At 51.3% G+C, this 1,003,323-nt stretch overlaps 4 protein-coding genes, 2 long non-coding RNA genes and 2 pseudogenes across 15 annotated transcripts in view; 3 read left to right on the forward strand and 5 right to left on the reverse strand.

The window, feature by feature from the left end:
- Positions 1–89,301: 89,301 nt before the first annotated feature.
- On the reverse strand, positions 89,302–132,614 carry NADSYN1 (NAD synthetase 1). 2 transcript variants are annotated; one of them, XM_037839215.1, is made up of 21 exons: positions 132,448–132,614; positions 131,076–131,136; positions 125,910–126,026; positions 120,240–120,293; positions 119,620–119,709; positions 114,020–114,071; positions 111,052–111,140; positions 110,820–110,937; positions 109,533–109,664; positions 106,325–106,399; positions 104,753–104,877; positions 104,192–104,240; positions 103,615–103,717; positions 103,320–103,488; positions 102,723–102,858; positions 101,507–101,613; positions 95,740–95,871; positions 95,003–95,072; positions 92,627–92,755; positions 91,879–92,055; positions 89,302–89,533 (listed from the first exon to the last, which is right to left on the reverse strand). In XM_037839215.1, the coding sequence occupies exons 1-21, from the start codon at positions 132,530–132,532 to the stop codon at positions 89,483–89,485; spliced, it is 2,121 nt and encodes a 706-aa protein (XP_037695143.1). In that variant the 5' UTR covers positions 132,533–132,614; the 3' UTR covers positions 89,302–89,482. The 2 variants fall into 2 exon arrangements, with proteins under 2 accessions (XP_037695143.1, XP_037695144.1); XM_037839216.1 differs by lacking the exons at positions 89,302–89,533; positions 101,507–101,613 and having other exon boundaries at positions 91,919–92,055.
- Positions 132,615–137,335: 4,721 nt separating this feature from the next.
- Positions 137,336–153,720, forward strand: DHCR7 (7-dehydrocholesterol reductase). The gene is made up of 9 exons (XM_037838895.1): positions 137,336–137,409; positions 139,720–139,848; positions 143,557–143,660; positions 144,252–144,474; positions 146,312–146,402; positions 147,311–147,524; positions 149,187–149,391; positions 150,417–150,548; positions 152,329–153,720. Exons 3-9 carry the CDS (start codon positions 143,563–143,565, stop codon positions 152,791–152,793), a joined length of 1,428 nt encoding a protein of 475 aa, XP_037694823.1. The 5' UTR covers positions 137,336–137,409; positions 139,720–139,848; positions 143,557–143,562; the 3' UTR covers positions 152,794–153,720.
- Positions 153,721–205,961: 52,241 nt separating this feature from the next.
- LOC119536392 lies at positions 205,962–238,911 on the forward strand (annotated as a pseudogene).
- A 12,184-nt stretch (positions 238,912–251,095) lies between these two features.
- On the reverse strand, positions 251,096–289,214 carry LOC119538193. Its single transcript, XR_005217524.1, has 4 exons — positions 287,636–289,214; positions 256,269–256,454; positions 255,185–255,375; positions 251,096–253,411 (listed from the first exon to the last, which is right to left on the reverse strand). It is a non-coding gene; the product is annotated as an uncharacterized LOC119538193 (long non-coding RNA).
- A 368-nt stretch (positions 289,215–289,582) lies between these two features.
- Positions 289,583–297,268, reverse strand: LOC119538668. Of its 7 annotated transcripts, none has more exons than XR_005217616.1 (7): positions 296,851–297,268; positions 295,195–295,251; positions 294,891–295,041; positions 294,226–294,367; positions 293,425–293,663; positions 292,336–293,292; positions 289,583–290,918 (listed from the first exon to the last, which is right to left on the reverse strand). It is a non-coding gene; the product is annotated as an uncharacterized LOC119538668 (long non-coding RNA). The 7 variants fall into 7 exon arrangements; XR_005217612.1 differs by adding an exon at positions 291,432–291,609 and having other exon boundaries at positions 294,226–295,041; XR_005217613.1 differs by adding an exon at positions 295,355–295,474 and having other exon boundaries at positions 294,226–295,041.
- A 53,081-nt stretch (positions 297,269–350,349) lies between these two features.
- On the forward strand, positions 350,350–974,761 carry SHANK2 (SH3 and multiple ankyrin repeat domains 2). The gene is made up of 26 exons (XM_037841736.1): positions 350,350–350,738; positions 386,381–386,480; positions 453,138–453,358; positions 470,131–470,334; positions 476,493–476,564; positions 478,763–478,871; positions 500,012–500,163; positions 501,191–501,358; positions 513,413–513,529; positions 528,337–528,414; positions 596,195–596,261; positions 676,368–676,686; positions 688,780–688,949; positions 702,435–702,548; positions 787,995–788,070; positions 818,887–818,969; positions 820,519–820,643; positions 941,837–941,972; positions 943,577–943,657; positions 943,952–943,960; positions 946,156–946,176; positions 953,231–953,361; positions 955,169–955,280; positions 956,202–956,222; positions 957,879–960,312; positions 970,832–974,761. The coding sequence occupies exons 3-26, from the start codon at positions 453,152–453,154 to the stop codon at positions 971,400–971,402; spliced, it is 5,577 nt and encodes a 1,858-aa protein (XP_037697664.1). The 5' UTR covers positions 350,350–350,738; positions 386,381–386,480; positions 453,138–453,151; the 3' UTR covers positions 971,403–974,761.
- LOC119536557 lies at positions 396,632–399,147 on the reverse strand (annotated as a pseudogene).
- A 16,750-nt stretch (positions 974,762–991,511) lies between the features above and the next one.
- CTTN (cortactin) overlaps positions 991,512–1,003,323 on the reverse strand; it is a 52,200-nt gene continuing 40,388 nt past the window's right edge. For all 3 annotated transcript variants that reach the window (XM_037839245.1, XM_037839244.1, XM_037839243.1), the window contains 5 exons: positions 999,793–999,941; positions 997,833–997,922; positions 995,350–995,527; positions 994,325–994,396; positions 991,512–993,010 (listed from right to left, as the gene is read on the reverse strand). In XM_037839245.1, coding sequence (XP_037695173.1) covers positions 992,874–993,010; positions 994,325–994,396; positions 995,350–995,527; positions 997,833–997,922; positions 999,793–999,941 — 626 coding nt within the window. In that variant the 3' untranslated portion in view covers positions 991,512–992,873. The remainder of the gene's footprint in view (positions 993,011–994,324; positions 994,397–995,349; positions 995,528–997,832; positions 997,923–999,792; positions 999,942–1,003,323) is intronic.

The raw sequence follows: 1,003,323 nt of genomic DNA on the forward strand, positions 1-1,003,323 counted from the left end.
AGTCATTCAAGGAAACCTCTGTCATATCACTAGTTGGATATAAACTTTAGGAACAGGCAGCTCAGGGAGTAACTCCAAAATATTTAAATGTGCAGTCTGCAACAAAACATTACAAGACAAATAAATATGAAATGAGTTTCCATCCAAAAGAATAAGATAAAAAACCAGAAACCATCAATGAAGAGGAACAGATATTGGATTTGTCAGACCCAGAATTTTTTTTAGTTTTATTGAGATACATTTACATATGATACAATCATCCATGTTGTACAATCAACTGTTCACAGTACCATCATATAGTTGTGCATTCATCACCCCATTTTTTTGAACATTTTCCTTATACCAGAAAAAGTATAAATAAGAATAAAAAATAAAAGTAGAAAAGAACATCCAAATCATACCCATGCTAGATTTCATTTAATTTTTGTCCCCATTTTTCTTCTCATCCATCCATACACTGGATAAAAGGAGTGTGATCCACAAGGGTTTCACAATCACACTGTCATCACTTGTAAGCTACATTGCTATACACTCATCTTCAAGAGTCTAAGCAACTGGGTTGCATTTTGATAGTATCAGGCATTTACTTCTAGCTATTCCAGTACATTAAAACCTAAAAGGATCATCCAAATACTGTGTAAGAGTGCCCACTAGAGTGACCTCTTGACTCCATTTGAAATCTCTCAGCCACTGAAACTTTATTTTGTTTCATTTCACATCCCCCTTCTGGTTAAGAAGATGTTCTCAATCTCAAGATGTTGGGTCCCCAGATTCATCCTCAGGAGTCATATCCTGCATTGCCAGGGAGATTTACACCCCTGGGAGTCAGGTCCCACATAGAGGGGAGGGCAGTGAGTTCACCTGCTGAGTTGGGTTAGCTGGAGAGAGAGAGGGTCACATCTGAGCAACAAAGAGGTACTCAGGGGGAGTGTCTTAGGCACAATTATAAGGAGGTTTGGCCTCCTTAAGGGCAAGCCCTTAGATAGAGGGCTCAGTATGCCAAACTGCCTGTCCTACATGTTTGTGAGAACTTCAGCAACAATCTAGGTGAGGACGTCCAATACTTCCACATTTTTCCCTGGCTCCTCAGGGGGGCCCTGCATATATATTTTTTTATTCTCTGTCCAAATTACTTTGGGATGTGTTGCTATTTCACACTAACATTTACAAACCTACCATGTCTCACTTCCTGTTCAAAGTTCCTTGTAATTGTGGTATTTGGCAAACTGTGGGTTAAATTGTTTAGGAAATATAGACCCTGCACCAAATAAATATCCTTTCCCTTTGTATCACATGGAAGTTGAAGTTTTAAAATGCAGTCAGTATCTTCTTTTACCCTTTGGCCCAGTTTGCCCTAGGCCTACCTAGATCTGCTTCATTCATCTCTCTAATTGAAGGCTGGACACTTTCTCAGCTTTTTTAAACAGATCTTTAATATGCTCATGAAGATAAAAAGAAAACACATACAACTGAATGATGTGAGAAAAACAATGAATGAACAATATGGGAATCTATTTTAGATTCTCAGTAGGAACCAATCAGAAATCCTGGAGTTGAAGAACAAAACTGAAATGAAAAATTTCCCAGAGGGTTTCAACAGCTGATTGGAACTGACAGAAGGAAGAATCAGTGATTTAAAAGACAAATGTTCTGTCCCTGAGGGGCTGGTCTAGCAGTGGGACCAAGGAAAACACCAAGGTCAGAGTGAGGCATGAATTTTATTATAGGAACTTACTTACAGGAGTCAAGTCAAGCTGTTCTGATGGGAGCCAGTTCAGAGATCAATGTGAAAGCACTTTCCACAATTAGGCAGAAATATGCAAGGCCAGTTATAGGGGCCTGAAGCAAAGACATTCCAGTGGGCATGAGAGAAAGAGGTCTTGTGACATTTAGATTAGCTATATGTCATGAAGGGAGTAACAGTCTCAGTTCTGGGAATCAGTGGACTGTGGAAAGATTTAGTTAATACAGGAGGGAGAAGTGACCATCTGTGAGTCTCTCCATTTGACGGAGAGGGTACAGTTACATTTTTATTAACTGCTCTGGGTCATGCAGGCTTCTGTGTGTTTTACAGAATTCTAGGGAAAGGCCCAAAACCTGGGCTTCCACAACAAGGCAATTGAAATGATTCAGGCTGAGGAGCAGAGAGAAAAAATTTTAAAAAAACCCTTCACTTTTTCCTCTGATATGCAGAACTGAGGCTGTTTATGACCCTGAAATAAGTTTTATGTTCAGAAGAACACTGGAGTCTTTCAGATTTGAAAGACTTACTTTACTTTCTAGGTCATAAGAATTTGTTCTTTTGTCTTCTGCAGAAATTTTAGACCATGTCCAATTGTTTTCATTTGTCATAAGACCCCTCCCTTCAAGTAGCACAATGCAGTCTCCAGTGCAGGATGTCTGTTATGTTGAACCAAATTCCACAGCTTCTTATAGTCAGGTTGTCAAGTCAAAACAAGAAAAGTAAGAAATGATGGGATCTGATCTTCCTTAAAGTCATTCATATCAGCATTGGGAGGACAGAGACTCATGCAGAGAGCTCTTGGCTATGGAGTCTGCCTTTTCTCTAGGATGGGCAAGGTTGGTTCATCTTTATCATATGAAACAAAGACTTTGCTAGAAATTTCCCTGATCAAGGACAAATATCTGTGAGTAATGACACAGCATGGGGGATTCTGAAAATTTCATTTCTTAACTTCTATGTTTCCAAAACTATGAGTCCTGACTTACCTGTGAATGAGTCAGTGATTCTGCTAGACAGGTGCATGGATTGCCACTTCAGAGCCAAGGGTGATTTATTATCTTGAGACTGAGTGCTTGGTTGGACCTACCAGGATCTTCTTCTCCTCTGCCTCCTTACTCATATACTTATTCAATTATACAAAGCCTTTACATGTTAAAGCAAGAGTTCCTCCTTTGTAAAAGTTTGCATCCTCTTCTTGTTGCTCTTCCTTACAACATAATTCTTATAAGTTTTACAATTGAAAACTTTTAGTTTGAAATAATAGAGATTCATGTGGACCAGTAAGAAATAATGCAGGGAAATCACAATCATGCTTTACCCAGTTTCTCCCAATGATAACATCATGAAAAATTATAGTACAAAATCACAACCAGAATATTGACATTGATCCAATCAAGATATAGAACATTCCCTTCACCAAAAGAATACCTCATGCTACTTTTATATACTCATACCCACTTCATTCCTTCCTGCCAACCCCTGGCAAGCAACAATCCATTTTCTCTTTCTTTAATTTTGTTGTTTCAAGGATGGATACATATTTAATTATATAGTATGTAATATTTGGGGAATGACTTCTTTCCAATTAACATAATTTTTGTAGATTTATCCAGATTGTTGAATGTATGTATCAATAGTTCTTTATTTTATATTTTAAAGTGGAATTCCATGTTATTGATGTTTTTTAATCATTGAAAGACCTCTTGTTTCTAGTTTGGGGCTATAATGAAGGAAGCCAATATAAATGGATAGGTTTTGTATGAACTTATTTCTTCATTTCTCTGGGATGAGTGGCTTGGAGTGTAATAACTGTGGAAAATGCATCTTAGGTTTGTTTTTTAAACTTTTTATTGCAGTAACATATAAATAACATTACTTCCCATTTTAATCAGTTTAGAATGTACAGTTCAGAGGTATCAATTACATTATACAAGATCATCTTACCATCACCAGCATTCATTACTCCAACTTTTTCATCATCTAAATAGAAATTATGCATCCACTAAATGACAAACTCATCTACCCCTCTACTTCCTCCAGCCCCTGATAACCTATCATCTCCTGTCTTTATGTAATGTACACATTCTAGGCCTTCACACTACCCATCAGTAAAAACTGCAACTATAACAATTATCAAAATATTTAAAACTAAAACCATTTAAAACAACTAAAGGAAACATGGGTTCATTTCTCTAGTACCTTAAAAGTATAAATTTTTAATTCAGTTTTATTGAGATATGTTTACATACCATACAACCATACATAGTGTACAATCAACTGTTCACAGTACCATCATATAGTTGTGCATTCATCACCCCAATCTATTTTTGAACATTTTCCTGAAACCAGAAAGAATAAAAGTAAGAATAAAAAAATGTTAAAAAGAACACCCAAATCATCCCCCTCATCCCACCCAATTTTTCATTTAGTTTTTGTTCCTATTTTTCTACTCATCCATCCATACACTGGATAAAGGCAGTGTGATCCACAATGTTTTCACAATGACTTTGTCACCTCTTGTAAGCTACATTGTTATACAATCATCTTCAAGAGTCAAGGCTACTGGGTTGGAGTTTGATAGTATTTACATCTAGCTATTCCAATACATTAAAACCTAAAAATGATTATCTATATAGTGCATAAGAGTGCCCACCAGAGTGATCTCTCAACGCCATTTGAAATCTTTCAGCCACTGAAACTTTATTTTGTTTCTTTTGACATCCCTCTGTTAGTCAAGAAGATGTCCTCAGTCCCATGATGCTGGGTCCAGTTTCCTCCTTGGGTGTCATATCTTGTGTTGTCAGGGAGATTTAAACCCCTGGGAGTCAGGTCCCATGTAGGGGGGAGGGCAGTGAGTTCACTTTCCAAGTTGGCTTAGCTAGAGAGAGAGGACCACATCTGAGTGACAAAGAGTTACTCAGGGGGACACACTTAGGCACAATTATAAGCAAGTTTAGCCTCTCCTTTGCAGTTACTCATTACTGCAAATGTATAAATTTTATAACTATAATTCAAAATACAGAAAATATGTGATTGATAAATTCATCTATACAAAAATGCCTGCATGGCAATAATAAAATAAAACATGAGCAAAGTCCAATGACAAATGAAAATCTTAGGAACAGCATTTGCAAATCAAACAAGAAAAGACCTTATATTCTTATATATAAAGATCTAAGAGAATTGCAGAAATGAGAGAAAAAACTCAGTAGATAAATGGGCAAAATATATGAGCAGGAGATTGTTGAACAATGGTGGCTCACCTCATGGTTTTTATGTTTGTGTCTAATGCACGTTTTAACATTTAAGATGCAATGTATTGGAGAGAAGCTAAGATGGTGGTTAGGTGAGACAGGGCAAAAAAACACCTCCATAAAAAATACTAGATAAAAACCAGAAGGTGACCCAGAATAGAGGTTTCAGTGATGCACCGGCTGGACAAGGTCTGCCAGAACCACAGGGGCCATACACTTGGTGAAACTGGGAGTCTGCATTCTGAAACGAGTGAGTAAGCCGGCTGAAAGACCCAAGACCCACAGCCATGCTGTGGTGTGGGGAAGCTTGGGGTTGGTGTTTGGAGATGGACTGGTTCTTTAAAAAAAAAAAAAAAGGGAAAACCCAGGAGCGGCTGCAGTTGCAATGGTGCGAACATGGCAGGAGCAGGCTGAGCCAGCCTCTCAGTGTCTGGCATGGAGGATAGCCCGCAGCAGATTCCCTCAGGGCCAGGGGAGTGGAGGGGAGAGCCAGATGGAGAAAGAAACCCCATTGCTTGCAGCTGGCCCCCCAGAGGGCTGGAGACACTCCTGCATGGGGCCGTGCCCACAACCCTGGGCCATGCCAGTTGTCCTGGAGCTTGGAAGGAGGAACTGGGTGAGGAGGGGGAGGGGTTGAGATGCCCCATTCAGCCATCTTTGCATCAGGCTGGGAGCGCCCCTGCATGGCCCAGCGGCTCGGGGCTTCCCTTGAGGGATGACAGGCACTAGGGATGTAGCATAGCCTTCCCTCAGCAGAGGTCCTGGAAGATCACAGCTGAGAAGGGGGGCCCACTCAGAAGACCCAGGGACACCACATCAATGCTGGTGGTTTGTGGGTCAGCAACAGAGAGTCTGGGGCAGAACCGAAATGAAGGCTTAGACCCTTGCAGTGGCCTTGAATCTCTGGGAACACCTGGGGGGTTTGAATACTAAAGCTGCCCTGCCACCCTAGCCACCCGGACACACACCCCACATTCAGGGCAGACAGTTCCAGCAACACACCCAAACTTAGTTCACCAACTGAACCCCACAAGAATCATTTCCACACACACCACAAAGATGAAGTTGAGGAGAACTGACTTGAGGGGTATAGGTGACTTGCAGATGCCTTCTGCTGGTTAGTTAGAGAAAGTGTACACCACCAACTTGTATTTCTGAAAAATTAGATTGGTATTTTTTTTTTTTTTTACAACTTGAAAGAACCCTATCAAACATGCAAATGCCAAGAGGCCAAAAACAACAGAAAATCTTAATGCATATGATAAAACAAGATGATATGGAGAACCCAATTCCAAACACCCAAATGAAAATATCAGAAGAGACACAGCACTTGGCACAATTAATCAAAGAACTACAATTGAGGAACAAAAACATGGCAAAGGATATAAAGGACATGAAGAAGACCATGGCATAGGATATAAGGGACATAAAGAAGACCCTAGAAGAGCATAAAGAAGACATTGTAAGAGTAAATAAAAAAATAGAAGATCTTATGGGAATAAAAGAAACTGTTGGCCAAATTAAAAAGACTCTGGATACTCATAATACAAGATTAGAGGAAGTTGAACAATGACTCAGTGTCCTAGAAGCCCACAGAACAGAAAATGAAAGAACAAAGGAAAGAATGGAGAAAAAAATTGAAAAAATTGAAATGGATCTCGGGGAAATGATTGATAAAATAAAATGTCCAAACTTAAGACTCATTGGTGTCCCAGAAGGGGAAGAGAAGGGTAAAGGTCTAGAAAGAGTATTCAAAGAAATTGTTGGGGAAAACTTCCCCAACCTTCTACACAATATAAATACACAAAGCATAAATGCCCAGCAAACTCCAAATAGAATAAATCCAAATAAACCCACTCCGAGACATATTCTGATTAGACTCTCAAACACAAAAGAGAAGGAGCAAGTTCTGAAAGTAGCAAGAGAAAAGCAATTCACCACATACAAAGGAAACAACATAAACTAAGTTGTGACTACTCAGTGGCCACCATGGAGGCGAGAAGGCAGTGGCATGACATATTTAAAATTCTGAGAGAGAAATTTTTCCAACCAAGAATACTTTATCCAGCAAAATTCTCCTTCAGATTTGAGGGAGAACTTAAATTTTTCATAGACAAACAAATGCTGAGAGAGTTTGCCAATAAAAAACCTGCCCTACTTCAGGAACTAAAGGGAGTCCTACCAACAGAGAAACAAAGAAAGGAGAAAAAGATATAGAGAATTTTAGCAGACATATATAGAACATTACATCCCAAATCACCAGGACACTCATCTTTCTCTAGTGATCATGGATCTTTCCCCAGAATCGACCATATGCTGGGACATAAAAAAAGCCTCAATAAATTAAAAAAAAAAAAACAATTGAATATATTCAAAGCATATTCTCTGACCACAACGGATTACAAATAGAAGTCAATAATTTTTGATTTGTAACTCCACTATTTACTTCCTACATGATATAAAATACACAAACTCTAATGACAAATCAGTGGTTTTGGACTCCATGTAAAATATGTAATTTTTGACAAGAACTATATAAAGGTGGGGGAATGGAGGAGTATAGGAGTGTAGTTTATGTGTCCTATTGAAGTTAAGTTGGTATCAAAGAAAACCAAGATTGTTATGGATTTAAGAGGTTAATTTTAAGCCCCACAGTAAACACAAAGAAATTATCAGAGAATATGAACATAGAGATGAAAAGTAGAGTTTGGGTTAAGAGAAATGGGGGAAGGGGCAATGAGGAGTTAAGAAATGAGTGTAGAGTTGCTGTTTGAGGTGAAGGGAAATTTCTAGTAATGGAGGGTGGGAAGGTCATCAGATTACAACTTTCTAAATGTGATTAATCTCACTAATGGAATGTTAGGGAGGGGGTGGAATGGGAAGATTTAGACTGTATATATGTTTCCACAATTGAAAAAAAAAGACTAAATAGATGACAATTGAATGCCAAGAATGATCCTAGATGGGATCTGAGGATGGAGGACAGGAGGCTCAAAGGGACACAGTTGAGACATAAGAAAAAAAAAAGGAAATATAGAATGCAAGCTTTGTATCAATGTTGAATCTCTTGTACTTCTTAGCTGCATTTAATGGGATTGCATAAAAGAATGTTCTTGTTCATGGGAAGTGTATATGTGAATTATAGTGTTTGTTCAAGGATGTGTGCAGCTTGCTCTCATATGTTCAGAAGACAAAGCAATAGATGATGGATGATAGGCAGAGAGGGAGGGAGGGAGGGAAGGAGGGAAAGAAATAGCGGTGTGACAGCATGTTAAAGTTGGTGGAGTGGGGTATCAGGGGAGAGGGGTCAGGGTATGCTGGAGTTCTGTGTATGGGGTTTGTATTGTTTTTGCAACTGTTCCTATAACTTTGAATTTATTTCAAAATAAAATTTTAAAAAAGATGCAATGTATTGTATAGCTACAGTTTTCTGGAAAAGTCAATCTTTTAGGAATTGTTTTCAGATCTTCAATAAACTTTCTCTATAAATTTATACACACACACACACACACACACACACACACACACATATATGTGATATAGAAAAAGAGAAAGACAAATGTACATGTCATAGGTGTCCAAGAAAGGGAAGAGAAGAGAAAAGAGCAGAAACAATAGTAGGGGAGATAATTACAGAAAATTTCCCATCTCTTATGAAAGACATAGAATTATGGATCAAAGAAGCACAGCATACCCCAAACTGAATAGATCTGAATAGTCATCCTCCAGGACACTTAATCAAATTATAAAGGTCAAAGACAAAGTGAGAATTCTGAAAGAAACAAGAGAAAAGTAATCCATCACATACAAAGGAAGCTCAATAAGACTATGTGTGGATTTCCCAGTAGAAACCCTGGAGGCAAGAAGACAGTGGTGTGATATATTTAAGATACTGAAAGAGAAAAACCACCAACTAAGAATTTTATATCTGGCAAAGTTGCCCTTCAAATATGAGGGAGAGTTTAAAATTTTCTGAGACAAACAGACAATGAGAGAGTTTGTGAACAAAATACCTGTTCTACAGGAAATACTAAAGGGAGCACTACAGACAGATAAGAAAAGACAAGAGTGAGAGGTTTGGAGCACAATTTTGGGTGATGATAGTTCAACCTAGAGTGCTCAACAATTGTGATAAAATGTACAAATATGTTTTTACATGAGGGAGGACATATGAATGTCAATCTTGCAAGGTGTTAAAAATGGGGTGATATTGGAGAAAGATACAATTAATGTAAACTAGAGTTTATAGTTAACAGTAACATTGTAGTATGCTTCCATTTATTGTAACAGACACTATACCAAAGCTAAATGTCTATAAGAGGGATATAAGGAAGGGGTATAGGCTTTTGGTGTCAGTGGTGTTTCTGACTTTTTAATTTTATTTTATTTTAATTTTATTTTTTTCTTTTGTTGCTTTTTATTTGTCATTTTTTCTCCTTTTTCTTTTCTTCTTTTTTTTTTGGCTTTTCCTCCATCTTTGTAGAAGAAATGGAAGTATCCATATATAGATAGGGAGGGTGAATTCATAGCTATGTGATTATACAGGAAACCAATGATTGTTCACTTAAGATGGAATGTATGGTGTGTGACTAAAACAGTTAAAAAAAAACAAAGAGATACAAGTGCTGGAGGAAATGTGGAGAAAGGGATGTACCTAATTGCTATTGGTGAGGAATTAGACTGGTACAGCCCTTCTTGAGGGCAGTGTAGTGGTTCCACAGGAAGCTAAGCATGGAGTTGCCATATGGCCCTGAAACTTGGTTATTGGGTATATACTTGGAAGAACTGAAAAGAGGGACACAGATGGACATTTGCACAGTGGTGTTTATGGTGTCAGTATTCATGATTAGCAGTAGATGGAGGTGGTCTAAGGGAACATCAATTGATGAATGGAATGGTAAACTGTGGTGTATACACACAATGGAATATTGAGCTGCTACAAGAAGGAGTGAACTTGTGAGATGCATGGACATTGAGGACAGTATGTTGAGTAAAATAAACCAGAAATGAAAATGAAAACACTATAATGCCTCACTAATTTGGACTAACTATAATGTGCAAGCTCTTGTGCATTATGTAGATATCCCTTTTTAGTTTTTAGTGTATTGGAACAGCTAGAAGAAAATGCCTGAAACTGTTGAACTGTAACCCAGTAGCCATTATGCTTGAAGATGATTGTATAACTATATAGCTTACACTGTGTGACCATGTGATTGTGAAAACCTTGTGGCTTCCACTTCCTTTATTTAGTGTACGGACAGATGAGTAGAAAAATTAGGACAAAAAGTCAATGAATAATAGGGAGAGTTTTGGGATAGGGGATGCTTTGGGTGTTCCTTTTTACTTTACCTTTTTTCTTTTCCTTTTTTGTGTGTGGTAATGAAAATGTTCAAACATTGATTGTGGTGATGAATGCACAACTATATAATAGTACTGTGAACAATTGTACACCATGGATGATTGTATGGTACATGAATATATCTCAATAAAACTGAATTTTTAAAAATGAGAAAGCTCCTTTACTTTCTATGTTTAATTAGGGGTGATCATAATTAAAGAATTTGAAGAGATTTATAGAGACTTTATAGTAGGAGTGAGGGAGTGACCCTTAAAGAAGATGCCCAGTGTGAGTCATAGAAAGAAAACAAAGGGAAAAAAACTGAAGCAACTGACAAAATTCTTGAAGGAATAATATTTCTTCTCATAATAGCTAATGGTAAAGTTGAGGTAAATTGCTATAATCCAGTGCTACTTAAGTCAAATCTGTTCAGAAAACTTGGAGTACTAAAGAAAAACTTTACCCATCTTTGGGATACCCTGGCCACCTCTTTGATCCTGTTAAAGGATCAGGTGGAATAATTGTGGTCAAGGCAGTGGTGATGGCACCAAACAAAACTAGCAAAAATTCTAAAAGGGAAAAAATATTGTCCTTCCAAGGTGGCATATAAACCCCCTCAGGTTATCTACTAGTATTTTTTATTTCTAGTAACAGGGAAAACTTGAAAAGGATAAAGAGGAGATCAGCTCTGTTTTTGATTCAATTAAGATAACAGGGCCTGGATTCCTAGATATTTTTGGAAAGATTTTAAATGTCACTTATGGCTTTTAATTAATAAACAGTTTTGCAGGGAAGATGGAAAAATAATTTTGTTTTAAGGGATAGAGGAGTTTTGTGGGTGTTTCATATGGAAGGCATGGGAGAAGGAGGATATGGTAGAAGGATCCTAGGGATTAGGGAATACTAGGGATATTCATGAGGAAGGAACCATCCTATTCATGTTGTATATTCTCCAAATATACTGGTCTGACTGTGGGCCTTATGGAATCTTGACAGGAAGATCATGAGGACTTTACCTCAGGCAGTCAATTGTATCCAGTTTTTAACATGAAGGATCTAGTAATTATTTTACAAAGGTTTCTTAGACACCTGTTTTGTCAAGGCACTTTACAAAGAAGTAAAATACATGGCCTCCATCTTAAAGGGCCTTATAAGTAGTGCAGTGTTGAATTTATATTGCAGGCAGTCAAAGAGAAAAGTTACTTAGAATTGGGGCAATAGAGAAAAATCCATGGAGGAAGGGAAGAAGTTAAAGTCCCTTGAGGAGATTATACTCTAGTTAATAGAACTCACGAAAATAAGTGAAAAGTTAAAAGTATATCAATGAAGCTCTAAGATGGCATGATAGAGATGAGTGGAAGCTAGTTATTCCCCCTGGAACAACTAATAAACAACCAGGAACAACTAGTAAATAATCCAGAATAACCATGGGTGGACAAACGTGATCATCCACTCATCATACAGTAACCTGAATTTGGAGGAATGACCAAGATTACAGCATAAAATCTGCAAGTAAAAACTGCAGATCCAAGCCAGGAGCCCCCCTGCCCATGGTCTGAGCTGCAAAACAGCTCTCTTGGAGCAAGTTAATACCACTCAGCTGAGATCCAGCTGGGCTTTTTTATTAACAAATGTAAACTGCTCAATATAAGCTATGAATCCCCAACAAGCAGAGACTTTGGGTGAAGATTGATATTGGGGAGCTGGAGGGTGGCCATGGATGGCCCTGAAGGGGGATCTCTGTCCATTTTGGCCCAGTGGAGAAAGCCTCAGCCATTTTCAGTTCCCAGTGCTCTGACCCAGCAAGGGAGGAGCTATCACAGGCAGAGAAAGAGAGTATTCAGTTGCTAATGACCTCTCCCTAGGGGATCTATCTTCCTTAATGAGGCCCAGCTCTACTACCTGCCTTCCATTCAGAACCAGACCCCAGAGCCTGGGGGAAAACAGCCACAGGCCACACCTCCTTACACCAGTCTGGAGTGACAGGCTGACAGGTGCCACCTGCTGGGCAGAAAAGCACAGTGATGCAAGGCCTCACAGAGTGTGCCAATTTTCTAAGACACACCATCAGGGAAACCAGATACTGAATAGTTCTTCCTTCTGGGGCTAGAGCCCATTTTGGTCTGGGAAAACCTCATTGGTGTAACCAAGGAAACCATGCCTAGACAACAGAAAACTACAACCTACACAAAGAAAAATGAAGTTATGGCCCAGTCAAAGGAACAAACTTACACTTTAACTGAGATACAGGAATTTAAAAAACTAATACTAAGTCAATTCAAAAAGTTTAGAGAAGATATGGCAAAAGAGATGAACCATATAATGAAAACACTGGATGTCTGTAAGACAGAAATTGAAAGTTTGAAAAACCAACTGTCAGAATCTACGGAAATGAAAGGCACAACACAAGAGATGAAAGACACAATGGAAATGTACAACAGCAGATCCCAAAAGGCAGAAGAAACATTCAGGAACTGGAGAACAAGGCACCTGAAAGCCTACACATAAAAGAAAAGATAGAGAAAAGAATGGAAGAATCTGAGTAACATCTCAGGGAACTTAAGGACAAAATGAAAAGCAGGAATGTCTATTTCATTGGTGTCCCAGAAGGAGAAGAGAAGGGTAAAGGGGCAGAAGCAATAAGAGAGGAAATAATCAATGAAAATTTCCCATCTCTTATGAAAGACATAAAATTATGGATCCAAGAAGTGCAGTGTACTCCAAACAGAATAGATCTGAATAGGCCTACGCCAAGACACATAACAATCAGATTATCAAGTGTCAAAGATATAGAGAATCCTGAAAGCAGCAAGAGAAAAGTGATCCATCACATATAAAGGAAGCTTGATAAGACTATGTGTGGATTTCTCAATAGAAACCATACAGGCAAGAAGGAAGTGGGGTGATATATTTAAGATACTGGAAGAGAAAAACCACCAGCCAAGAATCCTGTATCCAGCAAAACTGTCCTTCAAATATGAGGGAGAGCTTAAAGTATTCTCTGACAAACAGACAATGAGAGACTTTGTGAACAAGATACCTGCTCTACAGGAAACACTAAAGGGAGCACTGCAGATAGAAAGGAAAAGACAGGAGTGAGAGGTTTGGAACACAGTTTTGGGAGATGGTAGCACAGCAATGTAAGTACACTGAACAAAGATGACTGTGAGTATGGATGAAAGGGGAAGGTTGGGACACCAGAACAAAAGACAAAGGATAAAGACTGGGACTGTGTAACTCAGGGAAACCTAGGGTGCTCAACGTTTGTAACAAAAGGTACAAATATGCTTTTACATGAGGCAGAACAAATGAATGTCAACATTGCAAGGTGTTAAAAATAGGGTGGGATTGGGGGAAAATACAATCAATGCAAACTAGAGACAATAATTAATGGAAATATTGTATTATGCTTCCTTTAATATAACAAAGGCAATATATCAAAGATAAATGCATATGGGGGGGTGGATAGGGGAAGGATATGGGACTCTTGGCATTGGTGATGTTGTGAATCTTCATTCTACTTAGGTTGATGCTATCTTTCCTTTTGTTGCTTTCTAGCTGTCATTTTTCTCTCTCTCTCTTTCTCTTTTATTTTTCTTTTGTCTCTCTGCCTTCTTTGACTCTTCCGTCTTCTTCATGGAAGAAATGCATATGCCCTTATATAGATAGTGGTAAAGTTGCTGAATACATGATTATACGGGGAACCAATGATTGTTTACTTAGGACAGAATGTACGGTGTGTGAGCAAAACCATCTTAAAAGAAAGAGGTTGATGAAGAAATCTTGAGGGCACTAAATTGAGTGAAATAAGACAGACACATAAAGGCAAATATTGCAGGGTCTCACTGATATGAAGTAATTATAGTATGGAAACTCATAGAGATGAAATATAAGTTACCAGGATATAGAATGAAGCTAAAGAATGGGGAGCAGTTGTTTATTATGAGCAGAATGTTCAACTAGGGTGAACTTAAATGTTTGGAAATGGACATAGGTGATGGTAGCATTTTGTGAGACTAACCAACAGTGCTGGAAGTTGTGTGAATGTGGTGGAAAGGGTAAGGCCAGAGTCATGTATGTCACCAGAAGGAAAGTTGGAGATTAAAAGATGGGAATGTATAAAACAGTGAATGTTGTGGTGGGCAATGTCTATGATTAACTGTACAAACATTAGAAATCTCTCTCATGAACTAGAACAAATGTATGACACTATAACTAGAAGTTAATAATAGAGAGGCATAGAGGAAAAAATATATACCTATTGCAAACTATGTACTACAGTTAGTAGTATTTTAACATTCTTTCATCAACAGGAACAAATGTACTATACCAAAACCATGAATCAATAATGGAGGGGGGTTGTTAGGGGTAGGGGAGGATCTGGTTTTCCTTTTTTTTTTTTTTTTTTTCTTTGTCTATTTCCTTTCTGGAGTAATGAAAATGTTCTAAAAATTGAAAAAAAAATAATTGTGGTGATAAATGCACAGCTGTATGATGGTACCAGGGACAATTGATTGTACACTTTGGATCTTTGGATAGATGTATGGTATGTGAACAATCACGATAATATATATATATGCAGAAAGATATACACATTGGAGAGAATGTGGAGAATGAGATGTACCTACTCACTGTTGGAAGGGAAGTAGAATGGTGCAGCCCATCTGGAGGGCAATCAGGTGATTCCACAGGAGGACAACTATACAGTTGCCATATGACCTTGAAACCCCGTAATTGTGCATATACTTGGCAGAACATAAGGCAGGGATATGAATGGATATTTGTACACTGCTATTTTTGTGGCAGTATTCATGATTTGGAATGGATGGAGGTTCCTAAGAGAACATTGACAGAAGCACAAACTGTGCTGTATGCAGCAAGAAGGTATGAAGTTGTGAGGCACGCAACTAGGTGAATGAAACTTGATGACAGTATGTTGAGTGAAATAAGCCAGAAATGGAAAGATTAATGTTATAACACCTGACTAATATGGACTAAATATAATGTGCAAACTCTGGGAATTGAATCTGAGAGCATAGGTTATCATGGGAAGTCTTATTGTAAAGACTCCTAGATTGTAAGCTCTTACAGCACATCTATTCACATCTATTCTTGAATAGTTATGGTTATTTCTAAATTCTGAGATGCTAGTCTCTTTGTGTATAACCTGGTGATTCCCTGGAACTTCAGGTATCTGTGTGACACCTGCAACTTGGAGATTGAATTCCACAACTATGAAAGTCAGTATTACCCCATACAGCAACTGTTAAAAATGCTGAAAAGGAAATCAGACTTCAATTAGAGATATAAATGATGTTGACAGCTGGTTAGTACTAAGGCAAATCAAACTAAAGCGTAAAGGACACTACTGACTGTGTTTTAAAACTTCAACTTCTGTGTGAGTCCCAAGGGAAAAGATATTTATTTTGTGCAAAATTTATATTTTCTGTTGCACTGTGTTGGTTTGTATATGTTATGTCTCCCAGAAAAAGCCATATTCTTTAATGCAGTCTTGTAGGGGCAGATGTATTAGTGTTGATTAGGTTGGAAACTTCTGATTGAGTGTTTCCATGGAGATGTGACCCACCCAAATGTGAGTGACACCATTGATTAGGGTATGACCTCTTGATTGGATGCTTCCATAGAAATGGGGTTCTGCCCATTTAGGGTGGGTCTTGATTAGTTCACTGGAGTCCTTTATAAAGAGCTCACAGAGGGACCTCAGAGCAACTGAGAGTGACATTTTGAAGAGGAGCTCTAGCTAAGAGAGGACAAAGTGCCTTAAGAGCAGCATTTTGGAGAATGCCATTTTGAAATGCAACCTGGGAGCAAGCAGATGCCAGCCACATGACTTCCAAGATAACAGAGGTTTTCCAGATGCCAATGGCCATCCTCCAGTGAAGGTACCCTACTGTTGATGCTTTACCTTGGACACTGTATGGCCTTAAGACTGTAATTTTGTAACCAAATAAGCTCCCTTTATAAAAGCCAATCCATTTCTGTTATTTTTCATTCTGGCATCATTAGCAAACCAGAGCACACACTATCTAATTTAAGATTTATGGTCAATTTATTCAAACACCATAATTACAGGGAACCTGAAATAGGGAGTGAGATCTTATTGGTTTGTACAGGTTAGTGTAATGCCCCAATACATTCCACAATAATTTTGGCAGAGAATAGAAAAGTATTTCCAAAGCCCCCTTGAGGGACTGGGGAAAAATGTGTAAACACTAAACTTCCCCACCTGAGGAATTCCTGATATTCTTGCAGACATTTGGGCTAGAAATTAAATAGGCCAAGCCTTTGATCTTGGGGCTTGCTTTATGAAATTTATTTCTCAAAGAAGAAGCTAAGCCTACTTATAATTATGCCTAAGAGTCACCCCCAGAGAAATTTTTGTTGCTCAGATGTGACCTCACTCTCTAGCTAACTCTGCAGGTAAACACACAGCCTTCTCCCTGTGTGGGACAGGACTCCTTGAGATGAACATGGCCCTAACATTATGCATTTGAGAAAACTTTCATGTACTAAAAGGGCAAAGAGAAATGAAACAAAATAGATTTTCAGTGGCTGAGACATTTCAAATGGAATCGAGAGGTCATTCTGGAGGTTATTCTTATGAATTATATAGATATCCCTTTGTAGTTTGTAGTGTATTGGAATAGCTAGAAGGAAATACCTGAAACTGTTGAACTGTAATGCAGTAGCCTTGATTCTTGAAGACAATTGTATAAGTATATAGCTTTTAAGGTGTGACTGTGTAATTGTGAAAACCTTGCAACTGACACTCCTTTTATCCGGTGTATGGAGAAATGAGTAAGAAAACAAAGACAAAAATTAAATAAAAAATAGGGGGGATAAGAGGTATGGGATATTTTGGGTGTTCTTTTTTATATTTATATTTATTTTTTATTTTTTGTTTTTGGAGTAATGAAAATGTTCAATTAATTGATTGTGGTGATGAATGCACAATATGTGATGGTATTGTGAGGCATTGATTGTACACTTTGTATGATTATCTGGTACATGAATATATCTCAATAAAATTGCATTAAAAACCTCTTGGCTAAAATATATAAAATATAATAAGATGTTTTAAAAATGAATCTAGCTATGTGTATCAGTCTTATTGAAAGCCAGAGGAAAGAGGCATTCCAGACAGAGGGAACAGTATATGGAAGTCTTCTGGGCTGTGACAGAATTCTGCCAACCAGTTCTCAAATCATAGTAAGTTACAGGTTGAAATATAAGGAACTCCTGATATCCAACCCCATTTGTCCTACAAAAATGACAATTTCAGGTGGTTCAATCTGTTGCCAATAGAGTGCCAGGCACATGGGTTCCTCAGCTGTGATCAAGATGATGCACACATAATGTCAGATTTAACAAGAAGCAAATTCACAATCACCCTACACTACTGTCCAGGACACGAACACATGCAAAATTTTCAACACAGGGTTCAGAAACCAGGTTTCCTTCTCAACATGTTTGGCACCTCCTTTGAGGTCAGAGTAAAACCACAGGGGCAGAGAAGCAGAATTAATCAGGTGGGGAGCACAGAGGGGAGGGTGGAAAGTGAGGGCAGATACTGGGAGGCAGTGTGGGAAAGCCATCACCCTAGAGGATGGACAGATTGGAGCTACCTAGAGGATAGCCAGACAAGGAAGAAAGTTGGGTGCCCATGATTTGCCCTCCAGATCTGGGATGAATGCTGATTCCTCCGTTGAGCTCCAAGTCTGGGGGTGGGGGGTGGGAGTGGGTAGGATAAGAGGTCAGGAGGCATCAGGAATTTGGGTCTATGTTAGTCCAGAGCTGTATGGAGGGGGAGCTGCTGGGGGATCATAGGGGCTGGGAGAAAGAGGATGCTCTGAACACCTGGAACCTTGTGTGGAGTTTACTTGTGGCTACTGTTGTAGTTGGTGGGTGTCTCAGTAGTAGATTCTCTTGTGTGCTCTGGGATGTCTCCTTCCATCAGCTGCTCTTCTGTCTCTGGGATCTTATCTTCATATTTTCATATTAGAAAATGGTCAAGCACATGCAGGCAACTGGGAGAGGTAGAACAAGACACAGGATCAAGCAAACATGTATGGGATGGGGTGTGCTGTGCAGGTTTCAAATCTCATTTGGGGATGGCTCTTTGGCAAAAGGTGGTGGTTAGTAGGAAACTCTGGATATTCTCAACTCAAGAACAGCAGACAGCAAGCAGTTCCTTATAAAGCCCATAGGTGGCAGGAGTCTGATTTATGAAATAGGAACAAAGACAAACCCAGATTCTGTAGGTGTCCCCCATGACATGCTCGCATCCTCCGACTGATGCTTCCAGTAAGGAATAGTTAGTGAAAGAGAGTTTGTGGGCATGGGCCTAAAAGGAAGACCCCAGCTCCAGTTCCTCCCCTCATCTTCCTCATGTCACAACATCTGAACAGATAGGCACTCCTGCCATCTTGAGCCTTGCCCCTTTGTGGCTTCCATGATATCATTGTCTGGATTTCCTGATGAATAAGAGGATGCTCTTGTCACTATTTTCCTTTAAAACACCTAATGCATTGTCTTGAAGTTATCAGTCTTGGAGATTGATGTGATCTGTTGTCATCCAAGTGAGTGAGTATGAGAGGATACTAGTGGAGAGCACATAACCTATTGACTCAGAATAACTCCCCCCACAAAGCCCCACTCCTAGACCACAGGTTGTATTACTGAACTCAGTCCCCACCACCAACAATTCTGGTCCTCACCAATGGAGGAAATGGCTCCTCCAAATATTCCATTCTAGGAGAATAATTCTTAGCTCTAGCCTAATATAGAAGGATCTTTTAAAGCCAAAGTCATCTATCTTGGGTCTGGATTCATAGGCTGGAGAGAAACCTGAGCATGAACATTAAGCAATGGTGATGATGGTTTCTTTGGTTTCATAGGCTATTTTCATCATGCCAATGAATCTCCACAGGCAAGAATCAGCTCCTTGTGAAGTCCATAAAGGAGACTTGATAATCTGATCCCAAATACTGACACCTTGTAGAACTGAATATCCATGATAATCACATGAGCCCACTCCTCTGCATGAGTGTGATTTGTAATGCACACAATTGGTCCAATGGAAAATAGATGAACCCAAGCAAGATGTTTCTATCCCAAAATTTCCATCAAATGGTATCTGCCCTTCCAGCCACAGGTCTCATGTACCCATATCCCTCAAATACTGGAGTTGTCTTTTTTATGATCTGATTCTTTGTCAGGATAGCAGTTGTTGCATCAATAAATTATACATTTACTAAGCCACCAATGATTGAAATATTTCTACAAGGTCTGAGATCTCTATGCTGGGTTTGGTGTTTAAGGAGGCTTCAGAAAGGGACAAAGATACCAGTGAAATGGGTGTCCAGTGAGAATTCATATTTAAGACCCATTGGCTAATTTCATTTCAGTTTTATTAAATTGATCTCACTTCTAGTGGGCCAAATATGCACTTAGACTCAGGCCCAAAGCTCCCTTTTACCCCTCCCCCAGGAAAGTCTACATTCCATATTGAATCTGTCTGCTTCTTTTCCATATCCAGGACCTTCAGCTAGTTGATATTCGTATTATGTCTGGGTTTTCTATTGTTTTCTGAATGGGAGGGCATCATTCAGTAGGATTTTTGTCCATCATACATGGAAATGGAGGAAGATTTTTAATCTCCCATGATAGAACAAGTAGACAGAAAAATTAGTCAATATATAATCTGAACAACAATATCAGCCAACTTTACCTAATTGATATTTATAGAACACTACACCCAACAACTACAAAATACACACTGTTTTCAAGAGCCCTAGGAATGTTTATGAAAATAGACCAGATGCTATTCCATTAAACAAACAAAAACTAAAAAACAGGTCATTTCTGAGATCATGGGAAAATATCAGTAAGATATTCCAGGGATCATTCCTTCCACCCAAAGTGGCAGGAACTGTCGGAATCAACTAATGTGAAACTCTGGAGTCTAGTGGAACACTGTGCAGATCCAAGCAAGGGTGTGAGAAAGTGGTTGGTTAATTTCAGTAAATACCAGTGAATTAATTTCACCCCATCCCATAGTGGCTATCATGCCTCATCCCCCAGGCTCTTTCTCAACAGGCAGCAGTGGGGACCACATTTTGGGCTTCTGGACATAAAGAACAAGTCCTCCAAACTCTTGGGATGGAAGGGGGTCTGACCACTGGTCACTACTTTTGACCAACTACTTCAGATTGCTGGGGGCTAGCTTTGAGGGCAGCCATTCATCCAAGCCCCATTGGCAAAAGAGGCAGAGGAATCTTAAAGATAGTAATCTTCCTCAAAACTATGGAAAACAGTTAAAACTGCATTAAGTGGTGTACCAGTTTGTATATATTATGTCCCCCAGAAAAAGCCATATTCTTTAATGCAATCTTGTGTGGGCAGACATATTGGTGTTGATTAGATTGTAATTCTTTGATTGTTTCCATGGAGATGTGACTGACCCAACTGTGGGTGATAACTTTGGATAATTTCCATGGAGGTGTGGCCATGCCCATTCAGCATGGGCCCTGATTAGTTTATTAGAGCCTTATATAAGCTCATATATAAGGAGCTCACTGCTGGAGCTGAGACAGACAGTTTGAAGACAGCCATCGGAAGCTGATGCAGACATTTTGGAGAACACCATTCTGAAACACAATGTGGGAGCAAGCAGATGCCAGCCATGTGCCTTCCCAGCTAACAGAGGTTTTCTGGATGCCACTGGCCATCCTCCAGTGAAGGTACTGTCAGACCCCAGAAAAAAGAGTCTAACAAATAGAAGGAATGTCTGATCCAAGGGCTCTGCTGCTTATCTCATAGATACCAGGTGCCCCATAAACTAAAGAATGAAGGCTGTTCAAGGCTGTTTCAGACACAGTGGTGCCCCAACCCCAAAAGGCGGGTAAAAGCAAGATCAGATATTTCTGTCGGACAAACAACTGAAAAGGCCTGCTCTCCCTAGATAGATAACATAGCTGCTTTTCTAAGAAGAATCATGGGCTAGAATCCTAACAACCTACCAGCTTAAAAATTGACAGACACCCACCCAGTTGAGGCACAGGACGCACTCAGCAGGCACCCTTCTCCCCCAACACCCTTCCCTCCCCACGTGGGTTTTTCCTTTAAAAAATGCTGCTCTCAGATAGAGGGCCAGAGCCATCTTTCCTTTCTTTCTTTTCCGATGGCTCCCACCTGCTTTCTTCTGCTTTCTTCCTCAAATAAACCTTAAATTCTCTACTTAAACCATGACTCGCTGCATTTGTGTGGATTCTTGAATGGCTCTGAACCTAACAGGTACCCAACTGCCAATGCATTATCTTGGACATTTTATGGCCTTAAGACTGTAACTGTGTAACCAAATAAATCCCCTTTTATAAAAGCCAATCCATTTCTGGTGTTTTGCATTCCAGCAGCATTAGCAAACTGGAACAGATTTTGGTATCAGAGAAGTGGGGTGCTGCTGAGATTGCAAACACCAAACATGTTGGAGTGGGTTTTTAATTGGATAAGGGGAAGATTCTGGAAGAATTGTAAGTGGCTTGATAGAAAAGCCCTAAACTGCTTTGAAGGGTCTGTTTGAGGAAATATGGACTCTAAAGAAACTTTTGATGAGGTCTTGAACAGAAATGATGAATGTATTGTTGCAAACTGGAAGAAAGGTGAGGCCTGTTTTAAAGTGGCAGAGAATTTGGCAAAATTGAGTCCTCATGTTGGATGGAAGAAAGAAATTTGAGAGCAATGAGCAGGGATACTTGGCTGATGAGATTTCAAAACTAAAAGTTGTGGATATAGCATGGCTTCTCCTTGCAGCTTATAGTAAAATGCGAGCAGAGAGAGATGAACTTAGATCTGAAAACGCTTGGGTTCAAAGAAACCAGCAACTGATTGTTTGGAAAATTCCAGGCTTCCAGGGGGTGGAACCCCAGAAGTTAAAGCCCCACATGAGGATTTAACCAAACATGGAACCCAACAGCCATTTCAGTTCAAGCCAAGGTTGGAGATGGAGTTATCCAGAAAGAATCTGTGGGAAGTCCTATTGACTGATGGCTTTGACCTCTGTGTGCTTCATGTGAAGCCAACAGAATTTTTGTGAGATCTTTATAGATGGAGCCACTGCCACTCTGGACTGGAGGAGACAGATAAGGAACTAATTGAAGGAAAAATTTCTTCAAAAACAGAGCCATGGAGGTTGAGGTCTGGATTCAAGAGGTCTCGGGCTGAGAGAGCAGAGTGGCCCACATGCATGGAAAGGGTGAGTTTGCCCCAGAGGTTGAGGATGGGCCTTCTTCTTTGATGCTCAGGAAGAGTTCTGCCACCCCAGGCCCCAAAGAGGGTGGAGCACATTCCCAGGGGATTGGGGAGAGCCTGGTTGCCACCCCACTATTCTGAAGGGGATGAGTATGTGCCCCAGAGATGGAAGAGAATCTGGGTGCTGCCCTGATATTTGAGGAGGGTGGGGCTGAGAAGGTGGTCTCCCGAGTGTGTGGATATGTTTAAGCACTCACCACAGTGTTTGGAGAGAAAACAGCTGCCATGAAAGCCTTTGGAAAGGGTTAGACTCCTTCTGTCTCAAGCCCCAAGGATACAACATCATTCTGTTAATGACTCTCAGACTTTGAAACCTAATGGAGTTTGCCCTGCAGGTTTTAGGAACTATTTTGGTCCCTTAAACCCTGTTTTCCTTACAGTTTCTCCTTATGGCAATGGGAATGTTTATCCTACAAATGTCCCTCCTTCGTATATTGGAAGCAGATAACTTGTTCTAAGTTTTCACATGTCCAGAGACAGAGGGGAATTTTGCTTTTGGACAGACAATGCCTGTAACTGATTTTGATAGGATCTTGTAGTTACCTATTGTTACAAAAATGATTTAAGTTTTTGGGATACTGTAAGGGGATGAATCTATTTTGTATTTGGAAAGAATATGTTTTTTTCTGGAGTCCAGGGAGTGGAATGTACCAGTTTATATATATTATGTCCCCCAGAAAAAGCCATATTCTTTAATGCAATCTTGTGTGGGCAGATGCATTGGTGTTGATTAGATTGTAATTCTTTGAGTGTTCCCATGGAGATGTGACCTACCCAACTGTGGATGATAACTCTGATTAGATAATTTCCATGGAGGTATGGCCACACCCATTCAGCATGGGCCCTGATTAGTTTACTAGAGCCTTACATAAGCTCAGACATAAGGAGCTCACTGCTGGAGCTGAGACAGACAGTTTGAAGACGGCCATCGGAAGCTGATTCAGACACTTTGGAGAATGCCATTCTGAAATGCAACCTGGGAGCAAGTAGATGCCAGTCATGTGCCTTCCCAGCTAACAGAGGTTTTCTGGGTGCCACTGGCTGTCCTCCAGTGAAGGTACCCAATTGTCGATGTGTTACCTTGGATATTTTATGGCCTTAAGATGGTAACTTTGTAACCAAATAAACCCCCTTTTATAAAAGCCAATCCATTTTTGGTGTTTTGCATTCCAGCAGCATTAGCAAACTGGAAGAAGTGGGAAAGAACCAAATCAAAACACACCTTCAAAAGCCATAGAAGATCCTGGTGCCTTTGCTGTCCATACCCCCACCCCTTCCCCAACACAAGGGAGAGCACTGCACTCTCATTTTGGGTCCCTGGCCCTGTTTCAGAAAGAGCAGAATAACCCCTATGTGCATAGGGCAGTGCTTATATGTCACTGCCAGTTCCTCAGTAGGAAGTATGAAAAATTGAAGTAGGAATCTTCTCTTTGGCTCACCCTCCCTGAATTTGTCCTAAAGGCAGACAGCAACCTTGCAGACATTAAAACAGTCTCTAAAATAGTTAGGTGAAAGTGACTGGGGGCAAAGGACAACATGCATTAAACCACCCAGTGAGGACCCAGCAGGGGGTTAAAATCTATTTTAAAGAGAGAATTCATTCAAACTCTTATAATTTGTAAATAGAGAAATTCCTAAGACTACTACCAAACACAAACCCAAGAAAAGAACAGGTTCCAGGATTCCAAGCAGGTTCAGATAAGACAGAGAAGACCCTGCAGTTTGCACTTGACTTGGACTGATCTCAATAGGAGGGCTAAGCTCTGAAGGAGACTCCAGCCAAAGCAGAGCCAATTTGGATATTCAGTGAGAGACAATTTTAGCTTTGTTTTGCTTTGTTTCATTTTTTGATTAGCCCCTGGCATTCAAGGAAACCTCCGTCATATAACTAGCTGGATACAAACTTAAGGTACAGACAGCTCAGGGACTAAATCCCAGAGTAAACACTTTAAAATATTTAATTGTACAGTGAGCAACAAATGATTACAAGACAAACAAGTGAATAAGAAATGAGTTCCCACCCAAAGGAATAAGATAAAAATCCAGAACTATCAATGGAGAGGAACAGTCTTTGGATTTATCAGACACAGACTTTTTTAAAAAATGATCTTTAATATGCCCAAGAAGATAAAAGAAAAACATTCAAAGCACTGAAGGCTATGAGGAATACAATGAACAAACAACATGGGAATCTATTTTTGATCCTCAGAGGAACAAAACAGAAATCTTGGCATCGAGAATACAATAACTGAAATGAAGAATTCTCCAGAGGGTCTCCACAGCCGACTGGAGCTGACAGACAAAAGAATCAGTGATCTAAAAGACAAGTTTTCTTGCCCACAGGGGCTGGTCTGGCATAGAGACCAAAGGAAACACCAGGGATACAGTGTGGCATGAACTTTATTATAGAAACTTACAGGAGTCAAGTCAAGCTGCTCTGACATTAGCCAGTTCAGAGCTCAATGTGATAGCACTCTCTGCAATTAGGCTTGAGGCAGAAAGGCCAGTTATAGAGGCCTGAAACAAAGACATTTCATGGGTGTGAGATAAAAGGGCCTTGTAGCATTTAGATTAGCTACTTGCTAGGAATGGAGTAACAATCTTGTTTGTGGGAATCAGTGGAACTTGGAAAGATTTAGATAATACAAGAGGGAGAAGTGACCATCTGTACACTCCTTCCTTTTGAGGGGGGGGGCTTGCATTTTGATTAACAGCTCTGGGTCATGCAGGCTGCTGTGTGCTTAAGAGTCACAGAATACTAGGGAAAGTTCCAGGCTCTGGGCTCCCATAAGACAATTGAAATTATTCAGTTTGTGGGAGAGAGAAAAAAATAAAAACAAAAATAACCTTCACCTTGTTTTCTGATATGCAGAAATGAGGCCCTTTAGGACCCCTGAAATTGATTTGCATGTTCAGAACAACTCTGGAATCTTTCAAAGTTGAAAGACTTAGTTTACATTCTGCATCACAAGACTTTGTTCTTTTGTCTCCTGCAGAAATTTTAGATCAGGTCCAGTTGTATTCATTGGTCAAAAGACCCCTCCCATCAAGGAGCACAACACACTCTTCAGTGCAGGATGTGTGTTATATGGAACTAAATTCCACAGCTTCTTACAATCAACTTGTCAAGAAAAAAGGAGAAAAGAAAGAAATGATCTGATCTCCCTTAAAGTCATTCAAATCAGTTTTGATACGACAGAGCCTCATGTAGAGGGCTCTTAACTGTGGAGTCTGCCTTTTCCCTAGTATGGGCAAGGTTGATCCATCTTTATCATATGGGAAAAAATGACTTTGCTAGAAATTTCCCTGATCTAGGACAAATATCTGTGAATGAAGACACAGGTCGGGGAATTCTGAAAAGTTCATTTCTTAATTTCTGTGGCTCCTAAACTCTAGGAATGAGGTCTGACTTACCTGTGAATGAGTCAGTGATTTTCCTAGACAGGTGCATGGATTGCCACCTCAGAGCCAAGAGTGATTATCTTCTCATGAGACTGAGTACTTGGTTAGACCTACCAGGTCCTTCTCGTTCTTCTCCTCCATCTCTTTATTCTTATAGTTATTCAAATATACAAAGCCTTTTACAGGTTAAAGCACAGAGCCCCTCCTTTGAAAATATCTGCACACTCTTCTTGTTGCTCTTCTTTACAGCATAATCATTACTATAATTTTTGTAATTACATTTTTTACATTGAAAAATTGTAGATTCACATGTACCTGTAAGAAATAATGCAGGAAGGTCACAATCATGATTTACCCAGTTTCCCCGTGTGATAACATCAGGAAAAATTATAGTACAAAATCACAAGCAGAATATTGACATTGATCCAATATAGATATTCAACATTCCCATCAACACAAGAAAACCTCGTGCTACTTTTTTATACTTGTACCCATTTTCTTCCTTTCCCCCAACTCCTGTAAGCATTTTTCCATTTTCTCTTTCTATAATTTTGTCAATTCAAGAATAGCATACAAAGTTAATTATAAAGTATGTAAGATTTTGGGAATGGCTTCTTTCCACCTAACATAATTCTCTGTGGATTTATTCAGCATATTGAATGTATCAGTAGTTCTTTATTTTATATTTTAAAGTGGCATTGCATATTATCAATGTTTGTTTAACCATCAACCTATTAGAGGACCTCTTGTTTCTAGTTTGGGTCTAATAAAAAGGAAGCTAATATAAATATGCATGGATAGGTTTTGTATCAACTTAATTATTCATTTCTCTGGGATGAGTACCCTGGAATGTGATAATTGTTTGTGGAAAATGCATGTTTAGGTTTATTTATTTACCCTTTACTGTGGTAACATACAAACAACTCAAATTTCCCATTTTAACCAGTTTAGAATGTACAATTCAGTAGTATCAATTACATTCACAACATTATATAACAATCACCAACATCCATTACTCCAAATGACAGCTAGGTAGCAGCAAAAGGAAAGATAACCTTAAGTCAAAGTAGAATAAAGAGTCAGACAACACCACTAATGTCAAGTGTCTCACACACCTCCCCTATCCCCACCTCTTCTCTGCCTTTACCTAGGTATATCACCTTTGTTACACTAAAGGAAGCATAATACAATGATTTTGTTAGTTACAGTCTCTAGTTTATGTTGGTTGCATCCCTCCCCCAATGCCTCCCCATTTTTAACACCTTGCAATATTGACATTCACTTGTTCTCCCTCATGAAAGAATGTATTTGTACATTTTATCACAATTGTTGAATACTCTAGATTTCACCAAGTTACACAGTCCCAGTCTTTATCTTTCCTCCTTTCTTCTGATGTCTCACATGCTCCCAACCTTCCTCTCTCAACCATATTCATAGTTATCTGTGTTCAGTGTACTTACATTGTTGTGCTACCATCTCCCAAAATTGTGTTCCAAACCTCTCACTCCTGTCTTCTCCTATCACTCTGTAGTGTTCCCTTTAGTATTTCCTGTAGGGCGGGTGTCTTCACAAGTCTCTCATTGTCTGTTTGTTGGGAAATATTTTGCGCTCTCCCTCATATTTGAAGGATATTTTTGCTGGATGTAGGATTCTTGGTTGGCAGTTTTTCTCTTTCAGTATCTTAAATATATCACACCATTTCCTTCTTGCCTCCATGGTTTCTGCTGAGAGATCTGCACATAGTCTTATTAAGCTTCCTTTGTATGTGATGGATTGCTTTTCTCTTGCTGTTTTCAGGATTCTCTCTTTGTCTTTGATGTTTTATAATCTGATTATTAAGTGTCTCGGTGTAAGCCTACTCAGCTCTATTCTGTTTGGAGTATGCTGTGCTTCTTGGATCTGTAATTTTATGTTTTTCATAAGAGATGGGAAATTCTCATTGATTATTTCCTCTATTATTGCTTCTTCCCCTTTTCCCTTCTCTTCTTCTTCTGGGACACCAATGATACATATATTCTCGTATTTTGTTTTGTCCTTAAGTTCTCAGAGACATTGCTCATAATTTTTCATTCTTTTCTACATCTGTTCCTTTGCATGTAGGCTTTCAGGTGTTTTGTTCTCCAGTTCCTGAGTGTTTTCTTCTGCCTCTTTAGATCTGCTGTTGTATGTTTCCACTGTGTCTTTTATCTCTTGTGTTGTGCCTTTCATTTCCATAGATTCTGCTAGTTATATTTTTGAACTTTTGATTTCTGCCTTATGTATGCTCAGTGTTTTCTTTATAGCCTGTGTCTCTTTTGCCATATCTTCTCCAAACTTTTTGAATTGATTTAGCATTAGTTGTTTAAATACCTGTATCTCAGTTGAAGTATAAGTTTGTTCCTTTGGGCCATAACTTCATTTTACTTAGTGTAGGTTGTAGTTTTCTGTTGCCTACGCATCTGACCTCCCAGGCCACCCCAATCAGGTTTTCTCAGAGGAGAACAGGCTCAGGTCACAGAAGGAGGAAATATTCAGTATCTGGTTTCCCTGATGGTTTTTTATAGAGGATTGATACCCCTGTGCTTTTCTGCCTGGCAGGTGTACCTCTCAGCCTGTCATGGGCTGGTGTAAGGGGCTGTGGCCCACAGCTCTTGTCCCCCAGGCTCTGGGGTCTGGTTCCCTGGTTCTGAATGTAAGATGTAAGGCAGGTAGTAGAAGAGCTGGGCCCCTCCCTTTGCTCTTGGGAAGCTATGCCCCCTCCAGAGAGGTCATTTGCATATAAATAGATTCTTTGTTTCTCTGAGCCTGCTGGTCAGAGTGCTGTCATTTTAAAATGGCTGAGGCTTTCTTTACTGCAAAGTGCTGCAGGCTGAAAATGGCTGAGGTTTCTCCACTGAGTCGCCCAGGTAGACAGAGAGAAAGGGACAGAAAGCTCCCAGTTTCACCCATTGGCCAGAGATAGCACCCGATCCTCTGGGCTCCCCGTCCTGAGACAGGTATGTTCCCTGACTCTCCTAAGGTCAGTCATCACTAAAAGCCTCTGTCTCCTTGTTGGGGATTTGCTGTCTGTATTGAGCAGTTAACATTAAAACCCAAGTTGGAGCTGGGCTGAGGTGCACTCACTTGTTCAGAGAGTGCTGCTCTCTAGCACCGCGAGGCTTCTGTGAGGGAGGGGCTCTTGGCTCTTGGCTCTCAGTGCAGGTCCACAGTTTTTACTTGCAGATTTTATGCTGTGATCTCAGGCATTCCTCCCTATTCAGGTTGGTGTGTGATGAGTGGACTGTCATGTTTGTCTCCCTACAGTTGTTCCAGGTTATTTACTAGTTTTTTGGTCATTTATGAATTGTTCCAGGGGTACTAACAGTCTTCCACTCCTCTCTATGCTGCCATCTTAGCTCCTCCCCCAGTTGTATACTTTTAAGGGAGAAGAGAGATCTTTCATTTCTTCTTCAGCCAGCCAGCCTCTCCTGGAGAGTTCATCAAGTATCTTCATTGCAGTTGCCAGCTTGTGGCCTTCTCTACAGAATTTGGGCTCCTGCATCTTGCCCTACAGAATTTGGACTCATGCATCTCCACAATTCTGTGAGACGCTTTTATAAATCTTATATTTACAGATATATCCTGTTGGTTCTCTTTCCATAGAGAAGCCTGACAAATACAGTTTGATACCAAGAGTCATTCTTTAGAAATAGAATCTTAAAATGGGCTTTACAATTGGTTTTCTACTCTGATTAGATTCAAAGGCACTCCATTTCCAATAATCATGATGACACTGACAGTCCGTGGCAAGTGTTGGCAATGCAGATATGCAAAATAACACAATTTGATTCTCTCACTCATACCCTTGTATGAAGCAAGGCTTTAGGTGACACCATTTTTGACAACTTAACAGTTTTGTGGAGTTAAGAGTTATATTGTTGGCTGGTTGTTCTTAGATATGGTGGATATAGTTATAAGAGAAAGGGATGAGCTGAAGGCTTCAAATTTGAAACTTATACACTGTATGAAAAATATAAAGGTTTCTATGTGTATCCTGAAAGAAAATCTTATTTCCTGTGGCCACAGAATTCAGATCTCTGAAAACCAGACACAGAGTCTCAGTGTTTGAGTAGCATATTTACAATGTAAGCAAAAATATCAACCTCACAGGGTGTGTGCTCTTAAAATAAAGGCATTGGTTAGAAAAGAATGGGATCTTGAAAATTGGGATGGGGACATATGAGTTGATAATGATGGCAGTGGGGACATTGTAACCCTGGATTCTGCTGAGTCTTTGCTAGATATAACTGAAATGGTCTGCCCTGAGGAAACAGCTCCCACCTCCAGCCTACCCCAAGGAAAAGCCACCCAATCTCCAGCCTGCTGGGAGAGACAGCTACCTGACCTCCAGCCTGCCTTCAAGAAATAGTTCTCTGACCTCCAGTCTGCCCTGAGGAGCCTGCTATCCAAACTCCACCTAAAGAGAGTAACCCTTCAGTTCCTGGTAAACCTGTAATCACCTCCCCTTGTGAAACATCCCTCACTCCTCTGGAGAGATTAATCCTGTTTCACCAGATGAAACTGCATTGGAATGTCTGGAGATAATTGGCTTGAAGGATACATCTGATTTTTTTAATGTCCCACCACCTGACTGCTCTTTTCTTCGAGACCTATAAATAGACTAAAGTCCAAACAGGCCCTGAAACATGCAGTACAAAGTGTGACCCATGAAGAGCTGTGCTATACTTCAAATGAACTGCATTATTTTTCTAATTTTTTAGACAAAAATCAGGAGAATATGTCTGGGAATGTATATTAAGGGTGTGAGATAATGCTGGAAGGAATATAAAGTTGTATCAGGCTGAATTTACTGATATGGGCCCCCTAAGCAAAGATTCTGCATTTAACATTGTGTTTAAAGGGGTTAGAAAGGGAGTTAGTTCCTTTGGGTGGTTGGCTGAAACATGGATCAGAAGGTGGCCAACATTACCTGAGGTCAACATGCCAGAACTGCTCTGGTATAATATAGGGGGTGGGATCCAATGGCTTAGAGAGATTGGAATGTTACAGTGGTTTTACCATGTGGGATCTGGTCACACACCCCTGGAATGTCCAGAGGACACACCTTTTACCAGGACTGTGAGGAATAAATTTGCAAAACTAGCTCTGTCATCTCTGAAGTGATCTTTAGTCACCCTTCTCTGTAGGTCAGATATTACTGTGGGAAATGCTGTCACTGAGCTGGAATCCTTAAACACAATGAGTATAATCAGATCCCAAGTTGGCAAAAGCCACATCACAGCACTTAATTCTCCAATGATAGTGGGTGTGGCTACCATAATGGACAGCAGACTCAAAGTTGCAATCAAAATAATCTGACTTGCAGAGACTTATCCATTGACTAGTAGATCATGGGGTACCTAGTAATAAAATAGATGAGCAGTCTACTGAATTCTTGTTTGATCTGTACAAGCAGAAGAATTCTAGGTCAAGAGAGCAAAAGTTTAACTTGAATTACAAAAAGAGAGAGTCATGGCACCTTAATCATTTTCCAGGCTTCAGATAGTCTACAGATTCAGAGCCCTTTGAATGAATGGAAGGCCGGTACTCTTGGGGAAGGACCCTGTTACACTGCCCACAATTTGTATTGCTAGTCTTCCTTCCAACCTTCCCCAGGGAGACCTATGGCCTTTCAGCAGGGTAAATGTGCACTGGGAAAAAGGAAATGACCTGATATTTTGGGGATTATTAGACACTTGTTCAGAAGGGACATTAATTTCAGGAGACCCAAAACATCACTGTGGTCCAGCAGAACAAGGGCTTATGGAGGTTAAGTGATCAATGGAGTTTTAGCTCAGGTCCATCTTACGGTGGGTTCATTGGGTCCTTGGACCCATTCTATGGTTATTTCCCCAGTTACAGAATATGTAATTGCAATAGACATACTCAGCAACTGGCAGAATCCTTACACTGGTGCCGACTCACAGAGTGAGGGTTATTATGGTAGGAAAGTCCAAGTGGAAGTCACTAGAACTGCTTCTGCCTAGCAAAATAGTAAATCAGAAGAAATACTGGATCCTTGAGGGATTGCAGAGATTAATATCACTCTTAAGGACTTGAAGCATGAAGGGGTGGTGATTCCCACCACATTCCCATTCAACTCAACTATCTGGCCTGTGCAGAAAAGAGATGGGTCTTGGAGGATGAGAGTGGAATAACATAAACTTGACCATGTGTTGACTCAAGCTGCAGCTACTGTTCCAATGGGTTATCATTGCTTGAGCAAATCAACACATCCCCTGGTACCAAGTTTGAAGCTATTGATCTGGCAAATGCTTTTTTCTCAATACTGTTACTAAAGACCAACAGAAAGAGTTTGCTTTCAGCTGACAAGGCCAGCAGTATACCTTCACTGACCTACCTCAGTGGTATATAAACTCTCCAGCCTTAGTCATAATATTGTCTGCAGGGATCTTGATCATTTCTCCCTCCCAAAAGAAATCACACTGGTCCACTATATTGATGATACCATGTTGATTGGATGTGTTAAGGAAGAAGTAGCAACTAATTGAGACTTACTGGCGAGGCATTTGTGTGTCAGAGGATGGGAGATAAATCCAACAAAAATACAGGGAACTTCCACCTCAGTGAAATATCTAGGTGTCTGGAGGTGTGGGTCATGTTCAGATATCCCTTCTAAGGGGAAGGATAAACTATTGCATTTGGCCCCTCCTATGACCAAAAAGGAGGTACAATGCCTAGGTGGCCTCTTTGGATTTTGACACAACATATTCCTCATTTGGGTGGGCTACTCCATCCTATTTACTGAGTGACCAGAAAAGCTTCTAGCTTTGAGTGGAGGCCAGAACAAGATGAGGCTCTGTGACAGGTCCAGGCTTCTGTGCAAGCTGCTTTGCTGCTTGGACCAAATGATCCAGCTGATCCAATGGTACTGGAAGTGTCAGTGGCAAATAGAGATGCTGTTTGGAAACTTTAGCAGGCTCCTATGGGAGAATCACAATGCAGGCCCTTAGGATTTTGGAGTAAAGCCTTACCATCCTCTGCAGATAACTACTCTCCTTTTGAGAAACAGCTTTTGGCCTGCTACTGGGCCTTAGTAGAGACAGAACGCTTAACAGAGGGTCACCAAGTTACCATGAGACCTCAGGTGCCTATCATGATCTGGGTGTTGTCTGACCCACCAATCCCTAAAGTTGGGTGGGCACAGCAGCACTCCATCAAAAAATGGAAATGATATATATGAGACAGGGCTTGCAATGTTTAGGTTCATGTGTCAACTTGGCCAGATGATGGTGTCCAGTTGTCTGGTCAAGCAAGCATTGGCCTAACCATTACTGCAAGGACATTTCTGACTGGTTAATAAACCAGAATGCTAGTTTATTAAATATTCAGTCAATTGGCTGCAGCTGTGACTGATTACATCAACAAAGGGAGTTTCTTCCACAATGAGAGAATTCAATCAGCTGGGTTTAATCCAATCAGTTGAAGACTTTTAAGGGAGAAAGAGAGAGAACCTTCACTTCTTTTTCAGCTAGCCAGCAAAGCATTTCCTGAGGAGCTCATCAAACACCTTCATCAGAGTTGCCAGTTCACTGCCTTCCTTATGTCGTGTGGACTTGTGCATCCTGCACCACAGAATTTGGATTCTTGCATCCCCATAGCTGCATGAGACACTATTATAAAATCTTATATTTACAGATGTCTCTTGTTGGTTCTGCTTCCCTAGAGAACCTTAACTAATATAGGGCTAGAGTGGGTCCTGAAGGTGCAAGTAAGTTACATGAGGAATGGCCCAAATGCCCATGGCCCCCACTCCTACCACCTTACCCTCTCTTTCCCAGCCCAGAGCTATGGCCTCTTGGGGAGTTCCTTACAATCAGTTGACTGAGGAACAGAAAACTAGGGCCTCATTTACAAATGGTTCTGCCCAATATGCAGGTACTACCTGAAAGTTAACAGCTGCAGCACTGCAGCCCTGTTCTAGTTTGCTAATGCTGCCAGAATGCAAAACACCAGAGATGGACTGGCTTTTATAAAGGGGGTTTATTTGGTTACAAAGTTACAGTCTTAAGGCCATAAAGTGTCCAAGGTAACACATCAGCAATCGGGTACCTTCACTGGAGGATGGCCAATGGTGTCCGGAAAACCTCTGTTAGCTGGGAAGGCACTTGGCTGGCATCTGTTCCAAAGTTCTGGTTTCGAAATGGTTTTCTCCCAGAATGTTCCTCTCTAGGCTGCAGCTCCTCTTATTTTCACTTGGGATATTTGTCCTCTCTCAGCTTCTCTGGAGCAAGAGTCTGCTTTCAACGGCTGTCTTCAAACTGTCTTTAATCTGCAGCTCCTGTGCTTTCTTCAGTGTCCCTCTTGGCTGTAGCTCCTCTTCAAAATGTTACTCTCAGCTGCATTGAGTTCCTTCATTTGTCAGCTCATTTATATGGCTCCAGGGATTTAATTTAGACCCACTCTGAATGGGTGGGGTAACACCTCCATAGAAATTATCCAATCAGAGTCATCACCCACATTTGGGTGGGGTGCATCACCATGGAAAAACTCAAAGAATTACAATCTAATCAACACTGATACATCTGCCCACACAAGATTACATCAAAGATAATGGCATTTTGGGGGACATAGTACATTTAACCTGGCACAAGCCCCTTTCTGGGAGGTCCCTGAAGGACAGTGGTGAGGGGAAAACCTCCCAGTAGGCTGAACTTCAAGCAGTGCACCTGGTTGTTCATTTTGCTTGGAAGAAGAACTGGCCATAGATGCATTTGTATACTGACGCATGGGCTGTTGCTAGTGGTTTGGCTGGGTGGTCAGGGACTTGAAAGGAACATGACTGGAAAATTGGTGACAAAGAAAACTTTGTTTAGTGTGGTGGAATGGCTAGAGGGAAATACCTGAAACTGTTGAACTGCAACCCAGTGGCCATGTAACTTACATGGTGTGACTGTGTGATAGTGAAAACCTTGTCACTCCCACTCCCTTTATCCAGTGTTTGGACAGATGAATAGAAAAATGGGGACAAAAATTAAATGAAAAATAGGGTGGGTTGGGATGGAAAATTTTAAGTGTTCTTTTTTATTTTTATTTTTATTTTTTCAGAGTAAGGAAAATATTCAAAACTTGATTCCGGTATGAATGCACAACTATATTATAGTACTGTGAATAATTGTACACTCTGGATGATTGGTGGGTATGTGAATATATCTTAATAAAACCATAGTAAAATATTAAAAAAACAATTAAAAACAAGAAAACTGGGGAAGAGGTATGTGGGTAGACCTTTCCAAGTGGGCAAAAGCAGGAAGATATATGTGTCCCATCTGAATGCTCACTAGAGGATGAGTTCATCAGAGGAAGATTTTAATAATCAAGTGGATAAGATGACCGTTTTGATGGAAAGCAATCACCCTCTTTCCCCAGCCACTCCTGTGATTGCCCAATGGGCTCATGAACAAAATGGCCATGGTGGTAGGGATGGAGGTTATGCATGGGCTCAGCAACATGGACTTCCACTCTCCAAGGCTGACCTGGCCACAGCCACTGCTGAGTGCCCAATCTGCCAGCAGCAGAGACCCACACTCAGTCCCCTATTTGGCACCACTACCCAAGGTGATCGGCCTGCCACCTGGTGGCAGGTTGATTATATTGGACCATTTCCATCATGGAAGGAGTAATATGTTTTCTAACCGGAATGTACACATACTCTGGATATGGGTTTGCTTTCCCTGCATGCAATGCTTCCACAAAAACTATCATCCATGAACTTATGGAATGCCTTATCCACTGTCATGGTTTTCCATACAGCATTGCTTCTGACCCCAGAACTCACTTCATATCAAATGAAGTATGGTAATGGGCACATGCTCATGGAACTCTCTGGTCTTGCTATGTTCCCCATCATCCAGAGGCAGCTGGGTTGATAGAACAGTGGAATGTCCTGTTGAAGACTCAATTACGGCACCAACTAGGTGGCAGTACCTTGCAAGGCTGGAGCAGTGTTCACCACGGGGCTGTGTGTGCTCTGAATCAGCGTCCACTCTATGGTGCTGTTTCTCCCATAGCCAGGATTCACGGGTCTGGGTATCAAGAGGTGGAAATGGGCTTGGCACTCACTGTCACCCCCAAGTGATCCACTAGAAAAACTTTTGCTTCCTGTCCCTGCAAACTTAAGCTCTGCTGGTCTATGGTCTTGGTTCCAAAAGGAGGAGTGCTTCCACCAGGAAACACAACAATGATTCCATTAAACTGGAAGTTAAGACTGCCACCTGGCCACTTTGGGCTTCTTATGCCTCTGAATTAACAGGCAAGGAAGGGGATTACTGTACTGGCTGGGGTGATTGATCCTGACTATCAAGGGGAAATAGCACTGCAACTACACAATGGAGGTAAAGAAGAGTTTTCCTGGAATACAGGAGATTCCCTGGGGCGTCTCTTAGTATTACCATGCCCCGTGATTCAAGTCAATGGAAAACTGCAACAACCCAATCCAGGCAGGACTACCAATGGCCAAGAAACTTCAGGAATGAAGGTTTGGGTCACCCCACCAGGCAAAGAACCACGGCCAGCTGAAGTGCTTGCTGAGGGTAAAGGGAATATGGAATGGGTAGTGGAAGAAGGTAGTGATAAGTATGTACTATGACCACATGACCAGTACAGAAATGAGGACTGTATTGGTATGAATATCTCTTCCTTGTTTTGAGTGTTTGTTTTTTGTTCATAAAGCAAATATCTTTGTTTTCTTCTCTATCTTTACCCCCTTATCATTTGACATAAGTTGCATTGTTCATTTCATAGTATTTAAGTTATAGGATATCAAGTTTAAGAGTGAGTGTTACCCAAGGACTTGCACACTATTCTAGAGAGGTATAATGCATTTCTGCTTGCATGCAGGACAGCTGAGTATTGTTAGGTGAAACATATGTCTGTTATTGTGTTCTATTTAGAGATGAAGTATGGTTTAAGGTGGTGTATATAGCTGCCAAGTTGACAAGGAGTGGACTGAAATGGTTAGGTTCATGTATCAACTGGGCCAGTAGATGGTGCCCATTTCTCTGGTCAAGCAAACACTGGCCTAACAGTCACTGGAACAACACTCCATGGCTGGTTATTATTAAACCAGAAAGCTGATTTGTTAAATCTTCAGTCAATTGATTGCATCTGTGGCTAATTACATCTAGGATCAACTGAGGGAGACCCTTCTGCAATAAAAGAACCCAATTAGTGGGTTAATAAATTGGTTGTAGACTTTTAAGGGAGAAGAGAGAACTTTCATTTCTTCTTTGGTCAACCAGCCTCTCCTGGGGAGTTCATCGAGGACCTCCATCAGAGTTGCCAGCTCATGACCTGCCGTACAGAATTTGGACTCATTTATCTCCACAGTTGCATTAGGTACTTTTATGAATCTCATATTTACAGATATCTCCAATTGGTTCTATCTCCCTAGAGAACCCTGACTAATACAGCTCCCCCTGATCATTCCCTGCCATAGTAGACCCTTTCTGCAAATATTTTAATTGGCCTACTTGATGTTACCCTGTTTATTTCTAATGGACACATGAAGCCTATTCCTTTCTGAAGGAGATGAAAGCCTAGATACCTACATTCATTTTTTAATGATGTGCCTCCATTCTGATACTTTTCAAACTCTTCTGAAATAGTTTCTTTTTATATATCATTGTTCCTTCTTTTTTTCTTTATTAGAGATATTTGTGGTTTACAGAACAATCAAGTATAAAATACAGGATTCTCAAATACCACCCCCTCACCAACACCTTGCATTATTGAGAAACATTTGTTTCAATTGATGACAGCAAATTTTTATAATTTTACGATTAACAAAAGACCATGGTGTAGCTCCATGAATTTTTTAAATTTCATTGTTACCATATATGCAATCTAACAATTTCCCTTTTAATCACATTCAGATATATATTTCAATGATGTTATGTTCCCTATGTTGTGCTACTGTCACAACCCATCCATTAACGAAATGTTTCCATCATTCCAAACAGGAACCCTGTACATTTTACGCCTTCAAATCTGATTCCTACCCCCACCCTGTCTCCTGGTAATGTATATTCTAGATTCTTACTCTATAGGTTTGCTTCTTCTAATTGTCCTTTTGTGTCTCGCTGATATCACTCAACATGATGTCTTCAACATTCATCAATGTTGTCACATGTATCCAGACTTCATTCTTTTCTATGGATGAATAAAACTTCCCTTGTAATAAAAAATGTCACCTTTTATTTATTCATTCATGGGTTGATGGACAGTTGGGTTCCTTCCATCTTTTGGCAAGTGTGAACAGTGCTTCTATGTGTTGCTTCTTAAAATATATGTTTTCTAATCTTGGTAGTAATAAATGTCATTCAATCTTATACTCCTTCACATAATTATTTTATTCAGTCTGATTTAAGAGACCCATATATGCTAACAAAGAAACCAGACAGCCCCCTGTTCTAGTTTGCTAATGCTGCCAGAATGAAAAACACCAGAGATGGATTGGCTTTTATAAAGGGTGTTTATTTGATTACACAGTTACAGTCTTAAGGCCATAAAGTGTCCAAGGTAACACATCAGCAATCGGGTACCTTCACTGGAGGATGGCCAATGGTGTCGGGAAAACCTCTGTTAGCTGGGAAGGCACGTGGCTGGTGTCTGCTCCAGAGTTCTGGTTTCAAAATGGCTTTCTCCCAGGATGTTCCTCTCTAGGCTGCAGCGCTCAAAAATGTCACTGTTAGTTGCTCTTGGGGTATTTGTTTTCTCTTAGCTTCTCCAGAGCAAGAGTCTGCTTTCAGCGGCCATCTTCAAACTGTCTGTCATCTGCAGCTCCTCTCTCAGCTTCTGTGCCTTCTTCAAAGTGCAACTCTTGGCTGTAGCAAGCTCACTCCTTCTGTCTGAGCTTATATACTGCTCCAGTAAACTAATCAAGGCCCATGCTGAAGGGCGGGGCCACACTTCCATGGAAATTATCCAATGAAAGATCTTACTCACAGTTGAGTGATCATATCTCCAGGGAAGCATCCAATCAAAAGTCTGCAACGCAATCAACACCAATACATTTCCTGCCCACACAAGACTGCATCAAAAATTAATGGGTTTTGGGGGGACATAATGCATCCAAACCAGCACACCCCCTCACCATACTGACAGCTTTTTTGTGTGTTGGATTTGCTTCGGAAATCCTATAATCACTTCAAAGTCACTTACTGCATAAAGAAGGGTCCAGTCTGTGAGTTTTTTGTTACAAAGAAAGTGTGGGCTTAGTGGAGTGGGTAACTGGGAAGACTCTGTCACAACTCCCTTCTCCTGCTATGATAGAGCCAAGCTCACTTAACAACTCTGGGTCTGCTTGTCTAGGCATTGAGGATATACACAGATGAATTAATCAGTCCAGGGATTTAAATTGATCCAGCATGAATGAATGAGTTCAAATTCAGGCTTTTATTCATTGTGTGTTTAAAGAAATTCTTCTGTGTGAATATGTTAAACCCAGTTAGAGACCCAATGAATCAGTGTGACTGGCATGCACAGACTTACTTGTTATCAATTGTTATGAAAGATGACAGAATTATAATCACCAAATTATAAACACCAACATTAACTGACACCATTTAATATGTTCTCCCTGCTTTAAATATATTGGTGTTTTAATATGTGGAGCACCTCTACTAGGTCATTGCTGTTTTTAAAGACCATTTCATTAATGTGAAATTTAAAGATTAGAGCATTTATAGGATTTGCTCAGGGTCAGTCACCTAATAAGGGGTACTTCTGGAATTTGAACTGAATATAGGCAGCCTGGCTGCAATCCATGCTCAATAGCCAGGGCTAGAAGGTAAGTTCTCTATATTACATATGTATTCACACACACACATCACACACACACTCACACACAATCTGTCTCTTCCACAGACATAAAAATTACTTTCTTCCTCAAGTAGGTGAATTAAGACGTAGGTTATTCCTATGATGAAATGAAAGTGGTTGCTAAAGAATAAGTGGGATTTTACCTTAAAAAAAACAAAGCAAGAATATTGTCACATCTGCCTCTAATGAGCCTTTCTTTCATTCATGGGGCTATCCAAATGCACAAGGGGACAGAGCACAGGATCTTCCAGAGCAGCGCTGTCCAAAAGGCATTTCTTTCATGATGGAAATGTTGTATGTCTGCCCTGCCCTATCTGGGACCACTAGTTGCAGGTGACATGTGGCTAATGTGACTCAGAAGCTGAAATTTTTATTTTATTTTATTTTATTTAAATGTAAAATTAAATAGCCACATGTGGCTAGTAGCAACCCTATTGGACAACACATTCTGGAGCTTACAGAAGAAACTTGTACGAAGTATTTGCACCTGCTCACCATTTGATGCTTGTATAGGTGGTGGATTTTCGTTGCTTTCACGGCAAAACCAGATGGTGAAGTCGTAGGGGAGGAGACCTGTAACTCTCACCTGCCATCCCTGTAGACTGACCATATCAACCCGTGATGCATAAACAAATCAGCTGATGTCAGCTCTCAACAGCAGCAGCACGGCTGTGGAGGGCCTCTGGATCTGGGAGGCAGATCTGGGTTCTCTGAACTGCACAAGTTAAGGTCAGGATAAAATAGACAACTCAGAGAATTGTGAAAATTAAATGACAAACAAAATAAAAAACAAAACCACAAAGTAAATAAAAAAATTTAAATTAAATGGCCAAGTATGTGAAAGAGCACCTGGCGTCTGTCTGGTACAAGCTGAATACGCTTAACTTTGCTTCTACCCAAGTATTGTTTTCACCTCCTTTTAAGTGTAAGAACTTAGATAAGGTTTAGTCTGTTTGGGAATGTAATGATAGAGCATATAAATAGAGTATAGGAAATTGTACTCACCTTCTCCCCACCCTCCCACTCCCAAAGTAAACACTAAAAAGGTCAGCTGAGATTGGTAAAAACTAAAAATAAAAATAAAAAAAACAAAGCAGTGTGTAAGGAGAACAATGAAATTAGGAGTAAAACTATCAATAAGAGCACAGAGTTCAGCATTATGTTCTCTGTAAAGAAAGCAACCACCAGTGACATATTTTGGTGTTTGGGCACATGGAACAAATGTGGGAAATCCGATCAAAAAGTTCAATGGGTCAGATGTAGGTCCCAGGGCCTTGCATGCCAGGCAATTTTGGAGAGATGTCAATTACGGCAAAAGACATCTGACTGTGACACTCTCCAGGTGGACACTGGAAAAGGGATTTTGCAGCACATTCTCCTGCAGCTGGTTCCAGGGCACCGCGGAAGAGGAGAGCGAAGATGTGCAAAGATGGGTCAGGACCAGCCCACGGGGACTGGGCTGAGGATATCCCTCAGATATACAGAACCTGTGCTCAACCCCTTCACTAGGAGTAGAGGGTCTGGAAACATTAGAAAGCCTGGGATAAAAATCGATAGAAGAGGACGTTTTCTAATAGGAAAACACAAGGAGGTAAACATGGACATGGTAGCAATAACCTATTTGTAAATACCAATCGATAGTTGTGAGATCTGTTTTCTCCTAATGAATTCATGCTATTATATGCACATGCACATAATAAATGATAGTAGAGTTATGATATCTTTTTTTAAGCTATAGGCCCCAGAGGGGTGGTCCTTGGTGTAGGGTCATTTTTAGGGTAATAGCTGAGCGTCCCACTCCCCCGGGCTCTGACGGACCTCACGTTGTGCTTGAGGATTGCGTTTCGACCCCTGAGGTCGGCTCGCTGTCATCCGCCAGCGCACTCTGGAGAACTTCTCTGAGTGATTTCCGCTCCCGCTCTTGCCTGTGCCTTCCAACGAAGAAGTGTATGAAGGGGTTCACGCTGCTGTTCACAACAGACAGGAGACGGCAGATGGGCATAAGAATCTGGCACTCAGGGTCAAAGTATGCAATCGTACATGTCAGTAACACTACACCCAGAGGGAGGCCAAAAATCAGGAACGTCAGGACTGTGAGAAAGACAATCCTGTAGAGCTTGTTGGACTGTCTGCGCCAGGAGCAGCACTGGACTCGGATAAGGAGAATCAGGCTGGACACACAAAGCACCAGAAATGCAGAGGGAAATAACACATAACAGACAAAATATATCACAGCACATGGTGACTCCTCAAAGTATTCACACGAAAGTGCCAACATCCCTAAGGAAAACGACAGTCCCCAAATCAGGGAACAGACGATGGTGGAGAGGCGTGCGGGGCGGCGACACCTGTACCAGATCGGGAAGAGCACGGAGAGGCAGCACTGGGAGCTGATAGCTGTCACGAGACTCAGATCCACCAGCCAGGAGGTGATGGTGAGTCCTTCCATGAGTGACTCAAAAATAGACATTTGCTGCTTTAAAAGATACACCGTGAACCACACACTTATGGATAACAGGAACATAAAGTCAGCTTTTGCTAAGTTGAGGATGTAGACAGAGAAGGGGTTCCTCTTGATGATGAAACCAAGCAACCAGATGACAATTCCATTCGCCGGTAACCCACACAGGCTAATTAACACAGTGACCAATAACATGATGTTTCCAAAATTGAGAAAGGAGTGGTGAATGTCTTCATTCCATGCAATGCCAAACGTTATGTTCATTGTTGGTAACTCAGATCCATTACTTGGATCTGATTGCCAGGGTGTCATTTCTGGGCTCTGGAAACACCTGCTGGGCTCTGCTGCGGAGGTCACCCCTGGGAAGGCAGGGAGATGGGGATGAGCAGGGACCTGTGAGGTCAGGGATAATCCTGTTCACCCAGCAGACTCGTGCTTCAGACCCTCCCACAGAGACTAACGCCAAGGGCAAACGTGTGTGATCCTAAAGAGAGACACACCTGCCTCCCTCTTTCAGCCTAAGGACTCTTCTCACCACACCAGGATGCTAGTGCGTGTGAACTGAACGAGTGTTGTTCTTGATCCTAAGGGCCAGTCTCTCCCCTGAAAACACCTGGAGAAACTCTAGATTCCAGAACCAGCCAATAGGGTGTGCATAAGATGCAAGTTTCTCTAACAAGCCTAAAGGACCACAGCCGGATAACTAATAAGCTTTGCATTTAAAATTTTCTTCAACCCTTCTCTCCTTTCACCCTTGACTTCTTTTCCTTGAATATATTTTATAAATTTACAATTAAGTGGAAAAATCATAAAAAAGAATATTTAAATAAAAATGAATAATAAAATCACATAAACCTAACACATCAGAAGTTAATATATAAAAATGCATTTGCCTGTTTGCTTTTGGTTATCACATACAAAATTCTCAAGGGGTGTGCTGGCTTATATTCTGTGGTATTTTCCAGCACATATTTCACTTACATACACACACATACACACCTACACATCTTTTGAAGGAGTAGAAAAAATACTATATGCATGGCATAGAAAAGATTGTGAAATGTTATTGCATTACTCAATAACTTAGATCAGTGCAAAGGCATAAAGCAGTTCTTTATTTTTCCCTTTTTATTACCAGTCGTTTGCTGCATCCTCTTTATTCCATTGAACTGATACACTTTTATTTAAGTATTCTATTTAATTGACATTCTATTCATAGACATTTAATTTGATTTTGTTTTATTAATTAAAAACCTCTTGCATGTTTAGAGACTATTTTGTATTCAATATTTTTCTTATAGGACAGGTATGGGTGAGCATTTAAACTTTCTGTTATTTTTGTTACCGACAAATTGCATTTCCAGATTCCAGGCCCATATTTTAAGCATTCAGCTTGTGATTGTACTTGTTTCACTGAAGCATTTGTTGTGTTGTTGTTTGCATGGGGATACATTTACGTGATGCTGAGAAAGTGCCAAGCTGTCCCCCAAACTCCTATTTGTGCTTGAATCATCACCTGAGCTATCACCTCCCTTAGATAAATTTCCTTGACTCAATGCTTTCCATAACACACAGTGCATTTCTCTTGAAAATTGTATTTCATGTGACTTTCTCTCTGCTCCATTCTAAACCCTTTAATGGCAGCACAGACCAGAACAAAGGAGATATTTATTAACAAATATTTACCAAACAAATACATCCTTAAGTATGTTCTCTTGATTTTAATTGTAATTATAACTTTATTTTGGAATGTTTATAATTCTTAGTAAATTTTAAATTGTACACTTCAGATATTGTACTATTATTCTATATTATATGAAATAAGTAATCTGTTTAATCTATTTGATATATTTCAGTCATTAATTAAAATTGAGAAATTAATATCAAAAATTACCTCAAAGAATGCCTAAGTATTGAAATTTACACTCACCTCTGTCTCTCTTATGATTTATTAATATCCAGAAGTAGAAAAATATGAAAATATCATTTACTACTGACATAAAAAGAATAATGGTAGAAACTAGAGGAAATCGAAATTTAGAGTTATTATGAAGCAGTGCCATCAAAATAAAACAAAACAAAGCAACTTACCCAGGTATGTGGAGTATTCCAAAGACACTTCCTGGGGTAAACTATCTTGTCAAGCATAGAGGGATATTTTTTTTTTTTTTTTTTTTTTGTCTTCCTGAGGATCTTTCAACTGAAACTCATGGTAAAACTTTGAGCTCAAACTATTTGTCCTGTTCAAGAGACAGTGATTGGCATATCGATGATTCATGAATATTTGTTAAATGGAAGGTAAACAACATCACCGATTAGATTATATAAGAGACAACTTTTTTTTTCATGCCTGGAGCACTGGCTAGAAGTACACTAATTCCCCCACTTCTACCCTCTCCTTGCCCCGGCTCCACCTGAACTGAAAGCTATTTTCTTATAACTGCACAGACGATATACAGTCAAGAAAACAGTTAGACAACAGCATTCTACAAATGATCTATCGTCAAATCAGTCTCATTAGAACTAGAGATCTTACCCTGTATCAGATTTTGCTATAATTCATAAGTACAGGAAACCACAAAACACAGGCATGGCCTGGAGAAGTGCAGCTCCCCGGAGCCTCCTCGCAGTGCTCGGATGCATGCTGGCCCAGATTTAACATGGAAGGGCTCTGACTGATAGATGACGAATGTGGTGCATCAGCTACTCGACTAGAGCATCTCCATTTTATACTTCAACAGCTACATTTTCTACACCCTCAAATCCATCAACTCCAGGTTTGCTTACCATAACCATCTAGGTAGACCAGGTGTATCCTGCTGAAAGCATCCCAAATACATGAGCACCTCTGTATATTTGCTCCTGTAAATTCCATTAAGGGGTCTGGTGAGCATGGTAACTTGCCTGGGTTCCCCTCTCTCCTTTCACTCCACCCTCCTTCCCGCCCTCTCTTTCTCCCATTGTGTTATCTCACTGTTTATTATAAGATACATGGAGTTCAGTACCTTTGACATAACTAGACAGATCAACACACTTTCACAAAAATGTACACACCCGTAGAAACATACCCAGATCAAGAAACATACCAGTACCAATGTCACCGAAGACCCCTTTGCACTGCATTTCAGAAATTACTCCACCAAAAGTAGCCAGTTTCCTGTTTTTTAATAAAATACATTGTTGTTGCTAGTTTTTGAAGTAGATAAAATCAGAATCGTACATGACAAACTCTTTCATGTCTGGCTTCTTTCACTTGGTAATATATTCTAGTTTGTATCATTGATTTATTCTCATAGCTTTATAGTTCTCCATGGAATGAATACACCAATATTTGTCTGTCTTACTGTTGAAGGACATTTTCAACTTTGTCTATTAAAAGTAGTAAAGCTATGAATATTGAAAGACCTGGCCTTAGGGACATATTACAGGTCTCTGTTGGGTGTAAATGCTGTTTTATAGTCTTTATAAATATCAGAATTAGTAGTGGATACCAGCAAATAATATTACCAAATATTTGGACCAATTTATATTCCCTCCAGCAGCATACAAAAGTTTCAGAAAAAATTCAGAAAAGATTTTCTTTCAGTCAATATTACATGTATATTTGCCCTTTCCAGTGCTCTTTATTCTTTCCTGCTATTCTAATTTTCCAGACACCTGAACTGTCTTTAATATTTGGCCTAAAGCATAACTACTACCAATAAATTATACCAGTATTTGTTTTTATGAAAGTCCTTTTATTTTACCTCTATTTTGAAGGTACTGCATAGAATTTTAACTAGGCAGTTATTTTCTTTCAGCTTCTTACCCATGTTGTTTCTTTGTCTTCTGGCTTCCACTGTTTCCCTTCAGCAGCCTAGTCTTAGCTTTATGTTGCTCCTTGGATGGGGTACGCTATGTACTTTTTAATCCAACTGCTTTTATGATTTTCTGTTTGTCTTTCTCTTTCAGAAGTTTGACAATAATATGGCTAAGTGTCATCTCTTTGTATTTATCCTGCTCGGGATTCACTGAGATTCTTGAATCTTTTTGTTGAGGACTTGTATCACTTTTGGAAAATTCTCAATCATTTTCTCTTCAAATAGGTTTTTCCTCCAATTATACGGTTTTTGGAACAAAAGTATTCTGTGATGCTCTTAAACTCCTTTCCAACTTTAATAGCCTATTTTTCTCTGAGTTTTATATTTTCTATATATACATTATTTTATAGGACATCAATACTGTCTTCTTTTGGTTCCAATCTCTTATTAATCCCATCTATTAAATTCTTAATTTATAGATGTTGAATTTTTTAGTTATAGAATGTCTATTTGGTAGTTTTCATTTTTAAATCTATTTTATCCATCTTTTGCTCTATTTTCATAGAGGTGTGAAATATAAAATGAAATGCACAAAGTGTACAACCTTTAAGGGTATATATCAGTACCTTCATTACATATAATATATGTGTTTACAGTGCACATTACAGAAGTAATTTGATGCAATGTGTACATAAAGATAATGAGCTCTCTCTATATAATAACCATACATACATATATATACATAAATATAAATACATACCCACCCACACAGATATATATGGTTAATCTCTGTAACCACTACACACTTGAATATAGAAATAATTCCTTCATCACGATGTTTCTATTGCTCCCTGCATTAGTTAGGGTTCTCTAGGGAAACAGAATCAATGAGAGGTGTTTATGACTACAAAATTTATAAAAGTGACTCACGCAACTGTGGGTATGCATGAGTCCAAATTCTGTAGAGCAGTGAGCAAACTGTCAACTCCAAGGAAGATGTCTGATGAACTCCTCAGGAAACAAACCAGCAACTTCGATGAACTCCTCAGGAAATGCTTCACTGGGCAGCCAAAGAAGAAGTGAAGGTCCTCTGTCTGTCTTGCTTATAAGTCTTCAACTGATTAATTGGATCAAATCCAGCCAATTGCATTCTCTCATTGTGGAAGGCATGCCCTTTGGTGAGTCATCAGTCACAGCTGCAGTCAATTGACTGATGATTTAATAAACAGGCCTGTTGGTTTATTAACCAGCCTCAAACGTCCTCACAGCAATTGTTAGGCCAGTGTTTGCTTGACCAGACAGGTGGGTACTATCACCTGGCCAAGTTGACACATGAACCTAACCATCACAGTCCACCCCTTGTCAACTTGACAGTTATACACATCACCTTAAACCATGCTTTATCTCTAAGTAGAGGACAGTAACAGACTTATATTTTGCCTAACAATACTCTGCTTGCAGTGTACAACTGGAAATGCACTAAATCTCCCCAGAATAGGGTGCAAGTCCTTGGGTGACATTACCTCTTAAAATTGATTTCCTTGAGGAGGAGCTAAGATGGTGGCATAGAGAGGAGTGGAAGACTGTTAATCTCTCCCTGGAACAATTCATAAATGACCAAAATCTAGTAAATAACCTGGAATAAATGCAGGGAGACAAACGTGACTGTCCACTCAACAGCCACGAACCCGAATTGGGAGGAATGCCTGAGATTCAGCATAAAATCTGTAAGTAAAACTGCAGACCTGTCCTGAGAGCCAAGAGCCAAGAGCCCATCCCTCATGGAAGCCTCACGGTGCTAGAGAGCAGCACTCTCTCAGCCCAGCTCCAAATGGGGTTTTAATGATAGCTCTCAATACAGACAGCAAATCCTCAACAAGCAGACAGAGGCTTTTGGTGACAGCTGACCGTGGGAGAGTCGGGGGACATATCTGTCTCAGGACGGGGAGCCCAGAGGATCGGGTGCTATCTTTGGCTGACTGGTGAACCTGGGAGCTTTTCTGTCCCTTTCTCTCTCTGTGGAGAAAAACCTCAGCCATTTTCAGCCCCCAGCACTTTGCAGTAAAGACAGCCTCAGCCATTTTAAAATCAAAAGACTTTGATCAGCAGAGTCAGAGAAACAAAGAACTTATTGACATGAAGATGACCCCTCTGGAGGGGGCATAGCTTCCCAAGAGGAAAGCGAGGGGCTCAGCTCTACTGCCCACCTTTCTGGAACCAGACCCCAAAGCCTGGGGGAGGAGAGACACAGGCCACACCCTCTTACACAGGTGGTGACAGGTTGACAGGTGCACCTTCCAGGCAGAAAAGTACAGGTGTATCAATACTCTAAGAAAAACCATCAGGGAACTGGATACTGAATATTTCCTCCTTCTGTGACCTGAGCCTGTTCTTGTCTGGGAAAACCTGATTGGGGTGGCCTGGGAGGTCAGATGCCTAGACAACAGAAAACTACAACCTACACTAAGAAAAACAAGCTATGGCCCAGTCAAAGGAACAAATGTACGCTTCAACTGAGTTACCAGAATTTAAACAACTAATGCTAAATCAATTCAAAAAGTTTAGAGAATATTTCACAAAAGAGATAGAGGCTGTAAAGAAAACACTGGCCATACATAAGGCAGAAATCAAAAGTTCAAAAAAACAACTAGTAGAATCTATGGAAATGAAAGGCACAACACAAGAGATGACAGACACAATGGAAACACACAACAGCAGATCTCAAGAGGCAGAGGAAAACACTCAAGAACTGGAGAACAAAACACCTGAAAGCCTACACACAAAGGAACAGATGGAGAAAAGAATGAAAAAATATGAGCAACGTCTCCAGGAACTTAAAGATGAAACAAAGTACAAGAATGTACATGTCATTGGTGTCCCAGAAGGAGAAGAGAAGGGATAAGGGGCAGAGGCAATAATAGAGGAAATAATCAATGAAAATTTCCCATCTCTTATGAAAGACATAAAATTACAGATCCAAGAAGTGCAGCGTACTCCTAACAGAATAGATCTGAATAGGCCTACGCCAAGACACTTAATAATCAGATTATCAAATGTCAAAGACAAAGAGAGAATTCTGAAAGCAGCAAGAGAAAAGCAATCCATCACATACAAAGGAAACTTAATAAGACTATGTGCAGATCTCTCAGCAGAAACCATGGAGGCAAGAAGGAAGTGGTGTGATATACTTAAGATACTGAAAGAGAAAAACTGCCAACTAAGAATCCTTTATCCAGCAAAGCTGTCCTTCAAATATGAGGGAGAGCTCAAAATATTTTCCAACAAACAGACAATGAAAGACTTTGTGAACAAGACACCCGCCCGACAAGAAATACTAAAGGGAGCACTACAGAGTGATAGGAGAAGACAGGAGTGTGTGGTTTGGAACACAATTTTGGGAGATAGTAGCACAGCAATGTAAGTACACTGAACAAAGATAACTATGAATATGGTTGAGAGAGGAAGGTTGGGAGCATGTGAGACACCAGAAGAAAGGAAAGATAAAGAATGGGACTGTGTAACTTGGTGAAATCTAGAGTGTTCGACAATTGTGATGAAATGTACAAATATGTTCTTTTATGAGGGAGAACAAGCAAATGTCAACCTTGCAAGGTGTTAAATATGGGGAGGCATTAGGGGAGGGATGCAATCAACATAAATTAGAGACCGTAACTAACAGAATCATTGTATTATGCTTCCTTTCGTGTAACAAAGGTGGTATACCAAGGTAAATGCAGATAAGGGGGGGGGATAGGGGAGGCATGTTAGACACTTGACATTGGTGGTATTGTCTGACTCTTTAGCCTACTTTGATTTAAGATTAATTTTCCTTTTGCTACTTCCTAGCTGTCATTTTTTTCCTCTTTCTTTTGCCTCTCTACCTTCTTTGACTCTCCCTCCTTCCTCATGGAAGAAATGTAGATGCCCTCATATAGATAGTGGTGAAGGTGGTGAACACATAAATATGTGACCATACAGAGAACCATTGATTGTTTACTTAGGATGAAATGTATGGTGTGTGAACAAAACCATCTTAAAAAAAAAAATGTGTTGATGACAAAACCTCAAGGGCAATATACTGAGTGAAATAAGCCAGACACATAAGGACAAATATTGCAGGGTCTCACTGATAGGAACTAATTATAATATGTAAACTCATAGACATGAAATATAAGGTACCAAGATATAGGATGAGGCTTAAGAATGGGGAGTGGTTGCTTACTATGAGCAGAATGTTCAACTAGGATGAGCTTAAATGTTTGGAAATGAACAGAGGTGTCAGCAGGAAGATATGAGAATAACCAACAGTGCTGAATGGCGCATGAATGAGGTGGAAAGGGGAAGCTCAGAGTCATATATGTCACCAGAAGGAAAGTTGGAGGACAAAAGATGGGAATGTATAAAACTGAATCCTGTGGTGGGCAATGTCCATGATCAACTGTACAAATACTAGAAATTGCTTCCATGAACAAGAACAAATGTATGACAATACAACTAGAAGTTCATAATAGAGAGGCATATAGGGAAGAAATATATATCTATTGCAAACTATATACTACAGTTAGTAGTATTTCAACATTCTTTCATAAACAGTAACAAACATACTATACCAACACTACGAGTCAACAATTGAGGGGGTTAGTTAGGGATATGGGAGGATTTGAGTTTCCTTCTCTTTTTTTCTTTCTTTTTACATCTTTCACTTTATTTCTAATCTGGAGTAATGAAAAGGTTCTAAAAATTGAACAAAAATTAAGTGCGGTGATGGATGCACAGCTGTATCAGGGTACCAGGGGCAACTGATTGTACACTTTGGATCTCTGGATAATTGTATGGTATCTGAACAATCCCAATAAAAATTAAAAAAAAAAATTGATTTCCTTTAGCTTAAATACAGCAAAATGAACAGTACGGGGTTATGCCATATGATAAGGGGATACGACAAAGAAGAAAGCAAAGATATTTGCTTTACAGACAAATACAAACATACTCATAACAAAACAAGGATGAAATATTCATGTCATCATAGTCCTCGTTTCTGTAACTGGTCACATGGCCATAGTTCATATTTATCACGACCTTCTTCCGCTACCCATTCCACGTTTCCTTTACCCTCAGCGAGCACTTCAGCTGGCCGTGGTTCTTTGCCTGGTGGGGTGACCCAGACCTTCATTCCTGAAGTTTCTTGGCCATTGGTAGTCCTGCCTGGATTGGGTTGTTGCAGTTTTCCATTGACTTTAATCACAGGGGATGGTGGTACTAAGAGACGCCCTAGAGGATCTCCTGTATTCCAGGAAAACTCTTCTTTACCTCCATTGTGTAGTTGCAGTGCTAGTTCCCCTTGATAGTCAGGATCAATCACCCCAGCCAGTACAGTAATCCCCTTCCTTGCCTGTTGATTCAGAGGCATGAGAAGACCAAAGTGGCCAGGTGGCAGTCTTAACTTCCAGTTCAGTGGGATTATTGTTGTGTTTCCTGGTGGAAGCACTCCTCCTTTTGGAACAAAGACTTGTAGACAAGCAGAGCTTAAGCTTGCAGGGACAGGAAGCAAAAATTTACCTAGTGGATCACTAGGAGTGATAGTGAGTGGTGCTACTCCTGTTTCCACCCCTTGATTCCTGGACCCATGAATCCTGGCTATGGGAGAAACAGCACCATAGAGTGGACGCTGATTCAAAGCATACACAGCCTCCTGGAGAACACTGCCCCAACCCTGCAAGGCATTGCCACCTAGTTGGTGCTGTAATTGAGTCTTCAACAGGCCATTCCACCACTCTATCAACCCAGCTGACTCTGGATGATGGGGAACATGGTAAGACCATAGAATTCCATGAGCATGTGCCCATTCCCTCACTTCCTTTGCTGTGAAGTGGGTTCCCTGTTCTGAAGCAATGCTGTATGGAATACCATGACGGTGGATGAGGCATTCTGTAAGTCCACAGATGGTAGTTTTGGCAGAAGCATGTCGTGCAGGGAAGGCAAACCCATATCCAGAGTATGTGTCTATTCCAGTAAGAACAAATCACTGCCCCTTCCATGATGGAAGTGGTCCAATGTAATCAAACTGCCACCAGGTAGCAGGCTGATCACCCTGAGGAATGGTGCCATATCGGGGACTGAATGTGGGTCTCTGCTGTTGGCAGATTGGACGCTCAGCAGTGGCTGTGGCCAGGTCAGCCTTGGTGAGTGGAAGTCCATGTTGCTGAGCCCATGCATAGCCTCCATCCCTACCACCATGACCACTTTGTTCATGAGCCCATTGGGCAATGACAGGAGTTGCTGGGGAAAGAGGCTGATTGGTATCCGCCAAATGGGTCATTTTATCCACTTGGTTATTAAAATCTTCTTCTGCTGAAGTCACCCTCTGGTGAGCATTCACATGGACACAAATATCTTCATGTTGTTTGCCCACTCAGAAAGGTCTATTCACATACCCCTTCCCCAGACTTCTTTGTCACCAATCTTCCAATCATGTTCCTTCCAAGCCCCTGACCATCCAGCCAAACCATTAGCAACAGCCCAGGAATCAGTATACAGACGCACCTCTGGCCATTTCTCCTTCCAAGCAAAGTGAACAACCAGGTGCACTGCTCAAAGTTCTGCCCCCTGGGAGGATTTCCCCTCACCACTGTTCTTCAGGGACATCCCAGAAAGGGGCTGCAGTGCTGCAGCTGTCCACTTTCGGGTGGTGCCTGCATATCGTGCTGAACCGTCTGTAAAACAGGCCTGAGTTTTCGCTTCTTCAGTCAACTGATTGTAAGGAACTCCCCAAGATGCCATAGTTGTGGGCTGGGAAAGAGAAGGTAAGGTGGAAGGAGTGGGGGCCATGGGCATTTGGGCCACTTCCTCATGTAACTTGTACTTTCAAGACCTGCTTAAGCTCTATCTCGTATATACCATTTGCATTTTATGATGGAGTGCTGCTGTGCATGCCCAACTTTATGCCTTGGTGGGTCAGACAATACCCAGCTCATGATAGGTAACTCAGGTCTCATGGTAAGTTGGTGGCCCATGGTTAAGCGTTCTGTCTCTACTAAGGCCCAGTAGCAGGCCAACAGCTGTTTCTCAAATGGAGAGTAGTTATCTGCAGAGCATGGCAAAGCTTTACTCCAAAATCCTAAGGGCTTGTGTTGTGATTCTCCTATAGGAGCTTGCCAAAGGCTCCAAACAGCATCTCTATTTGCCACTGACATTTCCAGCACCATTGGGTCAGCTGGATCATATGGTCCAAGTGGCAGAGCAGCTTGCACAGCAGCCTGGACCTGTCGCAGAGCCTCATCTTGTTCTGGTCCCCACTCAAAACTAGAAGCTTTTCTGGTCACTCAGTAAATGGGCCGGAGTAGCCCACCTAAATGAGGAATATGTTGTCTCCAAAATCCAAAGAGGCCAACTAAGCATTGTGCCTCTTTTCATCATAGGAGAGGCCAGGTGCAACAGCTTATCCTTCACCTTAGAAGGAATATCTCAACAGGCCCCACACCACTGGCCACCTAGAAATTTTACTGAGGTGTAAGGCCCCCTATTTTTGTTGGATTTATCTCCCATCCTCTGCCATGCAAATACCTTACCAACAAATCTAGAGTAGTTGCTGAATCTTGCTCACTAGGTCCAATCAACATGATATCATCAATATAATGGACCAGTGTGATGTCTTGTAGGAGGGAGAAACAATCAAGATCCCTGTGGACAATATTATGACATTGGGCTGGAGAGGTGATATTACCCTGAGCTAGCACAGTGAATGTAAACTGCTGACCTTGACAGCTGAATGCAAACTGTTTCTGGTGGTCCTTACTGACAGCAGTTGAGAAAAAAGCATTTGCCAGATCAGTAGCTGCATACCAGGTACCAGGGGATGGGTTGATTTGCTTAAGCAATGATACCACATCTGGAACAGCAGCTGCAATTGGAGTCACCACCTGATTAAGCTTATGATAATCCATTGTCAACCTCCAAGACCCATCTGTTTTCTGCACAGACCAAACAGGAGACTTGAATGGGGATGTTGTGGGAATCACCACCTCTGCATCCTTCAAGTCCTTAAGAGTGGCATAAATCTCTGCAATCCCTCCAGGAATCCGGTATTGCTTCTGGTTCACTATTTTGCTAGGCAGGGGAAGTTTTAGTGGCTTCCACTTGGCCTTTCCCACCATAATAGCCCTCACTCCAGGAGTCAGGGAACCAATGTGAGGATTCTGCCAGTTGCTGAGTATGTCTATTCCAGTTATGCATTCCGGCACTGGGGAAATAACCACAGAATGGGTCCGGGGACCCACTGGACCCACTGTGAGACGGACCTAAGCTAAAACTCCATCAATCACCTGACCTCCATAAGCCCCAACTCTGACTGGTGGACCAGAGTGATGTTTTGGGTCTCCAGGAATTAATGTCACTTCTGAACCAGTGTCTAATAATCCATGAAATATCTGATCATTTCCTTTTCCTCAATACACAGTTACCCTGGTAAAAGGCTGTAGGTCCCCCTGGGGAAGGCTGGGAGGAAGATTAACAGTATACATTTTTGGCAGTGTAACAGGGTCCTTCCCCAAGGGTACTCGGCCTTCCCTTCACCCAAGGGGCTCTGGGTCTGTAAACTGTCTCAAGTCTGGGAATTAAGGGGTCATGACTCTCTGTTTTTGTAATTCAAGGGAAACTTTTGTTCACGTGACCTAGAATTCTTCTGCCTATATAGTTCAAATGAGAATTTAGTCGATTGCCCATCTATTTTACTAGTTGGTACTCCATGATCCACTAGCCAACACCATAAGTCTCTGCAAGTCAGATTATTTTGATTGCTGCTTGGAGCCTGTTTTCCATTATGGTAGCCACACCCATCTTGTCTGTGGTGATTAACTGCAGCCACTTGGCTTCTGCTGACTTGGGACCCAATTATCCCCATTGTGTTTAAGGATTCCAGCTCAGTGACAGCAGTTCCTACAGTAATATCTGACCTACAGAGAAGGGCAACTACAGAGCTCTTCAGGGATGATGGAGCTAGTCTCACAAATTTATTCCTCACAGTACTGGTAAAAGGTGTGTCCTCTGGACATTCCAGGGCTGTGTGAGCAGGTCTTCCATGATAAATCCACTCTAACATTCCAATCTCTCTAAGCCTTTAAATTCACTCCTCCACATTGTACCAGGGCAGTTCTGGCATTTCAACCTCCAGTAATGCCGGCCACCTTTTGATCCATGTTTCAGCCAACCACTCAAACTGTTAACACCCTTTCTAACCCCTCAAGCTACTACATTGAATGCAGAATCTCTGCTTAGTTGGCCCATATCAGTAAATTCAGCCTGGTTTAACCTTATATGCCTTTCACCATTATCCCACAGCCTTACTATCCATTCCCACACATATTCCCCTGGTTTCTGTCTGTATAAGTTGGAAAACTCATACAGTTCCTTTGGAGTATAGTGTACTTCCTCATGGGTCACACTCTGTACCTCACCCTTTGGGGCTTGTTGGGACTTGAGCCTAGTTATAGGTCTTGAAGCAAAGACTGGTGGTGGGGGTGGGTCATTAAAAAAGTTAGAATTACCCTCAAGCCATTTACCTCGGGACATTCTGTTGCATTTTCATCTCTTAAAACAGGATTAATCTCTCCAAACAGAGGAGTGAAGGCTGCTTCCTCAGGGGAGGTGATTACAGGATTAGCAGGCACTGAAGGGTTAATCTCCTTAGGTGGGGGTTGGATGGCAGGCTCCTTAGGCCAGACTGGAGGTGGGGAAGCTCTTTCCTCAAGACAGCGCTCCACAGGTAAATCTAATAATGACTCAGCAGAATCCAGTGTTCCAATGTCCTCACTGCCATTAGTATCAATCCATATGTCCCCATCCCAAGTTTCAGGATCCCATTCTTTTCCAATCAATGCCTTTACTTTAATAGCAGACACCCTGAGAGGTTGAGATTTTAATTTGCATTGTAAATCTGCTACTCACACAATGAGAGTCTGTGTCTGGTTTTCAGAAACCTCAAGTCTGCAGGCACAGGAAATAAGATTTTCTTTCAGGGCGTACGTGGAAAACTTTACATCTGTCATACGGCATTTAAGTTTTGAATTTGAAGCATTTAGCTTGTCCCGTTCTCTTACAACTTTATCCAAGGTATCTAAGAGCAGCAAGCCAACATCATTATACCTCTTAATTCTGAAAAACTCTGTGAAGGTGTCGAAAATGCTGTCACCCAGAGCCTTGCTTCGTACTAGAGTATGATTAGGAGAATCAAATGGTGCTATTTTGCATATCTCCTTTGCCAACTCATGCCATGGACTGTCAGTGCCCTCTTGGTTTTTGGAAATAGAGTCATTAGTGCCTTTGAATCTAATCAGAGTAGAAAACAAATTGTAAAAGCCCATTTTAAGATTTTGTTTCTCAAGAACCACTCCCGGTACCAAGTTGTATTAGTTAGGGTTCTCTAGGGAAACAGAATCAATGAGAGGTGTCTATGACTATAAAATTTATAAAAGTGACTCACACAACTGTGGGTATGCACGAGTCCAAATTCTGTGGAGCAGTCAGCAAACTATCAACTCCAAGGAAGATGTCCGATGAACTCCTCAGGAAACGAACCGGCAACTTCGACGAACTCCTTAGGAAATGAACTGGATCTTCGACGAACATGTTCGATGAACTGCTCAGGACACAAGCCGGCAACTTCAACAAACTCCTCAGGAAATGCTTCACTGGTCAGCTGAAAAGAAGTGAAGCTCCTCTATCTGTCTCACTCGTAAGTCTTCAACTGATTAATTGGATTAAATCCAGCCAATTGCATTCTCTCATTGTGGAAGGCATGCCCTTTGGTGAGTCATCAGTCACAGCTGCAGTCAATTGACTGATGATTTAATAAACCAGCCTGTTGGTTTATTAACCAGCCACACACATCCTCACAGCAATTGTTAGGCTAGTGCTTGCTTGACCAGACAGCTGGGTACTATCACCAGGCCAAGTTGACACATGAACCTAACCATCACACTCCCCTTTCCAGGTGTTACCTTATAATGACAACTATTTTTATGATTTCTATCACAATTGATTAAAATTGCTTTGCTTGAAAGTCATATAAATTATATAATAGAGTGTGTAACTTTAGCATCTTTTGCTTAAAATAATCTTTGTGGATTTCTCTCTTTTATCATATATTCATAATTATTTCTTAATTAGTGATCTGCAATATTCTGTGGTATAAGGATAATACAATCTGTTTATCCATTTCTCTGTTGCTCTCAGCTTATGCCATGATAAATAAAGCTGCTATGAGTGTATTGTATGTGCCTTTTGTTGGACTTGTATACTCGTTTCTGGTTACTCTTGATGTTCTCTTGTCCCCACTTGCACCTGAATAGCTGTGATACCATGTGTCAAGTATTGTATCCCAGATGTGGTAAAGCAATAGCTTATGTCCTACAGTGATGCTACCTGCACCAGTGAGGAATGTTGCTTTCTCAGCCAGGCACCTTAGGCACCAGCAAGCCCTAATACTATTGCTCAATTTCAGAGATTGACATTTCCAGAAAATCCTAATGACTTCAGCCTGGCCTGCCATCTAAGGGGGAGCTGGTTTACCTTTTTCACTTTTGCTCTTGGGTGTCAACCCTTCAACATCACAGCACAGTGTTCTTGGGATTTTCCAGGGCCTCTACTCTTGCTAGGACTTAGATTCCAACTCATGTCCCAGTAAGTCATTTATTGGATTGTAAAACCGCCCAGTGGAAATGTAGCTCCATGTGCCAAGCTCCTTTCTCTGTGTTCAGTCTTCTATTGGAACTTGGCCTGGCAATACTTCAACATTTTTTTCAGCTATTTAATCACAGATAAAAACCTATTTTCAATCATTTGTTTAGTTCTTCTAACTGTCCTCAGAAGGATGGCTGTACTCAACTAATCACTTTGCCATTATTGAAAGCAAGTATCTTAACTTTTCCAATTATAGTAATTGCTCTCCTACATAGCAGTCTCTTTTAGTTCTAAACATTTTATAGATTTTTGGAATGCAATTGAAAATTCAATTTTCTAAGGTTAGGTTTAAATGAGGATAAAAAATTGGCCTACTCTATTTCACCCAGAAATATCCACTACAAACAATGCATTTCCCTGCTCTTTCTGATATGTGCACAGAAATGCTTCTATAATCATTTTACTCATAAAGTCACAATGATTTATGTAGAGACTGAAATATTCTCATTCAAGAAGCAAAAGCAAGGTGCTTCATTGTTTTACTGATTGTCTATCTGTGCAGACTTGTGACATTATAAAATCAGTGAATACATTAGGGAAAAGTAAGTGGCGTCACCTTATTTTATTTTCTACATATTTCCGGTTTTGAAATCAAAGCTATCCAAGAAGTGACAGAGAGAAGATGCAGCCATGGGGAAGCCTTGGGGCCTTGCTGAGTTCTGAAAACCGAGTATATATAGCACAAAAACTCACAGGCTCATAATTATTAGTCCAGATACCAATGGACCGACTCTAAAGGCATGAGTCATATTCATGTATAAAAACACAACACAAAGGAGTCTGTAATGGGCATGCAGGCATAAGCATTGCACAGTATGAAATAGAGAGTGGGATGCAACCTCACTGCTTAATTCTGAATTATCTGAAGTGCAGCTGTTATCCATCCTGTCATCACTTGGGATTTCTTAGTATCCTTCAATATTTACCCTGCTTCTGTTGTCTTCCGCAGGTTGGTAATGCAATCAGTGGATTCAATTATGTGGCAAAGATTTATGCTCTTGAGGTATACATCCCTGCAGTAAGTTGAGCTCTGCCCCTGGAGCAGACAATAATCACCTTGAGACAAGGGATCATCTTATCGGAAACTAAAACATGTCAGACGTGATTCTCTTGGTGTCATTTTCGCGGTGTGACTTCCCCTTCTAAATAACACCTTTTAATCAGGTGCAGTAATACACTGAGCCTGGTTACCATCCATCCCAGCAGATATGGAATCTATCCCATTTTTCTAGTTTACTGTTTTCTCCTCATCTGAACTAATATATGCTGGTTTAAAGATGTGACTTTCAGAGATTAATACCATTTTCTTTATTTTCAAGAATTGTGTTTTTATTTTCCTTTCGGGGAAGTTGCCCCCTCAAAGCTGAAACATTAAAACAGCCTTTCCTTCCTTACTTGAGAGTTCAGCATCGTTTACTCTCAGGAGGTTTGAGAAACAAAAGAAGGAAGAAAGGCATAGAGCAGCGTGTCTAAGAGAGTGTGGGCATGTGGAGTCCCCCATTGTCCCCTCAGGGGTTCTCGGTGCCCCTGCCTTGTCTCCTGAGTGTCCCTATCCCATTCTCCAGGGGGACAAGCAAAGCCAGCTCAGCCTGCTCCCCTTGGCACTGGAGGCAGTGACAATGGGGAAGCAGATAGAAAAGACATCACTTCTCCCAGGCAAAGGCTGGCAATAAGGAAAAGAGATGCTTAAGAGTATTAAAGAAGGATGAAATGGGTAAAGGTCAAAGAATAGAAAATATACAGATTTCTTCTCACCTGCCTCTTCTCCCCAATGCCGGGGCTTTCCAAAGCTTTCTGGAGGAGCTGGAGAACCTCAGTGGCTACCGCAGTCCACAGGTCTTCTCCTCATGTGCCTCCTCGGTGTGGTTTCCTAAAGTTCCTCTGCAGTTTGAGGCTAACAGCAGGCTCCCAGATCAGGATGTGTGGCTTGGTCTAGGGGCTCCTTAATGGACTTTATATCCTCCCATCACTTCAGTGTTACTCAAAGGAGACCTACTGAGCCCATAAGTGCTGCAGCTGGTGTTGTTTTCCTAGAGTCAATCTCAGCAGAATGTGTTTATCCCTGTACACACTAATTACAGATACCACACAAGTTATGTAATGCACTCAGAGAGAAAAGTCTTCATTTGTATCTAAACTATCATTTGAATATATTATTTACAAACACATTTGAATTCATTAGCAATGTATTCAAACATTTCAATATATTAAAATAATTTAAAATTATTTGAACATTGTATTAATAAAAATGCAAAAGCAGTCACCCAACAATCTCCATTATTTTATCAATGGTATTTATCAGTTCGTCAGGATTACCAAAAAAAGTGGAAGCCAGTGTCCTTACAGCTGCTCCTGACCCTCACCACTCAGATATTCCTGGACTGCTCTCCTGGTTTGCTGTTTCAGCCTCATTGTCCTCTGGCCGTCCACAACAGCTCCAGGGTCTGCCTGCTACAGGCCTTTGCTTTTGCTCTTCTTTCCGACTGGAAAAGTTTTCCAAGGACGTTTCACATCGTGAAATTTCTCACCTCCTTCTAGTCTTACTCATAAGCCAATCTTTCAGAGAGATTTATGTTCCCCCAAACACTTTCTTTCTGCTTCCACTGCTTCATTTCTCCACCAGTTTTCACCATCCGTTATAACACATTTCACCTGTGTGATTTCATCTGACTCTCACCACTAGGATGCTCGCTCCAGGAGGGAAAAATTTCAATCTGATTTCTTAACTGACCTACTACGCTAGTACCTGGGGGGGCCCAGATCAGCATCTAAGTGAAGTAATAAGCACATTCCTTTTGGAATCATTGATTACCCTGCAGTTCTAATTTTGCATATGATATGTTTTTCAGAAAACATCTTCCTCCATTCTATTTGTAGTAATTTGGTGGTTGGGGAAAATGGATTAATATAGAAGTAGTCTTCACAGAAGCACACATTCTAACAAGTACAGAAGAGAATAATTCAAATTCTCCAGTTGTAACCATTCTGGCTGCCATGGAAGGATGTGCAGGTGTGACAAAATATTTTAAGCCCTATCTGGCTTTGTCAGTAAATTTATTCTCCTTAAACACAGATCAGAGTGTGCCAGAGAGAAATCCATGTTCCTCGTCTTCCTTCCCCTGGACACATTCGTGCATCACCTTTGACAAAAAAACCAGCAAGACCAGCTCTGCAGCTCTCTTATCGCTGGTCCCCCCATTAGGGAAATAGAGCATCAGGACTGATTTCCACTGGCAAAGGGGATGCAGGATTTAGAGTTACTGGAGCCCCCAAGATGAGAATGGTGAACATGGGGAACACATTGCCTGTCACCATCGATAATTTTAGATCCAGGTTTCACAGAGTCTGGTCAGTGAAAGGAAAACGTGTGGATAAACCCCTGAAGGGCTCTCCAATCTCAGACCTTGCAGGAACAAATCCTGGTCCTGGGTGCCAAGGCAAGAGAGCTGACATCATCCCTTTTGAGCTCCTGGTTCATCTGAGGCCCTCATTACTGTACGTGGTGATGCAGGAGTTCCAACAGGAAAAACAAAATGCTCATTCTCTTGGGCCATTAAAATACTACAGAAGCACTCTGATGGGGTGTTTAGGATGGAGGAAGTTCATATGCTCATCACAACCATATCTAGGTGCTTAGTGCCATTAGGAAGGCCCATCAGCTCCCAGCGCACAGTTCTCTGCATTTTGCATGCCATCTCCCAGGGCCTCTCCCATTACTTCAGTCATTCTCCTTAAGGAAAATTCTCTAACACTGATTTTACTGCATGCTCCCCCTGACCTGCTCTGACTTGGAATGAGTCTGGAAAAATAAAAAGGGAAAAAGAAAACCCAAAGCAGGAGCTGATACCTTTTCACTCTCAGATTAAGGTGTGTGTATTTATTTGGAAAAATTATTCAGAAATTGGCTCACTGAACTCAATTGTTTCACTGAAAAGTACATCATAAATGTGATTCCATATCCCTGCAGTTGCAGTTTCACATCATTCTTAAATGCCAGAAATGTGCTTCAGTAAAAATGATATGTACTATAAGACATTTAAGACTATTGCAGCACTTCTGAGCTGCAGACTTTATGAAGAATCTTGTGTTGAAAATATGTTTATGGTTGCTAACATGACCACAGACATAGGGGACTGGTGGTTTGATGGGTTGAGCCCTCTACCATAGGTTTTACCCTTGGGAAGACGGTTGCTGCAAAGGAGAGGCTAGGCCTCCCTATGGTTGTGCCTAAGAGCCTCCTCCCGAATGCCTTTGTTGCTGAGATGTGGCCCTGTCTCTCTCTGGCTAAGCCAACTTGAAAGGTGAAATCCACTGCCCTCCCCGCTACGTGGGATCAGACACCCAGGGGAGTGAATCTCCCTGGCAACGTGGAATATGACTCCCGGGGAGGAATGTAGACCTGGCATCGTGGGACGGAGAACATCTTCTTGACCAAAAGGGGGATGTGAAAGGAAATGAAATAATCTTCGGTGGCAGAGAGATTCCAAAAGGAGCCGAGAGGTCACTCTGGTGGGCACTCTTATGCACACTTTAGACAACCCTTTTTAGGTTCTAAAGAATTGGGGTAGCTGGTGGTGGATACCTGAAACTATCAAACTACAACCCAGAACCCATGAATCTTGAAGACAGTTGTATAAAAATGTAGCTTATGAGGGGTGACAAGGGGATTGGGAAAGCCATAAGGACCACACTCCACTTTGTCTAGTTTATGGATAGATGAGTAGAAAAATAGGGGAAGGAAACAAACAGAAAAAGGTACCCAGTGTTCTTTTTTACTTCAATTGCTCTTTTTCACTCTAATTATTATTCTTGTTATTTTTGTGTGTGTGCTAATGAAGGTGTCAGGGATTGATTTGGGTGATGAATGTACCACTATGTAATGGTACTGTAAACAATCGAAAGTACGATTTGTTTTGTATGACTGCGTGGTATGTGAATATATCTCAATAAAATGAAGATTAAAAAAAAAGAATATTGAGATCATAAAAAAATAATAATAATAATAGATGTCAATGCACTTTGAAAAGTGTTCTAGGCATTATCCAAATGTCTGGATTATTATTATAATCATTATTTTGAGCCTGGCATGAAAATTACCTATAAAATTTCTTGTGGTGGTGTGCCAGTTTGGATATACTATACCCCCGCCCCAAAGCCATATTCTTTAATGCAATCTTGTGGGGGCAGACTTACTAATCCTTTTGATTAGGGTGTAACCTCTTGATTGAATGTTTCCATGGAGATTTGACCCTGCCCATTAAGGGTTGGTCTTGTTTAGCTTACTGGAGTCCTTTAAAGGGAGCTCTCACAAAGAGCAGAGGGAGGAAAATGCCCTGGGATATGCTATGCCAGGACACACAGACGTTAGATGCTTGCTGACACTTTGAGATGCTAGCCCAGAGTTTGCTCACAGGAAGCTAAGAGAGGACAAAATGCCCCGAGAGCAGCTGAGAGAGACTTTTGGAGAGACGCTTGGGAGGTGACGCTTAGAGATGCTTGGAGACGTTTGGAGATGCTAGCCTAGAGTTTGTTCCGGAGAAGCTAAGAGAGACAAGCCCAGAGACATTTTGAAGAATGCCATTTTTGAAATGCAACCCGGGAGCAAAGGAATAGCAGACACCAGCCACATGCCTTCCCAAATGACAGAGGTGTTCCAGATGCCATTGACCATTCTCCAGTAAAGGTATCCTCTTGTTGATGCCTTAGTTTGGACATTTTATGACCTTATGACTGTAAATTTGTAACCAAATAAACCCCCTTTATAAAAGCCAAAAAAAAAAAAAAAAAGAAAATATGTTTACACATTTTGTTAGATGGTATTCATAGAGCGTATTTGTAGAAGTTTTCTAAAGGATATGAATATTTCTAAAGGTTTTGATGTGTATTTGTGAATGTCCTTCAGAAAGGTTGAACCAGTTAGTGATATCCCCAATGCTGTGTGAGACTATATGAGAGCATCTACGAGCTGATGCCATGTTGCAAATTGGTAGTGCTCTTTCTAAAATTTCTTATTTTAATAAATAGTCTATTAAGATATAATCATATTTTTTCATTTTTTTCAATTAAAACTATTATTTTGAGATGATGTAGAATCACATGCAATTATAAGAATCCACAAAGATTCCAGGTTCCCTTTTCTCAGTTTCCCCCCAAGTGGAACATCTTGAAACATGTTAGCAACCTACCACAACCAGGATGTGGATGTTGATGCAAAGTGCCTACAGGACATTGCAACACCACAGGATCTTCCACAGTGACTGCACCGTTTTAGATTGCCACCAGCAACGAATGACTGCTCCTATTTCTCCACATCCTCTCCAACACTTGTAATATTCTATTTTTTAAGAGCAACCATTCTAGTGGGTATGAAAGGGTATCTCATTGTGGTTTTATTTGCATTTCCCTAATGGCTAATGATACTGTGCATCTTTTCATGTACTTTTTGGCCATCAATATATCTTCTTTGGAAAAATGTCTGTTCAAATCTTTTGTACAATTTTATGTTGGGTTGCTTGTCTTTTGTTGCTGAGTTGTAGGATTTCTTTATATATTCTGGATATTAAACCTTTATTGGACATGTGGTTTCCAAGTATTTTATCCCATTGTGTAGGTTGTCATTTTACTTTACAAAAATTTTTAATTTTGGTGAGACCCCATTTGCGTATTTTTTTCTTTTGTTGCTTGTGCTTTGGGTGTAAAGTCTAAGAAACCATTGCCTAATACATGATCCTGCCAATGCGTCCCTATATTATCTGCCATGAGTTTTATAGCCTTAGTTCTCATTTTTAGGTCTTTGATCCATTTTGAGTTGTCTTTTATACATGGTGTGGTATAGGAATCCACCTTCATTATTTTGAATGTGAAGATCCAGTTTTCCCAGCTCCATTTGTTGCAGACACTATTCTTTCCCAGCAGAATGGTCCTCATCCCCTTGTCAAAAATGAGTTGGCTATAAATGTGAGGGTTGATTTCTGAACTCTTTATTCAATTCCATTGGTCTATATGTTTGTCCTTATTCCACTACTATGTTGTTTTAATTACTGTGGCTTTGTAATAGGTTTTAAGATAAGGAAGTGTGAGTTCTTCAACTTCGTTCTTCTTTTTCAAGATGGCGCTTGCTATTTGGGGCCCCTTAGCCTTTCATATAAATTTGATGATTGGCTTTTCCATCTTTGCTTAAAAAGCAGTTGGAATTTTAATTGGGATTACACTGAATCTATATATTGCTTTAGGTAGAATTGACATCCTAGCAATATTTAGTTTTCCAATCCAGGAACATGGAATGTCACTCCATTTATTTGTCTTACTTGATTTCTTTTAGCAATGTTTTGTTGTTTTCTGTTTACAAGTCCTTTACATTCTTGATAAGCTTTAATCTTAGATATTTGGATCTTTCAGTTGTTATTTTAAATGGAAATTTTAATTTATTTCTTCTTCTGACTGTTCTTTACTAGTGTATAGAAACACTACTGATTTTTCTGCGTTGAGCATGTACTCTGCAACTTTGCTGAATTCGTTTATTAGATCTCGTAGCTTCGTTGTGGATTTTTCAGGATTTTCTGCACATAGAATCATGTCATCTATAAACAGAGAAAGTTTCACTTCTTCCTTTCCAATTTGCACTACTTTTATTTCTTTCTCTTACCTAATTGCTGTAGCTAGAACTTGTGGTGCAATGTTGAGGAACAGTGGTGACAGGTGAGAGTGAGCATCCTTGTCCTGTTCCTGATCTTAAAGGGAAAGTTTGCAGGCTCTCACCATTGAATGTGATGTTAGCTGTGTTTTTCATAAATGCCCTTTAGCATGTTGAGGAAGTTTCCTTTTATTCCTAGCTTTAAAAATGTTTTTTAAGAAGAGTTGCTGGATTTCGTCAAATGCCTTTTCTGCATGAATTGAGGTTATCATTTGGTTTTTTTTCTCTTTGTTCTAACTGAATGCAACATTAACAATGTGGTATAATACATTAATTGATTTTCTTATGTTGAACCACCCTTGCATGCATATCTGGGATAAATCCTATTTGGTCATTGCATATAATTCTTTGTTGTGAGATTTTTGATTATTAATTTAATCCCTATAGGCATTGTTGGTTTATGGAGATCTTCTATTTCCTCTTAGGTCAGTGTAGGTATTTTTGTGTTTCTAGGAATTAATCTAAGTTATCTAATTTGTAGGTGTACAGTTGTCCATAGTATCCTGTAATAGTCCTCTTTATTTCTGTGCAGTCAGTAATAATGTTCCCCTTTGCATTATTCATTTTAGTTAATTGTGTCCTCGCTCTTTTTTGATTCATCGCTCTATCTAAAAGTTTGTCAATTGTATTGAACTTTTGAAGGAAACCACTTTTGCTTTTGTTGATTCAACTGTTTTTTTTTTCATCTATTTCCTTTGTTTCTGCCCTATTCTTTATTTCCCACCTTCTGCTCACTTTTTGTTTCACTGCTTTTCTTTTACTAGTTCCTTCAGTTTTGTGGTTAGGTCTTTGAAGCAGAGGTGAGCACGTCTGAATGTCTCTCCTTGGGGATACACCAATCCTTGGTAATGATCCCATAGGACCATGGCCCCACATTCCACAGAGTATGGAAAGAATAGACACGTGATGGCAAGGTTACAAATGCCCAGAGAGGTACCAGCTCTCAGAACCCAGAGACCAGATCCTCCCTTCTCAGAAGAGACTCTGGGAGTTCCTGAGATCTACCTGGAAACCCTCTGGAGAAGAAACATTGCCTGAAGGGAGCTAACAGTCTAAGAAAGGAGACCCCAGACAAAGACAGGAGCCCTGCTCAGTAGCAGGAGGCCAAGTGCCCCAAACCTGGGATATGAGGTGTGCATGTGTTCTGTTTGCTAAAGCTGCTATTATGCAAAAATACCAGAAATGGATTCACTTTTATAGAGGGGATTTATTAGGTTACAACTTTATAGTTCTAAGGTCATAAAAGTGTCCAAACTAAGGCATCAACAAGAGGACTTCATCACTAAAGAAAGGCTGATAATGTCTGAAACACCTCTGTCAGCTGGGAAGGCAAGTGGCTGACATCTGCTGGTCCTTTGCTCCCAGATTGCATTTCAAAATGGCTTTCTCCAAAAGGTCTCTGGGCTTCTGACTTCCTTAGTTTCTCCCAGCTTTCTGCTTGGTTCTCCTTGGGCGTTTCTCTCCAAGTGTCTGGGAGATCCTGTCTCAGCTTCTCTAGAACAAACTCTCGGCTTCATCTCTTAGCTTAGCATCTCCAAATGTCTTTCCGTCTGTATCTCCAAGCATCTCCAAGTGCCTGGGTATATGTGGGCTTCTGTTGTCTTAAGGACTCCAGTGATCTAATTAAGACCCACCCTGAATGGACAGGTCAAAACTACATGTAAATAATCTAATCAAAATGTTTCATCCACAGTTGGGTATGTCACATCTCCATGGAAACAACCTAATCAAAAGCTCCCACCCACAATAAGTCTGCATCCACAAGACTGGATTAAAAGAACATGGCCTTTCATGGGGCATATAACAGTTTCAAACCAGCACATTCCAAACTCTGGACCCCAGAAAGACAAGTTCTTTCCAGATGCAAAATACACTTATTCCATCACAATATCACAAAGGCCTTAAATCATTTCAGTAACAACAGATAAGAAGAAAGTCTTTATCAAAAAGACTTATCTTATCAAACAGGCATGGTTTGTAGTAAAGCAAAATTCTCCTCTTGCTGTGAAACTTAGAACAACTATCTGCTTCCAATATAAGAAGGAAGAACTGTCATAGGATAGACACTCCCATTTTCAGAGGGAGAAACTGAAAGGAAACTGGGGGTCATGGGACCCAAACAGTTCTTAAAACCCACAGGGAAACTCCATTAGATTTCAAAGTCTGAGAATCATGGATAGACTGATGCTTTATAGTTGCAGCTTGAGAGAGCAGCAGTCCCACCCTTTCCAAGGGCTTTTGCAGTGGCCCTGTTCTCTCCAATGCTTGGGTGATTACTCCAAAATATCCACACATTGGGGTGACCACCTTGTCCTCAGCCCACCCTCCTCCAGCACTGGAGCACCACCTGGACTCTGCCTTTTCTGGGACACATGCTCAACCCCTGAAGAACATTGGGGTGGTGACCAGGCTCTCCCCAATCCCCAGGGAATGTGCTCTACCCTCTCTGAAGCCTGGGGCAGCAGCACTCTTCCTGAACAACACTGTGGCCAAGCTCCCCTCAAATCCACAAGCATCTGAGAACCTGTAGGTGGCAGTACTCTTAAACTCCGAGACACTCTTAAACTCAACCTATGCAGATGCTTCGGTGGGTCCACTCTACCGACCCAAGGTTTCTGGACTATAGACCTTAGCTTCCATAGTTCTGCTCTTGAAGTCATCCTTCCTCAATTTGTCCCTTCTCCAACCCCTCCAGTCCAGACTGGCAGTAGTTCCGTTTATACAGATCTCACAAAAAAAAGTTTTTGGCTTGACATGCAGCATACAGGGGTCAAAACCATCAGACAATAGGACTTTCCACAAATCCTTTCTGGATAACCCCATCTCCAATCCTGATTTGTGTTGAAATGGCTGGCTTGTTCCAGGTTTCATTTGTCACGTGCGGCACTCTTCTCTGGGGGCTCATTTTCCAAAGGTTCATAATTTTCCAAATTATCATTTTCTTTGTACCCAAGCCTTCAGTTCTCAGCTGATCTCTTTCTTCTTGCATTTTACTATAAGCTGCAAGGAGAAGCCAGACTGAATTTTCCACATTTAGTTTGGAGATCTCTTCAGCTAAGTATTCCAGCTCATCGCTTTCAAATTCTGCCTTCCATCTGACACCAGGACTCAATTTTGCCAAATTCTCTGCCACTTTAAAACAAGGATCAGCTTTATTCCAGTTGACAATGACACATTCATCATTCCTGTCTAAGCCTTCATTGGAAGTATCTTTGGAGACCATATTTCCACTAACAGTCTCTTCAAAGCTATCTAGGCCTTTTCTATCAAGCTCCTCATAATTCTTCCAGAATCTTCCCCTTAACCATTTAAAAATCTGTTCCAAAATTTTTGTATTTGCAAACTCAGCAGCACCCACTTCTCTTGTACCAAAATCTGTTCCAATTTGCTAAAGCTGCCTTGATGCAAAATGTCAGACATGGATTGGATTTTATAAAGAGGATTTATTAAGTTACAAATTTACAGTTTTAAGGCCATAAAAATGTGTCCACACTAAGGCATCAACAAGAGGATACCTTCACTAAAGAAATGCCAATGGCATCTGAACCATCTCTGTGAGCTGGAAAGCCATGTGGCTGGCATCTGCAGGCCCTTTGCTCCTGGGTTCTGGTTTCAAAATGGCTTTCTCCAAAATGTCTCTGGGCTTGTCTCTCTTAGCTTCTCTCAGCTCTCTGGTTGGTTCTCCTTGGGTATTTCACAAATGCCCCCCTCTAAGAATCAGAGGCATCATTTCCTGCGTAACTATAAGTGCCAGTTGTGAAAGAGATGAAGAGTCTTCAGATTTGAAAAGCAGAATGGAGAGGCTCTGGGTGAGGGCCCTGAGCTCCCCAGGAGAGACATCTCCAATAAGCCATTGGTTTACAGCTCAGCAGAAGCCCAAGGGGCAGGCAGGTATCAGAGGGTTTTCCCTGGGCTGCAGACCTCTGGCATTGTGGAAAAAAGCAAGCACAGGTAAGGGGATGGAGAAATCTGGGATCTAATCTCATTTCTAAATCTAAAGAACTTCAGGGACTTCATTAGACTATTTGCTAGGGGACCCGTCTCCTCGTCTGCTGCACTGAGGCCACTTGAAGCTCAGAGGCACTAAGATTTTAACTCAAGCTCCAGCCACATCCTCATCACATCACCACTGTGGCTTTCTCAGAGCAGGTGTTCCACACATATTCAATTTCATTGATTTCCAGTAATGCAACTCCATCACAACACCTCTAGCCTTTAGTCCTGTTCCAGAAACAGACAGAATGGCTGATTGGAGAGCATTGCGAATTCTTGGTCATTGTGTGTGCCCAAGGTGGAGATGCTGGATGCTTCCTGCAGAGTCAGGGAAGAACTGGGTTGATGTGAGCAGACAAAACCCAGATGTGGCCATGCTGAAAGCCATGTGACCCAAAACAGAGATCTCACTTACCAGGAGGGAAATCTCAGCACCTGTGGCATGCACCCCCTCCTGCCATCTGGAGCCAACTTAGGGATTATAAAATGCACCTGCAGCCCTGCCCCTCGGCAGGCTCAGTCTGAAATCTCTGCCTCTGACCCTGGGTCTCCTTGGGGTCTGCTCCCATGGGATGCTTGGATTGCCAACAGAGGATGGAGGTGCCTGGAATGCTCCCTTACAGGGATTTGCACACACACACATATATACACACACTCACACACATACCTGCTTCTAGGTTTCTTCTGAGATCCAGGCCACCATGAGAACAGCGGGGGATGCTGGTTCACTACCCAGGGACATCTGAAACATGGAAATTTGCAATTTTACCTACAAGTCCATAGTCTACCCCAGTCCCTTGTCTCTCCAAGCAATGACACAGTATCCCAGGCCATGCTCAGTGGGAACTTCATGGACATGATATCAAGTGTCAGCATTCACTGTACTGAGAAGCTGGATCCTCCCAACCAGGACCACAGGAAGAAAGGTCTCAAGGATGAGGTCAAAGTTCTTGGGGTAAGTACAGCCAAGTAGAAGAGCAAGCTGAGGGTCCTTAAGGAGGACTCAGTTGCTGGGTGGTGGGGGGGAAGTGGAGACTTCGGGTTTCTTGAGGATCTCCAGGCTGACCCAGAGCTTCTGTGACTTTGGTGGGAGGGAGAGACCCCTGATACTGCCCAGGCCTTTCTCTAGAAAACTGAGTGATTTCTCATCATTTTGGGCTCATGGGAGAATATTCACTTAAGATCCTATGGGTTCCTGTTGGTCACCTCAGAAAAAAAATCCAGGAAGCATTTGGTGAGTATGAGAACAAAGGTGCTTCAGTTACTTAAAAGGGACTTCGGTGGGGATTTCACCTGGTTCAGTGTCCCCCACCTTTTAAAAGAAGGACCTGGGACCCAGGTTGGACCACAATGCCCCCTGGTCTATGGTCTAACCAGAAGACCTGCTGGTTTCTGCATCTTTTTCATGGATTCGGGTTTGTACAGAGCACTAACCCCTCATCAGGTACTAGGTGACCTCAGGGAGAAATTCTACCTCCTCGTGACACCCGTTGGTGCTAACTGGCTGTCTGAACCCAGGACCTCAGTGACCACAAGGGAAAAGGGTATGAAGAGATCAGGGATATTGGCTATGCAACACCGGTTGGGGCAAGGAAAAGCAGAGATCACAAGAGCTATCCATCCCTCTGGTCTAGGAACCAAAAGCAGACACTGCCTTTGGGCTGAAGAAGACGACATCAAATCCAAGGCCCACCCTTCATCATTGGCAGTGGCCAAGACAACGGCCACCTGCATTTTTGTTTTCCAGAAAAGAATGGGGTTGAGGGTGGGAAGGGGGTATTGATGTCAGGGTGATTTGTAAAGTTCATTGACTCTTCTCCAATCTTTACCTCAAGAGGTGTGGGTGGGGGCTGGAGGTGGGCGTGCTTGAGGCCCCAGGAGCCTGGAGATGGCAAGGCAGCTGCCAGAAGACTCTCCCCTGGAGGTCTGGGTCAGCTCACAGGGGTCTGGCTGCAGAATCTTGCGGCAGCAGTCCTAGAGGCACAGCCAGCTCTTCTACTGTCTCCAAAGGATCTGACTCCCTTCCTCACCCCCAACCTCAGCCTCTCAGGGATACGAAACAAAGAACTGTGGGTCCTCCTGGGAAGCTTTCCTGTGGCTGCTCCCCTAATAGAACCCCCACCTACGGAGCAGACCACAGCCCCAGCAGAGGGCAGGGGTGGGGGTCAGAGGGGGGACATGGTGTTCTCAGAGCCACCCAGAACATTGCAAAATCCGTGTCCATAGCCTGCTCGGAGTCCTAGTCTCTAAATGAAAGAAACGGGCTTCCTCTAAATACTGAGTCTGTACCAACTGCTGATCCCATAGCTTCCCAACCCCAACAGCAGAGGGACCAGTGTCCAGGAAGGGCCCACCTGGACCACATGGAGCACACCTGCCCGAATTGGTGGGAGGCCTGAGTGCAGGTGTCCCAGAAGCTGCCTCCAAGATCACTCTTTCCTCCCCGTCTTATGCAGGGAAACTGAGGCTGGATGCCCCGAGGTGAGTTCGCAGGTTTCCTGCCTGCATAAAGGTTGTGGGTCTGAGCCCTGCCCGGGACCCACACCCCCCTGGCACAAACGCGCCCACAAGCAGCCCCGGAGCCTGCCGCACTGCGTGCTCACGCAGGGGGCTCCCACGCCCCGTGTCCTCCTACCGCCGGCAGCCGCCTCTGTCACACACCTTTTGGTTTCTCGAATGGAGGGGGCTGCTAGGAAAGAGCAGAGAACAGCCCCAATTCCGTGGCTGCCTCCATGGGCCCAATGCTGCTTTGGGGCCTTCTGTGGGGGGTGGGCAAGAGGACAGCGGGGAAAACCCTCTGGCTCCTGCTCTGCCTCCCAATCTGTGGGATCCTCACCAAAGAGCAGGGGTGAAATAAGGGAGTGGGGCCTGGCGCCTGCCGACACCAGCCATAGCCGCGGGGTGGGGCCCCGGAGACCTCCTGCTTGCCCAGACACGGGTGCTCTGTTAGCTGGTTTGCCAGAGACGGGTGGACAAGAAAGGAAGAAAGTGGAGATGAAACTCCTTTAGGGGTGCTGCCATGGGGACGGGGTGAGGACAGAGGGAGTGGGGGGTGGGGCCAGGGCAGCATCCTCCAAGGGCCCCACCTAGAAGTTTACCCTTCATTCATTCACAAATTCATTCATTCTGCAAGCATTTCCCAGCCTGCGCAGCAGCTTGGCTAGACGGTGAGAGGGGCACAGAAAAGAACTTCCCCTCCTGGAAACACACAGGCCTGCGGTCCAGGGAGACGGGGGCTGCTCTGGCGTGTGCTGCTCACCGGGAGAGACTCTGACCCCAAGCTCCTTCTCCAGGCCCATAGCGGCTGCGAGTGCTGCCCCCTCCTCCTCGGCCCGGCCACGATGCCCCCGCCTGGGAACAGGGCGAGCTGGACGTAGCGCCCACACAGGTGTCGCAGAAAGGCTGTTACTACTCCCCGAGGGACGAGAGCAGGAGCTGCTTCTGGGTCAGCTCCGGTGTGCTGGGGAGTGTTTCCAGGTAGAATGTTCCAGGCTGGTGAAGTCTCTGAGATTCCCAGCTTCCTGGCAGCTCTGCTTTCTGCCCATGGGGATCTTGGGGAAGGGTCTGAAAACGGCAGAGGGAGGGGCCCGTGCCCTGAGAAACTGCTGAGACTCAGTGGGACCGTGTGTCGGGGGAGCTGCTGTGAGTAGAAGAGTGTCAGATGAGACTGGAGTAGAGAAAAGCAGAAAGAAAATTAAAAAAAAGAAAGAAACTGTCAAAATGGTTTGGGATTGAGCTTCCTGAGACCGTCAGAATCTTGAGGGGTGGGTTTGTTAAGACAGAAACCCCCCGGACTGGAGCAGCAGTGCTCGAGAAAGGCCAAGAGCTCCGGGAGAGGCCAGTTCTCGGGAGTCCCCGGGGGAGGGCGGCCCGGGTCAGCCTCAGCGGTGCCGTCCGTGGGGCAGAGGACGAGCCCAGGGGGTGCAGAGGGGACCTGTCCTCACTCCTCCACGTGTACAAGGAACCGTAGTGGGGGCCACCAAGAAAGACAAAAAAAAAATGGAGATGGGTTTTTTAAAAACTTTTTTTTGCAAAAATGACAGCACATGGTGTTGAATTACCTGTTGTGTCAGGGCGGGGTGGGTACCAGTACTGGCTCTAGGAGGTTGTTACTCTGTAACCTCAGGAGGCCTCGTCCCAGGCCACGGAACACTGAGAAAAGCAGACAAGGAGGGAGAGGAGGGTTGACATTCCTGCAACCGTAAGAAGAAGAGGCCGAGGTCAGACAGGAAACGAGCGAGCGGGCCAAAGGGGCGCAGGGACACCGGCTGCCTCACCCCCTCCTCGCCCCGGCTCAGGCCATCCCCCAACGCACGACATTATGGGGCAAAGGATGAGCTCGCTTGCCGAGGATTTTCTCAGGGAGAGCAGACCGGGTGTCCCCTGGTCATGATCAGTGTAAATAAAGTGGGTGTTCTGCACACCTGTGGCCTCATCTGTTGTACCTGGTAGCCACAGCTCCATGGAAGGAGGCCCGTTTATTTCACCCAGTTGGGTGCCGTGTCCCGAGAATCAGCGTGGGTGCCAGCTGGTTGCTTTAATCACTCTTTTGCCCCTCACTTGCTCCCAGAGAATTTAGGCAGGCCCACCCTGAGGAGCAAGGGCAGTCAAGGGGTGCTGGGACAAAATTGGGACAGAATTTACAAAGTGCCTTGTTCTCAGCACCTCTGTGGACCTCAAACAATCCTGCGAGGTGAGCATCGATGGCCCCATCTTAAAGAAGGGGAAATCAAGGCCCAGAGAAGCAAAGAGACTCATCCAGCATAGAAAGGAATGCAAGGGGGTGAGCAAGCTCCCTGACTCCAGGTCTACCTCTCCCCACCTCCTGCTGCCCCTGAGAAAGGTGGGAAACTAGGGCTCAACCCTGGCTCTGAGGGATGCTGTGCAGGGGTGTCAGGAGCACAGAGGAGAAGGGAGCAAGCAGTTGTGTTTGGTGGCAGTGCTGCTGTGGGAGCTGCCCCCTCGGACCCATCCCAGGATGACAGGGGACAGCTTGGTGCCAGCACCCACACTGTGTGTCCTGCATTTCAGGGGGTGCTGTCTGTGGTGTTTATACTTACTGCACTGGAGCTCAGTGTGGTGATTCCTTCCTCCGACCCCGGGTGGAGCCAGGCCCATCTGGGCATCCCTGGGGTGAGTGTGCTGGGGGACCAGGGTCTGGTGTAGCTCAGAGCCAGGGCTCCAGGTTCAGGGCACTCAGGTGGAGGCACATGTAGTACCTGGGCAGGTGGGGCTAGGGTGGGCTGATGGCTGAGAGGGAAGCAGCCCAGAGCTGAAGGGACCACCCACTCACTTTACAGATGAGGAGCTGAGGCTCCCAGGGGTCTGGTGAGCCATCCAATGCACCTAGGGCCCAGATGAGGAGCAGTCTCCATCACAGCCCCCCACCCCCCAGTCAGGACGCCCAGGCCAAGGGTATCGTGGGCCCCCTCCATGCAGGTTTCCTCCTCCAGGGAACTGTCCCTGCTCCCACTTCACATCTCTATTAAGACTTTAAAATGCCTGTGTTCCTCTTATACCTTATAGCAAAATACACTCAAACCAAAACCCACAACTCTCGAGAGTGCACTGTACAGTCTGGTTTGATTTACCCGTGACCTGGTTGAGGAGCAGGTTTGGAACGGCGGGTGGGGAAGTGTCGAGTGGACTGACTGTGGCTTCTGCGGGCTGTGGTGCAGGTGTCCTGGCCAAGGGGTCTCTGTGTAACGTTAGGAGGGAGCAGCCTTGAGAAAAGCATGTCAATGCGACTCAGAAATCAGTGTTAAAGACTGCTCACATGCTTTGTCTCCCCAGAGCGTGGGTTCCCTGCCTCTGAGTCATGAAATCATTTCCAACCTGACCTCAGAAGTTTTTTGACCTGACCCTGGGGTGAGAGAGAATGAGAGAGTAAGAGAGAAAATGAGAACGAAAGAATGAGAGAGAGAATTAGAGAGAGAGAATGAGTATGAGGGAATGAGAGAATCAGAGAGAGGGAATGTGAGAGTGAGAGAGAATGAGAGCTAAGATGTAACAGAGAATTAGAGAATGGGAATAAGACAGTGAGAGAGAGAGAGAGAGGGAGATGGAGGGAATGAAAAGGCGAAGAAATAAGAAGTGAACTGAATTAAAAGAAAATAAGGGCTTTGCACTGTCATGAGGCCTCAGCATCTTGAACCCTGTCGTTGGGTCCCCTGACATCTGCCTTCTCTCCCTCCTCCCCAAGTCCTCCCTTGGACCCACCCATATGAGGGTCAAATGCAAACAACCCAGTCTCCACTCTTATTTGACCAGCGGCTACAGCTCCCCCCATCTACCACGCTGAAGATGCAGCCCCCAGGTCCACAGTGACCTTCACACCTCCCTGCTTGGTTGAGCTGACGCTCCAGACACATTTCCCCACGTGGCCCGGTGAGGTGTGCACCTCCAGTCTGTTCCAGGACCTGTGACAAGGAGTAAATTTTTCTCTCCAACATCTCTGATTCACTAGTGCTTGCCAAGCATGACTATATATATAAGAATACTTGAACTCAATGGGAGAGACACAGAGAAAACCAGAGAGACAGAGAAGGAGTGAGGGAGGGAGGGAGGGGAGAGAAGTCCTTAAGAGAGGGGAGGGAGAAGAGAATGAGAGAACATTTCACCCAACAACAATAGAATACATATTCTCCTCTAGTGCACATGGATCATTCTCCAGGATAGACCATACGTTGGGTCACAAAACAGCCTCAATAAATTAAAAAATATTGAAATCATACAATGCCCTCTCTCTGACCACAGTGGAGTGGGCTAGAAATCAGTAACAGAGGGGAAAATGGAAAATTCTCTAATAGGTAGAAATCAAGCAATGTATTCTTAAGCAATGAATTGGTCAAAGAAGAAATCAAAAGGGAAATTAGGAAATATCTTGACCAAATGAAAATGAAAACACAACCTACCAAAATTATGGGATGCAGCAAAGGCAATGTTGAAAGGGAAATTTATAGCTCCAAATGCCTACATTTAAAAATGAAGATCTCAAATCAGAGATCTAACCTCAAAACTGGAGGGTCTATAATAAAGGAGAGCAAATTAAACCCAAAGTGAGTAGAAGAAAGGAAATAAGGATTAGAGTGGAGATAAATGAAATAGTGAATAAAAAAACAATAGAGAGAATCAACAAAACCAAAGATTGGTTCTTTGATAAGATCAATAAAAAGGACAAATTTTTTAGCTAGACAGCAAAGAAAAAGAGAGAGAGAGCACACAAATAATGAAAATCAGAAATAAGAAGGGGGACATTACTAAGGTCCCAAAAGATATAAAGAGAACTATAAGAGGATATTATGAGCAACTGTACGCCAATAAATTAAACGAGATGATATGTAAAAATTCCTAGAACCACACAAACTACCTACACTGACTCAAGAAGAAATAAAAACTCTCAACAAATCAACAACAAGTAAAGAAATTAAATCAGTAATCGAAAATCTTCCAGCAAAGAAATGCCCAAGACCAGGTGGCTTCAGAATGAAATTTTATAAACATTCCAGAAGAATTAACACCAATCCTGTTCTAATGCTTCCAAAATATTGAAGAGGAGGGAGCATTCCTTAACTCTTTCTATGAGAACAAAATAGCCCTCAAAAACAGAAGAAAATGCCACGAGAAAACAAAATTACAGACCAATATTCCTAATTCATATAGATGCCAAAATTCTCAACAAAATACTAGCAAACTGAATCCAACAGCACATTAAAAGAATTTTTCACCATGATCAAGTGGGATTTATCCCAGGTATGCAAGGGTAGTTCAACATAAGAAAATCAACTGATAAAATAAACCACATTAACAGAATGAATGACAAAAAATCATATGATAATTTCAGTTGATGCAGAAAGGACATTTCACAAAATGCAACACTGTTCCTTCATAAAAGCACTTATAAAACTAGGAATAGAAGAAAATTTCCTCAACATGATAAAGGCCATCAAGAAGAAAACACAATTAGCATCATACTCAATTGGGAAAGATTGAAAGCTTTCCCTCTAAGATCAGGAACAAGACAAGGATGCCCACTGTCACCACTGTTAGTCAACATTGTACTGGAAGTCCTAGCCAGAGCAATTAGGCAAGAGAAAGAAGTAAAAAACATCCAAATTGGAAATGAAGAAGTGAAATCTTCCCTACTTGCAGATGACATGATCTTATATACAGAAAATCCTGAAATATCCACAACAAAGTTACTAGAGCTAATAAACAAACTCAGCAAAGTGGCAGGAACCAACATCAACCAAAAATCAGTAGCATGTCTATATACCAGTAGTGAACAATCTGAAGAAGGTATCCAGAAAAAAAATCCATTTATAATAGCAACTGAAATAATAAAATGTTAGGAATAATTCTAGCCAAGGATGTAAAGACTGTACACAGAAAACTACAATATATTGCTAAAAGAAATCATAGAAGACCTAAATAAATGGAAGGACATTCCATGTTCATGGATTGGAAGACTAAATATCATTAAGAAATATACAACAAAAAGACAACCCAATTTTAAACTGGGCAAAAGACTTGAATAGACATTTTTCCAAAGAGGAAATACAAATGTCCAAAAAGTGCATGAAAAGATACTCAACATCACTAGCTGTTAGGGAAATGCTAATCAAAACCACAATGAGATATCATTTCACACTTACTAGAATGGCCACTATTCTAAAAAAACAGTAAACTAGAAGTGTTGGAGAGGATGTAGAGAAATAGGAACACTCATTCACTACTGTGGGCAGAAGAAATATTTAATAGTTAATGGCCAAAAATTTTCCAAAACTTATGGAGAGTATAAACGCCCAGATACAGGATGTTTGCTAAACTTCAAGACAGGTCATATAAGGAAAATATACCCAGGCAAATTATAATAAAACTAATGAAAAACAAAGACAAAGAGGAATCTTAATGGAAACCAGAGACACACATCATCCTCAAAGGGGCAATAGAATTATGGCTGACTTCTCAATAGAAAAGTGGAATCCAGATGACAGTGGAATGTCATCTTTAAAATGCAGAAAGGAAGTATCGTTATTATAGAATTTTATGGACAGCAGAAATAGCTTTCAAAAATGGACATGAAATAAAAATGTTTTCAGGCAACAAAAGCTGAGAGAATTTATTTCCAGCAGATATTCACTAAATGGAAGCATAAGAAAAAAAATCTCTTACTGTGGTATTTTGTATTTCTCTCTTTAGTTCTTTCAGATTTTGCTTCATTTATTTTGAAGCTATGTTTTAGGTGCACATGTATTAATGTCTTCCTAATTAATTATTTTATTATAAAATGTCCTTCTTTATCTCTGACAACGTTATTTGTCTTGACATCTATTTTGATATTACCAGTCTCACTAGTTTTCTTATGCTTACTATTTACACAGTATATCTTTTGCCTTTCCATTATTTTTCTTTCAAATTGCTTGTGTCTTATTCTTAAAGCAAAATTTTTGGAGGCAGCATGTATTTGTGATTTGCTTTTATTTATTTTTATTCAGGCTGATGATCTCTGTTATTTAATTGAACTTTTTGGAACAATTACATGTAATGTAATTATTGATACTGTTGGGTCTGAATCTCCATCTTGATACTCATTTTCTATTTATCTGTATTTTTTTCAATCTTCTGTGCCTTCTTTCTTGCCTTCTTTTGGGTTGATTGAATATTTTTAATATTCCATTTTATTTCCTCTATTTGCTTTTTCGCTACACTTTTAACATTTTTTTTTTTTTTTGCTGGGACTCTAAAAATGTATCACCTTCTTCTTCACAGATTCTCTAATCTGCTTCCCAAATGTGGATTTGATAGCTGGAGATCTAACCACAATCTTGTATATGCATATTGGGGGATCAGGATTCTGATTGGCCAGTGACCCCAACATAGGAAAACACAAGGGCCCTTGAACATCTTGATTACACTTGGACCTCTGCTCCCTCAAAGACTCCTGAGAGAGACAGCTGACAGAGAAGATCCTTCTGACCTTCAGGGTCAGGTCCCTGCACTTGCCCCAAAGGTAAGAATTCTTTGTCCACCTCTTCCTCCTTTCCCCCCAATTTTCCAGGGGATTTTAATCCTGTGTCTATTATAGATCCTTTGAGCTTCCTTGTTTTTCTGAGTTTCTCTGGACTGCTATTTCCATCATTTCTTCCTTACACTACCATTGCTCGGTCATTGAACCAACCATTGTCTCCTTGCATGGTGGGCTTTGGTCTGACAGCTCAATGGGGAATATGATGCCAAAGTCACATGCCTTTTGTGCATAGGATTCTCCAGTGGGGTTTGGCCCAGTTTCAGCCAACACATGTTACCTCTCTACTTTGTCCACCATATTCTTCCCCCATATCCTCATCCAATTAGGTTCTAGAGTGACTTGTGCCATTTTTGCATTACTACTACATGGCACTGATTTTCTTTTTTAAAAAAAGCATTTTACCTTAAATCACAAAAGTCTGAAATGGAACAGCTAGTGACAACTGCAGTCACATGGCTCCTTAAAGAAGTGGCCAAGGGTGAGCCTACCACTAACAATGATGGCCTTGGTATCTTGAGCATCCTCCAACCATGGAACCATTTTCAGGAGCAGGTTCTATCTTAAGAGTGTGCCCCAGGATATTTTGGTGATAGAAGTAATGCTATCATTGATTATATCAATCTCTTAGTGATCTGTCCTCCATTTCATTAGAATATTACTAACATATCATGGGTCTAAAATCTAAACATCTAAAATATGCCAAATCCTTCATGCTCTTAATATTTTTCACTAGTTCAAACTTCCAAGGAATTACTGTGATTCTGCTGATCAACCTCGGCTTCTTGGACTCAGCTGTGCTCTTGGGAAGTCCCTCACTGGTGTTTTCTTCTTCTCTATCCACTCATTTTCTGTCTCCTTCAACTGGTCCTCTTCTGCTTACCCATTTGTTTTAGTCTGCCAGGGCTGCTATGATGAATTTTATATAAAGTGTTGGCTTCAACAACAAGAATGCATTGTCTCACAGCTTTGGAGGCTAGAAGTTCAAAGTCAAGGCCATGCTTTCTCTGTAGTATTCTGGTGCTGCATTGCTGCAATCCTTGGGGACCCTGGGATTGCATCTCCACCTCCTCACATGGTGATGTGCCTCATTCTCCAACTTTCATGGTATCTGACTTCTCCTTCTTAGACATCTGTATCTCTACCTAGATTTCTTCTCCATGTAAGGACTCTCGTACAAAGCCTTGGAGGCAAGAAAGGGTAGGGTACAAACATACACTGCAAGCAATTTTGGATTTATGGAGAGCAGAGAGTGTGATGGTGAGGGCAAGAAAAGAGCTATCAGCAAGACATGGGGGACTTGAACTAAGGAGCACAGATTTTACCCTGAGACTCCTCTAATTGGGTCTGAACAGGGACAAGCCTGACTAGATATGCTAATGGAGGGAAAGGACCAATTGGAGCAGAATGATATTGGAACCAGGGAAACAAATCAGGAGATAGCTCATGGTGTAAATCTAGGAGAAGAGGGAATGGAAAGAAGGAGAGTGTATTAATCAATGTACACCAGGTTATGCTGTGGTAACACACAGTCTCAAAAATCTCAACATCTTAAAACATCAAACATGGGTTTTTGGTTGTTGTTTCTTTGTTAGTGAGTTTTGCTTACTCTCCATGCCTCTTGCAAGACACCATAGTTACTCAGTTACTCAGACTGATGGAGCAGCCACCATCCTGAATGTTGCTGGTTGCCACGCCAGAAAGACGGGAGAGCTTTGGAAGGTTTTAACCACTAAATAAGTCTTTCTCCTAGAAATGACATTCCACTCAGAGCTCACTGCTTGGAACACACAACAACACAGGAAGTGCCATCTTACAGCTGCCATATTGCCAAGCTGCATGAATAGCCACAAAGAAGTAGATTTGAGATGCTTTGGAGATAGAATTGGGAATAATTTGTGATGCATTGGATATAGGAAATAAAGGGAGAGGGAGGAGCCCAAAATATAATATTAATAATGATAATCATTTGCACTCATTGAGTACCTACCATGTTGCAAACACTGCTCTAAGTGTTTTACAAGGACTGGCTGCTTTAAACCTCACAAAAACCCTGTGTGGAGATAATATTATTATCCTCAATTATTGTAGATCAGGTTTGGGCAAACTATGGCCTGTAGGCCAAATCCAGCCTGCCATCTGTTTTCATATGGTCTGTGAGATAAGAATGTTTTTATATTTTGAAAGGTTAAAAAAATAAAACTAAGAATAGTATTTTGTAATGTGAAAAAAATTACGTGAAATTCAAACTTCAGTGTCCATAAATCAGTTTTGGTTGGTACACAGCCACTCTCATTGTATTGTCTATGCTATTTTCTTGTTACAACTGCAGAGCTGAGTCATTGTGACACAGACTTGTGGCTTGCAATATTGAAAATATTTATCATCTAGCCCTTTACAGAAAAAGTTTGCCAATCCATGCTGTAGACAAAGAAACTGAGGCACCGAAAGATGAAGTAAATTGTTCAAAGATACACATTAGTGAGTGAGAGAGGCAGGAATCCAGCTCAAAGAGGCTGCAGAGTTCACGTCACACATGCCACTCTTGTGGCTTCAAATGACTCCCACATTTCAGATTTGAGGGAAGGGATGTGTGACGATGCAATCTGTAAAAATAAGAAGGATGTAATGGAGACCACGATTTTGGGGAATGATGATGTGTTTGGGTCATCAGTAGCAGTTTGCTAAGAAAATCTGGGACTAAAGAGAGATTGAGGCTGGGAATTCATTCAGGAATTGAGTGCTGATTTAGTTTCCTGGCTGCTAAAACAAATACCATGCAGTGTTGATAACGGGAATTTATTGGCTCGCAGTGTCAGAGGCTAGAAGGCTTCCTCCCAGGGTGGGTGTTTTCTGGCTGGCCAGCAATCTCCAGGGTTCCTTGGCCATGCACATGGCGGCGTCTTCTCCTTTCTCTTCCGGGTTCTGTTGACTCCCAGCTTCTGGCTGCTCCAGTGGCTTTTCCTTCTGTGTCCAATTTCCTTTGCTTATATGGACTTCAACCACACTGGATGAAGACCTCCCTCATTTGGTCTGGGCACCTTAACTAATAGCATCTTCCAAGGTCCTATTTGGGGACGGAAAGGGGAGAAGAGCAAAGAAGTCAAAGTGAAAACTAACGAAAGTCTGGAAATAAAGGAAGGAGAACGTTCAGAAGCATGAAGCCCAAGAGCAGACTGGGATCAGGGTATGAGAACAACAGGGAAGGAGATTTGTGACACAGCTCGGAAACAATCCCTCTAATAATGCAACGAGAGACAGTATTAGAGTCCTAGTGCCGCTGTAACAAAGTACCACAAACTCGATGGTTTAAAACAACACACACATTTATTACCCAACAGTTCTGGACATCAGAAGTCTGGTCCAGCTCTCGCTGGGCTGAAAGCAGTGTTGGCAGGGCCACATTCCTTTGGAAGGCTTTAGAGAGAGGAGCCATTCCTGGCCTCTTCCTACTTCTACAGGCTGCCCACATTCCTCGGCTCACGGCCGCTTCCTCCATCTCCAAAGACAGCAATGCTGGTCAAGTCCTTCTTGCATCAGATCACCCCAACCCTGCTTCCATCCGCACATGTCCTTCTCTGACTCTGACTCTCCTTCTGCCCTGCCCCCTCCCATTCCACTTTGAAGGACCCTCGTGATTCCATGGGACCCACCCCAATAATCAAGGAGGATCTCCCTCATCTCAGGGTCGGCTGACTAGCAACCTTAACCCATCTGCAACCTTAACTCCCCCTTACCATGTAACCTTCAGAGTTACAGGTTCTGGGATTAGGACATGGACATCTTTGGATGGTGGGTGGGGGCAGAGCACTCTTCTGCCTTCCACAGCTGCTGAGCTATGAGAACTCCCAGTCCCTGGAGCCCATGGAGCAGCTTGAGTGGCTGGCTTTCTCTTCTGAGTCATTAGCACATGGATGGTATTGAAGCAACTGGAGTGGACAGGACCCCTCCCCCCCAGGGACACGGGACAGCACTCCCTGAGGACATCAGTGTGGCCAGGCTGTGTGGAGCTCACCGAGCATGCTGCCCAGCCCTGAGTGAGGAGCTGGGACAGGTGTCTCTATCTAGCTCCGTGCCTTTCTCTTCCCCGTACCCCAGACTGCACTTCTGTTCTAGCCACACTCAGAGGTCCACCCTGGAGTGCCCACTCACAGCATGCCCCCCCCCACACTTCTGACCCTTCCTCAGGTGGTTTCTCTGCATTGCACACCATCCCCCTTGAGAATGCCTTTGCCATCTTCAAGGGGCAGTTCGAGCAGTGGCCCCTCCTTACATCCTGGTGGACCTGGGTGCTGGGGCTCCCACCACACTGTCCGTAGGCAGCTGCTGCCTTAAGCTCCTGGAGGGCAGAGCCTGTGTCTCTCCCAGCCCCCCTCTGCATTCCGCTCCTTGCCCAACCTGGAGTGCACACCCAGAAACTCATTTGTTGAATGCACAAATGGATGAGTGAGACACACTGAGGCTCAAGGGGCCCAGGCAGGCAATGAGGGTGAAGCTGAGAGCCCATCTCATCCTCTCAGGGAAGCCAAGCTCGCCAGGCGGGCATCATCTACAGAGGACTCCCATATCCAGGCCGGGGGCGGGGGGGAAGGGATGGAGGGAGGGAGATGATAGCCAGATAGATAGATAGATAGATAGATAGATAGATAGATAGAATAGATAGAAGAGGGAAGACAGGTAGAGGGGAGATGGAGGAGGAGAGAGGGGAAGAAAAGGAGAGAGAGGGAAGAAAAAGGAAGAAATGAAGAGAGAAAGGGAGAAAAGGGGAGTAGGGAGAGAGAGAGGGAGGGAGGAAAGAAGAGAGCCTTACTTGCCTGCAGTTCTGCATGTCCAAGGCTCTGTCTTCGCAGGAGTGCCCAGAACCTGCTGATCAGAGGAGCCCAGTGGTGTCCTCTAAGTTCAGAGCTCCCTTCCAGGGACCAGTACGGCCAGACGGACAATGATTCCATTCCCAGCACTGACCCAGGGGGTCTCTAAGGCAGCCTCTACTGGCCAAGTGCCTTTCCGGTCCATCACGGTGGCTGTGGCCCTTTGCAGGTTGGTGGGAATTGGGATCGTCATCTGGCTTGTCCATTTGTCCATCGAGAGAAACTCTCTATCTACAGCCTCCTTGTGGCCATTGCAGATTTCACCCACTTTCCTTCCAGATGGTGCTCTCTGTGCACCAGACCCTCAAGTCTTTCCTGACCTATTGCTCCCTCTTCTTGGCATCTTTATGGTCCTGGGGTTTTTCACCTATTTTACTGGCCTGGGTATCAAGAACACCATTGGTTTTCAGCACTGTCCATCTGTCCTTTGCCCCATGCTATTGCCCCTAGCACATGCCAGGCTCGTGCCTTCCTCTGGGCTCTGGCCCTCCTGCTCCACCTGCTGAGAGGCCACGTCTGTGGGCAGCTGTGCGGTGACACCACGTCCTCCCACCCTCTGTGCTCACCCCGGCAGTGTGTACGTCCCTCCCGTTCTCCACCAAGGGGACGTCCAGCCTGCTGTTCTCTTCTGAGTCTGGACGGGCTCCCAGGGTCGCCGGCCCCAGAAGCTCTGCCTGGTGGTCTGCTCCAGCCCTGGGGTCCTCCCTCCGCGGGGTGCCCCTGACCCACACCAGGATCCTGCCGTTCGAGATGAAAAACGAGTCTCTCAACGACGTCAGCGTCCTCTGTCCTGCGTGAACGGCGCCGCCGACCCTGCCAGTTACTTTGGCCTTGAGAGCTGAGGAGGCAGTGGCCGCGGGTGCCCCCAGTGCTTCCTCCAAGCACGTGGGGCACGGGGCGAGGATGGGAGACCGAGGGAGCGCCCCGAGCGGGGGGACGGGGCAGGGGGGCCCTGAGCTCGGCGAGCCCCGGTGCACCTGCGTCTCCTGGCGGTAACCCCCTCCCCAAATCAAGCGTCCCCAAGCATGGTTCCTTCACAGCCTCTTCTTCGTATAAAAATCAAGGATAAATTGCTAGTAGATTTTTTGTGTGTTACACAAAATGCACGTTTTTAAGCCTTTTGAAACATGTAAATTTGTCTGCAGGAAGATTGTAAAGTAGCATGTAAAGCCACGTTTACCAACTATGGGGAGTCTGTTGTTTCAATCTTTGCCTCCTTGTTGGAGCTAGCACTGGTTTTTATTTTTGACATTGAGGGATGCTGAGCTCCTTTCATGTGTGTATTCCTTGCAGAATTATCTGTCCCTGCTCTTTGCCCCTTTTTCTAGACACTCTCTGGAATCCACCACAGATTTCCTTCTTCTAATACATTGACCTCGAAAACCGCTACCTCCTCCTCAAAACCTCTTCTCCTCTGTCTTTAGAATTTCAGTGAAATAAATCTTTGTTGGCCTAGCTAATGTCTGAATGGACAGCATAAGGCTGTTCGCGGCTTTGCTGGTTCCACTTACCCTTTGTATAATGAGGCTTTGGAATCTTGCTGTGGTTTCCTTGGGTTGGTTTTGCTTTTGAGTGAAACGTTGGGGCAAAAAGCTTGCAGGCTCTGCGGCACTGAAGACAAAGGCTCTCGTGCACCCTACTTCTCCGTACCATCCCCAAGGTGGTACCGAGAAGTTTCCTGGGACTCCGAGCTAGCTCTGGGGTGGACAGGAGTCATCATCCCCTCTCCAGGAAGAGGCTGGGTCTGGTCTGTGATTGGGCCTTAGAAGAGAGCCCTTGATGCCTCAGCAACCTGCTCTGGCTACAGAGAACCCCAGCTTCTCCCTTAGCCGAGCTCTGGTCACGACCCAGCCAGAGGGACAATGGCCAGCATCTCTGGGACCCCTGAGCTCCAAGACCTCCCATGAGTAGGGTGTTTGGAAGCCCCTGACCCTGACTCCATCAGATAAGGCCTCCTGTTTGTCCCAACCTCACTCAATTATGCTTCCCCGAGACAGAGGACAAACACTTCAAAGGGCTTTTGCTGGATAAATGGAAAGAGATAGGCCCTGATTTCCTGCTGGATTTGGATCTGGTTGTGCTTGGAACTGGAGATGCAGTGCACCAAGGCAGAGCCAGAGGAAGTCGGGATGAGAGAGACCAAGTCCTAGCTATACTGCTTAAACCCTGGATCCAGCCAGGCCTGAAGCTGTCTCTGTCCCCAGTGGGCTCAACTATGTCAACCAATCAACGCTTCTCCTTGCTTACAAGTTTCTTTCCTCAGGTATCTTGCATGGAGAAAGCCCAGGCCGATGCACTTTGTAAACGTCCCCTGGAGAGTCCCAGAAATGTGTCCAGAGACCAGACTAGACAGGCTCAGTGGACCAGGGATGAGGCTGCTGTGGCCTGGACCTAAGGCTTGGTCTTCAGCGAGAGCCCCGGCTCCATCCTCCTGCCCCCTACAGGACTGCAGATAACCACCACCCCATCCTCGAGCTGAGCTGGTCCTAGTGAACCAGCCACTTTCAGACTATTTATCCTGATGCCACCTGGACTCCCAGTCCTGCCAAGACCCAGGCCGGGCCATACCCCGGCTAACCCCGTACCATCCTCAGGATGTAACGTGGACAGCAGGCTCCTTCAGGGCATGACTTAGATGATGATGATGATGGCGAGACAGTGCCTGCACAGCATCAAGCCTCAGCCAAGGGGACACCCCCTACACCACGTTCTGCGTGGGGCACTTTCAGCCTCACCCACTGAACACTGGCCCCGACCCATAGATGGTGAGGCCAATAGACCCAGGAGGCTGTGAAGGACGTCAGCAGCGACCCCTCAGTGGCCTTTCCCAGGGGCCGCTGCAGGGGCTGTTTGAAATCTCCTCTGGCTGCATGGGATGGAGGCAGCTCCGAGCCCCAGGAGCTGTGGCCCTGGATGTGTTCACATGGATGACAGCAGTGGGAAGCTGGAGCGGTTCCTCCAGCTCACACAGGCCAACCGTGCCATGACACCAATGTGGAACAGGACACAGGGAGGGGGTGGGTGGGGAGACAGAGGGGCAGTGAGAGCTGCCAACAAGGACAGGAAGAAAGGGCCAAGGGGAGGTGTGATGGTTGGGTTCATGTGTCAACTTGGCTAGGTGGCCTAGCTGTCTGGTCAAGCGGGCACTGGCCTGACGATTCCTGTGAGGCTATTTGAGGCTGGTTGGTTTGTCGGATCATCAGTCAATTGACTGCAGCTGACTGATGACTCATCAAGGGGCGTGCTTCCACAGTGAGAGAGTGCAATTGGCTGGATTTGGTCCGGGTGATCAGTTGGAGGCTTATAAGCCGGACGGTTAGAGAACCTTCACTTCTTCTTCAGCTGCTCAGTGAAGCTTTTCCTGGGGAGCTTGTCGAAGTTGCCAGTTCGTTTCCTGAGGAGTTCGTCAAAGTTGCCAGTTCGTTTCCTGAGGAGTTCGTCAAAGTTGTCGGTTCGTTTCCCGAGGAGTTCGTCGGACGTCTTCCTTGGAGTTGACAGCTTGTTGACGGCTCTGCAGAATTTGGACTCGTGCGTGCTCGCAGTTGCGTGAGTCACTTTTACAATTTGATAATCAGCGACATCTCTCATTGATTCTGTTTCCAAGGAGAACCCTAATACAGGAGGGATGACGAAGACCACCACGGTGGGCACTGGGTGGGTGCCTCTCACTCAGGAATCCTCCATCCCGGGCCTCGTCCAGCCCCTTCCCGGAGGACGGCTCTCCCATGGCTTTGACCCATGCTGAGCCCAGGCCTGGACTTCCGTCAGGGGCTCTGGGTAAGGCCTAACAGTGACTGCACAATGGCGGAGGGGCCGGGCATAGGACGGTGGGCAGGGGGCAGAGGGAGAGCAGACCCCAAGCCACCTCCAGGACGTTCCAGCCTCAGCCCGCAGGCCTGGGAGGCCAAGGCTCCCTGGTGTTAGCCCTGGAGGGAGGGGCCGGGGAAGCTGGGGCAGCTGTGGGGAGGATGCAAGGGGCTGCTCCTCTCCCCCGTTACATCAACGGACTCAGGTACCAGGAAACTAGAGCGAAATCCCAGCAGGGAAGGGCAAAGCTCGGCGTGGCCTGAGGTCAGGTTCTGGAATGCGGGTGAGGACCCACCCCTGGGATCCCCCTCCTCGGTAGAGGCCCCTCCTGCAGAGAGAGGGGAAGAGGAGGCCATGGGACCGCCTCATGCCTGCCCCCACTCGGACAAGGTGGTTTTCCCACCGGACAGGAACAAGGATGGTGGCTCCGGCTCCCAGCTGGGGACTGGCTCACGTCCCCTGCAGAGGCAGGTGCAGGCCCGAGCCCAGTTCTGTGAGCGTGCACTCTTCTCTAATGAGGACCTCTGAAGATGCGACTTCCGGTTACGGTGGGGTCTCATTTGCGAATAGGATCTTCGAAGGTCCTATTTGGATGAGGCCAAATTGCACTGGGGTGGGGCCTCCATCCATGTGACCCGATGCCTGATAAACAAAGACCAGAAGTTGGCGGAAGCCAGAGGGGCGGACAGGAGGAAGGAGGCTGCAGAGGGTTCCGGAACACTACAGAGGATTCCCAGTCTCTGAACCGGGACACAGTAAAGCCCTGCTGTCACCCTGGGTGCCATCTGTCACAGCGGCCCCGGCAGAGCGAGACACTTCTGGACCTAGGGCAGGAAGGGGAGGTGGGGGACAGGGGCCCTCCCGTGGCTTCCTGCTCGGGCACCTCCTGTCTGGTCAACCCGCCAAGACCCAACCGGCTCCTGCCGCGCCTGCTGACCCCGGGGCTTCCCGCCAAAGCCCTGCCCGGGGAAGGGGCCTGGGGTGGGGTACACGCTTGAAGAGAAGAGGAGAAAAGCACATTGTCTTTTATTTTAGCCTCGATCAGGAACTGGAATGCAGAGCTTCCACTTGCTTGAAATGTTACACCTAACTTGCTTCTCGGGCCATCGGCGGCAGGGGTGACATCCAGGGTCCGTGTGGGACAGGAGCCCTCCACGCGGAACGTGCCTTCAGTCCACGCCGTCCAGCTCCTGCTGCTCTGTCCTCTCCAGCCGCAGAACCTGGAAAGAGGAGGGACGGGGAGAGCAGTCACGTGGAAACTTGGAGCCCCCGTGCTGCCGAAATGAACTGCTACACGCCCAAAGGTGCTCAGAGGCCCGGAATAAACAAGGCAGGCTGTCAGAGGGCAGCGACAGGTGCTGGTTTCTGCAAGAACAGACCGGAACATTCTGGGAGGGTGTGCCTCAGTGGTGGCTGCTAGAAGATAAGATCACGAGCGGTTTTTATCTCTACGCACAGGCGTTTTCAGATATTTCTACATTTGTTTTCTTTTGGCTGCACAGCAGCTGAACCCCCTCCCTGATTTGGGGGAATCCATTGCTGAGTGTGATGCCAAGTGTGAGCCAAGCCCTCGCCCACCCTGATAAAGTAGCCAATGCTGGGAGCAGCCCCTGATGCTGCCCTGGGCAGCCCGGACGGCGTGACTTGGGGCCGAGCCCCATGAGCTGGGGACACCGGACGAAGAGAGCAGGTCCGTGGTGGGGTGGCGTGTCCACGCGTCCAACAGGGGCTCTGTCCAGTGACGGCAGAGGACACGGTGGGGTGCAGGGTGCACAGCCCTGCCCTTTGCTTCCCTCTACCCTCCCTCCCATCCACAAAGCTGCCCTCCCAGCAAAACTAGCCCGACTCAGTATCCCCTCCTCGCAACCAAAAAGGCCCGGCTCAGGGTCTCGACCTTGGCTCTGCTGACGCTTGGAGCCGGAGGACTCTTTAGGGTTGGGGGACAGCCCTGCATGTGCCTGGATGGTCAACAGCGCCCCAGCCTCTGCCCACTGGATGCCAGCAGCACCCCCAGCCCTGCAACTGCCCAGTCACAACAATGAAAACTGTGTCCGGACATTGCCAAGGGTTCCCAGGGGGACCTCCAGTGGAGAACTGCTACAACTGATATGCGGTGTGACTTCCATTAAAATAAGTTCAGGGGCGTGGGGGTGTGTATGTGTGTGTGCACGTGGACGGGTACACAGAACGCAGTGTCTCCCATTCACACCCCAGCCCCCAAGTGCGCGGACCCAGCAGCGTTCCACACTCTGTCGGCTGAGGTGGGGAGGGCAGCGGCTGTCCCAGGGCAGCAAGAAGGGGCCCCAGCACCAGGAGGGAGCCAGCTGGAGCCCACGGGACCCCGGGAGGGCTGCAGGGCAGGAGGGGCTGGTGCCACAGCGGCCGATCCCTGCCTCGGCTCCTACTCACACCCCTCCCGTCATCTCTTCGGGTAAATAAACATGATAAATCCAAGGATGGCAGCTCCATCGGGGCCACCTCTGTGGTTTGAGAAAACCCAGCATGTCCCTTCTTCAGCTCCACAGCGCTGACGCAGGGCAGGCAGTGTCCCGTGACGGCGCCAAGCCGAGTGGCCTTGGCGGGACACACACGTGTTTCCCTGCTGGTTGTGTGATGTCACACATGGCCAGAGCTTTAAAACCCAAAACAGCCACAAGGCTTTCCCGTGCCACCAGCTCAGCCAGCCCGAACGCACCGGGCTCCCTCCGGAACGAATCCTGGGGCTGGCTCTGGACTGTGTCGGCCACTCACAGCAGGTCCCCCAGGCCACCTCGAGCCCGGCCTGATAACTACAACGACCAGTCTCATGGGACCGTAAAACCTGGTACAGTGAAAGCGCCGATTCTCACTGAAAGGCCACTCAAAGGCCCAGCTCCCTCTCCCCTGTGCTGGGGCTACCCCAGAGAAGAGGCCGGCAGGAGACGGGTGTAGCGCCTCGTCCCCGCAGGGTGGGCGAGGGCCCAGGGGGTCCAGTTTGAGAAGACTGACTCCAATTTTGAAGGAAGTTCTACTGTGGGTAAAATGTTACCCAACAGCATCACGTCCTACAGAGAAATCTTTCATTGAACGAAGAGTCAATCGATGTGGCAAACTTCACTGTTGTCTTATTGTATGAAACTGCCACGGCCACCCCGACCCTCAGCAGCCACCACCCCGATGGGTCAGCAGCTGTCAACCCCGAGGGAGACCCTCCACCAGCAGAAAGACGACGACTCGACTGCTGAAGGCTCAGGAGATGGTCAGCATTTTTTAGCAATAAAGTACTTGTTAATTAAAGTATGTACATTGTTCTTTTAGACATAATGCTATTGCACGCATAATAGACTAAAGTCTAGTGTAAACATAAATTCTATATGCATTGGGAAATTTTTGCTAAATGTGTGCTTCGCATTATTGAGATATTTGCAATAGCCCGAGGCATGCCTGTACTTGGCCCTGTACAGAAATAACAGCAGTTAAAAATGCCACTGCATATACACAAAAGCTTTCCCAATCCTCAGATGAAATGAGTTGTGTTTCTTCCACAGATATATAAGAACAGAGAAAATCACTTTGCTCAGTTTACCTGGTTTTCGATGCACCGAAACTGCCAAGGCCAGCTTGTGTTGTACAAAAACGGTCGCAGATCGAATCTGTTGTCATCGGGACTGTAATTTTCAGCGTGATACGCAGGCGTGAGCGTTGTCATTTTGTGTCTGTTCATTGAATACTTGCAGAAAAATTGCTTCACTTTTTCAGCCACCTGGTTTGCAGGCAAAGCGCAGGGCCTCAAGTTAGCAGCGTGCAAAAGATCCGAGTCTGGAATGTTTACAGGGTCACACTGGACTACGCGAGAAAGCGGTTATTGGGTTAAATCTCTGCATGTGGACCTCCTTGAGGACAGGGTGGGCAGATATCAGGGCTCGGGCCAGGTCAGCTGGCTGAGCTATAAACCTGTGCACTCCCCAGATTCTGCTTCTGGAAGCTCCCAGGAGTTTCTGTGGGATCATCATGCCTGTGGACTGCAGCCCTTACAAAACGACAGCAGGAAAGCAGTGATACACTGAGCCCAAATTTACACTCTGCCCTCAACAAAAGGGTGGGGAGCCTTCCTGTCAGGTGTTCCTGTGTGTGGTCAAACCTCACTCAGGTTAACTTAATCGGAGCAGATGGAAGCCCTGAGATGGTGAAAAGTTAGAACTCGGAGGCATCGTTCTGTGAGGTACGTTTATTATTTTCAGGGTACGCTGGATTTACTTGGCCTGTGGGCCCAATCGACCACCTCGAGGTGACTGCCTGGCCTGGTTCGCCCCGTGAGACATCCCCGGTTTTACCTGTCTTGGGGTGCAGGTGTCTTTCCACATGTTGAGGAGTTTGCAGAACATGCTGTAGGGTCCAGTCTTGGCTAACTTCCTGAGCCTCCCATAGATGGAGAGTTCTGCATATGTCATTCCCATGTCTTCCTGCTCAGGAAAAATGCACATTTTACAGTGGCAGCAAGTCAGAGCTGGAAGAGGGCTTACAACTGCCTCGGGATGGAACCAGAGACCCAGGGGAAGGGAGACTTTCCCAAAGGCCAGGAGTGGACGCCGAGTGTTAAGAGTGAATGCTGGGGTAGGAGTGAACCCAGGGGTTAGGAGTGGACATGGAGGGGTAGGAGTGGATACCAAGAGTAAGGGAATGGACGCCAGGGGTAGGAGTGGACGTTGGAGGTAGGAGTGGATGCCAGGGGTTAGGGGTGACACCAGGGGTAGGAGTGGACATTGGGGGATAGGAGTGGACGCTGATTAGGAGTGAACGCCAGGGGTTACTGCCCCACAACTGACTGGCCAAGGAGGCCAACCTCTCCCGTCTGTGCCCCCCGCCCCCAGCGGACGCTGAGAGCCGTGTCCATGCGTGTCTTGTTAAACGGGGCCCCCAGCACTGAGCACGCTCTGGTTCAGAACTCTCACGGCATCCATTTACATGAAGCAAATGTTCCCTAGCAAAGCGCTTTAATTCCTTTAATTGAAGATCATCGTTGGAGACATCAAGGCCCCACGTTCAATAATGGAGAGAACAGCTGAGCAGACCATTACGGAAAGGGGGCCCTGGCAGAGCTCTCCACCTGGCAAAGTGGGGGTCACAGGCCAGGCCGCAGAACTAACCTTGATGATTTATAGTACTGCAACCACGCCACGTGTGCTCCAACCACACGGGAATAAAATAGAAATCTAATAGCGGAGGGAAAGCTGAGAATGCTGAGTGGCCGCTCATGGGCACGGGGTTTCCTTCTGAGGTGATGAAAAGGATCCAAAATTGATTGCAGAGCTGGGGGCACAGCTCTGCGAACCACAAAAGCCACCGGCCGTGCACTCTTCGTGGGTGCTGTGTGGGCCTGCCTCTAGAAGTGCCTGCCTTTGCAATTGCTAAAGACTGCCACCCACCAAGAGGAAACTTCTAGAAAGCTTAGGAGAGGCTATCAGAGAAGGCTTCCAAGCAAAGACAACAAAGATGGAGAGGAACGCCCGGCCAGGCGGCTCTAACTCTGGGAATGATCGTAAGTAGCAGCAGATCCTTCAGCTAAGCTGGTTCCACCTGCACAGCCCGTGGGAAGATATCTGTCTTAACAACCAGGTCTGTGTGATGGAAAAACAACTTCTGAGTTTGCTTTTGCTGTTAAAATCCCCCTAAATGGGAAGGTGTGTTTAGGCTCATTTGGGAAGGCAGGAGCCTTTATGCTTTTAGGAAATGGGTTCACATACGATAATCCTATATCAGTAAACCATCGCCCCTGTGCCACCGTGACCTGCAGGTGAGGTGGTTTCCTCCTCTGGCAGCTTCCCGAGGCGGGAAGGCCACGGACAAGCAGGTGGCGGGGAATGATGGGGCGGCACCACCAGGGGGGAGGTTTCTTGGAGCCTGCGGGAGGGCAGGGGTGGGGGGCCAGGTGCAGCCCCTCCTTGGCTGAGAGAACTGTGGAAGGCGAGGCTGAGACACGGGTCCTGGAGCCACACTGCCCGCTTGGACTCCCGCACCCCACGTGCCATGTGTGTGACCCCCTGCCTCAGTTTCCCCTACTGACAAAGCACATGCAATGGTCCCTCCTCCCAGTGTTGGGCGAGGAGCAAATGTGCCCACTGATGGTGTCTGCTGTGGAGGGGGCTGCGTCGGTGTCGGACGCTGTCACAGGGTGCTGGGGAGCAGTGGCTGGCCACGAAGGATGGAGGAAAGGCTGGGGAGGGGGAGCACAGGGGCAGGGGCTGAAGTGCACCACACGGACCCCCCAGGCCGTCGCAAGAGATGGGGCCAAGGCTGCAGGAACAAGGTCTTCAGTAGATGGGAGACTAGCTGGGTCGGGCTGGAGGGAAGGCGGCTGGAGGCAGAAGCGCGAGTCATCACGGGCTCCAGGGGAGTCCACGGCTGCCCTCGCAAACCACACCTTGTATTCTGACCAATAGGGTGGATGAGTGCAGAGGGATTCTTCTCCAGGTCACCCCAAAGCTCGTGGAAAGTCCACATCCCTTCTACAAGGGGCTAGCCCCCTCAGCGTGTCTTCATGCCTCACCACCCACCCCTGAGGCCCCAACAGCAGGAGGCTAAAGGGACAGCCTGGGCTCGTGCATGGACCCGGGTCCCAGGCCAGGACCCCGCATGGTGAAGGGGCATGCTCCCCGGGGCAAAAAGGAGGCCGAGAAGGGATCCGACCATGACAAAGGCTCCCCCATTACCTCGTCGGTCTGGGACACCCATCCGCTGGCCAAGGGCTCCAACTCGGCAGTGGCCGGGGCCGACAGGATGCTGTGGCGGAGACACAAGGGTCAGTCGTCACAGCGTTGGGAGAAAGCCCCCCAGCCCACCGGCCCTCCCGACACCTGGGGCAGGGTGCTGTCTGCGGTGGGGCCACCTGTGCACTGCAGGACGGTGAGCAGCTCCCCCAGCCTCCACCCACTGGACGCTGGTGGCTCATCTCCCATAATGACGACCCAAAATGTCAGGGACATGGACACTGTCCCCGGGGGTGGGGGTGGGGCAGCTCAGTCGCCCGGTGGGGGCCCTGGGCTTGGACAAGCAGAGCGAGGGAAGGACACTTCAGGTGGAGAGAAGGGTGCCAGCAGAGGCTTGGAAAAGCCCAGGGTGCTTATTTATCCACAAACACCCCAGGAGCCCCAGGAACCCTGTGAAACACAGGTGGGGAGCCGCGTCGGACCTCCCAGCCCAGGGATGGTGGGAGAAGGAGAGCACAAGGAAGACGGGCCAGTGCAGTGTGACGGAGCCACCACCCCAGGGGCTGGGGAAGCACCAGGACAGCACGGAGGTGGCCTAATCACCGGACTTCAAATGCCAGGCTGAAGAGCAGGACTGTTTTTACCAGGTAATAGGGAGCTACAGAAGGTGGCGGAGTGGGGGTGAGGGTGTGCCGGAGCAGTGCTGGGAGAGCTAACTGGTGGCTCAGGTGCCCACTCACCTCCGCAGGGCAGGGAGCTGGCAGTGCTCGGTGCAGTGCTGGACGAAGGCCCGCAGGTCCGTCTTGCTGATGCTGCCTATGGGATTGACGTCCGCGCTGGAGCAGTCGTACTTGGTCAGGTAGCCGAGGAGGCTGCGGCAAGAGAGAGAGCACAGGATGCCCGTAAGACAGACCCTGAGGGCTGCAGCCTTAGGCCTTGCTGGTCCGACCACTAGCTCTTCCAGGAGCCTGGAGACCAGACACTAGCAAATCCAAGGGTCTGAGAGAAGTCTGGAGCAGCTGAGCAGATGGAGAAAGGAGCAGAGGAGGCAGGTGACCACGGCGAGGTCCCTGGCACGTGGGAGAGGCTATCTGGGCAGGGGAGCCCAGATCTGGCCATCATCAGCACCAGGGAGGAGCAGCCCATCTGAGGACGAGGGCCCAGGTCAGCCGAGCTGGGCACTGAGGGACGGAGGACGAAGGGAGGGCCAGCTCTCCAAGGCCTGCCGACTCCAACTGCCCCGAGACACCCACATCCTCACCTCAGGGGCTCTGCAGATGGGATGGGGTGAAGGGCCTGAAGATGGGGGCTGAGCCCATCACTAGGCTCCTTAGACGTGGGTGCGGGAGGCGGAAAGAAGAGGAAGGCACGGAGAGGCACAGGGCTGCCGGCCTCGAGCAGCTGGACAGGGCAAGGAAGCAGATTCTCCCCGGCAGTTCCAGGAGCACGGCCCTGCTGACCCCTGGATTTTAGCTCCCTAAGACCCACTTTGGAGTTCTGATCTCTGGACTGTAAAATAATCCAGTGGTGTTGTTTAAGCCGCTGCGTTTGCAGTAACCAGGTGCAGGGGCCATAGGAGACCAACGCGCCTTCCCCGGGGAGCCAGCTCTCTCCGCCCCACCCACCAACACCCTGGCCCAGGGCACCACGCTCTCCGGCTGGACCATGGATTACTGTGATCCCCTCCTCCCCCACCTCCTCCAAATTGATTCTTGAGCAGCCCCTTCCCTGCCTCAGTGGAACCCCAAGGGCACCTTCCCAGGCCTGACTCCACCCATCTCCAGCCCCCTCTCAACACCTACCACGCTCAGCCTTACTGAGCTCCGTGCCCTTCATCAGGGACTGCATGCTCCCTCCCCTAGACCTGAGACGCTTCCCTACCCCTCAAATGCCCGAAAACGCACCCGCACCAGATGCAGCAGGTGGGTCTGGTTCCACCTCCCCTTACAACAGACCTGTTCCCACGACTCATGAGAAAGACCAACCTCTCGGTCATCTCAACTCATGACAAGGCTACACAGAAGGAGGATTCAGAGTACTGGGGCTGGGATTCAGGGAACAAAGGTGGGACTCCTGGAATATAACCCGGGGAAGGGGGGGGGGGCGCCTCCAACCTCACCCACGTGGGGATCATAAAACCTAATGCAGGTTGGGGGCCGGGCTCGAACCTAACCCAGGTGGGGTTCCCCAACTCACCCAGTTGGGGCACCTTGAACCTAACCCAGGTGGGAGCGCCACCAACCTAATCCAGGTGGAGTTACTCCAACCTAGCCCAGGTGGGGCTCCTTGAACCTAACCTGGGTTGGGGGGGTGGGGGGTGGGCTTTGAACCTAACCCAGGTGGGGCTTCTCCCAACCTGACGCAGGTGGACCAGGTGGGGCGCCTTGAACCTGACCCAGGTGGGGTGCTCCATCACACCCTGGCCTGTTAAAGGAGCAGTGGACAGGAGAGTGTGTTCCTTGCGTGCCTGCTGGGATTTACAGGTGGTCTTCATTCTACCTCCTCACCTCTCCCACCCCCCGACTCCCGCCAATGAACGTATCACCCCAATGGGAAGGTCACAGGAACTAACACCAAGTGTGTCTGGAGACAAATACGGAAAGTGTGGTGTCTCAGGCCAAGCAGGAGACACGTTCAGAGAAGGTTCTGGGCCTGGGCTCTTTCTCAGAATGAAAACCCAGAGGGGTGATGGTCAGTGGAAATCAAGACAGAATTTTTCTGACCAAAATTAAAACTGATTTGGTGGATTGGTCTGCCTCTAAGGCCAACTTTGCTGAAAAAGTAGTATGTCATGCACTTTCATAAATTTCCATAAATGGACACAGCTCCAGGAATTTTTCCATTTCCCATCTACATCATCTTTTATCCCTTCTATCCAAGGCCACTTCCATTAGTTTGAAAAATGATCTCGCACCTTAAAACAAATCCTCTCTGTCCTAGTTTTCCGGCTGCTAAAGCAAATGACCACACAATGGACCGGCTCAAACAAGGTCCACAAACTGGGGGCTCAAGACGACGGGAACCCGGGTGCGGGCAGGGCAGCTCCCTCTGACTCTTGGGGGGAGCCGCCTCTGCCCCCAGCTTCTGGTGCTCGCAGCCGTCCTTGGGGTCCCTCGGCGTGTAGGTGCAGCTCTCCAGCCTCTGCCTCCATCGTCACATGGCTTCTCCCCTGTGCGTCTCTGCACCCACATTTCCCTCTTCTTATGAGGATGCCCGTCACTGGATGAGGGCCTGCCCTAATTAGGTTTGGTCTCATCTTAATTACTCACATTTCCAAAGACTCTGTCTCCAAATAAGTTCACAAAGGTAGCTTCAACATATCTTTTTGGGGTCACAACCCAACTCTTACCACTTGTCAAAACCACAACCCCAGCTTGAATCCGGCTGTCCCCCTACTCTGCACGTGTACCCCTGCAATGGAGCGTGGCTGGAGAGAACCACGCAATATCACCTACAGGGGGTCCTTAGGGCTGCCAGCCACACTGTGTGTGTCCCTAATCCAGCACCCTCCTACGACCATCTCATCCGCTCTCCCCGAAACACCTGGCACTTGCTCTCCAACTCACTTCCTACTTCGCTGAGAAGCAACCATTCAGAAAAGAGCAGTCAGGAGCCCAGCCAGTGCCCCCACCCACCTCCTGCATCTGCGTCCACACCCGCTGCCACCCTGCCGCTCTGTGGGCACAAGCCCTGGCTTGCTCACCAGCTCTCATCCCCTCTGGCCTACGCAAGGACCTCGCAAGCTTGTCCCCCTCTCCTGTATCAGCAAATGTCTCCCCTCTCCCGTGGAACTTTCTCATCAACATATAAACATGTTTTTATTTCTACCACCTTAAAATAAGAAAACACCTTCTCCTGTCCCCACTGCTTCCTCCAGCTACTATTCTCTGCGTCTATTTCCTTTTCAAGCAAAACTTGGAGAGAGTTGTCTCCTTGCCTCTTACCCCCCTCTCCCACTCCGGCTTTCTTTTTCAGCGAGGCAAAGGTTGGTTCTTAGTCCCGGTGTGCTCCAGCCTCAGGGCCTTTGCACGGGCTGTTCTGGAACTGTGTTCCCCTCCCTCGCCCCCTGCACGTCCCTTCTCAGTGAGGACTTTCCTGGCTCCCCATTTACAAATGCAAGCCTGAACTCTCCCTTTTCCCAGCTCATTTTCTCAGTAGAGCTTATCATAGAATATATATTTCATTCATTTATTATTGTCTCCTTCCACTATGAGTAAAATGGGAATTATTTTTCTGTTTTATTCACAACACCTAGAAAACCTGATACATGGTAGGGGTTCAACACACATTTTTTGAAGGAACAAGCAAATCAGAATGCAACAAAATTAAAACCTGCATTAGAAGCAATTATAAAAAAGAATCAATACTCTCGAAAATTATAAACCTGAGATTCTACACCAGATTAGCAATGAAAACAGTTAAAACCAATGAGAAAAGAATAGTAGACAGGGAAGGTAGTAAATAAAAATTGAGCCAGCATAGATATGAAACAAACAGGATAGAGAAAACATAATTAAACAATAATAGAAGAAAGTTTTCCTCAACCGTAAGAACACTTCCACCTTCCAAAGAGAAAGATTTACCAGCTAAAAGTGATGAAAGGATATGAATATCTAGATAGATGTGCATAAAAAGATGTGTACTTTCTAAACAGCCATCTAGAATCTTTGAGCACCCACAATCCTCTCCCAGAAAAAAAAATTTGTTATTTTTTTGTTAAAACATTACACTAGCAGAAAATAATGGGCAAGGGTTGTGAGGGGAGAAAGTTACAATAAAAGAACTCTATCACCAACCACATTCTTGTTCATCCATGAAAGGAAAAAATAAAATACAAGGATATTCTCAACCACATTAGGGCTCGGAATATACACCAGCCGTATTGCCCCGGTACATAAGTGGGCCAGAGATGGCCCCTGTTTCCCATGTTTTTAATTCTTCCTGGCAGGCTAGGACCATTAGCCCCAGGCCCACCAGCATCAAACGCAAATGCTTACACATCCAACTGCTCTATGGCCCGAATGAGCCTCGTTCAGCCCCTGGAGCCTCCCTACTTTGCACAGCCCACAAAGCTGCACCGACACCTGCTCACCTCAGGCAAGGCAGAGCCCTCAGCTGTAAAGACCCTTAACCACTGGTGCCCTCTGGGGCTCCCTGGCCCGGGGGCTCCCCACCTCGCTGCTGAGCAGCGTCACCTGGACACGGACGCCCTCCGTCCTCCCTCTTTCTCCCCGGGAGGCCCTGCTCCCCCTCTAGACAGTGGCCTTGCTCGCCATCCATGGAAGTTCTGCTGGGAGGGGCGTCTCTTCCCGTGCAACCGTGTCCATGCACCACCCAGTAAAGCTCGTGTGCCGCTGCCATTTGTGGGTCTGTCGTTTCCTGGTCAATACCAACATCTCTGAACTCCCCGCACTCTCCTGGAAAATGACTCCCTCACAAGAACACTCAAGTCAACAGAAAAGCCATGGAAATGAATAAACTAGGCTTGAAGAAAGGGAGAATTTTCATTAGCTACAGTGTGTGAATTCAAAATTAATGTAAGTATGGCAATAAAAATAAGATTCAAAAGTCGAAAATACTATTTGAAAGAGAGGATATTTGCAGACATGCAAGGATGTAGGATTAAGTCACACACCCCATAATTGAAAGAAAGATGGATGAATGGATGGAGAGAGAGAGACATGGATGGATGGATAAATGGACAGATAGATGGATGGAGAGATGGACAGACAGACACACAGCCGGACTGATGGAAAGACTCTGGATGGATGGGGAGACAGATTGATGGATGGATGGACGGATGGAGATTTGGGTGGGTGGATCAATGCATAGGTGGACGGATAGATGAATGAAAGACAAACATTCTGAAACTCTTCAGCTAATAAAGAAAAGCTAAGAACTGCAAAGAGAATGGCTGAGAGGAGAGGGGGTGACCTAAGGGAAAAGACATTCTACCAGCCTCTACTGCCAGACTCGAATGCCAGCTTGAATTTTATCAAAAAAGAAAGAAAGAAAGAAAGAAACCACAAAACAAAAACAAAACAAAACAAAACAAAAAAACCAACAGGGAGTCTCTACAATTTTTTTTTTTTTTTTTTTTAAGATGGGAGCAGTACAAGAAAGGGGTATTTAAGTCCTTTTAAGTCCATTTTTAAGTCTGGTTTGGAGAGACGAGCTAAGAGGCCGTGGAAGGGCCCAGGAGAGAGGACGAGGGTGGGGGTGGGGAGCTGGACTGGAGACCCCACAGGGATGAAGAGCCACAGGCTGGAAGACACTGGTTGGAGCTGGGGCAGAGCAAAGGGAGGGGGGCCCCGGGGAAAGTAGCTTTGGGTCGTGGTGAAATTTTGGATAAATGGTGTTGCCTCTGGGTTCCACACTTCCAACAAGAGAAATGGGGGCCACATGACCATCCCCCCACGTGTCTATCAGATATTGCAGACCTGGCACGTCACCCTCGGCGATTTGGGTGCTGGGAACCCGTCAGCGCACGCGCTGGGTCACACGCACCTTTCATCCACGTTGGCGGATCCGAGCACGAGAAGCCCCCCAGGGACACCCCGAGACCAGAGGCTCAGCTGAGCGAAAAGATAGGCGAGGACCATCCTTATCCGAGCCTGGCCAGGGGAGGGGCGGAGAGAGGAGTTAGTCTGTAAAGGGAACACGGAGAGGGCACGCCAATGCCGTATGTGCCCCCCAGCTCAAGAGAAAAGGGCTTTCTGCAAGCAACCTCTCAGGGGAAGAAAAGAAAACTATAATAATTTTAGGAGTCTGAAAGCCTCGAGGCATCCCCGTGGGGTTAGCCCCTCTCCTGGGGCCCTGGCAAGCTCAGCAGGGTCCTGGTTTTCAAAGACAAATGGACCCAGAGCTCTGGAGGACACAGCCAGAGTGGGCCCCAGCAGAAGGGTCTCCACCGCCCAGTCCACGCCTTGCATGACGGGCATTTCCAGAGGCAGGAGGGGCTCTCCAGGCACCTCAGAAAGAGACAGAGGCCGGGCACCGACCCCAGCCATGGGGTCCTCGGGCTTTCTCCCCACCCCCAAATGGTGTCCAGCTCACCCTCAGCCGCCAGGATGCAGAGTGCTCTTTCAGCCACTCCCTGAAGATTAGGAAAACACACACACACATTCACACCCCACAGACACACACGCACACGCTCACAAACCCTCTTCCACACTCATATCACACTTTTATTCTCTCTCACACACATTCTTTTATACTCACATCTCACACACTCTTGCTCTCACCCACACTCACACACACACCCTCCAGTACAGACACAGATGCACACTCACAAACTCTCATTCACCTTATCACATTCTTACTCACACTCACACCCATTTACACTCATCTCACACGCACACTCATTCACAACAGTCTACACTCTCCTGTACACATCTCACACACACAATCTCACACTTGCTCATTCACACACACTGACATGCCACACGCATTCATACTCATGCACACACAATTTCACACACTCAGACTCACCTACACTCACATACTTCACACACTCTCACAGCCATTCTCATTCACACACGGTCACACAGACACTCACCCACCCACACCTTCATGCACACTCACACTCACACACGCACATGTAGACCCCTAGGCTTGCCCACGAGGCTGCACGATCGGCGTCTCTAATGAGGCACACGCTGCTGACCCCAACGCTGGCCGTCCCAGGGCTCCCCGCGTGGGGACGACTGTCCGGGACACACACCTGCACGTTCTGCAAGGCCAGGTTCTCCCTGCTGCTCCCTCCGTGCACAGCAAACAGAGGGCGCTTGCCCATCACCAGGCTGAAGATGCCCACGACGGCCTTCACGGCTGGGTCTATGTTGATTCCGATGTGGTGGCTGGAAGGACAAGTGGTCAGCGAGGAGGGTCAGCTTTACCGGGCTTGGCAGAATAAACAGAACATTCCCGGTGGGACCCCGTGGCTCCTCTCAGGAAGGAGACCCTCTCCCCTCCATGCCCCAAGTACAGAGCACCCAGCAGGTGGACAAACCCGTCTGCTGCAAGACCTGCCACGCTGGCTCCAGGTGGACCCTGTCCCCACCCAGGGAGCAGCCGGCACCCAGGCTGGGAAGGAGGGAAGGGAGTGTGGAAATCTCAGACAAGGTCTAGGACCCGGGGGTGGAAGTTACATGTGGTTTCCCTGAAACCTGGCTCAGACCAAGAGGAAGCGGAAACCTGCTCATCTCCTAATGAACTCTCAAACACAAACGCGGCCCAGGGGGAGCTTCCGGCGGCTCTGATCTTTGGGGCACGGCCATCTCCCCCCACCCAGCGCAAGTGGCCACCCCACCTCCCCTACCTCCCAATCTGCTGGGCCAGCTCTCTGGCCCTCTGGCACGTCTCCTGGGAGGAGTTCTCGCTGGCCATGTAGCAGGTGGTCAGTAGCCGCCCACAGAGGTCTCGGGGGTCCTGGGGGGTGTAGCTCATCTGGTTCACGATGGCCCGGACATCCGCCAGCACTTCCTGATCTGCAAGCCGCCAGGACAGCAAGGGTAGAAGAACCTGCTCCCCTCCAGGTAGAAGCACCTGCTCCCCGCCAGGCAGAAGAAGCACCTGACCTCTGCCCCCTCTGACCAACGTAGTACGTCACCTACTTCCGTTCTTCACCGCCTCACAGACCTGGCGGCACATGGAGAACACGAGGCAGGCCGTGGCCGCGCTGTCCACCCCGCCACTCAGAGGCAGGAAATACCCCGCCTGCAACGGGCCGAGCGAAAGGCAGCGTGAGCAAAGCCTCGGGGCAGCCGCACACCAGACGGTAGCCCACGTCCACCCACAAGCACACACGTGGGTGGGAAAATGCACCTCATGTTCCAAAATGGGCTTTCTGGAGGGAAAAGAGAACCAACACTGGACAGTGTCAAGGTGGGCTCCGGGCACACGGATTACAGATACGCATAATCCCAAAAAGAGAGAGACACCCAGTCTCATAAAGGAAGGTCAGCAGACAGAAGCTCCACCAAGAGTAGGCGAGCCTCGAGCCAAATCTAGGAGCACCCCAACAGCCTCTGGCTAGTGTGGATTAACCTCCCAACTAAGGCAATGTGGGGAAAAAAAAAATGCTTTTGTTGCTTGCCTTAAAGAAAAAAGTATCACTAGCCTGCACAAAGCTTAAACACAAACCAACCCGTGGAAGAAACCAAGTGACCAGGAATCAACTAGGAATCTTACCTGCCGACTGCGTCTTAAGAAGTCCCAGAGCCAGCAAGCCGGTCCCAGGCTGGAGAGCAATCAGAAGCAGCAGTTTGCAAACTGCACATTCTAAATCCATAGGGCACCGGGCCAGCTTCCCTGGGGGCCCGTCCCCAAGGAGGGTGCAGGGCACGCGATGAAGCCAGCATTGACCAAGCTCTCGGGGGCACTTCACTGAATTCACTCATGCAATTCTCACAACAGCCCTGTGACCCAGGTACTATCGTTTCTCCCACTTTAAAATGGAAAGTCTGAGACGCAGAAAGGACAGGTGACTTGCCCAGAGCCACAGGGCAAGTGAGGAGGAGAGCTGGGGTCGAGCTCAGGTGTGCTGGCCCCAGCATCCACACCCCCAGCCCCAATGCAGTGGTCCCCAGCCCCAGCCACAGGTCTCCCCGGGGCGGGTTCTGAGCAGGACCATTTAGCTCTGAGCCACCACCCTCCGTGCTGCCAACTCCCCTGCAGCAGACCCAAGCCAGGCCCAGGGGCAGTGCCCTGACAGCCAACAGGATGCCCTCCCTTCAACAAAGAGCCCCCCACCTTATCTCCTCGCTGGGACTGTGGTATCTCCACTCGAGGGGCTCGGAGAGCGGCAGCAGCAGGTCGTCCCGGCACGAGAGGGCAAAGTCCACCTTCACGCGGGGATAAGGGCTCACCCTGCTGGCCTGGTGGCGGAGAGTGGACACACAGTGACAGGCTCGCGTGACCCTGAGATCTCCTAAAGAGCGGGACTCTCTTACCGCCAGAGAAAGCAAATCGAAACCACAATGAGATGCCACTTTCCACCCACCAGGTTGGCTATGAGAGAAAAGATGGACCACAACAAGTGTAGGGAAGGACGTGGAGAAATTGAGCGCTCGTGCACTGCTGGTGGGCATGTAAAATGGGGCAGCCTCTTTGGAGAACAGTCCAATGGTTCCTCAAATGATTCAACATAGAATTATCATTTGACCCAGCAACTCCACTCCTAGGTATTTGCCCAAGAGAAACAAAAACATCCATCCACGCAGGAACCTGTTCATGAAGTTCACCGCGGCCTTATTCACAAAACCCAAAGGTGGAGGCAACCCAAGAGCCCATCAAAGACAAATGGGCAGACGGGATATGGCGAATCCACTCAACTGAATAGTATTCAGCCATAAAAAGGAGTGAACTCTCATCCATGCTACAACACAGGTGAATCTCGAAAACATTACTTCCAGTGGTAGAAGCCAGACACAAAAGGCCACGTGTTATATGGTTCCATTTGTATGAAATGTCCACAATAAGCAAATCAGAGACAGAAAGTAGGTTAATGTATGCGTGGGCTGGGAGGGAAGAGGGGGCAGGAGTGGCTGCTTAATGGGTAGGGGGTTTCCTTTCAGAGTGATGGAAATGTTCCAGAATTAGGTAGTGGTGACGGTTGCCCACCTCTGGGGATATACCAAACACCACTGAGTTGTTCACTTTAAATGGGTGAACTATACGGTCTGTGAATTATATCTCAATAAAGCTGCTTAAAAAAAAGAGCAGGACTGTGTTCCATTTTGAGCATTGTTTGCAAAATCACCTCCTGAAGAACCCCCAGGTGAATATTCCATTTTTAATGAAGTTTTATAAAAATAAGAGTTCTAGGTTGTTCTAGGGTGACGGAATTCGGCTGCGCTCAGACGCACGCTCCTCATGCCCCCAGACCTTGCCCCCCACTTCCCGGTGACCGCACCCCTCGGGCCACACCACTGCCCACCCCCGCCTCTGGGGAGCCCTCCCTGCCCCAGCCTGGGTGAGGCCCCTCTCCTGTCGCAGCGGTTACTGCACTGCCTGTGACGGCCTCAGCGCCGGCCTGTGTCCCCCCACGCTCTGCTGCCCGAGGCAGAACGAGCCTAACTCATCCCGAATCCTCAGGCTCAGGTTCCCAGAGGTGGCTCCACCCCACAGGTGGTGTTAGCCTGCGACCGTGCTTTCTGCACCGCCGCGCCCTCTCCCCGTTCCTAACGCCTCCCTTCCCGTCCAACACTATCCCGCGATCTCCACACCCACTCCGTGTTCCTGCAGGGCCTTGGCAGAGCTGCGGCAAACAGCTGAGTTCCTGACCCTCACGAGTGACCAGGCAGCGGCCACTGAAGAACTCACCGCCACGTTCCGGGAAGAAATCTCCGCCCTGTAGCTCCTGATGTCCTCCAAGTCCAACGTGGCAGTGAGGACCTCCTGGAGAAGCAGATTTCAAGGAAAAAACATGACTTTGTATTCTCCCCAATGGGTGAAACCCAACTGCTTTAATAAGTGTGCCAAGTTGCCTAAAAATAAGCCACACCTTTGAAAGCAGGGCTGTGCACCCGGGGACCCTAGCATTGTTGCCACCCCAAAGCCCTTCCCCCTTGTTCTTGCCACCACAACCTCCCTCACATTCAGACACTCGCCAGTGATCATCAGTCACCTACAGTACAAGGCACAAATCTGCCAGTTGCAGTCTGCCAGGGGTTTCTGGGGGAGTCTCTCGCCTCTTAAAACAGACACAGGAAGCAGGGAGCAAAGCCCCTCTTCTGCCTCTGAACAAGGCTGTGTGAAGATGGCTGGAGCTGTTGCAGCCATTCTGTGTCCTCGAGGAGAGGCAACTCAAGAATGAAGCCAAGAGAGAAGAAGACTGAGCTGGGAGAAAGAGGTGGGGTGAGGGGCCTGGGGTCCTGTTATAGGAAGCACTACTTCCCTCCATTGACCACAGCTGAGGCGAAGGTTTCTGGCACTTGCATCATGCAACCAAAAAGAGAAAGGTTTTAACCTTTGAATGTTATTCCTTTCTCTATGAAAAAAAAATCTAATCAAGTTTTGCTACTAGAATTTTGCTTCAATAAAACAAGTATGGATAAGGACCAAAATTGTATATCATTTATAAGAGAAAAATAGAAATAGAAAATTTGCAGACATAGAAAGCAGATTCGAGGTTACCAGGAAGGGAGGTTGGAGGGGAGGGGGAAAGAAGAGAGTTTGTTGGTAAAAATAAAATTAAAAATAAAACTGAGGCACAGGGACATTATGATATCAAAAAAAAAAAAGAAAAAGAACTGGCACACGCAATAACCTGTATGAATCTCATGCTAAGTGCCCAGAAAGATGCCAGACGTGAAAGAGTTCATACTGTACTAGATGAAGAGTAAGAAAAGATAAAACCAATCTATTGGGATCTAGGGCCAAAAAAAGCAAGAACAGAAGCCAAGTAAGGAGCAGTGCAAACTGCTTCTGGACACCAGCAGGTGACACAAGGCTGCACGTCCCCTCCGGGGAGCTCCCGCTGTCACAACAGCAAACAGCTGCCTTTGTGACGCTGGCCTGACTCGAGCTGGAAAACGTCCACGAAGACAAAGAGAACAAGTTCATTTTCCTTTGTTTGGCCTGTCCCCTCCGGCCACCGAAGCTGCTGTGCTCCTCGTGTGGCAAAGCCAGGGGGAGTGTGAAACCACAGACAAGGAAGAGAGCTGGCGGTGTGACTCCTCCCATGAGAGGCTCCTGTCGGCTGTGCCCCAAAGTGGGTTAGTGTCAACCCAAGTCCTGGTTTGAGGCATCCGGCAAGCCAGAAAAGCCACGCAAGATTAAGAGATTGCAAAAGGGCACAGTAGATCTGCCACTTGGAGCAGAAGAAAGAAACAGAGGGGCGACTCGGTAAAACGACTCCACGCTCCACAGAATTCCTTCTAATCCTCTCATGTAGATCACGTAGATCACGGCGGGCCTGGTCGGCCTGCCACTGCGTGGCAGGAAAGCCACCTCTCCGTGCAGCGAGCCCCAACTTTGCCAGTTACCGAACACTCGAAATCAAAGAATTCTCATTTTGAAAGCCCCCTTTGGGAAACGAGAGGCAATGGTTCTCACGTGACAGGGAGCTTGCTAAGGCTGCGGACCCTGGGGGGTCTGATTTAGCAGCCTGGTGGGGCCCGGGGTCTGCAGGCACCTGCCCCCCTGCTGGGCTGAGGCAGGTGTCCCCGGCCCACCTGCATTCGGGGTAGCTGCCAAGGCTGCCTGTGGCTTTGCAGCACAGTCGAGGGTCTTGGCCAAGCAAACGTGGGCGGAAAGGAAACCCTCCCTGCACAGTTGCAATGCGGGAAGACCTCACTTAGCTTCTGGGGTCGTGTGCATGAACCTCATCCTTCCCTTCAAGGCCCTTCCATCTTTATTATGGTTAATACTGAAAAGCAAGGCCTTCACGGAAGTTGTCCCTCAGAAAGCGGAGCCTGGAGGAGGACAACTAGGAGAACTTCCAAAGGGGGGAGAAGTGTTCCAGGTGGTTGGTGCCCAGACTGAAAATCCTGGACCAGTTCCCTCTGGACAGACACTGCAAGTCCCCTGGAAATGCTGGAAACCTTCAAGGTGACCTTCACCTGTTCACTTTGCAACAGAAGCCTGGTTTCACGACCCTCCCGGTGGACGGCTTCACCACTGCTGTCAGACGCACCCATCAAGGTCAGCATAAGGGAAGCAGAGAACACAAACCTGCTGCCAGGGTCCTGGGGACGTACTACCCCATGGCATGAGCTTGGCCGGCTCCAGCAAAGCCATCCGTGGAAGCTCGTTTCTTTGTCTACCAAATGCCTCTGTGAATTTGCGTTTTCAATACCCCATTCCCGACAAAACCAAAGCTAACGTTTATTGGCTCCAGAGACAAAACAGGTGAGCCCTGGCTCCTCAACTGCTTATCAGAGCCAAACATGGCAGCACCTCCCTCACCCCAAATTCCAGGCAGAACTGAAGTCGCTTTTATTGCACTGGCACCGTGGGAACTGATTTCCATTTTTGGAAATAGTCCCTTTCATCCATTGTCTACTCTCTAGGAAAGAAATTGACGTCCAATGTGATTAAATAAATTACACGAAAAAATCTGCACCTATGTTAAAAGGTATTTTTAGAGGCAGACAGTGGTGGCTTCCATCAGCACCTCAAAGGAAGCTGTGGCCCCAATAACGTGCACCCCATTCCAGAGGACGGTGTTCTGTTTGCCAGCAAGGACTGCAGAGGGAGAATCTGAGCTTTAGTTTCTACCAGATTCCTCTGTCTGTCCGTCACATCCCCGTGTATCCCCCGGGTGAGGACACTTCCAAAACGGGCGGATGTGGGTCCATCATCCCCCAGGTGATCATCAAGTGGTCAGTGACACCCCGAGACCCCCCAGAACTGGGCCTGCCCCACAGAAGGAGCATCGGGGTTTCCACTTCTGCTCCCCAGGACTCCTGGGGCAGGGCAGCCTGTGGGGAGCCCCTGCTTGCGCTCCCGCCTACCGGGGAGAATGTGAGCACTGACTTGGGGGGGAGACGCTGCCCCCCGCCCCCCGCCCCCCTGCGCTGCTCCGTACCACGTCATCCAGGGAAAACTGGGCTCCCTGCGCGAAGACGAGCCCGTTCATGGCGATCAGGGCGCAGCCGTCGTAGTAGAGGCGGCCGCCGTCGCAGCCCTTCTGGTTGGCCAGCAGGTAGACCCCGCCGTTCTGAAAGGGGCAGACCCGACAGGCACTCAGCCGCGGCCCCCAGACGCTGACCCTCCCGCCCCCCCAGGTCATGATCTGTCCTCCCGCCCCCAACAAATGAGACCGAAAACCGTGCACACAGGGAAGTGCATGGCCATGAAACTCTACTCGGCCTTCCCAGGAGGCAGGTGTTATGTAAAATGTCTCTTTCCACGTGGGAGGCAGGTGCTCTCACCTCCGCTGGACATGACGAGGAAAGGGAGGCTCAGAGGAGCTGCACTTCCAAGTGGCCACGCTGAGATTCCAACCCAGCGTGGCTGATCCAAACCCATCCCGTGAGTAGCCACCATCACCAGCTCCCGCCCACCGCCCAAGAGCCGGGCAGCAACCCCGGGGCGTGCCCTGTGCTCCGCCAAGACAGCGATGGACAAGCAGCGCTTTCCGGCTCCCAGTCAGTGTTGCTCGCCCCACAACACGGCGTGGTGCTCGAGGGGCCGGACAGCCCGAGACACCTCTGCTATGGGGTGAGCTGTGTCCCCCAAAAAGACAAGCTCTGGTCCCAAGCCCTGGCCTGTCAGCGGGACCTCATCTGGAAGCAGGGTCTCTGAAGTCTTGGAAGATGTGATTAGTTAAGAAGAAGCCAGACTGGACGAGGGGGTCCCCAGCCCCAGATGACTGGTGACCTCAGAAGAGAAGGGGCTCAGAGACACACACGGGGAGACAGGGGCAGAGGCTGGAGCCAAGCACCCACAGGCCAAGGGACACCCAGGACAGCCGGCAGCCACCAGAAGCTGTGGGCCTCCCCTACAAGGCACCGTGATTTCAGACTTCTGGCCTCCAGAACTAGAAGAGAATCAGTTTCTGAACCACCCACTTCGTGGTGCTTTGCTACAGTGGCCCCGGGAGCCCATGACACCACACATGCCTGACTTCCTTCTCATGAGAGCAGGGATGCCAAAGGATCTGCTTTGTGGGGAGGTTGGAGGGCTGCGGGGGTCAGATCAGGGAAGCCCTTGTGGGCCGCTAGCCTGGCTTGTTGCTTGCTGGCTGTGGCCACCAGGACAGCCACCCATCCTGGGCCACGTCCCACTCCCGGCTCCAGGGCCTCGGGGATCCCGGGGCAGACCCAGCGCCCGCCCTTCCGTGCGCACCCCAGCGGGCCTGCCTGCCACCTACCTTGGTGGTCGCCGAGGTCACCAGCTCCACCCTGGCGTGGGCTTTGCGCAGCACGTGGTGGCTGCCCGAGGCATTGGTGAAGATCTCCACGCCATCCAGGCCCATGTCGACGTGTGGGCTGCAGGCAGAGCCAGGCCCTGGGGCTCACCAGCATCTCCACGGCCCGAGCCCACAAACCAGGCGCTTCCAAACCCCAAGTGCCCACCGCTGGCCCATGTGAGGACGGGCTCACCTGTGGGGCGTCCAGAGCTCCTCACAGATCTCACTGCCCAGGCAGGTGTCCTGGGTGGACAGCACCGCGTCTCCAAAGGGGACGGTCTCCTGTAGGCAGAGGGACGGTGCACTGAGACGAGAGAGATCGAGGGTCCTTGCTGCCCGTGTCTGGCTCAGGTACCAACCCAGGACCTAGCGCCACCTGGAAACCTTTGTTCCAAGCCCCAGCTTACATCCCTCCTCGGCTCAGAGCATTCCCAGTGGCCCTGGACCACTGACATCACCCCAGTCACCCCATTCGCTGGCCCCAAGCTGCACTCTGAGCCACCACAGAGCTCATTAGAGCTGCAATAAGCCACGGCCGAGCCCTGTGAGTGGACACGGGCCCAGAGTATCACAAAACCTATCGCTCATCCAGTGTCTTCTATACACCCTTTTGTACGTTATTTATGATGCCAATGGCATCACTAGATTGGAATTCTCCTGCCCATTGCAGAGATGACTGAACGGAGGCTGCAAAGCTCAAGGAACCTCACAAAAGTCGCCCAGCTACTGACTGGCAGGAAGTGGAATGTGGGCACATCTCTCTCCAAAAGGCGTTTCAAAAACCAAGCAGCGACTAGAAGCTTCCCGGGCAGCGACAACGCCTCCTCTCTGGATGTGATACAGGATAAGAAAACACCGAAATCCCTGAGCAGGGACCAGGAGATGCCAGGCAGGCTGTTCTGGTTAAAATGCAAATGGGACATGGAGGATGTGCCAGGCTGAACCCAACTTGGCCACCTCTTGATGCCAAAGCATCAAGTTACGCAGCACGGTTACTTTGCTTGAGCACTAAGTCATCCTGGGAGATCTGAAGGCTCCGTGAGGGTCTGGGTTGGAGTTCCCTGGCACGTGTGTGAGTCCGGCTCCCTTCATCGCCAAGGGCAGGAACCCAAAGCCAGGGCTTCTGCCTCGTCTGCCTTCTGCCTCCAACAGTCTCTGTCAGCACCTCAAGGAAAGCCCTCACCCCAAGACCAGCACTGGATGGTGGCAGAACCACTTGCAGCCCCGATCCTGGTGCCCCTCCAAAACTGACCGCCTCGGCAGGGCCAGAATCAGGCAGTGAGGGGCTCAGTGCAACAGGGGTGATTAAACAGAGCATCTAAACGGAGCCTGGCCATCCATCCTCGGACTCTCACTGTCCACGGAGTAGCAGGCCTTGCGTACCCCCGAGCCTTAGCCCACACTTGCCTGGGACCCTTTTGCACATCCCAATCCCACTGAGCAGGGATCGACCTGCAGACGGCATCCCCGCGGCGGGTGCTGCAGAGATGGACAGAGAGGGAGAGCAATGCAGAGCAGCTCGCCCGCCTGAGGGCACGGCCGCAGAAGAGTCCATCTCACGTCTACACAAATATGAATTGCGCACTGCGTCGAGACGAGTTTCAAATGTGCCCATTCTGTGATTCACGGTCAGAAAAGTTTCTGAGTCCCCTGGGAGGTGACCAGACCTGGCAAGTGTCCCTTCACCAAATCTCACCCCTGGCCATCCCTGATGGGCAGTGCGGAAGGCACCAGACAGTTGGCCTTTGCAAGTATGTCTCTCAGGAATTAAGAACTGGTACCAGGGATTTAATCTGGCTCCCAAGCAGAGCCTGCTGCAGTCACTCTCCTCCAGGTAAGAGATAAGCAGAGAAAGACAAGTACAGAAAAGAAAACATCGATCCTGAGGTCTAGGTGTATTGGTGTATTCCTGCCCCACACTCTTTGAGAGAACCCTGTATAAGAAAGCCCCTCCCTACCCCAGATTTTCCCTGCCCTGGAAAACAGTGAGAACGGGGTCCCTGCCGGCGAGAAGAGGGGTGGATAAGGCCCCCAGATAATCCTGGCTGTTCCAAAGTCACGACAAGACAGATTTCTGATTGGGGCTTTCACAGCAAGAATGAGCAGCTGAGTAAAGCTTTCCCTGAGTTACCCCCCAAGAAAAACCTCAAGCTTGCTTCTGGGCAACTCTAGGCTCCAACAGGAAATGGCCTGCTGAGTGGGGGTCAGGAGATCCCCCGTGCCCCTGACCCAACCATGGCAATTATCAACCCTGTCTCTCCAGGGAGTGGCTCCGAGGAGCCAGAAAATGCATCAGCCAGATGGCCAGCCCAGGCTCATTCATTCAGTCACTCACTCATTTATTCACTCCCCAATGTTCTCTGCACACTGTGGGGGTCACTGGAGATCCAGGGGAAAATAACAAAACTAAACTGCTGAGCCAGGGGTTCTCATCCTAGTGACATAAGTAAATGTACGGTGTCACACGACGCAATGCTGAGGCAGGTATGTGTCCTGAAGGAAAATGAGGTACGGGGGTGCAGGGAAGGGGGTGGTGATTTGCATGAGTGGTCAGGAAGAGAGGCCCAGATGAAACGGGAGGCGGTGACAGGGGAGCTTTATGGCGACCGCCCTCGTTTTCTCCATCCTAGAACCGTGGATGCACAGGCTCTGACAGCTGGGTCTCACTTGGGGCTCTCCCATCACGAGGAGGCAGGTCCTTTGGGGCTGTGCGTGGGGGAGCTGGACCTCAGTTAGGCAGAGGCTCTTTAGTGGGGAGAGGGGGCCACAGCCGGAGCAGCCGGGGGGCTCGGAAGCTAAGTCTCCTGTGGGCGATGGTAACAGCCGCTGGCCTGCAGCGGGCAGATCCACCACGGGGTTCACCCACACCCACACCCTACTGCACCCGCCCATCCCTGCCCCACTCACAGCCACCTGCCAGCCACAGGTGATGACAGCAAAGATGGGCTCACCAGAGCCCCTTCCCCAAGAATTTAAAATTGATGACATTTCGCTCTCAGTGCAGAAAATCCTTCCACCCGGGAGATGGACGCCTTGGAGGGGGAGATGCCCACTGGAGGGGCTTCTGCTGCTGGGAGCCGAGGGTCCCGGTCCCCCTGGGCCAGCCTGAGCAGAGCAGAGTGACACTGGGCTGTCAAAGGACTAAACATCCAGGGACCCACCTGCTGTGTCAGCTCCTGAATCATCCGTGGGAGAAAATATTCCTCTGTTTGCCTGGAACGGAAAACACCATAGAGCTCTAAATGTAAACAAGTTAACGAATCAGTAAAGGCAGTAAAGTCACCGCCCCGTGATCCCACAATGCTGTCACTATCGTTTTTAGATTAAAAGGAAAGAAAGTACAAAGGTAAACTGCCGTGACTCCTGTGTGATTTGTGTGACGTCCCAGTGTGTGGTGTGGTGGGTCAGCTGGATGGGAGGTGACCTTGGGGTGACCCTGGGAGGGGTGACTGGGGTGGGGGTATCTAAAAACAGGTCACATGGCCCCCTCTGGGTTCAGGTGGGATTCCTGACCAGTTATTGAATCAGAAAAATCATATAATCATATAATCCACCTACAACCACTAACCCATATCATCCTTAAAATTATAAAATAATGTTCTCAATTCATAAAACGGCAAAAGAGCTCAACACTCGACGTTAAGACAAGGTGTCCAAGGTGCTACGCCAAAAGGTCACAGTAGAGAACAGATGGTTCCTCAGAGTGGACCTCCATAGGCTGTCTCAGGGGGCATTAATTAGACAGTAATTAACTCTATTTCCCTTCTGCTTTCTTAGAATTGGCGAGGGCCTTCTGGGTGTGCTGCTAGCCGCCCTATTTTATTTCAGTAAGATTTAAAAAGCTGAGACACTGAGCAGATGGTGCCTTCCGTCCCCCTCGCTAATGGGAAGACGCCCCGTTGACCGTCGGGCCCCTCGCTGTCCCGGAGCTGGGGCTCAGCTCACTGGCTGAAGGGTTTCTGTTTGTTTCTGTTTGATTTTTTTTTAATTTAGAAACCATTCATTGGGATGCACCTTTATAATTTTTTAAATTAAGAAAGAAATACGTGCCCTGAAGAAAACATGTTTAAAATATAGCTTGAGTAAAATGGATGAAATGAAAAGATCCCTATAGCTCTACCACCTCCATATGTATACATACAGTCATATTACTGGGAACACACAAATTAGGAATTATCACATCTTCCTGGTGAACTAAAACTTCCACAGTCATTAATAAACCTCTTTATTTTTAGCAAGGCCTTTTGCTGGCTATTTCATCTAAGAGTATAACAACTTCTTTCTCCCTGGTACCTTTTGACACTCTTTGATTTCCAGTCTTTCCATGGTTTATGCTCTGACTTTCAAGTAGGAAGCATGTGGCTGGAATTTCATTTAGTCCAGCCTGATTATCTCAGCCTTTTAATTGAAAATGCAAGTTAATTTTTATTTATAGTGATTAGTGGTATACTTGGATTTATTTCTACCAACTGATTACATACTTTCTCTGAGTCCCATTTTTTCTGTTGGATTTTTTTTTATTTGCCTCCCTTGGTTCCCAGGGGCTCTTTCTCCTACACCACCAAGCACTGGGGTTGGCTGCGGCAGTTTCCCAGCCATCCCTCCTGATACAGAGGACTTGCTTCTCAGTCACCCAGGGTGTGGGTGCTGCCTTTGAGCACCCAGTTTTTTGGAGGGGTCTCCTATTGAACTCCCCACCTTGGACCAACTCTGGACCTGGTCTCAGGTACCACGTGCTCCACACGTCCATGAATTTCTCAACTCTGAAGCTCAAGGTCTCCCAGGTTAGGAAAACCCTTGGAGCAAAAGCCAGCCTTGCACTGGCTCATTTCTCAGGGCAGGTTTCACTTTGGTTTTAGGCTCCAGGTATTTTCTTACTTTCATGCCAGCTCAGTGGTGCATATTTTTAAAAAATAAGCTATAAATGCACAGATATTTTACCCAGCACCTTAATGGTTTTCAGCTGTGAGGGTCATCTGGTATCTAAACTGCCATATTGCCAGAATCAGAAGAAAAGCAGAAAAGGAGCACATTGGATGGCAGACAAGAACGGTCAGTGGTTTCATTGGAAAGATGGAAAGTTAAGTTTTAACGGTGGCAACAGCCACCATCACCACCTCTGAGGGCAAAGCAGAGAAATTCTAGGCTTTGTGCCCAGTGGGAGAAGGGCAGGAATGGTGAGCTGACCGACCCCACAGAGGCTCTGAACAGCCGACACCTGGCACTGCGGGGACCAGCTGGCAGAGGGGAGCCAGGGCCGGGGGCACGTTACACCTGGATCATCTCCCTGGCCCCGCATCATCGCACTGGAGACCAGGTTCACCATCAGAAGAAACTGACCAGAGGGCACTGGGCGCAGAGCACAGGCACAGAGAGGGAGGGGAGGGGGCGGGAGGGAGGGGGCTGCGCCCATGGCCAGACTGAAGACGAGGCTGAGAGTCCACAAATGCCAGTGTGGGGTTCAGCCCAGGAGGCGGAAAGGTTTTTTGGTTTTATTCGTTGCTTTTTGTTTGTTTGTTTTTTGGAGACTATAAAAGGCCCTGTAGGAATGACAACCAAATAGAAACCTCCGAAGTTCCCTGCAGCGAGAAGCTCAGCTCAGCAGCTCAGCAGCAGAGAGGAAGCAGTGGCCAAGCTCTCCCTGGGCTCACAGCTGTCCAGTCAGGTTTTGGGGGCTTTCTTCCTAAATATGTATTAAGAGCCAGGGGTCCCCCAAAGGGCTTACGAGAGTCCCAGCTTTGAAGACAGAGACCCAAGTGAACAGAGAGAAAAGTAAAAGAAATCGGAAAAAGATGTAGACAACATAGAAGGAAAAAAAAACAACTTGTTAATAGCTCCAAGAAATAAGAGGGTATACTAAAAAATAAACTTTAAAAAAAGAGAAATTTAAAAATGAAAAAGAGCGCTTAGAAATTAAAAATAAGATAACTATATTAAAATTGCAATAGAGAGAATAAGACGAAAGATATCTTCCAGAAAATGGAGGAAAAAAAAGATAAGAAAATTAGATCAATTCAGAAAGTCCAATCTCTAATCAAGAGATGTTCCAGAAGTAGAAAACAGAAAAAGAAAAAAAAAAAAAAAAAGAGGAGAAAATACCCAAAAAATAATGCAAAAACATTTCCCAAACTAAAGGATATGAGTCTTCAGCATACAGGGGTTTAGAGATGTCAGAAAGACCCAGATAAGGCCCAGCGTCATTAAAATTTACAACATCAAAGATAAAGAGCAGCTTCTCCAAATATCCACAGAGAAAAGAAAAAAAAATCAGATATGAAAGATGAAAAATGCAAACAGCATCTGGCTTCTCACCAACAGCAGTCCTCATCCAAAATTACGAGGGAAGAGTATCTCTAACCTAGAACTTTCCTACGCCCAAAAACTATTCATTAAAAATGGAAAAAAAGACATCTGTAGATGGGTAAGGTCTCAAACCATTTACCTTCCAGGAGGTGTGTTTAGGAAGCTCCTGGAAGACGTGCTCCAGAGAATGAGCGAACAACCAGAGACGGACCTGGGTCCGGGAAGCAGATGGAGCACAGAGGAAGAGTGAAGGGGGTCGGAGTTGAGGGCTGGGGTGCAGGGCTGGGGGACACCGGGCCTGCCGGAGACGGGGAGAGTCAGGGTGAATCTGCAGCAGACAACAGGAAGCCACGGCAACAAAAACGTGGCAGCATGCTGACTCCAGGAGCGAGGAAAGGGTGAACAAAACTATAGTCCTAAGATATGACTTGGCTCAGCTGTGGACTTTTATTTGTTCAAATCATGTAAACACTGATTGTTAACTTAACAAAAAACTGTGAAATATCTGTATGAGGAAGACGAGGTGGAAGGACGTGCAGGTGGGCTCGAGTGTGTGCTGAACCCCCTCCTGCCACAGCAGGGAGGCTCAGGGCAGTGACAGAACCAGGGTTTTTAGAAGACGACAAAAAGGCACGATATAAATTCAAACATCCTTCTTTAACGATGTTCTAGAGATTATGAAGGTAAGCCACGGGGGTTACAGGAGAAAGGAGAGAACCAGGCTGCTCCAGGAGTGGGCTCAGACTCCCAAGGGCAGAGCACGGCTCGGTGTTTGTTGATTTCCTTTTTGTTTTGTCATCAAACTTAGAGTATTACTTATGACTTTTAAAACCATATTATTACATAAAAGAGCAAACCATTTGTGTAATAAACTTAAAGCATTATGTTAAGCAAGGGAGGCCAGTCACAAAAAAATACATACAAATGATCCCATTTGTATGACATCTAAGAACAGAGAAAACCAACCTTAGAGCCCCCGGGGAACTGACTGAACACAAGGGAACTTTCTGGCAAGATGGAAAGGCCTATATTTGCTTTGGAGCGGTGAGTGCACAGCTGTTTACAACTGTCAAAAATGAAGCACCTAAAATCTGTGCATTTTATTTTATTCTTACACCTCAGTAAAATATTTGTAGCTCCGTAAAATAATTTTAAAATAAACATTATCTGATAACATCATTCCTAGCTTTTAAAGAGAATTTAAAAATAATCATAAAATTATTTCATAATACATCATTTCTATCATATTTAAAGGGTTCCACAGCACAGAAAAAAAGAAGAAAAAGTCCCCCAATATATTTTAACAATTAGCATAATACTGATATATAAATCTGGAAAAGCTAGCAAAAATCCTGTATAAATATGGACATGTTAAAACAAAGTTTAATATACTATTTCTATTTGGAGTTTATTCTGGGCATGCAAAGATTTTTCATATATTGTCAGAAAGAAAAACTGTTTATCTCAATATATGCTAAAAAGATATTTGATAAATTAAACATCCACTCTCAGTTAAGTTTTTTTAAAAGTAAAAATAACTAAAGATGGACGTAAATCTGAAACCAAATGCAGAAATGCGAAGAAACTTCCCAGTAGAGCCAGAACAAGACAAACATGCCCATTATCAAAGAGTCTTGTTTATCATTATTCTAGAAATGCTGGCCAATTGAAGTCATTAAGAAAACGAAATGAAAGGTGTAAATATCAGGAGGAGAAAAGTAAAATTAGTTGCATGTGATAGAATTTTGACTTGAAAAAAACAGTAAGAAAATCAGCAGGAAAAATGACTAGACAGAGCAAAGGCTTAGGAAGGTAGCCAATTACAACGCAACACACAAAAATAAAAACTTTACCTGTATAAAAATACTAACCATCTAAGAATATGATGTTGAAGATTCCATTCACAATAGTACAAGGATAAATAAATAAATGGGGTAATAAAAGTAACAAGAATATAGAGGAATTCTCAACCAGGATGACTGGGTCCCCCAAGGGACATTTGGCAACGTCTGGAGGGGACGTTTTCTTTTGTCGCAATTGGGCTGGGGGGTTGCTACTGGCATTTAGTACGTAGGGGCCAGGGTTGCTGCTAAACACCCTACAATGCAAGGACAACCCCACAATAAAGAATTATCTGTCCCCAAACGTCACTGGAGCCAAGGCTGAGAATCACTGATACATGAACCACTCAAGATGCAAGTAGCACTTCTCTTTAAGTGACTGGTGGTCATTGATGAGGACCGAGAGCCATAAGTGGTTTCTGATCAACTTGGCCATCATCTGATCCCAGCATCCACCAGCCACCTCTAAATGGCAGGTACTCAGGGGGCAGGGGCTCACCTCGGGTTCTTGTGCACCCCCCGTCCCCCAGGAACAAGGCTAAACACAGAGAAGATGCCCCATGTATCCAAGGGATGGTCACGAACCGCACCCGGTGTGCCAAATGCTCTTCACTCACCGGACCTTCAACCACGGGGTAAACCAGCGCAGCTCGTGGTAGTTGCCTTCGTTGGCCAAGGCCATCTTGGGTCTGATGAGCAGAATCTTCCTACAGGCAGGGAACAGGCTGCTGGGACGGCCACACCCCCAAAAAGGAGCCACCACCGTGGGTCACAGCCTCTGAAGGGCCGGACCATGCAACGCAGAGCCAGCTTGAACAACTGGCTCCAGGAAACTGCTTTCCCGCTCTAGGCTCCAGCTTCCGGTCTACGAAGCAGGTCCCCAGGGCTCCATTCACCTCCTGTTTGCTGGCAGCTGACACCCAGGGTCTCCAAGGAGAAGGTTACAAGCCTTCCCACACCTAGACTGAGTTCCAGGCATTGAGGATGTGCCCTTGGGCCTCCCTCTTTCTAATGTCTGAGGTGCCCACGGAGTGGGATCAGAGGCCAAGGGAAGTGATGGTGCCTGAATCACCTGCCGCCGCACCTGTCCTCACTGAAGCCCGGTGTTTCCAGGAGAAGCCACCTGGCGCTCGGTCCCCAGGGACCAAAGTTAATAGGACCCCGGCTCAAGGCCCCCCAGCCCCAGCCAGAGCTCAGGAGAGACCCCCGGCCGCACGCCTCCCGGGGACCGACCTACCTGTTGAGAAAGATCACCCTGCAGTTGTAGCGGACATTTCTGTGCATCACGGGCCTGCAGAAGGGAGGAAATCCACGGTTGTCTTCCCTAGACGTGAAAACGCAGGCCAACAGGGAAAAACCCTGCAGCTCCGGAAATTGCAGGTTCTGCTTGCAATATGAAGCTTCCTCAACCCCTTAAGAGAAGCCACAAGGCTCTTCCATAGCTTTCTAAAATCAAAATGCGCAAAGGGCCCAAAAGCTCCTGCCAGGGCTTGCACCCTAACCTGAAGGGGTTCTTCTAAGGTAGGCCCAGGGCCATTCCCAGCTCGGCGTCCCCCGTCTCCTCGTGGAATGTTCTGCTCCCAGGCCTTCCAGGGGCTCGCTCTCTGGCTCACGTCCCTGCTGCCCCGTCCCCTCCCCATCCTCCCCCAAGCCTTGGACCAGCCCCTGAATCTACTGAATTCTGTGCATTCGCTCGCCGTCAGCTCCCCCTGGAACCCCGAGTCCCAGCCACACGCCCTCCGGCCCACGGACGGCTGCATCCCCTGGGCCCGGTGGCAGGAAGATCTGATGGAACCGATTTGTAGCTCAATATGGACCACTTCTCAGGACCTGACCTGGAGCCTGGTGCTCCCTTCCCTCCCTGACGGCCAGCTCTCTCCCCCTTTGCAGGTGAGTTGGCTAAAGCTGGAGAGGTAGCACTCAGCCAGGGGCACCCCATGAGCACAGGGCAGAGCTGGGCTGAGCTCAGGCCACTGAGCCCCGTTCCTGGAGAAACCACGGCAGGCTGCGGACAGGGCGCAGCTGCACTGGAGAAGGATGGCCCTTCAAAGCAGGACTCGGAGGACGGGGCAGTAAATGAAACTGAGTGAAACCAGTAAATAAATGCCAAAGAGGTGGATAACTATGAATAAGGCAACCAGCTTTTGAGGAAATAAAAACAAGTTGTTAGTAGCATGGGCCTTCCAGCGTTCATGTACCAGCTCAGCCTTTAACACCCTAGCCCTTTCACCCTAAAATGAGGAATTAAAGCACAGAGGAGTGCGAGGAGCCAGCTGGAAGGCAACTGCTTGCACAGTTACTCTGATTCTTGTTTCTATTCCATCCTCAAACCAATCCAAAACACATTTCAGGTGGCTTCAATCACTATGTATTTTTAAATAAAACAAAGACCCCTAAGAGAATATCTGAACTCTAACCAGAGTAAGCCTTTTGGACAAAAACAGAAACAAGCAAATATACAAAAGCAAAAGATTGGACACTTTGATCACATGGAAAAATGCAATGCTTAAAAACATAAACAACTGAAAAAGCTACAGATTGCATGGTTCCAATGATATAGCATTCCGGAAAAGACACAACTATATAGACAGTAAGGAGATGAGGGGTGCCTGGGGGTGGGAGCGGGGAGGGGTGAATGGGTGGGGCCCAGGGCATCTTTAGGTGGTGAAACTGTCCCGTAGGACACTGTAACAGTGGGAGCACAACATTAAGCATTTGTCATAAACCCACAGAACCCTACAACACAAAGAAGGAACCACATGTAAACCGTGAATTATTAACCTTAATAATCATTAAACTTAGTCAATACTCGTGTGTTGGTATTGGTTCATCCATCGTAATAAATGTACCACACTCATGCCAGGTGTTCGTAACAGGGGAAACTGAGCTGGGGAGAGATGGGTTATCTGGGACCTCTGCACTTTTGGCATGATTTCTCTGTCAACCCAAAACTGCTCTAAAAAATAAAATGTAAGTGAGTAAGTAAATAAATACATAATTACACCCCTCAAAAGTTAAATAGCATCAACATACAAGAAAACAGTTTTCTCGTGCATGGAAACAGGTTGGTATATTTCCTATATGAATAAATCTTAAAATAAATTAGGCACCATGCTGGTTTGAAGCTGTTATGTACTCCAGAAAAGCCATGTTCTTTTAATCCATCCCTGTGGGTACAGACCTGCTGTGAGTGGGACATTTTTCTTAGGTTATTTCCATTGGGATGTGATCCAGACCATTCAAGGTGGGTCTTAATCATTTATTGGAGTCCTTTATGAGAGATAAAAAGTAGAGAAGCTATAAAGAGAAGCCCCAGAGAAACTGAGAGACAGGGACACACTCACAGAAGCAGAGAGAGGAAGTCACAGAAGCCAGAAGCTGAAAGCAATGAAACCTGGGAGCAAAGGACCAGCAGACGCTGTCATGAGCCTTCCCATGTGACAGAGGAGCCCCGGATGCCAGCAGCCGTTCTTCAGAGAAGGTATCTGTTCCAGTTTGCTGAAGCTGCCAGAAAGCAAAATACCAGAAATGGATTGACTTTTACAATGGGGGTTTATTAGTTCACAAATTTATAGTTCTAAAGTGGTGAAAATGTCCCAATTAAGGCCTCAGTAGGATAATACCTTCTCTGAAGAAAGGCGGACAGAATCTGGGGCTCCTCTGTCACATGGGAAGGCACATGGCTGGGGTCTGCTGTGCCTCTCCAGGGTTAGCTTCTGGTTTCTGTTGCTTTCTCCAAAATGTCTCTGGGCTTCTGTCTTGGCTACTCTCTCTCAGCTCCTCTGCTTCCTTGCTTGTTTCTCCCTGAGTGTTTCTCTCTAAGCATCTGGGGGTCCTCTCTTACCTTCTCCAGGGCAAACTCTGGGCTTCATCTCTTAGCTTCTCTCCTGGTTCTGGTTTCAATGGCTGTCTCCAAAACGTCTCTGGGCATTTTCTTTCTAAGCACCTCTGTGTCGGCTCTGAGCACTCTTTCTCTGTGAGCTCTCTTAAGGACTCCAGTAAACTAATTAAGACCCACCTTGAATGGGTGGGGTCACATCTCCATGGAAACAGCCTAATCAAAAGATCCAACCCACAACAGGTCTGCCCACACAAGATTAGAATAAAAGAACAAGGCTTTTGTGGGGTACATAATAGATATAAAACAGCACAGTGCCTTTCTCTTTATGCCTTAATTTGGACATTTCACAGTCTCAGAACTGTAACTTTGTAAACTAATAAATCCCCATCGTAACGGCCAGCCCATTTCTGGTAGCGTGCATACTGGCAGCTTTAGCAAACCGAAACAGGCACCACTTCAAGAATAGGCAAAAGAATACGTGACTCAAACACAGAACCACAAATAACCAATACACAGAAAAATGTTCAACTCCATAATAGTGAAAGCAAATTAAAATAAGATACTTTGGGGCTTTTCAGTTATCCACCATTCAGAGATTTTCCTTTAGCTTTCTTTGGGACAGCCAGTCCTCAGTGTTATTAAGGACAGCACAATTTCAACCACAGATGGCTGGAGGGTGCCTCAGCACATTCTTTCTGGAGGACAATTTGGAAGACAAGTAAAGATGGGAGACAGTAATGGCATTATGATCAAATTCTTGTTTTCTTCAGTGGAGCTTACAAATCCATAAAAATACTCAACTTTATTTTAAAAACATATCTTCAAATATGATTAACACTCTAAGGGTAAAATCAAGAAAACATAAAAATAGGATTATAAATTCCAAGCCAGCATAGGTAAGAAAGTGGAATGAAGAAAGCAAACAAAATCCAAAAACTGAAAGGAAAAAAAAGTGAGAAAATACATGACTAGGAAACTCAATAAAGTGTCAGGAAGAAGTCCACATATCAATAATCATAGTAAATGTGAACGGGTTGGATTAAAAATCACATTGATAGACTGCTGAAGAGACCCCACCACACCAAAGTTCCCCTCACAATTGAAAATAAAGTGGTAGAAATATGTATGCAAGGCAAATACTAAGAAAAAAGACAGCAAAAAGGACCATACATGTATCCAATAACGCAAAATTCAAGGCAATATAAATAGAAACAACATAAAAGTGTCACCAGGATGACACAGACATACACTGTGGTGGTTGGGTTCATGTGTCAACTTGGCCAGGTGATGGTGCCCAGTTGTCTGGTCAAGCAAGCACTGGCCTAACTGCTACTGCAAGGACATTTCATGGACTTAAATCATCAGTAAGTTGCCTGTATCCAAGGCTGATTACAATCAACTAAGAGGAGTGTCTTCAGCAACGAGAGATGTTTAATCCAAACACTTGGAGGCTTTAAAAAGAGAAGTGATGACTTCAGCAGTCAGAAGAGAGAATTTCCATAGCTACTTCAGTCAGCCAGCTTCTCCTGGGGAATTTATCAAACCTTCATCAGAGTTGCCAGCTTGCAGCCTGCCCTACAGAATTTGGACTTGTGCATCCCCCCCAGTGGCATGAGACATTTTATACAATCTCATATTTACAGACATCTCCTAATACATGCACTCAATAGCACCGCAGCAGAGTCCTACCCTCCATGCGGTGAGGCAGGCACGGAGCCAAGACTTCTAACGGAGTGAAGAAAACCACTAAGCTGGTTTGAATCTGTTATGTACCCCAGAAAAACCACGTTCTTTTAATCCAATCTTGTGGGGGCAGACCTGTTGTGGATGGGATCTTTTCATTACCCCACCCATTCAAGATGGGCCTTAATTAGTTTACTGGTGTCCTCTATAAGAGGATAAAAGGCAGAGACAATTTGGAGTCAGCTACTGAAACCAGGTGCTTGGAGATGCTAAGCTAAGAGATGAAGCCCAGAGTTTGCCCTGGAGAAGCTAAGAGAGAACCCACAGACACTTCAGGAGAAAGCCACTGGAATCAAAAGCTGAAAGCCATGCAACCTGGGAGCAAAGGACCAGCAGACACCAGCCCCGTGCCTTCCCAGCTGACAGAGGTGTTCCGGATGCCATCGGCCTTTCTTCGGTGAAGGTGTCCTCTTGTTGATGCCTTAATTTGTACATTTTCATGGCCTTGGAACTGTAAATTTGTGAACTAATAAACCCCCATTGTAAAAGCCAATCCATTTCTGGTATTTTGTATTTCAGCAGCTTTAGCAAACCAGAACAATCACTATATGCAACAGGGCAACACCATCTCCCATTTGGGCAAAGGATGTTTGTAGGCGCATAGGAGCTCCCTGGAAGAACGTGCAAACGCTGTTTCCAGGAGCTGCCTTTGTTGGGGGGGATTGGGGGGCTGAAGGGCTGGGTCGGGGACAAACCTACTTTTCAACATAGGCCTTCGGTATCTTTTAAAATTTGCAAATTACCCATCACTGAATTTAGGATGGAGTTACGGTGTCCCTGGACACGTGGATATGTGACGAGCTTGGACACATAGATAAGTGAGGTCCTTGGGCACAAGGATATGTGACGTCCTTAGACATGAGGCTATGTGAGGTCCTTGGACACATGGATAAGTGAGGTCCTTGGACATGTGGATATGTGACAACCTCGGACAAGTGGATGTCCTTGGACACAAGGATAAGTGAGGTCCATGGACACATGGATATGTGACATCCTTGGACACGTGGATATGTGAAGTCCCTGACACATGGATAAGTGAGGTCCTTGGACCTGTGGATATATGAGGTCCCTGGATGCCTACACATGTGCAGTCCTTGGACACATGGATACTGACGTCCCTGGACATTTAGATATGTGCCGCCCTGGAAATGTGGATAATGAGGTCCTTGGACACGTGGATACAGGAGGTCCTTACACATGTGGCTATGTGACATCCTTGGATACGTGCATAAGTGAGGACCTTGGACATGTGGATATACCATGTCTGTGGACACGAGTCCCAGACTGCCCCTTCTTTCTGAGTTTTCCCACCTTGGCACTTACATTCCCACATCACAGATGATGTCCTGAGTGACTGGAGATTCCAAAAGTGCAGCCAGGACTTGCAGGGAATGCAGGAGGGTATCTGACTCGTGATAATGATCCCAGCATCCATAGCCACTGTGGAGAGAGGAGTGGGCAGGTGAGGCCTTTTGACCCAGAGCAGGGGAGGGGATGGGGCCTGTGAATCTACAGAATCAGGATTTCTCGGGGTGGGGCCAGTCACCAGCAATTTATAGTACCCCAGCTTGTCTGTTGTGCAGCCAGAGTTAGAACCACCACTACAGAAGATGATACACTTACAGGAAATTTAAAAACCTGGGCCCCTGTCCTTTCCTCTCATTTTTTGCTGTTATGAGAAATTCTGTCTCATGTAAACTAGTGACTACCCTAGGATTTTTTTTTTTTAACCTTTAATGTGTCCAAAATGCCACCGATCTATACAAGTAACCAAAAGAAACAAAGCTGGACTCACAGCAAATCATTCTTCAGACAAGGCAGCTCATCAGCATCCATTCAAAATAGAACCCACCCAGCCACTCCCGAGTGTCTTCTCTAAGTGCTTGGAGTGGGTTGCATGATCCCCCCAACCCCCAAAATGCCCACATCGTCACCCTCAGAACCTATGAATGTGCCCTTATTTGGAAAAGGGGTCTTTGCAGATACAATTAAGGATGGAGATTATCCTGGATTTTCCAGGTGGCTCCTAAATCCAATGAGCGGCGCCCTCATAAGAGAGACGACAAGATCATGGGGAGACGGAGGCAGAGGTGGGGGTGATGCGGCCACGAGTCAAGGAGTACCTGGAAGAGGTGAGGAAGGGTCTCCCTGAAGCCCCCGGAGGGAGCACAGCCCTGCCGACACCTGCACTTCAGACCTCTGGCCTCCAGAAGTGGGAGAAAATAAGCTTCTGTTGTCTTAAGCCCCCAGTTTGCAGCAATTTGTTCAGCAGCCCCAGGGGACTCAGACACTGTTCAATGACATCATCGAGTGTGAAAACTGGGCTGAAAGCAATGTCTTAGTAAGGAGTTCTGTGATAAATGGATAGTATCTGTAACACTTTTAAACCTTCAAAAAGTTTTCCTTTCCACTCTGCAGCAGCCTGGAAGCATGTTTTGAACACTGAGCAAATCTGGCACGCACAAGCCTAAACTCAAAAGCTGGCATTTGCCACTTACAATGCCTGGAAAAGCATCTCTCTCTGCGTTTTTCTCTGGTAAGAGAAACCCCTGGTTCTCAGATGAAATAGGGATCAAGGAGATGCCTCGGGGAGCGATCAAGACCGGGGAAGCCCTTTCCTCTCGGACTCCTGATTCGTGAGTTTTTGCTTCCTGGTAACCCAGGCCCACGTGTAATTCCAGGCATCCTGCTGTCCAGCGTTCAGCTACAGCTGAGTTCCTACCCCTTCTGCTGGCCCCAGAAAACCATGTTATAAAAGCTAATCCATTCCTGCGGGTGTGGACCCACTGTAGGTAGGACGTTTTGATGAGGCTAAGTTAAGGTGTGACCCACCTCATTCAGGATGGGGCTTAATCCTCCAAGCAGAACGAATACAGAGAGAGAGAGGAAAAAAAAAAAGCCATGGAAGCAAGAAGCTGAAAGCAACAAAACCCAGAAGGGAAGGGAGACCAGTAGATGTCACCATGTGCCTTGCCATGTGGCAGAGGAGCCAAGGATCGCCAGCAATCAGTCTTCAGGAAGAAAGCATCACCTTGATGATGCCTTGATTTGGACATTTTCCTGGACTCCAAAAGAAAGCAAATAAATTCCTTTTTTTTTTTAACTCAACCCATTTCATGGTATTTGCTTTGAGTGGCTTAAGAAACTAAAACAGATTTTGGTACCAGGAGAGTAGGGCGCTGCTATTGTAAATACCAAAAAGGTGGAAACAGCATTGGAATTGGGTAATGGGCAGAGGCTAGAAGAACTGTGAGGTGCTTGGTAGAAAAGACTCAGATTGCTTTGAAGAGATTGTTGGTGGAAATAAAGACACTAAAGGAACTTCTGAGGAGGCCTCAGAAATGATGAATGTGTCACTGAAAACTGGAAGAAAGGCGACCCTTGTTTTAAAATGGCAGAGAATTTGGAGAAATTGCATAATGGTGCCAGATGGAAAGCAGAATTTGAAAGCGATGAGCTTGGATATCTAGCTGAGGAGATTTCCAAACTAAATGTGGAAAGTGCAGCCTGGCTTCTCCTTACAGCTTATAATAAAATGCGAGAGGAAAGGGATAAGCTGAGAACTGAACTCCTGGGAATAAAGAAACCAGAAACTGATGATTTGGAAAATTCTGAGCTTCCAGAAAGCGAGTCCCCAGAGAACAGTGCTACTACATATGAGGGTTTAACTGAGCATGGAACCCATTAGCCATTTCAATGCAAGTCAGGATTAGAAACGTAGTTATCTAGGAAGGATTTGCGGAAAATCCTATAGTTGGGACCCATGAGTGCTGCATACAAATCAAGTTTTTAGCGAGATCTGTATGAACAGAAAGCAACAAAACCAGCCTGGACTAAAAAGGACAGAAAAGGGACAGATTGAAGGAAAAATCACTTTGAGGGCAGGACCTTGAAAGCTGAGGTCTGCACCGAAGACATCTTCTCAGACCAAGGGGCAGGGCTACCCATGTGGGTGGAAATAGGGAGTCTGCCCTTGGAGAAGGAAGACCTTCCACCACCTTATTCAGGAAGAGTGCTACCACCCCAGTGTTCTCAGAGGGTGGAGCATATGCCCTGGAGGGTACAGAGAGTCTGGCTGCCACCCCACTGTTCTGAGAGGCATGTGCCTGTGCCCCAGAGATTACAGAGTCTGGCCACCACCCGATACTTGAAGAAGAGGGGAGAAACTTCACCTCAGCATTTGGGGAGACCAAGGCCACTGTGCAAGCACAGGGGAAAAGATGGGGCTGGTGCCCCATCAAGGACAAAACATTGTTCTATCGATGACTCTCAGACCTTGAAATCTATTTGGAGCATGCCCTGCAGGGTTTCTCAATTGTCTGTGACCTGTGATCCCTCATTTCCTTCTCATTTCTATCATGGGAATGGGAGTGTTTATCCCATCCTGTCCCTCCTTTGTGTTTTAGAAGCAGGTAACTTGTTCTCTAGGTTTCATAGATCCACAGATGGAGGGGAACCGTGCCCAAGGACAACACACCCATAAAATATGCTGATGACACTTTGTACTTAGTATTGTTACTGAAATGAGTTAAGGTTTTTGGGATACTGTGATGGAATGAATGTATTTTGCATATGGGAAGAGCATGTCTTTTGGGGGTCCAGAGGATGAAATGTGGCGGTTTGAAACTGCATGAACTCCAGAAAACCATGTTCTTAAATCTAATCCATTCCTGTGGATGTGAGCCCATTGTAAGTAGGACCTTTTGATGAGTCTAAGTTAAGGTGTGACCCACCTCATTCAGGAAGCGTCTTAATCCTCTAACTGGAGTCCTTTATAAACAGAATGAATACAGAGAAAGAGAGAGAGAGAAAGTCATAGATGTAAGAAGAAAGCAATGAAACCTGAAAGAGAAGGGAGAGGCCAGCAGACACCACCATGTGCCTTGCACGTGGCAGAGGAGCCAGGGATCACTCGTAGCTGGTCTCTGGGAAGAAAGCATTACCCTGATGATGCCTTCATTTGGACATTTTCCCAGACTCTAAGAGAAAGCAAATAAAATTCCCATTATTTAAACCTGACCCATTTCATGGTATTTGTTTTGAGCACACTCAAAAACCAAAATACATGGGCTGATCAGTAAGTGCCCAGAAGCCAATTTGAGTAGCAGCCTTCAATACACAAAGCCTACAAAACTGGCCCAAAGTAAACAGTCAGCATATCCAGTAGGTCCTGAGTCAGCCCACCCTAGGAGCACCAGCCCCTCGGGTCTATTTCCAGGTGCTCCTTCTGGAATGATCCTGGGAACCCTGATCATCAGGGAACAGCAGGTGCATCCAGTGAAGTGATTTAGCACCACCCTATGCCTCAGTCTCCTCTTTGTAAATTATTGCAAATATTAAATGAGATTCTTCTCAGCATGCTATACGTGGGATGGCACCAAACTCAGCTGGGACCTTATCCCTGCTTGATACAAACATATCATCCCGGGATCCTTTAGTTAAAAATCTCCCCCTTTTTAAAATGACAGGTCCAAACTGGGGATTGTAGATGCAACTGTTATGGAAGGGAGAGAACAGGACAAAGAAGGAGATCAAATCTAATCTCAAGTGTCTGGGCATCAATTGAGTCACAAGGTCCAGACTGTCAACTGCAACCTCTCCAGGGACAAGGGACAGACAAACAGGGACCAAGCCAGGAGCTCAGAAGGAGATGCCACCTAGAAGCGGAAGCTACGCGACCCTGGCCGACCCAGGATCCCAAAAGGACAAACTAAACGTTCCCGGATATGGTGAGCGAAACTTAGAAGTCGGCATTCTACAGAGACGATTAACCTAACGAAGAAAATGAACTTGGAAGGTCAGAGGGTAAGATGCTCAAGGACAAATACAAAAAACCTGAGAGAAGAAAATTTCTGCTTAAACTAAGTCCAGAAACAAGAACAAGCTAAAGACAGCAGACAAGGATGGAGGGCAGACTTCCCAGTCCCGTGACTGATTAGGAACCTCAAAGACAACAGGAAACTCACAAAGCACGGAGGGCAGCTGGCATCCAAAGTAGGAAAAGAACAGTAGCTTAGAAGAAACTTACAATGGGGCAGCTAACTGATGTTTCTTTACCATAAGGGACAAGAAAAGAATTCCCCAATTATCGCAAAAAGGCAGATGGGAAGTGATGATTTATGCTTGTTTGTGGAAAGATTCTGAGACCACTGGATAAACCCTTTTTAAGGCCAAATATGAAAATAATAACCAGGGAAGGGTTGGGGTCCAATGGAAGCAGCCCAGCTCTGAAGTCAGTCCAGACCTGGTAAAACTTGGCTCCTCCAATCACTCCATGTAGGAATCTGGGATTGCCCACCCCTGGGCCTCGTCTTCCTCAGGGGCCAGTGCAGCTACCTGGGCCTGTGCACAGGTTGCCAATCGCCTCCTAAATAGGCCTGGCACATCCCTGTCCTTTCAGCTGGGGACTGCTGGTGCAGACACTCCCACCTGCCCACCCCTGTGCTATGAGCTTCCACAACCCCAGGTTATGTGTGGGTCGCTTCTCACCATATTTCCAGTTCTGGTCCGAGCCTGTACTTGGCTCCTTTGTTTTTGGCAATTTCAATACCTATGTGCACAGAGAGAAAAAGAAAGAGGCACAGTTTCAGCACATAAACTATGTTCAAAGACAGATAAAACACCCTGCAGGTGCAATAAAAAATTAACAACAAATAAGAACTCTCTGCCATCCCTTGGCCCCCTGACAGCCCGCCCTTGACAGCCTGGCAGCGAAGGACAGAATATCCCAAACTGCTTATTCCTGCAGGAAATGAGAAACAGGGACTGGACCCTGGACCCTGTAGGGTTGACCTTTAGTACTGTGGAGGAGGAGGAGGATGAGAAGGAGGAGGAGGAGAGGCCAGGGGGAGGGAGAGGGGGCCTGGGAGGAGGGGGAGGGGAGGCACCATGGTAGTTTATTAACAAGCAAGTGCCAGGACCTTCTGCTACGAGAAGGGAGAGCTTGAGGAGTCGCCAGGGTCTTCAAGGGTCCAGCCCATGGGCGGCCCCTGCAGCAGGTGCCGCAGCTAAGGGGCTTTGGGCCGCAGCGTCCCACATGCAGACCAGGGAAGAGGCTGGCTAAGTGGAAGCTCAGCTGTGGCCCATATGAGACCGCCTCTCTTCCCTCAAACTAGATTTGCTCTGCACTCAGATGAGATGAAAACAGGCTGATTTTAAAAAAAATAATAAAAATTAAAAATAAAGGAGGTCCAAAGTCCATGACAGATAAGATGCCGCCACTCCCGGCACTGTTTTTACTGTTCCTGATAAATGCAGTTGGCAGAAGGGCTCGGTATAAGGCCGCCGAGGTGGCCCAACCCCAACTGGCAGGTTTGTGAGTGGAGGGAGGTATGAGTATGAAGAAGGTGACCTCCCCTCTCAAAGGTGAGTGGGTTTGAAGGATACAGTATATGGCCACTCCGAATGGACTATTCTTTAAGCCCTGGGGTCACCCCTTATTCTACTTCCCCTCTTTGGGCCCTTTGCTCCCGGTGTCGCCCCCTCCTCCCACCCCCAACCCCATCATAAAGGGTTTAAACACCCCAGGATGGAAAGCTCAGCCCTGGCCATGCCACGTGGGACCCCAGAGGTATGTGAGGACAGGTACATCCCCTGCCCCGCACACCTCCACCTCCACTCCCAGGATTTTCTTACTCAAACTCCACGCACACACGTGTCCCCAGCCACTGGGCACTGCCCTACCCCTTTCCCGAGGAGGACAGTGTCCCTTCCCACGGGCGTGGTCATGACCCCTTATCTTAGTCCCCACGCCCGCGGCTGTGACTTCCCCCGGGGCAACGCTGCGGGGGAGTCACCCGCAATCCGGGGCTGGGCCAGACTGGATGTGCCGTCCTCACCCCACCGCCGCCCCCAGACTCACTCTTTAAAATCCTTTGCAAATTGCCTTCGAAATCCAGGGCCCACTGGTTTAGCGCGCAAGTGGCCACGGTCACCTTCCGGCCCATCCTGGCCGCAGTCGCACGGTCGGCGGGTCAGACCCTGGATCCTTCTGTCTGTCCGACAAGCGAGGGGAACAGCCCCGGCACTTCCGGGTCTCCCGCCCCGCCCATCGCCCCGCCCAGGGATGGCCCCGCCCCCGGCGAGGCCCGACCTGAGATTAGCACAAAGCCGCGGCGTCAGGCCCCGCCCACCAGGGCAGCGTTCCCCGCCCACCGCCCCGCCCCGCCCCGCGAGGCCTGGGCGCGCCTGCGCAATGAGGGAGGCCCGCGCTCTGCCGGGCATTGCCAGGTGTTGATCGCCCAAGCGGCTGCTTCCTACGCGGGCGCCTCCCAGACCCCTGACCCAGGCAGGTGGGACGGACACCCGTCCAGGCGCGCAGGTGGAGCGGCGCGGGTTTCTGCTCAGGGTGCGGCCCGCCCGGCTGCACCTCCCCCTTATTTTATTGCCCAGCCCCCCCACACCCCAAATATACCAGAAGGTGTAAGATATACCTGCCGCCAGTTTAAGAAAACGATAAATTATCGATGCGGTTGAAGGACCAGTGAATCCCCAGCGAGAATCTGCCTTCCCCCTTCATCCCCATTACCTCGAATTCGGGGTGTCTCACTCCCGCGCCCTCCTTTATTTCCTTACTAACTTGAAGCAATGTCTGATGCTGTTTAGCTTTGCTTAAACTGTACACAAAGTGCATCTAAATGTTCTTCTGCAACGACTTTTCCCCTGCCATATTATAGTTTAAATAATTTTCTGCGGTTTGGTATTCAGTTTATCGATTCAGTAACGGAGGGGGACGTTGACGCTGTTAGCAGTGTTCTAGCAGCTCAGGCGCTGCTGCAGTTTTCATTCCCTATGGTGTGTTCTGCATTTCTCCAAGGTCGACACCTCTCCACAGGTGTGCCTGATCGGTAGGCTATGCACACCTTCGGCCTTACTAGGTATTGCCAAATTTCTTCTCCAAAGCAATGAACCAATTCACTATCCGCACTTTTTCTGATTTCCTTTTCACATTCAGATATTTAGTCCACATACATATGGTTATTTTTTGCAAGTGGGAGGATCGGTTGTAGGAATCAAATTTTTTTTCAAGTGAATAAGCAACTGTCTCACTGTAATTTATTGGACAGTCCAACTTTTCCTCTTCATTTGCAATGCCTTTGTCATTTATATATACGTTTTCACTTTTTAAATACTTTTTTTTTCTGTTGATAAAGTAATGTTTCTCCATAATAGACAATTTGGAAACTCCAGAAAGCCTCAAGAAAGGTATATGGGTTCATTTATTTACTCCTCACACCTACCCTTTGGGGGTCATTTTCATTTCCCAGAAATATCTACATGATTTGATCCCTCAGTTCCTTCAGTTCTCTGCTCAAATATCTCCTGCCAACAATGGCAAACCCCAGGCCTGGAGCAGGAAAAGATTCTCGAACATCTGATTGTACTAGAAAATAAGGAGGGGAGCAAAGAATGCCAGGGCCAGTTTGTCATTTGAAAAGTGGAGCCAGTTTGAAGGGGTGCCACTGACCCAATGTGGGGTCATAACTCAGTGAGTTTTTTTAAAAATCCATTAGTCCGCACTGATACTAAAAAATTAAATTAAATTAAAGGAGAGGAGTTCTTTACAGAATGCCAAGTGATGAATGTTGAAAGAATGATAAAAGAAGACAATCGCCTTTGTGTCCCAAGCAGCGATTGCTTCAGGCAGGGGTCAACATTCAAGGGCAGACCACTGGGTCAAAGGGTGTTCAGCATCAGCAGTTTTTTACATCCTCAAAGTCTCACTCCATAGATTACCTATTAATCACAAAAAGAAAAATGGAGAATTCTGGCAGAAACCACCTACCAAGGAGAAAAAGTATAATCTAAATTAGGATATAGTCAAATCCTAATTGAGAGACATTCTGCAAAGACCTGTGCTCTTAACTTCCAAACTGTCATGTCATGAAGGCCATCACCACCACCAATAACATTAATAACAAAAGCAAAAGCTGGGGAAGTGTTCTAGATTAAAGAAGATCTAAGAGTAGGAATAAGCTAAATGCACTGTGTTGATTCCCCGATTGGATTCAGAAATTTTAAAAATGACAGAGAGAGCTGTAAAGGACATTACTGGGAAAATTGGGGAAAATTGAATTTGGACAAAATAATAGATAAAAGCATTGAAGCAATGTTAAATTTCCAGAGTGTGATCACTTTATTTGGGTCATGTGAGGATGTCCATGCTCTTAAGAGGCACACACTGAAGTATTTAGGAGTGAGATGTCCCAGTGTCTGAAGTTAACTAATGGTTCAGGTGGGGGGGGGGGATAAAATGCACATACCCAGAGATACAAAGACAGAGAGAAATATTAAAATCAAATGTCGTGAACTGCTCACAACTGCTGAATCTCAGTATAAAGGTGTTCACATTACGTTTGGTTAGCTAATGCTGCTGTTTTGCAAAACACCAGAAATGGATCGGCTTTTATAAAGGGGGTTTATTTGGTTACAAAGTTACAGTCTTAAGGCCGTAAAGTGTCCAAAGTGAGCCACCAACAATAGGGTACCTTTGCTTAAGGGTGGCCATTGGCATCCTGAAAACCTCTGTTAGGTTGGAAGGCACATGGCTGGGATCTGCTTGCTCCCAGTTTGCATTTCAAAATGGCATTCTCCAAAATGTTGCTCTTGGGGTGTTTTGTCCTCTCTTAGCTGCAGCTCCTCTTCAAAACGTCACTCTCTGTTGCTCTCCAAAAATGTCACTCACAGCTGCTCTCAACTCCTTCTGATTGTCAGCTTGTTTATTTGGCTCCAGTGATTTAATTCAGACCTACCCTGAATGGGTAGGGTAACGCCTCCATGGAAATTATCCAATCAAAGTGTTGCCCACAGTTGATTGAGTCACATCTCCATGGAAACAATCAGTAGGTTCCAACCTAATCAACACTAATCAGTCTGCCTCCACAAGACTGCATCAAAGATAATGTCGGTTTGTGGGGGACATAATACATCTAAACCGGCACACATTACTGTATGTTCAACTTCTTTTGTACTTTGGACAATTTCCAGGGATGAGCTCTGGGGGAGTCCTGTCACCCCAGCCCTTGGGAGGGCTTCGGGGTACACCTTCAGCAGCCAACCCTTCAGGGCTGCCTCGCCGAGGACTGTGCCCTTGCATGATGGCTCATGATCTGGGACAGATGGATTCAGGAGTATATGGCCTGGCCATTTCAGCCCAAAGGGAGGACAGCAGAGGGCTGGTGTATCACCTCTTCTTCCCGTGTGGGGTTGGCTGATGCCTCTGGCTCGCATGGCAGCCCAGTGCCCCCTCCACCCTCCCACAAGCATTGATTCAGGGTCTGCTCCCTGGGGCCCCTCACCTTTGAATTTCCTAGCAGCAAACCTCCCCGGACACCCTGAAATAAAACTACTGTAACCGAGGAATTAGGATTTAACAAATGATTATGACTACTGGATCATTATATACACATTCTTTTTTTCTTTCTGGTATATTAGAGTAGACAGAGAGGGCACTTTTTGTGATCCAGCAGCTGTGATCCTTGATAATGGTTGTAAAAGCCCTTATCTTGTGCCTGTCTGATTGAGAAAGCTGGGACTTCCTTGATCCGTTTTTTTCGTTTGTTTGTATGTTTGTTTTGTTTTGTTTTGTTTTTCACTTTAGAAACTAGTAAGGGAAATGCCCTAATGCTAAGGTAGGAACCTGAGTCAGCCTCACCCCTTTACTCTGGTAAACTGTTTCCACCTAATCTGCTATTGAAATGGTGAACTCTGCCTCTCTTCCTTTCTGATTGCACTTGCTATTGAAACGATAACTGCCTCTCTTCACCTCCGCTCACCTTTGAAATTTAATGGCTTCACCTCCCCTTGTTAGAATCCCTAAAAACCGTGAACTCCCTAGACTTGGGGAGACACATTTTTGGGCTGGTAGGCCACCTGCTCTCCTGCTTGGCGCCCAGCAATAAACTCTCTCTCTGAAACCCCAGTGTCTCGGGAAGTGGTCATTTGAGAGCATCGGGCAGAGAATCCACCGCCTTGGTCCTGTATCACCACCATCCCTCCACAAGTCGCCCTCGCCCTGCCTTGCGAAGGCTTTCCGCCACGGACACCCTTACATGCTCACTTGTGCTTGCTCACTGAGTGCTCCGCCTCTGCCTCCCAAGAAGGTAAACCCCAGGGCTGGGATTTCCTTTATTTTGTTCATTGCTATGAACACAGCGCCAGATGCTCGGTAAATGTGTGTCGCCTGCTGCGGGATCCCCACTGGCAGAGGAGGAAACCGAGGCACTGGGGGGCTCGTGAGGTCACAGTGGGGTTCGCACGGCCGTTCTCCCGCGTTCCCCCAGCTCGGGGCGACTAGGGGGACGCAGGGCCAGGCTGCCTCCCCACCCGGCGGGACCCCGCGCGGACCCGGGAAAGCGCCCCCGGAAGGGGTACTGCCCCCGGAGGCCAGGCCCGCCACCCTGCAGGCTCAGTCCTCTTCTGACGACAAAGGAAACCGCTGACGGCCAGAAATGCGGAGAACCAGAGGCCTGATGCCCCGCCGCCCGCCCAGTGCCGCCCGGGACCCGCCGTCGCCCCCCACCGGGTGCCGGCCCCGCAGTGGTAGGAGCCGGGGGGCGTGCCCGCCCCGCCGTCAATCTCGCGCCCCGCCGCCGCCGAGTGGTGCGCGCGGTGGCCCCTCAGTCAGCTCAGGGGCGGGGCGCGGCGCCTCCGCCAATCCGGGGCGCAGGGACGCCGGCCCGCGGCAGGGCCCCGCCTCCCATTGGCTGGCCCCCGCAGCACGTCAGGCGGGGGTGTGGCGGCCGCGCGACCATCCTGACCCCGCGGCCGGGTGCCGACGTCCTGGACCGCGCGGGCGCTGAGGGATGCGGAGCGGTGCGCGCAGGTGAGGAGGCGGCCGGCGCTCGCGGGTGAGGAGGGGGCCGGTTCATCGATTTATCGGGTTTGCTTATTGACAGCCGTTCAGCAGTTTTTGGTATTTTGCAAGTTTGTCCAGCAAAGCACAATGAAGGTTCTGGCACGGGCAGGCTTCCCCGGCAGTGCAGATTTCCCAGGGTGAATTCCTACCTGCCGATGTTGGACCAAAGTGCAGGTCTGGCCTCTAGAGCCCCACCCCGGAGTGCAGCTCCCCACGCTTACTGATGCTGAGTTTTATCACTTTCTCACCTTCAAGGCCAATGTGGAGCATGTCTGTGTTTTTCCAGTCTTTGCTACTCTCCAATTCCCCTCAAATTCCCTGCTGTTCCAATAATGTTCCTGCTAAACATATTCATATATGTCAAGTCCTGTGCTAGCACTGCGATCAAAAAAGTCAGCTGTGATCATCAGCGTGGTCATTTCCAGATTTATCCTCCAGTCTCCCAAGGGTGGCATGCAGGTGGTGTTCCCACGGACCCGTCCCTGCCCCTGTCCATCTGTGCTTGCTGAGCTCCACCTTCCTCATCCCAGCCTCCTCTCTGTGAAATGGGTGCAATAATGCTAGCCCTTCAGGGTCCACGAGGTCATGGGTGCACTCGGTGGAGGTTAAATAAATAGTGGACACCTGTGACGGACTTGTAATTTCCAAAGATGGGCTGCAACAAGCTCTGTCATCTCCAGGTTCCAATGCCTGACACTGCCCCAGCGGTGGGTGGGGGCATTCCCCTTCGCTTGAAGGTGGGCGGGCTTGTGACTTGCTTTAGACCAACAATGTGAGGGATGTGCTGCCACATGCCTGCCCAGGCCTGCTTGGGCCTTCTTTCCTGGACCCCTCGCTGGTGCCCTGAGGCTGCCACACTGGAAGGAGGCCCCAGCTGGCTCCCCTGGAGAGAAAGCCAGGCCTGGCCAGCCCCCAGCTGCTCCAGCGCACCCCCTCCCCGCTGTTCCCACGTTCAGCCGAGTGCAACCGCATGAGACTTCTCAGGCCATAGCTACCTAGCCAATCCCTTCCTAAATTCCTGACCCACAGAAGCCAGGAGGGGTGATACAAAGTGAGGGGCAATTGCTATGTGCTAGACAACCACTGCAGGCAGCACCCCACTGAGACCTCGGAGGCCCCCTCCTCACCTGCGTGCACCGCTCACCCAGTCTTCTCTGCCAATCGGATTCTGCCCTGCTGCCCTGATTAGCTGAGTGACCTGGCTGAACCCTGAGCCCTGGCTGCTGCTGGTGGTGATATGGGGAGGTAGCTGCCTTTCTTATAGGGGAGCCTCCTGGGTGCTGGCACACAGTATCTTATCTAACCCTCCCTCAACAAAGTGAGTGACACAGTTACTTTGCAGAGGAGGAAACTGAGGCTTAGCAAGTACAAGTAATGGCCCAAGCTGATGTAGCTTGAATTCCGAGTGGGGACAAATTGGCAGTGGGAACAGGTCATGCTTAGGATCTGCACCCCGGATGGTGACTCATTGGGCCTCCTGGGCATCCACCCTGCTGGCCACTGCCCCTCCCTGCCCTGGTCCTGGGTCTCAAATACATCTCTCAAAATACGAAACTCACAAGATGCTGAAATGCCACCATGAGCTTTGAGTTATCACAAAACCCTCGGGAGCATGGTCCCTTTAGCTTCGGCCCAGGGGACCGGAAAGTCAGTCCAGGGAACCGAGCAGGGTTCCATATGATCTCCGTCCACTTCCCTAGTTCCTCTTTCTCTCCTGTCTTTATCCGTCTTTCATAGCCACCGCCATAAGTCCTCATGTGCATGGACTCTTGCAACCAGACACTCGGGAATGTTCCCTGACTCCACCAGGAGCCAGGCTCGGGGCCCAGGTCACCCAGTGCTGCTCAGTGTTCTTAGGATCCAGGTGGCTCCTGGAGCATGCTGCTGGGAATGTGCAAGCTCCAGGATGCAAGCAAGCTTTTAAGAGGTGCCTCAGATGCATCTGTGGCTGCTTGGTGTGAATCTCTAGAAAGAAAATTCTTTTAGTTCATCGCTACTCGTTGGGTTCGAATCTGCGCACATTGTTAAGGCTCCTCTCCAGAGAAGCCCCTCCGTGAGGGCTTCCCTTCCATTCCGCCCTTTGGATCTGTGAGGTGCACCATGAGAAGACCTCCTCTTCCGAGATGCGGCGTCTCTGACCTGAAGCCCCGAGCACCGAGCTTCAGCTCCTTCCCCCTGGTTCCAGCAGGAACCGCGAGGAAAGACCACTCGGGTCCTTGTCTGCTTCAGGCCTGACATGTAAGCTCCTCGAGTGTCTTCATCTTTATGTCTTCACAGTTCCTTATCCAGCAGGCTGAGGAGGATCAAGCAGGCCCTTTGGAACATAAGAGTCTAGAAATTTCCAGGATCCCATTGAAAAGGGGAAGCTCTCGTTCTGCTGAGAAAGCACTTAACAAGAGACCAGGGGTAAGTGTCTCAGCTCTGTTGACTTTGGGTGTAGGTAGTGACTTTTTAGCCTTGAAAACGTAGAAAGGACAGCTGGTACATCGGTGGCCAGTGCTGGCTACTGTCCGGGAGTCTTAGGAGACAAAGTATGCTCAGGGCATCCCCGTCCCCTACTCGCAGCTGTCTCCTGCCAAAGATGTTCCTTGAAAGTTTCTTTCAAACTTGGAACAGAACAGGCGGTTCCTGGGTGAGGGAGCTCTATAATGAGCTCAAAATGTTTATTTGCTTTTGTTATACCTAGAAAATGCACTTTCTCCTATTGGCATGCTCCATTTGGCATATCTACACTTAGTTCTGAGGTTATGCATTTTCTGGCTCTTTTGCGATTTTCCAACATGGTAGGTCACTGAGGGTGATGCCAGTGATCACAGGCTTCTCTGTGACCCAGGGCTGGGAAGACTGCCAGTTCCTGCCCCTTAACCTGCCCGTACAGCAGATGTGAAAATGGGTACCTGAGATGAGAACAGGTTAGCTTGAAAACCCGGGAGCAGAGGGGGTGGGACGCTGACTTTGGATGTGGGCTGGGGGAGCTGTCAGAAGCAAGCAGGCTTGTGACCAGATAGCGGTGGTCCCGAAAGTGAAGATTGTAGACATGTGTCTGAAGCAGTTTTCTTTTGTTCACTTCAGTCCTACACGTAAGTCAAGTAAGACACTCCGTAAACTAACTTGTGTCAGTTAAATTCAGTGATACAACTGTCCTGCTCACTTCTTCATAATGAAAATGTCTTTCATCATTTAAGTTTTTTGAGAGAAATGTCAATTTTTCTTAAAGTAATTCATGCTTACATTGGAAAACTCAACATTCAAAGGCTTATTTAAAAATGGCACCCAAACCCATCGTATAGGCCAGCTCCCCAGGAGCAAACACTTTTCAGTCTTTGAGCTACTCTTTGGTTCTTTTACCCACTTATTTCTAAATAATTTGCCCCCTTTTCCATCTAATAGTCAATCATAGGCAGCATGTTTACATTTTTTACATTTATTACAGCGAAGTTATTTATTGTTGAGCCAAGTAATGTGCTATAATTACATTTTCTTCCCCTTGTATAACTTTTCCCCTGGATTTCACAGTTGTTTCTCTTTTTCCATTTGCTGAGGTTTCTGTGCATCTGTGCATTCTATCGCTAACTTCTTTCTGAATACCCAGCAGAATTCTCAAATACGTATCAGTAATTCCATACTTTCTCTAAACACTCAAACAATAAAATTTGCCATTTCCAGTCACCCCTCTCCCCAGCAAAACCACTCCTCTTGTCCTTGGGGGCTGGTCCCTCTCGGGTCTGCTGCATGGCTGTCACCCGCACACGTGCCCTCACCCAGCACCTCTCTCAGATCCTCAGTCCCAGGTCCCATGTCTTTCTTTCTGAATAACAATTGACTTGAAAATGGAATTCTAGGTTGAAAAAGATTACCCTCAGACATTCTTAAAGTTTTTCATCATTGTCTTCTAGAACCCAGCCCACTGTGGAGAACTCCAAGGCTGGCATGATTTTTTTTAAGCAGTTTTATTCCCATACAATACAGTCCATCCAAAGCACACAATGAATGGCTCTCGGTATAATCAGAGTTGTGCATTCATCATCATAATCAATTTTAGAACATTCTCAGTGCTCCAGAAAGAAAAACCCCCATACCTCTAAAATCTCCCTATTACTGACACATAGCATTGGTGTGGTACCTTCACTACAGTTGATGAAAGAATATTAAAACATGACTGTTAACTATAGTCCACAGTTTGCATTAGGTGTATTCTTCCTCATATACCACCTATTATTAACACTTTGTAATGGTGACGTACATTTGTTCTCATTCACGGAAAGAACTGTTTTATATTTGTACTATTAACCACCTTCGTCGTCCACAGCAGGGTTCACTGTGTCACACAGCCCTGTGCTTCATCCTCTGGCTTTCCTTCTAGTGACACACATGACCCTAAACTTCCCCTTTCATCCGCAGTCACATGCCTAATTCAGCTGCTGTTAATTACACTCACAATAATGTGCTACCATCACCTCTATCCATTCCCAAACATTTACAGTCAACCTTACTAAAAATTCTGCCCAAATTAGGCACCAGCTCTCCATTCTCTAGCCTTGTTCTATCTCCTGGTAACCTATACTCGAGAGTTTAACTCCAAGTATTTGCTCATTGTAATTAGTTCATTTTAGTGAGATCATATAATATTTTTCCTTTTGTGTCTGGCTTATTTCACTCAACATAATGTCCTCAAGGTTATCCATGTTGTTGCATGCCTCAGGACTTCAGTGCTTCTTATAGCTGAGTAATATTCTATTGTATGGCTAGTCCACATTTTGTTTACCCATACTTCAGTTGAGACACCTGGGTTGTTTCCATCTCTTGGCAATTGGGAATAATGCTGCTATGAACATCGGTGTGAAAATGTCTGCTTACTTCCCTGCTCTCACATCTTCTGGGTGTGTACCAAGTAGCAGGCATGATTCATAATCCTGGTTTTTCTGACTGAAAGCTTTCAAGATCATCCATTTAATCTGATGTTTATGACCTTAGCATTGTGAAGTTGTTCTGGAAATGGGAATGCACTGCTTCCTCCCAGTTACAGCCCAGTGGAACAGGTTTAGGTGCTCTGAGAAACTCAGCGTCCTCTTTTGTAGGGCGATTGTGTGTTGAACATCTCGTGGGCGAGGCACTGTTGGCAGCAGTGGTGGTAGAGAGGTGAGTAGGATGCGACTCCCACCCTCAGGAAGCTTACCTTCCAGTGGGGGCAGACACAGACCTGTACACAAGTAAACAAAGCAGTTCCTGATGGCAGCAAGAATTATCAAGAACTTAAAGTGGAAGGTCGAGTTCCCTGGGGGAGGTTGGGGGGCACCCACTTGCAGCCCCTTCAGATTGGCTGGGCACGGAGGTCTCTCCAGGGAGGGGACATTTGCCCTGAGACCTGCAGGCGTGTCCTAAGCGTGGATCCACCCATACAGCGGAATATTACTGAGCTGTAGAAGGGAATGGCGCTCTGCTGCTGCAGCATGGCCGAACCTTGAACACATCACACTCAGTAGAAGAAGCCAGACACAAGACAGCAAATATTGTGTGATTTTGCTCACATGAAATACCTAGAGTAAGCAAATCCATGGAGATGGAAAGTAGATCACAGGTCACTGGGGGGTGGGGGAGGCTGGGAGGGGAGCTGCTGCTTGTGGGGTGCAGAGTTGCTGTTTGGGTGCTGGATGGTGGTGATGAAAGCACAGACATTGTGAATGTGATTAGTAGAGCAAAGAGAATTTGAAGCAGAGGAGTAGTGGTTGCCAGTGGTCAGATGAACAAGATCAGCCTGATTTAAAGCTCATTTAAATCCCCCATGTGCCTGGGGCAGAGGGTCCAGGGGGCGGGGTGGGGCTCCTAGTGTGTGAGGTTCAGAGCATCCGTAGTCCCGATTTTGCAATAAGACCTTCTGCCACCGTTTGGAGGTTGCATCAAGACAAGCAAGAGCAGAAGTTGGGCGGCCGGGTGGATGGTTTTGCAAGTTCTTGTAAGGAGACTCTGAGCTCTCTTACATGTCTGGGCTCAGCTTAGCAGGCTCAAGGCCCAGAGAAGGCCTGAAAGGCCAGCACCAGGCCCCCAGGGGCCATGCTGGACATGCCTGGGGCTCCTGCTCTCCCTTACTACCTGACCCTGTCTCTCCTCCCTCAGGGCACCATGGCCGTGAGACCCCAGCCCAGCGCTCCCAAAGCCAAGAGTCCGGGCAGTGTCACCAACGGTGGGGCCACGCCCCAAGGCCAGTGGGGCCGTGCTTGGTAAGGGCCTTTGCCAGGCTCCCCGGCTGTAAATAAAGCAGGTGGTCTAAGTAAGAGGTTCCCAGCCTTGGTGATTTTATGGACCAGTTAAAAATTTATTTTATTGTTAAGACTAGCAAAATATTACCATTTTCCCATTTTACAAAGCAAAGAATTTTTTACGAAGAGGACGAAGTAACTCAAAGCTACTATTACCAAATAATATAGAAAGGAAGTGGACTTATAATAAAGGGCAACTGACGCCCTTCTGCTGCCCCTAGGTTGGAATGTTCTGGTGCTTGTGCCACCTTAGAGAAGTGGGGACTTGGGTGTGGATGGGGGTTCTCCAGCACCGGAACCGGGAAAGCCCTCGGCCCTGGTGTCTTTCTGTGGGTGCCCCAGCACGTCCTGATTGATCCCGCGAGAGTGTGTGCCTGGGTGGCTTCTCCTGGCGGCAGGGAAGGCTTTGCACCAAGTGCTAGAGCCTTGGCTCGTGAGCTGCTGGCTGGTGTGCATGATGGGCTCTGTGTGTGTGAGCTACACCTTCTGTTTGCGGGGACCCCGTGGAGGCCTGCAAGCGCCAGTGTGACTGTCTGCTGTCTCCCGTTACAGGGAGGTGGACTGGTTCTCCTTGGCGAGTGTCATCTCGCTGCTGCTCTTCGCGCCCTTCATCGTGTACTACTTCATCATGGCGTGTGACCAGTACAGCTGCTCTCTGACCGCCCCCGTGGTGGATGTCATCACTGGGCGCACCCGCCTCTCGGACATCTGGGCCAAGACCCCCTCGGTGACAGCGCAGGCGGCCCAGATCTATGCCATGTGGGTCACGTTCCAGGTGAGGGCCCCCCGCCATCATGGCAGGGACATTGGTACGGAGCAGCCCCTCCTGCTGGGACAGTCCTGGCCGTTTGTCCAGGAAATGGGACATTCACACCCCTGAGACCTGACAGGGCATTACCTGGAACCAGGTGCACTTGGTTTGGCCAGCAGATTCAGGGCAGGTGAGACCACCCATCAGCGCAGCCAAGTCAGGGCAGGTGAGACCACCTGTCAGCAGATGAGACCACCAGTCAGCATGACAGCAGCAGAGCTTATCTCTGCTGGGCACTAATGGGCAAGACCCCATGGTGGGCACAGGCGCAAGGATGCCCCAGGCCCCACAGGAACCATAAGACAGCAGCCCATGGGAGGGGCATCACAACCCCCCAGGGATCCTCAGCTGCAAGTGGCAGCAAGTCATCCTGCAGTTGTGGCCCAGTGACCTCCACGGCCTCCCCGCCCAGAAGCCATTCACCGAGGAGGGTGTTCCCCAGCAACCCTGGGTGTCTGCGGGGAACCCACGCTGGGTGAAGGCAGAGCTGGGCCTCCAAATCCCCCTCTTCAGGCCTCGCAGTCCCTTTGGGTAAAAAGTGACCAGGGCAGCATTATTCACAAAAGGCAGAAAGTGGAAAACAACCCAAACATCCATTAACTGAGGAATGCATAAATTTTAAAACCTGTAGCCACACAACAGAATATCATTGGGCATAAAAAGCAATGAAGCTCAGATATTGCTGCAGCCTGGATGAAACTTGAAAACATTATGCACCAAGAAGGAAGGCAGAAGCAGGAGGACACTTATTGTATGATTCCATTTATATGAAATGTCTGGAACAGGCAAATCCTTAGAGATGGAAAATAGATTAGTGGTTGCTGTGGGCTGGGGAGCGACTGTTAACGGGTAGGGAGCTTCTTCTAAGGGGGATGAAAAAGTTCTGGAATTAGACAGTGGGTGATGGTTGTTCAACCTTGTGACTATACTAAAAACCACTGAATAATATACTTTAAAGGGTAGAATCTTGTGGTAAGTGAATTATATCTCTTTTTTTTTTTAATGGCAAGGAAGTGGCTGGGAATGACAGGTGGGTTCCCCGAGGAGGCCACAGTGGGGAGAATCCTTCGATGCTTTAAGTATCGAGTGAATTCCTTGTTCAGACGCCCCTTCCGTGAGGGGTAAAGAGACCCTGCAGTCAAAACTCCCTGTTTCAGATTCCTAGCTGCCAAAACAAATGTCATGCAGCGGGTTGGCGGAAACCACAGGGATTTATTGGTGCACGGTTTTGAGGTTAGGAGAAGTGCAAAGTCAAGGCATCGTCAAGGCGATGCTTTCTCTCGGAAGACTGTGGCATTCTGGACTGGCTGCCAGCGATCCTTGGTCCTGGGCGGCCGGCGATCCTTGGTCCTGGGCTTTCCTGTCCCGTGGCGACGTACGTGGTGGCCTCTCCTGGCTTCTCCCTTCCCTTCCGGGTTCCAGCTTCTGCCTGTCCCCGTGGCTTCTCTCTCTGTGGCCTTCCCTGTGAGGCCCCCGGTAAAAAGATCCAACCTGATTCAGATGGGCCACACCTTGACTGAAGTAGCCTTATGAAAATGTCCTATTTATAAGGGTTCACACCCACAGGAAGGGATTAAGGTGAAGAACATGTGTTTTGGGGTGCATAGCTCCAAATCATCACACTCCCAGAAGCAGGGAACTCTTCTGGAGTAAAAAACCAGCTCATAATGTCATAATCACGATTTCTTGCACAGTGTTGTCACATTTGTCATCATAGGCAATGGAAATGAGCCTGTCTTCAAACATATACAATTATCCCTTCACGTCATCTGTCTTTGAGCTTAGAATGTTTCTCTTTCAGGTGGCTTTGTACGTGTTGCTTCCCGATGTCTGCCACAAGTTTCTGCCAGGCTACGTGGGAGGAGTTCAAGAGGGAGCCGTGACTCCGGCAGGTAACGTCTCTCCTGGCGCTGGTGCGAGTCTCATCCTGTTGCCTGCCCAGGGCTCCCCTTCCCCAGTGCTCTCAGCGTCCTGTGCCGATGCCAGGCAGCCAGGACACCAGCTGTGCTGTGGCCACACCATTTCTCGGTGCTTGGCCCTCCCCATGCTCGTTGAATCAAAACCAAGATTCATTTTGCTTGGAAATGTTCATGGTCCGAACCTTGAGCTAATTGAGGGCAACCAGGGACTGACCCAGATGCAAGGTTGAAAATCACTTTCTTCAAGAAAGAGGGACTGGAATGTCACCGTGTCCCTTCTCCAGCCCCAAAGCGGGCTGATGCAGCCAGGCAAATGGAGCCCCCTCCCCCAGAGAACCTGCCCGTTCCCACCAGTGGTTTCCATGGCGAAGGCCTTGGTTTAGGAGGCCATGGAGCCGCCTTGTCCAGTCTGTCATTACAATTGCTGGGAGCCTGCAAGGAGCCCAGCTGCATGCAGAGCAGAGGGGAGGGGGCAGGTGTGACTCCCCCCAGGCCCAGTCCAGAGGGGAGCCCCAACAATTACAAGGAGAGCGTGGGGCACCAGAGGGGCCTCCTCATTCCGTGCCTGCTGGCCAGTCACCCAGCCTGTGGTCGGTGAGAGAGGAGCAGCACCCACGAGCCTCTCCTTCCCCTATTACACGGACTTACAAGAGCAGCAGTGAGTTTCTCAGCTAACGGGGTGAGGCACCCTCCCTAGCATTTTGACCTGGAACCTAGAATTCCAGCAGAAGCTGACCTCGTGTGTTTCAGGGACGGTTCCCAGGCACCCTGGACAAGGAGAGGCCCAGCAAGCAAGTAGGGCCTGGGCCAGGTGTGTAGACAGTGAAGCCAATTCACCGAGGTGGGGAATTCACTTTGATATTTAAATCTTCCCTCTGCAGGGGTCGTAAATAAGTACGAAATCAATGGCCTGCAGGCCTGGCTCATTACACACCTGATCTGGTTTGCAAACTCTCATCTGCTCTCCTGGTTCTCACCCACCATCATCTTCGACAACTGGATCCCTCTGCTGTGGTGTGCCAACATCCTGGGCTATGCAGTTGCCACTTTTGCCATGATCAAGAGCTACTTTTTCCCCACCAATGCCAAAGACTGGTACGTTCTTTAGGACTCAGTCAAGCTTAAAATGAAAGGCCAGCACATCTGCTCGTTGCTGTTCCTGTTACTTTGTGGGGGGAGATTGATGGATCATGTGTAACCTTGGAGAACACCCTTGCTGAACGGCTGGGTGGCTTCTCCTGTCTAGAAAGAATCTGGCCGAAGGTGGCTGTCTATCTTTTGTGGCTGAGTCCTTTCCTGTAGGCCTGTTGTGGGAACCAGGAAGCAGGAAAGACAAATTCTGGCCAGGGGTAAGGTGGCCCATTGCTTCTTTCCCTTGAATATCTACTGTTGCTCGGATCAGTCATAATGAAGAGTTGTCATCTCAGTGGTTTTAATGTGCCAGCCTCCCAGGGAGCTGCTTGGCTGAAATGAAAAGCCAGTGGTCAACCACCTGTTCATCCAAACATCCATCCAAATGACCATCTGTCCATCCGCCCATCCATCCATCCATCCAAATGCCCAAATGTCCATCTGCCCATCCATCCATCCATCCAACCATCCAACCATCCAAACATCCATCCATTCAAATATCCATCCATCTATCCAGATGTCCATCTGTCCATCCCAACATCCATCTATCCCTCCAAACTTCCATCCATCTATCCATACAAACATCCACCCCTCCATCCATTCATCCAAATGTGCATCCCTCTATCCAGCCATCCGTTCCTCACCAATGGGCTCCTCCTGTAGACTGTTCTAAGCAGTGGGTCTTTAGCTGTGAACAAGATGCTTGTTCTTGGGGTGCTTGATTTTAGTCTGGAGGACCCAAAATGACCCAGAGTTTGTTTCTTTTAACTTATACAGCTAGGCTCTTAGGAAATGCCTTTGGATGATGGGACTTCGTAGCTTGTGTGATTATGGATTAATGAGACTGACCGCCTTCTGAGCTCATGGAAATCATTTCTCGGCTTTATAATCACACCAGCTATTGTAGACTTTGCCCGTTTTGTTTCTGTCTCCATATCCTGACTGAGCAAAGTGCACCCAAAAATATGTTTTACTAACACAGGAATTTCCCATGAGTTGACCTGCACGTTACACCTGACGAGGGCCTCCTCATGGAGCCCCCTGGGGACTATGGGGTCAGGTAACAGGGTCTACAAATGATTAAGAAATTTGCCCAGCAAGACCCAAGCACCTGGCTCTGAGCAAGGAACTTTCTGCCACTCTCCGCTTTGGTGTAATTTATCATTTCATTGGCCCTGGAAACTTGAAGGCCTGTGACTCCACTTCAGACCACGTCCTTGGGCTGTAGGAGGATGTACTGGTCTGTCCAGTCGGTTTTGCATCTCACCTGTGCCATGCCCCTGGGGAAGCTGTGAGGAGGAGGGAGAGGATGGGGGGCTTTTAAACAAAGTGGCCATCCCTGGGACACAGCAAGCATCCTGAGTGCCTCTTTCTGAGGATGTCTCTGCTGAGCCCGAGCCAGCGGTGAAGTGAGAGCAGACAAAGGCATGGGGGGGACAAGGCTGAGCTAAAGCATCCTCGGGAGGCCTGGATCTTTGCAGCTGCCAGTGCGCCGTCACTCACCTCATTTCACTCTCGGCCCCCCAGGCCTGGGCACAGCACCGGAGCTGTGAAAGCAGCACTGGCTACACATTGTGAGATGTGTGTGTTGACTTGATGTATCTTTGCTTAAATTATATTTTTCAGCAAATTCACAGGCAATTTCTTTTACAACTACATGATGGGCATCGAGTTCAATCCACGAATCGGGAAGTGGTTTGACTTCAAGATGTTCTTCAACGGGCGCCCCGGGATTGTGGCCTGGACGCTCATCAACCTGTCCTTTGCGGCCAAGCAGCAGGAGCTGCACGGCCGGGTCACCAACTCCATGATGCTGGTCAACGTCCTGCAGGTGACCGGCCGTGCCCAGCGGGGGTGGACGGCTCACGTGTGCAGGGCCCCGGGGAGACGGTGCCCACTGCCCCAACAGTCTGCCCCCTCCCCGCGTGCCATCGGGAAGTGGGCTGGCAGGCATGCGGTGAGAGAACCCCGCCGCTGAGTGCCCTGGGGAGGGTGTGAAGCGGACGTGGCTCAGCCAGGCACAGGGAGGGCCCCCTGGGGCTGAGGCTCGGGTGGAATCGGGGCAGAGGAAGGAGCTGAGCCAGATAAAGAGGACCTGGGAAGGTCCTTTGTGCCAAGTGGAGAGACTTGGGGGCCCAGAGCCAGGTGAGGCTGGAGGTGGACACGGCCTCATCGGCAGGGGCTGTGGAGGCCACAGTTGTGTTTTTGTCTTTGTCTTAAAAGCCTTGAGACCCTCCCTGGAAGGATGTGCTCAGCAGCAGCTAGGGGCAGGCAACATGAACTAGTTTGGGTTCAGAAGCCTGTGTCGGACCACCGAGGGGCAAGCAGGCTGGAGGGGGGCTGTGGGGGGCGAGCAGGTTCTGCAGGTGGACATGGATGGGGAAGAGTCCACCAATGAACAGGTACAGGGGAGGCCCCTGGTCTGCATCAAGCACCTCACAGGCCCTGGGGTCCCAGGAGAGGTGGGACACAGGCCTTGCTCCGGGGAGCTTCTTGGGCCATAAGGAAGGGCTTTTTCTCCTTGGAGTGACCTCCACATGGCCTTCGGGAGGTATCGTCCACTGTGAGGCCCCCTGAGTCTGCTCAGGGCTCCTCGCCTAGGAGTCTCCTCTCCAGAGATGCAACACTGGGTGTAACCATTGTGGACCCCCTTTTCCTCCAAGTCTGCAAGCTCCCTGAGGGCCCAGCCTTCCTCACCTGTCTCCCATGTCCCAGGGACAGGACTGTGTGGCCACAGGGGAGGGGCGCACTGTGAAACAGTGTAACAGTCCAGGTGCCTCGCGGGATGGGGTCTCCAGGGCCCCCTGCCCAGGCTCTGGGAGGACAGCGACCAGTAAAGCCGCCTCTGTTCTGCAGGCCATCTACGTGGTCGACTTTTTCTGGAACGAAACCTGGTACCTGAAAACCATGGACATCTGCCATGACCACTTCGGGTGGTACTTGGGCTGGGGGGACTGCGTCTGGCTGCCGTACCTCTACACACTGCAGGTGAGCAGGGGACAGAGCATGGGCCAGGAGCTTGTCGTCTAGTGTCTTCACTTTCACTTCTTCCTTAACAGACATCAGGAGGCCTTCCAGGGACCCGGCACCAAGCTGGGGAGGCCGTGGTGAAAATGTCCTGGAGCTCAGGCCTAGAGGGAGAGGCTGAGACACAGGCCCCAGCAGGGGTGCTGACCACCGAGGGGGGCCCCTCACCCACGGTTAGGCAAAGAGCAGAGTGATGAGAACGTTCTGGGAAAGTGGAACAGCATGTGCTAAATATTAGCAGCAAAAGAACATGCTGGTGGGAGGGGCCTAGGGGGCATTTAAGCCCCTCCCCCCAAAAACGTTCCATTTGGCTGCAGCATCTAATGGGAGGGGTGGTGGGAAAAGTGGCCAGACTGGGGACTGGAGAATTCAGCAGAGCAGAGCCCGAGCAGGCAGGGCTCGGGGCACCCTCTGCCCGCCTGTGCTGGATGAAGCAGGAGCAGCTGTTGTTATCCCTCTGCTAGCTGCACCCAGACCGGGGCCACTGGCCAGAGGCCATCAGGTGGGGACAGGACGGGGGCCTGTGTGACTGGGAAACTGTGGGATTGGACATAGCAGCTGCCAGGCAGTGGTCAGACGTGGGCACCACTGGGGAGTGGTGCGGGGGGTGCTTGGGAAGGCTGCGAGACGTGGAAGGGGGAAGAGGGTGTCCAGATGAGAGGGAGACAGAGGCTCCGATGGAAGTCCCCAGGGAGACGGGGCAACGAAACAGGACAAGCAGGCCGGAGTTGCCACGACAGCCCCAGCACGCCTCCCGGACCTGGCCATGCACCTCGGTGCACGTCCCAGAACATCTCTGAAAAATCAGAGCAGGTGCTGACTCGGTTAGGGCTGAGCAAAACCATGGAATCCCTCCAGCGCGAGACACACAATGGCACGTCTTTGTTCACGCGTCCTGGCGTGATGTGCTGGGCTCCCAGGGGCAGCCGCCCATGGGGATGCTCAGACAGTCGGGGGATGCCCCGAGCCTCTCCTGCTCCCATGGGGCAGCCCTCCTTGTCTCTGTTTGGCGTTCTGGGCTCCCGTGTAAGACAGCGGCCTGGAGACCCTGATGGAATCCCCCCTGCTGGCTTCCAGGTGAGCAAGGAGCCAGGGGTCTTAGGAACTTGCTCTAGGGCACCGGTGTGGTGGCAGCAGGGCTGGACTGCCTGCCCCAAAGGTTGTGCAAGGAGGGAGAGAATGAGCAAGGTGAGGGGGACTTTGTAAACTGTGTAGAGGTTGTGGCATGAACCGATGCAAGCTCTTGGACCTGCTGTGCGGCATCCGGGGACAGGGGACACCGGGGAAGCCTGACGCTCACTCGCAGCAGAGTGGGGGAGGCCTGGGTGCAGCGAGCCCGGGGCTGCCAGCAACTGCGTGTCCTTGGCCCACTGTGGGATCCACCTGGGCCCGGGCCCCCACGTGGCTGAGATCTGAGAATTGCGTTTTCCAGGCATGTGAGGCCTCGCATAGCTCCTACTGTGTGCCAGGCATTGTTTTAGACTCTGTAGGTTAAGTATACATATGTATTTTTATATTCCACAGTTTCACATGTATAACATTATTTTATGTTACACATGCTGTGTATTTCATATACGGTATCTACACGCAATTGCACGTTTCCTCCTTTGCTCCACAACCACCCTCCAAGGCAGGTGGTTTTAGTTACAGCTGTGGAAACCGAGTCGCGGCCCGGATGCATATAGCTCCTGCCGCTCCCCCTGAGGGGCCACGCTTGACCTGTCCCTTCTCGCCCTGCCAGGGTCTGTACCTGGTCTACCACCCCGTGCAGCTGTCGACCCCCCACGCCGTGGGCGTCCTGCTGCTGGGCCTGCTGGGCTACTACGTCTTCCGGATGGCCAACCACCAGAAGGACCTGTTCCGCCGGACGGACGGGCGCTGCCTGATCTGGGGCAGGAAGCCCAAGGTCATCGAGTGCACGTACCTGTCGGCCGACGGGCAGCAGCACCGCAGCAAGCTGCTGGTGTCGGGCTTCTGGGGCGTGGCCCGTCACTTCAACTACACGGGCGACCTCATGGGCAGCCTCGCCTACTGCCTGGCCTGCGGCGGCGGCCACCTGCTGCCCTACTTCTACATCGTGTACATGACCATCCTGCTCACCCACCGCTGCCTGCGCGACGAGCACCGCTGCGCCCACAAGTACGGCCGAGACTGGGGGCGCTACACGGCCGCGGTGCCTTACCGCCTGCTGCCTGGGATCTTCTAGAGAGAGGACCGTCCCGGGGGCAGCTCCCCGGGGAGCTGCGAAGAGCATTCGGGGCCAACTTGATCAGGGCTGGCCTCGGTTTCCTCATCTGTTGAGTGGGAAGAATCTGGACCACGGCTAATAAATTTTAGCTCCTTGCCTTTCTCCCGGTCTGTGGGGACTTCTGAGTGTTACACCGACTGACCGCTCACCAGGGGAAATGATCCGTTATCGCTGTTCCGTGTCCCGAGGGCAGGAGCTCTTGGGGACACCTGGTCACCTCTGGTAGCCATCTGGTGACAGCACTGCCGCGTCGTGTTGGACTGCAGCTGCCACACTGCCCAAACTCGTGCCTGACACTAACAGGGCGTCCTCCAGCGCCCCATACTAGGACTACAATAAAGTCCAAGTGGATACCCGGGGCCTGCCAGTGGTCAGTGCGTTGCCTGTCAGCTCCCTGGCTCCAAGCCCACCCCGCCTTCCCTGCTCAGCCCTCGCCAGTGGGACCCTGTGAACATGCCCCTTGGCATGTGCACTGTGTTCACTTCCCAGCAGAGGTGCTGGACGCCACGTGAGGAAGGGCTCCCGGATCCAGGGCTGCCATTTTGTCTCCTTCCAGCTCCCGCTGCCCACCAGCCAGAGGCAAGGTGGGGGTCCCCCAGGGCCCTCTGCCGGGAGTGTGCTGACCCAGCGAGCTCACAGTCCTGGCCGTGGCCTCCCTGTGCAGACACTGCCCGCACACACCCCAGGCCTCCCTGCCCTGCTTTCCTGCCGCCCGTCCAACCTAGACGAGGGGCTCCCAGGACCCCAGGGCCCTCCCAGCACCTGCCCGTCAGCCTCGGTCCACTGCCCACCCAGCAGGACTGTGGACAAGCTCTGGCTCTGCAACCCAGAAAACTGCGCTGTCCAGGGCCTTGGGGAAGGGTGTTCCTTGCTGGCATCTTTCTCCCTCAGCCCCAGGGAATTCTTTCAAGTTCTGTGTGATGCTCCCCTCCTGCTGTCATTACAGTTCCTTTGTCAAACTGTCCCCGTCCTGACAACGGTGTGGTGTCCCTCCGCTGTGAGGACTGATCAATACATAAAGGCTCTGACTGGCCTGCAGAGGGGATGTCTGGGAAGTCGGCCAGGTGCTCAGGAGCCACGTCAGAGCGTTGGGTGCCCCGGAGGGTTCCGACCAGGGTTCTACCTTCCCCGAGTGTCAGCCCTTCCTTGGGTTGGGGCCACGCTGGTGTTGGAGGTAGGGAATCCATGGCAGTTATCAACCAGAGAGAAAGCAAGCTGGACACCCCCCCACACACACCCAGGGAAGAAGCCAGAAAGATGGTGCTGGGCTCATCTGACACAGGAAAAACCAGAGTAGAGCAAGCCATGAGGCAGGGAGGGACAGCGTGGGGCAGGGGCTCCCCTGCTGCAAGTTAGAACTGGTTGAACAGAGGGGCTTCTCCTGAAGAGCCTGGGGGATGGGGGTGGGATGTCAGAGCTGTGGGTTCCCACCCAGACTGACCCTCTATTCCATTGATTTTCAAACGCCCATGCCCCAGCCCTGCAGCTGGCAGCTCCCCAGGCCGAGAGGCCCCAAGCACCTGTATTTGTCACATGCCACACATGTCAGCCAGCCTGGGTAGCCACTGTCCTCAACAGCACTGAGTAAATATGATCCCTGCTCCTCCCAGACCTTGAGCAAGTTCATTTCAGGGAGGCTAGCAGGGCGGCAGATGTCATCTCAGGCCCTGGAGCCACCCTGCCCACATTTACCTTCTGGCTCCAGTGTTTAACAGCTGAGTGACCTTGAACAGGTAACTACCCTGTCTGTGCCCCAGCTTCCTTGTTTGAAAACAGAGTAATCTTTATTTTCCTGCTTTGATGTGAGAAGAGCTTCCCAGATTGATCTCTAGGTTCAAATCTTGGATCTGCCACTCTTGATTAGCTAAGGCTCTTTTTTTCCTTTTGCATCTCTGCACTGGGCTGCAGTTTCATCTTTTATTCTGTGTGCATACAACCCCTGTCTGGCTCAAAACTCACTGTGGCTGTGCCCCCACTCACTGTCCTCGTTAGCCTTTGACGTGCAGGTGGAGCCTGGCTCCTCCCTGTCCAGGCAGGCACCCCGTGAGCCGGGGACCCCAGCCAACTGGAATGCACCAGCCACTGCAAATCGCTGGACTCTCGGGGTCGAGGGCTGGGGGACACTGGCTGTGGTCCACAGAGGCAGGGAGAGAAGGCGATGGCCGAGGCTGCATGGTGGGGGCCGCTCTGGAGAAAGGGCTCGGTCCCTCTGGCCTCACCGGGCCTTGGTCCCATTTCAAACGGCCCAGGACAGGGCCAGTGCAGGAACCCAGCGGGGACCTCCAAGGGGCCATGGCCCTGTGGAGAGGTTAGGACACGGCACATCAGCCCCAACCTTGGTCTTGCAAATCGGTGGCCTCTTTCCCAAGGCTTCCAGTGAAGGGCGATGAATGTGACCTTGAAACCTCCTTTCCGAGCCGCAATAATAACAACTCCCTCTGCGTCCGTTGCTGGGCCAGCGGATTGCGCACTTCATCCGTGGGATAGAAACAGAGACTCCAGGATTGAAGCACACGCCCCAAATCTGCTACAAGCAGGTGGTACAGGCCAGGCTTGAACCCAGATGAATTGGTTTCCAAATGATCACAAAGCCAGTGGTTAAAAACAGCAGAAATTCATTCTATCATAGTCTGGGGGCCGGAAGTCAGGAGTAGGTCCCACTGGGTAGAGCCAAGGTGTCGGCAGGGCCGGTTCCTTCTGGGGGCTCCAGGGGCCCTTCCAGCCTTTTCCAGCCTCCGTGGCTGCCGGTGTCTGTCGTCAAATCTCCCCAGCCCCCCACTTCTAAGGACCCTTGTGATGGTACTCAGGACCCATCAGATAATCCGGGAAAACCCCTTCCTGGGTCCTTCACTGCATCACATCTGCAAGGTCCCTTTGCAGAGAAGGCTACAGTCACAGACCCTGGGGAGGAGGATGTGGAGTTGGGATTGGGTTTGGGATTGGGATTGGGTTTGGGTTTGGGATTTGGATTGGGTTTGGATTGGGATTGGGTTTAGACTGAGATTGGGATAAGGATTGGGATGGGGTTTGGGACTGGGATTGGGGCCCTTACTTAGCCGCCCTCACCTGGGCCATTCACCCATGACATGTCTCGCTCGTGCTTTTTCTCCTTAATAATCTTTCTCCTTGTTAAGTAAACACCATAAAATTAAAACGCAGATTTCAAAGGAAGAAAAATATTTATAATGGACTTGTCAGATATGTGTTGCTGTCTCTACCACAGAAAATCAATAACATATACCACTAGAGAAAAATGAGCAAGTGCCCGTCAAAACAAGCAATTAATTTTTTAAAAATGCAAATGGCCAATGAAGATCTGAAAATGCATTCACTCTCTAGTAACTGAAACCACAGGATACTTTGTCTTGCGAGTGATGATGATAACACCCAAGGCTGCCAGGTTGGGGAGGAAGCCGGCATTTCTCAATGGGGTCTTTCTGGAGGCAATTTCAACATGCGTCTACAGAAGCTTTAAGAGATTAATGATCCATAATTCATCTTAAGAAATTGCGTAAGGAATTTGAAGAAGGAGAAATATATCAATAAGGAAGTTAACGCAAGTATGGTTAATAACATTTTCAGAGGAAAGAAAGGAACACACTAAAATTTTAACACTGCTCACTGCTGTGTGATGGGGTAATGGGAGATTTGCTTTTTTGCATTTTCAATAAAAGGCGTTTTTTAGTAACTCCTCTTTGGGGTTGTGCTCTAGATTAGGAACAATACGTGTGCCTGGGACAGACGAGAGTCATTGTTTTAGTACCGTGGACCCTCTGTCCTAAGCAAACCAAAGAGAAAGGGGGATTGGGCCAGTAGGGATGGTTTTTGCACCATGAGGGCCGACAGCACTCAGCCTGTCTGCTGTCCCCCAGAAAGCTGATTCAGAAGCAGGGGGCGGGTTCATCTGACTCTGCACAGAGACCCCCTTCCTGCCCGCAGGAGGGGCTGGGGTGGGGGCTGGGTGTTGTCTGCCAGTCTGGGCAGCGGAGAGGAGGCCAGCCATACCCCATCCAGCTTTTCTGGATTACAAGAAGGTGGAGTTGAGTAGAACACTGCATGTAAACTGAGAGCGTAGGTCCGCTCTGCAGCCTGAGTTTTATTGGGAAGGCCAGATTCTCCCGAGTGCCTCTTACCCCACAGAACCACCCTCCTCCCCTTACTGAACTCGGACCTCCAAATCTGTTAGGAGCCGCGTGAAAGCTCACCCGAGAAGATACAATGGCCAGCACCGGGCGTGGGATGTGTTTGCTTCCACGGACTTGCGGTCCGCGTCTAGCTGGTCCCCAGTGACTCACAGACACTGCAGACACTGGCCAGCTCCTTGTCCAGAATGTAGGGGGCAGGGGCTGGAGGTCCCCACAGTGTCAGCGAGATCACCTGGACAAACGGGGAGGCTGCTGGAGGGCGCTCGGCACGGACAGGTGTTTTAGTTTGCTAATGCTGCAGAATGCAAAACACCAGAGATGGATTGGCTTTTATAAAAAGAGGCTTATTTGGCTATACTGTTACAGTCTTAAGGCCATAAAGTGTGCAAGGTAACACATCAGTAATCAGGTACCTTCACTGGAGGATGGCAAATGGCATCCGGAAAACCTCTGTTAGCTGGGAAGGCACGTGGCTGGCGTCTGCTCCAAAGTTCTGGTTTCAAAATGGCTTTCTCCCAGGATGTTCCTCTCTAGCAAGCTTGCACCTCTTCAAACCGTCACTCACAGCTGCACTCCATCCAGTCTCTTTGAGTCAGCTCATTTATATGGCTCCCCTGATCAAGGCCCGCCCTGAATGGGCAGGGCCATGCCTCCATGGGAGTATCCAACCAGAGTCACCACCCACAGCTGGGTGGGGTATATCTCCATGCAAACAACCTAATCCAAACGGTCCAGCTTAATCCCCACTATTATGCTTGCCCTACAAGATTGCATCAAAGAATATGGCTTTTTCTGGGGGACATAATACATTCAAACTGGCACATTCCACCCCCTGGACCCCAGAAAAACATATTCCTTCCAAATACAAAATACATTCATCCCACAATACCACAGAAACTTAAATCATTTCAGTAACAATAGTTAAGTACAAGATCCCATCAAAATCAAATATAGGCATGGTCAGTCCTAAGGCATACTTTTCCTTTAGCTTGGATCTGTGGACTTAGAACAAGTTATATGCTTCCAATATACAAAGGAGGGACATTCACAGGATAAACATTTCCATTGCCATAAGGCGAAACAGTAAGGAAAACAGGGTTAACAGGACCAAAACTGTTCTTAAAACCTGCAGGACAAACTCCATTAGATTTCAAAGTCTGAGAGTCATTTACAGAACAACATTGCGTCCTTGGGGCTTGAGAGAGTGGGAGCCTAACCCTTCCTAAGGGCCTTTTCGGCAGCCCTTTCCTCTCCAAACGCTTAGGTGAGTGCTCCAACATACCCACACATTGGGGAGACCACCTTCTCGGCCCCACCCTCCTCAAACATCGGGGCAGCTCCCGGATTCCCTTCCATCTCCGGGGCACACGCTCAACCCCTTCAGAACAGTGTGGTGGCAGCCAGGCTCTCCCCAATTCCCTGGAAATGTGCTCCACCCTCTTTGGGGCTTGGGGTGGCAAGACATTTCCTGAGCATCGAGGCGGAAGGCCCGCCCTCGACCTCCAGGGCAAACTCACCCTCTTCATGTGTGTGGGCTGCTCCGCTCTCTCAGCCTGAGACCTCTTGACTCCAGACCTCAACCTCCATGGCTCTGTCTTTGAAGAAATTTTTCCTTCAGTTTGTTCCTTGTCTGTCTCCTCCAGTCCAGACTGGCAGTGGCTCTGTCTATAAAGTTCTTGCAAAAATTCTGTTGGCTTTGCATGAAGCACAGAGGGGTCAAAGCCATCAGACAATAGGAGTTTCCACAAATCCTTTCTGGATAACTCCATCTCCAGTCTTGGCTTGTACTGAAATGGCGGCTGGGTTCCATGTTTGGTTCCATCCTCACGTTGGGCTGTAGCTTCTGGGATTCCACCCCCTGGAAGCTTGTAACTTTCCAAGCCATCAGCTTCTGGTTTCTTTGAACCCAAGAGTTCAGTTCTAAGTTTATCTCTCTCTGCTCGCATTTTACTATAAGCTGCAAGGAGAAGCCAGGATACATCCTCCACATGTAGTCTGGAGATCTCCTCAGCTAAGTATTCCAGGTTGTTGCTTCCAGATTCTTCCTTCCATCTGACACCAGGACTCAATTTTGCCAAATTCTCTGCCACTTTAAAACAAGGATCACCTTTCTTCCAGTTTACAACAGCACATTCATCATTTCTGTTCAAGTCCTCATCAGAAGTATCTTTAGAGTTCATATTTCCATAAACAGTCTCTTTAAAGCAGTTTTGGCCTTTTCTGTCAAGCTTCTCACAACTCTTCCCGAAACTCCCCATTATCCATTTAAAAAGCTGTTCCAACATGTTTGGTATTTGCAGACTCAGCAGCAAAAGCACCCCACTTCTCTGGTACCAAAATCTGTCCTAGTTTGCTAATGCTGCAGAATGCAAAACACCAGAGATGGATAGGCTTTTATAAAACGGGGGTTTATTTCACTACACAGTTACAGTCTTAAGGCCACAAAGCATCCAAGGCAACACATCAGCAATCGGGTACCTTCACCGGAGGATGGCCAATGACGTCCAGAAAACCTCTGCTAGCTAGGAAGGCAGCCGGCGTCTGCTCCAAAGCTCCGGCCTCAAAACAGCTTTCTCCCAGGACATTCCTCTCTAGCAAGCTTGCTCCTCTTCAAAACATCACTCCCAGCTGCACTCTCTTAGTTTCCCCCAAGTCAGCTCATTTATATGGCTCCACCGATCAAGGCCCACCCCGAATGGGTGGGGCCACGCCTCCATGGGAACATCTCATCAAAATTATCTCCCACAGCTGGGTGGGGCACACTCCAAGCAAATCTAACCAACACCAAAACTTCTGCCCCACACAAGACTACAAAGATAATGGCATTTGGGGGACACAATACATTCAAACTGGCACAACAGGTTAGCAGATGGTCACCTCTGTCTCGATAAATGCTGACGACCCCACAGCTCCCTCTCTGGCCGCATCCTTCTCCTTCCGAAACCAGTAAGGGGGTCCTTCGCCCTTTTTGCTCTCTGCCTCCACCTTCCCATGGCCATCTCCCTCTTGTCCGTCTGCCTGGGTCCAATTCTCCCCTTCTGATGAGGACACTAGTCCTGTTGGATTCGAGCCCACCCTAATACGGTTTGGCCTCATTTTAAATAATCCATCTTCAAAGACCCTGTTTCCAAGTAATATCAAATTCACAGGCACACAGGGGTTGGGGTGTGAGCACTTTTTTTTTTTTTTGAGGACATAATTCAACATATAACACTCTTCATATGCCCAAGTGCCTACTCTCAATTCACCCAGATGCCCAGAAAGTCTCAGTTCAACACATCAACAACTCCTGATCTCCCCTGAATTCGCTCTCAGTGGATGGCAAATCCGTACTTGGTCAGATCAGAACCATGGAATCATCTCGTTTCCCTCCCTTGTCACCCCGCACCAGTGGGAGGGCCATCCCGTTGGCTCACCCCTCAATATGCACCCAGAATCTGATCCCTCCTCGCCGCCTCCACTGCCACAACCCTGGTCCCCAGCTCCCAGCCCCTCTCAACTGGGTTATTGCAATGGTAGCCCCACTCTCTGTGCTGTGTCTAACAGAAGCTCAGGAAACACTGTTAAATGGCTAGGAAACAGCCAAGTCATGAAGCAGGGGTGGGGCCACATGAAAAACTTCACAATGGTGTTGTCAAGGTACAGATTGCAACCCATTCATGGGTCATAAAACCAGCCCTGGAAGGATAGGATTGTGTGCTCTCTACTGCTTGGAATAAGTTCTCCTACCCCCAAATGTAATGGCTGACACCAACAATAGACATTTATCCTCTCTCACACTCACTAAGGGTTGGGAGTCCAAGAGCAGCTTGGCTGGGTGGTCTGGCCTGGGGTCTGTCAGGAGGATGCAGCCAAGACGTTGGCAGGGGCTGTCAGGGGCTGGAGGACTCACTGAGGCAGGGGCCTGGCTTCTCACCACGTGAACCCTCCATAGTGCTGCTTGAGTGTCCTCCCAGCATGGCGGCCAGCTTCCCCCAGAGGGAGCGACTGGGAGAGAACAAGGCAGAGGCACCAGGTCGTTTATGAGATCCAGGCTTGGAGCCATGCGCCGCCATTTCTGCGGTATCCTGTTTGTTTCACAGGCAATGCTAGTTCCCTGAGGGAGGACACTACCTGACGGCAGGACTCCTGGGGGGGGACACACTGAGAGCCTCTTGGAGGACGGCCGTCAGAGGACACTTGCAAAGGTCCATGGAGAGGAGACACTTGCCAGGGGCAGTGGAGCTGGTTGGCAGCTTTGTTCCACTCAGAGGCAAGAGCTAGGCCTTCGTGCCCTCCACTGATGGGAGGGCCTTGGTATTGGGGTTCAGCTGTCGCCCGTTTCTTGTGGCCCAGCACAGCCCCTACCCTTGCCCCTGACACTGGGGTGGTTCTTAGTGAGTGCTCCTTGACGAACCAGAGATGAAGGACTCACAGGCAAACGGGAAGGTGACAAGAGCAGCCAAGAGCGTGGGAGGCCGGGCTGAGATGCAACAGCGCCCAGGTCCCAGGGCCTTTGGTTTCCTCCCCTGCCCTCCTCCCAAGTACGATTACAAAGATACAATGAGCCGATCCACATGAGAAGGAGCATTGCAAAGTGCAAAACACAAATCCAGGGTAAGAGATCTTGGCTACGTTTGCAGAAAAGGCTGTGCAAGAGGCGGCCAGGCCAGGAGGGAGGGGCACTGGGGCCGCAGCCTCCTCCTAAGGGCAGTGGGAGTGGGGGCGCCTTGGGTTTTCCACACAGCACTTCCTTTCATGATTAATTTTTACAAACAGGTGATAAGACAGCAATTGCAAGCTTGGGCATTTGTCCCAGAGAAATGGAAACACATGTTCACACAAAAACCTGCACTTGAATGTTTGTAGCAGCCAAAAATTGGGATCGACTCATGTCCCCTTTGATGGTGAATGATTAAACAAACTCGGGTGCATCCGCCCCGTGGAATGTTACTCCGCAATAAGAAGGAATGAATTCTTGATAATGCAACAACTTGGATGAATCTTTAGGGAATTATGTCAAGTTGGGGAAAAACTGCAATCCCTAAAGGTTGCATATTGTATGAGTCCATTCATAGAATATTCTTGAAATGACACAATTATCGAAACACAACCGATTAGCGGTTTCCAGGAATCAGGAACCAGGAAGAGGGGGCAGAGAGAGAAGGTAGGTGGGTACAGTTCTAAGTGGGCAGCCCCCAGGGTCCTCGTGCAGAATGTTCGGTGACCTGGCTGTGCGGTGGGTGTGTGAACCTACCCAGGTGATAAAATTGCATAGAATTAACACACACACACAGATGATACAAGTAAAACTGGGACATCAGAAGAAGTCTGATGCATTGGCCAATGTCAACGTTCCAGCAGTGACGTTGCACTCTAATTTTTCAAGACAATACCATGAGGGCCATTGAGTAAAAGGCACCCAGGACATCTTTCTCTTATTTCTTTTTTTTTTAAATATTCATTTTATTGAGATATATTCACATACCATGCAGTCAAACAAAACAAATCGTACATTTGATTGTTCTCAGTACCATTATATAGTTGTACGTTCATCACCAAAATCAATCCCTGTCACCTTCATTACCACACACACAAAAATAACAACAATAATAATTAAAATAAAAAAGAGCAATTAAAGTAAAAAAGAACACTGGGTGCCTTTGTTTGTTTGTTTGTTTTTTTTCCTTCCCCCATTTTTCTACTCATCCATCCATAAACTAGACAAAGGGGAGTGTGGTCCTTATGGCTTTCCCAATCCCACTGTCACCCCCATAAGCTACATTTTTATACAATCGTCTTCAAGATTCTTGGGTTCTGGGTTGTAGTTTGGTAGTTTCAGGTATCCACCACCAGCTACCCCAATTCATTAGAACCTAAAAAGGGTTGTCTATATTGTGCATAAGAGTGCCCACCAGAGTGATCTCTCGGTTCCTTCTGGAATCTCTCTGCCACTGAAGTTTATTTCATTTCCATTCACATCCCCCTTTTGGTCAAGTAGATGTTCTCCGTCCCACGGTGCCAGGTCTACATTCCTCCCCGGGAGTCATATTCCACGTTGCCAGGGAGATTCACTCCCCTGGGTGACTGATCCCACGTAGGGGGGAGGGCAGTGATTTCACCTTTCAAGTTGGCTTAGCTAGAGAGAGAGGGCCACATCTGAGCAACAAAGAGGCATTCGGGAGGAGGCTCTTAGGCACAATTATAGGGAGGCCTAGCCTCTCCTTTGCAGCAACAGTCTTCCCAAGGGCAAGTCCTGTGGTAGAGGGCTCAGCCCATCAAACCACCAGTCCCCAATGTCTGTGAGCACATCAGCAACCATCGAGGTGGGGGAGCCCAACACCCCTGCATTCTCCCCAGCTCCTCAAGGGGGATCTGCATATTTTTTTCCTTGTTTTTTTTTTTTTAACTTTTTTTTAAATCAACTGTATAAAAAATAAAAAAAATTTTAAAAGACATACAATAAAAGAACATTTCAAACAGACCATAACAAGAGAGTAAGAAAAAGACAACTAACCTAAGATAACTACTTTACTTCCAACATGTTCCTACTCTACCCCAAGAAAATAACCTAATATAGCAACATTTCTGTGAACTTGTTCCTACTATACCCATCAGAAATTAACAGACCATAGTCATTCCTGGGCATTCCCAGAACGTTAAATTAACCCATGATAGCTTATCTGTTCTTATTGGATTATCATTCCCCCTTCCTTAATTGCTCTGTGTTGGAGTTCCCCTACATTCTACATTATAAACTATTTATTTTACATTTTTCAAAGTTCACATTAGTGGTAGCATATAATATTTCTCTTTTTGTGCCTGGCTTATTTCTCTCAGCATTATGTCTTCAAGGTTCATCCATGTTGCCATATGTTTCACGACATCGTTCCTTCTTACAGCCACATAGTATTCCATCATGTGTATATACCACATTTTATTTATCCACTCATCTGTTGAAGGACATTTGGGTTGTTTCCATCTCTTGGCAATTGTGAATAATGCTGCTATGAACATTGGCGTGCAGATATCTGTTCGTGTCACTGCTTTCCGATCTTCCGGGTATATACCGAGAAGTGCAATCGCTGGATCGAAGGGTAACCCTATATCTAGTTTTCTAAGGAACTGCCAGACTGACTTCCAGAGTGGCTGAACCATTATACAGTCCCACCAACAATGAATAAGAGTTCCAATTTCTCCACATCCCCTCCAGCATTTGTAGTTTCCTGTTTGTTTAATGGCAGCCATTCTAATCGATGTGAAATGGTATCTCATTGTGGTCTTAATTTGCATCTCTCTAATAGCTAGTGAAGCTGAACATTTTTTCCTGTGTTTCTTGGCCATTTGTATTTCCTCTTCAGAGAACTGTCTTTTCATATCTTTTGCCCATTTTATAATTGGGCTGTCTGTACTATTGTCATTGAGTTGTAGGATTTCTTTATATATGCAAGATATCAGTCTTTTGTCAGATACATGGTTTCCAAAAATTTTTTCCCATTGAGTTGGCTGCCTCTTTACCTTTTTGACAAATTCCTTTGAGGTACAGAAACTTCTAAGCTTGAGGAGTTCCCACTTATCTATTTTTTCTTTTGTTGCTTGTGCTTTGGGTGTAAAGCCTAGGAAGTGGCCACCTAATACAAGGTCTTGAAGATGTTCCCTATATTATCTTCTAGGAGTTTTATGGTACTTTCTTTTATATTGAGATCTTTGATCCATTTTGAGTTAATTTTTGTGTAGGGTGTGTGGTAGGGGTCCTCATTTATTCTTTTGGATATGGATATCCAACTGTCCCATCCCCGTATGTTGAAAAGACCATTATGACCCGGTTCAGTGACTTTGGGGGCCTTATCAAAGATCAGTCAGCCATAGATCTGAGGGTCTATCTCCAAATTCTCAATTCAATTCCATTGATCAATATATCTATCTTTGTGCCAGTACCATGCTGTTTGACCACTGTGGCTTTATAATAAGCTTCAAAGTCAGGGAGTGTAAGTCCTTCCACTTCATTTTTCTTTTTTAGAGTGTCTGTAGCAATTTGAGGCATCTTCCCTTTCCAAATAAATTTGATTACTAGGTTTTCCAAGTCTGCAAAGTAGGTTGTTGGAATTTTGATTGGGATTGCATTGAATCTGTAGATGAGTTTGGGTAGAATTAACATCTTAATGACATTTAGCCTTCCTACCCATGAACATGGAATATTTTTCCATCTTTTAAGGTCCCCTTCTATTTCTTTTAGTAGAGTTATGTAGTTTTCTTTGTATAGGTCTTTTACATCTTTGGTTAAGTTTATTCCTAGCTACTTGATTTTTTTAGTTGCTATTGAAAATGGTATCTTTTTCTTGAGTGTCTCTTCAGTTTGTTCATTTCTAGCATATAGAAACATTACTGACTTACGTGCATTAATCTTGTATCCCTCTACTTTGCTAAATTTGTTTATTAGCTCCAGTAGTTGTATCATTGATTTCTCAGGGTTTTCCAGATAAAAGATCATATCATCTGCAAATAATGACAGTTTTACTTCTTCCTTTCCAGTTTGGATGCCTTTTATTTCTTTGTCTTGCCGGATTGCCCTGGCTAGCACTTCCAGCACAGTGTTGAATAACGGTGGTGACAGCGGGCATCCTTGTCTTGTTCCTGATCTTAGAGGGAAGGCTTTCAGTCCTCACCATTGAGTACTATGCTGGCTGTGGGTTTTTCATATATGCTCTTTATCATATTGAGGAAGTTTCCCTCAATTTTTACCTTTTGAAGTGTTTTTATCAAAAAGGGATTTTGGATTTTGTTGAATGCTTTTTCAGCATCTATTGGGATGATCATTTGATTTTTCCCTTTTGATTTGTTAATGTGTTGTAATACATTGATTGATTTTCTTATGTTGAACCATCCTTGCATGCCTGGAATGAACCCCACTTGGTCATGGTGTATGAATGTTTTAATGTGTCTTTGGATTCAATTTGCAAGTATTTTGTTGAGGATTTTTGCATCTATATTCATTAGGGAGATTGGCGGGTAGTTTTCCTTTTTTGTGGCATCTTTGCCTGGTTTTGGTATCAGATTGATGTTAGCTTCATAAAATGAGTTAGGTAGTGTTCCATTTTCTTCGATGTTTTGAAAGAGTTTAAGTAAGATTGGTGTCAGTTCTTTTTGGAAAGTTTGGTAGAATTCCCCTGTGAAGCCATCTGGCCCTGGGCATTTATTTGTGGGAAGATTTTTGATGACTGATTGGATCTCTTTGCTTGTGATGGGTTGGTTGAGGTCTTCTGTTTCTTCTCTGGTCAGTCTAGGTTGTTCATATGTTTCCAGGGAATTGTCCATTTCCTCTACATTATCCAGTTTGTTGCCATACAGTTGTTCATAGTACCCTCTTATAATTTTTTAAATTTCTTTGGGATCTGCAGTAATGTCACCTTTCTCATTCATTACTTTATTTATTTGGGTCTTCTCTCTTTTTGATTTTGTCAGTCTAGCTAGGGGCTTGTCAGTCTTGATCTTCTCAAAGAACCAACTTTTGGTGTTATTTATTCTCTCTATTGTTTTTTTGTTCTCTATGTCATTTATTTCTGCTTTAAACCTTGTTATTTCTTTTCTTCTACTTGGTTTAGGATTGGTTTGATGTTCATTTTCTAGCTTCTACAGTTGATCGATTAGTTCTTTGATTTTGGCTCTTTCTTCCTTTTTAATATATGTGTTTACTGCTATAAATTTCCCCCTCAGTACTGCTTTTGCTGCATCCCATGGTTTTTAGTATGCTGTGTTCTCATTTTCATTTGTCTCTATATAGTTAGCAATTTCTCTTGCTATTTCTTCTTTAACCCACTGGTTGTTTAGAAGCATGTTGTTTAACCTCCAGGTATTTGTGAATTTTCTAAGTCTCTGATGGTTATTGACTTCTAATTGTATTCCATTGTGGTCAGAGAATGTTCTTTCAATAATTTCAATGTTTTTAAATTTATTGAGGCTTGTTTTATGTCCCAGCATATGATCTATTCTGGAGAAAGTTCCGTGAGCAGTAGAAAAGTATGTGTATCCTAGTGATTTGGGATGTAATGTTCTGTATATGTCTGTTAAATCTAATTCATTTATCAGATTGTTTAGGTTTTCAGTTTCCTTATTGGTCTTCTGTCTGGTTGATCTATCTATAGGAGAGAGTGATGTGTTGAAGTCTCCTACAATTATTGCGGAAACATCAATTGCTTCCTTTAGTTTTGCCAGTGTTTCTCTCATGTATTTTGTGGCACCTTGATTGGGTGCATAAACATTTATGATTGTTATTTCTTCTTGTTGAATTGCCCCTTTTATTAGTATGTAGAGGTCTTCTTTGTCTCTCATAACATCCTTGCATTTAATGTCTATTTTATCTGATATTAATATTGCCACACCTACTTTCTTTTGTCTGTAGCTTGCATGAAATATTTTTTTTCTGTCATTTCACTTTCAATTTCTTTGTGTCCTTGTATCTAAGATGCGTCTCTTGTATGCAACATATTGATGGTTCATTTTTTTTAATCCATTCTGTGAATCTATATCTTTTAATTGGGGAGTTTAATCCATTTACATTCAATGTTAAAACTGTGAAGACATTTCTTGAATCGTATCCTTTGGTTTATGTTTGTCATATATATTTTTTCCCTCTCTATTAATATCCTCTAATGTACCCATACTGAATCTCTTTAGTACTGAATCTTTCTCCGTGTCTCTCTCTCCTTTCTTTGTTTCTCTGTCTGTAGGGCTCCCTTTAGTATCTCCATTAGGGCAGGTATCTTGTTAGCAAATTCTCTCAGCATTTGTTTGTCTGTGAAAAATTTAAGCTCTCCCTCAAATTTGAAGGAGAGCTTTGCTGGATAAAGTATTTTTGGTTGGAAATTTTTCTCTCTCAGAATTTTAAATATGTCATGCTACTGCCTTCTCACCTCCATGGTGGCTGCTGAGTAGTCGCTACTTAGTCTTATGTTGTTCCCTTTGTATGTGGTGAATTGCTTTTCTCTTGCTGCTTTCAGAACTTGCTCCTTCTCTTCCGTATTTGACAGTGTGATCAGAATATGTCTTGGAGTGGGTTTATTTAGATTTATTCTATTTGGAGTTCACTGGGCATTTATGATTTGTGTATTTATGGTATTTAGAAGATTTGGGAAGTTTTCCCCAACAATTTCTTTGAATACTCTTCCTAGACCTTTACCCTTCTCTTCCCCTTCTGGAACACCAATGAGTCTTGTATTTGGACGTTGTATATTATCTATCATATCCCTGAGGTCCATTTCGATTTTTTTTTATTTTTTCCCCATTCTTTCTTTTGTTCTTTCATTTTCCATTCCATTTTCACAGTTTGTATTCCAGGTCACTTATTCGTTGTTCACCTTCCTCTAGTCTTGTACTATGAGTATCCAGAATCTTTTTAATTTGGTCAACAGTTTCTTTTATTTCCATAAGATCTTCTATTTTTTTATTTACTCTTGCAATGTCTTCTTTATGCTCTTCTAGGGTCTTCTTGATGTCCTTTACATCCTGGGCCATGCTCTTCTTCATGTCCTTTATATCCCGTGCCATGGTCTCATCGTTCATTTTTAGTTCTTTGATTAATTGCTCCAGGTACTGTGTCTCCTCTGATCTTTTGATTTGGGTGCTTGGGCTTGGGTTATCTGTATCGTCTGTTTTTTTCATATGCTTTAAAATTTTCTGTTGTTTTTGGCCTCTTGGCATTTGCTTAACTTGATAGGGTTCTTTTAGGCTTTGTAGACCAACTGAAATCCTTATCTCTAGTTTGTCAGATCTGCCGCTTCGTGGAGTACACTTTCTCTAACTAACCAGCAGGTGGCATCCATGAGCCACCTGTGCCCCTCAAGCCAGTTCTCCCCTGCTTTGCCTTTGCGGTAAGTGGGGGAGTGAGTCTTGTGGGGTCCAATTGGTGTACCAAGCTTGCATGTGTAGTTGGTGTTGCCTGCCCTGTATATGGGGCGTGTGTCTGGGCGGTCAGGGAGGGGGGTGGCTCTAACAATCAAATTTCCCTGGTGATCCTAGAGTTTTAAAGCTGCTGCAATAGTCTAATCCTTCAGTTCAGTCCTGCCACAGTTTGTCTCTGCAGCTGACCCACAAGTCCTTGGTATTGGCGTATGGCTCCTGAGACTTGCAAGTGGGTCCGTCTTCCAGGCCGTGCACCCCGGGTCCTCTGTTGAGGGATGACTGTGCTATGTCACAGGTGAGTGACGTCCCCCCAGGGCAGTTCTGGGCTGCCGGGCTGTGTAGGGAGGCTCCCAGTCTGCTGAAATGATGTCTGAATGGGGCTTGTTAATTCTCACTGCTCCGTCTTCCCAACTCTGGACAACCAACTGAGGGTGCAGGGAAGGCTAATATCCATGCCCAATTTTGTGGTGTGTGCGTGTTATTTGAAGCACTTCCATCACAATCGGTTGTCTGGGGCAGCTCTGGGCTATGGGGCTGGTGACGGCAGGAGTGTTCCCTGTCCACCAGGATGACGGCTGTGAGAGGATGCCCCCCTTTTCTTGGGAAGTTGTGGTGTTTAGTGAATTTTCTCAGCCACTGGATTATTGCCTTTTGTCTCAGAGCTCTCTTAGTTCTGCTCTTGTCTTGACCTGCCCAAATTGTAAGTCTTTGAGGCTTTCTGTATTGGGCTTCTTAGAGTAATTGTTTTAGAAAAAGAAAAAAAAGTTAAAAAAATAAAAAGGGCCCTCCTTGCAGATCTAATGTGTTATTGAAATGCTAAGAGACAAAGCAATTAGGGCCAGTAAGGAAAGGTCCAGGGGGCATAGAGACAGTTTTTCTTCGGGATTTGCATATGAGCCTCAGGGTCTGAGCTCTGCCCTTCCCCTTTCTATGTTCACCAGAACTCCAAAAATCCTCCGCTTTTATTTTGGAGTTTTTCGTGCTGTTTTTTTCTATGCCTATCTCCTCTCTGCTGGGCTGGCTGCTCTCAGATTCTCTGGTTTCTGGTCTCAGTCTGTCTGTGGTTGGTGTTTGGATCAGTAGAATGAGTTTCCGATAAGAGCTGCCACTGCAGTTCTCCCTTCTCCTTCCCGGAGCTGACGGCCCCTCCTCCCACGGGACTGAGCCTGGCAGGGAGGGGCGCAGGTCCCCTGGCCACAAAAACTTACAGATTTCGCTGATCTCAGCAGTTCCACGCTTTCATGAGTGTTGTGTGAAGTATGCCCAAAGTCAAATTGCTCTGCAGTGTCCAGTCCATGCAGTTCCTGGCTTTCTACCTACTTCCCTGGAGGAGTAACTAAAACATACACCTCACCACTCGCTATATTGCCCCAACTTTTCTCTTATTTCTTACAGTTGCATGTGCATCTATAATTATCTCAACGTGAGACATTAATTTAAAAACATAGGTAACGTGAAACTTGAAGATATCAAATTGAGTGAGATAAGCCAAACATGAAATGACAGTTGCTGTGTGACTTCACGATGTGAAATAACCAGAATCAGTAACTCCATAGAGACAGAGAGTGGAGCTCAGTTTACCAGGGCAATGAGAGGAGAAAAGGGGGGTCCTTTTCTCCCCAGGTCTTGGGGCAATGGAAGAGTTTTGGTGGTGGAGCGTGGCGATAGCAACACAACATTATGAATGTGATTAATTCCACTGAGTTATATACTCAAAAGTGGTAGAAATAGAAAATTTTATGTTGTGTGTATGTAGCCACAATAATAAAATTTTTTAGGAAAGGGGATGTGTCCCATGATCTCCCCTAGCCCCAGCCAACTGGTCCCCTCCCCGGTGGCAATCGCCTCTACCAGTTTCTCCCGCGCCCCTTCTCAGATTTTCTCAGTAAATTCAAGCAAACAGGCGAATCTAATTTTGGAGACACAAGCAGTAGCTTAACAGAAACACAGTTCTGTGCCTTCCTTTCCTCTCTGAAAAATGTCTTTAAATCATCCCATGTCAGTTCGATTGCCTCACTACTTTCCAGGGCTTCCCTGTGCTCCATGCATGGCTGCCTGTCTCTTACGCAGCCAGCCCCCTCTGAGGGCATCCAGCTCCCAATCTCATGTACGGTCCTCCACACCCAGTGCTGCAACTAGCAGCCTGAACTTGCAACCATTTTGCACACATGAGGGCACAATTGTGAGATTCAACCCTAACTGTTGGTGCTCGGTTGTGGAACCCGTGCACACTTGCAATCTTAGTGTGATCTGAGTTGTGGAGGCCGTGACGGCCACCAGCTCACTGTCCTCCTGTGCAGGCAGGAAACAGCCCAGGTGGGCTGGCAAACACCTTTGCTGCCCTCGGAGGGCCACCTCCCCTGGTGCGAATGGGAAAGCAACTGCCCCCCTCGACTCACAACCCATGGCAGCACTGCCCAATCCTGAGCTCAGGTTTGTGGCTTTCGGGGCAGAGTGGGGGCGTTTACAGCAGGTGAAAGAAAAGAGAACAAGCAGACAACTCAAATACCTCCCTGTCTTCCTCCTCACGTATTTAAACCTAAAAGCATCGCAAGCGTGCTCGCAGGCGAGAATAAAAGACATCCAACCCAAAATATGCAAATCCCATCCAGAATTAGAACTACTACTGGGGCTCATATTATAATTGATTCTATACTTGAAACCTCTTGCCAGCAAAGCTCAGCTGCCAATGCCCTGACGATCCTGGAAAAGAGTCGCTGGCATCGGAAACACCTTATGTCAAGAATCCTGAGCGGGTTTAAACTGCAACGGAGCCACAGCTGGGTTTGAGATGTCAGTGGCATCCCTGTCCATTTGCAGCAGTTGGAGGGCGCCTTAGAGGGGGCGTCCAGGCAAAGACCCCGAGGAGAGCTGTGGCTGGCCCCAAGCCGGCCACAGGGCTGAGATTTCGGACCACCTGGCCCCTGAAGAAGCTGTTCTCACCAGGACTTTGGGAGCTGTGAGGGCAAGCAGAGCTGCTTCCAGCCCAGAGCCAGGTGGGGCCCAGAGCGTTTGTTCACGGCACGGTTTTGAGGGTGTGGGATGTTGCAGGTCTGCAGGAGTAAACAGCTGCATCCTGGGTGGGAACCGGTGTTCTCCGGTGGTCATGCTGCAGAATCCTCCACAGGTGGCTGCGCAGGTGCCTGGAGAGGGAGAGGAACTGGTGAGAGTTCATAGGAAAAGACCCACCCACACGCAGACATAATCGAGGGTGCTGGGTGGTGGGAGTCAGGCTGAGCTCCTGAGGTTTGTGGGAAAGATTCAGGCTCATCCCGATGCAGCCACCCACAGGTGTGCTCATCCACCACCGCAAAGGCCAGCGGGCCCAAGGAGAGACACCTGGTCATCCTCGCCCCACCTTGGGAAGCAGCGTCCGACTGTGGCGCTTTCGGCCCTCCTGAGATAGACACGCTGCCCTCTTCCAGGAAGCGGTTTGTCTTTGGGCATCCATGACTTTCCCCAGAGGAAGGACACAGGCTCAGACTGATTTTAGTTCTGGCCTCCCAAAGACTTGTGCTTCCAGGTAAGGAATGACTCAGGTGTGCTTTCTCAAGAGGCTCTTCTACCCCCGGGCAGAACGGCTTTGGGCAGGCCACTGGCATCTCTAAGTGTCCGTGCCCTCACCTGTGCCAAGGGCATAGTCACTGCCTTGGTGAGAGGCAGCCTGCGCTCAGTGAGTAGGAGCTACTGTCCTGGTAGCTGCCAGAATTCACCACAAGGAATCAGAACGGGGAGCAAGGGAGACCCTGCCCTGCTCTGTCCACCAGAGGAAGACCTGGCAGCCAGTGGCAGAACACAGGAACATCATTTCTGTTTTCCATGAGCTGTAAAATGTTGCACCAAGTATAACACGGTGTTGCCGACAGCCTCGCTACTGTTACTCGCGGGCAATGCAGGTGCACACAGGTGCATTGAGTACACCTGTGTCCCAGGCACTTGGCTCCATGCTCCGGATGCCTAATCACCTCAAATCCTCACACTGCCTCTGAGGGTGGGGTTGGGCAGGTTAGAAGATCATCAGAGGGTTCAAAGGGCACAATGAGATGCAGCCGTGGTCCTCTCCCTCCGGAGAGCAGGCTTCCAGCATCACCCTGCTCTGCCCTTCACATCGTTCCCACAGATGAGGACAAGGAAAGGAAAAATAAATTCCGACTGAGCTGAAACAACTAAAAACCTGGGCAATATAAATGAGATATGGGTTTTCAGACACTGGACCAAAGGCAGTGCAGAATGCCAACCCAAGGGATGGGAGATAATGTGGTGAGGCCCTCCGTGTCCAGTGCTTACCACCCAGAGGGGTTTTCAGGTCTCGGAGCGGAGAGGGGACCCTCACAGAGCCCGAGAGAGGAGGGAGCTAAGCAGAGAGCAAACGTGGAGATCTGCGTGAGTCCCTGGAGCCTTCAGCCGAGTATCAGCGTCTGAACGTGAGCGAGCTCCCTGGGTCCTGGAGGAACCTCCTGAGAAGATCAGAGCTGACGCAGAGCAGGGGTGCTCATGTCCTGCAGCCAGAGTGGGAACCTTGTAAGATACGGGGCAGCCATCGAGTCCTCCAAGGATGCGGCCTCGCGGGTGGAAGAGATCAGCCAAGACTAAAGGTTCCCCTGGGCCTGCCCATCAGGGCTAAAGCAAGCGGGTAAAGGATGAAACCATCTAAAGCAACTGTGTCCCAGAACAGAGTGACTGAGTATTTCTAGGAACACACATGCACCATTTTGCCCAGTAAAATTCACAGTGTCTGGCCCACAATTGAAAATTGGCAAAGATGCAGAGGCAGGAAAACACGTGAGAAAATCAATCAATAGAAGCAGACCCAGGAATGTCATGAATGATAGAAATAGGCATCAAGGGCATTGGGACAGTTATTATAATTATAGTCCGTAACTTCAAGAAGATAGAAGACATAGCTTTTAACTATAAGCAGGTTAGATATAAAAAAGACCCAATTGCACTTCTAGAAATGAAAATTATGTATTCTGAGATGAAAAATGCACAATTTGTGTGTGATTAATAGCAGATTGTACAATGTAGAAAAAAATAGTAAACTTGAAGACTATTGAAACTATCAAAACACAGGGAAAAAAGGCTTTAAAAATGAACAGGGCATCAGTGAGCTCTGGCAGAATTTCAAGTGGCCTAATTGGAGTAACTAAAGGAAGAGAATACTGAAAAAGTGATTTAAGAAAGACTGGACTAAAGTCTTACAAATTTGGAAACTCTGGATTATAAACCTACAGACTGACAAAGGTTAACAAACACAAGCCCAAGAAATAGAATGAATAGGTGCATCATAATCAGATTGCTTAAAAGAGATAGAGAGAACATCATAAAAGCAGCTAGAGGAAAAGGACACATCTTAGAGCAGGAACAAAGATGAAAATAACGGCACCTTTTAAAACACAAGTCTTGCCACAGAAGGTTTGGGAAGGGTGACTGGGTTACCGGGGGTCATTTTCCAGCCAGGCAGGGTTGCCTGAGGAAAGAGAGTGACCTGAGCTCTGCGACTCACAGCCGTGTCCTCTGGACAGGTAACGTCACCTCTCGGGGCGCAAGTGGGGGTGAGAGTGCTGACTGCGGGTGGGTGTGGTGAGAGCTAGGGAGAGGATGACGATGCTGGGCGCTCTGCCAAGTGTTCTTGGGCATTTTAATGACTGCGGTTAGTCCTGTCCACGTGGCCATGTGATGTGGAAGCCGAGGCGAAGCAGGGGAACGAGTGCAGGTGGCCGGCCGGTGCGGGACCCTCTCTCTGCCCTGGGCCAGGGGCGAGGCAGGGTACGCGCAGTTCCGTCCACCCTCACCAAGTCAGTGCACGCACTAGGATGGTCGTCTTCAGCTTACATGCGGAGGAATTGGGTACCGAGAGGTTAGGAAATGCTCACGTTTGCACCTTTAATGAGATCTGACTCAGGTTACGTCACTCAGGGCCCGCACTCCCAGCAAGGTGTGTCCAGTCTGTCTGTCCAGGGCTCAGCTCGTTTCATTCCGTCTGCAGCAGCTGCACCGGGTGCAGAGTGGGTCCCAAAAATCCCCTTCTCTTTCCTTCTCTATGCCCAGGAAGGAAACGCAAATGGTAAGTCAGAGGCATCAACATCTGCTCAAGAGTTCCTGACGAGTTATCCAAAGACAGCCGCCCGTTCAGTGATCGCGAAGGCAGCAGTGAAATTCAGGCACCGAGGCTACGGGAGGGGGGCAGAGAACTCCCAGGGTGACTGTCCTCTGAGCTGAGCCACCGCGAAATAATGCAGAAGCCGCCCTCGATGCTCTGGCATCCGCCGTCCGCCAAGGGTCAGGTACCTTTTTCATTCATTCAGCAAAGATTTCCTGAGTCCCTGCAAGTGCCAGGGTGCTACTCCAGGCGTGGGAGCAATGGGAGTGAGTAAAACGAACTCCCTCTTCCATCCCAGGGGGTGGAGATGGGAAGAACCCAACAAGCAAATTACATGGTATGTTATTTGGATGTAGGTGCTGCAGAGAAAAAGAAAGCAGAGTAAGAGGGGCAGGGAGTCCTGGGAGTGGGAAGGGGGTCTTGGGCAGGTGGGCAGCGTCAGCCACACAGAAAATACGTCATTTGGAGCAAAAACCCAAGGAGGCAGAAGGGAGTCACAGGGATTTCCAATAAAAAATTTGATTGTCAAAGTACGAGAAGCTGTTAGGCTCATCCACAAAAACCAACCAGCCAATGTGGGTTGAAACTGGAAGAGAAAAATTCAACTCAGGAAAGCAATTGCAATGGGTAGCATAATGCATTCCAGAAAAAGAATTTCAGAAAATGGGGTGAAGTGAGTAGTGGTGGCAGCAGGTCGGTGTAGAAAATGGGGGTGTTGCAGCGGCTCGGGCCTCTCCTGCAGCGCTGTGGACGGGCCTCGTGCATTTTACACACATGAGAGAATTGGGAGCTAAAGCTGCCAAAGACACAGACAGAAATCTAAGCAGGGATTTAGTGCAAGAAGTACAATTGATGCGAGAAAAGAAAAAGAAAAAAGATGACAAGAAAAAGAAGAAAGCTGCTCAGAAAAGGCCACGGAACAAAAAATCAAAGATGAGGAAGCAGAGGCAAATGGGGTAAGTCCCTTGTCCAGGTCATGTGGGTAATGTGTCACCGAGTCCATGTTGAATCCAGCCTGTCTTTTGCATCTGCACTTCTTTGTTCTGGAGCAGTTTATGAAAGATTTGTAGTATATGTTTCTTGAGGGCCAGAACTTATAAAGCCCAGTGTAAGCCAGCCCCAGCAGCCAACTCTAATAACCACACATCCACAGCAACCAGCTCTAATAGCAAAGCCAGGCGAGCCGCAGCCAGCAATCAGCAACCGCAGCAGGCCTGGCCTCAGTACCCTGGTGAAGTACCGCCACAATTTCACCACCAGGAACATAAACGGCTTCTAAAGAAGAGTCAGCATTTTCCTGTGATAGCAGCAAACCTGGGATCTGCTATGAAAGTGTTAAACAGCCAGTTAGAAAGCAGTGCTTTAGACTGCCAGTTTAGTGGGCCTTCGCCTGTGAGGCTTGTTCTGCAAAGGAGAGGCTAAGCCCACTTATAATTGTGCCTAGGAGTCCTCCCCGGAGAGCTTCTTTGTTGCTCAGGTGTGGCCCTCTCTCTCTCTAGCTAAGCCAACTCGGCAGGTGAACTCACTGCCCTCCCCTCTACGTGGGACGGGATTCCCAGGGGTGTGAATCCCTCTGGCAATGCGGGAAATGACTGACTCCTAGAGATGAGCCTGGACCCAGCACTGTGGGATTGAAAGGATCTTCTTGACCAAAACGGGGAAGAGAGATGAAACAAAATAAGGTTCCAGTGGCTGAGAGATTTCAAATGGAGTCGAGAGGTCCCTCTGGAGGGCACTCTTATGCACTATATAGACATCACCTTTTAGTCTTTAGTGTGTTGGAATGGCTAGAGGGAGATACCTGAAGCTGTCAAACTGCAACCCAGTGACCTTGAGTCTTGAAGACGATTATGTAACTTCATAGCTTGTACAGTGTGACTGTGTGATTGTGAAAACCTTGTGGCTCTCACTCCCTTTATTCAGTGTATGGACAGATGAGTGGAAAAATGGGGCCAAAAATTTGATGAAGAATGGGATGGGATGGAGGGGATGGAAAGTTTTGGGTGTTCTTTTTCACTTTTATTTTTATTTTGGAGTAAGGAGAAGGTTCAAAAATTGATTCTGGGGATGAATGCGCAATTGTATGATGGTGCTGTGAATAACTGACTGTACACCGTGAATGTAGGGTTTGTGACTATATCTCAATTAAACTGTATTTTAAAAAGTAAATGCAATGGAGGGAGGAGGGGAATGGGATGTTTTGGATATTCTTTTTTATTTTGATTTCCATTTTATTTTTTGGAGTTATGAAAATGTTCAAAGTTTGATTGTGGTGATGAAAGCACAGCTGTATGACGATACTATGGATAGCTGATTGTACACTTTGGATGATTGCATGTTACATGATTATATCTCAATAAAACTGCAATTTAAAAAAAAAAGAAAGCAGTGCTTTAACAAATCAACAGCCACAAACGGAGAGGTGCTGAACAGCAACAACCAGTCAGATATAAGCCAAAATACTTCAGGATTCCATTATGAAAATCCCCAGCGGGGACCTGTGTCTTCTACAAGTGACTCCAGCACAAACTGCAAGAAAGCTGTTGTACACGACGCTGAAAAAAGCACGGCCCTCGGTGGCTGGCAGTGATCCAGAGTTGGCTCCAGAATGTACAGATGCTGATGCTGCCCCCAGTTTTGAAACAGCAGGAAACATCACCATTGTGGCTTCAGGGAGCAGAGATGGTGTAAAAGAATAGCACTGGACTTGGATCCCAAAACAAGTTTGTGGTTGGTAGCACCAGCGTAGTGTGGGCCACGGACGTGGTGGTTTCCCCTGGAGCCATAATAAGCACATTTAGATCTCTGTGGATGCTCCCGAGAGCAAATCAGAAAATAGGAGCCATAGAATGAGTGCTTGGGGCACTGTAAGTTCTTCGTCAAATGGAGGGTTAAATCCAAGCACTTTGGTTTTATTATTCAACTAAAATATACTCAGAAATAAAACAAATTTCTAAGTATATACTCTAAAAAAGAAAAATTTGGTAAAGTTCCAGAGCAGCTTTGAAAGAGTTGCTAATATACGTGTTTGCATATTATCTTACGAATGCAATAAAGTTGTAAAAGGAAGTAGTACAAAGAAGAGAGAGAGAGAGAGAGAGAGAAAGGTATAAAGAAAGCAAATTTAAAAGGTCCCTGTTTGTGTGGAGAACAAAGACAACTATTTTTTGCAGCTGGAACACTTTCTCCTTTTAGAAAAGGAAGAATGGAAATGTCACTGCTGGGTGTGAAAGTCGTTGATCTACATCCATTACGGCAGTTCTGGGAGAAAGAGGCTGTTCATCCAGCTGTGGTTCTGAAAGATCATCTGATGGATATCAGCAAAATGTGGCAAGCCTCCATGCCATCTGCAAACCTGAAAAGCTCTTAAAAGCCACGTAGAGGAAAGGACACCAATCATGACTCACAAGAAAGAAGTGCTTCAGATTTTTAAAAGGAAATCTGAAGAACCGGAAATTCCAGAAACAGCTAATAAGTTCAAGGTCAAAAAGTAAAATTTAAAGTCCCCGGCGCAGCAATTTGTAGTGTGAAAACGCAGAGTGCCCCAGTGCAGGACTGAGACCAAACACCAGGCCTGGAACTCCTTGTAAACTTGAGGGAAGGCACATGTCAAGTGATGTGCAGAGAAAAGGGAATTTTTAATAATGACTCCAAGAGACTTAAATGATCTACATACTAGGAATACCTCCACCCTCCTCAGTTCCCCTCCCCTCTTTTAATCCTTAAACCCAGCTCTGATCCAGCTCAATCTTTGAATGGATTGACTTGATCAGTCATTCACCCTATTTGCCAAACAGAGGAAATATTCCTCATGTGGCGCATCTAGGGCTCTTTTTTACTCAATAACTATTTTACAATATAAAATCACTAAAGAGGAAGGAAAATGTGCCACTAACGGAGAAAAAGGAGACACAGAAGCAGATCCACAAATTATCCCAATACTGGAATTAGTAGACAAAAATTTTAAGCTATGGTTAATCATACTATACAAACACAGAGGAAAAGACAGACGAAATGGATGAAAAGATGGAGAATTTAAACAGAGAATTAGAATCTATATGAAAGAATCAAACTGGCAGCTTAGAAGTGAAAAGTACCGTATCTGAAATTAAATAGTTGCAATTAGATGCAAATGGACTAAACAATCCTAGAAAAAGGCAGAAATTTCAGACTAGTTAGAAAAAAGCCAAGACACAACCATATGCTGTCTGTAACAGATGCACTTAAAAAAAACACAGATAGAAAAAAGAGTAAGAGATATGCCATGCAAACACTACTGGTAAGAAAGCCAATGTGAATATATTAGTATCACACAGAGTACACTCCAAGACATGGAGTATTTTCAGAGATAGAGAGGAACACTTCTTAATGATTAAAAAAAAAAAAGGACAAGTTGCTAAGATGATATAACACTACTAAATGTCTATGTACCTCATATCAGAGACTGAAAATATATGAAGCAAAAGTGGGTGGATGAAAAGGGGAAATGGCGAATTCCATAATCTTAGCTGGAGATCTAATATCCCTGTCAGCAACTGCTAGAACAAGTAGACAAAAGTCAGTAAGATTATGGAAGACTTATGCAACATTATGAACAAACTCTACATAATTGACATTTGTAGAACAGTATACCCAAAAAGAACAGAATATGTATTGTTTTCAAATGCATATAGAACATTCAACATGCAGACAATGAGCCATAAAACAAGTTACAATAAATTTCAAAAGATTAAATTGTACAGATGAATTGGCAATTTAGTTAGAATTAAATTGGAATTAAGTTAGAAATCAACCACAAAAGCTATCCAGAAGATTTCCCAGATATTTGAAATTAAGCAACATGCTTTTAAACAACCCATGCAAGGAGAAATCCCAAAGGAAGTTAGACAGCATTTTGAACAGAATGATAATGAATATACAAAATTTCAATAATTTTGGAAGAAGCTAAAGCAATGCCTAAATCTTTGTAGCTTTAATGTATTTATCAGAAGAATGAGAATTTAAAAGCAATGATATAAACTTCCAGCTTAAGAAGCTAAAAAGAGCAGAACAAATTAAACCTAAATAACATAGAAGAAAGCAAATAGTAAAGATAAGAATGGAATTCAATGAAATAGAAAACACTTAAAAGGGAAAATTAACAAATTTAAAAATTGTTCCTTGCAAAATATTAAGAAAATAGATAAACTTCTAGCAATATTATTGAGGAAAAGAGAAAGAAAATAGATTAGCAATAATATGAATGAAATCGAGGGTATCATTTTACAGATCCTAAATACAATAAAAAGATAATCAGAATATTATGAGTAACTTTATACCTATAATTTTTATAATTTAAATGAAATGTACATATTCCTTGAGAAACACAATTTATTAAAATGGACACAAGAAGATATTGTAAATCTGAACAGCCCTATATCTATTAGAGAAATTGAATTCTTTTTTAAAATATTTCCACAAGAAAACATCAGATCCAAGTAGACTGACTAGTGAATTCTATCAAATTTCTTAATGAAATAACACCATTATTACATCCATCTTTTTCATAGCATAGAGAATGAGAGAACACTTCCCAACTCATTTTTAGAGGTCTGTATATCTCGCATAACAAAACTGAACAAGGACATTACAAAAAAAAAAAAGAAAAAAAAAATTATAGTCTAACGTCAGATGCCAAATATCCTCAATATAATATTAGTAAATTGAATCCAGTATTACATCAAAAGGCGAACGTATCATGACAAGGTGGATTTTATCCCAGGATTACAAAGTTGTTTCAATATTCAAAAACCAAGCAATGTTGGGCTGAGCCCTCTACCACAGGACTTGCCCTTGGGAAGACTGTTGCTGCAAAGGAGAGGCTAGCCCTGCCTATAATTGTGCCTAAGAGCCTCCTCCCGAATGCCTCTTTGTTGCTCAGATGTGGCCCTCTCTCTCTAGCTAAGCCAACTTGAAAGGTGAAATCACTGCCCTCCCCGCTACGTGGGATCAGACACCCAGGGAAGTGAATCTCCCTGGCAACGTGGAATATGACTCCCGGGGAGGAATGTAGACCCGGCATCGTGGGACGGAGAACATCTTCTTGACCAAAAGGGGGATGTGAAGGATATGAAATAAGCTTCAGTGACAGAGAGATTCTGAAACGAGCCAAGAGGTCACTCTGGTCGGCACTCTTACACACAATATAGACAACCCTTTTTAGGTTCTAGTGAATTGGAGTAGCTAGCAGTAAATACGTGAAACTATCAAACTGCAATCCAGGACCCATAAATCTTTAAAACGATTGTATAAAAATGTAGCTTATGAGGGGTGACAATGTGATTGGGAAAGCCATATGGACACACTCCCCTTTGTCTAGTTTATGGATGGATGAGTAGAAAAATGGGGGAAGGAAAACAAACAAAGGCACCAAGTGTTTTTTTTTTTACTTTAATTGCTCTTTTTCACTTTAATTTTTATTCTTGTTATTTTTGTGTGTGTGGTAATGAAGGTGTCAGGGATTGATTTTGGTGATGAATGCACAACTATGTACTGTGAACAACTGAATGTATGCTTTGTTTTGTATGACTGCATGGTATGTGAATGTATTTCAATAAAATGAATTAAAAAAAAAACCACCAATGTAATTCATCAATTAATAGAATAAAAAAGAAAGGTCACATAATCATCTCAATATATGGAGAAAAAAAGAATTTGACAAAATGAGACACCAGATCACAATAAAAACTCTCAGTCAACTAGGAATAGAAAGAAACTTTCTCAGCCTGATAAAGGACATTCAGGAAAATCCTAAAGCGAGTGTCACATTTAATGTTGAGATATAGACCCTCTCACTCTGTAACATCAGGAACAAGGCAAAAGCATCCTCTGTCACCCCTTCTATTCATCATTAGCTTAGAGATCCTACATATTGCAATAAGGCAAGAAAAAGACATAACAGACATATAGATTGGGAAGAAGTGAGTACATTAACACATTTCACAAGGTTGTCGTGCACAGAAGAGTTAACACAGCAGGCCCGAGCTGCTATCTTTGGAAGGGCCTCCCTGCAAGGTGAGCTCAGGGCTGTTACGGGGAACTTAGATTTTGGTAGGGTCCCTTCCATTAAAGGTAAGAGAGGCTCACTGTGCCTAAGTGTACAGGGGATATGGCTTTCACTAAACACCTGCTTTCCTGCTGGGGGACTGGGATTTGGGTTAATTCTAGGCAGAGGCTATGTACATAACCAGCACCCAATAAAAACCTTGAGCGTGGAATCTCTAATGAGCTTCGGTAGCAGATGACACTTCACACGTGTTGTTACAACTCATTGCTGGGAGTTAAGCACACTTGTGTGCCTCTGTGGGGGCGGAACCTTGGACTCTTGGGCCTAGTCTCCCCTGAGGGCACCCCATGCACCTGTCCCCTTTACTGATCTAGCTCTGTATCCTCTCTTGCTGTAATAAACCACAGCTGTGAGTACGACTATACGCCGAGTCCTTTGAGTCCCAGCAAATCATCGAACCTGAGACTCCCTGGCAGAATTGCGTATGTAGAAAACCCAAAGGAGTTTATAAAAAGCTACTACAACTATTCAGTGAACTTAGCAAGGATGCAGAGTGTCAGGTCAATATGCAAAAGTCTTATTTGTTCTTATCCTACCAAAAATAAATCATTGGAAAATGGATATTTTAAATACCATTTACAAAAGCAGCAAAAAACCAAAATACATAGAATTAAATTATTGAAAAAAATGTGCAAGAATTGTTGTGCACTGAAAACTACAAAATATTTCTGAGAGAAATTAGCAATGACCTAAATAAAAGAGATATACCATGTTTACGTATCTGAAGACTCCATTAGATGATTAAAACACTGTTGCAATCAAGTGGGGAAAGTAGAGTCCTTTCAATAAAAAGAGTTGAAAATAAACAAAAATTTTAAAATAATAAATACCTGGGGGTCATATGGATACCTAAATGGAGAAAACTGAATCTTGGCTGTTATCATACATCATTTACAAAATTGAGATAGAGTGTGAACCTAAATGCAGAAGATAAACCAATAAAAGCTTCTTTTAAAAAAGCAGAAAAGAATGATTCGGAGTAGACAAAGTTTTCTTAAAAAGGACAATAAAAGCACTAACCACAAAGGAAAAGAAAAGAAAGTGGACTTTATTGAAATGAACATCTTTTCACAAAAAGAAAATTCTAAGAGAATGAAAAGGCGGGATAAAAACATTTGCAATGATGCTTAAGGCCACCAGAAGACTCATATCCATAAAAATCATTAAGAAAAACAACTGGCAAGCTAATATTTTTTTAAAAAATGAGAAAGAGACTTGAACAGACATATGACCAATAAACATGAAAATGTGCTCAACCTCCTTAGTCATCAGGACACTGCAGAGTGAAACCTCCATGAGCTGCTTCACCTCCACAGAATAGCAAAAATAAAGGGTCTGAGAAGGCTGCTCGTGGATGAGGATGTGGAGCAAAAGGAAAGCTCTCACGTTGCTGGTGGGGCTGGAAATCAGTACCACCCCTCGGGGAACTCTTAAAGCTAAGCTCTCCCTCCCCCTGTGAGCCGACAGTCTCACTTCTGGATGTGCTCCCAGGGGTGCAATGCTTATGCCCACCAGAGGACGTGGCAAGGACGCTCGTGGCAGCAGCTTCATAAAAAGCTTGGGAACAACTCAAATGCCCATGGCCAGTGAACAGATGCATCAAGGTGTATCCACACAATGGGAGACTACACAGCAAGGAAAAGTGCAAATAAACTACAGCTACACACAGCACATGGGTGGGTCTGCTGGGTGTAACATTGAGTGAAGGAACCAGACCCGAGAGGCTATGTGCTGTATGATCCCATGCGTATGAATTCCAAGGGATGGCAAACTTACTACTGCAACAGAGAAGATGTGTTATTACCTGGGGGGAGAGGGAGGGGATGAATACAGGAGGGAACAAGGGAGTCAACTTTGGGGGCTAGAAATGTTCCTTATCTTGATGTGCTTGCTCAGGGGTGGTAGGCAAGTGTAAAAAGTCGTCCAGCCCAAAAGGGGGATGCAAAATGAGACGAAACAGTTTCAGTGGCTGAGAGATTCCAAATGGAGTCGAGAGGTCACTCTGGTGGACATTCTTACACACTATACAGACAACACCTCTTAGGCTTTAATGTATTGGAGTAGCTAGAAGTAAATACCTGAAACTACCAAACTCCAACCCAGCAGTCTGGACTCCTGAAGACAATTATATAATAATGTGGATTACAAGGGGTGACAGTGTGATTGTGAAGACCTTGTGGATCACACCCCCTTTATCTAGTGTATGGATGAGTGGAGGAATGGGGATAAAAACTAAAGGACAAATGGGGTGGGATGGGGGGATGATTTGGGTGTTCTTTTTTCACTTTTATTTTTTATTCTTGTTCTGGTTCTTTCTGATGTAAGGAAAATGTTCAGAGATAGATTGTGGTGATGAATGCATAACTATGTTATCATACTGTGGACAGTGGATTGTATATCAAGGATGATTGTATGGTGTGTGAATGTATTTCAATAAAACTGAATTTAATAAAAAAAAAAAAGAGGGAAAAAAAAAAAAGTCGTCCAGCTGTATGTTTACACTTTATAGGCCAAGCAGACCATCCAAATGAACCATCAGTGGCAGAGGCTGGCTAGACCTTTTTGCTGTAATAACCAACATTCCTTGCATGCTCGCCGTGGGCCAAACCCTCTTCTGTGTCCTTTCCTTGCGACTTGTTTATCCCTCACACCAACCACATGAGGTAGGTCCTATGCTAATTGTCATTCTCACTTTATACAGGAAGTGCCAAGTTCAAGTAATTTTCTCAAAGTCACAGAATCTACCCTACCTGCTCCAGAGCCCTCATGCTAAACCTGAAGCTGCAAGTTCTATCTCCTCCAAGGCTCCCATTTATAGCCTTCTATCTCTTTTTCTACATATAATGGTAACAATCTCAGTTCTCTGCTTTCCAGATGCTCAGCACTTAGAGGAGCAAATTTGGAGGAAAGAGGATTTCGCTACCTGAGTCTCCAGGGATGGGAACCGGTGGCCTGCTGGTTATTACGAGATGTTCCCAGAGATCAGCCTAGGAACTTGGTCTCTCACCTATGGGAGGAGACTAACATATGAGAACGAAGGCTGATAAATTAGCTACTCCATTGTGGCCCCATTTCAATATCCCAGATGGCAGCAGCAGTGCCAAAGTGCATCTACGTAAGAACAGGTTCCAGAGGTCCCCATCACCTTCTATTTGTGTAACGCCACCTGCCCAATATGCCCGGCGTCTCCCCATCCACCAGCTCCCTGCTCCTTTCCACACCTGCCCACCACCATGGCTTCAACCAAGATGCTGGGAAGTCTCTGCCCACCTAGGTGAGCCCCTGGGTGTTCCTTCTTCACCCCCTGCATGAGCCTCACGTTGACCCCCATGTACCTTGTGTCATGTCCTCCTGCTTGGGAGCAGCTTTGCCCAGTGGTTCAAGCTCTCTCCTCACCTCCCAGGCTTCCTCATCCCAGGCAGAGTTCTCAGGGTGGTTAGGCTGGGGACCTGAGTCCCTGTTGTCCTACAGTAGGACACAACCCTGGAGCGTCAGACACCTCAGAACAGCTGTAAGGGTGGAAATAGAAAAAGTAGGAACGCAAAGATGAAGACTAGAAGGTATTGGGCTGGGGCCATTTCCCGCAGGGACTGGTGTCCTGCCCAGCTGGGGGCCCCTGAGGTCACAGCTGTATTACAGCACAGAGCAATTGTTGTTCAGGGCAATGATCCAGCCACCAAGGAGAGGCCACACTGCACTCAGCAACCTGGGTTGGGAAGGCGGGAAGGTTTGTGATTTGCTTTGAACACGCTTGTGTTTTTCAAAATGCTGTGTTCTGGGAGCTCTCAGTGAACTGGGTGGTCCAGTTATGTGGGATGATCCATTCCCTAAAGGAAAGAGGTAAAAGGGTTGCCAGTGGGTGGCATTTTCAGGCAGTTTTTTTAGTTTTTTGTTTCCATAGCTCTGGTTTGCTGTAGATGTTTTCACTGTTTAAAGTTTTTTTGGTATTCTGCTTTTTAAAAATAGGAAGTTAAAATGTCACTGAGCAAGACCAACAATTGCTAAAGACTACAAACCCCCTGGAGAATCAGACCCACAGATGCGACATCCCTGAGCTGGACAACTCAAAGGTAAGGGTGAAGAAGATGCTGCCAGGTGTTTGGAGACCCATAACTGAGCTTTCCTCCAGGAGTTCTCAGTTTCTCGTGTGTGCAAGTTGATGGTTTTATTGTTTTTCTCTTGAGCCTTCTTTTTACCTTCTTTCTCCAGCTATTACAAAGATTTCTTACTAGATGGAGATTGAACAAAAGTATTTCTGTGACCCCGTTCAATTCTAAAAGCATCTCAGATGCGATAATATCCGTAGGTACATGCTCACGTGCAGGTTGCAGAGCCCCAGGGCCGGGTTCTGTCGGGCAGAACACATAGGAAAGTGGTCTGTTTCCGTTGACACGTCTCCTTGTACAGCTGATAGGTCTGTGGTCAAATGAAGGCTCTATTTAGGAAGGTGTACGGTCTGCCCTGGCTCCTTACATCCACGGGCAAATGAAAACATGTTGGAATTTTCTTCGCTACATACTTGCGATTCTAACCAGTGATGCAAGTCAGGAAAAGTAAGGAACCCCCTCATCAAGGCCTAAGGCCTGATGGAGCAGACACTTGATGTGACAATCCCATAACAGGGCCCAGATTTCACCGCTCTCTCATTCCTTGGGGCACTGACCATCCCAGACACCAGGGAGATACTTCCTTCTTGGTCCACCCTATGGAAGGCAAACGTGGCCTCTGGAACCATCAGGAGACACAAGTGAAGACGGAGGCTTGTCTGTGATGAAGTTCAGTCTGTTGGCGAGGGGGCACCCGTGGTGAGACGAGCAGCCTTTGATCTGACATGGCACTCAGTGGTAGAAGCCAAAATTAGTCAGGAGCTTTCTGGGGGTGGAGAATGCTGTCACCTGTTGTGCGTTATTGTCCAAGCTCAAAACACTCAGGCTTCCCGAGTTTGAAAATGTCAGGAATCTTTTCTGGCCAGAAATAATGTCTGGCACATAAAAGGAATGCAACGCCTTGTCGAATGGATGCATGAGTGAAGACAAAATCGAACCCAAATAGGAGGCTGCTTTCCAGGCTGATAATAAATAGCTCAACCAGCGTGGACAAACTTTTTCTGTCAAGGGGCAGAGAAAATATTTTAGGCTTTGTGTCCCGTAAAGTGTTGGTGATGACTATTCAATTCTGTCGTGGTAGCTCAAAGGCAGCCAAAAATGTTATGTAAATGAGAGAATGTGTCTGTGTTTCAATAAAAGTTGATTTATAAAAAGAGGAGGTGGGCCAGATGCGGCCCAGGGGCTATTGTCCGCTGACCCCTCCTTTAGACGGATGCAGTCGCAATTGATTCGTCTGGGGCGGGGGGTGGCGGCCGGTCGCTAAATCCTAGGCTCTCAGGATTGCTCGGAGGGTACCGGCGGCGGGGGCTCTTTCCCGGAGGCGAGGGCGAGGCGGGGGACTTGGCCAGGTCCCCGGCAGAGGCGTGCAAAGTATGGAGGGCGGCGAGAAAGGAACAGGCGGGACACGTTTCTTTTTAGGGTGAAGAAACCAAGAGAGTTTATTAGGGGAGAGTACAAGCTTATAACGGGCGGTCTAGAGGGCGGGGTAGCTGTAGAGGTTAAAGGCTTGGATTGGTTCTGAGAGGGCACGGAGGTTGGTTGTTGGGTGTTGCACAATGATTGGTGCATGCGCACTGGCAGTAGGGGACGTTGCATTGTAACGGAGGGGTTGAGTGGTTAGACGAGGGAGGCGGTCTTACCCGGCAAGCTTCCTCCAACGGTTGGTTTTGGGTGAGGAATTGGGGCCTGCCTCCGGCCTCACCTTCTCAGGCCCGGGGGGCTGTGGAGGGCGCTGTCACCCCTACCCACTACCCTCCCCAGGGGTGGATCCGGTCCCCCGGCCCAGGCCCGCCAGGTTGAAGCACGTAATCAGTATCCCGCAGACGGACTCGCGTCTCTAACAGGTATCGACCATGTCTCTGTCCCTTTGGGCCCTTGCAGGACCCAGAACTGGATGTTTTAGTTAAGTGCACATGTATTAAAACGGCCTGTCCTTTTACTATTGTGCTTTAAAAACATTTGTTTAAACAAAGTAAAATGATTGTGTGTTGTACGAGGGGTAGACTTAAAGCCCAAAGAGACGAACTTTGCCTCGGAAGGAACATTACACGATTCAGCAGTGAGAGGATTTCCTCCCTGTAACTTGGATTTGAGAGCAACATTCGTGGAAATTGTGGTCCAGCCACCAGCCACCAGGGGACACTCAGTGCACACAGAAATGAAACTGCTTTGTGCAAAGAAACTGTAAAGCATAGAGTTTCGAGGGTGTGCCCCGTCCCGGCTGGGTCGCGTCCACCTTTGGGATGCGAGGCAGGAAAGGCCAAGCAGAGAGCTTTCTTCCCACACGCGGCCCTTTGGGAGTTTTTGCATTTTTACTGTGTGCATGTATTACACATGCAAATAAATATACTTCATTTTTAAATACTTATGTGTGATGTGTTCAGGACTGACCTGGATGTGTGGACCTCTGAGGGGACAAGCTGATGTCCCTTCAGATCAAGTTACTTAAATTACTGGCCAAGGTTTGCTTAGGGGAGAGACGGGGTGCTTGGGGGAGAGGAGGGGAGATGGCCGGCACCGAGATCTCAGACTTCGGCCTCCAGGCCTGGGAGACATTTCTTTTACTTTAAGCCCCCAGTTGGCAGGACCTCGTTGTGGCAGGCCCGGGAAACTGAGGGAGGCCCCCACACTGACCAGCGTCTTCCAGATCAAGGGTGGCATCTCCCTACACGACAGTTTGTCAGCCGTTTATGATCAAATATGACCCTCGGCACAAACGAGCATATGAGCACACAGCGGACTCCGGAACACCATAAAGCAGTGAAAAAGGAACCACAGCCACACGCATGAGCCGAACGAATCTCCAGAGGTTGGATGAAGTAAGCCAGCCACAGAAGAAACATGCCGGGCGGTTATCCCCTTTACATGAAGCTCAAAACTGGGCAAAACCTACCAATGCCTTATTTAGGGATCTATCCAGATTTGGTACAAGTGTAACAGAAAACGAGAGAATTAGCCACACAAAATGTGGGGCCCAGGGCAGGCAAGACAGATGACGGTGCTCAGGCCTGAAGCCGGATAGCGAGCTGTGTACTCAGTTATCAAAACGAGTAGGCATCCCTGACACGTACATGGACATCACGGACACCGCGTCGTACGATACAACGTAATAAAATAGGATGAAGTTAAAGGTGGCAATCCTTGCCTTCCTCTTTGTAGCTCGGGGTCAGCACTCTGGGGGAAGGAAAAGAATTTTGATCTGGGATCTTAGTTCTGACCACCAGGCCCTCAAGTGTGATTCGAGACGCTGTAAGGGGGAATGAACTGCAGATGCTCTTCCCAGCCAAGGAAGGCCACGTGCTGCGGGAGTCGGGTGTCACGGTGCCACCTGAGGCAGCACAGCCAACAGCAGCAGCTCCTGGCGCCATGTCCAGGAGCGAGACCTGGGCCCCCCGAGGGTACTGGATCCACAGTGAAGCCCCCCCAGATGGTAGTCTCAGATGCCCCCCACCACGGCCCCCACAGACCCAGGACTCCCCGTCCTACACCATTTGTCACCCTGGGTGATTAGCTCTGCCTCTTCGAATTTTATATAACTGCAGTGACCGCCCGGCATGCTTCTTCCGTGGCTTGCTTGTTTCCTTCAGCCTTGGGAGAGTCATCTGTGTTCATGCACGTGGCTGTGGGGCTCCCCCAACCCGCACCCCAGCACCTGCACTTGCTGTCAGCAGATGCCACAGATGTCACTGGGTCTATGACCTGCCCATAGATTTGGATTGGAAGCCTGGCCCTTCGAATCCCAGACTTAGAGTGCCACTATCCCAGTTTGCCTGGCCTGAGGATTTCCAGGATGTGGAACTTCCAATGCTAAAGCTAGGAAAGCCCAGGCAAACTGGGATGCCTTGGTTATTTTATCTAGACTTTGGTGCACAAGTATAAAGGCTGAGTTTTGTTATAACTGACGTCATATCATAGGAACACTCCAAGCATTACTTCGTATGCTTTTCCTAAATGCTGAATTTATTTTGGGGGATCCAGGGAAGAAGGTCTGATTTCTTTCTTTGCAGCTGCGAGCAGCCCCTCCTGGGCTTTCCACACCACTGAGGCTCCTTGTCGGGTCTGCAGTCGTCTTATAGAGTGACTCGTAGCCATCTCCAATCTTGCAAGGGCAGATTTAATTAGTGAAGTAAGACTTCGGGCAATTATTACTCCCCAAAAGGCTGACAGAATACAACAAAATGCTTTTTTAACTGAGGCTTGACAGTCACAGCAGGTTTCTGTAACCAATCACGGTTGCTCTCTGTTTCTCATCGTAAAGCCGCAGACATGAGTCATTCTGGGGGCTTCTTGTAGTCGGACTGAGGATCTACCCCAGCATTTCCGATTGAGTAGACGTGGGGAGAGGACCCGGCGCTGCATCTCTAACCAGGGGAGGCTGATTCTGCCGGCCTGGGGGCCCAGCGCGAGAACGGCTGTCCTAGTGGAGAGGGTGCTGAGTCTTGGCTGGGAGTGGGCAAACGTTTTCTGTAAAGGGTCAGATAGTAAATACTTCAGGTTCTGTGGGCCTCACAGTCTCAACCACTCAACTCGGCCACTGTAGTTCAAAAGCAGCCATAAACAATATCAAACGAACGTTCATAGCTCTGTGCCAAGAAACTTTACTTACAAAAACAGGTGGAGGGCCAGATTTGGTCCGTGAGCTACAGATTGCCAACCCCTGGTCTATACCATTACTGCGTGACTTCCAGTAATACTCTTAGCCTCTCTGTGATTTCCATCACCTATGTATTGGTAAGCGGATGATTTTGAGCCTGTTGACAGCAGATCATTTATTTAGAATATAGAGGCAGTATTGCCAAGTGTACCCATCAGCTTTTGCTACAAAACAAACCATCCCAGGAGTTAAGATTTAAAACAACAGCTGTCTTATTATTTCCCACCAATCCACTGGTTTGACTCTCTCAGTCATGTGGTGTCACCTGGCAGGTCATCTGGTGATGGGTGATGGAAGATGGCCTCACCCACGTGTCTAGCAGGTGACTGGCTACTGGCTGGGCCACCTCATTTCTCTTCCCTGCAGGCTCTCATGCTTGCAGACACTTGCACGTGCTTGCACATGGCAAGAGCAGAAGCTGCCGTCCCTCTTGACGACCCCATCAGAGCTTCAACGGTGTCATCACGCTGTATTGGTCAGAGGAAGTCATGAGGCCAGCCCAGATTTAAGAGTGGGTCCATAGACTGCATCTTGTTGATGGGAGAAGTTGCAACGAATGTATGGCTGTTTGCAGTTTACCACCCAGAGTGAGAAGTAGCATGGAGAATCAGCTGCTTGGGATCGAATCTTAGCTCCAGCTCTCACCAGCCCATGACTCCATCTCCTGATGCCTGTTTCCTCTTCAGGAATGTGAGAATGATGACACCAATCTCACAGGGTTGCCGTGAGGCTTAAATGAGTTCAGCTAGAACAGTGTTTGGCATGAGAAAGTCCTCTCCACATTCATGTCTCTATGACCCCCCACAGATGGAACAGCACCGCGGATGCAGAGCATTGAAGATACCCAGGGCCTCTAGAGCTGCCCCACCCACCAGGGACCCTGGGCTTTTGCTAATCTGACCCCTGCCTGGAATCTGTCCACATGTGCTCAAGACCGGCTGAAAATGTTTCCCCCTTTCCCACTGAATTAAAGCAATTATCCTTTTACAAATGTCTTTCTCATAGGAGCCTGGGAACTCCTTGGAGCAGAAACAGTGTTTTGTTTAGAGTCTGCAGTAATGTCTTTAAGGACAGTCAATCACAATTCTTTTAAATCATTCAGGGCAGGTTCCTCCCTATTCTTTGTTAAAAACATTGAAAGCAAGCCAGCATAATTACTCAGTAATGAAAGGACTTCTAGCAGTCAGCATGTGACCATTACATGTTCTTTTCCCTTGCATCTATAAGTGGTCTCTCTTCTGGGAAATTGCCACATGGATCTGGATAAAATTTGCTTAAGAAAAACAAACAGTAGCTACATTCTGTGAACCCTATCTCTGTCCTTTAAGGAAAACAAATCTCATCATGATGGCATCAGAATGATCAAGCTCTGATGTTGGGGGAATGTGGCGGAGGTGGGGAGTGCTCTGCCTGTATTTGGAGAGGTCCAAGAATTTTCCAGAGTAATATAATGAGTTAATATTCAATATAGGTTTGTGGGATTGAATCCTGCTTTATTATAAAAGGGTGCCAAGATTGTGGAAACTTTGCAAAGGCAGCAGACAGATACATCATTTCTATTCCAGTAAGGAAAATTTTTGAAGTGGATTCCTGTCTAACAAATGGGCTAGGCAAAGATATTGGTCTGAATTTAGAGAGGAGAAATAGATTCAAGGATAGAAGTGATTATATACATCCTATCTATATCCATCCATCCATCTATCCATCTTTCCACCCACCTACCCATCCATCCATCCATCCATCCATCCATCCATCTATCCATCCAACCATCCACCCATGCATCCATCCACCCACCCATCCATCCATCCATCCTTCCTTCCATCCAGCCATCTGTCCTTCCTTCCATCCAGCCATCTGTCCTTCCTTCCATCCATCCATCCACCCACCCACCCATTCATCCATCCATCCACCCATCCACCCATCTACCCACCCATCCATCTACCACCCAACCATCCATCCTTCCATCTTTCCATGTTGAGCTCCCACAATTCTTTGCAAATGCTTCTTCCAATTCTAAGCCCCTCCAACACCCCTCCCCCACACACACACATACAACCTCATCATGATGCATATATTCACCCATCCCAACCTCACCCATTTGGGAAATTCAAGCCACCCAAAATTTCAGAGGGATAAATCCTTGATATCATAATGATCACCCCTTAAGTATGCATGTCACTTTACAGTTTACAGAACATGAACCCTTCCCTCTGATGCTCATATCTGCAACCACACAACTCAAGCAGACATGTAGCCACCAGGTACACCAGGGTCACGGGTGGGAAGAACCTCTCCTCTTGCAACTATGGAGGACAGGAGGCAGGTGCAATGTGCCTGACGGAGAAATAGAACAAGATGATGTCCAGGGAGGACCGGATACATTGGCCATTCTGAATTTTGCCCTCTCCCTTGTGAAGCAAAACAAGAATAATATCAGATACCTGTCATGATGGCCTCTTTGGTGAGGAAAGTATTTCAGGGACCTGTGAAATCTGCTGCTAACTGTTGCAATCCTTGGACTTTGATAAACCAGGATTATGAAGGCCAGTGGCTCTCAATGGGTGTAATTTGGCTCCCCACCCCCACGCCAGGGAGAGGCAGCAATGTCTGGAGGTAATTTCAGCTGCCGCAAGTAGGGGAGGAGGGCTGCTACATACATCTAGCGGGTGGAGGCTGGGGATGCGGTCAAACACCCTGCAGTGCACAGGACAGCCACCCAAGCAAGGGATGGTCATCCCAAATGCCAACAGTGCCAAGGCTGAGAAGCCCTGGTCTACACACTCACCAAAACAGAGGTGAAGGGCCACCTGACCCCAGCCAGCAGTAAAGATTCACAGCACGCTCCCTCTGTTTGTGTGACCACGTTATTCTACGTCATTTCCACATGCTACAGTCAGTGCTCAATGCCACAGGCGAGGCGAATGATTGTCACCAGGTGGCCCCAGGCAGCCCAGTTCCGTCCTACTCAGCCACCCATGGGGGGTGCAGAGGGAAATGCCCTAGTGGTTCCAGCGAGAACCCTGCCTTCAAAGAACTCCTGCTGGGAAGGGGCACAGGTACAGAAATCCACACACACCTTGATTTCAAGGCAGAGTGTCAAGGACAGCAGGGGGAGAGGCACAGATGGCACCAAGGAGTTGGGGACGAGGCCGACGGAGCTATATCATGCTTGATCCGGGCAGACCCCACCACAAACCCACAGCCTGGGTTTGCACGGCCTTAGCTTGGACCCACGACACACAAGTCACTCCACTTTCCTTTTCGCATCCGGCTCTGGCTAGGAAGCTCCCAGCATCCATTCCTGAGGCAGTGCTATTATTCGCCCTGCCAGTGGGTGCCGGTGCCAGGGGTGTTCGCGGCTGTGTCTTGTACTTGGGAACGCAGGCTACTGAAGCCACTCTCTTCCTGCAAGAGAATATGCCACCTAAAATAAACGATCTGGAGCCGCCCTGCCAATCAGACTTGCATGTCAAAGAAATGGCGTTCTGTCAGGTGGGGGCAGGGGGTGTGTGACAGCACAGTGTACCCAGTGGCAACGACAATCCACTCTTGACTCGGACATCAGGTGGGATCCGCCAGCAGAGACCTCTCTATGTCAATACCTTGTGGAGAGGACTGTCAACTCAGAACGTCAAAAAGACGGAAGGATGAGAAAGAGTGAGGAGGTGCGCCATGTCCCATTTACTCTCCAGTCCTCTCCTCAACCAACAACGGAACTAGCCGTCTGCCAAGTGGCCAACTTCAGTGACTTCTGACAAAAACTACAACACAATTCTGATTCTTTTAGTTTGTTTGTTTTACCTGTAATGAACTCGGCAAGTTAAGGCAACCACTACGACATTGCCCTGTAGACACCAGCTGCGAGTTGCAGGGTTCCCAGGGCCACCCTCACTTCTGAACAAAGGCTGAGGATTGGAGGTCCCACTACCTCCTCAGGTTTAATAATTTGCTAGAAAGAATCACAGAACTCTGGAAAGCACTACACCTAGAATTTGATTATTATTGTGAAAAGGATACAAAGAAGAAAAGATCCATAGGATGAGGTCTGGGAGGGTATCGAATGCAAACTTCCATGTCCTCCAGACACGTCATCCTGTTTTAGTTTCCTAGCTCCTAAAACCAATACTACGCAATGGATTGGCTCAAATAATAGGAATTTACTGGCTCATGGTTTTGAGGCGAGGAGAAGTCCCATATCAAGGTGTCATCAAGGTGATGCTTTCTCTGCAGACTGTGGTATGGGCTGGCTGCTGGCGACCCTTGGTCCTTGGCTTTTCTGTCACACGACAATGCATATGGTGGCCTCTCTGGCTTCTCTGGGTTATGTTGACTTCCAGCTTCTTTTGGTGGCTTTCTCTCTGTGTCTCAATTTCATTTGGCTTATAAAGGACTCTAGCAATAGGATTAAGACCCATCCTGATTGAGGTGGGCCACCCCTTAACTGGAGTAGCCTCATCAAAAGGTCCTACTTACAATGGGTCCACACCTACAGGAATGGATTAAGTTTAAGGACATGTTTCTCTGGGTACATAGCTCCCAGCCACCACGCCTTCCCAGCACATGATGTGTTTTATCAATCAGAGACACCCTCCAACTCTTCAGTGCCTAAGAGTTTTTATCGAGGTCTCATTACTTGGACACAGTTGGTGGAATCAGTGCCCGCGAGGTTGAACTCAATCTCCAGTCCCTCTCCCCTCTCCGGAGGTCTGGGAGTTTGGGCTGATATAACCTGGTTCAGAGCCCCAATTAAATCATCTCATTAGCACACACTATTCAAGCGTGGTCTGGAACCCTCCACGAATAACAAAAGACCCTCCTAGCACTAGAAATTCCAAGTTAAAATGAACTGATGCCTCACAGTTCTGGAGGTGAGATCAAGGTGCAAGACTCCACTCCCTCCAGAGGCTGTAGGAGAGAATCCACTTCCTGACCTTTACCAGCCTCCAGGGACCGCCTGCCCTCCGTCTGTCTTCAGAGCCAGCAGTGCGGCATCTGCACATCTCTATTCTGACTGTGACCCCCTGCGTCCATCCCACATCTCATCCCCCAACCCCGACCCTTTGGCTTCTTCTTCCAAGGATGCCTGTGATTACATTTAGGTTAATCTCCCATCTCGAGGTTCTTCACTTCATCACATCTTCAGAGCCCAATGGCCAGGTAAGGAAATGTATTCACTTGTTCTGGATATGTAGAGATTACCTCCCAGGAACCAGGAACAAAGACCCGCCATATTCTTTATTATACTACACTGTCCCTTTCCTTTTTCTCATTATCAAATCACTGGTGATGGTTTTGAACCAGCGTGCCCAGAATAAAAGTTCTCAAACTCAAATGCTTATAGGGGCCACACAGGTAGCCCCAGCCAATGGTCGCCATGAGGGGAGGGGGCAGTGAAGTCCCTTGTCACTCCTAAGTTAAGCTGGACATCTATTTCCTTTTTCCTTTTGAATGAGAAATCTTCTGATTTTTTTTATGATAAGCAACCAAATCAAATTTGTTCAAGTGAAACAAAATGAGTCCGTGGGCCGAATTCTACCCGAAGGCCATCCGTGCTTCATCTCTGGTGTTGAGGACTAGTTCTGCTCCAGTGGCGTTCTCTTCTCCAGGTCCCAGGGACTTGCGGTCTCACATCGCCTTACTCCACGGTGATGGGGCCTGAGCCAGGGCATTCATTTCTTGACTCAGAACTCTGATGATGGACCCAGCCTTGGACGTCCACAGCAGTGTGGAAGGATCCACTCTGTTTTGACAGCTCTGCTCCGCCCGCTTTACCAAAGGTCAACACCTCGTCTGCTGGACTCGGACTCCGGCTCTCACACATCAGTGCTTATTTACTCCAGCAGTCCAGCTCCCTTCTAGGCTCCAGAACCTCCCAACAGGGCACGGGAAACCTCCCTTGGCAGTAGGAGTCACCTCCTGCCTGTAGCCCCAGCTGAAAGTGGGTCCCCCTTGAACATCCCAGCATTTCCAGGAAGCGAGCTGGTGGGGGTTACCATTTAGAACCTTCAGTTGGCAGCATTGGAAGGTACCACTTGATTTCCAAAAAATAATTCATTCATCATAATAATTCTATAACTCATAATAATAATCATACTTACTTTTGCCTATTGAACACCTGCTCTGTCCCAGGCATGGGGTTTACATAATCCAGCACCCTGTGCGGGTTATAGTCTTGTTCATGTTTTATAGGTGAGAAAACTGAGGTTTCCTGTGGTTGAATAACATGCCTGACTGAAGACCTGGGTCCTTTATCATTCCCCTGTGCTATCTCAGTTGAAAATAAGTTTTCTAATTTAAAAATTTTGAATTTATATACAATCAACTCCATAACTAGTTTGAATATCATTAATTGCCTATTGTGCTGGCTTGAATGTATTATGTCCCCCAGAAAAAGCCACATTCTTTGATGCAGTCTTGTGGGGCAGATGTTTTGGTGCTGATTTGATTTGCATGGAAATGCACCCCACCCAACTGTAGGTGATAACTCTGATGAGATATTTCCATGGAGGCGTGGCCCCACCCATTCAGGGTGGGCCTTGATCAGTGGAGCTATATAAATGAGCTGACGGGCAGAGGGAACTCAGTGCAGCTGTGAGTGACATTTTGAAGAGGAGCTACAGCCAAGAGGGACACTTTGAAGAAACCACAGGAGCTGCAGATGAGAGACATTTTGAAGACAGCCATTGGAGCAGACTCTTGCTCTGGAGAAGCTAATAGAGGACAAATATCCCAAGTGCAACTGAGAGTGACATTTTTGAGGAACTGCAGCCTAGAGAGGAACGTCCTGGGAGAAAGCCATTTTGAAACCAGAACTTTGGAGCAGATGCCAGCCACATGCCTTCCCAGCTAACAGAGGTTTTCTGGACACCATTGGCCATCCTCTAGTGAAGTTACCAGATTGCTGATGTATTTACCTTGGACACATTATGGCCTTAAGACTGTAACTGTGTAACCAAATAACCCCCCTTTTATAAAAGCCAATCCATCTCTGGTGTTTTGCATTCCAGTAGCATTAGCAAACTAGAACAGATTTTGGTACCAGAGAAGTGGGGTGCTTTTGCTGCTGTTTGCAAATACCAAACACGTTGGGATGGCTTTTTAAATGGATAATGGGGAATTTCTGGAAGAATTGTGAGAAGCTTGATAGAAAAGGCCTAAACTGCTTTGAAGAGACTGTTTATGGAAATATGGACTCTAAAGATACTTCTGATGAGGCCTTGAGCAGAAATGATGAATGTGTTGTTGTAAACTGGAAGAAAGGTGATCCTTGTTTTAAAGTTGCAGAGAATTTGGCAAAATTGAGTCCTGGTGTCAGATGGAAGGAAGAATTTGGAAGTGACAACCTGGAATACTTAGCTGAGGAGATCTCCAGACTCCATGTGGAGGATATACCCTGACTTCTCCTTGCAGCTTACAATAAAATGCAAGAGGACAGAGATAAGCTGAGAAATGAACTCTTGGTTTCAAAGAAACCAGAAACTGATGGCCCGAAAAACTCTGGGCTTCCAGGGGGTGGAACCCCAGAAACTACAGCCCAACATGAGGATGTAGCCAAACATGGAACCCAGCCACCGTTTCAGTACAAGCCAAGAATGGAGAAAGAGTTAAGCAGAAAGGATTTGTGGAAAGTCCTATTGTCTGATGGCTTTGACCCCTGTGTGCTTCATGCAAAGCCAACAGAATTTTTGCGAGATCTTTATAGACAGAGCCATTACCAGTCTGGACTGGAGGAGACAGACAAGGAAAAAATTGAAGGAAAATTTTCTTCAAAGATGGAGCCATGGAGGTTGAGGTCTGGAGTCAAGAGGTCTTGGGCTGGGAGAGCGGAGCAGCCCATATGCGTGGAAAGGGTGAGTTTGCCCTGGAGGTTGAGGATGAGCCTTCCACCTCGATGCTCAGGAAATGTTCTGCCACCCCAAGCCCCAAAGAGGGCGGAGCACATTCCCAGGGAATTGGGGAGAGCCTGGCTGCCACCACACTGTTCTGAAGGGGTTGAGCGTGTGCCCCGGAGATGGAAGGGAATCCAGGTGCTGCCCCGATGTTTGAGGAGGGTGGGGCCGAGAAGGTGGTCTCCCCAATGTGTGGATATGTTGGAGCACTCACTGCGGGACACTGATTACGCGCCTTAACTTGGCGGGCCTGGGCTGGGGGACCGGATCCACCCCTGGGGAGGGTAGTGGGTACGGGTGAGTGCGCCCTCTACAGCCCCCCGGGCCTGGGAAAGTGAGGCCGGAGGCAGGCCCCATTTCCTCACCCAAAATATACCAAATGTTAGGAGAGGCTTGCCGGAGGGATCCGCCTTTTCCCCACCCCCTTATCTTGCCCGGACACTCCCCGTTGCCAGCGCAACTCCCATCACCACCGGTGCGCATACATTGTTGCCGGACACCGTTACGGGAGCAACTCTCGCCCCTTTTCAATCAACCTCCGCGCCCTCTCAGAACCAATCCAAGCCTTTAACCCTTACAGCTACCCCGCCCTCTAAACCGCCCGATATAAACTTGTACTCTCCCCTAATAAAGGCTCTCTCTTGGTTTCTTCACCCAAAAAGAACCGTGTCCCGCCTGTTCCTTTCTCGCCGCCCTCCATACTTGCACGCCTCCCGCCGGGGACCTGGCCAAGTCCCCCGCCTCGCCCTCGCCTCCGGGAAAGAGCCCCCGCCGCCGGTACCCTCGGAGCAATCCTGAGAGCCTAGGATTTAGCAACCGGCCGCCACCCTCCCCCAGACGAGTCAACTGCGACCGCAACTCACCTAAGCATTTGGAGAGGAAAGGGCTGCCAAAAAGGCCCTTAGGAAGGGTTAGGCTCCCACTCTCTCAAGCCCCAAGGATGCAACATCATTCTGTTAATGACTCTCAGACTTTGAAATCTAATGGAGTTTGTCCTGCAGGTTATATGAACTGTTTTGGTCCTGTTAACCCTGTTTACCTTACTCTTTCTCCTTATGGCAATGGGAATGTTTATCCTATGAATGTCCCTCCTTTGTATATTGGAAACACATAACTTGTTCTAAGTTCACAGATCCACAGCTAGAGGGGAATTATGCCTTAGGACCCACCATGCCTAAATTGATTTTGATGGGATTTTGTACTTAACTATTGTTACTGAAATGATATAAGTTTCTGTGATATTGTGATGAGATGAATGTATTTTGTATTTGGAAAGAAAATGTTTATCTGGTGTCTGGGGGTGGAATGTGCCGGTTTGAATCTATTATGTCCCCCAGGGAAAGCATATTCTTTGATGCAGTCTTGTGGGTCAGATGTTTTGGTGCTGATTAGATTTGCATGGAAATGCACCCCACCCAACTGTAGGTGATAACTCTGATGAGATATTTCCATGGAGGCGTGGCCCTGCCCATGCAAGGTGGGCCTTGATCAGTGGAGCCATATAAATGAGCTGACAGGCAGAGGGAACTCAGTGCAGCTGTGAGTGACATTTTGAAGAGGAGCTACAGCCAAGAGGGACACTTGGAAGAAAGCACAGGAGCTGCAGATGAGAGACAGTTTGGAGACGGCTGTTGAAAGCAGACTCTTGCTCCGGAGAAGCTGAGAGAGGACGATTATCCCAAGTGCAACTGAGAGTGACTTTTTTGAGGAACTGCAGTCTAGAGAGGAACGTCCTGGGAGAAAGCCATTTTGAAACCAGAACTCCGGAGCAGACGCCAGCCATGTGCCTTCCCAGCTAACAGAGGTTTTCCGGATGCCATTGACCATCCTCCAGTGAAGGTACCCAATTGCTGATGTGTTACCTTGGACACTTTATGGCCTTAAGACTGTAACTGTGTAACCAAATAAACCCCCTTTATAAAAGCCAGTCCATCTCTGGTGTTTTGCATTCCGGCAGCATTAGCAAACTAGAACACCTAGTTACTTGTATTCTCAGCAATAATTATGGCTTCTGCTTACTTAACCCTGTGCCAGGTGATGCTAAGTATAAATGAGCGTGTGTGTGCTTGTGTATACACATGGATATATATATACATACAGTGGATTAATTTTGAATCATCTCAACAATTTCACTTTTCACATGCAACTGTTGAGACTCCAGAAGAGAGCTAACTTGTCCATGGTGGCAGCTTCCAATCAGGCCTCCTGGGTCCACACTCCCCCTCCACCAGGCCACCTAAATCTGGGGAACGTCTCTGTTTTCACTTGACCTCAAAGCCATTGAAACCCACCCACTGTTTAATTGAGGAGCATTTGGATTTTGGCTAGAGCTGTTTATCCACCAGTCATTGAGGAAAAGTCCATCACGATAGGTAAAGTAATGTCATTTAAAAATAAAAAGAGGAAGCCACCTCCCAAATGTGTGTGATTGTGCATCTCTGCCGAGGCCTGTGTGGGCTGAGCAAACACCCTCAGGCGAAGTAAAAAGGAGAGTGTTCACCTTATGACAATGGACCATCCATTATCTTTTGTTCCCCTTCAGTAAGTGTTAGGAAGGGAGATGGAATGGGGGGTGGGGGGTTAACAGTGGCAGAGATGGGGAGGGGACTTCCGGAACACCCCTTCTGGCGGGTGAGGAAGGCTCCGTCAAGCAGTGATGGTGGCATCTTTTTGTCTTGTAGTAATTGGGCCCAATGGCCTTTGCCCCTCACCCATCCCTTTTCCTCTGTGGCCACCGTACACTTGGGCACAGCGGCCACCGTGGATTTTGGTGATGGTCAGCGTCCGCCTCCCACACCCTGCTCTTTGTTGTCTGATGGAGCTTTGAGTGACTATGTGACATTGCTCCGACTTGTACCGAGCTCGGAAAGGAAAAAGCCACCCTGCAGGTGGGATGGAGGCTGTGGGCACCTGCTGCTGATGGGGTAGACACTGCCTGAGGTGGAGCAATAGATAGGAAAGATGAAAGTGATGTTGATCTCTTCAAACCCCACGATGAGAAGGGCGGGAAGACACCAGAGGCTCCAGGGGACGCCATACCCAATGTTAAGTCCAATAAGGCCAAAAACCCACTCCTGTTGCTAAGTCCCCCTTCTTGCTGACTCTACAGGAGCATTTTCAGAGGATAATCACATTTCTTTAACTTCCAGTGGTTTTCTGGACACTAGAGTCACAAGATTCTAGCAGCCAGAACCAAGGGGGCCGATTGCTGGTTATCGACCAGGACTCTCTTAGCTGCAAGCAACAGAAACCCGAACCAAACCCATTCGGGCAGGAAGGATTTTGTTGGTTTGCTTGAGCGAGAACTGCAGGTTGGGTTGATGTAGATGCTCAAATGATGGCGTAAAGATTCCTCATCGCTGCCTCTGTGTCTTTCCTCTGCTGTCCTCTGAGCTGGCTCCATCCTCAGAAAGGCAGCTCCAGGAAACCCCAGGCTCACTAAGTCCTCCTGGCTCATTAACACAGTGGAGAAGGCTGCCGTTCCCGACAGCCATGCCCAAGGCTCCAGGAAGGAGACCTCACTAGGGTCCCATGCCCACTTCTTGAACAAAGCTCAAGAGCAGCTGCAAAAATTTAAAACGAACTGATGCCTCACAGTTCTGGAGGTGAGATCAAGGTGCAAGATTCTACTCCCTCCGGAGGCTGTAGGAGAGAATCCACTTCTTGACCTTTACCAGCCTCCAGGGACCGCCTGCCCTCCGTCTGTCTTCAGAGCCAGCAGTGCGGCATCTGCACATCTCTCTTCTGACTGTGACCCCCTGCGTCCATCCCACATCTCATCCCTCAACCCCGACCCTTTGGCTTCCTCTTCCAAGGATGCCTGTGATTACATTTAGGTTAATCTCCCATCTCGAGGTTCTTCACTTCATCACATCTTCAGAGCCCAATGGCCAGGTAAGGAAATGTATTCACTTGTTCTGGAGATTAGAGTGTGGACATCTTTTGTCGGCATTGGGGGCTTATTCTTCAACCCACAGTAGCCAAGTGTGTGGGATAATCTCATTGGCCGCCATGGATCATGCAGTCATCCCTGGGGCTAGAGGCTTTGGGGACGACCTCCTCCAAGTCACAAAGAACAAAGCAGATTTATGAAGAAAAGACTCTAAGAGGCCAATGGACAAATTTGGAGAAGCTCTAACAAGGTCAAGAAGCCATGGATAGCCTCTGCTGGCCACATCGCTAGGGCTTTGTGCAGAAGCAGTGACACTGGAGGGACAATGGCCAGGCTAGAGAGTAGCCTTTTACCTCTCTGGTGTTAGCTACTCATCCAGATGCTACTAGAAATCAGGGGTCATTCCATCACTCCCTTCCTTTTGCGTATCAGTGATGTAGCAAAATGCTTTCCTCTCCCAAGTGGCTGTCTCTCTCCCTTCCAAACTCCTTTATGCATCCTTAGATTCTTATTTCTGTGCATTAATCCTGAATATTTCCCAAGTAAGTCCTGGCTCAGTGAGAATTTGGATTGAAGTAGAAAAGCTCCCCTTCCTTCAATGCAGCTGTCTTCAACCGGCAACTCTGCTCTGTTTTGCAGCAGCCAAGCAAGGTCAGGAATTCAGCCTGGCAGACAGAAATGCCCTCACCACGCTGAACTGGTTTTTATTTCACTCAAGACACCCCAGATGAAAATGTTCTGGCTCAGGGACCATGCTTACAATTACTCATGGCCTAATTTTCCTCCTTTTGCTAAAGAAGTGGAAATGGTAGTCAACATTAGAGGATCTAAAACAGAACAAAAGAAAAACCGCATTTTTGTCACTGGAGCTAATGTCCCTTAACTCAAAAGCTATTGTACCAAAGGAAGGATGAAAACAGCTTGACCAGCCCCAGCATTAATTCATTTCTGGGCCCCAAATGCACTGAGCTGGGGCAGAAAAAAACGGCATTGGAACTCCCATGTCCAAGTGAGCCATTTGCTGGAGAGGAGGCTTGGGGCAAATCCTTGCCCAGCAAGAGACTGCCTCGTCTGCCAAATAGGGCTGATAACAACAATGACAACAGTAATGATAACACCTGCCCCACTGGTGAGAGACACTTGAGCAAATCTGTGCAAGTGCCTCCTGCAGGCTGAAGTGCCCCATCAATATCAGCCTTCACCGTGGCATGCCGGGTCCTGCCCTGTACCACGAGGTAGAAAAGGGAAGGGGCTGCCAACATCCTGCTGTTGAGTCGCTACAGCACATGTGGGCTTACACCAAACGCAGACAGACAGACATCTGCAAAAATGCCAAAGTGGGGGAGATTGCAAAGTCTCCTCCACTATTGCAGGCCATCATTCAAAAGCCATCAACAAAGGTTAGTCAAGCATCAGCGAGGGCGGCGGGTGCGTAGTGGGAGAAGAGAACACGTGGAGATTATGGCAGCACTGGGTGAAAATCACCTTAGCAGGGCCACGGTAAATTCACCGGCGTTTCTGGACAGCAATTTGGCAAAGTGTTTAAAGAACCTTTAAAACTTGTAACTCCTCTAAGCAGTAATTCAAATGCAGGAAAAAGAATGAGCATTCAAGTTGTTTGGCCCAAGATAATTCACAATAACAAAAAAGATTGGACCTGGTACAGCCAGGAAAAGAGTTTGATGGTTCCTCAGAAAGGTAAACATAGAATTGCCATATAACCCAGCAATTACGCTCCTACTTATGGAAAAGATTCAAACAAAAAGTTGTTTGTCAGTGTTGATAGCAGCACAATAGTCAGATGGAGAAAACTACCCAAATATCCATCAATGGATGAATGGATAAATAAAATGTAGTATATATGCCCAATGGAGTGTTAATCAGCCATGGAAAGGGATGTGGTACATTGTGATACATTAATGCATTCTTGTGGGGGCAGACGTATTAGTGTGGATTGGGTTGGAACCTATTGGTTCAGTGTCCATGGAGATGTGACCCACCCAACTGTAGGTGGTAACTCTGATTGGATAATTTCCATGGAGATGTGGCCCCGCCTATTCAACGTGGGCCTTGTTTAGTTTACTGGAGCACTATATAAGCTCAGACAGAAGGAGCGCATAGGGAGCTGGAGCTGAGAGACATTTTGAAGACGGCCGTTGGAAGCTGACGCAGACATTTTGGAGAACACAGTTTTGAAACACAACCTGGATCAAGCAGACACCAGCCACGTGCCTTCCCAGCTAACAGAGGTTTTCCGGATGCCAATGGCCTTTCTCCAGTGAACGTACCCTTTGTTGATGGGCACTTTGTGACCTTAAGACTGTAACTTTGTAACCAAATAAACCCCCTTTTATAAAAGCCAGTCCATTTCTGGTGTTTTGCATTCCAGCAGCATTAGCAAACTGGAACATACATATGCACGCTGCATGTTGGTGACCCTTGAAGACCTTATGTTAAGTGAAAGAAGCCAGTCACAAAAGACCACATATGGTATGATGCTCTTTGTACGAAGTGCCCAGAAGAGGCACATCTATGGACAGGAAGTGGATTACAGTTGCCAGGGAAGGAGGAGAGTGGGAAGTGCCTTCCAGTGGAGGAAGGGTTCCCTTTTAGGGTGATGAAAATGTTCCAGAACTAAATACAGGTGATAATTGCACAACACTGTGGATGTACTAAATGCCACTGAATTGTTCACTTTTAAGTGGTTATAATAGTAGATTTTATTTTGCATGTATTTTACCACAATAAGAAAACTGCAATATCCAAAAGAGAAAATGTATTCATTCATTTTGAGGGCAATCAATTTTTAAAAAAATCTATACATAGAAATAGGTTGGAAACTGAATGGCTAAAATATAAGGACAGCCAAGGGTGGTGGGACTTTGGGTGATTATTATTTTCTTCTTTATTTTTTTCCTTGATTTTTAGACTTGCAAAACATGGGGGAGGGGTGGGGAGAAGCTCTAGAAGTAAAGCAGAGGGAGGGATTCGTTTTGACTACAGAGATGCAGCATTTGAACTGGGAGTGAATGGGGAGATCTCCTGCTGGGGGGTCCTCCCAGTCCCTGCCTGGAGCCCCTCTCTCCGTGACTAGACCACATAAGTATCAGCCCAGGACCCCAAAACACGGACCTCCTTCTCCAGGAGGTAGCCCCGTGTAAGTCTCCTCATCCAGGAGACTGCCCACGGCACCCAGAAAGTGGCTTGCACCCCAGGAGGGCCTGGGCAAGCCCACAGCACACTTGGTACCATAAGTTCTGTGGTAGAGGAGCCCCGAGTGCAACACCTAGCCCAGCTCCTGGATGAGGGCATTGTCGTCTCTCCCTGCAGCCCCGTCCCGGCCACACCCTGCGCGATGGACAGCACACTGCTCGTCTGCGACTACGGCTCGGCCTTCAGCAAGGTGGGATATGCCGGAATGGAAACCCCCCAGGCCATGTTCTCAACCATCCTTGGGAATCTCCGGCACGATGTAAGTGATGGAGCATCCTGCTGTGGGTGCGCCCTGCCCCCTCTCCAGCAGGGCCCACAGAGTGCGTCCTTAGAGCAGGGGTTCCCCAACTTTAGTGCACGTCAGGATCATGGGATACTTGGCAAAGTGCAGATGGTCATGCTGTACCCAGAGTTCCTGCTTCGCTACCTCTGGGGTGGGGCCCCAGGACCTGCAGCCGAAACTGCTGGGCTGGGTGGAGCAGACCAACTGCGTCACCAGGAAGGAGGGCAGGCGTGAAAAAGCAACTGGTTCCATTGTCGCCAGAGCACAATTACCGTCAGCCAAGTCACAAACCAGACCTGGGTGGGTGCAGCCGGTGACCTGCCTTAGCCCATCCTAGCGCTGTCAGGAGTTAGAAAGGTTTCGCACACCTAGAGCATGTTAAAAAAACAAAGCCACCATGTACTTGAAATGACAAAAAATAAAACGATTTCAGCTTTTCTCAAAAATCAGACACGAAATCAGATCATGTCCCTGCATCTACTAAACACTTGCATGTCTTGTTTGGAGATGGGTGGGACTGAAACCCTGGGAAGGTGGAGACCCTGCTTGGTGGGTGGGTGGGCTCACCAATCAAACCCACCGCTTCTGTGTCCACGAGATGTCAGCTGCTTTGAAGCCTTAACATAATGGACTCATCTGAACCCAAAGGAGAGAGAAACCACTGGAGAAAGAAAACAGAAATGGATGCATTGACAGTAATTCCTCTTTGAAGTTGAGAAGAGAAGTAAATAAATGGTGAGGCCCGGCTTTTTTGCACTTTTAAGAGGGGCTTGGAGGATGACAAGTCGTTCTCTAGCCTGAGTGGTGCAAGGGCAAGTAAGCCATAAATGGCAACTGCCACTCGGCCTCCGAAACAGAACTCAGCAGGGCGGGGTGGGCACAGGGTACACAGGCTGCCCGGGTGGGCTTTCTCTGCTCCCTGCAGCTGCCCGTGGACATGCAAGAGAGTGGACTCAACACCTCCAGAGTTCCCTGCTTCTCAAGAGAACTTAGAAACTCAGATTATTGTGTCAAGTTTTTAATTAACTCTCCTTTTTTACAAACCCCATGCAGTCTAAACAAAACACGTCTGCCGGCTGGGTGCCGCGGGTCCGCCGTGTGTCCTCTCGGGGAGGGCTGGGTTGGGGGGCCCCTCCGGCTGTACCAGCAAGTCCGCATGTCCTCTGCAAGCTGCTGTCTCCTCCTTGAGGGTCCGGTGCCTCCTCTGGGCTCTTGCGATGGCAGCAGCGGGAGGCCCTTAGCTCCAGGCTCACACAAGCGCCCTAACTTGGGAGAACGTGAAGCCTGGCACCCTTTTGGCAGGTGCTTTGGTTACACCTTCCTCCGGGAGAGGAACAGGCCACTCTGGAGGTAACTTCTGGCACCTGCATGGTGGGTACATGGTGGAGGCAAGACCCCACTGAGGTCAGCCTGAGTGCAGAGTCCAAACTCTGAATTACGGTGCTGCTCCTAGGAAAGTCTCCTTTTTCCACAATAAGGAGAAGCGTGGTGACACGGAGAATCCAACATGCCACAGGAGCCCATGGTGGTCACTCCTGTGCTTGCAGCTCATGAAGCAATTATGGGCAATGTTTCTAATTATTGCAATTAATCTAATTGCCATGGAGCCAATTACCAGCAACACTTGCAATGATTTAGCTCTGGTGTACGGTGCATCCATGACTGTGGCTCACCGGGTAATACAAAGCAAGCCTTCCTGCCTCCCCACTGGAAGTGGGTGAATTGCTCATGGATCTCGGGGAGCCAGTAGATCTGTCCCTCACTGTCCAGGTGGCGGGGATCATAGCCTCGGCGGCCCTGTACCCTAGCCAGCTGAGCAGCCTGTTCCTCCAGAGAAGACAGCTTGGTGGTTAGGAATGCAGGCTACAGGGTCAGAGAGAGCCGAGTTCAAATATCAAATATCACTGGAGTGTGGGCAAGCATGCCTGCTTAGCTTCCTGTAGCTGCCATAACAATGACTTAGAACAGAGCATGGTCATTCTCTCCCAGAACCATTGTGTCAGAAGTCCAAAATCATTTTCACTGGGGTAAAGTGAAGGTCTTAGCCAGACCACGCTCCTTCTGGGGGCTCAAGGGGAGAATCCACTTCTGGGTCTTTTCCAGCACCTAGAGCTGTGGTCCTTGCATTCCTGGGTGTGTGGCTCCACCTCCAAAGCCGCAGCTTGCCTCTGGCTGCAGGTGTTGCATCGCCTACTTCCCTCCTTCCAGGACCATGGGTGGCATTGGGCCAATGCATCATCCAGGATCATCTCCCAAGTCAAGGTCCTTGATTTAGCCACATCTGCGAAGCCCCCTTTGCCACGTGTACTATCATGTTCACATGTTCTGAGAATTAGGAAGTGGACCTCTTGAGGACCCCTTCATCAGCTACCACAGTGCCTTTGTAGCTCCGTCCCTCCTTTCCCTAATAGGTTCACCAAAGCACGTATCTCACAGATTTGGCCAGAAAGTTAAAGGAGATGGGGAATGTGTGCTTCACACATTCCAGCCCACAGAGCTGCTTGACGACCACAATGACAAGGAGAAGTCTCAGCTGCCTTCCCCTCCACCAGGGCTCATCTTTCCCCCAGAGAATGAAGCGACTTGGGGAGCACTTGGTCTAGGGCAAGGCTCTCCCCTCCCCTGGAGCCCCCACCCCACCCCAGCAGGCTTGAAGCAGCCCAGCACAGAGCTCAGCTTCCATAGGGGTTTGGGGAGTGATTCCAGACAGAGACACAGGGCTTCCAGACAGCGAGGGCATCAGGGTCACCTGTGGAGTTGAACACATTGAGGTCTCCTGGCCCCACCCTGGATCTGCTAAGTCAGAACCTCAGGAGGCAGGGGCAGTGGGCCCAAGTTCCATTATAACAAGCTTTCCAGGTAGTTCTGATATATCTGGTCCATACCATTTGTGGATCTGCCCTCAGGACCCACTGCTCTCAGGTCCATATCCTCCATTCTACAGGTGAGAAGACAGGTGTTTACAGAAGAGGCACCTGGCTGGTGATGCTGCCACTCAGACCCGACGTGGTGGATTGAATCATGTGCCCCAACAGAAGGCGTGTTCTTAAACTCCATCCTTATTCTTGTCGGTGTGAACCCTGTGCTGGTTTGGATGCATTACATCCCCCAAAATGGGATTATCTTTGATGCAGTCTTGTGTGAGCAGGAAACGTATTGGTGTTGATTGGGTTGCAGACTTTTGAGTGGCTGTTTCTGTGGAGATGTGATCACTCAACTGTGGGTGATTTCTTTCATTGAATAATTTCCATGGAAGTGTGGCCCTGCCCATTCAACGTGGGCCTTGATTAGTTCACTTGAGCGCTATATAAGCTCAGACAGAAGGAGTGAGCTTGCTACAGCCAAGAGGGACACTTTGAAGAATGCACAGGAGCTGAGAGAGGAGCTGCAGCTTACAGAGACATTTTGGAGATGGCCTTTGAAAGCAGACTTTTGCTCCAGAGAAGCTAAAAGAGGACAAACGCCCCAAGAGCAACTGAGAGTGACATTTTGGAGAGAAGCTGAAGCCTAGAGAGGAACGTTCTGGGAGAAAGCCATTTTGAAACCAGAACTCTGGAGCAAACACCAGCCATGTGCCTTCCCAGCTGACAGAGGTTTTCCGGACGCCATTGGCCATCCTCCAGTGAAGGTGCCCGATTGCTGATGCCTTACCTTGGACACTTTATGGCCTTAACACTGTAACTGTGTAACCAAATAAACCCTGTTTTATAAAAGCCAATCCATTTCTGGTGTTTTGCATTCTGGCAGCATTAGCAAGCTAGAACAAACCCACTGTAAATAGTACCTTTTGAAGATGCTATATTAGTTGAGGAATGGCCAAACCGAATCAGAGTGTGTCTTAATCTGTATTACTGCAGGCCGTCTAAGAGAGGAAATGCAGACACTGTCAGGCAAAGAAAGCCACTGGAAACCAAGGACATCTCCGTGTGACGGAGGCCGTGATGTCGGCCAGGGAACCCCCAGGACTGCGGTGAACCAGCACCAGAACACTACAAGCTTTGGGGAGAAAGCATGGTCTTGTGGACGCCTTGACTTGGGTCTCCCAAATGCTAAAACCACAAGCCCGTAAATTCTTGTTGTTTAAGCCAACCATTGTGTGCTGTTTCCATAGCCTCTTGGCAAATCCAGGATCCTGATTCCACCCTCAGGCAACTGTTCTCTACATCAGGGGGTGGCAAACTCTTTCTGTAAAGGATCAGAGAATAAACGTGTTTTGGCTTTTTTGATGCTACTCAATGGTGCCATTGTATCATGAAAGGAACCACAGACAATATGGAAATGAATCAGCATGGCTGTGTTCCAATAAAACTTTATTTATGGGTCATCAAAATTTGAATTCATGTAACTTTTTTTGTGTCATGAAATGTTATTCTTCTTTTGATTGTTTTTCAACCCTTTAAAAATTTAGAAACCATTCTTAGCTTGCGGGCTGTTCAGGCTGGATTTGGCCCATGGGCCCCAGTTTGCCAGCCCCTGTTCTCTGCGACTGGGTTCAAGAGAGCCTGGAACTGTCTCATTGTCTCTGAAAGTCCCATTGAAATGGAGCTGGTCCATGAATCTCACACGTCTCTTAGCCCCCTGCTTTAAGCACTAACAAAAGGCAGGCTCTCTTTAGGAAGAAAACTAGTATCAGTTTTTGTGCAGCACAAGAAGTTGGGGCTCTTTCCCCTGGAAACCAGCCACACCCTCCTCCTGTGGCGTCACCCTGAGCGGTTGACTCGGGCGTCTCGACTGCCTCCTCCAGCAGGTCAGGGAGAGCCAGGTGGGCGAGCCCTGTGACGAACCTCGGGGATCTTCCAGGCAGAAGCAGCAGGGCCTGAGGGCTGGGAGGAGGTGGGCACTGGGGATGAATCCAAACCACACCCGGGAGAACCAGTTTGGTTTGTTACCAGTTTCAGTTGAAACTGAGCCATGGGGTGTTCCAGAAGAGCCACCCAAACTCCCAACATAAAGCTTTGATGCTGGCGATGGTGGCTGGCTTCTAGCCCCTTGAAGGTTCCTGAGTCAAGGAGCTACATGAATTCTAGAGATAAGACACCAAGTGCAATCCAATCTCCATTCTTCTATTTACAGTGTCTGAGCTGAGTGAGACAGGAGAGGCTTGCCCAGGAGCATTGTGATAACTCTCCAAGGCCCTCCCAATCCACAGAGGAGACTTAGCTTCATCCAGGACAACTTCCAGCCATAATCCTCAGAAGAGAACAAAATGTTCTCTCTATCAGCCTTTGTTCCCCAGGAGCTGGAGCTCACCCTGAGGCTGGCAGGTGCTCCCCCTCGGCCGGCTCTCACTCCCAAAGTTGCAAAGTGAACACGTTGGCTCCTTCACTGTTACCAACTTTCTCTTTGTGGAACCTAATGTTCTCCTTTAATCGTTCCCTATCAACCTAGGGAAGACAGACATGCATTCAGTCCACACTGCCCCACCCCACTTTGGGGGGCTTTATCCCATAGCATGGAGAGGAGGAGCAGGAGTAAGTTCTGGGGAAGCAGCAGGGGTCCATGCATCCCGTGTTATAACCGCGCTGTTATATTCGCTTGCTGGGGCTGTAGTAACAAAGGAGCACAGAGCAGGTGGCTTAAAACCGTGTATGCGCTCACAGTTCTGGAGGGGACAGAGGGTCGTTCTCCCTCCTTCTGGAAAGCCCCCAGAGGTCCGTGGCTTGCAGCTGCCTCGTCCAGTCCCTGCCTCTGTCTTCTTCTGGCCGTATCCTGAGTGTGTGTCTCCTCTTCTGTCTTATCTCAAATCTCCCTCTGCTTTTCTCCTGTAGAGAAACTTGTCATTGGAATTAAGGCCCACCCCGAGACTCTAGAATGATCTCCCAGTGTTGAGATCCTTCATTTAATTACATCTACAGGGTCCTCTTTCCAAATAAGATCCCATCCATAGGTTCCAGGGATCAGGATGGGGACATATATTTGGGGACCACCATCCAGCCCCCAATAGCTGGTTTCTATTTACTGCCGCTCAGCTCTGTGCCGAGGGGCTGGGAATTTGCAAATGACATTTCCCTGACTCCCTTATCCGCTGCTCTGCAGTTAGGCCAAGCAGGAGACCCTGCAGGCAGACAGGGGGTGGAAGGAGGGGAGGGGGCTTCTTTTCTGTTTTCCTGCTCCTTTCCACTAGGCTGCAGTCACGCCCAGCCCCCAGCTTCTCTGCACCCTCCAGCACCTCCACTCAGTGCCCTACGGAGGTGCCCTCAGTGGCCAGGCAGAGCCCCCGGGTCTGAGCTCCTTGTGCTGTAGCCTCCCGTTCTGTCCATGGCCCCCAGCCTCAGCCTTAGCAGGAGGGTGCTTTCTCCTGCTTAACCCTCTGAAGACTCCTGTAACCAACTCCTGGATTCAGTCTTTCTGTTTGAAATACTTGAGGGGTGTGCCAGTTTGGATATATTATGTCCCCCCAAAAAGCCATGTTCTTTAATGCAATCTTGTGGGGGCACACTGATTAGTCTGTTGATTTGGGTGGAACCTCTGATTGAATTATTTCCATGGAGATGTGGCCCTGCCCATTCAGGGTGGGTCTGAATTAGATCACTGGAGTCCTTTAAGAGATGCTTAGGGGCCAACAGAGCTGCTTAGAGATGCTTGGAGATGCTTGGAGATGTGAACAGAAGGATATTTGGAGATGCTAAGCTAAGAGATGAAGCCCAGAGTTTTCCTTGGAGAAGCTAAGAGAGGACCCCCAGATGTTTAGAGAGAAATGATCTAGGAGAAAAAAACAAGGATACATAGGAGCTGAGAGATAGGAACTAAGAGAGAAGCCCAGAGACATTTCAGAGAAAGCCATTTTGAAATGCACCCCCGGAGCAAAGGACCAGCAGACGCCAGCCACGTGCCTTCCCAGCTGACAGAGGTGTTCCAGATGCCATCAGCCTTTCTTCAGAGAAGGTATCCTCTTGTTGATGCCTTAGTTTGGACACTTTTATGGCCTAGGACTGTAACTTTGTAACCAAATAAATCCCCTTTATAAAAGCCAATCCTTTTCTGGCATTTTGCATAATGGCAGCTCTAGCAAACGGGAACAGTGGGCATCTCTTTTCCTGGCTGCTACAATAATTGGTCCTGTAACATCATGTTGTACCATGACAGCCCCCAGCCCACTGGGGGAAAAGCACATGTTAACTATACAAAGAGTGGCTCAAGAGGAGACAGAAGCATACATAAAATCAGTTACACAAATATAAGGTCATAGTGAGAAAAACCAAATTCTTCATCAAAATAAAAATGAGTGACTAAAATGAATTATGAAAGCAGCAAACTATCTACCAGAGCCACCATGGACCAGGGAACTGTGCTGTGTTTTTTCCTCTAGGAGACAGCTCTGTCTCGAGGTTTGGGCTTTAGGGCCAGTGTCCGGGCAGCTGGGTCAGTGGGTTTCTGTCTCTAAGATGGGTCAGAACACTGAGAGAATGTTCTGAATGAACTCACACTTCATTCCAGCTATAAACTCTCTGATTCCTGTTCTGGTTTGCTAAAGCTGCTGGAATGCAATATACCAGAAACAGATTGGCTCTTACAGTGAGGATTTATTAATTCACAAATGTACAGTTCCAAAGCCATGAAAATGTCCCAATTAAGGTAATGAGAGGTAGATACCTTCTCCGAGGAAAGGCCAATGGCATCCGGGGCTCCTCTGTCACATGGGAAGATACACGGCTGGCCCTGCTGAGCCTTCTCTCCCGGATTTAGCTTCTGGTTTCAGTGGCTTTCTCCAAAATGTCTCTGGGCTTCTAGAAGTGTTAGCTTCTCTCTTAGCTTCTTTGAGCTCTCTCCAAAATGTCTCTGCCTTTTATCCTCTCACAGAGGACTCCAGCAAGGGGATTAAGACCCACCTTGAATGGGCAGGGTCACATCTCCATGGAAACAATTTAATCAAAAGGACCCATCCACAGTGGGTCTGTCCCCACAAGATTGGATTCAGGGTGCATAACAGATTCAAACCAGCACCGTTCCCAACCACATTGTCGACACAGTGGTCTTCCACAGCTTCCCAAATCAAGAATTCACAGCCTCGATGGAAACTCAGAGTGTCCCTCGGGGCGCCCTTCACCCCCACACTCTGTCCAGGGTCTCAGTCCAGGAACCATGATGGCAGTGAGCCCATCCTTGGGAGCCTTATGAGAACATAGAGGCAGGAGAAAGGCTTTCCCCAAAGCCAGTCCGTCCATCCCAACTAGCACAGATGCTCCAGCCTGCAGCATCCAGCAACCGGAGCCCAAGCCGAGCATCGTCCATCCTGTTACGTCAAATAGGAACATCAAACCACGGTGGTGTCGTTCCTTCCTCACTCCCCACAACCATCCTGTTGCCTCCCCTACCTGCACTCACTTAGATTTGGGTAAACCGAAAAATGTCAGAGGCGGTGGAGGCACTGCAGATAATGTGCATCAATTTGTCTGTGGAAGTTGGGGTTCTCCAGAGAAACAGAACCACAAGACATGTATGTATATAGAGAGGGGAGGTATATTTTAAAGAATGGGCCCATGGGACTGTGGGGGCTGGCAAGTCTGAAATCCATAGACGGGCAAGTGAACTGGACATTTGGGCAAGAGTAGGTGCTTCCGTTGTGGGTCCGAAATCCACAGGGGAGGCGGGCGGCTGAGAGCCCAGGCAGGATATTTATGTTGCAGTCTGAAGGCACAATTTCTTCTTCTCTGGGAAACCACAGTTTTGCTCCTAAGGCCTTCAGCTGATTGGATGAAGCACACCCACATCAACTGACAGTAGATGCTAATCACATCTGCCAACTACCTCCCAGCAATGTCTAGACTAGAGTTTGGCCAAACAGCTGGACACCATAATCTAGCCAAGTTGGCACACAAAGTCCTTTTCCTTTATAAAATGCATTCCCGTTGATGATCCCACTTTCTTGATCCCCAACAATGCAGCAGCATGGTGTGGGAAACCGTTGTCCTTGTTTTATAGACAAGGAGGTGGGGACTCAGAGAAGACAAGCAACTTACTCAGGGTCTCACAGCATGTGGTTCTCTCACCAACTGCAGGCCTCTTCTGCTAAGAGACAGACTCCTTAGCTCTGAAAGCTCTGCACAGATGGGCTGTGGTGGCCATGCGGGTGGATCTCACACACCTGCTTCTCCAGGGTCCCCACTGCTGCACTCTGAAATTCATTGCATCAGGGCCACGCTTTCCAGGGGCCGTCCCCAGCCAACGACTGAGTGTGGCAGGGATACTAAAACAGGCTGATTCCTGGGAGACCTGGCACTTCACTGATGGACTTTAGCTTGAAAACTCTTCCACAGCCTTGCCGAACTTTTCTTAGACTGCACAGTGGTCTAAGACGCCCACCCAGCCTTCCTTCCCACTCTCCTGCAGCCAGGCTCGGGCTTGGACGATAGCCTGAAGCATCTCCCAGCCTCACCTGGCTCCCTGCCTGTTTTCTCTGACAGTCGTATTCCGCAGCACAATTCTTGTAACTTGAATCCTGTTTGGTGTCTGCTTCTTGGCAGACCTGGGCTGTACACATGGGCCAACTGGTCAACCCCTCCAAATGACAGAATGACTGTATTAATCTGCCATGAAAGTAGCTAGGTTCCTCTTCATAAAAGACAACTGAAGTTACACTGCTGACCCTTCCCCACCAACCATCCAAAGCAATTGTAGAAAATAATTCCTCCTCTGCATACCATTCTTTCCTCAGTCAGTCTCTCCTTTGTTGGCCTCAGTTTCCTCATCTATGAAATGGGCATGATGAGTGTCAGGGGGCAGCTCCTCAGAACACTTTTCCCCTTGAGGAAATGCTGAACCTATTAGCAGCCTTTTTTGAAATCATGTAAAGGGTCAAAAATGCCAACTTGGAACCATCCCCACGACCATGGCTGGCTCCCATCACCCCTCATTGTTCTCGGGCAAATGAAAGCTGAGGCGAGTCCAGCCCCTTGGCCACTTTTCAGAGCTGATCTCTCCTGACCTGTATTTTTCAGAAAGTGTTGGTAGGAATGGAAGAGAAAGACTGGTTCATCGGAACTGAAGTTCAGAAAAACCGAGAGAAACTCAACTTGCAATATCCGATTTCTCGGGCGAATGTTACCAACTGGGACCACATGGAGAAGGTAGGCAACAGCTTCGGTGGGAGGGGACGTGGTCGGAGGGTCCCCCACGACGCCAGCTGGCCCACCCGCTACCTCGGTCCCCGGGACAGGGGAGCTGCTGGGCGTCGACACTTCTTAGCTCCCGGCCCCCATATGCATTAAATCATGCCACTAGCCACGTGGGTTCCAGAGTCAGGATACCCAGATGTGGGTTTGGATTCTGCCTCCACAGCTTATTAGTTATGTCATTTGGGCCCAATAATTTGGTCTCTCCGGCCCTCAGTTTCTGTATCTGTAAAATGGGGGTATAATTTTTCCTGCCGCATAGAACCATTCTGAGGATCAAAGGGGACAATGGGTGAAAAGTCCTGAGTTCAACATAATAAGATGTAATAAATACAGCTAGTTTGAACCATTCTCTCTTAGTAACTGAGGCTGCTTCTGACCAGGGCATCCATTTATAGTTGTACCCATTGCATGCTGCCTTAGGGGATGTATTCGTTATCTAATGCTGTGTGACAAATCTCCCTGAAACTTACAGCCTTAACCAACGAGGGTCGTGTATTACCTTTCACAGTTTTTGTGGGTCAAGGATTATGGCGGCTGAGCTGGGTGGCTCTGGCTCAGAGCCCCACGTGAGGCCGCAGGCAAACGTCAGCTGGGGCTGCCACGTCCGACGGCTTCACTGGGGCTGGAGGGGCCATTTCCAAGATGCTTGATGAGATGCTTCTTCTTCCTGTGGACCTCTCTACAGGGCTGCCCGGACACCCTCCCAGCAAGGGGCAGGCGTCCCTCGGAGCAAACAACCGAAGAGGCCAAGGGATATGTTGCAGTGCCTTTAGGAGCTAGCCCTGGAAGTCACACACTGTCACCTTTGCCGTATTCTGTTGGTCCCCCAAGCCAGCCCTGATGTGGTGTGGGGAGGTACCCTGCAGGAGAAGAATACGTGAAGACGTGAGGGGCCCTGGGGCCATCTTGGAGGTTGGCTTCCGGGAGCAGCATTTTTCATACTCTCTGCTGCTGAGTAGGTGGCCCTGGTTCTGGCTGTAGCTCTCAGTGTGTCAGGGAACACAGAGACACAGGCCTCACACACGGGTCTCTGGGGTCGCTGCCCACCGGCTCGCAGGACCACGTCATCTCCTCCATTGCCACCCCCTCCCCTCCCCACCATGCTGGGCCTGGCGCCTCTGCAGCGGGTTTCAGCTCTGGGTTCCGAGACCTTCCCTAAAACCAGAATCATTGCACACCCTTCTCTGTGGCCGTACCACCTCCCATCTGCTCCCTTGAAGTCACCCTGCACGCTCCCTCCCGAGTGGTGCTTCCAATGCCCACACTTGATTGGAACGCTTCTCTGTTCCAATGCGCTGGTGACAGGGCATCCGAGGCACACACACCCACCGGTCTGGCATCGCTGTGTCCAGGGCCGCGTTGTTTCATGCCTCCAATCTCTTCCACGTGCTAACCCCTTTCCCTGACAGTCTCTCTCCAGAGACCTCCCCCTTCTCCTCCCTCTCCAATTCCCAGGAGCACACAGGGACTTTGTGCATAACAACTGCTGTGGTTTATTGGGCCCCTACTGTGTACCAAGCATGATACTGGGCTTTTTATGCCTGTCGTACTTTTTAATCCTTAAAATCCTCCATTTTAAAGGTGAGGAAAAAGGCTCGTCAAGGTAAAGCCCCTTGCCCAGCATTGGGCCTCTGGTGAGTAGCAGACACAGGGTTAAAGCCATCTCGACAGACCCGTGCTCTTTCTGCTGTGGACACTGCCCGCCGTGCCACACTGGAAACTTGTCTCCCTGTGCGTTTCGGTTCGTGTCTTTGAGGCCCGTGACCCCAGGGCCATGCCTTACAAGACTTTATTCAGCCCCCTTGCTAACTCAAGGCTTGGTGTATAAATGGAGGTTATTTATCTTCTCCAGCGTCACCCTCTATCTTTCCTGCTGGTTCAAAAGCCCAGAATGCCTGAAGTGTGATTCAACAACCACCTGTTATCTCCAATATCACTTCCTTGTGGACACAGTTGCTGTCCCATCTAGAAGCTTTGCTGCTGCTGAAGAAGGCATTGAATTGTTTCAAATCCTCTTTCCTCCTCAGATTTGGCATCACTCCTTCTACCAGGCGTGTAGCCCCAGAACAGCATCCTCTGATGGTGACAGAACCACCGTTAAACGCAACGTCCAACAAAGAGAGAGTGATACAGGTAATGGGGCCAGGCTGGGGGTGATGGGGAGAAGGGGCTCCTTGGGGGTCAAGGACAAGGATGATAGCTGCCCTTTGAGAGCCGGCCAAGTGGTCAGGCACCTGGCCAAGCGTTAAATATGTGTGGTTTCATTTAGAACTCACATACACACCCCCAGGGGGCAGGATAAGTCTTTTTCCCTTTTGAGCTTCAGGGATCTCAGGTAACTGGGCCAAGTTCACACAGCAATCAGTCAGCCTAGCCCCAGACTGTGCTCCCACAGCTCCAGTCTAGCACAAGTGTGGGTCTTACTTGCAGATCTAATTCTGCATTAGAAGCTCCAGGGTCTTATTCTCTTCTGCCCACCCCCTGCACCCCAGGAGGGAGGCAATGGTATGTGCTGACTGAATCACAGTGGATCACAGTGGATCACACTGGATCACATTGGATCACATTGGATCACACTGGATCACACTGGATCACACTGGAATGTGGGTCCTGCAAAGGCTCAGTCTGATGAGGAAAGGAAGATGTCCCCACTGCAGCTCACAGGGTCCTCCTTGGGGTGGGTGTGGCTGTAGGGTTCCAGCCACAGCTCTAGGCTTCTAACGAGGACAGAGATGAGCTAATTAAGCAAGCAGCGAGGACCAGCCACCCGGCCTAGCGGTGTCTCCAGCGGGAAGTGGTGACCTAAAGGGCAGGCCCAGGGGCCTCTCCCCACCTGCCCTGGTGCAGTTATGCACCACGGCCCAGAAAAGCCAGCACCGCCAGACACAGAGCAGGTGCGCTTTTCTGCCCCATTTAAAACAAAGCTGTAACTGGGCCAGTGAGTCCTTCTGCCAGTTCCCACGGTCAGGGCTGTGGAAGTGGGCCACAGCTGGGCTCCGGTGGACTGGAACACAGAGCCTGGAAACCCTGGCCCATGGGGGCCTCTGCAAGGTGGAGAGAGGAAGGCAGGACATCCCCTCACCCCGGGGGGGAGCAGGCCACCCCAACCCCGAGCCAGCACCCAGCCTGCGTCAGCACGTCCCCGCCTCTCCTGGGCCCACTGTCTGCCTTTCTGCCTGTGCCCCCAAAGTCACCCCCTAATTGGATCAGGCAGCATCCCAGCAGGAAGCCAAAGCTGCATCCAGATAGACTAATTGTGAACAGAGTTTAATATAGAGAAGATACTCAAAGATGAGCTGCAAGTTGTAGAAGAAGCAACAAGGGTGGGCGGTCTGCCCGAGCTAGCAGCAGGACATTTTAGTTCCCTGGGCCACCGAAGCAAATACCATGCGATGGGCTGGCTTAAACAATGATAATTTATTAGCTCATAGTTTTGAGGCTAGGAGAAGTACAAACTCAAAGTGTCATCAATGCAACGCTTTCTCCCAGAAGGTTATGGCGTTCCGGGCTGGCTGCCAGTGATCCTTGGTCCTGGGCTCCTCTGTCACACCGCTAGGCACATGGTGGCCTCTCCCAGCCCCCCCTTCTCTCCTGGGTTCCACTGACTTTCCACTTCTGGCTGTTCCCTCTGTCTGTCTCTGCCACATTCCCTGTAAGACTTGCAGTAATCGGATCAAGACCTGACCCGACTCAACCAGGCCACACCTTAACCAACGTAACCTCAGCATGAGGTCCCATTTACAAAAGTTCATACCCACAGGAATGGATCAAGTCTAGAACATGTTTTCCTGGGGTACGTAGCTCCAAACCACCATACCAGGAGCCGTGAACACCCCTGAGCCTGAAAGAGCGGTGGGTGGCTGCCAGAACCCAGGAGAGCTCCTGCCAGGGGCTGTGGTTCAGGGCTGGGACACAGCCCTCTCGAGGTGACCAAGCAGGTGGAGCTGGGGCTTCTAAACCCCCCTCCCTCCCCTGCCTCCCTCGGGTCTCCCTCTGGTGCCCATTAGCAGAACCAACAGGCCGCCAAGGACGGGAGGCTGCGGATACAGTCCAGGCAGAGAATGGGGGAGAAAAGTGGGCACCTCTGCAGGGGCAAACAGCAAACAGCCAGCACCACCCATCCACGAAGGCACTTTTCTTCACCTGTGAGCTCCACCTGGAGCTCTCCATCAGGTCAGGCACTCACTTCCCTGCCAAAGTCTTCCGTCTGGGGACTGAGAAGCGAAGGGCTTACTTTCTTCCTTGAGAAAATCTGCACTTAATAAGATTTGGGGATGTGATGCCCAGAAGAGAAGCCCATGCTGGGAGCAGCTCGGTGTGTGGGGAAGGGCCTGGCCTGGTAGTTCAGCCCCTGGCCCCAGCTCTGCCAGCATGGGTAAGCTTGCGGTACCTTAGTTTCCTCATCATAAGGATAACAGCCACACCTCCTGGGGGATGCTGTGAGGACGAAACGAGTCAGCACCCATAAAGGCTGGAAGCAGGGTTTAGCACAGGGTTTTAGACTCACAGTGCTCCTGGGACTTTGACCACAGAAACGTGGAGACCCTTCCAAGCCTGTCACCTTGTGGTCCCATAGTTGGCCAGTGGGAGCTGAGGTTGGTCCTTGTCTTTGTGCTTTATTATGGGGTGGGGTCTTGGGTACATTGTGGATCAAGAAAAATCTACCCCCCTACCTATGGTTCCAGGATCCCCTCTGCCAGGATCCAAATGTTGCAGCTACAAGCAGCCCCCACCTCCCAAACTGCCCTCTGCAGGGGCTCCTGCCCCCAGTACCCCGGCATCCCACACCTTACACCTGCGGCAGCGGCCAAGTCCCCACGCAATGCTGCCCCCTATTAGCGCACGCTCAGCAAGGACCGTGCGGGAGCCAGAGCTCCGCCATCTCAGTGAGAATTCAGAGTCCAGAGGCCTGAGGGCACGTCTCACCCTTCAGCCTGCCAGCAAAGGGGATGAAATGTCACATTCCTCCGAGGGTTCACCGTGGGCAGTAAAGGCCGATAAAGGGGTCTCTCGCTTGTTCACTCCTGCCCCTGGCGTGTAGTTGACACCCAGTGAATATTTCTTGCCCAAGCAATGTCTTCCAAGTGTCTCCATGTGGGAAACACACAATAAATGGTAGCTTGACTTGTTCCCATTATTATAAACGAAGCAAATTATACTAAGTGAAAATGTGAAGATGTCTGTAAAATCTTCCTACCCAACTCCTCTCCAACTATAGGAAAGCAGAAGGAAGGTGTGTTCAGTGACGGGAACAGTGATGGGTTCCCAGCAGGCATCAGGGACTGAAGCATCGTCACCATCATGATAAAAATATGGATCACGAGACAGTACAAGACGATGCCATGCTCTCTAGTCAGCCTCGCCATAGTCCTGCATGGAAGGAAGGGAGGGTGTGAGCGTATCTCACAGACTGGGAAACTGAGTCACAGAGCCCATTAGGGGCAGAGCTGGGACGAGGAGTAGTGTGCTTTCTGAGCCCTGAGCATCGAGGTGCCCCCTGCAAGCACCTGGGTACTTAAGGCAAAGCCTGCCTTCTCCCCTGCCTGCCGGCCCGGCTGCCAGTGATTGCTGACTTTCCTCTGCAGATCATGTTTGAGACCTTCAACGTACCTGCCCTGTATGTAGCCAACCAAGGAGTCCTTTCCTTATACTCCTCCGGTCGAACCTCTGGTGAGTGGCCCTGGGGAAGCCCTGTCCTCGTGAGCGCACACTCTCGCCGTCCCTCTGGCTAGCGACATACAGCGCAATAAAAGAAAAACCCACCACACCCACAGTCTCCAGCCCTCTCTCTAACTCTTTCCCTTGTCATCCCTCCTCGTTAAACAATTTAAAACCAGAAGCTAACTCGCTTCTCCTTTTGTTTAAACAGCTTTATTGAGGTATAATTAACATGCAATAAACCACACATAACCACATGCCCAACTTGATAAGTTTTGACATATTTACACACCCATGAAAACATCCCCACAATCAAAGTAATGAACATATCCATCACCCCTAAAAGTCTCCCTGCCACCCACCATACTCTGCCATCTCCACTCTATCCTGGACAGCCAACAGTCTGCTTTCTGTCTCTATAGATCAGTTTGCATTTTCTAGAATTTTATTTAAATGGGATCATGCAGTCTGTACTCTTTTTGTATGTCTTCTTTTCACTTGGCTTATTTAATTGGAGATTTATCCATGCTGTTGTGCATATCAATTGTTCATTCCTTTTTATTGTTGAGTAGAATTCCATTGTGTGAATGTACCACACTTTGCTTATCTATTCACCTATGAATGGACATTTAGGTTATTACCAGCTTTGGATTATTATGAATAAAGTGCCTATGAACATTCATGTACAAGTCTTGGCACAGACGTATGTTGTCACTTTTTTAGGTAGATACCTACAAGTGAAATGGCTGGGTCATATGGTAGTATGTGGTTGACTCTCTGAAGATGTGCCAAACTAGTTTCCAAAGTGGTTGCAACAGTTCACATTCCCACCAGCCATGAATGAGAGTTCCGGTTTCTCCACATCTTCACCAACACTTGACATGATTGGTCTTTTTAATTTTAGCCACTCGAATAGATGTACAGTGGCATCCCATTGTGGTTTTGATTTGCATTTCCCTAGTGACCCATGATGCTGAGCATTTTCTCTTGTGCTTATTTGCCACCCCTGTATCTACTGTGGTTGAGTGTCTATTCAAAGGTTTTGCCCATTTTTTCACTGGGTTGTTTGTCTTTCGAGAATTTGCTTGAGAATTTTTTTTAGATTCGGAACTTTTATCAGATACATGTTTTGCAAATATTTTTTCCCAATCTATGGCTTGACCTTTCATTCTCTTAACAGTGTATTTTGAAGAACAGAAGTTTTTTTAATTTTACTGAAGTCCAATTTATCAGTTTGTTCTTTTTGGTACTGTGCTTTTGATGTCATATATAAGAAATATATGCCTAAGTGAAGGTCACAAAGGTTTTCTCCTATGTTTTCTTCTAGAAGTTTTATAGTTTTTGTATTTACATTTAGTTCCATGACCCATTTCGAAAAAATTTTTGCATATGTAGTGAAGCACGGCTTAAAGTTCTCTTTTTTTGCATATGGATATCCAATATTTCTACACATTTGTTGAATAGACTATCCTTCTATCCTTTCTTCATTGAATTGCTTTTGCACACATTTTGAAAATCAGTTGTCCGTATACGTGTGTGGGCATATTTCTAAGATGCTCTATTCTGTTTCAGCAATCTACTTGTCAAACTTTAGGTCAATACCACATTGCCTTAATTCCTATAGATTCATATTAAATCTTGAAATAAGGTAATGTTAATGTAACAATTTTGTTCTCCTATTTTTAAAAATGTTTTGGCCATTTTAGGTTCTTTGCATTTCCTATATGAATTTTAGAATCAGCTTGTCAATTTCTACAAAACAGCCTTCTTGGGTTTTGATTGGAATTGCATTGACTCTATAGATAAATTTAGGGAGAACTGCCATTTTATTATTGAATCTTCCAACCTATGAATAAGTTATTTCTCTTAGGTCTTCTTTAATTTCTCTTAGCAATGTTTTGTAATTTAAACTATACAGCTCTTGAATGTATTTTATTTGATTTATCTCTAAGTATTTCGTGTATTTTGACATTGTTGTAAATGCTATTTTTCTGATTGTTCGTTGTTTGTATATAAAAACACAATTGATTTTTGTATATTGGTATGGTATCCTGAAGCCTTAATAAACTCACTAATTAGTGCTAGTTAGTTGAGTTTTTGTTGTTGTTGTTTTAGGTAGATTCTACTAGATTTTCTACTTATTCATGTTGTCTGTTCAAAAAAAAAAAAAAAAGACAGATTTACTTCTTTCTTTCCAAAGTGGATGGGTTTAATTAATGTTGTTTTTTTTACCTTGCCTGATTGCACAGTATTACAGTATTGAATAGAAGTGGAGAGAGCAGACATCTGTGTTTCATTCTTTATCCTGGAGGGAAAGCTTTCAGTCTTTCATCTTCAAGTATGATATTAGCAGTAGGCTTTTCATAGTTGTTCTTGATCAATTTGAGGAAGTGCTCTTACATTCTTAGTTTGCTGAGAGTTTTTTTAAAATTCAGGAATGGGTATTGGATATTATTGTTAAGAATATTTTTGTTAAATACATATCTATTGATATGATAATATGGATTTTCCCTTTTATTTCATTAATATGTTAAATTACATTGATTAATTTTTAAATATTAAACCAACCTTGCTTCCTGAGATAAAACCCATTTGGTCATGATGTAGTATCCTTTTTTTTTTTTTTACTTTTATTTTGAAATAAATTCAAACTTACAGGAACAGTTGCAAAAACAATACAAAACCCATGCACAGAACTCCAGCATACCCTGACCCGCCTCCCCTGATACCCCGATCCACCAACTTTAACATCCTGTCACACCACCATTTCTTTCTTTCCCTCCCTCCTTCCCTATCTATCATCCATCATCTATTGCTCTGTCTTCTGAACTTATGAGAGCTAGCTGCACACATCCTTGAACAAACAATATAATTCACATATACATTTCCCATGAACAAGAACATTCTTTTACGCAATCCCATTAAGCACAGCTAAGAAATTCAAGAAATTCAACATTGATACAAAGCTTACCTTCTATGTTTCCTTTTTTTTTTTTTTTTCTTATGTCCCAACTGTGTCCCTTTGAGCCTCCTCTCCTCCATCCTCAGAGCTCATCCAGGATCACCCTTGGCATTTAATTGTCGTTTCCTATTTAGACTGCCTTTTTCTTTTTTTCTTTTTTCCAATTGTGGAAACATATATACAGCCTAAATCTTCCCATTCCAAACCCTCCCTAGCATTCCATTAGTGGGATTAATCACATTTAGAATGCTGTAATGCTATCACCTTCCCACCATCCATTACTAGAAATTTCTCTTCACTCCAAACAGCAACCCTACACTCCTTTCTTAACTCCCCATTGCCCCTTCCCCCACTTCTCATAACCCATACTCTACTTTTCATCTCTATGGTCATATTCTTTGATAATTTCTTTGTGTTTACTGTGGGGCTTAAATTCAACCTCTTAAATCCATAACAACCTTGGTTTTCTTTGATACCGACTTAACTTCAAAAGGACACGTAAACTATGTTCCTATACTCCTCCATTCCCCCAGCTTTATATAGTTCTTGTCTAAAATTACATATTTTACATTGAGTCCAAAACCACTGATTTGTCATTAGAGTTTATGTATTTTATATCTTGTAGGAAGTAAATAGTGGAGTTACAAATCAAAAATTATTGACATCTATTTGTATTCCATTGTGGTCAGAGTGCTTTGAATATATTTAATTGTTTTTTTTTTTAATTTATTGAGGCTTGTTTTATGTCCCAGCATATGGTCTATTCTGAAGAAAGATCCGTGATCACTAGAGAAGAATGTGTGTCTATTTGGGATGTAATGTTCTATATATGTCTGTTAAATTTTTCTCTATCTCTCTCTCCTTTCTTTGTTTCTCTGTCGGTAGGGCTCCCTTTAGTATCTGAAGTAGGGCAGGTCTTTTATTAGCAAAATCTCTCAGCATTTGTTTGTCTGTGAAAAATGTGAGTTCTCCCTCAAATTTGAAGGAGAGTTTTGCTGGATAAAGTATTCTTGGTTGGAAATTTTTCTTTCTCAGGATTTTCAATATGTCATGCCACTGCCTTCTCGCCTCCATGGTGGCCGCTGAGTAGTCACTACTTAGTCTTATGTTGTTTCCTTTGTGTGTGGTGAATTCCTTTTCTCTTGCTGCTTTCAGAACTTGCTTTTTCTCTTCAGTATTTGACAGTCTGATCAGAATATGTCTTGGAGTGGGTTTATTTGGATTTATTCTATTTGGAGTTTGCTGGGCATTTATGCTTTGTGTATTTATATTGTGTAGAAGGTTGGGGAAGTTTTCCCCAACAATTTCTTTGAATACTCTTTCTAGACCTTTACCCTTCTCTTCCCCTTCTGGGACACCAATGAGTCTTAAATTTGGACATTTTATTTTATCTATCATATCCCTGAGATCCATTCTGATTTTTTCAATTTTTTTCCTCATTCTTTCTTTTGTTCTTTCATTTTCCATTCTGTGGTCTTCAAGGACGTTGAGTTGTTGTTCAACTTCCTCTAATCTTGTATTATGAGTATCCAGAATCTTTTTTATTTGGTCAACAGTTTCTTTTATTTCCATAAGATCTTCTATTTTTTTACTTACTCTTGCAATTTCTTCTTTATGCTATTCTAGGGTCTTCTTTATGTCCTTTATATCCTGTGCCATGCTCTCGTTGTTTGATTTTAGGTCTTCGGTTAATCGTGCCAAGTACTGTGTCTCTTCTGATCTTTTGATTTGGGTGTTTGGGTTTGGGTTCTCCATATCGTCTGGTTTTATCACATGCTTTAAGATTTTCTGTTGTTTTTGGCCTCTTGGCATTTGCTTTACTTGATAGGGTTCTTTTAGGATATGTAGGATTATTCAAAGACTACTCTCTGATTTGTCAGATCTACAGCTTGGTGACATACACTTTCTCTAACCAACCAGTGGATGGCGTACACGAGTCACCTATTCCCCTCAAGTCAGTTCTCCCTGACTTTGTCTTTGTCGTGTGTGGGGATCTGGTTCTTGTGGGGTCCAATTGGTGAGCCAAGTTTGGGTGTGTTGTTGGTGCTGTCTGCCCTGAATGTGGGGCATGTGTCTGGGCAGTTAGGGAGGCAGGGCAGCTTTAATAATCAAACCTCCCAGGTGTTCCTGGACATTTAAGGCTGTTGCAAGAGTCTAAGCTTTCATTTCAGTCTCGCCACGGATTGTCTCTGCCGCTGACCCACAAGTCCTTGGTATTGGTGTAGGGTCCCTGGGATTTCCGAGCGGGTCCCCCTTCCCAGCTGTGCTCTTCCAGAAACACTGCTGAGGGAAGGCTGTGCCATGTCAAAAGTGAACACCAGCCTCCAGGGAAGCCCTGGGCCTCTGGGCCATGCAGGGGCATTCCCAGCCTGCTGTAAAGATGGCTGAACGGGGCATGTTAATTTCTTCCTTTTCGCACAGCTCCACCTTCCGAGCTCCAGGACAGTTAGCTGTGTGTGCACTAAAGGCCACTGTCCACGGCCAATACTGTGGTGTGTGCATGATGCTGTGGGAAACACTCTTGGCACCGTTCTGGGCTATGGCTCCATCCCCGGGCAGGAGTGTCTCCAGCCCGCTGGGGAGATGGCTGCAAGGGGTGCAGTTTCTTTCTCCTTTTGGCTCTCCCCTCTGCCCCCCTGGCCCTGAGGGAATTAGCAGTGGTCTATCCTCCACTCCAGACACCGAGGCGTTGGCTACAGCCCGCTCCTGCCATGCTTCTCTGAGCAGTTCTCACTGCCATATCTGCAGCCACTCCCAGGTTTTTCTCGTTTTGTTTTGTTTTTAAAAGAACTAGTCCATCTCCAAATGCCAACCCATGGTTTCCACTCACCGCAGCATGGCCGCAGGAGTTTCAGCCAGCTTACTCACTTGTTTCAGAATGCAGACTCCCGGTTTCACCAAATGCATGGTCCCTGTGGATTTAGCAGACCTTGTCCAGCTGGTGCATCACTGGAACTGGTGTTCTGGGTCACTTTCTGGCTTTTATCTAGTATTTTTCATGGAGGTGTTTTTTTGCCATGTCTCACCTGGCTGCCATCTTAGGTTCCCCACCCCGTATCCTTTTTATATATTGTTGGATTCAATGTGCAAAAATTTTGTTTCGAATTATGTCTATGTTCATGAGGGATGATGGCCTGCAGTTTATTGTCCTGTGATGTCTTTGTCTTTATCGGATTTGGCATTCTGTCTTTCAGGGATCACTGTCCTTTGTGCCTCATGTTTAATAACTTAAAAAATGCTGTTTCACATACTTTGTCTGCTTTTTCAGTTGTTTTTTATTTTCAGTTTGGAGGGAAAATCCAGTCCCTGTCCTCCATCTTAGTTAGAACTGGAGGTCCTCTTGACTCACTTTTGCTGCATTTAATACTTGAAGTTCCTGGTTGCTGGCCCAGGCTCAACAGTTGAAAGGAGCCAACTACCCAGACTCCTGCTGAGCTCTGGACAGCTCCATGAGCTGCTATTTCACCCAAAAATGAGGCCATGTGCTCCCATGACCACTCCACGTCCTTTTGGACTAGCAGAGACCACCTGGTCACCTTACTAACTAACATGTGAGCCTCTTTAGCAGTACCCAGTTTCTCCTGACATTCAGGTGCCCCTCAGAGGCTCACAGTGTTCTCATCAGTGCACAGACAGTTCCTTAGAGATCCACAGGACCCTTCTTCCTTCTTTGCTTCTGTTCGGGAATTACTGCCAACACCTGCATGTATGGTTTAGTAAGAAAGCCTCCAGGCTTCCTGTCCAGAGCAGTCCACCCTTTCGGTCTCACCCAAGGCCCCATCCTAGGCACCCCTCTATGGGGGAGGAAAGCTTGCCCCTCAGACCCTTTGACTGCCCCCCCGGTCATTTCCCCCTCTGCTTCTCTCCCTGCAGACTTAGCAATCGGTCAGGGATGCCCTGCACCCTCCTTACGAGGCCAGTGTGCTCTCTTGTCTAGGAACAACCATCGAATCCGGAGACGGAGTGACATCCTTCGTGCCCATCATTGAAGGCTGTCCTTTGCATCAGTCCATCGTCCAGCTGGACATGGCCGGCCAAGACCTAACCTTGTACCTCCTGCAACTGTTGACAGAGAGTGGGCACGATTTCACGAGCACAGGTAGGAAATGGTTCTTCCCCCTCAGGTCACCCAGGCCCTGGACCGTCACATCCTTCTTGGTTTGCTGCAACCCACAGCCTTCCGTTTCATAAACCTAAAGCCACCTAACCAGCATCTGAGTCCTACATGTAATCCTCTTTATGTAGAGAGACGTTTAGCCTAGCAAGGCACTGGGCTAAGCAAGCACTTCACAATCACCCTCTCGTCACTCCTTACTATAATCCTAAGAAAGGGAGCGATTATTTCCATTGTACAGGGAAAGAGGCTTAGAAGGTTGGGTGATTTGACCAATATTCCATAACATCCCATGAAAAGTAGGTGTCACAGCTGAGCTGTGAACCCGAAGCTCCAGGCCTGGCATTAACTAAGCCTCGTGCCACCAGTCCAGTCCAACACCCGGTTGCTGGAGCAAAGACCCAGCCTGAGCAACCTGCATGACCTCCAGGCCCAGGAGCCGGTAATACTTCATTGGCCTTCATGGCTTCCCAGGCAGGAGATCCATGTCTAAAGCCCAGCAAGGTGGGGAATCTTAAAGAATAACAGCAATTAAAGAGAAGGCAAGGAAAAGTGAGCAGGGTTGGCTGGGGTTGTGTCCCAGCGTTCTATCAGGCACTCACACTTAGCCAGATCGTCACGTGCTTGCTTGGTCCAGTTCTCACAACCATCCTCTGAACGATGATTAATCCTGTTTTTGCAGATGAGGAAAAGGAAGGTTTAGGAGGGTAAGAAAGTTGGTAAATGGCAGAGGTGGAATTTGAATCCAAACTATGTGAGGCTAAAATATCAGGAGAGTTCAGGGTCCTAGAAGCCAAGGAAAGAGAAGAGAAGTGGTTTACAACCCCCATTGCTGAAAGAAAAGAAGTCAAGGAAGAACTGAAGAGGTTTTGTGGTTTTTTGAATCTTGAAGGACAGCCTAGAGCATGGCAGGGGCAGTTGGGACGGAGCTGGTGAAGATGGACGCGTGATACCATTGGACTGTGGAGTGGGTGGGATGCCCATGCAAGGCAGGGCAGGGAGCTCCTGCTTTGCTACTTCAGATATGATGATAGAAAAAGCATAAAAACACCACAACAAAAAGACACAGCTGGGTTTAAAGCATGTTGTCAGCCACCCAGAAATGGGAAGGGGTTGTAAACTTCCAGAAATTTCCAGGAGAGGCAGCGTCCCGTAAGAGGCAGGGCTTTTTTCCCACAAGGGCGGTGCACTCTGCCACACTCTGAGCTGCACGATCAGCACTTATTCCATTAGTGGTAAGAAGTTGAGTTTAGTTTTCCAGCCCCCAAAACACACACAATATACAGTAGGGCATCTTATAAAACACAGATGTTTCAAATCTTTGCATCTGAGGTCCAGATATCCTGATTCAACCTTTCTCTTCCCCCAAGACATTAGAGCATGAGATAAAAATAGAAATAGCAGCTAAAATTGTACAGCCTCGTCCTCGCCACCAGGAGCTGGCACCTTGAGAAACATGCTCCCTGTAAAACTCGCTTCGGGGAACCCACCCTGGGTCCGTGCCCTCTTCTGTCTGGCCCGCCCCCTCCCTCCCACAGGTGACCGGGAGTTGGTTCAGGACATAAAAGAGAAATGCTGCTATGTGGCTTTGGACTTTGACAAAGAGAAGGCAAAAGCTGAGTCACCCTCCTGCAAGCAGAAGTACCGGCTGCCCAACGGGCAGGAGGTTGGCATCGGAAGGGAGAGATTCCTCTGCCTCGAGGCGCTGTTCCAGACAGAGCTCATAGGCAAGTCCGCGGCGGGGCAGAAGTGGACAGTGGCGTGTGGGGGGGGAAGCAGGAGCCGGGTGCGGGCGGGGATTCTGTGTGGGTTGGAATCTACTTGGAAATGATGCCCAATTCCCAAAAGTCCTCGAATATCTGCGAACACTTAGTAAGCACCTACCATCTGCCTGCCACGTGCAGACCCTTGTATACGGGTTGAATCCTTTAATCCTCTCTGGAATCCCAGGTTATCCCATTTTATAGATGTGGAAATTCGCCCTTGGGTATTACATCTTTCGTGGTGCGCGATTACATACTACACTGGACTGCAAGTCTTATCTATTATAATGTATTATATATCCCCACCTGCTCACAAACTAATTTGAAATGTAAAAATTAAGGCGACTAAAGTAGAAAAGTAGAAATCATAGTTTGGCAGGAGCATTAGAATTTTGGTCGACATAGAGATTTCAAGCAAGCCCTTGAGTTGAGCAAGCTCTGGCAGGCATGTCAGCACAAGAAAAACAATAGATTACAAAACGCCCACTGTTTGGGAAAATGAAGTATGCCAGGTCGTCATGGAAAACCAAATTTTTCCTGGAATCAAACTCTTAAATTAATTTGTTACATCCCTAAGGGACAAAGGAGAATAAAAGGGAACTAACGGTGTCCCCAGTTCGAACGTTCATGACCCTCATGACGTGGTTTAATTTAGCTGGCTTTGTCTCGGTTTTCCCTGCAATTCAGTCTCAAAACACATTTGCCCCCCACATCTGAAGTGGGGACATGAAGAAGCAGTTGAGGGAAGGTCTCCAGACATGGGGTAAGGAATCTGGATGGAATCAGGGTTCGGTGGAATTACAACCACTATCACCCTGATAGGCAGGTGTTCGCTGCAAACACTCATTGGGTCAAGCACATCCTAAATGGTTCCCGTGAATTAGGGAGCTGGTCCTTAGCCCTGTTGACCCTTATCCCAACCATATGCAATAGGTGCCACCACAGTGAGGAAACTGAGGCACAGGCAGCTCCTTCCTTCCTAAAGCTCGTGCTGTGAACTGACAGCAGTGCAGCAGGTACCTTGTAAGGGCCCCTTGCATCCAATCGGAGTTTATTTATATGGCCAATGATGAGTGAGAAAAGTAGCCATCAGTACAATTTTTCAAAGGCTACCTGAGCAAGGACCTGCCTCCACAGAAATCCTTTTGCAAAGTAATTGGTATCCAGGTGTTAAAAATTAATATTGTTGCTCACATTTGAATATTAATCCCCTTGGGGAGAGGAGGAGCAGTGGGCTATGCCGGGCAGCCTTAGCCGCTGGCCCTCCCCGGGTGTGGGAGCTCCCATGCACTTGGGTCGGACCCCGCGAGCTCCGTATCAGGGTGCTGATGCTTACCTCCACCCTCCTAGCAGTCTGAGATGGGGACCCTGCATCCCCTGCACCCCAGCTGCAGCCCGGCGCCTGCGCCCCAAGGCTCCTCTCTCCCGCTGCCCACAGGGAGGAGCGGCCCGGGGGTCCACGTGGTGGCCCAGCAGACCGTCAGCTCCTGCAGCCCTGCCCTCTGGAAGGCCCTCTTCAGCAGCATCCTCCTGGCGGGGGGCACTGGCTGCTGCCCCGGCATGCAGTTCCGGATGCAGCGGGAGATGTCCGCCCTGGTCTCCCCCTCGCTGTCCGTGAAGGTAGGGCCCCCCGTTTCATTCCACTGTGCCTCTGGTGCACCAGGCAGGGTCCCAGGACCCAGGATGGGGGGGAGGGTGGTGTCAGGGAAGGAAGCATAAGAATGCTGGGTGCTCCGGGGGTGGGGTGGGGTTGGGGACAGCAGTAAGGAGAGAGGTTGACCACACGTTACAAGGGGGATAAGCCCCAGAGGGTGGGGGGCAGGCAGGGCTTGGGAGGCCTTAAGTAGAGCGAGGGGCCAGCGCGGGCTCCCCGAGAGGGTGACCCTGAGGTGGACACACAATAGAGGCGCAGGGGCCATGTGGCTGTCTGGGGAAGGGCCTTGCAGGCCGCAGCCCAGAGCAGGGGCCTTGCTTCCTGGAGGGATGGTGCTGAGAGGCCGGGGTGGGCAGTAGAGGACGTGGGAGATGCTGGCCACAGCTTTCACCCCAGGAGGCGCTGAAAGCCCCAGAAGCACCCGACCCAGCCAGGTCCGGAGGGTGGTCTGGCTGCCGGCAGAGGGGAGGCAGGCTTGGGAGCGGGAGCCATGATACCGGGGGAGATGCCGGTGGCTCAGGGCAGGCCGCGGTCACTCTCCGCATGGCCACTGCAGAGGGCTGTGGTGGCCCCAGGTTTTCTGGGAAGACGGGGTTGGCACCCCAGAGACGGGAAGACCTCCAGAGGGTGGGGGCTGAGGAAAGGGCTGCGGAGGGTTTTGGGCAGATCCGGGCATCCGTGTGCAGATCTGAAAGAGGGCTCCAAGCTGGGAGAGGGCTCGGGCCGCTGACGCTCCCTGGGGCGTTTCCAGCAGAGTGGTGGCACTGTGGCCAGGTGAGACCCCCGGGGGGCAGTGGGGACGGACACAAGGCCAGAACTGGGCACGGCAGCCCCGGTCAGTCCAGCGGGGAGAAGCTGCAGGACCAGCAGCGGCCAGCGGAGAGGGAGCCACGGAGCCTGGGGACCCCGGGGAGCAGAGCCCAGAGGCCGAGCAAAGGCCGTCTTTGTCACAGGAGGGGCGGCAAGCGGGGAGGCCTGGCACCTTCAGGCAGTAGGACAAGGCCTGAGAGCTCCTGCTGCAACAGTGAGGGGGCGTCCGAGACGGGCAGCAGCTGCAGTCCAGTGGGAGAGGCTGCCGGACGGGCACTCGAAGGAGCTCCGCTGTGACAAAGAGAAATGGGCCACAGCTCAGGGGCCGGGGTCAGGGGTGTGACCGTGGCTGTGGTTGTGGCTATGGTTGGCGTTTGCAGCTGATGGCGAGGGACCCACAGGGAAGGATGGAGAAGAGGCAACGCTTCCCAGACAGCGCCAGCCAAAGCCTCCCTCCCGGCTGGAAGGTCCCTGCGCAGGTCGATGAGGACCCCAACTCCCTGCACTTGTCAGTGGGCTTTCTTGGCATTATCTGCAGAGGAAAAAAATACTAGCTTCCCACCCAGTTTGTAAAATTGCTTTTCCTTTTTCATAAAATCAGTGCATGGGCATGAGAGAAAATGTATAAGCAAAGTAGGAGCAGTGGATTTTAAATTTCAGTTCCACAGAGAGAAAGTGGGCACACCCCCTCCCCCGTCTCCCCTGCCAGCTCAGCTCGGGTGCAAGTCCCCACTGGTCAGGACGGGGCTGGAGGAGGGCGGCCACCGAGCCTCTGCCCACTTACCTCGGCCACTGCTGCCTTCGCTGGGCCCTTTGGGTCCCTAAAGGCTCTGCCCTTCTCCCCCTGCAGCCGGGCTCCAGGGAGGCCCTTTGTGGTCCTGGGGGACACTGGGCTGGGGGCTAATGTTGCCTGCTTCTGTCACCAAGGTGCCCCTAGCAGGTGGTTGTTTGGGGATGGTTGGTGCAGGGTGCATCTCCTTTGCTGGTTCTGGGGCCTTCCCTTCTCAAGCTGGCCTGCAAGCTGCTGCATGTCCTCGGACCCCTCTGCCATGGGGTCACAGGAGACCCCTGTCAGCATGGTACCCCTCACAGCCCCCCGGCCCAGTCCCCTGCTTCCTTTAGCATCCTCCCCAGGGGCACGGGGAGCTCAGTACTTCTCTCCACTCCGACACCGTCTCATTTCCACGTCCCTTCCACTTGCCCCCCACCCCAGCTTTGGCACAGGATGCCCTGCAAGGCCCCTCCTCCCAGGGCCCAGAGGAAGGAGGTATGGACATAATCCCTGTTGTCCTCAGCACCTCAAGTGTCTCTAGAAGAGTCTATCACCCACCACCCCACCCAGGCCAGGGTCCCTGGTGTGTCCCCTCGGAGAGAACACTCTGGCTGGCTTCCTCGGTGCATCTGCCCCCTGCTCCCCACCAGGTCACTCCCTGCCTGCCCCACGGCGTTCCCTGCACTTTTCTCTTTCAGGTGTAAGCTCAGTACCCAGCTCTCCCCAGCTCTGGCTCAGAGCCCTTCCTCTCCTGGCAAACCCTTGCTCACACAAATGCCAGCTCTGCTTCATAGACCAGGGTGAGATTTAAAAGTAAACATGCAACAAAGAATCCCATGCCCGTCCTTCCTCCAGGAGAGAGTGCTGTTGGAGCAACAGAGAAGAATCTGGAATTCTGTGGAGAGACAGATTCCTCGGCTGGTGTTGCACAAACATTATGCCACTTCCTCCCCCTTCCAAAGTCTGCAGCCCTTTTTGTTTCATCTTATATAATATTATAAACATTTATATACCATTAGAAAATGACTAGCTGACACATCTTTGCATAGCCAAAGTCTACAGCCATGTTGTATGTTTTCTCTGCCTCTGCTCTTGGCTCTCCAAAGCCCATGAGGCTGTAGCATGTAATGAACTTTTACTAAGTCACTTAGTCCGGAAGGGAAAACAAATTAAAATTTAGTATTGCAGCACTGTAAGTTTCTCAACCACCTTTGCAGAGGATCTCCAGCCGTCTCCATGTCCTTCAGCCAAAGAGCTACTCTTTGGCCCCACCTTCACCTCCCCTGTCCCCTGAGTCCTCAAACCACCCCCACCCCGACCAAAAAAAAAAAAACAAACAAACCTCCCCCTGAAGCGTGGAGGTAACACCATTTCCTGTAACTTTATTGTAATTTAGCTCTTTCTCTGCCTACTTTCTCTCTTGCCAAGACTATCTTTGAGGGAGACAGGGAGTAGAATCACCTTTAATAATTTGCAAAGCCCAAATTATTAGTCGGGATTCTCTAGGGCAACAGAACCGACAGGAGACATCTGTATATGTTGTGAGATCTTTATAAGAATTGTCTCACACAGCTGTGGGGATGCAGGAGTACAAATTCCATAGGGCAGGCACAAGCTGGGAACGCTGATGAAGGTTTCTGATGAATTCCTCAGGAAAGGCTGGCTGGCTGAAGAAGAGAAGGAAATTCTCTCTTCCGACTGCTGAGATCCTCACTTCTCCTTTTAAAGCCTCTGAGTGACTGGACTGGAGTGTTGAAGGCCATCTCCTCAGTTGGTTGTAGAAGTCATCAGCCACAGATACAACCAACTTACTGATGACTTAAATTCATGAAATGTCCTCCCTGTAACAGCCAGGCCAGTGCTTGCTTGACCAGACAACTGGACACCATCCCCTGGCAACATTGACACGTGAACTTGACATCACACCCATTATAGTGTTTGCCTAAAGAAGAGACGAATTCTTTCCCTAAAATGAACTCATCCACCCTCAGAGAGCGGCTTGTCCCAATGGGTCCACCTTTAAAATTGTTTCTCCCGACAACCCGAACCCTGCTGTGAGGAATATTTTGGGCCAACACTGGGGGCGACATTCCCACTTATTTCTGACGAGTGGTATTTCCTTGGAATACATTTCTAGATATGGAGCTGCTGAGCCGGAAACGTATGCACGATTTCGGGCTTTTGCAGCATTTGGCAGAAGGCTCGCGGGGCCCTCCCACCCGCAGCCCTGGCAGTGTGTGTGGGCGAGGCGGCTCCACCACATCCGCTCCAGCACGGGGGCTTCTGCATCCGAAAATCATCTGCACATTGGTAGAGACAGAAAGTGGATCAGAGGTTACAGGGCCCAGGGGAGAGGGGAAAGGGAGAGTTACTGCTTGGTGGGTGCAGGGATTCTGTTTGGGGTGATGGGAAAGTTTCAGTGCTGGAAGGTGGTGATTGTAACACAACTGTGTAAAAGTAATTAATGCCACTGAATTGCACACTTAAAAATGATTAAAATGGCAAATCTTATGTTTTATGTGTATGTTGCCACAATTTTAAAAAGTCTTGCCAACTTGATAGAAAAGAAATAAATTGTTTTACTTTGTATTTCTTTCATTTCTAAAGAAGGTGAACAGTTCTGCACATGTTTTCTGGCTGTATTTTTTTCTCTTTTTCTTCTTTTGCGTATTTTTGAAATGGCTCATGCAAACCCTTTGGCCATTTTTCAACTGGTCGGTTTTGCTTTCTTCTTAATGTCACGTGTCACCCAGGCGGTGCGTACTCTGGGTTTTGTGTGTTTGTTGGAGAAACTGCAGAGGGAGTCGACAACCCGTTGCTGGAAGACGGAGCAAGGGACCCGGGGACTGGTGTCAGCTTTTTCTCTGCCTGATGTTGTGACCCAGAATATGCTTTGTTTTGCCTCTTATAATTTTTTTCTTCTTAAAATTTTAGTAACATTTCATTTCTTCACCAAGGCCAGCAAGTGGTTTCCCAGCCAAGCGATGTTCTATGGAGCATCAGAGCCCGTGGGTGCTGGGTGACGGAGCCCAATAACCACCCTGTATAAGCACCCTCTCTTTCTCCCAAGTCCCAGGGCTGCCCGAGTCCTCCTCCAGGGCCACTTCCCAGATCCCTGCAGCCGTGCGACTGGCTTCTGCCGTGGTTTGCCAGGCTGCTGGGACAAACGCCACGCAATGTCCTGGCTTAGAACAGGGAGCGATTGGCTCACGGTCCCCAGATTGAGTCATCGGCAAGGCCATGCTGCTCCCCGAGTCTGTAGCGCCTGGTGACAGCTTGCCACCATCCCCAGGGGCCCCCGGCTCCACCGCTGCCCCCATCACGTGGCATCCGCTCTCTCCCGGGAATGCTCTTCCAGCCCCTCTCTGGCCGTCTCTGGCTTCTGGCTTCTGGTTTCTTCTCTTCGTAAGGGCTCCCATAATACGGATTAAGAGCCACCCTCATTCAGTTGGCCACATCTTAACTCCTAACAGCATCTTCAGAAGGTCCGACTCACAAATAAACCCACACGCACAGGGGTGCGGGTTGAGACTAAGAGCATGTCTTTCATTGGGGTGCATAATCCAACCTAGGACTCCTCCCTATGTTTTAGAATAAGAAACATGTTGTAACATTGTATCCTTATTTACAAATGCCCAAAGGGAAGGAGCGAGCCCACGAGGACGACAGCCGCCTGGCCTCGAGCCGGCGCCGCCTGACAGACGGGCGAGGGGATTTCACCTTCCCCTGCCCAGAGGTGACCCGACCTGGCGTGGGAAAGCCTCTCACCCTCAGGGCACAAGCCGAGTGAAGCACACACTTCATGGCATCTGTGTGAGCGGAAGAGTGAGGCAAAGGCTGCAAGACATCTTCTATACTGTGCAAAATACAGAATCCTCGTGCATAGTCTTTCTATAAATAAGTACAAAATGGGTCACATGTCTTTTGGGTTGATTACATATTTTAAAATGAATCTAAGTGCCAGGTGTAAGAGCCCTTTGGTTCTTGTTCATTTAATCCCATAGTGTAAAAGTATAAGAAGTAGGATATGGGATATTAAATATCTTGAAAAGCTAATAATATATCGTATTTGCCAGGGGAAGACCTACTGTGACGTTCTACCAGGGATGGATACTTCCGTGTTCTGATTGGCAGCAATATTTTGATTCTAGTTTCTTCCTCTTTCTCTCCTTTCCTCCCCTCTGTCCGCTCCATGTCCCCCACTTTCCTTCTCCCCCTCCTCCCCCTCCTCCCCCTCCTCCCCCTCCTCCCCCCTCCTTCCCCTCCTCCCCCCCTCCTCCCCTCTCCTTTCCCTCCTCCCCCTCCTTCTCCCCTCCTTCCCCTCCCCTCCTCTCCCCTCCTCCCCTCCCCTCCTCCCCCTCCTCTCCCCTCCTCCCCCTCCTCTCCCCCTCCTCCCCCTCCTCCCCCTCCTCCTCCCTCCTTTCCCTCCCCTCTTCTCCACTACCCCCTCCTCTCCCTCCTTCCCCTCCCCTCCTCCGCCTCCTCTCCCCCTCCTCCCTCCTCTCCCCCCTCCCCCCTCCTCTCGCCCCATCCTCCCCCTCCTTCCCCTCCTCACTCCCTCCTTTCCCCTCTCCCCCTCCTTCCTCCCCCCTCCTTTCCCCTCTCCTCCTCTCCTCTCCCCCTCCCTCCCCCCCTCCACCCCTCCCCTCCTCTTCCCTCACTCCCCCATCCTTTTCCCTCCCCCCCGCCTATCCCCCCATCCCCCCCCCGGCAGGTGCTGCGCTGTCCCTACTCCATGTGCAGTGCGTGGGTTGGTGGCTCCATCCTGTGCTCCCTCTCTACCTTCAAGGCCATGTGGATCACCAACAGAGAGTACAGCGACACTGGCTCCTCTGTCGCCAGCAGGAGCTTCTGACGCGTGGCTTTCTGGTCCCGTCCCCTGTGCCATCCGCGCCAACTGCAAGCGACGCCTCGGCTTGGCTGCCGTGACCAGAGCTCAGAATCAACTCAAACCCAAGGTGGCCCTTCCTTCCACAGACTCATAAACAGGGCCAATAAAGGGCAGATTCCGCTGCTTTATCTGGGCAAGGCGTACTGCATCTTAGGAAATGCTCCATCAGTGTAGAGTTAAAAAGGGGAGGGAATTTTTAGTTTTCTCTGTGTGTCAGGCAGGATGGCTAGATTATGCTGCAGTAACAAGCAACTCCCAAATCTCGACGGCCTGAAGCAGAAGTCCCTTTCTCGTTTGTGCCGTGTGGTCATTGACGGTCAGGGAGGGCATCCTCCCGCATCCACCGTCCTCCGGAATCCAGGCCGTCAGAGCAGGCGCCATCTGGAACGTTCCATTCAGGAGGAGGAGATGAGTCTTGCATTGGCAACGGAAGACTCTGGCCTGGAAGGAACACACATGACACTTCTGCCCACACTTCACCCGCCAAGCACAAGGGCCCAGGGGGCACCTTCCCGCATGGCCTGACGGTGCCACTGAGGAAGGACGGCCGGGTGTTCTCGCTTGTGAGGGCCGAGTGCGGGCGACGCCAGTCCCTGCAGATGACACTGCGATGACATTTAATCCACGTGACATCGCTGAGAGGCTGTTTTCCGTAAAGCCAGTTTTGTGGTGCAGGAACTGGCACTGGGAGAGGCTGATTAGCTGGCGAAGGCCATTCAGACAGTGACGGGAGCTGGAACCCGTGAGCAACACTCAGTAGGATCACAGAGGGTGAGAGGAGAGACACGTAAGGAGAAAAAGTTACCAAACAAACAGCCCAGAAGAAGGTCCCCAAACTGAAGACTGTGCACATTTTCAGTGTGGAAGGACATGCTGAGGACTCAGCTGTCGAATGAAGTTTCAGAATATCAAAGATAAAAATAAACTCTAAGATCTTTGAGAGAAACAGTGAAAACAACAACAAAAATGATAAAAAATAAAGGGGTCACCAGATAAAATATGGAATGCCCAGTTATATTGGAGTTACAGATAAGCAAGAAATACTTTTTAAATATAAGTATGTCCATGCAATATTTTGGGACACGATCATACCAAAAAATTATTCCTTGTCTGTTTTAGTTTCCTAGGCTGCTCAATGCAATGCCATGAAATGGGTCAGGTAAACAATAGGAATTCATTTGCTTACTGTTAGAGTCAAGGAAAATGTCCAGATAAAGGCATCATCGAGGTGTTGCTTTCTTCCCCAAGACCAGCCGCCAGCCACCCTCGGCTCCTCTGCCACACGGCAAGGCACGTGGTGGTGTCTGCTGGTCTCTCCCTTCTCTTCCAGCTTTCATTGATTCCAGCTTCTTGCTTCTGTGGCTTTCTCTCTCCTCTCTCTGTGTCCGAATTTCATTCCACCTATAAAGGACTCCAGTAAGAGGATTAAGACCAATGGGAGTGAGCTGGGCCACCCCTTAACTGAAGCAGACTTATCCAAGGGTCCTACTTACTATGGGTCCACACCCACGGAATGGATTAGATTTAGAACATGTTTTTCTGAGGTACATACAGCTTCAAACCTCCATATTGTCCATCTAAAATTCCAATTTAACTGGGCATCCTATATTTTTAATCCCTAAATCTGGCAACCCCACCATAAAGGAAAGAAATCATATTTGTATCAGAATTGAGAATTCTTACCTGCGAAACTGTTGCTAGAAGACAATGGAAGAATACAGCAAAGAGGGTTGTCATGTTGGAACGAAATAATTCTGGGACAGGCAAAGACTCAGAAAATTTACACCCACATGTCCTCTCTGAAAAATACCAAGGATCCCCTACAAGATGAATTATCAAAGAAACAAGCCCAAGAAAAACAAATAGCATGAGTGAAGAAGCCAGACCAAACTCAGAGTTAAATCTAAGTAATTTTAATACGGAATTTTAAAAATTAATAACAATGTGGAATGAACATCTCAGATCTCAAAATGGAAGCAATGGAGGTGGGAATGAAGAAGAAACTGAAATTGTGGAAAATATGGATATTAATTAACTCGATATTGATCAGAAAGAATAGGTTTAGTTGTATACGTTTATAACTTAAGGATAAAAGGCTACTGAACAAACTCTCCTCAGCGTAAAATAGTGGCTTGTGTCACCTGCCCCAAACCCTCCACCTGCACCAGGTAATTCTGATAACAGAAAAATATCACTCTGGTAGGTACTGCTGTATTTAAAAGTCATATCCTTGTTAGTGGAATGTCACTGCAGATGCCAAAACATTTTGCGAACGAGCACATGCCATTTTTAATAAAGGTTCTCTGTGTGCTTGAAAACCATGATGTTCTCCCAGCATTTAGTGCAGACTCTACATGTGTCCCTTCGATCAAGCTTGTTGCATTAGTTAAGGAAACTCTGGATGCTTTAACAGATGATCCAGAATCTCAGCGGCTTAACAGAGTAAAAGCCTATGGCTGGAGCGTCTGAAAATCTAAGTGGAGTCCAGGGCCTGGGTGCCCCCTCTTGTCCATCGTCAACCCTCGGCGCCAAGGTCAGTTGGAGGTCAGCCAGCAGGAAGGGGAAGGCACTAAGTGGGGGTTTTGTGAGGGTGGTGAGTAAGGGTCTGGCATGGAAGGAGAGCGCCTCGTTCCCTCTCACGGACCCTCGGTACAACCCAATGCCTCGCCCACTGCCCTGCACCCCAGAAGAGAAGGGACGGGGTATGGTAGACACAGAGATGTTCCCTGCCACCCTGCATGGTTTGATTCTCTTGAACCCTTTTGAATCTTTCTCCTCCTTGTCCTGTCAATTACTGAGAGAGGTGTGTTTAAAAATTCCAACCATGATTGTGGATTCGTCCATCTCTTATGGTTCCTCTGTTACATTTTTTAATTTTAATTTTCTATTTTTATCAAAGTTTAGATGTTTGTAATTTAAAGAGTCAAATTGTTCTGGATCAGGGGTCAGCAAACTTCTTTGGCAAATGGCCTGTGCCGGTTTGTATATTTATGTTCCCCAAAAAAAGCCATATTCTTTAATGCATTATTTGGGGACCAGAAGTATTAGTGTGGATTGAGTTGGAACCTATTGGTTCAGTGTCCATGGGGATGCGACCCTCCCAACTGTGGGTGATAACTCTGATTGGATAATTCCCATGGAGGTGTGGCCCCGCCCATTCAGCGTGGGCCTTGTTTAGTTTACTGGAGCACTGTATAAGCTCAGACAGAAGGAGCTCACAGCCAGCTGGAGCTGACACAGGCATTTTGAAGACGGCCAGTAGAAGCTGATGTAGACATTTTGGAGAAAGCTATTTTGAAACGCAACCTGGGAGCAAGCAGACGCCAGCCACGTGCCTTCCCAGCTAACAAAGGTTTTCCGGACGCCAATGGACTTTCTCCAGTGAAGGTGCCCTTTGTTGATGGACACTTTATGGCCTTAACTCTGTAACTGTGTAACCAAATAAACCCCCTTTTATAAAAGCCAATCCATTCCTGGTGTTTTGCATTCCGGCAGCACTAGCAAACTAGAACAGATTTTGGTACCAGAGAAGTGGGGTGCTGGTGCTGCTGAGTTTGCAAATACCAGACATGTTGGAACAACTTTTTAAAGGGATGAGGGGAAGATTCTCAAAGAGTTCCGAGGAGCTTGATAGAAAAGGCCTAAACTGCTTTGAAGAGACTGTTCATGGAAATATGGACTCTAAAGATACTTCTGACGAGGCCTTGAACAGAAATGATGAATGTGTTGTTGTAAACTGGAAGAAAGGTGATCCTTGTTTTAAAGTGGCAGAGAATTTGGTAAAATTGAGTCCTGGTGTCGGATGGAAGGAAGAATTTGCAAGCGACAAGCTGGGCTATTTGGCTGATGAGATTTTGAAAACTAAAAGTTGTAAATATAGCCTGGCTTCTCCTTGCAGCTTACAGTAAAATGCAAGAGGACAGAGATGAGCTGAGAACTGAACTCTGTTTCAAACAAAGCAGAAAAGCAGAAATTGATGGCCTGAACAACTCTGGGCTTCCAGGGGGTGGAACCCCAGAAACTATAGCCACATGTGAGGATATAGCCAAACATGGAACCCAGCTGCCATTTCATTACATCCAGGATTGGAGAAGGAGTTAAGCAGAAAGGATTTGTGGAAAGTCCTATTATCTGATGGCTTTGACCCCTGTGTGCTTCATGTGAAGCCAACAGAATTTTTGTGAGATCTTTACAGATGGAGCCGCTGCCAGTCGGGACTGGAGGAGACGGACAAGGAACAAATTGAAGGAAAAATTTTTTCAAAGACAGAGTCATGGAGGTTGAGGTCTGGAGTCAAGAGGCCTTGGGCTGGGAGAGAGGAGTGGCCCACACGCATGGAAAGGGTGAGTTTGCCCCGGAGGTCCAGGGTGGGCCTTCCGCCTGGATGCTCAGGAAGAGTTCTACCACACCAGGCCCCAAAGGGGGTGGAGCACATTCCCAGAGAACTGGGGAGAGCCTGGCTGCCATCCCACTGTTCAGAGAGGGGAGATCCTTTGCCCCAGAGAGGCAGAGTCTGGGTAGCACCCCAGTGTTTGAAGAGGGTGGGGCCGAAAAGGTGGTCTCCCCAATGTGTGGATATGTTGGAGCACTCACCCCAGCGTCTGGAGAGAAAAAGGCTACCAGGAAAGCCTCTGGAAAGAGTTGGACTCCCGCTCTCTCAAGCTCCAAGGATACAACTCATTCTGTGAATGACTCTCAGACTTTGAAATCTAATGGAGTTTGTCCTGCAGGTTTTAGGAACTGTTTTGGTCCCTTAAATCCTGTTTTCCTTTCAGTTTCTCCTTATGGCAATGGGAATGTTTACCTTATGACTGTCCCTCCTTTGTATATTGGAAGCACATAACTTGTTATAAGTTTCAACAGGTACAGAGCCAGAGGGTAATTTTGCTTTTGGACAGACCACTCCAGAAACAGATTTTGGCGAGATCTTGTACTTATCTATTTTTACTGAAATGATTTAAGTTTTTGTGCTATTGTGATGGGATGAATGTATTTTATATTTGGAAAGAATATGTTTTTTTGGTGTCTAGGGGGTGGAATGTGCCAGTTTGTATATATTATGCCCCCCAGAAAAAGCCATATTCTTTAACGCATTCTTGTGGGGGCAGACGTATTAGTGTGGATTGGGTTGGAATCGATTGGTTCAGTGTCCATGGAGATGTGACCCACCCAACTCTAGGTGATAATTCTGATTGGATAATTTCCATGGAGGAGTGGCTCCACCCATTCAGCGTGGGCTTTGTTTAGTTTACTGGAACACTATATAAGCTCAGACAGAAGGAGATCATAGGGAGCTGGAGCTGAGAGACATTTTGAAGATGGCTGTTGGAAGCTGATGCAGACATTTTGGAGAACACCATTTTGAAACACAACCTGGAGCAAGCAGACGCCAGCCACGTGCCTTCCCAGCTAATGGAGGTTTTCCGGACGCCAATGGCCTTTCTCCAGTGGAAGTGCCCTTTGTTGATGGCCACTTTGTGGCCTTAAGACTGTAACTGTGTAACCAAAGAAGCCCCCTTTGTAAAAGCCAGTCCATTTCTGGTGTTTTGCATTCCGGCAGCATTAGCAAACTAGAACACGGCCCAATAATAAATATTCTAGGCTTTGCCTCTGTTGTATCCACTCAGCAGTGCTCCTGTAGCAAAAGCAGCCGTACTTCTCTTTCTCTCTCAGCCAACTCTGCAAATAAACTCACTGCCTTCCCCCCTGTTGAAGGACATGACCCCCAGGAGTATAAGTCTCCCCGGCAACATGGGACATGATTCCTGGGGATGAGCCTGGACCCTGCATTATAAGATTGAGAAAATCTTCTTAACCAGAAGGGTGAAGAGAAATGAAACAAAATAAAGGTTCTGTGACTGAGAGATTTCAAATGGAGTCGAGGGGTCACTCTGGAGGTTGTTCTTACGCATTCCTTTTTAGTTTCTAGTGTTTTGGAATAGCTGGAAGGAAATACCTACATCTGTTGAATGATGATCCAGAGACTTGATTCTTGATGGTAATTGTATACCTATAAAACTTTAATCGTGTGACTGTGTGATTGTGAAAACCTGGTGACCGACACTCCCTTTACCCAGCATATGGGCAGATGAGTAACAAAATAATGACACAAAATATATAAGTAATGGGGGGATGAGGGGTATGGAATAATTTGGGTGTTCTTATTTATTTATTTATTTATTTATTAATATTTTTCCTTTATTTTGGAGTAATGAAAATCTTTGAAAATTGATTGTGGCGATGAATGCACAATTACATGATGATACAGTGAGCCATTGATTGTACACTTTGGATGGATTGTGTGGTGTGTGAGTACATCTGAATAAAATTGCATACAAAAAGCAGCCATGGATATTCATCAATCATGTGATGGCTGGTAATGTTAGACTTATTTCTAACTCTTGGCTCTTAGTTTCTATTCATGCCACTTGTCCAATACCTCCCTTTTCTTTTTAGCGGCCTTGCATAGGATTGGCTTAATTTTCTTTACTCCTCTCTTTATTCTTCTATTAATTTAGAGAGTATAAATTTTATATCTTTTCTTTTAGTGATTACTGCAAAATTTTCACAGGCTTCCTAATCTGAGCAGAGTCAGACCTTGATCAGGACCTCCACCTAAACAAGGACCAGAGAATGTTCTTCTACAGCCAGTTTTCATTTGATTGTACCAGTTGACCAAGTAATTTTATTAGGAAAGTCTAATTTTATGATAGTTTTTCTGCTTGGGGTTCCTGGCCCACACGTTTATATAAATTTGAGCAAACTAGCATGCAAATGGCTAACTAGAATGTGGTCTAACCTTACGGTAGAACATTATTCAGCGAAAACATCTACAACATGGATAAACCTTGAGAACACTGTGCTGAGGGAAAGGCGTTGTCCACAAAAGACATCATATTGTATGCACTCATTGATGAGAAATGTCCAAAACAGGCCAATCCAGCAAGACAGAAGGAAGATTCCTGGCTGCCTGGGGCTGGGTGACAGAGGGGAAGGGGAAGTGACTGGTTTCTATTTGAAATGAAAGTGTTCTAAACTTAGACTGTGGTGGTGGTTGCACAATTCTGTGACTGTGCTGCAAACCACTGACTTGTGTCCTTCAAATGGGCAAATTTTAGGATGTATGAATTGTAAAGATGTTCTTTAAAAAGTGAAAGCAAAATAAAAACATTCTCAGATAAAGACCAAGAGAGTTTTTCACCAGGGGACCCTCTCTGAAAGGACTCCGGAGGGCATCCTTCAAAAACAAAAACAAGTCAAGCTAAACACAAAGCAAAAAGAATTTATAATATGGGAGAGGAGATTGGAATTAATCCCATGGTCCTTGTTCAGGAGGAAGGAAAGCAGAGAGAGCGCAAGGGAGGAAGGAAACAGCAGTTTCATAACAGCTCACACATGTTCTACTCTGGCTTTTAACTCCATTTTTATTCTGGTCCTCTTTTATTGTGATCTTGACTATGAATTTAAAGAACATTTGTTATATTTTCCCCAGCTTTTCTAGTTGGTTGTTTTTTTTCTAACCTGGTAGGGTTTTCGGTTATCTCATCTACAAAGTTGGAAAGGAACTGCGTGCAGAGAACCCCAGAGGACCACCGGGGGCTGGAGGGGAGACCAAGGCCTCCCCTGTGCTCCCCCACCCCAGACAAGGTGGGGCCACCTTTCAGAAGCTCATGTCGGTGAAGAGAGGCCATTTCCCCTTCTCAGCCCCCCAGGGGAGGTAATGCGCCCCCATCCTGAGGCCAGTGGTCCACAGTACCCAGGAAATCACACAGGGTTTGGGGGTATCCAAAGGGCGGAGGGGACACCCACTCAGCCATGTACCTGCTGCTGTGCCCAGGGCTGCCAGGCAGCGGTCAGCCGATGCCTGGTGAGGAGGACATGGACCACCCTCCGTACCCCATGGGGGGAGGGGGCAGATGACAGGGCCCACCTGAGCCTGCAGACCCCAAAGCGGGATGCAGAAGCCTGGTGAGAGGGAGAACCCAGGCTCCCCAAGGACCCTGCAGCATGGAGCAGGGAGACACTCATGGCAGGGAATGTGGGGTAAGGCTGGAACGTGGAATCTTGCAAGGTCCCCGGGTCCTAGAGAGCGGCCTAGCGGGGAGCCCTGGAGTGGGGGAGGGCCCATGGAAGTCACACCTGTCCACAGCCAGACCACAGACCACAGCAGCAGTGCTGACCCGGGAAAGGGTGGTGTCCTCACACCGGGCAGTCAGGTAAGGAGCCATCCGTCTCCTCCCTCTGCCTCCCCCCCACCCACACTAGAGCACCCCGTGCAAGAAGGAGGACGGAGGGCCAGCAACACAGGTCCTTCAGCACTCCTCACCCAGCTGCCAGGACGCAAGTCAGGACTGGGCTGGCAGGAGGAAGAGATGGAGGGAGAAAGGCCTTGAATCAAATATGACACTTATCTACCCATCCTTCATCCCATTAGTCCATATATCTGACTATCCATTCATCCTCTCACCCACCCACCCACCTATCCACCTACCCATCCACCCATCCATCCACCCAGCCAACCATCTAACTATACTTACACCCACCCATCCACCCATCTATCCATACACCAATCTACCCACCCATCTATCCATCCATCCATCCATCCACCCACCCACCCATCTATCCATCCATCCATCCATCCACCCACCCACCCATCTATCCATCTATCCATTCATCCATCCACCCACCCATCTGTCTATCCATATATCCACCCATACACCCATCTGCTCATCTATCCATCCCTCTCTCTGCAGAGCAGAAGTTAAGGCTGGGGTGGTGGGAAAGGATTTGGAGGACACAGATGGAGAAAGACCTTGAATCAAGTGTGACATTTACATTTTAAGACAAACAGGACCAAATTTTAGAAAAAAAAAATAATCAGCCCTAATAAAAGCATAACTTTTATGCCAGCCCTGTCCTAAACACCCTACGTATGTCACCTCCCGGAGTCCTCACCATGATCACGGGAGAAGGACATGCTGTGATTACTCCCGGTTTAGAGAACACAAATGGAAGCACTGAGAGATCATGCACCAGGTCCCAGGCCATGCAACTAAGAAGGGGGATGATGGGACTCAACCCCCGGCAGCCGCCAGCCCTTGGACTGCCTCTCAGTTGTAACTAGAGGGATGAGAGCAGTGATGGAATCAGCATGAGCCCTCATTCCGGTTCCTGCCGCCCAGCCAGAAGGAGCAGGGTGAGAAGGGGCTGATAGCACAGTCAGAAGCAATTACTGGGAAACGATATCCCAAGTCAAGTCCTCCATGGTTGGGTTGCACACACATGGACCAAGAACCCTGGATGGCCTGGGTCCTCCAAGACTGTGTAGTTATCAGAGTTCAGCAAATAATTTGCATTACCTACTCGAGAGTGCTTCTGTCAAATGCACAACAATTAGTGATTCTAATAGTCCATTACGACTTAATTGGATGCTGAAAATTGCTTTGTTGGGAGCCAGTTGAGAGATTCGGGTAAATAACTATAAACTTAACCCCAAATGACTTCCCTGTTCCTGGAGAGGTTTGTCCTCACCCGTGGCTGGGTTCCCAATCCCAGCCTGAGCTCACAGGCAGCCCAGACACCAGGGACAATCACTCCCCACGAGGTCAGCTTGACTTCAGGTCTCACTTTATGGGATACTTCATGTCTCAACAGCCAGGAGACTGCACTGAGGCCATTCTCCCACCCGCAGCGCCTCCTGACCAACTGTGGTTTCACCTGCAGAGCCCTCCCCCTCCCAACCTGCATGGGTGCCGCAGCAGCTCTGGATGCAACCCTCAGATCTCAGCCCAGCTCATGTCTGTGTGCATTAATATTGGATGCTCCAGAATACAGAGGTCAGGTTAGAGATGGCCCAAGGGTACCGCCTTCTATTCTTTATTTTCACCATCCAGCCAACCATCCATCCAATCATCCACTCATTCACACACCCATTCAACCAGCCAGCCAGCCAGCCATCATCCCTCCATCCATCCGTGCATCCAACTATCCATCATCCATCCAACCATCCATTTACCTATCCATCAAGCCATCCGTTTACCTATCCATCCATCTGTCCATCCATCCATCCATCCATCCATTGTTCCTTCCATTCATTCATCCATTCATTGACCCATCCCTTATGCACTGAATACTGAGTTTGTATTGTATAAGTTTACAGCTGGTTCGCAGTCAAACCACCTATATTTGAAGCCTGGTTCTCACCGAGTTCTGGTGTTGGTGCTAGGCTGGAATGATAAAAGGCTCAGAAAAATCCTAGAAAAAAGAAGACTTCTGATACGATAAATAGAATTATTCCGTATTGTAGCCCCTTTTGTATGTCACTAATTAGCTGTATGAACTTAGATAACTTTCTTACCTTCCTGTATGTTATAAAATGGGGAAAAGAATATAACTGCAATGGATTCAAAGAATTGAAATGTGCTTTGGGGGTAATAAGCACCCAATAAATGTCAACTGGTGTTATTATTATTATTATTATTGAATAGTCACCGTGACTTGTGAACCAGATGCCGTGGTTTTGAAGAGAGTTCCAGGAAGGCTTCCTGGAGCTGGCAGCATGTTCAGGGATTATATAATATTCTAGTTTGTTCAGACTTCAGACCAAAGTAACTTAACTTCAGAACTTGGAAATTAAAAGTTCTCGGAGGATTGTTACTAATGTTCTCACAAACACTGAGGACTGGTGGTTTGATGTACCAAGTCCTCTATCACAGGACTTGCCCTTATGAAGCTCGTTACTGCAAAGAAGAGGCTATACCTGCTTATAATTTTGCATAAGAGTCTCCCCCTGAGTGCCTCTTTGTTGCTCAAATGTGGCCTCTCTCTCTAACTAAGCCACCTTGGCAGGTGAAATCACTACCCTCCCCCCTACGTGGGATCAGACACCCAGGGGTGTAAATCTCCCTGGCAATGTAGGATATGACTTCCGGGGATGAATCTGGACCCAGCTTAGTGGAATTGAGAACATCTTCTTGACCAAAACAGGGGTGTGAAATAAAACAAAATAAAGTTTCCGTGGCTGAGAGATTCCAAATGGAGTCAAAAAGTCACTCTGGTGGACATTCTTATGCACTATATAGATAACCCTTTTTAGGTTTTAATGCACTGGAATAGCTAGAAGTAAATACATGAAACTATCAAACTCCAACCCAGCAGTCTTGACTCTTGAAGATGATTGTATAACAATGTAGCTTACAAGGGGTGACAGTGTGATTGTGAAAACCTTGTGGATCACACTCTCTTTATCCAGTGTATGGATGAATGAGTAGAAAAATAGGGACAAGTAACTAAATGAAAAATAGGGTGGGAACGGATGATTTGGGTCTTCTTTTTTACTTTTATTTTTTATTCTTTTTTTCACTTTTCTGATACAAAGAAAATGTCCAAAAACTAGTTTGGAGTGATGAATGCACAACTATAAGATGGTGCTGTGAACAGCTGACTGTACACCATGGATGATTGTATGATATGTGAATGTATCTCAATAAAATTCTCAAAAAAAAAAAGTTCCCAAAGGAACATTCGTAAAATAAGGTTTTGTAATAAGGGCAATACTGTGATCTTATTCATATGTTTAATTTCTGTTAAAGTCGTTGCTAAGACTTGGTAATTTTTTTTAAGCAAACCATGACACAATGTTAAGCTGAAGGGAACCTAAACAGGAAGACTCATTTAACATATTGGAAGTAAATTTTTAATACCAAAACCAAGCAATTTCCTAAAATTTAGTGAAGAGAAACAACTTCCAGAATCTGTCTCCAGAGAGCTGGGCCAGATGGCCTTGCAGGTGTCTTCCAACCCTGGCCACTGCAAGTCTTTCTGGCATCGAAGCTTGCTAATTTATAGAAGATACTGGAATCTGTGACTGTGCGTACCCTTGAGGAAAGTGGCATAACACAGAGGAAACTATAACCTAAAAGTAAACACTGTCAGCGTAGTGGCTGCACTGGCTTGGCAAGTGCCATCGGAGCCCTCAGGTGTGCATCTGCAGCCTCCCTCCCAAGCGGTGGGCTCACCTGGTGGGCTCGGCTGCCAGCTGACGGGGCTGGGAGAAGAGCAAAGCAGAAGTGCCGCATGGCCATCGCAGGCCATCGCAGACACCCAGGGTGTCGCCATCTCAGGATCAATGGCGGCCAGGTGGCTCACTGTAGGTAGAGAGGAAGCCTGTACCTTAATGAACAAATGCACACAACACAGTGAAAAAGCCATCGGTGTCTCCTCTTTTCAAGCAACGTCCTCCTTTCTGAGGGACGATGAAGTAAAGGGGAAAGCAGCCCTTGCAGCCCAGGCTGGGCTGTGTGACAAGTGACCTCAGACCTCCGTCTGCTCATCAGTCACGGGTGGCAGTGCCCTCTCCATCTCTCTCAGCAGGGCTGTGCCAAGAACAAGCATGAAACAACAGGAGGAAGACACTTCATAAATGGCGAAGCGCTTTGCAAGCCCGAGGGGTTGGCACAAACCCGTGATTCTCATACTTAACATGCATCAGAGGCACCCGGAGAGCTTGTAAAACCAGACGGCTGGGCCCCCTCTCTGGCTCAGCAAGAATGTCATTTCTAACAAGTCCCCGGGTGATGCTACTTGTCCAGCGACCACACGTTGAGAATCACTGGTGTAAACATTTCTGGTCAGTCTCTACGTTGGTCTTTATAAGTCATGCTAGAGAGGCAAACCCACTTCCTGGCAGTCTCCATCCCAAAAGTAAGAAATAATTTGTAAAGATTCAGAGATCTTTTTAAAAAAGTGTATTTGTTAATCATCTTCAGTGTGCTGGGAATAAAATAAGTTTTGTTAATATTTAATGGACAGATGGATTTACTAAGGTGACTAAGAGTATTTTCAAGGAGCCCAGAGACAGGGTGGAAAGTTCTAGAGCTACATCTGCAAACCCAGCCCCTACCCCAGCCCTGATCCAGAACAGAGACCCCCTTGGCACATGCCCACACCTGTTTGAACTCAGCAGGGCACTCCTTGTCCCCGGCCAGCTGTGAAGCTTGGCGAGTTCACTTTTGCAAGAGGCCAGGCACATGGCTTGGATACGGGCCCTGGTTCTCTCTTCTGCTCCTCGGGTCACGTCGTAAGCCCTGTGCTTCAGGAGGGCTGCGAGGGCAGCCTGGGGTCCAGGACAGGGACACTCCATAGGAAGACGAGTATCCGGACTCTCCTCTAAAAAATAAATCGAAACCCCAACGCCACTCTCTGTAAGAAACTTGAAAATGCCGTCCTAAAGTCAGAAACTCAGACCAAATTATCATATCTGCACTAGATTGTCTGCTTTGCCCTTCGGAAAAAGTTCATACTGAGTTTTAACTCATAAGAGCTCTTGTCTCTAAAAGTTGTTGACTTGGGATTCATTAAAGGGACTGCAGGCTACAGTGAATTTGTGAGTGTCTAAAATTTTGGGGAAACAGTGAGAGAGGGAGAGAGCAAGGGTGAGCCCGGGGTTCAGCCTCCAACCCCACTTTCTTCTAGCGTCTGTCCATTCTGCATCTGCCAGGATCTCTTGCGGTGAGAGTTCTGGAGGTGACTTGGGTGCTTCTGGTGGATGTATTTGCATTTGATTGAAAGTGTGTGTGAGGCAGGGCTCCACCACCCCTGCTCGGCACTCCTCTTGGCCAGCACCCACGCAGAGGCGTCCGTTTTCCCTCCGCAGCTTCTGTGTCCTGACTGTGGCAGCGTCCTGGTCAGGCTGAATTTTCCGATCGTGGCAATAGTGGCACGGTTCTGGAGATGGCAGAAGTAGCAGCGGCTTCTCGATTCTGCAGGTGCCTTCAGGATGGCAAAGAGGAAGCAGATCCTTTGTTAGCCCCGTTTTGCTTTCCAAGTTGTTCCTGAATATTCGGGCTGAACATCTGTTTCTTCAGGACCCAATGAGTCCATTTGCCTAAATCGTTGGGCCTCCGAATCATGAGCTGATAAATGATTATCTTAAGCGACTAAATTGTGGGGTTGATACACTTAGTCTGCGCCCAGATTTCTGCGAGGCTGCCAGGCAGAGTTAGAAAGTAGAAGGATTATTCCCTAATGTCAAGAAACTAAGACTTCATACCTAAAATTTACATTCAGAGTAGGAGACTGACTAAGTGGGTGTCGTTAATCTCCTGGGATGGTCTTTTCATTCTAAAACAGGTCAAAAATTTTTCATGCCCCTAATACCTGTTCAGATTTGGTCCTTCAGGGTAAAAGGCAACTCTCCCAGGGAGGATGAGGCTCTGTCCAGCTTACATGGCCGTGGCCAGAGGCAGCCCTGTCCAATAGACATTTCCGGCCTGGTCCAGGACCGGGGATTGGTGAGAGGATGTGGCGGCACGGCAGGTGCCCTTCCTGCCAGACTGGGCCAGGGGTTGGGAAGGCGCAGGCTCTGGCACGCAGCAGCCCCAGGACTGCACTCCAGCTCGGCCACTTCATGGCTGCACATCCCGGGCAAGTCGCATGGCCTTTCGCCATCGGCCACGTGGGATGAGAACAGCAGTTCCCATGTTGTAGAAAGGAGCAGATGAGTAAATGTGAGCAGAAGGCTGGCACAGAGACGGGCCTGGGAGCCCCAGCTTTCCCGACTTGAGGTGCCTCTGTTGGAAAGAGATGAAAATAGAAAACAGTAGAAAATGGGCAGAGGAGCCACCCAGGACCTTCGTAACTATGACATTCAGCTGCGCTTCGAAAACCCGGATCCTGGGAGGCTCTGTCAGCATGAATTGCTGGGCACATGTGTGGCCCGGCTTGTCCCCCCATGGGTCTCAGGCTCAGTCCAGCCATGCCCCCTCTCCTGATCCCCCAGGATCTCCCCGTTCTCGGCCTCACTGACTCCTGTGCCTCCTCCATCTGGGCCTGTCTTTAGTGCTTCCGAGCGGAATCCCCTGTTCTCCTGGGACCCTACACCTCTCGCCTGTGTCACACCCTCACCAGACCCCTCTGCAGGGCTCCTCCACCCACGTCAGGACAGAACCTGCCGCCCGAGGCCAGACGAGGCCCCAGCGGCTGGGACCAGCCACTTCGCTCCTGCGAGTCGATGGATGTGGGATGCTGCCCAGCCCACCCCCCTGGAAGCAGCAGGGTCTGCACAGAAGGGAGAGGGAATCTGCAAAGACCACCCTAGTGAAGCCGGCAGGGTAGCATGGAGAAAAGAACAGGGCTCAAGAGCCAAGGGGTCTGAGGTCTGTACCCTGCCCAGGGCCACGGCTCCAACTAACTGCTCGGAAGGGCAGCCGGCTGGGGTGGAGACCTACTCGTGGCAGAGAGTGTGACCCTGTCCCTGTGGAGATCAGAGGGCAGAGCCCAAAGCAGCTGCTACGACTCAGGCACCACTTTACAATTCTGGTATGCAGAGCGGCACTTCTCACTGGGATACATCTGTCCTTATGGTAAAATATTTTAAATTGCTTACCAATTAAATTGCCTAACTTTTCCCCCAAAGAAAAGTTGGAGGAAAATTGGCATTCCAGGAAGCTGCCCAGCAGCCTCTGCCACTGCCGGGGCCCTGGAGGGCAAACATGCCCCGTTTGTGCACAGCCAAGCTGCCACGAGTCTCCGAATGCCCCTTCTAACTCTGCTCTCTACAGTCGATGATTAACTCATGTATAGCATTTGCTTTTCAAACCCCCAAATCAGGCAGGGGAATTTGTGCTGGTGCAGGTGCCAAAAGAGATTGGCCAGTATAGGTTGTGATTTAAGCTGCTTTTTGTTGGAGAGTTTGGGGGACAACTGGGAGAAGATTTGCGATCGGGTGGCCTGAGCAAGCTGGGGCCTGAGGTTCATGGCTTCTTTTCTTGGCTCAGAATTTGACTGGGCTCAGAGAAAGCCTCCCCGCCCACCCCCTACCTGCCCACATTTTGGGAGAACGTGAAGACAGTGGCAAAGCCTTGGAGTTGCAAGTTTGAGACCTGCAGGGACTCCGAATGGAGTGGCCAGCTCCTGTGGAGACCCAGTGGTCATTCAGAGGCCTTGTTGGGTGGCTCTATCAAGAGTGCCAGTTGCCGCCAAGCCCGGGCCTGTGAGAGCTCCCTGCGGCCGGCGGGCCCAGCTGCAGCCGTTTTCCTTTGCAAGGGACTGATTAGGCTCTGAATGAGTGCATGGCAGTCTCCAAGAGGAGCTGATTCAAAATCAAGGCACATTTTTTCAAGAGAATTAATTGCAGGCCTCCAGCTTATTTCCCTCCTCTGCACTTTTCCACAGAGTTCTGCAAGATGAAAACGTTTCCCTCTCTCAGCCTGGGGCCGGGGGCTGTGGGGGTGAGGCTGGGCAATGACACGCCTTTGCAAAACCTGGAACTGGAGCTGGAGTCTCAGTGAGGAGAGCAGCAGGTCGGGAACATGGGGCGGGAGCACCAGACAGGGAGCACCCACCTGGGACCATCGACACGAGGAGCACCAGGAGGGGAGCACGTCTGAAAGGCCAGGGCTCTTCCCGGTGGGCACCTGTGGGGCCAGGCCTGCTGCTGCACCTCCCAGCCCAAGGCCTGGGTTTCCTCCAGACTTCCTTGGGCCTGAGCCCACCGTCAGAGAGGTAAGTGCACGGCTCAGAGGAGGCCCCGCTCCTGCCAAAGACAATCAGCTCTGCTGAGACAGACCGGCCCAGCTCCGGGGTGGTCAAATGATGGAAGGGATGAGAGGAGCATTTCCAGTCACTGGGTTTACAGTCCCTTGGCGTGCACAAAAACACTCCCTTGGCTTGCAAGAATACACTCCCTTGGCGTGCATAAATGTACTTCTTTGGCTTGCGCAAATACTGATTCTATGGCTTTTTGTGGTTAGTGTTACACACACTAATTGATTTTACTTTTATAGTGTAAGGTTAAGATCAGAGACTCTGGAGCCAGGGAGCCTGTGTCCTGATTCTCCTACTGCTCGGTTACGGGATGTATCAGTTATCTATGGCTGCATAACAAATTACCCCCACACTTTACAGCTTAATAACATAAACATGTATCAGTTCACAGTGTCTATGGTCGGGAATCTGAGAGTGGCTTAGCTGGGTGGTTCTGGCTCAGGGTCTCTCATGAGGAGGATTCTGAGGCCCCAAGGGGACCACCAGCTTAAAGGAGCTGGGCCTGGCATCACCACATGACCATCAACCTGTGGACATCTGATTGGACATGAGAGAGAAATAAATCTGAGATTTCAGATCTTGGGCCCTGACAAATATACCTACTCAAGCCCCCCTCCTCCAGGAAGCCTCCTGGGATTAGCCCCTTGCAGGCAGGGGATGGGGAATCTCCCCATCCCGCCCCTGTGGGCTCTGGGTGCTTACACCTCAGCTGCAGCCTCGTTGTGGCCCTTCTCTGGAACCACCTCTGGTGTAGAATAAAAACAACACAGGACCTGACCCAGCATCTGATGGCCTCAGGTCCAAGCCCTGGCCCTGCCTCATGCTCATTGTTTGAGCCCCAGATTCCCCTTCTAACAGATGTGGTGAGCATCCCTGACCCACCTGCCCGCAGGCTTTGGTAAGGTGCCACGAGGTGATGGCGCTGCATGAAGCAGGTGTGACGGAGCAGAGTCCACACCTGGCTCCCGCCTCTGGCTGGGATGACATCATCCAGGTGTGTTTTCTGGCACCTGCAACCTTGCAGGGAACCCCATCCTGCGAGGCCGCAATTCCTGCCATGTGGCGTCACTGTGAAGAGAAATGAGGTCATGCGATACCTGGTATAAACCGGGTGTTGAATCAGTGTCACCCCCTGGTGCCCCCTCCCGCCACCCCGGGTTCTTGGAGACCCATTCACAGCAGCAAAGCCGCCGCTCTGGTCAATGCTGCACCCCCAGCTCTAGAACCGTGCCAGGCTGGTGTCTGCGGCCCCCGGGTTTCCACCTGCTCCAGCCCTCGGCTAAGCCTGACCCCCGGTCCGGCAGCAGCAGCAGCACCATCTCTGCAGGCTTGCTAAAAATACAGATTCCCAGGCTCCAAATGTCAGGCGGGGGTGGGGGGAAGGCCCAGGAACCAGTTCCCACAATCTCCCACCACTCGCTGCCCAAGGGTGACCCACTTAGTTCAGAGTGGCCGGTAGGGGTCACCCCGACACAAGGTTGGCAGGTGGAGCCTCCCAGCCTGACTTTCCCAAACCGCTGAAGGTCACAGGCTGCTTTCTACAAGGGCTTTCGGGGAGGGAAGGAGGTTCAGCCTGACCTGAAGGGGTGGGCTGCGTGTGTGTGTGTGAGTGTGTGTGCGTGGGTGCATGTGTGTGTAATGTGTGAGTGTAAGTGTGCGTGGGTGCATGTGTGCATGCGTGTTTAAAGGAGAGAACGGGGCTGGGCAAGCTCTTCCCTGCAAACATCCAAGCATCACAAAATCCCCAGGGAGGGGCCTGGAGAGTAGATGAACCCTGGTGGGAGCCCCGAGACCAGGCCTGGGCACCCCCACTCACCCACCTGCGCTTGCCAGGTGCAGGGGGCCCTGCCTGGCTGAGACTCAGCTTCGGGTCTTTAAGAGGGGGCAGCAGTGGTCCCACCATCTGAGCGCAGTGACGAGGACTAAAGGAGAAGGGTGCCTGGAGAGCCTTTCGCCCAGGGGCTGGCACGGCGTCGACCGTCCACAACGGGGCCTATTGTCGTTGGCTTTCATTCAACAACAAACCTTGTTGGCAACCTATTAAGGGAAACCAGTTTGGTGTTTCCTCGAAAAGTTAAACACAGAATCACCGTAGGACCCCAACACCCCACTCCCAGGTGTACACGCCCCACCCCCCCAACTGAAAACAGGTGTTCAAACACACACACCCACGCCCGCTCAAGGCAGAGCCGGTCATCATCTCCAAAGGCGGAGGCAGCCCCAGTGCCCACGGACAGGTGAGCAGACAAACAACATGGGGTCTGTCCAAACCGTGGGGTACTACTCAGCTATAAAACAGGAATGAAGTTCTGGCACTTGCCACATTGTGGACGAACTTCACAAACGTCATGCTGAGTGAAATAAACCAGACACGAAGACTCCTTATTATAGGATCCCACTTGCATGAAACATCCACGAAAGGCAAATCCACGGAGATGGAGGCAGATTAGTGGATGCAGGGCTGTGGGGAGGGGAACAGGGAGCTGCTGCTAAATGGGGACCCGGCTTCCTTTTGGGGTGATGAAAATGTTTTGGAACTAGATACAGGCACTGGCTGCACAAACTTGCCCACTTTACCATGGTTAATGTTGTCTTATGAGGCATTCACTTAAATTTAAAATGAAAGGCCCTACAGGGGCTGGGTTTTGTGCTCGGCACTCCCCGACCCTCCCTGGAAGCTCAAGGCTGCCAGGAAAGACTCACCACCAGGCCGCGGTGATGGGGGCAGACAGGGGCTCGCTCGCCCTCTGGGCCGTGAGGAGCGATTCTAAGAAAGGAGGAGCAGGGTCGGGCAAGAGAAGGGAAGAAGGAGCCAGGCAGGCACCCCTGGCTGTGCGACAGCCTGGCAGAAAGCGGGAACGCAAAAGTCTGGGAGACTCAAGGAAGGGCCACTGTCCGGGGGGCTGTGGAGGTAGAGGCTGGTCCGGGGGGCTCATGGGTGAGTTGAGGAGAGTGCACCTGATCCTGAGAGCCACAGGACACATCTCAGGTGGAGGGCGATGAGGATCTGGACAGCAACATGCCACACAGAGGCGGTGCCAGGCTGATGGGCACCTTTCCTGCCCTCCGGAGCCACCTCTCCAGCGGGATAGTGTCCCAGGCATCTTCCACTCATGAGTTCCTCGCACAGGGTTTGTCATAGAGTCGTACGTGTTACCTACAGCTGCTGTAACAAAAGAGCACAGCCCGGGCGGCTTGGACACTGCGTGCATCTTCTCACCGTTCTGGAGGTCAAGGTCTGAAGTCACGGTGTCAGCCTGGTCATGTTCCTCCCGGAGGCTCCAGGGGAGAATCTGGGCCTCATGTTTTCCAGCCTCCGCAGGCCGCCTGCTCTCCTTGAGGCCGCAGCACTCGAGCCCCGCTTCTGCCTCTGACCTCCTTGCCTCCTCTTATCGGGGTCACTGTGATTACACGGACGACCCAGGAGGATCTCCCCACCTGCAAGAGGCTTAACAAGAGACAGCTTTTGCCACATAAAGTAACGAGTTCACCGGTTCTGAGGATGAGGATTGGGCGTTTGGGGGTGGGGGTGGGAGATGTTACTCAGCTTCTTGTTATAATGCAGCCTGGAAAATAAAGGGAAAGCTTCTCAGGCATGGCTTCCTTGGGAGCAGGTGCCTGAAGTGGACATTGGGGAAAGAATAAGAGCTCAGCAAACAGAAGGGAGAGCTCTACAGGAGCAAGCCGAGGCCGGGTGGGCAAGGATCAGGCCAGAAGTTGGCCAGGTCAAGAGAGCTCTCCTGCAGAGCCAGGAGGGGTAGCTTTTGTCTGGAGGGCGATGGGTAGCCACGGCAGGGGCTCTGAGGACAGGTGGGCTAGAAACTCTCCGTTCATGGCCCCTTCTGCCTCTCTGCTCCCATCACCCAGCTCTGGCCCGGCTGCTTTGGGCCCCTCTGGGCTGCCCTCCATGGGCGGCATCCCCTGAGCTCCCAGCAGATGGGCTTCCCGTGGGTCCGGCCAACGGGAGGCCCCAGCAGATCGGAGGGTGGGGGGAGAGAGGCTGGGGTCTTTCAGCCCTGCCCCTGACTCGCCACATGAACGGGCAGGTCCTGGGCCTCCCCAGGACTCGGTTTCCCCATGTCCAGTTAGGCAGGTAGACTTGATCTCTAAGACGCCATTCTTTCAGTGTGTGTCACCGTGAGATTCAGGATTCAGGTACCCAAAATCAAACAGGCTCACTCACGTGCCGGGCCGTGTGACAGAGGAACCGAGGATCACGGCAGCCACCCCAGGAGGGCACAGTCTTCAGGGATAAAGCATTGTCTTGATGTTGCCTTGATTTGGACATTTTCTTGGCCCCAAAATCATGAGCGAATAAATTCCCGTTGTTTAAAAAAAAAGAAAAAAAGCCTCTATTCAGCCAGTAGAGGTAAGTCCTCTTGCACCAGGTCAGTGCGGGGAGCCAGGTTGAACTGGCCAGAGAGCACCTTTCAATCCAACCTTTCCAATCCAACCCTCCCCTTTGGAGAGTGGATGGAGCAGAAAATTAGAGCCCTGGAGCCAGAGCCCGGGCCTTGCTGTCTCCTCTAAGAGGACGGAGTCCATGGAAACAAGAGCGATCCACCCGGGCAGAAGATGGAATCCCGAGGAGCCGACATCATTGTCCTCCAACTCAGAAGCCAGCGGGGCACTGCTGACCACTGGGGCATTTGACGGGTCCGGCCCTGAGACACCAGCCCCTCGAAGCCCCTTTCTGGGTGGAAGCCTGGCCACTTTGCCATGTTGGTCCAATAGGGACTCCAAGAGCAGGGGAGGACCCCGAGACTCTGCAAGGCAGGTGGGGGGGGGAAGAGCAGGCCTCGGGGTGCAGCTGACCCCAGGCTCCACCACTTCCAGGCTGCGTGACTGGGACAGCTGGTGTAGATTCCCCACCTGTGTCCTCCCCCGTGGACCAGGGACAGTGGGACTGCCCTATATGCTGTTGAGGGGGCAGATTTGAAATGCACCCCCATGGTGGCCCCAGGCCCTCGGCAGTTGTCCCTGTTATTACAGGAGAGGGTTCTCTCAGCTCAGGGGTCCAGAGAGCTCTGAACACGCTTCCGGCCCCACCATCAGGGCTCGGACCCCGAGCCTGTCCCTTGGATTTTGGCCAGAGTGGGAAGTGACAAGTGCTTGCTGAGGGTCTGCCCTGTGCTGGGACTTGTGCTGAGCTCTTTGCAGACCCCAGACCCATTTCAACCCCACGCTGTGGCTCTGAGGCCAGCCCCACTCCGCCCTGTGCTGCAGACAAGAAATCGGGGGCTCAGGGCAGCCAAGAGCTCACAGCTACCCAGGAGGTGGAGGCAGAGCCCGTGGCCCAGCTCTCTCTCCTTGCCTGTGCCATCTTGGCAGCTCAGAGCAGAGGAGCTGCGTGCTCCAGGATGGCTGAGCTGGGTCAGGGGGGACCGGCCCGGGAGTCGCCAGCCCCATTTGGCCGTCTCCATCTGTCCAGGGGGTGGCTTTGGGGCCGAGAGTGAGGCGGGCTCTCCAGCTCTTTCTCCCCCACTAGGGATCGTGTCAACATCAGCCTGGCAAAGCTGGCGCCCTGGGGAACTTTCCAGGCGGCCCGACAGCTGCTAAGGGCCTCTAGAGGGCTGGCAGCCTCGGAATGATTTTTGTTTTGAAAGACAAGTGTTTTAATTATTGAAAGGGGGCCTCCCCCCTCCCGCCCACCCACCCACCCCAGCCTGCCTCCTCCGGTGCAGATCCCCAGCCTGGCTACGATAAAGCCGCCTTACTGTGTAGACAGCTTGGCACGGCCATTGGCTCATTCGATCCCCTCTGGGAGGCAAAGCTCCCAAAAAGGTGCCTCTGCGAGAAGCACAATTCTCAGGCTCCTGGAGCTCATTCCCTAGGCTGCCGGGCTCTGTTTCTCCTTCACTAAAGCAGTTGCAGCTGCGTATCGGGACGGGAGCTCCCTACCCCTGCATGGGTGCCTTCCCTTCTCACCCTTAGTCCCCTCTCCCAGATGATGGAGCCAGGCCTGTCCCCCAGCAGCCTGCCTGCCCCGCCCAGGTGCACCCGGGGCCTGAGGTCAACCGTGACGAGGCCAGGCGGTGACTTGGGAAGATGTGGACAGCTGCTCTGCCCGGCTCCCGCTCCTTCCAACTGCCCTGTGCCGAGAACCTGCCACCCTCTGGGGTTGGCGTGCCAGGGGCTCCTGTGCAGCAAGAGGGGGGAAGGCGCCCACCGGGCAGAGCGTGCTCCCCAGCACTCATTTACTGTGTCACCCACAGACCCCAGGTGCAGCCGTGAGTGAGACAGGCCCCCGCCGCTTGGAGCACACAGGCTAGAGGAAGGGGGACCCTCGGCCCCCAAAACTCATGCACCAGAACCTCAGGGAGTGATAAATGCCAGGAAGAAAAGCCAAGCAGAGAAAAGGGAGAGTAGGAATGAGCAAAAGGGGGAAGAGGGGGAGTGAGGGTTCAGGGACGGTATCTGTGGGGAGGTGGCATTTGGGGAAAGCTTGATAGATATGAGGGAGCTAGCCGGGGGGAGAGCGGGGGTCGGCACCGATGTTCCAGGCAGGAACTGCCTGGCATCTGAGAGGACAGTGCCCCAGGCGGGACTGGGGGTCCTGGGCACACCTGCGAGGCTGGGGTTCCTGGGCACACCTGCGTCTCATCTCCAAAGACAAGCCACCGTGGATCGCTAGAAGAGGGGTTACTGCAAGGGGACCCTCCGCCTCGCATGGCGCTGACTCTGCACCCCACGTGGCCCCGGCCCCTGCCCAGGGGCTCCCAGGGAGAGTGGAGGTGGGAGCGGGAGGGGAGGCAGGTCCCCTGCTCCCGCCCCACACCCAGCAGCACCTCCTCAGCGGTCCTGTTCCCCCCGGCCCCCTGCTTCCTGGACTCACCCCACTTCTTCCCCTTCTCACTCCTGGCCCTGGTTGCCGCGCCACCTCTCGCTCGCACTCTCAGCTTTCCCAACACCTTTTTAACTGGCTCCTTCTGGGGAACTGCCTGGCAAGGAGCCTGTTCCCAGGCTGGTCCCCAACAGACAGACAGACTGGCACCGTGTCATCCGTCCCTCCCCAGGCTGGGAGGTGCAGCGGCTCAGGCCGTGGTGGCTTCACGGCAGCTGTCCTCAACCTGGCGATGGTGCCGCCACCCGGGGGACGCCAGGCGATGTCTGCAGGCACTCGGGGAGGGGGTGTCCTGGCACTGAGTGGGTGGAGGCCAGGGACGCTGCTCAGCATCCTGCTGTGCACAGGGCAGCACCCAACCCAGAGAATGATCCAGGCCGAGGCAGAGACAACCGGGATTTTAGCCCAGACGTCACCCCCGCCAAGCCCCCAACCTTGGGCAGGACACCCAAGCTTCCCGAGCCTCAGGCTCCTCACCTGCAAGATGAGAAAGAAACAGGGCCTGGCTCTGGGGCTCCTAGTGAGGATTGAAGATGCTGCAGGGCTTTGAATGGGAAAGCGATGTCCCTTAGAAAGGTTTCTCTGGTTTGTGTAGAGACTGGGTCAGTCCTCAATGGAGCTCCAAGTGGTACTCGGAGCTGTGTGCCAGAGACTTCTGGTTGCCCCCTATTATTCAGTCTCCCCTTCTTCCTTTGTAACAGAACCGTGGCTGTGCTTGGGGGTGGCAACACACTCAGCTAAACATGATATCTCCCAATGACTTTGCAGCTAGGTGGGGCCAAGTGGCAAACTTCTGGCCCATTAGACGGAGGCAAAAAGTGTTGCCTGGGACTCCCAGGAAGGCAGCTTAAAAGGAGCAGATTTATCTGAAACATGTGCCCTTTTGCCCATACTTCTTTCCTCTGGCCTGGAATAGAGAGGTGATGGCTGGAGCTCCAGCAGCTCAATGTGACACTGAGGATGAAAGCCATTGCTAAGGCAATGGGGAAGACAGGCAGAAAGAGATTGGGTCGCAGGTGACCTTGAAGCCACAAGCCCAGCCCTGGACTGCCTGCCTCCAGGATTATTTTACATGAGAGAGAAATAAAATTTTGCCTTGTTTGAGCCACTGTTACTTAAGATTTTTCTAATTTTGAAACCAAAGCTTATCCTACCTAAAACAACAGCTGATGTTTATTGATAGTTTACTTGTACCAGGCACTATTCAAAGAAATTTAAATGTACTCACTCTTTTAATCTATGTTAATATTATCTTAGCATTGAATCTATTTTAACATATTTATCCCCATTTTATGGATGAGGAAATTGAGGCCCAAAGCTGCTATTAAGCAACTTGCCCCAGAAGGATGGTGGCAGAGCTTAGACTTGCAACCCTGATGTTAAACCAAGCTACTCAGAAGCTAGGAGGAATCTCCTTTCACCTTGTAAACCCTTGTTCTCTTTTGGTTTTATGCTATGAGGTCTTGCAATAAAACTCATTAGAGAAGATTTTACTATAAAAATAATAATTGCTGGGTGATAGCTCTGGGAGTGCTATTTTCTCTTCTGCCCTTAGCCCTCCTGACTTTCCTCCCCAAGGACCAGGTTCCGTCTTCTCCTACTTGGGGTTTGCAATGCACAGAGCAGATCCCAATCTCCCACTTTAACAGAACCCCCAAACCTCAAGGTCAGAAAGCACCCTGAGGCCCACCCACCCAGAGCCCACCCAGAGCCCAGGTGCCCTCCACAGCGTCTCCCCCTGGATCTCACCACTCCCCACCAGCATACTTCCCATGGGGAAAACCCAACCACCAGAAAATTACTCCCCCAGGAACAGGGGGTCAAAAGTCAGATGCAACAACTCAGATGAACAAGCACAAGTGTTGTTTGTATTCGACACCTGAATCATCTGGCTCTCGTGTCCCCAGTCTTGCTGATGGCCAAAAACTGTAAACCTGCTAACTAAGGAGCACTCCATTTTATCCAGTCTGGAAATGTCTTTCTGGAAAACACTAAGTCATGCCAAAGCTCAGGCTCACCATCAGGACGGCCTCCTCCCGTGGCTGGGTATCAGCTCATTTATTCCCTCAACAATCTTAGCAGTGGGTGTTATTCCTCCCAGTTCGCAAAGAAAAATTAAGATCTAGAGAAGGAGAGGAGCCTTCCTGAGGTCACACAAGCTGGGGGGAAGGGGTGAGGGTCTGGTCCAAAAGTCAGGACTTTATCCCCATTGATTTAATTTCCATGGGGTGTTAACCCACCCATTCAGAGTGGATCCTGATTGAATCACTTGAGTCCCATAAACAAGTTCACAGATGGAAGGAGGTGCTGCAGCGAAGAGAGATACTTTGAAGAAAGAACGGGAGCTGAGAGAGGAGCTGGAGCACAACCTGGGATCAGCAGACGCCAGCCACAGGCCTTCCCAGCTAACAGGTTTTCCGGATGCCACTGGCCTTCCTCCAGTGAAGGTTTATTTGTGTTGATGCCATATTTTGGACATTTTCATGGCCTTCAGACTGTAACTTTGTAACCAAATAAACACCCTTTATAAAAGCCAATCTATTTCTGGGATTTTGCATAACGGCAGCATTGGCAAACTGGGACAATGATAAGAGACATAGAAATAGAGGTTAGATAGATAGATAGACAGATAGATGGACAAGACAGATAAATATAGATAAACAGACAGATGACAGGCGGTCTAGAGACCAATGTAGACAAGCAGACGAGCCTTTGGGGGCCACCCCCAGCCCCGTCAGCCCAGGCTCTGCCCCCTTCCCCTTCCGCAGGGCCCCGCATTGGGTCCCTGCCTTTCCTGCAGACTCGGGCTGTTGCCACCAAGTCTCCCCCATGATGACTATCTCTTTATGGCTCCGATATGATGACAAGGCCTGCTGATGGGGCTCTAGAAACAAGATAATTGTGCTTCCTAAGGAGGCACTTCCTGCGCTGGGCACTTGCAATATGCTCCAGCTAAGCAGAGAATTTTCACCGGTGGGAGGTCCTCCGTGGCCACAGCCCTGCCCAGCATCTGGCTGCCCAGGCTGGGCTAGAGCCAACAAGGCCCCCGCGCTGGGAGGAGGAGCCCCCTGTACAGCAGCCGCCGGCTGTGGCTGTGTCAGTCCTGAGCGGGGACAGGAAGAGTCCCGGGGGTCAAGCACCCCGTTTCCAGGCATCCCAGGGAACTTCTGGGCCCACCACTGCAGGGTGGTCTGTCCACACTGGCCCTGGGGGAGCCTGGGCCTGGGGGGCTAATGTGGACCCCGACTCCAAGCAGGCACTGAGCAGGTGGAGCTGGGGCCAAGACCACTAAGGGCTGTTGGAGATAGAGAAGTGGGCCTAGACCCCAGGGCAGCACCCCAGGACTCGTCCTTCGGGGACCCAGCACCCTGCCCTGGGAGCCGTCCTGGGTCCCAACCTGCCTCCAGGGGTTTCCCATCTTCCCACCCCTCCCCGGCTTGGGCATCTACGGACGTCCCTTCCCCAGGCCAGCCTCGACCTTCGTCCACCCTCGTCTCCGTCCACCCCCCAGCTCCAGGAGACGAAGCCCCTCCACAGGGCACTGGGCTCTCCTGGGCTGCTGCCTCGGTTTGACTCCAGAGACCAGTGGACACGACAGAGACGCTCCCTTCCTTCCATCCCCCACGTAGGAGGCACCTATGAGAGGGAGTCAGGGAATGGCTGGCCTGCTGGATCCGAGGCCTAGTTCTGGGGTCTCCCGCAGAGGCTGGACCCTCACCCTCCCCGGCGAGGCCTGCTGCTCCCGAGCTGGGAAGGTGCCCAGCTTCACAGGCCCAAGGTGACCCAGTTGCTCACTCGGTTCAAAGACAGAAGAAGGTGAGGTGCTTGGCAAAGGCTGTGATGGATCAATGAGCCCAGCTTGCTCCAGAACGCGTGGAGGAAATGGGTCACCCCAGAGGATCTGACCGCAGAGGCCCAGGGACACCTGCAAGTATGCCCATGTCACCAGCTGAAGGTCTCGGGAAGTGGATGGCTCTGAACAAAAGCCAGCCTGAGACCAGAGAATGATGGCAGATGGCAGACAAAACCACCAGGCATCCTGGGTGATGGTACAGAGCCAAAATACTTGTTTTTTACTACGTCTGTAGGCACCCACCTCTTGACTAAGACTCAGATCACTCTCAATATATGTGCACATACAAAACACATATATGTCAATTTAAATAGATACATAGATTCAAAAAGTCTTGGATAAATGCTTGGCTAAAACCCTTGAACGGCATACAAGAGGAAAGACAACTCAGACCTGGGGCTGTTTCCTTCCAAGGGCTTTAAACCCAACTACCCTGGGCTAAAGCAAAAAAGGAATTTCTTTGTCTTACGAAACCAAAAATCCAGAGATTGACTGTGTGTATCGGTTAGCTTTTGCTGTGTAACAAAGTACCCTAAAACTTCGTGTTTGAAACTAAGTGTTTAAAACAACCACCTCTGTCGTTTCTCCTGAGCTCTGGGTCGACCAGAAGTTGCGCAGCCAGCGGAGGCTGGGGCTGCTGGTCCAGGAGGGCCTGAGGCACCCAAGGGCCGTTGGCTCCGCTGCCAGTTGTTGCTGGAGGTCAGAGGGGATGATGGGGGTGACAGGGCACCCAGAGCAGCAAGCCCCAGTGTCTAGGCCCCTCCAATCCTCCGCTTGCATCACATTCACCATCACTGCATTTGCTAAAGAAAGTCACATGTGGCTGTGCCCAGATCCAAGGGGTCCAGAGAGAGACTCAATTCCTTGGTGCTTCGAAGCCCCCGTGCAAAGAGGCGTGCCCGCAGAGACGGGACAGGCTGTGGCCACATGTGCCACCTGCCGCATCGGGCCGTGGGCTGGACCCAGGGACTCAGACAGCGGCTCCAGGGCTTGGACTCTCTCCCCTGTGGCTCTGCGCCCTTCTTTGTCAGCTGCCCCCTCAGACCGGCCACCAGCAGCTCTGGACCAAGGGCCTCCCGGCTCAAGGCAAGGGGGATAAAAGATGCTCTCTCCTGGCTCTGATTGGGCACGTGCCCTTCTCGGAGCAGACTTTGGATCAAGAGGAACGTGATGCTCAGATCACCCCCTTTGGGGAAGAGAGGGGAAAGGTGCTCCCCCACCCACAGGGACCCAGGATGGCCAAGGAAAAGCAGGGGTCACCCCAGAGGTTGGAGGGCACTGGCTGAGCAGCTGACTCAGCACCCCCGAATCCCGGGTGTCGTTCACACGTCTCCTTGTGGGAAGTGTCTGCCCGTCCATTTTGCCCCTTTTATTGGGGTTGTTTGTCTTTTTATTATTGAGCTGTAGAAGTTCTTTACAGAGGCTGGATACAAGTCTTTTGTCATATGCATATTCTGTGACCATTTTTTCCCAGTGTGTGGCTTTCCTTTCATTTTCTTAAAGATGTCTTTTAATGAATAGACTTTTTAATTTTGATAAACTCTAATTTACCCCCTCGCCCCATTTCTGTGTTTTGGTTATTGCTTTCTATAACCTGTCAAAGAAATGTTGGCCTATTTCGAAGTCACAAAGATATTCCCTGCTGTTTCTTCAAGAAGCTTTGTAGTTTTAACTTTTGCATTTAAGTCAGTGATCTATCTTGAATTAATGTTTGTGTATAGTGTGAGATAAAGGTTGGGTTTCAGTTTTTCAAATAGATATCTAGCTGCTCCAGCACATCTGGAATATGTTCTGTGACCACAATATATCTGAACTCAGTAACTATAAGATATCCAGGAAAATGCAACTATTTGAAGATTAAACAACACACTTCTAATAACCCATGAGTCAAAGAAGAAATCCCAAGGGAAATTAGGAAAGGGAAGTGGCCACCCCATCACCCACTGCAGCTCTGGGAAGGCCAATCCGAGGCTAGCAGCTCAGTGGGCTGCTCTTCCCCAGCCCCCATGCCCCCCACTAACTCTCCCTGAGTCTCGTCCCACTAATCCCTCCTCCCCCAAGGAGGTGAACACGCAGCCCGATTCCAAGAAACGGCGCTAGTGTGGATTGGCTGATACTTTAGAGAAGTGCTCCCCAGTTGAACTTCATGCTCTTAATCTCCACTTTTTCAACCCATTCATCCATCCATCCTTCTCCACAATAAATGCCTGTTGAGAACTTTCCGCAGGTACTGGGAGAACAAAACCATCACAGCCCTATTCATGTGGCACTTACAAGTGAGGGTCACAGACAAAAATAAATCAACAGACACAAGACATTATAAATTGTGGTGCCCTCCATACAGGAAACGAGGGCCCACCAAGAGGGTAGTGAGGAGAGATGACGGAGCAGAGAAGAATCTTCCCTTGGCTCCTGGTGGGTCCAGTAAAAACATCTGACACTTTATCCTTAATTTTCAGAAAACTTGGTCTCTCCATGATGCTAAAAACTCCTGAAGGCAGGGACCGTGTTTTGAAGCCCAGGGACGTCCACAGAGAGAACACTGTCACCTTCCCCTCCCTTCAAAGCCCAGAACTGCTTCAGAGCCTCTCTTAGGGTGTTTCCTGCTTCCGCTTTCAATTATGAGCCTCCTGCACAGGGCCTGGTTCTGCTGGATGCTCGGTCCATCCTAGAGATGATGCATGGAATTCCCCAGCCCTTGGCCACTTGGGGTGGGGGGTCAGGGGGTATGGGCATGGACTGGGGTGCAACTGAACTTGAATATCCTTCCAGGGAGCTGCCTTCTCCCTCAACTTCCTTCAGCCTTCAGCACAGCCGGGGTCACTCAGTCTGAGCCCCCAGCCCCGCTGCCAAGGCTTGGAACCCCTTTGCCACACCCCCAAGTGTCCATCCGTGTGCCACTTGATTGCCTCCAGTGCCAAGCTGCTCGCTCTCTGTTTCCGAAGGCAGCTTGTGCCATGTTAGAGGGGCCCCATTGTTGGAAAGGAGCTTCCATGGAAAGAAATAAAGTATTTTGCATGGTGGCACAGAGATTTCTCATTATGCATGCAACAGCAGGGAAGAAAGCATTTCATATTTTTCTAAACATACCTATGAATTCACAAGAAAATATTTGTATTTTCTGCTTTATTTAATGGCCCACTTGGAAAAGCCAACAAGTGTCTTTCTTCGAAGGTCCTGGAATGAGCTCTTTCCTTTGGTTTGGCTCCAAGGAGTCTGGAAAATACTCAAAGTATTTTGATCTGGACGAAACCTCGAGCTGAGCTGAAAGTTACGGCAGGCGCTCACTCAGACCCAAGGGCCTGGGGGCCGATCTGGCCTGGCAAGTACACTCACACACCTCCTATTTTGAGAAACGGGGACATCAGAAATAGAAAGGGCCTATTTCCATAGCCTGAAAATCTCATCCAGAGAGCTGGGTAATAAGTTAAGACAATAACTCCCAGCCCGGTGGCATTTTCACAATGGACTCTTTTCTTCAAGTGCTTCAAAATCTTTAGGAAAAAAAAGACCGCATCATCTGTAAAGACAGGACAGAAGTTGCAGGCTGCCTCAGGACAGAATAGACTAGCGACCTTGTGAAGGATGGCTCGGTTTACACTGCCGCTGCAAGGCTGGCATTTTTCGGGTTGAGAGTCACACGCTTCAACTTGACATGGCAGCCTAGAAGATTGCTCACAGGCAGAGGAGATGGTTTGGGGGATTCTGAGAGGGACTACTCAAATCAATTGCATTTCCCCTCATGCTTGGCCGGTAATTCCCCCACCAAAACACAGTCTCTTCCTCAAAGGAAGCTACGGAAGGGTGATCCGTTCTGCAGGTCAGGGGGTCTTCATGGCTTTGGCCAAGGCTAAACGTACACAGAGTTCAACCAGCCAAGTGAAAGATGTTTGCAAAATCTACGAGAATAAGGAGACTCTTTTTGTCCCCTTTCTTTCCTGATTTCTGAAAGGACTGGAGGTTGGCTCTGAGGATCACTCACCCTGGCAATGCTAGAAGACATCAATCTTGTGAACTATTGGCCAAATGTGTGCTAAGGGCAAAGGATCCTGGGGGATGCTACCCAGGCTTTCAGCATCTTGCATTCCATGGGGGGAAAATTGTTTGCAAGTAAAACTGTATCAGCCAGGGGTGCCTGGTGGTAAAACCAAATAAAGGAAGCCAGAGCTGAACAGAAAGAGCCAGGCCAGAAACAGAAGAGGCCGGAGCTTACCTCCTGTGGGAAGGGAGCCTACGGTTTCAACGGGCAAGGCGGGGATGGGGGCAGTTGGGCAGCACAGCTCGGACGAAGGGAGGGAAGAGGGCAAGTGCATGTGGAAAGGGGTCGGGAATGGTGGTTGTGGACAGCATTCTGTTCCTGGAGTTACTCAGGAAGTTCTCATTTGTGTTGCCCACAAAAAGTGGGTGATCTGCTCAATGCCCTCAGTGACGACTCGACGCTGGGATTTCAAAGAAAGAAAGAGTCTTTATCACAGTTGCACAAAGCAGGAGAACAGCAGAGAAACATCTCAGGTCCATTTGTCCTGAATTGGAGAAATGCTGGGTTTTCAGGAAAGCCAAACAAGGAGGTGGGGTTGGTATGTTAGGAGATATCAATGGGTTTATTTGGTTGGAAGTGTGCAAGTGCGTGCCCCACGGGCTGCTCCTGTGGACTGACAAAAACCGGATAGCTCAGTCCGCATAAGATAGTAAGTAAGGAGGTGAAGTTAAACGGTTAAATATTGCTTAATTAACATGAGATAACAAGTAAAGAGACTCAGCTAAGCAAAGTGGGCCATTAAGGGCTGTTAAGAATTGACAAAATCCAGCTGAGGCCTGCATAAGCTAAGGGGATACACGCAGGGACAGTCACAAGCTAACTTCTCACTGTCCAATTACAAGGTAAAGATGATGCAGTTATAAACCATTGCAGCGGCATCAAAGAAACGAGTAAGCAAGTTAGAACAGTGACAGGTGTGAGAAACAAGCACTATTCCTAAAAGGAATAAACACTCACCCAGTTGTGGAGAAGAAAAGAATTTATTCACAATCTTGCAAGAACGGGCGCCCAACCAAAATGTGGGGGTTGGCGCACAGAACAATAGAGCCAGCAGTATTTATTCCCTACACCTAACCGCAAGTCCCTCCCGTTTCTCCATTGGCTGGATACTCCAGAGGTTACATTCTATTCGGCAAGCCTAACTAGCCCATGCAAATTGGAAACATTTGAAAAAAAGTCTCCTGGGCAAACTTGGAACATTTGAAACAAGTCTCCACCCCTCTTTCCTTTGTTCTTTAACTGCAGAGCCCTCTGAGCTAGTTTGGTAACAACTTATGGAGCTATTTTAGGAACCTCTACCCCCCCCCCCCACCTTGCAAGGACAGTGGGCGGATAAACAGGAGGACCAGCCATGGATTATAGCGTGGCTTCTTGTCCCTCTGCCATTCCCCTGAGCTGCCCCCACCCTGTATGAAAGCCAAACTTAAATCTAATTCTCACCCAGATGTTCGCCTGTAGCTGGCTTAAAGTGAGGTAAATCTTTACTTTCCATTTGGTCAATATTCCCTGAAATGGAGGAATCAAGAGACTGCAATATAAGCAATGCAGTGTTTGAAAATATCGAGGTAAATACCTAAAGATGTAATTTAAAGTTCTGAAAGTGGATCCCTTTGAGGGGCCGAGTTGGGGGTGGGAGTGGGAGCTGCTGTTTATTGTTTAAAGCCCTTTAGCACTACTTGACTTAAGAAATATATATGCATGTCCTACTTTAATTTCCAAAAAGGCAAAAAGGGAGAAAGAACAAAACTGCCCTTGCCTTAAAAAAGGGGTGTGAGGAAGGGCAGTAGGGTAGGAGAAGGAGATATCACACTTGCAGGACTCTCCAGAAACACAAAACCACTTCCAGGGTAACAGGCCATTTTCAATCTTTTTTACTTTAAATTTTCAAGGAAAACCACAAGGTCCATGGGACCCGGGCCTGTGAGACCTGCAAATTGCTGGAAGTTTGGCTCATGTTTTTGTCTGCGTGTTGTACAGACAGAAAGCTCCAGCCCCTTTACCCCATGTGCACCCCACTGCCACGGAGCCCCCAGGGGCTGGGCAGCAGCGTCCCCATGGGGGTGGGGCTTGTGGGTTATTATGGCTGCCCCACCCCCTCATTTGCTCTGCCCCTTCATTTGCTCCACCCTCTTCATTTGCTCCGCCCCTCATTTGCTCCGCCCCTCATTTGCTCCGCCCCCTCATTTGCTCTGCCCCTTCATTTGCTCCGCCCCCTCATTTGCTCCGCCCCTTCATTTGCTCAGGAAGAGAGGTCATGGAGAGGGGCTCCCTTTTGCAAACTCCTCTCTTTCTCTCCTCCAGGCTTCTGGCTTCTGCCCACCCAGTTCTTGGCTCCACCTGCTCCCCTGGGCCCCCCGTCCTGCTCCAGACAGGACTCGGTCCAGCTCGGCTGGGGCATCCAGGTGGGCACATTTGAGACCCTCGTCTGTCTCTGCTCAGCCCTGTCCCCCTGAGTCTGGTGGCTCAGCTCAAGCTCGGGAAGAGCAAGGAGGTCGTCAGGCCGGCCCGGGTGCCGTGGGACTCACCGCATGGGAACTAGGCACGTCCAGGGAAGATGGCCACCCTGCCCGGCTCACGTGCTGGCTGGGGACTGCGCCCGCAGTGGCCCGGGTTTTGCATTTGTCTTGTGGGATATTTACAGGAGGATGTGGTCCCCGGGAAATGCTGCTTGTTCTTTTAAAACACACACATTCGCACACATGCATTCACACACACTCACAGACCCTCTCACACACACACACATGTCCACACACTCATACACACACACATTTACACACACTTATATGCAACACACACAGTCAATACTCATGTACACTCACACACACTTGTGCACACACATTCACACAATACACATATATTTGCACACATATACACTCACAATCACACACACATATATATACACTCATACACACACCCACACACAAAGATTCAACACTCACTCATAGTCACACACTCACTCGTACACACACACACTTGCACATATTTATACACAGTCACACACACATTCACACAGGATAGCCACACACTCACACATAGACCCACATACACAGTCACACTCACTCATAAACCCTCACACACTCATACACACACAATCACACACACTCACACATAAGCACTTGCACACACACGAACACAGTCTTTCACTTCCCTCTTGCCTCTAGCTTCACTTTCACAGAGAAGCAATGTCCGCAAGCTCAGGGCTCCCTTGGAGGCAGCTGGTGGGGGGAGAGAACTGGGGTTTTGCAGTCACAAAGACCCGGGTTCGAATCCTAACTCAGAGCCCTACCAACCTCCCAGGCCCCAGTGTCCTCCGTGAAGTGGCAATCACCTCCAACTCCGAAGGCTGTGAGGAGGTCTGAATGGAGGCTGGAGGAACGGGCTCTCCCAAGAGGTCACCCCCAGCCCAGCCCACCCCAGCCACCTGCACGGGGTCCTCGGGGAAGATGCCGCTTCTCTTTCTGCCTCTCACACTTTCTCCTGGCCTCCTTTTTGTCCTCGAAGGTAAACCTCTATAGGATGGTTGGTTCTCTGATGTAAACGCACAGGCAGAATCACCCACTCACAACACACCGTGTCTCACCCGGGAGGAAGCAGGCGCGTTCCTAACTGTTTCTAACACGTTTTCTCTCAGCACCACGTCCGTAGCCAAGTGCAGCCAAAGGGACACAGACTTCGGAGCTGGAGACGCAGGTCAAAATCCCTGCTGTGCCTTTTAATAGCTGTCAGCCCCTGGGGCTGGGGTGGGGGTGGGGGCAGGTGGGGAGGAGGGACAGGCCCGAAGCCCACCCGGGACCTGGAAAGTGCAAAGGCCCGGCCGGGAGCTAGAAGACCACCGGCAGCCCTGTGGGGTGGGCACCAGTATCCTCAGTTCAGAAAACACGGGCTTGGGGATGTGATGGCATTGATGCTGTTTGCACTAACCGAAATTAGTTCTCCTTTGATCAACGGGATTTTTGCTTTACTGCTGGCTTCTCTCAACCAGAGACGACTGGTGTGGTGGACTCAGAGGTGTGGACCCCAGAAAACATATTCTTCATCTTAATCCCTTCCCGTGGGTGTGACCCTATGGTAAATCGGACATTGTGATGAGGCTGTTTCAGTTGAGGTGGGGCCATCCTATCACCAGAGGCCTTGTGGAAAGGCCGCAGAGAAAAGCCACAGAAGCTGGAAGTGATCGGCACCCAGCAGAGAGAGGAGAAGACACTGCCATGTGCATTGCCCATGTGACAGACAAGCCGAAGATTGCAGGTCAGCCAGAAGTTACCAACCTTGGGAGGAGGCAAACCTTCTAGCCCCTGCAACCATGAGCCCGTAAATTACTGTTGTTAGGCCAGCACATTGCCATGGTGTTCGTTTCAGCAGCTGGGAAACTCAAACAGGTGGTTTATGACCACTTGGGTCAGAGTTTTTTCAAGAAAGGAGGAAATCCCTTGAGGTGACTCTGGAGGCTGTCACGAACCTGCAAGAGTGCAATGATGGGATAAAAAAAGTTGTTCCTTCCGAGCTCTTCTCTGCCTGAGCCCCACAGGATTTTGAGAGTAAATTCCCCAAGGGAAGTCTACTCTGTCTCCACTTTGTCACCTCCCACCCTCTCTTGAGGGCACGCCACGCTTCTTCCCCAATGCACTGGGGTCACCCTTGTTAATCTCATCACCCACCATGTTGGCAAATCCAGTGGCCAATTTTCTCCCCGTCTCTGCAGTGTTTGACACCATTGGCCACCCCTCCTTCTGGAAACGCTGTGGTCTCCTGTATCGGGAAAAATTGGGAAAGACTTGGAATGGTGGGGGGGGGGCAGTTTACTGAGTGTCCTGTCTAGCGTGGCCTCTTGGTTCTCTCTACTTCTCGCTGTCTTTGAGCTACTTTATAAATTGTAGAAAACTCCTTTGGAAAACTGATAGTGCATATGATTCATGTCCACAGAAATGCAGATTATTTGTGTCTGGTAGAACGTAATTGTTTATTGACCTGCCACGCATCTATTTGTAAATTTATCCTGGGATTCCCTCCTGCCTCTACATGTGGTTCTTTGAATTCTCCTTTGACCTGGCTGTAGCATCTTAATAGTTCCCTCACTAATTAATGAGTTACATAAAATCTTAGGTGTTCATTTTTTTTTGTATGAGAGTCATGATTTTGCCTTTTTAACGCATTATCAACGAGCGCCTCTCTCTGCCCATAACATCCTGGTGATTCCTTCTCTGTCATCTCTGCTGACTCTTCCTCATCTTCCCAACCTTAAATGTTGTCCTTGGTCCTGTCCTCAGCTCCTGTTGCTCACCTGCCTACCAGCCTGTGCAGGACACAGTCTGGCCACTGGCCTAAAGCCCACTGTTCTAGTTTGCTAATGCTGCCGGAATGCAAAACACCAGAGATGGTTTGGCTTTATAAAAGGGGATTTATTTGGTTACACAGTTACAGTCTTAAGGCCATAAAGTGTCCGAGATAAGGCATCAACAATCGGGTACCTTCGCTGGAGGATGGCCAATGGTGTCCGGAAAACCTCTGTTAGCTGGGAAGGCACGTGGCTGGCGTCTGCTCCAAAGTTCTTGTTTCAAAATGGCTTTCTCCCAGGACGTTCCTCTCTAGGCTGCAGTTCCTCAAAAATGTCACTCTCAGTTGCACTTGGGGTACTTGTCCTCTCTCAGCTTCTCCGGAGCAAGAGTCTGCTTTCAACGGCCGTCTTCAAACTGTCTCTCATCTGCAGCTCCCGTGATTTCTTCAAAGTGTCCCTCTTGGCTGTAGCTCCTCTTCAAAATGTCACTCACAGCTGCACTGAGTCCCTCTGTTTGTCAGCTCATTTATATGGCTCCAGTGATTGAATGTAGACCCACCCTGAATGGGTGGGGTTACGCTTCCATGGAAATTATCCAATCAGAGTCATCACCCACGGTTGGGTGGGTCACATCTCCATGGGAACACTCAAAGAATTCCAATCTAATCAACACTAAAATGTCTGCCCCACACGATTGCATCAAAGATAATGGCGTTTGGGGGACATAATACATTCAAACCGGCACACCCACCGACATGTTAAAGACTCAAACCAGCAACTCCAGCCCCACCCTCCGCCATGGTCTCCACACTGGTAAACACAGTCTCCCGGACAGCCCAGCGGGAGTGTAACAGGCGTCTGAAACTGGACAGGTCCAAACAGAAGGCCTCTCCCCCATGCCCCCCAGGTTGGCCCAGAGGCTCACACCAGAAGCCTTGGAGTCATCTGTGATTCTTCTTTTCCTCTCACACCCCACATTCCTGCTGCATGTCCCAGCTTCTGCTATTCACAGCTGTTCTGGTTTGCTAAAGCTAAAGCTGCCAAAATGCAGTATACCAGAAATGGACTGGCTTTTAACAATGGGGATTTATTAGTTTACAAGTTACAGTTCTAAGGCCATGAAAATGGCCAACTCAAGGCATCAACAGTACAAAACCTTCTCTGAAGACAGGCTTCTGGCCTCTGGGGTTCCTCTGTCACATGGGAAGGCACAGGGTGGCAACTGCTGGTCCTTCTCTCCCAGGTTTTGTTGCTTTCAGCTTCTGGCTTCAGTGGCTCTCTCAGCTCCTCTGGGGGCTTTTTCCCTCCCTCCACCCTCTTGGCTTTTTCTGTCTTTTATCCTCTCAAAAAGGACTCCAGTAAAAGGATTAAGAGCCACCTTGAATGGGGTGAGTCACATCTCAATTGAAATAACCTAACTGAGAGATCCCACCCACAACAGGTCATCACCCACAGAACAGATTAAAAGAACATGGCCTTTTCTGGGGTACCTAACAGCTCCAAACTACCACACCAGGTAGAGCCACGTGACACAGTTATGAGCATGGATAAGTAATGACTGCTGCTAAGTGGGGCTTCTGGGAAAGTGGTTAAAAGAGACAGACTCAGCCAGAAAGCTTTCCCTCTTCTGCCTTCCTGGGATGCATGGCAACGCCAGAAGTGAAACGGCCAAGGTGAAAGCACACAGCAGCAAGCACAGGGATTCCATCCTCACCTGGGATGACAGAGTGCATCTCTAGAAAGCACCTGAGCCCTTGTTTGCGTTGGCCATACCTCCTGGACAGCTTCCTTCTGCACCTCTTGTTATTTGAGGAGAATCTGCCCCTGACATGTTTAAACCAGTGCTTCCCAAACATCAGTGTACGTCAGAATCATCCAAGAAGCTCTGGAACCAGACTCTGGAACCCAAAACCCTGGGATTTTGGTTCATGAGTCTGGGGTTGGATCCATGAATTTTCTTTCCTAACAGATTCTTGGGGGAAGCTGCTGGTCACGGGACACACTCTGAGAGGAAAACTAACCTGAGAAGGGAACTGGCAGGGAAGGAAGCTGAAGATAAGGGAGGCACAGGCTGGTCCCTGAAAATCTGTCAATCATGGATATAAACCAACTAACCTGCGAGCGAGCTCTCCAAGGGCAGGGATGGTGTTTCACGGTCAGCGTGCTCACCTTCACAGTCTTTTCTCCCACGCCCCCCACCCCACCCCGTCTATGTCCTCAGTTCTAGTCCATCGGGAAGCTTGCTGAGCAGTGTACCCCTTCACTCTGCCACTCGTTTGTGAGCTCTGCAGATACCAGGCTCTGGAATGGAGCCTGGGACCCAGCCTTTCTGATCAGCTCCAGGTAATCCTGGTGCTGCTGGTGCAGGGACCACATTGCAGAGCAGGGGGCTCAGGGGGCTCCCCACCTCTAATACGCCAGGAGCTGTCGGATCTGAGGCCGGAGCACCAGGCAGCCCTGCAGCCTCTGCAAGAGCAGAGCAGGGTCCCACAAGGCCACGGCTCCAGCTGCCTCTTTCCCCAGGCCACAGCGGACAAGAGACTGTCCACCCACCCTGTGGTGACCCACGGTAGCTTCCTCAACTTACACACCTCAGGGCCACCTCCTTCCCTTCTTTGAACCGCAGGGCATCTGCTGCACTTCCCGTGCACCCTGGCCACATAGGCTGTCGAGGAGGCTGCCGAGAGCCCACGGATGCTGGGCGGCTCTCGGGCTAACTGGATGTTTCAGCCCCAGATTCTTGGTTGGGATAACAACACAGACCCTCTTCCCTGGGAGCAGATGTTCTGGATCTATGTAGTCTCTGGAGGTGGGTCATCAGCTCCCGATGGGGGGGAAGGACTGGAGAATGCACGAGGGGAGGGGGCTCTCAGATTACGGGGAGGGGGGACTAAGAGCAGGTTTGGTGTCCCAGATGGCGGGCAGTGGACCTATTCATGTCTGCTAAGATCAGAGTATGGCTTCCTCGTGAAAGATGTGGCTGCTGCATCACAGCCCCTCATAAAACTGGAGCATCTGCACATCCAGATAGAGCAAGCCTCCAATCAGGGGGAGAAGAGGCAGGGAGGAGGGGGGAGAGGGGAGAGAGGTGGGGAGGGAGGAGGGGAGGGATGGAGAAAGGGGCGAGGGAGAAGAGGGGGGATAGCTCAGGAGGAGGAAGCAGACAGATAAGCACGACAAACTCATCTCTGGAGATGGTGCCAGGTAGCGGGCGGTCAGTGCCTGGAAGCTGAGACCTCCACGGCAAGGAGACGTCTGGGGACCAGAAGGAGGCGTCTGGAGAGCACCCCAGGCAGAAGCAGCCACTTGTGTGGAGGCCCCGGGGAGGGGAGATGAGTGTGGTGTGTCCAAAGGACCCAAGTGCCACCGGGCGATGGACTGGAGCCCATGGAGAGGGACAAGCCCAGCACGTGAAGCTGGAGAGGGGCAGGGACTCCGTCAGCCTGGGAAGGGAGGCTGGATTTTATCCTGGGCAAAATGAGAAATGACCAGAGGGTTTAGGGTAGAAAGGGGACCTGATCTGGTCTATGCAGTTCAAAGCTCTCTCTGGCCCTTCTAAGAAGAGAGTATGACGGGGCGGAGGGCAGCAGTGAGGCACGTTGGCGGATGCCCGGAGAGAGAGTTGACGGACCCAGGGCAAGGTGGCTGAGTGACGATGGAGAAACGAGGATGGGCTAGGTTGACGATTTGAAAGTGGATTTAAGAGAACGTGCTGAGGGTTGACTAAAGGTGGCAGGAGGACTCAAGGAGATCTCTGCAGTTTGACCTGGACAGCTGGAAGACCATCTCCTGAGAGGGTAAGGATGGGGGGGATCAGGGATAGGGGCAGGAGCTGGGGAAATGGAGAGCTCCTGGGGGGCCCCATAAAGCTGGAGTTCCTCTCAGGCCCCCTTATAGAATTTCCCAGTGCCCTGAACTTCCTCTCGTAGCAGTGATCATAACTTCCCTTCTAGCTGGTGCACACCTCCTCCCCTGCACTGTACATTCCAGCCCATGGGCTCCCTCCACCCCACGTGCAGTTGCTGTGGTGGCCCCAGCCCCCGGCAGGGTGCTTGGCACATGGTAAGAGCAAAACAAGTGTTTCTCGAGCAAATTAATGGACGACTGGCAGTTATCACGGCTGGGTTGACATCAGGAAGTCAGGTCCCCTTTTGGAAACTTGGTTCCTCAGTTTCCCAAAGGCGTCTTTAGAATCAGCTACAGTGTGAACTCATTTTTGGAATGACCGTTTACATATTTTATGACTTATTCTAAGAAACCAGCATCACAAAGCTCAAAAAACAAATACAGCAGTTAACCTCAATCGCCCTCTGGGGCAGGAGTGCAGCAAATGTCAAAAAGCAGCCGTGTGCCTTCTTCGTGCAGCCCCTGCTGCCAGTCGGGCTTTCTCCTGCACGCGAGCCAGGGGAGTTCAGAGTCCCGCTGCGTCCCAGCCTTCGTGATCTGCTCCCCAGGATCCACTGCCTCCCTGCTCCTTTCAGACATGGGGTGGCTTTTTCTGAGGGACACATTAGAACTAATAAGAAGGCTGCGATGTTGGTCTGGGGATGAGATTAGGAAGTCGGTACATGTTAAACGAATGTTTCCTCTTTGGAAAATGACTGCTTCCCAGCCTAGGACACTGTGTGGGCCAAGCGGGGTGCATAATGGACTGTTCTCTGAGGGTGGTGCAGGGAGGAGGCGGGACAGAGGGTTGCTGGGAGAATCGGGCCAGCAGCGCCACCGAAATGCACATTCTGAAGGTGCAAATGGGCCTTGAGGACCTGGGGACATTCATGCTTGTCCTGGATTCCCAATTGTGGTGTGCGTGGTTACGCTTTCCCTTCTGTTGTTGAGACTCCACTGATTCTGGAATGTGGTCGGTGTGTGTGTGCGTGCGTGTTCTCCATCACTGTAAAAATGATCGGCATTAATGAGCTCTGGAGCAAATGCAAGAAGCTTTTCGGGAATCATTGCCAAAAGCCACTCGGCCGTGAGCAGAATTCCTCCTGGAGTGAAGCAAATGCAGGATGTGGGGTTAGAAGATGTGTTCCCAGAGGAGCACAGGGTATAGGGATAACAACTTAGGATGTCCAGTTACATCTGGATCTCAGATAAACAACAAAAAAAAAATATGTTGTTTATCTGAGATCCAAATGTAACCACCTGGGCATCTGGTGTTTATCTGGCAACCCTACCTGGGGAGCAAAATTCTTTGTCTGGGATCTTAATGGATTTGTTGTATCCTTTCTAGAGAATGACTTTTTGATTTTTAACATTTTGGCCTCTTGACAGAAAGGAAGAGGTTAGTTGAACGATGCAGTTTAGGATATGGAACTCTTACTCCCAACTCTTCTGTTGAACCTGAGCCCTGACAGTGCCCACAGCTTCTCCCGGTCCAGCCCCTGTGCTCCACACAAGCACACTGCAGGGCAGGAATCGTGTTCCCAATTTTAAACAGCCATGTGTGGTGGTTTGCAATTGATTTACCGCAGGAAAACGTGTTCTTAAACCTATTCCACTCCTGTGGGTGAGAACCCATTGTAGGTAGGGCCTTTTGATGAGGCTACTTCCGTTAAGGTGTGGCCCACCTCAATCAGGATGGGTCTTAAGCCTGTTACTGGAGTCCTTTATAAGAGAATGAAATTCAGACGGGCAGACAGAAAGCCACAGGGAGCAGCCAGAAGTAGAAAGTCAACAGAACCCAGAAGAGAGAGGAGAGGCCAGGAAAGATCCCCGTGTGCCTTGCCACATGATAAGCCAAGGATCACCAGCAGCCAGCCCCAGAACGCCAGTCTTCAGGAAAAAAGCATCATCTTGATGATGCCTTGATTTGGACGTTTTTCCCAGCCTCAAACTGTGAGCAAATAAATTCCCATTGTCTAACCCGATTCATTTCACAGTATTTGCTTGAGCAGCCCAAGGTAACTAAATCACCATATAGGCTCAGAAAATGTCAGGAACTCCCCACACTCAGCAGCTTATCAGTCAAGTTTCCCTATTTGTGAGCAACAGATAAACAGATGATGTCTAATATAAGGAGAAAGGATGAGAAAAGTTATTAGAACAATAAAGAATAGCACACAACATTGCCAGAAAGAAGGCAACATACTGCTCCAAAACTGGGCAGCCAGAGCCACAGCCAAGATCTCACCACAGAACTGGGCAGAGGCAGGTGCTGAGGCTGGAGACACAGCCGGGACCCCCGCACTGCCAGCCCCAGCCCTCCAATGCCCTCTGCAGCAGCCCCCCTTCTCCCTTCAGTAACAAATTCACAGTTCAGGGCAGGCATCTCATTGGTTGAGAAGTTCAGGGCCAGCACATCTGATTGGCCAAGTCGGTCAGGGCAGGCGCATGTGATTGGCTGAGTCCAGACATATGACAGTGGCCCAGCTGCAAGGAAGGCTGGGAAGGCAGGGTCTGGGTTTTCAGATTCTGTCCTCGAAGGGGTGGGTTCAGGTTCACCCCACAAACACTGTCCTTCTCACTGCAATTTACCCCCAACGCTGTGCAAACCCAGCTCAAATTGCAGAGCAGTATCTACAAAGGAGGCCGCCTATTGAATGAATAAATCACAAATTAAGGCGTTATCCATGGCAGCACTAACACTAAGCCGTACACTGACATCAGCACTGCTCTTTCTAAGTAACAAAACCTTTCTCTTCTAATATCTCATTACCCTGCAAGCCAGTCAATCGCAGATAAGGACAGCAACTATATGTTCTGGTTTGCTGTGAAAATTCCTGTCGTTTTGCACCTGTTGCCCTGGTGAAATTATTGATGGCGCCTGTTTTCGCTCTCAGAGTGTCCAGTTTGGATGATAAATGTCGCCCTACAGATGAGGAAACTACCGCCCAGAGAAAAGCTGAATTAGAGCTGAACTGTGCTATCACAGCACTACACTCCTGGTTTGGGCTTTGTTCAAAATCAATTTTCCCATTTGAACATCCTGTATTTCCTTTGCTATATTTCCCAGAAACATAAATTAAGGTGTCGGTGGGATGAATAAGAAAGACGTTTTGGCCTCCGGCTCATGTCATCACATCTTCTTAGCGGCGTTCTTGTAACTGCGAGTAATTTCAGGGCGACATCTCTGTAGGATTCTGGAGTTGGTGAAGACTTTCCTGTCAACTGCGTTTGGCAAAAGCACAGGATGCAGCCAGATCATTAGAATGGTGACTGTCAGTGCTGGATGTGAGCGGTCGTCTTAAAGCCGGTGGGCACAGAGCCACCTCCGGAGTCCAGAAGTTTCCAGACCTGTCCTCCAACTTCCGAATCCTGTTTAGGGTCTGGAAAAGTGAGGCTTTGCAATGTCTACACTGGGGTAGGGGTGCAAGTACTGTTAAAATGAACAGTCCAGACCTCGCAGAGGGCTTGGGTTTGCAGCTCCCCAGGCCCTCTCCCCTGGGAAAGCACAGTCCCGCATGCAACTCTGTGAGGCCCCGACCCATCAAACCTCATCTTCCGGAAGCCCCTGCTCAGCCTGAGCTCTGCCTGAGCCAAGCAGGAGAGCCAGCTGATGGGCGTGTGGGTCCCAGGCCAGGCAGGGGCCTTGGCTCAGAAGGAACAAAGGGCAGCTGCCGCAACCACACCTCCTAGCAGAGAGCTGACCACAGCACGAGGCTGCCCCACACCTGGGCTGCAGTAACAGGGGCATTTCATCCACGACAAGGGGGTGAGAGTCAGCTGGGCTCTGCGCTTATGGTCCCAACACTGGGATATAGCGTCCACTTCCCAGCACAGACCTGGAAGAAAGAGCGTTTGGAATGTGTCTAGAAGAAAGTGACCCAGGAGCAACCAAAGTCAGGGCCCTCTGGCCTGGGGACAAGACATTTTAGGGAGGGTGAAGTTGTTTCCTCCTTTTGAAGAGTGAACGGATCTGTGATATGTACCTTCAAGGGCCCTTGGAGGCTCGTTTCAGCGGAAAACAGTAATACACCGATATCAATCACTTGCTGCACGCCCGGCTCACACAGGACTGCTGTGCACGCCTTAGTCTGTAAGGCTGGACATGCTCAGGCCAGACCTGTTGCTTCCGGAAAGGCCGAGCGAGCTCCCGTAACTTACCCACATCGTACACCCAGGACCCCAGGTCTGAGTCCACTCAGGTCAAAGCCTGTGTTGAAAACCGCAATTCCCTCTCCATGTAAAGAACTTTCTAGTCCTTTCCAGTACTGAAGCAGCCTCTCATTTAGCCAGCTGGCAGGCCTGTGCCGTCACTCCCCACGTGCCAGACCCTGTGAGAGTCTCGGGGGTGACTGAGGTGACCGAGAAGACTGGCCTTGCCTCAGCTTCACGGGGCTCCAGGTTGGCTGCCTAATGGTGTTCCTTGGGCACCCCCACTGCAGACACAGACAACCCTGGGGTGGGGATCTGTGCTCCCCCCAGGGCCTTGGTGTGGTAGGTTTCTCAGGGCCATTTCCATCGGGGAGCCCATGAGAAGCTTCTGGAGAAGTGCACCGAGGCCCTCCAAGGCCAGAGTGTCCTCAGGGCCAGGCCAAAGGGACTCCCGGGCCCACAGGCCAGCCTGGAGGTGATTCGCTTCCAGGCCCTGCTCGGCCCACACAGCCTGGCTGGGGGCCTGGGAGTGTCCATCCACCCAGCTCGGGCAAGATGAGGAGGCGCAGCAGCCATGAACTGGGTTCTTTCTCCCGGGACCCAGCCCGAGTCCTGCCCTGTGGCGACTCAAAGCTGCCCTGCCGGGAGGGTTTCAGCCACCAGAATCCAAGGATGGCTTCCCAAATGGGGATCAATGAGGAGGAACTTCTTTCAGGACACATTGCTCTTGTTAACTCCAAAAGGGCCAAATCCCGGGTCACAGCGGAGGAAACTGAGTCTTGTCCTGGACGGCAGAGCTGGTGGGAGTCCACCAAAATTCAAACCCAGCTCTGACCGTAGAGCCCAGACTCTCCCCACCACCCAGCACTGGGCTGCTCCCATTGCTGAGCATTCGGGACACAGGGACACGTGTCCTTTCAAACCACTGAGGGCCGGAGCGAGGGGACGTGTGTCAGCCCCCCGCTGCTTGCCCGGTACAGTCGGTGCAGAGAATTGGCACTCTGCTGAGGCTTTGGATGGCCAAGGCTGGACCTTTAGGGACTACATTTCCCAGATGCCCTTGCAGCTTGGGTTCTGGATGCAAACCAGGCTCTGCGCGCACCTGGTTTCCTCACCCTGGGGGGAGCCGTGGACATCTCCGTGCTTCTGCACCTGGGCACAGACTTGGGACGGGGTCACTGGCTTCATCGGTGTCCAGAGGCATTTGTGCAGTGGTAACAGCAGCTTCTGGGCTCCAGGATCACAGCCCCACGGCACCTTCTGGAAATCATGGACACACACCAGCTCCTGATTTCCCACGTTCTCTTCCAGGGAGCTTTTCCTGGAGGCCCAGCCCAGGACACGTGCCTCTAGCCCCTCCCCAACCCCTTTTCTAAAACCTAAATCTGGAGAGCTACTGTGTTCTACAGTCAATGGCACCGGTAACTTCCCTGATGCCCCGAGAAGCACAGAGGAAGCAGATGTTCAGACTGTGCCCATTTTACAGATTACGGTGCAGAAGCACAGGGGGTAGACAGCCCAGTCCCACCAAGTCCTGGGGGGAGGGAGCTGAGACTGCTCTGCCATCTCTTACCCCCAGGCAAGAAGGGGCCACCACACAGACAGCAGTGAAGCACCCTGCTCCCGTGGGCCCTGCCTGCCTCGGTACCTGAAGCAGTTCCTTCCCAAAAGATCTTGGGCGTAAACTCCTGGTCCAGTAACGGTGTAATTCCATTTTAGAGTTCCTTGGTGATGTGTTATGTCATGTCATTTGTAGGAGACTAATTAAATGTGGTAAGACAAATCCTATTGTTTTGAGTTGATTATGATCCATTGTAATAGACGCATATGATATGCAGATGTATGCACACGCTTTCAATGTAAAACTGCATCATCTCATGCCTTGCCCTCCTAAATCTGTTTGGCAAAAGGCAGTGTTTTCATCCGGGAGTGTTTGGACACTAAACTGAGCTGGAATAAAGACTTGGAGACCAGGGAGAAGCTGGGCCACTGTTTTCTGCCACAATATCCTGCATCTGTCTTCAGGGTCGAGCTGCAAGGCTTTGCATGTCCTTGATGTAGGGTAGATGTCGAGAGGCAGGACTCGTCCCACCTGCAGCTGCAGCTGTGCCCGTCAGGCCTGGCCCCTGCATGAGCTCCCGCAGCACAGCGAGCCCTGGAAGAGGGGAGCATCTTCCATCCCATTCATCAGCAGGGGTGGGGAGCGTGGGGCCAGGATCGCCTGGCATTATGGCTGGAGGGGGCCCAGAATTCGCACTTAAACCCAAGCCTGCCCGGCCCTCCCAGGGCACGGCTGGAAAGAGGCAGCTCCGCTCTCTTCTTGCCACCCCCAGGCTGAGCCTTAACTTGGCAGCAGGAGAGAACTAGGACCTGGCATCTGGTGACAGTCCAGACATGGGCCAAGCCCCAGGGCCATGAGGACGGCCCTGGAGCCCCACTTACTGCGCCTTTCTCTACGAGGGCTTCCAGAGAATTCCAGTGAGGCCCCACGACTCATTTCAACGCTTAGAATGGGAAGGAGGAGGTGCTCTGAGATGACTGAGCCCCCACCCACCCTGCCCATCCTACAGGTGGGACACCAGCCAGAGAGGGCAGCTGGCCTGACAGCAGGCGGAGCCGGCGGGAAGGCAGGTCCCTGCCCCTGCAGCCCATGCTCTGTCACCTGTGCCACCTGCCTCTTCCTTTGCAGAGATCTCCATTCTCCCCTCACCCCTTCTCTCTCCCCCCTCTCCACCTCTGGTGCTCCAGGCTTTAGCAGCCGTGACCGACCATCCCCTGCTGTCCTCTCTGGCTGGTCCTGGCACATTTTTTGTGCTCCCTTTCTGGCTACACATATTTCTTGGGCATCCCCTCCTCCCCCCCCCCCCCATCCAGCCCTCTGCCTAACCCTAACCAGGCAGGATTTGGGGGAGAAAAGGGCCACCAGCAGCACCTCTGGTTTTCAGGAATAAGCCAGGTGTCCTCTTCAGACTCCCCAGCCTGCCAGCCCCAGGTGAGACCCCGAAAATCTCTGAGCCTCAGCTTCCCCATCTTTAACACTGAGAGATCAATTCTTACACCCAAGAGACAACGTTAGTGAAATCCCATAGCTCCTGCCCGGCACACAGCTGGCGCTCCAGAAGTGTTGGCTTAACCTCTTAGGGATTGTGACATCCTCGAGAATCTGATGAAAGTAGTTGACCCTCTTCCCAGTAAATAAGAACATGCATTAGCACAAAAATTCCATGGAATACCTGGGTTCCCAGGCCATCAGTATTTGCTTGGGGATTGAGAGCCCAGCAGCTGCCCGTCCGTCGGAGCCTCCAGGCCAGGTGAGTGCTCCGCGATAGCCCTGACCCCACGTGGGAGGATGGCCGTGCTGGAGCCGGAATGAGGAACACAACCAGGGAAGAGATCCCTGGTGTCAGGGCACTTGGCAGGAGCTTATCGATCTGACTCACCTGCTCAGTTTCCTTCCCAGGTGAGAACTCCACATTTCTCCCCAGCAAGATGGCACCAGAGGCTTCTGGGTAACACAGGGAAGGTAATTCCCGCATCGTAAGGGTGCGTGCGGTGGGACGAGTACAGCAGTCGCCCTGGGAAAATTGCGTCCACCCCCCCACCCCTGTCTTCTCGCACCTCCTCTCCCAGCAGCATTTAAACATCCAGAACTTGATCTTATCTGACTTCCTGAGAAACTACTGCTAAAAAAAAAAGCAACCAACTCTTGCATATTCGATTATTTTAAATGCTGTGGTACTCTGTTTCACGATAAAATATTCCATTTTGTTTACAAATGGAATATGCCTTTGGCCATTTGTGGCTGGGTTGGAAATTAGATTTCTCATTAGCATTTCCAAGGTTAAAAAAAAAAACAACATTTCCTTGCCAAGTAAAGTATGCACAGAGTCTAAATGTGCATGCATGGCAATGAGACGTCCTTGTGGGCAGTTTGTCCTTTTGAGCCTCCAGCCCTGTCTTGCCTCCTCCTTCTACTCCTTTCCGGGCACCCGGCTCGGCTCAGCTCGGCACCCTCGGCTTGGCGGGGGGAAGGGGGCAAGGGGGTAAACCAAGGCAGCAGGGTCTGCACTCAGAAAGGAGAAGGGGTGGTGACGGGCCCGCCAGGCCCTCCGAATCAGGCGGTCAGCCTGCCTGCAGCCCTCCTGCCGGAACTCCTCCTGGCAGGTATTAAGCGCTCACCCCGCGACAGGCAGAAACCTACCTGCCGCCACACGCTGGCTTTCGTTCCACGGTTATGTCTCCAGGGCAGCCAGGCGTCGGGCACTTTTACAGGAACTGGAGCACGTCGGGGTTCAAAGACACTGGGTCCCCTGCCCTAACCAAACCCTAACGAAAAGTAAATCGTGTAGCATGTCGAAGGTGGTGACTCTGGGGACAAAGAAAGGAGAGCAGGAAAAGGGAGCACTGGAATGTGTGCTGGGCGCGGGTGGCATGTTTGCATGGTGGGGAGGGGCCCTGTGAGGAGGTGACATGTGAGTCGGGGCTGGGGGTGGGGCCTGGAAGAACTTTCCAGAAGGAATGACCCCTGCAAAGAAGGACAAGGCAGCCAGTGGGGCTGGGGGTGGGTGGAGGCCCAGGGGGACCATGCTGGGGGGTGGGGAGGGGCTCTGTAGTTCAAGGTGGCCCTGGGACCCTCATACAAACTTTGTCTTTTCTCGGAGAGAAACGGGGGGAACGTGCGATACAAACCACACTTCAGAGGCCCACACCAGGAGCTGGGTTGCAAACGGCCTCTTCCTGGGGCTCCCATAGCAAACACCCACCGACGGGGGGCTTCAACACCGGGAATGTGTTCTCTCCTGGTTCTGGAGGCTGGAAGTCTGAAGGCTCTAGGGGAGGCCCCTCCTGCCTCCTAACGCCAGTGGCCCCGGCCGGCCCTGGCGCTCCCGACTGGGGGAGGCCCTCAGTCCCTGCTCCGTTGTCACCTGGGGGACGCTCGTCTCTCCTGGGTCTGCGTCTCCCCCTCTTCCTCTAAGGTCCCCAGCAGGACTGGGTTTGGGGACAATGTGCTCCAGTGTGACCTCATCCTCACTGATTCCACCTGCAGCGACCCCTTTCCTAAGAAGGTCCCACTCTGAGGGTCGGAACACACACGGATGGGGGCGGGGACTCGCCAGCCTCGGACAGGTGAGTTGACAGCTGGACTAGAAAGAAAGTGAGGGCAGAGAGCGGACATGGAGAGGAGAGTAGGGAGAAGGGGCCGAGGCCGAAGGTTCTCGGGCACAGGAAGGAAACCGCAACGTGGCGTCCGGTGGCCACGTGGGACCGCGTGTCCCAGAAGCCGGAGGGACCACATGGCCCACATGCTGCCCGGGGGTGAAGACAGAGCGGACAGAAACCAGCCCCTGCACCCAGCAACGCAGAGGGCGCTGCCCATGGCCAAGGTGGGCTCCCGAGTCCTCACCCCCGTGCGAGCCGAGGGTGACAGCTGGGAAACAGTCAGGGGGACGCAGCCAGGGCTCCAGGCAGGTGGGGTCTGACAGGGGAGCCTGCCCATAGAGGGGGCTCCGGGTCTGGGGTCCTTGGGGTCCCAAGGGTTAGACAGGTGAGTGGGACAGGAGAGGGTCCTGGGCTGGATCTGGGCTCCCTCCCTAGGGGGCCCCGACATCCCAGCTGGGATGTCCAAAGATGAGGGAGATGGAGGACGGGGCCAGGAGGGGCCGCGCTGGACCTAAGGCCAGAACCAAGCTGACAGGTAAACATTTTTAGGTTGCATGTATGTTAAGAGAATAAAAATTAAAAAAAAAAACAAAAATTAAAAAAAACAGGACTGTGCAACACACACAATGAACCCCGATGTAAACTGTAAACTATAGTTGACAGCACAATTATAAAAATGTGCTTTCATCAATTGTAACAAATTTATCACCTTAATGCAAGGTGTTTAAAATAGGGGAGCGTAAGGGAACTCCGTATTTTATGCATGATTTTCCTGTAAAGCTGCAACATCTCTAATACAAACAAAAACAAAAACAGATTGCTGGGCCCCGCTTTTAGTTTTCTTTTCAGTAGGTTTCAGTTGGGACCTGAAAATCTGCATTTCTAACAAGTTTCCAGCTGATTAGAAATAAATAAATAAAGTGGTATACAAAAGTTGCAAATGTTTTTTTCCAGTAGAGATGCAATGATTTCTATCTTACAAAAGAGATAATTCCAATGGCTGTGGTTTTATTGTCCTGCAAGAGATCAACCAATGCTGTGTCTAATTTAGCAATCTGGGGCCTGCATTGTCTTTTGCCCCTCTGACCAGACATAGATAGGGGAGATTTTCGTACTCTCCTTTACCATCTTGCCAGTCCCCTTGTTAACCAGTTAGGGCTCTACTATGTCCCCCAAAAAGGTATGTTGACATCCTGACCCCAGCACCTCAGAGTGACCCCATTTGGAGATGGGCTTTTACGGATGGAACGAGGCACATGAAGAGGAGGTCGGGCTGGCGCGGGGCAGCCCCTCACCCCACGGACTGGGGAACCCAGAAGGGGAGAAGCCCCTGGGGAGCAGGCGGGAAAGAGCCCGGGGAGCTCCTGGCCGTCCCACCCAGGAGCCAGGAGAGAGGCCGGGACAGAGCCTTCCCGCAGGGCTCAGAGGGAGCCAACAGCTGTCTGTTGCTGTAAGCCCCCTCCTCCCTGACTCCAGCTCCTGGTGCTTTGTCACTGCAGCCCGAGGAAACCAAGACAACAGGCTAAATAAGACTGGCCCTGCTCACTCAAAAAGGCACGGCAGCAGTGCCTGGTGGGAAAGCTCTCAGCGGACGCTCGGGTGGCTTGGCCCATGCAGCCAGTTTGATTAAAAACACAGGGTCGGGGTATGCAAAACTGACCTGGTGCAGAAACACTGGGAGGGGCAGGTCCCAGGCCCGTGGGATGGGGTCTAGGGTTCAGGGGGCATCGGTGCAGCTCTATTCAGGCAGCCACCTGCGCCAGGTGGGAAGGGGGCTGAGGGCAGGGAGGGGGTCTGGAGGTCCCCGTGGACTCCTTGCCCACAGCTGCTCCTGTCCAGGACCTGAGCGGGCTGACCCACCAAGGAAAGGGGACAGGGGCCTTCCTGCACTAAGCTTAGAAGCCGGAGCTGGGAAAACAGCCAAACGATTCTGCAGACAGATCCTCGATGTTCTGTGCATTTCCCTGCGTCGCAGAGCCTGGCAACGCAGGCTGAGAGGTTTAGACGCTAGGCCCCTGCCCTTGAGACTCCCTCCCCCTGCCCCAGTGCCATGGTTGTCAGGGAAGAAGCCTGCCCCCTCCAGCCTGTGGGTCTCAGATGTCCACATCTGCAAGGGCCTCGGACCCCTGCCGAGGTCATCAGCCCTGCAATCCACACTTTTCCAAGCCTCAGGGCTTGCATGCCTCCTAGGCCGGGAAACTCACTACCTAATAGGCATTATTGATGTCTCTGGACCATAAGCAGGGCTGGCTGCTGAATAGATGTCCCCCAGGGCCTGGGCCTCCTCCTCTTCATTGCTTCTCGGGACTGCACATCTGTAATCTCTACACGGAGAGAAAGACCAAGGGTAAGAGCAGTTGTGCGTCTGCCGGGCACACCAGGGGAGGCAGTGTGAGTCCTTTCAATGCCCCAAACAGGCACATAGCCAGGAAGCCACAGCTCTGGTTCCTCCCGGGAAAGCTGAGAGAACGGGAAGCTTGCTGTTGCCCCACCCCCCACAGCCAGGCAAGGCTCGCCCCAGGGAGAACGGGCTGTTGGCAGCCCTGCTGATGCTGGGTGTGGGGTTTGACAGGTCTGTGGACGTCCCGGATTTGTAATTTAATGGTGCTGAAACACAGAGCATCTCCAGACTCAGCAGGGAGATAAACTCCTTCCCGGCCTTTCAAATCACTGTGAACTCAATTTGCGAAGTGCTGTCTGGGCTATTTCCCCACAGTGGCAGGTGTCGCTTCCTGGAAGTCGGAGAGCCGCCGTGCCCGGAACCTGGGCCAATGGGGGCATCTCTGGGGGACGGGGTCACTGGGGGGTTCCATGGACGGATGAGGATGGGCTCAAACCTGAAGGCTGGGGGCCCCTCCCCGGAGGCTGGTGCTCCGTATGCTGATCCCAGGGCACCCCTCCCCAGGCCCGTGGGCTCCAGGCTGGCTCCTTGGGCACTTGGCACAATGCATGCAGAATTGCGACACCACGCCATCATTCTACATGGGGAAGGGGTCGCACAGCTCGAGAGAGAACCTGAACGGGGAACAGAAGACCCAATTGGTGCTCCAAAAGCCCTCGCCACGATCCTGACCATCCCCAAGTCCCTGTCCCGTTCCCAGCTGGCTCTCTCCGCAGCAGCCTGGAGCAGAGCTGGCCCTTCGGAGGCCCTCGCTTTCCCCGGAGCGCCTTCCCTGAGCCCTCCGCCGACGTCTCCTCCTTTAGTTGGCCTCTGAAGGCGACGAGTCACTCACAGCTGGTTCCGGGCCCTCTTCTTGTCCCCCTGCTCCCCCACAGTGGCCCACCAAGCCTCAAGGTGCTAAGGAAGCTGGAGGCTGATGACTCCCAAATGATTGTCTTCAACCCAAAGCCCTCTGCTCTGAGCAAGATTAGATGACCCTCCCCGTCCTCCTCCTCGACAGCCTCACCTGACGGTCCTCCAGGGGCCTCGACCGTGAGAGTCCCAAACAGAACTTGGCACTTTCTGTGCCTCCTGCCCCAGGCTTTGTCCTCCCCATCCACCCAGCACTCAAGTTGGCCACGCAGAGCTGGCCAAACTGCAAAGTCTGAGGGGACGGTGGCCAGGTTCAGGGGTGCCCAGGGCCACCCTCACTTCAGACCAGCTGGCTACGAATTCAGGGGTTCCCACCACCCCCTCAGGTTCACTGATTTGCTAGAACAACTCACAGAACTCAGCAGACTGCTGCACCTGCCATCAAAGTTTTATTAAAGCAAAAGGAACGACCAAACGAAGAGACGCACCGGGCCGGCTCTGGGAGGGGTCCAGACGCAGAGCTTCCGGTCGTCCTCTCCCCACGGAGTCCCCAGTGGTGGTGTCCCTCCTCCCGGCCAGGGCTGTGACAGCTCCCACAGAGGACTGACAACCAGGCTTCTGCTCAATCCATACCCCTCGGTCTCCAGCCTCTCCTGGAGATTGGAACTGACACGGCCTGGCCCAAAGTCCCCATCATAAATCACCCAAGCCCCTCAGCAAACAGAGATCCCATCAGGCAGGGCGCTCCAGAGACCAGGAGACCCCCTGGAGACCACCCCCAGGAGCCTCAGGCGGAAGCCAGCCCTCTGTCTGGGTAAGACAGATCTTTGCTTCTCAGTCACCTTCTTTGACTCTACTTTCTTCCTCCTCGCCCTCCATCAAGCTTCCAAACCAGCCCATCAGCGGATCCACGTCTCTGCTCTCCTCGGCCACCGTCTCTCCTGGATTTTCCAGAGCCCCCCATGAGAGCTTCCAGCCCCCCTTCTGCTCCCCCACAGTCTGTGCTCTACCGACAACTAATGTAACAACCGTAATATATGGACCAACGGTTAGTTCCCCTCTTAGAATCTTCAAGAAGCTCCTTGCCTCTTGGCTAACGGTCTGAGTTCCTCACCACATCAGTCAGGCCCTGCAGGCTGTGGCCCTCCCAGCCTGGCCCCCAACGCGGGTGCTCCTGCCGCTGTGGTGTCCCAGCCGGGCCTCAAACGGGCCTCGTCCTAACCCCGGGGCCTTTGCACAGACAGTTGGGCCTGAAACGCTGTGCTCCCCACTTCCCACGTGCCGGCTCCTTCCCATCACTCAGGCCTCCCTTAGCGGCCCCTCGCCAAGCGCTCTCCCCTGCACGTCAGGCCTCCCAGGTGTGGGTCGTGTCTCTCGCGGTCTCTGTGGGGTGTCACCCACCAGCCTGCAGCTCCATGAGGCAGCACGCAGGGACCCAGTGTGCACTGGAGAGTGAATGAACGGACACGTGAATTAATGAATGATGCAGAGCAGGGACCGCCCAGCTGGGGTCCGGGTCATCACCAGCGTCTGGCCCCGGGCGTGGGTCGAGGCGGACGAGGCCCCAGACAACTCACCTGGGACAGAAGGCGCCTCCCGATGCCAGAGCCTGGAGGGGCTGGAAGGTCCTGGGACCCCAGGGGCCCCGCAGAAGGCGCGAAGGCGGCTGTGGGGATCGCGTCACACCCCACAGACACGGTCAGGCCTCGGCCCCAGACCTGCGAGGGTGCACCCGCTTCATCAATGGGACCTTGAAGACGCCGTTTTGGTTAAGTTGAGGCCAAACTGAATGAGGGTGGACCTCATAGCTGAAGGGCTAGAGCAAATTAGTGGGAAGGAGAAGCCAGAGAGAGAAAGAGAGAGAGGGAGGGGGAGAGAGAGGGAGGGGGAGAGAGGGAGGGAGGGAGGGAGGGGGAAGGAGGGGAGGGAGAGATGGAGGGGGATGGAAAGAGGGAGGGAAGGAGGGAGAGAGGGGGAGGGAGAGATATGCGATGGATGGCGGCTGTCCCCAGAGAAAGCGTGGCCTCCCCGACACCGTGATTTTTACATCTACCATCCCAAACTGTGAACCAACAAATTCCTGTTGGTGAAGCTAACCAGTGCGTGGGGTCCTTCTCGGCATTTCCGGCAAACCAAGACAGTGGCCTCCCCGGACCCTCGGACCCTCGAGGGAGCCCCTGCTGATAACTCTGAAGCTGGACAGCGATGGCTTCTGAAAACCTCGCACAGCCCGAAAATTAAGTGTGCAGATATTTGCGGAGCCCCTGCTGGGTGTCTGGGTTTGGGGTCAGCGCTGTGAGCAAGACAAGGTCCCCACTGTCCTGGGCGCCACTTTCGGGGCATGCAGGGTAATAAATAAACAGAGAAGGGGCACGGACTTTTTAGATTCGGACAGAACCAGGAAAGACCATTGTCGCAGGTTTGAAAACAGACGGCACCCGTCAAGCTGGACATCCCCAGGAAGCCTCCTTTCTCCGTTCTGTCTGCTGCTAAGCTGGTCTTGTCCCAGGCCCGAACCGCCTGGGGGAAAAAAGGAAAAAAAATGCCCACACCAGTTCAGAGTATTATGATGATCTTTAAAGTCCCTCTGGGAAGGAGGGCTCCATCTTCTCTCCTTCCTGCCCCGGTTTCTCTCCCAGAAATGGCACCCAGGCATGTGGGGTGGCCAGGGAGGCCCCGACCTCGCAGAATGGAGGGAGCTGCCCCCCACCCTCACCCGGGCCTGCAGGTGCCCTGGGAGGCACCAGGGGTCCCCGGCTTATGGTGACCCTCCTCCTCCTGGTCGCGGGGGCCGAGGGAGCTGCGGGCTCGGCGAGTGGCTCGGGCGAGACTGGGAGCAGCAGCCCCTGCCACCTCCCCATCCCCAGGTGGCCCGGGGCAGCCAGAGGGGCAGAGCCCAGCACCCCAATGCCCTGGGGGGCCCTTCGACTTGCCTAATGCAGAGACCTCGAGGACCTTCCCTCCGTCCCCCCGTCCTCCTGCCCAGCCGTTCCTCAGTGGCCGGGAGGGGCGGCGACCCCTTCTTCTTAGCCCTGGACGTCACTTAGCTCATCCCGACTCCGGGGTCTGCTCCAGCCCTGGAGGGAGGCTGCTGGTGGGCCGGAAACCCGGCTTGCAAACAGTCCTGTTCCTGCAGTGGGGAGCTGAGCGGGGCACGGGCTTTCTCGTCCCTCTGTCCAGCAGCTCATCTGTCCCTGCAGACGGACACACAGACTGCCCTGTTCAACACGGCAGATGCCAGGCCCACGCGGCTGCCGAGCACCCAAACGTGGCCTCTGCCACTTGTTGACACGACAGGATTTTGAATATATTAGATTGTATAAAATATATGACTAAAATGTTGTTACCTGTTTCCTTTCACTTTTCTCTAACGTGTGGCCTGTGTTATGTTTCTTCTGGTCAGGCTGGACGGGTAAAGGGAAAGGACACAGAGAAGCAAAAGAGAAGGGGAAAAAAACATGTTAATGTATTTCTAAATATTTCCTGCCCTGCGGGGCTGATTCTCACCTGTGGGAGATCAGGATCTGCGAGAGGAAGGGGACAGAGGAGAGGAGAGTCTTCAGCGTCTCAAGCTTCATCCCCCGGTCAGGCCATGGTCTTGAGAAACGGGTCCAAGCCCAGCACCTCCTTCCTGGGCAGAGTGAGGCCTGGGGCTGAGTGCAGGGGTGGGAGGGGCCGCCCGGGGCTCGTGGGCGCAAGGCTATGTCCAGCAAAGGCTCGAGGTGGCATCGGGGACACAGGGACTGGGGGGATAGCGCTGGGGGAGAACAGGTCCTCAGGGGTCAGACCCCAAAATCCTGGGACACAACTTCATCAGCCCAGACCTTGGTTTTCCATGTTAGGGGTGTGCCCGGCAACCCCAGAAAAAGGGGTGTCCCACCAGGGACAGAGGACCCCACCCAAGACCCAAGACCCACCCAAAGGCCCTCCCTCCCCCCATCCCACAGGGCCCAAAAGCCACAGAGCACCCTGCCCTTCCTTCCTGGGGCACCTTCTTGGGGAAAGAAGGGGAATGGGTGGGGGTGCTATGCAGGTGACTAAGCTTTCTTACCCACGAGAGCCCGGAAACTACCTAAAGAGATGGTTTAAATGAGCTGCTGCCGATGAGACTAACGTCTCCTGCCAACCAAGGAGGGAAAGTAAGCTAGAGACAAAGTGAAGAAAATCACCCCTTCCCTGCTCACTGAATTACAGAGGAAATGGTGAATAATGTGTGGTTAAACTGGGGCTCAAAATAAGACGGTGGGGGCACGACATCAGCCAGGGGAGCCGGCCCCCTCACACCTCCCCTCCCTGAGAACTTCTCATCCCCCAAATGCTCCAGGTCCAGAGAGGGGCGACCCCCAACCTGCCAGTCACTTCCCTAGAAGCCGTCCCACCTGCCCGCCTGCTTTCCCTCCCTGTACCCCCCAGGTCGGGCTGGAACGGAAGGTGCCTTGTGGCTGCAGCCCGTGGACCAGTGTGGCTCTCCCCACCTCATGGCCGGACTCTTGTCCTGTCCAGTCTCTTTCCTCTCACACCTCTGAGCCCTCATCGAGGTCTTTCTCTGCAGAAGGCACACTCGGCACTGGGTTTAACCCCTGTCACCCCAGCCGCACACACCCCATTGCCCACCGGGCCTGGCACACGTCCGGGTACACACTGACCCCTGGCAAACGTGGGCTTCACCAGCCAAGGGCCCTCTTAGGGGTGGAATCATGTCCCCTAAAAGGCATGTCCCTGTTCAAACCTCCAGTACCTCAGATCTTATTAGGAATAGGGTCACTGCAGGTGGAATTAGTTAAGAGGAGCTCATCCTGGAGTAGGTGGCCCCTAATCCAACAGGACTGGCGTCCTTAGGGGAAGAGAAGAGACAAAGATGCAAGAGAAGAGAGCCGTGTGTCGATGGAGAGATGGAAGGGCTGCCTCTGAAAGCCAGGGGACACCAGGATGGTCCACAGCCAGCAGGACCCCACAGTGGCCAGAGAGGATTCAGAGAGCACCCAGCCTTGCCGACAACTGACCTCAGACCTCTGGCCTCCTGGACTGTCAGAGAATAAACGTCCGTTGCTTTAAGCACTTTGCTACGGCAGGAGAGCTGGGCGTGCACACGGACAGACGGACGCACAGGCGGTGTGAAGGCGCAGCCTCAGACCCCAGCCATCAATCAGTGGTGCTGGTGTTTACTTCCCGTCCGCCCGGCGCAGGCCGGCTCATCACATCAGGCACAGCTTGTCTGCAACAGCTTCTGCAGATCCCTCCCTGCGGGGCCATCACGGGCTCGGGGAGATCGATCCACTGCTCCAGCACAGCCGCCTGTCCTCCCACTGACGCCGCAGCCTCTGGCCCCCCACCAGCCCCTGCTGCCTCGGGGCTCCCTCCTCCCCACGTGGGGCTGCAGTCAGGGCCCCAGCCGGGAGGAAAAGCCTGGAGCCTGGGCGTCCTGTCCCAGCCAGCAGCCCTGGCCTTGGCCCTCGCCTGGGGTCACTGCTGGGCAGATACGGCCTGGGCCTGTGCCTTCCCAGAACTGGCTCCCCAGATCCCCAGCCCTCCCCTCCCTGGGCCTGGACTCTGGCTCTCCACTTCTGTTTGGCCCCAAGATCCGTCTCCCTCTTACAGCCCACGTGGACACATGAGGCCAGAGCCCAGGAGCCAGCTGGGGCCCATGACTCCCCAGAAACCACGGTCCTGTGACCAGCAGAAGAATAGACAGACATTGGACAATGAAAGCAACAGCAAAACCCCACAGGCGTGTGTTCACACCATGTGAGGCAGGACGAGTGGCAGAGATGCTTGCATTCGTCCCTCACCTCCCCAAGCCCGGGCAGGAGTCAGATTGTGCTCAGTGTCAACAGGGAGCTGTTTTTCAGGAAATGAGATGAAGCACAGTGTACAGAGGGGAGAGGACCACAGCTCCCCAGATTGGAAAGAAGTTGGGGGTCAGGGCATGGCTGGCTGGGGTGCTCAGTGTGGTCAGATCCTTGATTCTGGGTCTCCCCAAGGCAGAGAGGATTCCCAGGCCCTGCCCGGGAGCACCCCAGGAACAGCAGTGGGGAGCCTGGCACCCCCATCCCAAGCCCCCAGGGCCAGGAAGGCTGTGGGGATGGCAGAGGGGAAGGCGGCAGAGGAGCCAGCAGCCCCTGGGGTTGCACGGCCTGCAGCCCCTCAGAAGGGAAGTCAGGCTCCAATCTGGGTTGATTTAAAGTAAATAAAGAAGTGTGATTTCCTTCATGCTCCAGCTTCTGGGCTGAGAGTCAGAGCTCCAGGAAATGGACGGTGCTGGGGATCGAATCACGACCACTGCGATAGACCTGCTCACGCCCCAGCCCCTGTCCTGTGGGTGCGGAGCCATCTGTGAACAGGACCTTTGACGATGGTTTCAGTTACATGAGGCCAAACCGAACGAGGGTGGCCCAGTCCAGGGGGGCTGCAGGAAATGGGGTGCGGTCAGTCAGGAGAAACGCCAGGAGGAGACAGGAAAGGACAGATCTCCATGGGACAGAGGTCGAGAGCAGGACACCAGCAGAGAGCTGCTGCTTCAGAGCTCGAAGGGCCTGGGTGCTGGGCTCCCAGCCTCCAACCCAGGGGAAAATAATTCCCATTGTTGAGCCAACCCGTGCGTGGCCTGTCTCTCAGCCGCCCTGGCAGACGGAGGCCGAGGCAGAGCTCAGCCTGCTCCAGTGGTGTCTGACAGAAGCAGACCTGGCCACTGGAGTAAGGAGCCCTTTAAACTGCCTGATTCCCAGGACCTGGCGGCTTTGGTTGGTTCTGCCATCAGGAGACACCGTGTTGGGGAGCCCACAGCAGACATGTCCCCCTTGGGTGGGATCCAGGCCTCCGGGCCCTGGGCGTCTGAGGGGCCCACCTGGGTAGTGGCTTTGGTACCTGCCAACAACCCGTGGCGTTCTCTGCCTCAGTTGTCCCGTGGTGATCTCCCCTCTCCTGTCCGTGTACATCTAACTCTCCCCTTCTTGTAACGACAACAGTTGCAGTGGATGAGGCCCCTACTCCAGAATGAGCTCATTTTAACTTAACCAAGTCCTCTGCAATGATCCTATTTCCAGATAAGTCATGTCCTGGGATGTGGGGGTTGAGACTTCAACACATCTGCTTGGGAGGCGTGGTTCAGCCCATGGCACCACCAAGGGGGGCTTGGGAGAACTCTGATAACAGCCCCACAGGCTTGCCCTTATGATGGTGAAGGTCATGTAACAGGTGATGTTGGCCCGTTGACTGGTCAAGCAAGCACTGATTGTTAACGTGAGGCTGATTCGTGGATTTAAATCGATGGCTGATGACATCTACAGTCAACCGAGGAGACAGCCTTCAACCACGAGAGACGTCTCATCCAATGAGTTGAAGGCCTTAAAGGGAGAACTGAGGACTTCAGAGTCAGAGGGAGAATTTCCGTCTCTACTTCAACTGGCTCATCCTGGGGAGTTTGTCGTCGGAGGTCCCAGCCTGCAATGTGCCCTACGGAATTCCAACTTGTCCATCCCTGCAGTCATGCAGTCAGTGAGCCAGTTCCTATAATACATCTCATAATATTGGCATGATACCTATATCCTGTAGGTTCTGTTGCCCTGGAGAACCCTGACTAATGCACCCCTGGAAGAGGCTCCCCTCATGCCTATAACCCTCACAGCCGATCTTCCCAGCTTCCCCCGTGTCCCTCAGAGTGAGAGCTGGGCAGGCTGAACAAAAGGGCTCATTACAGCCAGAAGCAAACACATCCTTCCAATCGAGCAGTCCAGGGTTTAATTCCACATCAGTCACCAACATCAGACTTGCTCAATCAGGGTGTCTTGGCTTAAATTACAAACAACAAAAAGCTTAATAACCCCGAGGGCACCACATTTCTTCCAGCTCAGTCCCCGTGATGTGTTGGAATACCGGCCGTGTAATTTCTTCCAGAGCTGCTGTTCTTTGCTACAGCAGTCGATACACACATGAGAAGGGGGAGAAATTACCTTCCCGAGGGCACTGGGGCCAAAGTCACACCAGAAATTGCCCACGCAAAGAACCAAAAGGTGGCCCACCTCACCCAGCTGGTGGCCCCACTGTGGCTAAAGGGAGAGCTGCCGTGCCCTTTGCTCCCCAGGGATGTGACTGGCCCTCATCCAACATTAGCTCTGTTTCTTGTGAGGACCCAGAGCTGGGCATCAGCTTATGAATCACTTACGAAGAGTGCTTAGCACAGAGCCTGGTTCAAAAAGCATGTCCCATAACCAGGAAACAGAATAATCTCTGCTTGGAAGATGGGGAAACTGAGGCACAGGGGCTGAGTGACTTTCCCAAGGTCAAGTGTAAAAAGGTGGAGTCCAACTTCAAACCCCACTCTCCTGCTTCCCTGCACTTCCCAGCCTTCCACAGGGGCAAGATCCCCTCCACCCAGCAGCTGGCCTGTGATAAGCATGCAAGAGCCTCTGTGTACTGCCTGCCTGATGGGCTTTTGCATAATTATCTCATTCATCCCTGTAAGCAGGGGATTCCTACACTCACTTTCCAGAAGAGGACCTCACTGCTAAGACAAGCCAGGGGGTGTGCTGCAGTCAGGGTGCCTCGGAGTCAGAGAAAGGGGGTTACAATCCAGGGAGGCCATATGAGTTTGCCACATTTAGACATATTGAGTCTGACATTTCCAAAGCACCCCAAGCTTCTCAAATCTTGGCCTCTGCCGTTATATTCCCAGCATGATCATTCGCAAAAATGGGTTCAAGGATACCTGATGATTTCCTGATTGTTCTTGCTTAATTTGCTTTTTGATCAACTTCTTATAGAACAACAGAGGGAGAAACTGGTGAAACAACAGCAAGAAAAAGCATGGATGGCCCCTGCCCCTGGACACAGGGAGCCAAGGTGGGGGGAGGGGGCAGATATCAGTGCTCATGGTTGGCTTGTACTAAGCACCCAATATTCTTAAAATTAGCATTATTAAAATTAGCATTAATTGAGTACTTATTAACATTGATTGCACACTGATTACCTGGTTAGACAGAGCCCAGGTTCAGGGAATCCTCCTGTAGTGACAATTTCAGGACCGACCAAGCAGCTGCAGATGTGACAATGTCAGATGGCTAAAGGCCAACTGGTTTCCTCACTTCGCAGGTGGAGTTTTGTGACAAGATGAGATACAAGGGGGAGACGAGGGCTCCGAGGCACCGCTGGCTTCCTCCACATCCCAAGGCCACTAGAGAATTAAGCACGAGTTCCATTTCCTCCCCTCCCACTGGGTAAGAGCCCAGAGCTCTGGGTCAAAGCCCACCACCACCACCACTTACTGAGTGACCCTGAAAAAGTTGCTCAGATCACTTACATTTGTGCTTTGGTTTCCGCATCAGTGAAAAGTGGATAGTGATCATACCAACTTCCTAGGATTGCAATGAGGAGGAAATGACACGAGGGAAGTGCCTGGGACAGTTAGCACTTTATGGACACTTGCCATGCATCCATGATTCCCTTTGAAGTTGTTGGAGCCAAATTATCAGCAACTACCTCCTTATCCTTAAAGCATAAGAGTCTGGACTTTTCATTGGGATATTTGGCCAAGAATGTTCCAAAATGAATGACAGATGCCAAGCACAGATCCAGGAAACGCAGAGAACACCAAGCAGGAGAAACACAAAACACGTGCAAAAATACACACAAACAAACAAATGCACTACTTAAGAATATCATACTCAAATCGGAGAAAACTAAAAAAAATTGAGAAAGAAGCCTGAGGGAGAAGAATGATCTATCTGTAGTGGAAACAACATAAGAATTACATTAGACTCCTCATCAGAAACCATGCAATCAAGAGTGGAGTAAAATATCTAAAACTGAAAGAAAAATCTACCAGAACAGAATTCAATATCTGGCAAAATTGTTTTTCAATAGTGAAAGAGAAATAAGGACTTTCTCAAGCAAAAAAGAAAGAAAAACCAAAGGAATTCACTGTCAGCAGCCCTGCCTGGCAGAAATGTTCCAAGGAATTCTTCAAGGAGGAAGAAAATGATACAGGTCAGAAACTTGGGTCTACATGAAAAGGAACAGCATCAGAGAAGGGAGAAATGATGGTAAAATATTTTTTTCTTATTCTTAATTGATGGAAAAGGTAATTGTGTATTTAAAGCAATAACGCCAATGTATCTTGTGATTCCTGCCTATGAATAAGTGAAATAAATAGCAGGCGTGTCTAAAGGTTGGGAAGGAGGAACTGGGAATACCCAGTTTTAAGGAACCTGCCCCACACATGGTGATATAGTGCATTTGGAGGTGGACTTAGATTAGTTAATGTATTCTGGACAATACTAACACCTGTATAAAAGAAGCATAAGTGATATGCTAAGAGGGAAATAAAATGGAATCATTTTTGGGTATTGGGACTTGCCAGCAGAACACAGAGGTGATGACTACATCAGTAGATCATGATAAGGCATGAGAATAACCGAGCCTTACAAAGACCAGAACTCCGTGGAATACTTACATTATGGGCAGGGAAGAGTCAGAAAAGGGAGTACTGATATGGAAATTAAGATAAAAGTTTTAAGGAGTTCATCAAAGGAAAAAACACTAAAAATGTGAATTTCCAAAAAATGGAATCAGGTAAAATGTTCAATTAAAAGCAGAAAAGGCAAAAAGAAGGAAGGAAGGAAGGAAGAAAGGAAGGAAGGAAGGAAGGAAGGAAGGAAGGAAGGAAGGAAGGAAGGAAGAAAGGAGAAACGGAGGGGGGATCAATGCAACAAATAGAAAACAGATACAAACATGGTAGATACTAAAACAAATGTGAATAGTCTAAATAGACCAATTAAAAGAAAGAGAATGTCAAAGTGGATAAAAAACAAGACCCAACTACATGTTGTCTATAAGAAACCCACACTAAATATAAACTCAGATAGGATACAAGCAGAGGGATGGAGAAAGATACATAGGCTGACACTTATCAAAAGACAACTGGAATAGCTATATTAATTTCAGACAAAGCAGACTTCACAACAAGAGGGGAATTATAAAATGATGAAGGCTCAATTCTTCAAGAAAACCTAACAATTCTAAAGGTGTATACACCTAACAAAAGAACATCAGATATTAAAGCAAAAGGTAATGGGACTAGAGAGGCTCTAAGATGGTGGCATACAGAAAAGTAGAAGCTAGTTAGTCCCCCTGAACAGCTAATAAACAACTAGGAACAACTAGTAAATAATCTGGAAAAACTGGAGGGGGCAGCAAACATGACTGTCCACTCATCATACACCAACCTGAATTGGTAGAAATGTCTGAGAGCCAGCATAAAATCTGTAAGTAAAAACTGCAGAACTGAGCAAGGAGCCCCCTCCCCCCATGGCCAGAACTGCAAAGCCTTGTGGTGCTAGAGAGCAGCTCTCTCTAAGCAAGTGAATATAGCTCAGCTGAGCTCCAACTGGGGTTTTAATTAACACACTTGGACCGCTCAATACAAGCTTTGAATCCCCAACAAGCAGACAGAGGCTTTGGGTGATGAATGACCTTGTAGAGCTGGAGGGTGGCCACGGACTGGCCCTGAAGGGGACTTTCTGTCCCTGTTTCAGCTCAGTGGAGAAAGCCTCAGCAATTTTCAGTTCCCAGTGCTCTGACTCAGACAAGGGTGGAGATAGCAGAGTCAGAGACTATTCAAATGCTAATGACCTCTCCCTAGGGGGTCTACCTTCCCTAAGAGGACAGAGGTGGGGCCCAGCTCTACGACCTACCTTCCATTCAGAACCAGACCCCAGAGCCTGGGGGACACCAGCCACGGGCCACACTTCCTTACACCAGTCTGGAGCTACAGGCTGAGAGGTGCCACCTGCTGGGCAGAAAAGCACAGTGACTTGAGGCATCACAGGGTGTGCCAATCTTCTAAGACACAGACTCAGGGAAAGCAGATACTGAATAGTTCTTCCTTCTGGGACCAGAGCCTGTTTTTGGTCTGGGAAAACCTGATTGGGATAACCAAGGAAACCATGCCTAGACAACAGAAAACTACAACCTACACTAAGAAAAATGAAGTTATGCCCCAGTCAAAGGAACAAACTTACACTTCAACTGAGATACAGGAATTTAAGCCATGAATACTAAATCAATTCAAAAATTTTAGGGAAGATATGGCAAAAGAGATGAACCATATAATGAAAACACTGGGCGTACATAAGGTAGAAATTGAAGGTTCAAAAAACCAACTGGAAGAATCTATGGAAATGAAAGGCACAACACAAGATGAAAGACACAAGGGAAACATACAACAGCAGATCTCAAGAGGCAGAAAAAATCACTCAGAGACTGGAAAACAAGGCACCTGAAAGCCTACACACAAAAGAACAGATAGAGAAAAGAATGTAAAAATACGAGCAACGTCTCCAGGAACTCAAGGACAAAACAAAAAGTAGTAATGTATGTGTCATTCATGTCCCAGAAGGAGAAGAGAAGGGAAAAGGGGCAGAAGCAATAATAGAGAAAATAATCAATGAAAATTTCCCATCTCTTATGAAAGACATAAAATTACAGATCCAAGATGCACAGCGTACCCCAAACAGAATAGATCCAAATAGGCCTACACCAAGACACTTAATAATCAGATTATCAAACATTAAAGATAAAGAGAGAATCCTGAAAGCAGCAAGAGAAAAGCGATCCGTCACATACAAAGGAAGCTTGATAAGACTATGTGCAGATTTCTCAATAGAAACCATGGAGGCAAGAAGGAAGTGGTGTGATATATTTAAGATACTGAAAGAGAATAACCACCAACCAAGAATCCTATACCCGGAAAAACTGTCCTTCAAATATGAGGGAGAGTTTAAAATATTCTCTGACAAACAGACAATGACAGAGTTTGTGAACAAGATACGTGCTCTACAGGAAACACTAAAAGAAGCACTGCAGACAGAAAGGAAGAGACAGGAATGAGAGGTTTGGAAAACAATTTTGGGTGATAGTAGCACAGCAATGTAAGTACACTGAACAAAGATGACTGTGAGTGTGGTTGAAAGAGAAAGTTTAGGAGCATGTGGGACACCAGAAGGAAAGAGGAAAGATAAAGACTGGGACTGTATAAACTCAGGGAAACCTAGGGTGCTCAACAATTGTAATAAAAGGTACAAATATGTTTTTACATGAGGGAGAACAAATGAATGTCAACCTTACAAGGTGTTAAAAATAGGGTGGGATTGTGGGGAAATACAATCAATGCAAACTAGAGACTATAATTAACAGAGACATTGTATTATGCTTCCTTTAATATAACAAAGGCAATACACAAAAGCTAAATGCATATGGGGTGGGGGAGATAGGGGAAGGGTAGGGGACTCCTGGCATTGGTGATGTTGTCTGACTCTATTCTACTTTAGTTTAATGCTGTCTTTCCTTTTGTTGCTTTCTAGCTGTCATGGGTTTTTTTCTCTCTCTCTCTTTTTTCTTTTTCTTTTGTCTCTCTGCCTTCTTTGACTCTTCCTCCTTTTTTGTGGAAGAAATGGAGATGTCCTTATATAGATAGTGGCAATGGCTGAATACATATATACGTGACTATACAGGGAACCAAGGTTTGTTTACTTAGGACAAAATGTATGGTGTGTGAACAAAACCATCCTAAAAAATGGGTTTATGAAGAAATCTTGAGGGCACTATTTTGAGTGAAAAGATGGACACATAAAGACAAATATTGCATGATCTCACTGATATGAACTAATTGTAATATGTAAACTCATAGACATGAAATATAAGTTACCAGGATATAGAATGAGGCTAAAGAATGGGGAGCAGTTGCTTATTATGACAAGAATGTTCAACTAGAGTGAAACTTAAATGTTTGGAAATGGACAGAGGTGTTGGTAGCATGTTGTGAGAATAACTAACAGTGCTGAAAGGTGTGTGAAGGTGGTGGAAAGGGTAAGCTCAGGGTCACGTATGTCACCAGAAGGAAAGTTGGAGGTTAAAAGATGGGAATGTATAAAACAATGAATCTTGTGGTGGACAATGTCCATGATTAACTGTATAAATATTAGAAGTCTCTCTCACAAACTAGAACAAATATTCGACACTATAACTAGAAGTTAATAATAGAGAGGCATATAGGAGAATATGTATATACCTATTGCAAACTATATACTATAGTTAGTAGTATTTTAACATTCTTTCATCAACAGTAACAAGTGTACTATACCAAAACCATGAATCAATAATGGAGGAGGGGTGGTTAGGGGTATGGGAGGATTTGAGTTTCCTTTTTTTTTTTTTTTTGCCTTTATTTCTTTTCTGGAGCAGTGAAAATGTTCTAAAAATTGAGAAAAAATTAATTGTGGTGATGGATGCATAGCTGTATGATGGTACCATGGGCAACTAATTGTACACTTTAGATCTTTGGATAGTTGTATGGTATGTGAACTGTGTGTGTGTGTGTGTGTGTGTGTGTGTGTGTGTGTGTGTGTGTGTGATGGGACTAAAAGGAGAAAGAGACACATTTACGATTAAAATTGAAAATGTCCACACCCTTCCATCAGTAACAGACAAACCAAGCAAGCAGAAAATCAGTAAGGCTATGGATGGCCTGAATAGCTGCTTGATCTGATTGGTGTTTATAGAAGCCCCCATCCGACAGCAACAGAAGTGCACATTCTTCCCAAGCTCATGCAGAACAGTCACCAAGAGAGACCACATTTGGGCCATAAAACATACATTAATGTGTTTAAAATAATATAAAACATATAAGGTATGTTCTGAGACCACAGTGGAATTAATCTAGAAATCAGTAACTGAAAGAGAACTGGAAAATCTCCAAATATTTGGAAGTTACACAATACACTTCTAAACAATCCATGGGTCAGTGAACTCTCAAGGACATTTATAAAATATTTTTAACTAAATGAAAATGGAAACACAATTTATCAAATGTGTGGGATGAAGCGAAAGCAGTGTTCAGAGGGAAATTTATAGAATTAAATGCACATATTAGAAAAGAGGAAAGATCTAAAACCAATAACCTAGGATTCTACCTTAGGAAATGAGAGAAAGAAGAGCAAAATAAGCAAAGTAAACAGAAGATGGGGAATAACAAAAATTAGAGCAGAAATCAATAAAACAAAACAGGAAAATAACAGAGAAAATCAATGAAATAAAAGTCTAGTTCTTTGAAAAGATCAGTGAAATGGATAAACCTCTAGCAAGGCTAACCAAGAGGAAAAAAAGAAGACAGAAATTACCAATATCAGAAATGAAACGAAGGCTTATCACTGCTGCTCCAACAGTCGTTAAAAGGATAAGGAAAAACTATGAATAATTCTATGCCTGCAGATTTTATAACTTAGATGAAAGACACAAACTGCTAATACTCACACAAGGAGAAAGAGATAAACTGAACAGACCCATATCTATTAAATAAATTGAATTAATAATTGAACACCTTTCAAAAAAGAAAGTACCCAGCTCAGATGGTTCTACCAGCAAATTCCACCACATACATAAGGAAGAAATAATATCTCTTCCAGAAAATAGAAGCAGAAGAAACACTTCTTTACTTGTTCTATGAGGCTAGGATTACACTAATATCCAAACTAGAAAAAGACATTACTAGGAAAGGAATCCAGAAACCAATATCTCTAATAAACATAGAAGCAAAAATCCAAATTAATTCTGTCTTTATTTTGCAGATGTCATGAGTGTCTACACAGAAAACCCCAAAGAATTTACAAAAACTCCTGGAACTACCAAGCGAGTGTAGCAAAGTCACAGGAAACAACATCAATATACGTAAGTCAATTGATTTCCTATATACCAACAAAGAACAACAGGAATTTGAAATTTAAAAAACAATACCATTTACAATAGCACCCAGACTTATGGATTTATGGATTTATGTAAAGGCTCTATATGCAGAAAACTACAAAACTTTGATGAAAGCAATTAACTATCTGAATAAATAGGAAGATATTTTGTCTTTGTAGACTGAAAGGCTTTGTATGGTTGAGATATCAATTCTTCCCAGCTCGATCTATAGATTCGATACAATCCCAATCAAAATCCCAGCAAACGATTTTGTAGATATTGGCAAACTAATTCTAAAGTGTATACAGAAAAGCAAAGAACCTAGAGCAACCAGAAGAATATATATAGTTGGAGGACTCACACCATCCAAGTTCCAGACATACTAAAAGCTACAGTAAAAAAGGCAGTACAGTATTGCCAAAAGAAAATAGAGATATAGATCGATGTAACCAAATAGAGAGCCCAGAAAGAGACCCACAAAAATATAGTTAACTGATTTTTGACAATGGCACAAAGGCAACTCAATGGAGAAAGGATAGTCTTCTCAACAAATGGACTGGAAAAATTATATGTCCATAAGCGCAAACACAGAGAAAGAATCTAGATACAGTCTTTACAAAAAAAAATTAATTCAAACTGAATCACAGAGCTAAATGTGAAGTCAAAACTATAAAACTCCTAGAAGAAAAATAGGATAAAATCTACATGACCTTGGGTTTGGAGATGAGTTTTTAGATACAACACCAAAAGCACAATCCATGAAAAAAAAATAGGGTCCTTGAATTTTATTAAAATTAAAAAAAAAATTTTCTCTGCCAAAGAATGAAAAAACAAGCCAGAGACCGGTAGAAAACATTTGCAAAACACATATCTGATAAAAGACTCACATCCAAAATATACAAAGACTACTTAAAACATAAGAATAAGAAAAAAAAAAAAAAAGACAAACCAATTCTATCTGAGCAGACATTTCAGCAAAGAAGATACACAGATGGAAAATAAGCTTATAGAAAGATGTGCAAAAACTTTGTCACTAAGAAAATGCAAATTAAAACCACAAGGAGATACCACTACTCACCTACTATGATGGCTAAAATCCAAAAAGTTGACACTACCATTTGCCGGCAAGAATACAGAGCATCAGGAACCCTTGCTCTGTGTTAGTGGGGATGCAAAATGGTCCAGTCACTGAGGAAGACAGTTTGGCAGTTAAACATCATTTCTCTCTATGATTTACTGATCATGCTCCTAGGTATTTGCCCAAATGATTTGAAAACTGATGTCCATGCAAAACCCTGCCTGCAAATGTTTATAGCAGCTTTATTCATAAAAGCCAAAACCTGGAAGCAACCAAGACACCCTTCAACAGTCAAACGGATAACCAAACTGTGCTCCATCCGTACAATGGCATGAGCTCTCCAGCCAGGCAAACATGAAAGAATCCTAAACACTTATTGCTAAGGGAAAGAAGCCTGTCTGCAAGGGCTGAATAATGTAGGATTCCATTTCTATGACATTCTGGAAAAGGCAAAACTACGAAAATGGTAAATAGATCAGTGGTTGCCAGGAGTTGGAGAGAAGGGATGATAGCGGAGGTGAAATACAGGGTGTTTTTTGTGGCAGTGGAAGTCTTCTGTAAGTGCAGGCATGGCTGCCAAACTTGGGGGCGCCCCCTCCCAAGGCCCCAGGTGCCCTCTCGCCCAGGAGGCTGCACAGTTGACAGGGAAGATGGGCAGGGGGTGTGGGCAAATCTGCCTCATTGTTCGGCAGGGGAAATGGTGCAAATCCCTGACCTTCCTCCCAGAAGACAAGTGCCAAGTGGCATCTCCAAAGTCAAGCAGGATATGGGGGGCTAAGGAACAGGTTTTTTAATAAAAGTGGTATTTTTACAGATATGGTGAAAGGTTTTCTGAGTATAACAGTCATACCCACTCACCATAAAAAAAATGAAGGAAAATAAAGAAAAATTTGAAGAAGAAAATAACCCATCACATAATAATGCAGTGGAATTTTTTTAAGAAATCGTCCAGTCGTGCACGATTCTATCTCCTCTTTTTAACAAACCATGGGGAGAATGACTGGGGCACAGATCCACTGGATTCCAGGACTGGCGGAGGGGAGGGCCGTGAGCATGTCTAGCCGTGCGTGGCTCAAGTCCAACGTCAGTGTGAATGGCCTGCTCAGTGGCCTTCTGCCTGTCTGGGGCGATGGTTGGGTAGAGGCCAGTTCCCATGACGACCGTGTGGTTATTTACACCCAAGAGAATGGTTTGCAGCCAGAGGCATCATCTCAAAATGCAAACTGAGAGCAAGCTAATGGAGGGGCACCCAGGCAGCCTGAGGGTAGAAGGGACCCCAGACCCCAGACACTCAGGGGGTCTCAGCTTTCTCTGCATCCCTTTCATGCCCCACTGAGGAGAGGGAGGAGATCATAAATCCCAAAGGCTGGCAGGAGGGTGACCAGGCATCCAGAAGGCTGGGCACGGCAACTCTGGAGCGGAGAGTGTCCATCTGGGCGGAGGGTCCCGGGCAGGAGGGTGGCACCTCGTTGCCCAGGCTACAGCCACCCAGTGAGCCCCTTCCTTGTGCCAGCACTGCCCTGGGTACAGGATATACTAGGGTGACACACACACCCTATTCTGGAAAATAAATATAAAAACGAAATGCATAATGCTATTTGTCAAGTGCCCTTCTTTGTGGCAGCCATTTGCACACCAAGGACCTGATGTCATTGCAATAACCCACCGAAGATTCCCACCCCCGCGAGGGAAATCCAGGCTCAGGAGGTTCCCATCGTGGGTGAAGGCAGATCTGGCCTTACGTTTCCAGAACTTCAGGGGCCTCCCCGGATCCTGCAGCAGGGGCTCTCGCCAGGGCGGGGAGGGGCTGGCACTGCCCCCTGGGGAACTGTGGCAACGTCTGCAGTCATTTCTGGTTGTCACAACTTGGGGGCACTGATGGCATCTAATGAAGAAAGGCCCAACAGCCTGTCACACGCAGCTCAGAATCATCCATGCCCAGGTGGGGAACCTGCTCTGCCGTCTCACCACTGCTCGGCAGCTGCCCCTACGGGCCTGAGGGCTGACGCCAGCTTTAGGTAAAAAAGTGGGCAGCCTTTCTAAAGTGGGCAGCAAGCCTTGGGAAACTGTGCAGGTGGCAGCCAGAAAGACTCAGAGCAGCCCTCTCTGACTAGACCTGGCTCTGGAAAGCCAGCACGACGGGGTGCCCACACCCTCATTCCGTGGATGCAGAGATTGAGGCCTGGGGACCAGATCAGACCCTGAGATCCTTCATGTTGCAAGATGCACAAAACGCACCGTGAACTGCTTCAGACACACTGGATCCGGGTGGGAAGCGGGGCGCAGGGGGCTGGGGGCTGTCACCCGGAGCTTTGGTGGTTCCTCTGGGATTCCCGCAGCTCTGCCCTGCTCTGCTTCCCGGCTTTGTCCTTGAGCGATGCCCTCCCTCCCTGGGCACAGGGTTTCTGTGCTTTTACTTATATCCAGGATACAGGACCCGCCTCTCAGGCGCGTGACCCGTGCAGTCTTGGCACTCTGCTGTCGGGGCTTGGAATCCTTCATTTCTCTTTGCCCTCATGTTCTGTGAGTGGAGTTGGATGGCACAGCGGGCGTGCCCGTGAGCAGAAGAGATGGGTGCCATATGTTGTCCCCTCTCCTTGCTGTCCCTTTCTCAGATAGTGTTTGTGATGCCCCTGTGAGCACAGGGTTCCAGGGGACCCACAGGGCCTCGGAAGGAAGCAGGACTCAAAGTGAGCACGAGGTCAGCGTGTTACACCTAAAACTGAGGAAGCAGGGAGCAGACACCCCAGGAGGCTGCACCTTCTGTTAGAACCAGAATTTGCTTCTCTCACAGAAAAAAGGTGATGTCCTGAAAGCACAAACCACCAAGGCACCTGTCCTACCCCTTCTCACTTGTGCCACTTCTCTGAATTTTTTAAGTTAAAAATTACAGCATAGAAGGAAAGGGGAAGAAAGGGCAAACCATAGTTCCTTTCTCTTAGCTCCCTCCCTTATTCATCAGTAAGCTGAAGGTAGAGAGCGGTGGGAAAGTGTGTGTCTAAAAGAAGTGGAGTGAAAGCAGTTGAGTTTGTTGTATGCAGCATTTTTCCCTGTTCTGGAAAGAACAGAGCTCATACACGTGTGTGAGCTACAAAATACAAATTGTGTAATTTTATTGAATCCACACGCAAGTTAAATTTGCCTTTAAAACTGGCATTGCGTGATATAAAGATGAACAGCAATCTCCACACTAAGAATTTAAATTTTTAATTCTTCTTTACTTAGAACAGCATTAAATATCAAATGGAAAACACCATGATAAGTCGAGAGAGACTACAGAAGAAATGAAAAAGCCATATCTATTTGAACTTTAGTGGCACTTTTTTCCTTCTTTTTGAACAATGGGCTCTGCATTTTCACTTTGTACTGGTCAAAATTACTAACCAATAACAAGGCCAATTACATAGCCAGCCCTGCTAGAGCTCAAAGGTGCTTTCTCATGGATAAGTAGAAAAATGGGGACCAAAAACTAAATGAAAAATAGAGTGGGGGGGAGTGTTTGGCGTGTTGTTCTTTACTTTCAGTTTTTATTCTTATTTCCACTTTTTCTGGTTCAAGGAAAATGTTCAAAAAATAGATTGGGGTGATGAATGCACAACTATATGATGGTACTGTGAACAGTTGATTGTACACTTCGGATGATTGTATGACATGTGAATATATGTCAATAAAATTGAATTTAAAAAAAAAAGGCTTTCTCCCCAAACATAGAATAAATGCCTAAGTCCAGTCTGATTGGGTCACCCCTAACCAATGGCTGCAGGAGAAAGGGGATGCTTGTGTGCTGATTGGCTTAGGTGTGAGTCACATGCCCTTCACAGGCCCAATCACGGTGCAACTCCCCATCAGGGCCATCCAATGGGGGAGAGAGGAAGGGGGAACCCCCCACTGCAGGTTTCCCCATGAGTGAGTGAGTCCCAAGGAAAATCTGGTTGTAGTTAGAAAGAAGGCAGATGAGAATGGATGTTGGGTAGACAGCCAACGAATGTCCACTGGGCACCCCCTCCTAAGACATTTGTGCTGCCTTTGGGAATCAATCGCGATGTAAATTAACTGGAGATATAGTTATTTGCTTACTCTTCATCTCTCCAGAGAGACTTTAAGCTCAGCAAGGCAGGATGCGCTTATCTTGCTCAGTGGTGAGGCCTTAGGGGTGAGCAGAAAGCATCAGTCTCTACTTACGGATCACAGAATGAACAAGAGAAGTAAAGACGCGTTGAAGGTCCCCCAGAGGACTGAAACCAGGTCTTTGGGTGAGCAGCCCAGCGTGTTTTCTTTTTGCCCACCCTTCCCACAAGGTCGCGGTTCAGGAACGACACTAAGGCACTGGGCGTCAGAAGGGGAGTGGCACTGGAACCCACCCCAACTCTCCACTTGGCCTTCAGTGTTTACTGAGAATTGTTCTTTTGGCAGAGGCATAGGTCTTTACTCAACCATGCTTTTCCTTTCTAGATGGTTCTTTTTCCACCAGTAGTCTTATTCTCATTCCCAAACAGCTGTAGCAGTTTTCCACTGTGGTGGTGTCAGTGTATCTGCCTTGGGGATGGGGGTGGTGTGGGAATGGGGTGTACCCAGAGGTGGATCATCACTTCCCCTGACAGATGCTTTGAGCCCTGTTACAACTGACTTTATGGCAGAAAGCTACCCCAGGGCTGCTGTTGAAGAAAGGCCAATATATTGGATAAGCACCGAATAATTAAACACTGGAATAATGCTGCTTCAGAAATTAGTCAATAATGATCAAAGATTGCTCATTTGCCTGCTAATGGGCTAGCGCACAGGGAGAAGAGGGCTGAATTCCAGAAAATTGCTCATTAACCAGAGGGAGAGGTGGGGGTGTAATTCCCCGCTTGCTTCCCAGCCAGAATTGTGGTCTGCAGGTGCAGGGGCGACGTGGGAGAGTCTGCTCTCCATACTGCCTCTGCCCTCGTTTCCAGCAGTCCCCTGTCCTTCACCCCGTCTGTCACTGTCCATCATCCCCGTCGGTCACTTCTGTCCATCACCAGTGAGGATCTGCAGCAGCAGGGCAGGCAGGCGGGGGGAGAGCCCCTTGCCCCCCACCTCTGTGCATTCCATGTTTGGGCAGCTTTGGTGCTATTCCTGCTGGGTTGTATGATGGGGACTCTGGACAGGAAGGCTGGGCCTGACCTCTCTGCCCCCACGCCCAGCGCAGAGCCCTGCAGAGGTGCCCTGCGGAAGCTTCTGGCAATGGGGTAAAAGGTCTTCCAGCAGCTCTGCAGCCAAAGCAGATGGCCTAACACCTGGCATTGGTTATACAAAAATTATAACCATGAATTAAACTCTCAGGTCCATTTAAACCTCTAGGATCATGAGGCCATCACAGAGCGGCAGAAGATTCTGGTGGTCTGGCGGGGTGCGTACAGAGAGACCCCACCAGAGGAGGAGGCTGAGGGTCAGGGACAGGTCAAGGACACAGAGCAGCATCTCAGTGACATGTGGGCCCTGCGCCTTCCTGATGGCGCCTTCTGAGTACTGTCTGCGCCTACCCAGCCACTTCCTCCTCTACATCCAGAAGCAAAGGACAGTGGTTTCAAAACATGTCTCTAGAATTTTCAACACCCCCTCCCATCAAAACTTGGCACCTAAATCCATCCCCTTGAATAACAGCTGATCTTAGCAACTCACTTCTAATGAGAAGAAGGTGGTGGTTGGGATGCAGCCTGTCTTCCGAGGCTGGATCATGAAGGACACTAGGGCTTTGGCTGGCTCCATCTCATTCCTGGAACCCAGCCGCCATGCTGTGGGGGAGCCCTGGCCACGCGGAAAAGACCACAATGAAACTCGGCCCGAGGGTCGGGTGGTGGAGTAAAATTCAGTCACGTTTCCCACGTTCAGGTCCTGACTCCCGGCCCTGGGGATGAGGTCTCATTTGTAAATGGGACCTTCAAAGCGCCAAATGGAATCAGGGTGGGCCTTGAACCAGGATGACTGGAGGAAATCTCAACAGAGCCCCCGACCCTGAGCAGGAGAAGGGGTAGCCAGAGGCAGCATTTTTGCAAAGATGGAGCCAGCGCCAGGATGCTGAGTGTTTCTGAGAAAGCACGACCTGGTGAGACCTTGATTTTGGACATCTGGCCTCCAAACCATGAGGAAATAAACCCTGTTGTTTAAGGCAGGCCATTGGGTGGCGTTTGTCATGGAAGCCCTGGCAGACGAAGACAAGCCCCAGCTGAGGTCCCAGCCGGCAGCCAGCACCCACCCCCAGATGTGTGGGGACAAAGCTTTTGAGATCAGCCCAGCTGCAGCCTCCATCAGACTGCAACCACATGAGCGACCCCCTAGATGAGCCCCATCGCCCCCAGAAGCAGGAAAGAGAAAAATAAATGCTTGTTGTTTTAAGCTGCTGGGATCTGGGTGGTTTGTTACCAAGCAACAGATTACTGGAACACAGAACAGGGTTCCAACGTGAGCTGCAAGACCCTGGGGATGCACCCGCAGTCCCTGGGGGCGGGGCGGGGCAGGCACATAAGAAAGGGGGCCTCCGTGTCTCTTACTGCATGGTCCACAATATTTAATCAAGCATTTAAAAGGCAGCCCTTGGCTTTCACACTTGCCCCTACATAACTTCTTTTCATAAGCATCCTGCCAGCATATGACCATCAGAGGCTGATTGAAATGGTGTCACGAAAAATACATGCTCACTGGCCAAGCAAGGAGGCATGTGGGAAGGGTCTTGCCCGGAAAGGGCCACCTCCCCAGCACTGCCACCTTCTCAGCCCCTTTTTATGTTGCACATAAAAAGCCAAGGTGAGGCCTTTTCTTTTTTGCAGGTGTCAGCACGTGAAGCTGCACAAGCTCTGTACAGAAGTTCAAATTACGTAATTGCTGCCTCGTTCCTCGCTTCCAGAGGGATCGTGAGCCGTGGATAGAGGCTATTAAGTTGTCGCGTTAGGATTTGTTCCCCACGAGCCCAGGCCCCAAATCTGTTCTCCTCTCAGTGGCTTCAGACTTTGCAGTTTCCATTGTTTCAAATCACGAGGAAGAGGAGTCGTGTGCTGTTCTGGGATAGTGCTTCAATTCCCCCTTTTGTGTCACTTTAATTTCCTTCTCATTTCCCCTCCTGCCCTCACTGGGGGAACAGATTCTGGATGGTGCCCAGAGCTGGTTAGTTCATTCTGGGGTCAGCCCTGCTGGGAGAAAACCTGTGTGCCCAGCTTTAATGATCCAGGGGCCGAATGCGCGAGGGTGTGCCGTCCCTTCCACCTGCTGCTCTTACCTGTAAATCCTCCGTCCCGGAGGCGAGCATCGTCCGGCCAGGTGTGCAAGTGTCCCAGGGCTCCCAAAACAACTTGCCACAAACTGGGTGGTTTGAAACAGACAGAATTTCATTGTCTCCCAGGCAAGGAGGCCTGAAGCCAGGAATCAAGGTGTTGGCAGGATTGGCTCCTTCTGGAGGCTCTAGGAGCAAATCTGTCCCAGACCTCTCTCCTGGCTTCCGGGGGCTGCCAGCTGTCCCGGGGGCCCCTTGGCTTGTGGCTGCGTCCCTCCCCTCTCTGCCACCATCGTCACATGGCCTTCTCCCTGTGTGTCCCTGTGTCCTTGCACAGCCTCTTACAAGGACCCCAGTCCTGGAAATAGTATCAAATCCTAACTAGCAGCCTCCCCCAGCAGGACCTCATCTTAACTTGGTGACATTGGCAAAGGCCCTATTTCCAAATAAGGCCACTCTCACAGGTCCCAGGGGCAGGACTTCAGCTTGTCTTTTTGGGGTGCACAGTTCAACCCACAATACCAAGGGTTGCAAGCCTCCCTCCTGCTTATGGTTACAGGGCTCCCCAGACCAAACTGGGGTCACTGCAGCTCCCCAGACTCTCTCTTCCATGGCTGATTCTATCTCAGCTCCCTCAACTGCTGCAAGTCTGCCACCTGCCAAGGACAACAGTCCCGGACACCAGCATGAAGGACGTGCTTTTTTTGGGGGGGTGCACTGCCCCCTCCTCTTCACAGGGCCTTGCTGAGCCCTGCTTCCTGCACCCCCCACGCTGCTGGCCGACAGTCCCCAGAAGGGTCCCCCATTGAGCCACTTCATCCGGTGTGGTGTCCCACCAGGCTTGTGCATTTGTGGGAGGCCCATAACAAATTGCCATAAGCTAGCTGACTTAAGACAAGAGAGAATTTTATTCCCTCACCGTTCTGGAGGCTGGAAATCTGAAATCAAGGTGACAGTGACTTGGTTCCCTCTGGAGGCTCTGAGGCTGTCCCATGCCTCTCTCCTGACTTCCAGTGGTCACCAGCTGTCCTGGGCTTCCCTTGGCTTGTGGTAGCATCATTCCACCATGTCATCGTCACATGGCCTTCTCCCCGTGTGTCTCAGTGGCCTCTTCCTGTAAGGACACTAGATATGGGATTTAGGGCCCACTCTAAATCCAGGATAATGTCCTCTCATGATCCTGGGTTTAGGACATGGCCAGACCTCATGGAGGTTCACCTGCAACCCACCACAGCGTGCTCTGTGTAGTCCCACCGTCCCCTCCTTTCCCATCTGCTTTTTAGAAGATAGAAAATTTATGAGCAAGTTCATACTGGGGTGTGAGTTCTTGATCATCGTTTAACAAAAGGGGTATGAACATTTTAACTGCTGTTAAAAATAAATCTAATCCAATTCAAAAATGTTTGTTGATCTTCTATATTCTGGTTTCCAGGCACGTAAATCTTATGTTTGGACTTCATCAGAGTCTACGTTACCTAGATGGTGTAGACACAGCCCTGGTTCTCTGGACACTTAGACGCTTGTGTAAAAGAGAGACATGTGCCCAACTACATGTATGAATCCATTGCTTTCTATTTACTGAGTGTCTTCCTGTGTCAGACTGTAGGTGAGATCTTGGGGTTTGGAAAAGAATTCAGCAAGGGTCCTGTCCTTGAATCCTTGCAGATTTCCCAAGGCCACACTGTCCTCTGAAACCCTAACAAGGCAAGTGTGCACAGCAGCTGTCAGTACCACACCTAGAAACCAACTTGCAGGTTTTACTTCTTGTCCCCACGGCTTTGAGCACTGCTGGCTTGGAGGTCTTGGTTCCCAAGGGGAAGAGGTTTCCACCAGGGAACACGAAAATTGATCCACTGCACCTGAAGACGAGGCTGCCGTCTGCCTGTTTGGGGCGCCGTATCCCACTGAGCCAAAAGGCATAGAAGAAGGCTATTCTGCTGGATGAAGAGCTGACCAGATTACCGGGGAAATGTAGTTGCTGCTGCAGAGTGGAGGCAGGGAAGACTATTTCTAGAACCCAAAGGATTCTGTGGGGTGCCTCTTAGTTCTTCCATAATCAATAGTACAGGTAATGGAGAACTATCCCAAAAAGCAGACTGCTGAGAAGTCAGACCCTTTGGGAATGGATTTTTGGGTAACCCCACAAAATAAAACACCCCACTAGCTGAGGTTAAGGGAAACATGAAACGGGCAGTGGTAGAAACCCTGGTGACCAGCCACAGGAGCTCCATAAACAAGCACTGTGGGAGAGATGCATATTTTCTTCCTTGCTTGTTCTTGTAATAAACCTGCACCCTGTGATGGTCAATTTCAGGTGACCACTGGGCTGGGCTATGATGTCTACTTGTTTGTTCGAGCAAGCACGGGCCTGACTGTTACTCTGAGGGCATGTCATGGAAGCATCTAAATCATTAGTCAGTTGGTGGAATCTATGGTTGATCATGTCTACCACCCACAGAGGAGACGGTCTCCAGCAATGAGAGGCTTTAACGGGAGAACTGAGGATTTCAGCCTCAGAAAGAACTTCCATCCCTACCCCAGCCAGCTTCTCCTGGGGAATTCAATGGGACCTTCATGAGTTTCCAAATTATGGCCTGCCCTTCAGAACTCGGACTTGCCCATCCCCATGATCATGTGAGCCAATTGCTATAACATATGTGTTAATATTTATGTGTATCTAACAACTTACATACATATAGATGTATATTATATATATATATAAATAGTCTCCTGTCAGTTCTGTTTCTCTGGAGAACCCTGACTAATGCATGTGTGTGTGAATACATATTTTAACTGTTTTCTTTTTTTCTCTTCTCCTCATTATTTAAACAAATTTTGTTAGAGATTCAGTTTATGATTTAGTCTTTAGGCAATTGAACATTCAAATGGGACTGTGTGGTTGGCAGAAGAACTTCTCCCTTCCCCAAAAGACATCCACATGCTGATCCCCAGAACCTGGGAGGTACATGGCAAAAGGGACTTTGCAGATGTGATTACATTAAGGATCTTGAGATGGGGAGATTTCTGGATTATCCAGATGGGCCCAACTTAATCACAGGAGTCCTTAAACTCGAGAACCTTTCCCAGCTGTGATCAGAGAGACGCTTCAAAGCCTTTGAAGCATGGAGGAAGAGGCCATGAGCCAAGGAGTGTGGGCAGACTCCAGACATGAAAAATGGCAAAGAAATGGATCCTCCCCAGAGCCTCCAGAAGAAGTGCAGCCTTTGATTTTAGCTAGTGAGACTGTGTCCAACTTCTGGCTTGTGGAACTGTAAGATAATGAACTTTGCTGTTTTAAGCCACTAGGTTTGTGGTAATTTGTTATGGCAGCTGTAGAAAACTGCAGTGTCTTGAGACAAGTGTGCATTGGATGATTGAGCAGGAGATAGTCACCCTATATCATGGCCTTTCCCATGGTGAGTGCAACTCTTTGTGTTTGTATTATGTTATCTTCCCCTGGATTATGATCTTGGAATTACATCATAGTTGTGATCAGCATGTGTTTCAAAGGCAGGTGGAGCCAGACATACATGTCCATATGCAGGAAATCGTAGTACTGCCCATGTTGATGCTGGGGTGGCATGTCCTCCCTACCCTTTACTTGGTGGATCAGTCAGGGTTTTCCAGAGAAACAGAACCAATAGGATGGATGGGAGGATGGATGGGTGGATGGATGGATGGATGGGTGGGTGGATGGATGGATAGAAGGAAGGAAGGAAGGAAGGAAGGAAGATGGATAGATGGAAGGGTGGATGTATGGATGAAAAGATGGATAGATGGATGGGTGGGATGGATGGGTGAATGGATGGATGGAAGGATGGATGGATGGATGGGTGGGATGGATGGGTGGATGGATGGATGGAAGGATGGATGGATGGATGGGTGGGATGGATGGGTGGATGGATGGAAGGCAGGAAGGAAGGAAGGAAGGAAGGAAGATGGATAGATGGAAGGGTGGATGGATGGATGGAAGGATGGATGGATGGAAGGAAGGAAAGAAGGATGATGGATAGATGGAAGGATGGATGGATGGATGGACAGAAGGATGGATGGATGGAAGGAAGGAAGGATGATGGATAGATGGAAGGGTGGATAGATGGATGGATGGGTGGATGGATGGAAGGAAGGAAGGAAGAATGGATGGATGATGGATAGATGGAAGGGTGAATGGCTGGGTGGATGGATGGGCAAATGGATGGGTGCATGGGTGGATGGATGGTTGGGTGGGTAGAAGGATGGACGGATGGGTGGACAATGGATAGATGGATGGAAGGGTGGATAGGTGGACGGATGAATGGGTGATGGATGGGTGGGTAGATAGGTGGGTGGGTGGATGGATGGACCGATGGATACATATAGATAGATAGATAGAACATTTATTTAAGGAATTGGTACACAAAATTGTGGGGGCTGGTTAGTCTGAAATCCATAGGGCTGGCTGGCAGGCTAGAAATTGAGGCAGGTGTTGAAGCTGCAGTCTTAAGGCAGAAGTTCTTCTCTTCTGGGAAGCCTGATATTTGCCCTTGAGGACGTTCACTGGATTGGATGAGGCCCACCCACGTTATTGAAGATAATGTCAAAAAAGTCAACCGATTATAGATGTTAACCTCATCTACAAAACACCTTCCCAGCAGCAACTAGATATGTGTTTGATTGAATGACTGAGTATGATAGTCCAGCCAAGCTGACCCATAAGACTAACCATTGCATGTGATAACTTGGCATTTGTGTCCAGAGTAATGGTTCCCAGTCTTAAAAATATTAAGCAGGCAATCAGCAAAGGAAGTGTTGTTTCTCCATGTCTCCTGTTTTTTGGGTAAACTGCAATCCCAGACCCACTGGGGGGTTACCCATCGTAAAGGGCAGGTCTTGCCACCATCCCCCCATGCCTGAGCACCAGCCAACATTTTTCTTTAGTGCACCCTGTTTCTTGTTGACAGTTGAAGGCGCGACTGGACTGAGATGTATATTAAAGAGCACTTGGAATCTCAGCCTTGCAACTCGATCCAAGCAATAAAAATGACACCAGGAGATGGGGGGTGAGGTCAGAGGTGGCCACGTCCCCTTGCCAGAGCGCCGCAGCCTCCAAACTCCCTTCCTTGGCTGCTTTCTGAGAGCCGTGTGCCAACCTCACAGTGTAGCTCAGCAGGGACAGATAAAGGAATGTTTGGGAAGACCATGGTGTCTGGGGCATGAGCTTCTTGGGGCACATAGAATAGTCCTGTTGTTATAAGGTTGCTTTTAGTTAAGAGTAGGTTTGATTTCCTCCTGTTTAAGTGACAGGATTGTTCTTTAAGGGAAACCCATAAAGGGGAAAAGTCAACTCAACCACACAATTCACAATAGACAAAATGCAAATGAGGAGCAAATCAATGAAGAGCCACTCAAACCCACTAACAATCAGAAAGATGCAAATTAAAACATGGGACTCCCTGTAAACCCACAGGGTCTGTACAGGTTAGAGAGCTGCTGAATACCAGGTGCTGGCCAGTTGGGGAGGGAGGAGCCCACCAGGATGCTGGGGGAGAGCCAGCCGGTCTGGAGAGGACATTATGTGTGGGCTCACAGATGCAAAGTGTCCGCCCTTGGAGGAAATGTCCCATCCCAGCACTGCTCGGGAAGCGAGGAGATGGGGCAGCCCAAGCAGCCAACAGTAAAACATCATGAAACAGCAGATGCAAACTGATGCAGTCTCGCTCCACAGATTAGACGCACACAGCAATGTGGAGAGAGTCTGGAAACAGCCTTGGGTGAAAAAAAGCTCCTCGTAGCTGGGATTGGTTCAGAGGTGGACATGTAACCGGACTCACCTTGGTCCAGTGAGCAAGTGAGCCTCAAGCCCAGGAATCCCATTGGGAATATTGGCAGAGAGAGGTGCCCGCTCCATCAGGTCCCCTGAGGGGATTGTATCAGCTAGCTTTCATTAAACTAAACTGCGTAACTGATGACCCCAACATCTCAGGGGATCACAAAACAGAGGTCTATTTCTTGCTCACATTTATGTCTACTGCAGATCGGCTACAGTTAGCACCACGTCTTCTTCATTTTAGACTGGAGGCTGAAGGAGCAGATCCCTCCCTCTCTGCTGGTCCTGGGACATACAGATCTCACGGCAAAGGGAAAAGAGTGACGGCAGATCTCTACGGTAGCTCACAAAGCTTCTGCCAAGATAGCACATGTCGCTTCCACTTATAGTCCCTTGACCAAACAAGTCAACGGCTAAGCTTGGATGGAAGCTTCCAGCAGAGACAGGCAAGCAGAAAGGGGCAGCAAAGATTTTGACAATAGCATGATCTTTGTGTATAAACCCAACCCTGGTGACATCATGAGAGGAAAGCTTCCTGGTACAGGAGCTCATCAGGGGAAGCAGAAGCAGGAGATGGAAAGAGAAGGGCTGAAACCTATATACATAGTCTGAACCCTGGGTCCAGCTGTGCCTGGTTTATCTTTGAATTTTCCAGATTCATGAGTCAACAAATTATTCTCTTTTGTCTCAAGTCAATTGAGGTGATTTCCCTGTCCTCAGAAACCCCAAGGGTCCTTGTGTCATGTGAGGTTTAACAGATCTTTCTCCCAAAGCCCTGCGTGAGGAGCAGTGTGGGTTTCCCCTTTATTTCTGTGGGAGACGAGAGTGAAGTTCACTGCACCTGTGCTAGGAAGAAGCAGTCATCAAATCAAGGCCTGGGGGCATTTGATGTGTCTGGCTCTGTCCTCGGCACTGGGGACAGAGAGAAGAGTAAGATGTGGTGTTCCTATTAGAGACCCACAGTGCAGGACAGGGCAGAGAGATGAAAGCAATGGTGGGTGCAGGTAAGGGGTGTGGCTCCAGGTGATGGCTGAGCTCCACTTCAGCTCAGTCGTGGTTCATAGGTGGGAGCCTGGAGCGGAGGTGGGTGCCCTTGCTCAGCTCGAGTAAACCCCAGGCTGCAGGGACGCTCCCCGGGCTGGGATGTGCTGCTGGGTAAACTGAACCGTCCGCACGGGGAGTGGGAGTTGGATGTCTGATCTGTAGCACTTGCTGCTTGCCTTGGTGTAAATACTCCTACTTTGGGCAATTTCAGGTTATCATGGCGACGGCCCTGAGCATGGAGTTGGGAGGAAATGCACCCAGTTGGCTAATTTCAAGCCAGCACCAGCTGACTCCAACACACCCCAGCCGGGGCTCCCTCCCTGGGTTCTCACACCCCTTCTCATTCCTCTCTCTGCTTCCCAGGCTCTGTGCATTCTTGACCAGACCTCTCCGTCCAGTGGGGTCTTTCTCATGCCGCCTGACATCGCCGAACAATCCTGCCCTCTGTTTTATTGTTTGCTGGATAAACAAGCTGGATTATGAAGAACAGCCTTCCTCTTCCTGGTTCTTCCCCACCCCCTGTTCCCCACCCCCCCAACAACCAACCCAACCAGCCCGGCCTGTTCGGAGCCCAGGACGCTGGCGCCCGTCCGCCCCAATGCTCCTCTCCTCCAAACACGGCTTTGCTACTCAGAAGGCCGAGCGAGGTGCTGAGGAGCTGAGGTCTCCGCTCTCCACCAGAAGCCCACCCGCTGTCAGCTGCCCCCTCTTGCTGCTTGTATATTTGATGGCATAAAATGGCTTAAGAACGCCAGTTTCCTTCAACCTTTATTCAGCCTGTTTAGTCAATGCACAAGGAATGTCTCCGGGCCAGGCGGTGAACCCGGCACAGGGAATACAAAAATAACCAAGATACGGGCCTCTCACGGTCTGCTTGGGATCAGGCCATCTGGGTGAGAGGCAGGCTGGACTCCGTGGGTCCAGGGACTAGGGGGTAATCCAGTCAGTGCATCAAGGGAGCCTGCCTGGAGGAGGCCGCTGTGCAAGAAGCTCTCTGAGGACTCCACCAGTTTGGAAGTGTCCGGGAGAAGACCGGAATGGCATTCTCAGCAGGGGGAGCACTGTTAGCAAAAACAGGGTGCACCAGGACATATTTAGTTCCCCTGGAGCATCGAGTGCCAGGAGTGAGCGTTTTATGCCACCTGAGATGCAAGGGCTTTAGGCTTTATTCTTCAGACAGTGAAGGGTCCTCAGAAGGTACACAGTGTGGTGGGAGGTGAGAGCTAATGGTATGGAAATGGCCCCATGTTCCTACTGGACCACAGTACTGGGCAATCCTCTGGCGTCCACTCCCATCCCTGGCTGTCTACTTTGAGATGGGCTGGGACACTGCCAACATTTGGGGAGAAGTGATTGAATCGGGGATCCCAGAAGCTGTGTGTTTGCCTCCCCCAGGCTTTTCCCTGGCTGTCTATGAGGATAACTATTAACCAGCCTTGGACCTGAAGGTGCCTGAAGATGCCCCCACGTTGCCAGCACTGTGCTGGGGGTTGTTAGAGCAGCAGAGGTGAGCCTGGCCTTTCCAAGCTGCCAGATTCCAGAAGTTCCTGCACTATGTGTCGACAAAGGTGTTGTGTTCTGGCTGCCAGTGTATTTCTCTCCCTCTCTCCCAGTGGTTGACCGTGAACAAAGAGCTGATTGAGGATTCTCAGTTCCCACTTCCTAAGCCGCGCTCATATTTGTCTTCCTCAAGGTGCAATTGATTCAAAGTGAGAGAGGCACCCGATGGGGATAAGGCCAAGACTACAAGGTCTGGAGCCAAATTGCAGAAATGTGCACCATTAGTAATCCTCAAAACAGCTTTTCCAGGCATGAAGCTCAGCCTGAGGGTGGCCTGGGAGAGATGTGCTTTTCTTTAAGAACTTCGAGGCTCTTCAATTTTCTAGAGTGTTTTTGTGGCTGAAACCCAATGAGCACTGACCTTGGCATAAAAAAAAAAAAAAAAAAAAAAAAGAGCAGGATGTGGACCTGTCTTTTTTTCTTGTATTTTTCAATAAATCGCATCAGAGTCTCAAGTCATATTTCCTGCTGGGGTCAGGCTGAAAGTCTGGCCTCAAGGTCATCCCAAGGTCCTTGTCACCCACAGGTAAAGTGACTTCTAGCCAAGACCCTCTGCCCAGCGTTTCTTCTCGGTTCCCCTCCATGTCATCTCCACCCGCCCCATGGGTCTGTGCTAAAAATCCAGAGTTTGCTTTTACTTGTTGCTTTGGTTTTCTAAGGACTTCATCCCAGTTAAAATACCTTTTCCATGAGTTGTTTTATCAAATTCTTCACCTGAGAGTCAAAGTCAGTATCATATAGACTGAGTCATGGAACGGCTGGGTTTTTATAAGAGGCAAGTCCGTAAATTATTACTATGACCTTCTTTTCATCTATATAGTGTTTGACTCACAGCTCAGGACCTTGTTGAATGCTAAATGCCTGGGAAATAGATGTTATTCTGCCCCATAGTTTCAGAGTGGAAACAGGCTCAGAGAGCTGAAACAGATCACCTAATGTCACACAGCAAGCAAGGGGAAGGGCTGGGATTTTATTATTATCATTATTATTAATATTATTAGTCTTACAATTTTACTGATGTATAGCTGACATGCAATAAACTGCCCATATTTAAAGTGTACGGGTTGAAACATGACATGCATACACCAGGGTTTGCTGTGCGGGGTCTGCCTGTGCATTGTAGGGTGTCAGGCAGCATTACTAGAGGCCAGTAGCAAACACCCAGGTGTGATAACCCAACATGTCCCCAGATATTGTCAAATGCCCTCAGAGGGGCAAAATCCCTGCTGATGGAGAACCGCAGCACCTACCCTTGGAACCATCACCACCCTCAAGAGTGTGAACAGATCCACCCCCCCCCCCCAAAGTTTCCTCCTGCCCCCTGGTGATCCGTCTTTCTCATCCATCTTATCCCCAGGCAACAACAGATCTGTTTCTGTCACTATAGATTTCATTTGTACTTTTTGACTTTCATAAAAATAGAATAATGCAGTATGTTCTTTTATTTTGGGGGGGAGTTGGAGCTCAGCATCATTTTGAGGTTGCTCTGCAGTGCCGCGTGTAACAACAGCTCATTCCTTCCCATCGCTGAATCGTGGTCCAGGATGTGGATGGGCCGGGCTCTGCTTACCCGTTGATGGACATTTGGGCTGTCCTCAGTCTTTGGCTGTCACAAATAGAGCCACCTTGGACATCCACACACAAGTCTCTGTGTGGACATGTGCTTTCCTTTCTCTCAGGTAAGTACCTAGGAACGGAAAGGCTGGTCGTTTTAGGTGAGCGTTTAACCTTTAAAGAAACTACCAAATTGTTTTCCAAAGTGGTTACAACGTCTGACTCCAAGTTCAGTTCTCTTTATTCCCCACGCACCGGCTTCCCAGATCTAGAGATGAGTTCTTGTCCCAGGAGGAGGGAAGGCAGAGCAGGGTGGTGAGATTTCTGGGGGAGGGCAGCAAGCAGATTATGGATCATATAGAAAAGGAGAACAAAGACTCGCTGTCCTCCAGCTGGCTCCCAGGGCTAGCCCTAAGCGGGACTCGGTGGCCCCGGCTGGACCCTACACCTTACCCTGCACAGTTCACCTTTTACATCCTGGAAGATTAATAGCTGGTGGGAAGGTGTTCCCGGGGCCTGTGAGCTCAGACATGATTTCTTTCCCTGGTCCCTGGGTGGGTCATTTTCCATGGAAATGTTAAGCAATTTGGATGACTTCCTTCTTGCAAGCCAGGTGAGATGTCCCATTAAAAAGATATTTTACCTTCTTGGGGAACCTACCTCTCCCACATCAATTTTCACATGTTGAATACTTTAATGTCAAATTCTATTTAATTTTTTTCCCTTGCGGCTCCATCAATAACACATTTGGATCATAGTAATGAACCCACAGAAAGCTTCCAGAAAATTCTGTGTACCAATTTATTTGCTTTCTGTTCATATGACTTCTAATTCATAAGACTTCAGACTTACTTAACTACAAATTCCACCAAAATGGAAGAATTTTGAATCCACCTAGTAGGTTGGGAAGTGCTGGAGAACTGACCAGAATCTTTACAAATTTTTTTCCTTTCTTTAAAACCCTTTAATAAAGATTTTTGAAATGCTCTAAAGATGTAATCTATAATCCTGGATTCTTGCATTAAATGAGATTTTTTTTGAAGCTAAATATAAACCTTTCAAATGGGAACACACACAAAAAAGAGTACAAAGACTTTATTTTCTTATTTCTAGATACATGAGGATTAAAATTTAATCCATAATTTTAATGAGAAACAGATTAGTATGTTCTGTATAAGACATTTACAATTAATTCTAGATACAATATTATTTTAGATCATTATACCTTTTTACTCAGAGACTGGCTAAACTTTAATTTTTTAACTAGTTGGTAAGCCAGAGCCATTTGAAAATATGGCCACTGAAGAACATTTCTGAAAGGAAAGCAAGAAACTGTTATCTCTGATAAATTAGACTGGTGGTCAGAAAATGGAAGAAAAACACTTGCTTTTTCCAGTACATATCCCTTTTATGATGTTTGTATTTTTTTTACCATCTCTTTAATGATCTTATAATTTAAAAAAAATGTAAAATATGACTTGTGAAGAATCACCCATAATTCCTTATGCTAAGAGGCAAATATTGTTAACCTTTTACTATGTACTGTCACAGATGACTTTTTATATATGTATTTATGTATGCGTGCAAAGACATGAATAAATATAATAGCAAAACATTTTCTCAAGCTGGCCATTTTTTCAATTTGCAATAGATTGGCACATCTTTCTACATTAACAAATATATTTTATTCAGTGCTCAAGTTGAATGCAGTCTGCAGAGTTTGTGATTAGGTTAAGGGCTCAAGGGCATCTCATATTCTAGATGTACTAGTCAGCTCTTGCTGTGGTAACAGACAACTCTCAAATTTTAGTGGCTTCCAAAAATAAGCGTGTAATATTTTGCTCACAGGACTGCAAGTTGGCTGTGGCTCCACCAGGCTCTGTTGGGCTCTGCTGGGCTCCATTGGGTTCCACTGGGCTCCACTGGGCTCTGCTGGGCTCCGCTGGGCTCTGCTGGGCTCCATTGGGGTCTGCTGGGCTCCGCTGGGCTCTGCCATGGCTCCACTAGGCTCCATGGGTCTCCATTGGGCTCTGCTGGGCTCCGCAGGTCTCCTTTGGGCTCCACTGGGATCTGCTGGGCTCCACTGGGCTCTACTAGGCTCCACTGGACTCCGCTGGGCTCTGCTGGGCTCCGCTGGGCTCTGCCATGTCTCCATTAGGCTCCATTGGTCTCCATTGGGCTCTGCTGGGCTCTGTGGTTCTCCTTTGAGCTCTGTGGGTCTCCGTTGGGCTCTGTGGGTCTCCATTGGGCTCCACTGGGCTCCGTGGTTCTCCATTGGGCTCCACTGGGCTCCACTGGGCTCCTCTGGACTCTACTGAGCTCCGTGGTTCTCCATTGGGCTCCACTGGGCTCCACTGGGCTCCGCTGGGCTCCATGGGTCTCAATTGGGCTCTGCTGGGCTCTGCCATGGCTCTAGTGGACGTTGTAGGGCTTGGCTCCAGACTGTGCATCAAATCAGGTTTAAGTAACTGCTGCTCCATGTGTGTCTCATTCTGCAGCTGAGGCTGAAGCAGCAGTGGAATCTGGGGACTGTTCTTCTCACAGTGTGCGAGCACTGGTGAGACCCAGCCTCAGCTTCAATTCAGAGTGGTCCTTTCCATCCAGAGTCCATTGGCCAACGGAAGCCGCATGGCCAAGCCAACCTCAACGGGGTGGGAAAGTGCACTCACCCCACGGGGGGATGGTGGAGAGGCGTGAAGGGGTAGGGTAGATATTTGCCAAACCAAAATACAATCTGGCAGTTGGGGTTCTGCTGAGTAAGTGACTAACGAGAGTGTTAGAGACTTGGCATTTGAATAGATATTTTGTTCTTGGTACGGTAGTTCTTTAACTCTTGCTCCATCTTGATTTTTGGACTTGAATTTTATTCTGTGTTTTAGTGAGTAGATTGTAGCTTCTATTACTAAAAACAACAACATTACGAGGTAATAATAACTAACTTTTTTGAACACTTATTAGGAGCATTTTATTTAAATTATTTATTCCTCACAATAGCCTAACAAGAGAGTTATCTTATCTTGTCCAGAGTCACACTCAAACCTTAACAGGCAGGGCTGAAATTCAGGTCTTCAATACTCCTCAATACTATAGACCAGATGCTGGTAGTTTAGGAGTGTATGTGTCTGTGTGTCTGTGCGCATGTCGTTTTAATGTTTTCTTTCATATTGGTAAAGGAAATACTAGACTGTGCGCTCTTAGGGAACGGTAATAAGCTCTGCCAGATAATCTACCTGAGGTCAGAATCATAAATAAAGGTGCAGCCCCCAGGAAAGTGGTTCCCGCATTTCTATTTCTATACACACACGGCCTGAAGGTAAGCATTCCTGAGGCCAGCTACCTGCCTTAAACTTGAAAGCCAATCCTAGTTCTGGTTCTCCTCCCCTTCCTGAACACAAAAGGAAGATTATTTTCCCCAACTCCCTTAAGGGTAGGCTCAGTCACGTGACTTGCCGTGGCCAATGACAGCCAATTAGAGTGGAGAGCGTCACCTCCAGGTGGAGCCATTTGAGAGCTGGTGGGTGATTGGCTTCACTCACTCCTCTTCTGCCACAGCAGTTGCGGAGGACGTGGAGGAGTGGAGGACATGGAGGACAGCCATTCTGGAGAATCACCCAGACCTACAGGAGTGAACAAGAGGTAAATTCTTATGTGGGTGAGAAATAAACCATTTTTGTGTTAAACCACCTGGAATTGGGGATGTTTGTTATCATGACATAACATGACTTAACACTGACTGATACATCCCTTTGGTCTGACTCCTAGCAACATTCTTCTTCTAAAAGTTTACTCCCCAACCAGGAGTTTTAGAAGAAGATTTCTTCACTTATTTTGTTTTGAAAGCAAACACAAGCCTGGCCTGCGATATTCTCACTCTCTGATCTGTCACCAGCCTAGCTCCTGTCGGCAGCTCAGATGTCTTCTTAGCTGGTGCGTGGTGGAAGCTCCGTGGAGCTCCTGAGAAGGCTGCTCTCTCTCGACGGGGCTGACCGCTCCCAGCAGGTGGGCTAAGCCTGGAAGGTGCTTCCTCTGTGCAGTTAACGTGTTTCATGCTCGCCTCTCTAGGCATGTACTTGAACTTGTGTAACGACGCCCCAGGCTTTAATGAGCTGCCACCAGACAGCTGACCTTGGATAATTGTCATCAGCATTTCCACAATTTGCTTTGCAGACTGTTTTACAGCAATTTTGGTTGTTATTAATCCCAAGCCTCTGAGAGGGGTCATGATAAAAATAAGGCAACCGGTTAAGACTCACAGAGTGAGTCAAAGCTCCAAGGAGAACTACACCTCAATCCTGGCCTCACGTGTCCCTCACCCTTTGTACCCACACAACATCATCCAGCCCGTGAAACTGAGCACCCATCCCCGTTCCTTCCTAAGGCTTGGTGTGAAAATCCTTAAACCAGACCCATAGCCAACTCCACTTAGCTGCTTTTATTTTTTAAACCATGCCTTCAATTTAATTTGCTATTTTTAAGAACACATGCAAAAACAAAAACTCATACCCTTACAAGACTATGAAGCTATCCAAGCTCTAATTATAGAATTAAAAATAAAAACAAGTTCAGGTATGGAAGTAATCTATATTTAGTTGTTTTTGAGACTGTTGATTACATGTTCAACAACTGTTTTTCCATCTTTATTCTGTCTTTACTCAGCCCCGATTCTCCTATTTTTCACTTCATGGCTTTTACAGCAACAAAATACTGTCCTCTCTTGGCCTGATATTCTTTTTGTGTACTCCCTGTGGCTTTAGCGTTCCAAGGCACATAGGAAATACATGGAAGGATGCTGAGGGCAAGTCATTAAGTGAAAGACATTGGTTATAACTCTTTGTAATGTGCATTCTGTAATTAAGTTGTTCCTGGGCCAATTAACCTTTAATGCCAAGGCTGTAATGTAAAGACTTGCTTCATAAGAGTGTTGATCACTGCTAATGAAGGGCTGGCCCCGTTTAATTGGATCTCTGGGTTATCCAGGGGTTGCACTGAAATCCTTTTTTTGTTCTCACCGCCCCCCCAGACTCGTAGAGTTAAGAAGCCCATTAGCTGCCACTTTGTTCACCCCTCCAGACAACGCAGGGACCCCCAGGCAACCTCACACTTCACTTCTGCCTGAACACACCCAATGGGCCAAGTGCGCCTCCCGTGAGATGAACCCAGTGCGTTCCTGGATGAGCTCAGCTTGGGGCTCCCCAGGGGTGGGCAGACCACATGCCTCCACAGAGGGGCCCCCACTGCCTTTCTGTCTTACGTCCAACAAATAATAAAATGAATTTTTGCTGCAACAGTGTACATGGCAATGGGGCTTTGGGACAGAATTTTTATCAACATGGGTCACATCATGTGGAGGAGAGCAGGTGCAACTTGCCATGGATGCAAAGGAAGCACACAGCTTCGTCACCAAGTGGCATCTGTGGAAGACCACGGTTCTAGAATGTGGCAAACGTGGCTTCCTGAGTATGTAAGAAAGCGTGGTCAGGGCAGAAAACTGTTCTATTCAATGGAGACATCAGCGTGAAAGGGCGTTTTACTGTTGGTCTCAGATCTCCGTAACTTGCTTTAAAATAAGTCTTAGATGTTTTAACCCCTTCCTTTGCGCCACTCCAAATTCTTGAATTCAAGTGTACCCAGAATGCAATGCAGTAGAGGACCATTGAACTAATGTCATTGGAAGTTCTTTCTTTTGAACCCAAAGCTGCCCCTTAAGGTTCCATTAGTTGTAGTCTTGCCGTAATCACCCCAAGCCTTCTTTTTCTAGATTAAATATCTCCAGTTATCAGGTTGTTCTAGTTTGCTAATGCTGCCGGAATGCAAAACACCAGAGACGGTTTGGCTTTATAAAATGGGGTTAATTTGGTTACGCAGTTACAGTCTTAAGGCCATAAAGTGTCCAAGGTAACACATCAGAAATCAGGTACCTTCACTGGAGGATGGCCAATGGTGTCCGGAAAACCTCTGTTAGCTGGGAAGGCACGTGGCTGGTGTCTGCTCTGGAGTTCTGGATTCAAAATGGCTTTCTCCCAGGACATTCCTCTCTAGGCTGCAGTTCCTCAAAAATACCACTCTTAGTTGCTCTTGGGTTGTTTGTCCTCTCACCTTCTCTGGAGCAAGAGTCTGCTTTCAATAGCTGTCTTCAAACTGTCTCTCATCTGCAGCTCCTGTGCTTTCTTCAAAGTGTCCCTCTTGGCTGTAGCTCCTCTTCAAAACATCGCTCACAGCTGCACTGCATTCCTTGTGTTTGTCAGCTCATTTATATGGCTCCACTGATCAAGGCCCACCCTGATTGGGTGGGGCCACGCCTCCATGGAAATATCTCATCAGAGTTATCACCCACAGTTGGATGGGGCGCATTTCCATGCAAACAACCTAATCCAAACGTTCCAACCTACTGCCCACTAATATGTCTGCCCCACAAGATTGCATCAAAGAATATGGCTTTTTCTGGAGGACATAATACATTCAAACCAGCACACGGGTCTTCATAATAACAGTAGCTAATGTTCATTGAGCTGTTGTTAGGTGCCAGCCTCAGAGCTAAAAACCACTTTCTGTGCATAGTTTCATTTACCCTCATAAAACACAGCAAAATACATCCTATTAGAATCTGGGGCTCGAGTGCCAAAGCAAACCTCCAGCACTATCGTACAGCTGGTACAGACAGCTGGTGCAGGCCACAGAGAGGCCAAGCAGCAAGGAGCCAGCTCCGAGCCCTGCCCCACTGGTTAGCCTGCCTCTCTTTTAAAGTGGTTTCCATCCTTGGGGTTACAGAGTTCTGGTTTCTTCCACTGGCCTGTCTTCAAAATTTATGAGGAAAACAACTGCATGCTCATTTTGTTCTGGGGGTATGGGGAGGATGGTTTTAAAGTCCATCCTGTACCCCATTGCAGGGGTACAATTAGCATCAACCCACTTGGTCCACAGTGCCAATGGGAAAAATTCTGGAATCAAGGAAGCTTGGCTCAGCTCCCCTCTCTCTGTCGCCCTTCAGCCCCCTCCTCCCAAACCCGGGCCAGTGCCCCAGCCCACCTCTGCGATGTGCCTGGAGTAAAATTCCAGGGGGCGCAGGCTGACAGGGAGAAGGTTTCTCTCCGTGAGACAGTACAGCAACGCTCGTACGTTTTGTTTTAGAGTCTGTCCTGACAAAACTTGTTATTGTGACACTATTATTTAAATGATAATAATAAATAAAATAAGAAGCTTTGCCATATAGCATCCTATTTATAGCTGTATAGTATTTATGACATGTATACTTATTCCCCACCCCCCAAATATTTTGAATGATGTTGGGATGATGAAGGGGACACAGGATGACGGGGGAGGGGAGGGGGACCTTCTCACATCCCCCACAGTCTCTGAGGTTCAGCTGCCATCAAAACGTCTGATGGTTCGTTCTCACCTCAAAGGCCAATTGTGACGTAATCTGACCGATGAAGAAATGGAATCCCAGAGAGCTCAAGATTTCCCAGTGAACCACTGGGTAATAGTGGGTGTAGGTGGGTGCCATAGGACAGCAGAGTCACACTCAGAGGGGAGGAGTTTTGCTGGTGGCTTGCAAAGGCCAAGCCTGGAAGACACTGCTTGGCGAATGGAGTGCGTGTGCCGAGCTGCTGAGATGTGCGATTGTGGCTGCTGAGCTTGAGCTCAGAGAATTTCCAACATGCCACCCTGACTCACCTACCCCCACCTCCACCAAATCGCACCCCAGTTCTCTGGCACTGTTTGTCCCCGAAGGCCTCCCTGGGGCTGCTTACAGACCCTGGAGGAGACAGGCCCGTGCTGGAGAGTGTCCTAGACAAGACCCAGCCTGTGGGAGGAATCTCCAGCCCAGCAGCCCCCAAACGGCCCCACATCTCAGGGCCCCAAACCTGGCCCAGCGCCGGGGGGGGGACAAAGGGGTTTTGAATAGGGGCAGCCCCCACCCCGTTTTCTGAAAACACAGCAAATCTGCTCTCAGCCCTGTGGTTACGCACACTCTGTTGCATAGAGAGCTAAATCACCTTTAAGAAAACATTTCCCTTGTTGCACTCTGCATTTGGTAGACTCTCTTCTGGAACCAGAACACGTAGGGACCCGAGAACAGAACGGAAGCCCCACCTCAAGGCTGACAGCAGGAGAAAGCGTGCGGTCTCTTTTCAAAGAAAGTCAAATAATTTACCATCTGACATTTTCTTTTGACTTTCATGCTACCTATTCCATCTAGAATTAATTCCCTTAACTCTGACCTAAGGAAGGGCAAAGAAAGAAGCATTTTTAAAAGTGGAAAACTTACCAAATGGCTCTATACATTTCCCACAGTGGTAATAGACCAGATTTATTGCTTTATTAATCATTTCCTTTTTTAAAAGAAAAAAAGCTCATATTGCCTTCAGAGATGCAGAGACACAAAGTTAATTCTTAAAAAGATAATAAAAATTGGCTTTGCACATGTATACGAATTAAATTGTTTTGCTTTGTAAGAGATTTTAAACATAGCACCTTATAATATTGTATGTGTGTTATCCGTAAGAAGCTCTACAGGCAGCCCTTAGCACCATCCTTTTTGCTTGAGAATTTCCAAATCATGCATCTCCTTGCTGCGTTTAATTCTGAGCTCTACAGAGGTGGAAGGTGTGCCTTATTCGCCCCCGTATCCTCCACGGTGCCTGGGACACCGTGGTCATGGTCGCAACTTAATCACATTGTTACGTTACATTAGTTCCAAACCCTCAACCTGAGCTCCGGTGTTCATTGACTCCACTCGACAAACATAAGGGCACACTGGGTAAGGACACACCGAGCCAGGTGAAACAGAGCCCTTCTCCCGAGGGATATACAGGCCAGTCGGGAGACACAAGTGTGGCTTGGGTGTGGGATCAAATAGGAGCTCAGTCCTGTCTGGGGGGAGCAGGAAGCTGGAGCAGAACTGGAGAGTTCTTGGAAGCGAAGTGAAGAGTGAGCCACTCCTGAGGGAGGGTAAGGACGGGGATGGGGGTGGGAAGGCAGGGACCTCCGAGAGCCCTGTCCACCCCAGGGAGGAGTCTGGACCAGGCCCTGGAGGGATGGAAGCAAGCAAGAGTTCTAGCAGGGGAGAGATGCAATTTGGGGCTGGAGGTGGTGGAGGAGGCCATCGAGGGGTTCGAGGCTGGAGGAGATGGATGTAGCGCAGGGTTGACACCAGCAGTGGGGATGGAGGGACATGCTAGGACCAAAGGCAGGCCACGGAGGTCCCCTCCACTGGACTTGGTGATGAACTGGACATGGGGCTGAGGGGATGGAGCAGGAGCCCGGGACGCCTCCTGGCCCCCAGCCTAGATGACTCAGTGGACAGCACGGTCACCCTGCCCAGCACTGTGGAAAGGGTGTTGCATTTCCTTTTGGATGTGCTGAGATTGGAGTCCCCGTGGGCTGACCAGAAGTGACAGCAAGGTGGCACGCTCTGCAGAGGCTGACCAACAGGTGTGGGGGGTTACGGCATGAGGGGACAGAATCACCCGGAAAACTGGGCAGCGTGAGAAAACAAGGAAGTCAGGGCCAGGGTGCAGGTGACCCCCGTGTGTCAGGGCGGCCCACCAGGGGGAGGCTCCTAGGAGGGGTCAGACAGGCAGGAAGCCCAGGGCACATCTGAAGGTTCTGGAAGGGGCGGTGCATGCCAGCATGTTCTATGGTTGGAGGGGAGTGGGATCCGTGGATGAGAGACACTTGATGGTAAACATCACTGCATGCTCAAGATTGAGGAGTCTCCCCAAAATTCATGTCCACCCAGAATCTGAGAGTGGGACCCTACTTGGAAATAGGGCAGCTGTGATGAAGTTGAGGTCATATTGAATCAGGGTGGGCCCTAAATCCAACAGGTCTGATGTCCTTAGAAGGAGAGAGAAATTTGGACACAGAGAGACAGACAGAGGAAGACAGCCATGTGACAACGGAGGCAGAGTTTGGAGCAGCACAGCTACCAGCCAAGAAATGCCAAGCATTGCTGAAAGCCACCAGAACCTGGAGAAAAGGCAAGGGATGGATTCTCCACTAGGAGAATCCTCGGAGGGAGCCCGGCCCTGCAGCACCCTGACTTTGACGTCTGTCCTCCAGGATCATGAGAGAAGACACTTCTGTTGCTTTGAGCCACCCGGTATATGGTGCTTTGTGACAGCAGCCCCAGGAAACCAAGACAGGACACGAGAAAGCTCTCTTGCTGATCAGCCAACACAAATGCATTGTGCCAGGCACAGCAAAATATTGCCACACACCAATTTACTGCCCGTGTATTTCCAGCAGCTTTAAGATTGTACCCCTTTGGGTGAGGGACACCCCCCACCACAGCTCTCTGCACACGTGAACATATATGGAAAGCAGGCTCCAGGACACCTTTTCATAAATGGAATCTTATGGTATGTGATGTCCTGAATCTTAATTTTTCTACTCCACTATGTGTTGGGATCATCTTCTTATGTCAGTAAATATAAATCTACTTACCTATTTATAGCAGCTGCATAGTATTCCATTGTATGTTTGTGCTAAAATTAATTTGTGAGGAGCATTTCAATTCATTAGATTAATCCATGTGTTGAGTGTAGCAATAGCTCATTCATTGTCATCACATAAATAAGGCACTACATAAACAGGGCACAATGTATTTATTCATACTGCCGCTGGTGGGTCTTTGGATATTTTCTAGTTTGGGATGATTATAAACCAGTACAAGTGAACATCTTTGCTATTATGTAATTATGCCCTTAGAATAAATTACTAGAAGTCTTTCTTGGATTGGTACATTTTACACTTAGATACACATGGACGTACTGCAGTTATAACTTTTTACACTGTCGCCCACCCCAGCAGGAACTCCCCACTTCTCACATCCTGGAAAACGCTGGGTTGTGCCGTCTGGTTAAACTTTGCTGCACTGTTTGGGGAAAAGAAAGTTTATAGCATTGACTTCATTTCAGTTTCTTGGATTATTAGTGAATAAAAATATTTTAATATCTTTATTTGGCAATAGTTTTTGTTCATCTGTTTAGAATGGATTCATTGATTTTTTCAAGAGTTCAATGAGTTAAAACATTTTGATATAACTACAATGAAATTCCCTCTTTTTGGTGTACAGTTCTACAAATTTTGACAAGTGCATAGAGTCGTATAAACACACCATCAAGAATCAAACAGCTCCGTCACCCCCAAATTCCCTTGTGCTTCTCCTTTGTAGTTGAACTCACCCCCGACCCCAACCCCTGGCAATGGCTGTTCTCTTCACCAACCCTTTGGTTTTGCCTTTTCCAGAATGTCACATAAATGGAATCAAGCCACGAATAGCCTTCAGCATCTGCCTTCTTTCACTCAGCAATATGCAGTTGAGATTTGCCCATGTTGTTGCCTGTATCAGTGGTTTGTTCCGTACCCCATTGTATGGATGTGCCACCGACTTTTTTAATCCATTCACCAGTTGAAGGACATTCATCTGGGTTATTTTCAGGTTTTGACATTATGAATAAAGCTGCTGTAAACATTCACACACAGGTGTTTTTGTGAACATGTTTTTCATTTCTTTTGGGTCAATACCTACATCAAATATTTAGAATATGTTTAAGTTCATGAGGAAATGCCCAACCAGTTTCTAAAGTGGCTGCACCGCTTTCCTTTCCCACCAGTGGCATGTGAGAGTTCCAGTTTCTCTGCATCCTGGCCAGCACTTGCCTTTTTCCCCACCCCTAATCCTAGAGGGTGTGAAATGGTATGGCTTTGTTTTAATTTGCATTTCCCTAATGACTTATAATGTCACTGAGCATCTTTTCATGTGCTCATTTGCCATCTGTAATTCTTTTTTAGTTAAGGGTCTGTCCCACTCTCAGTTTAATAAGCCAAGCCCTCGATCTCGGGGCTTGCCCTTATGAAGTTTGTTACTGCAACAGAGAGGCTAAGCCTACTTAAAATTGTGCCTAAGAGTCACCCCCAGAGAACCTCTTTTGTTGCTCTGATGTGGCCCCTCTGTCTCTAAGCCAACTCCCCAGTAGACCTGCTGTCCTCCCTCCTACATGGGAGTGACTTCTAGGGATGAGCCTCATGGGATTGAGAAAATCTTCTTGACTAAAAGGGGGAAAAGAAATGAAACAAAATAGAGTTTCAATGTCTGAGAGATTTCAAATGGAACTGAGAGGTCATTCTGGAGGTTATTTTTATGCATTACATAGGTATTCCTTTTTAGTTTCTGGCATATTAGAATAGCTAAAAGGAAATAACTTCTGTTGAACTATAATCCAGTGGACTTAATTCTTGATGATGATTGTATAACTATCCAGCTTTTATCGTGTGACCGTGTGATAGTGAAAACCTGGTGACTGACACTCCCTTTACCCAGTGTATGGGCAGATGAGTAATAAAATAATGACAAAAATATATTAATATAGGGAGGGATAGGGGGTATGTGATGGTTTGGGTGTCCTTTTTTACTTTAAATTTTATTCTTATTTTTATTTTTTATTTTTTTTGGAGTAATGAAAATGATCAAAAATTAATCGTGGTGATGAATGCACAACTATATGATGGTACTGTGAACAGCTGATTGTACACTTTGGATGCTTGTAGGGTATGTGACTATATCTCAATAAAACTGAATTAAAAAAAATTCAGTCACTAGAGGGGAGGGCTGCAGTCCAGGAGGTCAGGTTTCAGCTTCGATGCAAACGGTGAGTGATGACAGAGGTGCGGTGGGAGTGGCAGAATGTGGAGGAAAGAGAGAGCCTGGGGTACGAGGAAACCTGGGGACCACTGTGATTGGAGTGGGGCTGCAAGGGTGGTCCGGTGGGCTTTATATCTGGATCGGTCAATCGCTCTGTCAGGCTATCCCCATGGCGGTTATTCTCATGGAAATCATTGCAGCTTGTTGGTAGATTTAAACTTGGGTAGAGCAGAAACCCTTTGCTATCCATCCTTCGTAAGGGTTTCCTTGCTGTTTTAAAGTCAGTTTGTATTGACGACTCACACACCGATAGAAAATGCATAAACTCATAATGGAAGGAGTGATGAATTTTCCCAAAGTGAACACCCCAAGTGACCAGCACCCAGATCAAGAAGCAGACAGTCCCGACATCCAGCAGCCTCACTCACCCTCCCTCCGAGTCTTGCCTTCCAACCTGTAGATCAATTCACCCGCTATTCAATCTTATATAAATGGAGGCATCAGGATGTGCTCTTGTGCCTGTCTCCTTTCATTTTCATGGTAATTGTGAGATTGATTCCTGTCGCTGCATGCAGTGAGATCATTCATCTTCTTTGCTGACCAGTATTTCATCTCATGAAATCGGCACAATTAATTCCCTCATCACTGTGGATGGACCTTTGTGCGGGACACTGATTACGTGCTTCAACTTGGCGGGCCTGGGCTGGGGGACCTGATCAGCCCCTGGGAAGGGTGGTGGGCACGGGCGACAGCGCCCTCCACAGCCCCCCGGGCCTGGGAAAGTGAGGCCGGAGGCAGGCCCCATTTCCTCACCCAAAATACCACTGTTACGGGAGGCTTGCCGGAGGGAACCGCCTTTTCCCCACCCCCTTATCTTGCCCGGACACTCCCCGTTGCCAGTGCAACTCCCATCACCACCAGTGCGCATACATTGTTGCCAGACACCGTTACCGGAGCAACTCTCGCCCCTTTTCAATCAACCTCCGCGCCCTCTCAGAACCAATCCAAGCCTTTAACCTCTACAGCTACCCCGCCCTCTAAACGCCCGATATAAGCTTGTACTCTCCCCTAATAAACTCTCTTGGCTTCTTCACCCTAAAAGAACCGTGTCCCGCCTGTTCCTTTCTCGCCACCCTCCATACTTTGCACGCCTACGCCGGGGACCGGGCCCAGTCCCCCGCCTCGCCCTCGCCTCCGGGAAAGAGCCCCCGCCGCCGGTACCGTCCAAGCAATCCTGAGAGCCTAGGATTTGGCAACCGGCCGCCACCTCCTCCCCCCCAGACGAGTCAACTGCGACCGCAACTGGCGCCCAACGTGGGGCCCCTGAAATTAAAAGTCCTCTCCACGCAGCGGTCCAGTAAAACCACCCGCTCGCCCGGACGCCTCTCCAGCTCCCCTTCTCCTCGCCTGCAAAGTAAGGGCCGCCTCTCCCTCGCCGCCCCGCGGAGCCGCCTCTCCCTCGCCGCTCCACGTCCGGAGCCGCCTCTCCCACGCCGCTCCGCGCCCGGGCCGCTCTTCCTTTCCCGTGTTAACCTAACTCTTACCCCCGACTACCTTTCGTCTTCTCTTCCTATGTCCCCCCATTCCTTCTAACACTCTTCCTCCAGTAGCTTTCCCTCTTCCCCTCCATTACTTTGCTGTGGTCCTTTGTGTCTTTGTTTCCTTGTTTGGCGTGGTGTGCCTCTTTGCGACTGCCCCCCCCCAAACTGCTCTCGCTACTAGAGGCTCCTGCCTTCTATTCTCGCCGTCTCCTTCGGCCTCGCGACCACGGTTTACCTCATTTTCTTTACTCAATAATCAACCCCCCTTTTTCTTTTCTCACTCCGCTATGGGTAATCGTCTATCTGCACGCCAAGCACCCCAAGTTCGTGCTCTGGCTGGTCTCCTAGACACACATCGCTGTAAGGTGTCTGTCCGGCAGCTGCAAGTATACTGGGACCTCCTGCTGCCCTTTAACCCATGGCTCACCACTTGCCATCTTTGGGACCCTGTTACTTATGATCGCCTTATTGATCGGGTCACCAACGCCATGGAACATGAGAGCAAGCGCTTCCCTCCCGGCTTGCTCCCCACCTTAATAACCGTCCGCTCCTGCCTTCAAGGCTCCCTCCCCTCTGATCGAGGCCCCATTAAATCCAAGGAGGCCCTATCAACCCAGTCAACAGATTCAGACAGCAATACTAATGTAGACCACGATTCGGACACAGAATCCTTAGTCGAGCAAATTAACAACGCGCTCGAAGTGACTCCCAAAAAACAAAATAACACTAAGCCTCGCCAAGATGGCGAACTTCCTCCTCCTCCTTCTTCTTCCATCGAGGGGAGGAAGTGCTCCGGCGATGACGTCAGCCCTAAGCTGGGCCGGAAACCGCAAGCGCTTTACCCCGCCCTTTCACAGGGCGGAGCTAGTCCACCATCTTATGCCTTAGCCACGCCCACCGCGCCGCCGTCTTGCGACGCTTGGGGCCTCCCACTCCCGCCTCCCCCTCCGGCGAGCTCCCCCTCGGAGCCGCTACCGGCAGCTGCCGCCGCTCCTCCCACCCTGCAGACTAACAACCCCTGGCTGCCTTCTACACCTCAAGGCAACCCTTGGGGCAACGCTCCCCCTACCCCCACTCCCGCGCCAAGCCCTCTGCAAGCGCGTCCTCCTTTCTCTCGTGCTTTTCACTGCTTTCCTCTTAACCTTGCCCCCACCCCACAGAAGCCGCATGACTGGTATCCCATTGACTCTGATACTATCAAGCAGCTTCGCAGGGCCGTCAAGGAGGACGGGTTAGGTAGCCCATACGCTTCCCAAATACTGCAGGATCTCGGCATGGACTTTTGCCTCCCCCAAGACTGGGCCTCGCTTGCCCGTTCCATTCTTAACCCCGGCCAGTTTGTTGATTGGCGTGCTCACTTCCAGGCAGAAGCAGCTAGGCAGAGCGAGCAAGATGCTGCCACTGGGGCCAATCATAACCCCGAAGCTTACTTGGGCACGGGAGCGTTTATAAATGCATCCGCCTATATTAATGCACCCGCCACCTTTTGGCCTATCCTTCGGGGAATCGCCTTACGAGTGTTTGCCAACTGCTCCGCCTGTCAGCCTAATAAATTCACCAAGCTCTTCCAGAAGCCAAGTGAGTCTTTTGCCACCTTTGTCTCCAGAGTCGAAGAAACCTGCGCTCGAAAGGTAAGTGATCCCCAAGCCCAGTATTACATGTGCCCGTCCTCAAATCCTAGAAAATCGTACTGCAATTCCCCCAACGAGTACTACTGTGCATACTGGGGGTGTGAAACATTAGCCACTAATTGGAAGCCTCCTGTTCCTAATCATTACCTTACCTTAAAGTGGGCCCCTACAGGGTGCAAACTCCCTACAGTTAACTGGCTCGGCCAAGAAAGCGAGGGATCCTGCACACATCTTAATCTTACAGTGCAGCTCCCCACTGATCCCTCCTGGTTACTCGGTCAAACTTGGGGCTTCAGAATCTATGAGAAAGGAGCCGACCGAGGATCACTTATTCTCATAAAAAAGGAGGCTGTAAGCCAACCATGCCAAAATACTGCATTAAGAACACCCTCTGGCATAGGTCCCAACCAAGTCATTAACCCCCTTTTTCCACAGCTCTCCAGCCGCACCTCAGCTCCAACCAGCCGCACCTCAGCTGCAAACAGTGCATCGCCAACCCCACCACCCCGACCTCCTCTACCCCCCTCTCGCTACTCCTCTCGCTACTCTTCTCCCCTCCTCAGCCTTATCCAAGCAGCCTTCACCTCAGTGAATTCCTCCAACCCCAATCTTACCTCCTCTTGTTGGCTTTGCCTCTCCACTTCCTCCCCCCTGTATGAGCCAGTTGCCTCCAACCTCTCCTTTTCAGAAAACACAGAGGACAGCCCCTCGGAATGCAATTGGAATACCTCTGCCGTCCCCCTAACCTTTCATTCAGTCTCCTTTACAGGAAAGTGCATCCGCCCTCGCTCAAGTAACTCTCCCAACCTCACAGCTTGTGCCGACTACTCGTCTCCCAGCAGCTCTGCAAAATTTCTCATTCCTCATAACTCCTCCCAATGGCTCTGCTCCTCTACAGGGCTTACCCCCTGCCTTAATGTGCAAACCCTCAATACAACTAATGAAACTTGCCTCCTAATTGTCCTTATCCCTAGGGTCCTATACCACAGCGAGGAAGACTTCTTCCTCCGCCTGGAAACAACTGCAGCTTCTGCCCCACTGCAAAAGCGAGAGCCCATCACCGTCCTCACGGTTGCCTCCCTCCTAGGTCTTGCAGGCGCTGGCACCGGAATCGCTGCATTAGCCAGTCAAGGCTCCGCCCTAACTCACCTCCGGGCGGCTGTTGACGAGGACATTCGTCACCTACAAGACGCTATTTCCCATCTTAAAAATTCTGTCAATTCCCTCTCTGAGGTAGTGCTCCAAAACCGCCGAGGTCTCGACCTTCTCCTCCTCAAAGAAGGAGGCCTTTGCGCCGCCCTAGGAGAAGAGTGCTGTGTATATGCCAATTCCACGGGTCTCGCCGAAGACAGCCTAAAGAAGGTCCGAGAGGGACTGGAACAACGCAAAAGAGACCGTGAAGCCACCAGCTATTGGTCCCACATCTTTACCCCCCTCCTCCCTTACCTCCTCCCCCTCCTCGGCCCCCTACTAATGATTATTCTAGCTCTCACCTTAGGACCCTGCATTATCCGCAGAATTGTCCAGCTTGTAAGGAAACAAACGGATGCTATTTTCTCCTCGTTCGTGCAAGTCCAGTACCAGCAACTCGCCACCTCTGACGCTCCCTACTCCGAGATGACAACCAACCCTCCGCGACCTCACCGCCACCGGTCAACCCGCCGACCGCGAGGCCCTTCTCGATCGCCTGAACATCGCACCAACCTCGAGCTCCAGCTTCTCTGAACCTCCAACTTTAAACCCCCCACCCTCGTCCATCCCGCAAGCAGCAAGGCCCCTGTCGAGCGCCCGGGCACCACACCAACGCCGAGCTCCAGCCTCGCTGAGCCACCGTCAACCCCTTTTTCCCCTCCCCGGCCTCCCCCTTCCCTCATCCCTTAGCGGGCCTCTCCGGTAAGCTTCTTCCTTTAATTAGAAAAGAAGGGGGAAATGCGGGACACTGATTACGTGCTTCAACTTGGCGGGCCTGGGCTGGGGGACCTGATCAGCTCCTGGGGAGGGTGGTGGGCACGGGCGACAGCGCCCTCCGCAGCCCCCCGGGCCTGGGAAAGTGAGGCCGGAGGCAGGCCCCATTTCCTCACCCAAAATACCACTGTTAGGGGAGGCTTGCCGGAGGGAACCGCCTTTTCCCCACCCCCTTATCTTGCCCGGACACTCCCCGTTGCCAGTGCAACTCCCATTACCACCAGTGCGCATACATTGTTGCCAGACACCGTTACCGGAGCAACTCTCGCCCCTTTTCAATCAACCTCCGCGCCCTCTCAGAACCAATCCAAGCCTTTAACCTCTACAGCTACCCCGCCCTCTAAACGCCCGATATAAGCTTGTACTCTCCCCTAATAAACTCTCTTGGCTTCTTCACCCTAAAAGAACCGTGTCCCGCCTGTTCCTTTCTCGCCGCCCTCCATACTTTGCACGCCTACGCCGGGGACTGGGCCCAGTCCCCCGCCTCGCCCTCGCCTCCGGGAAAGAGCCCCCGCCGCCGGTACCCTCCAAGCAATCCTGAGAGCCTAGGATTTGGCAACCGGCCGCCACCTCCTCCCCCCCAGACGAGTCAACTGCGACCGCACCTTTGGGTGGCTTCCAGTCCTGTGACATAATGACTGCTGTGAGCAGTCCTGACACGTCTTTTGGTGCACACACGCACTCACACCTCTCGAGTGTTGTTGGGGACTCAGTCACGTCCCCCACAAAAGGCAGGTTTGAGTCCCAACCCGGGGTCCTGTGGGTGTGAACCATTTGTAAATAGGACCTTGAAGGATGCTATTAGTTAAGGTGCCCAAACCGAATGAGGGAGGTCTTCATCCAATATGGCTGAAGTCCACATAAGCAGAGGAAATTGGACACAGAAGGAGAAGGCACTGGAGCAGCCAGAAGCTGGGAGTCAACAGAACCCAGAAGAGAAAGCAGACATCTCCACGTGCACTGTCACATGACGGGAAAGCCAAGAACCAGGGATTGCCGGAGCCAGCCCTAGAATGCCATAGTCTTTGGGGAGAACGCATTGCATCATGATGCCTCAGTTTTCTTCTCCTAGCCTCAAAACCATGGGCCCATAAATTCCCACTGTTTAAGCCAATCCATTGTACGGTCTTTGTTTTAGCAGCTGGGAAACTAAAACAAGCGTGCAGGTTAGATGGAGGGGCTGGGTTACAGTAGACACTGCCAAGCGGTTTTCCAAAGTGGTTGTACCCCTTTACGCTCTACCAGTGGGGCATGAGTGAGCCAGCGTCTACGCATCTCCAGCACTCGGTGTCATCTCCCTTTTTCATTTTAGGCAATCTGGTGGGTGTGAGCCGTATCGCATTGTGGTTTTATTTTGCATGACTCTACTGACTCATACAATTGTATCCCTTTGCATATGCTTTCTGGCCATTTTGTTGCCTTCTTTTGTGATGTGTCTGTTCAAGTATTTTACCCATTCTTCCACTGGTTTGTCTTTGTTTCTTTGTTTTATTCTTTCATATATTTTAGATATAAGTATCTTTATTGTTTTCAGTCTGTTTATTCCTTCAGATAAATTCCACATCAAGTTCAAAATACAAATCCCCACAGTGATTGTGTTTGGGATGGCAGTGCATTTGATGATCTCTGGAGGGGTGTCACATCCTGACAGGATTGAGTGTCCCTTTTGAAGAGCAGCAGGGACAGCAAGCTGACTGCTCGCTGCACATGAGGTTGTTCTGAGTCTATTACATAAGCTGGCTCATTTAATGCTCTCAGCAGCATGGTGCTGCTTCTGTGTCCATTTTACAGATGTGGAAATTGAGGCAGAGGGAGGTTAAGAAACTTGCCTCCGTTCAACCAGGTGGCAACTGGTGGAGCTGGGATTGGAAAACCAGGCAGTCGATGTTCTCAACCACAACCCTATGCCTTTATTCATTCTACGATTTCCTTTTCCCCAACTGAGTTTTTAGGTTTTGGCCCCCATCCCCATAGGTCTAGCAAGGTTCTTATTGCATTTGTTTAGGCATTTTTTCCCTTTCGTTTTGATGGTACTAAGAATGGTATATTTTGTATTTCCAACTAGTTATTGTTCATAAAAATAAAAGCTACTGATTTTTGTAGTCTCCTTACTACACTTTCATGAACTTTCAGTTTATTTCCTGAGATTTTTTTCATATAGAAAATCAGAATGCCTCCCCAAATACTGTTTGTCTCCTCATTTCCAATGTGTGCATTCTTTATTTAATTTTCTTATTTGATTACATTGGTTAGTATTCCAGAGAAATGTTACGTACTGGAAATCTCAGTAGATTCACATATCTTGTTCTTGACTCTAACGAGAGTGATTGTGGTGTCTCATAATTAAGCATAATTCTGGCTTTGCTTCGGTATATAAAATTGAATGCTATTGAAATATTCTGAAATGATTCCTTTGTATTTTTCCCAAGAACTTTTGTTTTGCCAAATATGTGTCCTAATAGATTTGCTAGGATTTAAACATTCTAGCATTATTGGAATAAATCTCAGTTAGTCACGGTGTATTCTCTTTTTTAATACTCTGCTATACTGTAGCTGTTGATACTTTTAAAGGTTTTGTTTATTTGTTTGCTTGCCAGACAACCCCAGAGGCCTATGAGTTGGTCCTAATTGATCTTCTGATATGTTTCATTTTTTCAATAATAGCATCCAGCTGTGATGCTTTGTGCCAGTGAAACCCTCTCTCTCTTTAATGGCCCTTCACTTTGGCCTCAATTCACATTGTCACCAGGGCACTTTCAATTATCCTGCCCCATGGCTTCAACTTAATCAACACCACACAGACTCCAAGGCAACTCTCCACTCTGATTTGAGTCCCCTGAAAGCTTTGTCTGAAACAAGGACTTGGAGACAGGAAGCAGGGTGACCACGAAACGGAGACCCAGAGAGAGGAAACCCCAAAGTAAAGTGCTTTGTCAAGGTCTGAGCTGGAAACAACAGAGGCTCTGCTGGGACCTCTTGGAGCCACCGAATGCCCCTCAGGTAGTTCACCTGCTGGCAGGAGGCCTCTCTCCCCAACCCCAGCTCTGCTCTGTGTTGATGGAGGGTTGCCCCATGGCTATTAGCTCCCCGTGCTTCTCTCACTTGCACCAGGAAGGCACAGGGGGCACTGGAGAAGTTCCCGAAGAGAAAGCAGAAGACACCTGCAGCGGAGGTGGGCTGCAGCCCCAGGGTGGGTGCCAGTTGTCCCCAGGCGCTGTCTGCGGTGGAGGTGGGTCTGGACACCTGACTTGCCTTCCCTTTGAGTTGTGTTACTACAGCCTTAAAGACCTGCAGCTACCCCCACACCTTCAAAATCATCTTCTCCAGGTCTCACAGGACCAGAAAAGGTGCAGGTTCCACATGCATTGCTTTCTGGGCTCGCAGGGCTGGAACGAGCCTGCAGCCTGCCCAGGAGGCCCAGCGGCCCTCCCCTCACCCCTGCCAGCTCCAGGGCATCTGTCAAATCTCCCCATTGGCCCTCTTCTGATCATCTCAGATTCCAGGGGGAGCAAATGCTCTCTCCAGCCCCCCTGGATTAGCAGCCCCTGCTCTGACTCTCCTGGGCAGAGTCGCAGGGGGCCTCTCAAAACAAATCCATGGAAAACAAACTCATGGAGAATTCACGAGGTCTAATAAAAATCCTATTAAGATACGGAGAGCCTAAACTCCAGGAACATGGGAGACAACCTCCCAGGGGAACTGGGGGTGGAGTGGGATGGGGGAGGAGGTATAGGATTTGGGAGTATTTGTAGCATCAGGTTTATGTAACTGAGCTAGAAGCTATCAGGAGATTGTGGAAAAAGGAGTGAATTTTCCAATATTTGATGTGTGGGGGAACACAAGAGCAGTGTGCCCCTTGCTGCAGTGGAAATCAAGTAGAAAAAAGTGGTGCAAGCACTGGGGGATCTGCCAGGGATGAGGGTGCGGGGCAGACCTGCTGGCTGGATGCAAGCTGCAAAGCTCTCCTGTGGCACCTGCTTTTACCTGCCTTTACCTGTGCACACCTGCCTTCACCTGGCTCTGAGCACGTGACCGATAAAATGCAGTCCCTGCCCATGCCGGCAGCCTAAGAAACCATCATCCCGAGCCCAAGAGCTTCCCCACAGCAGAGATGGATGAGGACTCTGATGCTGAGTGCTGGGAATGTCTGGGTTAATCTGGCCACAAAATATTTATAATTTTTTTTTTTAATGTATTGCATCTTTTAACAGTACACTGCCCCAGTTTCCAGATCTCTGTAAAAGATTCACTGCTCTATGGGTAGCCCTAGACTGCCCAGGGCACAGTGGACAACCCACAACTACTGCAGCCAACTTCCTCGGGGGGCTCAGCTGAATGCTTCTGGTTTTATAGGGACTAGGAAAGGCGACCAAATACCAAACATCAGATCTTTCTGCAAGTTTGTTCAAGCTCTCCTTTTACACCATCAGACATGTTGGGGAACCCAGGAAAAGGGAGTTTGCAGAAGCAAGAACAGCAGAGTTCTGAAATCCAAAAACAGAAGGATGCTTTCTCTTCTAAATTGAAACAAGACTGAGGTGCTCAGGGATGTTTCTGCTACGAGTTCCCCCAGAAATGAGGCTGCGGAAAGAAGTCCTGTTTCAGATCAGCAACGACTGCGGGGCAGTTAGAAGGCCCAAAGCGCTGACTGTCGAGGGACAAAGGTGCCCCCCAACTCCCCGGCCTGAAATACCCTCTCAGGGTGTCGAGAGTGGGAAGGCTTCTGCATTGTTTTCTGAACTGAGCCCTTTTCATCGGAGGTGTTTAAAGACTTGAAGGATGTTGCCTAATCTGAGAACAAGGCTGAGCTGGATCTCCCCTAACACACACAGAGAAACTGGGACAAAAGCAGGACGCTGTCCTCAAAATGCCAAAATATGGGGCCCTCACAGAGTGCTGTAGTTGGGCAACAAACAGTTGCAGGGACTGAAGGAGATGGCTCAAGAGGGGATCGGTGGGCAGCCAGGCTGGTAGAAGCTGAGCGCTTGGAGGGGTGTTCCTTGAAGACAGCAGAGTGGCGTTGGTGCTTGAGTCCTGTGGGGACGGACGAAATGTGTTCCTGGCTGAGTTCTGGCCAGCTACCTCCTCTGCTGTCCGCAGTGCTGGGTCCAAATTATTCCGGGAAGGAGGGTTTTTGGTGGAGGGGATCTGGTCGGGGGAGGGCGATATCTTGGCAGGTTTATCTTAAGAGAATAGTTTGTAGGGCAAGTACACTGTCATAGATTGCATGCTTTATTTGGGGTCATGGTGGGGGGACTCATATAAGTTATAGGAAGGTAAAATTCCCCTTTCCCCCCACACCTGTAAGCCACACCTTGGAGCAGCCACTGTCAAACCCAGAGAACATCAGAACATTCTGCTGAGCCCACACCCCACCCCCACTCCCACCCCCCAGCCTCCAAGCCAAAGTAATTGCACCTGCAAGATCCTGTTGGGGCTTCGTTCCTCCTGTTTCAAGGATTAGTATTCTTTGATTGCTTGCTTCTTCTATTCATTCAACAAATATATTTTTTAAGTTTCACGCTCAAGGAAGCAGAGGACTGGAAGAAGTTTCCAACCTGGTAGCTGCCCTCAGGGAGTTAGAATATTTACTCCAAGTGTACCCTTAGATATTCAGGCCCCCAAACAGAACTTTTTTTTTGACCTAAGTGCTTTTAAAGGCCTCTTTGAAATGTGGAGCAATTATGCAAGCAGAAAAAAAAACAAGTATCTAGAGCAAATATTTAACCTTGCCTTTGGTATGTTGAAGTCACAGGTCCATGCAAATCTCTCAGGCATGTCCTATAAAATTGACTATATATATATATATATATATATATATATAAATTCTTTTTTTTCTGTGGGGGACACAGCTTGGGGCTGTGCCCTCCACTGGGAAGTGAATTGTTCTAGATCCTAGTGTCCACCCCCACTCTCCAGGCTGCAGATCTTGGTGGTAGGAAGTGCCCCCCTCCCGAAATGCTGGAAAAAGGCAGGGCACAGAGACCACAAGAGCTTGCTCAGAGACACAGAGCTCGTACGGAGTGCCACCACCAGGGCCACCATCGGAGGCTGGAGAAACTGTCTTAGCCGACTGCTCCTGCCTCAGGCGGGGACGGGAGACCTGCCCACGTCACTGCTCGGAGCCCGGGCCAGGGGGTCCGCACAAGCCCCTTTGGGATTTGGCCACCCCAGCCAATCCGGAGTCCCGGACTATGGTGGAAATCCCGGGCGACTCCGGAGGGTTGATTTTTCGCCTCTTGGTCTCACCCGAGCAGTCGGCTTTTATTTCCCCCAACCACACGCGCGCGCGCGCACACACACACACACACACACACACCCGTCTTTTCCTGGCCGGGGGACATGTGCGGAGCCGCTGCGGTGCACGCTCCTGGGGGGAAAGCGCCCAGACCCGCGGCCTGGGAAGCAGATGGCGGCTGATTCCCAGGTACAAAGTTTTCATTCTCTCGGCAAGCGTTTTGACGCGCAGCCAGCCTCCGGATTTCCGAATCCTCTTAATATAAAATACTCTGGGGCGGGCGCCCCCGGGATCACCTTGCAGAATGAGCCGGGCTTTACAAAACTAAGGGACTTTCTCCTCCGCTGGGTTTTACCGGTGGGGAGGGGGCGGGGAGCCACGCAGCCCGGGGCGGGGCGGCGGGCGGAGGCGGCCGCGGGCTCCCCGCGGGCTCCCGGGTTGCTACAACAGACCCCACACGCCGCGCGGGAGCCGCCGCAGGGCTCGGGAGCAGAGCCGGGCAGGTGGGGGGACGATCCCGGGCCGCGCGCGTCCTCTCGGTGGCGAGACGCCCCCTCCCCCACCCGCGCCTGTGCCAAAGGCGCGGACCCGGCCCGGCCTAGGGGAGGGATCGTGGGACCCCGCACGGCTCCCAGAAGCCCCCCGTCCCCCGGCTGCAGCTCGGGGCGGGGCCGCGCCTCCCTCCCCCTTCCCGCCTCCCGTCCCCGGACACCTGAGCGGCGGCGGCGGCGACTCCCGCGCTCGCTGCCGGGCTGGGCGCGGCGCCGCTCAGGTCCTCGCTGCCGACCCAGGTGCGCGCAGACCCAAGGCCCCCCGGGGGTGCGGATCCGCCCCCGACTCACTGAGCGGCCGCCGGAGCCAGGTAAGGCGGCGGCCGGGGCGGGCGCGGGGCGCTGCGGGCGCGGAGTGGCGGTGGCTGGTGCTCCCGGTGCGGGGCCGGGCCGGGCCATCAGTGGCCCCCGGGCGCCCGATCCTGCTGACCCGCTGCGTTTGGGGTGCGTCCGGATTCCAGAGTAAGCGCCGTCCCGGGGCCTTCGGGGGCTGGGGGTGGGGAGAGGTGTGGGGGGAGGGCTGCGCGCGTCGGGGCCGGGGGCACTTCTCTGCAGAGTTCCCCCCTTCCCCCTCTCCTCCTTCCCGGCAGGGGCCGGTTACAGCGCGTTGGGAGCCGCGTGGACGCTTGTGTCCCTCATCCGCTGGGACCGCCGCCTCCTCGAGCGCGCCCTGCGCCTGCCTCTGGGGCAACCGAGGTGGGCCGCCCGGCGCCCCCGGAAGGGGTCTCCTCTCTCAAAGGTCGCCGCCCGCCCGACGACCTTAGCCCGCCAGCCGGGCGGAGGAGCCCGCGGCGGGGCCGCTAGAGGGCGCGCGGGGGACGGGACCCTCGCCACGGCGGCCGGATCCCCCCGCCCCAGCAGCGGTCACCCGGGACCTGCTCCCGGCTCCCGGAGCCACCATCCAGGCGCGCGCCACGGGCGCAGGGGTTCTGGGGGGCCCGGGCGGGCGCACCCGGTGCGCCCCGGGGGTTGCGGATCAGGACCCCTGGTCCCCGGGGTCGCGCGTCCCTCCCGCCGAGCGCCCGGCCTCTGCCCGCCGCCCCTCACTAGGCCGGGTGGTGGTGGGGGACGGGCGGGTGCAGGTGAGCGGCCCCCGCGCCATGCCGCCGCCGCCCGTGAATTATGCAGGAAGCTGGCACTGGCGCGCGCGAGTTGCTCAAGTTTCCCTGGCAACTTTCACCCGGGCATCCCTCCTCCCTGGCGGCCCAGGAGCCTCTGCCCGGCAACTCCGGAACGCGCCCCGAGACTCCCACCGCGCCCTCGCCACGTGGGCTGGGGTCGCGGGGACTGAGCGAGCAGGTGCGACACTCCCACCCCCAGGAGGATCTCGCCGCACGGGTTCAGAGTTTGGGGGAGCGCGCCGCGAACCTCGCCGCAGGCGTGGGGAGGGTGCGGGGCCGCGGGGGACCCCGCCGTCTGGGTTCGGGAGATACGGGGGTACCGGCGCGCAGCGCTTGGACGGTCCTGAGCGCCGACATCTTGCGCGGGGCAGAAGGGCGATGTTCGCGTTTTGGTGGGGCTGGGGGCTTCTAAGGAGGGGCGAGGCTGGTGCTTGCGACCCTGGTCTTGAGCCGTGGAGCTTTTAAAGCGGCCCTGAGCGGTTCGATTTGGAAGGCGCTTGGGCCCCGCGGGTGGAGGCTAAGGCCACCGTACATGGCGGTCTCGGGTGGCAGATGCGGGGACGGTCCAGGTGGTCCTCAGAGGCCATCCGAAAATAGAGTGCTTTCCACGTGGAAATGCGAGGTAGTAAATTGGGTAGTTCTCTGACCTCCTTTTTTGATTTGAAACTCAAGTTTGAACGTGAATGAGGTCAATCAGCTAATTAAATTAAACTTCAACATGCAGAGAGGTAATTTCGGAAGTGATCCTCTGGGGGTCGCGGCTGTGATCTGCGTTGGTCTTGACTGGACTTTGCTGACCCAGCTGCAGGGAGGTCCTGGCGCCTGGAAATGGAGCTGGAAGATTGGGCCCGGATTAGGAAGCCCCTGGTCTCCGAGTTGGTGACGACCCTTTAAGCACCAGGTGCAGTGCTCCACGCCCTGAGGTTTTCTTTCCAGTTGTTTACAACAGGCCCGGGAGGCGAGAGTTGTTGGAGACCCCAGATTTCAAGCCACTTGGGGGTGGTAACCAGGCCGGGTTGACAAAAGGGTCAACCTTTTGATTGCCTGAAGCCGAGTGGAATGGACGTTTGTGCCTGCTGGGGGTTCAGTGGTATTCAGGGAGGAATCGAAGGTAGCTGTGGAGTTTTGCCCTCTCAGTCCCGTTATTCTTAAAGGAGGCCTGGGAGAGACTCTTGTAACAGGGATCAGATGGCCTTAACAGTGGCTGGATGTTAGAGCTCCTGGGGAACTTGTACCAGTGGGAAAGGGATTCTGTTATTATGCTCAGGAATCTCTTGTTTTCCAAAAAGGGAGGAACGGGTGGAAAGCTGGGTGCTTCTTGGGGTCGCTCCTTGAAGGAGGCTGTAATTATTTTGTTCCAGCATCCAGGAGGCTGGGTGTGAGGTGACTTTGCCTGTATAGACGGGTCTGATGAGTCCTTTGGAGCTTACGTGGCTGTTTTTAACAAATTAGATCCTTTTGGGGGATCCCTCTGCCTCCTGTCTCCAAATACAGTTTGCTTTTGAAAGCCTGGTTCATATTGGGGGAAGTTCAGAGAGATTTTCATTCATTCATTCAGCAAATGCTCATGGGTTGGGTGCAGCGCCCTCTGCTGGGCACTCCGTGTGCAGGGGGCTTGGCCCAGGCTTGGGGGAGGCGGGGGTCCCAGCTAGGAGGAGGCCTGGGTCATGGAGGGTCGGGGCTTGGGGTGCCAACAGGAGGTCAGAGATAGCATCCCACTTTGTTTCATCAGTGATGGGGAAGAAGATAGGAACAAAGAAAAACATGGCAGGAGTTGACTCATATACAGAAAAACACTAATAAAACCTGGTATTTATGGAAAAATAATTCTTTGTCATGCTTTATTTCCAAATATGTCCTATAAGTTTTGATTTCCGGTGTGCCTGTCAGTTCAGGAGAGCAGTGGGACTTTTCCCAAAATGGGGTTCCGTATGGAGTGGAAATTGGGGCTTCCGGGGTGTGTCTCCCCCAGTAAAGCAAATCCTTGGGGTGGAGCCAAGGCTTGGTTCTTAGCAACTGATACCTGAATTCCTAATTCCCTGGAATTCAAGTCTTCCGCTTTGTAAACTGAAGGCTGAGCTTTGCCTGAGGCTGTGGGATCTGGACTCTGAGAGCCTGCTCCTTAGGAAGGGGGAGGGGGCGGCTGGGACATACTCAGGAATTTACATTTGCTGCCCCTTAAGGAGCCCCCCATTGTCCTGTGCTACGACCCCGAGCCGGCTGGAGGGGAGCTGTAGGATCTCTCTTCCCCCGGTAATCTCTGGTCCATGTTCTGAGCCTTCTGCCTTGACCAGGCAGTGGAGAAAGAGGAGGGGTGGGGGGAGGAGAGGATAGTACCCCAAACAATGGCAGGTCTTTTTTTTTTTTTTAATAATTCAATTTTATTGAGATATATTCACATACCATGCAGTCATACAAAACGTACAATCAGTTGTTCATAGTACCACCATATAGTTGTGTGTCCATCACCAAAATTAATTTTTGGACATTTTCATTACCACACACACAAAAGTAATAAGAATAAAAACCTAAAAAGAGTTGTCTGTATTGTGCGTAAGAGTGCCCACCAGAGTGACTTCTCAGCTCCTTTTGGAATCTCTCTGCCACTGAAGCTTATTTCATTTCCTTCACATCCCCCTTTTGGTCAAGAAGATGTTCTCCATCCCACGATGCCAGGTCCAGATTCCTCCCCGGGAGTCATACTCCACCTTGGCAGGTCTTTTTCATGTTTGGATCCCCCCAGTCGTTCCCTTGGGCACTCAGCGAAGGGATTATACTTGCTAGAAGAAAGGAGTGGCTGGGAGCCCTGGGCTGGTTGACCCATGTGTCCCTGGGCACTGCATCAACCCCCCACCCCCACCCCCAAATGAGGGGCCTGTCATTCTCTGATGCTCAGGGGTGTTCCTGGCTATATTTGATTTTCTCCGTATGTTGCATAAAAATGAGCTCTGCAAATAATCAATTGAGGGCCTGGAGCTGGCCAAAGGTCAGGGTTCTGCCCCCTCCCCCAGCTTCCAGGCGGGTGGAGAGGAAGAGTAGCCCCTGGCCATTTAGCACACGGCGCTCCTTGGGTGATGATAGATGTTACCCTGGGGTGCGGTAGGCCCCCCAGACTGGGTGCGGAGGTCCTCGTTCTGAGGGAGGGAACAGCCACCCGGAAGCTGCAAAAGGCTGTCCCCAGCTGCAGTGATAGAGCCCCTTTCCCACTTGCCAGTGTTTTCTTTCTGCCGGGCGTTGTGGTCAATGCCTGCTCTATATTGCCTCATTGAATTTCACAAAATTCCAAGGAGCAGATTCTGTCATTACTTCCATTTTACAGTCAGGAGCCTGAGGCTCAGAGGAGGGGAGCGAGTGACCAGTGTCACACAGCTGGTGGTGTGGAGCTGATGCCCCACCCCAGGCCGCCCAGGAGAGCCCAGCTCCCAATCCCCGTCCCACTCGGCTAAAATACACACCTCCCAGTGCAAAAGTGCATCAAGGGGGCAGTTAGAAAATCAGCCTCTCTGTTACTGTCCAGATGGCTAGAGAAAGTTAATTTCAGTGGCTTTCATGGTCATATTGAGGTTTGCCTTTGAGGATGATAAGGATGATCCTGGCAGCCCCACCCCCACCCCTACAAGGGGTCCAGCCTTAATGGGGCAGGGGTGGGTAAGAGGCCCCCACCCCAGCACAAGCACCAGAGCAGAGGGCTGGCCCAGTCTTGGGGCTTGGGGCTTGAGGCTGTGGACCTGGGTGCCTCTTGATGAGAGGTTCTGGGCTGGGCGGGCTGGAGCCCATGCCACTTCCTGGGAGATTAAGCCCTTAAAAGGTGGCCTGGCTGCTGGGGTTTGCTGACAGCTGCAGTAAGGATGCTACCACCTCCACCCTACCCCACCCAACCCACAGCATCGCCTCTGACGGCTGCCAGATGGTGTCAGCGCAGAGCAGGGGGCAAGGGGTGGGGATTTGCATCCCAGGGGCCTCGTGGGGTGGGTTTGCCAAGGCCTTCTCCAAGAGCTCTGGCTTTTACAAGATTCAGGATTCCCAGAGATGCCTTGGAGAGGGGCAGAAAGGACTCCAGGAACCCTGAGCTCCCCATCCGAGGCTGCACATTTCTAACGGGGTGGGCCCCAGGGGTGAAGGGCTCCCGGCCCACCGCCCAGAAATCCTGGTTGAAGCAGAAGATGCAGGATAGGCCTGGCTTTCAGAGGGGTTCCACTGTTGGTAGCTCTAGGACCACACTTTGGGAAACACTGAGGGTTTTAGTAAGAACAATTGGACAGAGCCCTGAGCTGCTTAACTTAAAGGGCCCTCATTTGGGAGGCTCACTGAGGGTATCCTTTAGCTGCATAATTATTGCACACCCACAGTGTCCATCTGGAAGGGGGCAGGGCACTTCACATTGTTTTTTTGCCTCTTGGTCCTCTAAAGGTGCAGTTTTTAAAAGTTTGTGACCTCGCACACATTTCCTGCAACATTTTCTTGTAAAAAGCTCAAATATCTGGCAAAACTGAAAGAATTAAGCAGCGAACTCCTGTGACTCTATCCCCAGATTCTATCAGTGACCATTTATTATTGTACGTCGCACATGACATCTAAAATTTTTCATTTTAGGTTTAAATATTTGCAAAGGATGAGTAACCCTAACCCCTTCTGTGAGGCAAATATTGACATTTTAATCCACGTTTAAAAAGAACTGTTACATAACTCTGTAACTGTATCCTCCTCACTGTAAATGCTTCTGTGATCTGACACCCATCTGCTTTCACTGACACATACATGCACGGGCTTTAGGGAATTTTTATTGTTCATTTTTCCTAGAGCTTGCATTGCCATTGCACTTCCCCAAAGAATTTTATCCTAACATCCCCTGGTTTTATGCTGGTAAATCTTTCATTAATCAATCCAGCATACTTCTCTGCAAGAAAAAAAATACAAAAATTGACATTTGATATATTTTTTAAATTTTTTCTGTGACCTCAAGATACTAAGAATTAAAAAATTGCTAATGACCTGAGAAAACAGTCCCATCATTGAGAGGGCACGGTTGATCAAAATTGCAGATTTTGAGAGGTGGGAAAGTAAAATGCTGCTGGAAATGAGCCTGTGGGTGGGAAGGGGGTGCCACACCCCAAGTGCCCCTGTGTTGATCTCCTGAGGCCTGGTCTCCTGGGCCGTGCCCACTGCCTTCATGCATGGGGTGCTGCCCCCCAGGTTTCCCACTGGAGGGGAAGCCATTCACCTGTAAGGGGGGAGGGGCTGTGGGAAACGGAGCCCCCAAGTGCCTTCTCCCATGGAGCAGTTTCAGGATTGCCTTTGATTAACCCCTTGGAACTGTGCGGGAATCCCCACTGGAAAGTGCCCGTGCACCCCCTTTGAAGCCCCCTGCAGGCTGGAGAAGTGAACAAGATTCCGCCGCAGCCTCAAAGGGCTGCTGGGAGCAGGTGGCTCTCACCGAGCCCCAGCAGGTGCAGCACTGGCAGGTGGGCCTGCCGGCCCCAGCACCTGCTCCACCTGGGCCGAGCCCCCAGATTCCATGCTTGGGGTCCTGCCTCCTCCCTGGGCTGTATGAGAGAATTCAGAAGGAGCCTCTGGAACCCTGGGCCTGGGAGGGGAGAGGCCGAGAGCTTTGGCTAGCGACCAACCTGACGCCTCCCTCCCTGGGGGGTTTGGCCCACATACCGAGGCCTCCTCATTGGATCCAGCTGGAGATCTGGGGGTATGTGGTATGACTTGAGACAGAAGGGGGGGTGGGGGTGGAGTCAGAGGGCCTGTGGCCTGCTCGGTTTGGGGACAGGAGGCCTGGGGCCCTGGAGGTGGGTTTAGTGTCATTTTGAGCAGACCCAGACCCAGGCCTTCAGCTGACACCGCCTTCGGGGGTGAATGCAAGCTGAGCCAGGTGGCCCTGGCCACCCAGGAGGTGGGCATGAGCCTTTGAACCCCGACTCTCCTGACAATTCAGCCAGGAAGGGCACCCAACACAGGGTGGGTCCCAGGGGACGTTCATTGAGTGAAAATATGTCGACTGGAAAGTCTCACTAGGGGACTGTGGTTAGAGGCTTTCCCACCTGCGTGTGTCATTCAGCTCCAAGAAGTGACTGCCCAGTCTGGCCCTCTGGCCTCCCTGTGGCTGCGTTCTGGACCCAGTGCACTGCCAGAGGCCTCGGGGTGGCAGGGTTTTGGGGTCCCTGGGCAGGTGGTGCATGGATTCAGCTGCACTGGGACCACACCCCTGGAACGTTTACCAGGCTGGTTGTTCGGGAGTGTGTGCAGATCAACAGCTGTGGTTAAACAGTGATTTTTTTCCCATTGAACCCGGAGTCCAAATGAAGCTGGGAATGGAGTTCCGGCAGAGAGTTACGGTGTGAGCTTGGCTGTGTGCTGTTAATAATTCCCAGCATGGGCAAATCAGTGCCCTGTTCTCTTAGGAAGAGTTCCAAGGCATATCTCTTTTCTTTTGGTTCCATATTTGCACAGTGTTTGGAATTTAGGGAAACACTGCCATTGCTAAAGGAGTAGAAAGAGCACCCTGTCTGTCCTGTGGCCATATTTTTTTTTTTTTAATTTTTTTTTATTATTTAGGGTATATTCTGGGAATGTCCCCAGGTCAAGTTCAGGTACATCAGGCTTAATGCCAGGTGGCTGATTTTTTTAAAATTCAGTTTTATTGAGATATATTTACCCACCCTACGGTCATCCCCAGTTACAGTCAGTTGTCACAGCTCCATCATACAGTTGTGCATTCATCACCGTAATCGATTTTTGAACATTTTCATTACTCCAGAAAAAGAATAAAAATAAGAATAAAAATACAAGTAAAAAAGAACACTCCAAACATCCCATCCCCTCCATCCCCCCTATTATTCATTTAGTTTTTGTCCCCATTTTTCTACTCTTCCATCTATACACTGGATAAAGGGAGTATCAGCCACAAGGTTTTCACAGTCACACAGTCACACCACATAAGCTACATAGTTATTTGATAATCTTTAAGAATCAAGGCTACTAGGTTGCAGTTCGACAGTCCCAGGTATTTCCTTCTAGCTATTCCAACACACTAAAAACTAAAAAAGGATCTCTATGTAATGCATACGAAAAACCTACAGAGTGACCTCTCGACTCCATTTGAAATCTCTCAGCCACTGAAACTTTATTTTGTTTTATTTGTCTTCCCCCTTTTGTTTTATTTCTCTTCCCCCGTTCTTAACCCCACGATGCCAGGTCCAGGTTCATCACCAGGAGTCATGTCCCACGTTGCCAGGGAGATTTATACCCCTGGGAGTCATGTCCCACGTAGGGGGGAGGGCAGTGAGTTCACCTGCCGAGTTGGCTTAGAGAGAGAGGCCACATCTGAGCAACAAAAGAGGTTCTCTGGGGATAACTCTCATGCACAATTTTAAGTAGGCTTAGCCTCTCCTTTGCAGTAACAAGCTTCATAAAGGCAAGCCCCAAGACCGAGGGCTCGCATACCAAATTGTCAGTCCTCAATATCTTTGAGAATATCAGCAATAACCCAGAGGGGGAAGTCCAACATTTCTGCATTTTTCCCCAGCTCCTTAGGGAGCCCTGCAAATATATTCTTATTCTCTGCCTAAATTACTCTGGGATGTATTGCTATTTCACACTAACTTACACAAACCAGCCTGATCTCACTCCCTATTCAAAGTTCCATGTAATTCTGGTGTTTGAATGAATTGACCATACAAATTAGATTGTGCTACAGAAAATATAGATTTTGCCCCAAATGGCCATCTCTTCCTTTGCTCTCACACAGAAGTTGAAGTTTTAAAATACTGTTACTATCGTCCTTTACCCTTTAGTCTGATTTGCCTTAGTCCTAACCAGCTCCACTTCACGCATATCTCTAATTGAAGTCTGGACTCTTTTTCAGCTCCTTTAACATTTTCTGTGTCGGGCAATGCTGACATTCACAGCTGCTGGACTCGGGCTCTGAGTCTCAGGTGTTGCGGGGACTGAGCTTGTGCCTCGACTTACCAGGCCTGGGCCAGGGGACCTGATCACCCCCTGGGGAGGGTAGTAGGTACGGGCGTGAGTGCCCTCTGCAGCCCCCCCCAAGCCTGAGGAGCGAGGTCAAGGCAGCTCCCTTTTCCTCACCCAAAATGCCACTGGCAGGGGAGGCTTGCCGGAGGAAACCGCCTTTCTCCCAACTGCCCTTTCCCCACTTCCTTATCTTACCCACATACTCCCTTGTGCCAAGGCCACTCCTGCCACCGCCAGTGCGCATGCACCGTGGCCGAAACAACCCCCGCCCGTTGCAACGGCTCCTGCGTCCTCTCAGAACCAATCCTAGCCCCTCTCCCTTCAATATTGCCATTTTAGGCTACTTCACCTCCTTTCCAGCCCTGCCCCTCTTACCAGCCTATATAACCTGTAATCACCCCTGAATAAATCTCTTTGGCGCATACTCCTACTGGATGAAGAGTGTTTTTGTCCTTATCGCCGCCCTCCACACTTTGCACGCCTCTCGCCGAGGACCCTGGCCACGTCCTCCGCCTCGCCCTCGCCTCCGGGAAAGAGCCCCCGCCGCCGGTACCCTTTAAGCAGCCCCGAGAGCTGAGGGCTCGGCTACCGGCCGCCACTCCCCCTAGAAGCAGTAACCCCGACCGCAAGGTGTCACCCAGATATGGTAGACAGTTTGTGTTCAGGGTCTGGCAGATTTGGTCTTGGGGCCGTTCTGCCTCTTTGGAGTCTGTTTGTCTTTGACAAGGTTTTCTGGGTTGCGGGGGACAGATGCCCGCATCACATGAGGTTAAAGGAGAAGAGACATGTATCGTGGGGACTCTGGGGCTGCCCTGGGCCCCCAGGACAGGGAGGGCAGCTGTGTGAGCTGCCGGTGGGGGCAGAAGCTGGGCCAGGCTTCTCTGCTCCACTTTTTTGGGGACGGGGGCTCCTTTTTGGCATTTTTCTGCCCCCAAGCTACGTTCTTTCGCTCTGTAGATTGGTCATCAGTATTTACACATGAAGCTGTTTCCAAGCTCCCAGGCTCCTGGCCAAGGAGACAGCGGTTGTGGAGGCGGACTTCTCTCAGATTCAGTGTCCCATCCTCATCACCCAGCTGGGCAGGTCAGGGGTGGCCAGGGCCCTGGTGTCACTGGGAGATGCCCAGTCATGGGACCCTATCCACCCACTGCTGCTGAAAGTGGTCCTTAGAGTAGGTGGGCCACTATGGCCCCATGCTCCTTCTCGTTCCAGCTCTCTTCCTTAGTGGACCACCTCAAAGGGCCATCCCAGAATCCATAGAGGTAAGAGTGATGGCAAACCTATGGACCACCACGATCCTTGGATGCTTTACAACCATACACCCATCTCATCCTCTCTCCGGCCCTGGGAAGTGGGTACTGACATTATCCCTGTTTTGCCGGTGAGTAAACCAAGGCAGGGAGAGTTTAAGTCGCTTGCTGAAGCCGTGCGGCTGAGCCAGGACGCAAAACCAGGCAGCCACCCACATCATCTGTGAAATGTGCCAGAACCTTCGGCAGCCCCTACAGCATCTCCTGGGTGATAACACCGGGTTATTTTTCCATCTGCTTTCAGGGAAAGCAGAGTGGGGGTAGCACAGGGGTTCTCAAACTTTTGGTCCAAGGATCCCTCGATTCTTAAGAATTCTTTAGGACCCCAGGGACTTTGGTTATGGATGTTATAGCTGTTGATATTTACCCTGTTAGATATTAAAAGGGAGAATTTAAAAATATCTAATTATTACTTCACTTAAAAATGACAATAATAAACCCATTACATGTTAATATAAATAATGTGTGTTTTGGAAAACAACTCTTTTCCAAAACAAGAACAATCCCAGTGAGAAGAGTGGCAATGTTTTCCCTTTTTGCAAACTCACTGGTGTCTGGCTTAATAGAAGGCAGCTGGATTCTCGTCTGCGTCCGCGTTCGGTCTGCTGCGATGTCAGATATTACGAGGCTTCGGGACGGCCCTGCAGTGGTACCCTGCGCGTGTGGGAGGGAGAAAGGCAGCTGCCGTCTTTACAGGATCATGAACCCTGTGGACCCCTGTCGGGGGCTGTGTCCCGTTCCCCAAAGGCGTGTTGACGTCCTGAGTCGGTGACCTTATTGGGCACGTGGCCGTGGCAGATGGGATTAGGTAAGAGGAGGCCACACGGGGTCGGGTGGGCCCTGAACCGATCTGACCGGGGTCCTCATATGGAGAGGGGAGAGGGCTGTGGGACGACGGGGGCAGAGACTGGGGGTGAGTTGGCCACACACCGAGGAGCGCCAAGGACGGCTGGGACCACCAGGAGCTGATGAGGCAGGAAGGGCCTCCCCGGGGACTCCGGAGGGTGTGCGGCTGACACCCGGGTCACGGGCACACCTGCTGCTCTAAGCCGCCCAGTGTGTGGCCATTTGGCACGGCGGCCCTAGGACACTTAGACACCTCTAGGGGGGCTTTGGGGAGCCCCCAGGGTTCCCAGACCACACATGGAGAACCAACTGCTGGAAGGAGTAGGGGCCCCGCCCCTGGGACAGGCTCCGAGTCTGTGGATGCTCTGAACAAGGCGTGCCCCCTTTCTGGTCATCAGGACACGTGGGTGAAGTTTCCTGAGGGGCTTCTGGCAGTTCCCAGGCAGCTCCACCCTGCGGACAGGCCCCCCAAGGGCAGTTTTGGGTGGGGGGAGCACGGGGGTAAACCTTCCATGCTGCGGATTCAAGGGGGCTGGGGTGGTTTGAGGTTTTGGGGGCGTTGGGTGGAGCAGACCTGAGTGTGGTGTGGCCAGATTGTGGAGTGGGTACAAGGCAGGGAAGCACAGATGGGGAGTGAGCAGAGATCTTTCTAGAAGGCTCTAGAAGTTTTGCTGTCAGAGGAGGAATCAGTGGGGATGGTTCATGGATCAGATGAGATGGAGGGGGTTGTCCTTGGACCGTGGGACAAAAGCCTGGAGGATGGGGTGGGCAGAGAGGGGCAGGGCTTTGCATGCGAGAGTGAGGTCCTGGCCAGGCAGGGGGCCCTAGAGACACACTGCCTGGCAGGAGGACAGAGCCCCTTCCCCTTTGCCATGAGAATGGGTGGGAGCTTGGGACTTGGTGGGGGGCGGTGGAGGGGATCAGCCTGAGAAATCTGGGGAAATCAAATCCAGCTGGAGGGCTGGGTGGGGCAGGGGGCTGTAGGGCCGGGGCCACAGATCTGAGGCTGGAGCCCATGCACTGAGAGGCCCCCATCCTGACTGCCCACTGGTTTCCCCAGCATCCCTTGGTCCCCTGTTCATGGGCTCCGGGAAGGCAGGCAGTGGGTTTGATGCATGGTTGGGGTTTGATAGAGGCACGTTTTTTTTTTTTCCTTTGTTTTGCAAAGGTGTAACTGGTGTTGTGTAATTCTGATACGACCCAAAGCTGAATTGTGTGGTGATGACTGTTGAGGAGCCAAATGGGTCCTTGGACGGCATTGAGAGGGGAAGGAGCTGAATCTGCAAGCTGTCTTCATGTAGAAGGTTCCAGAAGTCACAGGTGGAGTCAAGTCCATTGAGGGGCAAAGGTTAGCTGATGCATGAAGCAGTGAGTGAGGGGCAGGGTCATGGGATGGAAAGGGGGGTGCTGTGCACAGACAGCCTCTCCAGGCCTTGGCCCTGCACCCACCCCCACTTCGTGTCACCCAGAGAGGACAAATGCTGTCACAGCTCATGCCCATACGTGGGCAGCCAGGGGCCTGGAGGGGCGAGCAGCACATCCCAGATCATGGCTTGGGGGGCCCAGCTGGTGTGTCCAAGCTTTCTCTCTCCCCATCCCCTCACGCCGTGCCGGGGTACGTGTGTATTGACAGAGGAACCGCAAATTCATCGGTGTGTCATCAGGCCCCTGCCATGTGCCGGGCTCTTGGTATACACACCGAAATCTGTATGGGGTTCCCTGGGCTGCGTAACTCTGTGCCCTAGCTGGGGGCCCCTGCAGCAGGAGTTTGTGGTCTCCCGGTGAGGGGGCAGGGTGCCGGCCGGCTGTGCTCCCACCGACCCTTCCCGGGAGGCTCCGTCCTGTGTCCTCCGGCTCTCAGCCATCCCGGGCACCCCTTGGCTTGTGGACGCGTCACCCCAGGCCCTGCCTCCACCTTCACACGGCCTTGGTGTAAAATAGTCATTCACTTGCCACCCGTCGGGAGGCATTTTTGTCCCTGTTTTACAGACGAGAGCGCTGGGGCCCCTGAGCGGGGGCGGCCTGCCGTGTAGACGGAAGAGGCGGCGCGACGGGTGGGCTCTGCGGGCGGCTGAGTGTGGAGGCTGAATGCAGTGACGCTCTGTGTTTGCACTTGTGTGTGTGCAGCAGGCAGCGTGTGTCCCTCCCCAGCTTCTTTCCAACTTCAGTAACTTCTTGTCTGAATATAAATGATGGAGGACGTGTTTTTGGCTGAACTCGTGATGGCTTCCAGGACTGTCTTGAAAGTCCGGAGAACAGTTAAACTAAATTCTGGTGGGGGGTGGGATTCCTGCCTGTTCCCTTCTTCCCCTTGGGGTGGAGGCCGGGCGAGGGGAGGTGGGAGGGGCTCACTGGGGCGCTGGGTTATCAGTCGGGCCGGGCACCAAGGCTGAGCCTGCACCTTTAGGGGAGAAGTGGGGTCTCCACGCCTCCTCGGAGGGTGATGGTGCCTCTGTTAGCCCCCCAGGGCCTTGCTGCCCACTCCTTGCTTGGGGACTTGGGAAAGGGGACCCTGGCCTGGAAAGTCAGTGGAGGGGGGATGTCAGATGAGGTGACCCCTCCTTGGCTCGGTGGCTTCACCTCACGGCCCTTAGACCCAGCCTCTGGTTTGTGGCTGGTTCTGCTCAGGACGGGGACCGTGTCCAGTGCGGACCTCAGCATATTCCCTGTGCCTAAACTGCACCCGGCAGCTCATGAGAAACGCAAATGTGCCGGGTGCTGCCCTCCACTCTTCAAATAGATGTGCCAACTTTGGTGAGATGAAGTTCACGTGCCTTTCAATCCACCCACATAAAGTGGTGTTAGCATATTCATGATGCTGAGCAACCATCACCATCTAATTCCAGAACATTCTTGTCACCCCCCAAAAGACACCCGAACCCCTGAGCAGTCACCCCCATTCTCCCTCCTCCCAGCCCCTGCCGTCTCTATGGATTTGATGGTTCTGCGCATTTCGGGCCAATATCTTCCTACGGTTTGTGGTCTCCTGTGACTGGCTTCTTTCTGCATGATGTTTCCAGGGTTCATCCATGTTGGGGCATTATCAGCACATCATTCTTTTTTATGGCCAAATAATATCCCATGGAATGGATATACTTTATTTATCCATTTCTGAATTGGTGGACATTTGATCCCAGCTCCATGTGCTGACATTCTTGCCAGGGGAGACAAAGCATAAGCCAGAGAGCTAATGAGCAAGTGTTTACTCAGTACGGGGGGAAATGAGAGCTTAGCAAGGGAGGTTAGGAGTGAGGGCGTTTGCAGTTTTCAGCAGGGCGGTCAGGGTGTTGTCAGGGAGCAGGTGACACTTCAGCAGGGCTTGAAGCATGTGAAGGAGGTGACGAATGAGGGAACGATGGGAAGGCGCTTTTTAAACTCTAAAGCAAGGACCAGTCCAGGACCCATCAAACCCTGGTCTTGGGGGTACCAAGCTGAGACCCTTCCCCACCCCCTCACCTCTCCCTTGGCTGCTTTCCCTGGGGAGATGCCCCACCTTTCCTCCTGGAAGGGGCATGACTCCCACCTGTGCTCATTCTTGGTGTCCTCGGAACCTGATGGTGTCTCAGCTCTGCAGCCTCGGTCCAGGGCTGGTGCTGGACTGAGGAGGGTGACGGGCCAGAGGGAGAAGCTGGGAGAGAGTGTCTCCTGCAAAATGAGGCTCCTGAACTAGATGGGTGTTTCCTGATGGCCCCATGGCCTTAAACCGTGGGTGGTTGTGTCACTTGTTGTTTACCTACTTTGTTGGAATGTATTTATTGATTCAGTGGGACCTGGGGGGCCTGTGTGGGGTGGGGGAGTCAGGCCGCTTCCTGCTTCCTGGGAGGTTTGTCTTGATGGCACCTTGATTAATAATTATTTAAAAAATCTACGTTTCCATATGCAGCTCTAGTTTATACATTTTAACCCCTGAATATTATGTTATGGAATAGTTAACCCCAAATGAGCCATTTTTCTCCTGATGACATTTAGGCCCTGTGCCAGTTTGGATGTATTATGTCCCCCAAAATGCCATGTTCTTTGGTGCAGTCTTGCGGAGGCAGATATATTATTGTTGATTAGGTTGGAATCCCTTGGTTGAATGTTTCCATGGAGATGTGACTCAATCAACTTTGATTGGATAATTTCCATGGAGGTGTTACCCCACCCATTCATGGTGGATCTTAATTGAATCACTGGAGTCCTATAAAAGTGTTCACAGACAGAAGGAGGTGTTGCAGCCAAGAGAGACACTTTGAAGAATGCACAGGAGCTGAGAGTAGAGCTGGAACACAACCTGGGATCATCAGACACCAGCCACGTGCCTTCCTAGTGAACAAAGGTTTTCCGGATGCCATTGGCTTTCCTTCAGTGAAGGTGTACTTGTGTTGATGCCTTTATTTGGACATTTTCATGACCTTCAGACTAACTTTGTAAACAAATAAACCCCCTTTGTAAAAGCCAATACGTTTCTGGTATTTAGCATAATGGCAGCATTAGCAAACCTGAACAGGCTCTTTGTAGGATTTTGCACCTGCAGACGATGCTGCCGTGAACGTTCTCTTCAGTGCTGGCACTTCCCTGGATATACCGTTGTAAGTGAGGTTGCTGAGTCTGTGGCATGGGTGTGCACAAGCTCGGCTTTCGCAGATGTTCCCAAACTGCTCTGTGAGGGGCTGGTACTAAGTTGTAATCCCACCCACATGGAGTGAGAGCTCCTTGTGCCCCCGTCCTCACCAACACTTGGTGTTGTTGGACTTGTGATTTTTGCCAGTTTGGTGGGTGTGGAAGGGTATCTCATGGTGACTTGCATTTTTTCAGATTTACAGCAAGCATCTTCAAGATGATTTGCCACTTGGGTTTCCCTTTTCTGAATTTGTCCATCTTTATATTGGATCATTTGTCTGCTTCTTACTGACTTGTAGAAGATCTTTATTCTGGATACAGCTTTAACCTGGTCTGGCTTATCTTTTTATTTTGCATGAGCAGCCTTCTGTCATGCATAAGTTTAATGTTTTCATATGAGCAAATTAATCTTTCTTTTCCCAAGTCATCTTACCCCATTATCTTGAGATACTTTCCTATATTCTCTTCCAGTAATTTTAATGTTTTGCTTTTCATTGTGTCTAATATAAGGCAGGGACCTAATTTATCTTTCTCTGCATAGAGACAAAGGCAGAAGACAAGTGTAGGAGATAATTCCCTAAAGGGCATATCTTCCCTACAGAAAGGGGGGGGAGGAGCCCAGTTCAAGTGGCAGCTCTCCATCAGATAATTCAGATTCCAGGGCCTGCAGGAGCCAAAAAAAAACAGAAGCAACCTAAGCGTGGCTTCTGACACCCTTTGCCCCTGTCAGGGACAGGGTCTACTGAGAATTAAAGGGACTGCACCTCTTTATGCCAGGGGAGAGCTGTGGGCTGACAAGTGCCACCTGCTGGACAGGATAAGAAAATCACAGAGTCTAGAGACCTCACAGCAACATCTGACAATCTGCTCGGTCTCACCCTCAGGGAAACTTGATACTGATTATAGCCTCCTCCTGAGACCTGGGCCCATCTGGTTTGGGAAAATCTGATTGGGGTAGTCAAGGAAACCAGATGCCTAGACAACAAAAAAATTACAAGATATGGCCCAGTCAATGGGACAGACTTACACTTCAAGAGAGATACGGGAGTTGAAACAACTAATTAAAGATGTTTAAACAAATCTTCTGAATCAAATCAATGAGCTGAAGGAAAATGTAGCAGAAGAGATGAAGGATATAAAGAAGACACCAGGTGACCATAAAGAAGAATTCGTAAGCTTGAAAAAACAAATGGCAGAACTTATGGGAATGAAAGGCACAACACAAGAGATGAAAAGCACAATGGAGACATATGTTAGCAGATTTGAAGAGGAGGAAGAGAACTGGAGGCAGGACATCTGAAATCCTACACACAAAAGAACAGATAGGGAAGAGAATGGAAAAATATGAGCAACATCTCAGGGAATTGAATGACAATATGAAGTGCATGAATACATGTGTCATGGGTGTCCTGGAAGGGGAAGAGAAGGGAAAAGAGGCAGAAACAATATGGAGGAAAAAAATCACTGAAAAATTTCCCATCTCTTATGAAAGACATAAAATTTCAGATCCAGGAAGCACAGCGTACCTCAAACAGAATAGATCTGAATAGACCTATTCCAAGACACTTAATAATCAGATTATCAAATGTCAAAGACAGAGAGAATTCCGAAAGCAGCAAGAGAAAAGCAATCCATTACATACAAAGGAAGCTTGATAAGACTATGTGTGGATTTCTCAGTAGAAACCATGGAGGCGAGAAGGCAGTGGTATGATATATTTAAGATAATGAAGGAGAAAAACTGCCAACTCAGAAGTCTATATCTCGAAAAACTGTCCTTCAAAAATGAGGGAGAGTTTAAAATATTTTCAGACAGACACTGAGAGAGTTTGTGAACAAGATACCTGCTCTACAGGAAATACTAAAGGAGCACAGGCTGTTAAGAAAAGACAGGAGAGAGAGGTTTGGAGAAGTGGGTAGAAATGAGAAGGGTAGAGATGAAGACTATCAGTAAAGGTAAAAAGAGAGAGAGAGAAAAAAAAAATAAGATATGACATATAAAATCCAAAAGACAAAATGGTAGACAGTAGACATTACGTTGAATGAAATTAGCCAGAGACAAAAGACAGATACTATATGGCCTCACTAATATGAACTAACATTAATGAGCGAACCTTGAAAGTTAAAGTTGAGAACATGTTTATTAGGAGATAGAAAGAGGATAGAGATCAGGCATCTGATGCTGAAGGAGTACAAGTGTTTAAAGAATTGATTGGATAGATCCATAAATAGCGCAATACTGTGTGATGGTAACACAATATTGTAAGTATTCTGGGCAAAGACGTCTGTGAGTAAAGTTGAAAGAAGAGGGCTAGGGGCATGTATGACACCGGAAAGAAAGGTAGAGAATAAAATGTAAGTTAGGCAAACATAGAGTGGTCAATAATGGTGATTAAGTTGTACTAATATAAGAATGTTGTTACATGAGGGAGAAGAAATGAATGTCAACACTGCAAGGTGTTGAAAACCGGGTAGTGTGGGGGGAAAATACAGTCAATGCAAACTGGAGTCTATAGTTAACAGTAACATTGTAATATGCTTCCATTAATTGTAACAAAGGCAACATACCAAAGCTTAATGTCTATAAGGGGAATATAAGGGAGGAGTGGAGGATTCTCGGTGGTGGTGTTGTCTGACCTTTTCATTGTATTTTATTTTATTTTATTTTATTTTATTTTTTTCTTCTATCTTTTTTTTTTTTTTTTTTTTTAATTCTGCAACTTTTCCTTCTTCTTCCTCTCTCATTGTGGAAGAAATGGAAATTTCCTTATATAGATTGTGGGGTTGAAAGCATAACTGTGATTATACCAGGAATCATTGATTGCTTATTTAGGATGGATATACACACACATTATGGTGTGTGTATAAAACTGTTTAAAAAATAAGCAGAGGGATACAAGTGCTGGAGAAAATATGGAGAGAGGGATGTACCTATTCCCTGTTGGTGGGTGTTCTGGTTTGCTAATGCTGCTGGAATGCAAAACACCAGAAATAGATTGGCTTTTATAAAGGGGGTTTATTTGGTTACACAGTTACAATCTTAAGACCATAAAGTGTCCAAGGTAACACATCAGCAATCAGGTACCTTCACTGGAGGGTGGCCAATAAATGGTGTCTGGAAAACCTCTGTTAGCTGGGAAGGCACATGGCCGGCGTCTGCTCCAGAGTTCTGGTTTCAGAATGGCTTTCTCCCGGGATGTTCCTCTCTAGGCTGCAGTTCCTCAAAAATGTCACTCTTAGTTGCTCTTTGGGTGTTTGTCCTCTCTTAGCTTCTCCAGAGCAAGAGTCTGCTTTCGATGGCCGTCTTCTCTCATCTGCAGATACTCTCTCAGCTCCTGTGCATTCTTCAAAGTGCCTCTTTTGGCTGTAGCAAGCTCCCTCCTTCTGTCTGAGCTTAAATAGTGCTCTAGTAAACTAATGAAGGCCCATGCTGAATGGGCGGGGCCACACCTCCATGGAAATTATCCAGTGAAAGATCTCACCTTTATTTGAGTGATCACATCTCCATGGAAACATCCAATCAAAAATCTCCAACCCAATCAACACCAATACATTTCCTGCCCACACAAGACTGTATCAAAGATAATGGTGTTTTGGGGGACATAATGCATCCAAACCAGCACAGTGGGGAAGTAGAATTGGGCAGCCCATCTGGAGGGCAGTGTGGTGGTTCCACAGGAAGCTAAGTGATTTCATATGGTCCTGCAACCCTGTTATTGATTGTATACTTGGAGGAGCTGAGAGCAGTGTCACGGGTGGACATTTGCACGCTGGTGTTTGTGGCGGCAATATTCATGATTTGCAAAGGATGGAGGTGGCCTAAGGATACACTGACTGATAAACCAAATGGTGAACTGTGGTGTATAAAAACAATAGAATATTGAGCAGCAGCAAGAAGGAATGAAGTGAGGTTTGCAGCTACGTGAATGGACCTTGAGGACAGTAGGTTGAGTGAAATAAGCCAGAAAGAAAAATGCATAACACCTCACTAATATGGACTAACTATAATGTGAAAACTCTGAGAACTGAATCTGGGAGCATGGGTTATCAGGGGAGGCCTTATTGTAAAGGCTCCTAGATTGTAAGCTCTTACAGCAGTCACATCTATTCATGTGTTGTAACTGTTATTTCCAAATTGTGAGATGCTGAGCTGTTTGTGTGTGACCTGGTTGGTCCCTGGAGCTTTGAGTGTGTGTGTGGTGCCTGGGACTCGGAGCCAAAGTTCAGCAGCTGTGAGTGTCAGCATTGCCCCATGAATCAACTGTTAAAGAGGCTGAAAACGAGATCAGACTTCGATTGGAGATATGAACAAAACGGACTTGGTTGAGGTTGGGGTAGATCAGACTAAAGAGTAGAGGATGATACTGACTGTGTTTTAAAACCTCAGCTTCTGTGTGGGATGAAAGGAAGAGATGTTCATTAGGTGCAAAATCTATATTTTTTTGTAATACATTATAGAATTTAACTTGTACGGTCAGTTTAGTAAAACACTGTAATTACAGGGAACCCTGACTAGGGAGTGAGATCTGGTTGGTTTATACAGGTTAGCGTGAAGCCCCGGTACATCCCAGAGTAAATGGGGCAGAGAATAAAAATGTTTTTGCAAAGCCCCCTTGAGGGACTGGGAGAAAATGTGGAAATATTAAACTTCCCTAGCTGGGGAATTCCTGACATTCTCATAAGCACTGGGGATTACCAGAAGGCCGAGACCTCGATCTTGGGGCTTGCCCTTAGAAACTTGTTACTATAAAGGAGAGACTAAGCCTACTTAAAATTGTGGCTAAGAGTCTTCCCCAGAGAACCTCTTTTGTTGTTCAGATGTGGCCTCTCTCTCTAAGCCAACTCTGCAGGTAAACTCACTGCCCTCCCCACTACGTGGGACATGACTCCCAGGGATGAACCTGGCCCTGGCGTTGTAGGATTGAGAAAGCTTTCTTGAGCAAAAGGGGGAAGAGAAATGAAACAAAATAAAGTTTCAGTGGCTGAGAGATCTCAAATAGAGCTGAGAGGTGATTCTGGAGGTTATTTTTATGCATTATATAAGATATCCCTTTTTAGTTTTTAGTGTATTGGAATAGCTAGAAGCTATACCTGAAACTGTTGAACTTCAATCCAGTGTTGTTCATTCCTGAAGATGATCATATAACTATATAGCTTATATGGTGGACCGTGTGATTGTGAAAACCTTGTGGCTCACACTCCCTTTATCCAGTGTAAGGACAGATGAGTAGAAAAATGGGGACAAAAAGTAAATGAATAATAGGGGGGATGGGGAGATGGAATGTTTTGGGTGTTCTTTTTTACTTGTATTTTTATTCTTTTTTTTATTTTTTGGAGTAATGAAAATGTTGAAGAATTGATTGTGGTGATGAATGCACAGCTATATGAGGATACTGTGGACAACTGTTGTACACTTTAGATGATTGTATGGTATGTGAATATGTCTCAATAAAATTGCATTAATAAAAAGATAAGCTTTGATATCTGAATCTCCCTTAAACTTCAACCATCATGTGGCAAATTACTCCACTTTGTGGTGAGGAAAGAAACGAGCTCAGCAAGGTTGGTGAGGCCAGGTTTCCCTCCAGGATGTGGCAAACTGGGGGATCCAACTCAGGCACGGTGGTCTCCAGTGCTCTTTCACATCTGCAGGTGCGAGGAGCCAGCCCGTCCAGGTGAGGCCCTGGTGCTGAGATATGCGAGTCTTTTTCAGCATGTAGGACAGACGCTTCCCCTGACGGGGGAGCCCAGCCAGCTCCGAGCAGGTCTGTCTGTAATTGGTCTGTCACTGTGGTAGCAGCAGCCGCAGGTGGTTGTCCAGCCCTAGAAATGAAGCCACTGCCTCATGCTGAGGTGCTCCTAATTTTGCAGGTATTAGCTAAATTAAACTATGTCATGAAAATGAATTTCAACTGTATCTTTTTATTTTCAATGTGGTTACCAAAAACATGTAAATCACATGTATGTCTCAAGGTTATATTGCTACTGGCTTTTATCAGTATGTAATGCTCCTCGCTGGGGACTGACATCTGTCCCCTCACCACTGACACCCATATCCCCAGTCCCTGCAGTAGCCATCTGGTCACCCTGCACCTCCTTATCCTCACATGGAGCCCCAGTTCCTGCAGATGTGTCTCTGGTGACTTAGTGGCAAAGATTCTTTCTTTTTTTTTCTTTTTTTTAAATATTTAAATGTTATAAAATGTGGTTATATATTTATACATATATATATAAAACATGTTACGTATAAAACATAATTTTTGCCATTTTAACTATTTTAGTGATGTCTACTGCATTCCCGATCTTGTGCAACCATCACCACCTTCCAGTACTAAAACATTTTCATCACCCAAAACAGAAACTCTGTACCTATTACACATAACTCCCCATTCCCCTCTTTTCCCCATTCCTGGTAACTTCTAATCTGCTCTCTCTCTATGAATTTGCTTATTCTAGGTATTTTGTATCAGTAAAACCACACAATATTTTTCCTTTCATGTCTGGCTTATTTCACTCAACATGATGTCTTCAAGGTTCATCCGTGTAGCATGCATCAGAACTTCATTTCTTTTCATGGCTAATAATATTCTCTGTTGTGTCAATATAGCACGTTTCGTTTGTCCATTCGTTGTTGACGGACACTTGGGTTGCTTCCACTTTTGGCCATTGTGAGTAATGCTGCTTTAAACATTGGTGTGCAAGTATCTGTTCCAGGCCTTGCTTTTGGGTATATACCTAGGAGTGGGATTGCCACATAGTACGGTAATTCTATGCATGACTTTCTCAGGAACCATCGCACTGTTTCCCACAGCAGCTGCCCCATTTCACATTCCCACCAGCAATGCATGAGGATTCCAATTTCTCCACATCCTCATCAACATTTCTTTTCTTTTTTCTTTTTTTTTTTTAAATAATTGCAGTGGATGTGAAGTGGTGTCTTGTAGTTTTTATTTGCATTTTCCTGGGGACTAACGATGTTGAGCATCTCTTCACATGCTTATTAGCTGCTTTGGAGAAACCACTATTCACGTCCTTTGCTCATTTAAAACAATTGCGTTGTCTTTTTGTTGTGAGGTTGTAGGAGTGGCAGAGACTCACTGGGAGGAGCAGGTGAGAGGTCAGAGGGAGCAGGTGAGAGGTTAGAAGGATGCGAGAACCCACCCCTGCCCTCTGTCCGAGGCCAGGCTCAGGTCCCTGGCTCAGAGCTAATTAGGGTTGCTTGGGGTTCTGGGGTGTCAGCCCTGGAAGGTCCAGCTCCAGCCATCTCAGAGGCCTCTGGAACTTGGAAGGGGAGGGGCCTGCCTGGGGTCCCACAGTGGGTTTTGCAGGTTCCATGCTGGACCCCAGACCCCAGGGCTGGGTGACCTCCCCAGGACCCCCGACTCTCTTTGGGGCATGGGGTAGATTCTTAACCTGGACCAAGCTGGGTTAAAAGAGCTTCTGGGGCTTACTCTCCTGAAGGTCTGGGAATCGTATTATTATTATTATTATTATTTAAAATCATCTTCTGTGGAACATTCATTGCTGCCCCTAGACAGACAGTCAGACAGCTAGCTTCCTGGCCCCTGCGGGGGTGCTTGCCCAGCCCTAAGGCTGTTTGGAGCTACCTGAGACCCCTGCAGATTCCCTGGTAAGTTGTAGCCAGGGCTTAACTGCTGGGCAGGTGCTTTCCCAGAAGAAAGGATACACCTGGCAGGTAACAGCCGCTCCATGGGGCTCCCCATTTGAGGCAAAAAATGGTTTCTTTACCCGGCCTCCTGACTCAGTTACATCTTCATAAACAAACCCATGTTAAAGAAACTTGCCGATTAACGCTGTCACATAGAACAAAATTAATTAGAATGTGGTTCCCCCTATTTTTGTAGGTAGCTCAATTATTTTATTTTATTACTTGTTTTGCATATTATCTGCACACTTCATCAGAGTACGTTTTAGTTCCACTGTGCGCTGGCCGCTTGCACACTTTCGATCTTGTGGGTCTTCAGCACCTTTTTGGGAGGAAGCGTTTTCCTCCATTTTAGAGAAGCGGAGGTCCGGGGTGCGCACCGCCTGGGGCTCTGGGCCCGTGGGCGCACTGCATTTGTAACCCCGCCCGCCGCTCCAGACCTGGAAGGGACTGGGGTGTCTTGTTCGTCCTTCCTCCGGAACCCCAGTGTGCCCCAGGCCTCCCTGGAGCCACCCCGCCTTTGCGAACAACTTATGTTTGCAAAGTTTGATCTTCGCTTATTAGTGACACCTGTCCCCTGTAGCTCTGGAGAGTCACTCTCCCGGGCCTCTGGGGTAGGTTGAGGCAGCAAAGGAGAGGAGACTTGGGGAGGGCACAGGTGGCTTTTTGCATTGGCTTCCAATTGGCTCGAGCAAGCCCTAAGCCGAACGGGGCATTCGTCCTGGCAGAGAGGAAGCGTGCGCTAATTTGGGGCGCCCTTCTCCAGGCCCTGGGGTTGGACATGTGGAGCATGTGGCACAGGCCAGGATGGGGCTTTGGGGGTTTTTGGAGCCCCCCGAGGTGCTCGAATGCCCTCTGTGTGCTAGTGCCGTAGGTGGTCAGTAGCCCTGCACTTGCTCACCTGTGTGACCTTGAGCCGGTTGACCTCTGGGTCTCAGCAGCCTCACCTTGGAGAGGGGGTGTTATAACAATCTCACAGGTGGCTGGAACATCAATAAGAAAATCTACAGAATGTCAAGACTCGAGCATGTATTCGCGTCCCAACTGCTACCATTCCCATTATTGGCTTCATCTGCTCTGACAGGACCCACGCCACAGATGTGTGGAGCTGTAAATGCCCATCTTGTCCAGTGGCCATCCTCTGTCCTGCTGGAAGCTTGGACTCTCCCATAGAACCTGTTGACCATGCAGGGAGGCTGGGGATGGGAATGGGGGACCCCAGGCCCCATTTGTTTTCTGCAGAGCCTCTGGGTGGGGCTGTGGGTTCCTGCAGAGGCTCAGCCCGATGGGGAGGCCCCGGTGGCCCACCCTTCATCCTTGCAGATGGGGTCGGCAATATTGGGGGCAGGTGTGGGACCGTTCCTCGCCCTGTGTATGCAGGGACCAGGAGCTGAGTTGCTCCTTGGGCCGCCCGGGCAGGGCTGGGGATGGGGGTGGGTGGAGTAGTGGAGTGTGGTGTTCCCTGTGTTTCTTCCTGGCTGTCAGATGGATTTTCCTGACATGGACGAGCATTTGTTCATCTGAAATTTTTCCCTGCCTTCTCTCATTGAACAGAGGAGAAGGGGAAGGGCCTGGGAAGGGCAGAAGGAATATTCATTGATGTTAGTAATTCAGTAAGGTGTCCTTTGTCTAAAGCCTGCGTTGTGGTGGGGACCAGGGCTTTGGTGGTAGAAAAACCAGCCTGAATCCTGGTTTGCCGTATGCTACCTTAGCTGTGACCCTCAGTTTACAGACCTGTAGAATGGAGAGGACGAGCCCCTCCTAATAAGTAGGTATTAAATCGAGGATTGTAGCAGTGAACTTTGCTGCATAACAAACATCCCAAACCTTAGGTAAAACAACAATGCTCTATTTTGATGCCAGATAGTAAATATTTGGAGTTGCATTTATTCAATACATAAATGGATGTGCACAACCATGCTCTAATAAAACTTTATTTACAGGGGAGTACCTAAGATGGCGGCTAGGTGAGACAGGGCAAACAAACACCTCGTGAAAAATACTAGATAAAAACCAGAAAGTGACCCAGAACACCACTGCCAGCGATGCACCAGCCAGACAAGTTCTCCTAAATCCACAGGGAACATGCATTTGGTGGAACCAGGAGCCTGTATTCTGAAACGAGTGAGTGAGTCTGCTGAAAGTCCCGCAGCCTCAGTGTGGTGTGGGGAAACGGTGGGCTGGCATTTGGAGATGGACTAGTTCTTTAAAAAAAAAAGCCAGGAGTGGCTGCAGATACGACGGGGAGAGCTGCGCAGTGAAGCACGGTGGGAGCGGGCTGGGCTAACGCCTTGGTGTCTGGCGTGGAGGATACCCCTTCCCACACCCGCTGCTGATTGTCTCAAGACCAGGGGAGCAGAGGGGAGCCAAAAGGAGAAAAAAAAATGCATTCCTTGCAGCCATCTCCCCAGTGGGTGGGGGATGCTCCGGCCTGGGGCCAGACCCACAGCCCAGAGCCACACCGAGAAACCCAGCATGACGGGAAATCTTTCCCGCAGCACTACACACAAGCCACAATATCAGCCATGGACAGTGGCCTTTAGTACACCCACAGCTGATTGTCCCAGAGCTGGGAGGGTGGAGCTGTGAGAAAAGGGGGAAGTTAACGCATTCCATTCAACCATGTTTGAAGTGGGCTGGGAGCGCCCCTGCATGGCCCAGCGACCCAGGGCTTCTCTGGAGGCCGGTGCACACTTGTGATGTGGCACAGCCTTCCCTCGGCAGAGGTCCTGGAAGAGCCCAGCTGGGAAGAGGGAACCACTCGGAAATCCCAGGGACCCTAAGGAATACCAAGGACTTGTGGGTCAGCGGCGGAGACAATCGGTGAAAAGACTCAAATGAAGGCTTAGGCTCCTGCAATAGCCTTAAATCTCTGGGAACACCTGGGAGGTTTGATTATTAAAGCTGCCCTGACTTCCTAACCACCCAGACACACGCCCCACTTTCAGGGCAGACAGCACCATCAACACACCCAAACTTGGTGCACCAATTGGACCCCAGAAGAATCAGATGCCCACACACCACAAAGACAAAGTGGGGGAGAACTGACTTGAGGGGAATAGGTGATTCACGGACACCATCTTCTGGTTAGTTAGAGAAAGTGTACGCCACCAAGCTGCAGTACTGTCAAGTTAGGGATCAAGTAAAGCAAATGCCAAGAGGCCAAAAACAACAGAAAATCTTAAAGCGTATGATAAAACCAGATGATATGGTGAACCCAAACCAAAACACCCAAATCAAAAGATCAGAAGACACACAGTACTTGGCACAATTAATCAAAGAATTACAGACAGGTAACAAGAGCATGGCTCAGGTTATAAAGGACATGAAGAAGAGCATGGCACAGGATATAAAGGACATAAAGAAGACCCTTGAAGAGCATAAAGAAGAAATTGCAAGAGTAAATAAAAAAATAGAAGATCTTATGGAAATTAAAGAAACTGTAGGCCAAATTAAACAGACTCTGGATATTCACAATACAAGACTAGAGGAAGCTGAACAACATCTCAGTGTCCTAGAAGCCCACAGAACAGAAAATGAAAGAACATATAAAAGAATGGAGAAAAAAATAGAAAAAATCGCAATGGATCTCAGGGATACGATAGATAAAATGAAATGTCCAAATTTAAGACTCATTGGTGTCCCAGAAGGGGAAGAGAAGGGTAAAGGTCTAGAAAGAGTATTCAAAGAAATTGTTGGGGAAAACTTCCCAAACCTTCTACACAATATAAATACACAAAGCATGAATGCCCAGCGAACTCCAAATAGAATAAATCCAGATAAACCCACTCCAAGACATATTCTGATCAGACTGTCAAATACTGAAGAGAAGGAGCAAGTTCTGAAAGCAGCAAGAGAAAAGCAATTCACCACATACAAAGGAAACAGCATAAGACTAAGTAGTGACTACTCAGTGGCCACCATGGAGGCGAGAAGGCAGTGGCATGACATATTTAAAATCCTGAGAGAGAAAAATTTCCACCAAGAATACTTTATCCAGCAAAACTCTCCTTCAAATTTGAGAGAGAGCTTAAATTTTTCACAGACAAACAAATGCTGAGAGATTTTGCCAGTAAAAGACCTGCCCTACTTCAGATACTAAAGGGAGCCCTACCAATAGAGAAACAAAGAAAGGAGAGAGAGATACAGAAAATTTTAACAGACATATATAGAATATTACATCCCAGGTCACTGGGACACACATTCTTCTTTAGTGATCACGGATCTTTCTCCAGAATGGACTATATGCTGGGGCACAAAAACAAGCCTCAATAAATAAAAAAAAAAAGTGAATTTGTTCAAAGCACATTCTCTGACCACAGTGGAATACAAATAGAAGCCAATAACCGTCAGAGACTTGGAGAATTCACAAACACCTGGAGGATAAAAATGAGGGGGAGATAAAAACATTCCCAGATAATCAAAAGCTGAGGGACTTCATCACCAGTAATCAGTCCTATAAGAAATGCTAAAGGGAGTTGAGCAGGCTGAAAGGAAGGGACACTAAACAATTGATTGAAACTACATGAAGAAATAAAGATTTCCAGTAAAGATCACATGGTAAATATAAATACCAATACTACTGTATTTTTGATTTATAATTCCACTATTTATTTCCTACAGGATCTAAAATACATAAACTGTAATGATAAATCAGTGATTTTGGACTCAATGTAAAATATGTAATTTTTTACAAGAACTACATAAAGGTGGGGGAATAATGGAGTATAGGAACATAGTTTATGTGTTATATTGAAGTTAAGTTGGTGTCAAAGAAAAATAAGATTGTTATAGATTTAAGATGTTAAATTTAAGCCCCACGGTAAACACAAAGAAAGTATCAGAGAATATGACCATAGAGATGAAAAGTAGAGTAGGGGTTCCAAGAAGTGGGGGAAGGGACAATGGGGAGTTAAGAAACAAGAGTAGGGTTTGTATTTGGGGTGAAGGGAAACTTCTAGAAATGGATGGTGGGAAGGTGATAGCATTGCAACATTCTAAATGTGATTAATCCCACTAATGGAATGCTAGGGAGGGTGTGGAATGGGAAGATTTAGGCTATATAGATGTTTCCACAATTGAAAATAAAAAAAGTCTAAATAGATGACAATTAAATGCCAAGGATGATCCTGGATGGGATCTGAGGATGGAGGACAGGAGGCTCAAAGGGACACAGATGGGACCCACACACACACACAAAAGGAAATATAGAATGTAAGCTTTGTATCAAGGTTGAATGTCTTGAACTTCTTAGCTGCGCTTAATGAGATAGCATAAAAGAATGTTCTTGTCCATGGGAATTGTTTATGTGAATTATATTGTTTGTTCAAGGATGTGTGCGGCTTGTTCTCATGTTCAGAAGACACAGCAATAGATGATGGATGATAGATAGGGAGGGAAGGAAAGGAATGGTGGTGTGACCGGATGTTAAAGGTGGTGAATCGGGGTATCAGGGGAGGGGGGTCGGGGTATGCTGGAGTTCTGTGTATGGGGTTTGTACTGTTTTTGCAACTCTTCCTGTAAGATTGAATTTATTTCAAAATAAAATCTGTTAAATTAAAAAAAAACCAAAAAACTTTATTTACAAACACAGGCAGCAGGCTGGATTTGGCTCACGGGCTGTAGTGTGCCACCCCGATTCACTGAGCTCACAGTTCTGTGAGTTGGCTCTGTGCAGTGGGCTTGGCTGGAACTTTCTGGTTCCAGCTGGGCTCGGCAGCGGCCAGCCGGTGGGGACGGCCTCACGTGCGTGCCTGGGGCTGGCAGGTGTCGGCGGCAGTGATTAGGGGACGGGGCACCTGTCTCTTCTCACCCAGCAGTGAGCCCCGGCTCGTGCACGCAGTGGCTGCAGGATTCCCCGAGCAGCGCGGGAGAGCGAGCTCCAGTGCATGGGAAACACACTTGCTGCTGTGCCTTCGCTGTTGTTGATGCAGCCAAAGCTGTTGTCGGCATGGCCGAAGCAAGCCAATGACCGAGCCCAGAGCTGGTGTGGGAGAGGATGCCCCGAGGAGCAGGGAGGCTCCAGGAGACTGAAGCTGTTGCTGGAACAGTCCGCCAGGGCCTCCTGGTTGGGCCTGCAGGCATAATTAATAATTTAATTTTGTTTCTGAGTGATTTTACGCGGAAACTGTTAGTAAGATCATTTAAGTCTGCACTGCTTCTCTCTCTGGAAACCGGGCTGGGGATCAACGGGAACTATGCGTGTTTATTGGGCTTGGAGGAACCCTACCAGCTCTCCCTGTCCTGCAGTGACCTTCTGGCACTTTCCTGATTTCCTGGAGGAAGCAGAGCAGGTTGAAACGGGAGCTGGGGGGTCTCGCTCTGAACACCAGGGGGACTCTGGGCCTTGGTTTCCCCATCGGGAGAGTGGGTGAGTGAGATGAGTCCCTTTTCTGCCAGCCTGATGGAGGGGCGGTGCGGACACAGGGGCGTGTGGAAAACGTTTTCCTGTCCACGCTCTGGCCTCTCACCAGCAGGCGGTGTGGGGTCCCCCAGGAGGTGGCCTTTGGCAAACACTGGCGATCAGGGATTGTTTCCTGTCTCCCTCACGCCTGCCGTACTTTCATTTTCTTTACCCTCTCGCTCCTTGAGTGGATCCTGCACCTTCCTGAGCTGTTCAGGATCAGAAGTTCTGAGCTGGAAGCACCTGCAGTGCCCCCCCCCACCCCACCCCGCTGCTTTTCTGGAGGAGGAGACGGGGCTGGCGGCACTTCTCTGTTTGTGGGGTGCTTGTGGGGGCCCCAGAGCCCACCCCTGCCTGCTCATTTAAACTCTCAGGCTCCAGGGGCGGGTGGCATCCTGCAGGCCTGTTTTACAGAGGAGGGCATGGAATTGGCCGGAACTCGTGGGGGTGTGTTGGGGCTCACGGCCTGGGGCAGCTTCCCCAGGACCCGGGCACCAGGGGCTGCCTGAGCCGGAACGTGTCCTGGCCTTACTGAGCCCTTTCGGAACCTTTACGACGAGGGTTTCCGTGAAAATGAGGAGCGTTTCTGAAAATAGAGACATCACCCATTCAAAGGCTCATATTTTTGGGTAGTTCAATAATTTAGTTATTCTCTGCAATGAGGGAGGGTCACTCTTCAGTGGATGCCACTGAAATGAACTAGAACCTTGTCACTTTTAAAAATAGTGTTGTGAGATATAATTCCCATACCATATGGTTTACCAGGTAAAATGCAATTCGGTGTTGTTTGTTCCTTTCCTTTCCTTTCTCTTTCCTTTCTTCTTCCTTTCTCCTTCCTTTCTCCTTCCTTTCTGCTTCCTTCCTTCCCTCCCTCCCTCCCTCCCTTCCTTTTCCTTCCTTCCTTCCTTTGTATATTCACAGGCACAATCTAATTTTGGAACACTTTTGTCCCCCCCAAAACACACCCTGTACCCACTGAGCAGTCACTCCCCATCCCTCTCCCCGTCCCCTGGCAGGCACCGCTCTACCTGCCACCTCCACGGATTTGCTTCTTCTGCACATTTCATGCAAGTGGAATTATATGATGTGTGGTCTCTCTCTTGTGACTGGCTTCTTTCACTGACTGTAGCCTCTGTCCATGTTGTCCCATGGATCAGAACTTCCTTCCTTTTTACCGCTGAATAATATTCCGCCGCACGGAGAGCCCACATTTGCGTATCCATTCGTCAGCTGATGGGCATGTGGATTGTGTCCACCTTTCGGCTGTCATGAGTTGCTGATGACATTCGAGCACAGGTTTTTGCTCGATGTCCTCATTTCCCTCAGGTGGATGGCTCAGAGTGGGATTGCTGGGTCATGTGGTAACTCTGCATTTCAGCTTTTTGTCTGTTTTGTTTTCTGTAATGTGTTTTTGTTTGCAGATGCACATGCGGTGATAAGAAATAATAACAGACAGACAGAACTATGTTCCTTTACCAGTCCTGCCAGGGGTGACAACTTAAAAATCGAGTACAGTGTCACACGGTGCAGTGTCACAACCAGGATATCGACAGTGATATGTTCAATATACAGGACATTTGGTCACCACTGGGGCCCCTTCTGTTGCCATAACCACTCCCCTGCCTCCTCCTCCATCCCTGGCAACTGCTAATCTGCTCCTCATTTCTGTAACTTTGTCACCATGAGAATTTTATGGAAATGGAATCAGACATCAGTAACTTTTGGGGATTGGCTTTTTGTTCTTTCAGTCTGAATCCCCAAGATTCATCCAGTTTGTTGCATGTATCAATAATCCATTCCTTTTTACTGCTGAGGAGTGTTTGTGGTATGGACATTTCACCGTCTGTGTAAGCATTTTCCTGTTGGAGGACATCTCGGCTGAGTCCAGTTTTTGGCCATTATACATAAAGCTGCTATAAACATTCGTGTACAGCTTAGCGGGTGTGAACGTTCGTCTTCCTTTCTCTGGAGTAATTGCCCGGGAGAGCAGATGCTGGGTTGTATGTAACTGCATGTTTAGTTTTTTAAGAAACCCCTCAAATGTGTTGCAGAGTGGCCGTGCCTTTTTACATTCCCATCACAATGTAGGAGAGACCCAGTTCCTCTGATCTACTAGTCCTTCTTCTTTTGGGTTCTGGCTTCAAAATGGGTTTCTCTAAAATGTCTCTGGGCTTCTGTCTCTCTTAGCTTCTCTCTTAGCTTCTCCTGGAGGCAAACTCTGGATTACATATTTTCGCTTCTCTGAGGTCTCTCCAAAATGTCTTTTCCCTTTATCCTCTCAAAAAGGACTTAAAGACAATTAAGACCCACCCTGAATGGGTGCGGTCACATCTCCATGGAAACAATCTAATCTAAAGTTCCCACCCAACCACCCAGCAGTAAGTCTGCCCCCATAAGATTGGACCAAAAGAACATGGCTTTTCTGAGGTGCATAACAGGGTCAAACCAGCACAAAGCCTTATACATGTTTTGTTACATTTACACTGAAGTATTTTCTTTTTGGGGAGCAGTTTTACGTGGTATTGTATTTGTAATTTTGGTGTCTGCATGTTCATGCTAGTATATAGAAGTATAACTGGTTTCTGCATATTGATCTTGTGTTTTGTGACCTTGCCGAATTCACTTATTAGTTTTAGGAAAGTTTTGGTGGATTCCTTGGGATTTTCCACAGTCATGTCATCCTCAGATAGGGATAGTTTCATGCCTTCCTTTCCAATCGGTAGGCCTTTTCATTTCCTTTTCTTGCCTTATTGCACTGGCTAGAACTTCTAGCACTATGTCAAATAAGAGGGCTGAGACTGGCCATCCTGGTTCCTGGTCTTAGGGTGAAAATATTCGGTCTCTCGCCATGAATTATGATGCTAGCTGAAGGTTTTTGTTTTGGAAGTGCCCCTCTTCCTATTTTCAAGAGAGGTTTTATCATTCATGAATGTTGTTTGCGGGACACTGTTATCGAGTTCCAACTTGGCGGGCCTGGGCCAGGGGAACTGATCAGCCCCTAGGAAAGGTAGTGGGGCACGGGTGGTAGCGCCCTCCACTGCCCCCCGGGCCTGAGAAAGTGGAGCTGAATGCAGGCCCCATTTCCTCACCCCAAAGTAAAACCGTCAGGGGAAGCTTGCCGGAAAAAACCGCCCCCTTTACCTCGCCCGCCCACTCCCCGTTACCGGAGCAACTCCCGCCCCTTTTCAAACAACCTCCGCGCCCTCTCAGAACCAATCCAAGCCTTTAACCTCTACAGCTACCCCGCCCTCTAAACTGCCCGATATAAGCTTGTACTCTCCCCTAATAAACTCTCTTGGCTTCTTCACCCTAAAAGAAACGTGTCCCGCCTGTTCCTTTTTCGCCGCCCTCCATACTTTGCACGCCACCGCCGGGGACCTGGCCAAGTCCCCCGCCTCGCCCTCGCCTCCGGGAAAGAGCCCCCGCTGCCGGTACCCTCCGAGCAGTCCTGAGAGCCTAGGATTTAGCAACCGGCCGCCACCCCCCCCCCAGACGAGTCAACTGCGACCGCAGTTGTTGAGTTTTGTTGAGTCCTTTTTCTGCTTTGATGGGACAGAACTGTGTGATTTTCTTCTTTAGCCTGTTGATATAATTGATTACACTGAATGAGTTTTGAATATTGAACAAGCTTTCCATCCCAGCAGTAAACCCCACTCGGAATTCTGCAAAATACTGTTAATTTTTTTGCTAAGGATTTTTACATCTGTATTCATGTGGGTTGTTGGTCTGTAGTTTTCCTTTTTTGTACTCTGTTTGCCTTGTTTTGGTACCAGGGTAATATTAACTCCATAAAATGAATTGAGAAGCATTGTCTCATTCTATTTTCTGCAAGACATTGTGGAGAATTGCTGTTAATTCTTTAAACATTTCATAGACATCTCCAGTGAAAGCATTTGGGCCTGGAGATTTCTTTTTTGAGAGCTTTGAAATTACCAATTTAATTTTCTTAATAGTTATAAGAGTAGTCAGACTGTCAGTTTTATTTTGGGTGAGCTGCAATAGTTTGTGTTTTTGTCTATGGTCAAATCTGCATGTATAGAATTGTTTGTAGTATTCACTTATCCTTTTGACGCCTGTGGGGTCTGTAGTGTTGTTCCCCACTTCATTCATGATTTTTGTAATTTGTGCCTTTTCTCTTCTTTGTTAGTCTTCTTAGAATTTTGTTGATCTTTTCAAAGAACCAACTCTTTGTTTCATTGATTTTTCTCTATTGTGTTTTTCTTTTCAATTTCATTACTTTCTGCTCATGTGTTTATTCTTTCCTCCTTCTGCTTGCTTTGAGTTTATTTTGCTCTTCTTTTCTTGGCTTAACGTGGTGGCCTAGAATTTGTTTTGAGACCCATCTTTTCTAATGTATGTGTTTAGCGCTTTACATTTCCCTCTCAGTTATACTTTAACTGTATCCCACAAACTTTGATTTTTAAAATTCTCATTCAATTCTGTGTATTTTTTTATTTCCCTTGAAACTTCTTGAGCTATAGCTTATTTAGAAGTGTCACTTATTTTCCAAGTTTTTGAAGACTTTCCTGTTACCTTTCTATTGCTGATTTCTAATTTGATTCCATTGTGATCAGAGAACACTCTGCATGCTTTCACCTCTTTAAATTTGTTTAATTTTTGTTTTATGGCCCCGGACATGGTCCACCTGGAATATTTTTCATGGTCACTTCAGAAGAGAGTTTATTCTGCTCTTGTTGGGTGGCGTGCCCCGTCTGTGCCACTTAGAGCCTGTTGGTTGAGGGTTCTTCTGCGCCCTTGCTGATGTCTCCTCTAGTTGTCCTGTCGGTGGTTGAGAGAGGGGTGTGACGTCTCCAACCGTAATCACGGACTTGTCTGTTTTTCTTCTCAGTTCCATCAGTTTTTGCTTCACATATTGTGTGTGCTATCCTTTGATGCGTACAGATTGAGAACTGCTGGGCCTTCTTGGTGATTTGCTCCTTTTATCATCATATAATGCCCCTTCCTGTCTCTGGCAATTTTGTTTGCTCTAAAGTCTGCTTTATCTGGTATCATTACTTTATCTGGTATTATCGGATATTGTCACTCCTACTGTCCTTTGATTAATGCTTGTTTAAGGTACTTTTGCCATCCTTTTACTTTCGACGTGGCCCTGTCATTATATTGAGTGGATTTCCTGTAGAGCTCATATAATTCACCACCATTACTGCCAGTGGAGGCAGAATCCAGATTTTCCACAAGCTTCCATGGATACCAAAGTGGGGGGCTCCTGGAGCTCCTGGGCAGGGATGGGGGTCCAGCTCCCCACGTGGTCTCCGCTGACCCCGCGGTGGGGCAGCCTCGTTATCGCTGGGTGTTGGTGACAGTCCCCACTCACCCTACCCCAAGGGAAGGGGAGGGCACCTCGTTACCGCCCAGTGGGTGCGGTGGCCCTGGCACCCCGAGCTGCTTTCAGGAACACTGAGGGCATGACAGTATGGGCTTCCTCCTTTGTCTTGTTTGACCCACCCTGGTGGGGTTTGGGCACCTCCTCGCAGCCCCGGGGATTGAGTCGAGGCCTCCACTGGCCTCGGCTGCTGTGGGTGGGAGGCGGAGATCGCAGTTTTTTCTGTTGTGTTTGGCAGGAGTAGAATGGGTTATCGTCTATAAGAGTTTTGTTTTGTTAGGCTGCCCCTTTCCCGGGACTTGAGAGAGCAGATTTTTGTTGCCTTTTTTTGTCTGCTCCCGTTGGCGTTGCTGGGTTGTGGCTTCTTCAGCTCTGAGTTTGGGGTGCTGAGGTGAGAAGAAAACCCAGGGAACCCACCGCCGTGCTGACCCTCAGCCCCCCCAGGTCCCTGTGCAGGCTGCCGTCCGTGCTCGCCTGTCAGCCCTCTCCTGTGCGTTTTACGTGCAGCACCCAGAGCTTTGAGTTGTTCTTAGTGGGAGGAATAAGGAAGAAGAGGATGCCTCTGCCGTCTTCCTGGGAGCAGAACTCCAGTCACGGGTTTTCAGGGTCCCCTGGAACCTCAGCATTCTTCCTCTCAGCAGCCTGTATCTGACCGTGCCTTGGTCTCATTGTCTCTTTGCAGTTCTGGAAACTTCTCCCGTCTCCCTGCCCTGGGCTCCTGGAGCACTGACAGCGTCTGCCTTAGGAGGCCTCCTGCAGGGCTCGGCCTGCCCACACCTGTGGTGAGTTACGCTTTCTCCTCGTGTCACCTGCGAGGCAGTGACTGGTCCCGTGGCTTGGTTGTCCTTCTCCCTTTGTCCCACGGCCAGAGGACAGTCACGTCCAAGTGGCCAGGAGCTGTGTGGTAAGGGGAGAGGGTGGTGGGATTGTGCTCGGGGCTGAGCTCGCCCAGCAGGAGAAGCTTGAGGGGATTTGAAGGGAGGGAGCCTGGCTCGATGCCCTGGCACTGTCCCCCTGCTCCGTGGCATCCCAGCCGCCTGGCCCATATCCGACTCACCCGGGGCCGCTGTGGGAGGAGGTAGGGGAGGCTTTGAGGTCTCCTCCACCATCTTTGCTTGGGCCAAACTTCACCAACCTGTGCCAGGTGTGGAGGGGCATGTAGGGTTTCCAGAGTCAAGAGCCCCCTGAGCTCACTGTCTGTGTGTCCCACACTCCTTGTAATCGAGTCCCTGGGCTTCGCTCATATTTCACACACAACATGTGCTTAAAATCTGCATTTGCTGATTGATGTGTTAATGTTGATTGCTACCATGAAGGACTCCATGAAAAAGTGAAATTATCGCCGTTCTCTGGAGGGAACAGGCTCCCAGATATTAAGTACCTTGCTCAAGGTCAGGTGGATGTCACGTGGCTGAATCCAGTCCTGGCTGACCCACGTCAGGCTGTTTTTGGTGCCATCCCTAACTTCCTGGTATGGCCGTGTACACAGAGGACCCTAAAACACTCTGTGCCATCCAGAACCCACTGTGCAGAGTTTCCAACCTTTTTTTTCATTGTTGTCCACCTAAGAAGCCTTTTTAGACGTTTTGCCCTAATTTTTAATAGCCCAGAGGTACCACATATTTGCATGTGTACTGGATGTGTGTCTGTGCTTTGCATGTTAAAGGAGTAAGATGCGTCTCCTCCTCCAGGAGCCAGGGTGAGTGCACGCCCTGGGGGATAAACACAGCCGGCAAGAGTGGAATGCCAGTCCCTGACCCCCACCCCCGTCCTGGCCACCATCGGCTGGTGGGGGGCACCTCCTAACCGAGTCCCCCACCTCCACCTCCTCCCGCCGTGCGGTCGCAGTTGATTCGTTTGGGGGGGGGGGGGGCAGCCGGTTGCTGAACCCTCGGCTCTCGGCGTTGCTCGGAGGGTACCGGCGGCGGGGGCTCTTTCCCGGAGGCGAGGGCGAGGCGGGGGACTGGGCCCGGTCCCCGGCGGAGGCGTGCAAGGTGTGGAGGGCGGCGAGAAGGAACAGGCGGGACACGTTTCTTTGAGGGTGAAGAAGCCAAGAGAGTTTATTAGGGGAGAGTACAAGCTTATATCGGGCGGTTTAGAGGGCGGGGGTAGCTGTAGGGGTTAAAGGCTTGGTTTGGTTCTGAGAGGGCGCGGAGGTTGATTGAAAAGGGGCGGGAGTTGCTCCGGTAACGAAGAGGGTGGAGGGTGCGGGTAAGGCACGGGGGGGTGGGGGGTTTTCTCCGGCAAGCCCTCCCCAACGGTTGTACTTTGGGGTGAGGAAATGGGGCCTGCATTCGGCTCCACTTTCTCAGGCCCGGGGGGCCGTGGAGGGCGCTACCACCCGTGCCCCACTACCTTTCCTAGGGGCTGATCAGTTCCCCTGGCCCAGGCCCGCCAAGTCAGAACTCGATAACAGTGTCCCACACCGCCGTATGTGAAATCACCTCCAGATCCTGTCACTTCCCTTGTTCAGACCCCTGTGTGCGCCACCTGTGTCCGTCCAAAGGCTTGGAGCTACTTCTCCAGCCCCTTCCCTCGCCCCTTCCCCGTCATGGGCAGGCGTCTCTCTCCAGGGGGGGTGCCCAGGACCTCCGGGGAGCTTGCTCCCGCCAACGCCAGCCGTTCTGGCTGAGCCAGCAGAACTTGCCTTCCCGCTGTCTCGCCTGCAGAGCCCCAGACGCTGCTCCCTTGTTTGGAGCCCCTTAGCTTTGCGCCCAGGTGTGAGACACGCACCTGCTTTTCTTGCCCTTTAGTGGCTGAATGACTCGTACAACAGTGTGCAGCTCTAGTGGAGACTGTGGGCCACCCTTTATTTCAGAGGCAGGAGCAGACTCGGAGGGAGAAGATTTCTCCACGTTTGCCTAGGAGTGGAGTGAGCGTCAGGTCCAGAGGCAGGCTGAACCGTGGGAAGCTGGCAGTATTCAGCTGCCTGTGACTTCCCTGGGACGTGGACTGTGACAGCTGGTGGTGGAGGCTGCGTTCACATCCCCGGGGGCCATTTGTGTTTTTGCATTCGGAACAGCTCCAAGTTGATTCCCAACCAAGTAACACCTCCTTGAGCCTCAGTTTTACCCCAATCCCCTCCTGTCTCCTCTGGGTATCTCCACACGAAGCTGCATCTTGAGGCAAGAATCGCTGATCTGAGCTTTTGTTTGTCACCACTGCGAGGTCAGTGATAGAGTCCCTGTCCTGTTACTCACGGAGCCCTCGAGCAAGGCGGGGCCTCAAACCTGTTCGTAGGGAAACGCTGTTGGCTCCTAAATCGTGGGAACAATTTCAGAGTATCGATCTCTCGGAAGTTGATTGCTGATATTATAGGGGATGAAAAATAGGAGAAAGCTGGGTTCTTGGCAGCTCGTGAGAACTGGGAGTAAATTTGTTTTAATTAAGGTTAACTGGACCAGGGCTATTTCAGCCCCGGCAATTGGCAGATCTCTTGGAAGGGGGCGACGTGCTGCTTGTTGGGAAGATCAGACTCGGAAATGCTTCTGGGGCCTCGGCTGGAGGAGGGGAGGAGGCTCTGGTGCTGGGGGGTGGGGTGGGGTCTCCGTCTCTTAGGGTGTTGATCCTCTGTGAGCCGAGGGCAGTGCTGGGTCCCGGGATGCAGGGAGAGCTGGAGGTAGAACGATGGAGCAGGCCGCTGTTTAACTGTGACTCAGCCTTCCTCCCTGCAGCCTCCCCGCATCCTCGGGTCGACCAGTTCTCCCTAGTGGGATCCCAGACGGAGCCTTCCCCGAGGGGCCCTCCTGGCATCCTATGGGCCTCCGGTCATTCCCACATCCCCTGTGTCCTCGCACCTTCCCTATGACATGGCTGCAGTGTCGTTTTACATTCACAACATTTGTCACCTCCTGGCCTGTGTGCATTCCGGGCTTCAAACCTTAATGGCAATTGCCTCCTGCTGCCAATAAGAAAAAAACAGGCAATTCCTCTTGAGAAGTAATTTACTTAGTAGCCAGAATGGTACACGATTAGCGGCAGAAGGGGTCCACTTTGGAGTAATGTAATTAATTTAAAATGTTGCAAATTCCCGTTGATGATTCAAGACATTGATGGCATGGATTCCAGGATTGGTCTCCCTGCAGTGTCTTTGTTATGATCTCAAATGGTTTTTTCCCCTCATGGCGGCAAACAGACAACTTTTGTGACTGAGCTGGTGGTGTCGGGGGGGGGGGGTGTGATATCCAGGTGATGATCCTGGTGGTGAACGGGATGCCAACTGGGATTTGAAAGGCTGGGGCGAAACCTGTCTTCCACGATGACCTTCAAGTGGCTAGTTTATTCTAGTTTATTCTAGGTGACTAATGAGAGGTTCTAAATCAGAGATTGGCAAACGACAGCTCCTGGGCCAAACCTGCCCATCGCCTGTTTTTGTCAGCAGAGCTTTACTGGCACACGGATGCCCCGTCTGCCAGGGGCTGAGGGACTACCTGGTCCCCAAGTCCTAAAATACCTCCTTTCTGACCCTTTATAAAAAAAGTTTGCCAACCCCTGTTCTAAATATGTAGTGAGGGTTAAATGCCCCTCGCCTGCCCACACGCAGAACAGGTGGCTTTTCTCTGCTCAGGTTCTGGCAGGTGCACGCTCCCCAGCTGGTTTCCACAAATCCTGCAGCACGGTGGAGCCCGCATGGTGTGGGGCTCGGCCACAGAGAATGTGCACGTTATGTGGCTTCTTGTGACGTCTGCTTGGGATGCTGGCCCCAGGGACACACAGACGCCGTCTTCACTGGGTGTCCTGCAGGGAAGGCCACTTTTGGGGGCTCCTTCCTGACCGGGGGGCACAGGAGAGAGAGGCATTTGTACTTAGCGTCAAGTGACGTGGCCAGAACGGGGCTGGTGACGCGGTAACTCGGCTGGGTGCCTGCACCACTGGGTGGTTTGGGGCTTTCTTCTCAGTTACTTGTTCTGATTACTCTGGCCAGGCCTGCAGTGTGGCTTGAACCTGGTCGAGGGTCAGGGGTGAGTCCTGGTGTGCCAGTTTGGATGTATTATGTTCCCCAAAACACCATATTTTTTCATGCAATCTTGTGTGGGCAGACGTATTAGTGTTGATTAGATTGTGATTCTTTGAGTGTTTCCATGGAGCTGTGACCCACCCAACTGTAGGTGATAACTCTGATTAGATAATTTCCATGGAGATGTGGCCCTGCCCATTCAGCATGGACCTTGATTAGTTCACTGGAGCACTATATAAGCTCAGACAGAAGGAGCGAGCTTGCTACAGCTGAGAGGGACACTGAAGAATGCACAGGAGCTGAGAGAGGAGCTGCAGCTTACAGAGACATTTTGGAGATGACCTCTGAAAGCAGACTTTTGCTCCGGAGAAGCTAAGAGAGGACAAATGCCCCAACAGCAGCTGAGAGTGACATTTTTGAGGAGCTGCAACCTAGAGAGGAACGTCCTGGGAGAAAGCCGTTTTGAAACCAGAATTCCGGAGCAGACGCTGGCCACGTGCCTTCCCAGCTAACAGAGGTTTTCCGGACACCATTGGCCATCGTCCAGTGAAGGTACCTGATTGCTGATGTGTTACCTTGGACACTTTATGGCCTTCAGACTGTAACTTTGTAACCAAATAAAACCCCTTTATAAAAGCCAATCAGTGTTTTGCATTCCAGCAGCATAAGCAAACTAGTTATTTCCCGGGCTTTTGATGATGGCCATCTTGCTTTGTGTGAAGTGGTATCGCATTGTGGTTTTGACTGAGTCAGTTTTGAGCATCAGCTGTGTGCCCAGCATAGCTTCGTGTGCTGTGAGGGCCTGGCTCGCCCCCTTGCTCCTGGAGAGCGACTGTCTGGCTGGGAGATGCTGCTTGTAGCATGTTGAACACGACTTCTGAATAGTGATATTTTGAGAGATTTGAGTTCAGGAGCTGGTCGAGCCGAGGCGTGTGCAGGGAAATGGGACGGCTGGACATCAGTGGGATGTCAGGCACGGCCCTGTGGGTGTGGACAGCTGGGGGCGTCCGGGGCAGAATGTTCTAAAGGCTCCCCCAAAACCCAAGGCCACAAGTGAGGAGAGCCCTCCTGGAAGGCTCTGGAAGCACAGCTGGCTGGAACTGGAGTGACGCAGATGCAGGGTCACTTGTCCCTGCTTCTCATTGGACACTCCTGGATGCTGAGCATGGAGAGCTTGTGTCTTGTCGGGGGTCTGAGCAAAGAGGAGAACTGGGACTTCCGTCCTCCTGCTTGCACTTGGGATGGGGTTGAGTTGCATCGTTTTGAGGGGCTGGGGTCCCTCTCATCTGGGAAGCTCATTGCTGGGACCGAGGGGCCCTCATTTTTAGCCATTTGGAAGGCAGTTGATGGGGTGCTCACTGTCAACGTGGAGACCGTTGTCTCTTTGGTGAATTTGTTTATTTGAAAGGCTGCTCCTCTGTTTTGGTGGTAGGTGGCAAGCTCACAAAAACCAGAAAGAGAAGATCGCAAACTTTGTTCAAGGATGAACAGATGGAATTCTCAGGTGCGGCCGCTGTTTTTTCTCCCACTTTGAGTCAGCACCAGTGTGGGCAGCCCCAGAGCAGAGGCTCGGTTATATTTTAGATACGCTATTTAGGTCTAATGCCTGCAAATGTGCAGGTGATGATTAGGAAAAAAATAATCCGTGGCAAAGAGTCAGTACTTTCCTCCGCTTGTGTTAGTGTTTTACTCTCCATTTTCTTTTAATTACAGAAGTTGTAGATTTAGAGAAAAATTCAACCCCCTCCACACAGTTTTCTGTCTTATGAGCACTTTGCATTAGTGTGAGTCTTCTGTTACAATTGATGAAACTATATTGTTATAATTATACTATTAACTATAGTCCATAGCTTACATTATGGTTCACTGTGTTGTACAGCTCTATGTTTATTTTTAAGTTTTTATTCTGGTAAAATATATACAACTTTAAATTTCCCATTTTTACCACTTTCAAATACAAAATTCAGTGGTGTTAATTACATTCACAATGTAATTACCATCCATTACCATCCATTACCAAAACTTTTCCATCACCCCAAATACCACCTCTGCTAATTAAGCAGTAACTCCCCAGGCTCTACACACCCCCCTGCCCCTGGTAACCTGTGTTCTAGTTTCTGACTCTTATGAATTAGTGTATTCAAATTATTTCATACAAGTGATATCCTAGAGTGTTTGTCCTTTTGTGTCTGGCTTATTTCACCCAACATGATGTCTTCAAGGTTCATCCGTGTTGTGGCATCAGAACCCCATTCCTTTTTATGGCCGAATAATATTCCATCATATGTATCGACCACATTTTGTTTATCCATTATCTTTTAATGGACACTAGGGTTGCTTCCACATTTTGGCAATTTTGATTATTACTGCTGTGAACATCGGTGTGCAAGTATCTATTTGAGTCCATGCTTCCAATTCTCTGGGGTATATGCCTGGTAGTGGGATCGCCGGGTCCTATGGTAGTTCTATACTTAGCTTCCTGAGGAATTGCCAAACTGTCTTCCACAGCAGCTGCGCCATTTTACATTCCCACCAGCAGTGAATGAGTGTCCCTATTTCTCCAATCCTCTCCAACACTTGTGATTTTCCGTTCTTTTTAATAGTAGCCTCTATTCTAGAGGGTCTGAAATGGTATCTCATTGTGGTTTTGATTTGCATTTTCCTAATGGCTAATAATATTGAGCATCTTTACATGTGTTTATTGGCCATTTGTATGTCTTCTTTGGAGAAATGTCTACTCAAGTCATTTGCCCATTTTTTAATTGTCTTTTGTAGGATTCCTTTATATATTCTCGGCATTAAAACCTTATCATGTATATGATTTTCGAACATTTTCTCCCATTCTGTAGGTTGTCTTTTTACCTTCATGATAAAATCCTTTGATGCACAAAAGTTTTTAATTTTGATGAAGTCCTATTTGTCTGTTTTTTTCTTTTGATCTTTGTGCTTTTGGTTTTAAGTCTAAGAGACTGTTGCCCTAACACAAGTTCCCAAAGTTGTTTTCCTGTGATTTCTTCTAGGGGTTTTATAGTTTTGCTTCTTATATTCAGGTCTTTGATCCTTCTTGAGTTGGTTTTTGTATATGCTTTGAGGTAGGGGCCTGCACTCATTCTTTTGCATATAGACATCCAGTTCTCCCAGCACCATTTGTTGAATAAATTATTCTTTCCTAATTGAGTGGACTTGGCAGTCTTGTCAAATATCAGTTGGCTGTGGATGTGAGGGTCTGTTTTTGAACTCTTAGTTCAATTCCATTGGTCATATGGATCAATGAAGAGTTCACGAATTCCCAGAATGTGCCTGGGGGAGGCGGGAACCAGTGTGTGTGTGAGAACGTGAGTGATGGTGCACACACTGTTTCCATCTGCACGCTTTCTTGGGAGAAAGGCTACATGACTGTTATCTGATTCCAGTGGGAACTGTTATGGGTTTGTGTCCCCTCAAAATACATGTTCGAGTCCTAACCCGTGGTCTGGTGAATGTGAACTCATCTGTAAATAGGGTCTCTGAAGGTGTGATTGGTTAAGATGAGGCCACACTGGACTAGAGTGGTGTACTGGTTTGAATCTACTATGTACTCCACAAAAGCCATGTCCTTTTTTTTTTTTATAAATTCAGTTTTATTGAGATATATTCACACACCATACAGTCATCCATGGTGTACAACCAACCGTTCACACTACCATTATATAGTTAACCATGTTCTTTTAATCCACTCTTGTGGGGACAGACCTATTGTGTGGGGGGATCTTTTGATTAGGTTGTTTCCATGGAGATGTGGCTCCACCCATTCAAGGTGGGTCTTAATTAGTTTACTGGAGTCCCTAAGGGAGTTCAGGGAGGGAGGGAGAGAGAGAGAGAGCTCAGAGCCGACATACACCCAGACTCTTGGAGATGCAGACAGAGAGATGTTTGGAGATGCTAAGCTCAGAGATGAAGCCCAGAGTTTGCCCTGGAGAAGCTAAGAGAGGACCCCCAGATGCTTAGGGAGAAAAGCCCTGGGAGAACAAGCAAGGATGCACAGGAGCTGAGAGAGAGAAGCTAAGAGAGACAGAAGCCCAGAGACATTTTGGAGGAAGCCATTTTGAAACTGGGGCCAGGAGAGAAGGACCAGCAGACGTCATCCACGTGCCTTCCCAGCTGACATGGGAGCCCCAGAGGCCATCGGCCTTTCTTCAGTGAAGGTTCCTCTTGTTGATGCCTTAGTTTGGACCCTTTCATGGCCTTAGAACTACAAATTTGTAACCTAATAAATCCCCTTTGTAAAAGCCAATCCATTTCTGGTATTTTGCATAATGGTAGTTCTAGCAAATCAGAACAGGCGGGCACTGGTCCGATATGACCGGAGTCCTTATAAGAAGAGAAAACGTCGACACATGCGATGGGAGACAGGAGGTGAGAGATGGCCACGGGCTGGAGAACGAGACTGAATTATGCTTCCATGATCCAAGGAGCTCCATGGGAGAGGCAGGGAACGGATTCTCTCCTTCAAGAGGGAGCACGGCAATCCTGGTGATCAGTAAGAGGGAGGGGTAAAGGGCAGGGGATGTTTGGGGTCTCCTTTTTTCTTTCAACTTTTCTGGAGTAATGCAAATGTTCCAAAAATGATCATGGTGATGAATAAACAAATATGTGTTGATACTGTGAACCATTGATTGTATACTTTGGATGGATTGTATGTATGTGTATATAGCTCAGTAAGAGTACGTTTAAAAAATAAAAAGAGGGGGCACGGCCCTGCCACCACCTCGATTTCAGACTTCTGACCTCCAGAGCTGTGAGGGTTCCGGCCGTCGAGTCCGTGGGCCTTTGTTGCAGCAGCCCCGGCACCTGGGCCAGGAGGCAGGACCCAGTACAGGCCACGCTCGCCAGTGAGGGCCCTGGGACAGGCAGAGCTCGACACCCGCCCGCGCTGGGCTCGGTTGCTCTGCTCTGAAGCACCCGTTCCTCTCTGCAGGGTCATTTCAGAACAAAACAGGGCCCTTCCGTCCACTCTCCCACACCTCAGGGCCTGTCTGCCCGTCCAGGGGTTCCTACAGCAGGGGCAGGGGGGGCTTCCGATCGACCCTGCACTGCAGGCTGCTCCCCGAAAGTCACAAATGTGATTCCGTGATTAAAGAAACCCATTACAGTCCTTGCTCTGCGCTTTGTCATCACTTTCTTGTCCATAGTTGGTAGAGACACTTCCGGTGCCACGGGAAGGAGTGGGCATGGCCGTCCGCGTGCCGACCAGCTGCCCTCGTGGTGGGAAAACGAGAAAACTCAGGAACTCAGGAGCAGAGCTTCATAAAGCGAAATGCATTTAACCGAAAGGACTGGGCTTTATTTGCGTGAGATTTCCCCCCGGACACGGAGGTCACTGTCCTTTCCTTTATGAATTGGTGATGGGTACACGTCTTGTTTTTTAAAATCCTTTACCTGGAAAAGTAAAATGATTGGGTCCCTGGATTTATTGTTGTTTATTTTCCTGGCCTGGGATGTCCCAGAATCTAACAACCTCTTGTCTAGACCTTAGTGGTGTTTGTGTGTGTGTTTGTGTGTGTGTGCACGTGTGTTTGTGTGTGTGCATGTGCCTTGGTCTCGGGTTGTTTCAGATTATTATATTTATTGTTACAGATGCAATTTGTCAAGCATGTATGTCTCTGGTGTGAGCGGAGGTCTTACTCAACGGGCTGGTTAAGCCTCACACATCCCCTTCACTCCCACTGCACAGATGAGGAAACTGAGGCTCAGGGAGCTTAAAGGACTTGCAGCAGGTCCCACCTGGGGAGCAGTGGAGGCAGATGTCGACTCAGCCCTTCTCACCCCGAAGACTGTCCCTGAGCCCCTGTTACCTGGCTGGCTCCCCCCTGAGTACCTGCAGGGGGGCATTGTTTACCCATTGTCGCTCCCACAGCCCCTGGATGCAGCAAGGCCGGTGCACCTGGCCCTGGGCTGGAGACCTTTGGGGTTTTGAAGGCAGCCCGTGATCAGGGGTCAGGTCCCCTTGACCTCCAGCCTCGCCCCGTCCACCTTGCTCTCCTTCCGTTCCCACGCTGGCCCTGTCGCCTGTTTCCCTTCCTCCTCCTTGCCGCCTCCGCTGTGGCTGCCTCCCCCCAGGTTGGCCGCTCTCAGCCCTGGCACAGCCCCCCACCTGCCAGCGCCCACCTCAGCCCCCGGCCCCCCCGGCACCCCACCAGCCACGGCAGCCATGTATCTGCCCCCTCTGAGCCCTGCGCACATCTGCTGCTTTCCCCTCCTGGGTTCAATTCAGGGGCAACTCGACAGTCATTTACACGGCAGCTTTCATCACGCTTTGGGTTCTAGGACTCCAACCTTTGGGTTTTTTTTGCTGTTGTTTCATTTTGTTTTTAGCTATAAAAGTAGTATTTATGACAATTTGAGTAAATGACATGTAATGGAGATCAGATGTTTGCAATACTTTTTTTTAAAAAAGAAATATTTTACAAAGGATACTGAATGAAGTCACATCACAGTTACAAACATTTAGTTGTATTAAATGTAAATTTTGTGATGTCATCTAGAAAAGTATCACTTTGCTTTTACTGAACACTACTTTTTAGGGCAGGGCATAGTATTCCTTCAAATAAAACATTTTTCATAGTTTTTTTTTAAGCCCCTATCATATGCTTTTGTAAAACAATGAACGATACTTTTTTAAAGTTGGTGGGACAAAGAAACTGATAGAAGTAGATAGTGTGGGGAGGATCAGGAGTGGGAGGAAAGACTTACTTTCCACTGTATACCCTCTTATAATTATTAACAATTTTCATCGTATGATGTAATACTTTTGCAAAAAAATTAACAAATAATAAAAGTATTGGGACAATAAGACAAAAGCATATTCCAGTTCAAAATCAGATGCCAAATTCAGAACTGGGCAAACTCATAATACTTAACTCTGCCATCTCTCATGACACTTTTTTTTTTCATGATACTTTGGAGAGTTAATTACATGAACATGAACAAAAACAAATGTAGATTCATCCCAAATTACAAATGTATTGGTCATAACTATGTAGGAAAAAAAGCTATAATATCTGTTTTCCATGTAAGTTCACCATATCTGTACTGAGAGTTTCTCTAAAATTAAAACAAGTTGACTAATATTATAAATGTAAAGAATACTTCTGCGCTGTAAAACAGAAGATGTGGGGTTCAAGGGTGAGCCCGTCCGAGTGAGGACTTTATCCAGCCACTGCAGAGGTCCCTGAAGATGAATCTCAATCCCACATGGGGTTCTGGTAACATCCCCTTGGGATATTCCGCTTTCCAGCCCTCGACACAACGCGTCCGAATGGCACACATTTTGGTGAGCTCATGTAAAGCCTCAAACCCAAGATTGGCACACCGAGCCAGAAGCTGAGCCAACTCCCGATTGTTCAAAAGTTTGAGGCTGCAGCTGCTGGGAAGCTTCCCGACGGAAGTGGGATGAAAGCCGTGATGAAAGCGCAGCTCCTACTCTGTATAGATATGCCGCTGCCACCGAGGCACTCCACATACACCTCCCCACCGACCCAGTACAGACGGACAGACACCTTTTCCAGTAAGCCGCGGTGTTTTCAATGGTCGAATTACGATTAGCGTTTGACAGCAAACCCAAGCAGAATCTACTTTTGTTGTTTAAAGGATCCATGAATCCATCTACTAACATACTAGTAGAAGATGCATGAAAAGCTTCACCAACACGATTGTTTAATTCATAGTGGACAGTTGAACACCAAGGTTTGGGCTCGTGATAGGCACAGGCTGAACCTCGCTGCTGGATATACTGGGAGTAAGCTGAGGAGTCACAGGATTGCTTGTGTCCAGAGGCTGGGACTTCTCTTGACCCCTCTGATCACAGGGGCATATGGGCAGGAGGAGGAGTGGCAGCTGGGACCTGAAATGGACTTCCTGGTCCAGAACTTGCGGGGGAGTCGGGATATGTGCTGCTAGCAGAAGGGGGACGGGGCTCTGTGGCGATAAGGGACAAGGAGTGTTGTTGGGCTGGTGGAAAGAATCTGGAAACGTGGCACTTTGTGGCATGGGTGGTTCACTGTGGCTCAGGTTCCTAAACTGACCCAGAAGGCTGTGTTGTGGGTTAAATTCATTATGACAAGGCTCTAATACTGGAGGTAAAAGTGGACTCTCTGCTCTCTTATAGTGGTGTGGGTGGATACAAACTTCTTTTTGCTTTGATCCAAAAGGAAATTCACAAATATCCAATGGCTTTAGCTCGTGAGGGCTCAGCAAGTCCGGCCAGTGCCAAACATGGCAGTCTGTACCATCGGTGAGAAACCTGCAGGCATCCATCCAAAGACCTGGGCAGAGTGACACAGGACTGCTCAAGGCTCTCTTCAGATCCTCCATGGCACCCTTTTTCTTTTGCAGCTTTTTTGCCAAAGCATTTACTGCCTTTTCTGCCCATTTCTCCTCCTCATCACTTGTTTCCAGCCCAACGATTGCTTTACTGGTGGACTAGTACAAGAAAACAAGCTGGCCGTCGACATCATTTGGTATAAATCTTCAGAAGCTTTCCTGTAACCCAAAGTCAGGGTCTAATGAAAGAACAGATCACGGATGAAAAGTTATATATGGCTCCTAAGCAGAAGCTCCAATTAAAAAAGGAGGTGTGACATTTATCTTCGTAAGTGCCATACACTTATTTCATTAGTTCAAGTTCTGATATTGTCATCATCTTTATTGACTATATGCCTTCTCCACTGAAATGTTAAGTTCCGTTAGGGCAGGCAGCTTTGTCTTCTCTATCCCCCGGACCCAGAAGAGTGTCTTTGAGTTGTAAGAGTTCTTTTTATCTTCTGGATATAAGGCCTTTATCAGGTGTATGATCTGCAAGGTTTTCTCTCAGCTTGTAGCTTGTGGTCTTCTCTGTTTGCGTCCCATCTCTCAGGAAGTTGCGTGCTGTCCAGTGTCTTGAAAACCATTGTTTCAGATATTTTGTCTGGGTTTTTGTTGTTTCAGGTGAGAAGATAAATCTAGTTCCTATTGCTCCCTCTTTACTTATCTTGTCACAAAGTTCCCCGTGAGCCATGAGGCTCCGAAGTTCTGGGTGTCTGGGCCCAGATGCCCTGATAATCATTCATTCATTCACTTCTCACCCAAAGAGCATCTGCTGATCACTAACTCTGTGTCCCCCGGGCCCACCTCTGAGCCTGGCAGGTGAAACCGCCTGGCCTCTGCCTTTGACAAGCTCACAGGCTGCTCTTGGCTGTTTTATAGGGGGCCTCCTGGGGTGTGTTTTTAAATGGAATCATCAAAATCAAGTAAGCAGAACTCAAAGTTAGATAGCACTGATGGAAATCCTGTCCTCATGGAGCGTAATTTCCAGAAGGGCGTGGTCCAGGACCGACCTTACGGGGATTAGGCAGAGCAGTTGAGCTTTGGAAACCAGGATGGACGATGTGGTTAAGAGAAAGCAATCAGGAGCCTTTGGGACCACAGGGTTGGCATCTGTCCTTGTCCCTTTCCGTGGATTCATTTGTGCTTTGTGTGTACAACTTTGGCCACATTTCAGCAAAACGTTGAAAGTAGGTTAGAAACCTGCTGATTTTGTGTTTTCTCAGAAAGGACAAGAGAGAATGTAATTCACCAAAACAAGCAAACAAACCTCTAACGTACAGGGTTTTGCCCATCTCAGGCTGTTGGAAACACAATTCAAGGTGTTCAGTTGAATCCAAATTGTTCTGTTTTTTTTTTTCCTCTCCCTGCTGGCATTTTTATTATGTTACAAATTATCTGCTGTTTTCTTGGTTAGTGAGCTGGTCTTTGGAGGCACAGGGAGAAAAGCTGTGTAATTTTGCTGTGTTCCTGTCACCGTGGCTGTGAAACTAATGTAATTTTCCTGTCTGTCGAAGTGTGGTCAGGGGTGAGGAAAGGGCCGCCAGCTCCCTGCTGTCTCTAAATATTTTTCTTCTGTAATTCTTTTACATCAATTCCTTCTACACCAAATTGGCAATTGCACGTTTGCCTCTCAGTAGTAAGCCTCCCTGGATGTTTTCAGAGAGAGCAGCTCGGTTACTAAGAGCTGTTAACATCACGAAACAGAGTCAGAGTCATATTTAATTAAGTGCGCAGAGGAAATTCCGGTCAAGGCAAATGCGGTTGAACGTGATGAAATCTGGTTAGGGTCCACTCCGTGTCTCCTCGGGAGGGCGGCTGCTGGAGGGCTGTTTTCTAAAGCTGCTCCACGGGGAGTGGTGGGCACGACAGAGAACGTTCCAGCAGGGGCGATGAGGAAAAAATACAAGTCCGGATTCGCGTCACCGCCTCCCTTCAGCGCGGGATGGCCCGCTCACTGGTCTGGCGAGTCCAGTTGTTTCGTTCCCCCTTTGTGTTGCTTGGGTAATTATGTCAGTAAACACGGGGTCCCGGGCTCTGCACTCTGTGCTGGGCACGCGGGGAGAAGTGGACGCGGCCCCCGTCTCGATGGGCAGGACGGGGCCTCCAGCACTCGGGCTCGTGGTGGCTCTTCCTCCCTGGGACCCCTAGGTCCCACAGCCCGGGAGGCTCAGGTCCAGCGGGGGCCTTCTTTTCACCCTTTTGCCCAAATCTCGGTAAATAAATCCCCCTTAAAAAGCTCCTGACACGACCCTGGGTGCTCTCTACCCCCCTCCCAGCCAGGTGACCTGTGTGTTTTGCCACCGACAAGCGCATAAGTGACACACACACACCCTGGGATCAGTGTCTGGGTAATTACACATACGTGCACACACACACACACCCTGAGATGCCTGGATGCCACACACACACACATGCACGCACACGCAGAGATGCCTGGGTACCACACACACACACATACACACACATGCACGCACACGCAGAGATGCCTGGGTGCCACACACACACACACACACACATGCACGCACACACAGAGATGCCTGGGTGCCACACACACACATGCATGCACACGCAGAGATGCCTGGGTGCCACACACACACACATACACTTGCACACACACTGAAATGCCTGGGTAGATCACACACACACGCACACACTGAGATGCCTGGGTAAATCACACATACACACACACACACACACACACACACACTCACTCACAGGATGCCTGGGTAAATCACACATACACACCCCCCAAGACGCCTGGGTAAATCACACACACATACACCCCCCAGATGCTCGGATAACACACACACACACACACATCCAGGATGCCTGGGTAAATCATACATAAACACACACACATATACCCCCCAGATGCTTGGATAACACACACACACACACTTGAGTAAGCTGTTTGGGGAGAACACACACACACACACACACACACACACATGCCTGGGTAAGCTGTTTGGGGAGGTCTGGGGAGGGGTATCTGTTGTCAGAACCGCCCGTTTCTGGAATTTTCCTCCTGGAGGAATTTGGAGATAGGGAGTTCCCATTCCCCTACCAGGACTTGTGGGCAAATGACTCCAGTGTCCTCACCCCTAACCCTAACAAGCCTCTTGGAGGGCTCGGGGACTGGATTAGATCCTTTGTTGGGGTGTCTAGCTCTGGGTGGTGGGGTGTGGGTAGCCTTGGAGAAGTCCCCTTGGAGGGTCACGTCCGGCCCCAGCCCCAGCCCGGCTGACCCCCAGCTGGCCATCCCCCACGGGGCCGCTGGTCACATTGCGCTCTGAGGAGGCCCCGGCCCGGCTCCCTGCAGGTCTCGGAGTGTGAACTGGGGGCTGCACGTTCTCTCCGGGGGGCTGGGCTGAGCACGGGGCTGGGCACCCACGTCCCCGGGCTTCGCCTCTGTTGAAGGTGTGGGACGAGGGCCCGGAGGGGGTGCCCAGTCAGCCGTCCTCTGACTCGAGAGCGGCCGTGGCCTTTGGATTCCAGATGGCCCGGAGCTGGAGGGATGAAGCCACAGCCCCATGGCGGGGGAGGTCCTTCAGCCAGGGGCCTGGGACTCTGCCTCCTGGACCGCAGAACCCCAGTTCCGAGTATCCCAGGCCTGGAGGGGTGTGCGGGCTCCAGGGGCTCCCTGCTCTGACTCTGCCCTTTTGCTCCCCTAGCCCCCCACCCCCGGGTACAGATGGGGAGGGTGGCTGTGGGCAGCCATGGCCTGACCAGTGTCCTTCGAGGCCGGCTCCCCCTTGCCTCCCTGAGCCCATCCTCAGAGGACCTGAGGCCACACGTGCCCCACCTGCCCCCGGACCGTCTGCCTGGCACCCCTGTCGGAGTCCTGTGGTGGGGCCAGCGGGGAGAGAGTGTTTGCAGGGCACCTGCACCTGCCCCCTTCCCCGGGACCCCGGCGTCCATGGGTTCACGGCGTCCACCATAGGGTTCAAGAGTCTCAGGAAAGAGGGTGTGTCTGTCTTAACACGGGCACATCTTTGACCTCCGCATCTCTTTGATTCGAGCTTAGACTGGAGTCGTCTTGGAGGAGACATTGTCCAAGTGAAGCTCGGGGGCTTTGCTCCAGGAAGCCGGTGCCCCCTTAAACGTGAGGGCGGCTGGCAGAGGTGGGCTGGGGGGTCTGAGGATAGCTCAGGAGGGTTTTGGGGTCCTTGATGCTCCCGGGAAACCTGGACGAGGGCTCTGTGGCAGCAGAATAATTGCCCCCAAAATAAGCCATTCCTGCACCCTCACGGGGCCTTGAGGTGGGCGGTGGTCCTGGATCTCCCAAGTGGACCAACCTGGAGGGCAAGGTCTTTAGAAGAGGGAGGCCGGGGGTCAGAGTCAGAAGGAGATGGGGTGCTGGAAGCAGGGGTCGGAGAGACGTGAGGCCAGGTCCTCAAGCCAACCAGTGCCGGAGGTTTCTGGAAGCTGGAAAGGCAGGGACATGGCTTCCCCGCCAGAGCTTGCAGAAGGAACCCACCCTGCTGACTGAGGGTCAGTGGCCCAGTCTGGCTGATTTGGGACTTTTGCCCTCGGAACTGTAAGATGTGCATGTGTTAACTTAAGCCTCTGTGTTTGTGGTTGCGGTCTGGATGCCGAGGGCGGGAGCTTGGCGAGCACCTGGCTGTGCTGTGTCCAGCCCTGGGGGACGTCACTCTAGACCCCGCGTGGGTGCTTGGTGCTTTCGTGGTGGTACCCTCCATCCCTTCTCCCTGACGCCTTGCTTCTCTAGTGCTGGCTTTCCGAGCTTAAAGTGCCGTGGCCCTTGGAGCCCCCGTGCTCTGGGCAGCGGCTGGGTCTCCTGCTTTCTCGTACGTTGGCGAAGAAAGAGTGACCTGGGCCTGCCTTCAGGAGGTTGCGGCTCGGCCCAGTGGGGTGAAGGGCAGCACACCCGGGTCTCTGGCTGCAGAGCCTGGTTAGCCGGCCCCTTTGAACAGAACATTCCGGCGTGTCTGGGAATCAACACCTGTGGCTCTGGTCCCGGTGCCAGGGCTTCACCGTGGGGAGGAGGAGACGCGGCAGCACCTGGGGGCACCTCCCGTCGAGAGCCTGCCACCTGAGCACCTGCCCCTGGGGAGCGCGGCTCCCTGCTGGCACGGGCTCGCTTCTCGGAGGCAGCATGGCCGCTATTCCAGCACAAGTGCTTGAGGTCCGGTTACCTGTCTGTGGGGCTCTCCTGGCAGGAGCAGGCCCCTGTTAGCCATGAAAAGGGGCCCTGACCCCAGAGCCAGGGAAGCCGGGTCCTGGTCCCCTGGAGACCTGCATTAGCAAGCTCTCTACAGGTCACCTCTGTGCTTTTTAACATTTTTCCTGGATTTACATTTTTAAATTTTATACAGGCAACACATGTTCTTATAAAACAATCCAGGCATTGATTTCCCCAATGCTGGCATGCAGTTCTCAGTAGGAAGACTCTTGGAACGGTTCTTTGTTTCTGAGAAAGAGACCCCAGTAAGAGATGGTCCCTTCCTGCTTCTTGTCTTGCTTTGTTTGCCTGTGATGCCTGGAACTGCTGCAGCCATTTTATGCCAATGAGGAAAGCCAGACTGAGGGCAAAGCCAACAGGAGAATATTGGAAAAACTTGTGTTCATGATGGCATTTGTCAAGCTACTGTTAAATAAGCCACACTCAAAGACTATTCAGTTTCTGGACTTGCTATTATTTGAAATAGTTTCCTTTTAGATACCAATAATTTGCATTTGTGTTTCATTTATTGTGCTGGAAAGCATACTGACTGATGCAGATGCCAGTGTTTATAAATTTAGCAATGTTGCATAAAAATCAGAGTTCCCATTTCTTTTGAAAACCTGGGAAATTTCTGGTAACATTGGGTTAGCCCTTCTAATGGGGATCCTGTGTCTCCACTCGCCAGCCTCCACCCATGGTGGGGTCCCTCGGCTGCTCCCCATGAGGGAGGGTATCTGCTGATTTGCAGATGGTTGAGCTTGCAAACCCAGCCCCAGGGGAATATCACTCCCCTATCTGTTTGATGGTAGACGCCTCCTCCACACCCACTTGGCTGGGAAGCCGGCCCCCCTTCCTGGACGTGAAGGCAACTCCCTCTGAGGCCAGGGCCAGTGACTGTCCTTCTAGTCATTCTGAGTGACAGGGGCCAGGCCTTGGGGGGTGCATGCTGAGCATTTGAAAAGCACCTTGCAGACAACTGCAGCTTGCACGACCTGCACTTTTGGGCAGGTGCATTTCTTTGTGCCACTGAGGAACCCAGGACACCTGGCCAGTGGGGACACAGGGACCTAAGCCGAGGCTTGGCTCATGGGCCTTGCTTCTTGGGCCCTACTGTGCAGCCTCCAAGGTCAGGACTCTTGACGGGGTTTGCTTGTGCTTCTCAGTATGTTGCATTCATAATCTCAGACTTGCAATCCCAAATGTGAGCTGTCGATATTGGTGTCAGCGTGCTGGCCTAGGGAGCACAAGTGAGGAAAGTTCCTGGCAACAGCATGACTTCTTTTGAACAGGAAAAGGACTGTGGGGTGGGGAGCAGCAATAGTGTGTATCATTGGGATTTTCATGGGTTGACCAGTTGTTCCCAGTTGAATCGTGCTTTCTTGGAAGTACACGGCTGGTTTGAGGGTTTGTATCCTGCTGCACACCAACCAGATCAGCCAAGTGACAGTGCTGCTGCCCGCTGAGGCAGGGTGGGTGAGCAGGGGTACGTGGTCCTCCCGGCTTTTTAGGAGTGGAATCTGCCCGTCAGCAGTTGCAAAGTATCTGCTGTGTGACAAACGCTGCTGGGGGGAGCTCCTAACTTCAGGGGGCAGGCAGAGAGGACTTAAAGACCGAACAGTCTATAGCAGCTGTTAAGATGCAAGTACTTTTATTTTAGATCCAACAACCCTTCTGGGATGCTTGCCCATAAAAATGGAAATTCTTGTCCGTAAAGATATGTGTTTGTAGCATCAAAAAGCAGGACATCCATGAGGGCCAGCAGCAGGGCCTCATGTACCACGCAGCTATCTGAAAGACTATCTGTGACTGTTTATGGGGAATGTTCTCCATGCTGCAGAGAGTGGTGGGGGGTGAGGGGGAAGGAGGTAAAACAAGAGCCAACAGAGGTGCGTGGGAGACGCGGAGCCCCTTTCCCCAGGACTCCACAGATGAGGGAAACCCCCCCTTCATCAGGCACGGGATGGATGGGGACAGAGTGGCTGAGCTAGCACTCTTGCCTCTCCCCTGAGCAGCCAGAGAGAGGCGTCGGGCACAGAGCTTGCTGGCCTGTTGGAGCCTCTTCTTCTGGTGTGTTGGTTTTCTATTGCCATGAAACAAATGACTGCAAATTTAGCGGCTTAAAGGATGCCCGTTTATCATCTCATAGTAATGGGTGTCACACATCCAGCTGTGTTTGCTGATCAGGGTCCCACAAGGCCAAAATCAAGGTGTCCACAGGGCTGGGCTCTTACCTTGAAGCTTTCAGCATCCAAAAGCTCTGTCAGTTTGTTGGCAGAATCCAGTTCTGTGCGGTGCGGGACTGAAGCCCCCGAGCCCTTGCTGGCTGTCCCCTGGGGGTCTTTCTCAGCTTCTGGTGGCTGCTCTCAGGTCCTGGCATGTGTCCCCTCCATCTTCCAATGAATGATGTCACATTGAATCCTTTTCATGTTTTGCATCTCCTCGACTTCTAGAAAACTCTCTGCTCTGAAAGGACTCATGATTAGGATCACCGTGCCTGAGTCATCTACCCCCTGGTTCACTCCACGTTAGCCCATGAGTGTTAGGGTCCCTGGGATCATCTCAGAACCTGCCTGGAACAGCCACCCCCTGGGTTTGTGGGTCCCTCTGTCTGCATCTGGCACCATGATTGGGGTGCCTCCTTCCCCCACTTGGCCCAAGGCCTGGACTGGCTGCCCAGGTGGTGGAGGACGTTTTTGGAAAGCAGGCTGTGCCGGTTTATATATACTATATCCCCCAGAAAAGCCATAATCTCTGATGCAAGCTTGTGGGGAAGATGTATTAGGGTTGATTAGGTTGGAACCCTTTGATTGACTGTTTCCATGGAGATGCGACTCAATCAACTGTGAGTGAAACATTTGATTGGATGATTTCCATGGAGGTGTGTTCCTGTTTGCTAATGCTGCCTTTTCGCAAAACACCAGAAATGGATTGGCTTGTATAAAGGGGGGTTATTTGGTTACACAGTTACAGTCTTAAGGCCATAAAGTGTCCAAGGTAACACATCAGTAATCGGGTACCTTCACTGGAGGATGGCCAATGGCGTCCGGAAAACCTCTGTTAGCTGGGAAGGCACGTGGCTGGCGTCTGCTCCAAAGTTCTGGTTTCAAAATGGCTTTCTCCCAGGATGTTCCTCTCTAGGCTTCAGCTCCTCAAAAATGTCACTCTTAGTTCCTCTTGGGGTGTTTGTCCTCTCTTAGCGTCTCTGGAGCAAAAGTCTGCTTTCAAAGGCTGTCTCCAAAATGTCTCTGTAAGCTGAAGCTCCTCTCTCAGTTCCAGTGCGTTCTTCAAAGTGTCCCTCTTGGCTGTAGCAGCTTGCTCCTTCTGTCTGAGCTTATATAGTGCTCCAGTAATTTAATTCAGACCCACCCTGAATGGGCGGGGCCAACACCTCCATGGAAATTATCCAATCAGAGTCATCACCCACAGTTGGGTGGGGAGCATCTCCATGGAAACACTGAAAGAATTACAATCTAATCAACACCGATACATCTGCCCACACAAGATTACATCAAAGATAATGGTGTTTTAGGGGACATAGTACATCCAAACTGGCACACTTACCTTCTGCGCCCCTGAAACTTGGCCTCGACAGAAGCAACTCGGAAGATTCCAGAAGGTCTGTTTGTTCCTCCATGTGGGGTGACACCACCTCAGCCCCCAATTCATTTCCATCCAGCCTGAGATGACCTGCTCCTTGGAGCCTTTAAAGCTGGGGCCCCCTTTCTTTTTTTTTTTTTTTTTTTTTTTTAATCATCATTTTATTGAGATATATTCACATACCACGCAGTCATACAAAACAAATCGTACTTTCGATTGTTCACAGTACCATTACATAGTTGTACATTCATCACCCAAATCAATCCCTGACACCTTCATTAGCACACACACAAGAATAACAAGAATAATAATTAGAGTGAACAAGAGCAATTGAAGTAAAAAAGAACACTGGGTACCTTTGTCTGTTTGTTTCCTTCCCCTATTTTTCTACTCATCCATCCATAAACTAGACAAAGTGGAGTGTGGTCCTTATGGCTTTCCCAATCCCATTGTCACCCCTCATAAGCTACATTTTTATACAACTGTCTTCGAGATTCATGGGTTCTGGGTTGTAGTTTGATAGTTTCAGGTATCCACCACCAGCTACCCCAATTCTTTAGAACCTAAAAAGGGTTGTCTAAAGTGTGCGTAAGAGTGCCCACCAGAGTGACCTCTCGGCTCGTTTTGGAATCTCTCTGCCACTGAAGCTTATTTCATTTCCTTTCACATCCCCCTTTTGGTCAAGAAGATGTTCTCCGTCCCACGATGCCGGGTCTACATTCCTCCCCGGGAGTCATATTCTACGTTGCCAAGGAGATTCACTCCCCTGGGTGTCTGATCCCACGTAGAGGGGAGGGCAGTGATTTCACCTTTCAAGTTGGCTTAGCCAGAGAGAGAGGGCCACATCTGAGCAACAAAGAGGCATTCAGGAGGAGACTCTTAGGCACAAATATAGGGAGGCCTAGCCTCTCCTTTGCAGCAACCGTCTTCCCAAGGGTAAAACTTATGGTAGAGGGCTCAACCCATCAAACCACCAGTCCCCTATGTCCCCACGGAGTCGGTCAGCTGTTACAGGCTCTTGTGTTACACATGGGCTCAAGCAGAGCCTGATTTGCGCCCACTCTGTGGCCACCCGCATACTGCCAGCCCTCCGAGGCCGTACTTCCCTTGTCCGCATGGTGGGAATAGTCATGGAACACACAGTAAAGTCATGACCGTTAGATGTGACGTGCTGGACACAGAACCAGGCCCAAGGCCGACCCCTGCTCCGGGGCCTGCCGCTGAGGTCAGTGTTGTCCGCAGCAGAACGTGCAGTAGCTGCGGCTTTGGCCAGTTAAGCCCCACAGACTCGGCTCGGTCCCTGACGCTGGTGAACTGTCTGGAAACGCGGCCCAGTCGTGGGGCAGCTCTGAAGGGGAGGGAAAAAGGCTCTCGTTTCTGGATCAGAACTTTGTGTCCAAGACGTAGAGAAGCTTCTTCCAGCCAGACACCCTTTATTTGCAGTTCCTCGGAATTCCCTGGGTTTGGAAAGCCGGAATCTGAGGCAGAGGTCAGATGGCGTGTGTGGGAAAGGGAGAGCCCAGGGACATGGGTGAGTGCAATTCTGCTTGGGGTGCGTCGGGCAGTTAACTCCGGATCCTGGAAGGAACATTCAGGAACATTTCCCTACACCCTCACCCTTGGTCCTTTCTCTCTGACGGCCCAGGGTGGGGATCCTCTTTTATATACTGCTGTTTCCCAAGAGCCTGTAACAGGCCCCATCACGTCCTATAGATTCAGCAAGTATTTATTGAATGAATGAATGAACGAAGCTTTGAGCGCACAAATTTATTTACGGATAGTTTTTTTCCCCTATATTCTAATCGCTAAAATAAAGCTCTCAATGAAAAAAAAAAGCATCGAGCCTCTGAGGCCAGACCCCTCTCTGGGTCCGGGTGCCTGTGAGTGAATAGATCTGGCCCCAGCATGGAAGTTTCTGAACGACACATGGATCATGAGGGCTGCAGGGCAAAGTGGCAACCATCTAAAGAGAATGTCTCCCCTGTGCTGATGGCGTGTGCTAAAATGTGGCTGTGCGCTGTGGAAAACGGCGGGGTTAACCGAAGTCCCAGCGTTTCTGCCGCTTGGGGTCTGCCCAGGAAAATGGAAAACACGGCCACACAGAAACCTGTACGTGGATGTTCAGAGTTGCGTTATTCATGACAGCCTAAGGTGGGGACCACGCAGATGTCGAGTGACTGCTGAGTGGGTCAACGAAGGGTGGTTGATGGGACGTTCTTCAGCCATAAAAAGAAATGGAGTGTGGATCTGAGGAAACTTGAAGACATTGTGCCAAGCAAAAGAAGCCAGATATGAAAGGACAAATGGTGTGTGGCTCCTCTCATAGGAAACGTCCAGAATAAGTGAATCTGTAGAGACGGAAAGCAGATTGTGGTTGCCAAGGGCTGGGAGAGGGGGAGTAGAGAGCCGCAGGTGACAGTTTGGGGTCTCTTTTTGGGGTGTGGAAACTTCTGGAATTAGGTATTAATGATGCTTGCACAACATACTGAATGTGCTAAAAGCCACTTTAAAATGGTAAAGTTTATGTTTCGTGAATTTTATCTCAAAAAATATTTGCAAAAAATGAAACAACAGTAACAGCAACAAAATACAAACCTCCCCCAACATATGACTGCGTTCGGGAAGAATAATCTATGTTTTCAGGTACAACGCTGTGCTCTTTGTCCAAGGCTCTCCCGCTTGGCATTTTGCTGTCTTTTCACCTCTTTATTGCCTCTGACACTGTCCCCAGCTTGGGGTCGGCTCATCTGGGCTGAGGTCACTTCCTGCCACCTCCATCTGCAGGCGGTGAGGGTTCTGCATGGCAAAGTGTGTCTCCTTCCAGGGCCCCGGGCGCCAGGGACGGTCCACTGTCAGCCCGCACCTCCCACCCTCCACCCCGAGGCTGCAGCCACCACCTGCGGGCTGCTACAGGGGGATGTGGATTTTTTAGCAAAAGCTTGTGACCTCCTCTGCCATGAAGGGCTTCTGTGCTGCACGTGACCCGGCGGAAGGCCTGAACTCCACGTGGACAGCCTGGTCGCCTGTAGCTAGCTGCTTTCTGAACCGCATGTCACACTCCCGCAGCCCCTGGGCTCCCGCGTGTCCACCTGTCAGAAGCCGGGCTGCAGAAGCTGGCTCCTTTTCCCTCGGTGACGCCAACTTGCTGCTGAGTCTTTTGTACTTTAATATGTAGTTGATCTCATTGATGATTTACATTTCCATTGTTGTTTGTATTTTAACAAGAAATATAGAACTCGTCTAATAGTTGCACGTTGCCAAGTACATGCACAGACAGTGATTTACTTTGAAGGTGAGAGTTCGAGTTCCATCTTACAGGTGGAGGGGCTAAGGCACAGAGAGGTCTAGTGGCTTTCTCAAAATCACACAGCAAGTGCCAGAGCCAGGACGGAACACGCTTCCCATGGTCATGTGGCACACTCGATACCTGATGACACGTCTCCGGCCACAGCTGCCTTCCTTGGGTGCTCTCTCTCCCTGGCCTTGCTGACCCCACGGGCTCTGGTCTGCCATGATGAGCAAGGCCACAGGTCAGGCTGGGCACGGCGGCAGGGAGCCGCTCTCCTCCGGCTGGTTGAAGCAGGAAGGAGCGAATTCAGGGAAAAGGGCTGGCCTCGCGGTCCTGAGCCAAGCATCACACGCAGTGCTCGGAGCTGCAGCCGAACCAGCGGGCCGAGGGCTCCTGGGAATCAGACGCTGGGCCACGAGGGCAGGCTCTGGAACCACCTCTGCCTCGGAGGAGCCAGCTGCATCACAGCGTCGCCTGCCTGCAGTCGCTCCACACACCTGAGCAGGTGCAAAGGCTGGGGTGTGAGGGGGTCTGGGCCCAGCTTTTCCAGCCCCTATATAAGCTCAGACAGAAGTCGCTTAGAAGAGCTGTAGCTGAGAGACACATTTTGAAGATGGCCGTTGGAAGCCAACACTGACATTTTGGAGAACACCATTTTGAAACGCAGCCTGGGAGCAAGCTGACACCAGCCACGTGCCTTCCCAGCTGACAGAGGTTTTTGGACACTATCAGCTATCCTCCAGTGAAGGTACCAGACTGTTGATGCTTTACCTTGGACACTTTATGGCCGTAGGACTGTAACTGTGTAACCAAATAAACCCCCTTTATAAAAGCTGATCCATTTCTGGTATTTTGCATAATGGCAGCGTTAGCAAACCAGAGCACCTGGGCAGGATGGTTTGTAATGCAGCACACTGCCATTCCTGTCTTGGCATGGCGACTCGCAGGCCCGGCCATGTGCTCAGGTTGGGGCGAGCTGGAATCTGGGGTCCCATCTGCTTAGTCTCCTGGGCTACCATAACAAAGGACCATAAGCTGGGTGGCTTAAAATAATCAAAATGTGTCAGCTTCCAGTTGTGAAGGCCGGAACTCGGACATGAAGCTGTGGGCAGCTCCTGGCTCCCTCCTGCCCCCTCCAGCTCCTTGGGGTCCCTCGGCTCGTGGCCGCGTCACCCAGGCTTTGCCTCCATCGCCACGTGGCGCTCACCCATGTCTGTCTGGCCTCTTCTCTGATTCCTACCAGGATCCCCGGCCTGTTGGATTAGGGCCCATCCCCTCTCGACGCCAATACATTTGCAAAGACTATTTCCAAATAAGGGTTAGGGCTTGAACATGCCCTTTCGAGGGACACATTTAACCCATAATACTGCCCTTATTTGTACCAAGGAAGAGACCGTTCCAGCGTAGGAGGGCACCTCCGGAATGAAAAGTGGCTTGCTAATCAGGGGCCTGGGGCTGGTAGGGAAGGACCCACCCCCTCCTGTACCCCCTTTCCCCAGCTGGGGAAGGTCCAGCAGTTGCAGTGAAACGCACCTCGCAGTGAAATGATTCCGTGGGTGCAAGACCCCAGTACCAAGTAATGCTGAATCCCATAACTAAAAAGTTATCCTTTTCTCAATTCTGTTTCAATTTCCCCGTAGGGCATAAGCTCTTGGAGGGCTGTGGTTTCTCTTGGTTTTGCTCAGTGACGTGTCCCAAGTGCCTCGGAAGAGGGCTCGGGTCACGTGGGCGTCCCACAAATATTTGCTGAAAGAAAGAACGGAAGGATGGATTTTCTGAGCACAGTGGGAGCGTCGTGGCTTGCCTGCCGGGAGCCTTCACCACAGGCTCATCTTCCTTTTTAGCAGAACGAGCCAGCAGTGGATGAGAATAGTGAGCTGGAATTTAATAACCATCGTGTTCATTTTCACGGCTGACTTTTATTTATGGCAAGCCTTATAGCATGAAGAGTTTCTTGTTCCTCAAGGCAATGTTTCCCACACAGAAAAGACTATTTTTGGTGACTCATGCTTTTAGAATTAATATTTAATTTGACTTACCAATTCAAAGACTTTATTTTCTTAATGCTCTTAAATTAGATTTACAAGTATTATTCTATTTATGAATCTAGTGAGTTTTACCATCCCATAAGAGTGGGTCTTTAATAAAAGTGTGATCTCATGTACAAATTTGGGTTTCCTTAAATTCTAACAACATCTGTTTATAGTATGCAAGTAATTCTTTTAAATATAATTATACTGAAAAACTAGGGGGAATCAATTCTCTGAAACATTCTAGAAATGCTCTCAGATTGATTAAAATTATCTTGTACTTCCCAATGTAAAATCCTGTATCTATATCAGTCATCCAGCTGCATACTTTACCAGGGATAACACAATGGATTTGTTAGCCGTTCTTCAAATATAATATAAATATAAACAGGTTGCCTAATGAGTAAAAATGAAAGCTTATTTCTGGATTTAACATATAATACTAGTTAAAGGGTGTTGGTTTATTTCTTCATTTCTATTTTAGCTTTAAGCCTTCTTAGGATTACAAAATTTTGACCTACGCATGGAACAGTTAGACATGCCCAAGCAATTTGGAATTTCCGTCTCAGTGGCTGGGGTTGCATCAGAATTTGTTTCTTTCCAGGGATCCTGCAGGCATGTGGAGCTCTGAGGGCAAGCCTTGCCTGTTTGCAGAGGGCTGGGGTTTGCAGCCCACCTCCCCAAATCCCCTGCGCAGATGACGCAAGCCTGGATTCTTCTGTGTGGTTTGAATCTGCAATCCACCATCCTTGCCCTACCCCAAAGTTTTTAGCCAACTTCCTTAATTGCTTGGTTCTATTTTGCATTTCTTTGACTGTAAGACATTTTAATTACTTCCAGATGGGCTCTGAAGACCCTTTATAGCCTTTCCAGCAGATCCCTCAAGCCCAGGAGTAATTTCTCTTAACTTTCTTGGTTGCCTTCTGCTCCATCTCTCTGGCTTGGTTGGCCCTTTGGATCCGGCAGTTAAGTCGTGCTTACTGGCTGGATTTTGCTTTTCTTTGTTAATTAAAATTTAAGCTAAAAAATGAGGCAGTTTAAGGAAAAATAGCAAGTGTGCGGCATTGGGACAGGTGAGGTGGTTTGTGAAGAATGGAAGTGGGAAGCCCGAGGAGAGATGCAGTGCAGTGTGCTCGCCTTCTTGCACATCCCTGCTCGTCCTTGGTTCTTCTGTCCCCTCCCCGGTGCTGATGCTGTGGCCCTGTGGCCGCGGGGACTGAGACAGGTGTCCAGGGCTCAGCCGCAGCTGAGTGTAACTGTGGTCCCATGGGGCCAGCCACCCACAGAGGAGCACCCTTGGGTGGGGCCTTGATGGCCACCTGGACACAAAGGCTTTCCCAGAGTTATACAGTCCCAGTCTTTATCTTTCCTCTTTCCTTCTGGTGTCCCACATGCTCCCTAACCTTCCTCTTTCAACCATCCTCACAGTCATCTTTCCTCAGTGTACTTACAATATGTGCTACCATCACCCAATAATGTGCTCTAAACTGCTCACTGCTGTCTTTTCCTGTCTGCCTGTAGTGCTCCCTTTAGTATTTCCTATAGAGCAGGTATCTTGTTTACAAACTGTCTCAGTATCTGTTTGTCTGTAAATGTTTTAAACTCTCCCTCAAATTTCAAGGACAGCTTTGCTGGATATAGAATTCTTGGTTGGCAGTTTTTCTTTTTCAGTATCTTAAATGTATCACATCACTGCCTTCTTGCCTCCGTGGTTTCTACTGAGAAATCGAGCTTCTCTTGTATGTGATGGATTGCTTTTCTCTTGCTGCTTTCAGAATTCTCTCTTTGTCTTTGACATTTGATAATGAGATTATTAAGTTTCTTGTCACAGGTCTATTCAGATCTATTCTGTTTGGAGTACACTGCACTTCTTGGGTCTGTAATTTTATGTCTTTCATAATAGATGGGGAATTTTCATTGATTATTTCCTCCATTATTGTTTCTGCCCCTTTTCCCTTCTCTTCTCCTTCTGGGACACCCATGACACATACATTCATGTGCTTCATGTTGTCATTCAGTTCCCTGAGATGCTGCTCATGTTTTTCCATTCTTTTCCCTATCTGTTCTTTTGTGTGTAGGATTTCAGATGTCCTGTCCTCCAGCTCATGAATCTTTTCTTCTGCCTCTTCAAATCTGCTGTTGTATGCCTCCATTGTGGTTTTCGTCTCTTGTATTGTGCCTTTCATTGCCATAAGTTCTGCCAATTGTTGTTTCAAACTTTCGAGTTCTTCTGTATGTTCACCCAGTGTCTTCTTTATGTCCTCCATCTTTTGTCATATCTTCCCTCAACCCGTTGATTTGATTTTTGAATTGATTTAGGAGATTTGTTTGATTAATAATTAGTTGTTTCAATTCCTGTATCTCAGTTGAAGTGTAAGTTTGTTCCTTTGACTGGGCTGTATCTTTGTTTTTCCTAGTGTGCTTTATGATTTTTTGTTGTCTAGGCATCTGGTTTCCTTGATTACCCCAATTAGCTTTTCCCAGACCAGACAGGCCCAGGTCTCAGGAGGAGGCTGTATTCAGTATCAGGTCTCCCTGAGGTGATACCCATAAGATTGTCAGACTTTCCTGTGAGGCCTCTAGACTCAGTGCTTTTCCTGTCCTGCCCAGCAGGTGGCACTTGTCAGCCTGCAGCTTCTCACTTGGGTAAAGAGGTGTGGTCCCTTTAATTCTCAGGGGAGCCTGACATGGCGAGGGGCCAAAGGCATCAAAAGCCAAACTTCAGTTGTTTCTGGTCCTCCCACCCCTAGTCTAGGCCCTAGGGTCTGAGTTCTCCAAGGGACGGCAGCCACTTGGGCTGGTCCCAACCCCGTTTTCTTAGGGAGGATAACACCCTTTAGGGAGATTTCTTCCACACTTGAATTCCTCCTTTGTCTCTCTGTCTCTGTTAACTCTACGCTTGCCTGGGTCAGTGCTGACAATTGAAAATGCCTGAGGCTTTCTCTAATGAGCTGCTTAGAGTGAGAGAAAAAAAAGGAAAAAGAAAGAAAGCCCCTTTTCAGAGCCAGTCCCCAGACCCGCAATTTCGCCCATCACCCAGTGTTGGTACCTGGTTCTGTGTGCCCCTTTTCTTGGGACACAGCCATTTCCCAGTATTCTGAGCTCAACTTTCTCCAAAAGCCTCTGTTTTTAATTATTTATTTATTTTTTTATTTTTCTTTCTGTCAGCCTTCTGTCCTCTCTGCCAGGAGGAACCTAACATTCCTTTCCTGCTTGCTCCAGGTTTATCTGTCCTTGTAGCTTGTATTCAGTAGTCCAAATTTGTTAATTAAAACTGCGATTGGAGCCTGGTTGCTCCTGGCAGGGACTGCTGCTTTTTCCCACAGTGAAGTTTTGCAGCTCAGCCTGCAGTGCTGGTGGGGGAAGGGCACCAGCTGTTCTACCCATTCCAGGCTGGCGTACGATGTGTGTCCAGTCACGGTCATCCCCCAGCAGTTGTTCCAGACTATTTAGTAGTTGTTCCTGTTTTTTTACTAGTTGCTCTAGAGGACTAACTAAATTCCACACCTCCCTATGCCGCCATCTTACACCTGCTTTTGTTTGAATTGAGTGTTTACCTTTGACAAGGAATTTTCTACCCATGAAAGCAGTAATATTTTATAAGAGACAGTTCATTATTTCCTGGGGCACTGTGCTTATGATTTAATTAAGCAGACACCATTGAGTTCTGTGGTTCTAGCTCTTTCCTGTCACTTTTGAGCTGATAGCCACCCGAAAGCTCGATAAAATCTCTAAGAAAAGACGGTCTTAATGAATATAGATTTCTTTGCAATTTACATTGGGACTTGAATGTTCTAGTAATGACTGGAAGCAGACACTATGAAATTGGATTGATTAAGTCATCTCCTGCTAAAGGCGAGACTCTCCCGTTGAGGGTGGGCCACTGTGCTACATGAGCCCCTTTCCTCAGATTTCTTTTCATTTAAAATATCTGGGCAAAGGTCTCGGTCTTGGTCTTTCCTGCTTACCATGGGGGCAGGCTGGGGGTCCAGCAGCATCTCACTCCATCTGGGGAGCCTGGGTTCCAACCCCCTGGTGCAATAATGTGACATTATTTTATGACATCAGAAAAGCCATTTTCTTTGACGTGTTGATAACTGGGATCTCACAGATGTAGCCTGGGTTACTACGGAGACTTATCAAAGGGCCTGTTACAAAAAATAGAGTAGAAAGCTGAGGCAGCTCAGGTGGTTTACACGGCTTCCCCTGTCCCTGATGGCTAATTAACGCTGGATATTCCGTTGCCCATGAGCAATTAGCACATATCAAGTGGTACCAAGTGCATTACATACATTTCTTTTTAATTCTCCCAATTGCTCCATCCAGTGCTGTAGGGGCTACGACTGCTCCCCCTTTGCAGGTGAGGAAAGCGAGGCTGAGAAGGAAAGGAAGTGATTCCCGCAGGTCGAACAGCTCAGGGTGGAGGGACCCTCTGATGGCTGTGTTATCCCGCCTCCCGCCATCTGGTGTCCTGTCCTGCCTGTCCTGTTGGCATGTCTGGCACTTCTGGACATCCGTCATCTGGGAGAGGAGATGCTGTGAGAGGCTGGGGCCTAGGGAGGGGTCTCCAGTCCTGCTCCCTGTGGAAGCCCTCCCCCTGGAGCATGAGGCAAACACTTTGTCCTGTTGCCACCCAGTATTCCAGTGGATCCATGGTTTCAGCTTCCAGACAGCTATAGCCATTCTTGGGCCTGCCCGCCTTTACCCACTCCTCGACTGAGTGGGGAGTTTTTCCCACACTAGAGAATAATTTGTGGTCCTGGGGAGATCAACAGTTAGGTTGGGGGTGGGGAACCCACTGCTGGGTCAACTTCTGTTGGTTCCCTTGGTGATATCACCCTATCAAAGATTCACCTGGTGCTTCTATCACCTCCTTGCCCACCCACCCCTCAAGTCACATCAGCTCCAGGCTCTGAGCCTAATGGACAGGCTGACTCCTTGGGGTGCCTCCAGCAGCTGCTGCTAGGTGGAAGAGCTGGGCTGTGCTCGGACGGGATGTGGAGGCAGGAGTGGGGTCAGAGGATGAGGGGAACAAGGGACCCAGCAAAGGTGGCAAATGTGCCAGGGCCACTAGGAAGGGAATTAAGAGGAGCATTTTGAGAAATAAATGAGAGGACAGAATGGTGGGTGAAAGGGAAGCCAACTGCAGGTAAACTGAGCTCCATGTGCAGGTTTGTCTTACTCCCCACAGTGAGCTCAGCCCCTGGCACGGTGTGGGGGCATGGCAGGCCGTCAGCGAGTGAGAGCGGAAACGGACAGTGCCGGATGATGGAATGGGACGGCATTTTGCATTTGAGCACCGCCCCTCACTTTTATCTGGTCTTAAAAAAAAAGCTTTATCGTGATTGCCATTTTAACCATTTTATGTGTACAGTTCAGTGGCATTAATTACATTCACAGTGTTGTGCAACCATCACCACTGTCTATTTCCAAACTTTTTCATCACCCCAAATGGAAACTCGGAACCCCCTTTCCCTGGTCTCTGGTAACTTCCAATGTATTTCCTGCCTCTATGAATTTGCCTGTTCTAGACATTTCATAGAAATGGATTTGTCCAATATGTGGCCTTTTGTGCTGGCTTCTTTTGCTTAGCATCATGCTTTCAAGCCTCCTCCCTGTGGCAGCAGGTGTCAGGGCTTCGTGCCTTTCCATGCATGAGTAATATTCCATTGTTTGGATGGGCCCTGGCTGGTTCATCCGTTCATCTGTTGAGGGCCACTTGGTTATCTGGACTTTGGATTTCAGTTAACTTCCTTGTCTCCACTGTGGTCTCTGTTGCCAGGGCAGTTGATTTGGCCATGGTTAGTCCCACCTTCCAGTCAGCCATACACCTGTGCCTTTTCGCACATCAGCTGTAGCTGTGGTCACCTTGCACGGCAGTCCCACTCCCCAGAGGGAGGGCTCTGTTTCTGGGTGGTGCCCTACAGGGGTGAGGGTGGTGGTGTGGGCATTTCTGGACCTTCCCACTGACCCAGGTCCTGGATTGGCGCCAGGGTCCCGGGGCCTGGGGAAGGGGCTGCCTCCTGCTTCAGAGATGCCTCCAGCAGCTGCTCAGCCTGGGTGTCGGTTGTCCCTTGCAGCTGGCCCCGGGAGTGGCAGGGGTGTCAGAGCTGGGCTTTGCTCTCTGAGGATGTAGGGCTGAGGGCCACGCTCAGCAATTAGCAGGAACAGACCCCACCCCTTCTTTCTTGTGGTGAATGCCAGTCTTGTGGAGAAGGCAGAGCATTTAGAATCGGTTTGGGGCATCAGCTGCTAGGTAGCAAACCATACAGAAAGAAGGTGGCTTAGAACAACCACCATTTTAGTCATTCAAGTTTCTGTGGATTGGGGGCTCGGGCAGGGATGCACAGGGTTCATTTGCTCAGCTGCACTCAGTGGGGGCTGGACGTGGCTGGTGCCTCTGTGGTCCTCCACCCAGTCCCTCTCCGTGCTCCCTCTTGGGCTTCCCCAGAGCATGGCAGCCTCAGGGAAGGTGGGCTTCTTACGCGAGGCTGCCTTCCAAGAGGTGGTGCATTCCAGGACGTGCAGATGGAGCCTGCAGATCTGTTGGGGTACAGCCTCGGAAGTGTCACAGCTTCATTTCTACCACATTCTGTTGGTCCACACAAGCTGCAGGGCCTGCCCAGACGCAAGGGGATGGGCAGCGAGACTCTGCCTCCTAATGGGAGGAGTGGCGGAGAGGTTGCAGTTTCCTGGAACCCACCACAATGTTCGTATGTGCTCTGTTTAATACAAACCAGTCAGTGAGGGGGCAGCTGCTGGGCTGCAGTTTAACCGCATGATGCTGCGGTTGTCAGTCCTGCCACCACTATAGCTCAGGGAGCCGGGGAAGCAAATGAATCCTGCTAGATCTGCAAGAGGGGATAATAGTACCTGCCTCTGCTGGGTTATTGTCTCGATTAAATGACACGTGTATAGTACGTGGCCCTCGATTCATGTTAGCCCTGACGTGGTTCCTCGGTTATTTTAATGGGGTAAACGTGGTCCCTTGATGCTAAATAGCAAAGGAGGCTGATCTACACTTAAGGGTTGGTGCAGCTTGAAGCGATTATTATGCTGAGACATGAGCATCATATTATGCATGAGCTGCCAGAGGAATTTGGGGCTGACATTGTCACCTGCACACTGGGGAAGGGATGTAACAGATGGGGACAGAAGAGCAGGCCACTACAGCAGTCCAAACCAGGGCGGCCATAGGGAAAGTGAGAGGGAGGTAGTGGATTTGAGAGAGAGTGAGAAGGCCAAATCGCCAGGACTTAGGGATGGCTAAGATACGGGGGTTTAGGCAGAGGGAAATGTCAAGTGTGATGTCTCATCTTCTAACTGGGGTAGGTGGTTGGCGTCAAGAACTATGAAGGGCCTGGTGGTTCCCACTATAAATTAGCTTGCCTCAGTTTCATGACGCTGATTGTTGGGGATCGAATCACGTCTCCCCAAAAGGACACGTTCAAGTCTTAATCTACATTTCTCTGGGCAAGAACTCATTCATAAGTTCTGAAGATGTTACTACTCCTTAAGGTGTGGCCAACCTGAATCAGGGTGGGTCTCATCCGTATACCCGGAGGCCTTATAAAGACAGGAAATTCAGACAGATCAGTCAGGAGGTGTCAGAAGAAGCCAGAGGGGAGAGAGAGATCTTCAAGTGACAGAGGACTGCCCGCTGCCAACTCTGGAAGGAAGCACGCCTTGCCGCCATCTTGATTTTAGACTTCTGGCCTTCCAAATAACACGTTCCTGTTGTTTAAGCCAACCCACTGTGGGGTGTCTGTCAGAGCAGCCCTGGTGAACTCAGACATTGGTAGAAGACGAGAGCCCCTGGGTCAGAGGTGAAGATCAGTTTATTACTCGTGGCATTGGTGGCAGGCTGAGTGTTGGAATTTTCTGCCGATTCCCTGAGCCCAGTTCCTGCAGGATGATGCTGAGAGGGTCACGTGCTTCTTACACACACAGTGAGGTGCATCACAGGAGAGGAGTGCTGAGTTAGGGAGGCCAGATCGTTTATCCTGGGGGGCGAGCATGCCTGCCCTCTGCTCTGGAGGGGAGCTGTCTCCACCTTCCAAGACTGTTTGCTGTGTGAAGGAACACGCTTTAAAAGATGGGCCAGAGTCGAGGCAGGCAGTGACTCTGCTCACAGGATGGTTAGAAACATCTGAAACCCATGAAGAACTGTCTCCCAGCTATATCTACCTGTGGCAGTTCGATGTATTATGTCCCCCAAAATGCCATTATCTTTGATACAGTCTTGTGTGGGCAGACATATTAGTGTTGATTAGATTTTGGAATCCTTTGTGTTTTGCCATGGAGATGTGATTCCATCAACTGTGTAGAAGACCTCTGGTTGGATAATTTCCATGGAAGTGTTGCCCCACCCATTCAGGGTGGGTCTGAATTAAATTACTAGAGCACTATATAAGCTCAGGCAGAAGGAGCAAGCTTGCTATAGCCAAGAGGGACATTTTGAAGAATGCACAGGAGCTGAGAGGGGAACTGCAGTTTACGGAGACATTTTGGAGACGGCCTTTGAAAGCAGACTTATGCTCCAGAGAAGCTAAGAGAGGACAAATGCCCCAAGAGCAACTGAGAGTGATATTTTGAAGAGAAGCTGAAGCCTAGAGAGGAACTTCCTGGGAGAAAGCCATTTTGAAACCAGAACTTGGAGCAGACGCCAGCCACGTGCCTTCCCAGCTAACAGAGGTTTCCCGGACGCCATTGGCCATCCTCCAGTGAAGGTACCTGATTGTTGATGCATTGCTTTGGACACTTTATGGCCTTAAGACTGTAACTATGTGACCAAATAAACCCCCTTTGTAGAAGCCAATCCATTTCTGGTGTTTTGCATTAGCAAACTAGAACAGATTTTGGTACCAGAAGTGGGGTGCTGCTGCTGCTGAGTTTGCAAATACTAAACATGTTGGAACGGCTTTTTAAACGGATAAGGGGAAGGTCCTGGAAGAAATGTGAGGAGCTTGATAGAAAAGGCCTAAACTGCTTTGAAGATACTGTGGAAATATGGACTCTAAAGATAACTCTGATAAGACCTTGAGCAGAAATGATGAATGTAATGTTGCAAACTGGAAGGAAGATGATCCTTGTTTTAAAGTGGCAGAGAATTTGGCAAAATTGTGTCCTGGTGTTGGATGGAAGGCAGAATTTGAAAGCAACAACCTGGAATATTTGGCTGATGAAATATCCAAGCAAAATATAGAAGAAGTAGCCTGGCTTCTACTTGGAGCTTATAGTAAAATGTGAGAGGACGGAGATAAGCTGAGAGCTGAACTCTTGGTTTCAAAGAAACCAGAAATTGACGGTCTGGAAAACTCTGAGCTTCCAGGGGATGAAACCCCCGAAGTTACAGCCCCAGGGGAAGAAGTAGCCAAACATGGAACCCAGCCACCATTTCAGTACAAGCCAAGATTGGAAATGGAGTTATCCAGAAAGGATTTGTGGGAAGTTGTATTGTCTGACGGCTTTGAACCCTGTGTGCTTCATGTGAAGCCAACAGAATTTTTGTGAGATCTTTGTAGACAGAGCCACTGCCGATTGGTACTGGAGAAGACAGACGAGGAACAAATTGAAGGAAAAATTTCTTCAAAGACAGAGCCATGGTTGAGGTTGAGGTCTGGAGTCAAGAGGTCTCAGGCTGGGAAAGTGAAGTGGCCTACACACATGGAAAGGGTGAGTTTGCCCCAGAGGTCAAGGGTGGGCCTTCTACCTCAATGTTTAGGAAAGGTGTTGCCACCTCAGGCCTCAAAGAGGGTGGAGCACATTCCCAGGGAATTGGGGAGAGCCTGGCTGCCACCACCCAAGTGTTCTGAAGGGGTTGAGCGTGTGCCCCGGAGATGGAAGGGAATCTGGGTGCTGCCTTGATGTTTGAGGAGGGGGGGGGCATGAAGGTGGTCTCCCCAATGGGTGGATATGTTGGAGCACTCACCCAAGTGTTTGAAGAGAAAAGGGCTGCCACAGAGGCCCTTAGGAAGGGTTAGACTCCCGCTATCTCAAGCCCCAAGGACACAACATCATTCTATGACTCTCAGACTTTGAAATCTAATGGAGTTTGCCCTGCCGGTTTTAGGAACTGTTTTGGTCCCTTAACTGTTCTCCTCACTGTTTCTCCTTATGGCAATGGGAATGTTTATCCTATGAATGTCCCTCCTTTGTATATTGGAAGCACATAACTTGTTCTAAGTTCACAGATCCACAGCTAAGGGAGAATTATGCCTTAGGACCAACCATGCCTATAATTGATTTTGATGGGATCTTGTACTTAACTACTGTTACTGAAATGATATAAGTTTCTGTGATATTGTTTTGGGATGAATGTATTTTGTATATGGAAAGATAATGTCATTTTGGGGTCCAGGGGGTGGAATGTGGCAGTTCAATGTATTATGTTCCCCAAAACACCATTACCTTTGATGCAATCTTGTGTGGGCTGACATATTTCTGTTGATTAGATTTTGGAATCCTTTGGGTGTTTCCATGGAGATGTGATTCAATCAACTGTGGACAAGACCTTGGTTGGATAATTTCCATGGAGGTGTTGCTGCACCCATTCAGGGTGAGTCTGAATTAAATTACTGGGGCACTATATAAGATCAGACAGGAGGAGCAAGCTTGCTACAGCCAAGATGGACACTGAAGAATGCACAGGAGCTGAGAGAGGAACTGCAGTTTACAGAGACATCTTGGAGACGGACTTTGAAAGCAGACTTTTGCTCCAGAGAAGCTGAGAGAGGACAAACGCCCCGAGTGCAACTAAGAGTGACATTTTTGAGGAACTGCAGCCTAGAGAGGCGCATCCTGGGAGGAAGCCATTTTGAAACCAGAACTCCAGAACAGATGCCAGCCATGTGCCTTCCCAGCTAACAGGGTTTTTCCGAATGTCATTTCCAGTGAAGATACCTGATTATTGATGTGTTGCCTTGGACACTTTATGGCCTTAAGACTGTCACTGTGTGACTAAATAAGTCCCCTTTGTAGAAGCCAATCCATTTCTGGTGTTTTGCACCCTGGCAGCATTGGCAAACTAGAACACTAGCCCTCACTCCTACCCCATCCTGGCAAAGTTTGATGAGCATGCCATTCTGTTGCCATGCTGCTTCAGCTGGCAAACAGAGGTTGGGACCGAATCCATCTACATTGTCTCCTACGGCATTGATGAGGGCTGTCAACAGGACTCACAGCAGGAGGAGGGAAACCTGTAGCTGGACCTCAACCAGGCCCCTCAAGGTGGGCCAAGCTAGCTGAACCAACCCCATACACTGTCAGGTCTACCAGGTGGCTTTTTCCTGAAGTTTCCATATTGACCTTCCCACTTAGCCTGAGGTATTAATCCAGGTGGAGCAGTGTGAGTTGGCGATTGCGCAGACCTTGCCTCAGCCTGCAGTGGGGAAGTCGAGGGCAATGCTGCCATCCGTAACAACCCTGGACAACGAGCTGAGGCTGATGTGAATGCCTGCCAGGGCCGGGGTGGTGTCATCAATCACGTCAGCTGGAGTCAGGGACAAGCATCCTAATGAGATGTCTTCTATCAGACCCCGCCTGCAGGCTCCGCAGAAATAATAAACCAGTTAACCTTCCAAAAGCTCAGCTGGTAGCCAAGGAAGCCTCATTTTGCTGAGGTCTTTGCAGCTATCAGAGAGCTCTGTGTCCTACTGGTGGGTTTGAACAAGCGCTTGAAGGCCTCTTGACCACTTCTAAACCACTCATGTTCTCGGGAGCGAGACAAGTTAATGCTTGCCTTTCACACAAGAAGGATAGTCCTGGGGCGTACGTGGTATCTGGGACGTGAGACTAGTTTGGAATTGTTGGAGTCCCCCCCATCATTGGTTTGGGGACAGAGGTTGACAGTGCCTCTAAGGCGGCCTCCCAGATAGCTGATAAAACTCAGAGTTCCAGGTTGAGTTGGAATGACTGAGTCGGTTCTTGATTTTGGAGGGACAGCCTGGGGCAGTCAGTCCAGCATATCCTGTGTGTCCCTGCCACCAGACGAGTGGCCTTTGTCCACCCCGTGGAACACCTGGTCCATGGCTACGGGAATGGGGGTGGGGAAGGCATTGGGAAATGTTTGGTGTTTTGTTTGAGAGGTGCAGGGGCTGAGTTCATCCTGTCAGTTCCTGATGGATTTCTCTGTAAGATTAAGGCTAATGCTGATCAAACTGTGGTCAGAGCCACCTGGCAGGGATGGTAGACCCAGCAGTCAGTTACACTTGCTGCAGTTTGGGGGTGTCGCCTCCGAAACACAAGAGATTATTGAGGTTTCTCTCTGTCCCCAGGTGCTGGGGTCATTGCTCTTCCCCCACAGCCACAAAATTGGTGTCTCATTGCGGTAGTTGCAACTTCTTTTTTCCCCAGTCATCCCCTCCTCAACACCCAGACTTTTCACCCAAAGGGTCAGGTGTGAGGGGCAAGGGCATTTTTGTGAAATTCGGACAAACCTATTATCCACTTTGTCCCGTGTGGGCCAGCGTAGAGAACACGGCATTAGTGAACTCAGCCAACTGCTCATTGTTCTCATGATCTGGGACCAGATCGATCCAACAAGGGATCCTGGTGACTGAACCAGAATTAGGTTTGAATCTCCTAGACTCCCGTTTGGATGGGCGGCCACCCCAAGGGTGCAGCAGCCAGTCCAGCTTGGGGTTGCTGTCGGGGAAAGAGAAAACATCCTGCTCAGGAGTGCCAGAGTGGACACTGTATTTTCACGATCGGTCTACATAATCCCCCCTCTTCAGATCCTCATCATTACCCAGGGTGCAGTTGAGAGTTGATGATCCCTTTCTCAAAACGGTTGAATTCAGTGTTCAAGTGCCTGCGGTGTGGACCGGGTGGAGGTGAGGGATGGGGAGTTAGAAGTCAGAAGTCGGGCCCAACACTGAACAGACCGGATACCTGCGATGGTAGGGAGCACGGACGTCACCAAACACCTTGACGATCAGCCTGTTGTCGGATGGCTTTTGTCACTTCCTTCAGACTGTTCCTTCAGACTGCAGGAGGTCTGCAAACGGAATCCATGATGTAGAGCAGTTTAAAGAACCACAGCAGTGTCTGGAGCAGCAGCAATGTAACCTGAAGATGTGTCGGCCGTGGTGAAGCACCCCTAACGGCTCCGCGAGGGGATGTGGAATGATGTCGTCTTCTGCCATACGCGGGGGCAGGGGCATCATGTTCTCCCTCCATGAAGGACAAATGGGCCACCTCTGGGGAGGAGTCACATGTCTGGTGTGCAGCGGTCGCCTCTGCGTCAGGAACAGAGACTGTGCTTTGTGCCCAGTCTGTAGCGGTGAGCATGTTGTATGATGATGGATTCGGGGAGCAGCCGTGGCAAGCTGGAGCTGCAGGCACAACTGACAGCTTGATTCCAGCCAGTCTCATTGGAGACCGTTCAATCAGCAGCTGTGATTTCCCACAGTTTGCCATCCCAAAGTGGGATGTCTTTAATCTGTCAGTCCCTGTGGCAGACCAAACAGCCAGGTCGTTGCCAACAGTTGCTCATGAGTTGGTAAAAATTTAACAAGGTTCATCAAAGGGGACATTGACCAGAGCTGTGAGAATGGCCTTGAGTTTTGCCTCCTGGGTAGAGTGACCATGTCCATTCTGCATGGCTGGCACTGAGATCAAATGGCACGGCAGCCCAGTAGGCACCATGGGTTTTGGTTTGGCTGAACCAGCAGAGAACCAGGCTCAGACATTTAGAGGAACTTCCATGAATCAAGGATCCAATTAAGCCAGAGATTTTGCTTTAAGTGATGCATGGGAGGGTAGAGTTTTCTGCCAGGGATCACTGCAACTTTTCACGTAAAGCCGCTGTCTCCTCTTGAATAGACCATTCATGCTGGACAAGCAAGGCTTGTGGGGCCTTTCCTGCCTTGTTAGTCACTGGTCAGAGCTGACCCACCCCTTTACTGGGAACATCCAGCCTGAGAGTCACTCGGCCTCCAGGGGTCAGGAGTTCCGTTTCTAGAAGAGTGCAGTAATGGGTTAACAGCTGCATTTCGGGAGGTGTGCAGCTGGGAGCTGTGTCACGGGGGCAGCGAGTCCAGGTTCCTCTGGATGTCGGCATGTCCCTCTGGCTGGCTTCTGTTGGTCTCTTCCTCTTTCCAATCAGGAAAATCAAGAATCGCAGAGACTTGTAGCTCAAAGGGGTCACTTGGTTTGCTGGCAATTAGCTCTTATGAATCAGCAGTATCTTTTTTTGGCATGTTTGGGATGGGGAAGTAGAAGCACATGACCCCTCGTTTCTACTTTCATGTCAGATGTAGACATCACAAAAGCAGTCTATTGAATTGGCCCAAAGGGCCTCACCCACAGGGCTCCATTAGCTCCCCTTCCCCACTGTGAACTCTGCCTGGGTCTCATTGGCCAAATCGGGGTCCCCTCTCCCACTACGAGGTCAGGTAGGATCTTGACTTGAGCACCTGTATTCAACAGTCATAAGAGTTGGAGCCCCCTCCCCTCCAGCTTACTGGATGGGCCCATTTGGTCTTTGGTCCTCCTCGGGGAGATGGTCCCGTCCCCCCGTCATCTTTCTCTTTATGATGGATCAGCAGGAGCAGAGAGAGAGAGAGAGAGAGAGTGAGTGGCTCCAGTGCAGCAAGCCTGGTGCATTTGCTTTCAGTTTCTACTGAGGGCTCAACCCAAGAAATGTCTAAATTCGTTGATTCCCTCAAAGCTCTGTATCCAAGAGCAACTCCTTGTTGCTGCTACCATTTATTTCAGTGTTCAGGACCCCTTGGCTCACGACCACAGTCACGTTTCCTCTGGCTGGGATGGGGCCCTTGCTGTGCCTTTATCATGGTAAGAGCTTTCCTCTGCTCACGTGGAGGAGAGAGCACCCCAGTCACCTTTGAACAGCTTGTTTCCATCCTGCCTCTCACTGCACAGCCTGAAACATTAACTCACAGGACCTTGGGGAGCCCTGGCTCCCTCTGCCCACCCTGGCCACCCCTTGGACAAGACCATTCACTCCCTGATCCTGGGGAGTCTTCATGTATCCCCAAACCCAGCTCATGGGTTTTTCCTTCCTTCCTCTTCTAGAAAGCCATGTCTCTGTGAGTATCCCATCCCATCACCAACACTCAAGACCTGTGAAGGGTCTGAGGTTTTACTCCACCTGCAAGCCCACGAGTTAGCTTCCTGATTGCTGGGGGAAGACACAAGATCCCAAGTCAGAGACAAAAGAGTGTCCATTACTCACAGCTGTAGCATTAGCGAGAGGCAGCACTTTTGTGCTGGTCCCCCATGCTCCAATTCCTACAGTAGAATGCAAAGGAGGCCAGGTAATACTGCACACTTGGTGGGCTAAAAAAGACAGTGGGAGCAAAACACTGGGCTCAGGGAAACCGAGTCTTTTACAGTGAGTGGTGAACATGCCTGCCCTTTGCTGCAGAGGGAGACACTGTATTTTCCAAGGCTATTTGCTGTGCAACTTTCCTTGAAAGAGTCTGATCAAAGGTCAGCCCTCTGCTCACAAGATGTGCAGAAAACTTAAGACCCAAGGAGAACTGTCTCCCAGTGGGTGGATGGTGGTGCTGCTTTGGGAATGGGGACCTGTAATAGGACCAGATTTAGAAGGAACTTGTCATGTCTGCTTATGCCTGAAGGAAGTGCTGTCTTGTAAGAGGAAAAGGTTTTGGTCCTCTAGAAGGCTGTAGAACCAGCATCATCATTTGGAAGTTGCAGGAAAGCAGATTTTTTTCACTTCACAAAAGAGGAAAAACTTCTTTCCATCTCCAGCATCTACCTGCGAATGGCCTCCTCCTAAGGGGGATGTAGTGGCAGCAGGGCCCACCCAGGATGCTTAACCCAGGTGGCATGTCAGAACCACTGGGGGTACATTTCTTTTTTATCTTCTATTTTTAATACGGATGTTGTGGATTTACAGCAAAACCATGCATGAAATATGGAGCTCCCCTATACCAGCCTATTTTTAACACCCTTCTTTAGTGTGGTACATTTGTTACAATTTAAGAAACCACATTTTTATAATGTGCTGTTAACTGTGGTTTACCTTAGGGCTCACTGTGTTTTATACTCCCATGGGTTTTTTTTTTTTTTTTTTTTTTTTTTTTTTTTAGTTTTTATTCTAGTAACATATACAACCTAAAATTTCCCCTTTTAAGCACAGTCGAATATGTAATTCAGTGCTGTTAATTATGTTCACAATGTTGTGCTACCCCAGATTTCTTTTTAAAATGCAAATTCTTATTCGCCCACGCCCACCAGGGATTCCTATTCAGTAGACCTGAATCTGGTGGGGCCGCAGCTTCTGAGCTTTTTAAGCTCCCCACGTGGGCCCGATGCCTGCCCGGATTGAGGAGGCTGGTGTGCGTCCCCACCGCTCTGCTTCTCATCTGCACAAGTCTGTTCATTTGTAAGGAATCGAAAGTTGTCCTGGACGTAGAAGATCCCATCGTGTCACCTTGAGAGGACATCTCGCTGGAGACCTTTGATTTCCCACGATGGCACCGAGGCGTTCTCCACGAGAGCCCTCTCCCTGTCAGGATGACGCTCCAACCTTGGCCACGTTTTTCTGAGGTTCTGTCTTGTCATTGCCGTTCTTAGAGGACACCACCATGCTGGAGGCTTTCTTTGCCATTAGGCATGTGAAGTTGGCTGTTTTGCAAAGGGGTGAGCTCTCTGCCCTCCAGGATCTGACTCTCTAAGATGTTAGCCCAGACCAGCCAAACACAGGGAATTTTCCCTAAAGGCGGAGGGCGTGGAGATTTATTCCTTTGTGGAGGAACTGGACTTTCCCCAGCTGCCACCATACTCAAATTATGTCTTGGTGAACATGACAGTGGTGAAAACGGAGCACATCTGGGTTTCCCTCCCTCAGTAGGTGAGTCAGAAGGGGCTTTCGAACTTTAGGGCCCCAAAAAATCTCCGAGCAGTTGGCTTTTGGGGGTGCTGAGTGGCCATCTTCTTTTTAGGAAGACTCGCCCTTCTCCCACCAGGTCAAGAGGTGGTCCTTGGACCCCACCTTGAAAAATACCAACCCCGTGTTTGAAGGGCGTTTTTGAACCTTTGCCAATTTTTAGGCAAAAGTCGTATTTTGCTGTTTAACTTGCTTTCTTTCAATTACATTTAAAGCCTTTATTAATAGATTTCTCCCTTCCAATTTCTCTCCCTTTCTGGGAGAGAAAACTAAAACTATTTTAGTTTTGTTTTGGATATCTTGGGTTGATCTGTTATTTTATTATCTCTTCCCTGCTGTTTTCCATCTCTTTGCTTTTTTGTTCTGATATCTGGAAGATTTCCTCAATTTTATCTCCTTAGCTATATTCGTTTCCTAACGAACTTGGTGGCTTAAAACAAGAGGAATTTACTTGCTCACGATCTGGAGGCCAAAATCCGAAATCAGGTTGTCGGCAGGTCCGCGCTGCCCTGGTGGCTGTCTCTAGGGGAGCGTCCCTTCCAGTGTCTGGCACTGCCGGGTCCCCCACTGGTGGCTGCGTCACTCCAGCGTCTGCCCCTGTCCTCACATGGCCTTATGGTCTGTGAGTTGGTGTTTCCCTCTCTCCCACATGGGTATTAGTGATGGTATTTAGGACCCAGCTGGATAACCCAGTGCGACATTGTCTCAAGATCCTTCACTTCATCACGTCCTTTTCCGTGTACGGTAATAACCACCTGTTCGGTTTGCTAGAGCTGCCATTACGCAAAATCAGAAATTGATTAGCTTCTATGAAGGGGGTTTATTTCGTTACAAATTTATAGCCTCAAAGCCAAAAAAGTGTCCACACTAAGGCATCAATAAGACAATACCTTCACTGAAGAAAGGCCGATGGCGTCGGGAACACCTCCGTCAGCTGGGAAGGCACGTGGCTGGCGTCTGCTGGTCCTTTGCCCCCAGGTTGCTTTGCTTTCAGCTTCTGATTCCAGTGGCCTTCTCTCTAAGCATCTGGGAGTCCTTTTAGCTTCTCTGGGGCAAACTCTGGACTTCATCGCTTAGCTTAGCATCTTCCAGCATTTCCAAGTATCTCCAAGCTTCCGGGTCTGTGTCAGCTCTTAGCTTCTCTCTTAAATACTCCAGTGAACTAATCAAGATCCACCATGAATGGGCGGGGCCACAGATCTGTGGAAATAATCTCATCAAAAGTATCACGCACGGTTGGGTGAGTCATATCTCCATGGAAACACTCAATGAAAGGTTCTACCCTAATCAAAAGACTAATAAATCTGCCCCCATAAGATTGCATCAAAGAACATGGCTCTTTGGGGGACATAATATACCCAAACTGGCACACCACTCTTTCACCATGTAAGTCATAGTCACAGGTTCTAGAGAGCAGGAAATGGACACGTTTTTGGGGGATGCTCTTTCAGACTACCACACTAGCCTTCTGTGGTCACACTTTATTTGCTCAGTGTGGCGTGGTTGTCAGCTTTCCATTTATATTAAGACGGGCTAGTGGAAACATGACGGGAAGATCTATGGGCAGAATCAGGGCTTGCAGACTGGTGGGTGTCCCTTCGGGGCAGCGGAGGGTTTGGTTGTCTAATGGGGACCCACGCTGCCTGCATCTGCACATCTTTTAGGTTTCTCAGGTTCCCAAGGGAGGACTCCTCCACCTGCTGGGGAGGACATCAGTCTGCAGAGTTCTGAGACGCAGGTGACGGGAAGGGGCCAGGGGCAGAAATATCCTTCTTCAGTGCATGGACTTCTACCCAGTCTCCTCGTTATCCGTGCATTGTCTTAGCCCTGCTCTTGACCATGTCCGTATCCCCAGGTTGAGGGACTATGGCAGTCCCCTCAGTGTTCCCTTGGAGGATGAGAGCTAGGGGTCCAACAGTTACCTCTGCAAACCTTGAACCAGTCTTTTTACTTCCAGCTCCATCACTGAATTCATTTCCGGAACCTTCCTTGAATTCTGAGCCGCAAGCTGGCTGGCTTCCATTGGTCTCTTCCCCGGCGGCCTTTCCTTTTTCGGGATACGCTAATCTGTCCTGTTTTCCCAAATTCTCCCATCTCTTTTGCTTTTCTTTGTGCTCCTTTTCTATTTGTCCTGTGCATTAAAAGTTAAATCCCTTGGTTGCCATTTTGGTGGGATTTCAGGAGAGAGCAGGGATGTGATCAGTCTGTCACGTGGAGTTGGAAGATGACTTTATCACTGGGATTGCCTTAGGGAAAAAGATGTCACTGTCCCAAGACGGTGGTAATGGCAGGGGCCCTTATGGTATTCTGTCGCGGCCCTGTGGTTTTTTGCTTCCTTTCCAGGGGTCTGTTAAGAGCCATAGATTGCAGCTGATGACAGCATTAACTCCAGTAGTCAGTTTTTATTCTGGTGCTTTCCGGAGGCTTGAGTTTCTGGGCTAAAATTAATTGGATCCATGTTGGTGTGTTGGCTAGTGTGGTGGGATTTATATATATGAATCAACAAATTTTTTCAAATAATGACTGTTCCAGTTGGCTAATGCTGCCTTTTTGCAAAACACCAGAAATGAGTGTTTATAAAGGGGGTTTATTTGGTTACACAGTTACAGTTTTAAGGCCATGAAGTGTCCAAGGTAAGGCATCAGCAATCGGGTACCTTCACTGTAGGATGGCCAATGGCGTCTTGAAAACCTCTGTTAGCTGGGAAGGCACGTGGCTAGCATCTGCTCCGGAGTTCTGGTTTCAAAATGACTTCTTCCCAGGACACTACTCTCTAGGCTGCAGCTTCTCTCCAAAATGTCACTCTCAGTTGCTCTTGGGGTGTTTGCCCTCTCTTGGCTTCTCCGGAGCAAAAGTCTGCTTTCAACAGCCTTCTCCAAACTATCCCTCATATGCAGCTACCCTCTCAGCTTCTGTGCATTCTTCAAAGTGTCCCTCTTGGCTGTAGCAAGCTCGCTCCTTCTGTCTGAGCTTATATAGTGCTCTAGTAAACTAATCAAGGCCCACGCTGAATGGGCAGGTCCATGCCTCCATTGAACTTTTCTAATCAGAGTTATCACCTATAGTTGGGTGGGTCGCATCTCCATGGAAATGCTCAGAGGATTCCAATCTAATTAACACTAATATGTCTGCCCCTACAAGATTGCATCAAAGAATATGGCTTTTTCTGTGGGACATAATACATTCAAACTGGCACAATGACATAGGAAGGGATTTTCTAGAAGCCTGTGTCTATTTTAATTAGGAACCTGGAACTCCCCCCACTCCCCGCACCGTAACCCGGACTTCAGCTATGTGCTTCTCATATGAAGCATTGTCAGATGGGGTCAGGGTAAGGAAACTTGTGTTTCCCTGCTTTTCTTCTGCTCCTACCCTGGTAGGAAAACCTATTTTCACTGCCCAGACCAAAGCTTATCATCTCCACATTTTTATGTGGAAACCACTTCTGTTCTCTTTACTTCCATCCTGGCCCACTGATAAAGAGCACCAGCTGTAGGGTCCATTGAACTAGAGAAGGACAGACCTGTCCCCTGCAACTTGTTCTTATAAATAACAGTTTTGGGGGGTTGGGGGCGATAAGGTACGTCTGGAACAAGGATATAAGGATGCTCAGAGGCATTTGCTTCTGGGTAATTTTTTTCTGCAAATGCAAAGTGAAACAATGACATTTGTCCCCAGAGGAGTCAGCAAAACGCCTTGTCCTCCCTGTGTGGCAGGTCCCAGTGAACTTGCTTAGGGCCAGCTCCAGGAGAGCCTGGCTGGGTTCCTCGTTGTCCAGCAGAGGTTTGCCTGAAGTTGAAGTTGGGGCTTTCATCTCCGGCAGGGGGGTCACCCCTAAGCCACCTCTGGCAAGGAGTTTGGAGTTGAACCTACCTCCCAAGGCCACCTTTTCATCTGCAGATGAATTGATGCTTGGTAGACCCTTGGATTTCTACAGAACGGCCGAGGCACATCCTGTTCAAAATAGTCGTTTCTTGGCACTGGACTGCCATTTCCTCAAAGACTAAACTTGCACACTTGCGATTATCTAGGTGCATTTCTTAGCCAGAACTGAGTCGGGCATTTTTCTTTGGCTGCAAGGAATAGAAAGCCTCTTCAGACCAGCTTCTGCGTGAAGGGAAGTCACTGGGAATGTCCCTCAGGAAAGCGCCCATCTCCACCCCAGAGGGCTGCCGAGCTCCTATGAGCTGCTTGGCTCTCCTCTCTGTTTTTTGGCTTCGTTCTCTCAGCCATATCTCAACAGCCATATTTCTTACTCTTACTTTCCCATTTCCCCCCTTCTCATGCTTCTGCCTGCACTCAGCTTTTTAAAAACATAATCAATAGACAATGAACTGCACGTATATCAAGTATACTATTTGATAATTCATGTACCTGTGAACTATACACATACATGGATACATGTAACCAGCTCCCCCAACACTTTCTTTGTGCCCTTTTGCAGCCCTCTTCTCCCATTCTTCTCCTCCCATTGTCCCCTTTGGGCAAACTTTGATCAGTTGTCTGCCACTATAGATTAATTTGCATTTTCTATAATTTTAAATAAAACAGAATCCTACAGTATGACTCTGTCTTCTTTCACTCAGCTTCATTATTTTGAGATTCTCCCATGTTGCTGTGGCTTCTTTCAAGAACTCATTTTTTATTGCCAAGTAGTATTCCCCTGTATGGATATACTGTAGTTGGGTTATCCACTCACTTATGGATCTAGATTTCTCTCATTTTTGACTATTTCAAATAAAACTGCTGTGAACATTTGTATATATGTCTTTGTATGGGCATACATTTCCCTTTCTTTTGGATAAATACCTAGGAATGGAATAACTAGATCATTTGGTTAAGTGTGTGCAAAAGTGTTTAAGAAACCATCACACTGTATCATTTTGCATTTCACCAGGAATGTGGGAATGCTGTAGTTGCCCCACATCCTAGCTAGCACTTGCTGTGTCAGTCTTTAAATTTTAACCGTTCTAATAGGTGCTTAGAGGTATTTCACTGCGATTTTATATTGCATATCCTTTATGACTAACGATATTGAGCCTCTTTTCATGTGCTTATTCACCATTTGTATATCTTCTTTGGTGAAATATCTGTTCCCATTTTTTTGTCTACTTTTTAAGTTAGGTCATTTGCTTTCTTATTGAGTTTTGAGAATTCTTTATATGTTCTAGATATAAATCCTTTACCAATACACAGGCTTTTCAATTATTCTCTCCCAGTGTCTGGATTGTCTTCATTCTGTTAACAGTGTCTTTTGGACAGCAGACCTTTTTAATTTTGGTGAAGTACAGTATATCAGTTTGTTTATTATAGGCTTTTGGTGCTGTAGCTAAGAAATATTAGCCCACCCAAAGCTCACAGATGTTTTTCCTAGGTTTCCTTTGGGAAGGTTTATAGTTTTAAGATTTACGTTAAGGTCTGAGGCCCATTTTAAATTTTTTTTAAAATATTGTTTGAGATACAGATATCCACTTATTACAGGACTGTGTATGAAAAGACTGTTCATTCTCCACTGAGTTGCTTTTGCATCCATGTAGAAAGTCAGTTGTCTGCATCTGTGTGGGTCTATTTCTGTCCCCTGGGTCTGCTTACCTGTCTTTACAGAAATAACATCCTGTCTTGATTACTGTCGCTTTATATAAAACATGCTTGGAGCCAGGTAGCTTTCGCTCTCCAACTTGGTTCTTTTTTATAGTTGTTCTTTTCATTTTCATATTAATTGTAGAATCAGTGTGTCAATTTCTAAAAAAAGAAAAGAAAAGAAAAGGCTGCTGGGAATTGATTGGGATCCTGATGGATCTAAAGATCAGTTTGGAGAGAATCTTAATACTGAGCCTTCCAACCCATGATCGAGCTGTCACTCTCCACTTGCTGAGGTCTTCCTTAATTTCTTTTAGTAATGTTTCATAGGTTTTAGCATATGTATCATTTATATCTTTTGTCAGAGTTTCCCCTAAGCATATTGTAATTTTTTGATGATTTTGTAAATGGTATTTTTTTTTAAATTCAGTTTCCAATTGTTTATTTAAAGTATATAGAAATAAAATTGTTCTATGTTCATCTTGTATCCTCCAATAGTTCTGGAAGCCAATGAATTTTATATGTGGAAGATCAGGTTATTTGCAAATAACGACGGTTTTCTTTCTTCCTTTCCAATCTGCATGCCTTTTATTTATTTTTCTTTTCTCATTGAATAGAAGTCTTGAAAGTGGACGTTCCTGCCTTATTCCTGATTTTAGTGGGAAAACTTATTCAATCCTTCACTATTAAGTATGATCTTGGCTGTAGGCTGTTCAGAGATGCCCTCTTACATGTTGAGGGAGTTCTCTTTTATTCCTACTTTGCTGAGAGTTTTTATTATAAATTGATGTTTCATTTTTGTCAAATGCTTTTTTCCTTGCCTATTGAGATGGTCACAAGGTTTTTAATTTTAGCTTGTCAACATGTGGATTACACTGCTTGATTTTCAAATGTTCAGTAGCTCTTAGATTCCTGTTGTGAATCACGTTTGGTAATGGTATATTTTCCTTTTTCTCTACTGCTGGATTCAGTTTGCTAATTTTTGGTTTAGAATGTTTGCCTCTATGTTCGTGAGGGACATTTTGTTTCCTTGTCTTTGTATCAGGGTAATGCTGGCCTCGTAGAATGGTGTGGGAAGCTTTCCCCTCTTCAATTTTCTGTGGGAAAAAATATATTACCACTCCGGTTTTCTTTGGATTAGTGTCAACCTGCTGAGCCTTTTGGCATTCTTTTATTTTTAACGTATTTTTAAAGTGCATTTATTTTTTAAGGCAGCTGGGTCACATTTAATGCGCTAATTGATAATGGTTTGGTCTACATCTCTCAGCTTGCTATTGGTTTTCTTTTTGTCCCATCTATACTTTGTTCTCCTTTCCCTCTTTTTCTGTCTTCTTTTAAATTATTATGAGATATCTTATTATTTCATTTTTCTCCTTTATTGTATAGCTGACTACCATTCTTTGGTTTGTTATTTTAGGGGTTGCTTTTGGGTTTATAGTATACATCTTTAACTTATTATAGTGTATCTTTAAGTAATATTGTAAAAGTTCATGTATAATATAAGAATGTTACAATAATATATTTCCATTTTCCTTTCCCAATTTTGTGCTATTATCATATATTTTTCTTTTTGCATATTATTAACCATTCATTACATTATTTTTGTTTTTGTTTAAACCATTCATTGCCTTTTCAATACGTGTAAATGATAAGAAAAAAATCTCATGTTTACCAATATAATTACCATTTCAAACTGTTATCATTCTTTTCTATGGATTCATATTTTTATCTGGTAATATTTTTCTTCTGCTCAAATGCTGTCCTTTAAACATTTCTCATAGTGCAAGTCTGCTGCTCATGAATTCTTTCAGCTATTGTATGACTAAGAAGTGTTTATCCCACCTTTGTTTTTATGGCTATGTCATTCTCGATAGATCATTTTTTCTTTCAGTACTTTAAAGATGTTTGTTGCTCCACTGTCTTCTCACTTGCATTCTTTCCAACAGGAAATGTGATGTCATCCTTAACTTTGTTTTCTGGATGTAGCATGTCTTTTTTTTCCTTCTGGCTGCTGCTAAGATTTTCTCTTTATTTCTGTTTTGAGCCATTTGTTAAGACACGCCTGAGTGTAGTTTTCTTTATGTTTCTCGTGCTTGTATTTCATGGAGCTTCTTGGTTCCGCAGGTGTGTAGTTTTCATCAAATTTGTATGAATACTTTTTCGTTCTATCCCCTTTTTTTCAGAGACTCCAGTTGGACATATGTTAGTCTTCTTGAAGTAGTCCCACGGCTTAATCATGTTCCATTCCTTTATTACTGTTGTTACTATTATTTTCCCCTGCATTTCATTTTGGACAGTTTCTGTTATTGTATCCGGAAATCCACTAATCTTTTCACATTTACTGTCTGCTCTGCCGTGAATCCTCAACGGTGTATTTTTCATCTCAGACAATATAGCTTTCATGTTTGGAAGTTTGTTCGTTTTTATACCCCTTGTGTTTCTACTTATCTTTTTGAACATATGGAATGCAGTTATTATAATTGTTTTAATGTTTTTATCTGTATCAATTCCTGGTTGGTTTCAATTGATTAATTATTCTCCTTATCTCAGACTATATTTTCCAGCTTCTTTGCATGCCTGATTGTTTTTTATTGCATGTCTGATGGGAATTCCATCTTGTTGAGTCTGGCATTTTTGTATTTGCATACATATTCTTGAATTTTGTTCTGTGATGTGGTTAAGTTACTTGTAAACAATTTGACCCCTTCTGGCTTGCTTTGAATATTTGTTCAGTGGGACCATAGCAGCTCCTGTCCCTGGCCTAGTTATCTCCCCCTACTGAGACAAAATGCCCTATAAACCGTGAGGTTTTCCAGCCCGGCTCCCAGAGCAGGCACCTTCCCAGCCCTGTGTGGGTGCCGTCTCATCTGGGCTTTCCCCCTGACCTTTGGTGGGTCTGGCCCTCTGGGATACCCCGGGGGACCCCCTGCGGGTCTCAAGTCGTCTCTACCTGCCCCTCTCTGCCCTCCTGTTGTCTGGCCTCATCCCCGCCATCTCAGCCCCGTCACCCCCACTCTGAGAGTCTCCTCTCTTTACCACGAGGTCTTTCTTGCATGACAGCCTGGAAACACTCTTAAGACAGTAAGCTGAGGGTGACCATGAAACTCAACTCGCTGTTTCCTGTATGTCATACATCACTGGCCTGTGCTGTGAAAACCTTTTTTCAACATATTTTGAACATTTATCAGTGGTTTCCAGCAGGAGGCTAAATGGAGTACCTATGACTCCATCTTAGGCAGAAGCAAAAGTCTGTCCGCTCTCTCTTTGCCAGAAGCTTCTCAGCTCCCGGCTGCATCAAGCTCTGCCTTTTCAGGACTTATACTCCTGCTCCTTGCTAAGTCCCCTTGAGTCGGCTCCTCCTCCTCCTTTCTCCCTCTCCCCCGTCCCTTCCACCTGCCTCTTCTAAATACGTGTCGCCAGCCCCTACCTGTCAAGCTGGAGTTTGTCTCCTGCTTCACGAGGTCTGGGACCCTGTTCTTGCCTCGGAGCCCCTGCCGTGTTGGCGGACGATACTCCAGCATCGGATCCTGGCTGCGCCGTTGTGTTTCTCCCGGGCTGGTCTTTGGGATCCTGCCTTCTCATTTGGCCTCTGACTCCCATTCTACCCCCAGTGGGGGTTCAGACCCATATCCATCCCCCAAAGGCCCCCGTCACGTGCCAGGCTGGGAGATGCCCGGCGGGTGGCTGTGGCCGTGGATTCAGTCCCACCTCCCGCTCTAACTGGCTGTGGCACCTCGGGAAGCTCACACTTTTATTTTTTCTTTCTTGTATTTGGGTAATAGAATAGTTCTTTTTTTAAAAACCAGTTTTTATTGTGAAATATATCATATGCAGAGAAGCGATAAATTTCAAAGTACAATTTGACAAGTAGTTACAGAGCAAATTTCAAAGTACATTATGGGTTACCGTTCCACAATTTCAGGTATTTCCTTCTGACTGTTCTAATACACTAGAAACTAAAAAGAAGTATCTATATAATGATTCAGTAGCCATAATCATTTGTTGAATCCTAATTTCTCTGTTACAACTCCTCCTTCTCGTTTGTTCATTTTCTCAGTCTTCAGGGATATCTGGGCCATGACCATTCTAACTGCTTCATGTTGAAAAGGGTGTCGACATTATAGGGTAGGGGAATGAATGCAACTGGTTGATGTTCTGGGAGAGAAGGTACCTCTAAGTGTCAGGGCTTATCTGGCATAGAAACAGTCAGGAGGTTTGAAGTTTCTGGAAAATAAATTTAATAAGTAAAACTTTTATAGAGTCTTAGATAGAGCCCTGGGTTTTCTTTAGGGTTTTCAGGAATACTGTTGGTTGGGACTTGGCATATTGTGGCAATTTGCAATATCTGGCTGAAGCTGGCATAAAAATAGCCTCCGGAATGACCTCTCGACTCTATTTGAAATCTCTTGGCCCCTGAAACTTTATTTTGTTTCATTTCTTTTCCCCCCTTTTGGTCCAGAAGATTTTCTCAATCCCAAGATGCCAGGGCCAGGCTCACCCCTGGGAGTCATGTCCCACGTAGCGGGGAGTGCGGTGAGTTTACCTGCGAGTGGGTTTAGAGAGAGGCCACATCTGAGCAACAAAAGAGGGAGACTCTCAGGCGTGTTTGTAATTTGGCTTAGAAGCTCACACTTTGAGACCAGAGATGCTAATAAGGACCAAGTTTGAGGGTGCAGTGCCCGGCCCTGCTTGCTCCATGCCAGTCCTGCTTTGCCTTTTCCAATGTGTAGAAACCCTTGATCTGTATAAGTGTCAACCCTCCCCCACCCCCTTTTAAAGAAAGGGTCCCCACCAAGCTGGCCGTAGTGTGTATTTGTCAGGGTTGTTCCCACTCCCAGGGGTTTGCAAACACATGTTCAACCATCTGTCTGTCTGTCTATACAGCACTGGTGTAGGTAGGTAGAGGAGTTGTCATCCGGTTGAGTGCAGGAGAGGAAGGAGAGATGACTTCCTGTTGGAATGATAATGAGACATATTCGATGAACCTGGCTGGGTCCTCGGAGGTGGGTGGGATTGGATTGGTGGGTCAGCCTGTGGAGACCATTCCAGAAGGGGGAATACTTGATGACAAAATTGGTCTCGCCCCTGAAGAAAGGTTAAGTGGCAATGTGAGCATCTTTGTCTCTTGTGTCTCATTTGAAAATGAGCGATTCCTGGATCCCAGATCAAGCTCCTGCATAGGAGTCTCAGGGGCTCCGAGGCTCAGTTGGGCTGGGAACCCCAGGATAGACAGAGTGCGGAGGAACTTTGGGGCACGAGATGATCTCCGATGATCTGGGAAGGCTTCTTGGGGAGGAGGTGTTTTCACTCTCCTTTGGACAGTGGCGGACGGGTTTGACTACGCAGAGGTTAGTCAGAACATTCCTCTAGTTTGGTTTCGGACTTCCTTCTCCGTGCAGTGGGGAGCACTAAAGGTTTTTGAGGTGTGCTCTTGGACAGCACAGGGTTCTAGGAACATGAGACAGAAAGACAAACAAGGAAGAACTGGGGTGCGTCTCCCGGAGAGCCTGTGGGAGATTCTCGTGCTTTGAGATTAGCTTGGTCAATTTCAACTTTCAGAAAAAGAAAGCTTTGCCTTTAAGATCCTTCCTTAAGAAAACAAGAGATGAAAATTGAAGTTGACAATTCCAGATACCCATACACCTGGGAAAGATAGGAATTAAGGAAAACCCACCCAAGCTTAAACACTGTAATTAGGGCTGTGGCAGACGGAGGTGGGAGCCGTGGCTCCCCAAGTGCAGCTGGACCCTCCCCAGGGTGAGTGCCAGGGCCGCTTCCTCTGGATTCGGGACTTGGCATCTGGCTCAGAGCGTCTGTCCACGGCAGGTGCCAGAGGCTGGCTTTTGGCGGGATTGGTTGTGGCACAGAAAGCTGGTGCCTGATTAGAATGTTTTAATTCTAATCTGCTTTCATGACAGATACAGCCTGTTGGTCTTAAGATCTCAGTGGCTTTCTGTGTCTTCCTTGAGGTTCCAGAGCTCTGTAATCTTGTTGCTTGATGCGCGCAGTTCCCAGACTCAGTAATTTCACTTGGCTTCTGGCAGCCTGCGGTTGGAAGGTGCGCTGGTGCCTCCGAGCCCTCCAGGGATGGTGACTGTCTGGGTTGGAGGTGACGGTGTCCTTGGGCCAGTGCCTGCCTGGACAGACTGCCTGGATGGGCTATCCCGTGACTTGTCCAAGGTTGGGTCTGGAGCAAAGTGTAAGACCCAGATCAGGCTCCCTTCTGCTCTGCAGTGGGGGCTTTGTTTTGTTTCCCAGGGGTGAGGTTGCTGGGCCCATTTAACAGAGACACTGTCAGCGAAGCCAGCTGCTCAGATGTTCCATAATAAAGCAAGGGGTTTAGTCGATCCCCCCACACCCTCCACCACATGGACTGGGGGTTTTAAGAGCATGGAATGCAGCTGGGGTGAGTTCCAAACTTCATCATTCCCCAAGTTTGGCCTTTGTGCTTGGTGGGCCCCCCAGATATCGGCAGCTCTGAGGTTTATGTCTGTCTTAGGGGAGGGTCGTCTCCCAGTTGCACCCCAGGGAGCCCATTCTAGCAGGGGCGTGAGTGAGAGGCACCCAGTCCGTGGCTGCCTCCCCTGGCGCTCGCTGCCCACAGGCCGGAACCCACCGTGCTGTCCCAAACTAACTGTAGGGAGGCAGGAGTGTGGGGCCACAGGGTCATACTCTGATTTTACCTTTCATTTTAGATCTTACATGCAACAAGCTTATCAGAGCAGAGAGACTATGAAGCTAGAGAGATCTCTGTTCTCTTGTAGGCCACGGTCCAGTGGAGAAAATGTCTATAAGGCTTGTCTAAGGAAGAAATGATTGAGGAGATAAAAAATATATTTTCCAGTATTTCCCATTCTGCTCCTGCCCTCCATCAGCCTGCCGGGTGGAGAGGGGTGTGCTTTGTACCCCAGCACTGCGAATGAATTAGTCTGTGTCTCCCTTCCTTGCAGCAGGACCCTGCTTGCTTCTTCTTGAGCAACTTCATTGTTCTGGAAACTGAGGTGCGTTGTCTTGGGAAGTTTTCTGGGAGAGAATCAAAGGAAAGATCCCACAAACAGTTCTGCAGGTTTCAGCCCTGCTGCTCTCGACCCGGCTGCAATGGCTTCTCCTTCCAGAACCACGTAGGGTGGACGTCGGGGGCTGCCCCACGCAGGCCTCTGCAGGCAGAGCTCCTCTTCTGGGCTCCGTGTCCTCACTGTAAAACAGGCACCAGCCCCCTCATTCTCTCAGGACAGACATAGTGTTTTATTTCCTAGGCTGCTCGAAGCAGATACCATGGAATGGGTTGGCTTTTAACAGTGGGAATTTATTAGCTTATGGTTTGAGTCTGAAAATGTGCAAATCAAGGCGATGTTTTCCTCCTGAAGACTGGCTGCCGGTGATCCTCGGCTCCTTTGCCACACGGCAAGGCACCTGGCACGTCTGCTGGTCTCTCCCTTCTCTTCTGGGTTTCGCTGATTCCAGCTTCTTGCGCCTGTGGCTTTCTCTCTCTCTCTGTGTCTGAATTCATTCTGTTTATAAAGGGCTCCAGTAAAAGGATCGAGACGCATCCTGACTGGGCTGGGCCACCCCTTAACTGAAGTAGCCTCACCCAAAGGTCCCGCTTACACTGGTTCACGCCCACAGGAATGGATTAGGTTTAAGAACATGCTTTTCGGGGGTACGTACATCTGCAAACGACACTGGGAGAGACAAAGTCTAAGTGTGGCCCTGGGGTCGGACGCATGGGAAGATCTTGGACAACACGCCCACCCCACACCCCAGAGGGTATCCGGGGCCCTCCCCCACGTCTGTTCATCTCCTTCCAGAATTGCAGGTTTGATTTATCAAGGGCTTGCGTTGGAAAGACCATTAGAGGCAGATCCTATAGCAAAGGAATTCCATGTTTTTAAGTTTCTATTTCTAACTAAAATCATTCTGGACATATAGAAAAGTAGAAAAATATGTAACAACTATGTACTCACCAACAGGATTAAATATGTTAAGTTTTTTCCATGTTTGCTATTTGCTTCAGAACTCTTTTGCTTTGCTTTGCTCTGTTTTGAAATGGCTCAAGCTTCCCTGCCAGCCTCGCCTCCCGTCTGCTGGCGGTGACTGCTCTTCTGGAGTGGGGTTCTGTGTACCCACACGGTCATAAGTCACATGAATATGTAGTCATAAAGTCATTTTTATAAATGTAGTGTCAATTCTTTTTTTTAAATTCAGTTTTATTGAGATATATTCACATACCATGCAATCATCCATGGTGTACAATCAGCTGTTCACAGCACCATCATATCGTTGTGCATTCATCACCCTGATCTATTTTTTTGAACATTTTCCTTATTACCAGAAAAAGTAAAAATAAGAAAAAAAATAAAAGTAAAAAAGAATACCCAAATAATCCCCCCCTCCCTATTTTTCATTTAGTTTTTGTCCCCATTTTTCTACTCATCTGTCCATACTGTCAGTTCTTTTGCAACTTGATTTCCCCCCACCTTGTCATCTTTGAGATTTTCCATGTTCATATTTGTGGGTCGAACTGATGTGTCCTCACTTCTCTATAAAATGACATCGTGTGAATATGCCATCTTCTACTTTGTTTCCTGTTGGGCATCTACATTGTTTCCGTTCATTCATTAATTTGCCCAGGATGCTCCGAGGCCCGAGGTGGGACGTGCACCTGCCAGCCCTGGGGGTGCAGCAGCAAACAAAATAGATGCAGAAGTTCATCCTCATGAGGCAAATATTCTTTTAAAGAAGGGGGAATGCAGACTGTTAACAGGAAAGAAGGGAAAGATACTTTCTGTCAGACATTGATGAACTCCATGGGGAAGCCAGTGCCGGTGGGGGTGCGGGAGGGCGTGAGGGGTTCTGGGCAGGTGTTGGGTGGGTGCTGGGTGGGTGTGGGTGCGATTCTCTGAGGTGGTTAGACCTGCTGAGGGTCAGGCAGGGACCAGCCCCCAGCGTCACTGACCAGCCAGGGAGGGCGGCCAGCGCAGAGCCTGGGGACGGAGGGGCTGCCACGGCCCTGAGGAGGTCACCCTGCCCGCTTCTCCCCGCCCTGTGGGTGACTGAGGCTCACTCTTCCCCTTAGTAGCTGTTCCAGAAGGCTCCCTGGAAGGAGAGGACAGCACCTGACGCTACACGTCTGCAGCATGTGTGCAGGGGATGGTGGGTCCCTGTTGCTGTCCAAGCGCAGACCCTGTGGTCCCCAAGGACCCCCTCAGCAAAGCCCTGGGGCCCGTGGGCGACACCTTCCTTTGCAGATCAGGGGGTGATCCTGGGCCGTCTGGTGGACCATAGGTGCCCTCACCAGTGTCCTTACAAGAAGAGAAGATGGACGCAGCAAGGGGGCAGCCATGTGAAGATGGAGCCAGGAGAGAGGCCACATGAGTCAGAGGACACTGCCAACCTCCAGAAGCTCAAGGAGGCAAGGAAAAGATGGCCCGTGGAGACTGCAGGGGGGTGGGGTGGGGACATGGCCCTCTCGACGCCTTGACCTTGATCCTCTGCCCTCTGGAGCCGAGTCAGTAAAATTCAGTTGTATCAAGCCACCTGGTTGGGGGAATTTTGTTACAGCAGCCCTAGGTGATGAATACACCCGGTAGGTTAATATTTTAACACAATCACAGGCAAGCCTTCTCCCAACCCGAGAGAGAGCCTGAGAAATGAGTGGACTTCTACAGAGAAAAAAGTGAAAACTCCTTCAGAAGTGTCTCCTCTGGCTTAAGGAGAGGCTGTTTCCCCGGCTCCAGGAGCAGACACACGGCCCACCACGTCAGCCGTCCGAGGAAGCGGCAATGCGGGCGGAGATGCTGGGTAGAGATTTCCCCTGTACTTGGAAAAATAAAAATACTTGGTAAAGAAGGCCATTTGCAGGTGCCACTTTTAAATTTGAAGTAACTGGTGTGTATGGGTGTCATTGGAAATGACATCAAATTCATAGATTGTTTGGTGGGGAATTTCTACCTTTCAGATAGTAAATCTCACCATGCGTGCTCGTGATATTTCTCTCCACTTTCTGTGTCTTCCTTAATTTCGTTTGTTCAATGGTGCTAGTGTAATATCCTCTGTAAGGACTTGCACATATTGTATTAAATACTTTTCTTAGATACCTTTGCTTATTGATAGTGTTATTATAGTAAAATCTTTAAAATCTTTAAAAATTGTTTATTGCTAATGTAATAGAATTCACTTAACTTTTTTATCTTTTTTTTTGTGGAATATAACATATATACCTAGAAGTGATAACTTTCCAAGTGCAATTTAACAAGTAGTTACAGAGAAAATTACATAGAATGTTACGGGTTATAGTTCCACAGTTTCAGTTATTTCCTTTTTGTGAAACGTAACATATATGCAAAAAGATAATATCTTTCAAAGTGTGATGTAACAAGCAGTTATATAGGAGATTTCAAAAAATGTTATGAGTTACAGTAACATAGTTTTGGTTCTTTCCTTATTGTGAAATGTAACATACATACAAAAAGGTGATAACTTTCAAATTACAATTTAACTAGTAGATACAGAACAAATTTCAAAGGATGCTGTGGGTTATGGTTCCACCATTTCAGTTCTTTCCTTCTAGCTATTCTAATTCCCTAGCAACTAAGAAGAAGAAAACTATGTAGACATTCAGTATTTGTAATCCTTTGTTAAATTCTATCCTGTCTGTTGCTACCTCTTCCTCTAGTTTAATCGCCTTCCCGATCTTCAGGGATGTCTAGGCAGTGACCACCCTGATCTGTTCATGTTGAAAAGGGTGGTAGACTTTATGGGAAAAAGGGACACAATTAGTTGATGTTCTTGAAGAGGCTGTTGCCTCTGGGTTTTGGAGCTTAGCTGGCATAGGAGTTCTCTGGAGGATTTAAGTTTCTGAAGAATAAACTTAGTGAGTGAAACTTTTATGGAGTCTCAGATGGAGATCTGGGTATTCTTTAGGGTTTTCGGGACCACTGTTGACTTAGGCTGATGGTCATTTGGGCTGTGGCCATTTGGCATATCTAGGTGAAGCTTGCATAGGAGTAACCTCCAGGACAGCCTCTGACTCTACTTGAGAATTCACTTCACTTTTGTATATTTCTTATTCAGCATCTTTGCAGAACTTTCTCACTTGTTTAAATAATTTGTCCCTAGATTGTCTGGCATTTTCTGTGTTGAGAAACGTATTATCTGAAAACAGTGATTTTTTTTTCCTTCCTTTTATTCCTTAAATGATTCATCCACTTATCTGTTTGCATCATTTGTTTATAATAACAGAATTTGGGTAGATGCTGTTATCAAGTTAAGGAAGGTCTCTTTTATTCCTCGTTTGTCAAGCGTTTTGATCGTGACTTAGGAGCTTCATGTCCTTATTCTTTGATATTCTCCACGGTAACAAGCAGGGGCAGGATCCTGGGACAGGAAATCTTGAACTTTTTAGCCCTCATTTCATTCATATCTCCAAGAGTCATCTCTAGGGAGTGTTTTATCTTGAGCCCCTTGTTTCTTGCTGCCGTTGGTGAGTGGTTTCTGCCTCAGTATTAGATAAAGAGGCCGAGCCTGTCGGGAAAAGGTTAAGGCTTGGGTTCAGGCTGCTTGGTCGGAGCCTGTGGGATTCGGTAACAAAACCAGGACTTTCTGGAAATCACATTGTAGTAAAAGCCCAGACAGATGCTCCCGTGGCTTGATGAGAAAGCTCACTCTTTCCAGAACCTGGGGGAGGAGGCGACTGCTTAACCTGGGTGGAGTCAGAACCAAGGAAGATGGCGATGGCGTAATCATGGATGGAGAAAGCGGCCCACTCCCGGGTTAATTCTGCAGCCTGGAGAGAAGTAGGCTTCCCTAATGAATATTCCATCTGACCCTTCTTCTTTTTTTAACCTGGAACCCTGCTCAAGACCTTGATACTCCAATATCCTATTAGAAGATAACAGGAAGGCACCACGATTCATCTCTATATAAGCATTTGTTTTAATTCGGGCATCTAATTAAATTTGTTTTAATGGGAGCAGGGGAGCAGCCGCTCATTTTTGATGTGGGGATATTGATTTGGGCAGGAAGGAGAAGATATCGAGTGTCTGGATTTTCCCCAGGGTCCTTTTCTTTTGGAGAACATTTCAGATCACTTGGTAGATACAGATAATCCTGCTATTTGCATCTTTACGGCAGCAAGTCACCCAAATATTTAAGGAGATCGTGCTGGGCGAAGTGCTGCCTCTGGGCCACGCGAGCGAATCGCAGGGCCCGGCCGCTGCCTCCAGAACGTGGTTCCAGCCGGGCAGTCCGCAGGGGTCCACGGGAGATGGCTCCTCGCTGCTCTCAGGGGAGGTGACATTCGTCGCGTTTCAGGGCAAGTGCCTTTGAGAAATCCTGCCCCTTCTCCGCCCTCTCTTAGAGATGACTGTGTGTAAGGACTCGGAAAAATTCTGTAGCAAAGTGACCTCGTACTCTTGTTTAATCCAGTTACATTTCCCAGGCCTGTTTGACCAGGGGATTGTGTGTGTGTGTGTGTGTGTGTGTGTGTGTGTGTGAGAGAGAGAGAGAGAGAGAGAGAGAGAGAGAGAGAGGGAGAGAGAGAGAAATAGAGAGGGAGAGGGAGAATGGGAATTCCTTCTCAGCACACTGGTTGGAAAATGGGAGCTTGGGCAATAATTCATTGTCACTGGCTGGGGACGGATTCTGTGTCCTTGGGCGTGAGAGGAAGGGGTTTGTGCAGCCGTCAGCATTTGGATCTGGCAGAGGTGCGGGGAGCTAGGCCTGGGGGAAGGACTTGGGGGAACAGGGGAGAGGAATTTAGGAGGGAAGCTAATGATACCAATTAGTGGTGAAAAATAAGCCGCAAGATCTCATTCTCTGAATTAACCAAAGACGCAGTTAGGCCTGGTAGCGCAGGTTTTATTCAAGAAAACCCGGATAGCGGTGATTCTTTGCACCAGTTTGTTTCATGCACCTGTTCAGCAAGCACTTCGGGAGGGTCCGTGAGGGCCGAGGATCACCCTGGTGACTGAGGTGAACGTTATGGAGAGATGCTAAATGGGGGACCGGGGGGGCCCAAGTGTGCTGCGGCCACAGTCCGCGTGTCTGCCGGGGTGGATGGCCACCTCCGTCTGGACGTCTTGGGTCGGGGTGCAGAGCTGGGGGCTTCTAGGCCTGGGTCCCCAGAAGAGGTGGTGTCTGACCCAAATCGGGCCCGTTGCCCTCACAGTGGAGGGGTGGTCTGACCCCCAGGCTCACCCCCCGGGTTCTTTCTCGGTTGCAGGGCTGGGAACTGCATCCCTGGGGATGCTGCGGGAGCTGGGGCTGGGCCTTGCCTGAGAGACGCGGCTCAAGCTGTGTTGTCCACTTCCTCTTCTCCCGGTGGTGAGGGAGACGGTCCCTCCTTGGGGTTATGGGGACAGCCGAGCATGTAATACCCAATACCGAGCAGAAAATGGAGAGCAGGTGGTCAATATCATGCACTCATGGGCCGGGGTTGGGGTGGAGAGGCCACTGCTGGCCACACAGGGCCACCGGGGGCCACACCTGGGAGCAGGGGAGCAGCAGGGGCTGTGGGAGGTGGGCTTTGTAGTGGCACGAGGGCAAGGGGCCCCCTGGTTCCCGCGGGAAGATGTGGTCGGCTTGTTTACTGACTTTGCAGTTTGGCAGGGCAGGGAAACCCTTTTGGTTAAGGACCAGGTGGGGTGCAGCCGGCCTGGCTGATAGGGGCGCTAGCTGGGTGGGGGGAGCAGAACTCACAGCTGGGCCTTGGGGCTCCGAGAGGCACGAGGATGTAAAGGCAGCACCTGGAATTTTAGGTCTTACAGTATAGGAACCTGAGCAGGAGCGGACCATCCTCCAGGTATTTGGGGTGCTGTTCTGGAAGATCTGCTATGGCGGAAACATCCGGAACGGCCGCGATGCATTCCGGGTGCTTCTCGAGTGATGTGTGGGTACAGGGAGGAGAAAGGGGGAAAGGTGGATGAAGTAAACATAAAGAAAAAAGGCGTGCATTTCTTCTGCCTTCCGACAGCTGCCCTCACCTCCACACCTGCTCTGGTTTGGAAGTGCAGTGAACCCCACGACCTCCTGCACCCCAACCCCTGGGTTCACTGTCATCTTTTTGATCAGCGATTTTCAAACAGTGCAGCGGAACCTGGGTTCCTCCAGTGTTGGGGTCAAGCTTCCCAGATCACGTGGAGGCTGTGGGGAGTCCCGCAGATGTGACCTTGACCCTGAGGTTAAAAGTGTAAAGCCCCAGCACAGCGTTGGGGTTCCCACTGCTATTAGGATAAGTCATCCTAAAATCTTGATTTTAATGTGTTTGATTTATAGGGCGTCTGTTTACAATTCCATTTGAGTTAAACATTTTTTTTCGTTAAAAAAAGTTCTGTAAACCAGAAGTTGGCTGATGGAACATCAGCATTTTTATGGGTGATGTCCAAATGTAGCTCCAGCCGTGAGGTTGTTTTTTTTGTTTTTGTTTTTTAAATCTTCCATCCTAGTCAACTCATATTTTTGCTGTTGCTTCCTGAAAAAAAAAAAAAAGAAAAAAAAAGGAGTAGGAAAATCAGTTTTTTCCTGTCCATCAGAGCCATTAAGGGGCCAATGAGCTACTTTAAGGTCTGATGTTTTCTTGGAGCAATTTAGCGGTACAATACTGTGCATTTGTTTAAAACTGCTTTTACGGGACTGTTTTCCTTTTTTATTATTAATAGGTGTTCCCGCAGGGCTGGTGAGAGAAACACGTACTAGACACCATTGAACTTTATCGATCCAGGTTTTTATAGCTTGGTATTTCCCCCTAGAGGTTAGTGACACTGAAAGTGGTGGCCTGGGGCGTGGGGGTGGTGCTGAGGGTGGGAATAACCTTCCCTCACCTGCTCTGCCCCAACCCTTGCTTCTCTGGTTTTCGGATTGCACCTCCTCCCCAGTGCTTTACCTGGGGCTTAGAGATGCACAGACGGACCCCCCTGCAGGGCTGCCAGACAGAAGGCAGGCTGCCTGGTGCCCGGTTACATTTGGGTTTCACATGAACATCAGATACTTTTTTAATATAAGTATGTCCCATCCAATATTTGGGACATGAGTATATAAGTATATCCCATCCAATATTTGGGATATACTTATAGTGAGAAGTTTATATTCTTATCTGAAAGCAGGGTAACCGGGTGCCCTGTATGTTTTGGGCACCTTACCCAGAAGTCAGTAATTAAATGCTCTCCCGGCCTCTGAACTGCTTGCTGTGTTTCTGAATCCCCTGGCGGTGGTCACGTCCCCCAGCCCGAGCTCCCAGGACAGCCCTGGAAAGACCCGGGTGGGTCACGCCCAGCCCTGCTGTCCTCTCCTGCGGCTTCTGGTGCAGGGTCCGCACGGCCCTCCTTCTCTGAGGTTTGGGAGCGAGGCATCCATTTGCAACTGTCATGTCTGAAGCCGATGTAAGGGGAAGGGCAGGGGGCCCTTGGGGAGGAGGCTGTTTGCTAGGTGAAGCCGTCTTTCAGTAGCCAGGGGAGGCTGGGGGCACCCAAGACCCCTTCTTCACAGCCTGCCCACTTTGGGTCTTCAGTTCTGTTTTCTGGACCCTGGTTTTGATCTTCCCTGGCATAAACACCCCGCAGTGTTCTTTCCTGAAAGAGGACACTGGGGTTTCACACACATGGCAATATGGGCTTGTGTGTCCTGAACCTGTTGTGAACTGGGGGGGACTGGGGATCCTGGCAAAGTGATCATTCAAAAACAAGCAATTTCTCGTGCTTAGAAATTTCACATTTTTGCCCCAAATTTGACTTATCTAAAAAGGAAAAGTCTGGAAATGAGTCAGACTGGGCTTGTGTTCCTGCCTATCAGGAGTAGCTGGGGTACATTTGTGCCGTTAGCTTCGGCCCCACGCCGTCCTCGTCTCCCCTTTCCGTGTCCGGCTGGCTCTCGCAGGCCCCTGGGCCGTGCTCAGTGAGCATTTGTCGCACACCCACTTGTGCCTTTGCTGGAATGTGCAACCCTGTTTGACCAGGTGCAGGGTCAACACGGAGACACCTGAATGAACGGGTTCTCAGGCTGCTTAGACTCCTGGCCCGGGGCTGGAGGGTCGGTAAATGTGGAGACCGGGCAGGTGTGAGATCAGTTGATGCTGCATCTCACCTTGGTGGGGTGGGTCCTGGGCAGACCTGAGTGGGCACGGCGGGCCTCAGGAGGTTGACCTCTGCACTCTGGCCCCAGGTCCCAGACTTGCCAGATCCCTCCTACTGTCAAGAAAAGCCAGAGTTCTGGATTCATCTATGAGATCTCCAGATTTGCAACCAAGGGGTGGGCCAAGCAAAGAGCACCTGCGAACCACTCTGTCATTATTTTCATATTTCCTTGAACTGTTTTAAGGAACCGACATCACACATGGTGTTGAAAGCCCGGTAAACAAACCCCTTCCTCCCTCCCAATAGGCAACCCTCCTCCTGAGTGTGGCGTTTCTCTCTCCCACTGAATGTTTCTGTACAATGAATGGGGCTGACTATTTCCATAAACAATCTATAGAATCGTGATGCATCTTGCCAACCTTTAATATGCAAACGTTGACCTATTGTTGGTTTTGTGGTCCGGAGATCATCCCTGCGTGGCTCTGGTCCGTTCATTCTTTCAGCGGTGGAGTTCGTGGGAAGAAGATGCCACAGCTCAAAAATGTGTTCCATGTTCCATGACCCCCAGGGCTGCCCCGTTTTTTCTGGGAGCATCTTGTGCATTTTTTCTTGTGCACGTCACCTTGACTTTCTGTACAGAATGTAGGTAGAAGGTGGAATTGCTTGTGTGATTCAGCACCTTTTCTTGCAGATCCCAGCACCCCCAGCTCAAGCCAGGTTTCATCCTAACCTTCCCGGACCCTGCCCCATCGGGATGTGGAGGGATCACAGGTGCTGGCTCCAAGCACGGAGAGGCTTGGGCCCACACAGAGTTAGGCGGATGTCCTCACTGATGCTCGCGAAAGCCAAGGCCACCTGACCTGGGGCTTGGCAGGGGGTCTTTAGTCCACTGCCCACGTGGAAGCCGAACTCCCAACTGCCACTCCCCTCTGGGGACCCCACTCTCCAGCTCCAGCCTGCTCACGACTTTGGGTTCCAGTCCATTCCAGGGCCTGGAGACGGCTGCCTCCTCCTGGGTCTGGCGGGGCCCCTGTGGTTCTAGTTTTACACGCTACCTGTCATGGTTCTGCAACTGAAGACTGTGAACTGGTAGCACCCCAGCCTGCAGCCGGCATTTCTTTCTCTCCTGCTGCTCTAAACTCAGGAAGACAAGAGGAGGCCTCTGTCTTGACTTGGAAAGTTCCAGACTGCCCCAGCAGCTCTTTGGTTAAAGCTTGCAGTCTGTGGTCCTTGTGGTGGATTGTGGGTGTCGCAGTGGCGTTGGGCAGCACAGGGGCCAGAGCTTACAGGAGCTGCCCCTTGGGTCCCGGCCACTGCCCCGGCTGCTCCTGGCCTCTGGGGAGGAGGTGGGAGATGCCGACTTCCTGCCCCCTTTAGAGAACGTTCATTCTCTGCACACGATGGCAGCCATGCCACCAAGCCCCGCTCCTTCAAGTGCCAGACTCTGCCATGCCGACATTTCTTTCTTTAGCTTTAATAATTCTCAGTTTCTTTTCCTCTGTGCACTCCTCACAGGGACGGTGGCCGCCATGCCACGCAGCCCGACATCCAGCGAGGACGAGATGGCCCAGAGCTTCTCCGACTACTCCGTGGGGTCGGAGTCAGACAGCTCCAAGGAGGAAACCATCTATGACACCATCCGGGCCACCGCAGAGAAGCCCGGCGGCGCCAGGACGGAGGAGAGTCAGGCCAACACGCTCGTCATCCGCATCATCATCCAGGACCTGCAGCAGACGGTGAGCCTGGCCGCCGTGCCTCCTCCTCCACCGTCTGTCCTTCCGTCCATCTCTCGTCAGCCTCACCTGTGGGGGCACAGGAAGGGGCCTGCCGTCCACCCCGGGTCCCAGGCCCAGTGGCGCTGGGTGGGCCAGCTCCTCCCTCTCTCCTCGCTCTCCCCCCGTCCTGTCTCCTCTCTCCTGGTCCCCAGCTCCTCTTCCCCCTCCTCCCTGTGCCTCCTCTTTCCCTGCTTTGCTTCATGCTTTTTGTGGTTTTGTTTGAGCCAGGCCTTGAAGGACTGAGGAGGGCTTTACCTTGGGGAGGACATTGCTGGAGAAAGGGGCACACGCTTGGAGGTCTGGGCCGGGCAGCGCCTGGCGCAGTGGGAGATGGGGCTGCCCATGTGTCTGGGCGGGTGGGCTGGCTCTGAGCCCTCCCGTCCTGCCATCTGCCTCCTCCCCAGCGGCAGGCAGCATCCCTGGCAGGCAGGAGGGCTGCAGGGTCCGTGATCCCCAGATGCTGTCCAGAGGCCAGCGGGTCCCAGAGCTGTAGGCAACCCGGAACGCCGTGGGAGCTGGCTTAGGTGACCCAGGTGATCACAGTGGCCCCGTCTGGCATCCAGGGTCTCAGAGGATGGACCCTCCTGCCCCAGGCTCCAAGGCATCACTCGTCCTTGGTCTTTTATAAATGGTTCTCCATGTTCGGAAGAGGGAGCTGCTGTCACCTTCTGTCCCAAACCATCAGCCTGTGGGGTGGTAGGTCCTGCAGCCGGGGCCCTCAGGGACCCTTGGGGACAGGGCCAGGTGCAGCCCCAAGTTTCCGGCACCTCACAGTGTGCCTGGCCTGTGAAGGTGAATCCGACCCCAGGCATTTCCCGAGCTGCCCGCACAGGAAGGCTTAAATGGGGGTGATTGGGGAGGACCCCCCTTTGCTGCAGGGAGAACAGGGCGGTTACCCAGGAGCCAGGACACAGAGCATGTGTACTGGTTTGAATGTATTATGTCCCCCAGAAAAAGCCATATTCTTTGATGCGATCTTGTGGGGCAGACATATTAGTGGGGATTAAGTTGAAACATTTGGATTAGGTTGTTTGCATGGAGATGAGCCCCTCTCAGCTGTAGGTGATAACACTGATGAGATATTTCCATGGAGGCGTGGCCCTGCCCATGCAAGGTGGGCCTTGATCAGTGGAGCCATATAAATGGGCTGACAAACAGAGGGAACTCAGTGCAGCTGAGAGTGACATTTTGAAGAGGAGCTACAGCCAAGAGGGACACTTTGAAGAAAGCACAGGAACTGCAAATGAGAGAGAGTTTGAAGACGGCTGTTGAAAGCAGACTCTTGCTCCGGAGAAGCTGAGAGAGGACAAATACCCCAAGTGCAACTGAGAGTGACATTTTTGAGGAACTACAGCCTAGAGAGGAACGTCCTGGGAGAAAGCCATTTTGAAACCAGAACTTTGGAGCAGACACCTGCCACGTGCCTTCCCAGCTAACAGAGGTTTTCCGGACACCATTGGCCATCCTCCAGTGAAGGTACCCGATTGCCGATGTGTTACCTTGGACACTTTATGGCCTTAAGACTGTAACTGTGTAACCAAATAAACCCCCTTTTATAAAAGCCTATCCATTTCTGGTGTTTTGCATTCTGTCAGCATTAGCAAACTAGAACAGCGTGCCAGGGGGCTTCTCGATATGCACCCCCATCAGTGCCTTCTGGGAGGGCCCCCATCATACACAGTCTTTCGGCAGAGACTCCTCTCGTTTTAGTGGCCAGGTGGGCTGGATTTGCCAAGTGGCCACGTCGGGAGGCGTGGATGCCCGGAGCCGCTGTACATGGAGGGCTGTGTTCTGCGTCCCCTACTTGGTGCTCAAGCACCGTCTTCTGGCAGAGACGACGGCAGGAAGGCCACATGCCTGGGGTCATGGACATGCTGCCCTTCCAGCTTCCCTCCTCCCAACTCTGACTCAGCCCTGGTTTGCGCCTGAGGGGTCTGAGCCTCGGAGGCCCACCTACCTGGTGGGCTCACACCCACTGCCTGCCTTTCCTGTGGCCACCATCGCAAACCCCACACCCGGGGTGACTTAACACAGACATTTCCTGTCTCCCTGCCTGGCGACCAGGAGCCTGCAGTCCTCATGTGGGCAGGCCCTGTTCCTCGAAACCTGCAGGGAGGCCCCGTCCTGCCTCCCCAGCTCCGGTGCTACCCGCCGCTCTGGGCGTCCCTGGGCTGGTGAAGTGTGTGCCCCGGTCGTCACGTGGCCACCTCCTCGCTGTCTGTCTGTCTGTCTGTCCATGTCCAATTCACCAGTCCCACTGGATCGGGCCCAACCAGGCAGCCTCGTCACAACTAATCACAGCCTCTAAGACTCCAGTAGGGTCACATCCCGGGACCGGGGCTCAGGCCTTGAACGTGTCTTGTGGGGACACGATTCAGCCCAAACACGCTTCACTAAGGGTCTCTGGATTGAGCACAGCGCAGGGCCTGGGGAAGGCCCAGGAGCTGGCGGCCCTTTCGTCTCCCCCCTGGTACAAGCCACCCCAAAGCCCACTCACTTGGAGTGTCCTGTCCTCACCCGGGGGGTGCCTGCCAGTCACAATACACAGATACTGCACTTTGCTGTTGTAGCAGGCAGGGCATTGGGAAAGAGGGGTGGCCGACAAAATGCACGGGACTGGGAGCCCACCATTGTTATTCCGTGGCCACAGCCACTGCCCCTCGCCCCCCTTCTCAGAGGCGCCCCTCCGTGTGGGGTAGCTGCTGCATCTGGGGGGGTGGAGCTCCCTCCCCCAGGTGTGCTGCTCAGTGTGGGGGCCCCCGTGGGGACGTGAGGGTGGAGGGATGGCTGCCCCCCATCCTGGAATTACATCCACTCCCCCTGGAAGGACTGCCTGTCCTGGGGGTTCAGGCTCTGCTCTCAGGAGCGCGACTGTCTTCAGAAGCTTCTCAAGACCCCTGTTCTCGTGTTCCAGACAAGCAAGGCCCCCGAGGCTAGGATGGAAATGTCACGGGCATGAACTCTCTTCAGTGGGGACATGTGACAAAGTGTCTGTGTCCCCCGTGAGGCCGGGACATCGGACAGAGCATCTGTGGTCCCCTGTGAGGCTGGGACACACTACAGAGCGTCTGTGGTCCCCCGTGAGGCTGGGACACGGGACAGAGCGTCCGTGGTCCCCTGTGAGGCCAGGACATGGCACAGCCCCTGGAATCCTCAGGGTGCCCAGGTGGCTGCAGCTCACCAAGCTTGTCGTCCTGGCTCTGGCACCCACCCACTGGGATTTTCAGTGTCTGGGGAAGTCCTTGGGGTCGTCCCCCTCCCACCCCAGGTGTGCTCTGGATCCTGTCACCCCCATGAGTGTCAGGTGCTTCCAAACCCACCTCCAGGTGGGACTGAAGTCTCCAGCCCCGTGAGTGAGAACTTCTGGTGTTTGTAATCCCACCCGGAGCACGTCCCCAGCACCACCCAGGAAACTCGAAGCTCTTGACAAACTGCCTTGCCCCTGTAAGGAATGGCTGGCAGGGTGGGCTCGGGGGTGTGTGGAGGGCTCGGGGCGCGGAGCGCATCCGTTCCTTCTCATCTCTGAACCATCTCGAACGCTCAGTGGGTTTACTGTACGGGTGAATGCTGGCAAAAGCTGTTAAACTGGCCTTGGCCTTTTAAACAAGTGTCTTGTGCCAAAATTAATAGAAACTATGGTTCTGTAATTAACATTTTTGGGGACAGTGAATGAGGAAGTGAGAACAGAGCTGGCACTAAAGCAAACAGTTTTTAATGCATGCCGAGTCTCACCTCGTAAGCAGTGTGTGGAGATGTCATGGGCCTGACCGTGCCGTCCGGCGGCTGAATGCCCACCCTGCCCCTCCCAGGGACCACCACCGGTGGCTGTGCTCTGGCTGTCGCTTGTGGCATTTGTCCTCAGGACCGACTGAGCGAGTTCCTGGAGCGCCTGGCCCACCTGCTGGAAGCTGCGTCAGGAAAATGAGCCTCTCCCCCTTTCTGCTTTAGCCAGTGCCTCCATTTGTTAAATAAATGCATCTTCAAGTTTGATATTTCATTTAGGAAAAAGCATTCAGCTGCTATGCTGATGCCCTCAAGAATTTATCGCCTTTCTTCATTCCCTCTCTCCCCAATTCCTCCCCAAGGCAGCAGCCGCAGCTTCACCGCAGCCAGGGGTTACCCCCCACCCCGTGCCTGCTGTGCCTGCCCCCGTCAGCTCATGGGGACATGGGGACGCGCCGTCATCCATCACCTGTTTCCAAATGGACTGTCGGAGAGGCCTGGCTGCAAAGGGACCCTGGCCCTTCTCCTTATCGTCGAGGATCTAAACAGAACTCAAAGAGCAAAGAGGTCTCACCTTTTCATACCTCATATTTTTATCTCCTCTTTTTCTTTCTTTTTATCTCAGGTCATGCCCTTCTGGGACACATTATTATTGTATTTTCTTTTTACATTTGATTTCCTGTGTTTTGAAGTCATCTGGAATGAATTCATCTGGCTTGACGGTTTTTGAGCCCTTACCTTTATACAGTAGCTGAGAAGCAAGCCGCTATTGCTGCCTGTTGTCCTCAAAGACAGTGAGGTGGCCATCCGCTGTGAGAGAAGGTTCTGGAAGGCTGGTGCAGAAGTTGTTTGTTACCTTGAAAAGGTCCATTTGAACCAGTTGTTATGCATGCATCTAATTCGTTACCCTTGGCCCCTTGAGAGATGAGAGCCATGTATCTTCTCCCAGGAGTTAGCAGAGTCCACAATTCCAGAAAATTAGCAACTTGGGTGGCCGTGGAGAGCTAGAGTGGTGGCCTCCTAATTCCCCTTCAAGCATGTTTGCCCCTGCTTCCCTAGAGGGGTTTATGCTCTGCCAGGTTCTCTTCAACTTCTTCTTAGCTCTGGGCAGGGGAACAGCAGGGAGCCCCAGGCCCAGGAAGCAGCTCGGTGTCACGGTGCCCGGCTCTGCACGGCCAGATCTCAGCACCCGCCAGCTCTGGGTGCCGCCCGTGGCTCGTCTTGTGTTCAAACATGACTCCTTTCCCGGAATCCCTGCACTCTGCCTTCTTGTCTCTCCACCTTCTAATCCTCTTCCTCACTCAGCTCCAGGGCTGGGGTGGGGGCTCCCTGGACCCCCCGGCTGGTCTGCTCCAGCTCCTTCTACCCCAAGACCTCCTTTGTCAGCGTTTCTAGTCAAACGACTTCCACAGGCACGTCTCCACTCTGACCTCACTCCTGAGGCCGCACCTCGTTTCTCACTTGGCCTCTTCACAGCTGAAGAAAGCTCAAAGGCGCCTCCAGCTCCGGTTGTCCAGGGCTGATGCCAAGAACCTTCCTTTTCTTTCTTCTTGAGCCTCCACACCTGGCCCCACTGCTGCTTCTTCTCTCAGGGAGTGGGTTTTGTTTTGTTTTTTTTTTCCAATGCAAACAAGTTTATTAAGGTAGAATTTATAACCACCAGAGCCACTCATTTTAAGTATACAGTTCATTGGGTTTTAGCAAATTTGCTGAGTTGTGCCACCATCGCCAAAATCTGATTAGAACATTTCCTTCACCCCAAGAAGGTCCCTCGTGCCCTTTACAGTGAGCCCAGCTGGGTTGGGCCCAGGGTTCTGAGGGATGCCTGGCGTCTCAGTTTAGTGCAAACACAAAAATAACATCATAAACACCAGTGTATCTGCTACACAGGATTGACATTTGTTAACATTTTGTCATTTTTAAATCATAGGGTTAAAACATTAATTATAAATTCAGAGTCCTCCTTGTCTCCCATCCGTGGCGTCTCCTCAAGGCAACCACGGTGATGAATTCAGTGTGAATTGCTGTTGTCTCTGGTTCTATGTTTACATGTATCAGTGACTATGTTATAACATTGTGATTCTGGATTATAAAGGAAATAAATATACCTGGCATCATGCTGGGCATGCCATTCATTGCTTGCTTTTTTCACTTGGCATTATATTTTTGAGATTAGTCTTTATTGATATTGTCCATCCATCACTCATCATTCCAACCATCCATCCATCTCTTCATTCATCCATCCATCATCTATCCATCCATCCATATCTCTATCCATCCATCCTTCCTTCCATTCATCCAGTCATCCATCTGTCCATCCATCGCCTATCCACCCATCCCATTCCTTTTACATTGCACATATTTATGGTTTTGGATTTTTATTCTCTGCTGTGAGTCAGACTGCTGTATTCTTTGCAGAATGTTCTTGAATCACCAGGTTGGGGACAGAGGGTTTGTTTGTGGTTTTGTTAATTGATTGTGAAGGCCAGAGAGCCCCCTGGATTTCCCTCTCTCTCCATTTTCTCTGAAGTGGTGGTGATAACAGGCCCCACTGTCCGTAAGTGGAGTGGTTTACACTTGAACATTTTAATCAAGAAAGCAGTAAGCTGTAAATTGTTTAAACAAAGGTAAGGGCCCCAGGGCCCTCCCACAAAGGTGAGGGAGAATAATCAGGCTGTGTTGCTTATTGCTTATTACTCATCTCACCTGGCACACCAGTGAAAGGCCTAAGGGGCTTTATTTTCATGGGTCTCATTTCTTTTTGAAAAACTACTTAACCAGGATGCTTTGTGCAAGTGGTAAAGATTCTGATCTGTGCCTTTCTCTCTTAGCTGTTAGGTTAATGTTTTACCTATGAGTGGGATTGTCAGGGCCTGAGAGGGCCTCACACAAAATGTCTTACTTGGTGTGTTCTTCTGCTTTAAGCTTAGGGTTAATGCCTAATGAAATCTCTTTGGGAAAATAACGTTTGAGAGAGGTGGCCTTAGTCTGGGGCTATTGTGCATTCTGTAGAAAAGCTCTGTAATTCCTGCATTGTGGTGAGTCTATTGTGTTAAAAGGCCATGCTGGCAAAGAGCAGATAAGTTTCCGGAAGGTGGCAAAACCTGGGCCCCAAATCATCAATATTTAATGTCCTGCACTAAGTCTGAGGGTGAGGCTCTTTCCCAGCCCCTTTGCTCTGTGACTGGGTTTTCCTGACTTCTTAAACCCAGCCCCGGCTCTGCTTTCCTCCCAGTTTTGACCTTTCCCCTCCTCTGTGTGGATGGGAAGTGTCCTCCTCTCCCACTTCCGAGCGACATTTATTGCCATCTGATCGCAGCAGCTCCCGCTGGGTCCCTTCTCCCCTCTCCAGGACAGTTTACGAGCCCCTGGTGCATTGATCTTCTAGATTCACAGCTCGGCTTGGGTGCCGGTGGGGGAGGACGTCGAGTTGAAGCTCGTTGGCTTGGCCTTCAGGGCTCCCCTTAATTTCCCCTCTGCCTCTTGCAGCCGTGGGGTTCTGGGAACATTTCTGAAGTTTTTGAAGTGTTTCCTCTTTGGCAGTTGAAGTTCTTATATGTGTCTCTGGGAGAATGTCATGAGAAGATGGTGTATTCAATACCCTAAAGTTGCCCAACTGACAGGTACACAGTTAGTGCCTCATGTTTACAGTCAAGATTATTTAATCACCCCCCATCCTGATTACCCATTGTTTCACTTTATTTTATACCCACTTTGACCGCATCCAAATGGACTTCTGTGTTTAGCATCTGATTTTCTGCTTTCCTCTGGCCCTGTCTGAAATAGTCGCTATTAAAAGAGGAAAATTAATTCAACTCCAAGGAGCACTTGAATCACCAGTGGAACCTGAGCCAGCATCTCACGGTTGACTCTCACCTTGACAATGGCGGACGGTGACCGTGCAGCCCCTTAGAAATCGCCAGAAATGCAGTAAACCGTTCACTCTCACCACAGCACCAGTGCTGCTATTGAGCTTTTATTTTTTTGAAACTGTTATGCTGATTGAAAACATTAATCCATGTCCACTTTATCCCTCATTACTATTTTATCCCTCATTGCTATTTCATGACAGTTTTATACGTCATTGCTATTCGGGAACGCTAGCTTGGCACTTGCAGGAAGCCTCCTGAGGTCAGATTGTCCTTTTAGGTCAAAATCACCCAGCATGTCCCCATTCCCTAGAAGTCCTTTGTTTTAAGCTTTACAGGTTATCGGTGCCAGTGTTTCGGTGTTTGTTACTAGAAGTGCCAGCCTGATGGGTCTTTGTCCACAGCGTAAAGTATTATTGCATTTGAACTGTTGCATTTCTAGAAATTACAATTTTGGGTTGACCTTGGTGTTGGTGATATTTCAGAGGTCTGCAAATATGCACGTTATAAATGAACGTCTGCTAAAGGCCAGAACACTCCTAAACGCACCTTTAAATGGCCGCTGCCAGGCTATATTAATACGGATCTTTTAAAATGCATCATAAAGAAATTGATGGTGACATAAACCATAATTGCAGAGGAAGTTTTAAATGTGCAGTGCTCTCCTTTGCAATGGCTTATATGCTCAGAAACTTGGATTTCGTTCAGAATTTCCCCAGTTCTTGCTGAATGCTGCTTGCAAGCATTCACGGAGCTGGGATTTTGGCCTCAGTCTGGAGTCTTGTGTCTCCAAGTCTGGATCCTGAACCCAGTGGGTCAGGATGTGCCCCTTTTGGACCCCAGCCCTAAATGCGTGGCCAGACCCCTCCCTTGTCCTTGCTTCTTCTGGATGGGTTGGGTGGAAGTCAGAGTGAGGTGGATTTAATCTCACCCTGAGGATGTGAATCAGCAGATTTCGCGGAGAAGGTGGTACCTGAATATATCCGTGTAATTCTAGCCTTGGGTTGTTGATGGTCTTTTAAGGCTTCAGACAACCAACTTAATTACATATGTTTATACAATATAATATTTACCATTCTTTCATGCTTTGTCTAGACACTCTCTTACTCCCATTACAATCTTACAAAATAACCATTGTCGTCAGCTCCATTTCATAAGGCCCAGAACAGATTTGGGAAGAAATCTCCTCTCCCGTCTGAAATTCTTTTGCCCTCTTGTCACAATCAAAATGGCCCTAAGAAGCTCCTGCTGCCCCAGTGGGCCAGAAGCTCTTCAGCTTTGGTAAAATGCATGTCGACCACTTGCTGGTGGGCACGTGGCACCAAAGCTGCAAGCCTTTGTGATGCACCATTGGTCACGTGCATGAATCCACACAGGATAGTCCCACCTTGGGCACGTGGCACTCAAGGTGTTGAAGAGACTGGCTGTGGCCATGCCACTTGGGAGGGTAGATCAGGCTGGGTGTCCACCTCTGTCTGCCTTCAGCACTAGTGCTTTTCTCCCCACTGTGTCTGGGTATTTTCGGTTTTAACCTCACATCTTCTCAAATACCCATAGCTCATGGTGAGCAGATATGAGAGTACCCTTGGTGTCTGCATTTGAGATTTGAGCTTGACCCCGAGCTTTACCGATGGAAGAACAAGTATTTCATGTTGGTTAATGATGTGGCCTTCCACAGCTCTGCAGACTTGGGTGGTGTAGACCCTCCTCTTAGGATGACTGCCAGAATTAAATGAGATAATGCATTTGCAATGCATTTGGTACAAAGCAAGTTCTCAGTAAATGGTAGCTGCCACTGCCATCGTCATTATAGAGACTGCAGACCTTTCCTTACCATCTGATTATTCCATTTCTGCAGCCTTTTTACCTATTGCAGCTCACTTCTATCAGCATATACTGAGCTTAGGTATGGCTGTGCAAAGACAACATAGCCCTTGTCTTCAAGCAGCCCGTAGTCTGGAGCAGGGAGATGCTGTCATCTGCTGAATATTGCCGTGGTCCGTAAGAGAGAGAATGTGTGTGATGGAGTGAATCTCTAAGGAAGAGGGGGTAATTCACCTGTGCTGAGACACACCTCCCTTTGGAAGATCAGAGCCTCTGAGGTGCTGGAAAGAAAACAAAAGCTGGCCTGAAGAAATCCTGGGAGCTTTCCCTGATGTTAAGTTTCTGTATCCATCAAGCCAAGGCTGATGTCAATCATAAACTCCTTAGGTTTTGTAGTTCCCTACCATTTCAGCCCCTTTTCTCATTCCAAAATTACTCAAATCTCACGATGAATCCATTGCTTGTCAGGACACAAGTGAAAAGCCACTTGGCTCTGATTTTGGCCTTGGAGATTACATCCAGCTGCAAGCTTTGCATATCTTAAGCCACCCAGCCCCAGCCCAAACACACCAGGGGGTTCAGGGTATCACGTGAGAAGCTCAGATGACTAACAGAAGTATGGACTCCTGCCTATCAGTTGCGAGAAAGGGAAAGATAAATGTTCTAAGGCAAAATACAGCACTGGTAAAACTCTCCTAGTAGACCAAGAAATTCAGGATGGAGAGGCTGTGGCCTTGCCAGGCTGTGCAGGAAAGGGGGTGTCTGCGGGCAGTCAGAGCAGCTCCTGGGTTCCACCTGAGGGTCCACAGTGGTCAGCTCATCCTTTGGGGAGGCCGGGGAGCCTTCATCGAGAGGGCTTGTTCTGGACTCAGGTGGAAAGGGTGAGTGTGACTTCACCCGGCAAATGAGGAGAGGTGGGGATGGTCAGCTGGAGGTACAAGTGCACATGTGCAGCCTAGATTGTTCACGGAGTTGCCAGAGAATGGTTTGGTATTGTTGGAATATGGGTGTGTGTGTGTGTGTGTGTGTGTGTGTAAGGGCAAGAAGGAGGAGGTGTCGACAGGTGGGACATGCCTTGGGGAGGAGGTAGGAGCCAGACCACCGTCAGCCCTTCCCCATGTCCCTTGGGACAGAGTCAGGTGAGTGGGGTCAGGAGTGATGCAGGTGAGCTCAGCACTGGGGCAGGTGGCGTAGCTGAGGGGAGAAAGGGTGGTGGCCCAGGGGCAGCTGTGGTGGGACAGATGAGAAACTCAAGAGCTCTTGAGGCCATAGGCTAATGTAATCTAACGCAGAAGGTGCAGGACATGGAGAACTCAGAATATCTCTTGTTTTTGGAATGGGGGTGGGCCTGCCATTGATACTGGAAGCAAGGAATGAAGGAGTCAGGGGAGGAGTTGGTGGTGGAGGGTGTGTGGGTGGTGGGCGGGCGATTAGCTTGGATGGGTGGAGCTTGTTTCCGTTTGCGAAGGCTGCTGGAATGTACTAGACTCAAAATGGGTTGGCTTTTACAATGGGCATTTATTAACTTAGAATTTACAGTTCTTAGGCTGTGAAGATGTCCAAATCAAGGCATCAGCAGGATGATACCTGGAGTCTGAAGGCCCGCTCCTGGAGAGCTCGGGCTCCTCTGTCACGTCGGAAGGCACATGACGGTGTCTACTGGTCCTTCTCTCCCAGGCTTCATTGCTTCTGGTTTCTGGCTTCATTGGCTTCTTATCTGTTTCCTGTGTGTCCTCTCTTTCCGTTTCTGTCTCTCTTAGCTTCTCTGGGGCCTTTTTTTCTGTGAGCTTCTCTTAATTTCATCTCTACATGTTTTATCCTTTTAAAGGACTCCAGTAAGAGGATTAAGACCCACCTTGAATGCGATGAGTCACATCTCAGTTGACGTAACCTAACTTAAAGTTGCCACCTACAGAAGGTCTACACCTGCAGGAATGGATTAAATTTAAGAACATGCTTTTCTGGCATCCGTAAAGCCTCCAAACCATCACAGAGCTCTTAGATTTGAGCGTCATCAGCAAGTAGTTGATACTGGTTGTGCATTTGATAGTTGGCCTCCGATCTCCCATCTGTTTACCTGCTCTGTCTGCTTGGGGCTTGGGTTAGCCTGTTCCTTTGTATTGGAACGCCCTGAGGAGAGTAACCATCTGCTATTGTCAGGTTGATGAGCTGCTTCCAAGTTTTTTTTCTTGTGAATTAGACTGGGATAAAAATCTTTGTTCCCATCGCTTTTTTGTTCTTGCAAGTATTTTCTTTTGTATCTACTCCCCAAAGCCCAATTATTAGATGAAAGGACACCATGTTTCATAGCTCTCCTTGTGTACTTTTTTCCAGAATTGTGCGGCATGTTTAATATCCGTGGCACGTCTGCCCCCTCCAGCACTAGCATGTACCACGTTGAGCCTTATCACTTCTGTTTATGTTTAAGAGGCGTTGGTACCTCGGAGGCTAGACTCTACTTCTTCGGAAAAAAAATTATTTAGAGTCTCCCCAATGTTGCCCTTTGTCATGGAGAGTAAACTGTTTCTCCCCTTTAATTGTAAATACTGAACATCAGGGCAAATTTATAAGTGATCAGAAGATCTGAGCCTGGGTATTATTTCCCCCATACACAAAGGACCTGAGCACGAGTATCTTTTGTGTTTTCTCAGCAGTGGTCACATAATTTATATTTTGCCTGCAGTGAGGGTGGCCATGAACGTCTATGGAGAGATGGAAAGTGTCAGTTAACAGTATGGACTTCAGGTCAGGCAGACTTGACCTGGGTCCAAACTGAGCCTCTGCCGCTTTCCAGACACGTGAAGTTGGGGTTTCTTGGGGTCTCTGAGACTCAGTTTCCTCATCTGGGAAGTGGGCAAGACAGTGACATCCACGCCTGGTTGTAGCGAGGGTGCTACGGTGAGCTCAGTGGCTGGCACGTTAGGATTCAGGACATCGTTGTCGTTCAGTTCATGGAATGGCTGTCCTCATACCCCACAGGTTTCTTCATCTTCATACCCCACAGGTTTCTGGGCTCCTTAGTGGACATGGGTCAGTCTTGGTCTTCTCCATGTTTCCTCCCACCCCCTGCCCACCCCGGTGCCTGGTGCTGGACCTTGCTCCAGGAGCACAGACTTTCCGAAGCTGGAGGAGCAGAGCGGTCTCTTTTGATGATGGCTCCTGGCGCTGGGCTGCCTTGGCAGTTCCACCTGTGCTATGTGTGTGTCTTCCAGCAAATCACTCAGCTTTTAGGCACCTCTAACAAATAATAAAGGAAGAACCACCCCACAGGGGTGTAGAGAGACTAGAGAGAATGTGATAGTTTTATTCCTCAAGTGAAATGTTACAGGATTGGGCATCACACTGTGAGAATGAAATTAAGTTTAGCTTTCACACAGAATAGGTGTGCCTTGCAGGGGGGGGGGGGCAGTTAAGAAATTGGCAGAAGGTTAAAAAGACAAACTGTAATCCACAGTCAGTCCCCCTGCTTATCCACCCACTATCCACAGTCAGTCCCCCTGCTTATCCGCCCACTAACTACTATCCTTGCAGGGTGGAGCCTTGGAATAGAGGTTCCCAAAATAGCCTCATAACTTGTTACCAAACTAGCCCAGACTGGCTCTAAAGAGGCCTGGGCATAACCTTTATAGTCAGGGGTGGAGATTTGTTCCAACAGTTCCTAATGTTGCAAATTTGCACGGGAAACCTATTTCAAATGTTTCCAATTTGGGCAGGCTGCACGTTTCAAATTTGCTGGGCTAGTTAGGCTTGTCGAATAGAGTGTAACCTCTGAAGTATCAGCCAATGGAGAAATGGGAGGGACTTGCGGTTAGGCTTAGGGAATAAATATTGCTGGGTCTATTGTTCTGCGCACCAAGCCCCACATTTTGGTTGGGTTCCCGTTCTTGCAAGATCGTGAATAAATTCTTTTCTTCTCCACAATCAGGTGAGTGTTTATTCCTTTTAGGAATAGTGCTTGTCTCACAACACTGCTAATAGTGGGAAGGGGGGAGCCACTCACAGCCACTGTCTGCCTTTAGCTCTCCACTTGCTGGACTTGACTGTCACTGGTCTTCAGATTGACCTCTTGGAGTTCCCTCTCGGAGCCCTCCACCTGGAATCCCCACTCCCCAAACTCATGCATTGTTTTTCATTCCTGGGCAGCCGGGTGTGGGGACGCATGCCTTCCCAAGTGGAATTACTCCCCAGTCCTCTGGATCTCCAAAGGAGCTTTATTTTGGCATTTGCTGTCCTTGTCTACCAGACGGCAGCTGAGAATGTCTTTCAGCGCTACAAAGAGTGGCCCAGGATGGGTTTGCTTATCATTTCTGTAGCTCCCAGCAGTCATTGGTGCATTCAGCAGCTGTTTATGGATCACCTGTGCCGGGCCAGGTACTGTTCTTGGAGCTGGGGTTTGCCCAATGGTGAGTGCTCGGGGGGAGTCGATGCACTTGGTAAGTGAAGCAGGATCTTCCCACAGTAACTTCTGAACTGGTCACATCGCACATCTTCTTGAGACCTGCTTGAAAGTGGAGGTGGCCTCCATCCAACAGAAAGAAGGGCACTCCCAGGGAGCTGGGGGGCTCACCCAGCTGAGTTCTTGTCTCTCAGGTGAGGGTGGGGATGGTGCTTGTTCCTGAGTAGCCACCATGCACCATGATCAGTGGTGAGACTTCACACGTCATGTGTGTTCTGTCCTTTCCTTAGAACAGCACCACGGGTTAAATAGCCACCTTGATTTCCATTGAGGAAACGGAGCAGTTGGGTTAACAGGCCTGCCCAGGATCACAAGGGAAGTGTATGCAGTTGGGAGAGAAACTCAAGCTTTCCAACCTCCAACTTCCCATTCCTTCCTCTGGGAATTTCTCAGTGGGGCACTCTTGGCATTTTAGGGGCAGGATAGTTCGTTGTTGTGCAAGGCTGGCCCCGATGTTGCCCAGGCTCAGCATCCCTGACCCTGCTCACTAATGAGATGGGTACCAGTTGTACGACACACTTTTCCTGAGTCCCCTGGGAAGTGGCTCATAGCCACCTGCTCCTTTCAGTTCCCCCCTTGGTGGGACGCATTTGCAGAAGGCAAGAGGGTGCCCACAGCATGAATTGCCTGTGAGTGTCTTGGGGAATTTGAGTTGGGGTGACCGTGTAGCTGGAACCAGAGGCCAACAGTGATTCCTGAAACGGGAATCGGCTGGTTATTGGTGACACCACCTGACCACATCCAACACGTCTTGCTTATTGTGCTCTGAGTTTCCAGATACTCTTGTAACTTTTCTCCTTCTTCTAACTCAGCCAGGGATGGGGGACGGTGGGGACTGGAAGTCACGTCACCGAAATGGGCAACTGGCCCACCCGGCCATGTGGCCCCAGGAGACGCCCTGAGTTATCCTTGAGTTCTGCCTTTGACATTGGAGAGGGACAAACGGGCATTTGTGCACGTGGTGTCACATTTCCCACGGGGGAGTTGCGGGCTCCGTGCAGAAGCACAATTCATTGTTAAGAGTTGTGGGGTCATTTTACCCAACGTGGACGGGCTCACCTCCAGGCTGGGACCACAGCTGGCACTTTGGCATCTTCTGTGCACAGAAACCCCCGTGAATTAGTTCTAGCCTCCCAGTCAGTCAAACCTCATTTTTTGAAAAGGCTTTTAATGTGGTAAGGCCAGTTCTGGAGCCCCTGCGAGTGGCTATGCTGTAAGATAGAATTTTAATTCAAGAAAAGTCAGAAATCATGGTTGGAATCTGATTCGGCCTGGAGCTTCTTTTCCTGGCTTGTTGGTGAGACCCCGAGAGGGGACCAAGGAGTTGGGAACATGGCAACTTGCTGTTATTCCAGCTCTTATTATGATTTTGAGAAATGATCACTAGTGGTTTCTGGGCGCCATTGACATTATTTAACTCTTTCAAACATTAGCTCGTGTGGTAATCAATTTGATTTCCCATCAGGTCACGTTTTGGTCTTGCATTCTGTTCTAGTTTGCTAAAGGTGCTGGCATGCAAAACACCAGAAATGGACTGGATTTTATAAAGGGGGTTTATCTGGTTACACACTTACAGTCTTAAGGCCATGAAGTGTCCAAGGTAAGGCATCAGCAATCAGGTGCCTTCACTGGAGATGGCCAATAGTGTCCGGAGAACCTCTGTTAGCTGGGAAGGCATATGGCTGGCGTCTGCTCCAAAGTTCTGGTCTCAAAGTGGCTTTCTCCCAGGACATTCCTCTCTAGGCTGCAGCTTCTCTTCAAAATGTCATTCTCAGTTGCTCTTGGAGTGTTTGTCCTCTCTTAGCTTCTCTGGAGCAAGAGTCTGCTTTCAAAGGCCATCTCCAAAATGTCTCTGTAAGCTGCAGCTCCTCTCTCAGCTCCTGTGCATTCTTCAAGGTGTCCCTCTTGGCTGTAGCAAGCTCGCTCCTTCTGTCTGAGCTTATACAGTGCTCCAGTAAACTAATCAAGGCCCACGCTGAATGGGTGGGGCCACAACTCCATGGAAATTATCCAATGAAAGATCTCCCCCACAGTTGAGTGATCACATCTCCACGGAAACATCCAATCAAAAGTCTCCAACCCAATCAACACCAATATGTTTCCTGCCCACACAAGACTGCATCAAAGATAAGGGCACTTTGGGGAATATAATATACCCAAACCAGCACACCTTCCTTGGCCACTGGAAGGCGTGTTGTTGAGGTTGTTAAAGGGTCCGCATGGGTAGGGTGGAGATGCCGATGCCCGGGAATTTCCCATTAGAAGTTCACGAGACAGGGCACTCACGTGTATTGAAATGTCCGAGAGCAGCGTAAGATGTGAGCCATGATTCCCAAAGTGTGTTCCCTGGACCAGGAGCAACAATGTATGAAATGTATGAAATGTATGGGAAATGCAGGTTCTTGGGCCCCACCCCAGACCTGCTGAATCAGACTCTCTGTCGGAGGCCATGGGGAAGCAGCATTCTGTGTTCTAACTAGAGCTAGAGTTTGAGAATCACCTTATGAGAGAGAGAGAGAGAGAGAGAGAGAGAGAGAGAGAGAGAGAGAGAGAGAGAGCGAGCTGCCCCAGGGCAACAGGTGATTGATTCCTGGGGATCTGAGTCAGTCATGAAGCAAAGCCACAAGACCGATGGCTCCAGCTTAGGTTTTCTCTTCTCTCTTTACCCAGTGCCTCTGACTAAGTGGCTAGTAGGTCTTATGTTTCAGACTGAAAAGCACTGGGTTGAATGCTCAGAAAAACTCTTAGGAAATGATAGAAACAAGTTGTCGTCTCTGAGACATGCCCCCAGCTCGAAGCGGCCATCCTCAGGCTACGGGCATTGAGTCACTCACGAGGTGTCTGTCTTCCCTCCCTTGTAGAAGTGCATTCGGTTTAACCCCGACGCTACAGTGTGGGTTGCAAAGCAGCGGATCCTGTGCACGTTGAACCAGAGCCTGAAAGACGTCCTGAACTACGGGCTGTTCCAGCCGGCCAGCAACGGGCGCGACGGGAAATTCCTGGACGAGGAGCGGCTTCTCCGCGAGTATCCGCAGCCCGTGGACAAGGACATCCCTTCCCTGGAGGTACTGCTGTCCCAGTCCGTTGATCACTGCTTCATAGCCTGGACACGGGGTGGACAGAAAACCTTAACTCAACTCCAAGTTTGATTGGGGTTGGGAAATTACCCCAAAGATAGTTTGGGGTCTTGAGGTTGCACCTGACTTCGCTGGGTGTTACAGGCCATCGTGCAACTTTATCCATTTGTTTTCTCTGTAGAATTAACAAATTCACTGGAGAGAAATCTTGGTATGAAAAAACCGTGGGCCCAGGTTGAGCTGCAAGCACCAGGGCGATGCGTTCTGGGGATGCACACGGGGCTTGGCCTGCGTTTGGGCGGTGGCGAGGCCCAGGGCCCGTCGACCGTTACTGGGAGCTCGGCTTCCTTTCTGCTACTTTCAGCTACTTCCAGCTTCTCTAGACAGTCCTGTGCTCTTGAGAGTTCCTCTCAGGGTGGTTGAGGTGTAAGATGAGGCAGTATGGTCTGAGCCCTGGCTTGCTGTACCCCATGCTTGCTCGCAGAGGGTCTAACGATGTCTCCGTGGTGTGTTAGGACACACAAGTAGTCATTCTTATTATTAATGTAATTTAATTAATATAATGAATACTAATTATTAAATGATCATGTTTATTTCAGCTTAGTGAGGTAGACACATAGCCATTGTCATCATTAGTATAATTATGTAATCAAGACTATAATCTAATTAGTATATTGTAATATAATTAATGTGATTGTGCCAATAATTATCCATAGTTAATATAATAATAGTTATTATAGCATCACTTAGTTAAACAATGAGAGAGTGTACGTATGTCACCGTAGCTGGCATCTGAGCCACCTAAATAGATTCCACAGTGTCTCAGCGACCAGAAATTACCCTGAAGCCACGGACACGATCTCAGAACCATGGCAGAACCTCATCAGCACGTTGCCGGGTTCTCCAGTGACTTCCGGGCCGAGGGTCTGGGAATCTCCATTTACATGGAGCCTGTGTAGGACCAGGGGAAAGGTTTCTGAGGATGCCGCTTGGGAGTTGCGTGGTTCAGGGCAGGCCATGCAGCTCTTCTGACCTCAGTTTGCCAGTCTGTAAAATGGGTGTCTGCCTCACTTTTCTGAGGCTGCTATAACAAAATAACACAAACTAGATGCCTTGAACCGCGTAACTTTATCTCACGGTAGAAGTCGGAAACCAGGATGTCGGCCAGGCCACGTCCCTCTGCAGCCTGTGGGGTCCTGCCGGCCGTCCACACCTCCACCTCTGCCTCCGTCACCCGCTGTCTCTCTCTCTCTCCAACTGTGTCCAGGTTTCCTCCCTGGCCATATGGATGAAGGTCACCTGAGTCCAGTTTGGCCTCACCCTAAATAATAAAATAATAACATCTTCAAAGATCCCGTTTGCAAAGAGGATCAGTTTCATGACACTGGGGCTTCGAACTTGAGCACATCCTCGGAGGCAGCCGGGGTGGGAGGTTTGCGTGAGAACTTCTCCCCCCGGCTGTCCACTGGCCCTGGTGGAGCCCGGGCTTTGCTTTCAGGCAGAGCCGACCCCACCAGCCCTCGCTGAGCCCAGGCTCCTGAGCCGTCCAGTTGGCATGACATCGGCCCCGACTTGCTGGGGTGACTGTGACTGTCCAGTGAGGCCCCCCAGGGAGGTGAACTTAGCTTGGGGCCGGGTCAGCACTTGGACGTGGTGTTGTGGCACCGAGGGATGGTCCTCATCGTTAGATTCATTCGTCTCCTCGGCCCACCCTCCTGCCGGGCGGTCCCCTGGGAGGAACTGGTGGGCCTGGAGACTGACCCCTCAGGGGAAGGCTTTGCTATTTACTCTTTACCCTGGATAATTGTGGTAAAATATGCTCCATGAGGAGATAGCAAGAGCAGGATTGTGTTTCTGAGTCTGTACCCCTCCAGAGCTGCCAGCTACAGGCGTTATGGCTCCAGAAGGAAACATTCTCGTCCTAAAGACACAGCCTCCTGCCAGGGGACAGTGTAGGTCCTGGGGTGCATTTTTATAACTGGAACAAGGGCCCGTTGACTCGGATTCCTCTTGACTTTTCAAGTGTAGCCACGCAGTGGGAAAGCCTGGCCTTTTCCCGCGGCCACTCTCAGTGCCTCTGACAGATGGGCCTGCAGCTGTCGGAGCTGGGGAACGAGGGCAGAAGAGTTGGGGCTTTCCTTTTCGGGGTTCAGCAGTACTGATGACCTCTGGATTCGGAGAGGTAGAAAATCCTCCTGGATCTCACCCCCAGTTTTGTTCGGGAAGCTTGGCGTGGGCAGTGTACGGCCTGCACGCCATCCCCGGGAACTCCCTGCAGCCCGAGTCGCACAGAACATTCTGATTTCAAAGCTGGCTGCTCTTGGCACTTCCCAAAATAAAAATCGAGTTTCGGTCTGGGCAAACATGGGACATTTGTCTATCTGTTGCATTGCTATTTTGTTTGGAGTTCAGGGAAAGGAGAATGAGTTGGTCTTTTTGGAAACTTTATATTGGATTAGACTTTAAGTTTCAGGATTAGTTTACCCACTTCCCTTCAACTTCTTCTTTTTATCCAGGGGCATTTTTTTGGCTCTGTCTCTGTGCTTCTGTTTGAAGTCCTTGGAGTGTGAAGGCATCAAGGGAAGTGGAGGAGGGAGGGACAAAACAGCATTTGCTGGGCGCCGGCTCTGTGCCAAGAATCTCACGCTCAGTCCTCAGAGCCACCGTGGGAAGTGTGGTTGTTATCCCCACGTGACAGATAAGGAAACTGCGGCTGAGACGGGAAAAGTGTCCAGCTCAAAGCTACTCAGCTAAGTGGGCCTGGAATTGGAACAGATGTTTTGACCAAAAACCCAAGTGTCCCTCCCAAGGCCTCCACCCTCAGGAATGTTTCACTCCAGGATGTTTAACTACCAAAGGATTTGGGGGTGCCTGGGAGAAGAGGGGAGGTGTTAGGTAAAGGCATTGGAGAACTACAAAGCATAATATGGCACTGTTGCCTTCTTTTAAAATTCAGTTTTGAGATATATTCACATACCTAAAATCATCTGCAGTGTACAATCAGCTGTTCACAGGACCACCATATAGCTGTGCATTCATCACCAAAATAAAACTCCAAATATTTTGATTACCTCCTAAAAAATAAAATAAAATAAAAAATTAAAAAAAAAATTAAAAAAATAAGATGAAGAATAAAAATACAAGTAAAGGACCCAAAACATTCCATCCCCTCTGTTCTGGTTTGCTAATGCTTCCATTATGCAAAATACCAGAAATGGATTGGCTTTTATAAACGGGGTTTATTCAGTTACAAATTTACAGTCCTAAGGCCATAAAGTGTCCAACTAAGGCATCAACAAGAGGATGCCTTCACTGAAGGACAGCTGCTGGTGTCCGGAACACCTCTGTCAGCTGGGAAGGCACGTGGCTGGCGTCTGCTGGTCCTTTGCTCCCAGGTTCAGTTTCAAAATGGTTTTCTCTAAGATGTCTCTGGGCCTCTGTCTTTGCTCCTCTCTCTCAGCTCCTGTGTGTCCTTGCTTCTTTCTCCCAGGGTGTTTCTCTCTAAGCATCTGGGGATCCTCTCTTAGCTTTTCCGTGGCAAAGTCTGGTCTAGCATCTCCAAATTTCTCTAAGCATCTCCAAGTGTCAGCACCAGGGTCAGCTCTTAGCTTGTCTCCAAAATGTCCCTCTCAGCTGCTCTGAGCTCCTTCTGTTTGTGAGCTCTCTTATAGGACTCCAGTGAGCTAATGAAGACCCACCCTGAATGGGTGGGGTCCATATCTCCATGGAAATAATTTAATCCAGTGTTTTACCCACAGTTGATTGAGTCACATCTCCATGGTAACACGTAGTCAAAAGATTCCAACCTAATCAACATTAATATGTCTGCCCCCACAAGATTGCAATAAAGAATATGACTTTTTGGGAGATATATCCAAACCAGCAAACCTCCCCATCCCCCCTATTATTCATTCAATTTTTGTTCCCATTTTTCTATTCATCTGTCCATACACCAGATAAAGGGAGTGTAAGTGACAGGGTTTTTACAATCACAGTTACACCATGTAAGCTACATAGTTATACAATTGTCTTCAAGAATCAAGGCTACTGGGTTGCAGTTCAGCAGTTTCAGGTATTTCCTTCTAGCTATTCCAATACACTAAAAACTAAAAAGGGATATTCATGTCATGTATAAGAATAACCTCCAGAATGACCTCCGACTATCTGAAATCTCTCAGCCATTGAAACTATTTGTTTCGTTTCTCTTCCCCATTTTGGTCAAGAAGATTTTCTCAGTCCCATGATGCTGGGTCTAGGCTCATCCCCAGGATTCATGTCCCACATTACTAGGGAAATTTACACCCCTGGGAGTCATGCCCCATGTAGCGGGGAGGGCAGTGAGTTTACCAGCAGAGTTGGCTTATAGAGAGAGAGAGAGAGGCCACATCTGAGCAACAAAAGAGGTTCTCTGGGGGAGACTCTGAGGCACAATTATAAATAGGCTCAGCCTCTCCTTTGCAGTAACAAGCTTCATAAGGGCAAGCCCCAAGATCGAGGGGATTGGTCTTCCAAATTGGTTGTACCCAATGTTTGTGAGAATATCAGCAATTCCCCAGGTGGGGAAATTTAATATTTCCACATTTCCCCCCAGTCTCTCAGAGGGGCTTTGCAAATACTTTTTTATTCTCTGTCCAAATTACTCTGGGATGTCTCGGGGTTTCACACTAACCTGTACAAACCAACCAGATCTCAGTCCCTATTCAAAGTTCCGTGTAATTATGGTGTTTGAGTAAACTGACCATACAAGTTAAATTATTTGGTGTGCTACAGAAAAAGTAGATTTTGCGCCAAATACACACCTCTTCCTTTGCTGTCACACAGAAGTTGAAGTTTTAAAACACAATCAATATCGTCCTTTACCCTTTAGTCTGACTTGCCTTAGTCCTAACCAGATCCGCGTCATTCGTGTCTCTAGATGAATTCTGAACTCTTTTTCAGCTTTTCCAACAAATGCTGTATGGGATAATACTGGCATTCATAGCTGTCAAGTTCTAGCCCCGAGTCTCGGGTGTCACACAGATACTTGAAGTTCTAGGGACTGACCAGGTTATACCCAAAGATCTCAGCATCTCAGAATTTAGAGATAACCATTACAACTCAGGAATAGATGTGACTGCTGTAAGAGCTTGCAATCTAGAGACCATTACAGTAAGTGTTCCCCTGATAAACTGTGCGCTAGGGTTCAATTCTGAGTTTATACATTGTATAAATTGTATACATTGTCCATATTGATGGGGCATTATAGTGTTTGCCTTTGTTTCTGGCATACTTCACTCAAAATGCTGTCTACAGGATCCTTTCACCTCCTTGCGTGTCTTACAGCTCCACTTCTCGCACTTGCTCAATATTCCACTGTATGCACACACCACAGTTCACCATTCTGTTCCTCAGTCCGTGTACCCTTAGGCCACCTCCATCCGTTGCACATTGTAAATACTGCCGCCCTAAACACCAGTGTGCAAATGTCTATTTGTGTCCCTGCTCTCCATTCTTTCAAGAATATACCCCATAAGGAGGGTGCAGTACAGCACTGCTGCTTTCGGCTCGGGCTTTCCTATTACCTTCCAGTAAGTGAAACGTGCTGTCTTTGGTTCACGCAATGTCATTTTCAGTTCACAGGGGACGCTGCTCGTCCAAGGGGGTGGATGGCAGCTCCAGAGCCCGAGGCTGCAGGGGCGAGTGAGGGTGATGCCAGCACCCCTGGGTGTCTAACGTGTGTGTTAATCTCATACATAATTAAGTTGACAGCAAGGAAGAGAAGTCAGTGTTGGAAGCTGTTGAAAACTGCCACAGTGACGGCAAGCAGATGCTCACGAAGGAGCCCGTCGCCCCCGAAGCCAGAGGAGGGGGAAATGGTCGCCCGCGGCCCAGCCTCTTGTGGGGATCTTCACCCCTTCCTGCTCCATATCCCTCTGGTTCTGCTTACGGCTCTTCAGCCAAATTGCCACAGAGTCTGGCAAATGTTATTCTTACGATGCCGTTGGCTCTGTGGTGAGGATACAAGTAGTTTGATTAAAACTTGGAGCGTTTGCTCTGGACTCCCCATCTTCAGGGAAATCACAGAATTTCAGGAATTCCCCCTGAACAGCCATGTGAAATTGTACCTGTTTTTTTGTTTTGTTTTGTTTTTTCTCTCTCTGTGCCAGTTTCGCTATAAGAAGCGGGTGTATAAACAACCCAACCTGGACGAGAAGCAGCTGGCCAAGCTACACGCCAAGGTAGGTGGGAGGCGGGGGGTGGGTTTCCCTGGAGACGGGTGGTCTTTTATCTTGTGCTATCATCTCCAGACAGCGGGCGAGGGTCAGGCCCTTGTGCCCCCCTCTGGGAACAGCTGGGGCCTGGGAACCTCTGTGGACCTGGCCCGCTGCGGGGCAGGGTTGGGACACCTGCCCATGAGACCCTCCCTCCCGGCCGGGGGGCCCCCTGCTTGGCGAGGGCCGTGGGGGCTCAGGGGCTGGAGCGGGCAGCACCTCCCGATGTCGGCCCCGGGAGGAGCTGGGCTTTGAGGGAGGGTAGGATTTGGACACCTGATGTGGGGGAGGGAAGAGGGGAGTCTGCCGGTTCCCAGGGTGTCCCGGTGCAGTGGATCATCTGCGGCATTGTCCACACAGACGCGACATGACCATGCGGATAAAATCTGCTCTCTCCACCCTTCCCAGCAGGGTTTCCACCAGAATTCCACCTAAAATTCTGCCACCATCTTCTCCTGTACAATTAAGACACATTCGATGACAAGTGGAAATGAAATAATGTTGCTTAACAGCGTGGAACTGTCCTTTATAATCGCCTCCTTCGGGGGCTCTGGTGGGGAGGGGCTGAGCTCTTGCTACCGCAACAGAAGACGGTGCTTTCGTGGTCTTCCCTCTTCTCGCTTCAGTACACACTTTATTAAAGTGTTATTTACGTAAAGTGCTCAAAGGTGAAAGACGTATGTTGGCAACGGGCGGTACAGGTGCTGGGTGAAGGGAGCGGCCGAGGCTGGCGTGATGCAGAGTGTTTGGGGCTCAGATGGGTGAACCGTGCGTCCCTGCGCTGGCAGCACTCACCTGGCTGTGTGAGCACGGTGTGGGCAGCGAGGTGGCCCTGGGGCCTGTCATAGGACACTCGCGTGAAAAGGAGGTGCAGGGGGCCAAGGACTGCGTCACCATCGTTGCCACGGGGAGGAATCCCTGAGAGCTGCAACTTGGTTTCAGATGGCCACACCTGTCGGCAGCCAACAGGGTCCCTGAGAGGGCTGTGACACTGCCCAGGTGAGCCCACCTGCAGGTGACGCACCCAAAGGAGGCTTTCTCCAGCCACAGGCTCCTCTCGTTTACTTGCCTGTGGACTCATGGATTTTGATGCTGTTTCAAGGGCTGTAATCTGCTAATTTCATTGTTTATTTTTTGCTCAGATGGTCCCAGGTGTGGCCAGTAGTGGCCCTTTCCTCTGCTCTTTGCCCCTTGACCTGGCCCCATCGCCCGCTGACCCTGCCTCCTGCCCGGCTCCTCTTGTGCTTTTCTGCCCCACCTGAGATCAGCCTGGACGATGGAATTTAAGAAAACCAAGATCTGGGTGCTTCTGTTCATTTCTTTTTATTGCCGCTGATGTGTAGATAAAAATGTGTTTGTGCATTAAAACATGCTGATTAGTAAATAGCCAGGACAATTTTAAGTGAAGCCAAGTTGAATCTCGTGCCTTTGGGTGCTTGTGAACATCTGGTCCCCGTGGGAAACATGCAGGGGGCGATTTCCTTCCTGTGGGACTCCGGAGACCCGAGGCAGGGGCGTATCGACAGCCTCCGTTCCTCTCCCCTGTGTCCGGGAGAAGAGGGTGTGGGGCACAGGACTGGACAGGTGCACATGGGGAGATGACCAGGTGGAGACACAGAGGACCTGGGCATCAGCTAGCCAGACTGTCGGCTTGAGGAACAGGACGTGGTTATTTTCTCTTGTAGATGGGGCTGGGCAAGCCTTGGGAAAGTCCTTGCCGGTCAAGGTGGAGCTCATGAAAAACGAGCGTCTCCTTTTGCCTAGACCCGCGGGCTGTCCACGTGCTCATGAGGCAAACACGATGCCCTGGCGTCACTCTGCAGAGATGGAGTCAGGAGGACACGGAGGGGCCCCAGACACTGTCCTTTCACAAAGTACTCCAGGCAGTTTGTCCTTGCAGGAGCGAAGGGACGTCCCAAAGCTCTCAGCATGGACAGTGAAGGGGCTGGTTTTCTAAGCGCTGTTCTGGAACGGGCCTGTGTGCTGGAGTGCTGCGTGCTGAAAGCCACTGCTTCATGCACCCCAGGGTGGGCAGTGGAGCCCCATGTTGAGGGGTGGCTCACCCTGCAGGGAGAGGCCAGGGTGCACCCCTCTGATGTTCTTTCCCACAGCCCATAAAGACATTTCTTGTAAAGACCGCTCTGTGTTATTATTTTCTTCTGTAGACCAACCTGAAAAAATGCATGGACCACATCCAGCACCGCGCGGTGGAGAAGCTCGTCAAGATGCTGGACAGGGGCCTGGACCCCAATTTCCATGATCCGGACACCGGAGGTGTGTATCTGCTGGAGACATTCGGTTAGGAACGGCTGCTCTGTCACGCACGTTATACGTGAGCAGTGTGATGTGTGTGTTTACTTGGTTTCAAAAATGACTTCCTCGGCCATCTGAGCTTTGGATCGGAGAGGCCAGGTGCTGTTTGTGCTCAGCGTGGCATCCCTGACAGTCCCCAGTGGGTAGCACGGTGTCTGGCATGTGTCGGTGCTCAGCACATATTTGACAGATTGAATGAGTGAATGAATGAATGAATGAACAAATGACCTACACATACTGAGTTGTTGAGTGCCTGCTTTGGGCTGGGCACCGTTTTACTCCCTGGGCACTCAGCGCTCACTCAGCCTCCACGCTAGGGCTGCATGTTTTCATAAACACCTGCAGATATACACTTGCATCCCTGCCTGGGCAGTGCATTTCCAGGCAGACACACACACATACACACAATTGTCTTGCTCCCCCTGGTGGAAACCAAATTCCTATGAGGGAGGACCTCCAGTCCTTTGCAGAAAAATGGCACAGGCTCTCGGTGCTTCCAGGGATGTGGGGTTTCCCGACCTTAACACGATGACTCGGAGCTGGATGGTTCTCTGCTGTGGGGGGCTGTTGTGTGCATTGAAGGGTGCTGAGCGAGCGGCATCCCTGGCCTCCACCCACCAGAACAGATGCCAATGGCAACCCCCCAGTTGTGAGAGTCAGCAGTCTCTGCAGACATTGCCCAGTGTCCCCGGGTGGGCACCCCTGGGTGAACGGACAGCAGCTGGCTCAGGCAGGCAGAAGGCTGATACTTGGGGAGATCCGTGTGCAGCTCGGGGGAGAGAGTCTAAGAGCCATCTCTGAGTGGTCGCCCAGTCGGTTGGGTTCTTGGGGCTTGGGTTTGTTCCTCTTGGACTCAGTGTGAGGTCACCTCCACTCCTTCTCCTCTTGGGAGTGGGCGAGCCCTGCTGCTGGGTGCCGACGAGGCTCAGTGTACCTCATCACGTCTATGTCAGTGCCCACTAGGGACACCAGCTTGGAGGGGACCAGGCATGACAGATGCCACCCAGAGTTGCATCCCAGCCCATGCCCTCCTCCTCTGACTGGCACGTTCACCTCGACAATTGCTTTTTCCACATCTGCACTGGGTGTCTGATTGGTATCTCCAACATAGCAGGTCCGAAATGAGATTCTTGGCTATCTCCCTCTGTTCCAGTTTGCAAATGCTGCCATTATGCAAAACACCAGAAATGTATTGGCTTTTATAAAAGGGGTTTATTCGTTTACAAAATTACAGTCTTAAGGCCATAAATGTCCAAGGTAAGGCATCAACAGTTGGGTACCTTCACTGGTGGATGGCCAATGGCGTCCAGAAAACCTCTGTCAGCTGGGAAGGCACGTGGCTGGCATCTGCTCCAAAGTTCTGGTTTCAAAATGGCTTTCTCCCAGGACGTTCCTCTCTAGGCTGCAGCTCCTCTTCAAAATGTCACCCTCAGTTGCTCTTGGTGCATTTGTCCTCTCTTAGCTTCTCTGGAGCAAAAGTCTGCTTTCAAAGGCTGTCTCCAAAATATCTCTATAAACTGCAGCTCCTCTCTCAGCTCCAGTGTCCCTCTTGGCTGTAGCAAGCTCGCTCCTTCTGTCTGAGCTTATGTAGTGCTCCAGTAAACTAATCAAGGCCCACGCTGAATGGGTGAGGCCATGCCTCCATGGAAATTATCCAATCAGAGTTATCACCTACAGTTGGGTGGGTCACATCTCCATGGAAACACTCAATCAAAGAATTACAATCTAATCAACACTAATACGTCTGTCCTTATAAGATTGCATCAGAAAGCATGGCTTTTTTGGGGGGGACCTAATACATTCAAACCAGCACACCCTCCAAATCTGCATCTGCCCCCACCTGTTATGGATTGGATCATGTCCCCCAAAAGACACGTTCAAGTCCTGATCCTGCGTCCTGGGGGTGCGAACCCACTTGCATACAGGGTCTTCGAGGATCCTGTTGAGATGAGGTCAAGCTGAGTCAGGGTGGGCCTCAGTCCGATATGGCTGGAGTCCTCATAAATGAAAGAAATTTAGATGTGGAAGTAGGTGTGAAAAGGAAACAGTAGAAGACAGACTTTGGAGAAGGTGTGTCCTGCCTTGCAGCCTCCAGATCGGTGAGCCCGTACGTCCCTGTGGTTCGGGTTGACCACTCGGTGGTGTTGCCCCTGGCGGACGAAGACACGTCCTAGTAAGTGGCAGCACCGCGTAACCGGCTGTCAGGACGAAGGAGCTTGAAGGGACTCTCGACTCTGCCTTCTGCCACACCCGTTCCTCTCCATCAGCCAGGCCTCTTGGCTTTCTTTTTCAAAGTGTTCTGAAGCCAAACCCTGTCACCATCAGTGTTTCTGCCTGGTGGGAGCCTCCATCTCGTCTCGCCTCGATTGCTAATTAACCTCATCTTCTTTTTCTGGCCACACACTCTTCTCATCCCCGCCCTCCGCCCTGCTCTGTCCTCCACACATCAGCCAGAGGATCCTTCAAAGATGCAAGTCAGATCAAGCTGAGAAGACTCGCCGTCAGACTCAGAGTAAAAGCCAGGGTCTCCGGCCAAGTTGGAAGCCCCGAATGGACCCAAGCCCCTGCCCCCACCCCTCTGGCCCTGGAATCAGAGGTGGGGGATAATTTTAAGGAAATGCCCTCAGAGTTATTGCATGCACAATGCTGAATGCAGGGGAGCTTTCTCCTCACTGAGGGAGGCTCCTCCGGCCCCTGAAGTGGGGGAAGGGAAGGACCCCCCCTGTGTTCTGGCTGCCAGGCCCTCCCCAGCCTGCACTGGTCCCCGCATGGCCCCATCTCTGCACTAGTCTGTCTCTTAAATGTAGCCGTGGCTGAAGAGCAGGGCTGCTGGGCTGGTCCCGATCGCACCCTTCATTGTGAGAGGCAGAGATAGAGAATATGCTAGGAGGGGTTGGGGGCGAGAACGTGGTTAGAACAGGGAGCAGGGAGAGTCCATGGCTGGTGGGGGGGACTGAGAGTATGTGTTGGGGGTGGGGGGTGGGGGGGCGGATTGAGAGAACATTCTTGGAGACCTGACGGAAACGACTGGGTCTGAGACCTAGTGTGGACACAGTAGGGGCCTGTCCTCTGGAAGGGCCTGGCCCCCGTCTCTCCTGACCCTACTTCTCGCCCCAAGTTGAGATGACTGCTCCGAGCTCAGGGAGGGCAGGAGCCCTTTCCGTTTGCCCCAGCGAGACACAGCGCCCCTGCCCCGAGCTCTGACAATAAACAAGCCCACAGGTTCCTGAGCCCAAACTCGAGCCTGCCTGGGCACTCCCGGGCTTTCGGCCAGGTCCAGGATCCTGTAGTCGAGTTCCTTGACCTGGATTCTCTCCAGGGCTGAGCCTTTGGCCTTTTTCTGGCTCCTCATCCTGGCCTCTTCCATGACCGTTTCTGGATGATTCCTGGGGACCGGACAGGATCACGGTGCCCGACAGGCAGCAGACGCAGGTGGCGGGAGTCTGCTCTGAGCTGCTCTCATCCCCAAGCCCCCTGAAATTGGCTGCCTCGCCAGAACGCTGGTGTCTCCTTGATTTTAAGTGTTTTGAAAGGACTGTTCTTCCAGAACAGACCCTACATTAACTTTTAAAAACACAAGCAGAGACTGAAGTGTTTTGAAACACAGGTCTGGGCATTCCTCTTAGGCCTGCCTGGACTTAGGAACCGATGTCGTACTTATGTATCGAGTTAGTGATAAAGTTTCCAAAAGTGATTGTTACGAGACGTCCCTTAGCAACTTGGCCCAGTTTTTGCGTGGAAGTGGGCTGGAAGCAGGGATCAGTGCGGAACGTAGCAGGAGTCCATCTGCTGAGTTCTCTAAGAATTCCCATGCCAGCCAACTCGGGGGCATTGACTCAGAAACAGCAGAAGTGGAAAAGCCGTCTTCTCATCACATCCATCTTAAGAGGCTCCCAACAAAGAAAGGACAGGTGTCCCAGGCGGTAAAGGCCGGGGGCAGCAAGGCACGGACCCCAGGGTGGCCCCGTCTGCTCTGGGGTCGAAAACCTCTGCCCTCACAAGTGTAAGTGGCTGCGTTCCACGAGATTCTCCCTTATCTTGCCTAACAACAACGATCAGATTTAATGTATTTTTTAAGGCCAAAAAAATATTATTTACAGCAATCAAGAAGAAGACAGGGTGTAATTAGGGCAGAAAGTTCTGACACGCCCCGCCCCTCCCCACCCAGCGCCCCTTCCCCAACCCCACAGGGGTTGTCTTCCCAAGTCAGGAGAGGAGCAAGCTGAGCAGTTCTCTGCATTTTTCTGTTCTGTCTGGGGGGCAGGGAAAACAGGGCCTGGGGTGATGAATGAAAAGGGAAAAGCACACAAAGGGCTGGACTTCTTGAAAGCAAACTAAATTGTGGGGAATTCCCCCGGGAGGGCTCACCCTGCCGTCCCCTCCTCAAACAATATATGGAGTAAATATTGCGTGTGCTGGTTTGAATGTATTATGTCCCCCAGAAAAGGCCATCTTCTTTGATGTAAACTTGTGTGGGCAGATGTATCGGTGTTGATTAGATTGTAATTCTTTGAGTGTTTCCAAGGAGATGTGCCCCACCCAACTGTGGGTGATGACTCTGATTGGATAATTCCCATGGAGGTGTTGCTCTACCTATTCAGAGTGGGTCTAAATTAAATCACTGGAGCCACATAAATGAGCTGACAAATAGAAGGAACTCAGTGCAGCGCAGCTTTGAGTGACACTTTGAAGTGCAGCTGAGAGTGACATTTTGAAGAGGAGCCACAGCCAAGAGGGACACTTTGAAGAAAGCACAGGAGCTGCAGATGAGAGACAGTTTGAAGACAGCCGTTGAAAGGAGACTCTTGCTCCGGAGAAGCTAAGAGAGGACAAATACCCCAAGTGCAACTAAGAGTGACATTTTGAGGAGCTGCAGCCTAGAGAGGAACGTCCTGGAGAAAGCCATTTTGAAACCAGAACTTTGGAGCAGACGCCAGCCACGTGCCTTCCCAGCTAACAGAGGTTTTCAACATGCCATTGGCCATCCTCCAGTGAAGGTACCCGATAGCTGATGCGTTACCTTGGACACTTTATGGCCTTAATACTGTAACTGTGTAACCAAATAAACCCCCTTCATAAAAGCCAATCCATCTCTGGTGTTTTGCATTCTGGCAGCATTAGCAAACCAGAACACTGAACAAGAATATTTAACCCAGACTCAACTGCGAGAGGCCAGAGCCAGATGTAAAGCTAGATGGACACCGTCGCTGTCTTTTCCATCCAAGACAGCGTGCCACAGACTCACGGACTGCCCCCCACCTGAAACAAACCAACAATAGGAAACCAACAAAATATGTGAAGTGGCAGTTTTCAAGAAGCTGGATGTCAGGCAGTGAAGAATGGTGAGCCTGAGTGGGGGGCGGCAGGGGCTGAGCCCGGAGACAGCCCAGCTCACCACCCTGAGTTTCCAGACTGGTGCAGGGTGGGGGCCAGGCCTCCGAGAGGCCCCGGAGCCCCAAGTTCAACCCAGCTTCTCCCCACGGGATTAAGGGACCTCTCTAAGCTCCCATTTCCTCATCTCCTAATTCGGGTGGTAATACCTATGGGTGAGAAAATTTGAGCATTAAATGAACGAGATTGTGAAGTATTTCAAATGTGGAGCATGCCTCAGACACAGGAGGGTCTCCAGAAGGTTCCTGTCATCACCTGTGTTGTCCAGAAATGCCTGGTGCACAGTAGGAGCTCCACAGATGCTTCTCCTTGGCTTGGAAGAATTTGGGAATTCCCAGAGGGAGAAAGGCAAGGGGTTGGCTCTGACGGGCACCTGGAGGTCATGGGTGGGCTGAACTGGAATTTCCATGTCCCGGGAGGGTCCTGGGTCCCAGGCACCCCGGGATGACGGGTCACCCTGGGTGAAGAGGGCGCTTAGTGGTGGTAGCTACCATTAGATGAGACCCCACTGAGGCTCAACAAGGTGCCAGGTGCTTGCCCAGCCTCGCCTCTCCCTTAACCCCCAGGTCCCTCTTCTCTGGGCGTCATCGTCCATGGAGGAGCCTGATGCTCTGAGAGTTGAGGTTGGTTGCTGAGTCCCAGTGAGGGTGGGGTTAGAGCCTGGGCTCCCTTTGCTGCCAGACTCCGGGGTCCTGTTCTTGCCCCATGGGCTGCCCTGTTTGTCTTGAGAAGGAAGTGGGGCCCCCAGGGGCCTGTCTCCTCTGCCACTGTGCCTGGCTGGGGTCTATGACCTCGGGGGCCTCCAGCCCAGTGGGACGGAGTCTGCATTCTGGAGCACCAGGCCCTCCCAGGTGGGGCCGAGAGCCTGCTCGCCTCCGTTTCCGTGCTCAGTGGCGATGGCAACCTTTGCGTGCTCCCTTCCAGGTTTTGGAAGCTCTGGACTGGGTTTGGTGACTTTCAGGGCCACCCAGCCAGGGGCAGGATCCGGAAGACCAGACTCCCCGCTCCCTGGGCACCAGGCTGGGAGCCATCTCCTTCCAGGCCCAGGAGAGAGAGAGAGATCATTAAGCCCCAGGGATAACCTGCCCATTAAAACCAGCCGGCGTGTTACAGGGCACTGTCTGACGCCTGTTCTGAATGTAACTGTAGAAGTTCCTCGGTTCCTCTCCGGGACACTGGCGTGCCCAGCAGCCTGGCGGGCGGTGCTTTCTCCGGTTTAAATCTCCATCACCAGAGCAGAGCCACTTCCACCCACGTGCTGCCGACTGGCTACACCGGCTCCGGCCAGGGCCTTCCCGCTCCCTCTGGGCCAGTTAGGAGGCTTCCCGGACATTCCGGATCCCTGGGCGCTCAGCACTTGTGACTCTAAGAGAATGGAGTGGGGTTGGCTGCTGCTTACGGAGGTCAGCCCTCTACCTTAGCCCCCCAGTGAATCACTGGCAGGTAACTCCCCAGAAGTAGCAGCACCTGGAGACATTCCAGAGCCCTCCCAGGTGCCAAACTCCAAGGGTCAGAGGCTCAGAAATTACCTTATGCAAATGAACTCAGCTTGAAGACCTCAGAGTAAATAGCTCCCTTTGCCGCCCTGAAAATACCGGGGTGCAGCTGGTTCGTCGGCTACAATCCTTAATAAAAAGAGAACCTATTTTGAAGTGGGAGTTCAAATGGTATATCTGATTATTCCAGAATTTTCTCTATGTACACCCCTGCCGCGGTCCACAGAGGATTACAGGCGGCTCATAAAGGTCCAGATGATGCAGCAAGATGATGCATCAGGCAAAAAAAGGGAGGCCGAGGGAAAAGCAAGGGTGGGGGTGGCCCGGAGGCCGGGGCGAGGGGCACGGGGCAGGCCCAGGTGCCGGGTGGTCTTCCAGAGCCGGGGGTCCACCTGAGAGGGTCTCACAGCAGCCCGCCACTGGGAAGCAAGGTCATAGGGAGGGCCCCGGGCCCCACGTACACCCCGCTTTCTGCTCCTGACGCAAAGAGCAGGCTTTCCAGGGGTCACAGGATGCGAGTCCGCAGCATCTTTACATCCAACCCATTACCCAAAACATGAGCCCTCAGGTTTTTCATTTTTTAATAATAAACATTTTATTTTAGAACAATTTTAAGATTTCCAGAATTATTGTGCAAGTGGTACAGAGGGTTCCTGCTTACCTCCCACAGGATCCCCCGTTGTTAAATTTAGCTTGAACACGCAAGTTGACACATTATGGTGAAGTAAGGTCCACTCTTCACTCTGCTTTCCTCAGGTTTTCCCCAGTGTGTTTCCCCCTCTCTGTCCCAGGATCCCATCCTGGGTCCCACGTGACATTATTTAGTTGTCACATCTCCTTGGGCTCTGAGCACTCAGCTATGGAGCTTTCTCCAACGTTAGCTGCTTTTGACGAACTGGATAGTTCTGAAAAGGACTGGTCAGCGATCTCGTAGAACGTCCTTCAAATGAGATTTGTCTGACAATTTTCTCAGCCTGGGGTCGTGGGTTTGGGGGAGGAAGAGCCCAGAGATGAAGCAGCTTTCTCGGGCTGTCACATCAGGAGCGCCTTCTGTCGATGTGGCTTTCCCCGTTGATGCTGACCTGGCTGAGGTCATGGGTTCGGTTTCTCCGCTGTAAAGCTCCTCCTTCATTCCCCTCCCCAGACTGTACCCGTCGGAAGGAAGTCACTCCGTGCAGCCACACGTGTGGAGCGGAATGTTCTGCTTGCCTCCTCGTGGCACAGAATCTACCTAAATTATTTGAAATTCTTTTCCAAGGAAGATTTGTCCCTTATTTATTTATATCAGTATGGATTGTGGATATTTATTTTATACCTTGAGTTATAATCCACAACTACTTTATATATTTTCGTGCTTAAACTGCTCCAGCTTTGGGCCATTGGGCCTCTTTCATTTGGTTCCAGTGTCCCTTTGATTTACCACAATCAATGTGGGTTTTTGTGTTTGTTTGAGTAGTTTCTTATTTTCTGGCACTTTACAAGATACTCCAGGCTCATCTTGAATACTTCCTATCCCAGTTGTGGAGCCAGCCACTTCTCCAAAGGGCCCTGGTTCCTATTATTGGAGAATGACGGTGTTAGAAACCCAGACATGGGCACAAGGTGTGCTCCTTGCCACTGGCGTGGCCTTGATTCTAGCTTCTCCCAGCTGACAGAGCAAGGAAAGGTGTGCATGCATAGTAACTGGTAAATATATGCATGTCTACAAATATTCCACTATGTAACCATCTGTATCTCTATTAAGCTAAACTTGAGTTCATTCTGATGTCTCCAACTGTGATCAGTTCCCACATGGATCATTCTAGCCTACTTCCTTTGCTTTTGTGTAACCTGATCCTTCAACAGTGAGAAACTGGGCTCCCACCATTTCCAATCTATTTACTTAATTGCTCAATTCGAATACGCAGGTATCGTGGTTTCAGAATTGTTAAACTGTATCCCTGTGGGAAACAACTTTATCAAGTAGAGTTCAGTGCTTATGTGCAGTTCTTTTGCTTTCAGTCTTACAAACTCCACTCATTTCCAAAGTTTTTTAGGTCTGCATGTTTACCCCCCACTCCATTCAGTGAGGTTGTTTCATACATTTTCGTCACATTTTTCATTCCATTCAGGGATCCCCAGCCTCCTAAATGATTTTTGTTAAATGTTGCTACATTAAGGTTCACCCTTTGTGCTATAAAGTTCTATGGGTTTGACAAATATTTAATTGTTGTACTCACCATAGCACTATCACACAACATAGTTTCAGTGCCCTAAAAACTGTCCTGTATCTTCACCTATTTAACTCCCACCCCAACCAGAACCTCTGGAAAGCACTGATCTGCTCACCATTTCCATAGTTTTGCCCTTTCTAGAACATCATATAATTGGAGCCATACAGTTATAGCGTTTTCAGATTGGTTTCTTTCACTTAGGAATATGCGTTTAAGATTCATCCTTACGTTTTCGTGGCTTTATAGCTCATTTAATTTTGTTGCTGAATAATATTCTGTTGTATGGATGTACCTCAGTTTGTTTATCCATTCAGCTCTTAAAGGACATCTTGGTTGTTTCCAGTTTTTGGCAATTAGGAATAAAGCTGCTGTAAACATTTGCATTCAGCTTGGTTATGGGCATAAATTTTCAGATCAGTTAGGTAAAATACCTGGGATTACAACCACTGGACTGTGTGTTGTTCTGGTTTGCTAATGCTGCTGTTATGCAAAATACCAGAAATGGATTGGCTTTTATAAAGGGGGTTTATTTGGTTACACAGTTATACTCTTAAGACCATAAAGTGTCCAAGGTAAGGCATCAACAATCGGGTACCTTCACTGGGGAAAGGCCATTGGCCTCTGGAAAACCTCTGTTAGCTGGGAAGGCACGTGGCTGGCGTCTGCTTGCTCCCAGGTTGCATTTCAAAATAGCATTTTCCAGAACGGCACCATCAGCTTTCAACGGCAGTCTTCAAAATGTCTCTCTAAGCTGCAGCAATGAGCTCCTTCTATCTGAGCTTTTATAGGGCTCCAGTGAACTAATCAAGACTCATGCTGAATGGGCAGGGCCACACCTTCATGGAAAATATCCAATCAAAGGCCTTGTTGATGAGTCACATCTCCATGGAAACACTGAACCAGTAGGTTCCAACCTAATCAACACTAGTACATCAGCCCCCACAAGATCGCAATAAAGAACATGGCATTTTGGGGGACATAATACATCCAAACCAGCACATATGTTAAGACTTTTTTAGTTTTGTCAGAAACTGTCAGACTTTCTTCCAAAGTGTCTCTAACGTTTTCCATTCCCACCAGCAATGAATGAACGTTCCTGTTGCTCCATGTCCTCACCAGCAGTTGATATTGTCAGTATTTTGGACTTTTTCCATTCTGAAAGTTGTGTTGTGGGATCTCATTGTCTTGAGGCTTGAGTTTTGCTCACTCAGATGTCCTGTAAATTCCTGCAATAGTGGGTCCCATTTGTCTGTTGCTAACCACATTGGTATGGTTGTCAAGTGTTTTGTTGCCCAAGGCAATAGTTCTAAGAGAATCAGATTGGCCCATAGAGCTTCTGCCCTTCTTTCAACTCATGTTATCATCTTATTATTTTTTTTTTATGATAGTTATCCTTGTGAGTGTGAAATAGTATCTCATTACAGTTTTACTCTCATTGCTCTGATGGCTAATGATGTTGATCATCTTTTCATGTTCTTGTTGGTTATTTGCATAACTTCAGAACAGCATTTCCTCAAATCTTCTGCCCATTTCAATTGAGTTATTTGTCTTTTTGTTGTTGAGTATTAAGAGCTCTTTATATATTCTAGATACAAGTCCCTTATTCGATATGTAAGTTGCAAATATTGGCCTCCTATTCTCTGGGTTGTCCTTTTACTTTCGTTACGGTGTCCTCTGATGCACAGAAATCTTTACTTTTGATGAGGTCCTGTTCATCCATCGTTTCTTTGCTTGCTCTGCTTGTCCTTTGGTTCCGGTTGTCTCTGCAGACTAGCAGCACCAGCTTGTGTAGGGAAAGTGGGCCTTCCTCAGAGCTCCTCTCTTATAATGGGTTGCAGGGATCACTGTGTTGTTTGGGTACAAGAACCAGATGTCACAGGTTGTAGGGGGAGCTGGAACTGGCCAGTGGACGTTCATCCTGCCCCTGAGAACCTTTAACTTCAAGGGATGCCTGTTGCACTGACTGAGTTGGCCATTCTTTGTGGCTGCAGCGTGGCACTGCCTCCCCATCTCTCTGGAAGCTCCTCTGTCGTGGGCAGTTGACTCATCCTTTCCCACCCACAGTCCACCTCTTGGAGCCTGCCCTCCTTGAGTTTGCTCTTGGGAACACAAAAGTCAAGAGTGCTCGCCTGAGCCTTCCCCCCAACTCGGTTGATGATGGGGTCCTTTAACCTATGCCTCTCATGCTCTTTCTCAGTGGGAACCACAGTCCCCCAGAACCCTCTGAGAGCAGGGACCATCTGCTCTTGAGTTGTGTGATTTTGAAGCAATTCCTCTGTGCTCTTGCCTCTGGAGGCCCATTTGAATGGCGTCACTCTGCCAGAGGAAACAGCCCACACCAGGCACGATTGTGCACTCTGCTGCTGGAAGCTGAGCCCATGTGGCTCCACCAAGGCCTGTTCTGACAATTCTTCATAAAATTAGCAAACCTCCTTTGGGCAGCAGGAATTTTTTTTTTTTTTTTGTATTTACCTTTTTTTTAAAAAAAATTTAGCTTTATTGAGATATATTCACATACCATGCTATCATCCATGGTGTACAATCAGCTGTTCACAGTACCATCGTATAGTTGTGCATTCATCACCCCAATCCATTTTTGAACATTTTCCTTACACCAGAAAGAATCAGAATCAGAATAAAAAATAAAAAAGAGCACCCAAATCATCCTCCCCATCCCACCCTAGTTTTCATTTAGTTTTTGTCCCCATTTTTCTACTCATCCATCCATACACTGGATAAAGGGAGTGTGATCCACAAGGTTTTCACAATCACACTGTCACCCCTTGTAAGCTACGTTGTTACACAGTCATCTTCAAGAGTCAAGGCTACTGGGTTGGAGTTTGCTAATTTTAGGTATTTACTTCTAGCTATTTCAATCCATTAAAACCTAAAAAGGGTTATCTATACAGTATATAAGAATGTCCACCAGAGTGACCTCTTGACTCCATTTGAAATCTCTCAGCCACTGAAATTTTATTTTGTTTCGTTTCACATTCCCCTTTTGGTAAAGAAGATGTTTTCAGTCCCACAATGTCCAGATTCATCCTCAGGAATCATATCCTGTGTGGCCAGGGAGATTTTCACCTCTGGGAGTCAGATCCCATGTAGAGGGGAGGGCAGTGAGTTCACCTGCCAAAGTGGGTTAGCTAGAGAGAGAGGGCCACATCTGAGCAACAAAGAGGCACTCAGGGGGAGACTCTCAGGCACAATTATAAGCAGGTTTAGCCTCTCCTTCGCAGTAACAAGCTCCATAAGGGCAAGCCCCAAGATAAAGGGCTTGACACACCAAACTGCCAGTCCTCAATGTTTGTGAGAACATCAGCATCAGTCCAGGTGAGGAAGTCCAATGCCTCCACATCCTCCCCCAGCTCCTCAGGGGAGCCCTGTGTATATATTTTTATTCTCTGCCCAAATTACTTTGGGATGTGTCGCTATTTCACTCTAACCTATACAAACCTACCAAATATCACTTCCTATTCAGAGTTCTATGTAATTATGGGGTAACAGGAATTTTTATCTGTAATGGGAGACCCCTGTTCCTTCTCTCAAACTCTTCTCTTCATTCTGCCTCAATCCATTTTGTTACCTTATTGTCAAAGATTTCCTTGCAGAAAAGTGATTTGTGCCTGTTTCTTTGTGTCAACTCTGATCACAAATCCATGTTGCCAGAACACATTTGGGACCATATCTTCTCCAGCACACCTGGTAGCCGAAGCCAAAGTCAGGGAGGCAGGAGGAGGGGGACTGTGTTTGTTCCATGCATGACAAAGAGGGGCAGGTGTGAGCGTGTTCAGCCAGGGGTCTTGATCAGTATCCCTGTGGGGAGAAATGCAAAGAGGTTTCCCCCGGCCCATGGGCTAGTGTGGACCCCTTAGTGCTGCTGATGGTTTTGGGAAAAGCCACCATCACCCTCCTTACTTGCTGAACGGAGTCGAAGGCCCATGGGGTGTTTGGACGAGTCTTCTATGGGATTCTTCCTGAGAAAACGTTGGCAGCATAAAGGGCTATGACTATGTATGGAAATCTCATTTTCTTTTGTGGTTAGGGGACGTGGCATTAATCACATATTCTAGTCGATAGGGAGTCCCTACTTTAACATAATGGAGAATTTTGTGATTGCACACAATTAACTGATAATGAAACATTAACACCGAAATACTGAATGCAGATTAAAGTTGGTGCTCTTCAAGCATCTGAACAGGAGTGGTCGGTTCTGAATAGCGATGCCTAGGCACGCTGCCTCCCCCCCAATTGTCTGTGATAATGTGCAATAAGGGGCTTCCTCTCTGCGGGCTGAGAGGGGGCACCGTAGGGGTCACGTTTGCCCATGGGGTTCTCATGGTCACAGAACCATATGTGTTCTCGTCAACATATATGACAAGTGGGATGCTTATAGTGGAGAAGTGTCAGTTATCAGTCTGCTGAGTGTGCACTTTCCAATTAAGAGAGAACTTCAAAGTCACAAGATGGTTGGGCTCTCCTTCTCTGTCCTTTTATTTTATGGAGAAGGCACAGATGATCCATTGGGGGTATGGGCTGAAAACACTAAAACATTTTATCTTTCCCTTTAAAACTATTTATCTGTGTACATTTTATAATTTAATATATTGGCATAGATAATTTTTTTCATTAAAAAATTTTTTTATTAAGATATGATGTACATGCAATTAAATGCAATTGGTGTGTTTTTTTCACAGCTGTTTTGAGATATGTTTCAGAAACCATAGATTTTGCCCATTTAAAATGTGCAATTTGTTGGTTTTTAGGGTATTCACAGAATTGTGTAACTGTCACCAGTATATGAGTTTACAACATTTTCAACCCCCAGAAAAAGGCTCCATTAACAGTCAATCCCCTTTTCCCCACCACCCACCCATAGGCCCAGACAACTGCTGATTTACTTCCTGTTGTGGATCGGCCTATTCTGTACATTTCACATAAGCAGATTTGTGCATCTTGTGGCCTTTTGTGACCGGCTTCTTTCACTAAGCGTGTTATCTTCCAGGTTCATCCGTGTTGTCTCAGGCATCAGGACTTCATTTCTTTTTATTGCTGAATAGTATCTATAGTATGGTTACACCTTTCATCATTTGATAGACATTTGGGTTGTTTCCACTTTTTGGCAATCATGAACAATGCTGTATGGACATCCATATACAAGTCTTTGTGTGGACATGTGTTTTCATTCCTCTTGGGTTTGTACCTGGAAGTGGAACTTTTGGGTCACATGGAAAGTCTATGTTCAGCATTTTGAAGAACTTCCAGATTGTTTTCCAAAGACTCTGCACCAGTTTACATTCCTACCAGCAGTGTATGTGGGTTCCAGATTCTCTACATTCTCTCCAGCGCTTATTGTCTTTTTTGAGAATAGCCATCCTAGTGGTATTTCATTTTGGTTTTATGTGTATTTTCCTAATGACTAATAATATACAATGGCTTTTCATGTGCTTTTGGATCATTTATATTTCTTTGGAAAAAGGTGTTTTCAGATCCTTTGCCCATATGTAACTTTGGTTATTTGTCTTTTTTTATTGTTTAATTTTGTCATTTGTCTTTCATTGCTGAGTTGTAATCAATTGTTCTTTATACAGGATACAAGTCCTATATCAGGTATACAATTTGCAAATAGTTTCTCCATTTTTCTGAGTTGTCCATTTTCTTTCTTAATGCTGTCTTTTGATCTACAGAAGTTTTTAATTCTGATGAAGTCCAGTTTATTTTTTCTTTGGTTACTTGTGCCTTTGGTGTCCTTTCTAATTATCACATCTAATAATCTGTTGCCAAACCCAAGGTCACAAATATTTACTCCTATGAGTTTTATAGTTTTAGCTCTTACATGTAGTTCTGTGATCCATTTTGAGTTACTTTTTTATATGGTGTGAGGTAGGGGTCGAAATTCATTCTTTGGCATATGGAGATCCAGTTGTCCCAGCACAGGCTGCTACTTTCCCCAGGAGCATGTATAGTTTGCAAATAAAGAAATCAACCCACCTGAGATACGTGCCACCATTTTTCTTTTTGTTGGTTTCTTTGTGGATCATATCTGCCCGGAGTAGGGAGAGCAGTGTTTGTTGAGTGCATCCCACACTTGATGCACGGAAGTCACCTGGAATGTGGCTAAACTGCAGATTCTGATTCTTAGAAACCAGAGATTCTACTTCCAGGTAATGCCAGTGCTGCTGGCCCATGAGATGCATTTGCAGAAATAAGGGTCAAGAGCAGTGGTTCTCAAACTCGGCTGCGCATTCAAGCCACGTGGGGAACTTTTCGTATTCCCCCATGCTCAGGTCACACTCCACGTCAATTAAATTGAAATCTGGCTGTGGGACCCTAGTGATTTCACTGTGCAGTCAAATTTGTGAACCAGTGTCTCTAGCAAAACGTGCTCCTGGTACCGCCAGTATCACTTGGGAGTGTGTAGGCAATGCAGATTCTTGGGCCACTCAAGCTTATTGAACCAACAGTGCCTAGTGCTGGCATTGGGGCCCAGAATTATTTGTATTAACCAGCTCTTCATGTGGTTCTCAGGCATGCTAAAGTTTGAGAAAGTTTGGGAAATGAGAAAGGAATCTCAGAATCCCACATTTCCTTTCTCTGACCCTTGGGAATTCTGAGGTCTGGTCAAGGTCACTGAATTTGTTCCAAGAATTGTAAACATAACACACCTTTGCACTGCAGGTAGAATTCTAGCTGTCAAGGCCATGGTGTTGGGGACATGTCAGGTTTCTGTTGACTTGGAGAAGACAAAGGTAGGTGGTCAGGGTGGAAGGCCAGCCCCCTTCTCTGGTTTTGCTTGTGGAAGCTTAGTGATCTCCCCATCTTGTGGATGTTTAGAATATTCTGGCAGAGGCGTTTCTCCCTCGAGATTTAGCAGCCACAGGCACAATAGGCTTTTTCTGAAACTTCTGGTCAGGGAGGTTTGCTGGGTCAGTGCATTTGGGTTGGCAAAATTTCTCTCCGACTTAGGGATATGTCATGTCATATTTTTATAAAATGGGTTGTATTAGGAAGGTGATAAAGGTAAAAGCCTGATTCCACTGTCATCGTGTCCTGTGTCTGGTGGTGAATGTATTTCCCTCTTAAGCTGGGCGATGATTCTTATCTGGAGCCTCACCGTGGATCACAAGGACAGCAGCTGGCAGGAGCGTCTTCATTTCAAGGAGCTTTCAAGGCCAGGACCTCTCCTGCTCCCTCACCTGGGTGGACGGGGGGATCTTTGCAGTACGTGTGGGGAGCCCAGGCCCTGTGGGGCTCAAGGCTTGTGTCCAGGCAACACAGCTGAGTCCAGGCTGAGTCACAGGCTCCAAACCCAATGCCCAGGATTTCCTACTTCTGAGCCATTTTGCATCAGGAATATGAGACATGGGAAGAGGATGCCTGTAATTAGAAAGGGTTCAATAGTAGGATGTTCGACCTGAAAAGCAATTCTTTACTAAGACAAACTGAGTGTGGTTTGTGCCCCCTCTTTCAAATTTGAGCACACAAATTAATCTTCAGTTCATTTGAGCTGTCTGTGTGCCTGTGTGCATCTTTACCTATCCATCCACCCATCCATCAGTCCACCCACCTGTCAGTCCATCCACCCACCCATCTGCTTACCCACCTACCCATCAGTCCACCCACCCACCACCCATCTACTCATCCACCCACCTGTTCACCTACCTCCCATCTGCTCAGCCACCCACCCACCCTCACTCCACCCACACCTGCCCACACAGCTGCTCACCCACCCACCCATCCACCCACTCGCCCACTTTGAGACAATGAATCTCAAGGGAGGAATCACTCATTGTTCTAGTTTGCTAATGCTGCCAGAATGCAAAACACCAGAGATGGATTGGCTTTTATAAAAGGGGGTTTATTTGGTTACACAGTTACAGTCTTAAGGCCATAAAGTGTCTAAGGTAACACATCAGCAATCGGGTACCTCCACTGGAGGATGGCCAATGGTGTCCAGGAAACCTCTGTTAGCTGGGAAGGCACATGGCTGGCGTCTGCTCCAAAGTTCTGGTTTCAAAATGGCTTTCTCCCAGGACGTTCCTCTTTAGGCTGCAGTTCCTCAAAATGTCAATCTTAGTTGCACTTGGGGTATTTGTCCTCTCTTAGTTTTTCCAGAGCAAAAGTCTGCGTTCAACGGCCATCTTCAGTCTCTCATCTGCAGCTCCTGTGCTTTCTTCAAAGTGTCCCTCTTGGCTGTAGCTCCTTTTCAAAACATCACTCACAGCTGCAGCTGCACTGAGTTCCTTCTGTTTGTCAGCTCATTTATATGGCTCCACTGATCAGGGCTCACCCTGAATGGGTGGGGCCACGCCTCCATGGAAGTAGCTCATCAGAGTCATCACCCTCAGTTGGGTGGGGTGCATTTCCATGCAAACAACCTAATCCAAACATTCCAACTTAATCCCCACTAATATGTCTGCCCCACAAGATTGCATCAAAGAACATGGCTTTTTCTGGGGGACATAATACATTCAAACTGGCACATTCACCTAACTGGATTTCACAGCCCATCATCATTGTTCAGCAGTTAGATGCACGCGCACACACACGCACACATAGGCACAGTCACATGCCAACTTGCAGCCCCACTGTGCGTGCTGTTCTGTGCCTGCTGTTCTTTCACCTGACGTCTCGAGGGCTGTGTCACATCCCAGCATCTGGACAGAGTGGGAGGGATTTTTCTTGTGCTCCCCTAATGTGCAACCACACACCTCCCACTTTTCACACCTGAGAACCTTCCTGTCAGTAGCAGTGGTGGTTTGGAGCTGTATGTACTCCAAAAATACATGTTCTCAAAGTTAGTCCATTCCTTTGGGTGTGGACCCATCGCAAGTAGGACCTTTTGATGAGGTCACCTCAGTTAAGATGTGGCCCATCAGGATAGGTGTTAATCCTATTACTGGAGTCCTTGATAAGCAGAGTGAAGTTGAGACAGAGAGAGAGAAAGCCACAGGAAGCAGGAAGCTGAAGGCAACAGAACGTAGAAGAGAAGGGCGAGACCAGCAGAAGCTGCTGTGTGCTTTGCCACATGGCAGACGAGCCAAGGATCTCTGGCAGCTGGTCTTTGGGAAGATAGCATCGCCTTGAAGATGCTTTCCACTTGATTTAGACATTCTCACAGCCTCAAACTGTAAGCAAATAAATGTAATAAATTATTAAACACCAGCCCATTTCATAGTATCTGCTTTGAGCAGCCTAGGGAATGAAATCAGTAGCTTTGGAAGCGAATTATGGTTATTCCCTAGAGCCAAAGACTAATGGTAATTTCTGGAGTGGAGGGATGCATGCCTTCAAGTCCTCCAGCCCCACCCAGGTATTACAGAAAGGCCTGCTCTCATCCCAGCCATCCAAGTTGAGGATTAAGGTTATATTTGCTGATTTTCCCAATTTATTTTAAAACCAAAGAAATTCCTAAATGCCCAAACTGAGGAATACATACACAGAGTTATGGTGACAAGTTATTGCAGTTCTCATACTTGCTGTGGGAGGGGTCAAAGATTGATTGATTGTGCGATCCCGTATGGCAACAGATTTATAGTCCATTGACAGACGTCTTCTTGGGGTGGTCCTGTCAATCCCTCAAGCAGGCATTCCCTTTGTGGATGTGCCGTCAAAGCCAGGAGGCTCTCCTGCCTCCGTCAGGGTGGGTCCTGGCTGGCGGGACCTTGTGGGGTGGGTTCCAGGTAAGTCCAGAACATCATTCGAGGAGGGCTTCTGAAACCCTGCAGAAAGCGGCCACAGTCATTAGAAGGTTCTTAGTGTTGTTGAAGAGCTGGAAGTTCCCATCCTGGACATCAGACACACAGCCGTGTTCTGCTGGTGTGGTTCTCTCCCCACGTATTTATCCAGTGGTGCTTACGTGCCGCCCACAGTGCAGTAGAGGTGGCTCGGCGGAAGGGGTCTGCAATTTGGAGTCAGAAGTCATGATTCAAGCTGTGGTTCTGGTTTTACTGGTTGCCACACTCTCAGAGACATGATTGGCGTTATAAAATGGTACAAGCTGAAATTGTCGGCTACAAAAATAGTATAGTCTAAGCAAAAAAAAAAGAAATCTTCTTTGGCTTGCTCAACGTTTGCTTTGACCTTGTGCAGCCTGTCAAATAAAAAAGAAAAGTCCTAACTGTTTCGAAGGCCAACCTTGTCCTAAGTGAGCATCACGCTCTGCTATTTGGACACAAGGAACCGAGTTCCTTAAGTTGCTGCAAGGGACTCGGCTTCCGAACACAGGTGCTGGTGGCCGTCTCCATGGATCACGTCCTGCTGTGTTCTGCAGTCCCTCCCCTCATCCGCTCCCCACCCATGGGGGTCCTTCTGCCCCAGGGTGCCTCTGGGTGCTTGCGCCTCGATGAGGAAGGCGCTGGGAGTGAGGCTGCTGAGGGCTGACCAGGAAGGAGCCCAGGGCACTCTGTCCTCTGGTCCAGCTCTCTGTGCTCCAAGCTCACCCTGATTCCCAGACACCCCACTCAGCGTCAGGCCCTCCTTGCTTTGTTGTACCACAGTCCTGGGGTTGTCCAGGAAAACTCTGCATAAGAGCCTCCTTGGGGCTGTACAACAGAGCCTCACGCCAGGGGGTACGCGAGAGCACGGTCTGAAACCAGGGAAAACAGGAAGCTGGAGAGTGTATGAGTGACATGGATCACAGATGCACTTGTAGCTGCGCACTAGTTACAAGTTGCTGCTTGTGACAAACACCACACCCTGGGTTAGCTTAAACCACGAGACTTTATTGGCTCACGGTTTTACAGGCTCAGAAGTCCCAGACCAGAGTGTCAGCAAGGCCACACTTTCTTTTAGGAGTCGGTAGCCTTCACTTGCGTCTCTGCCTCCGTCTTGTGGAAATGTCCTCCGTGTCCTCCTGTGACGTTCTCTTTAGGAGGTCTCCAGTGAGACAGATGAAAGCCTTCCCTGCTTCGGCTGGGCCATACCTAGGTGTGTCCTTAGAAGACCCTTTTCACAAAGGACACACCTTAACTGAAGATCTGTCTTCAAAGGGTCCTATTTACATGGATTCACGCCCACAGGAACCAGGATTAAGATCGAGAACGTGTCTTTTGGGGGACAAGAGCCAGTCTACACAAGTGGATTAGGCCTTCGCAGCTCAACCCAGAAACTCAAGTTACAGAGCCATTCTTACAGTATTATAATTGTGTGAGTTTAAAAAGCACTCCAACCATGCTAATTTGTGGATAAATTAATGTAGTTATTAAAAATAGACGGCTGGGAGTCTTTCATCTAAATTCATGATGAAGTTGTGTCTTCTGGGGATGGGGGATAATGTGACTGAGATGGGTGTTCAGGAGGGAATCCAACCTCTTGTAAAGTGCCCCAGTTATTTTCTTATCATCATGGACTTGAAGACAGTATGACCAAATATTAACTGTTAGCATTTCTGGGTCATAAGAACTAGCGTGTTCTCATATTATTCTTTGCACTTTTCTATAATGGAAACATCTCTCAAATCGACTACAACAAAATAATGCACCTTGCCTGACAGTGGTGATATGGGGCATGTAAAGAAGACGGAGAGTGAAAAGGAAGATGTATTGTATCAAATACCCAACATTCTCAGCCACAGCCAGCCACGGACTTGTCCACTGCCCAGGAGGAGGCTTCTCAGCTTGTTTCCCTTCAAAGATCCTTCCAGGATCTGAGCTCCCACCTCCCCTGTGTGCTGACCACTCCTAGTATAAAAGCAGCACCCAGGTGGCCGTGCAGAGTTTTGCATGCTGATTGCAGAGGGAGCAGGCTGGAGCTTCTCGGACTTGTAGCCTACAAAGCTAAAATGTTGAAACCCTGCCTCTGCCAACATTTTGGTTCACAAGTGACCCCAGGCGTCACGGACTTCTTGACTGCGGGGCTCACTTGGGGGTGGGAGCCATCAGCTCTGGGGCATAAGTTCTTCAAGCTCATTTTCAGAAGTCTGAATTTTGCTAAGTGACTGATGAGACTCGGTGGCTTTCTCCAAGCGTTGGTTCTAAAATGTGTGTTTGGGGTCCTTTAGAGACACCCCTGACCTTAGCAGTGCAGCTGGATGACCCCGTGGAGCTGATCAAAGCCCTCAAAAATGGCGGTGCACATCTGGACTTCCGTGCCAAAGATGGGATGACGGCCCTGCACAAAGCCGCCCGCGCGAGGAACCAGTTTGCCCTGAAGGTAAATCCCAGAGTCTGGTTTTAACACTGGTGACCACCCTCCCGGCCCGAATCCAATCGCCTGCCCCTAACCCCCATCCCCACCCCCACAATGGCCATGCTTGAGTTTTGTAAAATGTGTTCTGACTCAAGCTTGTCAGGGCTTTCCTGTCTTTCCTATCCTCTCTCCTTGGTTGTGTTGTTTTTAGAATTTGCTGTTCACAAAAGTCCTCTTTCTCCTGTCATGTTAGTCAAAGGGCTTGTCTTTTCATCCAGTGAGAGGAGCGCTGAAACCCAACCCCATCCATTGAAGGATGCTGCCAATCCAGCCTGCAGGGGACTGGGCCAGCCTTGCTGCTGCCTCTGGGTTTTTGGAAGCCAGTGCCAGGGTGTAGATTCTGTGCTTCATCTTCCTGACACTGCTCTTTGTGTCTTCCTTATCTGCCCTAACACTGATCTTCTGAAGCATCTGGATAGAAGGGTGGCTGTCCTAGGCCTTTCTTCACTACGGCTCTAGTAAGGAGGGAGAGAGGATACACTGGTGCACAGATTTCCGAACTTCATTCCAGTCGCACTTTCTTGGAAATCTACAACACTGGCGAGGTCTGCCACCCCCAGAAGGCAGGCGAAGGAAACTTGGTACTGTGCATTTAGGGTGCACAGTGCTGTGTCCCTCTTCTGCAAATGGCAGCCTTCTCTTTATTGGGTTCCAAAGCTGCACCACCGGTACAGTGTGGACTATGGCTCCCAAAGTCCCGCAGAATGCACAGGCCCCCGTCTGAAGAACATCTGCTTCCTCATCTCTCGGGGATAAGCCCATCCAGTGAGGCCTGGAGACACCGTTTGCTCTTTCCGGGCTAGAAACATTATTGTCTAAAGGCAAAACCTCCTTAGTTCTGGAAGGCCCAGGGGAAGGCCCAGGAACCAAGGGTGTGGGTCAATCTTGGCCTGCCGAAGAGCAGCCCTCATTCTTCTTTCTTGATTGTCCCCCTCTGTGCAAAGGATTCACGAGCCAATGAATGTAACTTATCATTTCATTTTTTTTATAGACACTTTTAGAACTGGGAGCATCTCCGGATTATAAAGACAGCTACGGCCTCACCCCGCTGTATCACACGGCGATCGTCGGGGGAGATCCTTACTGCTGCGAGCTTCTCCTGCATGAGCACGCCACCGTCTGCTGCAGGGATGAGAACGGCTGGCACGAAATCCACCAGGTACACCCCACTTGACCTGTGTACAGCCTCCCCTTATCCCTCTATCCCCCAGGGGTCGGGGTGGGGCCTGGCAGCCCATGGGGCAGATGTAACTTTCAGTTATTTTGTTGGACCTACACAGAGTTCCTAAAAATTTTAAGTTAATCATCAGCATTTCAAAATTGGGATATTTACTTACAAATAAACACTTCTGACTCCTCGGGAGAAAGTGGAAGATGAGGCAAGCTTGTTGCATTCTGCTTGGTGGGAGTTGCCTGGCGTTGTGGGGGCGGGGGGCCCCTTCCCTCCCAAGTACCCCTAACAGAGGACAGCTCCAGGTGCTTCCCGGAGCACAGGTGATCCGGGGGACTGCTTGCTTTCAGGGGCCAGGGGCATGTTTTCCAGAACCTTCTGGCTCAGTGTCGCAGCCCAAGAAGGCCATGCCAGTCCAGAGGCCAAAGAAGACAATGAGCATTTTCTGATACATGAACTTCTATTCAGGGCTTACTTACAGGGTGAGAAGTCGTGGAGAGATCATGATGGCTCTCTCAGGCAGGGCAGGCATTGCCTTCGCAGGGAAGATGACCGAGCAATGCAAAAAGGGCAGAAAGCCTTTATAAGGGTTTAAGACAAAGGCCCTCCTAAGAGTGGGGGAGCACAGATGCAGGAACAGATACTTTGACCTGGGGGGTGGTGCTGGAAGGACTAGAATAGCACTTAAACAATTACATTTTGCTCTTTTTGTGAGACTAAGAGCCTCTTACTTCCTGCCTGCTTGCATAAAGTTACATTTTAAGGTCAATTTACCCTTTTTCCCTTTACTGGCTTAGAAAGACAATAGGTTAAACATTTAGCTGCCCGGGTCATGCAGACTGCTGTGCACCCAAGATCTGCAGGCCCGTTTTGCTCAGGCCACGGGCTGCCACACGCAGCATATGAGTTAGGAGGTGTGCCGGCTGCAGCCTTGCGGGAATCCCAGCCCACCCTAACGGCCCACGCGAACAGTCTGCAGTGGAGGTGTGTGCAGGAATGAAGGCCGAGGCCCCCAGGGGCGGGCAGTAGTGGGAATCCACAGGCCTGCCTCGGGCAGAGGGCCAGGAGCGGGCATCGCCTTAGCGGAGCCAGGGGAGCGGGTGCGGAGGGAGTCCGGGAGCCCCGCAGCCGGAGCGGGGCCTGGAGAGACACGGTTCACAGGCCAAGGGAGCCCCGCCCCTCCCTCCTCCTGCCCTCCCATTGGCCGAGCCCTGCCGGAGTTGGCCAATCAGGAAGCCCAGTGGTGTAGGCCCCCCAGTAGAAGTAGAGGGGAGGGGGAGAGGAAGGGGGAGGAGAGAGGAAGGGGGAGGGGAGGGGAGGGGGTCGGTTCGGAGCTAGGCCGGAGCCCCAGGCCGTTCAGGAGCAGGGTGTGCCCCTTGTCACCTCAGCTGTCCTTTCCCCAGCCGTAGCTGCACTGGCGGGGTCGTGCACCCCGAGGTGTGGGCCAGGGGGCGTGGGGCACAGCCAGTGGGCAGGGGGCGCCTGGGCCCCGCCCGGCCTGTCCTGTTTCCTGCTCGGCGGCTCTGGTGGCCCAGGGCCCCCTCGGGCTGGGGGAGCACCCAGGGCCTTCCCGAGGCCGCGCCAGCCCACAGCCAGGGTGGGGTCCCCGGAGCCTGAGGAGGTGCTCCTCCTGCACCCCACCCCACGTTTGTTTCATTAGGGCTTTTTTCCCCCCATGGAAAAGGAAAGGAGAACTTCCTCCCTGTGCACACAGGCAGTGTGGCTCCCTGTGCACACAGGCAGTGTGGGTTCTCGTGGAGAAGGGGCGCTCGTTGGTGTGGCAGTGGGGTGCCGGCCTGCCCCGCTCTCCCGCCGTCTCCTCTCCTGCCCAGCTGCCCCCACCCAGCCTGGCCCTGCCGCCCTGGCCTCCTGCTCCCGCGGCTCCCCGACCCCTTCGCCCTCCTGGCCATGGCCCCGGACACCCACCGTCCCTGGCTCCGGGCCAGGCTCCTTCCACAGTGGGTGGCACAGACACCAGGCACCCGTGTGGGCGTCCCCAGCTTGGGGCTGGCCCAGCTGCCCTGCCCTCTTGTCCTCTCCAACCTGTCCCCGTCCGGGTGTGTCCCGCCCGTCTTCTTCCTGCACCTCCAAGCTCTGTGACCTCCAAGACAGCCGGGGCCGTTCTCTTCCCTGTGCACTGGGGAAGGCGCAGTCACAGCGGGGCCAGTGGCCTCTCGCCGGTGCCATCCGGGCCCTCCTGCCCTGCCCGGCCCCCGCGGCTCTTGTCCCTTCCCTCCCGAGGCGTTCTTGTCTTCACCCAGGCCCTGGTTTTGGGCTCCGTGCCACACTTCACACTCTCTGTGGGGTTGTGAGCTCCGGGGTGGCCTCCCTGATTACTGCACTCAACGGCACTAGCTGGGTTCAAATCCGAGGTCCACCCAGGTCTGCCCCCGGTGCATTCTGGCCCCAGGGTGTGTGCTGAGTGTTCCCCAGGAGGTGTCTTGGCCCCCGGCCGTCCATGTCCTACCAGCTCCCCGAGGTGTCTCTTAAAATGTGGCTCGGGTCACGGGCTTCCCTTCCCCGGACACTTCGTGCCTCACTGTGTCCAGCCGTCCACCTCTCGCTTTGTCCCCTGTGAGTGGCTTGACCTGAGCCAGAGGGGATGGTCGCCTGGGCTCTGGCCAGGCCTGGCCTTTGCTGCTTTGGGCCCCTGGCTTGATTCCATGTCCCTGGCCCAGGCTGTCCCCTTCCCCCCAAAGCTGTGGACAACCGGGAAGTCCTCCATGGTGGCGGTATGCAGGACCCAACTTTTATGAAACATCTAGAATGAGCAAACCTACAGAGACAGAAAGTGGGCTAGAGCCTACCAGCAGCTGGGGGAGGATGGAGTGGCAGTGGTTCACGGGTGCAGTTTCTGTCGGGGCGATGGAAACGTTTTGACAATAGATAGCGGTGATGGCTGTGTGACATTCTGAATATAATCAGTGTGTCTGAGTTGTGTACATAAAGTGGTTAAAATGGCAAATTTTACGAGATATATATGTGAAACCAAAATAAAAATGAAAAACAAAACAGCCAAATGTTTCCATGGCCTGGCAGGAATCAGGTTATCTTTTGTGAAAACGTCAACATGAATTGTTTTTCAACATTTGTCTGCCGTTATATTTTAACTCTTACTTTATGAAGTTTTCCTTTTAAACTCTGAAAGTGGGAGGATTTAGGTTAAAATATCCTTAAACGTGTTTTCTAAGAGGGGTGCGGGCAGAGGCGTTTGTCCCCGTGCCCTTCTGTGATGTGGACATGGGCAGTGCTTTGTGCAGGGCTGTGTTCTGGGACTGAGGCTCGCTGCCTGCGGTGGGCAGGTGACAACGCCCAGGATGTGGGAGGTGGCCCTTGGCCTTCACTAGGGCAGATGCAGATTTACAGGTGCATTCTGGGAAACTCCCCTAGGGATGCTGGGGTGCCGGCTCCCCATTGCAGGGTCCCTCCACCTGAGTAGCTGCTGTATCCCAAACTTGGGGCGTTGTAGAGCTTAGCTCTCTTTTCTCTTTTCCCTCCCTCCTCTGCTTCTGTCATTTTCTCCTAAGGGGTCAGTCACCCTCGTGCCTCTTACTTTTCTCTGTCAAATGCACCTGACAATTACGGCCCTGTGCCCACATCGGGTCAGTGTGCAATGAAGGGTGACTGCACATGTCATCAGGTCCCAAGGTGCCGGGGCCCATTACCGAGACCCCACCCGTGGATTCAGAGGATGCAGCCCCACAGCCACCTGTGCACTCTGGTCTCTCAGCCCCCAGCCCATGGCTTCACGTTTGGAGTTCGGAAGTGTTAACTCCCAGAGTGGTTACGTCCTGGTCCCCACCCGTCTCTGCAGGGATGTGGGAAATCCTGAGCAGAGCTGGGAAACCCATCCGGGTATGTGGATTGCCCCCTCGTGGTTGCTCTCTTTTTCATACAACTCTACAAACCACGTTTCCCCCACTGAAGAATCTGTTGTCCAGTGCAAGTGCTGTAAGGGCGCGACCCCGAGCCCCCAGGCCTTGCTTTCTTCCCTGCAGCCTGCTGTGCATATTGGGCAAGACGATGGGTGCACGGGGCTCCGCTTCAGGCAGGATACCAGTGGCCTGCCATGTCCTCCTCCCAAGCCAGGCACTGACCCACTCGCTCCACCTGCACCCTCTCTTCAGATCCTTAGAGCAACCCTCGCAGAGGAGTTCAGGGAGCTCAGAGAGGGCAAGTAACCTGCCACAGGCCACCGAGTGAGCCCTGGGCAGAGCTGGAGCCACTCACGGGTGATCTGACTCGAGGCCTGGCTTCCAGGGCTTGCACGCAAATCCCACCCTTCACACAACTGTGCACTTGCAGCAGAAGAAAATACAAGGGAAGACAGGTTTTGCGTGTGCCCAGCTGGGTTGATTCTCTGGATATGCCCATACAGGGTTCTCAGGTCTGTGTGTTTCTGCATCTGTCTGTCTGTCTGCTGGCAGTGCCGCTATCTGCCCTGCACCTGGGCAGGGAGGGCGGTGCAGCTCCTGCCCAGTGTCTTCAGGGCTTAAGCGGCAGCAGCTGGGTCTGCTCCCGGAAGCTGCTGGAGCTTTAGGCCTGCCACCTGAGTGCTCCAAGCTGCCGCTTTCCAGGGCTTGGCCAAAGCTGAGTGATTAATCACATCAGAGGAATTTCCAGTCCAATCCCCCACCCCAGGCAGTATGATTGGGGGGGGGCCCTGTCCGCTGCAGGCCGACATCATGAGGGCCCTTACCTTGAAAGCATGCTATCTGCAAACTACCGTAAGAGTTGTTGTATTACTTAGGGTTCTCTGGGGAAACAGAATCAACGAGAGATATCTATAAATATAAGATTTATGAAAGTGTCTCACGCAACTGTGGGCAGGCAAATTCTGTAGGGCAGGCGCAAACTGGCAACTCCCAATGAAGATGTCCGATGAACTCTTCAGGCAGCGAACTAGCAACTTCAATGAATATGTTCAGTGAACTCCTCAGGAAACGAACTGGCAACTTCAGCAAACTCCTCAGGGAACGCTTCGCTGGTCAGCCGTAGAAGTGAAGGTCCTCTATGCTTAAAAGTCCAACTGATTGGATTAAATCTTGCTGGCTGCATTCTCTCGTTGTGGAAGACACGCCCTTCGTTGATGTCATCAGTCACAGCTACAGCCAATTGACGGATGATTTAATAAACCAGCCTTCCAGTTCATTAACTAGCCACAAAGATCCTTGCAGTAACAGGCCAGTGCTTGCTTGACCAGATACCTGGGCACCATCACCTGGCCAAGTTGACACATGAACCTAACCATCACAGTTGTGATTTAAATAACCCTGATTTTTTTTTCCTGATTACAAAAGAATTACTTGTTCACATGGAAAATACAAAGGAGTGTAAAGAAGAGAGTAAAAACCCCACAACCCACAAGTATCATGGGCCAAAGTTTGGGGAATTCATGTAGCGTTTTTCACGGCAGGTTGTTTGCACACGCCCGGTGGGTCTTACTGCCCCAGCACCTGGCTCTGACCTCTGGTTTGTCGGCTGCGTCAGGACCGCAGAGCAGGTTATGGGGGGTTTGGGGTCCCCGAGTGGGATGGTAAGGGAGCGGCGGCTCGGTGAAGGGGCCGTGGGCTTCACCCCAGCTGGCCCTTCTGGCTTCACATATACGTCCCCCGTCTCTGCCAGTTCGTCTGAAATGTCCTCTTCGTGCTCTCAGCAGGGCGTGTTCCGGCTCCGGCTACGTGCATCTGGATGGAGAACCCACTTCTCCGCTTCCTGGGCCACCTCGGCCAGTGGCTTAACCTCTCTGAACTCGATCGCTGATCGCTAAAATCAGTTTACCATAATTAATAGAGCTCTGGAGACAGTTCGGTAAAAGAATTCACGCGAAGGACGTGCCACGGTGCCCAGCACCTAGGAGGGGTCAGTAATTGCTGCCCCCCATCATCATCATTGTCTTCATCATCTGGATGTGCCCAATATTGTCATTAAGAAACAATAATTTGCATTTAGATAAGCTTGAAAAATTTGCTCAGTGCCTTAATATTCCATTTCATTTGATTTTGAAACAGTTCTGTGATGGACATGTTATCATTTTCTTTATTTTGTTATTGGTTAGTATTTATTATTATTATTTTGAATGACCAGATTTAACTGTAAGGCAGTGAAATAGCTCTAGGGGGCAAGTTGGGCTACCCCATCCTCCACGGGCCCCTGTGAGGGTGGGACGCTGTGTCTGCTGGCTTGGACATCGGACATGTGGCTGGGCGGGTGAGGACAGTGTGGGTCCTGCCTTCCTCCTTTAAATCGGGGTGTTCCCGGGCGCGGGGCTCCCCGCTGTGGGTCAGGCGCTGAGCTGTGCTCCGTCTCCAGTGGGCTGGGTTCTGGAGCCCAAAGGCTGGGGACGCAGGAGGCAGGACCCCCATGAGCACAGGCCTGGAGGGGGCCCAGAAGACAGCGCCGAGACGCCCGGCAGGGAGTGGCTGCTTCTGCCAAGAGCAGGTGGGAGATTTCGTGCACAAGGCGCCCCTCAAGGTGCACAGAGGGACTGGGTGCCGACTCGTGGAAGGCCGGTGTGCTGGCCTCCGGTGGGGGGTGGACAGGGCTTTCCAGCAGCACCATCATTGGCCTAGGATGTCCTGGGTCACATGGCCACCAGCACAGGTCTCGGAACCGCGGCCAACCCTCCCCTGGACCCAGGAGGCAGCGACCATTGCCTCCTCACAGATGAGGACAGCAAGGCCCAAGAACCTGGGGTCCCCCAGCTGTCAGGTGGAAGGACCGAGCTTGGGGCCCCTACCCCAGTCCCTGTTGGAGCTCGGGAAGGAGCCACACCCTGATTTTAGGGGGCTGCTCTCTGAAGACCTGGGAGATCAGTTCTGATTCTGTGCCCCCAGCCCTCCTGGACTCTCAAGGCTCCCTTTGGAGAAATGAGTGGGTCATCCTTTCCCCGAGGGCCTCCAGAGGGGATGCGGACCACCACGATGGGTCGTTCCCTGTGTCCACCGCACTGGACGATGGTGCCTGGTTGTTCGGTCAGATCCTACCCTCGATGCTGCTGGGATGGTGCTTCATCGGAGTCATTAGCATCTACACGTCTTAAAGTTGACTTCACGTCAAGGAGCTGACCCTCAGTCGTGGGGGCGGCCTCTTCCCATCACTTGGAGGCTTTAAGAGCAGAGACTGGGGTTTCCTGGCGAAGGAGGAATTCTGCTCCAAGACTGCAGCATAAAAATCGTGCCTGGGTTTCCAGCCTGGCTGCCCTGCCCTATGGTGTTTGATTTCCAGCCCCCACAATTGTGTGAGCCAATAAAATAAATCTCTGCACACACACACACACACACACACACACACACACACACACACACCTATCCCATTGGTTCTGTTTCTCCGGAGAGCCCTGCCTAACTCTTTCCGACCAGCCCTGACTCCCGGGGCTGGGGGAGAAGAGAAGGACCCCAGGAGAAGAGCGGAGCAGCAGGGAAGGGGCAGATATACAACAGTGGGGACGCCAGCCCCCCTCTCCCTGCAATCTCTGTTTTCTGTCGTGATGTCAGCAAAGTCCCAAAGAAACCTCATATTTCCAAAAATGCCATCATAGGAGCAGTGGGTTCACTAGGGAATGTAGGCAAGGGGCATTGGATTTGATGACAAAGTACAGTTATTTTTCCTTTTGCAATTTTAAGCAGGGCAGATTGTGAACCAGGCCGAATATTACAAACCAGTTGACATCGACACCCAAGCAGCACAAAGCACTTTCTGGTTTGTGCCGTGGCTCCCTGACTCCCCCTGTGCCTTGGCTCCCATCTCCCCTTCAAGCTGCAGCTCACATCCCACCCAGCCTTGGGAAGCAAAGGGACGAGGGCCACAGCCGCCGATGCCCAGGCCACACAAGGGGTGTGTGCGTCTGGGTTGTTTCTTCTCTGCAGACGGGCAGTAGAGCTAAAAGCCATTGGCGTGAGGTTGATTACATTTTCCAAGTGTCCACCTGTGGTATGTCCAGTTCACACTAGGAAGTCAAATGCTGGGGAACAGGCCACTGGGTGGTTTGAACGTGACATTTTTGCTTGGGGCACAAAATCAAGCAGAAGTGTAAGGGAGTTCATCTCAGCAGATGTTTGTTGTTCAGCTGCAACGCAGTGAACTCTGCATTGCTCCAATCATGCACATAGGACATTGCACAACTCCAGGGGGCGCCATACCCCTTGCTGAAAGAGAAGCTTTCTAGGTTTATCCCAAGTGTCCAGCAGATGGCAGTAAAGTGCTTGGAGGAAGGAGGGCCCTTTCTCCTAATTTACACTAAGTCGTGGGGTTGGCGAGGGGCAGGGCTGATGCCCAGCGGAGCTGGGGTGAACCCAGAATCTAAGGTGCTTTCTCCAGATACTCACGCCCAGGCCTCACCCGGAGATTGGAAGGCAGAGCAGGAGGGCAGAACTTGTGCAGGTGCAATGTCAAAAACCACCTCAGAAAAACGGTTAAAATACATGATTTTAAGGGGCAGCGTTTTGTGATACATTTCAGTTGTTCTCCATCCTTTGATTGGCCCACTTAGGCTGTCTCCAGGTGGCCAGAAACCACAACCTCCTTTTCGAAAAAGGAGAAAAAGGTTAGCATTGCTGATCTTGGGGAAGGACAGATTTCTGACTTGGACACTTTGGTGGCTTGTGAAGTCTTTATGTTAAGCATGTGATCCTTTTTTTTTTTTTTAATTATAAATGACTTAATATTTATTTCAATTTCAAACTTACAGAAGAGTTGCTGGAATAGTATAAAGAACTCCCGTGCACCCTTCACTTGGAGACCACATTCGAGATTGGCCGATTGTCCCAGAAGTGTTGCTAACACGTTGTACTGTTCAGCCTGGGAGACGCCTTGCTCTTTCCTTGGTTCTCGTGACTTTGACCTTTTGAAGGCTCCAAGGTGGCCGCTGTGTAGAATGGCTCTCAACTTGGGTTTGCTCAGTGTGTCCCTGTGATGAGGCCTGGGTGACGCGTTTCTGGCAGGTGCCCCGTACGGGTGACGCCGAGCTCTGGTTGTTGCAGCCCACGGGCGGCTCGTGGTGAGGGTTTGCCCGCTCCCTGGTGAGGCTCTCTCTCTCCACTCCCCCGCGGGGCTGCCTGCAGCTTTCTCCACAGTAGTTTCTTTTTTTCCACTTATAACTAAGAAGAATTTTGTGGGGGTCTTTGAGATACACGAAGCCCCTCTCCCCATTCCTGTCTCACTGGCTAGTCTGGACCCGCTGGTATTTCATTGCCGTGACGGCAGCTTTGTGGGGATTTTCTAATCGTGTTGTTGCTTCTATGCTTGGCTTTCTGTTATAAGGAAGGGCTTTGTCTTCTTGTTTATTTATGTATTCATTTATTTATAGCAGCATGGACTCGTGGATTCCTATCCCATTCGGAGACGATAATCTGTTACTGATGCCCCAGTGTGGACCAGCGAGGCCTCTTCAGGATGACTCTGCATCCTCTGGACATTGGCCCCAGCATTTTTCGAGCGTTTCCTTTCTTTCTGGCACAACAAGATTTTCCAGGCTGGTCATGGCCCTTTCCCGCCTCATCCGTGGAATCCGCCCTTTCTCCCAGGAGCTCTGACTCTCTCTAGTGTGGGATGGGATCAAAACCAAGAGGTGGGAGCTCAGTGAGCCCCTGGCCCCTGGGCCGCTCCTGCACTCTCAGTGGCCAGAGGTAGATATGCGTCTGCACGCACGCTTTCATCTTTATTTCTCTCTATTTTGAAAACCATGAGTCCGTACAGATACCTCCAATTCCAGCCCAATACCACAGGCTTTTTTTTCCTTCCAGTGTCCTCCTGGGCTGCGTCTGTAACTCCCTCTCCAACCACCAGAACCCTGGCCCCGATTTCCCTTCATTCAGAGACCTGTTTGCTCAGCCCCCGTGTGCAGCCGGCCCGTCGCCCCCCAGCCCCTGTCCCTCCTCCTGCCCCCTGTGATTCTCTCTTCCTCAGCAGGTGCTGCTGCTCTAATTTAACAACCAGGGGGTAAAAAAGAAGAGGAAAGAAGAGATGATTCTCTTAAAAAATGTTAATGGTAGAATTAAGATTGGGGGACTAGGGATGGCTTTGTTTTGTTGCGTTCTAGCCTTTTTCTGTACTTTTCCAGTTTGGTTCTAAAGCAACAGGCATAAGAAAAGAAGACAAGAAGGACCCCTGTGTACACTCTTTGCTGAGCCACCTGCCCACACATTCGTTTCTAGTCCGTCTCTCAGCCTTGGTCAGATTTAGACCCTGGAGGAGGAGGGAGTGATGTCATCATCCATCCCAGTGATGTAACCTAAACCCTCATCAATTCAGATTAAGCAAGAGGAAGAGGAATTAATTGTCAAATGCTTTTATGGTGAGGGAGTTCTCTTCCTTATTGATTATAGGGCAGTTCAATTACTCTCTAATAAAGTGCTGCCTCCCGGACATTCTTTGGGGAGAGTCCATTAGCCAGAGCTCCTTCAATTATAAGGAACACAAATCCCAGCTCAGACTGGCCTATGGAAAAAAACAAGAAATTGTCTGGTCGTCACAGCCCTGGAAAGTCTGGGGAGAGTTGGGGCTTAGACAGAGGTGGGTGCAGGAGGAGCTCGAACAAGGTGGCCCGGCCTGGCCTCTGCGTGCGAGTCCGTCTGTCTGCCGCCTCTGTCTCCTTGTCTGTCTCCCTCTATCTTCACACTTCCTTTCTGTGTTGGTGGGCTCCGGCTCCAGAGGAAAATGCCGGCACTGTGACCCAAGCACGGGAGGGCAGAGGTTGGGCAGGTAGAAGCGCCGGTGTCTACAGTGAGGTGTGCTTTATGAATCGGTGAGGTTACTTTACAGGACGCAGAGCAGTTGTAAATGTGTGTTTCTCGGTTATTATTATTATTTTAAAGCTCATCCAATTAATAGCTTAAATTATCTTCCTTGCCATCTTCCGCACTATTAATTGTGAGGTGTAGCTCTCGCTCAGAGACTGCAAAGTGGGGCTCTGCTCCCGTCTGTCTCAGTTACCGGAAACGCAGGGTTAGGGAGAGCTGGGCCCACCCGGGGACCTGGGTTCCGCGACTGCCCAGGAGCTGCCAGCGCTCAGCCAGGCCACCCGCTCCGCTGCCCCCGGTGCCTTCCTGACCGGGTGAGGCCTGTGGGGGTGGCCCTGCCTGTTTCCAGGCCGGCCATGTCTCCCCACCCAGGGGGCCCTCCCCAAGGGGCATTGGGCCCTGCTGCCTTTGCAGTGGCCGCCAGTCTGGCCAAAGGTCTTTTCCTGAAATGCCCAGGAGGTGCTGGGGGTGGGGGGTGGGGTGGCTGGATTTGACATCCCCCCCAGGCTCGGGGGTTGTGTGGTGCTGCCCACACAGGCACTGGGCATTGTGCGCTGGGGCCGCGGCCGGAGCCGGGCGGAGGTGCCCTGTCCACCGCCCGGGGTGCCGCCGTGCTCCCTGTGAGCCTGTGGGCGGCCCTGACATTCCCACGGGAACCTGCCCAGGGTGGTGTTGCTCCCACTTCACAGGTGGGAATTGGCTCGCAAAGGTGAAAGTTCTGGTGAATGGGAGATCCCCAATTTATATCCAGATCTGCTCGACCCCAGAGCCGCAGGGTTTGGAAGGGAGTGAGCCCACAGTGTGGGGCTGCCAGGCCGGCAAGGGCTCGCGTCCCTGACACAGGCAGAGGGGTGCACGGGCCTCCCCTGGCCCTTTCCGTTCCTGCCCCCTGGACAGTGGGGTCAGGTGACCAAGGCTGGGGTGTCTGTTGTGGGTGGCCTTTCCTGGGGCTGGCTGCCAAGGGGTGGGTGGAAAGCACCCTGTGTCTCTCTGGGCTTCTAGGCCCCCTGATCTGAATGGAAAGAGCTGGGGGCCCTCCCCAGAGCCCCTGTTGAACAGCTGCATGTGAGACCCCAAACCCGTCATGTGGCTTCTACTCCCCAGTCCCCAGCCAGGGCCTGGCAGACCCCTGAGCCCTGGGGCGCATTGGGTGCTGATGTGGTCAGGCGTGGTCTGGAGTGGTGGGTGGGTGCTGGGCTGGCCGGCCCTGGTGACACCGTTGGGTCCCAGTAGAAACGGCCCCAGCTGGTGGTTAGCGGGGGTCCCGGGGTCCATGGTTCATGACGTGCACCTTCTCTTCCAGGCCTGCCGGTATGGACACGTCCAGCACCTGGAGCACCTGCTTTTCTACGGGGCAGACATGGGGGCCCAGAACGCCTCAGGGAACACTGCACTGCACATCTGCGCCCTCTACAACCAGGTGAGTGGAGGCCGCGGTCACCCCTGGCGGCATGCTCTACTTCCAGCCGTAAGCCGGTGTGCCCCGGGCACCTCGTGCTGTTTGTAGTGCTTTGCGGGAGTCCTCCCAGCTGATCCTCACCTGCTTTTTGGCAGGAACTACAATCCCATGTTAGGAAGGGGAAAGTGGAGCTCAGGGAAGCACACAGCGTGGCCCCGGGTTGCAGGGCTGGCAGGTGCCAGAGCTGGGCTCAGAATTTGGACCTGCTCAACTCCTGTACCACTGTTCCACACTGTCCACTTTCCAGAAAAGATCCAAGAATTTACCCAATCAGAGCTTCTCAACTTGTTTCCACCCCAGTCAAGGGTGGGCTCTCCTTAGTTAGGACATCTTGCACTACCCCAGCACGGGGCTCTACGGGGGACGTGGAGAGGGGCCGGCTGAAATGGGAAGGACCTGGCTGACCAAGCCCTAAGACGGTCACGACCCCCACCCCGCCAGACCCCGAGTGTCACCCTGACGTAGCAAGCAAGCGTCACCACCGCACGTAACAAGTAGGCCCCAGCGTCCTTTTTCATCACGGGTAACTACGTGGGGAGGTGCGCTTAGCACATGTGAACAAATCAGATAAAACACCAGCTCCTCTGGGTAAGGCAGATTGTAAAAGCCAAAGAAGTTTGGAGAGGGATGTGTTTGGGAAGCACTGAAGGTTGTGAGCTATGACCTTTGCCCTCTGGGAGCATGGATCCTAAGCGGGAAGATGGGAGCAGCACCCCTGAACAGTGCACCCCGAGCTCCTGACCTGGGGGAAGTAGAATGGGACAGGAGAGGGGCCAGTGGAGGAGGTGGGGAGGGGCCGTGGCTCACGCAAAAGGACTGGGTGCTGTCAGCACTGTTTCTGGGGGATCTGGGGGCACCCCTTTCCCTGGAGCGTGAGGTCAAGAAGATTCCTGCACACCACGAGATGATCCCCAGACATTGTAATTGACCGTCTTCTTCTCCCGCTCTCTCATTCTTCTCTTTCTTTGCTTTCAGGGGACTTTAAGTCTGGAGGGTGGTGACAGGAGGCTGTGACACTGAGCATGGGGGGTGAGGGGTGGAAGGGGGTGGGAGAAACGGTGAACGTCACGCAAGAGCACTGCTCTGCTCTCTGCCCCGTTCTCCATCTGCTGTCAGCATTATCTTCCCAGTCCGAAGCTGGGGTTCTATCTTGGTTTGCTGCAGCTTTGAGGGTACAATCTTAGCTTATTCCCAGGTCCGTTTCTATGTCCCTTTTGGGCATCAGCCCAGGGCTCTTTAGCCCCTCTGAAGTCCCCACTTTGCTTTTAGCTATAGCATTATCCTAGATTCTTTGCCCTGGAAAACTCCTATTCAACCTTCAAGTCCCAACTCAGATGCCCCATCCTCAGTTAAGCCTTTCTTTGATGACCCTCCTAATAGAGTCAGTCATTTCTGTGCTCCTGCAGCTCTTTGCTAGACCTAGCCTGGGGTAACAGGGTTATTCTGCCTTATCTGCTTTCCCTGCTGGCATCCCCTCCCCCATGGGTCAGGCTTCTCGGGCACTTAAACAACCATCTTTCATTGTCTTGCTGTGCCTGGCACAGGGAGCAGCTCAGCCAGATGGAGTTGGGGTAGCATTTCTACCAGGCTTCAAGGAATATTTTGTGGAGTGGCTAGTGTCCTCTTTAATAGAAGGGCATTGGTGCGATCTGCAGGCAGCTGGGGCTCGAGGAATGGCCTGGCTCTGGGAGGTGAAATGTCTTCATGCAGGTGGGTTGTTCATTCGCGGTAGAAAAACATCCATCGTGAGATCTGGCTGTGCTGTTAATACATCTGTAGCAGCATCTGCTTCCTAATTACTGCCTTTGAAGGGGAAAGACGTTCCTTAATTTTCCCCAGGAGATTTCAAGCATATTTTATCATGAAAAGAAAAAAATAGGAAAAGCCATGTTTTCTGTCACTTGAATAATTGTGGACAAGATGGTCTTTGAAAGTGTCAATGAATTTTTTATTAGAAAAGGTGAAAACACATTTCTTTGTTAGAACATATTTGGTAGTCTGTATTCTGAGTTATACGTGGGTCTGGGTTTGACTTGGTTTCGTTCCGTGGTCTCCGCGTCTGTCACCACCACTCAGCCGCGTCCCCAGCAGGGTCTGGAGCTGACGCCCCTCTGCCCCACTGCCTCCCATACACCTGAGGTCAGAGTGGGGGTGGACAAATCTTTTCTGTAAAGGGCCAGTTGGTAATATTTTAGGCTTTTCAGACCGTGCAGACCCCGTTGCACGACTCAGTGCTGCCATTTTAGCATAAAAGCAAACTCTGGCAAATTGTAAATGAAGAGGGATGGCTGAGTTCCAGAAAAATTTAATTTACAAAATAGGTGGTGGGCCGATTTGGCCTGTCTGCTGTAGTTTGCACACCCTTGAGCTAGAAGGCTGCATCTACCCCTCTCTCCGACCTGAGTTATGGGCGGGCTGTGTCCGAGAGCCTCTGTAGCTGTGCAGAGAGCTGTCCCCTGCCTGGGGTCCTGGGTCACCAGAGGGCAGCCTGCCCCTGCTCCAGCCCCAGCCGTGTGTCCGTGCCCTCCGCTGGGTGGCTGTGCATTGGGCGGCACTGCCTGTTTTTGACTCCCTGCCTAGCATTTTCTTTTCTTTTGCATGGATTTTTTTTATTGCATTTTTAAAATTGTGAACTTTAACATATATACATACAAGTGATAACTTTCAAAGTACAATTCTGCAAGTTGTTAGAGAGCAGATTTCAAAGAATGTCATGGGTCACCGTTCCACAACTTCAGCCATTTCCATTATTGTAAATTATAACATGCATATAGGAAAGGGTCAACTCTTGATGTACAGCTCAACAAGCAGTCACACAGGTGATTTCAAAAATTGTTACGGGTTACAGTTGCACAGTCTCACTCCCTTCCCTGTTATGCAGTAGAAGGTATATTCAGAAAGGTGAAGACCTTCAGGTCACAGTTGAATGAACAGCTACAGAGCAAATCCCAAAGGATGCCATAGGCTACAGTTCTCCATGGGGAGGCATTGGATGGGGTCACAGGCTCCGGGCTTATTGGCCCCGTGGCCCCAGACACCGTATCCAGTCAGAATGCCAGCGAGCGTTCCAGAATCCAGCCATGCATCCCTCCTAGCCCTTCCTGGATACTGTCATGTCTCGCATGTCCTCCCTCAGACCCTCTCCTAGGTAGGACGGTGCTTACCCCAAAGGTTCTATCCTCCTCGGGTACCACTGTGCCAAGCCCTCGCTGTGTCCAGGGCCTCCTTTCCCACCCACACGGCGTGCACGTGGCCAGGCTCAGGGACAGGGGACAGAGGACAGAAACCACCCCAGCAAGTTTAAACAGAAAGGGGTTTGATCCAAGGCTTGGAGAGGAACGCTAGAAGGAGGTTAGGACAGGTCTTGAGTGAGTCAGTCTGCTGGGTGTGCCGTAAGCCTCCCTGCTCTGGGAAATAGTGGACATAGTCTGCCCAGGGGTTTGAGAGGGGAGGCAGTGGACAGGCCACGAAGCAGCCCCAGGGAGGTGGAGCAGCAGCGCTAGGAGACGTGGGCTGAGCCGTCCTCCACAACCTGCCAGCTCTCTTGGTCCCTGAATTTCCTCTTCTGTAATGTGTGGATAATTGAATCTAACTCATGGGGTTTTTAAAGACTTAAAGTAGAAAATATATGGAGTGTCTGGCATCTGGTAGATGCTCAGTAAATAGTGGCCGTAATGGTGATGGTGCTGATGGTGATGATGGTTGTGATGTTGATGGTTGTGATGGTGCTGACGGTGATGATGGTGACAGTGATAGTGGTGATGATGGTGATGGTGATGATGGTGTTGATGGTGATAGTGATTATGGTGATGGTGATGATGGTGGTGATGCTGATAGTGATTATGGTGATGGTGATGATGGTGATGGTGGTGATGGTGATAGTGATGATGGTGATGATGGTGGCGATGGTGGTGGTGATGGTGGTGATGGTGGTGGTGATGGTGATTGGTGATGGTGATGATTGTGATGGTGATGATTATGGTGATAGTGATGATGGTGATGATGATGACGGTGATTATGGTGATGTGGTAATGATGGTAATGGTGATGGTGATGATATGGATGGTGTTGATGATGGTGGTGATGGTGATGGTGGTGGTGATGATGGTGATGATGGTGATGTTCATGGTGATGATGATGACGATGACAATGATGATGGTGATGATACAGCAACAGAGTAAACGGGGTCCTTAGTTGAGTTATGACTCTGCATTGAAATTACCCAAAGAGTCTGTTAAAAATGCAGACTACCAGCTCCTATCCCAGAACTTCAGAATCCAAGTGATGCTGAGAAATCTGCAGCTGAGTAAGCTGGCTTTGCCCTTGTGCCAGGATCAGCATGCTGGGCTCTTTGCTAATTAAGGTCCTTTTCCAGACTGCTTTGATGGAGTGAGGCCAAAGTCACATAAATCTCTGTAACCTGGCAGCCACCATTTTACCATGGAGTCTAATGGTGGCTCGATGGACCTCACTGGTAGGAATGTTTCCTTAGAGAGCTGCAAAATTGGCCGAGTAAAGTCGTTTTCTTCCCATCAAGGGATCCTCCTGTGTCCTCCCTTCTCTTTGGATGAGTCTTCCAGTACTTGGGTTTTCTCAGCAGGAGTGCTGCATACATTTGGTGGTGGATGAGGGAGGGAGCAGTCTACTGTTTTCCAGAACTTTTCCTGACATGGCAGAATATTTCGGTTTGCTAAAGTTGACAGAATGCTATATATTAGAAACGGGTTAACTTTTACAATGGAGATTACTAACTTAAAATATACAGTTCTTAGGCCATGAAAATGTCCAGGATGATACCTGGACTCTGAAGACAGGCTGCCGGCCTCTGGGACACCTCTGTCACATGGGAAGGCACGTGGCCGGCACCTGCTGGTCGTTCTTTCCCCGGTTCCATTGCTTTCCACTTCTGGTACCAGTGAGGAAGCCACTGGTACCGAGCTTCTGTGGATCCTCTCTTCGCTTCTTGGGGAATTTTCTCTATGAGCTCTGGGCTTTTTCTGGTTGTCCTTTATCCTCTTATGAAGGACTCCAGCAAGGGGATTCAGACCCACCTTGAATGGGGGTGGGTCACGTCTCCATGGAAACAACCTAATCAAAAGGTCCCACCTACAATAGGTCCACACCCACAGGAATGGATTAAAAGAACATGGTCTTTTCTGGGGTACATAGCAACTTCCAAACCACCACACAGGACATTTAGGATCACCAGCCTCTGGACACTAACCTCCAAGAGTGTCCTTCAGCCACTGAACCATCAAGACCACCTGCCCGCATGGCCCCCTGCCCCGCTTTCTATCTATAGAGTTAGGTGTGGTCCTGCTGGTGATGGAGATGCTGATGGCGATGCTGCTGATGCTGAGGATGTCACATTGATGGTGACGGTGGCAAGGATGAGGATGGTGGTGATGTTGCTGCTGATGTCATGTTGATGGTGATGGTGGTAAGGATGAAGATGGTGGTGATGCTGCTGCTGATAATGTCATGTTGATGGTGATGGTGGTGGTGATGATGCTGTTGATAATGTCATGTTGATGGTGATGATGGTGGTGATGATACTGTTGATAATGTCATGTTGATGGTGATGAAGGTGAGGATGAAGATGGTGGTGATGCTGCTGCTGATGATGATGGTGATGATGGTGGTGATGATGCTATTGATGGTGAGTATGGTGACAATGTCATGTTGATGGTGTTGCTGTTCACGGTGATGGTGAGGAGGGTGAGGATGAGGATGGTGGTGTTGGAGACGGGGATGAGAATGACGCTGACGGAGATGATGAGGTAGCTGGTGAGGATGATGTGATGAAGCTGAGGATGGAGATGAGGAAGATGGTGCTGCTGTTGCTGATTTGCCTTAGCCAGTCTCTCCTTGTTCAAGCTGAAAGCATCTAGTTTTATGGGTTGATATATGTGTTTTTCTCAATTTTAGGCAGGCCTCAGCTCTACGTTTCTGATAAAATATGCTGTGATTGGAATATTCTCTCTTCTTCTCTTATGAAATCAACTAATTAGGGCTTTGATTGTAAGCAGCAAATTATGTCTAATCTGCCGACTCCCTTAGCCTCGTGCTGGCTTTCTGAGGAAAGCAGTCTGGTGTTTGCTTTTCTGCCCTGGATAATGAATGAAGAGACGGCAGTTTTAAATATCAGAGGTTACTAGGCCAGGGCACTTTGTCTGGAAGGTTAAAAAAAAAAAAAAAAATCACACACAAAAGACCTGCTTCTCTGGGCACAGTCTTTAGATTCTAAAGAAAGTCAAGGTAGAAAGCCGGGCTGTTTTCTGTTTGTCTCCGTGTCTTTCTGGGGGCCCCCCGTGTGCTTGGCGGCTTCGTCACGGGGTGGAATTCTCATGGATGTTGCTGTTAGGTTACTTTCTCCTTAACAGGAGGTGCCTGTGTCCGCTCTCTCCTTAGACCCTCCCCGCAATGAGCCTGCGATGGCCACCGTTAATTGTCACTCCCATCGTTCAGTGTCTCTGGCTTCTAGGGCTGCTGCAAACATACCACACACTGGAAGGACCCAAGCCACTGAAGTTCATTGTCTCACAGTCCTGGAGCCCGGAAGTCCAAAATCCAGGTGCTGGCAGGCCACGCTGCCTCGAAGCCTGTAGGGAGGCCCCTTCCGGCCTCTTCGGTTGCTGGAGTGGCTGTCCATCCTGGGCGTCCCTTGGCTTGTGGCCGCATCACTCCAGCCTCGGCCTCCGTCTCCCAGGCCTGGCTGTGTCTAGATTCCCTTGTCTTGATAGGACCCCGTTCTGTTGGGTCAGAGCCCACCCTGACCTCATCTTTACTGATCATTTCTTCACAGACCGTAAACCCCAGTGAGGGCCCACTCTCAGGTACTGGGTCAGGGCTGCAGCACCCGTGATAAGAGGTCAGGAGTCTGAGGCCAGCTTCCAGCCCTGCCCTCGGATGTGGATCTCCGTTTCCTTCTGCCCCAGGCTGCCCTCATCTGTGTCTCGCCCACCTGAGTCCAGCCCCTGCCATCCTCCTGCACCGTCCTCGCCCAGGCCACCGCCCCCTCTCCCCTGCTGTCCTTCCTTCCACTCTTGCTTCCCTCAGATCCACTTTCTGCAGAGCTCCAGAGGGGGTTTCTAAAAGGCAAGTCAGTTTGCCTTCCTCCTCCGCTGACCACACCCTTAGGATAAAACCCGGGGGCCCAGCGCAGTCCTGTCCTCAGCCCAGTGGCCTTCTCTCCCTGCTTTCCAGCCCCTGCTTTCCAGCCCCCAGCCCCGCACTCCATCTCCCTGGCGTGACCCTTTTCTCTTCCTTCCCTGCAGAGGCCAGCCTCTCTGCCCCTCTATCTCTTTGTGCGACCCTCCCTTGTTGTTTGCCTGCCACGTCCCCTGCCCGAGGCTGGCAGATTTGCTCTGTGTCTCAGGGACGAGGATAGTAAAGGACCTGCTCCACATGCTGTCATTGTCTCATCCTCTACAAAATAAGTGATCGCGGTCGGGGCTTCCCGGAGGAGGCAGCAAGGACCCCGAGAGGTGGCAGGCAGGGGGGCAGCCCAGGCCTGCTCACCAGGGTGCATTTGGTAAGGGGATTAAGGGGAGTGTGTCCAGAAATTCTCACCAAGAGAAAACGATTTCTTTTTAAAATTTATTTTTATTGTGGTTACATACATACAACACACAATTTTCCATTTTCACCATTTTTAAGTGTACTAGTCATGGCACTAATTACATTAGCAAATTTGTGCTCCCACCACTGCCATCCATCACCAAAACTCATTCATCACCCCAAACAGAAACCTGCTGCCGTTAAGCAATAACCCCTGCCCCTGCCCTCGGTGGCCACTACTCTTCTTTCTGTCTCTATGCATTTGCGAATTCTGGGTATTTCATATAAGCAGAGTCGCACAATGTTTGCCCTTTTGTGTTTGGTTTATTTCAATCAGCACAACTTCAGGGTTCAAGCAAAATGATATCCTTTTTGATGCTTTGGTCCTCAAATTTAAGTGCAAATTTTTTCCATTTCTCTACCACGTGGCTTGTTGGAGAGCAGGATGGCCTGGCTCATATGACGTGCCTTTGGAAGGAACCTGGGGCGGCTCTCAGCAGGGCCACGACGATGTCAGCCCCACATTTAGCAGCTCCTTCCGCTTTTCCCTTTTATCCATTCTAAAGCTGTGTGTTGGTGTAGTTTTTCACTTAACCCTTCAGGGCCTCTGCTTCCTGTTCTGTAAAATGGGCTCGTACTCATTTTACTGCTGAGATGGTCGCATCAGAAGGAGCAAGTGCATCTGTTTTCTGAGCGGCCAAGTGCACACACGTGTACACGTGCACACACATGCACACACATACGCGCTCACACACGTGTACACGTGCACACACATGCACACGAGTGCTCGCACACGCGTGTACACACACACACACGCACGGGGTAGAATTATTAAGTCGAGTGAGCCGTTTGCCCTCTAGTTCTGAAGCAGCTCTGGGGGACTGGCCTCGCCCCGGAGTCTGTGAGTCCTGGTGTGGTTGATGGTGGCCAAGGGGGCGGCTGATTGTGACTCCAGGTCATCCCCGTGAGGGTGGGCACAGCCTTCTCTGGGCTCCTGTCTGGCCCTGGCCCAGGCCGAGGGAACGGTGGACCTGGAGACACCCTGTTCTTCCTGGATTGTGGGAGATAAACATCCTCTGGGACGGGGCCTTACGGTGCACGACCTGGAGGAGGAGGAGGAGCATTTAGGAGGAATTGCTGGAGAGGGGCCAGGTGTCCTCCAGCCCCCGCCTGAGCAGGGCCCTGCGTTCTGAGTAAGTCGATGTGTCCACATCGGCCCTATGGGGGGCCATTCACTCGTACCCGGTTAGGGCCCAGCCCTCCTTCAGTCTGGGTAAAGACCCCGGCACGGCCTCATGTCAGCACTGACCACCGGTGGAGACCCCTGTCCTCCCTTCCTGCCCCCTTCTTTCTTACCTGCTGCTCCCTGACACCCCCACGTGATAACCTGCCGTCACTCCTTCCCTTCTCCCATCCTCTGTGTCATCTGCTTTACCTCCATTCTCCCAAGCACTCTCTCCTCCTCCTTTTTCCTCCTCTCACTGCAAACCTTTTGCTTTCTGTGTCAGGCTGCTGCTGCTGCTGCTTTAATTAGGCCCTGGGCTGGGAAGTGACAGGACCCACCAGGGGACTGAAGGCAAGGGTTTCACCGTGAGGATGCTGGGCTGGGTTATGGAACCCAGATGAGGGTGGAAGGCTTCGCACAGGTCTGGACAGCTCAGGGCCAGCCCGCTCTGCCTGCCCCCTACCCCCCATTCGCACCATCCCTCACTGCTCATGCCGGCCTCGCTCTCTGTGCCTCTCAGACATCGTGGGGAAAGGGGGCTGCACCTCAGCTGCCACATGTACCTACAGAAACTACAGTACCTACAGAAACTGCCAGCTGCCTACAGAAACTTCCGTCCCCAGGCTGCCCATAGAAACCACCATCCCCAAGCCACACACAGAAACCGCCGTCCCCAAGCTACCCATAGAAACCTCCATCCCCGAGCTGCCCACAGAAACCACCGTCCCCAAGCCACACACAAAAACCGCCATCCTCAAGCCACCCACAGAAACCGCCGTGCCCAAGCCGCCCACAGAAACCGCCATCCCCAAGCTGCCCATAGAAACTGCCATTCCCAAGCTGCCCACAGAAACTCCATTCCAAAGCCACCCACAGAAACCGCCATACCCTAGTTGGCACAGAAACTGCTATTCCGAAGCTGCCCACAGAGATTGCCACTCCCTGAACCTCCCACAGAACCGCCACCCCCAAGTTCCTGGTGAGAAGCTGTGTGGCCCACGCACAGCCGCAGCTGGACAGGGAAGGGATAAATTCATGTCAGTGAGGGCTCCTCTCTTGGGGCACAGGGGGGCACTCTCCTAGGAAGGGGCATCACTGGGGGTAGAAGGGGACCCCGAACTGGGTCAACTACAGTGTGCCATGTACTTGAAACTGGGAACAGGCCTGCTACCCACACTGCACAAATGTGGAAACCCAGGCTCGGAAATTTTTTCCATGGGCCCATTGCCAAGGAGGGGCCTCCCCAAGCTGTGAACCTGCTCTTGGCTCAGAAGCCGGGCTGCTTCCTGGCTCGCCTGGCACCTGCCACCATTGCCAACGTGGCCAGGGGCCGCTGATTGCTGCCTTAAGATCACACTGTTTGTTGATATGTCCATGTGATGAAATTCAGCTAATGTCAGCAAGTTCTGTGGCATGGTCTAGCTGGGGTGATACAGGAACATTTGACTAAAACAGGGGTCTTCAAACTCAGAAAGTGCCAGGGAGCAAATATTTTAGGTTTTGCAGGTCACAGCTGCTCCGCTCTGCCATGGCATAGCCCAACAGCTGCCACAGACAATACGTAGACGAGTGTGTGTGGCTGCGTGCAATAAAACTTTATTTACCCAAACAGGCTGCATTTGGCCCATGGGATATGGTTTAATCCCTGGAATAATCCCTGGAATAAAATAACAAAACCTGGAGTCCTGTCCTGTCCCCACCCCAAGTGTGGGATCTCAGGCTGGGTTTCACCAAGTCTGTCACCTTTTGAACATTAAACCAGGCCTTTTTTGTTGTTGTTTTTTAAACCCTGGATTTAATTGTACCCCTGATATGAAAGGTTTGTTTGCTGAGCACAGTTATGTCTTTTGAAATTTTCTTAAGTGCATGAAATGACTGAAAGCAGTACAGAAGCACAGGTTCATGGAAACAATTCAAACAGTGCAAAGGTCTCAGGGTGAAAACCAGAAGTCCAGGGTGATGCTCCTTCCCCACGGGGCCCGCACCCCAGCCACTGGGGTCCTCACATGTTAACGCAGGTGTGTTTTCCCACCTGACCCCAGCTCTGTTTAAGCACAAAAGTCGCTTGGCAGGGGCTCAGGGGGTGCACGTATCTCCCCACGTGCTTTGTCTCACTCGAGACTTCCCTCTGAGTGCCCTGAGTGCCATCAGGTGCCATTGGCCGTTCTTTCTAGTCCACTGCCCTGCAGGCCTGAGTCCGCGGCTCCGTGCCCTGGGCCCCTCCCCTGGTGATGGAGCACCGGCCTGTCTGCCCTGCCTTCTGAGGGAGCAGAAGCTGCTGGGCAGACTCTGAGCCCAGGTACAGGTGACACTTTCCGGGTGTGTATGACCCAGTGCGGACGAGGCCCCCACGTCAGGCCCGACCAGCTGTGGCCACGCTATTCAAACTGAAGATTTTAGGTTGGTGTCCTTCTGAGACTGTTCTTGGGGATACCTGTTATTCTTGGTTGATATTCACCATCAGTGGCATTTGGGTCAACCCTGGCACTATTGACATGTGGGGCCAGATAACTACTGGGGTACAGGGAGGGCCATCCTATACACTGCAGGGTGTTGAGCAGCTTTGTTGGGGCGCAAGGGACCATCCTGTACACTGCAGGGTGTTGAGCAGCTTTGTTGGGGTACGGGGGGGCGTCCATTCCACCTTAGGGTGTTGAGCAGCTTTGTTGGGGTGCAGGGGGCCATCCTGTACACTGCAGGGTGTTGAGCAGCTTTGTTGGGGTACGGGGGGGCGTCCATTCCACCTTAGGGTGTTGAGCAGCTTTGTTGGGGTGCAGGGGGCCATCCTGTACACTGCAGGGTGTTGAGCAGCTTTGTTGCGGTACGGGGGGGCGTCCATTCTACCTTAGGGTGTTGAGCAGCTTTGTTGGGGTGCAGGGGGCTGTCCTGTCTACTGTGTGGTGTTTAGCAGCATCCCTGGCCTCTGCCCACTCAGTGCCAGCACCCCCAGTTGTGACAACCAGAAATGTCTCCAGACAGTTCCAAGTGTCCTCTGGAGTGGGGAGGGGGCAGTCTTTCTCGGCTGAGAGCCTCTGCTCCAAGGGATGGGTAAGCCTGAGTGGTTTCCTTTCCCACTGGAATTGGGGTGCAGAGGAGCCAGGACATACCAAAGAAGAGCAGATGCTATTAGGTGGATTTGATCTTCCTGCCCCTCCACTCCCTCTGCCAGGTTGACCTTCCTGTGAGACCACCGGAGAACTCCTGGCAGAAATCTGCAGTCCACCCAAGCTCACAGCTCCATGTCTGGTGAAATGGGCTCCACAGCGTCCTGGGCCAGCGTCCCTTCTGGGGGGTGGCCTCAGGCCTTAGGGGGCCCCTGAGCTTGCAGGTTACAGACCAGAGCCAGCCACGAGGGGCATCCGAGGCACACTCCCAGATAGCATCAAATACAAAGGCCCGGGTTATCTTTTCCTCTATAATCAAATCCTTTCCTCCATTCTGCCATGCGCCCCTGTCTTGTAAGCAGTCCGCACCCTCCAGATGCCTTCCCCAAGCGGGAGCTACTAGAGCACACATCCTTCTGCCCTGGGTTCTGTTTGTCCTCATTGCATCATGCCACGAGGTGAATAGGGCCCAGGCAGGCCCCGCTGACGCCTGAGCGCTCAGGTCCACTCTGCCAGGCCCCAGCCAGGCTCTGTCTTGCCTCACATCCACAGTCATAACAATGAAAATGTTCTGCAGGCTTGGCTTTCTTTCTCTTTTTTTTTTTAATATCAGCTGTATTGAGATATCATTCACATACCATACAGTTGACCTAAATTGTACAATTCATGGTTTTTTAGTATACTCACAGAGCTGTGTGTCCATCACCATAATCAAAGCAGAATATGTCGTCACTCCAAAAAGAAACCCATAACTATTAGCAGTCCTTCCCCGTTTCCCTCCAACCCCCTCTCCCAAACTCTAGACAACCACTAATCCACTTCCTGTCTATGGATTTTCGGTTTTCTTCTGAAATCTGCTTTGCTGCCAGGTCCTCTTGATCTGCACCCTGCTCAGTCATCTTGACTCCTTGCCGTTCCCCAGTATAGCGTTTCTTCTCCCACTCCGGCCGGAGCTGCTGACCTGTCATGTCACGTGGCTCCCTGGGTGGGCCTTCCTGGCCAGCTATTCCATTTATTCCTTTATTTGACAAATATTTACTGAGTGTCAGGTCTGAGCAGCCATCTAGAGTCTGGACTCTGCAGAAAGCCGAGACAACCTGGCTGTGCCCCGTGCAGGAGTTGATGTGTCACTTGCATTTGGAGGCTGTTAGCGCGGAGTCTTGGGGGAGGACGTGCCCCCCACCCAGTACCCATGTGAGCTGATCACTTAAAAGTTTTTGGGAAAAAATGCGTGGTGATACACTCTAAGGAGTCCCACTGCCTTTATTAGGTTAATGATTCCTCTGGTCAGTGGCCCTCGCCGATACACTGCAACCTGCTTTTTATTTTGTATGTATCTGTCTCTGCCCTCCTTTTTGGGAGCTGGAAGGAAGTTCTCTCTTGGCCTCTATGGGCAAATAGTAGATGCTCAATAAATAGACAGGAATAGATTTATTTTCATTTTAAAGATACTACACTAATTAATATTGTCTGCCTTTTAAAAACATTTAGAAACATAAGTGTACATTTATTTATGAAAAGAGTCCTAATATTCTCTCCCTAATTTCAATTCTATCCTGAGAAAGTAAAAACTGTGAGCTTGTATATATCCTTCGAGACATTTTTTCTGCTTTTTAAAATATTAATTATGAGTGCTAAACTTTAAATTATGAGTGAAATTGAACTATAACTGTATTATTGTTCCAGTTTGCTAATGCTGCCATCATGCAAAATACCAGAAATGGATTGGCTTTTAAAAAGGGGATTTATTAAGTTATAAATTTACAGTTCTGAGATCATAAGTGTCCAAACTAAAGCATCAACAAGAGGATACCTTCACTGAAGACAGGCCGATGGCATCCAGAACGCCCCTGTCACATGGGAAGGCATGTGGCTGGTTTCTGCTGTCCTTTGCTCCCAGGTTGCATTTCAAAATGTCTTTCTCCAAAATGTCTCTGGGTCTCTCTTATCTTCTTCATCTCCTGTGCATCTAAGTGTTGGGGTCCTCTCTTAGCTTCTCTGGAGCAAACTCTGGGCTAGCATCTCCAAATGTCTCCAAGCATCTCCAAGTGTCAGCGTCAGTGTCAGCTCTTAGCTTCGCTCCAAAATGTCCTTCTCAGCTGCTCTGAGCTCCTTCTGTCTGTGAGCTCTTTTATAGGACTCCAGTGATCAAATCAAGACCCACCTTGAATGGGCAGGGTCCATATCTCCATGGAAATAATTTGATCAAACATTTTGCTTGATTGAGTCACATCTCCATGGGAACAATCAAAAGATTCCAACCTAATCAATATGAATACATCTGCCCCCACAAGATTGTGTTAAAGAACATGGCTTTTGGGGGGACATAATATATCCAAACTGGCACAATTATTGTTCTTAGACCTTCCTTTTCTACTTGGCAGTTGTCAGACCAGTTTGTATTGATCTGTCTCATTTCTTCCTGTAACTCTCCAGGTGAAGGTTGTTCTCAAAGACGTTCCTACTTTCCCGTATTTTAGAACATTTGTACTGTCTCCAGGTTTTCCCTTCTTGTCTTTTTTTTTGCACTTTACTTCATGTGTTTCACTGGTTTACATTTCTTTATACACACGTGCAAATATCTCTGTGGAACACAGCCTTAAAAGTGGAATCGTTTGGTCGTGGAGTGTGTACATTTTAAATCTTAATCGACTCTGTCCAGCCACTGTCCAGAGTGTCTGCGCCAGCTAAGTCTTAGCTCATCGTGCATGGAGCCCATTTTCTCTCATCTTGCCCATCTTGCGAGCGAAAAATGCCCTCACTTTCGACTTTGCTTGAACATTTTCCTGATTGCTTGTGAGCCTGAGCCTCTGAGCTGATTTCTTTGGAAAACATCTCTGCCATCATTTGACAAGGGGATTTCTTCTTTTCAATTTGCAGGACAGCTGTGCAAGAGTGCTGCTGTTTCGAGGCGGAAATAAGGAATTAAAAAACTACAACAGCCAGACTCCGTTTCAGGTAAAGAGAGTTCTCAGAAACAAGAAATCACCTGTCTGCAGTTTAACTGTGGGAGACCCTGTTGAGTGTCCACGCATCCTACTTGTGTGTTTTACGTGGGGTTGGCTCACACCGTGGTGGGTGTCTGGTGTGTGTGGATGCTGACCCTGCACCTCTGTCCTTTAGTGTCAAAGCCGCTGCTGTATGTCACTGTGCCACTTCAGCACTGGCTTATCTCCTAATGGACCAAACAGCAGGAATGATGCAGCTCCTCGTCTATGTGGAGTGTTCAAGAATGCAGCTCTGCAAAAGCAGTAAAGACACAGACACGTTTAATTGTGCAGCTACTGGAAAACACTGGCCTTGCCACCCGTCCTGAGAATGGGGGAGCTTGATGGGAATCTCATGGGGAGGTGACTTGTCATACACCTGGGTCTGCTCCCCCAGAACAGAAGAACCACAAACCCTGCTTGGCTGTGGGGTTCCATGGTGGGCACATCAGCCAGGGTCTTCGGGGCTCCTCTGTGTTAGATGCAGCTGGCCAGATGGTTTAGGGTGAAAATAATTGACTGAATGCCCTAAGTTTTGGAAATGCCCTCTGGGGATTCTGCTCCCCTGCTCTCAGGTTTGAGAATCAAAAGATAGACAGAAGTAATTTTTTTTCTTTGAGGGAAAGAGGAGGAGAAGCACTTAAAACATTGCTTGGGCTTATCTTGAACAATGATGGGATGGAGATTATGATGATGGCAGATGATGGTGATGATGGCAGTGATTATGGTGATGATGGTGATGGTAGCGATGGTGATGATGGCAGTGATGATGGTGACGGTGGTGTTGATGGCAGTGATGATGGTAGTGATGATGGCGGATGATGGTGATGATGGTGATGGTAATGGTGTTGATGGCAGTGATGATGGCAGTGATGATGATGGTGATGGTGATGATGATAGCAGTGATGATGGTGATGGTGGAAGTTGATGGTGGTGATGAAGTTGATGGTGATGATGGTGATGGTGGTGGTGATGCTGGTGATGGTGGAGGTGATGGTGTTGATGGTGATGATGGTGATGGTGGTGTGATGGCAGTGATGATGGTGATGGTGGCGGTAATAATGGTGGTCGTGATGCTGGTGTTGAGATCATTGATGATGATGGCAACAATGACAATGAATCATTCCACTTGTACAGAATTTTAAAGCTCGCAAAACACTCTTCTATGTGTTGTTTCTTAATACTCAACAACCCAGTGAAATAGGCATTTTTAATCACATTTTATTGAAGAAATGGAGACCCTGAGACATGGATGCACAAGATTCCAAAATTAGTGACTGGGTCCTCACATCTGCACACTCCTAGTCCAGTTCACTGGCTTCTGGAGCTTAAGATGCTTCCTTCTGGCTCTCAAATTATCTTGCGTCCTGGCATGGGGTGAACATCAGTGATCCTTTGTTTTCTGAGTTGCCCAGTCCAAGGCAGCAAACGTTTCCTGAATCTAAAAACAGAGAAACAGAATGGAACGAAGCTAAAGAAATGGAGGGACCAGGTGAAGTGGGGAACATGGCAAGGGTGGGAGGTAGAAACGAGTGCTGGGAGAGTTGCATCCCTGCAGCTGCAATCCAACAGAGGCTTCCATTGTTTTCTGGAGGTAACCATTTCCCCCTCTTGGCACTGCACGTTTGGAGAGGAAAGTCTCCCCCACTACGTGTTTCACTGTTGTATTATTCATCTTGGCTGTATGCAGCAGTTGCTAAACAGGTGTCCAGAAACAGAGAAAATAAGGAGAAAAGGAAATGACAATGAGGGATGTTCAGAATTGTCTCAAGTCCAAGTTTACTGTAGGTAGGAAAGCATGAGTATAAGATCCTTGGTCAAGATACAGGAGATCTTGAGCTGGAGGTCTTTTTGATAAAAAGGTGTTAGGTTCTGTCTGGCTGTCCTGCAGGGATGCTTGGCTGCTCTTTGTGCATTCCTGCCTTAAGCACGTTCCATGCGTGTCCAGGAAGCAGGTTCTCCTGCTGTCTCCACTTGACAAAGAGTTAGCAAAAATGACCTGGGGCACCCAGCTGGTAAGCAGACAGTGAGGTTTGCCATGGCCAGCCAGACAGCAATTCCGTATCCTCTCTTAGCCGTTACATTGGACATTAAAGTAGCAGAAAATCCAGAGCTTGCAATGGGGACTGGAAGTTTAAATTCCTTGGGAATTAAGCAATAAATTCCAAGATTTATCTGCTCAATAAATACGGCCAGGTACATTGTTGCCTCAAGCTCTATTGATGAGAGCTGCTCAAGTCCCCTGGTTTGAGCCCATCCCTTGAGACCCCTCAGCCTCTCACTGGGACGTCCCTCTTGCACGTGCTTGGCGAGATGGACGGCACGAGCTCTGTGCTGTGGGAGGGCCGACAGATGCAGTCCAGCCTGGCTCTTTCATCCAACTTTAATATTTTTCGTTATGTGGGTGCCTGAATGTTCAGTGATCCTCGCTCCTTTCTGAGGCTCACTTCGTGGTGGACGTGTGTTGTCAACCTCCTGCTCCCCTAAACCATTCCCAGGCCAAGCTGCCCGGGATGTGACCCCCATTGCTTGGCCTCGCCGTGGCAGCGGGGGCGGGGGGGACTCAGCCCGTGAAAACGACCTTAAGTTTCCCCTGAAATGTCATGTTCTGGCTTTTGTCATTCAGATCCGTTGAGCATCTCATTTACTTTTGCTTCACTCTCCAAATTGAGTTTAGTCATTTAGCCAGAGAAGTATGAAAAATTTTGCTCAGGTCACGCATGATAACGGATGCCGCTGCGCTTTGAAAACGGCCCGATGCTCCGTCATCCGTGTAATGATGTTGTTGAAGAGGCTGCTGAGGTGGTGGGCAGACCAGTGACAAGGCTGCCGGGCATTTTGGGTGGCGTTGCAGTGCTGGGTGTTGAATTTTTGGGGGGAACCAATGGGATCCACTCAACGGGTCCTTCTATTCTGTACTCCCTCCGGATGCTTTCCTGAATCTCTTCCCTTGTTCAGTAATTCGAAAGTGAGACTAACTGTTGTGCCTCATCTGGTTAAAATCCACGTGAATGTCAGGGCAAAGCCGAAGGTGATTTTGTTTCCTCCCGTGGCCGTACACTTCCCTTGGGGATGTCGTGAGCACAACCGTAACCCCTCCCCTGTGTCTCCAATGGTTTGCATTGAAATCGGTAAATTTCAGAGTTGATGTAAGGCAGTGCATTAGACAGACAGACGGACAGATGCTGCTCTTGTGGAGGAGCTGATCTTTCCCAGGGGTGCGGAGACAGAGGCAGTGCCTCTAAATCCAACCCGGAGAGGAGTTTGCTCAGTGTCACTCCACGACCGGTGTAGTGGGTGCGTGTACCCCATCATCTTGGGTGCACACCCAGGAATCCCCTTCCCAGGACCTCCTGCCAGGGAGACCACTGCCCACAGCCCCCAAAGCCAGGTCTCGTCCCACATGGCCACTGTGCCCCACCCGCCCCCATCTGGATTGTGGGGTGCCCTTGACCCAAAGATGGACCCAGCCGCACCATCCTCTGTCCTGTGGCTCTGATTCTCCTTAGATGAGTCAGCTGAAGAGAGAAGCGGGGGCTGCCAGTGAGCATGGGTGAGACAGGGGTGGGGGGGAGAAGATCCAGGGTGGACAGGAGAAGACCGGAGTGGAATTCTGGCCATTGAAAAACTGACCACTTACCAGGCTCCTCTGTGCTTGGCCTGGCCCTGCATCCAAGTGTGGGTCCATAAGTCAGGAGAGAGTGTTCAGAAAGCTTGTCAGCAAGTGCCTGAGAAGGGCAAACAGTGGTAAGTGACGAGAAGGTAAAGCAGGGTGATGTGAGAAGAGGAAATTCCAGGATGTCGCTGTAGGGAGATTCCCATCCACTGGGCCCAGCAGGAGACAGAGCTGCCGCCTAGAGACCTGGGCTCAGCTGCAGCAGGAAGAAGGGGCCACAGAAGCAAAGGTATGAGGCTGCATCTGGTGAAGGCAACCTGCTAAAGGCTGCCCACCCTGCTGCAGCGTGCCCAGCGCCCTCTTTCTTGATGGGATAAGCTGCCGTGTAAAATCTACCACCTGCCATCTGGAGGGCAGACCTGACCCCAGATGACTTGGCTTTGGCTGCCCAGAGCTTTTTAAAAATTGAATTAGTTACCTTTATTTAAAAATCAGGAATTTCATATAAGGATTCAGATTCCTAGCATCTCTGGAAAAGTTAGACGGTGCAACCACAGACAGCCTGCCTTTGGGCGTGTTGACAGCGGCTGGGGCTGGGTAGCGGCTGCTGCGTTGGGAGGACTTGCCCTCTGCGGTTTGCCACAGTCCCCGCCACTTCACAGCGCACCACCCGTTCCTGCTTCTTCTGTTTTCTACCCTGGCTGGGCCCTTGAAGCATTTCAGCTAATGGGATGCAGTTTGGGGATGTCACTCATTTATAGTTTACTTTGCAGATTCTTCTCTAACTTATGTTTGGGATTCATGGAAGCAATCAGAGAATTTGAAGTTGTGTTTCTAGATTAGGGCATAGAAGTCTGTGAAACCCAAAATCTTGCTGAAGTACCATGTATATCTCAGACAAAAAGTAATCAGGAGTCAAATTCATTATTTCACCCAGTACATATTGAGTTTCTGGTAAAAGCCAACCTCTCTTCCAGGTTGTGCCAGTTTGAATGTATTATGTCCCCCCAGAAAAAGCCATATTCTTTGATGAAGTCTTGTGGGGCAGATTGATTAATGTTTTTGATTAGGGCATGACCTTGTGATTGGATGTTGCCATGGAGATATGACCCACCCAACTGTGGGTGATCACTGTGGTTGGATAATTTCTACGGAAGTGTGGCCCCACCCATTCAGGGTGGGTCTGAATTAAATCATTGGAGCCGTATAAATGAGCTGACAAACAGAAGGAACTCAGTGCAGCTGAGAGTGACATTTTGAAGAGGAGCTACAGCCAAAAGGACACTTTGAAAGGTGCATGGAAGCTGAGAGAGTAGCTGCAGATGAGAGACATTTTGAAGATGGCTGTTGAAAGCAGACTCTTGCTCCAGAGAAGCTAAGAGAGGACAAACACCCCAAGAGCAACCGAGAGTGACATTGTGGAGAGGAGCTGCAGCCTAGAGAGGAATGTCCTGGGAGAAAGCCATTTTGAAACCAGAACTCTGGAGCAGATGCCAGCCACGTGCCTTCCCAGCTAACAGAGGTTTTCTGGATGCCATTGGCCACCCTCCAGTGAAGGTACCCAATTGTTGATGCCTTACCTTGGACGCTTTATGGCCTTAAGACTGTAACCGTGTAACCAAATAAACCTCCTTTAAAAGCCAGTCCATTTCTGGTGTTTTGCATTCTGGCAGCATTAGCAAACTAGAACAGATTTTGGTACAAGAGAAGTGGGGTGCTGGTGCTGCTGAGTTTGCAAATACCAAACATGTTGGAACAGCTTTTTAAATGGATAAGGGGAAGATTCTGGAAGAATTGTGAGGAGCTTGATAGAAAAGGCCTAAACTGCTTTGAAGAGACTGTTTGTGGAAATATGGACTCTAAAGATACTTCTGACGAGGCCTTGAACAGAGATGATGAATGTGTTGTTGCAAACTGGAAGAAAGGCGATCCTTGTTTTAAAGTGGCAGAGAATTGAGTCCTGGTGTTGGATGGAAGGCAGAATTTGAAAGCGACTACCTGGAATATTTAGCTGATGAGTTCTCCAAGCAGAATATAGAAGAAGTAGCCTGGATTTTACTTACAGCTTGTAGTAAAATGTGACAGAACAGAGATAAACTTAGAACTGAACTCTTGGGTTCAAAGAAACCGAAACTGATGGTTTGGAAAATTCTAGGCTTCCAGAGGGTGGATCCCCAGAAGCTACAGCCCAACGTGAGGATGGTTCCATCAGCCATTTCAGTACAAGCCAAGATTGGAAAAGGAGTTAAGCAGAAAGGATTTGTGGGAAGTCCTATCTTCTGATGGCTTTGACCCCCACGTGCTTCATGTGAAGCCAACAGAATTTTTGCAAGATCTTTATAGATGGAGCCGCTGCCAGTCTGGACTGGAGGAGATGGACAAGGAACAAATTGAAGGAAAAATTTCTTCAAAGACCAGAGCCATGGAGGTTGAGGTCTGGAGTCAGGAGTTCTCAGGCTGGGAGAGCGGAGCAGCCCACATGCATGGAAAGGGTGAGTTTGCCCCGGAGGTCAAGGGTAGGCCCTCCATCTGGATGCTCAGGAAATGTCTTGCCACCCCAAGCCCCAAAGAGGGTGGAGCACATTCCCAGGAAATTGGGGAGATCCTGGCTGCCACCCTCCTGTTCTGAAGGGGTTGAGCATGTGCCCTGGAGATGGAAGGGAATCCGGGAGCTGCCACAATGTTTGAGGAGGGTGGGACCGAGAAGGTGGTCTCCCCAGTGTATGGATATGTTGGAGAACTCACCCCAGCGTTTGGAGAGGAAGGGGCTCCTGCAAAGACCCTTAGGAAGGGTTAGACTCCCACTCTCTCAAGCCCCAAGGATGCATCATCATTCTGTAAATGACTCTCAGACTTTGAAATCTAATGGAGTTTGTCCTGCAGGTTTTAGGAACTGTTTTGGTCCCTTAAACCCTGTTTTCCTTACTGTTTCTCCTTATGGCAATGGGAATGTTTATCCTATGACTGTCCCTCCTTTGCATAGAGAAAGCAGATAACTTGTTCTAAGTTTCACAGGTACAGAGCCCGAGGAGAATTTTGCTTTGGAACAGACCATGCCTATAATTGATTTTGATGGGATCTTGTACTTAAATATTGTTACTGAAATGATTTAAGTTTTTGTGATATTGTGATGGGATGAATGTATTTTGTATTTGGAAATAATGTTTTTCTGGTGTCCAGGGGGTGGAATGTGCCAGTTTGAATGTATTATGTCCCCCAGAAAAAAAACATATTCTTTGATGCAGTCTTGTGGGGCAGATTGATTAATGTTTTTGATTAGGGTGTGACCTTGTGATTGGATGTTTCCATGGAGATATGACCCACCCAACTGTGGGTGATCACTTTGATTGGATAATTTCCATGGAAGTGTTACCCCACCCATTCGGGGTGGGTCTGAATTAAATCATTGGAGCCATATAAATGAGCTGACAAACAGAAGGAGCTCAGTGCAGCTGAGAGTGACATTTTGAAGAGGAGCTACAGCCAAGAGGGACACTTTGAAGAAAGCACAGAAGCTGAGAGAGTAGCTGCAAATGCGAAACAGTCTAAAGATGGCTATTGAAAGCAGACTTTTGCTCCAAAGAAGCTAAGAGAGGAAAAACGCCCCAAGAGCAACCAAGAGTGACATTTTTGAGGAACTGCAGCCTAGAGAGGAACGTCCTGGGAGAAAGCCATTTTGAAACCAGAACTCTGGAGCAGACGCCAGGCACTTGCCTGCCCAGCTAACAGAAGTTTTCCGGACACCATTGGCCATCCTCCAGTGAAGGTACCCGATTGCTGATGCCTTACCTTGGACACTGTATGGCCTTAAGACATAACTGTGTAACCAAATAAACCCCCTTTATAAAAGCCAATCCATTTCTGGTGTTTTGCATTCTGGCAGCATTAGCAAACCGGAACACAGGTGCTGGGATGAAATATGTCAGTGAACAAATGTCCCTGCCCTCATGGAGCATGTTTGTCAGACAGATAATTATCAAGTAAACAAACACAAAACATATCAGGGTTGCTAAATAATGTGAGGACCAATAAAGCAGGGGAGGAAAGGTAGAGAGAAATGGGGACAGTTCTGGGGAAGTGAGGCTGTTTTATGACTGGGAGCCTGGGACATTGAGTGGAGACAAGGAGGAAGGGGAGCCCTGGGAGATCTGGGATGGTGTTCCAGGGAGAGGAACTGGTGTATGCAAAGGCCCTGGGGTCAGAGCCTGCCAGGTGTGCTCCACGGACAGCAGGGGAGGCCAGCCAGCTGGGGAGTGGGGGTTCACACCAGTCGGAGGAGAAGGGGACACGAAGGGGCCATGTGAATTTGCACTGAGTGTGGATTTTACTCCAAGATGCAAAGGGTGAACACTCTGAAATGGAAATCAGTCCTTCCTTCAGGCAATCAGTGATCCCATATGAAAAGCAGACATAGTCTTGGGAAGGTGAGATGCGAAGATGAAATTGCATTGAGGTTTGACTGAGGCTCTGGCTTTAGCTAAGTAAATCCAGCTGGAGCTGTGCCGTCTAAGGCAGTAGGTGCCGGCCACATGTGGCTTGTGCCAGTCTAGATATATTATGTCCCCCAGAAAAGCCATGTTCTTTAATGCAGTCTTGTGAGGGCAGATTTATTAGACTTTTGATTAGGGTGTGACCTTTTGATTGAATGTTTTCATGGAGATACGACCCACTCAACTGTAGGTGAAAACTGTGATTGAATATTTCCATGAGGTGTAGAGCCCACCCATTCAGGGTGGCTCTTGATTAGATTACTAGAGTCTTTTAAGAGGAGAAGCTGGGAGACACATTTTGGAGAGAAGCTAAGATATGTAATCCAGAGTTTGCCCCCGGGAGAAGCTAAGAGCTGACACAGATGCTGATGCTTGGAGATGCTTGGAGATGCTAAGCTAAGAGATGAAGCCCAGAGTTTGCCAAGAGAGGACCCACAGATGCTTAGAGAGAAACGCCCTGGGAGAACAAGCAAGGACACACAGGAGCTGAGAGAGAGAAGCTAAGAGAGACAGAAGCCCAGAGACATTTTGGAGAAAGCCGTTTTGAAACCAGAACCTGGGAGCAAAGGACCAGCAGACGCCAGCCACGTGCCTTCCCAGCTGACAGAGGTGTTCCAGACAACATCACCCTTTCTTCAGTGAAGGTATCCTCTTGTTGATGCTTAGTTTGGACACTTTTATGGCCTTAGGACTGTAAATTTGCAACCTAATAAACCCCCTTTATAAAAGCCAATCCAATTCTAGTATTTTGCATAACAGCAGCATTAGCAAACCAGAAAACGGCTACTTAAATTTAATTAAATAAAATACAGCATTTCCTCAGTTACAGTATATACAAGTCACGTGCCCAATAGCCATCATATTGAATTGTGCTGTTCTAGGGGTTGTTGTTTCCTCAATTCAGAGCGTTGGCTGTTTTCCTTTATACCTGTGTTCCACCTGGCATTGGGCTGTTTTGTATCTTTAAATGCATGTGCGTGTGTGTGTGTCTCACGAGCCGAACCAGACCGGAGTCAGCACGGGGAGATTTTCTGAGTTGATTGAGCAAGAGTTGAAGGAGGAGGGTGGCTGTCGGTGAGTGAGGCTCTGAAGGAGAAGGCTTGGGGTTGGGACCCACAGCGCCTGAAGTCCCAAGAAGCGAGCGAGCCTGCGGGTACGAGCCTCGAGAGAGGGAAGAAGGACACATCCTCGCAGTGCTTCACAATGTCCTCCCTGCTCAGTGGACGTTCAATCCCATGGGCTGACTATGCTCAAAGCAAAGGTGCAGTGGCCCACGGTTCAGACAGCAAACCAAAGTCTGAATGTTCAGTTATCCATTCGTGCCCCTAATCACAAGCATGTGCAGCCAGCCTTGCTCACTGCTCGCTGGTCCACGTGGGAAGTTGGTGCCAGAGAAATCTGCTTCCAGCCACTGTGCTCCACAAGGGTGGGAAATCCTGCTGAGCCGGGCAGGCTCTCACACTGAGCCAGTGTGAACAAGGCCAGGCAGGCACAAGCATTTTGCGACATTACATGAAAATGAAAGAGAAAAGATTGCTGATCCAAAAGACCAGGAAACAGAGAAGAAAGGGCAAGAAAATCAGGAAGCTGGAAGGGAGGTGGGCAAGTGACAGCTGCTTTAGCAGCCTGCAGAAAACCAGCTGTCTGCAGTGGATGAGGCAGAAACCGGCCAGATGTCCAGAGCCTGGGAAGCCATAGGGGCCTCCGCGTGAGGTTGCAGGTTGCAGGTTGCAGGTGAGGCTGCATGCAGAAGCAGCACCGGGTGATGGTACCACGACTCACCGGGACACTAAACAGCCAGGCTCATGGTGACCTTGCTGGGCTCACACCTCCTTGATCTCCTGCTTTTTCTCAGGCTAACCAAAAGTCTTAGTGCCCCGGGGCCTTTGAACTTGCTGTCGCCTCTGAATAGCCCACTTCCTCCAAATATTCTCTGGCTCATTCCTCCAGTTACATCGGCCCAGGGGAAGTCCTGTTGACAAAACCAACCCACACACAGCTTCCATTTGGTGTGTAGGTGCCTCATATAAAAATGGAAATGGGCAGCTAAAAACCATCAGTCTTTAAAGGCAAACTGCCAACATGAAAGGCAGACACTAAATAAGCAGATGCAAAGAGGCTTTGCAAACTGAGAGGAGTCAGGGAATAGAAGGGAACTTCATGAATATGTACCCAATATCCTCAGTGTGATAACAGAAGGTATTGCATCTGTGTGACAGGGAGAGGTAAAGGGGATCTCGAAAATTAATAAGGATTGCACAAAATAGGATAGCGGTGATGTTAAACAGATGGAATGCTAAGAAAATTGAGGGTGTCATCAAAAAGGTCCAACATCTGAATAAGTGCGTTTCCAGAGAGAACAGAACAAAAGATGGAGAAGAAATGAACGAAGAGATAATTCAAGGCAGTGCCACTGAGCAGAAGGACACGAGAAACCAAATGGAAAGGGACCCAAATTCCCCACACATGCAGTGGGAAAAGGCCCCCAGCATTGTGAGAGCTCAGACTGCTGGGGGAAAAAAGAAAAACAAAATCCTGAAAGCTCTGAGAGAGAAAGGTGGAGTTCCATACAAAGGATTGAAGTAGGATCTGGGAATTTCAGCAGCAGTGCCGAGAGCTCAGCATCCATCGTCAACCATTTCTTCGAAACTCTGAGGAAAACCTTCCAAGCCAGTCACCTTGTAAATCAATGTCAGAGTATTCCAGAAACATTTTCAGTGATGCAAATCCTCAAAATATGCCAGCCCATGCACCCTTTCTCAGGAAGCTGCTGGATGACACGTATTACCCAGTCAAGAGTCCAACAGAAAACAGGAATGCGGGACTGGGGGATGGGGGGACCCTGGAGACTGCAGAGCAGGAGGGTGCCCAGAAAGGAAGGACGCAGAGATTGCCTGAGGCATTTGTACATAATGAGAGGTGCCTTTCACTCTGTAATTTACACCGGCCAGAGCTTGGCAGTAAATCAATTACTGGGAAATAGAAAAGCAAATAAAAAACCTGAAAGGGTGAGCTAAACCCTTATCTTCTCTGATGGGAAGCCAGTGAGTAATATTTGAATGGAAAGAAATCAAGAGAGATTATGAGAAGCATGCTCTGTAGAAATAGGAGGTAAACACCTAAAAAAATGCAGTGAAAATTGTTGAAAGTAGTTGAGTCTGGATGGGAGTGAGACACTTTGTAGAATGATTTGACTTTTGAAAGTATCCATTCTGGTGAATGACATTGATAAAAATTAAAATTTGATTTCATATTTTAATGCAATTAGACCTGTTCTCACTGACTACTGTGATATTGAGAATTAGAGTGCTTTTGGGGGTCATAACTCCCCAGTTGGCCAGGTACTGTTGTCCGTGATGATTTTTATGTGTCAGCTTGGCTGGGTTAGGATATTCAGTTATTTGTTCAAGCATGGTCTTCTTGCTAGTGTGAGGGTATTTTGAACATGGGATTTGCATCTACTATCAGTTAATTGCATCTACAAGTAACAAAGGAGATTGCCCTCAGCAATGTGGGGAGTCCCTTGATCCAATCAGCTGGAGGGCTTACAAATCTACAACTGAGGGTTTCAGAGGTCAGGAGAGGCATTGGGACTCAATGTCAGCCTTGGTTCTTGCTGGAATTTCTAGCCAGCCAGCTTCCCCTAGGGAATTCAGTGTAAGGAGTTCAGCATCACCTTTATCTGGGTTTCCAGCCTGTGGCTTGCCAGCTCTATCATCACATGAGCCAATTCATCATAATAAATCTTGACGCACCCATCTGTATCTTCTGGAGACCTTGACAGATGCAATGTGCCCTCAGCCTGGATGTCTCCCCTGCCCCTTGGCTCCTGTTCCCGGCCTCCCATGAGGCATTTACACCTGTGTGTCCCGTGAGTCCCCTGTGCTCCAGGTCTGAAGCCACTGTCTTCATTCCCTGTGCAAGAGCAACTGCAGTCTGACCCTCCTCTCAGGTGCTCCTGGTTAGCAGCCTCGCCAGAAACCCAGCTCTCACAGCGCAAGCCTGGGGGTCGGTTGAGTTCCTCCTCCCACTTCAACACATCCGAGTGGGTGCTGTGTCCCACCATGTCCCCTGCCCTGGACTCCTGGGGTGCCCTCCCGGCCCCTGCTGTGTTCCATTGGGCTGGTTTATTGGAGCCTCTCAGCTGCCCTGTGGCCATTGCCCCTCATTTCAGATCACCCTCCTCCCCGGTATCAGCATAATCTGCCTTAAACGCAGAGCCCTTCAAGCACCCCAGGTGACCTTACTCTCCACCCATGGAGGCCCACTTACCCCCCACCCCTGCCTTGGCCTGGTGAACTCCTATGTAGCCCTCAAAGCCTCACTGGTCCTCTGGTGGCTGCTTTCCTGACGACACCTGGGCCTTCCTGATAGTGCTTTCTTTTTGCTCCCAGATTACTTGGCACATACTTTCCACACACTGTCTGATAATGAAAGGCTTGCACAGCAGTCCCACAAGCTGAGCAGTAAAGGTGTTTGGGGAAAGGGATGCACTCTCTCCCATCTTTGTGTTCCTAATTCCCAGTGCAGGATCTGGAACCCTCGATCACTGGGCAGAAACACGTCCCGAGGTTCCTTGTAATGTCTTGAGTCAGCCGGCAAGTGGCAGTGTCAGCCCAGGACAGCTTGGGACAGGGCGTGGCAGGGAGGAGCGGTTTGCAAAATGCAGAAGGAGGGGCGTGTGCTGTCCTCGGGCTGCTCTGACAAACTGCCACACGCTGGCGGCTGGAAACAACAGATGTTTATTCTCTCACGGTTCTGCGGGCCAGAAGTCGAAAACCAGTGTCCTCGGGCCGCGCCCCCTCCACACTCCAGGGAAGAGTCCGTCCTGGCGTCTGCCGGCTTCTGGAGGCTTCCGGCCCTCCTTGGCGTCCCTTGGCTCGAAGATGCCGTCTCTGTGCCTCAGGGACTCTCCCTTCCCTGTAAGGTCCACCCAACTCCGGGACGATCTCCTGTCAAGAGCCTTCACTATTACATCTGCAAAGACTCTTCTCCAAATGAGGCCACATTTGGTGGTTCTGGGGCCAACGTGGAACGGGTGGTTGCTGTAAGAAATTCACAAATAAGCTGCTCTGCCCTGAGGGAGTATCTGTCCTTGGGTTTAAATCCTCCAGTTGGTCACCGGTTAGAAGTGAAGTAGAGGGGACCTGGTCGAAAAGCTCAGGAGGCCTGTCTGGGCCACTGACGTTAAGGGGGCGTCCCATCCGGGAACCTGCTCTCTCTGGTTGATGCTGTTTCACTCTTTACGTGCGGCCTGCTCTCGTTCTTGGGAAGTATTTCGGGAGGACTGATGTGTGTGCTTCGTGTTTGTGCAATGCCTGGGCTTGGGTTTCTAGTCAGTTAACTGGAAAGTCCCTTTGCAGTGCCCAGAACCAGGGCTGAGGTGACAGACCCGTGTTCACTCTGCACCGTACAGGGGCACGTAGCCCTGTGGAGACAAAACGACCCGTGAGCACTCTGCAAACTTAACTCTCAGGCGTCAGCTGAAATGTGGGACCTTCTGACTTGGAACTCCCCCCCCCCCCACAGAGCCACCCATCTATAGTTGGCCCCTTTGCCTCTTGGGGTTCAAACTGGTAACACCCCATTTTTTGGTGTCCCCGCAGAATAAATGTATGCTCCACGAGGGCAGACACCAGGCCCCCAATGTTATCCTGTTCCCCCCAGGTAGCACCCGCAGGGCCTCAGAAGATATCTCACACATGGATGAACCAATGAGTGAATGAGGCACCTGTCTGGCTGCAGCTTGGTACTGGTTTGTTTAAGGTGGTTTTTCAACTGTTTTTTTCCTACTCTCCCTCTGTTTTGCTAATGCTGCTAGAATGCAAAACACCAGAGATGGATTGGCTTTTATTTGGTTACTATTTGGTTACACAGTTACAGTCTTAAGGCCTTAAAGTGTCCAAGGTAACACATCAGCAATTGGGTACCTTCGCTGGAGGATGGCCAATGGTGTCCAGAAAACCTCTGTTAGCTGGGAAGGCATGTGGCTGGCATCTGCTCCAAAGTTCTGGTTTCAAAATGGCTTTCTCCCAGGACATTCTTCTCTAGGCTGCAGTTCCTCAAAAATGTCACTCTTAGTTGCTCTTGGGGCCTTTGTCCTCTCTTAGCTTCTCCAGAGCAAGAGTCTGCTTTCAACATCTGTCTTCAAACTATCTCTCATCTGCAGCTCCTGTGCTTTCTTCAAAGTGTCCCTCTTGGCCATAGCTCCTCTTCAAAACATCACTCACAGCTGCACTGAGTTCCCTGTCTGTCAGCTCATTTATATGGCTCCAGTGATCAAGGCCCACCCTGAATGGGTGGGGCCACACCTCCATGGAAATATCTCATCAGAGTTATCACCTACAGCTGGGTGGGGCGCACCTCCATGGAAACACTCAAAGAATCACAGTCTAATCAAAACTGATACATCTGCCCACACAAGATTACATCAAAGATAATGGTGTTTGGGGGGACATAATACATTCAAACTGGCACACCCTCCACTCTCAAGGAAATTTTAATACCACAGATGGCCTGTGTGTCTCTGTACATATTGTATGTGTGTATCTGGGCTTTATCCATAATAAAGGTTAAGGTTTTTTTTGCCCACTCACGTACCAAGCCCCCTCCTCACCTTGGGGGAGATATTACCCTCTTTGAGTTTGGTTTAAGGCACGTGAGCTTTCTGCTTCCAGCAACTTCTGTTTCAAATACGTCTATTACAACTCCTTTTCTGCTTCAGGAAAATTTCTGGTTTGCATATATTGCGGTTTGCTAAAGCTGCCATTATACAAAATACCATAAATGGATTGGCTTTTATAAAAGTATTAGGTTACGTAAGAGTCTCCCCCTGAGTACCTCTTTGTTGCTCAGATGTGGCCCTCTCTCTCTCTAACTGAGCCATCTCGACAGGTGAACTCGCTGCCCTCCCCCCCTAAGTGGGACCCGACTCCCAGGGGTGTAAATCTCCCTGGCAACGCAGAGTATGACTCCCGGGGATGAATGTGGACCCGGCATTGTGGGACTGAGAGTATCTTCTTGACCAAAAGGGGGATGCAAAATGAGAAGAAATAGTTTCAGTGGATGAGAGATTCCAAATGGAGTCGAGAGGTCACCCTGGTGGACATTCTTATGCACTATATAGATAACACCTCTTAGGCTTTAATGTATTGGAATAGCTAGAAGTAAATACCTGAAACTACCAAACTCCAACCCAGCAGTCTGGACTCCTGAAGACAATTATATAATAATGTGGATTACAAGGGGTGACAGTGTGATTGTGAAGACCTTGTGGATCACATCCCCTTTATCTAGTGTATGGATGAGTAGAAAAATGGGGATAAAAACTAAAGGACAGATGGGGTGGGATGGGGGGATGATTTGGGTGTTCTTTTTTCACTTTTATTTTTTATTCTTATTCTGGTTCTTTCTGATGTAAGGAAAATGTTCAGACATAGATTGTGGTGATGAACACATAACTATGTTATCATACTGTGGACAGTGGATTGTATATCATGGATGATTGTATGGTGTGTGAATGTATTTCAATAAAACTGAATTTAATTAAAAAAAAAAGTATTAGGTTACAAATGTATAGTTCTAAGGCCGTGAAAGTGTCCAAATGAAGGCATCAACAAGAAGATACCTCCACTGCAGAAAGGCTGATGGTGTCCTGTACACCTCTGTCAGCTGGGAAGGCACGTGGCTGGCGTCCACTGGTCCTTTCTTAGCTTCTCCAGGATACAAATCCTGGGCTCCATCTCTCAGCTTAGCATCTCCAAGTGTCTGGGTCTGGGTCACCTCTTAGCTTCTCCCGGGGCAAACTCTGGCTTACATATTTTAGCTTCTCTCCAAAATGTCTCTCAGCTTCTCTGAGCTCCTTCTCTCCGTGAGCTCTCTTAAAGGACTCCAGTGATCTAATCGAGACCCACCTGACATGGGTGGGGTCACCCATCCTTGGAAATGATCTTATCAAAAGGTCTCACCCACAGTCGGGTGGGTCACATCTCCATGGAAACACTCAATCAAAAGGTCCCACCCCACAAGACTGGACTGAAAGACCATGGCTCATCTGGGATCTGTAACCACTTCAAACCGGCACAGCTGTCACTGACTCACCTCTTTTGGGATCAGCAGAGGGAAATGGGGTAGCGGAGGACCAGGTAAAAATAATGAGGTGGGTTCGTTTCCGGGGCTGCTGTAACAAAGCACCACGGACTCGGCAGCTTAAGACAACAAGTGTGTTCTCCCTCAAGGTTCTGGAGCAGGAAGTCCCCGGTCCGTTTCTCTGGGTCAGAAGCGTGGCGTGTCAGGGCCGGGCCCCTCCAGGGCTCCGGGGAGAATCGCACCCGCATCTCCAGCCACTGTGGCTGCGTCACTTGACTCGGCCTCCTCTGCTGTGCATGTCACAGCTCCCTCACCCCTCCTCTAAGGACCCACCCCGATACTCCAGAATGATCTCCCATCTCGAAATCCTTACTCTAGTCACATCTGCAAATTCTCTTTTTTATTTTGCCATGTGAGGAACATATTCGCAGGCTCTAGAGATTAAGACCTGGTGTGTTTTGGGGGCAAGTGGCATTATTCAGCCGAGCACCAGATTAAAATGAGTGGCCAAGCAGGTGTGGAAGATTTTGGAGAGGGACTTTGAGAGATCCGAGCCTTAGGGAGGCCGTCCATGACCGATGTTGGGGAAGGAAACTGAGGCACGCGCAGGGCTGCAGGATCAGGCTGGATGGAGAGGCCAGAGCCAGCTAACAGAAGAACCCCACATAGGATGAGGCCTGAACACACTTGGAAACTCTCTGCAAGCCTCTTAACTGACGAGAGCAGGGCCTGAGAAGGTTCCGGCGAGCCGGGGACGGGAAGCGAAGACCGCAGCCTTGGGCCCATCATCTTATTTAGGGCCATGAGAGTTGCCTCGGGTTCCTGTCAGCATCTGTCTGTCTCTCCCCCGTTGAGGGTTCTCCAGCCCTCCACCTGCCTCCATCCCTTCTGCCTCTGCCAGAGCCCCGGCCACCGGAATAACCTACAGTCCATCTCCTCCGGCGGCCACAGGTGCTGCCCAGGCTACAGATGAGTCTCCGGCACTGCGGTCCCTCCATCGGGGCCCATTCTCCCCTCCACGCTCATCTCTCCCATCCCACCCTAGGCTTTCTCTGCTCCAGCGCGGGGAGGTGCAGCTGCCCACACGTGACCCTGAGGATTTTGCACATGCTGTTCGCTCTGCCTGGAACTCCCTCCTCTCTTCCCCACCCCCCACCCCCACCCCACTCACTCCTTTCATTCGTTCACCAATATATCCTCAGAACCTGACCCTTCCTAGGCTGTTGATCCAATGTGATCTACTGAATTTTAGTGAGGAGACACTTAGGGATGTTTCTTCATTCTCCAATGCAGATCTGTCCCCAAGGCTTTTGACCCAGGAACCCCTTGAGTTCCCTTGAGTGGATGTTTTTTAAGAACCTGCCCTTCCTCGTTAGGAGATAATCATGCTTTCTGACAATATCCTGGGGATTTAACTACATTGGAGCACTCCAGAAGCCTGTCTCCCTTTGTTGGCTCAGTCACTGTCATTTAATCCTCTGATCCTCCATTCCAGGCTGGGAGGGGTTAAAGCTTGGGACTTCCCTGCAGGGACCCTGAGGCCTCCCCCGCCCCCAAAAGCCTTCACACAGTTCTTTGATTATTGGTTCTTTGATTATTCTTACCCTTTTGCTGCCTTCCCCCCAGTCCACAGCCAAGTGGCTGGTTTCGGGCCTGATTTTCTCCCCTCAAAAATTGAGATTGGAGATGAGACAGAGTTTGCAGATGCGCTGAGGTCACGGCCACAAAGAGCCCCTGGCAAAGAAGACCCTGGGAATGCTACCAGAATGCAAAACACCAGAAATGGATTGGCTTTTATAAAGGGGGTTTATCGGATTACAAATTTACAGTCTGAAGGCCATGGAAATACCCAAATTAAGGCATCAACACAATATACCTTCACTGAAGGAAGGCCAGTGGCATCCAGAAAACCTGTGTTAGCTGGGAAGGCACGTGGCTGGTGTCTGCTGATCATGGGTTGTGTTCCGGCTCCTCTCTCAGCTCCTGTGCATGCTTCAAAATGCATTTTGTCTTCTCTTAGCTTCTCCAGAGCAACCTCTGGGCTAGTATCTCCAAAGCATCAGCAAAAGTCTGCTTTGAACAGCCATCTCCAAAATGTCTCTCTCTGCTGCAGCAGCGAGTCCCTTCTGTCTGAGCTCTTACAGGGCTCCGGTGGACTAATCAAGACCCATGCTGAATGAGTGGGACCACACCTCCATGGAAAATATCTAATCAAAGGTCTCACCCACAGTTGGGTGGGTCACATCTCCATGGAAACAATCAAGAGGTCACACCCTAATTCGAAAGATTAATCAGTCTGTACCCACAAGATTGCATTAAAGAACATGGCGTTTTGGGGGCCATAATCCATTCAAGCTAGCACAGGAGGCATTGCAGAAAATGGAGCAAGGAGGCAGAAATGGAGATTCAGAGAGTTTGACAGGCGGACAGACAGGCAGACACAAATGAAGACAGAAGCTGCAGAAAGTCCCCTGGATGCTGAGAGCTCTGACTGCACATCTTGCACCAGGTTTTCATGAGGTTCCCCTCAAAAAGGAAACTTTTTTGGTGCGGCCAAATGGAGCACATTTGTGTTCCTCAAAAATAGGCACATCCTGATTTCAGCAGCGCCCAGGCCGGGACTGGTCCGGGTTTTGTATCTCTGAATCCTGTGCTTGTTCTGTTTTGTTATTTTCCGTGATGCTAAGTAGCAGCCCTCACCTGGGGTGAATACTGTCCCCGATTATCCTTATCCGGCTGATTCTGCTCCAGGCCTGGGCAACCCCCAGCCGCTCTCCCCGGGAGTGTCCTGTGCCCACCTGTCACAGCACGGCAGGTGGAGACCCTGTGTCTTGGGACCCGAGCAGATTGCAGGGTCTCAGGAGACGCCAAGGGTCCGACGATGATCTCAGCCACTCGTACCCCTCCGAAGCTTGTCTCGGGAAAGGGTCTCACTGCTGTGTTGAGACGCTGGGGTGCCAGGTGAGGCAGGCTGAGGCACCGGCTTATATTTTGGATGTTTTCCTATTGCCACGTGACTTCGGGACTTTTTACAGGATCTTTGGGTTCCCCATTGCTAGTTCTCAAGGGCCATTTTCTTCCTGAAGCCCTTCATCTTTTTTTAAATTCATTCTTTTAATAGAGAAGCTGTAGGATGACAGAAAAATCATGTAAAAAATACAGCGTTCCCATATACCACTCCTCCCCCATTATTACCACTTTGCATTAGCGTGGTTCCTTTGTTTTAATTGATGAAAGAATGTTGTAATTGCACTCTTAACTGTAGTCCACTGTTTACAATAAGGTTCACTGTGTTGTACATGCCTGTGTTTTACCTTTTAATTTTTATTCTAGTAACATATATATGACCTAAAATTTCCACTTTCAACCACATTCACATATATAACCAGTGCTGTTAATTGCTCTCACAATGGTGTGCTATCATCACCACCCTCCGTTTCCAAAATTTTGCAATCAGCCCAAATAGAAATTCTGTACAAATTAAGTATTCCCTACTCCCAACCCAGCCCCTGGTAGCCTATGTTCTAGATTCTAACTCTTTTGAAATGCTTATTCTAATAATTTCATATCAGTGAGATCACACAGTATTTGTCCTTTTGTGTCAGGTTTATTTCACTCAATATAATGTCTTCAAGGTTCATGCATGTTGTCACATGAACCAGAACTTCGCTCCTTTTCAATGCTGAATAATATTCCATTGTATGTATATACCACATTTTGTTTATCCATTCATTGGTTAATGGACACTTGGGTTGCTTGTATGTTTTGGCCACTTTAAATAATGCTGCTTTGAACATAGGTGTGCAAATATCTGTTTGTGTCCCTGCTTTCCATTCTTTGGGGTATGGACCTAGTAGAGGGATTGTAGGATCATACAGTGGTTCTATACTTAGCTTTCTGAGGAACTGCCAAGCTCTCTTCTACAGTAGCTGCACCGTTTTACCTTCCCACCGGCAATGAATGAGTTTTCCTATTTCTCACATCCTCTCCGACATTTGTGATTTTCTGTTTTTTTTTTAATAATAGCCACTCTAATGGATGTGAAATAGTATGTCATGATTTTGATTTGCATTGCCCTGATGGCTAATGATATTGAGCATCTTTTCATGTGCTTTTTAGTCATTTGTATATCCTCTTTCGAGAAATGTCTGTTCAAGTCTTTTGCCTATTTTTAAATTGGGTTGTTTGTCTTTCTATTGTTGAGTTGTAGGATCTCTTTATATATTCTAAATTATAAACCTTTATCAGATATATGGTTTCCACATATTTTCTCCAATTCAGTGGTTGTCTTTCCACTTTTGTGATAAAGTCCTTTGATACACAAAAGTTTTTAATGTTGATGAGGTCGCGTTTATGTATTTTTTCTTTTGTTGCTTATGCTTTAGGTGTAAAGTCTAAGAAGCCATTGCCTAACAAGATCCTAAAGATGCTTCCCTATATTTTCTTTTAGGAGTTTAATAGTTCTGATTCTTATATTTAGTTCTTTGATCCATTTTGAGTTAATTTTGTATATGGTGTGAGATAGGGGTTCTCTTTCATTTTTTTGCAATTCTCCCAGCAGCGTCTGTTGAAGAGACTATTCTTTCCCAATTGAGTGGACTTGGTAGCCTTATCAAAAATCAATTGGCCATAGATGTGAGTCTATTTTTGAACTCTCAGTTCAATTCCATTGGCCTTTATGTCTATCCTTGTATTGGTACCATGTTGTTTTGATCAGTAGCTTTGTAATAAGCTTTAAAGTTAAGTGCAAGTCCTCCAAATCCTTTTTCAAAATGGTTTCAGCTGTTTGGCGACCCTTACCCATCCAAATAAATTTGATAATTGGCTTTTCTGTTTCTGTAAAGTAGGCTGCTAGAATTTTGATTGGGACTGTGTTGAATCTATAAATCATTTGGGGTAGAATTGACATCTTAACAATATTTAGTTTTCCAGTCCATGAGTATGGAATGTCCTTATTCCATTTATTTAGGTCGTCTTTGATTTTTTTTAACAATGTTTTGTGTGTTCTGTGCAGAAGTCCTTTACATCCTTGGTTAAATTTATTCCTAGATATTTGATTCCTTTGGTTGCTATTATAAATAGATTTTTTTTCTTGATTTCCTCCTTAGATTACTCATTACTTGTTGTGCCGGTTTGAATGTATTATGTCCCCCAGAAAAAGCCATATTCTTTGATGCAATCTTGTGGGGCAGACAGAATAGTGGGGATTAAGTTGGAATGTTTGAATTAAGTTGTTTGCTTCGAGATGTGCCCCACCCAACTGTAGATGATAACTGATGGGATATTTCCATGGAGGCGTGGCCCCACCCATTCGGGGTGGGCCTTGATCAGTGGAGCCATATAAATGAGCTGGCTCAAGGAGAGGAAACGGAGTGCAGCTGTGAGTGATGTTCTGAAGAAGAGCAAGCTTGCTAGAGAGGAACGTCCTGGGAGGAAGCCAATTTGAAACCAGAACTTTGGAGCAGACGCCAGCCACGTGCCTTCCCAGCTAACAGAGGTTTTCCGGACGCCATTTGCCATCCTCCAGTGAAGGTACCCGATTACTGATGTGTTACCTTGGACACTTTATGGCCTTAAGACTGTAACTGTATAGCCAAATAAACCCCCTTTTTATAAAAGCCAGTCCATCTCTGGTGTTTTGCATTCTGCAGCATTAGCAAACTAAGACAGATTTTGGTACCAGAGAAGTGGGGTGCTTTTGCTGCTGAGTTTGCAAATACCAAACATGTTGGAATGGCTTTTTAAATGGATAAGGGGGAGTTTCTGGAAGAGTTGTGAGGAGCTTGATAGAAAAGGCCAAAACTGCTTTAAAGAGACTGTTTGTGGAAATATGGACTCTAAAGATACTTCTGATGAGGACTTGAGCAGAAATGATGAATGTGTTGTTGCAAACTGGAAGAAAGGCGATCCTTGTTTTAAAGTGGCAGAGAATTTGGCAAAATTGAGTCCTGGTGTCAGATGGAAGGAAGAATTTGAAAGTGACAACCTGGAGTACTTAGCTGAGGAGATCTCCAGACTACATGTGGAGGACATGACCTGGCTTCTCCTTGCAGCTTATAGTAAAATGCAAGCAGAAAGAGATAAACTTAGAACTGAACTCTTGGGTTCAAAGAGAACAGAAGCTGAAAATTATGAGCTTCCAGGGGGTGGAATCCCAGAAGCTACAGCCCAACGTGAGGATGTAATTGAACATGGAACCCAGCCGCCATTTCAGTACAAGCCAAGACTGGAGATGGAATTATCCAGAAAGGATTTGTGGAAACTCCTATTGTCTGATGGCTTTGACCCCTGTGTGCTTCATGCAAAGCCAACAGAATTTTTGCGAGAACTTTATAGACAGAGCCGCTGCCAGTCTGGACTGGAGGAGACAGACAAGGAACAAATTGAAGGAAAAATTTCTTCAAACACAGAGCCATGGAGGTTGAGGTCTGGAGTCAAGAGGCCTTGGGCTGGGAGAGTGGAGCAGCCCACACGCATGGAAAGGGTGAGTTTGCCCCGGAGGTCGAGGGTGGGCATTCCACCTCGATGCTCTGGAAGAGTTTTGCCACCCGAGGTCCCAAAGAGGGTGGAGCACATTCCTAGGGAATTGGGGAGAGCCTGGCTGCCACCACACTGTTCTGAAGGGGTTGAGCGTGTGCCCCGGAGATGGAAGGGAATCCGGGAGCAGCCCCGATGTTTGAGGAGGGTGGGGCCGAGAAGGTGGTCTCCCCAATGTGTGGAAATGTTGGAGCACTCACCTAAGCATTTGGAGAGGAAAGGGCTGCCGAAAAGGCCCTTAGGAAGGGTTAGGCTCCCGCTGTCTCAAGCCCCAAGGATGCAACATTATTCTGTTAATGACTCTCAGACTTTGAAATCTAATGGAGTTTGTCCTGCAGGTTTTAGGAACTGTTTTGGTCCTGTTAACCCTGTTTTCCTTACTCTTTCTCCTTATGGGAATGGAAATGTTTATCCTGTGAATGTCCCTCCTTTGTATATTGGAAGCATATAACTTCTAAGTCCACAGATCCAAAGCTAAAGGAAAAGTATGCCTTAGGACTGACCATGTCGATATTTGATTTTGATGGGATCTTGTACTTAACTATTGTTACTGAAATGATTCAAGTTTCTGTGGTATTGTGGGGTGAATGTATTTTGTATTTGGAAAGAATATGTTTTTCTGGGGTCCAGGGGGTGGAATGTGCCGGTTTGAATGTATTATGTCCCCCAGAAAAAGCCATATTCTTTGATGCAATCTTGTGGGGCAGACAGAATAGTGGGGATTAAGTTGGAATGTTTGAATTAAGTTGTTTGCTTCGAGATGTGCCCCACCCAACTGTAGATGATAACTGATGGGATATTTCCATGGAGGCGTGGCCCCACCCATTCGGGGTGGGCCTTGATCAGTGGAGCCATATAAATGAGCTGGCTCAAGGAGAGGAAACGGAGTGCAGCTGTGAGTGATGTTCTGAAGAAGAGCAAGCTTGCTAGAGAGGAACGTCCTGGGAGGAAGCCAATTTGAAACCAGAACTTTGGAGCAGACGCCAGCCACGTGCCTTCCCAGCTAACAGAGGTTTTCCGGACACCATTGGCCATCCTCCAGTGAAGGTACCTGATTGCTGATGTGTTACCTTGGACACTTTATGGCCTTAAGACTGTGACTGTGTAGCCAAATAAACCCCCTTTTTATAAAAGCCAGTCCATCTCTGGTGTTTTGCATTCTGCAGCATTAGCAAACTAAGACACTTGTGTATAGAAACACTACTGAATTTTGCATTTTGATGTTTTATCCCACCACTTTGCTGAACTCATTTGTTAGCTCTATTAGCTTTGTTGTAGATTTTTGGGGACTTCCTATATGTAGGATCATGTCACCTACAAATAATGAAAGCTTTACTTCTTCCTTTCTGATTTGAATGCCATTTACCCCTTTTTCTTGCCTATTTGTTCTCTGGCTAGAACTTCCAGCACAATGTTGGATAACAGTGGTGACAGTGGCATCCTTGTCTTGTTCCAGATCTTAGATGGAAAGCTTTCAGTCTTTCATTGTGTACGATGTTAGCTGTGGGTTTTTCATTTATGCCCTTTATCATGTTGAAGAATTTTCCTCCTATTCTATTTTTCTAAGTTTTTATCAAGAAAGGATGCTGGATTGCGGTCGGGGTTACTGCTTCTAGGGGGAGTGGCGGCCGGTAGCTGAGCCCTCAGCTCTCGGGGCTGCTTAAAGGGTACCGGCGGCGGGGGCTCTTTCCCGGAGGCGAGGGCGAGGCGGAGGACGTGGCCGGGTCCTCGGCGGGAGGCGTGCAAGGTGTGGAGGGCGGCGATAAGGACAAGACACTCTTCATCCAGTAGGAGTATGCGCCAAAGAGGCTTTATTCAGGGGTGATTACAGGTTATATAGGCTGGTAAGAAGGGCAGGGCTGGAAAGGAGGTGAAGTAGCCTTAAATGGCAATATTGAAGGGAGAGGGGCTAGGATTGGTTCTGAGAGGACGCAGGAGCCGTTGCAGCGGGCGGGGGTTGTTCTGGCCACGGTGCATGCGCGCTGGCGGTGGCAGGAGTGGCCTTGGCACCAGGGAGTGAGTGGGCAAGATAGGGAAGTGGGGAAAGGGCGGTTGGGAGAAAGGCGGTTTCCTCCGGCAAGCCTTCCCTGCCCGTGACATTTTGGGTGAGGAAAAGGGAGCTGCCTTGACCTCGCTCCCCAGGCTCGGGGGGGCTGCAGAGGGCACTCACGCCCGTACCTACTACCCTCCCCAGGGGGTGATATCAGGTCCCCTGGCCCAGGCCTGGCAAGCCGAGGTACAAGTTCAGCTACCCGCAATTCCCCTTTCTTTTCTAATTAGAGGAAGAGGCTTTACCGGAGAGGCCCGCTAAGGGTGAGGGAAGGAGGAGGTTAGGGAAGGGAAAAAGGGGTTGACGGTGGCTCAGCGAGGCTGGAGCTCAGTGTTGGTGTGGTGCCCGGGCGCTTGACAATGGCTTCGCTGCAGCGGGCTGGGCGAAGGTGAGGGGTTTAAAGTTCAGGGGTTCAGAGAAGCTGGAACTCGAGGCGAGAGCGATGTTCAGGTGATTGAGAAGGGCCTCGCGGTCGGCGGGTTGACCGGTGGCGTTGAGGTCGCGGAGGGTTGGCTGTCATCTTGGAGTGGGGAGCGTCAGAGGTGGCGAGTCGTTGATACTGGATTTGCACGAACGAGGAAAAAATGGCATCCGTTTGTTTCCTTACAAGCTGGACAATTTTGCGGATGAGGCAGGGTCCTAAGATGAGAGCTAGAATAATTATTAATAGGGGGCCAAGAAAAGGAAGGATGTATGGGAGGATGGGAGTGAAAAAACTGGACCAATAATTGGTGGCTTCACGATCTCTTTTACGCTTTTCCAGTCCTTCTCGGACCCTTTTCAGGCTGTCCTCGACGAGACCTGTGGAATTGGCATATACACAGCACTCTTCTCCTAGGGCGGCGCAGAGGCCTCCTTCTTTGAGGAGGAGAAGGTCAAGACCTCGGCGGTTTTGGAGCACTACCTCAGAGAGGGAATTGACAGAATTTTTTAGATGGTAAATAGCGTTTTGTAAGTGACGAATGTCCTTGTCAACAGCCGCCCTGAGGTGAGTTAGGGCGGAGCCTTGACTGGCTAGTGCAGCGATTCCGGTGCCAGTGCAGGCAAGACCTAGGAGGGAGGCAATTGTGAGGACGGTGATGGGCTCTCGCTTTTGTAGAAGGGCAGGAGCTGCAGTTCTTTCCAGACGGAGGAAGAAGTCTTCTTCGCTGTGGTATAAGACCCTAGGGATAAGGACAATTAGGAGGCAAGTTTCTTTATATTCACTGATGATATTCGTGCTGAGACAGGGGGTAAGTCCTGTAGAGGAGCAGAGCCATTGGGAGGAGTTATGAGGAATGAGAAATTTTGCCGAGCTGCTGGGAGATGAGTAGCTGGCACAGGCAGTGAGGTCGGGAGAGTTACTGGAGCGAGGGCGGACGCACTTTCCCGTATAGGAGACTGAATGAAAGGTCAGGGGGACGGCAGAGGTATTCCAATTGCATTGCAAGGGGCTGTCTTCTGTGCTTTCTGAAAAGGAGAGGTTGGAGGCAACGGGCTCGTACAGTGAGGAAGAGGTGGAGAGGCAGAGCCAGCAGGAGGAGGTAAAATTGGGGTTGGAGGAGTTCACTGAGGCAAAGGCGGCTTGGATGAGGCTAAGGAGGGGAGAGGAATAACGAGAAGGGGGCAGAGGAAGCTGGGGTGGTGGGGTTTGAGATGTAGTTGAAGTGCGTTTAGTTGGAACTAAGGTGCGGCTGGAGAGCTGTGGAAAAAGGGGGTTAATGACTTTATTGGGACCAATGTTAAAGGGCTTTTTTATAACAGTATTTTTCTTTGGTTGGTTTAAAGCCTCCTTTCTTATGATTATAAAGGTTCCCTGATCGAACCCCGATAGCCAAATTCGGAAGCCCCAAGTTTTACCTAGGAGCCAAGACGTATCGGCAGGGTTTTGTATGGTGAGCAGTAATCTTTTAGGACAAAAGTACCTGTTGAAATAGCGATAGCCTGAATTTTGGCAAGTATACGGGATTACTGCGAGGTTTAGAAATTTGTCAGGGACAGAAGGTTTCCAGCCAGTGGCTAATGTTTCACACCCCCAGTACGGGCAGTAATAGTCCTTTGGGGATTTACAATATGATTTTCCAGGATTTGAAGCTGGACACATATAATAATCCTGAACATAATAATCTTGAATTTTTAGGCTGCCTGGATAACCAGGAGGTTTTGGATTAGGAGGGACAAACAGATCAATGGCATAAAAGACGAAGGAGGGAGATCCCGCTGTGGTGTTGGAAAAAATTACTGTGGAGTCTTTCCAACGCACAAGAGTCCACTTCCAAGGTTGGTGGGGATCGCCCTGGGTAGAAGAGGCAAGAACTAACATGACCATTAGAAGGGAGGTTATGCTTGGGTGAGGGTTGAGAGGGTGTATGACATTGGTTTTTGCCTGTTTATAGAGGCGTATAATTTTTCTAATTTCTCGCCGCTGCTGCGCTCTGCTCGGACTGGGGTCCAGGCCCAGGTATACTGTTGTCATCTGGTGCACCAGGCTGCGGAGACGACGGCGTTCCCGTCTCGTTGGACGCGTGGTTGCTGGTGGCGGGCCGGATTGCCCTTCCTGGGATCCATATTGGTTGTGCTGCATCATCTGGAAAAACACAAGCAAACCCGCGCCCCTGGGCGAGAAGTGGGGAGGGACCTTTCCAGGTATTATTCTCCGGGTCCTTCCAGTAAACCATCGGGGCCTGGGTGGGCCTATATGAGGGCCCCCAATGTTTATGTAGGGGCGAAAGTCCTTCTTTATTGAATGTGAGTAGATTAAGGTGAATAAGGGCTGCTATAACAAGGTCCCCTGGAGTCGCCTGGGGGAGCATTGCCCTTTCTTTTTCAACTTGTGTTTTTAAGCGGCGATGGACGGCTTCCACAATGGCTTGCCCCTGTGGATTATAGGGGATGCCGAAATGATGGGTGATGTTATATAACTGAAGAAAGGCCGCAAAGGAGGCACTGCGATAGGCAGGCCCATTGTCCGTTTTTAGGTCCCAGGGGACTCCCATGAAGAGAATTCCTTGTCTCAGGGCCTTGATACAGTGTTTGGCCATTTCCCCGGCGAGGGGGACTGCATAACACATGGCCGAGAAGGTGTCAATCATTACATGTACATACTTGAGGCGCCCAAAGGACGGAACATGAGTTACGTCCATTTGCCATCTAGAATTGGGCTTTAGGCCTCGTGGGTTGACTCCCTGAGGTTGCAGGGGGCCAAGCGGCGCAAAGGGCGCACAAGTTGCACAATTGCGGACAAGATGTTTACAGGTGTCTAGGGGGAGGCCACATAGATGATGTAACGACGTAGCCGAAAAGTGAAACCTGGAATGCAATAACTTGGCCTGGTTAATAGCATCCCCCGGAGGGGCTGCCGTGTGGGTTAGCATAGCTTGGGTAGTCTGAGCTGAGACCGCTTGGTCTACTATACTATTGCCATTAGCCAGGGGCCCCGGAAGGCCTGAGTGACTACGAATGTGGCTAATGAACCAAGGATCCTGTCGATGCTCCAGGATGCTTCTGAGGTTAGAAAGTGCTTTATCAATGGCCGAGTTTCCGGGGAAAAAGGTGGAAAACGCGAGGACTCGGCAGACCTGATACGTGTAGAGGCTGTCTGTGAAAATGTTTACTGGGTAGTTGCAGTGGGCGTTTAGTGCGTATGACACTGCCAGAATTTCCCGCACTTGGACTGAATGAAGGTTGACATAACTGAATAGGCGGGGTTCTGGATGGTCCTGTGAATAAGAGAGGAAGGCGAAACGGGTTTTGGAGGCGTCAGTAAAGACAGTGTTGGCACCCGGGATGGGTGCAGAGGAGGGGAAAGGATGGAAGGGGCTGCGGAAGGGAAGCTTGGCGAGTCCCTGTAACAGCCGATGGCTGGGATAGTGACAGCTGAATTCCCCCTGAAATCCTTCTAAAAGGATTTGCATGTCCGGGTTGTCACGTATAAGCAGGCGGGTTTGGCCTGTGTCTAGGGGCCAAACAATTTTTTCTGGCGGCTCTCCGAATACATGAACGGCCAAGGTAACTAGATCTGAAGCTAGGCTGATCCAGAGCCGCACTGTAGGGCAAATCTTCCTAAGTCGACTTTTAGCGGGATGCGCCCAAAGTAGAGGGCCTTCCTGCCACAGGCAGCCCATAGGTGTGCCGGGCGTAGGGAGGATGAGTGCTATAAGATTGCCCTCCTTGGTGTTGAATCTGTTGAGACAGCAGGCAACGAGTGCCTTGTTAATTGCGGCAATGGCTTCCTTTGCCTCTTGGGTAAGCTTAATGCGCCGGGAGATTGCTAGCGGCGGGGCTTCAGGGACACTCAACAGCGTAAAGAGTGGTTGTAGCTGTGCTGTGGTGATCGGCAACGCAGAGCGGAGCCAATTGATCTGACCGCAGAGCTGTTGAAGCTCAGTGATAGTGACCCGGTCCGGTATGTCCAGCTGAGGAGCGGACGGAGCAATGGTTTTATCAATACTAAATCCTAAGAAGGCTAATGGTGGCACAATTTGAACTTTATCGGGTTGAATCGTAAGGCCGAGGTCAGCTAAATTAGTGGTGAGGTCTTTAAGGAGTAGAGGAAGCGCCTCGGCGTCCTCAGAGGCCACCAAGATGTCATCCATGTAATGGATGAGCATGGCCCGCTTTCGCAGGGGGGCCACTGCGTGATTAACATACATCTGGCAGATGGCCGGACTGTTACGCATCCCTTGAGGGAGGACTTTCCATTGGTACCTGCTAGCCGCGCCCGCGTGATTGGGGACGGGAACTGTAAAGGCAAAGCGCGGGCGGTCTCGCTCATGTAGCGGGATGGAAAAGAAACAGTCTTTGATGTCAATAGTGGCTACATGATATTGGGCCGGGATGGCCACCAGATGGGGGAGGCCAGGCTGTGGGGAACCCATGGGAAGAATATGCTTTTTGATTTCCCGCAGATCATTGAGGAGCCTAAATTTCCCTGTGGCCTTTTTATGAATAACAAACACTGGCGAATTATAAGGACTAGTAGAAGGCTCTATGTGGCCAGCGTCCAATTGTTCTTGTACGAGGGCTTGGAGTACTACCAATTTCTGCGTGGGAAGGGGCCACTGCTCCACCCATATAGGTTCCTCAGTATCCCACTGCAGAGGAACGGGCGTTGGAGGTGTTAAACGAGCAGTGGCGCACATTATTGGGGGGGCTGCGCGGTAAGCACTGCCCCAAAAGCGGCAAGGATATCACGGCCCCATAAAATTTGGTCTATGGTGTGCAGAAATAACGGGCGGAAGGTGCCTGAGTGGCCCTCTTCATCTTCCCACTTAATGGGTCTCATGGCTTGAAGAGAAGTAGAGGTACCGGTGGCTCCCACTACCGAGGGACCATCAAGAACCATGCACATGGTGGCATACTGAGCGGGCATGCAAGAGATTTCTGCCCCTGAATCGAGCGTGCCTGTGTACCATTGCCCTTCTATTCTTAACTTACGAGTAGGTTTTTCTGGAGTGATGGGGACTGTCCAGAGAAGCGTTTTATTGTCGGAGCATTGATTAGTTTTATTGGAACCGGCCGGCACGCTGCCTCTTAGGGGCGGGGCTGAGGCTTGCCCCGCTTGGAGTTTAAAGCCTGTTCAGTGCTTTGGTGTTGACTACCGTCAGGGCACCAGGGATAGCAGAATTTTTTTAAATCTTTCTCGTTAAGGTCTCTGTGGCTGTTTTTGCAATCGCGCGCCCAGTGATAACCATGTTGGCAGCGCGGACATGGAGTGGAAGGGGGGCGCCCATTGCGCTGCATGTGAGGCGGGCGTTTGACCTCCGCATTGGGGCACTCCCGGGCAAAATGACCGCTCTGCCCGCACTTAAAGCAACCGGTGGTGGCGGCTAAGGCAGCAGTGACAGCACCAGAGACAGCTTGGGCTAGGGACGCGGCAGCTGGGTCAAAGGCGCTGCAGGCGAGAACCCAGTCATTAAGTGTTTTTTCCCGCAAGGGGAGAATGGCTTGCTTACAGGGGGGGTTAGCCCCTTCTAGAATGAGTTCCCGGGTGAGAGCTAGCTGGGCTTGAGGGTTGGTAACTTTTCTAGCACAGGCTTCTTCAACCCTGGAAACAAAGGTGGCGAAAGGTTCGTTTGGCTCCTGGAGGAGCTTGGTAAAATTGTCAGGTCGACGGGCAGAGCAGTTGGCAAACGCGCGTAAGGCGATGCCTCTGAGGACAGTCCAGAAGGCAGCAGGGGCATTAATATAAGCAGACGCATTTAGAAACGCTCCAGTGCCCAAATAGGCTTCGGGGGGATGATAGACTCCAATGGCTGCATCTTGCTCACTTTGCTTAGCTGCTTCTGCCTGGAAGTGAGCACGCCAGTCAACAAACTGACCGGGGTTAAAAATTGAACGGGCAAGCGAGGCCCAGTCTTGTGGGAGGCAATAGTTCATGGCGAGATCCTGCAGTATTTGGGAAGCATATGGGCTACCTAACCCGTCCTCCTTGACGGCCCTGCGAAGCTGCTTGATAGTATCTAAGTCAATGGGATACCAGTCATGCGGTTTCTGTGGGGTGGGGGCAAGGTTAAGAGGAAAGCAGCGAAAAGCACGAGAGAAAGGAGGGCGCGCTTGCAGAGGGCTTGGCGCGGGAGTGGGGGTAGGGGGAGCGTTGCCCCAAGGATTGCCTTGAGGTGCAGAAGGCAGCCAGGGGTTGTTAGTCGGCAGGGTGGAAGGAGCGGCGGCAGCTGCCGGTAGCGGCTCCGAGGGGGAGCTCGCCGAAGGGGGAGGCGGAAGTGGGAGGCCCCAAGCGTCGCAAGATGGCGGCGTGGTGGGCGTGGCTAAGACACAAGATGGTGGATCAGCCCCGCCCTGTGAAAGGGTGGGGTTCAAGGCACAAGATGGTGGACTAGCTCCGCCCTGTGGAAGGGCGGGGTAAAGCATATGCGGTTTCCGGCCCAGCTTAGGGCTGATGTCATCGCCAGAGCATTTCCTCCCCTCGATGGAAGAAGAAGGAGGAAGTTCGCCATCTTGGCGTGGCGCAGTGTTATTTTGCTTTTTGGGAGTCACCTCGAGCGCGTTGTTAATCTGCTCGACTAAGGACTCCGTGTCCGAGTCATGATTTGAATTAGTATCGCTATCTGAATCTGTTGGCTGGGTTGATAGGGCCTCTTTGGATTTAACGGGGCCTCGATCAGGGGGGAGGGAGCCTTGAAGGCAGGAGCGGATGGTTATCAGGGTGGGGAGCAAGCCGGGAGGGAAGCGCTTGCTCTCATGTTCCATGGCGTTAGTGACTCGATCAATAAGGCGATCATAAGTAACAGGGTCCCAAAGATGGCAAGTGGTGAGCCATGGGTTAAAGGGCAGCAGGAGGTCCCAGTATATTTGCAGCTGCCGGACAGACACTTTACAGCGATGCGTGTCTAGGAGACCCGCTAGAGCACGAACTTGAGGTGCCTGACATGTAGATATACGATTACCCATAGCTGAGGGGAGAGGAGGGGGAGTTGTTCCCGAGCCGGGCCGGCCGGCTGGCGGGGAGGAGGAGGAGGAGTTGTTTACCGAGCAGAGAGAATGAGATAAACTGTGGCCGCAAGGCCGAAGGAGACGGCGAGAGCAGAAAGCAGTGCCCTTTGGCAACGGGAGCAGTCAGGGGGGGCGGTTGCAAAGAGGCACACGGCACCAAATGAGGAAATAAAGATACAAAGAACTACAGCAAAGTAATGGAGGGGAAGAGGGAGAGCGTTAGGAGGAACGGGGGTCATAGAAGTGCGCATACAAGAGGACGAAGAGAGCGTGGGGGAAGGGAGGAGTTCCTACTGGATGAAGAGAGCGTGGGGGAAGGGAGGAGCGGCTTCGGAGCAAGGAACCTCCCACGGCTCCGGAAGCGGCGAAGGAGAGGCGGCCCTTACCTTGCAGGCGAGGAAACGGGAAGCTGGAGAGGCGTCCGGGCGAGCGGGCGACCTGCCGAACTGTCGTGTGGAGACGTTCCTCACACGGGGCACCAGTTGCGGTCGGGGTTACTGCTTCTAGGGGGAGTGGCGGCCGGTAGCTGAGCCCTCAGCTCTCGGGGCTGCTTAAAGGGTACCGGCGGCGGGGGCTCTTTCCCGGAGGCGAGGGCGAGGCGGAGGACGTGGCCGGGTCCTCGGCGGGAGGCGTGCAAGGTGTGGAGGGCGGCGATAAGGACAAGACACTCTTCATCCAGTAGGAGTATGCGCCAAAGAGGCTTTATTCAGGGGTGATTACAGGTTATATAGGCTGGTAAGAAGGGCAGGGCTGGAAAGGAGGTGAAGTAGCCTTAAATGGCAATATTGAAGGGAGAGGGGCTAGGATTGGTTCTGAGAGGACGCAGGAGCCGTTGCAGCGGGCGGGGGTTGTTCTGGCCACGGTGCATGCGCGCTGGCGGTGGCAGGAGTGGCCTTGGCACCAGGGAGTGAGTGGGCAAGATAGGGAAGTGGGGAAAGGGCGGTTGGGAGAAAGGCGGTTTCCTCCGGCAAGCCTTCCCTGCCCGTGACATTTTGGGTGAGGAAAAGGGAGCTGCCTTGACCTCGCTCCCCAGGCTCGGGGGGGCTGCAGAGGGCACTCACGCCCGTACCTACTACCCTCCCCAGGGGGTGATATCAGGTCCCCTGGCCCAGGCCTGGCAAGCCGAGGTACAAGTTCAGCTACCCGCACTGGATTTTATCAAATGTCTTTGTGTGTCAATTGAGATGATCATGTGGTTTTTCCTTTTGTTTTGCTAATGTGATATATTACATTACTTTATTTTCTTATGTTGAATCACCCTTGCATACCTGGGATAAAACTCATTTGATTATGATCTATAATTCTTTAAACATGCTGTTGGATTCGATTTGTAAGTCTTTTGTTGAGGATTTTTCATCTAGATTCATAAGAGAATATGAAATTTTCTTTTCGTTATCGGGCTTTAGTATGAGGGTGATATTGGCCTTGTAGAGTGAGTTAGGTGGTGTTCCCTCCTCTTCAATTTTTTGGAAGTGTTTGAGCAGGATTGTTATTAATTCTTCTTGGAGTGTTTGGTAGAATTCACCTGTGAAGCCTTCTGGTCCTGGGCTTTTCTTTCTTGGGAGGTTTTTGATGACTTATTCAATCTCTTTATTTGATTGGTCTGTTGAGATCTATTTCTTCTAGAGTCAGTGTAGGTGGTTCATGCATTTCTAGGAAGTTGCCTAATATCTAGATTTTCTGATTTGTTGGCCTACAGTTCTTCATAGCATCCTCTAGTGATCCTTTTTTTATTCCTGTGGGATCAGTAGTTATGTCCCCCCTCTCATTTCTGACTTTGTTTACTTGCAACTTACCTCCTTTTATCGTTGTCAGTCTAGCTAAGGGTTTGTCAATTTTATTGATCTTTTCAAAGAACCAACTTTTGGTTTTGGTAATGCTGTCTATTGTTTTTTCTTCTCTATTTCATTTATTTCTGCTCTAATCTTTGTTATTTCTCTCCTTCTACTTGTTTTGGGTTTAGATTGTGATTTTCTCGTTCCTCCAGGTGGGCAGTTAGGCCTTTGATTTTCACTGTCTTTTTTTTTTTCTTAAAGCAGTTTTATTGAGATAAATTCGCATATCATACAAACCATCTAAAGTGTACAATCACTGTCTTCAATTCTAGAACATTTTCTCCCTGAAGAGCGTTCCCTATGTTACAATCCCATATTTCATCCTCTGGCTTTTCCTCTAGTGACATACATAACCCTAAACTTGTTCTTTGTTCTTTTTTAACATAAACATTTAGGGCTCTAAATTTCCCTCTCAGCACTGCCTTCACTGCATCCCATAAGTTTTATTATGTTCTTTTCTCATTTTCATTTGTCTGAAGATATTTACTGATTTCCTTTGTGATTTTTTCTTTGACCCACTGGTTGTTTAACAGAGTTTTATTTAACTTCCATGTATTTGTAGATTTTCCAGTTCTCTGCCTGTTACTGATTTCCAACTTCATTCCATTATGGTCCGAGAAGATGCTTTGTATAATTTCCACCTTTTGGAATCTCAATTTATTAAGACTTTGTTTGTGACCCAACACATAGATTGATCCATGAGCCCTTAAGAAGTGTCCTGCTGTTTTGGGGGCAGTGCTGCAGCCATTCAGTTTTGAGAGCATCTGGCAGGTTGGGCACCTGCAATTTGGCGGCTCTTAAACTTGTCTTCTAGATGTAAGAAAAAAAACCTGGATCCTTCTGCACAGTGATGTAGCTTGTCCAGGGCTGGTAAGTGATATGTTCACACTCCAGACAGAGGACTGTGGCTTGGGCAGGATAGACGTGTGTGTCTACGGCTGCCAATCCCAGTCTTCTGATTTAAGATGACATTGCACAGTGACGTTTCCTTCAGTGTCACACCACTCAGGAAATCTCCGGAAAGGAATGGCACACCAATGAGTTATTTCCCTGAGTAGTGATGTTTCTACCAGGGTATTTGACTTCGCAGTAATTTAATGAGCCACGGTGTAGGGTATTCAAATTTGTTTCCACTTGCTCCCAATCTCTGACCTCCCTGACCTGCAGAGGGCTGCAGGGACTTGGTACCAGGCCCGGGGCTAGGTCCTGGAGGCCAGAGGAGTAAGACACCTGTGGCTGCCCTCCCAGAGCTCACCTGCCCAGCACTCACCTGCCAGCACCACCTCTCATGAACAGTCCCCAGGTGGAGGCCTGTTTGTGTTGTGGCTGCTTTTAGTTGCTAATGTGGTTTTCACAAACCAACACGGTTGTCCACAAAGCAGAAATAAATCTCAAAGACAAACACAAACCTCATTTTTCTTGCCTATTGTTTTAAAAGTATTTGTGTATTCTCAAGTTGGTTTGGGTACCATTCTTTTTCTAAATTTCTTGTAATGTTTTGAGGATAGACTCCAGAGAGGTGGCATTTGAGTAGTGATATTTATTTGAGAGAGACAAAGCTCAGCTGCTGTGAAGGTAATAAGCCCAAATGATTCTCCGTTCTTGTGACCTTGAGCCACTGGGTCCACCTCATTTGGGGCCTCTCGACTGGGGCAGGAGTGAGTTGGTCCCTATTGGACATGAATCCCAAGTGCCTGCGATGGAGGCCTCCAAATGTGGGCCTTGTTTGGAACAAGTTGCCATACAGTATCCAGCTTTAAGATGCCAATGAGCAACACAAAGAAGGAACTCTGTGCAAAGATTTGTTCTGCTTTCCAGAACTTGGAGAAGTTTTTTAAAACATTCTCTAGCTGCCTTCTTGGAAGGCCTTTTGAGTCTTGGAAAATCATCATCTTTTAGGACAGAGCCTGTGTTGTTCTTTCATCTCCGAAGCCCCCACGCACAGCTCAGAGCCTGCCACGTGGAAGGTAGGCTTGTTGATTAAATGAATGAATATTAAATAGGCTTGTATCCCGGATTCAGAGAATGCCTGATGCCCAGCTGGTGGGTCTGGGTGTTGGAAAGGCTGGCCTGACCCACAGGGGCCTCCTGGGGTGGGTTCATCCAGAGGACAGCCGCATTTCTGGGCAAATAGGTCTGGCTATGATGCTGGCTTTTGCCCCCAACTTCCCATGTGATCAGGGCTAGTTATTACCTTAAGATTCAGTTCTGTCTGTAGGATGGAATCATAAGCAAGCCATTTAGAGTATGGGCTGAATGATGATGATGGGGCAGCTGGCACAGGGCCTGCTTTCCTTGAGGCCCCTCCTATGCCCACTGACTCCCTCCTTCCATCCTGCCCTCCTCATCCTTATTTCCCACATGATAGCACCAGCACCTGGCCTTGTATCTCAGCCCTGTGTAAAATTCAGGCAGCTCTGGAAAGGAGTCAGTTTGGAGCAGTTGAGCCTGTTGTTAAAATGACTGACCTGGGCAGACAGACAGTTCGTCTCCTTAGTGGCTTCCCCTGAGCGTCAGGTCTTCCATCTGCTCAGCGGTGGCCTTCTTGTGCACCCTGCACGCGCTGCATCCTTCAGCACTTAGGATGCATCAGTGTAGTAACGGGCTCAGCCTGTGTGGGCTGGAAGGTGATTTGGCTCCCACGCTGCTCCCCACTTCTGCAGAGTCAGCAGCTGTCACAGACCCCCGTGGTGACCTGGGCCAGCCAGAGCCCCGGCACGCTTGGCGAGTCCCTGGTGTCCTTGCCCAGTTGCTCATCAGGAGGACCCACTTTGAGGTTCGTATTCCTGCAGCCGGTTACCTGGATGGGAGATCTCCGGCTGCTGCCCTGCTGGTCTCCAGACTGTCCTCCGGTGTGCCAGCTTCACTCAGCGTTCAACACGTATTTATCAGAAACCTTCTGAGTGCAAGTGAGTCTGGGGGAACAGAAGATTTCAAAACGATGAGGACCCTGCTCTCACCAAGCTCCCACACTGCTGATTATCCACTTAATTACAAGCCAGGTTTCTTCTATTCTATTCTGTTCTGTTGTATCCTGTTCTATTCCATCCTGTCCTATTCTACTCCTATTCTACTCCTATTCTATTCTATTCTATTCTATTCTGTTCTGTTCCGTTCCATTCCATCCTGTTCTATTCTAGCCCAGCCTAGCCTAGCCTGTTGTTTATTCTATTCTATTCCATCCTGTTCTGTTCTGTTCTATTCTATTCATTCTATTCTGTTCTTTTGCATTCAGTTCCATCCTGTTCTATTCTGTTCTGTTCCTCCCATTCCCTTCTGTCCTGTTCTGTTCTGTTCTGATCTGTTCCATTCCATTCAATCCTATTCTAGTTTATTCTGTCCTATTCTATTCTAGCCTTGCCTCGCCTCGCCTCACCTATTATTAATTCTATTCTGTTCCATCCTGTTTTATTCCATTCTATTCTATTCTATTTCACATTTTAATATTGTAATCAGTGGCATTTGATAGTCTTATTGGTAGCATTTTCTGTTATCAGACATGTAAATTAAGGCAGCATCAGACAATTGATGATGTCTTAGATGTGATGAAACAGTTGTTATGGTTGTGATCAGTGCAGGAAAGGATGTTTGGGGGGATGTAGTCTGGACCACCAGGAGTCATAGTCCACCTGACACCTGCAGGCTGAGTCCCCTGCAGCAGCAGGTGGGGGCTTGTTTCTCACACTGGGAGCTGGGTGTTTGAAGGGCTCATTTGGGAAGCAGAATGGGAATGGGGGTGGGCTGGCTGCCCACAGCGGGCCCAGGTTATATGGGGGTTTGGGGGGTGGGGAAGGCCATGGAAGGATAGATCTGAATTTGCAATAAGAAGTGACCATGTGGTTTTGATGCAGTATGTTTTAAAATACTTTTTGTTTCTGTGGCAGCCACCAGGAAATGTTTAAACAAGAGCGTGAGTCTAAGCGGGGGGTGCAGTTAGGGGGCCATCAGCTCCGCCCAGTGGCAGATCCTAGCCAGATCACAGGGGTCTCGCTGCCCCTCAGCTGCCTCTGACCTCTGTTTGGCTCCATCCTTAAGGAAGACTGAATGCTTGTGCAAGGGTTTGGCTTGTGTCCCCCAAAACGATATGCTGAAGTCCTCACTCTGGAGACTGTGGACATGACTCTCTTTGGAAATAGTCTTCATAGATTTGATCAAGTTGAGATGGAGTCATACTGGACTACGGGCTCTGATCCAACACAACCAGTGTCCTTATAAGGAGAGGGGCCCAGCCACGAGAAGTCAGAGGCAGAGAACGGAGCGGCACATCTACAGGCCAAGGGACGTCCAGGAAGGCCAGTGGCCACCGGGAACTGGAGGAGAATGGGGAGGGCCTCCCCTAGAGCCTTCAGAGGGAGCAGGCCCTACCCACAGCCCGAGACAGACTTCTGGCTCCCAGGACTGAAGAGAGTCACTTTCTATTGTTTGAAGTCCCCCCAGTTTGTTGTCTTGGTCAGAGCAGCCACAGGAAACTGAGACAACTTGTAAATGGATCCCCCTCACACGGTGGAAAGCTGCAGCCAGACAGTCTACACTGGCAAATTGGCTCCCGCCTTTTGGAAACAGAAATGGTCTCCTTGGAATTAGCCCGGGGTCTTAGTGGACCTGATCCCATTATCTGCATTATCTGCACCACATCCCCAGGTGGTGGGCACACACAGCCCTGACGTGTGCACCTCTGATTGGGTTTGAAGATCCTTTATCCATCCTTATCCTGGCCCAAGATGAGGCCTCTCTTTATATAGACTGGAGTTTTAAGATAAAAGCAAGGGTGTCTGGAAATTAATATTTCATGTGGCTCTTATTACAGACAGTGCACGTGTTTCCTCCAAGAAACTTTGGTTGCATCGTTAGGATGTCCTGATGCTGGATGTTCACTGCCAAGCAGAATCAGTGCTTTTGTTAAGAGAAGATGTTTGTAAAATGTTTTCTTTTCTTCCAAGGACATCATCGTTTCAACTTGAAAAACACATTCCTACACATTGCCTATGGAATCTCTGCTGTCAGAGGGATTATGGTAATGCTAAGAAGTTTAGAGTGGGCTTACGGAAATTGGTAATAAATATTGCATAAAGAGAGAGACTCTTTCACGGTGAAAAAAAATTATTTGTTATGCTAATTTTGAATTGCCAGGGTTTCTTCAGGCTTGAAAATGTATAGTGTTTTTCATTTCTCTTAAAAAACATAAGGATGATTTTCTCTTTGGAAAAATAATAAAGGTAGCCAAGATTGTGTTTCCACGCAGAAGAGGTGGGCCCATCAATAGGCGACAGGTTTCAAAATACAAGACGGCACTGCCATGAGGAAGTGTCAGCAGCACTCAACACTCACCATCACTCAGTGGTCCAGCAAATCGTCTTCAGTTTATTGTTGTTGCTTGGACATCGAAACGCCTCACCATCTTCCTTTGAATGGGGCAAGTGGGGTCTTAAAGATGATGCAAAAAAGACCAACCTGGTGATGGGTTGACAGCATCAGCACCAGGAAAGCGGAAAGGACCTGGATGGTTATTTGGCATCTTCGGTCTCCTCGTGTCCTGACTTGCCATGGCCAAGTGAACCGTACGAAGGGTCCATCCACCAAGGGCTGCCTGGAGAGGACCGAGGGAAGGCAGGCCCCTCGCTTTCCCAGCCCTTCTGTGCTTCCTAGCTGTTACAGAAGGCCCGTTGTCACTTCCTTCCAGGGAGTGGCTTGGGTTCAGCATCCGCCATTGACCAGGCTGGGTAATTGAGAAAGGGCCTGAGTAACGTGAAACAATAAATATCATAATGATGATGAACATTTGCATTGGTCAGCTTAGATTAGGTTCTGCTGTGGTAACAAACAGCCCCACGCTTTTGGTGGCTCCCAACCTTCGGGTGACTACACCTGAAGATGGGCTAAGATTCTGCCCAGTTCAGGATCAGGGCTGCGGGGGCAGCTGTGTCTAAGAGGCCACTGTTACCTGGCAGAGGCAGCCTGCCCACCGCGGGGCGGGGAAGTACACATATCTTCTCACGGGGGGTCCCACTCCTCACCAGCCAGTGGCAGGGCTGTCTAATCCTGTTCCTGGGGGATTGTTGAAGGATTGGAACCCAGAAAACGCTCCACATCAAGGGCCCGCAAACTAGGCCTTGCATTTGGCCCACGCCCGTCTTTGTAAATTAAGTTTCGTCGGACACAGCCACGCCAACTAGTTTCATCTTGTCTGCTTGCTTTTGCACGACAACAGCAGAGTTGAGTCTTTGCAGTGGAGACCCTACACTTTCCAAAGCCAAATACATTTACTCTGATCCTAGACAAAAGCTTGCTGGCCCCTGCTCCACATCCTCACCAGCGTCCCGTTGGCTTTGTCGTCACAGAGGACCATCGTGGGGCACGCTCACATTTCTGTAGCCAGCCTGGATCCGACAGCCTTGGGTGAAATGATGGACCCCTAGAGATGTCCACATCCTAATCCCCAAAGCCTGTGACTGTGTGACTTTACATGGCAAAAGGACTTTGCAGATGTGGACGAGTGAAAGACCTTGAGATGGGGAGCAGCTCCTGAGGATCCAGGTAGCCCAGTGGCATCACGGGGGCCCGTGTGAGAAGAAGGCAGGAGGGTCAGAGTCAGAGCAGGGGACGGGATGATGGAAGCAGAGGAGAGAGAGACTGGAGGATGCTCTGCTGCAGGCTTGGAAGACAGAGGAGGGGCCGTGAGCCAAGGAGTGCAGGAGGCTTCCAGCACCAGGCCAGGCGCGGAAAAGGATTCTCCTCTGGAGCTCCAGAAGGATGAGTCCTGCCGACACCACGGCTTTAGGACTTCTGACCTCCAGGACAGGAAGACAGTAATTTTGCGTTGTTTTAGGCTGCTGATTTGTGGTCGTTTGTTACAGCAGCATCGGGAAACTCATACTGTCCTAACACACGAATCTTCACAGCAGCCGTGGGAGGCAGGTCCTGTTGTTATCGCCAATTTACAGATGAGAAAACGGCACAGAGAGAGGTGAGGACCCACCTCGGGGGCAGAGCCCGATTCTCTCCTTCATGCCTGTGATTATTTTCTGCAAATCACACTTCCTTTTTAAGAGAGAAACAAAGTTAATGAATGGTGACTGTGGGTGCAAGTTCTGGAAGTCACAATAGACACAATTAAAGAAGTGACACACGCTTGGAGACGTCATCCCACCGCGGGAGTCATTTCTTCTTTGGTTGAACTAGAGCCTCTCCCTGAGCCCACTCCTTTTCATTTTACATCCATGAGCTTCCAGTCCCAGGATCAAAGGTGGACGTCTACCTGCCCGTGCTCTCTCCCTTTGGTGAGAGCTTGCCGATGCCCGCGAGTGCCCATCGGGGGCTGGTTCCTCTGCCAGGGGAGGGGCACCCCTTGGGCCTCCCAGGTTGTCTTCTCCCCACAGGCATCAGCTGAGATACATGACTTCACCTTCCTCCATGAGCTTTCTTCCCTTCTGTTTCAAGGCCCTGCGATCCGTCTCTCTCGTGTCCCGGATAAAAGCAGCAGGAGACCCCTTCAACCTGGTCCCCCACGGGGGGTCTTTTGGGGGGTGGGGTCATCCTGGCAACCGCACACTTCCTGGCCTCGGCAAACACACTTCAGAAAGGCCCCCAGCACAAGCCCTTGGGTGCAAAAGCTGGTTCTTCACCGAGTTTTGTCTCCCACTGGTCTGACCCCATCTCAGCTCTGGTTTGCATTGTCGTCCCCTCCAGTAGAGCCTTTCCTTCTGGATATCTTTGAAACGCACTGGAGGACAGGCTGGCACCGTGGTTTCCTTAGTCTCTCCTTAGGGATGATGGGGTTAGGGCCCTCTCATTGCCGAGACCAGGTGTTGCTAACCATGCCCTGTCCAGCTGTGCCTCTGCACCTATGATGCATGGCCTTGGAGGGCCTCAAAGATCACTTGTGCCCTGTATGTCTCTTAAGGGCAATTGCCACAGCCTCCAGATGTTGCCTTTCCTCTGCTTGGACTCCTCCAGAGATGGGGAGCTCATTATCTCCCTAGCTAGCTCACTATCTTGGATTTTCATCCTTGCATTGATCTGTAGGCTCCCCCTCAGCCCCACCTTGCCCCCAGATTCGTTGGCTACACAGAACAAGCCCACTCCCCCACACTTCCAGCTACTCTTGAATCAGTCACGCCAGTCAGTGAAATGACCCCTGGCACATAGAAAGAGGGATGGCATAAATAGAATATTTAATTGTGAAATGTTTCCTGGAGATATAGTTCGGAGTCTTCATGAATATTTCAATGGAATTCAGTTATCACTCAAAGATTTTTATTTATTGTTAAACTATGGGAAGTATTATTGTTTATAAACAGAAACAAAGAATCTTTTGACTCCCTGTGTTCATTTGAGTCTATTTCTTATTGTGGGCCCTTCTTTTTCTAAACCAAGAAGCTAACATCTTGCAGTGCACTGAGGAGACTGATCTCTGCAGGCCTGGGATTCGCCTTTCGCTGCCACATGGTGTAGCGGAGATTCTAATACTGAGACTGGTTTTTGCCTTTCTGTTTTGGGCTGACAGAGAGGAGTTGGCCAGGAGAGAGAAGAGACTGCTGATTAATGGGGAAAGTAAGGATCAGATGCTTCCCTTTTCTAGAAAGGATCAGACAAGGGGGCCCAGGAAGCATCCAGATATGCCTAGATGACAAGAAGCAGGTGTTGTCTGCACATCGCAAGGCAAGCAGAGGAAGCCAACGTCCTCAAACTTTGTGTTCGTACAACATCCAGTAGACATCCCTTGTGCGATTCAGTTTTCCTCCCCACTAGTGTGGACCAGCTGGCCGTTATGCTGGTGGGTTTGCTTTTACATTTAAACCTTAGCACAGGCATGGCTTACTGCTTGGAGCTGGGAATGATCTGCCTCAGATGTTTTATCTTTCAGCTTTTAAGCTTCTGGCTTTTGCACAGATTCATTTCAAGATATTAGCTTTGTAAAATTGCAGATTACCAGCAGGTATCGGAAGAGACTGAAAGACACATATTATGAACATGCAAATTTCCAGGAAGTTTCCAGGTGGTAATGACAACAATTGAGTGCCTCATCTTCATTAAAACATTAACATGCTTTTCTTCCTTTTGGATGGATGGTCTTTAACAAAATGCATGATGTTTCTTAGCTCACAGTCACGGTAATTGGGTTATCGTTGAAATATATATATCAAAACTTCATTGATGAAATAGGGCAGATCCTTCAACGTTGCTTTTTTTAACGTTTAGAAACAGCTTAAGGTTGCTGGTTCATGCAGATATAAATAGTGTCCCATTGCAGAATGCCCCTCCCTCCCAACACACACACACACACACACACACACACACACACACACACACACACACACACACACACACACACACACACCGGCCGCTCTCTTTGCAGACTAGTGTGGATAGCTGTAGCCAGCTTAGTATATTTCCTACCAATTGATGGAAGGAAGCTTGGTTGTCTTTGGTAGGCACGGGTGCTAAATTCTATTCACCAAGACTCTGCCATCCTTGAGGTGGTGGGAGGGAGTGCCCAGTTAAACATGTAGGGTTGATTAGGGTGGGCACAGAGAGCAAAACCCATAGAAGATGCTGTCTGTGCCCTCAAAGCTTTGCATGTTGGAGGAGATGTCGGAGGGGCCTGTTTTGCTTTTGAGGGATGCATTTTAAGAAGGCAGCCTTCACACAGCAAGAGCCTAACTCGGAAGGGGAAAAAGCACATGAGAGAGAGAAGTTGTGTCCAGCGGATTCAGAACAGAATCTCACGTGAGAAAAAGTGGTCATGTTGGCCTGCCGGGGCTGCTGGGATAAACACCATAGACCAGCCGGCTACAACAGCAGCAGTTTCTTGGCTCTTGGTTTGGAGGCTGGAGTCCAACATCAGGGGGTCAGACGTGCCCTCTCTGAAGTCTGCAGTGTTCTGAGGATGACTTACTGGCTGTCGCTTTCTGCCTGGATCACACGGCAGCCTGTCTCCTTTGATCTCCTGTGGAATCCGGTTCTGTGTCTGAATTTCCTTCACTTATAAGGTCTCCAGTCATCTTGGAGGCAGGCTCACCATGATTCAGTTTGGCCTCATCTAAAAAAGACCCCATTTACAAATGAGTCCACACCCTCAGACCTGGGATTGGGACTGGATCCCACCTGCCACTGATGGTCTTTTAGAATCGCAAGCTGTCTGTAACGGGCTCATCCTGGTTTGGCTGCCCTTTTGAGCCACTTGCTAGAAGAGAAATGCCTGAGACCTGAAGTTAGAAGTCTTTGTTTGCCCTGCCCTGTTTCAGGAGTGGCTGACTTGGGGCTGACTTAGTAGGCAATTCCTATGTCTCAAGTAAGGCCTGTTTGTCTTAGGAGGGTCTGTGGCACTTAAATGAAATAGTGTATGAGGTGAGGGTGTAAGCTTTGTTCCTTCAACCACTCCACCCTTCCACTGGCTCTTGGCAGGCAGAGCTTCTGGGCATGCGTGGGACCCACACACATGCTTTCCTTGCCCCCACCCTGCCCTGTCACCTGCGTGCAGGTGCATGTCACAGGTGAGACCAGGAGGTGGCATCTCCTCCTGGCTTGGCTGACCAGCTCTTCTCCTCAGTGACACCTGCTCTGGGCCACCATCTCGCCCACAGGTAGGACCCACCTGTATCCAAATACCAGCACTGCACTCTCAGGCGGCATCATCGGGAATCTTGGAACAGTGTGGGATGGCAGGAATAAGAGCCTGGGCACGTTTTGAAAGCAGGCATTCTGCAGCTGCACTGCCAACCTGGCACTCATTTGCCTGTGGCAAGGGTTGTCTTCTGGGGACTTGGCCAACATCGCATCTCCTGGCCCACTGTGTTACAGGTGCACTTGGTGCCAAAGACTCAGAGGGAAGAAACACTGCCGAGTTAGCTAGTCAGGGTGGAAACAAAACAGTGCCACAGCTCAAGAACACAGGCAAAAACTGAGGATCAGGGCAGCCAGCTGGGGAGTAGAAGCACTTCTCCCAGGTGCTGTGACACAGCTGTCTCCCTGCACCGTCGTCCACTGCCTTTGTCCAGGAACAAGAAGCAGGTGTTGTCTATACATCGCAAGGCAAGCAGAGGAAGCCAGGGGTCCTCAAACTTCGTGTTCATGTAACATCCAATAGGCTTCCCTTGTATGATTCAGCTTTCCTCCCTGCTAGGTAGACCAGATGGCCATTTTGCTGGTGGGTGGGGAGCCCCCATTCTCTTCTCAGAATGGGGGCCACACAACCACAGATTCTGCTTCTTCCTCCTCCCGACATTTGATGGTTCTTACCATTCATTTAACTCTCGGCGACTTCTTGGGTATGAAAATTGCCGGTCAGGTTTTGTTTCTTTTGGCCTTTGGGTTTTGTTGTAAATTTATAAGAACATAATAGATGTTTTGACTCTTATCAACCATATTTGGCAGGTATTTTTCCAAATTTATCTCCTTCCTTTTAACTTGTTTAAAATTTTTTTAATATAGGAAATTTTAGTGCATTTTATTTATTTTTATGTCACCAGTTAGTTTTTTCCTCTCTCCCTTGGCTTTGATGACATATTTAGAAATTCACCATTCATATTTTTTAGTGCACATTATCATTTGCTCATTTACTTTCATTTGCTTTTCATTCCTTCCCACCTTTCCATGTTTTTTTAATGGGGTGATTTTTCTTTTGCTAGAAGAACTCCCCTTTACAATTCATGCTGGTGTTGAATTGTGTTTTGATTTTTCCAAAATGTCTTTATTTAGCCTCATTGTTAGGAGGATATTTTTGTTAGGTAGAGATTCTAGATTGGCATTTCCTCATCTTCTGACTTCCCCTGTTTCTTTGGAAAAGTTTCCATCTAGATAATTGAAGATAATCGTCATTTACACTGGCTGCTTTAAAAATGTCAGTTTGGCAGATGTGTTGGACATCCTCACCTGGACTGGTGTTGATGTTGTCACAAACATTGGGACTGGTGGTTTGATGTGCTGAGCCCTCGAGCATGGGACTTGCCCTTATGAAGCTCATTACCACAAAGGAGAGTCTAAAGTTGTATGTAATGGTGCCTAGATGTCTCCCCCTGAGTACCTCTTTGTTGCTCAGATGTGGCCCTCTCTCTCTCTAACTGAGCCATCTTGACAGGTGAACTCACTGCCCTCCCCCCTACGTGGGACCCGACTCCCAGGGGTGTGAATCTCCCTGGCAACGCAGAGTATGACTCCCGGGGATGAATGTGGACCCAGCATCGTGGGACTAAGAGTATCTTTTTGACCAAAAGGAGGATGCAAAATGAGACGAAATAGTTTCAGTGGCTGAGAGATTCCAAATGGAGTCAAAAGGTCACTCTGGTGGACACTCTTATGCACTATATAGATAACACCTCTTAGGCTTTAATGTGTTGGAATAGCTAGAAGTAAATACCTGAAACTACCAAACTCCAACCCAGCAGTCTGGACTCCTGAAGACAATTATATAATAATGTAGATTACAAGGGGTGACAGTGTGATTGTGAAGACCTTGTGGATCACACCCCCTTTATCTAGTGTATGGATGAGTGGAGGAATGGGGATAAAAACTAAAGGACAAATGGGGTGGGATGGGGGGATGATTTGGGTGTTCTTTTTTCACTTTTATTTTTTATTCTTGTTCTGGTTCTTTCTGATGTAAGGAAAATGTTCAGAGATAGATTGTGGTGATGAACGTATAACTAGTTGTCATACTGTGGACAGTGGATTGTATATCATGGATGATTGTATGGTGTGTGAATGTGTTTCAATAAAACTGAATTTAATAAAAAAAAAATGTCAGTTTGTCCTTAGTTTTCAGCATTTATGTGTCTAGGTGTAATTTTTCCTGTGGTTGTCTTCCTTGACTTTCCTAGAATTTTTTGAATCTGTGAATTTACGTGTTCCATCAGTTTACAGTTAATATAAAATAGTTCTTTCCCCTTCTCTCCTTGCAGCATTTTAATTACACTTATGTGTCTTATATCCCTCCTTTCTGTAGCTTCTATTCTTTTTACTCTCTGTGCTTCAGTTTGCGTATTTCCTCTTGACCTGTTTCCCAAGCTCCTCATCTATTCCCTATTTATAGTCTGATCTTAAACCCACCTTTTGCATTCTTAGTTGTAGATGTTGTGTTTTCAGGTCTGGAATTTACGATTGATTCTTTTTCCTGCATTCCAAATCTGGTGGAATTCTCCAGAATTCACCCCATCAAAATACCCTCTCCATTTTCCCCTCTTTTTTCTTGAATATCTTAATTGTTTTACTGTCTTGTCTGCTACCTGAATGTCTGTGCCATTCACGGGTCTGTTTCTATTGAACGTTTTTCTCTTGTTTTCCCATCACTGCTGTCATCCCTTAGCAAGTTTGGTCATTGTTTATAGAGTAGCAACATTGTAGCTATTATTTTAAAGAAGTTACAGAGGCTCCAGATAATGTTGTCTTCTTCAGAGAGGATTGCCCTTTCTTCTGATAGGTGGGTAGAGTGGGGGCTTATTACCTTTGTCGAGTCGGGGACCAGGCTGGATCAAGGCTGAGTTGTGGTTTTGAGAAATCTCATTCCACCTTGGGTTCATCCAGTCTCCTAAGGTGCAGCCCTAAATGCTTTCAGATGAGATCCTGGTGTGCTCACCAGTGCCCCCTCCCTGGTGAGTTCTGCACTCTAATCCCTCTGCCCAGCTCTTTAGCCTCTGCCCCTCACAGATTCAGAATTTGGCAAATGTCTCAAAAGGAAAAGTAGCGGAATGTCTCGTTTAGTTTTCATCTCCTCCCTTTTCACCCAGACTCAGGTCTTTCGAGGCTTCAAGTTGTACCTTACTTGCCTGCTGAAAGCGATGCTGATTTCTCTGTTCCCAGCAGGGAGGGGCCTCTGTCCAGGACAAGCGGGTGTACTGAGCCCTTTACCTGGGCCTGGAATGTACAGAGGGTCCTGGGGGAAAGCAACTCTGGGATGCCAGCTCACGACCTCACGTTCTCCTCGCTCTGAATCTGGGCGCTCTGGCCTGTGTGACTTTAGCAGCTCACAGATGCCTTTAAAGAGATGGCTGTTGTGTTGTGTTTGGTTTTCTTTGTCAGAGCATTCCTCCACCTCTAGCCGTTTCATCTCACCTGTCTGTGGCCATCAGGATTTATTTAGACTTCTCCTGAGTCCTTTTGACATCACCTAATTGTTGATAGCTTCCTAATTTGCTGGTATGGCAAGAAATTACATGTTCCTGTAATGAATTTCTTGTCTCAGACATAGCATCAGCCATTTTTCAAAGGATGTCTGGTTCCTTTTAGTGGGAATCAGTATTTAGGGACCACGATCTAGGTATCAGGGGTGCTTATTTTAAAGGTAATATACATCATGAGTCATATTTATATTTCCTATTTTAATTCAGGACATCAAGGTTTTAACTTAAAATCTCCTTGCTCTTACATTTGTATCTCTTTTCAGCCATGCTAAAAATCTCAATTTTTCTATCAACATAATCCTCTTGGTTTATCTCATCATACACACCCAAAATTCTAGGAATGATAATACGAACACTTCGACACATAGTATGATCTTGAAATGGTTTAATATTTTCTTTTGTAGTTATTTTGGGATTCTGGTGTAGATCCTATCAGAGATGTACAATCAAATTGCAGCATTTTAAAGTCATTTAAAATGCTTTCTCTATTTGTTTATGCCGGCAGTTATGTGCAAACTTACGTTCCTGTGTTTAATTTCATTTTTGATTTAGAATGATTGTGATTTTAATTTTTAATTTTGTTTTATAATTATATAAAATATTTACATCATTCAAAGGCAAATCTCCAAAACAAGGTATATTCAAAAAAGTTCAGCACATATCCTTCTCCTTTCTACTCCATTCTCTTCTTTCCGCCATTTGTAGTAATTTCTTCTAAATGTATTCTTCCATTGGTTATAGAGAGTGAGTTTAAAAAATAATTATAATAATAATAGACCCCTTTTACTGAGCGCTTGTATATCAAGTGGTGCTTCTAATTAACGTTACCTGCATTATTGCACTTTGCTTTACAAGCTACCCTGGGTGGAGGTTCCATTATTACCCCCGTTTGCAGGTGAGGGAACTGAGGCTCGGGGGCGAAGCAAGCAGCAGAGCACATGCCACACAGCTTATGAATTTGAACCTGGGACTTGTAGTGAGGCCTTACTCCAGATGCTCCATTGACTGCAGCAGTGTGGTCACTGAAGACTGTTGGTTACCAAGTTTGGGTTGCCTGCTCCTGATTAATAATTGTGCCGGTTTGGAAGTATTATGCTCCCCCCCCTCCTGCCAAAGCCATATTCTTTAATGCAGTCTTGTGGGGGCAGATGTATTAGTGTTGATTGGGTAGGAATCTTTTGATTGAGTGTTTCCATGGCGATGACACAATCAACTGCGGGTGAACCGCTTGTTTAAATTATTTCCATGGAGATATGGACCCTGCCCATTCAGGGTGGGTCTTGATTTAATCACTGGAGTCCTATAAGAGAGCTCACAGACAGAAAGACCCCAGAGCAGCTGAGAGGGACATTTTGGAGAGAAGCTAAGAGCTGACATGGACGCTGACACTTGGAGACAATGGGGTGAAGGTATGCTCATATTGATGCCTTAATTTGGATACTTGATGGCCTTCAGACTGTAAATTTGTAACCAAATAAACCCCCTTTATAAAAGCCAATCCATTTCTGGTATTTTGCATAATGGCAGCACTAGCAAACCGGAACAATAATCTTTAAAATATCCCCGGAGCCGTTTGTCACTCCCCCCAGTGCTCCTCGGGTGGGTGGATGACGACAGTGGAAGTGGGTGGTCCCCTGGTCCCGGAGCAGTGTCCTCATCCGTGACCGTCAGGGGCACTGTGTGGCCTCGTGTCTTCAGATCCGCGCAGGAGCCCCTGTTAGAGAGTCCGGTGGCCTTCTAACCAAGGCTCCTTCACTGGTGGAACAGCTGCAGAGCTCTCGCAGTTTGGAAACAAATTTCTCATTGTTGAGTTGGATCTCATCATATTCACCGGCCCGCAGGGCTGCCAGATGCCACCCGCTCTCCTTCCATGGAAGGTGCTCGCTGCCCCCTTGCACAGTTGGGTTTTGTCAGTCGTTTTCCTTCTCATCACCTTACTTTTCTTTTTTCTGTGTTTTCTAAAAGTTAAACAAAGCAACCCAAAGTAGCAACGTGGTGTCCTGAGTTCCTCTCCCCTCCCCGTACCCTGAGTACACACAGGTGTGTGAGAGCACCTTGCGCCTGGACCTCGGGTGGCACGGATGTGTAGATGGGTGTGTTTGCTCACCCTTGGCGGGATTCGTGCAGCACAGCTCGGAGCCCCCGTGCCTCCGGTGCTGCTGGGGCGCCATCTGGACCTGGCTTAGCTGTCCAGGCTGCTGGGCACTGGGGGGGCCCTGCGATCGCATTAGCATTTAAAATCCCCGTTCAGCCTCCTGGTGTGCCAGGAAGGGAGGGTGCAGAGACTTTTTGCCATGTAGATGACACAGGTGGGTAGCTGTACCAGGGTCCTCCAGCAAAGCTTGCTCCATCGGAATTCTGGAAGTAGTTTCCCCTGCTGGCTGCGCTGCCCCATGAAGAGTGTGGCGGGAGGAGGGAGGGGTGGTGGTGTGTGCGTGTGAGGATCTAGCGTTTCTGGGCTCCGGGCTTCACGTTCAGGGAGCCTCCGTCTGGGCTGTGACCCGGCAGCAAGGCCAGCAGGTACGGTGAGGAGGGGCTGTTGCATTCCACGCCAACCCCAGTCGTGAGGGGTTGTTCCCACGCCCCCGACATTCCCCAGGACAGACCTCATGAATGTTAAACCCAGCAGGAAAGGTTGTGTAAGCTAGGGGTTTCTCCATTCTGGGTGTCCCCCACACACCGCAGTGGGCAGTGGGCGGCAGAGAGTGTCTCAGGTCTCAGAGTCAGGGAACGTGCATTATTGGCTCACCGTGGCTTTGGGCAAACCACCAAAGGAAGGTATCAGTCACCGTGACTTCTTCAGTAACTATGAAGCCCTCCCCAGCCGTTCCTGGCTCTCAAGAAGAGGAGAAGACACATCCTGGTTGGCAGTGGGCACAGTGAGGGTGGGGCAGTGGGCACGTGTGGATGCACACCCGTGTCTGCAGGTCCAGGTGTGAGTTGTAAAATAAGCAGAGGCAAAAGGAAGCAATGGCAGAGCTTATGCAAAGGGGGAAGAAACAACCATGTTTTGCTCTTAGCCAAATAGTCCAGGAGTCTTTAAAGCTTGCCGTCTTGGTTTTACAACTGCAAGATGGGACTTTCTCTTTGCCGGGCTTACGAGAGCTGCAGGATGGTCCCCTTTCTCAGAGACCTGCCCTTCCGGGCCAGCCAGCCCATGCCAGGGGGATTCTTCTCCTATTTTCCTTCATTTCTTCCCTGGGCACTGCTGCCAAGCCCAGTGTCCCCGGGACCGTGGGCAGCGTCGTCACGGAGGGGTGCCCTGCGGTCGAGAACACCTGTATCAGTGTCCTGGGGCCGCCGTGACAAAGCCCCAGGAACCGGGTGACTTAAAACAACGAAAGTTTATGGCTCATGTTCCGGAGGCCGGATCTGCAATTGAGGCGCGGGCAGGGCCGCGCTGCCCCTGAGACCTGTAGGGGCCCTGCCTGCCTCTCCCGGCTCCTGGGGACCCCGGCCGTCCCGGGTGAGCCTCGGCTTTGTGGACACGTCGCCGCAGCCCTGGCCTCCATCGTCACGTGGCCTCCTCCCCTGGTCCTCCCTTCTCTTCTCATGAAGGCTCAGACACTGGATTCGGAGTCCCCCCTCCTCCAGTGTGACCCCATCTTAATTTAACTACTTCCATCTGAAACGGCCTTGCTGCCAAACGAGGTCACGCCTCAAGGTCGCGGCGGTTAGAACGTCAGCCTGTCTTTCTGTGGGACACGATTCAGAAATGGACGGGCCAAGTGTTTGAGCAGAACCGGGTCCTGTTTGTTCGTGCTCCGGGAGGGTGGGGGGCCTCCCAGGGACACCCCGCTGCGCCCTGGCCCCTCCCCTGATCTGGGTGTGGCGATGCTGCAAGGCTTCCAAACAAATGCCTGCCAGCTGCTCTCGGATGGCTGTCTCGTTGTCTGTCCACAGATGGCGCCGTGAATCATCACCCAAGGAATTCAGCAGAGAGGCTCCAGGGTGCAGTTGCTAAGGGAGTTTTTTTTTGGGGGGGGGGCGTGGTATGTACAGTCTGCTAACGTGTGCTGGCACATTTTGGAACAGCAGCAGAAGTGCACATTTTGAAATGAGATCCCAGTGGCAGTGAAGTGTCTCAAAGGCTCCAAGTGCTGTGTTTAAAAGAAGACATCACTATTTTGATCAGTAATTTGGGGGACCTGAAGACAAACTTGTTATGCTTGCAAGCAATAGACGGAAATCATCCATAACATAACCGTTAGCCAGAAGCAGAGAACTGTCGGCCTAACTCCCCCCACAGTGCATTCTTGAGGCTAAGGAAGCAGGAGCCAGACACAGCTCATAGTGAGTAGAGGGCATTTCAAAGTGACTGGAGCTGATCTCCGGAAGGTTCCTAATGTTTACAGTTAAATGCTTTTAGCAAGGGAACTCTCTTCCTTTGGATGTTCTCAGCCTCTTGTATTTGCTTACCAGCCGGCAGTTTTCTGCAAGGCCTTTCTGTGCCAGCTCAGAGCTTACAACCCCCGACCTGATCCCACACAGGCTCCCAGAGTGGGCAGGGGCGATGTGGGTGTGGGGAAACTTCCCCTGCCAGTCGCCTGGCTTGGTGAACATCAGACCTGCAGGAGCCCGGTGTTGTTCCTTCTCCTTTCATTCATCCATCATGCCTGAGAGAGAGACCTAGAGGGTAGTGGGAACCACGGCCCGAGTGCAGGGCCATCCCTGTGCCAGCCTTGGGCTTGGTGTTGGGAAACGATTGGCTGCCCTGGGCCTTCGGCACCCCCCCAGCATCCCAAGTGATAAAGACACTGCAGACCGTGTCTGACCGGATGGTTCCATCCCTTGTTCTAACAGGAAAACCCAAAGCATCAGTCCTCAGCTGCCGTGGTTTCTCTGGTGTGTGCACTAGGTAGATGCACTAAATCAAAAAGTGGATTAATTTGCAAGCAATGAACGTTCTTGGCGATGCTCTAATGATGACGTCCTGGTGCCAGCCGTTTCCCCTGATGAAGCATGGCGAGCCTTACCCGGGCGGTGAGGCGATCGTGTGGCTAAAGCTGAGCTGTGTCTTCCGAATGAGAATGAATAGAAGGCTCAGATCAAACCAGGAGCAGAGCAGAGCCAGCCAGCCAGCCCTGCACCCCCTGGCCCGAGCGGGTGAAACTGTTTCCCCAGAGAAGCCTTTTTAGATGTGTTTCTGAATGACTCCTACAGCTGATTTTAAGGCCAGATCTAAACCGAGAAACACACAGAATCATATCTTTTAGCCCCCAGATCCCAAAGTGAGAACTTGGAAACCTTGCATTGTGTTTTTTAGTGGTTTTAGATTATTCATAAGTGTCTTAAGAATTCATTTAGGAAAATGGCCCCCTCTTCTTAGCTTTATCCTTTTTTCTTTCCTCCTTCCCTTTCTCCTTCCTGTTTCCTTCTTTCTCCCAGACTTTACCTGCTGGTTGCAAAGAATTTAAATCCCTAGCCACAGGTTTTTTCTAATAAAGTAAATTACTTTTGATTTACTTTTTATTCCTAAAGGTATTGAAATGCAATTTTATGTTATTTGATTGTGTTGAATTTAATTCACAAACACCCCGTATATTTTAGCAGGTAGAATCCACTGGGTATTCAGTATGTTCTCTGATGGTCAAAAGCTTTAATAATGGGATCTGAAATTTAGGATGAGCTAAGAAGAAAAGGAAGAAAAATCTCTATAAGTTTCTTCTATGGCACTGGGATTAATTATGTTTAACATCCTTTTTTTAAAGGACAGGCTCTAGCCTGAATGTTAACAGAATAGGTAAGTGGAGGCGAAGCCAAGAGTTCATTTTCCTTTTCCTTTCCTTTGCTGGAGAAGTGGGGGAGAAAATGAGCAGAACCATAGAATTTGGCTTAGACCCCTAAGTCTCTGTAGTTAAGTTCCCTGAAGTTGTATTCCAGCAGTTGGGGAGCAAAATGGAGAGAAACAGGACCATTTCAGCAGGTGGTCTTTGTTTTGGTGATGTCTGAGAAATTGTTTCCCAACTTGACACATGACAGTGATTTGAAGGAAATTGTTTGTTTGGATTCTTGAAAGAGATGGACAAAGAGTGCCCATTATAGACACCAAACTAGATTGCTTTTTACACACCTGCAGAGTTGAAGGAATGGAGCGATAGACTGGAAGGTCCTAGTAAACCCGTAAGGCACGGGGCACGTGTGCGCCGCTGGGTGTCATTTCCAGGTGGAGGGGCTGCTTCCCGCGCTGTGAGGAGAGGACCCCGGAGCATCCCAGCCAGGAAGGGCGGCTGTACCTCCCAGGCCTCCAGCCACCGTCCAAGGAGAGAGAGCCTGGGGCTGATGCACCGGGGTTCCTGGTGGGTAGTTAACCGTGGCGGTTGCCAGACATAGAGCCAGAGGTGGGCGTTTTAGGAGACAGTAGTGGTTAAAAGCACAGATTCTGCCACCAACCCCTCTGGGTTCAAGGTGGGGCTCAGGCAACTACTGTGGACCTCAGGTTCGGGAAGTTACTTCATTTCTCTGAGCCTTGGTGTCCTCATCTGCAAAATGACAGGGCTGTTTTGAGGATGCATGAGTTAAAATGTGTATAAGGCTCTCAGTGCAGTGCTTGGCATAGAATAAGTACTTTGTTGTGATGGCAATGATGAAAATGGTGATGAAGAAGATGATGATGAAGATGAAGATGATGAAGATGAAGAGGATGAAGCAGGTGATGAAGAAGATGGTGAAGATGAAGAAGATGAAGAAGATGAAAATGATGAAGATGAAGCAGATGAAGATGATGAAGATGGTAAAGATGAAGCAGATGATGAAGATGAAGAAAATGATGAAGATGAAGCAGATGATGAAGATGATGATGATGAAGCAGATGATGAAAATAATGAAGATGAAGATGATGAAGAAGACGATGATGAAGATTGTCAGGGAGGAGGAGGAGAAGAAAGAGGAAAAAGGTCTGCTCTGACATTCCCGTCCTTGACAGTTGTGTTGACCTTGTCTCCTTGCCTGCCCCGTGCTCCCCGGAAGCAGCCCAGGTTTCAGGGCAGAGATTCTCTAGCCATCGTGGATGTCCCGGATGCTCCCCATCTTGTCACTTGCTGTCTCTCTGCTCTGTGCACTGGTCTCAGCCACTGGGTCTTCCTCTGGTTACCGTCCTGCAGAAAATGTTGCTCCGTTTCTGCTTCTGAATCAAATCTCTTAATCTTTCTCTCTCTTGCCTTCTCTCGGGCAGGGGGGCTCTGCCTAAACCGGGAGGCTGGAGAATTTTCTGTAATTAGAGCCACGTGAGGCCACATATGTAGCTACTGGCTAAAAGGCCCAGGCTTTGGGGTCTGACAGACATGGCTACATTTGTGCAAGGTAGACGTCGAAGTTACTTAGCCTCTCAAAGCTGCTTCCTCACCTGTGAGACAGGGGTCACGGCCATGCTCCCTCCGAGCAGGCCCTCAGGATTGACCCTGGCACTGTCTTTAGATGCCTTGGAGCGTAAGTGTGGGGAAAACCTGAGCGGTTATTATTATCAGCTTGATTGTCATCACCGTCATTATTAAAGCCGGGTAGAAGCCACTCCAAGGACATCTACAGTCCCGGGAAATCTGTCTCACTTCGCACGGGGGCTCATCCATTCTGCCTGTGAGTCACGTCTGGCCTGTGGGGCACTTGAGGCCACCGAGGAAGGTCTCAGTGCCACGTGGGCTCATGTGTTTCCGATCTGAGGGTCCCACACTTTCCTGAAGAGTCCGTCTCTGCAAACACTGAAGATCTGTTCACTGTCTATCAAATTTCGGGTTGCAAATGGTGTCCTGTAGAGCCTTTGCTATTTCAGTGGAGAAATTTACATTTACATTTCACATCCTCCTGGGTGAGGGAAGATGTACCTGGTCAATATAAAATAATTTCCTCCCCTTCTTTTTTGTGTACGTTTCCAACTTTTGTGCCTCTCTCTGCTATTTTTCATGGCTTTTATCCATTAGCTACATAACAGAGAACCAGACAAAATTGTGCGGGGCGGCAGAGGGTCTCTTTTACATTGGAGGGGTTGGAGGAGGTGGCCTCTTCCAGGGAGCCGAGAGTCCACAGCTGGAAGCTGAAATGCTGAAAGGGAGGCGAGCCAGCTGGGGCTCGGCTGGAATTTGCCTGTTGATGAGGTCAGGAACTCTCCAAACATTGGAGATGTTTATTTTCCTCAAATGTAAGAAATTTCCCTGGAAATCAAGGTGTAACCATGGTGCTGGATCCAAGCAGCCCTGGGAGCTTCCTTGCAAATATCAGTACCCTGTTTTGAAAGCGTCTTGACCTGAAAGCCCCAGATGGTGCCCAGGACTGCGGGTTCTGGAGCCTGCAGGGGTTGCTGTGTGACCTCTGGGACTCCTGCTTGACGTCAGGTCTAAATGGACAAAGTCAGCCACGCTTGGATACCTGTGATCATACCTGTGCTGCGGGCATGACGCGGTTGCAATTCATAGCTGTGGTAAGCTGGAAAACGTGGCCACAATATTTTGCAGCTCCCGTGTTCAAGAGGTGGAGTATTATTTCCCCCAACACCTAGGATCTGGTCTTGTAACCTGCTTTGACAAGCAGAACATGCCAGAAGGGGTGTTGCGTGAGTTCTGGAACACAGCCTCTGGGGTGTGGTTTTTGGTAGTGGGTGAGTGGTTAGCAATATATTTAATTTTTACCATGAGTCGGTCTTAAGTTTTATCAAATGCTTTTTGATAAAGCCTTTATCAAAATCAATATCAAATGCCACAAACCTCAAGACAATCATATATATGTCATTTTTCCTGTTAACGTGATGAATTACATTGGTTTGTTTTTTAGTCCTATAGTAAGCCCCACCTGGGCATGATGCAGTCTCCTTTATCTGTTCGTCTCAGCATTTGATTTTTAATATTCGTTTAGGATGTTTGCGCTGTGTCCTTACGAAGTCCCGACACGAGATTATGCTGGCCGCATGCAGTGAGTTGTGGAAGGAGCTCAGTCTCCGTGTCCTCTAGAGGACTTTGTGTGGACTTGCTGTTATTTCTTCCTTAAGTGTTTCGGTGAATTCGTCCCAGAGGGCACCTAGGCCTGGGCCTCTGGGAATTTAGGTGCAATTTTAAGCCATTTACCAGTGTTAACTATTTTAATCCTCACAACAGCCATAGAAGTATCATACTTTTGTCGTCATCACTGTTTTCAGACAAGAGGTTGAAGTACAGAGGGGAAGTAGCTTGTCTGTGGCCTCGATGCAGGAAAGATCCACCCCAGGTAGTCGGGCTCGGGAACCTGTGGGCTTTGCTGCCCAGGTGGCGGTGACCACAGCACTGGCCAGGCCGTCCCCTTCCGTCCTCGGGCAATGGAGGGACACGGGAGCTGAGTCTACTTGGCTTTCCACGGCTCCCGGCCTTGGGTGGACGGAGAGCTCATTGCGGCCCCAGGCTTGGGGTCACGGCAGAGGAGAGGGCTGGCCTGGGTGAGTTTTCCCCCAGATGCTCAGCATCCCCCTTTACCTGGGGAGCCCACTGGGTCACCCAGCCTGGAACGGGCCATTGGACATCCTTGCCAGGACTGGTTACTTCCAGCTGTCACAGTGCCAGGCCCACAAGACTCCTTAGTGGATGTAGATGCCTCTTGCCTCCAGCGCTGAGTGGTGGCTTTATCTAGCTGGCCCCCATCATGGTTGATGTGGGGTCCCAGAGCAAACCAGCAGCCCGGGGCTGTACACACAGATTTGCAACAACCCTTGGCCCTGCTCAGGGTTCTGGCAGAGCCTCGGCGTTCCAGTTCCTCCACGAGCTGTTCTTTCCGGAATCTGCGGCAGTGCCCACGACCTCTGGGGTCTCTGGGCTGCGTAGCCTGGGGAGGGGCAGAGACCCTCCCTCCGAATCCGGCTGCCTCTGACCCCACCGAGTCCAGGTGCCCCGATTTCCCCCCACCATGCTTGGAGGATGCTCATAAGTAAAACATCTTCTCCAGGCTCCCAGGTCTTTGGGTGCCAGTGACTTCCTAAATTGCCATGTGAGTCTGAAGTAGACGGTGCAGTGTCACTTGGAAGGAAAACAAAAGATTGGGATGCACCGAGCCCTCGATCTCCCTCGCTGTGTTTGTGAGAAGCCATTTTCCAATTATGGTGACAAGGTGTCAGGATCACAGAGCCGCCCATAAATAGCTCTCTCCGTTGGGAGGCTCAGTGGATTTTGGCGAGAGAAGGATGCTTCCGTTCGGGGTGGGGGAGTGGGTTTCCTCCGCATTCTGCCTGCAGATGCCAAGGGAAGGTGGTTTAGTGAGTAACGAGAAGAGGGGCAGCTTCTCCCTCTGCTTTGGTTCTGACTGACAGTGCCAGCCAAGAGGGACCCGCCATGAGCACCCTAGCAATGCAGCCACGTCTCCATAGGTGCTCAGTGTCCACCACGCAGAGCCGGGGGAACTGAGGGGAAGCTCCACGGGGGGTGAGCAGATCCTTGACCTCTCTGTGGCTGTAAAGAGTATTCCGTGTACACCGTCCCTCCCCAACATTGAGCAGACAGGCAGGGGGTTGGTGTCACCTGTTTTGAGTGCAACATTGGACCAGGTGACAGGCAGACAAGGTTGGAAGTTATTTCCTCTCCAGAGTGCACTTGGACACACCCAAGCCAGGGAGAGCTTCAAGACAGGCCAAAGAGGTGCTAGGTGGTATAGGGCGTAGTCCATCGTGGGTATTTCGTTAATCGTGGGTCAATGCAAGGATGGATGGGTGGATGGATGGAAGATTGGGTGGATGGGTGGATGGGTGGATGGATGGATGGATGGATGGATGGGTGGATGGGTGGATGGATGGGTGAGTGGATGGATGGATGGGTGGCTGAATGGATGGATGGATGGGTGAGTGGATGGATGGATGGGTGGATGGATGGGTGGCTGAATGGATGGATGGATGGATGGGTGGATGGATGGGTGGCTGAATGGATGGATGGGTGGGTGGATGAGTGGGTGGCTGAATGATGGATGGATGGGTGAGTGGATGGGTGGATGAATGGGTGGATGGATGGGTGGCTGAATGGATGGATGGGTGGGTGGATGGGTGGGTGGATGGATGGATGAATGGGTGGATGGATGGGTGACTGAATAAATGGATGGATGGGTGGATGAGTGGGTGGCTGAATGATGGATGGATGGGTGAGTGGATGGGTGGATGAATGGGTGGATGGGTGGATGGATGGAGGGTTGGGTGGATGGGTGCATGGTTGAGTGGAGGCATGGATGGATGAGTGGATATATGGATGGGTGGGTGGATGGGTAGATAGGTGGATGGGGGGGGATGGATGGCTTGATCCCAGCGAATGGATTTTGCACACAGTGTTGGAGTGGTTCAAGAAGACATCTTGGAGGGAGCTGCCTAATGTAGGAGGGTGGAATCTAGATTGGCACAGACTTTCAGCCATTGTCTCACATCCCTCCCACCACCCCACCCCCACCCTTCCTGTCTGTCTGGATAATGCTTCTCCATCAAATTTGTCCAGTGTGAAACCCTCTGGGTACCCCCCTTCCTCCTGGTCCCTGCATCTTGCCCACTCCCACCATCTTGTGAGAGACTCATCCTGTCACTTAAATTTCCTTGTATTGACTTTTAAGTCCCTTGAAGGCTGGGGCATGGAGCCATAGGAGACCACCTGGGGTTCACAGTCACTGGGTTGTGGGAAACCCTGGAGGGTAAGGCCTGGAGTTTTCACCAATATCCCTGGGGTTGAGCACAAAACAGCTGGCACACAGTGGGTACACGTTGAGGGTCTGTTTCATGTGTTGATTTCAGGAAGGACAAGAGGCAGCTGCCTGGTGAGGATCAGGGCAGCACATCCCACCACCTGTGGGGCCCCTATCTGACAACCACACTGGCTGTGCCCTCTCACGGTTCCCCAACCTGCCCTAAATGCATTGACTTCACTATGTGCACCCATCACAGCCTTTGACATGAGACTTGGGTCATTTCAGGCTCCCACGATGGTAGCTCCTCAATCCTTTTCTCCATTTCTTCATTGCACACTTTGTTCCTTTATGCTTGTGGGGTGCACACCACCGTGGACGCCCAACATGGATAAGATGAGCCAGGTCCAGCACCTGCACAAGAAACTGACTAGTCTTGCTGATAAGGAGGGTACAGGAATTGGGAGGATAAAAGGCATCGCTTGATTGAAATATAGATTAGAGAAAAGAAGAAGCGCCAGAAGCAAAGGGTGGCATTAAAAACTTGGAATACTTTTTTTTTCCACCAGCTGCCTTTGTATAATTTTTTTTAAGATGATGAAGTATTCATAATAAACTTTGTCATTTTAACCATTTTTACGTGTACAATTCAGTGGAATTAGTGACATTTACAATAGGTGTACAACCATCACCGCCACCTGTCGCCAACAATTTTCATCACCGAACATAGAAACTCTTCATCCACTAATCGTTAATTTTCCATTCTCCCCTCACTCTTGTGTCTGATAACCTGTAATCTAGTTTCTGATCCTATGAATGTGCTTATTCTAGATATTTCTTATAAGTGAAGTCATACAACAATTGTCCTTTTCTGTTTGGCGTATTTCACTTAGCCTAATGTTTTCAAGGTTTATGCATGTTATAGCATGTATCAAACTTCATTCCTCTTCATGGCTGAATAGTATTCCATTGTATGGATAGACCACAGTTCATCTGGTGATGGACAACTGGGTTGTTTCCACCGTTTAGCCGTTGCAGATGGTTCTGCCATGAACGTTAATATGCAAATATGTTTGAATCCCTGTTTTCAGTTCTGTTGGGTGGGTACCTAGGAGTGGAATTTCCAGGTCAAATGGTAATTCTGTGGTTGATTTTCTAAGGACCCACCAAACTGTATTGCAGAGCAGCTGCACCATTTTACATTCCCACCTGCCGTGCACGAGGGTTCCTGTTTCCCCACGTCCTCACCAACACTCATTTGGGTGCCTCGTTTGTGATGCACCCACCTCCTTGCACAGGGCGTCAGAATGGCTATATTTGGAGTTGGAAATAAATTTCACCCCAGCTTGTGCTGCTTTGTTACAGTGGTCCCAGGAAACTGAGACAAGCAGCTGGAGAACGAGTTGCTGGTTTGGATGTATTATGACCCGCAAAATGCCATTATCTTTGATGCGATCTTGTGGGGGCAGATTGATCAATCTTTTTGATTAGGGCTTGACCTTTTGATTGGATGTTTCCATGGAGATGTGACTTAATCAACTGTGGGTGATGACTCTGGTTGGATAATTTCCATGGAGGTGTTACCCCACCCATTCAGGGTGGGTCTGAATTAAATCACTGGAGCCATACAAATGAGCTGACAAACAGAAGGAACTCAGAGCAGCCAAGAGTGACATTTTGGAGAGCAATGAGAGTGACATTTTGAAGAGGAGCTGCAGCTAAGAAAGGACAAAATGCCCCAAGAGCAACATTTTGGAAAATGCCATTTTGAAACTCAACCTGGGAGCAAGCAGACACCAACCCCGTGCCTTCCCAGCTAACAGAGGTTTTTCTGGACACCAATGGCCATCCTCCAGCGAAGGTACCCGATTGATGCCTTACCTTGGACACTTTATGGCCTTAAGACTAATTTTGTAACCAAATAAACCCCCTTTATAAAAGCCAATCCATTTCTGGTATTTTGCATAATGGCAGCGTTAGCACACTGGAACAACGAGCACTGCAAAAGATGTCTCCAAAGGGCCGCGGGGGGACAGTGTGTTCAGAGTGGCCAGGAGGCTGGGTGTGTGATGGGGGAGCCTGGATTGGGGTGGCCAGTTCTGGGCGATGGTACACGGTCAGAGAGCGGCAGGTGGCCCCTGTCACACGCCACGCTGAGTCACGTGGGTCATTCATATCAGCCATGTGTCGTATGGCGTCGTAATTCTTGGTTCCTCATTTGTTGAGTCACTATGACTTTGGCTGGGAGGGTGTAAAGGGCTTTTAGGGTTAGGTAACACAAAGCTGCTGCGTGTTCATTTCCCTCCTTCTCTACATCTCAAAGCACAAGGAGAGGCCCCGGCCTCCCCACTTCCTGCACAAAGCAACTGTCCCCCCTGTCCCCCGCCATCTGCATCGAGCTCCTGGACCCAGCTGTGGAGCTGGCACGTCTCCCAGTGGGGACTGAGCTTCCGTGAAGCTCCTGCCCTTGGGGGCTGCTGCACCCAGGATCCCCGTCGATTCTGGCACCAAGGCAACGGCTTTAATGTCAGAACCGCTTTATCACGCCTTTGATGTTGCCTTATTGACTTTAGGCATTTTAAGCGTGATCGACTGCACTGCTGTGGTGTCGAGTTTTGAGTGGTGAGGGGCTGGCATCACCAGCTCCTGGGGAAATAACTCCCTCTTCTTAGTGCCCTGGGCCGTGAACTGGGATTACTTGGAATGAGGCTGGGTGTTGGAGAGCTGGACCCTTTGCTGACGCTGGTGGAGGTGCTCCCAAGAGACGGACGCGGAAACCAGGAAGGAGAGTGAGTGAGATGGACTCACTGCCCAGCATCCCTGGGGTGGCTGTGCCCTCGACCACCGGGGCCCACGGGATCCCCGAGGACCCGGGAACGCACCAGGGGAACCCACGTCTTCTCTTCACAGAAAAGTTCCAGGGGAACCTACATCTTCTCTTCACGGGAACGTGCCTTGGGAACGCACATCTTTTCCAACAGGCCACGGAGTATTTCCCACCCATGGCTGCAGGGATCCCTCACGGTCCACACGGCAGCACAACCAGCAGCGCCTCGGCGAGAGCACGGCACCCTCTTCACAGGGTGGCTGGCTGAGGGTGCACCCGGGGACTCTCCTGCCTTTTAGAACTCAGAAATTGACAACTGTGCTCTCTCCGCACCTCAGAAGCTTAAACCCAGCCTTCATCTGGCCCGTGCTCTGAGGCCCCTTTCTGAAATGTCCTCTGAGTCATGGCTGTGGCAAGAGGGGCTCAGAGCCTGCGTCACGTGCATCCGTGGAAGTGCCACGGCGGAGAGAACAGGCTTCACCGGTGTCTCCATCTCCCGGAGCTGCCCTAACACAGCACCTCAAAGTGGGATTTATTCTCTCACAGTTCCGGAGGCCACACGTCCAAACTCGAGGTGTTGGAGGGCCGTGCCCTTTCCCAGGACCCTGTCCGGCCTCCTCCCGGCCTCTGGCAGTTATCGGCAGTCCTCGGTGGTCCTTGCCTTATGGACGCACCTCTCCGCCTCTGCCTCGGTTGTCCCGTGGCCCCTCCTGTGCGTGTCTGTCTATGTCTGCACCTCTTCTCCCCTCCTCTAAGGACTCCAGTCACAGTGGGCTCAGGGCCCACCCAATCCTGTACAACTGCTGCTTACCCACTGCTCCTGCAATGGCCCTATTTCCAAATAGGGTCACACTCTGAGGACTGGGGCTTATATCTTTTTGGGGAGCATGATTCACGCCCCCAACACCAGGGAGGTGGCCACTGGGAAGATGCCTTATGGACGAGAGTCGGGGCTGCAGGCTCGACAGAACATCCAGGCTCCTGCGCCCACACGCTACGCGGCCGCTGGCCCCTGCCGCTCCTCCCGAAACACTCTCTCACCGTCGCACGGTGCCAAATCCCAGTGCACCCGTCCAGCTCCCGGCCTCCGGAGCGCTGTGCTGGGCCAGGCCTGGCACCAGGGACACAGCTGCTCATTCGCCTCCAAGCCTGTGCCCCAGCTGTGACCCTGCCAGACGTGCCTTCTGTCGGTTCTGCCCAGGCCGAGCGGTGGCTTAAAAATGGAGGGGCTGGGAGGAGCCGCGTTGAAGCCAGCCGGGGGATGGATGAGTAATCTCTGGGCCCCTTTCCAGACTGGGGTTGCCTAAATCTAAGAACCTTCCCTTCCATTTGCATAAGTGCATTTCATTTTCATGGTGCCGCAAAACCAGCTGAGCTGGGGAGAACTCAGTTCTCACTTTTTCAGTCTCTCCCCCCAGTCATTTAGGGTTCTGCACCACCAACCAGTATAAGATCATTTGCACCCTTACGCTTGAGGATCCAGAAGTTTCTCTGGTCACCCAGCAGACCCAGCCTGCTACATGCAGCTTGTCATAAACCCTCAGGAACAATTTGTCATATTATTTTTCCCTCATGCTGCTCTTTTCTACTAAAGCGTTTGACCTGCGATTCTGTTATAGCGTAACTTTAAAAAATGTCATAGTCCACGACAATTATTTCTGGTCATTCTCCGTGCAGTGATAATGAGATGAAGATCCTGGAGCTAAACACTGAAGTTAACACCTTGGCTTCTGCACAGACGCACTGGGTGACACTGGGCAAATTACTGCACCTCTCCATGCCTCGGTTTCCCCATCTGTCAAGTCGAGATAATAGTGCCCACTTCGTAGAATTGCTAGGCTGAAGGGGACTGATGCATGTAAAGTACACAGAATGGTGCATGGTACATAATAAACCCTTGATGTTTCTTAGCTGTTATTATGACTGATATGTATTCCTCAAATCCAAGAGAACAGACCCCAACATTCCATCTCCTGGTGCATCCAAACCAGCAGCCGGACGCCTGCTGGAAGGCCCTGGGGAGCCTCCATCAAGCCCTTCATAAAATGTTTACTGACCATGTGGTGGGCCCCCACTGGGCCGGCCGCTTCCTGCTGGAGAGGGCTCCCTGCCCTCCACGTCATCCCAAATAAACGCCTGCATTGTCCCGCTCTGTGTCATGGGCTGAGCTGTTTCCACAGGGGCCGCGCACGAGGCTTTGCTGCCTGATTGTAAGCAGGTCCCCAGCTCCCAGAGCTTTGCCTTGGACCCCTACGCTTTGATTCATTCTTAGACAGTTGCAGCAGGTGGCCTGGGTGTTTGAGCGCCTGTGTGTGCTGTGCACTTGGGTGTGTCTCATTGTGTATTTACGGGGGCAGGAGGCTGAGGGGACCTTGGCAGTGACTGGGCTGCCGTTTGCGTGTACATGGTTAACGGTGGTTGTCATAACAACGAGAATAGTTACAGCAAACGCTCTTAGAACTGACTGGGTGCTGGGAACTGCTCAAAGCCCTGACCTGCGTGGTCTCATTGCATCTCTACACCAAACCCATTTTGCAGATGAGAAGAATGAGGCACAGGCTTGGCGGTTTTTCCCAATGTCACCCAGGATCGGTGGCCTGGGACCCAGCCTGTTTTCATAGCCCCTGGGGCAGCTGTCGCTCCAGCAGCTATCTGCCACCTTCTCGTCGGGCAGGGCCAGGCCTGTGTAGGTGGGTGAGACCCAGCGCCCACCCTCGTGGGGAGGGGTCTGGAGCTGTAATGGGGGCAGCACAGGTACCATGAAGCTAGTGGTCAGTTCGGCCCTGCCCAGCGGGGGCATAGGTCAGAGAGGCTTTGCTCAGTCCCCAGTGCTGTAGTTGAGTCTCGGAAATTTGGAGGAGGGGGCCATGAGTGCCCCTGGGGAGATGGGCACCCCACATCCTTTCTCCCATTGAAAGTGCTCTGGAGACTTTCGGGGTGCCACTCCCCAAATACTTCTCCTCCTTCCAACCCCAGCATGAGCACTAACTCCTGAGGCCACGAAACGAAGCTGCAGAGATGCGAGTAGCCCACAGAAGGTGGGCGCACTAGGGGACGGGCCTCCAACAAGACTGGCCGCTCTTCCAGTTGTCACCCGGGGCCTCCCTTCTCCCCCGTCCTCGTTACTGACCCGTCCTTGCAGCCCTGTGCCCCGGGGAGAGCCAGCTTCTCCGGAGCTCCTGAGTCTTCTCACACCTGCTGGCCTGAACAGGTGGCACCCCTGGTTCTCAGTCTGACCTCCCCTTCCTGCTGGCCCACACAGGTGGAGTTTCACCTTTTAGAGTTTGGCTGAAAGACAAACTCCTGAGTGACATCAGGTTAACTGTTCATCTAACCCCTCCGTCTACACCTGTGTGGTAACCTGGCTGCACCCCAGGCCTCCTGACTTCCCAGGGCATGTGTAGCCCTCTTCTCCTTGCCCCCAGCCCCGGCCCTCATCCTGGGGTCCACCATCCAGGGCCTGGGTCCCAGGTGGGAGGGGTCTCAGCAGGGGGCAGCTCAGCTAGCAGGATGTGGGTTCTAACCCTGCCTCTGTTTCTGCAGAGCAAGGCGCTGACACCCCAAGACAGCCTCTGCCTTCTATCCTCTGAGCCCCCGGGCTAGTGTAGACAGTGCTATTGAGGCTCCTTCCATCTAGTAATCCAGGGAGGGCTGGGATCGGGCTGGCTGCTCCTGCTGGTCAGCAGCCTCGGATGGCAGGGAGCCTCCAGAACCGCCCAGGAGTTGAAACCACATGTAGCTTCCAGAGACTGAGGTTCCCTGGGTCCCTGTGGCCCCTCAGCCCCAGGCCGCGGGATAGCGTGCCCATGTGGGTGCTGCAGGCTGGCATCTGGACTCCTGGCTTGGCTTGTCTGTGGGTGGAGACGTGCCGGCGCAGACCCCCAGGCCTCCCACTCTGGGGCCCAGTGAGTCCTGCCCAGCCTGCCCGCATGGCTCTGGCTCTGGTCTCCCAGGTGGCCTCTGGGTGATCCCCAAGGGCATAGTTTCACAGCTCCGCTGTCTCAGCGTGCTCAAGGCTCGTGCACATTTTTCACATTACTCGACACATCTGCAGGGTCTGAGTTGGAACCGTTTCCCATAGGTGTCTCCCGTGGCTGTGCACACTTCAGCAGGTGCAGCGTGGACCCTGAAGTGAAGTCTGATGAGGAGCTTTATGAATACTGTTTCCCGGTTCCCACTCCAGTTCTGGGGGCTGGCTCGTGTTTCAGGACAGATCAGGAAAATGGGAATCCCAGTGCGTGCACCAGAGCCATTGGGCCTGGAGGGGGCACAGGTTGCAGAGATGGGGCGATTTCCAGGTCTGGCCTTGCTGAGCGTCAGCTCTGGTGCACGTCACTTCCTCCGAATCCCCCCTGGCCTGAGGCACGGGCTCACGTAGGTTCTCAGGGAATGTCGTCTCATCTAAGACGGCCGGGGGCTTTGAGAGGGGGACGGGTGTTGTCAGACAAAGGGGGAAGACGTGAGTCCACGTGGACCCAAGGCTGACATTTAAAGGTTCTGACAGGACTCCTTTCGATGTATAAAAATACAGTAAAAATACAGCTGACCCTTACTATTCGTGGATTCCACATCTGTGGATTTGCTTACTCATTAAAATTTATTTGTACCCCCAAAATTAATATTTGCAGCACTTTCACAGTTATTTGCAGATGCTCAGGTTTCAGCTGAGGTCAAAAAAGGCATCGCTCTGCCTTCTCGTTTCAGTTCTCAAGTCATGAAAGAGCGTCCTTTCCACTGTGTTTTTCGTATTTTGTGCTCTTTATTGGTGTTTTTGTCATTTAAAATAGCCCCCCAGTGTAGTGCTGTTTAGTGTTCCTGAGCGTGAGAAGACACTGATGTGGCTTTTTGAGAAAATAGTGTCTTAAGAGACGTTTTGTCCAGGTGTGAGTTATGAGGCCATCGGCTGTGAGTTCAATGTTGACGGATCAATAACATGTATTAAATAAGGGTCTTTAGACATGTAAAATAAGGTTATGTATTGATAGGTTGATGAAAACATTGTGACGAGAGGCTGGCGAGAATCTAACCCTGTACTTGCCTTCTCAGTAGGGTTCGGCATTTGCAAACTCAGCGCTGGCAGTGGCTTCATAGAGCAGAACTACCCTGAATAACGAGAATTGAGTGTGGTTGACTTTAAACTAATACGCGTTCTCTTCTTCCAGGTGGCGATCATAGCAGGCAACTTTGAGCTGGCAGAATACATCAAGAACCACAAAGAGACAGACGTCGGTGAGTGGGGCCATCGATGAATCCCGGCGGGGCTCGGGCTGGCTAAAGAGACGCTCGCCAGCCTTTTTGATACTCAATGATAAGATTGATTCAGAGCCCCTCGCAGCAGAACTTCATGGAGAGGGTAGTAGCAGCAGCTCTTCCGTCTCTATCCCTGTGTTTTCTTAACTCGGGCCGGGGGTGGGGCTAAGGAAAGCCTTACAAATTAAGCACTAATTGTAAGCTGTGTGCAGGGCAATGCCATTCAGTTGGCGAATCAAGTCCATTTGCAGCTGGTTGAGACGTGCTCCTTGGAAGATTCTGTAACCCGTGCAGTGTCATTTAAATGAAGAGCTAGTGACCAAATGGGATGAAAGAGAAAGCCAGTGGCGTCTCTTGCCCCCCCCCCCCAGTACCATTGCCCCTGCCCCATTTCCTCAGCAGTTGTGCTGATGCTCATTCCACCTTCTAGTACCCCTTGTGCCAACCAGGAGGACCATCTCTGGGGCTCCCCTCCTCTCCCACCGCCCGGCTGGCAGCTGGGCCCAGTCTTGCATCTTGGAAGAGCCCACTGGCCTGGTCCCTCCAGCCCCGGGCTCACTCGGCACCCGTGGGGAGCAGCCCCCTTGGACCAGCAGTGGTGAGCTTTCGAAGGCGGCATCACCCTGTCCAGTGGGTGGGAGGTGGGCTCCAGGGTGCCTCGTGAATGAAGCCGATGGCATCTGCCCCACCTTGCCCCAAGCCCCGAGCCCCCACCTTGGTGATGGGGCTGAGCAAAACCCTGAGTTTTGCTGCCGAGTCCATGGTGTGAAGTTGGGCATCGCATGGATCACCGCCGGTACCCACCCTGCCTTCCAGGACTGCACGAGGAGGCAAAGCCACAGGCCTTGCTTGCATCCTCCAATGGCCCAAGCTGGGCATCAGGGACCCCCGAGTGCTGAGCCCGATGCTGCCACACATCCCTCCCATGTGCCAGGGCAAATCAGATTTCTTAATTGCTCTGGGATCCGGAGCTTTGCCGCAGCCATGATCCCCCTCCTCAAGTGCCTAATAGAGATTGATAAGTTCATGTGCTCAGAGTGGTTTAGAGAATGACCTGAGCTCTCAGAAAGCCAGGGACACCCTTCCTACCACCTTCCTGGTACACAAGAGCACAGCACAATAGGGTAGGTTTGGCTTAGAGTCTAAAAATATCGGTTGCTGCAATGGGAACCGGGGTTGTGTTAGCAGGGACATGGAGCAAAGGATAGAGGCGAGTGGGTGTGCGCGGGTGCCAGCCCACGAGCGGCAGGAATGGCTGGTGGCTCCCTGGACATGGTGCACCCGTGCACCTCGGCGTTGTCTGTGGCAGTCGCAGGCTCTGGGCTGCCCTCGTGGCAGTTGTTGTGCACCGGTCGAGATGAGGCCTGCATGGCATGGACGGAGGTGGGATGTGGCTTCGTGAACCCAGCTCCCCAAGGGGCACTGAGAGATGCCCACGGTGCCCAAGCCTGCCCCCAAGCCTGCCCCACAGAGCATCACCCTGTCACCTCCCCACGGGGAATCGGAGTGGCCCCAAAACCCTCCTCCTCAAAGCACAGCTCCTCGCCAAGTCCCTTGACGCACCAGAGTTGAGTTTAAAACCCAGGCTGCGGAGGCTCAGGGCTTGTCCCGTCAATTGTGAGATATCAGGAACTTCCTGACCTGTGGTGCAAACACCTCTTTACGAGCAGATGATGATGGTGAGGAGGATACAAATGATTCCTGTTCATTGAGTGGATCCATTTTCATTACCACCCACCAGCCTGATCAGTTATTTATTTAAGGTGTAAACAACATCCCCGACTGAGAGAGGAGGCCCCTGCCACAGGCCTGGGTGACTTCCGCGTTTCATGGGGCCTGCAGTGAAGTTTGAGGTCACTGACTTCTGGACCTCTGTAACCCCCTCGGGTCCCCGGTGAGAATGTGCGGCTGACTTGAATCATCACCCAACACAGGGAGCCACTGCCTCTGTGTTAGGGGTCTCCAGAGAAACAGAATCCACAGGATTTTTATACGTGTGTATGTATATATATATATATATGTAAATATGAAGAAAGTTATTTTAGGAATTGGCTCACGCACCCGTGGGGTTGGCAAATCTGAATTCCATGAGGCAGGCTGCAAGCTGGGGACCCCGATGAAGCTGGTGATGAATTTCCCAGGAGCAGCTGGCCAAAGCAGACATGGGAACGCTCCCTTCCAACAGCCCAAATCCTCAGCTCTCCCCTCAAGGCCTTGAACTGATGGGGTGAAACGCTTTTCCTTGCTGACGGCCATCTCCTTGTTGATTGTAGATATAACCAGCCCTAGATGCAATCAGTTGACCAATGATTTAAATCCAGGAAACACCCTCGCGGTGACAATCAGGCCAGTGCTCGCTTCATAAAGAGCCTAGCCAAGTGGACGCGTGAAATTAACCATCACCTCCTATTATCGGCTTTTTGGGCTTCTCCATTGCCCCATGGGGAAGGAAAGTTTAGAAAATACGCACCTGTTTGCAGGTCCCTTTTGCATCTCCAGAGAAGAAAAAAGCCTTTTTCATCTGAGTCGTTGGACTATGAATTTGTGATTGTGAAATAGCAAACTGGCGTCGTGGTGCCGTTTCAGCCCACTGTGTGAATTTCCTGGGGGAGGGGGGAGGGGGTGGGCATGGAGCAGGACCCCCTGCGTCCAGACAGCTTCCAATACACTGACCGATCGAAGCATGAATAGACTGATCGTGAGATCCTGATTCAGTGCCTGCTGGCTAAACCTCTAAGTCTAAACCCCAGTCGCTTCTCCCGTGCCCTGCGGCCCCGCCCCAGGCACTGCCCCTCGTGACCGGCAGAAGCCAGAGGTTGGTGTGTGGTGGGAAGGGTTGGACGCTGTCCCTTCACTCATCTGGTGTGTGTTTTACCCGCACGGGTCTCTCCAGGTCCTGCACGTGGGTCTGAGAAAGCCGCCCTGTTCCTGGGGAGTGAAAGTAGCTGGTGCGTGCCGAGCCCTCTGTGGGCTCCGCCTCGGTCCTCCATGCCCCGATGCAGCTCTCTTCTCCATTTTACACAGGAGGAGTCTGAGAGCTCCTTCTGGGTTGGGTTCCCCCAGAAGAAGACCCCAAGATAGGATTTGGGGACAAGTGGTTCCTGGAAGCCTCTTGGGGGGGCCCAGGGAGCTAAATGAGGACACCACGCAGGTGTGCTGAGGGCAGGTGGCCACTGCAGACACGAGGCCATGCCCCCGGGTTCTCTGGGAGCTGCAGCAAGCATGCATGGGCCCGTCCCCCAACAAGGCGAGGTGAGGCCGTCCGGGTGCTCACCCACCTGCTTGCACCCTGCTCCGTCCAGGCCTGCTCTGTGCTTGGGGCCTTCCTGGCTCCAGGGAGTCGCAGGGGTGAGGAAGGCACATACCTGAGGATGGTGCCAGGGTGGACGGGCAGCCCTGGTGGTCCCTGGACAGGACTTTCCAAAGCTTCAGGCCAGAGTGACCGGCAGAGCCAGACTTTGATCCCAGGTCAGCCTCTGGGGGTCTTGCCTCCTGATTGCCTTGCCGGAAAGCCAAAAAGAACACCCCAACTGTTGCGGTTTGCTAATGCTGCCGTTATGCAAAATACCAGAGATGGATTGGCTTTTATAAAGGGGGTTTATTTGGTTGCACAGTTACAGTCTTAAGGCCGTAAAACGTCCAAGGTAAAGTATCAACAATCGGGTACCTTCACTGGAGGACACCGATAGCATCCTCCGTTGTCTGGGAAGGCACGTGGCTGGCGTCTTCTTTGCTCCCAGGTTGCATTTCAAGATGGCTTTCTCCCAGAATGTTCCTTTCTGGGTGTCTGGGTTGTTCTCTTAGTTTCTACCAGGCAAACTCCGGAGTAGCACAAGTCTACTTTCGATGGCCGTCTTCAAAATGTCTCTCTTGGCTGCAGCTAACATTAGGGACAGCAAGTCCAAGCATGTCCAAGCATCAGTGTCAGCAGGTGTCTGGGCCAGTGTGGCTCCTTTTCAAGTATCCAGAGATTAAATCGAGACCTACCCTGATTGGGCAGGGCCACACCTCCAGGGAACTAATCTACTCAAAGGTATCACCCACAGTTGGGTGGGTCATATCTCCATGGAAACAGCCTAATCCAAAGGCTCCAACCTAATCAACGCTAATACATCTGCCCCCACAAGATTGCCTCGAAGAACATGGCGTTTTGAGGGACATAATATATCCAAATCAGCACACCAGCCCTCCCAGGAGCTGTGGCATCTGTGTGGGCTGGGACAGGTTGGGGAGGAGGGGGGGAGGACCTGCTCCTGGGACAAGGGCTGGGCGGGGTGGATGGAGGACAGAGGATGGGCCATTGATGGGACAGGTCACCCCTGGTGGAAAGTTTCTCCTCAGCTCCTCGTCTAGGCGTGATCTCTCTGAGTCCAGCAGAGTTAAGCATTTTCCCCGCTCTGGACCAGCTCCCTGGGTGCACTTAGAGGGGCAGGGGCAGTGCCAGAGCAGGGCTGGGCCAGGGGCGCAGGGAGGGGCCACCTAGAATTGCAGCGTGGGCGTTCCGTGTCTGCAGCCTCACGCGGATGCACTAATGAGTGTGCCCTGTCCTCCGTGCGGGAGGGGGTCCTGGCCTACCCAGAGCCACCCCCGGGCCCCTGTCCTCATCCGGGACCGGAGGAAGCTCCTACCTCCAAGTAGTGGAGTCAGTTGGTTTCTCTGCAAGTCCTGGGCTCCTTCCTAACGTCCAGGTGTGAGTTTAACGTTTCAAGGAGAGGCGTCTGCAGTGACCTTTCTCACCAGCTCTGAGTGTTGGCACAGCACCGAGGGCTCCCTTCCCACAGGCCATCCACAGGGCTGGGATGAGGATCTGTCTGGGCCGTCCAGGAGCCCTGCAGGTGACGAGGGGCTGCACGTGGCCTCGTTGCTGCTCTAGGTGGGGGGCCTTGGGCATAGTCACCTGCAGGGAGTCACAGAGGGAAGGCCACCTGCCGGCCTCAGGGTTGGTCATCCCAGAACTTGGGCAGAACTGTCACCGATCCCTTCCCGGTGAGGGAGAATCCCAGCTCCCTAAGGAAAGCTGTCTGCTTCCTGCGTGGGCAGTGACAGCTCCTCTCCCTTCTGTGTTTAAACCCTGCGGAGTCCAAGAGAGCAGGCCCCGAGATGCCTGGACTTCCCCCGTCCAGCCCGCCCACCCCTTATGCTGACGCTTCGCCAGCACCTTCTCCACCCGGGGTCGGTGCTGACTTGGGGATTTGGGAGCGTTCGCCAGGCCCAGGCCTGGTCTTTTGGGATTTGATGACCACAGGGAACCGTGTCCTTCTCAACCCCAGCTTTAGAAGTGACGTCCCTTCTACCCTTCCGATTTGGGATGAGCTGCTAATAACTGCTATTTGATGAGAGAATAGTGCATGGCTGTTCCAAAAAGTCAGCTCTTTTGTGCATTTGGCCCCTTTGGCTGTCCCAGAAGCCTCCCCACCCATCTCCTGTAGCCTCATCCTCTCTTCGTCCCCATCCCCCAGCTGATAATCTTCAGTATCTCTGGCTTGTGATCCCAAGAGAGAGCTTGAGGCTATTCTGTTCCCACTGGCTCCCCAGTGTCCAGCGGGGCGTGTCAGATTTAGGGGTGCATCAGGGTCACTGGGGGAGCTTGGGTAGGGGCCCCAGGGAGTGTGACTGGGCGGGTCTGGATGGCCCCTGGACCCACTGTTTTAAGTCCTTCCAGGGCGTGGGACATTGCTCAGCCAAGCAGCAGCTCCACTTTTGCTTCCTGGGGGCCCACCGGGGTCCTGCCCCTTCCCTCCTCTCCCAGGGACCTTTTCAGAACACGAGGCTGGGCACACCCGTTGCTGTCCCCCCGCAGTGCCTGGCACAGACCACGGCCTCAAAAACGCCCGTGGAATGAACGACCTTCTCCCAGAGAGCTCCAGGGCCCTTCCCCGCCTCTCTCTCCTCGAGGTAAAAGCCCCCTTCCCTGCTGCCCTAAAAAGCCCCTTTCCCTGCTGCCCCATCTTGGGTGTCAAGAAGCTGAACAGTCGTCAGCAGCACATCAGCTCCTGGGTTGAATTTGTTTGCCAGAGGGCAAAGCTTCGTCCTCCCAAACCTGTTCAAAGAGGAGCAGGGGGAGAAGGAGCTCATCGAGGCCCGGGGAAAAGGGAAGCTTCTGGGAGCCGTGGGTCCTTGCAGCGGCCGCTACGGACGTTTGTTTCCAGCGGCTGTTGTCTTGGGGGCTGTGTTGGTGGCCCTGAGCGTCAGGTGGTTCTGGGGCCGGGTGGGATGGTGAGTCTCCACCTGTCGTGTGTGAGGGGCTCCCTGGCCCGAGTGCTTCCTGGTTTCAGCTTCTGCGGCTCGGCTCCCTCCACCTGCATCCTCATGCCCCACAGAGACACTGACCGACTGTCTGACCCCTGGCCCCCAGGGCGGTGGGACTTGTGTTGGCCTGGAGACCGTTAACTTGTTCTCCACGTGCCATTGGTCAGTGGTTGTGAGCTCGAGAATTATGGAGGCACTGACAGAGAGGGTGATGGGGCCTTGTCCCTATTTTCTGGTCTTCGGCGAGGCGCGGCTTACAAGCTACACCATGGGTTAGGAGAAACGTGGAGGATTGGGGTGCTGTCCCCCAAAGTTGAAGCTGTTGGACCTACCTCTGAGTCGGGACAAGCCCTCCGTGCCCACCGGCAGATTCCATTCATCAGAAACCTCCCGTGTCAGGATTCTGAACTCCGAGGAAATGAAGGGCAACTTTCCCTCCATGCTCGGCTGTATTTCTGATGATGATGGGGAAGGATCCCCACGTTCCAAGATGGGGGAGGGGTCGCTTTTGGTGCTTCAGAGTAGTAAATTGAAATATTAAAAATGTTCCTGACTGTCCACGTACCACCTAATAAATGGGATGCCTTTCTGAAGAAGAAAATAAAAGTCCCTCTAAAGAATCTCCCAGGATGAGCATGGACCCAGCATCATGGGATTGAGAAAGGCTTCTGGAAAAAAGCGGGAATGCAAAATGAAACCAAATAAAATTTCAGTGGCTGAGAGATTCCAAATGGAATCAAGAGGTCACTGTGGAAGGCATTCTTATGTGCTATATGGATATCCCTTTTTAGTTTTTAGTGTGTTGGAATAGCTAGAAGGAAATACCTGAAACTGTTGAACTGTAGCCCAGTATCCTTGATTCTTGAAGACGGCCGTATAACTATGTAGCTTACACAGTGTGACCGTGTGATTGTGCAAACCTGGTGGCTCACACTCGCTTTATCCAGTGTATGGACAGATGAGTAGAAAAATGGGGACAAAAACGAAATGAAAAATAGGGTGGGATGGGGGGGATGGGATGTTGTGTTCTTTTTTGCTTTTATTTTTATTCTTAGTTTTATTTTTGGGGGAGTAATAAAAATGTTCAAAAATGGATTGCGGTGATGAATGCACAACTATATGATGGTGCTGTGAACAACAGATTGTACACTGTGCATGGTTGTGTGGTATGTGAATATATCTCAGTAAAACTGAATTTAAAAAAAAAAATCGAATCACCTCCACTCCCCAGCGAATGGATCCTTTGTTTCCCAAACCCGGAAGTGCACCCCCGAGGAATCAGTATGCTCGGGACTTGCCGGGGATGCTCGGATGTGGATTTGGGGGGCAGGCCCGTCAGCACGTGGAAACAGCGGAGTGATTAACGAGCCTCCGAGCTCGGCAGACGCCGGAGTGGAGCCGGAATGCCAAGCGGATCCGCCTATCTCTTTAAAAGAGAAATTCCATCTTGCCGTGAAGCATTCTGTTCACGATCCGGTAGCATGCAGGTTGCTACGAATCGATCCTGTGATTTTCTTTTTAACCCCCTTCCTCTTTAAAAAATTAAATGTGTGATCCATTTGGTTATTTTCTTTGCTAAGCGTTTGAAAGCAGGGGTGAACGCTGATGCTAATCCCCCCCAGTTTGGCTGTGACCAAGTAAATGAGCACAGCAGGTTTTACAAGCTTTTGCCATAGAGCACCGTCAATGGCTTTTCTGGGCTGGAGGTCCCCTGAAGCAGGGCTGGTGCAGAGCTGGAGGATGCGCCTCCGAAACAGCCGTGCAAATATTCAGCATGTTGCGAGCTGATCAGCTCTGGACGGGGATAGCGGTTTCTTAGGATCTTTGTTATTTTTGCTTCTGGCTGGCCTGGTGGGGACATGCACTTCCGATGGATTAAGTGACATGGGTTGTTCCTCTTCCACCAAGCAAGGTTTGTGTTCCTACATCTTGTCCTTCGCAACTGTGGAGAGAGCAGCAAGGAGGTTTTTGTTTTTCAAAGCGAAGCACATTGAGCCGATGTGTGCGTTTGGGTGTCTGATGAGCTGCTGCAGCCGCTTGGAGACCGTTGCTAGGTTTCCAGCTGCATGTTGTGCTTTAGATATGCATGTATGATGGATGGGGGTGGCGACTGCAGACATTTCTTGATGCAGTATTTTGAGGGTTAATGTGTGTGCGGTGCATGTGAATGTAAAAAATCCATGCTGATGTGGCGAGAGGATCCTTTAAAAATATACCTGTTTGGGAGAAGCCACCTGCTGTGAAATAAAATAGATGTGGTTTTAAAGATGCATTCTGTTTTCCTGGCATTTGGCTGTAAAATGTTCTACTTCCAATGAAACATAGACAATGACATAGAAAATCCCCGGGGAAACCCAAAATCCTCACCTATTTCATTTACTTCGAGTGGGCTGATGGGGTCATCAGTGCTGAGTGTCCCTTTATGAGCTTTAAAAATGAGCCTTCACGCGCAGACGGCTTCACGTCTTCCCAAGAGTTAGGTAGCAGTCAGACAGCGGGGAGCTGGTTTCCCAGAGATTATTTTCAGAATAAGTTGCCGAGACATGCAGCTGGTTCCGAGCTGCCTTGTCCCTCTGCAGGCCTGGGGGAGCTGCGTCCAGTGTGGGGGGGCGTGTCCATGTGGGGTGCCGGGCAGTGTGTGTGTCACGGGCTCCGTCGTGAGAGCCGGCTGGTGTGCCCGGCACGGCCAGGAGGGCCTCCTCCCCTGCGATGGGCACGGCCCTCGGTCTGCTGAAGGTGTTTGCTGTGTTTCTCTGTGGTGCTTGTTTTTGTTCTTTGTTCCCCTCTTCCCTTTTTTTCCTCCTGTCATCAGTCTAGAAGTTTATTCCTGAATCACAGAACATAACTGACATGCTGGGAAAAGAGCCGAAGGGGTAGCCTTTGTGTCACAGCCCCTTTGGGTTGCTATTCTTACACTCATCCCCGGCGACTCGGGGCCCACGTCGGGCTTTAGTCCTGCTCCCCCCCGGGACACTGGTCGTCTGTGTCCCGAGATGCTGCGGCCGTGCCAAGGCTGCCTTGGGTGCTGTCGTGTGCATCTTTCCACGTGCTTGGTCTGCATTGCCACGTTCTGCTCCGTGGCTCACCCCGGCCAGCCCTGCCCACGCCCCTCTGGGCCCCCAAGATTGCCGTGTGGCCTTCTCCCTCTTCCACCAGGTGGACGGCTGCTCGGGGGCTGGCCCTGGCCACGCTGGCTCACGAGGGGCAGTCGGGAGTGGCTGTAGGGAGGTGTGTCCCGTGAGGGATGTGCAGCCAGTCCTCTGCCCGACACACAGGTGTCCCCAGGCTGGGCATTTGGGACCCACTCCGTCCCCTACAGAAGGGCAGAAGCTCCAGAGCCTGCCTCCGTTGGGACCCTCACCACACTCCTCTCCACGGGCGTCCCTGTCCCGTGGGTCAAAACCATAGCAGAGCCACGGCCCCTTTACAACCCATATCACGCAGCCTCCCTTCATCATCCTCTAACGAAATCCATAGATGACAAAAACTAACATCCACTCATAATTTTTAAACCTCGACACGATGTCCTACCTGTCCTATAAAGGAATCTGTAACCGACAGGAAGTGCCCCCGGGAGGATGGGCTGGACACCCACCAGGGGCCTTTTCCCGTCTGTGTAAAATCACCCCCATTCCAGGGCTTGTCCTGCAGCTGGAGACCCAGGGTGGCTGGCCCTTGGCGTAGTGAGTTCTCGGCAATGGCGAACAGCTCCTGGTGAAGTCCTGGACCTAAGGAAGCATTTTCATTCCTTCATTTGTGTGCTAATTGCATTCCTGGAAAATCCATGAATATCAAAATCGTGCAAAAACTGTGCTGTTTGTAGGTCAGATGGGGGAGGCTGGGAGCTACCTGGACGTCCGGTGGGTCGTTGAGATTTCATTTGGGACAGCCCCGGCCTCGCTGGACATCGGGCCAGTCTGGCCACTGCCCACTGCATGCGGGAAGGACTCCAGCCCCTTCTGATTGCTGTGGCAGCGCAAAGCACCCTCTGGCGGTGGACACCACCCTGGCGGGCACATGCCGTGGGTGCCCGTTTGGGTCTGTGCCTGTGGCGTGGGGCGCAGCCGGTGTGGGAGCATGTTGCACGCTGCACCCCATGTCTGCGTTCACTCGCTCGCCCCCTGCCCGCTGCTCCTCTCCCCGGGCTCTGCAGCAAGGCTGTGCCCTCACCCTGCAGGGATGGAGGCTCTCCAGTCTGCTTCCTTAGCCCTGACCCCGTTCCTTGAGCTCCCCTGGAGCCTTCTGCAAACTGACGAAGACCTCAGGGTTGGGGTGCTGGGGTGGGACCAGCGTCGAGAGCCCCCTGCAGAGGATGAAGCCTGGTTCTTTCTCCGCAGTGCCCTCCCCTCTCCCCCGGGCTGTCTTCGTCCTCACCGGCATCACATCCGCCCTCCCCTCCTCCCTGCGGCCCCCCACGACTCCATGGCTGTGGGCCCCAGAGGGGGAGCAAGACGTGCCCCAGGGCCGCCTCTGCAGGCCCCTCTCCCTGCCATTCTGACCTGCTGCCCAGGCCACTGGGCACCCCCGGGTGGGCCACTGGGCCTCCTTCCCTCTCTCTGCCCTCTTTGTTCTCTCGGCCCTGACCTTTCCACCAGGCCGCACCATCTTCCCACTGCTCCATGCTCTTCTTGTCTCTCCGAGACCCTTGCTCCTCCTGGGCGGAGCTGGCCAGGCTCGGGGGCTTGGCGGGGACTGGGCTTTGCAGCCGTCGTCCCAGCAGACATTTAAGCCTGTGACAGGTGGGTGGGGACTGATGTGGGGTACTGAGGAGCACCGAATCCCAGCAGGATGTGAAGCCAGGATGGCTTCCCGGAGGAGGTGGCACAGGTCGTCTAGATCTTGACAGCGAGATCTTACGTTTAAAGGGCTGCTCAATGCCAGGACCATGCCCAGTGCTCTTAAACCAGTCCCAGTGGTGGTCCCGCCAGTTCAGTGCTGTCACTGTCCCCGTTTTACAGAGGAGAAGAACGAGGCTTCTAGGGCTGGGAAACTGTCAGGGCCACCCAGCTGCTAACAGGGGAGCTGCTTTCACCCAAGGTCCCTTCACTTCTGATGACGCATCCTTAGCCCTTTGTGCTTTTCTCTCCTTGCACCTTTTGTTCCCACACCCTCCCTCCCTGCCGTCCCCTGGGCTTCCCACCACCCCGGGCAGCTGGAGCAGGATTCCCAGCTGTTCACCTGGAGCCATTTCCTCCAGCTTTCCCTGCCGCTGAAAACCTCACACCTGCTGTCCTCCCCTCTTGGACGTTGGGTCTACTGGACACTCTACACAGAGGCAGCCTTCCCCAGTGTTCTAGTTTGCTAATGCTGCTGGGATGCAAAACACCAGAGATGGATTGGCTTTTATAAAGGGGGTTTATATGGTTACAGAGTTACAGTCTTAAGGCCTTAAAGTGTCCAAGGTAACACACCAACAATCGGGTACCTTCACTGGAGGATGGCCAATGGTGTCCGGAAAACCTGTGTTAGCTGGGAAGGCACGTGGCTGGTGTCTGCTCCAAAGTTCTGGTTTCAAAATGGCTTTCTCCCAGGACGTTCCTCTCTGGGCTTCAGCTTCTCTTCAAAATGTCATTCTCAGTCACTCTTAGGGTGTTTGTCCTCTCTTAGCTTCTCTGGAGCAAAAGTCTGCTTTCAAAGGCCATCTCCAAAATGTCTCTGTAAACTGCAGTTCCTCTCTCAGTTTCTGTGCATTCTTCAAAGTGTCCCTCTTGGCTGTAGCAAGCTCGCTCCTTCTGTCAGAGCTTATGTAGTGCTCCAGTGAACTAATCAAGGCCCAGGCTGAATGGGCAGGGCCACACCTCCATGGAAATTATCCAATCAGAGTTATCACCTACAGTTGGATGGGTCACATCTCCATGGAAACACTCAAAGAATTACAATTTAATCAACACTAATATGTCTGCCCACACAAGATTACATCAAAGATAATGTCATTTTGGGGGACATTAAAATAGTGGCTCATCTCCAGGGGGCCCTGATTGTTCTCCTGTAGATCTCTTTCTCCCCAGAGGTGGGAATTAAAGGGATGGGTGAGGGCTGGGATTTGGAGCGTCAGGTCACCTTGGGCCAGCACATTCAAACCAGCATACCCAGGGACACGCGGGGGCCCAGCCACCATCCCCTCCTCCCCGCCCCCCTGCCCTTGTCCTCAGGGCCCGTGGCCGATTTTATGGGCAAGTTTTGGGTTTTGCCCAAACGCCACCTAGCCAAAACCTGTCCCGGGCACAAACCAGCCCAGCAGCCCCCGTTCTGTCTCCCCCTGACAAGGGCCTGGCCCGTGTCTCAGAACCTGCAGCAGTGACCGGAACATTCCAAGGAGGAGCCCTTGGCCATGTCCTCATGGTCGTTTGTCTGAGCCGTTTTCTCAAAGATCAGTTTCCCTGCTGGTCCAAGAGGCGTGTTCGATCCCTTGCCTCTAGGACGTGAGTGAACTTCGCTGGGTTCACCTGTGCTCTGACTCCCAGCTCCTTGCAGAGGGGTGTCCCTCGGATGGCTTCCTGCTCCCCTGGAGCCCAGGCCTTCTGGGGAGCACCGGAGACAAGCCACACTGCTGCACCTTTCCTCTTCCCGTCTCTACCCACTCCGAGTTCCCCACCCCACCTGGCCAGGGGCCCAGCACCAGGTGGCCATCCCTGACATGGGTCTCTTGCCCCAGTTGGGGTTTCCAAACCTCTCTTGAGCAGTGGAGCCCTTTTGACAAGTGGACTAAGCGAGTTCTTACAGTGGACAAAGGCCCTTGTGCTGGCCCAAGGAGACCTGACATTCCAAATCCCAGCCCTCACCCATCCTTTTAATTCCCACCTCTGGGAAGAAAGAGATCTACAGGAAAAGAACAACCAGGGCTCCCTGGAGATGAGCCACTATTTTAAGATTTGCCTCCAAGTCTTCATGTCAGAGCTGCAGAAATTATCTCAAGGTGTTTTCAGAAGTGCTTGTCTTTTTAGAGTAATGGGCAGCTCCAGGGAAACCCAGACCAGACTGGAGTCAGAGGGAGCCGTGGAGACAGCCCCCACCGAGCCCCGTGCAGTGCTTTCCCCTGGTCAGCTTGGTCAAGTCGAAACGTCAGAATCCCAGGCGGCTCCCCCGCGGAGGAGGCCAGGGGGCTGTGCCTGGGATAGGCAGTGGTCCAGGAATCTCCATTCTTAGCAGGATTGCTCCCTAATGAGGAGGCAGCCTGGGACCCCGATCCGGTCATCCCTTTGATTTGGGGGACTGAAAATCTGTGATCAGAGAGGCCAGGGGCTCTGGGGGTTTTTTCAGTCTCAGTGGGATGAGATGCCGTGTTCCCCTCCAGCCCCAGGTCCTTTGTTCTGCAGTGTGGACAGCACCCCTGAGTGGGGGTGATGGCTGAGCAAGACCCGGGTTAGAATTGTCCCCTGTGATCACGGAGGGCAGGTTTGGTAACGCCGACAATGGCATCCATGTCTCAGGGACTCGTGTGGAGGTCTTGAAAGTTCCTCGATTCCCAACTGGCTTCTCCCTGCCCGGCCTTCTGTCTCCAGCCTCAAACACAACTGTGTGTCCCTGTCCCACCCTGCTCGTCTGCGCAAGCTGCACCCTGTTCTCAGAACAGCTTCGCCGTCTCCCCGTTGTTCAATCCCACCTTCCTTGAAAGACCAGTGCCGTCCTTCCAGAAGCTTCCCTTCCCTGAGCAGCCCACAGCTGTCCCGCTGGCCCTGAGGCCCTTTGTCGGGACCCCCGTGTGTGCATTCAGAGAGTGGCTCATTGCACAGGGTGCACAGCTCCTCCCCTGGGCTGCGTGCTGAGCTGGGACCATGTCGAGGCCCCCACTGTCCCTACCACCCAGCTCCTGGGGCTTTGCATGGGAGACCCACTCAGCAAATAATTGTGAAGTGAACGAGAGAGCAGACAAAATGCCAGGGCTGGGAAACTCGGGGCAGCAGCTTTGCAAATATCTGTCTATCCCTCAAAAGTTGGAAAGGTCCTTTGCATTTCCAGAGAACTTGCTGGGGTTCATTGGGCTCTGCCCTGACTCCTCATCTGTGATCTTCCCGTCTGGTGTCCCTGACTCATCAGGTCTGGGAGCAGCTGACTGCAGGGCCACAGGAAGCCCTGCCCAGCCAGGTCTCCCGATGCCAGGTGTCCTGCTGTGAGGACCACCCTCCCTGGGCAAGCCCCTTGGAGCTCTGCCTGGCTTTTGGGGAAAAGCCCTGGACCCAGGAATTTCTGGTCTTCTTGCATAGAACCAGCTGCAGCTTGCACGCTGAGGTTGGGAAATTGTCGCAGGAATCTTAATCTTCATGAATGTGCAAAGGCAGCTGGATGGAAAGAATTGCGCCAAGTGCCAGAAAGACATGGGTCCTGGTCTAGAATTTTCCGTGTGACCTGTGACCTTGGGCCAGTCGTAGATGGTCTCTGGGCTCAGCAGCCATGTCGGACCGTCTTGTCCCTCTGTCTCCACTCCCTCCCCTGCCTGTATTTAGGATGCTCTACTGATGGGGGCTGAGCCTGAATTCAGATGAGGAAAATTAAGAGTTCTTTCTTGAAACTCTTTATGGGATTTCAAGTATTTGAACCTCATAAAAGGGACTGAGGGGTTGGAAGAGAATGTGGGAAGGATTAAACTGAAGGCAGAAAAGGTTTCTATTCTGGTTTCTAATGAGCCTAAGCTGAAAGACTTGAAAGAAGAATTTATACACGTGTGCACGTAAGTGGTGCTGATTTTAGCCAAGCCAGAAGGGACAAATTGAGGAGCTAATGAAGCGGCAGGAGTTGTCAGAAAAGGAACAGAAGATGAGATAAATCATCCAGTCCTGCTGGTGAGGTGATGGGCCTCATGTTCTCAGCTAACCTGGGACAGGTGCAAAATGCGCACCTGGACATACTTACCTACCTGAAGGCCTCAGCCCCGTGGGCTGCTCTACCAAGGAGGCCACCTTGGTTTCATCTCCAGAGAAAGGGCAAGAAATAAGCCCCTGAAAGGATTTCTTTCCCCTGTACCACACTCTTGGGAGGGCACTGGGGTCTCAGGAGTGCAGAGCTGGACCTGGGAAAGGATAAATAATGTGACCGGAGGAGCAGGGAGTTCTGCTGAAGGTGGAGGTGAGGGCAGGTGGTGACCTCATTCAGTAAACCTTTGTTAATGCCCTGGAGAGAGCTCGTGGGAAGCCCTGGGAAGGGAGCCTGCTTCCAGCCCCAGAGCAACCCACAACACACCTGGGAAGAGGTCCCTCTGATAGAACGGAAGGGGGTCCACCTCTTCCGGCAAACTCGTGGAGCTTGTTCGCCAGGCAGAGGCTGAAAGTGAAGACCAGCAGACATCAAGACAGAGGATCAATAAGGAAATGGAACAGTTGAACCACACTATAAACCAGCTAGAACAAATGGGCCTGTTTAGGACACTTCACCACACGGCAGCAGGACACACGTTCTTCTCTAGTGCCCATGGGTTATTCTCCAGGATGACCATATGTTAGGTCACAAAATAAGTCAGTAAATTCAAAATGATTGAAATCATAAAATGTGTCTTCTCCAATCACAGCGGAATGAAGCTAGAAATCAGTAACAGAGGGAGAACTGGAACATTCACAAATATGTGGAAATTAGAAAGCATTCTTAATCTTAAGCAAGAAATGGGTCAAAGAGGAAATCACAAGGAAAATTAGGAAATATCTTGAGGCAAATGAAAATGAAAACACAACATACCCAAACTTATGGGACACAGCAAGGGCAGTGCTGAGAGGGAAGTTTAGAGTTCAAATGCTTACATTAAAAGAGAAGAGAGATTTCAAATCAGAGACCTAACCTCACAAATGTAGGATCTAGAAAAAGAAGAGCAAACAAAAGCCAAAGTGAACAGAAGCAAGGAAATAGCAAAGATTTGAGCTGAGATACGTGAAATAGAGAATGATAAAACAATAGAGAGAATCAACGAGACCAAGCCTTGATTCTTTGGAAAGATCAATAAAAACAGCAAATCTTTAGCTAGAGTCACAAAGGAAAAAGAGAGAGGATGCAAATGACTAAAATCAGAAATGAAAAGGGGGGCATTACCTCTGATCCACTGAAATAAATAGAACTGTAAGAGGACACTATGAACAAAAGTACAGCAACAAATTAGATACCTGTGCCAGTGTGAAGACGTTATGGACCCCAGAAGAGCCGTGATCTTTTAACTCCATCTTGTGGAGTGCAACCTTTTGATTAAATTATTTCCATGGAGGTGTGAACCCACCCATTCGGAGCGGGTCTTCATTAGTTTAACTGGATTCCTTTAAGAGAGCACACAGAAAGAAGGGACTCAGAGAAACCAAGAGTGACGTTTTGGAGAGAAGCTAAGACGTGTAATCCAGAGGTTGCCCCAGGAGAAGCCAAGAGCTGACACAAACCCAAATGGGTCTGCATCTTGGAGATGCAGACAGAATGCCTTTTGGAGATGCTAAGCTAAGAGATGAGGCCCAGAGCTTGCCCCAGAGAAGCTAAGAGAGAACCCTCAGATGCTTAGAGAGAAACTCCCCAGGAGAACCAAGCAGAGAGCTGAGAGAAGCTAAGAGAGTCAGAAGCTCAACGACATTTTAGAGAAAGCCGTTTTGAAATGCAACCCAGGAGCAAAGGACCAGCAGACATCAGCCATGTGCCTTCCCAGCTGACAGAGGTGTTCCAGATGCCATCAGCTATTCTTCAGTGAAGGTGTCCTCTTGTTGATACCTTAGTTTGGACATTTTATGGCCTCAGAACTGTAAATTTGTTATCTAATAAATCCCCTTTATAAAAGCCAATCCATTTCTGGTATTTTGCATAACAGCAACTTGAGCAAACTGGAACAGATTTTGGTACCAGAGAAGTGGGGTGTTGCTGTGTTGCAAATACCAAACCTGTTGGAACGGCTTTTTAAATGGATAAGGGGAAGATTCTGGAAGAATTGTGAGGAGCTTGATAGAAAAGGCCTAGATTGATTTGAAGAGACTGTTGATAGAAATATGGACTTTAAAGACACTTCTGATGAGACTTTAGACAGAAATGATGACTGTGTCATTGCCGACTGGAAGAAAGGTGATCCTTGTTTTTAAGGGGCAGAGAATTTGCAAAATTGAGTCCTGGTGTTTGATGGAAGGCAGAATTTAAAAGCAATGAGCTAGGATACTTAGCTGAAGAGAACTCCAAACTAAATGTGGAAAATGCAGCCTGGCTTCTTGCAGCATATATTAAAATATGAGAGGAAAGAGATAAGCTGAGAACTGAACTCTTGGGTATTAAGAAACCAGAAAATTCCAGGCTTCCAGAAATTGAGACCCCAGAGGATGGTACCCCATGTGAGAATTTAATGAAATCTGGAACCAGCCAGCCATTTCAGTACAGGATTGGAGATGGAATTATCCAGAAAGGATGTGTGGAAAGTCCTTTTGTCTGACGGCTTTGACCCATGTGTGCTGCATGCCAAGTTTGCCAGTTTGTGTATATTGTGTCCCTCCAGAAAGCCATGTTCTTTGATGCAGACTGGGGGCAAACTGATCAGTCTGTTGATTAAGGTGAAACCTCTGATTGAATTATTTCCATGGAGGTATGGATCCCACCCACTCAGGGTGGATCTTGATTAGTTCACTGGAGTATTTAAGAGAGCCAGGAGCCAACCCAGATATTTGCTGACATTGAGAGATGCTTGGAGATGCATACAGAAGGACATTTGGAGATGCTAAGCTAAGAGATGAACTGCAGGGTTTGCCCCAGAGAATCTAAGAGAGGAACCCCAGACACTAAGAGAGAAATGCCCTGGGAGAACAAGCAAAGATGCACAGAGTCTCAGAGAAACACATTTTGGAGAACACCATTTTGAAACGCAAAATGGAGCAAAGGACCAGCAGACGCCAGCCACGTCCCTTCCCAGCTGACAGAGGTGTTCCTGATGCCATCGGCCATCCTTTAGTGAAGTATCCTCTTGTTGATGCCTTAGTTTAGATACTTTTGTGACCTTAGAACTTTAAATTTGTAACTAAATAAATCCTCTTTATAAAAGCCATTCCTTTTCTGGTATTTTGCATAACAGCAGCTTTAGCAAACTGGAGCTATAACCTAGAAGAAGTGAACAAATGTATAGAAACACACAAACTACCTACACTGATTTGAGGAGAAATAGAATATCTGAACAGACCAAGAATGAGTAAAGAGATTGCATCAATCATCAAAAATTTCCCAATGAAGAAAATCTCAGGACCAGATGGCTTTAATGGTAAATTTTAGCAAACATTCCAAGAACTTAACAACAATCCTGCTCAAACTCTTCAAAGAAATTGAAGAGGAAGGAACACTTCCTAAATCATTATGAGGCCCACAGCACTCTCCTAATAAAGACAGATGATAATGCCAAAAGAAAAAAATTACAGACCAAAATATCCCTTATGAATATAGATGCAAAAATGCTCAGCAGAATAACAGACCACTCAATCCAACAATGGTAAAACAATGGTAAAAGAATTATCCACCATGATTAAGTGGGATTTATCCCAAGTATGCAAGGGTGGTTCAATGTAAGAAAATCAATTAATGTAATATAACACATTAACAGAATGAAGAAAAGACTCATGATGAGTTCAATTGATGCAGAAAAGTTATTTGACAAAATCCAGCACCGCTTCTTGATAAAAACCCTTATAAAATAAGGAATAGAAGGCAACTTCCTAATGTGATAAAGGGCAGATATGAAAAACCCACAGCTCATGCCATACTTAATGGTGAAAAACTGGAAGCTTTTCCTCTAAGATCAGGAATAAGACAAGGATGCCCACTGTCACCACTGCCATCCAACATTGTGCTGAAATTTGTAGCCAGAGCAATCAAGCAAGAAAAAGAAATAAAAGCATCTAAATTGGAAAGGAAGAAGTAAACCTTGGCCTATTTGCAGATGACATGATCCTATATAGAGAAAATTCTGAAAAAGTCACACACACACAGAAAAAAACTAACAAAGCTAATAAATGAATTCAACAAAGTGGTTTGGTACATGGTTGACATGTAAAAATCTGTTGTGTTTTTATAAATCAGTAATGACCAATCTGAAGAGGAAAACAAGAAAAAAAATCCATTTACAATAGCAACTAAAAGAATCAAATATGGTTCTTGTAACCAGTGTTGCAAAAGACTTGCACAGAAAACTATAAAACATTGCTAGAAGAAATCAAAGAAGCTGTAAATAAATGGAAGAACATTCTGTGTTCATGGATCAGAAGACTTAAGTATTGTTAAGATGGTAATTGTACCCAAATAAATTTACAGATTCATTGCAATCACAATTAAAATTCCAACAGCCTTCTTTGCAAAATAGAAAAGCCAATCTTCAAATTTATATGGAAGTGTAAGGGGTCCCAAATAGCCAAAATCATCTTGAAAAAGAATAAAGTTAGAGGACTCACACCTCTTGATTTTTGAAACTTGCTACAAAGTTACAGTAATTTAAAAAAAAAAGCATGGCACAAGGACAGACATATAGACTAATGGAATCTGATTGAGAATTCAGAAACAAACCCCTCAAATCTATAGCCATTTGATTTTTGACAAGGGTACTAAGTCCACCTATAGGGAAAGAATATGGTGCTAAGGAAACTGGATATCTATATGCAAAAGAATGAAGGGGGACCCCTACCTCACACCATATACAAAAAGTAACTCAAAATGGACCAAGGACCTAAATATAAAAATCATAACTATAAACCTCCTAGAAAAAACTTTGGAAGCATCTTAAGCACCTTGTGTTAGGCAATGGTTTCTTAGACTTTACCCCCAAAGCACAAGCAACAAAAGAAAAAAAATAGATAGATGTGACTTCATCAAAATTAAAAATATTTGTGCCTCAAAGGACTTTATCATGAAAGTGAAAATACAACTTACAGAATGGGAGAAAATATTCAGAAACTACATATCTGATAAGGGTTCGATACCTAGAATATAAATATATAGAGAGAAATCCTACAACTCAACAACAAAAAATAGCAAACAACCCAATTAAAAAATTAGTAAACAAGTTGAATAGACATTTTTCCAAGGAAGATATACAAATGGCCAATAAGAATGAAAAGTTGCTCAACATCATTAGCCATCAGGAAAGTGAAATTCAAAACCACAATGACATACAATTTCACACCCACTAGAGTGACTGCTATTAAAAAGGTGTTGGGATATTCATTCATTGTTGGCAAAATATAAAATGGTACAACTGCTATGGAAAACAGTTTGGTGGTTCCTCAAAAGATTAAGTATAGATTTACCATATGAACCAGCAATCCTAGTTTTAGGTGTCTACCCAAAAGATTTGAAAGCAGGGACTCAGAGTTATTTGCACACCTATGTTCAGAGAGGCATTACTCGCTATTGCCAAAATATGGAAGCAACCCAAATGTCCATAAACCAATGAATGGATAAATTCAATGCATACAATGAAATGTTATTCAGCCGTAAAAAGAATGAAGTTCTGATACATGCGACAACCTGGGTGAATCTTGAAGACATCATATTGAGTGAAATAAGCCAAAAACAAAAGGACAAATATTGTACGATCTCACTGATATTAAACAATTAGAATAAGCAAATTCATAGAATCGGAAACTCGAATACAGGTTGCTAAATACCAAGGTGAGGGTAGGTGGTTGGGAAGCTGTGCTTAATGGGAACAGAGTTTCTTTTTTTTCTTCTTCTTCTTCTTTTTTTTTTTTTTAATTAAATTCAGTTTTATTGAAATACATTCACACACCATACAATCATCCATGGTACACAATCCACTGTCCAGAGTTTCTTTTTGAGGTGATGGAAGAGTTTTGGTAATGGATGGTGGTGATGGGAGCACAGCATTGAGAATGTAATTAACACCACTGAATTATGTATATGACTGTGACTAGAGGGTGGAAATTTTAGATTGTATATACAATAGTAGAATAGACATTTTTTAAAAACATGGGACCGTACAACACAGTGAGCCCTGATACAGACTGTGAGCCAATCATATTGTTTCATCAGTTGTAACAAAGGTAGAACACTAATGCAAAGGGTTAATAATAGGGGAAACTGTATGAGTGGGGGGGTATATGGGAACTCTGTGTTTTCTACGTGATTTTTCCGTAAACGTACAGCTTCTCTAATTTTAAAAAGGTGAAAAGAGTAAGGCCTGCTTATGTTCCTCCCTTCCACCCCTGCTCATACCACCTGATGCCCACTGGCACAGGCTAGCACAGTGGTGCCATGCAACGGGCAAAATGATTCTTCTGGTGGATTCAGTTTAGTCATAACCTCCAGCCTGTGGGTACCCTGTCCTCCTGTGTTGAAATGCAACCTCCCATCGTTTCCTTAGCATCATCCCTGGCTTTTTAATATGGTAAATTTCTCCAGAAAGCATGTTGGAGTCTGGGAGCTTAAACATGATGCCCTTTATCCTTGCTCTGATTTTCCTCCATTCCGTTTGGAGGGGACGTTGAGGTCATATCAAGGAGTGTGGCCCACTGTTGGGATCTAGAGGTTGTGAAAGTCCTTTCCAGGGACCCACCTTTGGAGTTCCTTGGCCATCCAGCTATGTAGCCCCAGTTCTCTGCCTACATTCCAGCTAAGAGCGAGGCCACTCCATTTTCACTGTTGTCTGAGACTTGGCTAAACAGCCTGCTTTGGTTTTCAGTAGAGATGTAGAATGACGTTGTCTTCATCAGCAGAGTGCAGTTGAATCCAGTCCAATGTCCCCTCTTCTGTTCCTGGGGTAAGGAGCCCCCTTCCTCAGTAGCCCTGCTCCCCAGTGCTCACCAGGTCATGCACAGACCAGTTGGACTGTTGGTTTTACTGTTGCTGTTTGGGCTGTTGCTGGTTGGAATGTTGTTAGGGTGGGACTGTTGGTTGGACTATTGTTGGGGTGGGACTGTTGTTGGGGGTAGGACTGTTGGTTGGGCTGTTGTTGGGCTGGGACTGTTAGTTGGGCTGTTGTGGTTGGGATGTTGGTTGGGCTGTTGTTGGGATGTTGGAGTGGGACTGTTGTTGGTTGGGCTGTTGTTGGAATGTTGTTGGGGTGGGACTGTTGGTTGGGCTACTGTTGTGGTTGGAATGTTGTTGGGGTGGGACTGTTGGACTGTTGTTGGGGTGGGACTGTTGTTGGGGGTAGGACTGTTGGTTGGACTGCTGTTGGGATGGGACTGTTGTTGGTTGGGCTGTTGTGGTTGGAATGTTGGTTGGGCTGTTGGAATGTTGGTTGGGCTGTTGTTGGAATGTTGGAGTGGGGCTGTTGGTTGGGCTGTTGTTGGGGTGGGACTGTTGGTTGGGCTGCTGTTGTGGTTGGAATGTTGTTGTGGTTGGGCTGTTGTTGGTTGTGTGTTTCCTCCACTAGACTCTCAGCCCCACAAGGGCAGGGATTTTCTCCACTCTGTTCACCAGCACACCAAAACCAAGATGGCACCTGATGCACAGTTGGTTCCCAAAAATATTTATTAAGCTGATGACTATTCAGACCTGTTAGTTTACTGGTTCACAAGGTAAAGATCCACCTTGCCCCTCAGTAACTGTTCCCAAAAGCATCAGTCTTCCGTTTCTGAACAGATATTGCCCTAGTTGCCTTCATGCTGGGAGAAAGCCCCTTGTCCCTTGTCACCTCAGCCAGCACATCAGGATTCCACCAATGGGATGGCTTTGGGCATCTGCCTACACCTGATCCAATTGCAGTGCCAGAGGTGTTCAGTGTGCCTGGGGCCCAGTTCTTTGCCAGCAGTGTTGGCGGAAGAGCATTATGCCAAAGAAAGTACCATGAGAAGGGCAGGCAACAGAGGCTGGCAAACACAGTGCTTGGCTACTATGGAAATTTGGGCTCAGAAAGGTCAGGTGACTTATCCGAGATCCCACAACTGCTCATTGGGATGAGGTCGCGGTTCAAGCCCAGATCCCTGGCTCTGACCCTGATGCATGTCCCATCACGCTTTTCTGCCTTCTTGCCAAGTTCATGAGCTAGTCGACAAATTAGATGTGGCCATGTTTCAGAAAGGGAAAAAATTTAAGAACGCTGTGTGTTGCTGCTTTCGTTATTCTCGATATTATTTTTCTGCCCAGAGCAGAAATAAAAATATCAATGAGTTAGAAAGAAGACCACACCGAGTGGTGGGCAGGCCGTAATAATTGCTCATTCTCCCTGGGACCATTTTTGTGTTCCAGTTGTTGGGGTTTCACTTGGTTCTGGGCCACTTCTCCAGTTTGGGAAGCGTCCAGACAGAAAACCTCCATACTTGCACCAAGAGCTGGTATGAAGGGGTCTGAGTCTCTTCTGGAATTTTCCAGGGCCTGGGCGGTGAGTGCCCAGGGTGTTGATGTGGATTGTTTGGGGGCAACGGGAACAGCCTCCGAATGCCCACTCGGCTTCCTCATCTCAGCTAGGACTTCCCCACGGCATCTCGGTGCATTTCCTGAGAACTTCCTGGGTGCTGAGAGCTGTAGGGGCATGGCTGCCTGTTTCCCGGGGGTAGATCCTTTATTTTCTGCCTCACTGTGCAGTCCCCAAGGAGTGCAGCTGCCCGCCGCAGCGGTGTGTTTTGGAGGGCTGCCTGGCCCTCACTGAGCATCGGTGTCCTGGTGTCCTCGTTTATGAGTGAACATTGCACGCTAACCCTCACTCCTCAGGTGGGTGACAGCAGTGTTGTACCAAGGGCAGGGGGGTGGGGGCTCAGAGGATGTAAAAACTATTTTACAAACCTGCTAAATGTCCTTTTGCTTTCATAGTCACTGTCCACCCACAATTCTACATAAATGTAGGTGATAAAATCCTCCTTCCCCAGAACAGATTGTGTTAATCTAAATTCTAAACAGCTCCTGTGATTACCGTTGTTTTAATCATGTTTTTGTAAGCTTCAGATCAGCACAGTGCTGTACCTTATCCTTTAGTAAACATCGTATTCTAAATGAACATGAATTCAGAGAATTCCTGTCCTGCAGTTGGACACAGCTGTTTGTTTCAGGGTTAATTTGTAAGGGTCCGGAATCGTGTGAGCTGGCTTTGGTACAGTTTGTTTCTCCAATCCCTGTTGTCATATATATTCCTGAGATTAGACAGTCGACTAGAAACAAAACCAAGAGCACAGTAATTATAAAGACAAAGAAGTAGACTGTGTCTTCCTTCCACACTGTCATTCCAGGGAGCTGCTTGGGGTGCTGGTTTTCCAGTGCGACGCAAGGTGTGATTTACTTATTTATTTATTTATTTTACTTAGTGCAAATTTCAGTTCTTACGTGAAATTTGTATTGAGTTTGAATAATACCTTTAAAAGTGACATTTATTCTTTTAAAATTATTTGTTTTAAAACTGAAGCATGAATCAAGGAAATAATAGTTATTACATGGCTATTATCAAAGGTAACTTTGTCAAACAGGGGAAGGGTTGCCGAGTGGGATGTGCGGTGGGCTGTCAGCCATGGGAGGGGCGGCTCTGGTTGGAAATGAGGTGGTGAATGTAAAAGATCTAGTGGGCCCGGTACAGGGTAGGCGTTTGATGACTGGTAGATGAGATTATTTCCGTGTGTGTGTGCGTGTGTCTCTGTGTGGGTGTGCATCAGCAGTAGGTGCGGGTATGTGTGTTTGTGTGTGTGCCTGTGTAAATGGTAGGGGAGACTCCTCGGCCAGCCCCACATCGTGCCACCGTCCTGTTTGCCCCGTGGTCCTGGCGCTGACCACCCAGGACCTGCCGTCCGAGGGGGCTTGCCCCGCAGGCTGGCAGCAGGTCTTTGGTGCCATGAACATACCCAATTTTATCTCCTTGTTGGCGTCACCATCTAGTACCCTAAATAGGAAATAGACCCATTTTCATGAACAACAGCTGAGTTTCTCACAGACTGGCACAGACTGGGAAAATGGTGAAAGTGGTGTGTGGTTTGGGGCAAGTTGCTGCTGCTCTCCGTGCCTCGGTCTCCCCGTTTATGAAACGAGGCGGTTGGTTCAGGGGGTGTCAGGTTCTTCATGGTGACTGAAGAGAGCAGGACTCGGGTGGGACAGTGGCATCTGCGGTCAGATGGCCCTGAAAGGGGGTCAGTGGCGCTCCCCACCTGCCCTCACCTGTGGGCCGAGGGCGAGGGGCCCGTTGACTCCCAGCCCTCCCGCCGCCGTGGCCCCTTTCTCATTTTGTTCAGCGGAGTGTCTCTGTCTGTTGCATCCTCTCCCCTCCAGAGGAGACACCACTCTGAGATCTGTGAGCCTCGGCCATTCAAACACTTCCCCCCTGGGGCTCCCGGATTTTGTCCGAGAATGTTGACGCTTTCAAAGCAAACCGTATCCAATTCATTTTAGAAGCAACACTCATTGTTTGGTGTCTGGGAAGAGTGAGTTCCGGGATGGCACGGTTGCCATGGCAGTGGCTCTTTGTTTGGGGAGCCACATCATCCTGTAAATGAGAAACGTCCACGCTGCGGGTTTCTCCTTCCCCGGGGGCCGCCACCCAGCGAGGCAGAAGGTCCCCGGATGGGACCAGGGGTGGCTGTTCCATCAGTGCCTGTGGCTGCCATCAGCTCTTTAGGTCCTGGATGGGAAATGTGGAATTAAAGAGTATCGGAGAGGAGAAGGAGTGGAAACGTGTTCCTGCTCCCTCGAAGACCCGGGTTCTGCAGGAGGCAGAACAGTGCCGGGCTCAAGGGTGAACCAAGATCCCAGCCCCGGGAGAAGGAGCCCTGCTTGGTGGCCCCAGCGGCCGTGACAGAGGCCCAGACACCAGGGGGCTTCAAGCCACGGACATTCCCCGTTGCAGAGTCGGGGAGACCAGATGTCCACATGGAGGCATGGGCTCCCTCTGGAGTCCTTAGGGGTCTTGGTGGGCACTGGCAATGCAGGCCGTCCCCGCCTCTGTCCCGTGGCCGTCGTCGCTCTGTGGCCAAGTTCCCCCTTCCTATGAGGACACCAGTCAGACTGGATGACGGCCCATCCTGGTCCCGTGGGGCCTCATCTTAACCAACATCTTCTAACATCTTCCAGGACCCTGTTCCAAATAAGGCCATGCACGTGGGGCTTAAACCTGTCTTTTCGGGGGGCAGAGCTCAATCTACAGCGAGCCCCTTGACTCTTAAGACAAGGGATGAGAATTGCTACAAATCTGTTTTTAATTGACCAAAAATGGGAGCGTGACAGGATCAGCAGGTGTCCTGGGCATTGAGGACACCTGAGTTGACATTAACTTGGCCAGGTAAAATCACTCAGGGGTCTTTGGGCTCCTGTGCTCCCAGGGCTTCCTGCCCGGGAGGGAACTCTGGAGGGTTCTCTCTCCCCTCCAACTGCGCAGCACTCTTTCACCCTGATCCCACTCACCCCTGCGCCCCACCCACCCCAGCCCTTTCCCTCTCGCCTCTGCACTCAGGCCCCCAGCCCCAGCCTCTCCTGCGTCCCTTTCCTCTGCATAGATGTGTCCTCCCCTTCTCCCCAGTGTCCCCCGTCCCCTCTGCAGACACTGGCAGAGAGCTCTGTCTTCACTCCCGCGTCCCGCCCCCCACACTCCGACCTGCTGAACGCTGACTTGGCCAACACGATGGGCGTCAAATGGATACAGGACCCCCCCAACCCTCCATCCACGGAACGACCTGAAAAGTGAAGTTTTTCATAGCTCGTTGGCAGTAAGCATTGACCTGAACTGATTTGAGGCTATTTATAGTGACTATTTATCCTACTTAGCGTGATTATTCACGCATCGCCTGCAGGAGTCTGACGGATTATGGAGCGCTGCCCAGACCCCCGGGTGGCGGGTGCACCACGTGATCACCCCAAACCCGGTGCCACTCAAACACCAGCACACCCCTGGGCCCACCGTTCTCAGGGGTTCGTGGATCTGTATCTGTTGAATGAACAAAAGCGTTTTAATTAAAAAATAATCCTGGGTCTACCTCTTAAGTATTTCAAAGGATCCTTTCAGGATGGTGTTGTCACGGAGGACAGGATGTGCCTTCAAAGACTCTCCCAGCCAAGTTCAAAGCAAGAGTTGGCTTCTTTCCTGCGGCTCTTCCCAGCCCCTCCTGCCCAGAGAGTCCAGGCTCGCTGTAAACCCCCACGGGGCACACTGGGCACAGGTGCGTCCCCACCGTGCTGTCTGTGAAGGTGAACGCTTGGGTTCCTTCTCTTTTCACATGTCATTTTTACTTCTCTGCATTTGCATTTCCTTCGTTCCCCTCCTGGCTTGTTGAGCAGGCTTGTTGGTGAACCTGCAGGGTCCCGGAGCGTATGGGGTGAGAGTCAAGTCACAGCCCTTCCTCGGGAGCCCCAGCTGGCAGGAGAGACAGAAGACGGCTGGCCTCCCTCGGCACTCTCCCCGCCGTCCCCTCACCTGCTCACCTGGTGCAAGGGACTGTCTGGGCTGGCAGCTAGCCAAGCTCTCACCCTGACCTCTGCCCTGACCCTCTGACCCTCAGACCCTCAGAGCTGCTCCTTTCTCCCAATCCGGGCTGACGTGCTGCATGTCTGGGGCTGGTCGTGACAGAAGAAAGCAGCTGGGAAAATCTCAGCACAAAATTCACTGCCTGGCTGGCTGCCTTTGCTGGCTTCTGCTTTTCTCTCTGCTTCCTTGGAGGAATAATGGGAAGGTGAAAATGGATGTCCAGTGCAAGCTGCCCGTGGGGTTCCATCCTCCTCGGTCCTGCTGGCTTCGGCACTCAGTAGCCCTGAGTTCATGGCCCCCTGGAGGCTTCTCAGAGACAAACACAGTCAGCAGTGTCCACAGTGCCAGATTGAGCCATCACTTGCTAAATGATGTCCTGGCTAATGCAATAAGACAAGAAAAGGAAATAAAAGGCATACAGATTGGAAGAGAAAAATGAAACTGCCTTTGTTTGCAGGTGGGGTGATTGTCTCTGTAGAAGAGATTGTTTGGTCATCATCTGTCCACATGGCCATGGGCCACGAAGCCTCCTCTGTGTGCCAGGCCCGGGGTGGGACCACACGGCAGCGAGCAGGACACACAGGCCCCCTGCATCAGGTTGGGGAGACAGCTAGAGATGAGATGGATAGATGAGGTCAGGCCAGGAAGGGTCAGCACTGAGGACAACCAGGCAGGGGAGTGGACTGGTGGGCAGATGGGGAGGATGGCGGTGCAGTCTTAGAGTAGCCCAGAGCCTCTCTGCGTGGCAGCATCCAGGCTGGGTGATGAGAGCAAGCGAGCCCACGCCATCCTAGGGCAATCATGTGCAGCCAGTCCAAGGTGGCGGGTTCTACACAAGGACCCTCGAGAGGCCTGCCGGGACCGTGTCTCAGGTTTGGCGTGGCAGGTTGGGATCAGATTGGGAATTTCTGGCCAGTTCTCCTGCAGCAGGGCAGATGGATGCTCATTTTGTGAAGACTATGGGGCCCTGTGCTTGGCACTGGGGAGACAGACACCTTGCCCAGGTGCTCCCGGCCCAGGGGGCAGAAGCCCATGTGCTCCCTGACCAGCTCTGGGGCAGGCCAAGCCCTCTTGAAAAGAGCCAGGGGTGGCAGGTCAGATCAGGCCCCGGGGGCGAGGGTCCAGGGAGTGTTGCTAAAGGAGGCTGTGCAAGGAGCAGTAAGGAAATTTGGGGTGTCTCCGTCCCTCCCCACCTTCACCCCCAGCCCTGCTAAGTCCCAGGCAGGCTGCTGACCCTGCCAGCTTGCAGTTGAATGGTACTGGGAGCAAATATTTAGATGGGGGTGTAGTTTACATTCAGAGGTGCTCAAGCACAGGAAGGCTCATTTCCTTCCCCAGGGAAGACCCCCCTTCCCAGTCAGGCCCCGTCCCCACCCGGATCCAGGGCCCCTGGCCTCCTTGCCTTTGTGGAATGCCATCCACCTGGAATCATTCAGCGTGAATTTTGTGAGTGTCCGGCGTCTTCCACACAGTATAATTTTTTAATAGACTATTTTTAGAGCAGTTGTAGGTTTACAAGGAAATTTTGCAGGTATATAGGAACCCACTGTTTCCTATGCCGTAGATTAACATCTGTAATTCATGTGGTGCATTTATTACAATTGATGAGCCCATGTTGACGCATTGTTAATAACCAAAGTCTGATTTACTTGAGGCTTTGCTCTTTGTGCTGTACAGTTGTGCGGATTAGCGACGAGGCGATGTCCTGCATCCACCATTATGGCATCCCTTAGAGTAGTTTCGCTGCCCTAAAATGCCCTAGGCCCCATCCTTTCAACCCTCCTCCCTCCCCCAGATTCCAGGCAGCACCCTCCCTTCCCTGCTTCTGTGGTTTTGCCTTTTCCCGACTGTGCCGTAGCCGGACTCCACAGCATGGCACCTTTTCCGACTGCTCTCTCCCACTCTGCAGGGTGCATTTCCTTCCCACCTTTTCCCGATTGATGGCTCATTTCTTTTTATCACCAAATACTTCTGCATTGTTTGGATGGACCGCAGCTTATCCGTTCCCTTATGGGCGGGCATCTTGGTTGCTTCTGGCTGGGGCAGTGATGAGCAGACCGCTGTGAGCATTTGCGTGCAGTGCTGCTTGGGCATCCACTGTTAACTCATTCCGGTAAATTCCTAGGAACTTGCATTCAGCTTTGTAAGAAACAACCAGGCTGTCTTCCAACACATTGGTGCCATTTTGCATTCCCCTGGCCCCGAATGCAAGTTGCTGGGTCTCGTGTCCTGGCTAGTGTCAGGGGCTGTCAGAGAAGGCCCTGGGGCCTCTGCCCAGAGCCGCCCCCTCCCCTGTCCCAGCTCTCCCCAGCTCCAGAGACCCCTTTCCTTCCTCTGCCCCGAGGCTGGGCTGCTATGCCGGCCCCTAGGGGCCTCACCGTCTCCCCCTGCCCAGGCCTCTGCATGTAGCCCTCCCCCGGAATCCTTTCAGCTGAACCCCCTTTTCTGGCTTCTTGTGCCTGGGCCAAAGCACGTTGCATCACCGCCTTGTGGCACTGAGGCTGGCTTTGCCCCCGGGGTCTCGCTGTGCTGAGGGTCCTTCCTGCGAGGGTGAAACACCCTGGTGGGCAGAGCAGGGGCGTGTGCTGGGCTTGCAGGTGTGGGGTTGTCCCCTCCATGTGGTCCCCGAGGAGGGGCCCCTGTCAGAAGCCAGACCCCAGGGTGTTTCTGGGAGGGGAGCAGGTGTGCAGATAATCCAGAGGTAAAGCTCCAGGTGCTCATCCGCGTGACTGAGCGGCTGGCACCGTGGGCAGGGCTTCCTGCGGCAGGAGCTGTCCACCTGCTTTCCCACCAGCCCGAGAACAAGACTTGTCCTTCTTACCCCCGCACCGCGGACAGGACCCCATGGACGGGTGGCAGCAACTCAAGGCCACACGGCGGCCAGTGAGCCCAGGCAGCCCGCGCCAGGGGTGCCGTCTGCTCACAAGCCGTCTCCTAGCCTGGGCCTCCGGGCAGGGGTGATGGAGGGCAGTGGGCCAGGAGGCGCTGGGGGGTGCCAGCTGGGGCGGGCCAGGCAGTCCGGGAGGAACTTATTCCTGAAATGTTGCAGCCCCCTGCAGGGCAAGCTGGTGTGGCCGCGTTCACTGTCCCACATGTGAGCTGCACGACGTCCACACAGCCTCGCATTCTCAGTCCGTGGGTGCAGATCCCTATTGGCTCCTGCCTGTCCAGAGCACCCGGGGGAAAGGTCTGCTCCCCCAGCTCACTGGGGCAGAAGGCGGGTTCTGTGGTCCCAGCTGGACGTGGCCTCGGCCAGCCGCAGGCTCCCACCCTGGTGCTCTCTGGGCACAAGCCAGAAGCAGGGCAGCTTGCCAAAGAGGAACCCCGAGGACAGGAAAGAGGTGAGAGGCACCCAAGGTGATGGGGTGCCGTGAAGCCAGGAGCGGTGGCAATGACAGCAGTGGCCACAACCTGTGGATTCTCCTCGTGCACCAATTTTATCCACACAACTGGCCTCTCTCCACAGGTTGAAATGTGGACTCCGCACCCGTCTTCTTGCTTTGCACCTTATGTCAACAACTTACAGGCTGTGTGTGTTTGGACAAGTCACCTAACCTCTCTGTGCCTTGGCCTCCTCCATACCACAGGGTTAAACAGTGTCCCTGACGATGATAGGGTGTACCCCTTTTACGGATGGAGAGACTGAGGCTTGGGGATGCGTAACTTGGCCTGGTTTATCGGAGAGGGCCTAGGTGGGAACCCAGGTTTGCCAAAGACTCCAGTCTCTTGCCAGACATCTGTGTGTCCCTGTGCCGCCTGCTGACCCCGAGCGGGCGTGGGCCCCTTTTCCACCTTCAAGTCTTGGCCAAACTGTTGACCCCGTGGAAAGTGGCGTCTCCACTGAGAAAAGAAAACTCTCCGCTGCCTTGCTGTTTGAGTTCTCAGTGACGCCGTCCGACTCTAAGGGGCTTGGACACTCCGTGTCCGCTTCTGGCTCTTGGCGATGAGCAGGTGTTTCTCGTGTCGTCGGCCCGGGCAGCGGCCTGAGAATCCACCCCACCTGGGCCCAGGATTGACGGCGATCAAATCGGAGGTGGGGGGGGGCAGCTGTCTGCGAGGAAGTTCAGTGGTGTCAATACACGGTGTCAGTTTATGAAATCCAAACAAAGGCAGACAAGCCAAAGACAAGACGGATGAGTAGGCAGTGGGGGGCCTGGTGTGGCTGGAGAGATGAGCCCCCGCTGATGCCCGTCTGTCGCTACCTGGCCGCTACTGGTTAATGCTAAGAACTGGAAATTTTACAGGGAGATTTGGTGAGGAAGGTCAGGGCAGGAGAATCCTGTCACAGAGGGACGCTGCTTGCGGTTGGGTAAATGGCAAAGTGAAGCTTTGACGGGGGTGAGACGTGCTGTCCACCTGCCCCGAGCGCAGGGGATATTGAACACATATCTACAGGCGTGTGCTCCAAAGATGACATGGCCATGCCAGCTACCTCGTCACGGGCCAGCAGCCCTGGGAGGGTTTTGTGTCCCGGGGCCGTGTGCCTGTGACCGCAGACCGGGGGTGGGCAGCTCCTGCTTGCCGGCCGTCCTGTCCCTGCCCCCCCACAGCTGTCACCCGCCCAAGCTACCCCCAGCAGGTGACCTCGGCCATCGGCGGCGGCACTCGCCCGGCCCTCCTGGCAGCCTGGCCCCGACCCTCGGCCCCCACACCTGTTCTGGATTGCTGCTCTGGTGAACGTGGGCCCCTTGCAGCCCCCCTCACTGCCGCTCTGCACCTGTTCTGGATTCTTCCGAAGACTCGGGTGAGAGTCCTTCCATGAGCAGCCCGCTGCGCTCCCCCTCCCCTTCCCCACATAGGGTCCCCTCTGGCACAGACTGGAGCAGCTTGCAGGCACGCAGCTTCGAAAGGCACCTCTGTTCTGGGACTTGGGAGAATCCGGGGGGCCCCTTTCCCAGGGCACCTCCCTCTCTCCTCTTGAAGACCCCTGCTCTGGCTCAGGTCCCTGATCTACCTGTTCCCGCTCCCCGGTGCAGCCTCTGCGAGTGGATGGCACTTTACACAGTGCATTAGTCACGTGGCTTCTGCTTCTCCGGACATAAGTTCCCACTTTGGGTGTCTTTTGGAACGAGCCAGAGCCACTGAGTGACTGCAAGCTCCACTGGGGTGGCAGATGTGGCTGGAGTTTGTCCCCCAGGATCACATCCTCAGGGCTGATCAGGGCACCTGCAGCTGTCCACCGGAGTGTGGCTTTCTCTGGACTCCCTGCAAATGGGTTACAAAAGCGGTTTCCACCGGGAAGCACGTCTTGAGGCCCCAAGGTGGACAGGCTGGCGTTTGGAGCTCGAGCCGGGCAATTGGGCGCTGGTTTCACCAGCAGGGTGGCCTGTTGGTTCTGCAAGAGGGAACCTAGCCGTCCCCCATTCAGGGAGGCCCTGGGGGTGGGGGGAAGGGCGAAGGACTGCCCAGTTGGAGCGGGTAATGGGAATGGAGCGGTATCGGGCATCACACTTTCTAGACGCTTCCACTGACCCAGCCCTGCCTGCCCCTTGGGAATTACTTGGGGGTCCCATCTCCCTTCTCTGTTTGCACCAGGAAGGCACCCTTTTGGCAGAAACAGCATGCTGTTGAGCTGCATTTGGTGACAGAGCAGGGTTGAAAATTTGCCAGGTCGACACAGGAAAACGCCAGCAAAAACGGACTTTTAGTAATCACTTAAATCTCCTGTTTATTTGCAAGTTTTTTTCAAGCTCCTTTTGTGAGCTGATAAGAAAAGCCACTCTTGCTGAGATTCTTTTTATTTTATCCTCGCTCCTTAAAAATTGCTCTTCAGAGATCCTTCGTGCAAATGCTGCTAACCTTTGGTGCTGGAACTACAGACGTGTGCAGCCAAGGGTAATTCTGACTTTCTAGAAAAGCAATACCGAGGAGATCTTGGAAGCTTGCTTTGCAGCCAAATGTTACGTCTTCAGTGTCCCTTAGTCTTACCGGGTCCCTGGTTCTGGTTTCCCCAGAGCGTTGCATCCCGATTACCTGATGGCTTCTCTGTCACAAAAATGAATCCAGGCCCCCGGTGTCCTCTCTCATTTCTCTTGCTCCCTCCAAAATCAGTTCTCCCCGCTTGGTGCCGAAAGGCAGTGTTGGGGCTGTGTCCCCCGACTTCCAGTCTGCCCTGCTCTGATTGGCAAACGAGCTTCTGGGGCTTTACAGTATGGGGTCGGTGCCTCTGCTCATGTTTTTGAGGTTATTGTTGGTTTTTAATTTTTATTCTAATAACATGTAGACAACTGAACATTTCCCCTTTTAGCCAATTTCACAGACAATTCACCGGTGTCAGTTACATTCACAGTGTCGTGCTACCGTCCCCACCATCCATCACCAAATCTCTTCCATCACCCCAAAAAGAAACTCTGCACCCATCTAGCATTAACTCCCTGTTCCCCATCCCCACCTCGGCCCCTGGGAACCTGCGCTGTAGTTTCTGACTCTTTGAATTTGCTCATTCTAACGATTTCTTGCCAGTGAGATCATACAATGTTTGTCCTTTTCTGTCTGGCTTATTTCACGCGACGTGCTGTCTTCAGGTTGTAGCGTGGATCAGAACATCACTCCTTTTTATGGCTGAATAATAATCCATCGTGTGGATACTCTCTGCATTTTGTTTATCCATTCGTCTGCGGATGGGTTCTTGGTGCTTCCACCTCTCGGCCATGTGCATAAGGCCGCTGTGAACATCAGCGTGCAAGTGTCTGTTCGCGTTGCTGCTTTCAGTCCCCGTGAGCGTGTACCCGGCATAGGATTGCGGGTTGTGTGGTGATTCTGTAGGAACTTTCTGGTGGCCTGGTGCCTGCATTTTGCCCGGAGGGTGCAGCCTCGAGACCCCTCCCTTGGGGTGTGAGGGTCTAGTCAAGAAAAGGGAACCACCTTAGGCCTTTCAAACGGGCATTCACTGCAGGGGTTAATTACAGCCAGGCCGGGTGGACGGGAAGAGCCAGAAGGGCCGTCAGCAGCTGGGTACTGCAAAGCTGCAGGGAGCAGATGCTTCTGGTCATCCAGAGAGGGGGCGGCCCTGCCAGACCCCAGGGGTGAGCCAGCTGTTGGGGTAGGGGCCTGCCAGGTGCTGGGCGTGCAGAGGGGGGCTTCGGCCATGCCAGCCACACGCTGCAGCTGGTCACCCGAGCCGGTGAGGGCAGGGATGGGCATTTCCCTCTCTGCTGGGTCCTTAGAGGGCGGGGCAGCTGCTGGCACAGGTCAGGTGCTCAGTCAAGGAGGGAGGGAGAGGAGCAAGGGAGGAAGGGAGGAGGGAGGGAGGAGGGATGGTGGGAGGGAGGAGGGAGGATTCTGAGAGACAGTGACCTTGGTTATTGCTACAAGAAGACGAAGGCATGAACACTGTCTGTACAGAAGACAGGGTGTCAGTCTCCCCTGTGGGGCACCCCTTAGGGGATGCACGGGTAATTTTGAGGTCAGTGATCCCTGCCTTACCCTCTGCCTTGAGCCCGCCTTGCTGCCTCGGGATGCACCTGCTTGCGTAGCTGCTGCAGGTAAAGCCGCCGGAGAGAGTTCGGTTGCCCAGCGAGTGGGGTCAAGGGAGGCCCCAGCTTAGGGCACCCTGGCTCATTTAAGATGTGCCGTTCCCGTATTGCAGTAACAGTGAATTTCCCCAAGGATACAATGTAGAGGAGAGGAAGGCATTTAGTTCTAACGGGGCAGGTCCAGGCAGCTGTCTTTATTTTGAATATTATACCAAGTATGGGCTTCCTTTTCTTTCTAAGTTGCCTTTCAATTCTTGGACGGGCTACTCTGGGGAGCAAATAAATTATTTTCCCACCCACTTGAGAGATGAGGAAACCGAAGCAGAGTCTTGTGCTTTCACGGAGAGACAGGGAGTCTATCAGCCAGGCGTTGGGCAAAGACGGGGTTCCCAGGGCAGACCCCATCCCTCTCTGGGTGACCCTGGGCTCAGCCTCTTGAAAGTAGGTTTAGTTCATGAACCGATGGTTCATGGCCCCCTCTTGCCGAGATGCACGATCGGTGAAGGTGTCCTCCCGCTGACCGACGTCCGTCCTCTCTCAGGACCCCGTGCACTCATGTGCTCACAGCAAATTCATCTCCAAAGTCCGTCCTATTCTTTCTCGCGTCCCTTCAGAAATGCATTTCTGTGTTCTGACTCTCTATAGAGTCCCTGGCAGGCTAAATTTAGACATTGCCCCATCCTGTGATGTCTTTTCCTTTGTATATAATTGCCCACCCTGCAGGAAAATTCAAGAACGCGCCAGGCAGACCTGGCTCGGAGGTGGAAGCTCTGCTCGGGGCCCGTGGTAGGACTGCGCGTCAGGCTCCCGGGTGAGGCCCCCCGAGGGTCTCCAGGAGAACAGAGACCCCACCCCCGTATCTGAGTGCGTTTTCCCTGAGAATGTCCCAGCTCGCTGGGTGACCGCGCCAAGGTCACTTCTCCTCTTTGGGACCCGGTTTCTTCACCTGCCGGGGAGGGAAGGGGCCGGCCTCCGGCTGCACCGCCACCGTTTATGGGTGCAGGTTGCCGAGTGCACCGTGGGCACGCGCTGAACTCAGAAAGCCCTGAGGCTTTAACAACAAACCTGCTTTTCCTTTTTTTTCCTTTTGCCCCTGACTCTCCATCTTCCTCACTTCCGCTCCCCCTTTTCCCTTCTCACCAACCCCCTCCAATTTCAAAATGTACAAGGAGCAAGAGTCCCAGCGGAGTTGCTATGGCAACGAGAGCTGGTTTTCACTTTCTGGATGATAGGGGCCTTGGAAGCGCCCGTCTGTCTTTTCCTTCTTTATGACTTGACCCTGAGAAAGGGAGTGGGTTCAGGGACCCCGAGAAAGGGAGTGTGTACGGGGACCCCGAGAAAGGGAGTGGGTATGGGAGTGGGTTCAGGGACCCCGAGAAAGGGAGTGTGTACGGGGACCCCGAGAAAGGGAGTGGGTTCAGGGACCCCGAGAAAGGGAGTGTGTACGGGGACCCCGAGAAAGGGAGTGTGTACGGGGACCCCGAGAAAGGGAGTGGGTTCAGGGACCCCGAGAAAGGGAGTGTGTACGGGGACCCCGAGAAAGGGAGTGGGTACGGGGACCCAGAGAAAGGGAGTGGGTATGGGAGTGGGTTCGGGGACCCCGAGAAAGGGAGTGTGTACAGGGACCCCGAGAAAGGGAGTGGGTATGGGGACCCTGAGATAACGGAGTGGGTTCGGGGACCCCGAGAAAGGGAGTGTGTACGGGGACCCCGAGAAAGGGAGTGGGTATGGGGGTGGGTTCGGGGACCCCGAGAAAGGGAGTGTGTACAGGGACCCCGAGAAAGGGAGTGGGTATGGGGACCCAGAGAAAGGGGGTGGGTATGGGGACCCTGAGAAAGGGAGTGGGTATGGGGACCCTGAGATAAGGGAGTGGGTACGGGGACCCCGAGAAAGGGAGTGGGTTCAGGGACCCCGAGAAAGGGAGTGTGTACAGGGACCCTGAGAAAGGGAGTGGGTACGGGGACCCTGAGATAAGGGAGTGGGTTTGGGGACCCCGAGAAAGGGAGTGGGTATGGGGACCCAGAGAAAGGGGGTGGGTACGGGGACCCCAAGAAAGGGAGTGGGTACGGGGACGTGCTCTTGATGCGGAAGGAGCCCGCGCCCTGCCCGTGGCGGTGCTCCGGGTGGTTGGTACCCAGGGGCCGTGTCAGGGGACACCTGGTGCCTCTTCCCCGGCTCCCCCGTGGTGCCAGAGGGAACATCCAGACAGCAGGGCAGGCTGGCATTGAAGCTCCACCAGCCCGAGTTCCTGTCTACTAAATCGTACCTGTACTGGGACCCGGGATGAAATAAGGGTTCAGCATCGGAGCGGGTGTCGAGTGAGCCCTGGGGTTCAGCAATCGGGAGCGCTCCCCGGAACTCGTGCTCACGTCTCCAGTGCACACCCGTGGGGAGTCAGTGGGGCCGAGGGGGCCAAGCACGGGCAGCTTCGGGCCTTCACCCCGGCCGGGCTTGGGGCCGCGCTGGGAGAGGGCACCTGGCACTGTGACAGCTCGGGGGAGTGCTGGGATCAGCCGAGACGCCGACAGGGGCTTCAGTAGCAGCGTGGGCAGCTAAAGGGGGGCTTGTCCCGGGGGCGGCTGCCCACCAACCGCCCCCTCCCGACTGGCCCACACCTCACCCCCTCACCTGCTCTCTGGTCTGCAGGACCCCCACGTGTTTCGGGTGAAACATCAGCTTTTCGCCTGCATCTTCAGTTGTCCACGTCACAGGTGTCTTTGGAATGTGTTGGCGTTCAGGGTTCTTCTGGGTTGGCTCGTGTTTGAATGTTCCTTCAAGCCCCCGCACGTAAAGCAGACCCTCCCCGCTTCCGATCAGCTCAGGAGGGCTGCCCTGCCCGCCGCACCTCTGTCCACCCCAGTCACGGTCATTTGCAGCGTGGCGTGTCCTGCAGGAGCCCCGGAGCTCCCTGAGTTGTGGCGAGTGGAGTGGGTCTTGGTGAGCTGGCCTGTGGCCCCTTCTCATAGCCGAGCTCCTCCCCCGTGCTAGCCACTGTTTTTGGGGTGCAGAGCCGTGTCGTGCTCACCCCCCAACTGTAGCCTGTGTTCAGTGGACTCTAGACCCTGTGTCCCTCTGCCTGCTAGCCCACGGGCCTCTGATGTGATATGTCCAAAACCAGACACCCCCGCCCCGTTCTCCAAGCACATTGATTCTGCTCCTTCTCTGTCCACCCAGGCAGGGTCCCAGGCTTTCCAGAAATCCAAGTGTCATCCACACTCGTTCCCTGCCTGTCACCCCACTTACAGTCCACCTGCTGCTCCTCACCTATCTCCACATTCCAAAATCCAGCCAGAGCACCCCCCTCTCACCTCTGCCTTCTCACCCGGGCCCATGCCCATCACCCCTCACCCAGACCAGCAGCTGCCCAGCTGCCTCGTCACTTCCTCTCCTTTCACCCACCAGCCAGAGCCCACCTTCAGAGGGAACCTTCCAGAGCACAGATCAGCTCGAGCAGCTCCCTGTCTGGAAATCCTCATGGCCTCTGCAGTGGGTTTGGCTTAGACTCCAACACTGCCCGCGTCACAGCGTGACCTGCCCTTTCCCAGCTCACCAACACCGCCCCGGGCCACCCTCCCCTTGCCCTCTTGACATCAGCTGAACCTGCGCCACTGCTGTGGCCGCTCTGCCCTGTCCAAAGGGGCTCGTCCCTGCTGTTCATGCCTGCAGCTGTCAGCCCCCTTAGGATTCTCCCCAGGATGGAAGCTTTCATTTATTCAGGTGCTTGTTTATTATCTGACTCTAAGCTCCTGGCAGCAGGGGTGACGTCTGGGTTGTTCCCTGCCATTACCCCCGTGCCTAAGGCCCAGGAGACACTCGGCTGAGTGGGTTTGGCTGGAGGGTGGACGTGCATGACCACGTGCAGAGTGCTTTGGCCCTGGGTCTGATTTCTGGCCAAGCACCCCTTAACCTTGAGGCCTGGCTCTCTCCAGCCCAGGGTTTCTCATCCCAGGCACGCTTGCCATTTGGGGCTGGATCATTCTCGGCTGTGGGGGTCTGTCCTCTGCACTGTGGGGTGTTTAGCAGCATCTCTGGTCTCCACTCAGTAGACACCAGTCATAACAGCCTCCCACACACACAGCCAGGTGAGAAACCACAATTCTCCCCAGGCTTTGCCAAATGATCCATAGGGGTTGGGGTGTGGGGGACAAAATCACCCTCGGTTAAGAGCCATCAGCCAAGGATGCTGTGGGACACATGACAGCGTGTGGGATGACCCCCCTGATTCAGCACCGGCCAAGCCCACTGCTGGAGACCCCTCACCTGTGTCTGCACACGGGGCTACCTGTAGGGCCTGGAGAAACTGGGGGTGCTGGGACCACCACGGTCTCCTCCCGTAGGCGACCCTGAGTCCCAGCTGCCACTTAAAGGTCCCGGGAAGACTGTGAAGCCGCTTGAGGCTGCGACTGCCTGTGTGGGATGTCACTGATTTCACATGAGGGATGACGTCTGGAGTGCTCCCTCATCCAGCTCGGTGCTCCCTCGTGCAGCTCGATGCTCCCTCATCCAGCTCGGTGCTCCCTCATCCAGCTCGGTGCTCCCTCATCCAGCTCGGTGCTCCCTCATCCAGCTCAGTGCTCCCTCATCCAGCTTGGTGCTCCTCCTGTGCCACGCACTGAGAAAGGTGCATAACCTGGTACAGGCGAAGGGAGTGGCTTTCATGGTGCTTCTCCCCATCTCCACCTGCAAGCCAGGAAGCCTCTATAATGTTTCCTGAGCCGTTTCTCAGTTTTTTCCCAATGGATCTATTTAGACCTAATTCACATACCAGGCAATCAACCATTCAGGTACAATTCACTGACCTGTGATATAGTCACCGTGTCATGCAGCCATCACCACTATCTAATTCCAGAACATTTCCCCACCCCTGGAAGCAGGGTAGGGATTGCAGTGGCTTGGCAAGGCAGGAGGCTGGCAGACTTCTGCATATACAGTGACAATCGCTGCTGTAACAAGCAAATACCAGATGCTCAGGGCCTCCGCACAGGAGCGAGTTCCCACGCGGAGGGGAGGGTGGAGGGCTGGGTCTGCCCCACGCTGTCCTCCGGGCCCCAGGCTGGTAGCGGCTCTGCATCCCCAGCACGTGGCTTCGTGGCCACCTTGAAGGGTGGCGTCCGCCCAGCGGGTCTGAGGGGAAGGTGCAGCAGAGGCTGTGGTGAACAGCTCTGCCCTTGTCTTCCTGCCAGAACGCAGTTCCATGGCCGCCCCGTCTGCGAGGGAGGCTGGGGCTGCAACCAGCCTTGGTCCAGGGGGACGGGGCACCAGATTCGGCCCACAAAAAGCAGGGCCCTGGCGCGTGGTCATGTGACTCACTCCAGGGTGTTGGCATCGCAGGTTTCCGAGCCAGCCGGGGAGGCTCAGCCTGGAGGACAGGCAGGGTGACTTCTCCATCGGGCATGGGGGTGGGGGGCAGGAGGGAGGGCCTCGTCAGCCAGGAACGCCAGAGGTGCTTGGAGATTCTGGCCAGGCCCTTGGGAATGGGTGGGACTGAAAACTGATGTGGACGACGCCTTTGGGTGAAGGTGAAGGTGACGGTGATGGTAGGCTGGAGCCCCAGCCTGCCTCTCCCGGCTCTGTGTGCTTACCCCGGGGTGGCAGCTGTGTGTGTGTGCATGCGCACATCTGCATTATATTTATTTTTTTAATAATAAACTTTATTTTTAGAACAGTTTTGGTTTATAGACAAATTGTCCAGAAAGTACAGGGCATTCTCATATGTGCCACCTCTGCCCGGCTCAGAATTTCTGCTCTAATGAACGTCTTGCAGCAGTCTGGTGCATTTGTTACACCTGATGAACCGGCGCCCATGCTTGATTATTGACTCATGTCCATGGATTACTTTCGGGGCCCCTCTCTGTGTTGGGCGGTTCTGTGGGTTTTGCATGATGTCATGTACCCACCGTTAACGATATCCTACAGAATAGTTTCAACGGCCCTAAAAGTGCCGTGGGCTCCACCCATTCATCCCTGTTCTGTTTCTTTTAAAATGGACTTTATTTTTAGAGCAGTTTTAGGTTTACAGGGAAACTGGGGAGAAGCACAGGTTCCCCTGGAATCCGTCCCACCCCCACCCCGCAGCTTCCTCTCTGAGAACACCTTGCCTTAGTGTCATGCACTGATCACTCTCAATGAACTAATCTTGATAAATCGTCATTAACTGGAGTTCATAGTTTACCTCTGGGTTCCCTCCTTGTGTTGAATGGCCCCGAGGGTTTGGACAAATAAAGGCGTGTATCACCCTAACGGTACCCTATAGAATAGTTCCACTGCCCTATAAAAGCCCTGGGTTCCCCCAGGCACCCAAACCCCGTTTTGCTGTCCCAGGGGTGTCTCATTGTTTTAATTTGAAGCTCCTTAATGGCATAGGATGTTGAACATCTTTTATATGCCTATTTACCATCTGTGTATCTTTTTAGGCAAGTTGTCCATTCAGATATTTTTCCCATTTTTTAATTGGGTTGTTTTCTTATGGTTGAGTTATAAGTGTTCTTTCTATATTTTGGGTGTAAGTCTTTTATCAGATATGTTTTGAAAATATCTTCCCTCAGTGTGTGGTTTGTTTTGTCATTCTCTTCGGTATCTTTCAGAGAGAAGAAAGTTTTTTATTTTAATGAAGTCCAACTTATCATTTTTTTTTCTCTCTCAAGTCACACTTTTCATGTTGAACCAAAAATGTTATCCCCTGACTCCAGGTCCCCCGGGCGTCCTGCTGTGTTATCTTCTGCACATTGTACGGTTGCATGTTTTGCCTTAGGTCTGTGACCCATTTTGAGTTTGTTTCTGTGAATGGTGTAAAATGTATGTCTAGATACTTTTTTTTTTTCTTTGTGGAAGTCCAGTTGTTTGAGTAACATTTGCTGAAAAGTCTGTCGTCTCCCCATGAGTTGCTTTTGCTCCTTTGTCAAAGATCAGTTGCCTGCATTTGTGTGAGTCTATTTCTGGCTTTCTTTTCTTTTCCATTGTTCTCCGCGTCTGTTCTTTGGCCAAACCACACCATCTTGATCACATGGCTTTATAGTAAGCCTCACAGTTGGGGAGTAGGAGCCTCCAACTTTGTTCTTCTTTGCTCTGCATTGGCTATTCTGGGTCTTTGGACTCTCCATATAAACTTTAGAATCACTTTGTCAGCATCCACAAAATAACTTGGGATTTAATGGGAATTGTGTTGAGTCTATAGACCAAGTTGGGAACAATTGACGTCTAAGAATATTAAGGTTTCTTGTTATGAATGTGGACTATCTTTCCAGTTATTTAGATCTTTTATTTCTTTCATCAGAGTTTTGTAGTTGTCCTCATACAGATCCTGTACCTACTTTGTTAAATTTATTCCTAAATATTTCATTTTCTTGGTGCTAATGTAAATGGTGTTTATAATTTCAAATTCCAGTTCTTCCTTGCTGGTATATAAGAAAGCAATTGACTTTTGTATATTAACCTTGAATCTTGCAACTTTGCAATAATCGTTTATTAGTTCCAAGAGTTTTTTGTTGTTGTTGATATTTCAGGATTTTCTACATAGACAGTCATACTGTCTGCAAAAAAAAAAAAAAAAGACAACTTTCTTTCTTTCTTCCCAATCTGTATCCATGGAGGGTCCAGCATAGACCCAGTTTAATTTCACTTAAAAGGAAACAGAGGAGGATGGGAAGAAAAGAGAGAGAGAGGGGAGTGAGGGAGTAAAAAGTCAATCTCCAAAAAGCTAATATGTATTGGGCGTTTTTAGTTTAAGTGTCAGGCATTGGGTTAAGGACAGAATGTGGGACCTTACTTAATCTTTGGAATAGATTGGTGAGTTGGATGCACTTTTCCCCGCTTTATAGATGAAATAATTGGTAATCAGAGAAGTTAAGTAACGTGCTCTGGAAGCTGGAAGCCGATGCAGGCGTGCCAGCCGCCGGCCGGAGCCCCGTGCCCTGCTTTGTGGCCAGTCCTTGGACGTGTCATTAAAACCCTCAGGGCCATTTTCTGCCCCTGCAAAATCATAGTTGCTCATCAGCCCCTTCCTGTCCCAACATTTTAAATTCTCCGTGCGTGGTTTTCAAGGACAGGGGCTGTTCTCTGTAAGATCAGCAGCCACGGATGTGGCCGCCATTGGTGAAGGTGTGTCTCGGTGATGAGCTGTGGACTTACTAAGCCACATCATGAGGCCGCCATGAGTTGCATCTGGGAACGGGGCGCTCACGTGAGCAGGGTGTGGGGTGGCTGGTCAGCACATCAGCGCACCTGGGTGCATCCCGGCCAGATCCCTAAGGCACAGATAAGCTGCCACCCGGTTTCCAAGGGCGGCTGCTGTTTTATGTGGAGCCTGGCCCGCAGAACCCCGCTCGAGGGGTGTGGGGCACCCCTGAGCCCAGTCCACGTGTAGGTCCTGGGAACTGCCCGTGCAGCTGAGCTTCAGAACGCAGGGTGCACGGGGCAGGTCACGGCTTCACCTGTCCTCAGAGGCACGTTCCCGAGCACCTGGACTGGCACGGCCGAGGGATGGCACCTTGGAAGTAAGAGGGAGGGCAAAGCTGTGGCCGCGTCCCTCCTGCGAAGGAGACATGCAAGGACGTGACCTTTAGGCTGCAAAGTCCCAGTGTCCTGGGAGAGGCTCAGGCAAGGTCTCCGACACCTGGCCTTGGTGAGTGTGGCTTCCACCTGCGGTGCATCTGGGTGGACGGGCTTCCTCTCTGCACTCGGCTCTCTCCGGCAAAGCATCTCTTAGGGAAATCCTGGCCACCCTTATTTTGTGCTGTCCTTGATCAGAAAACCACATCAAGGTGGGAGAACTGCCCACAGCCAGACTGTGGCCCCACTGTGGCAGGGGTGGTTTTGATTGCATGGCTGTGTGAAGAGGGGTGGCCTGGGACACCTGTGAGGTTTAAAGGCCAGGTTCTCTCTCCGTCTAGTCCTCATCCTTCTTTCCAGGTCCGCATGGCTAACACTCATTTCCCCAGGTGTAAAGGACAGCCAGGTGTAAAGGAAACCTGCCTGGGTGTAAAGCACACCTGCTCAGTTGTAAAGCACACCTGCCCAGGTGTAAAGGACAGCCAGGTATAAAGGACACCTGTCCAGGTATAAAGGCCAGCCAGGTAAAAGGGACAGCTGTCCAGGTATAAAGACACCTGCCAAGGTGTAAAGGACACTTGCCCAGGTACAAAGGACAGCATAGCCTAAAGGGAAGGGCCTCTTAATCTCTGGCCCCAGTGGCCTAAAGAAAGGCTTAGCGGGTAAAACTACAGAAAGGTGCCCAGCCCTCCCGAGGCACAGGATAGGGAGAAGCAGGTGGGCCTGACCACGACACGTTGGCTTGGCTCTTGCGACCATCAGATGAGCTCCTGGGGGTGCCGAGGCAGGCCGGGGCGAGCTGTCACAGGAGGCCCTCTGCACGTCACCTGCTGTGACCCCTCTGCCCCGTGCCACCCTGCAAGTGTGCTCTGGAGCAGAAGCCCCATGGTGTGTCCGGGACATCGTCCGTCCTAGTTGGTGACACGCCATGACAATGGCCTGGATTTTGCAACATTTGTCTTTACCAATCGTGCTTCCTTTGACTAACTTCTTCCTTCTTCTACCCTGCAAATGCACTGGGGTGCTCCCCGGCCCGGCACTTTGCAGATTCCAGAGGTAGAGCAGTGAGTAAGGCAGAAGCAATTCCTGCTTTCAGAGACGTCTGGATCAGAGAGCGACAAATGAACAGGTGATTTCAAGTGGTGTGAAAAGTGTGCTTTTGGGGGCTCCAGGGAGCCATGGGAACAAATGGAGGGAGGGCTGGTTAACAAGATTTGAGATGGCCAGGACGCCTTCCTGGAGGAGGTGACAGCCATCTGGGGCTGCCTGAGAAAATATGCTAAGCAGTGAACAATTATTCGGTAAAAGTGTGTGCCAAATAGTCACAGGACATACTTAGACTACAAAAAGTTCTTGTTGTTTATCTGAAATTCAGTTTAACTGAGCATCCTGTGTTTTTATTTGCTGAATATGAAAGCCCAAGGCTAAGCTGAGACCTAGATAAAAATTGAAGAGGGAAGTGGGGGGTATGAAGGGTAGTGACGGTGTTTGGGGACCGTCAGTGTTTCAGGCCCGGGACACACTATGCAGGGGCAGGAGCTGCGGCTGGGAACTGGGCAAGTTCAGGAGCTGCGAGGGGAGAGCGCGGCCATAGGGGCAGGGACAGGAGGCACTGGGAGCTGGGCAGCAGGGAGGCACGGGGCCACAGCAGAACTTTGCATGCACGCCCAGGGCTTTGTGCTCCCTCTGCACATGGCAGGAGAGATGGAGAGTTGGGGGAAGGGGCTGATTGGGCACAAGCAGCTATTTCACATTTTCATTTTAGAAAACTCGCTCTGCCTGCACACCTGCAGCCCAGAGGGAAACATGTAGGATCGGAAAGAGGCTGGAAGACCTTTGGAAGACTGGGAGAAGTGAGGGGGGCTGGTGGGCAGCGCTGGGAGAGGAGAGGACGGCGGGAGAGCTAGCCACCGGGGGGAGGACTTGCTGGGATAGGGCGTGAGCCAAAGCAGCTTGGGGTGGTGCCCAATTCGGGGTGAGGGAGCAGGGGAGGGGCAGGTCGGTGATGAATCTAGCTTGGGGCCCAGTGATTCTGAGGTGCCTCCTGTGACCCCTCACAGGGGGTTATTATCTCATATGACATACGTGGAAACTGAGGCCCTTGTATAAAGACGATGGGCTGGTCAGAGGGAAGCGTGGAAGCCCCCCGCCCCCCGATGTTGGGGCTCCGTGCCTCTGCGGGTATCACAGCAGGGGGTCCACAGGCCCCAGAGCCTCCACTCTGCCGAGACTCCTGTGGGGGACGGTTTGCCCCCAGCTTGAAGATTCAAAGCCACGAGTCCCTCCCTCAGAGCTGCAGAGGGTGCAGTGGCATTTTTGAAGGCCAACCAGCGGAACTAAGTCTGAGGATAGATATTTGCACAGGTTTTTTTTTAGCATCAATTGTAGTCTAAAAAGCCTGTTTTCCACCAAATAAGAATTTTGGTGGGGAGTTTGATTGAAATCATATGTTTTGATGCAAGTTCAGGTGTAGGTCAGGCTGGTAATTTTTTCTCTGCTTAGTCAGAACACATAATTCCTCCACCTCTCGTTCCAGAGCTTGGGTTTCAACAATGTAGGATGTAGGGAAACAAACTTCCTTCTTAATACACTTTGGAGGCACCAGAGCCGCTCCAGACCTTGTGGCATGTTGTTTTAAAAGCATTCATCCTTTGTGACCCACTTTTAAAGGACAGATTGGAGGAGCCCATTGGCAGGTTTGGGACTCTTTTAGCTCCAAGTGGAAACAAAGGCATAACAGCAGGGCCTGCTGTTAAAAGCTGGGAGTAAGTGGCAGGATTTATTGTCCTGGGAGCTGAGGAAAATGCCTGGTGGTGTTTGCCCCTTGAACCTGCTGTGCTTGTAGACTTAGCACATCAAAGCTCTCCCCCCACACAGCAGATTTTAGAGGGGCCTGCACTGCCGAACCCACTGTTGGGCGGCTGTTGAGGTGCAGCCGTCGTGCCACCTCCCTGTAGCCTGGGGGGAGGGCATTGGCGGAGCCACACCCTGGGCTCCTGGAGAAGGGGGAGTTTTGCACGTGGGGATTTTATGGTATGATTCACTTGCCCCTTTTCTTTATTATCTCCCCCCACCCACTAAACCAGAAGCTCTTCAAATGCTATTTTGTTTGTGACTTATCTGAGTGTTTAGCACAGTGCTGGGAATGCAGTGCTCAGTCAGTATTTGTTGATGAATGAAGGAGTAAATGGATAGATGGATGGGTAGATGGATGGATGGACAGATGGACAGATGGATGGGTAGAAGTATGGAACAGTAGGTGGATAGATGGATGGACAGATGGAAGAATAGAAGGATGTAACTATGGATGGATGGATGGATGGATGGATGGACGGATGGATGGAAGGGTGGGTGGTGGGCAGATGGATGGATAGATGGATGGATGGACGGATGGATGGACAGATGGATAGATGGATGGAAGGGTGGGTGGTGGGCAGATGGATGGATGGATGGATGGATGGACGGATGGATGGATGGATGGATAGATGGATGGAAGGGTGGGTGGTGGGCAGATGGATGGATAGATGGATGGATGGACGGATGGATGGACGGATGGATAGATGGATGGAAGGGTGGGTGGTGGGCAGATGGATGGATGGATGGATGGATGGACGAATGGATGGACGGATGGATAGATGGATGGAAGGGTGGGTGGTGGGCAGATGGATGGATGGACGGATGGATGGACGGATAGATAGATGGATGGAAGGGTGGGTGGTGGGCAGATGGATGGATGGATGGATGGATGGATGGACGGATGGATGGATGGATGGATAGATGGATGGAAGGGTGGGTGGTGGGCAGATGGATGGATAGATGGATGGATAGATGGATGGCTAGCTTGCTGACTGGAGGGATGGGTAGATGGACAGATGGACACATGAATAGATGGATACATGGGTAGAACAAAAGGGGGGAGGAAGGAAAGTAGGTAGGTAGTTTGGATTGTTGATTTTACCTGGGAACACAACTCTTACCCAAATATATGATGAATTGAAGTGGGGGCTTAGATAAGAGAAGACAGTAGTTCAAAAACCGAGTAAAGCTTCTCCCTGCCACCCTACCCCCCCCCCACACATATATATACACAGTAAAACAGCACACACCATGGCTGTAGAGGCTTGTTCAATGACATAAACTGAATTAAGCAGGCATAATCTTGTCTCTTTGGCAGTTCCTTGTATATCTGTCTAAAATTATAATATATGTTTTCATGTTGGTTTCCTATTTTTATCTTCACAAATTGAGAGTTCAGAAGGCAAGCAGTCACCCATTTTTCAGGTGAACAAGTGTTGGCAAAAAATGTTTAGTCCTATGTCTTTGTTCGTTCACCCAGTTAGTACAAAAGCAAGGACTTGAACCTGCGTCTCCTGGTCCCTGACACCCAGGACCCCGCACCCTCCCTCCAGGTAGAGCCACAGGTTTGACGGGGATTGGAGATGGACAGTGGATTCCACAGGCTGTCAGTCTCCTGCTGGATCGTTCAGTTAAGAATTCCAATTTTCATTCCTGTATTCCTTCAGGCATTCCAAAAATCGGTTCCAACTTCAAAGCGTTCTTGTCTGGGGCTTACATAATTGAATATAACACATTCTTGGCCTGGTGGGAGAGTCCTGAATGGCGCATTCATGCAATGGTAACATGGAGTCAAAGATAGAAGGGAACAAGTGAGCGGAGGATCAGTTTGGGGGTGCCTGGGCCTCCTGTGTGCCTGGCACAGAGCTGAAGGCAGCAATCCCCCACAGTCAGGGAACTCAGAATCCAGGCAGAGAATGTGTGTGGTAGGGAAGGTGGGCACTGGGGAGCAGGGAGGGTGAGCCAGCTTGGTCTGGGGCAGAGGCACTTGAGAGAAGGTTCCTCCTGAGGTGTCTGAAAGGGGCATGGAAGAGGGTCAGATGTGGGTGGGGAGAAGCTGGGATGTCTGCTAGGTGGGGTAGGAGCAAGGCAGGGGTCTTTGGGAACCACGCAAAGATGTCCACCAAGCTTTGTGCCTGTGTGGTGTTGCTGCCAGTGCTGGCATTTGGGAATGGTCATTGGTATCCCATTGATCAGCCCCAGCTGCAAGCTGGGTTCGGGAGCTTGGCTTCTGGTCTGAGCCATGAGCTGTGGTGCTCAAGGAGACCTGTGGTCACATGATGCTGTGCTTGGCCTTGATGGGAGAGGAGGGTGTAGTGCATCCCTCTGTCCCTCCTACAAGTGAGATGCCGCCACACTGTGGTGGACACCATCCCCCAGGTGGGACCGCTCTGTGGGTGATATACTTCCACTGCACAAAGGCCTAACCAGGTTTGAAGGTGGAGAGAGGAACTTGACCCTGTTCTGCCATTTGCTGTTGGTGTGGCATCAATCGACTTCTTACCTTCACTGAAGTGGTTTCCATTATTCTGTGTTGGAGACAATGATATTCTTCCATCTACCAATCCATCTATCCATCCACCCATCCACCCACCCACACATCCATCCATCCACACATCCATCCATCCGCACATCCATCCATCCATCCACACATCCATCCATCATTTCATCCATCCATCCATCTATCCATTTACCCATCCATCCATGCATCCATCCATCTATCCATTCATCTATCCATCCACCTATCCATCCATCCATCATCCTTTTACCCATCCACCTACCCATCCATCCATCCACCCATCCACCCACCCACACATTCATCCATCCATCCATCCATCCATCCATCTATACATCTGTTTACCCGTCCATCCATCCATCCATCCATCCATCCATCTATCCATTCATCTATCCATCCACCTATCCATCCATCCATCCATCCTTCTACCCATCCACCTACCCATCCATCCATCCACCCATCCACCCACCCACACATCCATCCATCCATCCATCCATCCATCCATCCACCCATCCACCCACCCACACATCCATCCATCCACACATCCATCCATCCGCACATCCATCCATCCATCCACACATCCATCCATCATTTCATCCATCCATCCATCTATCCATTTACCCATCCATCCATGCATCCATCCATCTATCCATTCATCTATCCATCCACCTATCCATCCATCCATCCATCCTTTTACCCATCCACCTACCCATCCATCCATCCACCCATCCACCCACCCACACATTCATCCATCCATCCATCCATCCATCCATCTATACATCTGTTTACCCATCCATCCATCCATCCATCCATCCATCTATCCATTCATCTATCCATCCACCTATCCATCCATCCATCCATCCTTCTACCCATCCACCTACCCATCCATCCATCCACCCATCCACCCACCCACACATCCATCCATCCATCCATCCATCCATCCACCCATCCACCCACCCACACATCCATCCATCCATCCATCCATCCATCCATCCATCCTCCTACCCATCCATCCATCTGCATATCCATCCATCCATCTGCACATCCATCCATCCTTGCATCCATCCATCCATCCTTGCATCCATCTATCCATCCACTTATTCATCCATACAGAGCAGTTATGTACTAAGCATTTTTCTAACTCTCTGCACTAGGCTCTAGTACCCTGGCTGGTAAAGAACAGCAAAGATCCCAGGGGGAGGTGGACCCCCTACCAATAAGAAAGAAAAATCAGGGAAGGCTTTGCTGAGGGCTGGCATTTGGGCTGAAAGCTTACAGTGGGAAGGAGTGAGCCATGTAAAGATGTGCAGGTGGCACGTTTCTGGTGTAGAAAACAGCTGCTGCCAAGGGAAAGAGCTGGCTTGGGATTTTCCAGGCCTCAGAGGTATCCAGGTGTAGGGGTGCACACTCCAGGAAGGAGATGGGAAGGTTAGGCTGGTATCAGGAGCTGGGTCCACAGGACCTCATGGTCCAAAATCATGGGTCTGGGTTTTATTCTAAATGATGAAAAGCCTTGAGAGTTTTAGTGGAGTTAGTATGAGATATGCTTTTATGGAGTGTCCTTTGACTGCTCCATGGGCAGTTGACTTTAGGGAGGTAAGGGAAGCAGGATGACCCTTAGGAGGCTATTGCTAAGGGTCGAGAAAGAGTGGTGCGATATTCACGCCCAGAAGCGCCACCATGGTGGACCTGGAGCTTGGAGAGCCGTGGAGGATTTGGAATCTGCCTTGCTGCTTGGTGTGGGACATGCAAGGTGATGCCTGATTTTGGCTTGGCCAACTGGGTGGATGGCAAAGCCTGGAGGAGTCAGGGGCTTGGCAGAGTGTGCAATCCCACATGTGGTTTTAGAACAAGCACCACCTGCCCACCCTCATCCCCACCCCCACCTGGTCTATCTGGCTGCGTTGCATTGAGGACTAATGAAGAAGCCACCAGACTGCACAGCTCTATGCAAATTTAGCTGCAGTCACTGCTTTTGGTTTACATGAACATGGCAGTGAATTTTGATGACTTCGTTTAAAGCAGATTATGAGCTGGGGACGAGAAGCAGATGCTCCGTGGTTGCTCCTGAATGTCGCACCGCTCTTTCTCGAAAGAGCGCAGGCTGGGTACAACCCTCACCCTAATTTTAGCTCCCTGCACATTTGGGCTGGGATGAAAGCTGAGAAGCACAGGTCACTGGGTGTGCTCTGGTTTGAATAATTCCCTCTCTGTTGGCATCTTGCAACTTGCCACAGGCCCTAAGAGTACGTGCTTCCAAGCCAGTGCAACCGGTGGTTAAATGTGCATGCTCAGAGTCAGGCACGGCTCCTTGGGTCTCAGAAGCACGAGATGGTGCGTGGGAGGGGGTGACACGGTGCCTGGCCCATAGAAGTGCTTAATCTCCGTTAGCTGCTGTTATCGATGTTATCCATCTTCAACAGGGTCTACAGGAACCTTCTGCCTAACTCCATGTGCTTCTGGCCTCTTAAGAAGAGGCAGGAGGTAGGGGTGGGGTCGTGGTATAGTGAGTATTTACTGTGCTAAGTCCTGGAGTAGGCGTTTTATGTGCATTGTCATACTCCTCAGCAACCCTGAGGGATGGCTATTGCATCGTTCCCACTTTGTAGGTAAGGAACAAGATCTCTCCATTTGTATATTTTAGTGAGTAATTTTAAAAGAAGTCTGCTTTGCCCATAGGCCACTATTTGCAGTCTTTCTTACAGAAACTATCCCAGGGCCTGGCGTAGAATAGTACTACAGTCTTCCAACTGTTTATCCATCAATCTGTCCGTCCATCCATCATCCACCCACCCACCTATCCATCCGTTCATCCATCCATCCATCCATCATCCACCCACCCACCTATCCATCCATCCATTCATCCATCCATCTATCCACCCACCCAGTCATATATCCGTCCACACATCCATCTATCCATCCATTCATCCATCCATCCACCTATCTGACCATGTGTCCATCTGTCCATCTATCCACCCACCCACCCAGCTCTCTATCCGTCCACCCATCCATCCATCTATACATCCATTCATTCATCCATCCATCTATCCATCCACCCAGCCATCTGCCCACCCATCCAACCATCCATTCCTCATTTGTTGTGGTCTTACCATGTGGATACTGGAGGTGTACTATGTTCATGAAAGGCAGCTTTTCTTCTCCCAGGAACTCACTAGTTTATCTTCACCCACTGTCTCCTGTAGGTTGGGGGCCAGTATCTGAGCCCAGGAACCTCTTCATCCCTAGTTTTCTTACAATTGTCCCCATACTGGAGGAAAGGCATGGTAAGCCCTGAATTCTGTAGCTGCTTGGACGCTGTACTGGGCCAAGGGCCAGAGCTCCTTGCCTCCAGCCCACTGCTCTCTGCATGCAGCTGCCTCCAGCCCACTGCTCTCTGCACACAGCAGCGCTCTCTCATCCCCTTTCTAGGCAGGCTTGGAGTTTGCCTGAAAACGGGGTGTTGAGTTCATGATTCCCAGGACATCCCCAGCTCCTGAACTGTCCATGGTGATCAGAACCTTCCCTCTTCCTGCCAGCAGACTGCCCTGCACTGTGTGTGCCACCTGGGCCCAGTGGGGAGGCAGAATGAGGAGCCAGCAGGATAAGGGCACTCAGGGTTTTGTCTGCCAGTCCTGCCAGGTTGCACGCTCTGAGGCCCATCCCAGGGCCGGGCAATGCACCTGCTACACAGATGTGCCAGACCCAGGTGCCGGGTGAAGCCCCCTGAGCCTCTGCACACGGAGGGGGGTGGCAGGCACACAGAAGTCCCTTCTGCTAGAGCTGGTGCCGAGTGCCCAGGAACCACTCCCAGGCACAGACCCTGGAACCCGCTGGGGTCAGACCCAGCTCCCCAACTGTGAGCTGTGTGACCCTGGGCAAGCTACTTCATCTCAGAAATGGGGCTAACAACAGCAGTCCTGACCTCACAGGTTCTCAAGTGCATCAAGCGGCTCAGTCTACACTGGGTTCTAAGGCACACCTGACCCGTCGTGGTGTGGAGTTGGCGTTACTGTCCTGCTCGCCGCCGTTACCAGGCGAGGTCCTTGGATTTTCCCCAGCCTGAGGGGGGCACAGATTTGCTCCTACAGATGCAGAGTTGGCAGTGGGATTATCCGGGCTTGTCGGGGGTCCCACGTAGGACAGGGCATGGCGGCAGGGATTTGGAAAAGCGAACAGGGCCTTGGCGGCCACTCTGGGCTGCAGGCCTGGGGAGCTGCTTAGGCTCTTTTCTAGTGGAGCGTGCTTGCCCTGAGCTGAACTGCCCTTCCAGGAGCTCCCTCCAGCCTCAGTGTGGCGGGTGTTTTAGTTTCCTGTTGCTACAACAAACACTTGTCAATGGGTTGGCGTAAACAGTGGGACTTGATTGGCTTGCAGCTTTGAGGGTAGGAGAAGTCCAAATGCAACGTGTCATCAAGGCGATGCCTTCTCCCAGAAGACTGTGGCGTTCTGGGCTGGCTGCCGGCGATCCTTGGTCCTGGGCTTTTCTGTCCCGTGGCAATGTACGTGGCGGCCTCTCCTGGCTTCTCTGGGTTCTGTTGACTTCAGCTCCTTCCCATGGAGCTTTCTCTCTGTGTGTCCGAATTTCATTCTGCTTATAAAGGACTCCAGTAATAGGATGAAGACCCACCCTCACTGAGGTGGCCACACCTTAGCTGAAGTCGCCTCCTCAAAGCTCCCACTTACCATGGGTTCACGCCCACAGGGACGGATTAAGTTGAAGAACATGTTTTTCTACTGTACATACGGCTCCAAGCCACCACCGCGAGGCCGGCGGGAGGGAGTGCTGCCTGGAGGTTGTAGGACCTGAGCTGAGTTGGGCATGGAGAGGAGAGCTGGGCTCTGTGGGGCAGGAGTTGTGGTTGACTTGCTCAGAACGCACCAGTTTTCTGAGCTCCTGGACCTGGAAGCATCTAGAAATCTGGCTTACTCCTCCGTCGCTGAAACTTCAGTCCCCTGGGCCTTGGCCACACCGTTTCCTCCAACTCTCATCACGTGACCCATTGGATTTGGAGGAGGGTGCAGGGCAGCCCGTTTTTAATTATCCTCCTAATGAAGCCAGGTACGATCAGCTGAGCCTGCTGCGTGAGCTGCCAGCACCGTGGGGGTACCTGCTGGCACCCGGCCATCCCTCCGTCCTCATTACTGGGTCACCACGAGTGTCCTGATTTCTAGGACAGCACGGCCGGGCTCCAGAGTGCCTCATCAGCGGGCGACGATTGGAACACCGAGGACCGGGGTTTCTGATCGCCGTGGGCAGAAGGTGACTCTGAGCTTCTCCTGAAACAAAACTGACTGTGGGCTGCCTCCTCCCCTGGGGCCGGGCAGTGGGGAGAACCCCTGCTGAGGCACAAGAGGTGTGTGGCCAGCCCGGACACTGACAAGAGCAAGCCGTGTGGCCTTGGATGCGCCTGTCCCTGCCCCTGGGGGTGAAGCAAGGCTTGCAGGCTGCGGCCCTTCCCATCCCAAGCAGCTTTGCCATCCGCGGCACCTGCTGAGACTGGTGGCATTTCCGTCTCGGCTTTCCTCCGGTGAACAGTGAGCTGTGCTGCAGGTGACCTCTCCGCAGTAGCAGCATGGGGCCGGGGCAGAGACGGAGGGGAAGACTCGACCTGTTTTCCCTCGGTGCCACCTCTGCAGGCCTCTCCACTGGCCTTTCCCCGCCCATGCCTCCACGTGAGCAGCAAAAGTGCGCCCCGTGCATCTGTACATCCCTGTCTCCATCCAGCCGGAGGCCGCCCTGACAAAGCCCCACAAACCAGGAGGTTACAACAAGTCGGAGGACAGAAGTCTGAAATCAGGGTGTCGGCAGGGCCTGCTCCGTCTGAACCCCGAGGGGAGGCTCCTCCTGCCTCTTCCATCATCTGGACGCCGCCAGCTGTCCTGGGCGTCCCTCGGCTTGTGGGTGCATCACCCCAGCCTCGGCCTCCATCGTCGCATGGCATCTCCCGGTGACTCTGAGTCCAGCTCTCCGTCTTCCTAGAAGGCCCCCAGTCCCGTTGGGTCAGGCCCACCCTTCTCAGGGACGCCCTCGTCTTAGCTTGGCCATGTCTGCAAATACCTGTTTCCACATAAGTTGATTCCCAGGTACCGTGGGCAGGGCTTGAGCGTATCTTTTGGGGGGACACGGCTCAGCCCCCGACGGCACCCACTTGGGTCACAAGCTCTAAGGCAGAGTGTGGGGCCCCGAGAGCCAAGCCTGAGCTCACCCACTCAGCTCACCCCGTGCCCCTTCCCCCTGAGCTGTTGACGCTCGGGGGGCCGGGGGCAGGCTTTGGCAAGAAGGGGGTCCACAGTCAGCAAGGACCAGGGGCTCCTGCACCCTGAGCTGGCCGCCTCCTCCTCGGTGGCCTCAGCAGGGTTCCTCTGAGCATTCTTGGGGGTCTAACTTTTCCTTACATGATTTTGCTCTTTTCCAAAATTGATTGATTGATTGATTGATTGATTGATTTTGCTCTTCATAAAGGGGTACCATTTGCTCTTGGTAGAAATGATGCAAAAGCAAGTGATAAATATTATGTCACCAAGATCCCGTCCCTCCCAGATGTCACTGTTGACATTGAAGTGTCTCCATTCTGGGAGACCCTGCCCATTTAACTTCCCCTCCCTCACTTAACTGGGAGTCAAAGCCAACTCCCTGAAATCATCCCATCCCACCTGGTGGGCAGGAGAGAGGGGAATAAGCTGCCTGCCCCTGCCCTAGTGCCTATGTGCTTCCCATTTGGGGGGAAAGTGGGCCTATTGCTTGAAAAGATGTCGAAAACCACCCTTCTCTCTCCTCTCTGTGGTCGAGGCGGCCGGAGTTTGCAGGGCTCTGGGGTGAAGTTTTGGAGACATCCAGGTCCAAGGCCCAGGGGGTGCTGTGTGACATCGGGCAGGTTGCTTAACTGCTCTGAGCCTATCGGATCCCCTGTGAACCAGGTCCTGGTGCTGTCTTGAAGATTCAAGGAGGCGACGTAGGAAAACCATTTATCCCAGATCATTAGCCCAGAGACGTGATAAAAGGCAGATGTCTGCAGATTTGACATGCTGCTACTGTTGGCATAATTTTTGCTTTGATTCCATTCTTATTACATAAATGCCATAATAAGAAAACCCAGAGAGAAAAAGAAGAGGTGTACTATTCGCTGACATTCACTAATTGCTTTCATTAACTCGTCTCACCCTCACACAATGAACAATACTGGCCTTCCCATTTCTTGGAGGAAGAAGCTGAGACCCCGAGTGGGCGCCGGCAGCCCAAACTGGTGCTCTCTGGGCACTAAGCCGGGAACCTGCCCGAGGCCAGCACCCCGAGTCCCCTGCCACCGGCTGCTCTGCATCTTGAGAGAGCCACCCCGAGTTCCATGCTCTTTTCTCCTCTTCCCTGTCCACGCACAGACATTTCACTCCGATGCTGTCACGGAAGACAAGCTGAGAATTCCATCTTTTTTCCCTCCCTGTCATCGTAGCCTGCTGATGCCACACGTGTCCTCACTGACGGTTGCATGGTGTGCCCCTCTGTGGACGTGCTGTGCTTTCGGAGCCTTCCAAACGAGCAGTCCAGGCCGCTTGGCTGTTAACTGTTCTGGGAGACGCTGTAGCTGGCTGCTCCCTGCGGCGGCTCATTTGCCTGGGATGGATTCTCAGGGTTGGGGGGGGCACCAGGTCAAAGGTCAGGCCATCTGTGACCCACTGCACACAGACCAGGGGTGCTGGTTTACATTCCTAGCAGGCTCCAAATAGGCTGCATCGGACCTGTGACTGGGAGAGGACAAGGTCTCTGTTGCTGAGCGTGAGCTCACGCTCCGAGGTGCGTGGCCGAGGGCGGCGAGCATCAGTACTGAACGCAGCGTGTATCTCATTTGCCTCAGCCTCTCGGAGCTGTGCCCCTGATTGCCTCTCAGAGGCTAAAGTTGCCGGTGCTGGATTCTAGTGTGTTCCATGGCTGCTCTGCAAAAAAAACAAAACAAAACAAAAAAAACAAATGTCAACCATGCAGAGTGTTGAAAAAGGGATAGTATTGGGGAAAAAACATAGTCAAAGCAAACTGGAGTCTATGGTCAACAGTAACATTGTAATATGCTTCCATTAAATATAACAAAGGCAATAAAACACACACACACACACACACACACACACACACACACCCCAATTCTGGACTCAAAAATCCTGTTGGGAAACCTGCCTGCTTTATTCCTTCTCAGACCCCCCAAACGCATGCTAGGATGATAAAGGCCCTGACAAGTCCTGCACTAAGACATTCCTTTACTTTTTGACTTCAGTTGCCATGGCATTTCCCAAACTTGACTCTGAACCTGTTCTGCACAGTCGACCCTATGGGTCTTTAGGGTTCCATGGAACTCACTTTGGAAAGCGGTGCTAGGGTTGCCTTACAAGCGCTGGTGCTGGTGGGTGTGCCCAAGGGTGGGCTGCTGGGGCCCATTTCCCTTCTTGGGGGTGCTCGGGAGTGAGCCGGGGAGTCTCTCCCCAGCTACCACCACCCATCCCCACCCCCCAGCCCTGGCAGCCCTTGACGTCCCCTTCACCCCCAAAGCTCCCCCGGTCATAAATCCTGGGGGTAGGGGTCTCCTGGCACACTCCTGGGTACCAGTCCACAGCCCATCTTTGGTCGGGGGCCTGACGGCGGACCCTGAGCCGCCTCACACCCTGGCCCTGAGGCCCTGATTCGGGGGGTTCAGTCTGCGTGGGCTGCCCCCAGGCAGAAGCGGAGGCGTTTCAAGCGAGTTTGGAGGGTGCGTCTTCTGTTTATTAACCTGGAGCTGTGAGCTGAGTTAATTGGAAATGGGAGGTGGCGGCTAGGACTTGGGGGTGCTTGATTGGGGCGCTAGTGGGGTAGCCGTCTCTGGCCAAGGAGAGCCAAGTGGAGAGAAGCACTCGGGCAGGTCTGTGGTGCTAGTGCCTTCTCCAGAGCGATGTAGAGTTAATTGCACGTGCCTCGGGGGGAGGAGTGTGGGCAGCCCCCCCCCACTGGCGGGCAATCTGGAAGCTGAACACGTCCCCCCTGTTTTTAACACCAACAGCAGAGCCCGTGATTGATGGCTTTGCTTCCCACATTACCTTCTTGCTTAAACACAGAGGTGGCCCCTACTGTGGCCGACACCCACCCCTCCCTGAGCTCAGGCCACGTTTGGGGGACCCCATCTCCCAGAACCTCACCCGAATCCCATTGGGCAGGAAGCATGGGCACCATCGTGCCCTGAATCTGTAGGAGAACCAGGTTCATGAAGGACACCCCAATTCTCCAGTCACCCAGCTCGGACCTAGAGCCAAGTCCTGTGCCTCAGTTTCCCCAGGGTCCTATGAGGCCCTGCACCCCCACCCAGCCACACTGGGGTTGGGGCACAGGGCGGTAGAAGGTCCTGGAAAGACCGCCAGCGTGCCAGTGTGGGGGCCCCTCCTCCGTGCATGGGATGCGTCTCTCAGCCACAAAATGAAGCACTCGTGCATCTTGTCAGGGCCCAGGAACGCAGCACCCCAGGGAGGGGAGACCCAGCCCCCGGCAGTGTGTGCTTCAGTGCACACAAATTCCCCAGTAACACCCAGTGCACGGAGCACTTCCTCCCTGCCAGGGACTGCAGCCTAGGCTCCCAGTGTGGATTTCCCGCTGTCCCCTCAGCCTCGCCTGGAGGAAGATGCTATTCCAAACCCCCTTTCACAGGATGGGGCAGGCATGTGCGGCGGACTAAATTAGATCTGCAACTTCCAAGCCTCTTCCGAGCTGTGTGACCCCAGGCAGGTGCCTGAACCTCTCTGAGCTGCAGTTGCCGCCTCTGTATAATGGGAGATAGTGCCATCACCTCCCTTGCAGGGTGGCCATGGTGATTAGATGTGCAAATACACGCAGGGAGCTCAGACCAGGTCCTGGTCCTCGCAAGCCTTGTTGTCACCGTCACTGTCATCACTATTGACTTAAACAAACACCTGAGGCATCGAGGCCCAGAGAAGGCCCCAGGAAGCCTGAGAAGGGCAACGTGCTTGTTTCCCGCCCCAGAAACCCACGTCACCCCTGCCCACCCCCATTCCACCGCCTCTTCTCCCGCCTTGGCCTGTATGTGGCCGCAGCTTTCCGGAAGACATCTTCCAGGCCCTCCGATTTGCTTTGCTGCCTCTTCCGTTTCCAGAGGACACAGACCGACTGCAGATCCCTCTGGAGACCTCGCTGGTGGCCCTTGGCCTCACCTGTCTCCCGGGGCAGCCGGGGACCCTCTGTGCCTTTCCGGGGGCACTTCCTCTCGAACCGCCGTGTCCCCCGCCGTGGGCACCTCCTTTTCTGCCCCGCTGCTCGCTGCTTGCCGCCTAACTGCAGGAGGTTCAGGACACGCACTGGGGAGTTGTACCCAGCACCCGCTCACGTGGGGTCTATTTTCAGCCGCTGCTGAAACAACTTGGAAATGTCCTGTCTTTCCTCCTTTGTCCTGCTCTGCTGATTTCCATCTCTATATAATTATGGGAAATGTTTATTCATTCACTGAGGGTCATCCGTTTGAGTCTTAATTCCACTGGGCTTCTCTCTCTTTCTCTCCATCACGTACATCCTGTAGCTCGTTGGACTCTTAGTTTATCAGACTCAGTTTATCAGCGCTCTGCCTCTGTCCTCGGTGTCTAAGACAAGCTTGTGTGTTGGGGCACCGTTCCCCCAACATCCCAGGATAATCCAGGGCCCCAGAGATGGTGCAGGACGACAGACACGATCAGCCCGGGCTGGACACGTGCTTCCATAAGAAGCCACAGAATACACAGCCCTGGAAGTCAGGCTGCCCGAGCCCACCCCTCTGCCTTCGGCTGGAAGGAGAATCTGTTCTGTTCTGGCAGTTCCTTCCGGGTGGGATTATATCCTCTCTAATAATCCTCTCCGCTGTGTAAGCAGGTTCATTACCACTTTGATAGTCTTGCTTTTCTGCGTGTGTTATTGAGCTGAAGCTCATTTTCTCTATTTCTGACTCTAGAGAATTTATTTTTAAGAGAAAATTGTTCCAACTGCCTGGTCATATTAGTTAGTATAACTCTTTGGGGAAAGCAATTTGTCACAAGTGTTTCCAGAGCCGGGGAAACGGCCAGACCTTCTGACCCTGCAAGTTCCATTCCCGGGAATGGAATCCGAGGACACTGCTGAAGAAGAGAGCGGCTGCGTGGACGTGTTCACGGTGGTGTTATTTATGAGGGTGAAAAGCCAGAAACCACCGGCTCTCAGGAACGTTCAGTAACGATAAAGGGGCCGGCTCGGAATGCAGAGGCTCAGTGCTGGTGCCAGCGAGGGAAGACAAGGGGAAAATGCAGCATTGCGTCCACTTTTACAATCCCACAAACGTGTCTCTGAATTCTAGGGTCTGGTTGCGTCCGGGCTGTGTTGTGGAATGTGCACGGCTTCTCAGACGCTCCCCTGGTTGGAAATGTTGCCTCCCAGGGCTAGACTAAGGGCTTAGGGGAGACATTTCACCCCCCAAATGGAAAAGCATGTGGCGGATTCAGGTGGAGACTGAGCAGCTTGGTGGTAACTTGGAGCAGCTTGAGTTTTATTCAAGGCAGTGCTCTGCTGACCTAATTAGGAAAGTGGGGCGTTTGTTAGATGTTTTAAGGACAGAATTAATGAGCCGAACTGCTGCTGCTTGGGCCCCTTCCGTCCAGGGGTGCTGGAGTCTTCTCTCCACAGGCGTGAACCGCACCAGGCCACGTGCTGGGTGTGTAAGAGGTGAGAGGCCCAGGGGCTGCTCCCAGGAGTCACACCCCAGCACACACTCAGGGGGACAAAGCTGTGGCTGCAGACGCCACCGGGAGTCTCCCCAGGAAGGCCAAGGGGCCACTGAGGGGGACTCTCCAAGCCGAGGTGGGGGGTGAAGGTGAACCAGACGTTTCACCTGACGCTGTGGAATTTATAGACCTGAAAGCTAAAACTTGGAGGGAAATCTGCAAATTCCCCATTCGAGCCCCAGGTTGGGAGAGCCCGGCCAGTTCTGTTTAAGACACACTGAGCCACGTGGCCAGTGAGAGCGTGTTGCCTACCTGCTACCTGCCGGGGGGTTGGCCCTAACTGCAGACGGCTCCGACAGAGCAGAGCCCGGGGTACCTCTCAGCAGAATGAGCCTGAGGGACGAAGGGGCTGTTTTCTTGTTCTCTTGGAGCCCCTGGTTCTTCTGATGACCCTGGGCCCCTGCTGCCCGCCTCCCGGGTCCCCAGGATGCCGTTGTCCTTGCTCACTGCCCCACCCACCCTACACATCCCATTAATTCCCCAAGGCCTGCCCGAGCCTGCGTCCCCTCCTCCTCCATGCACCCACCCAGGCCTGGGCCTCCCTAAGCTCTGCCGTTCTGACCCCCCAGTCAGAACCCCCCCCCCCGGGGCAGCTCATTTCCCTCAGCCCCTGCTGAGCCCGTCCCCAGCCTTCCCGCTCCCGCTCTCAGCTTCTGGTGAGAACGTGCTCATTCCAGCCTGCAGCCTGGGCCCAGCCTGGCTCACTTCTGGCCCACGTCCAGCCCCTGTGTCTTGCCCCCACATCTTGTCCCTGTGTCCAGCCCCCATGTCCAGCCCCACGTCCAGTCCCCACATCCTGCCCCCAAGTCCGGCCCCCACATCCAGCCCCCGCGTCCAGCCCCGACATCCAGCCCTCCGTGCTCAGCCCCCACGTCCTGCCCCCGAGTCCAGCCCCCCATGTCCAGCCCCCACGTCCAGCCCCTGCGTCCTGCCCCCACATCTTGTCCCCATGTCCAGCCCCCATGTCCAGCCCCACGTCCAGTCCCCACGTCCTGTCCCCAAGTCCAGCCTCCACGTCCAGCCCCCGCGTCCAGCCCCGACATCCAGCCCTCTGTGCTCAGCCCCCACGTCCAGCCCCTGCGTCCAGCTCTGTCCTCTCGCTTCTGAGCAGGTTTAAGCCTTTGTGATCAGCTCCTGCCACAGGTGACATCGTGCATCATGGGAGAAGTGCAGGCACAGCTGATAGGACACCTGGTGATGTCTTTTCGGGGAGAAACCATCTCCTGGGTGTGTGTTTGCAAAGCAGCCTCAGCCTCCTGCCTCCCCTGATGCCACAAGCCTTTCCCTCAGGTCCGGACCCCAGAGCTGGCTACTGTTTAGCCGCGTGCCCCTTCCTGCAGCTTCCCCGTCCAGCCCCTGGTGGGACTGGCCCCCAGGTGGAGGGCGGACGGAAGAGGCTCAGGTGACGCATTGGGCCAGGAAGCCCCACCTGCTCCCCCTGCCCTGAGTCTGCAGCTGCAGGTCAAGGCTCCATTTATTTCCTGAGCTCCCAAAGGGTCATTATCTGCACACAGGAGCCTCAGTCTGTAAAACAGAGGCCTGTGCGTCTTTAACCCTCAAATCCTGCTCAGTTCAGCAGATCGGGTGCCCACACTGGCTGGGGGATGGGCAGACCCGGGCTCGCTGGGCAGGGCTGCAAACCCTCGCCCCTGCCTGGCCCTCACCTGATCTCGAAGGGCCATGTGCCAAGGACATCTCTAGAGCCCCATTTGCAGGTGAAGGAGGCTCAGAGAGGTGTTCAGCCTGCCCAAGGTTGCACAGCCAAAGCGCAGCCTGATTCAACCAGGGCTGACTGTGCAAAGCCCCTGCAGTCACCACCGTGGGCTCCGGGCTCCATGAACTGGCTCTGGCTGCCTCCCAAAGGTGGGGAGTCTGCTGGGGCCTGCATGGCCTGACGCTTTCCTTCTGGAGTTTGGGCCCCAAGTCAGGTGAATGAAAAAAGACCATCTAATTTTATTACAAAGGAATGAGTGAAGTTTTACAATGTTTTCTTACCTTAACGAGATTTCACATAGATGTGAACGCTCTGTGGGTTGTTCCTGGGCACAGGCCTCGGGGTCAGTGGGGAGGGGGCGCCCATGGGTGGCAGTGCGCGACAAATGAGGCTCGTGGGGCAGTATGGGCACCTCTGTAGATGGCAGGGACGCTTTGGGCACAGGGACTCGGGGTGGCCGTCTGGGTTTGTGACAGTTGCCGAGATGCGGAGGAGGATGGGAGAAGCTTGAGCCAGGGTGGGCACGAGCCAGGGTGGGCACGTGGCAGCCCTGAGAGCCTTGTGCTGGTGTCCTGGGGCCACGGGGCCTGGGGGCTCAGGAAAGCCCAAATGTATCATCCCACATTCTGGAGACACAAGGCCAAGGCCGAGTGCTGGCAGGGCCGCGCTGCACCGAACCATGTTGGGGAGCAACTTCCTCTCCTCTCCTGCTCCTGGTGGCCACCAGCAGTCCCCGGCTTTCCTTGGCTTGTGGACACGGTACACCGGGCTCTCCCTCTTTGGCCAACTGGCCATCTACCGGTGTCTTCTGCGTCTCTTCTCACTTCATAAGGACCCCAGTCATATCTGGTCAGAGCCCCCCAATCCACTTTGGCCTCATTTTAACAAATCACATCATCCAAGACCCCATTTCAGGGTAAGGTGACAGTCACAGGACCAGAACTTGAACTACTCAACCATCACCACAGCTCACACTGGGCCCTGGTGCTCAGAGGAGGAGCTGGGGCTGGAGCCCGGAGCCTCTGCAGGAGCTGGCTCACCCAGGTGGGAAGAGGGGGGAGGCGGGGGGAAGGGGGGTCGGCTGCCCTCGAGACCTCATCAGGCTCTCAAGGCAGTCAGGAGGTCAGGCTCCCCCAGACTTCCCCATGTATCCCCGGCCTTCCCCGTGCTCACCTGGCCTTTCCTGTGCACTCCCAGCCTTTCCCCTGCACCCCTGGCCTTCCCCGTTTACCCCGACCTTCCCCGTGCACCCCCGGCCTTCCCCTTGTCCCCATCGTCCCTGCAGACGACGTCAGCTGCTCTGAGCTGGTGGAGCCGTCGGGGTTCGTAGCCTGAAGGACTTTTAGAGTTTGTTCAGCTCAGCTCCCCGTATGACATACGGGAAGCGAAGGCTCAGAGGTGACGGGCCCACAGGAAGCCACGGGAAGGCCGGGGGCACGCGTACCCAGGTCTGTGGGCTCACTCAGTGTCTCCCTCCACCTCCCACCCTGCAGCCCGCTGAGCTCCTGGAGAGCCCACCCCACCGGCGCGCCCCCAGCTCCCCACCTGCTTTGCCATCGAGGTGCCACTGGCCCCGAGTGAAGGGCGCTGGGTGCAGTGAGCTCTGGGGCCTCTCTGAGCCCCAGTGGCCTCATCTGTAAAATGGGCATAAACTCACCCCCCTCTCCAGGTGTGCCAGCTTGCAACTGTTACGTCCCCCAGAAAAGCCATGTTGTTTAATGCAGTCTTGTGGGAGCAGACTTATTAGTCTTTTGATTAGGGTGGGACATTTGGGTTGTTTCCTGGAGATGTGACTCGCCCAACTGTGGGTGAGACCTTTGATTAGATCATTTCCATGGAGGCGTAGACCCCACCCACTCAGGGTGGGTCTTGATTGGTTCAGTGAGGACTCCAGAGAGCTCAGGAGCCGACACAGAAGCTGGCACTTGGAGATGCTTGGAGATGTGGACAGAAGGACATTTGGAGATGCTAAGCTGAAAGGTGAAGCCCAGAGTTTGCCGTGGAGAAGCTAAGGGAGGACCCCCAGATGCTTAGAGAGAAACACCTTGGGAGAAGGAAGCAAGGACACACAGGAGCTAAGAGAGAGGAGCAGAGACAGAAGCCCAGAGACATTTTGAAGAATGCTGCGGTCGCAGTTGACTCGTCTGGGGGAGGGTGGCGGCTGGTTGCTAAATCCTAGGCTCTCAGGATTGCTCCGAGGGTACCGGCGGCGGGGGCTCTTTTCCGGAGGCGAGGGCGAGGCGGGGGACTTGGCCAGGTCCCCGGCGGGAGGCGTGCAAAGTATGGAGGGCGGCGAGAAAGGAACAGGCGGGACACGGTTCTTTTAGGGTGAAGAAACCAAGAGAGAGAGAGTTTATTAGGGGAGAGTACAAGCTTATATCGGGCGTTAGAGGGCGGGATAGCTGTAGAGGTTAAAGGCTTGGATTGGTTCTGAGAGGGCGCGGAGGTTGATTGAAAAGGGGCGAGAGTTGCTCCCGTAACGGTGTCTGGCAACAATGTATGCGCACCGGTGGTGATGGGAGTTGCGCTGGCAACGGGGAGTGTCCGGGCAAGATAAGGGGGTGGGGAAAAGGCGGTTCCCTCCGGCAAGCCTCCCCTAACATTGGTATATTTTGGGTGAGGAAATGGGGCCTGCCTCCGGCCTCACTTTCCCAGGCCCGGGGGGCTGTAGAGGGCGCTGTCGCCCGTGCCCACTACCCTCCCCAGGGGTGGATCCGGTCCCCCGGCCCAGGCCCGCCAGGTTGAAGCACGTAATCAGTGTCCCGCAGAATGCCATTTTGAAACACAACCCTGGAGCAAAGGACCGGCAGACGCCAGCCACGTGCCTTCCCAGCTGACAGAGGTGTTCCGGACGCCATCAGCCTCTCTTCAGTGAAGGTATCCTCTTGTTGATGCCTTAGTTGGACACTTTAAGGCCCTAGGACTATAAATTTGTAACCAAATAAACCCCCTTTATAAAAGCCAATCCATTTCTGGTGTTTGCTAACGGAAGTTTTGGCTGAAACACCAGGTTGCTCCGGCAGCATTTGGGGATGGGTTGCCACGTGGTGACACCAGCTGGGGTGGTGTCATTTCCTCACAGCCCCTCAGTCTGTGGACCCCTGGCTGCACATGTCATCTCCAGTGTAGGGCGATGGCCAGGGGTCCCGCACCCTCTCCACCTTCCGTTCTGTGGCTCCCCATCCGCTGGGCAGCCAGCCAAATGCCCCCGTCCCCTCCTCCCCACCCCTTCCTTTCGGGGTTGGGTTCTTCCTGGACTTTGGGCTCTCAGACGCAGTCATGGGGCCTGATGGTAACTCTGCTGCCAGCTCTGCCCCAGGAGGAACTGATCTGAAGGTTAAATCAGATACCAGCCTTAATTAATTCCCATAATACAAATCTGCATTTGGACCCGCTAATAAGGTATGCACGAGATGGACACTCGGTGCGTGCTCAGCTGTGCCAGGAACATCCGCTTGCAGGCGTCCTGGCCCCTGGGCAAGCTCCGGCTGACCAAGATGCTCACCTGAAAAGCGGGGGCCCCCTGGTTGAGCCCACCTCAGCTGAGCCCACCCAGCCAAGCCCACCCCGACTGAAGCCGTGTCCCTAAGTAAGGAACTAAGTTACCTTAAAAACCCATCACTCCCAGTTCCAGAGACTGTTCTTCACGCCGTTGCTCTGATTTTTATTTAGGATGTAAAAAGCCATTTGAAGGGCCATTAGATGTCCCCTCCTCCATTGCTTTGCCTGATTCACATTTATGAGCTCCTTGGCTTCCAGGTTCCAGCAATGGCAGTGTAGCGCTCATCAGACAAACCCGCCTGCTGACGGCCATTGCAGACTGGAAAAAATGTGTGTGTGTGTGTGTGTGTGTGTGTGTGTGTGTGTGTGTGTGTGTGTAAAACAGAGGTTGCTTGAAGGCACTGGTGAGCAACCGAGAGCAGAGAGAGACAGCAGGGCAGGGACCTGTGGCAGAAGGAACACCCCCGGTGAGACCCACACTCATCAGGGGTCCCAGGGGTGACCAAGCCCGAGCAGAGAGCGGGGTCTTCCTGGGTTGAGGGTTCAGGGGCTGGAGGTCGGAGTCGGCACTGCCCGCGTGGCTGGACATCGAGGGGAAAGTCCAGGAGGGAAGAGCCCCAAATCTGAATGGCCCTTCCTTTCTCGGCTCTCAGTTTTCCTCCTGTAAGATGAAGTGCAATATGGGGCTGGTGGGTCACTGAGACCTTCTGTTTCCTCCTTGATTCCCCCGTGTGGGTGCAGGCGAGAGTCCAAGGAGCCCCAGGAAAACAGCAGTTCACAGAACGCGTGGGTCGAGGGGAGACTTCAGCAGTTTCCCACCCAGGGAGACAGGCTGGGGGTGAGTCCCGCCCCCAAGAGGGGTGGGCAGACACCCAGGCTTTCTCTGCACCCAGAAGGGCCATGCCATGGGACCAGGACCCCCTCTGAGGGTGGGTGAGGGACCAAACCCAAGCAGACTTCCCAACAGCCCCCCAAACTGCCTTCCCAGGCTGGGGTGTCCCCTTGGAAAATGCCACATGCTTCTGAGGATGGCACCAGAATTCAGAAGTCTCTGCGTGGGTCGTTTACTGAAGGAAGACGTTGGGGATGTCTTGGTGAATTTGCCTCTCCTGTATATATTATTCTGTATCTGTATATGTCACATCAGTGGCATCATCCACTATTTGTCCTTGTGTGCCTCATTTCACTCAGCAGAACGCTTTCGAGGTTCGCCCACATCCTCGTAGGTCTCAGAACTTCACTCCTTTTTAACGGCTAGCTAATATTCCACTGTGGCCGGGCCATGGCTGTTTCCGCCGTCTGTTGATGGACACTGGGCTGGAATGCGCTACCATGAACGTCACCACCCAGGATCTGCCCTGGGTCCTGCTCTTAGTTCCCTGGGGTTGGTTCCTAGGGGTGGAACTGCCGGGTCGTGTGGCAATTCTGTGTTTAACTTTTTGAGGAACCGCCATGCTCCTTTCCACGGCTGCTGCACCATCTTGCGTCCCCAACAGCAGCGTGGGGGGCTCCAGCCTCTCCCCTGCCATCTCGCCGCCGGCAGCCTCTTTGCCTGGGGTTTTGGCAGGAGGAAGCAGGGGGCCGGGCCCTCCCATTTCCTCCGCTGGGTGGTGGTTCCCACCGCTCCCTGGGGAATTAGAAGAGGGAGGGTGTGCCGGTTTGAATGTACTGTGTCCCCCAAACACCATTATCTTTGATGTAATCTTGTGGGGCAGACGTTTTGGTGCTGATTAGATTTGCTTGGAATGTGCCCCACCCAGCTGTGGGTGATGACTCTGATGAGATATTCCCATGGAGGCGTGGCCCCGCCCATTCAGGGTGGGCCTTGATCAGTGGAGCCATATAAATGAGCTGACTCAAAGAGAAGGAACTCAGTGCAGCTGTGAGTGACGTTTTGAAGTGGAGCAAGCTTGCTAGAGAGGAACGTCCTGGGAGAAAGCCATTTTGAAACCAGAACTTTGGAGCAGACGCCAGCCACATGCCTTCCCAGCTAACAGAGGTTTTCCGGACGCCATTGGCCATCCTCCAGTGAAGGTACCCGATTACTGATGTGTTACCTTGGACATTTTATGGCCTTAAGACTGTAACTGTGTAACCAAATAAACCCCCTTTTATAAAGCCAATCCATCTCTGGTGTTTTGCATTCCAGCAGCATTAGCAAACTAGAACAGAGGGTGAATCTCCAGGTGGGACCCCAGCCCACTCAGCCTGGCTCCAGGCCCCCGGGTTCCTATCTTGGCTGAGCAGCTGACTTGACTGGGGGGGTCTCAGGGAACCTGTCTCAGCACGCTGAGCCTCAGTCTCCCCTGCAGTGGTACAAGCATTCTCCGTCACTCAGCTCTCAAAGGCCCCTCAGGGGTGGCTCGCGGTACTCTTACCCCTTGGCCTGTGCCCATCACCCCCACACCTTCAAAGTCTGAGCCTTGGCCAGCACTCAGTAAGTGTCTCAGAGCACAGGGGTCCGATGCTTTGCAGGTCACCTGTGGTAAAGGCTCAAGGGGGAGAGGGGGAGAGGGGGCTGTATCTTGGGGTCCCTGCAGCCCTCTTTGTGGCCAGCCCCACTTCTCACCCCCAAAGCTCCTCCCCCTGCCCCTCTCTGGCAATGATCTTGGACCCAGAGCCCAATTCACTGGGTCAGGAAATGGGGGAGCAGCCCCAGCAGCCTGCCTCACGCAGGGGAGAGAGACCCTGCAGAAGATTCTGGAGCAAATTGGTGCCACCTGCCCCAGGCCCCCTCCACCAGCCTCAATGAATCCTTCGGGAGCAGAGCTTGCGTCTCAATGGCCCCGGCTGCCGGGAACGTTACAAACACTCCAGCCACCTACATCTCTGTTCAAAGATAACCCCGTGTTGTTGCTGAGACGCCTTTTTATATCTCCTGTTATTTATAAAAGAATGATTCATTTAACAATTATTGTGAGATGGAGAAATGTTGCCCACTAATATTTAAATTGCAGTTATCTAGAGCTGCGTGGAAAGGAAGCGAGTTCTTCTATTTTGACTTGGGTGGGGGGTGGGCGGAAAGAAACCGGCTCTCACCTACACCTGGGGCGACCCTGCTGCCCCCCGGCTCCCCGCGCTGACCTGGGCTTTTTGCACACGGCCCTCCCTTTCTCGGCTCTCAGTTTTCCTCCTGTAAGATGAAGCGGAATACGGGGCTGGTGGGTCACTGAGACCTTCTGTTTCCTCCTTGAGCTACCCATGGGCCTCCTGTCTCTGGTGAGTTCGTGGTAAGTCGGAATTTGGTGCCTGTCCTCCCCCTCCCTCACCCAGCCTCCGTCTCCATCCGCCTCCTCCCGCAGGATCAGGACGTGGTGCTGCAGCCATTCCCCAGGCAGACTTGGAAAGGGAGGGAAACAGCCAAGACCTGGGATCTCTGGGCATTTCCTGCCCTAAATCCTGGGAAATTTGCCAGTGTTTCCTCTTGCCTCCCAACGTTCTATTTTCTCCTCGGGGTTGCCACCAGAGTCGGGGTTTCTGCCAGGGTTTAAGTTGAATGTGAAGCTTTGCACAAGGCACCCTGGACTGCCTGCCCCAGCCCAGGCTCGCCCGTGTCCTCTGTGCTTTGCAGCTCCTTCCTCGGGGAGGCTCCAGGGTCCCTGGCTCTGAGCTCATACCCGAGTAGCATCTGGGGGCTGCCCCATTACCCACCTGGGCCAGGGCCTTCTCTTGCGCTTCAGAATGGCCTTCCGCTGCCTGCAGCCGATGGGCCACACGGAGAGACTGTAAGGCATGCTGGGGCCCACGCCCAGCGACCACCAGCTTCCCCCTAACTGCAGCAGAGAACATCCTAAGTTCCAGCGCTGTGCCGTGTCCCCAGTCCCCAGGCCACTGTAGAAATGCTTGTTATGTTTTATGAGCTCCATAAACGTTCTGTGACCTGTGGGCAGCTACCCAGCCAGGATTCAAACCCAGAGAGTTTGGCTGCAGACACTGCTGGAGCTGCCAGGTCCCTGAAGCAGGGTGCTCTCCTTGGGGGATGCCCCTTGGAGTCGGTGTCAGCTCCAGGCAGGCATCTTGGGGGCCCCCCTGCCTGAGAGCCCACCCCCTCAGCTGTATCGTCAGGGTCTGTTACAAGGAGCAGAATCCACTCTGGTTGTTGTGGTAGGAAAGGGAAGGTTCTAGAGGATGCTGGTGGTTCACTGGGGGGTGCCCCAAGGTGGCCAGGGAGTGGGGCTTGGGGACCCTGCAGCCGCTGGCACCGCCAACACCACTGACCAGAGACACTGCACCATTGCCGCCCCTGGCATGAGCGTGCCCTGGTTCTGGAGCCGGGTTCCACACACATCCTGGTGATGCTCCTTCTGAACAGAGCCTCACGCAGGTGTGTCTGGGTGGCTCGAAGCCCAGCAGCTGGGGAAGCTGGAGGAAGGATCCCGGCTCCTGCAGTGGGTAGGCCCGACTAGGGGTGTGGGAAACTCTGCACCATGGGGAGTGCACTGCAGAGACGCCTGGGTTCAGGAGGGTTCTGCCCACAGTGCCCTGGTGCCAGGGCCTCCTCAGGTCCCCAGAGCTGGTGGGACAGGCTCAGGGAGCTCTGGGGAACAGGGTGGCCGAGCTGCAGCAAGGCCTTCTCTCGGCCTCGGCACTGGGCTGGGGTGCGGGCCGGCCAGGTAGGGCAGGGGGAGGTGGCTCTGATCTCAGGTGACGTTAGAACATCCCAGGAAACCCTCCAGGCTCACCAGGCAAAGTGCCTTGGGTCACACATAAAAGTCAGAAACCTGAGTCTGACTCGCCACCTCTCTGAATTTGTTCTAGAGATTTCAAGCGGAATCACGAAGTCGATGGCTTTCCATGCCTGGCTTCTTTTGCTTGGCATCACGTTTCCGGCTCCAGCCGTGTTGGGGCACATACCAGCCCCTCCGTGCTTTTTACGGCTGAATAATATTCTGCGGTACGGACCCCGTGTGGTTGCTCCGTTTGTCTGTTGATGGCCCCTTGTGTGTTTTTGCCTTTGGATGAGTGCGACTAGTGTTGCATGAACGTGTGCACACTTACAGATGTTTAATTGCAATTGATTTATTTAGCGATGGCCCCATGGGGCAGGCGTCGTGGTGGACGTTAACTTCCTCCTCGCGCCCATCCGATGAGGCGGCACCTTCAGCGACTCCGATTTACAGGCGAGGACACTCGGAGAGGCCAAGCGACTTGCCCAGGGGCCCGGGGCTCGGAGGTGGGGTCTGGGGCTCGATGCCGAAGGCCTGGCTCCAGAGCACGTGTCCTCGGGACCCCCGGGGCCAACGCTGGGAGTTCGTTGACTTTGTTCCCATTTTACAGCTGGGGAAGCGGGGGTCAACCCCGGCCGCCCTGCCCCCTCGCCCAGCCCCTGCCCGTCATCAGACCAAGGCCACAGCACGTGGGCAGGGGTGGGGGCTGATTATAAATATTAAACCGATGATTTTCCCGAGACCCGTTGGCATATCCGAGTCTTGCCGGCGTGATCACAACACCTGGTACATCCTCCCTGCCAGGACTTCAGAGCGCCTTGGAATGTTCTGATGTGCAAAGAACCTTTTTTTATATGAGAAATGAAATTATTTTCAGCCTGTTGTCAGGCAGTTGTCGAAAGATGAAGCAAATAGGGGGCTTGGTGAGTCTGATGGCTCTTGGGGGGCAGATCAGGGTGCTGAGGTGAGTCTTGGGGTGCAGGGGCTAAGGCCTTACCAGGTTCCCGGGGTGAGGGGGGGTGCACGGGGCTGGAGGAGGTGTCAAAGGAGATTTGAGGGGAATGACCTGGTAGCTGACACTAGACTTGGGGCCAGGCTGGGAGGCTGGCAGTTTGGGGTTCATTGGGGGTTGACTCGATTCCTTCCTGGAAAATATCTGATTGGGGGGCCTCCATCAAATCCTTCTGGGCACTTTCTCATCACAGCACAGTCCCTGACTTGGATCGATGCTCCACAGCCCTTTGGGAGGGGAGGGGGAGTGTGGGTGAGTGGGGGGCGGGGAGCTCACCACCCAGCACGCGGAACCCCGGCTTCACCATCTGTTTCACCCCAGAAGGTCTTCCTCTCCAATCTCTCGCTCGTCGGGAATAAAATCCATCTGAAATAAAAACGCATCTGCACCCAGCAGTCACGTGCCCACACAAGCCACAGTGGTCATTTTAAGACTTACCAGCGCCAGGACAGGAACAAATGGTCTGAGGCAGAAAAGCTGGGCCATCTGTGCATTTGGGGATTCTGACAGATTCAAGTCTGTGACTGGGGGGTGGGCAGGGAGGTGGGAGGACTTTGGGGTCCTGGACGGGTCGCCCGGACTTCCCGGAGCTCACTCGTCTCATCCATCAAGCTTGGGGCTGGTCCTGGGGATTCCATGTGAACATTCCAGCAGCCTGAGAGCCACCCTGAGACGAGTTACCAGGAGAAAAAGATCTTTGGAAACCTCGGGGCAAAACAGCTTCTTAACCTCAGCCCCCCGTCTTTGTCTCGGTTGTTTTAACCCATGACTGTCCGTTGGCCTCAGTCTCCTTGTCTTGGAGATGGAGCCGGCCGGAGCTCATTCCTTCCCTCCTGCATGCCCCCACCTCCCTCTGCCCACAGCCCCTGCCCTTGCCGCCCCGCTCTTTCCAAAGCCATGCAGGTCGGTGCCGGGTCTCGAGTTGGGGAGCGATGCCCTGAGATCTGTCCCTTCCCAGAGAGCAGGTTAGGATGGCGGAGCCTGCAGCCGGCCCGCGGAGGGCGTGAGTGGTGACTCTGTGCTCAGGGTTTGTTCTTTCTTCAGCAGAGCCCTAATGTGGGGAGCTGAAGCAGGTGGGAGCGTCTGGATTGCAAAGAGCCCCACTGATCATTGATTTGTGCAGAACTACTTCTCCCCAACCGGGCAGGCAGGACTGGCCTCAGGCTGCAGGGGGTTCTGTAAAACACGGGGTGCAGCACGGGAGCGGGGAGACGGGGAGTAGGTGGTGATGTAAATCATATTGTTGCTTCCAGTGTATGTCCCATAAATGTCCCCACAGAACAGTATCGCCTGGAGCACAGAATAAGAGTCCCTTAAGGAAGCCAATGGCTTTCTGTCCGTCAGGGTGATGTCTGTGTGTCTTACGCCAGGGTGTTCCCTCCTAATTAGTATGTGATCTACTTCTACTAGAGAAGGAGACCCGTGACAGTGCAGCCCAATTGTCTGAAGCAAGGAGGAAGTGGACTTGGACCTCTGGGTCCACAGCCATTGTCTGTGTGGCAGAATGAGAGTATATTCAGGTAGTGAGCTCCCCGTCACTAGGAGTGGTCAAGGAGAGCATGTCTGCCTTGTGGCGAGGATGCCTTGGATGGGCGATGTGGGTAGTGTCAAGCACGGCCCACCTGCCCCGGCAGGAGTCCTGTGGGGTTGACCAGGTGGCCCCGTGTGGCAGGGCCTGTCCAGGGCCATGTTTACATTAGGTCCACTGCTGGGCACACGGGAGACCCACAGTGTGCCTGAGGAGGCCACCAGGCGGCCTCTCTTGGTCTCTGTGAAGTTTTACTTCATTTCCTCTAAATGGGGATTGAAAAATGACTGCTTGTTGAAAGAACAGAAGGTAGCTAGGAAGCGATCATTTGAGGAAGGAGTGTTTCCTAGGGTTCAAATCGTCCTAGGTGGGGAGTCTTGGTGTAGCCCCCAGCTTGGCCCCCGGGACATGCCTTTGTACTGTGCTTTACTGCCCACAGAGACGTTGGGTGTTGGCCAGGGCAGTGGGGTCCCAGAGGGCAGGGGCAGGCAGAGGAGGGGGTGAGGGCCTCCGAGCTGAGACTCCACACTCCTGGCCACAGGGCTCCGGCTGGTGGGCATGTGCTGCAAAGAACGGAGGACGTTTGCCCTCTGTGCCCACAGTGGTGGAGCCCAAGGGCTCCTGGGCCATTTGCACGCGTGCTCAGCTCACATCTGGGGATTGCTGCTTCCGGTGTGGCTTGGACGCGGAGCCCTTGCACACACCTGAGAATGGACGCATGGGGCAGGAGGCTCCATCTCGTTCCCTTCCCAGTCCTCGAGTCGGAAAGATGCAGGATTGTTTGCAGACACTGTTTTTAGCGATTCCCGATGAAGCAGCCCCTTCTCCGCAAGTCCCCCCACACCCTCCACCCCAGTTAGTGGCGGCAGGAGTGCCAAGGCTGGTGGGGACACCCCCTTCCTCTGGCATGGGGGCCAGGCTCACCCTCGCCAACCGAGGCACTCTCTCGCTCCCTCCTGCTTGCCGACAGCAGCCAAGGCGGCACGCCTGGGCGATGATTTGCAGAGACTTGGCGCCGGTCGAGGCTGTGTGCTGGGAGGGCATCAAGCCTCAGCAGATGGAGCAGGATTGAGCATCGCCGAGCCTCCCACTCACCAGGGGGTTCCCTGCGCCTTGGCGGGTGCTCTGGGTCCACGTGACAAGCCACGTGACCGGCCGGGCCCCCCAGCCTCTGGAGAGGAGCTCCTGGTCCCAGATCACCAGCGCTCCCCGGCCAGGGCAGGGGTCAGGGCTTCTGGCCAACAGGCCGTGATGAACCCGGCACCCACCATCTTCAGGAGGCCTAGCAGATGCACCTTGAGGACGCCGCCTCGACTCTCCCACGGGACTGAGAAGTGGATGCTTCCCCATTGGCAACACTCTGCGTCTGAGGAAGAATTTTCCGGAAGCTGTTCATCCTCGACCAAAATGTCCAAGGAGAAGCATGGCGCGAGGTGACCTTGTCTTTGGTGTTAAGACACCCCAGTAGCAGGATCATTTCTTAGTGCAAGTTTTAAAAATGAATTGCTCTCTTTTCTAATAGTTCACATTTCTGCCTTCTTCTTACGGATTTGCTGCTGGGCATGGTGGAGGGAGATGGTCACATCAAGCAGATTAAAGCCAGCTGATGAGTCGTGCGGTTTGGGTCCACCCTCGTCCCCATCTGTCCTCTCTTGGCACTTGGTTTGAAGGGGTGAGAGATTAGGTTTAAATGCTCAGCTGATTCTGGATTCGTTGAACCCTTCGTTCAAACTCAGCTGGCATCCAGCCATCCTGAGCATTCCTACAGAAAGCCCAGCGTTCCATCCCTAAATGGAAGCCAGCCTTCTCGTTCTCACGCCGCCATTTTCGTGGACACACAGTGTGTCAACCAGATGGAGCGCAATTCGAGGTTCCGGTTGCTTTTTCTCATCTCATCTCGTCTTTTCCTTTTAAAAAAAAAAAAAAATAGAAGCAGTTCTCTTAGCAACCAAAAAAATGCACGCTTAATTACAGCCCCCAGCAGCAGATGCAGGGGTTGACGCCCCCCCCCCCCCGGGAAATAACTCACTTTTTCGCATGCTGCAAAGCACACCGCTGTCTGTCCCTTTCTTTGTGTCAGCTTTACAAATATAACTTTCTCAATGTAGCGTCTCCAAGGAATAATCTTGCCTTGTTTCTCCTAGACTTCTCTGGGGTGAAATGCTAAAGAAATGTCTAAAGCCACCCTGAAGATGCTCATTTTTATCAGCTGCATAACCCAGGGCAGTGACTGAGCTGCAATTTAATTGTTCTCTTATTCTTCTCTCTTAAAAAGGGGGGGTGGGGGTGGGGGGTGGATTTCCGGAAGCTGTTCAACCTCGCCCAAAATGTCCAAGGAGATGCATGGTGCATCTTCAGGGTAATTACCAAAATGGGGATGAGCCCGAGATGTAATTGGTACTTGTGGCTGATCCTGTAGAACAGAACTATCAGTCGTGTTCAGAAATGCCAAAAGCCAGGCATCGTCCGAGACTTGCAAGCTTTCTCCCCTTGATTTTCTCACTGTATCTGGTGGCAGTAAAGAAAACTTGGCTTTTTCTTTTTTTTTAAAGAAAAAAAAAAAGAAATTTAATTTAAAAAGCCACCAGTGCATTATTTTTAGCCACCAGCACGTTTGGCAGAAGTGCCCCCTGCCCCGGCCCGCGTTCCCTCGGATAATTGGGGCTCAGCTCGCAAATGACTTCAAGCGCTGCCTCGCCGCCCAGCTCGGGGACGCTCGTGCCAGCTGAGCCCTCCGCCGCGCCTCTTCCCAAGCGCAAGGAGCACAAAAGCGGCTCCGCCGCCTCACATGACGTGCGCTGGGAGAGGCAGCCGGGCTTCCGCGCGGCTCCAGTCTGAGCTCAGCCGGCTCCCAGCTGACACTCAGAATATGGGGTGGGCTTTGTCACCGGCGCGCCGGGTCGGGTATGCCCGGCGGTGCTCCGGGCTGCACGGTGCCCAGGAGCCCGCCGCCTCTCCCAGGGTCCGAGCCCCCCCAGCACCGGGGAGTGGGGCTGCGCACCTTTGCTTCCCCCCCTCCGAGAAGGTTATATAATGAGCGGACTGCTGCCAAAGTCAGAGGGAAAATGAAGTCTTTGTTAAATGCCTTCAGCAAGAAGGAAGGTAAGGAGACAAGCTGCAGGGAGCGGAGCGCGCCTCCGATGGGGAGCAGCAGTTTCTTATTGATGGTGGGGGTCGGCGGTGGGGTGGGGGGAGACTTCCACGCCAGCTGCTCCTACAAATGCCAGTGGTTATTCCACCTCGTGTACGAAAACCATCACTTCTGGTGCGTGAGATGGTTTTGTTTGACTTAGCCCTGGATATTCAGACAGTTTGGAGATGCCGTGTTCTTTTTTAAGTCTCCAGCCCAGTGCAGGTTTCTTTTCCGGAATGTACGTCCAGGGTGGCTGAGTCGGATGGTGTATTAGAAACTTAGGTTCATGAAAAATACAGGAAGTTTGGCTCTAGCCTTTGTGGCACCTGGAAGGCTCCTAAGTCTAAGCACTCGTTAAGGGAGGTTGGGGTGCATCGCCAGGTACCCCAAATCGGCGACGCTTCTGAACTACTTGCCAGCCACTCTCTGCTCTCCCCGGGCCGGAATTTAATGGGGTGGACAGGAGACAGGAGTGTGGCAGACTTCAAAAGTGCATACGCTTTTTGTCATACCTTGTGTGATTTTGATTGTGAAAAAAATGTATAAATAACGCATGTAAGACAGCTAAGAAAATATACACCCACTTAGAGTTTGCAGATTGCCTGCAAGAAGGAAACAGTTGGGTGGAATATTAATCATTTTTAGACAGGAAAAAGAGTTATTTTTAACCCTTTTTACAAAATCACCATTTTCATGGACGGTTCCAATTGGATGGTCTGTCAGACACAAAGCTTTAGTGTCATAGAATCAGGAGGTTGATGAAGATGTTACTTTGAAAGAATTGGTGTGTGGGGGGGGAGAGGGGGGACTTCCCAGCCCAAGTCCATCATAAAATAAACATTGAAGAAGTTTCCAATTTAATTGCACAGGAAGCTAATTTAATATGAATCTTGGTAATTGAGCGAGGTAATTTTCATTAAAATGTTTGCCCTAATGTCAGCTTTGTGATTCCATTTGAGAAGCTAGCTTGGTGCTCAGGGTAAATGTATTTGAACATGTCCAGCTGTTTCATATCTGCAATCCCCCAAGGGCAGCCTCCCCAGGTGACTTCTTAGCTTCCTCCAAGCCCCCACTCTTAGCCTGCTTCCTTACAAATGTATATAAAAAGCAGCCCCAGTGAACACTCGTTTTCTTGCATTATTAACCAGAATTCACCTTCTGGGACTTCGATTTTTATATTCCATGGACAGCATGAAAATTTTAGTCGGGTTTATGTTGTTCGCTTCCTCCTGTATCTGCCGTGTCGTTTCATAGCCTTTTTCTCCCTAATGAGTTCCTGTTAGCCATTGGTGGGACTACCCCCCAGATTCCACCATTTGCAATTTCTATTCTTTTAAGGACATTTATTCCTTTTGCAATTACAACAGTCAGAAAAAAAAAAAAATAGCTGCATTGTCAGAGAAACTGGGACGCTCTTCTTGAACTGATTGATGCCCTGAGAATTTATGGGCTCCTCGCTTCCTTGCTTCGGGGCCTCCCCTTCACGGCCAGGGTGTCCCCTCCCCGGGCTGAGAACCAGCTCTGGTCGAGGGAGACGTGCTCAGGCATCACGCCGTGGTGCTCGGGCTCCCAGTCGGTGGGAGATGTGGGCTTTACCGCTCGGATGTGGTCGTGCAGGCTGTGCACACTGTGATGGGAAGATAATGACTCCCCAGGATTCTGGCTCATCAGTCCTTTACAAGGTCATTTAATTACCCCCGTCCTTGGTCAGACCGTTTTCAGATCATCCAAAAGAAACCATGGCCGGTTGCATTTTTCAAATCCTAAGTGACAAGCGTTCAGTCATTTCTGAAGTTATTTGAGGCTTTACCTGCTTAAAGGGAACGACATGAATGGGGTTTTCCCTCGTGAGAGGCGAAGCACAAACTAAAGGGCTAACTAGGGGAGCTCTTCTAATAGGTGGGGTCTGGCCCCTCTCTGGCCAAGTCCCTCGGGTGCTGGGCTCTGGAGAGAGGGTGTCACGAGGCTGCCGTCAGCCCCCCTCGCTCTCCCGGCCAGCTGCCTGCCGCTTAGAGATGCACTTTCCGTGGAGAGATTGGAGGAGGGTGGGAGTCCCAGTGGAAGAGCTCCTGCTGCTTCAGAATGTTTCTCCCTCCGACATAAAGGGCTCGGAGGAAGCGGGTTTCACAGGAGATCGCGTGGCCGCCAGCTGGAAGGAGCACCGCCTCCCTGAGGTGCCCACCGTGCTTAGCCGCAGTGTGGAGTCCAGAGCATGTCCTCAGAGCCACAGGCCATTGCTGAGAGCCGCCCCGGGCTTGGCCTCCGTGGCCCGTTCCCGGACTGCCCTGGAGCCTGGGGGGCAGGGCAAGGAGAGGGGGCGCTGGGCCAACACTGTCCTAGTGGAGCTGTGCCAGGGCCACCTCTCCCACCCCATGCCCTGGGGGCTCTGCCAGTGCTCGCTCCCCGTCCAGTGAAATCTGCCAGCGCCACTTTCCTCTCCAGGGAGCTCTGCCAGCACCACTTCCCTCTCCAGTGAAATCTGCCAGTGCCATCTCCCTCCCCATTGGGCTCTGCCAGCACCACCTCCCTCTCCAGTGACGTCTGCCAGTGCCCCCTCTTATCTCCAGGGAGCTCAGCCAGTGCCCCCTCCTTCTCCAGTGGGCTCTTCCAGCACTACCTCCCTCCACAATGAACACTGCCAGTGGCACCCCCGTCTCCAGGGAGCTCTGCCAGCACCCCCCTCCCTGGGGAGCCTCACCATCCAGGTGTGAACGGGCTTTGTCACAGGGTGGATGTCACAGGGCTTTGTAAGGGCCCTGAGAAGGGCTGCGGCCGGCCTGGGCTGTCATGATGTGGGCCTCAAGGCCCTCTGGCCCTCAGCAGCCAGGGGTGCCACAGAGTGTCCAGCACCCACCCCGTCTTCAAACTACTTCTGATGTTCTCCTCCTTGGAGATGTCGAGATTCCCTCCGGGGCGAGGGTTTCCTGGTGCTTTGCAGCTACCACCTTGCCAAAGGACAGCCCTGACCTTGGGCAGTGAAAAATTAGAGCAAACTGTGGCCTCTGCCCAAAGGGCATAGAGCACCTGTGGCAAAGGAAGGGCTCCCCGGGGCCTCCGGGACCAGAGGGATGCTCGGCGCCGTCCTCCAGGAAGGTTGTTGGCACTGTCGTCCCCTGGAGTCTGCAGGGCCACTCTTCTCTGGAGGCCCTGGCTCGGGCAGGACACCTATGTCTGACCGCAGCCCTCTGACCGTGCGGGCAGCACAGAGCATCATCTCTCGGGGCTTCCCGTGGGCAGCTGTCCTCCCTCTGAGTCCCAGATGCGCTGAGCTTGGGGGAGTGAGAGCCTCGCCTCTAGCCTGGAGGGCATGCCCGTCTCCTGCAGCTTTTCAGTGATGGTGCCAGTTGGATGGGATGGAGGAAACTGTGCTTTGGGTTGGCGTAGGATTGTGCAGACCTGTAGGTTGGGGCCCGAGCTCAGGTCATCCCAGGGGGGCCCTGTGGGTGCTGGAAGATCCCACCTGCTTTGTGAGCCGGGGCGGCTCCCCATCCCTAAACCAAAGCAAAGCGCAGCATCCCCCGGGCTGCAGGAGGGGCGGGAGCTGGCCCGATGGAAGCTTGGACGCAGCGTCCCTTCCATCCCGAGCCTTGGCTTGAGCTTCCCCCAAACGGCACCCCTCTCGGTCCCCACCCCTTCTCTCTGCTTCCATGTCCGGCGTGTTCTGGGTTTAGTGGAGTCCAATGGGGGACTCGGCCCAGAACTCACAACCATCTCCTCCCTGGCAGTGTTTGCATGGGGGTCGGGCTCCCGGGCCTGGCACCATCCGCGTCGGCCGCCCGCGTGGCCTGGCCCGGCCCCACTCACGCGGCTCTCTGCCCTTCTCTCCACTCCAGTGCCCTTCCGGGAGGCCCCGGCCTACTCGAACCGCAGGCGCCGGCCCCCCAGCACGCTGGCCGCCCCCCGGGTGCTGCTGCGCTCCAACAGCGACAACAACCTCAATGCGGGCACGCCCGAGTGGGCTGTGTGCGCCGTGGCGCCCGCCCACCGCAGCCTCTCGCCCCAGCTGCTGCAGCCGGTGCCCGGCCCCCCCGATGGCGCCGTGAAGACCGCCGGCAGCTACGTACCCGGGCCCCGCAGCCGGTCCCCATCGCTCAACAGGCTGGGCGGCGCGGCTGAGAGCAGCAAGAGACAGCAGCAGCCCTGGCACCTCGGGTAAGCCACAGCTGGGGTGTGGGGGCGGGGGGCCGGGGCCGGGCTGGGCTCCCTCCAAGCCAGAGATGGGGAGGGGTCCCAGTTTCCTGAATGTGGGGCTTGCCCAGAGGTGAAGCAAGACTGTTTCATGCCAGCCTGGATGTTGAGGAAACCTCAACACTGTGTTCTGCCCACTTGCCCTGCTGAGGCCGTCTCCTGAGAGCGGGCACAGGCTCGTCTTCCTGAGCATCTGGTCCGGTTGATGCTTTTGGTTTGCCAAAGCTGCTGGAATGCTCTATACCAGAAATGGGTTGGCTTTTACCAATGGGGATTTATCAAGTTACAAGGTAAAATTCTAGGGCCGTGAAAATGTCTAACTAAGGCATGGACAGGAAGATACCTTCTCTGAAGAAAGGCTGCTGGCATCCAGGGTTCCTCTGTCACATGGGAAGGCACATGGTGACGTCTTCTGGCCTTCACTCCCGAGTTTTATTGCTTTCAGCTTCTGATTCCGGTTGTCTTTCTCTCTGGGCATTTGTCTGTCTTCTCTTAGCATCTCTGGGGTGTTTCTCTGTAAACTCTCTCCAAGTGTCTTTCCCTTTTATCCTCTCGTAGAGGACTCCAGTAAAGGATTAAAACCCACCTTGAATGGTTGGGTCACATCTCAGTTGAAACAACCTAACCCAAAGGTCCCACCCACAGTAGGTCTGCACCCCCCAGGGATGGATTGAGAGAGCATGGCCTTTTCTGGGGGACATAATAGCTCCAAACCAGCCCAGGAGTGAGCAGCCGAGCCCCGTGACGACTCGGAGTGCTGCGTGGATCTCGGGCCTGTTTGCCCTTCCCGGGCACTGGGACCTGGAGGGTGAGGGCTGAGGCCAGGTGGCCGCCCCGCGCCCAGTGCTCTCCCAAGGGCCGGGGCCGAGGGTCCTGGGGCTGCCCTAGCAAAGTACCACCAAGTCGGGAGCTCAAAGCAACAGAAGCGTCTTCTCTCCTGGTTCTGGGGACTGGCAGGCTGCCATCAAGCTGTCCACGGGGCCTGTCCCTCCGGAGCCCATTGGGGAGGCCCCTTCCTGCCTCTTTGGCTCCTGGTGGCTCCGGCCGTCCTGGCACCCCTGGGCTCGTGGATGGGTTACTCCAGGCTCTGCCTCCGTCGTCATGTGGCCGCTGCCTGTGGCTGCCCGTCCCTGTGTCCAAATGTCCTCCTCTTATCAGGACACTAGTCGGGTCGGATCAAGGGCCCACGCAGATCCCATTTGGCCTCATTTTAACTAATTCCATCAGAAATGATCCTGTTTCCAAATAAGGCCACCCTCCTGGGAACGCAGTGTTGGAGAGCCGGCCCGTATGCCCTGGTGAGGACACAATGCAGCAGTTGGTGCCCAGCCCTGAAGGCTGGGCACTCAGGGGCCTTCCCAGCCAGGCTGGAAGCAGCCCCCGGTGGCAGGTGCCCCTCCTCACCCCGTGCTCAGACGAGGACACGAGGCAGAGGGACACACCCCAGTCTCGCTCCCGAGTCCGGCTTGTCCCCCACTCCCGCCGGCCGAGCTGACGTGGGGCTGGACTTGCACTCAGAGTGGCCTGACCCCAAGGGCCCCGTCCACCTGCCACAGTGCCCTGCAGTGTCCTCAGGCGGGCAGGGGTTCTGCAGTGGGGGCAGGGGGCTGGTGGGGGCCCAGGGGCCATCCGGGCAGCGGCAGTGACGGTCACCCCCCGGCCCGTGCCCCATGTATCACTGGTTAGTGCCTGTGCTCTTGGGGTCCCCCTGGACAGATGGAAACTGAGTCACGGAGGCTGAAGAGCTGGCCTGGGCTGCATGGCAGGGGCTGTCCCCAGTTCCCGGTCACCCCTCTGCACCTCTGGGCAGGGCCCAGCTCGGGGTTTCCAGAATGTTCGGCTGCACCCCGTGCTCCAGCACTCAGTGTCCAGGTCCCGACTCCCCCGCACTCTCTGTTGCCTCGTTCCCGGCTGCTTGCTGCCCCCTCCGGCCTCTGATGGCTTTGGGGTTTGCCAAGCCTGACTCCAGGTGTCTTGGGGCCATGTGCTTACCCTGGAGCCACAGCCACAGCTGCAATTGGGGCTGCACGGGGAAGGGTCGCCAGGTCCGGTGCCACTCCCGGGGCTCCTTCCTGAAAGTTCGGCGGGCAGAGGGGAGAGGAGGGTCTGGGCGGGGAGCCCGGGTGCAGGGGCTCGGGCTTGCATGGCTGCAGCCGCTGGGGCTGGGGGCGCACGTGCCCGTGGGAAACGTCTCCTTGCCCCTTGGCGGGGGAGGCAGGGCCCGACCCCTGAGCCGGGCAGGCCCCCCACCCCTCTCCGCCCCTCAGCACATCGCCGCTTCCCACCAGCCCAGGTCCCTCCGCCGAGCGAGCCCCACCCCAGGCTCTGGTCTAGTTTCTCCCCTGAGGAGCCCCGAGGGAGAAGTCCCAGGCGCCAGGAACAGTTTAACGCTAAATTAAAGGATCCCCCAGAGGTGGTAAATTCCACTTCACACCATTAGCAAGAATTATGACCACAATTTAAAAAAGAGTGTGTCCCCTTCCCCCCATGTGAAATCTAATAAGATCCTGAAGGCACCATGGCCAGGGACTTGAAAAAGCTTCAAGCAGAATGGAGAATGATGCTGGTGACGAGAAAAAAGCAAGTGGGGGCGACTGCAGGGGCGCGTCCTCGTCATCCCCGGTTTCCTGTGTGTGTGAGAGAGCGACAGAGAATCCCAGCAGCCGCCCGGCTCCTGGTGGACTTCCTCGCTCTGGGCCAAGGAGCTGTGTGGCCTGGGGCAAGTTACCTAACCACTCTGTGCTCCGTCTTTGTCATCAGTACAATGGGGAGCGTAAACGTGCCACCCTCCTCAGGTCGCTCTGGCAGCTGCTTGGCTCCGTGCCTGGCGTGTAGTGAGCGCTCAATCCTCGTTGGCCTTAGAAGGAAACTTCTGCCCCCAGTGCAGGACTGAGGGACTTTCAGGGCTAAAAGCGGGACGGTCAGTCAGCCCAGCCGTGGACCCGCTGCCCGTCCCGCGTCAGGGAAGGCCGTCCTGGGGACCAGCACCTCCCTGTCCTGCTGAAGCTGCCCTCTGCAGCCCGGTCCCCATCTCCTTCCCCATTCCTTTGGCAGCTTGCCTGGCCCGTGACCCTCTGCTCAGGACCCAGTGCCCTCGGTGATGCCGCTACAGAGAGAGGGCCCCAGTGGGCACTGCGGTGCTGATGCCCCCCTCCCCAAAACTCCCTCTCCCCAGCAAGGTGCTGCTGGGACGCGATGATGGTGGTGGGCGTTTGGGCCCCGCACGGCTGGTGGGGGCGAGAGCTGGGGGCACATGTGCCTGGGCAGCGTCCCCCAGGAGCAGGTGGTGGGTGTGAGGGTCCTGCTCTGGGTGCTGCCCTGGGCCCGCCCCCAGCTGGGTGCACTCGGGACACAGAAACGTCCCTGCAGGATGAGGACAGGGCAGAAGGCAGCAGTTCATCCAGCTCACGCGTTTGCTCATCTCGTTACCTGAGCACACCCAGGTGCATCCAGGTGGGCCCTGAGAGGGGCATGGGGTGCCTCTGACGAGCCTCAGGGTCTGAGGGTGCCTGGGAGGTGCCCAGCCAGTGGGGAGTGGGGCATGGTGGTAGCCCTCTGCTTCCCAGCTGTCCACTTGTGCCCAGGGTGGAAATGGCCATACAAGCCAGCCAGGGTGATGGGGACCCCCAGCCCAGCCCCAAGGCCCTTTGAGGACCCAAGGAGGTGGCCTTGCATGGACCTTCCATCTTTGTCCTCGCAGTCCAGAGCCCACCACGTCCTGGGGCACATGGGCCTGGCAGCCCTGATGGGGAGCTCGCCGGGAGGATGCCGGGACCCTTCCAGGTTGCCAAGGAGGTGACCACACTCCCCTCTCTACCTGTGCTCCTGTCCTGGGGGGCAGCCGCCCCGTCAACTCACCTCCCAGCCAGACCCAGTGCTGCCTGCTGGGCTTGCCCCCAGCTCTGCCTCTTCCCCGCTGTGTGACTTGGGGCAAGTTACTTGACCGTTCTGTGCCTCAGTTTTCTCCCACCTAGGACAGGGCTGATGACAGTGGCCGCTCGTGGGTTGAGTACAAGGCCTGAGCTGTGTGGAAGCTGTCACACATGCAGAGCCATCCATGTTTGCTGCTCTTAGAACTGCCATCATTGTCCTCATCCTTGACTGTGAGAAAGGCCGCTGGCTGCTGTGGGGCAGGACCGGGGGGCGGGCGGCCGTGCAGGAGGAGCGGACAGCGAGCAGAGCAGGGACGGTCGGAGGCAGATACGGGGTCCCAGGCCACTGACTTGCCCCTGGCCTTCTGGCCCCAAACCCCCACTTTGTGCCTCCTTTCTCTCACTGGGCTGGGCCTCAGGTACCACTGCCACGAGGAAGGCTCTCCACCACAGCCCCCCACTCTCACTGACATGGGACCCCAGAAATCTGAGGCAGGGATGTGCCGGCATGTCAGAGCTCCAGGCCCGGCCCTCAGGGGCAGGCTTGGTGGGCAGTGGGCAGGGGCCCCCACCCAGCTTCCCGACCCCCTCTCGGCTCCGGAGTGGACCCACTGAGCCAGCGGACCCTCATGCCAAGTGGAAGTGGACTAACCCCACCCCAGGGAGAGGGATGGGTGAGCTCCCAGCCCCTGTCCTGGGATCTGAGATCCCAGTAACGTTCCAACCCGACGGGCTGCAAGGGAGGCTTGGGGGGTGCTGTGTGCACCGTCTGTGCTGGCTGGAAGTCGGGGCCCCCACTCTTTCCACAGCAGCACCCCCTGGCCCCTTGCAGCCCCTCCCTGCCCAGGCCTGAGCCAAGTGGCTGCCGGCTCAGCTGGAAGAGGACGCCTGGCACACACCTGGCCATGGGCCCCGTCCTCACCCGTGGCCTCTTGCCCAAACTTCCCTTTCCCGGGTCTTTGCAGCCCTCCCTTCCCTGGCCCCTTTGCTCCTCACTTTGGGGTTTTTGTCCTCCCCTGTCCTCCTACAGGTGCTGGTCAGGAGAGGTTGGGGACCCAGGTGTCTGGAGGCCTTCCCAGGTGGGAGGCTCTGCACACACCTGTCAGGGACAGCCTCCCCCCGGTGCCGCCCACTGGCCTAGCTGGGCCGTATCCCTTAGGATGCACCTGGAAAGGGGTTTTGCTGCCTCCAGGGTGGGGAGGGACTGGGGGTCCTCAGGGGCCCCTCCCAGCCACCCAGATGGCCAGCAGCTTCTTGCCCAGCTCGCATTTGCTGTTTTCTCTGCCTGGCCTCACCCACACGAGGGACACTCTGGCCCCCCTCTCATCACCTCAGTGTTTCTGGGATGGCTCCAGCTTGGCCGAGTGGAGAGATGTGGGGTTCATTGGGTCAGGGGTTCAGTGCCGCTGTGCCGCTCGTTGACTGTGGAGCAGGATGCTGCTGGCCTGGCCCCTTCTCACCTGCACAGGCACAGCTGCCCTCACCTGGCAGCCCAGGTAGGGGCCGAGTGTGACATCTCTGTGCCTGGCCACACCTGGCCGGGCTCTAGAGGGTCTACCTGCTGCCTGTGCTGCTTTTGTGTCTCTGGGCAAAGTGGGAAGCTGGGGCCAGCACACCGGGCAGGGGGCCTTGGCCGTCCCAAGCAGAGCCACTTCCGGCCGGCTTGACCTTGCCGAGCTCTTGAAGGTGACGTCAGCATCATCCGCCCTGATCACAGGCTGCGAGTTATCGACTCACGTGTGGAGGGAATGTCAGTTCAAGATAAGGCCTCAAGGTGAAGAGGTTTGCTCAGAGAGCACAGACCCTTTTAGATGTCCCCAAAGACTTCATAAACCACAGCCCCAGCTCCTACCATTAGAGGTGGAAGGAAGGGTTCTGGAACATTCTGGGGTGTGAGGATTTGTAATGGGAATCCAGGCTCGCCCTGTGCTCCCCTTCCTGGGGGTAAAGCTCCATCCTGTGCATCTGTGGTGCTCCTCTGGCTTCCGGTCTTCTAACCATCCCTGCCTGGGGACACTGAGCCCTGAAACTGCTCCCCCAGGTGTAGCACGGACCTGGTTTCCTCGGCTGGCCCTTAACCAGGTGAAGGCTCTGCTCTCGAAGAACCTGAGACCGTGGGTGCCGCTTCCTCCCCTGGGCCCCGACCTGACACATCAGGAGGAGAAGGGGAGCAGCCGTGGCTGGCCAAGGGGACCTGACCGGGCTCCACCCTTGGGGCCACCATGCCAAAGGGCTTGTGTGCAGACCGAGGTCACTGCTTCTGCAGTCCTGGGCAGCCAGGGGGAGGTGGCTGTAGCCCGGGGGTCCTCGGTGGTACAACTCACAGCTCAGTCGGTCACGTGTAGCGAGACCCACCGGATGCTCAGGGTTGGGGGCTTCGGGCACTGCATATGCCGCCCTCTTTGCCGTAGCCCCAAGCTGGCAACTCGGCACACAGCCTCCACCTACCCCTCTTGGTGTGAGCCTTGAAGCTGCGAGACACCCCCAATCCCAGCAGGCCCCGAGGCCCAGGGACTCCGCCTCCTGACTTTGTGCATCAGCCCTGCCCCTCCCCTGCACACCCCAAGACGGCCACGCGGCCTCCCCAACAGGGCTCCTGCCCCCAGCTCCCACATGGCAGCTGGGCTGACTGGTGCCCGTCTGTCACATCGCTGGTCTGGCAAATTGCTTTCACCCTCAGTGTCCCTCAGTCTTTCCCGTGGCTTTTGGCCCCACCCCAGGTCGCCCGGCCCTCGCTTGCCCGCCTCCAAACCTCTGCCAGGGAGGCCTCTGCCGGGCTCGTCACCAGACCTCAGGTCCCCACCCTGTGTCCGCTGGAGGACCCGCTGGGCACACAACTCGTCCGCTGGCTCTTCTCCCCAGTCGAGTGGAAGCTCCACGAGGCCCGTCTGGGTCTGGCAGGTTGGGCGGTCGCTGCACAGCCACAGGCTCACAGCACAACCACTAGGTACTTGCTGAATGGATGAATGAGTGAATGAGTGACTGCAGCTTGAAGGGATGGAGAGCGAAGCTCTGTGTGCGGGCAGGTCCCTGTTGGCCTGGAACAGCTGGGAACTGTCTCATTCGAGTCCTCTGAGTGCCCCTCCACTGCTGGACTCCAGTTTTCTGATACTAAGACTTCAGTGAGTTGGCTCCCAGCTAAGGCCTGGTGGCTGCAATTCCACTGGCTCTCTTGGGCAGATCAAAAGCAAACATTGATGGTGGATGGTGGGTGGAATGTCAGGCCCATCCTGGCTCCCCCAGGCCCCCTCTCCTGAGCGGGTCAGGGGCCGCTGCTCCTAGTGCTGTCTCGGAAGAGCCCAGTGGAGGCCATGGCTGACACCATCCATCGAGCAGACTCCCCAGGGAATGAGCCTTCTCAGGTTTGGCCTTGGTCACTTGGCTGTTTGTCACCCTATGGATCAGGGAGCCTGGAGGAGCCCCAGGCTGAGGGCAGGGAGCCGAGATGACGTGAGGGTCAGCTCTGCATCTCGGAACCTATCCTAGGTCTCTATTTACAGAGCCTCTGCTTTCTCACCTGTAAAATGGGGACAACATATGACCCCCTGCCAATTCCTTGGGGCTCTGTGAGGCTCAGATGACCAGCAAGTTGACAAGTGGCTGGAGCATTTGTGTGGGATCGCACAGTGTATCTTCTCTGGATTTTTCCTGCTGGTGCTTAGAGCTGAGTGGGTGGTCCCACCCATAAGAATGGCATGGCGATCCCTTCCCATTCTTGGAAAGGCAGGCCGGGGGGCTGAGTGTCTGCAGAGTTGGTCAAGAAAGAGCTGCCCGTGTTGCTATCCACTTGCCGGTTGAAGGAGGGACGTTGTGATGGTGCAGACATTTCTATAACACCTGTGTAGAGCGGGCTTATATTGACTTATTCTCACCATCACTCCTGATTATCCCCTTACTAGATAGAAACTCAGGCCTCAAAAGGTTAACTAAGCAGCCATTTGAGCTTCCGGTTAGGGCCTTCTGAAATTTGAATGGATGAGTGAATAGATGATGCGCAGATAAGCTGTTAGATGAATGGATGAGTGGATGGGTGGAGAGACAAAAGGATGGACCAATGTATGGATAGATGGGTGGATGGCTGGGTAGACAGGTAGAGAGGTGAATAATGGAATGGGTGGAAGGATGAGTAGATGGATGGATGGATGTTTAGGTGGATGGGTGGTCAGGAGAAGTGAAGGATGGAGAGATATATGGATGGACAGATTTACGGATGGATGGGTAGATGGGTAGGTGGGTAGGTAGAGAGATGAGTAATAGAATGGCTATCTGGAAGCGTGGGTAGATGGATGGATGGGAGGGTGGATGAATGGGTAGATAAGTGGGTGGATGGATGGATGGATGTTTAGGTGGATGGGTGGAGAGGAGGGTGGATGGATGGGTGGATGGATATACGAATGGACAGATGAGTGGATGCATGGATGGATGGATGGTTGGATTAGAGGGTGGGATGAATGAATGGAGGGTGGATGGATGATGGATGGAGGATTGAATGGATTTCTACTTCTTCTGAGGACAAACTTTTCAAATTGAGCCGGCTCAGTCTCCCAGGCAGATTGTTGTTGAAGATGCAGTGGAGTCCTGGTCTCCACTGCAGCCCTGTTTGGGTGGGGGCTCCTTCTCTGAGGAGATGGGTTCCTCATCTGGTTCCCAAGCTTCTGGACATAGCAGCTGCTTTTACAGCCAAATAGTGACTGTAAGTCAGAGCCCAAGAGCCCAGCATTTGGCTCACCCCCGCCCTGCCCCCAGCCACTGTCAGCATTCACGTCCTCTTTTCTCTGGACTCTGGCCTGTCACACGCCCACCTGCCTCACCTTGCTCCACTCTGCATCATCTTCTTTCCTGGTGCCTCAGAACTGACTTGGGGGCTTGGCTGACCTGCCCCATCTGGTCACAGCCCCCTCGTCTCTGCTGCAGTCACACCAGCACTTCAAGCAGCCAGCTGGGACGGGGACATGCCCAAGTTCTGGCAGACCCAGTCCAGCCTGGGCAACGGTCAGATTCAGAGGTGGTGACTGCCACAAAAGTGCGGTGACCGAGCAGCTTGGAGCTGGACACTTGTGCCAGTTTGGATATATTGTATCCGCCAAAACACCATGTTCTTTGATGTGATCTTGTGGGGGCAGACATATTAGTGTTGACTAGGTTGGAATCTTTGGATGAGGTTGTTTCCATGGAGATGTGACCCACCCAACTGTTATCAATGCTGTTGATTGGACCATTTCCATGGAGGTGTGGCCCCACCTGTTCAACGTGGGTTTTGATTAGTTTACTGGAGCCCTATAAGAGCTCAGAGAGAAGAAGCTCGATGTTGCAGCTTAGAGAGACATTTTGGAGATGGCCGTTGAAAGCAGACTTTTGCTGATGCTTTGGAGATGCTAGCCCAGAGTTTGCCCCAAGAAGCTAAGCCTAGAGACATTTTGGAGAGCGCCATTTTGAAATGCAACCTAGGAGCAAGCATATGCCAGCCATGTGCCTTCCCAGCTAACAGAGGTTTTCCAGATGCCAACGGCTTTTCTCCAGTGAAGGTATACTCATGTTTATGCCTTGGTTTGGACACTTTTATGGCTGTAGAACTGTAAATTTGTAACTAAATGAAGCCCCTTTATAAAAGCCAATCCATTTCTCGTATTTGGTATAATAGCAGCATTAGCAAACCAGAACAGCACTTTACCTGTATTCCTTCATTAATTCTCCCCCCAACCCCATGTGGTGGGTACACCCCACCGCCATGTTACAGATGAGGAAATCAAGGTTCAGAGCGGTAGACTGACTCACTCAAGGCCACACAGCTAGGGGACGATCAACCTGGGAGGGGAACTCCGCTCAGAAGCCTCCAGAACCCACACACTTGGCCACCGGCCTTGCCACCTACTTGCCCTCGCTGCCTCCATCTCTCAGGTAGATGTTGGCAGGTGCATCGGGGTGGCTCAGGGGCTCTGTCCTGGGTTGTTGGAGGTCCAGGGAGGGGAGAGATGCCAGTGCCCTATGTTCTGGAGCCCACCACCCTCTACTGACCCTCAAGCCTCGTCCAAGCCCTGTGGGTCCAGTTGGAATGCTCCTGCACCCTTGGGCCGCAGTCCCCATTGCAGTCTGGTGGAATCCCCTTTGTTAAAAGGACGCCCCTGTCCCCATGCCTGGAGCTGGAGAAGAGGCAGCCCTGTGGTGTTCTGTACCCTGGTGGTGACAGAGGGCCTCTCGCCTTGCTTTCGTTTCTCAGCCTGGGTCCTGGGCCAAACCAGCCCTGAGTCAGGGCGGCTGAGGCGGGTTGAATGGATGCATCAGAACCCTAATGCATGCACCAACCCCCAGCAGGCAGGTGAGGGGTCCCCGCAGGTGGGAGGTCTGAGGGGCTGCTCTCGTGTTCCCACCCTCTTGTGCATCACCGGCAGGCCCAGCTGGCTGTCCTCCCTGCAAGGCACCTGGCTTCCTGACTGTAATCTTTGGACAAGAGGTGGCCAAACGACTCCCCTCTTTGTAGCCAGCGCTGCTCTACTAGCTCCTGGGCATTTGGGGATAAATGGCATCTCTCGAGGGTGAACATCCAGCTCTTCGGGGCAAACCCCAGGGAGGTTTTTCCTGACTGTGGCTGACAGGGCAGGGGAAGGTTAAGTGAGGAGGTTAGAGGGAGGTGACCCAATGCCCTGGGGACTTGACCCCTGCCAAGGCTGCCTCCTCATGTCAGGGTTCACACACAGAGCCCCTGTGCCCTCAGGGTCTGTGGCCCCCTGCACTTGGCTGTCACTTGGTTGGAGAGAGTCCTGGGGGAAGGGTGGTGTCACCAGAGACAGGAGCTTCCCCTTGGGCTGTAACCCCCTTCCCCAGGGTCCCCTGTTTTCAGACTAAGCATCCAAGCCCCATTCGTGCCCCGACTCGGTTTCCCCTGCTTTCTGTGCTCCACATGGTTTAAGAAAATAGCTGGGTGTGGAGGTCAGGCAGAGAGAGCTGGTGTCCAGCCCTGCTTGCCACCCGCTGGCAGTCTAGTTAGGGATTAGCCGAGCCTGTCTCTTCCCTCTCCAAGTCTTCATTTTCACGTGTGTAGACTGGGCTTGCCAAACGAGTCTCCATGGATCCCCGGGGCTAGATCTCAGACACATGGTGCCGAGTGAAAAAGTAAGGAGAATGACAAAGTATGGCACAGTCACAGTTTTATAAATTTCAGTAAACACAAACCAACCCATAGATCATTTATCACAGATACATATAGGTTAAACAAAATATGAAAGACACATGGGAAGAAGAAGACAGTAAACACTGGGAAGTGAGTGATGGCCTCTGGCTTCTGCTAGAATTTTCCCTGCAATTTTGTTGCCCCGTGGATTCTGCCTAAATGTGAGCACCTCCTTCCTCACAGGAAGCCTGACTTTGTGGGCTTGAATTCGTGGCCTGAGTTTCCCTCTGCCCTGAGAATCAGGTGTGCTTCCAATTCCGGAACCTGCCCCACATGCCGTGCCTCTTCCGGCCCCCTTGCCAGTGGCCGTGTGCTCTCTGGAAGACACAACCACAGGCAGGTGCTTTCCTTGCCCTTCAGGTCTGGGCACTGTGAAGCACCGTCCTGAAATCACGCCCAGATTCACCCGGGTGCACGAGATTGTTTCCAAAGGTCCCCATCGTGGGAAGAGAATGGACAGTGGCACTTCACAAATGCCACCAATGAGAAAAGAAGGTGCTCCGTTCCCCTTTAGCAATAGTTGGCCTTTGTCGCCCAACAGAACAAAGCAGTCGTTTTGTTATTAAAATTCATTTTGCACATTTGTCTATGAAATCGCCCTTCTCCCCTGGGTCTCGCTGTTGGGTGTCATCATCGGCCTTGGTTTAAGGTTCTGTTCATAGACAGACATCTACATCGGTCAGGAAATGCACGCTCTTTGCAAAATCAGTAACATGAAAGCAAGAGTGAATACAAGCAACATCCTGAAAATGTCACCGGGGTCAGCTGGGTGTGGGCTGGGCGCGGTCACCATCGTGGTTCCTGGCAACGGCCGTGGTCAGGTGTTTCCGGCCCAGTGAGGCAAGTGCTGGAGACCCAGGGCTGCCCACCGCTGTCTCCACCTGAGTTTCTTAACCGCAAACGCCGCCCCCGGCCCCTGCAGCCTGGAACCAGGAGCTCTGATGTTCGCTGCGGAGTGTGCCCTGTCTGTCCCGTGCCGTGACTCTGTCTCCCTTTCTACCCCTTTGCCTGGTCCAGGTCTGCGTTTGCTCCTGCTGCCACCAGGGAGCCCCTCTCCGCCTTCGAGTACCCGGGGCCCAAGCGGAAGCTGTACAGCGCGGTGCCCGGGCGGGTGTTTGTCGTTGTCAAGCCATACCAACCCCAAGTCGATGGCGAGATCCCCCTTCACCGCGGCGACAGGGTCAAAGGTCAGTGTCCACCGGTGGGCCTGCTTCTGGGGCAGCCTCGGTTTACCCCCAGTTTACCCCGCTGGGGTGTCAGACTCCAAGGCATCGCCTCTGCGAGGGCCTCTGTGGAAAACACAGATCCCGGGAAGGGCAGGAACGGGCAGAGAGATGCTTGTCAGCCTCTTCCATTCACGCCCGCGGGAAGCCACCGCACGTCCCTGCCGCTGAGTCCAGGAGGGGAGATAATTCACACATCAGCAACACAATTCCACCGTGGAAAGGAAAAGGGGGGCAGGTGAGGGCAGGTAAGGACAACAACAGGGCGTCAGTCCTGTCCGGTTCTGAGAGCCTCGTGAAGACGTGGCCTTGAGGCCGTTCCTGGCAAGGGTCGGATTTGGGCATCTTGGTCTTGTTGGGAGTTGGGGAGGGGGCCCAGGTGGACGACCCAGCCAGAGCCAAGGCCTGGAGCTCTGCCGAGTTCAAGGGAAGGACGTCCACCGGGTTGGAGGGAGGGTTCTCAAAGCAGAAGCCTGCAAAATGCGGCTGGAAAACATTCTGCAGAGCGAGGACAGCCACAGGGGCTGGGCCATGGAGTTAGGGTCTGGGGAGCCAGCGATGGTTTCTGGGCCCGGGAGAGCTGGTGGGTCATGTACTTCAGAAAGATGGAAGGAGCGATGGCATGTGCTGGAAGGGGGAGGAAGGCAGAGGTGGGAGCCAGGCCCTTGGTGCTGAAGGCCGGAGAGGGGAGTTAGAGAAGAGACAGCTGGGGGCCAGAGGGAACACGCAAGGGCAAGCCGACTTCACTGGGTGCAGTGGGAAGGGACACACGACAATAGCCCTGCCGTGCACGGGACCTGCCATGGGGGGATGAGGCATAGAAAGTCTGACCCTTGGGGGGTAACTCCTGCCTTCCCACTCAACCAGCCATGTGGCCTGAGAAGGCAGACGTCTCGGTTCCTTTCTGTGAACCGTGTTCTGATCAGGCCACCTTCACCTGGGTCGGCGTAAGTTTCTAATGACATCATCCAGGGGGGCTCCATTCTCTTTCTTGACTTCTGCTACTCCGACTATACATTTATTTGATCACTTGATAGCATCGAGTAGATCCCTGAGGCTCTGTCTCTTTTCTTTCAATCTTTTTCCTTCATATTAGATATCTATTGATCTGTCTCTAGGTTCACTTACTTTTTCCTCTGAAATTCCCTTTGGCTATTAAATCCATCCTGTGCACTTTTTTTATTTCAGAAATTATACTTTTAGCTCTAGAATTTCCAAGTGTGTGTGTGTGTTAACTGTTTCTTTTATCTGCTGAGACTTCCACTTACTCTGTTGGAGTTGTATGCATTGAAAACATGTTTTACTTTACAACACTATAGATTGGTTAAATCGCTGCTTTAAAATCCTTGTCTGTTAGTTACAACATTAAATTCATCCTGGGGTCAGGCTCAGTTTGATGTTCTTTTCTTTTGAGAATGTGCTCCATTTACTACATTCGTCATGTGTCCGGTAATTTTGGATTGCATTTTGGACATTGTGAGTGTTAAGCTGAGATTCTGGCTTTTATTGTTGTTGTTTTTCTCCTGTAGGTACTTTTCTTGGATGGGCTTGAAGCAAAAACTCTGTTGCTTGGGTGGCAGCTCCAAACTCAGTTCAGTTATTTTAACTTTAGCTGAGCTGCTTCAAATCTGTTGTGCAAATGCATTGTTTGGTCAGAGACATGCAGAGACTGAGACTGGCCAGCCTCTCTCTCGGACACGTCCCCTTGTGGGGATCCCACACTCTCTGCAAGGCTCATGTTTCTGGCTTCCTCTTTCTGGTTCCTTAGGCCAGAAAGACCACAGGTCTTCCCGCTTGTGCCCCTTACCACTAGCCCCACTTTGTGGACGACACTAACCCAGGAAAAGGCTGTAGACTCCCCTTCTCCTCTCTCCCAGCAAGCATGCACACCCACCAGAGAGCATCTACTCCATCCATTTTCCAGCACCTTCCAGTGGTTGCTTTCTGCATTATTTTCAGGCTTTATAGTTCTCTTCTGCAAGGAGTATTCTCTGGTAGGGTTTTAGTCCACTGAACCTGTGCAGAAGTCCCTAAATTGATCCTATTTAGTTAAAGGAATGTTTTTCTTAACTTCTAAACTATAAATGTTTAAATTTTAAAAGTAGAAATTTACATTAACTGAAATTTTGAATTTCAGTAATATAACCCATCATGTGAGAGACACTTTTTCCCCTACAAATTAAACGATTGGAACCTACGGGCATTACTTGCAGTGGGGCAGACGCACTAATGGTGTGCAGGTCTCGCAGCTGGGGGTTGCCTGCTCTCTTCTCCCTCCGCTGTGCTCACACTCTTAGCAGGTGTTTAAAACCTATCTGTTGAGTGAACGGGCTCCTCTGGACAAGAGCCTTTTTTATAATCCAGCCGCTGAACTGGGCCTGTTGGAAACCACCTTCTCCCTTTAATTGCTGCCGCATCTCTCCTGCCACCTCCTGCTGCGTTCCTTTCTCTCATTTCCCGAGGCTTCACGGACTCCCAGGGCCCAGGTAGCGCAACAGGGAAGCCCCACTGTCAGTCTGTCTCTCCGAGCTGCTGCCCCTGTGGCTTCAGTAGTCTCTGAGCTGTGAACAGAGCTAGTGAGGCTGGGCCAGCTGCACAGGTGCCTGGAGAACCTTCCTGAACCCTGTCTTCTCCGTCCCTTACCCTTCATCCCCTTCCTCTTAGATAGACAGTGAACGCAGACACAGCTGGCCCCTGGGAGCCATGTCTGGGAGCAGACTCTGTTCCAAGAAAGCTGGGGAAAGGGCAGGTCTGCAGCCCAGGCTGCGTTTAGTAGCCACGTGTGATTGGAGGGATGAGTGGCTAAACTAAAAACGACCGTGTCTCCTCCCTGTGGGTCAGACCCCCATGAGACAGCACAGTCCACTCTCCAGAGGCCTGGATAAGAGGTGGTTGTTCTGAGCGAGGATGTGGCACAGCCAGGCTCTGGCCTGCTCTCATCTCGGCCCTGCACCCCATCCCACTCCTCAGCCTCCCTGCCCAGCCCAGGATCCAAAATCAGCCGAGCCCCTTGCACGCAGCCCAGGGCCTTCTTTCCACCAGGCTCCATCTTGCTGCGCACCCCCAGGCCAGCGGCCTTCAGACGGGGCAGGGAGGGCCTTGGCCCGTCCACTCCACACCCTGGGACGTCATGTCCTTCTGTGAACTGGCAATGATGATAGATGAGTGGATAGACACGGAGCCCAACACGAGTGAGCACCAGCTGTTTACAGGCACAGTGCGGGCTGCATCACGCGTGTGATCACGTGTCGTTCTCTCGGTAACAGGAGAAGGTGTAGGAACCTGCCTTATGGACAGGATAGCTCATGTTAGGAAATCCCTTCACTTCCAGGTCTGCCCGGCTGGGGGGGGTCTCAGCGTCAATACTACAAGAGGTGGGCAAGTTGCGGGTGTGTGTGTGTCTTGAGTTTGCATGTACGTGTGTGTGTCCACTACGTGTGTCTGTGTGTGAGCGTGTGTGTGTGTGTCTGAGTACATGCATTTCTAAGTATGTGTGTGTGTGTGGATGTGTGTCCGTATGTGTGGGTGTGAACTGAGTCCAGGAGGCAGGCGTGTGCTCTCTAGAGTGACAAGGGACACCCAGTCTCCTCCTAGTCTCCTGCCCCACCGTCGAGATGAGGCCTGGGGCTCGGGGGACCCACGGGGTGTGTAAACCACACCTGCATTGAGAGGTCCAAGCAGGATATGTGGGGAGGGGGCTTGAAGGTGCCAGGAGTTCTGGTCAGTCTCACCTGGCCAGTGTACAGGGTCTTGTGACCCCACCCAGGCAGGTGGACTGGCCCCTGTGGGACGGAGACCCCTGCCTGCCCAGCGGTGGGGCTGTGGTCTTGTTCTCTTTGCCCTGCATGTGTCCTGTAGCTCCCGGGGGAGGATGTGGAGGAGGAGAAGGCTGTGCAGGTCAGAGATGGGGGACCAGGGGTGGACAGTGAATGGCGGAGAGAGGATTCAAAGGGGACCCCAGATTTGCAGTCTGGATGAGAGGAAGTTTGAAGGAAAGGAGGAGGCTGGGGACTGGCTGATTTGGGAAGAGCAGGGTGAGTGCCACATCCGAGATGACACACTGGAGTGAGGTTGGACTTGATGCCTCTGATCAGCGGGTGGCAGGGGAGTGGGGGGAGAGCCGGGGTCCAGGAGGCGGATCAAGGCTGGGTGCAGAGGGGTCCTGGGCTGAGCAGAACTCTGTGGGAGAGGGCAAAAAGGAATCTACACAATACCCCCAGCAGCTCTTGGGGTTTTAGCACCACCCCCTCTCCTCCCAGCCCCTGAGGTTCAATAGAAACGTCCAGAAAAAGGAAGGTGGTGCAGCTTCTCCTGGACCAGGACCTCCTTGGCTGCAGTCCTCCAACAAGCATGTCCGGAAACATCCGTGCCAGACGGATCCCGATGTGCAGGCCTCCTGCACCATGGGAGTGGGGGCGTGCGAAGAGCCAGGTCTGTCTCCACGGAGCAGAAATTACAGAGCTCCGTTCAAAAACTCACACCTCAAAGGCTCCACGGCTGACTGCTGCTCTGCGCAGAGATGTCAGTGGGCCGTGCAGGCCGTTTGCACGCGTTTGGCTTTGAGCCCCATTTTCCGATCAGCCGGGGGCCTGCTCTCCCTTCCTGCCAAGCCCTCGGCACCTCATCTCATTATCGGCCGCTGGCGTCCTCACTGCCTGCCTGGCGGTTCTTGGAGAAGGCAGGCTGAGGTTCTCCTCTGCCCACAGAGCTTCCGTGGGAATTCTGCCCCCTTGACTTGGAAGGAACCTACGCCGGGGACAGGAGGCCCGGCTGCCTGCAGGCCGGGGCTGGAGGTCAGGGAGGGTTTCCTGAGAACTAAAGGCTGTCCTGCCCGGAGAAGTGGGGGCCTGGAGACAGCTCCCCCAGGCTGTGACCGGTCCAGGGCAGGCCCCAGGGCCCTGGGCGCCCCCAGCTCAGTCTTGGTTCTCATTTTGTCTCCTCTGCTCAGCCCCACAAGGGCAGGTGCTAATACACCTAGGAGACGGCCGAGTGTTGTGCAGCTGGGAAAGCGTATCCCCAACAGCTCTGATTCCTGAGGTGAGGGTGTCCCAGAGCAGGCGACCCTCCCGCGTTTTGAATTCAAGGGTGCTTTGTCTCTTGCAGCCTTGGGTGCTGTCTCACCACCAACTCTCTGCTAGTTATGGATGCAGGGGCCAGGTCCTGACTTGGGGGCCAGTTCAGTTTCTCAGTCTGTGCTCCCTGAGATACCTGCATCGGAGTCACGTGGGGAGATTTCCTGCCCACTCCCCACCTCCATATCGGCAGAATCAGAATCTCTGAGGATAGGGCCCAGAAATCTGCATAGTTATGCTCCTGGATGATTTTTTAATGTTTCTGTTTGTTACAGATTTTGGGCCCCTTGCAGGCCAGGACTGTGTCTCTTTCTGATCTGTTTCCATGGCAGCGGACACAGTGCTTGAAATGGAAGAGATGAATGAATGACTGGATGGACGGATGGATGGATGGATGGATGGATGGATGTGTGGGTGGGTGGGTGGTTGGGTGGATGGAAGGATGGGCAGGTATATGGATGGATGGATGGATAGATGGAGTGATAAACAGATGATTGGATGATGGCTGGATGGGTGGATGGATGGGGGGTTGGGGATGGATGGGGATGGGTAGAGTGATGAATGGATGATTGGATGGATGGGCAGATGGGTGGGTGGGTGGGTGGGTGGATGGGTGCCTGTATGGATGAATGGATGGGTGGGTGAGTAAATCATTAAATTCACGGATAAATGAATGACTGAATGAGCTTTCACTGGAGCATCTGATTTTGTCCCATATTCTTTTATGCCTCCATGCCTCAATCCTGCTCTTCTTCTGGTGAGATCAGAAGCTCTCCCCATGTCTCTCACCCACCCACTCCTCATTTGGAATCAGCTGACTTGTCCCTTTCTCCCTCCGTCCCCTTGCTTCACACTCACCATGCTCACTCTGTCCTTTGGCCCCAAGCTGCTGGTGCCTGTGAGGTGGCGCGAATCACAGTAGACCTTGGGTATTTCACAGACTTGCAGAGCCCAGTGAGTGCCAGGCCGTGTGTGGGGCCCGAGGGAGCAGTGATGGTTTCTCTGCTTGCCGGGAGCCCCCAGTCTGATAGGCAAGAAAATAAGACTAAAATACAGCATCGTATGTGCCGGTGGGTGGGCCCAGAGGCACTCTGAAAGTGTGAACAAAACTGCCCAAATAAGGGGAATTTCTAACAGAGGGTTGGTAAGTGTGGAAGAACTGGGCAGCTGGAGGGTAGACAGTGCTTGAAATGGCAGAGATGAATGAATGAGTGGATGGACGGATGGATGTGTGGGTGGGTGGTTGGTTGGGTAGATGGGAGGATGGGCAGGTGGATGGATGGATGGATGGAGTGATAAACAGATGATCGGATGATGGGTGGATGGATGGATGGATGGATGGATGGATGTGTGGGTGGGTGGGTGGTTGGGTAGATGGGAGGATGGGCAGGTGGATGGATGGATGGATGGAGTGATAAACAGATGATCGGATGATGGGTGGATGGATGGATGGATGTGTGGGTGGGTGGGTGGTTGGGTTGATGGGAGGATGGGCAGGTGGATGGATGGATGGATGGAGTGATAAACAGATAATCGGATGATGGGTGGATGGATGGATGGATGGATGGATGTGTGGGTGGGTTGGTGGTTGGGTAGATGGGAGGATGGGCAGGTGGATGGATGGATGGATGGAGTGATAAACAGATGATCAGATGATGGGTGGATGGATGGGTGGATGGATGGATGGATGGATGTGTGGGTGGGTGGGTGGTTGGGTAGATGAGAGGATGGGCAGGTGGATGGATGGATGGATGGAGTGATAAACAGATGATCGGATGATGGGTGGATGGATGGATGGATGGATGGATGGATGTGTCGGTGGGTGGGTGGGTGGGTAGATGGGAGGATGGGCAGGTGGATGGATGGATGGATGGAGTGATAAACAGATGATCGGATGATGGGTGGATGGATGGATGGATGGATGGATGGATGTGTGGGTGGGTGGGTGGTTGGGTAGATGGGAGGATGGGCAGGTGGATGGATGGATGGATGGAGTGATAAACAGATGATCAGATGATGGGTGGATGGATGGGTGGATGGATGGATGGATGGATGTGTGGGTGGGTGGTTGGTTGGGTAGATGGGAGGATGGGCAGATGGATGGATGGATGGATGGAGTGATAAACAGATGATCGGATGATGGGTGGATGGATGGATGGATGGATGGATGGATGGATGTGTCGGTGGGTGGGTGGGTGGGTAGATGGGAGGATGGGCAGGTGGATGGATGGATGGATGGAGTGATAAACAGATGATCAGATGATGGGTGGATGGATGGATGGATGGATGGATGGATGTGTGGGTGGGTGGGTGGTTGGGTAGATGGGAGGATGGGCAGGTGGATGGATGGATGGATGGAGTGATAAACAGATGATCGGATGATGGGTGGATGGATGGATGGATGGATGGATGGATGGATGTGTCGGTGGGTGGGTGGGTGGGTAGATGGGAGGATGGGCAGGTGGATGGATGGATGGATGGAGTGATAAACAGATGATCGGATGATGGGTGGATGGATGGATGGATGTGTGGGTGGGTGGGTGGTTGGGTTGATGGGAGGATGGGCAGGTGGATGGATGGATGGATGGAGTGATAAACAGATAATCGGATGATGGATGGATGGATGGATGGATGGATGGATGGATGTGTGGGTGGGTGGGTGGTTGGGTAGATGGGAGGATGGGCAGGTGGATGGATGAATGGATGGAGTGATAAACAGATGATCGGATGATGGGTGGATGGATGGGTGGGTGGGTGGATGGCTGAGTGAATGGTTGGGGGGGAATGAGTAGGCCAGGGGCACTGAGGACATCAAGCGCAGGACGAGCAGGGTGGGCGAGGCCCAGGGCCTGCCGGGAAGACGGAGGGGCCAGCTGCGGACACCAGTGGAGTTGACCCTGGAGGACGGACGTCCCTGAGCCCTCGGGCAGCCATTCCCAGGCTCCTGGCAGGGGCGGGCCGGTCAGGTTCGGTCTGTACCTCGACAGTCGCTGAGACGGGCCGATGGGGGCAGATTAGAGGCAGGGCGACCAGGTGATAGCGGATGGGGGACAGAACCGATGGAGGTGGCAGTGGGGCTGGCAGCAAGGCACTACCTTTAGAGAACTTTATGAGACGGAATCGTCTGGATATTTTGGCAGACTAGTTGTGAAAGGTGTTGAGGTGAAGGGGCCAAAGTTTCTGACCTGGGCCACCAGGGGCTGGATGGTGATGCCATTTTCCACTTACATGGCCCGGTGGCCAGGATGCCATACTCAGTGTGGGGAATGTTTGTGTGGGATGATGCCGTTGATGCCCAGAGGAGGCCACAAACGAGGATGTGGCCTTGGCCGAGAGGCCAGGCTTTCCCTAAGTACACGGTGTTTAAATTTCATGGAACCCACAGGAATAAATGAGCTTCCTCGAGGAGTACATGGAGCAAAAAAGGTAGGGAGAGTGGGTGTTTGAGAGGCCAGGGAAGGCAGGGGCCCTGGCCCCAAGGCTGCACCACCTTTATGTCACCAGCAAGGCCCAAGTCAGTCCTTGATAAATTTAAACTGAAGATGCACAGATGCAGGAAAGCCCAGGCTGGCTTGGAACCAAATATGGCCCTGGGGTTTGCACCAAAGAGATGGATTCTGTGGAGAGTAAGGAGAGAAAGAGGGACCCAGAGTTTCTCCCAATTCCTCGCTCACCTGCACTCAGGTAGGTCCTTCCTCCATTGCCAGGGAGGGTGGGGTGTGGGAAGGGGATGGGGCATGGCCGAGGCAGGGAGGGGTGGTGGAAATCCCACCACCTGTTGCTGAGACAGCCTCTGCCCAAGCCCCCGGATGTGGCCGAGCTAGTTTGGCATGGGTCATTGTCGTTGTTTTCCAATTTACAAGAGTCGGCCATGTGTCCTGGGAGGGGAGTGGCCCCAAGTGGTTTCAGTAGAGGGACCTGCAGGCTGGACACCATTCGCCCCCCAATTCATGTCAGCTGTCCCCTCGGGGAGCACGTCGAGCTTTTAGAAGGCAAGTGGATACGCTGCTCATTCTTGGTGATTCGTAAAGTTTTCTCCATATTGAAATAGACATAACGTCGGGGACTTAACGAGGTGCAGCACTTTCACCCCTTTGTCTAGCTGGTCATCCAAAGGGCTGCCTCTTCCCAGGGCTCTCCCGAGGCCCAGATCAATCGCCGACCCCTCCTCCTGCCGCCCGGGATTGGTGGGGGTGGATCTCGGCGCTCCTTCGCATTAGGGTTACTTGTGTCATATTTGTGTCTGCCCTCCGAGTCCAGGGCTCCCGGGGCAGGGCCCTTTTGATGCATTGAGCTGTAACATGTAGGAGCAAGGTGGGCCTCTAGAGTTCACTGGGGCCACAGAGAAAGTGGGGTCCCCCAGGGCCCCTCCACATTCTGTGGAAGACTCTTCAGTCTCCTGACTCCGAGCCCAGTGCTGTTTCTGATTCCCTCCATGGTGAGGACTCCTGTCTGTCCCCACATCTTCTTGACAGGAGGTGAGATGCTTTGGAATGGCTTAAAGCAACAACTTGTGGGTGAGCCAAGCCTGGCCCCCCCTCACTGTGCTCCCGAGGACATCCAGTCAGCTGGGTCCAGCTGTTCCCACCAGGAAAGCCAGCTGAGCTTGCCCTGGAGAAAGTGGGTAGAAGCCAAAATCCGTGTGTGCAAGCCTAGACACTCGCCCCATGGCCTGGCGGGAGTCACGCGGGGCTCACACCCACGGGCCTTCGTTTGCGTCTTTGGTTTAAACAGAGGGGGCTGCAAACGGGACCCAGAGTCGTGGCTCCTCTCCTCTCCCCCACCCAGTCCTCACACACACACCCCCTCTTCCTCCCGCCTCTGAAGAGGGCACCAGCTACCATTAGTTCAGCCGGGTCCCCCGGACCCCCTTGCCCTCCACAGGGGGCCCCACCCCACTCCCCCTTCCTCCCTGATGGAGCTGAATCCAGTCTGAGGCAGAGGGTTCCCTGCACTGGGAAATTCCTTTCCTTCCTCATCTCTGCCTCATCAGGTTTACCTCTCTGCTCTCGGGCCAGTTGTCAGAGGCCTTTCACCTGTCCTCCAGGTCTCACACACCCAGAAGTGCCCACTGGATGTAGGTTAGACGCGGAGCTGGGTGCGTCATCCCGGACGGCTGAGTTTGGAAGGAAGCAAGTGGGGGTGACAGAGCCCTTAGTCCACGCTGGGTCCCTGGGCCTCTGCTTTGCACACAGCAACACACCAGCTACGTGTGTTACCCCAGCCTGACAGATGATGAAACTGAGGCACGGAGAGACCGGGGCTCCCACAGCTGTATGAGCTGGAGGTCCCAGCGACGAGCAGGCCAGCCTCTGCCTACGCATCCCCTCTCCCCCAGCCCTTTTAAAAACAGGCAAAGTGGCTGTTTGCAGCCCCGAAGAAAGGAGGGACGGCACCTGGCAGGTCACCGGGCTGCCCCCATTCTCCAGGTTGAGCTCCGGGATGACCCTGTCGGATTCCGGAGTCCACTGGGGAATCGTGATGTGCACACGGTCAGCCGAGCCGCCCAGAATCCAAGGGGCAAGCGTAGATTTGGGGAAGAAATTGCTTGACACAGTTACAATTGTACTGCTCAGCTGGGATGTTGCTTTGTCTGTTTCACTTAGGTCATTTCTTCAAATTATTAGGCAAGAGCTTATAAAGCTAATGTTTTCTGTTCTGTTGACCTTCAAAAAGTGTGGGTCGAGTCGTTCTTTGTCTGGCCTTTGAGATTAGACTGGGGGATGGGAGAAAGCACTTTTGTGTCCTTGCTCCTTTCAGCAGTTCTGACACCTTCAGATTAAAAGAAGATTAAACCGTTTGGAGATTATATTGATTTCCCTGTGGCTCAGCCACATGCGGAGGGAGTGACGCCATGCGGGACCCCCAGCCCAGCACCAACAACCCAAGAAAAACACACTCCCCTCCCTGCCTCGTCACTGAGAGCTCTGCCTTCACCTCCAAAGTAGTCGCCAAAATCGTGCCTTGGCAAGTGCTCCAATTTGCCAATGCTGCTGGAATGCAAAACACCAGAGAAGGATTGGCTTTTATAAAGGGGGTTTATTTGGCTACACAGTTACAGTCTTAAAGCCATAAAGTGTCCAAGGTAACACATCGGTAATCGGGTACCTTCACTGGAAGATGGTCAGTGGCATCTGGAAAACCTCTGTTAGCTGGGAAGGCACGTGGCTGGCGTCTGCTCCGGAGTTCTGGTTTCAAAATGGCTTTCTCCCAGGACATTTCCCTCTAGGCGTCTGGGGGTGTTCCTTTAGTTTCTCCCACGCAAACTCTGGAGTAGCAAAAGTCTACTTTTAATGACCATCTTCAAAATGTCTCTCTTGACTGCAGCCCCGAGCTCCTTCTATCTGAGCTCTTGTAGGGCTCCAGTAAACTAATCAAGGCCCACAATGAATGGGTGGGGCCACACCTCCGTGGAAATAAAGTATTACCCACAGTTGGGTGGGTCACATCTCCATGGAAACAACCTAATCCAAAGATTCCAACCTAATCGACACTAATATGTCTGCTCCCACAAGATTTCATTAAGGAACATGGCATTTTGGGGGGCATAATACATCCAAACCAGCACAGCGAGCATCTGAGACCTTGTGACATCATCCCCCAGATCTCTTTGGGCTTGCTCTCTTCTTCCATGCTCAACATCAGTCACATTTAAAAACAAATACGCCAGTGAAGGGGAACGAGCCTTCCGCACTGAGCCCAAGCATGGGAAGGGTTAACCCAGCAGGCCTGGGCTGTCCACCCCCTGCATATCCCAGAGAAAGGTCTGGCCCTTGCAGGGCTCCCGGGAGGTCACCTGTCTGCCTTTAGAACATCCCATCTGATAAGAGTCTGTGTTTGCTGGAGCTTGTGGGCCATGCCCAAGAGTTTATGGTGACAGTGACCGGCTTGGGTGGGGCTGGAGGGCTCAGGTCAGCCTCGGGGGCTGTCAGCCAGGCCAGCGGTCAGCCAGGTCCCCGTGACTTGACTCCCAGTAAAAACCCCAGACACAGAGGCTCAGGTGAGCTTCTCCGGTTGGCAGTACTCGGTGCACGCTGCCACACGGCATTGTAGGGGGACGGGCACTGTCCGCGTGACCCCACTGGGACAGGACAGCTGGAAGTGCGAGCAGCCTCTCCTGGCTCTGCCCCATGCGTCTCCTTCCATCCCTGATTTCAGTCAGTCTCCTTTCGCTGTAACAAGCTGTAATTTTATTTAACAACTTTGCTGAGATCTGAGTCCTTGTGGAGATCACTGAATCTGGAGATGGCCTTCCAGTGGACGTCCCGGACACTGTCACTTAGCCCAGGGAGGGAGGGCCTGAGCCCTGGACTCGGCCACTCCCCACCCTTCCAGGGGAGTCGGCTGCACCCTTGCCGTTCCGACAAAGCCCACCTCTGTGCCCCTACCCGGGACGGGGTGAGGGGAACTGTGGGGTGTGGGTCATTTCCTGTGTGTGTTGCCTGACCTGCAAAACTGGGGCCCAAATATCGAGGTCAAGATGACTGTCATTGAGGACGAGCTGACCAAACAGCAACGAGCCCCGTGTGTGGCAGGCGCAGATGGTGGCCTAGGGACGAACTGGGCTCATCCTCTGCTTTCACTGGGCGGGTTGTCCCCTTAGGACAAGGTCGTTGGATCTGCTGCCAACCCCTTCTCTCTAAAGGGAGTTCTTTTTTATTTCCTTTAACCAAAAATCAGGAAGCAATCCCTGCTTCTTGTCAGCACCAGCATAATTAATAGGTTCTTTACTTGTAAGTCAGCGAGAGAACGGGCCAGAACCCAGGGGGCTGACGTTGGCCACGTGAGCCTTCGATCGAGCCCTCTCCATTTCAAGGCGCGGTAACATCACGTGGTCACCAGACGGCACTTGCACTGCTTCTCCGTCTTCTACTGTGAATTCTCTTTCCCCAATCGGGCTCCCCCCAGCTTCGGAGGGGCAGGCACGCCCCTCCTCATGTGCCCCTCTTTCTCACCTGACATAACGGACGATGATGGCCTCCAGTGACCACACTCTCTGCCTCATTTGGGACACGGAGAGATGGTCCCCAGGGGCCATGCATGAGTTGTTGGGTTGTCTGGTTAAGAGAGAAGAATCGAAAGACTGCTAGCACCTGCTCGCTCGTCCCTTGGCCGACTGGCATACAAGGCCACGGACCAGAGCAGCTACTCCCCACTGCACCCCCTCTCTGAGGGCCTGTTTGCCAGGCAGTCCGCCCGTCCACAGCGGATGGGAGTGATGTCTTGTCACAGGGCAGGTGGACCAGAGCTGCCGCTTCACAGGCCTGGCTGAGAGCCCTCAGGCACCTGCCCCCTTCTCTGCTGCCCTCCTCCTGTTCGCCATCCTGGCCAGCTGCATCCCTTCCATCTAACCCCCTTTTTTCCCTCTTGTCTCTAGTTCTGAGCATCGGCGAAGGGGGCTTCTGGGAAGGCAGTGCCCGCGGCCACGTGGGATGGTTTCCGGCCGAGTGTGTGGAGGAGGTGCAGTGTAAGCCGAAGGACAGCCTGGCAGGTAAGGCGGGCGCTGTTTGGGGAGCCCACGATGTTCTCTGACCTTGCACCCCGCGGTTGGTGTTGTCTGTCCTATGGTACGCGGCGAGCATTGGATATCGCGTTATGGAATAAGGCTGAGTTTGAAAACAAGGACTTCTCTAGAACATTGAAAACAGGTGGCTTAATTAAATTCCACTGGGCTTTGTCCAAACCAGAAATCCCTTACAAGAGCATGTAGTGGCTTTTAGTTGAAAGGCAGCTTAATACACTCTCCAAAAAAACTTGGATCACATATTCTAGCAATTGGGAAGACTTTTTTTGGGGTTGATTACATGCATGGTCTCTTATACTGCTGTTAGAAAACAGGCAGCTTTGCATTTATGGTACAGACTCCCCATCTCTACCCTAAGAACCACTTAATCCAAATGCCTCAATAAAACCGCTCCAGGCTCAGTGTTAACGGTGGAAAATCTTCCCAGCATCTCTGTTAGAACTCCCAAATATAGCACTTGCTGAAAATTGTTTTAAAATTGATTGCCAAAAGAGTGAATTGATTAAAACGTTAAGATGAGACCACTTATGTAAAAATATATCAAGAGAAAAATATATGGGTGTTGGGGAAAAGTGAAACACTAAGTGTCTTACAAGAAGAAACCGGTCCAAATGTGAGCTGTTTCTGGATTTTGGTAGAATCTCAGGCTCAGGTTGAATACGTAAGGAGTAGCCACATACATTTGGTGGTCACTGACTTGGCCGCTTCTCCTTGTCTGGACTCCAGGCCTCTGAAGTCTGCTCAGATGTGACCCTCGCCCCGTTGAGGTTCCCAGCTTATATGCTCGCCAGGTAGGGCAAGTGGGAGAATTAAGTGACCTAAAAACGCGCCCTGGAAAGCACGGTGGCTTCTCCCTGTTGTTTAGGTCTCCCCTGGACCGGGCAGTTTCCCCTTTAGGGCCCTTGACTTGGAGGGGACGTCCATTTGTTCTGAGCGTTCCTGCTTGAGTCTCTGCTCAGCCTCATGCACCAGAAGAAAACATACCATTTGCCATGTCGTGGGGGTGTTGAGGTAAGGAACGTCCCAAACTTAGCCTTGAAAAAGAAGACTAGACCAGGCAGTGCAGCCTCTCCTCTGCAGGAGGCGGCTGGGTGGCTCGATGGTCAGCAGGTGTATGGAGCATCTTTTTCTAGAAGTGGTGATGGGACACCGAGAACCTGGGACAGGGCGGACCTCCTAGCCCCTCCAACATCCACCCCTCCTGCTCTCCACCCACCCTCCCCTGCACGCAGGCTGCCCAGCCTCTTCCTGGCGAGGGGCAAAGCCTTGGTCTGTGAGCAAAAAATCCTCTGAGGGGCATTTTCCTGCCAACCACTTGGGAAAATAGGAACATGACAACTAGTCTGCGTCTTGGAAGGCTGTGGGTCGGAGGAGAAAGGCCTTTCCTGTTACTTGGGGCGAAGTGAGGTTCACCAGGGGGACAAGCACAAAGGAACTAGGATGTGACTAGGGGGGTGGGGAAGATTCCAGGGCAGTTGATATTGGGTTCTGTTTACCCTTGTGCTCTCTATGGCTGTGAGTTAGCATCCTCGTTTTTTACGAATTGCTTTTAGAGAGGTATGGTTCATGTACCATAAAATACACAGATTAAGAAAATAGTTCTTTGTGTGTTGACAAATGTATACACCCATGTCTCCAGTTGCAATTAAGATATAAAACTTCTTCATCACTCTAGAAAGTTCTCTTGAGCTGCTTTGCAGCTGTCCCACCATTCACCACCACCACTGTTCTGATTTCTGTCACCAGAGCCTAATTTTGCCTGTGGGTGAATTTCCTATGGACCCATGTGATATGTTCTCTTGTGCCTGGCTTCTTTCACTCAACACAATGTCTGTGCTATTCAGCTGTGTTGTTGTGGATGTCAAGTTCATAATTTTTTATTGCTGAGTAGTATACCATTTGGATATCTATAACAGTCTGTTTTTTCAGTCTCCTGGTGATGGACATTTGAGCTGTTTCTCGATTTTGGCTAATATTGATGAAGTTGCTACGAACAATTTTGTATAAGTCTTTCTGCAGAATATATTTCCATTTCTCTTGGGAAAATACCTACGTGTAGAACAGCGGGGTCACATCGTAGGAGGGTGTTTAGTTTTACAAGAAACTGCCAAACAGTTCTCCCAGGTGGCTGTAGCATTTTTCACTCCTCCCAGCCATGTGTGAACTCCTCTGAGTTCCAGTTGCTCCACTCCCCCACCAGTGTTTGATAACGTCGGTCTCTTTCATTTCAGCCTCTCTGATGGACGTGGTTTTAATTTGCGTTTTCCTGTTGCCCCTGGCTGCCCGGCACCTTTCTGTATGCTTACTGGCCATATATGTAGCCTCTTTCATAAAGTAGCTGTTCAAGTCTTTTGCTGATTTTTAGTTGGGCTGTCTTTTCATTATTAGTTTGCAGGAGTTCTTTTTATGTTCTGCTCATTAGTCCTTTGACAGATAGATTTTGCAAATATTTTTCCCAGTCTGTGACTTGCCTTTTCATTTTCTAACTGTGTAGAAGTTTTATTTTTTTTAATTTTAAATGAAGTTTGACCTATCCATTTTTTTCCTTTATGGCTTTTTATACCACCACTCCTTTTGATGTTGAGACGGCTTACAACTAATAGAACTTAAATATACACAGAATCCAGAAGATCCTGTAAAATAGATTGTTTTGATGTTTCCATCCATCAAACTCGCTCTCCAGGAATTCAGCCTTGTTTGAGCCCTCAGCATGTCCTTTCTCTTCTGTGGGGGACCACACTTCATACTATAAAATGCCCATTTCTCTGGTGATTCCCATTCATTGAACATCAAATGAAATAAGCCAGCGATGCCGGGAATGAACAACTCAGTGAAGAAGTGGCCACTCAGGGCTGCAGCCACACCCCGTGGGCTTGGACTTTGTGGCTGTGAATAGGTTCAACTGAATTATCGTCACCTCCCTGCAGACATTCGAGGCCAGGGGTAAATCACAGCAAAAAAATAAAAAATAAAACCACAGTGGCCTTGGTTCATTGGCAGGTTTATACAGTCTCAGTTCCATAAAGAGTTTGGCAGTTTTGCTTTTAATATGTGTAACTCTTGCTCATCTTAACCCTACTCCTAATTTCTTAGGACTGTGTAGGTTTATGGTAGTTTACAGTTTCTGAAGAGGCTTCAGATCTGGGCTCTTGTCCAGCCTTGTGGGGTAAGCAGGGCGGGACTCACGGTTCCCATTTTGCATGTGAGCACCACATCTCAGTGAGGACAAACAGGTTGCCCGGGATCACTCAGGACAGGTGCTGCAAGGCCAGGGCCCGTTCTTTGCTCCGTCCTTTGGCCGTGGGCAGCCTTCCTCAGAGAGCAGTAGCGTGGCTGTCTGGGAGTCTGATACCCCGGTTGGTTCTCATGCTCATCGGTGGGGATTGCTGGGGGAGCAGGGGACACTCTCAGCTCCGCCACCTCCTGCTGGCCATGTCACGTGCCTCCCCATCCACTGACCTGCATGTGCATCCTGCTCAGAGTGTCCTGGCGCTGTCTCCCTGAATCAGCATAAGGTCAGGCTAGAAACACCCACTGTGGCTGCAGAGAGAACAGACCTGCTGTGGGTGTCGTGAGGCCAGGCCCGGGGCAGGGCCGCAGCAAAGAGTGAAGGGCTAAGGGAAGATCCGAGCGTCGTCGTTCGCCTTATTGCTGTTGGCCTTGGGGGGGCCTGTTCCTCTCGTCCCAGTCGTGCTTCCTCAGCTGCTGGACCTCTGGTCCAGGGCCTGCTCCACGGGGCTCGAGCATCAGTGCTTGTTGGCTGATGGCAAGACCCCTCATCTCTCAGCCCCATCCGGAAACCAGCCAGTCCCTACGAGGGCAGGGGTGTTTGTGTGTTCTTTCCTTGCCCCCAGAAAATGGGAAATAAAATTCATCCTTCGGTGGAGTTGCCGGGGCCCCATTTGGGAGCAGACCCCAGGCCCTCTGCTGCGGGTCAGTTTCGCCACAGCCCATGGAGGGAACTTAGTGAACCTGCCCCATCACCTGGAACCCCCAGTCCCGAGGGTCTGCTCTGGGCCGCCTCCCCACGCCGGGCTGTGCACCTCTCAAGGCTCCTCCTTGGGTCCCCCAGGTGCCCTCCACAAACACCTCCACCCCACAGGTGCTGCAGGTAAACGCTTACCCGTGCCCAGGGGAGCACTGGAGAGGCAAAGCGAGGTGGTGGTTGCTCAGTGGACACGTTTCCTCTCGCTGGGGGCTGGCAGGCCACTTGTGGATGGCTGAGTGGACACAGAAGGCTGAAGGGGTTTTGAGAGGCCAGGGCCCAGCTGGCTGGAAAGAAGGATAGAGAAGACTTGTGGGGAGGGAAGGGGGAAGGACTGGATCAGAACTTAGAGGGATATTTGGAGCACAAAGGTTTAAAGCAAAGTTTGCTCGGACATGTAAAGTAGCTTCTCCCCTCAGTTTACCCCAAAACTTTTACCCCGATCGTCACAGCTCCTCAGGGTTTGGGAGTGGGATGGTCTGTGGACTCAAGCCCAGCACTCCCAGGGGCTGGTCCCAGCACAGAAACCTCCTAGCTGGCAGCCATCTGGCCTGGCTACAGCACAGAGACCTCCCCTCCCCTTCCTGCCACCCCGGGGCCCTGGGGGCTACCCGGGATTCTGAGCCAGGCTGGGAAGGGGGTGTCCTTCAGGCCCAGCAGCTGTGGTCACAGCTGGTGCTTGAGCATACAGGCCTCGGGGCGACTTACTGCCATCCATGGAAATCTGTGGCCTGAGCACTGACCTCCCAGGAGAGCTGCCAGCACATGCTCAGTCTCCAGAACCCTAAAGCCACCAACGGGAAAAGGCTCTCAGCAGTGGGGCCGGGAAGGCCACAGGCCCTCACCTCCAGAACAGAAGCCCCACTCACGAAGGAATCCCAGACACTGGCTTTGCTCTGCCAAGCTCTGCACCTTTCATCACCAGCCACGCTCCCCAGCTCTCACCGGTGGGGTGGAGATGGCAAAATCTTCGCTCTTTGGTGTGGGAAACACTACATGTGCACGGTCTCGCTGGACCCGACCCAGTCTCCCAAAAGGGTGGACAGGCACTCTCCAGCCCATTTGCAAATCAGGTCACTGACATGCAGGAATGTCACATAACTGCTCAGTAGCAAAGGCCCGATCAGAACTTGGTTCTCCTGGGTCTCACTCCAGGCCTCCCCACCCTCCACCCCGATGTGCCAGGTGAGGACCTTGGCTTGGGTGATGGGGAGACCCGCCTTCGTCTTGCAGCCTTCCTCGACACCCCTGCTTTGCTTCTGAGGCACTCTGGCCCTGGGATGTTCGAACAGTGACCTGTTCCCTCCCTCCCACGCTTTCCCACCTCCCTGCCGCCATCTGCAATTCCAACCATGTGGCCAAGCTCTCCAAGCCTGAGTCCTCCGGGTTGCACATGATGTTACGTTAACCTTGTAGACTCACCCAGTGGTTCCCAGCAAGTGGGTGTCCAGGAAATGATCTCACGTAGTTCACCTCAGAATTCTGTAGTGATGTCATCCCCTTCTCCTCCGAGGTTTCCAAATAGATAGGAGGATTCAGCTGGATGCTTGAATGATTTTTTAATTTTTTGTCTTTTGCACGAAACATAACAAACCTACAGAAAAGTTCATCAAACGCAAACGTACAGTTGAATGAATAGTTGTAAAACAAATTTCCGTGTAACCAGCACCTGCCAAAGGCCCCTGCACGCCCCTTCTGAATTATGACCCCTTTCTCCCTTTGAGAATCCCCATCCTGACTGGTATGCCACTCATTTCCTTCTTTTTTAATAATTCTCCTTTCTTATTTTGCATTCCTAAACAATGTGATTTAATTTTGCCTGTTTTTTTTTTTTGAACTTTACGTAAATAGAACCTAACTAGGTGTTGTGCTATATCCAGCTTCTTTTCTTAACATTCAGGCCCTGCTATCCCGGCCATGGAAATAGATCCAGGCCATTTGTTTGCACTTTTGGGTGGTTTCTTTTTGTTTGTTCATCTGTCCTGCTGTGGACAGTCCCAGCGTGGGGCTGTCTCGAGCAAGTCGCCGTGGACTTCCCTGCCCTCATCTCCTGCTGTGAGCCTGTGCACACGTCTGGTGCTTGCACCCCAGTCGTGTCTCGTGGTCACGGGCAATGCACGTCCTCAGCCTTGCTGGATGCTGCAGCCCTGTCCAAAGTGGTGCACTGGTGACACTCCTTCCAGCAGTGCCCGCATCTTGCCAACACTTGCTACTGGCAGGCTTCTGCTTCTGGTCTCGGGGTGTGTAGCAGCTGTGTCGTTGTGCTTTGATTCCCCTTTCCCTTTTGACTTCTGAATTTGGCACTGTGGGGTATGTGTTGGTCATCTGGATTTCTTCTTTTATGAAGTGCCAGCTCAGGTCTGTTTCCATACGTTTTTTTCTACAGAGTTGGTTGTAGTCATTCTTTAAATATCTAGAAGCAAGCCCTTTGTCGGTTGTACGCCTTTGCCGTCATTTCTTCCCCTACAGCAGCCGGGGCTCTTCCATAGCTCACTCTTCTTTCTAGCAAGAGGAGGCAGGCCGGGGGCTTGTGCCTTCTGCAGAGAGCAGGGCCAGCCCACCTGTAGGCACACTCCTTCCTCTTCACTTGATTTCATTTTAAGACTCCCTTCTTTTTACGGCAGGTGATGCTGTTTCCTATTTAAAGTGGTGATTTAGAGTTTATTTTAGAAATCAATGTACAGAAACAGCTAAGTTGGGAAACCCTGACCTGTTGCTTTGGGAATGGCTGACAGCTGCCCCATTTTCTTCCCCTGGGCTCAGTTAAAAATCCCGGGTCTTCTGGAGGCCCCTCAGGAGGACTTCAGATGTGTGAGCTGAGGGGTGAGTCTCATGGGGACCTCCACGTGCAGGATGTCAGGGTTGACAGATCCATCCACACACGAGGCCAGTCTGGAAAGCCCTGACAAGGATCCTAAGGCAGAGATGAACACCAGCCACCTCAGCCCGACACCCATTGGGTGCCAGGCCCTGCATCGGACATTTCACATGCTTTTTCTCTAATCCCCATACCATCCTATGAGCTACAATAAATTCCTATTTTGCCCTTAAGAAAACAGAGGCCCAGATAAATTAAGCAACTTGTCCAGGATTTCACAGCTTTTGAGTTGCATGTTTCAACTTGGGTCATCCAAATAAAGGAATCTTTAGTTTCTTGAGGCCACAAACAGAGAAGGTAAGAACCAGAAGAGATGGAAGTTACTACCTAGTTCAGCATCTCTCCTACTTTAATAATGGGTCAGTCACTTTTCGAGGGAAATCTCAGGCAGGTGGATGAATAGATAGGTGAGTAAATGGATGGGTGAGTGGTTGGATGGATGGATGGATGCATGGATGCATGGATCAGGAGAGGGAAGGAGGGAGGAAGGGATGGGTAGACAGATGGATGAGTAAGTGAATAGGTGGGTGATTGGATGATGGATGGATAGATGGTTGGATTGATCAATGGGTGGGTGAATGGAGAGATGGTGGATGAGTGGATGGGTGGATGGGTTGATGGGTGGGTAGAAGGGTGGATGGATGGATGATGAATGGATGGTTGGATGGTTGATCAATGGGTGGGTGGATGGGTGAGTGAATGGAGAGGTGGATAGATGGATAACAGATGGATGGATAGATGGGTAGATGGGTGGATGGATGGATGGTGGAGAGTGGATGGATGGTTGGATTGATCAGTGGATGGGTGGTGGATTGATGGATGGATGAGTGGACTCCACGCAGTTCAGCTCACACTAAGGGACTCTATGAGAGGTATGGGGGAGGGGAGGGAGTGTATTTGTAAAACTTCTTAAAAGAATACTAATAATAGAAGAACTAGACAAAAAAAAACATTAAATTTTTGATGTTTTTAATGTTTCTTAGGCTCTGCCCAGAGAAAGTTTGCATGGGTGTATGTATATGTTGTAAGGGAAAAAAAATAGTGTGAGAATTCAGTGACCACTGGTGAAACCTTTATATACACATGCAAAAGAATGAACTTGGACCCCTGTCTCACACCATATACCAAAAAAAAAAAAAAAAAAAAGCTCAAAATGCTTCAGAGACCTAAGAGCTAAGACTTTAAAACTCTTAGAAGAAAACACAAGATTAGACAGTGGTTTCTTGGACCTGATACCAAAAGCAAATGAGACCAAAGAAAAAACAAGTAAATTGGACTTCATCAAAATTAAAAATGTTTGTGCTTCAAAGGACACCATCAAGAAAGTGACCATCCCAGGGCTCCCTCCATCTCCCCTCCAGACAGGAATTTATTGGCTTAGAGACGTGAAAATCCCAGGGCTGTCTGGCTGCAGGGATGGCTGGACCCAGGTGCTCAGATGAAATCCCCAGGGGGCACTCACTCCATCTCTAGACTCCGATCCTTCCGTGGCGGCTTTCTTCTCTGGCTGGCTCACCTCTCAGGTGGTCCCTGGAGGCTCCAGACTTAGCCTTTAGGTCTGAGTCCAGCAAAAAAAGAGAGAAGGACCCTTTCGGGGCTACTTAGCCAAAATCGTGGGATTACTCTGGACGTGAAGCATGTACGTGCCTTCCCTAAACTATTCGCCGTGGCTGGGGGCCCATGTGGTTAGGAAAATGCACCTGCCCAGCTGTGGGCTGGCTGGTTCCCCAAGGTCTGCCGGGGCGCGGAGGCCAGCAGGCTGTCTACAGACCTCCCTCGTTCCAAGCGTCTGGGCTCTTTGCACATGAGACCTGCACCCACCCCCAGCTAGGAGAGCTTCCCTGGGGGACAAAGAAGGGGGCGGAGCCGTCACCCAAGTCCCCGGGCATCTCAGGACTGAGCCATCCGCCGAGCGGGCAGGGCTGGTGGGGTCCCGCTATTAAATGGAAGTTCAGTTAGTCACGGTACATATTAAACCTTCTGCAGAACGTCACAATAGCAACGGTTGGTTCTTCCAGAATAGAATGTTTCTGTTATCTTTAGAGCTCTTAAAAATACAGGCAGATGACTTTATTAGCACAATTGTAATCTAAAATATTAATAAGCAACACAATAGCCAGCTTCCAGAGGAGTCATTAGCTGTTCCCTAATGGAACGTAAAACAAGTGTGAGGACTGATTGTTCCGGCCACTGATGGTTATGTTTTTGTTAAACAACCGTGGCAGAATCCCACAGCCCTTTTTTTTTTCTCTCACTCTCTTTCTTGCTTTTACGCCATTTTATAAAGTACATTTGGAGCCTCGCTGTTGGTGAGAGTGTGCTGGTGTTTCCAAGCAGCTGCCGTGGATTTTAAATGCCAGTTTCCACGCTCGGGCTCGCCCCTGAATTAGAGATCCGCCAGAGACGCTTGTTGTTTTGGGTCCCCAGGGGTGGGGATGGGGGTGGTGGGATCAGTCTTTGGCATTGCTGGAGATCCCAGGCCCTCCCTGACCCCCCCAGCAGTGGTGGTGGCTGCCCCGGGTTACCATGGCAACCTAGTGATGCTGGCACTGTCACGACCCTCCTTCCCTGTGCCCCTCCCGCCGTGGGAGGATGTGGTCTCTACCACCCAGTGCAGAAGGTCACCTGGTGCAGAAGGAGGGAGGGGTGCAGGTGATGCTCAGTCTCTCACACAGGGGTGGGGGACATCTCTGCTGGGACCCTGGACTGCCAATGTGGATGGCAGTGGGCATGTGATTCTGCACGGTAATTTCTGCAGATGCAGTCCCGGTTCTGACCCTTCCACAGCATGGGGCCAGCCTCAGTCCGAGTCGAGGGCAACGTCTGCCCTTTTCTGACAAGGCTGCATGGAGGCCCATTGGCCCTCAGGAGACTCTTTGGGGTCAGCCCCAGAGCCCTTCCTCTGTTCTGGGGCTCTGGCTCGGAGGCCCAAATCCAGTCACCATAGACAAAGCAAACATTGGAGTCACAGTGTCTGATTTGAGGCCAGGGACACTGAAGCTGGAGATTCCGCTGTTGTGTGCTGTGTGACCTTGGGCAAGTTACTCAGCTTGTCTGAGCCCCCATTTCCTCCTCCGTGAAGTGGCATTAACAGTAGTGTGTATGCCACAGGGCTGCAGGGAGGATGCAATGAATCAATCCACAGAAAGCAGTTAGTGCGGTTTAGCTAAGACTAGTCTAGTCTTCATGTGCTTGTGCGTTTCTGTGATTGCACCACTGTCGTCCTACATGCCACATCTGCAGACACCGTAGGAACGTGACGAGCGGAGAGCAGACGGACATGAGAGTGTGGTCCTAAACCCGGCCATTACGAAAGTAATGCCAATGCCAGGACTCCACCCCAGCCTACAAAGTCAGACTGTTTGGGTGGGACCGGGGAATCTGTCATTTTAAACTGTTTTTGGTGGTGTGCTTGATGAAGTGGGATCGGGAACCTTGGATTAGAACAGACAATCTGTGCAAATGGTGCAAGCCAAGGGAACTGAAGGCAACGGCCTGTGAATTAGTTTATAAAGATATATCGTGAAGTGAATCAATCAAGGAGTGTTGCCTTCTATTGGGGCAAAGAATCTGGGGTTGCAACTGGCTCATAATGGTACAAAATAGGTTGGGAAAGAATTTCCTAGGTGGGTGATTAGATGGATGGGTGGATGGAGGGATGGATGGTTGGATGGGTGATGGATGGATGGATGGATGGATGAGGGATGGATGGATGGATAGATGGATGGATGAGTGATGGATAGGTGACGGACGGATGGATGGATGGAAGGACGGATAGATGGATGGATGGTTGTGAATACTCTCTCTACCTCTCAGACATTTTACTTCAATTCCAATTGCATGGCACCTCCCATTTTAAACCTCCCCAACACTATCCAGCAGAGATGCCCTTAAAACCACGGAGCTGGTGGACAGCATGGAATGCAGTGGGGAATGGAGCATGGATGAGATGGAGAAAATGCCATTGTTGTTGTCATCTCATGCTCGTGTCTCTTTAAGGCTCTGCCACTGGAGGTTATCCAGGTTTCCCTAAGCCCACCTGCCCCCCAAATCCAGCACACAGGCCTCACCCTCAGCCCCTGCAGAGTCAGAGGGAAGGCGCTGGGGCTCGGGCATCCCACCTGGGGCAGCTGCTGACCTCTGCTCTTCCGCCGGGCTGTGAGTGACTTGGATCCTTGTGATCCCAGAACGCAGATGCTGTCATGCTCCATAAACGTGGAGTAAATGATCTGTTCCCGGCGCGTGCAGGTGGCACCGCTGACCCACCGTCTGTCAGTCATGAGCTTAGCGAGGACGTTCTTGAGGTCTCCAGCCTGGCACCTGGCCACCCAGTTTGGGGAGGGTAGCCCGGGTCAGGAGCCACTGTCAACGGGGCTCGGGCAGGAGCCACGCGGCCCACCCAGCGTGTGCACCCCAGCTCGGTTTGGAAAGTGAGAGCTGTCATATGGTGCTCTGTTAGTGAATTAAGATGTTGTTTTTGGCTTCTCCGAAATAGACGATAGGAAACAGATCTGGGGTTTATGAATAAACATTGGCTTCTGGGGGCCGTATGCTGGTAACGATGAAATTTCCACATTTGCAGATTAAATTTAAGACATGAGTATGTCAAGTAGATGTGGAAAGGCCAGGCTCCTGCTCGAGCAAGCCGTGTAGCCAAGGCAAGTGCCTGGGAGGACCCCCCAATGTCCTCTGATCCCCCCAGTTGGCATCGCAGGAATGGGATCTCCAGAACCAGGGAGGAACCCCGAGTTCACAGGAGGCCAGTGGGCACGGGGGAGCCCCGGAGACCCAGCAGGAAGGAGCGGATCCAGGATCAGCTGCCACCGTCAGCAAACGTGACTTCCCAGAGCCTCCAAGTGGCTCACCAAGGATTGTAAAATCACCTCCTGACAGTTAACTCCCCTCTGCCTAATTTTACACCGCTCTGTGACCCATGGCACTCACTTTCTAAATTAACGTGTGTGCAAGTCGTGCGTGATCCCGTAGCAAATGTGGGGAGCACAGAAAGGGGTAATGAAGAAAAGAAAAATCACTTATAATCCTGCCCTCGTCGATGGTCACCACCAAAACTGTGGTCCTTCTTTGGACATGAACACGTATTAAACAAAATCGGGCTCATCCTGTGTAATTATGGAGCCTGCTTTGTTCCAAGTGACAAAGGAAAGGAGTTGTGTTGGGAATTTGAAATGTTCTTCTAAACCAGGCGGCTCTACAGCTTGTCCTAGGCATGTGACTCGGACATTCATTTTCTACTCTTCTGCTTTGAGACGTGGTCGTTTCTGAGTTTCTCCGTGGTCAGCAGCACCTGAGGGAGTAGCCCCCATTCGGGACCTTTACGTTTAGCTCCTCAGGATCACATCCTTTAAGCTGCCGGCCAGTTACTTGGGGCTGTGAGATGTCCCCTATGTGTCCCCTATGTGTCCTCTCTCTGCCTGCCCCCCCCCAGGGGCCCCCTCTGGGTGCAGCTCTCTGCAGCCCCCCACAGACTGAACCTGCACCCAGGGGTGGGGACGTTGGGGGACCGGCTGCCTTTTTCAAACCAGCAGGGATCGACTTGCTGGGTCAGCTTCACGGGCGAGGGTCCAACTGGCTCAGTGCCCTGCCCTCGTCACCTTGAGCAAGGGGCCCACGTCTTCATTCTGCTCCAGTCCCGTGCGTTCTGAAGCCGGCTCTGCAGACTTGGGAGACGCTGGCCCCTGACGCACCCTCGGTGGAGGCAGCGAGTTTTGTAAAGATTAGGCACTGGTGGCAGCTTGACCCTTTAGGCTTTGGAGCTTTGCCATCTTTAAACAAAGGTGCTTTGTCCCGAAAAGTCAAAGGGCCAGTAGCCATTCCCTGGCTCCCTGATCCTGACAGCTCGGGCCAGGGAAGGATGCGGGGGTCCCTAGAGCAGCGTGGCTTGGAGCGGGGTGGGCTCCAGGAGGACGATCAGGCAGGACTTGGGATGACGGTGACAGCGGCCGCGTCGGGCTCCGGGCGGGCAGTCCATGGCTCCCCATGGCCACCTGCTGTGGTCGGCTGGGGAGACCCCTCCCCATGGTACCTGCTTGGCTGAAGCTGAGTAAGACCCTCCAGGGCCCCCTGCACCACGGGAGCCCCCCCACACACACACCCGTTGTTCAGAGTAGAGCATTTGTGCAATATTCACCAAATGCCACCGAGGCCTCCCAGGAGCCTCGTCTGACCGGAGCAGCTGCTCCACGGCGTTCTCAGCCGTCCACAGTGCACTTAGCTGAGCCGCCGTGCCCCCTTCACGCGAACCCAGAAGGCTCTCCCATCGCACCCACGCAGCAACGTCGAAACCCGCGTTCCCGGGGCTGGCACCCCCTCCTCCACCAGTGCCCAGAGAGTGACCTCACCCCCCGCCTGGTCTCCGCGGGTTGGCACCACCCTCCTAGCAGCAAAAGCTCGGGTGAGGCCGGGGTTCCCAGGGCCCCTGTTCACCTCTGGGGGGCTGTGAGGGGGAGGGTTGTGTTCGGTGTGCAGAGAACGCTGTGGGGTCCTCTTCTGGGGGAGAGAATCCTCTCCGTGGTGCTCGTCATTTGCCAATGGCCTGATGTCTCCAAGTGCTGGGATGTTTCCGGTGTCCTCCACAGGATACCCAGGGCCAGGACCCCACCCGAGCCCCCATTTTACAGATAGGCCCTGGAGTGCGAGTAACCTAGTGGCCATCTCACGGGGCCCAGGCCTCACAGTCCTTTTCACGCACGGTGGCGTCCGTCCAGGTGGGTCATTCCAGGCCAGGGGGGCCCTGGTGGTCACTCGGCCAGACGGCCCCCCTCAGGGACTGCGACGTGCTCGGAGAGCTGCCAGCCCAGCAGTGGGCGCGGAGGTTACGGATGCAGCGAGGCTGGCGCTCACCCTTGGCTGCTCCCCCAGTCGGCTGCGTGGATCACCCCACCTCCTTTGTCGGAGACAGGATGGGTGGCCCCGATTCCCTGAGGGACGCTGGGGTAAAGCAGAGGAGAGGGCACCGGCTCCAGGACCGATGCCTGAGCCTGGAGGACAGCCCAGACCGTGTACCCCCAGGCCGGACCTCCACCCACCGGACACTCGGCCAAGGAGGTTTTCATCTTCCCTGGGTCATGCTGGCCCAGCAGAGAAGGCCGAGTGTCTTCCTCTGAGCCGTGCCAGGGCAGGGGGATGGAGGGGTCCGAGGGGTCATGGGGATAGATGGGGACAGAGGGTTCAGGGGACAGAGGAGGACAGAGGGGAGACAAGGGGACAGAGGGACAGAGGGGTCAGGAGAACAGAAGGGGACGGGGGACAAAGGGGACACAGAGGCCAGAGGGACAAAGGGGATAGAAGGACAGGGAGGCCAGAGCGTCGGGGGACAGGGAGGGACAGAAGGGACAGACGGGCAGTAGGGCTTGGAGGGCACACAGGGAGACAAGGGACCAGGGGTCCAGTGGGGCGGGGATCAGCCCATAGCCATTGACCTGCTGTCTCACTGCCTCGGGGCATCTGGAGGCCCAGGTTGTGCCCCAGCCCCTCACGGGGCCCTCTCTGTGGCTGGCTGTCCCCATTGCCTGTCTGGCCTTCTGCGTCTGTGACCACCTTGGGTGTCGCCGGCCCTCCCACCAGTTCGTGGGGCCGGAGCCTTTTTTGGGTCACAGGCCTCACCAAGAAACAAGCAAAAGCTGCGCACACACACTTGCACACACACACGGGCACCAACACATCTGCACACACACGCCTACCTGCACACACACACACGCACACCTACACACTCCTTCAGGAGGGTCGAGGGGCCCCCGCCGTGTGCGCAGATGTGCAGCGTGTGTATCCAGCAGTGGCTCGTGTCAGGCGTGGATTTGGGGGTAAGCCACGGCCTCGGAGCTCTGGCAGCGACACGAAACCCCAGGGACGGCCCGACCTACTTCTCGCCCCTGAAGCTCCCGGCCATGCCCATCGGCGGCACCGCTCGGTGCCAAGTCCTAGAAGGAAGCTGCCAGGGTGACCGTGTCATTCATCACCCGCCAGGGACACTTGTGCGAGCAAAGGAAAGGAGGTCACGGTCCCCGGCTGCCCCACTTACGGCAGGACAGGGCCACCGATCGGACACAGGCACGAGCTCGAGGAGGACACGGCCCCCACCCCTCCCTCCCTCCCTCCTGCACGTGCCCACCTGCCACCTGTGCTGTTCACCTGCCACCTGTCCCAGGAAGCTTCTGGGGGATGGGGCCCTGGCGGCCAGGGAGGGGAAAGCACATCGAGACCTGGGGGGAGAGGGGGCGGGAAAGGGCCATCGTCTCAGCGTGACAAACCACAAGGCCAGCCCCAGGGGCTGATGTGCTGCTGGGGGACCTCTCCCCGGGGCCTCAGGGTGGGCCGCAGCTCCTCTCTCCTAGCGCTGCACCTTCCATGCAGTGATGGAAGGACAGTTGCCCTCGGACACTGCCTCCAGACAGGGCAGGGCTGGAGGGGGCCTGAGCCCAGACACAGGCAGGGGTGAGGGCGAGGGGTGGGGGTGTAAGCCACCAGGCCCCAGGCCCCTCAGGGCCAGTCTGTGAAATCCAGGAACCACAGGGGCCTGAAAGGGTCCAGCAGGGGGATCTGCAGCCTCTGGACTCGTGTCAGGGACCCTTCACTCCCTCAGCTCTGTATCCGAGCCCACGGCCCCCCACCCTACAGCATCCACTTGCAGCCAGAGCTCTTCTCGGGGCCAGAGTCCCGCAGGAGCTGCCGGCTCCAGACTGGGTGGAAATCCCTGCTCTGCCCAGTGACCTTGGGGCAGCCGCCTGACCCCCTGTGCTCCGTCCCCTCGCCGCATGGGGAGTTGTGCCCCCTGCACTGGGTTCTTGTGAGGACTCAGATGTACCGTAAAGACCTGGCATCCCTGCACAGAGCCGGTGACGAGTCCTCCCTGCTGCATGGATGGTCGGGGTCCGACTGCCCTGAGAGGGACCTGCTGAGAGAGGGGTGCCCCCGTGGCCCCCTGAGAGAGTCCGGGGCCATGGCTGCACCCACAAGCGGGAAGCCACAGGCTGCCCTAGGTGCAGGAGATGAGGCAGGGGGCCTTTCCCCACATGTGCCCGGCCAGCGTCCGCGTCTCCACCATCTCTGCTCCTCCTCTTGTCAAATGTCCCTCCTTCAAGTGTCAGCCTGAAGGGCCACCTCCTCCTGGAAGCTCTCCCCGATTGTCTCCAGCAGCCCTTGGAGGCACCTCTGTCTTCACAGGGCCCTTGGTGCCGGGGCTCTTTGAGCTCTGTGGGCTCCTGCTCCTTTGTGGGGACAGGCCCAGGTATCCCAGGGGTGAGGGGCAAAGCTGTGATGAGATGGGGCAGAGGGGAAAGGCCCTCCCTGTCCGAGCAAATGCCCCAGGCCTCCCCGCTGCTGGAAGCCCTCGGTGCCGGGATTGGCCCAGCAGACTGGGAAGGGAGGGACGGAATGTGCTGGAAGCCAGGCCATTGGCGGCTCCTCCCGTTCACAGGCCAGTGACTGGGACACCAGGCGCCAGAAATGAGATCTCGGGGCACAGCCACCGCCTCCCACATGCACCCGCTGCTGCAATCCCCCTCCCGCCATCTCCAGATCCCCCAGTGCCTGAGGTTTTCCCACCAGGCCCCTTTCCTGGGACATGGTGAGGCCGGCCCAGGAAACCTCTCCAGAAATGGCCACCTCCTTCCTTTCCTTGTTAAGTGAATCGGGAGCACTGGCTGCAGTGTGGTCCCAGGGCCATAGAAAAGACCCCCCCACCCCCATCCAGCCCCACTCCCGCCACTGCCCCGAGCCCTGTCTGCTAGAACGAGCTTTTGAGCAGCCTCTGCCTTCTCGTGCCTGCACTCCCTTCCTCCGGGTTCCATCCACGGCCCGACACGGGCCCAGCTTTGCCCCGTACGTGCCGTTCCCTCTCCTGGAATGCTGTTCCCACCTGTTTGCACTTGGCTTGCGCCTTCTCAGCCTCCGATCTCAGCTCAGGTGTCACTTCAAAGGCCTCCCCGAGCGGGGAGCTCCAGAGGCCCCCACCTCCACCCCACCAGTCTCCTTGGAGCATGAAAACTCCAGGACCGTAATTGCTTGGGCTGCTTGGGCGGCTCTGTTTCCCGCCTGCCTCCCCGTGGTGGTGGCCCCACCTGGCTGAATGACTTGGTCAGTGAAGCCGTGGGCCTGGCCTTGGCCTTGTGGAGAGGCAGGGAAGGAACTGACCTTGACACCAGACCCTTCCCTGCAGCTCTCCATCCCACAAAGCCTCCCTGCTGGATCACTCTCTCCAGTTTACAAGAAGGAAACCGAGGCTTCAAGAAGTTGAGAGATTTCCTCGGGTCTCCCGGCAGAAAGTGGCCAACCCTGGCTCCGGAGGAGGGCTGTGGGGCTCTCCTGCCCAGGCCCCGCAGAGCAGGACCGGAAAAGACCTGAATGACACCAGGCAGCGAACTGGGGCATGCGGGGCAGAGGGACGGTGATGGTGGCATCTTCGCCTGGCTGCGGAGGACGGTGTGGCGGGTGCCCCTGGAGCTGGGGCAGGACCGCGGGCAGGAGCGATGCTCCCGGCACCCAGTCTGGCATCTTCTCTGTAGCCGGCAGTGGCGGCTCGAAGCCCAGCCCCCATGGGGACATCTGTGCCCACACTCTCCTCCGTGACCCCAGACCCCCTTGCCCCCCGACCCGACTCCCTGTGTCTGGCCTGGCACCCAGGGGCCCCTCCACACACGCCCATGGGTTGGGGCACGTAAGGACCACCACGTCCTTCAGACAGCTAGTTATTTTCTAATGAGCGTTAACCAGCCCAGCCTGAAGCAGATTTAGAATTCAGTGTGTTTAAAAACCATCATTCTTATGCCGTTTAAAAATTGCTTGTCATTTTGTCTGCCAAGAACTCTTCCAGCAGCCTGCTTTTCCAAAATGATCGCTGATTGGAACAAAAACATTGCCACTAAAATTAGAGTGACAAAATGGAGTTGTTATGGAACAAAACGAAAATCGGCAGGTACATTTTCACACGAGAGGAAGGATCCCTTCCCACCTGGGGAGCGGGGTTGGCCCTTTCTGCCCCAGGTGAAGGCAAGGGCACTTATTTCCACACACGGGGCTTTATTGTTTGACTAAACCCCTGATTTGAGCACAGATGAGGGATAGCTGTTGCTTAGGAAAAGGAACTATCTTAGTGACTTGATCCAGGGCTTGGAGGTGTTTAAGGAAAACCTGGCTGTAAGTCGCTAATATATAAGATGCTTTCAAGTTAACCTAAAAGTCCAGATATTCTTGTCTTGAAAGAAGAGACCCATTCCTCCCCTTTGCCTCCTCCCTCCCCCTCAGCTGTAATATCCTAGACATGTTGGTTATTCTCCACAATCTCTGCCTTGGCTAGGATTCGTTCCAGCCATATTTGATAGAAACATACAAAAGAACCACAGCTTAGATAGAATATGGATTTCATGTGGATTTCTCTTTCATATTAAAGAAGCCAGAAGAAGGGGGCTCCAGACTCATTGGGATCTAGGTCTTCCTTTCTTGATCTCGTACCATCTTTAACAGGCTGCCTCATGGTTCAAGATGGCTGCCTAAACTCCAGCCATCATGTCCGCATTCCAACAGAGGAAGGAAGAAAGAGCCAAGAAAAAAATCACACTCCATTGTTTTAAGGCTGTTTAAATTGTCCATGATTCTTCCAGCTACACATTCTTGATCATAACGTACTATCAAGGGAGGCTGAGAGCGCCACCTTTATTTCAGACAAACTGCTGGCAGTAGTTTCCTGGGCAGCTCCAGCAAGTACCATGCAATGGGTTGGCTTAAACAATGGAAATTTATTGGCTCACAGTTTTGGGTCTAGGAGAAGTCCAAGTCACGGTCTTGTCAAGGCAATGCTTTCTCCCTGAAGATGCGTTCTGGGGCTGGCTGCCGGCCACCTGGGTGCTAAGCTTCTCTGCCACATGGCAGTGCACATGGCGGCCTCTCCCGGCCTCTCCCTCCTCTTCCGGGTACCGTGGATGTTCAGCTTCTGGCTGCTCCTTCTGTGACTTTCTCTCCATCTGTGTGAATTTCATTCTGCTGATGAAGGACCCCAGTAGTAGGATTATCCCCATCCTGACCAAGCTGGGCCACCTCTTAACTGAAGCAGCCTCATCAAAATGTCCTCCTTACAATGGGTCCACACCCTCAGGAATGGATGAAGTTTAGGAACATGTTTTTCTGGGTTACACAGCTCCAAACCACCACACTCTGTCCTCTGGACCCCCCAAAAGAAATGTTCTTTCTACACGCAAAGTACGTTCATCCCATCACAACGTGCAGAAAGCCTTAAGTCGTTTCAGACACAATGCTAAGGACAAAGTCCCATCAAGATTGGTTGTAGGTGTGCTCCGTCCTGGGGCACAGATCCCCTCCGTCTGTAGACCTGGGAAACCTGGAAAACAAGTTATCTGCTTCCAATATACAGGGGAGGGACAGGCATAGGCTAAACAATCCCATTCCAGAAGGCAGAAATTGGAAGGAAAACAGAGGCCATGAATCCCAAACAAGTCTGAAACCCAGCGGGGCAAGCTCCAGTAGACTTCAAGGTCTGAGACTCATCCATGGATTGAGGTTTTGTCCTCTGGGCCTGATGGAGCTGCAGCCCCACCCCTTCCAGGCTCTCTGCAGACCCTGGGGCACTGGCCCCACCATTGCCAAGCACTGGGGAGGCAGCACTGTCCCTGAACAGTGGGGCACAGAGCCCACCCCCTCCAAATGCCAAGACAGAGCTGCCCTTCGCACACACACGGGTGGGCCACTCTCTTGGCCCCAGGAGATCTCTTTGGTCCAGACCTGGGCTTCCATGGTTTTGCCCTTAAAGTCTTTCTTCCTTCAGTTTGTCCCTTCCCTGTCCCTTTCGGTCCAGGCTGGCAGTGGATCTGCTCATACAAATTTTGCAAAAACCTTGGCTTTGCATGCAGTTCACAGGGATCTAAAGCATAAGACAGAAGGACTTCCCGTAAATCTCGCCTGCCTAACTGCATCTCCAACCCTGACTTCCACAGAAATGGCTGACGGGGGCCATTCTCAGTTAAACCCTCACGTGGAGCCCTGTTCTCTGGGAACTCGCATTCCAGAAGCTCAGGGAGGTCCTGATAGAGCCACCTCTGTCCCTAGTCTCAGAGCACTCACTGTCTGGTAGGCTCAGAATTTTCCAAACCATCACCTTCTGGTTTTTTTGTGCCTCAGAGTTCAGTTCTCAGCTCATCACTGTCCTCTCATTTTACGCTAAGCTGCAAGGAGAAGCCAGGCTGTGCCTTCCACATTTAGCATGGAAACCTCCTCAGCTAAAAATCCAAGTTCGCCGCTTTCAAATTCTGCCTCCTTCGACATCAGAACTCGATTCCACCAAGTTCTGTGCCACTTTCAAACAAGGCTCGCCTTTCCTCCAGCTTCCAGTGACATCCATCACATCCTTCTGAGGACTCATTGGAAGTTCCTTTAGCATCCGTATTTCTACCAACAGTCTCTCTGAAGCACTAGGCCTTTTCTCCCAAGCCCTTCACAGTCCTTCCAGCTTCTACCCAGTAACCAACTCCGAAGCCGGGTCCATACTTTTGGTTTTTGCAGTAGCGGCACCCCACTCTCCTCGTACCAAAATCCATTTTAGTTTTCTTTGCTGCTCATGCAAATACCATGCACAGGTTGGCTAAAACACTGGGAGCTTATTGGTCCACAGTTTCAAGGCTAGGGGAAGTCCAAATCGGGGTGTCATCAAGGGGATGTTTTTTCTCCCGAAGCTTTCTGGCATCCTGGGTCCTGGGCTCCTCTGTCTCACGGCCATGTACATGGCAGCCTCCCCTAGCCTCTCCCTCTTCTCCCGGGATCTGTTGATATTCAGCTCCTCGGTGCTCCGTCTGTGGTTTTCTCTCTGTCTGACTTTCCTTCTGCTTATAAAGGGCTCCAATAATAGGGCTAAGGCCCACCCTGGTTGAGGTGGGCCATGCTTTAACAGAAGGAGCCTCATCAAAAGGCCCTCCTTACAATGAGTCCACACCACAGGAATGGATCCTTTAAGAACATAAACCGGGGAACACCGCACTGCTGTTGAACTGGAGAACAGATGTTGGGGTCAGCAGCTGGCCACAACACCTCCTAAGTAAGTTTCCACAGGGCCCACTCCCGCCCAAATCCCCACCCCTAAATTTCATCCAGAGCAGCTCAGGATGTGTTCAAGTAAAGGGTTTGGTTGCTTTAAGCAAGAAAATAGAATTTATTTCACACATGACGAAACTGAAGCCTGCAGAGGGGAAGGGACTTGGCCAAGGCAGGCTGATGCCTGATGAGGGCCATCAATGTCAGGGGCAGTGCCTGAGGTCCCTGGCTGGGGGCTCGAGTCCCATGCTGGGTTCTCACTTTCTGGGAGTTCCTGGGCCTCAGTCAGAGCCTGCATCCTGAAGCAAGGAATATTGCCTCTGATATCATTCTGGCCTCTTAGTAACAATTAGTATAAATCGAAGTCAACATGGCTGAAGTCAAAAGGGAATTTACTGACTTTGACACACATGATGGCTTCAGGCATGGCTGGATCCAGGTGCTCAGAAAGGATTAGGAAGCTGTCTCTTTCCATCTGTTTTCTCTGGTTTCCTGTGTGAATGCATTCTCAGGCAAGCTCTCCCCTGCCATGTGGAGGTGGTCAGCAGCAACACCATGCTAGCGTTCCACTAGTTTAGCAGTCACAGCAGGCAGAGAGCTCCTTTCCTAGTCATTATAAGAGAAGTTTCAGATCTAAGCCTCACGGAACTGCTTTGAATCAAGTGCCCACCCCTAGCACAATCACAGTGGCCAAGGGAGGAGGATAAATCCATCTACCGGACTCACATGGCTGCACTTGGAGGGGCCTTCAGTGCCACTCATGGCACATAAACCAGGCTTGGGTGGCTAAGGGTATTTTCCTGGAAGGTGGGGGGATGGGCCTGGGCAGGCAGAATGCATAGTTGTCTTCTCTAACCTGCCCCTTGCCTTCCACTGGCTCCTCTTCCTCCTGACGCCTGCCCTGGTGCCTCTCTTCTCCCAAGTCAAAACAGAGCTGACCTATTCCCATTCTCTTCAGGCCTTGTTCAGTGGCTCGCCTTTTCACTTATAAGATTGTTCTTTCTTCCCAGGGTCTGAGAATCTACTGGGAGAGGGGCTGGGATACTCTGTTTCAGAATCCTCAGTGCTTGCCCAGCACAAAAGGGATAGATGGATTGATGGGTGGATGGATAGAGGGATGGACGCATGGGTAGATGGATGGATGGGTGCATGGATGCATGGGTGGATGGACGAACAGATGGATGGATGGATGGATGGATGGATGGATGGATGGATGAACAGATGGATGAATAGATGGGTGGATGGATGGATGGATGCATGGATGCGTGGATGCATGGATGCGTGGGTAGATGGATGGATGGATGCATGCTTGCATGCATGGTTGGATGGACCAGTGGATGGATGGATGGATGGATGGATGGATGGATGGATGGATAAATGGACAGATGATGCATGGACAGATAGGCAAATGAAGGGCAAAATGGATGCAAGGGAGGGAGGGAGAAAGGAAGGAAGGAAGGAGTGGACAGGGGGATGGGTGGATGGCTTAATAACTAGTTAGTCTGCCCTATGGATCACACAGCCCCAGTGAAATATGCTGGTTTAATGTGGTGACATCCCTTCGCGACAGCATGTACCATACACTCAGCATTTGGAGGAAGCAGTTAAATGGGAGGTGCAGGGATGTTGAGCTGCCCTCCTGGGGGGCAGTGGTCAGGGCTGTGCCTGCACTGGTCCCTCCGCCTTACCCGGGCCCCTCCTGCCTCCTGAGTGTGATTCTGGTGCCCGATGGCTCGGTGCTGACCTCTGCTGCCCACGGCCCGGGTCCTTGGTGCTTTGGAGGCTTGTGCGGCCAGCAGGCCGAGTGACCCAGAGCGGGCCACCCGGGGGGAGCATCTGCACATGTGGTGATGCAGAACGCACCGGCCTGAAAGCACACGCTGCCTTGTCGCCAGGTCCCATGCCCGCTCCACCCCTCCCCTGACCCCCACCCCGTGCCTCAGTTTCCTCCCCTGTGCCATGTGGCTCTCAGTGGTTCCCATCCCGCGGTGTTGTTCTGAGGGTGATTAAATGACCAGAGGAATGTAACACCCTTATACCAGGTGCTCGCTGCGTAAATGATGTGGCTTCGCTTGTCTGCTGTGGCCTTGACCAGCTGGGGAGGGCGGTTGGTTTTCTCTCTGCTTTCCCAGATGAGGAAACTGAGGGTCAGAGAGGTGAAGCCCACAGCCCGTGGGCAGTGGGGAAGGGGTGTCCGAGTTGATGCTGTCCCAACCCTGGGGGCTACAGGTCCTAAACCCAGGTGCCAGCCGCCGCGCCCTCTCTGACACCTGTAGGCGTCCTCCCGCCTCTCCCAGCGTCGGGGGTGGCCGGCCTCGGCCCCTCGGCTCTTAGAGGCCTGCTCCCGTGTCCGCCTCTGTTGTCACGTGGCCGGCTCCCCGTCTCTCTTCTCATAGAGACCCCAGGCATGTCGGACTCAGGGCCACCTCCCCCAGCACGACCTCACCTTAACTCATCCCATCTGCGACGACCCAATATCCAAATGAGGTCACATCCCGGGGTGTGGGGGCCCGGACTTCAGCATGTCATTTTGGGCGACACAGGTCAACCCGTTGTGGGCGCTTCACTCCGGAGCCTGTGGGGACGCCCCATCTCGCCACACCCGCTCCTTTATCCTGCAGACAGGGGTTGGGGAGGAGCAGTGGGGGAAAGGGGGTGTCTCACCCGTTTTCTACAGCTGGGATCCACGGCTGCTTCTTGGCTGGGACGGGAGGTTCCCGGGGTCCCCATGCCCGACCTTGGGGTCTCGCCTCGCTGGTGGGCCTTCTCCCATCACGGTGACCTTGGAAGGGTGCTCCTCTCTCCTGCGTCCGGTCCCAGCTCCTCCAGCACAGCCACCACCTGTCTGTCCTTCTGTCCTTCCTTCCTCCTCCCGGGCAAATCGAGAGCACACATTTCAGGTGGCCGCTGTAGCTTTGAGTTCCGCTTTAAAATAAACCGATTTCAGGCTCTATTTGTAAACCTGCAGCATTTTGATCGGTGATGTGATGGCTCAGATTTTACTTGGGGTTTTGCTCTGTTCTGTCTGTTGGAAGACGATAAATTCACGCCATTGGTAGTGACAGATTGAGGGAAGAAAGCAGGAGCCAAATGCAGGGTTCTCAGATCCCCCAGGGACTTCCAGCCCCTCGCCTGGCTCCTGGATGAACTGGCCTGGGCAGCAGCAGTGCCTCAAAGCCCCCCACCGCACCCCCAGGCAATGCAACACGCGGCAGGGCTGCCACCCACGGGGCCGCGGCTCCCCAGGTGCGCTCCCCAGACCAGCAGCAGCACCTGGGAACGCGTGAGAAATGCAGATTCTCAGGCTCCACCCCAGAATCAGGGGCTCAGACGCACACCAGAGCTCGAGGACCTCTGCCCCAGGCCTGACAGTGTCCAGGGCCGTCACTCTGTTGAGGTCTCGCTACTCAAAGTGGGGTCCCTGGATGGCGGCATCAGCATCATTTGAGAAGGCGAGAGATGCAGAAGCTCAGGCCCCTCCAGGCCCCACCATACTGGAGCCTGCAGGCTGACGGATGCCGGGTGCCTCCCAGGTGTGTGGGTGTTGGGCAGGTGCCGCGTTAAGGAAGGTCTGGGCATCGTGTCCTGTTTGTGCCCAGGGAGAGCCGGACGCACGTTGACGTGTGTCCCTCACAGCCATCCACAAGCAGTGTCACCCCAGACGGAAAAGGCTTCCCTTCTCCGATGGCGGCTGTGAGGGGTCTGGGGAAGGGGCAACTTTTACTGACCTCCACAAAGGCCTGGTGGGCTGAGGACCCCCAGAACCTGAGAACGCCTCTTCTTTGGAAAAAGGGGCTCTGCAGATAGAATTACAGTGAGGCTCCTCCTGGACTGGGCTGAGCCCTAAATCCAGTGACCAGCGCCCTTGGCAAAGCAGGGGAGACAGACAGACAGAAAGAGCATGGAAGCCACAGGCAGAGATGGGAGGAATGTGTCCACAAGCCCAGGAAACTGGGGGAGAAGCCAGTACAGATTCTCCCCAAGAACCCCCCAAAGGAACTGCCCCTGCCAACAGCATCTTAATATCACACGTCTGGCCTCCGAGCTGAGAGGGGACACATTTCTTTGTTTTAAAACCACCAAGTGTGTGGTCATTTGTCACAGCCACCACAGGAACTAATACAGGCCCCATGAGGAAGTGTTCCGGGGGTCCCCAAGACCGCCTCCCCTCCTGTTTGGTGATTCTCTGGGGGGCCATGGGACTCAGCATGGTCTTGAACGCACAGCTACGGTCCATCCCAGCAACGCAGCTGGAGACCCAGCAAGGGGGGTCTCAGGTGGGTCTGGGGGTCCCCACAGGCTTCCAGTGCTCGCCCTCCCAGGAGGGCTTGCCCAGAGCACACACCCCACCCACCCCCCATCCCCACAGGCAAAACCAGCAGCACTGAAGTGTTGGCCCAGGCAGCCCACTGGGGCCCAGCACCCACTGTCTGGCAGCTACCAGATCCCCGATTCCCAGGAGGAAAGTAGGGGGTCACCATAAAGCACATTGTGCAAACCACCTACCAGTTTCCAAGTCCCAGCCTCGTCCGTCAGTAAGGACCCTTTCCCTTCCCAGACGCCAGCCAGATGCCCCCCTGCAGGCAGGCCCTTCGCAAGTAGCAGCCACGGCCTGCTGCGTGGATTCCTTCCTGCACAGGCGGATGTGTTTGCTATTCCCTTTTGACAGATAGGGAAACTGAGGCCAGGGAGGGTAAGGAACTTGCCCCAGCTCACAGCTTCTAGTGGCAAAGCCAAGACTCAAACCCAGGGAGTCTGGCTTCGGCTCTATTAACCTTTGCATCCCCTGCCCTTGTTGCAAAGCAGGAGCTCAGTAAATATTTGGCAAATGAAGGCTGCATGGAGGAATAAAGCTTAGGATTAGTCACTTTTATGAAGCATTTGTCACATGCTTGCCTCACCTGAAACCTCTTACTCAGTCTTCACCAAATGTCCGAGACAATGGATTTGATGAGTGCCCCGTTTTACAGACACGGAGGCCCGGGGAGATTGCCCCAGCAGTCAGCATGGAGATTTGGAGCTTTGGAGTCTGCCTTTGAACACAGGCCCTGTGGCTCCGAGCATGGTCAAGCCGGCACATGTCAGAGATGGGGCCCTCCCCGGGGCTGCCTGGGTGCCCTCGGAGCCACCCGCTCCTCACCACCACCCTCCTTGCAGCAGGTAACAGGGCTCAACACGGCCCCATGACACAGCCAACTGGTCCCACGTGGAATCTGCCCAAACTCCAAAGTGGGCACCCGGGAGGTGTTTTCTGGAGAAGCACCTGCTCTCCAGCTACCTGCCCAGGCCGCTGGACGTGAGGGCTGTGCAAAGGCCTGGAGATGTAAGTGGCTTGCTTTTAGGAAAGAGTCACAAAGATGATGCAGCCGCTGAGTGCTTTGCTGCCTGTTGGGTCCCAGCCACGTCTCTGGCTCACCCTGCACCCCAGCTCCGGCTCGGCGTGTGCTTGTGGAGTGAGCTGGGAGCTCCTTGCGGCCTGTCATCCTGCCTTGCATGCGGACTTTCTGAGCTCACCCCTGCCAGTCATTCAAGCATTTTCAGGTCCGGCTCTTTACGATCAGGGTTTGAATGTTTCAGAAGGGAAGAGAGAGGGGTGGTCTCTCTCTGGTTTCCAAGATTCTCTGCCTCCCTCCCTGATCCTGTTTTGCACGGGGACTGCTGATCCCCAGAGAAACTGAAACTCAGAGACATCTCCCCCACTAAATCCGCTTGCACAGAAGAACCCCTACCAGGCTGGCTGACCGAGTGCTTTCTATCCCCCGTGGGTGCAGACTGGGGGTTCTGCTTGTCCCAAGTCCGGATAACTGAAAGCCATTATTTAGGACGGAAATAAACTCCTGGTTTCCAAGCATCGGCATGCAATGCCAAACTTGTCCTAAAATAATGCCAGAGGGCCCCGCCGCTACCCCTCCCAGAGCCGGTCAGGGTGTCCCCAGGGCAGGGACCCCAGAAGCTCTTAGCCCTGTCCGTGGTCTCGCTGGGCAGCGTTGGCTGAAGATTTTAGGAAGCCGGTTCTCTGCCTGTGCTCCCGCTCTCGGCCACTAGATGGCAGCCGCTGGGCGCAAAATCCCACCCCACCGAGAACCCGGGGCGCTCATCCTGAATTTCACTCTTCCGGGCAGCACCCACAGGCCCTGTCCGCCGAAATCAGAAGCCCGCAGTCACCTGGAGGGGCTCTGCAGGGCCAGGCGGGCAGGGGGCCAGTGCACAGGGGAAGCCCCCAGACCAGCCTGGGGGCTCGCGGTGCGTCAGGGGTGCTGGCAGGAGGACGAACAGGGACAGGGCAGGGGGCTTGAGAGAAGAGGGACAGACAGGGCACACCTCTGCACACCTCGTGCAGTGCAGCCCCCGTGTCGGAAGCCTGAGGGACGATGGGCGGTCGTGTTCCGAAGGGTGCACGCGGATGTCGAGTTCATTCCAGACTCCTCCATGAATTCCGGGGCCAGGGTCTCCGTGGCCCCTTCCCCACTGTCCCCTGAACACCCAGCAAAGCCATCGGCTCACGGGACACGTGGCCCACCCAGAGAGCGTGGCTGGTGCTGGCTTTGCATCTCGGCGTGGTGCCCGCGGTTCACTCCCCACAGCCCCTGGTGTGCCTGCGTTCCCTCGTGTGCGAATTGAGAAAATAGCACTTACCCATCTTAGTTGCCAGGACTAGCAGATTTAATAACCATAAAGCCATTGGCTTTAAGAATCACCTTGTCTGTAGCTACTAAAAAGCCCCGCTGAGATTTTGATAGGGAGTGTATTAACGCTACAGATCAATTTGGGGACAATTGACATATTAACTATGTTGAGTCTTCCAATCAAACACATTTCATTTTCCCACTTAGGTCTTTGTTTTCTTTCATTGGCATTTTGTAGATTTCGGCGTTTGTGCTCTGCAGGTGTTTTGCTACATTTATGCATATTTTGGAGCTACTGTAAAAGTTGCTTTAAAAAGATTTGGTGCCCATTAGTTCATTGCCGGTATATAGATTAATTGTTTGTGTTCTGCTATCTTGACTAAATTCACTTATTAGCTCTAGGAGCTATTTTGTAGTTTCTCTGGTATTTTCTACATAGAGTATTGAGTTATCAGTGAATAAGGAAATTTTACTTTTTCCTACCAATCTGTTATGCCTTTTATGTCTTCTCCTTGACCTAGTGCACTTTCTAGGACTTCCAGTATTTTTTTTTGTTTTTATTTTTTATCATGCATAAAATACAGGATCCCCAAATACCACCCTATTATTAGCACCTTGCATTGGTGTGATACATTTGTTATGTTGATGAAAGCACATTTTTATAATTGTGCTACTAACTGTGGTCTGTGATTTAACTTAGGTTTCACTGCCAGTGTGATTTTGACAATAGATACCCTTCTTTGTTTCTGATCGTTAGGGAGAAAGTATTCAGTCTTTCACTATTAAGTGTGGGTGTTTGCTGTTTGTGTTGTTTTTTTAATGCCCATTATTAGTTTAAGGAAGTCTCCTATTTTCATTCTGCTGAGAATCTTAATCATACATGGATATTGAATTTTGTCAAATGATTTTTTCTGCTTCAATTGATATGATTGTTTTCCTTCGTTAGTTTGTTAATATGGAAGTTGACATTGACTCTTTTGTTTGTTTGTTTGTTTGTTTTCCGAATATTGAGCCTTGCCTTCCCTGGAAAATCCCCACTAAGTGATATGTTGCTGGATTCAAGTTTCTAATATTTTGTCGAGGACGTTTGTATCTGTGCTCATAAGGGGTGTTGGGGTGTGGTTTCTTTTACTGTGTGTCTGGTTTGGATATCAGGGTAAGTCTGCCCTCAGAAAATAATTTGAGAGATGTTCTCTCCTCTTCTGCAAGAGATTATATAGAATTTATTTCTTCTTTACATATTTGGTAGACTCCACCAATGAAACCATTTGGGTCTGAAGATTTTATTTTCAGAAGGTTTTTAACCATGAATTCAATTTAATAGATATAAAGCCATTTAGGTTATCTTTTTATTTGTGGGTGTTTTGACAGTTTGAGGATGACAAGGAATAAGTCAATGTTGTCTAAATTGTTGAATTTATCTGAATAGACTTGTTCATTGTATTCCTTTATTATCCTTTTAATGTCTGTGGGGTCTCTAGTGATAGCCCCTCTCGCTTTCATTCCTGATACTGGTAATTTGTATCTTCTTTATTCTTTCTTTGTCAGTCTGGCTAGAATCTTATGGACTTTATTGACCTTTTCAGAGACTTGGCTTTTAGTTTCATTGATTTTTCTCTGTTCTTTCTGTTTCTAGTTTACAGCTTCTATTCTAATTTTTATTATTTCCTTCCTTCTGCTTGCTTTGGATTCATTTTGCTCTTTTCCTAGTTTTATGGCTCGGGATATGGTCTGTTTTGATGAAGATTCCATGTGCATTGGAAAGAATGTAATCTGCTGTTTGTTAGTGGTGTATTCCTTTAATGTTAATTAGATCCAGTTGATGATGTTTGTCAATGTTTTAATAGTCTTGTTGATCTTCTGTCTTCTAATTGTTGATTACTGTCCAGTTTTTCCTTTCAGTTATGTCAGTTTTTTGCTTCATGTATTTTGAAACTCACTCATTTAGCAGTGTAATGTCTTCTTGGTAAATTGATCTTTTCATCATATAATCTTCCTCTTTTACCCCTGGTAATTTTCCTTGCTCTGAAGACTATTTAGCCTGATAATAAAAAACTCCAACTTTATTCTTAATAGCATTTGCATGGGATATCTTTTTCTATCCTTTTATTTTTAACCTACCTATATCATTGTATATAGTAGGTTTCTTGAAGACTGCATATTTTTATTGGATGTTGTTTTTTAATCCATTCTAACAATCTTTATCATTGAATTAGTGTATTTAGACCATTTGTGTTTACTATATAATCATTGACATATTTGGATTTCCATTTACCGTTTTATTATTTGTTTTCTTTATTCTATTTTTTTGGTCTTCTGTTGCCCCTTTCCTAATTTCTTTTGGATTATTTGAATATTTTAGCTTTCCATTTGAATTTATTTATTGCGGTTTTTACTATAACTATTTGTATGGTTTTATTTAAGTGGTTGCTCTAGAGATTGCAATATACATACTTAACTCCTCATAGTCTACTTAAAATTAATATTTTACCACTTCACCTGGAACATAAAAACCTTACCACCATGTAGGTCTCTTTATGATACCCCTTTCATATTATAGTTCTGATGTGTGTTACAGATACATGTATTGAAAATATCATATAATGTAATTTTTTTTATATTGGCTTTACAATGTTTTCTGATAAGGAATTTGCAGCCACTTAATTTTTGTTCTTCTATATGAAATGTGTCATTTTTCTCTCTGGCTGCTTTCGGGATAGTCTGTTTTTAGTTTTTAATAATTTGATTATGATGTGTCTGGGCATGGATTTCTTGAGTTAATTCTGTTTGGGGTACACCGAGCTTCTTGAATCTGTAGGTTTATGTGTTTCTCTCGGTTCAGATCGGATAATTTCTAGTGGGCTATCTTCAAGTTCACTGATCTACTGTCTGTCTTCTACGTTCTGCTTTTGTGTCCATCCAATCAAATTTTTATTATTGTTCCTCTTGAGAGTTAAGATATTTGTCATTCATCATAAGCTGAGTAATTTCAGATTGTTTCCTGTGCATTTTGAATATCATGCTAGGATAACTCTGGCTCTTGTTTAAATGCTGTGGAAAAGGGTAGTTTAGGCAACTGGCTTAGTTGGGTTCTGGCCAAGCCTTGCTCTCGGCCTTCTATGGACTGTGGCTTTGACCCTCTGGGTTTGCAAAGCTTTTGCATGCTTTTTAGATCTGTCCCATTCAAGCCCCACCCTGCAGGCAGCCTCAGAGATGAGCGGCGGTTTATCTCTTAGTTGTATTCTCAGCCTCTGCAATGTGCTGGTTAGGGTCAGATTCACACACTTCTCAAACTGGAGCCCAGAAGTTCACCTGCCACTTTATAGGCTCCTCTCCTGCCCCTTCTCTCCCTCGTCCAACACCTGCCGGTTACCTGGAGCTCTCTTCTGCAGTCCTCTAGGCAGAAAGCCTTAATTCTCCTGCCTTGCTGTATACTTGTGAAGCTGTGTCTTCATCCAGGCTAAGCGGTAGGAGCAGAGAAAGGGAAGAAAGAAGTGGGAATCCTTCTCACCTTCTTGAGGCCTCTGCACCTGGCAGAGAGCAGGACTCCCCTCCCTCCCAGCTCTTGTATCTGCCCTGCCTTTGCCCACAGTGCCATGTGGGGTTGCCTGGGGACAGGTTGTGGGAAAATGGAATAAAGAATAAGTGGGGACCCCCACCCCCACGCTGCTATGCTCTTTGAATCTTGGGATTCCTTCTCCCACTCCTTGGGTGAAAAGCAAGGGGTTTCCTTGAAGCCCTTTTTACCCACAACTAATGTTTTGGCTTTCAGGGTGCCTTCGGCCAATCGAGCCACACCTGAGCAAAAGTAATGGGAACTCCACAGCTGATTTAGGGGCACTTTGAAGTCTGCTCTCCTCCCCCAGCCTGCCTGCTGCTCCTTGTTCTGCTGTCCTCGGATAGCGGCTCCTGTGTTTCCCCCAGGTCTGATACCGGCATCTGTTAGAAGAGATGCCGTGGAGTGGGCTGGCTTCATCCTTCCCAGCACCGGGACCCCTTGCTGAGCTTCTTGGATCTGTACGCTTATTCCTTTCGTGACATTTTAAAAGTTTACAGCTATTATTTCTGCAAGTTTTTCTTCTGCCCCATCCTCTCCTTTCCTTCTGGGACTCACTACCCAACTGTCAGAACTTTTCATATCGTTCTTCGGATTCCCAAAAACCTCTTCATTTTTTTATCAATCCTTTTTACTGCCCTTCTTCAGATTGGATAAATTCTTTTGCTCTGTCCTTAAGGGTGCTGCCTCTCTTCACTTTATTATTAAACCATTGAATTGTTTTTCAGATGATGTGTTTTTCAATTCTAACATTTCCTTGAAGTTCTTTTGTATAGTTTCTATTTCTCTCCTGAGATTTGCTGTATTTTCATTCCTACCAACCACACTTTCCTTTGCCTCTTTGAAATAGTGGTAACAACTCCTTTCAATTCATTGTGTCATAATGCTGGCATCTGTGTCATCTCAGGGCTGGCATCTGTTGATTATATTTTCACTTGAGAATGAGCCACATTTTCTTGGCAATTTTCAATTCTGTGCTGGACACTGTGCATATTGTGTAGACGCTGGGTTCTGTTCTATTCCCCTGAAGAATGTTTGTGTCTTTCTGAACTGAGGATTGCTCTGGTAGACTAAACCTGTGAGCTCTGTGTCACCTTTGGTGGACAGTGGTTTGAACATTCGTCCAGTAATTTAAGCCTTGGGGGCAATGCCTTGAGGGTGTGCCACTCGTGCGCGACGCAGGGTCAGCCTGAGACTTTCACGGGTGCAGACTTGGGATGAGATGCTCACTTTCTCTGCCTTTCTTCCCTCAGGAATCCTCTCTCCCTCTCCGGGATCCCTGCTTCCTCATCCAGGAAGGCGGCCGGCTGTCCCCTGGTATTTTAGCCCCTGTACACCTCGCTGTGAACACAGCACGCCCTCGGGCAACACCCCAAAGGGGAAGCCCATCCCTGTGCTTTCTACCTGCTTTTGAGTATTCTTCAGAATCCACAGGTCGGTGTTTCAGGGAGGTTTTCATTTTGGTTTTGGTTTTCTCATGCGGAGACCATCGCGGCCATCACGGAGAGGGTTCTGTGTAGCAGTTTCTACACCACCCCATGGATTGCTGCTCTCTCCCTGCTGGGCTTTAATCCAGAACTTGACCAAGATCCACTGTTGACTCAGAGCCGACAGTGGCAGGGCTGGTGGGACGGGAGTCCCTGTGCGTTCCACATTCGTGGCTTTCACACTCGTGGGGGCTCTGTATATGTATATGGGTGTGAGCATTTCATAGGAAATGGAGATTGTTTTATTGTGAGCCCCTTCCTTCTTCCAGTTTGTCCGTATCTTACAGTACGAAGGCATTAGGAATTAGGTGTACAGGCAAGTTTATATCTAAGAATTTCATTTCAAGGGACTGCGGGTGGGACGCATGAACAAATCTTTATTTAAAAGTGTTCCATTGGGTCTGAGAGACGAGGAACTGATGGATCAGATGCTGACGGGGCCCCTTTGGTGCTGTGCCTCTCTGATGTTAGGTGGTGTCTCTTCTTGCCCCTCACCAGAGAGCCCCAGAGATCAGCAAACATCCCTCCGTAGGTAAGGGACAGAGAGGAGCAGCCACCTTCTAGAAAATGGATGCCAGCTCTTCAGGTGCTCACTCTTGGAAAGAGGACCTCCTGCTCCCCATTCCCTGGCATTTGGATTCCATCCATGGGGGCGGGGATGGAGCTTGCTTTTAGGAGCTGCAGTGTTTCGAGGGGACTTGTGTCTGGGCTGAGGCCACCACTGCTGGGTTGTCCCCTCACAGCTCCGAGCATGGCCGTGCTTGCTGGCAGGCATCCTGAAAGCGCTCCGAGTTCCTTGAACAGGGAGCCTTCTCTGCACCGTGGTCCAGAGGAACTGGCCCTGAGCTGGGAGCCAGGACCCAGGTTCCTGTCTGCTGTGAGATGTTGGGTAAATAACGTAACCTCCTGTGTTTCCCTGACTGTCAAATGAGCAGATGGGCAAGCCGATCTCCACGTTCCTCTCACCGCTAGGGTTCTGCGTACCAACCTCTCTCTGTCTCTCTCCTCCTTTCTTCCTCACGCGTGTACTGAGTGTGTGCCGTGTACCAAGCATGGCCCTGGACTGCAGAGGAGACCTGTGCAGGGTCACCTGTGGGTTGACAGGAGGCACCTGTGGAATGAGGAAAGGTGAGGTGTTGTCTTGGTACCTGAGCTGCGGGGACAGGTACCACCCCAGGGGCATACACAGCAAAATCAAGGCGTCGGCCAGTGACACTGCCTCCCCAGAGGATCCCGTTCCCCATCCTGGGGGCGCCTCAGCTCGTGTCTCTGCTTCCTGTCACCCCATGGTGATGGCTTCTCTTTGTGAGGCCCACAGTGGTCCAGACTAAGATACCCCCGGTTCAGTGGCCGTCACTGAAGATGGCGTCTTTGGGAGGCACCCCCAGGGGTGCGGATTACAATAGGGCACGGGCTTGTTGGGGTGCATCATCCAACCTACCCCAGGAGTGTCGGGGTTGTGCTCTGAGAGGCCAGTGTTGGAATGACCAGGTGTGGAAGGAGCAGGGAGTGGAGGGTTTGGACAGACTGAAACGGGGGCTGGGGAGGCCCATCCGGGAGGAGGGAACCCCAGATGCGAGGTGGAGGTGTGGGGGGCTTCCCAGCCATGCCCACCAGCACCGGCCACCCTGCAGGGGTGCACAGGCCGGCACACATCCTCACCACGACTGTCGCACACATCTGCCTGGCACAGCTGTGCATGCCGAGGCTCGCAGGTGCCAGTTTGCTGAGTCCCATCCTCGCCTCACCACTGTCATCGCTACTTCACGGGGCAAAGAAGGGCTGAGGCTGTCTGGTCGGACCAGGCGGTGAACCAAACCTGGCAGCCGAGGCTTGTTCACTTACGGCAGCCGTGCAAGCAAGCGGCTAAAAGCCGAGGTGCTGGCTCCCCCCATTCATGTGTCACCACGGTGCCAGGTGAGGTTCAGTGGATGCCGAGCAGAGTCGTCTCACTGCCCAGGAGTCGAAACAGAATTCTCCTGCTACTTGTGAGCCGGGAGAGGGGGAGTGCACCGAGCAGGGTGGGGAAAGAGCCTTGGCAAGAGGCCTCTGCGGGGGACCCCAGGGCTGGGACCCTGAAGAATCTGCAGTCGCCGGCCCTGCACCAAGTCTAGGGAGAAGACAGCACCCCCCAAGCCTGCCATCAGCCGGGCCTGTTGGGTCACAGGTGGGGTTTTGGGCTGGAGCTGGGTGCCTCATGGAGAAGCTGAAGCTCAGCGTTACCTGGTAGAGGAGCCGATGGGATCCCAAGGCAATGTCCTTCCCACACACTCCTGGAGAGGGTGGCAGGCTGGGCCTTCCTTGGGGTGGGGATGCAGGGCCAGCCCCTGCTCTCAGCCCCCAGGGGCTCCCCATCACTTTTAGGATCCGCCCCAGCCACGGCCTACAGGTCCCTGGGTCTGGGCCCACTCTCTCCTGCCATCCTTCCTCCCACCCATCGAGCCAGCACCTGCAGCCAGCCATAGGGAGCTCTGTGCACCCCACGCTCCCTGGGCTCTCTTCACAACCCCCTGCCTCTGCACCCCCCGGCACACCCCGCATCCCACGTCTAGGTGACCCAGTCTCATCCTTCCAGGCTCAGCCTCCCAGACCCCCTTCCAATGTCCCCGTGGGCTGGGGATGCCGAGCCCCCTCCCTTCCATCACCTGGACACCCGGGCCCAGCTCTCCCCCTACGGCCCATTTGCTGCCCCGCTCAGCTCCTGGCCCCGGGGCTAGGAGGGGACATCTGGGTCCCCACAGTGACCAGGTGCTCCTGGCTGCCCCTCCACGTCCAGGGCAGGGGCTGCCTTGGGGTTCCCTAAAGCAGCACGCCCCTGTCTGGGTCCCTGTTGGGGTTACTGAAGGCCCCGGGCAGGCGTGTGACGTCCTAAGTAGACTCTAGTGGCCGTGCATGCCCGGGGAAGGAGGCAGGTGGCCTGCAGGGACAGGGCCTCCGCGGTCAGCCCCGTGACCAAGGGCACCCTGCCACCGCAGGGAGGCTGGGGCGGGAGGGATCCATCACTGGTTCCCTGGGGAGGGGCATCTTGTTCTCCATAGAAACTTCCCTTCACAGCCTGATTTCCTCACCCTTGAGGCCCTAATCAGCCTGTGCAAAGCTGGGGAGCTGGGGTTTCCTAGCACGGCCTTGGGGTTTGCGAGGCACCTTCGGGGCCGCTGGAGGTCTGTGGCTGCTGGGCGGGACGGGGCACAGGAAATGGGGCTCTCAGGAGATGGGGGCTGCGCTGGGCACAGGACCACAGTGTGTGTGCATGTGTGTCTGTGGGTGTGTGTCTACACAAGTGTGTGTATGTGTGTGTGTGCATGACTGTGTACATCTGTGCATGGGGTGTTTATGTGTATGTTTATGGGTGAGTGAGGGTGTGTGTGTGTACATGTTGGGGCATGTACATGTATGTGTGTATGTGTGCGTCGTGTGTCCGTGTGTGTGTCATGTGTTCGTTTGTGCTGTATGTGCACTTGTTTGTATGCACATGTGTGTGCATGAGTCCACATGTGTGTTTGTGTGTCTGTGTGGACATAGATCTGCATTGTGTGCATGTGTGTACACGGGTCTGCATGAGCTGTTTGTGCGTGTGTCTGTGTGTCGGCATTGTATGTGTGCATGTCTTTGTGTGTGCATGCATGTGTCTGCGTGTGTGTGCAAGTGCCTGCGTGTCGGCATCACACGTGTGCATGTGCATGTCTTTGTGTGCATGCATGTGTCTGCGTGTGTGCGTGTGTCTGCGTGTCAGCATCGCATGTGTGTGTGTGCATGTCTTTCTATGTGCATGCATGTGTCTGCGTGTGTGTGCGTGTGTCTGCGTGTCGGCGTCGCATGTGTGCGTGTGCATGTCTTTGTGTGTGCATGCATGTGTCTGCGTGTGTGTGCGAGTGCCTGCGTGCACACCACCAGCACTGCCCCCAGCCTGCTGCCGCCGCGGCCCCCCAGGCTGGGTCCTGGAGTCCCCCGTGTGGCCTCTCAAGCCCTCCAGCTGCCTCCAGCTGCGACTCCGACCAGCTGACCCTCGGGACCTGTCCGAGTGGCTGTTTGCCTCCATTCTCCCTCGGGGCCTTCTGCGAAAGCCCCTCCCAGGCCCCGGGGCTGGCTGGGGGGTGTCTGGGCTCTAGTCCGGCAGCAGGAAGTGTAAGGAGGAATCTCAGCCCACGTGTTCTGCCTCTGAGAGCTGAGTTTTCCATAAGTGCCTCCTAATGGTTTCACAACAAGATCTTTAACACTGGAAAATTTGGGAAGGGCGGGTGGGAGAGAAGATGCTCATTTTAAACCTAAGATGTGGCAAAGCAAGATGCAGGGCTCCCTCCGGAGCGTGCCTCCCCATCTCCAGGACCGTGCTGTGCCCCTGGGCCTGGGGTTCCCCCCTGGCCAGCGCTGGTTAGGAGGGGAGGGGTCCCCCCAAGTGGTGGGGACAGGTCATGGGCAGGTCCAGGCAGGACGGCTCCGGCATCTCGGGCCATCCAGAGCCCCTGTCCAGGGTCCCAGGGGCCAGCCTGGCCGTCCCAATGGCAGCTGTGAGCCTGGGGGCAGGTGCATCGCCCTGGGGGAGTCCCAGAGGTGGGGACTTCGTAGAGAATGTGATGTTTGAACCACTGGGTGGATAAAGGGGATGAACAACGTGCAAGCAGAGGCCCCGAGCGTGAGTGTGTCCTGTCCCACCCGTGCCCCCCCCCCGAGGAGGGGACCTCTTGGGGAGCCCTGAGGAGGGGCCCCTGCCCTTCTCTCTGCCCCCAGACTCCCTCCTCCCGGAGGAGTGGCTCCTGATCACGGAGAGCCTGGCCTCGCCACAGGCCCGGTGTCAGCAGGCCGCGACGCAGGCTGGGAATTTCCATCAGAGAAGGTGATAGATGAGATTGGGGCTCCTGCTGTACCCCAAGATCAGGAACTATAGGACCCCTTTCCCACCACTCAGGGTGGGAGAGGAGAAGCAGGGGGTGGGGTGGTGCCTGGCACTCTGGAGGGGTGAGACCGAAGGCTCACACAGCCAGGTACTTGGGGAGTGACCACGTGGGAGTTTTCGATGATTGCCGAGGGCAATGTGGGTGGTGCTTGGGGGGGCCTGGTGGAGGCAGGGGAGCGTGGGGGTGCTGCCATCACCCTGACAGTGGAGAAAGACATTTGGAGCTGGAACCCCTAGGATTTGGGAGAGGGGGTGGGGGCACAGGAGCTGAGTGGGGGGCGCCAGGTTCAGACCCTGGAGGAGGCCAAGAGGAAGGGATCAGACTCCAAGGCTGCTCTCCACACCCTCCCTGCCCTCTTCCTGCAGGCAGATGCTGGGGTCTGCTTTATGGAGAATTCGCCACCCCCCTTGGATTTTACCTAGCTGTGCCCCTATCCCAGAGGATCCTGTTGCGTGCATGGTAAATGTTTGCTGGGGGAGGTGTTGAATGCCAGTCACATCCCCTTCCAGCGTCACTCACAGCCACGTCCCCCACAGCTCCTCCTTCCCTGGCATTGCGTCTTCAGTGGGTCTGCACCGGCTCACACACGTGGGTTCTTATGGGTTCTCCACCTTTCTCAGGTGCTCGTTCCTTTCTGATCAACACTACGGCCATGTGTGCACGTTCAGGGAGTGTCAGAGAGTCAGAGACCCGGAAGTCCAGGGGCCTGGGCTCAAAACCAGCTTCATGGGGGGTTTGGAAGGCATCAGAGGTGCTAATTTTCTGCTTCCAGCTCATGGCAAACTTCCTTTTCATTTCTCTTATCAGCAGCAGGCACACCCGTGCAGGGGTTTTCAGAAATACGGGGCTTCCACCCTGGGCACGGGGTCTCCTGTGGGCCGTGGCACCTCCAGGTCCACCCCCCTCTCCTTATCTCTGGCAGCCAGCGAGCACCACGGCCCTGTGGGGGGCTGCTGCTGGCCCACTCCAAGTTGCGTCCTTTTGAACCTAAGCAGATTTGTGCCAGTATCACTGCCCCACCCCACGCCTGCATCCCTGTTGTTCTGGGACATCCTGGAATATGAGATGACAAAGCCAGTCAGCAGCCTGCAGTGGACAGTGGGTTTTGAGATTGGGATCCCAGATCCTCTTAATAGTTGGTCTTTCAGGTAGTTCCTGGTAAAAGAAGTCTGCCCAGAGCTGGCCTAGACACAGGCAGAGGAACAGCTTTCCTTCTTTAGAGAAAGCATCCCAAGCTTCTGCCTCGGACAGTGGCTTGTGAGACAGGGACTGGTAGGTGCTCAGTGAACAACGCATCAATATATGGGATGGGTGGGTGGATGGATGGGTAGGTGGATGGGTGAGTAGATAGATGGGATTATGGGATAATGGAATGTAAGGATAAGTAAGCACCACCTCTTAGAAGCTGAGTGGGTTTAAAGATGGGATAAAGTACCTGGCAGGTGCTCAGTGAGTAATGCGTGAACGTATGGGAAGGTTGGATGGATGATGAATATACAGATGAGTGGATGAATGAAGAACAGGATGGATGCATGGATGGAGCACATGGATATGGTAGGTGGGTGACTAGATAGTTGGTTAGATGAGTATTTGGATGGATGGTTTGATGGATGAATGGGTAAGTGGATGGGTGAGTGAACAGATGGATGGATGGATGGATGAGTGAATGGATGGATGGATGGGAAGATGGATGGAAGGAAGGAAGGATGGACGGATGGATGGATGGGTGGGCAAGTGGATGGATGGATGCATGGATGCGTGGATGGGTGGCTGGCTGATTGGATGGGTGGATGGGTAGGTGGGTGGGTAGATAGATGGATGGATGAATGGATGTATGGATGAGTGAGTGGATGGATGGTATTATGGGATAAGGGAATGTAAGGATAAGTAGGTACCACCTCTTAGAAGCTGAGCGGGTTTAAAGGTGGGATAAAGTACCTGGTAGGTGCTCAGTGAGTAATGCGTGAAGGTATGGGATGGATGGATGGGTGGACTGATGGATGGGCAGATGGGTGAATGGACAGGACGGATGGGATGAGTGGGTAGACGAATGAACAGATAAACAGGGATAAACCTCATCCCCTTCACCTTCCTGTCCATCAACAGCCTTCAGCTGTGATTTATCCCCTTGATCAACACAAATAGCCACCACCTGGACCAGGTTTGCAGGTCCTCAAGGAGGGACATGGCTCTCCCCCATCCGCCTGATGGGATCAGACAGGCCTTGGAGGCTGGAGCTCTCTCGGGGAAGGGACTGGCACTGGGAACAAGCTCCCTCCACTTGCTGCTGCCAGGATGAACCAGCTGACGTTTCATCGCGCAGCTCTGCTGTGGGAGTGCTGCAGCTCCCAATTAAACTGTTTAAGTGACAAAAGACCCTGGGTAATCATGTGATTAAAAATAAACTTGGGCTGGCTGCTGCTGCTGGCTCGAGCCTCTCCAACTGGGCAGGGGGTGAGTGGGAGGAGGAAGAAGGCTTCAGTCCCAGCCTCTCTGACGCCATCGCCCCGGGGATGGGGGTGCTCCTACCACTCCCTCTTTACAACCGTGGATGGCCCAAGACCCGGAAAAGACCACCGAGGCCTCGGGGACTTGAGGGGGGGAGCAGGCGGTCCCAGGGTGAGGGATATCAGAGCTGAAATCAGGATCCATGAGCCAGGTTTCACTGAGCCCGTGCTGTGACCCATCCTCGTGGGTGGGGCTTTCTCGTGGGTCTCTGCAGAGGCTCGGAGTGGCCCGTCTCCCACGGACATGGGATGGGGGTTCTGAGAAGCCCATTCAGTTGTTTGTTCATTCAACCCTTTGCACCGGGCATCTTCTACGTGCCAGCTGCTGTTTTAGGTGGTGGAGACAGAGCAGAGAGCACAGAGCAAAAGTCCTTCCTGCTGGCTGGATTTAATTGCCCGGGGTCTCCAGCCAGAGGAGGGGCACACTGGGGTCTTGTCTCCGACCTGCTTGCCAGCGGAGCTCATGATTCGCGGTCATGACCTGGGGCGCATAGCAACACCCAGGAAGAGAGAGGCTCTGACATTACCGCTAGCTGCTGCATCACATGTATTAATCACCCCGAAAGCTGCATGGGGGCCTCCTACCCGCCTGACCCAGCCCGTGGGTCCCACTGGACCCTGATGGATAGAGCCCTTAGCAGGCCGAGAACCAGAACCAAAAAAAGCCACCCATCTGGCTGGGCCTTCCCGACACAGATCCTGATCCATTCGCTCCCCAAATGGAGGAAAAGGCATGGTGGCCTCTCCACATGGGCACAGACAAACCTGAGGGGCTGAGAGAAGAAAGACAAGAGGGCGGCCTGGCTTTGAAGGCTGGCCTAGTGCCTGCAGCTCTGCCGCAAGTGTGGGAAAGAGGGTCCCGAGTGGCTGATGGGCCCCTGCTTCAGGAAGGGGAGCACTGGCCTCTGGCCCTTGTGGGGAAGGAAGGAGGGGAAGGAGCATCCTCCGTCCGGGTCTGGGGTCTGTGTGCGCCCCCAGACACTCACCCCACCACCCACTGCCTCGGCCCCTCTGGCTGAGGCCCCTTCACTGGTTGTCAGGCCCCATGGTGATGGGACGGGACAGGACGCGCCCCCCCACTAAGTCATTGGCTAACAGGGTACGGCGTGTCCACTAGCGGACCGCAGGACCAATTTGGCGGGCACCACGCAGGTCCAGGCTGTGGACGCTCAGCCTCCTCTCCCGCAGCAGGCAGGCACCCGCTGGACATGGGGAGCCTCCACCCTTGTTCCTGAAGCTTCCCGTCAGCCCAAGACCCCTTTCCCGCCTTGGAAGGCAGACGGGTGACCACGGTCTCGTTTCTCCTTGAGCCTGGGTGGCCATTTGGGGCAGCAGAGCCCTGTGGGGGCCTGGTGGGATAGGGCCAGCATGGACTCGGGCCCCGCTGGAGGGGGCGTGATGGCTGTCTCACGGCTCTTTCCCTCCAAAGACAGGTGTGTTTTCTGGCATACAGGGGCTTCTGGTTTCATCCTCAGTGGGTGCATCTGGGCTGGTCTGTACTGTCAGGGGTGGTGAGTTTCATAAGAAAGGGCCCACGGCTGGAGGGTGGTGGCTGTCCTCTCAGTGGTCCCTTGGCTTTTTGACAGAGGATGAAGTTTCACCTGAATTCCTGAGAACAGAAAGGGGCAGGTTTGCAGATCCCAGGGGCTTCTGGGTTGAGCTCCTTGCAGGCCGTCCCCCTGGAGGGGCCTGGGAAAGGCTGCTTGCTACCCTCCCAGGGCCGCCTGCCACCCAACCCTCTCCTGTGTAACCCTGACCACACCGCATTCCCTCTCTGAGCTTGTAATGTCTCATCTGCAACTTGCAAATAAGAGCAGCCCTGCAGGGAGGCTCTGGGGTCCTGGGGACAGCACGGTCATCTTGGGGCTGACACGTGGAGGCAGAGGTTGAGGGGCTTCCAGCCTCAGTGCCCTCGAAGCTTTGGCTGCTGTCAGGTTTGAGGACCCGCCAGGTCTCTGCCCTTTGGAAATTCCTGCCACTTCTGCCGAGTCCCTTTGGGGCATGTGCCAGTCCAGTTGCTCCATTTCCCGCCTGGATTTGGGGTCAGGACAGACTTGGTTCCTTCCCTCCAACTGCATGATGGGCGAAGCAAGTCCCACCCCTGGGCACAAAGGAGCTCCCTGGTCCCCAGGGCCCTCGGCTCCCCATGCCCTGGCTCGGCTCCCTGCAGGCCGTTGTGCTTAAAGCACTTTCCCTCCCTTTATCACCGTCCAGTCCCAGCGGAGAGTGGCTCCCCGGAGGGCCCCCCAACTACTGTCAGTCACACAGGTTGCATTGTCTGGCCAGGGCGTGGCGGGTCTGGCCCCAGCGCGTGTCCTCGCGGCTCCCCTTCCAGATCCCAGCCCGGACAGCTCTCATTGCTTGACCCAATTCATTTCTCCATTATTGCAGCTGAGACGGAGAGAGCTCAGCTGCCCATTTGTCACCAGCCCTAAGGACGCACGGCTACTTTTGGGATGCAGATACGGCTCTTTGCTTTGGGGAGAGGAACGATACACCCCCATGTGGAGTCTAGTTCACAGGCTTCCAGCTCCTTCTCAGCGACTCCTTGGGACTCAGGCCCTGGAGCTGCCCTAACGAAGCACCACAAATCAGGCAACTTCAAACTACAGAAACTCAGTGTCTCATGTCCCTGGAGGCCAGGAGTCCAAAACCAAATGTTGGCCGCGCCCCCTCCGTGGGCTGTAGGGTTCTGAGGGCCCTGCCGGCCATCCAGGGCTGTCTTAGGCTTAGGGCAGCATCACTCAGCCTCTCCTGTGTCCCAGGCTGCCTTCTCCCTCCGTCCATCTGTCTGTGTCCGTCTGTCCTCTTCTTATAAGGCACCTGCCATGTTGGAACAGACCCCTCCCTACCCCTTTCCAGCCTCATCTTAACTAATAATGTCTTCAAAATCCTATTTCCAAGTAGGGTTATGTCCATAGGTCAGGGGTTTAGAACTTGAACCTGACTCTCTGGGGGGCACAGTTCAATCCATAACACCTGGAGACCTGAGTCTGGGGGCTCCACTGCTTGCTGACCTGCCAAAAAGGTGCAGAGCGCAGCCAGGCCCTCAGCTCCTGGCGTCTGCCCAGTGGCCGGGCTCTGGAGAAGCAGCCGCCCCACTCCCCACTGGCCCGCTGTGCATCCTGGGGCACATTAGTCTCCCTCTCTGGCCCCGGCATCCCGCCCTGTCCGGCAGCTGGGGTCGTCCCTTCCTTGCAGGATTTTGTGACCGTGAAGTGAGATGCTGTTGGGGAAGGCCCTTCTCACGTGGGCTTTCTCAGCTCTTCTGGAGGCGGGCACAGGTTCGGGCCGCCGTATGCCCGTGTTCGCACCCGCCGTCGTCCGTAAAGCACACTCACCATGGCATCTTACTAACAAATGCAGGTTTGGTTTTTTTTTTTTTTGCTTTTTCACTGATGTGCCAACTTTTGCTTTAGATGAGGAGCAAATGACAGGCCTTCTTGCCATCTGTGTGTGCAGGGAAACGGGTCCCAGAGAGCCTATGTTCGGAAACCATTTATCCTTTAGGCATTCTGAAATGTAAATGAGTCTGCAAGCAAAGCCCAGCTCCCCAGAACCAGGCCAAGGACCCCAGCTGGCCGCAGGCTCCCCTCTTGGGCAGTTAGGACAAAGAAGCATTTCCAATCAGCTCCTCTTAGTTAGCCCCTTTATGTCGGTCAGCTCGACCCCAATCCCACCTAGCCGACTAGAGTAGCCTTTTATTAGGGGAGGGGCCGGTGACCGCCCGGGGAGCACTCCCCCTCCTCCACGCCACCCCCCACCCTCACTCTGGTGAGTAATCCCCAAGCCCCTTTTATGAGGAGAAACATCTCTCAAATCCCTGAGAATGTCTGTTGACCTCCAAGAACTCCAGTCTCAGAAAATCTGACTCAAGAATCTGAATCTTTCCTGGTGAGGATTTTCTGTTCAAGCGCAAACCTGATCTCTGCATCTGGCAGGTTCTCTTAGTCACCATCAAAACGAAAATGGATGGTGAGAAGTGTCTCTGCACCCCGAGGTGCCCTCAACCATGCTGGTAGGCTCCCGGAGCCATTGTGCCCGCATGTGCCAAGTGCGCTCTGGCCGTCCCCCTTGCTTTGGTGTTGGTGATGGTGACGTCGGTGTGAAGTGGCCTCCAGCTGGGTCCCTTCTACCTCTCACCACACCTACTGGGTGCAGGCTCGTGCCGAGAGCCTTCCCCTTCCTGTTAGCCCAGGAGTCACCCCAGCTCCCCTCCGCCTTATCCTGCCAGCGAGCAGGCTTGCCCGTGCGTTCTTGGCTGGTGAGAGGCGAGATTCGAACCCAGAGCCCGTGACCCAAGCGCCCATGCTCACCTGAGCTCTCTCTGCGGTGCCACCCCAGCTCCAGGGTGGCCAGACCCCAGCTCCCCCTTTCAACCCCAGCCCCTCCAGCCGAGGTTGCTCACCAAAGCCCAGGGCAGCATTTTGTCTTAATTGTTCCAAAATCGTGACTTGAAGAGGCATTGCTTTGCACCACCATTTCTCTCCTGATCCCACAGACATTTGTTACTGAAGAGCCTATTTGGGATTTGCCCGTTCCTGGGGCCGAGGAGCAGGGCCTTGGCTGGGCTGGTGCCCGCTCCCCACAGCCCTTCACACAGAGGCCGGGGTCTAAGATTAACACAGCAGCGTGTGCCCTTCTCCCGGGCAGCAGAGCCAGTCTCTCCCCGTGGCACCTGCAGGCTCCTCCCCACACGCCCATGGTTCCCAGGCGTGCCTGAGCCACGGCGTTCATGCCTAGAATCACCGCTGTTAGTGGTGTGTGTGGGTGTGCCCGTGTGTGTCTGCATGTGTGTGCACATGTGTGTGTGTAAGATGCAGATTGTGACCTTGGTTGGTTATGAGAGTCGGATGTTGCAGGCGCAAGGGGGCTGGGTCTTTGGGTTTAGGGGAGCAGGCTGGCCAGGTGCGGACACTGAGGCGGGGAGCACGCCCCCCAGCCCTCTCTGCCTCTGCACACTGCGTCCTGCTTTTGACCTTCGTCAGGAACCGGCCAGCACAGCATCTTCAGGACAGGCACACCTGCACCTGTAACCTTCGCTCCCAGACCCAAACCCCTGGGTCATCACCCTTGGCACTGGGGAGCTGGGGAGAAATGCAGGATCTTGGGCTCCTTCTCGGAGATACGGGGTCAGAATCTGCATTTGACCCCATCCCAGGTGGTCTCTGCACAGGAGATTGGCACTGCTTGGGGGGTCTGTTCATTGGTCGACCGGTGGACAGAGTTGGAGCCCCTCACTTGGAGCCCACGACAGACCACACATGGGGCATGCCCTCCACGTGCCTCCAATCCCGGAGAGGAGAGCAGACAGTGAGGGAGAAGCTGGGTCATGGGGAGTCTCGGCCCACAGTTTCAGGGAACCTGGTCCTTCCAGGTCACTTCTGGGGAGCCCCAGTGTCCCACACCTGCATTAAGAGCCAGATTGTGCAGTGGTACACTCTGACCCTCTGTTTTGCCATCTGCCACCCACGTGAACGTGCATGAGTCAGTTTGCCCACCTGTGAAATGGAGGTACAGTGTGACCTCCCTCTCAGGGCCACTGGGAGGGCCCTCTGGGTTAACAGTAGAGCACATGAGACAGCCCCCTGCATGTCACCAAGTGGTGACACCCCAATTTCTGGCAGGGCCTTGCAAGAGACTGGGTCATGGGAGAATAGGTCATCTTAGAGAGAAAACGATGGGCTGGTTTTGGACTCAATGCATCGGTGATGCCTGGGGGCCTCCAGAGAGAGATGCTCAGGAGGCTGATGGGCGCCAGGCCCCAGATCTCTGAAAGAATACTCACGCGTCCCTCTGTCCCCAATCCCCCATGGAGGTGCCTGCCGGGTGTTTCTCGCGGCCATTTGGGCAGCTCCCGAGGCCAGCCGGCTTTCAGGGGCCATGCGTTCCAGGTGGAGGGACTTGGCGCAGCCAGGAGCCCGCCAAGAGGCCTCCCCGAGCTGGACACCCTGGTCTTCCATTTGAGCTGCCACTTCCCAGGAAATGGGCAAGCAGATCAGAGAGTGGATGCCGTCATCCTCGGACATTTCCTTTCTGTTTTAGCTTTGAGAAACAAGGATGCACCATGCGCACTGGACAGTGGTGAGCCCAGGCCCAGAGCCCGTCCGGCCGCCCTCCTGGGGCTGCTCCTGCCACAGGCGCTTCTGCAGGACAGGCTGGGAGTCTCGGGGTCTGAGGGATGCACCCCCAGGCCTTGGGACCACACTGGGAAGCAGGAAATATGGTAACTAGGATTCCAGAGACGACGTTCCAGAGCCCCAGATTCTCACCAGGGATGAAGCTTATGTCCCTGTTTTGTGTGCAGCCCCGTGTTGCAGTCTGCCCAGCAGCTGTAACAAATACCCCAGACCGGTTAGCTGACCTCAGGAACTCATGTCTCGGTTTTGGAGATTGGGCATCCGAAATCAGGTGCCGGCAGGAGTCTGCTTTTTCTTGCATCTGTCGCGGTCTGGCGGTGGCCAGCGGCTCTCTGTAATGTGACTCCCTCGCTGTCTCGTGGCCTCTCCCCACCCATTGCTTCCTACCACGTCCAAATTCCCTCAGCTTGTGACGATGCCAGGCAGATCAGATTCAGGCCACCCTGATGCACTTTGCAAAGGTGCCATTGACAGTGGCTTCTCCCCTGGGCCGGGCTCCTACTGGAACTTGGCTTTGGAGGACGGGGGGGGCACCCCAGCTCTGACCACACCTTTGGCAAACCGCGTCATTTCACCATCCAGGGTGATGGTGCTGGTGCCCTGCTTTCTCCCTGGAGTGTGACCAGACGTCTGTTGGGTGGGGGACCATGTCCAGGAGGAGGTGTGTGCAGGAGCTCGGAGACAATGTGGGCTCTGGGGGGGAGCAAGGGCTGCAGGTCTGTGCTCAGGGGAGGAGCCTGCAGGGCCTGAGACCATCACCCCAGAGGACGTAGCCTTTGAGCTGAGTGTCAAGGCACAAACGGGAGCTTTCCAGGCAGCGGGAACAGCATGGGCAAGAGCGGGAACAGCATGGACGAGAGTGGGAACAGCATGGGCAAGAGCAGGAACAGCATAGACGAGAGTGAGAACAGCATGAGCGAGAGCGGGAACAGCATGGGTGCGAGTGGAAACAGCATGAGCGAGAGCGGGAACAGCATGGACGAGAGCGGGAACAGCATGGGCGAGAGCGGGAACAGCATGGGTGCAAGTGGAAACAGCATGAGTAAGAGTGGGAACAGCATGGATGAGAGTGGGAACAGCAAGAACACATCTAGGGAACACCGTGAATGAGAAGTGACTGGGAGGTGGGCGAGGGCCATGTCCCAGGGTCTCTCAGTGTCAGGCTGAGGGACTGGTTCTGTAGCCAGGGCTATTGGGGCTTGAGTAAGGATAGTGTGAGATATAACCAGTTGAAGTTTCCAGTCCATTCTGGAGGGTGAGGCAGTGCAGCAGACAGGATCGTTCCTCCGTGAGACCAGGTGTCAACGCCTCTGGCCCCGGGGTCCCTGCCGTGTGGGGCTGGCATGCCGGGGCCCCAGTCAGCGAGGGGCTGTGTCCCTGCTACGGCGCCAGGCCCACATTCTGAAGGGAAGGACGTCCGTACATTGCCTCCCTAGCCCACGGGCCTCGCTGTGAACCAGACACCCGCAGACCCCCAGGCCAGACCCCATCTGTGGATCGTGGGGACAGGTGGTGTCTCCCCATTTTACAGAGGAGGATGCAGGTCCAGGGAGCAGGGAAACATGAGACCAGGTTCCAGTCTCCCTCCCTGTCAAACCATCCCCACATCGCATCAGATGTCCAGAGCCCTGCCCACCCCCTCCGGTGCCCCAGGCCAGGCCCAGGCTCCCCGGGGTGTTGGGCAGGGTCCAGTAGGGAGAAGCTGCACCCAGAGTGCCCCACCCAGGGTTATGGGACTGAGGGGGGACACTGAGGCAGCAGAGACCAGCACCAGGGCCATCCTCACCTGGGGCTTACGGAGGGCCGGACTGCAGGCCCCAGAGCCCTGAGCAAGGCAGACCGGAGCTCTCCCACGGTTCCTCGTCTCCTCATCTTGGCCTCCAAGGCCCTGAGACCGGGACCCCCACCTGCCCACACCCCCATCCCACACTACCCTTCCTCCCTGCCCCTGCCGAGCCTCCTGCCTTGCCTTGGTGTCCACAGTGGGGGTGTCCTTGGTCTCCCTGGGCAGGTAATGTCCCCAGAGGGCTCCAAGCCTGCTCCTTCTGCTCCTGCCCTGGCCCCACTTTGGCCTGTTCCTCTGAGGGTGCCTCCCTCCAGGCCCAGGAAGCCCCCAAGCACTGGCACCTCACCCAGTACCTCAGGGCCAAGCCCGTGCCTGGTTCAGCAGCACAAGGTCAGGAGCGGGTCACCCGAGTCACCCTCCGAGGCCTCGGTGTCTGCACCTGCAGAATGGGCTCAGGACTAGTAACATCCACCACCAGAGGAAGTGCTTAGAAGGCTGCCCGGCACGTCAGATGGCCGTGGTCTGTGGGCGGCCAGCCTCTCGATCGGAGGAGACCCGCAGCTATTTGCCAGGGGACTGAATGAGCCTTCAAACTGGCTTAAGGTCACCTCCTGGTCACAGATCTGATTGCAGATGTGCGATTTCAGAGCTCACCTGTCCTGGAAGCAGTCTCCTTACAGGAGCATGGCCAGGAGCCCTGGCCCATTCCCCTGGCACTAGGCTAGGCCAGGTCCTTGGCCATGAGCCTCAATATAGGGCTAGGCTTGGGTCTGGCCGGGCTGTGCCTCAGTGGTCTGCTGATGTGGTGGCCACAGGTTAATGAAGATGGAGGCTGCCCAGGGGAACCCCGGCTGAAGGCAAATGGCCTGGGCAGGGGGATCTGACGAGCAGCAGACTCTGAGGCCACATCACAAGGAGCATGAGTCCAGGGTGAAGGAGATGAGAGGGCTTGGAATGGTGGAGGCAAACAGTGCAGGCAGCAGTGAGTGTGGGGCTCAGAGATCGCAGCTCCTGACCCTGCAAGCCTGTGGGTGTGGCAGCCACATGTCTGAAGGGGGCTCATGCTGGAGAGGCCAAAATCGGGTCAGCACTTGGGCCTTCGGGGAGGCTGGCTCTGGGCTCGGTTCAGGGAGTGCTGCCCAGCTCTGGGAGGTGCTGAGCTCCCTGTCCCAAGGGGCATGCAAGACAGATGGAGGCCAGAGCTCCCTGCAGCCCTCCTGGCCTGAGCCTGTCCTGAGGTGGGGCATGGAGCCCAGTGGGCACTGGGAGGAGGGGCGTTGTCTCCATGCCCCATGGGTACCACCTTCTCCCATCGGTGGGGCAGGGTCTTCCTGGGGCTCCCCAGGCACCCCTCTGGCCTGAGGAAGGGTAGAAGACCCCAAGGCTCGCTCTGCTCTGCTTCACCTTTGTCTTTCCCAGGCAGGTGCCCCAGGGTCTGCAGGGCAGGGGGCGCGCACCCCCACCTCGGGCAGCCACGGCCACTTCGCCTGCCCACACTGACCCCGGGCTGGGCAGACAAGCGGGCCTCGCACTGAGCACAGATGCACTGGGCCTCGAGGCCCGCCGCCCGCCCCGTCTCCAGGGTAACGCAGAATCCCTCCGTGCGCTGCTTAAAATACCTCCCCGTGCGGAGCCACATGGACCCGGCGCTCTGTTCTTGGCAGAGCTGCCTCCTCCCAGGCCGGGGGAGGCGGTGGCCGGAAGCCGGCCCCAAGGGGCCTCCTCTCCCATGTGGGGCTGGCAGCACCCCCCTAGCTGGCTGGCGTCACGTGGCCTGCGCCTCTGGGAAGGCCCAGGCCAGGGCAGCCTCCAGCGGGCACCCGCGGGCACCCCCCTTCCCGCCCCCAGGAGCCCTGCGTGTGCTGCTCCCCGCCCTCGAGCTGTAACCCCAACACAGCTGAACAACCCGGCTTCACGGGGCCCCTGGAATGCTGCTTGGGGGTGGCGAGGCTGGACCGAGCCTGCCAGGCCTACCAAAGACATGTCTGGCCTGGCAGCCAATTGGGCAGGGGTGCAGGGCTGCCTTGTCCTGCTTCCCGCCCCTCACCGTGACCTTGGGATTATTCTGGTTCTTAAACACCTGCTCAGAAGCATCAGGTAAAACATGCCCAATGAGCTAAGCCACCACGAATGGCCGTCGCGGGCATCAGACCTCCAAGCCCCAGCTCGGCTCTGCCTCCCGCCCGGAGCCCCCTCCCTGCCCCATCTGCCCCTCTCCGCTCTCAAGGGGACCCCTGGCCCCTGCTGGCTTTTCCTGCTCTCCTCTCGCTGCCGTCCTTCCACGTTCTTCCACGGGCCCCTCCGCACGCGGGGACGCTGCCTTGCTTTGTTTCTAGGCCCCGTCCCGCCAGGCCAGCTGGGCCCGGCAAAGGCACCAAGGGGGCAGCACCCTCCCTGCCCTGGAGGGTCTGGGCCCCCTACTGCACCCCTCTTCTCCCCAGACCCCCCAGGCCTGCCGTCCCGGCCCCAACCCTCATGGGGCGCCATCTACCTCCAACTTTCCGGTCCAGCTTCGCCCCCACCCCCGGCCAGGGGTCAGGGGTCAGCAGACTTGACCCCTAAAGGGCCAGAAAGTAAACGTGTCGCTCTCTGTCGGCCGTAAGGCCCCTGTCGCAGCCACTTGACTCCACACTGGAGCACGAAGGCAGCTCATCACCACATGGGGGGTGTTGTCTGTGTGTCCTGAAAAGCTTTATTGGCATGTGCCAATGGCGGGCCTGGTCCACAGACCCCTGCCCTGGGCCCACCCACATCTGCCCACTGCCCAGGAACCCATGGTGGGTAGGGGTTCGAGTCCCACGTTCCTCCGGCCCCAGCTCTGCCATGTGTAGCCGTGAGGCCTTGGGAAGGGACTGAGCCTCTCGAAGACTCAGTTTCCCTATCTTTGGAAAGCAGGTGGTCATCATGCCTGCCTCGCGCAGCTGGAGTGAGAACTGAACGGCGCTACCCGCGTTACGTGTTAATCGCTGATAGGAATTGTGACAGTCAGTCAGAGCAGCCCCTGGTCCTTGCCTGTGTGAACATCTTGAGCCCCTCAGACCTCGGGGTCTTTGCTTGTGCTGTTCCTCCTGCCTGGGGTGGCTTTCCCTTCCTTGTCCACCCATCAAACTCCTACTCATCCTGCAGGACCCAGCCATGATGGCCCCTCCTCTGAGCTGCCAGCAGAGCCCTCCTTGCCCCGGTGGCTTGTGGCACACAGCCCCACCCTGAGATGACCTGAGCCATGCCCGTGTCCCCCACCAGCCTGAGCCCTCACTGCACGTCTCCATCCACAGCATCTGCTCAGGATTGAAATCTGCGCACACAGGCTGCGCATGCTAGGCGTTCTAGGGGCTCTGCCACATGGTCCCTGCCCCCATGGACCTGGCACATCCCTCACATGTGGGGAAATGGCCAGATGTTGGGGTTCAGGAGTGCTGGAGAAGGGGGTGCACTGTATGCGGCAAGATCAGAAGGGGGCACTGGAGCAGAGACCCGAGGAAGTGAGGGGCTGAGCCGTGCGGACACGGCGGGAGGGGGCAGCAAGGAGGGCTGTGGGGTCACAGCCTAGAGCGGGCGCACGGGAGACTGTGGCAGGGAGGCGGGCACCGGGCCCAGTGAGCCTCTGTGACCACAGTCTGGGCTCTGGGCCTTGTTCTGCGGGACACGTGCTCCATCCAGATGCCAAAACCCAACTCAGTCACCGAAGGGAACGAGGCGCCGATCCAGGCTACGAGGTGGACGAACCTTGAAACGTGGTGCTGGGGGAAAGACGCCGGGCACAAAAGGCCACCTGTTACAGCCTCTGCTTAGAAGAAACTACCAGACCAGGCAAATGCCAGAGGCAGAAGGCAGAGGGGTGGTCTCCAGGGGCTGGGGCAGAGGGACGGGGAGTGGCTGCTCCTGGGGACAGCCTCTCTTTCGGAGATGACGAAAGCATTTTGGAACCAGATAGAGGTGGTCACCCAGCTTGTGACTGCACCGAATGCCACGGAATCATTTTCTTTAAAGTGGTTAATTTTGCTTTATGTTGATTTCATCTCAATATTTTCAAAAAGAACAAAATAAGGTTGTGAGGAGAGAACCTGGGGGCAGTGAGCAGAGACCATTCCTGGGAGGGGGCTGTTGAAAGGGGGTCAAGGAGAGGATGCGGGAGGTGCAGCCTGGTGGGGCTGCCGGGAGACGAGGGGGTCCTGCGCTGGCTGGCTGGGGTGATGGATGGTTCGTCTGTGGGTGCAGGGGGAGAGTTGGCTCCTGGTGGCCTCGTTTCATCAGGGACTCGGGGCAAGTCATCGGCGGAGAAGGCGGGTGGGAGAGATATTTGGGGCCTCGGGGACAGCAGGTGTGGGAAGCGGTCATCCCAGAGTGCAAGAGGGAGAGGGGACGTGGGAGGATAGTCGCTCCAAAGGCCTGGTGGGTGCATTTGGAAAGTTAGGGGGCTGGGAGATGGGGTCAGATTGGGGGAGGAGGGGGACATTGGGGGACCATCCTGGGCTTCTTGTGCGGGTGGGGCCAGCAGGGGCAGAGGGGATAAGATGATGGTTTCCCGGACAGAAGCCTGTGTGCTCAGGGGCCCCACGGAGGGGAGGAGCCGCCCCGCCCCAGGTCCAGGGACCCTGTGAGACAGACATCTTCGTGAGAGCAAGAGCAGAGCAAACAGTGGCGAGTGTCTGTTTTCCAGACCCCTCCCCAGGACTTCCCGTGCATGAAACATCCAGTCCCCTCAGCCTCCGCCCATGGCGGGTGCTGTCACAAATGGGGAAACCAAGGCACAGAGAGCCCAGTAGCTTGCCCAGAGTCACACAGCTGTAACAGTGGAGCCAGGATGGGAATCTCTGCTGGCTTGTACCTGCACCACTCTCTATTTTTTTTTAATAACAGCTTTTTTTATTTGTAATTCATAGGCCATACGTGTCCTTTTAAACCTCGGTGGGTTTTAGTGTAGTCACAAGATCATGCATCGGTTACCACTATCTAATCCCAGAACATTTCCATCCCCCCCAAAAGAAACCCATTAGCTGTCGCTCCCATCCCCCCTCCCTCCCAGCCCCAAGCCACCACCCATCTGCCTTCTTCTCTACGCACGTGCCCACCCTGGGCAGCCTGTAAAAGAGCAATCACACGTTTGCCCTCCTGCGCCCGGCTCCTTCCCCTCGGCATGCAGAGTCCAGGGCTCACCCATACTATGGAAGGCACCAGAGCCTCCATCCTCTGCTCCCACACTCCAGGGCCACGCTGCCCCAGCTCATCCCCGGAGGATCATGTCATCGAGCTTCTTGTGGATATTTTTAGCCACAGAACCCCTTCCATGGTCGGAGAGCATGCGTAGGGAGCATGTGAGTGTAATTAAAAGGGTTTGGAACCTGGGAGGTTTTTGTTGTTTTTCTTTAGACAAAGCCTGGATCTGGGGGAGGTGGGGGGAAGTAACGTAGTAATCAGTAATCCCATCCCAGCATCTTGGGACAAAAGCAACCGCGCTTCGTGGATGATGTGTGTGCGTTTGGGCTCACCTGTCTGTGCCCAGACAGAGAAATAGGTTATCTCCACCCATCGAGCGAGTGAGCCCAGCCCTGGCCCACCTGGGCAGCCCCGGGGTCTGTCTACATTTTGGGGTCTTTGGCGTCCGGGACGCGGCTTCACTGTTGACGACACACTTCCCAAGTCTGCAGGGCCGACAGGTTGCTTGAGCTGACTGGCAGCCTGGGGGCTGCTTCCATCAAATGACTCAGTGCCAGCTTTCCAGAGCTGCCGTCCCTGGGCACCGCCCTCCTCGGCCGCCGAGCCCCGCCTGGTGGCACTGCGCCTGGTCCACGGCGCCCGCAGGAAGCCGGTCGCCCGGTGTCCAGGGCCAGGCCCTGCTCTCCCCGCCAATTTGATCCCCAGGCGCGGTCTCCATGGTGACAGTAAACAGGAAGTGGGAGGGAAGGAGCGGGCTCCCAGGCCCTGACACAGAGAGCGCGTGTATTCATCTGCTCTCCTCAAAGCATTTACCGCACGGAACAGCAAACACGCTGGAAATAACTTCTGAAAGATGTCAGCCAACAAAACAGTCATCAAGCCCCTCTGCCTTCGTTTCCTGCAGGAGAGTCACCCTTAGCTTTGTAGCTTCCTTTTTTTTTTTCTTTTTAATTTTTATTGAGATTGTTCACATACCACACAATTATCCAAAGATCCAAAGTGTACAATCGATGCACATACAGCTGCAGAACCAGCCCAGAGCCCGCATGGAAGGTGACGATGAAAGAGGCGTCTGTCCCTGCCTCCCCACCGTCTCAAGGTTTGCAGATCTGGCTGTCCCTCCTAGGATGGAGAGAGGTAATTAATCCCGAATAGCAGCCTGTGGTGGTGCCGAGGTTTGATCTGGGTTGTCTACACCCTGCGGGGGTGTACAGCTGAGATGCCTACACTCAGTGAACAAAAGGAAACAGGTGTGTCAAGAGGCACCGTGTTGCCCAACGGCATCACCTGTGAAGTGGTAGAGCCGGACCTTGAACACCTTCTCCAGGTCTTCAAAATCTGCGATGCTCCTTTGCTGCAGCGTGTGCCTCCTACATCGTAAAGCGTGTTACCGACCACCCTGGCAACAAGGAAGCCTTGGAAACTGGTGTCTCCATCTCCATCTAGATCAGGGAGCAGCAGACTACAACCCACAGGCCTAATCTGTCCGCCACCTCTTCTTGTGAATAAAGTGTTATTGGAACACAGCATGCCCGTTCATTTACACGTTGCCTTCCGCTGCGTTCGGGCTGTGCAGCAGAGTCCAGTACTCAAGACAGAGGCCATGTGGCCACAAAGCCTAAAATAGTTACTATCTAGCACTTTACAGAAAAAACTTTGGTGACCCCTGCTCTAGACCTCAGACGATGAGTTTGCTGAGGGCAGGTACTTGTCATCTTCATTTTTGTACTTGCAATGTCTAGCCCAGTTTATGAGTCGGGGTTCTCTAGGGAAATAGAAGCAACAGGAGACATCTGTAAATATTATGAGATCCTTGTAAGAACTTTCTCACGGGACCATGGGAATGGGCAAGTTCAAATTCTGTAGGGCAGGCTGAGCTGGCAACTCCAGTGAAGGCTTAGGATGAATTCTTTACCAGGAGAAGCTGGCTGGCTGAAGCAGGGATGGAAATTCTCTCTTCTGACTGCAGAGATCATAACTTTTCCTTTTAAGGCCTTTAACTGATTGGATAAGACATCCCACCCTATTGAAAGTGGTTTTCCCAGTTAGTTGTAGATGGCATCAGCCATAGATGCAATCAGTTTACTGATTATTTAAGTCCACGAGATGTCCTCACAGTAACAGTCAGGCCAGTGCTTGCTTGACCAGACAGCTGGGCACAATTGCCTGGCCAAGTCGGCACGTGAACTTCACCATTACAGTCCATTCCTTCTCAACTTGGCACCCATGCATGTCTCCTTAAAATATACTTAAACTCTAAATAAAAAACAATAACAGTCATATTTTTCACCTAACAATACTCAACTATCCTGCTTACAACTGGAAACACTCTCTGCAGAATAGGGTGCAAGTCCTTGGGTAAAATTCACTCTTCAACTTGATATTCTATAACTTAAATACTATGACATGAAACTAATACAACTTATATTATATAAGGCGATAAGATAGGGAAGAAAACGAAGATATTTGCTTTATGTATATATAAATACATACTCATAACAAAATAAGGAAAAAATATTCGTAATCATTACAATCCTCATTTCTGTAACTGGTCACGTGGCCGTAGTTCATATTTATCACGACCTTCTTCCACTACCCATTCCACGTTCCCTTTACCCTCAGCAAGCACTTCAGCTGGCCGTGGTTCTTTGCCTGGTGGGGTGACCCAAACCTTCATTCCTGAAGTTTCTTGGCCATTGGTAATCCTGCCTGGATTGGGTTGTTGCAGTTTTCCATTGACTTGAATCACGGGGCATGGTAGTACTAAGAGACGCCCTAGGGGATCTCCTGTATTCCAGGAAAACTCTTCTTTACCTCCATTGTGTAGTTGCAGTGCTATTTCCCCTTGATAGTCAGGATCAGTCACCCCAGCCAGTACAGTAATCCCCTTCCTTACCTGTTGATTCAGAGGCATAAGAAGCCCAAAGTGGCCAGGTGGCAGTCTCAACTTCCAGTTCAGTGGGATTATTGTTGTGTTTCCTGGTGGAAGCACTCCTCCTTTTGGAACAAAGCCTTGTAGACCAGCAGAGCTTAAACTTGCAGGAACAGAAAGCAAAAATTTCCCTAGTGGATCACTAGGAGTGATAGTGAGTGGTGCTACTCCTGTTTCCACCCCTTGATTCCTGGATCCATGAATCCTGGCTATGGGAGAAACAGCCCCATAGAGTGGACACTGATTTAGAGCATACACAGCCTCCTGGAAAACACTGCCCCTGCCCTGCAAGGTATTGCCACCTAGTTGGCACCATAATTGAGTCTTCAACAGGCCATTCCACCACTCTATCAACCCAGCTGCCTCTGGATAATGGGGAACATGGTAGGACCAGAGAATTCCATGAGCATGTGGCCATTCCCTCACTTGATTTGCTGTGAAGTGGGTTCCTTGGTCTGAAGCAATGCTGTGTGGAATACCATGATGGTGGATGAGGCATTCTGTAAGTCCACGGATGGTAGTTTTGGCAGAAGCATTTCCTGCAAGGAAGGCAAACCCATACCCGGAGTATGTGTCTATTCCAGTAAGAATAAATCACTGCTCCTTCCATGATGGGAGTGGTCCGATGTAATCAAACTGCCACCAGGTAGCAGGCTGATCACCTCAGGGAATGGTGCCTTATTGGGAACTGAGTGTGGGTCTCTGCTGCTGGCAGATTGGACACTCAGCAGTGGCTGTGGCCAGGTCAGCCTTGGTGAGTGGAAGTCCATGTTGCTGAGCCCATGCATAATCTCCATCCCTACCACCATGACCACTTTGTTCATGAGCCCATTAACCTCCATCCAACCACGATGACCAGCTTTGTTCATGAACCCATTGGGCAGTGACAGGAGTGGCTGGGGAAAGAGGCTGACTGGTATCCACTGAACAGGTCATCTTATCCACTTAATTACTAAAATCTTCCTCTGCTGAAGTCACCCTCTGGTGAGCATTCACATAGATACAAATATCTTCATGTTTTGTGCCCACTCAGAAAAGACTATCCACATACCTTTTCCCCAGACTTCTTTGTCACTGATATTCCCATCACATTCCTTCCAAGTCCCTGACTATCCAGCTAAGCCATTGGCGACGGCCCAGGAATCAGTACACAGACCCTCCTCTGGCCAGTTCTCCTTCCAAGCAAAGTGAACAACCAAGTGCACTGCTCGAAGTTCTGCCCACTGGGAGGATTTCCCCTCAGCACTGTCCTTCAGGGACATCCCAGAAAGGGGCTGCAATGCTGCAGCTGTCCACTTTCGGGTGGTGCCTGCATATCGTGCAGAACCGTCTGTAAACAATCTGGCCTGAATTTTCTCTTCCTCAGTCAACTGATTGTAAGGAACTCCCCAAGACGTCATAGCTATGGTCTGGGAAAGAGAAGGTAAGGTGGAAGGAGTGGGGACCATGGGCATTTGGGCCACTTCCTCATGTAACTTACTTGTGCCTTCAGGACCTGCTCGAGCTCTATCTCATATATACCATTTCCATTTCATGACAGAGTGCTGCTATGCATGCCCAACTTTATGGCTTGGTGGTTCAGACAACACCCAGCTCATGATGGGCAATTTGGTGGCCCTTGGTTAAGCGTTCAGTCTCTACTAAGGCCCAGTAGCAGGCTAAAAGCTGTTTCTCAAAAGGAGAGTAGTTATCTGCTGAGGCTGGCAAGGCTTTACTCCAGAATCCTAATGGTCTGTGTTGTAATTATCTTATACGGGCCTGCCAAAGGCTCCAGACAGCTTCTCTGTTTGCCACTGACACTTCCAGCACCATTGGGTCAGCTGGATCATATGGTCCAAGTGGCAGAGCAGCTTGCACAGCAGCCTGGAGCTGTCGCAGAGCCTCATCTTGCTCCGGTCCCCACTGAAAACTAGCAGCTTTTCTGGTCATTCACTCATTGGGTCAGAGTACACTCCCAAATGAGGAATATGTTTGTCTCCAAAATCCAAAGAAGCCAACTAGGTGTTGTGCCTCTTTTTTGGTCGTGGGAGGGGCCAGATGCAACAGCTTATCCTTCACCTTAGAAGGAATATCTCGACATGCCCCACACCACAGGACACCTAGAAATTTCACTGAGGTGGAAGGCCCCTGTATTTCTGTTAGATTTAGCTCCCATCCTCTGACGTGCAAATGCCTTACTGATAAGTCTAGAGTGGTTGCAACTTCTTGCTCACTAGGTCCAGTCAACATGATATCATCAATGTAATGGACCAGTGTGATGTCTTGTGGGAGGGAGAAACAATCAAGATCCCTGTGGACAATATTATGACATAGGGCTGGAGAGCTGATATACCCCTGAGGTAGGACATTATAAGTGTATTATTGGCTTTGCCAGCTGAAAGCAAACTGTTATTGGTGGCTTTATTAACAGCAATTGAGAAAAATGCATTTGCCAGCTAAATAGCTGCATGCCAGGTACCAGGGGATGTGTTGATTTTCTCAAGCAATGATACAACATCTGGAACAGCAGCTGCAATTGGAGTCACCACCTGGTTAAGTTTATGATAATGCGCTGTCATCCTCCAAGACCCATCTGTTTTCTGCACAGACCAAATAGGAGAGTCAAATGGGGATGTGGTGGGAATCACCACCCCTGCATTCTTTAAGTCCTTGATGGTTGCACTAATCTCCACAATCCCTCCAGGAATCCGGTATTGCTTCTGATTTACTATTTTGCTGTTCTAGTGGATTCCACTTGGCCTTTCCTACCACAATAGCCCTCACTCCACAGATCAGGGAACCAATGTGGGGATTCTGCCAGTTGCTGTGTATGTCTATTCCAATTATGCATTTCAGAACTGGGGAAATAACCCATTGGACCCACTAGAGATGGACCTGAGCTAAAACTCCATCAGTCACCTGACCTCCATACGCCCCTTCTCTGACTGGTGGACCACAGTGACGTTTTGGGTCTCCTGGAATTAATGTCACTTCTGAGCCAGTGTCTAATAATTCCTGAAATGTTCTTTTCCCCAACGCAAAGTTACCCTGGTAAAAGGTCACAGGTCTCTTTGGAGAAAGTTGAGAGGAAAATTAACAGTATAAATTTTTGGCAGTGTAACAGGGTCCTTCTCCAAGAGTACCCAGCCTTCCCGTCATTCAAGGGGCTCTGGATCTGTAAACTGTCTCAATCTGGGAACTGATTAAGGGGCCCTGACTCTCTGTTTTGTGATTCAAGTTAGATTTTGTTCACCTGACATAGAATTCTTCTGCTTATACAGAGCAGGTAAGAATTTAGTAGACTGCCCATCTGTTGTACTGCTAGGTACTCCATGATCTACTAGCCAACTCCATAAGTCTCTGCCAGTCAGATTATTTTGACCACTGCTTTGAGTCTGCTGTCCATTATGGTAGCCATGCCCAACTTGCCTTTGGCGTTGTGTGCTGCCATGTGGCTTCTGCCAACCCAGGATTAATCATCCCCATTGTGTTTAAGGATCCAAGTTCAGTGACAGCAGTTCCGACACTAATATCTGACCTACAGAGAACAGTGACCACGCAGGTCTTGAGGGATGATGGATCTAGTCTCACAAATTTATTCCTCACAGTCCTTCTGAAAGTTGTGTCCTCTGGACATTCCAAAGGTGTGTGAGCAGGTCTTCCATAATTAATCCACTCTAACATTCCAATCCCTAAGCCTTAGGATCCCCTCTACACTATACCTGGGCAATTCTGGCATTTCGACCTCAGGAATTATCGGTCACCTGTTGCCACCCCCAAAAAATGTTAATGCCCTTTCTAACCTCTCAAGCTATAACACTGAATCCAGAATCTCTGCTTAGTGGGCCCATATCAATAAATTCAGCCTGATCCAGCTTTATATTCCATCCACCATTACCCCACATCCTTCATATCCATTCTCACATATATTCCTCTGATGTCTGTATATATAAATTGGAAAACTCATGCAGGTCTTTTGGAATATAGTGCACCTCTTCATGGGTCACACTTTGTCCATCACCTTTTGGGGCCTGTTGGGACTTCAGTCTAGTTATAGGCCTGGAAGATAAGAGGTGTGGTGGAGGTGGGAGTGGGTTATGAGAAGAATTAAAAGCATTCCTCAAGCCAACTATCTCAGGGCATTCCACTGAAGTTTCATCTGGTGAAAGAGGATTACTCTTTCCAGACAGGAGGTGGATACAGGTTTAGCAGGCACAGCAGGGCTAATCTTGTAAGGTAGAGATTGGATGGGTGTTTCCTCAGGGCAGATCATTACAGGTTTATCAGGCAAGGACTCAGCAGAATCTAGGGTTTCATTGTCCTCAACTCCTTCATTATCAACCCATATGTCCCCGTTCCAATTTTCAGGATCCCGTTCCTTTCCAGTCAATGCCTTTACTTTAATAGCAGACAGCCTGCAAGGTTGGAATTTAGTTTACATTGTAATTCAGCCACTCGCACAGTGAGACTCTGGGTCTGGTTTTCAGAACCCACGAAATAAGATTCTTTTCAGGGCGCACATAGAAACTTTCACATCTTTCGTGCGGTGCTTAAGTTGCAAATTTGAAGCCTTCAGTTCAACCCTTTCTTTTATAACTGTATCCAGCATTTTAGGAACAACCGGCCAACATCATTATAACTTTTAACTCCACAAAACTCTCTTAAAGTGACAAAAACACTGTAACCCAGAGCCTTGCCCCTTATAAGCATTTGAGTAGCCATACCCAGTGGTGATCTTTTGCATTTCTCTATCACCGTCTCACACCGTGGACTATCAGTGCCATCTTGATTGTTGGAAATAGAGTCATTAATGCTTTTGAATCTTCAGATTAGAGAACCAATTCCAGAAACCCCAGAAACAAGTTTAAAATCTCATCCTTAAGATTCTGTTTCTCAAGAACCACTCCTGGTACCAAAGCTATATTTATCAGGGTTCTCTAGGGAAACAGAACTGACAGGGGATATCTGTCAATAGTATGAGATTTTTATTTTAAGAAATTGTCTTAACGTGACTGTGGGGATGGGCAAGTCCAACTTCCATAGAGCAGTCTGCAACCTGGAATCTCTGATGAAGGTTCTCAGTGAATTCCCCAGGAGAAGCTGGCTGACTGAAGTAGAGTTAGAGATTCTCTCTTCTAACTGCTGAGATCATCACTTCTCCTTTTAAAGCCTTCAACTGATTGAATGAGAATTCTCCCCTTGTTGAAAACAGTCTCCTCAGTTGATTGTAGATGTCAACAGCCCTAGATACAATCAGCTTACTAATGATTTAAGTCCACAAAATGTCCTCACAGTAACAGTTAGTCCAGTTCTTGCTTGACCAGCACTGGACACCATCACCTGGCCAAGTTGACAGATGAATCTAACCATTATACCCAATACATAATGCATGGTGCACCTCAATAAATGATTACCGGATATATTGGTGATGGGTGGGTGGATGGATGGATGGATGGGGTGGATGGTGGGTGGATGGAAGGAAGGAAGGAAGGAAGGATAGGTGGATGGATGGATGGGTGAGTGGATGGATGGATGAGTGGATGGATAAGCAGATGGATGAGAAGTCTTCCCACTGGTGACTGGAACCCATGTTCTAACAACAGTGCCCCACACTCTATATTCCTGTAAATTACAGCAGTAGAATCAAGAGAACATTCTCAGCCAATCCTTTTGCTCAGGGTGAGGAGCAAACCCAGTGGTGACTAATGCCGCCAGGAACCCTGTACCCAAGCTGATGTATTACTAAGAAAGCACTGGGATGGGCAAAGCGTACCCAAGAGAGAGGCTTGAGCCGTGAGAGGTACAGGACCAGGTTCTGGCCTGGGGGGAAGGGCACAGGTCAGGCAGAGTACGGAGGTGGGTGAGCAGCAGGGTCAGGACCTAGGTCTGTGGGGAACAAGATTAGGCCTGAAACCTGCAGATGATACCCAGCTGTGGACAGGGATTGTTCTGGGAAAAGAGAAGCGCCAGGAGAAATTGGACCAATTGGGCCGAAAGCTAGGAGCCAGGTGGCCAGCGGTGCCCACTCTCTCCCCTCACACATTACTCACCTGCAGGCTCGAGACCACAGAAGTCAGTGGGGAATCAGCATCCCCAGAGTGAACTCTCAGACAGCACTGCTGCTCTGGAGAAAGAGGCCTAATGTACCAGCTTCTAGGCGAGCGTGTGCCAGTGTACCACTTCCTGTTTTTCAGATCTCCCTTCTTATGGCAATTGTTCTACCTCCAGGTGCTATCCCCATTTTACAGATGGTAAAACCATTGTTAAGTTATCAAGTGACTTGCCCAAAGTCACATAGCTGGTGTATTAGTTAGCAATTGCTGCGTAACAAACTATCCTAGAACCTGGTGATGGAAAATAGATTCTGGAAGTCAGCAAATCAGGCTGTGCTCAGCTGGGAGGTTCTCCTGTTTTCAGCTGGACTACCTGTGGATCTACAGTGGCACTTGGCTAGCTGCCGGCTGGGGTCCCAGGGATGACCAGGTGCCATGTGAGCTCCACTGTCCAGCAGGCTAGCCAGGGCTGATTGGCACGGCGCTGTGCAGGGTTCTAAGAGCAAGTAGACACATGCAAGGCCTCTTGAGGTTTAGGCTCAGAACTGGCACACAGCATTTGAACCACATTCTATCGGTCAGTGTCACGAGGCCAGCCCAGATCCAAGGGCTGGGCGAATGTGGAAGGAGCTGCAGAGTCCCCATGCAAATGGAGGTGACTGATCACTGCTATTTTGAAGTCAACTGTGGCCAGGAAGGACCCCGTCTTTTCTCACCATGACAACCCCTTGCCAACCATTTGCTTGCCCAGGCTAGCTTAACGTCCCCTCCTCTGGAAGCCCTCTGTCCTCTCCATGGACAAAGACACCTGCTCTTTCCTCTTGGTTCCCACCAGCTTTCTTCACACCTGCATTCCAGCCTCGATCCCAATGAGTCCAAGGTTATCCCACGAGACTGGGAGCTCCTTAAGGCAAAAACACAGTGCCTGGCACAGATCCCAGCCCATGGGGCCGAGTGCAGCTTTGGTGGCTTGAGTATGGCTGCTGGACAGCAGGTTTCCAGTGCCCGGTGTAACAGTGGGGGCACTTCACCCCCAAATTCCAAAACAGGATGCTCAAAAAGGCCTATGTGACCGAAGGGGAGGGAAAGAGGTTTAAAAGCCCTGAATTTACTTAAACAGAGTTCAGCTTGGAGAAGCTCAGCAGAGCACAGAGAGCCAGCCCTTACACATACACACACACAATTTACACACTCACAGACACCTTAGCATACACACATTCACATGATTTGCACACTCATGTGTACACTTGCACAGACATATACATTCTCCTGTGTGCACACTCACACTTATATACACACTTGCTAACTACACACACACATGCACACCCACATTCACACACTCACATGCTCATGTACACACATGCTTTCACACCATTCATACACTCATGTGCACATACTTATATACACACTCATTCACACTCAGACACATGCCTCCATGCAATTCACAGTCTTACACACACGTACACACACAGGCGGGCATGTGACCACTCAGGCAGCTTTGTCGACTCTCCAGTGCAACTGGGCATGGGCACGCCTTGCTTACTCTAGGGTGGCTTGCGAGGAGCTGCAGGGCATGCACATCAGGAGAGCATAAAGCTTTCTCCTCAGTGTATATCTTTCCTTTCATTTTGGACCTCATTTTGTTTTTCAGCAAAAGGCAAGTGGGGAGTCCATGAGGACTGGGAATAAAACGAGAAAAGGTCGAACAAGGTGACACGGCTTTCTTGCTTCAGTTCTCATGTTGTGGACAAGTGTCTGCTCTGCAGTCTATATAGTGCTGTGGTTTTCACATTTTTATGCTTTTTTGTTGGTGATTTACTGTTGAAAATGGCCCCCGGGTATAGTGCTGAAGTGCTGTCTAGCGTTTCTAAGTGCAAGAAGACGCTGATGGATGTGCAGAGGAAACACGTGTTCGGGAAGCTTTGTTCAGGCGTGAGTTAGAGTGCTGTTGGCTATGAGTTCAATGCAAATGAATCAACACTATAATTTTTAAAGGTGTCCTTAAACAGAAACGCATGTAAAGCAAGGTTAGTGTCAATCAGCTGACGGAAATGCTGTGACCAGAGGCTCGTGGGACCCTCACCCTGTATTTCGCCGAGGGGCAGAGGTTCAGTGGTCGTGAATTCAGCGTTTATGGTGACTTTGTGGGACAGAACTATCTCAGATAATGAGAATTGTCTGTATACAGAGTACCTAAAGTGTCACAAAGGAAGTAAGCCCTGAATAAATGTTCACCCTTGACGTGGTAGATTGGCTGCAGCTCCAGCCTCTCCACTTTCCCTTGGTATGGCGGCAAGCCTTGGGGCCCACTGGGCCAGGTGACTTCCTCCGTAATGAGCCTTTTGGGCACTGTTCCCTGGCTCTGACCCAGCCAGCCCTGTCCGGAAGACGGCTGAGATAAGGCGGACGATGGAACCTTGGAGAGAGATTGTTCTGGGCACAGTGCTGGCAAGTCCTCAGCTCTCTGTGCATCTCTCTCCTGGCATCCAAGAAAATCCCTCCTGCCACACTCAGCTTTTAGGAGTCCCCAAATGTTGCAAAATGATTCACTTTAAATATGACACAGAACCAGCTGTAAATAATTTAAATTTTGCTGGCTTGGGGTGTTAGTGGCATTTATGAATATTGTACGAAAACGTTTACTCACTGAAATTCCACACAGTAAAAAAAAATCTCTCCCCTAGAACACTACACAGTACTTATTTTTGCCTGTGTTATTTAGGCTAATGACAGTCTTAGTACGGCCTTAGCTTAATTATTTTTCCCCAGAAAATCAAGCTTTGAAGCATTGTTTTTTTTAAAAAAATTGTTTTCTTTGTTTATTTTCTTTTCTGTGAATGCTCCTAACACACAGTAGGCTATCAGTAAATTTTGGTTTCCTTTCTTTGGGTCTGGATGTTTTGTTTTGTGGTTACCATCCCAAAGACTTCTCTTTATCTGCCGTAACTCACCCACCCCCAGTGTCCTGTCCCCTGTCGGGTTACGGGGACCTAAACTCGCCAGCCAGCTCACTCGGGCTACTGTTGGCTCCGTCATCAGCAGTCGCATCGTGACAGCGGTTTCCGTCCCCGACACTGTCACGCGAACCTGCCCAGCCCCGCGCAGCCTGGGAGTGGCTGTCGTCAGAGCCCGAGCTGGGTGTGGTCGGCACAGCCATCTGCTCACCACAACCTCAGAGCTCCCAGCTTAGAAAGTCAGGGCCTCTTGTGTCCCCCGAATTGAATGTTTTTTGGTATTTCAAAAAGGACGTCATGTGATGAGATCAAAGGAGGAGGAGAACATGGCCCAGAAAAGAGCCTACAGGGTTCCAAGAGAGAGACTAGGTCACGGAGATTCTTCTGCCAGTGGGAGTTTCCCTCCCCACTGTGTGTGCACACAGGTGCATGTGTGTGCATGCTTGAGTGTGTGTGCACAAGGGCATGTGTGTGCGTGAGGGTTACAGTGTGTGCATGCGCAGTTGTGTGTGTGCACAAGTGTGTGTGCTGAGTGTGTGCATGGGAGTGCCATGTGTGCATGTGTGAGTGTGTATGCACAAGTGCATGTGTGTGCGTGAGTGTTGCGATGTATGCATGCAGAAGTGTCTGTGTGTGCATGGGAGTGCCGTGTGTGCATGTATGAGTGGGGGTGTGAGTGTGTATGCACAAGTGCATGTGTGTGCATGAGTGTGTGTGCACATAAGTGTGGGGGCACAGAAGTGTGTGTGTGAGCATGAGTGTATGCGTGTGCGTATGCACAAGTGTGTGAGTGCATGTCAGTGTGCGTGTGAGAGCATGTGCACGCACACGCCCAGAGCTGTGGATCCTGACAGTTTCCAAGTAGAGACAGGTGTTGGCGAAGAAGAAGGGGTGTCTGCTGCCCTGTAGCCCTCCCTTCCGGAAAGCTTCCGGAGTCACGCCCGCTCCGTGGTGCGAGGGATGAGCGGAGACTCGTTTTTCTTTTTCACAGCACTCTGGGGCCTTTCCCAGCAGGGGACACCTGGGGAGCTTTCTGGAGTCTGCGGGGGGTCCCCCCCAGGACCCACCAACGTGGGCACTCTCTTCCACCCGCTTCTCCGTTGAAGGATGCTCTCTCAAAGAGCTCTGGGAATGTTCCTCAAGTCCTGTCGCCAGCAGGCACCAGGGATGGGGTTCAGACAACCCCGGGGGAGCTGTCACCGTCACAGGAGGCACTGGTGGAAAGGGAAATCCCAGGCACGAGTCCGACACTCTGGCTCACGCTCACGTTTGCTATAAATAAGTTGGACAAGATGACCCCATCCCAGGATGCCAAAGGTGGTACCAAACCTTGCACAGCACTTTACATGGTGTGTTGTGCCCTCGGTGGGGGTATTAGGCACGGGCTGGTGGCAAGGCCCTGGATCCAGGTCCTGGGGAAGCTACTTTCCAGCATTGCCATCGTTTCATCCTTCCAACAGCCTTAAAGAAGGTGGCCCTGCTTGCTCGTGGGAGCAGTTGAAGACATGTGTCCCCCACGAAAGACACGCTCACGTGCTAGTCCCCGCTCTGCCTGTTTGTGAACTGTTAGTTAAGGTGGGGACTCATTTGTGAATGGGATCTCTGAAGATCCTATTCGGGTGAAGCAGATAGGATGGGGAGGGGCCCTCATCCCCGTGGCTGGCGGCCTTGGGAGGCAGACGAAACTCAGGCCCAGTGAGCGAGCGAAAGCCCCAGGCGGAGACCAGGGAGCCAGGACAGCAGGTGACGGAGACAGAGACACGAGCCACGGAGCCCCAGGGACGGGGGGAGCCGGGCCCGGAAGGCCACAGCCCCTGGAGAGAGCTGGCCCGGCCAGACCTCGGCTTTGTGCTTCTGGCCTCTAAAACCAGGCAGCCATGAACTCTAGTTCTTTAAGCCATGGTGCTGGGTGGCATGTGTCACAGCGGCCCTGGCAGACAGAGACATATGGACACTGAATCTTGGAGAGGCTCCATGTCAAGAAGCACAGCCCCTTTCACTTCCAAGCTCAGTGTCCACCCCTCTGACTTCTTTTGTGACTTTTCAGAGGCCGAGACATGCGGGGAGGTGGGGAGCCTCCCTCAGGTGCCACCTGGAGCCCCCCGCCTTCCCGGGTCAGGACGGATCGAGAGGAAGCCAGCGCAGGGGCAGGGGCAGGGGCTGCGCAGACAGAAGGGAGTTGAGCCGCACACCGGCAAAGGGGAGGGAGGGCTGCTGCAGAAACCCTCACTATTTTTACCGCCTGTCTCCCTGGCTTCTGCCTCCCACTGAAATCCCAGGGATCAGTGGGAGCAGCAGCCCCCTGGGCCTCGTGGGTGCCACATCGGGCTATTTTTGTGACCCTCTGATTTGCCCGCAGATCCCATCAAACGTGGGGGGCAGGGGGAAAGAGTCGGAGCCGTGAATGAGGCACGACCTTCTTTGCCAAGGGCCCCAGAGACCAAGGAAACCCCCCAAGATGTGGGGGTGGCGGCCTTCGCGGGGCTGCAGGTGGGCAGGGTAGGACGTGGTTCAAAACCGGTCAGGCCAGTGGGGCAGGGCCCACCCAACCAGAGACCCCTTTTTATTTTCTAGGGGGGAAGCCCCCGTCTCCTGCATACGCAGACCACCTCTGTCTTCATCACCCCGTCAGCTGTGTGTCCTTAAATATGGCACCAACCCGTTCCCCTTCCCGAGCAGTGCTGGAGCAGGCAGAGCTGGGTGGGGAAATGGGGCCCCAGCTCCGGCTCCATCCTTATCCACCTGTGCGACCTTGGGCAGGTCACTCAACGTCTCTGAGCCCAGTTTTCCCACCTTTGGATCATCACAGGGCAGGCGTTGAGTGATGTGGGAACGAGGTGGTGAATTATATCTACCCCAAGCTATCCACGACCCCCAAGCAGCCTTATCCGAGCCAGGAGAGTGTGCAGGGAGAGACTTTTTTGTTCCTTTCACATGAGCAGTAAATTAATAATAGCAAAACTAACCCTTCTTGAGTGCCTACTATGTGCCACGCCCCCTTCTTTAATTCATTGTCCTCATAACAACCCGAGTATCCCATTTTACAGAGAACTCATTTTAATCCCGTCTTAAAAATAAAGGCATTTGGAAGTGTGGCCACCGTCACATGGCCAGCGAGTGGGAAAGCTGGGGGCTGTCTCCAGGCGGACTTCCCCGGCTCACTGCCTCCCCGGGGAAGTGAGAAATATCCCCCAGGAAGCACCAATCCATTCGGACCCGTTTTTTAACCTTTCGGGAACCCTGCAGCCCAGACAGGTGAGGGGGCACGTCTGGAGCACAGGGAGCCTTTGAAAAATGAAAGTGACAGCAAGGAGTGTCAGCTCCTGCCCCACCCTAGTCTGAGCCGTCCCTTCCCAAAGGAAGCACTGGAGCGGGGTGTGCTTTGAAAGCCGAGCACGGTGGGCACACACAACCCTGTCTGCAGGGACACAGGCTCGGATCCCACCCCCAGTCGCTACCATGTGCTCCGGCAGAACTCTCACCAGAAACCTGCCACCGAATTAGGGCACATCCACGAGCCCCCCACCCCAACCCCCAAAGTCTTGGCAGGGGCAGGGGGCTGGGGGAGGCAGCACATGTGTCTTTGGCAGCCCCCCCCCCCGCCGCCGCCACTTCATTAAGGGGCAGTGTGTTCTCGCCATCGGCTCAGCAGGGCCGGTGGCACAGGGTACAAAATGGACCTCACGGCCCAGGTGTCGTGTCCTCTAGACCAAATCAGGGCTCTAAACCTGCAGAGCTGCAAAAAAGCCGAGCGATCGGAAACGAGAAAGCAATCGCCCGGGCCAAGGACGGCAGTCTCTCAGCGAAACCTCTGCCCCGCGCGTTGGCCCTGCTGAATCATTTTCCTCTGCTCGCTAATGGCATGTGTAATTGCAGGGGTTTTTCAGGCGTCCTTCACCCGCACTTATTTAGACTAGTGACTGATGCATTTCCATGGAAACAAGCACTAGGGAAAAAAAAAGTCTCTGGTACAGTCGGCGGGTGCAGGGATACAAGCGCCAATCTGGAGCGTACAACTTGTGTAAAAGAACGGGATTTTCAGCTGATACAGATTCTCAGCCTCCAAAGTCAAATTTGTGAACCTTCCCGTGGATTAAACATTCTGGAGCCATTATTCTTCTTGCTCCTTTTTTTTTTTCCTTTTCTTTGCTTTTTTTCTTTTCCTTTTCCTCTTCGATTCTGACACCAGAAGGCTGCAACTTTTTTCTGCTGGGATTAACAGACAGTAGTGGATGAAGACGTCCCCGTTGGCTCAAGTCTGCATGGACGTACAAAAGTGGGGCCAGCCTGAGTGAGATGGTCACACCCAGGTTAGGGATGATGGCTGAGAGCTCGCGGTTCAAGAAGAAAGTTCATTTCGGAGGTAGGGTGGCCCTTGGCACGCCTGCCCGGGGTTGGCATGTCGAGTCTTTGTTCTTTCCGAGAGCGGAGAGGGCTGTGGGATTGTGCGGTGCCAGGGGGTCCTGAGGGTGCTTTCTCAGACGGGGAGGTTTGCTGGATAGGTGATCAATTCGCATGTTGTGGTTTCCAGCATCACGGTACTTGTGGTCGTTGTGTTTCGCCACCAGAGGCTTTTGTTCCCGTAAGGGCTTGCTCCTGCTTCTGATTTAGAATGAAAAATTTGGAGCCGTCAGACCACCCAGGAGGACTCGGGCGTTTCGGTTGCTGTTCGAGTCCCAGTGGCCCTTTTGGCTTTCCCAAGAGTCCCTTTGAGCGGCCAGTGGGTTTTTAAGACAAACTCAAATGCTATTCCTAGCTAGCACAGCTGCTAAACCCGAAGGGAGGTTGGTTGCATTATGCGCTGCTGTAAGTAAATGCATGGATTGTTTAGAGCTGTTGCATCTTCTCTCTTACCTGACTGACTGTGCCGAAAGTCCCCACCAAACTGGAATGGGATTGGTCACTTCCTGTCCCATCCAGCCCGCCCTTCTTCAAAGAAAGCGGGGCCAGGGTGTGTGTGTTTAATCAGGTGGACTGTGTATTCCTTTAGCAACGGAACACTTAAGAAGGAGAGAACACTGCATGTACCTTCAGATCGCATTGCTTTTACCAACTTCTCCAGAATGCCCTTCCCAGATGCTCCCTCTTGCTCACAAAGGCAAGCTTGTGGGGTGCCGGCAGGGGGCACCTCTCTTCGATGGAGCCTCCCTCCCAGTTGTTGCTTGGAGGTGTGCAAAGAGAAACTGGAGCCGCGAATCGCCAAGAATCAGGGGACCTCGTCCCCCCCGCAGGCCCTGGGGCGTCCCTGAGGGGCCGTCCACCTGTCCGCAGGTGCTGCCCGGTGTTGGTGGGTTGCACGGGATGAGCACCCAAAGGTCCGGCCAACCCTGCCAAGGTCATTGACAGGGTGGGTCTTTCTGTACCTTATTAACCCCCAGGTGACCCCTAACCCCTTCCCCAGCCCACCCTGATCCTGCCGCGGATGAGCCCAGCTCTCCCCTTGGTTCTGAGCTGTGGTTAGCCCAAGACAAGGCCTCCATCCCAAGCTGTGGAGCCTGATCGGGATCTGACACGATCAGGGTGGTCTCCTGGAGCTCACAGGTCTTTTTTCTGGTCTCTTCTTTCCCAAGCCTCAGCTGCCAGCCTCTTTAAAGAGATAAAAAAGCAAAGGATCCTCCCTATCCCCAAGCCATTCCAAGGTTTAAATCCAGGCCCTGTGACAGGACCCTCGTGTCCTCTCCATGTTTCCCGGCTGATATCACAGGGTTAACAGCAGCCGCCAGTGGGGGGGGGGGCAGCCAAGGGTTAAATGCGAGGTTTTGGTGGTGGCTCCAGGGGCGGCTCCGACGACTGTCACTTTTGTAGGATGCCTCTGATTAGCGAGGGAAAGAGGCAGAGCGTTAATTAGGCCCTGAGGCCAGGGTCCTTTGGGGTCTTGTCCCGGCTGTCAGAGGGGCAGGCTGGGGAAGCAAACTGGTGATCCGCCAAGACGTTTCCACACGGCGGAGACGAAAGCTTCAGCCCCTCCAGGGCCCAGGTGGGTTAATTTGGTGATGGAAAAGTGCTTTGCAGACCTGTCACAAGTCCCTGTGTGTCTTCAGACCCCCTGCCCCTTCTCCATTGGTCCTCCAACGCTGGGGTCCCGCAGCCACCCCTGATGGGTGAGTTCCCTCTGGAGAAAGTAGGAAGAGGCAACACGGGCCAGACTCACTAATCTGGGGAACCGGGAAGGCTTGGCAGGGACCTTCCCAACTGAGCTAATCAACAACATGCAAATCAGGCACCAATTCATCCATTTACTGTAATTTCCATTTAAACTGCAAGTCTGGCTCCATGTGCTTATATAAATGCTTTCCACCGAGCCTCTTGGGCTGATTTTTTTTAAAGAAACATTCTAATTACTTTAGAGTAGAAACCAACCCATTGACAGCCAGCAGCTTTATTCGTTGGTCCAACCGATTTGGAAGGGTGGTGAATGGGAAACATCGCCAGAAACAAGGGCTGAGGGCTGCCCCAGCCTTGCCTGGGTAAAGAGAGGCAAGAAGGGCGGTGGGCACAAGACCCCAGACAGCTCCCCGCCCCGGGAGGAGACAGGAGAGCGTGGACAGCGAGCTAAATGTCAGCCCTGGCTGCCAGCCTGAGCAAGTCCCTGCTTCCTTTCAAATGGAGGGAACGTCTCTGCAGTTCCTTCCTCCAAATGCCCGTGGCTCCAAGCTTTTCTTATGTTTCCTAATAATCTCCAAGGGTAGCATCTTCATCAAAGGTATTATCTCACCTCCGAGATTTATCCTTTAAAAAATGTCACGAAAAGATACAGCCAAGTACGGCAGGGTGACCTTCAGCTTCAGGGCCTGAGAGAGAATTGGGCTCTGCCAATACTAGCTGGGGCCTTGGGAACAACCAGACTGGCCCTGGTTTCCCCCACGTAGAACAAACCTATCTGGGGGGTATTCACAGAACTGTTAAGAAAGCAACCCCAGTACCCGTAGCATCACTTGCTAATTGTGTGGCTTGCTGAAGAACGTCGGTTACCTCCCTGTACCCCAGTTTCCTCCTGTGGCAAGTGGCACCACGTCACGGGGCCTCCCATCCTGGTGGCCCTCAGCTACCTGTTCTCTGTGCTGTACCTGGGGAAATGAGGCCGGGCCCCGTGGTCCTCGACGGGTCCACACCAAACCCCACCATCTCAGGGGCCTCGGCGAGGGGCCACACAGCTGCACCCGGCAGGAAGACGGCTTCGTAAAGTAACAGCAGCAAAAGCACCTTCCGTTCCCACCGGAAGGCAACTAATGTTCATTTTAACGATGTTTTCTGTCATCTTACAATGCAACCAACAATTTGCTGGGATGACTAAGAAAGAACCAGTCCTTCTGGGAGTGTCCGGCTCTCTGAAATGATTTCTGTTCATCAGGAGAAGAAAAAACAGCCCAGCCTCCCAGCATGTTCTTCCTGTGCCTTTGGATTCTGGAGTCCGAAGTTTCGGCTGTCGTGTGGTGCCGGAGGGTTTGGGACTGTGGCGTGTGCCCTGGAGGGTTGGTGACCGCTGAGCCCTGCCCGCTCCTGTGCCCACAGCGAGGGGTTCCAACCTCACATTACTTTAGAAAACTTGCTGTTTTCTTCCCCTTGCCGCTGGATCCTTACCAACTTCTTAGGATGCACGGCTGGTTTTCCCTGACTGGGCAAGAAGGGAGGACAGAGGGCACGGCACACACCACTCACGAGCCTGCACACACCCAAGGAGGACAGCGCGAGCTCCTGAGAGCTGGGAGCCAGTGGAAGTGCAGGGCTCGGGTGCCAGCTGGTGCCAGGGGAGACGGGCAGGCAGCTTCAGCAACCGGAAGCCAAGATGCTTCCGGAAAAGGAGAGTGCAACCCCCGGCCGTGGGGCTGCGGCCCTCCAGGAGAAAGGGCTGTCGTATGTGCAGAGCCCAGTTCTGCCAAGCATGCACCGGGGTACCAGGCACAATGTAAACCCCCTCACGTCTGAAATGCACCCCGAGTGTCTGAGACAGGCCTTTTCTCCCCCCGGAGGAGGAAACGGGGTTCAGAGCGACAGAGCACGTCCCCCACTTCTTGCCTTAAGCGGCAGAGTCAGAATCTGAACTGAGCTTTGTCTTGGACCTGCAAACAGGGAAATGCATTTCCTGGAAAATGATTCTTCTTTTACCCGGGTTGTTTCTGACCAGAAAGCAGGTTCTGAATTCCTTAACCGGCAGAGATTTAACTGATTTTCCAATAGTCTCACCCCATGGTGCTGTCTGTAGGTGTAGTCCGTTTGCCATTGTGTAGGAAGATTAAATGCCACCCCCTAGCCCCCCAAAGCTGTCCGAATCCCCAGAACCTGCAGAGACGATGGGTTACGTGGTAGTTGAGGTGCTAATCAGCTGACCTTAAGATAATCTGCATGGGCCAAATGGAGTCACAGGGGTCCTTTAGAAGTGGAAGAGGGGGCAGAAGAGTTCAGAGTCAGAGACATGGATGTAGAAGGACTCAATCTGCTATTGCTGGCCTTCACGATGAAGGAAGGGGCTCCAATCCAACGGATGCGGGTGGCCTCGAGAAGCTGGAAAGGGCAAAGAAACAGGTTCTCCCCCTGGAGCCTCCACCAGGAGCTCAGCCCTGCCGAGACCTCCCTTCCAAGCAGTGAGACCCAGGCCAGGCTTCTAACCTGCTGAGCTGTGAGATGAGAAACCTGTGTGGTCTCGAGCCTCTAAGTCTGCAGTAGGTTGTTGCAGCAGCTGGAGGAAACCCATCTGTCTGTGTGTTTTGAGAACAGGGTCTGTGCTTCCTGCCCCCTCCCCAGCAAGGTCAACACTGGGTGCAAGAAGGTGCCCAATGCATGGGCTGTCCCTGATTTCGTGACTCAAGTGGACCAAGCCACGGTGACATAGTGTGATAAGTATTTCTTGTCAAGTAAAAGTTCTGCACCCGCCCATTTGAGGTATCCCTGAAAAGTTCGCTGCCTTTTCCTCTCTCCGTGGCGGGGGAGTTGGCGCAGGCTGTCAGCTCTCCAGAGCAGAGACCTTGACCTGCACCATGGTGGGGCCAGGCATAGAATGGGGGTGTGCTGTCCCCAAGGTCTTCTGCTTTCTGCCCCTTCCACGCCCTGCTGGCATGGAAGCGAACCCTGCAGACTCTAGATCACCCCCATTTTGCCGGCGGGGGGACAGGCCTGGGTGAGCAGTGATGGTGAGCTCAGAGCCCGAGACGGCCTGCTTTGGCACCCGCTGCCAGCTCCGCCTGGCATTTCCACCGGAATGCGTCTTTGCTTTGCCAGAAGCCGTTCAGCATCTTTGCTTTTTAAAAAGAAAAGTTATTTTGGTCTCTCGTCCCCATCAGTAATTGACTTCCTCCGTGAGGTTCTGATCCCCGATTTGGCCCACAATCCTGGGGCGCAGCTCAAGTGGTGTCTGATTTAAAACCCGCCGGAGATCACACGGGAGTGCTTTGGGGTGGGAAGGTAGATATGTGGATGCAAGACTCTTGCTTGTGGTTTTGGGGTGTGGACGGCTCTGCCATGTTGTACGGTGGGTGACCCTGAGCCCCAACTTCCTCCTCTGTAAAGTGGCCGTGAGAATACCCCATGGCAGGGCTTCCTCGGGGGTGGTATTGAATCGTGATCCGCTTCCCCAGGCACTGGAAGGGGTGTTAGGGGTCCCCCAGCCTGCTCAGGGTTCTGGGTTCAAACTCGGGAGTTTGCCACTTTGGGCCAGGAGACAGGAATTAGGGCTGAGAGAGGACCCTACAGTTCAACGGAGGGAGAGAGGCCTCACTCACTGCCCCTCTATCGGCCTCCAAACTACAAATCCAGCCACAGGGTTAAGACCAAGTAAACCTTTAGCTTGTATATGACTGCTCCGGTTTGCTAATGCTGCCGTTATGCAAAATACCAGAAACAGATTGGCTTGATAAAGGGAGTTTATTTGGTTACAAATTTACAGTCTGAAGGCCATGAAAATGTCCAAATTAAGGCATCAGCACAAGTATACCTTCACTGAAGGATGGCCAATGGCGTCTGGAAAACCTCTGCTAGCTGGGAAGGCACATGGCTGGCGTCTGCTGATCCTTTGCTGCCAGGTTGTGTCCCAGCTCCTCTCTCAGCTCCTGTGCATTCTTGGTTCTTTCTCCCGGGACGTTTCTCTCTAAGTGCCTGGCGATCCTGTATTGGCATATCCCGGGCCCAACTCTGGGCTTCATCTATTAGCTAAACATCCTTCTGTCGGCATCTCCAAGCATGTCTAAGAATCAGCATCAGCAAAAGTCTGCTTTCAACAGCTGTCTCCAAAACGTCTCTCTCAGCTGCAGCACTGAGCTCCTTCTGTCTGAGCTCTTCAGGACTCCAGTAAACTAATCAAGACTCACGCTGAATGGGCAGGGCCACACCTCCACGGAAATAATTCAATCATAGTTATCACCTACAGTTGGGTGGGTCACATCTCCATGGAAACTCTCAATCAAGAGGTCACACCCTAATCAGAAAGATTAATCAATCTGCCCTCACAAGATTGCATTAAAGAATATGACTTGTTCCAGGGGACATAATAGATTCAAACCAGCACAGTGACTTTGTCTCTATCACTGCCCATCTGCAGCAGTTTGGAATTGTACGAAACCCAGAAAATCATGTTCCTAAAGCTAATCCATTCCTGTGGGTGTGAGCTCATTGTAAGTAGGACCTTTTGATGAGGCTACTTCAGTTAAGGTGTGGCCCACCTCATCAGGATGCGTCTTATTCCTATTACTGGAGTCCTTTATAAGAGAGTGAAAATGAGAAGAAGAGAGAGAAAGCCACAGAAGCAAGATGCTGAAAGCAACAAAACCTAGGAGAGAAGGGAGAGATGAGCAGACACCGCCACGGGCTTTGCTGTGTGGCAGAGGAGCCGAGGATCGCTGGCAGCCAGTCTTCAGGAATAAAGCACTGGCTTGATTATGCCTTATTTGTACATTTTCACAGCCTCAAAACTGTGAGTGTGTAAGCTAATAAATCGCCATTGTTAAAGCCGATGCGTTTCCTTGTATCTGCTTATTCAGCAGCCTGGGAAGCTAAAATGCCATCCCTGCTTGACTTCCTACGTGGCCAGGGCAGTCATGGCCTCCAGGGAGCCTCCCCTGGACCCTTCCCCACCCCAGCAGGACCCCCACCAGCAGGGGCCAACGGTGACCAGTGTCCTGTGGTGTGGCAGAGGACACCGAGGCCGAGACAGGGCACGTAACTAGACCAAGACCCCAGGGCCATCAGATGGCAGGGCCTCCTTTCCGCGTCCCTTCAGGATTTCGGCTGCAGATGCTGACGTAATTTAGTTCTCCATCTCACCTTTTATACCAACCTGTTCAGAATCCACAGGAATTTGAACGCTCCTTTTGTGTCTTAGAACCAACCCTGAGGTTCAGCAAAAGAGCTGTAAATCAATATTCCCTCCAATCTCCTCTTCCAAATACACAGCCCCGTCGGCAGTTCTTACTTTCTGTGCATGTTGCCAATAAAAAGTAAATTTTTACAATAAAATAGTAAATTTTTACAATTGCCTTTGGAGGAAAGAATTTAAATGCTCTGTTCATTATTGTGTGATCCCTCAAAGGGTGTGGAGGGGCCACTCCTGGCCATCGAGGTGGAGGGGCCGTGGCTCATGGGGGCATTTGGAGACGTGCAGGGGCACGTCTTGATGATCCCCAGTACTTAGGAATTGGCAGACAGGACACCAGGAGCCCTGCAGCATCCAGACTGCCCGCTGGCAGCCCAGGCCTGGTGGACGGCTTCACATCGGGGCCCGAGGCGGATCCTGAAACTGTCTCTGCTGCTGTGGGAAACCTTCCCACCAGGGTGACCGTGTCACTGAAAGCCAGCGCCCTTTGGCGTGAGCTGGGTAAATGAGGAAAGGCAAGCCAGCGTGAGGGTGCAGAGGGCTTTCCTGGACCACAAAGCAGAGCATGGGCCAGCCCCCCGAGTGCTGCAAGCAGCCTGGGCCACGGCAAGCAGCCCTGTCCAGAGCCTCGGGTGCCTTTGTAGGGCCCTGGCTTCCTGCCTCACCGTCTCCCCACCCTGCTCTCCCCAACCAGGTGTTTCCGTTCTCCACGCTGCAGTGACAGTCTCAGCGCCTGAATTTACAGCCCTTGCTTCACACACGGGGCGGAGGCTGTGCCCCACATCCTTTCCAAACACCCAGGAGAGGGTCCGATCGGCCGGCTTGGCTCCCAGGCCGTCTCGTGGCCCAAGCAGCCTGCCGGGGCATGAGGTTACAGGGTGCAGGCGTGGCCAGGGGTCTCCCTCTGTGTGTGAGGCTGAGGGCTGTTGTCACAGAGGGCAGGGGACAGGAAGACAGAGAGGGCTCCTCCAGAATCAGCAGTGGCCCACGTTCCTTGAGAGATTATCTGGGTGGGGCCCTTGGGAAGGCATTTCTTTACAAGTGTCCTTTCATTTAAAGCTCTCCTCTACACTGTAAGGCAGGTGCTGCTGTACTCCCATGCTGTGGTCGGGGAAACTGAGGCTGGGGGAGTTGGTGTCCCGCCTGGGGTTGTACTGCCAGTGCGGGATTTAAGCTCACGATTGTCATGTCTGAATGCTGGACTGTTCTGCATCCTCTTTGCCTCCCTCTCACCCACCGGCACCCCAAGAATGTACGGACAGCTCAGGCTGTCTTCTGCCTTCTTGCCCGAATCACTGGGGCCACAGCCCACCCTCCCCCGCAGCCACCACCAACCCCCTTGGGATTTATCTCTTGGCCTTGCAGAGTCCTAATTTTTTTTTCTTTGAGAAAATTCCTCTTCTTATTCCCTTTTTCCAGAAAAACAGTCACTCCAGGATCAAAGGAGCCTGTAGTGCGGTCGCAGTTGATTCGTCGGGGGGGGGGGGGTGGCGGCCGGTTGCTAAATCCTAGGCTCTCAGGATTGCTTGGAGGGTACCGGCGGCGGGGGCTCTTTCCCGGAGGCGAGGGCGAGGCGGGGGACTTGGCCAGGTCCCCGGCGGGGTGGCGTGCAAAGTATGGAGGGCGGCGAGAAAGGAACAGGCGGGACACATTTCTTTTTAGGGTGAAGAAACCAAGAGAGTTTATTAGGGGAGAGTACAAGCTTATATCGGGCGTTTAGAGGGCGGGGTAGCTGTAGAGGTTAAAGGCTTGGATTGGTTCTGAGAGGGCGCGGAGGTTGATTGAAAAGGGGCGAGAGTTGCTCCGGTAACGGTGTCTGGCAACAATGTATACGCACTGGTGGTGATGGGAGTTGCACCGGCAACGGGGAGTGTCCGGGCAAGATAAGGGGGTGGGGAAAAGGCGGTTCCCTCCGGCAAGCCTCCCCTAACAGTGGTATTTTGGGTGAGGAAATGGGGCCTGCCTCCGGCCTCACTTTCCCAGGCCCGGGGGGCTGCGGAGGGCGCTGTCGCCCGTGCCCACCACCCTCCCCAGGGGCTGATCAGGTCCCCCAGCCCAGGCCCGCCAAGTTGAAGCACGTAATCAGTGTCCCGCACTGTAGGAGCTCCCTGGCTGCCCCGCCTTGGGGGTCCTTGCCAAGCCGTACAGCTCCTCTTCTAAGCCGCTCTGCTCCACGGGCTATTTTAATTGCTGACGAACTGGAGCTTGTCGTGCAATCTGTCACCCCCTTTCAAAAGTTGCAAGAGGTATATGCAATGGAATTTCTAGGGTTGTTTTTTTTTTCCCTCCCAATTGAGGTTTTTAGTGTTTTTTTTTTAAGGGCACACTCAGAGAAAAGCTTTCAAGGCACAGAGGCTTTAAATAATGCCTGAGTGGGCACCCGGGCATGTAGCCCACTCCTGGGAAAGGGGTTCACCTCCATTTGCATTCGGTGGATGCTCCTGGTGAGAAGTAAAAGGGCCTCTGGGGTCCTTTTTCCCAACTTTCCCGTTTTAGACTCAAGAGGCCCACTGAGGCCCTGTGAGAAGGACACATGGTCACCCCAAGGTCAGGACTAGAACTCAAGTTTTTGGTTTGTAGGACGGGCTGCTCCTGCCCCTCCATCAGCCCCGAGAGGAACCAGTTGAGCAGGCTGCACCTTATCTTCACCTTGTCCCGGTTAGCCCCATGGATGTGAAACTGCAACAGGAGCTAAGGGTTCGGGGCATGTGAATTTTATCCGTTCATTCCTTTGTTCCATGGCTGTTGGGCCAAGCTGTGTTGTTGGTGCTGGGCAAGAGCAGGACAGTGAAGTTTGAGCAGGGGAAAGAATGTTCCAGAGGACCAGCAGGTGCCAAGGCCCTGAGGTATGAACGAGCGCAGTGTGTTCAAGGAACGGCTGGAATGGAGTGATTGAGGCTTGTGAGCGGTGGAAGATGAGGGACAAGCAGGCAGGGCCACGTGGCATCAGGCCTTCCATGTCATCAGAGGATGCTGGGATATGCTTCCAATTGCACTGGGAAACCGTCGGAAAATTTTAAGCCGCAGAGTGAGATTATCTGACTCACATTCTTGAAAACTGATTCTGTTTGCTCTGTGGAGGGTAGATCAGTGAGGAGAGGCCCAAGAGTGGAAGCAGGGGGCAAGGGGGCTATGGCAGTGACCCAGGCGGAGATGATGGCAGCTCAGACTAGGGTGACGGACACTGCTGGCCTGCAGACTCTGCGGCATCACTACAAACGCTGCTGAGCTCCCCCAATATGTGAAGCCCTGAGCCTGGCACGGCAGAGTAGATGGGCCTGTTTGCAAACAGCTTGGTTCTTGCCTTCAAGAAGCTTCTACGTGGTTAAGGAAACAGCAAGTAAAAATGGTTCCCTCTTGGTTGGCTCCTCTCTCTCCTTTGGCATAAGCAGAGGGACCTCCTCTTCTTAGACTCGTAAAAGCACAGGCTGCTGTGCCATGTTCTGGCCATGTTTAATGCGATGCATTCCCATTATCTGTTAGGTGGTTTCCCATGTTCTCCTAGGAAACATGGGCAGTCTTACAGACCCAGGGCCAGAAGACAGAGTTTGCCTTGATTTCACCTTGTCTTCCTGCCTTTAGTTTCCAAGACTCTTGGTTGCAAGTGATAGAACCCAGGTCTGTATGGCTTGAGCAAAATATGGATTGTATTGGCTCACATGACTGGGAAGGCCGTGCATCGTCTGTATCAGTCAGCTTAGGCTCAGTAAAGCTGCAGTAACAAATATCCCCCTAAATCAGTGACTTAAAACAGAAGAAGTTTATTTCTCATTCATTCCACATGTCCATCGTGTATCAGTGGGGAGCTCACTCAGGGACCCAGGTTGATGGAACAGCCCCCACCTCAACCGTTGCTGGTCGTTATGCCCAAGAGAAAAAAAATGTTCTGGAGAATGTTGCTCAGTTGGGAATTAAATGCTCCCTCCAAGAAGTGCTGTAAAAAAAAAAAACTCATAGGCCAAAGCTAATTTTAAGGAGCCACCCAACCATAAGAGAGCCAAGAAGGAGACTCCAACCACGTGCCCAGAGGGAGGAAAGCCAGAAATCTTAGATGGGTAGCTCTCATGTCCACCACGAGCCAATGTCCAGGGATTCTTGGCATCGGGGCACTTTGTGCTGGCTGCATTCTTAGACCGATTCTCTCCCTGTGGTGACAGTCCCACCATGTACTTTCCACCTCATGCTCCAAAAGGAAGCCAAGATCATCTTCCTCGACATCCAGACCTCGGGAAATCTCCGGAAAAGGCCAGTTGACCCCGCTTGGGTCAGGGGTCATTCAGTAATGGTGTCAATATCCAGGAGGGTCCATCCCAGTGGCTGTTGGGGGGGAGGGGCTGGGTCCCATGAGAGGCAGCTCTGCCAGGACCACCATGTGGTGGAAGGAAGCAGTGTTTTCCCCAGGGAAGGGGTGGATGCACACAAAATCAATGTTTGCACCATATCTTGGCCATTGGGTACAGTAAATCAAGTGATTAAATGTATTGCTTTATCATTCTGAGCTCTTTGTGTGGTAAATGACAGAGAGCTAAATGCCTTAATCCAAAAGGAAAACTTATGTGGTCTGTATAAGTGAAAAGCCAGGTGTGCCTGCATCCAGGTGTTTGACCATTGCGGGACACTGATTACGTGCTTCGACTTGGCGGGCCTGGGCCAGGGGATCGGCCACCCCTGGGGAGGGTAGTGGGTACGGGTGAACAGCGCCCTTCACAGCCCCCCGGGCCTGGGAAAGTGAGGCCGGAGGCAGGCCCCATTTCCTCACCCAAAATACCACTGTTAGGAGAGGCTTGCCGGAGGGAACCGCCTTTTCCCCACCCCCTTATCTTGCCCCTGACACTCCCCGTTGCCAGAGCAACTCCCCCACCGTCAGTGTGCATGCGCAGTTACCAGAACAACTCTCGCCCCTTGTCTATCAACCTCCGCGCCCTCTCCGAACCAATCCAAGCCTTTGACCTCTACAGCTACCCCACCCTCTAATCGCCCAATATAAGCTTGTGCTCTCCCCTAATAAAGCTCTCTTGGTTTTCTTCTATGACCCAAAAAGAACCGTGTCCCTCCTGTTCCTTTCTCGCCGCCCTCCATACCTTGCACGCCCCCCCGCCGGGGACCTGGCCAAGTCTCCCGCCTCGCCTTCACCTCCGGGAAAGAGCCCCCGCCGCCGGTACCCTCAGAGCAACGCCGAGAGCCGAGGGTTCAGCAACCGGCCGCCCCCCCCCCTTTAATAGACCTAGTAATTAAGACCGCAGACCATGTCGTCAGGCCCACTGACCAGTCAGTCTGGGTGTGGGTGTGGGTGTCTCCTTCCCCCTTCTCTCCTGCCGCCAGGTCCTCTGCTGTCCTTAGTGCTGGCTTTACTCCAGGCAGCCTCTCTGCCCGTGGTGGCCTCTTGAGTAGGAGACCCAGCAGCAGGATCACTTCATTTAACCAGTAGTTCCCCCAGGCCCAAGACTGGAGCCCCAGTGGCCCAGCTTGGGGCACCTGCCCATACCCTGAGCCACTCACTGTGGCCAAAGGGGTGGGCAGGCATGGCTCCCAGGCCGACCACTGGAGCCCGGGGCCAGGGGATTGGGGGTGGAGAGCAGGCTGGGCAGCCTCGCCTGAACCGCAGGGCTAGATTGCGAGAGGGCTTGTTCCTCTCATGGAACATTTTTTTAATGAAGTGAGATAATTCAGCAGAGTGTCTCACACTTAGGAGGCAGTAAATAAATGTGTCTCCTGCTGCAGTGATAATAATGATTAGGATAATTAGGATGATGATGATATCAATGAAAGTGAAGATGATGAAGGTGGTGTTGACAATGATGGAGAAGATGGTGAAGATGATGAAGATGACAACAATGATGATGATGAGGGTGGTGAGGGTGGTGATGATGGGTAAGATGACGAAGAGAACAACAGTGATGATGATAGTGAAGTAGAATATGATGGTGATGATGTCAATGAAGATGATGAAGAAGATGAGGGAGGTGAGGGTGGTGATGATGGGTAAGATGGATAAGAGGATGAAGAGAACAATGATGATGATAGTGAGGTAGAACATGATGGTGGTGATGATGGTGACAACGTCAATGAAGATAATGTTGATGGTGAAGGTGGCGATGATGATGATGGTGATGACATCAATGAAGATCATGAAGATGATGAATGAATCCCTCAGAACCCCTTCTCCACCCCTTCGGGGCTATACTGCAGAGCAGAAGGCGTGGAACTAGAGGGCAGGGAGAGCCTGGGCAATGGAAGGTTTTCATAATGTGGTGGGAGATGGTACCCTTTCTAACGCTTCCTTTTCTCGTACGTAAAAGTTCTGAGAGAAGATAGGGATTTATTGCTTTTCATACCCTTACTGAGCCAAATAAAATCTTGGTAAACCTTGTGTTGGTCTAAACCCCTCCTCACTGGGTTTAAAATTGTACTGATCTATTAAATCCCAAGTCTGGGAATCGCTAGCTACTCACCTAGCCTAGAAGCTGCTCCCTTTTTGGAACACTCTTCCTTCTGGTAAACACAAACACATGCACGTGTGTGCACACACACACATGCTCACACACACTCACTCTTCACATGCTCTTTCTCTGCTCCTGGACCCAGGAGCCTCTGACCTCAGCCAGGAGCCTGCACCAATCAGCTCTCAGTGCCCAGTGGTTCCCATGACAACCAGCACACAGCTGCCACATGGGGGGTTAAGCACAGAGGCAATTAAGAGTAATAATAATAATTAGCAGCCAATCCCCGTGGTCCCTCGGTGGCTGCATGAGATACTCTGCTTAACCCCACGAAGAGGTTCAAGTCCCACTTATCCCTGCATGGCCTGGGCCAGATGTGCCGCCCAGCCTGTGCTGTCCGACTGCCAGTGCCCTTAGCCCAGCCCATGGAAGGTTAGAGTCCACGAGCCCCTTCCCCTCTGGGTACCGGGATCCTGAGCCTCAGGGAGCAGAGCCTCAGGCCCTGCTTTCTTCTCCCTGTGTTTGGCTCCCCAGTGGGCACGATCAGCAGTGACTGGAAATGAACACGTGTAAGAGATGGATGCCGGGGAGGAGGAGGCAGAGGAACACCTGGGTACATCTGGTCCAGATGGCAAACACAGGGAGGCAGGTGCAGCTTGGCTGGACCGGCGCCTGGCCTGGTGAGGGCCCCACGGGCGCAGACCACCCTGATGTTGTATGGTGGGTTTCAATTTGCTAATTGCACAGTGGATCATTTAGTTTGGGTCAGCAAGTATTTACACTGAGTATATACCTGGAGTTAGACACCAGGGGACAATGCAGAGAGAAACAAGGTGAAGTACCTGTCCTTGAGTAGCTCAGAGGGCCTGGGGGATTCAGACCTGCTCACAGGGGTCAGACCACATGGGGTTATGAGTCTGGACACTTAGTGGGTGTGTGTCTTTGGACAAGTTACCCTGCCTTGCCAGCCCTTCCTGTCATCATCCATGAAAGGGGCCAGGGGTCCCCTCTCCCTCCCAGGGCTGCGTTGACCCTCAGATGTGCCAGATGGTGTAGACCAGGCACAGGGGAGGAACCAAGGAAGGGCAGTGATGACGCAGTTGGCAATGATGTGGGAGATTCAGGCCGGGCAGAGGACGGAGGGCTGACTCCGTGGAAATGATTTAAAGGATGGCATGAAACCAGCTGGAAAGGCCTAGGAGCATCCATGGGCTGGACCTGAGAAAGCTGTGAGCAGCAGGTTTACCCCTCAGGGGTGCTTGTGACAACCAAACGAGTGAAAACACGTATGGCGCTCAGGACAGGGCTTGTACGAGTAAATGCTCAATTCATGTGGACATGATGGTGGTGATGGTGATACTGTCACCGGTTGGGGAATTGTTGGAGCCCCAGGTTTCTGGAAGGAGTGATGGGAAAGGGGGGAGAGGGAGGTGGGAGCTGAGCCAGTCAAGGCAACGCTAGCTGCTGTAACAAATAAATCCATATAGCGTAGCATAACACAGTGAGATTACTCTTGCTCCTGGAACAGCGCTAGGCATCTTCCAGCTCGCGATTCCACCATCCTCTAGTGTCCTGGAGAAGGTGGGAAAGCCCACTGGCTCCTTAGGAGCCTGGGCTTGGAAGGACCCCTTGCTTGTGCTCTCATTCCATTGGTGAGAACCTGTCACATGGCCACACCCAGGTGCAAGGGTAGCTGGGAAATGTAGTCCTGGGCTGGACACCTGCTCCCCAAAGGAGTGTACACTGTATAGAAAAGGAGGCCGCATTGCTGGGGAGCAGCTGGCTGCCTCTGCCACATAGTTGCTAGGCAAAGAAGGCGCCAAGAGGGATTGCACTGACCTTCCCAAAACCGTTACATGTGTTCCCTTTTGAATTACATACGTGTGTTTGGAGGTTTGGATAAAGCCACACTCGTTTTGGAATATGGGATCCAGGAGACAGACAACAGAGAGGGTTACAAGTGTTTAAATTAGATTTCAGGCCAGTTTCCTGAAGCCAGTCACATAATTTCTCTGTATTATTTGCAGAGTTTAGGAAGGAGACTATGCAGGAAATTTTATTTGGGAGAAAAATGTCTGAATGGTAAACCATGAGTCTCTGTGTTTCTTAAGGTTGTGTTGCCATGTTTTTCCCCCTCCAGCCCTGAGCGATCTATTAAATCTAATTACATCGTCCATATCCTTTCCCGTGAATCTGCTGAGTAAGAAAACCAAGCAGAGGACTTAATTAGGAAAGTTAATCATGTTGGTTTTTCTTTTATTTTTTTAGGAAAAAGAAACTATAATCAGAAAAATAACAATAAACGTTATTTTTCCCCCAAGGCAGTCCTCTACGGATTCTCGTATTTGCTAGAAGGTTGAGCGGCACCCCTTTGGAGTACTGCTCTCCCCGGTTCCAAGGGCCCCGTGGGCTGTCACTAGTTCGGTTTGAACTTGACGGGACTGAGGGCCCCACCTCCATTTTTTAAGGAGAACCCAGCTCTTCGAGAGTCAGACTTGGGGTTCTTATGCCTCGCCCGAACTTTGCAAAGTCAGACCCCAACACCAGGTCTCATCCTGCTCCCCGATCATCCCCGGGAGAGGGGCCTCGTGCTTACCGCCCAGTAAATCAGAGGGCAGCCCCGGGTGGCTTCGGCGTTCGGGGCTGTGACTTTCCTAAGCTGTGTCTCTCTCCCCTCTGCACAGAAACCCGCGTGGATCGCAGCAAGAAGCTCTTCAGGCATTACACGGTCGGCTCTTATGACAGCTTTGATGCGTCCAGGTAGGCTGTTTCTCCCTGCCCCAGAGGTGCAGGAGGGTGCTGGAGGGGCCTGCAGAGACTCGGCACCTTCCCACCCATGTGTCCCCCGGAACCCTGCCGTGCGCTCGTTTGCTGGGACCACTGCCCTCCAGAGCCCCTGTGGGTTGGGGTCGAGCTAAATCCCAGGAGGAGGGTCTGTCTCTCCGAGAGGAGGCGAGCATGGCGTGTGGCATTGCCGGGGAGGGGTGGGGGGTTGACACAAAGGTTAAAAGTGACAGGGTAGCCGCGCACCCCCCAGAGGCAGGATTCGGCATGCTTCGCTCTGGGCTCCCACGGGGGCTGCATTTTCCATGTCCATCGGCAGTTTTTGTATGAGAGGGCTCCTTCCCCCCACGTGTGGTGACACCGGGCAGGGAGAGCCTTTAGGGCCCGGCAACTTTGCTTTCGGCTCCTGTTCTGAGGAGGCAGCTGCTCAGCTCCTGCTTTGTTCCTTTGGGGATGGGGCAGAGGGTCAGCCTGGAGTTTTCTCATGGAGACCACCCCCGTGCACCAGGCCCTGCAGGGGCCAGCGCAGCTCCACACACCCTCTTTTGCACTCAGGCAGGAGCAGGGGTCTGCTGGGCTGGGACAGGCCTGGTTTCAGGACCGGGCTCTGTGAGCAGCCGGAAGGAAGGACCAGTCTCTCCCAGCTGCTGTTTCTTGCTCTTTCTTCAGCTTCTCTGGCTCTACTTGTCCCCAAGCATGAAGCTTCTCATCCCCTTGTGTCCGTTATAAACCAGGGGTCTCCCTGCCCCAGCACCGACACTGCGCTAGGGGCTGGGAGGGGGCAATAAAGAGCCTGTGTGTGGAAAGCTGTCCCTCTCCACCTGCAGAGGGCTTTGTGGACAGCGGGCACTAGGAATGAGGAGACACAGGGGCCGAGCCAACCCCAGGGGCAGGGTCCTCTCCCGGCCCTGCTCAGCACCCACTGCCAGGGCCCTTCAGGGGATCCCACCAACCAGATCCCCTCCCAAGGTGGGCCAGGCTGGGGAAGGATCTAGAAGTCCAGTGGGGTCAGTGATGGGCAGCTTGGACCTGATGTCTTAACTCTCATCTGTCTCCCGGGAGATCGAAACTGGTTTTTTGTTTGCACGTTTGTTTTTGTTAAAGTAAAAGTCACATAATGTGAAATTAACCATTTTATAAATTCAGTGACATTTAGTACATTTACAATATTACATAACTTTATGCAGTTCCAAAACATTTTCATCACTCCCAAATAAAACCCATTCAGCAGCTATCCCTCAGTCCCCTGGCATCCCCTGGCCCCCGGCAACCACCCGTCTGCCCTCTGTCTTGATGGATTTGCCCATTCTGGACATTTCCTAGAAAAGGAATCGTGCAGTATGCGGCCTGCTGTATCTGGCTTCTTTTCCCTTTTCATGGCTGAATGCTGCCCCACTGCATGGACAGACCATGTTTTGTGTGTCCGTTCATCCACTGACGGACACTCAGGCTGCCCCCACCCCCGGGCGCGTGCGAGCTGTGCTGCTGTCACACGCGAGCCTGTGCATTTGTTTGAGCCCCTGTTTTCAGTTCTTTGGGGTTTACACTTGGGAGTGGGGTTGCTGGTGAGGCTGGGTGCAGTGCTGACCTGGTCCGACCACCCCTCTCACAAATAAGACGTGTTTGCTTCACCGACCGGCCCCGAGTTATAACAGGAATGTTGCACCCAGCAGAGGGGCCGGGTCCCCCTTCCCAGGGGCTTTGCACACACAGCCCCGAAAGGGGGCGCGGAGGCCGCGGTCCTGCTGGGAGGAGAGGCGGGAGGCATGGCCGGTCCCACACCTGCCACTGCGTCTTCATCTTGTGAGATCGAGGGCTTCTGCCCCAGCCGAGGCTGCCGCCCACAGGGCACTCTGAACATCTCTTCCCCGACAGCGTGCCTGTTACACTCCGCATCAGTTCTCTCGTGGCCGGGCTGGGTGGAGGGCAAAGCCGATGGTCCACAGAGCCAGAGCAGCAGGGAGCATCACCATCACCTCCAGGGCAGCCGGGCGGGGAGTCAGGATTGGGTGACTTGCCTCTGAAAGCTGGACGGGCCCAGGCAGCAGCCCGCCCTCAGGCTGTGGCTTTTGCAGAGCCACGTACCCTCCAGGCCTGTTGTCACGAGGGCAGAGGGCAGCAGACGGGTCACTTTCAGTGAGCATGTGCGTGAGGCTGTGTGCACACACGCCACTTTAAATCAAGCGGCTCTGCACTTACAGTGATTTGACACAGGGCAGTGGGGGAAGGTGCTGACCCGACGGAGCTGGGGAAAGAGGAGACCGTGGGTCAGGCTGGCTGGGTTCACGTGGCAAAGGTGTGTTGGGGGCCGTCAGCAGGAACCAGACTGCAGCCCGGCTTCTGGAAGACGTTTGGAACTGCCGGGGCCGCCTGTCCCTGCCAGGCTGTCTTAGTCTCCCGGGGCTGCTGAAACAAATACCGCAAACCAGGAGGCTTAAACAACACAAATGAATCGGCTCAGCTTCTAGAGCCTAGAAATTCAAAATCAACATGTCGGCAGGGCTGTGCCACCTGGTAGAGGGGACACTGCGTTCCCACCTTCCCCTGGCTTCAGGTCGGTGGCCTTTTGGCAAGCCCTGGTGTTCCTGGGCTGTGGCATCAAACGCCTCTGTCATGTGACTGTCTGCGTTCTGTCTCTCTGTCTGTGTCCCTATTGGACTCACAGCCCACCCTACTCCAGTTTGCCCTCATCTTATCCAATAACATCTTCAAAGACCCTATTTCCAATTAAGGTCATATCCACAAGACTGAGGTCAGGACTTGAACATGACTTTTGGGGAATATGATTCAATACATAAGCAGTAGGTTGCCTCAGGAGGTGATGAGCTCCCCACTACTGGAGGTAATCAAGCAGGGCCAGATAGTCTCTTGCCAGAATGTCATAGAAGGTCAAACTAGGTGACCTCCCAAATCCCTGGCAACCCTGTATCCGAAGGCTTTGGCTCACGTATGTACAAGTGCCAGCTCTGTGCCAGGAGCCAGGACCATGCCCAGGCCACTTCCATGCAAATGGTACAGAGTTTTAGCTTTGACCACGTTAGCCGTCAGCTGTTTCCCACAGTGAAGAAATCAGACACTCCGTGGGCCTTGCATGACTCAGAGGTACAGGAAATAAACGAGCATGATACGAGCACTGTTTATTAAACCCGTCCCGTGCCCCACATCGCATGTCAATCCAGCACTGCCGAATCACAGCGACCCTGAAAGCAGTCACCCCACTTGACATGGAGGACGCTGATGCAGAGGGAGAACCGTGACGCCCACACCACACAAGGGTCGGAGCCCGAGAGCAAGGTTCCGGCTGCCATGCCTCTCTCCTGAGCTGTAGATGCCATGGCCCACAGTGGCCTGGACTGAACAAAATTGGTGCAGATAAGAGCCAGAGTTTTCTGCTGAGACAGAATCGTGACCTCCAGAAGCATTGCTGGGGAGAAAAAAAAACAAAGACGCTGCTCTGGTTGACTGATAATCACCTGAGCTTTTCCATAAAGGGTGTAGGAGTTGGCCTGGGAGAGCCGTCAGGACTGGCCTCCAGCAGACCGTGAACTTGGAGAGGATGGTGGAAGGCAGGTGGCGAGCTGAGGGTGGCTCTCACCTGCCAGGGAATCCTGGCGACTGGCCTGGGTGTGGGGTGCCATGTGGGGATTGGAGAGACTGACCAGTAGCCCCGTCTGACTGAGCTGGCAGAAAGCGGCCGAAGGGCACAGGTTTTGCAGTGCAGATGCAAAGCGGCCAGCTCTCCGGAATGTGTCAGAAACAGCTCAACGAGCAGCAGAGACCTGGGTGTCGTGCCAGCCCTGCGAGTCAATTACCCTCTGTGGGCGGAGGGGTGACGGGCTGGGCAGGGCGGCTCTTGGCTGGAGCCACCCCGATGCAGATGCAAATGTAATTAAGGAAGCTGAGATAGGAAGAGAGGCTCAATGGAGACATTTTCTGAATCAGCCAGCAGGTTTCTCCCCTCCTCGCCCCGTTATGGCATGTTTTGTTCCGAGCCGACATGCAGAATTGTTGAAGCAAACCTACTCCTTGGTGAGCGTGTCCAGTTGCTCCAGCAGATTCCCTATGGAAGTCTCCCCCCTCAGGACTCCCCGGGATGAGGAGGTGACCCCACCCACCCCACATGCACAGGAGGAATGTTGGCACGTTGATCAACATCAGATAGCAGAGATCCTGGGGATCGTTTCCACACGGGACTTTACAGATCCTTCGGTGTCATAAAAAAATACTTCTCAGCGCAGCATCTCGGCACTTCTCAAGTTCTGGCAGGAGGTGCCAGGGAGCCCTCGGGGCTCAGTCGAGGCTGAATGGGCACCATTCATTCACCCCTCCATTCACCCGTCTACCCACCTGTCTTGGTTTGCCAGGCTGCCATGACAAATTCCACAAACGGGTTGGCTTAACAAGACTAATTTATTGTCTGTTCTGGAAGCTGGAAGTCCAAAACCGAGGTGCTAGCAGGCCAGGCCTTCTCCAAAGTCTGCCGCCTTCTGGTGGTGGCTTGCTGACCGTCAGACTCTGCCTCTGACATGTGATCTGTCTCTGTCTGTCTCCTCCTGTGGCTTCTGCTTCCGTGTCTGAATTTCCCTTGGTTCTACGGTCTCCAGTCATATGGGATTAAGACCTACATGTTTCTGTTTGGCTGCATCTTAATAGGATCTTCAGAGATCCCATTTCAAATGAGTTCACACCCACAGGACTGGAGCTTGGGACTTGAATGTATCTTTGTGGGAGACATGATATTATCTACCACACCACCCGTCTATCCACCCATCCATCTATCCATTCATCCAGCAAGCCATCAACCCATCTGTTCATCCACCCACCCACCCATCCATCCACCCATCCGCCCTCCTATCCATGCAACAATCCACCCATCCAGCTACCCACTCAGCCATCCACCCATCCATCCAATTATCCATTCAGCTACCACTATGTCAACCTATCTATTCATCCACTCACCCATCCATCCATTCACTCATCCACTTACCCATCTATCTCTCCAACCATGACCCACTCACTCATCTATCTACCCACCCACTCACCTATCCACTCCCCTATCCATCCATCCTCTCCACTCAACCATCCATTTAATTAATGTTTATTGAAATCTGACTATTTCTGGAGCTGATAATGTAGAGGTAAAGTAAATATGCACAGTCTTTGACCTCTTGTAGACTTCAGTCTAATTAGAGCAGATAAACAATAAAGTTAACATAAATAAACCAGAAAATTTCACTTTGTTGTCAATTCTGTGGAGCAAATGAACTATCATGGAGTCACTTGGGCAGATTGGCTCAGGCTGACTTTAACAGGGAAGTAAGAGAAGGTCTCTCTGAGTCGCTCCCTGCCCTTGAGTTGAAGCCTGAAGGCTGAGGTGCATCAGGCCTCTAAAGAGGCCCCAGCAACTCAGAGGCACTGAGGCGTGAAGAGCACCGGAAGTTGCAGGACTAGCAGGGAAGAAGAGAAGAGAGGAGGGGATGAGGTCAGGGGAAGGCCTCAGGCTTCCTGGAAAGAGTCTTGATTTCGTTGTTCTGGAGGTGGAAGACACTGGAGTGATATAATCTGAGCAACTTTGCTGGAGGAAAACAGCTGGAAGGACAAATGGAGGCCAGTGAGGAGGGCGCTGTAGACATCCAGGCCAGTGGTGGTGGCCGTTTGGGCTGGCGGAGGAGGTGGGAATGGAGAGGCGGATGGATTCAGAGTAAAAGTGAAGGAAGAACTGACAGGACCAGCCGTGGCACTGCCCCTGGGATGTCAGAGCGCCAGGAGGACACGGCTCTCCACCTTCTGGGAAACAGGTGGGCCTCGGACCCCGTCCCATTTTGCAGTGAGGTCCTCGTAGGACATATCATTACATATCCAAAGCTCGGCAGGCAGTTTCCAATCTGCGCAGGATTGTGTTCATAAACACCACACAGGGCAGAGGTCTGGGAAGGTGATGGGCTCCATTATTCTATTTGCAAAACCAGTGCTTTCTCAAGAGATTGAATTAGAAGGAAAACAAATCCTGTATGTTCATCTGTTGACTAACCGCTAACCACAGCTACGTATCATCAAGGCTGTCATACATCACAGCCCAATTAATTATTTTTTAAAATTACTGATAGGAAATATAATACACGGTTAAAATTTTCAAAATGTACAATAAAGGGTAGAGGGTGAAAAGGTCCCCCTCCCATCCTTGCCTTCCAGCCCCCCAGTTGCCCTCCCCAGAGAGAACCCCTGTTACTGGTTTCCTGAGATGGACGTTTCATAGAGAAGCACGTGAGTGTATAATCTGATGCCTTTTAAAGCCTCTGGAAAATAACGAGTCCCGAGCATTCTCTGTTAATTTTTCCAATTTAGTTTTTCCAACTAATTTATCACATGACCCCAAGCAACAGACGTCCTCTCTCGGGGCCTGCAGTTCCTGACCCCCCCACTCTGCCAAGGGGAGACCGTCCTTCCAGCTCCTGCCAGATCCCCAGTTGTGTTCATGTAAGAGTGAATGAGAAAATACATGTTTAGAGCTTGCAGCTCCTCGGAGGAACGTGCTATATAAATCCAGAGGGATCTGAATTGCGAAGAGCGTGTGTGGGCAGCTGGCTTCCCTTCGAAACTCTAACTTTGTGTTCTAGAAGACTGCCTCAGTGTGTAGGTAGTGAGAACTGAATGGTAAGAAACATTGGTTTTCTCCATTCTTCCTCCACCATTAGTTTATATTTTTATATTTCTTATTCCTTAGACTTGAAAAGAGGGATCAATCTCTATGTATGTTCACTGGCTGGACGAATAAGAAAACACACTCCATTTTGCCCTCTTTCCTAATTGATAGTTCGGCTTAGCAATTAGTAACAAAACCTTCCAGGCAGCTCCATTTGGGACAAGGAAGGAGGTGATTTCACTTTCTACTTCATATATATGGACTTTTACTTTTTAACAAGTGTGTAATGTTTTTGTAATTTTTAAAACCAAGTAAGAGAGAGAAGAAAAGAGCTGAACCCTTTGGGTGGAGCTCGGAACATGCCAAGCTCTTGAGTCTTGCTCTCCCAGCGACCGTCCCCCATCCTCTCATGCAAATAGCACCTGGGGGCCAGGTATCCCATATGGGTGAGTCGCAGCCCACAGGGAATGTGCCCCAACCTGAACCTGGGATGGTTCCTCCCAACCTGCTCTTCTCTGTGGTCTCCCTCATGGGAAACAGCATACCTGGGGCCAAGCAGGAGAGCTGGGGATCCTCCAGCCCCTGCACCCCTCTTTCCATCCTTCCCATCCCTTGTTCAACCCCTCACAAAGGTCCGATGAGCCCTGTCCTTCTCCTCAGCCCTCTGCTGCTGCTCAGGGTCCCTCTAGACTCTTGTCCACACTGTCTCTGGAGCACCTCCGTCTGATGCCACAGGGGATGTCTTCCCTTGTCCATGTTTTGACATTTTTCCTCCCTTCTCAAATTTGGGTCCAAGTGTTTCATTGGATGGATGGATGGATGGATGGGTGGATGGAAGGATGGATGGATGGATGGAAGGATGGATGGAGGGATGGAGGGATAGATGGATGGATGCAAGGATGGAGGGATGGATGGGTGGATAGAAGGGTGGATGGATGGGTGGATGGATGGGTGGGTGGATGGATGGATGGGTGGATGGGTGAATGGGTGGATGGAAGGATGGATGGATGGATGGATGGGTGAATGGGTGGATGGAAGGATGGATGGATGGATGGAAGGATGGATGGAGGGATGGAGGGATAGATGGATGGATGCAAGGATGGAGGGATGGATGGGTGGATAGAAGGGTGGATGGATGGGTGGATGGATGGGTGGGTGGATGGATGGATGGGTGGAAGGATGGATGGATGGATGGATGGATGGGTGAATGGGTGGATGGAAGGATGGATGTATGGATGGAAGGATGGATGGAGGGATGGAGGGATAGATGGATGGATGCAAGGATGGAGGGATGGATGGGTGGATAGAAGGGTGGATGGATGGGTGGATGGATGGGTGGGTGGATGGATGGATGGGTGGATGGGTGAATGGGTGGATGGAAGGATGGATGGATGGATGGATGAATGGGTGAATGGGTGGATGGAAGGATGGATGGATGGATGGAAGGATGGATGGAGGGATAGATGGATGGATGCAAGGATGGAGGGATGGATGGGTGGATAGAAGGGTGGATGAATGGGTGGATGGATGGGTGGGTGGGTGGGTGGATGGATGGAGGGATGGAGGGATAGATGGATGGATGCAAGGATGGAGGGATGGATGGGTGGATAGAAGGGTGGATGAATGGGTGGATGGATGGGTGGGTGGGTGGATGGATGGAGGAATGGAGGGATAGAAGGATGGATGCATGGATGGAGGGATGGATGGGTGGGTATATGGATGAATGAATGAATCCAGACCACACAGGTAAGGCCAGGAGTGGGAAGAGCTCATTGTCTTTCCGTGCCTCATCAGCCTCAGCCACCCAGCCCTATTCAGCAAGGAACCATTTTTTAACTTCATCCACTTCATTCCTCTGCTTGGCTGCTTCCCTAACTCTACAATTACCTCCTTAGTTTTTAATTTAACAACGTGAAACATTATTGACTCTTTGCTCACAAAGGTGAGGCTTTCATGCATTCTACCACCCCCCAGCCCACCTCCAATTTTGAATAGTTGTTGCCAGTCCACTGATTATCTTTCAATAATATTCTAAAACTCCTCTCTTTTGTTTAATACATTTTAGGGAATATCAACTTACCTCTTCTAAGTCCTCTGGAGTCTGTCTATAAGTTGAATTCTAAAGTTAAAAACCAAGAGGAAGCATGGCATCATTGTCATACTATAAATGATATTTACAGCTGCATTGAGAATGGACCTGGGATTCTAGTTCTTTACAGGCTCACGCCAAGAAGGGTGCTCCTAATATCACAACCCCATGGGTTTGTTTTTCTTCCACTCCATCAGTTGTTCAAAGTAACACTGTATTTTAGCTTAGTATTAGGGTCATGACTTTTGGAACATTTTTGTTTTTCCTGGAGTTTGTGATTGCCTTTCTTTCTTTCTTGTGGGAGAAGAATTACGTCTTCTTTCACATGCCACTAAAATACCAACCTGTTTCTTATGTACCACGCTACTCCACCCCATTCCTATTGGAGTCATGTGACGCTTCTCCAGTTTGGACCCCAGTTCCCAATCCCAGTACCTAACTAACATTCTGCAGTTTCTCTTCATTGTGCTACTAGATTGTGAGTTGTTTCTTTGTTTTTACCCTTGTTCTGCTGGAACACATCCTCCAGTAACAACATCAGAAAAGGTACCTGGAGTGTAAACTTCATGTCTGAGAAGTCTCTTGTTTCCAAATGCATCACTATTATAGAATTCTAGGTTCAAATAGTTTTCCCTTTGAACTGTTCAGACACGCTTCATTGTCGTCCCACCTCTGCTTGCTGCTTGTGAGAAGTTATGGTGCTGTCTGATTCTCATCGCATTGTAGCCTCCCTCAGTTTTCCTCACTAGATGTTTACAGGAGCCTCTTTTACCTTCTCTTCCTTGATGTTCTAAAGTGTCCTGATGATGGGTCTGGGTGGGGACCCTTCTTTATTCGTGGCATTCGCTATCCCGGATGCTCCTTCGGAGGGGAGCAGCTTCAGCTTAAGAGTATCCTGTCATTATTCCCCTGATGACATCCTCTTTCTTTCCCTCTAAGTTCAGTCCTTCTGGGTTTCCTGTTGGACCCTCTGAGATCATCACCCCACTTGTTCCTTATTCCTTCTTATGTTTTCCGACTCTTTGCCTCTTTGGTCTGTATCCTGGGAAATTTCAACTTGCAGCTTGTCTACGTGGGTTTTATTTTGGCAATCCTGATGTCATTTCCCAAGAGCTTTTCCTTTCAATGAGGGACGAGCTTCCAAAGCTTGAGGAAAGCGGTTTCTGCATATCTTTGGGAAGAGAGGACACAGAACGTAGGGGCAGGTCTCCACCCTTGTCTGCTCTCAAACAAGACCTGGGCTCACCGTGCTCCTTCAGGTTGAACCCAAAAAGGGACTTCTGGGGACCAGCACCTCTGTTCAGACCCGTGGCCTCTCGCTGGGGGCTGGGAGCTGCATTACTCTCCACAGGGAGGACCCAGGCGCAGAGCGTCTTCGGGCCATTCTTAGCACATTTCCCAGGTGGCGAGTGGGCGTGGGGTGGGGGAGCGCGGGCGATGGCGGGGGATGGTGGAGAAGGCGGAGGAGGAGCTGGGGGAGGCCGGACTCCAGGCGCGTCTCCAGGCCCTGGAGCCAGTGCGGGCCCCCTGCGGCCACCTCGTCGCCACCGGGAGGGAACGGTGCACCCGGAGCCGGAAGCCCAGAGCTGCCGGGGAGGAGTTTTGCATCCGTTCTCCCTGCAGCGTCCTGGGGTGGCAGCTGCATTGGCCCTCTCAGCCCCGCACCCCCACATTCTTTCTGGTCTCTCTTACACCCCCGGCTCATCTCAGCCCTGATTTTGTTCCATTTGCTGATTTTCGTGGTGTGAATACCCCCCCACACACTGTGGCGGATTTCAAGCTCAAGTGTGAGTCCCTGAACCAGGGGTTGGGGAGGGATGGTCACAGTTGGCCCTCGCAAGCTGGTGGAAGCCGGCTCCAGCCCTCCCCGTGCCAAGATTCCTGACTTTCCGCTCGCTTTCTGTCCAACCCGCCCCCCCCATCCCCCAGTTCTGTGCTCAGGGCCTGACACAGGGCTGGCCTTCAAATATATTTAATTAAATGTACTGCTCTGAAGCTTCATGCGTGATGAGGCACAGACCTGGGAGTTCAGATACCCAAGTTCTGGTCCCAGTTCTGATGCTAACTTCCTGCATGGGCCTCAGTTTCCCCACCTGTGAAGTAACCAGATCATCTCCAAGGTACTTATGGTTAAAAAAATCTATACATTCTGCCTGAAATTGCCATAATGAATAGATGATGGTTCACAGGGAATGAAGAGGTTCTGGACAAAACCGCACCCCTAAGGCAGGCTGGTCAGGGGCTGGGATCCGGGACCTCATCAGAGCAGACAGAGGTGGCCACGGGCAGCCCACGGTCAGTAGAGAAGGCTCTGCATCCGAGAGGGGAGCAGCCTCCTGCCTGGGTTCAGGCGTGGGCTGCCAGTGGGGTGTGAGGCCCAAGGGAGCCGCTCCTGGGAAGATGAGGCCGGGAGTGGATGTGCCCCCAGACCATGCCTGGCACCCAGTGAGCTCCCAGTAAATGTGCAGATGTGCAGACAGGTTCTCCATCTCTGGTCAAAGGCCGGCTCCTCTGGACTCCCCTCCAGGAAGCAGGGCGAGTCTTTGCTGTCTGACTCAGGGAGGAGGGACGGGGAGAGTTGAGCAGACCTTCCTAAGCCAATGTTACCTGCACCAGTAGGGGCAGCCAAGAGGTTGTTCTGACAATGCTCTTTCCACCCCTGCACCTCCTACATCTCTGTCTCCTCCAGACAGGACAGGGTCTGACTCAGATTTGTCTCCTGCCAGCATCTGGCATAGAGCCTGGAAAATACTCAACCTTCAGAGAGTAGGGAGGGGGTAGGCGAATGAGGGATGTGTGTGTGTGGATGGATGGATGGAAGCATGGACAGATGGAAGCAGGATGGATGGATGGATGGATGGATGGATGGATGGATGGATGGAAGCATGGATGGATGGATAGATGGATGGATGGATGGATGGATGGATGGAAGGAAGCATGGACAGATGGATGGATGGGTAGATGGATGATGGGTAGGTGAGGGGATGATGGATGCATGCATGGAAATACATATGGATGGATTTATGAATGGATGGATGGACGGATGGACAGATGGATGATGGATGGATGGGAGCATGGACGGATGGATGGGTAGATGGATGATGGGTAGGTGAGGGGATGATGGATGCATGCATGGCAATATATATGGATGGATTTATGAATGGATGGATTTATGAATGGATGGATGGATGGATGGATGGATGGATGGACGGATGGACAGATGGATGATGGATGGATGGATGGAAATCCATGTCTCTAGCCCCCTTGCATGGATCACAGGCATTTCCAGGGCAGACGCAGCCAGGTAGTGTATGCCACCCACTGGCCTCTCCCTGGTAGCCAGTCTAACCCCTCATCCCATCAAGTCCCCTTGCCATTTCTCCTGGTTACCCCTTCTCCCCCATCGCTGCAGCCACAGCCGTATTCAGACACCCCCACCCCCCATCTCTCACCTGGACTAGCTCTCAGCCCTCCAACTCGTCTCCCAGCTACAGGAGCTTTATCCTCCCTCCCAGTCCACCCACTTGAGTGAAATTTCTGAAATGTGAATTTTTCTCATGGCTCACCACCTGCACTTTACAGAGAACACAATGCAGTGCCTTTGCGTGTGGTTTAAGAGCCTCTGCGTCCCCACCTTTTTGGTCTCGGTTCCCCCAGCCCTGCTCCCCTTTCCCACTTCAGTCTCGCCCTTGTGCCTTTGCCCAGGCTGTGTCTGCCTCCTGCCATCTCTCTCCGCTTGGGTCACTCAAGCTTAATCCCCCCCTCGCCTGGTTCCCAGGGCTGTCCCCAGAGCCCTGTCCTTGGCGATCGTCCATATTCTCCGTGGTCCCCTCCCCGGCACCCAGTGAGTTACACAGCAGTGCACGAAAGCCGTGTGTCCCGGGGGAGGGCCTGGCCTCAGAGCAGTGTCGGACGGAGGAACTCTGGGCCGAGGTTCTGGAGCCCCAGTCTGGCACCAAGTCCAGCCTCCCTGGGAGCAGAGGGGAGCAGGGAGTCTCCTTGGGGTCCGAGAGCCTCCCCGGGTTTGGGCTCAGCTGTGACACCCAGGCAGCCCCTCCTCAGCCTGGGCCCAGGCTCCTCACCTGTGAAACAGGCACCACAGTCTGCCCTGGCTTGCTGCAGAGCCTTCGGGAGATGCAATGCCGCCTGCCAAGCACCCACCCAGAAGGGCCCAGTGCATAGTGGGCCCACAGGAGCGGCCGGCTCTTTCCATTCTCCACTCTCCAGCCTCAGTTTCCACATCTGTAAAACAAGGGGCTGGCGCTGGCCATCTCTCAAGCCCTCTGATTCACTTGCTGTGGTCTCTATGGCTTCTGAGCCACCTCTTCCTGAGCCCCTCACCCAACGTCAATGCCAACAGGTTGAGCACCTACTGTGTACAAGGGGCTTTCCCCGAGCCCTGCCTGCGAGGTGGGCTGTCACCCATCCTGCAGACGCGGAAGCCGAGGCTGCGTAACCATCTCAGTGTGCGCCGGCGGCCCCAGGCCTGAGCCCAGCACAGCCCAACGAGGAGGGGCTGTGAGATGGGGAAACTGAGGCACCGAGAAGGGAATGGAGAAGGGAGGGTCAGGATTCCTACTGAGGCCAGAGGCAATGAGCCTCCATCATCTTGGGATTCAGGGGCCTGTCCTAATTTAGAACTGAATATGAACATTTTTGTATACTTCTCCCTGGGGACCTTGCATTCTTCCCTTGGGTCCTCAAAAATAATTCCACTGGGAGTGGCACTTGTGCGTATAGGGTTTCATCTCGGGGTGCTGAAGGGGTTTGGGAACCAGCTGGAGGGGGTGATTGCAGAACTAAGTGAATGTGCTAAACGCCACCAAATTGTTCCTTTGAAGTGAGTAAAAGAAAAAATGTAATTCGACCAGCCTGTTTCTAAAGGTCAGTTTACTGGGAGCAGCTGACCAGGGGGTGGGGAGCGGCTGGGTGGGCACATCCTGCCCCTCCTTGGGGGGACACGGCAGGCTGCGGGCACTCGGGAGGTGCTCACCATGCAGAACGGAGGTGGGTGGCCCCGCTGGGGAGCTTGCTCCCCAAGTGCTGTGAGAGGGCTCAGTGGGCAAAGAGCTGCGGAGAGCGGCCCCTCCCCTCACCCAGGGGCTCCCTTCACCCTGTACCCCCAAGGGCAGAATGAAGGGGGGCACCAAGCAACAGCACTGCCCAAATGCACCCTGTCCACATCTTCTGGATGTGCAGCCCCGACCATTGGCTGCTTCCTGCACCCCACCTTTTCTTTCCCGCTCGGGAAGAGTAGCCAGCAGGTGGGCAGCTCCAGGCCTCGAACACTGGGCCCAGCCGAGAAGTGGCCTTTGCTCCTTGGGGCACGTGCTGGCCGGAAGCCGGCCTGGTGGACGGTGTAATGGGGTCCGGGAACCCTGGGTCTGGGGTGGGCTCTGTGGACCCGAGCTGTTTGGAGGGGCAGGGGCTGCGGGGTAAGCGAGGGGGAGTGGCTGGGTGTGCCGGGGCAGGTTGGAATCGGGCTAGAGATTGGGGAGCTTCCTCTGCCCATGTTTTAAAAGCACGGCCGCTCTCTGCTCGCCAGTTGCGTGTTTTGCCAAGCCTCGGGGAGGTGGACAGGCTTCCAGAATGGAAGGCAGGAGTCAGGGAATCAGGTACCTCTGGCTGCAGCACCTTGGGGAGGGGCTCAGAGCGGGGTCAGGGGTTGGGGTCAGGCACTGAAGCGGGGTGGGGCAGGACATGACCTGGGGGCACTGGCTTCGTCCCTCTGCACCCCATGACCTCCACCTGTGACGTCCCCGGGTGGCAGCTCAGCCTCCTTCCCCGCCACCTCTCCTCTTGCATTTGGAGTGGAGAGGGATGTTCGAGGTCCTGATGGGGAAACTGGGCAGACAGCAGCCTGTCACTTCTCAAACCGGACACTCAGAATTTTAGCCCAATCACCTCCAGATCCTGCTTTTTATAAAATTGAGGCTGTTCGACCACCAGTTACCTTCACCAGGCAGCCAGCGTAGAAGCCCTGTGCGGTCAAGTCAGGGACGGTGGTTTCAGGTCCTAAACCCAAGAGCCCTGACTAATGCACCAGGAAAGACTGCGTCTTCTCCACCAGCTCGGATCCCCCTGCCTCCTTCTGGACCTCCCAGGCCAGGAAGTTGGGGTGCAGAGCTTGGGCCACTTCTTAAACTAAAGGACTGAGCAGGCAGGAGGCTTTTGATGGATCTGGAAAGCTTTGCATGCCCCGGACATCCCTTCACTGCTACTGCACATGAAAGAGGTGGCGTCTCCCCCAGGTGGAGCCGTGGGGGCCACAGGTGGGGTCGACAGTCGAGGCGGCTGAGGCACATTCAGCTTTCGAGCACGGGCCGGGTGAGCGTGGAGAGGTGCGTCCTCCTCAGCCGTCCTGGGGAGCGTTCCCGGGTGGGCACGCATTCCGTCTGTATCTCATTGGTTTCCGGGTTGGGATACCGAAGGCCTCTTCAGCCTTGCAGGGTTAGGTGGCTTTCGCGCGGAAACGCATCCACAGCATATGTTGGGTTGCGATTTTGCCTCACAAGGAATTTTCCTTCTGACTCTCCTCTGCCGCGACCCTGAGGCGTGGAGGTCTTTGTGCAGAAACTGTTGACTCGGTGGTCTCCCCGGTTGCTCGTTGCTGAGAGGAAAGGAGCCCCACAGGGAGGAGCAGAGAATGGACGGGATGCCAGCTCGCACCCCGGAGGGGCCTGGGGTCGGGGGAGAGAAGCCAAGTGGGCCACGAGTTGCTGCTGCCACTTCTTAGCTCTCGTTCCAATCAGGGCCTGGAGGCCGAGCGCCGGGACGCGGGCAGACTCCCTCCCAGCGGCCAGTTCACGGGCGGCCTGGGTGCCGACCAGGGGGCACGATTTAGGAGGAAAGAGGCCTGGGTTTTTCTGTCCGCGGTACCCGTGTGTTTCTTTGCTGGTCTCCGTGCCAACGCACGCCCCCAGCCTGCCAGCCGTCGCGCAGGGGACCGGGGCTGGGTTGTGATGAGTCAGCCTTGGCGTCACTGACGGTGTGCCGGAATATTCCCCACCCGTGTATTATAAAACTTGGGGAGGGAGGGAAGGATGGTGGGAGAGTCTGAACATCAGCTCCCCAAAAAGGTCCAGGTCCCAATTTCCAGAGCTGTGAACAAGGGAGGGTCCACGACAGAAGGGAGGTCAGGGGGCAGGTGGACTCGAGGGTGCTCCTGGGCTGACTCCAAGGAGAAGAGCTGTCCTGGGATCTCAGGGCCCTCGGCAGAGGAGGCGGGAGGGCCTGGAGCCGGGGAGAGGACACTGGCCCCGGGGACGGAGATGGGAGTGATGTCCTGTGAGGGTGGAGGGGGGTCCACCAGCCTCGGGGGGTGAGGAAGGCCTCTCGGAGCTGGAAAAGGCAAGGGACCGGGTTCTCCCCAGGGCTCCGGAAGGCACCAGCCCTGCCCACGCCTTTTTAGGGGTTTGGGCAACTGACTCGGGACTTCTGCCCCCCAGAACAGTGAGAGAGTGAGTGGGTGTTGCTTTAAGCTGCCGAGTTAGTGTTCACTTGTCACAGCGTCAAGAGGAAACTGATACAGAGCGTCCGTGGGCCTCAGTGGGCTGACCTGCGGCACCGGGGCAGGAAGAAATGTCTCAACTGACAGATGAGGAAACCGAGGTGCAGGAATTCCGGTCTCGTGCCTGAGGCCAGGAAGGGCAGCGGGACGAGGGCTAGGGGCTCTGGCTCCTCATCCAGAGGCACCGGGGCATCCTGCTGCCCCCATATGTGGGCTTTGTGGGGCCCCCGGTCATTTCCCGAGGGCTGGGGGTCAGAGAGGAGGCCTGGGGCTGTGTGACCGTCGGGCCCCGTGGCTGGTATCCCAGGAGGTGGGCTAAGATAAGGCCACGGTGGCCCCGGCCCACAGCTCACACCTGCCTGGGGAGGGAGGCACTGCTGGGGACACGTGGTTGGGGACAGGGCCCGGCCAGCGGAGGGCAGGACTCGAGATGGTGCCGGGAAAGGCTGTCCTTGGCCACGTGCAGTGTCCAGGCAGAGCCCGACCCCACGCCTCTCCCAGGAACTGTGCAGGCCCTCGCCCTGTCCTGAGGCGGGCACGGGGCACGCTGGGCAGGGGCACTGAGGACCCCGGGAAGCTCGGAAGACCAGCGCACACACGGCATCCCTGTGACTGTCTCGGCCATACGGGCAGACTCGGCCCTGGGTTCCTACCTTCCAGCCCTAGTAGATCCCCCTTGGGCCCCAGCACCCGCTCAGAGAGGCACTCAGTGGACATCCGTGCAATCGCAGAGCTCAGAACCCCCCGCTCTGCGGGGTCCGCAGTACCACCCTCCCATGTGCATGTGCATTTGGGCGCACGAGTGCCCCCACCCCCACGTTTCCAGCCGTCCTTCCTCAGCTCACCCAGTGCTCTGGGTGGGGGCTGCTGCACAGGCTGGGCGACCCCCAAAGGTGGTTCCTCCTGAGCTCCGTGGCAGGAGAGGCACCTGTTTCTAACTTGCACACAGCACTGCAGGGGCCGGGAGGCCCCCGGAGAAGGCCAGGCTGGGGTGGGGGGCTGGCTGTGGGCACAGGACCCAGGGAGGGCGGGGAGGTGGGGCTGAGGCTTGCACAGGAGCTCACTGAGGCCAGAAATTCTCAGACATCCCTTGTGTGTACACCACGTCCTGGCACCATCCCAGGCCCTGGGGAGCAGGTGGCAGCAGGACACACTCCCCAGCACCCCGAGGCCCCCGTTGCAGCAGGGTCCTCCAGGATGCGAGGACAAACAAGGGAGATACTTTCAGACGGTGGCCGATGCTGTGGACTGACAGGACAGGCTGCTGACATGGGACAGACGGTCAGCAACGGCTGGGACAGGTGGGGACAGGTGGGGAGGCATTTCGGGGGGGGCGTCTCCCCCTTCCCCACTTCCTCGCCGCTCCTAGAATTGTGAGGACACAGGAGACAAGTGGGGGGTCTAAATAGTGCCGGTTGTGGGGGGCAGTGCCAATGGCGTATGACCCAAAAAGTGGGTGCCGAGGGCCCGTGAGGACAGGCCTGCCCCGCGCCTCAGAGTGGTCAGCTCTTGGGGCCGAGAGCAGGGGCCCCACCCCTGGCCGGCCACGCGACCTTGAGCCAGGCCCAAACCTCTTGAGCCCCAGCCTCCCTGTGCAAAAGGGGAAGGAACGAGTGCCCCCCACAAGGGCTCTGTGTGAGGGAGAGTGGACACGGCCGCACACAGAGTCCAGCTGTCCGTGAGCACTTGGCATCGTGGCTTTTATCATCGGCGCGTGACAAACATGGTCACCTGCTGTTGGAGCTTCAGCTGGCTCTTCTCAGCAAGATGGAGGGAGGGAGGAGAGAGTGGAAGGAGGGAAGGGAAGTCTAGTGAGTGTGTTTCTGTTGGAATCTGCTTTGATAAACTCGCTCATCCTGGGGTGCCGTGATTAATGAGCGAGCATCTGGGGTTTGGGGATAGAAATGGGACTTGGTGGTGAATGGAGGCCAGGCTGGTCATCTTTCCGATTTGAAGGAAAGGAAGGAAGGGGACTGAGTGTAGCAGAGCCCGTCCTTGCAGACAGGGGCCTGGAAACGAGCAACCTGGTCGTCGTGCTCACGGGCGTGCGGCTCGGAGCAGGTGGGCTGCCCCGAGGACAAGGGAAAGGCAGAGGGCTGCTCGGGGTGGCCTGTGCTCCCCAGAAGAATAATGGGGAAGGCAGGTGGGGAAAATCAGGAAATCCCAAAGAGCCGGGAAAGAATGGAAAGAAGCTTGCCAGGCTGGAGGCTGTGGAAATTTGGAGCATCTGCGGCCTGGCAGCCAGGGCTGACTTAGGTCTTTGGAGGATTGACAGACATGCTCAACTCACACGTCTATTTGGATACCGTGGAAAATGGTGGCAATAACTCAAGGTACGGGGCGGCAGGGAGCAGATGGGCCGGTGACCTCCTCTGGAGAAGGGCAGGCAGAGACAAGCACCACAACCGAAGACTTGTTTTCCTAAGAGAAAAACGGGCAAGTATCTGATGATTCCAGCCTCTGTAGACGAGGAGAAGGACTGGGCCCCATGCCAGGCAGTGGGTGCCTGAGAGGGATTCAGGCAGTCCTGTCCTGCTGGGTGTGCACAGTCATGTGAGGTGTAGCAACAAAGGCCTCCTGGAAGTGGTGGCTTTGGAATGGGCTTTGAAGATTGAATAGGAGTTCGGCAGAGAGAGAGAGAGAGAGAGAGCATAGGGAGAGTGCTCTGGCTTGAAGTATAAGCAAAGGAGCATGCTTCTGCCCCTCCTTCACCTCTAGGATACGCACGGGGAAACTATCTTTATGTGGCCCTTGGCCAGTTCACTGAACCCAGGGCTCCCACGGAGTGACGAAAGCGTGTTATTAAAACCAGAAGCTGTTCCCTCACCAGTTTCCCTGCACTGGGCTTTGCTTTTCAGTCTGCTCGGTGGTGTTCCGGTTTCCCTGCTCCCATCCACCGGCCGGCTGTGCCCACTCTGCCCTCTTGTTTTGAGTTTTATGGCAGGGGTGGGATCTCCCTGGGGCATCTCCTTGGAGCATCCTGGGGTGGGGCGAGGCTGCTGGAACCACCCAGCCCTGTCTGGTATCCTGAAGTCCCCAGGGTGCCAGGCTCCACCCCAGACAGCCCTGGGCTGCCGGGCAGATTCTCAGCCCCTCAGGAACCGTGTCCAAACAATGGGAACGATGACTTCCCTTGTGGTCGACTCGAGCCTCAGTCTGCAGGAAGCGCTGGAGGACTGTGAGGCCATCACCACACTCACTCCTGCTCCTGCCATTGAGCCAGAGTTCAGGTCTAGCCCCAATTTGAGCCCCTGCCCCTCAGCATAAAAATAATAAGGTTGGGGGGGGGGCATTACTTTGCTTTTCGGAAAGGATTCTCCAAGTGACCACTTAAAGAGCGAGCCTTTCTAGGGCATCTCGCAGATGACCCCATTTCTAGAATCCCATTTCCTTGTGTGTTTCCTGAAGCTCAGGTGCGGTTTCCAGCCAGGTACACCTGTGTTCTGTAAGTGTAGGGGAGGATTACGGCTTTCGTAGCTTTCACGATGTGTAGCTACCTGCAGTTTATTTGGAGACACCGACCTGCCTGTTTTATTTGTGTCGATTTGAGCATCCTTAGAACAGGGGTCTGCAAATTATGCCCCCGTGGGTCAAATCCAGCCCATTGCCTGTTTTGGTAAATAAAGTTTTATTGGAACGCAGCTGTGCCCACTTGTCTGCATGCTGCCTGTGGCTGCTTGGGGACTAGCGGAGCAGACTTGGGTTGTTGCAACAGGGACCATATTTGACTTGCAAATGTTGAAATGTTCCTTCTCTGGATCTTTACAGAAAAAGTGGTCAGAGCCCCTTTCGTAGGGCCTGTTAAAATGTGTCTCCCTCTTATGTTTAGGTGCCCTTAGGGCTGCCCCCTTCAGTAAAGCTAACCTCTTCCCTGAGCATCAGGTCATGCACCAGAAATGAAATATTCTGTGGCTCTGGCGAGCAGGGGAGGGAGTTTGGGCTGCAGGTGGACGTGAGCTGGGGCCGGGACACTCCCTCAGGCTGCGAACTGCCTGGGATGCTGGTGACCTCGGGGGCAATGCCGTCCTGGCTGGGTAGCTGGGTACGTGGGCCCGAAGAAGGGCTGGGGGTTTAGGGCGAGCCCCCCAGCTCCTCGCCCCACCCTGGGGTGCCCGGTCACCCCCACACGGTGCCTGATCCCCGTGGAGAGGCAACGGCTTTGGGTTTGATCGCTGTGGTGGGCGTCCACCACCCCTCCACCCCAGAGCTGGCCTAGGGAGGAGAGCCCAGCAGCCTGGCCCGCGGCCCGCCCAGCGTGGTCTTTTGGAGGGAGCTCCGAGACCAACAGATGGGGAGGCCTGGCCTGTCATTTTAATTAACGAAGGAAGAAAAGTCACAAACAGCCCCTTCCTGTGCTCTCATGGAAATGCCAGGCGGTTGGACTGTTTGCTGGATTTTTGTTTAAAGAACGTTCCGTTTGGAGTCAAAGGCCTGGGTTTAAGAGCTTCCCTGCCCCTGGCTGAGCCAGGTGAGCCTCAGCAGAGCCTCCCTGCCTTGACTTTCCCCCACTTCCCAATGAGGAGGACCCCACCAGCCTGGAGGGTGTAGGGGTCACGGCCTCAGAAGTCAGGGAGAACGGTTTTACACACAGCTGCGGGCAGTTGGCACACGCGGCGGCTCCCTCCCACCCATGGTGCTCTGGAAGGCAACGTTCACCCTGGTTTCCCAAGGACCATCCCGGTTTTAAAACCGACAACCCCGTATCCCAGGAATCCCCCTGGTCCTGGAGAAAGAGGGACAGTGTCCCTCCAGGCTGTGTCACAGACCTGGGTACAGGAGCCTGTGGTTTAGGCTTTATTCCCCGAGTCAGTGAGTGCTGACCGAGCCCCTGCTCGGATAAGCCAGCCTTTCCTTCTGTGAAACTCCAGGCCCCGAGCATCCCGCCTGGGCCACCGACAGTTATCCCCAGAGCCAGGCCTGGACACAGGTCTGTTCATCCAGAGCTGGGCTTTTCCTCCGTTTGGAAAATAACAGAGGGTGGCAGGGCCCATCCAAGGCCGAGAAATGGGCCGGGCACAGAACCAGGCCCTGCCAGAGTCAGACCGCACTGCAACTTCTTCCAACAAAGCATCTGACAAGAAGAAGATAAGGCAGAGCACAGGGCTGGCGATTCGGGGGCGCAGAGAGGGCTACCTCGCTGGGGCCGTGGGGAGGTGACCTGACCTGTGGCTGAGCCCAATTAAACACCTACTGAAGGAACCGAGTCAAGGCTCCTGCAGACAGGAGAACGTTAGCTCACGTGGTGACGTGAGTCCGGCCTCCTTGCGGGAGAGAGTACGGAGGCCTGGCTGCAGCCGAGGGAGATTGGAGGACAGGTGGGGGCAAAGGTCAGATCCCAAAGTGTCTTAGCCATGGTCGGGAATTTGGATTTTATCCCAGTGATGAGGGGAAGCTGTTGGCAGGGTTCAAGCCGGAGCACGTAAGGTTGTAGGTTGGGGGACTCTCCGCTCATTTTGCCAGCAGATTCTTTTACACGGGAAGCATGTCAAAGTTTTCCAGTTTATACCTAACGCTTTGGAGCAAACGACGTTCCGTGTGCCCAAGACGTGTTTCTTAAGGGCTAATGAAGTCTTCCAGACCCTGCTGGGCACCAGGCTCTGGGCTGGGCACCTTTTCACATCTTTTCTAACACCCTGTGCCTTTCGAGTCTGGGATCCACATCTGTATGCACAGGTGAGGGCTTTGACAGTCAGTGGGTTCAGGAACGTGGCCAAGGGCGCAGAGCTGGTTTGATGATGCTGGGATCCCAACCCGGAGCCGTTTCCTCTTTTTGTCCACACTGCCATCCTTCTCAGCAGGGAGCTGCAGCAGCCTCCCACTGTTAGTTTTTACACCTTTCAGCCGCATCTTCGTCTTCTCCCCCAGCCGTTCCTGGCAGGTACCCGCCTGATGGTGCTTGGGAAATGTTGTGGGGTGATTTATTACAAAGTAATGAGACAATTTAATTTCCATCAAGTTCTTTGCACATTATTGTTTCTATTAGGAAAAACTTCTCTTGCTTATCCTGTTAGCAATGAGGAGGAAAGTGGTTGTAATAAACACCAGGGGGGTGTGTTTGTAATTGATGATTTAAGAAACGGCTCCGCATGTGGGCTTCTCCGTGGAATAGAGTGGGGGGCTCCGGTGGACGGGGCCCTGAGTCGAGGTGAAGTGACGCCACACCCCAGCGAGACGGGCTCCAGGAGCCAGGAGTGTGTCAGCTATGAATGAAAGGCCCACACTCGTCTCCCGCGTGTAAAACGACATCCACTCCCTGAGCACAGCCTTGCAGGGCTGTAATGGTGCAAGATGGCACCGGGCTTCATGGTGAATTCCCCCGGTGAGTGCTGGAACCCTCCGCCGGGTACAGGAAGGGCAGGGGGGTTGAAGAGAGCAACGCTGAGTGTTACCCGACCAGAGAGCGGGAGGTGGGCTGCTGGGGCGCGGCGGGCGACAGGGGACGTGAGGAGCCCTCCACTCGCCCACAGCCGGCCAGGTCTTCCCAAGGACAGGCCAGTCCTGCCACCCGAGTGGCTCTCTGTCCCTCTGCAGCCAGCCGGCCGCCGTGAGCTGGGCTGCCTGCCCAGGCCCTCGCTGGCAGCCCTGCCGAACTGGGACACCTGTTGAGTCCCGGCACCCCCTGCGGAAGAGCTGCCGGGCTTCCAGTTCCTCTCTTCCTCCCTGATTGGCAGAGCCCAGAAATTTCTAGGACAGCCATTGCCATTCCGTTCCCTGGAGGCTCCTCTTTCTAATAGTGTTCAGTCTATCCCTGAAATGCATTTACACGGGGAGTGACTTAGAGGAGCCCCTCCTGGGCTTCCACTGGGGCTCTCCCCAACCCAGAGCTCCCGGAGGAGCTTTCTGGGGACCCCTGCCCCTGCCGTCCAGGGCTGCTTACAAAGCCCTCCCTGGGCCTGCCACCCTGAACCCCACAGGCCCCCGCCTGGCTTATATCCGTTGTATTAAACACACTCATTGTCCACATTGAGTATATTTTGTTGCTATTAAAAAAAAAAACCTGAAACGAGTGATGTACATTTCCTTTCAAAACCCATTTGACAATCAGTAACTCACTGATTTCACTATTGGCGTCCGTGATGCCTTAGCCATCATCATGCGTACCCAAGAGTTCTTTCAGAGGGAGGAGATCCAAACTGAAATGAAATTTCTGTGGATGCTGAATTGAACACGGAACGAGGTTGGCCCGCGGTTAGATTGCGGAGACCTTTACTTAAACGCCTCCTGAGTTGGATGTGGTGTTTGGCTCTTTGGCTTCCAGAGCCAGTGAGTTTTGTTTTCCTGGTGGCAGGCATGTTTGTGGCTTTCAGGCTGCAGGGGGTGGGGTGTGTGGGGCCTAATAGCCAAAATAGCCCCACTGCTCTCCACCGCCAGCAGCTCTGCATTGCCCCTGTCCCAACCCTCAACAGGGGTAACTAGTGCAATTTGCCCGACGCTGCCCAGTGCTTTTGTCCGCGTTTTCCGTCTTCCGTGGAGCCTCTCACCCTATTCGTGTTCAACGTTCTCCCAGTCTTCGTGCTGGTCTGACGTCCGGTTCCTGCATGGGGTCTGGGCAGCCTTGACCGCCTGCAGAGACTCCCGCCCAGAGCTTGCACATCCCACCTGCAGATACCTACGCTGGGAGCTCTGTCGTCTGCCTCACCTCCCAGACCCTTCCCAAGCTACCTCCAAAGAGCAACCGTCAACTCAGAGTGGTTGGTGTTTATGCCGATGACTTGCAGAATTATTGCCAGCACTAATAGGTTTTTTTGGATGAATTTTTTAGAAGGAAAAATGATTGTTAGGCAAAAAGTTCCTGCCACATCTGTCAAGTCAGCCCTGGGTCGTTGCAGTGGGGTTCAGGCCTGGGTGGGGGGGATGTCTAGGGGAAGAAGTGGGGCCATTGATTTTCTATCGTTCTGACCCCTTGGATGATACAGTGGGAAAGCTGGAGCTGTCACAGGCTGGCTAAAGCCTGCGTCAAGCGTCTCCCCTCCCAGCGGTGGCCTCTGGACCTCTCCTTGGGTGTGCAGACAGACGGACATCCGCGGTCTCGCCGTGGCCCTTAGGGCAGCAAGGCCTGGCTGGCTGTGCTCCAGCCTAACTGATGTGCCTCAGAACCCTTGTCCATGGGGTTCCTTCTGCCTGGAATGTTCTCCTCCCCCTTACGCCCTCCTCAGCCCCCCAACCCATTCATTGCTGGACACACTTTGGTTTCTGTCCATTCTGCAGCATCGTGTTCTTTCCCTCGGGAGCCCTCTATGTCGCTGAATGCACCCATTCAAATGACAATCAGAGTGACATCTGTCTTCCCCACTTGCTCGGTATATTCATTTCCTGGGTCAGCTGTAACGAATTACCACAAACGGGATGGCTGGGAAAAGTAGAAATTTACTCTCCCACAATTCTGGAGGCCAGAGGTCTAAACCAAGGTATCAGCAGGGCTCTGCCCCCTCGAGCCTAGACGAGGCTCCTTCCTTGACTTCCAGCTTCTCGGGGCCCCAGGCTCCCTTGGCTTGTGGCTGCGGCCACAATACTGCCCCGTCGTCTATTCTCAAATCTCCCTCTTTCTCTTATGAGCCAGTTGTTGGATTCAGACCCACCCTAAATCCAGGACGATCCCATCTCGAGGTCCTTAATTAATTATGACCGAGAGACCCTATTTCCAAGTAAGGTGACATCCCAGCTACTGGGGGTTGGGACCACGACGTGTCTTCCTGGGGACATGACTCAGCCCTCTCCACTGGCACCCCTGTGAGGGCCGAGGCTGGGTCTCGTTTTTTTTTCTCTAATAAATGCCAAGTTCCCTGTCCATTAACTGACACTCAGTGGGGTTCGGTAAGTAATGGCTTCATTAATGTACTAATTCATGTAGCAGCTGCACCATTGATCCCAAATACTTCTGAACTTCATCCTCCACCAAAACCCAGTTCCAGTTTAGCAAGGAAGAAATGTGGCTGTTTTTTTTTGAGAGGGGCCCTGAGAGCTCCAGGTGAAGCCATCTGGTCTACCCCAACAGCCCTTACATTCAAATTAAAATGCTGGGGATGGGCCTCTTTGTGTGATGGGCAGACACCACCCCAGGGTCCTGCCTGCTTGAACATTTCTGCCGACCTAGGCCTGGCTTCCTGTGGCTCCATGTTTATGCTTCTCCAAGATCAGGTGCCGCTGCTAAGGGAGCTTGTTCAGTGACTGACAAATCCTAAGCACCAACTGTCACCGCTGGCACCTGCTACCTCGTGCACCCAAGAAAATTGCAGCCTTCGCTGAAGGCACATGATGGCACCCTGTTGGGGGAAGTTGAACCTTGGGCTACTGTTGAAAACCTGCTGATGCTTGGCCACTGGTGGTCTTCGCAGGAAGGCTCTGGAAGCATCTTCAGGCCTGGTGGAGGGGTGCACCCTGACTTCCCACGAGCTTCACTGTCTTGCTCCAACTTGTTAATTGCTGCAAGTGGATTCAGTAGATGTGCCGTGCAGGGGGGTGTTGGGTGAGTGGGAACGTGGAAACTTTGACCGTCTCTACTGCGTGGCCCCAGAAGTGTATGGCTGTGGGGTCACGCGTGACGTGTTAGTGGATGTGCTCACACACACCAGGTAACCACGGGGAGAGCTGACCTCACACCAGCTCATTGTGTCAACCTCTCATTTATTGATCTCTCCCTCTGCTCAAGGGGTGCCTTGGGGGATGTGCGTGTGTAGCTGCCCCCCACCGTCTCCATGGTAGCCCATCACCCTGACTGCATCTTGGGATGATTAGAAAAAGGTAACTGCCCTCCCTCAAGACACTCTCCTTTCCTTATGGGGAAACTACCGTAATAAATATATGGGTCTCAGGTGGCAGGGATGCCAGTGACACCCTCCAAAGTTGTACCCTGCACAACCTGCACAGCTGTGCTTGGCAGGGCTGGATGCGCCACCTCCTTTAACCCCCGTAGCTCCTGCTGCAGGCGGAAGTTGGCGAAGGAGACTGCAGACACTGAGAGAGAGCCTTTCTGGGAACATTGAAATACTTCCCACCTTGCTCAGAAAACATATTTTGAGGAGAGCACGACTAGATTACATTTTGTCCTTCAGACAACGAGCTAAGTTTGGACCAAGTCCACCTAGAGCAGACTTTATTCCATGTAGAGAGATTTAAAGGAGAGCTGGGCATGATGTTTGTTCCCAAGGACACGGAGCCAGTTACTAGGACAGTGAATGAGAAGGATCCTAGGAGAGGCTTGGGCAAACTCAAAGGATCCCCGTGGAGAGAACAATGATGTCCCCCTTACTGGAAAGGTTTGGGATGGCTTATGTCCAGTTCAAAAGGCCAGTGGGTTGACCAGTGTTTGGGGAGGGCATGGCAGGTACTTAAGGTATTCAAAGGCCCAGGGGGCGAGGAGGTGAGTAAATTATAAGGCCACGTTTAGGGGATTTCAAGAAGAACAAAAATGATGGGGCTGCGGGTACCAGGATCTCCTTGAGCAGGTTCTAGAAGGATGATCATTCGCAGTAAGGGTGGAGGCACATCAGGGTGTGGGGCGGGGGCTGTTCTCTTCACGAGTCGCCGTCCCCAGGGACCAGGTGGCTTTGACTTCGACCACTTTCTGGTGTCAGCCACGCGGGGACGTGCCCCGTTGACGTCAGAGTGCGGGACATTTGAGCTGCACCTGGAGAGCACAGGTGCTGGTTCTGGGGGCTGCGGCTGGGGCGGGCTCCCGGGCATGGTACAGCTCCGGGGTGGCATGTGGGGGCCACGTCTGAACGCAGTGATTTCCGTGTGGGACCACGGCCATGACCCCGCAGCGGGTTTTAGATTCACAACCCAGCTGAGGACATGTAGAGGTGAGCCCTCCGAGAGCTTCCCATCTCCGGGAAGGATCTTCCCAGCAGCCCAGGGTGCAGGATTTCCCCGTGGATTCCGTGGGGACAGGGAGATGGCAGTCACCCCTTTCAGGCAAAATGCGACATGAGCTGCTGTTTCGAGGAAATAACTCAACCTTTCCAAGTTCTGCGCATTGCTGTGAAGATGGTCAGTTTCTGACGGCTGGGGGTGGCCTTCCTTCCCTCTTTTGTCTTTGGCTCCTCGGACCCAGACAGTTGCCTGCACTAGGCATGCCGCCCTGCTCCCCTGCACCTGCCCTCTGGGTTCAACTGGGAATTGGGATTGTTCTGGAACCTTCACCCAAACCCTGCGGACATTTGTCGGTCACCTCCCCCTGCAGTTGCTGGGCCCCTGACATGCGTCCACATCTGTTTTACTTCATGCCACAAACAATTGTGGGCATGCAGTGCCTGGCCTCATTTGGATGCCACGGCCGTTTGGGGGATCGGCAGGACAAGGCTACTGCTTTTCACGAGCTCGTGCCTTCCGAGGGAGACATCAGCTGGGGTGGCCCAGCACGAGGGGCTGACAGTGTGGGGGTGCTGATAACGACAGCTTCCGCCAGTCCAGGGGTGCCTGCCACCATGCATGGCATTTTAGGGCATTTTCTCATTTGCACTGGTTTCATTGCCTTGCTTTGCAGGGGGGGTAGAAACTGAGGCTCTGAGTAGCCAAGCAGGTCGTTGCCAGAGTCGAGATCCATACCCAGGTCCGCCCAAAGATGTTTATCCTGAAATCATGTGGGAAGGAAAAGTGAGAACCGGTCCTTTCTAGTGTCAGAGATGCCTGCTCCATAGGCGGGAGGGGCCATCAGGCAATGGCACAGTGACAAGGGAGGACTGGAAAGTTAGGTGATGGATTAGGAACCGCTGGGAAGGTTCAAAGAGGGCACAGGAGCCCGGCTCCATCTTTAGCCTGGGTGGGGGGAGGTGGCAGGTCCTTACAGGAGGAGGAAAGGATTGCCATGTGCAAGAGTGACTGTGTGTCCCCGGGGACCGTCCAAGGACCCCAGGTGGGTTATTTCATTACCTTCTCGGAAGACCCCGCTGGGCGTGACCTGTGGCTGTTGCCGTTTTGCAGAGCAGAGCTCCGAGGCTCAGCAAGGTTAAGCGCTGGGAACTTGGAGTCATAGCTGGGACTTGAGCCGAGTTCCGTGCGGCCCCAAAGCCTGTGCTCTCGCTGCTACCCTGGTCCCCACCCCTCCTGCAGTCCCTGGGGAGCTGGCCACCAAGTGTCCAGCACAGACAGAACACCAGCCCCACTGCCCCGAAGAAATCGCCGCATGGGGGACAGCCAGCAGGACGTGCTACAGCTGCCCCAGATCCGGGAGCCCGGGGAGGGTTTGGGGAGCATCAGGTCCCGCGGCCACGGTGCAGCACAAGGCAATGCGAACCTGGAGTGCCTGGGAGGGTCCCCCAGGGGCAGGGGCTCAGGACCCCTCGAGGTGGGGCATCACCTCCTGGAGTTGCTGGGGGCTGGCTGCCAGGGGTGAGCGCTGCTGGGGGCTTCGGGGCCTCCGGAGAGCCTTTCCCCAGTGAAGAGGGCAGAAGCGGTCCGGGCTGTGTGCCCCGCACTCGGGTGAGACGCTCAGAGGCGAAGAGGGCAGGGTGGTGGGAAGGCGCTCGGCCGAGGGGACAGGTGTGTGTGTGGGCTCTGGGGAGTGTGGTGCAGGCAGGTTTGAAGGCCTCGTGGAAGGTCCATTTGCCCAGGCATGTGTGGGCCCGTGAACCCCCAGCTGCTGCTCCCCTCACCTCCACGTGGTCACACCCACTCCTGCTAACTGACCGCACTTCTGGCTCCAGGGGGCTTTCCTGTCCCAGCACCGTCCAGGAAATCACCTCATCTGGCCCCACCCGGGTCCCGAGCGTTCGGTGGCTAGTTCTCACCGCCTTTTGATGAGTGGGGACACTGTGGTGTGGAGAGACCCGTCGCTTAGCAAACGCCAGCCCGCGCCTGCACCCCCGGGCACCCTGGAGCCCTGGGCTTCTGTGCAGGCTTTAGCCCTTGTGGGGTGGGCTGCGGGAGGCTGGGCCAGGGGCTCCCAGGCGTGACCGAGCTCCCCGTGGCAGGTCGTCCCTGGGCGGGAGGCAGAGCCACAGTTGGGGAACTGTGTCTGCCTCCTCGCCCGAGTTCTCAGACCACGCTCGACAGGCCATCCTGGCTGGCTACAGAGACCTGTCCCCATGGGGCTGCCCGTTTCCTGGAAGATCTGTCCCCCGATCATGTTGTGCGGTGGGGAGGGGTCAGGGCGGGAGTTTGGCTGCGTGACCTCAGTGTGTCCCCCAACCTCTCTGAGCCCCACTTGCCACACCTGTAGAATGGACGGCTCACCGGCCACTGCCCCTCACCTTCTCCGGTAGCTCAGGGTCAGTCATTAGCATCTCCTGGGCTTTTCCCAGCTGCAGGTGGTGAGTCCAGGGCTGGGCAGAGCTGCCCTGCACCCCCCTGGGGTTTAAACCCACTGGTGCTCTCTGTGTCCACAGCCCCTGGTGCCCAGAGGCCGGGCCCGGCGGGGTTCTCCGGGGCCTCCCGGCCTTCAGCCTTCGCTGCTCGCCCTGGCTCTGCAGTCTCCGTTCCCCTGGAACCCGGCTCCTTTCACAGCAGCCCCTAGAATGCTGGAGAAAGTCTCCCTCCACGTTGCCTCCCTCCCCAGCTGCCCTCCCCGCTCGCCAACTTACTTCCGGGGCTGCGGCCGCACAATCTGGGTGGGACGTGGGACGCCTGGGCCGAGGGTGGGGGGAGACAGCCGAGCTGGGGGCGGCCTGGGTGCCTCCCGGGGAGTGGGGTCAGGGTGGGGGTTCATATGGCCAAGCCCCCTTGACTGAAAAAGGAGAGGAGGCAGCCAAACAAAGTTGGAGCTTGGGGGTTTCTTTCTTGCTAAGCAAAGAGGCAAACAGTGTGGCTCCAAAGTGTCATCTCCAAGGGGAAGCCTGAAGACCCCCTTCTCCCCTCTCCCCACCGCTGAGCCTCCCCCAAAGGAGGCAGACGTGCTCAGCCCCTCTGGGGTGAGTGAAAAGCCCCCGATGCCGGGCGCCGGTGAGCGCCTCCAGACGCTGCAGCCCCTGCCTCCTCCGCGCGGGATGACGCCGCGGCCGCGGGCGCACTGTGGGCTCTTCCGAGGCTCGTGGCGCGCGCCACCCGCGATCGGGCGGGAGGAGGGGGCGGTCGGTGCACCACATGGGGCTCTGCGTCTCCCCGTGCCTTCCGCCGGCTCGTGCAGGGAGCAAATCGAGTCTGATTTTCCCTTAACCCCCATAAGGGGTTAAAAAAAAAAAAAATGCTGCCTCATTTCTCTTCCGGCTGATCGCATGCAGCTTCCCTGGAAGATGCCATCCGGGAACCAGCCCGGCCTGCGGGCTGCTCACTCCGTGGGCTCCCGCGTCCCCGCCAGCCCCCCGGAGCCCCGAGCGCAGCCCCGCGCCTCCCCTCCGCTGGCAGCCAGCCGCCCCGCCACGCAGGAGCCCCGCTCTGCCTCCCCCCGCTCCGGGCCCCATCGTGCCATGCTCGCCGATCCCGTTAGCCCCCACCCCCCAGCCTCCCTCACTCCTCCTGCCGCCCTGCGCGCTCGGCTCTCTCCACGCTGCCGGAGTCGGCGAGCTGGGCTGACTACTTGGCTGGAATGATGAACATCCCCGGCGCAGCCTCGGCCACGGTGATGATGATGATGGGCTATAATAATGGGCGCTATCCTCGGAATTCTCTCTACAGTGACTGCATTATCGAGGAGAAGACGGTGGTCCTGCAGAAGAAGGACAATGAGGGTTTTGGATTTGTGCTCCGCGGGGCGAAAGGTAAGAGCGGCTGCTCCCAGCCTGGAGACATTCGTGTGTGTGTGTGTGTATTTGTGTGTGTGTGCACGCCGGTAGGAAAAATGTTTCCCAGCGTGGAAATAAGCATTTTTCCTGGGGACACTTGGTTGCTAGACTACCGTGTTCTTTAACATTCTGCCTCGCTCGGAAAATGTTGTTGGGGCTTCCTTGAGGAATATTTTTAATTTTCCATCCACAGTATTACTCCGAGCGGTCCCCTCCCCCTCCGCTTTTGTCCGTCATGGGGATAATGCCTGTGTGGTGGATCCGTTCAGCCTGGCTGCGGCTGCACTCGCAGCTCCCGGGCTCCGATGCCCTGAGTTTCAGGTCTCGGGAAACTGCCCCGTTGTGTGAGTGGGATTCAGCTCCGAGTGCAGCAGCGGCTGCCGGCCACCACCTCGAAGGTGACTTTGCAAAGGGAACGTGGCAAAATGGTCCCCCGAGGCTTGGACCCAGCCAGCAGCACGCACATTCCCGGGCCTGTCGCGGGAGGCTCTGGAGCTGCATTCCCAGGCGGTGCCCCCACCGCCGGCCTTTCCCTCGTGGGCTTGCCTTCGGGAAGAAAACAAGATGGCATCGTCTCCCCATGAAAGGAAGCAGCCCTCCACGGCGTGTGTGGGCCAGGGATGTCTGAGTTTCACCTCGGTGTCGCTGTGCCGCGCTGGGGGTCCCACACCTGTGCTGGGGAGGCCTTCTTGGGGAGCACCCTGCCTACCTGAGGCTTGGGCAGCCCTGATGACCGTCCGGCCAGACGGAGAAAGAAGAGAAGAGAAATCGGAGTGTGAGTGTGTCAGTGAGTGTGTGTGTGAGAGTGTGTGTGTGTGTGTGTCCCACCCTCCCCCTGCCTGGGCCCTCCTCGTCAGCCCACCCTCAGCCTCCCGTCGCTGCCAAGAAAAGTCCCTCTCTTGCCCAAGAGTTGCAGTTGGCAGGTGTGTGGGAAGCCCAGCCTCGCTCCGCCAAGCAGCGGGGGTGCAGCCCCCGTGGACCCCTGCTCTCTGAGGGGTAACAGAAGACTGAGCTCCCTGTGCAGAGAATTCCTAGCAGCTTCCAGATCTGCAGCCACCCACTGGGTCAGTGCTATGTTCCCTCCGTGTTCCCATTTGAGTCCCCTTGGTGGCAAGTCTACGTAGATGTACATTTGGCAAGTGGTTTGGTGTGGTTTCTGTAGCTCTGTGTGGCATGGGAGGAACTTTTCCATTTTTAGCACCGAAAGTGTTTAGTCATGGATGCTTTTAAAGAAAATGACAGGCGTGGAGATATGTACAACAGAACACATTATTCCCTGTCTTCAGCAGAGAGGCCAGAACATAAAATGGTGGTCCCAGAATACCATTGGCGTCATGGCTTGAGTTGGCTTTGACCCATGAGTGGGAGCCTCAGACCCCTTCCAGGAGCCAGCAATGGCCTGGACCACCCACTCCCACTGGGAGACGCAGGGGTCTTCCTTCTCCCGGGGCCCTGTGGGGAGGCCCGGGGTCGCCAGCTGGGGAGACCCCTCCTAGAGTGTCACGAGGTGTCTTTGTTTCCTCAGCCGACACACCCATCGAGGAATTCACACCAACGCCCGCCTTCCCGGCCCTGCAGTACCTGGAGTCCGTGGACGAAGGCGGGGTGGCGTGGCAAGCCGGGCTGAGGACCGGGGACTTCCTGATCGAGGTAGGGACGTGTGTGTTTCTGTCTTTCTGCCTGGGGAGAGCGCCGACTCTCACCTGGGAGGAGCCGGGCAGCCTTGGTGACATGTCGGGGGACGGAGCTGGTGCTGGTTGCTGACGTCCACCCGTTGCAGGTGCACTGCCAGTGGTCTTGTGCGTTCAGTTCCTCTCTGAGCCCTTGGCTAGCACTTTTTGGATGGAGAAAATGTAGCATCTGACCTTGGTCTTGGAGTGCAAAGTGGATGGAGGAGAAAATGTGGTTACCATGACATTGAGTGCCTGTGAGGATCTGGGGTATGGTTGGGTCGTGAGTCTAAGCAGACACCAAGAGGGTCCCTGGCCCATTCTTGTGTCAGAAGGGCACGTTGGAAAGTCCTCTGCATGGCCCTCTCTTGCCTGAGGGATGTACGTTGGTTGCTAAGGGTCACTTTGCGAGTTTCAGTAACTGGCCTGTTGGATGGATGGTGGCATCTAAGACCAAGCATCATGGGTGAGAGCGGAGGCTGAGGTCTATGGTGTTGAAAGGAAACTTAAATTCAGACCCTTTGAACACCAGCCTGTGCTAGTACATAAAATGGGGAGCATTCTCTTCTTTTAAAGAAGCCAGTTGGTTGCGAGGGCACGCGTTTTGCAAACTGCTTGGAGTTGGCACGTTATGGTGTGTGTGAAGTGTTCGAGTCTCCAGCACATCTGAGGTTCGGCCTTTTGTTGTGTTTAGTTGTTACTCTCAATCTTGTGACTCCACAGAATGTGTTATTCTTTGGGAAAGTAAAGAACAAAAAGATAGGTTACACCCTAAAAAAACACCGTTTAAATGTTCAATGGGCTCAAAGGCCCTCGTTGGGACTCCGTGTCTCCTCGGGCTTAACCATGACCCTCATCATGTCTACATTGGAAATCCACGTGCAGGTGGAAGGAACGGATGCGTGGATATCCAGCTGGCCATGTGGCAGTGACCTGCCACTGGGCCGGCCAGACCCTTGCTCCATCTGTAGGGGAGGAGACACATGTCAGGCCGTGGCGAGAGGACCACTGGGTCCATCTCTCTCCATTATACCCAAGTACACAAGGATGTTTTCTCAAGCTATGATTTTGCTTTCGATCCCCTTGGTGTTTCTCAAGACTGTTAAAGAATGATGGCAATCTGAAAGGAAAGATTCTATTTGAGTAGAGAAAGTAAAGCAAATGGAGAAGGTGTTTTAACTTATTATGCATGTACCTTGCTTCAGTTCTCAGTGTATTTGCTGAAAGGTGTGTTCCAATTGTTATTGACAAATAAGAGCCTGGTTTGGATGAGGAAATGGGCTAATATGGATCCTTATACCTTTCAATTGTGGGATGTGTATCTAGAAGGATGGAACCAGGAGCCCACTGTGGCTTCGTGGGTTAACCAGATTTGAAGCCCTCATGAAAATGCAGAGACGGAGTTGAATCATCTTCTGTAGGATGCAGTTGTGATGTCAGCCCTCTTCCCGTGTGTGTATGTGAGGGTGTGTGGGGGGTGGGGTAGAAGAAGTGGGGAGAGAGAGAGAGAGAGAGAGACTCCCATAGGTTGAAATAGATTGCTGCTGGTTATTGGTTTTAAATAATAAATGAGGCTGCAGATGCAAGAGGACCCCCTGTCGTTAGGCTCATTGGATGGTCTCCTTGATAAACTGGTCAATAAAAGCAATGTGGGGCTGCTGGGGGCATGCTTTGGGCCCGCTGCTTTCCTACGGAGATGCTGTGGATCGGTGGGCATCTCCGTCGCCAGCCCTCGCCTGGACAGCCCAGAAGGCGCCTTATTCTGTGGGGTTGGAGCCTCCGCGGAAATTTGAGAATTAAGACTTTCTGCACCTTTGCTTTCAAAGGACCTCCTTTGAAATTGTTCTTACCCTCTGCTATGCAAACATATTTTCCATTTTGTAATAGGTCTTATATTCTGGGTAACCTCTGAGTTCACAGATTCTAGGAAAGACTGGACCGGAGCTGGATTAAAACTGACTACATCATTTGTCATACTTGTTCGTGACCCAAAAGAGACTGGAGACTTTACAGGGCCCAGTCCGATGAGGCTGCCCGTCTCGTAGGGGTTGTACACCAACAGGGGAACCCATCTCTTCCCAGTTCACTTCCAAGGTTACCTCATGGGCGTGGACATTCTCCTCTGGGTGCTCAGATTTCAGAGGCTGAGAATCCCCAATGAGTTGTTTTCCTAATACTGGCTTTCTCCACTGGAATATTAAAATCATGGATAGGACAACATGTGCATTTATTCCCAACAATTTTTTTATTTTTTTGCATGAAAAACTTCAACTTTGGAGGGATTGTCTGACACAGACTCATGGGTCTGAGGTGAACGTTTGTCCTGGCAGAAGGCTGTCCTGTCTATTGTCCGTCAGTGAGGTTTACCAGCTCCTGGTGATGTGCAGGGCCGCGGGGCGAGAAGTTGCCCAAAGTGTCCCAACAGTCTCCTTGGCAAACCTTCTTTGCTTGCCGCTATTTTTCGAAAGGAACTCAAAAGTATGTCAGATTTTTATTTTCTCTTTTAAAAAAAGCATGCTGCAGTTTGAACTTTCGGACCAAAGGGCAACTTTTGAAGTATTTAAAGCCTTCAGCATCGACAGAACTTTATTTTTCCTCTTTCAACTCTGTCAAAATACCCTGACATTGTCATCTTGCTCAGAATCGATTCTGTAATGAAGGGTTTCCCGCAGTGCGTGATTTTCTGGAGTAGTTACCTTCTAGAAATTATTTCTCTCCTGCCTAAGCATTTGGGAAGAATTTGTTCTTTTGTGATTGTTGTTATTGTTTCTTAGCCACGCCCCCTCTCCCACTTAAAAAAAAGATTCGGTAAAGTTCCACATCAGAGGCTCTCTAGAAATCAGAAATTGCAATGATATGGGTGTAAGTGCAAGCGCTGGGTTGTCATAAAAAATTCGTCTCAAAAGTGGGTGAGAAAATGGGTGTCCCATGGGTGGGGACATTCAAACTTGGTGGCTCTGCAGACTTTGTACATTGGCTTCTTAGATCAGCTTGCAAGTGGGGGTCATGGTGGAACCCCCTAGATGGCCAGTGACCCTGCGCTTTCCCACTTAGTGAAATGTCCAGCAGTGCAGGGGGAAAGTGGTGGGAGAGCACTGGAGGCAGTGGGACTGGACAGGGCAGTGGGAAACGAGTGCCTCTGTGGGGGCTTGCAGGGGAGTGGGCTCCGGGTGCAGGGACAGCCCCGGGAGAGAATCAGGGGGCCAGGGCCGATTTTTCACTCCATGCAGGGTCACGTGTAAGAAGGGGGATGAGGACTTCATCAGCCAAGAATGATAAAGGCTCATGTCCCGACTGGTTAAGATGGGAATCTGAATTCAAAGTGGCTTTAAATAATGATAGTTATTTTTCAGGGAGTTGAAATGGAAGAGTTTAGCATTACAACTGGCATTCAGGCATTGTTTGTTGAGGACTTCAGCTGCAATTCTTTGGGGTTTTCTTAGTTAAGCTTCCTGCATGAGATGGGGTGGAGGAGGAAATGCCAAAAATTTATGATGAGTCCTACAGAGGACAGAGATGGGCCATGGATGGCAGATGTGTGAGTAGTTAAGAAGACATGGAGTCCTGCAGGAACTTCCCATGCAGTTGACTGGACACACAACCACCTGAAGAACTTTCTAGAAATTCAGAGACCCGGTCCCCACCCCCCACCTCCTGAATTAGAGTCACGAAGGGGGCGGGGGAGCGTCTGTGGTTTAGAAAGCCACAGCGATGCTGTGGAAGGGTTCCTGAGGGTGCATCTGCTGGGCACTGGGTTCCTCGTGATAATCCCATGAAATAACACCTGGTGTTATCCCCATTTTACAGAAGGGGAGACGGAGGCACAGAGCGGCCCGGTCACTTGCCCACAGTCACACGCTGGGAAGCGGAGGAGCTGGGACTCCCACTCATGCTGTCTGAGCCAAGAACACTGTAGCTCAGAGATTTGTAAGACGTCAGCTGACGTCCTTCATCTATAAGATGGACAGACAAGAAGGACATGCCAGAGGGGGATCCTGAGTGACCAGTAAGCATCCCTAAGAGGGCTCAGCATTCCCAGTACTGGATGGAATATAAAATCAAACTCTGAGGTGCCAATTTTTGTTTTCAAATTAGCAAATGCATTTTGCTCTTAATTACTAGACCCGCTACTGGTGACAGCGCTCATATGTTGTTACGTGAGGGAATAAATTGCCGTAAACTTTTTAGAAATCCATGTGACAGTATGTAACAAGAACCAAAAAGCTGAGCCAGGAATTTTACATCTAGGAATCCATTATCTAAGGAATAATCTAAGATGCAGGCAGAAATCACAGTGTAGCAAAAAAAAAAACCTGGGGGGCGGGATCGAAAGGGGAGAGGAAGACAATGGTGCATGGTTGAGGGTACATGGTATTAAGGCATTAAAAATTGTGCTTACAGTGAGTTCTTAATTCCAAAGACAAAGGGTTATGTTATTTTAAGTGAAGAGGACAGAATCAAAATCAAAACTGGCTGCACAATATAATCTAAAGCCTCCCCCCCCCCCAAAAAAAAAAACAGGCATAGAAAACAGAAAGGAAATATTAACCCCTGGGTGACAGGAATATGTGTGATTTTCTCATTTTTTATGGTTTTCTCCATTTCACAGATTTTCATAGGATTAATTTTTTGACAAGTATTAATTCTATAAATAGGAAAATATATTTCCTAGAAGAAAGACCTGTCACAAGGTAGGGTAGGGGTCTTGGCTGTTTGCTTTCCAGTCAAGGATGCTTTCCTGGGCTTTAATTATTTTCCTGGGGCCATCACTCCTAGCTAGCCTGGTGCAGTGCTTGGGAGACTCCTATGGTTTTGTGATTGTTGTCTTAGCACTGAAGTGCCCAATCTCGTTTTTTGTGTTAATTTCCCTTAATAGGCTTTCCCTTGCAATTAAAGCAGGCGACAGTATCCTTCATCCTTGAACAAATGATGCTTGAGTTTGCTAATTACTTTTTTCCTCTTATTAAATACTCGCACTGAACATAGACCGGAACCATTTAATAATCTCAGTTTGTATTTTACGTGAGGACAGCTGAGAGCAATACCTTCCCAGTCTCCTCAGAGACCATTCGAATATCTTATAAAATGTCTCAAGAATGGGATTTGGAATGCGTAATGTTTGCAAAACTGGAGTTATTTCAGCCAAACTGGAGTTATTAACAATTCTTACAACCCCATGGCAACTGCTCGGTACCCTCCCCCCACCACCACCACCCCAGCTTCAAAGTTAAATATTGCACGTGGAAAGGGAGATGAAGTCGAGGTTATTCCTGATCTCTCATAATGTGAGTTCTTCATCAGGACGTGCTTCCTGGGCCTCAGTGTCACCATCAGTAAAGTGGGCGGCTGTGCAAATTAAATCACCTGAGATGAAATATGTGCCACCCCTAATTTTCCGAACGAGGGACGCCGCTAGCATTTGTCTTGTTTTTACTAGGGGAAGGTAGAGTGTCAGCGGGGTGAGGATCAGGTTGTCATTCAGTCAACATCCGTGATTGATCGTCATCTTCTTCATCACCATTACGGGCACCTGACTCACAAGGGGAAACGAATGAATATTAATCGAATGAATAGTAATAAGCTGTAATAATGGCAGGCGAGCGTTACCACTATTATGTCAAGCTTTTAGCAGTTACAGAGCACACCCACCACGTGCTGCGCATGCACAGTCCAGCACTCACAGCCAAGCGTACCAGCCGCTGCTTCCCAGCTGCCCCTCCGAGAAGGGGACGTCAGCCCAGTGTGGGTGCCTGCTCCCCCACACCTCTGACGTCCCTGCCAGGAATTCCTCCTAATTCAGCTGGAACCTCTGGTCCCAGGGGACTCAGCCTTTTACAGTGCTGTTTGCTCACAGGCTGGTTTTTAGACAATCATCCATGATGCCCGGTTTGCCCTCCAGTGACAGATCTCAAGGCCAAGGCCAGACCCCAGTGTGGTTTTGCCGCTGGTGCTCCCTGATGCCAGCACTCCTTGGGCCCAGTTGTTCCAAGGAGATGAACAAGGAGTTGAAGAGCATCTTCAACTTCCTCTATCCTGCCCTTCGGGACATTGCAAGAGACTTTGTCACATGTTTTGCCGAAGGCCCTAAAGGCCACTCAAGGAACTCTATCTACCCCACCCCCCAAAAATACCCTACTGTCTTATTTAAATTGTTAAAATGGACATTTAATTCAGTAACTAAGTTAAATACCCAAGGCCAGCTGATGGGTGGCTGGTGCTTCTGTTGTCGGAGCCAGGGCTTTTTTGGCATCAAGTCAAAAGAAACAGTGCCCCACGGCTGTCTATGTCCCTCCCGATATAGGGCGTTTCTGTACTGAAAGCTCCATGGCTTCTCACTCTGCTGGATTTGGCAAAGGCCTGGCACCCCAGCCCATTTTCCACTCCAGCTACTGCTTCACTTGGGTCAGCTCAGGAATGGAGGCTATGACCTTCTTGAGCTGTCTTTCTAGCCCTTTGCACAGCCTTTGCTGAAGTTTTATGCTTCCAGCCAACTTTTCAGTGACAGAAGGAAAACATCTGTTTAGGGGCACAATAAGTCAGCTCCCCTGATTTTTCTTGTTTGCCTTCAGACAATGCCAGTGTCCAGGATGTGCAGCTCCCTCTTACTGGGACTTCCCAAGGCTCATGACATCACTGGTCAGTTGAACCCTGTCCAAGGAGGCCCCTGCTCTTGGGGGAGCCCCTGGACATCTGGGAGGCTGGGCCCCTTTCCTCCACATAGCCCTCCTATACCTGGGGTATCGTTCACCTTGTCTTATCGACAGAGAACAGGTGGTCCAGGCTGAGGAGCAGCCCAGCACCCTGCTGAGAAGGTGGGTGCAGGCGGCTCAGCTACTACAAATCTGAAATCTTGGCTTTTTCATTTTGGGGTTCTAATTTGAAGCATCAGTGATTTCAATTTCAGGCTAAAAAAAGATTAGGATTCACTTCAGGGGTTCACGGCTGCTGTGCTCAAGTTTCCATGGGACTGGCAGATGGCAGCGGCACTGAGTTGGACAGAGACAGAGAGTAGCAACAGTCAAGGGCACAGGTTGTGCAGCCCAGTCTGGGTTTGAACCCAGGCTCCACCACTTATTAACTGTTTGAGCCTGGGAAGATCATGATTTCCTTGGCCTCAGTTTCTTAAGCTATAAATTAAAGTGTATGTGAAGCATGGAGCACAGTTCTGGCATAAAATGAGCTCTGAACAAATGGTAGCTATGATAAAATCATTCTGGAAACTTCATTCATTTGTTTAATGCAGCAGATATAGTGTGCTCACCAGGTGCCAGGCTGGCCCCTGCTACAAGGAGGAAGACGTGGATCACACAGGGTTCCTCCTAAAATTCAGTCTGAAAGGGGGGACAAAAGGCAAAATATGGTGAAGGCCCCAAGATATATCAAGAAAAGATTTGATAAAGGAGACAGCGTTGGCAACAAGCTTTGGTGAGTAAGTGGGGTTCCTCTAGGCAGAACTGAGGAGGGAGGGCCCGTGTGAAAGCTTGTGGGTCAGCAGCTTTTGTTTGGGTGGATTTAGGGAGTTAGGGTGAGCTATCCAAATGGTCAGATGTCCTGGAGCTGGGTGTGGCTGGGACTACCAAGGTAAAACTCCATACAGCTGTTCAGCAGCAGGGAGCCCTAGAAGGAGGCGGTGCTGCCAGAGCTGTCCGCGGTGCTGGACCTCGCCCGGGTGTTGGCGCTCTCCATGGTGCTGAACCTGACCTTGCCGATGGCACCTCCCTCAGGCAAAGGCAGTCTGGGGAAGGCACTGGAAATTCCCCTCCCTCCTTAACTTCTCTCTCCATCCCTGTCCTCTGTGTCCTTGGCCTGCCTGGGTAAAGAGACTCATGCAGTGAACATCCTTGTCCGCTCGGTTGAGAAACCTCTTCCATAAGGAGGGGCCGAGGGGACCAGCATGTCTGAGCAGTATTCTGTCCCACGTTCTGCACCTGCCCTCACCAGGTCAGCTTATTCTCATCACTGCAGTCTCGGCTCCCCCGTCCCCATCTCTGAGAGACCTCCCCGGCCCTCTCGTTGCCCCTAACTCTCACACTCACTGTGTGCTTTCTTGAAGTCTGGAATCTCATGCCTCAAAATTCAATGACAGGTCACTCCTAGGATATGGGCATTTTACACCTACTTCGCAAGTGGTGAAACTGAGCCTCAGAGAGATGAAGTAGCCTGCAGGGAGGCCCTGCAGGGAGATTTGAATCCAGTCTGACTCCAAAGCTTGTTATCTTTGCACTGTGTTTCTGGTGCACTGGGGGAAGTCCCAAGTCATCAGAATGTAATTTTATAATGAACCTCCTATACCCAAGGATTCTGTATACCCTAAACCAGTCTCTACATGGGGTGAAGTCTGCAGGAGGTGACAGTGAGCTGAGAACTCCAAATTGGAAGACTCTGGCACAGCACTCTCTGGTGTGCCCGTTGGTTCCCCCGGAAGGAGCCCTCCCTGGGTCCTCTCCAGCTGCCTTCCCTCCCTTCCACCCACTCACCCAGCTCACAGAGCATGCGGCGGGCTCTCATTAGCATTGATTTGTCTCTGTCTGCGGTGCCCTTTTGTGGGGAGTTTCATGATACAAGCGGTTAGGTTGGCAAATGAACTAAAGGAAGGCATTGTGCTAAATGCCTTGTAGTATCTTTTAATTGATTGAGTTTGTCAGCCCTGGGAATTAGGGTGTGTGCAAGCCAACAATAAATAAGTAGAGTTGAAATGAGAAGGGGGTGGCAAAGAAAGCCACGGTTACTCTCTGATACTATAGATTCCTGATAACGGTCTCCTGCCTTTGGTCCCGTGAGACCAATCTACTGGTAAATTTTCCACTTCACTCTACCTGGGACCTTCAGTTCTATTTAACAGGCTTTTCTGCACTCCCATTTGTCCAGCCCTTTAGGGTCCAAGGGGTCATGGAGGTAAACAGGGGCCATCCCTGCCCTCAAGGAGCAAAGTGGGATCAGGCAGGAAGGTGTGTGAGTCTCCTCCAGGACTCTCAGGGTTGGGGGGCTATGGAGAGAGGAGCTGGCTATTCGGACAGGTGGGGAGCACCTTTGGCCTGGGGAGAAAGGCATTGGCATGATCCTGGCCCCTTTTCCATCCAACGGTGACCCCTCTCCCTCCTCTACCTCCTCCATCTGAGTAATTTCTGCTCATCTTTCAGAGTTCTGCCCAGCAGCCCCTCCTCAAGGAAGCCCCCCAACAGTTTTCCCGCAATGTCCACTCGTGGCACCTGGTACCTGACCCTGACAGCACTGTCCCTGTCACCTCATGTCCTGGGAGCTCTGTGAGATGAGGGACAACCCCCTCCCCTGGGCTGAGCAGATAGTAGACACCCAACCAGGATGTACGAAAAGTAAAAATGCCCCACAGACTGAGGGCGCAGCCTGAATAAAGGCTTGGAGGCGGGACGTGCGGGTATGTTTGGGGAATGGCAGGTGCCCCGGGAAGGATGGAGAGCACGGGGCCCACCAGGCCAGGGGGCCTTGACTGTCAAGCCAAGTTGTGGGGTTTCACCCTGCCACCCAGGCACTGTAGCAGGGACTCACACGCCTGGCACTGCTGCTCGCCAGGCTGGACCTCCCCCAAAGAAGGGCTATGGAGCCAGGTTGGAGGATGGTTAGTGCAGCAGCCTTAGTTTCCTCATCTGTGCAGTGGGTGCATAGGGCCTTCGGAGGATTAGATGAGTTTGTGCATGTAAGGCACGTAGTAAAAGAGTTGGCACAGGCTAAGCCACATAAGCAAGAGGGTCGTTTGTGTCTCTGATGCTGTTGCCAGTGGATGGGAGAGGGTGCAGGGCTCTGCCTGGTGTACCCCGACTCCTCATGGCCCTGCCACGCTGCACTGGAGGCTCCTTGAGGTCGGGGCCAAGCTGGGGCAGGCCAGGCCATGTGGTTTGGTCCAGTGTCAGACACAAGTTCCTGGATTTCTCCCCCACCCCCATTCCTGCTCTGTTTAAGGCATCGCTCTCACCACAGTAAAGCCCTATACCGTTAGGCATTTTCTACACACTGACTAACTTAATCCTCATCAGAACCCTGGTCAGTCAGTCCTGAATCGAGACACGTCTCGCCTTTCCCACATCCCCTGCCTGGACAGCTGCCCTGGCTTCCTCTCCTGCTTCCTCAGCCAGGGCTGCATCCACATCTGCGGGAGCCTTTCCGGCACAAGTCCAGCAGTGACACCCAAGCCCTCAGGCACGAGGCCAATAAGCACTTGACAAGACGTGCAACATCAATTAGCCATTAGGGAAATGTGAATCAGAACTACGGTGAGACACCACTTTACACCCTCTAGGACGGCTATGATTTTAAAGGAAAAAAGAAGAGAAAGGAACAAACGTTGGGGAGAATGTGAAGACATTGGAAACCTCGTGGATTGCTGATGGGAATGTGCAATGGTGCAGCCACTATGGAAAACATTTTGGCGGGTCCACAAAAAGTTAAAATAGAGTTGCCATATGACACGGCAATTCCATTCCCAAGTACATACCCCAAAGAACTGAAAGTAGGGGCTTGAACAGATATTTGCACACTGATATTTATGGCGGCATCATTCACAATTGCCAAGAAGATCGAAGAAACCCAAGTGTCAGTCGACTAATGAATGGATAAATAAAATGCGGTATATACATATAATGGGGTATTATTCATCCATAAAAAGGAATGAAGTTCTGATACATGTGACAACATGGATTACCCATGGAGACATCATGTTGTGTAAAATAAGCTGCACAGTAGGATTCCAGTAGGATTACCAGGGGGTTGTGGGGGATGGGGAGTGACTGAGTAGTGGGTGCAGAGTTTCTGTTTGGGATGATGAAAGGATCTTGGTGACGGCTGGTGGTGATGACAGCATAACACTGTAAGAGTCATTAGTGCCACCAAATTGTACACCTAAGATTTCTCAAACTGGAAATTTTTATGTAATATAAATATATATGTGTGTGTGACTACAGTGAGAAAAATTCTAGTCCTTACCCAGTGTCCGCAGGGCCCCAAGGCTCCCAGCCTCTGCTCAGTTCTCCCCCTTCTCTGGGCACCCCTGTTGTTTTGGGGCTTCACCCTGCTGGCCTGCTCTCCGGTCGTGGGACACATCCTCACCTTTGGGCCTCTGTGGTGGGTCTGCCCCCCACTCAGGACACGCTCCCCGATGTTCTCATGACCCTCCCTTCCGCCAGGTCTGTGCTCAAGGTCACCCTTTCCAAGAGCTGCCCTGACCCCCTCACCCACACACCATCAGCCCCCCCAAACCACATCCCTTTACTGCCCCACAGTCCTCTTCACAGCACCACCTGCTCCTGAGCATGTCAGACGTCCAGCTATGGGGGCTGCATGCCCTGTGTCACCCCAGCCCTCCGAGGAACATGTCTGCACGCAGCAGGAGCCCAGTCCATGTCTTCTTATTGAATAACTGAGCAACGAGTGTGTCCCGAGGCCAGCTGACTCCAATGAAGATGTCAAGAGGCCTTGGAAGGACACACTCAGAACTTTCCATGTTGGGGGGCAGCACCCCCTCCTCCTGGACCCTCTCCTGCCGCCATCAGGACCGGGGATTCGAAAAGCACTCGGAGACGGAGGGGTGACTGATTCACGTCGGAGAGAACCAGAAGGAGCCTGCCCTCCTGAGAAGTTTCCAAAGACTTTCTCAGCACTCACCCGAATTCCATGAGTTACAGGGAACGTGTTCCCCTCCTCTCGGGAAATGTTAGGGATGTGGATAAACTCTGCATCCATAAGTCTGGTGGCTGGTTTTTAAACTTGGATCATGTCTTCATCATGTGAGTCAATCGTGTCTGCCATGGGTAAGACTGGAAATAGAGAAGACAAAAGGAAAAGTCAAGCAGAGCTGCCACTGGAGACAGGTTTTTAAGTTCATCGTCTCATATTTTTATTTCTTCACATGTGCCTGTTAGAGTTACATTTTGTCATGTATGGAGGGTGAATTTTTTCCCATTTACTGTATCTTTTTTGTGGCAAAATACACAACACATAAATTTACCATTTTAAAGTGTACTATTCAGTGACATTTAGTATATTCACAATGTTTTACACCTGTCACTTCTAATTCCAGAACATTCCATCACCCCGAAAGGAAACCCTGTACCCGTCAGCAGTCACTCCCCCCCCCCCCCACCTCATCCCCCCGGCTCCCAGTCACCTCTAATCTACTTGCTGTCTCTATAGATTTGCCTATTCTGGGCATTTTGTGTAAGTGGAATCATACCATATGTGCTATTTTGTGTGTAGCTTCTTTCACTCAGCCTGTTTTCAGGGTTCATCCACATTGTAGCGTGGATCAGCACTTCATTCATTTTTATGGCTGAATAATATTCCGTGAGTTGGACAGACCCCATCTGTTTATCCATCTGTCGATGGACATTGCGGTGTCCACCTTTCAGCTCGCTGCTGTGAGCACTGATGTGCACCGATTGGCCTGAACCCCCTTCAGTGACCCCGACATGCCCAGCTTGGGCTGCGGGAACCGGAGAGCAGAGGGGAGCCCAGCCCTGGCCTGTGGAGGCAGAGCTCAAACCCATCAAGACCCTGACTGCCGGGCAGAGTACTGCCAGCTGCAGAAGTAGAAACACTGATGCCGACAACCGTAACTGCAGCGAAGTGCCCACATTTACTGTGAATTTCCTGGTGCAGGCACGTGGTTGGGCTTCACGTGCTCATCCGGTGCTCACCGTGCTCCTTCAGGGCAGGTGCTCCTGGCAGCTCCGTTCCCTGCACGAGGCGGCCGAGGCACAGAGAGGGGGCTCACCTGCCTGCACGCTGAGCTTCTCCGCCAGGCAGCCGGCATGGGGCCAGTAGGGAGGCGCCGCTGTGGCCGGAAGGAGTCAGGGCAGCCTCCAAGGGGGTGGACGGCAGAAGAGCGGCCACTGCTGCCCCCATGCAGCCTCTTGCCCGGGTCCAGCACACAGTTAACCTGGGAGCTGGGCTGGAGAGCTGGGTCGGTTGGGTGCTTGGCTTCCAGGTGCTGGCCAGGATGGGGCAGGGCCGAGGCTCAAGAGGCCTTGAAAGCCAGGAGGAGGTTCTGGGCTTGCATGGCCATAGGGAGCCAGAGATGCTTCTGGAGGGCATGAGTGAGCTCATAAAAATAGTTCTCAGAAGGGAAAGTCTCCCGACAGGTGTTGAGGCACTGGAAGAGGAAGATGCAGGAGCTGGTCGTAGGGCAGCTCCTAGAGCTGTGACATGGGCCAGCGGGGGACGGGCCCCACCTCAAAAGGCTTTGCTCTCCTGTGAGGTGGCAAGAGCCACATGTGGCCACGTCTGCCGTGACTCCAGGCCCACCCCTCGCCCAGCTCAGCCTCGGGATTCCGTCTGCTGTTGGGGATAAGAGCCTTCCCTCCCTTGAGGTTGTTGTGGGATCTAGAGGAAAGCCACCAGGAAGCTGATGTCTACAGTGAGCGCTAGGCTGAGCCTGGACCTCCTGGCAGATTGGACATAGACGCAGAGAGAGGAGGCAGAAATGGTGCATTCCTAGGGTTTGGCACCAAAGGAAGGCAGGAGAGGAAGCGACGGGAGCAAAATCAACTGAAGGTTTTCTTAAAAGGGGGCCCCCAGTCCTGTTTGTCCCTGGATATGAAGGGTCCCGGGAAAGGGGGAGGATGGAGATTGTGGAGGGGGTGAAGCCATCATCAGGGGTCCAGGAGACACTGGTGGGGGTGGCAGGATGGCTGGTTAGGACCAGCAAGATGAGCAGGGGCAGACAACTAGCTTTCGGTCACTGGCGGGTCACCTGCCAAGAGAACCACAGGTGAGCAGCGGGGGCCTGGACAAGAGGTGGCCCGAGATGATGTGGCACTTCCAGCACCGCGGGCAGCTGGGGAGAGTGGCTTCCAGAGCAGGGCCAATTGCGGCTTTAAGGGCTGGACTTCAGCCCTGCAGTGGGTCCCGGCCTCAGCTTGTCGGGGCACGTCCAGTGGTGACCACAGACAGGAGCCTCCACCCCCAGATCCCAGCCCTGCCCATGTCCTGGTCTCGGGAGCAGCCGTGGCTGCTTCTGTGTGCTGGTGACTCTGTGCCAGCCCTGGGAAAGCTGCTGCTATTCCCGATTTGCAGATGAGGCAACCGAGTCTCAGGAAGTGTCCTAGTCTGCCGGCTGCTGTGGCAAAGACCACAGACCGGGGCTGTGCGTCGTCTTAAAAAGGATAATCCATTCTGTGCCGCTCCCAGCTGCTGGTGGACGGTGGCAGCCCATGAGCTTCTCAGCTCATGGCTAACCGCAGCCACTGCCCGTAAGGCGTGGCCATCCCCTCTCCCTCCCTCCGTCTCCCCTTCCCCCTCCATGTCTGTGTCCAGATTTCCCCTCCTTATAAAGATACCCACCGTGTTAGATGAGCCTACCCCCCAATCCAGTCTGGCCTTCTCTTGACTCCTCTAACAGCTCCAAAGTTCCTATTTATAAATATGTTCCAACTCACAGGACCGGGGTTTGGACTTGAACCTGTCTTTTTGGGGGCACTATTCAAGCCGTAACAGGAAGATTCTGTGACTTGCTCAGGGTCTGCAGTCATGGCATGTTGAGGCTGGATTTGAACCCAGGGGCTCTGGCTCTCAGGCTGCAGCATCCCCTGCCAGCTCACCACAGCGTGGGTCACATCGGCCAGCCAAGGAGGCCAAAGAGATGGTGAAATAGTTCAGGGCTTGAGGGTAGGTGCCAGCTGAGAGGATCGGGAGTCCCTGAGAGGTGGAGGTAATTATGGACTGGAGGATCCCTGAAGGGCTTCCTGGAGGAGGTGAGGAGAATGGGGTCTTTCAGGAAGGGGAGTTGTTGATTGTATGTGGAGGCAAAGCAAGGGCATCACCTCCTCAGTGTCCCCTCACTGCATTGGTCCAGAACTTTCTGTACAAACTGGCTTCCATGTGCACTGGGGATGTACTGGTTTGAGTCACTGGAAATTCCAGAGATATTTGGCTTCAGGCCTGGCTGGATCCAGGTGCCTGACGGTGTCACCAGGTTCTCACTCCACCTCTCTGCTCTCGTCTCTGTGTTGGTTTCATCCTTGAGCAGGCACTCCCCGTGTGCTGGCAGACGCACTCTCTCAGTCGAGGAACCACAACAGAAAGAGAGCGTCCCTGTGGGCTCTGCCGTGGGTCACACATCCATCCCAGACTGTGCCTGGACCCAGGAAGGGGCTGACAGTTACATCGGGGTCACATGCCCTGTCCTGGGGATGAAGGGTTGGGTCACCCCATCCCTTCCCAAACCATGTAAACTGAGAAAGGGGAAGAAGGAAGAATAATCAGGGACTGGCAGATTCAGCCAGCAGCTACGCCCTGCCTGGGCCACACACGGGGCCCCTGCTGGTTTTCCTCCTTGCCGTGCCTGCGGGCCCCATCTCACATGGTCCAGAGATCGCTGGGCCTACGCGGGACTGTGTGCCTTCCAGGGGCCCCCTCGGACTCCCCCGGGCCCAGCGGCACAGACCCTCTGACCGTCTGGGGTGAAGGAGGCTGGAACTGGAGTTGGCTGCCACCCTCGGTGCCATCCCTGATCTTGCCCCAAAGACGATCAAGGGCACGTGGCCAACTGATTGGGCTCCTTCCTCCTCCTCCCTGACTCTGGGCAGCCTCTGGGCTGCAGCTGTGTGCAGACGGTCCCTCTGAGGTCTCAACCCAGGGAGAAGGTGGGACCCTGGGCCACTGCTTGGGCCCCGTGTGTCACGATTTTCTTCCTTCTTGGCCATAAGGGACCTGTAGTGTTTAGCCCAGAATAGTCAAGGATCCAGAAATCCAGACAGAGGCCCTAAACTTCTGCTTTACAGTCATTGAACTGAAGCGCTTAACCTTGAACGAAGTTCGGAAAGTAATTCACCCATCCAGCGTCCTTGCATTCATTCATTCATTCATTCATTCCGTCGATCATTAGGGGGTCGGCTGCCCACCTCCCTCCTATTTCACCCGCACAGATGGGGACTCTCAGCCAATTTGGGGACTTTCGTGATGCTGATTCTGGAGAAAGGGGGGAGTCAGGACCAGGGAGACGTGGCGGGGTGCAGTTTGGGGAGAAAGAGGGAAGGAAAACACACTCAGGGCGAGACCTGGAGAGAGGCCGAGTGGCACCTGCAGCTCATAAAGCTGGGGTTGGGGGTGGCTGCTACTGGAAGGCGTTGCTTTGTGCTCTAAGTCAATCCTTTTTAACAGTTGAAGAAACACTTAAAGATTGGAAATCTTTCATAGCTGTTTAGAGTCTGGACTGTGATTCTCTGAAAATCACCCCAGGCAGGAACTGTCCCCTTTGGGTTGATGGTTCATGTCTGGATTACACGTCTATGAACCCATGTGAGCAAAAGAGTACTGGGGCCGGGCCCTGAGCTGGTGAAACAAATGTGAATCTTCTCGAAGAGCGTCTGCGCTCTTGCTGCGGAGTTAGAATCTCGTTTCCCCGAGAGCCACATGCTCTGAGGGGCCCGAGCGGAGGGCACAACGCAGACTGTTCATCAGCGTTTTCAAAGCGGAGGAAGGAGCGAAAACTCGGAAGGGGGCAAGGAAGGACCGACGGGAGGGAGATGCTGCCAGCTGTCCTTGAGCGTCCTTGGGGTCACCGTGGGTTGTGAGCGATGAGCTGTGTCCACACCGAGCCATGAATTTGAGGGTTGGAGCCTGGTTGGGTACCCTGTTTGGGTGGGGAGGTGCCCAAACTTGTCATGATGAGTGTGCCCGGGAAACAGGTGCCCAGCACCTCTGATCAGCAGAAAACAGCCAGAAGGACACGTCTTTCCCTTCCAGTGTGGAAGGCGCCTTTCCAGCCATTCCCACTGCCCGGCCCAGGTGCCAGGGTGCAGCACAGGAGATCCGAAATGCTGCCATCCCTGCGGTCTGCCCCCGGGGATCCACCCAGAGGGGCAGTAACAGCAGTGGCTATTTCTGCCCGTCATTGTGTGCCAGCTCTCGTCCCATCGTCCCCAGCCTCACGAGGGAGGTGGCTTTGGTTGTGCTTTGCAGACAAGACGGTCGCGGCCTGGTGAGCAGAAGGGCCTGCACAGAAGTCACGTGTGATGGGCGGGTGTTGAACCCACACCCAGTTCCTGGCCTGTAGCTCTGGAACGCTGCATTACTCCTGATGGGCCAGGGAGGTGGTCCTGGGGACTCTCGGGGTCTGGCTGCCCTGGCACAGGGGTCCCAGCCTGGCTGGCTCTCCCCGGGGATGCTGGGCACCTCACTGCCCAGAAGATGTGCTGGCATCTTCCTGCAGCAAAGCAAAGCTGGGGTATGCTGTCGCCAGGCTCGGGGTGACCTGCCTGTAGGCCTTGGCAGTGTCTTGGGGTCAGGCCGTCATCACCTGCCATTGGGCAGTGATTCAGCTTCCTCTGCACCCGTGCATGGGGTCAGCAGTGATTTGTTCTAATTCCCAGGTTTGCCCTGGTTTCCTGTATTCCAGGAAGAAATTTTGTTGTTAATTTTCCAGGAGTGCTTTTTGATGGGCGTTTTGGACGTAGCAGGCTGATGAGTGGCTTTTCGTGGAGAACAGGCTGTGTGTCCAGCGGCCCCCGTGGTCAGCCCTGGCTCCAGCTGGTGGTTGCACTGCATACGGCCCCTGCCTCAGCCCACCAGCCCTGGGATTCCCACACTGGCAGAGCCATGGCTGTGGGACAGAGCTCGTGTCCTCCTGGCCACACCTACGTGGGGATCTCAAAGTCATCTTTTTTTTTTTGACAACAAATTTTATTATAAATATTAACATTTAAAAATAAAGACCCTTCTTTTACTCTTTTAAAATATCTATAGGAATTTAAATAAGCTTTCTAAAAAGAGATACTGATTTTTTACCTGCCAACTTCCATTAAAAAGTTATATGAACAAGTTCCTAACGGTCAAAAATTTTACATAGTTCCACTTTCTCCTTGGCTTTTATTTCAATTTGACATCCTGCACTGTAATTTAGGCTGATTCAATATAGTTGTTTTTTTTTAATTCCATTTTATTGACATATATTTACAAACCATACAATCATCATGGTTTACAATCATCTGTTCACAGTACCATCATATAGTTTGTGCATTTATCACCCCAATCCATTTTTGAACATTTTCCTTTTACCAAAAAGAATAAAAATAAGGATAAAAAAATAAAAATAAAGAAGAATACCCAAATCATTCCTCCCACCCCACTCTATTTTTCATTTAGTTTTTGCCCCATTTTTCCACTCATCCATCCATACACTGGATAAAGGGAATGTGATCCACAAGGCTTTCACAATCACACTGTCGCCCCTTGTAATCTTTGTTGTTATACAATCATCTTCAAGAGTCAACGCTACTGGGTTGGAGTTTGGGAGTTTCAGGTATTTACTTCTAGCTATTCCAGTGCATTAAAACCTAAAAAGTGTTATCTGTATAGTGCGTAAGAATGTCCACCAGAGTGACCTCTTGACTCCATTTGAAATCTCTCAGCCACTGAAGCTTTATTTTGTTTCATTTCACATCCCCCTTTTGGTTAAGAAGATGTTCTCAATCCCACGATGCCGGGTCCAGATTCATCACCAGGAGTCATATCCCGAGTTGCCAGGGAGATTTACACCCCTGGGAGTCAGGTCCCACATAGGGGAGAGGGCAGTGAGATCACCTGCCAAGGTGGCTTAGTTAGAGAGAGAAAGAGCCACCTCTGAGCAACAAAGAGGCACTCGGGGGAGACTCTCAGGCACAATTACAAGCAGGTTTAGCCTCTCCTTTGCAGCAACAAGCTTCACAGGGGCAAGCCCCAAGACGGAGGGCTCGGCATGTCAAGCCGTCAGTCCTCAGTGTTTGTGAGAACATCAGCAACAATCCACGTGAGGAAGTCCAACACCTCTGCATCCTCCCCCAGGTCTTCAGGGGGGCCCCAAATATATATTTTTATTCTCTGCCCAAATTACTTTGGGATCAACATCATCTTTTGATTAATTACCTCTTTGTCCATCTTCCCTGCAAAGCTCTGGCCACCTTAAATGGGGTGTCCCCTTATTGCTCATTTTTTTTAATCCAAGTTTCAGGTGCTGGTCTGGGCACAAGGCAGTGGTGATTATTTGGTGGGTAAATGCGTGAAGGGAGAAGTTAACTAAATGGCCGCAGCACACGGGACTCGCTGAGGGTGTGAGGTTTGGCAAGCAGGTTGGGATGGACGTCAGTGCCGTCCCCTCCCCCTTGCTTTGCTGTCCTCTGGGGATACTCGTTAGGAAGACGTGTCCTTCAAAGACTGGCAATCCTCCCCTGCTGGCTGCAGGACAGGTGGCCCTGCCTCCTTATTCACAGGACAGAGCCACGGCTGATGGCGGGGAGGGATGCGGTGCTGTCCGTTCCTGCTGCCATCCCAGAACGGTCCAGGCTGGGGAGCCATGGATGTGAAGGGATGGATTCCAAGAGTTGCCACATTGGGTGAAGAGGAGAGGAATGTTCTTCGAACAATAAGGCTTTACCAGTAGGCCTCAGGCAAGTTCACTGCCCTTTGTTGGCCATGGAACAGGCTGGCGAGGCCCCCGCCAGCTGCGGGCATCTGAGAGGCAGGGCCAGGGAGCGCGGGGGCGGTAGCCTGTCCCCACGGGCACGTGCCAGTCACCTGCACAAGGTGAGCCTCACAAACACGTGCCCTGCAGCGGCCTTTGCAACGGAGAAAAGATGGGAAGACTCTGTTGGTAATGGTCACGTCCTCCACAAAAGACACGTTCTTCATCTTTAATCCAACTTCCTGTACAGGTGCGACTATTGGTAAATGTCTTCTGAAGATGGTATAGTTAGTTAAGGGGGGGGGCCAAATTAAATTGGGATGTGTCCTAATCCATAGGCCTGGAGGCCGGCGAAGGGGAAATTCAGAAGCAGTCGGAGAAGGAAGGAGATGTAGAAGCCACCTCAGGAGAAGGCTGAGGACTTCGCCTTGTGGGGGAGGCAGAGATGCGAGCCCAGGGGCCCCACGGACTCCAGCCCCAGAAAGCTGCAGCCCCCAGGAGGAAGCACCACCGAAACCACGAGCCAATGAGCTCCTGTTGGAAGCCACCTGGTGTGTGGCACTTGTTGTAACAGCTGTTGCAGACTTAGACGGACCCCAGCAGCGTGGCGGCCAGGGGGCATGGGGGGCTGCCATCCCTCGAGCAGCTCCTCCAACAGGCCCCGTGCAGAGGCCCGACCCTCCCTCATGCTGGAAGACAGCCCCTCCACCCTCCCCTTCCCCACGGCCTGCATCGTGGTAACGTTTATATCCAAGCCTCACAGTCTGTCTGCCCACCCAGGACTGAGCTCCATGAGACAAAGGCTCTGTCTGTCTCACTCACCACTGTTATCGCCCGCAGCAGAAAGCACCGGGCACGTAGTAGGTGCTCAATAAATGCTTGTCAAATGAATGAAAACCGCTAAGGATTCAAAAAGAAGAGGGGAGATGTACACAAGATACAATGCAATCCCCAAAACGTCATCCAAAATGACAAACGTGTCATAGACAATGTTCGTGCATTTTTTACGTATGCAAAAAATACGATATTTAGTCTCCATTCTCTGTATTTTCCCAGGAAACACGAACACATGAGTTAAGGCAGGGTCAACAGTCTGGAAGGTTCCACGCCAAGGCAATAACAGGTTTTCCTCGGAAGAGGAGACGGGGGGCTTAGGTTTTCTGTACTGTAGCTTTTTAGGGAAAGCATATATTCATGTGTTTGTTGTGTAATTAAAAACAAAGAGGCCACAAAATGCCGGCTCTGGAGCCTGAGGTTGTTGCTGCGTTATTCTTTGGCATTTGAGAACCTTTGTAATCCGTAGCCACCTTCAGTGAGTGCCATTCCTGAGCCAGGTGTAAATCTCCGGGAATTAGGTGTCCCCTTTATGTCACTTGCAATTTCCCAGAAGATGACGGAGGTGTCGGGGGATGGTGAAACCGGGAAGTGGCAGCCTGGCCCCCTTTTCAGTTGGCGGGAAACCCCCACTTAGGGTGGATAAGAGGGGGCAATGCCTCTCGGCTGTACCTTTGCCATCAGAGGGGTGAGGCCCGTGGCCATAACCAGACAGAGCAGCAGCTCCCTTCCCAAAAGCCAGTGGCACGCAGCTCTCAGGGGCGCCAGTGTGTGCCCCGCATTCCACGTGGTGTTGCTGCTAAATGCCCCCTGTCCCGCACCTGCTGCTTTATTCATTAGGACCCTCTCTCCATCCTGCACATATCCCCCCTGGTGCTGCAGTTATTGATTTGCATTCAAAGCAAATGGAAAATCGCAGTTAGAAGGCTTACAGTTAGAAGGCATTTCTAGCCAAGAAAAGCCAGCCTAATTGCTAGCTGTTACGCACAGTGGTTTAAGATCGGGGCCCGATGGCAGAGGAAGCCTGGGGAGGGTTTCGTCTGGTTTGCTGTGGAAGAGACCCCGATGGCAAAGGCTTGCACCTCCACCCACCTGGAACGGCCTGGGACTTGCAGCCTCCCCGAGGAACGCTGGGACAAGGAAAACACCCCTGCGAGGGTGGCCCCAGGCCCCAGCCTTCCCCGTACCCCCATCCTGGTACCCAGACCCCTGCGGACCCCCCCGGAAGGGCCACTCCTGCTGTCTCGTTCTGCCAGGTGGGCTTCACAGCAGGAGTTTATTGGCTCAGAGTTTCGGAGGCTGGAAGTCCAAAATCAGAGTGTCAGCAAGGCCGTGCTTTCTCCCTGGAATCTGCAGCAGGATCCGAGACGCAGGGCTGGGGAACGTGGAGGGCGGTAGCCTGTCCCCACAGGCATGTGCCAGTCACCTGCACAAGGTGAGCCTCACGAACATGTGCCCTAAAGCAGCCTTTGAAACGGAGAAAAGGTGGGGCCTGTGCGTGGCCATCTCTGTCCCTGGGTCTGCTCCTCTGGCTCCTGGTGACTCCTTCCTTCCTCCGTGGCTTTCTCTGACTTTGGCTTCCAGTCTCTTCTCTTTGCAAGGCCTCCACCATTATGGAGGGAGACCCACCCTGGTACAGCCAGGCCATACCGTATCCAAAAATCGCATCCTCGAGAGGTCCCGTTTACACCTGGGTCTGGATTTAGAGTAAGAACATTCTCTCGTTGGGGTGCATGATTCGTCCTGCCACAGCCAGTGCCCATCTCCCGCGCTGCCTGCGTCCTCCAGAGAGATTTGCCCTTTTGGGGTAGCAAAGCCGCAAGCCAAGACCGAGGCTCACGCACTTGCTTGGCTGCCCTAGGGCCTGGGGGCCATGCACTCAGTGCAGACCTTCCACCACATTGACCTTAGGCCAGTCACGGCTCATGCTAGATGCTGCGACAAACAAGCCCCAAATGAGTCATGACCGAGACACATGGACGTTCACTTCTTGCTCCCTAAAGTCCCAAGTGGGGGTTCTCCGTGGGCAGCCAGCTCTCCTCCAAGCTGGGATTCGGAGACCTGGTCTTTTTTCATCTTCCAGCTCTTCCTTCCTCAACAAATGGATCCCAAGGGGGCCGGGCTCTGTGGCATCCAGCTGGCAGAGGGAAAGCACAAGGGAGTGTGTCGCTTCCACTTGTGCTCCGTTGACGAGAATTGAGTCTTGTGGCCATTCCTTGCTGCAGGAGAGGCTGGAGCATGTTGTCACACTGTGTGTCTAGGAAGAAAAAAAATTCCACCATTGATCTGAAGGGCCTTGCACTGGATCCTAGGAGACGAGCTTAAACACTTTTAAGAAAAATGCATCACAGAAAAGCTTGCAATTTTAAAATTTCTGTGCGTTATCTGTTATTTTTCGCCGGGCGGAATGCCAAGCAATGGCCGTTATGTGCCTGTAGCCGCCCAAAATCTCCTAACCTGAGAAGCTCTTCCTACCCTCCCGGTTCCCAGCTGCTCGCAATAACGACGCTACCAGCTCAGACTCCTCGCTCTGGGCCAGGCACACGACCCAAATTATCTCCTCTCATCTTTCCGGGAGCCCCGGGAGGTGGACTAGCATTCTTGTCCCCATTTTACAGGTGGGGAAACTGAGGCTTTTGGAGATTGAGTGGCTTGCAGAAGATTCCAGGGCCCGTGATGGGGGGATCCCAGACTTGAGGGGGCAGTGAGGGACCCCTCCCCAGGCCCACTCAGACCTCTCCCTGACGTCCCGAGGGGGGCACGAGATCAAGAGAGAGGGCCTGTGGAGGCTGGAGGGGCCAGGTGAGGGCAGAGAGGATGGTCCAGAGACAGGGGTGGCTGTGCAGCCGTGCCCTGGGCCTGCGCCCCCTCTCCCCACCCACTGCCCGCCCTGGGTCCCCGGCTCCCCCACACTGCGGGTGATGTCAGGCCCAGCCTCCACCGTGTGTGGTTCTGTCGGGAGCCTGGTGTCTGCGTTTCCTCGGCTGCCGTTACAAACCACCACAACCGGGTGTGTCTAACAGCGGAACTGATTGTCTCACTGCAGGAGTCTGGAAGAGGGGGTGGCCGTCTATTTGGGGGGCCACCATGCCACCCAGTGCCCTAGAGTCGATCCGCCTTTGGCTGCCTGCTCGTCATCGGAGACAGACCTCAGCCCCACGTTCCCGGTCCCCCAGCACCCCAGGGCAGCGCAGGCAGAGCCCTCGAGTCTCGGGGGGAGCTGCCCCTCCTCCTCTGGGTGAGCCCCTCCTTCTGGGCTTCCCCGGACCCTCTCACCATCTCCCAGTTCCAGCTGCTCCAAGCACCACTACTGGGACATCAGGGTTTCAGGAGACACGGGAGAGAGACCGCAGGGGGAGAGGGGGCCTTTGAGGCCAAAGTGGGGGCTGCGGGGTCCCAGGCTGGCCAAGGGGGGCCTCAGGCACCCTTCCCACAGCACCCACCCACCATACTGCCCAGAAAGAGTCTGTCCACATGGATTTTGCTTTACCCAATCCATGCGCAGCCAGGAAGACTCCTGTAGGCTCCTGGGGAGCTTGTGCCTGAGAGGGGCTGACAGATTCCAGAAGCTGCCATCTGGGGGCCCAAAGGCAGAGGCTGTGGACACCCTCAGAGAGTTATGTGGCCCGGCCGGGACTGTGGGCAGCTGGGGAGGGACACCCCATCCCCCCAGAGCACCAGCCTGTGGCCTCTCTGGGAAGTGAGGGCCCAAGTCCGCCGGACGCTCCCAACTTTTACGAGAGAGGCCAGAAATAGGGCATTTTCCAGGAACTCTTCCTATTGTACGTGTTGATGATTATTCAGACTTTTTTATTGTTATTATACAGGAAACTAGGCAGACCCAGCAAAACGGGGCCACTGTGGCCACCTCGGGTTTACTGGGGCATCTCCTGGCAGGGGAGGCAGCTGCTCCTTTGTTCCCAGAGACCGTGACTCACTTTTGGCTCCCTTAAAAAGGAGGAGCCTAGGGGGAGCAGGCAGGCCGTGTGGCCTGGGGACCCCTGCTGCACCGTGGTTCACAGGGGGCCACATGGCACCCCCCACACCCCCCGCACTCAGCTTCCTTATCGGTCAGCAGAATGGCCGGGCCGAGCGGGAGGACTTGGTGACAGAGGCCGCGTCCAGCACAGAGCTGGACCCTGGGGTGGGGCCTCAGCCGTCGGAGCCGCCATAGCTCCATCATCAGCTTCAGGAGTTTTGTTTCCTGGGAGTGTGGGGTCCGTGCCAGCAGCTGGTGCCAGCGTTCGGAGCCAAGTCTGTTTGTCCTGAACCCTCGAGCGCATTCCCTCCCGCTCAGGAGAATGCAGAGATGATTGGTGTATTTACCAGATTATGGGATCAGCTTCTTTGCAGGGGAAAATTAGCCCAGAATCGCCGTGCATGCTGCAGTCACTGCCAGCCGGCCCGAGGGTGCTTCTAGCTTCCTTTTGAGAACGGGACCCTCCCCACGGGCCTGTGACCCCCTGCTCTCAGCAGACCTGAGCTGGCCGAGATAGCAGAGGCCCTGCTCCGTGTGGCTCAGGGGCTTCTGCCACACAGGGCACGTGCTGGTCAGCTCAAGGCAGAGGCCCTTGGGATGTCCCTGGGCTGCCAAGAGTTGGGGGCTGCAGGGCTATAGGGGATCCGGTGCCTGGGCCTGTGTTACGGGATTGCCTGGGTCTGGGGCTGCTGAACTGCAGGGATCTGGGGTTGCAGGGCTGCCTGGATCTGGGGCTGTTGGGCTGCCTGGGGTCCGGGCTGCAGGGCTGCAGGAGTTGCAGGGCTGCAGGGGTCAGGCCTTAGCAAGTGCTGGGCAGCACACACGCATGTCCCCTCTGCAGCAGCTGCTCCCCAGCAGGCTGGCAGAGGGGGGCCTGGAGACGCTGCCCTTCATTAGCCGTCTCTCTCTCTCCCGCTGCTCTGTTGTCTGCCTGCTCCAGGAGTCTGCACACCAGGAAGCTTCTCGAGCTGGACAGGGCCTGGCCCTGGAGGCAGGTGGGGGCAGGGACTGCAGGTGGGGGCGTGGCCCAGGCCCCACCTGCTCCTGATTCCTGGATAGGCGCACTGGGGTTTCCTTGGGTAAATGGTGGGAGTTCTTGTCTATCTGAGACGGCTGGATACCTGCTCCCCCGGGATCAGGAGGGGTGGTTTTTTGACTCTCTTCAGTGAGCATCACCTCTGCACCCTGGCAGGGACCTGGGCAGAGGGCAGGAGAGCAGCTCCCGGAGCAGTGTTCCAGACGGAAAAGGCTGCAAACAGGTCAACAGGCCTGGGGGGAAGGGTGGCCGGGGCTGTGGGGGGGTGAGCACGCACACACCAACATGCACAGTGCACACACGGAGGTACACGAGCATACATGCGTGCATGCACACACATGCACATGGATGCACACTTATGTGCATACATGAGCATACACGTGTGCACACACACATATATGCACATGCATGCATACACGCTCATACAGGAGCATGCACGTGTCCACACACATATATGCACACGTACATGCATGCATACACGCTCATGCAGGAGCATGCACGTGTGCACACACATATATGCACATGCACACGTACATGCATGCATACACACTCATGCAGGAGCATGCACATGTGCTCGCACACACATGCACACACATACACAGTCAGCCTGGCACAGGGAGGGCTCAGGCAGAGGGGTGGGAGTTATGCCTGGTGCAGGCAAGGGCTCTGCCTGCTCGGGAGCTGTCGGGGGGTGGGCAATAGGGCGATAGGGTCAGAAGGGAGGGCGGGGCCTAGTCCCGCAGGGCCTCTTAGGGCAGATACACCTTGGATTAAAAAAAATGAGTAAGACTCTAACTCTCCACTTAAGGTGGTTGGAGCCCAGAAGGGAAGATGGCAATGGGGAGCCACTGGGGGTGGTAGAGCAAGGGCAGGGTGCAGCCAAAGGTTATGAAGACCCCCGTGGAGAACTACCTCAAGAAATTACAACCCACTTTCGTTGCCTTCACCCTTTGCATGTTTTTTCTTTTTCTCAGCAAACCCCAGGTGTCACATGGCCTGCGCTTCCCCACATCCACCTGCATCTCTCCAAAGCTGGGCGTCTTTCTCTAGGGACCTCAGTGCTGCTGTCCCCTCAGCCTTCGACTCTTGTCCCTTGGGGGAATCTGAAACTCAGCCCGGGGTCAGATGCCCCTGACAGTCTCAGGAAGGTCCTTTTGCGGCAGCGGCTCTGATCGCACCCAGTGTCACCTGGGCTCAGTGTGTCCCTTGTGTTCACCTGAGCATCTCCCTCTCTCGTGCAGCCACCTGCTCCCCAGTGTGTCAAGAGCCCACTCCTCAGCCCCGTCAGCTTCCTGTGAAGCTCTGGGGGCTCCGTGGCACACAGGCCCAGCTTTGGGGTGAAGCGCGCCTCCCAGGGGGGCTGTAGGCTCCGTACGTCATCACGAGGCACGGAGACTGCCGCCCCCTTGGCGGGACACGGGCTGGATCGAGGGCTTTGGGGTGATAGCCGAGCCCCCCATTGAAGCCCCCGTCAGCCTCCCACGTGATGGCCTCCCCAGGCTGGTCTCTGCAGCTCCGATCCATCCTCTCGGGCTTGGTGGTGGTGGTTTCTGGACTCCGGCACCACCCCCACCCCACCCCGCACCCCACCCCCTCAGACGCTCCATCAGGAGGAACTTTCCCTAATCAAACAAAACCTTTTGGCTACACCGAGATACTGTTAGTACAAGGAGGCGAGATAAACGCTGAATTCTCTCTTCTCATCATCCGTTTTCTCTGTAAGGAGTCGTGGCCTCCATGACGTCCAGTGAGGTGGTTTTGCACTGCTCTGTTTCGAGGCGGGGTCTCTCCCCCCCTCTCTCTCCCATCATCACGGACACGTCCCATGTGTCTAAATCAACTGCAGGGCATCATTCTCTCGGATGCCGGATGGCCCCAAAGGCTGGCGCCTGCGTCTGGGGCCAGGACCCCCTTCTCTACGTGCCCCGCTTGCTCTCCACCCCTCCTGCCTCCTCGCAGTCAGCCGCTCTGTGTGAGCCTCTCGCAGGGGCCGGGGGTTCCAGGTGACAATCTGCGCCCTCCGAGTCCCACTAGCCAATGGCCTCGCCTCTGCCCACTTCCTGGCCATACCTGCCCCTCCAAGGTGACTTCCAATGCAAAACACCAGCTTATTTCAAAATATATTTTTTAAAATTAATGTGTTGTTTTAACAAAACCCTGGTGTACATTCTTATCTTTTTTTTTTTAATAAAATGGTAACTGTCACTACAGTATGTAGCGAGTGCTCACCATGGGCAGGGACTACACTGGGCGTTTGTCGCCTGGAGACGGGAGCCGCTGGACAGTGTCAGCGTCAGTGAGAGGATATTCTGTTGTGAGGAGAGCCTGTAAAATAGCCAAGCTCCAGGTTTTTAAGGTCTTCAGGAAGTAGCCTCTGGTCGGCTGGGGAATGTGGGGGGCTGAGCGGGGGGGCGCCTGAGAGCCTAGGGGGAGCTCAGGCCCGGGATGGAGTTTGGTGCCAACCACTCCTCAGCTCGAGAACAACCCCATAAAGCTGTTCAGCATCAAATGGGGCATTTCTCCGAACAGAGTGAACCTGGTGTCTTCAAAGTCATAAATCGTTTGTTTAAAAAATAAAGGGAAATCTAATGAGTCAGTTTCCACATGGGATTCCAAGAAACATAAAAAATGACCTTTGGAGGCCACTTCCTGTGCTGAGCCTTGTGCCTTCCACGCTGGGCTGCGGATGGGGGCGACCGGGCGAGCTGCGCGTGGTCAGATTACACGGAGGATTCCGGACGTGGGGACTCGGGCACGGAGGGCCTGGTGGAGCGTGTGGCTGCCTGAGGGAGGGTGACCAGATGGGGGACATCCTTGTCCCCCCCACCCCCCTCTCTCGCACGCACTCTCTCTCACTTTCTCTTGCCCTCTCTCTCTCTGGGTCCAAATTCCCCACTTCCTGTAAGGACACCAGGTATATTGGATTAAGGGGCCAGTGTGGCTTCATTGTCACTTGTCTATTTCCATCCGTAATTTCCAAATAATGTCGCATTCCAAGGTTGCAGGGATTGGGACTTCAGGCTGCATTCCAGAACAGTGTGCTTTGTGTTTTAAACCCTCCGTCCAGGAGCCACCCCCACCCCAACCCCAAGGGCAGAGGCCCTGGCCACGAGGCCCACCGCACGGGGACCCCCGTCATATTCCGGCTCCTTCGAAAGCACCTGCCTAGTGCTGCCCGTCCCCAGCAGTGACTTGGGGGTGCCTTGGGAGCTGAGCCTTGGGGTGCCAGGATGGAGAAGGCTGACGCTGGGAACACGGGCACAGGACCGAGGCTTTGTTTGCACGGAGAGCGGGCAGGGGGTTGGTGCGTGTGCGCACACCGGAGGCCTCTGGAAACTTCTAGGTGCACAGCCCTGAGCAGGCTCCTCTCTCAGGTCCCCCGAAAAGTGCTACTTGCACACTCCTAAGTATCCCCAGTTTGAGAAAGCCCTAGGCTGCCCTTGCCCCACTCAAGTCAATCTGGTTCTCGTGTCTCCTAGAAAAGGCGACTCTTCTCAGTCTAAAAGGCACCCACGAGGAGTGCTGCCTCCTTCTCGCGGCGGCTTGTTGGGTGTTTGCGTTGCTTCCTCAGGGCTGCTCGGAAGTGCTCCGGCTGCTGCTTAAGCTCACCCTCCGTGTGCCCTCCTTGGCCGCTTCCCCCCACCCACCCCCACCCATGAAAGCCAGACCCACCGCCGTCTGTCCCCTCGACGTCTGCCGTCCGGAGGTACCGAAGGATGGACGAGCCCGTGTCCCCGCACCGTGCCCGTGGGCTGGCGGCTGCACACTCACCCTCTCGCCTGAAATAACGTGCGTCTTCCGGAGGCCTCGGGACCCCAGCTTTGCACCGGGCCCTCCAGTCTGGGCAGTGCCTTCTCGGCCCCCACTGTCCTCGGGTTTGGCCCACCAGGGACCGACCAGCCTTCTGGGGTCTGGGGTGCCCTGACACCTGTGCGGTGGGTTCGCCTTTCTCCCGTCGCTGCCCAGCTCACCCCATGTCGGCCAGCGCCGGGTTGGGGTCACATCTCCGGGCCCAGGGCACCCCCTGCTTGCCTTTTGAGGACTCTTCGTGGCATTTAGGCCCAGTTGTAGCCCGGAAAGCGGCCTTGGCATGGAGGATGCCCCCACTCCAGGCCTCTGTGGGTCAGCGCACCACAGACCCTCCCACACATCCCTGCCCCTGGCCCTGATCCCCAACCCCTGGAGAAGCCGTGCGTCTCCCCGCGTCCACGGGACCGGATCAGGGCCAGCTCCTCATTTCCCCCCGAGGACAGGACAGCAGGGTCGGGCAGCCGTGCCTCGCCCCAGGCAGGAGGGAAGGGCCAGGGCTCCGACCCTTAAAGCATCTTGTGGTTGCCTTTTCTTAACTGCATTTTTTTAATTGAGCTATAATTCACATGACATCAAAGTCACCATTTTCGAGTGTGCAAGTCAGTATGTTTGCAGTGTTGGACAACCATCATAACCCTCTAATTCTGGAACGCTTCCATCACCCCAAAAGAAGCCCCTCCCTATCGCGTCACCCCCACCCTCCCCCCCCCAGCTGAGTGACCGCTGACCCCCCGGCTCTGTGGCTTTGCCTCTCTGGACACGGCTGAGCTGGGGTCATTAAGCATCAGATGTTACTATGGTTCTCTTCACTTAGTGCCGTTGCTTCTGGTCCTAAAATGAAGGTCTCTCAAGCCCCCTCCCCAAATGGGGGCAATTTGCCTATCGTCTCTAAGCCTCGTCAGTAAAACGGGTAAAACGGACGGCGTGAGGCCAGGCTTCCAGAGATGTCAGCTGGGGGAGCCGCTGGAACTACCCTGTGGGCTCAGCCGGTGGGACTTGCCTTCAGCTCAGGGCAAACCTGGGGGCTCGATCTAAGCGGGATTTGTGACTCTCTTGTGGCCGGAAGCCCAGGGCCCACAGCCCGGCTCTGAGATGCCACCAAGGCCGGGCCTCCCCCGGGCGTTCCGTGTGGGGTCCGAGGCACTGTCCCCTCGGGGTCCCGAGATGCCAGGCAGCAGGAAGGGAAGGGCCGGGAGCAAAGGGGGGTGCAGGCTGGGCCACCCCTCCCAGGAGCTTTCCCAGAACCCTCAGGGGTTTCCTCCCAAGTCTCATTAGCAGACACGGTACCCCGTGGCCACTCTCAACAGAAAGATGGGAAGGGGGGCTTTGTAGCCGAGTCCATTGCCCCCCAAGGTGCGATCAGGGCTCTCTTAGCGAGAAAGAAGAGGGGAGTAGAATGGGTGACAGTGGACGGGTCTCCACAGAGCTGGACGGCCAGGCCCCTCCTTGTACACCTGGGGAAACTGAGGCCCAGAGACGGTTGGGGGCTTACCAGAGCCAGGTGTGGTCAGTGGGGGCCTCAGAGGGTGACGGGGTGACCATGTGACCCCTCTGGGCACTGGTGACAGAAAATTACATGGTGATTAGGGGGTCCTTGGGGGAAGTTGGGGAGGAGAGGATGGGTCCTGGAGGCGACCCCCTTCCCTTTGATCTCTGAGAGGAGCCATGGGGAGGGGCCCGGAAGCTTCCGGGAACCAGGGAAGCCGAACCCCACGGCCTCTCGCGCTGCCCCTCCCTCTCCCCTTGGGCGGGAAAGCCGTCCTCATCACTGACCCCCCTGGCAGCCTGATCCGAAGGGCAGACGGGGGCCCTCAGGGTGTGCCCACCTGCTCCCTGCCGTTCACGCCACAGGCGGCTCAGGGCCTGAGACCTGCAGCTCCTCGGGAAGCAGGCTTGAGGAGAGCAGCTGCGCCAGGCTCACCCAGATCCGTGCAGCACCCACAGCGACAGGCCGGAACCTTCCGGAACACACGCCTGCCTCTTTCCTCTCAGGCCCTGAGCTCTCGAGGCTGGAGGCAGCCCGCGTCGATTCAGTGTCCTCGTCACAAAGCACAGTGTGAACGAGAGAGATGGACAGACAGACCCAGGCATGTGCAGACCCCCCCTCCCTTTGCAGCGGGGAGGGCTGCGGGTGGGAGTGGGTGCATCTCAGGATGGGGACAGGGAGAGAGAAGGACCCAGAGTGCGCTGCATTTCCTCAGCCGGAGGCCCCATCCGAGGCTGTCCAGGTGGGATGAGGACCAGGGTCTCAGTGCCGGGACGAGGGGTGGGCTCGGCTGCTGGCAGAGGGGCGGGCGGTGCCAGGCAGCCCATCGGATGGCATCTCGTGGACTCCACGGGCATGTGAGCAAAAAGGCGCCTGCCCCTCGGAGAACTGTCATTTCCCCCTGGGCAGGAGTCAACTCCAGGATTAAAATTAATTTCTCTTCTGCTTCATAAGACGTTTGCAGCCTCCCCAGGCCCATGCTGTCTTTGATGACACCTTGTCGAGGTGGGCCCCAAGCTGGTGCTGGGATTATCACTCAGTCAGAGCCCACAGTGCTCACTCGGGCCTCCGGCACCTGGTTGCTTTGCCGGGCAGGTGACCCTTCCCCAGACTCTCAGCTTGGATGGTGGCACTGCGGCCCCTCCCCACCCAGAGGCCACCCGAGGGCCACCAGGATGGCAGAGCTGGGTGGCCTGGCACTCAGGCAATTAGGGGGACAACAGCGGCGGGCCCTGGGCGTGGGGTCGGCGTGGGGTTTGCCTCCAGGGACCAGCTGTTCCTCCCACGCTGGGCAACCTTGGGCAAGTCACCGACCTTGGGCAGTTCAGCCCACTTCCACTCTCTCATCTTCCCAGGAAGGAGCCAGACCCTCCCAGGGCTGCTGTGTCTTCCCGCACATCCCAGGTGAAAAGTGCTCTTTACATTTGGAGGCCCTCGCTGAGAATTTTCTAAACAGTGCTGTGCGGCCACACAGAGCCCTCCTGTCCACTCACTGGCCCCTCGCAGCCGAGTTGAACACGAGGTGGGAATGGCTGATGTCCCACCTTGCAAACATCAAAACTGGGGCCCAGGAAATTAACGGGGTCCAATGGGCAGGCCGGGGTGGAAGGGAGAAGTCGGGGACACGTGCCTTCCTACCTTCCGTCACGTAACAAGCACCCTGCCATCTCCGCCCGTGGGTTCAGTCCACCTCCCCGGGTCCTGTGTAAACCGTTCCCTTTCCTGAGAATCCCGCTGCCACTCGCTCCCAGAGCTGCCTCCTCCTGGAACAACCTGCTGTTTGCCCCGATCCCCACCAGCCCCCATCCAAGCTTAGCCTCCCATGTTCCGTTCTACCAGGGCCCTCCCAGTGGAACCGGTGAACCCTGGCATAGCACGCTGGGTTTAGCTGATAAGATCTTCCGCTGGAAGAAACTTTCCCCTCGCTGGAGACATTGGCATTCTGACGGGCACTCCCCTCTTTGAGGTGGGAAACCTGCTTAAGCTGTATCAGTCAGGATAGCCTGGTCATGACGCAGTGACAAACAGTCCCCCAATCTCAGTGGCTCAAAATCACAAAGGTTTACTTCTCACCCACTCCTGTGCCTCAGTGGGTGTGCTGGGCTGTGTCCTGTGTCATCCTCGCCTAGGATCCCAGGCGGCTAGAGACCCCCCGTGTCCATCACCGCTAGTCACTCGTCACAGCGGCAGAGCTAAGGGGGGCACAGGGCGTGGTCTGTCAGCATTAAAGCTTTGCAGGAAGCGACTCACATCACTTGCATTTACATTCCATTGGCCGTACCTGGCTTGAGGAGGGTGGAGAAGTCGAGTCCTACCTGTGCCCAGAAGGGGGGAAGGAATTTCACAAACGGTCCTGATCCTTACACGTGACTCAAAGCAAGAGCCACTAGTTCCGGAGTTGCAGGCCTCCAGTGGGCCAGTGAGAACAGCCCCTACATTAGCAGAACGTTCCCACTGCCCTCCCGCCATCCCTGAGCTTCCAGGCACCGGCTCACCCACCGGCGGGAGAAGGCTGGGTTCCCAATAAATGAACTGTTCGGTGGCCGAAGAGCCGGCGACACCGGCTTGGGCCTTGCCATCACAGGCTGACCCTCTGTCGGCTCTACCTGGGGCTGTGGGATGTCATTACATGACTTGGGGTACAGTACTTCTCCACCACGTGGCAGAGCCCCTTTCCCCTGCTCCAGGAGCCGGGACAGCCCCTCTCTCCAGGTTCGTCGTGAACCTACTGGACACTGGGCTTGGGGGCTGAGAAGCAGCCGATGGGGGGCTATGGAATTCAAGCAGAGATGGCCTGCGGACAGACTCGAGTCAGCTCAGCCGAGGGCCCTTCCGGGGACTCACCCCACTTGCCTGAGACATGAGACCCCCACCCCGCGGCGTCTCTCTGCCTCTCACTCCTGCTCGTGGGCCACGTGCCACACTCAGCACAGCTCCAGAGGTTGACGTGTTTGTTTTGTAACCTTCCTAAGCAGAGTGCAGGCTAAGGGAGGAAAAGAGAACGCTGGGAATGTTTGCAAAGAGGAGGCAGGACCGAGTGGACGTGGAAACACGGCTCTCAGAATGGGCCCAGCCATGCCGGGGATGTTTTCCGTTGCCAGGCGAGTTGTGACTCCCGGCAACGGTCTCCTAGCAACCACGCGTGCGGGGACCCACTCATGTGGGGTGGGAGGCTGGGCCAGGGGCCCTGCTGGGAGCCAGAACCAGGCGGGGTGCTCCAGCCGGCGCCCCAGGGGCCTGCAGCCCTCAGCCCGGCCTGTTCTCCTGGCCTACGCGGTGCTCACGGGTGGGGCCGGCTCTGCCCCCCTGCCCCTGCGCTTTCCCGGGCATCTGAGACAGAAGCACACCCCACTTCTCCATCTGCACACCCGCATCTCTGTGTCCACTTCCGGGTTTTGTTGGCAGCGGCCTCTGGAAGGTGCAGAGCAGGGAGTGGAGCCCCCAGCAGGGAGAGCAGAGGGGCTGCACCCACCTCCCCCACTGCTCGGTTTCCCCAAGTGGCTAGGCCTCAGTTTCCTGATCTGTGAAATGGGAGTCCTAGCTGATACCTCAGGAGACCCCCCCATAAATCAGCCAGTGACACCCCTGGGGACCGCACCCCCTTCCTTCCTCTGCCCCCGACCCCGCAGGCACACGGCAAATGGAGAAGGTGCTCCAGGCTGCAACGTCAGCGGAACGAAAGTGCAGGCTGAGTACAAGAATCGGGGCAGGAGTGTCCTCTGGAGGGGTGTCGGGGAGGCCTTCGCCGAGGCCTGGCGAGGGGGCAGCACTTCCAAGACCCAGGAAACATGCTCCAGGCGGAGGGGGGCACGGCAGGTGCTGAGGCCCCGGGGCAGGTGGGCCCTGGGCATATAAAATCCAGGAGCAAGGACCGCAGAGAGCAGGAGTGTCGTGGGGGAAGGCAAGCCCCAGCCCCGGGGCCCAGCCAGCGGACCACAGCCTCATCCGGGAGTCAGGGGCAGCCCGGGAGGGAAGCTCGAGAGGTTCACCTGGCTGGGCGTGGGGAGCAGATTACAGCAGGGCCAGCGGGAAAGCCCCCCAACTCTGAGGCGAGTGGGCCATCGGAAAGGCTGGTTGGAAAGCTGAGTCTGGAGGGAGCCGACAGGGCCGGGCCTGTGCCCTGGAGAGGCCGACATGGCCGAAGGGAGCTCCCGGGTAGATGGTGCCACTGGCTGCACCAGGGGCCGGGGACTCTGCTTTATGGATGCTGGGTTTGGGGTCCTTCTGGACTTCCAGGGGAGGACGCGTGGGCCAGGCATGGGGTGAGCTGTCCCAGGGCCTAGTGCAGGCAGACGAGGATGGCCAGGGACAAGACACAGCATCCACCGCAGCAGGAGGAGAACTGGGGAATCCCGGAGAGCTGAGGTGGTGGCCACCAAATGCCCAAAGGCATCACTGCACAGGACAAAAGGACAGTGCTTGGAGAGGTGGAGGGGGCAGCTCTTTCTTCATGAAACGGCCATGGCGGCTGGAGAGCAGGTGGAGCTGAGGCCGCCTCTGCAGACATCTGGGGCTGGTTCTCTCTGCTGTGGGGGTGTCTGTGCCTCATAGCGGGGCCGGCAGCCCCCTGGGCTCTCCAGATGCCAGTGGCGCCCCTCGCCCACCGTGCATCACCAAGAGTGCCCGACCTGTCCAAGTGCCCCCAGGAGGAGACTCATCCCCAGCTGAAGACCAGCACATTATGGAAAGTTTGGTTTTTGTGGTCACCATTTTTATTTTTGAGAGGTGGGGGGCGCCTCGAGCAGACTCAGTGGCCAAAGGAGTGTCTCACAAGAGAGGCAGAAGTTGGTGCAGAAACCGTGGGCTCAAGTTCCTGGCGAAGGCGGGGGTCTGTGGTGCTCTCTGTGAGGAGCCCTGCGTTCCCCCCAGACCGCCTCGCCGCAGGCCTGACAGCAGCAGAGCTGGGAGGGAGCCCCCCGAGAGCAAGGGGAAACCAGGGGGGCCACGCCGTCCTCAGGCTGGGGTGTGGCCTGCGCTCCCCTCTGTCACGGGAACCCGCCTCGCCGCGATGGCTATGCCAGTGAAATGAGGGGACACCTGTGAAGTGTCCCCAGCCCTCTGCGTTGCCCATCGGCTCTCGGGAAAGGCTGGGGAGGTGGTCCCCCAACCTCAGCCAAGCCCCAGCCCACCCCCAGGGCTCACAGGACCTTCTGCTTGAAAGATGACCCCACTTGAGACGGCTCCCCGCTGTGCAGGGCTGGAGACCCTGGTGGTTCCCTCTCGTGGGACGTCCGGCCCGTTTCGGAGGCTTTGGGCTGACTCCCCCCCGGCTCCGCAGCCCCAGCCCAGCCCCGGTCTGCCCTCCGCCCTAGGAGGGATCAGAAGGTGGGAGGGGAGGCCCAAGGCCCCTGGACCACTGACCGCCACGAATCTGCTCCTATTCATCGGCCTGGAGCAACGTTGTCCATTAGAACTTTATAGAAACATCCCGTCTGCACTGCCCACTAAGTAGCCACCGGCCCTTAAAATGCGGCCAGTGCAGCTGAGGGACCGAATTGTTCATCTCACTTAATTGTGATTAACTTAAAAGGAAACGGCCACACGCGCTGGGGCTCCGGCAGTGGAGAGCTCAGGTGCCTGCTTCCCTCCGGCGGCTGCCCCGAGCTCACCTCCCCTTTGGAAATCCGGGGCGCGAGCAGTGGTTCCAGGTGCTTCTTTTCTCCCTGTCTCCCGGTCGGTCAGCCCGCATTTCCCGAGGACATGGCAGGGGGCAGGGGACCCCAGCCCTGCCTGCAGGGAGCTCCTGGGTGTGGCAGGGATGGGGGGATAAACAGTAAATGAGCAAACACTATTTTTCACCCCAACGGCAAGTGTGTGAAGAAGGTAAGCCGGCGGGACTGGCAATGTGGGGGACCAGCAGGATGGCCAGGGGCACCTCCTCAGGAGACCTGTGAGCTCGGGGCCGAGCTGAGGAGACCTCGGAGCGAGCAGCCAGCGGGGGGCTTTGAGGGCAGAGAGTCCAGAGTGCGGCCAGTGTGGAAGGGGAGACGAGAGAGGGGCAGTGCAGATCCCACAGACCACGGTGAGGGATTTGGATTTTATTTCCATGGGGGGATTGGGGTAGGGGTTGGAGTCTGTTGGCCAAAGGGGTGGAGAGAGGAGGCAAGACCAGGGTCCATTTTCAGGATAACTCACAGATTGGGTGCGAGTTTGGTGTGGGGAGCCCCTGGTTTTCCACACACGGCTGGGAACAGTGGGGCCTTTGCTTGATGGGGAAGCCTGGGAGGCCGGGTTGGGGTGCAGGTCGGCAATGGAACGTTCCGCCGCAGCTCTGTTGGGTCCGAGGTGCCCACTGGACAGCAGGTGGGTGTGGCCTGTGCCGGAAGGTGCTGGGGAGTGGTTGGGGTCAGCTGTTCTTGTCAGGGTCACCCAACACCCCAGCGACACATGTTCACCCCGATATGCTTCGGGAGTGGTCCAGGGCCCCTCGACGTGGACGCCAGGCTCAGCTCCAGCATGGGTGGGCACGTGTTCACCCCGATACGCTTCGGGAGCTGTCCAGCAGAGCGGTCCAGGGCCCCTCGATGTGGGCGCCAGGCTCAGCTCCAGCATGGGTGGGCACATGTTCACCCCAATACGCTTCGGGAGCTGTCCAGCAGAGCGGTCCAGGGCCCCTCGATGTGGGCGCCAGGCTCAGCTCCAGCATGGGTGGAAAGAAGCGGAAGGTTTATTTTAGCTCAGAGAAACCAGAACTCCTGTGGAGCGGGAGGGCAGCCAGCACCTCAGACCACCCTTTCCTTCAAGTGGCTCGAGCACCTGCAGCCTCCCCACCACGACTGGAGCGGACAGAAGGGCCCAGCACGCTCGTCCATGCTCGTCCAGCACACTCGTCCACACTCGTCACACCTGGCACCCAGCGTGCCTCCATCAGTGGCCCTATCGGCCCTTTACCACGTTCCGCCGTGAAGACGTAACTTGTGCGTTTCTGGGTGTTTTATGGCTCCCTGGGGAGGAGTCACGGGAGTGGGCTGCCGCATGCAGCCTCGCCACGCCTCTGCAGCTCTCTCACCCAGACGTCCAGCACGGTCTTCGCCATCTGACCGTGGGCGGCTTGGCCCGCCTGGGGGGCATCACGCTCCAGCTTGGAGTCGGATCTCTGGAGCTGGGGGGTCTGGGTTCGAATCCTGCCCTTTCCCCTCTATGACCTTGAGCAGGTTCCTCGATGGCCCCTGCCTTGGTTTCCTAGCCCATAAAACGGGGATCTGGACAGAGGGACATTGCAAGGGCTGACATCTCAAGGTGAGTAAGCACTTGGAACCCATCAAACATGGAGGTGCAGAACCAGGCCGTGCTGAGTTAAGGCCCTGCGGGGTGGAAAGCTCCCGGCAGCCACTGTAACGCACATGGACTCTCCACTCTGGGCGCTGTGGCCCTCGCTCACTCACCGTAGCCTCCCACACCCCTCAGAGACGCCACTGTCATCCCCATCTACAGATGGGGAAACCGAGGCATGGTGGGTGTCCCAAGCAATCACGGATAGAGGCCTGGCTCCTCAGTCTTCGCGCACGGCCTGGGGTGGGGTTGAGGGGTGGGAAGTAGGTGCCCACTGATCAAGGGCTCTGTGTGAGGAGGGGGCCGGGCCGGGTGCTGCCCTCCCCGCCCCCCCCCCATCCTGTAGCATTTCTGCAGAAGACAAGGCTCTCTGTGTCTCTGAGTCCACAGACAGGGCTCCCTGTTTGCCTAAGTCCTTCACTGGCACCCACAAAATCTCCTTTTCTCCTGGCCCTGCTGGGGCGTCTTAGAGGCAGATCCATCACACGCTGGTTCCAGGGAAGCCACAGGAAGGTAACGTTCTTCTGCTTTGAGAAAGAAAGGAACCAGCATGGAGAGACCCACCCGTGTCTAAATCAGGGTGGGAAATATTTATTAGTGGCTCTGGGGTGCCAGGCACTATGGGAAGAAGTTAGCTTCTTATCCCAAAACCCAAGAGTAACCCTTTTTACCTGCGGGCAAACTGAGGCCCAGGAGGTGTGGGGTGGGGGCCGCTAAGACCCCCTGGCCGATAAGTGCCAGAGCTGGTGCCGTGGCCCGTTCTCACCCAGTCATGGAGGCTGGGGCGAGGCTGGGTGAAGCCAGACAGATGTTTCTGGAACACATCAGAGCAAAGGCTGCACCTCCATTCCATTCCCTGGAATTTTGGAGGAGAGTCGACCCGACCCGGGAGCACAACGCCTGCTTCCTGGGGGCCTTGGCGGCTGGTAGATGCCGGGTGAGACGGGGGCTTTCCTCCCTCCAAGCAGATGCATTTTTACCGTCTGTGAAATCACCTCCTCTTTGCATTAGGCCAAGGCAAAATCACCCCGTTTTATGGCCAGTCCTACTCAAGCGTTTCTAACGTACCTGAAACGGTAGATGTTGATTCAGCAAAACCTAGTTTAGCCGCTTCGGTGTTGCACACAGCAGGGCACCCCCCCAGTGATGACGTTTTCTCCTTAGTGCCTCCCCTCTCGTTCTCAGGACCACGGGGTCCGTTCGGTGGATTTTTATCCATTTTTGACCCTTGACAAATGGCGCCGTCATGTGGTTCCACCCGATGAGACCCAGAAGGCCTTGAATGCCAGGGAAAGGGCCTGATGGCGGGCACGGCCGGGAAAGGGGGATCCGGGGGCAGGCGCTGCGCTCACCCCCTCACTGCTGAGCCAGTGAGGAGACAGGCCGAGGCAGAGCCCAGTCCCTCCCTCATTGCTGACGACGCCGATGCCCCTCACGGTGGCCTTGCTGTGCAGGCAGGTGGGCTTCCTTCCGGTTCTGAACCCGGAATTAGACCAGCTGGCCGGATGACGCTGACCCAGGGCAGGGGGCCGCAGCCCTCACCTCGGAGCTTCCGGGGAACAGTGACCGTAGCAGGCAGAGCTGCTGGGGCCCCGTGTCTCCAACCGAGCCCACCCAGCGGCGAGCCATTCCTCCTCCGCCTGGGCCACGTTCTCTAATGCCTCGTCCACGAAGCGTGGCAGATGACACCCTCGTGGAGAGGTCCCTTGTGCGTGGCTCGTAGGAGCAGCTTGCCTTCCTTTTCTTCCTTCTGCACTTGGGACAGGAGTCCCCCAGCTGGGCAAGAAGAGCCGCCCACTTCCTGTCCCCTCTCTGGAAACCTCTAGCACAGGGGTGGGAGCACAGTTCTCCCTCTTGCCTGTCGAGCTCTGTGGATATGGGTGGGCTGCTGTGCTGTGTTGAGAAGGATTCAGAGGTCCGTCCCAGGCTCAGGGGGGCGACTCTTGGGGATCTGCAGAGGGTGTCATCCTTGCTTTTGCGGCAATGGGCCGGAGGCCTCTTTGGTCATCGAGGCATCGGGTGGCAGGAGGACCAGGGAAAGACCCGGAATCCTCTGCATGCAGCCACTTTGGCTTTCTAAGCTCCAGAACGAAAACAGGACAAGTCCCAAATCACAGCTGCTTTGGGATAAGGTTGGCATTATTCACTAGAATTGAAGCTGCACTGACCGCGCCAGCCAGCAGAACTACCCCATGGTGCACACCCCAACCTGCTCGCACCCACGTGCGTCCGGGGACACGCAGGCGGCTCCCAGCAGCCTTTTCAGTGGCGCAGGCCGGAGCTGGGAATGTGTCAATCAGCAAGAGCACAGGTCAGGCACGGGTGCCACAGGTATGCATGGAATTGTATTCGTCCAGGCAAAAATGAATGACCTGCAGCCACGCACGTCCATGCAGACAAAGCTCAGAAATGGCACAGCGTGAGGAGTTTACACCACCAAAAAAGGCATAGGGGATGGCACATTTATGCGAAGTTCAAAGCAGATGGGAGCATCGATTAGGGATATACAGGGGATGACGCTAGAAAGAAATGCCTCAAGCATGATAAACACGAGTCAGGACTCCAGGGACCTCTGGGGAGGGGCTTGGGCCAGGGAGAGGCCACCGGGGGGCTTCAGCCTTCGTGTGTCATGTGCCCCATTTCTTCAGCAGGTTTTCATTAAACCTCACGCATACGTTATATGTACTCCCTGAGGGATGTTTCATTAAAAGTGTGCATTTATCTAAATATATCTAGAACTGTACAAAAAAGGGAAAAGATTTCTGAGATGTGTGGTGTGTGCATGTGTGTGCATGCATGTGTGTGCATGTGTGTGTGTGCAAAGAAAGGACAATTGAACGACCGCAGATGGGCCCCACGGGGGTCTGGGTGAGGAGCAGGTGGCCTTTCCCTGGGAACCTGGGAATGGGGGGCCCCCCCGAGGGACCCCAGGAGTGGGGCGGGGGTCGGATTTGCGCCCCAGTCCCTCGCAGCTGGCACACTGTTTCTCCTCCAGGCAGGGCCCTTCCTGCGGTTTGGAAGCTGCAGTCGAACCGCTTGATCCCCTGCCTGCATCTCCCTAGAACCCCTCGGGGGGCCCTGCAGCCAGGGCCTGCTGGCCTGGTCTCCTTGTGGGTGAGGGGCTTTGGGGACGTAGGACTCTGCAGGGAGGCGCCCGGAGAGCCCGCCTGGGAGTGACCTGAGCAAGCAGCCCTGGGACCCATGTCAGGGCGTGAAGCACCCACCACGCTGTTGGACCTCTGCCCTAAGCACCCCAGCAGGGAGGGTGTCTGGGGAGCAGCCCGGGGGACCCAGCTCGCCCTCTCCTCTCGGCCGCACTGTCTCGGCCCCCTGCCTCCCTTGTCCCCGGCCTGGGTCGGTGTCGGACAAGAACCCGGATCCTCGGAGCCTGGGCAGCCTGTGGGCGGAGGGGAGGTGACGTTCACCCTGCTGATCCCAGATGGGGGCTTGCGAGGGAATCCCTTCGCCCCTCTCGACTGTCCTGGCGCCCAGAGCCCGGGACATCCCGCAGCCAGCACCAGGCACTTCTCAAACCCTCGTGGAGAGCTCTGGGGGAGCTGTGCCCCTGCAGGGACGCGTTCAGCTCCCCCCGCCCCGCCCAGAGCCTGGAGTTCCCGGGGGCCTTGTGTACGGCTCCCCATCGCCCCTGGCCCCTCCGCTCACAGTCCCTGCTGCACCCTCTTCCCTCTCTAGTTTTGAGCAGGACGCTCACGTCCCAGGGGCTGCCATTATCAGCAGCGGGCAGGTAGATCTGGAACAGGGCTTTAGCAGCAGCTGCATTCCATGCTCCTAAGTGCCTGAGAGAAGGGAAGATTGCCTTTCTCTCCATTTTCAGTAGAAATGAAGACAATTTTCCAAATCCCCACCCCCACCTCCCTTCATCCTGGAAGGCCCACCCGGGTGCCTGTCTGCCTAGAAATTCTCCCTAACTGGCTCGAGGAATGAAGGAATCTCAAAGGACGCTTCCTCCAGGCTGCCTTCCTGGGTTGCCCCTCCCTTGTGAGCTTTGAGCTGCCTTTTGATTTAAGGTTAAAGTAAAACCTGGAAAGATGAGCAAGTACAGAAACAGCCTTTGGGCCTGTAGCTCCCTGTGGTAGCACAGCCCGGAAACAAGGGCTCACGGGAGGGTGGGAGGGGGATCGAAAGGCCGGGGCTGCTGGGGTCCAACGCAGGGGATACCAGGGCGGTGGGGAGGGTCAGAGCCCCGTTTGGGGCTGGGGGTGGCAGTGCTGGTCCAGAGGCAAGATCAGAGCCGAGCCAAGCCGGTGAACTTGCCCTTCGCGACATTCCTGAGCGCTCCGTCCAGCAAGGCTCCGGAACGAGCCCTCTGCTGCTCTGCTTTAGCCCCGGCCCCAGGAAGCGGCATCTCTGCTTCGATTTGAGAACGTCAGAGCTGCTTTTTAAATTAAGGATGCTGCTTCTCGTGGATTCTGGAGCCTTGACGTAGGTGGGAAGGCACGTCGTCGGTGTTAGTTTTGAAACCCTAAATTTGCCTGTTAATCACTATGGCTACAGGTTAAACACACTTGAGTGCTGGGAAGCATCAGGTGGCATCCTTGCGGGTTGTCGAGAGGCCTGAGCCCCGCTGCCAGGGAGCCCAAAGAGTCAGTTTAAACCAGTGTTTGTCTTTAAAGGATCATTTGCTTTTTACAGTCAGATTTTTAAAGTTGAGAAACATTTCAGTAATTCTTGACATGAATCTTGGGGGTCCCCACAGGTGCCCAAATGTAGTTGCCAGGATCCGAGGGCTGCTCTGAATATCTGGAAGCCTCAAGGAAACGGCACGGTTGCCTTGGCACCATGGTGCATGCCAGCGGCTGTGCCACGTTTCTTGCTTTGGCTACGATCATGTGAGCAACTCCATGGAATTCTTTAGACCCATTTCCGTCTGCTGGCGCTAGTGAGAAGCTCCGGCTGCAAGTCACATTTGTCTCTAATATAAAATGGAGAAGTAATTATTCCTTCACAAGTACAGTCTATCTGGAAAGCCAGATCCTTCAGCCCTTGGAATCAGGAGAGAGGGAAGAAGAAAGGGCAGCTTGGGAGCCTGTTTCTGGCTTCTGCTTATGCGCGGGAGGAGGCTGAGGCTCAGAGAGGGCGGGCGCCGGACTGAGGTCACACAGCATGGCCCTGCCACCCCAAAAGTTCCCCTGGGGATGGGCAGAGAGGGCACGTAAGAGCAGACTTGGGGATGAATGAGTTCTTTCTGCAGCCTGGGAGCAAGGGAGGCCTGTGGGCGGAGTCCACACGGTCTTCTACGTAAGAGGCGACAATGTCCAGCGTCCAAATCAAAGAAGGGGTGGAACGGATGGCAATGTGGAGGTTCCAAAGCACCCATCAGAGGCTCCTGCTGATCCCGTAACTGTTTTTATAACATGGAAAATACACATAACATAAATTGTACCATTTCAGCCATTTTTAAACATCCAAATCACAATGCTGTAGAACCACTACCTCTCTGTAGCTCCGGAATGTTCTCATCACCCCAAAAGGGAGTCCCATCCCTCCCCCCAGGCCCTGGCAACCACCAATCTGCTCTCTGCTCCGTGGATTTGCCCATTACGGATGTTTCATAGACTTGGAATCATGCGCTATTTACCCCTTTGTGTCTGGCTTCTTTCGCTCAGTACAGTGTTTTTGAGCGTTGTCCATCTTGTGGCATGAACCAGAACTTCATTCCTTTTTACGGCCAAGTAATACTCCGTTGTACGGCAAGACCGCGTTTTGTTTGCCTGCCCTTGGTAGAGGGACCCCTGGGCCGTTTCCCCCTCTGGCGGCGCCGTGGGCCCTGCTCCCACGTTTCTGTCTGCACGCCTGTCTTCACATCCCCCAGGGAGATCCTGGGAGCAGAAGTAGTGGTTGTGGGATGACCCCATGCGCACCCCACCGAGGAACCCCCATCTGCTTTCCAGACCCTCACTCCCACCTCTCTCGGGGGCTCTGATTTGAGTCGATAAAGCAGCCACCTGGAGCCTTTGCCTCCCTCTGCAGCAGAAACCCCCAGATTTCTTCTTTCATTCAGGAAAAGAAAAAAACACGACCAAGGTGTTCTTTCACGTCTTTGTCTTTTGTTCGGCAAATACTCCCCGAGCCCGGGTGGCACCCCGGGCATGGCCTGGGCAGCGAGGACGGCGAAGTGACGAGCCAGCCAGGCCCCTCTCTCAGGGTCCAGAGCCCAGCGTTTGTGTGAACAAACACAAACACAGCGCTGGCGTTTGTCCGGGGGCCAGGCCCTCCGATACGCCGGGTGAGCCGGACGGCAGGGCCTCGTGTCCCTGGAGAGGCCTCTCCGCAGAGTCCAGGGCCCCGGCCGGCCGAGGAGGAGCGTCTCCCAGCAGGGAAATTAACTTGCATCTGGTTTTGTTTCATTACCTCATCACTGAAAACTGGGAAGCATCTTTCCAGAGAATTCCTGGGGACTGCGCAGCGCAGGTTATTTATAGCCGCCCCAGTGGGTTTTGCATAATAGTCCACGTTTCGCAGAGACATTTGTAATTTGAGATCAAGTTCTCTCATCTGCTGTAAACAGAGAAGGCTAAATAGGATCGGCTGAATAGGGGTTCTGTGAGCCTTTGGCCCACACTGCCGCTCCGAGGGGGGTCACGGGAGCCGAGAGAGGCCAGGGTGGAGCTAAGCCCACTGGACAAGCAGAGAAGCGTCCAGCAGCAGCTGGCATGCCCACCACACCCTGGGACCCCAAAGGAAGAAACCGAGGCAGGGGGAAGGCTGGGTGACGCTCCCACGGTCCCGGGCCCATAGATGCAGAGCCGTGATCGAGCCCAGCTATCACCCAGGGAGCAGGGACGCCTGGAGAGAACCCAAGTGTGTCGCCAGGGATCTCAGGCACCTGCAGGCCACACACACCATCCCCCACACACATCCAGCTGTGTAATTCCTCCTGCCGCACAATCACGGCTGAACGCTAGCTTTCTTCACAAAGAGAGGCAAGTGGCTGTCGCACGTGTGCGGGTACAGTTTCCAGGGTCCTTGGGAAGCTCATCTTTGTGTCTCTGGGATACGCATGGTGGGAAATGGCCAGCAGCCGCGGCACTGCCTCTCCTGGGCAGCCCCGGGTCAGTTGCTCAGCCTCTCTGGTCAGAGTGAAGTGGGGGAGCTGGTGGCTGCTCCCCCTGCCCCACAGGACAGGGCTGGAAACAGACTTCTTTCAAAAAGGGCGTGAGGTGGGGCGGAAGGAGTAAAGGCGCCCCCAGACAAGGAGAGCACTTTAAGGTATGTTCCCGCCACCCGGCTTGGCTGTGGCCCCTCAGCCCCCATCTGCTGTCAGGACGGCAAACTGACTTCCGTACTGGACCTGTAATCGGGTAGTTGTCCTGCTTCAAAACAAGCCACGCCAACAGCCGGTGGCAGGTGGTAGCTCACCCACGGTGTCCGCAGACAGGCGGTCAGCAGGGGCCGTCTCTCTCCGTGGTCAGGATGTCCCCCGAGGCCTGCGGGCTCTGTCTGAGAAGCCCTAGGGCCAGTGGCCGTGGGAGGAAATGCTGGCAGGTGGACCCCAGGGCAGAGGGTGCGGGGGGAGCTGGGCTTGGAGACGAAGGCTCGTGGGAGGAGGAGCTGGGTTTGGTTTGCCAGCACTGCCATGAGCGTTGCCACACGGTGGGTCAGTTTAACAACAGGACTTTGTCAGCCTGCGCTTTGGAAGGCTAGGGGTCCAAAAGCTGAAGGTTCTGGCGCTGGCTCGCCGCCCCCCGTTCCGCAGTGCTCTCTCTCTCCCTCTCCTTGGGTCAGTCTACTCTCCCGATTTCTGCTGACCCCCGGCTTCCATGGCCTTCTCCAGCATCGGCTTCTGGTTTCTTCTCTTTGTCAGGCCCCACCCCATAGCGTGGACGAACACCTCCGTCCTCCCCTGGGCCACGTCTCCGGTAGAAACCGCGTCTCCAGGAGGTTCTCAACCCGCAGGAACGTGGGTTCAGGTTAGGGACCTGTCCGTGCAGGGCACCTCGTTCAGTCAGAGAGCTGGCCGGCGTCCGGGCCCGGGCCCACAGCTTCCCCATCTGTCGGTCACCTCAGGGACCCGGAACTCGAGGCACCTGCACGCAGCCCCCGAACCAGCTCGTCCGTGAGATCTCCCCAGGCTCACGGGACATCCAGACAGACAAGACGTCTCCTTCAGCCCATTCCCTTTGCGTGCCTGGGACAGCCTTGGGTCCACCTGTGGGCGTGGGGGCTCCCGGGGTGGCCCAGAGCCCCTCGCCGTGGGCTCACCCTCCTCCCAGGGCTGCGGGACTGAAGCACCTCGAGTCAGGAATGACCATGTTCAGAGAACAGCGTCACCCCGAGACGCTGCACGGGTCTCCTCCGTGCTGGCCGTCCTCCTCCTCCCCCTGCTGCTCCTCCTCCTCCATGCTGGCCGTCCTCCTCCTCCCCCTGCTGCTCCTCCTCCTCCAGGCTGGCCGTCCTCCTCCTCCCCCTGCTGCTCCTCCTCCTCCGTGCTGGCCATCCTCCTCCTCCCCCTGCTGCTCCTCCTCCTCCGTGCTGGCCGTCCTCCTCCTCCCCCTGCTGCTCCTCCTCCTCCGTGCTGGCTGCCTTATTCCTCCCCCTCCCCTCCCCCTCCCCACTCCTCCCCAACTTCCCCCTCCTCCTCCTCCCTCTCCTCCTCCCCCTCCCCCTCCTCTTCCCCCACCTGCTCCTCCTCCTCCATGCTGGCTGCCCTCCTCCTCTCCCTCCTCCCCCTTCCTCCTCCTCCCCCTCCTCCTGCTCCTCCTCTTCCTCCATGCTGACCACCCTCCTCCTCTTCCTCCTCCTCCCCCTCCTCCTCCCCCTCTCCTCCTCACCCCCTTCTGTGACCCAGAAATGGTGCCCAGGGCAGGTGGGACATGGGACCCCTCTCCCAACCCGAGTCTGCATCGTCCCAGACACCTCCTCTGTGCCGAGCCCCGGCTGGCCTCTGGGACGTGGAGTCCAGGAAAGGGGACCAGTGTGTCACCGGCCGTTTTGGTGCAGGTGACCTGTGAGGCGCCGAGGGTGCTGCGGGCCAGCAGGAGAACCAGCAGCGTGTGGCACGTGGGGCAAGGCGGGCCCAGCCCCTGCAGGATCTGCTGGATCAGGCTCCGGGTTCTATCAAGACCCCCGCTGGTCCACTTCTCGTAGAAGCTGTGAACTCAGCTCGAGGAATTTAAAGCACGGGGACAAGTCTCTCAGATGGAGAAGGTAGGGGCAGGGCACGCAGAGGGGACGGTACGGCAGTGCAAAGGCACCGAGGCAGGGAGGAGCGGGTGACCTCAGCTGCTTCGCAAGAGGCGCTCGGTCCTGCTGTTGCCGAGGGAACCTGCAGGAGACGGTGTCCACACACGGGACGGGAGGATTTTTCCGATGGCTCTTGAGGGCCTTTGGGGTTGCTCAGAAGGTTTGTCCCGGTGCCCCAGGCCAAGGATGCGCCCTGGCAGTGGGCATCTGAGAATCGGCTCTCCCTGCTCTGCTTGGGGACCGCTGGTCCTCTGTCGTTTTCTTCCCCAGCTTCCCGACTGATGAGCATCTTTTTATCCGGGGGACAGAGAGAATCATCGATTATTTCAGGGGGATTGTTTAAATCCTGCACTTCTGCTGGTTTGGTGCTTCCAGCAGAGGAGGGGGTTGGGAGAGGCCTGGTCACTGAGGCGACAGCTACATTTCTCTCCCTGCCAGTTCCAAGTGGGAACGTGGCTCTGACACCAGGCTTCCAGCTCAGCCGCCAACAGTGACCGCAGCCCAGAGCCCGCCCGCCGGCCCGCGGCTCCCGGCCCTCACATTTCCCCAGATTTCCTCTGCTCAGGCTCCGGGAGGAAAACAGAGAAAACGGTCGGAAATTTGCCTCTGTAACTCAATTCCGTGCAATGGGTAAGAGGGACAGCTGAGTGGAGTGTTGTGTCCCCTGTATCCATCAGTTCCTTTGGAAGAAAAGGCCCGATGGCAAAGTTCCCAAAGCACCCAATATTCCAGAGCTTTCCCTGAGCAGTAATTGGAGTGGAAATTGCTAGAAATAAGGTCAGGGGAGGCTGCGGGCCATTAAGAAATCTGCAGGAGCTTGTGCGGGGCCTGGCTTTTGGTCCCAACGTGGTAATCACTAAAGGGTGAGAGACCGGAGACCAGTTGCATTAGGGAAATTCAAGGATCGAGTGTTTGACCTAAAAATGAGGAGTAATAAGGGGGTTCCCGAGAGGGGCCCTCTCCAGGCTGGAGCTGCAGACACGTGGCCCCGCCCTCTGGGGTTGGTGAGATCTGTTTTCTGGCCGCTGCTGGGGCCTCGTTTCTCTTACTGGGGTGAACCCACCCCCACGGGCACTGGACAGTGGGCAGGGGCCCCGAGCGCCAGGGCATCCTCCCAGGATCTGCTGCTCCGGAAGATTTGGAGTGGCCGGACGGCGCGGTAATGTGCAGGGAAACGTGGCCGTACTGGAAAGCACCCTTCGAGGTTGGAAGGCATTTTTACATTAAACGGAAACCGAGGGCTTCCCCGCCGTGGCAGCCGCCGTGGGCCTCTCCCCGTCTTCGCCCGGTGGCCCTGCCCGGCCCCTCTGGACTTCTCGCTACCACTGGCCGTGAACCGCCCACCCAGGAGCCTGTGCACCCCCCAGGCGTGTGTGCAAGTGTGTGAGCGTGCATGCACGCACCCCAACTCCCCCACGCCTGGCGGACCCGGGCGGACAGGGATGAGGGGAGGGCCGGAGTCCAACCTGCTGGGGGTGCCCCCACGCCCACCTCGTACCGGCTGCCCCTTCACCTCCCGGGGAAACGGGGTGATGCTGGCAGGACCCGCCAGGGGGCCCATTGCCGGGAGGGGGGCTGGTTTGTGGAAGGTGCTGGGTGGGGGGCAGTGGCACGCATCAAGGCGCGTGGTGGCCGCGGCGGGGTGTTTAGGCACGGACACGTGGACGTGCTGGACTTGTTAATAGATGCCTCGCACCTGCCGCTTCTGGACTGTGGGAGTCCTCGTCCTTGCACCGGGGCCTCTGGCTGGGAGGGGCTCACAGGCCGCCCCCTCCTCCTGAGAGGAGCCCCTGGGTCTGTCAAGTGACATAACCCTGGCGCCTCTCCTGGGCCCCCCAAGGGCCTCCCAGACTCACTGCCAAGCAGACTGAAGCCGTTCAGAGGTTGGGGGGTCCTGAGGGGCCCCAAGGAGCTAAGCATGTCGGCGGTCCCCAGTCTCCACACACCGACCTGAAGGGGCTGGAATGACCCAGGGGTCAGGGGTCAGCAGGGGGTCCTGGGCTCAGGGCACCTGGGCCTCCAGCTCACCTGTGCCCTCCCCCGGGAAAGCCGTTCCCTCAGCCAGTTAACTCCTGGGCTCTGGCAGGTGGCGCCTCTCGCCCTCACCCTGACCCCGTCACCACTGGGGACCCTCAGAGCCCCAGATCCCGCCTCCCGGAGCACCCTGTTACCCAGTTTCAGTTCAGGTGCCTGCGCAATCCCCTTTTCCTCGCCGCTGAGACCACCGTCCCCACCACCCCGCGGGTGGAGAGAGAAGAAGGGAGCCGAGGTGGGGGCCGAGCAGATGCAAGTGTCCACTAGGCAGCCCGGTCAGCGCCCAGGCCCAGCCAGGGCCTCGGAGATGCTGCGGAGAGCTCAGCCGAGGTCTTGCCGCCTCTGCCCGGCCCCCTGCCCAGCACTGCTGCCTCGCTGCCCGGCCCTGGTGCGGCCACTCAGGGCTGCGGGCTCCCCTACTCCACCCCGCCCGGCCGGTGCCCCCGGGCTTTTATTTGAATAAGGACTTTCCCGGGTTGTTCCACCCTCCCGGACCTCTCTTAGGGCCCTGAGCAGTGGGTGCCCAGACACTTTCCAGCCCCCCGGTTAGGCCGCGAGGGGTGATGGAAGAGGCTGTCCGCAGGCCGCCCTGCTGCCCTCTGTCCTCCCAGGGCCTCTTGAGTTTGAGAGAAAGTCCCAAAGCTTGGGGCGTGGGGGAGCAGACCCCAGCTCTGCACCCGACCAGCTGTGTGACCTTAAGCAAGTTCCTTAACCTCTCTGTTCCTGGGTGGAGAGTGGCAGGACCACCTCTTAAGGTTCTGGAGAGGGTTAAACGAGTCTGTGGCAAGTTCTTGGCACAGTGTCTGACACGGGCGCCCAATTAAATGTGGCATTTTCCATAGTCATTATCAAGATGAGCAGTCCACGTGCTCGAGGGGTATCTGCATTCTCTCTGGAGTAGCAACCCCATGGTGGTAAGAGAAATATTCCCTGTGCTTCCTGAGCTTTCCATCTAGCACAGGAGGCAGAATATGGAGTACAGAATACTCTATAAATTGTGAGGCAGGGTGAGGGGCTGGGATTGGGGTCAGTTGGGTGGTGGTCTGGGAGGGCTTTCCGGCGGAGGTGGTGATGGTTGAGCAGGTCGTGTTCCAGGCGGCCCCAGGAGAGGAGCGTCATGGCAGGAGGAGAGAGGAGGGCGATGGCGGCCCCGGGCTGGCCGGGCGCCCGTGGCAGGAGCAGGGTGAGGGCAGAGAGTCTTGGGGACAGCGCGTGGGGGAACCTGGAGGCCACCGAGGAGCGAGGACGCATCCTCGCCCAGCAGGTCTGCAGAGGGGAGTCTGCGGGCTGCTCCGTGATTCCTAGAGGATCTCCTCACTACAGAGGGGAGACCTGGGTGGAGGAGGTGAGCACCGGCAGGACTCTGCAGTGCTGGACCAGCCACCAGATAGGGAGGGCACATGGGGTTCACAGTCCCCCCCGGGACACCTGGGAGGAGGGTGCAGCTTTCACCAAGGAGGGGAAGCCGGGGGAAGCAGGCCCCGGGCTCATCCCAGGAGTCTCCTGGCTGGCCACCCACATGGCCTGAGCTTGTGGCCCCCTCACTCCCCGGGGCCTGGACTAACCCGGAGGAAGTTTCCCATCAGCAACAGCTTCTCCCACCGCATCTTCTCATCTGGAGACATCGGGGAGCACCGGCCTGCGCCGGGGGGCAGTTTGGAAGAGGGGGGCTGTGGCCATGAGATATCTTCTGCTGCCACTTTCCCTGGGGTCTCCTGTTTCTGAGCCAACAGGTGGCCCACGTTTGGGTCTGCACAGTGTCTGACCATGGAGCAGGAGATGGGGGGCCGGCGCTGACCTCGAAAGGCTTCCCAGTTTTCCAGATACACTTTTCACTCTCTATTATGAAATATATCACAGATGAAAGAGTATATAAAATCCGCACCATGTACCCACTCTCCAGCTAGGAACTGGAACCTTGCCCGCTCCGCCAAGCTTCCTTTTTACACCTCTTCAGTCACCAGCCTCTGTTTGTCCTTGCAGTTTTACTACCTGTGCTCATATCACTGAACAAAGCTTACTCTCACCTCCCTTTTAACTTTATATAAACCAGTTTCACCATCTGTATTCTTTGATGACTTGCTCTTTGACTCATCCCTATGTTTTTAAGATTGCGCCTCCCTGCCATGGGGCTTGTTTCTTCCTTTTCACTGCTGTATAGTATTCCACTCTGCAAAAATACAGGTGCTCAGTCTGTTATCCAAAAGCCCTGGGGCCTGGTGCATTTGAGGATAAAAGTAATAACATGCCTTGTGCATTCTCTGTATTTTGTACAATCCCAGCTATCGCTGGGAATAGCCCCTTGGAATTAAGCCCATTCACTTCTCATTATCAAAATGCACGTGTGTGTTCCTCCTAAGCAATATAGATTGTTTATAATCTACCTAGAGCTCACGGAATATAAATGGCCCCTTATCAGTTCAGCCCTTGTTCTGCCACCAGTTACACTCACAGGAAAAGAGGCAACGTATTGTTTTCAGGGCTGTGTGGCCTGGGGGTTGGGGTCTGGGGTTGTGCACCTCTCCCCTCCCCCACACATCCGCTTGCCCCTGATGGGCATCTCGGTGGCCTCCCCTCTTCTGTGATTCTGCACAGGGACGTCCTGAGCGCTCCTGGTGCCTTCTCTTTCCCTGCATAAACTTTAGGGAAGCAGTTGCTAGATCTTCAGGGCCCTGCACTTTCAGCAAAATGCTTTCCGTAAGGGCCGCCCCCGGCCATCTCCCACACCCGTTGGCCAGCCTCGGCACTTGGCCCCAAGCAGCGTTTTTGCCCAATGAGAGGCAGGGAACGGTTTCTCATTGGGGTTTTAATTTGCGTTTCCGTGATTGCTAATGGACTGGAGCATCTTTCACCTGTTCATAGATCTTTTGCAATTCCTTTCCTGAGAAATGCTTGTTCTTATCTTTTGCTGGGTTTTCTACCCATTTCTACCCATTTATCTCTTTCTTACTGATTTGTGTTCTTTGTATCAGCTCTTTACTAACCCTTAGCTTGTCTTTCACCCTGGTTATCATGAGCAGTTCTTCATTTAAAGCAAACAAATTCATCAACCTTTTCTGTCAAGGTTTATGCTTTGTGTGTCCTGTGTAAGAAATTATTTTCCAGCCAGAGGTCATAAAGATATTTTCTAGGAGTTTAATAACCGTGTGTGTGTGTGTGTGTGTGTGTGTGTGTGGTGTGAGGTAGGGATGCAATTTCACTTTTTTCCCATTTAGGTAGCCACTCGTCCCAGCATCAGTTGTGGAAGCAGACGCTCTTTGCCATGATCCGCCATGCCGGCTTGGCCACACACCCAGCTTCCTCCTGGCGACAGTCTGTTTGGGGCTCTGTCTTGTTCCAGTTTGTCTGTCTCGGGCTGTCTTGATTACGTTTGAACACATCTTCCCTACGCCACCCCACTCACCATCTTCCTCTCTTTTTTAAACATTTTTATTATTAAGGTTGCCCATTTTAACTATTTGTAAATGTACAGTTCGGTGGTATTAATTACGTTTACAATCTTGTGCCTCTGTCACCACCATCCATCCCCCAAATCCTCGCATCACCCCAGGCAGGGAGCCATAACCTCCCATTTCCCCTCCGCCAGCCCGTCACCTCTAGTCTGTGTTCTGGCTCTATGAATTTGCTTCTTCTAGATATTTCCTGTAGACAGAATCATGCGGTGTTTGTCCTTGGGTGTCTGGCTTATTTCACTCAGCACAGTGATTCAAGGTTCATCCATGTCGCAGTAAGTATTGAAACTTCATTCATTTTTACGGCCATCCATCCATTGTGCGGATGGAACACATTTTGCTTCTCCGTTCATCTGTTCATGGGCACTTGGGTTGTTTCCAGCTTTGGGCTATTGTGAAAACTGTTGCTATTGTACACCAGTGTGCAAGTATCTGTTCAAGTCCCTGCTTTCAATTCTTTTAGAGTATAAACCTGGGAGTGGAGCTGCTGAGTCGTATGACAATTCTATGTTTAACTTTTTTGAGGAACTTGCCAAAATGTTTTCCACAGCATCTGCACCATTTTATACTCCCACCAGCAATGTGCAAAGCTTCCAATATCTTCGCATCTTTGCCAACACTTCTTTCCATTTTTAAAAATAATAGCCATCCTAGTGAGTGTGAAGTGGTATCTCATTGTGGCTTTGATTTGCATTTCCCTAATGACTAATGATGTTGAATGTCTTTTTTGTACTTATTGGCCATTTCTAAATCTTCTTTGGAGACATGTCTTTTCATGTCCTTTGCCCATTTTTCAATTGGGTTACCTTTCTCGTGTTGAATTGTAGGAGTTCCTTTTATATTCTGAATATTAAACCCTTATGAGATACATAGCTTCCAAATATTTTTCTCTATTCTGTAGGCTGTCTTTTCACTTTCTTGATAATGCCCTCTGATGCAAAAAAAGTTTTTAATTTGGGTAAAGTCCAATTTATTTTATTTCTGTTGCTTGTGCTTTTGGTGTTATATCTAAGAACCTATTGCCAAATCCGAGGTCATCAAGATTTTCCCCTATGCTTTTTTCTAATAGGTTTTATGGTTTTAGCTCATACATTTGGATCCTTGATTCATTTTTAATTACTTTCTGTATACGGTGTGAGGAGGGGATTCATCTTCATTTGTTTTTGCATGTTTTCCCAGCACCATTCGTCGAAGAGACTATTCTTTCCTCATTCACATACTTGGCTCCCTTGTCAAAAATCAGTTGACCATAAATATGTAGTTTGTATCTGGCCTCTCAGTTCTGTTCCATTGGTTGGTCTCTGTCTCCATGTCAGTCCCACCCTGTTTTGATTATTATTGAATTGTAGTAAGTTTTGAAATTGGGGGATGTGAGCCTTCCAAGTTTGTTCTTCTTTTGCAATATTGATTTGGTTCTTTGGTCTCCTTGTGATTCCATATGAATCTGAGGATCTGCTTTTCCATTTCTATTTTTAAAAATTCTGCTGAAATCTTGATGGGGGACTGTGTTGCATTGAAGATTTGAGTAGTATTGATATTTTAAAAATATTAAGTCTTCCAGACCACAAGCACGTGCTTTTCTTTAATTTCTCTCAGTAGCATTTTGTAGTTTTCAGTGTACAAGTCATCCACCCCCTTGGTTGAACTTATTCCCAGGTATTTTGTTCTTTTGGATGCTATTTAAATAAAATTATTTTCTTAATTAGCTTAACTACTGTTGGCTCTTTATGCCTCCAGATAAATTTAAAATCAAGTTCCACACAAAAAAAAAAAACTTCTCGTGGGATTTTGCTTAGAATAGCATCAACCCAGAATAGGCCAATTTGGGGAGAACTGACATCTTTGCAGCATTGTCTTCCCATCTGAGCGTTTGACCCATTTCTCCATTTACTGAGTTCTGCCTTAATGTCTTTCAAGCAGGTTTTATAACTGTCTGTAGAAAGAGCTTCTGCAACATTTTTAGATTTATTCCTTGGTACTTTAATTTTCGTTGCTTTATCGTATAGTTTCCAAATTACAATCGCTGATGGTTGCTGGAGTATAGAAATGTGCTGAATTCGGTAAATGACTTTTTTATCCAGCCGCCTCACAAAATTCTCTTCTTAATTCTAATCTTTTATCTGTTGATTGTATCTTTTATTTCATTTTCTTTTCTCTCTCTGCTGGCTAGGACCTGCTATAAAGTGCTGAATACAAGAAATTGATAATGGGCATACTCGTCTTGTTCCAGATCTTAAAAGAAATGCTTTCAAATTTTGTTTACTCCACATTTTTGCACATGCGTGCATGGGTGTGTGTGTGTGTGTGGTTTGGTTTGTTTTCTGGGACATGCAGTTTCTCAGGCTGAAGTATTTCATTCTATTCCTAGTGTGCTAAGAGGTTTTGGTGTCACCAGGTATGGGTAACGAATTCTTTCACATCCTGTTTTGCATCAGTTGAGAAGATCAGACGGTTTTTGTCCTTTGCTAATTAGTTACATTCATTGATTCTCCAGAAGAGCAATCAGGTTTCAAAGGTAATCCTGACTTGTCATGATGTAGTAAACGCTTCTACACATCGCCGGACTCCGTTTGCTAATATTCTATTTAGGATTTTCCCATTTAAGTTCTTGAATGAGAGTTGCTAGTATTTTCCTTTCTCACGTTATTCTTGTCCGATTTGGGAACCAAGGTTCCGCCACTCTCACCAAAAAAGCTGGGGACTGCCCTCCCCGCTTTTCTCAGGAAGACATCGGTCAGGTCCGAGTTATTTGTTCCTTCCGTGAGGGTCCAACCCTGCTCAGAAAGCCACTGGGGCCTCGGGTGTTCCTTACAAAAAGTTTAACTTCTGGTTCAGTTTCTTTCAGGTAAAAGATCTTTATTTCTTCTTGAGTCGTTTGTCCTAACTTTGGATCCATTTAAAAACTCCCTCTCCAGCTATTCAAGCCCCCCCTCCCCACCCCCAGCCTGTGTCCAGCCTCTCCCGCACCCTTCCCCGCCTTCGCATGCCCAGCTTTCCAGCCTGATGAAGCTGCGCAGGTTCTCTCCATGTGCCCTTCATTCATTCGACAAACACACTGATGCCCCTTCCCGTGCCACCTCATCCACTGACATGGGCTCTCTACCTGCCGTCCCTGGTGCCACAGCCATGGCTCCCTGCTGGGTGGAGTCGGGGCCTGTTTGCTGCCGGGTCTGGCACGTGGCGGGGGTCCTGAGGGTACCTGGCAGGACCCCGGAGGCCTCGCACCATGCACCGTGCAGGGACTTCCGGGAGAGCAGCCCCTAGCTCTCACCTGGCCTGGGGGTGCAGTGTCTCTCAGGTGTCAGCTAACGGGGGGCCTGGGGATCCCGGACCACATCTCCACGTCACAGTGCCTCTGCCAGCCCCAAGACCTTAGAACCTCAGGGCAGGGAACTTGGGGGCCATCTCACCCCCATATCCTGTCCCCAACCTGGCCTGATGCCCATGTGGTCACACTGCTTCCCTCTTGTTTCCCAGGTATCAGTTCTTTTTGGGGGAAACAAAGTAAGTAGGAGATCCACGTGGCCGTAGGAAACATCCGGGGTCCAGCCAAATGCCCCAGGCCTCGCAGATGCTATTAAACACCTACTGTGTGCAGGTGCCGTGCGGTGCCTGGGGAGACTGGCTCGTCTCTGGGGTGGATCAGGGTCCAGGAAAGGACTGCTCTCCCTGCCCTCTCCCACAGCTGTGGGGTGTCGGGGGTCCCCAGGCTGCAGTTTCTCCCCTCCGGCTTGCAGAGCAAACAGACCCAGCCGGAGAGCCAGCCCGAGCAAGGCTGGGCGTTTCCCGGGGTGAAAGGTGAGAGGTGAGAGGTGGCTCTCTCCAGGGCCCACAGCCTCTCCTCGGAGATGAAGAGCTCCTCTTTAAAACCAGCCTCACCCGCATTATAAATGCATTTATTAAATTACATGTTGCTGCAGATGGTGCTGTGTATTTTTAACAAAGGCGAGCAGACTCAGCTGGCTGCCAGGGAGAGCGAGCAGGGGGGAGCTGGCACGGGGGCTTCCTGCGTGGTGGGTGGGGGCGGCCGGGCAGGGGCCGCAGCCCCTCAGCCCACCCGCCGGTGGAGGGGGCCCCTGGCTCGGTCCCGGGGGCCGGCTCGGCGGAGCGGGCCTGCAGCTTTGCCTGCGCCTTGGCAAAGAGCGCGTGGTGGGGAGCCTTGGCAGTTGGCAGGAGTGGGAGGGCGGAGGGAGGGGGCCGGGGCTGCAGAAACCATAGCGACGGCAGCAGAGGACACTGCCTCCGCTCAGCTCCTCCTGGGCACACGGTCCCTTCCGGGAGGGCCTCGGGGGCCGCAGCCCCTTCCCCAGCCGCCACAGGGCCCCCCCAGCCCAGGGAGTGGACGGTGTCAAACAAGGGTCACCCAGATGGGGAGGCTGCAAAGAAGTGGGCTCAGCAAAGAGAACCCCAACGCCCCAGCCTGCAGCCCATCTCTCCATCATCTGATGAAGTTTGCTTTTTAAAGGAATCTGCTTTCTGTTCATTCAAGCCCCTCGTGGCCTTGAAGAACGTCCTTCCAGGGACTGTGTTTGTAGTGCGCAGGGCCCAGGGCCGGGGCTGAGGTCCGGCTGCGCCCCGGAGGACGAGTGAAAGCAGAGGGGACTGCATCGTGGGGGTGAGCGTGGCTGGCCAGTCCCACCTGGTCTCGGCCCACTGACCGCAGGGTGTCCGCTGTGGCCACCGCCTGGGCCTGGGAATTCTGGGAAGGGTCCGGCCTTGCCTTGGCCAGGGTCCTTCCTCGGGCTGGAGAGGCAGAGGGAGACCAACCCAAGCGGGTGGCTCCCAGGTCACCTGTTTGAACGTTTGGGAAGCAAGTGTATGAAAGGATCCCCAGTTCCTCGAGGCCACCCTAACCTGTCCACTCCACGAGCCCACGAGCGCTGCCCACCGCCTCACTCCCGTCCGCCGGGGTCCACGCTTGTCACTCTCTGTTGCATCACCTGGGCCCAGAACAGTGGCTGCCGTGCATCTGTGAATGAATGAATGAATGAGTGGGTGAGTGAATGAATGAACAATTGAATGAAAAGAGCCGTAGAACCCCTCTGCCTCGGCTCGCCCACACTTATGCTCCCAGCTCTTGCCCAGCTCTCCCTCCTGGGCCCCGTTTCCTTCTCGTGACAGTCGAAGGCAGTGATCTGTGGAAGAGCATCCCTTGTGCCGCGAGGCTCAGGGGTCCCGGCCCAGGGCCCAGCAGGAGGACGAGCGTCCCGAAGGGGTCCCCAGGCTGCCACCACAGGGCAGGGCCCCTTGTCAGTTTTTAGTCCTCGTTCTTTTCCTTACACGGCAGGAGCCGGGAAAACGCACACACACCTGTTTCTGATACAAAGAGAAGCGGCTCTTGGCTGCTGGGCGTCTTTGGTTGAGAAAGAGGCCTGCATAGAAACAGACCCCGTCCGTGGAGACGGGAGAGGCGGGGGTGCTGCCCCAGAGTGCCCACCTGCCCTTCCCGGGGAGGGGAAGGCACTGGTCCATCCCCGGCCTGTCCCTTATTGAATCGCCAGGGCAATGGTGGACAGTTAAAGGGGACAAGAATCAGCCCCTTTGTCACTCGAGAAGGTGGACACTCTCCCCTTGGCCATGAGGTCAGGAGGAGCAGGCCTGCACCCCAGGCTCCAGGCTTTCAGCATCCATTCACTCATTCATGCATGCATTCATTCATTCATTCATTCAGGCAACAAATTCCGATGGCTATGCTGGAGGTGCTGAGACTTCTCCCAGGAAATTTGCTATTTGCTGACTTCCTTCTCCAAAGCCCCAAGAGGGCAGGTGGGGAAACTGAGGCTCGGGCTGGTGACGTGCGCCACCGTCCTCCAGCACCCCTTGGGCCTAAGATCTCACGAGCTTTCCAAGGGCCCATGAGATGGAGAAGAAAAGACACTTTAAGGCTCCAGAATAAGGAAAGATAATGGGGCCATATAAATGAATAAATATTTCACGACTATAGCCAAACTTCATTCACTGTTTATTTGGAAACAATTTGTAGTTTAGATTTTCTCACTTTGCAAGAATTCTGAGGGTTGCGTGGTGACTACAGAGAAAGCACAGCCAATCATAAGTGAAAGGGGCCCTGACAGCCAAATAATTACAGAAGCAAAATTAGACAAATGCCTTCAAAATATTTTACAGCCAAAAGGTGGCACTTGCTGGGATACTCCTGCATTCGGGGGCCCCCCTGGGCAGGGTGGAGAGTGGCCACTGGGCTGAGGGACAGAAAAGGTCGCCTGGATGGCGATGGGGTGGCTGTGGTTGCCCAGTTAGGGTGCACGTTGGCCGCTTTGCCTTACGGATTCAGAGCGGGGTCTGGGGAAGCATCGTGTTTCATTTGCCCAGTGACTTGTGTGGATCTGTGTCCCCGGACGTCAGAGAGAATTGCTTCCATCAGCTCAGCACAGCCCTCCGGGAAACTGAGTGGAAAGTGGCACAGGAGATCCATGTGTTCTCACTGAGGTGGCCAGGACGCTTCCAGGAAAGAGAGCAAGTTGCAGGAGGAGACACAGCCAAAAGGAGGGCCCCATTTTGATAAAAATATAATAATAAAAGAACACCCACAAGTTTCTCTGTTCCAACGTGAGCCCATAAATGCGTAGTGAAGGGTCTGGAGTAATATCCACCGAACCGGCTGTGGAGGGTTGAGTCGTGTTCAAGCCCTAACCCCCCGGCCTGTGGGACGTGAGCCTATTTGTGAAAGGGCCCTTTGAAGACCCCACTAAGACAAGGTGGGGGGGCCTGGATCCAGAATGACTCGAGTCCTTCAACAACAGAGACGTGGACCAGCCGTGGGAGGGAGCGAGAGACGAAGACGGAGGGCCCTGGGGCGGTGGCAGAGGTTGGGCCATCACCAGACCACAGACTCTGGAGACCCTGGGGGTGGGGGGTGGGGTGGGGGTGGGAGGGGCTTCACCTTTCTGCATTATCCACGGATTTACCCATAACCATGCATTTGGGGTGGCAGCCACGTGCAGACACCTTCCCACCCTCAGCCCTGTCCGCAGGCTGCACGTCCCTCATCATTCTCCTGGGAGAGAGGTTGCGAGAAATAAAGGGAAGGAACTTTTTTGTCAAATTTTTAGATTTCCTGTTACCAGTCTTGCCCATCAGTTTCCACAGAGATGGTGCTCAAGCCCAGCTGCCGAGTGTGGAGAATCTGCGCCCCCTTACCTGTGTGTTCACCCCCAGCGTCCCCTTTGAAGCCTGTGCCCGTCTCTGAGTGACCAGCCGTGCAGTGCCCTGGGTCTGCTGAGCCGCCAGCTCTGGCTCTACCTTAAGACAGGTAAAGCCAACTGGAGACCACGGCAGCGTCCCAACGGGACCCCCTCCAGGTGCCTCCCTCCAGGCCACTGCCACCCCGAGCCTCCAGGCATCTTTACTGAGACACCAAGCGCATTGTGCCCCAGCTTTGCAAACTCCCCCAGGGGCTCCCACTGAGGATGACGCCCCCACTCCATCCCCACCCTCCTGCTCTGCCCTGGCAACCCCCTCCCAGCTCTCTTGCCTCAGGACACGGCCCTTCCTGGCTGACCCTTGGGCATTGTTGAGGGTTGATGGCCACTGCCTCAGAGAGACCAAGGCAGGGTTGAAGCTGTCTTGCTCACCGCTGTCTTCCAGGGGAGGTGCTCGGCAAATAGTTTGAATAGTAGCTGGGTGGAGGGAAGGAGGGAGGGATGGATGGATGGTGGAAGGAAGGAGAGAAGGAGGGAAGGAAGGAAGGAAGGAAAGGAGGAAGGGAGGGAGAGAAGGAGGGAGGGAGGGAGGGAGGGAAATGGTTGGATGGATTGCCGGAAGGAAAGGAGGACAGACAGATAGATGGAGAAGGATTGGAAGAAGGATGATAGATGGATAGAAGGAGGGATGAATGGAGAAAGCGAGGAAGAAGGAAGAAGGGATGGATGGATGGGTAGATGGAGAGACAATGGATGGAGAGATGGATGGATGGATGGAGAGACGGATGGATGGATGGAGAGATGGATGGGTAGATGGAGAGATGGATGGGTGGATGGAGAGATGGAGAGATGCATGCATGCATAGACGAAAGAAGACCTGTCCTTATTAGGAAGAAAGAGCAGTGGCAGGTTATGGCCATCTTTAAAAAATTGGGAAGTGGGGGTGGGGACCCCTGGGGGGCAGTGGGGCCTGGGTGGAGCTGGGAGACCCTGGGCAGCCTTGCCACCTGGCTGCTCTCCCTGTCTCTTGCTTTGCTGCCCCTGCTCCCCTCGGCCAGTGGCCTCTGACCCTCTGATACCCACTGGGCAGTGCCCTTTGCATCGGGCCTGGGAACTGCCCTGGGCAGCTGGTGAATGTGCCACCCCTGGCCAAGGTGCCCACCCTTGGATCAGTCAGGCTGCCAGGCACAAAGGAGGGTGCGGGGCCTGGGGTGGCGGTGGCCTGGGTGGGCCCGTCTCAGAGGGGCTGTTGTAGCACCCCCTGTCGCCTCCTGTGCAGAGGCAGTGACCCTCCCAGCACCCACTTCAAACCCGGGGCCCCTGGTGATGGAGCCTCTGCTGCGCACTTATCTGCTGACCCCTGGCAGGCACCAGTGTGCCCGGCTCTTTGGAATGCCCAGGTGCCCAGAATTGCCCCCTGCTGGTGACATTTAGTGGAGTGAGACAAAAGACAGCCTTGCTCTCCCAGGGCCTTCGCAGGGTGTGCCCTGGTCCCCACGTACCCCGAGATCTGAATGAGATGCACGGCCCTGCTGGAAGGAAGCACCTCTGCTGGCCAAGGCTGTGGTGGCTTTAACCGGCTCCTCATTTCCACTCGCTCATCTAGCAAACGCCGGTGGCCTACCCTCCTCGGGCTGGCGCTGCTGTGAATGGTGGGGATTCATCGGTGGGCTCACGAGGAGAAGGGGCAGTGCCGCTCGAGCAGGGAGAGACCAAGAGTGGACAGTGGATGGAGCCCTGAGTGGGCACTTGCTTCGTCAGCAGGTGCCGGGTGCCTGGGAAGGGGCTGGCGTGTGGGTGGCTGCAGTGTTAAGTGGGGTCACCAGCACGAAGGGGCATTTGAGCAGAGACTTGGCGCAGCAGAGGGCAGGGGCCCTGTGGGTGCCCAGAGAACAGCCCAGGTCCCGGGGCTGGGCCAGCCGGGAGAGGCGGGTGTCAGGTGAAGGGGGCAGCTGTGCAGGTGCCGTGGGCCCATGGTGAGATCTCCTGAGGTCGCGAAGGATGGCGGTGGCTGCCAGGCTGAGAACAGACTGCGGAGGCCGAGAGTGGCCGGGGCGGAGCAGCCAGGGACCCAGCAGGAATCCACAAGGGAGGCCCTGGCAGGAAGGTGGGGTGTGGGTGCATTCCTGACCTGCAGCGAAGGTGGAGCCGGACCCTTCACGAGGGGCTTGAGGGGGGCTGAGAGGAGCCCCCAGGAGGACACCCAGACTGTTGTCCCATCAGCTCCTGTTTTTAAAAGGGGCCAAAGCGGAGGGTGCTCCACCCTCGTAAATTCAGGACATGGGCACCCAGACATTGATGTTAGCTGCAGTTTCCCAGCACCTCGGGGCCCAGAAGTCAGCCAGCCCTTTGTACTCATATCAGCTGAGGGAATAACGCCCGGCGGTGTTGACTGAGCGCTCACTGTGTCCTCAGCACTGGACGCGACAGCCTCACAGCGGCCTGGGAGAACAGGGTGGCCGCGGGTGCCAACACCGCCCGTCGCTTCGTCCACCCGCTCGGCCTCATTCCCCGTCTGCAGGCTTCCTCTGCCGGGAGGCTCCCTCCCAGCCCCCCACACCTCCCAGAGCCCACTGGGGGGTCCCCTGCTCCTGGCCGTCTCTGGCCCCGGCAGACAGTGGCCCCCCTCCTCTGGGGATCCCCTCTGCACCCACACCCTCCCCTGCAATAGCCCACCGTCCCTGCCCCAGCGCTGGAGGTTTCCCCGGACACTTCCCCGCTGTCCCCCAAAGAGCCCGCGGGGTCCCGACCCAGCTCCAGCGCTGACAGCCTCACCCCCTTGGGCAAATCCTTTCACTTCCAACCTCCACCCTCATCTCTGGGCAGGGGCCCGGCCGGCCCCCACATCGCCTGCTGCCTAAACACCCAGACCCCGCTGGTGTGGACTGGGCAGGGGTAGGGCCTGGGGTTCCACATTCTCCAAAGCCCCCGGGTGGATCTGGAGATCCGCCGGGTTCCAGAACGCCGGCACAGCACCTACGGGTGGAGCTGGGATCTCCGAGCTAAGGGCCCTTCACGGACCTGGCGGCATCAGAAGCAGGGCCCAGCACCCAACACCAGGCCGGGGGCCCTCGGGAGCCGTGAGTGCCACTCACCTGGGGCCGCTGTGGGCCAGCCAGAAAACGCAGGGCAAGGTTTGCCAGCTGCCGACCGCCTGGCCTCCACCGCCTCGTCAGACCAAAACGTGCTTGTCCGATCGTGCGTGTGCTTCTGCTGCGTGTGCACAGGCCACGGGACGACATGTGGGTTCTGACGGTCAAGGAGAGGAGGAGCCGAACTGCCCCAGCCGCTGAGCTTTCTGGGCAGATACCGCTGCACCCCGGCCTCCGAATCACGTGCAGACACATGTTCCTAAGCCAGCTGAATTCGGGGCTTGAGCTTGGTGAGACTCCCCAGTGCCCTTCGATCCATAATCGAGTCGAGATGCTGGGAGGGACGGGACACTGAGGAGCAGGTGCTCCTGCTATGGAGAGAAGGGTGTGTGTCTGCTCGGGGGCTTTCCTTCTGTTTGCTGCTCGGGACTCACTGGGAAACCTTGCAGAGCGAGGCGTGGGTGACGGCCACACTGGACCCCCTCACCCCATCTCCTTCTGCTCTCTCCTTGGGGCCTCCCCTATCCTCAGCCCTTTTTTTAAATTATGGTAAAATACACAAAATGTAAAATTTACCATTGGAGACATGGTACCTTCACCTTCTGCAGTCTAGACCCTTTTCATCCCCCCAAAGGGAAACCCCGTCCTGGTTAGCAGGTGCTCCCGTCCCCCCACCCCACACCAGCCCCCGGCCACCGCCGTCTGCCTTCTGGCTCCATGAATTCATCTATTCTGGACATTCCACACAGATGAAATTACCCAACACGTGATCTTCCGTGCCCAGCTTCGTTCATTCCACCTGATGTTGTCGGGGTCCGTTCTGGTGTGGCGGGGTCAGACGTCAGTGCTTTGTGGCTGATACTCTCCGCTCTTTGGGGAGGAGACGGGCCTGGCGAAGGGTCCATCCCCTCATCAGCTAGAGGTTCCCAGAAAGAAGCAGGGCCGGCCTTTTGGGCACCGTCTGTGGGGCAGGGCTCGTGCCGGCACTTCCAGCCTTGCCCTCCCAGTGCCGAAAGACAGTGTTAGGAGCTGTGCTTCTCGGGAGCCAAAATGGAAGCCCAGAGAGGTTGCGAGGCTGCCTGGGGTCACACAGCTGGGAGATGGCCGAGCACGGACGGGGAGAGGATTCCTTCAGTGAAAGTGCGGCTCCTTCTACGCTGTGCGGCGCCACTGGCTCAGACAGGTCTTCATCCTCAGTTCCCTTAAAAATACAGCGAAGCCTTGGGGTTGGCCAGAAGTTTAATAAAAGAGAACACCAAGCAACCCTAATGAAGTACAGAATATATGCTTCAGATGGAACGATATCTCTGAGGGAGGTAAACAGGCCTTTTCTAAGTTGGTGGAATAATTGGTTTAATTTCAGCGACTCTGAAAGCTTTTCCCCCTTTCCCCTGCAAAAAAACAAAAAACAAAAAAAAAGAAACTAGATTTCTCCGCTGTCCCCCACAGAGGTCCTCATGGGTGGCTCTTCTTTGGAAAAGGGGGGCACAGTGGGCCTTTATTTACCCCTAAAGCTTCTGGATCGGCTGCTTCTTGGCTCTGGTCTTGGTCTAGACTCTTTCCTCCTGGTGCTGCCGATGTTTGGTGTGCCAGGGCTGCTGTCACACGGGACACAAACTGGGTGGCTTAAACCACGCAAGCCATCGCCTCCCAGCCCTGGCAGCTACGGGTCTGAAATCAGGGTGTCAGCCGCCGTGTGGGGGGTTCCTTCCCCGCCCCGTCCTTCTTCCTCCCGGCGGGGACCGTCCTGGTGCCCTCGGCTTGTAGCCACATTGCCTGGGTCTGCCTCCACCTTCACATGGCCTTTTTCCCTCGTCTCTCCGTGACTTCACGTGGCCTCTCATGGGAACCAGCATGACCTCATCTTAATTAACTACACCTGCAAAGACTGTTTCCAAAGGTCACATCCCTAAATTCCAGGTGGACATGAAATTTGGGGGACACTGTTTTACTTTGAGGTGATTCAACCCAGGACAGTTACGTGTTGATGGAGGGGAAGGGGCCAGACAGAGATGAGAGGCCCCAGACTTGGGGGAAGGTGGGGTCTGCGGCCTTCTGGCAGGGCTGGGAGGGAGGGTGGCCCAGGTGTGTATGCGTGTGTGTGTGTGTGTGTGTGTGTGTATGCATGTGTGTGTGTGTCTGTGCGTGTATCTGGTGGTGAAGAGCGCATTGCACAGGGGACAGAGAGAGCCTAAAGCCAAGCTTCCCAGCTGCCATGGTGGCCGGCCCCTGGCAGCTATTGTGAGATGCAGGCCCAGCAGCCTGGTGCTGGCGTGAGCCTGCGGCCCCCGTCCCGGAGGCGTCCCCTTCCTCACAGCTGTCTCGGGCAGGGAGGCCAGGCGGCCCCTGGTGCCGTCCGAGGCTGGCAGCTGCCTCCAGCGGTGGGGAAGTGGCTTCTGCTCCGCGCCCAGCTGAACCGCCCCCGGGAGCTGTCCTCGGTCCTGGCCCAGGCCCCCTCCCTCCTCTTTCACCAACAGCCCCCCGGGCGCCTCCACCTGCCCCGCACTCTCCTACGGGCAGCGGCGACGAAACCCTAGGGCGCCCAGGCCTCTGGCTGACGACCACGAAGGGCAGAGGCCGCTTGCACGTCCATGGTGGGAGTCACTGGGCGGATGGACCCAGCAGGGGTGGGGGTCCTGGAGGCCAGCGGGGTCTGCAGTGAGGAGCGAGAGCCTGGCCACCGCGGTCGGTTCAGGGTGCAGGGCAGGGGGTCCCCTCGGGCCTGGCTGGAGGTGTTTGTGGGCAGAAGGAAGCCGCCCCAGCTGGCTCCATGCCCCGTCCCCAATCATTCATCACTAAGGGGAGGAGCGGGTCCGCTAAGTCCCCCCGTCGGCCCTCCGCTGCGCCTTTGCGGCTCGCTCCTCTCGGCTTTCATGGAAGCCACCTCTCATGGAGGTGACAAAGGACCACAAACTGTTGGCCTTAAACCAAGCAGATTTGTTATGTGCCGTTCTGGAGGCTGCAGGGAGAATCTGCTCTCGGCTCTCCCGGCTTCCGGAGGCTGCGGCTCTCAGCTCGGGGCCTCTTCCTCGCATCACCTCCTTCCTGACTCACATCTGCTCCTTCCTCCTGTGAGGCCCCGTGTGGTTCCTCGGGTAACCCCGGACAGCCTCCCGTCGCCGCGTCTGTCACTTCCTCACACCTGCCAAGTGCCTCTGGCCACGGAAGGTCCCATGTTCACGGGTTCTGGGGACGGGGACGTGGCATCTTGGGGGGCAGTATTCCACCCCACCGCTGGCCAACCTGCAGAGGGCAGGGCTGGGGGTGTCTGTGGGCCTGGAATCCGGCTGGGGCCCTGGGCACCCAGCTTAGCCTGTACCGCCTCACGTCTGCACTGTCGTCCAGGCTGGGGATCACAGCACTGTCTTCCCAGAAAGTGGAGCTGCGTGGAGGGGCTGCGAGCCCCCCTTTCTGGGGAGAAGGATAAGGGAAGAGTGCTGGGGAGGGGGCCGCAGCCCGGGAAGGAGACTGTGGGGTGGTCATGGGCAAAGTCTGGCGCCCAGTTGGTGCTCAGCAAATGCCCAGTCCTCCATCCCCAAACTCCTGCCTCTCTACAGAAGCCCAGGGCCCCACGTGCCCCCTGCTCGTGCTCCCACCGTGCTGTCCTCTCTGCCCTGCAGGCTCCTGCCCCTATGTGGCCTCACTCGATGTGGCTCACACACACTTCCCAAGGGTGGCCTTCCCTGGGACCCAGCCCCACTGCTTGGGGCAGGCCTCTTGGCTTTCTCCCCGGGCCCTTCTCTCCGCCACATCCCCAGCACCGAGCCCAAGGCTGGGCTCTGAGGGGCTCGTGGAAAATGTATGGGGCATCTGAATTAATAATAAATGCAGGTTGACATCAGAGAGGGTCCCAGCGCAGGGGGTGGGCTAGGAGACACTGGGTCTCGTGCCTCAAAGGCCTCTGGGTCTCATGGGGAGGCTCCCGTGGGCTCCTCCAACCGGGCACCCCCTGGAGCTGCTGTGAGGTTTGCCCAAGAGCCACGGTGCCGAGTGCGAGCCTCTTCTGTGGGAGGGGAGGGCGCCCTGGGTGCCGCCTTCCCCCCAGGCCGCCGGCCGAGCAGCTGTCCTTGGTCTCGGCCACACAGCTCCGAGGAGGGGCCGGGCTTCCCTGCAGGCTGGTGACGGAGGCCGGCCGCACCTCCAGGGAGACACACTTCACAGGCGCCAGGCAGGGGAAGGGCCAGATCGTGTGTGATTTTACAGGCCGGTGCCCAGCACTGGGCCTGCACGTCGGAGGCACCCAACGAGAATCGTGCCCAGCCTCCAGGCTTCTGCCCGGGGTCTGTGTAGTTATCAGGGCCTGCACGTCGGAGGCACCCAACGAGAATCGTGCCCAGCCTCCAGGCTTCTGCCCGGGGTCTGTGTAGTTATCAAAACTGCCGGGGTCCACCGGGTGCCACGTTTTCATGATGCACCTCGAAATCCCAGCCCCAGCCTTGCGGGTGCACAGGTGCCCCGACAACCCAGCGCTTCCTCTCGGGACCGTCCCGGCTGCAGCCAGCCCCACACACAGGCTGGGTCCCTCCACCTGCCCATCTCGGGGACTCCTTGCCAGATGCTGGGTCTGTTTTGTCAAGAGTCCAGACTTCGTTTACCCTGGCAGACTCGGGTCTTTCGTGTAGATGCTAAGTCATGCCTTAGGAGGGTTCACAGGCTGGAAATGAGACTCTTGCATATATGACTCCACCGCATTCGATACAGAAGGGATCAGGCTGGGATAATGTGCCCCCTGCCCCGGAGTCCTTCCACACCAGGCGAGGGGCAGGAGCGGAAGTTCGAGAAGGCCCTAATAATAATGAATTAGAGTAGCCGTGCATCTGGCTCATCTGTCTCCACTGAAGGTCTCTGGAGCTGGAGAGTAAAGGGTGGCACGACGGCCGCCTGCGAGAACACCCGTTGACACGGGGATGCCGTGCACACCTGTCCGGGCAAGGAAATGGTGGCGACTCACCACAGTGGGCGATCTCAGCTCCTGGGGTCCCCGAGTCAAACCGTCCCAGATGAGTCGCATTTCCATGCAAACAACAGTCTATTCCAAGCTGGGCAAAGATGCCTTCAGTTGGCTAATCAGATTCCTCAGATCGCTCATAAACCAGCCGATGGACTCTCTCAACCGCGTCACCTGCCCTCAAGCCTGGGACGACGCCCTGGGCTGCTCGGCAGTGGTGGAAACGGAGCTCCCCAGCTGCGGCCACCTCGGCCCCTCCCGCCTCTGCGCAGCAGGGACCGGCTTCTCGGGAGGCGCTCGCGGACCTCCCCGCCGAGGGGCGCAGCCGTGTGCCGGCTTCTGCACCTGCCAGGACGTCGGCCTCGGTGGTCCGTCGTGGTCATCCCGGATGGGGCCGGGCAGGGAGGGCTGTGTGTCGGGACAGCGCGTGCTGCTCTCCGCAGGAGGAGGCAGCACTGGCTGCCGAAGCCACATGCTCTGTGTCATCGCGTCTCCCCCCAGCTTAGCAGGAAGTGTGACACTGCTGGAGCCACCGTGTGCAGCTGGAATAAAGGTTCAGACAGGGCCTGTTTGGAAGAAACACTCGCCCCTTTCTTTTTTTGGGAGGCAGGGTCTCCATCTCCTGCAGCCTGTTGCAGAGCTGGGAAGCTGGATGCATCCTGCGGGCAGAGGGAGCCGAACCGGGCGGGGGTCAGCGGGAGCGTCTGGCGTCAGCCTGCTGGGGTTCAGATCACACTGGGACAGGCACCGTGACAGCTCTGTGTATCTGCAAAGTGGGAAGGGGATCTGTCTTAGCTTCCTAGGGCCATCATAACAAAGCCCCACAAACTGGGAGCTTTAAATGCCAGAGATCAGTTCTCCCAGTTCTGCAGATCAGAAGTCTGAAATCAAGGTAGCTGCTGGGCCTGCTCCTGCTGAAAGCCCTGACCCTGACCCTGACCCTAAACCTAACCCTAACCCTGCCTCCTCCAGCTTCTAGTGGCGGCCAGCCAGCCTTGGCATCCCTTGGCTTGTGGACACGTCCCTCCAGCCTCAGCTCTGTCATCACATGTCTTTCCCCTGGCTCTCCAGGTCCAAATTTCCTACCCTAACCCACTCTGGCCTCAGCTTCACCAGCCACATCTTCAAAGACCCTCCTTCCAAATAAGGCCCCATTTGTGGATGGGGTCGGGGCTTGGGCATGTTTTTTGGGGGACGCAGTAGTGTCAGTGCAGATACCAGAATCGTGAGCCCGGAACGTCAGCCACCAGAGGAGCCCACAAGGCTGACTCGGGGCTGCCCCCCATGCCCCGGGCACCATTCAAGGATGTCATGACCCGTGAGGGGTTCGCAGTGCAGCCCCTGAGGTCAGGGCTGGCCTGTCTTTGGGGCAGAGAATCACAGGTATCGTTAGCTGCACAGAATTGACTGGTGCATTTCATCCACAGAGCGATGGCCTGTCATCCCCAGGGCATGTGCTAGTGTCATGGTTTTACACGTGAGGTTCACCGAGACCCGGTGCAGCAAGTGGCTGCCTGTGGCCACTGGGACAGACATGAGCGGGCAGCCCGCCTCCGGGGCGCCGTCAGTCCGAGGGACGCCTTGGCTCGCCCCAGCCCCTGCACTCCTCTTCCTGTTAGGCTGGGGTCCCCGCGGGGTGGAGAGGCCACTTGGGGGCACAGGCCAGGCGGATGGCCCCAGCCACATCCGTCCAGCAGCTGCAGAAGCAGCAGGTCCGTGGGGTTTTGGGATTTGTGCCCTGAGGAGAGCATTCTGGGAACAGTCAGCTGATGCCGGATGGACATGTGGACACTGACAGGCTGCTGGGGAGCCAGGCCAGGAGCCAAGCCCTGTCCTTAGGGCACCCTGCCCCCAGCGGGTCCCACGGGGTGGGCAGCCACTCTCTGGGTGCCTCCTCTGACAGGGAAGCCTGGGCTAGGAACCTGCTCCCCCACCGTACCTCCTGGCCTGTCCGTGCCACGTGTACCAAGAGAGGGTAATTCTTGCCCCGGCTGATCGGCCGCCGCTGTCTGTCGTGTGTGTGGGAGCCGGGAGCACGTCGCTAGCCAGGTGTTGTGTGTCCGTTACCCGGCCTGATCCTGAGAGCTGGCCTGAGTGTTTGGAGCCAGGGTCCGACTGGGCCTGTGGGCGGGCTGCCTTCCAGAAGGATCTGGGGTCAGAGAGCTGCTTGGCCAGCAAGACGGGCACATGACTGGCCCCTCTGACAGCGAAGGTCTCAATTATTCCAGGTGGCCTTTGGGGCTGCCAGAACCTTCCTGGCTGCAGCCCAGAGCTGAGTTCTAAGAGACACACAATAGCCTCACCATGTTCCCATGTGGGCATTCCAAAGGCCTGGTTTTGAGTCACACTTCCTTCTCCCAAGGAAGACGGGGTCACAGTCCCCCTCGGGTGTCTGGCTCTGCACTGTCAGGACTGCTTCACGGTTTCCGGACTGAGGGAAGAGGCCGGCGCCCACCTCCGGGTCCAGCGGCTGCTGAGGGGCCGAGAGGGGCTGGCCGTGGCTTCCCCACCCTGTCCGGGGAGGGGCGTGGGGCCTGGATCCAGCATCTCTGGGCGCTGGTGGCAGCACCAGGCATCCTCAGGGCCACATCCAACAATGTCCCCCCAACTGCCCTGCTGCGTGGCCGTCCCCAAGGGCTGGCGTTCAGGGCACAGCCAGCTGTGCGGGCCGTCCTCAGCACGTGGCTCGTGCATGGGGGTTGGTGCTGCAATGCCTGTTTTATGAGGTGGAAGTGAGACACAAGGCGAGGAATGGCTCCCCAAAGGTCTTTTCAGGGAGCCCCATTTGAGCCTCACAGTGGCCCTGGGGAAACTGAGGCTCGGGGGGGTGCTTACCCCTCGTTCAAGCTGGGAAGGGTGGAGTTGGGGCTGGAGGTGTGGGTTCTTGACTCCAAGTCCAGTGCTCATCCACTAGCATGGCGGCGTGCCCCGGAGGCGCCGAGGGGCCTGACCCCTTTCCCGCCCAGCCCAGGCTCCACCCCGGACGTCTGCTGAGGCTGCACCGCTGCCCCCCCAGCACCCCGCTTCCGGCCCCTTCCGTCAGCTCCACGAGGCAAGGTCCAGCCTGTCCCATCCTCGGCTCTGCCGCCGGCACCCCAAGCACACCAGGCGGGCTGAGTCCCAGGAAGGATTTTGGGGGACACTCGCAGCTTCTGCTTCACGTGTTCCATGAAGATGTTTCTCAGATCTCAAGCCCCCAAGACACCCCACGGAAAAGGGCACCCCGCAGTTACCAAGCTGGGGAGACAACCTAGTGGCTCGCGCTTGACGACATCACAGATAGTTACAGACGCCGCGCTCGGGCAGAGCACCGGGGACCCGTGACCGCAAGGACACGTCCACCCCAGTCGGGCTCCAGGGAGACCCCTGGGAACCCCACTTCCGGACCTCTGCCCCACCGCATCCCAGACTCCTCACTGCCCGTCCCCTCCCATGGGATCAGGGCTCCTTGGAACATGTCAGGAAACATTGGGCAGCCCAGGGATCTACACGCTGTTCTCATCTGGATCTTCACTCCCCCAACATTACTGTATTCATTCATTCATTCATTCATTCATTCATTTATATGCTGACAGGCACATGCACATGACAAAACGCATACATGCAAGTGGGAAAATGGGGGAGAATAAAGTATATCACAGTCTAATATCTTGTACCCCACACTCCCACTTTGGAGCTAGCTCTTGGCCCACGCCTCTGCCTGCCCTTCATTTTCGCCCATTTGTACCTCAACAGGGGCCCTTGGTGACTGTCCCTCTGCCCCCCCAGGAAGGTGGCCTGGCCAGAGGGGTTTGGGTGCCGTCCCCAGCTCAGCAGCGGTCGGAGCCTGAGCCCAGGGCAGGGAGCCTGGGAAGGGCGGCTCCGGGGTTGGCTCCGGGGAATCTTTCTGCCCTGAAGGGTGGGCTGGGGTCACAGTCCCGAGACACGGGTGGCCTTTTGTGCTTGTGGCGTCCCCACAGGTCACCCCGTAACAGGGTGACTGTTGGGCAAGGCCTGGCCGGACCGGGGAGCCCCTGGGCCATCTCCACCCGGCATGAAGATGTCGCGGCAAAGGGAAGGAGAAAGAAAAAGGGGAGAGGAGAGGAGAGGGAGCTGGCCGGGTCCTGAGGTTTGGGGTAAGGAGTTACAAGGCTGCAGGCCATGGCAGTGGTGGGGGGGCCCCCTTTTCCTGGGTGTTAGGGTAGACGCCTTCCGTAACTATGGTGGAGATGATTTTATCCCCCAGTTCCCAGATGCCCAAACTGGGACCCTGGGACCGAGCACCACGTCTTCTTAACGTCCGTGTCCCCAACACCTGCCACCTGCCTGGCCTGGGGAAGGTGCCCAGTGAGTGGGTGAAGGGCCGGGAGAGGCAGGAACGGGGCAGAAGCTGCCATCGAGCGGCCTGTTCTCTGCCTCCACCTCCCCCAGGCCGCTGCCTTCCTCCTGGGGAGGGGACTGGACACCGTGGCATTTGGCAGGAGGTGCTGAGTGTCCATCCTGCTGACCACGGAGAGGTCCCCAGGGGCAGGCAAGGGCAGGCCTGGTGGCTGGACAGAGTGCAGAGGGGTTGGCCCCCCAGGAGGGGTGGGGCCTGCGCTCGGCCCCCCCATGCCATCCATGATTCCCCCAGGCCCTTCGGCGAACGGGGCGCTCAACCTCTGTCTGCAGAAAGGGGCATCGCTGCCAGCAGCCTCTGCTGCCACCAGGTCGAGGGTGTCCCCGAAAAGCTTTTGAAAGATTGGAGTCGAGTTTGCAGATTTCTGCCTTTCATTTGGGACAGTAAAAGCTTCCCTGCAGCAGGAAAACCAGGTCACTCGCCAAGAGGAAGCAGTTTCCGGCACCTGGGGCTGGCCACAGACAGGAAGCTGGCACGACTCCTACTGATCGGACGAAGGTTTGTCCATCTTAAAACCTGTTCAGGGCAGGTTTTCAGGGTCAAAGATAACGAACCCCGAAGGGCTTGACTGGCTCTCTGGGACTGCTGCCTTGGTGGGGCTTTCAAATTTCCAAAATAAAAAGGACACTTGAGAGAAAGTAGGGCACCAGTTTTTTGGGGGTTTTTTTTGTTTGTTTTGTTTTTGGTTTTGTTTGACTCCAGGGGCTCCCCAGGGCTTTCTCTATTGAATGTTTCAAAGCCTCTATTGAATTTTCAAAGCACTTTGCAGGCTCCAGGGCTGAATGCAAAAGTGGACATATTTCATCACTCCCAGAACAGCCATGGGTGGGGGGGCAAAGCCTCTGCCACTTTCTCCCAGAATTTTGAAACTTGAGCTGGTGAAAGTCAGAGGGGCCGAAGGGGGGTCATTTCCACATTTCTACACCTTGGTCCCAGTTACTTGCATTTTCCTCATATTTATGCCAAATCTCCTCCACGTGAGGCAGCCTTTCTTGTAGGCAATTTATTTTTAGAGCTTTATTGAGCTATGATTGACATACAGTTACTGCACGTATTTAAAGTGTACAATTTTGTGAGTTTTGACACGTGTATAGTGATGTGAAGCCAGCACCACAGTCAGGATAATGGACAGGCCCATCACCCCAAAAGTCCCCCGGGCCCCCTTGTACATGTCCCCCCAAGCCCCCTCCCGTCTCCAAGCAACTAGAGCTCGGCTTTCTGTACATACAGATTAGCTCACATTTTCTAGAATTTTATAGAAATGGGATCACTGATACATGTTCCTTTTTGATCTGATTTCTTTCCCTTTGCACGATAATTTTGAGATTTGCGTTTATCGAAAGTTCATCGTTCCCTTGTATTGCGGAGCCATGACCCGGGGCACGGACAGACCACAGCTTGGTCAGCCTGCACCTGCTGAAGGACATTTGAGTTGTTTCCTCTTTGATGCTACTACAGATAAAGCAGCTATGACCATGACCTTCTAGTTCTGTACAAATACGTGCTTTCACGTCCCTAGGCAAGGATCCGGGAGTGGAATGTGTGGATCGCATGGTGGTGCATGTCCACCTTTAAGAAGCTGCAGGCTGTCCTCCAAGTGTGTGCATTGTCTTGTGTTCCCACCGGCAGGGCTGCCAAGCGCCCGTTCCGCCCCCTCCTCGCCAGTGCTCTCCCTGTTAACCATCCTCGCAGGTACGCGGAGATATCCGGGACCGTCTGCCTCGGCGTTTCCCTGATGGCACACGGGGTTAGCATCTTTTCAGGTGCCTGCTTGCTGTTTGTACAATTTCTTTCATGAAGCCAAAACTAGAAAGTTGTCAGGGGGAGACCTCATCCTTGTCCCCCTCTTGTGTGTCTGTCTGTCCAGAAACTGCAGCTGTCCGCCTTTCCCCACTGCACCTGTGCTGAAGGCCTGGGCTCAAAGCCCTGGGTTCCCGGGCCGTGGGTGCTGGTATACCACCTGCCCGCTGGGATGGCCGCCCAGAGGGTCTCTCATCCACCAAACAAGGCTGCTCAGACCCGCGCTTGGCAGATGGCAGTGATATGAATGGAGGGCCTGCGCCACGAGCAGTGCTGACCAGCAGAGTCCCCAAACCCACCCAGAGGGGCGGACGGGCATGAGGGGGCAGCCCTGGGCCTTGACACCCTCCTTGGGTGCTCCACGGCCTTAAAGGGGTTGGGGGTGATGGTGGACGGGGTTGGGGAAGCCATGGGGGAAGCAAAAGAGAGTCGCCTCCAGGGCCCAGCAACCCCCAAGTTCTGAGTCTCCTGGATTATTCTGGAAGGAAGAAATGCCCTGTCCTAGTTTGCTAATGCTGCCGCAGTGCAAAACACCAGAAATGGACTGGCTTTTATAAAGGGGGTTTATTTGGTTACACGGTTACAGTCTTAAGGCCATAAAGTGTCCAAGGTAACACATCAGCAATCAGGTACCTTCACTGGAGGATGGCCAATGGTGTCCGGAAAACTTCTGTTAGCTGTGAAGGCACATGGCTGGCATCTGCTCCAAAGTTCTGGTTTCAAAATGGCTTTCTCCCAGGACGTTCCTCTCTAGGCTGCAGCTCCTCAAAAATGTCACTCTTAGTTGCTCTTGGGGTACTTGTCCTCTCTTAGCTTCTCCAGAGCAAGAGTCTGCTTTCAACGACCGTTTTCAAACTGTCTCTCAACTGCAGCTCCTGTGCTTTCTTCAAAGTGTCCCTCTTGGCTGTAGCTCCTCTTCGAAACATCACTCACAGCTGCACTGAGTTCCCTCTGTCCATCAGCTCATTTATATGGCTCCAGTGATCAAGGCCCACCCTGAATGGGCAGGGCCACACCTCCATGGAAATTATCCAAGCAGAGTCATCACCCACAGTTGGGTGGGTTGCAAAGAATTACAATCAAATTAACACTGATAGGTCTGCCCACACAAGATTACATCAAAGATAATGGCGTTTGGGGGACATAATACATTCAAACTGGCACAGGCCCAAACACATGAACACAATCGCAAATGCATGCTTTGGGCCCACAAGCAACAGCATCATTGTGTCAATCACAGGATTTATAAAATACGCCTGCCCTTGGAGCCCTTCTTCCTCCGGGGGGTGCCCAGGCCCAGAGCCAGAGCCTTCAGTTGCGTGACAAGCATCTTCCTCATTTGCCAGGGTCTGTGCCCTGAAAGCTCAAGAGGCTTGATTCAGGCCCTGCAGGGGCAAGTGGGCACTGATTTCTGGATCGACTCAGCCTCCAGCAACCCCAGCCCGAAAAAGCCGTGGGCCGGACAGCCTGAGAGTCTCAGCCCATTCCCAGACCTCCTGAGAGAAGCCCCCTGTCCCTCTGCCTGGCAATGCAGCCCAGGCAGAAGAAATCCGGGAAGGCAGTGGGCAGTGACTGACCCCTGGCAGACATACCCTGGCCAGGCGGCACAAACAGGCAGCCTCGCTCAGGCTGTGAGCAGGGCCACCGAGGACCCCACTCCTCTCACGGAGGACTGTACCCCACAGGCTGCTCAGGGCCCTTGGCAGGCTAAGAGTGTCCTCGGAGGATCCATTCCATGGGAGGGGGATTCTGGTCCCTGCCTCATCCAGCAACATGGCAGGACATGAAGGCTGGAGCCATTGCACCATCTGTGACCAGCTGGGAGGGGGTGACAGGGCCCACGAGCTCCTGCCCAGTCCCCATCCGGGAGGACGGAGGGGCCCTGTGCCCTGGCCGGCCTTCTTGCCTCCAGCCCCGCGCTCCACCCAGCTGGAATGTACCTGGTCAAACTGGCCCACTCCATTCTGCCCATTACTCACTGCCACGCCGCAGAGAACAAACTGCTTTCTGCCAGGAAGAAGTGGGCAGCCTGCAGCCATCTGCTGCCCACGTGGCGGAGGGGGAAGCCGCGGTAGAGTCATCTTCAGGGAGGAGCCCAGGAACTGGCTTTGGGGAAATTCAAGCTCTTTCTCTCTTGGCAAAGATTCCACCAAAAGGGAGAAGCTCCCCACCATCTCAGAGCTCTGAGGAGCTCCACGTCTCCAAGAATCCATTACATGAGCTCTTTGGAACTGTTTTAATCCTTGCTCTAGGTTATTAAACTGGCGATTTCCATGCAAGGAGCTTTCAGGGAGCTGAGAGACAGAGGGAAAGCTTAGCTCTTCCTTGTATTCTTTTTTCCCATGGCACCTCCCTTCACCGAGTCCTCTTCTTGAGCTCACCACCAGGGAGGTTCTAAAGGAAGTCAGTAGTCATCCTGGGGACACCTCCTTCCCCTGGGTGAGATGTAAGGCTCTGTATAAGAAGTAGCATCCACGAGTGCCCAAGAAACCTCATTTCAAGGTTCTTGGAAGTTCTCCTGGCTCCTTGACAGAAACCATCCTAGCCAGGTGCCAGTGTCACACCCCAGACGCCTCCCCCAGACCCACAGCCCTTCATCGAGACACCTCCCCTTCCACAGTTAACCAAGTACTGTCCCACCTCCACTCTCTCTTGTTAACTCTTCTGTGACTCATGTCTTCACCGTCTTTTGGTTTGAACAGCCCAGTGAGTTTGAAGCTGCCTGGGTTGGAAAGTACGCATTTGACATCTGTAGCCCTCCTTCCTCTTCCTACAACTTGCACACAGTAGGCGATGCTCTGCAGGCCACCTGCTCATCGGTCATAGCCAGGTGTGTTTGAAGGTCCCACCGCCCGAAAGTGCTGGTGGCATCCAGCAGCAGGGGACCCCTCAGAGAGTTCCAGAAGCATTTGTGCCCTCCGTGAAGGAGAACAGCATATTTGGCAAACCGAGGTAGATTTGGCAAAACTAGGTCGGGTTTCTTTGATGGTGTTCAGCAGATTTGTGGCCGAGTAGAGCATCTTCCTTCTTTCTGTCCAGGTAATTAATGAGCAGCTTCAAAGGCTTGAGGCTTTCCTGCTCCAATCAATTATTCAGACTGACACATCCGAAGGTCTCTGAGCAGGAAATAGAGGGAGAACAGATTGCTAAGTGGTTATGATGGAGACTAAATGAATTGCTTGCTAACCACCCGTGTCTGAGCTCGTGGTACTTGTGTAAGCCTGAGAGCTCCGGGGGGCCTTCTAGCTGGGGAATGCAGGAGACGGGGAGCAGGGAGAGTTTCATTCTCTTGGGAACAGCGGTAATTTCTTCCTTTTCAAGAGCGTTGCTCACCTATATGTCTGTCACTTGTGATTACTGACCTCAGGTGGGTCTAAGAGGGTCTCCCTGGGTCCTGGCACTCGGGCTGTGGGAGCCTCCTTCCTGAGAGCAAGCTTGGGGGGCTGGGGTCGGTCTCCTCCACCGTGGCTTTTGGGGAGGGTGATCGGGGCTCATCCTGGGAGGGCTGTCAGCGCGTGTTTCCACTCCCACCTGGGGCCAGCAACTCCCAGCACCTGTGGGAAAAGAGTGGCGTCAATTCAAGACAAGGAAATCTGATTTTGGCTTATTAAAAAACATATGATGGTGGAAGCCTCAGAAAGAGCTCGTGGGGGGTTTTCAAGATTCTTCCCTTTACACTTGCTTTAAGTTTGTGATTTTCCAATAAAAAAAAATCATTGCAACCTCAACTTTGACTTCGACTTGTGCTTGCAGCCGAGCTGGAATAACACACTGGATTCGCCTTTCCTCGTGAAACAGTGGATTTCAAGACAGGGCATTGGACGAGGAAGGCAACTGATCATCAAGAGATGGAAGCAGTTGAGACAAGCCCGGCGAGTGCCCCCGCTGCAGCGCGGTCCCCGAAGACCTGAGTTGGAGAAGTGGAGCGGAGCGTCTGGGGAAAGCAGCCATGTGTTTGGAAAGGAAATCGCTGTCCAGAGAACTCAGGGCATCTGCAGCGAGTTCCCCCTGGTGTACCAGGTGCTGGAGATGAAAATTACAATGTCTGAGATGAAAAATTCACTGGATGGGGTTATTAGAAGGTTAAGCATTGCAAAAGAAAAGAACAGTCAACTTGAAGAAGTAGCAATAGAAACCATCCAAAATGAAACACAGAGAGAAAGAATAATATTTTTTTAAAAGAACAGAACACCATTTTTTTAATTGGAAAATCACAAACTTAAATCAGGCAACATAATATGCATGTAATTAGAATCACTGAAAGGGAGATGGAGAACAGAAAAAAAAATTTGAAGAAATCGTTGTGTAAATTTTTCCAAATTTGATGTAAACTATAAACTCCCATATCCAAGAATCTCAAAAACACCCAAGCACAAGTCACATGGATAAAATTTCATCAAGGCACATCATTATCAAATTGCTCAAAACCAAGGATAAAGGCAAAAGCAGAGAAAAATGACACATTTCATATGAAGGAACAAAGATAAAGAAGCAGAGTTATTATCAGAAATAATGCAAGCAAGCAGACAGTGGAGCAGCATCTTTAAAGTACTGAAAGAAAAAAAAATTGTCAACCCAGAATTCTTTCAGAAACGAAGGTGAAATAAAGACTTTTTCAAAACACAAGATCTGAAATAATTTATCACCATCAAACTCACACTATAAAAAGATGTTCAAGGATGTCTTCGGAAAATAGCAGATGGAAATATGGGTCTACACAAAGGAACAAAGAGCACCAGAAATGGTAACTGCATGGACAAATATATAAAATTTTTCCGTATTTAAATTTCTTTCAAAGATAAATCACTTTAAACAAAGATAACTTTCGGGGATCATAACATATGGAAGGTAAAATGTGTGATAACAAAAGTCAGGATGGAGGAAATGGAAATATACTTTTGCATGGTTTCTATACTCTACATGAACTGGTAGAACATTACTTGATTGGAGACAGTGATAAGTAACGGATGAATACTGTAAACCTGAAACCACCACTAAGGTAACAAAACAAAAAATTATAGCTAACAAGCCTACAAAGCAGATAAAATGGAAGCATAAAAAGAATTCAATCCAAAAGAAGGCAGAAAGAGAGGAAAGAGGAAACAAAGTTCAGATGGGACAAATAAAAAACAAATAAAAATATGATGAAGGTAAACCTAAACATATCAATAATCACATTAAATGTAAATGGCATAAACCCTCAAATAAGAAGGCAGAACTGTCAAGTTGGACAAAAGAACAAGACCCAACTATATGCTGCCTGTAGGAAACACACTTTAAGTATAAAGATAAAATATATGAAAAGTAGAAGTTTGGGAAAAGATACACCATGTTAACACTAATCAAAAGAAAACCGAAGTGGCTGTATTAGTATCAGACAAAGCTTTCAGAACAAAAAATATTACCAGAGTTAAAGAAAGTCATTTCAAAATGATTAAGGGGTGAATTCTGTAGAAGGACAAAAGAATCCTAAACATTTATGCCCATAATAATAGTGCTTCAAAATACATGAAGCAAATACTAACAGAACTACAAGGAGAAATAGACAGATCCATAATTATCACCAGATATTTCAGCACCCCTCTTTCAGTAATTGATAGAACAAATAGAAAATCAGTAAGGGCCTAGAAAATTTGGACAACACTATGATCCTACATGACCGAACTGACAGTTATAGAGCACTCCACCCAATAACAGCATTCGATGCAGTCTTTTCCAGTGCACTTGGAACATTTATCAAGATAAACCATATTCTGGTCCATAAAACAAATTTCAATAAGTTCAAAATGATACGAGTCATACAAAATGTGTTCTTTAACTACAGTGGGACTATATTAGAAATCAGTAACAGAATGATCTCTGGGAAATACCCAAATATTGGTAAATTAAATAATGTTGTTCTAAATAATGCATGGTCAAACTAGAAATAAAATAGGAAATTAGGAAGTATTCTGAACTGAATGAAAATGAAAACATAACGTATCAAAATATGGGGATGCCAGTAAACCCCATGTAGGGGGAATGTTACAGCTCTAAATCCCTGTATTAGAAGAGAGGTAAGGTCTCAAATCAATTACCTTAACTTCCATCTTTAAAAGCTACATGCAAAAGAAGTAAGCAGAAGAAAGGAAATATAAAGTGGAAACCATTGAAATAGAAAACAAAAATAAAGAAAAATGATGGGGTCAAAAGCTGGTTCTTTGAGAAAATCAATAAAATTGATAAACCTTTTGCCAGACTTATCCAGAAACAAGAAGAGAGGACAAAAATTACCAATACCAGAAATGAGAGAAATGACATCATTACTGATTCTTTCTCTACTGAACTTCGTTTGCATCTTTTATTCAGGTCTTCTTGAATTTCTCCCAGCAATTCTTTGAAGTTTGCAGCAAATAGGTCTTGTACAAATTTTGTCAGATTTAGCCTTCATATTTTTCAAAGAAAATGTAAATGGTATTTTAAAATTCAGGTTTATGATTGTTGCTAATATATAAAATTACAGTTGATCTTTATATGTTGTTCTTTTATACTGCAACCTTGCTAAACACATTTATGAGTTCCAGGAGTATGTTTTTGGTGTTTTGTGTGTGTGTATAAATTCCACAGGATTTATACATAGACAATCATGTGCTCTTTGAATAAAGAGCATTTTACTTCTTCCTTTCAGTGCCAGTTTGAATGTATTATGTCCCCCAAAATGCCATTATCTTTAATACAGTCTTGTGTGGGCAGACGTATCAGTGTTGATTAGATTGTAATTCTTTGAGTGTTTCCATGGAGATGTGCCCCACCCAACTGTAGGTGATGACTGATTGGATGATTTCCATAGAGGTGTGGCCCCGCCCATTCAGCTTCGGCCTTGGTTAGTTTGCTGGAGCACTTACAAAATCAGACAGAAGGAGCAAACTTGCTACAGCCAAGAGGGACATTTTGAAGAAAGCACAGGAGCTGAGAGAAGAATGTCCTGGGAGAAAGCCATTTTGAAACCAGAACTCCAGAGCAGACACCAGCCACGTGCCTTCCCAGCTAACAGAGGTTTTCCGTACCCCGATGGCCATCCTCCAGGGAAGGTACCCTTTTGCTGATGCCTTACCTTGGACACTTTATGGCCTTAAGACTGTAACTGTGTAACCAAATAAACCCCCTTTATAAAAGCCCATCCATTTCTGATATTTTGCATTCTGGCAGTATTAGCAAACTAGAACACTTTCCCTTACAGATGCCTTTTATTTCTCTTTCTTGCCTTGTTGCACCGACTAGAACGTCTAGTGCTGTGTTGAATGCACGTGGGGAGAGCAGCCTTCCTTGCCTCGTTCCTGACCTTGGGGTGTAAGTTGGTTATCATTTACTGCGTAACAGTATTGCACAGACTCAGCCACTTGAAACAGTACACATCATCCCTGTTTCTGGGGGTCCGGATTCAGGGCTCTTTAGGGGCAGGCAGGGCCCTGCTCTCATCTGGGGGAGAGTCCGTCTTCAGGCTCATGGGTTATTGGCAGCATTTAGTTATTTATGGGCAGACTGGGGGTCCCGCTGTCTCGCTGGCCGTTGGCTGGAGGCCACCCTGAGCTCCTTCCCAACTCGCCGCTCACTCCCTCCAAGCGAGGTGGGTGTTGCAGCACGAGGTCACGGGGCCACAGACATCCCAGCGCCTTTCCTTATTCCGTAAGAAGCAAGTCCTGGCCCTGGCCCAGCAGGGGATTAGACCGGGTGGGAACACCTGGGGGTGGGGTCGGAGGGCCGCCGTCAAGCGCCGCGGAGGGAAAGCAGGCAGCCCCTCGCCTCGAGGAATCGTATCATCAGAGGGCTTCCATAGATGCTCTTTATCAGCCTAAGAAAGTTCCCTTCTCTTCCCAGTTTGCTGAGTTTTTCCCAAACTCCCTGCCTCCCTGGGAAAATTTCTCCCCTTCTGTGGGAGCATCCACTATCACCCTGGAGGTGGTGAATTTAATCGTGAGTCTGCCCAGCTGAGCTGAATGGGAGCCCGGGAACCCAGACTCATCCACTCTTAATTTATTCTAGTAATGTCTATCGGGCACCTGCTACATGCTGGGAACCGGGTAGAAGGGCGTGAACAGATAAACCAGGTCTAAGAGCTGACGGCATAGCAGGAAGAAAACTACAGAATGATGTTATGACCCCGTGAACAAGGGGCAGGGTCTGTGGGGGAAGCCGACGGGGATCCTTGTCCCTGACAGTGGTGGACAGCCCGGTTTCGTTCGGCTTGCTCGCCCCCGTGCCCACCGTGGAATCTGGTTCCCTGCAGTCCTCAGGGATCACACCGTGGGCCAGGCCCTGGGCTAGGCACTTTGGCTGCATGGTCCCACAGAACCGTCTAGCACCCCTTTGAATTGGGCACGGTATTGCCCCACATCACAGGGAAACTGGGGCACAGAGAGGGTAGTTCACTTGTCTGAGGCTGCCCAGCAGGGACGTGGCTGGACTGGGATTGGAACTGGGCAGGCTCAGGCTGGCTTGCACCTCAGCTCTCAGCCCCTGCCCCAGGCTGCATCGTTGAGGCTGCTCCACTGCAGCGGGACACCCAGCACCAGCTGCCTGCACAGGGCGAGCCAGTGCTGGCTCCAAGGGGAAGCCTGCCGGGCCCTTCCTGTGAGGAGCCCCTGGCCGCTGCCCAGAGGGTGGCACCAACAGCCCCAGCCATGCAGGGGAACTGGGCGCACCCCTGCCCCGGCACCCAGCCCGCAGCCTGCAGCTCCCGCACCACACCTGCTGTGGAGGTGAGCGAGCTGCCCTCAAGAGCCTCCAGGTTGGGGATACGAGAGGCTGCGCCACAGCACAAAGGCCCTGCTGGGGTCTGCCCCTGGGCACACAGCTCCGTGTGGCATTTCTGGGCTTCACAGATGAGCCTGGTGGCCTCTTCTTGCCAAAGACAGTCACTCCGAAGGGCGAAAGCATTCAAACAGTAGCAGTGACTGAGGCCCCACCTGCCGGCCTCCATCTCACCAGGGGATGTCGGGGGACACGGCCTCCCTCCTTGGCCACAGAGTCCAGGGTGGACAAACAAAGCCTGTTGGCCACGTGGGAGTTTCCAGCCCTGGGGCTGCCTGTGTGTGAGCATCCCCTGCACGGGGCTTTCTGCTTTTCCCCCCGGCCGTGATACGTGGGATTGCCAATGTGTGGGCACCTCAGGGCCGTGGCTGTGTGAGCCGGGGCTCCCTGGCTTGCCACCCTGCCTGGCCAGGGCCCTTCTTGCCCCCAAACTTCACCCCCCACCCAGCACCCCTGGCCTGCCCTCCCCCTCGGCCCCAGCAGCGAGCTGGGCCATCGAGTTCACCCATGCCAAGCCTCGAGCCTTCCAGGGCTGCCTCACCTGCTGCTCCTCTAGGACATGCTTCCAGAAGCTTCCACACAGAAGCCCTTCCATGGCAGTGCCTCCTTCTGAGGAGGGGATGGGTCTCAGCAAAGCCTTAAGACCTAGGTTCAACCTTCTCTCTCGGGATTTCACCGTACGATGATATGATGTGTGGGTGTGTGGGTGTGTGCACAGGTGTGTGTGTGCACATTTGCCTTTTGTCCATAACTCATGAGCTCCTGAGAGCAGCTGGCTGTCCTGTCCCCAGCACCTGGGGGACAGCCTGTGTGCAGGAGGCCGCCAGTGAACATCGAGAGAACGAGTGAACGCGGACAGCCCTCAGCGCGGTGCCCGGTGGGTAGCGAGCCCCGGAGATCCAGGCCTCGTTAGGTCTCGGTGATTCTTTGGGACACACCAGGACAGCTGTGCCGGGACATTGTGGAAAGATGACCGGGTACCACCGTCAGGTTCTCAATCATGGTGGAGAGTGGGGTTCTTAGGGAGCCTATCACCCAAAAAGGACTGGATGGACAGAGAAAAGAATGGGACAGACAGAGAAGAGCTCTGGAATGTTCTGCATTGCTCCATGGTGGTTCCTGGTGGGAGCATGTTGCTGGCCTTGAGGCTGTCTGGGTCTGGGAGGCTTCCTTTGGGCACCCGCAGTGCAGAGGCCCCGGGTGAAAATGGGCCGTCCTGGAAGTCGTTGGCAGGTGGGGAGTAGCAGGTGTCCGCGATTTCTAACCAGGAGGACTTTATGGGGAGCTGCAGCCCCACATCTCACCTCCCTCATGCAGCTCCGGGCAGATGCCCGTGGACCCAGGAGACTCTGGTGTATGAGCAAGGGCAAGAGTCGTGGGCTGCTCACCCCTGCCCCCTCCCAGGCAGCAGGCCCTCTGGGTTAGGACACGCACGCGGGGGATTTCCTGCAGCTGGCAATTGCTGGACCCTGGCTCGCTGCTGCCCAGCCCACAGCCCCTTCTCCCGTGGCACACAGCCGGGTGCTGCCCAGGCCCCTGTGGCTGAGCCCAGGCCCAGGAATGGGAGAGTGGCCCCGGTGGGCCTCCCACCTGCCCCTCTCCATCCCCTCATCCTTGCACTGCTGGGTGCAGACAGACCCCAACCTGAAAGCTCTACGTTGAAAACGGCAGCCCCTGGGGCCCGCGTCACCCCATAGGAGAGAGCGCCACTTACAGTGCCTTGACCTGAACGGGGAACTAACCCGTGTCGTGGTGGAGCCCTTACCTCACGGGGTGTTTGCTTTAGCAGCCAGTGTTACCCAGCACGGGGACACATCCTGATGCAGACTCTCAACCCTACCTCTCCCGACGGCCACCTGAGACCCAGAAGGGGTGGAGGCAGGAGCACCTCCGATGTCGTCCACCAGCCCTGCCCTTTGACCCCAGGGGGCTGTGTCCTGCTGATGGTCACGGAGCCTTTTGTGGAAGAGCCTGGGCACCGGGGGTCCGAGCCCCCAGCTTGCTGCTCTTGCCAACAGGCCCCCGGGTCAGGTCGGGTGGACGTGGCAGAGCCCCGGGACTCTGGGCGAGAAAGAGAATCCCCAGAGCTTGTCTGACCTGGGTCCAGGTCGGAGGTCAGCTGGGCACCAAATCGTCCCTCTGTCGTGAAGTTTACGAGATGTAGAAGAGCCTTCCCACCTGGCTGCCTCGGCCGGCCCCGCGCTCAGCTTGGTGATGGGCAGCGTCTGCTCTCTGGCCACTGGCCCCGTGGAGAACCAGCCACTGCCTGCGCCATCCCAGGTGCATAGGGACGGATTTCCTCCCGAGTGAGCACTGGACATCGGTGCCTGGGAAATTAGGTGTCCCCCTTACCCCGGAGAGTTCACCATTTGCAGTTGGGATTAATTTTTCAGTCATTGCACTCGATAAATTTCTTCATCAAGAAGTGGGCCCTGCAGGAGCTGAACCAGGCTGTAAATCCCCCCACCCTACCCCCGAGCTTCACCCAAGACCCTGCCTCAGCCAGGTTCATCCAGGAGGGGCTCACCCGAGGGCTGGTATCAGGGACGCTGCCACGCCACGTGGCTCTGAGCCTGGACGGGAGGCTCCCCGCGGGCTTTACCTCATCCCTCCTCCCAGGAGGGGTCAACCATTGCCTATTGTCAGTCTGTCTGTCCCCAGTCAGAATGGCTGTACCCTCCTTCTCCCCAGTCCCTGCCTTCAGCTTACCCAGGTCACCAGATCCTTCCAAGCCCACTTCAAGGCTCACCTCCTCAGGAACCACATTTATCATCGGTGGATGTGGCTTCAAATGCTGCCTGGGACAGTTCATTGAGCTTTAGGTTGGCACAGTCTCCCCAGTAAAACCTGCAGATCTTGGGAGGAGAGACACGTGGCCCATGCACCCTCCCCACCAAAGGTGCTCATTTTGGGGCTCGGAGGTCCCCAGGTCACCTCTGCCAGCCTCCACCAGCCCCCCACAGGACTGGCCCAGGGCCCCCGGGCTCCCATCCACCCCTGTCCTCAGCAGGAAAACCAAAGTCCAGTGCCCTGGGGTTCGCCTCTCTCCTGCCGAGAGCCAGGTGGACGTGCAAAGGTGGGTGCCCAGGGGCCCCACGTTCCCCTGGGGGTCTGCAAGGTGATGCTCGGTGGCGTGGACCTCTGCATCTTCATTTTGATGGTGCGTCTTTATCTTACTGTCTGCCAGGAATGCAGAACTAGCGAATCGTGAGACTGTTTCTGTTGATATCGCCTGGGGGTAGGCTGGGATACTTGGTACCAAAAAAACCAAATTGATCTAAAGAAATAATATATATGGAAGCCAGACAACGAGGCAAAAATCATGACAGTGGCACCCAAATGCTCAAGTTTGGGGGAGATTGCATTATGTAAATATGATCGCTCTCAAAGCCCAGATGCTTGGGGCAAAAATCAGGTACGCAATTTTGGAGTATGATTTTCCATCCACAAATTTAAGAGGTCTGGCACCCATTTCCTAATGCATTTCCTCAAGGTCAGACGGGCTCCCAGTGGCGGGACTGGGCAGCAAGCGAGGCTAGAGATGGCCTGGAGAGGGGCATGAACCAGAAGCCTGGGCTGGGGGACGGAGTGGGGCGGGCAGGGGTGCCGGGCAGGGCTGAGAGCCGTGTGAAACAGACAGCAGGGATCAGTAGCTGCAGTGACTCCCTCCCATTGTCCCAGGCATCGTGAAGGCCGAGAGGAGGGAAGGCTTTATCGTGTGTGTGTTCCCCAACATCTCTGGATCTGGCAAACGAGGAGTTAGCACAGGGTAAGAGTACAAACCTGGCAGCTTCATAAGCCCCTGGCTGGTGCCACCAGGAAGACGGGGGATTTGGGGACTGCCCGGGGCCTCTGGAGGCTGCAGTCTTCAGCTCGGTGTTTCAGCACTTGTCCTCTGCCTTAGACCTTTCCAGACCCTTGGGGCAGCATAACCTTCCGAGTTTCCCACAGGCTTGTCTGAGAACCTTCGGAAAGAATCGATCACACGTGGGCATGGTCCTGTGTGTCAGTGTGTGCCTTCTCGCCAGGCCGAGTGGGGGCCCAGGCACCCATTCACCCGCCCCAGCGACGTTTTGGGGTTGCCGTCCACCAGCTCTGCCGGGGCTGCTCAGCAGGTGGTGACCTTCGGAGGCTCTGAGGCCAGAACTTACCCCCCATCTCTGGAATTTGCTTTGCTGCTGAGGTCAGTATTTGGAAGTCCAAATGGACTTGCTCCAAATAGAGGTTTCAGGGACTGAGACTGGACCCCTGTTCCTGGCAAGTGACCGTACGTGGCTGGACGGGCTTCTCCGAGTCCCTGAAGAGGGTGGGGGGCTTTGCATGGTCTCTCACACCTGGGCCCTGGCGGGGCCGTGCAGCCGATTCTCGTTAGTTACTCGAGGTAGTCCTGGGCTATAAAGTTGCCGTGAACACTCAACTAGCGACTCCTGAACCCCTGGTTGTAGGGAAATACCAGCTGAGGGTCCCATGAGCCTCTGGTCACAGCATTTCCATCAACCAATCAATACGAACTTTGTTTTATGCGCTTTTCGGTTTAAAGGCACGCTGATTGATTAGCGTTGGACTCGCAGCCAGCAGCACTCTGACGCACGCCTGAACGAAGCTCCTCTCATGCATATTTTCTCCTTAAGCCCATCAGTGTCCCCCTTGGCTTAGCAATGCTGCACAGCACTCCAGCACCACACTGGGGGGGCCCATTTTAAACAGCCGAATCACCAGCAAAAACACGAAGATGCAAAAAACAGCGCACTAATTAACAAGAAATAAAAATGTGGCACTAATTAATAAGAAACAAAAACATGGCACCACATAACAAGAAGTAAAAACATGGCACTAAATGCTAATAAACAAAAACATGGTGCAAAGGGCACTTGTTTACAAGTCGAGAGCTGGAAGGAGAAGAGAGAGCGTCCCCTGTCCCACCTCCGCTGAGAACGTGTGTGACGGCGGCTCAGATGCTCCACTGCTCTGCGCGTGTCCGTGAGTGACCACGAAAGCACAGCAAATATTTATCTGGGGGTTACAAATAAACTTTAGCAAGGAGGCAAATTTGCAAATACAGAATCCGCAAATAACGAACGTCGACTGTATTTAGTGCTGTCCCCCCATTACACGCACACAGCGATTCCCGAAGCTGCCCCAGACCCCCGGATGACCTCAGTCCCCCCAGCCCCCTGCCTGGCTCTGGGTCCGGGCCCTGCCTGTCCCCCCCGTATCCTTCCCTGCTGAGGGACCACAGACGCAGACCCTCACTCCCTATAGCCCAGGAGGCACCGCTACGGGGTCATTCCCAGCGGAGCCTTCCAGAAGATGACAGATGCTTTCACTACCCAACCTCAGCCCCACTCAGAGCCCCCCATTTTGTCACTTAGGGGAAAGAAGACCCCGGAAACATGGTGTGGCTAAGACAGTCCCAACGCGGGAGGGCAGGCTGGGCTCAGAGCAGACTCACCTGCACGTGTGCCGTCCGAGGCGGGCCAGACGGGGTGGTCCTCGGCCTGCATTTCCCATCCCTGACCCCATTTCTCCACGCTTCACCAGCATCCTGTTTGACACAGCAACGATTTTCCACCCCCCTTTCACCCATCTGTGTGAAGATCCAGTCTGCTGGGCTAAAGCTTCTGCTGGGAAGGAAAACGCAGGTGCTGGATGTTGGCTCGTGTTTGGGCTGAAGACCCCGCAGTGATGGGTGGCCTCGGGGAGGGGCATGGTGGGAGGTGGGAAACTGAGGCAGGGACCCCAGCCTGTCTGCGTCCCGGCCAAGAGGGGTCAAAGATGCCCAGGAAAGCTGGTGGCGATGGGGATGCTGCTGTCTCCTGGGCCAGGATCATTTGCAGTTTCACGAGAGCGCGTCCTGGGTCTCCGCAGACAGATTGCCGATACACATCATGAACATAATTTGCAAGCGCCGTTAGGAGGTGGTGGGCTTTGCTATTATGCCAGAATCGTCTGGGAGATCTGGGGCTTCCCCATCTTTGCAAGACCTCACCTGATGGGAAGGCTGAATACTAAAACTCAGCGATAGTAATGCAGACGATGCGGTGCTGTTTCCTTAACCCATGACCACTGGGGCTGTCGGTGGGAAGGCGTCACCTTCAAAGGCATGCTTCTCCGGGGAATCCGGAACGATGATCAGGGCTGGCATGTCCCTCTATGCCTCCCTGCCTGTTGAAACTGCCCCACTGCTTATGGAGAAAGCCCTGTGCAGTCTGGGGGCCGCTCTGACTCCCCCACTCCCTGGCCACTGTGACCTGGGCAGGGTCACGTCCTGTCTGAGCCACGGCTGGCCGAGAGAGGAGACACGGCCCCTGCCCTGCCCGCACGGCTGCTTCAAATGCTGCCTCCAAAAGGCGACACGACAGTGACCCTGCTTTGCAAACCATCAGTGATTGTGCAAATGTGTGTAAGGGCCGTCCTGGATGGTTTGATCTCAGGTCACCTCCAAGGAGGCAGGCAGCTGCTCTCTCCCAAATAAATGGGAGCGTCTTCAGGAGCCTATGCTGAAGGGGCGGACGTCGAGGGGGCGAGTCTGATTGTGGACTTTGTTGGTGTCAGAGAATTGCGGTAAACTTGAAATTGAGACCGTAGCGCTCGCACGCACGCTGACACAGTCTCCCCTCCGGGAGGATAGTATGTGGATTCCTTGGCTAAGTCCGCATTGAGTTGTTGGCTTGTTTTCCTGCAGAGCTGATCCGAGGCTGCCTTTTGTTTAAGTCCATGTTGAGCGCTTGGCAGGTTGGGGCGCCCACCCCAAAGCCTGTTGGTGTCCGCAGGTGCTGTCTCAGGGCTCAGGTGTCCCCGTGGCCCCCAGCAGCACGGGTGCAGCTCCACAATCCTCCCCTGTACACCCCGAGCCTGGAGACAAGTGTGACGGAGAGTCAGTTCCCGTCCTCGGGGTGGCTGAAGTGCAGACACACGGGCCGGAGCTTGGGTTCTGAGCACAGGCTGCAGGTGTGCCTCGTGAGAACAGCGCCCAGTGCCAGCCAGAGTGTGTGCACGGGGAGTGGGCGGGGATGGGCACAGAGCACGGGGCGGGCATCCCCGAAGCAGAGGCCCCGAGCTCTGAAGGGTTTACGGTGAAGGGTGGGAGGCCAGGGAGGCTGGCACGTGTGTGTCTGTGTCTAAGGCTTTTTCAGGATTGTGGCTATAGGAGAAAACCTAGAGCAGCGATGTCAGATGGGGAGAGCGGCGTGGTGAGGGCAGCTCCCAACAGAAGGGGTGACTGGTGTCTGGACTCTGGGGGCCCGCTGGCCATCAGCTGGAAGGAGAGTCGGGAGAAAGGATGGGGGTATCCCAGAAGTGTCCCTGTGTCTGCCCTGAGAGAGCAGGTCCGTCCCAGGCACTGACCCCAGGGAGTCCAGGCAAGCAGCCGATGGAGCTGTGCGGGATGTCCGTCAGGCTGTCGGGGAGGGGTCAAGCGATATCTAATGTGGGACGCCTGCCATTCTAGGGGCTCATCCCAGCTGGGTTGATAACAAGTTTATCTTGACTCTAATGTCATGGGGCTCAAACATGGAGATCCAGGGCTTGGCACAAGCTTTTAAATGTTCTACTTTCATTTGATTGTCTATTTTAACAGGTAGGGGGACAAGAGCTCACTCTGCCAGTGACAGTTTGCACCTGGAGGATCGTTACATAGAATAGTGTTTTGCTCTTCAGGTTGGCCTTATTCAGACAGAGTTTTATTTTTTCCTTTTCAAAGTGGATCTGTACACTCCTCAAGGCTGAGAAATGCCTGTTTAATACTCAATGTACTCTCTGGCCAGAGTTAACAGGGCACCAGCTCTGTGTCAGGCTTCATGTGGGAACGCAGCAGGCACGGGGCTGGCCGATGTAGGACCTGTCCCGGAGGTGCCCCAGCTGGAGAAGCCTTGGGGGTCTGACATGCCGGAGGAACCCAGGGCCAGCAGGGACGTGACACTGTGGTCTCCAGAGAGGGGGCTGGGGAGACCCACAAGCTTCGAGGCCAACAAAGCAGTGATCACCCCTCCGACATGGTCCAGCCAGCAGGGTGGGGCTGTGTGTGGGTGGGGGGGCTCAGACAGCGTCAGGCAGAGTGTGAGGACCCCAAGTCGTGACATGTGAGGGTCGGGGGAGCAGGGAGGGTATCTGGGCAGATGACAACAATAACACCGACAATAACTATATACAATGAGAGCTGTGGTTTAATGGAGCACAGGCTGAGTGCCAGGCCCTGTGCTGAGGGGCCACACACATGCCCCCAGCAGCCCTGAGAGGGTGATACTATCATTTACCCGAATTCAGATGGGGAAACTGAGGCTCAGAGTTTAGAGCACGCAGCTCCACTGGGCTTCAAGGCAGACACTGTCATGGGAGGAGCAAGTGTGGCCACGTGGGGCTCCCCAGAGGCATCTGCATGGGTCACCTGCATGTGCCCAGCCTGTCCCCAGAGCCGAGGAGCCCAGCTGGGGTGGGGCCAGGCTGCTGTCAGCCCCATCTGTCTCCAGCACAACCAAGGCCCAGGTGGGCGCAGGCTGCAGGTGAGACCAGGGTGAGGGAGCTGGCGAGCTTATTCAGACGATGAGACTCACACAAAGCAGCTAATCAGCAGCAGGAGGCAGTGGGTCAGACCCGGTGGCTTAGCAGTGCAGACCGCACGTGCTCGGGGACTTCGCAGCCACGTTCACCCACATCACGGGCAGAAGAACCCTGGGTGACGGGAGGGACGGGCAGCCCCAGCGCCCGTGTGGTGGCCCCGGGAATCAAAGCCCAATCCAGTTGACTGAATCTGGACCTGGGTGGCATCAACCCCACGGGTCCGCCATCTGCGGAATGGCCTTCCCTCTGGCGGGCAGCTGCCTGTTGCATTTGTTTTCGGGAGAATATGTGGAGCATTTATTACAAAGCCGAGAGAGACAAACGCCCCAGGGCAGCAGGACACAGGCACAGAACAAGTGCAAACACGACACACCCGGGGGCTCCCAACCCCACACACCCCAGTGGCGAAGAGTCCAGAATCTTCCCTCTCACATCCACCCGGTCTGTGTACATTTGGGGAGAAACAGGTGGCCAGGGATCTGCTGGGGACTGTCCCTGAGGCGGTCTGATAATTCCTCAGGGGATGGAGTTGGGTGAGCTTACAGGTTTCTGTCTTCTTGTGCTTTTAGACGCCTCTGTCACGTTAGAGACGCATCTCGGGGCCTCGGGGCGTTCCCCTGCCTCCTGGGACCACCCCTCTGCCAGGCCCGAGCAGCAGCATCTCCGAATCACGGCTGGGGACCCCACCCCATCTCCCGCTGTCCCCCTCCACCCCGCCCAGCACCTGGGATTTGCTCTTCCTGGTTTCCACATCGGTTCAGAAAAGTGCATTTCCTGAGAGGCTCCGAGATGCTCCCCGGTGCCCCCCACCTCCCACACCTCCCGGGGTTCCTTCTAGACTCAGAGCTGCACAGAGCCTTTGGGGGGCCTGTTACACCAGCTCCCTGGTCACTGGTGAAGCTGAGGACCGGGGGGGTCTCACTTCTTCCGTCTTGGAGAGATGGCAGGAAATGGGGACTCCCACACCTTTGGTTTTCTCCTGGAAGAAATGCCCGGGGGTGCGGCACCGGTGCCCCCTCCTCCTCCTCCTCCTCCCAGGCAGTCCTGAGCCCCCAGCCGCCCTGCTCGGCTGGGGCCTGGGGTGGGGGAGATACCACAAGTGTGCACTGTCACACACAGCAGGGCCTCCGCCCCGAGCCCCCATGACCTGGCTCAGTGCCTGTCCCTGGGCAGGGACTGGGGGCCCAGGTGAACTGTGCACACCCCACCCACCCCCACACTGGAAGCCAACCGCTCTCTCTCTGGCCGGAGTATGGGGTCTTACAGGGAAGGACACAGTGACCTTGGGCCCCTGGGGAGGGCAGCAGGCATTTCCAGTTGGTACAGGAAGGCTCTGAACGTGGGGCTCCACCCTTGGGGCTCATTTTATCCTCACTTTTTGAGGCAGGTGCTGTGATGGGCCCATTTCACAGATCAGAAAACTGAGGCTTGGCTAGAACGTGGCCTTGGGCCTCTCTACTGGACGTGGAGGAGGCATTTGAACTGGCCCATCCCCAGGCCTGGGTGCTTTGCCCTGGGAGAGGGGCAGGGTGGGTGACCGGGGCTGGGCTTCCCAAACGGAGGTGCCAGCAGTGGGGAAGCTGAGGCTGGGGCACGAAGGGAGGTTCTCAAGGAGGCCGCTTAGAAACATCCCTGTGTTTTGGGCAGAAATGCTGTGCAAACGGGGTGCACTGTAGAACACAGTTGCTCTTGGAAGCAGTCTGGCAGGGTGGCACCGTGGCCCCAATGACTTTGGACAGGTTTGCAGGCCCTCTCGGGCACTGGGCGCACTCAGGGCTCAGGGGAGCAGAAGGGGCCCCGGGGAGCAGAGCTGCCGGAGAAACGGGGTGCTGAGACTGGGGCGAGCTGTGGGCAGGCAGGACCCTGTGGGCTGGGAGGCCTCAGACCACCAGCCGGGGAGTCTTTGTGGCTTACCCCAGCTGCCATGCAGGGCCACCCACCCTCGGACCTGTGCTTTCCCACCCAGGGCCCATGGGGACAGCCAGGACCCTTTCCTGATGAAGCCGGGATGGGCGAGGCGAGTGGACATCACCCCCTGCCTTTCCCACTCGGCTGCCGGGATGGTGGTAGTTTTGAGGCACTGCCAGGCTGACAGGAGGGTCAGTGTCCCCCAAAGACGAGCCAGCCTGGGGTCCTTCCGGAGGCATCTGGAGTGTGCCTAAGGTCGCTGGGGGCCTGCTCCTCCTGCCAGCACTAACTGTGCAGGGCCTCCCAGGTGGCTCACACGTAGCCTTCTCACCTGGTCTCTGTGGCCCAGGAGGAGGGCACGCATGTTCGTGGCATCCTTGACCCCTCACTTCTCGGAGTGGAGCCCAGGGCTCAGGAAGGCATCGGCTGTGGGTCTGAAGCGGCACTCGGGTTTGTCCGAGGCTCACACCCTCTCCATGCCCTTCCACCACCTGGCAGGACCGTTCCCTGCAGCTTGCAGCCCTGAGCATGCCCACGGAGGCTGCATCCTGGTCTGCTTCTCTTTTTTGCCGAGACGGACGCCAGGCCCAGCCCCTACCCTTGGGGACCCCTCAGCCATGGAGGGGGGTGACAAGCATGTCCTGGCCACTGCTGCAGGGCCCGTGACAGCCTGTCCACCACCTCTGAGCTCGGTCCAGGCAGCAAGGAGCTGGGTAGATATGACTGCCAGTGCCGTGCCACCAGCCTCTGCGAATGCCTGTGCTCGTTCCTTCACCCGTTCATTCAGGCCACATTTATTTGCAAACGAGCGTCACGCATGCACCCACGAAGGCAGCACGGCAGCAGCTCCTTCCCCTGGCAGGTGCGTCGGCACCCAGACATGGGGGGTGAAACCCAGAGCATTCTCTCTGCACCCTGCTTTCTTTAAATGGAGAGCCTCCCCCGCAGGACGACATCCCAGCTCGGCCATTCTAGCCGACAGCGTTCAGAAGCCATGATGGGCCGGGCCCCGGCCGAGGGCTGTACCCGGCACCCCAAGGGTTCTGTGCTCTTGTGTTCTTGGGGCTGCTTGCCATGGCTTTCTGCTCGCTGCCCTTCTTTCTGCCACCCAGATGCTTGCTGCAGCCCGTCCCCTGTTCTCGCTGATTGTTTCTGATCCCCTGTGAGCCGGGAGCCCCGTCAGCCAGGCTGTTAGATCTCTGTGTAAAGTAAAAGTAAACAGGCGCTGAATGAGCAACGGTGTGGCTCGGCGAGTGCGGCACGGGAGGGCCAGGCTTTGTGCCTGCAAGGCTCAGGAACCGTCCTTGTTGATAACCTCCTCTGGGCTGTGATCCTTAGAGCTGAGGCTGATGGACGAGTGACTCGTTGCTGGGTGGGGGTGCCTGAGACGGCACTTGGAGCAGCTCCCACACCGGGGTGGACAGTGGCCACCATCGCGGGCTCTCCTTGCACACGCTCGGGCGCTGCCTCTTTGTGCCTTGGAGTCGGGCTCTCCCCGGGAGCCTGGGCTCTCCCCTTGGGGCGGCTCTGCCCGTGGCACTGACAGGTCTCATTTCCGCCGGCCGCAGCAGGCACAGGTGAATGAAAGTGGTTTTAGCTCCTTCTCCACCGTGCGTTTCCTGCCCCCTCAGGTCACCCCAGCTCCCGGCTTCTCTTCCCACTTCTACCCTGACCCAGGGGCAGGACACTGACCGGTTTGTGGGATGGGCCAGGACAGCACCCCCGACACCCCCGAGCTGAGAGTCTGCGTGACCTCTGCCTGTCCGAGCCTGGCACAGGGCACCCGGCAGAGGCCCAGCCCCTGAGACAGACTGTGGCTGAGACCCCCGACCACCGAGGGGATGAGAGGCTCCGTGTGGCCGGTGGGCCGTGTCCTTGGGATGTGGGGGGGCTGCCAGGCCCTGTGGGATGGGGGTGACCAGCTCCGGCCCAGCTCGGGCCTCACGCCGAGGGGCTGGCGACCACGCTGCTCTCCCACCTTCCCTCCCCTCCCTGCTCCGCGCTCGCCCCCGCGGTCCTGGGCCACCAGATGGCTGAGGCAGCCTGGGCTGGTAACGCTGATCAGAAGGTGCATCAGCAACCTGAGAAATCGCTTTCACAAGATTCCGGTGCCCTCCACGCGTCCTCCCAATTTAAAATCCAGCCGGGGGCGGGTAACCGGCCAGAGAGTCGCTCGGGGCACCTGTCCCTGTAAAAGGTCTCCCGGAAAGCCGCTGCGAGCCTCCGTTACGGGGCACGGGCTGACGATGCTGCACGGACCCCACACACACACTCCCGGCTGGCCAGGGACCCCCATCACCGCTTTCTGTTTCTTTGCTTCTTTTGGCTTCAGGAGGCCTTGCTTGCAAGCCAGTCCGGGGGACATCTGTCCCGGCAGGGTGATGCAGCATGAATTCTCGAGTACTTTTGGGGAGACCCTGCAGGGGGTTCCAGAGAGGCTTCTTGGGGGCTCAGACCTGCTGAGGGTGGGGAGGTTTTGGTCCACGCCCCACCCTTTCCTCTCCTGGACTCCTGCGGCCGTGCCAACTTCCTCCCCCGTCCTGTGGCCCCTTCTCTGCTCCGCTGTCTCCCTGCCTGCCACCCACAACCTCCTCCGCCAGCCCCGAGCCCCCAGGACCTGCTCTGCTCCCCCAGCCTCTCCCCCTGCCCCCCTGCTGTCTGCTCCCTCAGAACGCACCCCCCATCGCTGCATGCCCACCCGGTCCCCCTGCTCTCCTTTGGGTCCCCCAGCCTCTGTGTCCTCACCACCTGGGGCCACCTGGGCACACAGCTCCTCTGCCTGCCCCTGTACCAAGCTGTGAGCCATCAGCTCCCGGACCAGCGGCCACTAGCTGGGCACACGTGTCAGGGTGGAATGTCCCCGTCCAGCTGGGCCGGCTGCATCCTCGGGGTCCATGTGCACACAGGACCATGGCTCGGTTTTCCCAGGGGTAAGAGAGATGTGGACAGACTCGCCCCAGCTTACACCACATTGCCCAGCTGTCTCGGAGAACTGGTTTCCTCTCCTGGCCCAGGACAGGAATTGGGCCCAGCCTGGCTGATGGGCCATGATTTATCGGTGATTGATTCTTCCTTACCAGGGCTGTGGTGGTGGTACTGAAACAAAAGAGCAGGACCCAAGGACAAAGGGGACAGAACCTATGAACTTGTCACTGCCTTACCAAGTTTACCAACTAGGGATTGGCTTCAGCTTTAAAGAAAACCTAAGTAAACAGCAGCTTTAAAAGATTAGTGGTTATTTTATCTTGAAATGCATAGGTAAATAGTTGCAGGCATTGGTTTGATGACTCAAGGATTCAGTGGCTTAAGTTCTCTTGGCCACAACCTCTTCATCACAGGATGGCTGCTGTGGGTCCAGCCTTTGCACACACATTCCAGTCACCTGTATCAGAAAAGCCATACTTTCCTAGAAACTCCCACCAGATTTACATCAGCATCTCATTGGCTAGAATTGTCATGTGTTGCTCCACAGTTTCAAGGGAGGCCAGAAATTTTTTTTTTTTTTTTTTTTTTTTTTTAAGAATCTGGGAGTGTTGCTGCCCTAAACACTACCTGCACCAGAACAGGACAGAAGAACAGGAGGACTGCCATTGGGGGTGGCAGCAGGCAATGCCTGGCCCACCAGGCTCCTAGTGCCCAGCAGTTTTCAAACTGTCCCACAGAACCCACTGCTTGGGAGCCCCTGAGGGAGGGGAGATGGAGCAGGGCCCTCCCCAGCTGCTCTTCCAGCTGGTGTCCCTGGGCACTCACAGGGACTCGGAGAATGCCACGTTCCTTGGGTGAAGAAAAGGTTCTTCTGCTCTGGATGGACCCCTTGATATCAGCCGGGGTACTCCTGAGAAACAGAATAGGGGGTGTGTGTGTATGTGAGAGAGAGAGAGAGAGAGAGACACTGAGGGGCTGGCAAGTCTGAAATCCACAGGGCACACTGGCAGCTGGATGGAAACTTGGGCAGGAGCTGATGCTGCGGGTTTGCAGGCACAGTTTCTGCTCCGGAAACCTCCATTTTTGCTCTGAAGGCCTTTGACTGGATGAGGCACCCACATTTCCGAGGCTGGTCTGCTTTACTTAAGGTCACCTGACTGCAGCTGTCCTCCACACCCACATAGCCCCATCCCAGCACCCCTAGATTCAACTCACTCCATCGTATTCTGACACGAGAAATAGGAGCCAAATCCCGGATGTGTGACCCCCAAGCCACCCTGAGGGGCACCAGCAGGACCTGACCTCCGGGAGCTCGTGGGGGGCAGGAGTCGGAAGGCACCCCGGAACCTGGGTTCCTGTGTCTGCAGACGCACGGGCCTCGGGGTTCAGGGTGGCATCTCGGCCCCTCTGGCTCCTCGGCTGCCCGGGGCTGGCTTTGGGGGCAACGGCCACCCCTCACCCTCTGCCCGCCCGCCAGGAGCCGGCCCCCAGCCAGAGGCAGCCCACGCGCTGACGCAACTCCGGTTTTATTTTAGCCTGAGCCTCTTGCGCGGCGCCGTCCAACAGGCTTGAACTTTAAACAGAAAAAGCAGCATGACAGGCCGGCCGCACCCTGCCATTTTCAGCCGGCGCAGCCCCCCCGGCTCTGGGAGAGCTACCACTTCCGGCCACACGGGGAGGGATCCGTGCTGGAGGGGTGGGGAAGGGTATGCAGGAGGTCTGGGGGGGCGGGTGTGTCCCAGGGTCCAGAAGGTGGTGTGTGCGTCAGCCCCCACCCCCACCTAGCCCTCTCCTAGCCCACCCCAGCCCCCACCCCTTGTGCAAGGGTGAGGCTGGGGTCCTGAGAGCCTGCCCCCCCACAACCCGGAGTGGGGGCTGTGGGCACAGGATGGTTCTCAGGCCCGTCGGTGCTGACAGACGGGAAATGGGCAGGGGTCTGGGGGGCAGGGCACAAAGGCCCCCTCACTTCTGAGGACAGAGTGTCTGTGCCAATGGACGTAGCTCCATCTGCGCCAGCTTGGAGGAGACCTGGGTTTCCGGGAAACCAGTCAGGTGTGATTTGCAGTCACGGCCGATAAAGCAGGACCCGACGATAATCTGGGAGGCCCTTGGTTGAAAAGTTCCGCCCTCCCCGGGGAAGAGGTGGATGGGCAGGAGGAGGAGGTGGCGGGCAGCTGCATCGATTCCCGCACCAGGCCTGGCAAACGCACGGAGGCACAGCCGAAGGGGGCTCGGGGCCGCAGCTCCCCAGGGCAGCCCCAGGCGACGGCACTGCTCTGCAGACTCATGTCACGGGGACTCACCTGGGGCTCACGCTGCAGGTCCACTGGGCCCCTGCAGAGACAGACAGACGAGTGGACAGAGAGAGCCTGGGGGGGCAGACTCACCCCAGACCAGGACCAAATTAGAAAGAGCCCCTGAGATGTGACGCGCGTTCGCCCTGCCCCACCTCAGGGGAAGGTCTCGGTGCCAGGTCTGCGCACAACCAGCCGCCCGTCCTGCTCGTGGTGGGGGGCATGGTTGCCCCTGGGCTGTCCTGGATCCCTGCCCCGGCCGCCTTCCAGCCTCATCTGTCTCCACCAGGTGCTGGTGGCTCTCTGGGCTCCATCCCTCACCTGCCAGCCTGGAGGGGGTAAGTACCAGGGCGTCCGGCACCACGTCAAGGGAGGCTGGGCCTGAGTCCCCGGGGCCCTGGCTGGGGCAGCCTGGGCAGGTGCAGCAGGCAGTGTCTGCGTCGGAGTGGGCCCCGGCGGGAGAGGGCGGGCGATGGAGGGCTTAGGGGCCCCAGGGGCCCAGCCTGTCCTGCAGTGAGGGAGAAGGGAGCAGGGGGAGAGCGGAGGGAAGGTGGAGGGAGGGGGCACCTGTGCACCCATGGAGGGGAGGATCCCACCCTGTAACTGTGCACGGGTCCCTCCTCGGCGTCCAGCGTCCGTTTCCCAAGGTGGGCGCCCTGACCCCTGAGCCTCAGTTGACCTCTCGGGCAGGTGCCGAGGACACGTCCTCCCCTGGTCCGAGGAGGAGCCACTGCGTCTCTGCCCTTTGCCAGGGCACAGGGAGGATGGCAGAGGTGGCACCCCTCCCTCCAGCCCTTGTCCAGCTGGGCTCCGCACCCTGTGGCTCCCCTGCCCACCCACAGGCGCCACGAAGCCACATCCTGCTCTTCACTCTGCCAGCCGGTGGCACTCAGGCAGGAGGGGCCTCTGGGTGCCTCGGACCCCTCGTGGAGAACTGAGGGCAGGGCCCCCCCATTCCCACCTGCTCGCCGCCTGGCCCAGCTCCAGGTCCCCTGCCCCCCTCACCCGTCCTCCTGCTGGGTCACATCCCGTGTCACACGGTTCACTGGTGTATCAGAGGACCGACCTTCCAGCCTGTCGGACCAACACCCCACTCTGAGGTTTCTCCTCTGAGGCTCTGTGTCCCCAGAACCAGGCGGCCCAGCAGAGGCTGGGGTCCCACTCCCGCCCTGTCCTTTCATGGCTGTCGCGGGGGCTCCAGTGGGGACCCCCCACCCCAGGCCCAGGCTGGCCGTTAGTCACATGCTGCTGGCGGCCCTTTTTTAGCAATTGCCTGATGCGGTAAGAGCAAAACTATTATTTTGAACACGACGGGAAGTCAGGCCTCTTCAGGCTTCCCCGACTGGAATCAGGCCCAAAGCTCAGTTCCCCGGAGCCCACAGAAAGGCAGGGGCTGTGGGGGCTGTTCCGGAAGGAGCCCCAGGCAGCGGCAAGCAAACGGGGGGCAGGCCAGGGTCAGCTCCAGTCCATCTCCTAGACGGGGCCGCAGGGTCTGCAGACAGGCTGGGTGGGCACAGCGCCCTCCCTGGGGGGCTTCAGTAACAGGTATAGGGCAGGTGCAGGTCGAACGGAACTTTCTGGTGAGTTGGCGTTCGGTCAGTGAAGGTTAGAGCTTGTGTCAAGGTCACCACGGGGACGCGAGGGTGGGCGTGGTGAAGGGGTCTGAAATGACGTCAGGTGGAGATGCATTAGGGGAACCGGAGTGTTTGGTCTGCACCCCAGGGCCTTTGTCCCGTCTCTGAGGGAAGGCGGCTCCCGGGGCAGGGCAGACACGTCTCAGGGAGGCTCCGCTGGGCATGCACGACGAGACCGGTGGTCTCGGGAAGGAGGGACTCCCCATCACCATCACCAGAGGCACTGGCCTTGGATGACTGACAGACGCAGTGGGCGGGCTCGGAAAAGAGGGAGGGAGGGAGGAGGGACGGAGGGAGGAAGGACGGATGGAGGCGGGAGAGGGAGGACGGATGGAGAAGAGAAGGACGGAGGAGAGAAGGTAAGAGGGAGGGATGGAAAGAAAGCCTCACCCCAGCACTGCCCTGGGAGGGTCGCCGGCCTGGTTTTTCTGCCCAGCTGCCCCTGAGGACGGCCTTGGGGTGCCCTGGCCCCCAGGACCGAGAAGGCCAGGGTGGGAGGGACTCTGTCTGTGCCTGTCAGCAGCGTGGCCTGGGGAGGTGTCCCCCTGCGTGTCCTTGCTCAGCCTGGCCCTGCCCACGAACCCCCCAGCCCCCGGATCCCAGTCGCCGGCCCCCAGCCTCCCACGCCTGGGCCTGGCCCGCCCCGAGGCCGCACTGCCTGCAGGAGCCCCTGGCACAGCCGCCACCACAGCACGCGCTCCCTCCCTCCCGGCTTCCGCCACCCCCACCACGAGCACGCGACCCACTGCAAGGACACTCGTTTCCCTCCGTCCCGGAAGGCAGGTGCTACTCTCCGAGGAGCCGCGTGGCCCCGGCACCCACCCGTTAGCGGACCAAGGCGTTGGGTTCCCTGCCCGATGCGCTCAAATGATCAATTCCTGAGACACGGCATTTCAGAGAGAGAGAGCTCTAGTTTACTGCCAGGCATCAAGCAGGAGAGCAGATGGCCTAGCGGCCCAAAATCCGTCTCCCCAAACTGCAGTCATTCTGATAGTTTTAAAGCATCAAAAGATGGGCAGGTTCTAGGATAATGAGCACAGTGGCCCCAGATGATGTAATTAGAGGTGAGCTAAGTATTGAGAACGCACAGACTGATCACATGCTTAGTCACAGAACTTATGGAAGAAAATGGAGGCCTTCATATGATGATGGGTGTGATTTTTAGTATTCTAATGAGGTACAGGTGACTTGTAGGTTAGAGTCTAAGCTACTGCGCATGTCAGGCGGGCCCATTTTGGATAGATCCATCTTCGGTTATCAAGATTTGGACTTGGGGTGGGTCAGTTCTGGGCTGACCCAAGACTCTTCATTAATAAACATTAGGGGCTGACTTTAGTGATCACAAGACTCCAAAGTTGAAAAACCAGATAAAATGGGTACAAATGAAGGTCGGTCACAAGGTTTTTACAATCACAGGGGCACAAGATAAATCGTCATCAGAGGTCAGGGCAGCTGGATGACGGTTCGGGTTTCAGGCATTGCCCTCTGTCTGCTCCAATGCACCAGAAACTTCTGGTTGCACCCTTGCCCCCCATCACCCCCACTCCAGGCTGCGCCGGCTCCCCCTCCCCAGGCACCCCCACACCTGCCCCTCCTGCTGGCCTCCCTGTGGGGACCAGGCCCCGCGGACCACAGCCAGCCCTGGGACAGTGATTGTCTGTTTGTCCTTCCTCTCCTGGGCCCGGACACGGCTCCGAGCGCAGGGGTGGTGGCAGAAAGCCCTCAGATGGGGCGACCCGGGCAGGTGGTCAGGGCGTCCCCAAGCAGGCAGGGGAGAGAGGCTGCCACGCACAGGCCTCCTCTGCCCACACCCCTGCAAAACCACAGGAGACACAGCCAGGGGCTGGGGAGGGATGGACAGACGGACGAGCCAGAGACCAAGGGAGGCTGTGCCCTAATGCCCTGGCCTGCACCACCTGGGAGCAAATGGCCGCTCAGCCACCACTGGGCTTCGCGGGCTCATCCGGTGATGGGGGGACCCTCCCCACGGGAACCTGCGACCAGCCCCTCCTCTCGCGGAAAGGTCTATTTCCTCCCCCACCGGAGACCCATTTCCAAAGGCCATTTTCTATGTCTTAGTGCTTTGCGGGCTCCGGGCAGAAAGTGAGGGAAGAGGCGGGGAGCCTTCTGCCCGCCCCCCAGACTGGCCAGCTTGGGGTGTACAGCCTGGAAGACGCGCCGTCCTCGGGGGGACGGGCTGAGTTGGGACTGCTGTGCCAAGCCGAGGACAGCAGGACGGGGATGGGCGGCTCCTGCCTCCCTGGGCCAGCCTGGGTGGGCTGCACCCCTCAATCCCTCGAGGCCTCAAGCAAGCCTGAAGGGGTTTCTCGAGAGGAGCCCAGGTCCCTGAAGAGAAGGATCCCACAGGCCTGTGCTGCGATTCTCCGCCGCCCTGTGTGTTAGGGACACTCGAAGCATCGCGGGTCTGCCCGATCGTAAAGCCAAGCGGTGACGCGGCACGTGCTGCCTCCGCTCGCCCTGCCCCGCTCAGAGCTGGCAGCCGTACAGCCCACTCCAATGTGGCATAGGATGTCTCCAAGTTCCAGAAAGCTCTACCAAGCACACTGTGCCTGTGTGTGTGTAGGGGGGGGTGAGGTGCAGCAACTTCTCATTCACCTTGGAGGGGATATCTGGACATGCTCCAGACCACAGAACCCCCCAAGATGTCACAGACATGGCAGGGTCCTGAATTTTTGCAGCATTTTTCTGTCTAAAGGCTTCTAGAGCACTTACTGCTTCCTACAGGTCAGGCAGGGTCAGCATGATGTCATCACGTTAATGCAGGGACCCCTGGGATGCTCTGTGGGGTGTCGAGCTGGTCAGGGTCACCGTGGACCAGGATATGGCAGAGGACGACGGATGGGCAGTGGAGGAGTCTGTGGGCCCTGCCAGGTGGAGGCACCTGTCCTGGACGTTCCTTGCAAACACACTGTCTCGGCAGCACCCGGTGCCCTGCTGCAGTGATTTGCTCTGGGACAGCCACCACAGTCGCTGCCGACACCCGGCTAAGTTCCTGAGGGTCCCGGCCAGTCTCTACGGTCACCTGATGTCACTCCAGCCAGCCCTGGGAACTGAATGGGCAAAAGGATGGTGACAACCACTCCCAGGCCTTTCCAGTCTCTGCGGGGGCTTTATGGCATTTATTTCTACACTGCCCCCCCCCCCACGACGCACTTTTGCTTCTTGTTTCCTATCTTGGTAGGGAGGAAGGGACGTTCCGGGGCCTTCCACGCTAGTCTCCATCCCTCTCCGTGAGACGCGATACTGTTGCCACTCCTTCCTCTGGTTGATGTGACGTTCTGAGCACAGGGTCTGCTGCATCCTAGGAGCTCAGTTAGCGCTCACTCTTAATAGCCTGACTGCAAATATGGCCAGGCCCCTCTCCAGTAACCCAGGTATCACATCAGGGCTTCTGGGCCCTGGCCCTGCGCGTGGGACTTGAGCAGGAACCGCTGGGTGGGAGGACAGCTGTTACGAAAACAAGGGTGAAGGAGGCGGCTTTCCGACTCAGCCCCCATTTGACACCTTTCCCACTGCTTTGAAATGAAATGCTGGCTGTTCACCTGGAGAGTGACACAGCACTGGGCCGAGAGCCCCACTTGAGCCCCTGACAGCTGCAGAGGAAGTGGTGAGTGCCTGCTCCCCCAGAATGGCTGCTGGCCGAGGGGAAAGCTGGCAGGGCTCCCCAAAATCAGGCATCACCGGAAACAAAACCTACCCAGGTGATAGACCAGCCTGCTTGCCGACCGTCGGCCGAGACTCTGCAACTTCATCCCCGGTACAGGGAGAGCAATCCTCCTCCAGTCTCTCCGTGGCCACGAGGGGCAACGACAAAAACGTGGGCTGAGCAGGAGGCTCTGCTCTATGCAGGGCCCGCCAAAGCCCGTGAGTGCTTCTGAACCTCAGAGCCCCGCTTCAAGGTCGCTTGCTTAGAAAACAGGGGAGTGGCAGCTTTGACCCGGGCATCCCCACCCTGCACAGCATGTGGCACCTGCCACTGTCCAGCCAAAAACCCGCCCTGCCTGTGCCACTCACTGCCACGTTGCTCAGTGAGGAGTGGAGAAAGGTGGGCCCCTGGGCTTGCCTCTGCTTCAAACCGTGCAGTGCTGCGTGTAAATATTATCTTGTTAAGGGAGATGTGAAATGGACCTGCAGGGCTGGAGGGGAGCTTCTGAGAGAAGGCCACCTGCCCACCGCCCCATGTTGCTAGGGGCAACTGTGGCTGCACAGAGAGGCGCTGCGACATTTAGGGGCCACACTCGCCAGCAGGGGAGCAGCTGCTCCACCCCTGCAGCAGCCTGAGAGACGAATGCCACCTGACCCGCTCCAGTTGAGGCTCCTTGGAAGGGGGACAGTGGCTTTCTCTTCCTTGTCCCTTCACTTCTCTCTGCCCCTCCAGTACATGGCAACGTGACGGCCAAGGACTGGCATGAAGGACCAGCACGCCCTAGAGGGGATGGGGAAGGTGGGCTGTGGGCACCCTTGAAGGAACTCAGGGGCTTAGTCCCATGTCTGAGCTGGGCCAGGGGCCTGAGCTCTCCAAAGCCAGGTCCGCAGAGTTGGGGTCCCCAGGAAGGATGTGAGGTGACCTAGACATGCCATCAAGGAGCATCATAACCAGCGGAGGACGTAAGATCGGGGTTTGAAAACCATGATGGGAGACAAGTTCAGAGCTCACTGCAACAGACATGCCTGTGTAACTTCCCCAGGATTCCCCAGACGGCCACGAGCCCACCAATGAGTAGCTCCCTGGGAGGGACGAGGGTGACGGTCTGTCTACTCTGTACCTTTGGAACCGTGTCCCATGGGCACCTTTTCCAGTAACAAATTAACTTTTAACATTTAGTATTTATTTTTAATTGTGGTAAAATATACATAAAAATCATTTTAAATGGACAGTTCTGTAACATAAAGAACTTTGACAAGACGGTAATGTTCACCTCTATTTCCAGATCCTTCTCATCATCCCAAACCAAAGCTCATGTTCATCCAGCAATAACCCCCCTTCCCCCAACCCCACCCCTGCCCACCACTGTTCTGCTTTCTGAATCTATGTGTTTGCTGATTTGAAGTGTTTCATATGAGCGATCATCCAATATTTGTCTCACTGACTCTGGCAGATTTCACTCAACCCGATGGCTTCAAGCTTCACCCGTGGTGTAGCATGTACCAGCACTTTACTTCTCTTTATGGCTGAATAATTTCTGCAGGTCTCATATGTTTTTTGTTCCTCAGTTACTCCTTTACTGCATTTTTGTATTTAGTTCCTTTTTTCTAGTGTGCCATTTTGATTTCCTTCTTTTCTTTCCACTATATTTTTAGTGATTTTCTTAGTGGTTACCTTTGTAATTACAATGAACATCTTAAAACTAATAACAACCTTGTTTACTAGTACCAACCTAGTTTCAGTAGCTTGCAAACTCCTGACTCCTACAAATCTCCATCCCTCCTCCTTTATTATTGTCTCATATCACATCTTTATACATTGTAAGCACATTAGCATAGATTTATAATGTTATTTTACATATTTGCTTGTTGAGTCATGTGGGGGATGGGAAGCAGTTACAAACCAAAAGTACATTAATGCAGGATTTCATATTTACCTATGTAGTTACCTTTTCCAGTGTTCTTTACTTCTTCCGATTTTGAGTTACTGCCTCGTGTCCTTTTGTTTCAGCCTGGAGGACTCCCTTTGGCATCCCTTTTAGGGCTGGTCTTGTGTAATGCGCTGTCTCAGCTTTTGTTTATCTGTAAATGCCAGACATAGAATTCTGGGTTAATAATTTTCTTCTCTAAGGGCATTAGATATGCCATCCCACTGTCTTCTGGCCTCCATGGTTTCTGACAGGAAATTTACTGTTAATCTCATTGGTGAATCCTTATACGTGACAAGTTGCTTGCCTCTTGCTTCTTTCAAAATCCTCTTTGTCTTTGGATTTTGGCAATGTCACTTTAATGTGTTTTGGTGTAGAGGTCTTAGAGCCTATCCTGCTTGGAGTTCATTGAGCTTCCTGGATATGTATATTCATGTCTTTCATCAGATTATAAGTTTTGGGACATTATTTCTTCAAATACTTTTTCTGTCCCTTTCTCTCCCACTTGTCCTTCAGGGGCTCCAAAGATGTGTATGTTGGTTTGCTTGATGGTGTCCCACTGGTCCCTCAGGCTCTGTTCGTTTTTCTTTATTATCTTTCCCTTCTGATGCTCATACTGGATAATTGCAATTGCCCGTCTTCAAGTTCGCCAATCCATTCTTCTGCCTGTTCAAAACTGCTACTGAATCTAATAAGTTTTTCATTTCAATTACCGTACTTTGCCGCTCCGAAATTACCGTATGGTTCCTGTTTATAATTTCCAGCTCTTTACTCTGTTCAGATGATTGTTTTTCTAATTTCCTTTTGTTCTTTGTAAATGGATTCCTTTAGTTCATCGAACTGAAGGCAGATGATTTAGCCTTTGACTAATTGTTCCAGTGTATGAGCTTCCTCAAGGATGGTGTTTGGCAGATTCTTTCTTTCCTATGAATGGGCCATACTTCCCTATTTCTTTGTGTGTTTTGTAATTTTTTGTTGGTAACTGGACATTCTGAGGAGTGTGTTGTTGTAACTCTGGAAATGCAGTTCCCTCACCCCTGTGGGATTGCAAGGGTTTGTTGTTGTTGCTGGCAGGGCTGGAGCCGTCAATTTGTGAGTTTTCTAACCTATTTTTGCTCCCAAATAGGGAATGGAAAGTGTCAAGGAGAAAAAAAAAACAAAACAAAGCAAAAAAAAAACAGATATTTCCCCTTTAAGAATCCTCTGCCACTTCTGCCTGAAGGGTGCTGGAAAAATTTTGTGCCCTCAGAGCCCCCCAGCCACCTGCAGGTGCTGATCAGAAGCCGTAATCAGCAATCAGACCACACACACCCAGAATTCGGAGGCCAGGTCTTTACAGCCCACCCTGGTACCAGTGAGCTGCACCAGGAGCCCGGGCTGCAGCCCCCACAGCTGCTTGCTACACGGCTGGGGGATGGGGGGTGGTAGCCACTGCACAGAGGGTGAGAGTCATCGGCTTTTAACCCAATTCACCAGCCTCTCCTCCAGATCCTCCCCGAATGCTGCACCGGGATCACCTGGACTGCAGAGTTCAAAAATAGTTGCTTCAGACAGTTCCTGAAGTTCAGTAGTTGTTCCGGTGGAGGGACTGGTTCCTTGAGTTTCCTATTCCACCGTCTTCCCACAAACCTAATAAATGACTTTTCAGAGGTTTAATTAGAGATGTCCAGTAAAGAAATGGCAGCTTGAAGCCATGCACTTAGATTGGTTTCCTTCTGGAACCCAACAAAACACAGGAAAGCCATTTTAAATGCATAAACCATCAAAAAAAAAAAAAAAAGAACAAAAAGGAGATAGTAGGAACAAAATTTTGGGGGCTGGGCAGTAAGATGGCTTAGACACCCCAAAAAGGAGACTCTAAGGCTGGAGTGGGGGAGCAATTAGTGAGCTGAATGGCTCCATAGAGCCCCCGGCAGGCTCGGTGGCACCAGGGACCCTATCAGCGGAGGCAGAGTCAGGCAAGAGTAGAACGATGGATTGAAAGTCTGGATACCAGACGCCGTGAGTCCCAGCAACCCCACTCCAACAGATCTACCCCAATGATAAACTGACAAAAACATGAAAAAGTGCGTGCATGCAGCAGTTCATTTCAGCTGTGTGTGACAGCAAAGGACGAAAAGCAACACCAGATCCAGTGGCGGGCGATGACCACGCCTGGTGCAGCCTCCAGTGGGGGAGAGAGGGGCATCTCTGCACTGCCCCGGGGCCGTCCCCAGGAGGTGCTGTTGCGGGAAAGGCAGCGGGGAGAGAATGTGATCAGCACGCTTCGCTGCTGTTTACCCAAGGAAGTCTGGGGCGGACACGTGCGCGCGCGTGCACACACACACACACACACAGAGGTGTTTGTTCCTCCTCCCACCGCCTTCCCTGTCCTCCCTGTCCCCTCCCCCCTTCCTCCTCCTCCTCCTCCTCCTTCTTCCTCTTCTCTTTAATGGAAGGATAATCCAAACAACTATTTAAAAAAACTTTTTAAATCTTCCCTCAGGGGAAGGAAGGGAGCAGGAAATAAAGCAGACTTTTCTGAACATGAATTGTTTTGTAGATTAGATCTTGGAATCAGGTAAATATTTCACATAATTGAAAAGCAAAGTTCAATCAAAATAAAAAAGCAATCTCTACAAATCAAAAACAAAATAATATAAATGACTGTAACTATAAATCAAATTAACAGCTTACCAAGCCAAGAGGAATTATTTCAAATGACAATTTGCATATCATTGCAAATTACAAAGAAACTTAAGCTTTTTTCAGTAATCATATTGTTAGCCATCATGTTATTGCTATTCTGAAACTGTCTTATGCTAGACTGATATATAGAAGAGGAGATTGATGGATAGATAGACACACACACACACACACAGACGGATAGATAGGGAAAGATACTTGATAGAGAGATAGATAGGTACATGGAGAGATAGGTGATAGATACATTAGGATAGAGAGATAAATGATAGAGAAAGATACTTGGATAGATGGATAGATACATACATGGTTAGACAAATACGGATAGGTAAACTATAAAGAGACAGAGAGATGACAGATTTAATAAACAGACAAAGCAAATGAGTCATTACCTTGATGTCATTAGGAATCCAGATTTTTAGCAAAGAGAAAGAGATACAAATATAAAATCACAGAAGTAAACCCTGCAACCCTGGATTTCAGTTGAAATCATCAGCATAAACTCATAGAGTCTAGAACATCTCATCCCACCAGAAAGCAAGGAAGGTATCAACAACCTCCAGAATCACATGGAAAGGGCTCAGGGGCCAGTCCGAAGAGACCCCACTGAGGAAACAGGGAACAATCCAAGCCATCAGAGCTTCTTGTGGGACCAAACAGTAGGGAAGTGGTCAAAATATAAAAGGACCATGTCAAACGGACACAGGCCCCACCCAGCAAGCGCTCCCAGAGGCCAAAGCTGGAACAAATTGAGCAACAAAACAAAGTTGTATGGTATTATAACCCAAAGTGCAAAATAAATATCCATGAGGCCACAGCGACAAACATACATGAAGGATCTAAGGAACTGTGAGGATAAAAGTAAAGGAAGACAGCAGGCCTAGAAGAACGCTGAATCCAGATTGTTCCGAGCAGATCAGCAGGCTTCAGGAGAGATCTCTTCAAGAAGACGAATCACCCATGCAGAATTCCAAAAAACTTACGTTGCTGCTCCATCCTCAAGGAGGTGGCCTGGGACTCCCCACCCCTTAGTGTGGGTGTACATGGCAACCTCCTTCCAAAGAGGACAGGATGGACGGGAGAGAAAAGAGTAACTCCACAGCGAGAAGACAGACGAGCACGACCTCAGCCAGGCGGTCAAGGTCAACATCCACAGTAACAGACCTGCTGATGCCCTGCACTTTGGTTACGATGTGATGAAAAAAGCACTTTGCCTCTTTGGTCTTCTTTCTCCCCAGACTAATACCCCAGTCAATTCATAAGGAAAAAGCTCCTAGTTGGAGGATAGTCTACACAATGCCTGCCGCCCAATTCTCAAAACCATCCGGGTCATCCAAACCCAGGAAAGTCTGAGAAACCATCACAAATAAGGGGGCTGAGGAGAAGTGACAATGAAATGTCATGTCAGGTCCTGGATGGGGTCCTGGGACAGAAAAGGGGCATGAAGGGGAAACCGAGGAAACCCAAATAAAGAATGGACAGTTAATAATAATGTATCAATGTGGGTCCATTGTCACAAAGATACCCTACTCATATGGGATGTTAATAATAGGGGAAACTGGGTGTGGGGCTTATGGGAACGCTGTACTAACTGTAATTGCATTTTCTCCCTAAATATAAAACTAACCTAAAATTAAAAGATTATTTTAAAATTATAGTAATGTCAGTAGTAATTGATTGAAACATGTCAAATATGTTTTGAGTTCATAATGACACTTTTTAAAGAACTGGTCAGTTTTGGAGTTAATCTGGAAATTGGTGAATAAAATGTCAAGCATCTATCTTGCCCTTGCTATACGGACTATACCTGAGGGCAATTAAATAGTCAGAGGGAACATTTCTCTTTAAAAATTGTTCCAACTAACCAATGCAGAAGGATTGAGGGAAATAGACTATCACCATTTTGCAGTTCTCATGAAGTAAAGGGTCTAATGTTTAGCGGCTGCTAAAACACCAGGTGACAAGCTAACGACGTGTTATGTTAGTCTTAGTTCACTCTGCCGTACCCACCAACAAACTTCATGCCCAGCCAAGCAACCAATTAAGTGTGAGGATGGTACCATTTTTAAAAAGGCAGCGTCTCAAAATAAAAGTCATTTACCAAACTCCCATTATTGGAAAGCTATCAGAGAGTGTGCTCTGCCAAAAATAAGGTATTTAAACCAAAGCGAGGGAGGGAGGGAACCCACAAATCAGAAGATCCAACACAAGGAAGAATCTAAAGGAATTGTGAGGATAAAAGTAAAGGAAGACAGCAGGCCTAGAAGAACGCTAAATCCAGATTGTTCTGAGCAGATCAGCAGGCTTCAGGAGAGATTTCTTCAAGAAGACAAACTCAAAATATCTCATTTATTCCAAGAGTTTGAAAAGACATTTACATAATTGGAGAAGTGTTTCGATTTAAATTACTGTTAAGTGCATAGAAAATGAAGCTGATAAACAAACCAAATAAAATTACTTTGCTCCAGAAAACAAAATGCAGTACAAGAAAAGAAATCCCAGTAGACTATAGGGCTTAGGTATGAATAGCTATTGCACGGCCCTAATGTAAATCCTGAAGCTTGAGCTAATTAAAATATGATACACTTGTATTGAGAGGATGCAGGGACTGGGAAGGTATATATCGGGGCATGGGTAGCACAAAGTAAAAGAGCTTCATTTGTGGTTCCCAAGCAGGGTTGGCCCTGACTCCTGGAGTATACCTGGCAGTGTCTGGAGATGTTCTTGGCTGGAGGGTGGAGTGAGCTGCTACTGTCTATCCGGTGAGCAGAGTAGCATCCTACAAGGCACAGGACAGCCCCACCCCAAACCTCAGCAAAGAGCTATCCAGCCTGAAGTGGCGAGAGCACCACTGGTGAGAAACCCTGAACTAAATAAATCATTTTCCAAAGAGGCAAGTCAACAGATAATGCCTAAAACTGAAAATACTGGGTCACGACAATGGAAGCACGTTTAGAAAAGCAGTGATAAATGCGAGAAGGATTGGTTCAACGCTTTGGGAGGAGAAGTAGAGCTGAGAGGGTGGGGCACCGCTGCTTTTTGTAACAAGCCTGGTAGACTCCGTCTCTCTAAACTATGTGCATGTACAACTTTGATCTTTTAAATAACAATTTAAGTGGAGGAAGAGGATTATTCGGAAAGGTTCAAGACTGTACAAAGGAAGGCATGTCTTCCCATCCTTCACAGCTCACCGAGCCATGGCCGGGCGCCATGCTTGGGTTATTGTCCCCTCCCAGATATGGCTTCCCAGAGTGACATATTCACGTGTAAGGCTGGTGCGTGGACAAGCATGTCACTCTTTCTTACTGTTAGCTGGATCTGGGCTTTGTGAATAATTTCTCTACTCCAAGGCTGTAATCTGCACCTTGTTTTAGAACTGTAAATGGGGCAGTCAGAATTGGAGGCTCAGGTGTTTTGAAGGGCCCTGAAGCCCTGGGACAGCTGAGGAAACCAATCTGGACAGCTGGAGAAACGTCCGGTGTTTCACCCGCCCCGTCTGCAAGGTCTCAGCCACCAGGCGGGCAGCTCGGAGCACCTGTTCTAGGGACTGTGGCTGCTTCCAAAGCCCTGTTGCAGGGTGGACTGATTTTAGATTGGTTTAAAATCTAGGGAAGTCAAAAGCACTGCTCTGCTTTCTGTCCCCACTGCATTAGGAAGGGGACTGGAACAGGATTGTCCCCTCTGCCTCCCTGAGTGCTGGTCCTGCCGTTTCCAAGTTGAATTGCATTGTCAGTTGCGCCTTTGTCCTGCTCGTCACGGTGGTGTATACGTCTGTGTTGTAGCAGATGCCCGTTGGCGTCCTTCTGCCCTCGTTAAAGTGCAACCCTGTGCACCTGTGGCTGATTCAGGCCCGCTCAAAGGCACGCGCAGCCCGCCGCTCTGACCTTGGCATAGTTCTTGCTTTTCGGGAAGAACTCCAAGCAAAGCTCATTTATTTTACAGAGCAGGGTAAGAATTTAAAGCTGGTGCAGTAGCAGGGAGGATGGAAGGGAAACGAATGGAAAGCACACTGTCTGAGTGGGCTCCTTGGCAGGGAGCACAGAGGGAGTGGCTGCGGCCCCCTGTCTCGGCTGTGAGCGCTTGGGAAGCCCACCCTTCCTTCTAGGAAAGGGTGTGACACTTCATTAGGAAGCGGCCAGGACAGAGGAGTGGGGAGGTGCCGGGGCGTGCTGGCTCTGATCCTTGGGTGCCCAGGGATGGCTCTGGTAAATGCAGACTGGGGTCCACCGTGACGCGACTTGTGGTGGCAAAGACGGTCTCCCTGAAGAGGAGGTAGGAGGTGGTGGCTCATAGCCCGTGGGGGCAGCAGCTGGGCCCCCGGCCAGATGGAGCATCTCCTGCCGTCTCGGCGGGACTGGCAGGCTGAGGCCCGGACTGCTCCTTTGGCCCCTGCCCCCGGACTGTCTCCACCCACCCACCCACCCTCCCCCTGCAGAGGGCTGTGGGAGGTGGCCGGGCCCCAAGGCTCACCCTCCTTGGGGTTCCTGGGGAGGGGTTGCTTTACAACTTGAGTCCCCCGCTTCAGGGTGTAGCTGCCTCCCTGACAAGCGAGATGGGCTGGGTTTAAGCTGGAAGACAAAGAAAAGGAGGCAGAAGGGAGCTGATATAAATGGTTTGCACAGGAAAGAAACAGTAGAGATTCAATGACTCAATGACTAAACCAAGACAATAAAACAAAAATCCAAGTGAACCCTGGCCACATTCTAAGCGCCTGTGTGGAGACCCTCAGTGGAGAGTGCCAGCTTTGGGGACCCCTCCCAAGAGGGCCTCAATTTTGAGCCTGCTTTGCCCCCGAGGCCATCAGCGAATGTCCCCTGGATGGCATGGCCTCACCTGGGCCCTCTGTGCTGGACAGTGGGGCGAGAAGGCTCTGCCCTCAAGGAGTGTCTGCTCCAACCAGGCAGGGACATGCATGGGCAGATGCTGGAGGTGAGGGGTGAGGAAGGGGAGATGCCAGAGCTGAACCCCCATGTGTGCAGATACGCACATCAGAGCAAAACAAGGGGTGACTTAGGGCCCCAAGGAGAGACGACATCCCAGGCACCATGTGGGGCAGGGCAGGGTCCCAGCCCCTGGACTGGGCCTTGATCCTGCAGATAGTGGGGTGCTGCAGAGGGATTGCTCAAAGTTCCACTCCGGAAAGATTCATGTGGGGTCACAGATGCAAACAGGATTTGGGGAGGTCAGTCCGTGGCGCTGTAGTTGGCAGGGTTGGATGGAGCCAGTGGAGCCACCCACAGACATGATGCCCTTCTGGAAGCCAGGCCAAGGCCGGGCAGGCAGAGCAGTGGGGCTCTGCCCTTGGAGCCAGGTCAGCGTTAGTCACTGCACAATGTGCCCTGGCAGCAAGATCTAAGAACCACCCTGGTAGGGTGCAGAGCAAACACGTGCTGCAAGCATTACTACCAGTTGGCATGATCCGGACACCGGGAGAAGCCGCTCGCCCTCGACTGCAGCTGCTGCCAAGGCCCCAGCGCCTGCGGGGAGTTGGGTCCCTCAGCACCCTGCCGGTGTTCACAGCCAGTGTTTGCCAACACACATTGCCAAGTCAGCCAGGGCTTGCATTGTCATCGACAGAGACCCTACATGTCTACGTCAGGCGGAAGATTGAGGGCCCCCTTTCCCGGCTCTGCAGTGGGGTCAATCGTGAGCCCTGGTGCCTGTGACGGTGACCTAGTTTGGAAATAGGGTCTTTGTGGATGGGGTTAGTTGAGATGAGGGCACAATGGACTGGGGTGGGCCCTGAATCCAAAGGCTGGTGCCCTTCTAAGGAGGAGGGGGTGCCCGGAGATCCAGAGAGACGAAGGCCACGTGGAGACGGACGCGGAGCCTGGAAGGCTGTGTCTGGGAGCCGAGGAGCACCAGGGATGGCTGGGGGCCTCCGAGGGAGCTGCTGCCCACACCTGAATTCTGGACTCCCGGCCCCCAGAACAGAGAGACAAGGACTTTGTTGTTTTAAGCTGCCTAGTTTGTAGCATTTTGTTTTGGCAGCAAAGACACTGGCTTTTGTCAAAGCACACACCAGGGCCAGGTGAGCGAGGGGCTCAGAGCCCACATCCGTCCACCAGGTGAGCATCTGCCATTCGACGAACTTGCAAATGGGGACACGGGGGGTGGCCGCCTGCCCCCGCCTGCCCCCACTCCGACACGGCGTCCTGGCCCCTCGCAGGTAGCACTGCTCCCTGTGGAGGGAAATGGTTAGTGTCTGTGTGTCCTGAGCTCTTGGCAGGAGGAGGCCACCACGGGGAGTCTGGAGTCAGCACTCTCCCTTCCTGCAAGTCAAAAGCAATGTCCCCATTGTCCCCTAAACCAACCCTAGGAAAAGCCATATGTGGGGTTTGGTCTGTGCAAACCCAAAATTATAAACGTGGACAGTGTCCAACTCAGAGCAGTTTTCCATTTCAGGGGGTGAGGGGCTGGGGGGAGTCACAAACTCCAGGGCCTCCTGGGGCCAGGAAGGTGACCTCACCACAGGCAGGGGCTGGGGGTGCCCAGGGACCTGGAAGCACTGGCACCCCAGCTCAGGGTGGTGGCTAATGACTGGCACCCAGGAGACATTGCTGCGAGTGAGCTGAAGCCCCAGGCACCAGGTTCTCAGGTTTCCTGATTTTTTCAATGGAAACTGTAGGTCTGGATTTTTTATGTAAAGTCTTGTTCTTTTTAAATTGTGTTGACCATGTTTAAACTGATTAAAATGCTATGGCGGCAGGATTCAGCCCCCAGCTGATGAGGACTCCTGGGGACGGTGGGGAAGGCACCCACCTGTTTGCTGGGAAGGCTACAAAGGAAAGGCCACCGGATTCCACCCAAGGTGGGCTGGCAGGGAGTGGCAGAGCGGGTCCCCGTGTCCCCCTGGTCCCTGACCCCACACTGCACCTGCGGTGATGGCCCTCGAGGCTCGCTGGCCACCATTTCAGGCCTGGGAGGAGAAGCGGCCCCGGGCTCTCCAGACAGGTAGTGGCCCTGGCAAATGCCTCCCCGCAGGGCCTGGATTCCGGAGCTGCTCAGCGGGCATTGTAGCCAGAAGCCGCAATGCTCCCAATACAGGTTGGATGGATCATGACCAATCAGAGGGAAATAAGAAGCCCAAGTACATCCAGCCATGAGCTCAGCTCCCACCTGTGCCCTGGCCATCTCAACCTCTTTGCATGTGGTTTTCAGAGAAGGCCAAGTGGCACACTGGGGACCAGTTAGAGGATTACTTACTTGGCACTTGTGCTGGTTTGTATATATTATGTCCCTCAGAAAAAGCCATATTCTTTAATGCAGTCTTGGAGGGGCAGACTTATTAGTGTTGATTAGATTGGAAACTTCTGATTGAGTGTTTCCATGGAGATGTGACCCACCCAAATGTGAGTGACACCATTGATTAGGGTGTGACCTTTTGATTGATTGTTTCCATGGAAATATGACCCCACCCACTCAGCGTGGGCCTTGATTAGTTCACTAGAGCACTATATAATCTCAGACAGAAGCAGCGAGCTTGCTACAACCAAGAGGGACACTTTGAAGAACACACAGGAGCTGAGAGAGGAGCTGCAGCTTACAGAGACATTTTGGAGATAGCCTTTGAAAGCAGACTTTTGTTCCAGAGAACCTAAGAGAGGACAAATGCCCCAAGTGCAACTAAGAGTGACATTTTTGAGGAGCTACAGCCTAGAGAGGAATGTCCTGGGAGAAAGCCATTTTGAAAGCAGAACTTTGGAGCAGACGCCAGCCACGTGCCTTCCCAGCTAACAGAGGTTTTCCGGACACCACTGGCCATCCTCCAGCGAAGGTACCCGATTGCTGATGTGTTACCTTGGACACTTTATGGCCTTAAGACCGTAACTGTGTAACCACATAAACCCCCCTTTATAAAAGCCAATCCATTTCTGGTGTTTTGCGAAAGGGCAGCATTAGCAAACCGAAGAGTGCTCCTCATGTGCTATGGCTGCTGAGACAAGTTCCACACTATGGGGCAGCTTGAACGAGAGGGATTTGCTGCCTCACAGTTTCAAAAGCTGGAAGATCAAAATCAAGATGTCAGCAGGGCCCTGCTCCCGGGAGACTCGGTAGCCATCCTCTGTCTTGTAGCCTCTCTCCTCTCTGGCTTCTTCTGGCTTCCAACACCCACTGACTGGCTGTGTCTGGCTGTGTCATGACCAATCAGAGGGAAATAAGAAGCCCAAGTACATCCAGCCATGAGCTCAGGGCCTCCAGTCACACAGCTTAAGGCCCACCCTGCTTCAATTTGGCCCATCTCAACCAATAACATCTTCAAAGGTCCCATCTGCCAACAGGTTCACACCCATAGGAACACAGGTTACAATCTGAACGTGTCTTTTGTGGGGGACACGTCCAGTCCCCAGTGGAAGACGACAGGGAGGGTGGTTCTGCCATCAGGGTGAACGTAGTGGTGAGGCTCCCAGGGCCGCCACTTCCCGTTCTGGCCACGTCGGGGTGAGCATCGTGAAGCTACAGCTCAGGTAGACATGGCAGCTTCTGCAGAAGGGATGGGAGCAAAGACCCCTGAGGAGCGAGGAGCTGGTCCACCCTGACTGGCGTCGCACATGTGGCCAGGCTCAGGGACAGCATGACATTCCGTGTGGGGTGGCCCTGGGGTGAGGCCGGTGCTGGAGACTGCCTGTCGCTCCCGGTCCTTCCTGCTCTCCACATCTCCTGGACAAGGCAGCTGGAGCGCAGAGAGGTTGAGTGAGTCACTTGAGGTCACCCAGCGATGGCGGTGCTGCTGGGATGCAGGCCAGCTGTCACTACAGGGCTTCGGGGGCTGAGGGACGCGAGTCCAGCTGGGTCTCTGAGGTCTCAGCCCCCGTGGCTTATCCATATCTATATCTACAGACCCCTCAAGGTACAGTCACTCCCTTTCTGCCCAGAGGCTCAGTGCCCAGCAGCCAAGCTGCCTGGGAATCCACCATTACCAATTCATTCCTTTGGTGGCCCTTTTCCTAAACCACAGTCCTCCTCCCAAGAATAACATCTGTCTCTGACGTATTAGAAAAAGGGGGTTTTCCAGCCCCTTGCCCCCTCCCCAGGCACAGGACCAGCCCTGGCCGAGATCACTAGGGCACACATCAAACCACCATGAACATGTAGACACAGAAGACATGGGGCGCAGGGTTGTAGGAAGTCGGGCCAAGCCACGAGGGTCAGAAGTGGGGCTGCAAAATGGCCAGAAGGGCGGCTGGCTCGGCAGGCAGAGGCCAAGACCCCATCCACGCTCCCTGCCCCTCCTCTCTGCCGAGTGGCCTGGTCACCGGGTCCCCATCAGCAAAACAGGCCAGCCAGAGCCGCGAGGGCAGGGGACACAAAGCCTACAGGCTCTGGGCTCCATCCTGGAAGGAGCAGGCTGCTTCCGAGGGGCATCCCCATGTGCCAGACTCATGATTCTGCTCCGGGGAACTCACTTCTGCTTGGGGGAACCCTCGACGGACACCCCATGAACTGTGAGCTCAGGGCATACCCATGGGGTGAAGTGGAGAGAGGAGATTGCCTCATCGGCCCAGGCCAGGCCTGTCCACCCGCCTCCCGAGCCTGCCAGGGGACAACCCAGTGTTGTGACCAGAGTGTGGGTGGGAGGCCCAGGGACCCTGACTCGAAAGCCCACAACTGGGGCAGGGAGACTCGATTCAGCGACGCTCGCTGCCTTCGTTTGGGCCCACTCAGCTGGTGGAGCCCGCCGGAGAGCCACACACCCCGGCCCTGCACTGGGCAGCCCTGCGGAAACGGCGGCTGGGGCGGCAGGCGGCTTTCTCTGCTGACGGGCGCTCTCGCCAAGCCCTCGGGCACTGGCCTCCTCACAGCCTGGTTCTGGGCGGCTCTCTCTCCACGAATGACTAGTGCGCACAGCTGCTCGGGGCAGAAATGGGGTGGTGCCATAGCCAGCCTTCCCCTGGCCTCATGGAACCCACAGTTCCTCTGCCTTCAGAGTTCAGCCTGGTCTCGCCCTCTCCACACCCAGTGGCCATTGGCTGTGGCACAAATGTCCCCCACAGTCCCCAGCTGCCCTCTCTGCCTCCGCTCTCACCCTCTCAATCCAGAGTCATCGTCCTAAAACATGAATCAGACATGTCACTCCCTGCCCCAAACCCAACTCCTACCTGGCATTCAGGCCCCCTGCCCTTCCTCCCTCCCCCTTTCTTGAGCACACTGCTCTGGCCACGCCGAGCTCGTCCCCTGCCCGGAGGCTCTTCCCCGAGCTGGGTTCCTGCCTGGCCCCTGCCCCCTCCTCGCCCCTGCCCTCAGCCAGCGTGGGTGGGCACACGGCAGCCAGTGAGCCTGAAATTAAATATATCAACCAACTCCCCGTGAGACAGGGCACTCCAGGGGGGCAGGGGCAGCTTTCAGTGGACACTCAGGACAAAATTACAGGTTGAATGTGGCTCAGAAATGCCACCGCTTCGTGTGCACCCCAAAGAACTGAACGTGGGGTAGGACAGATACCTGCATCATGGCGCTCCCAGCGGACTGTCCGCAAGAGCCCAAAGGTGGACGCAGCCCAAGTGTCCAGTGATGGGCAGTTGGAGAAAGAAAATGTCCATCCATGCGCTGGAACTTCACTCAGCCGTGAACAGGAGTGGGGTGCTGGCACGCGCTACAACCCGGACGGACCTTACGGACATTATGCCAAGCGAAAGAAGCCAGACGCCATGGGACAGAGCACGTATGATTCTGTTTCTAGGAAATGCCAGAACAGGCAAATCCATCGAGACTAAAACTAGGACAGAGTCCCCCAGGGGCTGGGGGGAGAGAGAAAGGGGGGTTATCACATTAGGGAACAGAGTTTCTGTTTGGGGGATGAAAAGCTTTGCTAATCGATGGTGGTGATGGTTGCACAAAATTGAGAATACGATGAATAAATTGTATGTTTAAAATGGTTAAAATGGGAAGTTTTATGTTATATATATGCTACCATGATAAGACTTAAGTATACATTTGGTTGAACGAATGAGGAAAGAAGAAAAAGAGAGAGAGAGAAAAGGAAGAGAGGGAGGGAGGGAGAAAGGAAGGGAAGACTACTCCTGAGCAGTAGTCGGTGTTCTGGAGCGCTCACTGGGGAAACAAAACAGAGCGCGCCATCAGCCCCGGCTCGCAGCCTGTGGTCCGTTTGTCTCTCTGCTCCGAGCCACCACAGTGGGTTGCGAGGGTCCCACAAGCTGGGAGCTCCCGCCCCTAGCAGCTCAGGGCCTCACTCCCATCTTCCTTGCACTCCCTGTGGCCTCTTCCTCCATCCAGCTTTTCTACTTCCTAAACTAACCTGGTTTCCTAATTACACTCAGAAAACTGGGCGGTGGGAGGCCCTGGAGGAATCTGTTCGTGAAGCCCACCGCGGCCGCCCTGAGAGGGGGACGTCCCTAAGGGTCGTGCAGGGTGACTCGCCGTTCCAATGTGCCAGAGATCGCAGGCGTTCCCAGGATCTCAGCGCTAAACCTGGAAAGTGCAGGGCAAACGGGAACAATCACAGAGCCGGGAGACTGCCGAGAGCTGCCGCGGGGACGGGCTGTGTCCCTAGTGTGTCCCCACTCCTCCTGGAGGAGCCCCTTCAACCGCCCCTGGGGAGCACAGAGCAGGCCCTCCCGTGTGCCCTCTCCTGGGGTCCAGGTAGCCCTGCTCTGTGGCCGGACCTGCTTCTGCGCAGGTGTCACACCCACGACAGCTCAGCACATGGTCCGCTCACGCTGTCAGCTTTTCTGTCTGCCCGTGTACTGCATTTAAAACGTTTCTGAAGCAGCCCGAGCCGAAGGAAGGACGACAGCAAAACGGCACTCGCCAAGGGGCAGGGTTTTCCAGTGCTTCTTGTCTTGCATATAATCAGGTTTCCCTTTTTCAAAATCGGCACGTGAACCACCAGCAACCTCGTCCCATCGCTCCTTCCCCTGCCACACCAGGAGACTGCATGTGCGGCTCTAGGGCTTGATTCTTGGGGAGCTGCTGGCCAGATTCTTGGGGAGCTGTTACAGTGACTGGTCAGCTCTGTGGGCACAAGGGGGGCCAGGGCATCGTCACAGCAAAGAAGGGAGACCACGGCGAGACCGTATGTGGTGCAGCCAGGGACAGAGGGTGTCCCCTGCTCCCCGCCCCATCCTCACCCGCTTCCCGTTTTCCTCGCTTCTGTTTTGGGGGACTTGTGATGCAAAGGCGGATAGGGCGGAAGCGCGGCCGGGCTTTGCGTCAGGAGGTGGGAGAAGCGCCGGGCCGAGGCGCTGAGAGTCCGAGCAGTGGCCGCAGTGGAGGCAGTGCCTGGGGTCCCGAGCCCACGACTTGCCGCCATCCCTGCGGCAGCTGCCCCAGCCCTCCTTGCACCTCTGTGAGCCCAGCTCCCGAGCTCCCGAGATGCGGCCAGCAGAGGTGCTGCAACGCCTCCGAGCCAAGAGGGTGGGGCGCTGTTGCCGCAGCAACTGGGACCCCAGGAGCCCCACCGGGCTGCCCACACGGTGCCAAGGCCCTGGAAACTGCTCCTGGGCTCGCCTGAGTGGGCATCTGGCAACACAGAACAAATGAGCGCAGCCCTCGCCTGCCCTGGCAGCTGCAGAGCGCCACATGGGGAACTGCCACGGGCCAGATGGAAGGTGCCAGGCCGTGGAAAGCCCAGCCCTTCTGGCCACTTCAGCTTCTCCCACCTTCCCTGACCCACCCCAGCCTCCCCCAGCCTCCCCAGCCTCTCCCAGCCTCCCCCAGCCTCCCCCAGCCTCCCTGGCCCAGTTAAATGGCCTACACGGCCACAAGGACACTCATTCTGCTTTCCCCACAAGTGCCTTTGCTCCCGGAAATGCAGCTGTCTGGTCGTATCTGGGTTCAGCTGCCTGCGTGTGCCCTTCTTTGCAAACTCTGGGGGCGTGGGGGTGCCTCCCCGCCCTCGGGCCCGTCTCACCAACACCACTCCTTCTGTCTCGGCAGGTCAACAACGAGAACGTGGTGAAAGTCGGCCACAGGCAGGTGGTGAACATGATCCGCCAGGGAGGAAACCACCTGGTGCTCAAGGTGGTCACGGTGACCAGGAGCCTGGACCCGGACGACACGGCCAGGAAGAAAGGTGTGTGCCAGCCTGCGCCCCCACACCGCCCGCCCCGCGCCTCTCTGCCACCACCACACCGTCCCACGCGTCCTCCCACCCTGTGCTTCTCTGCGGAGCCTTCCGCCTGGTGCCGTCCCCCCACCACCCCTTCCCTTCCCGTGGGCTCGCCGGGCTCTGCCCGTGCCAAAGGCTGGACTCCTCACGGACACACTCCATGCACCAGTGGGAGGCTGTGGCTGTGCAGTCAGGGGCACTTTCTAGCTAAATGTGACCCCCAAGACCCATTTACACAGCTTCCTTTGACAGAATGCAAACGGGCTGGGGTAGTTTCAGGCCTGGAAGCCTTCCAGTCTCCTACTATCGGGGTTCCGGGGGACTCTCACCCTGTATGGGAAAAGAAACGCATGTGGACAGGACCAGAATGCACTCGGCAGATGACACAGGGGCTTGCCCACAGGGCGGGGGGCTGCTACAGGCCAGGGCTGCGGGCAGGAAGTGGGGGCCATGCTCAGCAGACCAGGAGCCTACAGGTCTCCTGACCCACCCTGACCGCCACCAGTCTCCCATGACAAGGGTCTCACCAGCCACCAGCTTGTGCCTGTGGGAGGGGCCACATCCAGGTCCCACGTGGTTTCCCGGCCGCTATTTGCAGACCCAGCCTTGCTGGCTCCCTGGAGTGGGGCTAGGTTGGAAGGAAGGCCACAGTCAGGGGGCACAGGGGTAGGACGAGGCCCGCACAGGGGAGCCATGAGTAGAACAGGCCATCACCTGGATCCCCATGATAGGGAAGAGGCTGGCAGAGCCTCTTGTGAGTCGGCCTGCAGGCCTCTCCCACCCAGCCCCCGGCGTGCTCCGTCCAGCCTTGGGAGAGAGCAGAGGGACCTGCAGATGGCTCAGCCAGGAAGGCTGCCTGGAGGAGGGGCCCTGAGCAGAGTCTTAGAGGATGTGCGCTGTGGGCAGGCAGGGGTTGGAGGGTGGACAGAAAGGAGGAAACCACGTGGCTCTGGCAGGAGCCCTCATCCAGGCTCCTGAGCCAGCAGAAATGGTGCCCGAGGCACTTCTCAGAGGGAAGGCTGCACAGCTGAGAGGTGTCAGGGTGCCTGCGGGGACCCACCGCAACCTGGCAGACCGAGAACCACCCATCCTGCCACAGCTTCTGTCCAGCCTGATGGGGGGCAGGGATGGCTTGGTGACCTCCCCCAGCTGCCCGCTGCTCAGGCAGCAGGAACCCCGGGCCCCGGAAGGGTCCTCTGCAGCCCTCAGCCTCGGGCGGACACGTGGGCAGGGACACACCTCTGTTCTCTGATGTTCAAGGGCAGCAGGCAGCAGGTCCTCCAGGGGACACCCACACATTCCATCCCAAATGCTCCCACATGGTAGCCCTCCCAGCACAACCCAGACAGAGCAAACACCCTGCAGCATGACCCCACCCCTAAAAGCCAGTGGGGAGGTGGGGGTTGGCCCGGCTTCCCTGCCCTGGGCAGCAGCCCCCCACTTGTCCACCTTCTCAACAGAAAGCCTGGGCTATCCCTCAGCTCTGGAAGACGGGGCTGGGGTGGGGCGAGCGTGAGGGGGCACGTGGCCGGGTCCTCATGCCTCTGTCTCCCCGTCTGCCCGTCAAGCTCCCCCGCCTCCGAAGCGCGCTCCCACCACAGCCCTCACGCTGCGCTCCAAGTCCATGACCTCAGAGCTGGAGGAGCTCGGTAAGAGTCGCCGCACCACACCCCGGCCTGCAAGGCCACCGACACCGCGTCCCCCGCGGGCCCCAGGGAAGCCGCCCTTCTGGAAAGGCCCTGCATGGCCCCTTTCTACATGCTTGCTTGTCTCCTTGAATGCGCCAAGCCGCTTTCCGGCCCCTGCCACCGTGGGACACGGAGGGTGCCCCCGCATGCACCAAACAGCCCCCAGCGGGGGTTCCTGGGGGGTTACTCACTCTGCCTGCCGTCTTTCGGTGCATCTAACATTGTTTTGTTTTGAATTTTTGGGCCTCTCACTAGTGGATAAAGGTAAGTGGCCCCGCGGTGTTCCCAAAACAGCTCCCTGTCCTGTCTGGGGCCCCGAGTGTCCCTGATAGACCAGCTGTGGCTCAGACCCAGACGCTGGAGCCCTATGGGCCCTGTGTGGACAGCCAGGTGGTCTCTGGGCCTGCGGTCCACACACCGGGTGCAGGGAGCCCACACACCTTCTTCAGCAGGCCTGTCCTGGGGCCTGGGAGGGTCCGCATTAGCAGTGAGTGGGGGGGGGGGGTGCCAGCAGGCCAAGGCGGCTGTTAGAGAGCTGGACCACTCTGGAGCGGGTGGCGTGAGCCTCCTGGACGTGAGTTCAGGGTCACACGGGGGAGTCCCTGTGGAGTCCCCAGCACCTCTGGGGAGACTGTAACGCTGACCACACAGAAGTGGCTAGAGGCCCAGATGCCTGCTCAGCTCAGAGTGTGAGTTTGGGGATCATCCAGTGTGAAGGGAGGGCGTCGTGTGTGTGTGGCTCTGCAGCGCAGTCCACCCGGACGAGAGAGCCTGTGCCTGAGCCTGCCCGTGTAGCCGAGTCCATTCTCTCATTGGGGTCTCACATCGCCTTTTTACCCACCCCCAAAAGACAAGTAACAAGCGGCCCCTCCCTCCTTGCCCTTCTGGATGAAGGCAGGGCTCATCCTGGGGGGCCAGGAGCCTCGGGCCCTGGGGACTGGGCAGTGAAGCAAGCAGAGCCCCAGGCAGGGGACGGCCCCGGCAGCTGCCCAGCAATGACCTGATGCCAGCTGCCGGCGCCAGGCCAGACTCCACAGGCTAAAGACACGGCCCTCACTCCGACCCCAGGCCATCCACACTCCCGACTCACTGGCTACAGATCCAGGGGTTCCCACCAACCCTCAGATTCAATAATTCACTAGAACAACTCACAGACTTCCCTGGAAGTGCTGGCCTTATGATTAGAGCTTTATTATAGTAGAAGGACACGAGTAGGAAGGCAAAAGAAGAGACGCTCGGGGGTGAGGTCCAGGAGGGTCTCAGACAAGAGGCTCCCATGTCCTCTCCCCGTGGGGCCGGGACGTGTGGCCCCCCAGACAGGGTGGCGCCATTAGCAGCGGCAGAGGCTCACCCCAGTTTTGAGGGTCCCAAGTTTATGTGGCATCTCATTACATAGGCAGGATTGGTGTCCACGTGGGTGAGCTCCACCCACAGCCCCCTCCCCTCCCAGAGGTCAGAGGTCAGGCTGACAGGAGGAGGTTCAGAGCCTGCCCCCCCAATCCCGGGGCGGGTCTCTCTGGCCTGCGCAGTCCTGGCCTGTCGTTAGCACACGAACTATCTGGGGTGGTCCTGGCCCACCAGGAAGAACAAAGACACTCCTCACTCGGGAAATTCAGAGCGTCAGAGATGGCGCCAAGCCGAGGACCCATTCCTCACGACACAGCCCTCCCATCCACCGCGGCATTCCAGGGCTGGAACTGCGGGACGGGCACTGAGGCCCAGTTCTTCTAGAAAGGAGCCTCCACAGTAGGAGAGCCAGGCCCCCCACTCCTCTCTCATCAGCCCGTCCCCTCTCCAGCACCTTGTCCATGCAGAGCATGCTAGGAACGGGGGCCCCGCAGTCCCTAAAATGACGCAGCCAGCTCCTCACAGGGCCTCGCTGGGCTGTCTGTGGCCCTGGCGGCTCTGGGAGGGACCAGCAAGCACCTTTCACCAACCCAGGGCAGGGTCCCCGGGGAGTGTCCGCTCAGCCGTGAGACGGGGGGTCTGCAGTGGCCTCCAGAGCCCACAGTTCATTTCATGGCCATCCCCAGAGTGCCTCACCCAGAGCTGCAGTGTTCTCTCTGGACGCCACGCCCAGCACGCAGGTGGTCTCAGCTCACACGTGACCTGGTAGCAAGCACCGTCCACTGTGGCAGGACACTGCAGGGGATGGGGTGCTTGATCAGAGGGAAAGCCCCAGGAGAGCACCTTCTCCTCCTCCAGGAAGTGGGTTTGCAGCAGGCTAAGTAGGACAGCAGAGAGCAGGGTCATCCTGGGGCCTGCGCCCATCGGCTCCCTAGACCCTTCTACCCCCTGCCTTGCCCGCCCCAGCCCTGGTCCCCAATGCCAAACATCCCCCCACCCATTCACCAAGGCCCCTTGGGCAGCGGCCATTCCTAACGTATGACCTGAGTCCGGGCTTTTGGATGCCTGCAGCCATCACAAGGGCCTCACGGCACCCCCTTTCTGTTTGCAAGCCTCCGTGCGGAAGAAGAAGGGTAAGGGGACCCCTGAGGTCTGGCCCCCATCCCGGGCGCCATCACCCCCAGTGCAAGGGAGCCCCCTCTGTGACTGTCGGCATGCCGTCTACACTGTGCCGTGCACCTCGTGCTGTCTTCTCCCTGTCCCAGTGGACGCCTGTGTGCGTGGCCCTCTCCTGAACACGTGGCCTGTTCCCGTCTGTCCCGTCTGCTTGGCTTCTCCGTGACTCTCCCCACCACGTCTGTCTTTCCTCCTTGAGCTGTGTCCACGCGCCCCGTGTCAGTGAGGCCCAGGGAACCAGGCCAGGCGGGCAGCCCTGCACCACAGTCTTCAGGGCCTTCGGGGATGGGGTTGCTGCTGGCCGCTAGACCCTGAGCCCCCAGAGGCCACTCGGTCGGGGGGGGCAGGCAAACGGAGCCACAGGCCCACGGATCCAAGGCCTGTGGGTGGATGGCAGGCTGGGGCCGGGCTCCTGACCCTCTGGCCCTCTGTGGAGTGACCAGGGGCTGCCCCCTTCAACCCCAGGACGCCCCCTCTCCAAGAGGCCTGCTCCGCACCTGCACTTCGACAAGTGTGGCTTGAGCCGGAGGCAGGGAGGCAGGAAGGCCTCCCCACGGCCGCCTCGCCTGCCCTCACTGGTGCTGGCGGGGGGCCCTCAGCGCCTCCATCAGAGCATACGTATTTGGGCCGCCCACCTGGCTGCATCCTGGCGTGCAGCCACCCTGAGTCCACGCCACCCCTACTGGCTGCCTGGGAAACTCCCGGGGGGGTTCTAGGACCCATCATGGGTCAAGGAAGAGGTGGCCATCCCGGGCACAGAAAGCCCTCTTGCTTTCACGGAATCCCATTTTTGTAAGGATTCCACTTCAGTCCAAGGCCCAAACCCCCCGCTAATGGGGCTCTTGGTTCTGTGCACCTTCCTGAGGAAGGAAACCCCGCCACAGGCACCAGGGACCCAGTCGCCACAGCAGAGCTGGCCAAGAAAAGCCCACTCTCCAGAACAGCCGGGGCCCGAGGCTGCCCCACCTGGCTCCGTCACTCCGCCCTCCCTCCCTGGGGCTGCCTCCAGCAGCCAGCAACCTCCTGGCTGTGACAAGGCCGGTCCCAGGCCCCAGCAGAATCCACACACGTGTCCCTGGAGAGAGGAAACCCACCTTCCGTTTGCACAACAGAGGAGGGCAGGTGCAAATTTGAGATTGTGCCCCCGCCACGTTCCCTGTCCCAGCCAGGGCCAGAGGCGCCCGTGTGGGCCCAACCAGTGTGGCCGGGCAGCATGTGGTGGGCTCCAGGCGGCTGGAGAGGATGCGAGGGGCGTGCGGTGCTGGGCGGCCCCTGCCCACTCGGGGCCCCCGCTCCTCGTTGTGCAATGGGATGCCAACGGTCCTGCCTCGGCCACAGTGAGGACACCCAGTGGCACAAGCCCAAGGGAAGCCGGCACGTATGGCATGTGGCAGCCTGCCTGCGATGGGCTCTCAGCCTCACTGGCCTGACCCGGCAGAAGCACCTGTCAGGCTCCAGCAAGGCCACGCAGAGGAAGAGAAAACTTGATCCTTTATGGTAAGACAGGCTTGATCCCACACTGCCTGGCAAGCCTTGTGACTGTCCATTTCATCTTTAAAACCCCTTCGCTGCATCTTCCGTGCTAAGGACCCCACACTGGGCATGGGCATGGGGACAAGGGAGACCCCGAGGTCCCACCCTCAGGAGCCCACCCCCAGCCTGGACAGCTGGGCTCCAGCAGTGGATGCTCAGGGCAGGGGTGGTGGGGCCATGGCCTCTGGCCCTGGCAGCCCCTCTGGCTGCGCCCACTCCCCCCTCCAACCAGGTGGTGGCCTCGGGCTTGGGAGAGGAAAGGGGAAAGCCTGCTGGGTTTGAAGCACACCATCCCCGTTTCTTCACTGGCTCTTTGGAAGGTGAATGCAAGAATTGGGCCAGCTGGCAGCAGACAACACTGCTCACAGGTGTGGCTTTGGTCCTTTAACGTATTTTTTTGTACACAGGAAACATTTTATATATTTTACATTAGTAAGTACCAGAGTTTGTGTTAAAATGACTCATGAACCTCACTTTCTTCCCTACTTATTGCTGGCTCCTTGGGGACAGGCCCATACCTTGCCTCTAACATTGACACTTCTGGAGAAGGTGCTACAGGAGCACCTGCACTGTGGGCCTGGGGGCCCCGCTCCCTAAGAGGTCAGCAGAAGGCCGAGCTCAGGCTCCCAGAGAGAGAGCAGCTGAAAGGCCAGGCCTCCTGGATAAGCTCTCACCAGGAGCACTAGCAGTTAAGAAGCATTTCATGACTCTGATTACCCAAAAAGCTGAAGAGGCTGAGCAGCTCAACACTGGCTGGCCTACCAGACTTTTCTAGAGCATCGGGAGGCCCCCACAGAGGGCCGGGGGGTGGACAGGGAAACGGCAGCGCACCCTCCTGACCTGGCTCCCAGCCTCACCATGAACAGACCGTCGGAGCTGGACCCTGCGACGGGGCTCCCGTTCTCTACGCTGGCCAAGTTCCCTCTCGGCCCCAAGGCACCTGGGCGTTCGGAGTTCGGGGTCTCGGGGGGACCCTGCAGTTTTCTCACTCTGGGCCGTGGTGGCTTCCAGCTGCTGAGGGAGCGGAGAACAGCCAGGTCTCTCCCAGAGGACGTGGCATTCTGACTGACCTCTGACCTCTGCCCCCACGCCAGGGCGCCTGCGGAAGTCGGCCTGTGGTTGAGAGTCAGCACTCGGGCTAGGGGCTGCAGGTCCTGACCCTGAGAAACGTGACCACGGGTGACCTGAGAGGGCACAACAAACGCCCCTCAGGTGGGGTGCGGCCCCTCCCCGCACACGTGCTTCCCAACCCCAGGAGGTCTGTGACATATGGAAGGCAAGCACCATTTCCATCTTCAAAACAGAACTGGGGTTATTTTTGTGTGTTTTCATCAGCTTGTTACTGGACTGTTTTTTAAGCTTTGACAATTTTCAGATCCATCTGCAGGGTTGTTTTCAATCACCAAGTACTTCACTTTAAAACCGCAGGGAGCTGGATTCACTAATCCTCTTCAACCGGAGTCCCTGATTCCGGGCTTTTACAAATGAGGCATAATCCTCATGAGCCGGCATGAGCACAGGACCCTGGAGGCTGACAGCTGTGCTTCAGAGCCGCCAGGTCACGGTAAACTCCCTCCAAGACGGGAGGCCAGGCCGAGTCAGCCCACCGGCCCCGAGAGGCCAGGAGGGGCCCTGTACCCGCTGTGGGGAAGCAACGTGGGCCTTCTTTCCACTGGAATCGCACAAAGGGCATTAACGCAACTCTAAATTAACACCGACCAACCCTGACCCTGCCACCCCAACAGTCCAAGGAGCTTTCTGGCAGTGTGGTTCAAAGACACGACTGGGTGGGGGTGGGGAGAGGTTTGAGTAGAGATGGGGGGCCCACATCCAAGGGGGTCAAGGGTTGACAGGCCCCTGAAACGACATCACTCCAATGCCCTCTCAGTGGTCTCACCGCTGAGGGTTAACAGGTGTAGGTGGTACACCCCCCCTTGCTTTTCGGTTGGTTGCTCCAGGTAACCCTAGTTACTGCCAAGCGAGGGTTTTACCCAGCTGGTCATGGCATCCGGTGACTGCGCAGACACAGGACATGGAGCCACATGCCACTGGGCCTGAGCTCCCACCCAGACTTACGCTTTCCGTCTCTGCTTTCTGTACAACAGGAATGAGCCCCCCATGCAACCAGCTTCTTGTTGGGGTGAGAAGCAGGGTGGGAAAAGCCCTTTCACATGGCCAGGGTTGGGGACCACTGCTGGTGGCACTGGCAATACCACGTCCCCGTTACACAGGAGGGTCCCAGGGCTGCCGGACCAAAGTACCACAAACCGGGTGGCTTTAAACGACAGGAATTCATCATCTCTCAGCTCTGGAGGCTCCACGTCTGACATCAGGGTGAGGGCGGGGCCCTGGGGGAGGCTCCCTCCTGGCTTCCCTCCCAGGGTCCCTTAGCACACGGCCGCTTCGCCTCTAGCCTCTGCGTGTGTCCTCAGTGGCTTCACCCCTGCCCTCCTCCAAGGACACTCTCAGTGGACTTAGGGCCACCAGGTGACCCAGTGTGGTCTCAAGACCCTTAATTCAACCAAAAGACCTGCTTTGCTGCTGCTCGCTCTGGCCGCGAAGAGATACCTAGTGGCCTCCCAGGGGCTCTTCCAGGGGGCCAGGGCAGCAGGCCCTCGGGCATTCCAGGCAATGGAGGATTCAGTGAACCAGTCATTTCAGATCAGGGATTTTAATACCAAAGAAACAGACTCAAAGCCTCCGGAAGGGCACAGCTGGAAACAAAAGCCTCTTGGGGATTCAGCTGGTTTAACACCCTAAAGAGCCGTGTGCCCTGGGGTCTTGACCCTTGCCCCTGACATGCCCCAGGAGGCACGAGAACAGCCAGACCCGAGCCTGTGCAGACACCTTCACCTGGGGACACAGCCCTCCGCGCCTGACAGTCTGGCACCCCTTCAAGGCTGACGGCCACCCCCATGCCTGCATCCCAGCCCCCGCCATCACCCGTCAGGCCTGGAGGGACACGCCAGCAACTGCACACCTCTAATGATGGCCCTCGGGCCTCGATGCCCTGGCACCCTGCCTGAGCACGTGGCAGCATGAGCCGCCCGGGCCTACCCAGTGGCAGGAAAAGCAAGCTTCCGATTTGAGTTTTCTCTACATGTGCACATCAGACTGGGGCGGGGCTCTGGCCCAGAGCTCTCCATCCAGGCACCCGCCACTGGATGGACTCCACCTCCGCCTTGGGCTCCGTTAACACAGCAGCTGCTCTGGGCTCCATTCCTGGAGCAGGGGCAGGGCCAGGCCTGGGCAACTCCCACGTGTCCCCACTCCACCCACTCCATCTGCAGAGAGCCCATCCTGGAAGCCCCTGTATCAGCGAAGGCCCCACTGCCGGAGAAGCCAAAGATAACCTCGCAGAAGGCCTGCTACAGCAGGCGTGGGTGACCAGAAGGGGGCTGGGGGAAGTGTGGGCAGAGAGGGCAACCTGCACCAGGTCACCTTCACGGTAGCCAGAACAAGCCAGGGACACTCAGGGGGTACAACCCAGACCTGACAGGGAGCTTCTCAGAAAAAGTCACGTGGCGAAGTGTCAGCAAATTGCTGAGACTTCAGCAGCAGGCTTGGCAGGGCAGGATCACAGCAGGGGGACGGTGACAGGAAGGGGGGATGGTGGCACCCAGGGCTGCAGTGGGGCCCGAGGAGCAGCCGGGGGCGAGGGAGGGGAGTGTCCCCACATGCAGCATGAAACAAGAGTTGGGTGTTTCTTGCCACCCCTAGGGTGGCAGACGCTTACAAGGGTCCCCCAGAGTCCATGAAGGGACCAGGAAACGCCCCCCAAGGAGGAAGCCAGGGAGGTGAGAGGAGAGCCAGGGGATGGTGCAGTCCCAGAAACCACAGCAGGCACTGGGGAGGGGGAGCCAAGGGGAGCCTGGAGAGCCGTGCAGGGGGGAGCAGACGCCCACAGCCTCAGGTTTAAGCAGGGTGCTCTAGCTGAGTGTGTGGGTATCACTGGGGCCGAGGACCTGCCCTGGAGTTGGCAGACTCTTCTGGAAAGGACCAGGTAGTGAATGTTGCAGGCTTTGCAGACGCACATGGTCTCTGTTGCACGCACTCTGCTGCTCCTTCTCCTTCTATTTTCACCCCTTTAGAAATGCAAACACCATTCTCAGCTCAGAGTCATAGACTACAGGCCACCCAGCCGGGCTCTGCCGAGCTGCTGGAGCTCACCAGGGCTACTCCAGGCTGGCCATTCCGCAAGGTGGGGGACGGAGGTGTCCACTCCCTGCTGCAGCACACGCAGCCCTCCCCCCCCCCGTCCTGCTGGGGGCCCACCACCCAGCCTGCAGCACCTGCGAACTGAGCCACAAGCATTGCTGTGGCCGCCACACGGTGTTTCCCAGGGCTAGGCCTTCTTGGGATGCCCCATACCAGTGACTTTCCCTGGTGTCCCGGGGACCCCTGCCCTCTCGCCAGGCTGCTCAGTACTCCCCAACACTCCCTGCCGGTTCCCAGAGGCACAGGAGCCGGGCACTGCCCACCATGGGCTCTTCACAGGGGCCACACCCTAGTGAGGGGCTTGAGGCTTGTGGACAGAGTTCCCCGGGTACCTGCCTCTGGGGTTCATCCCCACTTCCCTGGGCCCAGGAGCCTGAGTTGTTGCCACTTCCCATCGCTGCATCCCAACCCCAGGTGCCTTGCTAGGAGGGCAGCTCACAGAGAGGAGCCTTTGTCCAGGGGCATGTTTCCTGACCACTCCTGGGGGTGCTAGCTGTGCACCCCCCCACCCCACGGGCTCACAGCCCTGAGGGGACCTGGTGCCCAACTCCCACCACCCGGGGACAGAGTGGGGGTCAGGAGCTGCAAGGCTGTACTTCACCTGTCAGATTTAAAAACAAAATTTTTAAATGTTGTACATTAAAATCTTTTGTTTTCCACTGCTAAGGATCACTTCTAACTAATCCTGGGCTTTCTTTTTCAAAAAAAAAAAACATACAAAAAGACATGAGAATATCCTATCATTGGAAACAGCAGTGGGACCTCTTGGGCCAGGAGGGCCTGCGTCCTGGGCTTGCCTCCAGCCTCCGGGGGCCACACTGGTTTCAAAGAAACCACATCTCTGGTTTTCACTAACACCCTCAAGAATAAATCCTGTTAGAACAAAGTGATTGCACTGAAGAAATGGCTCTTGAGACGCGCTAGGCTCTCCAAGGGCTGACACGGGGGCCACTGCACCCCCGGGACGAGGAGCCCGAGTTGTTGAAGGTTTCCTTCCCTGCCCGTGCCACGTCCACACCGCTGCGGGGAGGGTCTGCAGAATGTTCCAGTCCACCCCAGGTCAACACAGCGTGCATGCAGGCAGAGACAAGAGTGTGTGTTCTAGGCGGCCACGGCTGGCAGGATTCCGAGGCCGAAACAGTCGCTGCTGTTAAAATGCAAAAGGCACCTTTGCATTTTTCTAGCTGATCGGCAACCCTGATGGTGTCTGGAGGACTCAGGTTACTGCCGCTTGTTTCGATGATCACGTTTACATTGCAGAGAAACCCGAGGAGAGAGTCCCAGCCCCCAAGCCTTCCAGAGCTGCAGAGAGCGTGGCCGTGGAGTCGCGGGTGGCGACCATCAAGCAGCGGCCGGCCAGCCGAGGCTTCCCGTCTGTCTCTGACATGAACGTGAGTGCTGCTGCCCTGGGGACATGTGGGGCCTGCGCATGACCCCAGGAAGCAGTGGGCCTCCTTACCTAGGGCTGCCCACCTTGCTCTGGAGGAGACAGGGTTCAGAGTGCGCACAGATGGAGCTCAAGGTCCCCTGCCCCCCAGATATGGAGCCCAAATCCAAGGGTGGGGTCGGGACAGGCACCCGGCCCAGTACAGACCCCGCAGCAGCTGCACAGACAGGGACAGGGGTCCAAGCCTCACCACTCACCTTCGTGGGCCCCTTCCCCGCCACACACACACTGGTCCCTTGGTCTCGTCCTTGTCCCTGCAAGCCAAAACGTGCATCAGGTCAAAGGGCCACACATGTCAAAGAGCCCGAGGATGCTCCTGGTCTACACAGAGGAAAGAAATCCTCTGCCGTGGGAGAAACCACCCAACATCCGAACACAGGGGTTCTCCATGAGGCAGGGCCCCTTCCAGGGGCCACTGTCCTCCATCTGGGCTGCCCTGAGTTTGCTTTGATGTACCCCTCACCCTTCCTGCACCCACATCCCCCCAGGCTAAAGAAGGGTCAAGGCAGAGGCCGCCTGTCCCCCATTTTCCACACTCGGCTGCCTGTGCCCCGTGTCCATGCCCAAGTCAGATCCCAGCCTGCCTGTGACTACAGTTTATTTAATGATTTTCTGTGACTCGACTTCAATTTGACTCTGGTCTTCTAGCCTGTTCTTAAATGATAATGCCCAAGAAAATCATAAATTTGACACAATAGTTTTGAGTCATATAATTAAACCAACGGCCAACGATTACAATAAGGACATTCCTGCTTGAACTTCCTCCCTCCAGTCAGCTCCAGGACCCAGAGGGGTGGGTGCACCGGCGCAGGGAGACACTGAGCCCTTCCCCCGAGGCCTTCCTCAGATCTTTTTGCCTGGCCCCTGGCAGCAGCCTTGCACCCCACCTTGTCCCCAGACACTCCCCAGCCCCTGCCTGGGCCTTTGCCAGTGCCACCCTCGCCTTTCCAGAGGGCCCCACTTCTCACCCCCAGCCTCAGGCCTGTGGAGGAGAACCACAGGCAGACTGCAGAGCCTGGGTAAGCCCGTGGCTCCCAGTAGGATGACTGGGGCACAAGTTCTAGAGGGATGAGAGCTGGCACAGGGGTGCTTTCACTGAGCGTTCACAGCTGATGTTTCGCACAAGTTGCCCTCCCAGCCACATGAAGTGGGTCAGCCAAGCAGCTCAGCTCACAAAGGACATGGCGGCTCAGAGTGGCAAGAGGGTTGGGTGGAGGCAGCCCAGGGAATTTGCTTGCAGAGTAAAGGAGGTGAGCACAGGGCTCCTTCCCCTAGGCCAGCCCAGAGGAGGGAGAGACCCTGGCATGTGAATTGTCTGTGCACCAGAGAAATCCTACAGCTCTCAGCCCAGCCGTTGGATGCACCCCAATTGTCAGTGCAGCTCACAAGACCAGGCCCCTCACCCATTTCAGAGGAGGAGACAAGGCCCCACGGTGTGGCCAGGCCCCTTACCCACTGCCCCACTGCCCTGCAGCCTTTCCTCAGAGATGTGGATGTTCCACTGAGGGCCCCGAGAGGGCTTGCGTGCATTTCAACAGGCCAGAACATCCACTCAGGGAGCTGACAGGGAGGCAGGGGCCCTTCTCAGCTCCTCCATACTGGTGTTCCTCAGCCTCGGCTGGAAATTGAGGGGGTTCCCCGGAGCACACCCCAGGGAAGGCTCGGTGGTGGGTGCCCACTCTGCCCGGGTTCTGTGGCACCTGCTTGGTGCCCCATCGCTGCCACCCTCACACCAGGTTCTCTGGTTGCAGTCCATGTATGAACGCCAAGGGATAGCCATGATGACACCCACCGTTCCTGGTAGCCCAAAAGGCCCGTTCCTGGGCATCCCTCGAGGTACGATGCGAAGGCAGAAATCGATAGGTAAGAAGTGTGCCCCCCACCTGAAGAGGTGCCCTTTGGCTTTCTAGCACAGCCCTCAGAGCCCACTGGGGTGCTGCCCCCAGCACCCTCCCTGGTTGCCTTGGTACTGCTGCCCTAAAGCCCCCCACCAGGCCCTCCCACTTGAGGGCGGGCAGGCACCTGGCTCACCTGCCGGGCAGCCATTCGGGTGTCTGAGCTGGATGAAATCTTTGTGCCCCGATGCCTACAAAACCGCCTACAAAACCACCTACAAAACCAGGGGTGGCTTCTCTGTGCAAGCAGGGTGAGGGGGGAAGGAGCCAAATGGCAGGAAAGAGAGTGGGTGGTCAGGGGCGCGTCTGGGTCGGAACAGGCAGGCTGAGCTGCTTCCCCAGTTCCTACGCTGACCCACTGCCATGTTCTGTAGGATGAGCTCAACAAGACGTGCTTCTAAGGGCGGTGGGGTCAGAGCCTTGAATTCTCGTGAAATAATGTACTGTGTCTTGTATAAAACTGATCTTTCTCAATGTCACAATTATTCCCATTAACTCTGTTACAGGCATGATAAACGTTACCCTTTGAAACAGTCCCTCTGTGAGACAACCCAGCCTTGTTTCTACCATGTAATCCCATAGATGCTCAGGCCGCTGCCAGTCCCCAGGGACTGGGGCAGAGAAGGGACTGTGCAGAGAGGGGCAGACCCCTCGGCCCCCTGCCTGGGGGACACTGCTCTTCGTGTTGTTTGGAGGCTGCCTTGTCTGTGACTAGTTTGAGGTGGATGGCAGGTGCAGTAACTAAAGAGTAAGATATCGTGGAGGCAGCGTCGCCATTAATAAAACTCTGCCAGCAAGCTCAGGGCTGCTGGCAAGGGAGCAGCTAAGCAAGCCCTGTTGAATTACTGGCTCTGTAACTGGTTAATAACCGTTGATTTCCTCCTGTCAGACAGCAGACTCTTTCTATCAGGTTAGTGACTCCTTACAGTTTGAGCTCTGTACTTTGAATGTAACCCAGTTTACTCTATAAGGTGTATTCTTAAATTATTACTCCTTGGGAATACAATTGTCAGCCAACCAACCCATAGCACATGGTCAGTCAAGAAAGCCTTTAGCAGCTTGATACGGGTGACACCAAAATATCCTTCCACAAGGAGTATGTCAAATTTGGAATACCCTTATCGAATGGGGATTTCTATCAGAATCAATGATTGTAGTTTGTCACAGGAATCCTTTTGATTGCAAGTAATTCCTTTTGCTCTGTTTCTGAGGACCCTGCATGCTCTGACGTGAAATACTAGGCCCTGTCTGTCCGCTCTGTGCTTCTATGTTCCTGCTTACTTCTCCCAGAGTGCTCTGTTGATGTTTCCTGTCTTTGTTGGAAAGAGAGTCTATAAAATCACACCCAGCCGACACACACAGAGGACGCGCGGGTGAGGAAGCTGGTACGGCCCAGTCAGGTCTGACAAGGCCAGGGCACTCAGCCATCATAACCCTCGGCTGCCTTCTCTTGTGCAGGCAATGTCCCGGGGTTGGGATTAGGTCAAGTCTTAGAACTCAACTTTGATCTGCGCCAAGTCAATCCCGATCAAGGCAAACTGCTGCATCCCTCTCCCAGTTCCAGAGCCTTCCACAGGCAGATCCGAAAGGGGCTCACCAGCCCACACGTGGAGTGTGTGCTCGGGATCCTGCTCCTGGCCTGAGAGGGCATCCCTGGGTGGAGGCGAGCTGGGCTCCCGCCCCTCTGGGTGGGTCTCCTGGCCAAGATGGCCCTTTCTCTGAGGCACCGCCCTTCTGAGGATCCCACTGAGCTCCAGCACATACTAAGCCTGGCACCACCCCCCAGGGGGTCAAGATGGTGATGCCAGCTCTCCTCTCAGCACACAGAAGGCCATGCTGATGCCCACACCCAATGACCACGGCCACTGCACTAACTCCCGGCATGCACGGACTTTGTACTAACCCCTGATGCCCGTGGAGGCTGCACTAACCCCTGGCACCCAAAGATGCTGCACTAAGTCCCGAGGCTACCCTGACAGCAGCCCAGTCCTCCACATTCCTGCACCATTAGAACACACAAGCAAATGCGGGGGCCCCTCCACCCCTTCACCATTTGCCCTCATTTTGGATGGGCAGCATGACTACAGACCCAGACCCCAAAACCGCAAGACCCCAAAATCACCCTCAGGGGCTTGGCCAAGGCTGAAAGGGTCATAGAGGATGCCACCTCCAGCACGTGTGTGCACACACACGCTCACAAGGGGCCCGAGGAGGCTGGGGCCCAGAGTGAGCCTGGGGAGAGGCGCACGGCTCAGTGTCAAGGGCGCTCGCCACCCAGAATGACCGGCCATTCACATGGGTCTGGGTGCTCCAAGGACCTGCCCAGTGGCTGCCATCTCAGCAGCACACACTCACTGCATCTGGTGACTCCTTTTTCTCTAGTCGTTGTTCTCTTTTGGCTCCAAGTGAGCCAGGAAGCTGACCTCTTGGCATCGTGGCTTGTACTGTGCTTTGTGGGAAGTGTGCATTGTAGTAGCGCGGAGTTGGCAGCGACATGGTGTCTTGTGCGATCCTAAGCCAACAGGGATCTTGCACCATTCGAAACTAACCTGCCTCCTCTTTCCAGGCATCACAGAGGAAGAGCGGCAGTTCTTGGCACCACCGATGCTCAAGTTCACCCGGAGCCTGTCCATGCCCGACACCTCGGAGGACATCCCCCCGCCGCCGCAGTCCGTGCCCCCGTCCCCACCCCCACCCTCCCCCACCGCTTACAACTGCCCCAAGTCCCCCACTCCAAGGGTCTATGGGACGATCAAGCCCGCATTCAACCAGAATCCTGCGGCCAAGGTCTCCCCGTCCACGCGGTCCGACACCGTGGCCACCATGGTGAGGGAGAAGGGGCTGTACTACAGGAGAGAGCTCGACCGCTACTCCCTGGACTCTGACGACCTGTACAGCCGGAACGCCGCCGCCCAGGCCAACTTCCGCACCAGGAGGGGCCAGATGCCCGAGAACCCGTACTCGGAGGTGGGGAAGATCGCCAATAAGGCAGTGTACGTGCCTGCCAAGCCCGCCAGGCGTAAGGGCATGCTGGTGAAGCAGTCCAACGTGGAGGACAGCCCCGAGAAGACGTGCTCCATCCCCATCCCCACCATCATCGTGAAGGAGCCCTCAACCAGCAGCAGCGGCAAGAGCAGCCAGGGCAGCAGCATGGAGATCGACCCCCAGGCGTCGGAGCAGCCGGGCCAGCTGCGGCCTGATGACGGCCTGACCGTCAGCAGCCCCTTTGCAGCGGCCATCGCCGGCGCCGTCCGGGACCGGGAGAAGCGGCTGGAGGCCAGGAGGAACTCCCCAGCCTTCCTCTCCACAGACCTGGGCGATGAGGATGTGGGCCTGGGGCCGCCCGTGCCCAGGGCGCGGCCCTCCAAGCTCCCCGAGGAGGAAGGGTTTGGCAACGAGGACAGCACCGAGCCGCTGTCATCGCCCGTGCCAGGCGCCACACCCAGGGAGCCCGAGAACCATTTTGGTGGCAGTGGTGAGGCCGGCATGCAGGGGGAGGCCGGGAGGCCACCGAGCACTGCACCCAAGGTCCAGGGGCCCGAAGGCAGCCCCGCCACACCCGGCAAGGGCAGCAACGTGACCGGCCCTGAGAACTACGTTCACCCGCTCACAGGGCGGCTGCTCGACCCCAGCTCACCACTGGCCCTGGCACTGTCAGCAAGGGACCGTGCCATGCAGGAGTCCCAGCAGGGACCCAAGGGGGAGGCCCCCAAGGCCGACCTCAACAAGCCTCTCTACATCGATACCAAAATGCGGCCCACCGTGGATGCGGCCTTCCCTGCCATCACCAGGCAGAACACGCGGGGCCCCCTGCGAAGGCAAGAGACAGAGAACAAGTACGAGACAGAGCTCGGCAGAGACGGGAAGGGGGATGACAAGAAGAACATGCTGGTCAACATCGTGGATACGTCCCGGCAGAAACCCGCCGGGCTGCTCATGGTGCACACTGTTGCCGCCAGGGCGGGTGGCTCCCTGGAGGAGGAGGAGGAGGAGGAGGAGGAGGAGGAGGAGGAAGAGGAGGAGGAGGAGGACGATGAGGGCGCGGACATGGAGGCCGAGCCGGACGGCTTGCCCTCCGAGGGGCCAGAGGGCATTTCCGAAACCGAAGGTGCTTTCCAGGTCTCCGCTGCGCCCGGCAGAGCCATGGCAGCGGCCAGCTCCGTGGAAGAGGCAGTCATCTTGCCCTTCCGTATCCCTCCTCCCCCGCTGGCGTCTGTGGATCTGGACGAAGACTTTATTTTTACAGAGCCATTGCCTCCTCCCCTGGAATTTGCAAATAGTTTTGATATCCCTGATGACCGTGCCGCTTCTGTGCCCGCTCTGGCAGACTTGATCAAGCAGAAAAAAAACGACCCCCCTCCGTCCCCTTCATTGAACTCCAGCCAGCCGCCCAGTGCCGCAGACGGCAAGAGACCAGCTGGTCTTTCCAACTGTCTCCCCACCTCCTTCCTGCCGCCCCCAGAGAGCTTCGACGCCGTCACGGACTCTGGGATTGAGGAGGTGGACAGCCGCAGCAGCAGCGACCACCACCTGGAGACAACCAGCACCATCTCCACCGTGTCCAGCATCTCCACCCTGTCCTCCGAGGGCGGGGAGAGCATGGACACCTGCACAGTCTATGCAGACGGGCAAGCATTTGTGGTCGACAAACCCCCCGTGCCTCCCAAGCCAAAAATGAAGCCCATAATTCACAAAAGCAATGCACTTTACCAAGACGCCCTCATGGAAGAGGACACGGACAGCTTGGCTGTCCCCCCACCCGCCCCGCCTCCCCCGCCGGGAGGCGCCCAGCCTGGGGCCACGAAGGTCATACAGCCAAGGACCTCCAAGTTATGGGGGGATGTCACGGAGGCCAAGAGCCCAATCCTCTCAGGCCCCAAAGCAAACGTTATTAGCGAATTGAACTCAATCCTGCAGCAAATGAACCGAGAGAAATCGGCAAAGCCGGGGGAAGGGTTGGACTCAGTGACCGGAGCCAAGGCCATCGGCCCCACTACCAGGTAAGTGCCGCGGCTGGCACGGCCGGCTGCTCCAGGCTCGGGCTTCTCTGTGTCGTCCAGTGCAGACCAGGAGAGACCTGGGGGAGCAGTCACCACAGACCCGAAGAGGGGGACTTGAAAGCCTTTTCTGTCAGTGCAATAAGGCACTGCTTTTCCTCACGCGCCGGAATCTGGCACAGCAGAGCAGAGAGCACCCCCAGGAGGAAGGATGCAATGCTCCCTGGTAAAGACGTGATAGGATGCGTTCACTCCCAGCATTGCCACCGTGGCTCCCGAGGAGCAGCTCTGCCCTCTCTCCTCCTGTGCCCTCCAGGGCTCGAGCGTGGCCAAACTGGACAAGAGCTCCGAGGTGGTACATGAGGCCAGCCAAATGCTGTGTGGGGTGGCGGGGTCAGTGGCGTGTGTATGTCTGAGGGCCTGGCACGTGTCCCCCTCCCCCTGACCCCGATTCCCATCGCTGGCCCGGGAGGGCGAGGAAGAGGCTGCATTGTGCCATTACCAGTGAGTTCAGAGAGAAACCCATTCCCCCTGCCAGCCCGTCCTATCCCAGGAGGCACACTACATGGAGGAAAACGTCCGATTCTCCCCAAGGCGGCCATTCATGGTTATCAGGCAGGGTTTGGATATTTTCATTGGGGTTGGAAGATGAGGAGTGAGGAGTCATTTCTAAACCCAAGCAGAAGGTGCTGAAGCCATTCTGTGTGTAAGGTCTGGAGGATTCTTACGGGGACCCTGTTTCCTCCCCAGACACTTGCAGTTTGCGGTTTCCTCCTCCACAGCACGCCTGGCTGTCCCCCACGAAACAGCGTCCTTCCCTCCCACCCCCTGACGTCTAATCTCGGGTTGCATCATCTTGACTAATGAAGTCTTTCTTCGTACTCCTGCCGTGCAAGTGCTTGATTCAAATGACAACGTCCATTAATCAGCAATACCACACTACAGCTGGGTGTTGAGATGCGGGCTGAGCACCGCAATTTTCCCAGTTGTTTTTCAGTGTGAGTGTAAATAGATTACTTGGATGCCCCCCCCCCACTCTTTAGTGGAGCATGATTGGCTGGCCATGGTGGGGAGCAGCATGCTGATGCTGCTGTCTTTTAACAGCCCCCACCATGAGCCGTGCGTGCACACGGCACCGCCAGGTGAGGAACCATTCTTTAAAAATTTGCTGCTTCCAGTGGACGTGTGTATGTACAGACCTACAAATGAAATATATTTTAAAGTCTTAAGAAAACCTCGAAAACCTGCTAGTTTCCCCTCTGCCTCATGTAGTAGCAGTGTTCAGCTGTTCTGTTACACGAGAGACATCACCTTAGAGGTCACTTCTCTGACATTCTCACCTAGGTGGACATTTTCCATGACAACCCCAGGGGCAGGGGAACAAGTATTAATTATCCCCATTTTCTAGAAGAAATGAAGACCCAGAAAGCCGTGTTCACAGCCAGCAGGTGGGAGCCGGGACCCAGGTTGAGGTTCTCTGGCCTGCACTTCTGCACCCTCACCCCTCGTTACCAATGGGTGTCCTAAAGAAGGCACTAAGGGCAGTGGCTCAGGGCTAGAGAAATGACGTCACTGGCCCAGCCAGTGGGGCTGGTCTGCACGAGCCATGGAGCCCTAAGTACTCCCACCTGGTGGGCCCAGGGCCTCAGCATCCTCTCTGGACTGCATCTGGATGGCTCACCACCTCTTTGTCCATTTCCAGGCTGGGCAACCCAACCAGAAAGGCGCATACGAGAGCTTTTCCAGCCCCACATTTCCTTAGGTGGGCCCTGGGCAAGGAGGGGCCTCAGAGCAGACATTAGCGGGTTGCCCTGTCAGGTTTCTTGAGGAGAGCACCTGTGTGTCCACCTCCAACAGATGCTTGTTCCCATGGACAGCCACCTCCAGGATGTTCTTTTATAACCCAGTTCACTGCTGAGAGTGCCAGCCGACACCTATTAAGCATTCACAAAACACCAGGCATCACGCTCCAGGGGCACCAGCGTGGTAGGGCCTGCGGGCATTCCCACTGTGCAGATGAGGCCACAGAGGCCAGAGAGGGGAAGCGGCCCAGCCAAGGGCCCCACGCGGGAAGTCAAGAACTGGCTCTACAACCCCAGGGCTGTCTCAGAGCTCGACACTGGCCTCTGGCTGGAGCCAGGGATGAGCCTGCAGCATAACCTCTGCAAGGCCACAACCAGCCGAGGGCAAGGCTGCTCCCAGGCCTGTGGAACTCGGTAGGCCCAGCTGAGCACTGGGCTCTTTGGCTGCCCAGTGACTGACAGCAGACAAGGGTAGTCCCCAGGCAGTCCCCAGCACTGCTGAGTGCCCAGAGGCCAAGGGCTCTGCTCAGAGTTGGACTAACAGCAGGAGGGGCAAAGGACGATGACGGATGGTAACTTAGGCCCTGGACCAGGCATTCCACTCTCTACCCTCACTTTTCTGACCTAATGACCTCACTGAGTCAAGTGCTTGGAGCAACGCTGGCAGATGGACGCACTCGGATGCCAGCTGCAGCCACGAGGCCCTCTAATGAGGGCAAGTCAGAGTGACAGCAGGTGCAATCCCCAGTGGGCCCCGGACAGATCATTCAGGGTGTGCTAGGGCCCTCCTCCATGCCCTGGGTGTGGATGATTTTCTTTTGGGTAGGACAAAGAGGCAGCACCCCAACCCCAGTCCTCCTCTCCCTCGCAGATGAACATCAGCATGTGTGCTTCCAGTCACCGCCCCATGGGGGGCCTTTGCTTTGGTGGATGCTGCCTTCACTGGTAGGCCTGGGTGATTCCCACACCACTCGGGGATTGCCCCGAGCCCCACGTATACTCAGCCGGGGCTCACCTAGGAGGGCCCTTCATCTAAAAATTCAGATCTGTGAATGTCCCTGGGCAAAAAGAGCCAGGAAATTAGATGAAGGGAATTCCCACTGAGGAAAAAGAAATGAGTTTTTCAAGGGAAAACTGAAAATGGACCATGCTTTTTGAAACCACAAACAAGCAGCAATGCAAAAATCCCATTTCCACAGAGACAAGTTTGGATCACCCAGGAAAGGGACACACTTTGGAGCTGCTCCACCAACTGTTCTGTTCACTCACTAAGTAGACAGAAACCTCCATTGAGCTGGCCCCTATGAAAGTCACTTTCACCCCTGAGTTTCTTCTTCAGAACTCTGAGGTGAGACTGTTTTCTTTTCACTTCTTGCTAGAACCCAGGATAGGATTAGGGCTAAAGCATAAAATCAAATGACTAGTTCCTTATTTATTTGGTACATGTGATTTAGCTACAGTCATGAATGAATTTCTGCTGCTCATATCTCTTCCCCAAAATCAGGGATGACGTGGGATTTGGAAATGTCTTGATTACAAATACGTGGGTGAAACGAAGGCAATCAAGCCGTTTTCTTTAATAAATAAAGAAACGTTGGAGGCATCTCCTCTGACCTGAGCTAAAACACCCTGCGAAGAGTGGCGCCATCAGGCAGTTCAGGAAAAAGGGCTCCTGCAGCCGCCCAGCTCAATTATTCCAGGAAGTAATCCTGAACCAGACCAAAGTAAAGGAAGCCCTGGTAGGAGGGGAGCCTGAGTCTCTGTGAAGTCAGCTGGTTCTCCTCCTCAGCAGAACCCCCCAATGGCGGCCACTAACACAGACGCCGAGGACCCTGCACAGGGCCAGCTGCAGAAGCACGGGGCCAGGAAGATGAGACTGACTGGGCCGTGGGCAGCACCAGAGCTCTCGCTCCAGGATGGGCACATGAAAGCAGACCCCACGATGGCAAGGACAACCTTCACTTGCTCTGTGAATGCTACTTTCAGCATCCATCTGTGGTCTACTGATGCGTGTGATGTTTGCCACACTGGAGGAGTTGGGGGCGAGTGGTATTCTCCCCATTTCGTGGACCAGGGAACAGAGAACCTTGAGGTGTTGCGTAAAGTCCCGCAGCAGGGTGCAGGCTCCACAGGCACAAGCTGCTGGGAAGCAAGCGGACCCCTCAGTCCTTGGGCTGGGAATCCCAGCCAGGGCCCCTGGCCCCCAGGGCTCACTGATCAGTTTCTTGAGCTGCTGCTTTAGCTGAGACCGGTACCAGGCCTGGTGGTGCAGAATAACAAGAGGAACACAAAACCATGGGGGCTCAGGCAGCTGGATTCATTTCTGCAGTCAACAAATAAGTTACTGATCACCTTGCGTGCCAGGTACTGTGCTAAGCCCTGGATTTATTGCTGAATGAGAAAACGTACAAGATATTTCCCTATGGAGCTCTCATTCTTGAGGTGGAAAAGGGTCATAATAATAAACAAAACAAATCCCAAGTGTGGCACGTGCTGCAAGGGAACTGAGAGGTGAACAGGTTAGAGACCATGTGCAGGAAGGTGACCAATGCCCCAAAATACAGAAAGGAACCAGCTGTGCAGAAAAGCAGGTGCCACAGGCCAGGCCCCAGGAATGGCGAGTACCAAGGCAGAGAGGCAGAAAGCACTTTCCATGCTGAAAGCCAGCCTGGTGGGGGGGGAGGGGGCAGGGGCTGGGGCCAGGTGGCATCAGGTCTGGTGCGCCATGGTGAAGTCATGTGGCATTCTGAGTTGACAGCAGCCATCAAGGGTTTAAGAAGTGGCATGACAGGAGCTGCCTTTTGCTTTGGGAACATTGCCCAGGCTGCTGCGTGGTCAGATGGACCACACCGTGACACACACACGGAAGCCCGGAAGCAGGCTGCTCAGGCATCCAGGTGTGAGATGAGGGGACAAGTGGGTAGATTCAAGGCATAAAGACCTCAGCAGCCAGGAGAAAACACAGCACCACTTGCCTCACATTGGCATTGCTCTGACCCAAAACAAACAAACTGGCTCTGGCCCAGGCAACATTGTTTAAAGCAAGATAAATCAATATTTCTGCAGAAAACGTCAGTTTCATTTTCACCATCTGTGCATTGGGAAGAGCAGAGGGGTGAGTGCATGCTTGTGGGGATCCCCTATGGCTTCCAGGGGGGCGTGCATATGGGGTACCCCAGGGTCCCCTGTGGATCACTTAGCTCTTTGCAGTGGGTCCAGGTGGGATCCAAAGTCTGGCCTTCACTGAGGAGGCACTGAGGGGTTTGGAGGGGGAGACTGTGTTGTTCTGGGTTGTTCCCAGCCCTTCCAGGTCCCAGAGGCCCCTGCGGGGCTTTCACGCTGGCCTCAGGCTGACATCTGGGGCTGTGCGCTCCGGCCAGTTCTCAGGAAAATCCTCTCACAGATGCCCCTCTCCCCACGCCTCACCGAGGCTGCAGTGCTCGCTGACGAGCACCCGCCCTTCACCTTGGCAGGGCCTCCAGCTCTCACCAGCACTCTGCAGTATCATCCCTGAGAGCCTCTTGATTTTAAAATAAATCAATTTGGGTTGTTAAAAAATTATCTCGGCCCAGCCGGTCCCAGAGCACAGACTTCAAAACTGACTTGATAACAGAACCCACTTAACAGCATGTTCATAACCTCAGTGCTGTCACGGCAGTTTTATCATCTCCCAGCACTGACTGAAATGTTAAGGTAATGTCAGTGAGTTAAGTTGTAGATAATTAGATGAGCCTTAGTTAGAGGGGGGCATGCAATTTGCTTTCAGTGTGTTTCCTCACAGGCTGCTCTCGCCCACCGGAGCATTTTAGCCTTGCCCATCGCATAGCAGCTTTCAGTTCTGATTCTTGCGTTCTCACTTCCCAGCCTGGATGCCAGGCCCATTCGGCAAGATCCCTCACCAGGCGAATATTTCTCCTTGAAAACTGGCCACTTCTGGACCTGCCTGGATGTGGACATTCTAGCAGGAAGGCCTGGGTTCCTGGTAGAATGGCCATTGAGCCCAACAAATCCTCACCCCCCACCCCCACCTCTACTTCTGCTTCCTCTTGGTCAAGTCACTCAACTCCTCGGTCTGGGAAATGGGTGCAAAGCTATCTGGTAGCCGTTTATTCAACAATTACCTTCTACATCCTCTAACTCTGTATTATAATTTTACGACTTACTGTACTTACTCACACCACTGTCATCTTACGACACGAGATGATCTAATATGGAGCCCCTCTTTTGGGCCTCTGGGGCTCAGAGCCAGTGGGAAAATGGGAGGACTGAGTGGAAGAAAGGCGCGAGCCCCCACAGGCTTGGTGCAATGGCAAGCATGGCACAGGTGCAGGGCAGATTTGTTGGGGCCCAGCATACGTGCCACCTGTGAGGACGCTATCAAGATGAAGTCTTAGTGAGTGAGTGGGCATCATTCCTAAAACTGTACAGCAACTACATACAGAGAGCCGATGTGTGCTGGAGAGAATTTTATGCCAAAAGGATTCTGAATCTGAGCCCCAGTGCTGGGCCTGGGTCAAAGCTCATGGTAGGGACAGATCAAAAGCCCCTCATGGTCACTGAGAGGCCCCTCTCCAGCCTCTGGCCACCTCAGTTTTTGTACAGGAACCAAGTGCATTCTCACAGAATGAAAAAGCCACTGGTGGTACAGTTACTCTCCCCTCCCCCAAAGATCTTGTCATACTCATAAAATAACAGTAACTTGATTTTTTTTTAACTTTTCATGTTTCCATACGGATTTGTGTATGTGTGTGTGCGCACACGCATGTGTGTGTTCTAAATGAGGGTAACAGATTCCCATGAGTTCCACCCAGTGGTTGCTTAGCAACATAATGGTCTGTGCAACCGGGAGGGTCAGTGAATGCTATCAGTGCGATGAGCCGAGAGCAAATGAAGCTACTGAGGGTGCAGGGAGGACCAGCCTTCACGCTTTGCTTTTCAAACTCTCTGGTTGCTCTTCTCTATAGCAACATACCACAGGGGTGTTGGCAGGCCCTGAGCATGTGGCCAGACCTGATGCCTCCCGTCATTAGCAGTTGGGTGCCATCCCACATTGGCGACTTGAAGCAAAGCACCGTCCCAGTGGGGTGCCCCCCACTAGGTTTGTTGATTTTTTCCTTCAAAAGCAGCAGAAGTCAAAGGACAGCTCAGGAGCCTGACTTAGGGAATTAGCAATGAGATGGTTCTCAGTGGGCTTCACGCAGAGGCTGTCATGCCAGTGCCACTTGTCCCTTTCTTACCAACTTTCTCCTGAATGTTTTTCTTCTTTGTGAGTGACTCAAACTACCCCAAGCCAGAGAAGGCACAGATGGGAAGTTCCCATTCTAAAGAGGAAAGTGGGGCCCACATTGAGTTTCAATTCTGAGCCATTATGTGGTGGCTGCACTACCTGCCCCTGCTGGAAAGGAACCAGCGTGGACGGATGCTCAGCCAATGGCCGCACCACTGCTTTCATTTCATCCATCAAAAGAAGCTTCTTTGTTTTCCTTCAATTCATTTTGCAGCGTTGTCTCAAGCCATTCCATTCTGTCATTTTCATTTGCTCCCATGATGGGTGTTAACAGAAGAGGGTCATGCTGAATCGAAGTAAGTGCCATCTGCAGAAATGCAGCTCGTCTCTGGTGTGTGCTCCTCTCTCACTCTCACTGCCCACTGATGTGTTTGCAGAGCCTCCTCTTCACTTCCTGACAGCAAACCTAGCTGCCTGCAGAACCTTTCTTTAAAATTAAGAAGACTCCCAACTCCCTGTCCATGGTGGGGCATTTTCACAAAGCTTCCTCACCCACAGGGCTGGCGATGGCTGGCTCTGGTGCCCATCGTTCCCGGCTTCACAGAGCCTAGTGAGGGACAAGGTCGCTGCCTGGCTGCTCCGCCCTGGCAAAGCCACCCAGGGCATCCCCAACCACCTGGGTCCCTGAGCCTTGTGTGAGTGATGTTTCCACACTTTACAAAAACCTCCCCTCTTCTCGGAAGCTCCCTGGCTCTAACCAACACCCACAGTGTCTCTGAAAGAAGGGAGTGTACCCTTGTTCATGGCTTTATGTCAATAATTTTAGCTTAATTGTTGTATCAAAGAGGAACAGATGAGCCTTCCCCAAGACAGACCTGCTCTGTGGCTGCGGGCAGAGGCGGTCCTTGGGAGAGCGTCCCACAGGGCTTCCGGTTCTGGCCTCCGCCCAAGGTGGAACTGGATGTGTCTTTCAGGCCCACCTGAAATCCCGCTTGAGAACCCACATCCAGATTCTGCAGGTGCCGGTTCCTCTCTCCTGAGGGGAAGCCCTGAGCCCAGCTGGGCTCCTACTTCTTGAGTTGAAATAACTATGGCTGGGGAGGGTGGTGCCCTCAGAGTCGCCACTGAGCCGCCTTTTACCTGTTGTTGTCACCAGTATCTCAGTACAGCCAACAAGCAACACCTCCCACTGGGGGAGGTTTCCGACAGGGACCCTCGATTTTAGCAGAACCCACCCCACAACACCAGCTGGGAGCACTCTGTGAGTAGATGATGTCCCAGGCCCAGCAGAAATGCTTCTCCTAACGACAGGATTGAGACGAGATTCCACAGAATCAACCCTTTCCAGACCTGCTGCTGCTCTCCCACTGTGGCACGGTCCATCCTCGAAGTGCCATTGACAAACGTCAAGTGGGGACGTGCCACGAGGCTTAGGGGCACCAAAGTAATGAACCAGTGTCTTAACCAAATACACATCAGTGGCAGAAAAAAACAAATGGCAGCAAATGAGAAAGATGAGATACCAGCGAGCAAGAGATGGACCACCAGCTCCGGGCCATCCTGGCTCACACCTTTCTGTTTGGCTTATGCAGAGGTTCTAGCCTATTCGCTTTTTACGTGCCAGTAAATCCAGCAGGCCAGAGACATGCCCTCAAGGAAAGCCCAGGGCCAGACTGGTTCCTGAGGTTCAGTGTGTATCAGCACGTCCAGGGCAGTTCACCACCACACCCCGAGATGCCGATTCTGGAGGTCTGAGATACATAGTCCTCATTTCTGACTTCCTGGGTGATTTTTATGAGGGATCAAGAAACGCTGCCCTACACAGTCAGCTGCAGATTTCAAAAGACAGTCACCCACAAGTTGATAAAACTGGCCAGTGACAGGAAGAGGAGGTGCTACGGCCTCCTGGCCTCCAGCTGAGTCTCCTCACAGCTGGCTCTCGGCTGACCAAAGCGGCCCTCCTCTGGTCCGTGACCCTCTCGACAGGCACTGCTGCCCTTAGCAGCCATATTGCCAGTGTCTGTGCAGCTCTTCACAGCCCCAGAGAACCCTCCCCGCCGACTGCCTCCTGTCACGTCACACCACACAAGGGAGAAGAGCCCCTTTATCGATAAAGAAATAGAGACCCACAGGCTAAAATTCTGCCCAAGCTGGTCCCTGGAGAGACAGCACTCACACGTCTCCCAAGTCCAGGTTTTAAGGAGGGACCCAAAGGATGGTCCTTCCAGAAGGGTGGGTGACACACTCACACTCGTGTGAATGAGCCTGGAAGGCAGGAGACACCCACTTGCTCTTCCACTGCCTCACTGGCAATGGCTTTCTCTGGGGCAGGACAGTCTGTTTGGGGACAGCGGAGAAGAGCACGAACTGGGTCCCGAAGCAGCAGGTGTCTTCCTGCGTGTGTGACTAGAAGCCTGCCGCGGGTCTTGACCAAAACAAGTGAGGGAGTCAATGGGCTGTATGTCTTTTTTTTAAAAGCACAAAACCCTCCCCACGTAGGTGGGCTTGAGGACCAGGAGCCACGCAGACACTGAGACCCGGCTTCCTCCCCAACAGGAGTCACCCCGCCAGCTCCGTGGGGCTGGGAAAGGCTGGGGCCTTGCAGGGTTGAGTCAAGCCCTACTGGAGCCCCAAGGGCTCCACCGGCTCAGCCAGAGCAGAATGGGCACAAGGCCCCCACGGCCATGCCCAGGAGAATGAGGTTCCCTTCAGCTCCCTGCCTTTTGGTAAGGATTGTACAGCCTGAGTCAGTCTCTCACGCTGCCTTCGAGTGAGGCTAGAAAAACACCCATGTGGTCCCCGGATTTATTCTGCAACCAAACAACCCATTCAGTGTTGGTGTGTCACCTTGTGAAGAAAACCCTTTCTTTCGGTTGGATCAGCACAGACTAAACTTTGACAAATTAATCCTTATTCTTGGGGTTTCTGGACATTTTCTCCAAATCCTGAGGCCTGTCAAGTAGCCATGGGGCTGTCTGCTTACTAAAGTCCTTCCCTGCACTTGGGCATTTAGGCCTAACAGCCTACAGCCCACCAGGCAGCTGAGAAAGGGTCTCTCCTGAAGGGTGCTCTTCCTTCTACCTGCTGCAAGGGGGGCACATGCCATTTCCACAAGAGGTACTGGTGACACATTCCACCCAGGGACATTGTTGGCCCCACTTAATGCCTTATTTGACCAAGCCCTTAAAAGTGCCTCCCTGGCCTCCCTCCCACCTCTCACACTGCACAGGTCAAGCCACCCAGGTTCTCTCATCTCAGGTTCAGGCGAGTGGGCTGGTTTGGTGTGCTCTGGCATCTCCTTGGAAGTGTCTGCCTCCTGCTTCTTTCTTCCCTCGTCCCCATCCTGGCATGGCAAATAATCTGCTCACTGCCAGTGCCTCTACTGTTAGCAGTTAGTTTGGGTGTGCCCCTCCTCTTCCTTGGTGATCTGCCTCCCCCTGACCTTCCTTGGTGAACTGGCTTGTGACTGTTTTCTCTGCTGTTACCATTTCAGAAGCCCGGAGGTCATGAGCACTGTCTCAGGGACACGGAGCACGACAGTCACCTTCACTGTTCGCCCTGGCACCTCTCAGCCCATCACCCTGCAGAGCCGGCCCCCAGACCACGAAAGCAGGACCTCAGGAACAAGACGGGCCTCCAGCCCTGTGGTCTCACCAACAGAGATCAGCAAAGAGATTCTGCCCACCCCTCTGTCTGCCGCTGCCGCATCTCCCTCGCCCACTCTCTCAGATGTCTTCAGCCTTCCAAGCCAGCCCCCTTCTGGGGACCTATTTGGCTTGAACCCAGCAGGGCGCAGCAGGTCGCCATCTCCCTCGATCCTGCAACAGCCAATCTCAAACAAGCCTTTTACAACTAAACCTGTCCACCTGTGGACTAAACCAGATGTGGCAGACTGGCTGGAAAGTCTAAACTTGGGTGAGCATAAAGAGACCTTCATGGACAATGAAATTGATGGCAGTCACTTGCCAAACCTTCAGAAGGAAGACCTAATAGATCTTGGGGTGACTCGAGTCGGGCACCGAATGAACATAGAAAGGGCTTTGAAACAGCTGCTGGACAGATAAGAATGGCTGCTCTGCACCTTTACAGACTTCTTGTTATAAGTAGAGATGGGCTTATGCTGAAATGTGTGGATGGCCAAGCAAGGTCTGTGAGTGCCCGCCCCACTCCACGGGCCTGTCTCCTGGTACCGAGAGCAATGCTGTGTGTGTCCCTGGTGTGGCTGAGCCATGACCATGAAATGCCTGGCGCTCTATGCCGGGTTCCTGGACTGTTTCTGTAAAGCAGGGTATAAGGGGAGGGAGATTTTCCAACATGTAAAGAGATTCCCAGCCTGCCTCCGGCTTGCCGGTGGCCTCACTTCGCCAGGTCCAAGAGGCTCCCTGCTCATTTCACGCAGGGCCCTCCCTGTTGTGGGCAGACACCAGTGTACTCCAGATACCTCCTGGGGCCCACCTCCTCTGCTTCCTGAGCAGCCCTCACCACCCCAGGCCTCAGCCTAAGGCCCTTTCTCATTTTTGTGTCCTCTCAGAGGGCACTCGATGCTCACTTGCTCCTTTTTCTTTCCCAGACGCAGTGAGATGGCCCCCAGATGTGTTCATCTGGTGCCCCATCTTGGGCCTGAAAGGTAGAGAACCCTTTTTATCTATAGAGATTCTTTACCCCACCTTTTCCTGCCACGTGCACCCCTGGCTCCGCAGCCAGAGCTTCCAGGCAGTGGTGGGGAGCTGGAACAAGATCGTGCCCAGCTTTCCTTGGCTTTATTTCTTTATGTCTACAGATCTATTAGCATAAGTCCAAGGTGGCCAGACAGATGTCACATAGACTTAGACAAAGCACAAAGTCACAATTCTAGGAAGGAGAAGAGACCTGGCCACGGGAACCAGCCAGGGTGCAGCTGCCTGGGTCCGAAGTCTCCTCAAGAACAGGAGCCATTTGTCTGCCAGGACTACCTAGCCAGGACTGTAGAGAAGGGGGGTTTCTCTGCCTTTCCACGTTTTTGTAATGGAAGGTGACAGAGCTCTGCAGAGATCAGAGGAGGCGAGCAGCCACTCTGACATGAAGGACAAGAAACGAGGTTGATGATGGGCTTGTGCTGCTGCCGCCAAGGCAGTACCTCCCCTGGGAGCTGGGTGCACCACGGTGTCTTCAGTTCCAAGCCGGCCAGAGGCAAGGCTCTCCCAAGACAGGCCTCTAGCTGTCCAAGACCAGGGAAGATGGGTTTTTTCCCATCCCTTAGAGGCTTTTTCCCATCCCTTAGAGGCTTTTTCCCTCTAGATGTCCAGGAATTCCAGGTTCTTTGAGGACCCTTTGGGTATGGAGTGTAGACAGGACCCAGGGGTTGATAAGAGGTGGATGAAAAGCAGATAAATGAAGGAAGGAAAAGCAGGTCTCCTGGACTGCCAACCCTGCATCTCTTGAGCCCTGTCCCAGTCTTTGCCCTGGAGCCCCTCCTCCCCTGCAGCAATACCTCAAATTTCCAAGGGAGGCCATCAGTGCACATAGACAGCAAGACATCCAGGCAGGATCCCGGCACATTCTCCCAAGTTTGGAAGGCACTCCAATGTCAGGGTTATGGTTTTATTATGATTTCAGAACTAGCCCAGCCCATCTCTAATTATACAATGTAGGGTTTTTGTGTTTTTTTTCCTTTTTCTTTTCTTTATGCTCACGGTCAAGTGTCTGATTAGGTCTGGAACAGCCCTAGAATGAATATGTAAAATTTAGCAATTTAAAATCTCTTTCTTTACTGCAAGTTTAAATAGCTGTACAGATAGTTTATAAGCACAATATTTTAAGAAAAAAAAAGTGGCTGGTCTACTAGGCAGCCTTTGTGCCACTTCAGTGCTAGAAAGTTAAAGAAAAAAAAACTTTTGTGATTTAATAATACTATTTCTGTGGAATAATTATAAAAGTATGACCTTTTTAAATCAACCTTATTTGGATGCATCTGAACCAGCAGAGCTGTGTTATATTTTCTATCTTTGCTAGAACTTCGTCATCGAAGGACAATTATTTCTTCAAAAGTGGTTACAATTCACAATGCAGCAGTTTCTCTGAAAACAAAACCAAAACACACACACACACACACACACACACACACACACAACTTTTCCAGCCACATGCCCCTGATTTGGAAAGCAAGTCTTGGGACCTTCTTCTGTTCCAAAACCTTTGCAGGTCAATGTTTGTATCTGAACGATTCTATCCCACTTGAAATCAATTGACTATTAAGGCGCTTTACTTCAGTGTACCTTCCATTTTCCCATCACAAGGAGAGCAAATATTTCTCTAGAGAAATTTCAGCCTAGAAACCACAGGTGGCCTGCCAAGGCTGCCCGATATTTCAGAAAATGTAAAGATGGTGGTTCAGCCATTACTGCAAAATTCACAAGTAAACCACTTCATCGTGGCTCTTTTTTCCTTTGCCCGTAGTTGGTGTTGCCTCTATGCTCAGTGCCAGGCAAAAGGCTAGATAAAATGAGAGGAAAAGAAACCCCTGGCAGGCTGTAGTCAGCCACAACCTGGTGGCTTTGGGCACACTGAAATCTAGCAGTCAGGGAGAGCTGGCTGTGGCTCCCTTCCTTCAAGTGCCATTAAGCTACACAAAGCTGACCACAAGAAAGCAGGCTGAAAGGCTGAAGAGCTAAGGAAATCACTTCTTTATACATTGTCCTATTACGGTAAAGTAATAGGGCCTAGCAGAACCTGCACTGACCAACACACTAAACATGCATTGCCAAGATGAACCGGTCTCTAGCTCTATTTGATTATTTTGCTCCAGAAAGCAATAGTTCCTCATTGAAATCGCTGCCCACTGTTCTCCCCCTTTGGGACAGATTAGGACCAGGCCCTATTCCATGACCCTCTTGGAACAAATGTTAAACTGCTCATATAAAGATCATGTTAATAGTATTCCAGGTTTTAAGACCAACTTTTGTTATATACTGTAATTTAAATAAATTGCATTCCCATGCCTAGTTTCTGTAATATTGTGTATACAAGACCAAAATCTCTCAAGATGTAAATTATGTATACCTGCCAAGATACCTTCTCTGGGGTGTCTGTGCACATTTTAATTCATGGAATATTAAAATGACTTAGTGTGACTGTTGATTTGCTGAACTTTACATATCACAAATTCTTTGTGGTACTTAAGTTAATAAAATGATTTTTTTTTTCTGAGTCCTTGAACAAGCAAGCATTACCCAGTTGATCTGGCAATGACTTCATGTGGGGGTCACAAATATTGATTTTCCCATTAAATTTTTTCTGTTTCACACTATAGTTTGTGTAAAAACGGGTGTTGGCATTATCTATGTTGCTGTTATTTTGTGCTTTTATTCTTTTTAGACTTCATTTAAAAAAAAAAAAACAAGCTCCTGTAATCTGCACTTTCTCCCAATCCTTAAATCTCTTGTATGGCAACCAAAATTACTGTAAAAAAAAATAAATATACTATTGCACTAAGGTTGTGGTTCTGATTGCAAACAGTAAAAACTGAATCAAACAGACAAAAAGTTGCCAAACTTGCAATCTGATGCAAGGTTATTTGAAACGTCATAGCCAGCTTTACCTCTATAAAACTGACCAAATAATATCTTTCATCAAAGAGTAAAAATGCTCCTTTCATTGAGCTAATTTGCTTTGGATCTATTTCCTTTTTAATGTATAAATTGAAACATGTATATTATTTTGGAATTGTTTAAAATGTCAGAATCAGCTTCTGTGAACACTCCTAAAGAGTGTAACTGAGGGTTGGCTGCCACTTGTGTCGGGGTGGGAGCAGGGGTGGTATGGAGAGCCAGCCAGATCCTGACCGCTCCCCTGGAAGGACAGGTCTCCCCCACGTTCCCAACTAGTTGGCTTCTTCCCTAAGGCCACGAGCAGACTCTGGTTGACATAAATCTAATGATGTTTTGGCAAGCAAGCAATGTACTAAGCCTTGGATTAAGAGATCTTGTGTCTTTTAGCAAAGAATTGAGCCAGGAAAACACAGGCCATCCCTTCTGCTTTAGGGAGCGTATTTTAAACTTAAAACGTTGAACCTCTCCTTTGGTTTCCTGAGTGAAAACCTGTTGTCCGTAGTTCTCGAGCAGTTTTTTCTATTTTGGCACATTCTCCATCTTGAACAGCAGCCAGTATGTTTCCATGTTCAAGAAAAATTCTAATCCTCAATCTTTTGTAGCTTACCCTCCATCAAGCTGTCCCCTTGCTCCCTCCAATGGTTTCTCCCAGACCTTAAACCTCCCTGGCCTCACCATCTAATGGTTTCTCCCAGAATGGTTTCTTCCAGACTGCTTTTCCTAGATGAATATGTTTGTCTCCTTGTGGGGGGGGGGGGGGGGGGAAGTTATTGGGAAACTTTTTCTTTTCCTTGAACTTTATTTGAGACATCTTAAGAACCCAGTGAACTGGAATGTCTTTCTGTACTTGTAGGTATCCACATGCACGTGCAAGCAGGTGGGAAATAATTCCACGGTGGCTGGGGGCCCATCGCAGCTGCGTGCACCCATGACTGCCCATGCTTCGTGGGGAATCTGGTAATTTCCAAACCTGTTTCTCAGACTGCAGCAGATCTGATCACGTCAATTTTTAAACCATGCTGTATCAGTGACTTTATTGTTCCTGTAACATGTTTCTATGTTTCAGTCTTTACTGTTTAATGTTTAAAACTACAATGACCACTGTCCATTGCTTCTACTCTGGAACTCCTTGTTTATAGCAATTCTGAAACTTTAATATGAGCCTTCAAATAAATACAGAAAAGAAAAAAAAAGGAAAAAATTAAAGTGTGTGCCTTGGGTGTTTTGAACCTGATCTGCATAAAACCATATTGTATTCAAATGCTGTATATTCAATGAAAGGATAAATATATCTTCACTGTATTAATGTAGCTGATAAAATAGTTATAGTGCCTTGTTTTCTGAACTGAAAAGCCCATATCAATGCACAACAGTAAGAAAAAAACGACTCACGAGATGAAATGTTGAGAAGACCTAGACATGATTCTGGAGCCTTTTCAACCTACGACTGTGAAATATACACAGTCATTTAAGTTTAAAAATAAAAAGAAAATTGAAATAAGATTGTGGTATCAGTTAATTTTCCCTTAAAAGTGATCTCCTCTATAGCTAGTATTTTTCATTTAGTTAAAATATAAAATGTGTCTGAGACTGTCCAAGGAAAAAGGAAAAGACTGACCTCGAGTCCAGGGCTCTCAGACCCACTTCGCCCATGTTGGCTCGCCCCCTGGTGGTACTTGTTGGCAATGCTGATCAAAACAAGCATTACCAGTCATTTCACATTTTGTTAAAACCATGCAAAATATTCTTTTTTGTGACTGAGGTTACTCATCACAGAAAAACTATTTCAATTTTGCATAAGTTAAAGACATGGCCATATAGTCTATTTTTCTTTTAAAAGAGAAATGATGTAAGAAGTAATAGCACTCCAATTCTTGTCTCAATGCTGTCGTGCCTTGTTTAGTTAAAGTTTAAATGCTGAGCTCTCCTGAGCAGCCTTTGGCATCTTAGAAGATAAGTTTAGGGCACTGTAAGTGTCTTGGGAGCCACCCTCTGCCAGTAAGACCACAGAACACTCACAGAAGTGGTGAGGGATCGTGGGAGCGTTCAGCCAGATTTGGTCCCATCTTCTCCGGGACCCCCCAGCAAGCAGCCACCATCATATCCAGATGTTTTAGTTTCAGGCAACAAATGCTGCCAATGATCCAAAAATCTGAATGGGGTGGTATGCAAGTGGGAGATGGCTAGGGCTTCCTAAAGGCCCCCATTTCATGTCTAGATGCTGCTGCCGCTGCCACGGCTAAAAATGAGAGGACATCCCCTGTGGTACATGTCCAAGAGCAAAAGGGCTGAGCATACCAGCAGTGGCTGCTGGGCAAGACAGGCAGAGAGTCAAACCTGTGCCCTGGATGAGACGAGCATCAGGGAAGCAGCCGGCTGGTCTTCAGCCCAGCCAGGTTAACAAGAGTGAGTGTGGGGAGAACTGCTTGCCCACTGGCATTCGGGGACGGCACACCTGTCGGGATGCTTCCAGAAGGCACACCATCCTGTCCCTGCCCACCTGTCATCCTCCTGCCCAGAAGGACTGCACACATGGATTTAAACTTGTTCTCTAAAACTCGGAACCTAGAGATGGGGAGAGGTCTATGACCCCTGAAGCTTCAAGGGGGTGACCACAGGACAAAGCAGAGGTCAGTTGATACCTGGGCATGGTCCCAAGAGGTAGGACAGGCTGGAAATAACAGATCTGTCCGGTACTTTCTCGGTACCAGGCACCAAACAAAGCACTGCACCCACAGGGTATCTAATACTATGAGGTAGAAACCAACAGCCCCATTTTACAGCTAAGGATGGACACGAAGTTGTGCAGAGAATGCAGAATCAGGGTTTGCCACACTGCTTCCCTGGCTCAATCTATGTGTAGGTACAGCCCCAGTAAGGCACCACAGATCATCACTGCTATCAGCATCTGTCAATGATGACAAGGACACACATTCCCCCCCCCCCCCAGAGCCATTTGTGCAGGGCCACAGGGCCCAAGAAACTGGGCAAGGTGGGGCTTCCTCACAGCTCAACAGCCTCCAGGTTGCAGGGCAGAGAGATAATTTAATTCAGGAGCTATTTGGTCAGTTTAATTCCCCCAACAGGGCATCAGAAGAGCCAAGACCCAAGACCCAAGGATCCCTGGTTTTCACAGAGGGCGTGACGTTGGTTAAAGGTCTCATGGCTTAAAGATCACATGACATGTGGCATCTGCCTTAATTCTCATGAGTCCCAGGAAGTAAGTAGCACAACGGCAATTAGCCCCTTCCCTAAGGCTCAGAGAAAACACATGCTGTCTCCCATGACCCAAAGGCAGTTGGAGCCAGACATTCTGAAGATGGCCAGTCCTTGCCATGGTAGCAGAGCTGCCCTGGTTCCATTCTTCGCAGGCCCTGCTGGTAAACCCTCCTCTCAGGCCGGGAGCTACCCAGAATGTTCCAAACACGTTCCTTTGCAGCTTACATCAGCCAGAGCCCACTGCTGCTGCCCCCACGGATCCTGACAGCTTCAGGCCCTGATGACTACTCTTTCTCACATCCTAAAGCCTCAGAACTGGGGCAGTCCCTTCTTTTCCTTCACTATCATCCCCAGTGGACAAGGAAAGGCCAACCAAAGGAAGGGTGAGAGAAGGAGACCCACAGCTAGAGAATGAATTTGAAAATGAGTTTACAGACCCATGCGGCTTTGAAGCTCTACAGGAAGCCAAGGGCAGGCAGCAGGAGCAGCCTTCTTTGGCCTTGGAGCCTGACATCTGCGCAAGCTAAAAATAAAGGCTCCCTTTTTAAGCGGGAATTTACAAAATGTGACTACCAAGGCACTGACAAAGCCTTGAAGCCCTGGGAAAAGCACACAGCCTGGAACCTCTAGCACCCCACAGCTTCGTCAGGAAAAGTACAGCAACTCCTCTCCACTCACCAGTGACCAGCTTTTTCCTGCCCACAGCCAGGAGAGCTAAATGGAGGCGGTGGTGGCTCTTCCTGGCTAGAGGGAAGGGCTGGGCAGAGCAGGAAGTGCAGGTCACCATATGTTTCTAGGCAGCAACGGAATCTGCCACGGTGGTCTGAGCTCCGCCATTAACAACAGGCACCTGGGGCAAGCCCCGGGCCCAGCTCTTGCTTCTAGGCCCTATACCATCTGGTCCCTGACAGCCTCTCCAAGCCCTCTACCCACCTCCTTGCTCACCTTTCCCCAGCCACATTCCCACCTCAGAGCTCCTCCATGCCTGCATCTGCCAGTATCTGGAATGTTCTTCCCCACATCTTTGCATATACAGCTTCTTCCTATACCTCCAGACTTGCAGTAAAATACCCTACAATCACACATTCACATCACCTATTTCCTTTTTTTTTTTTTAAATTTTTATTGGGATTGTTCAGATACCATACAATTATCCAAAGATCCAAAGTGTACAATCAGTTGTCCCTGGTACCCTCATACAGCTGTGCATCAATCACCGCACTTAATTTTTGTTCAATTTTTAGAACCTTCTCATTACTTCAGACAAGAAATAAAGTGAGAGATAAAAGGTGGTGAACACATAAATACATGACCATACAGAGAACTATCGATTGTTTACTTAGGATGGAATGTATGGTGTGTGAACAAAACCATCTTAAAAAAAAAAATGGGTTGATGACGAAACCTCAAGGGCAATATATTGAGTGAAATAAGCCAGACACATAAGGACAAATATTGCAGGGTCTCACTGATAAGAACTAATTATAATATGTAAACTCATAGTCATGAAATACAAGGTACCAAAATATAGGATGAGGCTTAAGAATGGGGAGCAGTTGCTTAGTATGAGCAGAGTGTTCAACCAGGATGAACTTAAATGTTTGGAAATGAACAGAGGTGTTGGCAGCAAGATGTGAGAATAACTAACAGTGCCGAATGGTGTGTGAATGAGGTGGAAAGGGGAAGCTCAGAGTCATATATGTCACCAGAAGGAAAGTTGGAGGTCAAAAGATGGGAATGTATAAAACTGCATCCTATGGTGGGCAATGTCCGTGATTAACTGTACGAATATTAGAAAACTCTTCCATGAACCAGAACAAATGTATGACAATACAACTAGAAGTTCATAATAGAGGGGCATATAGGGAAGAAATATATACCTATTGCAAACTATATACTACAGTTAGTAGTATTTCAACATTCTTTCATAAACAGTAACAAACATACTATACCAACACTACGAGTCAACAATTGAGGGGTTGGTTAGGGATATTTTTTCCACAAGGCAGGAGGAAGAGTCAAAGAAGGTAGAGAGACAAAAGAAAGAGGAAAAAAAATGACAGCTAGGAAGTAGCAAAAGGAAAAGTAACCTTAAATCAAAGTTAAGAGTCAGACAACACCCCCAATGTCAAGTGTCTAACATGCCTCCCCTATCCCCCCTCTTATCTGCATTTACCTTGGTATATCACCTTTGTTACATTAAAGGAAGCATAATACAATGATTCTGTTAGTTACAGTCTCTAGTTTACGTTGATTGCATCCCTCCTCCAATGCCTCCCCATTTTTAACACCTTGCAAGGTTGACATTTGCTTGTTCTCCCTCGTAAAAGAACATGTTTGTACATTTTATCACAATTGTTGAACATTCTAGATTTCATCGAGTTACACAGCCCCATTCTTTATTTTTCCTCCTTTCTTCTGGTGTCTCACATGCTCCCAACCTTCCTCTCTCAACTGTATTCAGAGTTATCTTTGTTCAGTGTACTTACAATGCTGTGCTACCATCTCCCAAAATTGTGTTCCAAACCGTGAGCTCCTGTCTTCTCCTATCACTCTGTAGTGCTCCCTTTAGTATTTCCTGTAGGGCAGGTGTCTTGTTCACAAAGTCTCTCATTGTCTGTTTGTCAGAAAATATTTTGAGCTCTCCCTCATATTTGAAGGACAGCTTTGCTGGATATAGGATTCTTGGTTGGCAGGTTTTCTCTTTCAGTGTCTTAAATATATCACACCACTTCCTTCTTGCCTCCATGGTTTCTGCTGAGAGATCCCCATATAATCTTATTAAGCTTCCTCTGTATGTAATGGATTGCTTTTCTCTTGCTGCTTTCAAGATTCTCTCTTTGTCTTTGACATCTGATAATCTGATCATTAAGTGTCTTGGCGTAGGCCTATTCAGATCTATTCTGTTTGGAGTACACTGCGCTTCTTGGATCTGTAATTTTATGTCTTTCTTAAGAGATGGGAAATTTTCATTGATTATTTCCTCTATTATTGCCTCTGCCCCTTTTCCCTTCTCTTCTCCTTCTGGGACACCAATGATATGTACATTCTTGTACTTTGTTTCATCTTTAAGTTCCTGGAGACGTTGCTCATATTTTTTCATTCTTTTCTCCACCTGCTCCTTTGTGTGTAGGCTTTCAGGTGTTTTGCTCTCCAGTTCCTGAGTGTTTTCTTCTGCCTCTTGAGATCTGCTGTTGTATGTTGCCATTGTCTTGCGTCTCCTGTGTTGTGCCTTTCATTTCCATAAATTCTACTAGTTGTTTTTTGAACTTTCAATTTCTGCCTTATGTATGCCCAGTGTTTTTTTTATGGTCTCTCTTTTGCGAAATATTCTCTAAACTTTTTCAATTGATTTAGCATTAGTTGTTTAAATTCCTGTATCTCAGTTGAAGTGTACATTTGTTCCTTTGACTGGGCCATAGCTTTGTTTTTCTTAGTGTAGATTGTAGTTTTTTGTTGTCTAGGCATCTGACCTCCTAGGCCACCCAAGTCAGGTTTTCCCAGAAGAGAACAGGCTCAGGTCACAGAAGGAGGAAATATTCAATATCTGGTTTCCCTGGTGGTTTTTCTTAGAGGATTGACACACCCTGTGCTTTTCTGCCCGGCAGGTGCACCTGTCAGCCTGTCACTGCCTGTGTAAGAGGGTGTGGCCTGTGGCTCTCCTCCCCCAGGCTTTGGGGTCTGGTTCCAGAAAGGTGGGCAGTAGAGCTGGGCCCCTCCCTTTCCTTTTGGGAAGCTATGCCCCCTCCAGAGAAGTCACTGCATATCAATAAGTTCTTTGTTTCTCTGATTGCTGATCAAAGTGTTTTGATTTTAAAATGGCTGAGGCTGTCTTTACTGCAAAGCGCTGCGGGCTGAAAACAGCTGAGGTTTTCTCCAGAGAGAAAGGGACAGACAGCTCCCAGGTTCACCCGTCAGCCAAAGATAGCACCTGATCCTCTGGGCTCCCCGTCCTGAGACAGATATGTCCCAACTCTCCCAAGGTCAGTCGTCACCAAAAGCCTCTGTCTGCTTGTTGAGGATTCACTGTCTGTATTGAGCAGTTACCGTTAAAACCCCACTTGGAGCTGGGCTGAGAGAGGGCTGCTCTCTAGCACCGTGAGGCTTCCGTGAGGGAGGGGCTCTCGGCTCTCGGCTCTCAGTGCAGGTCGGCAGTTTTTACTTACAGATTTTATGCTGTGATCTCCAGCATTCCTCCCAGTTTGGGTTAGTGAATGATGAGCAGACAGTCACATTTGTCTCCCTGCATTTATTCCAGGTTATTTACTAGTTTTTTGGTCATTTATGAATTGTTCCAGGGGGGACTAACAGTCTTCCACTCCTCTCTATGCCGCCATCTTAGTTCCTCCACCTATTTCCTTTTATCAAAGCTCTTATTACAGTGTTAAGTTAGCTTAACTATTTATATAATTGCTCTCTGATTATCCCTCCCTCTGGCTCTGGAAGGTCAGCTCCAAGGGGCAGAAGCTGGGCCTATTCCAGGCACCACTGCATCCCAGGCGCTGACAACGCCTGCAGCTCTTCAGTCTTCATGGAGAAAACCCCTGGCCGCCCCATCCACTCTATGGCCCCTCCAGTGGCTCCTGGGACTTGGTAAGGAGGAGGGACTTTCCAGAGCCCTCAGAGGCTCCCCGGCACACCTCCCCGGTACTGGTCCTCCTCATGCCCTTGCCTGGGAAGTTACGGGAAGTCCTCCTTGGGAACCATCCATTTATCTGCGACCCTTCCCCAACCACCTGGCCCTGGCGTCTCCGTGCCCCGCAGCACCTCTCTCCCTCCACCTAGAGCGACACACAACACACACCCCGCCCACTCGCAAGGCAGAAATAAATCTCCTCGGCGGCAGCCAGATGAGCAGACTGGGTCCTGGGCTCAAATCCCCCTTGCCTCTCCCTGGCCTGCCCCGCAGCACTCGGTCCCTGCAGAGAAGAAGGGCTTCCAGGCCGGCCCTGCGATGTAAGGGGAAAGCCCCACGGCTAGCTGGAGGCCCTCGGGGACCTGTTATGAGGACCCCGGTTCACACCCGCGCAGCTGCCGCAGAGGGGAGGCCGCGGGCTCGGCATTCCCCCAGAACCGGGAGTTGGCAGCGACTTACCCAATTCGAAGCTTCTGGAAGAAGCGCGGTCCTTCTGCCCCCCGGGAGCGGGCTCCACGGACCACAAAGGCACATGCCCTGGGGTGGGCCAGGCCTGCACCCTCCTTGTGCGCCCTGGGGCAGGCCCTTGGGGAGCAAGGGCCGGAAAAGCGGGCTCAGGATGGCCGCAGGGACAGGGCGGCCAGGCAGGGAGTCGATAGCCGAGGTGGGCCGTCCGAAGTCCGGGCCTCCCGCGCCACCTCAGCCGCCGCCGCCACCCTCCGTGTGGACCACCATCGAGCAACCCGCGAGGAGGCTGCCGGGACAACGCTCACGTGCCCCTGGGGGCTCCAATCACGGCAGGCCAAGGAGTGCGGATCCATGATTGGCCCAGGCAGGAGTCCGAAGCCAGCTCTCAGCCAATCCCAGGGCCAGGAGGTGGGTCGTGGGCGAGGCAACCCCGCCCAAAGAGCCCTGTGCCTGGGCGGGGCGGGTGGAGCCACCTGGGCCCGTGGGCGTCGCGGGATCGCGGGACCCAGGGCTGGAGGAACAGGAGCTGCAGAGAGGGAACGCGGGGAGCCTGGGCGCGAGCACCTCCTCCAGGCCCGCCGCCCGCAGGCCCTGGCCTCTGCCCCTGTGCCCCTTTCGGGGGTCCTCCGGGCAGGCAGAGGCTCCCTGGACCTCTGAAGACACTGCCGTTTCCTTCAAACCCTCTGTGCTTGGAAGGCCCAGGGGGCTGCTGAGAAACCCGCTTTCCCAGTTGATAGGTTTGAGGTTTATTATTTTTTTTTTAATGGAGTCATTGTTTTGAATTTCAATCCTTCGCATCCCCATCAGGAGCACACTAAAATAGAGGACAGAACTGCCCATATCCCTGCCTCCAGTCTGCTTCAGCGTCTAGGTATAAAGCCCCCCAGCCTTTTCTTGCCTTTGAATCGTAAGCACTTAACACCCTTGTCTCCTGCTTTGGTCACTTTCCTTTACATCATCAGCCTTTGCCGTGTTGCTGCCCCGTCCTAGAACCCTTCACAGTAGTTGTGGCTCAATATCCTACTGAGTGGATACACCATCACTTCCTTGGCAATCCTCTTTTAGTTGGACATTTCAGGTAAGTTTCAATTTTCTCCATTATGCTGTGAGCATTGTCCTGCATCCAGGATGGGAGCCCACACGTTCAAATCACTCATTCGTTTGTAGCCAGGACACTGTGTGGTAAAATATACACAATACAAAATTTACCATGTTGGCCATTTTAAAGTGGACAATTGAGTGGCATCCAGTACATTCACCGTGCTGTCCAACTATCACCACCATTGAGGTCCAGAACCTTTTCATTCCCCCAAAAGGAAACCCTGTAGGCATTAGTAGGCTCTCCCGTTCCCCCTCCCCCAGCCCTGGCGACCACCCATCTACTTTGTGTCCCCGTGGATTTGCGCACTTTGGGCATTTCAGTAAAAGTGGAATTGTACAATGTTTGTCCTTTTCTGTTTGGCTTCTTTCGCTGAGCATGATGTCTGAAGTTTCATCCATGTTGTGGTATGGATCAGAACTTCCTTTTATGGCTGAATAATATTCCATGCTTTGTTTTCCCATTCATCTGTTGGTGCACTTGCGTGGTTGGAATCTGTGTTTTTTAACAAGCTCCCTGGTGAGTCTTACTTTAAGGGAAGTTTGAGAATTGGCTCCAATCACCAATAGCCACAGTCCAGTGGGGTAAGGGATGGGTGACAGCCAACAGGCTAAAGCTGGGACTCCCTGCTCCTTTGGAGGTCCCTGAGCACAGCCCCGAATGCACAGATGACCTTCGGGGCAAGGTCAGTGTGCACACCTGCTGTCTGGAATCACCAGTGCCTCGACTCTAAATCAGTGTTTCCCAAAGTGTTGTCCCTGATGGCCAGCCACATCAGGTTCCCTGGGAATGGCATTAGAAATCCAAGTTTTCCCCTCCCTCCCAACCTCACCTGCTGAATCTGAAGCCCTGGGAGAAGGGCCCAGCCATCTGTGTGTTAGCAAGCCCCCCAGGACATCCCCTTCCCCTGCCTACTAAACTTTGGGAACAACTTTTCTAGACTGACCCTCTGCAGGACAAAACCACCCCAAACCAGCTTTGTGTCAGCAGAGAACAGTGGAAGCCCTGTGGCCATGCCTGCGGTGCTGAGAGCAGGCCCTGCACTTGCACCATGCCCTGCCAGCCCGGGACCCCAACTCCCAAACCCCAGCGAACCCTGCCCCCCGCCCCACACATCGCCTGGCCACAGCAGGAGGTGTTGATATGGGAACCCTCTACCCGCCCCTGCCTGCCTGCAGGCTGCTCAGGGGCTGCTCAGTAAACCCAGCACCTTCAGCTCCTCAGTGTTTCATCTGAAATAGCGGCTGAAGATGGCTGTGGCTCCAGCCTGCCAGGACCTTGGTGGGACAAATGGGGTCATGGGTGGTGTGGTAGTTTGGAGCTGGATGTACCCCAGAAAAACATCTTAAATTTAATCCATCCTCGTGAGTGTGAACTTACTGTAAGTAGAACCTTTTGTTGAGGTTACTTCAGTTAGGGTGTGGCCCAAGATGGGTCTTAATCCTACTACTGTAGTCCTTTATAAGCGGAATGAAATTCAAACAGAGAGATCACCACAGGAAACAAGAAGCTGACGGTGAGTGGAACCCAGAAAAGAAGGGAGAGGTTGCCATGTGCATTGCCATGTGACAGAGCAGCCAAGAACCAAGGGTCGCCAGCAGCCAGACCCAGGACGCCAGTCTCTGGGAAGAAAGCACCACCTTGATGACACCTTGATTTGGACTTTCTCTTGGCCTAAAAACCATGAGCTAATAAATTCCCATTGTCTAAGCCAGCCCATTGCACAGTATTTGCTTAAGCAGCAAGGAAACTAAAAGTTGGGGCAATTCTTGGCAAAGCAGAAGGGAATGTACAAGCATAGATTGGACTGATTTCAATTACCAGGTAATATGCCTGTGGTACAACATTCAAAAGGTATCAGTAAAAATCACATCTCCCTTCCCCCTCAGCTCCCCACCCCAGGGGCCCACCCCAAGGTCCTGCCTCTGAGGACCCCTTGTGCATTTCCAGGCTGGCCCATTGCTTAGTTGCCTAGGCTGCCCAAAGCAAATACCATGACATGGACCAGGTTAAACAAAGGGAATTTATTATCTTACAGTTTTGAGGCTGTGCAAATGTCTAAATCAAGGCATCATCAAGTCGATGTTTTCCTCCCAAAGACAGCTACTGGTGATCCTTGGCTCCCCTGTCACATGGTAGACACATGGTGGCATCTGCTGGTCTCTCCTTTTTCCCACTTCCATTTCAGCCTCTTGCTTCCATGGCTTTCTCTCTGTGTGTCTGAATTTCACTCTCTTTTAAAGGACTCCAGTAACAGGATTAAGACCCATCCTGGGCCATGCCTTAACTGAAGTAACCTCATCAAAAGGTCCTTCTTAGAGTGGGTTCACACCCACAGGAATGGATTAAATTTAAGAACATGGTTTTCTGTGGTACGTACAGTTCCAAACCATTTCATCCATGAATTTGCAAGTATGTATGTCCAAATCATTTTCAAAAATCCAAATATAGCATGAGCTTCACACTGGTTTGAACCATTCTTGCTCTTTTATAAATTATTATGAAATATTTTCAGCATATCAGAAGGATGGAAAACAATGAACATGCAGCTTAAGATGTCAACATTACAATTAGGAGTCTAGTCCCTCGCCTACCCCTCCTGACTCCATTCCCTTCCTCTCGCCCGAGATGTATCCACTGCCCTGAACTTGGTTCATTTCCATGTAGGTCTTTATACACTTATCATATACACATGATTCCATAAGCAATTTGTAAGATGATCATGCACATTTAAAGCACATTCTGCTCCATGCCTGAGAATTCGAGATGCTTACAGAGAGCACAGTGCCTGGCTCACAGGATTCAGTGAGTGTCGGCTCTCATTGCCATCAAGATTCTTACAGTTATTGGCAACTGCAACTCCTTCTGCAGCTTGCTCATTCTGTTTAACATTAATTTTGAGATTCATGCAAACTGGGAATTGTAGCACTAATACATTCATTTTTCACAGTTGAATAGTTTTTCATTGTATGAATATATCAAAATATATTTATCCATTCATCTGTTGTTGATGGGTCTTTAGATTATTTTCTTCGTGTTTTGTTTTGTTTTTGCTATTAAAAAGAATGCTTTTCTAGGGATATAGACATTTGGCATACTGATGTTCACAGTGGCATGATACAATTGCCAAAGATGGAAACAACCTGTTCAGGTTTGCTAGTGCTGCCATTATGCAAAATATCAGAAATGGACTGGCTTTTATACAGGGGATATATTTGGTTACAAATTTACAGTTCTACAGCCATACAAGTGTCCAAACTAAGGCATCAACAAGAGGATACCTTCACTGAAGAATGGCCAATGGCATCTGGAACACCTCTGTCAGCTGGGACGGCACGTAGCTGGTGTCTGCTGTTCCTTTGCTCCCAGGCTCTGTTTCAAAATGGCGTTCTCCAGAATGTCTCTGGGCTAGCATCTCCAAACATCTTCAAGCATTTGATGCATCTCTAAGCTTCAGCAAACATCTCTCCAAGTCTCTCTCCGCTGCTCTGAGCTCCTTCTGTGAGCTCCTTTAAAGGGCTCCAGTAAACTAATCAAGACCCACCCTGAAGGTGGGGCCACACCTCCGTGGAAATAATTTAATCAAAGGTATCACCTAAATCAACAGACTGAATCAGTCTCCCCTACAAGTTTGCATTAAAGAATACAGTTTTTCTGGGGGCATAATATATCCAAACCAGCACACAACTCAAGTGTCCATCAACAGATGAATGGATAAGCAAAATGTGGTATATACTTAGAATGGATTATTCAGCAGTAAAAAGGAATGAAGTCCTGAAGCATGCAGCAACATAGATGAACCTTGAGGATATTATGCTAAGTGAAATAAGTCAGACACAAAAGGACAAATATTATATGATCTCACTGATATGAACTGATTATAATATGTAAACTCATAGATATAAAATTTAGAATATAGGTTACCAGGATACAGAGTGAGGCTAAAGAATGGGAGCAGTTGCCTAATATGTGCAGAGTATTTAACAAGGTTGAACTTAAATGCCTGGAAATGGACAGAGGGACGATAACACATTATTGTGAAAATAATTAACAGTCTAAAATGGTGAGTGTGGTGGAAAGGGGAAGTTTAGAGTCATGTATGTCACCCAAAGGAAAGCTGGAGGTGAAACATGGGAATGTGTAACAGTGAATCTTGTGGTGAACAATATCTGTGACTAACTGTGCGAATATTTAAAAAGTTATTTCATGAACTAGAGAGCAAGTGTACGACACTATTACAAGGAGTTAATATTAGAGGGGTATATGAGGAAAAAATACACCGATTGCAAACTATGGACTATAGTTAGCAGTAATATTTTACTACTCTTGTATCAACAGTAACGAATGTACCACACCAATACCAAGTGACATTAATAGGGGAGAATAAGGGGTATGGGAGGATTTGGGTTTTCTTTTTTATTTCTTTTCTGGTATAATTAAAATGTTCTAGAATTGATTATTTAATAGCAGGAGTTTTAATTAACAGAGAAAATATTAACAAACATCAATCTAGAGACAGCTTATGCTGGTGGAAAATCTCCTTACAGCTCACAAGTGACAAATGAGTGGCCTCTGATGATTTTAAAACATTAATTGAATAAAAAATATTAGAGCAATGGCAAGAGACAGAGAAAAAAGAATCTTACCACTCAACCAAAACTAGGTTCAAAAATAGGCCATGCTCCTTTTCATATTTCATTTTTATGACCTTCATCAAAAGCAGAGTTTGTTACCTTAGAGCAGAAATAAACACATCAGAAGAAATAATCAAAGGGATAATGGAAGAAAAAATAACAGAATTCAAAAAATAGGGCTGAGATGATGAAATCTGAGCATCCTAATGTCACAGGAAAAATAAGTAGAAATTACTGTTAAGAGGTATCCTGGCAATAAAGTTCAAATTGATGTATACAGAATTGCCCTTGTAAGCTTTAACTAGATGATACTGATCCTCTTTTCAGATGAAGAAATTGAAGCTTAACAAGGGCCGGGCAATGGCAGATACTGAAAACTTAGCCCACCACGACCACCACCACCTTCTGCAGAGAGAGTGACAGGACAGGGAGAGGCTGTGTGTTCTCCTCCAAGAAGCTTTTTTTGGAGACTGGATCATGTCCCCCCAAAGACATGCTCAAGTCTTAATCCGGTTCCTGTGGATGTGACCCCATTTGTAAGCAGGGCCTTTGGAGATGCTACTGTCAGTTAGGGTGGGGACTCAGTGCGGAGAGGGTCTGCAGAGGTCCTATGCTGAGTCAGGGTGGGCCTTCAGACATGTGACCAGGCACCCCAGATGCCAACGAAACTGACGTCAGCAGTCAGCAGAAACCAGGGGAACGCGTGGCTGAGTCCGAGAAGGAGAAGCCAAAAGGGGAAGCCCCATGATGGCGGCAGAGCTGCAGGCCAAGGAAGCCCAAGGACGGCAATGAGCCGGCACCAGGAGGATACAGACTCCACAACACACAACCTGCTGGGGCCTTGATGTCAGACTTCTGGTCCCAAAACTGTGAGACCATCAATTCCTGTTGTTTAAGCCAACCAGTGTGGTGGTGTGTGTCCTAGCAGCCCTGGAGAACCGAGCCACCCTCCCTGACGTAGCCAAGCCCCAAGCCCCGGGATCACCCACCCATCATCTCAGAGCTTCCTGCTCCCCCGCGGTGTCCAGTGAAATTAACCACAGTGGTGTCCTCAACTGTCTACGGTGTAGGCTTCCCCAGGCAGCCCCGTCTCTCTCTCCATGTTTTACCACCAGAATGTGCTCGATGGACACTTACTGAATACATCCGTCCTCTCTGGACATCCTGGGTTGAAGCAGCAGGAGCAGGCAGGCCCTCCAGTCAGGGAACAAGGCACAAATCTCAACTGCTCAAAGCATCCCACGGTGAGTCAAATGCTTCTCGGAGACAAATCACTCCTTATACACAATAAAAGCATTTTCACACCTGGGCCATGACTCCGAGGTGTTACTTGGATTGATGGACTTTGCCCCTTGCACCCCTTCCCTGCCAGCACTCCTACCCCCACCTGCTGGCCACCCTTCCCTAACTCTGACTGTGCCCTCTGCCACTCCCACCCCAACCCAGGGCCAAGGGCTCCTGCAGACTTTCTATTTATTATGCCCAAAAGAAAATAATACTTTTAGCTACACTACAACCACTTCAGGATATATTTTGAGAATGATAATTCAGAGATAACTTTCAAACATGGCATTTTCTATTTTGCTAGGAATCCTGGTCCAAAAAATGGACGGTTTGAGAGTGTTCCAGTTAGCTAATGCTGTTATGCAGAATACCAGAAATGGATTGGCTTTTATCAAGGGGGTTGATTTGGTTGCAAATTTACAGTCCTAAGGCCATAAAAGTGTCCAAGCTAAGGCATTAACAAGAGACCTTCACTGAAAAAGGGCTGATGGTGTCCAGAACACCTCTGTCAGCTGGGAAGGCACGTGGCTGGCATCTGCTGGTCCTTGCTCCCAGGTTACGTTTCAAAAATGGCTTTCTCCAAGATGTCTCTGGGTTTCTCTTAGCTTAGCATCTCCAAATGTCCTTCTGTCTTCATCTCCAAGCATCAGCGAGCATCCGGTCTCTCCAAAAGTCTCTTTCAGTTGCTCTTGGGGCATTTTGTTCTCTCTTAGCTTCTGCGGAACAAACTCTGGGCTAACATCTCAAAGCGTCAGCAAGCAACTCTGTCGGCTTCCAAGCGTCAACTGTCTGTGTGTCCTGGTTCAGCGTATCCCGGGGCATTTTCCTCTCCCTGCTCTCTGTGAGACCCTCCTTTAAAGGACTCCAGTAAACTAATCAAGACCTACCCTGAATGGGTGGGGTCAAATCTCCACGGAAGCATTCAATCAAGAGGTCACACACTAATCAAAAAAGATTAATCAATCTCCTCCCATAAGACTGTATTGAAGAATATGGTTTTTTGGGGGGACATAATATATCCAAACCGGCACAGAGAGTAAATTGTTTTACCTTGTAAAAAGCACCTTGTCAGAAGCACATCTCTTTAAAAGGGAACCTTACATTCGCTGCCATTGGAACAGAATGACAGAATGATGCAGACAGACGCCAGGCCTAGCCAGCCCCAGCCCCCACCAGGGCACGGAGCTGACCGTGGCCTCGCCATCTTAACTGCTGTGACCAACCAATGAAGCAAGTTACGCGGCAAGTGGATCAAAAGAGTTTATTTTGAATGTTTAATTAAAAAAATCATACCTATGAGATGTGCTACAGAAATTTAGATTCAATAAATTGTATATAAAAACCAACCTAACTCTGGTAAAGCAAAAGATGCAGAAACGCATTTCAGGAGAGGAAAGGGGTCTGTCACATCCCTGGTTGTCCCAGGCAGCCGAGATGGTGCTGCATGACTGCTGGGAAGACTGTGTGCCCAGCTGCTGGTCCAGCTCCAGACTTCTCCCCATCAGCCAGCGAGCGGCTCGGCGAGGCCGGGGCGTCAGGCGCAGCCAGGACGAGCTGCCATGGCGAGTGACTTTGATAGGAACACTAACATACCTTGTTTCACAATTTTAGCCAAGTCAATCGACTGTGTTTACTGTAACTTAACTTGATATTTTGCCAAAAACGGCATGACTCCCTTGACAGGAAGAATGTTTCCGGCAGTTTACAGGAGAAAAGGCAAGCACCTCCCTGCAGCTCAGCAGCCACTGTCCCAACATGATGGACGCACAGACACGATGGCTGAGACATCAGGCCTGGGCAGGCCAGATGACCCCAACACTACCTTCACCCTCGTCAGTGAAACCCCAGTGCCCTTAACTGCAGTTCAGAGCTGGAGTAAAGTGGGGGAAGGTGGGATTTAAGGAACGCAAGGGACACTCCTCTCTCTGGGGGGCATGGGAGGCTCAGCACCCTCGGGGCCACTGGGGCGTGGCGGGTGTGCAGTGAGGACCTGCCGAGAAGGGAGGCACCAGGGAAACACTGAGGCGCTGGCCGAGGGGAGGAGGCGGTGACCCCAAACTCATCACACATGGTGGGGTGTCACGCTGTGGAAAGGCTTCCTCCAGACCCTAAGGCCACTGTACTTCCCAGCTATTTCCCTCGAGTCTAACCTGCTAGCGGACCCTCTCCCTCTTAGGCTTTCCAACACTGCGACACAGAGATGCCCTCGCCAAGCCCCGCTCAGCCCTTCTCAGCAGGGACACGTGACGGAAGTTCACTCACGTCTGTCCCCGGAGACCCCGACTGCCTGTGGCCCGCGTACAACGCCAACAGGCACTCTTGACTCAACAGAACTAAAGATCCCTGAAATGGCTTAACAAGACAGTCAATTTGGCAAAAAAAAAAATACCTTAAATGCATAAAAACAATTACCAAAGTCCTTCTAAGGAACATGATTACAATATATTAGCAAATTCTGTGGCGTAAACATTTTCAAAAGCATCAGCGAAAGTATTGAATATAAAGGCAGTATGTATAGTCCCCTCCCACCCTCAAAAAAAAAAAAAAAAAAGGCATGATCTGTAGTGTTGGGACTGGGGGCAGGCTGGGTGTAAGGCAGCGGTGACGGCCTACTGGCGCAGCTCCACGTAGTTGGCGGGGAAGAGCCCGTAGCGGCCCCTGCACACGCCACGCCACCAGCCGTCATCGATCATCTCAATGTTGGTGATGATGTCGTCGGGGTCGAACGAGATCTCATCATCGCCCGCTGGGGAGAGGGCACAGACAGGGAGGATGAAAAGCAACGTCCAGGGACACAGAAAAGAGCCAAACCAACCAAGAGCAAGCACCCCTTGGGGACTGCTCAGGAAGGCACAGCCTCCTGCCGAGGTCTGGCCCAGGGTCAGACTTCTACCTTCTTCACGATTCAACAAACACCTGGATTTGTAAACCTAGACTGGAGCACTTATGAACACTTAGCAGAATCCTTCAAACAGTGACACTAAGCGCAAACCAGAATCGTTTCTTCATAAAATGTGAAGTCACAGCCACTCCCTTCCTGCTTTCCTTCCTCCCAGTAGGAAAAGGTCTTGGAGGGCTTGTCACGGGCAAGAGCTGTGCTGTGTGCTGGCAGCATGCCCACAGACCCCAAGGGCACAGCGGGCCAGGGGCGAGGGGGGACAGCTGGGAGGACAGTGAGTACTACTGGGATTCCCCTGGACAAGCCTGGGAAGAGCCCCAAGGTGACCGGAATGGGAAGTGCCAGGATACGCTCACAGCTTTTGAAAAATACTGACATTGATAATGGACACCCTACAGAATCACACACATGTAAGTCAGCATGTGCGTGTCTGGACATGTGAGTGAATCAATGGTGGCTGAACACCAACCAGATGGGCCCGGGAAGCCCCTCAGTGGCCTCTCAGCCACCCACCTCCTGAAGCCCTCGTCAGCTGGGCCTGGTGTCAGCAGCCGAGGGGTGGGTGGGGGCAGGGCATGTGCCCGGCATGTGCCTGGACGTGCTGCATGGTGACACACACAGCAGCGCTTCTGCGGCTTCCCACTGCGGGACCCGACCTCAGCCTGACACGAGGAAGCACCAAACAGGCCAGGCCAAGGGTCTGCCCCAAAGTCCAGGGCCTGAGGGGCTGGCAAAGACTGAGGGGCTGTTCCAGCCCGGAGGTGTCCGAAGGTGTGTCAAAGAGAGGCAGGGAACCACCCAGAGGGGCAAGAGGCACCCCTCGGAGAGCCAGACAGTGAGTGCCCGTGGACCTCGGTGCGTGTCAATGCCCAGCTGTGACCTCCTGGAGGGCGGGCATGTCTGCAGCTGCAGGCTCACGAATGCTCCAAATAGCAACCAAAGATGACGGGGCAGGGGCGGGCATAGAGCAAGCCAGAGGGGAAGGGTCTGGAGCCCAAAATGGGAGTTCACTCTTCTATAATTTGAAATTATCTCAAAATGATTTTTTAAAACTGCAATAATTTTTTTAAAAAAACTGCAACAACATTGTCTAAAAGTCAGATACTTAAGATCTGAGTCAGAAGGAGATCAGCACAGAGCAGCCCACCCCGGGCTCCTTACCGGCCTGATAGTCATAGAGGGCCAGGGCTGTGATTCCAAGGTCATTCTCATACTCGTCGTAGGTGTTTTCCTCTAAAAAAGAGACCAAGAAGATACCTGAATGATAACCTAGATTTTGTCAATGTACTCAGTCAACCTTTTCAGGCTGTCCTTCAGGCGACCCCGCCCGAGGCTGGGGTGGACACCAGCCAGGGAGAAGCCCCCGCGGGAGAGCTGCGAGCTGGGACCCAGGGGCAGGATGCTAAGCGCCTTCCGCAGAGAAGAGACACCTTCTACGCAGCAAGTTGCTACCCCAATTCGGACACCGTTCAGAAAGGAAAATTATCTTGAAGAGAGTAGGACATTATCTAGAGTATAAGTTCTAAACTATATGATATTTGCCTATTTCAGGAAAAGCCACATCACAGGAGGTAGATGGCAAGAGGGTGACAGAGCTCTTCACACACTTCCCAGCACTCCCGGGGAGAGCGGAAACAGCCTTTCCCTGACGCACCCTCAAAGCCACAAGGATGCACCACTTTCATCCTACTCCAAGGGCGAGAAAGGGCTCATGTTAAACCTGTCTACACAGAGTAAAGGAAATCTGGGTTTTACAAATAAAGCAAGACCAATCTTAGTGCTCATGTAACTGAAATATCTATAAAATTTCCAAAGCATCCAGGAATCTTCATCCTTAAAGAATTCAAGATGTCCTGGCTTCCTGGAATAGTGCTATCTTGTATCCTGAGGACATACTTCGAGCTTCCATTTTGAAAACTTTGGTGTCCTTTTCAATCAGACGGCAGCAGAGTCCCTTCCTTCCCGCCCACCCCTGCCCCTTGGCCCCCAGCACAGTCCAGGGAAGTCCCTAGAGCCGGCGACAGGAACCGCTGCCCCTGCACTGTCCCACCAGGGCCATGGCCCTTCCCAGCTGGGGATGGGGCCTGGCAGGCTCGATCAAGGCAGAGCCAGAGAGAAGCAGGTGATTCCCAGAGACGGGAGGTGAAGGAAAGAGAATGCTCAGGGGCGCCAGGAACCCGCCGTACCTTCCGGGTAGTGGGCCGGGGTGTCTGTGGTTTCGTAGACGGCCTCTGGGGCGTAGGCCAGGCCCTGCCCGCCAGCCTCTCGGTAGCCCGTGGCCTCCGCGCTGCAGGTGGGCTCCGGGGCGCTCCCAGAGCTGCTGGGGCCTTCGTAGCTCGGCTCTGCCGTGAAGGAAGCTGCGTCCTGGGGAGGGTCACACAGATGTCACATGGCTTCAGGACAGCAGCAAACACGTGGCCACAACCAACAGAAACCAGGCTCTTTGTCAGCCCCAGCCAGGATGGGGATGAACAGGCACTAACTGCTGGCATTCTGAGGGTGAAGCAACACAGGCCACTTCCTACCCAGTCCTCACAACCCCCACTCCAAGCTCCCGCAGCAGCGACAATCCACATCACCTACCAGGAATCGTGCTGGTCCCGTGGACTAAAGTCCAGCTGTCCAGCGAGAGACCTGGCCAGTTCCTTTTTTGGAGCCCAGATCTCCTGGGCCCCCCAAAGTGTACAGCAGGCAGGCAGCCTGTGTGGCCTCATTCTGTGCCTTGGAGCTTAAAAGCACATCATCTGGCTAAGCCCACTTATAATGGTGCCCAGGAGCCTCCCCTAGAGAGCCTCTTTGTTGCTCAGATGTGGCCCCCTCTCTCTCCAAGCCCTCCCCACTACATGGGACCTGACTCCCAAGGGTGTGAATCCCCCTGGCAATGCGGGAAATGACTCCTGGAGATGAGCCTGGACCCAGCACTGTGGGATTGAGAGAATCTTCTTGACCAAAAGCGGGAAGAGAGATGAAACAAATAAGGTTCCAGTGGCTGAGAGATTTCAAATGGAGTCGAGAGGTCCCTCTGGAGGGTATTCCTATGCACTATATAGACATCACCTTTTAGTCTTTAGTGTGTTAGAATGGCTAGAGGGAGATACCTGAAGCTGTCAAACTGCAACCCAGTGACCGTGATTCCTGAAGACGACTGTGTATATACATGTAGATTGCAAAGTGTGACGACGTGACGGTGAAAACCTCGTGGTTCTCACTCCCTTTATCCAGGGTACAGACAGATGAGTGGAAAAATGAGAACCAAAGTTAGATGAACAATAGGGTGGAATGGAGGGGATGGAAAGATTTAGGTGTTCTTTTTTGCTTTTATTTTTATTTTGGAGTGAGGAAGAGGTTCAAAAACTGATTCTGGTGATGAACGCACAACTGTATGATGGTGCTGGGAATTACTGATTGTACACTGTGGATGACTGTAGGGTGTGTGAATGTATCTCAACAAAACCGTATTTTTAAAAAGTAAATGAACAATGGGGGAGGAGGGAGATGGGATGTTTTGGATGTTCTTTTTTAATTTTAATTTTTATTTCATTTTTTGGAGTAATGAAAATGTTCAAAGTTTGATCGTGGTGATGAAAGCACAGCTATATGATGAAACTGAACAACTGATTGTACACGTTGAATGATTGCATGTTATGTGATTACATCTCAATAAAATAGCATTTAAAAAAAAAAGCATTCCTCCATCCCACTGCAACTCAGAGGGCTCGGCTCTGACCAAATCCTCCCATGGACAGAGAACAGGGAGTTCAGAGGCTCACCATCGAGTGCAAAGGCACTTGGACTACACAAAAACCACCACACACAACCATGCAGCTTCTCAGCCCTCATGAAAGTGTGAGCCATTTATAATCAGCAGCAGCGCTTACCAATGACTGACCAGGGACCATCTGGAAGTGCCCTCCGGGTGGCAGGGGAAAAGGGTGGGCGGCTCAGAACTGCACACACGGGCGGCTCAGGAGAGCCAGGGGTCAGGCGGCAGGGCCTGGCAGGGAGCCCCGTGGAGGCCATGGCTGTCTTCTCAACGAGAGTGGGGTCCACCCTTGAGAGCGGGTGCCCTGACCCATGAAAGAATGAAACAGCAGGGAGGGGGATAGATAACGGGCAGGTTTTCCTTCCAGCAAGATTCCTCTGGCATCAAAGGGTCAATTCATGGTGTGGGACCCCTCCGCTGGGCCGCCTGACCCTAAACCAGAGTGAGGGAGGCATCAGGCAGGGGGGCAGAGACTGCAGAGGTGAGGACTGCACCAGGTGGAGGCACGTTTACGAAGATCCCAGGGACCAGAGGTCGCGGATGCACCGATGCAGGGCTCAGGGAAAAGGGCCAAGGACAGAGGCTCTGGACAAGACGATATGTTAGAGGGGGCAGTGAACAGAACTGCTGAGTGCCGAAAAAGAGCAGCCAATGAAGTAAAATCGGGTGGTGCCAGGGAGGGAATTTCCAGAAGGGAGCGTGCTCTGCGTCAGCACGGCAGTCAGGTGACCTCACCGGGACTAGTGAAGGTGGAGTGGGACAGGGCTGCCCCCGAGGGCGGGGAGGGTGACAGCCTCGGGACTTGGGACTCCACAGAGGGCCGGAAGGTGGGTGCTGCGTCCCAGGGAAACCAGGCCTTGGGCAGTAATTCTGAGACTGGCGAGCCCACCAAAAGAACACACCAACCTCATAGACGGGGCTTGATGGCCGCTTCTCTTCAGCCAGCTGGGGAGGTGGGGATGCAGGCGGGCTCTGCTTTTTGGCTCTGGCTTGCTCCTGTAATTGAAAAACCAGCACAATCAGGAAGTCACAAGTCACTCCAGGCCCCTGCATCTGCCTCAGCAGCAACAGAACCACAGGGAAAGATCCACCCAGACGAAAGGGCCAAAAACACCAAGCACCAAGAGCCAGCCCCGTGAGAGCCCCCTGAGACTTGAAGGACAAGTATGAAGAGAAGGTCATGGAGGCCATCAGGCCCTCTCAAGAAACAGGACTACAGGGACCAACAATGATCCTGCTGCCATATAAACCACAGGAGTTGGGAAGGTCAGCAGTCCCTGGGCCATGCAGGAGGGCCAGGCTCAGCAGATGCTTCCAGATAGACCTGAGCCTGGCAGTCCCAACACTGAGACATGGCTGCCAGGTTACATCCCAGTCACTTCCAGGCACATCTCCAGGTGGGGTGCTTTATGATGGCCCCTGCTGGGTCCAGTTGGCACAGCAAGAGGGAGACAAAGAGGAAACTTCTTCACAATATCCCATGGGTTTATGCTGCCGCCCTCCCCGCCTGCCAGAGCGAGCACCCAGGATGGTGCTGTTGAAAACCTGACATCGGCAGCTTTCCCAGGCCCCAGAGGACTCTGGTGTTGGCACTACCGAACTAATGAGAATCACCCACTGGGGAGAAGAAGAGAAGAGGGGTGTGGGGGCTGGGAACAGAGGACAAAAGAGCAAGGAGGACAGCAGAGGAGCTTGTAAGGCAAGAGGCTAAATAATGATTACCTAAATCCTCTTTTTTACCTCAAGCAAGCCAACTATTTTGCATCTTCTGGGGGACAATGGGACTCAGGTGGCAGGGGTTAAAATTCTAAGCCATGAGATGAGGAAAGCATTCATTATTTGAAAAGAAGACCAGATATGGGATTTGAAAAACACCTTACAGTGTGTGTGAGTGCTTTGTGTTCTGCAACAAAGAAATACTATCTTAGAACATCTTACTAAAAACTTTGAAGGAGAAAGGTCTTTGGAAAGTTTCTGGTGATTAAGGAAAGGGAAATGTAATTGTATGAAATTCCTACTTCTTGCATGTAACAAAATGTTTACTGGGCTTTACCTGCCTACTGCAAGTTAATTTTCTGGCCCATACACTCCTTGATGGGAGTTTTCAGGGTCCCACCCGCTGGGCCTGGAGAGGAAGTGTCTACAGCTTCACGCAAAGCTGTGCAGTTTATAAAACAGCTCCAGATTCTATTTCAGAAACGACTTTGCAATGACCCAGAATCAGGGAAAGTGTTTCCACCTCTGTTTCACAGGTGAGAACACTGAGCTGCAGAAAAGGTGAGGGTGTGTGGGCCAGAGCCTGAGGGAAGGAGCACTGAGTCCACAGAAACGCCCCAGGAAAGGAAGTCCATGCCTTCCTGCTCATGTCCTGCTTCCACCTCCTCCCGTGGAAAAGCAGTGTGCAGAGGTCCACGACGAAGCAGGGCCAGGCTGCAAAAGACAGATATCCTGCTACTTCACGGCAAATTCCTATTGCATTCTCAGTGTTCTCCTAAGAACAGAGCGGTTCCAGAAGGGATTGGGAGAACAGTTAAGAAGCTTAGGGAAACGTCTGGACCGGAGCTCAGCAGAGTGGGGAAGCCAGCAGCAAACCCAGACACGCACACTGCCAGCCCCTGGGCAGGGGTCATGCTCGTGGGCCAGCTGGGGACAGAGCGGCAGGTCCGCCGCCAAGCACCCCAGGCTCAAGGGACTCAATTACGTGTGGCTGAAAGTTAAAATGCCTAGTTCAAAATGTTTTCTTTTGAAAACCTTTTGGACAGTCAACGAAAGAATCAGCTGAACCCATGGCCCCAAGAGACGCCACTCCCCTCAGCACTCATTCGTAGCACGAGAGGAAATGGTGTGCTTTTTCTCTTTCACTCACTTCTAGTTTTCTTCTGGCCTCTTCCTGCTCCTGTTTCTCCTTGGCCATCCGCTGTGCTCTCTCCACCTCAGCCTTCCGTCTGTCTTCCTGTTCCTTCTCCTTAGCGAGGTTTTCAAAGTTGGCTCGGATGTTACTGGTTTTGCTGTTCACTGCGGAGGGAGGAGAGATTCAATGTGGTCCCACTGACATCTCCACTATGAAAGCCCCTGCCACCCGACACAGGGCTGTCCTCTGGGCCTGCCGCAATCCACTCGCCATCTACTAGACCAGGAGTTCCCACAGGCCTCGTATTCAGAATGTGTTAGAGCAAGAAGTCACTGCCTTTCTTTACCTCCGTACACACACACACACACAAAGCCAATTCCACTCAAGGATGTCCTTGAAAAAGCAGCCAAAATTAGTAACCTGACTCCTGGGTATCTATGTTTTAGTATTTTATGGAACAAGCTGGGAAGCACGCACGAACCACTTCTGCATTATACGGAAGCAGGGTGACTGTGAAAGAAAATACTTGCCCCCTGAGTAGCAAGCCGAACTGCTTACCCCACACACCCCGCTACCCCCACGGAACAGCATTTTCCTGAACTAACAGCTGACACGATGGCTGTGCAGTTTTGGGTATCTGGCAGGCGTCTTCTCCAAAATGAATAAACTGAGCCCATCACATCAAAGAAAACACTTGCAATATTTGTCGGCAATGGGAAAATCAGGTTTTCAAGCAAAAATGAGAATTTTGGAAAACTTGTATCCACCACCATGAGCATGAGAATTTCTCAATTTGACTTAAAACTCCTGGCTGATGAGCTCGGCGCTGCCATCAACTCTTTCTCCCTTTGAAACCCCAGCGTCATAGGTTTGCTGTTGTGCACACTGGGCAGAGAATCCGTCTTTGATCAGTATCAATTTGGCGACTCTGGCGAGACACGGTTGTCCATAAAGAACAAGGAGTCCGAGTGCCGGAAGTTCTGGAGCCCTGGCAGGACATTGAGCTTTGCACCGCCAGACCCTCTTAGTCTACAGACTCAGTGATCGGGTTTTCTTCTGCCCCATCAGCACCCCAGGCTCCTTGGGCTTTAAAGCTTCAGAGGGAGAGACAGTTCCAGAGTTCCAGGCCCGGAGACCCGAGTGGGCGAGTGGATCACCAAGGTAGAAGCAGGCTGGGAAGTTTGTACAGGAGTTCGAGTCCCCAGACCTGGGTTTGAGGTTCTGGGTCCCACTTTGAGAACATTCCCCCCTGATCTGACCTCTACACCCTTCTGATTTACCAACCTTTCTGTAAAGGGTTTGAGGCCCTGAACTGAGTGTCTGTTGAGTACACTTCTGAAAAATAAGGACTCCAACAATTAATACTTACTGAAATTAAGTGTTTAGTGTCTGTTTGTTAACTGGTGTATTTAGATATATAGTGTTAAGTGTCTGATTAAATTGTTAATTGATGTGTTGCTGCATTTGTATTGTTCAAGTGTTCCTAATTGGTTACTGATTACTGAAACTCTTTAAGATGGGAAGTTCTAATTCTAATAGCATTTTTTAATATAGTCCTTTGGGTTGTATTTTGAAAAACTGAAAAGATTTTAGTTGTGGGCCTAGGAAAAGACCAAAAATGGTTTATTTCTGTAACACAGTCTGGCCTCAATATGACTTAGAGTCAGGAGAGAAATGGCCTGAAAATGGTTCTATAGAAAAGAACGCTGTACTACAATTACATTTGTTCTGCAAAAGAGAGCAGAAAACGAGATGAGATGATGTATATGCGATCTTTTATTTCTCTCTCTCTCAAAAGTCAAATATAAAATTTTACCCAAAAATGTTAGTGGATTCAACTCAGGACAATCCAGCAGAGCCTTGGCTAACCCTCCAGTGTCAGTCCCTTTTCAGAGATAAAAGAGCCGAGAGGGAAACAGTGCCTCCCACACCCGGCAGGGCGCCAATTCGGCCAGCGCTGCTCTCTGAGACCAGAAGCCGAGACGCTGGTAAACTTTCTACCCGTCCAGCAAGCACTTACAGGAACAGACCAACAGGGAGGCCCAAGAGGATCTGTATACATGCACACCCGATTCTCCACATCAGACTTATATAACTGGGAAAATAATACACCACTCTACAGAGAAGACCCAAAGAAAGTAGAAAGCACAGTTGCTTCAATATTAGTAACCTATATCCCAAATTTGGCTAATATCCAAGCAGTGTTAAATACCTTACTAACAGGAGAACAGAGAATGGGAATAGAAGCCAAGTGAGAAGCAAATACAAGTAACGATGAGAAAATCCTGGCAACCCAGTGTATGCTGGAGCAAACTGAGCAGTACCAGTAAGGCAGCCTGAATGGAAGGCAAATGATGCTGGTGACAGGACTACATTAGAGCATATATTGAAGATACATGATAAAGAGTATATTGTTGACCTTCTGTTTCTATCACGTTGGGAATACTTGGTTTAGGGCACAAAGGAACAGCTTCGAACGGGGGTATTCCCCCTGCCAAGAACCAAGATCTTCCCCCGGCCCACGCGCACAACCTGCCAGTGTGGCACGGCTGGGTCTTCTATGCTGAGATCTATTTCTACTTGAATCAGGTTAGGTTTAGTTTGTGCTTCTTTCACTAATTTCTCTACATGTGAAGGACAATCCTCCAAATACAAATTGTGTTTGGCTTGGGACTATCCCTATTTTACTCCATTCCACTGACTTAACAGGGTTTCAGGAGAACCATCCATACATTTCCAGTCAAGGACGGAGATTCTGGAGTCAAAGTGCCAGGTTCAGAGCCATTTTTATAGAGGGCTGGGGGACAACCCCTTGTAGCACTGCAGTGGAATGTTTCCTTAAGCGAATTTGGGACTCAGCTGGCTTCTGACAGCGCAACTCCTCCCCTGCAGAAGCCTGTGGGGTGCACAGCCTAGAGACAGGGGTGCCGCAGGGAGGTGCCAGGAGCCCAACACGAAGCCCAGGGACTTGTGTGCCCAAAGCAGAGAGGGACTGTGGGGAGTCCGAGCTGAAGGGCTGGAGGCATACTGCAGCCCCACGGTATTCCAGCCGCAACCCCACAGTATTCCAACCACAGACCCAGGAAAGGCTGGGAGTTCTGGGTCTTAAAGCACTCTTCCTTACCAAACTGCACAAGACACGTCCCCCACCCAGAGAGCTGGCAGTGCCCAGTGCAGATGGAAAACTGGTGCCCTGACTGGACAGCCACATGGTTTGGACCCCCATTCGCAGCATAAATGACGTTAGGGAGAACTGGATTGAGGGTAAGAGGTGGCTAGAGAGTGCCATCTGCTGGTAGGTCAGGGAAAGTGCACTGCACCAAGCTGTAGCGCTGTCAGATTATAGATAATTGTTTAAATAAGGCTGCATATCCTTAAAAAACCCTATAAAGATAAGCAAATGCCAAGAGGTGAAAAACAACAGAAAACTATAAAGCATATGAAGAAACCAGAAGATATGGATAATCAAATGCCCAAATTAAAAATCAGGGGAGATACAGAACTTAGAGAAATTAATCAAAGAAGTAATTACAAACACCAACACCA

The sequence above is a fragment of the Choloepus didactylus genome, chromosome 6 (genome assembly GCF_015220235.1).
Source record: "Choloepus didactylus isolate mChoDid1 chromosome 6, mChoDid1.pri, whole genome shotgun sequence".
NCBI classification, from domain to species: domain Eukaryota; kingdom Metazoa; phylum Chordata; class Mammalia; order Pilosa; family Megalonychidae; genus Choloepus; species Choloepus didactylus.

What these genes read in the sequence shown, in the direction of transcription:
- DHCR7 (XM_037838895.1), top strand. Translation starts at nt 143,563, where the DNA reads ATGGCCGTGAGACCCCAGCCCAGCGCTCCCAAAGCCAAGAGTCCGGGC. An exon ending in TGCTGGTCAACGTCCTGCAG is followed by an intron (nt 149,392 to 150,416) that starts GTGACCGGCCGT and finishes TCTGTTCTGCAG; the next exon opens with GCCATCTACGTGGTCGACTT. An exon ending in CGTACCTCTACACACTGCAG is followed by an intron (nt 150,549 to 152,328) that starts GTGAGCAGGGGA and finishes TCGCCCTGCCAG; the next exon opens with GGTCTGTACCTGGTCTACCA.
- SHANK2 (XM_037841736.1), top strand. Translation starts at nt 453,152, where the DNA reads ATGCCACGCAGCCCGACATCCAGCGAGGACGAGATGGCCCAGAGCTTC. An exon ending in TCTGCGCCCTCTACAACCAG is followed by an intron (nt 513,530 to 528,336) that starts GTGAGTGGAGGC and finishes TTCAATTTGCAG; the next exon opens with GACAGCTGTGCAAGAGTGCT. An exon ending in GCGAAGGCAGAAATCGATAG is followed by an intron (nt 955,281 to 956,201) that starts GTAAGAAGTGTG and finishes TCCTCCTGTCAG; the next exon opens with ACAGCAGACTCTTTCTATCA.
- NADSYN1 (XM_037839215.1), bottom strand. Translation starts at nt 132,532, where the DNA reads ATGGGCCGGAAGGTGACCGTGGCCACTTGCGCGCTAAACCAGTGGGCC. An exon ending in CAGCTCCCTGCCCTGCGGAG is followed by an intron (nt 95,073 to 95,739) that starts GTGAGTGGGCAC and finishes TCTCCGCCACAG; the next exon opens with CATCCTGTCGGCCCCGGCCA. An exon ending in TTCGGTGCATCGAAAACCAG is followed by an intron (nt 89,534 to 91,878) that starts GTAAACTGAGCA and finishes TCCTCTTTCCAG; the next exon opens with GTTCTGCGGCTGGAGAGGAC.